At 32.2% G+C, this 1,153,433-nt stretch overlaps 3 protein-coding genes, 3 long non-coding RNA genes and 1 other non-coding gene across 12 annotated transcripts; 5 read left to right on the top strand and 2 right to left on the bottom strand.

Moving 5' to 3' along the window:
• The first annotated feature begins 70,650 nt into the window (after positions 1–70,650).
• Positions 70,651–82,499, top strand: LOC146997778 (uncharacterized). Its single transcript, XR_015040845.1, has 4 exons — positions 70,651–70,786; positions 77,315–77,395; positions 78,038–78,077; positions 82,219–82,499. It is a non-coding gene; the product is annotated as an uncharacterized LOC146997778 (long non-coding RNA).
• An 11,460-nt stretch (positions 82,500–93,959) lies between these two features.
• Positions 93,960–101,434, top strand: LOC146997777 (uncharacterized). Its single transcript, XR_015040844.1, has 4 exons — positions 93,960–94,008; positions 99,573–99,675; positions 99,954–99,993; positions 101,110–101,434. It is a non-coding gene; the product is annotated as an uncharacterized LOC146997777 (long non-coding RNA).
• Positions 101,435–108,595: 7,161 nt separating this feature from the next.
• Positions 108,596–113,430, top strand: LOC118191043 (uncharacterized). Its single transcript, XM_035361831.2, has 4 exons — positions 108,596–108,697; positions 111,059–111,139; positions 111,261–111,300; positions 113,087–113,430. Exons 2-4 carry the CDS (start codon positions 111,061–111,063, stop codon positions 113,277–113,279), a joined length of 312 nt encoding a protein of 103 aa, XP_035217722.1. The 5' UTR covers positions 108,596–108,697; positions 111,059–111,060; the 3' UTR covers positions 113,280–113,430.
• Positions 113,431–134,242: 20,812 nt separating this feature from the next.
• On the top strand, positions 134,243–134,316 carry TRNAA-GGC (transfer RNA alanine (anticodon GGC)). The gene has a single exon. It is a non-coding gene; the product is annotated as a tRNA-Ala (tRNA).
• A 181,417-nt stretch (positions 134,317–315,733) lies between these two features.
• On the top strand, positions 315,734–935,908 carry LOC146997776 (uncharacterized). 2 transcript variants are annotated; one of them, XR_015040842.1, is made up of 3 exons: positions 315,734–315,930; positions 547,297–547,408; positions 935,372–935,908. It is a non-coding gene; the product is annotated as an uncharacterized LOC146997776 (long non-coding RNA). The 2 variants fall into 2 exon arrangements; XR_015040843.1 differs by lacking the exon at positions 547,297–547,408 and adding an exon at positions 368,395–368,455 and having other exon boundaries at positions 315,736–315,930.
• LOC118205176 (uncharacterized) lies at positions 348,624–381,941 on the bottom strand. 3 transcript variants are annotated; one of them, XM_035377469.2, is made up of 5 exons: positions 381,742–381,941; positions 363,455–363,687; positions 356,673–356,998; positions 353,805–354,140; positions 348,624–348,789 (listed from the first exon to the last, which is right to left on the bottom strand). In XM_035377469.2, exons 1-5 carry the CDS (start codon positions 381,875–381,877, stop codon positions 348,756–348,758), a joined length of 1,065 nt encoding a protein of 354 aa, XP_035233360.1. In that variant the 5' UTR covers positions 381,878–381,941; the 3' UTR covers positions 348,624–348,755. The 3 variants fall into 3 exon arrangements, with proteins under 3 accessions (XP_035233360.1, XP_035233359.1, XP_035233357.1); XM_035377468.2 differs by lacking the exon at positions 348,624–348,789 and adding an exon at positions 349,124–350,243 and having other exon boundaries at positions 356,673–356,905; positions 381,742–381,939; XM_035377466.2 differs by lacking the exon at positions 348,624–348,789 and adding an exon at positions 349,124–350,243 and having other exon boundaries at positions 381,742–381,938.
• Positions 398,097–1,099,084, bottom strand: LOC118194633 (neural cell adhesion molecule 2-like). Of its 3 annotated transcripts, XM_085815883.1 has the most exons (17): positions 1,098,479–1,099,084; positions 830,269–830,343; positions 615,731–616,069; positions 531,708–531,818; positions 527,369–527,572; positions 522,239–522,535; positions 515,720–516,010; positions 510,636–510,923; positions 450,351–450,650; positions 440,841–440,966; positions 437,170–437,200; positions 435,219–435,301; positions 424,175–424,296; positions 422,414–422,614; positions 414,580–414,731; positions 401,245–401,380; positions 398,097–398,672 (listed from the first exon to the last, which is right to left on the bottom strand). In XM_085815883.1, the coding sequence occupies exons 1-16, from the start codon at positions 1,098,549–1,098,551 to the stop codon at positions 401,335–401,337; spliced, it is 2,739 nt and encodes a 912-aa protein (XP_085672009.1). In that variant the 5' UTR covers positions 1,098,552–1,099,084; the 3' UTR covers positions 398,097–398,672; positions 401,245–401,334. The 3 variants fall into 3 exon arrangements, with proteins under 3 accessions (XP_085672009.1, XP_085672011.1, XP_085672010.1); XM_085815885.1 differs by lacking the exon at positions 414,580–414,731; XM_085815884.1 differs by lacking the exons at positions 398,097–398,672; positions 401,245–401,380 and adding an exon at positions 420,022–420,105 and having other exon boundaries at positions 414,604–414,731.
• Positions 1,099,085–1,153,433: the final 54,349 nt, after the last annotated feature.

Genomic DNA, 1,153,433 nt, shown 5'->3' with positions numbered 1-1,153,433 from the left:
ATACAGGAACGAAGAGAAATAGCTATTTTAAAGTTCGCGAGTTCTCTTTGCTGCTATTTTTTTATGTTTCTCGTCACGACTTTTTATCGCAATACGGATACCGATTTTTCCAAACGTTTTTAGTTTGTGTCTAGCTGTTGTCCTTTCGTTTCTACCAAAAGTGTTGTTTTTATAGTTAGAAACAAGTCCACTGTAAAATACTGGAAATTTTTTGGGAGGAACAAAGCGAAGTTTTCCTCAAAATTGAAGTAAATTGGCTGAAATCCATTATTTTTCCAAAGATAAAATATTGTCATAAGTTGCAAAAAATAGTTCTCTTCAAAAATATTTTATGCTGTTCCTTTAACTAAACACTGACTTGACTTGTTTTTTATTGTTACTATATAGTTTACTTTTTTGATTTTAATGATACGTCGTGTAATCTAAATCCTAGTTAATACTCCCTGAAAGGAGTATTTTTATATCAGATATCCCAAAGGAAAAAATTCTTCTTTCTTGTAACATGATTTGATTTAATGAAAATTATTTCTTAAGATTTATTTTTATTAATTGAATAATAAATGAATTAAACGTTTGAGCTCTATTTCATACTGTAGTAAAAGCCTGCAAGCTTCGGGTTTTTTTTATCAATGCCAGAAAGTTAGAATAGCTTGATCACTAGTGTATTTTTATACAACATGGTAAGATGAATGTATTTTTATGTAACTTGGTAACATAATGTTATTTTATCCGAAATTGTGGTAAGATGGCTTTCTAAATGTTAATTAAAGCAGGGCAAAAATAATTAAATAAAACACTACGTAAAGACATTATGCAAATAATGATTTACATTATTTAAATATTAACTACAGCTATTGCTTTTCATTATAATAACTATGAACTTAATTCCCTGAATCAATTTAGGCTTCGAAATATACTGCATATGTTACAACATGGAGTATTTTCAGATAGAGACGGAATATCATCCTGCTAACTTTTTTTAAAACAATTGCTGAGGAATGAATTTTCATTTTTTTCCAACTGTGTAATGATAGCATATTTTAAAAACTCCGGATGCATTTCGTCAATCAGTATTCGTTGAACGTTTTTTCTCATTATTGTCAATTTAGTTTCGTTCACCGTGGATTTAATGTATTTCCAGACCAGTGTTCTCCTGTAAACGCATTATAAAGTCAACATTTGGCGGTGTGGTGTGGTGGTGTATTTAATTACGGCAAAGCACACTAGGGCTATCTGCCTAAGGGGAAGAATGCCTTTCGTGGAGGACTTTCTAAGGGAAACTGGCTCGTATACACGTTACACATGGGGAAAACCACGAAAACGCCCATGCAGCCAGCCCGTTCGCGGGATTCGAACCTCGGACCGAACTACCAGTGTTCAGCGTCTTTACCGCTCGGCCGCTGGTGGGCAAGTCAACATTTGTGTGTTAAGGTATAAATTAATGATATTTAATTATTTGCTTATAGTGTACTTTTGCCCATTGAGTATTCTTCTCATCTACTCTCAGAACTCCTTCAGGACTGTTATCTGCTGCTGCCTTAAACTGAGAAGTTGGTTGAAGTGGAACCAACCCGGTTAATAGCTGGATCAATTAGATGATTCATTTATATGAATACTAGTTTCTCTTTAAATAGATAGAATATCCATTTTTTCAATTACATTCTCAATGATACAGAACTAAAACTTGAATTGTGAATATTTAGCTAAGTTTAAATTGCTACTTTCGTACCTTGTTATTCGCTGTTTTTCTGCTTTTTTATAAAACAGAAAAAAAGGTTAATTCAATCGATGTTCATTAGTGAATAAATAATCTACTTTATTTTGCGTTTGTAAACTGTGAAACTCATTGTTTGATCTACAAATAAATATGTTAAATATTGGTAATAGCAAATATTAAATTTATTTAGAAATTTAATCAAATTAAGACGAAACATTACAAAGACATATATCAAAAGGCTCGCTGTATTTGGTAGGGGATTAGCGGATCTGGCTGCCATGCATCATACTTTAATGTCCGTAGAGAGCCCTTTATTTGCCAAAAAATTGACCTAAAAGATAGGAGAGGTTTTTATGCATGAATAGCACTAGAGATATTAACAAATTAATTAATTCCTAAAAAATCGAATTTTAGAACTAGTAACAAGGCAAGCCTCAAACCGTCGCTCTTTTGGAAGGAAGTGCACGCGTTTGTCAACCAATGGAGCGCACATAAAACGAGCGCCACAATGCTATAAATCTACCATCGCAGTCTCAAAATCGGCAGCGGCAATATTCTGAAAAGTGTACTACGTGTGTTCGCTGGAGACACGCAATTAGGTATTGTTTGCTATTATTATAACTGACCTATGCATTATTTTCCCCACAAAATTTTATTTTCTGCAAAAGTAAAAATATCTGAGAATACAAAATTCATTTTATATCCTGTACATTTTAAACTGAAGATGAATGAGGTTGTCGATCAACAGGTAAAAAGCTTATATCAAGACTGCTTGGGCCTCCTGCTACGGCTGTAGAGAAGGCACTTAGATAAAGTCTTACAGATGGCAAAAATGAAGATATCAGAAATGAAGATATCATAAACAAGGCAAAAATCCAGGGAGGCAGACCTGCAGAGAAAACTCAAACATTTAGTCGAAAGCCAAAGGAAAACTTGTGTGATGAATGGCTTGAGTCTATGGACCAGAGCACAGCTTACTCAGAAGATACCTGATGTCTATGAGGAAAAGATTCTTAAGTTTAACACCTATGTCATTAATTTACAAAGGAATACTGATTTGATTTTACCACGTAGCAAATAAGGACGAAACCCCTTTCACCTTTGATGACTCTTTCAACAAAATCGTCGATCTGAAAGTGGCCATCAAGACAAATGGGCTAGCTTAAATTCCTTAGACAGTTTACATGATATGATATACTGATTGTATCTGTTTGCCACCCATATTCCTTTTCAAAAGGGAGTAATTGTCGAAAGAGAAGCTCTGGCCAGAAGTTCTGGTGCTTGTTCGGGCAAATGGCTGGGTGGATCAATATGTTTCAGAATATTTGTAAAAAAGGATTTAGGAAAATCTTTAAAAAGTCAGCTATGCCGCTGCTAGAACAGTTCAAGGGACATTTAACATGTGAAACAAAGAAGTTGGTAAACAAATGAGAAACCCAGTTAATTATTCCTGATTTCCTTACAAGCCAATTTACACCTCCGGACGTCAGTGTGAACCAAATTTTAGAATCACTAATCAGGAAGAAATGGAGCAAATAGTTGCAAGATGGTGATTTAAAAAAACAACAACTAAAACGTTACCCCAACAGTAAGGCGAGGTCTATGTAACACAGCAAACATGTTACATTTTGACGATCTTAACATCCCAGAGACGTTGCAGGTATGGCTTAATGTTCGCTTTTTGTGACTTCATATTGCGAATTTATGACGTCATACTGCAACGTTCATGTGATGTAATATTGTGGACGTTGATGTGAACTCACACTGTGTCGTCGATGGGCAGTCACGCCACTACATTGTGAAATTATACTGTAATGTTTTGTAACATTGATGTAACGTTACCCTGTGATTAATATAATATCATATACCTTATTTGACGGTATATAAGAAGCACTGGCATATAAGACGCACCCTTATTTAGACGACCACATACAAGGGAAAAAAGTTTCAACAGCGTGGTTTCTTTTAGTTCTCACGTTTCTTAAAAGCCAAATAAACAATTATTGAATGCAATTACCTTCACGTATAAGACTGTGTCCTTCACGTATAAGACGCAGGTAACTTTTTTGAGACCAAATTTAGGAAAAACGGTGCGTCTTATAAGCCGTCAAATACGGTAGTTACATGAATGTGTAATACAGTGGCATGAATATAATGTCACTAAAGATGTGAATCTATGTCTATTTTTAAATGATTAGTGATATCCGAAATACTCCTATTTTCGAGATTTCCTTCACTGGAACAGAGGATTACAACAACATTTATTAACCCATTAAGAATTTATACTCTTCAAGGTAAAATATTAAAAAAAATATTCGAAATTTTTAACTTACTGAAATTATTCAGTGTAATCTTGTGAAATATTCTCATTTCATTAAGGTTGTATCTCATCCTATTAAATTTATGTAACTTTAATCCATTTATAACTTACGTGTATAAAACCTAGTGTACTTCTAAATGCAGAAAGTATTATATATGATCCAAAAGTGATCATATAGTAATTTCCTAAGCATGACAATTTACATCGTACGCATTCCTACGTTGTAAATATTTTTTATTATTACCTATCCAGGAGCAACACGATTTTGCTTTCCTTCATTAGAATTTAATACTTAAAGATATTTTATATTTAACAATGTAAAAATTAACTTTAAATTAATTGCATATTTAAGAATTTGTTTTAATACAATGTACCGTTTTTCCAAAATTTCTATATTGAATTAAAAATCTCAGTTCTTATTATTGCTTATTAAATACTGAACTATATTTTTTAATTTAACACTCTTTTTTTTCTCGTTCTATATAGAAACATTTGAAAAAAAATCTATTGGGCTTGCAATATTTTTTAATTAATTCACTTTCAACACAGTTTGTTCTTTTCCCTTTCTCTCCAATTGCTTTTTCTTCCATAAAAAGAACCGAAATATTAGATTTGGTAACTTGATGAGAAAGAAAACTGTTTTAGAACTGTACTTATAGCATATTTAACCTATTTTATATTTTTTTGTATAACAAAACTGAAACTCATCTTTTTATGCTACAACCTTCATAAGTTCCATAGTTTATTCAACACATACGGGGAGTAAACACTTATTGTACATTGACAGGAATGACAGCAGTAACAAAAATTTAAAACAATTAAAGTAAAATAAAATAAATATTATTAAGATTGCATTAAAAATGAAGCGACGAACGTCAAAGAAAATATCAGAGGTGCATGAACTTTGTAGAAGAAGCACGAGGAAATCAAGTAATATTTTTGGCTATCCAGTTTCTGCAAATACAGAACGAAATCAGAACCATTTTTAACTTTGGTGTTTGAAATTATTTAAATTTTATTTTACAGAGCAAAGCTGAAGATTAGGAAAATACATTTTGACAACTTGAGATGCAAGCATTCATGCCATTTTTCTTTCAGTATGAAACTAATTAACTTTTCATAATAACATTAGTATGAAAACAAAGAGGAGTTTCAATTACCTGAAGTAAGATATCCAAATATATTCTAGTTACATGGTTATTCTAGTTATTATTTCTAAATTATTCGAAATGAATTTCGCTTTTTATATGACTTCGTGTTTTTTCCTTTGATTAAAATAATCTGAAAATAATGCATTTTACAATGCATACTTTTAAAGAGTTATTAATTTTATCTAGATGAAACTGTACAACAGATCATACCATTTATTGGTGAGTCAGGCATTTACCAGTAATTGGGCGCAAATATTGCATAAATGACGATTTGAAAGGGAATAAAAATATTTAGGAGAATCAATTAAGAGATTTTTTCAGGTATAAGAATCTTATTAGTTCTGATGATGGACAGGTAGACTTTAAATTATGCATTTGATTTTCTTTATTAAAATTCAGAAATAGTTTCGAACTGAAGTGCCAAAAAGGCATTAACCCATACTTTAGCACTGATTTTATTATTTAAATACTGGACGGAAATTAAACATCTTCTTATATGACTTTTAATGGAAAAAAATATATTATGCGATTTCTTTAACACCAAAAACACTTTTATGTCTTTCATTTTAGAACCCATTCAATTAAAGCTTAATTTCATTCGAGCTATAATGGAAATTAGCTGTAATGATGAAAATAATCGTAATTTCATTACATTGCTATATCAGAAAAACGTTCAAATTTTAGCCATTTTAAGGGCGAATTTTTTTTTTTTTTTTTTTTTTTTTTTTTCCAACTACATAAATTTAAATCTTTTGTTAAAATAAAAATCTGATGCGTACACTACATGACTTCCTTGTACGGAATATATTATAATTAATAAATTATACTCATTTTTCTTGCATTTCATTTAAACTTATAGGATTTAATTAAATCTACTTCGTCGATAGCGCATAAACCACAATAGAATAAATGCACTCTTTAAAATTCACTATATCTATTTACCATAGTGACACTCTGGTGCTAAGTTCCCTTAAACCATTAAACGTCAAAACTACAAGGAATGTTTCTTTTCTCATGAAAATAATAACAAATATTAAATTAAGCATTTATAACATAAATTTACATTGAAAATTTAAAAAAAAAATGCTCTTACCTGTGGAAAACGCGAGTGTTGCGTTGGCGCAACGTCAGCGGAATAAGACTACGGATGCTTAGTGAGTAGGATTGTACTCGTGTGATTTTTCTTTTGAGTGGAGCGCAGGATTACGTTTTAGCTGCATAACGTTTTATAAATCTACAAATGACTTTACTCGTAATTAATTTAAAATTAAAATAAATACCAGTAATTGGGCATTGTATAATGTAATACATTGTATTACATTGTAATGTAATACATTGTATTTCTTTTACAAATACAGATTATTTCAATTGAAAGATTCAAGCATGAAAAGCTTGATTACAATCATGATGTAAAGCTACATTACATACTTTGCATCTATAAACAGTCTGGCTATGGTACTCTTTACAACAAAGTCTTTTGTTATCAACGGACTTTACGATAAAATGTCTACCATCTCCATGCAATGGTTTTTGAATGCTGAATTTACTAGGTCTTCCTGTTGCTGATCAATTTCTGGCTAATTCTACACTCTCAATAGGAGTTTGAAAAGGAATAATGCATTCTCGCGTCTGAAATCTAAAAGGCACATTATATTCCAGTAGTAAAATGTGGTGATATTTAGTAAGTTTAGATACGGTCTCACCTCATATAATTTATCAGTATTGTCAAATTGACTATTGTCAAATGCAAATTTTGCTTCATATTCCTGTACTGCAAACGTGATATCGATTCTCGTACAACAGGAACAGAAATGTCCTTATCAAAAGACCAATACATTTTTCCTTGAGGTAAAGAATAATATCCTGTAAGCAATAATATTCCAATAAATCTTCTCATATATGCTTCAGATGCAATAAATTCTGGGCCTCCTTTTTTTTTTTTTTTTTTTTTTTTTTCTTCTTTTGCTGATTGTATATATTTGTCTGTTCAACGAGAATAGAGTAAATGTCTAAACCAAAAAGAAAATCGAAAATCTGTGCACTAGTTTTACCTTGTGTTTTGTCTTTTATAATTTGTCTTCTCTCTCTTTCTTCATGTTCTTCCTGAGACATAACAAACAGTTCCTTTTTTATCCACTTCAAGATTTCAGTCTTCTGCTTTTTAAACTTTTTAGTATGACTATAACTGCTTTTAGAAGGCTGAAACGTACTTTTTACGTGAATTTCAACTTCCCCAGCAGTTTCATTTTGTAAAATATCATTATTATTGTTTAAAACATTGCCATTCCTTTCTTCCTCTGCAATTTCTGGGGGAATAACAACAATATCAGTTTCTTCATCAAAAAAATCTTTGAAGGGCTTCTTCTAATGTAAGGATACCTCATTCTAGGCATTTTTAAACAACCAGAACATAAACCAGAACATCGAAAGGAATGAGTGAAAAAGGAGATTGACTACCCATTTCCTGCTGACGTTGCGTCAGCGCTACACCTGTTTTCCCTTGCTTCTCAAGACAAATATAAACAGCTGACTCATGTAATGTTCTGATAAAACGGTGACCTTGACTAAAAATAGATCACTCATAAAGACGGCGATTCTTTCATTAAATATTTTCAGCAAAAATACCCGGTCGAAAATTTTGATTAAATTTTGCTTAAAGTATGAGATTAACTATTATAAACAAAATGATTGTTGAAGGCAAATATTTTTTTACAGAAATAATCTTCATAATATTCTGTACACAAAGTCATATGCAGGTATAAAATATCTTAGGTAGTTATATTTATATACGCATTTATTTTGACCGTTGCGTCAACGCAACAGCAGGGGCTAATGGGTTAACATCGTTACATTTCGTTCATTTTTTAACTCACAATGCACAGAATTTATATCATCTGAAGAGTTATCTAATCGTTGCCACATGTTATATTGAAATATTATAAAAAATCTAAAACGATTTAAAAGAAATTGAACAACAAAAAAAAAAAAAAAAAAAAAAAAAAAAAAAAAAAAAAGCAGTTGAAGGCGTTATCTTTGTCGTTGCGAAGCTTAGTTTCTCAAGATTGGCAACAAATCCACTATCCTGCCAAATTTCAAATGCAAACAAACGTGACCACCATAGCAAAAATAATTAGGCTTAGCCGCACTTAAATAACATTTATATTGTTGATAATTCTTCAAATTTTGGATGCAGATTTAGTAAGGCATAAAAACCTTAACCGGAAGATACGAACAACAAAATTCGATCAATTTTAAAGCAAAAAATGCACAATTTACAAACATATAAGAATAAAGAAACTGAGATTATTGAGCCGAGTAACACTCCTGGTAACTTTTTAGCAAGCTCGCTACAATATTTCTTCCTATTATATATACATATATTTATATGCTTTTGGAAAATACGAGGTGCACACCTACATGTTTATAGCAGTCCTATATGCAAAATTTAAATGTTCTGAGACTAGTCGTTTTTGAATTATGCGACATAAATACATACATACATACGTACGTACAGACGCCATAAAAATCTCTCTTCAGAATTAATTTTAAATCAATTTTATAATATTTTTTGGGGAAAGAGTCCTTTATTCTGTCCTTACGTACAGATGTCACGCAAAGCATCGTTAAACTGCATTAGATAGCGGTGAAAATGAATATCTTCATTAAAATATGCCTGAAAATTTTCACGATTAGAATACTTCCTTTTTACTTCGTACAAGAAGTAAAAAAATCTGATGTTGACACCACGTGACTCTTTTGTACGGCTTATTAAATTATACACATTTTTTGCTGCATTTCATTTTAACTAATTTCCTCGAATTTCATTAGATATATTCTTCATTCAATTAATTAAAATCTGACTTCGCGGGCAGGCAAAAATACATAAAAACTCAAACCATTTTCATTAAAAATTGCAAAACTGAGAACAACGTAGAACACCAAGTGCAGTTAAAAACAGTTAAAAAAAGCAGTTTTACAATTAAAATTATAATTTCTATCAAAGAATCGAAGACGTTTTTTATAAAAAATAATGTAGAATTTTTATTGCACTTATTGCATAGCATATTTATGTCTAATTTCATTGGCACTATTTTACTAAATCAATTTTCTCATTTCTCTTTAGTTGGTTTTTGAGAATGTATTCTTTTATTATATTTTGACCTTTATTATATTTTTTTTTACAAAGAAATATCTGTAAATATGGAACTCTTATTAAAAACGAAAGAACTGCTAGAGATTACTTTGTATGGTAACCGAATGTAAGGGTAAATATTCAGTTGAAGAAACAACAATTGGTTTGTTTTTGACAGTTATACTTTTTAAGATGAGGTAAGCTTAGTAGCAAACAATATCTTATTTATTTATGAATATTTTACGCAGATGAGCATGCACGAGAAGATCAAATAACTTCATAAATATTGTTCTCAGAAATTATATCTCGGTTATAAGAAAGACTGGAAAGAGAATGTAATTAAATATTTGTATTTCATTATTTATTTCTTTAACGTACGGCTCGAAAGTAAATTCAAATATACGTATTTATCTCTGAAATACTTTTTGAATAATTTATGAATGAGCTACATTTATCGACTTCAATTAAACATATTTCTGATTACCATGAACTAATTTAGTTTAATTTATATTTATGTATTTCAGTTTAGTTTGTGTAATCATAAATGCATAGGATTTTAGACAACCATTTCTACAATGTAATTAATCAACGAAAGTTGCACATTGTGTGAAACTATTAATAAACAGTTGTTGCGTATTAATTCACAGCGCTTAATGAATTTATGGACGTTAATATTTGTGAGCTAATTCTTAATGTATTCGATATATTATCATTTAAATACTATTGAATACGATACATTTTTTAAAAAGCTAGTGAAAAGAACTGTACAGTTAAAAAGTCGGTGATGTTTTCTTCCCAAGCATCTACACTTTGCCAACCAGTAGCGGAGCGGTTAAAGCCGCTGAACACTGGTAATTCGATCTGGGGATCGAGTCCCGGCGAACGGGCTGGCTGCATGGGCGTTTTCGTGGTTTTCCTCATGTGTAACGTGGATACGAGCCAGTTTCCCTTAAAAAGACCTCCACGGGACATCCCTCCCTTTCCGTGTAGTGTCTAAGGGCGGAGCACGTAAAAAGCAAAAAACAAAAACACCTACATCTGCTACTTCCACTACCCCCCTTAACTTCTAAAGAATGCATGGGTTTTGCTCATTGTAGGAGAGAAAATTTCGGATTCGTTTTAAGTGGAAAACTTTCTGATTTGTTTATCACTGTATTGCTCGCAGCTCTGACTGGACTACATTTAAAACATCTCTTAAAGTTTTGCACGAAAAGAGGTATGTCATATTTAGAAGGGTGTTAGACGTTTCTTGGAAAATTGGCTGTAAATTATTACACTTTTCTCGTTGTTTTGAGAAAGTTTAAAAATGTATTTCAGTGCGTAGATATTAATTTATACTTAATGTGAACAAATAGTGAATGTAGAGGGTCCTTATTTTACATATGCCGACGTTTTAAAGTTGTTGCACAAGATGCAGGAGCAGATTTGTTTCACCTTACAAGAGAAAAAAAAAAAAAAAAAAAAAAGGTAAATATATAGCCTCCCTTTGGCTTGCGAGCTGCGGGGACCCGAACACGTTGCGGTGCAGGTTCTTTCATTTCAGGTTTTCAGGGCTATGATCCGAATTTTCCCAGACGAGCTTCTTCCCGGAAAAACTAAATTATTCTCCATTGCTGCTCTTCTGAAAATTAGTACAGACTTATGCCTCGTCACAGATCTTCAAAAAATTACTGGGCATTTATGTCTGAGACATATTTAAGTTGATTGGAAGCGTCTAATTAGCGGCCTGTGTGACTGGTTTGCAGTCCTGTTTCCATGTTCGTTGTTCTTCCCACATAAGTTGTTCAGTGAATGAAATTATCAAGCTTCGAGCGTTCATAGAAAACTGGACTTCATAGTGTGCCGTAATAGGGGGAGGCAGTTTCAGCCGAAATTGCAACTCACCAAATTATTATGTGCGAATGATGAAGAAAAATATAAAGCTTCTTGAGTGGAGGCATTTATCAGACTTTTTCTTTTGCAGCTTTTTCTTTTACTTTGTAGGGTTTATATTTATTTTAACTAACATTTATTTTAAGTTTAAGCTATCTTTCCTGTCAAGCCTTTACTTTCCCCTGGAATTGCCAATGCCAGAGTATGTAAATTTTAGTAGAACGCGCAGAGTATTCAAATTTTTAGCAGAAGTAATTTTGAGTTAAATAGAAGGAAAACGAGTTTGTAAGTGTGCTTTCTTGATTCACGAGCGTAAAGGTTGTTTGGTAGAAGTTTAAGAACCGCGCGTTTCGGCCTGTGTGCCTATTTCGGCAGTTAGTTGAATCTTTCAACTTCTTATTCTGAAAGTTTGCTGAAATCTCAGCTGTATCTTAGAACGCGGTTAAGTTAGTCACGTTTATAGAGCCTCGTAGGTAGTGAGTTGTTATTTATTCATCCTGTTATTTATGCTTAGTTGTACTTTTCTATTTTTATTTAACCGCCGTGTCGGCGTAGTTTGTGAGCGTCAAGTGGAATAAAAGTAACTTCTAAAGTGAAATAAAAAGGGAGTTAAACCCTTCTTAAGAGTTTGTGTAATTTCCAGTTCATAGCAGTCACTACTCCTGTTGCGGGCAAGTTGGGGGCCACGCAACACCACAACTTCATGAAGTATTCGGCTGCATCTACCATTTGTGTAAAGAAATTATCAACCAGCTCTCTGAACCCACTAGCGGATGTTCATCTCCAAGCATGAGTGTATTTTCAATTATTGTTTTTGCTATGTGGTTATTGGTAATTATATGCGTTACTTAATGCTTCAAAAGTACTTTTTTTATCTTATTTCGTAATTATCAATATTTATGAGAAACTATTGAAAAAAAAATAATATCATAATAAGATTTATTATAAATTTGTCATTTAAGATTGTTTTAATATGAATTTGGTATGACTTGAAAAATATATTTAAAATGTGAAATTTCAATAACTAAATGAGTATTAATGTTTATGATAACTACATAATTATGGTAAAGGTAAGAATGTGAAATGTGAAATTGTAAGTATTTTTTAAATAATGTCCCCGTAGGGATCTGTGTCCAGTTATCCCAGCTGTCTTAAGATCATTGATTAATAACTGGATTTGAATTGTAAAGTTTTGTTAATGTTTATTTTAGTGGTTTATTTATGGCCCCCATGTGGTTCTTAAGGAAAATATGGATTTTCTATAGCAAACTTGGGTAATTGATTGCTGTCTAATTACGGAATTATTTATGTGTATTTTAACTATACAATCGGATTTATTATTTTATTTGAACTAATGTTTGAATTTTTACTTGTGTGGATTATCTTTTCCTGGAGTTCTAAGGCGTATTTATTCGTATTCCATATAAAGGAGTTTGTGGCTATCTGTAGATTTAGGAATTATTGCGTTAAAATATACGTGTATTCAGGATATAGCAGAGCCAGAGGATATAGCATTATTTTGAAGATAGGTAGTACTTGTAGAATTTGAAATTAAATTGCATTTTTACATTTCATTGAAATCGTTTTTGATTTTACACCGAACACCCGGGAAGATATGATCTCATTTCAGAGTAAAGATATTGATTTTAAGAGTTTGAGCTTTGAAGTAATACAATTTATTTTACAAAGATGATTATTTATGCGATTTCAATCACCTGTTCCTAGATTTCAGATGTTACGTAAGTTTAAGTTAATTTATTTCTCCAGCACCAATTGTTCACTGTTCTTAAAAGTAATTTAACTGTAAGGTTCAAATTAAATTTATTCAAAACATCTTTACCATCTTAAATTTTAATTTTAAAATTTAAAAAGGGCATTTCTAAACCACATTATAATGTTATTTGTTTTAGACTTTGCTTAAATAATTATTCTGAACAGAGAAATCAATATTAAGCTTTACAAATATCCTTATTAATTACATTGCCGTTCAAACGTTCATTGAAAATATCACTCAGATTGTGAGGACTTCATTATCCTCTCTGCCTTGCTCTAGTGATGTAAGTTGTTAGTATGCTTATCTCGAAACTGAAAAATCGTGTTCCACTTAACACTAAGAAGGCGCGCGGAAAGGAGGGAGAGAATAGCTTAGAAACACTATGGAATTTTTCGTTTTTGTAACTCTATTTATACATGCCTATTATTTCTCCTTTCTGTTATTGTTTTATTCTAGGATGTTCGTCCTAACATACAGTTCGGTCTGTTACGTATTTTAATTTAAACTCAGAAAACAAGACAGCAGAACGAGCGGGAAAACAAAATTAAAATTAATGGCTTCTAAGAACATCGCGAAAATAAACCATGTGTTAAATATAAAGCTGCAGGGAAGACGAAAATAAACACATATGGATAAAATACAAATTTAAAAGAAGCAAAAATTGTAATAAAAAGTAATACGTAACAGTTTGTTTTCATCTCATAAAACGTGTTGACAGCTGCAGAAAAAAAAATTATATTTGCGAGATTTTCTTATTATTTTCCTTTTACAGTTTTTCTCCCTTACGCACTAAAGCTTACTCTGTTTATAGACATTTCTTTTGTTTTCTATTTTTTCCTCATTTAATTATTTTTGCTTTATTTTTACTCTCTATGCATATTTTCGTTTAGTTCTTACAGTTCTTATTTTTGTTTTAATTTTTAATTTGCTTCTTTTTCATTCAATGTTTAAACCTTTACCAAGCTTTGGGTGCATCGAAAATGCGTTAACGTATAATATCTCAATAATATTCATTACTATCAATGGAACATTTACTCTAGAGTTTTAGAACAAAGGAGAAGGTTAACATTTAGTATTTTGTTTTTAAATTTAGCTGCTCATTTACATAGCATGTCCAGTTTTGGCCCCATCGTTTTCACACCGGTAGAGTTGTATACCTTTACGTCCATTTATATAAATGCTTTAAATAAGGAAAGCATTCATATTACGGCATTTTTAAATAAAAAAATCAGTGCTATCTGCATAATTTGATGTTTTATACTAAGTCTTGGTTCTTATACTTACATTTAATAAACGATTGAACGCATTCTAAAAAGAAACAAAACAGAAAATTCCTCTTCCCCCCCCCAGTATGACTAAATTTAACAGATGCATTTAACAATTCAATTTATAAAAGTGAGAGAAAAAGAGAGATCTTAATAACAGAAACTTACAAAATTTGCAGTCATGAGGTACTGGCAAGCTTTATTATTGGCACATATTCAATTCTTAACCTTATTCGCAAAAATAAAAAGTAAACCATATTTCTAGTTTAGTCAAATTTTCGGGAATGCATTTCACTATTAAATATGATTTTGAAACGAATAAAATTTGATGTGAGCATTATTAGAGCATTTTTTATATTTCGAACTTACATGAAAATAATTTTGGCATGCTAAATATAGCAAAATTTTAAATTAATGAATGTTAATACCAGTCAATCACAATAAAATATTCTTTAATGACATTAAAAAGGAAATGAAAATGAGTCGGAAATTATTCTAGTTCGTTTTTTAACTGATCCTTTAAGAAAAGTGATAAAGATAGCTTTTAATACGCAATTTGTAAAATTTCAAACTCTAAAACTAAATATCTGAATCAGTTTTTATTGAATGGGCATCCAACGGTTTATATTCTATTTTTAATGAATATAAACTCTTACTAAATAAAACTAAATGGAACGGTGTATCACGAAAATATCAGATATTTAGGTTTTGCGAATTGAATTATTAAAACACAAAATACCTTTATGTGAACACTGAGGTCATTCAAAATAGTGAGTTTTAAGGACATTCTGCATTAGGGAAAATCTTACGAAGTCAAGCTGCTGTATAAGATTTAAATACTTAGATTAGAACATAACTGCATATAAAAATAAAACATAAGGTCTGCAGATCGTGTCTCGAAAGCGTTAGTTCAAGCATTTTATCTTATACAAACCAATGAAATTGTTGTTATTCTTAGGTAAAAACAATCCTGATCAAGGCGCTTTGGTATCAAGATTTATGGAAATTCAGGATTTGACATGCATGTGCCTGTGCGATATTATTATTTCTAGTGATAATAATAATAATAATAATAATAATAGTAATAATAATAACTCAACACTCACAAAGGCTTTTAATTTATAAACTCAAGAATGAATTAACAAATCATAAACGGAATAATAATCCTTAAAATTAAATTAAATATCTAACTGCTAAACTGTGTAAATATAAGCAAAACTAAAGTTATTGAAATTTAGAATTAGGAAAGATTTTAAATTTAATTTACAGATGTTTATTCAACACATACTCGTATTTTGACACAAAGTAAATGATTCTGGTTTTATACATATTAATTGACTTTAGCACTTAAACATGTTCCGCTATTATACATATGATAAAATACTTCATAAATTTTCAACTGGTCTGTTATTTAATTAACTGCACATTTGTGCACAATTGGAATAAATATTATTCACTATATTTATTCTAAACCATTTTGTGATCTTCTCTGGTGAATATGCTAGGTTACTTTTCTCGCTGTGGTCCAATAAGTAACTATGCAAGATTAAAACATTAAGAAAGTAAGGGATAGTCATTTATCAATTATATTTAAGCATATATACGAATTCTGTTCCTTTATAAGTTCCCTCAAACATGTTCCATATGAAATGTTTGCTGGCCTAAATTTACTGGCAGATAATTTTATTATTAGTTTCAAAACAATTTGTTTCATCAATCTATTTATTTCGTCAGTACTCCGAATAACTATTTCTTTTCCATCACTAAATCTTACACCTTTCAATCTTACCCCCATTATTCGCTGAAGTAATGATATCTGTGGTACAGGATAACACTTTCTATGCACTACATAAATGATTCTAAGTCTTTCACATTTTAAACGACTGCACTCTGTTATGTCTACGTATGAGCCTCTTAAACGAGAATTCTGACTTGCCTCTTAATCCTTTGGATTAGTTTCATAGAAAGGTATCACTCTCACGGTAAACGACCTCTCAGCATAGAGCTGAGATAAGTGGAATTCTGCAATATCCCGAACTTCGATCTGCTGCGGTCTCTAATGGACGTAGAATGGTCAAACTTTCTCCACGAAGTGTGAGATTCAGATAACGTATGCAAATGGGATGCAGTAATGATCTGTAAGCGTTATTTCCAAGACCATTATAAAGTCTCTGGATCATTAACACGTTCCACTTGCACTCTTATTATCGTCGTACGTATTTTATAAGTTGAATTGTGGTGCAATATTTGACCCTAAAACTTAGAATTAGAGAACGAGGCACTAGTATTAAGGTGCATCTCTGTTTTATCTTACTTTTCATGCATGTTTCATAAATTTCGCATAATCTTTCTAACAAGTTGAGCAAACACTGTTTTAGTGTATTAAAAAGAAGACAACTAGAGTTTTATCATTATCTGTAATTTGTACTACAGCTGAATAATTAGATTGCTCGTGTAAACTGACATCACTTCGAAACAATTTTTTTTTTTGAAATAGGGTTTAAAAATGTAGATTTTATACAAACCAGCAATCTAGTCCGTGTACTTAGTTGCATTTTAAAATTATTGGATGATATTATTTTTTTACAAAAAGTATGAAATAAGCGTAGTTTGCGTTCAACAAAGTATTTAAAATTATTTCTTTGATACAGTGTCTGATTAATGTGTTTATTCAAAAAATCATATTGATTATTATGTACTAAAGGTAGATTTTTTTACTTTCTTAAATTGTTTTTAAATCAATAATATTCATTAAAAAACAAATATTTATTTTTTGCGACATTAACATATAAGAGATTGTCTAGAACACACTTAAAACTACTGATTAAGCAATATCTTGAGACACTGAGCACTTCTATCTCTTATTCTGTAGGGAGTTTACCTCAATATCGGTTAGAGTAAGTTGTTAAAATAATTAAAGTTAATTAGTTTTAAATCTAGTGATGAAGATATTACAGTCTTAAACGCAAGTCCTCAGTTTGTTTTGGCAAAGACTCCAAAGAATGCATGCACTGATATAACAATCAACAGATTAAAACCAGAAAAAAGTACTAATAAATATATAAAACAATTAGTTAAGTGCTTATAAAATTAGTACTATATTACCAAATTGAATTACCAACTGAAATGCTACATTTTGAAACTCTTTTATTTGAACATAACAAAGAAGTGTGCATGTTCATCTATTGTTGAGATAAGAAAAGGTATCAGTTTTTAAGGAACCGGTTTTTTGCAAGTTAAAGAGATTTTCCGGAAAATTATTTGATTTTGAAATCAAATTTGAGTTTGGTATAAGTTTAAATTCGGTACACATACAGAGACATTACGTATTTATAGGAGCATGAAACAGGAAAGTAAACTAAAGAATTCAATTCCTGTTCTGGCTGATTGGCAGACGGCCGGGTATATTCTTTTGAGACAGGGAAGGGGGGGGCATAGTCGCCAAATTCAGATAGTGACGAAAAATCATCGACCACGTTTCAGTTAGGTATCACTGGAAAGTTTGTTATACTATTTAGGAGCTGGAAACGTAAGAAGTCATCGATGCCTCCATAGGGATTCGTATTCCCAACCACCCGATTGCCAACCGGACGTGCTTGCAATTACACTAGGAAAGAATGCGTTGAGAAACCAGAAAATCCCTAATATATATATATATGCACCCACCTACTTACACAGAGTCATATATATAAATCAACCTGATTTAATATATATATATATACATAATATTTAATATATTTTAGATATATATATATATGTGTGTGTGTATATGTATATGTTAGTATACAAAAAAAAAAAAAAAAAAAAAAAAAAAAAACATAATAAGAGACCAAAAGTTTAAAACATAAAATTTTGACCAGACCTGAGATATAGCTGCAGGATTGAAGTAAATTTAAGTATCTAAAGTTAAAATTAAATTTGAATCATAACAAGACAATTCCTCAAAAATATATAAATATTTTTGAGGAACTGTGGAAACTGTGAAAAAAAGAGGTTTAACACTGTATCTAAACATACTAAAATTAAAATAAGGATTCAGCAGCAGAACAAACTCGAAAAAAGAACAAACTCGAAAAAATTGCGAAAAGGAAAAATTATAAAAAATATAAAATTATAACACTATAAAAATTATTCTCCTTTTCCTGAAACTCTAAATCAGAACTCATCAGGGGAAAATTAATTAAAGCTTCATAAAAATCGATTTATATGCTTCGTTCTTCTGGTTCATTTGATTTCAAAAACCGAAAAAGGTTCAATTAAATTTTCATCTAAGACTTTAAAATTCATTTAAAATCGAAAAATCGAATCTCAAATGTTTCCAGTATTTTCCGTACATGATTTCAAAACACTTGGAAAAAAGAATAAAACAATACATTGTTCCAAATTGACTACTTAAAAAAACAATAAAAGTTTACATTACACAATTGACCACGCAGAAAACAAATTGGCCAAATAACATTCCGACATTCAAAAGCAGTTACAAATTAAAGAGCAAAACAAACTTAAAATCAAGTTGTCATTTAAAAACAACACTCAAAAACTGGGTGGTCCCCGATTATGCGATCCTAAACTTTTAATACCAAGAAAACGTAAAACATTTCAGAAGAGACTTCTTAAATATTATAATGTTTAATCTGAGCCTTAAATAGCTAACAACTGAAAGCCTAAAAACTAAAAACTAAAAACCGAAACTGGAAAAAACGTAAACTTACTGAATTCTAAACACGACCATCTTTTTCCAAATTGTACAAAAGAAAGTTGAATTCAAGGCTACTCTGGAGAAGCAACAATTTTGTACTTCTTGGGAAAAGTATGAGATAAGGTTCAAAATGTCCAACAGCAGAACTAAGTATTTTAACGTGTGTGTATAAAGTGTCGTATACTGTAAAACTTTGTGTGGGGGGTGCAATATGTTGTGTGGGGTCTGTAAAAATTATTACTGACGAAGAGGGTGAATGTCAGCACTAACATGGTGGCGGAAGAAATTTTCTAAAAGATACTGTGCTCTGTAAAATCTTAAAAAGCGAAAACAAAACTGGCTTAAAGTTGAGGAAAAAGAAAAATGCTGGTTATAAAAGACAAAAGTCATCACGTAATCGGAGTGCAGTACGTCTTTGAAACTAGAAGCCCCGTTTTTAGTAAAAGGAAAATTTGCCAGTTTATATAAATTGACAAATTAGTAGAACGTTTGTATAAATACTAATTAAAAGGGAGAGAAACAAGATCTTTGACATATTTACATTAAATTTCTAATCGTAGTAATCCAACTATTATCTCGATTACACATCGATCGTTTAATGATATTCCCCTGATTTTTCTCGTTGTGTTTTGAGAAAAAATCGTAGGGCTTCATTAGATTCGTAGAAATAATGGAAAAAAAAACTGTAGGAATAATGTGTATTATGATTGCTACAGAACGACCGATTTGCCCTGTATCATCAAAGCTTACAATAAAAACAAAAGTAAAATGAGAGGAAACACTTAATGTTTGAGATAATATCAGTACTGCTAATATATAGAATGAAAAACAGGATAGCATAAAAGTAATATGCATGAATAATAATGAGATAGACTGAAAGAAAGAAATAAGCTTATTAATATCAATAGTTGTACAATAATATAATAATAATAATTTTCAATGGTTACAAAATAATACTTTTGTACATTGAAAAAAGTGCTTTATTTTTTTTAATATCAGGCCGTTTTGGATCAGAAGTAAAAGTATTAGTCTTATAAAAGGAACTGAGTAGTGAGCTGAAGCAGTCATTACAATTCATTGTACAATATTTATGTGATTTAAATTCAAGAATTGTAGGATTGGGCAGATTTGATTTAATGAAAGAAATCAAAAAAGGTTTCCTTTCAGTTTATTATTAAAATCATTTCATATTTGTATCAAATTATACTAGATGGAACCATAGAAAATTATTAAATGGACCCATGGAAAATTATTAAATATTTTTTTTCTTACAATAGTTATAGTTTCCTTTTCAATGAACGAGGAAATAAAGTTTAAACATTAATTGACAACATGTCTTTAAATGTAAAATTAATTAAAACTGAGACACTGTTGTCATACTCGTTTTTAAATTAAACATTACTTTCTATATTTTATTAGGAAAAGTTTCTGATATTTTATACCATAAAAGACTTTAATTTTTTTTTTATTTAAATAATTGAAAGGTAATGATTATTAACTAATAAAGGAGTAAATTTGTTACAGTCTATAAACTTTGCTTTAGATAACAACTCGAAATATGAAGTGAATTCATATTAATTTGTTTTTAGGAATTTAAATAGTACTTAACAAAAATTCTACTTAATATTCTACTTAAAAAAAAATGGGTCTTTATTTTATTCTTTGTAAATGTAGTAAATTGGTACATTGTATATTACATGTTACTGCAATGACAGCAAATTTTGATGATCTAAATATATGGTATGACAGAACTGTTTGGATAGAAATAGCTAAAGTGAATTTCTGTCATAAAAAGTTTCCTTAGGCTACCTCCTTACGCAAATATGTTTGCCTTTCAAAGCTCCTTCCTGGGTTATAGTTCCCATTTGGGCTATGCATATAGAGGAATATCTTCCACAAAACTGAATGGACTATCAAAGCATGAAGATCATTTTGAAGTAGAATAAATCTGCTATTTTCAGTTCAAACCTAACTCGAAAGCACAACCAGACCTAAACGAACTGATTTATGTATATTTCTTCAATATATTTTTGTGCCGAGAATGTTTTGGAAGTAATGCGCTATATTTGAAGGTTTACAGTATATTTTCCTTTTTTCGGATTCAAATACTGGTAGAAAACAAAGAAAATTCAATTTATATACGGTTGTATATTTAATACTGCCTTTACATATGGACAATAATAGATGTTTTTACTATTAAAATGCAACTTTTTATAAGATATGCCATGCTTTAAATGAAGAATCAGTTTCTAATATATATATATATAAATTTTGTAATGAAGCAATTTTTATGCAATCATTTTGCCTGGCTCTCTCACTTTCTCTTATTAAGCATGAAATTATTTTCCCATTTTCTTTCAAAATTTATAATAATTACAAATACATACCATTTCTTTAATTTCTGATTATTTTGTCCTAAAAAGGTTTTAAATACTTAAATTCGCCGAAAAAAGCCCAAAACCTAACACAAAGCTGTTCGTGCTACGAAACAAACGGTAAAAGTAACGGAAGATCATTATTGAAACATATTAATTCTTTGTCGAAGTTTAAGGCTGATGCAGTGATAAATGGAGGGCTTGTATTGTGTTGATACGATTTGCACTTCAGTTAAATTTATTCTTATGTAGGTATCTGGGTATTGTTCTCAGTATACACGTCTCAACAAAAACTGACTTTTATACAGCTAGTCACGTGAAAAAAGGTGAATTAGAGAGGCATGTATTGATATTTTGTTTTTCCAGTGTATTTTTGGTCTTTCAAACCGGCTTCATTCTAGAAGTTTTTGCAAAGGATTAAGTCAAGATAGTTACGTAATAAATCAAGTGCCGACAATGAATTTTGTTCATAACATCATGTAAAAAACAGAGCAAGATATTTCACATACTTACAAAGAAACCTTTTTCTAGGCACGTAACGAAACTTGGTGATGCAAGCTACACGAACTCACATTCTTCACTATAACTTATAAGCACACAGACGTGTAGATTGCATTCCCTTAACTGTAAGACGATGCATGAATATCGCAATTGAGGTAGTAAAGAGTAGCGTCGAGTTCTCTTCACAGACGAGTCAAGATCCTGTTAGGAGCTAGGTGGATGTCATATCATCATATAAGAAAAAAACAAGGTAAGAAATATCCCCAATATTGAGTGCGAAAGGTTCTAGACAAATCCTTCAAATTCTTTTAATCCCATATCTAGGCAGAAAATTGATAGTTTACACAGAAATATGTACAGGTAACACAAGGATGTGTACATCATTCGAAGAGGGAGCATGACAAGTAGAAAAGGTTGAGGCTGATAAAACTTTTATTCTTCCATATGTTGCAAGGATGCACAGTAATGTTGATGGACGATTATGTTCGAAGTCACAGAATTCGTCTTGGGGAAGTTTGGGTGTTGGAACAGAGAAACAAGTGTAATATTGGCTGGTATACTTACTGGACCAGTAAATATTCATTAAGCTTGCATAAAACGCTAGACAGAGGTACTGATGTTTGGCCAAACTTTATTTTAATACAAGGGGGTTCGGAGACAATCTTATGAAAGTGTAGAAAAATTTGCCTCAGAGCTAATTGGATCACCTTTTAAAATCCATGTCACTCAGATATTCGCTACTGTAGCAATTCGGGGAATACATCTTACCAATATGTTAGGCACTACCAATGCTCAAAAAATAAGTTGTTATTTTTTGTACTTCCAAATTAAAAACGTTAAAACATAACAAATGCTTAAAGAAATATTTTATTTCTTATATTCGATAAAATAATTTTATAAGCCTGATTTTCAAATGGTTTATAATGCTACGTGGACACATCCGTTATATTCCTTTTAAAAAGATGACAGCAAAACGTATGTGGTTATGCATTTCGTACAAAAAAGTGGCTGAGCATTTAATTTTTTGAAAAATGACTTGTTTCTAAAAGAAAGAAAAGCTGATATCTAAACGAATGCCAATAATATATCCATATTCTTCTCAGTTTAGAAATTAATTAGTAATGCTCTCCTGAAATTAAATTTTACAATTTCAGAATATTAGTATGACACAAAAACCTGTGTAGCTTCAGGGACATTTTATTTTGAGTGAAATATTAACGACTAAACTGCAGCACGTTTTTGGCTGATAATGTAAGGAATGGAGCACGTACTTCGTGAGTCATGAGAGAAGACATCTACAGCTCTTAATCGCCATTCATAATGAGAATATGTGAGTCCTTCGATAGATATTACTGTGAAGTTACAATGACGAAAATTTACAGCATATATGTAAAAATTATCTTGTCATGCTATTAAGTGCTATGTATTCATTTAATCCAGTGAAATAAGATATTTATTTTAAATTTTTATATAAAACCCATTGATGGTGCATAGTAAAGAGATATTTGCAGTTCACTGCTGCTTTTCAAAATTAATATTCGTAAGATATTTCGCTCTCTTACAATTAGCGAGAAGAAACCGGAAATATAAGTTCAAAAATAATGTTCTTAAAAAATGTGTTAAAATGAATAACAGATCAACATGAAATCCTAATTGTTATGACAAAACAGAGAATATGATGAGCGTACTTTATTAATATCCAAAACCTCCTAAATGAACAGCGTTCAGAGGCATATTACATGTTCCAATTATCTACAAAATTAATCCCACTTCGTAATGGAGAAATGTGGCATTGAAAGATTGCTTGAAGTTGCTTTATTAATTATACTCGAAGAAATTATGTTCTCCCAATACGATTAATAAAGCTACTTTGGAAGGAAGTTTATGGAAACGACAATTAATAAATTTCATACTTTGGAGAAGTTGCAACGAAAGCGATAAAAGAATTTTGGCTTGCATGTTACAGTTTATTTTATAAAACTTTTAGAGTTATTGAAAAAGCGCACTAGAGGAAGTTTCAGCATCAATTATAAACGAAAACCAATTAGCAAATGCTTTGAAGCTGCAGTAAATTTGATTACCATATTGCGAAATTAAACTCATTTCAACATAAATAAACGACAATGGTCGTTATTTCCATAAACAAAGATTCTGAAGCTGTCGCTAGTTAATTTATGAAAATTAATAAAATTCACTAAATTTTCTTAAAGAGAAATAATTTTCAACAATTTAATTTTAAGAATTTGACTTCTAATATTTTGATTAATTCCAAATTTAATAAATCATAGCTACTGCTTTAAAAATTTCCGAATGATATCTTACATTTTTGTTAACATTTGAAGATGTGTATTTAAATAATTAAATTACTTTTGACGATATTTTAAAACTAAATTGGAATGCTGTCTTCCCTGTTTAGGTACACTGTGAAGAACCTTAAAATGTTCTTTTCTATTTACTTAACACATTTAAAAAAATTAAGGTTCATTCACTTTTTGAAAAAATACAAATCTTGCAATCAACTCTCTGAGTAAAATTGATATGCAATTTTCCAAACGTATGCCATTAGGAAATCATCTCACAACATTATTTTACTCAATTGAAGAAAAAATATGCTGTCTCTCAATCACTCACTGAGTTTCAAATGTAGAAGATTTTATGTGAAGTTTATTGTGTGTGTAGTTTCCTAGAGTTTCTAAAGTGGCTGAACATATGTGTAACATGGAATTTACAAAGTGATTCTACAAATTCTGAGATAATCTTTTCCATTTCTCCACATGGGAAATTTCTAGCTCTTAAACTCTCCAAAATCTCTACTGAGTAGCAGTATGTCTTTCTAGGACAGCAATTTCCAACCTGTAGTACGAGTATCGCGGGGGATTCGTGGAGGCCTAATGAGAGGTACCCGAAAATATTACTAGCAATGATATATAAAACATAAAACCAGCACTGTTTAATTATGTGGCCAAAGAGAATAAGATCCTATAAAGTAAGGTAAAAATATGTAAATCAAAGTTCTAATTTAAATTTTCAATTCAAAACTTAATATCGTTAATTACAGTCGTCAATTTTGTAGTACGAGAGTCAAGCTTTTTGTGTTTGATTTTATTGAATGTTTTATAACGAGAAAAATATTTTCTTGGGTATTAGAAGGGTAACGGAAGAACGCATAAAGATTTAAATTTCATAACTTATAAAAAATAACTTTTTTAAATTAAAAAAAATATTAAAGTATGAATATTTGCATAATTTAAAACAATGTTGTAAGTATATATCTACGAAAACAAGTTTCGATGCCAAAGACTGGGAAATACTTTTTGTAAATGACGTATATATAATTGCAATGCCGAAACTAGCAACTGTAATAAGGGAGCTCACCCAGGGCGCATTTGGAAAAGAGGCCCGAAATGCTGTTAACAAGAAATTTAATTTTTAAATTTTAAAATTTTCTGTCTTTCTACTAAGCGGATTGGCAATTCGAATTTGCCTTAATTAGACCCTAGGTGCGTCTAGTCACCAATATGAACATTCAAAAAAATGATACAACTGACTGATATTTTCAATATGTGTATGATATACTTAATTGAGATTAGGTTTTAGTGTGAATGCAGCAACTTAATTACTATACTCGTAGTTTCGGGTATATGTGCTTGTGTAAACAAATAAGAATGCAAATAATAGTATTAAAATAATTTGACTACAATATATCGTTGATTTCATTAACTGACCGACCCTTGTGTAACCCTATGTGGTTTGTTACATTCGGTTTTTGTTATTTTCTTAGATAACTTTTTACGTTTGTATTTTTATACTGAAATGTTTACAATGTTAAGTTTTTATGCATTTGTAGTACATTTCATTTAGTATTTTTAATGGACGATTTGATATTTACAGCGAAACTTAATTATAATAATTAATCTCATAAGCAGCTAATTTTTAGATTTGTATTATTTTTATTTATTGTTTGATTTAGGGGAAAAAAAAGGAGACTATGGGCGAAGACGCCACGCAAGCAAGTCATATTTCATCCGTATTTGCATTCGTTCTATAAATAGATTTAGTGTACAACTTCAGTATCTTATCACAGTTTTATGCTTGTAGAGGCGACATGACCAAAATACTATATTTGTTTAGTCTTTTTAAAATTGTCTAAACAACTCTTGCAGACATAAAACAGAAATATAATGAAACAAAAATTAGAAGAATGTAAATCAATGTTGCAACAATTTGTTAAATGGCTAAGAGCAGAAATAGCAGAGAACAGAAAAGTGCGGAAGAAATCATATCTAGTACTGCTTCACAAGCTAATGATACAATACTACATTTGACATCTACACCTTCAGTGAACGACAATTCTCATATAAGCAGAAAAAAGGAGTAACTGCAAGAAGAAATATCTACTGCTCCAAAAAATATTTCACTACATTTGCCCCATAATAATTCAAAAGAGGACGAGAATGCGCAAAGTACTGTCTCACAAATCGATAATATGTACAAAGCGTGCGCTGTTCTGTTCCAGAAGAAATGCTGCTAAATTACAGTGATCCGTATTCTTGGCCTCCTATTACAAATAAATTAATATATTCCCTTTTATCCAGATCAAGATGACAACATTAACTTTAAGACCTTGAAAGTAGAGAACTAAGGGCGAAAATTTACAGAACACTGGCTTTATATTAAACAAATTAATTAAGAAACTGTTAAAATAAAATGATTTTTATATTTCATTACTCCAAATGCAGTATTTTGCTTTCTGTACATGCTTTTTCGACATAATCATATAATCTTTCAAACCCACAAAAAAGGATTTCATGATTGGAAAAATATTAATTCGTTATTTCTCAACACGAACATTCTCGATTATGTAAGTAATTCAACAAAGAAGAAAAAAGTGATATGGCATGAAAATAATATTTAATTCTATAGTAATTCTGTGCCCAAAAAATATTGCTGTTGTAGGTTCAAATAAAATTTCTGGAGATCCAAACTGCGGTATTTTTAAAGATTTGATTAAATATGATGTGCTAGTTGTTGTAATACTATTTAAAAGGATATATTGTAAAACATAAAAAAATAATAATTTCCCTATTTCACCTTCACTATTTAAATTTAAATAATAAAGGTAGAAATTAAATTATATGCAGAATTAAGAACAGGGGAATAAAGTACAGGGTGGTTATAGTTAAAGTTCCACTTTTAAATGGTATCAAAAGTAAAACTACTGGACCAAATTTTATCAAACTTAGTAATCGTGTAAAGGAGGTCATGGGAATTTTTTCTGCGAACAAAAAGTTAAAAACTCACCACCAGAGGGGAAATGGCGCTGTAAGCTGTATTGTTAAACGAAATGAGTGTCAGAATGTAACTTTAATATTTGTTGCACGGGTTTAGCATGTTGTATACCCTTAAGAAATATTGACCTAAACAAAATTACTATTTAGCTTTAAAGGCGGTAAAAATCTAGTGCGTCACCCATGTAACGGGGCAATCCGTGCGTAGAAACCATAAATTAGCAATCAGAAAATTTGAAATTGCAAATCACTTGAAAAAGTGTACGCATTCTGGAAATCGTATTTTTACAGATCGCTAATTTGTGATTTTTGAAGCCTGAGTTTCGCCCTAAGGCACAAAGATATCGGTTTAAGAAGTTTTTAATCGTTGCAAAAACGAAACTGTTTATGGGGTGATGCAAAACCGAAATGGCTTGTAATTGTCTTACGGGAGGAAAAAGCAAATGATTTATGCAAATAACCTAAACAATTTGGCCTAACTGAAAGATGAGATGCACCAACATATCCGGATAATTACTCCTGATATGCAAAGAGCTGACATTGAAACGCAGTAATATTACAATTGAACTTGCTTTCGGAAAGTGGTGGACGCCACACTGAACATGCTTTGTATCACGTTTCAGAAACGATTAAGCATATTTTAAACCGATGTGTTCATATCTTATTTTGTTCCACAATAATGCATACAGCTTTATTTCCACCCTGGTGGTGAGTTTTTGAAAAGCCACTGAACTCTAGTAGTTCTGTCTGGGGTTTAATTCCCCGGCGATCGGGCTGGCTGCATGAATGTTTTCGCGGTTTATCCCATGTGTAACGCGAATATAAGCCAGTTTTCCATAAAATGACCTCGACAGGACATCTCTCCCTTACCGTGCAGTGCCTAAGGGCGGAGCTGATAATCAGTAAAATGTACTAAGCCATTTTTTCGACTGCAAACCTGATGTTTCAAAAAAGGGAATTAATGAGATGACAAGGCAAGGAAGGAAGGCGCCCATGCACGCAGCCCGTTCGCAGAACGCCTGCACCCCTAATGTTTCAAGAAAAGAGGAAATTAATGATCTGATAAGACATATCCATGTTGATTATCAGTCAATTACAACAAAGGATTTCCTTGATTATGAAGAAACGTTTCTCATATAAATAAGAAGAGATAGGTCAAGATGCTATCACGTCTGTATAAATACTAATTATTCCATAACTTACAAAAATAATGCAAGTTTTCAGCGGGTATAGTAGTGCAGCGGAGCAATACCTGTAAAAGTCACTGACAAAGTTCTGGTGCTCTGCCCACTTTTTCCTGTCCCTTTTGATTGTAACTAAAAGATAATGATTGAAAAAAGCTACATCAACATTCATATGTAAAACCAGCAGACATTAATTATATGGACTGAAATTTTAAATAAACTCATTGTTGATAAATTGGATACTCAGGATTACCATGATGCAAGGATTTGCCAGTTGTGTGAAACACGACCTGGAAATATAATGGAGCAAGTGAACATACTTTAGAAATTAACAATATTTACCAATATTTGTACCTCATAATCTAAATTCAGCTTGTAATTACCCACGACACTTCTAGAACCCACGTCACTTCTAGAACTATTCTAAATTACCCACGACACTATTTTTTTCTATTCTAAATTACCCACGACACTTCTAGAACGCCAGAAAAAGGTACACTTTTCAGTAATGAGCAGAGATTATTTACGGTTTCTAGTCCTCAATAAGACATCAGGACATTTTAATGTAGTGCCTAAAATGATCATTTTAACATTTTTCTTATATAAGGTGGCCATCAAAGGCCAGTGCACTAAAAAAGTTGCATTTACATTCACCTGAAGTAATAAAGGAACCAAAACGATTTTCAAAACTTAAAGCTGTATGGAATGCAAGAAAGTTGATTTTGCAATTTAATTATAGATTTATCTGCACTCTTTCTATATGGAATGAAATTCTGCAATCTGTCTACCGAACACATAAAGCATTGCAACCGAAAGATTTATCAGTAGATTGTAAACTAAAACTAATTGCTGCATTATGTAGTTCAGGTTTTCAACACAATTTCTAGAAAGTATAAAATTGGTATAAATAAAATATTTCTTAATAAAAAAAAGAGAAGAGTTTAGATAATATAAATAGATAAAACACCAGATAAAAAAATAATCTGAAACCTTAGAATTATTTAAAACACAATTTTAAAGTGTTCTCGACATTAAATTGCCTCTAATAGATTAGCTTAAAAAAAGAACTATAACTATCCGTAACTATTTTTATTCTCTTCTGGCTACTCTTTACAATATAAGAGTGTTGCTGATTTATGAAAAAATCACATGTTAATTCAAAAGTTTGAAGTTTAAAGTAACAAGTATAAAAGAATATATGAAACTGTGTCTTTGCTTAATATTTCTAGAGGCTCTTCATGATTTTGGTTTAAATGAATCTTAAATAAGCATTAAAGTTGAATATTTCTAACTCTTTCCGTTTCTACTGCTTCGCGTGAAAAGGTTTTAGCTAGTTGAAATTAATAAAAAATAATTTAAGATTAATATTACAAGAATGATTATCAATCTTTGTGTTACTTCATTAGATTTCAATATAGTTAAAAATACTAATTATGATGCTACAATTAAGTAATTTGCTGAAATGAAAACCAGAAAAGGGCAATTAAAATAAACTTTACTCAAAATCTATTGCAATGTATTTGTTTTATTACTTCGCAACCTAATTAATTAAAGGACTTAATTGCAAATTCTTGCAGAGGGTATAGAAATAGCTAGCTACTGCTCCGTATTAACTATTAAATCTGCGAAATTAATGTAAGAGTTCATTTCTATATCCCGATTTATCATTTGACAAAGAATAGCTATTTAATTCTAAAGAAAGTTGCATAAATTGTTCAAGTGCATTAAAAAATGCACAATCCAAAAGATTAATCCTTCACTTTGAAATACATTAATGAATAATTATATACTAATTCAGAAGTCAAACAACAAAAATCAGCGTTAATTTACAAAACTTTCACAGGACTAGTTTCGATGGTTTTACCGAACCATCATCTTCAGCTGCAAAACCGCAAATGAACAAGATAGGAAATAATGTTTAGATAAGATAAGAAAGCCTGGACAAGAATAAGCAAGTGGCGCCATCTGTTGGCGAAACCAGAACTAAAACATAATTTCTCTAAAAGCCGAAGGCAAATTTGGATTGGAATTAGGATCGTTAACTAGAACAGAAAGATTTTTATGAATGTGAAATGCCTCTAGAAAATCCAGTTCTCCAATGGAAGATGTTTTTTGAATAATTTTGGCAGCAGAAAAATTGAAAGTGTGATTTTCGGACCAACAATGTTGAGCAACAGAAGACTTCTGTGTTTCCTTTTTTCTAACATATGCCTCATGTTCTTTGACGCGAAATTTTAAGGCTCTCTTAGTTTGGCCAATGTAAATTAAACCGCACTGGCAAGGAATCCTATAAATACCCCAGGAATTCATATCCGGAATGGGGTCCTTGAGTATAGAAGTTGGAATTTTATTGATGGGAGAGTAAACAACCCGAAAGTTAAATTTCTGCAAAATATGTGCAACTTTATAGCTAATTGATGGAAAGAAGGGAATGACAACAGAATTTTTATAATCTCCTAAAATAAGTGTGTGGCTTTTAGTGTGTTGAGATGAGAATTTTTTAACTGCTTGATTAATAATGTTGGGTGAAAAGCCCCTGTCAATAGCTATTGCTTTTAAATAATTTAGTTCTTCATCAAGGGCTAGTTTGGAGGAGCAAACTTGAAGAGCACGGAAAACATAGGAATAAAATGAAGCTAACTTTTGTTTAGTCGGATGACATGATTTAAAGTGTGGTGGAAGGCAAACCGATGAAGGTTTACGGTAAACTGTAGTACTGAAGTTGGATGTGTTACGTGTGACCAGAATGTCGAGAAACGGAAGAGAATTGCAAGTCTCAAGTTCAAAAGTGAACTGAATAGCAGGATCAATAGAATTCATTGTTGAAAGAACTCTATTTAAATCATCTTTATTACCTTCAAACAGGGTAAAAGTATCGTCTACGTAGCGGAACCATGCCGGGAAGTTTAAAGTTTCAAACAATTTTGATTCATAATAATGCATGTAGATATCAGCCAGGATGGGACTGAGGGGGCTTCCCATGGCTAATCCCTCAGTTTGCTTGTAATATTTATTTTGGAAAACAAAATGTGTTTGTTTCAAACAGAGTTGGGTGAGAGAAATTAGCTCATCAATTTCGATGCAAGAGAAATGAAATTCGCGAAGTCTGGTTTCTAGACATCTTAATGCACCCTCCACTGGGACATTGGTGAATAATGATTTTACATCAAAAGAAACCATGAGTAAATTACGAGGAGAAATGTTTTTAACCTTTTTTACAAACTCTATTGAATTTTTTATGGTGTAAATGTTATTGTCTAATAGAGTGGAAAATCTAGAAACTAAATATTTAGCTAATGGATACGAGGCAGTACCTAAATTTGATACAATAGGGCGGAAAGGAATACCACTTTTATGAATTTTGGGAAGAGCATATAATCTGGCACAATTCGCAACAGATGGGATAAGCGAATGTTTTAAGTTGCTTGAAATGATTTGCGAAGATTTGATCGCAGTTTTTATTTTGGATAAGTCCGAAGGTGAAGGATCTTTAGGGATCGGATTATATGGTCCTTCGTTTAAGAGTTTAGTGACACCATCGATGTAAGTGTTCTTATCCATGACGACTATCTGGCCACCTTTGTCGGCCTTTGAAATGACAATATCCGGGTTAGAATGAATCTCGCGCATTGTAGCTCTTTCTCTCGCAGTCAGATTTGGTTTCAAAGGTTTATTATTGAATTTCACATTATGAGCGATAAGATGCCTAATCATTTCTTTCTGTGAATCTGAAACTTTACTGAACTTGAAAGCTTTTTCGATAGGAGCCAAAATCTTTGGAATCGAGGGTTTACAGGTTTGTGAGAAGTTAAAATTATATTTTAGAATTCTCTCTTGTTCTTCTGAAAGACTAACATTAGAAATATTAACTATTGGCTTGATGTTTACAATGGGAAGATTTTTTGAACTACTTGAACTGGAAGACTGTAAAAGTAGTTTTTCGAATTTAACTACAAGGGTGTTTTTATGACGGTTAACTGCATTCTCCGTTCTAGACCAAGACTTTTGTTCAAGGGCAGTGAATTTTGGATATGTTTTAGCGAGTTCCAGATGAAGCTTATAGAGTTCATGTTCAATTTTGGACAATTGTTGACGTGTATCCCTTATCACGGACCGAAGTAAGGCAAGTTTGCAATTTAACAGAATTCTTGAAACGCGACTCGAAGGTTTTTGATTAGATTTGATTTGAATAAAATTGGGGATCAATTTTTTACATTTACATTTAAGTAAAAAGTCAAGATGATTCAGGAATTTTTGCCGTTTCAGGCGTAATTTAGTGAAACGATTAACGGATGAAGGCATGATAAACAATGCAGAAAATCAAACTAAATTAACTGAGCAATAATAAAGTACACACAAAATAGCAGAAAAATCCCTCACTGAAATGAATAGAAAACAAAATGTTTGTAAGCAAAATGCATGAAATCAGACAAGCAAAGCACAATATCCAAATGTACAAAACATAAACATAACTTGAAAATTGCAAAAATGTACTCACCGAAACTCCTACAATCACAAAATGGCGGCCACACCGTGCAAAAAAGAAAGCAAAATGTAAGCCTGTTTGGGGCTTCTATAATTAAGACAACAATAACACGCCGAATAAATACTAATTCAGAAGTCAAACAACAAAAATCAGCGTTAATTTACAAAACTTTCACAGGACTAGTTTCGATGGTTTTACCGAACCATCATCTTCAGCTGCAAAACCGCAAATGAACAAGATAGGAAATAATGTTTAGATAAGATAAGAAAGCCTGGACAAGAATAAGCAAGTGGCGCCATCTGTTGGCGAAACCAGAACTAAAACATAATTTCTCTAAAAGCCGAAGGCAAATTTGGATTGGAATTAGGATCGTTAACTAGAACAGAAAGATTTTTATGAATGTGAAATGCCTCTAGAAAATCCAGTTCTCCAATGGAAGATGTTTTTTGAATAATTTTGGCAGCAGAAAAATTGAAAGTGTGATTTTCGGACCAACAATGTTGAGCAACAGAAGACTTCTGTGTTTCCTTTTTTCTAACATATGCCTCATGTTCTTTGACGCGAAATTTTAAGGCTCTCTTAGTTTGGCCAATGTAAATTAAACCGCACTGGCAAGGAATCCTATAAATACCCCAGGAATTCATATCCGGAATGGGGTCCTTGAGTATAGAAGTTGGAATTTTATTGATGGGAGAGTAAACAACCCGAAAGTTAAATTTCTGCAAAATATGTGCAACTTTATAGCTAATTGATGGAAAGAAGGGAATGACAACAGAATTTTTATAATCTCCTAAAATAAGAGTGTGGCTTTTAGTGTGTTGAGATGAGAATTTTTTAACTGCTTGATTAATAATGTTGGGTGAAAAGCCCCTGTCAATAGCTATTGCTTTTAAATAATTTAGTTCTTCATCAAGGGCTAGTTTGGAGGAGCAAACTTGAAGAGCACGGAAAACATAGGAATAAAATGAAGCTAACTTTTGTTTAGTCGGATGACATGATTTAAAGTGTGGTGGAAGGCAAACCGATGAAGGTTTACGGTAAACTGTAGTACTGAAGTTGGATGTGTTACGTGTGACCAGAATGTCGAGAAACGGAAGAGAATTGCAAGTCTCAAGTTCAAAAGTGAACTGAATAGCAGGATCAATAGAATTCATTGTTGAAAGAACTCTATTTAAATCATCTTTATTACCTTCAAACAGGGTAAAAGTATCGTCTACGTAGCTCCTCCAAACTAGCCCTTGATGAAGAACTAAATTATTTAAAAGCAATAGCTATTGACAGGGGCTTTTCACCCAACATTATTAATCAAGCAGTTAAAAAATTCTCATCTCAACACACTAAAAGCCACACTCTTATTTTAGGAGATTATAAAAATTCTGTTGTCATTCCCTTCTTTCCATCAATTAGCTATAAAGTTGCACATATTTTGCAGAAATTTAACTTTCGGGTTGTTTACTCTCCCATCAATAAAATTCCAACTTCTATACTCAAGGACCCCATTCCGGATATGAATTCCTGGGGTATTTATAGGATTCCTTGCCAGTGCGGTTTAATTTACATTGGCCAAACTAAGAGAGCCTTAAAATTTCGCGTCAAAGAACATGAGGCATATGTTAGAAAAAAGGAAACTCAGAAGTCTTCTGTTGCTCAACATTGTTGGTCCGAAAATCACACTTTCAATTTTTCTGCTGCCAAAATTATTCAAAAAACATCTTCCATTGGAGAACTGGATTTTCTAGAGGCATTTCACATTCATAAAAATCTTTCTGTTCTAGTTAACGATCCTAATTCCAATCCAAATTTGCCTTCGGCTTTTAGAGAAATTATGTTTTAGTTCTGGTTTCGCCAACAGATGGCGCCACTTGCTTATTCTTGTCCAGGCTTTCTTATCTTATCTAAACATTATTTCCTATCTTGTTCATTTGCGGTTTTGCAGCTGAAGATGATGGTTCGGTAAAACCATCGAAACTAGTCCTGTGAAAGTTTTGTAAATTAACGCTGATTTTTGTTGTTTGACTTCTGAATTAGTATTTATTCGGCGTGTTATTGTTGTCTTAATTATAGAAGCCCCAAACAGGCTTACATTTTGCTTTCTTTTTTGCACGGTGTGGCCGCCATTTTGTGATTGTAGGAGTTTCGGTGAGTACATTTTTGCAATTTTCAAGTTATGTTTATGTTTTGTACATTTGGATATTGTGCTTTGCTTGTCTGATTTCATGCATTTTGCTTACAAACATTTTGTTTTCTATTCATTTCAGTGAGGGATTTTTCTGCTATTTTGTGTGTACTTTATTATTGCTCAGTTAATTTAGTTTGATTTTCTGCATTGTTTATCATGCCTTCATCCGTTAATCGTTTCACTAAATTACGCCTGAAACGGCAAAAATTCCTGAATCATCTTGACTTTTTACTTAAATGTAAATGTAAAAAATTGATCCCCAATTTTATTCAAATCAAATCTAATCAAAAACCTTCGAGTCGCGTTTCAAGAATTCTGTTAAATTGCAAACTTGCCTTACTTCGGTCCGTGATAAGGGATACACGTCAACAATTGTCCAAAATTGAACATGAACTCTATAAGCTTCATCTGGAACTCGCTAAAACATATCCAAAATTCACTGCCCTTGAACAAAAGTCTTGGTCTAGAACGGAGAATGCAGTTAACCGTCATAAAAACACCCTTGTAGTTAAATTCGAAAAACTACTTTTACAGTCTTCCAGTTCAAGTAGTTCAAAAAATCTTCCCATTGTAAACATCAAGCCAATAGTTAATATTTCTAATGTTAGTCTTTCAGAAGAACAAGAGAGAATTCTAAAATATAATTTTAACTTCTCACAAACCTGTAAACCCTCGATTCCAAAGATTTTGGCTCCTATCGAAAAAGCTTTCAAGTTCAGTAAAGTTTCAGATTCACAGAAAGAAATGATTAGGCATCTTATCGCTCATAATGTGAAATTCAATAATAAACCTTTGAAACCAAATCTGACTGCGAGAGAAAGAGCTACAATGCGCGAGATTCATTCTAACCCGGATATTGTCATTTCAAAGGCCGACAAAGGTGGCCAGATAGTCGTCATGGATAAGAACACTTACATCGATGGTGTCACTAAACTCTTAAACGAAGGACCATATAATCCGATCCCTAAAGATCCTTCACCTTCGGACTTATCCAAAATAAAAACTGCGATCAAATCTTCGCAAATCATTTCAAGCAACTTAAAACATTCGCTTATCCCATCTGTTGCGAATTGTGCCAGATTATATGCTCTTCCCAAAATTCATAAAAGTGGTATTCCTTTCCGCCCTATTGTATCAAATTTAGGTACTGCCTCGTATCCATTAGCTAAATATTTAGTTTCTAGATTTTCCACTCTATTAGACAATAACATTTACACCATAAAAAATTCAATAGAGTTTGTAAAAAAGGTTAAAAACATTTCTCCTCGTAATTTACTCATGGTTTCTTTTGATGTAAAATCATTATTCACCAATGTCCCAGTGGAGGGTGCATTAAGATGTCTAGAAACCAGACTTCGCGAATTTCATTTCTCTTGCATCGAAATTGATGAGCTAATTTCTCTCACCCAACTCTGTTTGAAACAAACACATTTTGTTTTCCAAAATAAATATTACAAGCAAACTGAGGGATTAGCCATGGGAAGCCCCCTCAGTCCCATCCTGGCTGATATCTACATGTATTATTATGAATCAAAATTGTTTGAAACTTTAAACTTCCCGGCATGGTTCCGCTACGTAGACGATACTTTTACCCTGTTTGAAGGTAATAAAAATGATTTAAATAGAGTTCTTTCAACAATGAATTCTATTGATCCTGCTATTCAGTTCACTTTTGAACTTGAGACTTGCAATTCTCTTCCGTTTCTCGACATTCTGGTCACACGTAACACATCCAACTTCAGTACTACAGTTTACCGTAAACCTTCATCGGTTTGCCTTCCACCACACTTTAAATCATGTCATCCGACTAAACAAAAGTTAGCTTCATTTTATTCCTATGTTTTCCGTGCTCTTCAAGTTTGCTCCTCCAAACTAGCCCTTGATGAAGAACTAAATTATTTAAAAGCAATAGCTATTGACAGGGGCTTTTCACCCAACATTATTAATCAAGCAGTTAAAAAATTCTCATCTCAACACACTAAAAGCCACACACTTATTTTAGGAGATTATAAAAATTCTGTTGTCATTCCCTTCTTTCCATCAATTAGCTATAAAGTTGCACATATTTTGCAGAAATTTAACTTTCGGGTTGTTTACTCTCCCATCAATAAAATTCCAACTTCTATACTCAAGGACCCCATTCCGGATATGAATTCCTGGGGTATTTATAGGATTCCTTGCCAGTGCGGTTTAATTTACATTGGCCAAACTAAGAGAGCCTTAAAATTTCGCGTCAAAGAACATGAGGCATATGTTAGAAAAAAGGAAACACAGAAGTCTTCTGTTGCTCAACATTGTTGGTCCGAAAATCACACTTTCAATTTTTCTGCTGCCAAAATTATTCAAAAAACATCTTCCATTGGAGAACTGGATTTTCTAGAGGCATTTCACATTCATAAAAATCTTTCTGTTCTAGTTAACGATCCTAATTCCAATCCAAATTTGCCTTCGGCTTTTAGAGAAATTATGTTTTAGTTCTGGTTTCGCCAACAGATGGCGCCACTTGCTTATTCTTGTCCAGGCTTTCTTATCTTATCTAAACATTATTTCCTATCTTGTTCATTTGCGGTTTTGCAGCTGAAGATGATGGTTCGGTAAAACCATCGAAACTAGTCCTGTGAAAGTTTTGTAAATTAACGCTGATTTTTGTTGTTTGACTTCTGAATTAGTATTTATTCGGCGTGTTATTGTTGTCTTAATTATATACTATTTAGTAAAATTGTAATATTTAAACAAGTTAACATTCCTTAACATCTTCTAAAGAAGCAGCTGAAAGAAATATGATCGGAGTCGCATTTCAGTCTTATAATTGGATAAACGGAAAATTCCAATAAAATATTTAATGAGAAAGTGACATTTAACATATTTCACGATTTTAATTCTCTAAGTAAATCATTAATTAAGAGAAAAGAACAACTACGACTGGGCAAGAATTGATAGCATTGTTACATGTTCAAAATTAGAAAGAATTTAAAGAGTAAACCAAAATTAGGAATAAAATCGTCGATAAATATTGAAAATGCAAAGGAATTTAAATATTAGGAATTCCGTGTACAAACACACTTCACTTAAAACTCTGTATTTAATTTATGGAATTGCGGCGGCAGGTAATAAATTGCAATCCTTACAAGAACTGGAAGCTCCTGTATGTGGTTCCCTGAAAATGACTCAATCTCTAAGCTGATACGAAGCGTGAGAAGGTGGGCTGTGACATTGCTAGAAGATGTAACTTGTTCAGTAATGATTCCACATTATATTGCAAAAGTCGTAACTTCACGATCACAGTCAAGAGATTTTAGCAATTTACACTGTGTCTGTCATTAAAGCCTCTTGCTTTCAGGGGGTTGATGAATCAGTGTTGCTCCTCTAATAGCATATCCACAAAATTAAAAGAGCATGACTAATTTAGTTTACAAACTGTTTCAGAGTGATCAAGATCACAAAACGCTAAAAGACTCTACAAATTAATCACCAAATGCTTTGTTCCTATGCATTAAACATTAATTGTCAGTTGCCGTTATTGTACTGTTAACAGAGATTTTCCTACATTTCTAATAAATAGTTCTATACATGCAGTTTGTAATTCGCAAAGAAACCAAAACGCAAATCAGTCAGCTACTAGTCATTGAATAAGAGGACCGAGGAGCCACAGTCATTACACCAAAATAATATTGCGAAAGGAATTTTAAACATGGTACGAAAACGTTAAAAATGTATTTCATGTGAATGTTCAATAAATAAGAATTCAGTGAATGAAAGAGGAGTGAAACGTATTTTAGAATGGCGTTAACTACACTGCTGCCCACTAAAATTGCAACACCATGAAGGAAAGCAAATACAAATAAGACATATAATGTACGTAAACAGTATGGCATGAAGATAGAATTATTAAATTTGTAAGAAGTTTGGGGATTACAGGGGTGCAAAATTAGTAGAAACAGCTGCCTGGTAACTAAAACAGCCCTTACCCGGTTAGACATTGAGTCGAACCGGGCTTGGATGACGAAAACGGGCAGCAGATTCCATGCTGCTTCAAGTCTATACCACACTTCATCAACCGTATTAACTGAAGAGAAGTGACGAGCTAGTCTCTCAGAAACCTATGACCAGATGTTTCCATTAAGTGACAGATCTGGAGACCCTGCAGGCCAGGGCAGCAATCGAATACCCTGTGTTTCGAGGGATGTCAGAGCACGAAAAGCAACATGTGGTTTTGCATAATCTTCTTAGAAGATGGCATCTGGCAGGCCTCGAAGATATGGCACAACCACTGGACGTAAGATGTCAGAAATGTACGGAACTGCGTTTAAATTACCGTCGTACGGTTTTGCAGGACTGACCTCACAATATATCTGCTCTTTCGGGCGTTACACATAGGTGCGCGCTGAGATCCTGTATGCCGTTCACTATGACTCTCAGCAACCCATTTGTTCCATATTCGCATGCTAGTGGTTGGATGTTGACCATTAAGACGGGCGATATCACGGAACGATAATCTACACTTTCGATAGACAAGGATCCTCCATGTATCGACACTTGCTGGTAAGCATTTCTTCTTATTATCCGAGGCATAACACGATATTATGAGCAAACTCCGAACTTACAAAACGCTTTCCGAATAAGAAATCCACTACGCAACTTTTCTTTCATGCAGTATGGCAGTATGGCATGATGCATGTGCTTCAGATGTCGTTTCTCCCTCTTGTGTCTTCTAAATGCGCTTAAATACTAATCATTTGCATATTGCCACCTCTTCTTCCTTCATGTGATTTTGACGTTCGTCTAATCATTCTTTCCTCGTGTTGTAATTTTAATGGCCAGCAATGTACTATTACGTGGTATTCAAACGTGTAAAAGATGTTTAAGAATAAATCCCAAACCACTTCTAAAAGTTATTTTTTAAATATCTAAAAAATGAGAAAATAGCCTTGCAACATAGTAAATAAGCATATATTGCTAAAGTATCATACTGCGTTTCAAATTTGGCACAAACGACTAGAAGATAAAAAATGAAAAACATAACAAGTTTGCGCAAAATCGAATAAAAGTAATACATAATCACAAAATTCCATAGAAGAAAGGTACCAGATTTGTATGATGAAGTAATATATACGCGTGTATATATATACATAGTGGTGTAGTGTTGCAATAGCAATTATTTTCATTTAAATGAAAGCACAGCCGTTACCAGATCACCTTCTTTTATTCCCATTTCGTCTTAAAACAGTGTTTTTCATTTGTTGGCTTCACTGCTACATACTGGAAATAATAACAATAGAAATGGTGTTTCGATTAAATGAAAAGCGAGAATCTGTTTCGCAAACCGCTCAATATTTTGATTTATGTTATCCCTAAAGAAAGAAACTATAGAAATCCGAAGAAAATACCACAGCATGGGAAGGTTCAAAAGAAAGATATTTTAGTAATAACCTAACAAAACAAGAAAGAGAAAATGTTTCGGAAGCTCTCAAGATTTTGATAAACGGAAATAACAAGCTGACGGTATTTCTCGAATAAGAAGATTACGTGCTAGAAGCATAAGAGTGAGAAACGGTGAATAAAACAGAACATAATACAGTTTTACTTTAAAAAAATAAAAAAGTAGCAAAAGAAATGCTGAAAAGTCTAAATGTTTTCAAAAACTCAGCAGGTGGACTCCAGAAGAACCTCTTTTTATTTCTTCGTTATACTAAATAATACTTACATTGACTGTTTTCAAAGCACAAGCGTTTTCAAATATTTTAAATATGTAATAAATTGTAAATACCTGGTACAGAAGCTCTTCGAGGTTTTCGAAGTTATAGTCAATTTGCTAATTTATCTGCACAAAACCAAAAGTACTGCTACTTGAAAGAAGTCTTGGTTATAAGCAATTTTATAAAATTAAATAGTTAAATAAAATAGTTTATAAAATTAATAGTCATTTTTTGAAAAGTTAAATATTTTTCCGATAAATAAAAGAGCAGTTCCCTTCGTGACAGTAATTTACGATATAATAATATCGTAATAAATTTATGCCATTTTAAATATAATTATAGATTATAAATTTATACATTTAATTTTGGATGGACAAATTCTCATACTAGTAAACCAGTCTTAACTACTTATCTCAAAATGGTTTACCAATTAACCTGAAAACTGACTGCAGTTTGTTTTTAATTTAGTTAATTTTTATATTTCAAAAATTTTTCAAATTCGTCTTATTAGAACATTTGTGTACTCATTTTAATATAGTGGGACCTCGGTCCAAGAATACCGTACTCCATGAACAGTTTTATTTACGAATGTATTATCTGAGAAAAAAATGTCAGAGATGCGGAATAATGTCTCGAAATATAAGCATTCAAGTCGGTACATATGATTTTGAAAAAGGTTTTTCAAGTAACCTATTCTACATATTTCACGTTCGGAAACTTCTGGATATATCATTTTAATATTTTCCATGGCTTAACGCTCAATGAAGAAGCCTGAAAGGAAGTAACTTATAGAACAATGGATTCGGCCTAGAGCATATCATAGCCAGATTGGACTGCAGGCAGAGACTTTGAAAGCTCTGGCACTTAATATATATTTACATCGAAGAGCCTTTAAATTATGACTAACCTCCGTCTATAACAAAGATTTCGCCCAGGAGAAAAAACACTGCGCGAGCCGTCTCTTTTATCATGATTTTAAAGAAAAGCTTGGATAAATTGAAATTAAAGATAGAAAGAACTATTTAATTTAGTAAAAACTAGTTTCAGATCTAAAATAAAGTTTCTAAATCTAAAATAAAAGATATATAAAAAATAATAAGAACTATTTTACTTTACATTAGATTTTCTAGTTCTATTTTTTATCTTTACAGAAAACAAAGTTTGCATTCATTTCATAAGGATCTTAGGCCCCCATACGGTCAAGCGGTGAAATCGATTAGCACTGATAGTTTTGTTTGAGGTTCGAATCGTTCGAACGCGCTGGATGCATGGGCGTTTCCATGGTATTTCCCATATATAACGTGTATACCAGCCACTATGCCTTAGAATGTCTTCCACGGAGGTAGCCCTCGCCTTAGGCCGATGACACATAAATAAACAAAGAAACTTAATGAAAATTAGATTCCGTTGTTCTGAATTGATGAAATATGGGCTTCGAGTGGCGCACTATTTCGATTATAATGAAACCCTTTATAGCAACCCCAAACATATTGTCTGAGTTGAAATTTAGAAGAAACATGCTCGGAAGAAAATAGCTGTGTTTGAGTTTCCTGTTTGTTGACATCGCATTTCCTGTAACACTTCTGCAGTTAATAGTTGTGAATAATAATGGGGGATAATTTTATGATGTCGTTTTAATTAGTTACCTCCATTTTGGATATCTGCGCCTGAAATTGTCTTAACGCCAAGCTAATTCACGGTACGTACATTAAAATCTTTTAAATATTAGTTTAACTGAGCGGAAAAAAGCAGAATCATTTTATTTTTCTGTACTCTCCATTAATATAAATGTCAAACAAATACAGGTGCATCACAAACTATTGAAAGAAAAAGATAAAAGAAAGATAAAAAGAAAGACGAAGAATTTTGGAAGGCTGCTGTAAGCGGAATAATTTAGTAATTTTTCAGTAAATTTTCTTGGATTTTTCTCATGTCTGAAGTGAATACCAGAAAGTTTCCCTTGAAGTGTTCTCAAGGAAAGTACATAAACCTAGCATGATTTTCTATAATTAACTAAAACGCACTAACATATGCTAAAAATCAATACATGAGTAAAATAAAAAGAATTTTCTATGCATCAGTTTCTATCATGTACAGAATCAGATTATTTACATAATCTATTACCATTAGAAATCTAGAGTTTCAGATGCATTGAATTACTCATATCAAATATGAAATGAAGGATAGAAGAGCAATTACTTAAGCTGAGTAGCCAAATATCTGCATTTGTGCCTTTCAATTTACACTTAAAAATGATCACCTGATAAATTGAGACTTCTCTGGAGACCGCTTTTTCTATCTGGTTAAGTATTATGGTATTTAATAGCTTTGACTCTGGTCCATTAAACCTAAGCTCTATTATTTATGTATATATAAACTGAATAGCAAATGAAAATTTGATCCAATAACCATAAATCAAAAAATGAAAAGAAGAATTAGTTCTTAAAATCTGAAATAAACATCAACTCGCGCATTTGAACATTTGAAATGTACATGTACACTTGTTGCTGAATGATGTTCACTTTAAATTGATAAAAGATGATTATTACCTGAAAAACAAAATAAGAACAAAGAGCTATACTGTTTACAACCAAGCCTATTAGTAGAAAAAGTAAGAGACAAAAAGTATCGAAATTATATTCATCGATAGAATTACCTGACCATTCCACTGAAAAAGATCTGAATTAAATTAATTGCATAGTATTTAGACGGCCTGTTCAATTACACACTATAACAAAAAATTGACACACCAAGAAAGAATCATCCGATTACTTCGGATGCATAAAGGCTTCGAAATTTTGTATGCATAAATGTTTTGACCAAATATGCAAATGATTAAAATTTGGTGTCCAGTGAAAGAACAGTACGATCTCCAGCTCATCGAAACTGCTCTTGAATAGCTGTTAAAATTTTTTTTGAATTAGAATTTATTAGGATACCTTTCAAAGACTGAAAAAATGCCTCGCTGCAAGATTCGAGCTCATTACAAGCAACTTTCAGAGTTTGAAAGAGGTCGTATCATTGGATTAAAAGAGGCAGGTTGAGCAAATCGGATAACCGCCCGTCACATGAGTCGAAGCGATGCGGCGATTAGAAGATGCTAGCAAGAATGGGTGGAAAATCGCAGATTTCAGTGTCATGATGATAGCGGTCGACCTAGGGCCACAACAGATCGGGAGGACAGAGTGATTGTCGATCAGCTGTCATAACGCCTGATTCATCGCTATCAACCATCAGACGGTGCGACCCGCATACGAATGTCTACCATGACCATTCACAGACAACTGAAGACTGCCAGATTACCCTGGTGCTTTCTTTTCTCGATCAGGTTGAAATGATGCTGATTGGGGAAGTATATCCTTCAGCGACGAATCTCGCTTCCAACTGTGTCGTGACGATCATCGAAGACGTGTTTGGAGACGCCGACAGCAGCCTGCCGATCCTGCTTTTACTATTCCACGCCACACAGGCCTCAAATAGAATGAGGTGCCATTTCCCTTGATAGCCGGCCCCCTTTGGTCGTTATTTGAAACATACTTACAGCGCAGCGTTACGTCGACGAAATTCTGAGACCTGTTTTGCTACCGTTCCTTTTGAAGTGCCCTAGCCTTATTTTCAGTAAGCTAATGCCAGACTACATACAGCACATGTTGCTATGAACTGCCTTACAGCTTGTCAAACTTTCTTTCCAGCCAGATCGCCAGATCTCTTTCCCATCGAGCATGTCTGGGATATGATGGGAAAGCGACTGCATCTGCCTGAGAATGTTGATGGACTGGCCGGACAATTGAAGCATATGTTTCAAGAAATGCCATAGGAGACCATCCTGGAGCTTTACCAATCTATTCCACGCGGTGTGGCAGCTTACATCCAGGCTAGAGGTGAGTGAACATCTTATTGAGCTCGTTATTTTGTGACTATGTTACTCTCAAATAAATCATTCGATTGTTCTGGAATTCTAATCATTTTCTATTCTATACATAATTTTTCTACACCCCCAGTTTTGTCTGCATCGGACAACGTCTTCTTGGTGCATCGATGTTTTTGCTATAAAGTGTATTTCCATAAATTACAGTCTCAAATACTAACAAATCAGCATTGGAAGAACACCTGAAATACGAACTCTAGGATTTATTTATTACTTGAATAGTTTTGCCATGAAATCTATCTTTTAACATTTTCGCCGTTTACTATTCAATATTTCATAATCATTTCACACATTTCTTTTTGCTCCTGAACGGCAAAGAAATCGATAGAGATTTGTTTCGAAGCTGCACAGTACTGAGAATGCTTTTTTGCTCAGTTTTAAGTTTATTAATTAGTCTGAATTACATTTTCTGAAGAGGAGAAGATAAAATCAAAATTTATATAGATACAGAGAAGAATAAAATCATATTTTTTTATTTTAAATCTGTTCATTATTCATAACAAGCTAATCGATATCTCGAGTTTCGAGAAAAGATGGAAGAATAGCGATCCCTGCTTTTAATGAAATTAATCATCGTTATTTAATTTCTTTCTAGAAGACAAAACCGTCATATTTTGTTTGACGTCTGAGGGAAGCTGAAGGTAACTTACATCAGGAGGACAGAGAAATATATCTGTAACATTATTACCTTCAAACAATCTTTTAAAGATTTGCAAGAAACGTTGTCCGGCGATCCTTTCAACGTATTAGCTAGAGTTTGAGCACTAAATGATGCTATATATTACATTGGTTTATTTTATGCATAATTATACAACTGAACAGTTTTAAATGATAGGCAATTCAAAAATTGTATTATTTTTTTATTCACAGTTAAATAATTTCATTGTTTTATCGGTTATCCGAATCGGTTGCTCTTCTATGTAAGGTTGCACGTATCTGCTAATTTCTGTACCTATTTATAATATTTTAAGTGATTTAAATGAAACTCTTAAAATATTAGTAAATTATGTATTTTCAATAAGCTCCATTAGCATTCAGAGCATTGATATTCAAAAATGTTTCACTATAATATGTGACATTACTACTGAATTTCGCAAAATATTTTTTTTCCTGCGCACAACTAAAAGGTTAAATTATTTAATCCTAAGTACGGAACTTGAGACTAAGTTTCGGATTAAACTCACGATAATGCCGATACATAGTTTCAAAGAACGAAGTCAACGATAAGCAGCTTATGGGAATTTTTTTTTTTTTTTTTTTTTTTTTTTTTTTTTTTTGGTTAAAAAATTTAGAATGCTTAATTTATCCATGAAACATTGTTGTGCACACAAAGATTTTATTAAATTAGGCTAAAAACCATTAATGGAAATTTATAAAGCTTTCATGAGTCATTCTGTTATGAAGTCTTAATAAATTTATGAGCAACATCTTAAGTATTAATCGTGTTATTTATAAAACTGCAATTGCCATTTGTACAAGACTAAATACGCTGCCATTTTTCTAATTATAGGAATACAAAATTACTACACTCAAATTAATCTAAAAATGGTGCAAATAACATTTTCACATCTCTCTTGCTTCTACAAAATACCTAATGTCTCCACAGTGGCGACCGAACTAAAATGGTGTTGCATTAGGATTCTCCACACCCAGGATTTGGCGACTGGCTCCCTGAAAATCCCCGTCGCCCTTTAAAAGGGGGAGTATATAAGGTGTTTCTCCCACTTTCCTAGCGTGCCTACGTGGTGTAGTGGTTCTGCACGCTGGGCCGGTATTCCAGAGGTCCGTGGTCCGGCACGGGCGTTGTTAATTTTTCATCTCTCTTGCTTCCACAAAATAACTTATGTCTCTACAACTGTATAATGATAAATCGAATACTGTATATCCCTGCAACAGTAACACACACTACTTAAAAGTTAAAAGTTTAAAAGTTTTCAGTTAATAATATATCTGAAATATAAACCTCCTGAAATTTGGGTTGCTCACATATTAACTCAGCCACTTTTTTGGAGCAATTTGGTGAATATTCAGAAATGAAAAGGTAAAAATTACTCATCAGTTGTTATTTTTTTCCTCATGTACACAGTGATGTGTTTTCGCTTTACGAAAACATCAGAGAATATCACAAACTCAACATCGCATATGAAATGCTTCTCATCATTGTTCCTTTTAGTGATTTTGCTGAAGAGTACTGCATTCCTGCATAAATATTACAGCATTTTCTTCCATTTTTAGCAAATTCCATATGTGCATAATTTAAAATTGAGTTAAGGCAAAAAATATCAAGATTTGTATGTAAAATCTGTTGGAACTTAAAATACAACAAGAAATGCGCATACAAAAATGGCAACGTTGACTGACTAAAGGTACAGGCAATTACTGCCACTGTTTAGCAGATTCTGAAGTTTTCGGCTATCTGTACTAAGGTGGTGGCGATAATACGTGATTATTTAATTTGCTGCTCAGAAATTAATGTAAGTAATTTTTTTCTATATCGGATATTATACCGAATCTATGTCAAGAAGAAAAATAAATTTAATCTCTTTAAAAACATTCACCTAACTATGCTACTTCTAACAAACTAATTTTAGAAATATAAACTTTTTACGCTAATTCCTTAATAAAATGTTTCTTTATTATTAAAATACCAGGTAGAGCAGTAAAACAGCCTTGTATTTTAGTTCTTTGAAATGCTATAACACTAAATAAAATACACTCATTTTTATTCATGTTGTAGCTTTAGTGTTTAATATACACCATTATTAGGAAAAAGTAAAAATTAATATCTAACCAATATAAAACACTGAAAATTACATTTTGCAAATGTCTACGCTTTGGTCCAAGCGTTGTTGGAATCGAACAGTGGGAATTTGCTTTCGTTATATTTGATTAAGTCCTTGAACCTCAGACCGAAATAAAAAAGTCTTCAGTGACTTTACCGCTCGGCATGGGTGGGTCGCGAAACTCCGTATACCATTCTGCTGCATTTGTCTAGGTATGCCGGCTAATTCACGTTGAATGACAGCCTTTATTTAAGGTAAGGAACTTGGTTATTTTTATTTACTTTCTCGAGTTTTTTGTCGATGTGACTTCTTGATTTTAAATAACCTCAGTTCAAGTAAATGAGCACAAATTATCTCTATGTCGGGAAGATAAAACTTTAAGAAAACATTCATCTCAACAATTGCATCTAATCCCTAACAGAATAAACAATCACCCATCCTACTGAAACCAAGGGGCTTTCTCAAAGAAAAATTATCAAAGAAGTTCATCGGAAACTTTGCATTCCAAACGGCGCTGTAACTTGTCGTGATTGTAGCAGACGTTATGATTTTGTCTCAGATTTGTCTCGGTACCAGTACCATAAATTTCGTGTATTTGATAAACTTCCTACAGGCGAAAGTCAGCTTCATTACTCTTTGTGATTTCAGTGTTATCGGTCATGAATTCCATATTTTCTCTGTGAAAGTTTGAATTTTGTTGCAGTCACAAACTTTGAATACATGCGCAACTATGAGTTTGAAATGACAAAATCACAAACGTTGAGTTCATACACAATTATAAATTTGAAATGGTCAAAATATAAGGGGGGGATAAAGAATTGTGATTCTGTTCTCAATAAAGTTATCCACCTACAAGAAATTCTTGTTGAATAAAGGAATGCCACTATGACAATTGAGAATGAAATGCAGACGAAATATTGTGTGTGAATAACGTAATCTTTGCTTTGAAAAGTTTTCTCCACTGTAAAAATCCTATATGTAGCATTCTACGTTTTCGTAGCCACTAAAATCGTCATCTCCACTATTCCCAATATTATTTCATGTGATGTTATAACTGCAATCATGTTACATTTAACATAATGTAAAACTTCATGCAGTGTTCCGTTGATGATTGCAGAAGTGCGGGAATTAAGGTGGATGACATTTAAGAGATGCCCTTTTCTGAACTTCATATTGGGATACATTTTATGCTTACTTATTTTCTTTAATATTCTCCATTAATCTGTAAAACTGAAATATGAATAAAAATCAGTTCATTGAAATTATCGGTATATTTCATTTAAAAAAAATGAGGTTCTGTGTCCCACTATGTATCTAAAATTAGTGAAGTAAAATTTCCTATCTCCTGCAAGATAACGTTCTTCTCACAAGTTATTTAAATTTTTAACGTCTAGATTCAGTATTACATTTGCATAAATAAATGTATGTATATAATTTAGCAGTTATAAGCAAGAGGAAGATATCTATACATTTCTAGTAAATGAAACCCTTATATTTACGATAGAATAACACCAACTTCTTATGAAGATTCACTGACGACGATTGCATGCACCATGCTAATCGGAAAATGAAACTGTTATAACCAGGAGATTAATGACAGGATGTAGGAAATGTTCTCTCGTTAGAGAATTTCCCGCATCCTATAATTAATAATGCGAGGAATAAATTCTAATTATGCAGATACGAGAGAAATTCAATAATATTCTTGAATTTCGTGATAATTAAATGTCATAAAACTGGTAAACCCATTCTTTGGTTATTTAAAGTTCCAGTATTTTCCTAAACGTTCTCCTTAGAAATCGTATAATTTTTCACAAACAGTTTCTAATGAGATCGTTTAATTTCTACTAAGAATCTTTTCTTATGAATCTGAATCTATATTGTACACATCAATACATATGACAGAAGTTCTCTTCTTCAACTGATACTATATCGTGTTGGTTTTAGAATGTCCATATATATGTATGTATATCTAAATAGTTAAGAAATAAGCAGACAAACGAATATCATAGAATCAAGAAACTTCTTTAATAATTCTGTGTAAAATCAGCTAATATATGTACTGCAGAGGAAATTCGTCACGGAGGAAAGAGTGGTCTGTTATTCAAGCACTTTCCTATATTTAAATTCCCCTACTAAACTAATGTTTAATTACCATCCTTCCTATTGTCTCATTTGGTCATAAATGTGCTCATTCCAGATATTTATAAGGTAATGAGTGCCAAACTGTTTAGTATAAAGCTACAGGAATGAAACGTAACCGTAAGAGAATTTGGATTAACACCAGCATCCTGCTATCCATCTTGTGACTTCACAAAAACCCGCTGTCTCGCCTAAGAGTAAAATCTCGAGGGAAACTTCGTTGGTAAGTTTTAAGCAGCTGTAAGTAGTCGTCCGTGAACTTGAAACCTGTATTTGGAAGTGATTAAATTTGTACTTAAAGCATTTTGAAGGAAAACATTTTGTTCGTCGCCAGGTCCCCAGGAATGCAAATTTTCTGTTATAATATTTTTAATTTAACCCTTACAAATGATGATGTAGAGTAAATTTGAATTTAACTAAAATCCTTCTCTGTTCACATGTAGAACTTTGTTTAGATCATGATTAAAACTTACTAGAGTACTTTAAACTAACAACTATGTCAATTATAATGGAGCTATTTAAGATTAGATCCTCAAACAGGTGTTATAACTTATCTAGGCAAGTAGTTACTACTATATTCTTCATTGTTTGCTTGTAACTCTAAAAAAGGCAACTAACTTTCAGGAATATCTATTTCTATCTGCTATTTAACTTATATATTTCATTAATTCTGACCTTGCGTACGTTTTTTTATTTAACATTTTGTTACTTTGAGACCCGATATCCATTATCTTTAATGCTTAGTGCTAAAATGAAGTAAGATCCACACTCCAGACCTAGAGCTATAATAAATATTTAATTCCATGGAAGAAAAGTCTGTAAAAGTATGGAGGAAAGTCTTTTTTTTTATTTTTTAAGCTTAAAGCTGATTTATTTTTTTTAATTTTAAATTGAAGACACAATCAGATATACGCTTGTGGTTATTTTGCAGACATTGTCAAAAAAAAAAAAAAAAAAAAAAGAACAAAGTAATTCAACTTTTTTTTTTTTTTTTTTTTTGAACTGAGCTATGGTACATTGCAGATAAACCAGGGCAATACTAGATTTTCATGGTTAATATGAAACCACAATTAACCTGAAACCATTCAAAAAATAAAACATTTCAGATTTTAACGTTCGCCCAATAGGGTTTGTTAAGGTCTCTACGCTTCCGCTGAGCTCGCAGTCCAACTAGTCTACTGTTATACTCACTCCTACTAAACCGTTCTCTATTTCTTATCTTTATAGTTTTATTATTAATCATCATTTTCTTCGCACTTACGCCATATACATTTAAATGGTAAAATTACAAAAATTTTAAAAGCGGCATCAAACGTTTAAAATTTCTGATGCGGAGGCAGTGTTGGCATGTATTTTGTCTTTTCTCAGTTTATCATAAGTTTTACAAAACATGAAATAGATAATAAAACAAATTCGAAATCCGGGCTTCCAAGGGCGTATGTTCGTGTGGAGGACTACGTTATTCAAAATCTGATGGCTCTAAGCACCGTTGTTTTTTCATAAAGCGAAAAGCGTACATACACTCATGTAGATTCTCCATTATTTAATTTCTTTAGATATAATAATTTCTTTAGATAATATTTGGTTACAAGAATTTGAAAAGTGATACAACACTTTTAGTGATTCGACGCAGAATGCTGTTTCGAGACAAATAACCCTTTCGGCTTAAAAAAATATCAGGAGGGATATTCAATATCATAATTAATAAAAACTAATATTATTAAGAATATACGTGTATATTTAAGCCATGTAAATTAAATATGCATTCAAAAGCAAACGAATAAGAAGCACCGTTACGAATAAAGAATTAATAAATTATATATGGCATTAAATAACAATTTTTATAAGCACTTAAGCAATATCATTGCTTTCAATCCCGCAGAAAGAAGTTAACGAGAACATTTTGCTTTAAAAGCTTTTTTTCGTTAAGATCTATTATCTTTTCTTGTGAAGTGGCATCTTGCCATTCAGCTTCTGCTTTCTTATTCTTCCAAATTACAGAGAACGATTATGTAAAGAAAATTTGCTTGAAATTAGTATTGCTCATCAGCCCCAAAATTACCTGACACTCACACAATCAAATCTCAAACTAAACCTACGTCATTTTTAATAAATATTTAAAATTTAAGAGACAAGGTGAATGAAATGAAGCCAACAGGAGAATATTTGTTATCCGGGGGGGGGCGATTAAAATCTTAAATAAAATATAGCGTCTGGGAGTGAACAAATGTTATAAATTCATTAAATTGGCATAAAACATATGGATTAGATAAATTAAAACTCCATTTTTATATGGCGGACACTAGATATTTTTAGGCTTTCGCCACTACTGATGCCAGGAGTGGTGGCTATTTTACTATGGAGGCACCTAATAGGCGGCCACCATTACCTCCTATGAGGGGATAGACAAGCCACCTTGCTGTGGATTCGGCTGAAGACCCTCTGTTACTCATTAAAGATTTACGCAATAAATTTTTCTTACAAACAACATTCTTTTGGTACTTTCTTTTGGTATTTATTTTATGGAAGTTTCAAATTTTAACTCTCGTGCTTGAAGTCATAAATGACACATACGTCATTATAACAATGTGCAGTCGGAAATATTAGTTTAGCGAAATTCGAAATCTCACACTCATAGGTTCTTTAGGAGTATTATAATAGACATATTATATATTAATATATACATACATACATATATATATATATATATATATATATATATATATATATATATATATAATTTATTTCCTAAACAAAGTAACTTGTTTTCGAACTAAATGAATTTAAGATCATACAACATTATATATATAATTATATTTAAATTGCTTTTATAATAATGCATATTTAAATTATCCTTTAATGCTTTTCCAAATAAATCTTCGATTACACAGTATTAATGACAGCACCCATTAAATGTAAAATGTTCTTCATTTTAAATCTTTGTGAGCTGCCATACATAGGAGCAGATATACTTTTAGTCTGTATTCTTCAAGCATTTCCGTATTCGTTCACATGCATCTATTTGTGGCAGGGACCACATTTTCCAAAACTCTTTCAGCGTGCAAAAAGGAAGCACCTAGATTTTAACTATAAAGAATGGTATATTTTCGAATGTGGGATAGAACATATTAAAAGGGAAAAAATAAAAGTTGTTATTTTATTCTATCGCAGTATTCCATTTTTTAACAAGAGTACTATTTATAGGATCTTAATTGTGACTGATTTATTAAGTCAATTACAATTATTAAGTAAAATTATCGTTATACCTCATGAATTCCTGGATTGTCCACTGTTAACTGAAATTAATGAATAAATCTGTGAGGAGCTCTAAAAAGAAACCCGTATTTCCAAAGTTAGAATGAAAGTAGCTAATATATTCGACAGATGTCTATATCGAAGTATTTACCCGTAAACGAATTCAATTTACTTATCTTTACTTTTTGTATACATAAATGCTTAGATTTCTTTACACATAAGCAAGAAATTTGTCTGTTTCCACTATCATTTACCCCACTATATATCTACAACGGATTTTCAACAGCTCAGAAGCACTTCAAACATATATTATTTTGGATTTTATCTGGAATTTCCATTGCAATGCTTACATTCAGCTATTTGAATTGCAGATACGCAAAGGGGAACAAAACTCACAGAAAAACAGATAGAAGCGGCTATTTTAAGCCTTGTCTGTATTCTTCAAGCATTTCCGTATTCGTTCACATGCATCTATTTGTGGCAGGGACCACATTTTCCAAAACTCTTTCAGCGTGCAAAAAGGAAGCACCTAGATTTTAACTATAAAGAATGGTATATTTTCGAATGTGGGATAGAACATATTAAAAGGGAAAAAATAAAAGTTGTTATTTTATTCTATCGCAGTATTCCATTTTTTAACAAGAGTACTATTTATAGGATCTTAATTGTGACTGATTTATTAAGTCAATTACTCGAAAATAATTTTAAAAATAAAAAATACCGTTCATCGCAAATTACTAGAAATGCTACCTAATGAGTCAAATTGCAATTACGTGCAATTATGTTGAACATACACAATGTTTTATTAGTAAAATGGTTCGCTTCTCTAAAATTTACGTTACTTTATTAAAGCTCATTAAACGTATGAGAGACTTTGAGTACTGCTTTAACATTTCAATGAAATATTCAATAATTTTGAGCAGGATAAAATATTATATTTGCGAAAAGTCAAAAACTTTGCTATTGTATAAAATTCATGCAAGTGAATCCATATTTGAGACTGAATTGATTCTATATGCTGTGTATTCATTCCTAGTGCATAATGAATATAATATTTGTGTATATACAAATATGTATAAATATCGAATGAAACTTTTGTACAGATAATTTCAGTTTCATACAAAGATTATTGAATTAAGTACACGTTGCATGTTGTTGTGTCCAGAAACGCTAAAATTTGAAATTGTTTTCTGACATAATTACGTGTTTAAAATCCTGCTTCTGATATTCTTTGTTTTTGTATTCAAGAGCAAAAGTGGAATACCTTATGCGGTTTCGACAAGGTTTAAGGACAACTTTCGATATTGGACAATGGTAAATACATTGTTACTTGTGAATATTGCTGATGTCATAAATAAATGTGATAATCTACTCATTGAACGTAACTTGGGTATACAAGGACATATGCAATATATATTGAACAAGATGTATGTGTCTACATATATTATTACTAATATTGATGTAACAATGTTATAACATAAAATAGAAAACATTAGCGTAGTGAAAATATAAGAAAAAATAGTTTAATTTAGTCCAGTGTATTAGTAAATAAAACAAACAAATAAAGTTAAATCTCAGTCATTTATTTAAAAAAAACATTAGAGTTGTTACATGAAGTTACATTGAAGTGGTGATCATCTAAGGTGGCACGGTCGCTAAAAATGTTAACTATAACAAAATATAAAACATACCGTCCTTTCTTTAATGATTACCTTCGATGGGCCCACACTAAACCGTTCTCTTTAACAAACACGTTAACTCTTATAACTGTAAAACAAAATAAGGAAATAAATAATCGAGTAACAATTTCATGCCGGTGAACGCCGGGACACAATTAATGGCAATTTCTAGTTGGGTTAGCATCTTTGATTTTTTTATATACTGAAGTGAACACAAAATAATGTTATAGGAATCTGTTTACACCGGGAACAAAATTAGAATTATTCACATTTTTCCCCACAACAAATTTAGAAACTTAAAAACTTCAAGCTGAAAGAAAACCTGCAGTACACAGTTACAGCTCGGAATGGAGAAAATGGAGGAAGTTGAATACCACGTGGAAGAAAGCCATTCCTTATTTCCAAGCCATGATCTAGAGGACCAAAGAAAAAAAAATTGAAGATTAGATTTGTTACATTCAGGATACACGACAGCTACCCTGGTCTGTTTGTTCTCCGTTCGTCGAGTGGGTTCACTGGTGCCAAGAGATAGCCAACCATGTTCAGGGATTCAAAAGTACACGTTGGTCGCTGTGCAGAGAAGTGCGACGCTCCTTCTATTCAGCTGCAGCTGCGGATGGCTCGAAATCCCCGCGCAGACGCTTTTCTTCATTTGGCGGGAACCTTGTCGAAGAACGATGAAAAAACGGTCGCCCAGTTCTAGCAACTCTATGAGTAGGAAACTGAATCAGCTGGACTTTTATGAGAGCTAATATGACGCCACTCATGAATAACAGTCATGCTGCGAATAACAGACACTCTATTAGCTACAAATGTCTTTAACTGATGTGATTCCTTCTTAATCCATGCTAACACTATTGAGTTGATTAGTAAAATAAAACGCCTTTTCTATCGGTAGTTGAATCACCTCGAATATTCTTTTCATTAATTTTACCAACAAAATGGCAACAAAAAGTTCCAAACAAGAAATGGTAATGGACTTCAAAGCTGAAACGAGACTTGCTGGAAAGAGGTCTTGATGAACATTCCTTCTAAGAAGACATTTCACATAAATTGCAGCATCATAGGCTTTCTAACTAGCATCAGAGAATCCTATTATTTCTATTTCCTGTACTCTAATGGTTAGAACAAATCTGGGGCCGTTATAATTTTTGACTAATCTAAGACTATGCAAAAATACCTTTCCATTTTCCCTTTCTGACTTTGGAATACAGAAGAGATGTATTCCAATTTATATTTAAGAGCTAGCGTTTTTGTAGAAATATTTTAGCCTTTGCCGTAATAAGTTCATTTAAACTTAAAATGGATCAAAGAGACAACCTGTTGCTTATAAGACATCTCTTTTCGTTACTGTTTCTTCATTGTCAGGTATCTTTAAATTGTGACATACCCAAGACTTTCGTAGACTGAGGATTTTCAGTAACTTCAAAAGAATAAACCTGAGTTGAACTTTCTCTGTTCTTCAATAGTTCAGTATTATTTTAGCACCATTTGTGTAACTGCATTCCACCACATTCCTAAAAAGAGATTAAGTATGTCTGCAACTCCCTTGCTTCCTGAAGCCTATTAGCTCCAAAGGATAATGTTATCTACTTAACAGCCCTTCAGTATGGCACTTGGGGTATGAAGAAATTCATTTGCTTCATTCATTGCTGACTGCTTCAGGAACCTTGTTTTAATTCGTATGCTACAGTCTTCAGACGATAAATCTGAACAGGGCTGTTAATCGAATCTCCCCATACGGTTATATACAGTTTTCCTTGATATTGTTCAATATGTATTTGTCTATACATCTTCCGAACTTCAGTTTTAAGTGCATAGTTGTATATTCGAGATCTAATAAACAAAGAAAATAAAAAATATTCTTAACGTAATAAGTAACAGAGGGCCGTTTAAACTGGTGCCGACGTCATGTTAAAAGTAGCCAAGAAGATTGTGCCCAAGTCCTGTTTACAAACGAGTCTTGTGTTGTACTAGACGTGTTGTAATCTGAAGAGAGGAAGAAGCACTCAACTTATCTTCCCTTGCCCGTGAAATATCCCGTTTCTATACCGCGCTTTAATGGTTTGGGAAGCAATCATGAAAAATGGCCGCAACAAGCTGCATAGCTTTGAAGGAAGTTCTGTAACGTTTCAGAAATATGTGGACGAGGTATTGGAATCCCAAATTAGAGTGTTTAGGGGTTCTGTTGGCACAGAACCTTTGCTAATGGATGATAGTCCCCGACCTCATCGAGCATTTGTGGTGTCAGAATCGAATCACTTGAAAGGATTGACCACCTTTTCCATCCGACTTGAATTTGATTGAGCATGTGTGGGAAGTCGTAAAGAGCTGAATTTCAGTGGGCAGATTCCTCCCTGCATCCTCGAGGAGTCCACTTTTAGAAGAGTGGTATGAAATTCCACAAAACTTGATCAACACTTTGGTAAACGGTATGAAATTAAGATATGAGGTATGTATGTCTGTGAGAGGTGACCATACACTGTTTTAAAGAAACAAAATTCCGCAAGGAATGACTTAATTTTTCCATCATTTTCAAGTTTCCATAAATTTGGTTTTAATTTCAATATTTTACGAATAATCAAATGCTAAACCTTGCAAGTACACCCCGTACAGGAAGTGACGGAAATCAACTTACTAACGTTGGAGGATATTATTGGTGGATCCCTATCAAGAAGGTAACATCACCTACATGAAATTAAAGTTGGATGAGCCCATCTCATCATTCAAGAAAGATTTAAAGTTTAACAAAATGTGTGCAAAAGGAGTGCACAAGGCTTTCACTGCTCAAAATGAACAAACCGATGTAAATACTTGTTAAAAAGCATTCCGTGGGTTTCGCGATGACAACGAAGTATGAATCAGAAATAAATGTGGGTGCATTTCTGACATGGAAGGTCTCTGAAATTTTCTCAAAAATACATATCTACTTATCGAAAATTACATAACAGTAAAGGAATTAGCTACTAACATTCTATTGAAAATCCGAAAATGGAATACTTGACAGCCAGTTTCGAATTTTCTGATGGATTTGATAATCAAAAGCAAACCTTCCGACGAAAGTTTAAAATTTCACAACAAAGCTACATCGGCATATATAATTAAACGTGTACAATTCCAATTCACCTTCAGTTAGCCCTCATTTTTCTATATATTTTTCTATATCTCACTTTGAAATGAGAAAAAGCATTTGTATTTATTTTACGCATTGTTTTATTTTGAATAATTTTCATTGTTTTTATCCACAACATTCCCTTAATATTTCGATAAAACTGTAATCTGCATTTAAGGGAACCTTAAGCCGATTTGAGTAAAAGAGTATATGACAGACAGACAAAGTAGACAGATGTCTTGTTTTGCACCCGCTAAGTCTCTCTGCACCGATGGGCGAAAAATCAAGCATAGATGCGAAGGAAAGGTATATAGAAAGGGGGGCAATTTCGTATTTGACGAGAGTAAAAATTAACTTCGTACATTTTGTACGATTTCAAAAGGCCAAGAAGAAAAGATGGGACAAAATAAAATTTAAAATAAATGGTCCAAAATAATAGAAGGGAAAAAAAGGGCTGAAGAGTATATGGCCTTCAGGAAAAAAGCTGTTGAGTTAAGGTTAACAGTTAAGTTCTTGCATATGAAACAAAATAAACAAACAAAACCGTTCAATTAATAAAGGCAAACTTTCTGTAGAGACTTGGCAAGTTTTGCGAATTTGTAGCGATCGCCGGACTTCATTTCGAAAAGACGCGCCTTGGACGAAGACAAAGGATGAAAAATGGTGATGCGGCTCGAGCGGGAGAGAAGTGGATGGACGTCGATGTTCACTGACACTTCTCAACTTGATACTTCGAGGAGCAGTGTTCAGAGATTCTGTCATTTCCTTTTTGGAGTTGCTGTAATAATTTCCCGCGTGCATAAGAGACTTGTATAAAAAATTTATGAAATTAATATGAATATTATAGGATTTTATTTCATGCAGTTTTACCAGTCATTCTAATATGGACATGGTAAAAATTCTTTTAGTCCGTTATCCTTGAATCAAGTATTCGCACCACATTTCGCTTTATGAGCACTACAATCTGTCCTATGAATCAAAGTCCTAATAAACAAATTAAGTCTTAAGTAAATTTCTTTAAGGTTTATCGATGTTTCATTATATATATATATATATATATATAATTTATCAATATTTTGTATCTTTTATAAGGTGCAAGTAACTTGTTTTTTATTTTACTTGAATTTAAATTAAATGCTTAAAAATTAAAGACACATTGAATTAGAATTTTTTCCTAAACTATAACTTCACTTTGGGCCATTAATATCAAGTCTTACCTTAGTCAAGATTAGAGTCATTATCCCATAGCGACATGTATTAACGCAAGGATGAAGATGATATGCCTGCTTTTACATTTATAACTTTAATTAGATTAGAAAAATATATTAGCTCTACATATGCACAAATAACAAAGATAAACATCACATGTAAGTCATTCAAAGCAATCAAAGGATTATATCACAGGACAAGAGCTAGGTCATTTCCCCTGCTTCATCGATAGCTCCTAATGAGAGACTGCCACGTTTAGTAAAACCAAATTCATTCGTAAGAGATGAGAAAGGAAGATGGTAGCGCCATCACTTGGATCTTTCTGCTATCTAAGATTTCTTCACAATAATATGTGGTTGCATACTGTTTCAAATCATACATCGATGCATGATATGGAATAAATACATTTCACTCAAGACGATATTTAACATGAAAATTTGACCCTTGGAATTAAATAATCCAAGGAAAATTACGAATGGCGAAGTTACAAGAAAACGTTCTCGACTCATATCAATTTTGAAAATGAAACACGAAGAAGCAAATACAAAACAAAATGTAGATTGCAATTTGTCCAAAATTAATTTAGGCATATAAAAAATTTATTATTGCGAGAAAGCTCCAAAACATGCAGAATACAATTCACCTAAATATTATTTTCCAGGTAATTGATTTTTATTCACATTACTCATAGAAACCACAAACATTTCACCTAAGGCAATCCATTTATTATAATTATGATCCATTTCAAACCATCTCGGGTGCGCGATTTAATCGTTTCTCCGCAGATAATCTTGCTTATAATTCGATTTATTTCACTCATTGCAACAGGTTGTATAACAGATTGTTTCTTTGATGTTTATTTACTGCACCTCTTCTGTATTATACATTTAATCATCAGTCGCAGCATTTATTATGCAAAGTGTGCATTAACTATATCGCACTAAAATAACTAATAGTATAAGACACACAGCAAAATTATTTCTAGAATTTCTTATATTCTAATTTGAGTTTTCGAAGATTAAATATTTATTAGTTTTGATTAACTTTCCATTTAAAATTGCGGTGTGCCGACAGCCAAAATACGCACCTTTCGCTTGTTATCTCTTCACTCGTTATTTGATAATGTCATGTAATATTGTTTCTGAATTTTCATTATCAGTAGTTTAATGTTATTATTAATTTGCCCATTTGTTCAGTTTTAAAGTAGTTGTTGTAAATTGATTTTTTTAAAGCTGTAATTGTTTACTTTATTTTAAGTTTGGTAATGTTAATCTTATTATCCTTTAAAAGGTGAAGTTAGTTTTAACTTTTAATTTTTGCTTGAAAAACTTAGATTTAGTTTATATTATTCTGTTTCGCTTGAGGTTGTTTTGGTTTGGCCTTTAGTGTTATGTAACTTTTAAAGTTTTCTGTTTTGCTACACTAGATTGTTGTGCAAATTTAATTAGTGCTTTTTTGTTTAATTTTTATCCCTTTATCCCTTTTTCTGGTAAAGTTATGAATCCATATTTTCTGACTCAGGTGGCATAATTTCGAGTGTGTTGAATTGAAAATTCAAGTACTAAAATTTAAATTCGGTACACAGGTTTTGATAAATTATAATGAAAGAATTTATGTAATAGAATTAAATTTCTGTACTAATTGTTAACACTATTTTCTTCAAGAATCTGATGTCATGGAAAAGATTCCAATTATCAGAATTTGTTAAAAGCTATTTTCTTATCTCTGGCAAACAGCATTCCTCCTTTTAAACGTGACTTTGTAGTCAAAAGCTCTGCTACATGTGCTTATTTGCATATTCTGCATCCTTCCCTTGCAGCGTTCTTCTACCTGTAATTGTATTATGGGGTGCGCTTGCAAGGGGTGGAACTTTCGTCCTTATTTAGATTTATACACTGCTAGCGGCAGACGAGGCTAGAGGAAGGTATTTTGTATAATTCGCCTTTCTGGTGAAGGGGTGGTTGACCTCTCGGAGTAGTCTTGAGGTGCTGCAGTGTAAATTGTGTGATTTGAGACAAGTTCTAGAAGCCGGAAGACCCCTCGTCCGGAGAAACACAGGTTCATCGTTCAGAACGTTACTGGAACTATGCGAGCGTGTTACTCGTTCTTTCGTTAAGTTCGAGGTTCCCGCCAAGTGAAGAAAAACATCTGAGCGGGGGTTTCCGAGAAGCTGGAGCTGAAGCGGACACGTAGAAGAAGCGACCTTTTGGAACAGCTGAGAATGGCATACAGAATCTAGAAAACACTAGATCCTCCACACAGAGTGAGGAAAATGACTCGCCAGGGCGGATAAAGGGAGTGGAGAGCTTTGCCTCGGTCACTCATTAACCGTTTCGATTAAATCTACACTTATTCGTTTCACTTTTTTTTTTATTTTTGTATACATGCTGTTTACTGCCAGGAGCTGTGAGGGATGGAAGCTTTGTTTCGCTGCTGAGAAATTGTCATCTAAAACCATTTAGACTCCATGGTCACGTATAAAGTATATTATTTTTTTTCACTGAAATTTCTATAGCTGTTACCCGTTAAACAACCGAAGTGTTAAATTATGCCAATTACCATAAGGTGAAAGGACGTTCTAATTTCATTTACTGGTATCAACTGGCGAATAAGCGTTATTAATTTGACGATAAAGATATTGTAAAATGATGATATTTGTATTATTGTGCTCCCAGTGTGGACAGAAATACCTACATTTTTAGTTAAAGCTTTTAAATGGCAATGTTGTTACCTTACAGTAAATTTATGCGTTAATTATATTTGTCGAGTTTAGTTTTCTGTATAGGCCCATATCCATAATCAGGCAAATTGTTCACGGTATATTGTAGCTTGTCTTCATCTGTACTAAAATTTTGATCTGCCGCCATTTTAACACCAGATTTTAGATTTACCTAATAAATATGTATTGTTTAACTTAACTCATTTGTTTGTTTCAATTTATAATGAATACACTGGCTAAAATTTAACTCAGGTTTAGATTGTAATTTTTTTAGCCCTATGCAAAGTACGAGTACTTAGTTTCTCTTTAATATTAATCAATATTATTATATATTGGTATTTATATGGTTAGGTTCCACTTCAATCTAGTCTATGACTAAATTGCCACACTATTCTTCACATGCTTGTTTACGAACCTGAATACAATTTACTGGAAATTCTTAAAATTTTTAATACAGTTGTTACAACTGACATAAATTCAGAATTGTTACAGTTATACTATGCAGACGGTGCTGGAAACAACATAATTAATTTAAAATTTTTACATAGTAATGTAGAACATTCCTTCTGATCAAAATATTTTCTAAACTTGATGAACAAAATATTGCTTCTTTGATGCTCGATAATTCTCCGTTGGAATTTGTAGAAAATGTTAAATATCTTGGTGTCATTCTTGACCAAAAATTAACATGGAAAAAGCACATTGAATTCCTTTCTGCTAAATGTGAAAAAATTATTAATGGCTTTCACCGAATTGCCAAAAATACTTTTGGAGTAAGCTACGATGTTAAGAAACTCATGTATAAGCAGTGTATTGTACCTTTCATTTCATACGGCTGTCGTGCTTGGGGACATGTTCTTGCCAAGAAGGTTAACAAAAGAAATTTAAGAAAGATTCAACGGAGAATTCTTCTTCGCATTATTAGTGGTTATAGAACCTTAAGCTATGAGGCTACTTTTGTTCTTGCAGGAGTTCCGCCTATTGATTTTGAAATTGCATATAAGAATAATATTTATGAGTCATTGGCAACTCATGCTTCGGAAGACTGTATTAATGGAATTGTCCCCTTCACTGATCTTCCTCATCCTGCTTCTTTAGAACCCATAAATTTCTGCGACTATAAAGAGACTGCTGAAATAAGTTTTCATGTGGTTTTCTTTACAGATGGCAGCAAGATGAACAACAAGGTTGGCCTTGCATTTGTTCTTTTTGAAGGCCATTCCGAGATTTGTTTTCTTAAACACCGTATACGGAATGAATGTACAGTTTTTCAAGCAGAACTTCTGTGCATTTATCTTGCCGTCAAATGGATCCAGGATCATGGGACAACATCCTCAAAGTACCTTATTTGTTCTGATTCTCTTTTTTCTCTTCAACTTTTGAACAGTATTACCAGCTGCGATAAATTAGTTATCGAAACTCTAGTAACTGTTAGTTCACTTAGAATTAGAGGTATTGATATTTGCTTTGCTTATGTGCGCGCTCATCATGGTTTCTACGGAAATGAAAGAGCTGATTTCTTAGCTAAAGATGCCTTAAATTTACCCATTGATATCAACATTAGCATTCCAAAGAGTTATTGGAAGTCCTTTCATTATAAAAAGCTTTTAGCTATGTGGAATGAGGAATACATTTCATCTCGTAATGCTGAAGTCACCAAAAAGTTCCTTCCTTCTATTTACCACAGACTGAATTCCGAGTCTTTCCTCTCGTTAAATTTTAAAGTGTCTCAGTTTTTATCTGATCACGGTAAATTTGCAAGTTATCTGTTTCGTTTTAATCTACGATCAAACAATTTATGTGAATGTTCAAAAAGAGTTCCTCAGGATGTGGAACATTTGATTTTCTCCTGCCCTACATTTGATGGCCCTAGATTATGCTTACAGAACTATTTGAAAATGTTCGGAGTGACTTGGCCAGTGAACTTATCTGTTTTCGTGAAGTCCAGACTGCTGTTCTCTGCTTTTGTTCGCTTTATTTATGCATGTAATTTTTAATGTTTATTTATACATGTAACCTTTAATGTTCTAGTTAATTTACTTCTGTAAGCCCCGTGTTGTACATATGTGGTGCACGGGGTGTCTGTATGTTCTCAAAGGAAAAAAAAAAAGAAAAAAAAAACTTTGTAGGGTTTATATTTATTTTAACTAACATTTATTTTAAGTTTAAACTATCTTTCCTGTCAAGCCTTACTTTCCCCTGGAATTGCTAATTCCAGAGTATGTAAATTTTAGTAGAACGCGCAAGGATTCAAAATAGTCAGCGGAAGTTTCTGAGTTAAATAGAAGGGAAACGAGTTCGAAGGTGTGCTTTCTTGCTTCACAAGCGTGGAGGTGGTGTAGTTAGAAATTGAAGAACCACGCGTTTCGGCCTGTGTGCTTGCCTCGGCAGTTTGTTAATCTTTCAACGTAATATTCAGAAGTTTGCTGAATTATCAGCGGTATATTAGAATGCGGTGAGGTTAGTTACGTTTAGAGAGCCTTGTAGTTAGTCACTTGTTACTATTCTTTTCTTAGTTTATTATTTTTATTTTTACCTCCGGGTCGGCGTAGTTTGTGAGCGTCAAGAGCACGCATTTGTAATTTCTAAAGTTGAATAAAAAGGGATTTAAACCCTTCTCAAGACTTTGGTCCACTTTTCAGTTCTTAGCAGTCACCACTATTGTTGCGTGCAGGTTAAAATAAGCTCAACATTATAACTTTATTTTTAGATTCTGCCAATACCATTCTTTCATTAGCATTTTCAATATTTCTCATTTGATTTTAATATTTTCTAAATTAACAGAAATATGATAACACTATGTTGTCAAACTTTCAGGTCTCAAAATATTCTGTCATTCAAACATATGTTACTGTAATTGCAATTCAACAATTTGACAGCAGACAGATGGAATTATCATCGCAACATTTACTCGCACGTGCTGAAATATGAATGAAACATTTCCTTAAATATTTATTTTAAGTTCCTGTTTTGATAAATTTACTAGCAAAGAATATTTATTTGTCTGAGCTGAAATATTATACTAATATCAACAATAAATTTTAATTTATATCTTTTTGTTTCAGTTTTATTTTTAAATTATATTTGATTTAACAAGCCGTTGTATTCTATTTCATTATTAAACTGATTTAGATTCTTTAAGTTTTAAAATTTTATTCCATAGGTTAATGAATCACAATTACATTTATTAGACTTCAATCCCAAATTAATTTCAACTGTAGCAGTATTAAATATTTCTTAAATTTTTTCCCACAGTAAACATTTATTTTAAACAAACGGACATATGAAACCACAAAGATAATTATAGATTAATGGTATCAAAGTGGCTGGTCTCGCGTCACATGCGGTCCACGATGCTTTTCGATAAAACACATTTATGTAACTAAGCAAAATAGCTTCTAACGTGAAATTTTGTTTTTTGTGAGGCAAAAGGATCAGTAATTAATGAAAACAATGATCTGTTATTAGAACGAACAACTGAATCGATGAGATAGTATCTGAAGCTGTTATTAAAATTGTTTAAAAGGTTAATAATTTAAAATATTTTCGGTACTTACCAATTATCCAGTTGAGGAAAATTTCGGCAATGGTCGCCAATCTCCAGTCGTTACTGCGGAATCTAAAGGATCCGGCATCCAATAATTGGAGTTTAATCGCGCTAGTTGGCCGGTCGACGGGATAAATCGTATGTACTATATTTTCTTCCAACAAGTGGGCAGCTGATTTAGTTTTGCTTTCCCTACTGAAATAAATAAATGAGAGAATTACTTATATCTGCCAATAAAAAATAAAATATTTTAATTAATCTTTTGAGACAAAAATGTTTATCTCACTTTGTTAAATAATATAAGTTTATTTTTAACATAATAGCTCTGACATTAGAATATTATATGTTGTTGAAAAAAGAATAGAAATCATTTACATTCTATTGACGTAGAACTAAGTCCTTCGTGGGATGTCAGAATGAAAGCATCGTGAATGATATTATTAATGTTTTTCTTATAAATATACAAATGAGGAAATGTAAATAATGTTATCAAAATAGATGCTACTATATCATATATTATATAATATACAATTTGTAACATTATTTATACAGTTTATCATTTATTATATTATATACAGTTAACGGTATATATATACACAGTTTTATTCAAAGATTAAACTAACTGAGATTTTAAAAATTAAATTTTTAAGTTGTAAGATAGTATATTAGATGAGTAAACAGATGACTCATGTTTATAGTTTGTAAGGTGTATTTTAATTTTATAACAGTTATTTTAGGTATGTGCCTCTTCCCTACCCTTTCTAGCTTCAGCTTACAGCTCCCCACTAGAATTAATTCTTAGAATCGTGTTAGATGCGAGTGAGAAGTAGAATAGTATTTAAGTTCTAGTGACTTTTTTCAGAGAGAGTTAAGATTCCTGAATAGCGCGCGTTTGCCTTTGGGCTACATCCCTCTAAGCTGTTATTACGCTCGGCCGTATTACGTGCCTCTTGATAGCTTCGCTGGCTAATTTAATATTACGGGCCAACTAGTTTAGAATTGTGTTAGCTTCGGCTAAATCTCTTTTGTTAGTCATTAGTCAGTTCTCATTTCTTGCATTATGAGTTTAAGCCCAAGTAGTGGCGTTATGAAATTGTTATGTATTATTTTTGTTGTGTACAATTTATTACGCATTATTTTACTGTGAATAGGGAATTTTTAATGAATATGTTAATTTACTGTGAATAAGGAATTTGTAATGTTCTTATCCGAGAATTAATTTTTAATGTATTGTTTTGTTTAAACTTTTCGTTCGTTTACGGCAAAGATCTTTTAAGTTAGCAGTAAAAGTCATATACAGCTGAAAGGCGGAGGTTTCCGTTCTCACGAGGTGGCTTTTTTGGGGGGTCAGGCGTGGCCTTCGAGATTAGATGGCCTGGTCAGCTGCAGAATCACGTGATTTGACGTCAAGTAAGTCGTCTTTCACCCTTCGCACTGCATTGTGTGGACACTGCAAGCGAAGACTTCTTATTACGTTGATTGCGTGCTGTATATTTTTATTATTCGTGTCTTTTTTATTGCTAAATTTAAGTAATGTTGTTAAGGATATTTTCGTTTTTAAATTGAGATTATTAGTTAACTTATTTGTTAACAAGAATAACGATCGACGTCTACGTAGAGCTGTCTTCATCATGCCTGCACGATGTTGCGTTCCAGCATGCAAATCCAATTACGATGGCACTAATGAATATGAATGAGTATTCAAATTTCCAAAAGATACAGTAAAACGGGATTTATGGATCAAAAACATTCCAAGGAAAAATTTTATTTCAAGTGATCGCAGCGTTGTCTGTGAAAAACATTTCGAAAAGATGATATTATTCGATATGATTATTTACCAACAAACGAAGGTACTTTTATTCAGATGTGTAGAGGGCATCCTAAATTAAACAATGATGCTTACCCATGCATTTTTTCTGGTTGTCCAAAATGCTTATCTGAAAGTCCAACCCCTCAGAGGATGAGCAGGGAGGAAAAAAGAGCTAAGATGGAGAAGCATATTTTTAATGAATTTTTGAGAAAGGACAAAATAACATCATTTGAGGATTTTTCTTCTATATTACCAAATAAATTAAATATTTCAGATACTTCAAATATTATTTTACACAAATCTGCTGCTGGTATTTATATTTTATTGCTCAGTTTTCATTCATATCCTAAAATTGAGAAAAGTATCTTTGTATCGCTTCATATAGATATAGCAGTTTATCTAGGAGATAAAGTTGTTACAGTTGAAAGTAAAGAATAACCAGTAAAGAAGTTGGACAGCATTCTTTACTGGTCAAACTTACCGAGATATATGTACAAAACATTAACATGTTTGATGTTCATGAAACTTGTTTAATGTGTGGAATTCCCTTTTCTAGCAGATTAAAAAAAATAATGAGCACCATTTCAAATATTTGTTTAAACAATTATACTAAAGTACTTTTTAAAAATAGTATACTAAATATGATGCAGTTTAAATATATTTTCAATAATGTATCTTTTACATTTAAATTTATTAATCCTTTTGCTTATTATTTGATAATACTTCATAATTTTTCAAAATGAATTATCAATTGCGATTAATTATTGCTTCAGTATACTAGTACAACTTGCACAGTATTTGCTAATTAGACAGAAATGATGGTTTGTTCTATGTATAGTTGTTTTGAGGTTTTCGTTGGCAAATTTATTGATTTTACGGTTTTGTGAAACATTATATGGATGGCTTTTATTTGTAAATATATTATTTATTATGCATCTACGTATAACTAATAATGTAAATATTATTAAATGATGTAAATATTCTTATAATTATTGCTATAGATAACATATAAATATGTGAAAATTATTCGTTTTCTGTAATGTTGCAGCAAAATTGTAATTTATTTAATTTACAAAGTTTTGAGATTTAAATTTTTTCTGTGGCTTTTCTGTTAATTTTATTGGATAGTAATTTAAATGAATTAAAAATACATTTGCATAATGTTTGGAAGCTCTGAAATATTTATAGTTTTAAGGAAAAATTATTTTTTATGTCTTTTAATTTGCTAAATTATATTTACTTTTGTTACTGAATTATTTATGTTTCTAAATCTTTTCATTCCTTTCATTCCTCTCCTTCTCAAACTGTAAAGACATTTTTATGTTAATAAATAACAGCCTTTTTATTTATTTATTTCAAAACTTTCTTTTTTGAGTGTATCCTAACAAATTATTACAAGACAGTGTAAAAAAAAATGCACAAGATAACCTAAAACATGGCATAGAAAATTTCGTGAATATTTCTTAAAAAATAATATTTATTAAGTTATTAATCTTAACTGCAAATGAATATACGACCTTTTATATACGTTTTCAAGTCTCTGGAAATTTAATTATTATGCATTATTAAAAACAAAACACTCTAAACATCGAACGAAACGCTCGCATTCAAATCTGAAGCAAAGAAAATCACGGAAGGATCGGACGCCTTTCGTGACGTCATTCGTAGCTAACCAGGCCATGTTATCTCGAAGGCCACGGGTCAGGTCGGACTGCCAGCTGCAACTTCCTCTTCTTATCTTTTTGCTCGTTTGAAGGCGAATGAATAGTTCTAAAGGGCGGCGATATTTCAGAGTTATGGGATGGAAAATACCTTTCTGTTTTTCGCGCTACATTTATTCGCGCGTTTGTTTATGTCATCTTCAAAATGAAGTCTGATATTGTCTTTGAATGTTGGTCTTTGTTTCTTACCTAGTTGGCTAGAGGGAGTTCAGGTTTTGTTTAGTATTGATTAATTTTAATTTTATTTATATTTTGAGCCAATAGTGAATTTAGAGGCGGTACGTACTGAGCGTCTTCGAGCTTTCAAAAAGTTGTTGCACGAGTGGCAGGAACATATTTTTTTGCAGATAGACTTTATCAACTTTTCGGAGTGGAGGGAGCCCGAGGCAGCTCTTGGGCCTGCCGTGGTTGCGGTTAAAAGTTGTTAATGACCCCCCTAATGGCTGTGGACCATGGAAGTAAGAAAGGACTTACTTCCTACCTATTACTTCCTACTTCCATGCTGTGGACTACGGGGATCCGTCCATCGCGTGGGAGCTATCATCGTGACATTTGTCCGCATCTGTGTTAGTGGAGTTGGGGCTAGGTCGCGCGGTTTCTCTTCCAGCCGTTCCGGCCGCGCATGAATTGTCGGTCTTGATTAAGTCAAGAGTATCAGACAGGACTACTCGCATGGGAACTTTTGATGAGAATCGTTGTTCCATTCTCGAAAAAAGCTGAACTCTTTTCCCTTCTTCGAAAAAGTGATAGCCTGCAGTTGAAAAATTTCAATAAACTTTCTTCAAAGTTTTCTACCGTTGAAAATAGCCAACTGTGAGTGTCTCGAATAGTTTGTCAACTATTACGTATCGATCGAACAGTGTTTCTGACTTCAGATTCTTCAGACTGTTTTTTTTACAGCGATGTAATAGCCAAACGTGACTGTCTCGAACAGTTATCAGATTGTGGTTATCCGTTGTTTATGTTCAGGATTCTATTTAAGCTTATTAATTATACTTTGCGGTTTTTTCAGGTTTAATGTTATATATATATATATATATATATATATATATATATATATATAATTTGAATTTAACAAATATTCTCTCATTTGTATAGAGCTAATTTAAATTTTAAATTTTGAAAATGTACTTGCATACAAATAAAAAATTAATTATTGCTGTGAACTAAATTGCAATATTATTTAAATTCAAAGAGCATATAAAAACTAAGTGCAGTTATCTAAAACCATGAAAAATATTTAATAATCCAAAAAATTAATCCTAAATATTTAAAGAATTTTTAAGACAAAAATTAATTTGCGTAATGTGAATAATTATTTAACAGGCAGGAGACAGATCTTTTCAAGAGAAAGTTGCCTCCAAACCTAGCTCTTAAATTACTGAATTCGTGTTTTCTTATCGCTATAAGCATGGGTAAGTTATTATTCAAAACCAAAAGTAAAATCCAAATATAGCGAATTGCTTAAATGAGAAATTTTAACTATTGAAGAATTTCGAGAAGTTTAGTAATTAAATCCAAAGTAATTTAGAAACCCTTGTAAAATTAATGAAAGTAAATTAAAAAGCTCCCTCCCTCTCTCTCTCTCTCTCTCTCTATATATATATATATATATACACACACACACACACTCTTGGGTGGAGGCATACAAGCACGCACGCATGTACGCACACACGCACATATATATATTCTGTTTTATTTAAGTTGTAGAAGATCATAAGAGTAAATTTTTACATTTGAGTTTGTTATTGTCCCTCCGAAGTTATTACCGCAATATTGCATTGCTTACAGCCAGGAAATTATAACGTTACCTTGTTAAAACTTGATAGCTTATATTAAGTTCCTTAACATTAAGGGATGCTTTAAAAATGTTATATATGTAAATAAATAACCAACAAAGTAGAAGCAGAAGCTTGAACTATCCTCATATTTTTTTGTTCATCTCAGAATGTTCATACGCCTTACTAGAAATGTTATATGCTCGGCATCTGCAATACCACATTCCTGTCAATCAAAAATTAGACAATGACTATTTCCAGTTGAATGTGGGAAGGCAGAAGGAATATGAATTAAATAAACACATCATTTGATTGACAAATAAAGGAAGCTCATTCCTTTAAACTCCGTATAAATACTTTGCATGAAGTGAACAATTTTCACTCTTAAGTTTCCTCAAGAGTAGTCGTCTGCCCAGATTAATACATCTGTATTAAGCTTATAAGCTTATGTTCATAAAATTTCGGTAAGTATACTTCATAAATTTATGCACATGGTGCGTTTATTTGTTTATGAAATTTAAAAACAGAGCATTTTGTCATTCAGTTTTCAATAATTTACATTGAAGAATTACAATATTTTGTTTTAAAAAAATATTTAATAGAACAAGCATCTTATTTATGAAACTTATAGTCTAAAATTTATTTTAATGAATTTCTAAAGGATTTTTCTCCTTTTCTACTGCATATGTTTGTGGTATAATTGGAAGCACATATGGCTAGTGGTCGGAAAATTTTGAGTTCGGTCATGTCGAAGGCACTGCTCAGTTTTCATTTTTCCTGCTTCCAGTAAACCGTAATCGCTCTAGAAAATTATTTTCACGTTTATATGAAAAAAATTTCGTGTTTGCATACAATAATATTTTTCAATATTTAAAGAAGAGTACCTCCAGAAATTTAACACTCAGGCATTTGGGTTGCAATCAAAACAGCAATGATTCTCTTATATTTATCAATGTTTTGCTGGAAGTTGCAAGTAATTTTCAAATTCGAAAACTTGGAATGTGTTTATATGTTTTAAATTGAAAATAATTTGGTGAAAGAAAATTAAACATAAAAGCCTTACTAACAGACTTATTAAGCCTTACAGATTTATTTAGACTTAATATCAAACATAAAGAGGTACTTTTCGATATAGAGGTATATTTTGACGGCGCAAGCGAGAAAGTCGCCAAAAATGGTACAACCGATGCCAAATGGAATTTCCTCGCTGGTAACCTTTTACGTGGTTAAATTCATCAATTCTAATGAGAATGCACTAGCGAAGGAAAGCACTGCGGTTTCACATAATTTCTGAATAAGCTATTCGTACGAACTGAAATAATTATTGCATTTAAACTTGTAATCCAAATTAAGATTTAATTTGAAATTAATGTAGATAACTATCGAGGGAATTAGATTTTTGTAGCATAGTTTAAGTGAGATGAGATCACGTAAGAACCAAGAACTTAATTTTCAACCAGTAGAATGCACTTTTAACGAAGTGTAAAAATAAATTTATGCAAATTAGGGTCTCTTTAAAATGTTAGTGAAAAATACTCTTAAATCATTCTTCTCCATGCCTTTAGAATTGATAGATTGAACTTTACTAGTCAAGTTTTTCAATAAGATTTTCACCAATAGTTGAGATTCACAGCGAACATATTAACGTACTAAAGGCTTGTGGAAGGGCCTGTGTCGAAGAAAGATTTGAAAAAGGTGATCTTTAAATTTGCTTAGCGTGTTCAGTTGAATGTGCTGCTAAAAAGAGAACGAAAACAGATTTCAAACGAAACTTGTGAAAGAATTTGCTGCTGTTATGCTTGACAAACAATTTCTTTTACGATGTTCTTCGACAAACAACCAGGCAGTATTACTTGGTTTGTTTATTCCTTGATCTTAAGTACAAAAACGATTCTTCCACATCTTTGAAAATAGTATCTGCACAAAACCCAAGGGGGAAAAAAGAACTGTATCCTCTAAATCTACATTAACGCACTAGAGTTTTGATAAAATAGCAGTTGATAATGCATGACTTTGGAACATTTTGTGGTCAGATGAGACGCAGTTTCCTCTACACATAACAAGCAATACTCATAAGTATTGCATGTGATTTAATGTTAATCCCAGTGTTGGGTAAGAACAGCCTCTTCATTTTTCCCGAAAGTACTCTTCAGTGCCTTAAACGGCGTTCTGTAATTAGTACTCGTTACTGAGAATTTTTTGAGCAGTAAATCATTCCTGCCTTACAAGAAAAAGAATGTTAGAGACTACTGTCTTCAAAAATGATGCAACACCGCATATATCAGACGAGTGAAAAAACTGTTTTGTGCTCACTTCGAAGACGATCTGGAAATTCCGAAAAGTTTTCAATAGCTTAGTCTCCTTTTTCTCCATACTTTAATATCCGTTTCTAGTGATCGGTAACTCTGAAAGATCGGATCTGTGGGAGAAGCGGATAGAATCTGTGCGAACTGAAAACAAACAAAACATGCTTTGTTATGAAAATTATTTAAAGAAACACTACTCCCAACCCAACTGTTAAATATGTTTTGAAGATATAATTGATCCAAATGGAGTATATATTGAGTACATATTGAAAAAAAATGCTAGATAAAGTTGTAACTTTCCAGATTTTGTTTCTTGCTTTTTTATGCTTCACCTTTTGACCTATTAGTACATATTTGAACTATTAATTGTACTGCAATTTTCTGGTTCCCATGGTCCATGTAACATATGTGACAAGCTTAAATGAAACACAATAAAATAAGTCAGCTTCAAATGCTTTACATAAATTTGATCTTGAATGTCTTCTAAACATGAACTCTATTTTTTTTAAATATACACGAATCTGCTAACCAGCAGTACAAGCATTAGCAGTACAAGAAATGGAAATGTATAAGAGTGCACATTAGCAAATGCATAATAATACAAGAAGTATATGCTAACATTTTATAAATAAACAAGACCAAAAAAAAACTGCAAAAATAGCGATATTTGGGGATAGAACGCTATTTGGGAATTTCTCAGATTTTCAAAATTCTGTTTTAAAAAGTGAAAATTCGCCAAGTTGATCTAGCAACATAAATACAAAATAATCAGTGAAGACACAAGAAGTGTAATGCCGATATGAATATGTGTCAGCCAATATATATATACATACTGGCTGATAATACGGAGTAATTTTAAATAGAAATTTAAACTGAGCTGAAGAAAATTTAATCTTAAAAATACTAGCTGTGAGTACAAGAAGATCTTGGTGTTATTTTTTTGTGGAAAGATGTCTCCTATCATACTTATTTTAGCGTGAAATTTTGCGTGACAGTTCATGTGATAGAGGTTGGATGAGGTAGATTATAAAGCAAAGATGAGGGTCAGTAGAAAAATATATTAAAGCAATAATCTATTTTACACAGCGACATGAATCTAATTACAAGTTTCAGAAATGCAAATCCACGGCGGCCAAGCGCTGACCACAAGCTGTTCGAAATGCATTTGAATCATAACAAATGGACTGGTAGTAAGAACGTTTTTTTTCCCATAGGTAACATAGATGAGACGCATGTACCTTTAAATGTCTTCCGTTTCTTCTATCATTTTTGCTGCCATTACCATATTTTAAATTTTATCCTCCCACTATTAGGAATGGTGCTAAATTGGGTACTCAGCAGAACACATTTTGGGAGTTTTACTGCGCCAAAACTTTATCTCTTCTTATATGCTGCGAAAAATTTATCGAAAAATAAATTATGGACAGAACGTAAGATATTTAGAACAAAATAGAGCGACTTGAAAAAAATTAAATTTAAAACTAGTAATCCAAAATTTCCGATAAATATGCATACAAAAAATCAATTAATAGTCATCAAAGCAGAAGAAATATATTGTTACGAATTTGGTATTTAAAAAGCTAATGTTAGTTCAATTATAAATTAAATGGTTTTATTTCTCGCGCAGTGCAGCGCGTGACGAATATTAAAAGAAAGCTAAGCCGGAAAATTGAAAATACAAGAGCGCGTGCATTAAATAAATAAATATCTCTTTTTGATTTCGAAAAAGTACTGGAAAATTCTAGCGCGTGATTTTAAAATCTTATAAAAGGAGGAAAACATCTCAGTTTGTTAGTTGCTTGCTTAGTTTGTTGTTGTTTAGAAAACTGCTCTTGTTGATTGTAGCGAATTCGCGGATTAGCGTTCTTTAGCTGTTTTGAATTACGTTCTATTGGATATTTGAGTAGTTAAAAGATAACTACTGTGAGATATTGTAATATTGCATGATAATTTGAGAAAATTAAGCATTTTTGTTGTGATAATAATAAATTTTTGTTCATTTTTCATAGGACGTGTGCATTCATTTCGTAACGAACCCGTACGCACGCAACAATAAATATATATGGGAAATACAAAAATTACAAAAAACACATAGGAAGAGGAATTCAATCATAATCTGATTCAACGTTATCAAGAAGAGGTAGATCAGGCTCAATTGAACTCACCCCTTGAGAAAACACTGCGTTCATCCAAAGTTAGCTGATGAACCGGTCTAAATTACTTAATTATAACAGTTCACCCGAAAATTTTGAACTCCTTCTCGAAGCAGAGGAAATCCGAGAATGAAATAAAAATATGCAAAAACAAATCCATACGTAAACAAATTTCGATTTCTAATGAAGTAAAAGAAATAGAAAACATGGAAATCATAACTTACCAAAAGCAAACAAAGATTACAGGCAGAAATTCAAAATTGGACGCATAGAGTTAATAGTTCGGCGTCACTGGCGAAAATATGAGATTTTGGATTTTACTCGTTTTGAAATTCATTTCCTTCGTGTAATTGTGGTTTTGGTTTTAAATTTCTTACTTTTTGTCTATAATTAACATATATATTAATTTACAAAATTCAGGATTTTAAATATACGACAGTTATTATACATTATTTAGAAGAAAATGAGTGCTAATCTGTGCACAGTCGAGCATAATTCGCTCTTTTCAGTATGTTTCAATTTATTTAACTAAATCTGCATGTTTAAGTTTGCATGAGCTATTCCTCAATTTTCACACTTAAGATACTTCATTGTAGCATTAAAACTCAAGTGGTCACTCATTTTTTACTTTTCGAAAAGGATCTGCAGCGGCAAGTGGTAAAGTGGCTGAATACTGATAGCTCGGTTCGGGGTTTGAATCCCGGCGAATGAGATGGATCGACGGGAGTTTTCGTGGATTTCTTCATGTGTACGTTGAATACGAGCCAGTTTCCCTTAAAAAGATCTTAACGAAGACATGCTCCTTTTAGGCAGATAACTCTTGAGTACTTTGCGGTAATCAAATAAATCTTACCAACCAATCTGACAAAATTTTTCAGTAATTAAGTTTTAATCAAATATCATCTCATTAGGAAAACCAAATTTTCACCAATTAAATATGAAAAAAATGACTTTAGACTCCTCAGATGCACTTTTAGGATGACAGAACTTACTTCCAGGACAGCTAGAAATAAGGACATTTCGTGCAGCATCAGCTTGTGACATCCTCATTTTTATTCAGCCGGATCGCCCGCCACCTCAACGAATCGGGCAAACGACTTCTCCTGGACATTGATAGACTCTATTCGTTATAGTCCACGAAACTGTAATAACAACAGAAGACAAATATATACATATTATCTACACAGCATTATCAGACGGTCTTTAATGTCAAATCGCTAAAATTCACCAGATGTAGCTGCCCGTCTAAAGAACGTTTAGCCAAATATTTTTCTGAAAAATTACGAATGTCACCCCTAAAATTATGCAACTCACTTTTTAATAGGTTACGTGGCTTTTGTTAGTTAGTAAAATAAATAATGAATGTTCACATAAATAACTTTAAAATCCATATATATTAAAACTATTTAATTAATAATTTCTTAGTAGTGAAATAGTATATATCAGGGTTGGCCAAACTTCATGACAGTAAGAGCCGCACGTTTGAGTCCAAGAATGTTCGAGAGCCGCATCTAGATTTTCTAAAAGCTACAAGTTCATATTTACATTATTATACAAGTAGTGGAGGAGGTTTTAGATAGAAAGAAATCCCTTATAACTTTGTAAAAAGAGTCTAAACTAATTAATTACTTTTGGACACTGAACAGTTTTAGTTCACCATATTTCATACGTATATTTTATATGCATGAGCCGCACACATTGCCTGCGAGAGCCGTATCAGGCTCGCAAGCCGCTATATATATATTTATCAGCATAATGGTTTTTCAGAAAGTTATCTTATTTGTAGAATTTTATATAATTCGAGTTCTAGAAACCAGTGTCTGTCTTCAGTGACTGGGCTGGCATAAACAACTCCTTACATTATTTGCGTTAATTAATAATTTTTAATTAATTAATTAATTAAAATTCCATAATTTTTGTAATTTTAACTTTGAAAATAGGTACTCAGTAATAAAATATTATTGGCATTTAAAATTTTATAAATTATCCATGTGAAAATAACATTCAACATGACAAATGTAATTCAAGAACAGCCATAAAGGATGAAATTTTGGCATGAAAAATCTAAAATAATCCTATGTTTTGAAATTAAATATTTCGGTGAATTTTTTGTCAGACGGGAGCCAACCTTACTGTTTCATTTCCTAGAATATGTGCAAATATGTACTAAACATAACTACTGGATCCGATGAACCTTATTAAACTCAATTTCTTAAATTTTACAGAAATGAATTTTTTAAATTTAAAGTTACCATAAAATACCAAGTTGCGTGATTTAAAACATAATTATCGTACTAGTTACGTGATTTAAAATATTCCTATAACTCGAATTATAAGGTGACCTATGTCTATGACCTATAAGTTTCGAATGGCATTTATGAACATATTATGTAGTTCTAAGATACTTTTTTGAGCAATCTTGTAGTATAACAAATTTTGGTAATCAGTGCAGTGAAGTAAAGCAGTAGTTCCTGTTAAAAGACTTGATATTTGTTTGTATGATAACTGCTTTTTATCCTTCTTTTCCATTTAGCTACAATGAAACTCATCTTAGTATGCACACTCTGCTGCTTCAGTATTGCAATAGCATCAGTTATTAGAGATGATAATATAAGTATTACTTCTATTTCTGTTTTATTAATATATTAGAAAACATTATGCATCAATTAAGAATTCCCTTTAACAAACATTTCATGTTTAGTTTGATAGGCTATTTAATAATATGCTTCATAAGAAATCTAAATAAAATTTTGTCCACTATAAACAGTTGTTTTATTTTTCGTTCGAGACTGTTGTCTACTTATCTTTTTACATTCCGTTACTGTTTAGTATATTAATTTCTTTAAAAGCAATAGAATCAGTTTTTAAGAGTACTATATTTTTGCTTTTAAATCTGATTGATTTAAGTAAAAATGCGTTTCATTCAGGATATTCTAATTAAAAACACTAAATAATTTTACAGAATTACGTTATATATATATTTTCAGTTTTCAATTATAAGGAAGATATATAACGATCTCATGTTAGTATAAAAGTATATTTCTCTATCAGGCCATAAAATATTTTGCTATTCCACTTGGGCCATCTCAATTGATAATTTCTAGTAATTAACCGTTATAAACTTTAAAAGAGCCTTTCTGGGCCACCGTTAAAATAAGAACCCTTTCAGATTTCATATTTTGGTTAATAAATTTTAAATATATTTTTTATAAATGTGGCTTACCATTTTAAAACACTTTTTTTTATCTTTTTCTAGCATACTTAGAAATCTTCAAAAATGAACTGGAACGGAAAGAGTAAGTAGAACTGAAATAATTATTTTCTTACGCGCACATTTATTGTCTTCTGCGTGTCAACTACATTTACTATTAGAAGCTTAGCTTGCAAGTTTAATTAAACTAGAATTGATTTAACTGTAAGAAACACCCAATAGATTTCAGTCGAAAACTTACAAAAGCAAAATTTAGAAATTTTCTCTTTATACTATAATTAAATGTATTGCTAATACTGGTTTCAACTTAGTTACCTTTTTTCTTCCTTTATGTACAAATGGAACTTTATTACATTAATTATAATACAGTTAAACTCAACATAATCTGAAGGAGAATGAGAGGAATGTATCGTAGTATTTCGGCTGTTTATTGGTCGCATTCCTGGTAGAGTTATTTGCTTCTTATTATTCAGAGGAGTAAATAACAAGTGCTGGGCCCAGCTTCAATCACAGGTTTGATCAAGATTTTAGTGGAATATAAATTCTGAATTTTTCATGCAACTCATTTTCTTCTGACAATTTCTCCAGAGTACTTTCCTGTGAGTGTAGACTTTAAGTTTTTCATTGCGAAATTATACTAATAGAAAATGCTTTATCCTGGTTCAGACATACGTCCATTGTCGTAGTAGCGGAATTTTTCCAGTAACTTTGATAACATTCTCAGCAGAAATTTAACAAATTGTTATAACTTGAAGCTTCTATGCTAAACAAGCCACTCTTTTATGATAAAACAAAACAATATTATACGATACGCAATTAAACTTAGCAAAGTCTTTTCAGGTGTAATGAATTATAAGCAGAACAGAAAAGACATAAAACCATATCCAATTTTACAATGGATATAAACGATTATTATATAGCTGAGTAATTTATGAAGGATTCTTTAACGGCTAATGAAGTATATTCAACCATTTAGTGTATTTTGGAATGGGTCTAGTTTTTAATCTTTAAATTATTTTCATTTTAGAAATGAATCACATAATGTAAGTTTCCAGAATAGCAATTTGAGTTATTAGTTTAAGCAGAAAATGTAAGAAATGATTATGTAAGTTTTATAAATTGGGAAAAATATCAAAAAATAAATATATTTTAGACCTGAATCCAATCCATAGTTCAATCGAAGAAACGCTTTCATACAGAACACGAAAATTACGTAAAGAACCATTACACAAAATATTTAAGGAACTTCATACTACGTTAAAGAGAGCTTAACTTGTACGTTTCTGAAAGTAAATTTTGAAGTATATCACCCACGTTAAAATATAATTTAGCATAACTTTTAGTTTTCCAAATGGAAAAAAGAAGTATAAAAAAGTAATTAATTGTATTTTAAAAATATGATATCAGTAACTAACGAGCAATTTATTTTTACGTATTAGTTAATCACATGTAATTTGTTAAAACCGCACTGTTTCTTATTTTTGGCGAATTATATGGTGAATATTCTAACCAATTAGGAATTAACGAATTAAAATGAAGTAGAAATATCTGAAACCCATAAATCCTCTGTTTTTTATACCTGAACTCAATTCGTGTTCTCTCTTCGCATTCTCAGTCACGATTTAAGTAGTTTCATTCCGAGAAATGCAGAAGCTTCTGTCCCTTCAAACACGAACTGTGTGTGTTGCCAAACAGCGAGGCATTATTTGTCATCCGTATTACATAAATAAGTGTCTTTTTTATCAGAGCAACAAGGTTAATCAAAATGCTTCTTAATAATAATTTGCAACAAGTGTTTACGTGACAGAATTTTTCCCAGTTGTTTGGTAACCACTTCGAATTTTTAAAAGGAGAAAATTTTATGCTACGTAGCGTATAAAATACCACTTGATGTTGGGGGCTAAATGCACATGTTTGTTTTACGTGAAAATTTATCATGCGGAAATGATCGCTGTTTGAAAAAAAATACTGTACGAAATGATCTAGATCATCTATTCTCAACTGATCGTACGCGAGAGAAAAGTAGGTAGTACGCAAAGAAACAGAGTATTTTTAACAATTAAACTGAAAAATTAAATACCCCAACAAATAATTTACCAGTTAGTTTTTTTTTCTGTAACACTGGTGAAATTATGCGATCTGAGCTTTGTTAAAGGTCTATAACCGCTCGCAGACTTTAGAAAAATAAACCTTTTTATCTTCACAAATATTCTTTTAGACATAGGCATAGCAAAATTTGTCATAAATGATGTTTTTAGAAAGAGGGTTAGAAATGCGTGATGTATTTAATAGGAAATAAAAATAAGTTCTATAAGAAGATAATAGTATATCATTAATGCAAGAGTTGATCGATTTATGAGCATGTCTACCAGGGTGGTCCTGATGTCTACACTTTATATGGCCACCATTGCGGGGCACATATTCCATATATTTTCAATTAGAATCATTTTTTAGGTCGATTTTCTGTCTCTAACAGCAGATATTTTGTCTTCTTATTTCTTTGTATTACTTACTTTTCTACGCGATTTGAGTGTATCGTCGTTTGTTCTTGAAGAACATGTGACACATTGTGCATTTAAATATTTGTGAAAAAATAATGAATTATACTTAGATTTTCAAAATGGAAAAATGGCTAGGATTGACTACGCGGAAAAGTGAAGATTCACAGGTGACTGATCCAGCACAATATACTAGCAATACGAGTATTCAAAAGAAAATTATCATCAAGTTAATTATCATATGGCTTTATTTGGAATGGGGATGAAATAGACCTTCAAGATCAGAGTGTTGTTTACGGTGAATTATTGTTCAATCAAAGTATGAAAACATCGTTTCTTAACAGACATCTTGAATCTAAGCAATTTAACGGATAAATTTGGAGAATGTTTTAAGAGGAAATTATCAGAATTCAAAAATAGTATATAAGTAATGAAAGCTTTTGTTAATTAAAGTGAAAACGTTGTGGAGGCTAGTTACCTAGTAAGCCTAAAAATTGGTAAGACTGGCCAGGCTCACACGATTGGAGAAAACCTTATATTACCAGCAGCTAAAGATATCGTTCTAACATTATTCAACGAAAAAGCGGCTAATGAACTTAATAATATTCCGTTATCAAATGACACAGTTTACGAATTCATGAAATGGCAAATTCCATGAAAGAGACACTTATTCAAAAAATAAGACGCAGTGAATATTTCGTATTGGAATTGGGTGAAAGCGCTGATATAACGAACTTTGTTCAATTATTAATTTGCATACGGTTCGAAGAAGATAAACGAATTGCCATTTTGTGAATCTCTTAGTGATAGAGCAACTACAAATGACATTTTCAAAGTGATTGATACTTTTATCTCTGAGAATGCTATTCTTTGGAATAAGTGCATTACGGTATTCAGTGATGGGACTCGGGCTTTAAAAGAAAAAAAAAGAAAAAAACATTTCGGTGTTATTTCTCAAATAAAGAAAGACGCACCTAAGTTTCTCACTGCTCCATTCATCATGAAGCTTATAATTAAAAGAATTTAGAGGTTTTTCAAATAAAGCTATTAAATTTTTATTTCCTGTTTGCTTAACCTGTTTGTGTGAACAAGGATTTTCTTCTATGTTATACTTGAAAAATAAATGCAGAGTAAAATTGAAAGTGGATCCTAATTTACCGTTAAAACTAAGTAAAATAAAACCATACATAAAGAAATTGATAAGTCTTAAACTGGCCCAAATTTTGCACTAAGTTTTAGAATTAAAGTATTAAAACTTAAATTTTGATAATTTAAATGGTAACCAATTTTTAATCTAATATTTGTTTTACCAGTTGAACGAGCGAGCTTGCTCTTCGCTTTGATCACAGCGCCCCATGGTGTCGCACTACGACCCTCTGACTTGGGCTCTTATCCCAAATTTTTCTCGTATACAGATATAAAAAATTGCTCGAACACTGGTTCATATCAGGAAAATATTATATCCATATACATTTGTATCGAGAAGTCCTACTGTACTTTCCAAAGCAGGTTCAGAATAAGTGACGTAAAATTTAACATAGTAACCATAACTTAATATTTAACATTATTCTTTAGGCTGTAATACAGCATTTGATTGTATGCAAGATTTGGCCTTCGCAAGCGATATAATTAAATTATGAAATGTGTTCAAATAAAATGTGATTTAATATTAATGCTATTTATTGCAGATATTTCACAATTAATACAATGTTATTCTTTATGCTTTAGTACATGTATTGCAAAGAATAATCCATGCGACCCTAAGAAAGGTGGCTGCTGCAAGGACCATGAATGTACTTGCAAAAAACCAGGGAAAGGCAGAAAAGATGACGATGATGATGATGACGAACCAGATCAAGTTCCTGTCAAGTTCACTTGTTTCTGTGAATTTATATGGAAAGGGTAGATCAAACGGAACCATGCAGATATATGCTAACTAACGTTTTCTCGAAATTATGAACAAATGTGTTTTAGTCATCGAATAAAGTTTATCATTTTAATGTTGCAAATTTTAGCTTAAGTTACCGTACTAATTACTTTGATTATTCATTTTCTGTACAGTTTACACCTATTATGCAATTTCAAGTAACTTAATTAGCTCAACAAGCTATTAGTTTCGAAACGCAATTTTGATTTTTTTTTTTTTTTTTTTACTTTACTTTAACGCGTTGTTTCACTTTTCATTCAAATCTTTTGTCAGCGAGAAAAACGTAAGGTATCACTCTTTCATACTTAATCTGTCTGTTATTAATTAATAAACCAAACTATTTAAATTCAACAGATGCAGTTCTTAAAGGATATTTTTTTTTTCCTTTTTAATCTGATGGATTTAAATAAAAATACATTTAATTCATCATATATCTAATTCATTAAATTTAAAAAGTGAAAACTATGTAATGTATTTCTATAAAAGCATTCATAATTTTCAATTTTTAAACATACCTAAGGTATATTACCATGTTAGCTTAAATGCATATTCCCCTAATATCCTATAAAATGTTGCGCCATTTCTTCTAAGCCATATCCCTATAATCCCTACTGTTTATAAGTGTTGTGGAAGTGGCTCGGTGTTATTTTCTACAAGACATGACTCCGCGTTGCTAAACCAATCAATTTTACTATTAACACAACTATTCGTAAATCACAGAAGCTATTACACGATACTCGGAACTCTAAAGAACTCATGGTAAAGACAATGTGTGGTGTGATTTCTTTGCGCGGACAGCTATTACGAAATATGTGACGTCAACTGGTGGCGCGAGCAGCTGAACTTAAGACAATCACAAGATAAACGATATTAAACTTTTGGGAAGATCTTTAAAATCTAATCCCTATCATATTTTGTTGCCATATTTTATAAAATTTCTTTTGCCTCTTAAGTTTTCCATATGAAAATTCTTTAAAATCTATCCATCAGTTTTGAAGATACTCGCATAAACAGGAAAATTCTCTTAATTTGAACATCAGTGCATAAAGTAATACAAATGCAAAAAATATTAGAAAACTTATATTAACCGCACAACACTTATCTCAATTTGTGCTACATTTCTTAGATTTAAAATTATCAATTTTACTTTCGAGTACACATTAACTGCACTTTAACTATGAGATACATACATTTTGAACAAATTTTGTGGTAAATTTATTAATTAAATCTTTTATTAGGCTTATGCAATTGAAAGAGTTTGATTATAAAATATTTGTTTTTTAAATAATTGAATACATGCATTATTAAATATTTTTCCTTCGGAAACTTGTTAATCATATCTTTTCAATATAGCAATAAATCTTATTAATATACATAATCAAACACTGTCATTTATCAAACTTTATATTTCTACGAAGCACAAAATGAATATAAGTCGAATACTGATTGTTTATTAGTTCCTTCAGAAATTCGATGGAAAGACTGGCTCAACTTTAGAGGGATGTCTGCCAACTTTTATGATTCGATGGCAGTCAACCTTTCCTGTCGACGGATAATAAGTAAGTATTTATTATAACTGTGAAATAATTTGGGAATGGTTATATCCTGACTGACGGCAAAAAAAAAAAGGAATGTTGCTAACTGATTGGCCACATTCTGAACTGCAAACTGATTGGCACCATTCTGAGCAAAAATAATAAGAAAACGAAACATTTTAAGAAACGTAAAGTAAGAAATTTTATTAGAAGAAAAAGAAAAGAAATCTAAATGGTCGTTATTTACATTCTTGTAGCCAGTGGATATTCTTCAGAGAGCTGGCTGTGAAATGTAAGACACATGGATCGCGAATCATACGGGTGGCTTGTGCATGGGTAGATTGGATACTGTTACGTTTATAGTCAAAAGCATGACAGCTTCTACTTAATGCTACTTAATGTTGAAAAAAAGAGCACGAATAAACACTGAAGATATCCACTTTAACCGGAAACCTTATCTCAGTTTAGCCGAAAAGCTTATCTTATGATGAAAAACTGACAAATTCTTCAAAACTTTAGACATTATATTCCTATCTATCTAATGAGATTTCTGTTAGAGGAAAACATCATTGATAAAAGGCATAACTTTGTACTAATATCTAGACTGTAAAAGCAAAAGATCCATTTTAAAAAATTTCAAATTTAAGGATTTTATGTAACTGCATTTCAATCTTGGATCTGGTATATAAAACAATAAAAATGTATTAGACAACGATAATATGAAAACTATTTACTAAAAGAAAAGCTACTCCACTAAAAAAAAAGAATGGTTTCATGAAATCTGCTATTTGTGTAAAGTTTAAATGTGCAACAAAGTACCGCAATTGTTATCTAAATGAATATAAAACTTTTATTTATTCATATATTTATTTCTTTATATTTTATGAAAACGGGTAAGAAAATATTATGCAACATACAAATATTTAGTTTTATGCTGTTCAGTTTCTATTCTATCTTCAAAGTCATGTTTAATGTAGCGTTATTAAATATTAATTTAGTTAAATCTCCTTATACGTTCTATTAGAGTTACGACGTTTTGACAATATAGTAATTATTTCAATTTATTGTTTAGGATATTAAAAGAAGTTTTAAAACTTAATAAATTAGAAACGTAACAGTAGCATATTCAAAAGCTGAACTATTAAATAGGAACAATAATTTCATACACTTCCTGTGCTAGGCAAAAATATTATCTGACAAGATTTCATAATAACAAATATCGTAGCTAAAAGTGTTTTCACAAAATATGAAGTCTTTTTTCAGAGAATCCATTTCCTTTTTGTCAGACAAAAAAATTACGAATTATGAAACTTTTATTGCCATTTTGGTGTTAATCGAGCCACTTTAACTGGCATGTCTTCATTTATGGGGCATACCATGGACCTTATAAGAGATAGACTAACCCAGTGGGCGAGGCGCGCATCACCGACATGTCCGCAAAAAAGAGTAGGGACGATCTGGTTTACTTTAACACTGAAACCTATGGCATTTGTATCACATAACTGTATTTAATTATTAAATGTGATACGTTGTATAGTGATGAGATTATAAAAGTCACAGTTTTTTTTTTCCAAATAGGATTTAATATATCTCATTAAAGCACTTTTTACCGCATTTCGCGCATTTTTTTTTCACGCGTAATTCTTGTACAAACATCTTTGCTTTGGTGAAAGGGTAAAAACTCTAAGCAAAAAATTTATGGACTTAATTTTGCGTAAAAATAAAGTAAAATTAAGTAAGATTGATGGTAAGTAATGCTTTGAAATAAATAAGGTAAAATTAAACAAGATCTTTTTTTTTTTTTTTTTCGAAATTTAATGAGCATTTTCAGGCAGTGATTTTCAAAACTATAATAACATTAAAAAACGATAATTTATTTGATTATATCATCATTAAATTATTAGCATTAAAGTGGATTATTTAGTTTAGTAATTTATAAAATTAGGAGCATAGAATTTTCTATATAATAGAGTGTAATGAATGGAAAAAAAAAAAAAAAAAAAAGATAAAATAAAATCTAGAATCACTCAGATTTGATATTAGACCCAAAAGGAAACTTTTTTAACGTTTTGTGTGTTACCTATATTTATTGAATATCATGTTCTTCGCCCGTAAACCACATACATTTGAAAACAGCATATCTTTAGAATTTCCACACTGGAGATAAAAATGTTATTTTCCATACAGTGTTACCATTCTTCGCTTTGAACTCGTTGAGTTTGTTAATCAAAAATTCGTTAAAGTTTTACAAAATATGAAATAGATTAAACAAATTCGACATTCAGGCTTCTAGATGCCCATGTTCGGGTGGAGGATTACATTATTCAAAATTTGATGGCCCTAGATACCGTCGTTTTTGTCACAGTGCAAGAAACATACATGTATTCATGAAGATTAATATTTGATAACAACAATTTGAAGGGAGACACGGATATTTATAGTAAAACAACGCAAAATGCCACTTCGAACTAATAAATTAGATTAACAGTAAATAAAAAAAAATCTTATGCAGAACTAAAAATAAATTTAAAAAGTAATCACTATAAAATACAAGCAAAATTAATTATTACGGTTAAATACAATTATAATATGAGAATTTAATGTATAAAAATTAGGGGGTCAAAAGTGTTTATCACTATGATGTATTATGAAATCTAATTGAAATAAAATTTGATGGCCCTAGATACCGCTAATTATGCTATAATGCTCATCTATAATTTAAAAAAAAGCAGCCCAATTTAGAACTTTAAAGAAAACTTTCAAAAATTCGTTTTTAAATATTTTAGTATTTTTTACTCATTTACACCAATGAAAAGCATAAAATTTGCAAGAGAAAATTGCTTGTTTGAAATTTTCTATTAATTCTGATTTAAAATATTATTTTCTAAAAGTAGTAGTTACAAATTTTCTTACAGCATAGGAAAAGCTAAAAAAATATCCATCCCTGAAAGCATGCAATAGCTTTACAATTATTTGGAACGCTAATTATGCTTGATAAATATGCTAAATTTTTAAAAATCAATCTCAGTTTCAAAAATAAAAATATGGAGAAATTCTAATTTGTGAAATGAGGCGCTACAACCAGCTGTTTCTTGACAATTATACACGCTGCAATAGGCAAACACTGTTAACTTTCTGCAAGTCGTCCCTATTCCTCCGGATGTGATCAAGGTGACAGCCGGGAACGCGTCAGACGAGGGAGAAAACCCATTTGGATTGGTCTATTTCTTATAAGGTCCATGGGGCATACAGGAAGTTAAGATTTGTTAACGAGTGAAATCGGAAGCCTGGTCATCATGTATAAAACATGTTTTCGTTATTTTTCTAAGTAGAGCGTTGTCGGTTGCCATCTCTCTGCTTCGAACATTCTCCATCAAAAATTTTTAAATATAACATTAAATGGTCCTCTACAATAACATCAACATACTCTAACATTCAGTATTCTCCCAGATGATAGCGACATGAATCAAGAGTTTAAGCTTTGTTATTTAATAATGATGTCCTTATAGTAACCAAGTATTCAGGACCATTGCGCACTGATAGTTTCACTTAGGGTCGAGACCAGACAAAAGAGCTGGCTGCATGGTTGGGTTTGTTGTTTTCCCGTCTGTAATGCAATGCGAGATAGTTTCCTTATAATACATCTCTTCCTTTAGACAGATAGTTCTCACAGATTTTGCCATATTCAAAGAACATAATCTAACCTTTCACCCTGATATCGTCACGCACTCCACATGAGTCGACCTATCGAAGACCTATCAAAGTTTGAGTACACCTTATAGTATAGACATAATGCTGAAAGTACTTAATAGTAGTCACAGAGATTGATTCCAACAGTTTCGAATTTATGGAACACATAACTGAAAGTTCATGACTGCTCGAGGTGCTGATTAAAATTATGAATTGCTGGTTGTTGCTTTTAAATTCGGCACTCGATGTTGCAGCAACTCCCATAAACGTAACCTTACGAAATTTAATTTGTGGATTTACCATCAATGTGGCGTTGTTATCATTTACCATTTGGATTTCCATCAGTTGCTGCTAGCATTAGTGGTTATTGGTTTACCATTTGGGTTTATTATCAATGTGACGATGTTAGCGTTAGTGATTTATTTAGGCTACAGCGGAAGGGTTATGTTTTATGGTCATGTTAATTTCTTATATTTAGTTATATTCTACAAAGAGTTTTTCCACATTTTTAAAACGATTTCGATAAGAATATAGGAAAAAGACACCGTTCTGGAATAAACATTTCTGGCAACAGCTTGTTATTTAAAATGAGAAATATCGTTTAATACTTATAACTTTTCCCCAAAAAATGTTCTGTGTAAGCAATCTGTGTATAGAAGGATATATTCTTACGTTTTCAAAAAAGAAATATTCCTCTTCCATAATGCCAAAACATGGTGAAATGCATGATAAAAATTTCTAAATGCGAAAGAATTATTAATTGGAAAGAGGAAAAAGTCAATCATTGTTATTACATGGAAAAATTACTTCAAGCGAATACTCTTTCTAATGATTCTAAAGATAAATAGCTGCTAATAAAAGAAAATTCGCAGACCAGGAAATCATTTTTAAAATCTCTCAATACATTAATTTAGAAGTAAAACAACAAAAATCAGCATTATATTTGCAAATTTTCACAGGACTTGTTTGGATGGTTAACCATTATAGTGATTAAATAAGGTAAAATATTAATGGCAAGGCAGAAGACGATATAGTGATTAGAGAACCTAAGAATGACAAGACAGGTTCTAAGTCTCCTGTCCTGCCATTCTTAACTTATCTTGTTCATTTGCGGTTCGGTAGCTGAGTATGATGGTTTCGTAAAACTATCTAAACTAGTCCTGTGAAAATTTGCAAATATAACACTGGTTTTTGTTGTTTGACTTCTAAATTAACACCTGTTCGGCATGTTATTTTATCTCTCTATACATTTTTATAAACGAGAAAAAATAATAAAGGAAAATTTACAACTTAAAAAGGCTAGAATACCACAATTTTCAACAGCTTTTGCTGAGATATGTAGCTCAACGCAGAACTATCTGTAGAACGTATATTAAACTAATTATTTAACAGAAGAAATAATATATATTCGTACAATATGAAATAATTTCTTTATCACATTGCCTTTCAAAAAGTGAACTTCATCACGACAAACAACAAGTCAAACATCGAACTGTGCAACTTCATTCTTTGAAAGAAATGAAGACTGATTTTCTTTTTATATTTATGAGTATTTATGCAGGTATTGTAAATACATCTTTTCAATGTATTCCTGCAAAGTCCCCTGACGATTCATCTACGAACTGTTGTGCTTTTGGTCTCTTGAAAAGAAATCCTTCTAAGCGCAAACTCACCATGATTGATTGGCTCGGGGAAGTAGTGGAAGAGGAATAGAAATCAATACACCTCGAAATTTTAATATCATAGAAAGTAGAATGCAGATATTTATTCCAGAAGAAAGGCTATCAGATCGAACATTTAGAAAAATACGTTTTACAATTTAAATATTAATTAAATGGACTCTAATTCGTTCTAAAGCTGTGTAAACACCCTTTGTATATCTTCAGTTTATTAACTAATAGGCCATAATATGCAGAATATGATAACGTTACTACTAAGCATAAATATAAATCAACATTAAATTATTTGAAATATTATTCATTTTAGACTTGATATTTAATAAAGGGAAAAGTAGTGAAGTGTATCAAAATAATATAATTAGAGATTTAGCTGCGAAGCCTCAGGATGAAGCATATGTTAAGTGGTTTAACTTCGCAATTTCTATTTTCATTCATTTTTCTTCATTATTTAGCTTAACTTAGATTTTATAATCTACACTGCGGGAAATGTACCTAAGAATCACTTGGAAGACCTAAATATTTATTGCCAGTGATAAAATACAGCTGATAAGACACATACTGTAACATGTTTGTTATGGCACGAAATAAAAATCGAACTTTCAAGGTAGCGAACTGTATACCTTTAATTATGACAACTCGGCTGATAGAGTTGTTTTGCGTGCGACAAAGAAAAGCTATAAATGTTGGTTATATTTTAAATCCTTATACCTTTTTAATGTAGACTTAGCTTCCTCCATTCCTCCAAGCAAAAATTTAGACACTTTTTATCTTTATGATTATTTATGACTTATGATCTCTGCAACTGCAAAGCATACAGAGTTGATTTATGTTATCGCGCATTCTCGTCTGGTGGGTGGCTACTGTTTAGTTGCTTGTTGGATGCTCTCGTTAATGGTTACACAGTTTCTGAATTTTTTTAGTTGAAATCATGAGAAATTTGATTAAAAACACTTTTGTTTGACTAAAATTATGAGATACTCAGAGTCAAATTTGGTCATTGATGAAGAGTTCGATATAGTTCACACACATATATATATAGAGAGAGACAGAGTTAGAGTTCGATATAATTTGATTATTGATGAAGAGTTCGATAAAATTACATACGTACCGATTATTTAATATTAATTCACAGATTTTGTGAAAATAAAGAAAAGGCATTAGATTTCCTAAAGCAAAATTACAAAATTTTAATCTGAACATGGTACCTTCTATTTATCCAAGTACGCACGAAATATTACTACACTTTACTTACTAAGATATTTTTATTATTTCTCGTATTGTCGTCCTTTACGAATAGAAGTTGTATATAAGCATATATAAATATCATTTACATTTTGAAACAATTTTTTTCAAAAGAATTTATTTGAGTCAAAGTAACAGTAAGTCTGCGCATTAAAACCCAGTGGCCATTTGGAACGGACAGTCTCCCATTAATTTTTTTAAATAGGTACAAACCATTATGAAAATTTTATGAGAGTTTAAGATGTTTATAAATATTTAAGATGAGAAAACTATTTTTTGTATTCATAAATGCATTTTCACTAACATTGTAAAAAAACATATTTTTCTATAACCAGGTTTTCAAATGAACAAGTATATATATATTTCAGAAAACAGAATGAAACTCTTAGCTTAAAACTATGCTAAAATGCTGAAACTGCTATTAATTTGCAGCATTGTATTTCACTATCGAATTCCAATTTAATTTACATCCATTTAATCATTATTTTAAGTCCATGGTTTAATTTACATCAGGGTTTCTTAAACTGTGGGTCTCCAAAAGTTTTAGAAGTTTTGATATTTCTTTAACTCATTATAATAATTTCATAGTTACCAAATAATTTTACATAATGCATCTGAAAATAGATAAAGATTAGACAATACAGACAAAGAAAAGAACGAAAACGTTCCGACGTATTTTTTTAATAATATAAGCGTTCATTTTACTTGCTTTGCATATGACGCTGTCATTTCGTCTGTTACTTATTTAAAATTTTCACATTGTTCTATGTCTTAAAATTAGAAATTAAAGTTAATGATCTAAAACTTCAATAGTATATTACAGTACAAGTGAAAAAATTGACATTTTCACTTACGCGTGTGTAGGATCTGCACAGTACTTATGGGGTCCACAAAAGTTTTGTAAATATTATGGGGTCCCGAAACAATTGCAGCGATAAAAAGGGGTCGCGACTGAAAAACGTCTAAGAACCCCTGATTTACATGCTTTACAGCTTGTGGCTTCGCAAATAACCGGTGCCAGGCGTAAAAGTAAAGCTTCAAAGTGACTTGGTTCAGTAGGCCTGTAAGATCAGATGTTGCGTAGCTTTAGTAGTTTAGTAGGTGAATTTTTCTATTAAAAGTAAAGTGGTGTGAGTTAAAAATAAATCTATTAAAAGTAATTAGATATTATACTTTCAAGAAGTTTGAAGGATAATTTTGTGTTTACCAGCTCATACAGGTGACTGGTAGCTTTGTATAGTAATATATTTAGTTTAACCTTCACATGTGATGAGGCAAAATAAATTTAAATATAAAGTGATATATGTGTTTGTTTGCTTTTCGAGTTTAGTTACTTTTGTATGTAAAACGTTTTCAGTAACACGCAGTTAAAATGTGATTCAGTTAGGTTTATTATCAGCCATGGATTCAGCTATACGTTTATAAATTTAAACGAAATTCCTGAAATGATGTCTGGGCATAATTTACCAATGCTAGCAATATAAATAAATTTTAAATAATACTGTATAAAATGGCATAATTTTATTATGAAATTACCCTTGAAATGTACAGTTAAGCAGCTTATAAAACTGACTTTCGTTTCTTGCAGGATTAAGAGACAACAATGATTTAAAGTACCTAGAACTCAAAATGTAAATTTAGATTCGAACAACCTGGCTTTACTATTCCAAAACTATTAAATGAATTTTCCAACACATCAACCGGTGGCAACATAAGTAATGACAAATAATGACAGAAGAGTTTCTCGACAGCCGGATGAAGCTGTCAAACATAACGTTCTTAAAATTTAGATTCTTACTCCTGATTTGATCAGTCTCATTTACATGTTTTGGTGGAATGCACGAGAGTGCAAAAGTGAAAGATAGATTCTAACATAAAAAGATTAAACGTGATAACTAAAACAAATTTCACAAATTTAGTAAAACTATTTAATTTTATTGTTCTTCGTAAATATAAACTTTATTCATTTATAATTAACAAATTTAAACATTATTTCAAAAAACTTATTTTTAAGAATATCATAATCCTCAAAATCGTAATAAGTAGGTTCTATAATGGCTTTTGTGTAATAATTACATTTCAGATAAGTGCATAGATTATGTTATAGCATTTCCAAAATCTGCGACAAAAGCTGAAAAACACAAGATTTAGTTTTTCAGTCACTTAAGAATTTTATATTTATTATGAATTTGGTCATTTCTGAATCGTATTCGTTTTGTGTCGGTATTTCATCATCTCTATGCTCGTTTTTATTCAAACTTCTATGAACATATTTTTTTAAATATTATATTCTACTTGGTAAACTCTCAGTTTACCTCCTTAGCGAAGGACCACTTCTATATCTTTTCCAGATAGAAATTCCACAGACTGAAATATATTTGATCTATTTTTGCCCATGTAACTTTCGTAACAGAAACAGTTCTGGAAATCAAATTGAGAATAAAATAGATAAAAGAAACTTAGAATAATGTAAGTTTGAGTACACCATGGAAAACGTAACTATTTATTTCATCACTGAAGCAAATTAACAGCATTTTTTCAGCAATATTCAAGATAGTTATGGTCAGAAATTACTTTTTGGGCATCCGATACCATGCACAATTTGTGAGCGTAACTATCTTGAGTTATTAACGAGAAACGACCATTCAAACTCCCGTGGAGACTTAGCTTAAATCCAAGCAAACTTTTCCCCTTCGTTTTAAAGACTGATTTTATTGCTGATATATCAGTCAATATTTGTTTACATTTTGAAGAGCGCAGTTATCTTTAACATCGATACAAAAGGCATGCAAATTACGTATTTGCGAAATAGGAATAATTTTCTGTGTTTTAAGCTTCAGACTGAAAAACCGATTTTTAACCTTTTCACTACCGACTTTCAGACTAAGCAGAGCTTTTCTTTTAAGAAAAAAGCATTTCAAATGTATTTAGTGTGTAATACTGATAATTTTATTTTAACATTCTGCTTTTACTAAATGGCAAAATGTGTTAACAAATGATATTAGACTCTTAACTATAACAGAAAAGGAGATAGTTTTCTATTAAGGAAAATGCAAGGAATTGCAATTTTGATTTGTTAGAAATTCATTTACTCGTATTCGCTTGCTTAAATGTTAAGTTGGGCCCTACGAAAGCTATGTCAGTAGAAGTAATTGATATGTGATTTCTCTCATATTGGTTTCAGCTCTCTCCAGAAATATTTTAATTTTAATTTTAATATTTCCCTCTCTATTACTAGGAATGACAGCTTCTCAAGATTTGCAGATGTCTGTCAATTAAATGACAACACGTGACCCTTCTTGAAGTGCATATGGCAGAAAGATGAAATGTGAAATATGATACCGAAGCTTATATTTGACATATGAATAAAAGGTTTTTTCTAAAATCTATATAAATGTACAACATTATCCTGAAACATTTGGAGACTTATGCTATATCTTAGCCGGTAAGTTTACTTGTATTCAAAATATACAAAAATTTGTGTGTTTCATTCGTTATTATGATATATGAGTGAAATGAATACAATAGCTTCTTTCTTTCTTTCTTTTTTTATTTTTTTTTATTTATTTATTTATTTATTTATTTTTGCTAAGAGTTTAAACTGATCGATTGTAACTTTTTATTTATTTTTTTACATTTAAAATAATATGAATCAGTTTAAATTTTATGGAAATGTAAAGCTGAAATGATTAGTTTAATAGTTTGTATCGTTCCTGAATTAGCAGTTCCATTTGATTTTAGTGTGCAGAATGCTTTTTTGGTATTCATGTAATATACGATCTACTGATCTTATTTAAGAATTTACTTCATAGATATCACCAATGAAATACTAGTTTTAAATATGGAAATAAATAAAAATGCATAAATGAAAATGATTTCATTAATTTAATAATAATAATAATTCCATAATTAATTTAATAACTCAATTTTCAGTTCCACTACAGAGGTTAATGTTATTTATAAGTGGTAAGTTAGCCATTTGGGCTAGTTGGCTGGCTACATGGGCGTCTTCGTGGTTTTCCTTATGAGTAACGTGTATACGAGCCAGTTTCCCTTAGAAAGTTCTCCACGAAGGCACACCTTCCTTTAAGCAGATAAATATAGAGGCTTTGCCGTAATCATATAAACGAATCGAATAAAACCAACCTAACCGTCGATACTTATAGTAATTCGGCAAACACTGTAGATATCTTAAAAGAAAAAAAAATGAATTAGAAACTAAAATACGAAAATGGTGATCAAAATGTGTAATTTACAGTTAATTAAAAACTGAAAATTAAAAATACAAAAAAAAATACATTACGTTTATCGTAATATACGATACATTACTTTTATTCTTCTCGTGTCTTAAGAAAATTTCAGAGAATTACACAAATTCAAATCTCACATTAAATATTATATATATATATATATTGTATGCATTATTTTTTCCTTCTCATATTAACACTCATTTGTTTTCGTTTAAAAATCATCTGAAGAACTGCACAAGCTCGGCATCGCGTACAGTCTCGGCAATGTACACATTTAACATTAGAAGTAGTATATTATATGCGTTATTATTTTTCTTCTCGTTTAGACAGTGGTTTGGTTTAGCGTAAAGAAATTAGAGAATTTCAGAAACTCCATATCGCACATTGCTCGGCATTGGCCACGTTAAACATTATTTATATTATATGATACATTGCTGTTGTTCTAATGTCTCACAATGTAGAAATATACCACAAGTCCATTCATTCTGACTAAGTTTGTGAGAAAGTATGTTTGTAAAAATAAAACCATTACGAAACCATCAGTTGTTCATTAATTAATAACAATAGCTTCATAAAATAAAAAAAAAATCAATAGTTTAGATATTCGAACGTGCAGCAAGATAACGTCAAAAATAAATGATAAATAAATAAAAGCTGATGTAATAATAAATATGTAATAGCATCATGCTACATGATAACCGATTTTTTTCTAGAAATTTACTTTTAACGGGAGATTTAACATTTTTGATATTTCGGATTGTATAGAACTGAATTGTGTATTGTTGTGAAATAAACACAGGTTTCCTGATATTAAGACATCTTTTATTTTAGTTACCTGAAGCAATTTTCGTTTCATTTCTCTATTTTCCGTACCCAGTTATGTTTCATAGTGATGATTTTTTATAATAATTTATCCACGGTTTCACAATACACTAAATTTGTTCAGATGAGGCTTGGTTAATCCTTCCGGTTATTTGCGAGTTCATTCTACAAGGAATGTTTCCCTACTCCCAATTACCATTCATTTGGGGGTGTATTTTTCATTTTGAACGCATTACAATTTACATTCCCTTTACTTTTGTACTACATTACGCTGGAAAGTTATCGCATTCTGATTATGATTGTCTGCTCTATTAGTGAAACACTGGTTTTAGTTGGATTCACTCTTCGATTTTACGAATTCTTCTTTAAGTTTGTTATCTGTTTAATTAATTTGTGAGTGTCTTCAATTTGTGATGCTATATCGAGAATTCATTTGTTTTGTTTAGGAACCGTAATTTCGCTTGGATTTCCCATTCTTTGAAATCTCAAAAATCAGATATTTCAGTTTACACCTGCATAAGGTGTTGTGATTCAATGTGCCTGGCTGTATAATTCAGAAATAACTTTCACAAAACATTACATTTATATATTCAAATAAAGGCATAGTTTAAATTTAGTCAAATTCAACGTGTCTTTAAATTGTAGCCTTTGGCAGAGAAACTGATTGCAAATTTAACGAAAGTTACTTTCAACTTGTAAAATATATGTTTAAAGATAAGACGAATAAACCGTAGAAAATGATAATAATTAATCTGAAGTTTTTTAAATGCTGAAATGTTTTCCAAGACTAGACTTGCTACTTTGTTATTGAAAAAGGCTTTGGGCAGAACTGTTAGTTCCCTTAGAAACAGGGGAATCGACATACGTTTTGCTTATGTGCGTGGTCACTATGGGTTCTGTGGAAATCAAAGAGCTGGTTTCTTAGCTAATGATGCTTCACATTTACTCATAGCTGTTAATATTAGGATCCCAAAGATTTATTGGAAGTGGCTTGTGAAACCAGATTAATTTACAATAACTTATTCATACCCCTGTTATTTACAAATTAAGGAGACAATTATTCTGTGTATAATACAAAATTTACTAACTGACGGTTTCATCCTATACGCTTTATAAACGTGAGTATTTAATGCTTTGTTATATATATATATGTATTTTTTCGATTACTTTGCGATAATTATTACTTTTAATCTCTTTTAGAGCAGTATTGTTCTTCTTGAAACTTAAATGCAATATTTTTTGTTAAGAGAAAAAATTGCTACAGACGTATCTGTTTTCATCTTGTGAAGTTTAATCATTTGCTTTGTGTTTAATCATTGCTGATAATTCAATTTTGCTTTTATTTCATATTTTATAAACGTATACCTTTTTATGAAACTCTGAAGATACTAAAAGGACTTTTTTTTCAAAAATAACTATTTTACTTTGACTTTTTATATCTAATATACAAAAGAACTGCTTCGCATAAAGCCCTCGCACAAAAAATATCATTTAAGCTTTAAAACCACATTAAGAAAAGTGTAAAGAATATTACCGGCACTGACTATTACACAAGCTTTTTTTCCTATCTATCTATCATCATTTCCGTCATTTATTCAGTCTTCCGCATACGAACTCCTGCTCGGATATTGTTGTTTAGTGCTGCGTTTTCTGAAGTGCAATTTACGTTAAAGCAGCGCTGAAGAAAATAATTGGTTTCTTTCAATTCTGCGAATAGCAAAGCCAATTATCTTGGAAGTGTTACGAAATAATTTCTCAATGGAATTTCAAAGCTCTTACTTCAGCCTTTGGGAATTTACTGTAACATATTCTGAATCTCAAAAATAGATTTTAAAGGAGAGATATGAAAGCTAAAATATTTTGGAGTACAAGTATTTAAAAACGCTATTAAGGATATCTTTTTATTTATATTTGCAGTTTGTGGCCTTTTTATGTCTAAATACTCGTTAACAGTTACCTTGCAAAATTTCCCGAGATGTTATGTTTGTTCCTTTAAATGCGTAGCTGTTATTTTTGTTTTTACCCAATTAAACTGAGATGTAGTCTTTACCGATTTTTTCACCCTCTTAAAAAGGCTTCATTTTAATTGGAATTTCGTCGTCTCACGTTTTGTTAATTGTTAAGGAGACCCCAAGAAATGTGAGAATGAAAAATATAAACATCTGTATTTCTACCATTATCATTCTGTATTTTTCTCCCTGTTGCTAGCAGAGGTAGATTCATTTGATAAACCGCTAAGACATTGTTTGTAAGAAAACGCTGAAAAGTATTATATATATTCCTTTTTTAAGATCCCTGTTTCAACAAAAGTTTTTATTTGTATAATCTGAACCCAAGTTATTTGTATTTTGGAGAGTTTCTTCTGCTTTGTGTTATTTCAGTTCTGACGTAATTGGTTTTCGTTCATTGATAAATGTTCCATTTATAAATCCTTCAGACAATGTTTTGTATTCCTTAGCAATTATGTTTATGTAACTGTTTAAAAAATGATTGAAACATACTGTATTAATCTCACTGATTAGGTGTCCTGATTCTGCATGTCTTATTACCCTGTTTTTGCATCTCGTATCTCATTGTGTTCTGTAGACAATGCTCTTGAGCCATATTCTGGCAATATAGTGCTGTTGCTGATATTGATGAAAACAACCTAAATCTTTTATATAGGTTCAATCAGTGATATTATCATTAAATACATTTTTGTGAGATACTTCATGTAACGAATATGTGAAAATCTTAATTAATTTGTAAAAACTAAACCACCGCTCCCTTCCCTCTCAAGTATCACTATCGACAATAACATGATTTTCACGTAATACCTAGTTTATACATTTGTACATTTGTATTTCTTTATTGTGTAACTACTGTAATGTTTTCAAAGTTCTGCTACTTTCTTCAGAGTTTACTTCTGTAGAAAATTACAGAATGTGCCATTTACGACGTGTGATGGCCGTTTCGAATTCCATATCAGGTATATAAACAGAAAAAAAAATGAAACCGGTTGACTGTAATTGGATAGGAAAGGACGTACAAAAGCTGACACTTCTGAATTCTGGAAATGTATTGTCAGACGCAATCATAGTTTTTCAGCAAGCGATATTCTGAACATATTTTTGGTATAAGCTGAGGAGATTTATAAACTATTTCCATAGCATAAAGTCCCTTTAAACTCTGCCGTTAAAAGAATGCGTACCTTTCTTTTAAACCTTAACATTAAAACAATAATGAATATGTACAAAAGCGAGCTTACATACACAATTAATTTAATTGCCTTCCTTTCGCATTGAGAGGTTCGAATCCCGCGAACGGGCTGGCTGCATGGGCGTTTTCGTGGTTTTCCCCATGTGTAACGTGTATACGAGCCAGTTTCCCTTAGAAAGTCCTCCACGAAGGCATCCCTTCCCTTAGGCAGATAGCCCTCGTGTGCTTTGCCGTAATTAAATACACCACCACACCACTTTTCGTATTGGCTAATGACGAGGATTTTAATGTGTTTATACTTTTAATAAAGACGAAAATTATGCATGACTAACGTTTCCTAAATGGGCATATGAAGACCATGGTAAATATTTGTTATCAAAATATTGCCAATAGTCTAATTACACAATTTTTAAAATAACGTTTCTGTTCAAACCTTCTTAGTTAATGAATTATTTATACTATTTATAATAAGTTAATTAAATGCTTGTTCTATTAAACAATGATTGTTGATTAAGGATACAAGGTTATACAAATTCCACTAAAATATTTGAATGCAATTTTAGGATAATATTTATTATAATAGTTAACTTAAACAATAATAATTAAGCTGGAAAAAATAATTATGTATATATGTGATTTTTTAATTTTTATTAAGATCAAAACAAATAGTTATTACTTTTACCTTTTTGATAAACATAACATACAGTACAATTAATGAACGGATTTTTTTTAATAATAGGAAATTTTTGGTTGCTATTTAGTTAAAATGAAACTCATCATTGTATGCACCCTCTGTTGCTTGAGCATCGCATTAGCATCTGTTATCAGAGATGAGAAGGAAGGTATAGTTTATCAGTTATCCTTTATTAATTTATTTTAAGAATTCTTTTTTAATTATAATCAGATTACCAAATTAATTTAAGCAACTTTTGCTTGCTAAGGCCAGTTAATTATTTAATATTATATTTTATGACAAATTAAGGAACGAACTTTCTTCAAACTTATAAAAATATATTTTTACTTCTAAATTTTTGAACCATCAGAAAATTCAAAGATATATAGTTTTTAAGATATGATTCGATATATTATTTTGAAGTAAACTTCTTTTGTTCTTTCATAGCATCTCTAGAAATAATAAAGAATGCAATCGAAAGAAAAGAGTAAGTAGCGATAAAAACAAATTGTTTTATTTTTAATCGTATGCATATTCATTTCTAGTTTTTCGTTAACATATATGTGATGAAACTGAGCAAACAATGAGCCATTTTTCTGTAGGTTTTTCATTTGTAAATTATGAATTACAGAAGTTTACACCTTTTGATCTTATTGTTTATACGAGAATTTAAGGTTTATTTTGAATTTCCTTGTTCTACGCATGCATTTTATTTGTTTCCAAGAACAACAATTTCTGCACTTTATCGCTGACAACAGAGTCAATCATCACCACGAAATGTGAAGAGAAAAGGATACTTTACATTGATTATCTGTTTTGGAGAATTTAAAGGAAATCTGTTACGTTATTTAATATATTTTTTCTTATCCATATGTAATAAATTATATCTGTTTCCGCGCACTATTTAAGCAGTTAATTTTTATTTGTTATTCAATTGCTGATTTAAAAGATAATTCCTGTAAGCATGAAACATTTCCCCACAGATGTGGTGTTCTATCGTAACAGAATTATGAGCTGCAATATTGAAAATTATGGTTCGCTGAATTAAATACGAGAACTAGTAGGACGTTTAGCCAATAATCACAGAAGCTCTATGGTTATTGAAAAATTCCTCATATGACAAGGCTTACTTTAAAATATCATTGCATCCTTCATCGTATATTTCTTTTCTTTTTCTTTCTGTGGAGTAAAGTCTGAATTTCGTTATTAATACATTAATCAACCACATTTTATTATTAACAATGGTAAAATAATTATTGCTATATGTTAGACATTTCATTTCGAAAATAATCTGTCTCTTAACAGCCTTTAATGATTCTACTACTTTTAATCTGCAAAAGGATTTGAACTCTTAAAGATATTTTTTTTTCTAAATGGTAGATTAAAGTATTAATTTTCGAAATTTATTTGAATAGTAAATTAAATATTTGCTTGATGCGCTTCTGCATTTTTAAGCAAGATTGATGATGTATATTACATTCAATGATCTTATTAAACATCGTGGTTAAATTCTGATAAATGTTGATATAAAAGGTGAATACAAAATGCTGCAATTATTAATACATATATATAAATATATATATACAACATAATTTCTTTTTAGCACATGCCTAGCAAAGGACAGTCCTTGCGACCCCAAAAAAGATGGATGTTGCACAGACCATAAATGCACATGCGACAAAAAGAAGAAAGGCAAAGGCAAAAAGGATGATGACGATGATGATGATGAAGTCCCCATCAAGTTTACTTGTTTCTGTGAATTTATATGGAAAGGCTAGAAAAAATAAGACCTGAAGTGGCAAATATCAGTTAGTACAAGTCTTATGAATAATTACACTTTTGTAAAACGCGTAAAAATTTGTGTTCAACATTTCACTGCCTAAATCAACGGATCAACGGATATATCTTAATAAAATGTTCTAACTCAATTTTGTTTGTTTTAGAAGTGCTCCGCAGATTACATCAGCTTAGCGAATAGAGTACTTTGATATACGAGTACTCAGCAAAGACTACAGCATTAAATACTATTAATAGTTACAACAAAAATAATAATGAGGAATTTCAAAGCAACAAGATATTAAGCTCCCTAGGGGTCGCGTTGTTAAGATCACTGAACAGTGGTACTTTAATATCTATGTTCTAATCCTTCTAAAACATTTGGCTGAAGGATGTTTTCCCTTGTCCCTGATGCGTAATGTAGATATGAGTCTTCCCTAGAAAAACGTTTCGCAAACGAGTCCTCATCCCATTAACAAATATTTTTTGTATAATTTTCCATATTCTTTTAAGTTAAAAAAACGTTAGGCTACCAAAACAACTATGATATGATTATATAAAATGTTAATTTCTATATCAGAATATTCCCATGATGAAAACTGAAAATAACATTTAAAATTTCATTCGTTCTATCACTATCGCAACTTTGTTTAACTCTTTCTTACTCTTAGGACTGTTGTTGAATTCTTTGTTCACTTTATAGATACATTACACTGATTTTGTCTCAGAAATAAAGCACGTTTCTCAGTAAATTCTAATTAAAGTTAAAACTTGGAGAAATCTTACGAAGAGAGGTTTCATGGGAATTTTTTTGCCCCGTATTTAAATTATAACGAGGAGAAATCACAAAAAACGACCCATGCAAAACACTTCCTAGAGAAGTGTACTATAGACGTCCGTTGATCACAAGTGCTACCCGAAACCATTTTATGCGAATACATTTTAATTACGTATTATTTGCAAATACGGACTTCTGAATCTTTCAAAATTGTAAATATTTGAAAGCACATTTTACATTACTAACCTTAACCTTAAAATCGAAAGTGAATAATGCGTCATAGGAATGATAAGTTGAGTTAGTTAATTTACAGGGTGATATAAAATTTATTCAAATATATAAAGATTGAGATTTTACTACCTTTTATTCGTAGTTGTCAAAAATTCCATTGTGGCTTTTTGTACTAAGAATAAACGCTTTATTTCGAAATACACGTTGTTGTAACATCAGAACGATCCCACGAAATTTATCGCGTCAAGAAGAGCACGATTGCCTCTCTCGTTGACACCATACAGGCATGCCCGTACCAAGTGAGTACCATCAGTATATGAATTTCAGCAGAAGAGCTCGCCTAGTGGAAATATCTAACACTGCTGCGCCCAGCCATGGTTTGGCCCAGCAGATCAGCGACATTTATTTAAAAATTCAAAGAAAATACATTAACACTTTCAAGATTAGACAAAATTCTCTGATAATATTAAGAACTACAAAATACGTTTATGTGACTGATATAAAAAAGTCTCTGAGTTCTGAAAATTTTAACGGCTACCTTTAAAATATACTAAAATCACATATAAAATCTATTTACATACTACAATCAATTGAATATATGCAAAAGTACATATTAATCCTTCTTTTTGGTGTGTATATTCATAAGTTCTAATATTCGTAAATAGTTTAGAGAGAAGACATGAATTTTAACGAGTAACGCAGGAGGACCCTAAATGTCTGAAAATTTTGCAAAATGTTCTGAGTTCAGCTTTATATTTATTATTTATGTAATCTGATCATTAGAAAATTTTGTCCAAAATGAAAGAGAATCGTGCAGTTATAAATTGAGGTCAATTTCTAAGAAACGAATGTGAACATTATTCAAAAATAGAAGATGAATGCAACTAAATTGCTATCTACCAGGAATACAGTTTATCCAAATCTGTTCAGAGCTATATACTATAAAAATATAGAAACTCTTTAATTTCTGCTCATGGCAAAAAAATTCTGGACACTACAAAAAAGGTGAGAAATGTAGGGCTAAAGGATATTAAAAAAGCATTGTAGAAATGGTTCGACATTCAAACACGTGTGCCAATATTTGGATAAATTCATAAGACCAGTGAATAATCCAGATAGCCTGGAGAGATTAGAAAGGAAAGGAAAAGAAATATAATAGCTGCGCTCATTAATTATAGCAATTACTTCTTAATCAAATCTTTATCATTCACTTTTGAATTTTAGCAGATGTCACTATATTAATCTTTTTTTCCTTTATTCGTTATTCACTTTTTATACTCATTTATATGATAACCCATTTCACTATCGAATGAGATACAGTGAGTCTCTTGATACAGATAGACAAACGAGGCGTCACTTGCAGCTCGTTATCGCGGGATTCGATTCTGGTAACAAAAAAAAATATTGTAATAAACTCTAAATAAAAAAACAATAAATAATTTAATGCAAGCATAATGAAAAACAAATAATCTAAAAACCGAAATATAACAATAATATGAATAAATTATTACAAATATTCACATATATCTGGAATATTGACTAACTGAACTTTTACCTCAAAATCGCTTGGAACTTTTAGCTCATTATATGTGATTCATTAACCATTATATTATTATGTAATAGTCAATCTCTGGTTTTAATAACATTAAACAGAAAGAACTAGAAATTATTGTGAAAAAACTTTCGACAAGAAAATTTTAATACTTCACAAATTTGCATTTTTTTTTTTTTTTTTTTTTTTTTTTTTTTTGTAATATAGATGGGGTTAAAGATCTATTTAGGAGACGAAATAAATTAATGATTTTCTTCTTACAGAGGTTGCTTCCACATTTTTAAAAGGATTTCGACAAAAAATTTAAAAACGTAATTACTTTGGAATAAATATTTTGTGCAGCAGTTTGTTATATGAAATCAAAAATATCTTCTGCTACTTTTAAATTTATTCTTCTTTCGAAATGTCTCATTTAAGAAAGCTGTTGAATGATGGTATGTTTTCGCGCTTTCCGAAGATAAATATTTTTCTATTTTATAATTCAAAAACCTTGTGAAATGCATGGTATTAAACTTTCGAAGTGCAAACTAAGCAACATTAACCTGGTCAAGGGAAAATCATCAATAATTTCTCTGTATGGAAAGAAGAATCTAAAGGAGTACTCGAAAAAGGTGCATAGCGTTTCTAATACACCTAAAGTTAAATCGCTCGATGAAGGGAGAAAATCTGCAACTTAAAAACGTTACAAAAGGTTATGTTCACCAGCTTGTGAAGAGGCATATGACTCAACCGCAGAACAATTTGTGAGTCCTGGTATGAAAACTACTTAGCAGGAGAGAAATGGAAAACATTATGATAATTGATGAAACATGGGTTTACATAAATTACGTCAAAAAAACGTTGTATTTGTTAGAGAAAATGAAGAGAAATATATGCATAAACCTGGTTCCGCAGTGTAAAAAATGTTTCAGTGAGGAATTTATGATTCTCTCAGGATTCGCTTAAAATGAGGAATTAAAAATAAAAAGACCGTTAAAAAATTTTAACCAATTCAACGTCTTATCAATAAAATGTTTTAAGTCAGATATTTACAAAAGAATTTCTATTTCTTTATCCAAATAATTGTCAAAGAGTGAAACTTCAAGACAAAGCAACAAATCACACTTGGTATGTACGTGATATTGCATTCTTTGAATAAATGAAGATTGATACAGGTGTTGCATATGTGCCTTTTTAAAATATTCCTCCCGAATCCCCTGACGTTTTACCTGTGGACTACTGAGCTTTTAGTCTACTTGGAAGATTTTTTCCTAAGGGCAAACACACGACGAGGAATAGAGTCTGGAAATTAGTGGAAGACTTAGATGAGATATTTCACTAGAAGCAATCTCCTGGGCGTACCTTCCATCCTTAGTGGAATGATGTATAAATCAAGCACATAACGGTGTTATGATTATCATTGTGATGTTGCAGATGAGAGAAAAGGCCGAGTCCTAATCTCCTAATGCTCAAGAGAGCTTGAGACGTCTCTCGGAGGCTCAATCACTGCGAAAAATCCAAGTGTTAATATCGGTGTTCTAAAAGAAAGCTTTTTCAGGTTAGAACGAAAAGAATATTCAGGTAAGCATCGAATTTTCCAACAATAAATTTTCTAATAAAAAATAATTTCAATTATTGTCATGTATTCTTCGCTTAATGCCTGGCTGTAGAAAACCATCAATTAATATGTGTAACATGATTAAGAATTAATGTGTAACTATGACATAATGTTATTTCAAAAATTCACATATTTTTGGAACATTTATTGTAATTTCCTCCTTAGGCACTAACAATGCTCTTTTTACAAACAAGCATTCTACTAAGCTAAAGAGAATGTCTTCAAACATTTTACTTGAAATCTTCAATAACTTTAATTTAAAAAGCAAATATTTTTCTTAATACTAATTAAGAAAAATATATACACTAGTATATATAATTATAATATAAAATAGATATCTTATAAAATATTTTGCTTCCATTATATTCAAGCCACCAGATGTTGTGGTATCCCTGCCGTAATATTTTCTTTAGCAGTATGTATGAGAGTTCAGAAAAAATGTGAAATGTAACAGACAGCAGCAGTTATAGGACATATAACTAAATTTATCTGTTTATCCCCTTATTAAAATTGCGAATTTGGAAATATTCCTTAAATTTTGGTAAATTATACAGAAATGAAATTGGCATGTTCAAGATTTGTCTATAAATAAACACCTCATGTTATGAGGTAATAATGATGTGTATATCTATTACTTGATATGTCTTAAAGTTGCCTTGCAAAAGAAAGAAATGTTTTCTTATTTAGTTTTCATAAAATATTCCAAAAATACTCTTGATTACACAACGTTGTAAGGAATCTAATAACTAATTAGTTATTTATACAGTCTTAGCGATAAATTCTTCATTATGTATTCCTCACAAAAATGCAAATTAATATCTAGTAGATATTAATTTGCATTTTTGTGACTGAGATATTTGGAATTTTATACAGAGTGGGCTTCTGCCATCGCATGTGCGCGCCTGCCAGATGCTTTGTACTATTCAACATTATATTATATTCCTGCCGTCCCTTTAATTCTGAAACTCCTGTAGAATTAGTGAGACAGCTTCTAGTAGTATTTAACTGTATAGTCCTTGACTAATGTTCAACGTTTGATTTCATTTGGACTGTTTTATTTTATGTTGCATTACCACGAGTTGTGGAAATTGCAGCGCAAGGGAATGTCTTTCTGTTCTAAATTCTGTTTAAAAAAAAGTTTAATTTAAACTTAAAGCTATGTTTTTCTATTTAGACATTGCGATAGTTCACGTATATTATGATTGCTTGGATAAAATAGCATTACCAGATCAAATGGAACCTTATATTGTAACCGTGTATGCCTTACAGCGATTTCAGGAAATCGAAGCTACTGGTGGAATTCCATGGTGATCTCTAGTCGCCGTGAGTAGTGACCCCGGTTGAACAGTTCAGCCATAGATTAGAGGGTCTATTAGAGTCTGTCGCCTGTGGGGCGAGAGGCAGCGAAGTGAATTTTATTTACTCTCGCTGGTGATAAGTCTGCCTGAGAGACCCACTTCTTGCCTAATCTGAAAGTCCTAAGTTTGAGTCGAGCATTGTTGTGCGTTTATCTGAATTGTCGTGTATCATATATATATTACCATCTATAATCAGAACTAGACCTTGATTGTGAGTCTTATTCCAGGATATGTAATACATAGCACATTAGAAATATTTATTTCCAATAATACACCTTAACATTGGATTCAGCTTACTTTTATTAGAAATATTGATTGAAATGCTAAATGTATTGCGGTTGGAAAACGAATTATGCAACATCATATAGTATAGAAAGCATTATAAATAATCAAACATATTTTGGTATAATCAAATCAAAACTATACATTAAATGTCTTGCATTTTTTGCATTGGAAATCTGCTTGTTTCGATCTGCAATCTTTCACACGAGAAAAATAAACATTACTCTTCCAAAATAAAGCCTTAAAAAACAGCGGTCGTCAACGAATTGCTAAGAACTGGTAGTTCAATAAGGCATCTATTCCCAGTTAACTGGTTGGTTGCATGAGTTTTGTAATTTTTCGAATATGACATTTCAGTTTGAAATGTTCCCTAAAAATGGCCTCATCCAAGTCATTCCTAGGGTAGGTAGACCTAGCGTGCTTTCCAATAAGAAACTCCTCTTCTTCTTTTTATCATTTGTAGTACAGCCTATAACAGCCCATAGACGTCTCAACAAGCTTCTTCAACAGATTCAGTTCGTCGCATCGGTTTACCAATGATTGAATTTTAGTCAAATATAAATGTGTTCAATAATAAAGGAACTAATTCAAATATTTTCTAATATATATTTACGCATTCTTGATCTGCAAGGACTGAGCTGCAGAAAATAATTAGCTGCTATTTGCAATACCCGCAAGATTTCGGATTTATACTTGACATTATTTTCGTTTGGAAAATTCACAAATCGGCAATCCCCAAACCGTACTTTATCACAGTTACTTTATTCACCTGCACGTCTCTCTTCACGCACAAAAAAAGTACTACAGACGAGCTTATCAGTAGTTAAAAAAACCTGAAAGTATACAGATTTTAACTATCACCCAAAAAGGCTCTTTAAAGTTTTGTATGGATTATCAGCAGAGATCATGAATAGTTATAGCCCAGGTGGAATAGCGAAATTTTTATATGATGATAGACGAGTGTATATTTAGAGAAATATGCGTACATCTTTTGCATATTTGAAAAGTGAAAAAATATATAGCATAATACTTAATTATGCTATATATTATTTAACATGAATGAAATGCATTTTTATTTAAATCAATCAGATTTAAAAGTAAAAATATAGTATTCTAATAAACTACCTCTGTTGTTTTTAAATATGGTTTAGTATACTAATTAATAACGGAGAGATTGAATTTAAAAGATAAATATTTTTCATTTTGTTGAATGGCCGAAGAGTCGAATGAAAAGCGAAACAAGGCATTTACAGTGGAAGACATTTAAAGTTTAATGAACACAAAATCGTGATTTGAGATTTCTACCCGTTTTAAGCTAAAAACGTAATCGAAATGTCTTCGCATATTTCAATTACTTTACATTAGAAACGTTTTTTTCCTAAATGTCCGCATTCAGATTGTGAATCTTCATCATCTTCCAACCATCAGATGTTCTGTCATCCCCGCAGATGTTATGTCTTTGTTTGCATAACATGTAATAGAGCAGATGAAATGAGAAATGTAAAGGACAGCTGCAGTTATAAACCCTATAAATATATTTTTCCTAAATCTCCTCTTATAAACAGTGCATTCCGAAGTATTATTTACACTTGACTAAGTGGTTCAGAATCTTTATTGGTAAGTTTAACCTTTTGATCCTAAGTCAGCAGCACAATAACGTAATGCTGTGTATAAGGTCACTGTCTCTGCACATGATAAGGATTTGCATATTACAAAACGATGCAAATTATAATCTTTCTCAAAACTTAGGTGTTATTTAGCTCTACACCCAAATGGCGATTTTAGAATTGACAGATTAAAAATTGTTAAATTACATAACACACAGTTAAACATTGTATTAAACCTTCATTTCCAAGTTATTCAGATCAATTTGCCTATAACTTTAATTCTGTTGAACCGGAAACACTTAAAATTTAATTGCAATATATTCCAATATAAAATTCTGAGTTTACGTACTCCGAAATTAATTGGAAGATAGTCTGTAATGTTTAACTAAAGTAATTACTTTCCTTATGGTTTAAGTGATAAATTACAATTATGCTTTCAAAAGCGAGAAATTTTATAATTTCTCACACTGGCTCATTTCATCTCTGTGACACTTTCTTGCATGGTAAGTCATATCTACTACCTGGTTGCTCTTTGCCAATTGCTTCCTCGTACTTGCTGCATTTTTATGCCGGTCGAGTTCGCCTAAATGGTGACTGAATTTCAATATTTTTTGTATGGGCATAGTAGGAAATAATGAGAAAGGAGAATATATTAAGAGTATTCCGCAAGAAATATTATCGGTACCCAAGAAGTTCATTTCTGAAACAAAATTTCGAATTCATATCGAATTTTATTAGTAATAAAGAAAACGGCATGAAATTTGAGCTTATGTTGAACAATTACAATTTTATAACTCAACGTAGGAAATAATAGAATAATTACTGAAGTCTCATGACTGGTAGAAATGAAAGACCAAATCAAGATCTTTGGCACTGCGTTTTGTTACATTTAGCCATAGAAATTCTGATTCAAAAAGAGCTGCAGAAAAGCTAAATATTCAAATTACGTGAAATGACTGAAAACTATAAAATTCTAGGCATTATTTCTGTTTATCCTAACAACTCTATCAGCCCAGAAATCAACTCTATAATATAAAGATATGTTTTTACAAAAGATGCAATTAAACCTTAATTTACTAGATATAACTGTCACCTTCATTACCTGCCTTTTTATTTCGGCTACTTTACTCTGACACTTTAAGCATAGAGTCATACATTCAAGAATATGCTAATTAGTCACGTTTGTATTTGTTTTTCATGATATTTCAAAAGTTTCCTACAAAAATGGCGTTCAGTGTAATATTAACAGACTTTTTCAGCTCCATATTGATCAGTATGTGGTGTTGCGTGGCCCCAACCTACACGCAACAATAATAGTGACTGCTATGAATTTTCAGGAAATATTATTGTTGCGTGTAGGTTGGGGCCGCGCAACACCACAAGTGTATATCCTTCTATTGCATTAAATTCTACACTTTCTACTCGCCATTGCATTTCGAAGAAATAGCTACCTACTATTACACCTCAAAACATACAATGTTAAACATATAATGAAAATATATAGTGAAAATCATATAATTTTACTGTATAAAAATATGTAATAATTTCAGCTGTATCAGGAATTAAATATACTTTTATTTACAACAATCAGATTAATATGTTAAAATGATATTTTAAGAACTCCACTATTGCTTTTAAATGTTTAATTTGTTAATTCAATCGAAAAGATTAAAAAGTAAAAATAATATTTTTAAGAATTGTACTACTGATTTTAAATAGTTTATTTTATTAGTTGATAAGAGACAGATTAAATATTAAAGAATATCATCTGATGCTTTTCCGAATACCAAAAAGGTGTTTGAATAATGAAAAACGTGAATGAATGAAAAGTGAAACAAAGCATTGCAATGAATGCAAAATCGGGTTTCGAGACTAATAACCCTTTGAGCTAAAACGTCCATTAAGCCAAAAACCACCTAGCATTCGTGCAATTTTCGAGCATCTTGTAACAAAAACTAAATGTCACAGTGTATAAAATATGTTTAGCCCGTCTTTTTAAATTAATGTTTCTAAGTATTATTTTCGCAAGTGTTTTCCCTTACGCATTTTCCAATGATTGCAATTTTTGCTCTTAATATTTTATTTCCTAATAAAAGTAAATGCTTTAAATTACAGTATTGTAAAATACTGCCAAAGTGTCGTTTTCTGCTGAAATTTTAATGAAGGCAGTATTTTCTTTATTGCAGGAGTAACCTAAAGATACGTGACGTGTGGCATAAACGCAATTTTTGTTAATGAAATTACTGAAATTCGTTAAAAATATATTACCAGCAATCGTTTAATAACTAAGCTTTGCCTGTCACAAACTATTGCATTTAAAAGCTCTCATGATGAAATTATTACTTGCATGTTTTTTTTTTCTTTCTTTTAGCAATGGTGAAACTTGTTATATTTGTTACCCTTTGTGCCGTAGGAATTGCGGTAGCATCTGTAATCAAAGATAAAAGAGAAGGTACATACAGCTAAATGTTTTTCATATACTAAAGAAAATAAGGTTGTTTTTTTCCTTTGATAAAATTTGAAAGAAAGTATGTTTTATTTAATTTTATTTACACCTGTAATCTTTTTTACAGCATCCATAGAACTGGCTATGCTGGAGGGTGAAAGGAAAGAGTAAATATTATTTATTTAATTAATTAATTTTATTTTTACGCCTATTTTCAAAATATAATGCAAATTAAGAAATGATAATTTAAAAGAAAAGAAAGGAAGGAAAAAAACACTAACTCTCGGTAAAAATAAAGCTAGAGTTAATTAATTATTTTGCAAAGTTTAAACTGTTACCTTAAAATTAATAAAGAACTGAATAATTTTGGAATATAAAGCATGCAATGAATCAAATTAGCAACTTACGCGGTAAATGCTCTAAAACCTGTAGTTAATAGCGATAAGGAGTAGCTAAAATCTGCAATAATTATGCGTTGCTGAGGAGCTGTAAAGGATTAAATTAGGATTAAATGAACGGCAAGTGTGACCACTATTACAAAAATACAGAAGATAAGTGGTAATAACCAATAGATTTTCAAAACTAAATTGTAACCCGATTGTAGAGTGTCGGAATATATTTAAAGCAGATATAAAAGCCACTAAGTAAATGTCTGAAAAGACTTTTATGCAGCTAATAATGCGTAATAAAGAGTTGTAGCGTCATTAGGTTAATTTGAAGCAGGGGGGAGTGAAAAAAAATGAGCCTCGCCGGGACTCGAACCTGGACTTCTCGACTACGCCTTGAGTGTTCAACCGTTACACCACGAAAGCATGCGTAAAACCCACTTCTCGTACCTTATAGAGCAGAACAACAGAAATTTAATTCAGCCGCTGAGAAAAATTTTCTTTAAAATCGCTAAAAAAGACTTTTTGAAATAAACAAAACGCGTAAAAAATTTTAATCCCAATCTAATTCAAATTTCCAGGATATTCATTGAGATAAACCAAAAAGAATACTAGAACAAGCAAAATAAACATGAAATTTAATTAATCGGCAAATTTGTTGCGTAAGATGAGCAAGAAGATAACTTGTAATATGATTTTATAATACGACCTATTAAGTTATTATTATATGTAATTAAGCACCTAAGGTTTGTAAGGTTTGGTTCAAGCACTAAATATATGTTAAATTTAATATAACCGTCGAAGAAGCTCAATAAAATAATGAATCATTATAGCTGATACGAACAATGATCTTGGTATTAATTATATTATGATTAAATAATTGAATGTATAGTTTGCCAAATCAAGAAAATCGGATCACTTGGCTTATTATGGCAAAGCACACCTAGCCTGTCTGCTTAAGAGGAAGGATGTTTTCGTGGAGGACTTTCTAAAAGATTTTTACTCATATATACGTCAGGCTAGAGTGAAAACGGCAATTTTTTTTTCAAATTTATTATTTCCTGACCCCACGACTGGTTCTGTTCGATGAAGGAAACAGAGTTAAAAAATTGCTGTTCAATCGCTGTATAAGCTCTATAAGGTCCATGACTTCAAAACTTGGGCAAAAATGAACAAAGTCAGATTGTCATCTACATGGTGCTCAAAGCTCTTGCCTACGGCACGTTTGCCTTGTGCTCCATGTCACGATTCACGGGCTTGTTGTTTAAGTCAGATGAGTGAGGTTAGTTACAACACAACGCAGAAATTTCGATTGAAAATATAAATTTTCTCAGTGAATCAAATTAATTCCAATCAAGAGGGAACACCGAGTATCCAATTAAAAATTAAATTTGCAAATTCATTCGGGTGATGCTATAATAAATGTCATATTATTCTCTTTAGTTTCCCAAAGATCACGGATGGTAATTAAAATTTAAACAAGGAAATAAATTGTATATACAATTTTAATTAGCAATAATTTCAAAAGTTAACAACCATGTGAAAACATTTCCTTCATTTTCTTTAGGCCCAAGTGTCTTGCTGCTGAAAGTGAGTGTGATCCTAAAAAGAACGAATGTTGCGAGAATCATAAGTGTTCGTGTGATTCCGATCCGAAGAAAAAGAAAAAGAAAAAGAAAGGAGGAGTAATTGAGGACATTCTAGAAGACGCTGTTCCTGTGTCATTCAACTGCTTTTGCAGCTTTGTTTACAACGGGTAGATCTACAATATAAGAAACTGATATGCATTTAAATAGCAAAACTAGAGTTTTACTGTTAGAAATTTGTTTGAAAAATAACTGAATAGAAAATATCGTTCATGAAAAGATTTTAGTCCTGAATATTTTTTAATAAAGTATTGCAACTCATCGACTTCTAACCTTTGCTTCAACGATTCAACGAACGTACTTCAACGATTTTTAAAGCGTAGATGATGTACAAAGATTCAAATATATATAAAGGAGCTTTCTTAGGAAACCATTGCAAATAGAAATGGAGCTGTAATTTAATTTACATGGGAAAATTATTCAATGTTTCGAGCCGAAGATATGGGAACTGAAATTACGCAAAATCTTGTGTCATAAATTCATTCGTACTAAATTGTAGTAAACAAAAACTGATGTTACATGCAGAAAATTTAAGTTAAATAAAAGAAGTACATATAAATGGCTTTAAATTAAATTTTCAGAATCACAAGGATAATAAGCGGAAATTGCAGTCTGAAGAAGTTTAGCCACTGTAACGTTTCAATGATAGATTACCTACTGGTATATACGACGGAAGAAAGGGAAAGAGAGGGGAATCAGTTATCAATAATTTCCATCTATTATTACGTGCAATATTACATGACATATTTTTAGTGAAAAATATACACATCAAGATGTGCGAATTTAACAGAGGTACACACTTCTCATTGAAAAACAATTATGTGAATAAAGCACAGCAGGCTTCCAGTACAGAATCGTTAGATTTATTTTCGAAATAAAATATTTAAATAATATCTCGTTATAAAGTTGACATTTATCCAACCTTGGGACGTAACGGTGTCCAAGCGTGTTTTACTTTCGCCGACCAATAAAGTAGTTTAATAGCTTGAGAAATAACTTCTAATATCTACTATATTCACTTTCTAGTATATTTTTGCATATTCAGTGATTTCAACGATGTATTATCATTTCAAAAATCGTTAGAAATATTATTTTGTTAGCATTACATTTATCTTTCTAGGCCCCGAAAAAATCACTTTCTAGGCCCGAAAAAAGGCCGAAACTTGTCTCTTAAATTTTCTTTTATCTCTATGACGGTTGTCATCGCAATACTCTGCTTTTCTCCTCCACTGTCAAACCGTTTTACTAGTTATCACCCGCATTCTCTCGCCTTCTCTTCCTTCTTCTTCTTCATTTTTGCTAACTGCACATCGAACTCAAAACAAGTAGCTAAAGAAAACACTGAGCCTCCGTTTAACTAAACTCCCCCTCATTAACTCCTCGTCTAATTATCAATTATACAGCAATTTCCGATGCAACCATGCCTCATTTGAAAATAATTGGTCAACCAGAGTCTACCATGATCGTTTTCCAACCAATTATAACTGCGTAAAAATTAGAGTGGGCGCAGTACATTTTTCTTTATTAACAACCCTAGAAAACTTCAAGGTAATTTACTCTTCCTGTGCAAACAATTGACGAACAGAACGCCTCGACAAAACATGTCCTATGCTTAGAAACTGCAACTTCTATTCACATCACAGGTTGTAGAGACATTAGGTTAATTGGAAAAGCTAAAAAGATGAAACATTAACAACGCCTTCTCCGAGAATCGAACCACGGACCTCTGGAATACCGGCCCAGCGTGCAGAACCACTACACCACGAAGGCACGCTAGGAAGGCGGGAGAAATGCCTTATGAGGTCAAGAAACCCATAAGAATGAACAGCATCTATCTTCAAAACAAAATTTATTTTACAAAAGCTGCCGCCTACAGAGAAATGAATTTCCGACGTCATCCCCGCAGCCCGCCTCCATATTTTGCCGACAAATTTCCTCTCGAGAAATCCAGAGTTAGAAAAATTCCTGAGACCAGAATTTCTATTTAACACTAGCCTCACTGATCCACAGAATAACTACCTAATTTAAGAATTTACTCTTTTATCCATCGCCATACACTTTTGACATTTGTCTTGATGACCGCCACTAGCGAACGAAGATTTTTTCTGATTACTAAAACATCTCCTAATATCAAATATATATCTCAAATGATTATAGTTAATTTCACATTTTGTTCCTATAAATTACCTATTATTTCGTATATTTAATTTAAATTTTAGAACCAAAATTTAAAATAAAACATACTTACTTACTATTCAACACAAAAGCTATTAAGGAAATTGAAGAAAAAATAATGTACATTTTTTACTTTCTTGTACGAAGTAAAAAGGAAGTATTGTAATCGCGAAAACTTTCGGATATCATATTTCAATGAAAATATCGACTTTGACCGCTATCCAATGCAATTCAATCATGTTTTTGCGTGACATCCGCAAGTAAGGGCAGAATAAAGGACTCTTATCCCCCAAAAAATTATGAAACTGATTTAAAATGAATTCTGAAGAAATTGTTTCGTGGTATCTGTGCGTACCTACGTATGTACCTAAGTATCTCGCATAACTCAAGAACGAGTAGCCTCAGCACATTGAAATTTTGTATGTAGGACTGCTATAACATGTAGATGTACACCTCTTATTTTGGTTGCAATCGACCTCACCAAAAGTATATAAATATATGTATATATATATATATTAATTGAAAAAGAAAATGTAAAGCGAACTGGTAATTAGACGAAAGACCTATCTGGTCTCAAATATTTTGCGCATAATGCTGCAAAAAGATTTGAAAGAAGAGTAGTAGGTAGGAACATTGCAGCAACCTTGCTAAAAAGTTACCAGGACTGTAGCTCCACGAAATGTGGTAACATAGTACTACATAGACAATAAGAAATTTGCCTGGTAAAACTGGAAAAACTGTATAAGCGCGATAAAATTGCCAAATTTTAGTGCTGGAAGACTTGCTATTGCACGAAAATTAATTAATCTGACCGTTGTGTAATGTGAAAAGTTAACTCACATGAAAAAAAGATGGACGGAAAAAATATATATAAATATCAGGAAGTTACAAAAACATGGATTATAAATGTCAATATAAAAAATGCCTATACATAAAAAATTAAAATTAAAATTGCCAATATATAATATGCCAATACATAAAAATTAAAATCAAAATTAAAAATAATAAAAAGACACAAAAAGCATCAAAATGTAGCTACAAAAACAATAATTAAATAGCGGGAAAATGGTATATTAGCCCACTCGCACTCTCAGTTGGCTTTTCAAGGGAAAAAAAAACTGATCTACGAAATAGGCTAAATACCATTACGCGTTTCGCCGAAACAAACCATTGAAGCTCTTGTTTAATGCGAAAAAAACTTTATACAAAAGTATATTAGTATTTCCGAAGAAATTCTTTTGGAATAAATCCTTTTTAGTAGCTCCACTGCTCTGTTTCTTTTTCCCGACGCGTCCGCCGAAAAACACTTTAAGGTGTCAAAGGCTATTATGATTCCGAGCGAAGTAAGATCAAAATCAAAGTAGAAAAATAATAAAATAAAAATAATAAATTAAAATAAATAGCGGTCTGCTCTCTCTCTCTCTGTATATATATATATATATATATATATCCACTCTATTACTTGGCTCAGTGAGCTCAGTTTCTTTAGTCTTATATGTTTGTAAATTGTGCATTTTTTGTTTTAAGAATGACTGAATTATGTTGTTCTTATCTTTCGGTTAAGGTTTTTATGCCTTTAGTAAATCTGCATGCAATATTTGTGGAGTTATCAACAATTTAAAAGTTGTTTAAGTGCAGCTAAGCCTAATGAATTTTGAGATGGCGTACATATTTGTTTATATTTCAAACTTGACAAAAAAGCGGATTTGTTGCAAATCTAGAGAAACACAACAAAGATAACGCCATCTTTTATTATTGCGAATTAAATCATACTTAATCTATTCTGGAAATTTATTCGAGGAAATAAGTATTTCAGATTTACTTCGTAATTTTTAAAATATATATTTTGAGTTTTTATGTATTTTTGCCTTGTCGAGAAGTCCCACAACATCCGATATCACCACCAGCTACAACAGTGGCAACCCAGACAGTGTTTCGCAACACACTGCGCAGCGTTCGTTGCTGCCTATGGACCTACGTAGCCAGATGTCGAAGTATGTCCCTGCACTGACGGCCCGTCATCACCAGCTGCGTCTGCAATGGGCCAAGAAACATCGGAATTGGACATCTGAAAAATGGAAGAAAGTTGCATGGTCCTACGAATCACGTTTTCTGGTCCATCACATCGACGAGCATGTTCTAATATGCCGATTTTCAAACGACATCCTGGCTTTCAGAAGCACAGTTGAATGGAGACAAGCCAGTGTCGGGTGTTATTATGGTGTGGGTGATTTTCCATGCAGCACATTAGGACCCATAAAATAATCCCTGATGTCTGTGCGCTAAGTGAACATCGTTGCTGACCATGTTCACCCATTCATGAAAGCAGTATTTCCGGTGGAAATACAGTTTACGAACAGAATAATGCACCATGTAATAAGGGTCGAATGGTCAGGGAGTGGTTGGGAAACATTCCAGTTACTTTCAAGTCATGTCTTGGCCTCTACTATCACCTCACTTTCATCCTACATTTGTGGTTCCATCTGGGAAACCAAATTCTTTCTTTTACGCTAACCCCTCGCAATGTGCGATAATTGGAGGACCGGTTAATAAGCGCTTGGTACCAGATACCTCAGACTACGTAACTCTACCTTGTTGAACCAACTCCACGCTTGATAATGGCAGTTTTGAGGGCCAAATTGGGTCTCACATGTTAGTAACAGGGTGGTCATAATGTAATGGATCTTCGGTGTGTAAGCGAACCTCCTAGTAAAGAACTAATTCACACCTGTGTTAAATCAATTATACTGCTTGTTCAGGTCTCTTGGACTGCTTGCCCAGGGTTGTAGGATCCGGTCTGTCTGCCTGAAATAAAGAGCTCTCAAATTATTTTCGAAGAGCTTGAAATATTCTCCTACCACACTGAGGTAGAGTTACGAGTTTCAAATACTCTTCTTTCTCTACTACTAACTCTCTGTCAGCAGCCGAGTGGTTAAAACCGCTCGGCATTACTTGCGCGAGAAAAACGAATGAATTGCTCGCGCTGGGTAGGACATACCCAGGGCGGTTTCTTCCTCTCTTTTACTATTAAATCTGCACAAAATATAAAAGAACAAACACATGGAAGATAAAACATTCTTTTAAACTTATATGAAAAATTTTACATTTAATTTGCACATTTTCGGGAAATGCATGCTATATGTTCCCTGTGTATATGTTTTTCACATTTTCCACAGACAAACTTAGCTTTTCTTTCGTTTGGCCCCGCATTCAGCACATCTATTATATGTCGTCTTTACCTTCTTAGCAAGAGATGCATTGACCTCATTGCCTATTATTGCCTAGTTCAATTTTAGGCTTAGGTAGGATCATTGCTTGTTGACTTTTTGTCTTCTTATAACCTTTTATCAGTTGAAATTGCAGTGTTTCTAGAAATGGGCGTCGGGCTCGATGTCCAGTAGATGGTTTCTTTGTTGAAAACAAAATTAGGCGTGAATTTATTGCTTCAAGATTTAACATGGAATAAAAATACTAGGCCAACGACTTGTTTATTAGCCGTTGAATACGTTGCATACATTTCATTCATTACATCCACAAATTATATTTTTAGCAGAAATTCTAACATTTCCACGGAATTTCATTTTACGTTATGTTGTTATATTATTCCTTCATTTGAATCAGAAAGATCGCCCTCTAAATCAGACTCTATTTCAGGCGAAGATTCGCATTCACTGTAAATTGCTTCATCATTCGCCTCTTCATTATCGGAAAACTCACAACCTTCCTCAAGACCTTTTACACCCGAAGAAACAGTATCAAGTAAATTTCTTAAATATTGCATTTCTACATCATAACTTCGAAAACACGCCATAATCAGAGTACGATTTCAATGCGTCTACCAATGCTAATTAATACTAGTAGTGCGACGCAGATTCAAACTAAGGCGAACGGACAGACTTCATGGCCAATTTCAAGATTTTACACATGCGTAAGATGATTACGAGCCAGGTTCCCTTAGAAAAGTCATCTATGATGGCGATTCTCCTGTTAGGCAGATTGACCTCCTGCATGTTGCTGTATTCTTGTAATCTAATTCAACTTCTGCTATAACCGTCTGAGAGAACTTTTAGCTGGTTTAAACACATGCTGAACATTTGTATGCAGACTTAAAATGCATGCTTAAAAAAGGCAGTATAACCCTACTCACCAGTACGTATTCGAGATTAAAATCCGAGAGAAATAAATTCTCGACTAACCACAAAATCGTGTGGTAAACAGCAGCAAAGTTCCATTATCTGATTACGCAAATATGTATATTTTGTCTTCAGATGGAATAAATATACATAAGAGAATTTCGACATCCTTTTAAAATACACATAAAGTGCTAACTGTATAAAACCATAAAATTTACTTCAAGCATAAGTGAACTTTTCTCTTCTAAATACGCACTCTGTTTATCAACACTTGACTGTGATTTCCAAAAAGTTACCAATGTGTAGTACAATCATATTTACGCAAAGTAACGTTCATCAGTTAAAGACATTCAATTTTATACGCAAAAAAAGACAAAGACCAGATTCGTTTTCTTAGGAAAAACGTGGAACTTATATACATACTAAGAATATCGGTACAAAAGAGAGTCTATCATTTAATTACACTCATTTAGTAAAAAAGTAAGAAAGTAAAGTGGTTTCCATTAATTTGTTTCAGTCTTGCAATCCTGCATGAATTTCCGCATAACGATTTAAAAATGTAATGCCATACTAGGTACTAACGTTTGGTTTTTACAGGATGTTGTTGCACCATATTGTTATAAGATACATCCAAAATACTACTATCCCAATGAATAAACAGGAAACATTAGCAGAAATAATTCCCAAATGATATTTCTGAGTTCGTCTGATTTTCTGGTTTGAATCTCCCCCCCTTTTTTTAGAGTAGTTAAATGAGTTTCAAAGTGGATGCTGCCAGCTTCCTTTACCAAATTGCTGTTGTCTTTGCCCTACACCGTGCTACATATAATTTTGATGTATGTGTTCAGTATTGCAATACTACAACAACTAACGTAACTGAATACGTATATTTTGTCTATACAGGGTGATTCTAAATTTGTACCCATCCAGACGATAATACCCATCCAGACCCATCCAGACGGGTTGATAGTACCCATCCAGACGAGTAATAATTATCATAGAACATAGGGTCGCATTTCACTCTGAGAGGCAGAAAAGAGGAATATTAGAATTCTAACCTGAACTTACAACAGTGTTGGGAAACTGAATGAACGAGATCAAACGCTGCGCAATCAGATTTATTGTTTAGTGCAAAACTCACAGAAAGGACCGACAACTCGCTCTGCCATTTCTGACGTTCGTACATGTCGCGAACGTCCTGCATTGCTGTTTGAAATGGCAAAAGACCTGGTTTACCGGCTTTTTCGATCAACACTGGGAAAGGTTGGATAACTTAGAATCCGATTAGTGGAAACTACTGTTCGTACAATCTCCGTGCTATGCGTCCATTCCCTTTTGCCTCACCTTATGTGACGTGAATATATGCCAATTCCTCGTACTTGTACTCCGCAATAACATTCACGAAAAGTTTCGGACAATGTTACTAAGGTAATACTTGAAGCGACGATGTTGTGCCGTTTTCAAGGGCACCGTTTGCTCTGATTGGCTTTCTGTGGTACCAATTAAGAACAAAATGCTGCTTCTTCACAGTTCAAATTTGCATACGCTTAATCCTTGATAGTCCTTAGGAGAGAGTCGCCTTATTACTCCTCGATGCATTTCTACTTTCCACATTTATGCTTCTCAGAATGGAATGCGACCCTTTGTTCTACGGTAATTGTTACTCGTCTGGATGGGTATTATCACCCCTCTTAATTTGTAAAAACAATTTAGAAGTACTATGTATATTACAATTTTTTGTCTATATATGGCAATTTTGTTTATATATTACAATTACTAAACTCAAACGACCAACCGACCAACCTGTAATGGCATTTTAAGATCTAAAGATATCTACTAAACAAATAGCAATACGTTATCTTCCTAAGTTAGCAGCGCTTGTATGTATCCCTCCTCATTCCATTCTAATATAATATTCTAATTTAATCACTAAAACGGTTAGACATACAGTATACTAAATTCTTGAAAACACTGCTTTAAATAATATTCTTTTTTAAATTCTATGTATAGCAATTCCTTATATTTTAATATGATTTGAATTAACAAAATCTGGAAAATTTCTGTCATGTTAATTGATCAGTTGTTTTACTTAGGCACGAAAACTGACTTTTCGAATCTATTAATTGCTGAAATAAAGCTTACTATTTGTTCAATAGTTATAAAAATTCAATTTAAACTTAGAAACTTGTAACATTTAAATACAATTTAAGTGACTAACTTGGCTCAGGCGATTAATAAGCATAAGATAAATTCTTTAAAATTTAAAATTCCGTTCATTTCATCTAAAGAGATTCATTTCGAAATTCTACTACGAAACTGAATTTATCCGAACTTTGATATTTAATTAAGATATAAATCAAAGTTCAGGTTTTCTTAAATTTTCCTCTAATCTCCTCTGAATAGAAAATTTTACAGGCAAAAGTGCTTAATCCGATTAACGGCATATAATAGCAAAAATAATTGGTAAACAAAAAAGCAGTGTCTTAACTTGGTTCTTCTGAAAGTTTAAAGTAATGTATTTATTAAATTAGTTCGAAGATATGGTAGATAATCTTAATGCGATTATATTTTTGTCTTCAAATATTCTCATTTATTCATCAAACATTTCTTCCATATTAAAACGTAAGTAAACAAAAATAAAAAATAAAAAAAATAAATTTAAAAAAAAACTACATACGAAAATCTTAAAAATTGATACAGGAATATAAATTAAGCAAATTAACACTCGTGAGCATAATTTATATGTTTTTAAAAATGCATTTCATTTCCGTGCAATAGGATATTCTTTTATAAAACTACGTACAATTAAGTACCATAATTTTTCCTCCAATTTGTAAAGATATACACTGATATTTTTGAAGGATTAGACGTATAATATAATAAATTATGATAATTAAATATATAGAGAATTGTCTATTTTATTTAAACGATATACTCTTCAGTAATTAGGCAGTCATTTAATTTGGTAAAAAAATGTGAATAATTAACACTTAACTACTTGGCAACGAAACCTGCCAGTTTTGCAGTTGTGAATCCTGCAATATTGTCATAAAACGTCATAATATTGTGATAAATTTGCAAATATTTGTTTAAATAATTGTACAAAAGTTTTAGAAAATATTAAATTTTCTTCTTAAAATGAACGAAAAATACAAAAATAAAAAATAGCATTTTTATTTTATTAATTGTAACATGCAGTTTTAATATTTATAACTCCAAACTCTGCTTGCGCCATGTAAAAATCCGTTATATGTGTTGGTTTGTAAATTGATGATTATAATATAAATATGAATGTTTGAATTTAGATTTTTTTTATATTAAAGTATATTCTGTTTTCATGGCTTAATTTTCCTGTGTATTTGAGATAGCAGAAAAATTCATGATATATACAAAATTGAATTTCATGCTATGCTTTTAACGAAAAGTAGTTTTCTCATGCATGTAGTGAACTACTGTATATATTATTCAACGATTGGCTGTGTAGTATGCAAAAAACGCTATGAGTTTAGAAAATGAATTGTTCGAATGAAATGATCATGATTACTCCAGAGAAAAGAATGGGATATGGTATCATAGGAAGAGAAGTTAAGAAACCTTTATAAATATTTGACTATATGATTTTTGTTATTGTATTTAAGTATAGTCTCGTTGATGAATTTATTAAATGTCATAAAAAGAAAAAAAATAAATGAAAAAAATATCTTATGACATGATGTTAATGGAAGAGAAAGTTTTATTTAATTAAAATAGCAAGAGTAAGTTAAAAGAAGAGTAAGAAAAAGAAAAACATTGTAAATTCTGAGAAAATAATCTCTTTGCATTCCTACTTGCACTTTCAAAAATAACGCTACTTCTACTTCGAAAGCATTCAACTTCATGGAACAAAATGGCGGCACTTCCGGTCAAATAGCTCTGTAACTTCCGCCACTATAATGGTACCAGTACTATTGAGTTTTTATTGACTTTAATCTAATAATCTGCGGTAGATTTTAACAGATCCCTACAACCGCATAGCAATATCATCTGTATTTTACACCTTTAAGGTTGTTCAGAAAATCTGAGGAAATTTCAAGTAAGCAGGAAAATAATTATATATCGCAAGAAAGAAAGACAAGCATTCTTCTTAACTTTGATTAATCTGTAGAAAGAATAAGTTTTTTTTTTTTTTTAAACCACAAACATTTCTATCTACAATTCAGAGCTCACTCTCACTCTTTTTTCCTTTCTATTACTTCATTTTACTTTAGCTACTCATACATAAACTTTAAAGTGGAGTACAAAATGAAATATCATAAACTTCATATGTGTCTAATGATAGAAAATTTTAATTGCTGTTGAAGATATACGTGAAAAACATGTTTCAAACATTCGCTATGTTTATTGCAGAAAAATGAATTTAAAACTTAATTTGCAATTGCTGTGATTTCTAACATATTTATCAAGTAGAACGAATATTAAAATTTATCATGAAGCAGGATTTTGTAGAATATATTCATAAATCATTCACTGCAGCTTAACATTTCTAAAATAATCACAGTCAATATTTTAAATTATCTTTGCCAAAATTATACAGTTAACTTTTTTAGTTGTCCAACTGAACTCCTTTAAAGCTTACCATATATTAGTCCCTTTTAACTGTATTTTCCAAAAATTTTACCATTTTCAAGAATATTCCCTTTTGTTTTCACTCTGATATTTCTTCGTTATTCAGCTACTAATAGTGGGAAAATACCATTTAATTCAAATTACCGTCAGTAGTGCAAAGAGATTCATTTCAGTAATCCGTTGTAAATTTCGTTTCTTTTCTTAACAAGTAATCTATACCTTTATTTTGATGATTATTACTTTAATTTATTATTATTTTATTACCAGTGATGTTGACAAACTTCAATGCAAGTCAACTGTGAGTCATTTAAAATATCATTATTATTTATTAGAAAACTTAGCTCAAAACAAAATATTCATTTTCTTTAAACCAGATTCTACATTTGCTCTTAAATTTCCTTTTTGGCTTATCTCAAGAGATATTATTATTATTATCATTATTAGAACGCAATTCACCTTGTTACATAAGTTTAAAAATAAAATCTAAGCTCTTCTTGAACTTAACCCATAGCACTTCTTGCCATAGCAAAAGCGCAGATAAGTTTATCATTTGTCTCAAACCTAAACATCGGCTTCGACTTCTGAGTTGAACCAGTCGTTTAACAATTATGACCATGTTTACCCGAGTGCATCTTCCAAAATTATCCACATAACGCACATGTCTCAATATCATGATGCTCCGGTAGCGCAGGTCGGCAAGTACCAGACATAGTCTCAACAGCCTATAGTCTTGAAGCACAATAGGCATAGTTCAATAACGTAACGGAGTAACATCATCAACATAACTGAGAGTACGAACCTCTAGATTTGACCAATGGGTCTCCAGTAATATTATGTATCGTGTCATGTGAGATTTGTAGCTTACAGACAGATGACTGAAAATGTTTTTCTGCACAGTTTCTTCCATTAGAGAATTAAATCGTTATGGATCTCTTGTGAAAATAGCCAATCAAAAATTAGATCAATATAAATGATTGTGAAGATATCAGTATGTAGTTCAAAAAGTCTGAAACGAATACAAATTCTTACTGCATACAGAAAAATAAAATGCGAATTAAAGTTATCACAGATTCAGCTGTGTACTCAAAGCCCCGAATAACGATGTGCACTTAAGAAATATGTTCACAGTAGGGCCAGCACAGCAACAAATTAGAAGATGAGGAACAGTATTTCGGCCTGATATATCCTAGACTTCCAGACTGCTTTTGAGTTTAAAGCAAAACAACATTTTACCTCCCCCAGAAAGTCAGAAAGCAGATTTCTTGCACTGTTAATAATTGAAAATTTTATGTTTACTTTTAATTTATTTTGATTTATTTCTCTCATTTTGCTTTATTTTCATTTTATTGACTTTTTTATCCTACCATCACTTTCTTAAATGGGCAAAGTGCATGATAGTTGTAACAATAAATTAATAAATATTCTAAGTTTAAATTTCAAATTCCCTTATACACTATTATATTCAGTAGTTTTTTATATTAGCATAATAAAAGAGATTTAAGAAATTAATATAATTTAAAGAACTAAGTGTTGTGACTAAGGTTTAAAAAACTAAGGTTGTGAACACAAAATAGCTTGCAGTTAAACGTTTTATTAACGTATTAATTTTGCATTAGACGATGAACGTAATAATATTTCACTATTGTTATTTAGGCATATTTTGTAGAAATAGTTTTATACAGCTGAGATAAGAAGTTTAATGTAATTACAAATAGATACTGAAATGCTATTTCATATATATTTACTCTGTAAGTTTACTCCCTTTAGTTATGCAATTTTTCATAAGTTTTTGACTTCCTATCTTCAGTTACACAAGTGTTCGACTTCCGTCTTCTGTAATTTTATCCATTCTTTTTCATTCTTAATCGAGCTTAACTGCATAATTTCCCTTGGGTCAAATTCTCCTTCTTTCTTTAGAAAGAACAACTCCTTGGGCAAAATTCTTTATTGGTTAACAAGAATTCTCTTAACTTGATTTCCTTTATATATATGATGTTCCTATCAATTCAGCAACAGCGTTTGATTTCAATTCAATTTTTATATATTGTTCTGTTATTGCATATATAAACTAATTTAATCAGTCTGCGATGCAGAATAAGTTGATTCCACTAAATGTGTAAACTATATTATTATACTAATACTGAAGTGTTACCTGTGTAATTCTTTCGCATTTATTTCTTTTTCATTAAAATAGTGGATATTGAAGCCTATTTTATTTCATAGATTCTTTTCATGAGGAGACTATGTTAATTTGTCTGCAGATATTATTCAAAGATCAAGCGTTTTTATTTGAATAAATGTCAATGAAGATAAATCTTCATTCATTTTAACTTTTCAGCTTTTTCTACAAAGATTAAATGCATCTTATGTTAATAATATTTTAAAAACAGTTTCTTTTAACTTTATTTTATTTATTTAATTTACAGTTCCTTAAAATAAAATTCATTTGATTTATTTTTGTATTTGTGTCTTAGGTTAAGCATCGAACACTTATTTGTAAACATTGTCCGGCGCATTAGCTGCAATATTAGCATAAGTGTGTCAGAATAGGAAACTAAATTTGTTGATATACACTTCCCTCCAAAAGTTTAGGAACAGCACTTTCTTCAAAGCTCATCATTAAAAAAATGTCGGTAACATTTAAATTCCCGGTTTATATGCATGATAGTAACAAGGTTTAAGAAATTATATGCAAAAACAATAGCTACCACCTTTATTTAATATAAATAAATATTGTATACAGGAGTTGGTGAAAATTATACGCTTTCTTCACGAGTGTCAATTTTCAATTGCTGTCAGCAGTTTCGTTGACAATATACAGGGGAGTCTATCAATGCCTAGGAGAAGTCGTTCGCCCGATTCGTTGAGGAGGTGGGTGATCGGATGGATGAAAATGGGGATGTCACAAGCTGATGCTGCTAGACGTCTCAATGTCTCTTGTAGTGTGGTCCAACGACAATGGAATCATTTTGAATGCAAGGATTATGTGTACAGAAGACATGTTTCAAAGGCAGACCTAAAATTACAACACCTGCAGGAGACCATTGTTTAGCTCTTTCGGCCCGAAGGAGAAGTAAATTACTATGCCTCAGCTCACGGCAGATCATTTAGTGGCAACAGGAGAAGAATCTCTGCTACTACAGTGCGCACCCGCCTGCACAATACAGGCATGAATGCAGTTTTTGTGTCCCCTTGACCCGAAGTGCCCGTTTATGTTGAACAGAGGTGCCCGTCTATGTTGGGCAAGAGCTCACGTCTCCTGGAGCAGTCAAAAATGGGCGTCTGTTCTCTTCACAGACGAGTCCAGGATCACAATGGAGAGTGATTCAGGTTATCAGCTAATCTGGAGGGAACAACGTACCAGATACAACCGATCCCACATTGTACAGAGTTACGGAGATAGTGGTATAATGGTTTGAGCTGGGATCTCTCTCGGTGGTCTCACTGATACTGATCTGCAGCTGTTCCTTAGAGGAATTTTGACCGTGTGTCAAGACGAGATCCTTGATCAATATGTCCGCCCGCATGCCGCTGTTATTGGTCGTTGATTTCTTCTGATGGACGACAATGCACGTCCGCACCGAGTTCGGGTTGCTGAATAATATATTGAGGATCACGGTATGGAGCGGATGGAATGACCAGTTCAATCGCCAGACCTGAATCCGATAGACCATCTTTGAGACTACCTTGGGAGGCAGGTTGCTGCTTTATGTCCCATTCCAAGATCGTTAGATGAACTTGAATAAAGATTATTCCAAGTCTGGTCTTTGCTTCCCATTTTACGAATCGACAACCTAACCCCTTGTGGGCGGTATATAAATAATTTAAATTGTGGTAAAATTTTGCATGAACTATAACTTATGGACCCTAATGACACAAAATTTAGACTTAAAAAATCCAGAGCGAAATCCTAAATTTTGAGAACCGAATTATATATTTTATACCGGCGCCCCTCTAAGACATTTTTTCCAGGAGGCTGCCAATTGTTATCGATAATTTTTGTTTTTTAAATTAATTTTGCTTACTTATGATGTGCATCTGTAGAAATGGGTGCTTGAATATAGTTATGTAAGTCTGGGGACAAAAACTTTTAAAATTTCGGTAGAAATTTAAAATTTTAAAAATAAAATTTTTATGCACACTGATGATGCAACCCGGCTGAACATATTTATGTAAAATGTGGGTAAAAAGCTTTTGAACTTGATTTAAATTCGAAATTAATGTTTTATAAAAAAATAGTAAGTATGACACTGCATGTGTAAATCGTATCATGCTGCAACTGAACTAGTATAATATTACAAGGAGCTATAACAGCCGAAAAATTAAAAAAAAATAAATAAAAAATGAAGCATATATATACTGTAATATCTGTAAAAAAGTCTTTCTCCAAGACTTGATTTCTCAGCCAAGAGTGCAATTTTTTGTTGTAATTCATGTTTCTGTTGAACTTTAGAAGCATTCTATATCGCGTTCCTTAGAGAACTGTTTAGTAAACCTGCCCTCTAAATTTCTGCTTCCTATGTTGCTTCTTTCTCAAACTGAGAGAAAACAAAATTCTATACTGCGAATATTTACATTTTTAAAGTAGATGGATACTGTTGGGAATTGTCTAGCTGCGGTTAGCTAGCTTTACCGGAAAAGCGAGGCTAGGTTTGCCAGAAAGTGACAAGGAAAGGCAGGGTTGCCATAGGTTTTGCGTGAAATCTCCTATTTGGCGGTATTTAGCAAAAACATTGGCGATATGTTATAGACGGAGCGAGAGCATTCTAGAACGCGTTCTTGGAGGTTTCTCGGGAATATTCTTGAAGTTAGCTTAAAGATGTATATACCCTGACTGTACGCTCAGAAAGCAGTATTTCTTGAGTTCGGACATTAGTTTGAGATATCGACAGAATCAAGGCATTAGTTTGAGTTCAGAGATCTCAAACTAATGTCTGAACTTACGATTATAGATTTTGGTGTAGAGAAATTAGCAACTAATGTCTGAACTCACCGTTGTACTTTAATGTTTTGTCATGCAGTTATCTTCACCGTTGTAGCCTAAAGGCTGTGTTTCTGACTCTTTCAGCGTTTTCTCGTAGTTTTTCGACAAGTGTCACGGGTCTTTGAAACTATCTTTTATAATAGCGCTTACTGGCGAATAAATTGTATTTTGATTCTTTATCAATTACTCCAAATCTATAAATCCGTAGAGCACAACAATACTGTTTAGAAAAATTAACGTTAAATATAAAGTTATGTTATTGTGGTTTACTCCATATATGTCGCACAAGTGGGTTATTTATTGCCACATATATAATCGAAAATACGCCTAAAATAAACAATTCTAGGATTGAAGTCAGGAGTGTGGGTATTGAGAAACACAATATTTATTTTTATAGCAGTCTTTCTAATAACGATTAATTAAGAAGCAAAAATGAAATAAAGACCTTATTACATTGGTTATAACGTACATACGATATATTTTATCAAAAAAAAAATAAATCCAAGGAATATTTGGTGCACTATAAGTCCACATGGCTTCCAGTTTGTTTGAAAACGATTATTGAAATTAAATTAGTTCATGCAATGTCTTTATTATCATATATATTTATATAAGTGATTGTAGGAAAGACTGTTCGTATATGTGTTTATACAAGTGATTTTAGGAAAGACTGTTTGAGCTCATTAGTTGTCATAATTTACCTATTCTCCCACATATTTTTAATAAAATTAAATAATTCAATTAATTTAGCCGTTTTCATAAACTAGTTTCTCTGAGAAATTAGTGAAATGATATTGTTTTCTTTTTGTACAACATGCTTAATTTAAGCATCGACCCTCCCTCATCTCAGAAAACCTTAATTATCTCTGATACGGATGTGCACGGATGAAAGTATCTTTCAGCTAATTGAAGTATGTAGGCACTTAATTAAAACGTGTATGATGTGTAATGCACGAATAAATGTTTGTTATAGCTATCTATGTTGGACCTTAAGTTAATGTAGTTTTCATCCGAAAAAAATATAAAATCATTAAAAAATGTATAATGATGTTCAAATACAGATATGAAAGTTTGTTACAGTTAATGAATGTATGTTGGCACTTATTTAAATGCAGTGTGGGTCCAAAAGTAAAATATTACTTAGAAACTTAACTACGCTGTTTTCTTAAGTATGAGTATTTTTCTATTCTGAAGAGTACCTTCACAGTTAATATGCACGCTGTCAATGAAATTTGGTATGGATGTAGGTTGATATAATACAAAATTCTGTCATACTGTAGGCATGATAACGATCAGATACCGAACAAAAATTGGCTAATATTAGGTGGTTCCCTCTAATAGTCACACGGCTCGCTTAACATTAATACACGCTTGGCATGAGTTAGTTTATGAGTCCTTGTGGCAGTCAGAAATACATCCGCTCTAATGTAGGTTGTAGGTGCTGTAGGATTCTAGATGGGAGAAGAATTAAGATTGTGCTCTGGAAAGAACTTCAAACATGTACTGTACAGTTTGAGATATCTAGTTGCACGCTTTGAGGCCTGGCGATTTGGCTAAAAAATCCATCTTCATAAATCCTCACTTTCCAGGAAAACCTTCTGCCAGATTATTCCTATATGAACAACAATTGGGGTTCATAAAATTACCTAAGCGACAATTGTACCCCTGAAACTTCAAACTTGGGCCTTTAAGACTGCTCCTGTATACCTCGTAGAAATAACAGAATCCGGCAAAAACATGAATGTGTCTGCATGCTGCCTGCATAGACCTTCAAAGTCTCCTCTACCTTACGTCCCTTCCTTGTATATTCGAAGACAGGTTATTTTCCGATGATTTACATCGAGAATTAGTGGCTGGGTTCAATCGAAACTATTCTATGAAGAGAACTGTATCCTAATAATGTCGATGTTTTGAGTACCATGTTACATAGGCTCTCTTATGCGAAGTGAAAGAAATGCAAACAGCAGATCTCCTTGCAACAGACAGGATGAAACAAGTAGACATAAATTATATCATTTCAAGTAAATTTCGCGTTTTAATAGTTTCATGCCCGTTAGAAAGGACTGTTCTCACTATTAGCTCCTTTATTGATCAATTTTGTCCCCTCTGTTCAGACCTACCTATCTGAGGAACCTTACAATCATGCGAGTGTGCCAAGATTTTTTATGCCATATTTGACCTATGTTATATAGACTCTGCTATTACCAGTTACGGAGATAATCAAATGTGAAAATTCTCCTAATTTTGAGCTCCGGTAAATGTAGTATAATAACATTATTTTGTAGAGTATGCGTTACAAGTTTTAAGTTAGAAAGTTTCAACTCCTTTCTCTCCCTTTTACGTTTAAACGTAATTGCATGCTATTCGATTTAAAAAGCAATCATAGACATCGAAGCTTCGTTAACGCTTCATTTCCAGTGATAACTAAAAGAAAAATATAATTTATCTTAATTGCTTTACTTAAATGCTGTTTGGTTGTCTGCAGATTTGGCTGCATAAAAATAGCGCTAGGATTCTCGCTGTTCGTTTAAAATACTAAACATATAGAGTGCACGTTTGGGAACGTTTTTCATATATCTTAAGCATGAAATTAATTTCTAAAAAACGTGCTCAAGTAATTGATGATGAGGTAATTATCTCATGTAATCAATGACATATATTTATGCAAACGGCATAATGTACATGTGCTTCGAATCAGTATTTAAATTACATGTAGATTCCAAAAATTTCTAAATTTTATTCTTTTGAATTAAAAAAAATTGAATTAATATATATATTTAAAACATAATCATTAAGTTCATTAAAATAACAAAATTTATATGTATGGGTACATATAAACTTCAAGATACTGTGATTAATAATTTCGGAAAATGACTTACGTATCCTTAGCCTAAAGGAGATTAAATGGACTCTAATGTAATACTACTTACTAATAACCTAAATTTGCTTGAAAATCAAATACCAAAACACGCACATTTGTTATATTAAAAGAATGCGAAATTCATTCAGCTAATCAAGCGAATTTAAGTGGCTTCATCCTCTACGCGTAAAGAATGTTCAACTGCACATCAGTCTGTGGTAGGTCCAAGATTGAAAAAACGGGGATAAATATAAAATTTCTTCCTAAAAACATTAGCTTTTAGGTTAGAATATGCTAAATATTACGAAACATCAAAATTTGTCAATATGATCCAGAATAATGCAAAGGATTTCGGTGATATTTATTTTCAACCAAACGTCACTTATCAAAGTTAGCATGGCAAAGTAAGAGAATTTGAAATAGAACATAAATTGATAGTATCTATAATGCTTATTTTATTAAGAAGTTTCGATACAATTTGGGAACTTTTAATATGAAACATGAACAGACATTTATAAGGCATTTAGCATACAGTTCATGATCTCAGAGGCATAATAATTATTTAATATTCATTTTTAAACTCCTTATTTCATTAGTGAAAATGCGTGTCTCGAAACGTTGATCATTATGAAAACAAAACAGTAAACTGTGCAAAAAATGGAACAGTTAAAAAATTAACTTGCAAAATTTTAGCTCCTCAATGTTAATTGTATTTGATATATATTTATTAATATTTCTTTTTTATTAAACTCAGTTGATTCCTTCTTCCAGAATTCGAAATTTAGGCTTAATCCAAATATAATTGGCACATTTGTTATCATTTATTTTTTTAATTTGTATTTATAAATAATTATTATAAATTTTTCGAAAATATATAAAAGCAGTAAAATTTTTAACATCATCTTAAAGATGTAAATCTAGGCACACCTGGAAAAAAAAAAAAAAAAAAAACTCGAATTTTTTTTATTCAAAATTTTCATAAGATATACTACATTTTGGCGCGTTTTGAAGTTTGGCATATTCTTTATAAGCAGTAATAATACCAAATGTGATTTACACACTTTGTTAAAATTATTTGAAAGTATGAAAGATGTCTTTTTCCGCTCGTGTACAATGAAAAAAGGAAAGAAGAATATTTGCTATACATTAAGAAGTTCGGCAAGTAAATCACTTTTGGCGCAAACTGCAAAAAATGCGGAAAGATAATGTTTTGAATTTCCCTGTAAATTTTCCACGAAATTTTACAAAATTTAATATTTAGGCATAATTGGAGTCGTGAAATCGGAATATCGAAGAAAAATGACATGTCATTTCAGAAAAAGTCCGATTTTGTGATAAAATACCTATATTAGAACAATATATATAAATCTAATATATATCTAAGTCGCGCTTTCTGGAATATAAAAATGCAATTCGAATTTCGTCACGGCTTAGTAGGACGGAAGATATAGAAACGTCCCATTTTATTTTTGAGCAGTGTACATTTCGTAAATTGTAATCTACTAAAAGCGGAAACCTGCAACTTATTATATATTCTGTTGCAGTTAGTTCCGTATTTTATTCTGTCTTACAATTTATTATGTATTTATTCTGTTACGATGCAAATTTGTACGAAGTGGAATGAAAAATTCCTAAGAATTGCGATTCCACGCCTAATGTTTCGTACAGCTTCGATGCTCAAATTCAAAACACAGTTATGCTCTGTTTAAGTTGTATTTTAAGGACAAGGTTTCTTTGCACTTATATATTAGAATAATAGACAGTTACTAAAAAAAATCAACTATTACTTTCCACCAAAGTATAAAACTTAAAAATAGAAGCTCAAAAATAATGAAATAATCAAAAGCAAAAGATTCGTGTTAACCTTTTGAAATGATTAATGGAAGTAAGCATTCTTTTCCCCTTTCACTCTTTTCTTCTTTTGTGCCCCTGAATTGTAGCTGACTGATTTAGGGAAAAAAAATATGTCAAAAGATAAAGCCCAAAATTCCTTAGATGTAGAATATAGCCTGATAAATGGTTCCCAATTCGATTTTTAATATATGTTTTACAGAACACTTTATAAAAAAATAGTTTCTTCATTATACTTCGCAAGTTTCATTTTTTTATGCATTTACCTGAAAACATTTTAAATGTTTAAAGAATTAAAATATGTAAGTCTTTATATGCGTAAATATAAAGACTTGTATGTGCTATTATGATTTTTAATCACTTCCAGACTCCTCCAGTTTATCACCAGATTCTCAAGTTTTATTCTTTTTTCCAAATGGCAGGAAAACACACATAATATTATAAGGTGTTTCTCCCGGCTTCCTACTGTGCCTTCGTGGTGTAGTGGTTCTGCACGCTGGGCCGGCATTCCAGAGGTCCGCGGTTCGATTCCCGGCGAAGGCGTTTTTCATATTGCCTGCTTCCAAAAAATACCTAATGTCTCTACAGTGGCGCCCGAACTAAAAGTGTGTTGGATGATGATTTTCCGCACCCAGGATTTGGCGATTGGGTCCCCTAAAACACCCCAGTCGCCCTTTAAAAGGGGGAGTATATAAGTTTTTTCTCCTGGCTTCCTATCGTGCCTTCGTGGTGTAGTGGTTCTGCACGCTTGGCCGGTATTCCAGAGTTCCGCAGTTCGATTCCGGCGAAGACGTTGCTAATTTTTCATCTTGTCTGCTTCCAAAAATACATAACATCTCTACAAAATCATATTATAAGCACCTTTCTTAATACTCTTTCAGAAATGTATACGCCAGTTGATATGAATAAAAAACATTGATAAATGCATTAGAATGGAATGAAATATTTCAATTTGATTAATTCATACAGGTGAAAGTATATTTTTTGAATTTAATTTAGCACAAGACGCGGTACAATTCTTTTTAAAATTCTCTGTTGGGGGTGGAAGGAACATGAAATTAAAGATACTGGAGACAAATGCGTTAAAAAATTGGAATCATTATTTATTAACGGATCACCAACGCCGGAACGGTGAAATCGCTAAATACTGGCCGTTTCAACCTTGTTTCGATTTCAGACGAACCATCTGGCTGCATGTGGGTTTTTATGGTTTTTCCATGTGCATATAAGAGCTAGTTTCCTCTAGAAAGTCTTCTAAAAACGCATTTTCCTCTTAGGCAGATGCTTTAGTGTGATTCACCATAATCAACTAGAAATCAAACAGAACAATACTTATTAAAAAAGAACTGCTATTAAACTCACTTTTTGTACGTATCACTTTTGGTCCGATTCACTTTTCAAATTGCTGCAATAAATCCTTATAGTCATTTATTATTTAAAACAAACTATGTACTGAAGACTGTGCATACATAAACGTATGTTCCTCGCATTTTGGAAAAACGTAAGGCACTTGGTAAAACGTAAGGCAGTGCCCCTAAATTTTTAATACACTTAGTCTTTCACACGAACTTGTGCAGCTCGAAGCACGAATTTTAAATTTCCTACTTGTTTTTATTTTAATTTATTTTATATTTTGAACAAATTTGACAAATTTTTTAATACTAACTATAGCGATTTGAGAGCGAAAAGTGAGAACACTATTCTAATTAAAAGTTCCGAAAGAAATAAACTGATGTTTCCTTTTCCTGCGACGGAATATAATTAGAACAGAACGGGACGATGGTATAGATTGATCGGGCACTATGTGACATAAAATATCTAACATTTATTTGAATCGTGTTTGTTATTGTTTTCAGTAAATAATCAACAAGCGCCTGTTGTAAAGTAAATGACTCAACACATGAAAACGAAGACACTACATTGTTGACGATCTTCGGACGTGATTTGTGATTAACGCTGACCTTTGAATGGAATGTGGGAACCTTTGGCTTGGAAGTTTTTTATTAACGATTATGGAATTGATGTATGTCCTTTTTCTGAGGTGTTATGATTTTATATGTGATTGAAAGTTTTTGAATTTATAGTAGTGATTTCATTATTATTTGCTGTAATTGACCGGAAATTAGTTTTGAAAACAGAAGTAATTATACAAACATAGTGAAAAACGTTGAAAGATTTCGACGGAACGAAACAGCTTTTTGACTACTCTTTTAACAAAAATTGAAGACGCAATAAATAAACGTTTATGTGAAATATATAGTAAAGAACGAAAACGTGATGATCTTTATGACTAAAGAAACCAGCTGATTGAACCGATAAAGAATTTTAAAAGTTTAGATAATGAAATACAAGCGATAATCAGCATAGATGAGATAGAAAATGAAATTACTGAGAGAGAAGAATATCAGGAACGCGGTATTCACTGGAAAAAGAAAATAGATCTAGGCATATAGAAAGTGTTCTGAACGTGGTTTCGCAATATGAAAGTCGGGTTAATAATTCGAATATAAATGTTAGGCTGGAAAAACGCGCAATAAGAAATAAAGGCAGTGAGTGTACTTAACCTTCCGAAATTAAGCATTGAGAAGTTTTATGGTGTTTGTAGTTCTTATTCAGATTTCTAAAATTTCCTACGAAGTAGCTATTCATTATAATGAATCTTTAAGTAAGGTTCAGAAGTTTTCGTATTTGAAAACATTTTAAGAGACACTGCCTTGTGAGCAGCTTCGGGATTTTCATTAACAAACGAAAATTGATTCCTCATTTAAGTTATTAAGATTCGGTAGGGTGGATTTGATTAAAGCTCGCATATGAATAAATTGTTACTGATTGATTCAGCTAAGACATGCGCCAATTTTCCAGCATTGCAAAGAATGTGTGATACCACTAAAATTCAAAATCGGTCATAAAAGTCTTCAGGTGTTGCAGCAGGCACTTACAGTAGTTTACTTTGTCCGTAATCTTACAAAAAATTCCAAAATAATTAAATTTATATTACAAACGACAACGCAAATCGCATGAATAATTTGATATAGATCACTTAGTTGAGCCTTTGAGAAAGAAGGTAAAAATAACAGAAGCATCTTCTTGATTATCAGATTTAAAAAACGAAATGAAATTCCTGTTAGTAACAGGGGGACGATTCAAAATTATCACAGTAAAAATTATGTAGACTTGAAACATTTCTAAAGCGAGCATTCCGACAGCGCATCTTTAACAGCCGCAGCGAATGAAATACGTAGTTTTTGTTCATATAAATCGCACGTAACTCAGAAATGTCCTGTGCCATTAAACGAAAAATGAAATTCGTTAAAACAACAGGATCGATGCTACATTTGTCTACAACGTAAACATGCATCAAAAGTTTGCTGGAAAAAAGAACAGCTGTGCAAAATACTTGAAACAAAGACCTCACAATTATTTAATGTGCAATACGGCTGATTCAACAAATAATTCGGTTGAGTCAAATAGTAATGAAACGGTAAGCACTTTACCTACGGTACAGTGATTGCATTGCTTGGGAAACGAAAGTGTCGACGGTTTTATTACAAACATTTAGGCTATAGCGAAAACAAATAAAAAAAGGGCAATGGTTAGGACGTTAATAGACGATGGAAGTAACAGAACGTTTTATAAAAAACAGAACTGCCGACTCATCAGGATCAAAATTTACCAGATGTGACACATTAACTGTAGAAGCATACGATATATGGGATTGTAGCAAAACAGTTGCATAATAGTTCAACTTGATTTGCGGAAGAGAATCAATCATAGGAAAAAAATGCATAGACGCATGGACGAGATTACGCATGACCACATAGAAAAGTGGATTCCTTCAAATTTAATTAAGAAGGGGGATAGGACTGGTCGATATTGGAAATACGAAAGAGACAACACATTTTTATCGGCTCTGATTAAATTTTGGAAATTTGATATGAAAAGATTTAAGATTAGGAAAACGATTAGTAATTACGGATAGTTTGTTTGAGTTTGGAATCCGAGGTAAGGAAATGGGATCGGACAATCATGGAAATTATAATTATGATAAGACTTCCGTACACCATATCTCTGTGAAGTAAGAAACAAAATTTAAAAGAATTCAGAATTTATGGAATTTTGGAGGCTTTAGGAATAAATCACGAGATCGAAATTTAGCTATCAGATACAGATGTTATGGACATATTTGAAAGCAAATACCACGTATAAAAATGGGAGGTATGAAACTGTATTTCCTATCTGATCATGCTGTAGAACGCAAATGAAAAGAAAGTACCAAAGTTAGGATTGTGTATGATGCATCGTCAAAAGTCAGTAATACGCAGTCGCTCAATTATTTCTTAGATAGTGATCCTAACCTTAATCCATATTTGTTCCGGATTATTTTAAGATTTCGATACCACTCAATTGCGTTTTGTGCTGATATTCAAAAAGCATTTTTAGAGATTGGCATAATAGAGGAGGATCGAACGTTGTTGCCGTTTTTATGGAGATATGAAGGGAAAAGCGAACTCTTTCAATGAGCGTGATATCAGAAAGGCACGTCTCCCTTTGGTGTTAAATTCAATCCTTTTATTTTGACAGCAGCTATACGATTCTATTTAAAGAAATATGGAAATTCACACAATGATGCTTGTTCTACTTTGAAAGACCTCAATGCTGATGACTTAATAAATGGGACATCAATTGTTGAAGAACCAATATCTCTAGCAAGAGACTCTAAACTCATATTGAGCGGAGCAAGCGTGAATTTACAACAACGGTCTACCAATTCAACGATCCTTAATGAAAGATCGAGGGAAAATCAAATGTAATGTCGGAGGCCAACGTATCAAAAAAAAAAAAAAAAAAATACCGTTAAAGGTATTAGGCTTAATTTAGTACAATGATAAGGACACTTTGAAAATAGATCTGAATCTGTTGCATATTTAAATTACAAAATTTAAATATGTGACAGCAGCAAAACATATAGTTTTAAGTTCATGTGACGTGTTATATGATCCATTAGGTTTAATTACACCTTTCAGTGTTAGAAGAAAATTGATAGTGCAGATTATTTGTAAAAAGGACTTAAAATGGGATGAAAATATTCCAACAGAATTTTCGAATCTATGTTTCAGGAGTGGCGGAATGAAGTAGCCAAGCTTGAGAGGCTTGCCATACCTCGACCATATTTGATGAGAAGTACATATGTTCTTTGACGTAAGCTCAAAAGCTTATGGTGCGGTCCCACTGAAGAAAATGACTTTTCTGAGATTAGAACTATCACGAAAGTTGATTTCCGCACGACTGTCTCGTTATATTTGATCCACGTGTTTTCATTTTAGAAGTAGACATTCTAAACAGTGAGAATATACCGAAGGCTGATATTGATGCATTTGAAGCAGAAAAAAGAGAAAAAAGATCTGTATTGCTTTACTAACATATGCTGAATTTACCGATGGCTTGTTAAATTTCGACAGATGCCTAAGTTTCTTCAAATCACTGCATATGTCCTACGTTTTAGTAATAATTGTAAGAAGAATTTTTATGAGTTTAAAGGAAGATTAACTGTAGAAGAACTTACTGTGCTGAATGCTACTGAATTCGTTTTGTACAGCGAAATGAATTTTAAAAGGATTATAGTAAATTGACAAGAAAGGAATCACTTAGTTCCGATTCTAAACTATATGGTATAAACCCAATCCTAATTAACTCATATGTCTTGATGGTTGATGGCAACATTCTGATTTTCAATTTCAAGAAACGCATACATGGAGTATCCCTAGAAAATCTATAATCTCTGAATTGCTGATTAAAAGAGAACATGAGAACTTGCTTCATAGTGGCGTTTCTGATACACATAACCAAATTTGAGAAAATTATTGGATCATCCGAAGCAGACAAGCTGTAAAGTCTTGCTTGAAAAACTGTTTCGTTTGCAGGAAATTTAACGCTAGTGTTCGCTCCATTAACGCTACAGAATTAATTAAGCAAATCCTTTTGAAATCACAGGAACTGACGTAACTGGACAGTTGTTTACAAAAGATGGAGACAGGGTTTACATTTGTTTGTTTACTTGTGCAGAGTAAACAAAGAGTAAACAAAGAGTAAGAGTTCATCTTGAAATTGTTTCTAGCCTAAGCACCGAACAACTCCTTCTGGCATTTCGTTGCTTTCTGTCAAGAAGTGTTTAATGAGTTGACAATGCCAAAAGTTTTAAAGGTTCAGATGTGGAACTGAAGAAGTTATATGCAAATAGAATTGATCTATCTGTGCAAAAGGAATAGCATGGTATTTTACTGTTGAAAGAGCAGTTTGGTGGGATGGATACTGAGAGAGAATGGTGAAAGTGATAAAAGGTATTTTGAAAAAAATATTAGGAAAGGCTTTGGTTTCTTTTAAGGAATTACTAACCATTTTGACAAAATACATTTTAAACTCTAGACCACTTACTTACGTGTACAATGATCCCTCAGAGACATTCTCTCTCACTTCTACTAATTTTGTAACTGGAAAACAGCTACCATATCCTTACCTCCCCGGGCTGGTCGTATCAAAGTATATATAGCAAATAACAAAAGGGCTTTAAATAAAAGATATTTGTATCGGTAAAAAGTTTTGGAGACGATGGAAAAGAGAGTATCTTCTCCAAAGGTATCTTCTCCTCTCTATCTTAAAAGGTGCAAGGTGTTTCAAACCTGTTAAGGTGGCCACTGATTTTAATATGAATAATGTAGTTTTGATAGAAGATGACACACTACTTCGAAAGCTGTGAAAGCTGGAAAAGGTGATGGAATTGCATAGAGGTCGTGATTACAAGGTAAGAAGTAGTACAGTGAAAACTTCTTCAGATGTAACAATAAAAAGCGCCCATCCAAATGTTGTATTTGGAACTTGAAAAGGTTGGTGAATTTTTGTCCTCAGAAATTTCAGGTTATTACTTAGTATTTCTTTTGATAATTGAAATTTGTTACTTGTTGTTTGACGATAGTTGATTGGTGTTACTTAACTATTGTTTGATGATAATTGTTTTTTTTTTCTATTTACATTTTCTTTGCGGTAGTTAGTAAATGTATAGAAATAGCTACTATGATGAAAATGGGCTTTATATACAATGCATTCATGTTATGTTGTATGCTGCGAAATTTTATCAGTGTACAATTTTATCGTAAGATTTTATGATAAATGCCTTCGTCGCGAGCCAGAGGATGTTGCAACTAAAAGTAGCAAAAACTGTTGTTTTCCCGCAATGCGGGGAAATATAATTAGAACAGAACGGAGCGATGATATAAGAGGACGTACAGATTGATCCGGCACTATGCCGCGTAATATGTTTAGTGTTTGTTTGAATCGTGTTTAAGTAATTAAAAGGCATCTATTGTAAAATGTATGACAAACATATAGAAACAAAGACACTACAAACACTTTTCGAAATAAAACGTTTCTTATATCCAGCGAGTTAGACTGATGCCACTAGGCAAAATTTAGGCATTAACCTTTCTATTTAAAAAAAAAAATTGTCCTTGAATGCAGCGTCAGAAGTAAAATACTTTTATTTTCTACGATATTTCTTGTTGCCCTTAAGAATTTTTTCTACTTTTTAATATGATTGATTTAAATAAAAATATGATGTGGACACCAAATGACTTCTTTGGACGGCCTATTAAACTATACACATATTTTGCTGCGTTTCATTTAAACTTATTTCCTCTGTAATACTTCTTTGGCGATATGAAGCAACTCTAATGATGGAACACAGCAATAACTTTTATTTAACACTCAAAAATGGCGACATACAAACAAGAAGAGAAAACATATTCTAACATTTAAAAATAAGTTACATTCTTCGTGCGAGAGTCGCACGTGACACTCGAGTCTGGTTTCAAATATTGCCATTCACAAATACCTTAATGTTTATCTATTTAAATTATTTAAACTACAAGATTTTAATAATATTTAAAGTTGTTACAACCACTCCCCCAACGGAGAGACTTTTTCCGAAGGAAAAGGTTCTGTAAAATTTGACAGTTTAATAAGCTCGGCTTGCTCGTTTGCTTAAAGAGAAAAGGTAACTTCTCTCATAAATTTCCAAATTTCAGGTCAAAAATTTAAAGTTTTAAACAAATAATTTTACACCACATTTAAAAAGAAAAAAAAACGGAGAACGTTCAAATACATCAGTTAATCATACATTAAATAATAAAATAAATTCTGAACGTGGTTACATACACTAAGAGTTATTACATTACTTAATTCTACTCAGAGCATCTACGTTCTTGTGCAAAGATCCTTTGCAATGAATGAACTTAAAATTATCAGGTTGTAATGAGAGTGCCCAGCGCATCAATCTAGAGTTACATTTGGCGTTGGATTGTAGCCAGACCAAAGGATTATGATCAGTTTGAATCAAGAATTCTTGCTGACCATCCAGATAAAAATGCAGTTTCTTGATAGCGTAGATGATAGCAGCGCACTCCTTTTCAGTAGTACAATAATTCTTTTCAAACTTAGTAAATTTTTTGCTTATATACAAGATAGGATGTTCACGTTGTTCATCATCTAATTGGCATTGTACTATACCCATGCCATTGTCTGAGGCATCGGTTTGTATAATAAACCTTTTATCAAAGTCGGGAGCATACAGAATTAGTTTCTTGCATAGCAACTCTTAAATTTTTAAAAGCTTTGTCACATATTTCAGACCATTGTATATTTCCTTTTTTTGTTACCCCCTTCAAAGCGTCAGTGAGGGGTGAAGCAATTTCCGAAAATCTCGGTATGTACTGGCGATAATACCCTACCAGTCCTAAGAAAGGAGGTACTTCTGTTTTGGTTTTAGGTGTAGGATACTCCTTTACAGTCAGGATCTTTACTTCATCCGGGGTTCGTTGTCCTTGTCCCACAACATGGCCTAGGTATCTCACTTGATCTTGTGCAAATTTACATTTTGGTGGTTTTAGTCGTAAATTTGCTTTCTGTATTCTCTCTAGAACAGAATTTAAGTTCTTAAGGTGCTCTTCCCAGTTTTCTGAGTAAATGGCAATGTCATCCAAGTATGGTACAGCGAAACCTTCGCATCCAGCCAGGACTTTAGTCATAACTTTGCTAAAAAAATATGGGGCATTTTTTTAATCCAAAGAGTAAACGTAGAGGCCTGAAACTTCGGATAACGTAGAGGCCTGAAAAGGACAGTATTCAGTTTTAGTAACAGCATTGAGTTTACGATAATCAATACAAGGCCGAGGATCCTTTGATGAAGATTCTATCAAAATCATGGGAGATGTATAGTCCGATTCTCCCGGCTCTATAATTTTAAGATCGAGCATTTTCTGGATTTCCTTTTTGAGAATTTCAGTCTGTCGGGGTGACAGTCTGTATGGCTTTATTTGTATTGGTTCGTTATTTAATAGCTCAATATCGTGACAAACTAAGTTTGTTAGTCCAGGATTATTTGAAAAACAACCAGAATATTTCCATAAAATCTTTCGTAAATCTTCTATTTGCTCGGATTTCAACCTTTTCTCGAGTTCATTCTCCTCTATGATGTCCGAGACATTTAATTTACTTGGATTGGAATGTAAATGAGGAATGTCCATTTCTAAGTCTCCTTCCACATCAGTTATCATATTAATCATTTCTGGTCTTTTGTAATATGGTTTAAGCATGTTAATGTGATATACTTGATTTGGCTCATTTTGTTCCTCGAAACTTACAATATAATTGGTTTCTGAAATTTTTTGCTCTATTTTTCCAGGTCCTTTCCACTGTACTGCTAGTTTATTTTGACGATTCATTGATAAAACAAGAACAAAATCTCCTCTAGCAAATTCTCTTTTCACTGCGTTTCGATCGTACCATGTTTTCCTCCGTTGTTGAGCTTCTTTCATGTTTTCCACGGCAAGTTCTTGGCATTTCTTCATTCGATTAATAAGTTCGAAAACGTAACTAACAACATTATTACTTTCTTCAATCGGTTCTAGCCACTGCTCATAAAGTAAAGTGACTGGCGTTCGTAGGGTTTTGCCATGAACTAATTCTGTTGGTGTAAAACCAGTGCTTTCGTGTGTGACTGTTCTGAGAGCAAAAAGAAGTGATGGTAGATAATTCTCCCAATCCGAAGTCGCTTCTATACATACGACTCTTAACACCCTTTTTAGCGTTCTATGGAATCGATCAACGGGATTACTCTGCGGATGATACACAGAGCTTCTAATATGTTTAATGCCGAAACGCTCCAAAAATTCCTCTGTCAAAGCACTGACGAAAGAGGTCCCCTGATCTGTTTGGTTCACTTTTGGGAAATCCATACGACTGAAAATCTGTAAGAAAGCATCAATCACAGATGGCGAAGAAATGTCTATCACCGCAACAGCATCTGGATATTTGGACGACATACACAGAGCTGTAATAATATATTTTTTCCAGTCTTTGAAATAGGTAGCGGACCAACGGCATCGACATTTATTTTACTGAATATTTCGGAAATTACTGGTACTAATGTCATTGGAGCCTTCTTTTTGTTATTTCCTTTTCCAGCGCGCTAACAAGCACCACAGGTTCTTACAAAATCTTCAGTTTCTTTGTAACACCTCGTCTAGTAAAAATATCTAGCAAGTCTGTCTTTGGTCTTTTTGAAACCCAAATGACCAGAAGTTCCTTAGTGGCACATCTTTATAATTGAAGGCTTGAGTTTTTCAGGTATAACGACAAGCTGTCTTTCAAAGCCCATTTTATCCGTCGTTTTTTTAACTAAAAGCTCTTTCCTTGTCAGACTATAGTTCTCATTTTTGCATGTACCTTCTTTAACTTCTTGGATGATTTTAGACAGTTCCTCATCAGCAAGCTGAAGTTGTGCAATTTCTTCTGAGTCAATGTTTACCAGTTTCATGAGAGTTTCATCTTCCGAATTTAGCTCCGGTAAATTATCTTCTTCTTCAAAAACATCTCTGGATGCTTTATTTTCTTCCTTCATCAGTTCCAAGATCTTCTCTTCAGCTATTTCTCTTTTCTTTTGAGCTCTAGTAGAGACAGCATTAACCTGGTGAGGACAACTATCAGGTTCCTTTCCTTGTTTATTCAAAAGTGTAAAAGTTCGATTGCCTAATAAATACCTTCCTTTGTCGAGTTCATTTCTAATAATGGCAGCCTTAGTTATTACTCGCACAAGATCGCAATTTAGTTCGGTCTCACCCAATGGTAAACAGGTTGGATTCAAATCTAATGGCTGTTGCACCCACACATTTTCACCTGCCAGCATTTCCGACGTGATGTATTTGCGACAAACTATATCAATACTAGCACCTGAATTCCTTAATATAGGAATTTTATGACCATTTACGTAACCCATACTAGTATAAGGTAAAAGAAATTTATCATCTGGTTTTGCACTAATTCTGTTAAGATTAGCAGGAGATTCAGTACTATTCTTAAGTTTTGGACTTTGGGGTCTTAAATGTTGATAGGACCCACACTGATAGCATTGTGGCGTTTTTCGTTTTTCATATTTATCATCTGGACGTGGACTTCTAGGTCTATGAAACCAGCTTTGCGAATTAAATCCTGATGACAATTTTTTTCAGTTTTATTTTTATTATCTGAAATCAATTTACCTTGAGTTAGTGCATTGTATCTTTCTTTCTGCCGATCCATTACAGGCCTTTTTTGAACGTTTCCGCAAACGTTTCCATAGGCATCAAGCTTTTCAGCTAATTTTTTAGATGAAATCATCTCTACCCACTCCTCAAGAAAATGATCTCGAATTTCAGGAGGAACTCGACGCTTAAGTTGGTCAATCACCATCAAATCTAGCAACTGATCAAAAGTCTTAACTCCTAGACCAGTCACCCATTCTTTATATTAATTTTCTATTTCATAATTGAAATCCACCCATGTGGATTCGGTACTGTTTTGATGTTTCATAAATTTCTGCCTAAACTTTTCCGGGCTTAGTTTAAACCGTCTTAACAACAAATTTTTCACGTGTTCATAGTCTTTAGCTTTATCGGAGGGTTCTCTAGCTATTAACTGGGTTACTTCGTAAGGAAGCAGTCCTAGTAAATGAGATACAAATTTTTCTTTATTAGTTTTAGCCCATTCTGCTTGCCTTTCAAACAATAGCAAATATAGGCTGATATCTCCTTTCTTGTCATCGAATTTCTGCATAAGGTGACGTTCCTTCTCCGCTCTTTTGCTTCTTCCTGTCTCCTACGTTCTTCTCTTTCCCTTTCTTCCCTCGCTTTCCGTTCTTCTCTTTCCTCCCTCTCTTTCCTTTCTTCTCTTTCCCTTTCCTCCCTCTCTTTCCGTTCTTCTATTATTGTGTCTAAGACTCCTTTGACGAAGACTTCATCATAATCTCTATTTTCAACAATTTTCTGTTTTAAATCAACTATTTTCAAATTTGCAGTCACATGAACTCCCAGTTCAGCCGCGAGATTTTGCAAATCTTCCTTACGAGCTCTTCCTAAGTAAGACATTGTTTTTATGTTTAAAATTAATGAACACTGTGTTCGTTATATTTCCTCAAAATAGCTCAATTCAATTACTTTAATTAATTAATGCAGTCAGGAATCACGAAATTAAATGCACCTCAAAAATGAAATATTTAAATTATATGAAGTTCATTCTCTCTACCACATTAATTGTGATTAAAATAAGAAAAATAACATAGAGCAATATATATATCTACCGTCTGGACAACTAAAATGAATATTAAATATAATATCAAATACGGTAATAAAATAAGACAATTTATTATCAACAGGAAGTAATAATCTGGTATCACTAATATTGCGTTCAGTGATGAACTAATAAAATAAAGCAATTCTACATGAACAGGAAGTAATAATCTGATATCAATAATATTATGTTCAGTGATGAACTAATGAAATAAAAATACGCACGATTATTCGATCTCGGTCGGTGCCTCCAAAACAATTAAGACTATAATACTTCTTTGGCGATATGAGGCACCTCCAATGATGGAACACAGCAATAACTTTTATTTAACACTAAAAAATGGCGACATACAAACAAGAAGAGAAAACATATTCTAACATTTAAAAATAAGTTACATTCTTCGTGCAAGAGTCGCATGTGGCACTCGAGTCTGGTTTCAAATATTGCCATTCACAAATACCTTAATGTTTATCTATTTAAATTATTTAACCTACAATATTTTAATAATATTTAAAGCTGTTACACCTCGAATTTCATTAGAGATATATTTCTCATTCAATTAATTTAGTTCTCAGTCTACGGCAAAGCAAAAATATATAAAAACTCAAAACATATTCATAAGTAATTGAAAACTGTACAAAAACATAAAACAGCAAATGCAATTAAAACAGTATTTTTTTTTCAATTAGAATTAGAGTTTCTGCGCAAAAACAAGCAATTCGGCCAGCGCGCAAGAAGGTAGATTTCGCAGTGCACAGAACTGAAAGTTTACGTTTGGCCCCCCTCGGCAAAATGATCTTAAGATTATTAAGATAGAGAAACTGATTTTACTATTCTGCTAACTTTCAAATGTAAACAAATATGGCTGTTCTATTCATTTTACTCGCACTTACAACTTTTAAAGGCATAAAATCCTTAACCGGAACATAAGAACAAAGTAATCCAATCACGTTTAAAGCAAAAAATGCACAATTAACCAACATATAAATATTTAAAAAACAAAAACAAAAATGAGCTCTCCCAGCCAGGTAACATAGTAGGTATGTATATATCTATATATTTATATTTATATAGTTTTGGTGCGACCGATTTGAACCAAAACGGGAGGTGCAAAAGTACATGGTATAGCAATCCAATATACAAAATTTGAAAGTTCTGAGACTAATCGTTTTTGAGTTATGCGAAATTAATACATACGTATGTACAGAAGTCATGAAAAAATTTCTTTGAATCTATTTTATAATCCGTTTTTTGGAAAAAATGTCCTTTATTCTGCCTTACCTACAGGTGCGACGCAACAACATGGCTAAACTGCATACCATAAAGGTAAAAATGGATATTTTCGTTGAAATATTATACCGAATGTTTTGCGATTACAAGTACTTCCTTTATTTCTTACAAGAAAGTAAAAATGCGTTAAAAGATATCTAATCATAAATATTAAATATTTGTGAAATTGTGCTAGCTGGATTCATTAAAATCATCATATATATTTGTTTCTTTATGTGGTAAATATTTTAGGTGGCTGGCCACATGAGAGGCTAGGTTTTGAAAAACCAATATAGCGAATATAGAAATAAAATAAAATATATTACAACTCCTAACAGTCTACTCTAAAGCTATTTCTGAATATTTTCTTATTATGCTGTTCAGTTTCATGAGGCTGATATGCGAGGAACATGATATTTAATAAATTAAACACAAAAGGTTAATAATAAAAATACAGACAAAAAGAGTTATTTAACCCACCTTACAAGGAAAACTGAACTTGAGATAATAGACTGAGAAAAGACAGAAAAATAATGAAAAAATTTTTGTCAACACTTGAAACTTAAACATATGTTGCTAAGGTGAATTTAAACATTTTCTGATTTTCCTGTAGAACTGTAAATGCCTAAGTGACTTTAAATAGAGTGAAGAATACAATGTTTAATAAAAAAGTTAAGAATAAAATTGTGTTAGCAAGAGGGAGCCCGAGAACAGTTTGGTAACCTGCGATGCTGAGTGACAGCATAGAAAAACTTAACAAAGCCTCTCTTGCGACGTTGAAATGTGAGTTATTTCAGATTTTCTGTCTTTCGTTTATTGTTTATTTCTCTTCGCCTCTCTTTATTTTTTTTTCCTTTTCAATAAAACAGCATCACTAAACAGATCAAGAAACCTGGATCTTTTCAATAATCGGGAAACCCTCATCCCTCGCGATAAAACTCACTTCCTCCTTATATACCAAGGAAATATGCATGTTTCAAAATAGCACATAATCCAAAATTGGGCTTTCAGACCCTGAATATAGCACTATAGCAGCTCAGATTAACTGCATTTATAAAATAGAGAGATTAGCATCCCTGGAAAGGTACAGAAAAGTCTATTTAATAAAAGCCTATTATAACACTTTGAAGATATTTTGCTGTTTAAGATACAATGTAAGTTACATCATTATTAATCATTTTATCAAATATCATCAACTAATTTATTTTATTTTTATATTATATCTTTAACTGACTAATAGCTTCAATGTGCTACAATAGTGTTTTTCCTTACAGTACACTTTTACTGTACGTTAACTGGGATGTATATATATTCTTTTTATATTAAGTTAAACATATTCTTTCTTTGTCTTCGTTTTATGCAAAATTTTTTAAAACGTTGAGTTGTGAAAAACGAACGTCACCTTTAATATTCTCTTTCGCTTTAAAAATTTTCGAACAAATGAACACAGGGCAATAAAATGCAGAAATATTTCCGCGAATAGAAAGCGAATTATGTAATCCCTCCTAAAATGTCAAAGCCCATCAGCAGCCGAGCAGTCGTAGCACGCTGGTAATTCGGTCCATGTTTCAAATCCCATCAAACGGTCTGGTTACATGAGTATTTTCCTAGTTTACTCCGCGCGTTACGTGTACATGAGCCAGTTTCTCTTAAAACGTCCTCCACAAAGACGTCCTTCCGCTTTAGGCAAATAGCCTTGATTCCTTTGCCATAATCATATTAACTAAACCAAAACAAATCTAAAATGCAAATCTTTTTTGCACGTAGAAATTTCAAAGAATATTTTCAAAGGCGTTTTTATCGAAACTGCACGTTAAGAAGTTATAACCAAATCAGAAAATTTTATACCTAAGAAAAAACCTATAATTTTCTAGATCTTTCCAATATAAGAAATAAGTGTTTAGCATTGAAAACGGGTGCATTCGAAGACGTCTGTTGAAGTCGCGCAAAACTTTTGGTACTGAATTGAGCAGCATTAATGAGGGAATCTTGATCAAACCGAATGTTTAACGCATTTGCAGCTAAACAATAGTATTTTAAACTAGCTTTCTATCTTATTTTATTTTTATTTATTTTCCGTTAGTTAATGTAATCTACGTTAACAATTTAAGGAATATAACATCACTTAGTATAGATGAAAATATATTTTAAAATTTTAATGTCTACATGTTAGATTATAATTTGAAAATTTCAAATTGCAAGATAAAATTTAGCACCTCAAAAAGGTGTTATTGTTTACAATACTAAAATTTCATGACCATAAAGTATAAATTTATTAGAAATATGAATCCTTACTACATCATTTGCATAAAATATTTTTTGCAAACTTCGCATGGGAGCAACTTGAAATTAGTGAATAGGTATATCCTGGACAATTATGTTTATTTATTATTCAATAAGTGCAGAAATCATAACTTGGCATTAGTTTATTCTGAAACAAAATTAAAATGAAATGTATTTCCTACTTTAAATTCTTAAAACCCTTTCTAAATACGTGGTTTTATATTTTTAAACTTGAATTTTGGGGATATTTTTGATAAATAGATAAATCTATTATAAATGTTTAGCTTAAGGGGGCTGTATACCTTATAAACCGAGATTTTTGTCAAAAAACTGCTTTTTTCCCTTGCGCTCGATGAAACGCTTATCTCTTATGCTTCGAAAACTGTTTGAATTTTGTTCCTACGTTCATTTAAACCGTAGTTATGAATGCTTTATTTGACACCTTGTCCTCGAAAACCATACCGGAAGTGCACAAAATGTAAATATTTAAAAGGCCGAAGTGGGTGTTTCAGAGTTGTTTACTTTTATTTTCGGGGCTTAAAATTTGTATCTAATTGCATTTTAAAGACCAAAATATGAATATATAATATTTTATTTAATATATAATATTTTTATGATGGCAACAAAACAAAGTTCTAACATATTTTCAAGCTGTGTGTTATGAATTCACTAACGCATTTTCGCTCGTGTTTACATTGCTGATAAGCGCTTTTTTACTTATTACTGAATAATATTCATTAATTTTATAGGTATAGAGTGATATTGGTATACATTAGGTATAGATATTGGTCACTACACTGCAAACGAGTATGAAAGGTTTGATGTTAACCGTGTTCACAATGCAAAACGACATTCCCTGATTTGGCTTTAGAAAGCAGAGAAAAATTTTTAAAGCTGCAAGAAAGACAAAAAAAAAAAAAAAAAAATGTAAATTCTGAAAAGCAAGAGGACATTAGTTATAAATCAGGGGAATTTTAAGTTTACAAACTGATTAAAAGTAGGTAATCGAGTGTTTCAATTCTCTAAATGCGTTTATCTCTTTTTTCATTTTTCTTGTTTTATTGCTAACATAAAACATAATATCTTTAAAAATTATAATTGAAATCTTATGCAAATTGGTATACATATTTAGAACACAACACTTCATGTAATTCATAGACTATTTACTAATTGATTAATGCATTTTTATAAAGTTCTTTGCGTTAAACGTGAATTTTAATGAGAAAATATCCTTTTTTGTTATATTACACATTCTAGCTTAAACATTTTTTTTAAATAACTTCCTAGGGTGCTACTTTGGTAGACGGTTGCACGGATTTTGGCGAGTTTTTGGCAATTTTTCTTTTGGCGAGTAACACGACTTATGGTAAACCCATTGCTGGATAAGTTATTTATGGTAACCGATACTTTGTTGACATTTTATTTAAAAATTAATGCGTGTTATTATGCATAAATTCCGTGTTTTAAATATTATTTATGGCTTCTAAATATTAAAAATCAATTTAATTTTGCATTTTTATTTGAAATAAAAATTTTATTCTTTATCATATTTTATGAAATTTTATGCTGTGGATGATGTAATTAGTGACGTCACCTTACTTTAAAAGTAATTGATTTTAATATCTATAAATTTAATCTAATGTTTTAAAAATTATTTATGGCTGTTAAATATTAAAATACAATTTAATTTTGCATTTCTTTTTTACAATGATTTTATTATGTTAGATAATTTTAATTCTAGGCGTGAAGTAATCAGCTCCCTGATAGGTTGCTGAAAATTTGTGCATTACCGCGCCATTTTAAAATTTAATTCATATCTTCGAATTCCTTCAAAAATGTCTCCTTCAAAGATGAATGTTGTTTTTGATAAGTACCAAAAATTTTTGGTTTCGGAATCAAAAAATTGTCCTTTGAGACCTTATTTTCGCCAGCCTGGCTTTCCTAATCAAAGATTTATTTATAAATTCTTACAAGGATCAGAGGAAATTTATTCTAAATTTTTGGAGGAAACGTCCCTAATTGTTTCTTCAATGAAGTGCGAAAATGTAGATCACAGATGAAGACCGTTAGAAGAGCCGATTCTGAGACGGCCGTATATGATATTGTGGTCATGTTGGAAAATATAACCGCTGTAACGGTAAGAAAATTATTAGACATTCCTCCTTTTTTACCGACAATAAACTAATTGCTGTCATTTTAGCTCTAGTGTACGAAGCGTTCTTATTTACTTATTTTAAAGTATTTAATTTAAGTAATATTTTAATTCTTTTAAACGTTGGTATGATGGTTTTTAATTCGATATTCAATTTACGTAATATTTTAATCCAATTAAACGTTGGCGCAATGTTTTTATAGTGGTATTTTTATTCTACATCTATGCTATATGAAAGTAATAATTTAACCTTTCTTTAGTATTTTATACTCGTAGTATGTATTTATTCTACATAATATATATATATATATATATATATATTACATTATATATAACGTATTTTAAAGTATTTAAATTTAATAATATTCTAATTCTTTTAAATGTTGGATGATGTTTTTTATTTCGATATTCAATTTCAGTAATATTTTAATCTAATTAAACGTTGGCACAATGTTTTTATAGCGGTGTTTTTATTCTTTTCTTTGCTATATGAAAGTAATAATAACCTTACTTTAGTATTTTATACTCAAAGTAAATGTATTTATTTACACTTGCCTGCCATCTTAAAAAAACGACATTTTCAACAAAAAAAAAAAAATAATAATAATAATAATCCATTATTTCTAACGATATTTATTTTTTTTTTAAGTTTCGAATACTTTACTATGCGTAAAAACAGCGTTTTTCAAGATGGCTGACGTTTGTAGAAATCACGCCAACAATTGCGCCAACGTAAATCGCCAAAAATCCGTGCAACCGTCTACCAAAGTAGCACCCTTCCTAGCTTTAAAATAATAGTCTACCTCCTTGAGAATATGATTATGATGCGTTTGCATTTTACAAAATACTAAAATATATTATACTTTTTTTAACGCAGTGTTTGTAATTTATTGTAAATATTGCTGTTTTTTTGCTTGCTTTCTTACTTTACTCCAAAAATACGAAATTAAGGGTCATTAAATAACTCAGCTTCTTCATTTTTTTCATCATTAATTACTTTAAAGCCAAAATTAAATGCACAAACTTAAAAATTCAAAAAAAAAGGTGTTCGAAGGTATACAGCCCTTAAATCGATTTGGATCTTAATCATTATGAATGTGATTTGTTTTTTAAGTTTTACATTATAAAGCTTCATTTAACGTCCTTGTTTATTTTTTGAACTCATCAATGGTCAACCCTTCTATGAATTCATAAACCATAATTACAACTGAGAACATTTTTAATAGAAAGCGGATTTAAAAAATTTTTCATACGTTTAAATTTTTTAAATAAATTACATTTTTCCTATTGAAACTTTTTAGAGTTATATTTAAGATTTTACTGATATTAAACATTATCGAATATCAGTGAAATTTGAATTTGGCGATGAAACTGTGCTGATTATTATAAATATTAATATTTTGTACACGTTTCAATTCATTTTGCACATTTGTCGTATTTGAGTTAAAATAAGGCATTCTCAGTTAAACTATTTTAGTATACTATTAATTCAATGAAAAAATGAAAAACAGAATATTGAATAAGTTGCTTGTTTTAAGAAACAAGAGTTTAAGTGTTTTTGTTTTCTTTTATTCATTTACAACAACCATATTAAATAAAATCAGCGTTTTCAGCTCATAAAATCTTTAGGAATTTTGTACAAATGTTTTGACAACAAAAATCAAGTCATTTCTACCAAAACACAATAATTATTTTAAACCGAGGAAAGACTGCAAAATAACATATTTGATAAAAAAAACAAGTTTTATAATTTTATACATTGCAAGAAATATGTAGTGCTTTTGCTATATATTATCTCAAATAAACTGTCGACGATAATGTCTTTTCCACTGAATCTGTGTAAAGAGATGAGTTATTTGTAGATGAGAGTATCTTTTTTCATCAATGCTTTCTCAAAGTTATGTTCAAATATATATTACGCGGAGAGTAGTAAACGAGGCTTGTGTGTCACGAACTGCTGAAAACAAATGGTTTAATACTGTATGAAAGTATTTTTATTTTCGAATATAAAAAAAAGAAAAAGAAAAACTGAATTATTTTTACGTGATCGGATGGAAATTTATCGTAGTAATAGAGAGTGTAATTTTCAACCCTATCCATTTTCAATATTTCTTCTCGACATGCTCTGACCGAGGAAAAGATACGAAATAAAGGGAAAACTTAATTTCATAGTACACTTTTCAAAGATATGGTCATAACTTCCAAGTCACTAACGGCTCGATTATTAACAATTTGTACGTATTTTATTCTTTCAGAAAGTTAAGACTTCCATTTCAAAATATTTTTGCGCCAAGATAAAAGTATTTGAAAAAGTTCGAAACATTCTGTTTTATTCAAAGATTTTATAGCTTTGCGTTTTATAAAATATGCCTTTTAACTTTATATATATCACGATATCTATTTCTTATAACTTTATATAATGCGGAAAAAATTGTGAAATTCAAAATGCATGTTTCCATTAATTACATCTTAGTTCGCTTACACATTTTAAGATAGTACGTAGTTATGAATTTTACCTCTGAAATATGCATATTTTGTGTCGATTAGGAATCAAATTTGATACCGTTCGATGGTAAATGTTTTCTTTTTTTATGATGGGCAAGAAATCTGAAATTTTAAATATTAAAGCTTTAAGTTGCTTTAAATTTTGAACAAAAATGCTAAAAATAACCATGTCATAATTTAGAAAATTACACTGTGTGCCTTTGTTTTAAAGAAAATCTGTGAACATGTTAAGGGAATTTGTCACAATTCCTTCGTTTTCAAACTGTGTAAATGTTTCAAAAGTCTTCTTTCTTGGAGAAAGCAGATTTATGTCAGATGATATTAGTTTGTTGATTCGATAAAGGAAATACATGAAAATCAAATATGTATAATGAAGACTTAAATAAGTACACACTTATCACATTACCCAATGAGTTCTGTCAAGATGTCAATAGTAAGCATATCCAGGTTACAACTGGTAAATCGGCGGTTAAAATCCCGACAGCCACGTAATTTAATTTTCAAATTTCTTGCATCATAATAAAACCCTAATAGTCTCTTAATCCTACTCTAAATTTTAAAATCTAGGAATTGATTCTAAAATTCATGCAAAAATGCATCACTAACAGTATTCAGTAAATGCGTTCCTAGAATTTAAGTAAATAGTTCTAGTATGTAAGAGCAAGTCAAGGGGTGACATTATAAAATTTCTCCAGAATTCATATTTCAAAAGAGTATGATGTTTTAATTAAACATTATTCTTATATATAACTTTTACTCTCTATTGACAGCTGTAAGCTCTTTTATTATCTGTAAAAAAATGAGTGTTATAACTCTGACTGCTTTGTAGTACGCTATTAGTTAAATGAAAGGAACATTCAGTTATATTAATCTAGTATTCCTTGCATAGAATTCTTTTTTATATTGATTCAATGATGTCACTTACACAATAAATAAATAAATAAATAAAAATAAAATATAGTTAAGTAAATAAATAAAAATTTAAAATATTAATTGTAGCTTCTGTTTTATAATCGAAGGTATAATTGACATCATAAAGTAGGAATTTTGAAAGACGTCTATTTTAACATCTAGTTTGATAACGAGTTCATTAAAAACAGTTCCCTCGTACCATTTCATCATAATATGCTAGAAAATTACGAAGGTGAGGCCAAGAAAGTAACAAGTTTTGTTTATAAGTTTCAGAATAATGAAACATAGAAAAAAGTGGTTTTAATATTACTTTAAAACTGATTTCCTACGCATACTATATTAATCTGTGTAGCTTCTGGAAAATATTTCGAAAGTCTCCTTTGGAAGTGAAAAGCGATAAATTCTCAAAAATATCATTGTGGGAACAAATATTAAAAATAATAATGATCAAATCGGTTATTATTTACGTATTTAGAAGAATGCGTATTAGGCTTTTCGGCAATGAGACACGTAAAAAACAAACGTGCCTTAGTCGGGATTCGATTCACAGATTTTTCAGTTTAAAGCTGGTTGGGTTATTTAATTACGGCAAAGCCTCGAGGGCTATCTGCCTAGGGGGAGGGATGCCTTCTTGGAGGAATTTCTAAAGGGAACTGGCTCGTATACACGTTTACACATGGGGAAAACCACGAAAACACCCATGCAGCCAGACCGTTTGCGGGATTCGAACCTCAGACCGAACTACCAGCGATTTTACCGCTCGGCCGCTGGTGGGCTCAGTTTAAAGCTGGACGCGATAGCCAGATACGATACAGATAGATGAACGCTCGAAGGAATTCGATAATTCTTTACAAACGAGAAAGGAGTATCAGTATAAAAGAATCCGAAAGTTTGTAGAAGAATCCCAGAGAAACCGGTGACTCTCGGATTGCTTCCAAAATATCTAAATGCACCATCTATTTCGGAAAAATGTCCATCTGTTTCGGACAATTTTTCTACCGCCTTTATCACTGAAAGGAAACTAACGATTTCGTTGTTAGCCGCTGTGTTCATAATCAGAGAACCAGATTCCCATTTAAACGGTAATCTCAACTGATCCGCAGTGACTTTTTTATACCATTTAACAAAACAAAAATATTGCTCTAAATAATTTTTCTTGAGAAATAATTTAAATTTTTTATATAATCCTAAGGACTAACCTTCAGGATACGATTTTAAGGACAGACTTTGAAGGGAAAATGAGGCATATGCATGGAGCATCAAAGGCAGTCAGTAGTATCTTTATGTAAGCAGAAGGTGATGAATTAACCTCGTACACCAGTCTCACTATCATTAACAGAGCTGGCAATCCAAAGGTATGACCCAGAGACAGAAAAAAAATAGCGTGAGATAATTCGGTTATCTTTTTTAAATGGAAGAATGAGTAGATGGTGTTAAAATTCTCTGACCTATTACAATGGCATTTGGAGAACGTTAAATGTTACTCGCAAAGGGTAAACAGTTAGTGGTTAGTGATAGACATTTAAAATAGATTATTTTTGGCAGACGAAGAAAGATGTAATTCAAAAGGTGCTCCGTAGGTCATATTTTTACATTGGGAATGACCTAAAATCTGTCACATTATTCAACAGAGTGTGGAAATTAGACATGTGATTGTTACGAACCATCTGAAGCTCTCTAAAATACGAGCCTGTGCGCCCAGTGTGTGTTTCGTAACTTGGCCGAGGATTAAGAGGCATGTCTGTCCATCATCATGCCATAGATTAAAGAACGAGAAGAGAATGATCAAATTAAAGAGAGCTTTTCAAGGACAACTGCTGCATTTGAAAGAAATCGTGAAAGAGAATTAGGAAACGGTTCAAAGAACAAAATAAAGACCTTCGCTGTTATACATTTGGTGCCTTCAGTTGGTATAAATGTTTAAATAATAATTGCAATTTTTCAATGTTAAATAATTGCTCTTATATTGACTTCACTGTATATTTGATTATTTTACATGATTTGCAAGCAATAAGAATTGTAAATCATTAATAAAATGAGGTAATACATATCAGTACTATGCTTAAACTTTAAAAAATTTGAATTTTAATGGCATGTCTGATTATTAAACGAAAAACTTTCTATCGGCTATTTTCTGAAAATAACGGTCTAAAATGCCATTAAGCTACAGAACTGTTGAACGTGAAAGTGGGCATGCGAAGAAATTGATAGAAAATATAAAACTGAAAACTCAAAATGAAGTACAATTTAAAAATTGTAACACGCATTTTGTCGAAATAGATTGCGTATCCTGTTTTTCTCACTAAAATTTTAAACATTAATTATTTTTAACGTAAAACAAAATTACTCACCATTTCCGTTGTTATTTCTTTTAACTAGACTTTCAGAACAATAACGAAGGGGGAAAAAGGAATTGTTTTAAAACTCTTGCTTTAACTCGCTACATACTACATGTGCTCACTAAAAATGTGCACTTCTTCCACAACATCTTCTCAAACAGTAGAAAAGTCACAAAGGAAAAGAATTGCTTCAAGAGAGAGCTGCATGGAATTTCAATTAGGGAAAAGCGAAAAAGAATTTAACAAGCCAATTTTAATCCGAAAAAAAGTATTCACCAAAACAGATTTCGAAAATGGAAGAGCCCCGCTATGTTTTATATGAAAGGACCTTAGTTTAATTTAGATAAAAAGGTGAAAATCATATAAGAACAAAGAGGCTTTCAAATTTAATTACTCATAGAAACTTGTTACAAGCAATTGCGTTTCCTGAAAGGAAAATTTAATGTGACACTCGCTCAACAATAAAACAGATGGCAATGTAAAATCTACTTCTAATGAATGAAAATGGCATCAAAATGGAATTTTATTAGATATCAGTTACAGTACTGGCAAGCAATCTCATTTCACATGCACTCTGAAATTATCAATAAGTATAAAGTAAATTACTTATATTGTTTACTTTATGGATACCATTCTTTGGTTAGAACAGGATATTCGCCGAAGAATAAACTTCGATAACGTTTAGTAAAAATTTAGTTTCTTTATTTTTGGAGAATCATTTAAGTCGAATATATTTACATGAATTTAAATCCCAATTTTCTGGACGAATAAGCATTCTGTTGCACATTCTGGTATCATGTTGTGTATAAGCACATTCTGGTATCATGTTGTGTATAAGCACATTCTGGTATCATGTAGTTAGATCAAAAGAATTATGAAATACCTAAAGCTCAATTTTTAACTGTTTAACTATATTTCTAGAGTAATCAAAAGTAATCCGAATTTCTTAATTATATTTAATTAATTTTAAATCGTGTGCCTAAAATAGATACTGGGATATAAAATTATTTAGTTTTCTTTCACAAGTATGTTTTCTGTAACACGTGTTTATACAACGGTAATCTGCTTTGTACAAAATTGAATTATTTCATACAAAAATCTTAGCAGTCATACAACAGCTTCTGAAGCAATCGAGAGACACAAAATGTTCTTTTTATGCATAATATTGACCGTATTTTAATTTGTTTAGTTTACGATAGTGTTTAGTTCATAACACATGATATTAATGTGTGTTATACCCATTTAAGTGATCACATATCAAAAGAAACTCTGGGATAAAACCCCTTACACGTCAATAACTCAGCAGAGATATTAAGATCAGTATTACAGCACATTTAAATGCATGAACAGTATTGAAAATTAAAAGTTCTGGTGTAAAACAAAAGCAGGAAATACGGATGCATAAAATTACAAATCGAGTATTTATTAACTGAATTTTTAGAAAAATGAAATGTCCGAATGATTTTAAACAAACCTGCAATCTACCTGAAATAATCAGCGAGATTATCAGATAGCAGGATTGACTTAGGCGAGGACAATCCTCTATTCAACGTTTAGATGATTTTCTACAAATACCGGCTCTTGTTTTACGTTAAATATGAGTGATTACGAAAACGCCTAAGCAGACAGCGCATTTCCACGAGTGGAACTCTAGGTGAGCTGCAAACAATTGCTTAGTTACTTGCTTATGATAAAAAAAACACGAGGTCATTAAAAACTGCCACTGTTCAGCTACCTAATGTACTTGATCAATAAAGGCCGAAAGTTGCAAAGAGACAGAAAATATTTTAATATACTTATTTTTCATTTTCTTTTCCCGTTAATACAAGTAATTTTACAAATCGCTCAATCAGCTCTAATAAGCACATTTTATCGGAGAATGTGAATGAATATAAATTTTTATTATTGAATATAAATTCTTAATTTCGTAGTACACAAATCTTTTTCCAAAATTCTAAGTGCGAATGTAGTGAGCGCACTTGAAAAAATTATTGTTAAAATTAAAAAACGTGTTCAAAGTATGTTTAAAATATTAAAATAATTAAATAAATAATTAAAATAATATACGTTCAAAATATAAAAAAAATGTTAGTGGATATTCGTGCGGGAAAATGCTACAATGCATGCCTCTGAACAATAAAGAGAGGTACTGCGGAAAACAAGAAGCTCTGCTACGAACACATACCACATAAGCGGTATATATATGTTCATAGCATAGTAGAACATGGCAGACATGCACAAAGAAGTACAATGATAAATGGGAAGACTGTGTTGTCATCGCCTATAACCATTGTTGAACAATCAAGGTATGCATAAAAACCAAGTAATACAGTGCTACTGGATTAAGGGAGAAAAACACTGGACAACACGTTGACTTGCCACACGTTGCCGGTGCGTGACTTGCTAAAAATAAGGATAATAGTTTTGCGCAGAATTAAATACAACATTCTTAGCATTTCTATTTACTTATAAAAATATTTATGCACAGCAAAATAATAATAATAATCTGAGAAGGTGGCATGCACACAAAATGTTACCATGTTGGATCCATACTTAATATATAATAACCAAAGAAAGTCGTTTCGACGCCGACGGTTCGAAGCCAACGTTTCCACGTCGGGGCAGTTCGACGCCGTACGTTTCGACGCATGGGCAGTTCGACGCCATATTTTTTTCCGTATTTTTATTTATTTTTAGAATAAATATGAAGCAATATAAATAAGTAATATGACTGATTTTATTTATTGAATTAGCGATTGTTTGCATGCATATTTGAAATAAATCATATGTGTGTATATGTGTGAAAGTGTTCTAGATTTTTGTTTGTGTCCCAGATTAGTGAGAACCCCCTTCGCCAACGTCAAGGCCCGGGAACATGAGGGAGGTTTTTTTTTTATTTATTTATTTTATAAAACAGCATCATAAAGGCAAAATACACAAAAAGGTAAATAAACATATGGTTACAAAGTAGTTATATTATATTGCAAACAAATATAATTACAGATAAATAAGATTACACATAAATAAGATTAGAGATAAATAAGATTACATCACAGAACTGTTATTATACTAATCCATTGCAAAGTTATGCGCCACACCTTTTAGGTATTCCATTATTTCTCGATTTTCAAAATCTTATACTATTACTTTAATTCTCATATTAGCTCGCAGATACCTATTCCGCTTGTGCGGCGGTTCATCTCCACGTACAAATTATTCATAACATTGATCAATTGATTTTTGAACACGCCTGAGACCACCTATGAATTCCCATAATGTGGGATGTGAAACACCAAATGATGATGACACCAAATTTATTTGAATGATGATGCAACTTATTCTAAAAATAAATAAAAATACGAAAAGTATGGCGTCAAACAAAAGCAAAAAAGTATGGTGTCGAACTGACCCCGCGTTCGAAACGACCTCGTGTCGAATTGACCACGCGTCGAAACGCTGGCGTCGAACCATTGGCGTCGAACTGACCTGTACCGATAATAACAACTTTTACAAAAAGTTAGATAATTGTTATGCAGAAGGAATATATAAAGCAAAGTATTAAATAAATTAATATAAAAAATGGACTTATTATTATTTTTACTTTCCCAAGGTGTAAAAAGGACTGCAAAGAATCGGTTACGATAAAAGAGAGTAAGTTATCCGTGCTAGAAGGTGTTCGCAGTGGAACAGCAATGGAAGTAGATACCATGATGGTGTAGAACGCTTTCCAGCAGTTTGGAAGAAGGCGATAGACTTGGTTTTATAATGAGATATTGTAGATGTCTATATTTACGGAATTAACGTCCAACCATTATGGATTACATTACATCACACTTCAAATCGTTATAAATTTCACGTGCTTATTATTTGAATCAAATATAAAACGGTACCTGTATGTTACGGAAAAAATATATGTATGTTACTGCCAAATGAATATGTTGCAATAATTGAAATATTTGTTTCTCTCCTGAATTGAATCATCATTTCTGAAATACATAGTATTTATAATTTCATACTCTCATAAATAATGTGTAATGGTTAATATTGTAAAAATCTTATTAATTTCCGCAAAATAATTTTTGTTGATAGAAAATGCCATATTAAAAAACCTTTCTTTGAAATGATTATTCTTAATACAATTTCATACCATTTATACCATTTCTGACTATTTGTTTATAATTAACGGTTAAATTTGATCACTGAAAATAGTCATAACTTTAATAGCAATTTCCACTGTATGAGCTCGTTGAATATCTTTTGATTATTTTGGTTCTAAGACTAATTTAAGAATATATTTTATTTACATAAACGGGACACACTGCATTGAATCAAAAGTTCTACCGCTTCTTTAAAGCAAGTAAAATAATCATTAGTTACTCTCTTATAAACTGAAGTTAATTTTATTCGATATACTGAAAAGGATATTAATTTGTAATGCTCCATTCATCAAAACTAAGGCTGTGTTTTTGTCATTGTCGAGCACAAAAAATAGCAAAATATGCGTTGATTCTATTTAAGAAAATAAGGAAAAGTTTCTAAACCCAAAAGGTTCATTAAAATCTTATCAATGTGTCGTTAAGAGTTTCGAGTTAATAAGGAAAACTGAATTCGATCTCTTTGAAAGGCTAAGAAAACTTTTTCGGTGAAAATAATATTCTTTCAGCAATTACCATTGTTTACATTGTTTTCAGACAATAGGTAATTAGGTTTTTTTTTAATTTTACATCTGGATAACATGTTAAGCAATAAAAGATGATTCTAATTAATAAATAACGCACGTCTAACCTTACGTAACTGTGCCTCTAAGTTTTTAAATCAAAGGCATGCTTAGCACTTCTGCTTATTTCCATATATTAAAAAGCAAAATCAGTAAATTTAGAAGTACAGCTTCAGTACTAGTATTATCTTTCATGACGGTTGAACAAATTTTAGTTATCTATATGCCTACATATTTGATTTAGAATTTTTATTTATGCTTTTTCCATTTTTAAGCACAGCAACGTCGTTAACGACGTTGCAAACTCATCGCGGATGTCGTTGCAAAAACTTTGCGTCGTTTTTAAGACGCCCAGGTGTCCGCGAACATACACTGTTTTGCAACCGTTGCAAAGCCGTCTTTATTATATCTTTGCAGATGATGTTTTTGTCTGATAGACGTCGTTATTGCGTCTTTCGCAGGTTATATTTTGGTTGTGAAAGCATCGTATCACGACGTCTTAAAGACGCCTAAATGTTCGTAAAATTCCACCTTTTTGCAACAGTTGTGAATATGTCGCTATTGTGTCCTTGTGTTACATATTGATTTATGCAGAAAAATAAGCTTAATAATTAATATATTTTTCTTGTTTTTTTTTAAATTTTGTAATCCTTGTATTTATCAAAAGTTTAAATATTTTACCATTTCCTGAAAACCGGAAGATAATAATTTTTTTTCTCTTTAGACTAAATATGCATAATTAATAATAGCTTTAATTATTTTCAGTATTTTAAACTATAGTTTTTTTTTAATTTCTCTTTAGACTAAATATGCATAATTAATAATAGCTTTAATTATTTTCAGTACTTAAAACAATATTTTTTAAATAACTTAAATTCTAAGATACGATTACTTAAGATTTCATCATTTTTTCCCTTAAGTGAGAGTAACTATGAAAGTGGTTATTATAAATATATAACATTAATAGTAGGTTTTAAGTAAATAAAACTCAATTAGACATAAATAAAAGTAAAGATACATATGTGGGTAAGAAAAAGAGCGTTTCAGACAACAGAATTATCACATTTATTTCTATTAATCTCAAAGGCATTGAAAACTACCTCTGTCATGATAAATTAAGAAGTGGTTCTTAAGGTAACATAATCAGTATTTTACATGAAGTCAAGTATAAATGCGTTTCACAGTAAAAAAATATAACCATTAACTTCTATATGTTCAAGATATGCAAATGAAAGACAGTATAAAGTACTTAATAAATGTGATCAAAAATATTTCATACAACATTATACCTAAATCTAATATTCTCCCATTCATATCTAAAATGAAATAATAGCCTTTCAAGCGACATACATGACAACACTATTTGAGAAAAAAGCATGAACTAGTAGTATTTGAAAGCATAAATAGCAGTAGGAAGGTAACAGAACTAAAATTTCCAATTAATAAAAAAAATATTTGTGTTTTTTAAATAATAAGCAATTAAAAGTGCAATAATTATGGATTTCAGTATTTACTAGTAATGCTGATGTTTCTTAACACCATTTCTTTCGATCATATTTAAACGTATTTACCTATTTTTAGTTTCTACATTTTAGAATAGTGCTAGATTACAATGATCATTTCAAACACTTTTTATAATCAATAACTTTCCTTTTGATACTGTACAGAAATTATTTAATTGATATAGTATGCGATAATAAGCTAAGTATGTTAAAGTAAGCTCTTCGTTAAATAGCACACGATGAAACATTTTGTTTCTATTGATTATGAATTTCTTTGTTATCACAAGCACATAATATGTAAGCGAAGAATATACATAAATTATGAATATACTATACTTAAATGACTTACTTAATATACTTATTTAAGTATAATGAATATACTTAAATTTAATAAAGAAGAAAATCTAATTTCCAACCTTCATTTATTGAGATAATCTAATAGACATACATAACGGCAATATTTAAAAAATACTCGAATTACACAGTGTTTGGAAGAATAGATACCAAACGACAAGTAATAAAACTGCAATTTGCAATCAATAAAAAATATTTAATGTTTTCAATACTACACAATTAAGTATGGCATAATTATAGATTACAATATTTCATAGTAATCCTAATGTTTCCTTAACACTATTTTTTCGATTATACGATTATATGCGCCAACCTGAGCCAACCTAAGTCACCTGAGCCGCCAACCTGTATCATGAACACAATAATCAGTTAATATGAATGATATACGTTATAGCACTTAGGACATTATAAGAGAATCCGTGTATTCAAAATATTGCACCGCTGGAGCCACTGAAGATTGGAAAACCAGAATATAATTTTAATCACCGGAAAGTCATAGAACACCAAAACAGAACACTATTTAACTGTATAGACGATGTTAGCACGTTGCAAGCAGATATACACAAACAAAATAAGCAGAAATTCACCATTACTACGAAGATTTCTCCTCAATTCAAAATAAACAGCCATCATTATATTTTTGTACGTCGTTCTCTTTCTGTATTGAAGATCTCCAGTATTTAATTCCGACGGTTAATTGCAAAACCGTTAAGAAAACATAGTCTGAAATTTATAACGCAGATAACTAACGTGTTTGAATTTGGCAGCTAGCCAAAGCGCGCAAGCCTCGAGCTCAGATATTCGTTTCCGTCATATATATTGGACAGCCGTTAAATATGCATCCGTCCGACTGTTACGTCATGCGCCGCTTAAGCAGACTTGTCATTGAGCCGGCAACAGCGCACATACTATCGATAGCCCGGCAATACATGTATTGATTGATTGATTGATTGCATATGCATCGTCTTTTAACATTGGACGTTTTCTCGTCAAAGTATTTTCCTTTACAGATTTCAAATGATTTTTACTACAACAGATTTTAAATATTTTTACTACAATATATCTAGATCACTTTGGATACTGATTTGGAACGCTACTTAAAAATACTTAGTAAAGTCTTCTAATAATTCATAGCATTAATTAAATTTCTTTTCCTTGGAGATGATATATAAATACCTTTTCTAATAATAAATTATATAGCTATAATAATAATAATAATAATAGTTCGCTATATAATGTATACGTAGTTGCTTTTCTGTGTGAAATAGGTAATTAAGAGGATATTGCACACTGTCACTGTCACTCCTTTATTTGGAATGCAGTAATTTATCACTTTTCGCCATCATTCATTCATTTTCCGTGTTTTCCTATATATTCATACGTTTCTACTGTAACGTGCATACTTCTTCTATGAAATTACTTAGTTTCATTTTCTTTAATGAAATAGTAATGAAAAGATCTGAAAGATAATATAAGACACTGCCTGCAATTTGTTTTCATTCAGCTGTGATTGCACTGAGAATGTACTACGGAGATGCTATGTTTTTAAATGATATATCGTGCTATGTATAATTAGAAGAAAAATAATTTGTTTCTTAGTTACAAGGAAATACGTTGTTAATATGGAGATTACTTCTTCATTATTGAGAGGCAACATCATATTAAACGATAGTTCTGGCTTTGCTTGCCTTGGGGAGTTGCATATAAAAATTACCTGGCGTCCTGAAAGACACGCAATCACATTTGAGACCCTGGTTTGCAATGCTAAACGAGAAATTGATCGGTCTTACCTGTGAGATGTAAATCTCAGAAAACCATTGGGGTTTTGTCAGCTAGTATTAATCACTGGTTATTAGTCAGTAGCTGATAATTAATTAGTTAAAATAGAAATTAAAAACGACGTGCAGCTACGTTTCTCCTTTTACTATACTCATGCTTCTAATTATTTAAGTCTCATATTCCTATAGCATATATTTCTCTCACTTATTACAGTACAGCTGCGTATTTGTCTATGTTAATTGCTATTACTCATCATAACTGCTATACACTTATATATGACTGATAATATATACAACTGATATATGACTGTATATATGTGTATTTCCGCATTATTTTCAAGTATAGTTCTATAAGTTCCTTGTTTCATGATCTTTTGTAATGTGCGAAATTTATATTCTAACTATTTTTGTTTAATATTTAAATTACTTTTTAATAATGTTTAAATTTTCAGGTTTTTTGTAAATTATTCGCATATTTTACACATTATATTCTGCTATATTAGCATGCGCATTACATTCGTAGCATGCTATCTCGATTTTGTTCATTTCTTGACTGCTCAAGTTTGTTAATGTGCTTATGTAATATTTTGAGCATCGTATGCTGTCTTTCGGAACCTATTGCCAAGCTATGTGTCGTGAATCCACAGCAATCATGGTGCTCCCGTAACATATCATAGCTGTAAAAATCGTCCAACCAGTTGTCATCTAAATTGCGTATACATAACAGCTCGGACAGACGTCAATTCAAGCGGCGATTAGTATATTTATAGAAGAAAAAAAGATCTAATGCTAGTGAGCATAAAGCAAAATTACAACTGCAGTAGCGATGATTATAAAAATCTTAAACTTAAGCCTGCTATATAGCATGTATCAGAAAATTTGGATAGTAAAGCTTTCGTTCCGTTAAAAATTCCACCAAATAGCTTCAATCAAAGTTACGAGGGATGATTTTGATGAGGGAGATGGGAGGTATTGACGAGGGATTATTTTATTCTCTGTCTTTATATTTATAATAGCTAATGCAGACTTCACTAATACCGATACTGATATATGTAGAACTGATAAAAATATATTTTATGTATCAAAGATAATTTGATTTTGCTTTTAGTCCAGACACGGGGCAGGTGACTGACTTTCATACGATCGTGTAGAGTGATAAAGAAATATAATATTCGATTCATGCTGAATACTAGTTAAAATTCTTTATGTCAAGTCCTGGAACGTCATGAAATGCATCAAGATATTCATTTGTTTCCTTGAAAGAGATTTCAGAGCGATAAACATGTAAGAATTTTCACGTGTGATTAGCAGGCAGTTCCTTTTTTTAAACATGTTATGATAAGTAAAGTTTTAAAATTATAAATTAAAATTTCATCTACATTTGAACGCGGCAAGTTTCCTTTGGTACTATAAGTAAGGTAAGTAATTTTGCCTCTATCATTATCTTGATTTCGGTTATTGCGGCACTTCAAATAAAAATAATTAATATTTAAAACAAAATGCTATATTCGGTGCCGTTGCAAAATAAACTGATATTAATTCAAGTTGAAAACCTATTATTCAATATGTGTGCCTAATAAAGAACATTGTATTGATGCATATGAGATATGTTACTTAACATGCATTTTATGTTAAATGAATCACCAGATTGCAATTCGAAACAATATTTATTTCATCAACTTGATATTATTTGGCGATTTCAAGAACTATAATTCATTATGATGCTTTAAATAGTAATGTTGGAAGAGAACAGAGAGCATGTTAGGTGTTAATATTACACATATTTTATTCATGCATACGTTATTTAAATATGCTGAACGGCAACGTCCTGATCAATTAAAATAGAACAGCAACCTTCAGATCAATTAAAATAGAGTTCAAATTTGTTATCCTGCAGATGTTTTCTAGAGTTTCTCAAGAATCTTATATGTAAAGCGTGTCAACATCTTCAAACTAAATAATCAAGTATTTAAAATATAGCTAATCTTCAAAATTCTGAGAGACATTTTAAGGAAATTATGAGTGAAATCAACAACAATAATACTGACATTCGTAGCAAATATTTTATTGACAAACATTGTGATATAGTAATGATAAAGTTGCAGAGCATGATATATAAAAGCAAAACAATTAGAAAATAAAATTCCAGAAAAAAAAATTAATTAAAAAATTTTACTTCCAGATTTCTTCTCCTCTCTTTTTATGGTGTAGCTTTCTAGTTTCGTTCGGACATATCGTTTCAAAATTCCAGTATTTGATAAAAATTTTAAGATAATATTCCAGTATATTTAAACCCTAAAATCACAGAATGTTATTTTGCTGAGGATATAGATTCTACATCTTGGTTTCAAGATTTTGTTCCTTTTCGTCATCATATTCTTCACCTATGTGTAATATCATCAACAGTACAAGTATAAGCTCTTTCAGCGCTAACGTTTGAATGTTACATTTTCATCAGTTCTTTAAAAAAAAATTTAGTTACTTAACAATTAATGCATTTTTTCACTGCAAAACACTGCAAAAATTGCTCAATCTGCGTATATAAGCACCTAAATATATTTTGGAGAGAATTTAAAGAAAATTAATCATTTAAATAAATTTTAAGTACTAACACGTTTACAAACATCGGTTTAATAAATATTTTTGGCCATTAACATTTGTAAGCTACAGTTCATTTGCATTCACATGCCAAGATGAGTAAAGTCCTTTTAGTTTAAATTTTTAACCATAACTACTTTTTCAGGCGGGTAACGTGATGTATGAGCGTTTCCTTTATTTATCAGGAAAAGAGGAATGCATTGTATTGTTTTAGGATTTTATGCGTCATTTCCATGATTAATAGACATTGTTTTGAAACAACATTAGAATCTGTGAGAGACTTCAGTATAATGTTTCTTACTCAGATTCTTTTGTTCAGGAAAAAGCTTTTTCTCACCTATGTAGTTTTTCTCTGTTTCACAAATAAAACTTGTTATTTTCCCAACGAATAATTGAATGATTACTTTTAAAGTCAGATTATTCGCAATACGTAATTATGATTATGTCGATGTCTTTGTCAAATATATCGTCCTTAGACGCATTAATTAAGTACTTATCCATTTAATCGTATGAAAGCAAAATCTTTGTATGGATCATTTCTCTCTCCTAACGCAAACACCAAGTTATTTTCTAGAGTTTTGTTCGTTTCTAAGGTTGTCATTTCTACAGCACAATCAAATATGAAGCTAACAAAAAAGTTATGAAATGTATTCATCACACTAAAAGGCACACTCTTGTTTTAGGAGATTATAAAAATTCTGTTGTCATTCCCTTTTTTCCATCAATTAGCTATAAAGTTGCACATATTTTGCAGAAATTTAACTTTCGGGTTGTTTATTCTCCCATCAATAAAATTCCGAGTTCCATACTCAAAGACCCCATTCTGAATATGCATTCCTGGGGTATTTATAGGATTCCTTGCCAGTGTGGTTTAATTTACATTGGCCAAACTAAGAGAGCCTTAAAATTTCGCGTCAGGGAACATGAGGCATATGTTAGAAAAAAGGAAACACAGAAGTCTTCTGTTGCTCCACGTTGTTGGTCCGAAAACCACACTTTCAATTTTTCTGCTGCCAAAATTATTCAAAAAACATCTTCCATTGGAGAACTGGATTTTCTAGAGGCATTTCACATTCAAAAAAATCTTTCTGTTCTAGTTAACGATCCTAATTCCAATCCAAATTTACCTTCGGTCTTTAAAGAAGTTATGTTTTAGTTCTGGTTTCACAAACAGATGGCGCCACTTGCTTATTCTTGTCCAAGCTTTCTTATCTTATCTAATCATTATTTCCTATCTTGTTCATTTGCGGTTTTGCAGCTGAGGATGGTGGTTCGGTAAAACCATCGAAACTACTCCTGTGAAAATTTTGTAAATATAACGCTGATTTTTGTTGTTTGACTTCTGAATTAGTATGACTAATTTATTGATTGTTTGCATTGATTACACATTATTCTTAACGTTCAGAAAAAGTAAATTACTGATTTGAAGTGTGGAATTCAATAGGATTAGCGAAAATATCGCATTCATATTTAAATTTCGTGATTTTAAAGCGTCTCTAGCAAATATAACTCATTTGCATTTGAAATGGACATTCACTGAAAGGATTCTAATTTCTAATATTTATTTCTAATTTAAGATGTCATTTTATTTGAAAAATGAATCATTTCATGTAAGGAACGGCAGGTATTTATGAATCTTAAAACTATTTAAAAAAGTGCTTTATGCAAATATTTATTTGATGAATTTAAATAGTATATAGTTATGCGACTACAGAAATGATTTGATCCAATAAGTGAGATGCGAATAATAAATTATTTCTCTCATAGAAACAAGAATTTCCGTATAGGCTTTATGGCAGAAAATATGCTGCTTTACTTCGGCCAGATCTTTCCATAGAATCCGAGAAATAGCAGTTTTGCGGAAAAAATAAGTTTTCCTAAGCGAATGAATTAAATAAAGTAAAACGTACAAATTAATTTAATCAAAAATAAATGAACTAGGATTTTAAGTTTCCATTCCATAAATTAAGCTATACCTCGCTTTTTAACGCACACACAATCAAATTTACTCTTTCAAATAAAGAATGTAGCTGTCTTCAGAGAGAATTTTGCTAATGAATTATCGAACAAAGATTCCATTTAATTAAAATTAAAAGCGAGAATATTTTACTGCAGCTTCTGTCTTCATTTGCTTCTTTGCTGGCCAATCCATTGCTTATTATCTGTTCGTTTTTTAGTTCTTTTAACTACACTCATTCCATTATTGAGATACACTTAAAACTTTACTATACTTCGGCGAAGTACTCCTGTTTGGAAACGGACATCTAAAGCATTCATTCACTCGAATCTTTTTCGAGATTCGAAAGTTCGAATCTTCGCGCTTCTTTCTTTTTGGCATTCAGATCTTTGTAATCTCAATTTAGACCGAATTGTGTTTGACTCAAAACTTCAAAAGAATTGTTTTTTTTAGTATTTTTAACGAAAACCATTAAATGAAAAGGGATATTTATATCAAGACGGTGAGTAACTCCAGATGGCGTATCTGAGATCTTCCCTCTAAATATATTTTTGTAAACTCTCAAAATAAACAAACATTGCTTTGCTTTTAATTTTCTGAACAGAATTTCGAAGTTAAATCTCTATATATGTAAATTCATGAAACAACTTTCCTCACTCTCAGCCTTCTTTTAATATAAAAGAAAGTAGAATGAAAGATATTAATTGCTACTCAAGCTTTTTTAAGTGATTCTGAGGAAAGGAACCTTGAGCGTTATAATTATGCACTTCAATCGTTATAATTATGCACTTCAATCGTTATAATTATGCACTTCTTTTGCTAAATGTCTATTGAATCTTTTTAACCACTTCTCCCTCTCCCTCGAGACAAACTCTTCACTGTGGAAAGTGTCTTCAGGCGTCAGTAATGGCACACAATTGTCGGGGCTTAAATGCAGTTTCGAGATTTAAATGTAGTCTATAGTTACTCCCGAGAGACTCTCGTCGCGTTCCGTTTTACAACCCCACAAGAATGCAGCTGAGTAGAAAAGCGATGAATGATCTCTTAATCGGTAACACTAGTTAGTTAAGGATCACACAAAAGAAAGTTCACTTAAAAAGATGGGAAATAAGAATACGATTCCGGCTCTTTTCAGCTGGCAAAGCAGTGAAACTACTGCTAATTTGAAAGTGTGAAAGATTGTCGTTGTTAATTTTCGTATAACAGTCTAGGAAACACAAAAGGATTCTTTCCCTGTTTATGGAGAGAATATTCAACATCCTTGAGTGTGACAAATAAGCAGTTATCTAAAGAAATCTAGAGATCTTAACAGCGAGTGAAAGGGAAAAAGATACATTTAAAAGCTAGTTTCAGATGAAAAAGTTAAATTTTTGGACGAATAAATAAAAGCAAATATCTGAGGTTTGTAGGACGGTAAAGTGGTAAATAAACACAGGGGTAATTTCACAGTTGTATCATTACCTTTGAATTTTATTAAGCGCAATTTGTAATGTATTAGTAAAAACTCTTTATACCAAACTTAAAAATTTTCTTCATTATTATTATATGAAGGATTCTAGAAATTCGAGGATCGGAAGACTTAAGAGATTAAAAATTCTTTAGGTTTCGGATTCTGTTCCACAAAACATACGTCTTATTAGATCTTGAGAGAAAGGAAACACAAACTATCTTAAATTTCATCTTTATTACTTTGTTGAAATAAGGAAATATAAATAGTAAATGAAGTAAATACTCGTAAACGTTTAATAAACCTTAAGTATTTTACATGCAACATTTCCGTCGCCTGAATACATAGTTTCCAAAATTTAATGAAACGGAAATTTAGAAAATTGTCTTTGCTAGCTTTAAGATTAGGGAATTAGCTAGTAATCTTCCATTATAAAGTATACTGAATCTGCATAAATGAAGCTCTTTAAAAACGTGGAATTCAGGTAACTAAAATGCACATGTTTACACACAACTTATGGATAGTGTGGAAATAAGAATGATACAAAAAAAAATTACAACAATATTATTTATAATCAAAATTCCGAGTTTCTTATCTGCATGAACTTTTAAACTAACTTTTAAAATGCTGAGAAAAAACATTTTTTGCAGTCCTACTTGTCAGCCCTGTAGGGTTTCAGTTCAACTAACGTATTATTAAAATTTTTTTTTTTATCTTTCCTGAACTCCTCAAATTCCCTTCGCATTTCCTTGCCAGGATATAAATTTAAAGTTAAGTGAGTATTTAAACGGGTGAATCTTGGAGCTTATTCAGAGCGTGTTTTAGCTAGCCAGCGCACGTTTTGTTGCTGACCTTGGTGTTACGCTAATACATCCCTTGGCCATTTCAAATAATTGTCACGCCTGTTAGGTTTGTTGAGTCAACCTAAGTTAGACGTAACTTAATACGTACTAATCCAGCACTATTCTTTTTTAGATTCGATTTGTTGGTGTAATTGTAAAGCACGAAGTACATGCTTTTCTATTAGTTGGAAATAATAAAAAGTTATTTTCACCCCTCTTCTCTTTTGGTATTCTTTCGTGGTTTTCCCCATGTGTAACGTGTATACGAGCCAGTTTCCCTTAGAAAGTCCTCCACGAAAGGCATCACTCCTCTTAGGCAGATAGCCCTAGTGTGCTTTGCCATAATTAAATACACACACACACACACACTCTTTTGGTATTCCTTCCTTCACGCCTGTGCGAGAATTCGATAGGTTCATTTGTAAGACTAGATTAGCTTATGTGGAAAAGAAGACGTAAATCTTATAACACTACTCTAAACCCTATATATGATGGTCAATATATACTTTTACCCACTTTTCTGTTTGCTAACATTTGTCAGATAACGCAAACCACTTTTCGTAAGGACTTTTAATCTTCCTGTGAATAATTTTTTGTTTATATTTGCATACATCACCATTCCTGCACTTTCAATTTTATACAATTTGAATCTACTTTCTCTTTTCTTTTCAGCACGGGATTGAATTCAGTAACAGCACAATATGCGCATGAAACTTCAATCCCTTTTCACAAAACCTTTACTCCCTTTCCAGAAAGGTTAACTCCTTATAATTCTGTTTTACAAGAATTTTGACTTAAAAATCCTTATTTTCGCATCTGAGAATAAATGAGAAATACATTTGATATTCCAAATAAATTGCGTAGCTTAGTCATAAAAGTATAATGATAGGATTCCAAAACTTCTTTTGATTAAAAATTAGTTCTTTTTCAATTTTATGAGACATTTAATAATATTTTTCCTTCAATGCATTGCCAAATTAAATGAATTTATCTGCTGTAAATTTCCCATATTTGAGGAGGTCCAAATCGGTGAAAGAAAGAAGTCTTAAAGTTAATAAAACTTTTAAGATAACAGGTTTTTATTCATCTGTAAAAACTTCCAAACGCAATCCTGAATGTACAAGCTATTTTTTATGGTGGAGGAAAACAAGTTAAAAACTGCTTTTCCTCAACACAACGAAAGGTCTTATATGAAGAAAGAATTTATCTTATTTGTGTTTCTAAAGGGATTTCTATGACCACACACACAAAAAAAAGGAAAGAAATTTTACCGAGTTGCGTTATGTTTATTTTGCGAAGCCATTTGAGACACATTTATTGAGTTAATATAAGTCTCCTCGAATGTCAACAAAAAAATCCTACTTTATTGAGTTTCTTGTCCTCCGTGTAAATGTTTTATTTGCTTACCCAAGAGACTTCACTGAATTTTTCAGATCTTGTTATAGAATAAAATATTCAAGAAGAATGAGACCTCAATAACAGAAATAAACCCATGAGAAGAAGGGGTCTCCAAATGATTTAAACATTTCCTTATGCATAAAATATATATTTATAAATGCAAAGTTTATTATTTTTTAAAACGTTCCTCGTATTCCAGTCAATAGAGACAGCAAACTTTCCTTAACTCAAGGAACAAATCAACGGTTTCATAGACGTAAAAGATATTCTATGCAAACACCTTTCGAATAGACAAATGTAAAACTTATGAGACATTTTTACGGTTGCTGAAGAATGAAGGAATTTAACCCTCTAAGTACGGACCTCTAAGTACGGACAACCTTTAACCTCTAAGTACGGACAAGAATGCCTCATATTCACAGAAAAGATCAAAAACGTGATTTTGATGGAAGAGATAAATAGTATTTTTTGTATTTAGTATATAATAAAGGATTTTTTAAAGACAATGTATGTTTTGAAATGTAAATAAATGCTGATGAATTTAAAATGCTAAATTTAAATACTTACAAGCAATTTTACAAAAGAAAGGAAATTTTACACATTTCGTATAAAGTCAGATTATGAATTTTGTTTTAAAATTGTCATAAAACTTGTTTTAATATTATTTTGCTCCTTTTCCTAATGATAGAGAATTGAATACGTGCACCGTATGCTTGATAAATAATAACCTATGCGCCAATAATATCCAGTATCCGTTAAATTCAGATTATAAAGTTAGGGAATTATATAGGCAGGGTTAAAAGGCAATTTTAATTACAATGATTCAGTATAAAATACCCATCCTTAAACAAATGCGTCTGTTTTATTTATATATATTCACTGAGAATGAAAGAATCACTGGAGAAGGCTCCAGCCATATATCCTGGTACTATATACATATACAGTGATGGCCAAAATTGTGGACACTTTTGGAAATTTTTATGTTTTTGAACTTTGTATGCTTATAGAAAACGTTACGTTTCACAAGATGCAAACTTGTATATATCATTTTAAAGAGAATTTATTACTGAATTCAATACAAAACACATTCAATTATTTGCAATACAAAAAAGTTAAATGATAATAGTTATTGATATACATTAGATAGTGATGATTGCAGTGAGTTATCAGTACTTAGTAGGGTACCCTTTATTTTTTATTACAGCTTCACACCGACGTTTCATTGAGCTGACAAGAGTTTTAAGATCCTTTTTCGTTATTACATGATGCCAGGAAACAATTATAGCCTCAATGAGTTCCCTTTTATTTGATGGGCGCCTCATTCGGACAAGAGTTTTCAAACGGTGCCACAAATTTTCGATAGGATTGAGGTCAGGACTGTTTCCTGGCCATGACAACAATTTAATGCTCTCTGTACGATACCACTCTTTCGATATTTTGGCCATGTGGCAAGGAGCAGAATCCTGCTGAAAAATAAACGAAGCATTGTTGGAAAAGAGATATCTGATGGAAGGTAGAAGTTTTGGTTCTAGAATAGTGTCTATGTATTTTCTGGCATTCAGTGTCCCATCGATGACCAATACCATCTGCTGACATGCATGACCAAATCATAACACTAACTTGGTTCTTCACAGTTGCTTGAATGCAGTCAGGATGTAGCTCTTCTCCTATTCTACGTCTTACATATTTTCGCCCATCACTACCGAATAACGATATCTTAGTTTCATCACTCCATATAACTTGTGACCACTGATCATCTGTCCAATTAATGTGTTCCTTTGCCCACTGTAGTCTCTTTCTTTTAGTCCAAAGGGATTTGAATCCCGAAGGACTATTAGTTTCGTTTTGGCATTTTGCGTCGGACTCATAAATGTCGGTTCACTTTTCAAACTGTTGCCACAAAATGTTAGAGTCCTGCATTATATTTGAAGAAATTAAATAATGAAAAATCTTCATAAATGTATGTATATTTCTCGTATTGTGATAAAACAACGGTACATAGAGTCATCGAATTTTGAATAACGTAATCCTCCAACGAATATGAGCATGTGGAAGACCAAATTTGAAATTTGAAATTTGTTTTATGATCGATTTCCTATTTTTAAAACTTTGACGAATTTTTGATTAACAAACTCAAGGATTTCAAAGCGAACAATGGCAACCTTGTGCAGAAAAACATTTTTATCTCCAGCGCGTGAGTCTTTTTTTTTAAGTCTAAAGGTACTCTCTGTCCCTGAAGGACTGTTGTTTTTGTTTTTCGATTTCGCGCTGAATCACTATAAACGGCGAAACACTTTTCAAACTGTTGCCACTAAATGTTAGAGTTCTGCATTATATTTGAAGAAATTAAGTAATGAAAAATCTGCATAAAATTATGTAGATTTCTCGCATTGTTATAAAACAACGGTACATAGAGCCATCGAATTTTGAATAACATAATCCTCCTTCGAATATGGGCATGTGGAAAGACCAAATTTGAAATTTGTTTCATTATCAATATCATATTTTGTAAAACTTTAACCAATTTTTGAGTAACAAACACAACGATTTAAAAGCGAGCAATGGCAACACTCTACATGGGGGAGGGAAACCTTTTTATCTCCAGCGCGCAGAACTGTGTGTCGGTAATTCTAAAGATATGCTCATTTTAAAATTATTTTGCGACATTGCTGTTGAACTGAGTTTGATATTTAATAAATAAAGGTAACACACAAGACATTAAAAAATCGCCCCTTTGGACGTAATTTAAAATCTGAAGCCTTTCAGATGTTTTTTTTTTTTTTTTTTTTTTTTTTTTTCTCGTTGCTGAAAATTAAGATAAGGCTTTTTTTCGTGTAATTCTACCTCTCAGTCCAACATCTGTTAATCTTCTCCTGATTGTTTTTGAACTGACAGAAACACCAGCATCATTCAGATCACTTCTGATGGTCGCTGATGATATTTTTCTATCCTGGAGACATAGTATTTTTATTCTTCTGTTATCAATAGATAAGGTGCACCTTTTCCGGCCTTTTCCTTCTTTGTTTTTTATTGAATTTGTCTCCTGATATCGTAAACAAAACTTTCTGACTCCAGATGTAGTCACTGAACCACCCACCTGTATTGCAATTTCAGCATAGGAAAGACCACTTTCTCGTAACACAATAATATTAAATCTATTTCTAGGTGTCCAATCTACTCTTTTATTTGATGCCTTTGCTTCTTGAGTAAATATTAAAAATTTTTACAAAAATTCCTATTTGTAATCGTAAGAAACAGGTTCTCCTTCTACAGAACAAAGCAAAATAATGAATTGTTTCAAATGTAAACATGACGTCAGCTTCTACTGGCAGTTGCTAACATTTGATTGGTTCTCAGAACAAGAACAGTGATTATCCAGGAAAGCTAGACATTACAAACCACTTCATAACTGTGTTTTTCATTTATGTTAAAGTACATATAACTTTTTTGTATTGCAAATAATTGAATTTTTTGTTTTGTATTGAATTCAGTAATAAATTCTCTTTAAAATGATGTATACAAGTTTGCATTTTGGGAAACGTAACATTTTCTATAAGCATACAAATTTCAAAAACATAAAAATTTCCAAAAGTGTCCACAATTTTGGCCACCACTGTATAATGAAATACTAATAAATGTAATGCGCATAATATTAATGTAGTGAAATTACTATTAAATATAATATGTACGCACATAATCTAGCGAAATCACTATTAAATATAATGTGCTCATACATAACGCAGTGAAATTACTATGTGTTATAGAATATATGTAGGTTTATGAATGTGAATTACTCGCTTATTTGATGTGAAAGAAAAGCAATAAATGACTTAAGACTTGAGAATAGATAACATACTGTAAATTGCCCACCAGCGGCCGAGCGGTAAAGTCGCTGAACACTGGTAGTTCGGTCCGAGGTTCGAATCCCGCGAACGGGCTGGCTGCATGGGCGTTTTCGTGGTTTTCCCCATGTGTAACGTGTATACGAGCCAGTTTCCCTTAGAAAGTCCTCCACGAAAGGCATCCCTCCCCTTAGGCAGATAGCCCTAGTGTGCTTTACCATAATTAAATACACACACATACTGTAAATTTCATCATGATTAGCAAAAAAGTAACTTACTGCCACTTAGATTGAAATTGTCGTTTGTCATTTTCAAAACACCCTGTTTTTAGCTCGGCCATTTAAGTAGCACTGAATGAAGGTGTAAATCGAAGCATGCACGTGCCGTATTTTAACGGTCGAAAAGAGCGAATCTTCTTATTGAAGTTTCCGTTACAAAGATTGAAAGAAAATGAAGATTGAAGGGTGCTGCCATTTCTGGCAATGAAAGAAACTGCCTTGTGATGGGTGATGGGCAGCGTTGCTAATGTCAGCGGTTTTAGTGTCAGCCGCTAAATCTACTTTCCAGAATGCCCTGCAGTGCAGCAGGAAGAAAATAATATTTGACGTTGGCCTATCTCTCCTGAATTGCTGTTGCCAACCCTGCTGAAGCATTTCCTTGAATTTTAATGAATACGACCAGCTAGACCAGCGTCCTAAGGAATGTTTTACACAAATACTATTTATTCGGATTATGGTTATTTAAAGCAGAAAAAAAGATATACGAATATTTCTAAATGTTTTATAAGCTATTTTCCCACTTCCCTAGCGTGCCTTCGTGGTGTAACGGTAACACGCTGGGCCGGTATTCCAGAGGTCCGTGGTTCGATTCCCGGCGAAGGCGTTGCATATTTTTCATCTTTTCTGGCTTCCAAAAAGAATCCTAATGTCTCTAATGTTTAGTTAAGGTTTTTTATGCAGTATGAGAGACAAGTGCCAACACACATTACTAAATGCAATGAGTTAAGTAAACAAAGTGTGTAAATTGATGCAAAAGCTGGATATGGGAATTTCAGATTGCGAGTAAATGCGACTCCTTACATGACACTAACATGTCTAGAATTTTCACTCAATAAAACGTGTAGGCACGCATCATTTAAAAGATGCAATATTGAATCATTCCTAAAAAATCTGGAAAACACTTTAAACGGCAAAACATAGGAGCATATGAATTACTGCTTGGAGTAAGAATTAAAGGTTTATGGTTAATTAAAATAAATATGAGGTGTAAAATCAGAGCCGAGTTGATTCTAATCTCTTGTATCACAAATAGGAAGAAATAGAAGTACTCATATTTTATATGGGTAATCATTAATAATATATTTCATTTCAAAAGATTCAGCAAATTGATATTAGACAATTGTAAAAGCAATCTAATGATTACCTCCCTCATCCTTGAGTTCTTGCGTAAGCAACAAAACTGCATTCGATAAACGAAAGTGAAAAATAGATCCTTAGCGAGCTTTTACGTCTAGCCCTAATACTTCAATTATATTTGCAAATTATGGCTTTCATGAGTTACATAACATTGTTTTACTAACGTAATTCTCCGTAACATATTCCGCTTTTATGCAAAATGTGTTTTACAAACTGATCTTTCAAGTTTGAACATTTAAGAATAAGAGATTAAGATGGAATGGTGGCAAGAACTTTCGGGGATTTATTATAGTGCCCGAGTGATGCATTGCACAAATGATGTCGATTGCACTGCAAGCAGACATAGAGGCAGTGAAACTTCGATGATCAGTAACTAATGGGAACTTAAAAATGATTGAAACACACCTAGGCTTCTCTGCAGACGCGTAGAAATATTTATTTATCAAAGAAAGACAGAAAGTCTTGCGTATATGTTGTGATGGTAATACATACTGGAAAATAACTAAATTGAAAAATTATAGCTTTTAACTGTATTTGCGTTAAAAAATTTTGACTATATTTACACGAAAGCGTATGGTTCTTGTGGATAACTAGACGTCATATAATCTGCTTGAAAGCCTAAATGAATGGGGGAGAATAACACTCTACGTAAAAATGATTGTAACAAGGCATACCATTGATTCAAGTATATTTCATTTCAGAAATATTTTTCGCGATTCAGACAAGCGTTTTCCAGCTACAGCTAACAAAATTCTTTCTATTACTCACACAGATATTTTCGAATCATATGGGGCTACATAAGATGTAACCGTGAAGTGTTAGAAATGCTTGATATCCTTAGGGCATGTACCTCCATTTTGGAAAATTCTTAGTGAGTCTCATAGAAACTACAGAAATGCGTACTACAAAGTCCTTACTTTAAAGTTAGTGTAGTACAGTAGCTCTTTGATGTTATTTCAGAAAACATAATCAAGGTACGTTACAGCCAGCAATCGTGCAAATTACGGTTGATCCACAAACTTATAAATGTGTTTTAAGTAATGACAATCGTCACTGATAAAATGACGATTCGAAGTCACATCATTTTTGTGACATTTGAGTCACATCATCACCACATTTGAACGAACAGCAAAAGCTCCAGTAAGATTCTCTCTAGATATATTCGGTAACTCCTTCCGTTTATATAAAGATAAAGGATGTATGGGGCGGTTAACCAGTTGCCTTACTACTAGGCTTTTGCTGTTAAGGTTCTTATAACACTGCAGATCTCCGAAAAGTACCTAAACCGAAACCAAAACCTTCCCTTGGTTAACCTCCATATTGGAAAACTGCGCACTTTGATCTTCTGCTTTCCTGCAGTCAAGATGCTGCTTCACTCTGTTTGGTTTGTCGTGCAACTAACTATGCCATTATTTAAAATCTGGTACCCTATATAAATTTGTGAGGTGCGTATTACGCCCATGATCATGTGTTATGAAGAATATGTTTTTGATAATTTGTTCGTTTCCACCCATAAAAGTTATATTCAATTCGGCCATGTTCATCTACAAGTCTTTCCTTCGAGTGTCACCTTTCTATCTACAAAGTAAAGTCTCCTTAGGAAGTAACGCGGATAACCATGGTCAATCTGCTCCAACTTATTCCAAGTCGTTTTATTATATATATATATTTTTCACATATCTTGAGATAGAGATCACTTGCGCCGTTATATGAGATGACATAACGGAGAAGAGAAAAACTTGTAGACGTAACGTCGATTCAGCACATAATTTTATTCTTTGATAACTAATTCTTATAGCACATACTCTTCTTTCCATATCATTCTTACGGATGCGATAAGCAATCCAAAATTTTATATAACTGATCTAATTGATCACGTCTCAAGACAATGGAATACATAGAAAGCAGAATGACACGTACAAGGTAGAAACTAAGTGCGCATTTCAGCAAAGGGATATTTACAGACATGATTGTTTGCTTTAATTTTGAACGGTGATTGGACAAGAGCTGATAGCATTGCAATGTTAATAAGATAACTTAAAGGAGATTCATTTTCAGATGACGCACTTAAGATTCATATTGTTACATGACTGTGGGCTCGTAATGGATTGAATGTACACAAAACTGATAACAGCTTGACAAAATTTATTTACCCTTTCCCCAAAAAACAGTTTTTAACAAAAGTACTTTTAGAGTCCTTCCCAGTATGGGAGCGCAGAATCAGTAGTTAGCCTTCAAACTATTAAGGACTTTGAATACACTGGAGTGCAAAGCGAAGCTAAAGACGAACCTCGCACGGTGAATACTCATTACTCTGAATTCAACTGAAAATTGATGCTGTCTGCGTTTTTATATAGTTATGCCATGTCCGCCGAGAAATTTCTATTACCTTTTATTTATCGAAATTACTCAAGTTATTTTGCATGTTTGCCGATGTAGCATGCTTACGGATTCGTAATAGATTCAATGCACGCAGGGCCAACGATAGGCTGATACATTGTTTTTTCAAAAGCAACATTTTAGAGTTCTAGAACTCTCCACAAAAATACTCTTAAAATCTTCACAGGATCACAGAGCACAATCAGTAGTGACACTTCAACCTACTAAGAACATTAAATACAACGCAATGCAAAGCGTAGTTAAGGACCTAAGCTAAACCGGAGATAGTACTCGGAACTCACGCTGACAGCTGACAACAACTGAGAGCAGATGCTATCTGCTGCCTTATGTAGCTCTCACCCAGCCGCCGAGATATTTCTAGTACTTCCCGCTTTTCGAAATTACTGGCAGGCATATGAGGGCCGAATTATAGTTACAGCTACACAGCACATCAATTACAATGTCTGTTACGGTGATACAGAGACCGAACCAAAATCTCGTCAAATGGGCGCCATGTTTAGCAACTTTTGGCTCTTTCTCATCAAATCTGTCGACTAAAATGAGTTGCCAAAACAGTTGCCAGCTTGGCGATATCTCGTCAAATTACCGAGATACCCATTTACTCAGTGTTAAATAGACTGACCCCTGTTTTCTTACTTTTCCGGCATAGCTTGTTTTTCTAGATTTTTTTCATGTTGCATTACACAGAAAAATACAACGATTTCACTTATTATTTCAATAAAATCATCTATTTATGTACAAGATTCGTAACACCGAGATAGCCATTTACCTCAACGTTAAATGGCCATATGCTGTTACACTTTCTCTTCGCTTTATAATGCTTTTCATGTCACATTACACAGGAGCTACCACAATTTACGTATAAGTTCACTAAAATTACTGGAAAATTCATCAGTATGTTAGAAGATAGTAGATTTTAAGACATTAAGACGTCGTAGCAAGTTAGCTTGTAGAGTTCCTCACTTTGTAATTCTAAATTAATGTTGAAAGTGAAGAATCTAAGAACTGATAAGCGAATAATCGCTTTAAGTTCGGTGACAAGAAACAACAAGATAGAAGGGTAACTAACCCTTTATTATTTCAATAAGATTTAACAATACTCCGCCTTGGAGTGTACAAACAAAGCCCGCACTTGGGCTTGAACTTAAAAGACTAAGAATTAAACTAAAACTAAGATTAATTGAAGAAATATAGCCGAAGCTATCAAGGTTCAAATCGAGTTGGCCCCTTAACTTATTTGACTACGAAGCTTAGCAAGGACTTGAGTACGGCCGAGCGTAATAACAGCTTTGAGAGAGAGAGTGGCCAAAATGGCAGACGCGCGTAAATCAGAAATTTTGATTCTCTCTGACTCGGTAAGTAACTTCGTGGTTTAAATACCGCTCCTCCTCATTAAATATTCAGCAAGATTCCAAAACTACGTTCTGGCCGGAAGTAGTAAGTTGAAGTTAAGAATTTGACAGGAAAGGAACTGTAACTTAAAATTTAACTTTTAATAAAATCAACATAATCCTTACAAGCTCAAAAACTGGCAAGTTTTATTTTACAGTTCTCGAGATACTAAACATCTGTAGAAGATGGCCGATAGCCAGAGAAAGGCAAAAACAATTTGCTTTTCAAAAATTTAAGCAATTTTTTTTTAAATCTACATATCTTGAATTTCCAAATCCTTCGAATTTCACTCTTGAACAGTCCGTTTTTTTCTCTCACTGTTTGGCATGAATTTCTTTGCTTTCTATTGATATGTATAGGTAGGTCGTTAGAATTATAAAAGAATAATTTTATAAAATATGATTAGTTGAAACATAAGTCGTTTTTGTTAGTATTTAAACATATATTTGATATTAATATTAATCTGAAATGATCCTGTACTTTGTTTTAGTATTTAAATTAATTGATTAAATTTTTGCGTATGTGAATATGAATTTTGTATATGAATTTTTGCCTTATTCCAAAATAAAATAATTGTTGTAAACTAGGCCATTTCTTGTAAGCTACAATTCGAGCTTTTTTTGTATCGAATATAACTATGACTGAACATTCTATTAATATTCTGCATTTCGTTATCTAATTTGTATGATACTATTTCAAACGTACTTAATTTAATACACTAATTACAAAACACTACCTCTTTGCTTATAGGATTAATTCCTATGTTTGAATATGGAATTATTGCAAATTTGAAGTTATATTGCAATAGCTACAGTTAACGTTAAGATACATTAATTAAGTATTAAAATGTTAAATAACACTTGTCTGTAAATTTCTGAGGCTATTTATTAATTATCTTGGAAAAAACATGTTCGAATTATTTATTGTTTTCAATTAGAGAGTTTTATGTTCAGGCAAAATTAAAAAAAAATCCCTCGAGAGAAATATCTTCTGCAAGCGTAAGACATATAGTAAACTGGACTAAAACGCTCAAACTCATATAACTACCGTAGCTGCTTACCTTAAAGTTGTTTGAGGTCTTAAACCGCAATCAATCTATCTAAATCAGATTAAAAGGTGCTTAATCTTATGATTTTATGGCTTTTTGGATATTTTTTTTATTTACAAAATATTTAATTCTAAACATTTTGAAGTATTTCATTAGAATTGCAAGTTTTCAGATCTCAGTATTTAAAATATTATTGCTTGATTGCAAAATACGTATGTACAACTAAATATTGATTTTCATTCATTTATGTATCAAGGTAACAACCTAAAGGACATATATCGGTTTTATGTCGTGCTTAGTAAAGGTAGGGATTTTTGATTGTTTCCAGAACAGAATCACTTACTATAACAAATATTTCTTAACTACGAGGAAAGATCTTATCTGATCGTACTTTTAATGGAAAATATTGTTTACATTTTCCTCTTTCGAAAGGAGTATTATCCAAATTATACAATAGTATTAAAGCTAGGAGACGAAGATTCAAAATATCCGGCTGAGTAGACACTGACACGTGCAACCGACGCTTTTATAAGAAAGAGCACTTAGCTGATGGTTTGTTTGCATGAGTAGAATAATATGTAATATTCTCCATTTCTTAAACAATTTCGCCTCACGTTGCACAGCAATTTAAAACATTCAGTTTTCAGTAGGATTTTGGAAATCATTATAATATATTATTAAATTTAGGAAAATTCCTAAATTTATTAGAAAATAATCCGAAATTTACGCATTTTAAAGAGTTCTATATTTTTGTCATTCATTCATTTATTCGTTGCATTTCACGTGATAAAAGAGAGTATCTTAAAGTAGAGTGAGAGGTTATTTGAATACAGCAAAGCACACGAGGACCATTTCTCTAAGGTTAAGGATGCCTTTGTCGAGGTTATTCTAAGGGTAACCGGGTTGTATTTACGTTAAACATAGTAAAACTACACAAACAAACTATGCAGCCAACCTGCTCTCTTATGATTGAATCCAGATCAAGCTACCAGTATTCAGCGGTCTTCGGCTACTGGGTAGTGGTAGTTCGACCACTGGTAGGAAAGTTTATCAATGTTTAGCGGATGTTGCGGCAACTATAAATATTCGCAAAATTTTAATTCGTATTTTAAGAAGTAGATCTTTTCTAAATCGATCAACGTTTGATTTGCTGAGATAGCTAAATCAGACAGGCATAAACCTGTCTGATGTGCAACTGTCATAACTGGTAATATTTTACCAACATGGCGACATTTTGAATATTCCAGCAAATACATATTCAAAGACATAGGCATAGTTATTTCCGAAATATCCAGAGGTACGGCGTAACCCAATATATTCACGACTGAAGTTAAGCTGTGAGCGCCATTTCCATTTATAGTTGTCTAAATTATCAGCTCAGAACCGTGCATATATGTTGAACTCAGTAATTACTATTATAGAGTTTACTTTCCGAGTGATATCTGCAACTTGCGATATTATTCTTGAGTTCAGAAAAATATTATTTTAATATAGAATAATTTGTCTCTTCTTTCCGGTTCGGTTTGATTTGCCTACTTCCAGCTGTTTGCTACGCTGTGAACTGTTAGGTGGTTGTTACCATCTTTGGTAGATGTTTATGAGATTTATACGATCTCGCAATTCGTAATGATATAAGCGTATTTATTATATATATAACAAATAATAATATAGCAAATATATTTTGATTGAAATATATATATCTGTAAGAGACTAACAGTTCAAGTTACATACTTTCTTACAGATTCTCACTACCTCTTATTATTTTTTAGTCCAAATAGGATAGTAGTCTCGAAACATTATTTCGCCTATTATAAATGCTTTGTTTTACTTTTTATTCGAATCTGTTGTCATTCGGCAAAATGTAAGATCTTTATCTTTCAAATCTTTTTCTGTCAGTGATTGACAAATTTAGCTATTTAAATACATTAGCTACAATTCTTAAGTATATATATATACTTATATATTTTCTTTTTCTGATTAGTTTAAATACAAATGTATTTAATTCATGATAAGACTAACTAAAATCATTAAATATTTTATAGGTATATATGTATAAAAATATTTCATGGTTTTTAATTAAAAGTATATGTGCCATCAGTTATTTACCAAATGAATTTGAATTAATAATTTTCTTTCACTTGCCAAATCGATACAAATCCCTTAATCACCAAAGAATTCTAGTAAAAATAATTATTACTCCAAGGATATTCTATATTTTATTAGATAAAAGATATGGCTGCAGTAAGACAGCCCACCGTGAAACTCCGCGTCTCGTACTTGCCGCATCCTACTAGTGTAAATCAGCTCCTCGAAGATGCAGTCTATAGATATTGTTAGGTAGCATTGTTGACAGAACTCAACACAGCTGAAATACGTCACCTACGAACCAGCTGTCCTGACGGCAAAGAAATAGGAGATCTTATTTCTTCCTAAATAACTTACAGCAGGTATTTCCGGATTTTTACTACAGAGCAAAGTTAATAATCGTTCTTTGGATGAACTGTATTTTATATTTACAAATATCTGAGAATAATATTATGAATACGCTTTAAATAATATCTTTAAAAAAATTGATAAACTTTCATGTCAGATTTCATATATTATTTATTTATTAGAACTCTTTTCTATATCCCTACTTTTGCTTTTCTATTTAGTGCTTACGATAAATTGCAAAGTATAGAATAAAAGATTGTTAATCAATGAATAAAATGGATTTTCATGCAATGCGTATTCATGAAATATATTTCTTTCTGAACTGAGAGAGCTGCAAATTTATACACAACTCTATAATCAGAATTATATTTTTGTACGCACGCTGGAATGACATATTGAAATGCTGGCGAATTTTGAGGCTCAGAATTTATTTACACTCTAGCATGAAATGAAGAACAATATTTCATTTTGTCTTTTTAAAAAGAATATTTTCAAAGGTTTCTTGGAAACAAGTCTGAATATTTCCGTAAATAATGAAAACATCACTATTTGGATAAACAAAAACTAATTTCTGGAACTCGAATACCCATTCCGAATTTAAACCTAAGAAATATAAAAACTCTCGTTGAACTCTAAAGAATTAAAAAGATTAAAAATCAGAGTATGTATTTGAATAAAGCCGTAGATGCAAATATTTTGTTAATGCATAATCAAATAATTATCCTACAAGGAAAATAAGTGAAGTTTACTTTTGATGACATGCAAAGCATAAATATTATACATTTTCTTCTGCAAAGCTGTTACACTTATTTTGCAAAATCTTTTTTATCACTTTTTTCCATTTAACATACGAATTCTGATTAAATTTATCATTACAATTATTAAGTCGCATCATGAAAACTGTTTACGGGAAATATCAACGATAACTTATGAGAAAATATCAATTTTTCATTTATGGTAAAAACACCGATTAAGGTTCAACAATATTTAAACCACGAATAACTAACTGGGTTAACTAAGAACAGTGTGAATTTATTGATACTCTTAAGTCTGAAATAATCTCATAGCGAAAAGCTATGGATAATTTATGTACATTAGATTAACAGTACGATTAAATGGTGAGGCTTTTATTCATGGGCACCGACTGGCTGCATCTCCATGTCCATAAATGGAAAACTCGCATGATATGCTTCTGCTTGGCGGGGAATGCTCCAGCAAGCTCTAGCAGATCTACTAAGGAAGACGTTCGATGTACCCTATCGAAGCATCTGTCAGTACGATATGAAGTTTTGAATCCTTAGAACACGAATCAGAACTTGAAAATACGATTGAAAATGAAGAAATACGATTGAAAAGGTGAATTTGGGGTCTCTGGAAAACAACGCAATGATATTAACTGTATGTTTTAAATACTTAAAACTTTCAGAATGTTAGAAAATAAATGAATATTGGAAAAGGGATGCAGAATCAAAGATAGCTAAAATTATGTTTTCGCTCTGAAAATTGACCTGAAATTGACTAAAACAAATAATACATACTGATGCTTATAAACATTTCCAAATAATCTATTTAGGTATATTTTTTTGTTTGAAATGTTTATATGTTATCGAGAAGCTAGATTAAAAATTAGGGTCTAATTGACCCTAATTTGACTAAACCCCTTGGGCATGAGATAACGTCATGGAAAAAGGTGCGGTTGCTAAAGCAATAATCCTTGACCAATATTTTCATAGGCAATTCAACTTCTCTCCTAATTCCAATGGGTGATTTCATTCTTCCCACAAATTAATGATATGCGTTTTAACATTTGACGGTGTTTTTTGTTACTTTGGTCGCTAACAATTAAGTTTTTAGTCTGTTCAAAATCTTTAATTTTAAGTTCTGTTATTCATCCTTCAAAATATGATGTTATTTTAAAGTAGAAATCTCTTCAAGTTGCATCTAGGTTTTTCTTGCGTTGCGGGAAAGAAACCTACCTGAAAAGGTCCGCCGTTAACGTCTATTGCTTGAGAAGTATTGCCTTAATATTTCGGTCATCCTAAAATTTTTCTCGTCTTCTCTGACAATGAGTTGTGTTATTTCTGTTATCAATGAACTGATCAGATAAAAAATCCGTTTTGATTCTGGAACATTTAAAAATTTTAACTAACGTTCAAATACTGTCAAATGCAATCCAATTTCATCTTCTTTAGAGTTAAATTTAGGACAGATCCAGTAGTATTCATTTTCAGTTAACAATTACATAATATTTCAAAAAATAGCATTATATAAAAGCATTAATCTCAAATTACTTCGAAAACTTCATCCAATGTCCAAAATAATCATTTCATGAAGACTTCGCTATAGGAGAAGTATTAACAAAAACCTGTAAAATAATATGAATCGGTGTCTTAGATTATTAAACACTGGTTATCATCAACCGGATAAATCATTCGGGTTCCACGTCGGGCTGTCATTTTATAACCATAATGTCTTCTATACTATCAAAATCTGTGCGCGGCTTTCTGTGGCACGATCTCCTCCGGAACGACGGGTAGTTGATACCCTCGGATCCAAAAATTCGTGGGAAGACATTTTGACTATTCGCATCTCGGTACGCTTTTAGTCAGCCGAAATAATAATTAAAAACTCTGGACACTAATTTTCGCCTTCATTTTTTTGAATGGCAAACGTCCCGGACGCTGGAGATAAAAATCTGCTTTACTTCGAAATGTATTGCCACTGCTCTCAAATCATAGAGTTTGTTAATAAAATATTTGTAAGTTTTACGAAATATGAAATAAAAATAGCATTACCAAGTAAATATTAAATATATTATTGCGGATTCCAAAAATTCGTGGGAAGCCATTTCGACCATTCTCATCTTTGTACGACTTTAGTCAGCTTAGATATTAATTAAAAACTCTGAAAACTCTAATTTTCTCACTCATTTTTCTGAGTGGCAACAATCTGGATGTAAAAGTCCAGATTGTTTCAGATCTATCAGTCTATCAGTCTGGAAATAAAACTTTACTTTATTTCGAAAAGTGTTGCTACTGATCGATTTCAAATCGTGGAGTTTGTTAGTAAAAAAATGTACATTTTACAAAATATGATTGCCAAACATTAAATATATTTTTACTATATAAGGTCATATTCTGACGCTGAAGAAGCACGTGATTGTATGTGACGCCATTATATGTCGAAAATGTTTCGTTAATGTCAGCGATTTAAATAAATAGCTGCTGTTGGCAACTTTTTTGTTTCGTGTTAGGATAATTGACATAATATATTATTGCACGTTAATTCTTTATTGATATTGAGAAAAAGTTGTTATACTACATTAAATCATAACGTCGTACATATTAATCTTAATTGTCAAGAGGTTTTGTTTTCTGGTTTAGCAACGAAACATTATTTACGAACTGGATGAATGAACTTATTTCATTTATACTGAAACGTATTTATACATTTTCTTTTCAGGTGTACATAGAACATATTTGTTTTGATTTGGCCGCACTTACTTCTCTGACAAGCTTGCCTGCCAGTATTTTATAAGACATGTTAGTTAGTTTCTTAAATAGTTTATTCTTCTCTTCTAAAAAGGAATATTGCATTGAATAAGTGTGTGTTGGCATTATAATAGAAAATTTTATTGCTAAAATGCAGTCACTTATTATTTCCATCATAAACAGAAAGAAGTACCAATGATGTAAAAAACTAAAGTCAGAGATAAAATATTCACATAAGTCCTGTCCCATTGTTGACATTTACCCTTCACTTTCCTTCCTCTTCAACATCTTTTAACGCGTTATTTTTTATATCTTTTGTCAGCGATGTCTTCCTGTGACCACGCGATTGAAAGCCACTGGGTTATAGCGGGAAGTTTTAGTTGCTATGTTATGAGATATCAGTCATAGCAAGTTAGATGTGTGTTCTATGCAAATCAGTTTCACAACGTGCACAATATTCTACTGAAAATCGTGAAAATGCGATCTGAGTTTTTACTGCAGTTCACATCAGTTTATTCACTGGCAAGAGAAAATCTCGTAGCTTGCAAATTACATATTTTAAGTATGGGTTCATATATTTTGGTTGTTTTCGAAAATGGTTTTGTAGAATGCATTTTCGGCATTTGGCAAATTTATTCTGTATTCGCCTATAGATATATGAAGGGGAAAATCCTAAGAACTAGCCAGTTATAAAAATAAATCAAATAAATCTAATTTCTTAAATATTAGAGAAAACCTTAAACTGTGATCTATCATAAGAAAAAGGAATACATTAATATATTTTTTTATTTTTACAGTTTTTTTTTCTGGCACCAAAGAAACTTATATTTTCTAATGTAAAAAAGAGATGGATATACTTGAAGAAATGAAAATTTCCTAGCATGAAAGAAGAAAATGACTATTTTTCTTATTCATGTCATAGCTGTCTAACAGAGGGAAGAATTTAGAATTTTACTATTTAAACTTCTCAGTTTGATGCGATTAAATTATCTTCAAGTAACATTTTGTTTGACTTTAACTGAAAATATATCTAATTAAAATGAGTAAACTAATCATACAAAATTGGCTTTATTAAGAAATTAGACTATTTAAAATTTGGAGTACATAACTCTGATTAAAAATTGTGAAGTTTATTACAAATTTGATAATAGGCTTTAGGAATATGTATAACGGAAAAGTCTTAAATGAAAAATTTACGATTTCAATACAATATTTCAAGAATTTTCAAACAATGGTCAGTCGCAAATCGTTATAATAATATATGTTATTTTTTTAGTCATAGATCGGCAAACATATACACATACATACATATATACATATATATTTATGTCGCAAAGGAGACTGAACCTTTTGTTTTACAGATCTTGAAGTATGTTATGCACCAAGAAATTTTTCCACTTTTGTTGATTATTCTTTGTATGATATTTATTCATTCGGCTTTTATATCTTTAATTTTTCTAAAATACCATTTTATTCTTAATAAAAAGAACATATGATCTCAATCTGCTCAAACTAATTTAATGCATGAAATATAATTTCTGCATTTCTGCTCTTGTATCGAAATTTTTAAGATTAATAATGCTTATTCATAAGAGAACTTATTTCTTACTGCAGTAATACTTGACTGCAAAAAATTACGAATTTCTACATTTTTATAATAAAATAAACTAATGTAGAAACTACATATTCGTTGGCAGATTAAAAGAAATTTTAACACAGTTTTGAAATATAAATCAGCAAGATAAAAATATTTCAAATTCTTACTTTTCTTTTATTTTCGAAAGCTTTTAGTCATTTATTCTATCTTAATTGATGCAAATGGCATTTACGGTAAGATGTGAGATGATTTCTGCTGTCGCTGTGTATAATTTTTTGATGAATGTAGCCCCAAGACGAAAGCAAAATATGTGAGGAGTTTTATTTAAGAATCTCGATAAAAAATAGATGTTTAATCAAGATATTAAAATAATAATATTTTCCAAAGATTAAAGCACAGTTTGAACATTAAAGATGACAATATTTATGTCTATTAAATGTGACTCATTATTAAAGCTTTTAATTTGCAGTAGCTTGACTACTAATTACATCATAGTAAAGATGTAACATTTGAATAGCTGTGGATCAGTCATTATAATTCATAGAATACTGTTATCTGTAATTTCATCGGATTGTTGATACAACGTCACTCCTTAATGTCAATGAAAACCAAGTTAAGGAAATATTTCCTTAGCATTAATCACTGTAATAATTTTAAACGATAGCAACAGGCAATAGCTCTTAGTTATTTCCTTTCTGTCAGAGTTACTCCATTTCCTGTTTGTGTAATGAAACAATTAAAGAAAATTAGTTTTGTTTCGTCATATGTTTTATAACCCTGGCTTAATCTTTATTTTATTTTAATAAGGATTAGTAATTTTAGGTAATATTTATGGTATATTTAGTGAGTACATCGAAACCTCAAATGATATACGCATATATGTAATATACATGTACTGATAGATATTGTTAACTTAAACCAAAATCAAGTAACACAAGCATGAATCATAAACCAAAATTGTATTTAGTGCTTTTTTCCTGACACTGGAGCGGTTTATTACATTCCCGTATCCTGTAATATTTTCCTGCGTAGTGACATTCATCGTTTCCTGATAAAACTCACCTTAATTTCCTCATAGAGATCTTACATTTTCTTTATTAAGCATGCTCCTTTAAAATTCACTTTAAGCAAACAGTTTTCCATTATTTTTTATTAGCTTTCTTGCACAACATTCCATAATATAGGGTCGATGATAACTTAAAAGGCCCTTAATTAAGGTGGCAAATCGGTTCTAAACGTCCTTTCAAGCAGTAGTAAATCAAAATGTCAACTTCAATTAGCAAACGCTCCGTAATTCCTCATTTTAATTTGACATTTTCCCTTTCTGTTCTAAGCTGTTTATAATAAATTTTCCTCGATTACGTAATCCAAAATTAATCTGTTCCAGCTTGAGAAAGTAATGCTGCAATGTGGAGAGCTTTTTCCTAATCAAAATAAAGAAATTTTTGTCTATAAATATCGCTACTACTATTGCTCAGCCCTTTATTTGATTTAATGTTGCTGCTAGGTACGCATAATTACTACTCCGCTTCGTCCTTTATTTAAAACGATGTAAGGTGTATAGAATCATGGAGTGCAAATTGCACCCTAAAATTGATGTGTAAAGGAGAATTTGTGTCCTAAAAATATGTGTCCTACGTGTATTATCTAGGTAACAGAAACTAGAAAAATAAAATTAACAAACCTTCGCTAAAGTTGCAAGGTTTAAATAATCAATTTCTGGACGAAGGAAAACGGTGAATATAAATAAGGTTAAGGCCTAGTATAAAGCGAAACCTAATTATTCTATCTAAAGAAACGGTATCTACATATATATATATATGTAGGATTCATCAACGCCCGATGCTGAATTAGAATTGCCAGCAATGACGTCATCGCAGTACAGCGCAGCGCGAAGCATTCCAGGATAACAGCAGATCGCTTCCAGACGTAGATGTGAGCAGACGGCTCACTCGTCTTCAAGAGTTGGAGAAGACAGACGGTCTTCGTTTTAATTCTCACCCTTTAGCTGTTATGCCTTTAGCTGAATATATTATTTAAAGCTACGCACGAATGTTTGTGTAAAAGGACTGTCTGTGATTGTGCATCATTATATGAATCCTACATACTGTTAACTTCATCTTTACTTAATTTATCTCAATTACTTTTATTTCTTATTATTAAAATAAAGGTATGTACAATGCCAAGATCCGTGCTCTCATGCTCTGATTTAAAACAAGAACTCCATATATATATATGTCAGGAATATTATAACTACTCAAGTTCTAATCCTTGTATATTATTGCGAAACAGCCAGATGAGAATTAAAACAGCTCTTTTATCTTGCCTGAAAAATTAAACTTTAAAACTCAGAAATATTAAAAACACGTTTGAGGTAAAATTTATTGCTTTTCATTCAGATGTATCTAAATTGCGACTCGACATTAAAGCCCATATTTTAAAGAATATGAACTAGAGTATGGCGTCGAAAAGTGTTTTTATTGCTATCTATATATACGTCATACAGATAAGAATCCTCTGAGGCTATGCAGGTAAGAAAAGCTCAATGAAAATTACAAGAGCAGAAAGCAAAGGCAAATTTCTTTAACAAGCATTGAAAACTCAAAACAATAATGCCTGAGCATTTTAAGCCTACTTCATATAATTAGAAATAAATATTAATGGGCCTTTAAATGCAGATTACAAATTCATTCATTATTGTTGCTCGCATTAAATCCATAAACGTTAAAGAGCAACTCTCTGCACCTCAGAAATTTTCTTGAATGCGAATTTAACTAGATAATTTAATTTATTCAGTTACATAAAATGTTTAATGCTTTTGCTTAAAATGTAAGTATAAACTGTTTTCTGCATTTCCTCTGTAAGGCAATTAAAAAACAATTTAAAATAAGAAGATATCTGTAATAACTTAAAGAGCTGTAAAGTGCACCGGAAATATTTATTTTAACACTTTTTGTAGAAAAAAATTATAACAATAATAATTTATGACTAAATGAAAGTACTGAGCTTTGGAGAGTTAAATGAATATAATTTAAGGCTTAAATTTTGCTGTGTCTGCCAGTGTTTAGAACACAGTAATATCCAAATGCCGTAAACCAGAGAGAAAGGACACCGAGACTTCAAACATCAAGTAGCGCATACATGGTTAAACATCTAACTCTCTAGAATGAATGTAAAAGAAAAAAAAAATAGTGATCACACACCCCGAGTTAGACTTGATGTGCCGTTACGAATCAGATTCTTTGCCCCCACCACTGTGAATGGACCACAGTAGAAAGGTGGTTCTAGTCCTGTGAAGACAGCTTATCTTCCCATTCTGTCACTCCCATCATATGGACAGAATGAGTGACCAGCTCAGGGGATATCAAATGCAGCCAGGAATGCTTTTCCAGTCTGGACTCTTTTCTTCACTTTGTATAGGAACTTTTCTCTGCCTCGAAATGGCAACAGTCTGAACATGAGAACTTGATTTTCGATTTGTTTTGACGCAGTTTGAATGCTGCCTATGGGATGTTAGATTAGATTACAGAATTTATGATATTTAATGAAAATCGTTTTTACTTCCTTACTACGTTTTCAACAACTGAAAAATTAACTGAAATGAAAGAGGATCCTATCACATAAAGAAGTAAAAAAGGACAAGGCACCACATCTAAAAATGATGTTACAAAACAGTTGAATTTATATTTTGCCAATAATTCCTAAAACACTCTGAAGATACACATCAGTGAGAAAGACTTTCTTTGAATAATGAAAAAAGAAGATCCGTTGATTCATATGAACCTGAATAAAAAGTCATTCTCAAACCTTTAGCTAACTTGCAAAGGAAATTCAGTTAATAAGTGGCTAAGAAACGGTATATAATCCAAATGGGCTCTGTTTTCCGTGGATGAAAGGGTTATTTGCATGGGATTTTTCTGTTTTTCTACGAGCAATATAAATATGTGATAGTGTCTTTAAAACGCTTTCTATGAAGTACCATATTATTTAGTGAATAACTTTAAAAGTGATTTGCGACAGTTAATAAATTAACCAGTCATTCGAAAGTAAGTGAGGATTTCTCCTAGCATAAACTCGGGCAGTGATTTAAAAAAGACACCTGTCGAATAATTATTTAATATATATTTAGTGCTTAATGAACAAATGTATGCTAGAAGCTAAAATACTGGGAGATTTATCATTTATGATCGTACAGTGCAAAGATACTTAAAACAGAGAAGTGAATTTTGACCTTGAGAAAAATTCAAAAGTAGTACTTGAATAAATGATATTATAAGTAAATTCATATCTGCGTATTTATTCAGCGTAAAAGAACTATCCATTTTTATTTTACTGTTTCATCATTCTGAAGTAGATTAATGATCATGAGTAAACTACAGTGACTCTCCATTAACATTATCACACCCTATCCATTAGGTACGTCTTTCACAATAAAAAGACTGCCGTCGTAACCAAGGAAAACATTCATTAGAAAAATTAGGTTTGGAAGCAAATAAGCACTCCCGGATTTGCTGAGTGTAGTGCCAGCGTTATTCATTCTTTTCTACAGCCGTCGGAGTCATTAATAAAAGAGTTTCCTTAATAACAAGGCTAAGAATAAAATCCTCTCTCCCGTTTCTATGAAAATTTGCATTAGTCTCCAGGTTTTATATTTCATTTCTTTCCCAAATTCTTGAAGAAAACCGTTGAAATTCGATTCGGGAGAGAAGTCATTTAAAGTGGTCGTTGAAATATAATCAAATTAATTTTTTCTCTTCCATTTATGAGACCTTTGTACTTGAGTATTAAGAAATCTGTTCATAATATGGATTTCATTATCCATGTGTGAGTAATCAAAAGCTGAGTTTACATAAGTTTTACCTCCATACATGAAATGTTTTTCTTAAACAACTTACAATTAGAAAAAAAATCAAACTATAATTGATATTCAGGTTCAACTAATATTTTCTTTCTTTCAGAGTAATAAAGAAAGTATTTTATTTTAAAACAAAACGCAGACACTATTCTTAAACTATTTTTTAAATAAAATACAACACATTCTACAAGATTACAATACATATTTTTTTCCAGCTTTCTTCATTTTATATATTAACTTTATCACATTCTTTATTAAAAATAGTTTATTTAAATACTAATCTATAAATTTTCAGAGAAACAGGAAACAAGTGAAAGCAGATAATCATTGCTAAGTCTTACGCAAATAATTATTTAATATTCCAATTTAAAATTAGTTACATGGAAAATTTAGTTATTGTATATTTATTATATAAGTGATTCTGAACGTAAATCAGAAAATTAAAAGAAAATTTGAAAAATGTTTGTAAAAATCTATTTATATATGTAAGTAATTATTTCTTTAATTTATTTCTAATCTACTAATTTATAAATTTTGCTCACAGTGGTATGTTTGGTATCCAGACATTTTTTTTCATTGATAACATAAGATTTCACCTATTACCTGCTAAACAAAGTCTACTCATTTATAATAAGAAATTGTGGAAATAAAATATATTATTTAAACGTATTGGAAGTAAAACTTATTATTTCTCTCGATTTTTATGGATCGACGAATACAGACGCTATCCAAGGAGGCATAACCCTCACGGTCAAACCAGAGGGAGAATTTTAGTTTCACTCAGTCTGCGTACAAGAATGCAAAGTCAATGGTGTACGGCAGCGCATCGACCTAAAAACGCAGAACATAGTTAGACATCGACCATCCCCCAGTGCTTACTAAGGGGAGCCAAAACTCTAAGGACAATCTTCGATATCAAACCATGTAACGTCCCCACAACCAAGCAGCACACAAGACAGCACATTATGGTTCCAGCTGAGCATGAAGTTATAACCGAATAAACGAAGGTTTATGTCACTGTGAAAACGGTTAAATTTACCCAAGATTTGGAGTCTGTCCAGGTACTGGTACTACTTAGAACGACGGGATTGCTCTCAGGGAATGTACCTTCTGCCCTAATGACTCAATGGCGCAAATTACCTCGCGTTCCTACAGCACGTTCTCCCGGATTTGATGCAAAGAATGTCGGCCACTATGCTCCAAGATATGTGGTTCATGCATAATGCTACCCCACCACACTTTGCGATTGCGGGGAGTAGCCACATCTATGCTACATATCGCGGGAAGTGGAATGGGCACGGCGGACTAGTTGCTTGATCTTTAAGCTTTCCAGAACTCAAATCTTTGGATTTCGTATTCTGGGGCCACCTAAAATCGGTTGTATATTCGTACGCATAGTTACGCTGGAGGATCTGACAGTAAGGATCATTGTCGCTTCCGTAGACATCGCTAACACATCGGGTTTGTTTGAACGTGTCTGACAAAACTTTGTCGTCAGTGTCAGGTGTGCAATGACCTTCGGGGCCGCTTCATCGTATCGCTTCTGACGTTGAACTGTGATGCATCGTAATCTTGGTTCACATCGAATTAATGTCTTATTATTGGTCCCTTCAATTCCATTCGAAATCACACCTTTATAACTGCTTTTGCGAATTCCTTCCTCTAAATGTGATTTCGATCTAATGTTCTATAGCAGATTTTTGTCCTTTTGATGCTTACAACATAAGAGAGTTCTATATATTTGCCTACCTGCAGTCAGCGATTTTGAGAAGTTTATAACATTTTATACTTTTAATGGATCCTGAGGGAGGGGCCACCTTTCCTGTGACAAATTTGCTAAGACTTCTAAATGGTCCTCATTTCTTTCCAAATCCAAGCTCCCTTATGAAGGGTTTAAATATCCAAAATTTCAAATTACTGGCAACTAGGTGAGCGCTCAATCTAAAACCTAACCCTTGCCATCAAAGAATGTGTTGCTCAACCCATATATTGCTCAACCTAAACACTTACTCTTGCAATCAAAGTTTGTGTTGCTATTATATCCTTGATAAGGTTTCTCTCCTCTGAGATCATGACTTTCGTATCTAGATGGTCGAACAACTAGTGCTCTGTTTATTTCCCCCTCTGATGATGGTGTTTCCCCGTTTGCCTGGGATTGAGCCTGGGGCAAGCTTTTAACCACTCGGCAACTGATAGCACCAGTGAAATAAATAAGAGACTAGGTATCTGAGATGGATCCGGAGTTATAATATATTTTTCCTTTTCATAACCCATCAGGGCACGAACATTATTTACACTTTCATCATCTTCTTTATAACCCAGTTTCAACTTAGGAACATGAGGATGGTATTTATTATAGCTGCTAATAAAGGCCTGATATAGACTAGCTTTGCCTGATTGTTTAAATTTTTACAGAAACTCTTAATCGCCTAATGGCCGAATTTATATTAAACATTATGCCAAAAATCCCTGCATATTTTTATAACATTTCTATTATCTGCAGATATAGCTATGTAAGGCGCAAAAAAAAATCGAGAGAAAAAGAAGATGGTTCATGGCACTACACGAGTTAACTCGGGCTTCAACGAAGCAGCCAATAAAACACTATCTAGCCAAAAGTAATACAAAATTGTAGTCTAGGTAATAATAGGTAATAAGAGCTAAAGTAAAAATCAGTAAATAAATACATTTTACGATCCATAAATGTCATTGAAAGTATGCTAGTCTAAAATATTATGCAATACATAGCGGCACATCAGAGTCTGCAACAGCTTGATAATCTGGTAATCTGCATCGACTAACAAAACAAAGTGAAATTACAGTTCATTTATAATGCGCCCACGTCGGCGACTATAGCTCAGGGTCATGGAGGTGTAGGATTCCCCATTGTGTACTTCTAAGTTACAGATGAATGTGAAGAATCTTAAGAACTAGTAAGCGAATAATCGCTTACGTTCGTGAGGTAGGAAACAACAAGTGAGAAGGGTGAAATAGTCATTTATTATTCCAACTAAGTTTAACAAAACTCTGTCTTGGAGTAGTACAAAAAAGCCGGCACTTGGGCTTAAACTTAAGAGACTAAGAATTAAACTAAACTAATCTAAAGAGATATAGCCGAAGCTATCAAAATTCTAACCGAGTTGGTACCTTAACGCTAACTGACTGCGAAGCTATCAAGGGCCTAAAGTAAGGCGGAGCGTAAGAATAGCTTACGAGAGAGTAGCCTAAAAATGCTGACGAGTGAAGCCAGAATATCAGGTATCTCTCTCACTAAGACAGTAGAACTTCGCGATTAAATACCGTTCTTCCTCATTAGCATTCAGACGTGATTCTAAAATCGGAATGTGGTAAGTTGAAATTAAGAAGTGATAGGAAAAGGGAGTTTAACTCAGAATTTAACTGTTAATAAAATTATCATTATCCTTACATAGGGAACCAATCATAAAAGCCGCTTGGACCCATCCCATAACTAAGAAAACATGTGCATGGCAGAGTATCGATTGTAACGATATTATAGGTAATGGCATTTAATGTCCCTAACATTTTCAGCGCCTTAATTAACGCGTTCATAAGAAAATCGAAATGGCATCTATTCCCGAGGTATCTTGGTCGTGGTCGTTAAGCGGTTAAATGCAGGTGAAAAGATCTCCTGTGTAGCCCAGATGACTTCCTTGTACGGACTATTAAATTACACATCCTTTTGGCTGCACCTCTAAATTGTTATTAAAAACTATTAGATATTTACACAATAAGCTGATATTAAATACCGTTAGGTATTTGTTATTGTAAGTTACTTTAAAAATGATGATATTCACACTATATTTTGAAAAACCATTCCTTAACGCTCACTTTTGGTTTCACTGACTGCGTCATTCGAAGACGTAGAGACCTGAATAATCTGCAAAATTAAGGTATCAAATGCACACTAAATGAAGGGTACAGACTGCACGAACACACGCTTTTATTCTCATACATAAAAAACATAATAGATAAATTTTACATATTAGAACATCGGCGGAATATGCTTGCAAATCCGATACACTTCTCTTTACCTCCGCATCCACTCAACTATTCCTTTTCACGGAGGTAGGAAGTAAGAGATCTAACTGCTTTTCCCCATGCATTGCTTTGAAGTACTGGCGATCCCTTCGTAGAGGCCAAAACATTCAGTGACTTACCATTAAGAGGGATCAACGGGTTTTGACACGATCGGATGTAAATATTGTGTAATTACGTCGTAAATATACATATAAATGTATACATTTTCTTTTCCTACAATATTTCAGAGTCCTAAGTATGTGAAAAAAATACATTTTTTAAACAACATTTCATTCTGAACGAAATTAAATGCTATACTTTTCACAGAACAGTTTAATTTCAACGAAGTATTTTCACAAGTTTTCGTTAATTATATTAGAAAAAAATTAAGATAATTCGATATTATTTTCGGTTAAGGATTACAAAAATTGAGATCAAAGTTTAATGTATTATTAATATTAAAATTATGCATTATTTCTTTTCTGTTTACAGCAATTCTTCCTGAAATACTTTCTCAAATATAACATGATTTTTTAGCTTCTGAGGTATCTTTTAAATAGAAAATCTGAGTCAATTTTTAATTGATGCTCTTGTAGGTTCATTTCAAATTTGTCCAAAATTATACATAATTTTACACAAATGTGTGGTTACAAATCAAGGAAAGGTAACTTATTGGCATATATGTCTATATATTTGTTAATTTGATGAGGATTGCAGCATTTGGTAGTAATTTAATTTTTTAGTTAACCAAAAGTGTAAACACAAAGGGATTATTTTTCAGTTATATAAAAATAAAATGATGAGTTTAAAATGAACAACTATTAAGCTTCTACTCAAAAACATTTTAAAGTACGTGTTACAATAATATGTGGATGACAAAAAATTAATTTTATTTAAAAGATTTTGGTGTTTGGAACAGAAAATAAAAGTAGCGAATACTCTATCAAGGGTACCGAAAGATGTATACAATTTCAAAGGTACCGTAAGGTATTTTTCATTCTTTAAGCATAACATTTTTGTTAAAATCTATATTTTTCAGTTCAATATCTTGGAATTTTATAAAAGAAATTCATAATTAAAATCGCTGTTGTTAGTCATCGAAAAATAACCAAGATCTAATTTGTTGGGTTAATGTGACTAAACTATACAAATTGCTACTATCCATCACGCAATGAATCTGTCTCTTATTCGGAAGAGTTCTGTTTTTTGATTTGAATGGAACTGCCACGTGTCGAATTACTATCAAAACGCTGTCAAGGGAGCTTCTGGGTGTACAAAAAACATCCCATCCGGAGATCGAAACCTGGGAGCAGTGCTTAACTCGTTAGTGCCGGATTAGTCCCTCCTTTAATTCTTACCTCAATGGTTCTTTTTGGTAAAATTTTTCATGGTGCCTCTGCGCCGAAGTCAACATTTATCGAAGTTTGCTTACTTGGCTTTTTTTCTGTTTTTGGATATTTTATATGTATTCATTCGTTTGGTAATGAAGATTGCAATAAAAAAGGAGGCGCACTACTACATGCTATAGCAGTCCCATACACGAAATTTCGTTCTACGGCTAATCGTTTCTGAGCTATGCGAGATACATATATACATACATACGTCACGAAAGAACCGCTTTTGAAATGTTAAATCCATTTTGCAATCCATTTTTTTTTGGGGGGGGAAGAGTCCTTTCATCTAACAGAGCGTGTAGTTGTTACGCAAAAAACATCGTCCAGAAGGAATCGAGAACGGTCAAAATGGATATTTCTATTAAAATATGATACCCAAAATTTTTCACGATTACGATACATCCTTTACTTCGTACAAGCAAGTAATAAATATTATAAAAAACTAAAATCCGTGCAATTAAAAATCTGTACTAATATTAGGAGAATTTTCGCCGAAGTGTAGTACAGACAGATAGGGAACGTTCTCAGAAAGTTCAAAACAAAGAAAAACTCTCGAAAACATTAAAATGAAAACGTGAGAAAGCATTGCACTTTTTTTGTCATTTTTTTTCATCTTTTAAACCATCGATTTTATAGCTGAATTTTTCTTACAGAAAAAAAGAGAGATTACTACTTTTGGTTACTTTTGCTAGGTTATTATTGGATATTTAAAATATATTTGTCATAATGATCTGAGATAAAATGTTTTCACAAAAAAAATTAAATGAAGAACACTTAGAAATTTCGGATTAGCTTGAACAGAGATGAAAATAAGATGCATGGATTGGAGATCCAAGTAGACTTATATTTCTTCAAGTAAGTATATTGGTCGATAAATTAAAAATTAGACAACGCACTATAACACGAAACGCTTAATTTACATGAAACAGAATTTGGCAAAGATATTTTATTTCAAATTTTCGCACTTATAACAAGATTTTGAAAGTCGCTGTTTTTATCGGCTATTAAGGGATAGGTTAAATAATTTTAATTTTTAATTTACAAATAAAATTTCGATTAGCTTTCTGCAATAGTGAAGCCTGCCACTGTTTCTTGAAAACTTATTCGAAGTTCTGGGAACTAGTTTTTTTTTTTTTTTTTTTTTTTTTTTTTTTTAGAAATGATGGAATCATTTCATGATGACAATATGCATGTATAATATATTTGCTTATTCCATTAGCAACAGAAACCTTTCGTTAAACTGATGTGTAACTTTTAATTACGAACAAATTTTTATAAATATCTATTCAGTTTGATCCGTGACCATCATATCTTGAACTATGTTATACAGGAGTCGAAATTTGTGTACATTATTTTTAGTAGAGTTTTTGAACGCTACTTACAGGCACCGGTAAGTACTAAGCATTATATTTCGTAATTATGTTTTGCTTATTTATTTTAATTTAAATTCGTAATTATTTATTTAAATTTTAGAATGCTAAAACATAAATATTTGTTTAACTTAAAACTTCTGAAGCTAAATTTTTTTGTCTACGACCAATTGAAGACTAAATATAGGCTGCGTAAAACTTCTAAGGAGAGGGTGCATACATTCTTCAAGGAATAACATACAAATCAATAGCCCAGTTTTATTATTTATTTATTCATTTATATTCTCTGTTTTCATCAAAATTACAATTTCATCAAAATAAGATCATTAATTTTTAGAATTAATAAATTTATTTTGTCAAAACTGTCAGGTCGTGTTTTTGCATACAAATTGAGATACGGCTTAAAAATGTGAATTAGCTAATACGTTTGACGGAAAGAGTTTTGGGGGGCTTTCTCTTTTAATAGCTAGCTAATGCTATCTATACTTATTCTGGTGCCAAAGTGCTTAAAATATTCAGAAAACGTAATGGAAATATTTCTTTTGTGAATATAAATGCTCTTGTTGCAATAAAGTATTAAACAATCTGACAGCTCAATGAAAAAAAAACAAAACAATATTTTGCTCTAGTTGTCTCTAAATGAAATAGGACTGCTGGGAGAAAGGTGCATGTTCGGAGGCCTTGTTTTACCTCACTGTTATGCGTTTTAAGAGTCTGAGAAAATAGGAAAGATAGAATAGATTTTCTTCTAGAATTTTTAGATATTCTTTATATATTTCTAGATATTTTTGTTAAATTTCATTCTCCTCATACTTTCTTAAAAATATCAATATTATATATCGATAACACATTTAAAAATAAATAGATATATAATAAAACAAAATTACAAAACACAATAGAAATAAAATTACTCACATTTATTCTGACTTAAATGTTGCCCAAACTTAATACTGATTACATTTGGTTTTAAGTTTAACAGTAGTTACTCGGTAAAATAACCTAAAAATCTTATCCGTTTTCTCATCTTGTGCAATTTTCTCTAAAACGCAACTTCTTGCAAAATAACCTAAAAATCTTATCCGTTTTCTCATCTTGTGCAATTTTCTCTAAAACGCAACTTCTTGCAAAATGTTTTATGATTAGAGATCAACCTGAATTTACCAGCTAAGAAACTTTGTAAAAATAATATATATGCTTTGGTGAAACAATAATTTGCAACAAAGTGCAATCTAAACGATCATGATATTAATTTAGAAGTCAAACAACAAAAATCAGTGTTATATTTTCAAATTTTCATAGGACTAGTTTCGATGCTTTCACCGAATCCTTATCCTCAACTGCAAAAGAGCAAATGAAAAATGATTTGCGCTTTCATTTGCGCAAATCATTTTGCATTTTTTCATTAATATTTTCATATATATATATATTTGGAAGCCTAAGCCGAATTCGACGAAGTTTCACACGCCTATGCTGTACATGAGAGGGTGCTATACCATATCAATACATCTAGGAGATCCAGATCGATTTAGTTGTTAATCACTCATAAAAACAGAAGTTCAAAGATAGTTAGCTGAATTATGTTTTACTCTGCGAATGACTTCCTGAAATGACTTCCTGAATGAAATCGAAAGTATCAGCACAAGGGAAACTGACAACATTCCTCGTGCCCTAAGGGCCCACCAGCGACCGAACGGTAACATCGCTGAACACTGGTAGTTCGGTCCGAGGTTCGAATCCCTCGAACGGGCTGGCTGCATGGACGTTTTCGTGGTTTTCTCCATTTGTAACCTGTATACGAGCCTGTTCCATTAGAAAGACCTCCACGAAGGCATCACTCCCTTAAGGCAGATAGCTCTCGAGTGCTCTGCCGTAATCTAATAAGACCAAACCAACCTCGTGCGCTAAGGAGGAGCTGCCTAATATCCACACTCCCTTTGACTGACTTACAGCTTTCTATTTTGTTGTGTGTCGTTAATTTTTATAATAAAGTATGAATTTCGTTCTGTTTGTATGGTATCATTATTTAACTCAGAAATGTCTAATATTTAAGAAAACCGTAGCTACATAGAGACGTTAGCGAAGCCCCAGCATGTAAATATGTCACCACAGAAACAACCTTTAAATGGAGAACTGCATAACTTGTTAATGTCGTTTCAAAGTATACACATTTTAGTTAAAACCGAGTTTTGCGCATTTTAGTTAAAACCATATACGCAGTTAAATCTTCTAAATCGTTAAACACTAACGTTAAAATCTTTTAAAATTTTAGTTAGAGCCAAGTACACACTTTATTAACGACATTTAAAGTTTCAATTCAAATCAAATCGAATCTTAAGAATCAGAATGTGTGTTTATATACATGCAAACTTTTCACGTGTTTATTTCGAATTGATTGCAAATAACTTTCTAAGCCATCACGAGTAAGAGAGACTTGGAAAAGTACCAATTCGTGTTGATATCTGAATAAATGAACATGTAGCAAGAGGCTGAAAACTTTAGCTAAGCTGCATTTTTTTTTGATAGATTTCTAATTTCATTTAAAAGTTTTTTAATTCCCTTCAAGAATTTTTAAAGATTAAATTAACCATTATTTACGCCACTCTAAAATGTTCGATTTAATCTTCTTATATAAGGCCCAGAAGTCACTTTACATTTTGAAAATTAAATAACTTTTTCTTAAATGATATTTAATTAATTCTTTTTTATTTTTTGCTTATTCACATGTCCATTCAAATGGAAATGAGCTTCATCTCCCATGATCAACTTGTGAATAAACTCATTGTCATTTCTTGCAGTTCTCTGAAACCTGACAGCATAATTTACTCGTTTCTGAAAGTCTGCTGGTTTTAAAGATTGCACTAATTGAACCTTGAAAACGCGTCACTAAGTTCCTTATTGCAGGCTTACTAGGGGGATGTCGAACATTAAAATGGCGCATATCTTTGCGTTGCAACAATTGACCGTCCATTTTCAAAGTAAAATTCAATTATCTTCACTCGTTGTTCTGTTGCAAACTTATCCACGCCAAAAATTTCCAGGGATTATATTTTTTAATTCTGAAAAGAGAAAAAGAAACATATTAATAGAAAAAAAGTTATTTAATTTTCAAAATGTAAAGTGACTTCTGGGCCACCCTATAAAAAATTTTTTTTTTTTTTTTTTTTTTTTTTTTTTAACTTCATACGAAATAAAAGATTTTGTTGACAGTGAGAGATTTTCAAATGAAGCAACAATTGAAAATACTTCACATTCTTTTCTTTTCTAAAGAGGCTTTATTTTCAATAAAAGAAAATAAATAAACAATGATATGTGTACGTATATCATCTAAGCAATAAAATAGAATGACTTGAACTTACTTTAGTTTCATTAAGAGGAAAAATGAAAGGAAAGCAGAGTTATTCGAAAGCCTGAGAAATTTTTGGAGGTATTTGAATAACTTTATAATGTACAAAAAATTACTATTCATCATCATAAAGAAAATAAATATTTTGGAAATTAAATTAAAACTTAAATTGTTTAAACATATTCTGATGTAATAAGCATATTTTAGGGAAATTTAGACATTTTCTCTGCATATGTTATTGGATGGATATCTTCTTTTATGTATCTGATGTCAGATAGTGGTAATTTGCGACTTAATTACAAAAAAAAAAAAAAATAAGTTGATATATCGTTAAAAGTAACTGAATAAAAAGTTAATAATAATAATTATGAATAGATTTTTCTGCTTCTGTTCCGATTTGGGTAGACTGGTTTCAGTACCACCGTTTCGCAGTGCGAGAATCTGTAAAGAATACATAAAGTTATTTGAATTTAACAAGCATATGAAGACTATCTGCCTAAAGGAAGAGATTGCTCGTAGGATGGAACCAGGTTAGAGCTACCAGCATTCAGCGATCTTAATCATTCGTCCGCCGGTAATGATAAAATAAAATTTAAAAAAAAGTTGAATCATACAATTCTGTCTTATAAAAAAGGAATATTTTGCAACAGAAAAAATATTTTTTGTTCGAGCTTTAGATCTAGGGTGAATACTAGACATTCTTTTCTCTGGATTAGATTTGTTTCTGATTATTTTAATAGATGTGCATACACTCTAAAACAGAATGCCATAGAAACCGTTGATTGTAATGTTATATCCATTAGATTTATATTTGTTATATATGTTATCAGCATTTAATTTTCGCGCTAGGTAGCATCATGTATTTTGCAGAGAAGCATAAATATATTTGGAAAGAAATCATATATATATATATATATATATACATATATCCTATATGTTCCTCATCTTAACAACTACTCCTTTTAATATCTGTATGTCATTTTATGCAAAGATTTTTTATCTTATGAAGTAAACATAATTCGAATTAAACTAAATATTATTTAAGTATACTAACCTTATAGGCTGTCGTACAAATTGTAATCACCTTTATGTTAAGAACAAAAACACGCGGTCGCTTATTAAACGCACTAGTTAATAAGCTCAACTGTTTATTGCATTCAAATTTTCTGGAACCAAAACGAATATGTGCTGATCAATAGAAAACCGCCGATTATTAAACTCATCTCCGCCCCTTATAAAGCGCAAACTGATGAAAGTATCATTATTTAGATCCGGAATAAACTATCTGTGGCTTATAAAAGTTATTTGTAGTTCATTCATTCATCTTTCAGTTATATAGTGTTTAAATCAAACGGGTTTAATAGAAACTTCAGCCAGTGTAGTTAGAACAAAGGCCCTCTGTTTGTTCACTATACTTCCCTTGTTCCTATCAGACACTATTTGAAAATATTTTTGTTCGGACTAGAGTTGAGAGCGATAGAATACCTTTATCTTAGGATTAACAAATTTAGTGTTCTAGAGGCACTGGAAACATATTCTTTGATCATAAATAAAAAAAGTGTTGTCAAGGAATAAACACTAGGTAGTGTTAAAGTGAACACTATTTCCCTTTCTCCAACGCCAGGTGATAGGGAACAGACGACACATATTAAGGTTTTAAGGTATTCCCAGAAAACGTTATGAAATATTTCCTTGCAGACTTAGGCGATGCAGTCGCATGGAAACAGGCTCCTGGAAGAAATTGCAGTAATGATAAACAGGTGCATAGCATTTACAGTACATGAGATTATTGTTGTCAAATTGCGTGACAGAACATAAAATTCGTCCCGTTAATGCCGTGATATACCTCTGGATTTCTAAGCCAAACTTCCTTCATGAGTGGTGCAGTCAATGGAGTACCTGTTCCAAGGGTACCTTCCTCCATTGAGAAATAATATTGTTGCGAAAAGCTACTGAAAATCAAAGCATAGTCCTAAAATCCGTTAAAGAAACGAGACCTGAGAAAAAGCCATCAAACCGGTGAGTGTCTTAGAACAGATGCAGAGTAGATATAATAACATAAGACAGGAAGTATAAGTTAATAGAGCATCGTACTAGTCATAGAAAAATCCAAACTTTTTTTAACCATGAAATTTAGATAATTACACAAGTACAATTAAAGAATATATTATTATTCAAAAACACATGAGAGCCTTTACAAAGCATACCAACAAAAACAATCGAAAGTATTAGCACAAGGGAAATTAGTTGTTCCCACGTGAAAGGCTTTACTAAATAATTCTTCGAATTATTAATAAACACGAAAATTGTATCAATAGGCTTTGGGGCTTGTTTAATTACATCTAAGCTACCAGTAGTGGTTTATATAATATCCAAAATAGAAAAATCGTTGAATAATTTCTTCATTAAATACTTCGTATAGGTTAGAAAAGTCAGTAAAAAATTTGTCTGAGCTTTACTGAAAAAACGCTAAGTAATAGATAACTGTGCTGCAGTCCCCCCCTCTGATATTGTTCTCGAAAACATTAAATTAGTCTTTCTTCCTGCAAATATGACTTCTATCACTGAGTCATTAAACCAATGTATTAAAAAGCCTTTAGATATAATTACAAGAAATGTATTGTTCAAAAAACTAAACAAAATTTAATCCTGTGAAACTATAAACACTTCGAAGTAGGTAAATTAGTTGATATCTTTGTTAGAGACTATACATATTAGAGTCAACGCATCGAAAGCAGCATCTCAAGTTAGAAATTGCTTCAGAAATTATTTCTGACATTTTGGACAGCAGTGAGGGAAGTTACGAAGATTCATTTATATAATACTTTGCAACTGATGATATTATTGAGGCAACAGTGACTACGATATTATAGAAAGTGTTAAATAGGCTTCAGACACTGAAACCGACAGTGAAAGTGATACAGAGGAAAGTGACCACATGACAACCTCAGCTGAATCAAGAAATGCACTGCAGACTTTTGAATTGAAAAACGCATATCAGAAAAGCTGCTAACTGTTTTTACAAACTTGAAAATACATCTGAAAGACTCTTAACGAACAATGCGAAACAAATACGGACAGATCAGTTCTTTATAAAAGTTTAAAATTTCACTTGTAAAATTTCCACTTCAGTATGCAATTGTAATTTTATTTTATAAAATATAAATAAAAAATTAAATTTTCGCGAATAGTTTAACTAGATCATTAATTTTTAATAAAAATGTAGGCATTAATTTTTAAATTAATTGTTATTTACTGTCTTACTAGACAAGTCAAAGTTGATACCGTAATTTGCAATATTGAAATCGCCGTTTATTAAACTCAGCCGCTTAACTAACTAAAATATGCTTGAAACGGAAGTGACTTTTATAAAGGCTTGTACTGTGTTTAGAAATAATAGCAAAAAGATAAAGCCTAACAACCTAAAGCCACTATTTCAAGAATACAGTCTTTTTGTTAAATCAAAATCAAAATACATCACCAGTTGGTAGCAACAACACTAACGACATGTAATAACAGTTTCCACCGCCGTGATCTGTGTTTGTCATTCTTCTCACTTACACTTAGTTCTTTCTTCGTTTCAAAACTCCCTTCGTTTGCATATTCTTGTGGCAGTACAGGAAAGCTTTTAACGTACGAAATGGAGTGTTAGGTAACGTAAATCTTTCGACTTTTACAGGTGTTTAGAGAAAACCTTTGTTTACTATCATCATAAAGGTCTAACTATAAATGATATTGATAAAATATAAGCAGATTATTGTTTCTTTCATTTTTTTTAAATCCGTAGAGGCAATTTACACATCGTTTTGGCATTTTGCGTTATAACTATAAACGGCGAAAAACTTTTTAAATTATTGCCACCAAATATTATCGTCCTGTGTTATATTTAAAGATATTAAATAATGAAGAATCTGCATGAATGTATGCATGTTTCTCGCATTGTGATGAAACAACGCTACCTAGAGCCATCAAAATTTGAATAACGTAAAATCCCATAGAATATGAGCATGTGCAATCCCCAATTTGAATTTGAAATTTGTTTTATTATAGATTTTATATTTTGTAATACTTCAACGAATTTTTGATTAAAAATCTATACTAATTCAAAGCGAGCAATGGCAAAACTGTACGGAAAAAAAATTATCTCCAGCGCGCGAGACTCTGTATTGGAAATTCTAAAGATATACTGATTTTAAAATTATTTTGCGATATTGCTGTTGAACTGATTTTTATGGTTGGAGTACGTAGAACATGATATTTAATAAATAAAGGTAACACACAAAACGCTAAAAGAACGCCCCTTTAGGCGAAATTAAAAATCTGAAACCTTTCAGATTTTTTTATTTATTATTTTTATTTTATTTCCCTGGAATATTTGATATTACTGTTTGAAATGATTGCATCTTATAATTTTTATCCTCCATATTTAATAGATTACATAAAGAAATAAGCAAACGGTTGCACTAATTTTTTAGATTAATTAAAATAGAATTATAAATGATTAGCATATTCCTATTCTTGCAAGAGCTTACTAATTTTTTCTTTAAGCTCTTCTAATATTGCTTAAAGGTCTCAAAAATTGCTGGAAATATATAAAGTACATTCTGAAATTAACATAATTTCATTGCATTAATTCTGCAGCTATTTCTTAAATTAAAGCGAGATTAGAAAGCTAAAATGCAGTTTAAAATCGATTTTAAGCTTTTAGCAAAATATAAAAGAAATTTACCATTGATAAAGAATCCGGATTCCTATTGAAATATATATTGAACATAGTTGGCGCTTAAATAAATATTGAACATATTTTTATATTAAATAAAAGTTCTAAAGTGAGACAAGCGGTTGTAAATCCATTTGGAGGGGAACAAAATCTCTATTGACGCATATTCAAAAAGAAAAAAGAAGGCAAAGAGTTCAAGATTTGATGGATAACTAAGGATGAAACTGCTTGACGGATAAAAACAAATGGCTCTCTTTACTTTTGTCTAGGATTTTTCATCGCTTTGATCGATGACGTACCTTAGGCTTTTGACACTTCTATTAGATGCACCAAGACAGCATGAAATTAGAACATTTGTAGTAGAACAGAGAAAAGGAGAATCGTGACTAGTAAATGCGAAATAAAATATGGATTAAATACATTTAATCATCAATTCTTTTACTCAATTTGATACTTCTGATACAAATAAAATTGCACCGTTTAGTTTCTCAAAATATTAAATTACTAAAAATTTAAAGTTCATTACACAAATAATATAACTGCAAAATAATAAATATATCTTTGACTACAAAAAAGTTAAAATGTATAACTGCAGAATAATTCTTCTTAACTTTGTATCGAACCTAACTCATTTATATTAATTTCTGCATCAAGTAAACACAGTCAGGGGACTCATCGCCTCCTCCAAAAATAACCTTTTCATTCATGCATCAGCTTAACAGTTACACGACATGTGTAATAACAGAAACAGTTTCATAGGTTTCGGGAATAACAGAAACAAGTCTCTGAATACTATTTGAAGCATTAAGATATAAGACTGGCAAGACAAATCCCGCTTACAATTTTTGACGCAGGCTCTCATCAACTCTAGCGATTGAGCCTAGCAACGGTAAAAGCCGATGCAAGGGACAACTCTGCGATCTAAATATATTAATTCCTCCTAAATGTCGTGCTTAATGTATAAGACCGCTAAAAACTTGTACTGACAATTCGGTGGCAGGCGAGTGCGCTGGCTGCATGGCTGATTTTCATAGATTTTCCTATGTATGACGTGAATATGAGATGGCCATTAGAATGTCCTTTATGATGGCATCTCTTCCCATAAACAGATAGCACTTTTTGTGCGTTGCCATATTCAAATAATCTAACTTACGTTGGATACTGAATTCTCTTAAGGATATTTTACGAAATTATTAATAATTTTATTATTTGAACTTTGTCATTTCCTATTTGCTGTGAACCTCAAAGTCATCGTAGGTGTTTATAAATGCAAGCATGAAACCGTACAAGCAATAGAAGTCTGAGACGCATCAAAGCAACATTATTCTTCTTACTTCCTCAGCTTACTTTTTGTATTATTCATAAATATTTTATTTATTTAATATACGTATATTATAAATTTTATATTTCATATGTCTCGTACAATTTAATATATTTTATCTAAAAAGTTACGAATTATTTTTGTATTTTCAGCTAGTTTCTGCTAAATAAATTAACTTTTAAGACACATTAAAATCTGTCGCTGATGAAGATTTTAATTTTTTTTTTTTTTTTTTTTTTTTTTTACTTTTATGGAAACAATTATTTTTCAAGAGAATTATACTTGATTTATTATTTTATTCTTATTTCCATTTCTCTAAATATTGCCACTTCTATAAATTCGTCAATTGCTGCTGACGAATATGGAATGCACAATACAGTCTTAACTAAGGAAGTTAATTTAGAAACTATATATCCTGCCATTTCATTCTCCATATAAAATACTTATTTCATGAAACTAAGAATTTTCGACCCTTTTGTCAATGCTCTTTTAAATTCATTCATTATAAAGATATTCTTAGCAGTTTGAGTAAAAATTAATCATTCCAAAGTACATGATATTGTTAAGTATAAGCCGGTTGAAATTCAGAATTCGGTGCTGTAGAACTTTACAACACTGGATCTTTGAAATTTATTCTTCTGAAAAGTTGGCTAAGACGTTCATTCACATGAACAGGTATTTCGCCAATATACGAGGGCCATCCAGGAAGTAGATTACGTTTCCGTCTGTGTCCGCTAGGGGCGGGGCTAGCGCGGCCATCTTGGGGTCAGAGCGTTGCGCAGCTCAGTCTGCATCTAGCCGTGCTAGTGAGAGGTTCGTGCTGTGCTCCGTTCAGATACTGTGACGGTTTGAAATGTCTGCGTTAATTGAAAATCCCGCGAGCTGCGAGGTGCGCTCAGTAATAAGGTTTCTGACTGCAAAAAACTGTAAACCGATAGAAATCTATCGGCAGCTTCGTGAAGTGTATGGGGACAACATTATCACTGAAGGTGGAGTGCGTCAGTGGGTCATAAGATTTCAAAATGGCCGAACCAATGTTCACGACGAAGATCGAAGTGGGAGACCCAGCATAGTGACCGCCGAACTTCTCGAAAAAGTCGATGCTAAAGTCCGTGAAAATCGAAATTTCACAATAACGGAACTTTCTTTGAGTTTTCCACAAATTTCGCGAAGTTTGTTGCACGAAATCATCAGCGAAAAGCTTGGTTACCACAAGTTTTGTGCAAGATGGAAGGCAAGAAGAGGTAACGAAGTGGTTGAAGGCGCAGGCGGCCGAATTTTTCGACGAAGGAATTTCCAAGCTCGTACATCGCTACGATAAATGCCTTAATTTGTATGGTGACTATGTAGAAAAGTAGTATTTGAGTGTGACTTTCATCTGTATATAATAAAATTTGTTTCCTATACTTTGTTTATTTTTTTATTCCAAAACGTAATCTACTTTCTGGATAGCCCTCGTATATTACTTTATATTCTTCTAAACATATTTAAAAAGAACTTCAAGTTCCTGCCCCTTTGTCCTTCGATATACATTTTTGTGTCTAGAAACTGAATATTTTCGGCTGAGTTCATCTTTTCATCTGAGGATATTTAGAGAATTTTAAGGTTATGCACAGTGCGACTTCTGATAATTTTTATTTAATTATAAGAAATTATAAGATAAAAAATATTGAATTAAAATTAGTAATGCATATTTAAATTTACGACTTTTCATAAGTACTTGTTAAAAAGAAAAAGTATACTTTAAGAAGTAAATTTTATTTTTCAGTTAAAACAGATTTGGATTGCTATATAATATCTTTACTGCACTCAAAAGCTTGATTTCATATGTCTAGTTATCTCATGATATATTTATTACTATTATTCGAAAAAAGAAAAGCACTAGATGTGGCAGAAAACGTAATATAACTGTAAAAACTTTATAAAAATAGCTAAATCTAGCATGAAAGTACATATGTATGTATTTAATACCTATACTAATATGTATGTATTTAATACCTATAATTTATTTAAAATTCTTTATTTCATGTTTTTACATTATTTTATGAGCTTTCATTATTTTAATCTAGCATATAAAATGTAAATAATTTTTAATCTCCTAGGAATTCTAAAAGATTTTACCTTGAAGTGAACTTAATATTAAGCAAATTTATTTTTAATATTTTGTTTAATCAAAATTCTTTAACAATGACACATAGCGAAAAACAATTATAGAATATCTTCAAACCCTCCGCTCTCGTAAAAGTTATTATATGCCCTTTAACTAGCGCAGCTGGTATTTGTGAGCATATACTTAGAAAAATGCTTTAAATAAGGAAATATTAATCCTATGGCATTTTTAAATGTAACAAATCAGGTTTGTAAAGACTATGATATTTTATATAACTTCCGTTGTCTACAGTTACATTTAGTAAAAGTTTATACTCATTCTAAAAAGCGAAATGCAAAATATTTAATTTACATACATGGCATGACCGATATATAACGTAACAGAGATATTTAAGCTTAAAATTTGATACAATATTAAGAAATAGTACACAAATTGAAGTGCAAAATGTTTGCATTTTATAGGCAACTAAAAGTGAATTAACAGTTTAGCAAAATGCTTCAGTTGATAACAGAATAAGCGATGTTCTTGATATTCGTACTGCTGCAAAAAGATTTTATAGATAAAATTATTTTCCTGTTAGAAAAGAGATATTATTCGCAGAATTTTATAACATTCGTATTCTAAAAAAGGAGTGGCAGGCCAGTATTCGCACATATCCAACACAAAACAGTATTTCAGTAAATTAAAAATTAAAAATATATTTATTTTAATGAATTTTTTGGATGAGAAATAGTTTACAGCTCTAAATCTGCATCAGAAATCTAACATCGTATATTCAGCAATCGAAAGTTCATGATTTATCTGTGCAATAATTTATTCGGCAGGTCAGTATGGTAATTTAAAAAAATGTTACACACTAGAAAATGAAAAACGAATACCATTAAATGATATAAAGGTAAAAATAAACCCTCAGTTTTTTCTAATTTATTTTTTAACTGATCCCCTTCTCAAGGAAATCCAAAAACAAATGTTAAAAAATTAAATATTGCCTGTAATTTTTGTTATACAGGGATCAAACGTCTCGTGTTTCATTTCTATAGAACTCGGGAGATCGTATGAAAAGTCAGACTTCGTAGTTCTTCAGAAATTATTTTTTTCTCTTGCAACAAATGCCGAAATGGGAATATGTGCGTCTATTTTACACACTTTTCGAATGGGAGTTACACGTCTACGACCAATAGTTGCTAAAAAAAGCCGCATAAAGACGTTTGGGGGCGTAGTGTATACTTCGAAATACTTTTTTTTTTACTATATTTATTACTAAACACTAAATATTCCAGAACTAGATTCTCATGAATTTAAGTAAAATTAAATAAATGCAGTCACATTTAGGAAGGACGATTAAGCTTGTCTTCAAAATTGTAGCAAATAGCTATTTTATCTAATCGTAACAAAGAAAGGGTAAATAAAGGTTTATGCTACTGAAATTAGTTCTTCAAATTCATGAAATGTTTTCCTAGGAAAACATCAAATAGGAAAATTAAACCCTGTTCACAAAGAACTTCATTTAGTTTCATCTTTTAAACAGATTATATTATGCACGTAACATTACTGGGTTGGGGGAAGTTAGACACTAAATTAAGTTTCTGTCTTAAAATGATTACTCGCATAACTTTGATACTTCACTTCCGTTAAATTCTAAAATGATTCATTGTCTTCTTCTTTGGAGAATAAAACGTTCATTTAAGAAGCAAGAAGATATGTTTAATGCAAATTGTTGGTAAACCGTTTTGGATATAAAATGTCGGAAATGTCGCTGGGATGAATGGGGATCGCTGGGATGTCGCTGGGATGTCGCTGGGAAATGGGAAGTTAGACACTAAATTAAGTTTCTGTCTTAAAATGATTACTCGCATAACTTTGATACTTCACTTCCGTTAAATTCTAAAATGATTCATTGTCTTCTTCTTTGGAGAATAAAACGTTCATTTAAGAAGCAAGAAGATATGTTTAATGCAAATTGTTGGTAAACCGTTTTGGATATAAAATGTCGGAAATGTCGCTTTGGATTACAAAATGAATGTAAGATAAGGTTTCGAAAGTAAAGTACTGCAATGTGTTGAAAACAGAGCGATTAGCTACTGGTTTTTACGGAGAGTGCAGTCTTTCTACCAAATGTTAAATAAATATTATCTTGAATTTCAAAATAAGAAAAAAATACTTACGAAATATGCACAAACGTATTTGAGATTAAATCAGAGAATATAACTACTTGCTAATAAGTGACTAAAAACTAATAACGAAATTTAAAGATTTTTGCAATTTTTACCAAAACTTACAAACTTTATTCATTTATACTATGCTACTAATAAAATTACACATGTATAGTGCGATTATAAATTAAATAATTTTTAATATTAATTACAAACAAAATCCCTCAAAAATTTATGCTTCAGTTTTAAGAAAATAGTAGCAATGCAAGCAAACACTTTTTTACTCTTTACTAAATTAAAAAAATAAGCCAACATTTATTCGTTGCAACTTCTGAAATGTTTTAAACAGATGAAATTATTAAAATTATATTTTTTAATTATTCATGTAGACAAAATGTATTAAAACAGTAGCTATGTAAGTATTTTTTCATGTACTTCTAGTTATATTTTCCAAATAAAACAAGAAGCAGAATTTACAAGCCTTGGAAAAAATGGAAGAGTTGAATTTAAAAAATGCAATCCCTGTCAGAGACTTATCAATTCTTAAGAATAACTAGATTCTTAAAATGATTTTTTTCTTCAGATCTCTTGAAGATTATATAATACATTTAAAACATGCCTATCTGTAGTAAATTAAAAAGTGTTTTCTATAATTAAATTTTGATACAAAGTGTAATCTTGAATCAACAATTTACATTTCATTCGTTATCATGTTCAGTGTGTCAGCATTTTGCCCAATGGCCTCACCAATAGTTACAGAACTAAGTGTTCCGTTAGGTAGCACTCGCCAGTGACTGAATGACTGAGGCCTCTAAACAGTGATAGTTTGACCTGTGGCCGCACACTTCCGTCAGAGTATGAACAGTTATTGAACTAAGTTGGCAAAATTATTAGCCAACATAGCAATTAAATTGGTATTGTTTGTGTGAAATCATCATAAAAAGTGAATTTTGTGTTGAGAGCACCACTTCTTCCTAGCGAATTATTCACTTTTCCCTCTATGTGATTCAGTGAAGAATTCATCTTGAAAGAAAGGCGAATACTTGACTGATTTGATGGTGACTGCAAACAAAAGTTTCAGCATCGAAGGCTAACCAAAGTCCTCTAAACAAATCTAACTTTCGAAACACAGTGACTATATTACCGATACATTTTTGTCATAATTCCTCTCCTTTGTAATCCCAGACTCTAGAGTGGATTCTCAGTTATCTAAAAGTGGTCACATTCTTTCCTTTCTTAATATTATTCTTTAGTTTTTCATCATGAGAATTAAATTTCTATTTAAACTGTTATGTTATATACACATTTGTGTTATATCACAGTTTTGTTGCTCTCAAAATCTTCTAATTAGTAGCGATGTCTGTGTTTTACATCATAAGAATGAAATATTATTACATATCAATATAATACTGCAGATTTTATTGCATGGTGAGCAAGGAGAAAAAAAATATTTAAATACGATTGAAATATTCTTTCTTATCAATAAGAATTTATTTACGGAGAAATCTCTGAACCGAAACACTGCCTAATCCCCACTCAAGTTCCTAAATCTAGGGTTCCTCCTTTCAGTTTTAATATTTCTCAGTGACCGAATTTTACTTACCCTCGAAGTAATACTTGTTCTGTATAATCCCAAATTACAGATAAACGAAAAATGAGAGAAAAAAAAAGAAACAAAGTAAAAAGAGCAAGAAAAAAAATAAATGTCGTCAATACATAGAGTTGCAGTTATATTATGCTAAGAGGGAAAAAAGCATGTTTAAAAATAAACGTAATGATTTTTCCTTTGGTTTAGAGCTTATGTTTAAGTTTAAAAAAAGAAAGGAAAAAATGTTCATATAATAATTTCCATAAGAAAATAAAGCTGACATATAAGAAAGATGAATTACTTTTTTTTCATAAACGTCCGAGTTTTCTTTGTCAAGTACTTCTGAAGTTGGAAAAAATTCTTGCGGTCTTCTTCATTGTTTGATTTTCTTGACTAGAAAGTTTGATTAATGTGGCGTATCTTAGAGATCAAAGCTGTGTTTTATAAAGGAAATTGCGTTTTTCATTTCCTATCATTAATAAAAAACTTATTTTTTGCAGTTATCGAAAGAACACTAAAATAACATGCCATCGAAATAAAGCTGGGTTGGAGCACCTTTTATGATTTATAGAGTCGTAAAATATTTATTACTGTATATTTTTTTAAAGAAATAGGCAGCGTTATAAGCCCAGATTTTGGAACTCCATCTGATATTAGGGATACCTATTAAAGTTAATGCTGCATATTAAGGTTTATAATAAAATGCATTTTTACTTAACAGGTATTGGATAATTTTTTATGAAAAATGTAACAGCTTTTTATAGCTAATCAGCTTAGCAATATAAAAAAAGCATTTCACTTAACTCTAATTTCTTCACAAAACAATATGGAATTTATACAAAATTATATCACTTTCGTTTGTAATTATATTTGCTCTATAAATACTTAAATATTCTTCTTTATGTTCTAAGTTTGAAATAACTAATTATTTAATTGTTTATTTAAATTTGTTAAAGTAATTAAAATTAGATTACTTAAAATAAAGGAAAATTTAAGCAAAATTTACCCTGCCTGTTACAAATGTTTAAGGAAGCATTTTCATTTTCCACTTTCACTCTACGGCGCCACCATGACCGAATGAACAAGGTTTCCTCGATCTCAAAATTTAAACCACATTCAAATTCCAGCAAAAAACTGCATGCTATTTTCGCTACAGTTTTCGCTAAGGCTCTTTTAAGGGCGACTATTTCTAACCATTTTGAGAAATGGTCTACTTTTCTAGTAAATATCTATTTCTATTACATTCACTTTTTGGAAATGGGCCCAGTAGATCTATTCCAATTAACTCATTAGGAAAAGTAGTTCTTATACTATTTAGATACCCGGCCTGGCTATAATTTACATCGTTAACTAACTGACATGTATGGCAGGACCTGACATACTGGATTACCACTCTTTGAAAATTGCGGGAAAAAAACCGCTTCGCGCACTCTTTGTACAGTTTTACGAATGTCTTGTTGTCCGGCTGTTTCCGTGTCATGCAATTCCTTTAAAATACTGAGTCGCAACCCGGCTGGAATGGCTGGCCTTATTTCACTATTCTCATTTGTTGTTTTAGTGAAAAATAATAGTCTATCGACTATTTCATAGTTTGCTGCTCTATTCCTTATAGCCACGATATCCTTTCCCGGTGTGTGTTTGACTATTAAGTTAAATTCTTGCAACTTCAATGCCCATCTTATGAGTCGTGGACTTAAGTTTTTGCCGGAATATAGTCGTCCCACGGCGGCGTGATCTGAATACGCGACTGTTGGTGCTTACCAAAATAAACTCTGAATTTCTGTACGGGACTAAAAGTACGGCCAAGGTTTCTTTCTCTTTCCGTAGCAGTATAATTTCTTTGAGTTTGCGTGATTGTTTTTGAAAAATACGCCACGGGCTGCTTATTCTGTGCCAACACCGCACCTACAGCGAAATCCGAAGTCTTGAGTTTCAATTCCGCGTTCTGAAATCTTGTATCCCAAATATTTTAGTTCTTCTGCCGCGAACTCACACTTACTCTGATTTATTTTTAGGCCTGCGTCTCTTAATAACGTAAAAACTTCGTTTAAATCTTTTACGTATTCGTCAATATTTTCACTTGTAACAATTATATCATCGAGATAAATAAACGTTGATTTCCCGAGGACAGGTTTTGATATAATGTCCATGGTGCGTTAAAATGTCGCCGGGGCTCCACATAAGCCAAAAGGCATTCTCAGAAAAGCATAAGTTCCTGATTTTGTTATAAACGCTGTTTTAGGCACATCCTCTGGTTTCATCGCTGTTTGAAAGTACCCGGAGGTAAGGTCTATGGTGGTCATGCATTTGGTGGACCTAATGTTCCTGATCACTTCCTGAATTATAGGTAGAGGATAAACGGGATATTTGGTTAAGCTGTTAAGCTTCCTGTAGTCGATAGCTAGCCTCCAAGCTTTAAAATGTGAAGAAGGCAGATCATTTTTCTTTCTACATAGCACGACGGGACTCGCATAAGGGCTGCTTCTTGGCTTTATTATTTTATTTTCGAGCATGTGCTGAATATGCTCCTCAATGATCTTTTGCTTAACGCGATCATATCTGTATGGCCTGGCCTTCACGGGCTCCTTACTTTTTAACTTAATTTCCTGCTGGACTCGTGTATACGAGCCAGTTTCCCTTAGAAAGTCCTCCACGAAGGCATCACTCTCCCTTAGGCAGATAGCCCTCGAGGCTTTGCCATAATCACACACATACATGCTGGACTATCTGAGTGAGGCCAGGTGTTTCAGAAAATAAATCAGAAAACTGGCTTACCAATTCTTGTAGTTTTCTTTTATCTTCTGCTTTCACATGTTCCAGGTTGAGTTCCGGAGGCTCCACAGCTAGTTTTTCTTTCGGCTCCTTATTAAGCTGCATCGTTTCATTCTCAAAGTTAATTTCGACGCTGTTTTTAAAAAATTATACCCAAAATTACCGAAACTTGCAAATTTCGCACTACAAAAAATATAGACTTCTTTGTAAATGTAACTTCATTTTTAATCTCTACATTAAAAGTTGCTTTTCCTATGCATGAAAAATGTTTGTCCTGCGCTGCAATGACTTTGCTGTTTTGCAATTGAAATAATCTATAATTTTTAAAATTACTTCGAAAGAATTGTTCTGATAAAAAATTTGCTTCTCCCATATCCACCAAGGCTTCTGCTAGGACCTTATTTATTCGAATGTGAATTACTGGTAAGGATAAATGTTTTATAATTAGCGTATTCAGTTGAACTTTTAAGGGATTTCTATTCGAATGGGGTGACTGTACCCCCTTTTTAGCAGCCACCCGTCCTAGTTTAAATCCTTCTTAACTGCCCCCTTTTTTTAATCTTGCATCCTAATTTGGTGATCGCCTTTCTTTTTATCTTGAAATCTATTCCCGCTGTAAAATATTATTAACAGTATTCTCATTATTATTCGCAGCCTTATATTCATAATTAAAATAGAATTAAAATATTATAATAAGAATTATGATTAATCTTTTATATAAAATTTCATATCATCCAAATTTAGATTATGATTCCGTACAAGAACACAGACGAGGCTTTTTATCCTAAGAGGAGTTATATCTCGCAAAGGACGTTTAAAGGAAAACAATTCATATTTCGCTACTCATGGAGGAAAACGACGAAACCTCCCAAGGAGTCAGCCCATTTTCCAGTATTTGAATCTGTTCAATAATAATTCTCGATAATTTTACCACTTATCAATAATTGGAGAAGTGTTATAGTGTTATAAGAGAAGAGAAAGAGAGAAAAATTTATAAAAATGTAATACGTCACCAAACAGCACAATAATGCTTCTTGCTAATCAAAATCGTAAAACCAACCTTGTATTTAGCGTAAGTATAATGACAAAGTATAAATACAAGGTTGTTTTTACGATTTTGATTGTCACATTAGCGTGTTTCTCTTCTAGTCTACTTCTTGCTATTTTGTGGATATACAGAAGACAGAAATATATTTTTAGTTGCGTTCCTTCGTGAGAGAAAAACGTGCCATATGAAGCTGTTTTGTTTTTCTTTATATGCATTTGCTTCTTAGGCTTTTCTTGATAAATTTTGTTGAATTATTTGAATATGGCAAAGCAAAGGACTATTTGTCTATGGGAAAGTGTGTTTCCATGGAAGGTTTTGTAAGTAAAACATACTCATATTCACATTACACAGGGGAAAACCAAACCATGCAGCTATTTCTTTCGCCTGAGTTCAAATTCCAGTCGAACTACGAATAATCAGCAACTTAATCAGGCAGGCACTGGTGGTGTTTTTGATAGATTTGAAATGGCTTAAAAACAGCATTTTTTGATAAATTTTTAGTAATAAATTGTACTGTATCAGAAATATAAAAAATGTTCGCGTATAAGACGCTTCTCAGTAAGACTTCAAAAGGAAAAGCGTCTTTTGCATTCTGTTTTAAAATGCACTTTGAATCGATTTGTGAGTTTTTCGCACACTTACTCTGTAGTCTGGTTATGAAAAGAAAGTGATTTTTCTTACAAAAACAAATTTCGTATTCAAGATGTAGTAATTTCTCCTTTTCACTTAGTTTTGAGTGTTGTATTCACTACTTTACATTCATTATAAATGCAAAAAACCTCAATATGAACAATTGCATTGCAACATTTTCATACTAAGCTATATTTCACGAAATTTGACTAGCTTTTCATATTCGAATTTTAATTGGGATTATAAAGCTTATGTTTAGTTTTTGGTTTAATTCGTCATTCCCCATTGTAAACTATATATGCTCAGCTGCTTAGAAAATAAACAATAATAGTTATTGCTAACTGGAAATAACACATTTAATGGATTTAAGTGAGTTTTTGGATGAGTTTTCTTGTCAGACTAGACAACATACCAAAAGTATAGCAAATAAATGAAAAAATTCATAAGTGATGATTATGCTATTTCGGCAACCAAATCTGGCATTAAGACAATTCAACATTTACAGTTACTTGGGTAATACCCACAGGTTGAAGTTCGGTCTGCATAAAAGTTAAGTGTTGTTTTCAGACTTTTCTATAACAAAAGTGCCTTTCAGCAAAAATTTTTATTCTTTCTTTTTGCGACAGCGCCAATTTTTATACAAAAACATGTCAGACTTTATGAAAAACACTTCGTGAGACATTGTGGATACATTTTATCTTCCTAACACTGTTCATCCATGTTATATCGAATTGCTTCGAAGTCATTTTAAATGTAAAGATGTTCCAATGCCTCTATATCTTTGAGTAAAATTATCTCTATATTATGATGTAACATTGCTAATAAATGTTGTATCTGACTCTGTTTACGAAATAAAAATAATACTGTGTAGAGCTTCGGAACTGCTTGGAACACTTGCTGCATGAGTCGCACGTAAAACATAATATTCAGCCTGTTGGTAGTAAACATACATTGCTAATAAAATTCGCTTTCTTGCATTCTTATGAAGCCATCGGGAAAATAAGTTGCAGAGATACATGCTTCTTTTTTACTAACAAAGAATCTAAAAGTCAACCTTTGTGCCATTAGGATTCCATGGTATTTCTCACTTCGATTTAGAAGACGATTGCCCACTGTTAAAATAAACCTGCGGCGTTCTAAGGACAGTTTGGTAATTTTGCTAATGATTCTTCAAGAGGCTTATGACGTTACAATGAGAGTTAAGTTCTCTGGCAGAACCAGAATTTCTTGAACTCGCTTAAAGTATTTTTAAACTATCCAAATTATTTCATAAATTCAATGGTTTTAGACAATATATTTTAGAAAATATTTCTAAATTTTCTCTTGAATTCCTCGAAATATTCTTAGACTGGGAGCTAACGCAACTTAGATGTGCGCGTTTGAGTTGGGGATTACATTTTAAGAAGGTTGTGACTGCATATTTAAAATCAACGTCGAAATCCATGGCGAAACACCAAACGTTTTGTATTAATTCCAAATAATAATTTAGATATAATTATTGTTTCACTTGCTTAAGTTTTGTGTAATGGTTATATATATATATATATATAACATATATTCTCTGTATAAATCTTCATTTTCGCTAGGATGTAAAATCAATAAAAGAATAGAGAAATATCTGTCTTCACTAATAATCCATAAGTAACTTAATATTTGATCAAGAACAAACAAGGCAAAATAAATATAAAGAAAACCACTGAACACGAGAGGAGAGAAAACGTCTTAGGATTCTTTGTTTTTAATTTAGCAGAATCTTTTAATTAGCTATGAGGTAAAGCAAAAAAATAAAGAAGTCAGTTTGCTGTAAAGTGGAACTTTTATTCTAGAATTTAATTGAAAATGATAGAAAAGAACGCGATACAAATGTCTCACAACTCATAGCGAAATCGAGTACTTACACCCTCTTAAATCTTAAATCTTAAATTATATGCTTTTTCTTTTCCATTACTTTCACCATTTGGACAAAGAATTACTAAACAGAGAAAAATGTGTTATTGCTATCCCACTCTGTATCTAAGAGCAGGAAAAAAATAGGGGGATTTTTTTAACTTTTCCGGATTGGCTCTGTTAATCAAACTTCTTTGATAGTACAAAATGTTGAAACCCCCAAAACATATTTCTGCTATGAGTCTTGAATCCACTCGATCTTTCAAAGTCTCTTAAATATTTTAGAAAATTACTCCTGCAGCAGAATTTTTCTTTTCTTTTCTTTCTTCTCATTTTAATAAAATTTAATACATACAGTTTCATTATTATAATTTATCGAAAACAATTTTTATGTAATTCTACATATCAATCCTTGTCCAAATGCCGTTTTCGTAACGGATTTAATTGTTCGATTCATGTTTGATCACTAGAATCCTGTTGAAACAGAATCATTTTAGTGTTAGAGTTAGAAATAAAATATGGCAGTTAGAGCTGCCATATTTCATTTCTTTTGCATTGACAAAGTTTTGTAAAATTTTCTTAAAACAACAAGAGAAAAACTCGTACTCCTGGAGGAAACGCATGGATAGCATTTCGCGCTACGTATATTTCACATAATTTATAGCAATTCAATCAGTTTCAACCTGTTTATTTCAGGTTGGTATCCATGGTTTAATTCTGTAATGTCTAATAGCATATTTGAAGGTTTAAATAAATTATATATTTTTTTTTCAATTTTAGAGAATTTTTTATATGTAACAAATTGAAATATTTTGAAATTTCTGGAAGTAATTAATCATTTTTTATTATTTTACTTTCCTTCAGCAATTTTTAAATTTATTTTTTGCTAAAATAATTTAACACTAAGAAAGAAAAAAATCTGCATCTGTGCAATTACATTTCTCTGAAGTAAATTCATTAACACAGTCTGTTCACTGTGCTAATGAATTTAACTTCAATGCTAATTAATTTAATTTCAATGCTAATTATTCCAAAATTTTTACACACTTTGCAAATAATTTTCCCATTTTCGCATGTGTGTGAAGTAGATGTGTAAGGGATATCAATTACAATTAAGAGCGAAACATTTGTGTTTCTCATTCGGATAAGGACACAGTTGATTACTCGCGTTTCGCCCTTCAAAGAAAAGCGATGTTTTTATGACGGTGCAAAAATTCAACTACGATGGATGATAGCTTTTGTTTTTCCTATTAACTTGTATCAAATGGAATACAGATGTACAAGCATATATACTGATAATAGTAGGAGCGTATGCCAGAATAAAATAGAGACCAACGAAAATTACTTCCTGGACTGTCTCACAAACTGCTGCTCTTAGCATAAGCTCCAACACGAAACAATGGCTACCATAGGAACTGGAAATACCAGAGCCTAATCAAGCGTTCAGTCTTCAAAATTATTAAACATTCAGATGAGTAGCACTCTAACATATCTTGGCATTATCTTTAATGACAAGTTCAGTTTGATTTCTCATATTGCCTGCCTGAAAGAAAAAGTACCTCTACGGTATAGCAAATTATTTCAGATGACCGAAAAAAAAGAAACTGTGGCATCTCAAGAGCACTTTGAGAACTGTTGTATCACACAGTGGCACTACCCAAAATATGCCATTCAGCATCCGTTTATACAACAGAATGCCATGCAGCATCAGTATCAGCTTTATGTGTATATTAGATGCACGTAAAATCAGTAACATTCTCAGACTGCAAAGGCGAACAGTAGTCTTAATAACCAGACTATACACGACGGTATTTACGATCACTGCAATTCAGATTTCCGAAGAATTTTCCAAGGTGTTTTTGTACGCTATCCTTTACTCAAAACTGAAATCACAACTTGTTTGACTGATCATGTTTCTTACTAATATGTAACTAATCCCCCCAAAAAAAGTATGAAAGGTTTCAGAATTTAAATTACGTCCAAAGGGGCGTTTTTGTTAACGTTTTGTGTGTTACGTTTATTTATTAAATATCATGTTCTTTGCACTAAATCCATAAAACTCAGTTCAACAGCCATGTCGCAAAATAATTTTAAAATGATCATATATTTAGAATTTCCGATACACAGTTCCGCGGCGCTGGAGATAAAAAGTTTTTTTTTCCTCTTCCCGTAGAGTTTTGCCATTGCTCGCTTTTAAATCGTTGAGTTTGTTAATCAAAAATTCGTTAACGTTTTACAAAATATGAAATCAAAACAAATTTACAAAATATGAAAAACAAATTCCAAATTTCCAATTTGGGCTTTCGAGACGCCCAAATTCGCAGTAGAATTACATCATTCAAAACTGGATGGCTCCAGATACTGTTATTTTATCACAATGCGAGAAACATACATACATTTATGCAGATTCTTCATTATTTAATTTCTTAATACAGGGTTATAATATTTGGTGGTATCTAAAATAACATACCAATGTTTTTTTCCATATTTCAATTCTACGACTCAGATTATGCTTAAATATTAAATTTTGTAAAATTTGGTGCGAAATTCATGAAGAAATTCACAAGTTTATCGTGGCGTATTTTTTTCATTTTGCGCCAAGAATGATTCATTTGGCGAATTTCTTAGTATATGGCAACCTATTTTCCTTTTTCTTCCATTGTGCAAGAGGGAGGGAAAGACATATCGTTCCCTCCTTTCAAATAGTTTTAAACATAGTGATAAAACCACATTTGATGTTATTGTCGCTTTCAACAAATATGTCAAATTTCAAGACGCGCCAATATCTATCTAAATTCACGTATATCTTCGGAAATTTTGAATAAAAAATTGTAATCTTTTGAAGGTATGCTTAGAAATACATCCACTTTAAGATGATGGCAAAGCTGTTACAGATTATAATTCAAAATGTTCTTCGAAAAATTTATAAAAAATTATTTTAAAATACAGATTTAAAAAAATCATAAAAAATGAGCTAATGTTATTTGGAATGAACCTAAATTACGAAATATGAAAGGAAGAATCAAATAAGTTTAATAAAAAAAGAGATATTAATAAATATATACCAAACTAAGTTAACATATACGAGCTAAATATTTGAGAGCTAAATTTTTAAAAACTACTCGTGCCATTTTTACAAAACTTAGCAGTTTGGGCGTAATTTGAGTGGTAGAATCGAAATATGGAAAAAAATTGGCATGTCATATTAGAAAAAGACAGATTTTGTGTCAAAATATCTACATTAGAACAATGTTATATACAAATCTAATACATATCCTAAATCGCGCTTTCCAGTCATGAAAAATGCAAGTTGAATTTCGTGAATCGGCCCTGTAAAACGGGAGATATAGAACTCCCCCCCTTGCAGTGTAATTTTTCCTTCTGTATCTAGAAATATGGGTGGCCATCTTTAAATGGTTTCACTCGACAAGTTTGGAAAACTGAATATTTTCTCAATACACTATATTAAAAATTGGGTGAAGTTAATACTTAGATCGGCATATCACTCGCTCTCGAAAATTATAGTTTATTTATGCAACCACCATCACATTAGTATTTATCCTGATTTAAATTTCAAATTTTAGTCCTGCTGGTAAGGATGCTTATACAATAATTTGAAAGTTAATGTCATGCCTTCATCATAATCATAATCTTCATCATGTTATGAGTCATCTTATAAATATCATGCAAATATTTTGGTAAATTACTATTATGATACCTACGTATAATTCCTCAAAAAAGCTCCGATAATATCTGGTACAATATGATTTTCTATGAAATTTATATATATAATTCGATTATTTCAGCAGTGCAATTTTAAAGTCAGTGAATACTGATAGGTTGGTCCGAGGTTCGAATCCTGGCGACGAACTGGCTGCACGGGAATTTTCATGTTTTTCCCTATGCTTAACGTTATACGAGGCAGTTTCCTTTAGAAAGTCCAACTACAAAGCATCATTCCCTCAAGTGATTTTCCATTACTAAATAAAACAATAAAAAGCCAAAACATAATCAAAAAATTTAGTCCGTTACTTGAAAATCTGATCACACATAAAAATGACCTGTACCTAAATAGTTATTATGTTCTTGCTTTTTGTTGTTCTTTACAGCAATAAAAGATACAGTGATATCTTCATGGGACAACCACTGATGGCTCCAGACGTTTTTCTAACATTTTTAAAATTGCTTGCATTAGAGATGACTTTTTAAAAATGTTTCAATTTCTCATAAAAGTTTGATTCTCAAAGTCTTACTTTCAAAATTTATTGTCTTAGAGAAATAGTCCATTTAAAAGTTTTCTCTGTTAGGCATAACATTAACTTTCAAATTATTGTATAAGTTGCTTAGCAGCAGCACTAAAATTTGAAATTTAAATCAGGATAAATACTAATGTGATGGTGGTTGCATAAATAAACTATAATTTATATGCCGATATGCCGATCTAAGTATTAACTTCATCCAATTTTTAATATAGTGTATTAAGAAAATATTCAGTTTTTTCAAACTTGTCGAGTGAAACCATTTAAAGACGGCCACCCATATTTCTGCATAATTTCGATTCTATAACAAAGTGAATGTAACGAAACATATGCCTCATTTTGTATTGAATTATATCCCGCATTAAAAAATATGAATGTCATTGATATTCTTGATTGTGTTCTGTGAGATATTGCTCGCTAGAAATAGTCACCATGAGATAGAATACATAACTGTGTTTGCCTGTGTACTCTGCTGTACATTTTATTTATAATTTAAGAAGTAATTTATAGTTGTAGACTTTTAAATATATGCCCTAATTTACAGCGGAGCTAATATACTTTTGTTGCTATTCAAGCCAACATGAAAAGACATTCTTCAGTATTCTGACAGTATAGTATGTATTTACATTACGAAGACCTCTTTTACATACAACAAGAGAAGTGGCGTAAAATGTGAAACACGTTAGGAGAAGTGTGGTACACATATGAAGTAAGGACATTAAATATGTAAACGTTCCAAAGTATAATCTTCCGAATGCTGCAATCTGATATACTTTTCGAAAACAGTTCTTTTAACCGAAACAAATTAAGGGAAAAGCCTTAATCAAATTCAACTGGAAAAAAGGGTTTATTCTTCAACATTTCCCCGAAATTTCAGATGAATCAACCGAAAAATAAATATGATTCGAGATTTTACTTTTAATTCAGTTCTTGCAAAAATGATTTCATCTTCAATATTTAGAAGAGGTAGGGAACCTCAATGCGAAAAATATACAAAGAATTGTTTTTCTCAAGTCTCTAATCGATTTTAATTTTTCAAAAAATATATATATTAAGCTGTTTATCTCTCCTTCATTCTATGTAATATTTAAAGCACATGCTGGATTATTCTATTTTTAATTACAGACTCTTCATTTAAAATTAACATATAATTTGTAGGATTATAAATATAATAACTTATAAGTAATTTTTAATTTATTTTGGACTATTAGTCACGTAAATTTCGTAACGGACTTGATTTCATCGAAACAGAGAGCACGTAAATTTTAACACAATTTTAAATGTTCAACAGACATCAGTAATATTGCACTTTCTTTTTCAAATTTTAATCAAGCATCTTAATTCAGTATGGTTTACGATCAGCTGACAAAATTTGCTATGATTAGCAGCATCTATTTAGCAATGCATTCTTAAGTGATATATTATTTACATTAAACTAATAGCCAGTAACTTTCAAATAAAAAACATTCATTTATAACATCGCTATAAATGAATTTGTTTAAAGGCATAGCTCACATATAAGTTAGTTTCATCAGTTATCAAAGTGATCTTTTTAGCTAAAAACGGCGAAATAATGAAAATTTTTTTCCGTAAAAAAAGTCTCAGACTTATCTGTGAAAGACTGCAAAGGAATTTCTAACAAGAGCGCTTACATTTTGTTAGGAAAAACCAGTAAAAGAATTAAATGAAATGTTTAGTAATAAAAACTCAATTTTTGTATAAAGAGTCTCAGAAAAAATATTACTTATTTAAAATTGTATTTAGATTTTATCAGAGAGTGCTCTGAATTTTAAAATTAAAAATCAATCCTTTTAAGGTTTTTTTTACCCTCCCCCCCTTTCACGAGCTTTCGTGGTGTAATTGGGAATATGTCGGGCTAGCACTCTGGAGGTTGGCAGCTGAAATGCCGGCAAGTTCATTGCTTGTTTTTCTTATTTACAGCTGCGATAAACCTAATAGACTCTACAATGTTACCTGAATTAAAATGTGGTAAATGAAAATTCGTCACCACCAGGATTTGGCCTTTCATTTACAGCATTTTAAGTAGGGGAGAACGTAAGATATTTTCTCTCTCTTAATCGTGTATCTTTATGGTGTAATTAGAAGCATGTCCGGATAGTAGTCCGGAGATTCGGGTTTCGAATCTCGCAGAAGATATTGCTGATTTCTTCTATTTCCTTCTCTGAAAATGTACAGTATACCCAGCTGAACAAATATAATTTCGCAAAATGTAAAACATTTCTTAAATCCATACTCATTTTACTTCGTGTGCAAACAATAATAATTTAAAATAATGACGACAGTGATTATGATAGTTTATTACTTCACAGCTAAATACTTTCTAAACAGCTAAATAATAATTCAAAATAATGACGACAGTGATTATGATAGTTTATTACTTCACAGCTAAATACTTTCTAAACAGCTAAATAATAATTCAAAATAATGACGACAGTGATTATGATAGTTTATTACTTCACAGCTAAATACTTTCTAAACAGCTAAATAATAATTCAAAATAATGACGACAGTGATTATGATAGTTTATTACTTCACAGCTAAATACTTTCTAAACAGCTAAATAATAATTCAAAATAATGACGACAGTGATTATGATAGTTTATTACTTCACAGCTAAATACTTTCTAAACAGCTAAATAATAATTCAAAATAATGACGACAGTGATTATGATAGTTTATTACTTCACAGCTAAATACTTTCTAAACAGCTAAATAATAATTCAAAATAATGACGACAGTGATTATGATAGTTTATTACTTCACAGTTAAATACTTTCTAAACAGCTAAATAATAATTCAAAATAATGACGACAGTGATTATGATAGTTTATTACTTCACAGCTAAATACTTTCTAAACAGCTAAATAATAATTCAAAATAATGACGACAGTGATTATGATAGTTTATTACTTCACAGCTAAATACTTTCTAAACAGCTAAATAATAATTCAAAATAATGACGACAGTGATTATGATAGTTTATTACTTCACAGCTAAATACTTTCTAAACAGCTAAATAATAATTCAAAATAATGACGACAGTGATTATGATAGTTTATTACTTCACAGCTAAATACTTTCTAAACAGCTAAATAATAATTCAAAATAATGACGACAGTGATTATGATAGTTTATTACTTCACAGCTAAATACTTTCTAAACAGCTAAATAATAATTCAAAATAATGACGACAGTGATTATGATAGTTTATTACTTCACAGCTAAATACTTTCTAAACAGCTAAATAATAATTCAAAATAATGACGACAGTGATTATGATAGTTTATTACTTCACAGCTAAATACTTTCTAAACAGCTAAATAATAATTCAAAATAATGACGACAGTGATTATGATAGTTTATTACTTCACAGCTAAATACTTTCTAAACAGCTAAATAATAATTCAAAATAATGACGACAGTGATTATGATAGTTTATTACTTCACAGCTAAATACTTTCTAAACAGCTAAATAATAATTCAAAATAATGACGACAGTGATTATGATAGTTTATTACTTCACAGCTAAATACTTTCTAAACAGCTAAATAATAATTCAAAATAATGACGACAGTGATTATGATAGTTTATTACTTCACAGCTAAATACTTTCTAAACAGCTAAATAATAATTCAAAATAATGACGACAGTGATTATGATAGTTTATTACTTCACAGCTAAATACTTTCTAAACAGCTAAATAATAATTCAAAATAATGACGACAGTGATTATGATAGTTTATTACTTCACAGCTAAATACTTTCTAAACAGCTAAATAATAATTCAAAATAATGACGACAGTGATTATGATAGTTTATTACTTCACAGCTAAATACTTTCTAAACAGCTAAATAATAATTCAAAATAATGACGACAGTGATTATGATAGTTTATTACTTCACAGCTAAATACTTTCTAAACAGCTAAATAATAATTCAAAATAATGACGACAGTGATTATGATAGTTTATTACTTCACAGCTAAATACTTTCTAAACAGCTAAATAATAATTCAAAATAATGACGACAGTGATTATGATAGTTTATTACTTCACAGCTAAATACTTTCTAAACAGCTAAATAATAATTCAAAATAATGACGACAGTGATTATGATAGTTTATTACTTCACAGCTAAATACTTTCTAAACAGCTAAATAATAATTCAAAATAATGACGACAGTGATTATGATAGTTTATTACTTCACAGCTAAATACTTTCTAAACAGCTAAATAATAATTCAAAATAATGACGACAGTGATTATGATAGTTTATTACTTCACAGCTAAATACTTTCTAAACAGCTAAATAATAATTCAAAATAATGACGACAGTGATTATGATAGTTTATTACTTCACAGCTAAATACTTTCTAAACAGCTAAATAATAATTCAAAATAATGACGACAGTGATTATGATAGTTTATTACTTCACAGCTAAATACTTTCTAAACAGCTAAATAATAATTCAAAATAATGACGACAGTGATTATGATAGTTTATTACTTCACAGCTAAATACTTTCTAAACAGCTAAATAATAATTCAAAATAATGACGACAGTGATTATGATAGTTTATTACTTCACAGCTAAATACTTTCTAAACAGCTAAATAATAATTCAAAATAATGACGACAGTGATTATGATAGTTTATTACTTCACAGCTAAATACTTTCTAAACAGCTAAATAATAATTCAAAATAATGACGACAGTGATTATGATAGTTTATTACTTCACAGCTAAATACTTTCTAAACAGCTAAATAATAATTCAAAATAATGACGACAGTGATTATGATAGTTTATTACTTCACAGCTAAATACTTTCTAAACAGCTAAATAATAATTCAAAATAATGACGACAGTGATTATGATAGTTTATTACTTCACAGCTAAATACTTTCTAAACAGCTAAATAATAATTCAAAATAATGACGACAGTGATTATGATAGTTTATTACTTCACAGCTAAATACTTTCTAAACAGCTAAATAATAATTCAAAATAATGACGACAGTGATTATGATAGTTTATTACTTCACAGCTAAATACTTTCTAAACAGCTAAATAATAATTCAAAATAATGACGACAGTGATTATGATAGTTTATTACTTCACAGCTAAATACTTTCTAAACAGCTAAATAATAATTCAAAATAATGACGACAGTGATTATGATAGTTTATTACTTCACAGCTAAATACTTTCTAAACAGCTAAATAATAATTCAAAATAATGACGACAGTGATTATGATAGTTTATTACTTCACAGCTAAATACTTTCTAAACAGCTAAATAATAATTCAAAATAATGACGACAGTGATTATGATAGTTTATTACTTCACAGCTAAATACTTTCTAAACAGCTAAATAATAATTCAAAATAATGACGACAGTGATTATGATAGTTTATTACTTCACAGCTAAATACTTTCTAAACAGCTAAATAATAATTCAAAATAATGACGACAGTGATTATGATAATTTATTACTTTCGCAGCTGTAAATTAGAAATAAGGATATTTAGCAAATATGTCGGGCATACACCAAGCGACTATGTGAATGTGGTTCGGTGTTTCACGGTAATATAATATTTCAATACGTATCACGCAGCGTTTCACTGTAATATCATACTTAAAATGATGACTGAAGACATGAAAAGAAGTCAATTTAAATCACTTTTCTAATCACCAACAGATATGATACATAAATAAGCGAATTTAGATTTGCGGAAATTTTTAAGCCATTTTCCATTTTGCATTAAGATGATTTCGTATGGTCATCTGTAAATTGTTAGTGTTTTCATATTGGGCAATACATTTTACTAAAGTTTACAGTCGCACAGCTCTGTTGCTGCTTCTCTAGATCTAAAGCGGACAGCAAATGATTTAGATACATTTTACTGTAATACAAGGAATAAAATGGAAAAGCACAACCTTACAAATATTTTGTTCTTACTCATGTCACTTACTAATTTTTTTTTAATCCGAACTTTCTTTTATGCTTTTATATTTAACTTGGATTTCTTACAAGAGTTTGAAAACAAATCTTGGGTAAAATTCGCTTTGGAAACAAAGCTAAGAAAAAACGAGTCTAAGCTTTTGCCAGTTAGATGTTTGTTTACATTTGCGTTTCAGTCCCCTGAGATAAATCCCCTGAACTTTATATAAATTATTAGTACTAGTATATTATTAATCAGAATAGAAAAGTTGAATTTTAACTATTTATATACGCATTAATTTTTGAAAATGTAATGTGCGTAGAAAATTCTAAGAAAAATACTTTTTCAATTAAGATTATAAAATAATAAACTTTCCTCCTTGGGTGCATGATTTCTTTGAAGCGGCTAATCTGATTTCAACATGTAGAAATATTAGGTTATTCTGAAGAAAGAGAGATGGAAAAGAAGCAATGCATTCGCCGGGACTCGAACCACGAAACTACCGAATTCGCGTCGAGCGTGCTGACAAGAAGGCGGGAGAAATACCTTAGAAAGAAACTTTCATAAATATTGCAAACACCTTATCTGTCTAAATTGATCAATTACTGCGCTTTTGATATAAGAACCTTTAAACCCATAATTAAATTTGAAATCCTATGAAAAATTTTACTCCTCACGTCATTGCTTCAGTTAAATTTATAAAGATAATACATGCAATATTGTTTAAATATACAATAACGCATACTTACAAACTTATAAATATTAACCTACATTTTATTAATGTGAGGAAAATAATGAGTATTTATGAGATTTAAAAGTATGTTTAATTTAAGATTTCTCAGAACTACCGGTGAGCATGATTTCTCTGAAACCTTTGGTAAGAATTTCAAGATATTTTCTCCGCTTGTATAACTTACTTATAAATCATACTTGAGATTACAATAATGAATTATTTCGTTCTAGTATAAATATCTTCGAAATTAGCATTTAATTTTACATTAAAAATAGTCGATCTTGAGACCTCAAAAACTATTTTTTTAGGAAAATGTAACTCGGTTATTTATAAATAATTTTAATTATGCATTAATTTTCTAACCTGGAAAAAAATCAGCTAAAATTATTAATTTGATCAATAAAACTACTGCACGCAGTTCATAGTTTAGTTTCATATGTCAGTGATGTTGAAGTTATTTCATTTTCATTTTATATAAAATACGTAAATGGTTGGAACATGATATAAAAAAGAAATATAGTATCAAATAAATAATATATCACATGTAAACAAAACTTCACGATCATAAACCTTTTAGTACTACAGATGTTTAACTTTAAAATTACTTGTACTTTTGTAATATTTTGACATTTTAATTTTAATTGACCTCTTAAATGAATAAAATTTGTAATCTAAACTGCATGATATTTTTAAAACAGTTTGACAAATTTAATGCATGAAAACAATCATTCAAAATTCAAAATTACATAAAATATCATATTAGAAATAAAATTAGTTTTATATTATAAAGTAAGATATATGGATAATATATAATATAGAGCTTCGAAAAAGCAGATTTCAGTACACGAAAATAAAATAAATAGTCGTACCAAGAAGAACGCAAAACTAATCATTGTTTAAATTTTTTTTTAGTATAGGTTTTATGAACAAAAGTAAATATAGCAACGACCTATAGTGATATTTTTATCCAAGTTGAATACAAATCCGTTTCTATCTTATACAATTTTGCAAGTAAATAAACATATGCTAATTTTCTCTGGGTGTGTGTAGTCCTGATTCACTGTCATATTAACAAAATAATTTATTTTAAGAGAATTATTCTGTTTCAGATTACCAGTAATAAAAAATACTAAACGGAAGAATTTCGAAAAATATTAAACTCTTAAACTATGAGTTAAAATAACATGAAATAAGCAAGTGTCAAAACAATTACTCTTACAAAGTTCGCAGAGGAAATTTCTATCTTCAAAGTTTCTTCTTAAACTATTAGAATAAGATATGGAGAAATAAATCATCTGCGAACAAGTCCCGAGACACAGTTTCATTTCTGAGCAATTTTATGAGAACAAGTTCTTCTCCTTCAGAGGACATAAAATCTAACTGATGATGACGTTATCACAAGCTAGCAATATGAATGGAATACAATGAATGACAGTTGAGAATAGGAAGTTTGCTTTTTCATTGCTAAAAACATCATTTGTTTTCTCAAAGTAGTGAAGTTTTTAAACTGTAACTTGTATTAACGAAACTAGCAAATGCATGAAAGGGAACATGTAATAAAATAAATGGTTTTCTTTACACCTTAAGTTCTGTTCTCTGGTAAAGTGTTATACATGGTGGGAGTAAGAAAGTCAGAAAATATGTTTTGCCTTTCTTAAATATGGGGGACTTGTCTGTTAGTTTACTATTATGTAAAATAAAGATAACATGAGGATAAGTTCAGGTTATTTATTTTTCCCTTGAAAATAGGCAGGCTGTTTCTTGATTTTGAAATAAATATTGTTTTAAGAACAATGATGGCATAGCAAAAAAAAAAAAAAAAAATGAACGAGAACGTATTTTATTCCAGAAAACATTTAAAAATTTATTTATTTATGTAAACCGAGAAAGAGTTACATTCCTTTCTCCAAAGCAAGTACCGCATTTACTGACGAAATTTTCTATCCTTTTCTTACTAATATTACTGCTTCAAAATCGAGAAAGCAAAAATACGCAGTGTATAAGATTTATGAAGAGATGACATAAAGAATAAATATAACGCATTAAAAAGCACAAATAAAACCAAACTACTTTTATTATATTACATATTTCAAAGGACTTATCAATTTCAAAAATATTTTATACATATACAATATACGTTGGTATTTGTTCATACATTTTACTTATTACCGTAAAATAGAAGTTTCTAAATCATATATATATATATATATATATGTATTGAAACTAAGGGGAAAAATACGTGAAGCAAGAAATATGCGAGTAAATACGGGATATTCACATCAGTATCAAAAAACACAAACCATAAATTTAAATTATTCTATGCATTCGAAATATCTAAGATTTTATTAAAATGTACAGTTTACTGCGACAGTTTACAGCCTATTTAGCTAAACTAAAATTTCAGATATTTCAAAACAATATTTATTTTAGCTGCGACTGTACGACTGAGAAATTTTATCCATTTTCTGTGCAAGATTCAACCTGACACGATTTTCCCTTTAACTTTTTCCTTTAAATTGAAACGGCCCACCAGCGGCCGAGCGGTAAAGTTGCTGAACACTGGTAGTTCGGTCCGAGGTTCGAATCCCACGAACGGGCTGGCTGCATGGGTGTTTTCGTGGTTTTCCCCATGTGTAACGTGTATACGAGCCAGTTTCCCTTAGAAAGTCCTCCACGAAGGCATCCCTCCCCTTAGGCAGATAGCCCTCGTGTGCTTTGCCATAATTAAATACACCAACCTTTAAATTGAAACACCGAATTCATACAGAATTCCTCTGTAGTACTATAAGTAAATTTCCATATGAAAAAAGGAAATATTTTCATGAAATTTATGTCTAAGTTTCTAGGCTTTGCAATGATACAAAACAATATAATGATTAATTAATCGTAATTACATTGTACATTGTAATCTATACATTGTGTTATTCTAGATGTAATATTAATATATTTCATGCAAAATCAATAGAACTGAAAACATACATTCTTTATTTTTTGAAGGTGATGGAAGATGAGCATTAAAGTTTAAGTTATTAAATATAAGAGAAAGATCCCAGAGCGAAATTTAAAATTAGGCAAAACAAGCAACTTTAGTTTGATGTATATACTGAATAAAATACCTTGGACCTCGAAAGTTATCTGACGGTAGTCCTTCTTCTTCAACAGCTTAACAATTTTTACAAAAAGGGCGACAGGTAAATGAAAGGCTAATACAAATGAATTATATATAAATTTGTAAAGGCAATAGTAAAGAAAATTCAAAAACTAAACTATTAGGATTTTAAATATGCGGGGAGGCACTGGTTGGAAATTAATGTCATTCGCTAAAATCACTAAAAAGAAGCGAAATTTTCGTGAATTTGGATAGCTTTAGTAAATCTATTTAAGAAAGAAGCTCTATAAATAGTTTTTGCGGAAAGAAAATCAAAACTGCGATTGAGTGTCCAACCTGATGACATATTGAATATTTGTTTATTTCCCCCTTCTCGAATATAAGTTTCGTGTTCTTTAACGATTAATGTTAAGACTCTTACAGTTTTCCAATCTACGACAATGCCCAGTGATACTGTATTCTATAAGTTTCCCAAGAATTAAAATAAGAAATGAGATCTTTAAGATTCGAAGAACTAATTTCAGTGATAGGGGAGAAAATGACCTGAAAGTTGAACTTGTGGTTAATCCAAGTGATTTTGTAACTCATAGAGGACTTACGAATTTCGTTTTTAAATAATAGATCAAATAATTTGAAAAGTTAGTATTTATAAATAAAGTATGACAATATTTAATACTATCTAAATGTACAAAATTAAAAAAGTAAAATATGTAGTGCCGAAACTAACAGATTGGTTCAGAATTTCTGCAAATTTTTTTTTTTTTTTTTGAAATCATGCGTTCTAGAACTATAAATCTAGATATTTTTAAATCATGTGTTCTAGTGTTTAAATTCTAATCATATTTTCAAAATTCATTTCAGTTCTGAACTGAATACATTATATGTCATTTTAAAAATTTATTTTACATAAAATTTAAAAAAAAAAACCTATTACCATTTTAAAATAACAACATTTTTATATGGTATGAAAGATAAAACAACTCATAAAAAGAGCAGTTAATTAAAAGTTTCACAATGCGCTATAATTCCCTTTGATATCAGATTTCTATAAAAAATAAATAACTAATGCAAAGTTTTTATTTGATACGCTTTTATATTTCTAAATTTTGTATGCAAGCACGAAATTAGGTATAATAATCTTATCATAACTGCAAACCCTAAATTTAGGCATACTAATGATCTGAGTCTTGGGGGACAATTTTGCTAATTGATCTGTCATCGTATAATTAAATGTAAAATTAATAATTTCAGTTCCATTCTAAATTTGAAAGGCCGACAGAGAAAAGGAAGTACAAGGTTAAGTACTCATAAGAAATACCTAGAATACGTTTGACTTTAAACTATCCTTTTGATGGATGTGAAAATTTAGGAATGAGAGGCAGGTGGGCTATTCAATTAATATTTTCAAGTCGATTATAAATCGAAGGCTGAGCAAAAATGATTTACGAGCTCGCCTGTGGAGAAAACTTTTCGTTTATGAAAAACTGAGATTTAAGGGCTGTTATAGGGACGCGATCAAGTAGAATAGATTATGGATCAATACCTAAATACTGTCTGAAATGATAAAACGACGCATTCTTTGACTACCAGGTAAATGAGTTACGTTTACAGACTTGCCACCTTAGTGAAGGATTTAAACCATATTATACTGCAGCAGCATTAAAATACCTTACTAAGTTTATAATTGCAGCAACTGAGGTAGAACAACTTCACATCATAGGGAGGAAACTCGATGCGAGCCAATATATTAATGGTGCTTGAAAACATGGAGCTCCCACCAGGTAATAATTTATTTCAAAATTATATTTCCAGTTTTCAAGATGACAATGCACCATGTCGTCGTAGATATATGTTATCCTTCTTTCTAGTCAGTTAAAAATATATATGGCCTGTTCAGTTACCTGTGTCATTCCGGTTTGAAATGTTTGAATTATATTGAAACTGAAACCAGTTGAAGAATCGAAGCAATAGAGTCCAACAAATGTCTTTGACACATTTGCGAATACAATCACAGAGCATTAGTAATTAAAAGCAGCATTTTTCGCTTAAAACTAGCAAAAGCGTAACATTCCTATTTGAAACGGTTTTCAATTAAATATTGAGAATCCCTATAACTTGAGACTTTAAAACTCATAAAATGACCGCTATTTTTTAATTTTACTATATAATTTTTATTACTATTCTTTAAATGAAATTTTTTTGTAGCTTCCGAAAATTGTAAAAACGTGCTTATCTCAGCTTTAGATAATTCTTCCGTTTAACTCATGTATAATATTGACAGCATTGCTGTTATTTTAAATCTTATTTTAACTTCTCTAAAATACCTTATATTGTAATATTATGTTTTAATATTTGATTAATTTATGCTTTTAAGAGGTGTTGCAAAGCAATTCCTCCAAGGCCAAGGGCTACGTTGGTTTTATAGTAAAAATCTGTACATATCGAAGAATGCATGTCAAATTTCTCTGAAAGACAAGATTCTTCTCTATAACCAGCGTCAAATACGGTTTTATGTATTTGCTCAGTTTAGAATTTCGAATTTGTTGCTTCTGTTCATCACATTATACTTGAAATTTCAATTTTCTATGATGAAAAGAGAAACATTAAATCCTTCACTGCAAATACAGCTATTTTAGAACAAATTAAGCAAGGTTTCTGATTATTAGAAATCACAATAAAAAATTTGTTTATTGGGACCAATATGGGCAGAGCAGAATTTTTATAGCTTTGTGATGTGTTGGAATAAAATGAAATTGAATTAATGAAACTAAAAGTTATAGACTTATAAAGATACTACTGTTTTGCATTAATCAGTTATTTATAATTTCAGAGTTTACTATATAACTTCTCCTTCCCGTTTCCATATCAGAAATATAAATTAGCTTAGAAAGTATTTAAGCTGAGCTTTTTGGATTGTAAGACAGAGCGTGTTTCTGCCTCTCGAGGCTCCGTTACTTATTTCTGATAACATTGTAATTATTTGCGCTGGTGAGAAATTCTAAGCCAACTTAAATTTAAATTTAATTATGTAGTCTTTGACTATAAGCTTACGTTTTAAATTTTTAGTTTAGCTGGTAGTTTAGTTTCATCGCCACCAGTGGTGGCTGATCCTGTAAGCAAAAGTAGTGCTTTTATGCTTAAGTTGTATTTTAATAAAAAGATTGTTTTTTAATCCCTTTCAAGTCATTGCAGTTGTTTCAGATACAGCGATAATTCGCTTTACGTCTATAAGGAGTTTGCTACTAGTTTATACTCCAAAAGAATATGACACTCTAGATACTTTAGAGAAGGATACTCTTGTGAAAGAAATATGGCTCTATTTCATATTATACTTAGGAAATACCACGAAAATTTCCAAGTAGACAGCTCATTTTAAAGCTTTGAATTTCGGTTGAAATATTAATATCTAATGCTAATGGTTGACTTGGAGGATAAGAAATATAAGTCATTAATTGTATAAGCTGTTAAGTATACATTGTTTAAAACCAAAGTAAACTTTACATTTAAAGTCAAAGAAAATATGGTTCCAGTTTTCAAAATGTCTTCTGCCAATTGTTTCACAGTTTACCTGACATCTCTTCTATGTTATTCAATACCTTTTTTTGCTCTAAATGCTTAACAAATAAGTCACAAAGCTCATTGTATCAAAATGTTTCGATATGAACGGCATACATTTCACTTTGCTATTATTACTCAGTCTTACAAATTTTAAACATGAAAGCAAAATGAAATGCAACTTTTCTAGCCTTGTTTTCTCTAATATCTTTAGACCGATAGCAATAGCTCTTTTTATCAGCACATAAATATATAAATATGTTTGAAACTGAAACTGAATAGAAAATAAAAAATGTTACATAATTCAACAATTATACAAATATGTTTGAAAAGAACACAATTTTGTTTAAAAACAGCTTTCATATCACATATCAGGTCATGTCAATGTTTTAACATTTCATTACTTCAGTGTAAGTGGAGGAATGCAGAGGGGAAGTCTGTTATCTACCGAAATTCCCTCACGGGAGGACAATGGATGGAAATATCAGACCACATAATGGGATATCTAATCAGCAATCAGAAAATTTTCTACGCTCGCTTTACGAAGTTAAGTCGTGTCAAGCGCTGAAGTTTTTGGGGGATCTGCCGTCGAAGCAGATTCAACCTTTTAATAATCAATCTTCTCGTAGTCCTCGGATGACTCTTGGAACACTTTTGAAGGGTTAAATTAGTTCGCGTTACACGCAGCTGCCGTGAGACCACACTCGAACGGCTAATTTATGATCCCTTTTATCTTTCCATGCATGAACAGCATCTTTCCGTATAAGTCACGTCATGTGGGCGGGTTTTGTCGCGCGTGTCAGCCTCAAGATTATCTATTTTCATTGATTGTTTTAAAGTTGTCGTCTCCTTTCAGAGAAGATTAGAGCGAAAATAATTCATCTTATCAAGAATGTCCGGATATATCATCATACTCCAATCTGTCTACATGTTAAAATATTCTGCATAACTTAATGGAAATTTTGATAAATGCTTTTGATGAATATTATGTCATATGAGATACTTATTAAGAAAACGTTCAGGACATTAATTTTCCAAAGAGGATTAAAAAAAAATTTAGATTTTAAGAGAGGAAGGTGATTCATGTTCAAATAACATAACTTGACTAAGAACTAACTTCATTCATTCATCTGAACACACATGAAAGGTAATTAAAGGAAAGTGATTTTTGTGCAGTGTATCATTATAAGATAATTTCATTTAGTTTCGCCTATGTTAAATAAAATCAAAATTTCCCTTATATTATATATTTATTATTTTACTTTAAATTATTATTTTACTATTAATCAAATTTTTGGCCATTGAAAATCAGGTCATTAATCTACAAGCTCTTTTATATTTTTAACAACAAAATCCAAATAATTTAATGCAGAATATTCGTCCACATGAACAGAAGTCATATTTTGTCAGGACTCACACTATATTTAAATCACTAATGTTTCTACACAATTAGTTTTATAAAATAAAGACCATGTATCCTCACGCTTTTCGTAACGTGTACCGTCTTTACATAATAAATGTTTGCGAAAAATCAAAGGAATAATTTTCTTACCTTTATATATTATAATTCCTAATAATTCTTTAAAAGCTAAAAACAGAATGAATTTATCAAATTAGTAGGAAATAGAGCTATGTGTCTTTTTAAATGGCAGTTAAAGAAGAACATAAAATGCAAAATTAGAAACAAATTACATATACATGCAAGCCCATGAGACTAATTTTTTTTTAACTTCGGACGGGTGCAGGTACAAGTATAGGGACAGGGACTGGGAAAAGTGGACGGAGTACTAGAATTTCATCAGTGACCTTTACAGGTATTGCTCCGCTGCACTACTGTACCCGCTGGGCATCCGGTTGGCCCGGACATCAGCGATGTACTATGGGTCAACTAGAAGTGATTTCCCGCACTACCTAACTCTTATAAAATGCAGGCTTTGTAAGAATTTACAAGAAAGCTTGAGCAAATGGGCAACTGAAGCTTTCCAAATAACCACATATATATATATTATGTATATATATATTACTGTATATATATCTTTCCAGCTTATAATTAAACTACTGTCATAATTATTTCTACAACATAACTCTTAATTGCTTTTATTTCCTAGGATTCTTAGGTGATAATACACAAAATTCTTCTCATATATATATATATATATATATATATATATATAAACTCTTTTTTTCTTTAATTAATGATTCATTTTTGGAGTGAAATTTTAACTGATGACTTGAATTGGGCATTCACGCACAAATGCATGCTCCAGCCAGCGCTTAAAAAATGCGAAAGGGTTTTGTTGAGGGTTTAAGTTAACAGTGGGACATAAAATTAATAATTCAATGGCATTTGCTTCAACTTAACCAAACAATTGATGCTGGCATGCACTATCGAGCGAGGTACAAATATCCTAAGGCAAAACCTGATACGTAAGCGAACAGCACTTGTCAGTTACGCAGCCCTTACCTTTCTATATCATAATGACTGTCATGGCGTTGATGTTTTCACTTAGATAAATCTTCTCCACTCGGGTTCGGAAGTTTTACTTCATATTCGTATTTTGCTCTGACGAACTAGCAATATTTTTGGCCATTGCAGAACTCCTTGCCCTCTAAGCATTGATGATGTGCAAAATGCTTCCTGAGCGAACTATGCGTTATGGAGGAGCTTTCGGCAAATTGAATTCTGCAGTATCTGGGTACAAATGTTTGCAAAAATACTGCGCTCGTTTTAAAGTAAAATAGCAACACAAGGAAAAAAACTGAGACCGACAGTACAACCATTTTTTTTAATGCAACTATTTCACTTTTTGCCGTTAGGTATTTGCAAGTGAAAGCAATTTTTCTAATGAAATTACCATTTGCTATTTTTAACTTTGCATTATGAGATTGCTTAGAGAAATCCTCTTATGTGAGATTGCTTAGAGAAAGTAAACATTTTTCACGCTTCTTTAAAATTACTGATGAGATATTTTCTGATGGCAAATTTTCTGGTGAGCATTCTTTCTAAAGTATGTTCGATACGTTGCACATAAAGTTTAGCAAGTGAAATGTTAGGAAAGTAGAAAAGTTGAAATAATATAGCTGTAATTCATTTTAAGTCAAACGAACAGCATGTTCTTTAAAAAAGGTAAAATATTAAACATGAGAATCTGCATATCCTTCATTTAAGAATTAAAATTAGTGTACTTAAATTTTAAATACATGAGCGTCAACTGAGATTTAAGGAAATCAGTATACAACCTTAATTTAAAATTTAAATATTCATTACAAAGAAAAAAAACCTTAGGCAGAAGGGGGGAATGGGAGAACATTTCCATCTGATAGAAGTCAAAAATTTTTAATTCAAAATAAGAAAACGCGATGATAATCACTACGAAATGTTTTAAATATTAAAGTAAGCAAACATTTTTAGAAAATAGAAAGAATTTAATCAGCATTCTTAAAAATGTATTGTGAATATATGTTCTGCTTTTACTCTTTCTTCTCTGTTGAGTATGCAATCGGAAATAATAATGTCAGATGTCAAGTTACTAGGTATTTTTTCCATGAATTTTTCTATTTCAATACTTTTAAGTATACTTCAATTTAATTTTTATTTTAGATTTATTTTTTCCACATTAAATCAGGTAATTCTACTTTCCAGATTGCATTCATTTCAACACACACTCTGCTTTATTTTATGTTAGCGAAGATGCTACACGAAAGCATTGACAATAGGCCTCATTAAGGAAAAAGTAGGTAAATAGAGTATTTTAATTGCAGTATTTATACCCTTTGTCATGTGGTTTTATTTCCTATAAAATGTCTTCACTGTAGTTCCAGAAATGCCAAAAATTCATCCAATTACATGTAATTTGATGTCATTGATAATCAGTAGCATATTTAATTAATATTGCTTCTAGTGTGAAAATTCAAGTAAGTAGGTAGTAGATCTAATATGGTAACTTCCAAAATTTTAAATTGGTATCTTTCTTTAAATTTTTACCTTCGCTAAATAATCAGGTAGCTAGCGATCCTTTCTTTATCACCAGTTGTACTAATGTAAATATGTGAATTCTTTGATCTAAACTGCTGAATATAGATGCTCCCATCTGAGCGTTTACACTGTTTCATAATGTTAATTAATATTATCAGAATTATGTTTCAATAAACATGATTGGGAAACATACGGATGGATGGTACTGAGAAAACAACAGCAGTTCCAATATCTCCATCTTCTTCACCACGTCATCTAAAAATTGTATTGTAATATTTTTCCAACAGTTTTGAAACCATTTTCGTTCTCTTAAGTGGAAAACTCTAATACCTGGCATCAGTAATTATGCGCTGCATCACAGGTATAATTAGCAAAAATATTTTTGAGAATAAGTCTAGCTGTTTTGGAGACTGGTAAAGATTTTTACATTTATTAGCTATGTTTCGTGTAAGCAAATTCCACCATATTTTATAAATATTTAAAATTATTTTTAAATAAACTTATTTCTATTTCGCTTTGCAACAATGTGTAAGGCATTGATTCTTATGCAAAAATTAATATATGCTTACATGTTAAAAATCTACAAAATATATTAGATTGCATTCGGTAAATGAATTTGTATTGAGATGAAAGATTCCTTCGTATGACAAATTAAACTTATTTTTTTTTAAATTCAGTATTAAAAGCAACTGTAGTTTGATACCAAAATATGAAAGCAGATTCACACTACAATAGGAAAGAATTAAATGTGAAAAGAGGAGATGAAAAGCAGAATTTTCAAGACTGCATATTTAACAATGAAACACATGTTTCAAATTTCTTCATTTGCAAGTCTCAAAAACTTTAATACAGCACTCGAATTCAAATTCGTTAAACTGTTCGAAGAGGAAAGCAAATGCTTCGTGTAAAATATTGCGAATCTAAAAAAATCAATTTTTCATGAATAATGCATTATTTTTCTATTAGCTTTACGTGACGAAACTAATTTTGAACTGAACACTATGTCTTTCGTTCCGCCGCATTCTTCGTTTTTAAAACTTAAGTTAGATATATTACTTAGATATTTAATTTCCTAAGTTTCAGATATTTGTTTAGGGATTAATGTTTAATTTCATTCATTGTTCCAAAACTACAAAGTATACATTTGCATAACTGAAGAGTTTTGTCTAAGAAACTAAATGTTAAATCAGAACGGGAACGCATCTGATGATTATCTATCTATATGTAAGTATATAAATATATTAGGAGAATTTCGGGTATAATTAAAATTAAAAGTTCAAGTCGATGAAGAATTGGAAGAACATGATACTCGATATAAACAGCAGCATCAAAATCAACTTTGATGAAAATTAGTATGAATCCTAAGAATTCAAATAAAGTAGTTTAAATTTGAAGAAGTTAAAGGTCGCTGGAAGCATACATACAGTGATCGACAATAAAATAATAATCTGAAACAAACAAGAAAATTTGGGGGGATTAAAAATAAAAAGTCAAAACAAAAATATGGTAAAATATAAATTTTCTAAAAGTTTACTATTTTGAAACGTCATGCAGGCAGTGTTGCAGACTTTTTACACTTACATCGCCATTCTTGATTAATACATTTTCTTTTTTTTTTTAAATTACACCCTGTGCACAAAGAAACATTATTGATAATGTTTGATTATATTTCATGCCTGTACTTTAACGTTTGCACATAGCTTTTTTTCATTTCTTCATACTCATTTCACGAAATCTTTTCATTTGTTTCGTATATGGATGCCTATGTGCCTTACATATCTGTGTTTTCAGTCAGTAGCAAATTCTCTGAAGTTTCAAACTGAGTTTGTATTATGTGGCTTAATATTGTTCTATATTAAAATTTGTATATATTTCTGTATACATATAAATACCAGCTTAATTTTCCCAAACAGGAGAAATATTAATATATACATACATGCATGTAATAATTAAATGCGTAGAAGGAATCAGCTTGCAGTCGTCATGGCCGGGGTTGAATGCGCACTGGCGAAGATAACAAAACTGGATTTTCTTTATTTTCGCACATGTCAAATCATTTCTTGGTAGAGAAGATATTTCTAGACCATAAGCAATTACAATTTTTTTATATGAACGTAATATCATTTTAGACAAGAGCGAAGGACGTTATAACAGCATAGAGATGTTTGCATTGGGTAAGCTAGGGAAAGGAATGACGCAGTTATTGTGCCAAGAGTATTTACTCTAAGTCTGATGTATAACTACAGCTAATCTATGATTGGTTAATTTTAGGTTATAATATAACATGGAAGGATCTCGAATTTGGAAGAACAGACAAATTTAGGGGGAGAGCACCAAATCTATAATAGTTAATTTTAAGGTCGCCAATTTTTTTAAAGCGGCTATTATATGTACTTAAATACATAATTTAAAGTTAAGTCGTATAAACAAACGACTTACATATATATATGCATTTAAGAACATATGCATTTAAGTAGATATATATATATGTACTTAAATGCATATATATATGTAGGTCATAAATAAAAGTTTAGTATTAATAATCGACATATACCACTTTTGATAATTTGTAATGACTATTCATGAGCGCGGCAGAAGTTGAATCTATGGGATTCTTGATCTAGAAAGCTATTTTAATGGACCAAGACTTACACCAAACACACATACGGCACACAAAATACAAAATGCAAGATACTAATAGGAAACTGCCGACGTCTTACATCTAGCTTTGACTTGTTGCCAAAATCTATGAAAATGTTCCTAATAATTCTAAATATATTCAAATTATATATTACTCTGATTTATATGTAAGCCAATTAATTTTTTTTGTCAGTTCCTACATATATGCATGTATGTGTGTATATATTTAATATATATATATATATTCATTGTTCCATATATATATATAATTTATTTACTCAATAATATTGATTATATTATCTCCCAAGATTAGATTTGGTGCTCTCCTCCTAAATTTATCTGTTCTTCCAAATTCGAGATCCTTAGATGTTATATTATAACCTAAAATTAACCAATCATAGATTAGCTGTAGTTATACATCAGACTTAGTGTAAATACTCTTGGCACAATAAGTACGTCATTCCTTTCCCTACCTTACTCAATGCCAACATCATCGCACTAAGTGAATTTAAGATCATACAACATTTGATATATATATATATATATATATGTTTGCATTAACATTTGTCAGTTCCTACACCTATATACATAAACACACACATTTATATATATATATATATATATATATATATATATATATATATATACATTCCTGTTTGTAAAGACTGCAACAGGGTGAATAAACTAGGCGGACTGAATGAAATTTAGTACAATTTGTAACGACGCAATTCAAGTAAGAACTGCATCGAAAGAATATCAGAATATTGCAAAGTAATATAAGAATATAAAATACCCCAAATCAGCATCTGATGAAATTGCCATGCACTTAATCGCAATGAATCAAGCACATTTTGATATCTAAGCATTCCACATTGCTTTCATCCGAGTTGATTCATATTAGCGGTGGAACGAACTTATCACGACCGAACTATAAAAACTGTGAGCGAAATGCTAGACCAGGAATGACTAAGTTTTTCGATTAGTGTACCAGTTAAATTAAGGCTTATTATTTTCTGGAGTCCAGTGTGCACTTGATGTGAGATGTGCTCAAGCGGACACCCTTAAGTGTAAGTGAAAAAATAACGAACACGGGCTGCGAAAGTCCGCCTAAAATATCGTATCATCAGGACGAATAGAGAGTTACAGCGGAATGTGAGAAGTAGTATTCAGTTTTCCATTAGCGACAGACGTTTTGAGACGTTTGTCGTGAATAAGTTACGGCGACTTATTCACGACAAATGTCCCAAATAATGATCATTGAACAAAGCAAAAATATCAGCCTGCTGGAAAGGAGATATTTTTATCGTACAGTTATAGCTTGTATTGAGCATAATTCTTTGGCAGTGATGCCTTTGTGAAAATAGAGAGTTTATGCCTAAGACTTAAACATGGTAATGGATCAAGAATTGTTACAGCAGCAAGGGACGAATTCCATGTCACTTGCAGGACAGTGATGGAACTTTCAGCTTGATATCAACAATTGCTACAGCGTTAGAACCAAAGAATTATTCATAATCTTTGAATGGATCACTGCAGCTTCAACATTTCGCTGGCGTCTTCTGTGCTGTAAATTTTGAGCTTACATTTTTGTGCGCACATTTCTCCTGCTTCAAAACTGTCGACGTTTGCGGTAACAATGGGCTCATTAACAGGAGCATCATCTCTGCAACTGATAAGAAATTTTCTTTCTCGATGAATTTAGTCTGAGTTGGGAGTATAATGATTGTCAAATGCTCATTAGACGCTATGTGGGTGAACTACATCTTTCTTAGTGAATATCCAGTATCATAGTGGACGATCGCCAGGATTTCTCATCAGGGTCTCCATCTGATAAAATGTCAGATTTCTGCTAAAAGTCTGCTCTTGAGCAGCCGTTATGTCAGGCAGTTTGAAGAGTCGAAAGTCATTCCATTTATTCAACACAATCCTGGAGGATTTCTTTCAGCAGAACAATGACTACTCTACATATGGTTTTGAAACGTTTGACCTGTATCAGATACTGTTTGTTTCTTTGGCCTGTTCAATGACCGGATTTATCGCTTATTGAATACGTCTAGGACAGGCATGACAAACCTATGGCACGCAGGCGACTAAATGGCTCGCGACAGGTATTTCGGTGGCACGCCACAGGTACATATTGACAGAATTTCAAGAAAATTCTACATAAGTGAACGAATTTGTCAAAATTGTTGAAGCATTAAGAAGACGTGGAATATACCGATTCCAAATATTGCATTCAAATTGAGAAAATTTACTCTTTAAACAATCCAACGGTCTCCCACAAATGTTTCGGCCATGAAAACATTTCCAATAGCACCGCTTCAAATGTTCTCATACGCTTAGAAGCAGGCATTTTCATCAATGAATTCTATAAAATGGACTTAAAAAACCACGTGTTTCAGATTTAAGTGAATCTTGTGTGTTATTAAAGATAGCAAGTTATGAATGATAAAGTATAAATGACATGGCTAATAAGGTTTATCAACTGGTGTCGAACTATATGGGATTAAATGCATGTAGTCTTTGAGTGTATTTGTTTACAATATTAAATGAAGGTATTCAGAAAAGTAAGAAGTGTATATTTAGTGAAGCGTCTTAAAAACATACTATTTCTGAAGTGAAAAAATAATGATAATTAATGTTTATATTTGTAATTGTATTGATAGATCTACTTTCGCACTATAAAACTTAAAAACATCCAACATTGATAACTTTTATATTATTTTTTCACTTACACTTAAGGGTGTCCGCTTGAGCACATCTCACATCAAGTGCACACTGGACTCCAGAAAATAATAAGCCTTAATTTAACTGGTACACTAATCGAAAAACTTAGCCATTCCTGGTCTAGGATTTCGCTCACAGTTTTTATAGTTCGGTCGTGATAAGTTCGTTCCACCGCTAATATGAATCAACTCGGATGAAAGCAATGTGGAATGCTTAGATATCAAAATGTGCTTGATTCATTGCGATTAAGTGCATGGCAATTTCATCAGATGCTGATTTGGGGTATTTTATATTCTTATATTACTTTGCAATATTCTGATATTCTTTCGATGCAGTTCTTACTTGAATTGCGTCGTTACAAATTGTACTAAATTTCATTCAGTCCGCCTAGTTTATTCACCCTGTTGCAGTCTTTACAAACAGGAATGTATATATATATATATATATATATATATATATAAATGTGTGTGTTTATGTATATAGGTGTAGGAACTGACAAATGTTAATGCAAACATATATATATATATATATATATATCAAATGTTGTATGATCTTAAATTCAAATTAAGCACTGTCATTCAGAAATTCAAATAATTTACGTATCATAACCAGCTTTTCATTTCTTGTAAGTTTGAGTTTCTCCACATTATACTTTCGCGGGTCGCAATTTTCATGAATAAGCACATATGTAATCCTTTCAGTTAATTAGTATTTATGTTTGCTTACCTTTTCAAAATGCTGTGTTTTATTGCTGATATAAAACTCCCAAAGTTGTCATTTGTAAACAAGTGACGCTAACAGCTTATCTTCTGAAAGCCAGTTAGTGTCTTGTGGAAAATTATGTGCTTATATTATGATTTGATCAACATTATGAATAATAGGAGATACGATTGCAGACACGGCCAAGCTGCGGCTCTCCGACACCCTAACTGTGGCTCGCCAGCTGCTTGCGATCCTTTGTCTTCTGAAATGGGACTTGTTTTGAATAAATATAGTTTATCTTTTAATACAAATGAAATTTGAAATAGAAATCCTGCAACGCCACGTTTCTTTAATAATCGATAATTTAGTTTCCGATATTCTGTGTGTAAAAATTTGATAGATTTCAAACTGTACACTGCTGGCTTATCATCAGAGCGAAAAACACGTAAAATTATAAATAATTCCATTTCTGGTAATTACTATCCCGGTTATGTTCTTTTTGAACGGGTAATGGTAATCGGAATGCACTAATACGAAGTTAATCTATAACGCAAATATATTTAATTATTCTCCCTAATTATTTATCTCTTAAGTTAATTTTTCTTCAGGCAGTATCTACTTACACTCCTGGATGATCCCATTTTTCACAACAGTTGTGATCCATCTAGAAGATTTGCTATTCATTCTAAAGTCTATTTGTATTCAGTCCTTGAATGGCGTGAGTAACTGCTAAAGAAACCTGTTTCGCTTTGCAATCCATACAGAGTTCATTTAATCTGTGGAAGAATTTTACGTAGATTTTATTTTTGGTGAATCGAACCTTCAGCCTCTTACTTTGTTAGGAGACTTGTTTCAATTTTCTGCGGAACACCTTCAAAATTAATTTCTTATGCCTAAGAAACTTACGCATTTTTATGCAGTTGCTTCACGGATATCGCAATCATTCACTATGCTTAAGCTATTAACGGATATCTTAAAAAATAACTACAAATATTTCTTCTGCGTTATATGTTTAAACGTAATTCATTACTGTTGCTGTCGCCTGTTTGAGGACTAAAAGTATTGCGTATTAAATGTTCAGCTTACACCGCAGTAAGATAGTATAAAATAATCTAATTCATTTGATAACAAAAGTATTCTGCCGCCCAACCGGGATAGTGGTTAGTGTCTCTCACTGCTGCATCGAAGGGCCCGGTTTCAAATCCCGACGAAGACATGGAAGAAGACCTGTTTGTAACCAATCCCGCCGAAGACATGTTTGTAAATGTATAGTGTCTGTGCGGCATTAGTCTAATTATGCTGCGAGCCAAAAGTCCACTCGAGAGGCTGGTAGTAGGAGAAGAGGGGTGGAAGACCGTTGTACTCGTACCTTCGGGATGCTCTCCATCAAAATTGTAGGCGGAAATGAGCAAAGTCGTACTACTACTTGTATGGTGCTCAAGGCTGTTGCCAACGACAGGCGCAATTTTGCACTTCTTGCCACGATGAATTGTGTGGTCTTGTTCTGATATATTACTGTCAGTATAACTGAGATAAGTCACAGCTACAACAACAAAAGTATTTCAGAGACACACCTACCTAAAAAAGAATGAATGCAATTCCGTGTCAGATAAACATTGCCTACCGGTTTGCCTCTAAGGAAATCCATATCGTGATTAATAGATGAAGGAAAATTTAGTTAATAATAAATAATTCTCAAGGAGCTGAAAATGAATAGTAAGCTATATCTGCACTCGTTATGCATAGCCAGCAAATATTTGTTCGGTTGGATAAATATTTATCTTTACTGCTTTATGGTTCTCCCGTCGTTATGATTGAATTTAATTTCAACGCACAATTTACATTCAGTGAGGCATAACATGTAGAGTTAAAAGTGCCTTCGATGCTTTTATTAAAGTTCAGAGAAACAGTTCATATTTAAATTTGAGTTCCGTCTTGAATTACTGGAATGGAGTTTTTCACTGAATTAATTAGTGTATTACTATGATAGAGATTTGAATTCATTCAATTATTAAAATTAAATAAAGTAAAGAGATGAGGTTCATTGTCGCTATGTTTGGTGGTAACAACACCCAGAGACATACTAATTACTCGTTTCACTGCTCATGGCCATTACTCTTGGAGCTGCTGTGCTAATATCTATCACGTTTTAGTTCAAGAATTTATTGTTATGGTTAATACTTTGAATTCCTTTACAAACACGATTGTAAAATTATTTAATTAAATTTTGTATTTTGTACATTTTATGATTGCTTCTATTCATTTATTTGTATATTTGGCGCATTTGTACAATATTTCCAAAGCATACTTTTTAGTCAAATTTCTAGCAATATTTTAGGTTTCTAACTCTTCATTCTGGGCATTTAATATTTATTACTTTCTATTCGGGTATATTATTTATGTTGTTGACTTTATACTTCTAATCACTGTTTCTTCTGAATCGATCGATGCAAGAATTAAGAAAATTTATCAGTTAGAAACTGGGATATGTGCATAAGCTTTTCTGAAACAGCGTTTTCGAAAAGTTAGGAACGATTTTACCAGAAGTTTTTAGAGGTATCATCTCCTGTTTCATCTCCTACGGGCTAAGTCACTAAGTACATAATGTTTGTATATAACTCAATATATGTTAATCTTATTTACTCCAGTTTCATCAGCATTTTTAACCTTGAGTTGAAAATTGTATCTACATTTGTAAATATGTTTATGCTTAATCATTTTTCACTTTTCACCCGCATTATTGCACGTTTTGTGGTGAAATCATGCTAGACACCAGAGTGTCTGAGCACAAATTTCTGCCCCTAATCGAACATGGCTTACACGTCTTGGAAAAATTAAAGTTATTAAGATCATAAATTAAAATCGCAAAATCCATAATGAACATAAGCTGATGTGCTGACGACAATATGCATGCAAAAAAGTGCGAACTGAATGGTGGCAAGCAATTCAGAAAAATACAGAAACAAAGTACCCAAAAAGTACAATATTGAAACCGAATATACATTGCAATATATTCAGTAAGCACTATAATAAGTACTTTGACAAAACGATGCTTTAAAGCATCATTTGGTGGCCTAGGTAAACTCAGAACTTACCTTAGTCTCTATGCAGATTCTCTAACTCAAAGGTTTCAAATCTGCCGTACTGTAGCAGATCTTAATTAAGCTTATGATCAGCTCAAAAATATATGTCATTTAGCATCTGAACTGTCCTTCAGAATAAAAACACTCCGCAATACATCCAGTGTTCTCTGTGGACAGATAAGCTGTCAAAAAAAGAACAGCGTTACACAAACTAAGACGACAAGCTCGGGCTGCTCGTTCCCCTGAAAGTCAAGCTTTATTTGTTTAATATAAAGAAATCTCAAGCAAATTATAAGCGAAAAATAAAGGAAGCAAAACAGAATTTTTGGTGCACATTTTATCAAAATACAAAATATTCATTTGGATCGCTCTTTAGCTACGATGCAGCCACATATTTACTATCTGCAATTTTCAAGGATGATAATTCAGAAGACAATACAGAGATAATCTATTATTAGATGAAAATTCAATGTATATATATATCTTCGTCCCTTTCATCAGAACCTGTATCAAATTATTTTGAATTAGATAATAGCATCAAGCATTTAAACCAAAACAAAAGACCTCTGGGCTGATGGTATCGATAACGCGATTTTACAAATGGTCTATAAAATTCCTCCCGTCTTCCTTGTCATTTTCCTACTTCTTCTAAATGTGCTGAGGTCTTTCTCTTTTATAAAACAGGTAAAAACTTTTTACAGGCTTCATCATACAGACCTATCTGTTTAATCACGGCTTTGGGAAAGGACGCTCACAATTTTGTTTATCTTCTCGTAATATCTTAGATCAGTTACAATTTGGATTCCTAAGAGGAAAATCGATCGACAGAACATCTGATTTCTCGCCTACAAAGATTATTGCAGAATAACAGAAATAATCAATAACACTTTTTAATCTATGTACATTCCAAGCATTTTTGACACCCTACTGCGGCCGGCCATAATAAATGTTCTGGTCGCTACGGAATGTCTATCTGATCCTACTGGTTTTATCAGGAGCTATCAACAGGATAGAACAGTACAGATTACAACAGACTCAGAGACCGTAATCAGAAACTTCAAAGAGGATGCCCACAGCGCTTTTGCTTAGGACCGATACTTTGGACCATAATCGCCAATTCGTTTCTTCAAGAATTCAGACACTTTCAAGAAAGAGAAAGAATTGCCTATGCAGACGACTTCCTAATGAGCATACATGGAAAGTCAAAAAGTTTGCCCCGTAAACACAAATTGACAGTATCTCATTCAAAACCTTCGGCAGTGGTAATAGGTGCATAAAGACCCCTAAAGAGATCTCTGAAATTACAAAAACAATCGATTAAATTCAGTAATTAAATTAAGTATCTGGGCCTTTTTTTAGAGTTAGCCGCAAATAAAAAAGTAAATCCTAATTTTGATTCGATTATCAAATAGAGTTCTAATTTGTACCAATTCTCAATTAAGTCTTTAAGTCATAGCCAGAATGCAATCAAGGAACCATTTACTATTAGAAATTCTAAACCTCCTGCTCAAATCTCCATTAGAACTAAGACCGAGCTTATACTGGTGTAAAGAACGCTCCTGAACTCTACCAGAAAGACCTATGATGTTTTTGACTAGAGAGAACGTCGTTAGCAAACTCCTCACATTACGAGTACTGTAATTCATTTTAACGCCTATTTTAAGGAACTGTGAATGGCAACGACTTAACTGAAGAATACGCATGCGTAAAGAGATGAGACTTCTGTTGAGAGGCCGAGAGAGAGTTTTTGGGAAGCTCCGCCAGCGAGCTGAGGTGTGGAGACTTTGTTTGTCGAGTGATGACGAGTACCATCTTCGTTAACGTCTCTGATTCGTGTCACCAGCTCGGATATCTACTAAAGTTTTCTAAATGTATTAATGTCGTATCTGTGATATGTTGTGTTATTAAAAAGTGATGCATCACCACTATCAGTGTTGATTCCGTTCCCACTGAAGCATCCACGACGTCACAGACTAAAAGAAAATAAAAAAATTGGAGGTTCCAACCGAGATTTGTGTGACAAGAGACCAGGTATGTGTTCTCCACAATATTCATTTCCAGGCGCCTGAAGTGTATAATGTAGTTATTTATTACTTATTCGGGAAATCAATTCCCAAAGCAGAAGTAGCACATCAGTGCATTAGAGTTTTAAACACTCAATGTGTTTGGTTTATATATCTAACAAGATATTTTCCTTTTGTAGTATATTCGGGAAAACATTTTCCCATTAACACGTGGCACATCAGTGCATTTTATAGCACTTCAGTGCATAAGAGTTTTTTTTTTAAACAATCAAAGTGTTGCATTTATATATCTAACGAGATATTTTTCTTTTGTATGATAATGGGAAAAATCCATTCCCGTAAATAAACAGCACATCAGTGTATTTATGTTTAACATTTTGTTATAAATTGGTGTGCTAGAATCTGAACTGTTTATTTTGTGTATATGTGAAAGCACATCAGTGCAATATTGCAATTTTCATTTCTAAGTTATTAGAAGAAAATTTATGTTAAATTCTTATGAAAGAAATAAGTTGTTGAAGATATTAAAAACTTGTTACTTTGGTTTTCTCATGAAAGCACACCAGTGCTTTATTTTAATATGATGTGTATTTTCTGATAAGTAGAATATTAAATTCTATCATCTCATTTTTAATTTTAAAGCTTTGAGCAGTAAAGAAATGTTCTAATAGTGTTCTGATTTAAACCTGCGCCTATCGAATTTACGTAGTAATTGCGTTGGCCATATGGATTGCCAACGGAAGTAGCTGTCATGAAAACGATAATTAATTAATGGTGTTTATATTTATTGGCGCCACTCTGGTTTTTTTTCTGTCTGGCTGTACTAAATGAAAAGAATTTGTTATTAATTTTTTATACGAAGTATTCAGTAAGGTTGTTTATTCGTTTTATGTTTGAATGGAAATAAATCCACAGTGATTAATGCTTTTATTAACCTTTTATTTTTATTTGCCTAATTTTGTAAGAAAGAAGAAAGTGTTTTTTATATCTCTGATATATTTTTATGTGTATTATTTGTTCTATTTGAGTTCTTATTTGTTTTGAACAAGTACTTTTGGGAAAATGGCATTTTTGGGAAAAGCTAAGAAAAGGGATCTATTCCTTGTCGCTTCAGAACTTGGGGAAATAGCTTTAGAAGATATGAAAGTGATAGATTTAAAACAATTAATAACGAATAGTAAAAATTATGAGGAAGAATTTGTTAAAAATTTGTTAGAAAGTATTATGACTGATAGGCTAGAAAAGGAAAACTTAGAGAAGCAAACAAGAGCGAAAGAACTGCAGTTAGAACAGGAAGCTAGGGAGAGGGAATTTCAGATACTACAACAAAATAAAGAAATTGAAAAGCAACAGTTAGAACTAGAATGCCTTAAAGCAAAACAGAACACTGAATCTGCTAAACCTGCTGGTGAAACGGTATTTAATCAGAATTTTCAGAAACTAATGCCCAAGTTTAATTTAAAAACTGATGATATCAGTTTATTCTTAGAACTTTTTGAGAGGCAAGCTAAAGTTTTAAAATTGCCCACGGATCAATGGGTGTCATATCTCATTGGTGTCCTTCCGGTTGAGGTAAATAATATAATTGCTAGGGAACCTGAAGAACAGGCTAGAGATTACCAACATATTAAAGAATTACTACTTAAAAGATTTAAATTAAGTGCGGAGAAGTTTCGGCAACTTCTTGTTAAGACTCAGAAAACTCCGGATTCTACGTGGTACGATTTTTATCACGAAATTAAGACATTTTTAGATGGGTGGCTTAAGGGATTAAAAATCGAAACATTTGAGCAACTCAAGGATTTAATGTTGGTAGATCAGATTAAAAGGCGCACGCCTAATGAGTTTAAGGAACATTTTATAGATGAATGGGCTACGATCACTTCACCAAAACTGTTGGTGGGTAAAATAGAGGAATTTGAAGATGTGAAAAAGACGATGGTTGGGAAAACGAAATTGGGTGAAATGAAAACGAAAATATCAGGTAGACAAATGGGTGTTTTTCAGTCCACTGGTAACGTTTTCAAAAATAAAAAAAAACCCTCAAGGCACACTATTCAAAAAAGATGATGATGTACGCAATGTTGGGAAAAAGTCAGACTCGAATTTTGATAGGAGAAAAAGACTCCAGTGCTATGAATGTGGATCTTTTGACCATTTACGTCCTCAGTGCCCTAATTTAAAAACTCAAAAGGCAGATTTGTATCGGATAAGCGGGAGATCAGAGAAGAATCTGTTAGATCCTTATACATTAAATGGAAGAGTAAATGGTTTTGAAGTACCTATTATAAGAGATACAGGAGCAACGGTAGATATTATTTGTCAGAAATATGTAGACATAGATCGAATGAAGGGAGAACATGTGTGGGTTCGACATTTGTTGGATGATCATATGACTTGTTTACCTGTTGCTGAAGTAGATATTGAATGCGATTTGGGTACAGTAACCACCAAAGCAGCTGTTATAGGAGACCACTTAGACCAAGGACGATATATATTAGGAAACCAGACAGCGGCTCTTCTCAGAGGAACTGAGAAAAATTATTCCTCGTATGTCGGTAATGTTAATGCGGTCGTTACTCGATCTCAAGCACGACAATGTAAGGAAGCGGAAAATTTAAGTGAGACGAATCAAAATTCTGAGCAGAATGAGTTAGAATTGGAAGAGGAGGACGATGCTCATGAGAGGTCTGAAAACAGAGAGATATTACCTCCTGTCAACCTTTGTGTCCCCACAAGTCCTGCGATTCAAATAGACTCAAGTACTTTTATTGATGAACAACAAAAAAGTAAAGAACTTGCGCCTTTATTAGAACTAGTAAAAAGCGGAAGTAAAACAAGTTATGGGATTAAAAATGGGGTTTTAGTAAAAAAGAAGGTAAATAAGTTAGGAGGAGAAGAACATTTAATTGTTGTTCCAGAAAACCTCAGAGAGCAAATTAAAGCAATTTGTCATGAAGGAACTTCAGGTCACTTAGGAGTTCTGAAAACAAAAGACCGGTTACTAAGACATTTTTTCTGGCCAAATTGTTATAAAGACATTGAGGAATTCGTTAAAACATGCGACTCCTGTCAACGTGTAGGAAAAACAAATGACAAAAAGAAGGCACCGTTGGTAATAGTACCTGTGATATCGGAAGTCTTTAGTAAGGTTAATGTAGATGCTTGCGGGCCTATGCCTACATCTACTGAAGGTAATAAATATCTTATTACAGTTATGTGCTTAGCATCTAAATATCCTGACGCCGTCCCGGTACCGGATATAACGTCGAAATCTGTTGTAAGTGCACTCTTGCAGGTATTTAGTCGGATGGGCTTTCCAAGGGAGGTTCAAACTGATCGAGGGAAATCTTTTATGAGTCGCTTAACCGTTGAATTTTTGAAGAGGTTTGGTATAAAAATTTCTAGAAGTTCGGTTTACCACCCCCAGAGCAATCCTGTAGAACGGTTCCATAGGTCAATAAAAAGAGTCTTAAAGGTATTATGTATTGAAGCTGCCCCAAATTGGGAAGTACAATTACCTGCCGCTCTCTTTGCCCTGCGGACGGTAACGCATGATAGTACAGGATTTAGTCCAGCTGAATTAGTGTACGGGACCAACCTCAGAACACCTGTCGCATTATTGTATGAGAAATGGTTAGATCCTCAGGAAAAAGAAGATACCGTAATAGAATATGTTTTCGAATTAATCAATAGGTTAAAGAAATGTAGAGAATTAGCTACAGAGAAAATGGAAGAGGTGAGAGACAAAAGGAAGAAATGGTATGACAAAAATGCCGTGAAAAGGGAATTCCAGCCAGGAGATTCTGTATTAGTATTAGCAGTGAACCAACCCCATAAACTCGCTCCTCAATGGAAAAGGCTGGGGAAAATAGAGAAAAGATTATCAGAAACAAACTATGTGGTTAGTTTTGAAGGGAATCAGGAAGGGAATAAAGTGTATCACATCAATATGTTAAAACCTTATCATAAGAGACCTGAATTTTTTAATATGGTACTCCTTGACAACGAGGAGATAGTTGAAACCTCGGAATTAGAGGAGGATTTTCCACATATGTTAACCGACCCCAATGTGTTTGATTTTAAAGAAATAATAGCAAAAGATAATCTTAAAGAAAGGCTTAGTGATGAACAAATCCTGCAGTTGGGAAAGTTGTTGGTAAAGTTTTCTGCTATATTTTCGAATATTCCAGGGAAAACAAATTTAGTCGAACATGATATCGAACTAATCAGTGACAAACGCGTACAGCATAAGCCTTATAGAATGACAAATCGACAGAACGAAATTCTTAAAGTCGAGATTGAAAAAATGTTAAAATACAAGATTATTGAACCAGGACCCTCTGAGTATACTTCACCCATGATCCTTGTTGAAGCACCAGGTAGGGATCCTAGGCCGTGTATTGATTACAGAAAGTTAAACGAAATAACGCGTACTGAGTTCTATCCGATCCCCAATATAGAGCAACGTGTTGAAACTGTTGCAGCAGCCAAATTTATCACCTTGATAGACTTAACTAAAATTTATTGGCAAATTCCGCTGACCTCTAGAGCGCAGAAAATTGCTGCATTTGCTACAAATTTTGGCGTATATAGGCCTTTGCGCATGCCATTTGGGCTTAAAAATGCTCCTTATTATTTTAGTAAAATGATGAGCGAAATATTGTGCGGATATGAGAAATATGCTACCCCTTATTTAGATGATATTGCTATTTTTTCTGAAACGTGGGAGGAACATTTACAACATTTACATGAAATTTTAGAAAGAATAAGAAAAGCTAATTTAACTATTAAACCCTCCACGTGCAAGTTTGCACAAGAAGAAGTGCAATATCTCGGTCACATAGTAGGTCGAGGAAAACGTTCTCCAGCAGAACTAAAAATCGAAGCGGTTCAAAATTTTCCTGTTCCCACAACTAAAACTGAGATTAGAGCTTTTTTAGGGTTAGCTGGATACTACAGACAATATATACGTATGTTTTCTGCTATAGCCGCACCTTTGACAGATTTGTTAAAAGGGAATAACAAAAAGGGTAAAATTGTTTGGAATGATGAATGTAATGAATCATTCAAATCGTTAAAAGAAAAGCTTTCTAGTAGGCCTGTGCTACATGCACCCGATTTTTCTAAATCATTTATACTACAGACAGACGCATCAGATCAAGGATATGGTGTTGTTTTAGCCCAGAAGGATGATAAAGGAAAAGAACATCTCATATTGTATCTCAGTAAAAAAATTTACTGATAGTAAGCGGAAGTATTCCACCACTGAAAAAGAGTGTGCTGCAATTCTGTATGGAATAAAAAAATTGAAAGGGTGTATAGATGGGCAGACTAAATTTTCAATTCAAACGACCATAATCCCCTAGTATGGCTAAAAAATAATGCAGGTAGAAATGGTCGATTATTACGCTGGGCCTTAGCCTTGCAATCTTATAATTTTACGATACATCATAAAAAGGGAAGTGACAACTTAAATGTAGACTGCTTAAGTAGAAACTCTGTACATGCCAGTTAAATAGACTAGTTATCATTTCTTTTAAATTGTCTTGTTATTTGCTTATTGTATTTTTTTTTAAATTTCATACTACATAGTAAATTGTTAGCTTTATTCTTAAAGACAAAAATTTTTGTGTTGGTTTTGCATATATTGTATATGTATTTTTAAATGTGTTCTTTTTATGATGGCCTGGTTATGAGAGTGGAGAATCTTTGTAACAGTGTGGTTTAGAATTAACTGGTAAAATGTTGAACAATCTCTATTGAAACCAGAAACTGCGAACTGTGAAGGTTTACTTCTCCTGTGTCCGGAGAAACAAAAACTGGAGGCGGAAGGTGTTTGTGTGTGAACGCAGCCTGAACTTGTATTTTATCCCGTAGGAACTTAAAAAAAAAATTTTGTTTCCTCTGTGTCCGAGGAAAACAAAATCTGGAGGCGGAAGGAGTTAGTCTGTAAAGAACTCTCCTGAACTCTACTAGAAAGACCTATGATGCTTTTGACTAGAGAGAACGTCGTTAGCAAACTCCTCACATTACGAGTACTGTAATTCATTTTAACGCCTATTTTAAAGAACTGTGAATGGCAACGACTTAACTGAGGAATACGCATGCGTAAAGAGATGAGACTTCTGTTGAGAGGCCGAGAGAGAGTTTTTGGGAAGCTCCGCCAGCGAGCTGAGGTGTGGAAACTTTGTTTGTCGAGTGATGACGAGTACCATCTTCGTTAACGTCTCTGATTCGTGTCACCAGCTCGGATATCTACTAAAGTTTTCTAAATGTATTAATGTTGTATCTGTGATATGTTGTGTTATTAAAAAGTGATGCATCACCACTATCAGTGTTGATTCCGTTCCCACTGAAGCATCCACGACGTCACACTGGGTACCAACACATACAGGAATAGTAGAGAAAAACAAGCAGACAGATTAGCCAAAAATGTGGCTATAGGCTTATATCTACCTGAATATGCATTACCATTTCCAGGTTCTTCTTTCCTGGGCAAAAGAAACATTCGTTGGTATGTTACAAGCATGGAAACTTCACTGGAATAACGGTACAACGGGTCGCAGGACAACACCAGTAGATCCCCAAAGTTTCTACTGAATTATCTATGTTCTATAATACAATAACGAGTTATACAACTGGTCATGTACCTTTTATGACTTACTTGAATAGATTTGGTGTATCAGAGAATGACTTATGCAACTGTTGTCATCAGGGATCACCTGATCATTACGCGTTTAAATGCGTTCATACCGAACATTTTCATTTACGACAACCTTCAGAACAATATTGGGCAAACTGGTTTAATCAGTTATCGAAATCAAAAGAAGCATTAAACAAACTTAGTAACTGCATAAAAATTTGCCACAACTTAAGTACATTTTATTTCTCTGAATCAAATTTAAATTCGTATATTCTGTTTAATTTCTCTTTCTGCTGTTAATAATATATTTCATCAGTATGCTTTTTATTAACTATTTTGTACTTGTGTAAATGATACTGATGCTTGTAAATTGTACTGATGCTTCTTCTATAACTGATTAATACAGAATTATATTAATTAACTCACCGTCTAGCCATTTAATTATATCAAAAGGTGTACTTCTTTCATTAAAAATTCCTATAAAATTAGAAGTAATATTAACTCTTCTGACTCAGTTTTTTTTTAATTTATTTATTTATTTTAAAATTGTACAGGTTTTTGCTTATTTTTTCATGTATGCTTTTTTCATTTATAATCTTTTTTTGTTGTTGTACTTGTATGCATTGCCAGTGCTCCTACTGTTAGCTACCTCGCGCTATTTGTAAAAAGAGTATTAATGTATTCTTGAAGGAATTTAAATTACATTGTAATGTATTTAGACAAGTGTACCACTCGTAAATGAAGTTTTATACATGGTACCTATGTCTTTCCATTCATTTGTTAAGTATTTACTACTTAATGCTATGCTCTACATTTTACATAATGTACCGTAAAATGTATTCAAAATGGTACGCATTACACAGTTTATCATGCAAGATTTTATAAAATGCACCGCGTCACTTGAAATGTGCTTTGATTCACTCTTTTTTTGTACCAGATCTGTCATAGAATTTATAGTACTAATGTACTGTTGAATCACTTCTTGTACTGATTTACTTACTATAATATTTTGCATAATTGTTATTGAATTCCTGCGTCAAGTACCTTTTTCAATTATAATGATATTTGTCATTTTACATAGAGTATTACTGTATGAATCAAATTACTGTATGTATCATTCTATGTAACAATTTATTCTTTGTAATGTTTTGCATAACGTTACTTGTTCAGCGTTATAAGAAATAAGTTTTCCCTTTTGTAGGCTGATTCATAATTAATAAAATCTGATTTCTGAGTAATGTAACGTACGTGTAGAGTAAGTAGAGCACTGTTTAAAGCACCTAATGTAATCACCTAATACATTGTATTATCGTATATGTTTTTCACCTATATATCACCTATTGGCATCATTCTTAAATAAATATTTATGTATTACTACAATTATGTAAAGCAATATAAAATGTAATGTATTACTTGTAGTATTGCATTAAGGCACCTTTTTAAAAATATTTATAGTTATTTAATTATATTTCGAGCATTTAGTTATATTTAACTTATGGTATTACTTTAACATTACTCAATTTCATAATATCAAAATATTATGCTACGCAATAGCATATGCTAACGTATTCATGTACCTTATCACATAATGCACTATACTATTGTACTATTATATCAATCATTGGCGTTTTGCTCTCTGTTATGTCATATTTAATCACTGCATTATATGTTTCCAATCATACCAGGTCTATAATATTATGTTGGTTCACAGTATGAACGGTCCATTCAAGATTATTGTAACCTAACTTTAAACGGAGCACAATCTTGTGCATCCTATGTAGCAATTTATGAAAGACATTTTTATGATCATTTTCGTAAACTACTTTTCTGTAACTTTCCTGATTAAGAACGATTAATGGCGTTTGGTCTTTCAGCCACGGCTGCTTGTTGTTTTTTTTTCCACTGATCAATTCTCATTCCGTTCGGTTTTACCTTAGATCGGAAGCCTGATCATTGGCGCATAACCATGCCCCTTATGGAAGGCAGATACAGTGCTATACCCTACTGACTACCAGGTCTTAAGCATCTTCGAAGAAACTCACCCATTTTGGTGGTGCTGATTGAGGATGGAATGAAAGATTACGTGAAATCGACCCTTGACCTCCTTTAAATGTGACATCCAAGTGAATGCGTCATCAACTATAACCCTCAAGTTTCTAATTATTTTAATATTTAGACCAAATTGCCAGTGCTCAATGACTTTGCCGCTCTTCTACTGGTGGAGCGAGAGTATTGAAGTTCAGAGTAGTGAGAGATCGCCGTGCGAGCTTTCGCTTTGCATTGTGTTGTCTTCAACGTTCTTAAATGTTTGAAGTGGTAATTGCTGCTTTTGCTCTGTTACAATGAGTACTGCTGTACGAATATTTTTGTGTAAAATGTTCCAAAGTTATGAAGTGATTTGTAAAAATGAATTTCATTTATCTACCATCAATTCGGTGTGAATTAAATCCATCCAGAACCGGTACGCGATTAATAATATATTTTTGCTGTTAAAAGGCCAGCTGACAAAGGATTAGAAAACATTTATACGGACTCAGTGAACGCTTTAGTAGACAAACGAAAAAACTTTAGATTTGACATAGTCTAAGTTCTAAATTTATTTGCTAAGAAACAAAAATTTAAAAAAATCTCTGACCAAGGTAACGAAGCAAAGCACTTACTATCAGTTAGGCGTTGTTTAAGGTTTGGCGCAGATATTTCCTTTTATATTAATGACATATTTCACAAGATTATTTTAATGTTCAAGTTGAAATTGTGCCTTATAATTATATACACATACGATAATACTAGCGTTTCTTTTTATTTAAAATTTTCACATTCGTCACTCTTGGTGTAATAGAAAAATAGTACTTCTACTAATAAGGTTTTTCTAGCTCAAGCAGGATAAAAGTATATGTGTTTGTTGATTCAGCAATTCATTCATGTAGATTCAAAAGGATTTCTATAAATTCGATTGTAAATAATTCATGTTGCAGTAAAATATTGAGCTTAACTTTTCCTTCCTGGCTAAGAGGACAAAATATTCAAATTCTTAATATAATTAACCCATGCATAATGAATTTTAGTTTTAAACTTATCTTTGAAGTGTATATTATTAGTAAAACAATTACTTTCTGAGCATTGCATCTATTATTGTTTAACAACAATAAAGAAAAAATATGGCTTCATTTATGAAATTTATTTCATAAGTATTTTATTTTTCGTTTAAAAAAATAGGGCCTCGAATGAATGAAACTTCCTCTTTGTAATGTTAGTACAATGTATATTAGATTAATGTACTGATTTCATGTCCTTTAAAGGCTCAGAGCTCATTCACAATGTAAGAAGAACCAAAAAGCAAGATATGCTTCCGACCTTTCGTATTGGCTTAAAGTGATATCGATCTCAGTCTGTGGCATCCCAAGATGCAATATCTATTTGCCGAAATTTCGTGATATATTACTTACAGCAGCTTTTAATAAACTGCGCCCTTGCCACCTTCAGGATCTGGAAAATGTCCAAAATGTCATATGCGATAGCTGGAGATGTTCAAAATATTGATTTCCTTAACTTAGGAAACTTAAAAGTATTTATTAGTTTTCGAGAGCATTGATTTATGCTTTAACATAAAACTTTTCCAAATTTACTTCGGTGTTTGCTACCAGTAAAAATAAGAAAAGGCACATATGTTTTTTGTTAGTAATTTATATACGCCTATCTTTATTGCATTAATATTTAAAACAGTAAACAATGTTAATTATTGCACTAATGTTATTTAAAGAGATAAGAAATTATACAATTAACTAAGTCATCTCAAAATGAGCACTTATATTAATGACTGAAGCTTACCTACTTCTGACGTGCATCTGCCTAGAAAGAAAAATATTTCATAAGACTTAAAATTTATCTAGCAGTATAAAACGAAATGTGATTAATATACTGTTATTAAATCTATTTTATTCTCAGTTTTACTATTTTAACAGAATCATTTCCTAAACTATAATAAAATTTCAAGGTCGTCAGCTCTCAGTAAAAGTGATATTTGGAAAAATACATTTTAAGCTTTTTTATTATTCAAACCTTTTTTTATTCTTTATATTACGCAATTGAAATCTTCATAGAGGACCAATATAATATTTCAAAGTAAACATAGCCTATTCTATTGTCATCATTCTCTGTTTTTTTCTCTAGCTACATGATAGCGTATATTTGTTATGCAGTGTATCCATAAAAGTCCTAACGCAGATCTTGTCAGTATAACCATTAGTTGTAGACATAATTACCAGTTACAAAATTGTTTTAAATAAGAAACTATTCATGTTTCGTCCTTCTTGAAAAAAACATTTACCTGTAAACTCTGGAACCTAAGTGAATTTTGTATAAATAAAAAAGTTAACCTTTATATCTTAAAATTTGAGTTCGTATTTCCTGAAAATTTAGGGACCCCGTGCAAAGTGAAACTCGGAATATTTAAATCTGAATGTATTTAAGCACAAAATATTAATCTCGGAGAAATCTTTCTGATATTAATAGATTGAATGACGAGCATGGATATTGAGAGAGTAAGGAAAAAGTTTCATCCACACAATTTTTTGTAAAAATCGAGCTTGCTAGCAGAACTTATAGAATCCGTGTTTCATAAAACAGCGGAAGGCGTCAAGTATTGGCACACAGCCCACTCGTAACGGGATTTGCATAAAGAAAAAAATTGACATATTTCTAATCTGACTGCTTATTATATAATAATTAGATTATAATCAGAAAGAGTAATAAAATATATATCCTTTTTACACATTGTAAGCCTTTAAAATAAATTATTTGTACAAAACATTTTTGCAGTAATAAATGTAACAACATTTTAAATTAAAGAGAGTTACACATTAATAAATCACACACACATTAATAATACACATTAATAAAATATACCACTGAATAAACTTAAATAAAAAATATAAACTTCAAATTTATTCTAATATATTTTTAACAAACCCTGAAGTAGGGCGACAAAAATTTCTTTCTGGCACTGATAATCTATAAACTTTTGAAATTAACTATCTTAGCAAATTTTGTCATATTGAAACTTACTAATAGGAAGTTAACATTCGGAAGATCTACAAAGTTGATTCTTTTTAATATTGTCAAATATCATGAACATTTCTGTTATTTAAAGTCTTGGTTGGTCATGATCAAAGATTGCAAATTTAAAGCCCATGTAAGGAATTTTAGGGATACGTTGTACGAAAGCATGAGAAAACAGTTAGTTATTCCCCGAAAAAGGTTTGACACCTGAAATATATTTCAATATTCATATTCGGTTTTTTTATTTATTTTAGCAAACTACAGCAGGATAATTTTGTAGGACTAAACAGGGGACATACACGTAATTATATGACATTTCGCATATTCTGCGCTTTAATCCTTTAAAAGTTACTGAGATATTAAGCATGGTTTTTCTCCTTTGTCTTATTTCATTGTCTTACTTCTACCTAGGAAGTAAACTTAACTAATCGTCCTGTGGTTTCATATAAAATGTAAAAAGATTGAAGTGGAAGAAATTCCTCTCTTGCAGATCCATTTAACTCAGAGCAACTGGAGAAATCATAAATTCCTGACAGGACCCTATACATAGTGGACAATGTAACAATAAATGGAAATGCTGGTAATCAATAAACAATTCAAAGTTTTAGATTCGATCTTCAAAAGAAATCAGTGAAAGTAAAATAATAATTTGGATTTAGGGAATCAGGAAAGCATTTTTGCAAACGAATGTAATATAAATAAGCTACGGAAACATTTAGATCTATTCGCTTCCGTGTATTAGCACTGTAGAGATATTAAGTATTTTTTGAAAGCAGGAGAAAAGAAAAATGAGCAATGCCCTGGCCGGGACTCGAATCACGGACCTCCTGAATACGCGCTGAGTGTGCTGACCACTACGCCACGAAGGCATGCTGAGAAGGCGGGAGAAATACATTACATACTCTCCCTTTCAAAGGTGACTGGGGATCAGGAGAGCCAATCGCCAAATCTTGGTGGTGGAGAATCAATATCCGCTCCCTTTTAGTTCGGGCCATTCCACCCCTTTTATTTCGGATGCCACTGTAGAGACACTAGGTTATTTTGAAGAAGGAGATGAAAAAAATCAGCAATGCTCTCGCCGGGACTCGAACCACGCACCTCTCTAATACGCGCCAAGCGTGCTGACATTACATCACGAAGGCATGCTAAGAGGGCGGGAGAAATACCTTATAGCATTAGATTGGATAATTTATTTTATGCTAAATTCCATTCCATTTTCTACGAGTTTATCAAGTATTATAACTATCAATTTGATGATTACTGTTTAGGGTCAGTATTTAGATAGAATTTAACAACCGCTTGAGAATTAAAACTGGCGCTCTTCGATTAAAGAGGTGCAGTTTGACGCCATACGTAAAGGTTGGCGATAAATATAAGTATAAATGGGAACGGTAAACTAAATCCTAAAAAACTTCATGAAAATAATATCTAATTTATAGAATTTAAAAAAATACAAAAGTTAAGGAGACATATAGAAATCCAGAAGCAAGAATTCGTATAATTATTTTGATCGACAATTCTACTTTGATTCATTACTTTTTGGAGGAATTCTGTAGACATTAATTATTGACATATAAATCAAAGAAGTAAGTAAATCGAACAGCCGACAGAAAAAAAAAAAAAAAAAAAAAAAGACGAGAAAGTTTAACCGATATTCTTTTGTAAATTTATTTTCTCGCGGCATAATCGTTTGTCCCTTAGGGCTTTGACACTTATAAAGTGCAATTTTATTTCGCGGTTTGGCGAACATAGGTAATAGTTTTATCTTGGAACAATTTAAAAGCAACAGGTCCAAAGTTTAAATATTTAAAAGAATTATATATAGTATATAATCAATGAGTTTTCAAGTACTTGTATACTACCCAGTACCCTTCACATTGCCAACATTACCACCTAAACCATCTTCTAGGATTCCCGCAATGCTTACAGCAGAGTAGGTTCTTTGGTATGCAGCGCTCTAAGGAGAGCAGAATCATAAATGAAATTGCCGGCAGTTTATCACCAGGTGTAAATTTTAATGTAAGAAAATCAGGAAAAACTTATATCTAAAAGAATTCCTTCAGTCCAATAAAACTAAAATACAAAAAATGCTCTACAATATAGCTTAAAAGAAGCCGATTTAATTACATTGACGATTAAAATGATGAAAGAAAACCGTTCCAAGCATTTTCTCTAAATCTGGCTAATAAAAAGAAATTTTGCATGCAAATTTGTAAGTTTGCAAAATTAATGTACCATAAAAATCCTAACTGTTATATAGACGATGTGATAAGAATAAAACTGAAATTAATTTTTAAATTTCAAATTGGTAGTTTAGGTATACCTACAGATGAATATGAAATATTATGATATTTGCAACAGTTGCAAGTCGAGTAATTTCGATTCGAAATGTTTTGGTTGTGTCAAAACAATTGTCAAATGTATGAACTAGATCATCTTGCTCTGAATTCTCAAGGCATTTTGTGAGTGGATATCACAATATGGAAAGAGTAGGTTCAGAGCGAGGAATTTTTAGAACAATACTTTTTTTCATACATTGGCACTTTATTGAAACCTTTTCCAAAATTTTGCATAAATATCTTCGAAATCTCTTATACTGTAAAAAAGATAAAATGTTATATATCAAACAATTATAGATATCAAGATAAACGATATTTTTACTGCAAACTGAGGAAACAAAAGGCTGTCGTATACCTCTTTCTTAAAGTAAGAGATTGTTCCCAAGATATATGGAAAGATAGGAATAACCTGCCGTTAGATACAAGGCGAAAACAAAAGATTTCGAACAAACCAAGCGCCCTGTTCCTCGTAGGATTGAGAGAAAATCCACCAATTTATCTAAGTGCACGGAAAACTTTACTTTTACGATCGTCACAAAAAGGACACTTTTGAAAGGTGTTCGAAAATGTTAAATAGAGGATGAGATGCACTGATGCTTACGAAATACAAGACAGATGGCAAGGCACTGAAATTCTGGTAGAGGGGAAAAATTTCAGCATTCAAGAAATGGATAAATAATTGTGGAATAAACTGTTTTAAATATATAAAAAATACTTTAATATTGTGATGAAGACATGTATTATATACTGTAATATTTTGAATGTATCTTTTATCCAGAGCGATAAAGAAACTTTGGTGATCATAAGATTTTATGCATGTTATTAAAATACTACATAACTGAATATATCTTAAATTGCTCGGCCGAGGCTCATGGATATAATTTCTTCAAAAGTTGTAAGAGTCAACTAACCAGGTATTATGATTTGCTTCTGTACTTTACCTTCTTCTTTCTGTATTCCTTACCAGAATGCAAGTTAATTGTTCATGTGTATTTAAGCTGAGACTTTTTTTATATTTAATGGGAGAGTTCCTGGACTAACATAGCGTGCTTATTTTCTGCAGCTCTAGCAGTTGTCTCGGCTTTGCGTTCGCTCGCCGTCGGTATTTCAAACTGACGCGGTGGAAATTTCTTGCGCCAACTTATAGCTTAGTGTTTAAACTGCGTAGTCTCAGACTGCTGATAAATGTTTCGTTTGAATTGATGTTCTTATTTAAACTGCACTGCTATGCGCTGTCATTACTTGTAGCACAAAGAAGTGATTTTACGTTTTAAGTTTTGTTTCAATAAAAAGATTGTTTTATAACCTTAAGACATTGCGATCTATCTCATACATATCAATAATTCGCTATATGTCTGTCAGGGTTGTAGGACTAAAGTAGCAGTACTAGACCAAGTATAACCTTGTAAAGTTAATCATCTAAAATTAAATAAAGTTGGTTTTCATTCTTCACGAAAGTTTGTCATTTCACACCATTTAATAAAAATATATGGAAACTAATTATGATGATGATGATGATGTCGTGTCTATGACAAAGTGCAATTATATAGCTTCGAAGCTGTCAAAGACAGCTTTTGCAACCTCGGCAGCTCTGTCAGTATAAAGCAGGTCCACTGGGTCTTCAATGCCGATGTTAAACAGTCTGGCCTGGATTGCTGGCCAGCTGAAGATGCGATGGCGAGACAGTCAGAGTGGGATGTCATCTGGGCAATGAGGACAAATGTTGGTGTAACTACGCTGTCCGTCTGCAGAAATCCTCATACCTTTTAAGTGATTTGTTCTAAATCTGGTTATGACAGTCGATATGGCTCTGTCACAGTTCAATTCCGTGATGGAGTTTCCTTTAACGTGACCAATTAGTCTTTGACTGGCAATTGCATTGGAATCAGCGAGGATTAGGCAGTTGGATAGCTGAGGAGAATCACGGGATGCCTTTGCATAACCTCTTCGAGGCTCTGGTAGCTTCATTTTCTATGAATTGTGCAATATCTGCTAGTCAACATGTTACCGCGTCCGGGGCAGCCGACGCGACGCGACCTGAAGTCCGGGGACGACTTAAGAAATTAGCTACGAGGACAGTGAACTTTCTACAACTAATTATGATACTAGCATTATGAGAAAAAATCTGTTATAAATAACATGCGACAGCAAAGTCTATTAAAAAAATCCGATCCATAAAAGCTAGATTTGTTTCGGTTTGCTTTAGTTGATTATGGAAAAACACACCAAAACTATCTGCCTAAGGGATGAATTTAGTGTTTCCTAATGCTTGCGGTCCTAGCTCGGGCCTTTGAACTTATGGAATAAATAAGTCCTGGTTATACATAGGCTTAATAAAATATTTCTACATCTACTTGCTACAGCTATTTATAGACGACTGTTATCCACAATCTTCTAGAATCGCTTACCTATTTTGAAATAATAAAAAGCAGCATGCAAGGTTTGAATCAAACTGCTCCGTAGCTTTAAAGTTACAACTTGAGTACATGATTGCAAAAGTGTTCAGCTGTAGAAATAAAAGATTTTATATTAAAATTCTTATATAATACTGGTGAATTATTATACTTAAATCGAGTAAAAGTCATTATTATTTTATTCTGAATTGAAATGTTTGGATCTAAAATCTTAATTACTGAAATGCTAGAATAAAAATGATTCTTTGCACTTAAGTATTTCAAGTATTTCAAAACATTTAATCGTAATTAAATAGTTTCGATCTTCGTTTTTATTTAAAACTATAATAATTTCATAACTGTGCTGTCTCTGATTTTTGTCTCTTTTTCTATTATCAAGAAGAATTTTCCTCAACGTTTCTTTTAAATATTTAGTAAAAATATATGACAGCTATTTTAGTTTAGAAGATGTCCTAGGTATTACTTATTTTGCTTATTTAGAAGCAAATCTAATAAATTGCCGAAGTTTCTGCTTTCAAAACTTGTGCACTATCTGTTGAGTTTATACTTTACTATTCTTTTCAGGGACAAGTTGAAGTAAATTAGATAAAATTTTGCACACTATCAGCTTCTTTGTAAACATAAACTAAAACGAGACTCAACCTGAACGTAAGCGAATAACGCTATGTTCAGCAATCAGAAAAAATGAGGATGCTGTAAAAAGATCATTTTATTAAACTCAGAATAATCTAACAGAAGACCCTTCTTGTACTTATAAAACCAGCCGGCATTAATAGCGTAACTCAAACTAAAGCTAAGTTAAGACGTAGTTTAAACAAAGACTACACAAAGAGAATACGGCCAAGAATTATTCAGAATAGACGTATTAGTCTATGCTCACATAGCGAAATCAATAAAAATAGATATCACTTCTGTATGTGGTTAGAGACAGTAAGCGACAGCGGAGAAAAGAGCAGCACAGCGAAGGAAGCTGAGAAACTTACTGATCTGGTTCGCCTGCGTTACTGCCAAAAGTCGAGCAAAACTTCAAGACAGACGCCACATCCTCGAACAACTAATCGAGCAGCGGATCCAGAGAAACTTTAAGGAGGAGGAACAGTTAGGAAATTCTGAGAAATATCCCAAAAGAGAAAAGTTCAATCAGATGGTGAACCAGAGCCCAACAGACGAGTTAGAGTGCGGAAATTAATTCCGACAAATATATACATAAGTGAACATTTATTTTTCTCTAGTTGATTAGTTTTTTGCCTTTGTGTCGAAAAGTGCAAGAGTTGCTATTTTATTATGAATTTTGCTTCTTGTGAAATCACTACAGTTTTTCTTAAATAACAAGAAGCTCTGATTTTTAAATATGCATATGCTCGCACAGATTTTATGTTAATCTAGAAATAAGAGAGACTGAGAGACTGATGTGAGAAAAATTTGGTGAAATTTTAAAGTAATTTTAAGCAACTCATGCGTCTTGATGTAAAGATCAAGCCGAGTTTTTCTTATTATAATGCATTGAAAATGTTTTCTTTGATGTAGTATGTCTAATGTTTTAGTAAAGTTAAGTGCAATATATACACTTACTATACTAAAACATTAGACATACTAACTGCATCAAATAAATGTTAGTAGTGTTCAATATGTTTACTTTTAAGTGCTGTTCAATATGTGTAAAACAAATTAAAAGGTTGCATAGCAATAAGAATCCAAATCTTATAGTGTGAATGAGAAGCTTGCAAATTAAGAGAAAATTTAACTTAAAAAGAAGAACATGTACATGAAATTTAAGGTTAGGCTCTTCTAATAACACATGTCGTAGTTTAGCCAGAGGCTACACAGAAACAATTTATGCAAATTGGCTTAAGCCTAATATCTGCGTGGCACGTCTATTGGCGAGAATAACGAAAGCCGCAGACTTCTTTTTATACTTTTTTATTTTTTTCTATCTCAATTAATTATCCGCGATCTAAAATTTGCATTCTGACAAGAAAACGGAAAGTGAGAAAGGCAGTAAAGTTAATTAACATAACATAACCGGTTGATAAAAATAAATAAATCCTTATAAGTTGCTAAACTTTTAAAGGCATCATTATAAAATTTTAAACATAAGAAAATACTGATGGAAATCATTAGGCCTTTTTTATCAATGTCTGATTGAAAGCCTCTGCATTTTTAAGTATATTTTGCGTTGTTATACTTGTATGATTGCTACTAACCTATCTGATGTTTAACGGAAATAAAAATTTCAATATGTCCTTTAAAATTTCTCAGAAATATTTTAGTGGAATTGTCTAATATGAAAATATACAAAATGACTTACAAAAGCGTAATTTGCTCATATCCCTCTTTCATTATATTTGCATATAACATTTCCTTTATTCATAAAATATTCAATTTGGAATGAAATAATAAATCATAAATTCAGTATTTGAAAACAGTTTAAATTAAAATTAAATAATTAAAAACAGCAGTTTCACTTTGCAGTCGTAAAATTTAGAGGGATTTGAAAGCATACTGTATGGGATTAGTGTAAAGCAGATTAAAAATACGAACACTACCGACAGACGTTTTTTAGAATACTTCGCTAATTTTAACTAACTTTGAATAGTGGTAAAAATATTGACACTGGTATGTCGCCTAGGTTTCCAAATCCAGCGAAGTGGCTTGGTCTTCTCCCTGTGCAACGTGAATACCGAGCAGTTTTTCTTGAATTTTCTCCACGAAGGTTTTACTTCCTTTAAGTACATATCCTCCGAATGCTTTGATGTTATCTAGATAACCTTAACCCCTCTTGTTCTAAGTAAAATTCTCAATTATCTGATAAATAAAAAGAAGACAGATGTACTGTTGTAGAAGGATTAGATTTATTTCGGGGAAGGGTACAGGAAAGAGCAACGTCATCACCGGGATTCAAACATCGGACGTTTCGAATTCTAGTCTAACTTGCTTCCATGTACACTACAAAGGCACGCGGTAAGGAAGGAGAAAATGTCTTACACTACTATCTTCACTTTTTAATGACCATTAATTCAGTATAATTTTGACTTTTAAAAGTAAATTTAGTTGACAATAATCTAAAAAAATATATTCTTAATTCGGTTAAATCGAATTTAAAGCCCTTCTTAAAAAGCCAATTTTTGGAGAAAGCACAGAATATCATTGCATTCACAAACATCCAAAGATCGTTTCTAAGATTTTGAGAAATTAATGGAGTCTGTATACAGATACATACAATGGGTATTTCATCAAATGTTTTGCTACACCCACCAAATAAAAGTCACATAAAGCTTATGTATAAAATTAATGTATGCTTTTATGGGACTCACTTAATAAATTCGGGAATTTCCGAAATGTTGTTATTTGCAACCTTAGTTAACTATTGGGAAAAGGAATTATTTATTGAGAGATTTACAATTCATAATTGGGCACAATAAAACACGATCAAACTTCACGTTTCGTAAAATTTGTATTACATGAGTTGAAATTTTATGTTTTGAAGAACTGAGAGAATTTTTGGTATTATATTTTCGTGAACATAAACATACATTTGACAAATTATTTTATGCTTAAAAAATTATATACTTATGTCGAATGATAAAAAATACGGTGAACATATCTGAGATTCCAAAAGTAATTTATGTATATTTATTTATTTCTTTATTTATTTATGTGTGTGTGTGTATATATATATATATATGCGTGTGTTTGTGTCTGTGTATAAACAGCTGTGAGACTGACTGTAGATTGCTTGAAGATGTGCGAGTAACACATTTCGGTAGCATACGATTGGAATTACATCATTATTACCGGCGCTTAAAGGTAGCTAGCTCTAATTTAAGGAATTGCCGTGGTGCTGCCTCGTCAGTAGGTATTTGAAAACGTGTTATAGTCCTGTGAAAAAGGGGTAGGAAATTCTCGAATTCTGATTCACTAGGATGCGTTTGGTCAAAACTATAGTACAGATAGGACGATAACCTTGCGGACTTAGATTTAATAAAATCCAGTTCATATTATTAGTGTATGCTTTCTTTATTTCTAAACGAAGAAAATGTTTATGATTAAACATTCCTTTCTATTCACGCATGCTAAAAATTAAAGAATCACTCCCAGTGACCTGGCTTTCTCTGCAAGCATATATCGGAAATGGACGAACCAATTCAATCATTTAGGTGACTGTACAGGAAAAGCCTTAATGTGTATATCTCAGGGGATAGATGGCGTTAATTTATGAGAAGAGAGGAAATGACGCAACCAAACAACAACAACAACGACAAACAAAACAAAACAAAAAAAAAACAAAAAAAAACATAAAAAGCTTTACACCGATTTGAACCCAAACCCAACAGTCTGAACTAGCTGTCAGCATCCACTAACGTCTACATTATCCAGGCTAATATGTTATAACCCTAATTCTCTAACGAATCGAATAATGCTTTAAATTAAAGTGACCAACTAACGTATTTGTGCCCTGTCCCATGTTCACTCCTTGTTTTGAGCCCCCAGTAATTAATCTCGAATAATTTTTTGATGTGGTTATTGATTGATTGATGTTAACTCGTCGAGTGCTCAAGGAAAACTAGAATTTTTCTGCTGAATAATCTAAAACTGTTCTTGATTACCAGACTGTGTGAGAAGTCACCAGGTTCATTAGTAGAATCTAGATTAGTTTATGTGGCCAAAGAGAGTTACATCCTATAAACTCTCTGGAAAACCTACCATCGGTGAAGTGGCGTCGGGTAATTTCCATCGGGTAGTTCAGCTGTAGGGTCACTGAGTTTCGGGCAAATGACCTTACGCGTGAAAAAAATGCCCATAGCTCCCAAGTAACGAATGTCGAAATATAGATGAAAAGTTGATCCGATTATCGGTAAGACAAAATGCTAAACCTTATTGTGGAACTTTTACTGTAACTGATAACCGATGAGATAATTCTAAGGTATGTTATATATCCAAGTAGAGTTTATGAATACACTACTTTTTTAGCGTTATTAAAAGAATTCACATTCTATAACAATAAAAAAATTTCTCAGTTACACGATTCTATAATGGTCTATTTATTTACAAATTATTCTTGAATATATATCTAAAATTAATCTTTTCGTCAAGTGAGTGTGCAACCGATGTCATGTGCGATCCTTTTGGCGGGTAGAGCAATTGATAAATGTTAGCAAATTATTTCGTGAAATTAATATTATTATTTAAATTTATTGCTTAAAATTATTATTTGTGCCACAAGTATCAGCTATAATGCTATATAAACCAAACAAGTTTTCTAGTAAGACAGAGCATACTCGACATGCATTAAATATGGAAAATGCGAATGTTGAATGCAATATTTTTCCTCTTCATTTTTCCTTTGTGCATACAGTTTTCTGATGAAATCCTGGTTGACTGCGTCATAGCCATTCTCACTTGGGTACCATTTGCTCAATTTTATGTCTATTCTATTATTTGAGGTACATATGATGCAATCATTTCCTTCTTGCAAACCGCGATGGATATTTGCCTTTTACTTACAAGTCCCCGATGGCTTCGGCGCGAATATTACCGCTTGGTTAGTCTTCATGCATCATTGTTTTTCACTATGGATTCCTAATGTCTTTCTCAGTTTGGCAAATAGTGAACAAAGTGCATAAACTAGACATTTTTTCCCTTAGGACTATTACATTTCTTTATCTTATTGAGCAAGCTGTGTCTCATCAAAACTATGCTTCGGAAGATCTTACTAGCATATGTTTTTAAATAATCGGGACTTCTGCTATCACATATTCTTTACGTTAATAAGGTATTTCTCCCACATTCCTAGCGTGTCTTCGTGGTGTAGTGGTTCTGCACGCTGAGCCAGTATTCCAGAGATCCATGGTTCGATTCCCGCGAAGGCGGTTGCGAATTTTTCATCTCTCCGGCTTCCAAAAATCCTAATGTCTCTACAACGTGATGAAATACATATGTTGTTAAGAGTTTCTATGTTAGGGATTATATTTAACATTTTAGGCACGCTACTAGAAATCAATGTACCGTGTAAACGGAATTAAGCAATATAATCCTTTATGCATAATTTATTTTCGTCAAATTTTTAGGTTGTTTAATTATTGAAAAGTTAGGAATGTAAATAATTTTTCTTTTCCTTCCTTCCAGCAAGACTTAGAAATGTAATTGAAAACAAGTCTGGCTGCGTATGAGCTGCCTATATTTCGAATCCCAGTGAGGACATCGCTAAGTTTTACTATTTCCTACTTTGAAAAGCCTAATAAATAAACTACCGGGTGATCAAAAAGTCAGTATAAATTTGAAAACTTAATAAATCACGGAATAATGTAGATGGAGAGGAAAAAATTGACACACATACTTAGAATGACATGGGGTTTTATTAGAACCAAAAAAAAAAAAAAAATTTTAAAATGGTACTGTTATCGGGCCTTTTTTCTTCGAGGAAATGTGTGATTCTGGTTTTGTAATTGCTATCGTGACGGGTGAGAGGTGCGCCGATATCTTACAGAATCGCATCGTCCCCAGCGTGGCTGATAAACACCTGCTGGAACGTACGATTTTTATGCAGGATGACGCTCCACTCCATATTGCTAGACGCGTGAATGATCTCTTGCGCGCGTCGTTTGGTGATGATCGTGTGCTCAGCCGCCACTTTCGTCATGCTTGGCCTCCCAGGTCCTCAGACCTCAGTCCGTGCGATTATTGGCTTTGGGGTTACCTGAAGTCGCAAGTGTATCGTGATCAACAGACATCTCTAGAGATGCTGAAAGACAACATCCGACGCCAATGCCTCACCATAACTCCGGGCATGCTTTACAGTGGTGTTCACAACATTATTCCTCGACTACAGCTATTGTTGAGGAATGATGGTGAACATATTGAGCATTTCCTGTAAAGAACATCATCTTTGCTTTGTCTTAATTTGTTATGCTAATTATTGCTTTTCTAATAAAACCCCATTGACTTTTTGATCACCCGGTATATCGATGTAATCAGAATATTTATTCTCCTTAGAAGTGTTCATTCAACTTGATAATTATCTTCAGATGTATAATAATTTTAAAATCATTATATACCCTTTTAACTCGTCGATGCATTCTTTCTTTGCTTAAATTTGTCTTCTGGTTTAAATGTTACGAATCCTAATATGCTTGTTCGGATGGATGTCAAATGTTTCTCTTATGAAAACCACTGTTTAAATTACCATACTTTAACTCTGGAAATTTTCAGTATTTGGGCATGTTATTATAAACCGATTAGTGCAAAGTATTCCGAAAGGTTACGAATTTTCATTTATAGTTGTCATAGTTGTCTTTTATAGCTTCTAACAGGATTCTCTATGAAACGAACAAAAAATGTGCCTGTGAACAACGAGATAGGTACCAAGTTATTATCAGAATATCAATTAGTATTTCAAAATAAGATAATTAGAATTGCATTATAATGTATTTCTCCCGCCTCTAGCGTGCCTTCGTGGTGTAGAGGTTCTGCACTCTGGGCCGGTATTCCAGAGGTGAATTCCGATTCGCCTTCGCCGATTCCCAGCGAAAGTGATTGCTCATTTTTGATCTCTTCAGCTTTTTCAATCAACCTAATGTCACTACAGTGGCTCCCGAATTAAAAAGAGTGTTGGATGATGATTCTCCTTACCCAGGATTTGGCGAATGGGTGCCCTAAAATACCCAGTCGCCCCTTTAAAAGGGGAATTATATAAGGTATTTCTCCCGCCTCTAGCGTGCCTTCGTGGTGTATGGTTCTGCACGCTGGGCCGATATTCCAAAGGTCCGCGGCTCGATTCCGGGCGAAGCCGATTGCTCATTTTTCATTCCTCCGAATTTTCCAATAAACCTAATGTCTCTACAGCATATAAAATATAAGCATAATGCATGACAGTGATCGGCAACATAGAAGGGCCGCAAAGAGAAGAACGCTGCACACTACGTAGAGGATTCCTTTCTGAGCTGATTCCTGTGGTGTAACGCAGTATGCCCCGTGATGGATGTTGCACTAGAACAATAGTGCGACGAAGCAAAATCTGTAAATACATAGGCGAAGTCCTGGTACTTCGTCCACATTTCCCTCTCCCTGTCCCTGTAAGTAACAAGTCCCTGTAAGTCTCTTGTCCCTTTAAGTGACACGAATTTTATTAATTAAAATTAAAATTTTATTTTTTGCATTTCTTGTTCGTCTTGCTTTCCATCAAAAATTGTTCCTTCAGTACAGAAATTCCATGCAAACTTCAGTTATGCAACACCACATTTAACATCTCTTCTCTATAAACCACAATTACGCATCAAATGCTTATAGCCAAATAATATTAATTCTCATTTCAAAAGGCGGTCTTTGCTTCGGATGTTACTTCCAAAATTCTCACCGACCATAAACTGGGACTTTTTCCCAAGTGAAAGCTAAATTCAGAGTTGTTCTGGTTAGAATACGTTCAGATATTTAGCTGATGACGAATTACAAACTGCCAGTTGTTAGCAGATTTAAACTAGAGGTTGAAATTTAATCTCAGGATGGCGAATTTTCAGCTTTTATGGTGCGTTGTGACAAACGTAGTCAAAATCATATCTAGGAAATGATAAGAACGGTAATTTAAGTGCCCTCTTAGACACTACGCTTTAATAGACATCCGTGCATTTCCTGGGATACGAATATGGGCCCAACGCTGTAGCCAACATCCCTACCTACATACAATAAAGTAAGTTATTTTAAGTTGTTTTGCAAATTCTGGATTCAAGTAAATTTTGGTTGTCGTTTCCTTCCTTGTTTATTAAGTCTCTCATTTTTGTTCTGACAACAATTCTCTTGCTTATATAGCCTAAGCTGCAAAGTTAGATTAAAAATAAATTAACTTGTGAATTTTAATTAATCAATCAGCATGTACAGTAATGTGTTGTCAGTTTTAAGAATTTTACCAAGGCTATTAACAGTGTCCGTTATTCTAGTTTTCCAGAGTTGTAAACCACCCAAATTCGGCAGAAAAAAATTAGAATTTTAGCATTCAGTGAAAATTTCAAAACTGCATTGCTTATACCATATTTATGACTTTCATAATACTATTTAATTCATTAAGTTTAAATAATGAATCCTCACCTTCTCATGGCTTTGCGCACTCATTAACTCATTATTCGAAAGTTCCTAAACTAGAGCATTCATTGCTATGAAAAATTAATGTATCTCAAATAAATTCCTAATGATAATCTCAAATAAATAAATTCCTAATAAATAAATTCCTTTTATGAATACTGTTTTACATTGGTGTTGCTCGGTGGTAATCGATTCAGCAACTGCTCAGTGTGAAGCAGAATATTTGTAAACCGAAATAAATGCTTCGGCTGTGGAACTTCTGAAAGACAATATTATAAAAATACCTCAGTACCATCATCCGAAGCAGTTTGTAAAAGCGCTAAATGAGAGGTAGAAAGAAAAAAAAAAGAAGAATGAATATGGTATTGATTCCTGCGGCAGAGCCTCTAATAACCTGTCAAGCATCAATCCATCAGTAAAATTATGAAGACATTCCACTCGAGAACGTCTCTTGCATATGGATTATATCGCTGTAACAAGGATCTGTAAGGAAGACAGTATACTTTAATAATTAATAATTAATCTTCATTTCAAGTTCATTTTAATATTAACACATTCGCTGCCGAGAGACGTTTTGAAAAACGGTTCCACCAAGACAAAAAAGTTTAATAATTAATTAATTGTAAAATGGAAACACAAAACATGTATTTATGGGAAATATAGTAAACTTAGATAATTTTCAATTAATTTCATTATACGAGCGAATTAATTTCATTATACGAGCTATATCGTAGTCAGCTTCTGCGATGAAATGTTATATGACAGCGCTAACAACGAGTATACTCGCAATGAGTGTATTCGTAGTTGGTAGTTGCTTATAACAAAGATTGATAGTTTTTACAACAATTATTATAACAAAGTTTATCATAAATTGCTTGAACATTTTTACAGTTGTTATGTTATTTACATTATATTTACTTGCATTATACTTATATTAATTATAATAGAGCTCTTGAATTGTGCCCAATTGTTGTGGTATTTCTAATCCCCAAAGCCAGATAGATATCTTCAAAGAACATAATAATCAATATCGTAAAAACAACCTTGTATTTAGCGTATTATTATTATTCGTAGTTCAGATTTTGAGCGTGAAGGTGCAGTTGCCCCTCGCTCTCTATTTTTAACTTCGCTAATTTTTCTTGTCCTTTAAGTTACATGTTTGATCGGATAGACTGGCTCAGTAAAAGTAGGTGGCCAGTGTACTCTGATTAAAAATCCGGTTATAACCACGTGCAGTGCTGATAAGGACCACGTGTTTCTGAGACTCCTTCCCCTTTATTTTCTTCTTTCTAGGTATTTCTTTCTCCTGATGAGGAGGGACCTTTAGCTGCCCTCGAAATCGATTGAGTGTTTCAATTTACTTACGCTAAATACAAGGTTGTTTTTACGATTTTGATTGTCAGATTGGCGTGTTTCTCTTCTAGTCTAACATAATAATATTACGACTTTGATAGTATGTGGCGTAGGTAAACAAAATCATTCTACAAATTAACTCGTATCTGTCACCTAAACACAAACTTACCTAGAAGATAATTCATAGTACACAGTGAACGTGTTAAGAAAGCGAGGGTCTGATATTCATAATATGTCATAAATTGCTTTCATCTTCAGCAGCAATAATTTGTTGTATGAAATCTGTAGGCACTCTGTCCGCTTTTATATAATAATATTTTCAATAACAATTATTAATAGTTTAATACCTTTGATTAAATAAAAATAACTTGATTTTTGATAACTAAAATTAATTAAAATAAGTACATTCCCTTTCTTATATAGAACTAACAGAACTAATGCGCCAAATTTACATTATATTTTATTTTTGAGTTAATACATTGTTCTTCCCAAGGTAGAATGTTAAGAGAGACTACTAAATTTGACGCCTAAGATTTTACCGTCGCCAGCTTACCTTGATAGCCAAATCTCTTTGCAAACAACAAAAACTAAGAATTTCTCAAAAAAAAATCGCGTGCCTTAATTATCCACAAACCCTCACAAAAGACAACAAGACTTCCAAGATTCGAAATAGAAGGAATTAGAATAAAAATTGTTAGCTCCCTAAATTACCTGGGCGTAATCATTGATAAAAAACTTAACTTTATAGACCATCTAGACTACATTAAAAGCAAGACCTCCAAAATAGCAAACAATCTAAAGCGAATGAACGGAATAGGATGGGGAATGAGCAGACCAATCCAAAACCTCATCTACCAGACTGTAATCGAGAAGATTGCCCTATACGGAGCAGCCATATGGGCAGAACCAATGACAAAAAGAAAGCAAAAAAGATTCATACAATCCAGCGACATTTCCTTCTTAACTAAACAGGAAGCTACAGAACAATATCAAATGCGGCACTCTTCCAAATCGCTAACAGCACACCACTTTTTATACGCGCTGAACAAGAATTCCATAAGATAATAGTACTACAACTACGGAAGAAGAGCCATTGCAAATTACGAGACACCGGCGCTCCCATATAATCACCACCCAGGAAAGAAAACTAATATCACATTCAGCATGAAAAAAGAAGTAAGCAAAAAGAAATTCCCCCCAAATCTATACAGATGGTTCCGGCCTAGACGAAGTTAAAGGCAGCGCAATCAAAATCTACCTAGGTCCCACTTCGACAACAGAACAGGAGCTCCGCCTAGACCAACAAAATAGTACACTGGTGTGCAAAACTTAAGCAACAGGTGTTCTTTTTGGCATAATTCCACGAGAAGTCATCTGAGAGACATGAAATTCAGAATTAAGAGACAACATTTTGTATTTAAATGATGACGAAAGCATAATTGCTCTAAAAATGAATACAATGCATGCAGTATGGAATCAAACAAAAACAGGCTTTATTGAACTCACAGTATCGTTACACATGATTGTCTGTACAAGAGGAAGAACAACAAACAGATGTTACTTAGTATGGGGTATGCCCTCCCTTACTGCAATGGTTGCTTCGAACAGTCTCTCCATACTCAGCACCAGGGTTTCCAACAGATCTTGAGGTAAGAGTGCCCATTCCTCAATCAGCATCTGTTTCAGTTGTTTGGTGTTCCCCGGAGGATGTAATCGTGTCACAAGCGTCTTCCCAAAGCATCCCACCCATGTTCTATGGGATTTAAATCAAGGGAGCAGGCTGACCAATCCATTCAAGTGATATCTTCACTTTTCAGTAGCTTCTGAACAGCAAGAGTCTGCTGTGGCCGTGCATTGTCATCGATAAATAGCACCTCGGAACAGACGCACATGGCGAATGATCACCTCCTGACAATAGCGATCTCCGGTTACAGGAGTTCTGTCGAAAACGTGGAGCTCCGTCCGCCCGTTCAGCATAATGCCTATTCAGACGAGATCTTCAGGACACCGTAACGGTATCTTTCCGTAATGTTACTGAGATTAAACCGTGTCCTGATCTCTCTCCAAATCAATTTGTGTGGAGAATCGCTTGTGGCACTAAAACAATTCTCATCCGTAAGGAGAATACGACTCCATTGATGAAATGCCCAGTTTTTGCGCTCCTTGCACCACTGTAAACGGTGATGCCGATGGCCAACTTTCAAAGAGATGCAGCGTTCTGAACGACAGGCGCATAGGCCACCTTTGTGAAGGTGTTTGGACACAGTAAACTACGACAAATGTCGCCCGTTGCTGTTCACAGTTGTTGAGCTGTGGCGATTACTGACTGGTTTCGGACTCTTTTCGTCTGCAGGACTATATATCGGTTATTTGCTGCAGTTGTTTTCCTGGGACGGCCACCACCAACCTTTCTAACAGCTGTACCTATGGTATGGAAGGCTTTCTAAACGTTCGAAACGTCACTTTCTTGATTCCGAACTCTTCAACTATACTGGTCACGCTTCGCCCCTACTCTAGATTTTCAATCATTCTTCGACGTGTGAAGTCATCCAGATCATTTCTTCTAGCCAGATATTTCACAAAAGAGCTCCTTGCACTTGCAGCGATTATCTTTAATTCCATCTACATCCTTCCTTTTATGGTAATCTCGAGTGGAGCGCGCCGACCGTACGCGTTTTGCGTACGCTCAGGTACCCCCCTGGGGGTCGACGTAGAGAACTCTGCGAAGCTACTGGCTAGGATCTGTACCTAGGCAGTCTCGGCCACGGGGGTATAAAATTTATGAACTTGGTGGTTCTGAAGGCTCTGGGAAAGGTCACTTATTGGCCGGCCTCGGAGTCTGGCATGTCCTACCGCGGCGTGGTGCTAGTAACCCGGGGGTTATCCCCCAGGGTGGCTGGGTAATGTCCCGCTGCGACGGGCTCGCCCGAGCGACTGGTAGGAGCATTTGACGACCGGTGCTGTCTGGGGCCCGTCTCCAGGTGGTGCGCGGCTCTTCTGGAGGGTAACAGTGGAGGTTGAACCTCCACGACGTGCCCAAAGGGAGAGTCGACCTGCAGTGAGATTAAGTTTACTCGGAGCAGGGAAGCCCAAACGCCATAGTACGCTCACGTAGCCTGTGACCTTTTTTCTTGACATTTGCATACGCATGACCTTTCTACTGAATTGTGTGTTCATTGTACTGAACGCAAGAACCCCTTTTCTATAATTTCATGGCTATCTGATTAAGATTTACATTGTTGCTTAAGTTTTGCACACCAGTGTATATTCCAAGCGGAGTCAGTAGCGCTCCTTCAAGCAATAAAATACAGTATCACAAACTCCCTAAAAGCAGCACATATGTTTACAGACAGTCTTTCAGCGATGCCTGCCATCGCAAACCCGCACCACCGATCAAAATTAATCCAGAGTACAGAAAGAACTTCAGAATCACAAAATCAACACTTCTTTGTCACTTGGCTGAAGGCACATGCAGGGACAAAAGGTAACGAGGAGGCAGCCTAGCCAATCCTACCCAAAGAAGCAGCTAGTGGTCAAAATGCACAAAATTTATCAGTATCATGGCCTGGTTTGCACCTTACAAAATCATAAGGAACAAATCTAAAGCTGAATGGCAGAACTCGTGGGAAAACGCCGAACAAGGAAGAAGGACTTATCAGTTGTTCCCAAAAGTAGGCACAGCAGCCAGTTTAACAACAAGTGACATAACGTGGTTCTTATCAGGGCATGGCCCTTTTCCCACGTACTTTTATGCAAGGATTGGATTGGATTGGATTATTTAATTATGGCAAAGCACACGAGGGCTATCTGCCTAAAGGGAGGGATGCCTTCGTGGAGGACTTTCTAAGGGAAACTGGCTCGTATACACGTTACACATGGGGAAAACCACGAAAACGCCCATGCAGCCAGCCCGTTCGCGGGATTCGAACCTCGGACCGAACTACCAGTGTTCAGCGTCTTTACCGCTCGGCCGCTCTTTTATGCAAGGAAATTAGCAACATCAGATCAGTGTGCATGTGGAGAAACAGGCAGTCAACAACATTATCTATTCAAATGCCCCCTCACAGCTGAACATTATATAAAAGTCCCGAATTCAGAAAGTGAAGTGACTCCTTTTATTAGATACGCTACCAAAAACAACCATCTCAGAAAAAAATCATAATTATAACAAACTTCCTGTCCACAAGAGGCATTGAGGTATGCAACCCAGCCTAGAAATAATATAACAATGCTATTACATAAAATATTATATGTAAGCAGACTTGGAGCTGTCCTTCATAACATGTAAGTGCGAAAGGCACCAACTGTGAAAACTTGTGTATTTAAGGGAAAATTAGACTAATGTGAGTCAAATTAAACTTCACTTTATACAACTTTCAAATGAGACTTAAATACAAGCACATACCCTATTTGTTCTCAAAATATTTTGAAAAAATAGCATTTTAAACACTAATTATATTTGAAATCAATAGCCCGTAATTAATTATCCTTTCTAATATTTCATAAGTTAAGTACAGCATTACATTTAGTATTGATACGTGTAAACATTAAAAATGCTTTAAGAATCACTAAAGCTAAAATATAATATGAAAACTATTTCAAAGACCTAATAAGTTTATTTAAAATTTTTCACCATAGCATCCTTGAAATTTCATTATTACGGAAATAGCGTGGGTAATTGCCTTATAATTATGGATTAACAATAAAAATACATAGAAACATTTCATGACAAAAATGTAATACCTATCTGTATATGGAAAATACTCATAAAAAATTCACTGAATTCATAGTTTGCACTTAAAATTCATGTATTGTAAAATCCTTTTATTCCCAATATTTGTTATTATATTTTCTACCTATAAATAGTAATATTCCAGTTTAAAGGGATATTAGAAAATACAAATATGTTTGTAGCTATAAAGACATCAGATGAAACCAAGCAGCTTCATAATTAATAATTTTTTTAATTATCTTCCCCAGACGTATTTAACTTGTACACTTTTGTAACTGATCAAATGCTAGTTGTGGTCCCTTTCTGATTGTTATCCCGTGAATACCTTTCAGCGACTGACTGGTTGAAGTTTATGATGAAAAATGGTGCTAAAATATCATTAATTCATTAATGTCGGACTAAAGCTTAAATATTCGATCATTTTAAACACATTTATGAAAAAAGACATTTCCTTATAGATATTTTAGTAGCATTTTTAATAGAAGTATATTTATTTCATACCTCTAACAAATAAAAACAACACAAGCACTTTTTACTGGCTATCTGCATAGTGTGGCATGTCCCGTAAGACTGAGATTTGTTTGGTCAAATCCATGTTTCAGTTAAAGGAAAATGCATGCACAGTCTTCTGATTTTCCCTTCGATTAAGGATTCTGTATATACTAGCATAAGAAATATATTAGTTAATGCAGTGTTATACATCAATATTTATAGACAATTATTGTGGCTATGTTTATTATAATTTTGTTCACTGTAATGGCTGGAGTGCCTAAACCATCATGCTGTGTAAACAAAACTCAAATCTTCATCTCTGCATACTGCTCCACTAGTGTTTAAACCACTGAAATGGTGATTACGGTAGAACATCTTTGGTAAAAATTTACTCTACTGTAACCCTTGGCGAATCGTTTCTTTTTTTTTATATCAAGATCGTCACCTGAGAGGATCGGCACCAATTTCAAGGTGGCCGCTACACAAAACCAAAATAAGAAGTCAAAGACATACACAAACTCTGTGTCCATGTACACATCGACCTATTAAAACAGAGAACTGCACAAACTGGGCATTGTGCACTGCCTTAACTTTGTCCATGTACACATTGATCTATTTTCACTTTAAGAAAATCAGAAAGTTAAAAATATCATAGTTACCAGAAAAAATTCGCCACTGTCTTAACACACAGACAACCAAAAATACACAAACAGAGAGGAATAAGTTACCAAAAATACATATTTCCTAACATAAAAACATTAAACAACAAATCTTCTAACAAAAATTAACACACAGAGACAAAAAATAAATGAAACGTCATTTTTTTAACATACCTTTTTTTTCACATGCATATGTTTAGGCTTCCCACCACCATCCTCCAGGTAAGAAATTCAATTAAATTTTTCGTCTCTTAGTCACCTCAGACATACTCAAACGATGGTATTCACACAAAAATAATAAATAGCATGTTCAAAATACAAGACCATACCACTTCCGTGCAACCAAACACAGCAATTGAAAAGAATGGTAAGAACCAAAAACCTGGGACCGTACAAAAGGTTTACTATTAAAAAAAGTAGCCCAAAACTAAATTTATCACATCACGTTGGCAATATTTGCAGAAATAACTCCTTTTTATTGACAATTTTTTTTTTTTCCCAAAGGCTACTTTCGCCAACATTATCAACATTAGGGTTACCGAAAAACTTATTTGACGCAATGGGCTTCCACATTTCACAAACAACCAATACCACTTTGCAATTTTTTTCCAGACAGAAACCAAGGTGTACCATACAGTAAAGATTAGCCACATCTTCATTTACTACTGTTACAAGTACTTCTTTGGTAAATTTCTGCGGTTAAATTCAAAAGTTTAAAATTGCATTAACATGATCAGATTCAGAGTCATAGCTAGGGTTTTCAGCGCTCAGGGACAACTGAAGATTTCACGCCCCCTACTGCTTGCCAAGGATAGAAAACATTTAATTCTAAAATGTTCTAACATCAGTTTGGCGCCCCTTGGATTCTGCACCCCGGGACAGATGCCCCGCTTGCCCCCCTCTAGCTACGCCCCTCATCAGATTTTATTTTCTGCACGTAGCTAACAATTACTTATGTGTTGTCAGATAAATGTTACCAGATGCAGTTAATTATTTTTTACTTGCCAATCTCATGAGACAAGTTTTCTTTGCTCCTGCAAGACTTTACTTTGTGTTGCAAAATAAATTCATTCTCACTCTTTTTGGACTTGCCTACACATTAAATTTAAAACAGTTTTATGAACAGGTAAGATGTGATTATCATAATTTTGTTTCTCTCTTTATCTTGGCAACTTTATATGTTGATTCAGTATCCAGGTTACCTACCAGTGGCTGATTGATAAAACTGCTCATATGTTCAGCTGGTGGTTTGAGTTTATTTTCTGACATAAAAAATTTTAAAAGGCATCCCCCATGTTTATTTTACCATAATCGAAAAATCAAATAATTGCTACTCTGTTTATAGGTACTAAATGTTAAAATATTTTAAATGCTTCCTTTAATTTGCATTCTAATAGTCATTTTTTTAAATTTAATTATGAATTATATTCACATATAGTAATTGTGTTTTTTTATTTTAGGTGCTGTGAAAGGCAATGACAGAGATCCAATTTATCAAGAGTTCTTATATACATAAGAATACATGGATATAAGATTGTTTTTCATGAATTCAAATAAAATGCGATAAATTGGATTAATAAAAACTATTTTGAATTTTGAAAAGTGTTTTTCCTCTGTTAATCATAATATAGTGCCATAAATTTCTGAATGTGTTTATTTTTCATCCAAATAAATTTGTCGTATTAATAGATATTGCATAATTTAGCATTATTATAAATATTTATTATAGCAGATTTAGCTGAACTACTTTTTTAGTCTCTTTGCAGATGAAGTCACAAAGGTAAGTGGTTAGATATTTTTCTGTATTCCCCATTAAGTAATTTTATTTGGTAAATTACCATTACTTATATACTAAAGGTGAAAGAATAAGCTTTCCTTGAAGATACAAAAATTTGCAGATATTTCAAAAAATTGGTATACGTAGAAAAGTTCTTAAATTGCCACAGATGCGAAACTGAAAATGTTATATATGAAATAGTTCAGAAATATAAATATTTTCACTATATTTTAACTATAATTCACTGCATTTGTTATATATAATTACAGTTTAAGGTAGCAGCTTTTCTCACTGTGATTTCTCATGTATTTTGATTCATAAATACAGTACATAAATCCACGTATTTTGATTTCTCTTTTGAGACCGAATAAAAAATGAACTAAACATTCTCGTTGACATTGAGAGTTGAATAAAAGCTCACCTCAAAATAAAATGAATTAATAAATTTATGGAAAATTTTACATTGCATATATTGAGCAGAAAGAGTAAACTGAATATACTTAATGGAATTAATAATTGGTAGAGTTGATAGCAGAATAAAATGCCTTAATTGCATGGTAAACAGTAGATCTTTTAAATTTTTTCTATGTTGCGTAACATGCAGATTTAAATTTTTGATATTGATTGTCATATAAATGGTAATTACTGTTTTATTTTGCTCTGAAATGAATGGTTAGTAATAAAATTCTGGATGAGACAACCTTTAACATGCGCTAGAATTTACAAAGTTTAATTTGGTGCTGATTTCAACGGGTAAATTTCATTTTACTGACTTTTGCGTAAAATAATACCAATGAACCATTGCAAATTATTTTCACAACTTTTTTTTTTTAATCTAAAAGGGCTATTAGTTTTAAAATGTGACTTCATATCGTCAGTCGTAAACTTGTTTCGCTTTTTATTCAAGTCTTGCCATTTGGCAAAATTTAACATATTTACCTTTAAAATCTAATATATTATTGACTAACAAGCCAAGCTATTTAAAAGCATTACACACAGTTCTTAACAATGCTTTTTTTAATTTTTAATCTGATTGATTTAAAATGCATTTAATTCATGATATATCTAATTGAAAACATTTTAATATTTCTACATAATTACATGATATATTTCTTCATTTTTCAAATATATAGAAGATATATAACTTTCTGGTGTCAGTATCTTATAAAATGTTTTGCTATTTCCACTGCCCCATCTGTATTGATAATCTATGCATTCATAAACTTTTAGCCTCTTTGAGTGACTGCTAAAATCTGAGGCCTTTCAGATTTTTTTTAATTGTGTGAGCAGAAAGATAGAATTTTAGAAGAGCTTCTTGAGTTACCTTTTGAATGATATAAAGAATTGTTAACATAATGTCAAATTTTTACAACTAAATATTAAATATATAAAAAATCCTGCAGCATTCTCATTTTACGAAAACGTATTTATTTATTCTGAGGCTAGGAATTGATTTAGTTTTAAAAATACAATTTATTCCTTTTAAGAATTTCCCAACAGTGTCATCAAAAACACTATAAATTCCTTACATGTTTTAAAGAAAGATGATTCATTTATGTAAAAATTATTAAATGTGTAATTTTATTATTCAATTTTTAATATAAATTAACTGAAATTAGAAATTGATTTTGTAAAAAAATTTAATTATGAATAATTCAATTTGGGGGCTATTGGATGTTTAAAAATGATCAAAAAAGATTTTTAATATCTTAAAAATAAAAGCAAAATTTTCAGTTTTAATATTTTGTATTAATAATTCATTTTAATTTCCTTGCTCAGTTTTAATATATTCATAAATTCAGATTTAAAAACAAAATAAGTTGTATAAATATTTTCAACATTTCTGATTTTTCCATAGTAACCATAAGAGAACGATTTGAGACTATCTGTGTAAAAAAAAAGTAGGTTTTAGATCATCACACCTTCACATACTTTCACTGGAATTTTTCTCTGTATATATACTGGGATGTGACACTAAGCAGTTGAGAGTATGTATTTAAGAGGTTAAAGCGATATTGTAACTAGTGTTTCAAATCCTGATAACATCCCATACGCTGTCGGTGGGACGGAGATAGGATGTCCTAAGGATATACTGGGATGTGACATTAAGTGTTTAGGAGGAAATTGGGATATTACGGGATGTCCTGAGGATGTAGTAAGTAGGACTTTAAATCCTAATAACATCCCACATGCTGTCGATGGGACATAGATAGGATGTTTTTAGGATATAATGGGATGTGCTTATGAAGTTTGTGGGATATCCCGGGATGTCCTGAGGATGTAGTAAGTAGGAGTTCATATCCTAACAACATCCCGCACGCTGTCGATGGGACTTAGTTAGGATGTCCTGAGGATATCCCGGGATGTGACATTAAGCACTCGGGAGGAGGTGTTTAGGAGGTTCGCGGGATATTCCGGGATGTCCTGAGGATGTGCGCATATCCCGCGAGCAACATCCTTGGGATATCCCAAGGATGTTTTTGTGCTATGTGGGAACTAACTTATTTTTAACAAAATGAATCATTTGGTTCAGAAGCAAAAGGACATTTTGAAGGAAATCAATAAAAGGAAAATTGATGGTGACGTTGTGCGTGTGTCCTGAAGCCAATCTGAAAAACTATGCTTAAACATCTACCTACTCCTTGTAAATTTTCGCTTATCCTTAAAAAGAAAAATTTCATATTTATCGACTTGGGTTTAAAATATATAAATATTACATTAATTATAAACAAAGTGTGTGCGTATGTATTTGAGTTTAATCAAGTTTAACCTATGCATATGTATCTGAAATAAAATAAGGTAATATTAATAAAAATTATTTTAACACAGTTTCCTAAAGTTCGAAATGAGGAAAAAAAATTCTGACTCTCAAAACGTCCTGAAATACTTTTCATCTTATTGTAAACTTAACGTGTGTGCATACATTTAAACCTAAAATACCAAATTAATATGTTTTGAGATCTGTAAAGAAGTGGACTGCATGAGCATGAGTAGAAGCGAGCATTCTACAGGGAAAAATATTTGACAGTCGTTCATAATTTTGTTGCATTTGGAGATTAGCAATTATGCATTCCATATCACTTTGCACACCTTCCATTCAATAACACTGAGAATCTGGAATTTATTTAGCTATTGCAGACGTCCAAACAAAGGTTAGTGTTCATCTAAACGTAAGGTATATATCTAGACTTATGTGGCTAAGCGTTATATTATTAGATGAGGCCATCTTTATTAGAAAAAGCTCAGAAGGAACACCTATAATTCATCGCGAAAATTTACCTGTGAAAACTCTTTGTTGAGGTAGTTTGTAGTTGCCCACTGCATGCAGCTAAAACGACCCATACCAACGCTGAGCCATTAAATTCTGTACAATCGTTTTCTGATAAATGATAACCGTGGTTTCATTTAATTATTATTTAGATATATTATAGGAAACAATGTGAAGAAAACATTACTGAAGGTTTCAGAATCATTACCTATGTTGCTGTGAAAACATGACTTGAGTTTATTCACACACAGATCCATCCAGTTGGAAAGACTACTGATCAAATTAGGCTACACTTTTTAAGTCAGTCTATACGCCACGGAGCAGGGTTCCGTCCTAGAAATCCATGCGGAATGATGCCTGTTCGGTGGAAGAATCTCAGGTTAGGACGGACAGACGTAAATTTATTCGTTGTCACTGAAGGGTTTCATGAACGGGGTAGGTTAGTGTTTCTTAGTCACCTTGCATAGGAATGCTACGATTATTCGTGGGGCGAGGGGTATTGCTTTAGACAATAATATGCCTTCGTGTTTGAATCACTAAATGAGTCCATAGTCATAGCAAAAGTAGAAGTGGAGAATCCAAAGTTCTAGGAAAATACCATCGTGCCTTTGTACATATGTCCGTGAAATTATTCCTGAGGATAATGCACAATGATCAGACGTTACTAAACAGTTATGCTATTATGCATAGCTATCACATAACGTGGTTACTAAACATAGATTTTATACATTATCAATGGCCTTTCCATGGGGATACATGCCACAGTTATTAATGAATTAATATGGATAAGATCAGTAATACTTTAGATTATAGTAGATAGTAGAAGACTTACACTGAATATTTAAGTACCGACATGTTTGAACATAATTGCATAGTGTAAGAGCAGTATAAAGTGTAACTATACAAACATTCGGTATATATAGTATAAGACAGTACATAAGAAGACTTAAACCAAGTATCTAAATACTGATTACCATAACATGACACGGTTACTGTGCATATATTGCATGCAATATCAATGGCCATTCCATGGGGATACCTGCCACAGTTATAAAGAAATAGAAATGAGTAGCCTCGGTAATATTTTAAGTTATAACAGAAAATAGAAGACTTAAGTTAAAGTATGAACTTAAGGTATCTAAATGCAGACATGCTTGAACATAATTTTATAGTATATGAAAAATATATAGTATAACAATATACACATTCGGTATGCCTAGTAGAAAAACTGTACATAAGCAAAGTATAAGTATTGATGGTTGTATGTAATCAGCATTACCAGTACTACTAAACTCGGTATACTCGCAGGAGAATGCGTAGCGGTCAGGATTGACTTGCTGTCCAAAGTCGCATGTAATCTCTTTCAGCGATTCCAAAACGGTTCAGATATGTCGGGAATGGGCCGTGACCGGTGAGGAAGGTAGTTAGCGCTGGTGATGTAGCCTTAGTCGCCATGCCTTCTTTCATAACACACAGGCCACTTCCAGTTCCGCTTTCCGTCCTGGAGCCATCAGTATATATCGTAATTCCACAATTAGAGTCACAAAGTCATTTAGTCAACACTTAAGTGCCTTGTGTTCAGCATTGCTGACCTCAGACAACTTGCATAGTTTCGTGCCATGCATTGGACGAAAATACTGTGGCTCGGTATTAGTCCCTAATACCCTGTAAGGTTTATGTTAATTTTATTAACAGATAAATTCTGAGTTAAACTTCCTTTTCTATCGCTTCTTGATTTCAGCTTACCACTTCCGGCCAGAACATAGTTTTAGAATCACGTCTGAATACATAATGAGGAAGAGCGGAATTTAACCGCGAAGTTCTACTGTCTTAGTGAGATAAAGGCGTAAGATGAAGAGGAAAGAGACCCAGACAGGAGGCAAGCCCTTAGTGTTCTTTATAATAAAGAGCAAGCTCAGTACAAAAGGGCAATTACAGCCGCAAAACTTGCCAGCTGGAGGGAGTTCTGTACTAAGAATGTAGAAGTCTATGGTGCTCTCCACAAGATAGCTTCGAACAAAGTTTACAGACCACCGCAGCTAAGAGCCTTTGCAGGCCAGCAGGCTGGACACATAACGGAAATCACGCTCAGGACAATTCTTGACGCCGTACTTCCGGAAGAGGATATTACAGATCCGTCCGACCACCAGGCTTATACGCTGCACACATCTGTCCCAGATGATATGCCATTTACGGAGAAGGAAGTCTCCGCAACGATCAAAATTCTCCCGAAAAGTACCGGACTCAATAGACTATCCAATCTTGAGAGCAATACATAAAGCAAGATCCGGCTTTCTCACGCGTTATTTTAACAAACTGCTAGCACTGCAAAGCTTTCCGGAACCTTACAAAACGGGGCAGGTTGTGCTCTTTAAGAAAGAAGGGAAGGATCCAAACAGCCCATCCTCTTTTAGGCCGATTTGTCTTCTCCCGGTAATAGGGAAACTCTATGAGAAGCTCCTAGTCCAGCGGCTTAAATTTCATATGACGCAGAGTGAGGCAATCTCTGACACTCAATATGGAATCAGAGAGCTACGCTCAACGATTGCTGCCCTATCAAAGATAAGAGACTATATCAGCCACTTGCATGAAAGGAAACAGCATGCAGCGGTCCTAAGTCTGGACCTGCAAAGCGCATTTGACTCTCTGTGGTGGCCGTCAATTTTAGAGGCACTGCACCAGGCAAGGATCCCTGATAACCTCTTGCAGGTTTTCAAGCAATACCTGTCCAATAGAAAGTTCATAGTAACACACACTGGCGGTGTCATAACCAGAAGCCAGACAAAAGGCTGTCCACAGGGATCGTGCGCGGGTCCAGACTTGTGGAACGCAACTTTCGATTCCATCCTACGATACGAATGGCCGTCCCATACACAGATAGTAGCCTTCGTGGATGACGCGACCTTTGTGGTGGGCGGCAAGAGTAGAGATGAACTGCAGCAAAACTACAATGATGTAATTGATACCTTCTCTCGGCTATGTCAGGAGAAAAAGCTAATAATTTCTGAGGCAAAATCGAAATATATAATTTATCATAAGCCACGCCAAACTTTAATAAGAAACCCAACCATCCAACTTAATGGGAAGACCATCAAAAGGGTCAGAGAACTAAAACTCCTGCTTATTATATTGGATGAAAAGTTCACCTGGCTGCTTCACCTTAAAGCGCAAAGAGAAAAGGCTCGCCGAATCGCAAACAATCTGCAAAAAATGCAAGGCCCGCACTGGGGCCTTCGGCCCAATATCTACAAGATACTTTACTCCACTGTCGCGGAGAGGGTCCTAACCTACGGAGCAGCCATCTGGGCAGCCCCGATGACAGTCAGAAAGGCAAAATTGCTAAGTAGTGCACAGCGACCATTTGTCCTGGCCATAACGAAGAACTACAGGACAACGTCGACTGCGGCCGCTTCGGTATTAGGAGGGCTTATGCCGCTCCCAATCAAAGCGCATCAAGAAGCCTCATTGCAAAGGTGACGCAACTCCAACAGCCATGCACATATGGGTTACATGCTATCTGCCAGAAGTCTACGAAACACGCAGTTCCAAACTAAGCACACATCCATCGGAATATGGACTGGGCATAATGACTTTCCACTGACCAGCGTTAACCCCGCGCTTAGACGGACCAGGGGTCGTGCTTTATACAGACGGGTCAAAATTGATAACGCTGTAGGCAGTGCCTATATAGCCTATATAAATGGAAACATAGCAAAGGAATGGAAGGGCCGTCTGGGCGCACAGAACTCAGTGTTCCAAGCGGAAGTAGTTGCCCTCACAAAGGCAGTGAAATGGGCAATTGACACACGGCAGAGTCGAGCTACGATATTTACTGACAGCCTGTCAAGCATTTATGCTATCAACAACCCTCTCCAGCGCTCCGCACTAATCTCGCACCTGCAAGAAGTCCTCCGTCTACAAGAAAAGTCAATGAGAATCCAAATTTCCTGGGTGAAGGCGCACGCCGGAATCCAGGGAAATGAAGCAGCAGACGCTCTTGCCAAGGAGGCTGCCCAAAATGAGGAAACGGAGCAGATTCAGGTGCCCGTGCCCCGGTCATGCCTAAAGAGGCAAATAGAGGAGTTCGCCAATGGAAACTGGCAGAATGAATGGGACCAAATCCCGCAAGGCCGCAGAGCATATGAGTTCCTGCCCAAGGTAGAGGTGGACCGGCTCATCTCAGCGCCCTACCTCACGCGATATATAACAGGACACGGCCCCTTTCCGACGTACTTTGCAGAAAGGGGTCTAGCAACAACTGATATGTGTGTCTGTGACAACTTGGGCTCACCAGACCATTATGTCACGGAGTGCCCCTTAACAGCCGAATGGCACATCAAATTCCCAACCACCAACGTTCTGCCTTTCAAACGCCTTCTCGTAAAACATCGAGGCACGCGGCAAAAGCTTAAAAGCATAATGGACAAGCTAGAAAAAATGGGCATAGACCTCTGCAGCACGGAATAGGGCACATGCAATAAACACAATTGGCATAACGATTTTCAAAGCTTACTAAAGTAGCTAGGACAGCAATGGTATGTGCATCCGTAGTATGGAAATGTAACTGTTTTTAGTTATCCACGAGCCGACGTGTCGTTAAAGGCTATTAGCACAGTAATGGACAGTGCACATATAATACTGTAGATGTAACGTGGCATGTATTGAGCACACATCTGTTAAGCGTCTTACAACTGTGAAGTCTCTAGATGGTTGCAGGGCCAGGGTAATACCCGAGTAGTCATAGAAAGCCGTCCGGGTGCCCTGTCCTGCTGTCACCTGTCACCTGTCTTAGCGAGAGAGATACCAGATATTCTGGCTGCACGCGTCCGCCTTTTTAAGCTACTCTCTCCCAAACTATTATTACGCTCGGCGTACATTAGGCCCTTGATAGCCTCGCAGTCTATTAACGTTAAGGGGCCAACTCCGTTATAATCTTGATATCTTCGGCTATATCTCTTTAGTTAAGATTAGTTTAGTTTAATTCTTAGTCTCTTAAGTTCAAGCCTAAGTTTCGGCTTTATTGTACAACCCCAAGACGGAGTTCTAAATTTTATTTGAATAATAAAGAGTCTTTTAACACTATCCAAGTTTATTCTCTGCCTCACGATCTCAAGCGCTTACTAGTTCTTAAGTTATTCGCTTACTAGTTCTTAAGATTCTTCACTTTTAACTGTAACTTAGAATTACACAGTGGGGAATTCTACAACCCATATTATGAGATATAAAGATTCTACAACGTCAGCTGTTCAGGTTTTAGCTTTGGAATCCTATATTTCGTGAAACAGTATTACCATTTCCGTGTAATCGCTTTTGCCCGTATATACTGATCATGCTCATCTAATTTTTTTTATGATCATCTTTTGTCAAAAGTTTAAAGTTTCGCCGAAACTACTACAGTCAGTGTAAATTTTATAAATATTAGGCTGAAAACACAGTTGCAAATAATTGCAGTAAATTTAGAGATGTCTAAACGAACTATTGCTCGAAAGTGTATAAAAATTTAGCCAATACAATTGCTATTTTTAAAAATAGATTCAAACAATCGTAAGAAAAATATAAAAATTCTCACCGAAAATAAAATATGAAAGCTATCATATTTCTTAAGCTGCAAGTAATATATCGTATCTCCAATGTGGTGTGAGAATAGAATTGAGCAACACTGCATAGGAAATTAGAAATAAATAAAAATTATTTCTTATTGTTCCATTTAGATATTTGAAATAAATATGTTAAAATTAGAAATAAAAGTACTAAAATATGCAGAAAGAGAGAGATCTCATCTTAAAAACTGAGAAATGAAATACAAAAAAAAAAAAAAAAAAAAAAAAAAAAAAAAAATGCTTATTTATGCATAAGCGAAACAGTTTACAATTTTTTATTTACATGCACAGGATATTTAAAAATAATTTGAAACCTAACGTGTATTAAAAGATTCATAGAAAGGTTCAGTGGGAAAATACGGTAGTCTATGGTTTGTCTTTAGGATTTTAATAAAATAAAGTATTCTTTCAGAAAATATTTTTTATGCCAGGTCTTGGTAAATTTATGCAAAATTTATATTTTTGTATGAGTCTCGTAAAATAAAAGTATCAATTACTGGCTAGATAACTGGTTAGATAAAGCATTCAGCGGCTATTTTTCTTATGACAGGTGCATTCGTGGAACTACTTCATATTAAAGTTGAACATTAGGAAAATAATCTCGAAAATGTCTTCAAACCGGAACATTCCGAGGACACTTTAACATGAACAAACTGTGCCAGAATTAAACGATTTTATTCCTTCAAATTTTGAAATAAATAATCTGTCAATAATTTTCTATTAAAAACCCGGTTAATCAGAAAAAATATTTTTTCTATGATTAAAATTAAATAGAAAAAAACCACTGAAATTTTGAGCTAGTCTTTAGATATGTATCTACGCATGCAACGTTTCAAATATAAATTTGTAACACATAGGGTTCGCGTTAAACCCCAACTTAGAAGCTTCAAATTTTGATTTGAAAAAAATTGCAAAAATTCAAATTTTTTGTCAAACGAAATACTTTTAAGGCATTAAAATAACATTAAAAATAGTATTTTTATGTTAATTTTGTTTGTTAAAGCAAATAATTTAGACAATATTTTTGAAGGTCAGTTCTGTGTATTAAAACCCAAATGTTTTTCCAAGGAACTATATTAGGTTAGGAAATCCAAAGTTATTAGGTAACAAATTGAACTTTAACACGTAGATCATATGCTCAGAAATTTAAATTTTGCCTATGTTTACTAAATATTTAATGTTACCAAACTTATTTACATTCTGGAACGTTACTTGGCAAAATTCTTGCAGTAAGATATTTATTACGCAGTCTTTTGAAACACATTATATGCAACCATTACTTTCTAGATGTATCATTTTAATGTGTTTTTAAATCAAATTAATAATGTGTTTAAAAACAAATAGTGAAATGTGAGAGTTATTATTAATGTATTTAAAATTATGCTTTGATTAATAAAATTAAAATTGAAAATTATAATTTCGTTTGGAATTCTTTACGAATGGTAACACAGAGTTATTTCCTATGAGCAATAACTATATTTTATTGAAAAAGTTTTACACGTCTTCTAACTTCATGACAGTTTTTATTTTGCACTTAAAATGCATTACCTATTTATTAATTTTAATGCTACTTTAATTAGAGGCTTAAAGCATCGCAAAGTGGATTATGTTTGAACATATTTACATATATGGATGAAGGACAGGATTTTTGAAATCATTATAGCTAATAAGTTTATGTTTCAGAACACCTGAAACGTAGTTTTTTAATTAATAATCCAATAGTAATATTGTTTCGGTTTTTTAACTGCTCCAACTAATAAATTCATAGTTTCCTTAAAAGTGTTTCTAAAAGGTTCTTAAAGGTGGTTTCCACAGCAATATCGATTTTTTTTTCGTTATTGATCCTATTTGCAATAAACCCAAAACTAATTGGATTAATAATGGATTTTTGGTGGCCCACAAATTAAAGAAATTTATCATATTATATGAGTGGAATGAATGCTAAATACGTTATGATATGCCTCTAGTTTTTATCGTAATTTTTATAATAAATGCTTGAGGGATAATTTTACACAACTGAGTTCTTTAAACCCTTAGGAAGTGATTTTAACTCATATTAAATTTATCGACAGCTTTAAAATTAGTTGTAATTATCAAAATGTCTACATGAAACTTTTGAGTGTTTTTTCCTGTAACATTTTCTGTTTTCAAGCTTTGACCGCATAGAGTATTGTCTGACAGAAGAGTGTTTAATTTCGTGAATGAATGTTTTGATAGCTATGCATTTTTCTTATTTTAAGAATTCCAGACATTTTATAATTTCATACTTCCATTTTCTTCAAAGTTGTTTACTACTATATGCATTATAATGTTATTTTTGTATTATACTAAACTTATAACTTATTAAGATATTTAATTGCTTATCATTAATTAGTAAAATTACAGAATACATTTTCCCCATCATAGCTAGAAAGAGAAGTTCTCTTTGGAAGCTTATTAAAATTAATACCATCAAGTATCAAATTTAAAATTTTCATTGCGAAGCAAAATTATAATATAATAACATCAAAATTTAATGACTTTTAAACAATAAGATCAAGAATAATGTTTTTTCCGCGCTTAATAAAGACATGTTAAGAATAAATTATTAATTACACTTAACTTTCGTTATAAATATTAATTAACAGAAAGAAACTGTATTTTTTTAAATCTTATGTTTTTTTAACTTCCTGTTAGATTTTAATGAATTGTTTGGTATGCAGGTTTGTTAACATGAAATTCTATTCTAAAAATAGTAATACCTTTTTTTCTTTTACTGCGTCATTTGGAGACATGCCATATGACCCTTGAATAATGCTGGTGACGTAAATGGAATTAAAACTCAACCAACTAAATAATAATTTTGCAACATTATCCAATCAAATTCGATTGAAACCGAAACTATTTCGTTCCGTTTCTGATTTAAGATTTCATCCTCTGAATACAAGGCATCAAGGCATTTTCTTTCTGTACTTCATTCTAGATAGTCCACTGCTTGTTACTTCCCTTTTTACTGCAAAGCTATCGAAAATGTAAATGTTCTTGTAAAGAACGAGTAATGCGTCTGCTTATGGGCGCAAAACTTTCATCCAAATTAAAATTAATGTTTAATCTGTCTGGGTTACCATACTGCTGCTCATTACGTATCACATCTAAAAAATTCAGTATTCCTACACGTGTGTATCAGCTCTTTCTTCATTATTATTCCATATATAAAGAAATTTTTCTTCCCGCAGCACCTACCGTGTTACAAAAGAAAACACTATTTTAGTTAATTTGGTAAATATGCAAGGAAAATAAATTCAACTTTGTTAATATTAATGATGTCTTTAGACATCATTAATATTAACAAAGTTTTGAATAGTTAATATTATGATGTCTTTAGACATCATTAATATTAACTATTCAAAACTCTTTTAACATTAATTTCTAAAAGGGCTATGATTAAATTAGGAAAATTATTTGCACATCAGAAAAGAAAAAAAAAAGTGTCCCTATTTATATTTTGTGAAAAACGGGACTACGCTATGTTATTTCTTTAAAATTAGTACATTGCTTCTTTCAGTTACAAAGATGCTAGAAGAGAAATAGAAACTTATAAAAAGATAGTTCATTCTGAAAGTACAAATATTGTATAATTCAGAATTAAAATTTTATATGATCCCTATAAAGAAAAACATTTGAATGATAATATGCCCACCATAATAATACTTTAATAAAGCAATTCCGAAATTGTTATACCTATGTGAACAATATTCGTAAGGAGTTATAAATTAACAGCTTCGTGAGGACCACAGCCAAGCAAATACCAATCGTTATTTTACCCGTAGAGAACCATTAATTATCAAAAGGAACAAAGATTGTTTCCATAAATAAATTTACAAAATTTGTCTTAGATCATTTAATATACTGAAAATGATCAAAGGCAATAGAATACAGATACAGAATGCGCCTATAAAGATTTAAGACAAAGTTTCCTCAAAATTCAGACTTGAAAAACAACGTTCTTATTCCTTAACATTATGTATACAGTTCTTGTAAGCCTAGAAAAAACTTCGCTCTTGCATACACTAATAGATTCCCACGTACAATTCTTCTTTCGAAAAAGGTTTTAGGTCTCTAGTTTTGGATATTTGAATTTCTTCATCGTTATCTACTAAATAACGAGCTTTAAGATGAAATTTCTTTTTATAAAAGAAAACATAATCTGCGGTTGACAAAATAGGTGAATAAAGATGGCCACTGAGAATTCTGAAACATTTCTTTTGCCACAAACTTCTTGAAGTGAATGATAAGTTATAGGGCAGAATCCTATGATTCAGATGCGCTTTTGCAGACCTTATCACTGAATGATTTTCATAAATCTGTCGTCTTCATAAGAGATGGAGTTCAGCGTACATCTCTTCGGAATAAATACCTTAGTTATTCCTTTATAGTCAAAAATAGATCACGAACATGATCTTTGCTCCAGATTTCTAAAACTGTGGATGATGTGAATGTTATGTGTATGATGTGAAAGTTTTCCAATCCAACCTAATTACGATTATTCTCCAGATTTCTAAAACTGTGGATGATGTGAATGTTATGTGCATGATGTGAACGTTTTTCACTCCAACCTAATTATGATTATTCTGTCCCATAACTACAAACAAAGTAGAAGTTTTATCTCCAGTCGCAATCTGTTTCAAACACTCAGAACTTTTGTTTCCCATTTAAATTATATAGTTTTCTCAGCTTCGGAAGGTACGACATCAAATTTCACTAGATCAAAGACAACCATTATTTACTTGGACAATACTATTCGTAGCCTGCCTTAAAGAAAGAAACTATAGTTGCGATGACACAGTAATAAATATTTTGTTAGTTTTAACGGTATTTGTCAATAAATAATCCTCAAACTATATGTGTGTACGCCTTCTAAAAATTTTAATGGTAACGTGACAGATAATTGATATTTAAATTGATGTCAAATAATAAATTAACTGCTAATTTAAAAAGTACTTAACTTTTAAGTAATTTTAAGTTCCCTTTAAAAGTTAAATTTATTTATAAATTTAACTTTTTAAGGGGGGAAAAGTTAAATTTTGTAGTTACAGAACGTTCCTCTACCAATCCTAAAACTGTTTGCAAATTCTTTAATTTTTTTAATAACTGAAAATACTTATCTAGAAAAAATAAAGTATTTGGAAGTATATATCTAGGCTTTATACTAGAGTCAATCATTTTGATTGTAAAATACTATGAAACACTAACGCCCAGAAAAGAATTTGGCACTTTCTAAAAAATTGAAAATGAGCAGGATCCTAAATATTGATGAAATAGTGTATTCCATTTAGTTGTAAGGACCAAATAATATGAGGTAAGTCACATTTTCCCTTCTTGTTCCAAATTAGCAAATACTTGATTAAATATAAAAGCTGTCGTTTGAATATTTCAATTGAAGCATCCAAATTCAAAAGTCATTAACGCAAGATGTGAGACGTTTGTAAATACACAAATCTGACTGGTCTGCTATACTTTGCATTTTTTTCCGAGAAATGTTTCTTCTGTCAGAAATCCACATTGATCAGGCCAAGTTATCTGAAATTTAACTTGCCTAGAAAATTTAAAATGCTCTAAAGTATAAGTTACAGGATGTTCTAATAATAGCAGAATGGATGAATAATTTAAATTAGCAAATTTAAAATTAGGCAAAAAATCAACTTTAGATTTTTGATAATTCGGTATTACAGCAGAAACAATCAATGCCCTTTTAGCAATCCCAATTTTCTACTGTGGAGCTCTTTAAGCCTACTTTATGTCTTACAAGTTAATAGTTCAAGAGTAGTGTCAGGAGAAGGAAGAAGTGACAGATTGTCAAAAAATGTAAAATAAAGAGATAGACAAACAACTTCACATTATTCATGCACTGAAATTATTTTTAAAACTTTGTACTTACGATAACAGCTATAATTATTTTCGCATTACGACAGATAATAATCTGCAGTAAAGATTATTGTTGAGAACGAGAATAAAATAGTTCCATATACTAAACACAGCTTCTTCAGTTTAATATACAGTTCGATTAAAATCTATTGTTCTGAATTATTTGCTTTTCAACATTCCTATTATTTCTTACAAAAAAGTAATTTCGTTTTATTTTTATTAGCTTGAGTGCACTGTGGTGAAACAACAAGCTTTAATAAAAGCATAACATTAATTAGCATTCAGTGTTTAATGAGATAAATAGGATTGCAATTGTAGGCACTGTTTCTTTATTTTACGTTCAGTTAATAATAACTACATTTCTACATTAAAGCTGGTTCTGTATCTTGTTTTGATACTGCATAAGGGAATATTCCGCTTCACAGCAATATGTAGCTGAAAACAAATGCTAATTTAGCCTTTGAATCATAAACTGTAGGCGCTATTGGAAGACAAAGTAGCGAATTCTCGCTAGGTCTGGAAAAGAACAGATGACTGCACAAGAAGATTATAATAACATTTTTAGTTTAACTAAACGGAACAGAAATCCACTCACTGGGTGCTCAAAATTTAACTACCACTTCTGACTAAGTAATGTAAACAGAATATAGTATGCGCAATCACAATAAAGTGAAGATTAGCTATACGATGAGCTCCTACTTTATCTAAACTGCTAAATCGGCTGCAAACAGAAAGTCCGAGCCGAGAATATCAATACAATCTAAAGAAAGTGGATAGCACCAACTATTCAATTACAAGTTACTAAATCAGCCACGCGGCATAAATTCAGAACTAACTTTCCTACTACGAACTCTTAAAGCTACTGCTTAAATATTGTTTCCAACTCACTTAAATTTGCATAATGTCATTTAATTTATATTCCGGCAGAAAAATGAAATCAGATGAGAAAGGAAATTTTCTTAGACTAAAAATAATTGTTTAGAATAAAATAAGGTTTTTGTAAGGTCTGGTTAGGACACTAGAATAATATGTTACCTGCCAGATAGACATATCACAGGTCAGGGTGAAACACTAGAATTTCACCGTTGGTCATACAAGTATTATTCCAACGCGCTAACTCCGCTCAGTAACTGATGGAGAGTATTCCGTGAGTCGTACCACACTTTTTCCCTATCACCAAACCACTCAAGAGGACTTTCAGATCATCCGCATTTTAAGTGCTCTCATGCTGCACTGTTAATCTACACTTAACTTAAATCTCAGGAAATTATGGATGTTAATTAACACCCATAATTTCCTGAGATTTGACCTATAGAATCATTTTGATACGCAGCCAGCACCGCGATTAACTTTACCTATTAGGACGGTCGCAACAGGCACTAGTTACTATAGCGTGATGCACGGGAACGTGTAATGAAATCCAAAACATTTGTCTTCATATGTTTCATATTGTAAATAATGCAATTACATGTGTGTCCTCTAGCAAATCACTCGTTTTCCGAAAGAGGAGATGCAAAATAGAATTTCTCAAATTTCCATTGAAAATTTAACTTTTAAATTTCTTTTAATTCAATTCTATTTTTGTTTCTTATTCGTTAACTGCATATATTCTTTGCTTTAATTCTACATTTTGATAATTATTCTTAAATTTTGTGAATTTTCATTTATTTTATTCTTGTGGTGCGGCCGGTGTGAAATGCAAAGAGCCTTTAGGTATCCGTGGAGCGCAGATTGAGAACCGTTGCTCTTTCAAATTCGAGGACAATCATCCAAAGATCGATTTCCTGCATAAGTAATTTTTTTCAAAATAGGAGAAGCAACAAGAGTATTTATAAATTGTCTAGTTTATCCATACGTAACAAGTGCGTATTCCAAAGCTAAATTACGCTGCGTGTAGAGAGTCGGGCAACTTATCGCCCTATCTCATACTTCCAGTTAAACTAATGACTAACTCAGAAGATCACGGCGGCTTGTTGGATCTCTAAGATCATATGTCAAAGCAAAACTTAAATATTTGAAATATGAAATTCATGTGGCAGAGTTCTACTTTAAACTTTGGCTGAGGCCTTTTAATCACAAACGCAAGGCTAGCAGAAGATTAGGGCGGATTTGGGTAACCTAAGAGCTGGGCGTAAATAGTAGGGAGATCGTAGTCGCTGCCAAAAGAGAATTTCAAAATATTTATTCTTAAATATACAAGCAATTTGCTACCCGGTGGGAGACGACGAAAGTTACACCAAAGATAAAATTACTAAGACAATGTATTAATAGCATTAAAGCTTTTCAAATATTCTTTAATTAAAGAATTAGTTTCGATGCATCCCCATGCTTTTACTGTTCCAGTAGCTTAGGTTTTTCTTTTCAAGTTTAATTAACACTTCCTTTGGCAAAAGGTACTTCGAGCGTTTTTTTTTCTTTCCTTTGGACTTTAATTTCTTGATAAATACTGTTTTTGGTCTCTTCACCTTCACAAAGATTTTTTTTTCTTCTGAGAAAGAAAGACTTACGTTGGTTTGAATCGCAATTGATAATGATTAATTCAAGATTTTTCCAAGATTGTTTTCTCATTTTCAGCTTCTATACTGATGTGTTACTCTTCCAGTAAGCGTACAAAACTTAAAACAATAGGATTGCAAGATTAAAAGACATTTTCCGATGTAAAATTATCTTATGCCTAATTTTAAATTTCTACACCGATGTGTTTCTCTTCCAATGAATGCACAGTGCTTGAAACAATAAGATTACGAGATTTAAAGACATTTGCTTTCTTTACTAAATAATATGTCAACTGATAAAATGCTCTAAGATAAACCATTTAAGTGCAGAAAAACAGTCTTCGCCAAAGAAGGAACGCAAAGGAATGAAACTAAAATAAACCGTGACTTACGTAATCTCTTAAAGAGCAAAAAAACAACAGACCAGAACAACCCTCCAGAGTCTAAAGGTTCTCAGTGTTTCACGAGCCGATAAGAACCTAGTATTGATCTAAATCCGTTGAGGCATACCTCTTACATAAGAGTGTGAAATCAACTCAAACATAGAAGGAAATGGGAAAGTGCAGGTAAATTGATTAACAGATATCAGAAGACATTTTTCACTTTTCGTTAACTACTGCATGCATTTAATTACATTAAAAAAGTAATCTAATCTAAAAGTTTTTTTTTTTTTTTTTTTTTTTTTTTTTTTGTAAATCTTGTAAAGAAGCGTTTATTAGATGAATAAAAGCAGACTTCAAAATTCAATATGCACGATTTTGTGCTTTTTTCTAGTTTATTGAATACTACTAAATTTAAAGGCAGCAAAATAGTAGAACACTTTGCAAAAGAAAATTATCTTACAATATCTTACAATAAATTATCTTACAAACAATAAATTATCCTATCTTATTGTTAACAATAAAAAGAAAAATCATTTTGACAATGTACTTAGAAAAATCAAGGTGCATTAAATGAAAATTTGTTCAGTAAAGTAAATAAAAATTTAGAAAATCTGAACATTAGATTGTATTATTAAAACGGATTTAGATTAGATTTAGATTAGATTAGATTAGATTAGATTTAGATTAATGCCGTTAAGCAAAGTATTCCAAAGCATCAAAAGCGTTTTTAAACTGTAGAGACATTAGGTTAATTGGAAGCCGGAGATATGAAAATTGAGCACATGCCTTCGCCGTGAATCGAACCACGTACCTCTAGAAGGCCGGGCCAGCGAGCAGGACCACTACACCACGAAGACACGCTAGAAAAGCGGAAGAATTACCTTATAAAACTATCAAAACTGGTCGATGCTTTTTTACTAAAGAATGTTTTTTTCGCAATGAATCCAATGAATTTGCAATATGTAATTAAAAATTCCGATTTATTTTCAATTTTTTTGCGAACCATTCATCACAAATTCGTTTTGATATATTTCTATTAATTAAACTGTACTGAAGTACATGTTATTTATTTAATATACGTTTTACAGCATTCAAACAATAGTGGTAAGTAATATATATATATAAACAAGCTAACATAAATGTATGAGAACTATAATAAAAGCACTTGAACCAAGTGAAAACTAAAGGACACATAAATCAAGAACAATAAAATTTTATCATACAAAACAATCTTTCGTTAAATAACCGGTCAGGCTGTTTAATCACAATACAATACTTGCTTTAGCATATTTAACACTAATATAAACCATAAAAGCAACATTAATGTTTTTCCTGATAAAACACATAATTTTGCAGTTTTAGTCTTTTGAATCTACTTGTTTGACTTTTTACAGTATATACAGGAATATTTTTATCTTTTTATCTTTACCATACAATTCCCTACTTTTGTTCCAAATAATCATTTAGATCAAATTAAATTATCCCTAATAAAGACCATGTCTTCAACATTTATATTGTTTTTGACTTTTCCATTTTGATCGGTTTTTTAGAATAGACTTAAATGACTATGGTTCCCGTAATAAATTAATTTATGAGTTCCACTTTTTGAAGATAATTTGCACCAATCTTGTAATCAGTTGCCTTAATGTTAGTCTGTTAACGTTAACGTTCATGATAGCTGGCTCAAGCATTTATGCATTTGGGACTTCAAATAAGTACATTACTACTAAATAGTTCCATTACTACAAAATATCTTTTTTGACAAAAGAGTTTAAGTGCAGCAATTAATGTTTCAGACGTTATAATTTTATAATTTCCAAATGAACAGGCCTCAGTGACCACGCAAATAAATAGATATACATAGCATGCACATAAGTATATACATATATATATATATATATATATATATAAATTGTAGTAACCTCGCCTAAAAGTTACCAAGAGCTGCTGCTCCAAAAGGTTTAACACGTTTTCAAAAAATTAATACACATGAAAATCAAATCATTAGACATGTAAAACATTAATAAAATTAAAAAACAGAAAAAGTTAAGAAGTAAACGGAAAATGGTAAATTAGCCCAATTCGACTTCCAAACAGGCTTTTCAAGGGAAATTTCATTTATTTGAACGTCGAATCAAGCTAACCCCATTACGCGTTTCGCCGAAACAGACAATTGAAACTTTTTCGCTAAAAATTTTTTTAAAATTTAGACAAAGTGTCTTGAAATTTTAATAGTCTCAATTCTCTGTTCCAATTTCCCGACGCGTCCGCACAGAATGACACATTAAGGTGTTAAAATATGTTAATCAAAACCTAAACTTCCTAAATCTAGACTAAAATTAAAGTCAAAAACGAAAATAAATAGCGATGAGCTATTAGTCCTAAAAATACAAAAACATACAGGCTGGGCCTGCAAGCTTAAAGATTAACAATTTAATTTTTAAATAATATATTTTAGAAAACTGTAATGAAAACCTGTAATGAATATAAAATAAAACAAAAATTAAGAAGAGAACAAACTCAGTGGGTCTTGCTAAGACCAAACGCGTAATGGGCTTAGCTTGATTCGACGTTCAAATAAATGAAATTTCCCTTGAAAAGCCTGTTTGGAAGTCGAATTGGGCTAATTTACCATTTTCCGCTTACTTTTTTACTTTTTCTGTTTTTTAATTTTATTAATGTTTTACATGTCTAAAGATTTGATTTTCATGTGTATTAATTTTTTGAAAACGTGTTAAACCTTTTGGAGCAGCAGCTCTTGGTAACTTTTAGGCGAGCTTACTACAATTTTTATATTTTACTTATTTTGCAGCATATTGCGCAAGATGTTTTCTAGACCAAAATTGTTTTTTTTTAAATTGTTATTACTGATTCAGAAGTCAAACAACAAAAATACAATTTTTATTTACAATACATATGTATATACATACACACACGTTTGGTACTCCCGATTTCAATAAAAAGGGAGGTGCACAGCTAGATGTTTCAGTAGGTTCATATGCAATATTTTAACTTTCTACGGCTAATCGTTTTTGATTTTGCGAAATACATACTTACATACGGACAGATGTCACGAAAAATTCCTTTTTATACTCAATTTTTTACACTCCATTTTGAAAAAACAAGAGTCCCTTTTTCTGTCCATGCGCACAGACGTCATAAAAAAAGCCCAAATGGGTTCAGGAACGGTCAAGATGGATACTTCTGTTGAAATATGATACCCGAAACTTTTCGCGATTACAATACTTCCTTTTTACCCCGTGTGAAGATGTGAAAAGAAAACATCGTGCTCTGCTCACATTGTAACTCCCTCTATTATCTAAATGTCAAAATTTGAAATTTGATCATGTATTCAAGTACTGAAGAACGAAGTTCAGTTAGACGAATATATTGGAATTTTTGGTGAGTTTTACAATAAAAAAATGTGAAAATAGGATGGCAAAAGAAGATCATTTTGATATTTGTTATTTACAATTGAATTTTGCCTAATTTTAAATTTCAACATTGGTGTGCCTCTGTTCGACACTACTTACACACACACTTCTGTTTGTTAGAAATATAGTGAAGTAAATAAAGATTCTGTTACTTCTTGTATTTTTTATATGGATATTCTTTCGCAACTCTGATATTCATTATATCTCACGTGCATGCAATGTTAAATTCACAGGTTCCAACAGCAAAGTTATCTAAATTTATCTTCATTTATCAACACTTTGCTTCCAACATCAGCTACAAATTAAGAATATGCATATAAAAACACAAGAAGTAACATAATCTTTATTTACTTCACTATATTTCTAACAAACAGAAATGTGTGTATAACTAGTGTCGAACGGAAGCACACCAGTGTGAAATTTAAAATTAGGTAAAATTCAATTCTAAATCAAAAATATCAAAATGATTTTTTTGCCATCCTATTTTCACTATTTTTATTGTAAAACTGGCCCAAATTCCAATATATTGGTATAACTGAAACTTCTTTCTTCAGTACTTGAATACGTGACGAAATTTCAAATTTTGACATTTGGATAATTAAAAGTTAAAAATAAATTTTATCAGTATTGCTTATCGGATAAAAACAGCCAAAAGACTAATCTTTAAAATCTGGCATTCAAAAACATGATTATATCAAAAAATAAGAGTTATCCATCGCTTATAATCATTGGTCTTTCAGCCTTTTTTTTTTTTTCAGTAGTTCCACTGAAGTTATACAACAGCGTTTTCAGTTTATTCTTAAAGACTGTCAAGATTGTTTAAAAATTATCGGCTTCAATTAAGGATTTTAATTTCAATCATATTATATGTGGAGGTAGATTCTTCGACTCCCTTTATTTCTACTTCTACTTAGCAAGGCGTGACGTCATCGCAGCTTAGCACAGCGCGGAGCAATCGAGACAGCCCCCAGTTAGTTTCCAGAAGAGGACAGAAAAGGAGGCTAAGAGTTGGTGGAAACAGACGGTGTCCTTCGATGCTCAAGTTCTTTGTAGTCAAGCTATTTGCCAAATATTGGATATAGTTAGACGTGGATGGATGAGAATAGACGTATTCTCTCGAGGCATGAGCCTACGTACCTATAGAAGGACTTACTTTAATTGTGAGGTCACCATTTGTAACATTCACTTTCACCTTAATTCATTTTATTTCATATTAGTAAAATAAAGTACTTAGTTATGTTTAAGTCGTGCTCTACTATGTTCTTACTGAGAGCAATATTACATATATTTCAATTTTTGTTTATTTCTCCAGCTCGAAAGAGATGTATTATTTAAACTAAATTCTAGAAAAAATGGCAGGTGAAGAAAGAAAAAAAATTAAAAGCAGAGCTGGGAAACTGTTGACATTGCGTCACAAGCTTTTTTAAATTTATCCGCCACGCGACATTTCACACAGCGGTTTCACAGTGTGTTTTTGCCGTTTGCAAAGTGTCCTTAAATTATCTTTCGGATTTAATCTTTAACAAAACAAGCATTTTAAAATGATAAATACAATCCTTTGCTTTTTTAAATGTTTTTGTTTACTTTTTAGTAATGTAACTAACTAATGTAAATTAAAAATATGCTTATTTTACGATATACATGACATAATTTTTTGTGAATATTATAGTTATGTTTTAATTAATGAAAATGTCAATACCTGTATATATTTTGCAAAGCACACAGAATATTATTTGAATCGTTTATATTTATTTGACATCTTTAAGTAACATATTTAAAAAAGATTTGGTATAATACTTAATTTTCAAAGTGGTACAGTACACTGTTAAGCAGAAATTAAAAGAGTTCAGCTGGTATAAATTGTCATTCCTCGTGTGGGTTTTGAGCGGTACTCATCGCTCTAGGAACGGGCAGGTGACAGGCAGGAATTTTATCTTTAGGAATGTAGCTAAAACGAAGAACAGTTACTAAAAATGATGTACAATAAACTATTAGCATGTACCCCATTTTAACAGCTGCTCTATTTCCATTTGCAGCCCTAGAGATAAGATGGATGTCGGCGAGCTCTACTTTCAGTTACAATAGGCATGCCGTGGAGCCGTACGTGGAATGAAGAACCACGCCAGCAGAAACCTTTCAACTCCTTTAACTTGTGCCTTTTACCAACTCAGCGCGCGATTCGGGAAACACTCATTCCATTAAAAAGTATGTTTATTTCGGTCTCTTCTTTCTGCCTTTAAATTTCCTGATCAAATCGTACATGCATTTTAATCTTTTTATATGAATATTCTTTATGAGCTCTTTGTTTATGATATTCATAATATTTAAGACTTCATAAATTAAGTTAAAAAGTCTGAATGTAATAAAACTGCCTAAAATGTATTATTTATTTTAAGTCGTCCTGCATCAGAAATAACTGGTGGAAACTGTTATATAAGTCTCTGTTCAACAATAGAAAAAGAACACATTTTTTTTTTTTTTTTTTTTTTTTAATTTCTGTTTTGATATACAATATGTAGAAAATTCAAAGCATTCTCATACTCAGCAGCAATATGAAACATGAATTTTTTAGAACTGCACTCTCTGGAACATCGCGAGTAGAAAAAGATAAAGAACAAAATAAGTATTTTATATGAGCTGCTGCTTAACAAATCTTGAAAATGTCATGATTGAAGGATCTGGGTTACTATTTTAGATGGAAACATAAAAGAAAACAAATAGCTACTGTATATTTTAGGATTTTGAAACTTGTTAACACATTTTGCGAATACACATTTAATATAGTTGCATTTAGTTCTAAATACAAAAATGAAGCATTCTTATTAAAAACACTTCTTTTTTAAATAAAAATGTTGGCATCATCAAAATTTCAAAAATTGTAAAATTCACAAATCGATGTTAATGACAATTGTCTTAATGGATAACTTTCCTATATTATTACAACTGTATCGTTTGAAATTTCAGTTTTAATTTATGCTGTTAGTTCTAAAAATCATTTATTTAGTGTAATAAGATGATGTGTTTACCCAAGCAGAACGAATTCTTAAATTGAGCACTACTTCGTAAGCGTTTTTACAGGAAATTTGTTGAAGCGTCTTTTCAAAATGTTTGTGATCCTAACAAGACAATGACATGCCGCTTGATAACACGATTTCGAGAAAAGTGAAGCCTTCGCCATAACAATGCCGCCCGTCCCTTTTAACCCTTTGCGACACAGTGTGTTCGGTCTGGACACACCTAAAAATTTCTTTCTGTACGCACCGAAAACTTTAATGAAAAAGTATTTATAAGTTACTATAGGTTACTCTGAACCTTCTTTATTTATAGTAGATTGCAGCTCAACACAAAACAGTCCATATATTTCAGCCATGTCTAGTTTTTTAAGACCCTCATTTTTCGAAGAAATCTTCCAGATTTTTTTATGGTATAAAAGGAATTGTTTCAAAAGAAATTTCTATGTTATTTTTGGCTGTATGCTAATCTCCTTATTCTATATTAGTTTTAAATTTTTACCTTGAAATCTTGCCTAAAATCAAACCCTAGGTGTGACCAGACCAGGCTCACCAATAATCTAGGACAACTGAGAGTCTGTATTCTTTGTTTCTCCGCATCTCATCGGTCAGTTCATTGACAACAATGCTCGTTTCAGCACTCTTTTTGGAAGCTCTATTTAATCAGTGTGCCACTTTGGGCACACTCACATAATTAAAACGATAAGTGGTATCTTTACAAAATTTTACTTGTGTACTCCTCTAGGCCTAATTATACTGCCGACCTTTTTTTTTTTTTTTTTTTTTTTTTTTAAATCAAATCTCTGACTTAAAAGGTAACGTGCCGGAAAGGGTTAAATTCGAATAAAATAGATACCGCTAGGAATAAATTATTAAATTGCTAACAAGTAGCGTGAGAAAGATGTTTCCGCCATCGAATTTATGTGTTGTGAAGCAAAACTCAGTCATAAAATTTAATATTGCTTGGGGAAAATCTAATCTGCATCATGCTGCAAACAAACGATTTTTAAAACTAACAGTAAAAACTGCAACTAAAATTTAGAAAGATACAACACCAGCAACAGTATAGAGGTGCTATTCGTTGAAACAATTTGCCATTTATATTCATTTTGAAATTTTGATAAGTTTTCAAAATTTGATTGGGGACGTTTGGATAATCCTGTAGTTCTGTGGGTATTGTATACTAAATATTTAAATCAAATTTATAGTATTATTCAAACCCAAAATTACGAAGTGCGAGTCATTTTTCCTTCACATTTTCATTTGCTTTTCTGCATAAGCACTGTTACTTATTTATTTATTTTAGACGGTGCAGAAGGAAAGAATCAATATGAACTACACGAATTGGCAATTCTGGAATCGCAATTACATTTCTCCACGGCGAAAATTGCGATAACATTTCTTTATGGTAAATGTTTCATCCAAAGTGACTGTCAAGAAAAACCACAAAATTAATTTGCGTTTTACTATAGCAAGAAAATGACACTACAGCAAAAGATCTTGTCGCGAAAAGAAAAGTTTATAGAGAAAATGCTTGTCTGAAGATTTGTCTAGTGTCGATTGAATAACTACTTGAGTTCTTGTATGCGCATTTCTGTATTTGTGTTCGCGTTTTTTGCATTTATAATAAAGTAACTCTTTTTTTTTACTTCCTTGTACGAAGTAAAAAGGAAGTATTGTAATCGCGAAAAGTTTCAGGCAGCATATTTCACCGAAAATATCCATTTTGACCGCGGTCGAATGCAATTTAACGATGTTTTTGCGTGATATCTGTACGTAAGAACAGAATAAAATACTCTTTTCCTTCAAAAAATTATAAAACTGCTTTAAAATTAATTTTGAAGAGAATTTTTCGTGGCGTCTGTACGAACGTATGTACGTATGTACGTATCTCGCGTAACTCAAAAACGAGTAGCCTCACAACGTTGAAATTTTGTATGTAGGACTGCTATAACATGTAGATGTGCACTTCGTATTTTGGTTGCAATCGGCCGCACCAAACGTATATAAATATATTTATAAATATATCCACTCTATTACCCGGCTCAATGATCTCAGTTTCTTTACTCTTATATGTTTGTAAATTGTACATCTTTTGCTTGATTAAAATTTTTTTGCTCATTTAATTAATCCTTAACCGGAAGATAAAAACAACATAATTCAATCACCCAAAAAAGGTAGTAGGTCAACTACACATATGAGGCATATTTTAGAAAGTTTTATTTACTATCTCTGCTAACGTATTTCAGAAACGTGTCGCAATTCACAAAACTACTGCTTTTAGTGCTGTGATTTCGACTTTACGCAGGGTATTTTTATAGTAAGCTAGAGTTTATTGGCTAAATTACGATATTTAGAACAACTGTGTGTCTATTGTTTTTACAAAACATTATACAGGAAGCTCAAAACATTTCGCAAAATAATTATTAGGATCATTTTGGTTTATTTCTGATCTGTAGCAATCATGAACTTAAGATTTTGTTAAAAAAGAAAAGAGTTTGAAAATGGAGATCAAAGCATTTAATTTTCAACATCATAGGCTGTTAATGCAGTTGATGTAAGATAAGGAAATTTTCTTAAAAAAATGAAGAAAAATATTTTCCACATTTGTATGGTTGACACTCAATTTCTCATTGTTATGTCGCGAATTTCAATTATTAATATGTGTTTCAAGTTATTATTCTAATAGGAATATGTTATGTCACGAATTTCAATTTTAATATGTGTTTTAAGTTATTATTATTCTAATATTTTTATTTGTATTCATGTGTATTTTAATCTGGAAAAAAAAGTATTCTTAAGCTCTTAAGGTTTTATTTAACTCATTATTCTTGAGTTGGAATTGTGACAAAGGCGAGAGACGGTTGCAAGAAAACACATCTGGTTTATTGGTTATAGCCTTTTTTCTACTAACAATGGAGGCAGTAGGGTCTTTTTAGCTAATGCGTGTGAAACGGAAAGCGCTTTCCTGTCGCTTTGTAAGGTTGCTGTTTTCTTACTTCAAGACAGTGGGGGTTTGGGTAATTGGATTCTCGTGGAGCTTATTTTCCGCTTGTTAGTTGGGGGGTCTACTTTTTCTCACGTTATGTGTACAGATGTTTTTCGGATTGCATTGTCAGATTTTCTGGTGTTTGATTTGTCATGGGTGTGTCATTTTCTCAATTTAGATAACTTAAAATTCCGGGATTGGTAAGATTTAATTTTATGATTTTTTTTGAAAGCCTATGAGCTCACAGAGGCGGAGAAACCGAGATTTCCTGGGTGCTTGCACCAGGCTAGAGATCATTCTGATTCAGATTTTAGAGCGAAAAGGAAAAGGAGAAGCAGAAAGTTTTGCGGGGCTCCCCCCTTTGCTGGGCGAGTGACTTGTACAAGCGGGCTGCTGGGATGGTTATAGCGGAGTCGGATTTGAGTGAATTTTGAGCAGCCGCGATGTGAAAGAGAAAGAAAGATCGTGGGGCGCTTTGCTCTGCTGCGGGCTTCCTGAGCCAGAGGGACTGGGTAGCGTTTTTCTTTGCTCTAGTGGATTCTTCTGTTCTGTGAGATGTTCAGTTTTGGGTGAAATATGCAAGGAACATTTTCCTGCGAGATGTCTAAAGAAATGTGCGCGAGCTGCAAAGAGCATTTTACTGAGAGCTGATTGAGATGTATAGAGAAAAATCTACCAAGAAAATTTAGCACAGATTTTCTCTCTTCACCTGAATCGCCGGTTAATCTCCAAGAGCCTTTTTCCGAAACATTCAGCATAAATGTTGCCTCGACGCTTCGATGATGCACGTGATTGTGCTAAAAAACTGGTGTATATTCAGCTACCTGTTATTGAATTGAAAAAAGATCCTTCTGAATTGGACTATTGGTTCCCACCTAATGGACAGATAAAAGATCCTTCTAAATTGGACTATTTGTTCCCACCTAATGGACAGTAAAGAAATATGGGCTTGGCTCATTTCCATGTGGATTGGACACTAAGGATCCGGCTAATCAGGAAAAACTGTTTTCCATCTGTGAGTGAAATTTTTTTTAAGTATATATTCTCTCTCTCTCTCTTTCTTAGTTTTCCCGAATGCAGAACAGTTAATAGTGATTTATCTACTAGCATATTGTTATTACTTATATAAATTAAATATTACAGTTAGAATAATTGAGAAGTCATGTCTAATTTCAAGTGAATGCCAGTTTTGGGAGGATTAAAATTTGTTTCACCTACTGAATTTTGTGAGCTAGAAAAACGTTACTTTCTAATTAATAAGAACCTGTTATTTGGAGGATTAAATTTTGTTACACCTACTTAATTTGGAAAAAAAAAATAATGTTAATCTTAATTAATGTAAGCTATAATTTGGTGTAGTATTATGTGTTATTTTGACTTAGAAAATATGTGGTAGGATACTGATCAGTTATCCATTATTTAATTATATAAAATAGTCAAGAATTTAATAAATGTGTGTTTAAAATTTAATTGCTTTTGTGTATTTATGTTGTGTATATTTTACTGTGGTCTGTCATGTCCCTCCATTTGTTTGAGCCGGGAGGCTTTTAAGAAACATGGAGTTCAATTGAATTTGGAGTTATTGATATTTCCTTTTACATAGGTTACTCACAACGCAAACCTAAAAGTAAATTGTACTATACCACTATACGATTGATTGATAGATATGATATACGATTGATTGATAGATATGATATATGATTGATTGATAGATTTACTTATATTTATAAGAATGTCGATATGATATTTGATTATTATGAAATAGATCTTGAATGTGAATTATTTGTTATTTTTTTTTTTTGTTAATTTCTCTGGCACCACAGTGAGTCAGTTAAGTTTAAGTTATAATGGAATAAAGTATTTAAAATACAAACATAATTTTTTCTATTTAACATCATTTAGCATTTCAAATTGTGACCGTTTTTTTTAAATACGACCATGGCACGTTATGCCATCTGTCCATAAATAATAATGAAACCATTAATTGAATTAAGCAATACAATATATCCTTTATCCTATAAACATGATTTGAAAGATTTTTCTTTATCCAGTAGCTTTGTCTTCTGAGAAAGTGATAAAAATTTAGCCTTCTCCCAAGAACTCTTATTTGCCATTTTTACCTCATATTCACGTAAAGCGAAAATACTCAGAAAATCGAGATTCGCGTATAAAAATGTCCAAACCTTTGAATTCGAACGCAATGCCTCGACATATCCCGTTATATTTTTGTCCTTCAAAGGAAATGGCTATGATTTTGTTCGCTTTGTTTAAAAATAAAAAGGTGAATGAACCGGAAATTTGTGTATTGCAGCAGAAAATGTACTCTTTTCATTTCACTATGTAGGAGATTGCCTTAAAAGCAAGCTTTCGGACGGTTTGAAAAATGAACTTATTTAAACACGTAAAAATTTTATATCATGAGTAGGATGAAAGTACCGGTCAACAAAGAATTATATATGAAAACGGAAGCAATTTGTTTGAGTTTTATACATAAAAAGTAACAAATCTTGAACTTAGAGAAGTGGCTTTTACTTAACCTGCCGACGTAAAAATAGAGCACATTTGTTTAAGTGCTTCTAATTATACCTCAAACTGAAATTAAGAAAAATGTCGGAGAAATAATTAATCATTCGAGTTTATACCATGTACAAACATCTGAAAACAAAAGCATGGTTCTAAAGAATTCATTAAGATACTTAGTTATTACGATTTTTATACTTCGCTTATAAATTTGTGGAAAAGAATATTTACGTTGCAATTATTATGTGCTAAGCTTCCTAAGAGGAAGAATTGGAAATCTAAGTTGATTATTCCTTCATCTTTCAAAACGCGATAATTAAAAAACTTCTAAATTTTAAAAGGAGAAATATGATAGCACTCGAATTAGTTTTACTATTTAAATACAAATTACGGTAGAAAAATGCTTATTTAAATTATCCAACTGCTAGAAATTTTATAATTGGGTATTTTATTTTTAAATTTTAGAACCAGAGACATTTTATAATTGAAATATATTTGTCAAATGCCAAATATTTAAATTTAAAATAGTTCTGAGTTATCAGTTTATTTTATTCGACAAATCGGTTTCAATAAATGTTCGTTAAACTTGCAAATTTAACTTCCAAAAGCGTTAACTTTGGTTTTGACTGTGATTTTTGGTAACGCATTTGCAAGTTTCAACAACAACAGAAAAAAAAAAAAAAAAAAAAAAAAAAAAAGACTTGGCATAGAATATGGTTATGAATTCGATTAACCTCATCATTAAAAATAACAGTCAATTCCCTGCCCACCTCAAAAAAAAAAAAAAAAAAAAAAAAAAAAGAAAAAAAAAAGAAAATGTAAGCAATTTACATATAAACTGTGCATTTAAAGATCAGCATTAACTGTTTATTCTAGCAAATTTCTATTTATCAAGTTTCATTAGCTGTTTATTCTATTTTCTAGAATTAATCATTCATTTAAAATAATCAACAAGATTGTTATTTGAATACGCGAAAGCACACTAGAGTTATCATTCTAAGAGGTTACATGCATTCGTGGAGGAAGTTTCCAGAGAAAATGACTAGGTTCCATGCTACATATGGATGAAATCACGCAGCCAATTTATTTGCTTCATTTCGAATCTAGATCTAACTGACAGTATTCAGCATCAATTTGGACAGTATAGGTGGATTTAATATAGAGAAACTCAAGTAAGGAATAACAGCTTTTCACTTTTAGAGTGTAATGCATATAACTATCGAATTCTGATGTACAAGAATGTTAACATTTCTTTAACTGGAACATTAGTAAAATGTTATTAAAAAAGAACCGTAGCTGATTTCTGTTGAAAGAGTGTCTTAGTCGCATTAAAAATTTCATCTGAGGTTTTAACAGTGTAAATACTGTTTAACAATAATGAAGGAGACTGAGTACCTGATATAGTATGATGAATTCTCGAGTTAGAAACAATGAAATGAAATAGCAAATTTAGTGATCTTCGAGAAGAGTTTTAAAAATATGATAGAAACATAAACTGATAAATTCGGAAACTTTCTAAATAGTTTGTGAAGACATGAGAATATTTAATATTATAACGTATAATTTTCATACACAGAAGATATTATCAGTGAAAACCAAATAATCTGCTAACAGAAAGACAGCTTTTCTTGAAGATTCGAAATACTAATTGGAACCTAATCAACCAAAAACTTACACTAGATCTTACCTAATAAAAAGGAAACAGGAAACTAAATTTTAATAAAAACTAAAATGGTCTTCTTTATTGGTGAAAGTTCTAAAACAAAGGGAAAGCGGATGGAATTCTTGACAGAGAAGTGCACTCGAGTTTGTTTTAATTAATTTTATTTTGACCGCACAAAAGTAATTTTGCAGTTTCACGACGTGTACTTCCATTAGTAGGTTTTCTTCATATGCTGCGGGGTATAATATAATTGCACATCAAAGGGATATGTTAGAGTTTAAGAAAATTTCTCAAAGAATTAAGATAAAATAATTTTGAAACTTTATATTAAAATTTTTCAGACATTTTAATATATAGCGCTCAAGACGAGCAAGATCCCAATATTAGATTGCGCTTATTACCAAAATTCCAGTTTTCTTAATGAAAAAGGAAGTATAGGTTAGTGTGCAATGGCAATGCATGATCTGATCGCTAATTTGTTCAGCTCCTGTATCAACAAAACTTGATGCCGAAAACTCCTTAAGTGAACTTTGTCTCTTCATTTGCGATCCAGAGCATTTTAATTGGATTCACGAAGAGCGTATGTTGCAGTAACTTGAATCAACATTAAATTAGAAACTAACTCCTCGCAAAACTAACGAGAATTTTCGCTGTTACGTAGTGATAGATTTAACTGCGCACAGGAAATTTAATTCGTTTAAAGTCGAATTTTACCGATTATATATGCATTGAAGAGAAGAGCTGATCTCATAGTAACCCATTAAAATAAAAATAAAAATTATATGGATTTTTAAGTATAGAATACATTGCATTAACAGAAAATCCCACTGAAAAATATCATTCACTTTCACTGCGAAGAAAATTATGTTTCTTATAAAAGTATTAAAAGCAAGTCTGCTTTGGACTGAAAACACCTAATGAAGAATGAAGTATACCTATATATTTCAATTTATTTTCAATGTTAATATTAATATGATTTAAAAATTTAAACTTTTGTCTAACATATATGTTAGAGGAATAATAAAGAAAAAAAAAAAAAAAAAAAGAAAAAAAAAGGGAAAGTGCTTTTCAGGTAATATATAATCTATGACCAACGTTCCAGATAGTAGAGAAAATAAGCATAATATAAACAGAGTGGGAACACAGTCTTTGTATTGGAAGGGTTGGTTTTGTATTACCGTACTTCAATATTCTTCGATATTGAAACTTTTTCTGGAAGCCCCAGACATTTTTTACAAGAATTCAGCTCCGAAAGGGATAGTAACATCCCGATAGTTTTAGCAAACTTGGAAAGAGGATTACCCATACACCCAAGGAAACCATATGATATAGAAACACAGTAGGACCTTCTTGGAAAATTCTTTGGCCGGCATCAAAATCCATTGAAGTATCCTCAAAAAGCAGGCAAGCCCACAAAATATATACACACACATAAACTCGCTTTATCTACGCCACACTTACTGTAGATCTTAGGAACGATATTTTTCCGTTTCGCCATGGAAAAAAAGAGCGAATATATATTCCTAACAGCATAAAGATCAAATTATGAATTTAAATTAGTTATTTTAAGGGCATTGTATTTTTAATAGTCTTAAAAAATCATAATGCATTTCTAATTCTAACCTTACTAAGGTTTACTATAAGCTTTTTTAAATGTAAGCGAGAATAATTCTCGCTGTTTATCAGTTTTGATAGTGGTTGAAATTTACATGTATTATTTCAGCAAAAACGTTTTATCGATGTCCGCCGAAAACATCGCGGCAAATACATCGCCGACAAAAATGCCGCAGAGAAAACAACGCAAGGCGAAAATATTGTCGAACAAAACATAGCAAGCGAAAAGAATTTAAGGCGGAAACATCTCATTTCTAAAACATCGTCATCGAAAATAAAGCCGTTAAAAAACATCTTGGTTTTAAATCATCGTCATAAAAAATAAAGCATCTACAAATCATAGTCTGACGATAATATCGCATATATGTGTTCTTCAAGCTTTAAGTGTTAAATGTATATTCGTATAATTATTTTTGAGCACGAGAAAGAATGAGGAATACTTTTAATAATTTTTAATTAAAAAGCAAGAAGGAAACTTAAAAATTTAATAACGGAAACGAGAACGAAATTAATATAGTGATTACAATTTTCAGTCTGTGTGGTTAACAGTATAAGTCACGAAATATTAGTCTATTTATAAAGTTAAAAGGATAGTTTACAATGAAAATTATAATCTAAAAAAGGGAAGATAAGTAACTGTCTAAGATGATATATATTAAAATTGTTGAATTAATTAGTTCGGTTTAATTAAAATTGTTTAGTTAATTAGTTCATTTTCAGTTTTTAATAGCTTAAAGTTCTTTTTACCTTTTTAACAAAAAATTTTTAATGCGGGATGCTTTTATCTCTATAATTCATATTTTTGAATTAAAGAGATAAAAGCATCCCGCATTCTTTCTCAATATGCGATTAATATGCGAATATACATTTACAGCTTTTAAAACCTAAAAAACACACATACATCTGGGATGTTATCGTCAGAAGATAATTTGTAGGTGCTTTATGTTTTACGACGATGTTTTTGAACAGCTTTAGTTTCATCAACAGAGTTTTATACCAAAATGTTTTAAAACTGCAATATTTTCTCTTTGCTTTTCTTTTTTCTCCTGAGATATTTTTATAATAACGTATTCCCATTGCATTGTTTTCTCCGCTACGCTTTGGTCCACAATGTCTTTGCCGCGATGTTTTTGCTTGTAACCATTTGTATCTTGATATTTATTTCTGTAATTTGCTTTGTTACAAAATTTTGTTACTTCAAGCTCAAAAATAATATTTATCTTTTAGTCCAATATCTATTTGAAAGTAGCACCAAAATTTACGCGATTAAAAAGCACAACCTTTACACAGATATCTCAGTAACCTTGCTAAACAACCACAGACAACAATTTGCTAAACGAAATAATTTATCCAACTCCAAAGTTACTAAAATTCAGATTTGCAAATTATGCATAATCCACCGATTTTCAAAGAAACGTGAAGGTGATAATGTAAGCCAAAACATTAAAAATAATCAAATGACGAATCACAGCATATTTATTTAACAGAATAAAAATATTTTAGTAACATGAAAATAAACAAAATATAATCTTTTCTATATGTATATATACATATACTGAGAGATCTTAAATTCACTTAGTTCGAAAACAAGTTTTCTAATACTTGCGCAATAGCTGCAAAGTAAGATAATAACAATTTATTTACTAAAGGAATACACACACTCGCAAAAAAATTAAATCAAATTTCCAATCATTGATAACGAAATTAAAAATAATAATTAACACTAACTCTTTTAAATATAAAATCTCTTTTTTATATATAAAAATTCCATATACACTTTCTAAGGTATTTAAAATCCATACATTTTTATTTACGTTTTTGCTCACTTTTCTTATTTTCTGAAAGACATTCAACTTAAGAAATGTATTTTTCTTCTAAATAGTACAGCTTCGCTCTATCAAATGAAAATTAAGTTGAATTTAAAAAAATAAACTTTTATTAAATAAGCAGAATGAGCTATCATTATGGCTAAACAACACTTAGAACCAGCGAGACATCTTCATTCGAAGAATACCAAGTGGATAAAAGAAAACAATACTCGCAAAATATTACAAAAATAACAGAACTCCAGCAGTTCACAGAGAAAGAATTAAAATTTTCAAAATTAAACAGAATTTAGGATATAAATTGAAGACAATTCGGAGATTAGAGATTCATTAAATATATTGCAATTTAAATTAGAAGAGATGAATAACATTAAAAAATTGAATTATATCCATTTTAAAGCAATTAATAGAATACCAGTCCGATACCGTTAGTTGAGTTGTCGCGCTCCTGCTACTCACACTCGGGTATCCTGACACGACAGGGTCTCCTGCGATGATGAAGTTACAGCAAAATCTGAAAAGAGTAATTAAAAAAAATTAAAAAAGTTCGTTTGGATGTATAATCTTGGAACGTTCTGAGCAGAAAAAAAAAAGAAACGTTATTTTCTTGGAGTGTCAATGGATCATCTTGGAACGTCTTGAGGAGAAAAGAAATGTTATTTCTCCAGACCGTCTTAAATGCTCAAGCGTCTTTAGGAGCATATCTGAAACATCTTGGCGAGGCAAAGAAAAAAAATAAGTCAATAAATTTTGTATAGATAAAAATTCTTTGTAGAGAGATAAAAAAACTTTTCAACTAATTAAAGAAAAATAATCAGCAGAAAAAAAATGAAAGGTAGTAAATACTAAATAGAATGTGCAATTGTAGAGTCCGATTGTAGACCAATTCTAAATTAAGAGTTCATTGTTCATTGTTAAAAAGGCCATCGTTTCATCAAATCAGCAGCTGTGGAAGATTTATTAGGACCTTCATGTATTCCAACTTTTCCACCTCATAGCGGTCATTTGGCATAACAGCTGTGACTTTGTAGGGTCCAAAAAATTGGGGACGGAGTTTCATTCCAGTTACAAATTGTGTACGTTTGATTGATTACCAACTTTGTATAAGTTTGGTTGTTTGCGGCGTTTGTTATACTGATGTCTATTTTCTTCTTAAAGTCTGAGAATATTGATTTTCGCTTCGTCGCGTAATCTTTCTTTTTCTTCTAAAGTGGATTGGAAGTGTTCCTGCTTAATTTTGACATCGTATTTGTTTTTCATCTTGATTCCAAAAAATAATTCAAAAGGCGTGAACTTAGTGCCTTGAGATGTAGTGCTATTGATGATTAAACCACCACTTTTCGGGATCTTCTAAAGATAGCTTAGTTAAGATAGGAATCAAAATACCATGCATGCGTTCAATCTGTACATTTGCACGTGGAATGCCCGTAGTTAATGTGATGTGTTCAATATTCTCATCATGACAATAGGTTTGAAATTCAGTTAAAATAAAAGCTGCACCCCTGTCTGAGATAATGCGTCGGGGATTACCTAAAGATTTTTGCTGTAATTTCAGTTTATCGACAGCAGCTTGAGAGTTGATTTAACAGGATTTTGCCAAAGAAACTTTGAGAATGCATCAACAACTGTAAAAAGATATTTGTAATTCTTGTTTGTTGACGGCAGTGCTCCCAGAAAATCGATATCCTAAGTATCAAGCGGTGTATCGTTTTTTGGAATCGGGTAAAGAAAACTTTCCGCTTTACCAGCTTTTCTGAAAGAAAGAATGCAGGGTATGCAGTTCAAAATGATTTTTTTAACAACCGGAGATAAATTAGGGATGTAATATTGACGTTTAATAATGGATTCCGTTTTGAGAGCAGAAAAATGACCTTTAGAGTGAACATTTTGCACTTTTTCGGTTTCCATTGCCTGAGGTACAACTAATAGTTCTTGGTCTTTAACTATTTTATGCAGAACACCGTTCTTTAAGGAGTAGTCACCTAAAGGATTCTTTTTCTAAAGTATGTTTGATCCCCGTAATGAAGTCATCAGTTGATTGTGCGTCCATAATCTTTTGAATGACACTGTCGATAGCAATTAACATGACAGGGAAACATCTTAGAGCATCTACATGTTTCATAAGATGTCCAGAGCGGTGTTTTATTTTATAATCAAAGTCTTCAAGGTAAAGAGCCCATCGAGCAATTCTAGATGCTATGTCTTTTTTAGACATGGTTTTTTTCAAAAGCAGCGCAATCTGTAACAATATCAAATTTTGTTCCGGCTAAATAATGTCTAAATTTTTTAAAGGCTTCAATGATGGCTAGGATTTCTAATTCATAGCTGGAGTATTTCTCTTTTTGGGGGGTAGTTTTCTTGCTCATATAATAAATTGAGTGGAATTAACCATCAGTGCTTTGTTGCAAGAGAGCAGATCCGTAACCGTATTTACTTGCGTCACAATGAAGTTGAAGTGGTAAACCTTGTTGATAAAGGTGCAGAGTCCTGGCCATAAGGGCATAGGGTTCAATGAAAGAGCGGATAAAGTTGCGAAAAGAAGAAATATGAACAACTTGGGGGATATTTCAGCAGAGGATGCGTGTAGGTTTATCGAGAATACTATTAAGGAAGAGCAAGTCGACAGCTGGCGGACCTCTTACACCGGCCGCAGATTCAGCTACTGTAATCTTCACTGTGAGTGGAGTAAGGGTTTAAACATCGGCAGGAAAATGGAAGTTGCAATCAGTAAAACTAGATTGCAAATGTTGGACACGACTCAACTGTTGCACAGGTATCGTAGAGCGATTTCGCCATTTTGTGACTCATGTTATACGATTGACAGTACTGAACATGCAATTATTCACTGCACAAAGTACGATAGTGCCAGAAACATTATGCTCAAGAAAATGAAAATCAGCAATATTGACCTCTTAGCTGATCTTTTAAATCATTGTAATAAGAAACCTTGGAGGTATTATTTTTTAGGCAAATTTGTCATCAAATACATCTTAAAGAACTCCTAAGCACTTTTTGTGTACGGGTTTGCTTTTCGGACTGACGTTCCCCCCTGAATTGGAGGGAATGCGTCCTAATGGTATAACTTGTAAATAATGCCATTTTGAGTTGGAGCACAAGGCGCCAAAGGGAAGCCAAGCTTCAAGAAGAAGAAGAAGAAGGTGCAGAACAGGATCACTGGAAAGCGCTTCTTTCAGTTTTAAGAAAGCGTGATGCTGCGCAGAACCAAACTCAAAAGGAGTGGACTCACGTAGTAAGTCACTGAGAGGTTTGGCAATTTTGGCAGAATATTGAATGAATTTTCGAAAGTAACCAGTTAAGCCAAGAGAACTTTGAACCTGTTTAGTTGTTTTGGGTTCCGGAAATGACTGTACAGCGCATGTTTTGGATGGTGGAAGTCGAATGGTGCTATCTTGGATAACATAACCTAGGAATTCAATTTTTTTCTTTAGAAAGTTGCATTTCTGAAAGTTTATTTCTAGAAAATAGTCTGAAGCAACATGAAGGACTCGTCGTAATTTTTAAATTCCGTCGTCTTCGTCCTTAGATGGAATAATTACAAGTATATCACGCATATAAATTATAACAGTCTGATCACTAATGAGAGGTCTGAATATGGTATTGATAAATCTTTGAAAAACGCTAGGGAAGTTGCACAACCCAAAGGAAACTTTAAGGAATTCATACTGGCCTTCATGAGTAATAAATGCAGTGTATTTGCTGCTTTGGGGATTCAGAAGAACATGAAAAAAGCCGTTTTTCAACTTAAGAGATGTAAAAATCTCATTCTGTAAATTATCAAGGGGTAGAGGAAATTTGTCTTTCACTATTTTCTTGTTAAGACGTCGGTAATCTATACATAGTCGGTAAGATCCATTTCGCTTTTTGCAGAGGACAAAAGGGGCGGCAAAATCGGAACAACTAGGTTTTAGTATTCCTTCGTTCAGTCACTGCTGGATTAGAGCTTCTACAATACGTTTGATTTTTGATGAGGTTTGTAAGCCGAACCTAGGTGTTTGATTTGTGAGCGAGGATCTGGATTGCGTTAAATCAGAAAAGGAAAATCAGGGCTTAATTTGCAAGATTAGAAGTACCGGAGCCCTATGGAAGACCGTCAGCAAAGAGGAACAAGAGTAAATAAATAAATAAAATGTCTATTAAACTCATTAATAATTTTAAAATTAGATAGTTAATTATTATCAAATTAATTAATAACTATTTAATTAATGTTTATAAATTATTTAATCAATAATTACTATATAATTAATTATAATTTAATTTATAATTATTAGATAATTATTATTTATTGAAATAATTCAAAATTGAAGTAATTAAATAATTAAAATTAAATAAAATGTAAAGAAATAAATTTAAATTTAATAAGCCGTTTTTAATATAATTTTATTTTTAAAATAAAATTTCTACTGAAATTGTGATTCAGTTACAGAAAAGTGCCGCAGCCTTCTTATTCAGGGCTCCGGTGCGTTCTGGATAGAATTATGATTTATTACAAAAAATAAGAAGCACCGAAGACGAAATCCGGTAGGCTCCGGCCCAATTTAAGCTCTTTTAACATCACGAAGTTCTTTTATCATCACAAAAATTAAATATACTTAAAGCTGAGATCAGGTGAGCTGCGGCCCAATTTAAGCTCTGATGGTAGATGATTTTATCATCACAAAAATTAAATATACTTAAAGTACAGCTGATGAAAATTCCAGGGCGAAACAGAATGAGGGTATGAGGGGGTGGAAACAAAACAAAAAAAAATGCAAGGGATCTTTGTGAGAGAGAATGTTCTCTTTGACCGTGACTTTCTGCTGATATAATTACAGCAATCAAGCAGATGTGTGTCAGGGGTAAAATGAGTCTTGAATCTGACTCCTAAAGATGAATGTAAAGTTGCTGTTTACGCTTCTCCCCCATTAGTGGATAGTGTGGGAAGACGATGTATAGGACGTGCTTGAGCAGTTTATATCAGTATTTCACTCTTATTGTACTCGCTGTCACTTAACGCACATTTAGGAACACAAATTTTCCTTCCTGCGAGGACAACTAACTGAAAGCTCAGATAACAATACACTAGATACGATGGCATGGCGAGAAATTTACACGTTCCTTAACAAATTCCCCCAAATTTATTGCCCTTCTTAAAGGGAAAGGTTTCCGCATGTGAGTGAGGGGACTTTACTTGAACGTCTCATGTTCTCATGAGTTCCTATTTCTAGGGAAATAGAGTATTGTAAGCTCTGCTTATTGTTAAACTAAAACGTTAGGAATGAATTATAAAATTTTCCCCCTTTAAATTGTGGTTCATTTTTATAAAAAGAAATACCGGATCACATTTTCTTTAGGGCTCCGGTGCGCTCCGGCTAAAATTGTAATTTATGTTAAAAATTGAAAAGTACCGGAGCCGGGCTTCTGTGGGCTCCGGCGCAATTTAAGTGCTGAGGAAAATAAATGTTTGTATAAGTTTATCAAGTGTTTGCGGCGGGTCGCACTTAAAATACTATCAAACCGAAAGTCCTTTCGAGAGACTGATGTTAAGGAAAGAGGCGTGATGTTAAACAAACAGACCATCAGATCCGTCCACCGTAGTACCAATTTTGTCTTCAGGTAAAGAGACATTGATAAACAGTAAGGTGTTCAATAATCAACATGCTAAAATCCCAGTTAACAGACCATGCTGTCATTACCTGAAAATATATAAATGAAGACTTTTACAGCATTTAATTGTACTTCACGATACTTTATGAAATGTGGATTTTGTAGCAGGTTATTTAGTAAAAAATAAATAAAGAACAATTATTCATTATCTCGTTCTTTTGGAGCAAATAATGGTAACTCTGTTATACTGTTTACAAATAAAATGATTTTTGAGTTCTAGCTTTTTTGTAACTTGAAGTTTTCTTTTGTTTTCTAGAATATTCTGTCAACACCTTAGCATCGAAATACTTATACTCACATTTCAAGAAAATTAAGTTTATTTTAAAGCAGGTATAATTTTTAACCAATTATAATTGGAAGATCTGCAGTTCAATTCTCGTGTACAACTTGAATTGATTTTTTATACTTCTGGTTCAAAAAACTGTAATGTGATGCTACATTTATCTTGCAGTTGCGGTTGTATTCGGAAGTTGGTATGTATGAGAAAAAATAATTTTATATGAAATCAGTGACTACTTTTTTATCTATCTCATATATTATATCTTTCTCAATTTTTACTCTACTTAACAAACTGAATGTTTGCGATATGATGTACTCCAAATAAAATATCTGCTTTAAGGTTAGAAAATACGATATGTAATTACAGATAAACACTTCTGAAATATATAAGGAAGAAAATTCTGGAACCTTTGGTAGGATGTATGTGTCACAGATACAAACCTAGTTAATATAAACTGTAGATAAAGTTTACTCACCAGAATATAGATGGTAATAAAATAATCACTTGGCTAAACCAAAATCGTTTGAATTTTGAAGGGAAAACTACTTTATTCTTTGTGAAAATTGTTAGTAATATTCTTTTAATTATACCTTTCATTATGCGTTCCTATCTCTTTCAATTAAATTAAAACAACTGCACAGACAGAAATAATTTTCTAAGCAATTGTTTTCCTACTTCCATTTGTTGACTTTAATTACCTGATCTTCATTATCCCAGTTTATTAATAAATATGAAACAGAATTGCTTTTCCTTAATGGATCCTCGTGTGTCATCTATTTCAACTTTCGTACCATAATGAGTTTAATTTCTTAAGATTTTCTGCTTTATATTTTGACTTTTTTTTTTTCTAAATTATATAGGAAATTAAGAAATTCATTTCATACCAGTTGGGGACATAATGAGCGTTTTGCAGTGCTATGACAAATGTGTTTCTAATTCTAAAATCTTTTTTTTTAAGAATTTAGATATTAGGTTATAACGTTTGCGTGATAGTAATAATATCGAGTCTAGGGCATTGTAAAACAAGAGAGCTGTCATAAAATACATTATGTTGGGTTACACAATTGATTTTTATACTTGTATTTTTACTGTTTCAACTAGCAATTTCAATTACAAAATTGTTATTCTGAACTTTTGAATTCTGATGCGGGTCTCATGATTATAACTGTATCAATTTTCTAATTGTTGCCTTGCATATAGAATGACTAATTGCATCATTGATAGTAGATATTTAAGTAATGCAAGATGAGCAGAAAGAAACTTTATAGATCTTTATGTATTGCTTGCGATTCGAAGCATTTACGAGAAACTTATTCCTGGAAACTACGCATCTGGTTTTAAAGGCGCACAAAACAAGTAATTTTGCACATGTTCCAAAACCTACATAGAAATTTTTTATGTCAAGCCCTGAAGATCTACATTGTTATGAAGGGATGCATCTGGGAAAACTAACCTTATTTGCATTTTAAAACAAAAGTACCATGCAAACATCCTCCAAACAGCTTCGTTTGTTTTATGAAAAGGCCTATTTCTTTTATAAGAAGCCTAAATTTTTATAAAAAAGCCTACAAGAGCACTTTTTATTATTTCATTAGCAAAGTGCTAACAGGCTTTAACTATTTTATTATTTTAAATACTAAAAGTTCTCGTCAAAACGCTGTGGTATTATATTAAATAATTCGATTTTTTAGCCATATTATTTAACAAAGTTTGAAGAAGGAGAATATCTATAACCTTGTTCTTCTCACTTGATATACCCAATAGTTTATGATATACCTGCGTGGCAGCATAGTAGCTTGTGATAGGCTCTTGTTTTTAGTTTGCTGAAAATTCTTAATTCAGGGTCTTGGTTTGTTCGTATTGCTCTGGCCTAGGAACCAGCAGAGACCAGAAAGATTGCATGGTTTTCATAAAGTCTGTACAGATTTTCGGAAAGTCAGTCGATATATTGCATGACGTTTCATTGTAGCATTTAGTTTCGATGGATTCCTAAATCAGTGATATGCTGAAAGATTAATGGCTTCAATAAATTTTGTATCTTCGAACTTGATTTATGATTTTCGTTAAAATTGTTTTCAGAACTGTCCGGTACTTTTATTTTCTTTTAATTACAGTTTTAAATTTTCTTTCAAACATGACAATGCTTTTAATTACATTGCTGTTTTTGGTCATGAGGATTTCGTATAATTCACATTCGTTTATTTTTTACTTGAAAATGCTAAAACAGTAACAAAAATCAGGCATATGTGTTTTCAATTAAGTTATCCACCACTAACAAAATCATAAAAAATATTTATTTAGTTGAAAGATAAATGTAGGTAGATTGAAGATACATGGAATCCCACCGGCTGGGGCTTTAACTCATGTACAAACTGCTAGCTGCATATATTAATAACACTACGAAGCTTCATTTCCTATCAGACATGGAACGTTTATTTTATTTGAAAAAATATAAATATACGTAAAAGGCTTTTCATGTAAATTCAAATGCTACTGAAGTCTTAATTAATTAACAAATGTGTAACTAACTATATCACACTTGATTAGTTAACCCATATGAAACTATTTCAAGCTTAAATAATGATCAAATATGTATTTAATTTTGATTACCTAATTAACACGTAGGAAATTATTTCACTCTCTAATTTACTCAAATCATTCAAAACAAATATGTCCTTTTTGAAATCAAAGTTAACAATATTATTTTTTTCGAAACTAGATGGCTTTGATTTGCAAATGTTCTATCATCTGTGGAATTAAGGTATTCTTTTTTTTTTTAAATTCAAAGCCACACTATGATATTGAGATTTCTAGTCTGAGAAGTTTTATTCAAAACAAAATACAATTCTAATCACCCACTGAAGTGGAGTGTTCAGTAATCTGAAGGAGACTGAAAAGAATTTTATTCTTCCAACGTAATGCATCTCCCAGAGAATAAAAGAATTCGGTGTAATCGACAGAGAATGAAGAAAAAAAAAGTGGCTTGAATAGTACGATTGTAGATCATATTTATGTTTGCTTTATTCTCTGAAAAATAAAAGCCCATTGTAGGAAAAGTAAAAGTACTGTATTACTTCAAAGATATTTTCTGTGATTTATGTTAACTTAGATTAAAATCGATGTAGTAGAAGCCGTTTTGAAGATCACGCACTCGAATGCTTATACTTGTTACGTGTTTTACCTTTTAAAATAGACAGAACGTATATTCACGGCTAGTTCTGACATTCGGAATACTTAGGTGATCGCATAGGGACGCAAAGAAACTTCTATTACTCATAAGAAAGGAAAGCTGAATTACATAAATACTTCTTTTTTAGTTATAGTTAAACACTGTGTTAACAAATGATTATTGTCATTTGAATAACATAATTAAATACATTTGGTACTTTAATTTATTACAGATGCATAAAATAATAAAAGTATAAAATTCAAATTGTCAGTGAACATAATAAATGAACAGAGATGTGGTCAGAGAATGGAACATTTTTTTATGCATTTTATAACAAAATTAAATCATATATCATTAAGTAACAATGCAGTTGAAAGCCAAATAATATATTTCATTTATTAGTAATTTTAATAAGCATTGGCATTATTCCTATATATGCGTCGTCTTTAGCACTTCTAAAGAAACGCTTTCGATAGTTTCGTTGTTTTAATTTCGCAGATTTCGTGTCCTGGAAGAATGCAGTATTTGAGAGGAAGCATTGTTACAGGTTTCGTGCCCATGAAATCCATTTAAACAAATGCACAGTTGCGTCTTCAATAATCAAGATCCTTTTTATTGAATAAGAGGAAACATTTCTAATTGACTTTAAATAACAAGAAATAATATACCATTTTCTGGCTGTTATTTGATGTCACCATTTGAAGGAAAAACACACGTTATGTCTTATTTCTTTAATTTCTAGAGGACGAGTTCTTAACTATCAATTTTATCGTAGCTATTTAGGGTACTTAGGTAGAATCCCATCGACCGTGAAACAATCGCCAAGCAGCGAGATTTAATGCCCGTTATGGATAAGCGTGACGTCACAGCTTACTCATAACATCTGGTCTTTCTTGATTATAGCATCTGCTTAACAAATACAGTAAACATTGCTTGGTGATAATTTCTCTAAAACGATGCTTCTCGAAGTGACTACTGTTACTAATGATATGAAAAAAATATCATCATTGGATATTACTTTTTTTTAAACGATAACGGTTACAGAACATCAAAATCATTTAATTCTGTAAGCGACTGTGTTTAAGAGGTTCACTATATTTGCTCTGTTGGATTATGGGCCTGTTAATGGTTGTAAATAAATTCGTAAACATGATATATGGCTTAAAAGTAATTTCAGAGTCCAGCTTTTGAAAATCTTTTAATATTCAACATACAAATGGTATTTAAGTTAATTGATATTCCAAACAGAGAGAAAAGAATGTATGAAATAATAAAGTCGAAAACGCGCAACTGAGGCAAAAAGAATTTGAAAACAAAGCAGAAGCATTTGAAAAATGTTTTTGCTGCATATACAAGAAGAAAATCTTAAAGTTAATAAATCTCCGCCAATTCGTCTGTAGTTTCGATTAGAGAAATTTAACACTTACTGAAAATTGATGAACTCATAGCTGCAGGTAACTTAAGTATTGTTCATTCTATAGGTGGTTATTTCAGAAGGTGCAGTTCGGGCTCAGCAACGGCTGAGCGGTAAAAACGCTGCAGACTGGTAGCTCTGACCTGGGTTCGATTCCAGGTAAATCAGCTGGCTGCATATATGTTTTCGTGGTTTTCAACCCGTGTAACGTGTATACGAGCTATTCTCCCTTAGCAAATCCTCCTCAAAAGCCTTCCTCTTAGGTAGATAGCCCTAGTGTGCTTTGCCATTATTTAAAAAAAAAAAACTATAGACAGAATTCTGAAAGAAGTTGAACAAATGCATTTAAACTACAAATATCTCGCAATTTATATTCTGCAACAATTTAGCCCTATCAGTAGATTACTGCATATAAGTATGGACATTACCCATAATGTAAATTTGTATATACTGTTTATTTGATCAATGGAAAAACTCTAAGATTTAAAGCACTAATAATGCTTTTTCATCTGGTATTGCTCATATTAAAAAATGCAATACTTAGTTTTATGAGCACAAAAAGACACCATAATTAGTATAAAAATTGGTGAACGCATATCTGCAGATAACTTGGAAATAACAATTGGAAATTTTCAGAAAACAAGAAACATTGAAAATGTTTGTGAAATGAAATGTGAGCAACTGAGCAAAATTTGTAGTTACCGACACAATACGTATGAGGTGGTAAAACTACACCACCAGTAGGATAGAATAGCACATAAAACATTTTCAGCGACAAATTTTAAATATTAACTCAAGAGCAACGTAGTATATATTTTGTCATTCACATTCATTAACGGCAATTTTTAATATGATATATGTTGTTTTTCGTCTTACGTCATTTTTCTAGCTGGTTTAAATGATGAAAAATAGGTTAGCTGGCATAAGGGGCATTATACGTTAACTAGTCTGCAATACATGATAGAACGGTCTACTTATTTTACTGAAGTATACAGTATACGTGTTCATATATAGCATAATGCTCAGTATTTTTGTACGCATGCAAGAAATATTTCAAGATGATAGTTTGCGTTTATTGTTGAGAATTATCATGTAATTTAAAGCAAATAAATGTCTTATACCTGCTACAAAGTTCAGATTTATTAAGTCTTTAGTATTAAGTTAGAATATGTTTCTGAAATAAACTTTATGAATGAACAGCTTCAAAATAAAAGCTTTTGTATTAATTTTACAGGATGTTTCATTGATCATGAGACAAACTTGGAGGGTGGCGGAGCGTACTAAAACATGCATTTTTTATAAGAATGTAGGGTCTAAAGTGACGGGTTATATGCGGCTCGGAAATTGTCCCATCCAAGTAACTGCGGACCCGCACGTGGTTATGGCCTGGTGCACCATCATGCTGGAACCACATGCGATCACGAACGACAGCTGGAACATCCTGCAGCAATTCCGGTAGCATCTCTTGCAGAAAAATATGATAACATAAGCTATTTGTACGTGCAGGTAAAAGATATTGGCCTATGAGTTAGTCGTTAACAATACCCGCCCACACATTCACGGAGAAGCAGGTTCGGAATGCTTGGGGACGTGTGCCGTGTGGATTATGAGTTGCCCTCACATGCATGTTGTGGCTATTGAAGATGCCGTCCTGTGAGAAATTTGCCTCGTCCGTGAATAGCACATCTGATGGTAAATCCGCCTGCGCCGCACACTGCTGCAAGAACCATTGACAGAAATGAACTCGAAGAATGTAATCTGTCTCTTGCAAGGCTTGGACTCTCTGCAAATGGTATGGGTACAAACCATTTTCATGCAATACTCTCCAAAAGGCGGAATGACTCAGCTGCAGACAACGTGTAATAGCTCTTGTACTTGTCTGATGTGATTCATGCACAATGTTCAAGATGGATTCTTCAATACGAGGTTGTCGTGCATTTCTTCCACCCCTAGTGTCAAAGGTGGTTTCAAATGAACCGTTTTCACACAGAGACTGATGCAACCTCTCGAACATTGTGTGCTTCGGCATAAGCCTGTTCGGAAACAGTTCCTGCTACAACCGTAGTACTGCCATTCCCATTAGCAGCACCATATATGAGATGCATGTCAGCTTTATCCCTGTGCGTAAACTCACCCATCACGCTCGACATCAGAGTTGCGAATGATCCTCTGATGCATCGAATCGTGGTTTGTCCGGCTCACTACCGCTGCATTGCCAGCCAATCACAGCTGTAGTTCCTATTACTGTTCCCTTTTTTGAACATTTATTGTGAATACTGTATTGCTGCAAAGAAGCACTTTGCGTTGATTTTGTATATAAACATATTTTTCTCTCGTGTCGTTTTTTTTTCTTTTTTTCCCTTGCCTTACCCTCACTTTAGACCCTACATTCCTATACAAAAATGCATGTTTTAGTACGCTGCACCACCCCTCCAAGTTTTTCCCATGATCTATGAAACACCCTGTATATTGAATTGCATAAATAACTTTAAAACATTCTTGTAAGAAATTGAAAATGAATTTGGAAAAAAAAATATTGGAAGCACTGCTAAAATTTTAGGTAAATAGGAACATAAAACATTTCAGCTGAAATACAAAGAAAAACGGAATATGAAGGGTGTAGGAGATAGGCAATTTCTGTACGAAAAACAGGAGATTCATCGTATTATTTTAATAAAAATGCAAGGTAAACTTATTTTTTAATTACTGAAGCCTTTGTTACATTTGCTTATAAAAATTCAATGACAATTTCTACATGAAGCAGAGACTAAAGTCTATAGCACATTTGCAATAAGCTATAGCACATTTGTAATAAATATTTAATATAAGTTTAGTAAAATTCCTCTTTCTGTTGTATCATAGCAAGCAGATTCAATAAGAAAACACACGCAGACATACATTTATGTAATAGGATGACCAGAGATGAGCTTGAATAGAATGCAAATGGTTCTTCGTGTTTTAATAATTTGGAGAGACTATTCAGGATGATTGCAATCTATGATGGAACTAGACTAGTCAGTAATACATGATGAAACAGTCTTCTATTACTTACTTAGAAGGATGACAGTTGAAGATAGATGTGGCCGCAGATTCCTCACATAATTTTATTCCTTGATAACTAATTCTTAGGACATATAATTATTTTCATTTTCATTATGGGTCGCTATGCACCCAACAGTGTTATATAGCTTATTATATCTTTAGGCAATGGACAGGACGGAGGAGAGTTGAACAGCACGTCTTAGAATAAGCAGAGGCAAACAAAAAAGGAAGATAGTAAGAGCGCATTCAAAGGAATATAGTGGAAAGGTTAATATCTTTGGATATAGCTAGATAGGCAAAGAGACGGACATGATGTTTGTCCCATATCAAACGGGACCGAAAAGTATGCTATCTTGATCTTCATTGATGTTCTTAGAGAACATTTTTTTTCGTTGTGATGCAATTCAAAATGTTAAATACGTGTCCGCATTAACTTGTATGCTCAGCATGTATAAAAGCATGCAATGTGTACGTGTATCGAATTTTTCCCTGTATCAATTTATTTATCATTGTTTTAAAGAAGAAAGTTCAGATTTGTTAGAAGTTGGAAAATTCAGTAATGTATTTAAAGCTGTGGGAGAATGGAACTTGTGCCAAACGATAAAACTGATATTCTGAAAAACATTTAAATAAAATCTATAGAAAAGTTTACGATTCAAAACTAATTGCTTCCAAGCGCACGAGATCTAAATCCGAAAGAACATTATATTCAGACGTAGATTCAATATTAGCCTCTCAAAACACTTTATTTTTTTTTTTAATTTGGTCAATATTTTTCTTACTCTTCATTAATTTTAATTTTGAAATGCAATTATCCCTTAGACCACTTCTATGATAAGTTTAAGGCACGGGAAAATAAAACATAATGGTGAATTTTAATAGTATTTATTGATACTCTCCTAAATTACCGAAATGCTATACTAGAAACGCTGCTGTTGCTTAATTATCAGATAACTGAATCATATCATATCCATGAATTCATCATAGTAATCGAAAAATGATTTCTTGTTGCTACCCAGGGTATTGTGACTGTATGGATTTTCCCTACTTGCATCCTAATTTTGAACGAAAGTAACCCGAAAATGTTTTCCAGGGAAATCTTACCCTTCTTTGTCGTCTCTAGCTTCTCAAGATAGCTATCGGTTCTGCATTTTTTTAATAACTGATACCTCGGCTGCATTTATTGGTAAAAAAGTCGTTCTAATCTGTGATAAATGAAAGATTCGTTTTTCTTTCAATTAAATCGCAATTATCAGATATTATTTCAAAAGAATATCTTACATCTCCAACTACTGAAAACCTAATTAAAAATATTATAATATTAATACCAGCGGCCGAGCGGTAAAGTCGCTGAACACTGGTAGTTCGGTCCGAGGTTCGAATCCTGTGAACGGGCTGGCTGCATGGGTGTTTTCGTGGTTTTCCCCATGTGTAACGTGTATACGAGCCAGTTTCCCTTAGAAAGTCCTCCACGAAGGCATTCCTCCCCTTAGGCAGATAGCCCTCGAGGCTTTACCATAATTAAATACATCAACATATAATATTAATACAGATGTTAATGAAAAGATAGAGTTAGTGAATTACAAACAACAATAAGGCAATTTCTAGAAAAAATATCCTAGATATAATGTCGTGACATACGTATAGAGAATTCATTTAAAAATTTTTCCAGTTACCTATCTTTCTTTCTAGACAGGTTTCAGAAATAATCACTTATGTATGCAAATGAATTAGTATTGATTTATACTTCTTTAAATATGATCTTAATGGCATTTTTTAAATATCTTCATGTGCAGGTGGGTGTGAGTATGAAAATGTATAGACAAGTATAATTCTAATGCACTTTTACATATGTGAATATTAAATACACCTTAACAGTGACTAATAAACTATAGTAATATTCATTTAATTTTGCTTCTTTCTTAGACCTCAATTTCAAAATAAAAATGTAGAAACATCTAAAATTGAAAAGAATGTTATCTTTCATGTTTTAATTTTGTAAACGTGTCAACAGATGGCAGCACATGCACGGTTTTAAAATCGACGAAGCTCTTAAATTAAAAAATTATTCAATTACATCCGTGGTCTTTGAAGAATTCATATGTTTATAATCGTTTGTATCTCAAAGCGTTTAGTGGAAAAAAGATTTATGAAAATCGACTTGTCTTAGTTCGATAGCATTTTCGTTTCCTTCCGAAACTTGCCCCAAATTTTAAAATTTTTAATTTAAACATTTTACAATCAGATTCAGAAAAACTCCTTCGATGAGCGCAAAAGTAAAGCAGTTCGCATGAACGGATCTCGGTCAATGACATATTTTAATCGGAAGAATAGAAAACCATGCCTTCATTCTGCTTAACTTGCGAGTCACCGTTTGAGCGTGAACTTCTGGTTAGGAAGTACAATCGTCAATGGTAACACCCTAGCCATTTCTATATCTCAACGCGAACGAACTACATGCGACCTTTGAACCTGAACTTGAATAATGATTATATATTCTTTAGGTGTAGGAATGTAACTACAGATAATTAGTTAAAGCTTTTGTTTGTCTATTTCATAAAAATAAAAAATAAAAATAATAAAATAAATAAATGTTCTTTTCATGTCTTTGGATCATATTAAATACTATATGCTCCGCCCATATATTAATGTTTTAAACTATTTATCGATAAATTATAAAGATTGATTATATTTAATATTCTTGTTACAAAATAATTTTAAATGAAAACCAATCATCATTTCTAATAAATTTTACTCATGAAGCAACGGAACTTGAATGCAGAAAAAAAATCTGAAAGGTTTCAGATTTTAAATTACGTCTAAAGGAGAGTTTTTTAACGTTTTGTGTGTTACCTTTATTTATTACATACGTTCTTTCCACTTAAACCATAAAATTCAGTTCAATAGCAATGTCGCTAAATAATTTTAAAACAATTTTAATTATCTTTAGAATTACCGATACACAACGCTGGAGATATTTTCCGTGCTGGATATAAAAATATTTTTCTTTTTCCCCCTCGTAGAGGGTTGTCATTGTTCGCTTTGAAATCCTTGAGTTTGTTAATCAGAAATTCGTTAAAGTTTTACAAAATATGAAATCGATAAAAAAACAAATTCCAAATTTAAAATTTGGTCTTCCACATGCCCATATTCGTAGGAGGATTACGTCATTCAAATTTCGATGGCTCTATGTACCGCTGTTTTATCACAATGCATGAAATATACATACATTTATGAAGATTTTTCATTTAATTTCTTCAAATACAATGCAGGACTCTAACATTTAGTGGCAACAGTTTGAAAACTGAAACGGTCATTTATAATGATTCAACACAAAATCGCAAAACGAAAACAGTAGTCTTTCAGGGACAAATCCCCTTTGGACTAAAAATTAAATTAAAAAAAAAATGCAAAATCTTTGATTTTGTATTACGCCCAGAGGTGTGCTTTTTAACGTTTTATGCGTGACCTATATTTATTAAATATCATGTTCTTCGCACTTAAACCATAAAAATTCAGTTCAACAGCAATATCCCAAAATATTTAAAAGAGCATACCTTCAGAATTTCAGATACGCAGTCTTGCGCGCTGGAGATTTTTTTTTTTTTCTTCCGTAACTTGTTGCCATTCCTCGGTTTAAATCATTGAGTTTCTTAATTAAAACTCATAAATGCTTTAAAAACTATGAAATAGATAATAAAACAAATTCCGTTTTCCAAATTCTCATATTCGGGGATGTACGTCGTTCAAAATTGGTTGGCTCTAGGTACCTTTGTTTTATCACAATGCGAGAAACATGCATACATTCAAGCAACTACTTCATTATTTAATTTCTTTAAATATAACACAGGGCGATATTTCGTGGCAACAATTTGAAAAGTGAAAAGGACATTTAAAATTTTCCACGGAAGATGCCAAATCTAAATTAATAGTCCTTCTGGGCTAACAATTCAAATTTTTGCTCTTATGTGGAGGTTGTATCAAAAATTACTTTTACACGGTACGTTAAAAAATGATGCGATATAATAGGAACCGAGGAATGTGTTGTCTACTGCATATGGGAAAAACTGAATTTGTCTTTACCAGTGTTACTACCCTTAAAAGATGTCTACTCTTGTACAACTGTGTAACAGCAATGATAGTTTTTATTTAAAAAATAAATAAATATTGAAGATATTAAATTCTTGTTCAATGGCTGCAAACGATCTGATTAAAAGAATTTTCGAAATTTGAAACGATAAGCTTTTATGACAAGAAAGGCACACCTGCCGTTCCGATTACGTTTTCCCTTAGCATTAAGGTTTTTAATTGTTAGCATAATTTTCTTTTCAGAGGGCTACTGTATCAGTAAATTGGATCCCCTTGATTAATTCTAGCATTATTCAGTCTATTCATTTTGTATTTTTGTATTAACATTTCAAACCTATTAATTTCCTTTGCATTTATTATTTAAAAAGTACTTCGCGCAGATTCTTCGTTAAGCTATAGTCACGTGGCAGTCACGTTAAGCTAAAGTCACACTTGGGGAACTTTCCATACATGTGATTTCACTTTGCTTCTGTTGTTTACGTTCCAGAATTAGTTCGATCCTTCGAAATTCATGTCTTTTGTTCGCCCCTTCTTCACTCTTCCAATGTCCCTCTTGGGAACGTCTGCCAAGATTCATTGCGAGATGCCCTTGTGCCTTACAAGGTAACTGCGTGAGATATTTTAATGTTAATATTTTTATCCAGTCTTACTGAAATGTTAAGTTCCTTGTACAGAAATAATATTGCTAGAATTACCAGTAGTTTATCCACGACTAATTTACATTAGTTATATTCTCACTCTGCTTTCTTTGGAAATTCAATATCTCGGGTAATTTTCCCGTCTCAATTTTCGAGCAACAAATTTAGTTAAAAAAGGGGTACGGTAATAATTAAAAAGGTAGTAATGTTCATGGATCTACCTGTGCACTGGCCATTTGCCTTATCTTTGTCTACGGTACAAAGAGTTTGAGACACCTTGAAATGCTTTTCTTACAAATGAATAATGCTAAAAAATGGATATATTTGAACACTTTCGTACATTCTTATGTACGAAACGTTCATTTCAAGTTTCCTGCTCAGACGACGATCTTTCGCCATAGAGTACTTTGTGGTCAGATTGCAGTAGATTTTTTTTTTACTTCACGGCACTATTATTACGCAAATCTACATAATGTGAGCAACTAAAAGTCACCATGCACTACGTTAAGCGGCTCTCGATATTAACAGCAATATTTTTTTGTTTGTTTTGATGTAGTCAGTCTATCATTTCTATCAATGGCATCTATATGAACCTCTTTTGAAAAAACGCGTTGAAACAAAACAGCAAAAATGTCGGTGTTCATATACCACCACTTTCATCAAATTTCAGACTTATACCGCTTTTTACACCACCAGAATAATAATTACTCAATAGTTGTTAAAGAAATAAAAGAGCAATCAACGGTCATATCACTAACGAGACAATACATTTGTTAGATCTGAACTCATGTGATATTTGATTTTATATTTAAAGGAGCTGTGTTTAGCTCACACCTTGCATTAAACACAGTGAAATACCTTAACACACATCTTATCGACACTATAGAAACTTAAAAGTTCGCTTGTTGGAACAAGTTATTTTCTATTTCATTTTCTTATATCATTCATGAATGTCAACTTTTGCATCGCTTTACCTATAAAGCATCAGCGGCCGAGAGGCAAAGTCGCCAAAAGCTGGTAGCTCGGTCCGGGTTCGAATCTCGGTGAATGGGCTGGCATATTATTTTCGTGGTTTGTCTTTTGTATAACGAGTATATGAGCCAGTTCCCCTTAGAACGTCCTCCACGAAGGCATACCTCTCCTTAAGCAGATAGCCTTCGAATGCTTTGCCATAATAAAGGCCTAGGCTTTGGTGGTTGTATTTGTATACTATCGATAGTGACTTGAGCTTTATTAAAATTACTAACTGCCTAAAGTAGGGTTAAATTATTGGAACATTTTAAAACACATGAAAGGTATTTCCCTAAAAAGACTTGTATTAGTCTTTCCGTGGGAAACTTTCTAAAGGAAACCGGCTCTAAACATAGACTTTGTTTTATTTCTTTTATTTGATTGGCAAAACACGCGGATTCCTGCCTAAAAAGAAGCATGCTTTTGTTAAGGACTTTTTAAGGTAATCTAATCTGGTAATCCTAGTTGCACAAGGGGAAACCTTGAAATCCTCATGTAGCCATTATTTCCGTTTGGAATCGAACCCATGTGAAATTACTAGCGTTCAATAGCTTTACCGCTCTTCTGTTGGTGGGCTTTCATGCTAATAAAAATAAAAGATTCCGTTCTGAGCTAAATAATGTTGTGGCTTGGGGGGAATAAAAAAGGTAGAGACGGATTTCAAATTGCAGTTTTTTTTGGCCGATTTCAAAAAATAAACTCTATAACGGAGCGTAATTTTTGTGGATGCTACAACAGATATTTACAGAATCAAATATCCAAATACTTTGATAGGAAAGCTGTATCAGTGGCTAAATAAAGACAGCTGAATGCTTGAAGGCTGCCTGCATGTTTGAAAATTTCCTTAGGAAATCCGTCACTAAGGCCTCCCTCCCTTTAGACAAACAGTCATTATGAACTTTGCCTATTCCAGTAATCAACGGTTAATTAAACAATGTATATTGTATTCATGATAAACTGATGACCCGGTGCTCAAATCAAGTTTTCAGATAAACTAGTCTTTTAGGAATCACTGCACAAAATAAAATTAAAATATTAAAAAACTATAAAGGAAAAAGAATCTTTTTTTTCCATAATCCTTCTTCAAAAAGGGAATCCGTTCTTTTCCGCATGGGATAAAAAAGAAAAAAATCTGCTTCCTTGAATTTTACATTTGTCTTAAAATACAGCATCGCCATTTTCTTCTCGCTTGATATCTCGCCTTGCAAATGGCGATTGATAGCAATTTTTTTCCTCGCTTGATTTGTATATAGAAAGCGATATTCAAACTGCGCAAATATTATGTTTTAATACTGTACTAAATTTATGTAGATATGAAATTTCAATATAAATCTATAGATATAATACCAAAGTTTATCTCTCAATTAATAGCATTAGAGATACGGATACCCTTGGTACGCATTGTATGAAAACTTCATTTCAGACATACAGTGGGTTAAAAAAGTATTGGCAATTGCTTATAATTGATCATATTAACTAATAAAGGAAAGGCTTGACAATTTTAGCCGGAAACATACGAAGTAATAAGTACGAATATGTGAGTAATAAGTACACAAATATACGAATATATTTGTGTACTTATTACTCACATATATACGAATATATTACATAATACTTATTACTCACATATATGTACACTAATATACGAAGTAATAAGTACACAAATGTGATGAAACTTCCATTTCAATGCGTCTTTTATACAAAATATACAACAAAAACGTAAATTTGCATGTCAAAAAAGTGTTGCCAACGCTCCAACTGCTATGCAAATTTTATTATGTTGAGATCTCGTGTTTAGGCTGATAAGAAACCCTGTTAATATAAAGTCTGCAGTGCATTTTTAAAACGTTATTTTGATAATACTGTGATAAAATGGCTTCGAAGTCGAAAAGGTTAGACTTTAATGTTAAAAACATGATAATTCAGCTCAGAAATGAGGGTTTAACTTATCGTGCTATAGAAATACAACTGAACATAAGGTAACTTACTGTTCGACGCGTTGTAAAAAATGTTCAACGAGGCAGGATCGACAGAAAATAAGATTAGAAGTGGACGGCCTCGAATTCTTCATGCTTGTATGTTGAAAAGTGAATTTGTTGCTCAAGTTCTACACAACAATGCACAACATTTTTGCCTACAAAAACATTAATAGATTTGATGAAATTTGAAGATATTACTGGAAACAAAATGTCACATTTTGTGTTTTCTGTAAATATATTTGAGGAAAAATTGGCGAATTAGTGAACTTCGATTTGGCTATTTAAGTAAATTTCATTATTATTTTATTACTCCCTTTTTCACCAAAGAAACCTAAAATTTACGTGCCTGATTCCTGCTTACAGAAATGAAAATTTAACTTTACTTTTTCTCAGCAATCAACGTTTATTTCAGTTCATAAGCAATTTCGTATAACCACATATTAACTGCGATATGATACATATCTAACAAAAATAAAAAATCAATAAAAGTAAGCAGATAAATTTATGCAGTTTTATTATTTAAGACATTTTACAAATATCACACTATCATAACATCATACGCTAATCTTATTTTCGAAAATTACAAATCTCCAGTAAAATTAGGCACATAACATCTTTTCAAAATTAACGCGTATAATTACAGAATATCGGTGGAACGTAAATTAACACTGCTATAAATTAACGTAAAATAAAATATTACATATCTACAAACTATTTTATTAATTATAACAAATATAAACTTAGTATTTGTAAAATTATAAGCTCAAAGCCATGTGTAAATATATAAATACAGAAAACATTTAAATATAAATTTAGTTAAAAACAGTTTTCAATCTAATAACACTACTAGCATGTTTGCTATAAAAATATTAGTTGTCAACGACAAACCATTATAACTTTATTGTTAAAGATCAAATAACAGTAACAGGTAACATTATGAAACTCCTTGTTCGTTTTTGCCTAGCTGTTCTGTTATTTATTCTGCAGTCGGTTAAATGCAACTGTAATAAATATTGTATGTTTTACAGAAAATACAATCTGATCTTTCAAATACACTTGTAAATACCATATGTAGAATTGTTTCCTATTTACATAACAGTGAGAATATGCAATAAACGTATCAAAATCAATGTAACGTTAGTATATTCTTAGGCAAGATATCAAATCAAGAGATTAAGCAATTTTAAAATTAGACTGAACATCTGAATAAGCATGGACTGGTAACTGATAGGCATTTGTTTCTTCATACGAACCAACCAATCTAACCAAAGGTAAATTCTCAGCAATTAAAAATTTGATTTTATTTCTGTGCTGAGTGTCATCCGTTGCAGACCCAGAAATACTTAGATTGCAGCTAGTGTGACGCAGAGGTCCACCGAACCAAGATGAGGTAACACTGTCTTCGTCAAAGACTTTACCATCTACATCACTGTAAATATGATTCATGCTCTGGATTCTTGGCTGCAGTCGTGGATCGGCATGACCCCAAGGAACGCAAACTTGCAGATCAAGAATGAAAAAGGAATTCCATCGAAGGTATTGTGGATTCGGTCTTGACATTCGATCGTGGGCCATAATGGGCTTGTGCAGACCAAAATCTACCGAGAATCTGCAATTAAACTTACAAATTAAGTTATCAGAAATTTTAATCTTCTGGTTTATGTCTATGAGTTAAATTGTCCAAAACAAACTAAATCGCAGTCAAAAAGAAATATTTGAAAACGCAGTTTGAGAGTTTTCCACTTCGTTCTTTTTAACATATAACTATGATAAAAGTTTTAAGATATAAAGAATATTAAATGTCAAAACTTCCCAGCTATCAGTGCCATCAAATAGTGTTTTCTAATTCTCTTTGTTTCGAAATTTTAAAAAAAGTACTAAAACATTTCTTGGATCTTTCTTGCTATACAGCAACACTAAATTTTTTTTCTTTAGGAAAGTGAATTTGTCAATTCTAGAGAAAACATTTTTTCATGAGCTCATTTTAATTGTGCCTAATTTTTAAAAATCCCTTAGTATAATTATTTCAATAAATAAAGAACGTAAAGGAAAGATACCTTTTCAACGTGTTATTGATAATTTCTTAAAATCAAGACTACATTTGTAACAGATATGAGCAATATATTAAATTTAACACGTATCTTTCATTAGAAAATAGTTTGGCGACTGTTGTCCCATAATGGATAGAAATGGATTACCTAAACTATAGCTACGTAATCGAGGACTATTTGCCTTAGAAGGGGGGAAGCGTTTGAGGAGGACAATTTAAGGGAAACTGACTTCTGTCCGCATTTCACCACGAAAAATCTCGTTCATCCGTATTATGAATTTTTGTCAATCAATCAGTGTTCGGTGCTTCTACATTTTGGCTGCTACGGAACCCATCCTGTAACGGGAAATCTCTAAAGTCTTTCACAGTTTTCTTTTACTATACTTTAATGAAAGTTATTAAACTCTGCAGAGTTTGAATGAAATATACTTGAGGTGACAGGTGCAATAGAATTGGATGGGTCCATCAGAACTTCTCGTACAGTATAATACGACTTCACCAACTATGCACATTCTTCCCCATTTTAACGAAGAGCAACCTACGCTATGGATCGGAGGATCTCCCACCCTCTTTCCCTAGCATCAAACCACTCAAAGGGCTCTCGGCTTTCCAGTATTTTAAGCCGTACATTTACTACAAAACAAACATTCATTGGATTCTCTGGGATTCTGATCCAGGTCGAACGATATGGCAGCCGGCATTGCAAACGAATCTACAAATCAAACGGCTTTAGGCAGACAGCAGATTTGGCTTGGAGTAATGCTATTTTGCTTAATTCCCCATCGGCATTATCTCTTCCTAGTTAACTACCAGTATTTCGTACCGTTATATATTCAACTACCGGCGGGTCTATGTCTCGCAAGGAAGAGATGCTTTCTTAAAATCCTGCTGAAAGTTTCATGAAGGTCCCATAACATAAAACATTAAATATCTCTTCAAAGCTTTTTCAGACGCAAGAAACAATTAAATTTTCTGCGATATACGTCCCATAACATAAAACATTAAATAGCTCTTCAAAGCTTTTGCAGAAGCAAGAAACAAATTTTCTGCGATATGCGTAGTTCGAGGTGTGAACTTGCTAATAATGCGATAGAAATGATCTTATATCACAGATGTTTTTCATTACTTCTAATATATAATTTGGGCGTCATTTGATACAAAGATCAAGTTTGAGCTCAGCCACATTTATTCAAAAGCCATATTCCTAATAATAAGTAAACAGTTGACTGATGCAATGTATAAAAAATATCCATAAAATAAATATTTGAGACTTATTATAGCCTCCGTTTATTATTAGGTGCAATTTTTAGCTAGTGTTTGAGGTTATTTAAATCGAAAGATATCGGTACATTAAGAAAAATCTTAGTTTCGAAATGTGACGAACCATCGGCCAAGTAATAAATTCGGTGAACACTGATAGTTTGGATTCCAGGTAAACAGGCTCGTTGCATAGTCATTTCCGTTGTTTTCTGCATATAAAGTATCCACAATTAAAGAAACATCTTTCGAAGTTACCTACAGGCAAAAACAAATCAGAAATCCGTCAAATTTTGCGGCGGATTTAATGAAGGGATAGGAATGCCTTTCAGAGAAAAAAATATTACCAATAGATTCACTAACTGGCATTTCACATAGAAATCCTGTATTAAAATGTAATTCTTCGTTGACGTCACTGAGCAGCTGTTATAAAACCTCGAAATATACCCGGAGATTGTTTTCTATGTGCTTGCTGTTTACAATGACGAAAGAGTTACGAGATCACGCTTTGTTAGCATAATTGCTTCATCAAAACAATAATTTCGCAGTAACTGCTCAACATAAATTTCAATCTTCGAAGGGGTTCAAAGACCTCCAATGAATTTAGAAAATATTCAAAAAATGATAACGAAATCTTCCGACCCCTCCCCCAGACTTCAATCCATGTGATTTTATCTTTGGGGGCATTTAAAATACCTGGTAGGTCTTGAAAATGCAAGAACTTTACTTACGATCTTTAATGCAGCATTTCACGCTTCGTGCTGAAGATTTCCCAGCAGAAACTTCGGTCAAATGAAGAACAACAATCTCGCGATTTCAGATTGTAGCTGAATATGATGGTCATCATGTGGAACGTTCTTTGTAATAAAATTTATAAACCAATAAACCTATTGTAAAAGTGTGAGTAAATTTGTAATTTATTAATACTGTGTCCTCTGGCGGTGATACCTGTAGATATTTTTTTTCGCTGAAAGATACCATTCCTATTATGTACACAACAAAATTTCACAATTTTCTATGACTGGTTTTGCGTATAGGCAGCTTTGACATAGCGTTATTTAATTCTAGACAGTCAGCTAGCACTGTCTAGAATTAAATAACGAGCGAGTTTCCCTTGAAATGTCACATGCCTATCAGTAGGTCGATAGGCAAAATCTCTGAACACTGGTTATTTCGACTTGGGTTCGAATCCAAGCAAATGTGCTGTCTGTAATGGCGTTTTCATCGCTTTCCCCATGTGTAACATGTATACGAGCCAAATTGTCTCAGAAAATCTTCTACGAAGGCATATCTTAGGCAGATAACTTTAGTGTGTTTTGAAAACGTAGTTTAAATGCATTAATCTTTCCAAGTAAAATAATCACCAAGAAATTATTATTTTGTTAAAGGTAACTCAAGACAGGAGTATTATATTGAAAAACTAGTTTCATTAATCTATACAAATTTGATCTTCCAATTTAAAAATACCGTAACATTAATATTTTTGTCATTTAAAACATATTGGTAATTTGAAGTACATGTCTATTAACAACGATTGCGAAAATAAAAGCCGAATAAGGATTTTTGTGGATAAAGGGAATACAGGCTGCCTTAAGAATAAACTCGTCAGACAGACTGACTATCTGACTGAACATCAGAGAATTTAACATGCGTTTATTTTTCTGTATTTGAGAAGTGTACAATCTACCATTTACGAGATCCTGAACATAAATGACAAGTCTATGCCAAGCCTAACTTGTTCAACGGGGTATTGAAAGTAACCAGACCCAGCAGCATTCTGTGACGAAGGTGCATTTTTAAGCATATGGTGGATAACTTTAACAAAGTAAAGTATTTAATTCAAGTCTTAGCAAATAATATTACCTGAATAAATGCTTATGATTGCAGAGTTGATAGGCAAGATCCGTAATGTCCTCAGCATTCTTCAAGAAATTTCCGTCGAATAGTAGAACTTCTAAGAATAGGGAAACCCCCTTTACCTGAGATGTTGGAATTCGAATGCAAAATTCTGGTGTACCCGGCTTGAAGAAATGGTTAACAGGCATCTTACGCTTGAAATTAACAAACAGTCCTTTTAATCTTGAGTAATCAAGGAACCTTGTACAAATGCAACGAACATCAAATGCAGTCAGAGGAACAGGATATTGGTCCAATGGTCGAACACGAACGGGGCCCAGGAGTACAGGACTGCCATTTTCACTGCAAATATTATTATTTAAGGTAAACATTCGAGGCACATTTAAGCAGTAATTCATTAAATTAGTTGAAAGATCACATGACAATTTTGTTAAAGCTATGTTAATTGTGTATATCAAGGGTACAGTAGATCATGATGGTAATTATTTTTTTGTTAAGGATACACCAATTTTATGTATATTAAATGAGCGCTAAATAATAACAGAACTGCATTCTGTTACCAGTTCACGAAAGATGTTATTAACCCGTATGTCGAATGATGCATAATTTTGAAAACTGCGAGCACTCGGCATAAATTAAGGGAAAATGCACAGTTAACACATTAAGCAATGTATATCAGCGGTAATAGACACTACATTTTTCGTTCGGACCTAGTCAGTGATCAGTAACTGACACTATATTTAGGACTGGAACAATGGACTACTGATTGATAGTTAATTTTCGTTCAGGCTGTTTTTCATTCTCTGCTGATTGATCACATATAATTTTAAAAATTATATCTTATATCAAAATCTAAGCAGATTTCCAAGCGTATAGTTCTCCAGCGTATCGGATATCGCGAGCTAAACGGAAACGAAGACAAAACAGGTTCAAATTAAATATTTATTTATAATCACAGTAGTTTACTTAGTTTAGATGTATATATGGATTTCTCCATTAAAACCTTGCCAAATAATATAGCGATAAGATTATTTGCGTATAGTAAAGCGAAGGCGAGAACTGTCTAAGTAAACCTCACTCGTAAAAACATTACACATGAGGAGGAAAAACAACAAAATATCATGCAACAGGCCCATTTCCTACGTTCGAAACAAGAGTGAAATACAAGTATTCAACAAACCTTTTACCTCTCCGTCACAGGTGAGTTTCCAGTTAATCGATTAAGGCAAACCAACTAGTGAGCTATCCATCTATTAGAGCGGATGCCTTTTGGAGTACGATTTAAAGGAACCTAGGTCAAAGAGTCCTTAGAGATTCTTTGCCTAGGTCGTATCTATATCACACCTGGGGATTACCCACACAGTCAGCCCTTTAGTTGGGATTCGAACAGTGTCCTCTACTTTAACAATCTGACACTGATTGGGCGAAAAGATTGAGAAGAGAAATTATATTGTTTGTGTTGTCCAATTTTACCCTTATCAACAGATGCGAATGATCTTGAAGCCTTAATGCCGCGACGTTTTTTGATTGGAACTTTCATTACTTCTTATAATGAACCTGATTTGGCTCGTCTTTCAAGATACATCGTATAGACTTTCTAAATGGCAAATTATTACCAAGTTCATTCAAGTTATTTGGAAACGCTAGCAAACTAATTATATAAATAAATCATCTCTAACAATGTATCAAATGGTTTATTAATAAAGAAAATTTAAATGAAAGTATTGTTATGGTTTTTCTATTGATTTAGCTATTTTTAAATAGAATTAAAAATGATTTATATTAGCGTGCAATGCAGCACGAGACTTATTCGAAGAGAAAGCTACGGCGGAAAAATTAAAAATACAGAGCACGCGAATTTAATAAATAGATATCTCCTAATTGTACTCTTGCTATCCAGAAAAATCCCAGAAAATACGAGAATTTTCTTATGCATTTAAAAAGCTTCTGAAAGCTGGAGGAAAACATCTCAATTCAGAGTTGTTTGGATAACAGTTATGTTGTTTACTTATTGCTGTTAATGACTGTAGCGAATTCGCGGTGAAATCGGGTTAGCTTTCTCCGTTTTGAATTAAGTTCTGTTGAACGTTTTAGTAGTTTAAAATATATCTACTATGAGATATTGCAATATTGTACGAATATCTGAGGATATTTAAGTATTTTGTTTTATTTGTTGTGATAATAATAAATTCTATTCACTCTTCATCGGACTTGTGCATTCAATTCATTACGAAGCCGTTCGCAATCAACAGTATGTTAGTTGTGTTAAAAAATAATTTTCCCCCAATTGAATAGCGTTTAGCTAGAATTGTAGATATTTTACTTGGTAAAAAAGCATCAAATAGTGTATATACTCGATGTATCAGTAAAATTTGTTTACTGTCTGTCCAAGATAACAATGTTTAGGTTTACATTGTTATTTCGTTTTAAATTGTGCTTTATATTGAAATGGAACTGTTTCAAAGAGCAAGTAAACTCTAGCACACTGAACTAGTTTATGTTCTTATAATATTTGCATTATTTTATACTGTATTTTGCAATTATCTGTTTATATTATTTTGCATTATATTCACGATGGGAATAGCTTTCATATATGGCCTGAAGAAATAGTCTTGCTTGAAATTTTTTAAATGTTTATAATTTACGTATTGAAATTTCGAATTTCAACGGGCTTCAGCATGTTAAATTAGAATACTTCGCCATATTGTAGATAAATTCTCACTTGGTCATTTGGATTCGGCTAAGCAACTTGCTAGAGCATGTACTAGTACTGAATGTAGTAATTACCGTTAATAAAGTTGTTAGTTCTCTTTTGAAATACATCATAGAAACATAGTACAAGTTATAATTCAAATATTATAACATAATGCAAACCTGTATCCAAGCATCAAAGCTGCACTGCTTGTTGAACTATTTCGAAGACAGTAGGTAGCCACAGCGGCAGACAGTGGGGATTGAAATACGACGTAAGCGAAAGCTCCTTGATCTTGAGGTTGAACTTTGACATCATTTACCTTCCCATATCTCTCGCATCTCTTGCGGATTGCTTCAGAACTTATATTCTTCGGAAGGTGGCCCACACAAACAACACGCTTTTCTGTGCATTCCTTAAAAGAATGACTCACACTGTAAGTGATGGCGTCAATGTGCTCATAAGGACCATTCCATAGCAAGTGGACCACTAAATTACTACTACGAACCTGAATAATAAATATGCATTCAAATATACAATTATTACATAATGCCACTCAGCTTACACCTTATATGAAACATTTTATTAATACTCTTTATTTCATAATTACCTAGAAAGCTTGTTTCAAGAAAATATTAATTATGGCCTAATACCAAGTTCAAGTTAATTCGTAACGCGATTCAAAGCTTTTTGCATTCAGCTGTGTCTATTTAGGGAATCTATAATCAAACAAAATTCCTTTCAACATTTAAACAAAGTTTTTTCCTCAAGTATAATTTAATAATATATCTTAATTTAATTAATTTGATGTAAAGTAGAGCCTTAAAATAATGCATCTTTAATCATAAAAGATCATTATACATATTCAGCTAACTATTACTAAAGAAAGTTTAAATTTCTCTTTTCTAAAAATTTTAAAAATTATTCACCATGATAATATATGCAGAATTAAAGTAGTCATCCAACGACTAATTTAGAATTAAGTAAATCATTAAAATTTCCATATAGCATGTGGAGGTATCTTCATTTATTCTTCAGTTATTTACTTGATTCAATTCCAAAATGTGAAAATAAATCATTTAGTCATTGATATGTCTCTGACGTACACAATAACAAGATCAGTAATGTAAAATTATTTTTAAAAACGTTCCAGAAAAAATATAAATATATCTCTTTCATCAGTATCAAACGTAATTTGATATGGCTGAGTTATTGGTTGGTTTATGTGATTTCAGCAAAGCCTCGAGGGCTATCTGCCTAAGGGAAGAGATGCCTTCGTGGAGTACTTTCTAAGGAAGACTGGCTCGTATACCCGTTACACATGGGGAAACCACGAAAACGCTCATGCAGACAGCCTGTTCGCCGAGTTTGAACTTCGAAGCGAACTACCAGTGTTCAGCGACTACCGCTCAGCTAATGGTGGCACCCCGAATACACTTCGGATATGTTATCTAGTTACACCGCAAAGGCAGCATTACGGTTTGTTAATTCTCACAACTAAACTATTTGGCTGTACATACAATTAATGTTATAAGACTCGGGCTTAAAGAATTCACTAAAAAAGAGTTTTAAGGTTCTTGGTTTGAAGAGCTTAAACAGAAATTTTTCAATTATCATTGCCGGCTTGGTACAAAACGCATCATACATATAGTATTTAATAATTTGTAGATGGCAACATTTAACATTTAGTAACTTATTAAAGACAATACTTTTGGATACATGTTAAGATAGAATTACGTCTGTATTGTAGTGCTCTGTAATATCTAGGCTAATAAATAAATAATTTAAGCAGTTAAAAGTGCACCCTTTTTATTTTATATGATGATAGGTGTATTTTGTTTTCAAAATGGAATGTTTAAAAACTTCCGATGAAATTTGGTGGACATTTTACTTCAGGCTAGCAAAGATGGCTGCAATAGTTCGACATTTATGAAGTAGTCAGTAGATTACATAATAAAGAGCAGAAGGTGAGAGTTAGTACTTTTTCATCATGTAACAGAAATTCGCTGTCTTGAAATATGTAATATTTCCTGTAGAAAAAGGTAAAGATATTAAAGTAAAAGAAATTAAGAGAAGATTTAAGGAATATTTATACCTAAGAAAAATACATGTAGAAGACGTTTATTTTTTCTAGAAATCAAATCTCGTCGGAAACCATAGATGAGTATGTAACCGACTTTCAAAATAAAAGCTAGAACGTACGAGTTTGCCCAGTTAACGGAGATAAAAATAAAACTGTTCGCAGTATTAAAGATGATGCATTGAAATCAAGTTTATTGCACGAAACATAATTAACGTTAGAAAAAGCTCTTGATATGATTAGATCTGAAAAAATAAGTGCACATCAAATGAAAATAATAAGAGATGAGGAAACTGTTGTAAACATAGTGAAAAAGAACCTAATTAAACATAATAAGAGCATATACAAAGAAGTAAATATTGAGACGCGAAATAAGCGACAAAAGTTTGTTCTAAATGATAGAAAATGTCCAAGCGTTTGGAAAAATTTGTCGAAAGTATAAAAACGCAAATCATTTTCAGAATCAGTGTAAAGGCTGTAAAATAAAAAAATGAAGCTACCAAGTTCCATAAAAAAAATTAATAAATCCTGAGGCTGAGGAAGAGATAGATTTTTATGTAAGTATGTTAAACCTTAGTTGGGATAACAAAGAAAAGAAATGGACTGCTGGTGTTAATGTAAATAAAAAGAAACTTAATTTGTAGTTAGATACTGGATCAATGTTCCGTGTTATTTTTAAAAACAAAATGAATATGCTAAACTACATTCTCTGGGAATAAAATGGATACTGAAAAAAATAGCATTTAACTCCCAAAATAGAAGAAATAATTATGTTGTAGGCTTCCAAGTATTGACAAAGAAAAATCTTCTCTATTAGGATTAAAATCAGGTCCGTTTATATTGAAATCTTGCTGGAGGAATGCAAAGATGTATTTGAAAACTTGGGCTGTTTGAATGGATAATATAAAATCCAGATAAAACAAGATGCAATGCAATACCAGTAATTCGTCCTAGAAGAAAAATACTCATAGCCATTTGAGATAAAACGAATGAAAAATTTAAATGTTATTGAGAAAGTAAGAGAACCAACTAAATGGTTAAATTCAATGTTGTCAAACCTAACAAAATAAGAATATCCTTAGATCCTAGAGATTTAAATAAAGCGATGAAACAATACATAATCCTACGTTAACCATAGACGAAGTTGTCACCAGAATGCCAAAAGCAAAAATATTTTTTGTTTTAGATGCTAAACCTAACGAAATAAGAATATGTTTAAAAATATGTTATATGTCAAGAATATGTTAATAAGAATATGTTGTCAAACCTAACGAAATAAGAATATGTTGTCAAACCTAACGAAATAAGAATATGTTTAGATCCTAGAGATTTAAATAAAGCGATAAAATGAGAACATTATCCTACGGTAACCATAGACTAAGTTCTCACCAGAATGCTAAAAGCAAAAATATTTTCGGCTGATCTTCGGAATATGGTAACTGGTAGTTTGGCGACATTTTGGAGGCGATAAAGGTTACTACCTAGGACTTTGGTAATAATGTGAGAAGTACTCAGTTCCGATTACGCATCATTTTGTGTGAGGGAAATGAGAGATCATGAGATATGTCATGTGACATTAATGGACGAATTATAGTTCTTTAATCGGAAAAGGGGGGGGGAATTTAGAAAACTGTAGTACTATATTATTTTGTATTAAGTTTCATTGTGTGTTGTGTGAAATAGTGGAAGTGTGCGTGCCACGTAATGAAGATTCTGAAGATTAGGTAAGTTAGTATTTTTAATCATTTGAGGATATTATTTTTATGCATTGTTCTAAATGTAAGGAGTAAATAAATTAATGATATTATTAGAAAATTGTTTTTAGCAATGATTTAGTTAAAAGTAATTAGGATTGTAATCTAATTTTTATTAATTTAATGTATGTGCTTATTTATATTTTAAGTAGTGTTTTTTAATTTAATTATATTTTAATTTAATGATCGTGATTTTGTGAGTTATATGTTTGTAATATTTTGGAATACGTTTGAGTAAATACGTTGAGTATTTTCATGCATTTTCGTGAAATTTTTCTAATTTATAAGAAAAAAGCAGTGTACATGGATATAGTGAAGAGTGTGCGCAATGCCATTTTTGTGCAATTCTGGGATTTTTTTTAAGTCGACGTGTACATGGTTTAGTGATCTTTTAATTAAATGATAGTTATTTTGTGAATTTTATGTTTGTAGGAATTTGGTATACGTTTCAGTTGAAGTAAACATGTATGGAAATAATTTAAATATTTGACACTAAGTATTTGTATCTATTTTTAATGTTTGCGTATAAATTCGTTGGTGACGTTTATAGTATAATAGATAATTTAGAGGTAAAAGTTTTTGGATATTTTATTTATTTTATACGTGGAAATGTTCATCCTTGCAATGGGTATATACTTTTTCGCGATCAGGTAATTTCATATATGTGCTTTTTACCGAGTTTAAAGATTCACAGAATTTTTTTGCATTTTCGTGCAAATTTTTGTAATTTATGAGAAAATAGCAGTGTAGATGGATAAAGTTAAGAGTGTGTGCAATGCCATTTTTGTGCAATTCTGGGCTTTTTTTTAAGTAAAAATAAGTCAACGTGTAAATGGTTTATGTGCTATTCTAAAAAACGCGCAAGGAGTTTGCGATTGTGCACTTTTTCCCAATTTTGCAGTGAATATTTGTCATGATTAAGCAGTTTTGTTACATAAAATTTCTAGCATAAGTGTAATTCGGCTAATAGATTGTTGGAAAAAGTGTGCAGTAAATAAAAAGAAAAGAAACATGTCTGTACTTCGTGAAGACAAAATGGCGGCGAAAAAAAAAATAGAGGGTTGCTGTAGCAGAGTTGGTCGCCAAATTTTCGCCAAAAAATCGCTAAGTTACCATAATCCAAAGATCAACCATATTTTCTGTTTTAGATGCTAATAGTGCTTTTTGGCGAGTCCAGCTTGAGGAAAGTTTTTGTGTGAATTAAATACACCTTTTGGCAGATACAGATTTAAAATATTACCATTCGGCATACGTTCAGCTCCATAAATTTGACAAAAAAATTAAAATAGAAGGTGTATAAAGCGTTGAGTGTAGATAACATCTTAATATGGGGATCTAATGAAAATCAAAGTCACCTTCTACTTAAAGAAGTACTCCAAAGAGCACGAGAAAATAATCTGTAGTTCAGTAGGACTAAGTGTAAAATAAAAAAGATAATTGGATGAATTATATAGGTTACGAGTTAAGTGCAAATGGGTTAAAATCTGATTTTTCTAAATTGGAAGCAATTGATAGAATGCCGCAACCTACAAATGTACCTTCTTTAGAGCGATTTTCAAGAATGTATTCCTAACTACTATTCGTACACCATTGATACAGTTACTACAGAAAAATGTTTCCTGGCATTCGACTGAAAAATGTCAAAAACTTTCGAAACACTTAAAGAATTGTTTATAAAACACCCGAATTAAGATTCTATGATGTTAATAAGGATGCAACTCTTTCAGTATATGCAAGTTCTGAAGGATTAGGTGTTGTTTTACTACAAGAAAAGTCAACTAATTCCTTATGCTTCCAGAGCTGTAACGAAAAGTCGGAAAAATTATCAGATAGAAAAATAACTTTTAGCTATTACTCTTCGAATGTTCAAAATTTCATCAATATATGTATGGCAAGCGTATTACAGTTGAACCTCACCATTCGAAAGTATAACTAAGAAATATATTTTTAAGAAATATTATTGGCAAGAATGTTTTTTATAGTATGATCTAGGTGCACATTACAAAAAGAGGGAAGACTTACTAACAGCAGACACTTTAAGTACAGCATATTTGAATACAACAGAAGAAGATAATGATGAAGATGCAGAAATTTGTACTCAGATTTCAGCATATGATTACAAAATTGAGGAATTGAAGAAAGAAAGTGGATGTGGCGCTACACTAGAGTGCTTAAAAGAAACTTATTCCGAGAGATTCCAGAAAGTAAACATAAGCTGGAAGCTCAAGTCAAAGTATTTTTGGACTATACTCATTAGTTGACAAAACAAAATTACTTCTTTTTCAAAGGAGGAAGGGTAATTACTCCTTTATCTATGCAAAAAGAGACATTAAATATAATTGATGAGGATCACTTTGAAATAGAAAAATGTAAGAAAAAAGAGATGTATTGTTTTTGCCACTTACGAAGAAGCTGATAGAAGGTAAAATTTGAAATGTCCTACATGTAATGAATATCAGAACAAAAGCACGCGGGAAATACCACATGCTATGAGACCACAAAGTTGACAGTAATTGGTTAATTTAATTATGGTAAAACACAAGGTGGCTATCTGCTCAAGAGGAGGGATGCCTTCGTGGAAGATTTTCTATAAGAAACTGGCTCGTATTCATGTTACATATGAAGAAAACCACGAAAACACCCCGGTCGAACTAGCAGTGTTCATAGACTTTATCCTTGACCAGGACAGTAACCTGGGACTTCGAGCTATTGCATATTTAGTCATACCAAAATTTTCAGAATTTGACTTGGGAAATTTTAAGACGACTTATTAATCATCATTAACGCTTTGTTTTGAGAGATCTAACCAATTATATTTGATAGTAACATGTGTGAAATGTTAAGGATTACATAAAAAAAGATATATTTAAATTTTTCGACTGAGGAAAGATGAATGAATACCTATTTGATAGATTTAAAACCAATAAATTTGTTTACACATCACGAAGAAATGTAAATAGTTTAAAATCAAAACACATCTCTACTTATGATAGAACATAATTTAGAATACAATTATAAGAATTTCGTTTAAGACTCGTGATACGAAAATGTGAAACGAAACTTAAAAAAAATTATTTAGATAATGGCAATAAAATGTCTTAAAATATCAAACCAAAACAATTTGTCTCACCTGACAATAAGGCATAGCTAAAAGAGCATCAGCTGCAGATGTCTTTGATTTGTATTGTATCACAGCTAAGCAGGAGCGAGCATCATCTCTGATGATTTCGCAAACTTCTGTTATTCCGAACAAAGCAACAAAACTCCGTACATGTACTTCTGCCTCAGGCAAAAAGTTTTGTACCACAATGGTTCTGGTAGGATGAAAAGTGCTCAACTGCTTGAACAAAGGTACTTCAGAAGCTGAACAAAACAAGTGTTAAAGTAAATTCGTTCAGTAATAAAACACAGAAGTTATGATGTATAAATCGAAAATAATATCTATCATAAGCTAGTAATAGAAGGAGAGAAATATTTGTCATATTAGTTGCCAACCCTGAATTTAAAACTAATAATAGTATTTTAATACTTAATTCGTTATTAGGCATTCAATTTATGGCAACATAAGTACTAAATGTAACAGCAGTATTTCGCAATTCAAGAAATTCAGATTTTGATATTTTTCTTTTAGTCAGGATCATAATAATTCAACAGTATTAATGCTCATTGGTTAATTTTAATCGGTTGGATCTTATTTTTCTTTTTTTCCCATAAAATGGGATAAGCGTATTTCAGTTGCATTCAACGATCAGGTTTTGTTCTCCGTTTTGTAAGAGCGCCATGGATTCAGAAAGAAGATAACACCTCCACCAATACATGATAAGAAAGGTATCAGTTGTAGACATCAATAAAGTGAATAAACTGTATAGATATAGCGTGCAGTTGTGTGTGAAGCTGACAACCAGTTCTGACAGAAATGTTTCAACTGAAGTAGCAGAAGATCGAGACGTAGCATATGACATCAGAGATCATGTTATTTTGGTGACCTCATAGTTACGTATGTTCACACGACTTCAGATGTCATCGAAATTCAATCTCCGTTGGTTCCGTGAATTACGGACTGTCATTCGATTTTCAGTTGTTTTAATTACGTATCTTAGTTTTGACGAAAGTTTTAAAACTTTTGCTAATTATCCATTGTTGAAAGATTTAATTTTTAATTAATTCTCAGCTAATTTAAGCTTTCATTTCTAAATTAATTTCTTCATGTCCATTGTTAATTGCTTTCTAAAGTTTGAATTGCTAGCGCTTCTGTACTAACTTTTCTGTGTCGGCAGCTCCTTTTCCTAATTCATTATTTTTGTCTTATTTTACTTGTTAACTCCTTTCAGTAAATTTTCCCTTCTGCTTTGCTTCATTTCACTTTTATCAAATACCAAATACTAAAAAAATATCCATTTTTTTTTCAGTGTTAAATTTGTTGTGTTAATTAGAAAACTGATTTTGAGTAAACTGATTTTAACCCTCTGAGGGTTTTTGGATCTGTCATAAAGACCTAATTTAGCTAATGAAGTGTATTGAAAGACACTTTATTAGCTAAATTTGTATGTTTATTTACATTATATATTATATGTCTATTTGCATAAACTTGCATTTATTAATATGATATTTATATCATTAAAGAAAGTAAGAAAGCAAAATAAAAATCATAAGCTAATAATATATAACAAATGACAAAAGATCTCATGACACCGGATAAAGCCGGCCATAACGCTCAGAGGATTAACGTACTCGATTATTTAGTTTACAACAGTATTATAATCAGGCGTATGAATCATTTCTATCTCCGAGTGCCCAGGGTATTGCTCTCAGCTTACAAATCGCTTCATTATCACCATACGCAAACAAAATTTGTAAAGCAATAAAATCATCGTTATTTGTATTAAGGTGCATAACTCTGCTTTATACTCTTTTACAATACTTTTCGTTTTATTACCAATGTATTTACGGTATTCGCTTATCTATCAATAATACACAATACAATTCTTCTCCTAGATTCAAATAAAAATTTGAAACTACTCTTATACACGCCATCGGTTGGTTACAAATTTCTCGCCAAAGATGTTTGGCGAGAAACTCCACGGCGTCATATTACTATTTAAATTCCTTGTCTAGATTTCGAACTTTAAGCCTAAAATGTTTGCAAAAAAGCGATTTTCGCACACGCTAAAACCGCGTTTTTAACACACAATTTACGCCCAAAATCCGAAACAAAAAAATTTAGATAGCAAAAACGTAAAGTTTCTCACCAAAAAAATATTTGACAAGAATCCATGTACACATCGATCTGTTTTAACTTAAAAAAAAAAAAAAAAAAAAAAAAAAAAAAAAAAAAAAAATCAGAGAATTGCACAAACTGATTTTGAGTTTGCGTATGCAGCAAACTGACTTTGAGCATGTTCTATGCAGCCTAGGAATTACGCATACCTCCCTAAAATAAACTAACATAACAATAAATTTCAAACAATAACATGGTACATAGCTTTCTATTTTAATTTTTAAAAAGATCAGCGAATTGCACAATCTAGGCATCGCGCAAAGCCCCGGCATAGCGCGCAAGTCAATAAACTAAAATAAATTAATTTACAAACAATTTCAAAAACAACAACGACAGAAATTCATAGCAAAAACAAAAAACAATGAACATAACATTCTACAAAATAAGGACAATAAAATAAAATGCACCTACTATTGTGAATGCTTCTTCAAACAGCAGAAATATCAATTTCAAACATCAGAAAACTCATCAATTCCACCACTTCATCCTTCTTCCCTAGCTTCTGAGACACAGAGCATACAAAGTCCAGCATATTCGTGAATAAAATTTCGTCCGTACATTTTAATACTAAGTTTACCTACTCACAATCCAAAATACGTGACTGAAATTTCGCCACCCGTCTTTCATTGTAATATATGTCATTCCAAAGCGCCCACCAAACCAACCCAGCAAATAAAGCCACTCCAGCAAAATCATGTTCCAATGTCAAAAGGTTTGCCATACAAACATCAAGCCAAAAGTCATCTCAGAACACACAATCGCGCAAAACTGGGTCAGAACACATATCGCCACATTTGGCGACGCCGTACATCTGATGGCGTATATAAGAGTAGTACCAAAAATTTCTAAATTGCCCTTTACACAAAAGGCAAACTCGAGTATTTGAGTATTTATTACAATACTTTCAATGTTAATGTCTGAAATTATGTACGTCACATATATGTAAGATATAAAAAAGTGAAGGTAAATTAAATTTAATTGGAAAGAATTTCTAACTCACTTGGCAATAGACTTTTAAATTCATAATTTTAATGAAGTACATACAGTCTTCAAGGAACAATATTGCACTTTTTTGCGTCATCATATCTCTGCAGTTCGAAAGTTCCTTTTCAGGATCGCTTTTCAGGATTAAAAGAAAGTATCGGAGTCTTACTACGCATCAACTACTTACTACGCATCAATTTTCTTCCATGCTTTCAGTATAAAAGCATGTAGCTTCTTCAGCTTGGCCGCCTCAACCGCTGTAACAATATGATCTGCATAGTTAAATCTGTGAGGTGAAGATTGCAACCATTGAACTGCACCAGTAAAAGATATATCATAAGATAACCAAAACGTGATTGAAATATCAAAGTATCGAGAGTGTCTGGGAATACATTATAAATTGAACTCTGCACGTTTGTCTGTAACTCCATCATTTCAATTAGGCAGTAGTTTCACGATAAGTTCTGGATGCATCTTATTTGCGTGCTAACTACATCTTTCCTCATTATAATCATAACTGAAAATAATAATTCTCTACTAAGTTCTCATCACCGTATGGCCAAAAATATTACAAAATCTCCAATTGCTATCTGCCCGCAACGTTCTGGTTCTCTCATCGTACCATCCTCAGATTACATTTTATATATACTATATAGAACATAAAATTTGCCCTACCTAAAAGAATCAGCATGAGAGAGAGAAAATTTACAAACGTACATGTTAAATAAAGTGGTCTTTTGCACTTCATATTGAATTAGTTATAAGAATTTAAAGAATTTAATAAGAAAAATTGTGTAAAGAATGTTATCTTGGAAGTTTAAATACAATTAGACAGTTATTCAAATTATGAACAGGCATTCATGTCTTAGCTTCTAAAGCTTTTAACTCAGTGTTGTTTAAAAGTTTGTTTCAAAAATATTGCATTTAAAAATTAACATTTGGAGTAAAATATAATTACATGACACACGATTCCAGATAATTCTGATTTTCTGCGGAGGTAAATATTTTAAGGAGCTAATGTTAATATAATTTTTTTTATAAATACAGGCCATTTTCACAAGTGTTACTTTTGACAGAAATATACTGTAGTCATAATCCACTGTGCTGTAAAGATATATCTGACGTCACATCAAATTATTCCAATCTGTTTGATCCGTGTAATTATTTCGGATAAAATTTTTCCTCATTTTAAAATAAACCAAAACGTACTTGAACTAAAATACAATATATCGTAGAACATATTATCACAGCGTACATGATTAATTAAGTGCTTACCGGGAAAAAAAATCAAAATTGCAAAATTTTTATTTTATACTTATTTAAAACAAAATTGCAGTTAATAGCTCTTCATCATCATGTTAACTTTCTTGGTCCTCTACCCCTTTGATTATTTCTTTTTATAAATATATGAGCTACGTGTATGCATGGGTAATGAACGTACAAAGTAAACATAGATTTCTTGTTCTTCCATCTGTGACATCTTCATTCAAAGTACGAAACTAGGAGTTTCAAACGCATTATCATTTTGTATTTTTTCCTTGGTCGAAATGTCCCTTAAAAATAACCTTTTACAGTTGCATTTCTTACTCGTAAACTTTAAAGATTAAAGCAGAAAGCAATCAAAAACTATATAACTGAATAGTTAAATCACTAGCGTGAAAACATCAGCGAATTTCGAACACCACCAGAAAACTCTTTGCATCTTTAATCTCAATATTGCCATTTACAAACTTCTATTAAAGCCTAAAGTTTAATTAGTAAAAATTTTAATTTTAGTTGATACATATAGTCCTTTGGTATTATTGCAGCCACATTGGTAGAAGTCGCCGAACTGTGGCAACCATGCTCAGAACAATTCTCCAACCATCTGTAAGTATGTTTTAATAAAGAATGTTGCTATTTTTGCACATGCTCTTACGTTGCATTAGATATCTCTAACGGTAAGTTTCGATACGTTTGTTCTTCACCTGAATTTTGAAATATGCGCTTGTAGGATGTGCTGTAAATGAAGAAAGGTTGCGCGAAATTTTTGCAGGAATGTGATATTTTGCTAAAAAGACGTTCCGATTCATATTTTATGGTGATGTGTTTTGGAAAACAACATTTTTCGAAATGCAACTTGAAAAAGGCGTAAAGAACACGTCGCGTTCGAAGCGGCGATAGGTTCGAGAATAGCCGTCTGCTATTTACTACAGCAGTCCGATTAATATACTGACGGAATAAAGAATTAACGAGTGTTAAATTTTGCATGGAGGAGTTGGAACTGGAGTTAAGACTGTGATAGACTGGAATAATTACCTGAGATGTACACAACAGAGCACAAAAAAACCTATTCGTAAGTAGTTTTATTAATTAGTAACGGTATAAGTATCGAATTAAAACTATGTACCTGCACGTATGATATGAAACATTTTCCGCTTTGAAATTGCTATTCTTTTCGTCCTTCAAAATATCGCCAAATTGCGTGAAGGTGGCTGCGATAATATCAAAGCAGCCATTATTTTAATATTTAAGCATTTTAAGATATATTTGAAAAGTTCAAATCGCAAAACGTAACATAAGGAAATAATTGAATAGCAACATTTTCGCAAAAACGCATACACTTGCATTTAAATTTCACACGTTTTTCAAAAGTAGCAGATTGGCCAAAAAATCTTATATGAAAATACTGCTGAGACCAGCAATCAACAGAGTACGTATATTTTTCATATTTTCCTTTAAATGTTTTTCATATTTTCCTTTAAATAAAATATATGTTGTACTATTAGTTGTAATTAATTAGTTCTATCCGCTCTGCAACATTATATACCGTGTTTTATATTTTATTGTTATTACATTATCGAATCGGCTTATCAAGGAGGAAGTTCGTGTTACGGAGTTCTTAGGCATATAAACGCCTTTACCTCCACATCATCTGAAGAATAAAATATCATCATCAAAAGAGGGAATTTTCTAATACGGTAAAAATTTTGTTAAGCCGAAAAAAGCTTTTAAGAATAAGTGCCTTCACACTGAAAACAAATATAAAAACTCAGAAGGTCTAATTTTGCTCCAAAATAAGAGCCGGAATAAATTAGATCAGCCATCTTAGACAAAATTTTTGCTAAAAACTAGAAAATAAAAGCAGGTGTTTCCTTGATACTTGATCTTTCTTTGCGAACGTCAACTTCGCGGAGGGGAAAGGACAAGGGGACGCTCTTACGCGTCGAAAAAGTTGCTGTGTCAGTTGGTCAGCTGACGGAGGGAGCAGTTTCGTTTCCGCCCGCTATTCAGTGCGGTCTTTAAGGCCAAATGATTGACACCTCTTAAGGGGGTGCTAAAAGCAAGTAAAAGACCCTTTTAGAAGGGCTGAAAGAGCTATTTTGAAGTAGAAGAAATAGTCAATTGACTTTAGATTTAAAAAATTAGGTTCAGTCGCCTGCGACTGTAAAGCTTCTTCTTAAAGAAGCAGAGGAGGGGTTCCTCCGGTCAATGACTTCAAGCATTCAAGACTCGAGAGGCGGGAAGGGGAAGGAACGAGAAGTAATTATTCACATGCATGTCAGTGTGAGCATACCTTGCCCGTTTAAATGGGTTTGCAGCATAATACGGGTTGAGAACCGATCTCGGTCTCTTCCTAGATGAGGCGACTGCACGATCATATACAGGTAGCATATCGGCTTAGCTATCGAAATAGCTGCTGGTGTTTCAGTTGTTGATTAACACGTTGAGCGCGGCGCCGGTCCCTATGGACCGGCAGTGAACATTCCGTGTGGCCGGCGTCGGTCCCCGAGGACCGGCACTGGAATTTTCGTTTGTCCGGTGTCGGTCCGCGGGACAAACAGTATTAACATTAACTACCACGAGCTTTGTCACGCACAGGCAGGGCTTGTATGTCGGTAGCCGACAAAGTTCACCAAGAGATAAGCTCTACTCAGTGCATGAAGTCGCGGATCACTTTGCAACATTACACCGCTTGATCGCTCGCGCCGGCTGAACGGAAAGGACAGCAAATTCGGCGCCGCGCTCAACGTGTTAATTATAAGCATTTTTGCACGCACTGTTGTTGAAAATGGAAGGGAAATGAGTATAGTATTTTCCGGCGCATAACGCGCATCTAAAATTTCAAGCTACATTTAGAAGAAAAAAATTAGGTATATTTGCTGTATATACGTGCACCCAGTTCTTCACGAAGAAACCTAAAAGATACGTAGCGTATTCGGAAACTAAGTACCGTTTCATTCTAGCGCCGTCGCAGCGCTGTGGTAGGCGTCCCGCGCATGCGCACTAGTCTTTCTTGTTCACCGACTTTCAGTTGTCGTCATTTTGGTTGCTCTATGTTGTGTTTTCAGTTTGCTGTGCACATTCAAAATGTTTAAGACAATTAGTTCTCCCGCTGACTAAGATTCGTGCCGTGATTAAATTTTTGAACGCGAGGAATGTTAAACCGGCCGAAATTTATCGTCAAGTGACAGAAGTTTACGGTGAATACGCGATAAGTGATGGAATAGTGAGAAAGTGGGTAAGAATGTTTAATGCAGGTCGAACAAATGTCCACGTCGAGGCTCGGAGTGGTTGGCCTTCTGTTGTCACCGATGATTTGGTAAGGAAAGTTGATGAAGCAATTCATGAGAACAGACGCTTCACAATGACAACTCTTTCAGAGGCATTTCCACAAATTTTACGTACTGTTTTGTTCGAAATTGTGTCTGACAGCTTGAATTATCACAAACTGTGTTCCCGATGGGTTCCAAAAATGCTCACTGATGTTCTCAAAACAAAGCGACTTGGTAGTGACTTGGTTTCTTACGCGGTATAGTGATGAGGGAGAAAACTTTTTAAACCAAATTGTGACAGGTGATGAAACTTGGGTGTGTCATTTCACACCAGAATCGAAACAACAATCGAAGGAGTGGAGACACACTCATTCTCCGAAAAAACAAAACTTCAAAGTGACAATGTGATCACAAAAAATCATGTGCGCTGTCTTCTGGGATAGGAAAGGCGTTTTGCTTACTGAATTTCTTCCCAGAGGTGAAACCATTAATGCGGTACGATATTGTGAGACTTTAACAAAACTAAGGCGTGCCATTCAAAACAAATGAAGAGGAATGCTCAGTAAAGGAATTGTGTTGCTCCGTGACAATGCTCGGCCTCATACTGCTGGTGTCACTCAATCGTTAATTCGACAGTTTCATTGGGAGCAGTTCGATCACCCGCCGTACAGCCCGAACTTGGCGCCGTCCGACTATCACTCGTTCCTGCACATGAAGCGCGAGCTTGGTGGCAAGTGCTTTGGATCTGACGATGACACGAAAAATGCTGTGGAGTCGTGGTTATCGAAACTGGCGGGAAGTTTCTTTGACGATGGTATACAAAAACTGGTCACCCGCTGTGACAAGTGTTTGATCATTGGCGGAAACTATGTTAAAAAATAGTTTAAGACATGTATTTTCATGTAAAAATAAAATTGGATTCGAAAAAATTGTTTTACTATTTTTTTTTTCAAAACGTTACTTAGTTTCCGAATACGCCTCGTACATGTGCAATGCTCTTACATTTTGAGGTCATTTATTCGAACACTTCTCCTAGCCTTTGAACAATGGTGAATCTCACTGATAAGCGATAAGTGAACATAACCTGTGATTGGGTAGCTGTTAATACGATAAAGCAATTTTGCCTCACTTAATTTTAAAAAGCAAGATAACAGTCAGAATTTTCCCATGGAAATGTGACTTATTTTTACTACACATGGTGAAATCAGTCACTAATGTAGGATCTTTACTATTGTAGGACAACAATCCTCATGAGCACGATATATACTCCAATTTGATATTTCCAACGATATAATACTTACTTCATCTAATTTTGGATACGATAATTTTTTTCTAAATATATTAAATATCCTTCTTAAAATAGTTATTTCGATAAATAAAAAGGAAAGATAATGGAACATTTAAAACAAATGTTTTCGACAATACTCATTTTGAAAGCAAGGACACATGCCCAATATATTTAAGAATGACGAAGAGGGAATTTTCTCATATCTTTCTGCAAAAAATTGTTTCTTTCTCTTGTCCCGTAATGGAAACGGTCTCAATGTCAATTTTACTAATCTAAATGCTTATTGGTAGAGGTTAAGCTTACAACAGATTAAGTATGGCGACTACTTGCACATTAGTTAATTACAGATTTAAATTTGAAAGGATGCTGTATTTCCTTAGATTTAATTTTCCTTAGATTTAAAGCTGTATTTAATTCATTTGTTCTGCTTGCTTGAAATAAAAGTTATACCGGTACTAAAACTATCCACAGAAAATTATAGCCAAATCAAAATTCATGAAATTTTCCATGAAAACGTTAACATAAAATTATATTTAATGGCAAGAATTTATTTTATTGGTTAAAATTTGAAATAACCCCCAGTATGCGAGAAAGAAACTAGTTTTTGAAACACTTTAAGAAAACTCATTTCGGAAATATGAATAAAATATGATTGCGAAGGAAATAAAAGAGAATTGTTCTACAAAAGCCAGAAGCGTACATTCAGAACGGGGAGGTCATAACAGTTTGTGAAATTTTTAAAATACTGCTAAGAAAAAGGGACAACCTAACAGAACAAACAAGCAAAACAGCAGCAGAAAGGGTTCAAATGGAAAAAGAGATGCAAGCAAACAGAGTTTAAATATTCATATAGTAAATTGAATACTTGGGGGTTCTTGCTCAGTCGTAAAAAGATTGCCCACAGTGATACAATTTTAAATTCACAGAAAAGACAATATGTTTAATTTTTTTTTAATATTCCTGAATTTTTATAATGGACGTACGAATTTTTTTGCTTTAAGCTACAACTTTTGTTTATAAGGGGAAATAATCTGCAAAGTAACTTAATCCTGGGAATTTCTAACTAAATTAAAGGCACATAATATGAATAACACAGCATTAATATCATTGTTTCTCTTTATTTGGATATCAGGTTTAAGGCCATTGTATAAGGAAGAATAAGACACTACTTAAAAGGAAAAATGCCTTCGTTGAGGACATTATAAAGTAAACAGACTAATATTCCCGTAACACATGCGAAAATAGATAAAAGCATCTATGCAACTCTAACATTTCCGTCAACATTTGAGCCTCGTTCGATGACGAACTACTTTGGCTACTAGTCGTCCTCATTAAATTAGATGCCTAGAGTGAATCACAAAATGTATTAGGGCACAACAAGCTTTCAAAACAATCACTAGGGAATGTAAATGCATATTTTTAAAACTATTATATGCACTCATTTTACAAAAGTACTTTAATATTTTGCGCCTCGTTCCTCATTTGGGTTCACCGAGTCTTCTAGCTATAGATTTTGTGACGTGCTGCTTTTATGTGCCTTTACTTCCCATTTTGTGTTAACTTTCCTTGAAGTTCATTTCCTTTGGATATTGTGAGATTATAAATACTGTCCTGCAAATGATCCCAAACACGCTCAAAAGAACTGACGTCAGGACTGTCCGATACATTTATCTTAATGTATATATACAATATGTACATTTATCAATATTGCCATCAATATAAAATATAGGTTCTTATTCCGCAAGTAATCATACAGCTCCAAACTGTCTGGCAACCTTCGCTGTGATTTACCCAAGGATTTGGGTCATTTATTTGAAGTTCAGTATTGGGCTTTCGTTACACTCCTTTGCTCGCTTTTGACTATTCCCAAAATTACTGAATATTCATTCTTCTGCAGATATAATCGAATTCCAAAAATCTTAAGACGTATTTTAAGTTTTAGCGAATTATAATTACTCCCTTTCATTCGCTTCATGGGAATGTGGTCTTTTAGTTATTTTAGGTCCGAAAGCTTTTTTTATCATATTTCTGCACAATTTCTTCAATAGTAAACTTGTTAAATATTCTCCGGGTCTTAGAACCAGTTTGACTGCCCTGGCTTTAGGATTGCGGATAATATTCCTAACCATCCAGCTTGCCTCAATTCTTAATGACTTTGGTATCTTGTCCGTTGTTTGTTATCAGTCAGTTATTACATATTTCAAACAGAGGATCTGCTAACTATCAACAGTTCCTATATTTCCGTCTCTGATTTTCTATTTTTCCAATGAAACATTTAAGCTTTTCTCATGTTAAATGAAATCAAAGAACGTTTAACATGTTAAGAATGTAGCTCCTGAAAATTTAACATTTTCAGATTTAAAATTGTTCTTCAAGGCCCTATAGAAGTAAAATTTGTTAGACTATCCCTTTATCTTTTTGTTTATTAATTTTATATAATTTTATTCATCATTATAGATTTAGCACGGTATTTAAACACAGAAAACAATACATATTTATATAGTTAAATTTATATATAATATAGTTAAATTTTTGTCTTTGAACGTTTGAAAATTTCCTGTGCCGCAATAAATTTTTATTAACCGTATATAATAGATCCAGTCTTAAAAAATGTGTTTTGTCTTAAGCATGGTTCACATGCGCTGCTTCTGTATAATGAAAAATTCAAATATTATGCAATGCTGTACATAAAAGTTGACGGGAAACAAAACACTGATAATCTAATCCATTATGGAGTACCGTCGAAGTCTACTTCCTTAGGAACAGTACTTGAAGGAAACTGGCTTTTAGTGCTATAAAGCCAAAATCCTAAGATTTGTTTACGACGTATTTGGGTGCTTTTCTGATTATGATCAAGCACTTGAGAGCTGTTTCCTGAGAGTAAAGATGTTCTAGCAAAACCTGGTATGCATTCACAATAGACATAACGAAAACTCTGAAACAACAAAGCTTATTTTGAGAAATTGCTCGATTGACCAGTGTTCACAACCGGTGACTAGTGTGGGAGAAACTTGGTGACTTCATTTAACCCAATATATATTTTCTGCCTGCTAGTTATCATCGCAGTGAAATCCTGTTATACGCGCATTCGTAGAAAATGAATTTAAGCTAAGGAAAAGGTAGCACTTTTGTACTAACAGGTGCCGGATAATATATAACGAATACTTTGCTTACGCCTTTTGGAAATGAAATATATTTTGGACCCAGTAGAATGTTAACAGTTTTTTTTTTTTTTTTTTTTTTTCGACAGAGTTGTTGTTTGACATAATTAAAAATTGCGTGAAATTTTTCTCCATAGATTTCTTCTACCATAATATGAAATCTGCTGAAAAGGCATAGGATTTCTCTCGAACCAACCCTTAATTTTTATTTTGAAATTTTGTAAGCTGTTGTTATTACAATTCTATTGTCTATCTACCATGATGTGCAGAATTCCATTGCACATTCCATTAGAATTGGAACACTGGCTTTGTTATGGCAGAACACTATATACTGAATAACAATGGGCATCTTCCTTTACATCAAATCTAGTAAATCAATGATACAAAATGCAATACAAATTTAAAAGAAGATAAAAAATCTTTGTTCAGAAAATTTTACGCGAGAAAGTGCGTACGAGAAATATGACACAGTTTTATGTTTATTCCAATTCGGTATGAAACTCGCATTCACCCCCCCCACACACACACACTCTCTTTCGGATGACTTTTAACTTCCTTTTAAGCGTTGATCGAAGTCTAATTTGAAATTTTGGCGATAAATCAGCGAAATTGGTAAATATATGAGTATCGAAAAGATTTCAATTTGAGTTTATTTAGTTACAACAAAGCACTCGAGGGCTATCTGCCCAAGGGAAGGGATGCCTTCGTGGTGGGCGTTCTAAGGGAAACTGACTCGTATAAACATTACAATGGGGAAAACCACGAAAGCTATGTAGTCAGTCCGTTCGCTTGTATTTGGAAACCCCGACCTAAGTACCAGTGCCCAACTACTTCAATGCTCGGCCGCTGGCGGGTAACGAAGTACGCACCAGCTTTACCATTTATGGCAGTGGTCCCAAGGGATTTTAAGGATTCTCTTTTATGAAATTATTTGCTTGTGTTACATAAGGAGAGTAAAAAAATCCTGAATTTTATTGAAAAAATGATTCAGTACTCCAACTGCTTCTTATTCAGTGATAAGAAGCAGTTGGAATGTGTACAATATTTGTGTTTCATTTAAACTACAACGTTAATAAATAATTATATGAATTAAAAAATATAAAATTTTCATATGTGTCATTTCGGAAAACAGTTTACTTCCAGAATTAATTTTATGCTCGTTAAATACTTAAACAATAGAAACCAAATAAACAGATACACAATAAGATTAATACCCATAAACATGAGCCCGTTTATTTTATTATGTCAAAGGCAGACAGGGCTATTTACCTCAAGGATGGGATACTGTGGGTAAAAAAAGTATTTGCACACCTACATTTATGTTTGCAATTCATAAAAAGAAGCATTAAGAAATTAAAAAATGGGTATTGCGAAATCAGAATAAGTTTAATCATCCAAAACAAACAGAAAAATTACAATAATATAAATAACAATGATTTTTTGTAACAAATCGTATCAAAAAAGTAATTGAACACCTGCATGAATACAAAAGAAATAAAATATATAAGCAAATTTCAAATAACTAATATTTAGTATGCATTCCTTTAGCATCTATTACTGCTTGTAATCTTGCTGGCATTGATTTAATTAAATTTTCTGTAACAGTAGGGTCAGTATTCGACCACTCTTCAATAAGGGCTTATTTAAGGGAAGATTTGCTTGAAATCTTCCTTTTTCTTATTTAGTTTTCTGGTTACATTATAAAGCAACCACATACGTGTTATACCGGCAGTGTGCTTGGGATTATTGTCTTGCTGAAAATAGTACGAATTACTGATACCCAATTTTATTGCACTTTGTGGCAAGTTATCTCGCAAAACATCAATATAGGTTCGAGCTGTCATATTCCCATCAAAGAAACACAAATTACCAACTCCTTTGCTAGCCATGCACCCCCAAATCATAACAGAACCTCCTCCATGTTTAACTGTATTAACACATTTTTGGTATGAAAAGCAGTACAAGGTATTCTCCAAACTAATTTCCTGCCACTGATTTAAAGATATTGAACTTACTCTCGCCGGAGAATATGACATTTTTCCAGAAATCGATTGGCTTATTGATATATTCCTTAGTGAATTCAAGTCTCTTCAGTCTATTTCGTTCAGTTATGAGAGGTGTTTTCCTTGGAGATCTCCCATAAATGTGTGCATCGTGCAGGACATTTCGAACACTTTGGGCACAGATTTCAACCACACATGTTGAAGCGACATCATTGGCTAAAGTAATTGCACTAACAAATGGATTTTTCGATGCTTCTCTTATGATTTTTCGCTTCATTCGCAGTGAAAGTTTCTTTGGGCGTCCAGAGCGCAAGTTATTTGATGTAGATCCTCTTTCTTTATGACGTTTTATAACATACCGAACAGTAGAGAAGCAAACATTTACTTTTTTACCTGTTTCTCGATAACTTAGGCCATTTTCACGTAGAGAAAAAATTTTCTCGCACCGAAATCGGCAATTCAGATTTTTTAGGTGCCATTACAATTTAAAACCAATAATCAACTGATAACGTTTCGACAACACCTCCTTTTATAGTCGTCTTACGTATGTTATTTACTGCGGGATGACTCTCAAATAATAGCATAAAAATGCGAATTTGCTAAAGTTGAGTTGAGCGTGCAAATACTTTTTTGACATTAAGCTATTTTAATATTGTTGCAAAAATGTTTATTATTAATATTATTGTATTTTTGTAATTAATTTAAATGAATAAGCTTGGCATTTAAAAAATAGAATATTTTTTTGTATTTCTTAATGCATTTTCTTATAAATTGTGAACAAAAATGTATGTGTGCAAATACTTTTTGTACCCACTGTACCTTTGAAGAGGGCTTTCTAAGAGAAACTGGTTTGTATCCATGGGGAAAAACACGAGAACGCCCGTTCGTCTGATATCGAACTACCAATGTTCAGCTGTTTAACGCTCTGCTGCTGTTGGGCCAGTTGAGATTTAAAGCATCTATTATTTATTTATTAGTATTTGTTTCCAATGAGTGGTCAAAACAAGTGTTAAGAGACATGGGATTATGGTAACTTGGCGATTTTTTGGCGAAAATTTGGCGACAAACCTGTTACAGCAACCTGCTAGTTTTTGTTTGGACGCCATTTTGTTCTCACGAAGTAAAGGCTTTTTTTTTTTTTTTTTTAACTCAACATTTATTTCCAACAATCTGCTAGCTGAATTACGCTTATGCTAGAACTTTTATGGAACAAAAGTGCTTAATCATGACGAAGATTAGGTGCGAAATCGGGAGAAAGTGCAGAATCGCAAACTGTTTGCCGCGTTTTTAAGAATAGCACATACACGGTATCCACGTACACGTCGACCTATTTTCACTTAAACATCCCAGAATTGCACAAAAATGGCATTGCGCACACTCTTGACTTTATCCATGTACACTGCTAAAGTCCTAGCTAGTAGCCTTTATCGCCTTACCAAAATGTCACCAAACTACCTGTTACCATAAAGATTAGCCGACAATTGTGTTCATAAGGATAAGTATTTCGGGCTACTGAGAATATACGCTAAATACGACAAATTTGTAAACGTTCACATGAGGGAAAATTTATCAATTTCTGCGATGCATACTTCTGAAATGTCAAGCATGTTTCTTTATTTGTAACTTAATAGAAAGAGCAGAATAAGATTAAGCTGAAATATTTAAAAATTTGTAGACACTGGTAAAAAAAACGCAAAAATTTCTTCTGCTTTCTTGCTAATGTATTTAACCACAAAATGAGTAGGTCTCAAATTCTTTTAAAAAATTGCATTAAATAGATTTTCATAGTTAAAGCACTCTCTTCAGTCACCATTATCAAGACGTCTATTACTCGTAACATAAATGTATTTATGTAGTTAAAACATTACCACACTAAAAAAAATTAAACTTGAAATTATATATATATATAAAAAACACAGGCACACAGAATTACGTTTTCAACTTTCAGAGTCGCAAGAGAGCAAATGCCCTTTCCTGCCGCATTGGAAAGCGTGGTTTCACAAACAACTAGCTAGCATTTCACCTTCTATAAACGAATAAATTTCAAAACTAAAACGCAGCAGTACCTCTGAATACTGTGTTTTTCTTACTACAAATAGTTATACATGGAACCAAATTATTAATTACGATTAAGAATTATCTGGATTATAATAAAGCACTGAAGAGAAAAAATAGCTCCTGTTTCGCGTTAAACATGGATGTATGTTTCCCAACCGCTCAGACAACATTTTGATCAGAATTTCGATTCAGGCCGAACTAAAATGGTACTAGATAAACAAGTGGCTATTATTATATGAAGAAAGTATCATGTATTAAAAGCGGATACAAGCATAAACTCTGCCAAGTCGAAAAATCTGGGATACTTTACTCAAAAGCGCACACTTACTCGAATGCCCAATTTTTTTTTTTTTTTAACTTGAGGTGCACAATATCGCCAAAAGAGCAACAGGCTTCAAAACACTATTTGAAAACAAAACTTTCTTTTATGTTCAGTGCAAACAAGTTTTACTACAGACCACAAAGGACTTGTATACGGTTCCTTAAAAAATTGCACATGTTATTATCATTTTCATATTTGATTTACTTTATATTCAGAAACTAAGTTTCCTATTTGGAGACAAACTGTCAACTTCAGTGAAATGAACCAGTTTTAGAAAAGTGATAAATATTTAGTGTATGCAGGTATTGAAAGTAGGACTTGAAAAGAAAATTCTTTCTTTTATACGAAATTTCATAATATTTCGGAAGTTTATAAAATATGTCTGGAATGTTCATCGATAAATTCTACGCATGTGTTCTTACTTTAGTACATTTCTCTTGGAGATCTTAAAAGTATCAAAATGTGCACTTCTACATGTAAGCTTTAAAAAGAGTGGATGAAGAAGCGCATGTTAGATTTATGTGGTGAAAAAATTTGACTGATGCAAGTAAGTTTACAGACTCCCAATTTAAATTATAATTCTTAGGAATAATTCACAAACATGTAATCTGTTATTGATAAAAACAATAAATAATTTAACTTTAAGGCAAATTCCGTTGAATCTTTTCATTAAGATAGACAAAGTTATGTGATGCACATGATATTCCTCAAGTGAATAAAAAATTACGTAAGACTCTTCGGAAATGTACGAACTGAAAACTAATGCATGTGTTTTCGTACACAGGAATAATATCGAGAAATAATGACCACCTATTTGATGTAGCGTATATTATGTAAAAATCATTTAGTACCATCTAAAATAAAAATCAAAAGATATTGCATAGCAATTAAGTTGATATGCAATAAGGACATATTAGGCTGTAAAGTTAAATATTGCTCTATATATAATAACTGCTTTCCTATGTTTTTCTGATTATTATACCTATCTTTTGCCGTCAGCAGTGTAAGAGATAGTTTTGTACCAATTAAAAGTTGTACTGCTCTCAGAAGTAATCTTGTTAAAGACATAAAGACCAATGAATTTTTTATGTTTATATTTATCAATATTTTAAATAATTTTAAAAGCTATACAAATATATATTATTTATTACACCTATCTTATTGCACAGAGCCATGTTTGTTTCTTCGACAGGGAACACTCATATATTAAAGTTTAAAGATACATAGTTATGCATTAAAGAGCACAGATTAATCAATTTAAATTATTATCCTTATATTTTCATTTTTAGCAACATATAGATGCTGTTGCTTTTATAAATTCATAATAATTACCAAGAAATAGCAAATTAAAATATTTCAGATTAAATATTTACAGAAATTCACCACAAGATACCTGCAAGGCAAATTATCAAAACTGTTTTATATTTAATGAGTAATTTAACGTAGAGGCCCTCCTCACTTCAAATTATAAAAATTTAAATACAATTTATGCAAGCATAGTTTCGAAATCATACATTTCATATTTTTGTAATAATTGCACCATCACAAAATCCGAAGAATCTCATTAGTCCATACACATTTATTTTCCGAAATATTTCAAAATTAATTATTAATTAAAATAGAATATTTTATAATTACACATGAATATATAACTATGTTATGAGTACGATTATTTTAAATACGTTACTATTTTAATGCAAAGAGTGCTATACTAATCCACTGCACATAATCCAGTGCTAACACCTATATACAAGGCATACAAAGATTTTATTACAAAAATATACTCACACAGGCTTTTGGAAGACAAAATAAATTCAGAATTTACAAATTCTGATTTTGTAATGTCATTTCGTGGACAGCTATTACTCCGAAGAATTCTGTCACACATTTTTATACATTCAGTGATGTTATTATAGCGTTGCATTCTTGGAAGCAATCGGCCTTTTAACACTATTCTCGACAACTTCCAATTCCCCAGAAGCAGCTGGTGTAGTCTATTTACTTGTGATGTCATAGCTAGCAACACTGATTGCCAAAATCAAGTAGAATAAATGTTATGTAAATATATAAATTTATTATTTAACCCTTTAAGCGTCTAATGGGTCAGATGCCTGCAGGGTGTTTTTCTAAGTATATAAAGTGACATTTTGAAGTATATATAATATTTTTCTGCAGAAATCATTTTATGTTAAATTAATTTTTCATTATTCGCTTAAAAACACTAACTAAATGTGTACATGGTCAAGAAATATTTAACGCAAATTCAAATAAACCGTAAAAGATGAAGGTAATTTTCAGATTCAGTACTTCCGCCACCCCCATATTATATCTTCAAAAAGCTTTTACTGAAATTTATAAAACTAAATACAGCAGACATATAATATAAATTTTCATGCGCATTTAACTTTTCCGGAGATTTTAATGCCCTGAAAATTAAATTTTAATCACCAATTTTGCAGCAATATATTTTAAAAAATCATATTTGAGTCTAAATAAAAACATGGTATAAAAAGAATACCAGGTGCAAGTAATTTACAATTCTTTCACTTTGGCGAGCAAGCTGATTTCATAAACGTGAATTTTCTACTCTTTAGTTTCAGTTCAATAGAAACGATATACTGGTAACTTTGCGTAAAAGCTTAAAAATGTAGATACTATTCAGGTATGGTTTTAAATATCTTGAGCGCATTTAATACTACTTGCTTGTGCAAATCTGCATTTTCTTCACTAACGTATATTGATACACTAAAGATAATTATATAATCACGATTAATTGTAATATTCCTAGTAAAGAATCCGATACTCGCAACGTTAAATACCACAAATCCTTAACATTTAATAAGTACTGTGAGCAGAATTTAGATTAATCTTCCCAACCTTTTCCTCTTTCTCTTCTGTTATTTTTCAAAAGTTGCTTTTACCTTTCCTTTTGATAATATTATGCAAATGAAGTGAAAAGAAAGAAATAAATAGAAATAAATTCCCCCCCCCCCGCCCCTAATAAGTGAAAATTTTCTCGCACAAAAAATTTAATCTCGAAATTACTGGTTGTGTTCAATGCACACGTGTGCATCGCGCAGAGGCAATTGCAACTTTTAACTGCTGTTCCCAAGAATCGATGAGAGGCTTGACTAGTACAAATTAGAAAATCATCGATATAGACCATAGATTCCCAAATTTAATTATTTCGCATATACCTTAATAAGGCAGATTGTAATTAGAAAGTACCTCTAATCTTCTCCTCAAGAACCTGTAACTTTGTGTTCAGTGTTCTCGCAATATATCTTACAATACTTCAATTTAAACTGCAAAAGCATAAGTTGTTCTTTTTCAAAGAATGTTAATTTTGAAGCTGCTATAAAGTTTCATGAAAGGATATTAAATACAAAAGACTTTCTCACTTCGTTCGGACAAATTATGCTTTAACGACCCTTGTAGGCTTTTTAAGTGGGTTCTTATGCTCCCTCTCTTTGACTTCGTTCGTAAACTGAAGCCATTTTTTCTCACAAGAATTCGTAGTGTGCAACTCCTTGAAGCCATTGATCATTGTGGATTTTTCAAGCTAATTTAAACGGGTAGTATCGCAAAATTTGCTTTTGCAGACTCTTTGTGACAAGTAGTTTCTGTCCTATGCAAAGGTCTACTTTTTAATTATTTATCCATTTTTACATAAAAAACATTTTACAATTCACAAATTAAAAAGAACATGAATGAAATAAAACTTGTCGTTCAAACTGCATATAGTAATTTAAGAAAAGAGAGCTACATAACTGACTTGATTATTCACTAAATGCTAAAAATACAGTCACCGTATACGATACGGTGCGAGATAACAAGAAAGGAAGTGGACACACATGATGCGTACACAGTCGATTAATATGACAAAGGTAAATTTCGGGTAGTAACATGCGCATCGGAAATAGTCAAATTGATATTATTGTTAATCAATGCCAAATTTAAACTTTCGGAATATTTTTATGTATTTCTTATAACAGTTCGTCATAGTATTTTCCGCCATTACTGATAATTTTTTCACGTACTATGACATTCCGTTCCCTAAGGGCAAGCATACCACAGGTTCAGAGCCGCTGATCTGGACAATCCACTTTAATACATTAGGTCAAGAAAATAACTTTTTAGTTGGGCAGACTAATTAATTCTCGCCAACTACAAAATTGTTTGGTTTTGTTTACTTAAACATCAAAATACTTATTTATTCGAGATCTGGTTTTGTTTCGTGGCAGTTAACATATATTTACTATCACTGAGACGTTAAACAATGTTGTATTATCTTAAATACTTAATACTTACAAAATTTTTATCCAAACCTGTAAATTTATCTTACTTCTAGCATAAATAATTTTCTATACATATAATGTTTTTTTTTTATATTGATTTATTTTCCATTGAAATTTATCAGCCATACACACGACTGTTCATTAGAATAACTTCGAACAAATTAATTTTTCAAGTTTCTCAGAATTATAACTAGCTTGCCAACTCATGTTATTCAAATTAATTTCTAATGATTTTATAATGCTTTGATTATGTTTATAAGCATAAAACAATTCGTTTATAGAAGTTTAGTATTAGATTACATTAAAAAGTTTTCTTCCCTCGTTATCCCCCTTCCCTTTCCCCTTTTTTTAATTTTTTATGAATGAATAAATGAATGTTAAAACAGCATCCAGTTCTCGATTTCCGCGCGTCTCTCAAACACTAATCCAACTCACAATTTCAGATCGCTTTCGTGCTGCCATCTAACGGTAAATAGTTTAGTTATTTTTGAAGTAAGTTTCTTTCGGTATTTGATTGCAAGTACATTAATTAAACCTATTTTTAGATTCAAATGTCAAATAATAATTATAGAAATAATAAGAAGAAGATGGAACGAAGCATTATTTGACGATAAATAGTACTAACGCGAAAAAACATTATTTTTAGATCACTGAATTTATAGTACAGCAAAGCGGCAAACTTTTTCTAAATATAATAAAATACGTCTCTAAAAGCTGTTATTCTAGTAAAATAATAACTAAAATGGAATGACACTTTTTAAAAACTTTTTCCCTGTATTTACTGAAAAAATGTATTACAAGAAACAAGAATAATAAATTTTAAAATATGGCCAGTAAGCAACATTATCGACAACACAACAATTATTATACAACTGCCATTTCCAGTCGTTAATTTCGCTTATGGAAGAATAAAAATTTCGCTTATGCAAGGATTAAAATTCCAGCCAATTTACTTCCTGCAAGATCGCTCTGGCGGGCTTCTTTTCATATGTAACGTAAACAAGAATAATTTTCTCTTGGAAAGCTCACTTATAAAGATATTTCTTTCCTTATGCAGACAACCCCAATGTGCTTTGTCATTTATACAATTTCAAATATTTTTCTAATTCTACAATACATTTATTTATAAGCTGGTGCACATTGTAAGATGAGCTGGTTTCTTTTTAATTTAACATGAAAAGTATGGACATAATTTTTTTTTTTTTTTTTTTTTTTAATGGTGTGTGTGTGTGTAAATTTTCTCTATAAAATATTAGTTTCATAATGAATAGTTAAATTAAAATTCTAGAAGATTTATCAAAAATTAATTGAATTGACTTCTTATTTATTGCTTAAAGGTTAGTTAGATGAGGTATGTTGAAGCACTCATTATCAGTATTTAAGCACATAAATTTAAATTAACTCTTAACTCGGCCGAATGGAGAATTTCCATACGATCAAATAAAATTATTCTCAAATAACTGCCTGCAATTGCTTTGAAGACAAATAGGATTTACTTTGTCTGGATATTTAACTTTCATGATAAATAGAAATAATACTCACCTAGATGCTAAAAACTTATCACATGAATTTAATTTTCTAGCTGTTCAGGTTTTGTTGATTCCAATTTTAGTCTGTATTTAAATTGCATTGTTTCTATTTTTTTTCTTATCTTTCCTAAGAGTTTCAGTTTGCTTCAGTGTTATCACTTTATTTTTTCCTTTAATTTCTACTATTTTATGTGAAGTTTTTGTGACAATGCAATACGAAAATGGGTTAGGTTGTTGAGGGAAAGATCCAGAAAACGTTCATGATTAATCTCATTTTCAGCACCCATTTGTAAACACCAACGATCTGGTGCAAGCAGTTCAGACCCAAATTCACGCAAATAAGAGATCTGAGGGAACAGCATGAAAGAAATCCAAATCACTGCTGAAGAAGTAAGAACTATCGCGATAATTAGTTATCATTCCCATCGCCAGAATTATAGGAGAAAGCAGCCAAAATCTATTTGTTCGTTACGATAAATATGTAAATTGACAAAAGTTATGTAAAAGGAGCACGAAATCGTATGTAAATTCAGAAAATGAATGGTATTTTGAAACCACGTTTTGTTCGTTTTGTTTTTATTGCAAAACTAACATTTCTTACAAAAATAACCATCGTATATTAATGGCAATTGGAATTGCTGTTTTTAATACATTTCTTGGCTGAATATTAATGTAATTGCTTAGTCTGCTTATTCCAAAATATGGATTAATAATAGAGCAATGCGATTATAGTTAAAGGTTACTGAAAACGTTACACAGAGAAAACAGCTTTGAGAACTTATATCCACTGACAGTAAAAACTGAAATTTCCATGAGACAGGAAACATTTTAAAACTTCTTTTACGTTATGACATTTACCACAGGCATTTTAGCATTATTGTGTAATTTGTTGACTGTTATGCCGAAGCACTTCGAACAGATATAAAGACATTCATAACCATTATTATTTATATTCTTAATGTTTAAACCCATTTTCTTATTTCTTCTTTTGTGAAATAAAATAGTTTGTGAAATTCTATTTTTACTGTCTAACTTTTGTTTTACCAACTATTAGCCTCTACAATTTTTTTTTTTTTTTTTTTTTTTTTTTTTTTTTTAAGTAGATATCTTTGAGATGCGTTTAACATTAGGTAAATGCTTCCTAACTCATGAATTTATTTCATGCTGGAATTTACAACTGAATTTTAACATTTATTCGTATCTCTTCACTCGCATTTTCTTTTTTCGCCAATTCTATATTTCAAAAGAGACATATGCATAATTTCAGCTCAATAGTGTCAATTATTATTATTTCTTTAAAGATCTGCCTATAATGACATGTTCGATATTATTCCTTAGTTTTCTACTTCAACGCATTTCTTTTCATGTTATAGAAGAGGCAATAAAATAATGTTAATTAAAGGTAACAGCTCTTCAGGCAGTCTTAATGAGAATAAACTGGTCCATGGCTTCAGTACCACCAGTTATCAACCTTTGAACTTTGTCGCAATTTTTACTCTTCTACACAGAAACTCGGGCATCTAAGTTGCTCTTCTTATTACAGGAAGGAAAAAAAAAATGAAAAAAGGACTGTCTATAATTTCAGACAACGCGTAACATAACAAAATGCAATGGTGGATTCAGCGCAAGTCACTCATCTATATTTGAACTAAGAATCTTTGCTCTTATACGCAAGAACTCAAGCATCAAAAGCTGACAATGAAGATCTGTATTCTTCTTGCTCGAGAAAAGGTGGCCAGAGATAGTATATTCTTTAACACCTGAAGATCTACTAGCTTCGATTGGCTGGTATTTGCTCTGATTGACACACATTGCAAAAATGGAGAATACTGAATCTCCAAACAAGAAGTTCAAAGACTTCGCAGACTTGAATAGGTCGTCAAAGAAACCTCAAGTGTACATGTACGGTGGATCAGGAAGTAAAGCATTTTGCTCCAAGCCTATTCGCTGAGAATATTGCTCAGTTGCAATGTTTCTGTCTCAATTGAAATGCCGCAATGCGGCTGATTCATGACCTGATTCCCACTGCGGGAAAGAAAGAAGTAAATAAATCATTTGACTACAGCCATTATCCACTTATAGAATTCCATGATGATATTTTTAGCACAGTGGAAAATAAGAAAAATAAATTTGTAACATTTCTCACGAGGACGAAACATGTTTTCAATTTTTTCTAAATCTTCTTCTTTGTATATTAAATAGAATAAAGAATGAGTAAATATTTCTTGAAGTATGTATATCATGTGTTAAACGTTCTAATTCTCAAAATACTAAAAATGTTTTTCTGTATCACTCAACACACCGATGAAGCACTTTTTATGATACATAAAAGAGCCATTTTTAATGCCACAGTGACCTCAAGTGCACCCATTAATAAGCTTGGAATTTAATAATAAATTAGTTGAGGAAGATAAAGGGAGAACTTCATAACTTTCAATAAAGGTAGCAGTGATAAATTACTTTTATCCAAAATGCTTCTAAAAGCACTTTCGGTTAGTTAACGAATAAAACACTGTGGAATTTGCGAAAACGCCCAGTTGGCTTAGTGACAATTTTGTTTATAAAATAATAATTAATGATGTTTCAGTGGATTTCTCAAGTTATTGTTTACGAAAAGTTTAAGAAACTAGCGCTTCTACAACGATGATTATTTGAAAAATGTAAGCCATTGCATCAGTTTCTGTATGTTCTTCTAACGGGAATTGGAATAAGCATATAACTGTGGTAATCTATTTTCTTAGAATGTAAATTTATTTCCCATTTTCATAAAAACTTAAAGAATGTCTGATTTTGAAAATAGAAATGGATAAAGTTTAATGGGAGGAAACTCCAGGAAAATGGGTGCATAAAATATCCCGACAAAATAACACTAGGAAACGATAATGTTAACTTCATACGGAAGAAATAAAAGCGATTGATAAAGTACATTTCGTTCTACAAATTCACTAAACGTAAACATTTTTATAATGAAACAAGCAGGTATGAATATTTTTATCAGGATTCTAATGGATTTAAAAAATGTGATAGCATCGGGATGAAAAATGTTGACATGTAAAATGGAAATGATGATAAATTTCTCAATGGTATTTTTCTACATCTTCAATCATGGAAATAAATGTTCCTTTACCTGAATATCTCTGAAAATTTTTTCGTTGTCAAGAAAACCTTTTTCTAAATTTTGAACTTGTAAACGGAGAATTGTTCAATATATTACAATCGCATTTATCTTACATCCCAAATGCGTTTCTTTCCAAAAATGCTTCGTTGCATTCGCAATCACTAAGCAACATTTTATAAGCTTTTCCATAAACATTTCGTCACTACCTCTTCAATAATATGAAATTATGGTACGAATATGATATCAATAAACAGAAAATGTATACTTATTAATTTTAATAGCTCCTTGTAATTAATGCTAATTTGCAGTTCATTTTGAAAGAATAATATCTGAGATTTCTGTCAACATTTTGCAAATATTATTCGAAATAATTTTTTCAGTTGAATATATAACCATTATAACATCTTAATCAGGATAATGTTTTAATTTTATATTTCAATAAGACTTTATTTGTAAAAATGCTTCATTTTATTATATTTTGAATACATAAGGATTGGGCAAAATATTGCTGTTTTGCAGTTATAATTTTTGGAATAATTCAAGTTATATAAAATATTGTTTGAAACTCTTAACGTTTTTTTTTTTTTTTTTTTTTTTTTTTTTTTTTTTTTGACTCCCGTGAAACTGAATAAATTACAAGAATCTGTCCTTAAAAAATATTACTTTATGATCAGAATATATCTACATGATTCATTTGCGAATTAAGATTAGATATACTATTTAAATCTCTTCTATAAGAGAAACACGCTACTGTATAATTTAAAAATAGGACAAACAGGTAGTTTAGAGTAAATTTTAAATAAAACACGATTGAATTTGAAAGTGATCAGGCACAAGTACCTCTTTAACATCAAAAACAAACATCCGAGATTTTGTGCAATTGAAGAAGACAGACTCACCTCCTGTCTGATCACTTTCGAAACTGATCGAGATTTATTCAAAATGTAAACGAAATCGAGATTACTGTTTTACCTAATTTTAAATACAGCAGAATATCTTTTAACCGGTAGCAACGGGTTCGCTCATTTCTGGATAAGATATTTTTTTCGGATATCTAAATAAATATTTCTTGAACTTTACTTGCTCATGTTTTGTGGTGCCATCTGTAGAAATTGCAGTATGCGAAGTACGTTGGTAGCGTTTTCACCTATCAGCCGAAATTGAATAACATAAAAAATGTAAAGATTAATTAAAATTAAACTACATAACATAATTTTATTTTTCACACAAATAAGCATTTAAGCATTTAAACAATACTTTAAGTTACTATTAATTATCACATGATCGTTCAGAATTTCTTCAGATGATGGCATATAACTTCTCTGCATGCTTAAAAGATTGCCGCCGTAGTTTTAAAAATTCGCTGCGTATACAATGAAGCACCAAAATATCATGTGCAAACATGATGAACATTTCTCGAAAAATCTTACGAAATTCGGTCGCTGTAGTTTTAAATTCATTGTGCGGACAATGATGATTCATATGAACATAACATCATGCACGGACATAAAATGGCCATTTTTTGGGAAATCTTATGTCTGCAATTCTTCTTCAGCTTCCTTTCAAGTAACATTGTTGTTTTTAGTATCATATTCATCTTCATCCTCTCATCATCTTTTTTCCCAGAACATATCCGATTATTTCGTCACCATCTTAAAAGATTGTAACAGGAACATTGCTTTCATCCATTCAAGCATGAACCTCTTCTTCACTACCGCTAATCTTCTCCAAATATGTAATTAAAATCCAAGATGTCTGATATCGACGGCGGACTGGTTGTCAAATCAAAAGAGCTTTTTTTCCTCGATTCGTCATCTACAAACATTATCACAGTTCATAATTTGAGCCAAGAATGATTTAAAGTAATGTTCTATGCATTTGCCCATAAACGAGATGAGAGGCATCGTTCAGTGTGAATTGTTTCTGAAAATTATAGATATTACATTCAGTGCTCACACGCGGATGCATAGAATTGGATTGTAATTATCTTTATATGCTGGATAATTCCTAGATTCACTATTTACATAAGATTTATTACGCTGGCGGTAGAAATGTATCAAAATGGTTTAAATATTTGAGCAATACGATTGTAACTCCATCACACGCTTTTTTATTTTTAAATTTAGAGGTTCAAAAGTTTCGTTATTTTTGCCGGTTAAATGTGATTTTACTGTATTGTTAAGTGATTATAGGTATCACTTAAAAACCCGTCTTCAGCTAGACCGGTGATAGCAAAACTTTTGAGCTCGGCGCGGCAAAATTAGGAAACACCTTAGTTGAATTCTGGTTACGGTGATATTCTTAATTTTCTTATATTGTAATACCGGTAAAAAAGACTTATATTTCCGATATATCTTTTATAATATTTTTTAAATTTACTTTCAATAAAAAATTTAAAAAAAAATTATAATGAAATTGTATGAGAGGACAAAAATATATGGGCGCTGTGCAGAAATATAGATAGGTAGAGATATTTAATTGTTAAAAAAAAAAAAAAAAAAAAAAAAAAAAGCATTATTAACAAAAAAACAAACATTATTAACTTCATTTGTTAGCCGGTATAATTTGTTTGTCTTAATATTATTTAATGCTGGTGACAGTCTCACAAAAATATATTGATGGAAAAACTGTCAGCAAAGCCGTCGCTAGAATTTGCTCGTTTTATTCATTCATGTAATATTTAATATATTCGTTAACTTACTTTTGTAAGCTCCATGTTGTTTGTACATCTGTGGTGCATGGGGAGATTGTATGTGTTCAAAAAAAAAAATCCACCGTCACAAAATTTTATTGTGGTAGAAAACAGCTTCTAGCACTGGTTAAATAGCTTCCAGTAAAATAAGGTATCACAGCTGTTAACCAGCCTCTTTATTTATCATATTTGATAGTTAGAAGCCACTCCTGCTTGCTTAAAGTGAAGTTTTACCACAGAGAACATTATTTTAAATTACTTAAACACTATTCCTAAAGATGAGTTATAACAAGCAAACCTCTGTACAGGCTTTCAAGAGCTGCATAATAAAGACTAATAAATAAGACTTTTATGAAACTTAGCCCTAAAACGCTGAACGCGCACTGTGCAATTAGAAAGATTAATCCGAACAATTTATTTTTAATGCAGAATTTGGTAGCAGCCCTTTCGCCTTTTCCTTGCATTTTCTCCTTGGATTTTGTTGCCATTCGGATGGAGTATACATTTCGGGCCGTGAGAGCTAATTTTATGCGGACGATAAGATCTTGCTCACTGTACATGGGTGTAAGAAGCAGCAGACCTTCATAAAAATAAATAGAAATTCTGGGTCTAGCGATCGCGCCAGTCAACAAATGAGACACATCCAGTCCAAATGTCGCATTTAAATATTCCCGAACATCAGAGTTGAAATAAACTAGAGACCCTTCATGCTGGAATCATTATTGTGGCCTTGTAGTAACTAGATCTGTTGGTCAATAAACCGTTCAGGCGAGAATTCCTCCATAAATATGTTATAACACCGCTCGTCCAAACAGACAGGGTAGAGATCTGGACTTGCCAAATGGTCTCCCACAATGGCAGATCAAACATTCACTCCAATCCGATGTATTGCTGCATACGTTCATGTAGCATTAGGATTCTGCACCGCCGATACATGCGAGTTGGGTGCATAGGTGCAATCGTATGAGGTGAAATATACCTGGGCTAGGCATAAGAAGGAAACGGGAAAAATGTTCTGCAACACTCTTATACATACGTCTTTGAACATCTTTCTGTCAGCTATCATCATCATACATGCTGCCTCATGGTATGAATACAACTGGTTAGAGTACAGAATCTTTTAGACTATTGCTTAGGAAGAAAAATCGATTAGCGACTGTCCGTGTACTGTTACGTGGTTTGGCGTCGCCACGACGAAACACCATCTTTTCGAATTCAGGAGTCCGTGTTGTTAATCTATGTTTCATGATGTGTCTCTCGGAGGAATCCATTTTATAATCTCTGATGTAGCCGTAGAAATGTCTGGTGTTTCGGTTCGCCAAAGGGCACTCAAAATACACGGCGATCCAAAAGTCCTTTAGATTAGTTGGTAGTACGCGAAAAGGAAGAGTAGACAAGAGATATAAATTTTTTTAACAGGAAAGCAAAATATGTACTAGAATCACCATTGAAGGCGAAAGCAAAAAAGCTGCCTATCCGATGTTATCTTCACCCCTTAACTGAAACGTAGATTCGCCCTCAGAGAAATTCTCTCTTGCATTACTTATTATACTCAGCTGATGAGAAATTGATTAATCTAATCATAAATATGTTTCTACATTCTAGTTGTGTTTCTTCTGTTCGTAGTTTCGATTAGCAGATACTGAGGAAAGAAACTTTGATTACAATTTAATACACGTTTTTGAAAAAAACTCGAAGCACCAAGAAGGACTTTTGCAATCGTGACGAAATTTGGTATGCAAAAACATCTTGATCGAACATGCAAATGATCAAAGGTTCAAGGCAAATAAACAGGAATTTCGATCACAGAGCTCATTTCTAGTGCGCAATTTGCAAAGTATAAAACCAGTAACAGAGGCGGAAAATTTATCTCTTTTTTTATTTTTTTGTTAATTCCGTAAAGAAGCAACTAAAGATGCCATTACTACAATATCGAAGATCTTACAGATAACTAAACCACTTCGAACGTTGTCGCATTGTAGGATTGCGTGAAGCTGGGTGGTCATACCGAGCAATAGGTCGTTACCTGCAGTGTACAGACACTGCTGTGCAAAGATGTTGGTAGTTGCCGACGAAATGAAGGCCCTGGAAGGCCAAGGATCACAAATGCAAGGCAAGATAGGATGATTGTTCGTCAGGCCCGAACCGGTCCAACGGTATCATTGTCGACTATTTCAACGGAATACAGCCACGTCTATACCTCCCGTGATACCACCATCTCACGGCGCTTGTCTGAGGCGGGGTTACGCTCACAGAGGCCTTTAAGACGTTTGCCCTTTGACCCGATAACATCGGCGGAGTCGTTTGGAGTGGTGTCGTAGCCGATCATCATGGCTGCCATCAGACTGCCATCGCATAGTGTTTAGCGATGAATCCCGCTTCATTCATGAAGCAAATGACCACCGTGTTCGTGTCCGCATAGGACGGGGCCAGCGGTCCCAATCATCCTTTGTTTTACAAAGGCTTTAACCCCTGGTGTGATGGTGTGGAGCGCTATTTCTCATGGCAGCAGGTCATCTTTAGTCATTCTCCGTACATCTTCAACAGCTCAACGATATGTTAACACCATCCTGCGGCCGGTTGCATTAACCTTCACGGTTTGTCATCCTGGGGCCATTTTCCAACAAGACAATGCCAGGCCACATACCGCTCGCATATCTCTGGACTATCTCCGTGCGATTGATACTCTTCCTTGGTCAGCAAGTTCACCAGACCTTTCACCAATCGAGCATGTTTGGGATATGGTAGGCCGCCAGATTCGGGCACCACAAAATATCGCAGATCTGGAGAGACAACTGATGAATACCTGGCAGAATGTGTCGCATGATGGCATCAGGAACCTCTACCACTCCATGTGAATGAATGTTTCTTGACAGTTTCCGCCACTCTGTTTGCCCGTGGGGTTTTTAATTGTTTTTGGATTTTGAATGTTAGGTGTTGTGCTTCGTTGTTTGTATGTCTCTTCCTTATTTTTAGTTCGTTAATTAACCTCCAATTATTTTTAGTTAATTAGCTTCTTTTTCTCTCTTCTTTCCTTTTGTGGTCTTGAGGGGGTCAACCCTTTATAATCATACGGTCCAGTGGGACTAGGAGGATTGGGTCTTCCCTGTATTATGACCTCTACCACTCCTTGCCTCGATGAATTCAAACATGCATTGCCGCCAGGAGCGGTTCGACCAACTACTAATTTGAACACTCAGTGGGTGATTGTGAGCCTTGAACAAGTTCTATGACCTTGATATTTTAATTATTTTATTATCTGCGTATGAGCTATACACATATTCAATTTCTCTAAAAAACAACCACTTCCTTCATGGTGCTTCGATTTTTTTGCAAAAGAGTGTATTTGTTTATCTCAAGTTAACTGCGTTTAGATGACAAGCAAATTAATTGCGCGTTTCTTCAACATTTGATTATGACACCGAGTGTAAGTTTATTTTATCTGAAAGCATAAAATATATTGATATAAGCTATTAAGAATAAAAATAAAAATAGAAAAAAAAATTGCTTCGTAAATTACATCTTGATAATAGGAAAAAGCGAAGCTTGTTTGAGAAAAGCGGACTAAAACTAATGCAGTTGTGCACTGCAGATTTGAAAAATGAAGCAAGAATGGCCATTAGCTGCGAAAATAAGTATCAGTTGTGAATTTAAACATTAGCAACTATCAACTATAGAAATTCTCAAAAAGATAATAGTATAAGATGATATACGGATAGGGAAATATAAGATGATTCTCAAAGAGCAAAATTTATGGAATTTAATTGCAAAAGATACACCAAAAGAAATCACAGCTGAGTGGATAAAAAGAGATGGCCAGGCTAAAGCTACCGTAAGTTTACTCATAGAAGACCACAAAATAATACATATAAGAAATAATACAACAGCTAAAGTAATAAGGAATTAATTAAATAAAAAATTCCTCCAACAAACTTTATGTCATAGAAAACTATACACGTTAAAGGCAGGAAAAAATAGAAGCTTTTATAACACGTCAACTAAACGCTCGAGACCGTAAACGAACTGTGAGAAATCAGTGAAGAAATAAAGGACAGTCATATTGCAGTGCTATTAACAAGCGGCTTGCCGAAAAGCTACGGAAATTTCATCGCAGTAGCAATTATTGTTACTCAGTCTAAAATCGACAATGATTACACCTCACGTTTGCTCTCATTATCTGAAAGTTTAATGATTTCATCTAATTTAATGATGTACTGCAAAGAATCTGTAACATAAAATTAGTCCTCTTATTTTTTTGTTTTTTCAGTGTTGCAATTTTAATGCTTGACAGAGTCTTTTGCTAAAAACGTTATCCCAGTTTATACTACGATGCGATAAGCAACCTACAGTATGATTTAAGTGTAATCATAAGAAGAAAAAAAAACTACTCATTACATATTCAAGATTCCTTCTTTTTAGGATTGAGACTGTTAAGCTTCCATTTCTTTTGGGTATATGGGACACGCATCTCGCATAAAATATGCAAAATTTATGTATGATTTATTTCGCATTTTAATTCACTTCGCTAGCTCCTATCAGAGTATTTGCTAAGATTTATTTTTCGGTACGCATGCGAAATTACCCAAAAACGTTCTCCTTGGAAGAGAATTTTTCTTGAAGAACAATCTGCGATAAGTGCCTGGTATTTGATGTGTACCTGGGGAAAATCACAAAAACACCCACTAAAAACGAAATGCTTCTCCATATATCGATCTTTGAGTAAATCACAGGTTTACACACGTTTTTAGCAGTTCCCAAAATGTAGATTCTGTACATTCTTAAAATATCATGTATATAAAACCCTATTTTCTTTGGTTATTTAAAATGAACATTTTAAACAATTTTTTTTTCAGAAGTAAATTTTTTTTGTGCTTCTGGTCGTAAACTAAAATGTTACAACAAAAAATGCATTTTTGAAAGTGCAGTGAAAGTAGTGTTTGAGCGTTCGGTTTACACTAAAATTCTGCATTATTTGTAATATGATGCATAAAATTAATATAAATTTCCTTTTTATTGAATTCTCAATACTTTATAAAATCTATGCCAGTATTCATTTCATTTGATTTGTTAACTAACGACCGAGATCGTGAGAATAAAAGGATGAAAATACAGAAGCTTTTAAATATTTCAGATCGCAGAATTTGGCATAATTTGCTTATATGATATAGAAACTACAATACGTATAATTATATTAATGTTAAGAAGTGAAAAAGTAAGCATAATACAAACGTGTTTACATATTTTAGCAAGACTTCGATAAAAAATTTTTAAAAATGCAAATATTTGAAATAAAAATTCCTGGAAATAGCTTATTATTTAAGATGAGAAATAGCGTTTGCTAATTCTAAATATATTCTTCTTTCAAAATATCGCATGTAAATAAGATATAGATAACGGGATATGTTTTTGCACTTTCCGAAGAGAATGTTCCGATTCTTTAATTCAAAAACGCTGCATTATGCATGGTAGTAAAATTTCCAAGTGCGAAGCAAGCAACATCATTAATTGAAAAGGAAAAATCCACATTAATTCTATTTACATGGGAAGAAGACGCCAGACTAATACATGAAAAAGTTAAGTACTGTTTCTAATATTTTTGTAAAGTTAAACGAATGCTAACAGGAGAAAACATGGCGATGCATAAATCAGTTGCGAAATCTTTAAATGTGACTGTAGTAATGTTAAATAAAATAATAATAAGGATTTATAAGATTTAAAAAACATAAGGTTCACCAGCTTTTGCCGAGACATGTGGCTCAACGCAAAACAATTTATAGAACTTCTATGACAATTATTTAGCAGGAGATAAATGGAAATACATTTGTGACCTTTCATGAAGCTTGAGATTTTCTAAATTGCGGATGAAAAAAAAAAAAAAAAAAAAAAAAAAAAAAAAAACTTCAGTTTATTATAGAAAACGAAGAGAAGAAATTTTACATACCTGGTTTCGTCAATGCAAGGACACTTTCAGTAAGTATTGTCACAGTATTCACTTAGAGTAAGATATTAAAAATAAAAAGAAAGAAAAAGTGTTAAAATCAACGCTACTATCAAAAGAAAGTTTTACGTCCGCATCCCAGTGTCTCAAAGAGTGAAACATCATTAAGGCAAAGTAACATGTCATACTTCGAAAAGTAATCACTGCATTCCGATATCTTTTCAACGAAACGATATCATTCCTGCGAAATCTCATGACATTTAACCTACGTAATATTGTGCCTTTTCTCTTGAAAAAAATTCTTGCTAAGCTCATATACACTATGTTTGATGGACTCTGGTAAAGAGTGAAAGAGGAACGGAAATAACACCCCTGAAAATTTTACAAAAGCCCCTCTATCATGAAATCATGATGTAGGCCTATAATCGAAGAAAAAGGGCAATCAGGTCGATCATTTGAAGAAATGCTCTTACATTCTAAACATTAATTAAACGGCTTGAAATTGTTCTAAAAATTCTTAAAGGTGTTAATCATATATAGTTATAACTAATTTAAAATAAAAAAGGCCTTTTTAATTTCATCATTTAATAACAAAGTCAGCAAAGTTTAATTCTTATAAAAGGTTACAAATATTTTAGTGCAAAACATCAATATAACAAGAACATACATTACATAGTACGTTTTCCAAAAATATAACATTTCATAAATAGGCCAGGTGATTCTCGGGTTATATGTTAGAAGGAAAACTTATAATTTAATGACTACAACATCAAGTTATTGTTATTAAAGGATTTGTGCTAAAAATTCTGAAATAAAAATCATGTATAGTATTGTTTTCCAATATTGCTTTTCATTTAAAATAGTATTTGACTTTTATTCTAACAGTAATAATAGTTTTTCTTTTCTTGGATACATAAAATGCACACCCAAAATCAGACAGCCTATATATTGACTGTTTGATGTAGAATCTTTCCATTACATGTAACATATGAAACATCTTAAACACAAATAATGTTAACACCAGCAGCTGAAGTTCATGCAGTGAGAACATTTCGATGTTGATGAGATCACATACAGATGCAATGATGAATTCAGATGAAAAACACATACGTTTTGTTCACGTCCTTAAATGGTGAGAAATGTTCTGGAAATAAAAATTAACATTATACACTGCAGCAAATGTAACTAACAACATACATTAATGAAACGCGAATTTGTAAATAATAATCAAAAGAAAAGAAAACTGAAAAAAATTAGGAATGTAAGATTAATATATTTAATAAAAATATAGTAATAACAAAATCACGTAAAGTAAAACTGTATACGTTTTTATCAACTTTTATTTAATTCACTCATGATGTTTGTTTTAGTCACTCATGACTAAAAAAATTGTCATTGATTTGTAAACTACAAACTCGTAAGCTATCAATTTCAAATTCTGTTCATGCACTCTTTGTGGATGGCAATACTGTAAAGCGATCTTTTAAAAATGTGATTTACAATTATTTATTTAATAATTTGCACATAGTATATTCTTCGCAAAACAAACAAGCTAAAAATTACAAAATTTTATTGTTTGCACTCGCAGACACAGAGAAAGAAAGCCTTTCAAATAAAACAGTATGAAACTTTTGAAACTTTTAACACAGTTTCTGATCTTTTGAGGAATTTTGAAAAATTACTCGATTTTTAGATATTTGACGTCTTACTTATAAACTTCAACATCTAAAAATGAATCGATTGTAAAATTTTGAAATTTCCTTAAGTTATAAAACTAATATTTCCACTCCTTTTAAGACAATAATGATAAAAAATATTAATTAAGTTGTTTTCTACACTTTTAAAAAGACTACGGTATAAAGCAGATTGGGAACTATTATTTTTCCTTTCGCCTGGAAACCTACTTCATGATTATATGTTATTACGTCACAATAATCAGTAAATTCAGATTATGTTTTGATTTCAAGTAAGTCGACGAAGGGTGTAAATGAATGATTTGAAGTGGAAACAGTATTAGAACAACAGTATTAGTATTAGGAAATAGAGTATTACTGAAACAGTTTAGATTTGTTTGTAGTTTAAAGCAAGTCGTTAACAGCTAAACTGAAAAAGAATGAGTTAACAGTCGCACAGACGGTAGAGTGGTTTGAGGAGCCTACTGCGATACCGAAGGGTCCAGGTTCCGATTACCGAGAAGGTATGGATGTTTGTAATTGTACAGTGTCATTGCATCATGGGGCACTCTAAATACATAGAGAGCCAAGCCTATCAAGAGGTTGGTGATAGGAGAAGAGGGGTAGAAGACCCACGGACCCGTCCCCCTGAGGTTCTTTCCATCAGTATTGGAGGGGAACTGGTTGAAGACACTTGCATGTTACTAAAGGCAATCTCAACGACAGGCACAATGTTGCACTCCTTGGCACGATGACTTTCGTGGGCTTGTTATTATATTACTGTCAGACAAGTGAGCTAAGTCACAATAACAACACAAGATGATTCAAAAGTCATCGCTGAGGAATTAGAAATAACCGGTCGAAAGGCTAGAAAATTTTTGATGTACAGAATATTATTGAGAAGAGTTTTTTTTTAAATCTCAACTTGGATTATTGAAAAATGTGGTTCAATTTATAGATGATAATATGATGTGGTGAACTAATTTTTTTAAATTATTATTGAAATAGTTTTCGCACATACCTCTGTTGAAAAACACACACAAAAATAATCTCAGAATAATACAATTTAGGGTATCAAATAGAATAGGCAAAACCTTATAAGATATTTCTCCTGCTTTCCTAGCGTGCCTTCGTGGTGTAGTGGTTCTGCACGCTATGCCGGTATTCCAGAGGTCCATGGATCGATTCCCGGCGAAGGCGGTTGCTAATTTTTCCTCTATTCCTGCTTCCAAAAATACCTAGTGTCTCTACAACCTTTTAAATTGGGTTTATATGAGATTTTGACACAATTTTTCATGTTTTGGCAAAATCGCTGGATCTTTTCGACCTTTGACGTAAACGGTTGAAACATCCAACAATTGTTGTTAGTAAAAGAGTGATTCTTTATTGAATAAAAATTATTTTCAATTGAATAATTCCATTCATAACGTGTCCTTCTGAATATAAATATTAAAATAAAAAAATAAGAAAAATTTAAAAAGTTCTCTTAAAATTTTTAATAAGCTTTCAATTAAAACTTTAAAAATAAGCAATGAACTAAAAGTAGGAAAATTATTTATGATAGAGAATAGATGATATGATTATTCATGATAGAGAATTATATATATAATGAATAATAAAAGCGGGAACACCTAAATAACAAAATGAAATAATCGAATTGCATTGTCAAATGTATGAGCCATGAACTTCATACATTTACCAAAATGCAAAACTAAGTATACTTATATTTAGTGTTAGAAAATAGTTAATCAATGTAAAATACGTGCATTTTTCTAAACAAAAAATAATGCACTTCTATATTAATGACGTATAGTGGTAAATATCAATAAAATCAAATTAAAAACTTATGCAGAATTTCATAAATACAAAAACAGAAAGAATGTACAAATAAGTCCATTAGTTTTCCCCAGCAAATTTACCACTCTTCGGATAAGAACTGAACTAAAAATGAAAGTTGCGGAAAGAATAAATACTCATTAAAAGAACTGATAAGAAAGCAGAAAAAAGCATCATTTGTAAAATTATGATATAAAACGTTATTACCTCATAAAAGCTGCCATGAAATCTCCACTACTCCGCCGCCTATAACCCGACACCGTCAGCAAGACATCAAACTTTCCTCGTTTGTCTTTATTACAATAGAAACTTGTCAAAAAGGTGTCGTACTTTGCGTAGGAACCTAAAAGAAATTATAACGATTAGGTGATATGTATATGTATTTATTTCATACTCTCCAAATGTCTTTGGCACATCTTGTTAAAATCTGAATATTTTTCATCAAATAATTCATGTCTGAATATTCTGTCTTTTCAAAAGTCAACTGTTGAGGTATGTCTTAATTTATCTTGATTTAACAATAATACATCTGTGAATCTCACTTATAAAACCCTTGTGTTAAGGAAGTTTGTTTGCATGTAAAATATAAAGAGACAGTTATGTTAAATTATGAAGATGCCTCTAATAGTTTGAAAACAAATAAGGGGCATGAATGGTACTTATTAGAGAATTTAAGAAGGAGTTTTTCTAATAAAAACGCTTTCGTCTTATACTATATATACTGACGGAAAAAAATCTTAGCACAAAGAAAAGAATAATGTAGTGTAATGAAATTTCGGCAATTTATTTGTCAAGGTAATATTTAATTGGTTAACGTTTCAAGATCATAGGTTAATGAAAGCGGGAGAACAGCCATTTCAAATGTGAAATGCTGGTATATTAATAACCGGTATAAAAGCAAGAATTTTGAGTGCAAGCATTGCAAACATGCATGCATTGGCACTTGGTCGGTCAACACAGGGACGATTAATGATGATTATGGATGACGCTGAGTTGTAGTTCATATGCTCTTCGCTGATGACGCTGAGTTGTACCTTCTTCGAGTACAATGATGTCTCATATGTACTCGAAGAAGGTCTGGTGATCTACCAGGCGAAGACAAAACGTCGACACACTTTACAGCATATTGGGTTACATGACGATATGATGGCGAGCGTTATCCTATCCGAAAACAAACCCTTGAATGTTGTTCATGAATGACAGCAGAACAAGTTGATTCACCAGACTTGTAAGGATCCTAAGTTTTACTAACGTTTATTTTATTTTAAAACTGTACTATCACTTCTTATTTTCTATTTCCGGCCAAAATTAAATGCTTTAACTTGTTTATGCAAATTGTCTTGCTAACGCCCAAGTACTTAAGTTGTGACTTTTTGCCAAGCGGGAGAGAGAATGAGTTTTAGGAAGCCAGCCGCTTGCCACTGCAGTTTTACGAGTTTTCACTCGGTTGCTGGTTGCCTTCAAGGCCAGAGGTTTAGCCCTCTTGATATTTGCAAACGTAATGTAGTTTCAGCAGCTCGGCGTACTACATACGTACCTTTTTTAAATAAAGGTAAGTCTTAGTGCTAGGCATTTGTATACTAATTCAAAGTTAGCTTTTAGTTAGAGTTTTAGTTAGTAGTTTTATATTCTTACGTAACCCTATTACATGACCTCGTAACCCTATTACATGACCTCGTTCAAACTCATTGAGCTTTTATAATGGTTTCTTAGGCTTTTTAAAAGCATTCTTGACTACCATCAAAACACTGTTAGGTCAAATCTCAACGAGAGATAACAGAGATAACACTCACAACTCTATAGTGACTCTATTTAAAGCAAACCTGATTTGCGTGTTCAAAGTGGCACTACTAGCACCGCACATATGCGCCTAGCTCAAAATCTAAATAGACATCATATCTCAGATGTATAAATATGCCTACTAAATTTCGTTTATCTAACACAATTCCTTCTTGGTGTTCAGATTTTTTTTGTCAGTTTATATTCAGCCGGTACGGATTCACCGGTCTATACCATTTGTTTACTCAAAGTTTTCCTCGTGCAGTTTATTTTTAATGTAATGTCATTATTCCTGCAAAGAAAAAAGTTAAAATAAAGGAAACTGAAAATCGCTCATTAAAATGTAAAGAATACGCACTGCATTTTTAATTAGTGTATTGACATAAACTGCAAGCGTGAGCGCGGTAACACATGTCTACCTTTTTCATATTTTGGAGAAAAAGCTCACCGGTGGTAGAGTAATTAAAATCACTGAATATTGGTATTTCAAGTCCTGGACTACGAGTCGACTGCACTAGATGATCCTAGATTGCGAATCGTTTTGTTCCTGGAATTTCCAAAACAACCTGTATCGACTAGATGCAATTTTGGCTTTTAGGTCACAACAATTAGGTTAAATTTATCCGAAGAATGATCCTTACCTAAGAATAATCATAGAAGAGTATTATTTTCTACATTAGGATCAAAAGGACTACAAAAGACGGTTAGAATATGATTTTATACTTATGTTAATGAGTTAATCGCCAACTAATTCACACTTATTTTCATTGTGTGTGAATAATACTGTAGGAATAGGTATAACCACCTGTTGTTAATCATTGTTAGCACAAAGAGCGTTAATCCATAAGGTCTATTAATTTCAAAACATCATTTTGCGTCGATTAACTTTTCAAACTGTTGCCAGCAAAAATTACCGCCTTAATATTTAAACAAAGTAAATGATGAAGAATCTTTATGAATATAAGAATGTTTCTCGCACTGTGAAGGAACCTAGAGCAGTCAAAATTTGAATAACGTAGTCCTCCAACAGAACATAGACATGGAACATTGGAAGCTAGAATTCTGAATTTCGAATTTGTTTTATTATATATTTAAAATTTTGTGAAACTTTATCGAATATTTGATTAACAGACGAAACGATTTCAAAGCGAGCAATGGAAATGCTGTAGGGAAAAAATTATCTTCAGCGCGCGATACTGTTTATAGGAAATTTTAAAGATATGCTGTTTAGCTGTTTTTAAATATTTTCTTACATCGCTTTTGAATTGAATGTTAGTTGTTTTGAGTACGAAGAACATGCAATTTAATCAATAAAGGTAACACAGAAAATGATAAAAGAAATTCTCTTTTGGGCGTAATATAAAACCTGAAAGCATTCAGATTTTTTATTTTTTATTTTTATTTGCTAAAATTAATCTTCATCATTTCTAGATTAGAATCCAAATGATTCATTTAAAGAGTGATGAAGGGGAAATGAACATAACTTTACTAACTTTTTAGCCTGTAAACAATGTACTTTATACTTTTGGAGTAGTATGTAACTTTGTTTTCCTGTTGTTTTAGGATTGTGAGGGAAAAATATGAATGGTTCATCAAAACGTTCTGTAACTATGTTTACTTTCTTTTCAGTACTCCTCAAGTATTATTCATGGCTATATGAAATTTGTGTTACTTTGATTTCTAAATGTAAGTAATACCGGTAAAAGAGTAAAATACTTTAATTCCACTTTAGCTTCATTAGCGGCCCCGTAGATACTTGGACAGATCTATGGTAAGAATAATATTTGATTATAGTTTTTAACTCCTTTATTTGCATAGCGGCTTGGATCTTCTAGAAGAATAATACATCTCTGTGAATCGCACCTATGTAAAGTTTGTGCGTAAGAAGCTTCTTAAGACGGCTCCAAATATGAAGATGCCACTAATGTTTTAAAATGAAATAAGGGATATGAATGGTAGTTATTGGGTAATTTAAGAAGGAATGTTTCTATAAGAATCGCTTTCATCTAAATTTCTAGAAGTATATGTACACTGAAGTGACAAAAGTCATGTGATAGCAATATGCAAATATACATATGGCAGTAGTATCGCGTAGAAAATGTATAAAAGCGAAGTGCTTTGGCAGGGCTTTCATTTGTGTTCAAGTTATTCATGTGAAGAGTCTTTGAAGTGATTATGGCAGCACGACGAGAATTAACAGACTTTGAACGCGGAATGGTAGTTGGAACTAGAGGCATGGGTCATTCCATTTCGGATATCGTTAGGGAATTCAACATTCCGAGATCCACAGTGTCAAGAGTGTGCCGAGAGTATCTAATTTCAGGCATAACATCCCACCATGGACAGCGCAGTGGCCGACCACCTGCACTTAACGACCGAGACCAGCGACGTCTGCGTAGAGTTGTCAATGTTCACAGACAAGCAACATTGCGTCAAATAACCGCAGAAATCAATGTGGGACGTACGAGGGACGTGACCGACAGGACAGTGCGGCGAAATTTTTCTTCCTTGGGCTATGCCAGCAGAAGACCGACTCAAGCGCCTTTACTGACAGCACGACATCGCCTGCAGCGAATCTCGTGGGCTCGTGAGCATATCGGTTGGACGAATGGAAAACCGTAGCTTGGTCAGATGAGTCACGATTTCAGTTGGTAAGAGCTGATGGTAGGGTTCGAGTGTTGCGCAGACCCCACGAAGCCATGGACCCAAATTGTCAACAAGGCACTGTTCAAGCTCGTGGTGGTTCCATAATGGTCTGGGCAGTTTTTACATGGCTTGGACTCGGTCCTCTGGTGCAATTGAACCGGTCATTGACTGGAAATGGATACCTTCAGCTACTTGGAGATCACTTACAGCCATTCATGGACTTCACGTACTCAAATAACGATGGGATTTTTATGGATGACAATGCGCCATGTCATCGGGCCACAATTGTTCGCGATTGGTTAGAAGAATATTCTGGACAATTAGAGCGAATGATCTGGCCACCTAGATCGCCCGACATGAATCCCATCGAACATTTATGGGACATTATCGAGAAGTCAGTTCATGCCCAAAACCCTGCACCGTCAACACTTTCACAATTATGGACGTCTATAGAAGCAGCATGGCTGAATATTCCTGCAGGGAACTTCCAACGACTTGTTGAGTCCATGCCACGTCGAGTTGCTGCACTTCGCCGGGCGAAAGGAGGACCGACAAAATATTAGGAGGTATCCCATGACTTTTGTCACTTTAGTGTATATACATAAACATAATTACATAGCAATACATACCATATGTTTCAAAGCATTAATAAGATTACATGTTTTGTACTTTATTATAAATAATCATATTATCAGTAACATATTAATGGCTCCGAATGCTTTGAATAGTACTTTAAAACACTTTAAAACGCACCACAATACGGTCATGAGTAAATAAACACGGTCATGAGTAAATAAGACCACAACACACTAGTTGTTAAAAGCAGTTTCAGATCCCTGCGGAAGGGCTGAATGCATGGTGTTTTCATGTTTTTCACCGTGCATAATATAAATGCGAACAGATTTAATTAACAAAGTCTATCAGAAAAGTATTACCCTCTTCATGGAAATAAACTTCGTGTGATTTATGTATTCAACTAAATAGAAAACACAGTATAACAATAAAATAATGAATTTTCCTCCCTTAACTGGAAAATCATTGGATTTATTTTGACGTATGCAGCTTGAAATGCTGTTCTGAGTTAATAAATAGAGTAACACGGCCGGAAGCGAAAGGAAAGCTTGAAAACATCCATTTTTTAATATTTTAAGAGCGGATTTACAGTTATCCTTTGATCTTTTCATTGTCAGAAGAAAACGTCCTTTTTACCATGGCCTTAGTTTTGTATATATGAGTTACTCACAGGAGAATAAATCTGGAGGACTAAAAATATTGCAAAGTGTAAATATATATATATATATATATATACAGATATAATTTATTTCCTAAACCGTATTGATTAATTGATTATATTATCTCCTAAGTTTAATTAAAGTAGAAATATTTTAAAAGAGTGCATCCATACTGGTAAGTTATGTTTTGAAGTAATTTGCTTTTGCAATTGTAATATTATTCTTCGTGATGATTTAACTCCAGTCCCCGTTAAAACATTATTAACATTTTGCTTTCAAATTACTTCAAAACATCTTTCAAAATATAACTTACCAGTATGGATGCACACTTTTAAAATATTTCTACTTTAATTAAACTTAGGAGATAATATAATCAATTAATCAATACGGTTTAGGAAATAAATTATTATTAACTAACTTTGCAGCAATTGCGCAAGTAATAATAACTTGTATTCGCACTAAATGGATTTAAGTTCATACAACATTTGATATGCTAAATAGCAGCTATTAGCGCTATTTATCTCTTACCTAATGTACCCACTTTATATATTATCTCCAACCTTTTTAAGTTTTAAAGTTCTTATACAAAAACTTTACTGTATTGAAGGTTAGCAGCCTCCTTACTTTTATATCTTGCTAGTTTAACTCATATTGAAATCACTAAATGTCATTCCACTAGATGACAAACTTGAAAATTTAACGCCATGCCTGCTACAGGTAAACCCAAAAAACAATTTCTATGAAAAACATTTAACTGTATTTACATGATTACATGCGGTACTTGACATATTAAATATATAGGACAGACTAAAAACAATCTTAACTTTCGAATCAATAACCATAGAGCTCAAATCAAAAAATTCAACGCACAAAAAAATAACATTAAAATAAGTACACCATCACAACTTAATACAGCAGAATTAGAACACTTTAAACACCATGACTTCAACTCTATTCAACTTCAGATACTAGATATAATACCCAATCACAAAACACGAATTTTTCAGGAATCTCTCTATATACTAAAACAACGTTCACTTTATCCATATGGACTTAACACTTATATACATAGTCATAGAGATACTTCTAAGAAGTCTATTTTCAGCCAATTTAAACTCTACAGCATCAAAACGCAGAGAGGAAAAAGAGGAAGCAAAATAAAAAATAATGCGAGATTTTTATCCACTTTGGATACACTTGCATTGAAAAAACAATTGAAATGGTTTTTTGACTCAGACTGTTTTCCCAAGAAACTTCTCAACTGGTTACACTCCTGTACTAATAAATTCCTTATCAAACTAAAAAAATTCATTCAAGAAAGCTACGACGACATACAAATCATTAAAGACATGATTCTTGATTTTAGTCTTTTCAGACTCTCTAATAGTCTCACTCAACGCAAAATTTATTTTAAAGTCAATTTTCTGCATCCGCAGTTTGACAATATTCATTTCTCAAGAATCATCAGAGATTGTAAAGATTACTTCCCCGCAGTTGACACTATACCAATGATTGCATTTAAATATCAAAGGACCTTAAGCAACTTGCTTACTAACCACCATGAAATAGATGAAACTGCAGAATGACATTGTAAGACACCAATTTACAGCAATTACGTAGATTCTAATCACCAGCACATAATTACTGGCAACCTGAATATCATACAAAACCATCAACTAAAAACACTAATGAGTTATGGTACAAAATTTAGACCAGTCAGAAACATGACTACAAATTACTGTTACAAGACTTTCGAAAACAACATCAACGAATTTATAGTTAAAGCAAGCTATCAACTGAATTTTCCCATAGATACCTTCTTAAAATGGAAAGCTAAAATTCTTCAACGCATATCCACAGAAATCAGTCACCTCAAATTTAAAAGTACACTGAACTGGTCGCAACTTACATCTGATATTAGTAAATTAAAACAGCTTTTTACTATTACAAAAATAGATAAAGCAACTAATAACTTTAGCATTATATGAAAACAATTCTACACTGAGATTATTCATAAAGAACTTCTCAACGCAACTACTTATCAATCAGCCAACCACCTTACAGAAACATCTATAATAAACAGGATTAAAACTTTTCATAAGAAACTCAATATTACTTTCAATGCAAACTACAACAGATTTACTAATCTTTATGCGATTCCCAAATTCCATAAAACACCATTAAAATTTAGATTTATAGCTAATGGAACTAATAATTACAAGAAAAATATAGACTATTATTTTTCAATTCAACTTAATAAAATCTGTAAATTTATTTTCAATGATTGTAACACTAATCATAACTATTGCTGGATCATTCATAATAACACTCCTGTCATTAATACCATTCATACCATTAACATCCAAAACATTAACTGCTATGATTTTGAAAACTTATATACCTCACTTCCTCTAGAAGAAATCTATACCAGTCTACTTGATCTACCAAAACTTTTCCCTAATATACTCAATATCATGACTCTTGACAAATGGAAAACCTACCTAAAATGCACACTTTTTCATAACTACATCAAGTTTCAAAATCAACTTTTTAAACAAGTCAGAGGATTGCCAATGGGCTTACATTCCAGCACCTCGATCTGTAATATCTTTTTATTTGTCAAAGAATTTAACTTCCAAAAAAATCTACAACCACAAGAGTTAAATTACTACAAACACACCTACAGATTTATTGATGACCTTATTACAATTAATAATTTTGGTAAAATTGAAAACTCCGACATTTATCCGAATTGTCTTAAACTTAATAAAACTAATAATTCACAAAATAGCATAGACTTTCTAGATCTTCAAATCATTAACTACAAAAAAATTTTACTTTTTGACAAAACAAGAAACTTCAATTTCAATACTAACAAATTAATAAATTGGAACTCCAACATATCCAAAAAAGTAATTAACAATACTATAATTAATCAAATACAACGAATTAAAACTATATGCACAGATACAATAGATTTACAACGCGAAATTTTGATCCTTATCAAAATTCTCAAAAATAATCTAATTCCCTTTCAATTTATCAACCATTGCCTTAAAAGAGCAGGCGTTAAATACTCACTCTAAATCATTTAACTGATAGGGATATGATAATTTATTCCTAAACCTGAGAAGGCGGTATAAGTTGGATGACTGTCAGTTGAAAGATTTGTATATAGTGTAATTACTCAATTGTATATATTGTAAAAAGCTAATTGTCTTCAGACATATACTGTTACTATACTGTTACTAAAAAAATGGGCCTATTTCCTGCCTTTAGACTGTCTACTAGCTCTTGGATAGCGAAAATGCCTTTTTCCTTTCTTAAATTCTTAATCATTGCGACACGACAATTAGCCAGAAATTAATTAATTTCCATTCACTAGTATTTTTAAAAAAATCTTAACAGACGGTCTCTCTCAGATAAGAACTCCACAAAATACATCCCTCAAGAATTCCAAGTCCCACCCACTACCATAAATTTCTTCACCCAAGTCTCGCCGACTGATATAATTCAAAGCCCCTACTGCCGCTAAGAATTTTCGGACACCCTACACTTCTGAGTCAGACACGAAGAGAACACACTGCCAACTCCCCCACTAGAAAGAATGTAAGTTACTTAATACCTTTCTGGCCTTTATATCTTCATGTACATTCACTGATCTTATTTATATTATTTTCTATTTTATTTTTATATTATTTTTATATTATTTTTATGTTCTCTTTGATTTGTTTTTGCAAAGTTTGCATTATTTATCTTTTTTATAATCTTCTATGTTTATTTCAACTTTACTTTGCTTTCGATTTCATAATGACAATTTCCAATGTTTAATTTCTACAAATAATATAGTACTCAAATACATAAAGATGATAGTGTCGGGGACGATTACTCGAGTTTTACAAGATTTCTCTACAGTAATTGATCTTTACTCCAAATTGAATTGACTAAAATGCTTCATGAGAATCAATTCTTTGAGTAACAACTATTCGCGGAAATATTTGGCCTGACTAGAATTGCCGGTTTGGCTTTAATTTATAACTCGAGTAAAGACGAAACACTTTCATATTTACGTATTTCTATCAATTATTGATCATTGAACGGGAGTTGGTTTGTTCCCCTTGAAAAGTCAACTAATTTCCGATCAATGACAATAATTACATGTTTTAATGCATGTATTTCCAGCAAATTTGTTTGTAAAGATGTTATTAACATATATGCATTTTCTAATATGCTCTACAATGTGCTCACAATTTCAGATTATTGTACAAGAATTAAGCATGAAAAGTAAATATATTCTTTTTAACACATCATTGGTTGATTTTTTAGATACATAAAACTAGCTTGTTAACTGTACTCCAGGAATTGTTTATCACTGGTATAAAGAAGATAAGTAATCACTTTTGCACTTTTAATCTGCCTAACATTTCATTTTGTTAACGGCAAATCAGTATCCGTCTCATAAGGTTCTAAAGCTCATTAAATCACAGAACATTGAAGAATAATCATTTGATGTCGCAAACATAGATTGTTTATAAGATATTTATATCGCTCTGTAAGAAAAGTTCTATTAGCAGTCCATCATTCTGCTAAAAATGCAGTCATATTTGGCTTCGAATCTTCCTAGTGACTGTTTTTTACCCTTTGCGAACAACAAAATTTGATTATTTTATTAATGGGGAAACATTGTTTTCCATTTATCTGATACCACTGCAGTTTGGCTAGTTTCAAATATTCAACTCTATTTTTCACCCAGTAAATGGTTTAACGTAATGAATACTTTTGTTAGCTTTGACATACGAGAAAATGTTTTTACACGGGATATCTTTGAGGCCATACTAGTTTTTGTTAACTCTCGTTACCACGAGGTAAGATACACTGAGTCCAACTTAAACCCAGGCCCGAGAACTTAAAACCTCCAAATTAGGCAAGAGTTGCGTCTTTAGGCAAATTTCGCCACCAACGAGGATAAATGTAATGCACTATGCTGCCGTCCCGTCCCAAATTACAGGCACTAGACTGAAAAGGAACTCTCAAACCATCGGCCGAACTGTTCGACCAGGGTCACTATTCCGGACGACGATACAGCGTGGACCTATAAGCCTAAAGGTTTGACTCGTCGTCAATAGGGCCTCCTGCCAGCACTACGCGGACAGCCCCGCACAGTGGTGTAGCGAGTGGAGGCAAGGGGGTGTATGATGCTCCGGGTGCCGCTCGCAGAGGGACGCCAAATGGCCTCCAAACAAGATTTCACGGAAAATTTCAGTTTTTATTTTGATCGATTTTTGGAAAATATATTTAAAATTAATAATTATTGTAATATAATTAATTATTTATTTTTCATTATTACTTTAACATTTAAAATGTGTAATAAAATGTTTGCAGTACATCAATTAAATATCTCCGTATACAAAAGGTTCTTTCTCACCAGTTTATTTCTCTAAAACAGAGATGTATTTTTATTTTTATTTTTTTTGAAACGAAATGCACGTATAGCTCCCGCTTTTTATTTTAAAACAATAACACGACCTTGTCAAGAATTTTTCAAACATATGCAGTTTCCAAAAAACGATTTCATAGTCTGGAAATCAAAAAAAAAAAAAAAAAAACATTGAAACTCCTAACGCTTCCGCTACAATGATGGCCGATGCCTTCCTCGCTATCGATTCAACTAATCATCTTGCTGAGACATCGTATATTCACTGCTACAAGCATTAAACGCGTGTCAATTGTTTTTAATCTCCTATTACAAAAGTAATGCTGCAGGTCGCTCATTATTCCTTATCTAAAACACAGAGTTTTTAACGCATAGTCCTTATCTAAACGTCCTTATCTAAATCTTATAAATTTATCAGACTAAATTTGCATATTCCCAACTATGCAAACGTTATGATTTTCCTTTATAATCTCTTGTATTTCCTTTTTTTAAAAAAGGTTGTCGATTATATGGTTATTTCATACCGAACTCAAATTATTCCCTAATTGTTTTGAGCGGTGGGTGTGTCTGTAAGATATTATTCCGTAGTAGAAAAGGAGCTGACACTAAATGTCCATTACAGATCTTACCTTTATGGAGAAAATGTAATGGAGAAAATGTTTTTCCAAACCTAAGAGTCGCACTTCAAATATTTCTTACGATTTCATTATCAAATGCTAGGTAGGGACGTTCGTTCAGCAAATTAAAATAAACTTTGACGTATTTACAATCAACGATGGGACAAAATCCCTTAAGTCATCAATTATTTTCAAATGTGGAAAAAGGAAAATTTGAAATGACCAACTTTGATGAAGTAATTGATAAATTTGCTTCATCCAAGGCAAGAAAAATGTATACATAGTAATTAATTATATTAATGTATTATAAAATTATATTATTATTAATAAATATATCTACTTATATATATTAAGCTCTTAGTTCTTTAAAAATTGTACATTTTAAAAAACAATTATATAAATATGTAAAATAAATAAATTAATACCTTTTTAACTAATTCTAGATCATCGTATGTTTGATTTTTCCGCCGACACAGATACATTTCAGAATCCAATGTAGTTATGTAGTGACTGTTCTTAATATATTTTAGAGTATTTTATGGCAGATTAAGCATTTTATTATTAATTGCATTATTTTCTTATGACAAATATATTCTATATATTATATTACTGTAAGTGCTTTTTATCGGGGAGGTCGCCAAAGAATTATTTTGCCTCGGGCGCCAGTTATGCTCGCTACGCCACTGGCCCCGCGCTAGAGAATTAACACGAAATTCATTGGAGAAGGGACCAGCCTTTGCACTGCCATCGATACCTCTGTTTTGGGACTTACCGCCAATGGCCCCTTGGTCCAGCCCATGGACGCAAGAAAGGGCATACTTCCTACCTCCATGGTGCAGCCATATAAAGAAAATCTTCACTTGGGGTTCTGGAACCGCGTGGTTCGTGTTTTTATACCCCCCTGGGCCGAGACTCGCAAACCTGTAAAATAAACGATTTCCGCGGGCATTTATGGACATAGAACAAACATGATATATAAAAAGCATTCTCCAAATTTTCTTCTCTTTTAAAAATATCACGTAAGAAATGTTTCCTTGCGCTGCTGCTCGTTACTTTACATTAAAAAAAATTTTTAAAGAACAGGAATTAACTACACGTAACTTATTGTTCATTACCGTAAAACTTAATTTATTGAGTGACAAATTATTTTTTGAATATTTTATTTGATGTCAATAAGCTTAATTAAAAAGTGGAATATTAGAAATGAATTTATTATTTTTATACAAACTATATGATATGAAGACAACAGTTATCCTGAATAAATGCTGACCAAAATTATACTCTAAATGTAGACGGCATTCATATTACAAGATAAGAAAGCCTTTTGAGCTCTTTTTTATATAAAAATGTATTTTTAGAATGTAGTCAGTTTCTGTTAGTTGGGTAGTCAATGAATATTTTCTTTTCCATGCACCGTACTTTGACAGCCAGCAATAATCATTATTTATTTTCTATTAGCATCAATATTTAATTTCCTTCATACTAGTTACATACAAGCCGGTGTCCCACCTATTAGGTAACTCTATAATAAAGTGACCACAGCTTCCGGCCTTAGTAGTGGACAATGCCTACTATGGCTAATGTTCGGCCATTGGGGGGGAGTTACACATTAGAAATTAGATGCATTAAAGAAATATAAAAAGCTTGATTTAAATACAGTTTGGAAGTAATTTTTATCAGATCTAGCAATAATTTTATTTATTACACAGATTTGTATATGGATATCTACTACAAATAAATTTCTTTTGTTAAGAGAATAAATATAGATTTTTCTTATTAGTATACTGGAATGAACAAAACACATAATTAATGCAGAAAAATCAATATATTTTACCTCAGGTGAAATAAAAACATCCTTATCTTTCCAAAAGACTGAACCTCAGGATTTGTCTTACACTCCGAACGCTTAGATTCCTTTGCCTTTAGAAAAGGTTTCAAAATACATGTTTGTGGAAATTTCCGAAGATCTTCAAACAGTAAAATAGCCTTCAAAAATATCATTAACAAGTAAGAAAATGAAGAAACCCTGATAAAAAACTAAAGAAGGCCTGATATAAAACATTATTTGCTATTTTGCTTTTAAGAGTTTAAAAATGCATATTAAAAACGAAAACACTTTTTTCGCAGTTTCCACAATAAAGTTGGTGACAGGACAATGTAGACAGATTGTTCATATCTGCGGCAGATCTTAAGATTGCTGCCAATAAATATTACTTTAATCCCTTCCTCTCTCTTTTTTTATTATAAACATATGACTCACTCGTAACATCTCAGTATGGCTCTGAATACAAATATGACAAAAGGTTTTGATTATATGGAAGAATTCAAATCAGCTTATTGTTTTCAAAAGCAAAGGATATAATATTTACTGCATAGCACTGATACAATGGTGATGACCATGACCGCTATAGTCAGGAGTTTAATTTAGATGGATTAATATGCCATGCAAAACCACTCTTCTCGGAAGAATTATTAATAAGAATGATCCCATTTTCGACTTCAGAATATAGCCCTCTGCCAATGTGAGAGTATGATAAGGACAGTTTTTGATGCAAATGTTGACTTCATTCGACCTTATTTGTCTGAAACTGAGCGGAAGTAGATATTGTGAATGATAGAGGATAGATGGCCATGCTGCAAATAGCCGTTAAGTTCGTCTTATCATAAGCAGTGATTTTTTTAGCAGAATCAGCCAGATACCTACACAGTTAATATCGGGCCACTCAGACGGTATAGTGGTTAAAAGCACCTGCGGTACCGAAGGGCCTGTCCCAGAGTAGGCATGGATGTTTATAAAGCTTTATGGCATGGGGGCACTCTAAGTATGTGACAAGTTGAACGTTCCCTCGAGAGTTTGATGGTAGGGAAAGAGGGGTGGGAGACCCTCGGATCCCTCCATCAGAACTGGGAGCGGAATTAGGCGAAGACGTAATGTCACCTGTAAATAACCCTATCAATAGTCATAATAGTCCTCAAGGTTCTTGACAACGACAGATGCAGTCTTGCTGTCCTTGCCACGACCCCCCCCCGGGGGTTGACTCAGGCGAACGTCTGGGAAGTACTGGTTAGGATTTGTGCCTAGGCAGTCTCAACCACGGGGGTATGGCTTCCTAAGTATTGTACTCAGGTTGGTTCAGGCTTGGCAGGGACCGTATTGGTACTGTCGTGTCTGTTCCTTCGGCTGGGTGGAGCTAGATCGGAGATCGTCGACCGAGTCCCCGAGGGTTTGACCCCATTCAGTTCTCGTGGCGGGGACTGACAGAGTGGACAGGGCACCCACAACAATGTAATTTTTGCCGATGGAGTAGTGCCCGGAGGCAAGGTGACAAAGTTTTAACATAGCAACGTTTCGTTCTGCCCAATGCTTCGTTCTGCCCAACGTTTCGTTCTGCCCAATGCCCACTGCGGAATTTGCGCCCGCGAGGATGAGGTCCCATGGACTACAGATATCTAAACTCTGTATGAGTCCTCTAGAATATGGACCTGAGTCGCAGATCTGCGATTGTCTGGTGTGTCTGCCCTTGCCACGATGAACTTCGTGGGCTTGTTCAAGTGTTAATGTCGGACAACTGAGATAGTCACAACACATAGCTAATATTTTCACAACCTCCTTCGGTAGTCTTCCCAGAAATACCAATATCGCATATAGGGACTATACTGTAAAATCCGGTCACCTGAAATACCCTGATTAATCTACTACTTATGGGTTGCCTCAAAGATAAAGTATACAAAACTAGTTCTCATGCTATTATTATGTTATGAGACCTAATTCGAAAATATATCAGCGAATTTCATAAAAGGCTTCAGTGTGACACGGCATTCTCGCCATCTCGATTGCAATTATATATACTACAATAGCAATGTTAGTCACTTACGCAACGCAATAATCAAAACATGATGTTATTGTAATTTGATTCAATTTTTATATTCGTTCTAATCTATCTAAAGAAATCTATACTAGTTTACTAGATCTGCCTAAACTCTTTCCTACTGGGTTCAAAATTATGAACATTAATAAATGGAAAGCCTACCTTAAATGCACCATTTTTCATAACTACATTAAATTTGAAAATCAACTTTTTAAGCAAGTCAGAGGTATCCCAATAGGCACACACCCTAGTATTTCAGACTGTAATATCTTTTTATTCATCAAATAATTTACCTTACAAAAAATTTACAAGATTTAAATTACTACGCGCACATCTACAGATATATAGATGACCTTATTTCATTTAATAATTTTAATATGATTGAAAACTCAGAGTTTATCCAAAATGCCTTATTCTTAATAAAACTAAAATCATTCACAAAATATCATCGACTAGCTTGATCTTCAAATAATTAACTACAAAATAATTCTACTGTTTGACAAAGCACGAGACTTCAAATTTAAATACTTACAAATTAATAAATTCTATTTCAACATATCCAAGAAAGTTATTTGTAATACTATATTAAGTCAAATGCAACGAATTAAAAATATTTGTACAGATTCAATAGACGTACAACGCGAAATTTTGCTACTTCTCAAAAATAATCTAGTACCTAATACCTTTATTAATCATTGTCTTAAAAAAGAGTAGGCGTTAAATACTCTTTCTAAATCATTTAACTAATAGGGATATGAAAATTTGGTCCTAAACCGGAAAAGGCATTATAAGTTGAAAGACTATCACTTGGAGGATTTGGAAATAGTGTAATTACTGAAATAATTGTATGTAGTATTAAAAATCACTGTTTTAAGGTATTTTCTTATTCCTTGTTGCTTTTACTAAAAAAAAATTAGTCTATTTCAATACTCTAAATCTGCTAAATAGCTCGTTAGCAGTGAAGATTACTTCTTTTTCAATCCCCGTTCCGCTACGATAATTAGCAAGAAATTAAATAATTTCCTTTCACTAGTCATAATAAAATCAAGATTTTAACAGACGCATTTAGAGTCGCGAAAGAGCCCCACAACCATTTTCCTACCCGCATTCCAAAAATAGCTTCTAAAACGTTCCCGACTATAATAATTCAAAGAATTCCTCACTACTCTCTAAAACGCAAGTTAATTAATTCATATTCTGGCCTTTTATGCATATTGTGTACATTTAAATTTTTACATTTTCTTGTACCTTATTTTATATAAAAAATCTTTCATTTTTTCAACATTTATATTTCATTAATTTTGCAAAGACTGCATTGGTTGTTATGTTTATAACGATTGCTTTGTATTATATTTCATAAGTATAGCAAAGATTATATTCTTTTTATTATGTTTATAAAGATAGCTTTGAATTAGCATGCATAAAGCGAGGGTGTCGAGGGACTCAAAGAGAAAAAAAAAATACTACTACTTAATATAGCAAAGAACTATTTTACTACTACTCAATTTGGCAATATCTCAAAAATAGCTAAAAACAATTCATTAGCTTAATGAAACTGCTACATTCGTATTGGACTATATATAGACCTTCACTTTAATTCAACTCACTTTAATTTCACTAATTGGATTAAACGCAACTTACAAATTTGGCTTTGGTTTGTTTCTCTTGAAAAGTTAACCAATTTCCGATCAATGACGAAAATTACTTAGTTTATTGATTTATTTTCATTTTAAAAGTTTCCATTTCTTTTTTCATGATTAAAATTAAATTTTCTTTAAAAAATCAGGATTCGGTTTCAATGCTTCTGGATTTTCAGATACAATTCTGCTAACTTTTATAAGGAGATAATATACTCAATATTCCATTAGTAAATATGTGTGATATTTTTGAGGCGCAGTCGAAATGGCAGGCTAGGAAGGCAAACAGATGATGCAGTCACAAAAATGAATCAGACGAATTTCCAATCTTTATTTCCACGCATATAAAATCACAGTAGATATTTATCCGATCATAATGAAATCCGATACATTTCCATGATTCACTCATGATGAAATATGGTGTGTATTTAATTATGGCAAAGCACTTTAGGGCTATCTGCCTAAGGGGAGGGATGCCTTCATGGAGGACTTTCTAAGGCAAACTGGCTCGTATACACGTTACACATAGGGAAAACCACGAAAACACCCATGCAGCCAACCCGTTCGCGGGATTCGAACCTCGGACCGAACTACCAGTATTCAGCGACTTTACCGCTTGGCCGCTGGTGGGCCCTTCATAATGAAATATGATAAATTTCTATGTATATTGGCTTTGTAAAAGAAATGACGCAGACATTTAAGCAAGGGTAAAGCGATGCGGTGTTGACAGAGCAGCGGGAGGGAAGAATGACGCAAGTAACTAACCCGCCAGCAGTATTTATGCTAAATTTGAGGTATAAATAGAGCTAATCTGTTATTAGTTAATTTGTAGTTGTTACATAACATAGAAGATTCTCGAATTTGTGAAAACAGATGAATTTAGGGGGAGCGCACAAAATCTAGAATGTTAATTTTGAGGTCGCCAATTATTTTTAAAGCATCTTTCGTATTTTGTTATATCTTACATATATATATATACTAGGACAAAATGCATATTTTCAGTTTCCTTCAGCGTTCTATTTCTTTCCAAAATCCGTTAGTCCGCTTTGACATATCCTATATATCAGTGTAGTGGAAAAATTAACCTTTTTTTAGAAATATGTTTTCTAATTTTGCGGATAATTGTTACTGTCATTCAAAAGTCTTAAAAAATAAATTTCCTTTTAGGCCCACCGGCTGCCGAGCGGTAAAGTCGTTGAACGCTGGTAATGCAGCCCGAGGTACGGATCCCACGAACGTACTGGCAGCGTCAGAGCTTTCGTGATTTTCCACATATATGTATATAATGTGTATAAGAACCAATTTCCTTCAGAAGGGCCTCCACTAAAGCATTCCTACCCTAAGCAGGTAGTCCTCGAGTGTTTCGTTTAAAAAAAAAAAAAAAAAAAAAAATCCAAACCTTTTATGATTGGCGTATTCTCACAATTTGCTTATCCATTTTTTTTTTACTTATTAATGTTTATATTTTAATCATAACCAGATTATTTGAAAATAAAAATATCGAAACTCCAAAATAAATGGAATTACATCATAAACTGTTAATTCTGAGGTTTTTACGCTTAAATTGCCAAACATTAAAATTAATAATCCTCAAACAAAGCAAAATAAAGTGTTCTACTACATTGGCTTTTACTAACATTTAAAAAAAATAAATACAAAATAAAAAAGCCACCCACTCTTTACCCTGACTTTAGCTGTGAACTAAATTTTTACTGGTCAGAGATTAAATTACTCATATAACTTTTCCTTCTAGCATTGCTTTAGAAATACCTTTATATAAACGAAGACTTTTAACCCCTTTACTGTTTTTCTTACATACATTCATCTCGCCTTTACCCATTTCTGATTTCTCACCTAAAACAAAAATACTGTTACATTTTGAATATTTATTAATTATTAAATATACAAAAACTTATATACTCTGAACAAATTTATGCTTCTTGATTCTTACAAAATACTTAAAAATTATAATGTAAGAATATTACTGATTTTTTTTAGATCTCTACCCTGCTACAGTCTTTTTATTTGGCGGTATTTTAGGTACGCATGCGATAAGCAAGCGAATCCAATCCGATCAAAAATATTTCGTAAAACGCCGGTGTTGGCCATGAGCGCAGCAAAAGTAATCCAGTGGGAAAACGGCTTCTGTTCTTTCAAAAACTGAAGAACTCGCAATCATCAAAAGCTGTTAGAAAACATTGGCTTTGGGACTAGTAAGTGATTGGATAACATAACTATAGTATTTGACACTAAATAAACTCTTTTAATTTCTGATTATTGTTCGCAAACAATACAAAGTACAAAGTTACCTAACCAATTTTTCTAAGATATCTTTTGTTCCGAACTATGCTATGTCTACTAAAATGTAAAATTAATTTCATAGTAATTAAAAAAATAAAATAATTGCAATCCGAAAACTTCGAATTGCAGGACATTCGAAGAGTTTACTATTGCAGTTACAAAGAGTTAAAATATTTAATAATTAAAAATAGTAAAAATCATAAACTAAAAAAGAGACTGTTGTGTATTCATTTAAATTAATTTAATTAACTAAATAATATTCGAAATATCGGATATACACATCCAACAGTAACTGGGTATTTTAATTAGAGGATGTTATTTAGTTTTAAGAACTTATTTGCTTGGTATTTATTATAACTTCGGTTAATTCATTTGTTTCCTGAATTTAATCTTAGTCTCATTTATTTTGAAAAGTTAGACACTCGGCTTTTAGCTTAACTTCTAGAGTTTTCTTGGTTGAAACAGGCAGGCTTCTTTTTAAGTACTTTTTGTATACTACTTGAATGTAAAACGTAGTATAATTTATCAATTTCAAATTTATGCAGAATGTAAAAAAAAGTTTTGTCTTTCTGATCAACTTATATTTGTTAATCTAAGATAATTATTTGAGAAATTATTTGCAAATATGTTTTATTTTCTCATTAGAAATGGCGAAGATATGTCATGTTTGTTTGTTTGTAAAGAGCAGCACCGAGTATTTTTCATGTTTCGAAAATCAACTTTTAAGTCTGTTTAAAGCTTCGAAACTGGAGATTTCACAGGTGTTTTTGTGATTTCCCGCCTTCACTTCATGTTGAACACGGAGAGGATTTCTGGCTCGAAAAGAGTTACTTTTTTTGGCATGGTTGGCGTTAAAACGGAAAGAGTTGAAAAGATGAAAAGAAAAGTACAAATTTTAAAATTATTCTCTTCTTGGAGTGGCTGCTGAAATTTCTCACCTTTTAGGGCCTCGGTTTCAATGTAGCAGCCTCTACCCCTAAAAACCCGGATGTGGACTCGAGAAAGATTCTTGTTGTGCACTGCATTTAGTATCGCAGTTGTATATAGTTCATTTTTACTCCTGCAAAGACTGCGTTTATCGGACTCTGACCTGAACGAATTACTCAATAAACATTACCCGACCTATATTGGAGGAGATTTTTAACAAACTTGTGGAATGAGACTGTTATCGCACCAAAATTAACGGCCACGTTATTCACGATTACATTCTTAATCATCGAATCTATCTGCACGTTCCTGATACTAGCACCTACAAGCCGAATATGTCAAATGCAGACACGATATTCTGGACGTTGTTTGCCAGCAGTATCAATATCCCGATGTCACTCAACGTAATCGACGATCTTTCATTCAACAAGTGTCTGTGATTGCCCAATTAGGAGCCAACACTTCAATTTCATTTTTTTTGTGTGTATAAATGAAAAAAACGGCTCTTTGGGCATAATATAAAGTCTGAAACTTTTCTTACTTCTGGTGAAGATGGAACTGCGACTAACTATCCTTAAAATAGATAGGTATTCAAAATCTATAAACGGAGGTTTTTTTTTAATCTAACGTTTAATGGTTATACAAAAAATTGACAGCTACTCGCCAAACACTTGGCGACATATCTCTGTCATTTGTGACTTTTCTATTTTAGTGAATTTATCTCTTATTTGGCAATTTCACTTTAGTTTAAAAAACGTATTCTATAATAGTATTTTGAGAATATTAACCGAATTGTTGACCACGATAATCTAAGTATTAATACATAATTACATTTTCACATGTTTATTCTTTTTCCATAAAGTGCGATTTAATATTCAAAAATTGCAGTTTTTTTTTTTTTTTTTGACAGTGAATAATGAAAAAATAAACTTACTAAAGTCTTATGTGTTGCCCCACCTTCTGTGTGAGCTTCGGCGATTAAGACAACATTTTTACTGGAAGATTTGTTTGATTCTTCATACCACGGTGCTTTGTGAACTATAGTTGTTGGTGACAGGGGTATCCTTGTCAATTCATCTTGATAGTTGAGGTCAGCTAAAGACACTTCTATTTCCGACTTTTCCTGACATCTCTTCTATAGCACATAAAAAAAAAAACAGAGCTATAAAGTTTTCATACAGTTTTCCAGTTTATGAAGTACTGTATAGCTTAAGCACTGGGTAATTTTTAAAGAGAAGGCAACATTAATTGAAAGTAAAGTGCAGCATGAATTACAGTACCGTTTCGACCATAGGAACATGGACATTATCAGTTCTCGTGGCAGTCGAAAATGAATTATACTTTTTAAATACATTGGCTATTATTAGAACATCTTTTTCATATAGACTGAAATAAAATGTGCTGACTTCTATTTACATATATAACTGGTGTAAATATTTTTCTCATATGCATAGTTTTATGTAAAGATAGCATTTGGGCTTAGATGTGCATCACATATTTTCGTCTTATTTATGACTTATTAAGTAATATTTCGCATGAATATTTTTCCTGAGTATCCAACATGTGTTTGTATTTATTTCAAATTCTTTCAACCAGATAGTGAAATCTTCATAATTGCTTATATTTGATCTAACTTCGCAATGAAAATTTTCAGAAGAAGTAGACGATGTACAGAAATTTGTACAGAAAATTGCGTGGCAAAATATTTTTAACCATCTTGCTTAAATCTTAAAGAGTGCGAAAGGTCATGTGACATGACAGAAATATTTATGGATGCTCATTGGTCTATTCTAGAAGCCACCCTCTACAGATACACCACTACACCCTCACACAGATATGCACTTGTGAAATATCCTTTCCGAAGAATACATTAAGTTGCAATTCTCCAGCCATTTGAAACATCAGCACATAATTATGTGTTTGAAAAGTTTAGTTCATATGATCAGATAATGAAAATTATACGTAAAGTTTTTCTCATATCAGGAGAAAGATTTATTCTAAACATGACATTGTTACAGAGGACTTATTTGGCACAAAAGCATGTTTAGAATAAAGCATATTTTTATGGCTCCTTTCAAAAATATTTGAGCCTATCGAATTTTTTTTTTAAATTTTTAAATAACTGTCTGTAAAAAATAAAAATTTCGAGTTTTAAATATTATTACAATTATCAATATATATATTTGCCCCTCTATGAAATAATATTAATTTTAAAATCCATCATTAGCAGTTCATTAAAAGATAAAGCTTGATACTAAAAACTAAGCGTTGGTGAATTTTTTAACAGAGTGTTAAAATAAGTATTCCTTCACGTTAGACAGGAAAAATTCAAGGAGATTTTAGAAAAATAATATTAATCAGTTAATATTTGGAAATTATTAAAATGATACCATATTTATTGTATTTGATTGTTGTATCCTAAACCAATTTTTATTAGCAGTCTGAAGTTTTACTGTAAATAATAAAAAGGTAGCCATGAAAGAAAAAAAATCGTTTATATTATAAACAGGTACATTTTAAATTTTTATATTACTGAAAATTTGTTTTGCGTAATTATTTCTTTATCAAAAATAATATAAGTTTTCTGCTGTTAATAAATTTAAAAGTAATTGGAGTTTAATATTTTACAGCCAAATGAAATAGTATTTATAAGCACTCATTGATATATTTCATCCAGATTTGTTTCAGCACTCACCTTTAAACTCCAAGATCTTTTAAGAGCAACAACACAGTTACGATAGTTCTTGCTGCACTTCGCACTGTCAGGAGATTGCCCGTCTTTAATCATAGCACTATCCAGACTCTCACTGTCGCACACTGAAATAAAGCAGAGTTTATGAAAATCAAAAGGTATTAAAATAAAAAAAATTCTAAAAATTTAAAAGTAATGTGAGTTTAAAACTCCAATAGATAGATTTGCTTTCTTTCACGCAGGAATTTCTAAAAGACAAATGCTAATGCGAAATCTCCATGACCTTTTGATTTTTAAATTTTCGAGGCTATGCTGCTTTTAATTTATTTACTTTTCCCCGCAGATACAATATTTTAAAACTAAATGCAAGTCCGTAGGTAGAGACTTATATCTTAATTTAATTTAAGAAAGAGAATTGTCAAAACATCCACAATCTTTATTCACTGAAAATGATAAAAACTGTTTGTGATAAGAAGTGGATTCAAAGATCATATTTCCTGCGCAGTTTCTGGACCGGAAAACTTAAACTACCAAATGACAGGCGAAGGTATATTCCCCTGAGCTGTCTTTTATTTTAGAAAAACTACCTGCAATTGCATTATTTATAAACATTTTCGTAGATGAAATTCCAAATGAGCTTTCAAAAGGAGCCATTTAAAATGTGCTGCCATCTGTTGTTCAGACGCAGATATTTCAAACTCAATTAGACTGATGCATGCATTTCGTATCTACCTTTTAAACGCATTCCTGTGAAATTCTCTGAAGTTTCACCTATGGACTTCCGTGCCTCTGATTTCTTGCTTTTCTAAGCGCAGACCCACGACAAATGACGGACTCTGGGAACTAGTAGAAGAGGAATGGAAATATACGTGAAATCCTTTTATCACTGAAATCTCGAAGTAGACTGTACAGCAATAGACTGTACTTAATATTCTTTATATCATCTTAAAAAACATTCTTTACATTTTAAAAATTAATTTAACGGTCTGAAATTGTTCTAAAAATGTAGAACAATCTGCTAACCATCCTATTTTTAACACTTCTCAATCAATTTTTTTAGCATACGTTACTATCAGTATATTTATATTTTTAAAGTATAATTAATTAAAATTCCTTTGATTTTAAACGATATTAAGTAAATAAATTAGAAGAAAATTCGCATTAGAGTGGAAAATACAAAAGTAGAAGGATGGGCAATAAATTTCGTAAAGTGTCGGTCTTCGGAGGGTAAGCGTTAATTGATTGCCATGTAAACTTTAAGATCTTAAGGTATAATGTTGTAGTACATGAAGATAATTTGAATTCGATTTTTGGTCCTTTTTTGGGGAATCTAGAAGGACCACAAAAGGAGATTTCGACGACCAATTGTGATCTGCAGTCCACAGTTTATAAAGCAGTCATTACAAAACTAAGGTGAGTTTTCAGGATTTTTTCTAGGAAAACCCCATTTGCAGTTTTCTCGTTTTAAACGTTTTTTTGGAGTGGACGTATTTGACTTCCTTTAATATCTTTTAAGAGATCTTGTAAAAGGTGTCGTCGTTAAATAGCAATTCAGCTTGTTTATCTTATAATACAAGGTTTTCACGTTCTAATATCTCACCGTATACCACCCTTGATCTTTTGCATCCGTCTTTTCTTTCCTCTGCTCTACTATCCTTTGTTGAAGACATTGGATTCAAACTGTTTAGACGAAAATCCTTAGATCTCATTATAATTGTCGCATAAAATCCAATAGTCACAATTGTATTTGTTCTTCTCTCTTCCCCCCCCGTTTCCTTCATTTTACATTTGAAAAATCCCCAAAGCGAGAAATATAATTAATTCCTTATGTTGCTTATCTATAATTGAGAGAAATGTGCTCTGATATGATATGATAAAGAAGACCTAACCATGATGAACTTTAAATTTAATTTCAAATTCTAGCATGTACAGTCATTATCTTTGTCGAAGTAGGAAACATGGAAAAAGCTCTCGCCGGTTTTCGGAATGCGATAAAAAGGGGAATAATATCACATTCTCTCAACCACTGAAAGAGAGAATGGTAAGGCCAGGGCCCTGTTCCCAAATCCTGCTGATGACAAAATATTGTATCAACCACATTATAGTTTACACTCTAGAAATGCTTAAAAAATTTCAGAGCCCCAAACCGAAGAAATCTGCAGTGATCTCTCCGTGACTCGAGTTCCGGACCTTCCAGTGCAAGCTGGATGTACGCAGAAAAGAGAGAAAAAATACTTTACATTCTTTCCCACGTAAAGAGCAACTGGGATAGACGGGACACAATCGACAAATTCTGGGTATGATAAATCATCGTCCACCACATTTTTAGTTCGGGTGAGGATGTAGAGGACATTAGGCATTTTATTTTGGATCAGAAGATTTTGAAAATGTGTAATGGCCTGGCCGGGGTTCAAACTCTGAACCTTCTGTTTACTAAATGTAAGTGCTTTCCCGTTACATTACGAATTCAAGTGGTAAAGAAGGAGAAAATAAGTTACGAGCATTGAACGTGTTTGCACCATTTCTCAGACACCCTTCCAGAAAAAATGACAAAATTGTAACATTCTTCAAGTATAATAAGTATAATCTTAGGAAGTCTCTGCTTCATTCGATGTATTAATAATAAAACGGATTATTCGATCTTAGGTAAGAGAATGTTCACACTTGGAAATTTTCCGCATGCGCCCAACTGGCTAGGTTATGTTTATTTACACTAGATATACTGCAAAACAATTTTCTTTCACTTTGGTGGTTTCAGTGTATTGTTATACATTTTTCCCCACTAAAAAAGTGTAATTTGATTTCTCCCCCTCCGTCTGCGATTTCTTACGCCTTATGACAGAAAGAAGAGGAAATGTAGCGTATGCGAAACAGTCGTCAGAAATCACAGCGGTATTTGAACACATAACGTTAGAATCAATGTTTCTAAATGGAGAACAGTGTTGCCAGATCGTTAAATTTTTCGCAAATTTGCTAATTTTCATAAACTTGTGCTACTAAAAATTCCTTCCACGCGATTTTGCGCGCTACCCTGTCCTTGAGTTTCCTTTATTACATTTTCAGCTTATTTTCTTAAATATATCATAAAATTTATATCAGTTTATAATGTACTGCAAATACAGCGATAAGCTGTACCTCGAAAGAACGGTTTTCAGTAAAGGACGGTTTAAATATTTTTCTTTGAATTCTTAGGCCGCAGTCACTGATAAATAGGCCAACTCTAAAAAAGTAGTAGTAAGGGAAAGAGAAAAATATTATAAAAGTTTAAAACAATGTTACGCAAATCAATTCCTCCTTCCAAATGATAAAATGTATTTCTGCGGTCGATGTTAGTTGAAATAAATTAAATTTTGGTGGTGAGCAAAATGAAATTAATTTAAATTAAATTAATCAAATTAAATTAATTTAAATTGGTGAGCCAAATTTAAAATTCATTCTCCTAATTATAATAATGCGAAATGACTTAAAAATAAAAGCAGCACCAGAGTTCTAAATAAGGAACTCACAAAAATATTTAACAAATAAAGAAGGTATTTTTATATAGCAATCAGAATGTGACGGAGAGAAATTGCAAGATTCCTATCTTTCAGTTCCAGCTAAAGTTGAGCAGCCTTAAGAACTGGTAAGCGAATAATCGCTTTACTTCAGTAGACAGAGAACAGATACTCGAGAAGAGTTAAATACCCTTTATTATTCCAAGTAAAGTTCACAGAAGATCTCTTCTTGGATTTTACAATAAAGCCTAGACTTGGGCTTGAACTCAGGAAACTAAGGAATAAAGCTTAACTAAGCTAAAAAAATATAGCCGAAGCTATCAAAATTATAGCAGAGTTAGCCCCTTAACGCTAACTAATGACGAAACTATCAAGGGCCTAAAGTACGGCCGAGCGTAACAATAATTTGTGAGAGAGAGTAGCCTAAAAGGCGAACGCGCGCTGCTCAGAATATCTGGCTCTCTAACGAAGTTAGTAGAACATCACAGCTAAATACTTCTTCTCCTCATTTGCATTCAACCGTGATTCTGAAAATGCGTTCTGGCCGGAAGTAGGAAGCTGAAATTCAGATAGGACAGGAAAGTAACTTTTAACTGAAAATTAACTGTTAGATAAATTGAGATAAAGCTTACAAAATAATTTCAACAATCACAGCGGAATATCAACTGAAAATAATTAACAATTAAAGTAAAACCAGAAGCAATGATTAAAAAAATGAAATGCCAACTCAAATGAATTAGTTCAACATTGCTAACAAACCTAATGTGAGAAAGCAAATAATAACGGATATGAATAAAGAACCAAAGAATAACAACATAAACTGCATGATTATTTAAAGGAAAGTAATTTAATTTAAAGGATATTTATTTATTAATTAAAAGATATTTAAACAATGTAAAATAAACAATCTGGTTTTAAGATTTTCGTCAAAAATAATGTGCTTATTATAACAAAGAAAAATCGAATTACAATTTGCTATGTACGGAAACAATTTGCTATGTACGGATATATATATATACGGAGACTATGTGATGATACCACTACGAACTTGTGGCATCACAAAATCGCATGAATTCTGATGTTACATGCTTCTTTTTACGATCTTTTGATAGTTCTCTCGCTCCTTTGGCTCTAAAACTTCTGGCAGCACTGACGGAAAAGGGTACTTTATATAGAGTACCCCATATTGAAATATCATGAAAAATAATTCATAACTGACGTATTACGCAAATGCGGGTATGTTAAAAATACATGATTGCTAATAGTACTTTTTAAATCTTAATTAATTAACTTTACGCTCTCTAGCAGTTTATTTAGTCTTACTTCCTATTTTATAGCCCAGAAAGTTTTCTTATTTTAACTATACAACGCATTTTTGCAATAACTTCAATAGCAATAAATGAAATATTCTACATTTTTTAAAGTATTGCGCAAAATTTAATTTATTTCAACTAACATCGACCGCAGAAATACATTTTGTTTCTCTTAGTTCTGAAAGTTTTGTTATCGATTTATATCTAGAGATCTTCAGAGAGGATTTAGATGGGAAGTTATAATGCTGAAATCCTTTTTCCTAGATTCCATAAGAGGATTGCGGTAGAAACGAGTTTCTAAAGTAAAGTTCTTTCGATATTCCTCTGCGTCAGGAGTTCAACAATAACATTATTTCACAGCGTCTATTATAAACTACTTGCAATAACTGACGGCTGAAAACATTGAGAAATCCAGTAATAAAAATACTGAAATTTCTTCACTTTCTCTGGGAAAGAATAACAGAGAATCAGATGATGAAACAGTGAAAGACAGGACTAGTGAGGAAGAAACAATATAAGTGAAAAAGACAAAAAATTGAAATTGACGAAGCATTACTTTTAATAATAGTACTTTTTCCCATTATTCTGCTCTAATATGTGACACACTTAACAATTTTTAGGTGCAGATAGAGAAATACAGCTTAAATTTTTTAAGCATTTCAAAGTTGAGAAATTTAACTTAATTTCAAAATGTTAAAGTGTTTTGTAAAATTTATTTGAATTATACTAAACACATTTGCTCTCTTATATAATAATGAAATAGCTGCACAGTATGTCTTTGTTATCGATGTAAAATTTTAAAAGCTATTTAAGATAATCAAAATTAAGCAAAACAAAAACTAAATTTGGCTTGAATTTCGAATCGAAATCAATTTCTAGAGAGATCAGACATAGCTTTCTCTTTATCAGGAGCGGAAATATTTTTGTAAAAGCAAGAGTTGAGATAATAAATTTATGTAGAAACGACATTTTATTGAACTAATTGATCGAGCGTAATCCAAGCACATGAATCTGAAAACTTCTCTACGTATAAAACAGTATATAGCGATCTTCTTAATTTAGGGAATTCGTTTATTAACCCGGTTAATACTGGAGCCCGATTCTCTTATAAAACTTACATGGAAAACAGAAAACATGTACTGTCTTCAGTGGATAAATAGAGACTGATATCATAGTCAGTGTATTTTATGCAGTTACATAATTTTTAACATACATGTTTGCACTTGGCTTATCGAGTAACATAAATTTAAACATATATTTTAATACTACTAAACGTTTATTTCTTCTACCTAAATTCCCTTGAATTTGTTTTCGCATATAAATGCCTTCATCTATAAAGAGGATCATTTATAAACAATTTCTTACTGTTTTATTTAGTATGCTATCAACAAACAGTGATACAACACGCAAAATGTTTCCATGCGATGATCATTACAACTCTAATGAGAGATAATATAATAATGATGAAAACAAAAACTAAATAGAAAAACTCTGTAAAGCTATGAGGAGAAAAAAAAAAGGAGTATACACTGTTAAATGTCAGAGATGAACACAAATATTATTAATGCCATTAACATATAAATATTAAATATTTGTATTATACGCCTATATGTTATGAGTTCAGCAATAACTACAAATTATACTATGCGAAAAAAGGGCGGATATAATGATTAGATATTTTTTACGAGCTATGAGAAAGGTAATTTCTCACACCAAGCAGTTCATCATCAGCGCAACATTAATCGTAATCGCGAAACTGCACGTGTGGTATATAAACACCGATCAGACTGGTTTTCTCCCTCTTTCCTAACCTGCAGCGCTCCTAGAAGCACCAAAGTTCGATAGCCGGAACACAACCTGCAATTTCGCAGGTTAATCGCGGCAAATAAAGCAAGTTGGAGTTGGCTCAACCCTTATAGTCTTCTCCCTCTCTCTACGCCCTTGTCCTTCCTTCTCTCGCTTGGCTCTCATGGAAGTTGCACAATGTTGCGGGTTTGTGTTCCTGCATATCTCGCTGATGGAGTTTCGTCGTTCCTGCATACTCGCTGATGGAATGTCGTCGTTCTTTTGCATAAAAAGAAGCAGAGCTAAGATATTGCAATATTTAGATGAGAATGTTTAGTTTGAAAGTCAATATGTCTTACTGCCAGGATAGCGTTCTAAAACATCTCAAGCAGATTATAAATATGTGTTCTTCTCAAGAAAGTGCATTGTCAGCGATGTGTATCCACGTGACGATTTCCGTGTGCTAAAAGGAATGTGAAGTAGAAAAAAAGATCTTGAACCGTGTGTAAAAATGTTATGAGCACTGTACGTAATTAATATAAAACGAATTTGATTGCATATAAGAACGATGCGAGTAGATTGTGATTTGTTTTCTAATAGTAACTTTTTCGGCATCGGTCGACTGTTCTAGTTTTAGATTCTCACGTTTTGCGTTCTAAGGTATTGTTTCTGATATTATGTGCTATGTGATCAGTGTTATATATTTAATCCAGAGCATGTGTTTTTGATAAAATAAATGTGAGATTTAGAAGAAGAAATTTGTCTCCGCAAGTCTCATGCATGTGGGTTATTGGATAAGTGAATTGTTTGATTATTCTTGATACTAGAGTTTTATACGCAATGTACTAACTACTTAGAATTTAAGCCAGTAAATATTGGACACGTGTAAATTGATAAAGGACTTCTAGATATATATTTAGATAGATTTTTCACGTTACAACACCACCTAATGGTGTGCATCACTACACAAGCACAGATATTAGCCTTGATTTCAAGCAGTATTCCTGAATAAAGCTTCAAACCTAGCAATGTTAGAAGCCCTTAAAATGATGCAGTGCAGATTCAAATTTGAAAATGAAATATGATGTAAACATGTTACAAACTTGAGTTTGAAGTCTATAATGATATGCAAATTGAATATTATGGTAAAATGTGTAACAGATTTCAAGCAAAAACGCTTAGCCTAGTAGTTACTAGGCAAACGGAAAGATATAGCTATCTCCGTTGGTTTAAATTGAGCATTGCTTCCTGCGATAAATAGCGCATTTGTAAATAGTAAGAATACGCAATATCCTAAGTTTCTAATCTTTTTCTCACCATGTTAAAATGATTTAAATAAAAATAATATACTTAATATTCAACTTATTTTAGTATGCAAAAGCTAAATTTAGAAATTACATTGCACGTTTTATTTGTTAGTAAGCTCTGGCCAAATGGTGTGAGGGATTTTATAAGAATACGCAATAATGTTCAGACACTTCTCTCAACAACTAACTATACATGAATTGTGAAATAGTTTGTTAAAGACTAAAGGATGTTGGAAAGAAAAATCTTAGTTAAATTTCATGAGGAATTTAAAATTTGTAGACTTGTAAAAGTTGTTAGACTCAAGCAGTATAATTTAAATTTTAATAAAAATTATTTTGTAGATTTATTATCATTTTAAATCCATTATGTGATGATATATGATTTTTGTCATGATTCTTAATTTAGTAGTAACATTCGAAAAGAATTTCTATTTAATTTCTTAGATTTTTTAATTAATGGGGAAAAATGACCTTGCAACTAATATGACTACATTTATTTAAATTCTAATGAAAGAAAATAAATATAATCAGCTGGAAGTTGTTAAAACATTCAACAATAGTACAAAATCTTTGAGATGTTTTAATAAATTTTAGCGCGTGAAGGTATATTACGCTCAAGGTAGCAAAGGAAAATGTGAAAGGAAATTAAATTGACTTCAAAAATACAAAATATGCTTACAAGATAAAAATATGTTCACCAGACAGAAGCAAATTTAGCAGATTTATATAAATTAAAGGATATCTAGTGGTTTAGAATTATCAGCTAAGTTTTTAAGAACATAATTTAATAATTGAATAAAATCTTTCAGACTCAGTATAAAGCCAGAATTAAACGTCTTTGAGCAAAAGGTGAAATGTTAAAACTCAAGCCTAAGAACAGAGTACTAGAAAAGAATGACATAAGTAGATTTTACTATCTATTTTCAAGCAAATAATTATTATCCAATTTCGCTTCGTTATCTTTATTTTTAGTCTGATTTCCAAACTATATTTTTGATAAGAAGTTAATTTCCCAGGTAGACAAATCAAAGAAAAATGATTAAATATCTGTAGATATATTTGAATGATAATTCTATTCTTTCATTTTTTCAAAGCGCGGAACAATATATCCGTAGATGACAAGAAGATTCCTTAAAATAGAATGTATTCAATAAAAAGTAAACATTTAATAAAATCAGTATTCACTCGGAGTATTATAAACACTGAAGGCCTAGAAATATTGAAGAAGGAGTTATGAGGCAAGTACAATATAGCAACATTTTAAAAACACGACTTTAAAACGAAAATGGCATTCTGAAAAAAAAAAAAAGTCTTTTCACGCATGAAACAAGAAAAATATTTCAAAATTTTGAACTAAAATCAACGTAAAAATGTTGCTTTACGCAGGAAATAGTCTAGATAGAAATCTTAATCAATATCGTAATCCATCATAAAATGAACGTAACGCGAAAGAAAACAATAGCAGAATGAAACCATCAATTACTATTTTCAACTAAATAATTTTTTTAATATAACACTATGAGGTGAGTATTTAAAGATCCTGAGTGAAGTTTTAATACATTAAAACGCATGGGGAAACCGAACGTTTTCATACGAGTACTATTTGAAAAGCCTTAAAAATTTCAAAATTCATAGTTAAGACAATAATACATTAATTGTTTTTTGTTTCCTGATAATACAGTGAAGACAGTCCACTCCAGTGTTTGTTGGAAAGGAATTTTAAACTACCCTGTACATTCTTTAATTTATTTTAGAAGGAAATTTACACTCATAAATGTATGTCGTGATAAATTTTAGCAGGGAGTTCAAGATAAGTGATCATCTAGTTAAGGGATGAATAAAATTTATCTCAGGCGTATTATGATATGAGAACATATATTACTCTACAGAGAAAAATTATTTGTACACGTAAAATAATTTTCTTTTGTTATCATTGCACTTTAAAATAATTTTTGAAAATTTACATGATTAGGATTCATACAAATTATATTATATTAAATGATTAGGATTTATGATGGTTGGGGATTATGAATAAACTTGTGGACGAAATGATTTGTAAAGCTTATAAACAGTCATGTGGCCCAGGGACAAACTGGTTCATTTCACATTAATTCCTACGAGTAAAATGGTTTCAGCTGACGATTAGCTTTCAAGAACGAATTGAATTCGTGAATCAAGATTTCACTGTGATTTAAAGAAACACAAATCAGCTTTAGATGGAGATAGAAAATATTTTTCATTCAACTTTGCAGAATTGTCGAAATTTGATATTATTTTTGTTTTTGCATTACTATCTATTAACCAAAATCGCTATCCAAACACACATACAAATTGTATTTGTTCACAGAGGCTAGTACGAAAATATGGGAACATAGGTGGTGAAACAAACATATTTTTATTATCATGTGGACAAGTTAACATGATGCGGCTAAACAGCGATTTCAGAAAATTAAACTTTTGGTTCTGAGGTAATAACATAATTCTATGATATAAATATATTACTGTCTATAATACCCTTTTAGTTACCCTTTTAAAATTTATTCTAGTTTTCCATGTAAAGAATCAGTATGGCATTAAGCTATCACAAAGGTTTTAACATTAACCTTCACTGAATATTATTTCGACAGTTGAAAGTACGAGGTCAGCTGAAATCACTGAAATATATTCTACAGACGAAATCTTTATTTAGTAATAAGTTAGAATGGCAAAAATCAGTGGAAATTGGCCAGTTGTGATTCTTGTAAAAGACAACTCGTCGCCCACTGTAGCCAAGATCGATCTCAGATTAGCTAGATTGAATACTGAAATATGAAACAAATAGGGAGTTTATCATGGCATAAACTGATTCATACAACTCCGAATACTTCTATTAATAATGAAACTAATAGGTTATTATGTGAACTTCAGTCAATAATTCAGTTTTGAGCCGGAAATTTCATCAAATGAAACTTCCATCTAATGAAGGAGATCATATTTACTCCATACATGAAACGTATCTTCGATTATAAGACACTTTCGCGAATTTTCTTTCTTAACCATGTAGCATAATAAATGCATTTTATAATATGATATAAAAAATAAATAAAAAGTATATTTAAAACCATATTTTGTTTCACTGTAAAAACTACACTGAGTTTATCATACTTACTATTATTAGGAGGAACTACATCAGGACAAGCTATCGTATTTTCAACTAAATCTTCAAATGTCTTCTTCACATTTTTATTCATCCTGAAATTGAATATAACTATATATATATATATATATAAATTTATATAAAACAGCTACAAGTTTTCAAGAAAAATATTGCCAACAAGGCAACATTTGCTTTTATTCACGTTTCATTAGCTGTTGTTTACCTATGTACTATGCATAACATTATTTACTTGAATTGTTAAATATTTACTCAGTAAAACTCCAAGTCGACAATAGCAATTTTAGTGTCATATTAAAGGCCATATAAAGAAAGCCCTTGGAATATAATTCGGCTCTATAATAAAATTGCATATTGAAAGCTTCCACCTACATTATATTGTATCATGTAACATGCATTTCTCATTATTAGGTTGCTAATGTTTCATAGCAGGTTTATATATATATACCGGAAGAGAATTCATATGTGTTTATCGACAGAGATTCCGGGATTTCTCTGCAATAAAATACGTCATCATCTTTCCGAAGACTATAATTGTTTTCAAAATTAATTATCATAAAGCTTACTCCTTCAGCATTATACAGTCGTACACATGCTGCTGACACCCACACTTAAACAGAATACTTGCAATTGTACATGTTTACAAATGCATACTATTGGTGACAATTTCAAATGATGCCATGATGATACTGTGAACTAATCCCACGCCAAGTTCATCGGTTAAAGCTTTGAAAGATATAGACAAGCCCCCATGAACAAATGACGTTTGCATTGTTCTCACTGATGAAGCACACGATTTGTGTTACTTAATTGTTGTACAGAAATAACCGACATTTTAATTCACACACCATTTAACATTTATACCCAATCGTTCAAATTTTCTTTCCCAGTAAATGCATCACCGCTCTGTTACATTTATTAATGAATTCCATAAGCCTTCACAGTCAACAGTGACCGTTTACTTATGATAACTGATAATTGAGCCTGTATTTTGCAAAAACAAATAGAGTACCATAAGCGAACATCCCGCTGCGCTTCGATTATGAACAAAGTGCCAACTGTAGTGAAGAAAGGTTAAAAACGATTTTTTCAACAATCTAGTTCCGTTTTGTACGAGTGTGTATAACCAGTGTTGCCTATTATTGTGTCAAAAAATACCAAAAATATCTGTCATAAATTAAAACTGAAACTCCTGTGTACAATTTAAATTTAAGAGCAAACAATTGCAAAAATATAGCATTTTTTTTTTTCTGAAGAAGGGAGTCTTGTGATAAATTCTGTGGCCATTCACAGAGATTCAAAATCTATGGTCAACGATCGAGTTTTTTGTCTAATTTTACATTTGCTTCTACTTCTAGAAGCAATTAAGTAATTATGGTTTCATTAGTTCAAAGCCCAATTCGTCCTTTGTGTTCTGGCATATTTTAAAATTAGTTTTACTTAATTTGATTGTAATAAATGAATATTTTTTTACTTTAATATTATCTGATGCAATTCAATATTTCAGGATAAACGAACGGAATATTTGTTTTATAGACTGAAACATTAATTACTGAAGTTATTAATAAACTGTGATATCGATGGCGAAATACAAAATCAGTTATTGTTTATTATTCTGCTTATGACTTATTTTAATCAAATACTTAATTTTAGGATCGTATCTAATACGTAGAATTGCAGCTTTATGCTTTATTAGTAATTTAAATCTAGTTTAAGTTAAAATAAATGTATTTTGAATACTTTAATGAATAATAATACAAATAGTTATATTATTAGTAAAAATAAAAATAATGCAAGAAAAAAAACAGGGTGATTGCTCCTTTTCTAAAGCAAAATTGATGAAATTTTAATGTTATAATTATTTCCATACGAAATTACCTTTTAGTGCTACGGTAGCGAAAAATATAATTGAAAAATTTTATACATGCTTACGTAGAAAACTTACTTTATTTTATCCTCTTCTATTGGAGATAGCGCTGCAAATATTAAAAATTTAGGAATTAATGTTTTATAAAACATGCTCAAAAGAAGAAAAACGTAAATTACGAATGCCCAGAAAAGCATTACCTTAATATATAAATCACAAAATTTGCATATATATACTCAGAAATTTAATAACATCATTAAGTATTTTATTCATTTCAGATTTAAAATGACAAATTGTTACTTTTTTAATCATGTATTACAATGAAAATGTATGTGTTTTTGAAGCCGAAAGCAAATAATGATGTGGCAGTGAAGGCAAAATTTGGATATTCGGCCTGTGGTTTTTCAGCAATTTGCTACTTTTTATGTAAATGCATATATCATTTGCTGGATAGTTTTCCGCTGTATACAAAAGTCATAGTAATCTAAAACTTATTTGAAAGTATATTTGCTGAAAGTGATCCAAATAAAATGCTCCTTGCTGACGATGAAGCATAGCAGAGAGAGAGAGAGAAACGATACTGCAGAATTATTGCAGCCTTCCTCAGAAAGTTTATACCTGCATTTCATCACTGTTAGGTCATATGTTAACATTTTCGAAGGTATAAAGCGCGATTCTAAGGTGAGATTGTAAGATCAGATACAGAGAATAACACATGCATTAGTCCTGCATAATATGGTTATGTTGCATTTAGCATTTTAGCAATACCGTGACTATTACGCAGGTAGGATGTATTTAGATTTATTTTAAGCAATAATTTTTATCAGAATATTTTATTATCATTATCAAGATTGAAATTTTTTATCATATTTATGTTCAGAAAGTTATGCTTTGCTAAATGTTTAGATTTGTAGTTTATACCAAAGGGTGAATGAATTGTTGCTTAGTCAACATAACTATCGATGCGCATGTCACTGTCAAAGTTCTTTAACCAGCTTTAAGGTTCATAAAATCAAATTAGTTTTTAAGCAATTTTATGCCACAAAAAATTAATGAATCTGATAGATTTTTCTTGCAATTTTGATAATTACTGTGGCATTATGAGCTAAACTTAAGCGTATTGATTTACATTTAGTTAACGTGTGCAGTATATTTTATTTAAGTAGTACAAATATTCTCACAGTTCTTACATACGCTGCTCAAAGGAATTAGCGGATATTTTAATTTTGATATAAACTTCCGATAAGGAAATGTTTTGGTAACTGATATATTATGTATTGATATTTTAAGATATGAGAAAAGAAAAAGAAGCAACGAACAATGTATGATTAAATTTTATTGACGATATTGGTTAGTAAATAAAAAATGCATAATTTGTGCATTTTACAAACGAACAAAAATGTGATTTCGGATACAAATGAGTTTCAGTAAGGGACATAAAATCAATGACGTTATCAATGAGGGACTGGAATACTTTCTCCCACTCCCGTACAAGAGAGCTTTCAAACTGCTGAATTATTTTTGGAGATGATAAGCGACTAACACAATCTTCGCTCTATAATGTCGCAAACATGTTCTGTTGGGTTCGTGTCTGGGTGCCTGCTGGCTAAACGCTTAAAAGGATTCCTCCGTCGAAAAGGAAATTATTCACTAGCTGAGTACGATGTGGCTTAGTGTTATCAACCATGAGAATGAATTTATTCCAGATTGCTGCAGCATGAAGGAGCAGGTCTGAGGAAGAATAGGTCTGACGATCTCATCCATATATCGCTGAGCCTGATAATGTGCAAATAGGTTCATTCCCGATAATGTGCAGTTCGGTGCGACCATTGATAAAAATACCGGTCCAGACCATCACTGCTCCTTGCGGACGATGAAGAGAGAGAGAAACGATACTGCAGAATTATTGCAGCCTTCCTCACAAAGTTTATACCTGCATTTCATCACTTTTAGGTCATATGTTAACATTTTCGAAGGTATAAAGCTCGATTCTAAGGTGAGATTGTAAGATCAGATACAGAGAATAACACATGCATTAGTCCTGCATAATATGGTTATGCTGCATTTAGCATTTTAGCAATACCGTGACTGTTACGCAGGTAGGATGTATTTAGATTTATTTTAAGCAATCATTTTTATCAGAATATTTTATTATCATTATCAAGATTGAAATTTTTTATCATATTTATGTTCAGAAAGTTATGCTTTGCTAAATGTTTAGATTTGTAGTTTATACCAAAGGGTGAATGAATTGTTGCTTAGTAAACATAACTATCGATGCGCCAGACACTTTCCTGCACAAATGCAATAGTATTCCGCATACCAGGTTCTCTCCAGATGATAATTCTCGTATTGTCAGGATATACATTAACACGGGACTCGTTTGTAAAGAGCACGTTGCTCAACTTATCTCGTCCCCATCTGAGATGCTCCTGGGCCCATCTTTTGCGGGCAGCACGGTGGTCCTGTTTCAACGAAGCACAAACCATAGGTCTGTGAGCATACAATCCTACATGGTGGACTTGGTTTCTAACAGTTTGAACAGAAACTCTGGTACCAACAGACCACTGAAGGTGCCGTTGCAAGACAGTGATGTTCATAACGCAGTTTGTTTTGGCCGTTAGTGTCAAATACCGATCCTTCTTTTGTGTTGTCACAGGCGTACGATCTTGTTCAGATGTTCGGCGAACATTTTCAGTTTCCAAAATTGGAACGATAATCTGGAAAGATTTTGAGAAACTTCTAAATCTTCCACTACAAAGAACTGCCTCTAAACGACCGATGGCCCTCTAGGCTACCGACTCAGCTAATTCATCTTGCTGAGACATCATTCTCACTGTTAAAAATCTTTCAGCGAATGTCAACTGTTTTTAATCTCCTCCTACAGAAGGAATCAGAACGAATGCTGCAAGTCGCTTTTCACTTCTTAGCTAAAACGCAGAGATTTTGACGTCACAGACAAAATTTGCATATTCTCAACTTTTTATACGTTATAATGTTCCTTTTTAAACACTTATATTTCATTTCTGTTGAAATGGTTGTCAATTATGTGGTTATTTCCCACAAAACTGACAAAATCCTCTAATAGTTTGAGCAGTGTATTGTTATCCTACGAGCACCGCAGAAGTAAGAAAACATTTATGACATCGCCAACATTAATTCTAATTGTGTTTTCATTATTACTTTGGTAAAACATGTGATAATGTTTTAGGTAGTAATTGAACCTTAAAACCACGAACTCTTCAACAATAATTTTAAATAGAAGACATAAATTGCGATTTTATACTATCTATCTGTTCATTTATCTATTTCTCTCTTATTTATATTAATTTTATTTATTGATATTATTTTAAATAGAAAACCTTTATCGAAACAAAATTTATTGCATTAAATATTTCATAAACATATATCGCGATTAACTATACTATAAAACTAAACATTTGAAAGACTGCTCAGCAAAATTTAATTAGCAGTTTTACTTATTTTCGCGTTGGAGCCTGCGTTTCAGCGAAACTATACACGCCTCGGAATTAATTGACGGAAACAATTTTCCGTTGCTCCGCTCTTATATTTACTATTGCTTTAAAATCTAAAGCTCGAGATCTCTTTTTTGATCTATAACTTTGTCTCGATATATTATCAGTAACTTCCACTCACTTTCGAAAGCCAATGGCGTAGCCATTCGCTTAAGTGAAATGTAAGAGAAATAGTTTGTCATATTTAATCAAGGATAAAACAAATGATAAAACCTTTTCGGGGCCGCCTTTTCCGAACTTGAACCAATGCCAATGCGACTACGCCTATCATCAGGAGAGTGCCCAGTACAGCTAGCAGTACAGCGACTAAGGGGCTCAAAGCACCCATGAGAGCTGCTTCTGTAACAAAAAGAACAACGATCAATAAATGGGAAAAGACATAGCTGTGGCTATCAAAGAAAGAATGCTAAGAGCACACACTCACACAGAGAGTACCGAACTGTAATTTAGTGACCGATACGGGCCAACTGATGCGAAAAAAGCGTTTCACTTTACGCTGCCATATAATCATTACGAATTGTTGCTTAACACGTCAGCGTGTCCTGGATAAAACTTTCACAACATTTATTGTCTTTTTGAAACATCTGCTTTCTTTTCTAGTTATAAATGTTATCTTTATTACCCTTGTTAGAATTATAATCAGCATGAACGAATATAATAAGGTTATTATTGAAATGGAAACGTACTGCAATTAACTGTCTCTGAATAATTTTCCCTCGAATTTTATTCATCAACCTGATTTATATTTTTGAATGCTTTTGATAGGTGTGACTTCAAGAATCACAGAAATAGCATACTTACTGCTTTGTCACAGACATCAATAATTTAGCAATGATGTTTGATTCTATTTAATATTCTTGTGTACGTAAAGGTAACAGAAGCTATGAGACCGCAAATAAAAGTATGAGTCTAGAAAAATAGACTACAATTAATTTCGAGCTACTGGCTCATCACAAAAATTGCTATTCATTTATTTCTTGATGTCTTGGAATAATATTATAAAACATATTTTCACAGAAACTAGAATGAGTTTTAGCCTAATATTTTCGAAGCAGCAAAGAAAGGGAGAGAGTAAAGTGGCCTGATCTGAAATTAGGCGAAACAACAACCTTGTGTTTGGCGTAGATCTAAAATTCTATCGAAGGGCACGAGGAAAAGTTACTAATCGTATCCCCCCCAAAGAAAAATAGTCTCTACTCTAAACATAAGATTACTGTTTTCCTTAAGTTTTTTTTAGCCTGTTCCTTTTTCCGTCTGTATACGTGTACTCTCTTTGGTATGGCAAGTTTCGTCAAGTCTGGAGATTATTGATACGTACTTTTTAGACCAGCGCTTCTCAATCGTTTCAACCCCATGCACGTCTTTCACCATTCACTTAAAGGTCATTCTTCCTCCCCCCTATCCTTCCAAATTTCAAAAAATACGTATACGTATATTTACATTTAGAACTTTTTTACTGTGTTTTTATAAATTAACAACGAAAAGTGTAGAAGATGTTGATAAACACCAAAACTTGAAGAAAAGTAGTTTTTCATATTCATAAACTAGGGTTAAGTATATTACAGTGAAATAAAATGCTGATCGCATCCTCCAGCATTCATCCGTTAGGAGTTTGTTAATCACCAAGTTACAATACATTCTAACTTAGTGATTTCTCGTATATTCCAATAATTCAGAAAGTATTCAGCACCGCAGGAAAGAAAAAGCATTAAGGACGAACAAGCAGGCGAAAACTGTTATATCCGCTATATTAAGTTGGTCATCAGAAAATTGTTTGCTACCTGAGAAACGACTGCCCCTATGGAAATGATACACAGGACAGAATGCAACTATTTCGGAAATGAAACCTACGCCAGGCCTATAATATACTTAGCGAATTATGTCCACGAACTTCAGGCATAGTCCACGCATTTTTAAGCTTAAATCATTATTTAAAAGGTGAACTTTTACATTTTCTACCAGGAGGCATAATCAAGTTATTAAATTCGTTTGGTAAAATGTAATATTTTTGAAATATAATGAAAACATTTATGCACTCAAGACTAGTTTAAGATTTAAAGCATGAATCACTTAAATATAGTAACGTAGCACTGATGAGAGCTAGTGTTTAGAGACAAAATCTTCTCCAGTACTTTGAAATTTCTTTTAATGATTTTGAAATTTTATTCTTGGTGATAGTCAAACTATTGTTAAGAGGATATGATATAAGTTGTATATAGCAACGCACTCAAGAAAGGAGGGAAGGTAATGATTGATACGCTTCCCAAGGAAACAGAATTGTAGCAGCTACTTTTAAGATTAATTAATGGCCTATCATTTGCAAGTATTAACCAAATAGTTTTAATAGTATAGTTGTCATAAATAATGATACATATTACTATTTTGTTGTTCAAGATTCATGAAACTTTAAAAAGTTTTAATACATTTATTAATCTGTAATCAGAATATTTTCGTAAATCTTTTATTTACTGAATTTTATGAAGTTGTAATGCAAAATTATCAAAAATAAAACTTGATATCAAAAATAAAACTAAAAATGATGACAGAAATATAACAGTTATAAGGTATTTCTCCTGCCTTCCTAGCGTGCCCTCGTGGTGTAGTGGTTCTGCACGCTGGGCCGGTATTCCAGAGGTCCGTGGTTCGATTCCCGGCGAAGGCGGTTTGCTAATTTTTCATCACTCTTGCTTTAAAAAAATCCTAATGTCTCTACAATGGCGCCCGAACTAAAAGGGTTGTGGATGATGACTCTCCACACCCAGGATTTAGCGATGGGGTTCCCTAAAACCCCAGTCGCCCTTTAAAATTGGGGAGTATATAAGGTATTTCTCCCTCCTTCCTAGCGCGCCTTCGTGGTGTAGTGGTTCTGCACGCTGGGCCGGTATTCCAGAGGTCCGTGGTTGATTCCCAGCGAAGACGGTTTGCTAATTTTTCATCACTCCTGCTTTAAAAGAATCCTAATGTCTCTACACAGTTACAAATAGAAGTACTAATCTATCAGTTCTTAAATTTTATTGATGAATTCTTTTTGTAAAACTTTTCCAGCTTAAAATCGCCTTTGCAGTGTTTCCAGTCAACAAAGAAAAGAAGAAAATGAAAAAAAAAAAAAAAAAGATTGAGAAAGAAATTAATCTTTATCGATTACGTAGCACCATTAATGGATTTCATAGATTCAGTTCAGTTCAGTGGGAACACCTGGTCTATACCAATGATAAATTGTGCTGTCCCACATCCATCATTAACTAGATTTACTTTTATTTTAAATAAATAATAGCCAATATTTTCTTACTTGGTGACCTGGTCTTTACCAATGATAAAAACGTGCTGTCCCACATCCAATCATTAACTAGATTTACTTTTATTTTAAATAATAATAGACAATATTTTTTTACGTGTTTCATATTACAATTTATTAAAATGTATAAATTCTGGAACATTTGTCATGGAGGAGGAATTAAAAGTTAAAGTAAAATGTAATTGCATTAAAAAAATAAAGTTGATAAAGTCTATATGTTGATGGAGTCCCTGATGTTCTATCAACCATTCACAAACTCGATCATACAAAAATATAACGAAATAAATCACAGTGTCTTAATTAAATTTTTACTCTTATGCTCATAAAGTAGAGTCATCGTGTCTAAGCTAATAAATAAATCAATGAAAGTTTAAAAGAAGAGGTAAATATGCTACTGTTTATACTCATATTTTATCCGAGAGAGCAAATACCTTTTTTGAATACAAAAAATACATTCATAATTTTACAAGTTTTAAGAACAAGACGTCTTTACTCAATAAAGAGTCTTTTCAGTAAAACTTTGAGAAAGGACCATTTTCTATCATATATCTCGATAACTGTGGAATCGAAATTTTTCTATTTTCATAAACTTGTGATAGATAATTAAAGGTGCATTTGCCCTTTTTACAAATATTTCACTCTTCTAACCAGTTTTACAATGAGATAATCAAGAGACATTTTTAAGCTACGACCTACGCCAAAAAATAAGAGTGTATTCTGCATTCTAGTTTTCGGCAGCCTCACTTGCGTGCTAATCCATCAACTCATTGCGATGTGATAGAACATTAGCATTCATCCAGCAAGAATCCTTTTGCTATTTCGTAATAATTGCTGAGTATTGTGTATTAATGGTGATGTCAGTGAATAATTTAAAATTGCAAAAAATACTAACATACTATCGGTATAGATATTTGAATGGACAATATTATGATTTATTTATTTGCTAATGCTTTTACTTGAAGTATGCTAGTTTAATCATCAAAGTGTCCTTTCCATTGTTGCTATATGACACACCAGTCTGCAGAGGGTTCTTAGTTCAGCAACATGCCGTCGGGAAGGGGCTAATAGAATCACCCTGTAGTAGAACAATTTTGAATCTGATATTATCATCAATTCTGGAACCAATGGTACAGATTCTAAGCTTTTAATGCAATGCAATATGTAAAAATGTACTATATAACGGAAATATAATAACAATAGTTTCAGGATACTTCTGAGCAATTTTATAACTGCATCTGATGCAACCATTTCGATTATTTTTAGATATTAGCATTGTATATTTTACATTTCTCAAATGATTCCATATAAATAAAAGAAAGAAACTAAGTCATATGCAGTGAATTACAAAGTAACAGTATGGAACCATTATTATTCTGCCTCTAGTATTAATAATATGTTGGATTATGTGAGACGCGCTTTTCGATATTAATTTAACGTCCAATAATTTTTAACTTATCTCAAAAAACAGTAGAGGGGAAAGCTACGTATATATGGTAGATGCTCGATAGAGACATCAGGTGCCCAAACTAAGAGTTCCAATGAAATGAAAAATTTTTGACAATGAAAATTGAAATTTTTTATGTAAAAGTAACGTAATCCTTGAATATGATAGCTCTTTTTATGGAGTAAGTAACAAGAAAGATTAATAAGTATTATTCCATTTAATCTAAGCAATCTGCTTCAAAAAATCCAAATGAGTTCGTCAAAAACCGGGTAAGTACGATCCGTGTCCAAACTTCTGAAATTCAGGTTTAGATTGCAGTTTTTTGCTTCTCAAGAAAGTTCTTTATAGCATCGAAATATTACTTCAGCTTGCGAATAAACAAGATATATCCCATCAGCAATAAGGAGTGTAATGTACGACTAAGGGCATGAGGATAAATAATAAATCAAGGACACTTAAACTCCTCTGTCAAAAACTCGACTGTGCATGTTCCCATCAGCCGTGAAATGGAAAGACTGTTTAGTTACAAAATCTGGATTCCTTTTAAGTATGATAAGGTACATTCACACAATGTTTAATGAATTTCTTGAAACTAAAGGCAATGAAGAAATAAATTCGTCAGCCACATCTGCTAATGTCATTCCCACGGAGACTTTAGAGTACATTTTTGGAAGAAGTGTTTCACGGGGAAATATTCCTTTTCGAATAACTGAATAGCCCTAACACCATACTAGTGAAAGAATTAAATTACTTCTCAAAAATAATACTTAAATCATGTTTTATGGCCAATTAGAGAAATAAGCATTTCTGCTTCTAGGTACGAAGTAAAGGAAGCACTGATTTTGCGAAAAATTTCGGCTTTCATATTCGAACGAAAATATCCATTTTCACCGCTCTCGATTCCATTTAGACGACTTTTTTGAAGGGCATCTATACGCACAGACAGAATAAAGGGCTATTTTTGCCAAGATACATTGCAAAATGGATTTAAAATGGAATTAGGAGGGACTTTTTTTTCGGAACTACTTACTTATAACTAAAAAACGATTAGCCGTAGATCGTCGAAGTTTGTACAGAAATGCTATAACATCCAGTTTTGTACCCCCTTTCTTATTGCAATTCGCCGCATCAAAAGTGTAGTATATGTTGTGCATTTTTTGCTTTAAAATTCATTGAATTATACTGTTATTATGTTCCGAGAAATATTTTATTGCATTATTTTCGACATTTTTCCCTCGTGCATCGCTGAATCATGTTAGCAAATAACGCTTGTTATGAAAGTTTTAAGGAAAAAGCATAGATGCCGAACACAATTATTTCTGTTTTGACAGAAAGGATTTCAACTCGATGCAAGAATTTACTTTTTTTTTTTCCGGGAGGTGGGTAGGAATTTCGTTTTTCGTTGCCGGACATTTTTATAGCCTGACATCCTGGCATTTAGTTCTGCAGATCCTTTTCTTCATAACGATCTTATCAGAAATGTCCAAAATAAAGTGATTTTAAAAAGTCTGACATTTCCTTATCTTAATATTCACAAAACAATTAGTCTCCTTACTAGCTATGGGAAACGGAGTTGCACATACTGGGAGAACTTCTATATCACAAATAACGCAAAAAATTTTTCGTTTTACTATAATCAAATTTAAGACATTAAATATTTCATGAAAAGCCAGTTTTCGAAACAGAATCGAAATACTTGAAATGAATTACCTACTTAATTTGCAATTCTGTATTTAAAAGTAACAATGTATGAGTTATACGAAACGGCAGAATGAAATTGCCTGCCTTTTATTCGTTACGTTCCTGGCAAAAATATATTAAACATCGGATGCTACTGCCAATATCAAATATTTTTTTAATGGGTTATTTCAAAGTATAAACACACGGAAATATTAGTGAATGAAAGGCATAATTCAACAGTAGCATATTCTTCAAAGAAACAGCTCATTTTGCAGAGGAGTTTATAAGGCATTTCTGCCGCCTACTTAGCATTCCTTCGTAGTGTAGTGGTCTGCACGCTGGACGCGTATTCCAGAGGTCCGTGGTTCGAATTCCGGGAAGGGCATTGCTTTAAAAATAGCCTAATGACTCTACAAGTTTTTCGATAGTTTTTTGCTCCTATAAAATTTAGAAATTATGAAAACACGTAAAGAATATTATCGTAGGTAAATATTAAAGAATAAAACTCTGATAGCAGCAAGTGGTAGCCAGAGATTTCAGCAATTTTTTCATCATATAGAGACAGCAATTAAAATCATGCTTCAAGTTTTAAACTATCTTATTAGCTACTTGATCATTTACTTTATTTTATATGTTACAACAATAATTTTCTTATGAATAAATAATTGCATAAAAATTGTGAGCACTTGTAACAAAGAATAAAGACTTAAAAATTATTTTTTTCTTCAATATTAGAATATAAAATTTGATGCTTGTATATGAGAAAAACACTGAAACAATTTTAAACTCTCATTTCCATAACTTCATCTCTAGCAAAGCTTCTACTGAATTTTTATTTCTTTTTGTATAATCGGAAATTTTGCATTAAAATAAACAGCATGAGATAGACTCCGATAATCCAAGGAACGCCTTTTCCTTTATTTCGATATAATTTTATCAATGGCAGATAAAGAATTCTCAGCCAGGGATAAATTCTCCACTGGAGCAAATTTCTTAGTTTCAGGGAGGAATGCGGCCAGTCTTTTATTTAATAGTTAAGCATTTAGTTTCAATACATGTATATAAAGACTACTTTTAGTCACGTTTTTATATTTATGAACATTTTTTCCACGTTTTGTTGTTTTTATGTATACAAAAAATTAGAAAATCATTTAAGTCTATATAAGGATATATATTTGTTTTTCGAGTTTGGGAAAGGAAGAGGAATTGAACTTCTACTAATGACAAAAGAACATGGGGCAAAAAAAGTGGAGGATAGGGGAGGGTTTAGGAGAATAATTTTAATGTTATGCAAAGTGCGTCCATAAAATTTTAAAACTCAGTTCGCACAAAAATATCAAATACTTTCTACTGGTTGTATTACATGTATATTTTTTTTTCCGAATTAAACTGCATTGTATATTATTTTTAATAGATTACTTTTTTCAAGCTATTGACATTTACTACTACATTTTATTACTGACATTTTATTGAAACTGAATCAGAATTCCTAATAATCTCAGTTGAGAGACATTTATTATTAATATTTATTTAGATACAAATTTTGCAAAACGTCACGGAAGGCTTTTAAATGTACCGGAAAAATGCCTAAAGCGAACACCAAACATTAAATTTAAAAACTGCACAGTTTTACTCTGCGGAATAACAACAATAAAAAACACAAAACTCAGTTTTTCACTTTACCCCCCCCCAAAAAAAAAATCTATAAAATTTTATTATGCGTAAAATAACGACAATGAAATAAGCAATATCCCTTATTACAAATATTAATTACCTTAATTAATAAATTAACCAATTCCCCGTTGCAAAGTCTTAATAATTCAAATGGTATAAATGAAGAACTTTTTTTCCTAAAAAAAGTCATGCAAAACTTTTCAATTTCTTAAAAACAGTGAAATAAGCAATAAATAACATGAGAAAGAAACACACGCAAAAAAACAAAAATCTTACAGTATAATTAGGTTCACGTCCACTTTCCCCCCCCCCAAAAAAATAGCTAAAATCAAAAATATTAATGAAAAGCTCTTAAAACGCTAATTTTTGCCCTCATGTTTCCGAGTGGCAACAGTGCTGATATCAGCAACAATGACAACAATGGTTGCGTGTCATTTGTTACTGATATAATGACTGAGAATTATCGATTTGATGCGACTTCATCAAAAAACATAAAATAAAAAAGCTTATTCGAATTTTGAAAAATCTCTTCGAAATTCACTGGCTCTTGTCTAGATGCACCTATGTACCAAATTTCGTAAGCCTAGTAACTTATTACGCGCAGCACGAACGAAAGACACACACACAAATAAACAGACTTTTCCTTTTATTATATTTACAAATAATAATAAAAATACGAAGAAAAATGACAGTACATGCATCAAAACTGAAACAAAAACAAAATAACTCAATAAATAATATAATTAATATAATATAACAATTTGCTGAAAATTCTTTGTTTTTTTTCAAGGAGCAGACGAAACATTTTCAACAAAGTTATGTTTCTGAATTATTACCTTGACGATTATAAATTCTTGAAATAATTCAAATGAAAGGACCAAATAAAAATGTAAAAAAAAAGAATAAATAAATAAATTTAATTAAAGGCATTAAAATTTTTAATGAATAAAAGCATTAAATTGTAATTTTTTAAATTTCATTTTAATTAATTATCAATACACAATCTGGCAATCTCGTTTTAAGATCGTGATTCTAAAACAAGTAATATTGTAAAATTAAGCTTTATAAAGTCAGAATTCTTGCTATTAAAAATATAAGCAATTGGATAGATGCAAAGCGCTGTGCTAAATAAATATATCCAATAAGTTTCGAGCCAAAAAAACGCAAAACTGTTAAAATAAGTTGTAACTCAAAAGTAATTACTGCATATCAAAAGTAAATATATTTTAAAATCGAAATTTTGAGGAAGCGGAACTAATTTATTTTAGAAGGAGGAAACTATTTAAAATAAAAATAAGTAAAAAAAAATAAGTATAATTTATTCACTAAAAATTTCCAAACTGGAAAAAAAAAAAAAAAAAAAAAAAAAAAAAAATCTATACCAAAGAATGGAAGGCTTATAGCGTAAAATGGAATCTATCTATCTATTTATTTATGTGTCTCTCTCTTTCTATGTATGTCTATTCTACGAGGTGCATAACAACTTATTATTTTTACAATTTTGTAATATATTTATTATATTGAAACAAATAACAGGACTATATTCACTGCACAGTAACAACAATTAATCTATAACATCCAACAGCATATGTTTATTAATATATCACGTTTTCTGTAACAGTAAACTTACCTTCTTCGGGGCTCCGAATAGATAATGTATTTCCAACTAGAGCTAAAGAGTTACTTATTCCTTTTTCATTGGATGCATAGATCACCAATACAAATTGCGTGCCTGGGGGTAATTTAGAAACAGAAAACACAGGTGCATCGATATTGGTTATGTTCGCTTGCAGGTGATCCACAGCTGAATTGTATATTTCTAAATGAAATTTCTGAGGCAAGCCTCCATTATAGCCTGCCTCACATTCAACCAGAAGCCATATTTCTGATCGATTAGCTACCACACAACTTCGAACTGGATCTGGTGGACCTAAAATAAATTATATTATAGAGTTAATATACATAAAATCGATGCAACTTAATGTACAAATCAAAGGAATAAATACGAAAAAAAAGTTGAAATCTTCTTTTAGTTTACATGTTGATTTTAAATCAATTAATTTAATTATTTAACGTCACTGATAAGTATACTTCATCAAATTTTTGCAGAGGAATACGAAACTGTCGTCTCCATAGGGAATGTAGGGAGCAATGAATACAAGAAAGCAACAGAACGTGGAAGCAGTTACCTATTGCAAAAATTAACATTGTATACAAATAACTGGATTAAATTTATATTATATAATATTTGAATAAATTGAGACTACAACGTTTCGAGATATAAAAATGTTTTCACTGTTAGCATCGCTTCTGTTTTGCGCATGTAAAACACTATAACGTTTTACAAAGATTCGTATATTTCTGTGAAAGTGGGCACTATTTCTTCCTCATTTTTATTTCATCAACTTCTTCTACCACACTCTTTGTAAGCCAAACTGAAAACTGACAGGCATAACCTTACTGTAACTTGCAACAAAATAACATTCGAAAACGATGCTAATAATATGAACACTGATTTTCAGAATTGCGTGCGAAGCATACCTGAATTACTGTTTAGTCCAAAGATATAGTATCACAAAGAATTAATATGCATATCGCTTCATATCGTTTCACCCATACGTTCCATGCGGGAGATGGTGCTTCCAGAACAGGCTTCAGAAATGATTAGCTAAGTGAAATTATAATTCGGGGAACAAAGCATACGAGCATAAATAACATTATTTATACAGAACTTCATTCTGGAGTAAAAATATGAACGATGTTTGTGAGCAAACGATTTTCAACATAATTGTTAAATCTCTAACTTTATTTTGGCCCGAACCAAGCTCTGCGCTTAGTCGACTTGTGAAATTGGTAAGTGGAAGTTGGCAACTTTTAGAGCAGAGGTTTAGGAATGCCATTTAATCGGTCGAGTTATTTGATAATTGAAAGCTAGATTATGGAATATATTTAATACAAAATTTGAGTTATTAAAGCTAAGTAGCAGGGTCTAGTATTTTTTAAATTTTACTTATGCCAGAAAATGTAACTTTAATATGTCCTTTACTTAAGTTTCACCTGTTGTAGTATTACTGGTGCTAAGTGTTGAAAACAAGAAACTTTAAACAAAAAACAATCTAGGAGTTTATTAAACTTGATACGTAGCAAAAATTCGGAAAATACCGATTTCAAGCGCTTTAGTGCACTGATTTCAGGCTAGTTAATAAAAAGAATAACATAATATTTGGGCTAGATGCAGAAACATTCCTTGGAGAGGATATCAAATTAGTTAAACCTTAATCTGTGTATCTCCATCCTGTAAAGCTACAAATATATAAAATTTACAAGAATAATCCTAATTCACTTAGAGAGCTAAAATCAACAGTCTTGGGATTTTAACTCTTGAGTTTTTAAAGTGTTTGCATAAGGTAATACCCCCTCCATCCATCATGCCATCGTGGTGTAACGGTTAGCACACTCGGTGCGTATTCGAGAGGTCCAGTTTCGAGTCTCGGAGAGGGGATTGCTTATTTTTCACGCCTCCAGCATCAAATAAATCTAATAACTCTTCAGTATAATGCATTTTTATAATGATTATATATGGCTTAAGTGAAGAGGGTAAATATTTGAGCTTCTATTTTTTACCTATTTTAATTATTATAATTAATTTGATTTATTTATGTTTTAGAATTATTAAGTTTCCCTACTTTGTCCAATTTGTAAGAAACCTGTAATAAATACTTGCTGATAACCTCTTTTGTGGTTTCAAAAGCAACCGTTCCAATTTCGAGAGCATAGAATAAAATTTTAAGTTCCTGTTTGTATTCTATCAAATAAATAAAAATGAACAAGTTTCAAATACCATTAATAAACATATTTTTTCCATTCACACAGCATTAGTAGTATTTAAAGAGAAATATTATTAGGAAATTACCCGTTAAAGTAAAGGCAAATCTAAATGATATAACCGAACTGTGATTAGCTCAGTTTATTCCATACATATAACTGTCAGTAAAATTTAATAAATAATAATCCCAGTGTAAATTTGAAAAAATAATCCCGATTATGCTCTTAATGAAAACGGAATACCTTTTAATATTCTTAAAAGGACAGTGTCTCACCATATTTATTATTTCGTAATCCTTATCTACTAATTAAAGTGTCATAATTGTGTCCAAGTGTCAAAATAAAATTCTTATATAACATTTTATTTAATTAACAAACTCAACGCAACTACACGGGTATTTGAAAATTGAGAGCGAATATTAAGACTCCTAAACATATACCATGAATATAATATGCACAATTATAATTCATATAAAAATAAGTAGTACCTTAATTCATTAATGAGATGCATCAAAAGTATCTAAGTAATAAGCTTAAATAATATCTAACATCTACATTTAGATCCCTTGTGAAGAATAACTTTAATGCAAAAGCAGCTTAACATAGATACATACATACCATTAAGAAAAATTTAAAGAACTAGACACTGAGTGTTATAGTTTAATTAACGACATTTAATGAAGAACTAATTCCACGAATCTATAAACGAGATGTAAATACTCAGAATAAAATTTTAAGGGCAAAGTGGTGGCACTAGGACTAAGTCATGTAAGTATATTTAGTTCAGAGTTAATTCCATTAATTAGCATTTTTGCTCTTTTAGGCCTTAATCTCTATTAACGCGAAGTTAATGAATGCAGAGTTTGAATCAGCAATACTACAATACATGTATACAAGACTGAATAACGGAACTAATTAACCATCATATTCAGTTTAACATCGCCAGATACCTGAGCCAATCGCCGAAAACTGAAATCTTGGATTATTTGCTTAAAATCTTTATGACTTAACTATTCTGTTTAATGTTGCCTAATACGCTTATTGATAGTCAAAATTATTGTTATTTTGTGGACGAGTCGTTGCGAGAATCTACAGCTTCAGAAGCAAGAATTTCTAAAAGCACTTTGTTACAATTTATAAGCCCCAAATTCTGATCAAATTATAACACACATTTTAAAATAGTTACGGGATTTATTTTTTGAGCACTGAAGCGTTTTTGTTAATCCTTAGTTATTCTTCGTAAAGAAAACATACTCTTGTAAGCACATTTTACAGTCCAACAGAAGTTCTAGTGTAGAATTCGAAATAATAAAAAATACGTTTAAAATATTGAAAAAATATGAATAAGAAAGAAGGAGGAAATACGTTACCTTTTATATTCAGGAGTCGTCAAATGTTTTTTTCCTCTTTAAAAAAAAAAAAAAAAAAAAAAAAAAAAAAAAAAAATCCTAATAAATTTAAGTAAATAAATTTACGTAAAGTTCTTACTTTTATCTCAGATCATGCAAAAATGAAAATGAGTAAATGCATTTTCAAGGAAAAAAAAATTGCGAATCGCAGATTTTTCTTTTGATGAATATTCACTTAAACTAAATAATATAAAAAATTCATACGATATGCCTTAATTCTTATAAAAAATGAAGTAGAGGAACAAAAACACCCTTTTCATTTATTAAATTCTGTTGGCCGGATGGACATAAAATACGTCAGTTTTTAATCAAATGGTGGTGTAATGCATGTATAAATGATTGTTTCATGTATGAAATTCCTCGAGTTAATTTATAATTAGTATTTATTATGCACATAATTTTGACGTTTACAAAGCTTCTTCATGCTATATATACTCTTTGGATCCTTTATTTACGCAAACATTTTAAAATAGTATAAACTTATTCTAAGCTTTGCTTCAATTCATTAGTAAGCTAGTATTTTTCCCCCATTACAGATTTTCTTAAATTCTTTCTTTAAATTTTTTCTTACTCCCAGGATGAGTTTAATAGAATTTAATAATTACAAGAAAGGCAAACTGTTTGAAGAAATGTCTGGATTCACTTCCTTACGAAATTAATTAATTTACTGTAGCAGTTGTTTATTTACTTAATCAGGAAAGGGAATACCAAAGGAACGGCAGTTCTTTTAATTGTATTCTTTGCATACAGTATTACAGGTGATTTTTTTTCTCTTTGAAAAAAGTTTTTAAGATAATATAATAATACTTTTAAGCTAATAAAAATGCAATACTAAATTAAAATAATTGAAATATTGTACGCATTTTGAAGATAAAGTGGCAATTTTTTTTTTCTCTTTTTATGAAAAAATGACAAAAATGCAGTTACGTGATTGAGACAGAATGGTATGAGATCATCCCTTTAAATACGCATTCCTTCTTCTTAAAAAAACAAAGTACAGTTTAAAGTTCGGATTTTATTTATTTCTTTAACTTATTCCTTTCGAAGTTTAAATAAGTCTTCATCTACATTGGAGGGAAAGATGAGCTTAACTTTGCTGATTTTGAGGGTGAATTGACGCAGTTGGCTCTGTTCTTTGAGAGCGAAACATTTTATTATGACAAGGGAACAAACAAACACATGCCTATAGAATTGCGACTGATTAAGAAAAAGTATGCAAGGTTTATCTGCCTAAAAGGAGATGCTTTCGTGGAGAATTTTTAAGAGGAAATTACTCATATTCTTATTACACATGTGAAGGTGACGTCTTATCATCAAACAGAGATCACACTCACGATACAAAGCATCAGGTTTTATTCCTTTTTTATAGAAGAAAAGATAAACGGAATGAGTATGTACAAATGGATTAAATATGTTTAGGAGAGTAATCACACTGGTTCCACTATGGAGATGTTAAAGTCTTAGCTGACCACCTACGTGGGGTCACTTTAGGTAAGTTAAAAGTCCGATCGTCTACGTGCGACCAGTAAACGTCTAGTTGTAGCTCCTTCGAGAGCGTTCGATTAGACCGCTTCTCTAGGACTTCTCGAACAAACTGAAGATCCTGGAACCTGGAGAGTTCGTACAGAGTAGGGGTAGAGAGCGACATCTGGTGCTTCGTTGAGGCACGATTCCCACACACATTAGAAAGGCTACAAAACCTAAAACTCCCATACAGCCGCCAAGCCATTCGCTTAGATCACACGCTCGGCCATCGACAGGTGAGGACCTCTGAACACTGGAATACATCTGTAAAACACAAAATACAAAAAAAAAAAAAAAAAAAAAAAAGAAAAAAGAAAAAAAAAAAAAGAAAAAAAAAGTTTTAAAAATAGTTTGCAAAATGATCTCAAGTTGCGATGTCATCAGACCAAAGCTTCATGTGGTCTGGCGAAATGGAAGTTGCTTCAGGTCCTTCATGAGATCCTATTTTGGCTACATCGTATCGATCATGTGGCTTAATCTTGATCACTTTATAACGTCCTAAGAATTTAAGTCTTAGCTTGAGACCTCCTCCTAACTGGGTTCTTTTAATGGCTACTAGGTCGTTGACTTTGTAGAGTGGAGCGGTTCTACGACTTCGATTGTATTGTCGTCGGTTCTCCTCCTGCAGTTTTAAGATATTCGCTTTAGCCTCTTCACGAATAGACTCTTTCTCCTGGATGGTGGAGTTCCTGTCATCAGCTCGAAAGGAGTGAATTTTGTTGATCTACTGACGGTGCTGTTGATGATTCTTTGGACGTCAGGCAGAAATTTGAACCATTTGGCAGGATCATCTACTGACAGTTTTGCAAGCACTGGGATAAGGGTTCCATGAATTCTTTCGATCTGGCCGTTGGCTCTTGGAACGCCTGTTGTGATTTGTATGTGTTGAATTCCTTCATCTTTGCAGTATTCCTCAAAGTCCTTGGAAGTGAAAGCAGATCCCTTGTCAGAGATAATTCTTGAAGGATTTCCGAAGACAGCTTGTTGGATTTTTAGTTTCTGTACAGCTTCTGCCGTTGATGTTGCCTTGACTAAGTAAAACCAGACAAATTTTGTAAAAGCATCTACCACTGTAAATATATGTCGGTATCTCTTATCTGTAGATGTCAGGGGTCCTACAAAATCTATGTGATATGTGCTTAACGGAATATTGTCCTTTGGGATTGGGTTCAATAGACCTTCTGCTTTGCCTCGCTTTTTATCACAGAGGATGCACTCGACACAGTTCATTATAACGTGCTCTATTTTCTTTGTAGCATTCGAAATATGAAAATCTCTTTTCAACAGATCTTCTGTCTTTTGTACAGCAAAGTGTCTTTATTATGTATGCCACGGATGATCTCGAATTCCATCGCTTCCGGCACAACGATTTCTCGACCTCTCTCCTGGAGATACAACACATTATCTTTTAGCAGATAGTCATCTCTAAGTCCTTTCTCGACCAGAGTTTTCAATAATTGAAGACGCTCATCAGCCTGTTGCGTTGTTGCGATCTTAGTAGTGATTTCACTTTGCGAACGAGTGACCATGCACACAGCATGCCTACTTAATGCGTCGACATGTCTCATCTGTTGATTGGGTCTGTAGATAACTTCATATTCGAATTCTTCGAGTAGCAGTGCCCATCTAGCTATCTTTGGTATCAGATCTTTTTTCTGCATTGTCTTCTGAAATGCATCGCAGTCTGTAACTATTTTGATTTTTGTGTCCAAGAGATAACTTCGAAATTTTTTCAAGGCTTCAACGATCGCTAGCACTTCGAGTTCATAACTTGATATTTTTTCTTGTTGAGGGGATGTTTTCTTGCTCATGTAATGGATTGGATGCAGCTGTCATCATCTGAGCGTTGAAGCAACACTGCACCGAAACCATGACTACTAGCATTCGTGTGTAATTCCAAAGGTTTTCCCTGCTGAAAGATGTTAAGTACAGGACTTTTGCTCAAAAGTTCTATAAGATGGTCAAATGCCTGCTGCTGTCTTGGCCCAAATTCAAATTCTACACCATTGCGAAGCATATCACTCAATGGTTTGGCTCTTTTCGAATAACCAGGTACAAATTTTCTAAAATAGCCTGCGAGACCAAGGAAGCTTTGCACTTGCTTAACGTTCTTAGGTTGAGGAAAATTTTTAACTGCAAGGGTCTTATTTGGAGATGGACGAATTGTACCTTCTTCAATTAAATAACCGAGAAATTCAATTTTTATTTTACATCCCATAGTTGTGAGGGTGACGTCTTATCATCAAACAGAGATCACACTCACTATACAAAGCATCAGGTTTTATTCCTTTTTTATAGAAGAAAAGATAAACGGAATGAGTATGTACAAATGGATTAAATATGTTTAGGAGAGTAATCACACTGGTTCCACTATGGAGATGTTAAAGTCTTAGCTGACCACCTACGTGCGGTCACTTTAGGTAAGTTAAAAGTCCGATCGCCTACGTGCGACCAGTAAGCGTCTAGTTGTAGCTCCTTCGCGAGCGTTCGGTTAGACCGCTTAACTCGGACTTCTCGAACCAACTGAAGATCCTGGAACCTGGAGAGTTCGTACAGAGTAGAGGTAGAGAGCGACATCTGGTGCTTCGTTGAGGCACGATTCCCACACACATTAGAAAGGCTACAAAACCTAAAACTCCCATACAGCCAAGCCATTCGCTTAGATGTGGACCCCAATGAAGCTATCAATGTTCAGCTGTTTTACCGGCATTCTGTGGTATACGAAGCAACTACCAGGACAAAGAGGAAGTGAATTTAGGTTCTCTTTCCGAGAAACAATTAATTAAAAGAAGAGAAGCCTAAGCTATTATAACTAACTTATTTCAAAAAAATAATTTCCTTGTTTATTTAACGGTATTAAGTGTTAATGACTAATAATTTAATATTTATTTAATAGAATTACTAATACAAATCATTTTCTCCGAAAGGTTATAGTGTATTTCATGTTAATTAACCAAGTATGATGATTTAAATCTTTCTTAAAACTTTCCCTTTACGTAGTCTTCACCAGAATGCAAATTAGTTGTAGTGTATTTAAGTTTGAAAGCTTGAATATTTACATTAGAGCTTCTGGAAAACGTATAATCGGGTTACAAATAATCGCCAGCTCTGCCTAAGCTGATTTCCGTCTTTAGCATCTTGCTAGTCAACGTTTAAATGCACGCTGTTATAAATCTAGAACCAGCTGAAGTAACAGGTAACGTAAGACGGGACACCACTACTGTGCCGTAATATTTGACTATTGAACAAGTGTAGTGTAACTCTCTGTTATACTAAAATCTGCTTTACATTATTTTGACAAGGAATGCAAAAGAGTAATAAGTTATAAAAAATTTTAAAAAAATTTTAAAAAAAACCTCCGAACGGCTATGAGGTTGTACTGCGACAGCGCAGGGGTGTACTGCGCGACTGCGCAAAAGAAGTTTAATAATATCACGCAGTTCTAGTCTGTGTGCTACCAGGATATTCATGATAGCCTTGATTTTTGTGACATGTGCTTTTGGTTTGATGATATAAGCGCTTGTACGGAATTCTGTCATCCGTATTGTTCGGAAGTCTGAGAGTGTGTGGATGCCAATGAACAGCCAATCAGGTAATGTTCGGGAGATCCGGTGCTACCATCTATATTGCTTAGGCATAATTTATGAAAACAGAGTAGAACTAAGCCATGATCTGTAATATAAAATGTTAATTGAAGTGGAAGTACTCATTTGTTGCTGACTTCGGGAAAAACAGTTTGGCTCGAGGGCCTTGCGGGGAATGGTGCCATTCGCCTTGCCAATTTTCTTTAGCAAAACTATTGGCGACTCTTTTGAGATGACGACTCTTTTGGTAGGCACAGATGTGAATTTCGCTGCAATGTTGCCAGCTGCCTCCTTTGCAAATGGAGCTGTTCTCCCATTTCGAGGCTATCGCCGTTATACGGTATGCGCCTGCAATGCTGATGGAAAACAGTCTTTGGATGCTTTTTAGAAAATTCTTTACTTTTCTACTTTGTACTAGTGCTGACCATTTCGTCGTCGCATAGGTTATGATTTTATCAGCAGCTGTTATGCAGATGAATTTCTGTAATTGTGGATTCAAACACTTTTTGGCACTTTGGAATTGTCCAAGCTTGTAGTTTAAGTAATGTGTTTTATGAGCTGTCTCCAAGTAACTTACCTGCATTTAAATTTAAAGTTACCTTATATTAATTTAAAATCGCGAAAGTAACGGAGATTTCGCTGTGGCACAAAATGTGTCCTTTTCATTTAAGACAGACTTCTATTCATTTTCAGGTTATTTTAACATTTTTAACTCTGTGATTTGTTTCAGACTAAGCGATAACTCACTTTCAGTCAAGTAGGGTCTTCAGAAACACAAGCGTATAGATACAGTAGAACCCCATAAGCTTTAAAATTATAATTTTAACATCTCATAACTAGTTATTTTATGCTTGCAAAATTTGGCAAAATTTGGCGATATGCTTATTTCCTTTTTAATTTGGCAACATATTTCTTTTTATATTCCTGCTTAACCGCTTCCCGCACAGGAATTCATAGCAAACACAATTAATATGCTCAAAATCTCAAAATAAACGTAAAGAAAATATGTTATTCATCCCATAACAATATAAATAGTTCACTAATGTTTCTCAATTCATTTGAAATTAATTATTTTTGACACTATGTTAATATATTTTATCTTCTAAATGTGGCATTAATCAAAGTGCTTATTTTATTACATATTATAAAAAAGTATATACTTATTTTATTACATATTATAAAAAAGGAAAAGAAAGCTCACTTGCAATCCACTAAATGAAAGTTAGCATATTTAACACGAATCGATAACTGATCTTTACTTTACGTAACATTTAAAATTCAAGTCCTTGAAAATCCATTCCGTATATTGTATGCATCAAAAAGAAATCACCATAGAAGTTTAAAATATTCAGGAGTAGTCGTTGATTTTACGTTATATTTGGAGGAAAGTTAAGGTGGTCATATTTATTTCGAAAGTAGTGTTGACATGACTGCATAACTCAGGAAAAGCTGAAAAATAAATTTAAAAAAAAACATCCTCTTTCCTACCATTGTATGCGGTTCCCCATTTTTTCCTTCCCTGAACATATAACTTCCAATTCCTTTCAATATACATAAAAATATACAGACAGGGAATGGTTGAAAACGAAAAAATATCGAAATTTATACCGGCTGGCGATTCTTTGCAACAATCATTTTTTTTTTTTCAGCTAGATTTTTTATCCTTAAGCGGCATTGCCTAAAAGTTTTAGAATAACGGAGAAAACGTAAGCCTAGTTGAGTGACGCATCACTGAAGTGAAAATTCCTTTCCGGTAGCAGGGTAAAGAATATTTGCTTCTGAAGCGACGAGCCATGAATTCAAGTTGGTTGGTTATTTTTTGTCTCTGGGCTGGATTTTAAATTTATTTTTAGTATCCTTTTTCTTTGTAATTTTGTATTATTTCTCTTCACAGATGGCTTCGACACATGTTTTACATAAGCAGAAAGATGACAAAAATATAATAATTCACCGATACACATTTTGCTTTTAAATTACCAATATTTAATGCACTGTATGAACACTAGACAGCAATATCTACACAATTATAACACGGTACAAAGCGAAGCCAATCTGTGTACAGACGAAGGTTAGATCTTGCTGCAAAATCCCAGCAAAAATAGAAAACCCGACGTAATTAAAATTATCCTTATGAATTAAGCTACATATGCGGCTAAAAATATGAATAATTGTCGTCTACGTTATCTAAACTTATCAAACGAGCTAAAAGCAAATCCCAGTTTGCGTTCAGCTTCCATTCGGAAATTATGACAGGACTGTTAAAGACAACGCACTTTTGATGCTAAGAGTCTCTGTTCTGCAATTCTTCCAACTTTTCGACATGAGGACGTTTCCGCAATAGTGCGGCGAATTTAACTTTTGTTCCGCATTGTGGAAAGCATCATTCTTGAACAAACACAAGATTTTTTCCTTCAGCTGTGTTATCACTTTACGAGTAAAATACGATTCTTCATTTCTGTTGTATACTGAAGGTGTTTAAACAAAGCTTTGCTATGTAGTCGGCTACTTTTAGCTAAAGTTACCACTTTTGCTGGGTATTGTTACCGATAGAACTGAAGATGATACCGTTTAATGTTGCAATGAAGAACGATGAAAATCCCCCTCACTTACCTCAGGCTTTGCGGTTTTAAGAACTACTAGAAAATTCCATGATGGATACAGATATAAAAAAGTTTGATTAACGTAATTTTAGCTAAATGAAATAAAAATATTTTGCTTTGAGTATTTAATCTACAGTATATTTTTAGAGTCCTTCTAAATCAGTTTTAATTGGAGTATAAGCCGATACTAAATGTATTAGCAAAACAATTGCAACATTGTCCGATTATAAACTAAACTGTATATTAATTAACGTGTACATGAAAACATACATTTAATCATGCATAATTTTCGCCAAACAATTATTGAAGATTTACATTATGTTCTTTATGAACGACTGTTGATACCTGTAAAACTATTACGTCAATAATTTGCTGTTCGAAATCATTTCTTGTTATATAAGTTATTTTCTCCCTCCTTTCTGCATGCCTCCTTGCAGTAACGGTAGCATACTCGGCGCGTATTCGAGAGGTCCAGGTTCGAGGCCTGTCCAGGACGTCGCTCATTTTTCACGTCTCTTGCTTCAAAATATCCTAATGACTCTACAATTCAACATTGAATGTTATGAAAACCTTTATTTTAAATTTGACAGGCATTGCAATCAAAATACATTGCACTAGTCGACATGACATGACATTTGCGATCATAGCTTTTACGAAAGCCAAAACTCAAATTCCACTAAAATAATTTTAAGATAATGTCTAGGATCACTCTGGATTTTGCTTAGTACTGTTTATTTATAACCCGTGTTCTTTCATTTGCAATTTGAAATAAGAGAATCGGTGATAAAATGTTTCAGGCTTCCTTAGGAATGTAAAAAAATGTAATTACGCATCAAGCAAAAAATTAAAAGCAAAATTATTTTTGTGATATTTATACCTTCTTAGTGGGCCTTATAACCATGAAACTTCGATATAAACTATATTATACGACAGACTGTTCAATTCTAGTTCATCTAAGTTACAAGTATGAAAGTTTAAATTTCGTTTTTCATATGAATGTATTTTATTGGTATATGTTTTTAACTTTTTCATTAATTTAACTAATATTAAAATTTAAAACATTATAGTAACGTAGGTAAGTTTTAAGAAATTATTATATTAATATAGAGATTGTGAATGATATGGTTGTTGGCCTAAAATAATATTCAGAAAATACAACTTTAAACTTTTGAACGAACAAAATGCACCGATCTCTAAGGCGATCAAACATTGCCAAAGGGAGCAAAAGTTTCCTTCTCTTCCTTATTTTTTCTCCGAAGAAGGAAGGCCTATTTCTGATCGCTCTTGAAACTGATAATATTTTATGCGAAATAATAAGGAAATAATTTGTATAATTTTAGACGATATCATGTATAAAAAACATACTACTATGATAATTTGATAAAAACATTTATAATAATTGACTAATTAAGTATTATAGAGACATATTCTGTTCTTACTCCCAAATGATTGCTGAATAGATGCTTCTTTTCTAAGAATGAATGAAATATTGTGGAATTAATTTTTTATTATCATTTTGATATAAGTAGCGAATATTTGAATAAATATTTGTCTGATTTACATTTTTAAGGAAAACGTTACTTTTCTTGAAAATAAAGCAATCTTTTTCTTATGAAGTGTAATATTTGCTTTAGTTTTATTTGCTATTTTAGTGTGCTTAGGAAGAGTTATGAAAAGTAAAGTTAATACCATCAACAGAGTAAAATGAAATTAAAACCAAATCTCCAAGGTTATATAGTAGTAATGTTAAAATTTGTGACATAAAATATCTTTGAAATTTATATGATGAGCCATCTCGAAAAGAACAGAACAGCCATTGTACACTAATTAATTTGTTTCAATATTGTTAGGGAAATCCTCTTTTTAGTAAATGAGTTGGATAATTTTAAATATATAACCCAAAGAAAAACTCTCTCAAAGGGGTTTTCATTTATGTGTGCATGTGTGAGAGAGAAAGAGTAAGGAAGACATATACGAGTACATGACGATAACATTGTAAGAAAACGTTATTATTGTCTTAGTACCGTAGGCAAAGCACATTTTCTTTAAAGTTTGCCAAGAAGAATTTCAAGCAGAATTTTACATTAAATGGCCAATATATACAACAAATTTGTTAAAATGTGTCGGCAGACGATGCTAAAAGGAACTGATCTATGTGCATATATAACAGGCCAATTGTAGCATTTGTAATAATGAAGTTACAGGTACCACAGTTCAGCATCCATGTCCATGTTACATGCACACTGATAAAAGAAGTACTGGAGCTGTAATTTAATTAGGATATATTTTTATTTGGAACCCCTGTGTTTTAAAGTATTGATTGATTTTAAAGTACTTTAAAGTAACTTCTGGATTATCTATAACCGCAGAGGAGTATATTACATAAATATTTACATTTAATAATAAAAATATAAGAATATTGATATATCATAGCAACAACGAAAGAAACATGAGTATTAACACAGATAATTGAATTTTATTGCAAATTGCAATAAATGTTCAATAAAAAAATTTTAATCTTAATTTAGTTTACTCTTCTGATGGTAATAGCTTCTAACTTTAATGGATAGGTCGCTTGATTACATTTAGGTAAAGAAGGACAAACTTCAATGCAGTAAAGAAATTTCCTGTTGATGGTGATTCGATGGCGTGAAAAAGCAATAAACCGAATGACTCAATCTATTTGGCCATTTCTTACTCTCCTGAGATACATGGGAACGACAGAGTACTTGGGCCCCATAAATTTTCCTCGTAAGGTTTCCCCCTTTTTTTTAACTTTCGATACCAATTCTACTTTTTATAACTCAATTCCCTTTATCATCGGCTGTGGAGCCACTGAAGCTCAAGCAACTAAAATAATTCATTACTTACTGTGTATCGGTTAGGCAGGAAACTATTCTAATTTCATCTTAATTTCCTTTAAATTAAATCTCAATTAAAATGAAATTGATTAGTTTCCTATTAAGAAATGTTCTTATTTATGGAGACATTTAAAAGTCTATTTACACTAAACTGAAATACAAGCATTTACAACCCGAAACTGGGAAACTTACGTTTCAAACAAATCAGACGTTAAATTTTACTTATTTTCAGGTAAGGAATATACACTTTCGATAACTAATGTTAAAGAAAAAATAAATAAAGAGAGAAAAATAAAGATAGAAACAAGGCAGCTATAACTTCAGGTAGTCCATAGTACAAAAAAGAGTAGTTGCGGTTGCCTTTAGTCTTATGAAAATAAGTTGTTTATTTGTTAACCTATGCTTGAGTTAGCCGTCAGTACTTTTAACTGGTCAGAACCTATATTCTTCCTTTCCAGAATTTAGGCATCTAACAGAATCCGGACGAGACTGTAGCTTTCGATGAATGAAAGAGAACCGAATATAAATCGCAGAACCGAAGTGCCGAACAGGAAAATATAAGGCACTGCAATATGAAGGCAGAGTAATATAACAGGTATGAAGTATTAAGAAAGAAGAAGCATTTTATTAACCATCTCACCTGTTTATATAGTAAAATTTCAAGTTGTCTTTTTTTCGGCACTTAGCTAAAGTATTATACAAGAAATACACTGAAGTGCCACTGAATTAAGGATACCTTGTCAATAACGAGTTGGGCCTATTCTGACCTTTATAATGGCTGTCAAACGAAGAAGCATAGATTCAATAAGTTTCTGGAAGCATTCTACGGGAATGGCTTGCCAAACATCGGATAGAGCTGTCTAAAATTTAAGAAGACTTGCTAGTGTTGTTTGATTAGTTTTTAAACATTTCTTCAAAACGTTCGAACGATGCTCAGTAGATTTTAAGTCAGAGCTTTTGTTATCTTAATGTGATACTCCATTTCCATGTGAATGACAGAACAACATAAATGGATGGAGATAATCGCCCAGCAACTTTACGTACCGAACCATATTGAGGGAGGTGAATAGTCGAAGAGTAAATGACACTGTTAATCGCAAAAATTTTTCCGTAAAATTTGTTTTCCATAGTAGCAAAGTATATTAAAGGAATATTCACTAAACATTTACAAAAACAAATGAGCAATAAGTACATAAATGATGCAGTTAACAAAACCGCGAACAATTTCTTCTGTTCAAACTGAATTTGATGTTTTGCATAACTTTTAATTATTCAAAGCAAAACTTGGACAGTTCTTAAACCAAAATTTTCAAGTCCTTTCACGAAAAATTCCCCAAAACATGCCAAACTACTCGTATATTGCAAACTGAAATATCTTTGCATTTTCGTTCGAATTCTCAGTCTGCATTAAACTAGACCCAAGAGCTATTGTTATCCATTAAACTCCTATCAAGACATTGCCATTTGTGGAATTTTCAAAAAATTACCTAAAAATTAAACACATAGAAAAAGTGAGAAGAAATATATTCTTTGTCAACAAAGATAAAATTCCTCTTTTCGTGTAGCAAGCAGGAAAAAATGTGCAAACTATCAAATATTGAATCTTGGAGGAGAAAAAAATAACAGAAAACGTACTTGTTCTTAGGTGTTTCTGATTTCATAAAGATTTTATACCTTCACATTAGAAAAGCTCTCTATCGCAGATGTCTTTTCTAAAATGTTTCCAAGATAGGAAATTTAAAGTTGAAATACTTTGGAATCACTTTAAGCTTCTAAAATTTCAGAATTTACTTCGTTATTTGGATATTTGTCTTCAAATAAATATTTGTATGTTTTTAAGCCGCAATATTATCATATTTTTTCCAATTTTTAATATGTTCTTTCTATTTTTTAAATAAAATGCAACTTTGTGAATTAATGATGAGTATAAGTGTTTGCAACCTTAAACTGAAATTTCCTGTTTGTTGCAGAATAATTCTTACCATTATATAATTTATGTTACGTCATTTGATATATTTGTCATACTGCAGATATTAAACTGAGCAACTTAAAACGTTGTTATAATTATTAAAAGTACTTAAAAACGTATTTGAGTTATTTAATTAATTTTTCGTGTATTATCAGCTACTTCTCTAATTTACAACTGCAAATTAAAAAAAATGCAGTGAAAGAAATTCATTATCTCAATATTTTATATTCAAGTAAAACTACTTAAAGCTATTAATTCATTTCGACTTAATTTTCTAGACCGCTTTAATTAACAAGTACGTTTTCTGTTATTTATTTTACCTCCAACATTCAATATTTGATAGTTTACACATTTTTTCCTGCTTGCTACACGAAAAGAGGAATTTTATCTTTGTTGACAAAGAATATATTTATTCTCACTTTTTCTATGTGTTTAATTTCTAAGTAATTTTTTGACAAATCTACAAATGGCAATGTCTTGATAGGAGTTTAATGGATAACAATAGCTCTTGAGTTTAGTTTAATGCAGACTGAGAATTCGAAAGAAAATGCAAAGATATTTCAGTTTGCAATATAGTTTGTCATGTTTTTGTGAATTTTTTGTGAAAGACTTGAAAATTTTGTTTTAAGAACTGTCCAAGTTTTGCTTTGAATAATTAAAAGTTATGCTACCGCTTTTGCAAAACATCAAATTCAGTTTGAGCAGAAAAAATTGTTCGCGGTTTTGTTAACTGCATCATTTATATACTTATTGCTCATTTGGTTTTGTAAATGTTTAGTGAATATTCCTTTAATATACTTTGCTACCATGGAAAACAAGTTTTGCGGAGACATTTTTGCGATTAACAGTGTCATTTACTCTTCGACTATTCAATCGTTTCCCACTTAAGAATACGTAATTTCGTGTTTCTACCAATTTCATCACATTTGGTTAAATTAAAGGTAACTTTTATTAATTTTCTAGTTCTGTATACAGGGTATTCGGAAAAAAAAACTAAGACCTTTTCTCTTATGTAATGCTCCCAAGTAATGTTTATGTAAAAATGTCCCTCTCTCTGTAAAGTTTCTGCAAATAAGGTAGATATATTTATGAAAACAGTTTCATTTCTGTTTGTGGACGGGGTGGTATGTAAATACAAAACCTAATATTTTGCGTAGTCTAAACACAGAGCAAAATTCCACTTAGGATTATTGTAATTTTGCTTTGATCGAGTGAATGCAATACGTTCCATATAATAACGTGAAAACTTCATAGAGATATTCGAAATTACTTTTTACAAAATTTAAAATGGATGTCCAAATAATATGAAAATATTAATTGTTAAAGTAATGAACTTGAATTTTATGTTCCTTTCTAGAGCACGCTAGAAATCCTTTCGGATATCAACATTGAGAGGGACCTAAGCCAAACAGTTCGTTGTCGAATACTTCCTCAAATTCCACTAGAAAAATGGGTGATAAGGGAATGACTTAGAAGCCACCATTCAGACTCAGAATCAGGGCTGAATTAACCATTAAGAAATATAAGCAGGTGATTAGGGCATCAAGGAAGAAGGACATCAAAAAGGGCTGTAAGTTATTTGAAAAAGGGGCACAAAAAACTTACCATAGACAGTTTTACCAAGGTGCAGCTGCACTAAAACCAAGAGAGAGGAATAAAGAAAAAGCTGATGTAAACATAAGAGCGGGCAAGTTCTAAATGCATCTAAAATTCGTCATCCGGCTCTACTCAGCATGAAGAATATGCTCAGAATGAACTATATATGACACATGAAATTCTATATTAAAACAATTATTATGTAGACACTATATCACTTCATAAGGCTTATTAAATGCTGCACTTTTTTTTTGCTGCAATTCATTTAAACTTATTTCTTCGAATTATTCTAACATGAATTTACAGTTCCCTCAAAGCAAGCTTAAAATGACTTAAAAAATTACAAATTTTGAAATTAAATATCCCGCTTAATCTTTGCCGTACTGGAGTCAAACGTCTTCATTTAAATTTTTTCGTAATGATTATAAAAAAATTTCACAGATATACGTAGAGAAATAGGAGACCACATTAAAAGTTAGATTTCATTATTTGCCGAATATTTAATTATTGACATGAATATTCTCGTTGTGTAAATCACTTCTATAATTTGAAATACATAACTACGATCAGGATTGAGAAAATAAAGGCCGGAGAAGGACGTATAAGTCGAGTTAGGAGGTGCGTATATATGTATATATATAGATATAGATATAGGTATAGATATAGATATAGATATATACCCACCCCTGTAGACTAATTACATATACATTTGTTACCGCCGATTGCAATGAAAAATACAGGTGCACAACTACAGTCACGTGCAAAAGTTTAAGACCAGTAGCCGTTTTCCTGTATTTTAACAGATTGCACCATTTTCGCTCAAGATGCGTTTTATCGCATGCGTTTTTTGCATGTGTTTATCGCATGCGTTTATTGCATCAAATGCTTTCTACTGCTATAAATATAACGTGGTGTCATTTATCAGTAGTTCGCTATTGGATTTTGCGTACGCAATGCTGTTGTATAATTCTTGTAATGGGTAAAAAACCTTCACTTACTGTTGCAAAATGGGCAAAAAAAGTGACCCTGCATGAAGTTGGCTTTTCTAAACGTGAAATAAGTTTGAAGATAAATATCAGCAAGACAGGCATGCATCAACCTATCAGTAAATTCGTGATGATCGTGTGATAAGAAGGATGATCACTCGATGTCCAACAATCTCCTACAATAAAATTAGAGTTGCTCTGACTGCAAAGGGTACCAACGTCAGTTTGAGTACTATTTCAAGGCGTTTGACTATAGCTCATGGTTTATTTTTCTATAAACCTGCAAGGAAACCTCGATGAGGAACGACTAACTTTCGCCAGACAATATCAGAATTGGAATGAACAACAGTGGAGTACAGTGTTATTTTCCGATGAGTTAAGTGTGCAGCAATTTTCTGCACGTACTAAATATATTCTCCTCCCATATGGAAAAAGATATGATGACAGACACACGATTCCGACAATGAAACACCTTCCAAATCAGATGATATGGGGTGCAATGTCTGCGTCTGGTACTGCTGCTGTATATTTCTTGCCACCTAAAGCCACGATGAACGGCAGCCGGTACCTTAATTTGTTACATAGGTTGAAGCTTCACTTGGATGTTAACAGATGTTCAATTTTCATGCATGATGGGGCTCCGTGTCACAGGGCAAGGAATGTTAAGGACTATCTGAGGGCTACTCAAATCCAAGTGCTTGATTGGCCAGGTAACAGCCCAGATATGAATCCCATAGAGAATCTGTGGTGTACTGTGAAAACTAAAGTCGCAGAGAAGCTATCGTCTAGTGCTACAGAGCTTGTTGAAGCAATAAAGCATGTGTGGTGTCCAGAGATTTCTCAAACTTACTGCCAATCTTTTGTTCATAGAGTACCTAAAAGGATTGCAGCAATGATAAAAAATAAAGGAGGTTCGACACAATACTGACTATACTTCAATAACCTTGTAAGTCTATTTTTTTCATTTATAGCATATGTTTTTGTTGCGGAATTCCAATAAATCTAATTTTTCCATGTGCGGCCTTAAACTTTTGCACACGACTGTAGATGAAATAGCAGTCCCATATACAAAATTATATATGCGGATGCTAGAATAAATTTTGATTGTTCATTAATTATTGCATCAACCGTACAAATATCGTCTGCTTCTGAATCCTATATACTCTTACGCTGCTCAACAATAAATTCTATTGTGCACAATCTGCTACAATCACCAAATTTCTATAAATCGCAACACCATTAGTTTGGAGAAATAAAATAATTTACAACAAAGACCACATAACCACACTGATTGCCTACGCGCAACTGTCTACCAGACGACCTTGCATTCACACGCGGTCGCTCATGCGCTCAGAACTTCACCAAACTTTCGCTATTTGTGACGCGTTAATATGCGTATGTCCAGTTATTTTTTTTTCTTTTTTTTTTTTTTTTTTTTTTTTTTTTTGCTAATGTGCTCTTTCATCTATTTAATGATGTATTTAGATTGATCGTAACATTTGTAATTTCAAAGATATAAGCATTGGCTCACGCGTGTAATAGCGTCTTAATTTTTGCTTTCCCGTCAGACCATTATGGAAGAAAGTACTCCTAAGTTAAAACGCATAAAGAATTTAGGTCCTTAATTGCCTTTTTATTGCATCAAATTATCCATCAAAACTCGTTACTTAATTCGGAACGAAAATGTTAACGACTGGTTATTTCTCAGAGCCTTTATATAGTAATGAGCACTCAGAACATGTATAGATTCCTGCCACAATATGCGCAATAATATGTTTGAAAAACATGCTGCTTTGGGATAAGTGATATCACTGAATGTGCAGATTTTTTGTCATGTTTTAAAATATTTAACTCATAGTTATTAAATTCAGATGTTTTGCGAAAGATACATGCATCTTTGACCAACTTGTTTGACAAATTGACTGACATAATTGGTATATCCTCGCAAAGGAGAGTGACTGTAATATTTGTACAAAGAAATGAATGCTTAAATGCTTTTTTTCAGGCAACGAAGTTTTCAAGGCATATTTCCATTGTCCACTGATTTCTCAATGCTCCTTTACTGCCCTTTGGCGCAGACTTCTTATAGCCCACAGGTCATCGATCACGGCCACATTGCAAAGTATGTGTAAAACAATTTACAAACACGTGTTAAAAATTAAGAATAATTTATTTTAAACTAGGCGATGAGTTGTTTTATAAAACGGTCATCAATTCGCAAGAGATATTTTGATATAATTAAAAACATTTTAGCTATAAGAGAGTATCTCTATTTGTTAGTGTTCATTTCTAGTTGCTGAATTGTGAAAAATAAGATTAGGTTTTCCTCAAAAATTTCCGTAACCCTCTAACATTTTCGTAAATCTGTTCAGTAATTTGAAGTAATAAATCTAACCACGTCAACTTTCCATCTGAATTATAACGGGAATAATTTCCACAATGTTTTCCCCCGCAGTTTACTATTACAGATCCCAAATGACTTTTATATTCAGAATGTTATGTGGCATAAATTTATTCTTTTAACTATTCAAACGTGTCCAATTACAGACATTTGTTCTTCATTTGATAAATATACACATAAAATCCTTTCATTCTTGATGTGCCCACTAAATAAAGCACGCAAAGCATAAAAATCTTTCCTAATTGCTTTAGAATAAAGCTTCTAAAGAACTTTATTACAATAAAGAATCTTATTTTTTCCTTTCCCAGACAACTGTCAATTACAGCAAGGAGAAAAAAAGAAAAATGTAGCTCTGTAGAGAATTCCTTAAAGTTTTTTGAAACTTAAATGATGCAAATCTAATGTATTTTAAGCGCTCGAAATCTGTTCTGCCTTCTGGCTAGACAAGGTCTAGGTATTCAAAATTACAAATCTAGATAAAGCAGATCCTTCGTATATTTACATAAGCTTCATTTCTTTCGAATAAAAAATAGCAATTTAAACTCAAACCTTCTGTGTTGTTATAACAAATCAGAAGAAGAATAAAACTAATCTCACACGAAAAACGTATTTTTAATGCCTAAACAAAGATGGTGAAGGCAATCTAAAAATAAATTAAGTATGTAGAATATACATTTTTATAAAAAGTTGTTTACGTAAACCAGAATATAACTTTTGAATGATATAGAGTAGAAGAATAAAATATCAGATTAAATACTCTAACATTTTATTAATACTATTAGCTGTTTTTTTTACAGTGAAACAGTATCTGTTTACGTATCACGAACGACACTTATAGAAGAAATACAGCAAGATTTTCAAGCAAGTAATTCGTTTCTAAATTGTGGTTATCGACTAAAATAATATTCAAGCGCTACACTGAATCCACATTCCTAACGAACTAACCCTGGTCTCAATAACAATCCCAAAATTAAATATTTCTTGGGTGATTTTAGTGGAACCGATGCACTTAAAGTTCATAGGTAAAAAAATCCTTTTAGTAGGCTGATGATAAAACAAGAGACTATGAAATCCTCGAATTGAAGCAATAAAATCTAATATTCCGTAGGAAATTTTCTTGATTCGCATGGTGCCATTTCACTTAAGTATTTTCCGTAATTGTATGTATGTATAATTTAAATTAGCAATAGTCCTTATTTCCCCCTCTCTATTCTAGAATTCGTAACAACTCTTCTGAAGTGCATTCTTTCTAGATCAATCCATCTTGTATGGATTACTTAATGCTAATGTCGTAGCTAATTCGGAATCTGAACTCAGAATTTTGAGAATTGAAACCATTCTAACCTAAATCAAAAAAGCTTCTCTTGGTTTGCCTCCCAACTAGACAACTGCGCACTTTCGCTTCAGCTCTGTCACAGTCAAAAAGCTACTTTATTCGCTGACGCGTTGCCTTACCTCTGCTAGCTATTGTCCACTGCCCTAAAACGAGTTAATGCTGTATAAAATTGTGGAATGCATATTGCGCTCATGAATAAGATCTTTCGAAAATTTGTTTCAGTCCAGCAGTAAAATTATGTTCGATTCGGCCACGTTCAGGGTCGGATTTACGTATAAGATACCCAAGTTATAGTTTAGGGCACCACTTTATTGGGGAGCTCCTAAAATTTAAAATATAGTATACATAGTATTAAAATATATTATAACATACTTATAAAGGGCCCCATATCTTATCAAGTCTAAATCTGGCTCTGGCCACGTCTGTCTACAAGTCTCTATTTCGAAAGTCATCTTTGTAACTAAGCAGTAAAGTCTCTTCAGGTTATAATGCAGAGAACCGTCGCCAGTCTGTTGCAGCTTTCTCCAAGTGTTCCTGTTACATATATATATATATATATAACGAATGATTGAAAAGCTTATCTTATCTATTTTTTAATAATTTTTAACCTCGCGTCTCCTTAGACCGCATTTACGATGCCACAAGTAATTCGAGTGCATCCAAATTAAGAGTTTTTTCTCCCTCTTCCCCGATTATCCTATCTGATAAAAGTAACATTACTTGCAGAATGACTGTATGTTACGCACAGGTGGCACAGTAGTCAGTGACTCTGGCTGCCGTACCGATGGCAGTCAACGTCACTGACCGCTATATAAACCATCTGAAATCTCTTCGAATCCTAGAGAAAGCACGGATGTTTGTAAGTGTATAATATCTGTGCGGCAATGGGGTACTTAAATTACACAGAGTTTCAATTTCTGTCGAATGGTTTTATGGTATGAGAAGAGGAGGGTTAATCTTGGATTTGTATTCTCCATTAAAACTAGTGCGGAGCTAAATAGTCCGGCGATATCTAATATGCCATCGGGAAAGCAGATGTGCTGGCTCCGTTTTAACTTGTAGCTGCATATTTTGGACTAGAAACGTTGTTAGATTGCGCGCTAATTATTATTTTTTATTTGCTTAAATAACTCTATGAAAATGTATGTTTATAAATTACATTTTCATAGAATTATTGAACACGTATACAGCAATTCCAAGAAATATTCGCATCTTTTCGCTCACAGTCAATAATTAAAATGCCACAAAAAAGTTAAATGAAGTTTTCTATTATTATTCTTCTTTTACTAGAAAAAAACCCTAAATTGAGTGAAACAAATGTCATCATATGTGTGAAAAAACTTCTATATGAATTAACAAATTTAACACACTTTGCGAATACGAAGGTGTTTAACGCAATTTGTGAGTGCAAAGAAACCATTAATCTGTATCCAGGTTAAAAGTGAAAAATTAAGCATGCATTGTTTTTGTTTGCAAAAAATAACACTAAATAAATAAAAATAAAAGAACTTCAGATTTTAGTAACACGATTTAAGACACACAGACTTAAAATTCAGACTTATTGATTAATTGATAGATTTGTAAAATTTTGGCTTCTACTGGGACGCAAATACAACAATACCCTACACTTGTCAGACGAGTATACTATTTAAGAGACTGGAAATCAGTAACCATTTATCGTAAACTATACTTAAACTATAAAACTGTCACTACGAACTGAGAACCTCAGCTACTATCCCGTATAGCTACTTCAAGTCATTGCATATAAAATTTAATAAATGAAATTCTTCTTCTTTCAGTTCAGGTGAACTTCTTTGCGCACGAACGAAGTGAGACGAAGCTTTCACGGCTATCTCAATAAAAAGAGACCTACTGCTCTCTCCGGACTTTTATAGTTTTTCTCGGCAGCCTAGAAATATCTAGTAACTTCCTTTTCTAGAATTTAATGGAAGGCGTACGAGTGGCGGATACGGTTACAGTTACGTATAGAGAGCATAAACAGCTATTCAATTACAATACCAATTACAATTATACAGGAACCGGACCAAAACGTCCGCAAATGGTCTCGAAATTTGGCGAATTTAGACGATTTCTCGCCAAACTGCGAGATAAAGTTTATCGCCAAAACCGTCGATAGTTTAGCGATATCTATCCACTTTAGCGAGATAGCCGTTTATTTGATGTGAAATAGATTTGCCCCCGTATTCTTATTTTCTGGCAGACCTTCGTCTCTTCCAAGCATCTGTTTTTTACATTGTACAAAAAATATTATAGTTTCACTAAAGTTTTATAAATATATGCAAAATCCGTGAAAATATTCATCAAACATCCTACAGAATGTTTTACTGTTACGTTGTTACTCCAGGGCCCTGAATACTATTAAACTTTAAAAGAGCCCTTTTAGGCGATTGTTAAAATCATCATTTTAGTATATTATTCAGTTTTTTTTTTCCGTGTATGTGTTGTTGTTGCCAAAGATGCCATCATAACACATGAGCACGTTTTCCTTAACTGCATATGATACTGGACTCTTTTTTTCCCTTTTTTCAGATATATGAAGGTATTTGATAATTCTGGTAAATGTCGTAGATTACCTAAAGCTATGCTCCCTGTTGCCATACTTTGACGCCAAATAATGCAGTGAAGTTTTCTAAAATTTGGTTAAAAAAAGCAACATTGATTTGCGTAGATTTTGATTAAAACTCTATGAATTTATGATCACATCTAAATCCATATTCTTAAGAAAATTAATTACAAAAGTAGAGCAGCATGAATCATTTTTCGGGGAAATGAATGATCGAAGAATAGCGAAAACGCGCCTGTCGAGGAAAAGAGTAATGTAATGCAAAAGAGCTAACTTTGAATTGTATCCTTTGTCTCAATACATACTACTCTGAGTTATAGCTTTTAAGACCTATTCTTATTCACAATTCAAAACTTAAACCGTGGCATAAATGAGAGAGAGAGAGAGAACGGAGGACGTGGGCACTATCTCCTTATCAAACGGTTAATTAGTATAGCACCACGTCCACCACTATCTATAACACCCCTTCAAAACACATAATGCCACCTGAAAGTTAATCAACGTGCACGACAAGATATACAAAATAACATGTTACAGAGTTACAGATTAGTATTTAAGATACATTACTGATACACTACCGATGCAAATATGACAGATGCAGAACTGATAAAAGGCTGATATAATACTGATATTAACACTGATTAATACTGATACAGTACTGATTCATTGATATAAAACTGATTATTAATACTGATGAAATGGGAATTATTTTGCACAAGTCGGTAAATAAATCCACAAATAATAAACTGGTGTGCAACACTTAAGCAACAATGTAAAACTTTAGCAGATAGCCATGAAATTGCAGAAAAGGAGGTCTGGAGATCAGTACAACACGTATGACAGTAGGAACGTCATGCGTATGCAAATATCAGGAACGCAACGTCAGAGGCCACGTGAGCGTACACAAAACGCGTGATGTCGGCGCGCGCAGCTCAACAGTAGAATAAAAGGAAGGACGGAGACGCAATTCAACATATTCGCAAGTGCCAGTGATTCAGTTCGTGAAATATGGCTAGAAGAAATCACCTGGACGACTTCACACGTAGGAGAATGATCGGAAAGCTGGAGGAGGGGCGTACTGTCACCAGTGTAGCTGCATAGTTCGGAATCAACAAAAGTGTCGTTTCGCGCGCTTGGAAAGCGTTCGAAACCACAGGTACAGCTGTTAGAAAGGTTGCTGGTGGCCGCCCGAAGACGAAAAATGCAGGGGATGACGGATATATCGTCCTGCATGCGAAAAGAGGCCGACAGCAGTCAGCAAGCGCCATTGCTCAGAAACTCTGTACAGCAACGGGGCGACAAGTGTCACGGTTTACTGTGGCCAGAGGCCTTCATAAAGGGGGCCTATTCGACCGCCGTCCTGAACGCTGCCTCCCGTTGAAAGTTGGTCACCGACGCCACCGTTTACAGTGGTGCAGAGAGCACAAAAACTGGACAACTGATCAATGGAGTCGTGTCCTCTTTACGGATGAGATTCGGTTCAGTACCAGAAGCGGTTCTCAACGCGTTTTGATTTGGAGAGAGGTCGGGACCCAATTTTATCCCAGTAGCATCAAAGAAAGACATCGTAACGGTGGTCCTGGAGTTCTTGTCTGGGGAGGCATTATGTTGAATTGGCGAACTGAGCTCCACGTTTTCGACAGAAGGTCTGTAACCGGGGATCGCTATTGTAAGGAGGTACTCCTTCCCCATGTGCGTCTGTTCCGAGATGCCATTGGCCCAGACTTAACTTTTATGGATGGCAATGCATGGCCAAATCGGACTCTTGCTGTTGAGAAGCGACTGGAAAGCGAAGATATCACTCGAATGGATTGGCCAGCGTAATCCCCAGATTTAAATCCCATCGAACATGTGTGGGATGCTTTGGGGAGACGCATTGCAGCACGCTTACATCCTCCGAAGAACACCCAACAACTCAAACAGATGCTGATTGAGGAATGGGCACTCCTACCGCAAGAAATGTTGCACCAGTTGGTTCTGAGTATGCGGAGTCGGTGCGTAGCAACCATTGCAGTGAGGGCAGGACATATCCCATATTAAGGAACATCTGCTTGTTGTTCTTCCTCTTGGATAGACAATCATGAGTCACGATACTATGCGTTCAATAAAGCTTGTTTTTGTTTGATTCCATACCGTATGCAGTTTATTCCTTTTCCAGCTCCGATGCTTTCGTCATCCTTTACGTACATAATACTCTCCTTCATTTCTGCATTTCATGTCTCTCAGTTGATTTCTGGTGGAGTAATGGCAAAAAACCCTGCTGTTGCTTAAGTTTTGCACACCAGTGTACGTTACAGAGACTCAAAATATTGCGAATTAAAATATCACAGATCAATGTTCTACTGTTACAATTCTTGTACTATTGTACTATCTATAGCACCTTTACTTGTACTATCTATAGCACCCCTTCAAAATACATAATGCCACCTGAAAGGTAATCAACGTGCACGACAATATATACAAAATAACATGTTACAGAGTTACCGATTAATATTCGAGATATAGTACTGGTACATTACGGATGCAAATATGACAGATGCAGAACTGATAAAAGGCTGATATAATACTGGTACTGATATTAATACTCATTAACACTGCTACAGTACTGATACATTGATATAGCACTGATTATTAATACTGATGAAATGGGAATGATTTTGCACAAGTCGGTAAATAAATCCAAGAAATAATACGTTACAGAGGCTAAAAAAATGCGAATTAAAATATAACAGATCAATGTTCTACTGTTTCATTACTTGTACATTACTGATGAAATATAACTGATACACTACTGATACAAGGCTGATATAATACTGATACAATGTAAGACTGTTTTTATTGCTCATGCGATATATACATGAGCAATATGCATATACAGTACTTTACTAGTATTAATAGTCATACAATACTTTGAAGTTTTAATACGTGCGTAAGGTCCCTTCTCTCGAATTTTCGATATTTGCAGATCTTAGGTTAGATAGATAGTTTAACAAATAGTGCTCAGGGTTGCAAACGCATTTTTTATTCCCGTTCTCAATCACTTACTGCTTGGTGCGTTTTTAAGAATTGCACATACTCGGTATTCATGTACACATCGACCTATTTTCCCTTAAACAAACATCCCAGAATTCCCCAAAAGTGGCATTGCGCACTCCCTTGACTTTATCCATGAACACGTTGACCTAGTTTCACTTTAAAAGTCAAAGAAAATTGACAAAAATCCAATTCTTCTTGCAAAAAGTGCCAAACAAACGCCAATCAACTTTTAAGTGGGCGATTCTGCACTTTTAGCTGTACACTTTCTGGACTACTTACTTTCAACATTTGTCAAGTACCGTTCGCTATCCAATCGCCTTCGGGCGCTTTACGCAATAAATCTTTTACTATTAAAACAGATGGTTTTGTCATTAATATTGTTGCTAATGAAAAACATGAAAGTGTCTATTAAAAACTTTATGATTTTAAGCGACTTATTTAATTATGCATTTCGTACATTGTATACAAAACTAATATTATACATTCTGTGAAAAAATTAGTCATTGCCCTATGTTATTTAACTACATTTCAGCTTCGTTTATTTCATGCATGTACGATTTTAAGGCTTTTTAGAAATCACGAGCATAATCTATTATCAATAATTGAATTTTAAACGTATGCTTAAACTAATTAGGCTTCAAATTTCGTTATGCATTTATCGGTCATTAAAGTATCGAAACTTACTAGACAATCAGAATCTATTTAATACTCGCCTTAGTTCCTAGAACTAAATTCAACCGATATTTGAAAACTGCAAATTTCCACAGAAAATCGCAGAACTTTAATTTTAAGTCATTGTTATATGCTGGAAATTAATTAATTCTGAGTAACTAATTCTTCCGACAATTCAAACGTTTTCTCAAGCTTAATTTGTCCTGTTTTCTCCTAATTATTAAAAGTTTATTAAGATAATATATTCTAAGAAGCCGTACTTTTATAGATATGAGTTTTCTGAATGAGGTTTTTCTCAAGCCAATAAATCAATTTTCATTTTTAATAAAAGAGGAATCCCTTCCTAAATTCACGTCATAACAAAAGATTTCCTGCTCTGTCCAAAACTCTCACATTTTAAAAAAGAATAATTCCGTTGTAGGCTTTCCTTGAGAATTTCCGTCCGAATTCCTTTTGTCTTAGCGTTTTAAGAAGGGTTATATAAAAATTGCAAAAATAAAAGTATTGAAATATCTCGGTTTAACTTTACGCATAATTTGAAAGATAATTCAATCTCCTTGCAATAAAAATAAAAATTTAAAAAAAATGTTACAAACATCTGATAAAATTAGCTTTTTGCAGCCTATCCAATTTTGCAGCGATGAAACGCTTTAAACATTTTTGTCCATGTTACCATTGCACATCTTTGTTGCACACTCCTACCAGTTTAGAAAAATGTAACGACCCTTTAGTCGCCGATACCAAAGTTTTATATGTATTAAATTTCAAACCAAAACAAAATGTTAAGAGAAGAATATTTATTCCAACATATTAATAATTCTGTGAAAAGTCGCAACTGAGAGTAAGTAAATATATCGCAAGTAAATATATCGCAACTGAGAATTCAAATATGATATTTAATAAATTAAGACAAATTTTCGGCAAGTTATATCCCAAACAATGTGGAACACTACTACTGGAGAGATTAAACATATCTTAAAAAATTTATCTAATTTATAAATAATATCATTTAAGCAATGATCTAAAAGTTATCATCATTATACTACGAAAGTTATCATCATTATACTACGATACATTTAAGATATACCCTCTGGTTAAGTAGGTTAAATTAATTTAATATGGGAAAACACACAAAGATTATCTAACAGGAGGGATACCTTCTTGGAGGACTTACTAAGGAAAAGTTTTTCTTATTGGTATTACACGCGCGGGAAACTACACGCGCGAATACCAAATATTTAGCCAGCCTTTTTGTTGGTACTCTAACCCGGATTAAATTCCCGGCGTTCAACAGTCAGACTCTTGCGAAACGACTTGTCCTGTGAATTAGATTTATATATAACATTGCTCTAAAGTAGGTATTTTGGAACAAAATGGGACTTTTTCCGAAATAACAAACCACTTGTTTTCCATATTTCGATTCTACGACCCATAGTACACCTAAATTTTAAACTTTGTAAAATGCGGTGCGAAATTTATGGAGAAATTCAAAAATTTCACTTTTAGCACTATACAAACATATATTAGGTTTCATTATAAATATATTCTATGAAAATCATTGCCGTCCATAGCTGACAAACCGTAATTAAACCTCGATTTTTTTTTCAAACTAAGGAACCTTTCTTAATTTTAAAAAGTTCCTGCGCGAAAAATAATAAAAAAATCCCCAATAAAATAAATTTAGGTAAAGTGCCTAGTTTTTTGTCATCTGAATTTAGATTACATTATTTCAGTGATGAAATTCTGTATCCCGGGCAGCGTGAAAGTAAATTTGAAATTAAATCTTTGTGACTTTTAATCCATGCACACTGGGAAAAAATAAATAAATAAATAAAGATAAATAAAAATTAAAAGCTTGCGATTTCCATGTGTCGAAAGCGCAACTTAGGATATCTATTAGATTTATATATATAACATTGTTCTAATACAGGTATTTTGACACAAAATTGGACTTTTTCTGGAATGGAATGCCGCAATGGAAGGGAAACGAAAGTAGGTTGTCATATATTAAGAAGTTCGCCAAGTGATTTATTCTTGGCGCAAACTGAAAAAAAGCGTTAAGTGAAAGTTTTGAATTTCTCCATAAATTTCGCACCGCATTTTACAAAGTTTAAAATTTAGGTGTACTATGGGTCGTAGAATCGAAATATGGAAAACAAGTGGTTTGTTATTTCGGAAAAAGTCCCATTTTGTTTCAAAATACCTACTTTAGAGCAATGTTATATATAAATCTAATATATATCCAAAGTCGCGCTTTCGAGACATGAAAAACGCAGTTTGAATTTCGTCCTCCCCTCCCCGCTTTGTACAAAGCCTGACAACTTAAATAATAGAAGATTTACTCATATTTTGGCAAATGTAATAATTTCTGAAAATCTTCTCAAGTCAAAGAAAATCTATTATATGTCTTAAGCATAAGTTACCTCTAAAGAGTCGTATATAATGCTTTTGAGCTGATTTGCTATTTTGACACAAGATAGTACATATATTTTTCTTAGAGGTTTCTTAGGTTTCTTTTTTCAAACTATAATTTATGGTATTAACTAATCATTAATTTTCAGTTTACATAAGATTTGTCGGATTAGAAATTTTACAGAAGCCTGCTCAACGCTAAAAGTGTTTTCAGATGAACGCAATCTGAAAAAAATCTGCAATATTTATTATCTAGTGCAAACGTGTAATAGGTATCTCGATCTAATGAATAAAAATGATTTTATTATTCATGTGTAAAATTAAATCAAGATTCTTTTTTTCTCAGAACATACGAAATGTATTTTCTTCATTAGATGAAAAAAAAAAAAGTTAATTTTTATTTTTTAGCCGGGTCTTTAGTATCCGAGTAATTTTAATGAAACGTTCAATGAGCGAGAAAGAGTTAATACCGAAGCCCGTTAAACTTTAACATATTGATATTTTTTTTACATCCACAAGAAATATATTAGAGGAATCTACAGTCAAAAAATATGCTGCTTCATAGCTTTATAATGATTGAGCCGGCGTAAAATATTTTATAAACATTTTATCATAAAAACTGATATATTCTAAAAACTTTATTGCATAACATTGATATATTCTGAAAACTTTATTGCATAATATTCACTACAAATATCATACAGTGTTATATTATCATTTCGTTTTCCTCTTTCCAGCAAGATGATACCAACAATATCTGATGTGAACACAAAACGACTTCCTAGTAGGGCCTATTAATTCATTCAAAGTATTTTTCCTGCAATGCATTTAAACCTGTTTCCTCGAATATATTTCTCACTCAGTGAATTCGCTTCTCACTTAGCGGCAAAGCAAAAATACATAAAAACCCAAAGCAACTTCATTAAAAATTGTAAAATACAGAAAAATCTAAAACACTAAACACAGTTAAAAAACAATTATTGTAGTACGAATTAGAATGTTTACACCAAAACAAACAATTCCGAAAAAGGTCAGAGAGACAAAATTTGTGGTGCACAAACATTTAAAGCTAATTTTTAACTGGGCAAAAAGATACGGAAGTTGGTGGTGCACTTAATTCGCTGTACTGGTAATAAGTTTCGAATGTAAATAATAGCCGAAACGTTAAACTTAAAAAGCGATTTAAACTCTTAAAATTTTCGATAATTCTACTATTGCCTGCAGATAAAATAAAGGCAACAAATCTTTAACCGTAGCACAAAAACACCATTTGGGCATTCCCCGTTCCCTGAAACTGATCACACTACGAGTCCACAACGTCTTTGGGGCACATCGTGGAGATTTAACCTCCTCTATTACCCCTCCAGAGGAGTGGTGGACCACCTGGAAATACTTTGGTCTCCAGGCAGCTCTGGCCGTCAATTGCGCTACCTGACAGTCGCATGGGCGAGCCCGTCGCAAAAGGCCGTTACCCAGAAAACCGGGGACAGCACCCCCCGGCTACGGATCCAACCGCTGAGAACATGCCAGACCCCGAGGCCGGCCAATAAGTGACCTTTCCCAGGGCCTTCAGAACCACCAAGTTCATAAATTTTATACCCCCGTGGCCGAGACTGCTTAGGTACAGATCCTAGCCAGTAGCTTCGCAGAGATATCTACGTCGAGATAACCGTAGTACAAGAACAACATAATCCAATCAGCCGGATAACAGGGTGGGTACCGATCCTGTTATGTTTATATATTTATATGTTCGGTGCGGCCGATTGCAATAAAAACGGGAGGTGCGCAACTAGATATTATAGCAGTCGCATGTACAAAATTTCAATGTTCTATGGCTAATCGTTTTTGAGTTATGCTCGATAAAAACTGTTGCACGTGCACGGGTTCGTAATAGATTGAATGCATACAGAACTCATGATAACTTTATAAAATTAAATTTAACAAAAAAATGTTATTTCTGGAGTTTTCCATAAAAAATAGTCTTACAACTCTACACAGAACAACAGAGTACAATTAGTAGTTTCACTTCACTACTAAGAACGTTAAACTCAACGAAATGAAAAACATCTTAAGAGAGAAGCTAACCAGGATATATCTCAATACTCAGTACTAAACCTGAAATAAAAATATAACAATAGCTCAGAGCAGATGCTCGCCCACCAGCGGCCGAGCGGTAAAATCGTTGAACACTGGTAGTTCGATCCGAGGTTCGAATCTCGCGAACGGGCTGGCTGCATGGGTGTTTTCGTGGTTTTCCCCATGTGTAACGTGTATACGAGCCAGTTTCCCTTAGAAAGTCCTCCACGAAGGCATCCCTCCCCTTAGGCAGATAGCCCTAGTGTGCTTTGCCGTATTCTCAATACACCATACACCAGAGCAGATGCTCTCTCCGGTTTTATATAGATTTCATCCGGCAGCCGAGATATTTCTAATTTTTTCTGCTTCTCTAAGTTACTGGAAGGTATATAGAGGCCGAACACGGTTACGGTTACACAGAATATCAATTACAGTTATTCAGCTGCAATATATATATATATATATATATATATATATATATATATACAGTTATACATGTATTACAGTTATACAGGGAAAGCTCCAAAGTAGAGTGAAATAACCGCCAATATTGGCGACTTTTGACGATTTTTTGTAAATTTTGGCAACAAAAACTAGTCGTCAAACCTGCTGCCATCTTGGCGATATCTCGCCAAATTAGCTAGTTAGCTGATTTTAAGTATGGCTTATGGGTATTGAATTAGCCATTTACGCAGTGGTAAATCGACCTGCCCCTGTATGCTTACTTTCCCGGCAGAACATCGTCTTTCTAAATTTTCATGGTACATTGTACAGAAAGACACAACCATTTCACGTATAATTGCACTGCAATGTACCTCTATGTACTAAAATGTACAGCTACGTACAAAATTAGTAACAATACATACGTGCGTAAGTAATTACATTCAGACGTCATGAAAGCAATCCCTTCTGAATCCATCGTAAGTCCATATTAGAATCCGTTTTGGAAAACTTTGAGTCTATTGTGCGCATACGTACATATTCACTCAAAAAAATCGTTCAAATGGATTCGAGAGCTGCCAAAATGGATAATTTTTCTTGAAATCAATTGCTATCACTGAAGAGGTTTATTTTCACAAAGTTCATATTTTAAGCGAATTGACAATTAATACGATATCGTGTATATAATGAAGTTTGCCTCAATGATTTTTTTCTTTCAGTTATTATTACTTTTTTTTTTAAGTTTAGAAATAATTCGTTTGGTTTGACACTAATGAAAATTTACAGCAATCTGAAAAGTACTTAATTGTCTGATTGAAACTATCAAATGCCACGCGAACGTAGCCTTCTAAAAACTTTATTCACACACATGCGTAAGGAACTCATGCTAGTCTATTTTAATTTTAGCATCAAACAAATAAAGACAATATTGTTTAATATATGTAATGTTTTCTAGAAAATCAGTAAAGATTTTGTTAGATTCTTAAAACGTTTTGAATCATTATAGATTTCTCTTATGTGATAAAAAATCGTAATCTTAGCAATAACTCTCTAGAGTTTTAGTTTGGCTTTATTGTTGTGATGGCACTAGTCTTTAGGAAGCAAAGAGAAGAAGCTGAAAAAAAAATCTCACAACTTTAAACAACTTATATCTTTCCCTTGTGGTTAACGTTTAGTAGAAAGACTTAAGGTTCCAAAGGTGTTCTGGGTTATTCGAATGCTGCAATAAAAATCTATGAGCCAGCAGGGACTGATATCGATTCTACGTTTCTGAATTAAGAATTAATGACTCAGAATCCTAGCTTAAGAATGCAGCTTTAATTTCTCGAGTTTCAAATACGAAGTCATGTATTTATTATGCATAGGATTATGTGCTTATTCATTTCTCATACGAATAACATTAAAATGAATATATTCTATATTCATAGAGGAATCGAGTTTAAGGTTAGTAACATATCGTTAGAATCGTTTTCAAATATCGAATGTACTTTTGCCATTTTCAGTTATATGCAGTTATTTTTCAGTCTTTTCTGTTATCTGTTTTATCGTCATCATTATTATTATCTCTATCATCATTATAATCAACAGTATAAAACTGCCATCATCATCATAATTACTCTCATCATTATTAACACATTTTAATAAAATTCTTTCTTATGACAATGTGTTTCTGCAATTTTCCAATGCGTTTCTATAGTTCATTTAATGGCCAATAAAAGAGTTCTTTCTCAGGCTCGAAAAATTAATTATCTCAACAGCATATAACCTACAACACCATCATATGCAACCTTCATCACATTTGTATCAACACATAACACTTTATGTATTCTTTTTTTTCACGTTTCTTTTTCAGGTTCTTGTTGTTTCCGGTGCAGGAAGACTTTATGCAAGTATGAATGGTGAGGTAATTCATGAAATACTGACCCAGTTATTTGTTAAGTTAGAATATCTTCATGGCGTGCTTTAGCATGGTCATAAAACCAGTTTTCTTCATATTTTCCCATCTTTACTTTTAATTCCTCATCGCAGGTTTGAAATTAGATGTGCATAGTGCAACCCTGTAATTATTTTCACGCGGTGAAGGTAATCGACTATCAACAGACCTTTATCATCCCAGAAAATAGTAGCCAAAACTTTGGCTAATGATACTGACACACGAAACTTCATGCACAGAGAGAAGACATGAGTACTCAGGTTATGGTTTGTTGTTTGCTTTTAAACTCGTAGCAGTGTATTAACATTTCATGCTTAATCACTTATCTAAGTAAGCATTTTGCTGAGACGCTAACGAAGACGATTCCAAAAATCTCACACGATGAGTTTTTTGCGGCATCATTAGCATGCTGGATACTCATTGTGCTAATACCATTCTGGGCATGGAATACTATTTTTGTTTTTAATTTGTTCCAGAGTTGTAGGGTTCTGCTACATTTAAAAGCCTGTGTCAAGGTCCTGCAGACCTTACTATATTGATACCTACTTATCGCTTAGACTGAAATAAATCATAAAAGTTAAAGTAACATTTTATTTAAGTCTTAAATGAACAGAAAGACACAGTTCTGAGACAGACGAAATACCGCTACTTTTGGGATTTTAAATGATAAGCGAACGTTAAACTCAAATGCAAGTAAATTAGTCGGACACTACACATAAAATATACTACTTAAGCTGGCTCAAAATTATTCACGGCGAATATTTTAACATTAGCAAATAAGATGTTAAAGTCGGCATAACTTGGGCAGAGCTGCTGATAGTAAGTAACAACAAGATAAAGCTGCCAGAAGATCTATCCCTAAAAATTCAAAACCTTAGCTTTAATATATAACAGGTAATTTGCATTCCCTTGATAACTACCAAAAGAAAAAGTTGTAGTTCAAGGTTCATATTATAGTAACTGGTTAATTAACATAAAATACAGTATCATACGACATATTCACATTCCCTGAGTGCATCGTTTACTCGTTTATCTCACTTCACATTTTTCCCGATTTAGAAGTAGTTTCCTGTGTAATTATATAGTGGATGATCTACCAAAGTACAAATCACCTTCACAGGGAATTTTTCATGGAGAAAATTCTACTTCATATAGTAATTACTGACTCGGACTTGCTTGGTAAGACTCGAACATTCTATCGCATGCCCAAAACAAATGTTTATGGATCTTCATTGAAACGTGCTTTGGACATTAACTTTTTCTTTGCAGCTCAATCTTCGATTTACTCCATCTTTGGGATTTAGGCTGACATGGCTCAGACGCTGAGAATTTAAAATAGTAAGCTTTCATCCAAATCTGCTAATATTTTACTCCTTATACTGCGAACGTCTTGGCAGTCTCTCAAATTTGCACCAATTATTGAAAGTTTCCATCATCAACGTATTTTTCTCAAATCAACTGTTCTGCAGATTCGTAAGTTGAACATACACTCAAATATAGATTGCTCTCGTTAGAACATAAAATGGCTTGAATGAATGTTAGTAAGTTTTTACATTTACACAGAATTAAGTTAAAATAGCTTCATACGTAAAGAGATGCGTAGTATCTGTCTAGCATCAGTGCCTCAAACTGTATGGCGAACCGGAAGTCCTCTCGAGTGGTTAGTGGTAGAAAAGTCGTATGGGAGACTTTTGGACTATTACCTTGGAGTGCGCTCCTTTAAAATTGGGACGGAACTGGGCAAAGTCGTAGTATCACCTATATGGTGCTCAAGGCCTTCACCAATGACAGACAAAATTTTCCACTCTTTGCCGCAATAAAATTCGTGGATTTATTCTGATTAGGTCATGCAAGTAAGATAGGTCACAACAACGTAAGGATATTCACATTATTTTAAGATTAATTTGATTCTGTTTTTTTCATATATTTTAATAATACATGCTTATGCTATTATATCAACATAAAATATTTTAACGGCATTGGATAACCAGCGTTCCAGCAAGAAATTCACAAGTACGGAAGTACGCGGGGGCAAGAGCACTTAAAATCGCATTTCAGTTTAAAAGCAAAGTACTTAAATCTCTCTTTCGAAAAGGCTATAAATAAAAATAATACCATTTTGCCACATTTTTCTTGCCTGCTTACAACACAAGTATATGTTTATATAGCTCATCAGAATATTACATGATCTGAAGCCGATTAAAAAAGAATTACAGTTTGCATATATACAATTAAATTTCCTTTCTTTCTTTTTTTTCTTTTTAAATACACTTAGTTTAGATACGTTTTAAAGTGCAATGAACAAATAGAATACGAAATCACCCTTAATGGAAGTTTGCCAGATGCTTAATGGACCATTGTTCATGTATTTATTCATTTAATGAACTACTGTCTGCACGTTGCCTTTTAACTTATCGCATTTAAAATTTTATAAAAAAAAAAAAAAAAAAAATATTAGCTTTTAGTGTTTCGATTTACTTGCTAACTAGGATATGTTACATTAAATTTCTGTCTTAAACCATATAAATGATTTATTTCATAATGGAATCTCTTTGGTAAAGCGGGCTACTGCGGAGGAAAAAGTTTTTTTTTTTTTTTTTTTTTTTTTTTTTTTACCGACCTCGACAAATAATAAATTGAATATAAATTTTTTCACTGCAGTATAGTACGAAAAATGTTTTGTAATTGATTACCAAGAGAATATAAATTATTAACGATATTTGGAATTTTGCGCATAAATGCATTCTAATATTTTGTTTAATTCCATATAGTTAAAACCCACTTAATCATCTAAATTTTTATATTGAGTAATCAGTTATCTTTTTTTCGCCTATACATTCATATCTATAGTTGGGGGACAAATAGTTAATATATAAATACGAGTATTACTAGTTAAAGTATAAATATTTATTAGGTGTAAATAATAGTTATTATCATCATTATTAAAAAGAAAAAATAATTGGAGATTCGATTTTCGGTCTTATATAAATTTTAATATCTTAAATTAAAATTTCATAGAATTTTTTTTTTTTTTCCGGTTTTGGATCTCAAATGAACAAGGAAAACGAAACACGCTTTCGAAACATATTAATCGACTTGTATGAAGCTTTAATTCATATTTATCTGATGAGTTCTGAATTAGAGTTTCAGTAAAAGGGGATAATTTTTATATTTTTATCATCTTATATAGTTTCCCCTTTTGCATTTTTATTTCTAGAGTTTGTACTACTGTGAATTCTTATTTTAATTCTTATTTGTTTTAGATATTCTCTTAAACTTTTTATACACGATTTCAATTACTAATATTGTTGAGCAATTGCATTGCTAATTTGCCAGTTTGGCATCACCATTATTACTTGTGTAAAAGACGAAACACCTTCGTATTTATTAATTATTGTTCATTGAACGGGAGTTGGTTTGTACCCCTTGAAAAGTCAACCAATTGCCGATCAATAGCAATAATAACTTGCTTTTAATTTAATTTATTTCTCAAAGTTTGAAATTTTGTTATTCATGATTTAATTCAAGTCCCCGTAAAACATTTTTAACAGTTTACATTCAAGTTACTTTAAAACAATTTTCGGGATTAAACTTCCTACCTTTGGGTTCACTCTTTTTAGATACTTCTACTGAAATTAATATTAGGAGATAATATAATCAATATTTCTTTAGTAAATAAATTATTATTATCTTACTTTGCAGCTATTGTGCAAGTATTAGAATAACTTGTTTTCGAACTAAATGAATTTTAAGATCATACAACATTATATATATATATATTATTAGGGCACAGCCCCTATCCTCCTAACCGGCACAAGCCGGCCGTATGATAAAAAAAATAGAACTGGCCAGTAAAAAAAAGGATATATATATATATATATATATATATATATATATATATATATGTATATGTTATATATATATACATATATATTAAAATTCTTTAATCGGACTTTATTTTCGCGATTGTTGGCTGTAGTCATATACATCCAAATACAGAAGTTCTTTAAATGACGAAAATAATGACGACACTATATTCACGTTTCTGAGTATTGGTTTCTATGCAATTCTTAATCGTTATGATGTGCCCTAACACTTCTATAAGGTTGTCGCAACATTTACGGAACACCCTGTATATGCATTATGGCCATAAAAGTCCGTTACCACCCGTTTAACTGCCGAACGGCTGCAGCTATATTCATAAAAGTAGTCTCTAGGTATAGTAAAGAGACTATGTGCTACTAGATGAGATAACTTATAGCGTCACCTGATATAAAACGGTGTAGTTAGCGTACTTATCTCAAAACCTGTACGAGATACGGAGAAAAAGTGAATTACAAAGTTGTAGAGCATCGATTTAGTACAAAAAGGAACTTTGTGGATATGAACGGTAAAATCAGAACGCTGAAAACTTTCATTTGTTTCTTCGCAATTTCCGAAGCTGTAACATCACAAAACTTTAACAAAAGATAAAAGATTATCTTTTGGACGAAACACGAGCCCGTATCGCGGCACAATGCTATCGCTAGTAATTCACAATCGAGAGGACTGTGGTTCAAGCTCTGCGGAGTGCATCCTTGTACTAATTGAAAATACAAACACAGTAGACAATATGCAGATCGAGCACAATCGTGTCGCAAAACCCATCAACTAAATGCAACTTAATGTACGAATTTGTACATTATGCAAACAGTATATGAAAGGTCACACTTGTTCACTTATAGAAAAGATATCTCCTCAGGGTTGTATGTTGAAACTAAAGTTCGTGGAGCGATTTTCAAAACAATGATTATTCTGAGATGGTTCTACTTTAAGATGAATGTGGGCGCAAATCATGATCGGCAGTGCGGTTGTGTCGGCAATGTTTTCTGCAGGCGTGCATCCTACATGCAAAACCATCCTACAGGTTGTAAAATGTTTATGGGGATAGGCTTCGTGACTAGTCGACTTCGATCCGGCAAGACCAGCTAAGGTAAGGCTGAAAGTACAGCCGGATGATGTTTTATCATATGCCCTCACATATCCAAACAGCAGCACAAGAGATATAAGTGAAAACTGTGGCCTCTAAAAAATTGCGTTTGGAAAGTCTTAAATGAATTAGGTACTTATCCAAACCGGCCGACACCTAATGAGGCATTACTGGACGAGGATGCGGGCAGACGTTTCGCACGGTGCAACTTCTTTTGAATCAGATAGAGGTACAGCCAACATTTTTGACAGATATAGTGTGGAGGGTGACAAGTGAGAGTGTATCCGGATACCCGGGCGGCTTACTAGGACTATTCGGGTACCGTCCTGAATCCGCAACTGTACAACGCGATAATTCTTTGGCGCCCCGGAAGCGCGGCGTCAGGAGCTTAATAGAAACTTTTCTTGGTGCTGTATATTGAAATTTGAGCATTTTAAACTGATAATTAAACATTGTACAATAATTGTAAGTTACAATAAAATGATTGTATACTAATGCACATACTGCAGCTGCTACATAAATATTATACATTAATAATTAAACATTATTGTGGTGCATTTTATGTGCACCTAGGTTTAAACATTGAGAATAAATTATTACAAAAATATTTGGTTTGCACATGCGTACATTGCTGTACAAATATAGGCATTCTACATTAATAACTAAACATTTTACTCATGGTTACAGGCCAGTTCTACAATCATATATACATTAATAAATAAACACACATAAGTTACCCTGGTGAATTTTACATATATAGTAGCTATGGATAGATTAATTACTTTAGAATGTTTATGTACTGAGCTCATCATACACACACTAAATAGCACACTAAAATACCGCACAAGAACACTAGTACCATACAACGCGACACTCAGGAATAAGGCATTTAGTACTGAATACTGGGCAGGAATCTGTAGTGCACTAGATGACATGACAAAGGTCCTGTCCCAAAGCCTGCAGTTTTTCCATTATGAGTTTTAGTTTTCTGAGTATAGGAGGCGGCTTAATGAAGAAGCGCATGAATTGTGCATCATCAACCGGCAGCCGCATGTGCCACATCTCTGTGAGTTGGCATATTGTTATGTAACGGTCTGGAGTACCATCCTCACCATACCCACAGAGGTTAGATGAGACAAATATCCTTTTACATAAATACTCTGGAAAGGAGCTGTGGTGAGTTACAAATCTTGTTACAAAGGGTCAGTGTTACAAATCTTGTTACAAAGTCGATTAGTGGAAAACTTTATGATAAAATACATGAGCTCTTCTAACTTGAGCAGCTGCATTCCATTCCTCTTGCCATTGTTTTAATGCCTTTCTCCCAGATCTGCCTCTTGAGATGTGATCGAGGTAGCAGAATGGTCACACCCTTGAGCTTTGATGTTTCTTGCTGCTTTCTTTGGTGAGTTCATCGGCTTCTTCATTCCCCTGGTATCCAGCATGTGCCTTTATCCAGGAGATATGAATAGTCCTTCGACTCTCGCTCTCTCTAAGCAAAGCCTGGATATCAGCTATCTGCGTAGAGAAATGGTTGGGATTGCGGATTGCATAAATAACAGAAAGGCTCTCTGTGAAGATGCGTGTTCTGTCATGTGATGTTCTGTGATGGAATGCGTGTTCATCAAATTGTTCTCTCACTGCGATGGTCTGTCTAATTACGGCCACTTCAGATTGAAATACCGTATTCCCTGATTTTAAGTGCCTTTTCCATGCTTTAAAACTTCATTGTTACATTTTATTACAGCACTGCATCCAACTCCTCGAGTTTGGAACCATCTGTATACATAGATGCAAATTGCATTTTTCGAAATACTATGGCAATTGAGCATCGTTGGGTGGATATGAATACGATATAGTGTGGACAGATGAAACATGCTTTCACGGAATGAAATGTACAATAGCAGAACACCCATTACTGGGCACTGGAAAATTCATCATGCTCTGCCGGCGTTCGACATCAAATACGAATTTCGATTTATGTTTGGTGTGGAATTTATAGCAACGGGCAAATCGGCCCAATATTTTTACCAGGGTACGTTAACAGCCGCAAGATATTTAGAACTTCTGCAAGACGTAATACCCGGTTTTGTTGAGAACCTGCCGTTTCTACAACTCCGGAATGTCTCAAGTGAAGAGTACCTGATGGAGGAAATCGGAAAACGAATAATCGAAAATGGTGAATTCCAAAAGTGGCCTCCATGTTCACCTGACCTGACTCCAATGAACGTTTTCCTGTGGCATAATTCAAACAGCAGTTTTATGCGATCCCTTCACAAAAATTGCAAGACCTTTAACGACAAATTACTACTGATGTTTGTGCAAACATGTCTCTCGCTATGCTACAACGCGTGCAACATGAAGTTCTAGCAATGATCCAGATGTGCATGTCAGCTAACGGAGAGAAGTTTGAACATCAAAAATAATGGTAGCTTGTGATAACTAGTTGTTTTTTCCTTTCTAATATCGTTTCGTGACGTCACAGTAGAGGAAACATGGACCTTATAAAAGATAGACTAACCCAGTGGGCGGGGCGCGCGTCACCGACATGTCGGCAAGAAAGAGTAGGGACGATCTGGTTTACTTTAACACTGAAACCTATGGCGTTTGTATCGCATGACTCTTTTTAATTATTAAAGGTGATACGTTGTATAGTGATGAGATAATGAAAGCCACAGTTTTTTCCAAAAAGGATTTAATATATGTCATTAAAGCACTTTTTACTGCATTTCGCGCATTGTTTTCACGCGTAATTCTTGTACAAACATTTTTACTTTGGTAAAACGGTAAAAAGCACAAAATTTATGAACCTAATTTTACGTAAAAATAAAGTAAAATTAAATAAGATTGATAGTACGCGATGCTTTGAAATAAATAAGGTAAAATTAAAAAACATCTCATAATTTTTTTAAAATTTAATGAACATTTTCAGGCAGTGATTTTCCAAAGTATAATAACATCACAAAAAGATCATATTTATGTGATTACATGATCATTAAATTATTAACATTAAAGTGGATTAGTTATTTTAATAATTCATAAAATTCGGAGCATAAAATTTTCTGAGTTTAATGAAGGGAAAAAAAGTAAAATAAAATCTAGAACCACTCAGATTTTATATTACACCCAAAAGGAACATTATTTTAACGTTTCGTTTGTTACCTATATTTACTGAATATCATGTTCTTCGCCCGTAAACCACATCATATCTTTAGAATTTCCGCACTGGAGATAAAACTGTTATTTTCTGTACAGTGCTCGTCCTGAAATCGTTGAGTTTGTTAATCAAAAATTGTTAAAGTTTTACAAAATATGAAATAGATTAAAACAAATTCGAAATTCGGGCCGTCCAGATGCCCATGTTCGGGTGGATGATTACATTACTCAAAATTTGATAGCTCTAAATACTGTCCTTTTTGCCACAGAGCGAGAAACATACATGTATTCACGCAGATTCTTCATTATTTAATTTCTTTACATATAATACCTGGCGAAAATACTTGGTAACAACAATTTGCAAGGAGACACGGATATTTATAGTAAAATAGCGCAAAATGCCGCTTCGAAACTAACAGCCTTTCTAGGCTACCGCCCTTTTGGACTAATAAATTAAATTAACAGTCAATAAAAAAAAATCTTATGCAGAACTAAAAATAATTTAAAAAAATAATCACTATAAAATACAAGCAAAATTAATTATTACGGTTAAATAGAATTTTAATATTAGAATTAAATGTATAATAATTTTTAAGGAGTCAAAAGTGTTTATCACTATGATGTATTATGAAATATAATTGAAATAAAATTCCTTTATAGAAATTGTGCTATAATATTCATCCATAATTTTGAAAAAGCAGCACAATTTAGAATTTTATAAACAAAACTTTCCAAAATTTGTTTTAAAATATTTTAGTAGTTTTTACTTATTTACACCAATAAAAAGCATAAAAATTGCAAGAGAAAACTGCTTGTTTGAAATTTTCTATTAGTTCAGATCTAAAATATTATTTTCTAAAAGAAGTAGTTACAAATTTCCTTACATAGGAAAAGCTAGAAAAATGTCCAGCCCTGATGCAATAGCTTTATAATTATTTGGAACGTTAATTATGCTTGATAAATATGCTAAATTTTTAAAAATCAATCTCAATTTCAAAAATAAAAATATGTAGAAATTCTAATTTGTGAAATAAGGCGCTACAACCAGCTTCTTCTTGAGAATTATACACGCTACAATAGGCAACCAATGTTAAATTTCTGCAAGTCGTCCCTACTCCTCTGGATGTGATCAAGGTGACGGCCGGCAACGCCTCAGACGAGGAAGAAAACACGTTTGAGTTAGTCTATTTCTTATAAGGTCCATGATAGGAAATCGCAAACAAATGCGCGTTAAAACGTTCTATTCTTAACGTTCATGTCCACAAGATGTAATTTCGTACTAAATGGACGATGCTCTATAACTTTGTAATTTACTTTTTCTTCCTATCTCGTATTGTTTTCGGGATAGGGACGCTAACTGCGCCAGGTGACGCTGTAAGCTATCTCATCTAATAGCGCATAGCCACTATATTATACGCAGACACCACTTTTATGACTATAGCTGCAGCCGTTCGGCAGTTAAACGGGTGGTATCGGACTTTAGTAGGCACCATGTATATATGCTCTTACTAAATTCATACAGCTGTGACGATTCATATATATATATATATATATATTAGGCACCATGTATATATGCTCTTACTAAATTCATACAGCTGTGACGATTCATATATATATATATATATATATATTAGGCACCATGTATATATGCTCTTACTAAATTCATACAGCTGTGACGATTCATATATATATATATATATATATATATACATGCATATGCAGAATCACGAACAGAGGATTATGACACATTAAGTTTAAACTGTGAACTTCAATAAAATTATTTACTTGTCACATGACGCGACATCTAATATAAAATGCAGAGTAGCTTTACGATATCGCAAATACCTTCAAGTCCCTTTTTCAATAGTAAAACTGAAATTTGGTTTGCAGTTTTATAATTTTGAAAACATTCTACAAGTATTTTCACAATGAGTATTACAGCATATTTTATTACCAAGCGATTATTCTGGAAAAATATATTATAAGAAGATTTCTACTTACATACAGCATGCATTTATAGTCTTAACTGTAAACACGTTCGACTGGCCGTCATGAGATCCGGAGTTCGAACTCTGGCTATGGCATTGCTGATTTTTCATTTTCCATGCACCGACAGGCCCACGAGTGGCCCAATGTTAAGACCGCTGCATACCGAGAACTCGATCTTGGTCTAACCCAGAGGATCGGATGGATTGTTTTGGGTTTTCTCCCCGTGTGGAAAGGGTAGGTCGAACAAGTTGCCCTGAAGAGTACTTCACAAAGATTTTTGTCTCGTTAAGCAGATAGCACTTATGTATGTGCTTTAGCATATTCCAATAACCTTGTCTAATACTGCTCCGATAAAAACCTCCTGACATTATAACTTTGAATGGCAGCTTTAATTTCTTTCCTTCCTTTTTTTCTCCCCTATTTGCAGTGATGTTGGATTTATTTTTAACATGGCTACATCTTGTTATTTCTGCACTAAACATTTTGATGCACCATACTGTAGATATCAATCCAGTGCATGAAATATGCTACCAAATCATGGCATTAAAATGAATATTTGGAATTGTGTTTTTATAACTTTGGCTTGATTTCTAAAGTAATGATTAACCACCGCGTCCTCCAGGAATTAAGCTGAAATGTCAAACGGATGAAATAAAAGCTTTTCTTAAGAGACCCGCGCCGAGTTTTAAATAACTTGCTTTTCTAGAAAATAATATTTACGCTAAATTTAGGCATTTCACCTACGCCACTTTTATTAAGTACACATCGATTAGTTGGAAGAATTTTCAGACTGACAGTTCTAAAGGAGATTCGATCGATCAGGTTTAATGCAGATACTGCATCGGTCTTTATTATGAACCAATTATTTTGAATACGTTTCGCGGTTGTGATGATAAAGGATTCATTATTTTGAGTGTATCAAGCTTTCATATTATTGAAAACAATGGGAATATCGATCACTGATCTAAGGTTTCTGTAGTTGCTTTTCTATTACCCAGCAAAGTTTGTATTTTTTCTCCCTAAATATCAGTGTATTGCAGAGGATTATAGGAACACCATGTCTGGCGAGAGCCTATTTGCAATGAATTAATTGGTCGAACCATGACCGTCTGGAAATCAGGATTAATTGCTATATTCAAAGAGAATTTAGTTGGATTTCATTGTTAAAAACAATAATTCCTGAATTATATCTCACTAATTTTTTCCACCTGTTTTCAGTTTACCGGTTTTCGTTTCCTCAACGCACATCTAAATTTGATTAATTTCGGTTTTATTTGATAGAGATTTTAGAATATAGCCTTAACTTGCTTAACTTTTTAGCAGATGATATTTTAGCGTCAGTAGTTGAATGGATTATTTAAATTACACTAAAGCACGCAATAACGTTTCTATGTGAGGATAAGGATCTGTCGTGGAGAGAATTGTAAGGGAAAAATAACTGGTATTCATGTTACGTATATCAGAAAAGCAACAAAAATATCCATGCAGCCAGCTCATTCACTGGGATGCAAATTAAGTCTCACTTTTAACTAAAATATGGTTTTCTGCTTGCCCACTTATGAGCCCAATTCGTTTCGAACAATGCATTTAAAAGCAAGTTTTGAGGTTTTATCCTTAACGTGTTCTAGGTAAAATGAGTAAGAACAGAAAGTGATTGTATTTCATAATAAAAAGCATGTGCTATGCAAACTGTACGCTGCAAATACTGTTCACAAAAAAATTTACGATACTTTTGTAAAAATTAACTCTTTTGTGTAACATCCACACTTAAACTCTATGTAGACTTTAAACGACTGATGTCCAAGTCTAAATTATGACAGAAATTTTGGAAGGGCATAAAAGACCCTTTATTTAAAACTAAGTTAGCTGAACAGAAGGCACTCCTAGTGCTTACAATTCTGCCAGGATTAATGGCGAGAAAATCAAAAACCAGCAAGTCAAATATAAAGCTTAAATTTAAGTAAATTAATAGCCAAAGCCAACACAGAGCAAATTACGAAACGTTGGCTCAGAACTTCACCGGCGCAGATTCAGATATAGACTCCCTTGGGGGTCTCGACCCACAGTTAAAGAAACCCTGGTGTAATGGATTGTCTAAAGTTATAAACATGTTCCTTCTCTTCTCTATCATTAGATTTGATAGTTGGAAGCGATTTATGATTTACAATACTGAACATTCTTCTTTATTTATTTGAATTAGATAATATTAAATGGGTTTAAAATTATTTGCCTTATGAAACGAGCATTACAAAACAACGTTTAACGGAGAAGGGAAATAAAATATAGTTTAAATAAAATCCTAATGAAGGTGTTTTACATCGAATATCAAATAATAAAAGGAAAAGGGTGTGTGTGTGTGTGTGATTAGGTTTATGTTTGAAAAAACAAATAGTAATACATATTTATGAGTAATCTCAGAAATATCATCACATAATTATTTGTTTTATACGAAAGCATTCGTTATTTATGCCAGTTACTGCACGCTATCCTAATAAAGTATACGCTTTCATTTCAGAATTATGGTTATTTATGACATCTGTAAACGGGAAATGTTTAAAAAATTATACATATAAATAATATTCACCAGACGCTGTTTGAAATTACAATTCACCTCATAAAATTTACACAGAATGTTTACTGCGTATTTTTTTCTTTCTTCTGTGGATTTCTTCAATTCAACAGCTATAGCACAAAATATTAAAAAACAGCATATCTTCAGAATTTCGGATACACACTCTCGCCCGCTGGAGATAGAAATATTTTCGTACAGTGTTGCTGTTGCTAGCTTTAAAATCATTGAATCTGTTAATTAATTTTTTTTTAAAGTCTGACATAGATTATAAAACAAATTCGAAATTCAAAATTCGGGCTTCCAGGTGCCCATGTTCGGTTGGAGGACTACGCTATTCAAAATTTGATGCTCTACGTACCGTTGTTTTATCACAATGCGATGAACATTGCTGCATTCATGCAGATTCTTCATTATTTACTTTCCTTAAGTATAAAACATGGCGATAACATTTGGTGGCAACAGTTTGAAAAGTGAATCAACGCAGAAAGTGAAACGACGCAAAACGCCGTTTTGAGACTTATACCCCTTTGGTCTAACGCTCCTTTGGTTTAATAAAGTGCCATTTCCATTTTAGCCCAAAGGGACTTTGTCCCTGAAGGACTACTGTTTTCGTTTTGTGATTTTGTGTTGCAAATTTGAAAAAGCGGTATCCCTTTTCAAATCGTTGCCATCAATACCATCGCCCTGTAATATATTTAAAGAAATTAAATAATGAGGATTCTGCATAAATGTATGTATGTTTCTCGCATTGTGATGGAACAATGTGATGGTACCTAGAGCCATCCAGTTTTGAATGATATAATCCTACTGCGAATATGGGCATCTGAAAGCCTAAATTTGAAATTTGTTTTATTATCGATTTCGTATTTTATAAAACTTTAACGAATTTTTGATTAACAAACTCAAGGATTTCGAAGCGAGCAATGGCAACGTTGTACAGAAAAACATTTTATCTCCAGCGCGCGAGATTATGCACCGTAAAATCTAAAGACATACTCATTTTAAAATTGTTTTGCGGCATTGCTGCTGAACTGAATTTTATACGTTAAGTGCAAAGAACTTGATATTAATAAACAAAGGTAACACACAAAATGTTAAAAAAACGCCTCTTTGGACGTAATTTAAAATCTGAAACATTTCAGATTTTTTTTGCTTGTTTTTTTGTAAATTTTATATTCATGTTTAGTATTTTACTTCATTTATGATATTAATGGAGATAAGAATATTGATTCATGTTTTCAAAAGCAAAATGTTTAATGAGAAAGCTGTAGTGCGTTTCAAAAAGTAATCTTTATACAGGTCAGCAGCGATACTTCGTCCGCTATATGAATTTCTTTTGTGCTTTTTTCTGAACTTTTCTAATACTTCATCTTTCGCATGGAAGATGTTTTATTTCATCCTTTTCACCTCTAAGATGGGGCATTCTGCTAAGTAGCATGTAAAATATTTCCTCCCAAAATATAATCTGAGAAAAGACGACAGCACTTTGAAGCGGTATTTAACTGCATTGGCAACTACTGAAATTGAGTGAAACTTAAGACTTAATTTATCTTTCACACGTCCTTGACATAGTGCATTTTGACAGCGATGCAGTACCTTCTGAGAACAATACTTTGAGCATCGTTCTCAGAATGTATTGTACTAATTTTACGAATATGATTCATTTATTATGGCCAAAAATATGGTGATAATTAAAAAATACCTAAATTAACTTGCATTTATCTATGTAAATTAAAGCAATGTGCATTTTGTATTCCTATATAGATATTAACCTTATTCTTGGGTACTTCTTTTAAACTTTCATAACACGTATTTCATATTCCCTTTCGCGCACTGCTATTTAGATATTATTTCTTAAGAGAAAAGGAGATACCAGCAAATGTAATTTTTGTAAATTTTTTTTGAATTTTTAGCTAAAAAGGACTTTTTCAATAATTTGTGATTTCCTGAAAAATACATCAAATTCACTATCAAAGGTAATTTACCCTCTAAGTTTACATTGTAGTTTAGGTCACGAATTTTAGTTATCTTTAAAGAGAATATCCTTTACGTGTTATTTTTCATTTTATGCGTAGTTTCTTAGACGTAACTAGATAAAGGAATAAATGCTTGCAAGAGAGGTAACCACTTTTCACGCACAAAGTGAGAACTCTGGAAATGGAGGGCGGCACGAAACGTTACTCATCGATAGGGCACTTTCATAGAGTGCCACAGCACGATGAATAATGAACGGAAGTGATGAAAAGGTGGCGCGTGACAGAAACATGATTCATGACCTAGTAAGCGATATTGTCGAGGCAACAAAGAGTTAGAAATTGATTGATAGCATCATTCTTAGATGTGGAGATTTTTCTTTCCCTTACATTGAGAAGTTTAGGAATTGATGTGCCTTCGGAAGCACGTTATCGTAATATCTCTGTGTGCGATATCCCGTTTTCTCTTTTATTTTATGAAATCATAGAAACGCAGGTCAGAACAATTAAGGTAACGATTTGTTTTTAGCCTAAATATATATATATACTGTTATATACCATAAATTCGAGCAAAATGTCAACTGCTAGAAGTTTGTTGTGAAAAAGCTTAATAAATTCTGCTAATTCGAATTGGTTTTCTCTTAACTATTCTCTCATTTTTAAATATGTTTAGATATTTTGGTAAATATTAGTCGATTTTATATTTTAGTATGGAAAAGAAAATTTTTATTAAAATTATTTTAACTGCATACTACTATTTGATTAAAAAAAAGATAACACATGCTATCCAACATACAGTTCTTTTGATCACAAGGTTTTTCATTTCTTCACTAATGATTTCCCGCCTTACCCTTTGGTTTTAAGACAGATATCATAATCTTTTAAATATAAACTTTTAAATATATGTTCGCATTCTCTACTTTTTTTGCACACTTCCAACCTGTTAGTTGTTATATTAAATTTTGCGGTTTGCGGACCGGCGGTTGAGAAACATTGTTCTAAATCAAATTTCTCAACGGTGGCGGTACCGTCCCAGCCAACTGACGCTGGAGGCTTCCATTGGGGTAGTAGCGGGTCCCGATGAAAAAAGTCAACGTTAAGACAATCACGAGGGGCGGCAGTGGAGTTTTATTTTAACCAATTTAGGAGATTTATATAGAATACTTTGAAAGTACTTACAGTTTTCACGAATAAGGATTGACCTAGTTTTTTGTCTTAATTTTATTGCGTAAATAAGCATTGAAAATTCAATTAGCATTCGGTATAGGTATACCTAATTCGGTTTAGTTAGTCGATGACACCTCTTTGCAAATTGGTAAGCAAAGACGAAAATCACGCAATCGAGCTTGCTTCGAGAAAAGTATGGGAAATTGGCAATGGATTTTATACAGAGCATATACACCGACATCACAAAGAAGCAAAAGCAGAAACGTTGTGCATGCACAGTATCAAATCTACTACATGCAGTGATCACAGTATCAAATCTACTACATGCAGTGATAGCTCTAGGAATATATTATTATTTTTGCGTGCTTCGCCAATATTCCATAACTGTGAGTGAAAGTGACAGAATTCATTACAGCCATCATTTTTGTAACTTTCTATAAATTTGCTGGAAAGTTAATGTATTTACACCCCGGCAAATTTTAAATTTCAAAATATGTGAATCTAAGAATAAATGTCAGAGCTACAGTGTTGAGCATTTTAAATATGGATTTACGTACTTATAGTATCATTAATATAGTATGATTAGCGAGTTCACTCACCGAACTTCTTATCTACCAATCATTACTTATGAATTTAATTTGCCGCACAAGTTTTTCAGATGAAACCTTGAAGCCTCCTAGGCTGCAACAGCATTTCTATAAAATGCATGCTAATAAAAAAGAACAAAGATTTATCTTATTTTCAAAGACTAGAAAATAAATATTTAAGTCAGCCAACTATTTCAAACCTTCTTGCGTTGTCTCCTAAACAAGAACATGATGGACTATTAGCCTGAAGTAATATTTCATTATTAATTGCGAAAACGGAAAACCCACACACAATTAATCTTGCTGGCGGTCACAGGTGCAATGGAAACTGTTCTTCATTATGCGAAGCCGTCAAATATGATCAGAAAACATTCTTTGACTAATAATTCGGTGCAAAGAAAAATAGATGAAATGGCTAATGTTGAAATATCATTATGCGATTTGCAGATTTTCCATTGAACTCGATAAACAACTTCTACCAAATAACAAAACACTGCTTTTATGATACGTTCATTTAAACAAATATGCCAACAGTTGAAATTTGCCAAAAACTTGGAAGCTCATACAAAGGAAGAATCGATATTTAATACAATGTACAATCTGACCACAATGAAATGAAATAATCACCATGAACAACAATGGAAGTTTCTTTCAAGACAAATAAATTCCTATTCGTAATATTTTGTCAGCTACTACTGATATGCTCCGGCGTCATAAGGGTTTCATAGCGCATTTGAAACAAACAGTAGCACATGTACTCGCTGTAAACTGTGTTATTCATTGTCTTCAGCATTTAATTGCAAAAAATCTAAAAGAACACCTATATATGTCGCTTCATTAGGTTACTACAGCAGTTAATAAGAGAAGCAATTCACTTCACGACATTATTTGGCCAAATGTTTAGTAAAAATGAGCGATAACAATCGCTTGCTTCTGCACATAGATGTTCGCTGGCCCTCGAAATTATTTGTTTGAAGAGATTTTAAGGATTATGCTAATTTTATTAACAGTTAAATTTTGAGTTAAACTTCCTTTCCTATAGATTTTTACTTCAACATACCACTTACGGCCAGAGCATAGTTATAGAAGCACGTCTGAATAATAATATGGAAGAGATGTATATAGCCGCGAAGTTCTACTACAGTCTTAGTGAGAGAGATACCAAATATTCTGGCTGCACGAGTCCGTCTTTTTAGGCTACTCTCTCGTAAGCTATTATTACGCTCGGCCGTACTTTAGACATTGATAGCTTCGCAGTCAATTAACGTTAAGGGGCCAACTCTGTTTGACTCTTGATAGCTTCTCTATCTCTTTAGTTAAGATTAGTTTAGTTTAACTCTTAGTTAATATATAATTAGTTATAGTTTAATTTTAAGTTCAGGCCCAAGTGTCGGCTTTATTTTACAACTCCAAGACGGAGTTTTGTGAAACTTCAGTTGGAATAATAAAGGGTTATTTTACCCTTCTATCTTGTTGTTTCCTGTCACACGAACTCAAGCGATTATTCGCTTATCAGTTCTTGAGATTTTTCACTTCCAATAGTAACTTAGAATTACACAGAGGGGAATCCAACAAGTTTTTTAAAATTATTTGACTCAGTACTGGACTTACTTGAAAAAAGAGACGAAAAACTATGAGAAAAACCTGATTACATCGAAAAATGACATCGCTTATTTGACAGACCTGTTTAAAATATTTAATGACGTCAATTTACAGTTGCAAGGTGAAGAGTTGAATTTAATTGAAACAAAAAAAAAAAAAAAAAGAAAAAAAAAAGAAATTGATTGTCCTACTAAAGAAACTTCTTCTATTCAAAATCTGTTCTGTTCTTCTGTTCGAAATCTAAATAGAGGTGAATTCAGCCACCTTCGGACATTATTCGCATTCTCTGCAATATAGGAAAATTTACTTACTGCGAATATTTGGATGCTGTTCTTCATGCTGATTTTCTGGTACGTTTCCATCATGCTTTAAATATGAATTAGAAGGTTTAATCAATTTACCAAAACGTAACTATTGATCTTCTGTTGCACACAGGGAAAAGAAAGACACGGTAAGAGGGGATTTTGAAATTGTATAAGAAAGTAACAAAATGAAAACTATGAGTGACTCTGAAAGTTTACACATGCAAAAAATAAATAAGTAAATAAATAAATTAGTAACTAAATACATAAATAAATAAAGAAAGAAAGAAAGAAAAATAAATTTTTCAAAAAATATATGTAAAGAAATAAAGCTTATGTTCATATCCATTCTCTTAATGTATTTTTATCATACAATTCAGATAACGTAATTATATCGATACTTATAAATACAAAAGATATTTATAACTGTATATATGCAGAGGAGACTTATACAGCGCTAACATTATAAATATTAAAAAACGGAAAAACAAAGCGAAAGAAGATTTTGCGAAGAATAAATCTTACAACAAATTAACAAAATTAAAACTACACATGAAATAAACTGCACAATAGATCAACAAAATTAACAATATTTAAGAAAATAATAATAATTATTAAAATTATACACATAGTTATTAATTAAAATTAATTTATTCTTATTTAAGTTTTTAACATTTACTTACTTAGTTACATTAGTTAGTTAATTACATTTAGTTAGTAACATTAGTTAGTTAATTACATTTAGTTAGTAACATTAGTTAGTTAATTACATTTAGTTAGTAACATTAGTTAGTTACATTACATTGGTTAGTTAGTTACATTAGTTAGTTTTACATTTTATTTTAATTACTCTCACACTGCTTGAGAATCAAGTGTCTGGACATTTGGTCAGAAAAAAAAAAATATTCATACACATTACTTATTATTTTAGTTGCTCATAATTTCTGAACAGTTATTCCTAAGGTTTAGTAAATTTTGATTTAAAATTAGGCTCAAAACAGAAGTCGAACACATAAACTATAAACACTCTCTGCTGCTTTATAGTCTTCGCGTCTGTTTCTTGATCGTGATACCCTGTGACCATTTAGGCTCTCGGGCTCAAGCGTGACCTTGGGGAATTTACATGGCCTGGTCAGCTAAAACGTTAGTGAGTTGATGTCATTAAGGCACCGACCTTTTGCAACTGTAGTTTCGAAATTCCCTAAAACCTCTTTTCTACATAAAACGAAAAATTAATTTTTGAATATAAAGATGTTTTACAAAAAGTTGGGAAATGATAAAAATTAAACTCCCTTTAAACATGGAAAGGTAAAAATTCTTTCCTCTTCTGAAATGGAAACCGAACTTCCTGACACTTTGAAACTAGAGTTCTTGGTGGGTGAACTCTAGAAGAGCTCTGTTTTTTTTTTTTTTGGGGGGGGGGAGGGGGAACAGGCGTTCACTTACGAACTGTTTGTAAACGAAAAGCACATCTCTGTTCCTAACACGCTTCCAAAAGACCTCTTCGTGAAATGCAAAAGAGCTACCACTCAGTTTTCTGCAGTCATTGATCAAAAGCTAAACACGTCACTGTAAATTTTAAAAGTAGGCCAAAATACAGTGTTAAACTGATGTTAAATTGATTTTTAATTTGGTGCAGTTTTAGAATAGTGTAGATTTGAATTTTATTTAAAATCTGGGTTAATATAAGTTAGCGTTTTCTTGCCTAATTTTAAAATATGACGTGCTGTTATTATTTCCAATTATTTATGACACCTAACACTGCAATGTTTTTTAAGAATTTCTAGTTTTACTATCGGTTTTATATAAATTCTAATGAAGAAAGAAAATCAAAGGCAGTCTTCTTATTTTTATATATTTTTCCATTCCTTATATTTATTTTCTTTCAAATGATTGATTTAAAGAACCGTTTAAATTTCTTTAATAGCTAGATTTGAAACGAATAGAACAAGCTCTGATGAAATAACATTTTATTTTGTAAATTTAATTTTGTAATGTGTAACGTTTTTCACTACTGTAAACTGTGACCAAATAGACGTAAAGATAGACGTAAGCTCTGATAGACGTAAAGCGACTTATTGCTATGCCTAAGTACAGAGAGACTTAAGAAGTGTGTAAATGACCCTTTACTTCCAACTAAAATGGATGAAAAGAAGGCGCACATGATGCTCACAAATCCGCCAGCATTTATGACAAGAACCTCTCAAATGCAAAGCTAAATTTAAATCTCTAATAGCCAAAGGTTGCACCGAAAATTTAGTCGCGAAGCTGATTTGGACATCACTTGCGCGAATTTAACTATTGGTAAGAATTAATGAAGCTGAAGACAGGAACACTTATCTAGAATGGCAAACCTAGCAACGTGGCCTTCAAGAGGCAGAACACGCTACGGCTTAAAAATCTCAAACTCTTAGTTATATACATGCGAACTAATTTGTATTCTGGGAGAAAACGGAAAGAAATAAGTAACAGGAAAGATTACAGTCATAAAATAACTGTTATGTAAATTAAATAAACCTCTTTACCAGTAGTTTGTGTCGAATGTAAAAAAATAATAAATGCGAAAGATATAGTATGTACACAAACAGAACAGACTGTAAAATTATTCTATGTAGATATTTAAGTATGACTATTTAGCTAAATTTGAGAAATTTCTTTACAAATAACAGGGATTCAGTTATGAGTTTAGAGATATGACGTTTCACAACGTATTTTGTTTAAAAACAGTGTCTGAACTTTAATTGCATTCAAAGTTTTCGTAGTTGCTAGAGGTATAGTGAATTTTATTTGCACCTTATCAAGAGCTAATTACAGATTATTGAAAGGGAAATTATGCATATAGTATACATCCATTTATCAGTAAACAAAAACAAAGGAATCGTAATGTTTTTATGAAAAAGATGGCTTTATTTTTTAATTATGAAAAACATATTCTGACATTTAAACTCTGAATAACGTATATAATTTCTTCGTAGCTCTAAAATACAATGCACATTCTAACGTGTTATGTGTTATTCTGTCAAAGACACTAAGTTAGCCAAAGGCATTTTTTTTTTCTTTTAAAGACCCAGCTGGTAGTGACGTCCCCTTAGGATACAGAAGTTACTTCTATGTCACCTTTATTCAACCATGTAATGAAACAAATAAAGGTTTTCCCAGCAAATAAGAAGCTTTGTACATGTTATTTACTTTTCCTAGTATGCCCTCTGTTTTCTGCAACAAAATACATCAGACACATAAAGTTTAATGAGCAAATGAATAAATTTAGGAACCAAATGAAAAATAAGTACATTACGTAATGTTTGTTTTTCTGAAAACTGCAAACATCTTTTTTTAACAAGTGGCTAAGGATCTAGCCACTTGTTATTTTGTATCCATAGTACATACGCATAATATAAATATTTCATACAATATAAGTGAAAACAACAGCGAATGTGAGAATAATTGCAGTCAGGATACAAATTTAAATATTTTTTTCCATGAAGATTATTGCCTCAAAGTCTTGCGCTTGCGCACTCGATTAAAATTCCCTCTTTTATAACACCAAATTAAAAAATGAGTAATGTAAACATAAATAATCATTGCAAGCATTATTACGTATCTACATAATTATTTTATATAAAAACTGCGAATATAAGAATTGTATGATATATCCGTTTACAATCACACGATTTTAATGGACAATTTTTTAGAAAGATTCTTTATTTGTATAAAATATTTATCCAGATTAATCGATACCTCAATTTCTGATGTAAATAAACTTTATAACGATGCCACACCAGTCATCGGATCGCCTTCGCTCCATAATAAGCTACTTTTATTCATAAACTACCCTGAGTTATTTCTTACCGCTAAGTGAACCGCTATCTCTGTTGTTATGCTACAAATTATTATCAATACAAGTGTAACCATATTTTTTAATTCAGTTACCTTATTATTTTGTCTTTTCTATGTGGCTATTCTATGGGTTTCTTTTCTGTTTTGGCTTTTCTTTTTCTACTGTTGTGAACTTACCTAGAACGCAAATTAGTTCACAACAACGTTTCTTAAATTGTGGGTCGTGGCCCCAACATAGGGTCGCAAACCCGTTTATATTCACATTATACATGGGAAAAATCATGAAAACGAATCATACAGCTAGGTCCTTCGCCTAAATTCAAACTCACACCAGGTCGAATAACCAGTATATAGTGGTAACCGTTCAGACATTGGTTTGGCTACATTTAGTAATTAAAAAGTGGCATCTAAGATGTGAATAGAAAATCTGATGAAACGTTTCTCCAATTAACCCTCAATAACTTTGATTTCAATTAACAACCTCTTTGTTTCATTTGCAATAACGTTTTGCTCTGAAGAGTATGAAACGATCATAATTAAGAAATTATCTTGAATCCAAAATATTCTTCATATTTCAGTACCAAAAAAGTATTTCGAACGAATGTTAAAATGTTCAATTAAATAAGTAGTATTTTGAGAAATTTATGACTGTTGAAGAAAAATATTTATTCGGATCATGCAAAGTTTCTTCCCTACTTGCTAAAAATGAAAATCCATACACTTAGAAGATCTTTTATTACCTCTACTACTAAAGTTCTAGAAATACTTCACGGATGTAATTATGTCCATGAAATCTAAAAATTCCTTTATCAAACGACACTGTCATCAATAGAATTTCTAAAATTAGCAACAACCAGTTTGAGCATATTAATACTAGATTTATAAACAGCAAAATTTATGCAATTTAGTTGGCCGAAACAAATGATGCTTAAAACTTAGCTCAGTTTTTAGTATATATTAGATACATTAACGAAGAAAACATGGATGAAGGTTTGTTATTTCGCCGTCCTTTGGAAGAATATGGAACAAGAGAAGACATATGTAAAGCTGATGATTTTTCTTAAACTGAAGGTTTAGAATGAATAAACTGCATTGGGGTATGCATAGATGGCGCAAAAGCGATGACGGGTCTACCACACACTCCCTGACCCATTGAGAGGCCATTGCAATTTAATATTAGCAACGAAATGTTAAGACAAGCTTTAGAATGCTGCTAGAAGTATAAACGTTATTATGAAGATTCGAACGAATACACACCAAATTATGAACAAATAGTTGGAGATATGAAGATTTCCTATTAATGGGAAGATAATAAAGTTTAATTTTCATTTTTCCTGAAGCTACTTTTAAACTAATAAACATAATTAATAAACTATAATGTTGGTTTAACACCCTCTTTCTCATAACTACACAAGAAACAAGTTTGAACGTGTTAAATATCAGGATTTTGGTAGGTAGATCATGACATACTTTAAAGGAAAAAAAGTTCAGTAGATATACTCTCTCTCTCTCTCTCTCTATATATATATGTAATAATAAAAGCAAAGAAAGAGGAGCATAGCGGAAGCGTTAGCAGGACGAAGGCGAGAAGGCATCTGTCTAGGAGAACTTATGACTCACCATTTATATGAGGAGGTTATGTAATAGGCGTGAATGTTCTAGCAGGTACTGGGTTAGGGGACGATCCTGAATTGCAGAAAAGTAATTAAAGGTTGCTGTTTCGCAAAGAGCAAAGCCATTGTATTTTTTTTTATATTTTACATATATATATATACATATATATATATATATATGGAAGTTTATCACCCTTCTTTTAGACCACCAGCAGAACGTTCGTCCCGTTTTTATTATAAAAACTAAAATACTAAATAAATGCGGTAGATATAAAACAATTAAATATTTATTGTCAATTTGAGCTCGAAGAAACTAACACTAACTATTATAAATTTAACTCAGCTTTTTGTTGGATTGACAAATAACAATGAGCTAACTTATGTTCAGTTATAAAATTTAAGCTAAGATCGTGCGACTGCATGTGCTGTTTGGCAGACTATTATTTTATATTCAATCAAAGATGAAACTCATCGAATAGATCGCTAATGTCGGTCAGCAACAGATCAGCTTTTACTACTACGTCCAGGTGAAAGCCCTTCTCTTATATTTTTATTCTTCTATGGCACTTATCGCATATCTAAATAACTATATGACACAGTAGATCATATTAACCAAGCAAGAACCATAAAAAATAACGTTTTAATTAAAATAAAGCTTAGAGTTTTAGTCAGCAAAAGTGTAAATGCAAACAGGAAATATCTGAAGAGTTACGTTCCTATAAGGAGTTTGCATTCACATGTATCTAAGATAATTTCATGAGAAATGTAACTATTCGAAGTTTGTGTATTCCGTAATCTAATTCCCTTTAAGATGAAACAAATATACGCCATTGAAACGGCAGATTAAATCCTTTTCAGAACTGCACGCTTTAAATAACTTCAAAGAGATTCGTGCATTCTTACCTGCTGGTATAATGCGAACGACGCATGGTTCCTTCTGCTCTCCGACGACATTTCTGCCCCAACAGAGTAAAGCTCCGAATTCAGGCATAGCTTTGGGAGTGAAAGTTAGGACGCTATAAGCACCATGGGATGTAAAGTTATGCAAAGCTACGCTCTCGATTGAATTGTTGAGTGCCCAACGGAAAGTGACGTCACTAGGATCGGATTCCACTTCGCAGGTAACGTTTACAACTTCATTCCTCGCTACACCATAGACACTTTTCTGAGTCGATTTGCAGGTAGGAGCATCTAAGAATGAAGGTAAAATGTATTCGTAAGCTTTCTGTTCGAAAATGCAAGCATCTAGAAATATATATTAACTAATTTATCAAAATGCTTAAAAGTTTTATAATTCTGTCTCAATAAAATAGCGATTAACAGAATTCTCATTACTTAATTTCCGCTTAAAAATGTTATTTAAAAAGGATAAGTTAAATTAGTAAGATTATTAAAAATTTTCTGTTGTTTTACTATACAGAGGTTATGTACAAACATTAGAATTAATAAAAATTCTCCCAATTTATTTATCGCATACTCATTTTCAATTCTATATATCTAACACTGTATATTCCCCAACTGTACAATGCAGGTATATTTTTATGCGTTCTTTTCTACGATATCTTCTCTCTTGCACCAAACATCGTTATCATATTTTCGTTTTGCATATTTTCATTTTCTCTCTCTTGTATATTAATTGTTCCCCTGTTTCGATCATTATAGCCTCCTTCATAAGTATATGCCCTAACGTGTATAGCTGCAATATTACCATGAACCTATTCTTATGATAAGTGTAGTCAAACCCACAGCAGAGAATTGGCTATCCTAATATATTATGGACCTAAAAACCTTCTTAGGATTTTACATCTAATCTCTATATGGAGAATACGCTGGACGAAGGCCAACTCTGGCTGCTTCCTCTCTGCCACAGTGGTTTTTTACATACAGAAAATTTCAATAACTAATCTCTATTCCAAAAAAAAAAAAAAAAAAAAATTTTTTTGGTTGACTGGACACTCATAAAATGCGATTAAGGTTTTATAATGATTTTAAGAAATGAACGAATTTTTAGTACTAAGCTTTTAAGATCTGTTAAAATAATTTTTAGTATTCAGAGTTACATTATAAGTTTTTTCGCGTGTTTTCCTAACCTCTTTAACGTACTTCATTTTGGACACGAAGTAAATAAAATGAAAGATATTTTATTAAAATATAACACTAGTTAGGATCCGTATTATTCCTCCACGAAGGCATCCCCCTTAGGCAGATAGCCCTAGTGTGCTTTGCCGTATTCTCAATACACCAAAAACACTGTATTATTCCTTTTATATAACTTAAACGAAAATGAAAGTTTTAAAAGTAAATTACAAAGTTTATTATATGAGATGTTTTCGAAAACGACTTGTAAAAATTAATCCTTTATTATTGTATTTTTTAATGAAAAAGCTTTATGTCATAGGCAATGATCGTCAGAGAGCTAGAAAATTTAAATCATAAATTTTTGTTTAGTAAATAATACAGATATTACGTAAGCATAATGCATGTAAACCATGTTGGAACGCAGACTTAGATTTACACTTTTTTAGGTGCTTAGTACCATTACCGAAGCCGTTCCATACCCATGATTTGAGATAAAGAGCTTCTATGGTATAGGAAAGCGATTTTAGTTTTAAAGAATAAAATTTATTTCCACAGAGCATTTACTCTCTGTTTAAATGTTAAAAGAATGCCGAAGTAGAAAATCAAATACTTTTCTCGAATCAGAATTTCCCTTCCACTGCAACACTTTCCTATTTTATAGTATGGGAAACATTCTGAATTGTAAAAGGTATTACGTGCTTCGAATCTGAAGTTTCATGCTTTCACTTAATGCTTTAGAAATCAACTTTTTCATATGAAAAAGTATAAACAATGGTGAATGAGTAAGCAGACAATAAGGCATGTCTTCATCTTCAATGCATGCAGTTAGTCAACAGAATTCTAAATAAAACCTCAAATCCTCAATGAATGCAAGAACGCCTGGCAGAAATACTATTTCAAATACCGATAAATTTATTAAGCTATTGAAATTCGCTATATTTTTCAAAACGTCTTTAGTACATCTTGATGTTTTATATATTAATTGCATCCAGAAAATTTTATTGCATTTTATTAATTGATGTAAATTTTTTTTAATGTTTCCTGCAATTTTAAAGACTAATTTATTTACTCACTATTTTTTCTACACATCGCTTGTATTTTATCAGGAAACGGGTTAGAAATTAAATTTTAAATAATTTATGGTATACTTCTAAGAAATAAAGAATATTATCTATGATGAACTTAATTTAAAAAAATGGTTGATCTTTGGATTATGGTAACTTGGCGATTTTTGGCGAAAATTTGGCGATCAACTCTGCTACAGCCACCCTCTATTTTTTATTTTTTTTCCCGCCGCCATTTTGTCTTCACGAAGTAAAGACATGTTTCTTTTCTTTTTATTTACTGAACACTTTTTCCAACAATCTACTAGCCAAATTACACTTATACTAGAAATTTTATCTAACAAAACTGCTTAATCATGACAAATATTCACTGCAAAATTGGGAAAGAGTGCACAATCGGAAACTCTTTGCGCGTTTTTCAAAATAAGACATACACATAAACCATGTACACGTCAACTTATTTTTACTTAAAAAAACATCCCAGAATTGCACAAAAATGGCATTGCGCCCACTCTTCACTATATCCATGTACACTGCTTTTTTCTCATAAATTAGAAAAATTTCACGAAAATGCATGAAAATTTTCTGAATCTTTAAACCCGGTAAAAGGAACATATATGAAATTACCTTATCGCGAAAAAGTATATACCCTTTCCAAATATGAACATTTCCACGTATAAAATAAATAAAATATTCAAAAACTTTTACCTCTAAATTATCTATTATATTATAAACGTTACCAACGAATTCATACCGTAAACATTACAAATACTTAGTGTCAAATATTTAAATTATTTCCATGCACGTTTACTTCAACTAAAACGTATACCAAATTCCTACAAACATAAAATTCACAAAATAACTATCATTTAATTAAAATATCACTAAACCATGTACACGTCGACTTATTTTTACTTAAAAAAACATCCCAGAATTGCACAAAAATGGCATTGCGCACACTCTTCACTATATCCATGTACACTGCTTTTTTCTCATAAATTAGAAAAATTTCACGAAAATGCATGAAAATACTCAACGACTACTACTTAAACATGTTCCAAAATACTACAAAAATATAACTCACAAAATCACGATCATTAAATTAAAATATAATTAAATTAAAAATCACTACTTAAAATATAAATAAGCACATACATTAAATTAATAAAAATTAGATTACAATCCTAATTACTTTAAACTAAATCATTGCTAATAACAATTTTCAAATAATACAATTTTAATTTATTTACTCCTTACATTTAGAACAATGCATAAAAATAATATCCTCAAATGATTAAACCCTTCCTTACACTCCTTTTCACAAAATATCCATTTTCACCATATTTCTTGTACGGCCATTTAAACTTCTAATATCCTTCCTTTCACACAATCTCAAATTATTATTATTATCAGATAAATGCATTAAAAATTTAGAATTCACTTTACATAGCGCCATGCAATCCGAAAATTAATCAACACTATTTCACACAACACACAATGAAGCTTTTCCAAATTAAACCCCTTTTCCGATTAAAGAACTGTAATTCGTCCATTAATGTCACGTTTCACACAACACAGAATATAGCTAAATACGAAATTTCCAGATTTCCCCCCCTTTTCCGATTAAACAACTGTAATTCGTCCATTAATGTCACATGACATATCTCATGATCTCTCATTTCCCTGACACAAAATAATGCGTAATCGGAACTGAGTGCTTCTCACATTATTACCGAAGTCCTAGGTAGTAACCTTTATCGCCTCCAAAATGTCGCCAAACTACCAGTTACCATATTCCAAAGATCAGCCAAAAAAATATTAGATAAAATGAATATTGGTAGTTAAATTTTTTTGTCGATAATGAAAATCATAATTTAATAATAATCTGCTTACTACGAGTTTCATTTAACATATTTATTAATTAAATTACTTAAACGGAAAGCAGATTTTACAAATGATTCAGTTATATCCTAGAAAAGTTTGTAATTACGGTTTTAGTAAACAACACAATTGAGTATGATCAACGATTTTCACGATAGCCAAAAATGATAAGCCCTTATTAGCATTAAGCGATAAAAAATTGCAAATAATAAAACAAATATGAATATAATTTTCCTTAAATATGTTCTTATACTAAAAATACTTAGTTATGTTTTTTAAAAATAATGCAATTTAAATAAACTTTTGTGGAATATTGCAATAAATTATTAGCATTAAAGTGTATAAAGATATTGCTCTTTAAGTAGAGATGAAGTATTCAGAATAAAATCTCAAATACTCAATATTTTTCCTTTTAAATCGAGGCTATAATGTATCTTTAAAGCGCATGTAAAAAACTTATATTTGCGCGTAACCATAAAGCTCTCTGCAGCGAATTAATAAAAGGAAATGAAATATATTGTTAGACTACGTATCATAATAGTTTATCTTACCTTACACCTTTTGTAGTAATAAATTTTCGATTTCAAAAAGCAATTCTTATATGAGCAAATCCCGCTGCGATTCAATGCAATTTAATTATAGCATGATTATATTTCCAAGGAAACGTAAATTATCTGCCCTTGTTACGATATGTTACCATCATAGGAAGAAATATATGTTTTCAGATTGAAACTTCTATTTAATGTATTTTGGAATCAAGTGCCATTGCCTAAATGGCTTTAGGAAACAATGGAAATATACAAACTGAACAACAGTTTCCCTGGAATTCACAAATATTAATTATAACAAATAATATTATATATCAATATCCAATAAAATATTTTTAAACAAATATTTTCACAATGATTTGTTATTACCTAATTCAAAGCCTTTAAAACGAATGAAATTTAAATAAAATCTTACATCGCACTTCCAACAATAGGTCTAAGCTTTGACCTTGACCTTCAGTATTTGCTGCTAAGCATCTGTATTTTCCACGATGTTCTTTGCGAACTCTTTGCAGCACTAGAGACTGATTAGAAATTATAATTCCAGCAGATGCATTTCCGTAAAAAGGTATGCCTTCAAAGAACCAAGTCAGTTCAGATACAGGAGGATTTGCTTTGATGACGCATTCTAAATATACGTCGTTGCCTTCTTTGATGGATGAATATTTGATGTTGGCTCCAAATTGTAGAGATACCTCTGGAGGAACTGAAAAGAAAATAAGTACACAGATTCGAAAATATCAAATTTCAAAGGACTCGAAGAATAAAGTTTTGTGCAATAAATATAATTTCAAGATAAATATTATAATTAAAATCCGATTTCAAATCCAGAGATACAAAATTATTCATTATAATTTATGAATTTATTTAATTATTCATTATTAATTATTTTGATATTATTTATTCATACAAAACATTGTTCGATGCTTTCTATTTTGGTCAATTTACAGTAATAATTTGGATTAAGAAATTTCGCATTCGGCGGGGAAAAATATATAAAAATTGCAGTTAAGTGACATTTACATTTTTTACGAAGTGTCTCTTGATGTACACATTCTTTTGCTAAATAGCAATACTAAAGACACAGAGTCTTTAGAATATATTGTATATGTTTCTCAAATAACTCTTATTCTGTTTCAGAAACATTTTAAATGATTAATTTGGCTAATCTATGCAGCTTTAAATTAATCTTCAATATCAGTACTGCTTTAAATATTCTCCAAACAAATGAGCTGTAAAAATTAAAAAAAATTAATTGATGAGCGTCAGAAAGCAATTTTAATTTCCTATTGAGAGCTTAAATTATGAACTGACAATAATTTTTGACATCATGACATACTGATGTTATGAAGATCATCTGATTTCTACATAATAAATAATAATAATTATCAGCTTCTATTTAATAATTAAATTATATGTATCTGTGGTAAATGTTTTCACCGAGGAAAGCAAGAAGTCAGATAATGGGTATTTTACCAAGATTCATATTCATATTGCATTATAAAAGTAAAATTCGTCTTATATATTGATTATAAAATAGTTAGATAACTTAATTATCATTCCTGCTCAAATTTTATAGAATTTTTAATGATTGTTACAAATCCTTTCTGATCTTTTTATATATTTAAGGATTATTGTTTCTTTTCATTCATCCATTCATCTAGGATATTAATTTACGTTTTTTATTGAAGAAAAATCCCTTTTTATCCTTGTTTCTGCACTTATTTTTGTTATTTGAATGGTAGCTTCCTTTCCTCATTTCTTTCTTTGACAGCAAAATTCATATTTCTATTTTTGTATCTGTGTTTGCGATTTTACTTTGGTTTAATCCAAAACTGGGATTCTATTAGTAGTTAGATTTTACACTATATCTTCCATGTAATTCCAGTAGCATCCCAGGAAACTTGGATTTAACAATATGCGAATTATTGTTGAAAGTTATATAATGTGTTTGTGCACCCAAATAATCTGCATACGTTTTCATAACCAGGCTTGGGGTATATTCCAATATTTCACTTCAAATTTATACATTTCATTAAATATCACTCTACTAATCTAATTATTAAACGAAATTTAATTACATAAACAGAATAATAATTTAATTTTTAACATGCACGTAATCCAAGCTATTATTATTATTATATTTTTTTTGTATTCAAGTTTATCTATTTCAGGAATGGTAAGAATATAATGCAAAATTTCCGTATATATTTACTTGAAATAAAAGGACATAGGGAAATTTATCTAATTTTAATAAATTATTCCATATTCCGGTCAATCATTTTGAATTAACAAATTCACATATTTAGTTCAATATTAAAACAACAAATTATCTAAAATCAGAATGAAATCATATCTTCGTTAAAATTTACACTCAGTCACTGAAATTGATTATGATCAAATGTGAGATTTAAGAGATTTGATTTATTAAATCGAGCAAGTATTTGAAATCAATATGTAAGATACAGTTGTTTAGTAAATGGTATGCCTCAGAAACGTATTAATTTAACGATAACATTGATCAATAAGTCTGCTAGCATTACTAAGCATAATTTCTTGACTAGCAATATTTGTTTGCGAAATCAATAGATTTTTACATAAAATTTACGAAACTTATTTAACACCTGTATTATCATTTGCATTGAGTAAAATTAGAATATCGATAGGATGTAAAATGAAAACGGAAGCATTTATTTTCATTATTACATTTCTAAACGGTAATTGAAATAAAGAGCTCTGAATCAATAAGTTCGTATGAAGTATAATCATCATTTCCTTTAACTGCTTTGAGTGAAAATATGATGGTCTCCACGAAAGAATCAAATCTAAAATGTTACTTTAATTTCCTAAAGCATTTTAAAGAACTGGAAATAATTATTGGAAAATGAACTTTTTACATTTCTGAATCTACTTAATAAAAGAGTAAATAATTTTAGAACTAATTTAATAATTTTCGATATATAATTTAGAAGGTGTTAATGGAAACAGATGTGATAAAAGTACTTTAAATAAGCTAACAAATTCTAATTTAGTTGCGATTATTTCACTGTTTTTCTTAGGTAGCGGTCTATTTAATTTTCATCATTTACACCAACGCACCTCAGTGAATTATTATATTATACATAATTTAAAATTGCTGTCTAAAATCCAATAGGAATGACTATGAAAAATACTATGCTGTTGGTACTCTTATTGAATAGAAAATTAATATTTTTTAGTTCATTAAAAAAAGAAATTTCCAAATTTGAAACTGGAAAATTAGATGTAGCTACATATATATGCAGATATTAAAGAACTGAAATGCCACTTTATACCTGCTACAACTGATAAGGAAGACAACAATTTTAGCATTATTTCGAAAGAATTTTATGATGAAATTATTAAAAGGAGAAATCAAATTACTTATGAATCAACAACGAAATATCCTTTCTTAGCAAACTATATGTCTTCCCACCCCCAAAAATAAAAAATTGAAATGGAACCTACTACAAATTTCCCAATCAATATAAAATTCCAAAATTTCATTAAACAGTAGTTAAATTCATGTTTACTGCAAATAGAGCTAAACGTTAGTAGAATGGTGTCTTCTGAAAGCCTCGCGAAGAACAATTCGCGGAGTAAACCAAGCAGTGTGAAAACATCGACGTAAAATTCATCGTGGGTGGGAGGAAGAAAGCTTGAGAGATATTCGCAGTTTGAAAACATTGTGATATAAAACATCGGCGTAGAAAATAAAGCAATTAAAACATTTAGCAATTTTAAACACTGTAGTAGAAAATATCGTGAGAAAAATAAAGCGTTTACAAATTATTGCAGATGTTATTTTCAGATTTTAAATGTTTTAAATGCGAGCTCTTAATACCATGATAAATTTATGATAGTAACCTACATAACAATATGAATACCATTTATGTGTGTGTGTATTTAATTATGGCAAAGCACACTAGGGTATCTGCCTAAGGGGAGGAATGCCTTCGTGGAGGACTTCAGGGAAACTGGCTCGTATACACGTTACACATGGGGAAAACCACGAAAACACCCATGCAGCCAGCCCATTCGTGGGATTCAAACCTCGGACCGAACTACCAGCATTCAGCGACTTTACCGCTCGGCCGCTGGTGGGCCAATACCATTTATGAAAGAGGTTATTATTAAACCAACTTCATAAAAGAGATCAATTAAATAATGACATTTACTAGTCAACTACATATGTTTAAAATTTGTTATGTTACGTTATACGGAGCATTAGTTTTCTACTTCTCTTAAATTTTTGATTCCTTAAGTTTAGATTTCCTTTTCCAGCAAAAACACATTAGTTAATACAAAAATATGTAAAATACAAAAATATACAGGGGCAAAACAATTCCTCATTTAATTTTGCACTCATAGATCATTATGCGAACATACATTTAATGTATTTAAAGTCTGAAAATGCATATCTGGGGATATTATCATCATGCGATAATTTTTAGATGCATTATTTTTACCGCGATATTTTTTACGATGATGTTTTAAAACTGAGAAGTTTTGTAATTCCTTTACTTTTTACGACGACGTTTTGTACCTCGAATGATTTTGAACCTTTTTTTAATATATATATTTGCCTTTCTTTCTTTTCTTCCACGATATTTTATGCGACTAGGATTTCTCCCAGACGTTTTTCCCTGTAACCACAAAAATAACGCTGATTTTACTTAAAAAAATTAAGAAATAGGTAAGCTCTTTTCCAATAACAATAACAAACAACAACTGAATATATAATATTTAAAATAATAAATTTATAACAATAACATAAATGTTTAAAAAACTATTGAAATAATATCATTTTGAAACAGCTATGATTTTGAAATGAGTCATGCCTCTCTTCCTTTAAATAAAACTAAGAATAATCCAATTTTACTTTATGGTAACTTCCCTGAATTTAACAACAGCATCAGCTTAAACAAATGTATTATTTATTTCAATTAATTGCTTTTCATTTAACTATTATAAATTTAAATATAAAATCTACCAACAATTATGTTGGACACCAGATAGAAATTTTCCACTGCAATATATAATCCCTTTATTTTTGTACACAAATTAGCTTTCATTCAAAACGGTGAATAAGCCAAAAGGGTTAATCTTACTTTTAGGTATTTAGATGATATAAAAATCGTTAACAGTTATGGATTAACCAAAAATGCCAATATCTATTCTAAATGTTTAAATCTGAGCAAAAGTATCACCTATAAAAATCATATTGATTACTTTGACATTAGCATTTTAAACTGCGAAACAAAGTGATAAATGGAGACTGCTCAACTTTAAAGCTAATTAAAGTTTGAATTTTATTGATTTAAAATATATAAAATAATTCTTATTTAGTCAAGTATCGATTACTTAAGTTATTATTTGCTATCTTTTTTTTTTCTTACAGGCAGGAAATGTTAATGGGAATTCCCCGAGCTTACAATTTCTTTTTAATATAAATTCTAGACTATAGTATAAATTCCAATCAACAAAAATCATGATTTATCTTGCAATTTTTCTACGAATTTTAGCATTTTTTCTTTGATGAAATGATTATCTTTACACCTTAATCATCGCATATGTATAATCTGTAAACCTGATAATTCAAAAAAATTTTATGTATGTATTGTCGTTTAAATATTAACTGCATTTTTATATGCATAAAAATATCTGCTATTTTTCTCCTTCCTAAAACTAAAAGTATCGACATTACTGATCTCTGTACATATACACATAATTTATCGTGAGATAAAATATCTCAGAAAATAATGGTCTTTACAAAAATACGAAATCTAGTATCAATATAAACCATGCAACATTCTAAATGGAAGATTAAGAAAACTATAATTTTAATATACTCAAAAAATATAAATATAAAATATGATTATAAATGTTAGTTTAAATTTATATTTATTTATCAGTAAACAGTTTGTTCCAATATAATTATGCGCAGTGTATACACAAAGTTAACAAACAGTAAGATTTTTACATAATCGGGGTGAGCGCCAAGCTTGGCGAGAGTTATTTATTTGGCGCGATTTTAATTTGGTTGTGGTTTCGGCTGTATGTTTTCTTGTGGCAGACCTAGAGCTTTATTTCGGTAACTGTAAGATCGCGAATTTAGCGTAGCCAGATTTTTTTTAAATTTAATTTTGAAATACTGTGTTTGTTTTTAAAAGTTTTGCTGTTTAATATTATTGTTATATATATGTTTAATATGATATTTATATAAATATTTGCAGAAGGTCAAGCTGTGTTTGGTGGGAGAATGTTGAATTTCATATGGCATGAAGTTTATAATTTATGAATTTTTCATTTAATTTTATTTAGTTATTTTTTTAGTTTTGTTTCTTGCATGTGGCAATCGAAAGATGTGGAATATTTAAAGCTTATTAAAGAACGAAAGTTGTTTAGTGTGTTGAATTCCACGACGATAGTAACTTGAATATTTTAGTTAGTTTCATGATGCTTAATACGCATAACTTGCTATTCTGTTTACGTTTAAAACTGACTTCGCAGTGCTTTGATCTGATAAGTGTGTACATTTATTTACTCAACAATTACTTACAAGAATTGTTCATTCTACTATTTTATGATGAATTACATATATATAGGACCATGCTTTTACTTGCAAAGCTGTTGGACTTTGTTTTATTCATCTAGTATTTTATCATCTCATTTTAAATTCGCCAAATTTTGAAGGCCAAAATAGCTTGGCGCCAACTTGACCCGCTTATGGATTTTAGCCATTTTTATACTATATCCAGGCACAGATTCATTCCAGTGCCAAAATCTTCCCCCCTCTTTCCGGAAAAAATTCCGCCGTTACGTATTCCTTTGCAGATAACCCCCATAAACAGATGGAAGAATTTAATATCATGCGCGCTGGATGTGATAGAACGAATTTGAAATTCGTACTTACAGTGTATGTTGAGGTACCAAGAATCCTGCATATCGCTGTGCGGCAGTGCCGGGTTTTCTGCTTTGCAAATGACTACTTTACCGTTGTCGTCGACTCCTGGGCTGAGGTTAATGCTGCTGTAGGTGACGTTTCTATTTGTGAAAAAAGACTGTTTCTCATTCTGAAGGATCTTATTGTCCATCCACCAGACAATTTTCGCTGCAGGGCGAGATCCAGATGTTTCGCAATCGAGTCTCAAGCTGTCACCCACCTTTAGGGCCTTTTGGGATGTAGTGATGCGTACGTATAAAGGTTTCACTTGAAAATAAAACAAAGTTTAGGATGTTTGAAACAGAAGACATCAACATGTACAACATACTTTACTGCCTAAAGGCTTCTTTAGATACAAATAAATGATGATAAAAATTATTAAGGAATTTTAGTTTAGTAACTGATTTCGAATATATCTTATTATACCTTTAATGTACTTAAGTGACCTTTTCTTTTAATATTAAAATTATATTAATTCAAAGCAAAATGCATATTCTGCGGCTTGGAATACAATATCTCCTCGAAAAAACATCATTTATAAACTAGATCGCCCAAATTAGAATAATTATAGTTTTTTGAAAATGTTTTACTCCACACATTCTGAACTTCATGCAATATACGTTTTAATTGTTCAATTAAATGTTAGAATCAATTGGCGGGCGGTTGTAAAAATATGCATTTTAAATAAATTTAATAAATACTATAACGCAGTGAAAAAGTACATACCACCAGTGAGTTTTCCAACTCGGGTTGAATCTGATAGTTCTGTGCGTATTCGAAATCCAATAAATGGGCTAACCCAATGACTATTTCCGTTTTATTCTCTATGCATAACCTAAGTACTGGAAATTTTCCTTTGAAAACCTCAACGAAGCCTCAAAGACAGAAAAACTACTCATGTATTTTTATTGCAAAATTAACTAAACAACGTCCAAAAAACTGCAAAACTGCTATTTTCTTACTTCGGTGACTATTATATCTATAAACATTACGTTTTTCATGCATTTAACTTTCGCTAATTTATACTGTGTACAAAATTCAACAATACATTTGTTTACGCGTATTTCGCATAGTATTATTATTAACGGAGATACAAAATAGCTTTCGATTAAATACCCCTGTGAGGGCACATATTCATGCTCAGGATTCTGAATCTGTTGTTAGGAAAGTTAATCTAGAGGCTCCGATAAGGTGTTCAGATGTTTATTTATTTCGGAGCAAAGAAGTATTTACCTCATCTCCCAGCCATGCCTAGGATCCAAGCCAAGGGGTGCATACTCCATAAATTGAAAAGCTAAAACTGAGAATGGATTCGAATACGCCCAGTAGTAGCCGAAGGATAAAATTGCTGTGCACTGATGATGCGGCATAATGTTTCGATGATGATGCGCCAGCGAAGGGTTACAGTGTCATGAACGTTTTCTTCTTTTACTCATGTGTAACGTGTGTAAAAAACAAAATTTCCTTAAAAATTACTCTACGGATGGATGCCTCTTTTTAAGCAGAGGAACCTTGTCCTGTGCTTTGTAGTAATCTGACGAATGAGCAAATAAGCAATGGAATTGAATTCATGAACGTAAGCAGATTTTTGAAGCTTGATTAAAAACAAAGATGCTTGAAAACAAAGATGCTTGACCATTTTGTTCTTCGCAAGCTAATTTAGCCTTTAACTTGTGCTATAACAATTTTTCTTCTTATTTGGATTGGATATGTCTAAAAGATCCTTTTCTATTTTGATTCTTCTTTGCTGAATTACCTTTCGATCTATACAATCTTCAGTCATTTTTGAGCGTACCAAAGTTTTAAATCTGCACAAAGTACACCCCACTACTGGCCGAGTAGTTGAGATCTCTGAATACTAGCATTTCAACCATGTTTGAAGCTAAGAAAACCGGCTGGCTGCATGTTTGTTGTTTTTTGTGGTTTTCCATGTGTAACGGAAATCTAAACTAGTTTCCCATAGAAACTCCTCTACGAAAGGCATTCCTTCCTTTAGGCAGATAACCCTCTTTTCCTTTGAAATATTCAAATAATCTAACCTAACCTGCATAAGGTACTAAATGCATAAGAATACTCACGATTGAGACCATGTACAATGGCTACCGACCATGTTTTATTTGTGAAAGGAAAAACAAAATGTCGTTGCTCCTTTCATTAAATCTTCCATTATTAATTCTGCCATGCTGTCGACTTTTACTTTCTTCTCTTTCCAAAAATTACACTAGAGTTTTAGTTGTTGCAGGAAAGTTTGACTTTAGTTTTATTATGGCAACGCTCGTTAGGGCTATTTGCCTAGGGGGAGGGATGCCTTCGTAAATTATTTTCTAAGGGAAACCTGCTCATATACATAGTAACCTGCTCGTATATACATGGCGAAAATCACAAAAACGCCCATGCAGCCTGCCTGTTCGCCTGGATTCGAAACTAGGTCGAAACTATGAGTGTTCAGGGATTTTTCCGCTCAACTGCTGGTGGGCTGTTGCAGGAAAGAAATGTACCGAAAAAAAAAAGCAAAACTTATTTTGCACTAGGCGGAAATAATGACACTTTCATATTTTGTTTATAGAAGTACGGTCAACGCCCTAGCAAGATTTTAATATACTTACTTAATAATTACTTCATGATGTTTGCCCGATAACTCAGCTGTCCGGTGCCATTTGCTCAAGAGGTACGTTTGCCCGCTAACTCAGTTCCCTGACGCTATTTGCATGACGGCTGTGTAGCGACACTTCTATTTATTCATCTCTAAACGGCAGATTAGTATATTTTATAAAAATGACCTAAATATATAAGCGTGTGCCAGGGGCGGATTATTCTTCTGAAAGGGGGCATGAAACTTAATTCATTGTCACTTAAAACTTAAAAATGTTTAAAATTTAAAAAAAATTCATTTATCGGTAATCAATTAATTAACTGTCGTAATTAAAAAGAAATTATGAAATAATAATTTGCTTTAAATAATAAAAATAATTACAGTATATACAAAATTAATTAACTTTCGATCCCAATGATAAATGCGATCACAATATATTCTAGTTCAGGGGTTCTCAACCTTTTGACTAACGCGTATCATCTAAACAAAAATTGAAAACCTTTAGTACCACCACTACAAAGTACTACTGCCACCACCACTCTTGAACAAAGCTCAGATCGCATAAATTTACGAGTGTTAGAAGAAAATTCAGTCAGGATGTTGCGGTTTTAATTTTTAAATTTAATAGTTAAAAATACTTTGCTTCTTTGCGTACCACATATTTTTCTCTTGCGTACCGCCAGTTGAGAACCTCTGCTCTAGTTAATTCATTAGAAACAGTTATAAAAATCAAAATGTACTTTCTTTGAATACTTATTAAATACAAACTATTTTATTTAAAGATGGTACTAGACGTTAATGCGATACATGTGATTTCCAATGACAGCAAACAAATCACATAATTTGCAGAAGCAATCTGCATCGTTAATATAGAAATATAATTTATTTGTTAGCAAATACATTTGCGTGTGTGTATCTACCATTCGTACAATAATTACAACTCTTTAATTATTTTGCTCTGCTAGGCTTCTAATTGCACGAATATTAAAATAATTAACTCTTTATCTATGTCTCTAAGAATTTCGCTTGTTTTTGCGTATTATTACGCATATAATTATTTTTTTAATGAAGTTGTGATAATCCTAATTATAAGGAAATAATGCATTTAATGGAATAGGATTTCTTTCCTTAAGGGTACATTTCGTATTTGAAATTATCGAATACACATTTAAACACGAAGTTACTTGAATTACAATTAATACTATATACTATATGAGGCGTTTTTCCGTTTTGTTTTTACTTTTATGTTATGTATCTTTTTAACTGTGCGTAATTGCGTTTATATTTTCTCGAAAAGTACCCAAGTTCATTTATCTGAAAGTTTTGGTACAGCATTTAGCAAAATCACCTAACATGTTATGGTGATCGAAAATTGTTACGGAGAATAAAAGAGATTAACCTAAATGTACCATCTTACATACTTTTAACATTTTTAGAACATACGCAGAAGTTATACGAAAATAAAAAATGACATTGACTCATTAGATTCTATAACTTTTAACATTATGTTTGATAGGAGTACGTCAGAACAACTTAAAATTTCGAATTTTGCGTTTCTTATGAACATTGTTTGGTGATTAGTGTATTTAAAAAAGAAAATCGCTAAATTAAAAGAAAATTTTGCTATTGCTTAATGCAACATACTACACTTTTACGTAGCATGCGGTGTAAATATAGGTGTTATGTCGTGGAGCAAAATCTAAAATTTTAAAACACCATTCCAGAATTTAAAATGTTTATTTAATAGAATTGTATTCATATATTTGCAAGTTATACACTATAAACACAATAAACAAAATTTGAACTTATCTGCACCAGCGTGAATAAGCCTGGCATAATATTCTGAACTCGACGCATTTTTAGGGGGAAAAATACCGCAAATTCAAACATAAGGTTTCATCCCTTCCGACGCAGCTAATTTTCTAAATATATTTTCCTAATATCCGCAGCGGGACAGCGGATTCATTTCATTCACTCAAAACTCAAATGTTTTAACGCAATAGTATTGCAAAGGAAACATCGACTCAAAATCAAAATATTAAAATCTATAGAATATCATCCGCTGTTGCCATTCCAGCACTGCCAAGTTTTTCTTCCTGAAGCTGTTGCCAGACTTATCCTCGCTGTATGATGAGAGGTACAACAATAGGTAAACGTTAACAACCGAAATGCGAATTAGCTAAATAAAGCGAAAAACTATAAGTTAATAAAATCGAGAATTGTTTATAACATATTCACCAACGCTTCTCGTAATTTAGAAACCTTTAGTTTTACATTTTTACGTATATAATTCTTTTTCTCGCGAATTTTCCAATTTATTAGAACTGAATTGTAAATTGGAACTAGGCCCATTCGAAGAGTTTTTGGACTCTTGGAAATATAATTGAAACAAAAGATTTTCTTTTACCTTGCATGAAGATTTTGATTTTTATGCGACCTTACAAGAAGGACCTTTTCACTATTTTTAAATTAATAAGTAAAGATATAGTATACGTAAATTGACTTACTGTTCAAATCAATTCTAATGGATGCATTAATAGGTTCTGTTAGGTTTGTGTTGGATGCTTTACAGGTGAGCTCCACCATGAAATCCGAACGCTTTAGCTCCATAATAACTAGCTCGTTTCTGACCAAGCCTTGCGATGTCCGGAAATATGTATCATCCAAGAGGGCACCTTCTCTCCACCAAGTGACAATAGGAGCAGGATTTCCTGGAAAGCCAGAACCATCATTATGTACGATACATGACACTATCAGAAGTAAAACTAGAAATCAATGCAAAAATTATAGAATAAAACTTGAGGCCTTCTACTAGGGGGAAAGTTTTTGAAAGGCAATATATTTTCCTTTTGTGAACTTGTCTCTGATAAAACTGTTTCATGTGAACTGAACTCTGATGAGTCGAATTAAATGTTTTCTGCTAGGAAGGTTTTGATTGAAATGTTTTGAGTAATTCGAATTTTTTCAAAATTTGATTTGTCCAAATTCGAATTTTCCCCAAACTATCCAGCATTTTTACCACTTCATTTCTTTCTTGATTACTCGATGCCCTGCGTTTTACTCCAGACACGAAAGTCATAACCAAAACTACCCTCCTAGAAATCTTGTATACGAAATAAGTTTCCTTACATCGGTTTTCCGATCTACTTATGTCGTCCCCACCAGCACAGTACATTTATGATTGCAATTATTCTAAATTATATGCAATCGGAATTCGTTATTTATTTAAAAAATGAAAATCATATTTTAACTTAGATAAAATCGAAGCATACAATTTGGTATTCCAAGCACTTATTATGTATTAAATAAATAATATACAGCTGAAATCTCGATTTAACGGTTGATAATGTTTTATTGAAAATAACATTAAATATCTTTATAATTAAATCAAAATTATCTTCCAATTGATTTAGGTTCTTAATTTAATTTCGAGCATAATGCATATCAGTAGCTTATAAAAATCTTAACATTGTAACCTAAACTGCCTAGTTTCTTTGAAAAGGAGATAAAAAATAGTTCTGAAGTAATAATAAATAAACAGATATATCTGTTTACAATTATGAATTAACCTGCAGTGAATTGTTATTTAATGCATATGCATTTATTTGTAAGTATAATTACATGCATTTATACATAACTACATAAAAGTTTACAGAACAAAATGCTACTCCAAAGTTTTCGCATTTCAATAAAAATTGTCTCCCGACCAATGGGAATTACGGCTATGCAGTAATTGTACAATAATAAAACCGTTAATTGTGCTTGTACATATTAAGCAGTTTTTATAGTTGAAATACCAACACAAGAAAAATATTACTATAAAAAGTTTCATAGAAATTCAATCAATTCATACGGAAAACAAAGAAAAATAGAATGATACTAAATATAAAAAGTTAAATTTTGCTACTAATTTTAAGCTGATATAATTCATCTTATTATATCTACTAGATTCATATAATTTTACGACAAAATACGCAACATATTGCAAGTCAGAAAATATGGTTAAGGATTAAGGCTTATTTAGTTTTAATTAGGTTTCTGCATATTTTTGCATTAAAATAGTTTTCATCATTAATATAAGCAATAATTTGCATGCTAATTTGTTAAATTTATTTACATAGATATTTACAAAACATTCTAGGTGTTTCAGTAGTAAGCTCCTGAAAATGGCATTAACTTAATTCTTCTGTTCCCTTTAAATTAATTTTAGTGTATTTCTACTGAAGTCTTTGTATTTAAGTTTCAAGATTACTTTTATGTCCGATGTAAATTACTAAACTACACTGAATATTTATGTAATAATGGTTGTAGCATTAACACAAATTTATATCTTTCACCTTTAATAGCTTTCTGAATAACTTCTGATCACCTCTGAAGATAAATAAATGTTTCTTTATACCAATGATCTCTGATAAAGAAATACATAAATTTATAATTCGCACTGGAATAAAATAACGTATTTAATTACATTAAATACGCTGATGAATTATTCTCATTATAAGGGCTTGCAAAAGAATAAGTTAAGATTAAATATATTAATATCAACGAATTACTTACGTTACAGCAAATTAAATGTTCATTATCGAGCATTTAATGAATATTCATAATGCAAATGATTCACGAGGAGTACAATGCATGATTATAAGATAAACAAATATACTCTCCCCAATTGCTGCCATATGACGGAGAGTAAAATCATGAAAAACTGCAATATCAAATTTAAAGAAAATTCAAATTTAGACTGATATTTGATGTTTTCGAAAAATGTGTTGTTGTTTTTTACTACTGTTGTTATGCTGGTTTAAAATATAATTCCAACTTTTGAGACATGTAACCCTGCCAGGGTTGTAACTGGAGGCTTGACGGCCCTTGGGTAACAGATTATAATAAGGAACCCCCTCTTTTCCTTATTTTTCTCTCAAACGTAAAACCTTTCTTAAATATCCGTTTTCTAACTGCTAAAATAATGAAATAATTATAATAATAATTATCCAAAGAGGCAATTCGCTCAGAAACGCTATTACTTTCTTTTGGGCATTTTTCGTCGCTCACTATAAAACGGTGTTTCACTTTTCAAACTGTTACCACCAAATATTAGAGCCTTGCATTATATATAAATAAATTATATAATGAAGAATCTGTTGAATGTGTATATGTATGTTTCTCGCATTGTGAAAAAACAACGGTACTATAGCCATCAAAATTTGAATAACATAATCTTCCATAGAATATGGAAATGTGAAAGCCCTAATTTGAATTTGAAATTTGTGTTATTATCTATTTCATATTTTGTAACACTTCAACGAATTTTTGATTAACAGACTAAATGATTTCAAAGCGATCAACGGCAACACTGTATGGAAAAAGAAGTATTTTTATCTCCAGCGCGCGAGACTGTGCATTAGAAATTCTAAAGATATGTTCTGTTTGAATATTTTGTAATACTGTTGTGGAATAGAATTTTATGTTTTAAGTGCGAAGAACATAATATTTAATAAATAAATTTAACACACAAAATGTTAAAAAACATCCCTTTGGGCATAATATAAAATATGAAAGCTTTCAGATTTAATATTATTATTATTACTGTTCAATGTTAATTCTTGGGCTCTATTTTCATCAACTGAAAGCAAAGATAAAACTGGCAAGGCATTTTATCCCATAACGTTTCGCAACGACACAAGCGGGTAGATTCAGGGAAGCCCATCTCTCGAGATAATTGCTAACCTAATCTCTTGCAAAAAAAAAAAAAAAAAAAAACTGCCCTCTTGGCCTCTGAATCGCATTTTTATACCTAATTTCCTAATGTTTGCAGGATTCTACCAGAATGCACTTGCTAGCGCGTCCTTCTCCATCTTTGGCAAGGAGGTTACATACCTTTGGCAACCTGTAGCTTCGTCGAGAAGCGTTACATCTAAACCGGCCTGCCATTTGGTAGCAGGATTAACAATCGATGTATTCGAAATTTTATTTATTTAGAAATAAATTTTATTGTAATTATAAATTGTGTGAAAGTGCTGCAGTTGACTAAGCAATTACGCGTGACAAAATAATAATAATGATGATAAGGATAAGGATTCTTGATAGGAAACGACATTTTCGAGTATCATTGTTATTAATATATATTGTGTTCTATACTTTTACATTTTCGCTTCACGAACTTCGCGAAATTGTAGCTAAAATTTTGGCGGAAATCTAAAATATGGTTGGGGGCCAATACAATAAAGAAAGAATAGTTTTTTTCTCTTCACTCGGGGGCCTCCTAAGCATGGAGCACTGTTTCCCTTGCCTATGTGCAAGTTACGGCTAAAACTGAATATTCCCCTCCAATACCAGATGGTGCATGAACTGAATTCGTTATTTTCGTACGTAATTCGCTGGAAAATAATATTTTATGCTACTATCAAGAGTATCTTGACATAAGAATAATTTGGAATAATATTTTCTTGGTGTATACTAGTAAACCCGAAATAAATTCTTACACAATTTTTTTCTACAAAACCTTTCTTATCTTCTTGAAGAAAACATTTTAACAGCTTCAAAGGCACAACAACTAACAGAATTTACTTTGAAAATAAAAAATAAATAAATAAATAAAAATAAAGTTTTTGACAAGTTTTTATGAAATAGATTTAAATTTTCCACAATAATGGAATATGCGAATGCAAAATGCAGCACAGTATATTACCTTCTACTTCAGAGGTTTAAATTGTTTTGACAAAATTTGGATGAAAAAACATTTTGTTAGCTCTGTTTTTTCAGTCGAGCATTACAACTAGTCTACGCAAGAAGAATATATTAATAGCAATAGAACTGGAATTACATGTGAGCATAATTTATCATTACCTCCTTCAGCTTCGCAGACTAAAGACAGATAGGCTCCTTCATCATACGGGCCTGCTAATCTCTTCAGTTTCTGACCTCTTTCATCCATGATCATGACAGCTTGTGGTGGAACTAAGGAAAAGAAAACGTACACATTTATATGCATGGCTACATACACTCCCAAACTGATGAACTAGCTCATTATGTTTGACGGCTTTTCCTTTGGGATTACTTATATTTTTCTGAAGAACTGAGTTTCGCAGTTAATAATCTTTGTTACATAATTTGTAAATGCTATTTCTGAAAGGAGCAAAAAAATTTTAGATGACATAAAAGTTTTATGACATAAAGACATATAACTTTGTAGATGACATAAAGTTAATATGTTTTCTGCTTTATGTAAAACATAATGGCACCTGTTGGATCATCTACTCTCCGTGCTATTAACGATAAGAGACGATTTGTCAATTATATACCCACGTATATACATATATGTTTGGCAAATACATCATCACAATATTTGTGCCCATACATGCCAGATTTTAGATCAATACATTTGAAAAGCTGATGCATATGGATAAGATATAAGCGTTTCACGTCTATTAACCCCTCTGACTGGCTCAGAGTTTGCTATGAGATCCCAAATTTCCCATATCTACCATGAGAAAGAGATAGTTTCTCGATTTTAAAGCTAAAATGCCCCTTGCACATTGTATCTGGATTTATGCACCTTTTAATATATTGCGTTAATTTCTTGAATATATTTGAAGATGCACTATATATCTATTCTGAAATGTCACAAAAATATTTTAGGCCGTATATTTTAAAAAGATTCAGAGGATTTTAATAGGGATCTATCTGTAGCTGAGTAGTTTAGAAAGACAACAACTGTTCGCCTGGCTATTCTTCTAGTTATATGAGGTTTTTTTTTTTTTTTTTTTTTTTTTTTTTTTTTTACCTGAATATGTGACAACTTATCCTAGAATGTTTTAAATGAAACTAACTATCCTTTTTTAAAACAAATACCTATGTGTTGAATTTTTTAAATATAAATAACGTCAAATCAATTATCTATTAAAATGCAAGTTTAAGGTTTTACTCAACATAATTTTGTACTAAAAATTGGTATTTAGTAGAATTAAATACTTTATTAATATTCCTGTAACGCATGTTATTGTTACAGTTGCAATTTTAATTTCCTTAACTATAGTCATTTACTTTATAGTAGGCACTTCAGTGACACTAACTCCCGGCTTTCATTCGTAACCATAGTAACGACAGTTTCGAAAGGCGATCGAATCTCATAATTAATATTTCCCTTTCATTTACGTTTAGCGTGTTTCACTTCGTGAAAAGCGCATGATGAAAGACTGACTATTGTCTCTAATCAGGTGGAGAAAATAAATAATAATGTAATAATGAAAACGCGCAAAGTAAAAACACCTTGAAGTACCTAATTTAAAGTTGTAGACTGTAGTTATTACTGCACTTGATAAAAGGCAGATATGCACAGATCTTCGAGCTCATGCATGCGTGTGTTTCAGGCGTGAAAGAATCCTCTTGCTATTTATCTTTAGACGTGCTCTTAATCCAGTTTAAAAGCTAAGGTAAGCTATGTATAAACGATTTATGTGGCAATAGAAATACTAAAGTGCTTAACAATGAATTCATGATACTAGCCAACCATTTGCTAATTTTGTTTACTAGATTAATTTTACGTACACATTTTCTAGGCTTAATCTGATGTCAGGCGCACAGAATTTCATTATCATATATGTAGTCCTCAAATTAATGTATCTGAGACAAGAAACAAATTCTTATATAGCTTATAAGAAATACATTCAAAGCTTTAACGTTTTATAAAAAACAGAATAAAAGAAACAAATACTGTATTTCTATTTGAATATGCTTCTGGATTTTCCAAAATGATCAGTAAATTTACAATAGCATTTAATACTTATAACTAATGAGATTTTAATTAATATATATATAATTATTTCTAATGAAGTAAGTCACTGTTAGTTATATTATTAGTAATTTTCTTTTATATATGGCATTGCTTGCTTGCCATGATACTCTTTTGTTTGAGGAGGTTCGCAAAAATATAGGAGGAGCTGCAAACAATGTCAAATGTTTCACTCATTGGGTTGATATCTGAAGACTGTCGTGAAGTTTTTGGGTCAGGCCATGATGTTTGAAAAAGAAATGATTATTGACACTGCTTAGATTTGTTGACATAGTGAATGCATTCTACCATGCAGCACGCAAAGCTTTTCAGTCACAAATATGAAGAGAAGCCGCCTTAGGTCGTTCGGACCATTCCAAATTTCGGTCGAGAAACAAATAACGTCAAGTATTCCATTAGATTGACCTGTTTATTTACGTTTTATTAAAACCTTTTATTCAATTCACGAATTGTGTTTGTTTCTAGAATCTAAAATTTGTTATCGAAATTTAAACTACTTCTTGATAAGCTCTCGATTTCATGTTTGTGCATACATTTTATGTGAATGACAATGCAGTGTAGTGAAGCGAACTTTAAGAAATTCGATTTATGAATATATTTTAATAGTGAAAGGGGATTTCATACAAATCTTTGTTTAACAAAACAAAAAACAAAAAAAAAATCAATAATCTAAGAGTTTCATTGTTTGCACTATCGAATAGCGTTTAAACAATCTCTTAAATAAAGTGTTAATATGAATTTTTTTTACTTAATTTTTGACTTTTCGGCCAACTCACTGGACTTTTGCGATCAATTAGCGCAAACAACTGCTTGGAAGTGGAAGGGTTATTATTCATTGTATAAAATAAGCTTTTATTTAAATCTCACAAAAGAATTAATGAAATGAAAGAAAAATAATTATCATATAGTTCAATGGAAGGGGGCGATGGGAGGTAAAATAATTCTATTTACAAAATTGACCTACAATTTTTTATCACGAATAATACAAGCGTGGGCGCCTGAATACCTAAGTCTAATAATCGAATTGCATTTTCAAAATTATAAGCTATTATGTTCATAAATTTATTAAAACCGCGCTATGATTTTGTTATTCGTAGTATAAAATAGTAGAGGGATTTTGTAAAGAAAATTATTGGCTCTCTTGCTACCGTTAAACTACATAATAAACTCTTTCCCTACTTTTAGTTCATTAATTATTTTATGAAATAAAAGTAAAAGCTTATTTTATAAAAAAAATAATTAATAATTAAAAAAAAACTATTTTGTGTGTTTTCTTTATACGAACACAGAAGTGAAATTCAATCAACAGTATCAACTCAAGCAATCACCTCACTTTAAACTATAGAATGAATACGATGTATTGTTTAACAAATATAGCCACGAAAATTTCATACAAATTACAGTTTTTTACTTCAGTTTCAACATCCATTGGAAGATTCGAGAAAAGGTTTTAATCTAAGAAAAATTGTATATACTATGAAAGGGAATACACAATCTGGTAAAATGAGACAAATTAGACATTTCAATAGCAGATGAAAATTAAAGCAGAATACGAATCAAACAATATACATTATTTAGAAATAAGCATATGCAAGTAAAATTCTGGGATTATAATTAATTATCTGAAAAGCTTGAATGCACTGTAGGAATTATTTTCACTTTATATATGCCCAGTTAACCTGAAAAAGTTTTTCTTTTATTTTCTTTCATAATTTCTTTCATTAAAAGTTTATATCATAAACACTAGCTTATAAGTACAAAATAAGCTATTTTATAAATCAAAATAACTTGTTCTATATTTATAATGTCCAGCATAAGGATTTTGATAAAGCACAGCAGCCCAGAACGTCAATTTATAAATAACATATACTTGAAAAATGCTGTGTTTATATTTGAGCGCAATTTACGGAATTTTTACAAAATGTATACACAGATTATTAATTTAAATTTCTTTCAAACATCTAGTTATTGGTGACAGAAGTTTATATAGTATGCTCATAATTTATATATTAAGCACAAAATTATACAAATTTGAAATTGTACCAAAAAATAAATTTCTCGTTTGTTGTACTGTAAATGTAATATTTGCTGATACCTGCTGTTTGATGCAAAGTCACAAGTGCTTAAGCAAATGGTTATAGACATCGGTGCGAAGTATAGCTTCATTACATTTAATTAACTTGTAAGTTTCGGCATTTGCAAATCAATAATATAGGGTGTCACCCCAAAAAATTACATTTATCGCAGATTTTCAGCTGCGAATCAAAATCGCAGATTTTCAGCTGCGAAGCATTGAGCCCAATACAGTACAGATTAATACAGTATTTCTTGTATTTAAGTTTAGATTCTTCATTAAGGAGCAATGCGTCTTACCCGTGAAAACTCATTTCAAATGCACGGTTTATATTTTGTTAACATCCTGCTATCTGCATGCTTGCTCTAGATCAGCAGTCGTCAACCATTAGAACATCACGGGTCACTACGTATATAATTTTATATTTGACGGACCACTAATATAAATTTAGAAAGAAAAAACTTAAGTCAGACCTTAAAACCAATATTCAACTTTCATGTAATTTAATACATGTAGTTCAAATCTTCATTTTTTAATATAATTTTCGAAACATTTGGTGTTCAGCAACATGCATTTATGGAAATGCAGGCTACGCCCCTGATTATGAGTAACAATTAAAACACTATTAACATCTCACTGATACGCATATTTCGTTCACATCGCAAAATTATATGAAAAGTACAAAAATCTTACCTTCTTGTACAGAAAGCTTCACATTTCCATATCACTCAAAAAGGAACTTCACAAAAAGCAAGAACAAACCGGCAAACGCAAAGCAATATCAGTAAACTGAAAGTGTTATGCCGCCAATTTTTAATTATTGCAAACATAATAATCATCGCTTACTCAGCAACAGCGTTATCGATGAACAGTTAGAAAAAACAAGAACGGAAACTTCCTGTGATGCAATTATAAACAAAAATGCAGAATTATAAACAGAATTTATCAAGTTGCCTATTGACAAGGAGAAAAACTGTATTTTTAACGACTACAATGGTATATGTTTGTAATTCAAAAGGAAATAGAATTCGAGTTCGCGTTATTATTGATAACAGCAGAATATCCATGGATGCCATCTCTCACTTTCAAATGTCGTTAGAAACATCTGCAAAAGTAGCTAAAAAGTTGCTATATTCAGAAGAAATTTCGCTAAAAGCAGTAGCTAAAATTAAATATATATATATATATATATATATAATATGGAATAGGGGTTATATATATATATATATATATATATATATATATATATAACCCCTATTCCATAATAGGTTTTGTTACTCGTCATTTTTTAAACTGAATCTTCATAAAAATATAAATAATGTCCCAGTTTTTCTGAGGACTATCAAAAGGTTCTCCACCACCGGTTGGCGACCGCTTCGCTAGGGAAAATGAACACTGTGAATAGTGGTTTCAGCAGGAGCTACTTGCTACAAATTCCACTAGTCAAAAAACAGTTTCCTGAGCGAGTTATCTAACTTCCTGCGGTTGACCTGAAATAGCCTTGTGACTTCACACCTGGCAACGTACAATCAACCGAATAAATTACACACTTGACGAAATGTATAAGTAAATAAATAAAACTGAGCATAATTACTGACAAACGATCAGAAATTTAAAATGGGATATAACTTAAAATGCAGCTTTTCGTCAAGATATCTTTTCTGATAGTATAATGAATTGACAAGTGGGAACAATATGTGTGTGGGGGGGATGCTTGAAGGAGTAAATAATTCTTAGAATAATAGCAAACATAGTGGGTTATATTCAATGCGAATGCGCACAAGTAGGGTTTCGAGAAAAGGGGAACAGGAGTTTTCTTTTTACTTCCTTGTACGAAGTAAAAAGGAAGTATTGTAATCGCGAAAAGTTTCAGGCAGCATATTTTAATGAAAATATCCTTTTTGACCGCTATCGAATGCAATTTAACGAAGTTTTTGCGTGATATCTGTGCGTAAGGACAGAATAAAAGACTCGTTTCCTCCAAAAAAATTATAAAACTGCTTTAAAATTAATTCTGAAGAGAAATTTTCGTGGCGTCTGTACGAATGTATGTACGTACGTGCGTACGTACGTATCTCGCATAACTCAAAAACGAGTAGCCTCAGAACGTTGAAATTTTGTATATAGGACTGCTATAACATGTAGACGTGCACCTCGTATTTTGGTTGCAATCGGCCGCACCAAACGTATATAAATATATCTATATATATATCCACTCTGTTACCCGGCTCAGTGATTTCAGTTTCTTTACTCTTATATGTTGGTAAATTGTACATTTTTTGCTTTAAAAATGATTGAATTATATTGTTTTTAGCTACCGGTTAAGGTTTTTATGCCTTTAGTAAATCTGTGTGCAATATTTTTAGAATTATCAACAATTTTAAAGTTGTTTAAGTGCCGCTAAGCCTTTTTTTTATGGCGGCCATTGATTGTTTACATTTGAAACAGCAGACTAGTGGATTTGTTGCCAATCTAGAGAAACTTAGCCTCGCAAGAAAAAAGATAACGCCTTCATTTATTATTACCAATTAAATCATGATTAATCCTTTCTGGAATTTTTTCGAGGAAATAAGCATTTAAGATTTACTTCGTAATTTTTAATATAGATATTTTGAGTTTTTATGTATTTTTGCCTTCTCGCGAAGTGAGAACTGAATTAATTGAATGAGAAATACTCAATCGTCTGTGAAAAACTATTCCTTTTTTGTTTTATTTGCTTAATTTCTTTTATACATCATTCTAGCTTTATTATAATATTTGAATAGAACATGTGGCGACGATTAGATAATTCTATTTTTTAAGTGATATAAATTTTGTGCATTATGAGTTATAATATGGACGAAATGTAATACTGTTAAGTGAATCTAGCGCCAGAGTGTCGCTATGGTAAACAAATACTAGAGTGAATTTTAAAGAATGCTATTATTCTTTTGTGGTTTATACGCTGTCGGCGAAGTATATTTAATTCAATCCAACAAGTTTAAATGAAATGCAAGATAAAATGCGTATAATTTAATATTCCGTACAAGGAAGTCATGTGCTGTACACATCAGATTTTTTTAATTTTTATTTTCAAAGGCGCTTGATTATATATCATTGCTCCCCTTGAATCAAAGATGCATGATAATGCATCATAAAACAAATACAAAAATATAATTACAAAAAAAGAAAACAGTAATTAACCTCATTACAATAAAAATAACTACATTGAAACTTGAAAATGGAATAACATATGATTACATTAAAAGCATATAAAAAATTTAGTTTTTGGATATCAACTGCATAAATTTTCTATCTCGCCAATATCGACTGTATAGGTTTTCCTCCTTTATCAAGGAATATTTTAGCAAATAATCTCTGTCCCTCTCGAAATTCTGTTTCCACAAAGTGTACAAGGGACTCTCATATATACCAATGTCGTAGACGTCAACAGTCATACTGAGATTCACAGACCATACATGTAACTATCTAAACTTATACCTTATATTCCGACATAAAACGTGCATGTTTAATACAAAAAATAAGATCGAAATTTACAGAAGCGCTATACACGCAGGATGTAAAAAATGGGAGATTAAAAATAAGGAATAAAAAATTAGATTTAGATTCCGTTATACCTTCAGGTACATCATGGAATTCTGTTTTATCTCCACCATCTATCCATTATTACTCTGATCCATAAATAATTAATCATCATCCGTTCGATCTTTTACCAAGCGGAAACACCATTGCTGCAGGACAATTTCCATTTTCTTTAACACACTGAATGACTTTGCATTTGAAACAAGTATTGCGTTGTTCCGTTTGGCCGGAGCCATATTTATTACTAAAAGGGTCAACAGTATTTCAACTAAAGTAAATGCTTTTTACTAAAGCCCTCAATGTTTGCTTCAAAATCACTGCTTCAAATGACTACAGAAAAACAAAACACCTGACTCTTATTTCAGCGCATTCATTAGGGTCAGGAGGGCATTCTTACGCCAAATTCTGTCCCTCTTTTCTCTAAACCATAGAATAAAATTCTTGTGCATAGCTCTTTTGCGAATTATTGACTCCCTCAAACATTCTTCCCACACATATTGTATCTCTTATCACTTGTCAATTCAGTATATTATTTGAAAGCTTGGGAATAATCTTCGAACTAATGACTTCAGAAGACATTGTACATATATCTTTATGTTTTTCATATCTTTAAGCTTCTTTGTAAGGAAAAAGGTGCGAGTTGCACTGCGAATACCTCTAAAAATTAATAAATGTAGTTAGGAATTATAGGTACGCGTTGTATACATGGCGCGTTATACGCCTCAATATACAGTACTATGAAAATTTTGACATTGCTTAATTACGATTGTAATGACGTAAGGTAACAAGCAGAGAGACATAAATTTTAAACTTGCCTGATTTTCAGTACTAACTGCTATAAACAAAGGTATAAAAGGTATTGTGAAGTTAAAACATGTAGTTTCTAGAGGTAGAATGTACACCGTTGTTAATCTGAGTAAGATAACACACGCATGCTTCTGTTGTCATGAGTTTTGTCTGAGCGGTAATATATATCTGTTTACATTACGAATATCTTCCTCGACAATGAGAGTAAAATTGCCTGTGGATTCGGCTGTATTTGGTCGACAACGTAGCCGAAAACAGCCAGTGGCTAAAATACAAATAATATTAAATGTTTTAAAATAAAATTCCTAAATATTTTATAAACGAAATTGTTAAAATAAAGAGCTTTTGGCAATTTTTTAAATAATTAATCCAAAAATAAAGTTCATTTTCATTACTTTTCCCCTTTCCTTACATTTTCATTTTTAAAACTGTAATTATGAGTCTAGAAATAAAGAAAAACTGAGAACAGGAAGGATAGAATGTAGTACTTGAAATAGGATATTGCTCGCAGATTTTTATTTTTTTTATATTTAACTAAGATTGACTGAGCTAAAGAGAAAACAACAATAATAATAATAACAATAATAATAATTATTATCTTTAACCTACCTCGCCTCTCATTGGGCACTACAGGTCATTCGCTATTAATTAATTACAAAACAAATTACATTTATAATTACAATTTGATGTTGGTTTTTCCAACTTACATTGAATAGTTATATTAGTGAAAACAAGTTTGATTAGTAATTAAAATATATATATGAAAAAGTGAGTTATTTACATATTTATATAAGGCATGCTGCCTCTTACATATCGTCAAGTTTTAACCTGGTATGACTTCTATGATGGTCTTGTTGTTATTGACGAAGCTGACAATCTGTATTACTTCCTGGTGACCGTAGAAATCCGTTAGGTAACCTCTGAGACCTTTGCTATGGAGTAGGGCGGTGTTGGCTGGAGATCTAAACGACTTGGTGAGTGGGCACGAAGTGATGTAATGGACGGCATCTGCTGTGCTGGCGGGTGATCCACAACTGCACTTGACGTGTATATGTAGAAACATCTCTAAATATTGGGGGAACCTTCCATTATTGGAAAGGGCCTGAACCGTGTAGTATTTCGAGTAAACTCTTGACAGCCTGATGTTTGGAAAGATTGCGAAGGTGTATCTTCCGGTGTCCCCTTGTTCCCATCTTTCTTGCCATTGTGACATGAAAGCCTCTTGGATGTGATGCTTGGCTGCTCTCGTGGAGATCGGAAGGGAGATATCTAAATCTTGGCGATATGTGGCGGCCTTTGCGAGAGCGTCTCCCGTTCGCTCCCTCTTGTCCCTTGATGACCTCTTACCCAGTGAAGGGTGACTTGCTTTGTATTACTCAGAGTAGAGACAAGCTCTTTAAGGGATCGAATATGCGCTGGAATTTTGCCTGTCTTATTCATACTCTGTAGGACGCTCATACTGTCTGTGTAGATAGAAATCTTGTTAAACTCTGAACTGCTTGCCCAGAGGGCTGCTTTCCTAAGTGCTAAGGATTCCGCTTGAAAAACTGTGGCATGATCGCTGACTCTGAAGTGATCTTGGAAAATTTCTTGGCTATTGTGGAAAACTGCGAAAGCAGCGCCTACTCTTTTGTCGTCTTTAGACCCGTCGGTAAAGATCTCTAATCCCTGATCAGACGGGGGATGTTTGTGCCATCGGAAGTCTCTGAGGGAGGCTGGATGTAGGGATATTGTACTGAAGCCTGGTTCTAAAAGAGCTTCTTCGAGGAGAACCCTTTAGTGTCGCTGATTCTTTGAAGTGCAGAAGTATGTATGTGATTCGCTCAAATTCCGCTTTAAGATCTAATGGGAGTGTGCCGGCTAGTATCTGGAGGGCGGCAGTGGAGGTGGTAGTAAAAGCTTTCGTAATCTTTAACAGGGCGATCCTCTGGATTTGCTGTAGTTTTTATCTTTGTCTCACTGTGCCCTGCATCCATACGGGGCAGCCGTAGAGAATCATTCTTTCGACTCCCCTTAGGTCTTTCATTAGTCTACCTTTTAAGTTCCAGTTGGACTCTATTATTCGGTTTAAATTATTTATTATCTTGCAAGTCTTGTTCCTTATATCTGATAGGTGGGGAACCCACGTTAGTTTGCTATCCAATAGGAAGCCGAGGTATCTGAGAGTGCCCTGGTTTTTTAATGTTTGGCCGTGCCATTTTATCCTGGGGGGACTGTTAATTATCGTGTTGCCCTTTGGAAAGATTATCATTATAGTTTTATTTATGCTAAAATCTAGTTTATACTCCACGCAGAAATAATGGAGAGAGCTTTCTCTGCTTTCCGTTCTGTAATAAGTCTGTTACCCCCGTTAATTACTAACATAAAGTCATCAGCATAAGCTTAAAGACTTGCTGTGTCTTCCAAATGTAATTCTAAAGCCGTATTAGCCATGATATTCCAAAGGGTCGGGCCGATGTTAGACCCCTGTGGCGCTCCTCTTTGGTAAGTGTGTGTGATGGTCTCTTTGGTAAGTTATAATCTATCGTGAAGATAGCTGCTTATTAGCCTGTAGATATTCTTGGGGCATCTGAGTCTTATTAATTGCTCCTTTAGACCTGGCCACCAGAGTCTGTTAAAGGCCGAGGTGACGTCGAGAGCTATGACGCATGTGTGCAGCCCATTTCTTTTGTTCTCGAAAGAGAAAACAAGAAATATTCGCAAAGTGAATCATTTACTTAAAAATCTCATATGCAGAATTTTATATCCCATGTTAAAAATATGCTATTCATTTGTGCATCTGATGTAAAATATAAATTTAAATTAATTTTAGTAATCACAAATATACTTTAGAAGACAATTAACTAAAACACCTCGAACACTATTTCAGATAATTGTACATTTTGTGAACTAATTTGCACTGAACAAAATACACTCCGAAAAATATTGATGGGCTACAAAAAAGGAATGAAACGTAGCAAGACTTGACGTACACAAACACCAAACCCAGGTTTGCACTTTCTTAAACATACGCAGCTATTGAATGCACTAACTTGCGTGCATTTTTTTAATGGAATGGCATTTAAATTTTAAAATTTTGCAACATTTCCTTCAGTTTACGAAGTCTTTCCAATTCATTTTTAATAAGTGTTAACAAACAAATGTTTTGTTAGAAGGTAATAATGAGTTCCCAAATTCTGCAGCTCTGCCCAAAAGGTACAATTAAACAAATAAATCTAACAATTATACTGGAACTTGAAAATGTACCAATCAAAGTCCTTTTTTAATATTCTTACTTACTACATGAATATTTAGGTGATGCAAATCGTAGCAATGATTCTAAATTTTAAATTTTAAAGCGAGAGGAATTTCTATTAATTTGTATTTAACGGAGTCATAATTCCTATATTGATAAAAATAGTAAAATACATTTATTTCCGTATTAATATATGTGTGATCTTAAATTCTACTTCTTAACGTTATTCTAAACAATCGATACTAAAAATAAATTCTTCAGCTTGGTTCACAAAATACATTTTTAAAAAATGATACAATGTATTATTATTATAATTTTTTTTTTTTGAATTTCAAAACAAATTAATTAGTGAAAACTTTCTTCATGAAAAGATCGAGAAGAAATCAAAAGGAGAAGCATTAAAATAGTTAAGAATAAAAATTTGTAATATTAAAATATCATCCTTAAAAAAAACGTAATTGATGGTAAGGGAGAGGAGATAAATTTTGAAATTTGAGAATGTAGATGAATATTATATATCACAGTGCAATGCAGCCACAAAATTAAGCATTTTCTGCGTATAAAAAATTATAATTAATAATAATTATGCTTTTGCAGCTGTTTGTTTTTTCTACGATACCTTGAAATTCTGAAGAGTTTTTTTTTTTTTTTTTCCAACTTTACTTTCTGTTATTATGTCACCATATTTTGTGCAACGAAAAGTTTTTATTTTCCTTTCTAATCCACTAACCCGGCAATGTTTTGTACTGCAATGCGTTCCATTTGAATTGATATATTTTCAATGATTATGGCAGCATCACAATATGAAATCCAAAGAACATAAAATTTATCTGCTGATTAGGTAAGAGATAAATTTTTTAACAAAGCAATATCTCTCCACTCACACAGTTCGGATTCCTTTGCGACTGTTCGTTTTGTATCATTTGAAACGCGAAGTTAAAACACGAATATAGTAAATACTTTTCTTAATAAAGCGTTTAATCTGAAAATGCTAAATTACCAGGCTAGTAAACCTATATTTTTACTATTACGTATACTGTAACACACTGTACCCAAACTCCCCAATTTGCATGCGTGTTGTTACGCACATCAAGTACTACTATGCTAAGTAATAATAAAAAAGGTATGGCAGTGCACTGAATGCAGCAGCAACTGGTAAAAAGCTACAGGTATTTTTTTTTTTTTTTACTGTGATGTTATAATCGAATGGAAGAGGACTTGTAAAATGCATTGTAAAATAATATTTAAAAACCCACGGAAAGGTTTTAAACCGGGCCGCAAATGATGAGTATTGCGTTTTCTCGAAATTTATCTCAGTCGTTGTGGTTGCCCTTCTGCATCCCTTATGTACTTACGTTTAGAACAGCGATAGCATATGCTTAGAGCAAGCTTTTGGATACATTTGATTACTCGATCATATAAGCTGCTAAATTGGGGAGAGGGAGGGCAGGCTACGAGTTTTATCGCGAAACTTAGATGCATAAAGAATGTTCTCTCCCCTTAGTTATGTAAATCAGAAAGAAATAGCATACGTGATAGGAGCATCTTCGGAATTGAGATTACGCTCTCCATAAATTATTATCATCTTTCACTTACCAGATAATTCATCATAAAACATTATGACATGATTTGTACACCAAAACCCTATAAACACTGAGCTTTATCACAGAGATAGCTAAGAACATCCTCGATTTGGATATTCTAATGGTCTTGGAGGATTTTTCTAAGAATATATTTTTATGTTGCCCAAAGTGAGCATAGTAAAGAATCAAGCACACAAAGGGGCGAACAAAGCATGTTTGTTTACATTGCAGAATATGTAGCAAACATTCAAATGAAGATGATCATAAAGACGTTCTTATAACAACACAGTCTAGAACTATTATTATGTGACATGAGAAGACGTTGAGTACATTATTAGTTACAGTAGTGAAAGTTTTGCGGATAGTCATATATATATTTTCAACAGCCGGAATAAATATATTTTTATAGAGCCTCTTTTTAAACTTTCTCAGTTTGTTATAATCGCACATCATTCAATGACAAATAGTTTCACAAAATTTGGAATGTTGTACAATAAAACTTGAATTATGACATTTCAATGAATTTTGCTTTTCTAATTTTATATGTGTAAGATTATTACTTAAAAAGTAAATGCTTACGTTACTCAGCGTGTTCTTTAAAAATTTAACATGTTAGAGTTTTGCGAACATGATTAAACATGCTGATTTTTATAGCCTTTTGTTAATATTCTAATGATAAAAAATATCTAATTTGCCAGCAGTTATATACATTTTCATTTTGTGCAGGCTTTTTAAGGCTTTTGGAACATCAAAACTGCAAATTTGCCGGGAATTGAACTGTGGATCTTGTGATTGCTAGCTGGAAGGTTTAGCTGGAAGTTGTGATTGCTAGCTGGAAGGAACGCGTGGGAATTCAATATATTCGTATATTCTCCAACACCTTAAAAAACATCTGATCAGAGGAGCAGATTCAGTCGACCAAATCCAGGTAGTGGCGAAATTGTTTTTAGCCACACTTTAGTTCGAGCGCCACTGCAAAGCTATTTAGACATTTTGAAACCAGGGAACATGACGATACACATCTGGATTCGCCAAAATTCGAGCCATGTCTCTTCTAGTTGCTAACTAAGCGCATGTTACTACTTATACCGTAAGAGCAGGCACGGCTGAATGTAAAATGTTCTTACAAACTTAGCTCTCAAAATAATTTGCACTGCAATACATTTATACTCACTGAAAAGTCATAAAATTCTCCATAAATGAAGAATTTGAGTATGGCAGCAATTTTTATTAGTGTAACACTAAGCACATTTAAGTTAATTAAGTACAGTAAATTACAAAAATGGTAAGACTTCACTAAAATTTTGAGTCTTGCTGTTTATATGATCTTTCTTTCTTCACACATTTTAACAAATGAAAAAAGGAAAAATTGCCTTATTTCGAATATTAATCATTTCTAATAAAAAAGGCAAAATTAAGTGCAATGCAAAAAAAGGCTAAAAAAAGTTCACTTAAGCTCTTAAAAGGAAAGAAATGTTCTTACATTCCTTCGGGGCCAATATCACTTGATCTCCACAAATGCGTTTTTTCCCTCGCCAAGTTGGCGCATCTTACATCCGCAAACATCGAAAAATCTTTACCATATATTTTTTGCCTTGCTGTAAAACTGCCTCCCAAATCTTTTAAGAATGTTATCCATCTTCGCTGTCACTCTTTGCAGGGGAAACAAATCTTTCAAGCGAGAAAGATTCCGTAACATTCCCTTTCCTATTCTTGAAGCCTATCAGGTTAGCTTGTTTATTTTCTTTTATCTTCTTTTATTTCCTTTTAGGCTACCTCCTTTTCCGTAATTTGTTGCTATTTGGCTTGCTTCGAGGATAGTGGATCAACGGCAAATGTTATACTTGCAAAAGCATTTTAGAGTGTTTCATTCTTGTGGTTTAGTAAGATTTGTTACTACCTTAAGTTAGGGTTCAACAGGCCTTCATAGCATTCTTATGCTCTTTTGTTTGTCAAAAAGATCGAACACCTGTAATACCGCATTTTCAATTTATGCAAATTATTGCCTTTGTATCTATCTGTCCACATTTAGATATGTTTCGAATAAAATAATAATGAATGACTTCTGGAGTTTCAAAATTAATACTTAATACACAGAACAGGTGATCCAGACCAATGTTTTAATAGAACACATAGATAAACCAAAATAGAGCAATAAAATGAATAAAAGCGATTCTGAAATTAAAATAAGGAAGAGAAATATCAGTAAAATGACTTAATATACTATAATAATATGTAATATTTTTGTTATAGAAAAGAAAAAAATAGTTAAAAAATTTTTATATAAATTTAGATAATGATTATTACAACAAAAGTTTTAATACCTTTATATAATACTAATGAAAGATGATTGTTATTTTCAGCTCATCAGTCAGTCGTCGTTACTTTGACAGGATTGTTTTCCTCTACATATACATATGGGAAAGAGCTCTGGAAATATTTCCATCTGTGCTATACAGTATTGCTTCTCAAAAGGTTTAGTTTCATTACGCATATGCTTATAATTGCCTTTTTAACTTGACCACATGCAATAGTTATGTTGGGGAAAGAAAGAGTAAAATAACGTAACAGCGAAGTAATGATGAATATATAACTCAGTATTAACAATTTATAAATTTTTTCGAAGTTGCTGAGAGGCATAAAATTACAGAATAAGATAAAAAATTGCAGAACACTATCATAACTTTCTGGCAAACCCTCCTCTCCCCCAAATTCCCTTTAATACACTTGTTGTGTTTGTTGCTTTAAGAAATCTTTCTAATTTAAACAGATATAGTATTACAATTAACCCTAAATAACTATTATATCGATATAATTCTTGCATGGTAAGAATATTGGCTAACATTATTTAGAAGATAATGATAAGTGGTACATAAAAATTAAATTGAAATACACTGCTAATGAAGAAAGTTGTTTTAATTGTGCCACAACTGATTTACGAAATTATGTTTTTAACAATGTCATGGGGATGAAACCAGTTCCCTATTTATGAATTTAATCATCTAATTATAAATATCATTTAAATGGGCTTCATGAAGTTCTTTTAGAATGAATGAAGATAAGATAGGATAGGCAGGCATTACGTATGGAATTATTAAGATACTGACGAAAGATTTTTTTATTTTATACATTTTACATCTTGGTACGCTAATCATTTGAAAAAGCATTGGTTCACTAATTATGAACAAAACTTCATATCGATGGCATGCGTTAACCTAATTATTTAAACTTTTTTTAAAGCTATTGCTTGATATACTCTCATGTCCATAAATTAAGAATAATTCGGAGTCACGCGGAAATCGAAATCTAAAATAAATATATCACCTGTAAAATCACTACACACATCTTCAAGAATCATATGCAAATTTCAGGAAGTAACCAGATGACACCGATGGTACGTCACAATGACAAGAGTGTAAGAAAGTGATATATAAGAAATACAGGCAAAGAAGTAAAATTGTTCGCAGGCGCTTTATAAGCATTTCAGTGCAATAACAGAATAGTTATGACACAAAGGACGCATTTGGATGATTTTTTACGTGGTAGAATTATCGGCCGTCTGGAATGTGGGCGTACCCAACTGGAAGTATCAGATGAACTTAAAATTGCCCAGAGTGTCATCACTATTCTTTAGCAACGATTCCAAAATGATGGTAATGAGAGTAGACGTTACAGCACAGGTCGCCCCAGAGTTACAATGCCGAATGAGAACCGGTATTTGGCAGTTACTGCCAAAAGAAACAGGCGAAGCACAGCCTCAGACCTGTCTCGTCAGCTCTCTTCAGCCACTGGTACGACAATTTCAAGGCAGACCGTGTACAGGCGCTTGGGGCAGATTGGTCTATATGCTTGTAGACCTGTCAGATGCATTCCACTTACTGCAACTCACTGTCGCCTGCGGTTAGCCTGGAGTAGAGAGCATGCAATGTGGAGACCGCAACTGTGGGCTTGTGTGATGTTTTTCGACGAGTCCAGGGTTAGCTTGCAGTCTGATTCTTGCCGGACCTTCATATGGAGAGCTCCAGGTACCCGTTGCCACCAAGGAAACATCACTGAACGACACCGTTACGGTGGCGCAGGAGTGATCGTTTGGGGTGGAATTATTCTGGGTTCCAGAACTGACCTGCATGTTCAAATTGGAGCCATGACAAGACAAATCTATCGGGACATCATTCTGGAACAACATGTACGCTTGTTTCGGGGCACCATGGGCGCACAATTTGTGTTTATGGATGACAACGCCCGTCCTCACCATGCAAACATCGTAAGCGAATGCCTTCAATCGGAAGATGTCACCCGTATGGAGTGGCCAGCATTCTCACCGGACTTGAATCCAGGAGAGCACGTGTGGCCGACGAGCAAGCTTGAGCAAGCAGGAGAGCAAGCTTGGCCGACGAGTTGCAGCCCGTCAACCTCCTCCTACATGTCTACCGGAACTTCGGAGAGCATTGCTTTTTGAGTGGTGTATTATCCCCCAAGATCAGATCGATAATTTGATACTTAGCATGCCTAGGCGTTGTACTGACTATATTGCATCGTCTGGGAAACATACAATGTATTAACAATCATACCAACCATGTAATATTGGTTTTTTGTAAATAGGGTTTTTTGTAATTTGCTCCAGGGAGAAAAAATCGCTAATTTTTTTAATCCTATCAAACATATAGTATCTTTTTTTGCTCTTTACCTTTTGTTTAATGAATAAGCTTTACAAAGAAACCAAATTTGTTTTGCTTCTAACTCTTCCTTTGCCTGATTTTGCATTATCCTTAATTTATGGACATGAGTGTATTTAGACGTGCAATGACATTTTCACCTACAAGTTAAAATTCAGTAGTTCATTAGTAGTGGATGTGAGGTAGAAGTTCTAAATTTTTCCTATGTTTCGCCTTTTCCTATTTTTCCTATTTTTTTCTTCGAATTTACGAAATCTGCTTTTCCTTTTATTCTTATTTATAAATATAGGAATTGAAATGTTATGCTTAATTATTTTAAAATATCTTTCAATTAACGTTTCATGCATTATTTATCTTTTGTTACTCTGTTAATATTTTTGAAATTCTACATATACATTTCGTTTCTATAGTTTTTAATAAAAGTAATGAGATTAACATTTTGAAGTTATATTTAGCTATAGTTATATAAGCTAGATTTAGTTATTTTGAACGTAAAAATTGTAGAAATTTGTTGGCTTTAAATTTCATTTTGGTTAAAACAAAATTTTTTATTGCGTAATTCAGAAGTGTAGCTATCTGGTTACTTTATGAAATACCAACAATCTTCTGAAGATATGTTATAAGATATGAATAACCTTGTCTCATTTTAGTTCGTTCATTATTTTATGATTTTTAAAAAAAATATTAATACATTTTTAATGTGTGAATTAATTTGTTTTTTCTATGCTGCTGCACTTAGATTTCTAGAGGTTTGTCATTTTTTAAATTTTCTTTTCTTTTTTCTCTGATGGATCGAGTTCCAGAACTTTCATACATATTAAAATGCTTTTGTTTGCTTGAACAAACAGTTCCTTTTGGCAATATATTGAATTCAACTTTTCTGAAAAATGAAATACAATATTTACAGAAATAAATTACTTCAAATAAATAATATAGATGTTAATCCTTCGTTATGCGCAGACAAACATGTTAACTTGTAGCTTATGTGTATTACAGAGATAAATGTGTTAGAATATGCAATTACAGCTTTAATATTATAAATACCATAAATGCTAATCATTCATCAACATGGAGATATATTAAAAATAAATATTAGACAGTAAGTTAAATGGTAAAATAAGTCAAGGAAGCATATTTATATACATAAATTTTGAATTTAAAAAAAATCGGAGTAAAAGAATAGTAGGTTAGTAAAATATTTAATAATTAGTGAAACGGAAGCTTTCAAGAATTCCCATTATTAGTTACACTCCTTTATTCAGTCGCTGTTAAATAAAGAAATGAAGAAAGTTTAAAAAAAAAAAAAAAAAAAATGTAAAGTTAGTTTTACAGTAAAGGTGAAAATGTTGACTTTCAAAATCATAGCGCTATGAATTGAAGTAATATTTTTATGTCCCAGATCGTATTGTAAGGAAATATTAGAATAATAAAGCTTTGTTATTACGCTTCTGTGGTGGAAATATTTAAAGAATTCTTCCTGTGTTTAAATTATTATCTGTTTTAATGAAGTAAACGATAAAGCGTTCTTTGTTTCTTTCAGGAAAAGTCAAGAGAAATAATGAGTAGTTTGTCATTAAACATAAAAAAAAAAAAAAAGAATGTGTACTCGAAATTTAATTAAAAGCGTTATTTTTAGAATTAAATGGTTAGGTATTAAGTTGATAGCTTGTAATAAACAAACAGTTATATTTTAATCTTAGAATTATTGTTTGCATTTTCTGAGAATAAGAATGAAAATTAATTTCAATCCCAGCTACCATATATTTCCCGAATACATTTATTTATTTTCAATTCAACAAAGATTTGCTTCAAATTCCTTTGCTTTTACAAATGAATTTTAATAAAGCAGATGCAAATCTCATAATGCACATTTCTTATTGTTGCATTAAGTATATTTAACGGAGATCCAAGTAAATATAAACCTAAATTAAAGCAGGTAAGTTATATTTATTCAAAACATATTTGCGGAATAATAAATTACTTATGAAATGTGTATTTCATATGCAGGTGCATTTAGGTAAGGATTCTAGTTATTACATTAAACTTTATGGACTAATGTGATATTTAACTCGAAATCATGAAATTATAGCTATTTAGAAATAATTTCGTATACATTTAGAAATTTATGGAATAACTTTAATTTTACTTTCTTTTATATAAGTGGTTCTTTATCTTTGCCATTTGAAACTCACCTTGTAGTAGCGGATTTTCTACAAGTTCTTATTTCATAATAATATGAATGGAAATTGCATTTTGGTTTGATTATATTATTAATCAAATTTATAACATATTTATGTGTTCTAAATTGATATAGAACGTAAATTAGGTAAATACTGTAAGAAATCACATTTATATTACAGATAATGATCGTAAATGCATTTTTGAGGAGCTGAAATATTTAGAATTAATTTGTTGTGAAATATTTAATACCAGATTCTTTGAAGAGTATCAGAATTTTATAAAATTCATCAAAGGATATGGGAGGTCTAATTATATCTACGCAAAATGTTTTGCATATTAATATAGCGTAATAGACTTAAACAGATCGCATAGATAAGTTATTCAGCTAAATATGTGTATTAACCAAATTCCTCCTTAAGTAACTGATGCAATATTTTTATCTATTTCGAGAACTTTTACTACATTAATAATATTTATTTCCTAATGAATATTTTCATGAATGATTTCAATTTTTATATATTTAGAATGAACTTCAGCTTTACAGCCTCTTTAAATCATCCATGTATTAAAGGGGGAATTTTATTTCTTCTTGGATTTCGACCGTTTATAGCACAATAACTGAATGTGTAACAATGTAACAATTTTTAGTTTTACTAACGTTTATTTTATTTTAAAACTTTACTGCCCCTCTTGTTTTCCACTGGCGGCCAGAATAAACGCAGTTAGTTTTTGTATACGAATTGAGCTTGCAAAATGTTAAGCATTTAAGTTGTGGCTTTTAGCCAAGAAGGAGCTAGAGAGAGAGAGACCATTGAAACCATTCTGAACAGATTATCTCACCAGCTTATTTCGCGCGGGCTTTTCAGTCAGTTGTTGCCCACCTTTAAGGGCAGAAATTTAGTCCTCTTTATACTTCAGAGGACTAACTTCAGTAACTTTATTAAACGTATTTGATTCATATTTCGAAATTTAGTTTCATTACAACAATAAGTTGTATTGTAGATTTTCCGCATCTTGCGTACTACATACCTAAAGATTTAAAGGACAATTCCCGCGTAACTAGTCCATGTAAAGCATTTGAGTTTAGCTTTATTTAAATTTAGTTAGCTTGTAGTTCTTATTTTTACGTTTAAGACCGCAAGTACTGGTCTTTGTATCCCGAAGTGCGGAAGCAGCTGTAAACTCTAAAGAATAGAAGGTAGTTAAACCCTTCATACTCATGTTGTATCTTCTACACTTTCCAGAACATAATTTTTAGTAAACTCTATGTTCTTACTCAGGATGCCAACATGTTTGCCAAAGCAATTGTAAGAAATAGTAGTCCTGATAACAGTACATAAGGGAGATATTTCTCAACTTTGTACTTTTAACAAACTCAATCACGTAATTTAACATTTCGCGCCAAGTAATTGAGCCCAAAAGGTGGGAAGAACGGCAATCATTTTATACGGAAAGCAAATGGTGAAGCAAAGAGAATACAAACCTTAGTGCATGCAATCTTGAATAAAGTAGATATGAAATGAAAAAAGAATGAGATACTAAAATTGAAAAAAAAATATTAGAATTTTGAAAGTGCTGGAATTAATATCCTTAACTAAAGGAGATAATCTGTTCAGAATGGTTTCAATGTATACAGCGAGAAAAAAAAGGGACAGTTTTATATCTCCCTTTCTACTGCGCCGATTGAAGAAATTCGACTTGCGTTTTCCATGTCTCAAAAGTGCGACTTAAAATATATATTAGATTTGTACATATAGCATCTTTCTAACATAAGTATTTTGACACAAAATCAGGCTTTGTCTGAAGTGATATGCCATTTTTTCCTCAATATTTCTATTCTACGACTCAAATTATGCCAAACTACCAAGTTTTGTAAAAATCGCAAGAGTAGTTTTTAAAAAATTAGCTCTCAAAATTGTAGGTCCCCAATGTCAATTAAATTTGATATATATTTATTAATATCTCTTTTTTATTAAACGCATTTGATTCATATTTCGAAATTTAGTTTCATTACAACTAAAATTCGCCAATTTTTTATGATTTATTTAAAAAAATTTTATTTTTAAATAATTTTTCGGTAAAAATTTTGAATAATAACCTATACAGATGTCCTAAGGTATACGAGAATTTGCATTTTGGTGCGTTTTAAAATTTGGCGTATTCATTATAAGCGATAATAACGCAAATGTGGTTTACGCACTCTGTTAATATTATTTGAAATTATGAACGATGACATTTTTCCCTCTAGTGAGCAATGAAACAAAAAGGAAAGAAAAATAAGTTGCTATAAATTAGGAAGTTTGCCAAGTGAATTATTCTTGGCGCAAACTGAAAAAAAAAAATCCACCAAGATAAGTTTTTAAATTTCTGTATAAATTTATCATGAAAATTTACAAAATTTAATATGTAGGCATAATTTGAGTCGTAGAATCGAAATATGGAAAACAGTTGGTACGTTATTTCAGAAAAATTTTAATTTTGGTTAATTTGAAAAATTTGTTAATTTCTCCTTTGCAGAAAATTTTTGTATTCGTTGACTCAAAATGTTGACGCTCTTGTATTTTGGCGAATATATGTCAAACTACACTGACTAGATAGATTATAAATTCCCCAAGACTTAAAATCGTGGATAAAATCTGTAAGAATCGGATTATAAGATTTACTTAGTTATTTAAATTAAAAACAATATTAACCTAATATCCTAATTTTTAATTTTCCCCTGGAGTGTTTCTCTTTCACTTTGATGTAATAAAATTTCATAGCGCATTAATTGCATTGCGTAATGGCAAGGAAGGGGCTTCAAGAAAGTGTTTAATCAGGTTCTTTAATTGATGATTTTGAAATTGGAATAACTGCATGATTTCAAAACATTACTATAATTACTTTAAAATATCATATGAAATAATATCTGATATATTCTTGAAGAGGACTACAGAATAATTTGACAGAGAGGTTCATGTCCAAGTCTTCCGATGTTTAAGTTTCAGAAACATGCCATTTACTTTAAAATTTGCCATTTACTTTAACATTTCTCTAACACTATTGATATTGCTCTCCGTTCGCAATTAGAAATCGTTATCAGCAATCTCAAGATTTGGAAATGTTTCTTAAGGGCATGTGTGTTAGTCATCACCTTCCGTCAGAATCTTCCACATTTTAGTTGCAGTGACATTCAACTTCAGGCGACTTATTTCTGCTGACGTAATTGGTTTGCCTTTTGGCACATGTCTCCAGCCTCCTCTCTTTCGTGATATTTCCAACGGTTAGTTTGATCAACGAATAGTATAGATTACAGTGGCACTAGGATATTTTATTTCCTTAAATCAGCTTAATATAAATGCCTATCTGTTTTAACCATTTTTTAGGATTTTTAATATCCTCTTTAAGTAATTCAGACATTTCTTTTATTTTATATCTGGAAAGCAAGACTAAAATTTCAATCCGAGATATTCTCTTTTTAGTTTTCGTAAAACTCATCTAAACCAGTAATTTAATTAATATTTACTATAACTTAAATGGATAAACTCACTGAAGTTGGATATTTAATTACTTTAAAGCATTAGATAATTAGCTGTTCAGTTAATGAACGTCAGTTTGAAATTATTTAAAGCTGAATTAACTTCGTCTTCCACATAAAAACTTATGTGTAACCTAACGTCCTGCCATTTATCCATTTCATTAATTATTAACTTAAGGAGAAAAAGTGCTGTCAAATGGTCGAATCAGATTTCAAGACCTCATACGCTGTCTAATATTACAAGATTTATATATACTTGTCCTAATTAATGCTTAAGATAAAATTTCAAATAATTTATTCTGTGGGAATTATCTTTCACTTAAAATTACCGCAATTCTTTTAATTCAAACAAAATTTAGGTAAAAAAATTTCGTAGATAAAAATTGAGTATTTGTGCATTAAGGAAAAAGTATTACTTTTGTGGTGGACATTTAGGGCAAAACTGTTCTGATTTCTGTTACTTAAATGCAAATCCTCATCAATGATTGTGCAAAAAAGGTTTCAACTAAAGGAACTTTAACAGCTTTAATATCGTTATTAATCTCTCGTGCATTTGATATAGAGGTGCTACTTTGGTAGACGGTTGCACGGATTTTGGCGATTTTCCTTTGGCGAGTAATACAACTTATGGTAAACCCATTGCTGGATAAGTTATTTATGGTAACCGATACTTTGTTGTCATTTTACTTAAAAAATAGTGCGTTTTATTGTGCATAAATTCCGTGTTTAAAATATTATTTATGGCTTTTAAATATTAAAAATCAATTTAATTTTGCATTTTTATTTGAAATAAAAATTTTATTGTTTATCATATTTTATGAAATTTTATGTTGTGGATGATGTAATCAATGACGTCACCTTACTTTAAAAGTAATTCGTTTTAATATGTATAAATTTAATCTAATGTTTTAGACATTATTTATGGCTCTTAAATATTAAAATACAATTTAATTTTGCATTTTTTAAACGATTTCATTATGTATGAATTTTTAAATAATTTTAATTCTAGCCGTGATGTAATAAGCTCTCTGATTGGTTATAGAATATTTGTGCATTAACGAGCTGTAATCAGCTCCCTCATTGGTTACTGACAATTTGTGCATTTCCGCGCCGTTTTAAAATTTAATTTATGTCTTCGAATTCCTTCAAAGATGTCTTCAAAGATGTTATCTAAATTATGATTCTGATTTTTTATTGTGGTACTTATCAATAAACAACATGTTAAACACTCAAAAAAATATAAGTACATATTTTTCTTTTATTTTATAATTGTATACTTCAATTTTTGTTAAAATATTAATACACTATTTTCAGAAATTGTCCATATGTTTTAATGTTAATTATATTCTATATAACGTATTTTAAAGTATTTGAATTTAATAATATTCTAATTCTTTTAAATATTGGTATGATGGTTTTTAATTCGATATTCAATTTCAGTAATATTTTAATCTAATTAAACGTTGGCCCAATGTTTTTATAGCGGTGTTTTTATTCTCTTCTTTGCTATATGCAAGTAATAATAACCTTACTTTAGTATTTTATACTCATAGTAAATGTATTTATTTACACTTGACTGCCATCTTAAAAAATGACACTTTCAACAAAAAATTAATCCATTACTTTTAACGATATTTATTTATTTATTTTTTAAGTTTCGAATACTTTACTATGCGTAAAAACAGCGTTTTTCAAGATGGCTGACGTTTGTAAAAATCGCGCCAACAATTCGGCCAACGTAAATCGCGAAAAATCCGAGCAACCGTCTACCAAAGTAGCACCGAGATAGATGAACTATAAATAATGTGCAGGTTACTGGCGATATTGAAACGCAGGCTCGAGAGGCGCATGCACTTTCTCGCACGAAGCATGTAATAATTTTTTAAATAAGTTTACATAATTTTTCTGCTCTTGTTTGCATATCGCCATTTTTTTAGTGTAAAATAAAAGTTATTGCTGTATTCCATCATTGGAGTTTACTTCAAATTGTTAAAGAAGTATCGCAGTCTTAATTATTTAGAAGGCACCGCCGAGATCGAACAATCGTGCGCATTTTAATTTTATTAGTTCATCACTGAGCGTAATATTAGTGATATGGGATTATTACTTCTCCTTAATAGTTAATTGCCTTATGTTATTAGCTCATCACTGAACTATCTGTTTCTAAAAGTAGTGATATCAAATTATTACTTTATGTTAATATTGAATTGTCTTATTTTATTGCCGTATTGATATTATTTTTAATATTCATTTTACTTGTCTAAATTAATTAAAGTATTTGATTTGAGCTATTTTGAGAAAGTATAAAGAATACAGTGTTCGTTAATTTTAAACATAGAAACAACGTCTTACTTAGGAAGAGCTCGTAAGGAAAATTTGCAAAAACTTGCGGCTGAACTGGGAGTTCATGTGACTGCAGATTTGAAAATAACTTTGTATTCCACATCTTAAAACAGAAAATTGTTGAAAGCAGAGATTATGATGAAGTAAAGTTTACAATTGGTTGCCCGTTTTGTTTTTTGGAGATTCTTTTTTGACGCCAAGATCGGCGCCATGAAGGCACAATTTCAAGATGTCCGCTACACAAAACCAAAATAAGAAGTTAAAGAATTGTACAAACTCTGTGTCCATATACACATCGATATGTTTTCACTTAAAAAACATCCTAGAATTGCACAAACTAGGCATTGTGCACTGCCTTAATTTTGTCCTTGTACACATCAGTATAATTTCATTTAAATAAAATCAGGAAGCTAAAACAAATTTAAAACTATCATGGTAATCAGAAGTGAGGTTTCAACGCCAAAATTAAAAAAAAAAAAATGTCGCTAATCGAAGGGGCAATTCTACACTAAGCCGAAGTATTTGTCAAAGCAGTCTTAGACACAATAATAGAAGAACGGAAAGAGAAGAGCGGAAAGAGAGGGAAGAACGGAAAAAGAGGGACAAAAGAGAAGAATGTAGGTGGCAGGAAGACCCAGAAGAGCGGAGAAGGAAAGAACAGTATGAATTAGAGAGATTAAGACTTAAAGCAGAGACTCAAGAGTTTAAGACTTAAAGTCTCAAACTCTTGAGTCTCTGCTTTAAGTTGAGACCTGTCCGTTTGTTGCTTTAAGTTTGAGACTTGTCCGGCCGAAAACTGAGCTGCGTCACCTTATGTAGAAATTCGATGGCAAGAAAAAAGATATCTGTCTGTATTTGCTATTGTTTGAAAGGCAAGCAGAATGGGCTCAAATTGATAAAGAAGAATTTGTATCTCATTTACTAGGATACTTCCTTACGAAGTAACACAATTAATGGCTAGAGAACCCTCCGATAAAGTTAAATACTATGAACACGTTAAGAATTTATTGCTAAGACTGTTTAAGCTAAACCCGGAAAAGTTTAGTCAGATTGACACTATTGAGAGTGCAGGACAATTAACATATGTTTAAGTTTGAGAAAAACCATGAAAAACTAACATGGGAAATTTAAATTTTGTTTCGGCTTCTAATTGTATGTTTTTAATAGCTAGAACTGTAAAATGCTTCAACTTTTCTGTATTTTAAATCTTACAGAAAATTTGGAGGTCTTCATGAAAATTGGTCTAAGTTACATGCCATGTTTTTCTTATGTTAAGTTAGGTCGTGATATACTAGTGTTCATAGAATGATTCAATTTCAAAGAACCACATTTGTCTTTCATACGCTCTTTCACTACTCAGTAAGCTTGCTCTGCACATTCAAAAATCAAATCTCATAGGTCGCATTCTCACTCCATCTGTGGTCGAGTGGTTCAGACCGGAAATTCGATCCCAGTTAAATCCTAAGAGAATCAGCTGGAAGCATGATTTGTTTCTCCAGTGTTTAAAATGAATAAGCGCCAGTTTCCATTAAGCAGTCCTAACCCTCGGCAGATAGCCCCTGTATTTTGCCATATTTAAACCTAATTTAACCATATATATCATTGAACAGCTGCTATAAACAATTTTAAATTACAAATTTAATTACATTGAATTACCTCTGTAACTACCTTGCCGAGAAGTTAAAAGACAATCAGAAATGCAGAAAAAGTCTTTTTACAAAATATATAAATAAATAAGAAACACCATATTATCAGAGTACAATGCATTAAAATAATAGTAATAATAATAATATAGTTTCGGAAACCAGAAAAAATAATCATGATGTTAGTTAAACCATGCTACGTTTAAAATGTCCTAAAGATTAATAGAAAGGCCTAACTAAATTAATATATTTTCAAAGAGTTTTTATAATTTCACGTTTTAATATTTCGCTCACAAAAAAAATATTTTAAAAAACCTACCTTCACAAAGAGCGACTAAGTAAAAGGGTTATATACATAAAATCTAAAACAGAAATAATTTAAATATTATGTAAATTTCTGCAACATGTTTTTAAATGGAAATGTTTACGAATAAAATTCAAAACTAAGACATAACTCTATAAAATTCTTCACTTTGGACTGTGTGTCTTAACAGGAACTTGGTAGTATTAAGTTTATTTCCTTACTTTCATAATTTAACTTCATATGGCTGAAATTTCACAACTGATAAAATAATTAACTCCTAAATCAATAAGACAATACGTTCATATTTTTGGCAAAGGAAATAAGAGAAGAAATGTGATGTTTAGACCTAAAAGTAAATTTATTTATAGCCAAAGCAACTACGAATTCAGAAAACATTTTCATCCCCTTCCTTCAAGCAATTTTTTATTTTCCCTTCTTATGATTATTTTAATTTTCTTAACTGCTAATTCATGGTAACTGCCCGTAGTATTTCTTTATTTAGTTTCATTTCCTAATATTTCAGTTCTGCCCATAACAGACATTTCTATTTCAACGGATATTTCTATGTCTTTAAATACTTACAGATATACGTGAAAGGTAAAAATCTAAGGATGATCGAAGGAAGAAAAAGAGCAGAAATTATAGATTACTAAGTATTTAATATTAAATTAATAAACTTGATTCAGTAGAGGTTTATTAGCTCCTAAATGTTAAGAATACGAAAATCTTGAATATCCTAATAAGTTGAACAATAGAAGTGGTGGGCTAAATCATTGATGATTCATGGTGCAAATGTAATGTAAATTTTATCTGTTGTTAAATGGGTAGATTAATGGATAAGTACAGCTCAGACGTTCATCTACGCCATGATCACGAAAAAATATACTACTTAAAATAAACAAAAATTTCTTCATATAATTTACTTGCCATAATATGGTAGAATATTACTTTCCCTAGGGATGAAATTACTTACTCTAGAGATTCGGTTATATTTCTTATTGCATTCAGATAACAAATATAACTCAATCTCTACAGTTTCAGTTCACATAGAGGAGTTTCATTGATTTATTATATAATAGCCCTATAGGGAGTTTATATCAGAAATAGTGTAGATAGTTTAATAAGTCAGATATTATTAATCTTCTAAAGATCAAATTCATATAAAAGTTAATTTTTAACTACTTTTTTTGTCAGACCACCTTTTAATGCCTTACTTCAATGATATTAGCCATTAAAATGGAAAGAAAAACTTTTTTAATTATGATTTCAAAAATGTGTCCAAACGGGAATACTGGCCAGTTCTGATTAAGTTATAAGGTATTTCTCCCACCTTCTTGGCCTGTCTTCGTGGTGTAGTGGTTCTGCACGCTGGGCCGGTATTCCAGAGGTCCGTGGTTCGATTTCTGGCGAAGGCGATTGCTAATTTTTCATCTCTCCGGCTTAAAAAAATACCTAATGTCTCTACAGTGGCCCTCGAACTAAAAAGGTGTTGGATGAGGATTCTCCACACCCAGTATTTGGCGATTCCGTCCCCTAAAACCCCCAGTCGACCTTTAAAAGGGGAAGTATATAAGGTATTTTAAAGGGGGAGTATACAAGGTATTTTTCTCATAGATTTTTCTTGTATTCAATTCAATTCTTGGCGTGCCTTCATGGTGTAGTGGTTCTGCACGCTGGACCGGTATTCCAGAGGTCCGTATTTCGATTCCCGGCGAAGGTGATTGCTAATTTTTCATCTCTCCTTCTTCAAAAAAATACCTAATGTCTCTTCAAAGTTCAATATGCTGGTTTTAAAAATAGAATATAATGATAAAAAGTTTAAATAATAAAATATAGGAAGAAATTATGAAGGATTAATTTTAAAATTTAAACACAGATATAAATTCAGCTGAAATCATAAAATAAAACATTTCCTTTCTTTAGCAAAAAAATTGCATAAAAGATTGCTGTCTACATAGATTCCATGGTACGTTACAAACAGCCCAAATGTAACCTTTTTATGAACTCAATACATTCTAATATTGCACTTACTCCACACTGTGTTCATCTACCTTAATTTGTTGGTATGAGAAAATGGCCATCATTCTTCCGCTGTGATACACGATGACAAACTCACCTTTCTTGCTGCAGTTCGTAAAAGAACAATTGCAACTTCTTGACGAAACTCCAGGAGAGTGTGCTGCTTATTGTTTCTGTGAGCTGCTGTCATATCTCTACGACAGCTATATTTAATGCATTTGCAAATAAATTCCACTACCCTTTTCTTATTGCGAAGTTGGTGATGGTAGCTGCTCAACATTGCAATCAAACTGGTCAATTACACCCCCTGCAGATTTATATTTAATTGTTGTATATCCAATGCTTTGCGATTAAATAAATGTCTTTAACTGGATTGGTAGAGAACAACAATTGTTAGATCAAACGCTCACTACGGAATTGTCATTCTAACGGCACATAAAAACCGATTTGTCTTCGTTGGTAATCAAACGTAACTCTGCTTTTTCATCTCTTTAAAAAAGGCAGTGGAACAATTTTGGGTTTAATGATTTAATGTTCTCGGATAGTTCCTGCAACTTTTATTTGCAAGTTCTTTGATCAAACTGAAAGAAGAAAACCATTATCTAAAATATTTCGATTTAAAAGGATTAGTAGCAACTGATAGTATATTATTGATAATCCGAAGTACCAAAAGATGCTGAACCAAGTACCAAGTTGATTAAGTACCTGGTACCAAGAGATTCCTCTTTTCTCAGAACAACACGATTTTCTTTCCTGAAATGTAAAGGAAATGAAAATGAAAATGAAAACGTCTGTTTCCGATAAAAATCTAAGAAAAAGAGTCTTTTTTTATTTCAGTGGAAACTTTTAGTAACGAGTATTCCGTCTTTCACAGAAAGTTGACTACTGGCCAGTTTCTCCATTTGGGAACATAAAAGCTTATTAAATTATAGCAAATTCATTTGTTATTGATATTATTATATCTTAAAATTTTTAGTAAAAAGCCCTTTTCGATAATATGTCTGCCTATACTTTTCAATTTTTTATGGATTTTTAAAGATTTGTCCTCTGAAAAGTAAAAAAAAAAGGCCCATTTTCTGAATTTCTGTACTCTTCTCAATTTATATCCGAAGCCTTATTTATGCATTAAAAAATCTGGACATCTTTAATTTGTAAATGACAATTCGGTTGAGTCCACATGCATGCAACTTGATTTTTAAGTGAATTTTCAATTTGATACCCCCAACAAGGAACATTGCCCTGTAAAAGTTTCAAAAATATTTTCAAACTATTTATAAAATGTATAAACTTTAATCATTTTACACCTACATACAACATACATTTTATAGCGCAATGTTAATTAATATATAAGATAGTAAACACCATAGCCACAAATATTTAAATCATAAGTGCATGTATTTTGCTTTGGGACTTTCTGGTATTATCATATATAAAAATTTTAAATATCGTGTTGTTGCTAGGGAGCTAAAATATCATCTGAAGCTGCACAAGAGTTAATAAAAATTGCGCTTTACTATTGTTTTAACGATTTTACTTTTTACACTATCATTTGTTAAATATTATATGCGTAAAAAGTGTTTGAACACTACAGTATGTTACATTATTTTAAATAAAAGTCTGTTGTGACCAATCCTCTTCCTTTGAACATTTTCCAGAGGCCCATAGCTTATATTATTATGGTCCCGAGTCTAGGCCTGTGGTTAGCCACGGCCTTGAGCACTCTAAAACTGCAGAACTCCTCCTTATTTTAAAGGAGATCCTCCTGCAAAACGGATCCAAGAGATTCCTAAATCCTTCTCTCGGAATTCCATCTGGGGTGAAAGCTTAGCATTTAAAAATCCGAAGATACCTAATATGTGTAATTGGAGGCTAAGGTGTCAGTCTTACTTCATCCCGTACCTAAATCCACCTCTTCTCCAAAACCTTATCTTCCTGCTGCAAATATGTAATGCACTTATAAACTTCCCCGGGACTCAAGCTTGAGCCCAAAGTACACCAACCTGGGCTGTTATTATTCTGTTCTACCAACGGGGAAATTACTGTGACAGTATTTTCCTCTGAAAAGTATTAATTTTGTTTGTTAAGTATGTCACTCTAAGACCTGTTAGCATTTGTTAACCCTTGTTATTATTTATGCTTACTGTCATTATATTTGGTACTTGAAAGCCATGTTACTACTTTCTGTTTACTGGTATTTTTTGAACCAGGGACTGTTTAAAACTAATACGTTTTTCCTATAAGCTTTATTTTACAACTATTATCTTTAATCTACCAAAACATACACAGTTCGAAGCGTCATTCTTAAATGCGTTTCCATCTTATTGCATTAAATGATCTAGCAAGAAAAAATAATCCAAATTTACGAGTATGTAGTTTATCATATTTGATTTCCTTATTGCTCTTTGATAAAAGTTGCATATTTTCTGCTTAAAATTACAAAACATTGAATTTTTTATAACTCAATTTTTTTCCTGTATAAATACTCAGAATTTTAAATATTATTAATGCTAAAGTTCATCTGATGATATAATTACTTTCCACTCAAAAACTGTTTAATACCGTAATTACTTAATACCTATTTATATATGGGTATTGAATTTTAGATGATAAACCTGAATATATGATTAAAAAGTGATGGTATATTCCCGACGTTCATGAGTTGCACCTTTAACGCATTTTACTACGAATATGGGAGTATGAATTATGTATAATTGAATGCATTAAACATTCAAAATTTTAAATACAAGTAGTATCAATTTTTTAAATAGTTCTTCTTACAATATATTGTTTTTTGGTAAAAAAAATGAATAGTATATTTATTTCATTTACTTTTGCTTAAAAGTAATGCCTGTGCACAAGAGTACTGAATTTCAGATACCAAAAACAAGTATATGGTTAAAAAGTGATGGTATAATCACGGCGTTCATTCGTAGCACCCGTAATAATTTTATTATTAATATGGGAATATGTGCTTTGTGTATAACTAAATCAATTATCTTTCGTAATTATATATGAAATTAAAACAAGTAATATGAGCAACATAAATAATTTATCAGTGCAGTTCTTAAATTAATAACATTAGGAAGAAGAAGCAATTAGTAATTAACTTCAAAAATCTAGTTACTCATTTTGGATCTGCACATCTAATTTGATCCGAATTAATGGCTTTTATCAAATTGATTGCAGCTCTGAAAATAATATAATTTGCATATCATTACATAACATGGTCTGAAGGATTACATCCATTAAGTAGTTAAATTATTCAAAAGAAGAGAAATAGCGTAAATTGAAAACATTTTTTTCTTTAAGTATTTCGAATAATAATCGATTTTATGTTTGAATAATATGATCGTGGTATTAAATAAAATAAAACTATAAAATTTTAGAAGTATTTAACCCCTACTACTATCAATAAAATATTAAGTTATAGGTAATATCCTGATAAGTTGCTAATTACATAACTAAATGAATAAAGTTCTACTAGAAGATAATTTTTGTGTTTCCAGTCTCTTAATAGCTTTCGATATATTCTTAACATTTACTAGAGAGCATAATTAAGAAATAAAGAAAAAGCACTCTGTTTTATATATATATATATATGTATGTATGTATATAAAACAATATATATATATATATATATATATATATATATTGTTTTATATACATACATATATTTTATATATATATATATATATATATATATATATATATATATATATATATACATATATTATAGATTACAATTTTATTAAAGTTTACGACAAAAGAAGAGAATTTAATTTTTCCAGACTTAAATTAACTAACTGGAATTCAAATATTTCCAAAAGAGTCATACTCAACACAATTTATTCACAGCTACTTAGAATAAAAAGAATATGCAATACTGCGAAACACTTAAGAAGAAATACTATAGTTCGTAACTATTTTAAAAAGTAACCTAATTCCTCATAAAATAATTAAAAATACCCTTACAAAAGCTGGCATTAGACTTACCAATTTTTAGATTTTTTGAATTAGATAATGATATTTTATGCCTAAAGCCACGGACGGTTTAAGATGGATGACTAATTCAGAGAATCTAATGTAAAAATGTACAGATAATTCTTGTTCATTCATTCTCTTTCCTCCAAAATTTTCGCACTTAAGTTTTAAGTACTATTGTGTACATAGTTTTAAATTTCTATAATGGCCAATTTTACTGCTTTTATTAACAAATCGGGCCTTTTCGTTTTTCATAGTAGCTTGATCGCCCGCTAGCTTGAAGAATTACGACTTTTTTAACAAATGACTGTTTTTTCCTTTTACTCTTGCCTTAATGGCCAAGTTTTTGTAGTTTTAGCTGAATTAGCCATTTTCACTTCGAGACAAAAAATTTTTTTCTTCCTACTACATGCCAGGTGCCATTTTTGAGATCTTTTCACGTTTTTCCGATGTTTTCGGCCCCCTTCGATAATAGGAGACGAGTTGCAGATAACGGAAATCTCTTCGTATTGGCTAATGCCCACAGAACTTCGCTCCCCCCCTGCATACGTCATTCGGGTGATGTACACAAAAGGGAATTGCAACCACTTTTCAACTAGTTTTAAGAGGGAGAGCTTTGCATCGCCACAGGTCAGTTTTTTGTTTCTTTTGTTACAACTTTTTCTTGGTCTTAGCAAGACCCACTTAGTTTGTTATCATCTTAATTTTCTTTTCTTTTATTTTATTTTAATTACAGTTTTTCATTACAGATTTCTAAAATATATAAAAAATTAAATTGTTAATCTTTAAGCTTGCAGGCCCAGCCCGTATGTTTTTTTGTATATTTAGGACTAATAGCTGACCGCTATTTATTTTCGTTTTTATTTTTATTTTATTTTTTATTTTAATTTTGATTTTAGTCTAGATTTAAGATGTTTAGGTATAGTTTAACATATTTTAACACCTTAATGTGTCATTTTGTGCGGACGCGTCGGGAAATTGGAACAGAGAATTGAGACTATTAAAATTTCCAAGACACTTTGTCTAAATTAAAAAAAAATTTGGTAGCGAAAAAGGTTCAATTGTCTGTTTCGGCGAAACGCGTAATGGGGTTAGCTTGATTCGACGTTCAAATAAATTAAATTTCCCTTGAAAAGCCAGTTTGGAAGTCGAGTTGGGCTAATTTACCATTTTCCGCTTACCTTTTTATCTGATTCTGTTTTTTTAATGTTTTACATGTTTAATGGTTTGATTTTCATATGTATTATTTTTTTTTAAAACGTGTTGAACTTTTTGGAGCAGCAGCTCTTGGTAACTTTTAGGCGAGCTTACTACATTTTTATTTTTTATTTAATTTTTTTTTTTTTTTTATATTTTACTTATTTTGCAGCATATTGAGCAAGATGTTTTCTTGACCAAAATTGGTTTTTCAAAATTGTAATTACTACCTTGCTTGATATATATATATATATATATGTATGGAAATGGAAGTATTATCGTTTTAAAGCTGATTCTGCTTTTAAGAAACAGAAAGCATAAAATGGTAAGTTTCTAATTTTAGGAATAAAATATTTACTTCATTATATTATTGTACATTTGGCAAATTTTCAGACACATATGACAAATTTTGTATTTATGAATGTAAGAAAGATAAAAAATATGTAAATATAACTTCGAATTTAAAAATTAGTACGCCTTAATGCTTAATTTTAATTTGATTATTTCCCTTCTCTATTCTAAAAACAGTAATCGTTTTCTGCATTGCGTCATTTCGTAACTAATATATGTCATATGACTCTTACGTAAGATTTGTGATGCAAATGGAACTAAAACTGCCAATAATAATTTTAAGGCGTTTTTAATTATCCAATCAAATGCATTCAAAACCGAAACTTAACTCATTCTGAATTATGATTTCATCCTGAACAGAAATCACCTGCTTTCCGCGTTTCGGTCTAGATAGACCGTTTTGCTTACTTCTTCCCTTTTCACCAGAAAGCTATTCAAAATATAAATGATTTTGAAATAGTCACGAATTAAGAATGCCAAGTTTTTGTAGCCTCAACATATTTTTTAAAACAAAAATGAACATTTATTCTGCCTCGGCTGCCAAGTTGCTCTTCATTAAAGATCATAATCTAAATGCAGTATTTTTACGTCTAGGCTATCAATGTTTCTATAATACCATTACATCTAAGTTTCCTTCATTAAATGTATGTGTTCATATATATATATAAATATATTTATTCTAATTCAGTAAGCACCTGAATTTAAAAAAAAAATGAAGAAAAGGAAAAGGAAAATACCTAAAATAGGACTTCTAACTATTGCCCACAAGGCTATATTAAAATATTAAAGTTTAATATCGCTTATCAGCGATCAAATTGATTGCAGCTCTGTAAATAATATAATTTGCATATCATTACGTAACATGGTCTGAAAGGAAATATTATCAATATAGTTCACATCGAACTAAATTAAAACTAAAACTCAGTGGCGTAACATCCCTATTGGGCCAAGGCCTACAGGGCCCGATATCTTCTTTCTTGGCCGTGGACCCCGGGGTGCTTAAGCACATGCCCTGAACAAGTAGTCAGCTTGTCGCAGAAACCCTAGGGTTTAGTCCCCAAGCAAACTTGGTACTCATTTTATCGATCCAAGTGACGGAAATCAAGGGATGAAAAACTGAGTCGACCTTGCCCAGCCCGGGAATCAGGTGGAACAGAGATATATTTTACACAAATCATTCAGACTAGCATGGGAACCTTACATATCTTTTATATATTTCAAAAGTGATAAAATGTCATAATATAAGACCATAAAATTATTAGTCATAATATAAGACCATAAAATTATTAGTCTTTTATACTTTTCATTCGAGTCTGCCGCCATTCCGCAAAATGTAAGGCATTTATCTTTCCAAATAAATCTGTCCGCTACTGATGAACAACCTGAGATATTTAAATACAATAGACTCATTTCTTAAGATTTTTTTTACTATTGAAGCTAACTCAGTTAAATAAAATTTATTTAATTCTAAATGCAGGAAATTAAATATTTTACATATTTTAACAGAATTACGTATATGCGTTTTCAATTTTTCAAACTGTTGTGTAGCAAATCCACATAATTATTTAAATTATGACTTATTAAAAATTAATTTATTAATATTTTAAATTTATGCTACACAACGTTTATTTTATTTAATATCTGTGCTAATTTGTTTAATATTAATAGAGGTTTTCGGTACTTAAGAATTTGTACACTCATTTTCACTAGTTACTCAATACGCGCCGAAACACACAATGTAATCTGGTGTTTTTCTACATAATAATCTTGATTTTATATTACTTGACTTATGTTTACCCATTCTTAACTTATACCACTAGAAGCAGAAAAATTAGAAAAATTAAAATCTAAGCCTTAACAGATTTTAAGATACAGTAAATTATTTAACTAAAATTTCCATTATTCATTGTGTTGAAAATGTGGGGGGGGGGAGGAGTAAATGGAAAAAACGCAGCTTTTTAGCAAATTTTCTGTATCTCTTGATTACACAGATTACCTGTTTGGCCTTCGCAGCTGTTTTAGATTTAGCAATCGTTTGGCGATGCTTAAATTTGTGTTTAGTTCAACGCCTTGGAAAAAGGATAAAATTTACAGAGCGTAAGGCGGTGGTTGAAAAAAGTGGTTTTGTCACAATTTTGAGCGTGTATTGGCGATGGTGGTAAACTCGCTTCACAAAACGGGATGATTTCAGGGTGAAGGACACTTTATGCTTTTTCGGAAGGAGGTAGATGGTGGTACTGTTTGTTTTTGACTTTTTGGGAGGCTGAGATGCTTCTAGCATAATTTCGCAGTGCACCTAAGCGGCAGTGAAATTCATCCAAAGTAAATCTCTTACATTTCACTATGGGGAAAAAATAATATATAGGAACCTACTCAATCCTCGTCAATAGTCATGTTTCATAGAACTATCCGAAATGAAAGAATAGATCTCTTTGTTCAAGTACTTTGCTCCCTTCTGTATATTTCAAGACATGCCATTTCTCATGGGAGTGAGAGGCCCGTCCAACTTAATCCACTTGCTGTAGTCAACAAGAAGACAATTTACTGTTCTACGTAATCTATTTGCCGTAGTCCACTAGATGACCTGCTTCCCGTTGTACTTATTCTTCAGGCTGTAGTAAACCAGATTGTTCAGTTTTTTGCTGATTCTGCGGTTTTCCGGCTAAATCCAGAGGTGGAGCTTATGTTAACCAGACGAATTGCCATCTATTTTCCTTGTCGGACCCCTTTCCAGCTAAGAGGAGAAAATTTACTCATATTTAATTTGCTTCTTTAAATTTTGTAAATTCTAACTCTAGCTAAATTTTTTCAAGAGTTTGCAGGAAATTGTTTTAAAATGGGGATTTACCTTAAGGTGTAACTAACTTATTTTCAAGTGACTCGTTAAATGTTTTATAGATAGAATTTTTATTTCTCTTTAAGAGTAGAGAAGGGAATTAATGAGGAAATATCAATGTAATTTCTCCAATGAAAGGCTTATTAATATTAAATTTGTCTGCAACTCATGTAGAGCTGTGTGGTAGATCAATGAAAATTTTTTAATCTAAATGCTAAATATTATCTAATTTGTCTTAATACCTTATGAGTTAATACTGAGGTTTTTTTATTCTCCTGTGGTGAGGTTTACCTCAACGGTAATAGTTTGATATGAAATGTGCAATTTATAAAAATCAACTAGTGCAATATTTAGGTTAAACTAAACTGTGGTTATAAATTGATATTTTTACCGATTATAGTATGAAACTTTTAAAGAATCATTATAGTGTAGAATGGAAATTTGTTATTAATAATTAATCTCCCGGTGGACATTTATTTTTAAATATTCTTGGTATACATTGTTTGATAATTGTTTACCTTCCCCGTAAGAAAACTTAATAAATTTAAGATATATTTTGGATCACATTGTATGTTTTATTTTCTATGTATCATTTCATATGACCTTTATTACCAGTCATTGTTAAAACTAACGGTTGTTCTTTTCGTTTTACACAACGCAATAAATTAAATATTTAGGTAGAATCGAGGAAAATTTAAATTTGTGTGTGGTGTCTTCTTAAAAGCACCATAACAAAGCATGCAGAAATAATGATCTCATATAAGTCTATATGTATATTCATCTAGTACCCTCTAAAATGCTTTGCTATTTGTCCTGGGATATCTCTGTAGATAACCAGCATCAAAGATTAAATTAGCCCTTTTGGAAGATTACCTTTTCATATCTTAAAATTTTTTTAATGTTTTAATTAGATATGTCATGAATTAAATACATTTTATTTAAATCAATTAGACAAAAATTACAAAAGTAATTCCCTTTGTAGTAAAAATTTTTTCCTTGGCAGATTTCTTACTATTATTTCAAGCATCAGTGGCTTTCACCTTAAGTGTACCCTTGCGTTATCCTGTAATATATCATTGCATTTACAAAGAATGCCCATTAATATCCTTATGCGACAAATATTTTGACAATCGTTTGTCGTAGACATATTATTCCAAGTACTTTAAATAATACTGATATTCTTGTTATGGAATTTTGCAATTTAAAAAGAAATTAATATTGTAAATATTAATAAATATAATTATTTTTACAGTCCTGTGTATATAATTATATTCAGTAAACGTTCATATTCATTTTAGAAAACAAAACACGAAATGTTTGACTCATGTACAACAAAAAGTGGGCTAATATTTAATTAAAAATCTGAGGGGTTTTTTTTCAAAACCAAAAAGAATCATATTTTCACTTTTCTTGAGCGGTTTGTTAAAGAATAAAATAAGATAATTCAAAGTTGATTTATTCTCCACTCAAGTACATTCAGCAATATTCCTTTGTGATTTGCTGCTATGTGTCGTTCTTTAATTTAAAACTTTGCTATGCTAGTCGTTTGCGCTGCCAGCCGGAAGAAATTATTATAATATATAAAAATACATACAAATTTTGATGAGTCCACTTAGTGTGGTTTCGCAATAACAAGCTAATATAATTTCTAGGGGTCCAAATAGCATAATTTCGTAAAAATATATAATGATTTAATAATAAAACAAGCGTATTGCTCCCTTATTACACTAGTTTAATCAATTGTTTCAGTCCAACGATTCTAACTTTTACAAGCAATAAATATCCTGCATAAAGCTTTAGTGATTACTACAGTTATTTTTTTTTATTTCCTGAATATGATAATTAATTATGCACTGAAAAGAACTGAACTGAAGAAAATATTTTGAAGCTTGTAATGAACAAAATGTCTTATTGTTTAACAATAAAATACAAAGAACAAAATGTGGATCAGTTTATGTTTTTCCTTCAGCTCTTTTCAACTATGTTTACATTATCTTTGCTTCGATTTCTTTTTTTTAAGTCCGTCTTGGTAGTACTGATATTAACTCAAATATCGATTGTTTAACTTTGTTTTGCTTGTGCTTTTATCGAAGAATTTGGTGATAGGGTGCACGATGACCATTCTGTAGCAACGACATATATATTACTTTTGTAGTAAGTAATTCTTTTGGCTTTTGGTGTAGTAACTAATTCTTTGGCTATGAAGGCTGGCTAATGTTTCTCAAAGAACAATGAAAAAATCAAGAAAGGAATTTAATGCTGTACTATCACAAGATATAGGATAGACTGGTTGACATAAGCATTTCGAATACCGAAGGATTTCCCTACAAATTAATTATCGATATTAGCACTGGTCCATCTAAGGCAAGATAGGCTAAGCTAGGCAAGCTAAGTCTTCAGATTACAATGCAATGCCTCGAACAGCGATATAATTTACAATATAATGCATCGAAGAGCAATATCCTTTTACACAAGAACATATGATATTTTTAAGTTTCTGAAAGTTGCCCCCCTCCTTCTTACTACTTTAGAGGAAGAGAATGTCAGGTGAAGTAATTAGAATTATTTGAGATGTCAGTGAGCAACATTTAACTTTTTCTTTCAGTAATAACGGCAAAGTGAATACTAGATGAGTACCCGTGCTTTTCTTGTGGTAGTGATTCATCATTTTAAACTGAAATCATAAAATACTTTAGTGATGTTCAATACTGTAATACGAACTTGTGGAAATAAATGTTTTGATGCTTTCGATTTAAATCATTATATAATGTACTGTTTCTAGTAAGTTAAAGGAGTATTGAAGATAAAATCTAAGGGTTTTGTTTTGCGGACTTTGTACTTATTACAGCATATTCTTAGTATTAAAATAACGTTAAATGGATTATTGCTTCATATAACGTTTAATTTTAAAGAGGAGGACTACTATATTTTTCGAGAAAATAACCTTAAGTTAGCTACAGAAGAATTAAAGATATTTATGCATTTCGTTAAGTGATGTCTAAAAGTGAGGTTGTTATCATTAATGATGCTTAGCATGTAACTTCTTGTTTCCAGCGTATTCCTTCGTGAAATAACGTTGAAACGTCCTTTGCGAAACAGAACGGCATTTCGTTTGTTTATATTTAAATCTACTAAGCAATCCCTTTAGCAAATGAAATAATGAAGTTAACTATAAATACTTTATATTGTTCTGATTAGGACAGTTACGTGATCTGCAAAGAGGCCTAATTGAATTCTAGGGTGTTGCGAGATGTCATGAGTATGTATGTTGCATAATAAAGGATTTAGAGCAGAGCCTGTGTGCACTCGTGTTTTAATCGGCCTCCGCGGCAAGTATGCATTTCCAATTAGGACACTGAATGATCACTTATAACGAAAAGAAGCAAAATTACGAATCTGACCCTGAAACGGGCTAACCATTTTCATCATCAAAGAAAACTAAGCTCATGTGCAATTTTATATTGAAGATTTGCCTTTTAAAAAACGTTAAAGGTCACAGAGATAAAGATAAAATGAATTTGTATCAATTATGTACCATACGACGATAGAAATGTTTTTCATAAAGCATAAAGGGGAGCAAACAATTATAAATTTTAATTTTTAGACATTTTATGCATTAATTACATTTTTATTAAATTATTTGGACTAAAAAGCAAAGTAGTGTTTTTAGTAACGTTGTTTATTGTTTATAAATACCTTAGTTTGTTAATTAGTAGTACCCTTATAGTGTATTAAAATGAAATTATATACCTTGCGTTCTTCCAAATATCAGCACACTGGCGAGTGGAAGATAAGAGTACTTAATTTAGAACATTGGGGTCACATTGTTTTTAAAATGCTGAATTTTCTGATCAAATTAGAAAAATAAATATATATTGCGCTTTGGCGAATGGCAGCATTCTGAAGCGTGGGGAAAAAATATTTCCTTTTGAGTATTCATATGTGGCAAATATATTTCTTTTAAATCTTCAGGTTCTTTGATCAAAAATTCATTGTTAATGTCTTACAAAACAGAAAATAAATTAAAATTCGATATCTCGGCTTTGAGATCGACATGTCCAGGTGCAAGATCACGTGTGTTTAAACTTTGATGTCCTAGGTGCCACCTTGTTTCCATAACGTGACCAACAAGTATAAGGATTTTTCATTTCTTAGTAACAGAGATTTACTATGCCAGAAACTTATTGGCAAAATACCATGTAATTTTTATGCTTTTAAATGCTAAACCTATGTTAATAATGCTCACATATAGTTTTATTATTGTAATCTAATACTCACCTAGTCATACTGAAAACTTTAGTAGATCAGAAGTAGTTTTCATTTTTAGCTTATGTTTAAATAACGTTAGTGTTGTCTAAATTCACATATTTAAGCTTCCATGGTTTTCTAGAACATGAATTGCTTCACATTCAGATGATAAACGTTTTCAGGCAGTTCCGATACGTTCTACACCATTTTCACACTTCTTCAAAGAAAGGGCCACAGTACCAGACATGGTGTCTACGCATATAGCCTTCTTTCGGCCATCTTTAATATTCTTCAACTCATTTTTAAGGCTTATTATATACGCAGTTTAAATCTTTAAAACACATTCCAGTCAAGCTTTAAATTGTCATATGTCTTGTAACTAGAAGATAGAGAGAATTAGAAGTTTTTCCACACTTAAGAGGCTGATTTCAAAAATATAAATATTACCTAAAAATGCCTACTTAATCTGATAACTAATCACCGAGATTAAAGAACTAATTCTTCAGCAAAACTATTAAACTACACTTTACTTATATTTCGTCTTGTGATTCATAGATATTAGGAATAGAGTACTCTACGAGAGGAATAGAGTACTCTACGAGAGGAATAGAGTACTCTTGTTATATTAGAAAGAGTTCTCTTTTCATTGCCCTACAATCCTTGCTGAAAAAAAATTAAATTATATTAATTGCAGTTTCTAAAACACTTTAGTATGTACATTTTGATTTTTCTCGTTTAGGAATTTTTAGACATAACGTTTCTTTTTTTTTTTTTTCTTTTTTTCTTTTTTTTTTTTTATCGCTTGATGTTTTAGACTATTTAACGTCTTTGAGTTTAAAATTTCAACAGCTAAGAAAGCACTGGATGTTATGATTTAAAATGTTTATTTAATACCTTGCTCCCTTTTTAAACAAGAATTACACACACGTAACTACACAAAAGAAGTGGAGCATTTTTTACGTTTATTAAGAAAATATTTTTCAATCTCTAGCACATTAGGAATCGTTTCTTGCAATCATGACATTTGCTTGCACGTATATTATTCTCAAGGTTATACTGTCATTACGTCACATCATTCTTTTCACTTCTGAATAGAAAACTTTTGCGTATTATCTCAGAAGCCACACAATTTAAGGATCGATTGGTATTTGAATTCATTTGCAACAAAATCTAACCTTTCGTTTTGAAGTTTGCCCATTTCATAAGTTTAATTTTTTTTTTTTCAGCATTTCAGCTTAAAATTTGGTTTTCTTAATTTTATTGTGGCTCGTAAACTTATATTTTTTCATGAAGCGTTAAAAGTCTTACATCTAAAAATGCATTCATCATAAGGATTTATATATTTTCAAAAGTTATAAAACAAACTCTTCACCCTCTCTTAAAAAGAAGAGTGACAAAACCATATAAATTATGCGAATTTGTCAGATTTTTTCAAACTAGCCGCATTTTTATAAGCTTTTATTCAAATCTTTCATGCCGTTTGTCAATCTTCGTTTCTATTACAACTTCGTTTAATGAACAAACTAAAGTTCTATTTATTTTATTGCTTGAACTATTGGATGAAGTGGGAAAAACAAAATTTATCTACGAACTGATATCGCGAATAATAAAAGCCTGAACATCTAAGTAACAAAATCTATTAATTTAATTTTATTTTCAAAAGTATAAGTCATTACCTTTATAAATCTATCAAAAGCACCCTACGTTTTTATTATTCGTGATACAAAACTGCAGATGAATTCTGCAAAGAGATTTATTTAGCTCCCTTATGATAAATTATTTTCTTTATTTTGTTCATTTATTATTTTGTGAAGTAAGTAAAAGCTTATTTTTAAAAACATTTTATTTAAAAAAACATATTGCAGGTGACTCGTCCAGGCAAACGTCTGAGCAAAATTTTTACTGTAACTATTGCACTGTGATATTTGATTCTATCCTGTTGAAATTAACTGCATTATTATTCAGTGGAATGCCCTGCAGGCGACGAATGAAGAACTTTCGTAGCATATGCACAGAACGATCACTGTTCACCGTGCAAGCGTTTCCATGGTCGTCCTCGAAAAACTAAGCACCACTTATAGTAAAAAATGTAGTAGCACACCACACCGTTATTTTGGGCTTGTCAAATCATCTTTGTGAAAGTTCTCGTGGGTTTCGAACAGACCACTGTCTGAGGTTTTTTGTTTACTAGACCGGGAAAAATGAAGGGGTGCTTCGTCGATCATGATCAGGTTGCTCAGAAACACTTCATTCTTGCTTATTAAAAACCCAACAGAAACTGATACGTTCTTAATGTGTTATCTCTATCAGCTTAATGAAATTTCAGAAAAACTTGAATTTTATACGGAAGTTCAAATCTAAATGTAAAATACGTCTAACAATGGTCTCAAACAGTTCGCGTTCCTTCGCGTGACTGCTGCCGACCGCCATGAAATTTTTTACGTACTTGTAATGTACTGACGATCTCACAGTGTTCGAACACATTTTACACGACGGACTTTCCTCTTAGCACTAAATTTCTTCGAAGTTCATCCATATTTTGGTAGCATTGGCAAATAATATTTTGCTGTTATTTATTGCGAAATGCATGTTAAGTAAAACGTAGCTATTGTTGTTCTTATAAAAGGCATTTAGAGCAACGCATGTTACTATCCAGTCTAGGAATCATCTCACACTGAATGCTATTCAAGGCCTGCATCACCTGGGAGTGACTTCTGTACTTTTACATACTACGCATGTTATCTAGGATAATTAAACTATGTCTAATTATTCTTTCACTGGAATATTAACCAATCATTAATACGGATAGACATATTTTTAATAGATTTTTCTTTCTTCTAGTGATCCTTTGGAAAAGAATTGAGTATTGTCCGAGAGTACATTGAGCATGAGCTGCGTTTAACAGAAATGCTTTCTTTTGGCTTTCAGACAAAAAGACTCTAGATCAATCGAATACTTGTCTTTCAAAGCTGTGCGTTTTAATTTTGTCCATTTCATAAGTTTAAATTTTTTTCAGCATTTAAGTTTAAAATTTGGTTTTCTTAATTTTATTGTGGTTCGTAAACTTATACTTTTTCATGAAGCGTTAAAAGTCTTACATCTAAAAATGCATTTATCATAAGGATTTATATATTTTCAAAAGGTTATAAAACAAACTTTTCGCCTTCTTTTTAAAACAAGAATGACAAAGCCATATAAATTATGCGAATTTATCAGATTTTTTCAAACTAATCGCATTTTTAACTAGCCGCTTTCTTATATTAGAGCTAAATTTGTAGAATCATTAGGTTACTTAAAAGCAGGAGACATGAGAAATGAGCAGTGCCCTTGCCGGAATTTGAACCTGGACCTCTCGAATGCGCGCCGAGTGTGCTACCATTACACTACGAAGGCTTGCAGAGAGGAGGAAGAAAATGCCTTATAAACTGTTTCCAAAAATAGGTAATAATACGCAAAAGTATACATATGAAAGTAAAGCTCATCAGATGGAGAATAAAGTGAGGATTAGGAAATTATAGACTCAGTTTAAATACAAATGGAAACAAAGCCGCTCTTACATTAATTGGAAACTATCTTTGAAACAGTTTCCTAGAAAATGGAATTTAACATTTTAAACCTATTTGTAACTTTCTAAAAAGTGACTGTGCAGTACTAGAACTTTATTCTGTTATTATACCCACATTATTCATTACAGTATTGAAATATAGATTTGTGATTTATGAACTTGTTTTAAAAGAGTTTTTAGTTGATAGTCTAGGTAAGTATGAATGTATATTATATCTTGAGTTTTAAAACGAAATTTCTACTAATAACCAAAAGATATTAGTCATTAAAAATATCCCTTGCCACAGAATCGGAGAATGAACATTTATGTTTTCCATGTAATATTCATTCCTTAAAATCTTTTGAACACAAAAAATATTGCAACATTTAGCTTCGTATATATTAAAAATTACTTTGTACTTTAACAGTTATACCATATGTATGGTATTAAACATTAACAGCAAGAATATTTTCGTGTTTTAAGGATATAAGTGGGTTAGGGTTTTTGAATTCAAATTGTGACAGATTCGTTTATATATTATGCTAAACATTCTGAGGAAAAGTCACTATTAATGCCATGTTTTAGGTTTAGTTTTATTGCAAAATATAAACAAGCAGTACATATGCGACAATTCAGCTTCAATGAAAATCATGTACTAAAGTATTTCAAATAAATTCGCAGTCTAAATCATTAATATATGTAAGAAATACTTAAACGAAATTTTAAGGCATTTCTTACGCATTCCTCGAAAACTATTATTCTCAGTTTAGATGCTTGGAAAATTTTAATGTTGATCAGAATTCTTATGCGCCCTTTTGTGATGATAATTTTGAAGGCTTAACAATAGCTTTCATCTCCTCCAGATTTCGAAGATATTTTGGAGCTGAATGCTTAATGATTTAGAACTGAATATTTAATAAAGATGAGATTCTCCTGCCAATTACATATTTGAATACATATAGAATTTCTAATCTCAGTGGTCCATATACGAGGAACTGCTCTCAGAATGTTGCTCACAAACTTTGGCGACATATTAAATCCCTTTTATTCTCTTTTAATATAAAGCACTTTTTGTAATTATTTAAAATACACCGATATATTTAGCCGACATTTCTGTATTGTGCAGAAATTTAGTTTTATTTTTCACTTTGTATTCATATTAGGAGTGGGTCATTAATTTTCAGCTCTGTCTTCAGAGTAATAAACTTTGCTCCAACTGCCTTGAGTTCGTCTATCGAGTTAAGATCAAAAGAATATGTATGTTAGAATTTCAAATATTATCCCACTTGTTGTTTATATAACAAAATAGAATCAATAATATGTAACCTAACTACATTTTGTATTTGATCCTCATATTAATACTTCCAAGTGTACAACCATTTTAAATATGAGATAATTTTAAAATAAACAGACACTTTCAATTTTTATAGAACGAATATTTTCACAGTATGCATGAAATACTTATACGGTTAGAAGAATATATCATTCGGGTTATATGGCTAGATTAAACTTGTTTCTCTTAAATGATCGTCTTATAACATGGCAGATGTCTGTCAAAGTGATATTCCATTTTTTTCTCAAACGTATTTCAGCATGAGTCGTTGTAATGCTTTATTTAAATTCTTCAGAAGGGGAAAAGGAAAACCTTGGTCCTGCATGTATGCTCACAAGAATTAATTACGCGGTGTTGATGTGCCTCTGATTTTAGTCTGCTGAACGGACAACATAATGCAGTGCAAATAATTTTTCTTTGATAATATAATTCTATAATTCTAAATAAATAGTCTATACGAAACCCTAAGACTTTCACCACTAAATTCGGTTACAGCCGAAAACATCGCGGCAAAAATACCGCGGACGAAAACGTCGCGGAGAAAACAACGCAAGACGAAAACGTCTTGCTACAAAACATCGTGGGAGAAAACATCGCAAAGAGAAAACATCTCAGTTCTAAAACATCGTGGTACAAAATATCGTCTTCGAAAATAAAGCGGTTCAAAAACTTCGCAGTTTAAAAACATCGCCGTCGAAAATATCGTGGTAAAAAATAAAGTATCTACATATCATCGCATGACGTTAACATCGCAGACATGCTTTTTTCAGGCTTTAAATAATTGTAAATGGATATTCCCATGATGATTTGTGAGCGCAAGATGGAAAGAAGGATAATTTTTGCTTTCATATTTTTTATTCACTAATAATTTTTGCTGATAAAGTAAGAAGGAAACTTAAGCATAGAAAATTCATGCAACTTATAGCACTTAATAGAATGTTAACCCGACATACTAGTTAACTATCTAAGGTCATTAATAAATCATTTTTTATAAAGTTTTTACTGGTAATTTTTCATAAAAAGTATAATCTAAAAAAGATTAGAAAAAGGAAGGTAAGTAACTGCATTACGTTAAATATGAGAAAATTGCTAAATTATGAGATTATATTCTTCACTTTTGTTTTAATCTAATACTCGTATAGTGAAAATTATTTCTTGCTTTGTTTCAGTTTATTCTTGCAGCGTGCAGCCAGTTACTTGAATGTCAATTTGCTAGTTATGATGAAAATCAGCTATATAATATTTCAGCAGTGTTTGGATTTATTAGATTATGCCAAAGCGCACTATGGCTATCTGCTTAAGGGGTGGGGGAGTACATTCTCAGGAACTGGTTCATATGCACATTATACTTCAGGAAAATCCCGAAAATCTTCACGCAGCTTTTTTTTCCGGGGGGGGAGTTGTTTTTTAGAAACAATGTATACTTGCAGTGAACCTTTTTGGTGACTATCTCCATATGCCGAACAATGTTTTTGAGAGCAATAAAAATATGTTTTAATCATTACGCAAGTTCACCACATCCGCACAAGATTAAAAAAAATATGGAGTTTTGAGTGGTCGCTTTAAATTGGTGTTCTTGCGATGCGTGCGTTGTTATACAACAATTTCAAATTAACTAGAAGTGGACTGTACTAAATATTTTATTCGACAACTTTAATCAAATGCGTGCCATCTTTCAAGCGATGACTTACTACTAACAACAACAGCAATAAAAAATAAAACTGAGTAAGCGTTTACAGGGTTGCTGTAATGAACATCTGCGCCATGCAAGGCGCCAAGAAGAGAAAAAATGACGTAATCTTACAGTTAAATAGTCTTAATGACTTAACATACCCCCCGGCATTGAAGGGTTACTTCAATAATTTCGTGCGATAATACTCATAATAACCTACAAAATTGTACAATTACTACCTTATACAATAATGCAATACGAATAATATCTCTTAATTCAATATAATAATATTCAATTTTCAATACAAAATTTTATACACAATACAATGTACAATACAAGTTTTATAATAATAAGCTAACACTTAACTAACTTAGGAAGCTTCTTCTTGGGGTAAAATTGCAATTTTTGTAATTCCACGCTTAATGATGCCCTTTGCTGTCTGTATTTCTACTACTCTAACCTTACCGTCAACTCCAGGAAAAATTCTTGTAATGCGCCCTAACACCCATCTACAGACAGCGAGCTCATCCTCCTTAACTAGTACCTATTTTAATATTCGTTTGTTCTACCTTCCATTTTGAACGCTGTTGTAGTGTGTTTAAATAGTCCCTATGCCAACGATTCCATATCAATCGTAGTTCGTTTCCATCTTGAGAGTCTGTTTTCAGGTATATCAATTAATTCGGGTTCTACTATAGCATTCAAGGGTCTTCCAATGAGAAAATGACATGGTGTTAATGCCTCTAAATCATTTACATCGGAAGATAAGGGAGTAATAGGGCGAGAATTTAAAACAGACTCTATCTGAGTTACTACAGTTAATAACTCCTCGAAAGTCAACCTTGCATTACCTACAATCCGCTTTAAGTGATATTTCACGGATTTTATTCCAGATTCCCATAGTCCACCAAAATTAGGTGTCCGTGGGGGAATAAACTTCCATACTATTCCTTCTTCACCTGAATAATTTGCTAATTTTTTGTCAGAATTTCTAATTAAATTGTTAATTCTTTGCAATTCGGTATTTGCGCCAACGAAGTTTTTTGCTTTGTCTGAGAAAATGATTGAGCATTTTCCGCGCCTAGCAATAAATCTCTTTAAGGTGGCAATAAATGCGTCAGTGGTGAGATCACTCACTAGTTCGAGATGCACTGCCTTTGTTATAAGGCAAATGAAAAGAGCTAAATATACCTTATGAAGAGTTCCTTTCCTCTGTCCCTTGTACCTAATAAAAAATGGACCGCAAAAATCGGTGCCGACACGATTAAAGGGTGAGCTTGGATTTACGCGCTCTGCAGGTAATGACCCCATAATTTGTTCGATAGTGACTGGTTTATTTTTACTACAAATTATACATTCATGGGTAATCTTTCTAGTTAAATTCCTACCTTGTAATGGCCAAAATTTCTGTCTCATAAAACACAATAATGCTTGAGAACCTACGTGTAAATATTTCTGATGATAATGCTCAGCAATCAGCTTAGTTAGTTTGCATTTAACAAGCAAAATTATTTGATGTTTTTGTGAAAACTAAACTTTTATTAAATTACTTTTATTATTAATGGGTTTACCTTGTGCGAGGGAGTTGTATTCTGAATAAAAACTACATTTTTGAACCTCTCTTACTAAAAAGGATTCTGCCTCATTTAACTCCTTTGAACTTACTCCTCCTGTTCTTCTCTGTGCTCCTTTCTGTTTTGCACACCTAGAGTTCCAAATGAACCTGAAAATATAACTAACAATACGTAATAATTTTAAATAATTGTTAGTGATATCTAGGACATTATCAATAAATTTTGAAGGCAAAGTGCATAAACAAGCAATGTCAGTTCTTTTTCTCAGTTCATTAGAAAATGTCTCTGTTTTTTCTAATTGTTCAAAGTCAATGTTCTTGTTAGGTATGACACCCTCACTCAAGAATGGAGGACCTTTCCACCACAGATCAGCATCATGCAGCTTGTCAAAATTCACTCCTCGGGAAATAAGGTCTGCTGGGTTCTCCTCTGAACGTACATAATTCCACTGGCATGTAAGTGTTAGCTCTTGGATCTGCAACACTCGATTAGCAACAAAAGTTTTTAGTACATGCGGGGGATTCTGAAGCCATGCTAACATTATGGTTGAGTCACACCACAGACATATTTTGCTGATGTCCAATTTCAATAAAGGCACCACCTTTGCAACAAGCTGTGCTAGCAGTACAGCTGCGCAGCGGTTTTAGTGGAGCTACTCTGGACTTGCTGCAAAGCAAATGTGAAGATAAATTATTGTCTCTTCTACAGCGTAAATAGATGGCTACTCCGTATGCGTGTTCTGATGCATCTGAAAATCCATGAATTTGTATATCAGAAAAACTATCCTGTAAAACATATCTACTGACTTTCAAATTGTTGATAGATTGCATTGAATCAATAAAAAGTTGCCAATCCTTAATTATCCTTTCGGGTAGCGGATCGTTCCAATCAAGCTTCAATAACCAAAGTCTTTGGATGAAGATTTTTGCTTTTGTTATCCCTGGACCAAGCAGTCCTAATGGATCATAAATGCGAGCAATATCAGACAACACTGTTCTCTTTGTGTAAGTAGTTGGTTTCTTGATCGTTGATATGTACGAAAAACAATCTATCTTTGGATTCCATAATAATACTAAAGTTTTGATGCTCTGATCGTCATCGAAATTACTGAAAGAATATTCCTTTTGTCCATCCGGAAACTGCAAAAGATCAGGATGATTAGCACACCATCTGTGCAGACGCATTCCTCCACGTGATAATAGGTTAATCAATTGCGACTGTAATTCTTTAGTCTCTATTAGAGTATGGGCTCCTGTGAGTACGTCATCGACGTAAAAATCCCTTTGTACTATTGGCGCTGCTAACGAAAAATTGTTTTTCTCGTCTTCTGCTAATTGATTAAGTGTGCGTGTTGCTAGATATGGTGCGTTGGAAGTATCGTAAGTTATAGTCTTCAGTCTATGGACCTTAACTGGTTCTTCTTCACTACTCTTTCATAAGATGCGTAATAAATCTCTTTGATGTTCTTTAATCAAAATCTGACGATACATTTTTACAATGTCTGCTGTGAAGGCAATTTTATGCGTTCGAAATCTGCAAATAATATCAAATAGTTCGTCTTGAACTAACCCTCCATTCAGCAGAATATCGTTTAACGAAATTGTAGTAGTCGTAGGAGCAGTGGCATCGAACACTACCCTAAGTTTAGTGCTAGGTTTCTCGGGCCTGAAAACCCCATGGTGAGGAAGATAATATGAGAAACTAGAGCTATCCCCTTCATTAATTTCTTCCGAATGGCCTAATTCATTATATTCCTTAATGAAATCTTCGTATAAGTGTTTCATTGCGGGATGTGGAAATTATTTTGATTAATTGATAGATGGCGCTAGCGTTGCGTGTTAACGAGACGCGACGTGCCTTCTGAATTTCCATAGACTCTCCACCGGCAGTTCGATAGATGGATGTCTGATGGTTCGCACACTATTTGATTAGGAACACTTCGGTTCCTATTTGATTTCGATTTTCGATTATGAAAGCATATAGATTTATTTGTCAACTGAACCACCATGTTTGATCTATGATCTGTAAATATTGTACATATTAAAAGTTACACTTTAAAAGTGATTGATGTCGATTTATAGATCTTAGAATGTTTTGAAACAGCTGGTGCATTAGGCCGTCAAGAATTGGATTTAGCACGTTGCAAGTGTGCGAAGTCGGCAAAAAAGGTAAGGCTAAACTTTCTGATTTGTAGAGTAACTATGGCGGAAGAGTCTGTTGTTAAATTAAAATCGAAACGCAAAGTTATCAGGACCACCGTGTCCAAGATTCTAAAAAAAATCGAATCGGAGTTGAATAAAGAAGAAATTGATACAAGTACATTAGAAGAAAATTTAGATCAATTAATCACGAAATCAAAAGCTCTGAGTGAGTTAGATGCTCAGATAGAGCGTGACTTGAAATCAGAGGCAGAAGAGTTTGAAACAGAAATTCTATCTTGTATCGAATACGAAGAGAAAATTCAGTTATGGCAATTCAGAGCAAATAAAAAATTGAAAGAATTGAATAAAGTAACAAATTCGGATAATGAAAACTCTCTTAACGAAACTAATTCTAAAATCGAAAGCAATAAATGTACGCGTCTGCCAAAATTAACCATCGCTAAATTCTATGGAGATTACACCCAGTGGACAAGTTTTTGGAACTCTTTCAAGGTAACAATCCATGATAATGAATCTTTAACAAAGATCGAAAAATTTAATTATTTAAAATCGTACTTATGCGGGAACGCCGCAAACGCGATAGAAGGCTTTTGCATTTCGGAACCAAATTACGATGAAGTTGTCGAAATACTTAAAAACAGGTTTGGCAGAAAAGATATAATTATAAACTCACACATGCAAAAACTCCTGAATCTTACCCCAGTAACCAAATCCAGTGACACTGTAAAACTTCGCAAACTTTGTGACACTATCGAAACTCAAATACGCAGCTTGAAATCATTAGAAGTCACACCGGATAAATACAGTTATATGTTGATTCCAGCCATAATGAAAACTCTGCCGTCTGATATAACCTTAGAATTTAATCGTAAAACGGATTCGTCATCCTTTTTTAATGTTGACGAATTATTGCACTTTGTTCGTTTAGAATTGGAAAGTCGCGAGAGAAGCCATCTTTTGCTCTCCACTCATAAATCAGAAAGCACTTCCTGTGTTTATAAAGAGAAGGGTGGGAAGGGGAGTATCGTTCATTCCACTTACCAGCTCTTGGCGCCGGTTAAAGAAAACAAAAATACTAATTGCTGTCTGTTTTGTAATACATCCAAACATGTTACTGAAGACTGTGAATCACTGACAGTTGATGAGAAGAGAAATTTATTACGTAAACATTCCCGATGTTACCTTTGCCTGAAATTAAACCACCGCCTAAAGCAGTGTCGAAGCGATCTCGTCTGCTCCAAGTGCAAAGGTCGACATAACCGTTCAATATGCTTTCGCGCTGAGAAAGAACAAAATGAAAAAAATAAAAGTATAGAAGATTCGCATGTTCTTTCAGCATTCTCACGCAGCAAAATTAAAACTATTTCACTTCAAACTTGTTGCGTAACACTTCGAACAACTACGCAGTCGGTTTTAATTAGAGCTCTACTGGATTCAGGTAGTATGCGATCCTTCCTAAGAAAAGAAATCGCGGATAAATTGAAGCTTCCTGTTATTCGAACAGAGACTCTTTCGGTATTTACGTTTGGAAATAAAACACCCATTAGAAAAACATTTGACGTTGTTAAGATAAAATTACAGAACAAGGAAACACCGAATTTGAAAATCGAAATTGAAGCTCTCGTGACTGAACAAATTTCAAGTTCTGATTTACCACCTCCTAATCTGGATAGACACATTTTAGGCAAACAGTTAGAAGGTTTACAACTCGCAGATTCTTGGGATTGCAAAGAAAAAATTACTCTTTTGATAGGAGCTGATCATTATTATGATGTAGTAACTGGGAAACTTAAGCGTTTAAACAAACATTTAGTAGCTGCTGAAACGTTATTCGGTTGGTCTCTGCTAGGTTACACTAAAGGTACAACACACACTTCCACAGCCTTTAATATCACAGTTGAGGAAGATATAATATCTGATCAGATAAAGAAATTTTGGGAGCTTGAAAGTTTAGGTATAAAACCTGAAAATGAATTATCTGACCCATTAGACAATACCATAATGGAAAAATTCGAATCGGAAATTTTATACAAAAATTCTCGTTACAAGGTTAGGCTGCCATGGAAGTCTGATAGAAAATATGAGTTTCATGACAATAAAGCGATTGCGCTGAAACGATTTGAGAAACTTGTAAAGTGATTTCAGAATAACCCTGAACTCTTTTATTCGTATCAAACAGTTCTACAAGATTATTTACAACAAAACATCATTGAACCAGTTCCAGACACTGTTGATAGTGAATCTCAAATCACGTTTTATTTGCCTCACAGAGAAATCGTTCGTAGTGATCGAACTACTAGTAAACTACGTATCGTATTCGACGCGTCTTCACATGGACCTGGTGAAATCTCGTTAAATGACTGCTTGCATATTGGTCCAAATTTGTATCCTGACATTCTTGAACTTCTGTTGGCCTTCAGACTCCATCCTATAGCATTTACAAGTGACATAAAGCAGGCTTTTCTTCAGATAGAAGTAGATGAGAAGGACAGAGATGTAACGCGTTTTCTGTTTATTAAAAACCCATTCGATTATCCACAAAATTTTATAACTTATCGGTTCACACGTGTGTTATTTGGCGTAAATAGCAGTCCATTTTTACTGGCTGCAACCATTAAACACCATTTGAAACAATATGAGAAAACCTACCCTGCCACTTGCGAATTTCTAAATGATCACATTTATGTAGATGACATCATTGGAGGACACCAAAACGTTGAACTTGCTTTCAATACCAGTTTAGAATGCGTCAGCATTTTTAGAGATGCTAGTATGATTCTACATAAATGGCACACCAATTCTCAAGAACTGCGCGAATTATGGATTAAAGAAGGTATTGAATCCGAGGAATCTAGTCATGTTTCGGAAGCTGGAAATCCTCCATTGAAAGTGTTAGGAGTCGCTTGGGACAACCAAGGTGACATAATTTACTTTGATGTAAAAAATTTGATAACATTTCTCTCAAAACAAGTTAATACTAAACGTTTCGTCCTACAAGCAATAGGACGAATTTTTGATCCTATAGGTCTATTATCACCGTTTGTACTTAGAGTCAAAATCATATTGCAGCAAATTTGGACACTTGCTTTAGATTGGGATGATGAACTACCAGAAAATTTATGTTCTGTTTGGAAAACATGGTGCAAAGAAGTTTCCAATTTGGACGAAATCGGTATTCCACGATATTATTTTTCTGCAATCGGTAATAGTGATGTGGAAAGAATTGAACTGCACTGTTTTTCTGACGCTAGCAAAAGGGCATATGGTGCAGTAGCGTATCTACGTATAATTTCTAGCAACGAACAAATATTTACGGTTTTTGTTGCTTCAAAGACTAGAGTAGCGCCTTTAAAACCGCTCACCTTACCTAGGTTGGAACTAATGGGACCTCTTTTGTCAGCCAAATTAGGCACTAGCACCAATAAAGTTTTGAAGTTACAACCTTCTTGTTTTTTCTGGACTGATTCGAAAATCACACTTTTCTGGATAAAATGTGCAAAGAAATTTAAGCTTTTCGTTAAAAATCGTATTCAGGAAATACAAAATTTGACATCCCCAGAAAATTGGCATTATTGCCCCGGTAAATGTAATCCCGCTGATTTGGCTTCGAGAGGAGCTAAACTTCCAGATTTGAAAAACAATCCTATCTGGTTTCAAGGACCAGAATGGCTTAGAATGTCGTCTGAGTTGTGGCCTCGACAGAATGAAGAGAAACCTGCCACTGAAGAAGAATTAGAATACCGAAAAAATATTAATGATATTTATGAATTTGTATGCACGGCAGTTGAAGAAAGGGTAATAGACATCTCAAAATATAGTAATTTAAGAAAATTGTTGAGAATAACTGGTTGGATGAAACGATTCATTGGTAAAATTAGGAAAACAAACCTTTTGACAGGTCCATTAACGACTGAAGAAATACTAGATGCCGAAAATTATTGGATTCGATCTGAACAAGAACGTTTTTATCCCGAAGAAGTTGAGTCTCTGAAGAAAGCGAATAAAGTCGAAAAGAAATCAGCTTTATATCTTTTTAACCCATTTTTAGACCAGAACGGAATACTGAGAGCAGGTGGAAGATTAGAACATTCTAGTTTGTCACATGATGAAAAACATCCGGCAATTCTTTCAAGAGACTCCTGGCTAACAAATTTGATAGTAGAAAGTGCACATGTTAAAATGATGCATGGAGGAGTAGCAACGACCTTAGCTGAAATTCGAAGTCGCTTTTGGATTCCAAAAGGACGTCAGTTTATCAAGAAAATAATAAACAAGTGTCTTATTTGTAAAAGATATTCATTGAAGTCTGCTGACCAGACCACTTCTCAACTTCCAGAAGACAGAATCAATGAGACACCACCATTCTACGTATCTGGCATAGATTTTGCTGGACCGATTTACGTAAAAAACATTGAAGGAAGTCAAAAAGCCTATGTAACATTATTTACATGCGCTATCACTAGAGCCATACATCTGGAACTTGTACCGAATCTCTCTACAGATTCTTTCTTGATGGCATTCAAAAGATTCACATCTAGGAGAGGCAATTGTCGAGTAATTTATTCGAACAACGCAAAAACTTTTAAAAAGGGAAAAAAAGAACTCGAACATTTCTCTAAACTATTGTCGAATGAGAAATTCCAAGATTTTCTGTCGAATGAAAGAATCAGTTGGAAGTTTATAATAGAACGAGGGGCTTGGTGGGGAGGCTTCTACGAGAGATTAGTAAAATCAGTGAAAGAGTGCTTACGAAAAATTCTCGGTAAAGCTTTACTAACGTTTGAAGAATTGTCAACAGTTTTAGCACAAGTGGAAGCTGTTTTGAATTCTCGTCCTTTGACATATGTGTACAATGACCACAAGGAACCATTGCCGCTGAAGCCAGTCAATTTTTTGATTTTTGGAAACAAAGATTCTACATTACTTATCAACTTTAATCCCATTGTTAAAGATGACTCTACCAAGTCCTCTCTGACTAAAAGAAAGATTTATCAAGATTTAATGGTTAGGCAATTGTGGACTAAATGGAAAAAACAATATTTGATGGATCTTCGGACAGCTCATCAATTAAAAAATCCTAACGTTTATGATGATCTAAAAGTTGATGATCTTGTATTAATTGAAGGCAACAATAAGTGCAAACTTTTGTGGAATTGTGGTAGAGTGATAAAAGTTTTTCGTGGTCGTGACAACAAAGTTCGTTCTTGTGAACTAAAAACTTCTGATGGAACAATAATAAAACGACCAGTTCAATTATTATATCCTTTGGAACTTTAAAAACATTTTTTTATTGTTTAATAATATGAATAAGATTGAATATGTTTTTTATGCAATTGTTTATTTTACAAGTTTAATTTCATATGCTTAGATTAAGAATAGTTTAGATTTACTAAAGTAGTGTCAAATTGTATTTGATGATAACATACCTTTTTTTAGAATTTAGTATAGTGATTATAATTTGAATATATTTTCTATTCATTTAATATACTTATCAATTGTTTTTATAATTATATGTTAAATACTTATTGCTATAAATTTGATTCTTGTTAGATTGATGTGAACTCTTGACAGAGTTCAGGTGGGGAGTGTGTGGAAATTATTTTGATTAATTGATAGATGGCGCTAGCGTTGCGTGTTAACGAGACGCGACGTACCTTCTGAATTTCCATAGACTCTCCACCGGCAGTTCGATAGATGGATGTCTGATGGTTCGCACACTATTTGATTAGGAACACTTCGGTTCCTATTTGATTTCGATTTTCGATTATGAAAGCATATAGATTTATTTGTCAACTGAACCACCATATACTGATCCATTACAGATGAACACCATTACAGATCTATGATCTGTAAATATTGTACATATTAAAAGTTACACTTTAAAAGTGATTGATGTCGATTTATAGATCTTAGAATGTTTTGAAACACGGGATTGCTAGTGAAGCGTTTAAGTAGATAATTCAGTCTTTTGCTAGCGTTTTCTCTCGATATCCCTAAAAGGCTAAGTCCTTCCTCCTTAATTGGCATTTTCACTACATATCTGCCATCATCTTGCCTCGCGTGTGTACGAAGAAAGTGCTGTTCACAAAATTCCTCTTCCTGACTTTTCACTTTTTTTGTTTCATTAATACCTTCAATCTCCCAAAACCTTCTCATGTTGTCAAATAAATTATCCTCATTTTCCACAAACCCACAAAAATTATCAACACTGCCTTGCTGCGGTATGCGTACTGACCCGCTAACGATGTATCCAAAAAATGACTGATGGAGAATCAGGTCTTGCATATTTATTCTATTTGTTCCCAGTAAATCAAAAAATATTTCGTTAGATAATAAAACATGTATTTGACTAGGTTTATAAAACTCTGGATCAGCTAAACCAATGAGTTGCAACTGCTTAACATCAGAAATGTTTATATATCTAGCAGGCGTTACGCGAGTTATTTTTGGAACAACAAAAAATTGTAAGGTACGATTAAAATCTTTAGTAGCGTTAGCGATGGTTGCTATAGCTTTTTCCTTAACACTCATAACTGTACCACTGATACCTGAAATAGAAGCGTTTATTTTTCTTTTCTTCAAATTCAATAACTCAGCACCTTCTTTAGTAATGAAATTATTTTGAGAACCGGAATCCAGCAAGGCTCTCAGCGAGATAAATTTTCCATCATTACCCTTACCGAAAATAATTGCAGTTGAAAGTAGAACTTGTTTGTTAAGAGAACTGCAAATATTCAGCGAAGTACCGTTAATGGACTTTGCTTGGTTGGTTTCATTAGTGTCACTAACCTTTTGGCTGCTTGCCACTGGAGTAAATGTATCAGCATTTAGAGAAAGATTACTGCTTAATTTATTAGTCTTGTTTGTGATTTGATTCGATGTGCCATTTGCTTTATCGAAATTTTCTTCATTTCGATCAAAATGTAAGAGCGAATTGTGAAATTTCTGACATTTTCTGCATGTATTAGAACTTTTACAGTCCTTAATTGTGTGGACCGAAGATAAACAATTGAAACATAGTTTTTTTTGTCTTTACAAATTCCAATCGTTTCTTGACTGTTAGATTTAAGAATTGCGCACATTTCAACAATAAATGATCAGCTTTACAATAAGGACAACTTTTTGAATTTTCCGAAAGTGATGTAAGAGCTTTGGTTTTAAATGAACGTTTCGATTCCCCATGCGGAGGTTTGTAATGTGATAGGGTGCGAGCGTGTTCCTTCAAAAAACATGTCAGTTGTTTAACCGTTCCTATCTCGTCTTTTTTAAGTGACCTTTCCCACCAACACCGAGTATTTCTATCCAACTTTTCAACTAATAAATAAACAATTAACGTGTCTGAAAATTCTTCCACCTTTTGCTCCAATGCTTCCAAGGATCGTAAACATTCATGCACCTTATCGATAAATTTTAAAAGTGACGAAGTAGAATCACTCGTTTGAGGTATAGAAATTAATTTCTTTATGATAGAATTGATCAAATCTTTTTTGTTGCAATAGCGATCAACCAACAGATTCCATGCTATGTCATAATTCGAATCTGAAATTGGAATGGACTGAATAATATTTAAAGCGTCTGCCTTACACGAACTCTTTAAATATTGCAATTTTTGCGCATTAGTTAATTTGCTATTTTTATGCACAGCTGCGGAAAATAAATCCTCAAACTCAATCCATTCTTCGATTTTCCCACTAAATATTGGAAGAGACAATTTAGGCAATTTTATATCCGAAACAATTATGTCTTTACTCGAACCGTTTTCATTTCAGCAGCTATTCCTTTGAGAACGGATCTCAGAGATTTTTCTTTTAATTTTCAAATGAATTTCATCGAGATTATCTACTACATTCTCCTTTTCCTTAAGGAATTCGTCAGTGTCCTTTTCTTCACAAATAAAGAATCGAAAATGTTACTTAATTCCTTTTTAAATTCTAATATTTTTGATTCGTATAACTCCAATAAGGAAATATCTGCATCATCCACTGTAGAATTTACCTTATTTTCAAACTTTCTGATACTGCATTTTAAACTTCTTTTGTTAGCTTTAATTGCTTTCAATTCACTCATCATGAACAAATAAATAATTTATCACTTGCCGTGATTGCAGATTTCTCGACAGCAACACCGGAAATGAACGATGACACAGTATCCAATCTTAATTGCGTAAACCACACGAAAACGAAAGCATTCCAAACACTCTATATGAAGTTATCCGTAATACAACCAAACGAAAGTATTACAAATGTTCTAAAAAGTTAATTTTAGCAACGATATCTTTTACCTGTGGCTCGGCGGGCCATAAAGTGTTCTTGCGATGCGTGCGTTGTTATACAACAATTTCAAATTAACTAGAAGTGAACTGTACTAAATATTTTATTCGACAACTTTAATCAAATGCGTGCCATCTTTCAAGCGATGACTTACTACTAACAACAACAGCAATAAAAAATAAAACTGAGTAAGCGTTTACAGGGTTGCTGTAATCAACATCTGCGCCATGCAAGGCGCCAAGAAGAGAAAAAATGACGTAATCTTACAGTTAAATAGTCTTAATGACTTAACAATTGGATTGCTTACATTTACTACTTTTAGATTTAGGCCGCCCAGACGGTATGGGGAGCCGGGCTGCGATACCAAAGGTCCCGAGCGCGAATCTCGGAGAAGGCATGGTTGTAACTGTCCGTCATAGGAGGCAAAGGTGGCCCACCTATTTGGTACCTCCATAATAAAGTAGGCCTTAGTAGTGGCCAAGTCGAAGTCGGCTGAGGTCCCGCCATTAGTAAAAAAAATTTAGATTTAGACATTTCTTATTAAGCACTTAAATTTATTTTATGTAATTTTTCATATACATTTTATTCGAAAATTTCGTAGTTACTTATTGAGCTTACAGTGAAGACAATTTTTAATTTTTTCTTCTGTGTTCCTTAATTTTCAGAATATTTTAATTTATGCACTCCAAAAATCTATAGCGAAATTAAAATGAATATTTCTGAGTGAGATTCTATTTTGTGGCGATTCTTTTTCGTCGGAATTCCTTGCCTAACAACTTTGAAGCGACTAATTTTTCTTGTAAATTTTTAATTAAAGATAAAATTTAATGAAATAAAAACTTAATCAAATTTCCCTTAAATTTTATAAAGGATAAAAATTGCGCATATTTTACGTTGACTTTTATTTCCAGTGACTGAAACGTTTCAAGTACACTTTTTTTACTTAAATGACAATTTGTTTGGAATAAGAAAATATAACTTTTTTATGTATTTTTTTGTTCATTTAATTGTTGCAACATGTTTAATTTTTATATAGTTTCGATGGTGTGGGAGTCTGAGAAGTTGTATACAGTCCTTATTTATTTTAAATATTGTCCTCATTCACCTTTGTAGTCTTTATTATATTGTACATTGTCCTTATTTATTTTGGTAATAACCGTGGTTTCTTATTGATCCTGTGACTCAATTATTTTAATGCTTGTTACATGTTAGTGCATATTTCCCACTGAAAATATATTATAAAACTTTATTAATATACGTCTTCATATTAAACATCTTTTGGATGTAATATTAATTCAAATAGACTCATGAATCTATGAATTTTTATGAGCAAAAATTTATAGTTTTACATGTGATATAGGGCAGAATATCAAAAACAAGTATGTACAACTTGTCAAAATGTAAAATCTTTAAATGAAAGGAAAAATACTCTTTTTAAGGAGTTAAATACATTTAACAAATGCGTTTGAAGAAAATAATTTTGCTGTTAGAAATCTGAATAACTAAATACTGAAAATTTAAAAAACATCTTAAATTGTTTAACCCTTTAAGTCCCAATTTCTGTAACTGATCCTCTATAAGAAGAGGCGTGCGACAATTTTGTAGTGGCGATGTTAGAAATGATGCTTCTACCAGTGTAGTAAACTGATGCGTGTAATTCCATCTAGGCTTCTTTAAACATTCTACTGGGACTTGTACAACCCATTGGGACTTAAAAGGTTAAGGGAGAGAATTAAATGCTATATTTCACCGCACTTAAAATTTTCAGAATATTGATTTATGAGTTTTTTTTTTTTTTTTTTTTTTTTTCAAAAGTTCATTTTTTACTAGATGATTTAGTTTCGCATTTTATATTCAGTTATTTTATTCATAAAATGAAAATTTTCTTGCATCTATAGTAGTATATATTTGTTTCGAAAAAGAAGTGAGAATCAGGGTTTGGCTGGTAACTGTAGCAATCTGTATGCAAGATGAAAGCAATTAGGAACTTTTCCGAAAACTAATGCTTGAAGCTCTAGTCCTGAGTATGCTGAAAAACAAGCTAAGTGGCTGAACTCGGGGGGGGGGGGGAGGACGAATTACAGCTAATTATACCATGGAGGTAGGAAGGTCCTTTTTTACCTCCATGAATTATACTATTGAGGAGAGTCAACCGTGGGAGCGGGTGTTTCGATCAAGCTTAACTCCTGGGGATCTGTCTCCTCTTGGTGCTAAGGCTATTTGGTTAATAAAATACATCTGAAACTTTCGGTCATTACTGATGATGCTCCACGTACAGACAGAAATAGCATTTCTTAACTTATTAGTACTTGTATGTTTTACTGCTACCATGTAGTTTAAAAAGAGAACCTAGAAAAGTTTAGAGTTTAACAAACATACTTAGATCGCCCTTCCTTGTTTGTTTTTGATAAAGCCCTTTGCCTCTTTTACATATATGTATTCATACATACAGATTTATTTAATTAATTTCATCAATGAATTATATTAAAATATAGATTTAATTGGAATTTTTTCTTTTTCTTTCTTTTTTGGCTAAACTTCAGCAATACGAATAATTAATAATACAACATTTTAATCTTTTTCCAATAAAATTACATATTCACGTAGTTCGATTAAGGAGCCGAAACTTCCCGATTGTACGTATGATAAAAACATAAATTTAAACTTTGTCGCTGAGAATGGAAAATATTTAGAATCTGAGGAACAAGACTTTCCAAAATTAAATAATTTTTTTTAATTATATAAATTTTAAGCAGTGTATTTTCAGAACTGTGCAATATGCATTTATTTCTTTATTTTTAAACACTTCTTCAGACCAATAAGAGAAATATAAAGATTTTCCTGAAACATGTTTTAATCTGTCAAAATAACTTTCAAAATTTGGTGTCCAGTCTTTACTCACAAACATTATAACATTTACGAAGTCTTTGTTGTGTCACAGGATCAATGCGAATTCGTAAATATTACTAAAATGAATTATTATAATATGTAATATAATAAGGACTACTAAATACGGACAATATACAAAACGAATAAGGACTGTATGTAGTCCTCTTATATACTCACTATCACCACTACACTTTATATAAAAATTAGTCATGTTGCAATAACAAAATGAATAAAAAGAGCTTATTTATTTTTTTGAGCAATCCATCACTCAAAAAAGCATGTGATTCGAGTATATACATGTATAAATATATAGTATGAATCTCAACCAACATGCTAATTAAGCCTTGCATGAATATTAAAGAGAATGCATATCCCATATAAAAAATGGTTAACTCTATGAAGTTATAAACTTATTTGCAACATTTTGTTCCTTTTGTTTCATTCAGATGCAGTAATAAACACTGTAGTAGAGTTTTTGTGGCTAGGAAGAGAGATAAAGAAGCCTTTTTTCCTCCCTGTGAAGTGAAAGATGAAGAAATTATTTAATCTTGAGGTGAAGAAATCAGACAAGCAATTAGTACATTTGTTATTTACAGTAACGTACATGGATAAACTTAATTCTACATTTATCTAATAACGCAACTCTCATTGATTTAGTTAATTCACAGTATATGATTGTTTTTTTTATTATGAACTGTGAAACTAAAACTACAGTTAATTACAGATGAAGAAAAACTATAAGATTTGTAAAATTATTAAAACAAAAAGATACTTTTGTTTGATTTAAAACGTAAAATATGGAAATTGAATGCCTTTGTTCAAGATATCTTTTTTCCAATAGTTTAATGCGTAAAAGCACTAAATACTTTCAATTTATTAAAAAATATTCTTTCTGGTGAATTTAATTAAAAAATAATCATGCAACGAAGCGAACCCGAATTTTAAAATTTAGTTATCATTGATATTCAAAATCATATGTTTCTAAAGCATTTAAAATGATACATAAAAATGTTAGATTTTCTTATTCCAAACAATTTGTCATTTAAATACAAAAAAAATTGTGCTTGAAACGTTTCAGTCACTGAAAATAAAAGTCAATGTAAAATATGTGCAGTTTTTATCCTTAAAAACTATATAAGGGGAATTTGATTAAGTTTTTATTTCATTAAATTTTATCTTTAATTAAAAAATTACAAGAAAATTTAGTCGCTTCAAAGTTGCTCGGCAAAGAATTCCGACGACAAAGAATCGCCACAAAATAGAATCTCACTCAGAAATTCAGAAGTATTAATTTTAATTTCGTTATAGATTTCTGGAGTGCATAAATTAAAATACTCTGAAAATCAAAAAACACGATAAGAAAAACATTAAAAATTGTCTTAGGAAGTTGGTCACTGTAAGTTCAATAAGTAACTACGAAACTTTCGAATAAAATGTATATGAAAAATTAAGTAATAAAGTGCTAGAAGATTTTCGTGATTTTCATGAAGTATAATATGCTTATGAACCAGTTCCTGAGAATGTACCCGACAAAGGAATCTCACCCCTTAAGCAGATAGCCATAGTGTGCTTTGGCATAATCTAATAAATCCAAACACTGCTGAAATATTATATAGCTGACTTTCGTTATAACTAGCAAATCGACATTCAAGTAACTGACTGCACGCTGCAAGAATAAACTGAAACAAAACAAGAAATAATTTTCACTATAAGAGTATTCGATTAAAACAAAACTGAAGAATATAATCTCATAATTTAGCAATTTTCTCATATTTAACGTAATGCAGTTACTTACCTTCCTTTTTCTAATCTTTTTTAGATTATACTTTTTATGAAAAATTACCAGTAAAAACTTTATAAAAATGATTTATTAATGACCTTAGATAGTTTACTAGTATGGCGGGTTAACATTCTTTAAGTGCTATAAGTTGCATGAATTTTCTATGCTTAAGTTTCCTTCTTACTTTATCATCAAAAATTATTAGTGAATAAAAAATATGAAAGCAAAAATTATCCTTCTTTCTATCTTGCGCTCTTAAATCATCATGGGAATATCCATTTACAATTATTAAAGCCTGAAAAAAGCATGTCTGCGATGTTAACGTCATGCGATGATATGTAGATACTTTATTTTTTACCACGATATTTTCGAAGGCGATGTTTTTAAACTGCGAAGTTTTTGAACCGCTTTATTTTCGACGACGATATTTTGTACCACGATGTTTTAGAACTGCGATGTTTTCTCTTTGCGATGTTTTCTCCCACGATGTTTTGTAGCACGACGATTTCGCCTTGCGTTGTTTTCTCCGCGACGTTTTCGTCCGCGGTGTTTTTGCCGCGATGTTATCGGCGGACACCTTAAATTCTAGTCTCGTGCAGACCGGCAAGCGACTTCTTACAGAAGCAGTTATAACTTAGAAAAAGGCTTACACAAATTTTTAAAACTTAGCAAGCACACAGCTCGAACCTTACAAATTTAACTTCTGTTGCTACCGAGATAATCCAATACGAGATTTTAAATTTTTTCTTTAAATTTAATTAAGGAAAGTGACTTCGGAAATCACCAACTCCTGTTAAGCATTAGTTCAAGTTTTTAAAGTCCACGAGCTACACTTAAAATGTCAAAGCCCTTTAAGCAATTCTAAAAGCTGGGTGAGAAATATCGTTTAAGTCATCACAGTAGAGGAAAAACGCCTTCTAACTTCAAGAAATGTTAATTGTTATACACGCTAACTAATTTGCATCCTGGTAGGTGCGGACGAAAGTAGAAGTCACAGTAAAGCTAAAAATAATAAGATAATGCGATAATTAGCATACAACTGCACAAATATAATAGAATCTTAATTTGCATAAACCATGCTTTATCTACTTCATTTTTGGTCAGAAGCTGAGATCAGAAGATCTCACGCTTCTGATCATTGCTGAGATCAGAAGCACTCACGATATGCTGACATCACTAAAGTAAATGAAAACTGGGGTCCTAAGTGAAGGGTTAATTTTTCTTAAAAACAGTACTAAATACTTTCTGATGGAAATAAATATTTTTTTGTCATTTATAAGTATTTAATTTTTCGATTTCTTTTAGACCAAACCCTGAATATTCTATACTTTATTCGGACATCAAGATTATACTCTAAACTTGCTATGCTTATTAAGAAATATCTGTGCAATAGTTTTATTGTAGTACCTATTCTCCTGCTCTTGATAATATGTATTCTGATACAGTTAAATGTATCTACATTGTAAGCACAGATTCTTCATTTGAAAATTGTTGGTTCTTTCAATCGTTACAATCTGATATGGTACGCAAGCCTACGGCTTAGTTTGAGAAATAGCTCATATTTTTCAGGTGAATCAATACACAAATCTAAAAGCTAATAAAGAGATAATATGTTCTTCCAACGACTCTCGTCTTCCCAGTATAAGAAAACCTTTATCGAAATCATACTTTAATCACTGATTTTTGAATTTTAATATTAATGCCTATTTATACGTAGCAATAACTATAAAATGCATGCTTCTTAAACGATTCATTACCAATAGAATTTTAGGAGTTTCGCTATTAAACAAAGCTTAAGAAATTTTATGGATTTCAATTCTGAACTCGAAGCAACTCTTGCGTATATTAACGAAATTAAGAAAATATTTCCTTGAGAAGATAAAATGATTATTGTTCAGAAATTCACGAAAATCTATTGCAGCATCTGGTTTATTATACAGATTAAGAATAGAAAGTTTCAGAAGCTAATTTGTAAATTTGTCAGTAGCGTAAACAACTTGATAATATTTCACTTCAATTAAATTTAAAGCAATTAATTTGACCATAAAACAATGTTTCGCTGATTTCTCTTGATGTTTATTGCAATGAGATTCAAACGACGGAATTTTAATTCTAAAACAGTATGATAAAAGGAGTTTCACTTTGACTCGCATCGTTAAATTTTTGGCTTTTATAAACGTTAAGCTAACTATTTGATTTGTGTATTATTCACTGAAGGTATATATTTTTATATGTAAAGGGACAATATAACTTCTCCAAACACATTTTCCTCCTCTTAATGTCGTCGAATAAAATTTATTAGCATAGAAAATTTATATAATAAATTTGTACATTAATTTTTCTATTGAAGGATTTTTTATCATTACATAAAAACTGTGTTATTACGTTTGATAATTAAAATCACATATACAAAAAATTTATTGCAGCAATAAGAGATAAACTTCTATAAAGTTGGTATTCCCATTATAAAAAATTCCTTTTGAAATATAATATTAAAGTTAATCAAATCATTTTTCAAAATTGTCATTGAAAAGTTTAGGAGTCAAAAAAAGTTAAAGAGTAGAATTTTCTTTTACTATATCAAAGATTTACAATCATACAACGACGCTGCTTAGTATCGATACTGCGCAAGATCAGCGCAATATATGACCCATTTTTGATTTGGCGGCGTACAAACATAACGACATTTTTTTTTCCTAACACTATAGTAAAAGATAAGAGGTCAAATGCATTACGTCACCTTCACGCAGGTATACAATCGGTAGTTCGAAAGACTGACACTAGCATATCATCGCCGTGATAAGGTCAAATCGGTTTTTTATCTACCGTGTAGATCGCCTATCGGCAAAACGGCAAAAAATCATCTGTCACATTCCTCATACAGCAGAGTTTCTTTCAGCACTGAAATACCATCTTAAGTAAATCGATTCCACTAAATATCTCCTAATTTGGCCTTCCAAGCAAATACAGGGTGTTCAGGATAAATTTGACAGTTTCGTAAGGAAAAAGAAAATCCGCTTGTATGAGCAATAGCGAAGGTCTTTATTGAGTGCAAACTTCATAGTAGAGGCTGCAACATTCATTTCACGTGACAAAGCCCGAATTCCAATGTCAGGGTTCTTCAACACCTGTTCCTGCAGATTTGCGAGGAATTATGCTGTACGAAAGCAATCAGATGTCTGCTAGGAAACTTTCTTCTTGCTACATCCTAATAGTCACCATTGCAAGTCTCTAGTTTATGTCTGATTGTTTTTACCGCATTCAGGGAGCATTGGGCAGCAGTCATAATATCCTTATTTTGATGGCTGGCACGAATCATTATGATGCAACTTATTTTCTTCCATGATTCAGGTGGGTTCCAGTCATCCATCCTTTCTGACATCTTGTATATGAATGAAGAAGGGTCCAAACTTTTAAATGACGAGTAGTGTGTATAAATACATCCAACCTACGGAAAAATATAATCAATTATAAATATGTCAAATTTATCCCGAACACCCTGTATATACTAATGTGTATAAATACATCCAACCTACGGAAAAATATAATCAATTATAAATATGTCAAATTTATCCCGAACACCCTGTATATACTAGACAATGACAAAAACTTTTCTCCATTTGTCGTTTACTGTACTCATCTTCACCGCTTTTAAAATTCATATTGGCAAAATAATTTATTTTTGGGTGTCAGAATTAATTCTTGAGTTTTGGAATATTTTATTGTTAATTTATACCACTACATTAAATCTGCTTGTAGTTATATATTAAAGCTGTTTATTATAACTTACGAAAGTTGTTTGCAGTTCCTCTGTTTAACTTGTTGTGGACCATAGCTTGCTTATCTTTTAAGTAAAACGAATTTGACTGAAATTTCTATAATTTAGTTTTACTTCGTCCGGAATCTAAAGAGCATAATTTCTTTATTTTAAGATGCAGAGTTCCAGACGTCTCTAAATGTTAACTTCTAGAAGTATAATAAGAGACAGATGTTTTGTCGCTTATTCTAATAGTAAACACAACTCAAAATGAAGTTTGAAGTACTTCTTACCATCAGAAATAAAACTTTCTAACTTAAACCTAAAAACAAGGTATTTGCTGAATGCTTAATTATTGTACATTTGTATTTACATGATTATTTGTGTTATTGAAAAAGGTCACTTTTTCTAGACTTATCATAACCCACAACCAAGGCATGTTGTGACTTCTAATTCGTAATTGGAATCCAAATTAATTTATAAATGCTATGCAACAATTAAAAATTTGCCTTCCTTATTACAAATTATAAAAATGTAAACAGTTTCAAAAACATGATTCCTATAAATTATATTTCCAATATACGAGTATTTTCCGCATTTTTTGCTGATGCAGCAGAATTTATGCCTAATACGTTACCATTATCCTTAAACTCAAATCGTCTACTCACAACCTGTAGAACTAACACACTCTTGTTTCTTTACATAGACTGGAGGAAAAGTTTTAGTCTTCTTACTTTTATTATTACTTTTTTCCCTTTAAATGGATATTTTCATGTGTATTTTTCCTAATTTATTCTGCTTATTCAAACCTGCTTTCCTAATAACAATTAATTTCTACGTCTATACATTCAAACCATAAGCAAGTGCAAGATTTTATTTGCCACTTTACTGGTTCCTTTTTTTTACAACTTATTTACACATTCTTTGACATCTTTATGCAATCTATAGTTAGTTCTCAATGTTTTGATTTAGCATTATGATTTTGATCTTTAAGCTGATTGTAATAAAGTACTATACTTCACCCTTGGTAGCCATATACATTCTGCTTTGAAAATTTTGGTCTTATTTACATTATTTGAAATTGGATCGTGTAGTTCTTACACTAGTATTATCCATTTGTAACAGGCGCCGTTTTTGCAAAATTATTCACAATGATCATCAACAGTTTTTTTTTTTTTTTTTTTTTTATTCTTTGAGCTCCAAAGTAACAACTTTAATAAAATTATTTTCTTTTATATTAATGGAATAATGGACATTATAAAGTAATTCCTCAATTTATATTTATTTATTTTTAAAGTTATAATTTAAAATGTGAAAGCATGTATTTCTTGCGATTCGCTTGGAGGTAGATATATCAGGATCACTACAAGTTACTAGTATTTTACGTTTAGAATCTTTACTGTTGCTTTTTCCTTCAGTTTCATCCCCAGAATGCAAATTAGATTGAGACCTTAAACTGAGGTTGTTAGATTCTAAGAAAAAGCATGTTTCTGTCTCTCGAGGCCAATTTACTAGATCAACTAGCCCAGATAAGATTATATTCTTCGGGTTTGCTGACATTTAAATTGTTACTTCGGGGAGAAATATCAGCCAGCTTAGATCATTTAAGTAGCCCTTGGCTATTAAGTCTAAATTTCAACTTACTATTACTTTAAATTACATTCCCAAGTGGTTGGCTAATTTATAAGCTCGAGTTGTGCATATATGTTCCAGGTCTGACTTGATAAAAAGGTTTGTTTAAAACATATTAAGTCTCTGCAGCTCTCTTCAGACAAGTGATAATTCACTCCAAGTCTGTTATAAGTTTGAACTTAGCTTATCTTATTAAAAATGGATAAGTTCTATATATTCAAAAATAATTTTCAAATATTCAATATTTTAATTATGTATGAAAATTCCTGTTAGGACTTAACATAAAAAATTAGTGAGATTTAATTTTTAAAACTGAAAGACTGTGCTCAAGTTTCATTTAAGCATTTCATCCAGGAATAATAGAGAAACTCTGTTACATTAATAATTAATTCTCTTGCGTACAAAGGTAAAAAAAATAAATAATAAAAATAAGTAAATAAATAAATAAATAAATGTTTGGTTCACAATTAATTTGCTTTTAATTTTAGGAATAATATCCTATTTTTGATTACTTTCCTTTCTTCGTGCTTCGGCACATTGCATTCTTGACTTGATTAAAGTCTTACCTTTTCTATTTTCCTCCCAATAACTCCGTACTATTTTTTGCGCAGTTTTTTCAATTATGTTTTCTCTCTCCATATATATATATATCAGGTCCAGCCCGTAAGTTATTGTATTTTTTGACTAATAGCATATTGCTATTTATTTTTATTTTTATCTTAATTCTTGTACATCGGAATTGTTTTTACATCTTTTAACACCTTAATGTGTCATTTTGTGCGGACGCGTCGGGAAATTGGAACAGAAAATTGAGACTAATAAATTTTCTAAGACAATTCGTCTATTTAATTAAAATTTTGTAACGCAAAAGTTTCAATTGTCTGTTTCGACGAAACGCGTAATGGAGTTAGCTTAATTCGACGTTCAACTAGAAATTTCCCTTGAAAAGCCAGGTTGGACTTCGAGATCAGCTAATTTACCATTTTCCGCTTTATATTTTTATATGTTTATGTTTGTTTTACGTTTTAAACTTGTTCCATCGATTGGTTTTTCTATGTTTTAACTTTTCACTTGTCACATCGATAGGTATTTACTGTATTTTTTGCCGTTACTAGTTTCCAAAGATTAGTATTTTACTGTGTTTAATTTAACGTGTAGCATAATTTTTCACCCTTCAATGACATTTTTTTTTTTTTTTTTTTTTTTTTTTTTTTTTTTTTTTTTAAATGTGTTGAAATTTTCTTGGAGCCACAGCTCCTGGTAAATTTTTGGCGAGCTTTCTACATTTTCTCATTTCCTTAATTTTCCAGCATATTGCGCAAACAAATTATTTAGACCAAATTCGTCTTACGGTATTGTACTCACTACCTTGCTTGTTAAATATATATATATATATATTGGAACAGAAAAAGTTGTAAAGTTGAGATTTATTTAGGGCATTTTGTACATCTTATTATGTATTTTTGGAGTCTTTTTGTATACGAATTGTGCTCATGCAATGTCAACAATGTAATATGTGTAATTACACATATTATATTGTTCATCCCGAAATTCGAAATCGATTGGCGTTTAAATCCCGAAAATAAATTATAAGGTATTTCTCTCGCCTTCCTAGCGTGCCCTCGTGGTGTAGTGGTCTGCACGCTGGGCCGGTATTCCAGAGGTCCGTGGTTCGATTTCCAGCGAAGGCGTTTGCTAATTTTTCATCTTGCCTGCTTGCAAAAAATATCTAATATTTCTACAGTGGCGCCCGAACTAAAAGGGTGCTGGATGATGATACTCCTCACCCAGGATTTGACGATTGGAGCCCCTAAAAAAACCAGTCGCCCATTAAAAGGGGAGTATATAAGGTATTTCTTCCGCTTTCCTAGCGTGCCTTCGTGGTGTAGTGATTCTGCATGCTGGGGCAGTATTCCAGAGGTCCGTGGTTCGATTCCCGGCGAAGGCGTTTGCTAATTTTTCATCTTGCCTGCTTCCAAAAAATACCTACTGTCTCTACAAACTGACATAATGGCTGAGATACTGTAAGCAAAATCTCTCTTCTTATAGGCCTTCACGACTATTCATGCTGCGACAGTAAAGGCTGTTTCCGACTTCTCTCAAAATTGGTGACATTCTGGAGGTTTCTCAATCTTTTTTGTGTTCTTAAACGATTTGGAGAAGCTGTCTAGATATAATTACTGCCCTATATATACATACGGCTGCGTTCATACCGTGTAAGTCAGATAGGTCAGAGAATCAGCTCAAAATTGAATGGTCCTATTGAGGTTTCGCACAGTGTTCAGTGCTTTAGAATATCGATGACTAGCGATATTCTTCGTACCTTTGGAAAATGTTTCTTACATATGTTTTCTCTTCGGGATATCTGTGATCATTTATTTCAATAACCTATTAGTTTTTTCTCGCTCTTCTGCAGTAGTTATTAAAGGAGAACCATAACTCTTAACAATATGTTTGTAATACGTATGAAAATCATATACTTTAAATCAGTACAATTTCCTTGTGTTTTCAAACACACTTTTTATCTTCTAATGTGTAAACCTTTATCCTTAAAAAGTAAAATGAAGCTTTTGTCCTCAAAATGTTCCATAACTGCTATTTTTACGCCATCGTCATCATCAAATATCGCTCAATTGAAGTCAGATTTCAGTGTGGAGAACTCATAATTACCACTTGGAAATAAATCTGAGATATATAGGAAGGTTCAAATTTCGAAAACCGACGTTTCTATTTCTAAGTTATATTGCCATGTTGCAGTTTTCAGTTGTTGAAAAACATCGGAATGGCCATCTTTCAAAGACTTTGTTCGTGGGAATCTTTTCATGTAAAATGACGAAAAGAGGTTTTTAGATAAATCTCTTTTTATTTTTTGACTTTATATTCCTATTTCTCAATGTCTCTTTCCGGACAACAATCAAAATTATCAGATGGCATTCCTTATAACGGTCGGCCTTTACGTGAATAATCTACAAATTTTCGGCCCATGCTTATATGATTTATCATTCCTTCACTGTAGACTAGGAAGCTGACAAACCAGCCTACTTAAGATCCGGTCGCTGCTTTTTGTCTTAGAGACTAAGAGCTTCTCTGGTAAAACTTTAAATCGTAGAATAATACTCAGTTTTAAACATTTAAAAACAAACTAAAGTATTAATACATTCAACAAACAGTGGCAAAATTATGTACATGATTTGTCTAATAAAAATGCCAAATTTATTCATTTAGTATTGCCACTACATGTGTACAAGAGGAATTTATTGCTAAACAACGTTTCGTATGTGTTCCTGAAAATGTTTAGATTCATACACATATATTTACATATAAACGCTGCTCGACAATTATTAAGGAACAAGGGTATTTTTTGGAATAAATAATAGAAAATATTAATTGAAGGCCTAAAACTTGTAGAGACATTAGGTTAATTGGAAAAGCCGGAGAAATGAAAAACTAACAATGCCTTCGCCAGGAATTGAAACGTGTGCAGAACAACTACACCACGAAGGCACGCTAGAAAAGAGGGCGAAATACCTTATAAACATAGCATGCGTTTACTAAAAGTATTGTGTATATGATGTAAAATCGTACCCATTTCACCACGTCATAAGGGAAAAAAAAATAATTGTTTAGCGATTTCAGCGTCACCGAGAATGTCCTTCGCATAGGAAGAATGGTAGGTATGTATCCCTCAGTAGGGTGTTTGTTCTTCTCGGATACTAACACACGTTTTGTGTTTTCTCCCCATTAAACCGTTGTGGAGAGTTTGGAGGATATTTTCCATTCATCTCTCAAGATACTTCTGAGCTGCCCCGGCTTGGAAAGGATGATTTCTTTGTGCAATCCGACAACTAGGAATGTCCTATATATATTCTATGGGATTCAAAATCTGGTGAGTATGCAAGCCATGCCATGTGTTCAATACTTTCTCCTTATAGAGCCTCAACCATTTTGTCGTGTCCCAGCGAACGGGCTGGCTGCATGGGCGTTTTTGTGCTTTTCCGCATGTGTAACGTGGATACGAGCCAGTTTGCCTTAAAAAGATCTCCACGGGGCATCCCTGCCCTTCCGTGCAGTGCCTAAGGACGAAGCACGTAAAAAGAAAAAAAAAATTGTCTTGATTTTGAGTGCATTGCCTTTCGAGAATAGAAAATTTGGACCCATTATGACACTGAAAGGGCAAACAGGACTAAATAGAATATTGATGCAGTACAGTTGAGATATAACAGTACATACATGAGAGGTATGATATGATGTTCTATTCAGCTTAATGCTTACACCAGTGGTGTGAAGTGGTGTTCCTACGTTGAGCATAATCCTCCCTTCTTAAAGGTGTGAATTGGTATTTTGCCATGAACATCACACTAGCAAGGAGATCCACCCAGACCTAAGTCGACAAGCAGCCCATTACATGGTTTGTATGGTCACTTGTGCCCCCCCCCCCGATCCCGGGAGGACGAAATCACCAAGCATAGCCTTTTATGAAATTTAATATGTAGCGACCACACAGGCGGAGACAGTACCTTTACAGTCTGCGAAACCTGACCGGATTACCGTATAGACGTTGATTCTAGTCCCTGTGAAAGCAGCTGAACTTCCCCATACTGTCCACTCCTATCATATGGACGTTACGAGTTGCCAGCTTGGTGTGGGTCAGTTGGGCCCGATTAGCCGCGAAATAGGGATAGCTCACTCTCACGTTGCCGTAGCTTCCCCGCGATGAAACACAACCCAAGGGGGGTTTCCATAACCAGTTACAGTTCGACCATAAAGATTATCTTCATAACCAAAGCTGGCAACACATCTCTATGAAGCTGATTGTTATAGTGGAAGATTCATTGCGTGCGGCGGGTGCTATACGCATTATCAGAACATCAGTCACGTCTTTGATGTAGGTACCATTACATTCCAGTCGTACTTCATTGAGATTTTAATGGGCTATAACAATCGTTTGAGTGGAACAATGGCTCCTTACATTTTTCATGAGCAATAATGCATTCTCAAACAAAGCAGCTGAATGTCTCACATCATTCAAAGGTTAAGTTGTTGAATGCAAAGAATGTATTGTATATTCACCAAAGTTAAATCCCGTAAACGATGCCTGGAACATTTCGATAAACGTATTGTTCAAAGAGATCATCCATTCCGAGGTGTACAGGAGCTCAAAATCTCCTGGCATAATGAATGGGTAAATATACCCTAAATTATCCTTAATAGTTTAATGCAGAGAATACATAACACATATAAAATATGCTCTAGTATCCGAGAAGGCCACAAAACTTAGTGAAGGATTCATATCTATCGTTGTTCAGGGAAGAAAAAGAATTTTGTAACAATCTTTGGAAATAATAGAACGAGCATCTCGTTTTCTGTTTTCTTCCCTTAAATGTAACGAAACCTTTGCCATTTTGCATTACAAAGAATGCACATTACCTTTATTAAATACATGCTAATTGTTATTTCAAGAATCAGTGTTTGTTAATGGATTACTTCGAAATATGGCTCTGCTCTTTCCCTTTTCCGTTATTTCTAATTAATTGTAGTTTAAAATCGTTATTTAATTTTTTTCTTTTGTAAGACATATAAAATATTGATATTTTTTATAAATGAGAAAGAAAATTTAATTTTATCTTCCTGTAATTCAGTAAATATTTTATTAGAATTTGATTTCAAATTTTAAGATTTTCTAATAAAAGCCTGGAAAATCATTTAATTAAATTAATCATTTAATTGCTCTATTACTGTAATAAGACTGCATTTTTATATAAGTTGAAATGGTAGAGAAAAGTTGCACGGATTGGCGACGGTTCTCTGCTTCATAACTGGAACACAACTTGATTGCGTAGTTAGAACGATGGATGCATAAACCAAAACCATTTCTAACTCTAACTGAAACTTTTCACTCCCTCTGTTCTTCCTCTGAATCCCTGCGTCACTTTTTGCTTACGCTTTCATCCTGTTAAGACGCTGCTGCAATCAACTGTGTTCGCTTCTATCGCCATAGTATCAAAAATGGGATCTGCGTTTCAGCATTCTACGAAATCCAAATTCTCGTTGTTCATTAAAGGATTCAACCGCCTATATATATATATATATATATATATATATATATATATTGTTGCGTGCGTACGGGTTCGTTATGAAATGAATGCACAAGTCCGATGAAAAATGAACAAAAATTTATTATTATCACAACAGAAATGCTTAAATTTTCTCAAATTATCATGCAGTATCACAATATCTCACAGTAGTTATCTTTTAACTACTTAAATGTACAATAGAACGTAATTCAAACAGCTAAAGAACGCTAATCCGCGAATTCGCTATAATCAACAACGGCAGTTTTCTAAACAACAACAAACTAAGCAACTACTACAAACTGAGATGTTTTCCTCCTTTTATAAGATTTTAAAATCACGCGCTAGAATTTTCCAGTACTTTCTCGAAATCAAAAAGAGATATTTATTTATTTAATGCACGCGCTCTTGTATTTTTAATTTTTCCGGCTTAGCTTTCTTTTAATATTCGTCACGCGCTGCACTGCGCGAGAAATAAAACCATTTAATTTATAATTGAACTAACATTAGCTTTTTAAATACCAAATTCGTAACACTGCCCCCTTCCCAAGGACTGCACGTCCCGGGCAGTATAATCCCTGGACAGGAAGCTAAACTTACAACTGTGGCATAAATGCAACTGAGGCATAAACATTACATTACAATATCAAACAACATGAACAATAAATGCAATAACTAACTTAAACAAATCAAATACTAAATACAAAACAAATCAAATACACATTTAAAAACAAAAAGGACCATGGTCTGGTACTATTTACAATTATTTACATTATGTACTATGGCCATAGTAATGAGCTAACCTGTCGTAAGAGTTCGAAGACTCACGGATCCGAACCACGACGTCATTCATGTTCAGCACTGTATATGGATCATCCGAAGGTGACTGTAATTTAGGACTCAGTCCTTTTCGCTGAATCGGGTTCCACAACCACACTTTGTCTCCTTTGTTGGATCTATATCTAGTAGTTTGCGTGTCGTATCTGGTCTTCACTTTCTCCGTCGCCAAGTTGACTCGCTTTCGTGCAGAACGGTGCATCCCCTCAAAACGGGCCTGGACATCTTGGATGTGTTCCTCAGGCGATGAAGGCGCATCCTATGGCGATCAAACAGGCGGCCACAAGGCAGACGAAGGTCTCGACCGAAGAGCATCTGAGATGGAGAATAGCTGGTAGTCTGGTGTTTCGTTTCGACCCTAGCATGATTTCGGTTGTTTCTCGAGCTGGTTCTTTCGGACAAAGCGTCGGCATTTCCAGGTGAGAATCCCTTCTTAGGATGGATAGTCATGTCTTCAGATCCTGAAAGCAGTTTGTTGTTTTTCAAGTCTAAGAAAAAATTGTATTTCCTTAAAAAGTCCAATCCTAGTATGCATGGATCTGTAATATCCGCCACATATGCCGTGTGATGGTAGGCGGCACTTCCAAATGTGATTTTCAGATTTAACTTCCCAGCTATGTCGATCTTATCACCAGACGCAGTCTGAAGGGTAACACAGGATGGCGTCCAAATAAGTTTATCTTTAAACTGTTCAGCTAAATCTTTCCTAATGATGGTAACATTAGCTCCTGTGTCAATGATCATATCGCAAGGAACTCCATCGATATTCCCATTGATGGACAGTCCGTTATTGTTGCCACTCTCTATAGAGATATTAAGCGCTTTAAAACAGGGTTTCTCATTATCTGGCAACCTCCGTTCCTTGATATGGTCATTAATTTGTTTCCTGCGTCGTTGCTCAGAAATTGTCTCAATTTTCGTACCCTGGGGTGTTCTGCAATTCTTTCGTACGTGGCCTTCAGCTCCACAGTTCCAGCACTTTGGTTTCTTGTCAGTCCTTTTCCTTCCCGTGGCATTTAATTGTCTGTTTAAATCGTATGCCTTATTTTCCGTGCTCTGGGGAGTTCTGCAGTTCCTTCGTAGGTGGCCTTCAACACCGCAATTCCAGCACTTTAGGGTCGGTTTCGTTTCACCACTATTCCGTCTTAAAGCATTCACTGGTCTTGTCAACTCATCCGTTTTATTATCCGTGCCCTGGGGTGTTCTGCAATGCCGTCGTAGGTGACCTTCAGAACCACATCTCCAACATCTTACAGCCACTTTGTTCTCACTGCTACTCCGTATCAAAGCATCGACTTGTTTGGATAAATCATCTAAACGAGCCATCAATTGGTCCCCTGGGTCGTGGACTCGCACAGCTCTGACTGGGTAGCGATCTCTAAGAGTTGCTTGCTGGGCTGACTCGAACTTCATGGCGTACAACAAAGCGCTTTTTATGTCCTTTACATCTGCCATTCGAAGAGCTTTCTGTATTTCAGGATCCCGGATGCCGTCGATGAAATATTGTAGCGACAGGATTTCTCTTGTTTCTGTCGGGCACTCCGAAAAGGCGAGGTGGCCTTTCAACATCCGTGGCGAGCTCCTGGAGTGATTCGGTGGGCTTCTGTTGACGGGATTTTAATTGAAGCCTGCTGTAGTCTTTTAAACATTTCTCGCCAAAGCGCAGCTCCAATGCGCCGGATAGATCTTCGAAGTCAAGTCTTTGGTTTTCAGGAAGCGTCTGCAGGATATCCGCTGCGTCTGCTCTCAGAGAAGCGGCGAGATGACAGGCCTTAGCTTGGGAATCCCATCCATTCGCATCCGCAACGATAGAAAATTGTGTCCTATACACTTGCCAGGAGGTCTTCCCATCATATGTAGATAGTTTCAGAACGGAACGAGCAGGCATCGATAAAAATTTGAAACCTTCAGAATTGTTTCCTACCGTCGCTATGCACTTCTTTAGGCTGTCAACTTCTTTGGCGACGGCAGCAGAAACCCTATCATCAATTTGTTGTTCGACGGCAGAAACTCTCTCTTCTATATGTTCTTTTACAGAAGAAATTCTTTCTTCTACTTGTTCTTTTACCGAAGAAACTCTTTCTTCTATTTGTCCAACTTTAGTTTCAACCGCGTCTATTCTGCCTTCCATAGCCTCAAATTTATTTTCTATTACGCAGGTAATTTCTCTTTTCATTTCGTCCTGACCTGCTTTCATTTCATTTTTAAGAGATTTCATCTCTTCCTTAACGGATTCCTGGCCCAACTTCATTTGTTCCTGTGCCGTTTTCATTTCTTCCTTGAGGGATTCCTGGCCCAATTTCATTTCTTCTTTAAAAGATGTTTGGCCAGCTTCCATCTTTTCTTGGAAAGCAGCAAAAGCAGTAATGAGCTGTCTCAATTGTTCTTCCATTCCTCTTGTTATTGGCATTCAAATCCCACTCCTGACACCAAAAATTGTTGCGTGCGTACGGGTTCGTTATGAAATGAATGCTTAAGTCCGATGAAAAATGAACAAAAATTTATTATTATCACAACAGAAATGCTTAAATTTTCTCAAATTATCATGCAGTATCACAATATCTCACAGTAGTTATCTTTTAACTACTTAAATGTACAATAGAACGTAATTCAAACAGCTAAAGAACGCTAATCCGCGAATTCGCTATAATCAACAACGGCAGTTTTCTAAACAACAACAAACTAAGCAACTACTACAAACTGAGATGTTTTCCTCCTTTTATAAGATTTTAAAATCACGCGCTAGAATTTTCCAGTACTTTCTCGAAATCAAAAAGAGATATTTATTTATTTAATGCACGCGCTCTTGTATTTTTAATTTTTCCGGCTTAGCTTTCTTTTAATATTCGTCACGCGCTGCACTGCGCGAGAAATAAAACCATTTAATTTATAATTGAACTAACATTAGCTTTTTAAATACCAAATTCGTAACAATATGTTATAGAGTCATTAGGTTTTTTGTAATAGCAAGAGACGTTAAAAATGTGCAATGCTTTCACCTGTACCTCTCGAATACGTGTCGAATGTGCCACCGTTACACTACGAACGCACCGTTACACTACGAACTCAAAATGATAATACAGATAGCACATAGAAAAACCACTGAAAAATGACAAAATGACTGCACTTTGTATCTAAGTCCCTCTTCACACTGGCAGGTCTAACTTTGCATACAGCTGATATTAATGTTTCACTCAAAAGTACCTATTATTGACTCTAAGAACAGCAATAATAGTTAGCAGAGATTTTATATTGCAAAAGCTCTCTTAGTAATTCAAACATTCGCCATTATCAATATGATTATATTATAGATTTTATTTTAGATGAAGCGCTTTCAGCAATTTAAACAGTTTGAAATTGTTGAAATCACTTCAGTTAAAATAAAATTCATAATGCAGGTTATCCCAAAAAAGGTCTTTTACAAACTTTATAAGCTGGTCTAGTAGACCATGACGAAACATTTTAGAGAAGAAGTTTTCTCGAGAACGTGGCCACCGCCGCTTGAGAGCGATATTTGCTGAAACCTGGATCATTTCAGGCGAGCAGTTTGCAGAAGAAGGAGTCATCAGTTCAGCAAAGACAAACTGGCCGATATGCAATACATTTATGGGGGCGTGGAAGGAAATTACAAGCCGCAAGGGACATGTACCAAGAGCGCTTACCAATCAGATGTCTGGCAAGTCATCCATTGTTTGGGCAGCTGCAGCACATATTATGTGAGGCTGGGGCTTTCTGTAAGCAGCCTTATTGATCTTACACATACTTTATGCCGCCTTTCGTAAAATAAGCTGTGTTACTTGAAATTGAGAGAAACCCCTGAACGAGTATCAGAGCAGTTGAACATTACTTAGGTGTGCCGAAGTAATCTCAATTTCCTCTAAAGCAGGTTCCTCTAATAGCAGATATTTAACATTGATCATTACTAAAATTAAGGAATAATAAGTAAACTATACATAAATTTTACACAAATCAAACATTAGTCTATTTCCTCAGTATTATATACTACAAAATTTATGTATATGCCGCATCACCATGCTTGATTAGCAGCTGTCATATCAGAAAAAGAATAATATTTTTTACATGTTTAGAAAGGTACACTACGGAGGGAAAGAAGAGGAGACAGTTCTGTATCTCCCATTCTACTGGGCCTATTGACGAAATTCAACTTGTGATTTTCATGTCTCGAAAGCGCGACTTAAGATATGTATTAGATTTATGTATAGCGTTGTTCAAATATAGGTATTTTGACACCAAATCGGACTTTTTCTAAAATGACATGCCAATTGTTTTCCATACTTGAATTCTATGATTCAAATTATGCCAAACTGCCAAGTTTTGGAAAAATCGCAAAAGTAGTTTTTAAAAAATTAGCTCTCAATTTTTTTTTCCTCAATGTTCATTGAATTATATATATATATATATATTAATATATCTTTTTTTATTAAACTAGCTTGATTCCTTCTTCCAGAATTCAAAAGTTAGGCTAAATCCAAATATAATTCGCACATATTTTTCGCACATGATTTTTTTAAAATTTGTATTCTTAAATGTTTTTTATAAATTTACAAAATAATTTTATATTACAAACTATCAAATTTTTAACATCGTCTTAAAATAGATTAGATGAATTTCTAGGCACACTTGCAAAAAATTAGAGATTTTTATTTAAAATGCTCTAAGATCTAAATGAATTTACATATTGGAGAGTTATAATTTTTTTTGGAGCGTTGAGAACAACAAATGTAGTTTACTCAGTTTGTTAAAATTATTTGAAAGTATAAACGATGTTTTTTTTTTTTTTTCCGCTCGTCTACAATGAAAAAAAAAAAAAGAAAAGGAAAATAGGTTGCTATAAATTAAGAAGTTCGCCAAGTAAATAATTCTTAGTGAAAACTGAAAAAAAAAAAAAAAAAAAAATACGCCAAGATAAATTTTTGAATTTCTCCGTAAATTTCTTGCTAAACTTTACAAAACTTAATATTTAGGTATAATTTGAGTCGTAGAATCGAAATATGGAAAACAAGTGGCACGTCATTTGAGAAAAAGTCAAATTTGGTGTCAAAATATCTGTCAAAATATCTATGTTAAAATGATGCTATATATAAATCTAATATATATCCTAAGTCGCGCTTTCGGAATATGAAAAACGTAATTTGAATTTTGTCAATTGGCCCAGTACAACGAGAGATATAGAACTGTCCCCTCCTCCTTTTTTTTCCGCAGTGTACATATAAGCGAAAAACATTTTTTTTAGAGCATCATCTATCGCTGGTTAGATTACAAAGAAACTTCATTATAAAATTGAAGCAAATCATAAAACTCCTATCTTCTATATTTAATTTCTAAGCTATCGAAATGCATACAGTTCCTTGAAGTCAATTACTTAAAATGTAACATTTTTATTTCTGAACTTCACATTACAAAAACTATGTTGAATAAATTTAAAACAGTTCAGCAGTTTGCCAAACAAGATGAAGTCAAGACAAATGAAAAATATGAAGAGGTTCAGCATAAAATTGCTACAACTAAATAATAGATTAAATAATCGATGCACGCTGTAGTTTGCCGGAGCTCACTTCTCCCTTTATCTAAAATATGCTACTTTAAGGAATTCAGGCGGAAGTTGTGATGACTGATTGAAAGAAGAGAGCTCGGAACAATCCATGCCTGCAACAGGTTCTGCGGCTCTGACAGGATCGAGGTGGTAGACAAAATTTTTAAGCAACTTGACAAAAAAGATTTCGAAAACTAAAAACTGTAAATTAAATACGAAACTCTATATTTGAAACTCTAGTATGTAGATAGAATGTAGAAAAATTTTAACTATGAGGATTTAAAAGTGAAATTAAAATCTGCGATTGCACTTACAGTGGTAACTTCTGCATTTTCTAGCCCATGTAAATTTCCCTGCTCCCATTCATGCATAAAAATAAAATTAAATAAATTATAAATATATAAGTAAAATTTTGAAAAATCTTACCAATGATGATAAGTTTTACTGGTCTGGTTACAGTTCTTGATCTTTTGTACTCTATTCTGCACTTATATATACCTTCGTCTTCAACCTGAACTGGTTTAATTTTTAATGTAGGAGGATATTCTGTGATTTTGAAGTGAGCCCGTCCAACCAATGTTTTGCCAGGAAAGTGCTTTGCTTCGGATGGTAGGCCCTTGCGAAAATCTAGGGTATAGATGGGAGATTTGGGAGCTTCTCTGTACCAAAGAATAAGAGATAGTATGTTCCTCTCCTTTGGAATAGCTATGTTGCATGGTAGAAGTGCTTCTCCACCCGCTACTGCTTGAAATTCTCGGATGGGAACTGAAAAAAAAAATTTTCTGGCATTAGATATTTCTAACACATTTATGTTTGTTAAATAATGTTTCGTTTGATAAGCATTTACTTCGGAATTTAGTTATTACTGGAATAGAAGTAAGACAGTCTTTTTATCATCTCGAAACAAGATGCTATTGTTTTTTCACTGCTCTCATTTTCATGCTTTAGCAACGTCCAAAATCTTGTCACTTATAGGGAAACGCGTGCTGCGAATTTCGAACAAATGTGGAAAAGGAAATATTCAACTACTCAGCTACATATTAATAAGTTAAGTCTTTACTTTATTAAATAAACGCATAGTTTCCATGGTGTTAATTTCGAAAAGAATAATTTTGTATCAAGTAAAGCACGGTAGCTTAAATTTGAGGTAAAGCACGGTAGCCTAAATTTAACAAAAATAAATTAAACACTTTAATGCTGCAGTTTTATTTCATGATGGTAGTTTTATTTTTTTCTTAATTAAAAACACTTCGAAGGAAAACACTTTGAGATACTTACGGTTCCCGGTTCATGAATTTCGTGTCTTAGTACAATCAAATATATTGCTCTTTGAGCAAATTATGTAGAGTAAAGCAGTAAAATAAATGCAAAGCTAATTTGTGAATAAATAACAAATTAAATAAGTGCAAAATTATCTAGACGGCGTTAATTTCAGGTTTATTGTTTTCGAAACAAATTTTTTCATTGTTACATTCTACTACTTTTATAAAGTATTTCTCCTGCCTAAGAAGTAGTAGTGGCCTTCGTAGTCTAGTGGTCAGCACTCTAGGCATGTATTCCATAGGTCCGTGGTTAGATTCCCGGCGAAGGCGTTGCTAATTTTTTATCTCTCCTGCTTCCAATTAACCTAATGTCTCTACACTTTGATATATAACGTTTGAAAGATGTTTCAAACACACCTATATGCTATAAAAATCCTTTCTTCCATATTACTATTTCAATTTTGTTAGCTTCGTTGTGTTTCGCCTCATGTGCATTCATAATGGATTTTTCAGTTTATATTTACCATTCACGATGCTTATTATAATCTTAGTAACTTAATTTTATTTTATACAACGGATTAAATAGAATTCAGTGTTTTATGCAAATAGTATTTTGATCCTCAGAGTGCACGGTTTGAAACTCTAGATACTTGCTTATGTATTAAAGATTTAGTGAGACGTATTAGCTATAGATCAATAAACATAAAGTTGAATTTGCAAATTCTTACTATTATATTTATTAATAGAAACAGGAAGTATTTGTGAATGTATTATGTGAGCATCAAGAATCTCGAAAAAATAATAATAATTCTCCTTAAATGCTAAAGTATTATTTATGAAGTGTTTTAACGGAATTCCTCAAAATTAGTGATATACTTCTGTAAATATATTTAAATTAATAAAACATTATTTATACATAATAGGAATTTAACTCAAAATATATCATGGAATTTCTCCCTGAGTTTCATGTTATTAAGATATTAAACTGAAATAATAATAAAAGAGGAGTCAGAAATTCAATCTAAAAGGAAACATGTCTTAAATGTTATGCAGTCAAAAAATAATAATTATTATTATTATTATTCTGAAGATCAATGGAAATTGGAATTGAAATTGTAATATAATTTAACGCTTTATTTTTCTGAAACTGAAGTTTCCGAAATTATATTTAAATTAAAATGTAAATGCTATATTCACAGATAAAACGTCGCAGCACACATCGATTCAGTCTCACGTTTTAAGACTCCTGAACAAATTAGTAACTTTGCAGTTTAGATTGCAATATCAAATAAATCTAAAACTATTCTCTTGTGTTATTTTTTCTTTGAATTATGCATTTTAATCAATTTTTTTGCATGCTACAGCAAAGAATAATACAGTTACACTATTTTATTTCATCAGAAGTGTAATATTAGGAGGCTGAAAAATAATGGAAACAAGCAAATACTCTTAATCAAGCATAGAAAATAAAAGTAATGTTTTTTAAGATTCAGATGGATTGTAGAAATGTTTTTCGCCCGGTAGTGTGAAACAGTGAAAATACAAAACTCAGAAAAGTGTATTTACCTTTTCAGGTTAAGGAGACATTAATGTACATACACATTCGGAAAAGAAGTCTCCAAAATGCGTTCTGATTGTTGTACAGAACCTAATAAGTTTAAGAATCATATATTATATACAAGAATTAGTTTGGCTGTAATGATCTATCAGGTGAAGATGTGTCATCTTAGAATTATAATAAATACATAATTGTATTTTTATTTTCTGACGTGAAATTGTGATTACTACTTTCTATCAGTTAATAATTCTCATAAATGTACAGAAGGCTTTTAGGAAAACAGTTTAAGATTTAAAGGCATTCGTGGAGCAAGCCCGATTCTTGTGCTCTCTTAGATCTTCTCCAGACATCCCCAAACACGTAATTATGAGATTCGCTTTAACTATATTATAGCACACGTTTTAGGATAAGATATTTCAAGCCAGAAATGCATCAAAACAAAGCAAATACCCCACCATAATTCTGTACATTGTTAGGTATATGGGTAGACTAAATTTAGTACAAGTATTTGTATTTCTTTAGTCTGTAGAGACAGTAGGATATTTTGGAAGCAGGAAGTTGAAAAAATGAGCAATATCCTAGCCGGGATGCGAACCACGGACTCCTCGAATACGCGCCGAGCGTGCTGACCATTACATCACGAAGGTATGCTAATAAGGCGGGAGAAATAAATACCTTATATACTCCCCTTTTAAAGGGAGGCTGGGGATTAGGGGACCCAGTCACCAAATCCTGGTGGCGGAGAAAAATCATCCACCACCGTTTTTAGTTCGGGCTCCACTGCGGAGACATTATATTATTTCGAAGCAGAGGACGTAAAAAATGAGCAATGCCCTCACCGGGATTCGAACCACGAACCTCTCGAATACGCACCGAGCGTACTGACCATTACACCACGAAGGCATGTATATTTTGACCAAGAAGGCGGGAGAAATATAAGGTATTCCTTATAATTCTTGGAAGAATTATAAGGTATTCCCCCCGTTAATTATAATAAAAAAATTGAATGGATAGGGTTATTTGATTTATTATCAGAACTACCTGCTTATGAGTAAACGTACTTTCGTAGAGGACTCTTAAAGAAAAACTTAATCAAACTCACATTAGACCTGCGGAAAAACCAAGAAAACACCTGAACAACCGATCCGCTTATTAAGAAAAGAAACTGACACGATCTGTTAGTGTTCAGTGTTTTTATCCAAAAACGTCACTGATAGGGTTATTATAGACAAAAGTAACAGACTAGTCAATAAATTTATGACGTCGAATTTTACCGTCTATTTCCTTGTTTTTTTTTTATTGTACGCGAGAGATGCTATTAGTCTCGATCCTCAATTTCTGCTTGCATCACTTTTCAGATAAAAGGATGTTGCCAGCAGATGATTTCTACATTTATTTTATGTAATATGTTTGCAATAATATAGCGAACATTAATAAAAAATTTTCTAGTACGCGGAGAGAATTCCATGTTTTCAGGTAAGTATGCAGTCAGCAGTGTTTTTAGCTGTTAAATATTTAGTTTTAGTTTAAGAATATAAAAATCCACTTTTATTCAAATTTTGGTATTTATTACATTTTTCTTTATTTGTTATTCTATAATTTCTAAAACAAGTTAAAAATAATCTAAACGCAAATAAATGTGCATGTATTCTTTAAGTTTATAGAAGAGCGGACAAGATGCATTTTAAGATATTACTCTCATGCCATAGATGAAGTCAGCATAAAACTACAAACTTAGTACATGTCCGACATATGTATAAAGCACGGATAAAATATGCTGCATAAACAAAATTGCGAAGACTGAGCTTGTTACATCACAATGTGATCTCGCTTTTTACAGTAAGCTTAAAAAAAGTCACTGGTAGGGCTATTATAGACAAAAGTAACAGACTAGTCAATAAATTTATCACGTCGAATTTTACCGTCTATTTTTTTTTTTTTTTTACTTATTGCACGCGAGAGATGCTATTAGTCTCGATCCTCAATTTCTGCGTGCATCACTCGATCCTCAATTTCTGCCTGTTATTTTCTAATATAATAACAATAGTCAGTTATTTATTATTGAAAATTAACATTAAATTCGTTATTTTAAATTTACATTCCTAATAGTTAAGCTTCGGTTTTTCTAAGTATAACAAACTGTTTATATTTAAATTTAACATGATTGAGTACCTCAGTTATGCTAATTATTAAAACTTTAAACAACGTCGTAGTTACTCGCACCTGTATTTCATACAATTTCTGAGAGGTATTCTGATTAGAGTTTTAAGCTTAAGTATTTATACAAAGAAAAAGAGAAAAAAAAATCAGATTTTTGCGGTCATTTAAAACGCTTCTTTTAAAGTTCAATATGATTTATCAGTAGACGTCATTGAAAGAGATGTCCCAGGTGTAATAGCGAAACATTTTATAGGATTAGATTATACATTAGATGATTATACATTTTAACTAACATGAGAATGTTATATATCTTCAATATAAAAATGTGTAATGTAATTATATAAACATATTTAATGATTTAATTAGATATCACGAATTAAAAGTATTTTAATTTAGATCAATCAGATTAAAAACTTTTAAAAATAATATATTTAAGATATGCATATTTTGCTTTTAAGTAGTTTAGTTTATTAGTTAATAATAGACAGACTAAATATGAAAGAATATCTTACATTTTTACACATCGCAACAGACTTGACCGAAAAGTAAAACAATGCATTAAAGTTTGTAAGGATTTTAAGTTTTACTAACATTTATTTTATTTTAAAAACTTTACTATTCTCTCTTATTTTCCATTTCAGGACAGAATAAACGCAAAGAGGTTTGCTTATGCAATTTGAGCTTGCAATCTCTTAAGTATTTAAGTTGTGCCTTTTAGCCAAGATAGAAATAGAGAGAGACTTTTCGTTTCTTTACCTCGCGCGCGAATTTCAGTCAGTTTTTGTCTGCCTTTGAGGCCAGAACTTAGTTCTCTATACTGTTTCGAAACTAATAGCCTTTTTGCCCTAAAAAATAAAAGTAAAAAGAAATCACGAGATAACAGTAGCGACAGCATTTGTGATGTTACCTGGGATTTGATTTCATCCGAAGCAGTTTGTAATTTAATTATTTATAATTAGGAATACATATACAGGGTGGTTATAATTAAAGTGACCCTATTCAGACCACTGTAGAGCTCGTTAAGTCTATCGGATTTTGATGAAACTTGGTATATACGTTATATAGACTATGGGAAAAAAATTCTGTAGTGAAAAATAACTCAAATTGTGACCACCAGATTGCAATTTTCAAAAATTCCTTATGCTAATTAGTCAAACCTACAAAGAGACTTGTTACCAGAGCCCGAAAAATCATTCTGCGTGCTTTTGTCATCGTTAATCATGCCCTTAAAGAAGAAAGATCGAAAGTTACTGGTTAAACTGTTTCATCAGTCCACTGTCATCATGCAAGATGGAGCAACTCCCCACATTGGACGCCAAGTTAAAGAACTGCTTCATGCTAAACTTTGGCCCGAATCGTGTAATATCCAGAGCTTTTCCGTATACCTGGCCTCCTCGTCCACCCGATTTAAATCTTTGTGATTTCTGGTTGTGGGGATTCCTAAAAGACCGTGTTTATGGAGGAGGAATTATGACTTTACCTGAGTTGAAAGCCAGCATTACACGCCATCTCGCTGAAATCCCTCGAGAGTTACTTCGCGCTACCATTGAACACGATATGATGTGCTTTTGACACGTAATATTTGACGTTTTTTGACACGTAATTGATGCAAATGGAGCACACATTCTGTAACTGAATAAATTATAATGATTCTGACAGATTTTTTGTCCTTCTTTAGGTGGCACAATTCTCCTGGGTGGCCAAAATTTGAACTATTCTTTTATTGCAGAAATCGTTTTCCCATAGTCCATATAACATATATACCAAATTTCATCAACATTCAATAAGTAGAACGGGTTTTAGAGTGGTCTAAATAGGGTCACTTTAATTATACCCCCCTGTACTTTGTAGGGAATGGCAAGTTCTGACATTTTAACGCGAAAGTTGGAACACAGTGACATTGCTCTTCTCGGTTGATATAAGTTTTAATGATATTTCTGAATTAAATCCTTCATTTCTAATGATGATTGTTGTTTTGTTATTTACCGTATACTCATTTTGTTATGGATACTGATTTGAGGTTTTTAACGAAATAAATTTGTTCTCCAGGTTAAACTGTTTGAAAACATACGTAAATAATTAATAGCATTTTTCTTTTAATTTTACTAGGATTAAATCTCTTTTCTGGGTTTTTCAGCTGCCCTCTAATTAACACTGAATCTGTATTGTAATCGTGGACTTTGTCCGGTATTATAATGGCAAATCGAGGGTTGGCTGTTACATGAAAATGGCATTTGCTGTACAGTCTTTATTAATATATAGTATGAAATATTTTATCCATTTTTAAACAATTTTATTCGCATTTTAATTTGAATATCTTTTATACTGTAATTTTTCATTTTGAATACACCTTAATTTTTTAAAATAAAATGCTGCTTCTCATTTTTTTAGAAAGTTTAGAAATAATATTCAATTCAACTGCAGAGTGCGGTGTGGTAAAATTTCTTTCAAGAAAACTCATTAGAGTGTTTCGCTTTAGTTATGGGAGCGGTTTTCCTTTCAGTAAAGTACCTTAGAGTACAACAGAAACTCGGCAAATTCTGACAAAGAGTGATTTTTTTCCTCCTTCGATCACGGTTTAGGTGCTTATATGTTCGAAGCGGAGGTCTTGGTAGATTAGAATCAATAACGGAGATGCAATTTGTGAAATTCCTGAGGAAATAGCTATCGCTTCTTGTTCCTTTCATTGATTGTCGGTGCTTCCATTAAGCAAAATGGTTCTTCTTTGTCCAGTTTGTCGTAAAAGAACATGACATCACGTGCAACGTATATAGCTGGCCAATTTAAACAAAGTATGCCAACGCACGTGGCTACTTTGTTTAAAAACTTGAAGTTCCCAAAACTTCCTAAAAAGTTGCGCTTTAATGCTGCAGTAAGCTAATTTATAACGTAATAAAATAGGCTGTCTAAACCGCAAAAGTTTAACGTAATAACACTAAAAAGTACCTTTATTGAAATTTACAGTGTTTATTTTAAAATTGCAAAGGAAATCTCTTTCTTTTCTTAAGTTTCCCTAAATTTTGTCGTTATTTACTACCGCAATATAAAAGATGTTACATTTTCTTTTACTTTTATTTAAAATATAGTTGTACTGAAAATACGATCATTAATCTTTAAATTCTATGAATAATAGTTAATATTCTCCAGCTAAAGCGTTATTTATTTAATAAATGAAAAATATGTATCTTTTTGTGAACTTTTTAGCTTCTGCATTCTGAGACTTTAAAATTATATTTCAAGTTTACTTTTCAAACAGTTTTCCTTGTTCTGTTTAAAATCGTAGAAAAACGATATTGGTATTCAGCGGAGAATAGAATAGAATATCAAATTCAGCTCGTTTTAAAATTAAAATTATTCATAACTTGTGAGTTAAAAGAAATATAAAAAAATTACATTGATAACAATATAATGAAAAATGTATAAATCTAAATTTACTTTCAGATATCAGAGAAATTTTTGTTAGCAGTAGCAAAAATACTATTTTCGTGAATTTTTTTATTTAAAGAATAAGTGCAGTTAGACGTATAATTTGGTTCTAAGATTTCTTTGATTTCTAAGGCAAAAGTACAGTCAAAAATTTTAGTAGTGTTTCACAAATAAAGAGAAAGAAAAAAAAAAAGAGAATGAAAGAAACTTATCGGACTTAAATGAAATTTTCAGTCAAAATACGATAATTTACTTTTATTGCTTATAAAATTATGACCCGCTTGTATAAAAAAAGGTCTCCTATTGTAGTAAAAAGGATTTACATGATCATATTTGACATAGCCATATAGTATATATTACTTTATAATAAATAATTTATTGCGTGTTAATGAACGTGTCATTTTATTTCAATAGCAAAGACAAAATATATTTTTGTAAACACTTAATGTTAAGTATCCCCAAATCATTTATTTTGCAAAACAGTATTAACACTTACAATTAAGAAAATACTCTCAGCTAAATTATATCTTTAGAAAAAAAAAATTATATTTAGAAAATTAACTATAATTAGACACACAGTTTACCGAAGACTATTAACTGATTATTTCCTTTGTAAATACGAGAGAACACTAACATATATATATATATAACACACTAACATAAAATTACTTTTTAACTTGAATGTTAAGCCCACCAGAGACCGAGCGGTAAAGTCCTTGAAAACTAGTAGTTTAGTACAATGTTCGAATCCCATGAATGGGGCAGTTGCATGGCCGCTTTCGTGTTTTACCTCATGTGCAACGTTACGAGCAACAATACGAGCCAGTTTCTCTTAGAAAGTAATCCACGAAGACATCCCTCCCTTCCGTGTAGTGCCTTAGGGCGGAAGACGTAAATAATAATAATATTTTGAATATTAATCTGAATCGGCGATCGAAATTTGCTCTATATCGAAACCCTAAAGACAACCTTGACTTAGCAAAATTGTTACCGTCGATTTGTTAAAACATTTTCTCTCATTATATTTTTATTCCGGCAATATTGCTTAATGTTTCATGCGTTTATAAACTATTGATATCAAATTATAAGGTAGACTGATGACCACCGGCGTCTTCAGAAATTCCCGATAACTTCACGAATTTTTTTCGGGGGAAAGGCGGACAAGAAAGGTATATTTTTGAATGTGTATTGCTTGGAGTATTCATCTAATAGTCCATGGACCACTTTTTGTGAACGATGACTTTCTAAAGCTAAATAACAATTTACTAGCTGAAAAAATTTACTGACTGAAAAGATTTTTAAATTAATATAAATAAATTGAAATTTTTATTTTACAAGGCCCTAACAGAACAGTACTGTAATTTTAACAATGCAAAGCTTGCTTTCAAGGAAATTCAAAATGGTCCTAATTAAGACGACGAGTAGGCGCAGTGTTTTAAATGGCAAATAATTCTATATTGCAACAACTGATATTAAGCATTTTATAGACCATGTTTAAGATCCAAAAGCTTAGTCTCATTTATAATTTCCCAAGCTGTATCTTAAGGAGACTAGAGTATATTTTCTAAATCTTTATTCATTATCTTTTCACATCGAAGAAAATATGCTTTAAATCAATTAATTATTTTTTTACAAAATAAACATAATTTTTGTTTTTTCACTCAGATTAAACCGAAATTAATTATGAGGGAATGAGGTTTTTACACTATTTTGTTAAAAAAAATGTGTTGGCATTAAAAATGAAGTGTCATTTTAAATATCTTTGTAAAGCATCTAAATTAAAAACCATAATAATAACGTCTTCATTAAATCAAACTTTAAAACTTCAATTTATCATAATTTAAATTCCATAAAAATATAATAGAGTAGTGATTTATAGTTGATAGAATTAATAACCATACAAAATGACAAAGTTTCATGTCAGGGTGTCTTGGAAGTAATAAGATTCTTTATTTCTTCCAACGTGAATAAACACAAGCATGGTTATTGCAGTAATTACAGGTAAAAACTGGGCTAGAAAAGAAAAATAAAGATCCAAAAAGAATAGAACAGGAAATGTATAATAAAATAAAAATATAAAAATAGTAAAATTACCTTATTATAAAAACTAACATTGTAAACCTGAGATATTATATTAAAGAGATGAAAGAAATGATCATCAGAAACTTGGCAGTAGAATTTCAAATATTACTAAGGAAAAAACTGTGAGATTTGGCAGAGTTTAAAATAATTTTCATTTTGCGAATGTTGAAACAAAAGAAAGGCCTAAAAAAGAAGAGATGGCTTTGCATTATTCATCATGAAAGCAGAGGTTACTACCAAACAATTCCAATCCAAAATAAGAAACTACGTTTCCAAGACCAAAATATATCAATAGAAGAAAAACAAAATATTTCCTATTCCTACATTATTACTGCAAAGAACTAAGCTTGTTTTCTTTCAAGACCCATAGTGGCATGTATGTGTGAAGATTTCTTTCTTTTTTTTCTTGGTTTTCTCCTTCCTTTCTTTTATGCAGTTGAATTCAGCTCTTTTCGATACAATTTTTTCCACGTATCCCCCCCAAAGCAGTTTCTGGAATCTAACTCTTACAGTCCACGTAAACCAGCCTTTCTTATAGATTGGCAGCTTGCTCAACACACATACTAATGTAACATATATCTTTCTTTCTTCTCACTTTATCTACGATTACTTTTTAATGATTCTTTTTCATCAGTTTTTCGCCTTCCATTTATATTTCAGTCTTATGTTTGTATTGTTTGTATTCATCACACTTACATGTGCGTAAATGTTGTATATGGGTGCATATATTATGCATCTGTAATTTATTCTTGGCATCAATTCATTTTCTTCTTTAGGATGATCAACATTTTACTCCTTTCCTTGTTCTGTCATGTACGAATTGGAACCTAAAACTATCAAATAGGGTTTCCAACCATTTTTTTTTTTTTTTTTTTTTTTTTTTTTTTTGCATCGATGCCCTCTAAAAGAAATGGCTTCATATACTCCCCTCGCATTTTTTCTATAATGTACAGCATGAAACATAATCATAATGCAAAAAAATGTACATAAATAATTTAAAATAAAAACTGGACTAAGAATATAATAAAAAGTTTTGAAAAAAGAATAATTTATTAGATTTAATTTTACATATGTTACATACGTTTTCAGAAACAAATCAGATTCTAATTGCAAAAAAGTCTACTTAATTTAATATCGTGGCTGCACTTGATGTATTGATGCGATTTTACTTTTTTAATTTGGAATAAAATTGCTTAACTTAACTCTTAAATTGTCTCATTCAAAAATATTCAATCTGTTTCTTGTTCTTGTAGATTATTGACGAAACTAAGGCCTTTACCTTTTGTAATTTAAGTATATATATATATACCTTTAATGCGTATTCATGCACGAAATTGTTATCCATAAATAGTATGATATTGTTTTGCTTTCTGGCATTGCTAAATAAATGAGCTTCTAAACATCTTCGTGTACAGACTTATTAATAAAAAATGGAACTTTTCTATGAAAAATACAGATAACAATGTAAATTTAAAGGGGCGTTTTTAAAGTATCTCATTTGAATTAAAAAATAATAATACGGTTTCACGCTAGGGAATTCCTTTAGTTTCACTGTACCGTGCTCTTGATTTTCCCTCTGCAACTGGTTTGGAAAATAGCCGATGTTATTCAACGTGAGCTGCCCAAACGGGACATCAACTATGATTCTTATACTGAAGGACTTGTCTCGAATTCCAGAGAAAGATACGGATGCTTGTAAGCGTATGGCATTAAGCATTGTGTGGCAAGAAAGCATTAAGAATACACACAGAGAAGAAAGCATCTCGAGAGCATCTTGTTATTAGGGAAAGAGGGATGGGAGTTTCTCAGACTGCATCTGGGATCTTCTCCCTCAAAATTCTAATTGGGGGAAAGCCTGCTAGAAGCTTAGACATTAGCAAAAGCCAGGCAATACCTAATATGGCTACGTAGATAAGTGATTTCAGAAAAAAAAACTTCAGTATATATGTGAGGTTCTATAAGCAATATTGTTCTTTCTTTTGGTGATTTAAAAAGCCAAAAATAAATGCTAAAATTTAGGAGCGAGTAGTGAGATCAATGCTCCAGACGCCTTAATCGGTTAGATTGCAAATATTAGTGTCATCATTACAAGAATTATTGAACGGTAATTAAATTAATAAATGGAATGTTCTAAGAAAGCTTCGTTAACATATGAAAAATCAAGGAAAGTTTAGAACAGTAACCCAGGCAATTATGCATCTGTATTTGTGTACAATCTTTTGTACAAAACGTTATGAAGTCTATGTATTATATTTTTTATGAAATTTCGTTTGACTTGTTTTTAATCGCACAAAGCTAAAAGGAAACTAAATTGTCAACGTTTTCAAACCTAACGTATATAAAGTGTAAAGCCTAAAAGACATTTGCGAAAGCACTTACAAGGAATAGCTTCCAGACTGTCTCCAGAGTACAATATTGACGATATCAATAAGATTGTTTCCTTCATGAGTTATATTTCGCATAGGAAGTTCTCCCATATCTGCTTTTATGCTTTATGCTTTTGGGAATTTTGGGCTAAATATTTACTTTAACGTAACATTCCCATTTGCACTTATACTCTATTTGAAACATTTAGCATTGACCAATACTTGTTTTTATATGCTTCTATTCTCCTCACATGATCCTACGTTTCGCGAGAAAAGTAAAATCACGCAGAAAGATTTTACAGGTTTTCTTGAAAAATCACATTTTGTAATGTATCATTCCTAATAGACGTTTTAATTTTTTATTTCGTTTTAATATAGACACAAATATTCATTCCTGATAGATATTTTAAGTTGTAATTTGCTTGTTTACAGATTCAGTTTATAATACATACAAGTTTTATAATACATACATGGCGATAACCAGGAAACCGATGTTACAAATTATACCCATTTTCGTCACATCTATTGTGTTCTTCATAATATAGACACATGACGATTTAAAGCAAGTTAGAAAATTTTAGTGTTTGAAATAATCATGAAAAACTCAGAATGTCACTTATAAAAAGTGAAAAAATATAAAAGAAAAATGGAACGGAAAAATACGTTTCTCTGTTTTATGGTTTTCTGACAGCAGGGCCCCAGATAGAAATAGATACATATTGGCTATCACCTCCCAGCGGAACGACTTTCTTCAAAATTTTTATCCTTATGCCTTACAAAATGATGATATTGCTTTGTACTTTTGTCGTGCTACAACCGGGTAATAATTTTTATAATATCAAAGAATGCGCACTGGAAAAATTTCGAACCCTATCTTTTCCGAAATATATATATATATATATATCTTACAAATCTTTTACTAAGATTAGATTTCGAAATTACAAGAAAAACATTAAAAAAAAAAAAACTGAAAGAAGAACTGTTCTGAAGAAAATGTTTCCGAGTTAGCGCTGTAAAGAAAGCGTAGAATGTCACTCTGTATCTAAACTAGAGAAAAATGATTGCTTTACTCGAAAATTGTTGCGTTTTTCTTAAAGCTATGTGGATGGCATGTAGTTGCATTAACAAAAATACAACTCGAGCGAAAGCAAATATGTGTAATAGAAGACGATGTTCATTATCCAGCATGGAAGATGCTCCAAGAGGAATAATAAACTTAAAAAAACAATTATTCGTAATTTCGTATTTTCAATTTCTTTTTCGGCTACTGATATGATTAAATATTTCTAGAAACGTTTTTACGGATTGGATAATGATATTTCGCCTTTGAAGTTTGTTACTTATCCAGAGCGTATGATAAATATTTTAAAACGTACGAGTATAAAGGAAATATTGAATATACACCTGTTTTGCTTCTGAAGTATTTGGTAGTTTGTTTTTGTTATAAAGTTTTGTTTTGTTGTTATCGAGTCTGTTTTATTAGTTTGTTACTGAAAGACAATTGACTTTTTTTTTTTTTTTTTTTTTTAATATCTACATTTTAAAATAAACTACATGTTACTTTGGATATTAACTTATTTTCATTTCTCTGCCGTAACTTAACCGTAGCTGATTTGTATTGGAGCGGAAGATCGAAAATAAATCAAAATTTCATGGTTTATTTATCATCAAAAATCTAGCATGTTACTGCCGAAAAATTTAGTTTTATTATTAGCCCCAATGAACAACAGATATAGAATTACTGAAAAAAGGTCTTCATTTATTTTTCTGTATTATATTATTACAACATGTTAATGTATTATGTACCTCATTACAAATTGCATCTTAATTAAACAAATAAATAAATAAAGATGAAAAACAAATAAATAAATAAACCAGGGGGGATTTAAGGCTTTAAAATATAGCAAATCGCACTCTTCTGTTCTCTCCTCGAACTATCTTGTTAAAACTTCTAATGCCATGCACAAATGCTACAAATTTTGTGACCATTTTGGAATCGCAACGATTTTCTAAGTGAACTTGAGTCCCACCTAACAAATGGAAACTGAATTAATGCAAAAAAACTAAGTTTTATGAATTCGATTAATTACATTATTAATAAAAGATAAGACAGACTATTAATTATAACAAATAAAAGATTTCCTAAGAAAAATTGGCTATTACTTATGTTCATACGGTGAAGACAATGACAATGCCCATACCGCCAGGCATTTGAGGGATTCAAAATACAAGCTGAATCAACATAACATGATCAGGTGGAATACATTTCGCTGCCGACAGAAATTTAAAGAGTTTATTTAAAACAATTATTTAGTAAACCTTTTAAAAGTTTTAGTATGGACGGTTATCGTTAAGCAGTTAATATGAGGGAAAGTATCTTCAGCATGCATATAATAAAATAGTTTTTAAAAAAAGTAACTTAAAAAAGGAAAACAATTATAGAGATTTCCTATTCTATTAGCATTTCCCCTTTCAGAGCTGTTTCAAACAAATTTTATTAGAATACTGAGAGCTTCCCTTTACAGTATTTACTAATTTTAAATAGTAAATAATTTTACTATTTAAAATTAGTAAATACTTTCTCACACTGTGAATTAAAATATAAGAAACAACTATAATTCTAAAATCAGTTGACCAGAAATAAATATTTAACAGATATTTAACAGATAAATTTTTTTGTTTTAGATATTTTAATTCAAACTTCTAATTTTATTTAATTTTCTAGCATATGAGTTTTGTAAAGAATAGACAGATATTTACTCTATTTTAGAATTCTAAGTACTATAAATATTGCAAATAAAATAATTATTGTGAATGGAAAAAGTACGGTAGCAAAATAAGTAAAATAACTGGCAGACGAAGTTGCTTTATAAGGGTACTTCGAGGATCGTTAAAATAAGTATAAACTTCAAGGATCCTTAAAATATCAGCTTTTATTCTTTACTTTTATACTTTAAGGTATACTTAGGTACTTTAATGTATTCTTAGGTTTTCTATTCTTAGGTACTTTTTATCCTGATTCATGTCAGAATTTTAACAGAGTAATTTTATAGCACATCATTGTAATTTATGCTGCTTCGTGCATACTTTATACGCTAAGTCATGTCAAACCATAATATAGATCAACAGTGATTTTGTTATACGCATAATTTATGCTGATTATTCCGCATTTTCGTGCGATGATTACAGAATTGAAATTACTTTTTATGTAATACGACATTCCTTTACATGTTATATATTAATATTGCCGTTTGGTAAATAGCACGTCTGACAATCTAATTCTTCAGAATGCATTCTGCCGTTTGCATGAAAGAGTATGTAAAGAAAAATAAATAAATTAACCTTAAAAATAAAGGCAATTTTAAGAAATAAATAACAAAAGCAATTTTTAATTTCAAGAGCTTTAATGTAAATTGTTCACAATTTGTGTCTGTGAAGATACGTAGAGATTGGATTATGATTTATTAGTTCTCCTGGATTAAAGTACACATTTCTTTTTAAAGAAGCTCAGAATGTTAGTTACTTTATCTGTTTAACGTCCAGAAAAAATAGAAAGAAAACGTTTAAATTTTGCTGGCCGGTATGTGTGTACCGTTAAAGCACAGAATCCGTTATTTTATAAAGTAACTATATAAGTAACTGAATCAATTAAAATATGTAAAATTATTGGATTCTACGATTTAACTAGTTATGTTATAGAATGACGATTGCTTGATCATTAAAAGTGTTATAAGGTATTTCTCCCGCCTTCTTCGCTTGCCTTCGTGGTGTGGTGGTCTGCAGGTTTGGGCGCGTATTCCAGAGGTCTACGTTTCGATTCCCGGCGAAGGCGGTTGCTCATTTTTCACTTCTTCCCGTTTCAAAAATAATCTAATGTCTTTACAGTGGCGCCCGAATTAAAAGGGTGTTGGATGATTATTCTCCTCACCCAGGATTTGGCGACTGAGTTCCCTAAAATCCTCTGTTGCCGTTTAAAAGGGGGGGGAGTATATGAGATATTTCTCCCGCCTTCTTAGTTAGTCTTCGTGTTGTAATGGTATGCACGCTCAGCGCGTAATTGAGAGGTCCGCGGTTCGATTCCCGGTGAAGGCGTTTGCTCATTTTTCAAGTCTCTTGCTCCCAAAAAGTACTTAATGTCTTTACAGTGTTAAAGACTCCACACGAATGGCAGAATTAAACAGCTATACTCTAGGTCTCAGTTCATCATTTGTGAATTCATTTCCATTGGACAAGTTCTAAATATTGAGACAACGCTCCGTTCTGTTGTGACAGCTCAAAGTAGCGACACTGAACAAGAACTTAAAAAGTATTTCCCTAAAACATTGTGTGACAGAAAACATTGCGCCTGTTTCAAAAAATAATATGGAATATAATTCCAAGTGCCATGACAGCAATCCTTGTTGTAATAAATAATGGAAAATAAAATGAATGCATTTCATGTCATTTACATTTTTACTAACATGCTCTTACATTTTTGTTCCGAAAAAACATATGCAGTGCTTTTATTAATCGATATAACTTATCTTCTTTGCCTGTAATTTTTAATTAATATTTGAAACTATTATTATGTATTTATTGTATTTTAAATTTTGGGAAAAATTATATTTTTCAATAAACTTTTTTTTTTTTTTTTTTTTTTTTTTTTTTTTTTTTTTTAGTCCAAAGGGATTTGAATCCCGAAGGACTATTAGTTTCGTTTTGGCATTTTGCGTCGGACTCATAAATGTCGGTTCACTTTTCAAACTGTTGCCACAAAATGTTAGAGTCCTGCATTATATTTGAAGAAATTAAATAATGAAAAATCTGCATAAATGTATGTATATTTCTCGTATTGTGATAAAACAACGGTACATAGAGTCATCGAATTTTGAATAACGTAACCCTCCACAACGAATATGAGCATGTGGAAGACCAAATTTGAAATTTGAAATTTGTTTTATGATCGATTTCCTATTTTTTAAAACTTTCACGAATTTTTGATTAACAAACTCAAGGATTTCAAAGCGAGCAATGGCAACGTTGTGCAGAAAAAACATTTTTATCTCCAGCGCGTGAGTCTCTGTATCGGAAATTCTAAAGATATGCTCGTTTTAAAACTATTTTGCGATATTGCTGTTGCACTGGATCTTATGGTTTAAGTGCGAGGAACATGATATTTAATAAAGAAAGGTAACACACAAAATGTTAAAAAAACGCCCCTTTGGACGTAATTTAAAATCTGAAACATTTCAGATTTTTTTTTTTTTTTTTTTTTTTTTTTTTGCCAGTTGGGATAAGCAGCCTGATAAATTTATATAATTATAAGTGGAAGTAATTTAAATCTATCTCCTGTTATTTTTTATTACTGTTTAAATAATCTGTCGTTAACAGTTTATTCTTGTGTTCATTTTTTTTATTAATCGACCCGTAATACGAAATATATTTTTCGAGAGACCAACTGTTTATCGGGAGTTAATTTTTAAAACAGCGGACTTGTTTTAATGGACTCATAGAATAACTGGATAAAGTTTGAAATTATTAATCTCTTACACAATTTAACTGATTTGCCTAGTTATGTCATGATATACCTAGATATTCTATGAATAACTGAATTATATACTTAAACGGTAATATATAAATTTAAGAAATCGTCAATTTAAATTTAATAAAAATTTATATTTTTCTATATTAAATTAAGGTAAAAGAGTGATTTACAAACTTTTTATTATTGTTGACACTAATTCTGCTACTATGAAGATAATCTAGGTCAGATCACTAAATTTGGCATGTCTAAGTGTGAATAGATAATACGTCTTGTCTATAGCCTAACCCTTGGGCACCTTATAAGGGATAATAATATACTGCTCAGCTGCGTCCAAATTTTAAGACTTCGCGGATAAATCCGACGGTATTGCCTTTTCGTACACTCAACCTCTAGAAGATATTCTGCTAAACAGTAATAAGGGGCACCATGCAATAATGAATCTGTACACTTTCATAACACCCATGCCTTCTTACCAGTTTGAAATAGAGTACGCAGTAGGCTGTCTCGCCACTATAACGGGAGTGAGGCATAGAAATTTATAGACGAGGAAAATATAATTTCATGTTTCAGAAGGAAAAATAAAACTAGTGGTAGAAAGCCTTTCATCATTTTTGTTATAAGTGGGTAAGAATCAAAATAAATTATACGTTCCACAAATTCACTTCGTGTCAATGTGATTTATGTTCTCAATCCCCATGACGAGCATACAATAATGTCTATTATATCTTCCTTTAGCATGCATCCTTCTTTATTTCATTGCATAATAACGATGCAAATATAGATCCCGAGAACCTGGATAATGTCCTATATGCAGAAAGATTTCGAATGAAAATTTCATTAAAAGTTTTTGTGTTCCTTTTTTTATAATTGCAACGTAGCAGAAACGAATCTGAAACATTACTCTATCCGCAATTCTAAAACGACATAAAACGTTTTCTAGAAGAAACTGAATCCTTTTTTTGTACTTGTTGTACTTGTATTAGCACAATGTTTCGTAATAAAAACAGAAAAATGCAGACATTTTTGTTGAAAATCTTTCTAGTGATGCACAGCATATAAAAATAATAACCTTTTTATTCGCATTAACTGTGAAACATATTTTCTAGTGATAAAGTGTTCTGTTTGCTATACATTTTTCCTGAGGGATAATTATGATGCTGTAAAAATAATTTCTTTCGGCTCCTGCTCGTTTTTAAAAATGTAATGCTAGGCAATACTGGGAGAAACGGTCTTCGCTTTGCAATTATGATGAAACATAAAGATGAGTAATCACCTTGATTCACCGTCTAGGCGAAGAAGAATGGTGGTTTAACAATCATAAATCCCATGTAATTACATTAATGATTGCCGAAACGGTTATGTGTTCGGTGTAACTAGCTCCGTCTGAGAGACCTGTGTCCTATGAGGTAAGAAATAATTTACAATACCAAGGGTAGAAGCTGAAAGTTTAAAATTAGAGCTGAATATATTTAGTTATTTCCAGACGCATATCGTACACACCCTCAATATATTTTAATGTTTAAACTCAGCAAATATTTGAGCTGTAAGGTTTATTTTTCTTCTAATCTTGCGTTTATGGTTATAAACTGTAATTAAAACCGAAAATGAAATTAATAGGAATTAATATACAAGGATCAAAAAATGAGAATATATATATATTCTATAAATAAATTTTACGAATTAAATAAATGATAATTTACTATCGCTTACTTCCATATGAATTTAAGTTTACAAACTGGCTCAACATATTGAAAAAAAGAATTGCACCCTTAAAAATTTGAACAAAAATAAATTATTTTTTGAATTTGAAGTACATTTTCATAGTCAATTTATAGTCTCGTTTTAGAACGACAAATATGGGAAATTAACTGTGTCCTAACTGTTGTTCCAGCCATGGATCTTAAAAGTGCTATCTGCTAGCTGGTTGTGCTCTCACTTACACAATGAGAGATGCACTTGGATTCTTCCTTACTTAACTAGGCAGTGGACAGAGGTACGAGACCAGTTCGACTATATGATGAGTATTTAACGTCCAGCATATTAAGACACAATAACAAGCCGAATAAATAAATACTAATTCAGAAGTCAAACAACAAAAATCAGCGTTATATTTTCAAATTTTCACAGGACTAGCTTCGATGGTTTTACCGAACCACCATCCTCAGCTGCAAAAAGCGCAAACGAACGAGGATGGTGGTTCTCTAAAACCATCGAAACTCGTCCTGTGAAAATTTGAAAATATAACGCTGATTTTTGTTGTTTGACTTCTGAATTAGTCCATCATATGTTAGTTTAGGCGCGACTGTAGAGATATTTTAGAATTAGCGAACGATAAACATGAGAAATCAGCTAGGCCTTACAGGATTCAAAGTACGGATGACCATCCGTTGTAGCGAGTTGGTTATGCCACAGCAACACGCACAAATGAATGTCATAGTTCCTTATAAGTTTACTAGATATAAGGAGACTCATCAGAAAACTAATCAGTGATTTCGATGAATGTACTATATGTAGGAATATATATTGTATTAAATAACTGCATTCTTAAAAACGTTTTATGTCTATAATCGATGTTCTCCTATATAATTTATTAGAACTTTTTGTCTAGAAAATGTTCAAGATTTAAGAAATATATTACTCTGCTCTACATAGCTTTTTACGCAAATCATTTTACATACTTTTTATAAATATTACATTTTATACATTATGGCAGACGAACGTAAATAGTACGCATTCGTTCGTACTATATATAAATACAGTAGTCGTTGTTTGCGGTAAAGAAAATCAAATGTTGTATGTGCCGAATTTTATGATGAAGCATTATTGGATTATTTATATTATGTATGCCAATAACAAAGCACACCAGGTCTGTGTAAAAGGAGAGGTATGCCTTCGCGGAGTAATTTACAAGACGAAATAGCGATGTAAACTTGGAAAAAACCACGACAATTTTAATGAAGACAAACCGTTAGAATTGGTTTGAACCTGGGTCGAATTCGGTTGTACAAATGTTTTACATTTCGGCCTTTGGATGACCTTTATGACGAATAAATTTCTAATATTTCTCTCCTTTGTTGTAAAGTTTACATATAAATTATTTAGGTATTTAATAATGCGTGTTATTTGTCTTTTTTGCGTCATTGTTTACAAACACATGAAAAAAAAATATTTTTGTGTTTCTTTCAATTGAGGCATCGGGTTGGTAATTGGAGACAGCAAAGTGCCCAGAAAGTACTGTCAGATGAAGCTCATTTCTGGTCTGTCATGAATGCAAATATCATACATTTTATTACCACTAGGAGAGGACTTATTTTTTGGCTTGATTTAGATATGGACCATTAAGATGAATGATACTAATAATATATATCATTTTATAATGTATATTATTTAATAGTACCGAGATGTATTTTGTAGAGATGTCTTAGTAAATTACTTCTTATACTCACTTACAAATAAGCACTTTCAAAAACTTAAAAAAAACTTTAATTAAAGATAGTTAGGAATTGTTTTCTAGTATTAAAAAAGTGTCTGCTTATTTCAAAACTTAATTTCTTCAAGAAACGTGATTTCTTCAAGGAACTTGATTTCTTCAAGGACTGAAGACAGGAAACATATCCTGTATCTTATTACGAAGATCATTTACATTTCATTTTAATTTTATTAATGATTGTCCTTAATTTAATCACTGAAATATCAAACTTGAGTTATTTATATAATTAAGCTTACATCCGTAACATAAGCGGACACAAATAATAAAAATCAGATCGATGACTCACTTCATATAGGCTAATCAATATGACACAGCAATAAGAAACTGAGCGTGCAACTTACAAAGTATTTTATCTTGCAAACTACTCAGTGAATTTAATTAAATGTTATTAAGAGAAAAAGAGTAATTGCGTACAGAGCACCACTGTTTGATACATAAGTTTATTTTTTTCTGCTTCAATTACACATGCGACTTCTTTAAATAAGAATTTTACATTGCATGGAATGTTTTGTTCTGTGTAATGCGATAAGATGTGTGTAAATATTTATACTCATTCATGGAGTTTATTGCATGTAGATCAGTTTTGAGAAATATAATAGAAAACAATTTATTCAATTTTATCAGATGTTACTACACCTAGTGCTATTTTAAGATTCTGTAGCCCTAAAGTACCAACGCTATGAAACTAATACTTTGAAAATCTTCATTCAAGTCGTATGACCAATCTAACTTCCAGCCAATAAACTGACTCATGATGTCACTTACTATTTTTTCTTTAATCTTGAAACAATTTGGCCCATAAGTCGCACAGCGGAACAACAACTGAACATTTGTTGTTAGATCAGAATTCACAATCTTCTGTGTGGGTGAGGTGCATGAAAGCTTTCATGCTTTTCCTGATGTGTAGCATAAATATGACGTAACTTTCCTTATAAATTCTCCATGACGCCATTATTTCCTTTAGGCAGAGCCTAAAAAGCCCTAACGTTTTAACGTAATTCAAACTAATCAGGATAAAGTTTTAAATCTATGTTTTTTATATTAAAATGATGCTTTATTGAGAGTTTTTAGAGAAAATATATTTTATGCTATTTTATACTGCAAATTAAAAACAATGTCCCAGATCAGATATTTCGTGAAATATAAAATATCAATATGTAAGATCTGAGTGCAAATGAATATTTAAGAATGCATATTATCTTCCTGCGCCATTTCTGATAGAACTTCCTAAGAGTTCCGTTAAAATAAGTTTTTCCTTCACATTTCGCAATGGTCAATCATCTGTTCTATGCTGAATTATGTTTTTTTTTTCTAACAGCCAAGTGAATGTAGATTTACAATATATTGTAGTAAAAGAATATCGATCTCTGAAATAAATAAACAAAAAATAATCTGAAAGCTTTCAGATTTTATATTACGTCCTAATGGGCTTTTTTCACATACACACACACATATATACATTTCGAGAGCTTTTGGGCTAAAAATATTTAATAACCGCACATCTTTAGAATTTGCGATAGAGAGTCTCACGTGCAGGAGATAAAAGCGTTTTATTCCGTACAGTTTTTCCACTGCTCAATTTGAAATTATGGAGTTTTTTTAATTAAACATTTGTTCAAGTATTACAAAATATCAAATAAATAATAAAGCAAATTAGATATTCAAAATTCGGACTTCTAGGCATCCATATTCGAGTGGAGAACTATATTATCAAAATCTGAATGCTTTAGATACCGTTGTTTCCTCACATTGCGAGAAATATAATACATTCATGCAGATTCTTGATTATTTAATTTATTTAAATATAACACTGGGCGATAGTGAGTGAGTGAGTAAGTGCACCGCTATGATGGCTCCCGACCACGGACATGAACCAAACGAAATTATACACCATCACGGCGGAGAAGACTCCAAAGTAACAAGGTTGAAAATTACATATTAATAACAGTTTTTACATACTGATAACTGCAGGCACTAAGCGTTATTCTGGTTATCTGCTTTAAGTTCTGAACATTTGAAACATAATATTATTCACGGTTGTTTCTGGTTAGGCAGTGTCTTGAGATTTTTTCTACTTTATCAAGGGCTATTCTGTGTTTGAGTGTATTAGACGTCCACATTGCCCAGGCATAGTCCGCTGGTTTCTTCAAGTGCCAGGTTCTTGTATGTACACAATGGAAGTAATAATGGTCCGTGTCGCCATCCTCTTCGCATTCGCAGAAAGGAGTATCCCTAAGTCCGAATCTGTTCAGGTATACTGGAAATGGTCCATGATCTGTTAAGAACTGTGTCAGGCTAGCACAGTGGGTCTTTATTTCCATGTTAACTTTTGGCAGTAAGCGAAATGTCCTTCGTCCTACCTCTGCCTCTCTACAACTCCATTTTCCAGTCTACAGAAGGCGTTGCCCGTGCCGTTCTCAGTTTTGGAGCCATCTGTGAAAAGGTTATTACTGTACCTCTGAATTTGTTGGTCATTTATGCTGATACCGTCGGAGAGATTAAAAGCTGCTGGGTGAAAGTTATTGCAGTTGTTTTGCGCCTCGTAGTCCGAGTGGTGATAACTATGACCCCAGAGTGTTGACGTTTGACCCAGCCTGGTAACCCTTACGATAGCTGCCTCCCTTTCTATTATCAAATCTAGGGGAGGAATTCCTGCCAGTTGTTATAGGGCTAGTGTTGACGTGGTACGGTAGGCCCTGCATACTTGAAGTAGCTGCTGTCTCTGAATCGAGAGCAGGGATCTTTTCATATGAGAGGTAAGTTCACCACCCTAGATTGCTGCTCCGTAAGTTATTACAGCCCACTAGCGGCCGAGCAGTAAAGTCGCTGAACACTGGTAGTTCGATCCGAGGTTCGAATTCCGCGAACGGGCTGGCTGCATGGACGTTTTTGTGGTTTTTCCCCATGTGTAACGTCACACACACTAGGCCTATCTGCCTCCTCTTAGGCAGATAGCCCTAGTGTGCTTTGCCATAATTAAATACACCAAATACACACCGTAAGTTATTACTCTTTCTGTAATGGTTCTATGCCAAATTTTTAATTAGATGGCAACAATCTGAAACGTGATTCAGTGCTTTTAATGATTCGATGCAAAATGCCGTTTGAAGATTAAGAACCCCTCTGGGCTAAAGCCCCTTTGGGCTAGAAACTTAAAAAAAGCATTTAATAATTTAATTTAAAATATTGAAAATATCCTTGTTATTACACAGATGGAATGAAATTCATTTTTATTTTCTTTTTTTGTTAAACTCAGTGACGTATCAGTTGATCATAAATCTGAGTTAAAGCATTTTCATCTGAACTTCAGTTTTATCTGACTCTGATGTAATGAAATATATTCTACATTAAACAAAGAAATGTTAGATAATTAACTCGACCAAATAAATAATAATTTTCTTAATTTCTGTAAGGAAAAAATAGAAACAAGAATATAATCTTAGCGCTTACATTTTTAATTTGAGTACTTTTATTCAAATTTGCTTGTTTAGCCAAAAGAGAGAGGATAAGACTTCAGGGTTTATTATTAATTAAAACGTTTCATCGTTTAATTAACTTCATTGTCTAATTTACTTTAAGTGTATTTGAAATGAAATAGACAGTATTATGAAATTTCTTCATATTTCAGTTCCACTTACAATAAGTAATTATTTAGCCGATACACACACACATATACACCTGACAAAAGAAAAAGATATTTTTCTCAATCCGTACGGAGCATGGTTGTTAGATCTTAGGATAGCTGGAATTTATCCGTTATGTTATAAAATTTTATTCTGTTCTTTCCAGCAGATTTATCTATATTACTTTGAATGTTATTAACAAGTGATCTATGTATGCTGACAACTACCACAGTGCACGTGTTACAGTTATTGGCTAAATATTGTTGTAGGAATTTATGCTAACGTACCACAACAGACCACAAAACACTTTTATAGATTTATCGATTAATCGCGTGGAATATATTCCTCCTCGTTTACTCTCATCTGAAATTGTCCGATAATGATTCATGTAGACAAAGAATGCATAATTACGCAACTAATTGTTATAGACAATGGCATATTGATTCAACATCTTTAATATGCAGCCAAGGATGGAATATGTATTCATCACAAAGCCAAGCTTGAATCCTTTATAGATTCTTTTGCAGGAATATATAAAAAGATATATGGTATTCGAAATCTTAAGCAAAATATACTTATATGCCCATACAAACGTATTAAAATATAAAATTGCATATATATGTATATATGGAATTAATATTTAAAGGTGGAACTACTATGTGAAAAACTAATTTTTAAAAGTTTTTCTTGGATTTCTTTTGACATCCAGAATAAAAAAATGTTATAAAATTTAAATATTGAGAGCGTTAAAAGAGAAGCATAATTTATCCCAGCAACAGATGTTTTAATTTTCTCAATTGATCAATCATGTAATTGTTTTACTTCCGTGTACGAAGTAAAAAGAAAGTATTGTAATCGCAAAAGACTTCAGGCATCATATTTCAACGAAAATACCCATTTTGACCACTATCGAATGCAATTTAACGATGTTTTTCCGTGACATCTGTACGTAGGGATAGAATAAAGGACATTGTAATATCTTGTTATTTAACAAATAATTATATTTATTATTGAAGTGGCAACGCCATATTTGTACCATGTAACCGTTGCTCAGCAACGTAAGAAATTGTTTTAAGATTAGGACTCTGAAGTTTGACCAGCTAGTAGATGTATGGTAATTTTTCCACTTAAGAATTGTATATAAATTATCTATCTCCGTAAACTAAAAATAAAATTTATTTTATATTAAGAAGTTTATCTGTTTTGTCAATTACTGCAAATTACACTATTTTTTCTCAAAATTATAAAACTGATTTAAAATGAAATTTGAAGAGATTTTTTCATGGCGTCTGTATGAACGTTCATACGTATATATGTAGGTATCTCGCATAACTTAAAAACGAGTAGCCTCAGAAAGTTAATATTTTGTATATAGGACTGCTATAACATGTAGATGTGCATCTCCGACTTTCGTTGCAATCGGCCACACCAAAAGTATATAAATATATGTATATATATGTACACTCTGTTACTCGGCTCAGCTCAGTTTTTTTATTCTTATATGTTTGTAAATTGTGCATTGTTTTGCTTTAAAAATGGTTGAATTATGTTGTTCTTATCTTCCGGTTAAGGTTTTTATGCCTTTAGTTAATCTGTATGCAATAACTGTGGAATTATCAACAATTTAACAGTTTTATAAGTGCGGCTAAGCCTAATTTTTGTTTACTATATTTACTGCCATATTTTGTTTACATTTAAAACTTAGCAGAGTAGTTCATGTGTTGCGCATCTAGAGAAACTAAGCCTCGCAGCAACAAAGTAATGTCTTCTTTTATTTTTGAGAAACAAATTATGCTTAATTCCTTCTGGAATTATCATTTAAATTATTAGCTTGGTTCTTCAGTAGAAACTGTAATTTTAATTGTAGAAATTGTTTTTTAATTGTTTTAACTGCACTTGGTGTTTTATGTTTTCCTATACGTTTCAATTTTCAATGAAAATATTTTGAATTTTTATGTATCTTTGCCTTACCGCGAAGTGAGAACTGAATTAATTAGTAGTGCATGCGCATTAGGTAAGCGACGCTGAATCGTCTGTGAAAGACTTTCTTTTTTATTTGTTTAATTTCTTTTATACATAATTTTGGATTTATTATAGTATTTGAATAGAACATGTGGTAATTCTTTAAATGATATAATTTTTGTACACTCTAAGTTACAAAATCAATGAGATGTAACGCTGTTAAGTGAACCTAGCCCCGAAGTGTCGCTATGTTAAATAAATATAGTGAACTTTATACATTGCATTTATACTATTGTGGTTTATGCGCTATCGATTAAGTAGATTTAATTCAAAATTCGTTGTTAATTAAATATGTTTAAATGAAATGCATAAAAATTGAGTATAATTTAATATTCCGTAGAAGGAAGTCATGTGGTGTACACATCACATTTTTATTTTCTTAGGACATTATTTTTTGAGGCCCTAATATATATATGCAATTCCTTTAAAATACACGACAAAATTGCTCAGATAAATATGATATGCAATAGTTATATATCGATGAAAATAATTCCTCCGTTAATTTTGATACTTTATTCTATCAACAGGAAAGGGTGTATATAATGTTGCATGATGTAGACTCTGTACAAGGATATTAATTTTGTATGCCAGTTCTTATACTGAAGAACGTGAGTTTCGGGAAAGTATGTTCCTCATACTTTACTTCTTAGATTTTTTTAGTTCAGTATTATTTAAACATAGAAGAGGAACGTTTTTAATTGCTTTGCGCATTTCAGTTCTGTGAATAATATATAACGACTAATATGTTTTTATGTGAACTCATATAAGAATAAAATTGTGGAACTCCACTGAAAATTCGTATATTACACTTTAATTTCATTTGCACTTATTTCAAGTAACTAAATATATGTTATGGAAGGAACTATATACCATCTCTTTGCAAAACCTATTTGTGATGTCTAAGAGGAAATGCTTTTGTCTCCATATTATCTTTATTATCTTTCTAAAAGAATAGGAGCCATGAATTTCATAAAGTATTTGAATTAATTTTATCCATATTTCCTACAAATGCAGAAAAAGGACAATGGTAGAATAATTTATTCTGACTTGCATGAGCAATATGATCTGAAAATATGTTCATAAAATGCATAATTTAAGAAACACACATGGTATGTTCAGTGTTTTAGATTTTTGTATAAGATGCAAGTTAAAAATAGATCCTAAGCTACTTAATTAGAGCATATAGTTTATAAGATTCATTGACAAGCATTCTCATGTGATTACGTTTTATTTAACTGTTTACACATATGCCAAATTTAACCTTCTCATAAAAAATGAGCACTTATAGCACCTTGTGTATTGTTATGTGAAAAAATCGTCATGGCACCAATAAGGTTATGGTTTCCTAAAGGTCTGGTACCTAAAAGGTTTCCTACTCTGTTGACATAACACTTAAAAATTTTTTAACAGTAATATACTAATATCAGTAAGCCCTGTACATTTGCGTTGTGTTTTCGGATTAACCCTGAAATCAATTTGAGAATGAGAAGGGTGAAAATCATTGAGCACACACACAAAAAGAAATAAATAAACATTGACTGATCTAGAAAAGTGAGCCTATTTATTAAAATTTTTAAGAGTTACTTAGTCCAGTAATTTGTAGGCAATTAATATTCAATCAGAACTGTTAACATATTGATTATTACACAGTGCAGAATTAACTTAGTAAGCAAATCATATTCAAGCTGAACTGTAAAATATTGCTTTCAACAAAATGCATACCTCTACAGAGTAATATTACTTCTATCTTAGACTCAATAATATCAAACTATTATTGCTATTACATTCAGATAAATATGATCAGATAAAACTTTGGGTAAATTAACAATACCCTCCCCGGGGAGAAAAAAAAAAAGAATAATTAACAAGTTATACATTCCAAAAAAAAAAAACATTTCACACAGAGTAATCAATACCAATGTAATTCTGGTTATTGCACATAGTAACTTTCTATTTTCAAAAGAATGATTTAACCGGGTAATATGTTAATTAAATCAGCTATTACATCCTACAAGCAATTTAACTCAGAATAATCAATACCAATGTAATTCAGGTTATTGCACATAGTAACTTTCTATTTTCAAAAGAATGATTTAACCGGGTAATATGTTAATTAAATCAGGCTATTACATCCTACAAGCAATTTAATTCCTAAGAGGAGCAAAGAAGCTCAAATAATGACACCTTTACCAATCAATCTTCACCAAGAAAGAAATTCACAAGTTCAATTAAATAATTTAGTGAAGAATAAATTTCCTTAACCAATCTGACTAATTTACATTCACTGTTTCAATTAACTAATTTAAATAATGATATATTTCCTTGGCCAATCTAATAATTTACTTTATGGACAACAAAATGATTTCATTAGAATTAGGTTAGTTTACTCAACTACAAAATTTTAATTCAACTAATTAAGTTATTTCAATCACTATTAACTATTTTAGTTGTTAGAATTACTTATTAGAAATGTCTATTAAACTTTACTATAAGAATTAACTATTATAATTTTTTTTTCCTTTTTTTTTTTTTTTTTTTTTTAAATATCAGACCAACAAATAAAAGAAAACAAATAAAAAAAACTTATCTGATGAAATACAGGCTGCAGGTGAAAAGGAGGAGGAGAAATGCCCTCATATTTAAAAATTATCAAGATGCCAAGGAGGACGGCTGCTGAGCGTAGTAGAAAATGAGAAGAGTTCATAGGTGGATAGTTTTCCAAAAAGTCCAGCAAATACTATTGATTTAAGAAGCACTACGGAGGTTCTCTTTGATGTCCAATCCAATATTGAAGTTAGCATTTTTTTGTCGTGGCGACACCGGAGCTAGCGATGCAGAAGACTCTTGATGGCGGCAATTAATTCTTAAAGATTAGGAATATCGATGCAGATGGAAACTCTCTTCATGGAGGAGAATATTGAAGTGATGCATTATGTAATAGCAACACAGGAGCTAGCGATGCAGATGAAAACTCTATTCATGGAGGAGAATATTGAAGTGTAGCATTAAGTAATAGCAACACAGGAACTAGCGATGCAGATGAAAACTCTATTCATGGAGGAGAATATTGAAGTGTAGCATTAAGTAATAGCAACACAGGAACTAGCGATGCAGATGAAAACTCTATTCATGGAGGAGAGACTGAAATTTCTTCTTAACGGCACTAGAACTAGGCATCACCCTTCTTAGCATTTTTCTATTGTAATTATCTTTGAGTAACTTAAATATTAAGGCACGGCAATGAGGAGCCTATAATTTAGTCGAGGTCATAATGCGTGCAACTAAGTCCCTCGTTCAAAACTCCAGGGCAAGAGGCCCGTAGATCCAAAGGCGGAAAAATGCATTTTCCGAAATGAAATTTAGCTGCCAACGAGACAGCGTCCGATGGTAAGTAGAAAGTGCAAAAAAGTGTAAAAAAGTCAACTCGTCCCATAAAACAACCCGTTAAAAGGGAGAGCGTCGGACTGCCAAGTTGGCGCAACCCATTTTCCGCCGAAAGTTGAAATAGTTGCAACCACAGCATACCCTCATGTTATCAAACTCGCCAAAACCACTATTTTGAAACCTCAACGGAAAATCTATGTCGCCAAACCCTCGCCAAATAAACACCACCTGCGACCGGGGAAGATTAGGAATTTCAACAACCCTGCAAGGGTCCCAACGAAAGAACGCTGAAAACTCGCAAAAAGTGACTTTTCAACCGGAAAGAAGGCATTTCATCCCCCTTTAACTAAATCACAAGCGAAACGAAGAAAAATCTACTAATTAAAGCTCATAACTGAAATGCAATTAAAGTTAGAAAAATGAAAGTTATGCCAAATTAAAGAGCTAATTTTTCTGCAACTAATGATATTAAATACTAAGAAATCAAATTAATTTTTGACATGAAAAACTGAGTTTATTACGCAGGAAAAATACTTATCCATTGTTTGCGTGTACAAGAATGAAGACGCAGTCCGCGTAAACTCGCAAAGCCAAAATATATTACATTAGAATTAATAGGCCCAAAAAGAATATAACCAAACTTGAGTAGCTCAAATTTTTAATAATTAGAAATTAAAATTTTGATTTTTATGAATCACTTAATTAAATTAAATTCGCTATTTGTTATGTAGAAAAAAAATATTACTTTTCACTTAACTTCTTTTATCTCTTTACAACTGACTGCTTGGTGCCGCGACAAAAAAAAAAAAAAAAAAAAAAAAAAAAAAAAAAATTAAAACTACTACTCTAACTTTGTACATACATAATGAAAACTTTTAAAACTAAAAGACATCAAAGAAAGATATCCTCCCTGGTGTTTTGGTAGAATCACGATTAATTATGCACCTCCACAACAAAATCTTTAACAGGCTATCTCTCACTAAATGAAAACTAATTTATATCTCCAACCTGAAAACACATAAATTTCAATCTTAAATCCAGAGATAAGCTTAAACCTTGAACATTTCAAATATCACACAGAACTCTTCAAAACACCGGGGAAAGATACAATCACACAATTAAGAAGTCTACTCAACCAAATCAAAATAAATTCAGCAAACCGATCGTACAGTCACCAACACTAAAATTAATTTTTTTTTCTACTACCGCAATATAATTACCCAGATTCGGTTGATAAACCATGTTTCCGTAAGGATCACATGGGTGACCTACAGTAGACCACAATTAATACACAAAAAAAAATACAATAATAAAGATAATAAACACATTTATTGAAAATTCCCACACATTATAACTTAAGATAGCTGGCCAGACTACTCCTACAAAAATCTTTTAAAGTTATTCATAGTTTTTTTTTTTTTTTTTTTCAAATCAATCTCATATTTAACATTAATCCATTAATACAAAAATCATAGCGAAACACGTCGCAGTTCTTAATCATTTTAAACAGGAACTCAAGAAGATTAAATTCATTTAAAAAGACTAATTTAGAATAAATCATATAGAACATAGCACTTAACCATTAAAACAAATATTCACTTTCTCCAATTAGTTCAATTAACTTCTGACTATTAAACATTAAATAAAAAATTAACTATCTCAGCTAGAAATTTGGTAAAAATATTCAATTTTTATCTACTTAACATGTCATCAAAATAAAACACCAATGAAAATTAAAAAGTCACTCACGAAATCGGCGTACCACCTTTGAGAGACTTAGGGAGCTGCCCGATCTAAATTACAAAACCCGAAACAATAACATCCAAATCTTCATCGTTGTTTTCCGGCACCGGAGCCTTTTCATAGTACCAGTTTAAAGTTTTCAAATTCCTCCGTTAAGCAGCACTTTCACTCAATCAACTTCCCGTTTTCGAAGTTCCACTGAAAGAGGTCGAAACTGGAGACAAAAGACCAAAGCAGACCTCAGGCGATGACGACTTTCCATATTTCCATCTTTTCTAAAGCAAAATAGATACTCCAGCACGAACGAGCAGTTCAGACTGTTCCACAAATGGGAAAAAAGAAATCTCGACGAAATTGAAAGTAATAGGCCGCAAGAATTGCCGCCGTCAAACATGTCGAGCACCGACACTGTCTCGGACTCTCCGTACCCAGAAATCTCGGAGATAAAAACTTAACTGTATACCGCGGTCGACCACCCAAGAACCGCCGCGTTTTTTCCTCCGCAGCATATCAGCACTTCACTGACCGCGGCCGGCCCCATAGTGTCCGTCGTCAAAGTAGCAAACCCCTAAGGCTCCAAAAACCTCTTAAAAGTCTTCTCTAAAAATCGCTTTTTTTTTTTTTTTTCCAAGTCCAAAAAGTTTCCCCCTGCCTTCCGTGCAACGGCTTAAGAAACCTCGGTTTACACACCAAGAAACGCCTCAAAATAACTATTGGTTCAAACTAAACTAAAATTAAAAAATTTAGCCAATCTTAAGGAAACTTAGAATCTCTTTCGCCAACTAAAAGAAAGGTCATAAATCGCCACTGAAATTCTCAGAAATTCAGAACTTTCTAGAAGAAAACAGACCCTTTCTTTCCCACGCAACAGAAGAATGTTTCCAACCTATGTCAAAATATCGCTGCCCCTTAGAACTATTCGCCTCTGAACGAGAAAAACACGTGTTTTCAACCCCCGCGAAAAAAGGGGAAAATGCAGCTGGACAGTGACCTCTAACCTCCAAAGACGCCTACGCGTGAGAAACGGAAATACAACCGCGCCCTTTTAACTGTAACAACTATTCAGCCAAACTTAAGGGAGATTTGCCGTAAAGTTTAACAATGTTAAATATTATACATTAATTTAAAATAAGCTCAATATAAATTCATTAAACACAGTAAAATATTAAAATTAAGCACAACAAATATTATTACACACCTGGAAGTAGTCACGGAGAACAGTGATAAGTACACACAACTATTAAAAACTTACCTACACTTAAACCAACGAAAAATAAAATTCAACTAAAACATTTAAATACTATTCAATTTGTAGCTACAAAGACAGCAAGAGTGAAGTGTCACTGATACCTTTAATTACTAACTTGGTAACACAATGCTCATAACCAGAAACAACCAAACAACTAGTGAGTAAATAAATACAAGCTTTTAGTATCCTAATCAACAAGAGAAGCAAACAACAAGAACCAGAAAAGTTTATCAGAAATAACCTCTAAACTGAAAGGAAGTACAAACACGCAGAGAAAAGCTCCAGAAACGGAATTCAGTAACTTGACCAAAATCTAAGCCAAAAAACGTCTAGCGCGTAACTAGAAACAAAAGGGAAAAAAAAATTGAAAACTTAACTTGAACCAGGAAAATGAAAAATTCGGACCAGCCGAATAAATTCCTAAACGCAAACCACTATGGAGTCACGAACTAAAACCAAAACTAAGAAAACTCTCAACATGCGCATACCACCAACAGAGTGAAAACCAACTAAATAAACTCGGAACTTTAAAAAAAAAAATTCTTCAAAGAGCCAAAGAAAATTCAAGACAAATGTAAGGAATCAAAACTCAATAATAAATCAATTACCGAAAAAAAAATTCTAGACAAAATTTGTCACCAGGACTACATCAAGACCGAACCGAAGCAAGTTAAAGAACACGTATAAAAATCTCAAAATACCAAAAAGGTGTTCAAAATACCCTTAAAATTTAAACCTTATGAAACATAAAATTTGTCTACAAAAGCTGTTTAGGGAATGTGCACTGATTTGAGAAAATGCAGTATTGAGCAACATCTATACAAAAACGTACCAAAGTAAACAAAAAATGAAACATACAAAACCCCAATTTAGAAAACGAGACAGCAGTCTGTTCAGGACAAAAGTGCATGCTCTGCAATTGTGAGATGCAGACTTTAGCATAAACACAAAAAATCTACCAAATAGACTACCAAAAATACCTGCAAGGAATAAATGTGAAAATCTCAAACAAAGAGGAAATGTTTTAAAACCCAAAATCTACAAAGTAAACTCAATTCAACTCAAAATCAATAACTCCACAAAATGCGTACACTAAGCTCCAAGTAAAAATCCACACTGAAACCTGGCAGTGTCTCTACCCAAGTATAAAAGCAACAAGAAGTCTTGTGAGTTTAAAACAATGGCAATAAACTGAAAATGCATAGCATAATACTAATGAAAAAAAAAAAAAAAAAACTCATAATATCAAATTCACACAAAAACTGCTCCAGCAACCTGAAGTCTCCCGTATAAGTATTCATTCTCATTTCACACCAATGATCCAAACCAGCACAAAACTCAAATACCGAATTAGAATTAAACCCATAAGTTTGCAACAAATTCAATCAAGAACAGAAATCCAGTGACAAAAATTAAAAACTAATAAAAATCAAATAGATTACTCATTAACAATTTAACTCACAGTTAAAAACAAATATTACACAACTCACTATTAATTTCCTCAGCAGACTAGCATTTAAACAACCTGAACACCTACACAATGAGTAAAGAAGAGTAATTATTCTAATTTCATAAATTTCACAACACAACCATATTCTACCTTGTCACACAAAATTCTCACAAAACAAATTGCCACAAAATTCCCATAACTCGCAATTCTAAAATTGTCTTAAAACACTACAAGTCTACTGTTTAAACTTTTCTCACCAAAAAGTAACCTCTAATCATCAAACTTCCAAACTCAGAAATTAGGTGGAATCTCAATTACTACTTGTACAACTCATTAAGCCAAACCACAACCACAGAATAATTGAACACACAAAAAGCTAAACAACTTCACTCAAGCTGATAATCTAAACATTTCCCTAAAATCTAAAAAAATTCAGTCAAATTTCTAAACAGACTATCACTGGTCCCGCGCAACTTTACAAAACTAACGCGCATTAAAGTTAAGAAAGCAACTCAATTACTCAAAATAAAATACACATCTGTTGTACAAATTCCCTAATCCATTAACACAATTTACGAACTTAAAAAAACTTCACTGTTAAGTTAAAACAAACAATTGTTCCGACATTAAAAATAATTCACTAAAAATGGAACTAACCAAATCAAACTATTAAAAAAAAACGCAGTTAACACAAGCAATTCAGAAAATTTCCATTACTGCACAGTACTTCAAATTAACTAAAAGGTGTGTCAGAGCACTAGGTAAAAGCAAACATAAAAATTCAGCTCTATTCAAAACACAGTATAAGCATACACAAAAATAGAAATTCAATACATAATTCAAAAATACACATTTACATACAGTGGTCTACCAGTCGCGAGGTCACGGCACCATTTGTTATGTAAAAAAAAAAAAAAAAATATTTACTTTTCACTTAACTTTTATCTCTTTACAACTGACTGCATGGTGCCGCGACAAAAAAAAAAAAAAAAAAAAAAAAAAAAAAAAAAAAATTAAAACTACTACTCTAACTTTGTACATACATAATGAAAACTTTTAAAACTAAAAGACATCAAAGAAAGACATCCTCCCTGGTGTTTTGGTAGAATCACGATTAATTATGCACCTCCACAACAAAATCTTTAACAGGCTATCTCTCACTAAATGAAAACTAATTTATATCTCCAACCTGAAAACACATAAATTTCAATCTTAAATCCAGAGATAAGCTTAAACCTTGAACATTTCAAATATCACACAGAACTCTTCAAAACACCGGGGAAAGATACAATCACACAATTAAGAAGTCTACTCAACCAAATCAAAATAAATTCAGCAAACCGATCGTACAGTCACCAACACTAAAATTAATTTTTTTTTCTACTACCGCAATATAATTACCCAGATTCGGTTGATAAACCATGTTTCCGTAAGGATCACATGGGTGACCTACAGTAGACCACAATTAATACACAAAAAAAAAATACAATAATAAAGATAATAAACACATTTATTGAAAATTCCCACACATTATAACTTAAGATAACTGGCCAGACTACTCCTACAAAAATCTATTAAAGTTATTCATAGTTTTTTTTTTTTTTTTTTTTCAAATCAATCTCATATTTAACATTAATCCATTAATACAAAAATCATAGCGAAACACGTCGCAGTTCTTAATCATTTTAAACAGGAACTCAAGAAGATTAAATTCATTTAAAAAAACTAATTTAGAATAAATCATATAGAACATAGCACTTAACCATTAAAACAAATATTCACTTTCTCCAATTAGTTCAATTAACTTCTGACTATTAAACATTAAATAAAAAATTAACTATCTCAGCTAGAAATTTGGTAAAAATATTCAATTTTTATCTACTTAACATGTCAACTCTTTAGTATTAAACATTTCCAAATTTAAAAGGGTTATGCATCAAAATAAAACACCAATGAAAATTAAAAAGTCACTCACGAAATCGGCGTACCACCTTTGAGAGACTTAGGGAGCTGCCCGATCTAAATTACAAAACCCGAAACAATAACATCCAAATCTTCATCGTTGTTTTCCGGCACCGGAGCCTTTTCATAGTACCAGTTTAAAGTTTTCAAATTCCTCCGTTAAGCAGCACTTTCACTCAATCAACTTCCCGTTTTCGAAGTTCTACTGAAAGAGGTCGAAACTGGAGACAAAAGACCAAAGCAGACCTCAGGCGATGACGACTTTCCATATTTCCATCTTTTCTAAAGCAAAATAGATACTCCAGCACGAACGAGCAGTTCAGACTGTTCCACAAATGGTAAAAAGAAATCTCGACGAAATTGAAAGTAATAGGCCGCAAGAATTGCCGCCGTCAAACATGTCGAGCACCGACACTGTCTCGGACTCTCCGTACCCAGAAATCTCGGAGATAAAAACTTAACTGTATACCGCGGTCGACCACCCAAGAACCGCCGCGTTTTTTCCTCCGCAGCATATCAGCACTTCACTGACCGCGGCCGGCCCCATAGTGTCCGTCGTCAAAGTAGCAAACCCCTAAGGCTCCAAAAACCTCTTAAAAGTCTTCTCTAAAAATCGCTTTTTTTTTTTCAAGTCCAAAAACATTCCCCCTGCCTTCCGTGCAACGGCTTAAGAAACCTCGGTTTACACACCAAGAAACGCCTCAAAATAACTATTGGTTCAAACTAAACTAAAATTAAAAAATTTAGCCAATCTTAAGGAAACTTAGAATCCCTTTCGCCAACTAAAAGAAAGGTCATAAATCGCCACTGAAATTCTCAGAAATTCAGAACTTTCTAGAAGAAAACAGACCCTTTCTTTCCCACGCAACATCTGTCAAAATATCGCTGCCCCTTAGAACTATTCGCCTCTGAATGAGAAAAACACGTGTTTTCAACCCCCGCGAAAAAAGGGGAAAATGCAGCTGGACAGTGACCTCTAACCTCCAAAGACGCCTACGCGTGAGAAACGGAAATACAACCGCGCCCTTTTAACTGTAACATCTATTCAGCCAAACTTAAGGGAGATTTGCCGTAAAGTTTAACAATGTTAAATATTATACATTAATTTAAAATAAGCTCAATATAAATTCATTAAACACAGTAAAATATTATAATAACTAAGAATACATTATGCACAGTAAAATAATACGCAAAAATTATACACAACAAAAAAATTCATAAGAATTTTCCATAACAGTATTGTTTAGAAGATTTAGCAATGACAACCTAAGCATATGTTAGAATGTGCTATTAAGGATTTTAAGAATATATGCTTTGAATTTAGGTGGATATTCTAAAGATGATCACTCAGCTCGTTTCATAAGGGTGTTCGATGAGCCCGTCAGCAATATCTTAATGTCTGACGACGTTTGTGCTTAAAATGGAAACGAAGGTGAGAGGAAAGATGATTAATATAAAACAACCTGATAGAACCTAAACGTAAAATCTGCAGAATAAACAATTAATAGAAATGATTATGGGCGATTTTAACCACATTTCGATGTTTTTATAACATTTTTCCGGAAACAAAGATTTTTATTGTTTTGATAGCTGTTGTAGTAATTAATGTCTTCTCTTCAGTATACTTTCAGATTAATTTTATTGCTTACAATTTTTAAGCAGAAGCTGATCAGTAAAATCGTTATCATACCAGTTATTTGGGCATATTTGACTATTTGGAAGAATGTTTACATTGAATTACCCATTGAATTGAAAAAAAGCGATTTTTCGTTCCCTTCCGTAAAAATCTGCAAGCTTTTGTCTTTCAGATCAGCTGTTAGTAGAGAAACATCATCTCTGTGTTTATCAGCGAGATTATGTTATTCTTCACTTGTTGACCTCAGACCGATGTGGTTCGCTGTTTTGTATAGTTCAACAAAACGGAAAACTTGCACAAAGATATTCATCCGAAATACTTTTTATGTGTGTTAAGAGTTTAAGAATATCCTATTACATTACTAACGAGATACATAAACTCTACTGTTAATATCCAGTCTAGGAACCAGTTCTCTTTGTTAAAAGTTTTTTAAGGTTGACATTTTCTAAAACTGCGCAAACAAATTATATTCCTATACGTCCATTATAGGAATTTGATTTTAACCCGTTTGCGAATGAAGTAAATATAACATTATCTATATAACATTTCGAAATAACCTTGGTTGTGCTTGGTATGTACTGCAAGCAAGCACAAGGTTGGTAATTTATTATTATACGCAAAGAATGTATTCAAATAACTGCTATTTGCATTTCCAGTAAGCTATATACGTCATCTAATTCTCTAGACTACATACAGACAGCCTTCATAACAGTAGTGGCTGTCTGTTAAAGCTCAAGTAAACTAAACAACAACAAATAAAGTCATAAAAGCAATAATTAGAAACATTTATTATTAGAAAGAAATTACTTAATTTAATAATGATATGGAATCTCAAAATTAATGAATGTATTTAAGGTAAATATGAATAAATAACTATGGTTACTTTCAGTATCCAGAAACATATGTTCCTGTGAGATAAAAAATTACAACATTTTAACAATGCTCTTAAAAATCATTTTGAAACAAAAGGTTAAGTAGTTTAGCCATTTTGTTTTCATTTTTAATTTCTTTTGATTTTAACAACTTACAATGAATTTTAATAAGAATACATTACAAAAGAAAGAAGACACAACGTTCTTTAAACTAAAGAAAACAATATTTCCATTGGAGTAGAGACTAATGCAGATAGTTAAAAAACAATCTAATAGTTTTCCTCTGCTTAACTCTAAGTCAAACGAGAAAGAATGCTCTGCAAAGAAACTACCATTCGATATAATAAAATAGCTTGAAATAAAATGTCAATATCACAGGTGTCTAAAACATAATGGCCTAGGTTTCTCATACAACCTAATATGCTGATCAACATACGGAGATAAAACTAACCTAAAAAATTTTATGAATACTTTAAAGGACAACCAGGTCATCAGATAAGCTTTGTTTCTTACAGTGAAATTTATAAAAAATATATTTCCCAATAGCTTTGAGTAAAATATGAGGTAGTCTATCAATTAATACCATAATGTATTCTTTTCTAGTGTCCTGCTAGCCTTTAATTATTCTAAAAGTAAAATATTCACGTTTAGTGTCAGAAATATTTTACATACGAGTTACAAATAGTTATGTAAAATATAATATTAAATTCGAAACTTCTAATTTGCAAAAATGTTTAACATATGATTTATATTTTAAATTAGAAAGATTTTTGAATTAAAACGTATTATGTTACGATGCGATCCGTATTAAAAGAATATAGAACCAGACTTTGTCCAAGCACGTTGTACGCGAATAACGCGTTTTTCAAATAAATGTTTAATTTATTATAGTCATGCGTCATCCCTTTTATGGATATTTATACAGAAGCATTATAACGTAATATGAAACAATAAGATTTTCAGGCGCAGTTTGATAAACATTCTGTTAAATCGAAATTTTCAATCAATCAACTTTTATTCTCGTTCATTCAATTTTCATTTTATCGTAATTCTGTTGTGCTATATCGTGGAAAGCAACATTTTCAAAATTATTACTTTAACTTGAATCCATTAGTTTTAAGAATTTGAATAGATTAACATGTATGTTATGCAGAGATGAAGGATAATCTAAAATTAATATCTTAGACATTATCTCAGTTACGCAGATAATTTACGTTAATTCTTGGGTATTACCTAATTATTATCAAGTTACATATAATTAAAAATTTTAATGCATTACTCTAAATGAAGAAGAGGAGAATTTAATTTATTTTCAAGGAAAATGTACAATGTACGACCTTTTAAAATTTGGGAAGTTTTAAAATCTAAGAATATACACGCTTCAAAAGGAAGCTATCATTATTCAAACAACATTCATTTTCATAATTACAAAAGAATAAAAATGTGGTTATTTATAATAAAAAATGTGCTAGTTTTTTTCAAATGTAAACTGAAAATTTTTATGAAGATTTTCACCATTACAGCATTTCCAATCCTTTAAATTAACTTAAGAAGTGATTAATTTAGCTGTCAATAAACTGCAGCCGCGCCCTTACAAGCCGTCCTAGTTTCTTATTGGATGATTAATTTAAAAACTGTTATCTGATAAATATTCTAAGATCAAACGGCGCATCGCTTCGTGCGCATCATACGGAATAAAACTTTTGGACTTTATCCTAGAAGGTTTCCTGAGCTATCCCTCATACTCCAACCTACCGTAATAAACCGTTACGGTACTTTGAATATATTTGACAGATCACATTATTTCTCGCTTTTCGTTAAAAGCGGATGTGCCCTTCCGCGCGAAAGCTTAATTTTTAATGGCTTTCCTATCCGTCACAGTCTTTGGCCAGTATTCGTATACAGCCAAGGTGCCGTGAATGCTCAGCCAGGCGTGTATACGATCTTTTCTAATACGCTCATTGGCCTAAAATAAAGAACTCCAAAATTTACCAGAGCTCCAACTAGAACAGTGTAGGATTAAAAAAAAAAAAATCTATAAAGACTTGCGCTTAGTTTCATCCTAATAAACAGACTAATGGAGAACATAGCAGTAAAATTACTAATTTGTTATTTCTAATAGTCTGTACTGCATTAGATGCATAAATGCAATTGTAATTCGTAAATACCTCTGCATGAAATTTCTAGTTTTACAATAATTATGACATAACAAGATAACAAGAGAAATCTGTTGTTATCAAAATTTACCAAGCCTTACTTTACTTACTAATTTATCAAACAAACTGAAATTTGCCTTTAATGCAAATTACTTAGCTCGTGAAGCCAAATTGAAATTTAAAATATATAGACGTAAGTAGAAATAAATTAAAAATTAAAGTTTTTTTTTGCAAATACAGCCATTAATTTAGAAAGCTTTGTCACTCACATGAATCTGAATCTAATTTTAAACCACTCAGAATTTCACCAAACTTCTCAATAATTGATTCTATGGCTAGTAAATATAAAGTAAACATATCGCTTACAATGGCGCAGTGTCACACTATTGTTTGGCTACGTACTCGTATATAAACTGACAAATGATTGCACGAATAAACAAGTCCAAGGTAATTTTTCCCTATTTCCTAATCTCGCTGCTGATCGCTTTACATTATTATCCATAGCCTTTCCATGAACAAATCATGAAGTTTATCTGTCTCCCTTTTGGCATGGTGATAGGAAAGCTCTCTACCACAGATGTGAGGTTGGGTTCCAATCCCAGAGAATGCATAAATGTTTTTACACACGTAGTTCCTTTCGTTATATGGAAGCACTTAAAAAGCTGTCTTCTCGAGAGGTTGATGGTAGGGAAAAAGGATGGAAGTCCCTAGATTTCTCCTCACGAAGGATTATTTTTAAAACTGAGGTGGAGTTTAGAAATTCGTACAATCTTTTGTAAGGTATCCAAGGCGTAAACCTACAAAAAGGGCAGCATCCGTTTTTGTTACCATAAAGAAAGTTCGTGGTACTGATATGGATGTAGATTCAGATCAGAATATGAAAACAGTAGCATACACTTGTATAGTTCTAGACAGAAATGAAATAGACGATAGTAAATCTTAAAAACATTTAAATCTCAACTATATCCACTGACATTGAAATTAGCAAACAAAGAAAGAGGCATTAATTTGAAATGAAACTATATTCATGTAATGATAGATTAAAATGTTAAGCACATGATGTTAGGAGAAAAGTAGCTGTATAATAACAGACTGACTTATGATACGCAGTAGCATATCTACTACGATATTCTTATCTTCAACAGCGAACATTGCCGACTCGTGCTGTTACACATGTTGACATTCGTTAATTTCGATAAAATGCTGACATTCGTGATAAAATAGCTCACATAGAATTATAGCACATCCACATAACATGTGCCACTGCTGAAACGGACTGAATGTAGGAAGCTGCAGCTCCCCAAACCATACTATATGTAGGAAGAGTTGGGAGAAGACAGGATTCCGTCACTGACCAAAGAATGCATTCATGTCCGCACACAATGCAGAAATACATTCATGTCCACGCACAAATACCATGATTTGTACAGATGGCTCAAAACTGGACATTAATGTAGGCTGTGAATATGTGGTAACCAGTTATACAAACATAACTGATCAGTGGAAGCGGCACCTACAGACAAACCACAGCGTCTTTCAAAGAGAGACCATTGCAATAAGGGGATTCATTCTAACAGCACGTCATCACTTCATGCAATGCAAAACCCAAGTCAGAGTTTTCCAATTATTTACTGTATTCAGAAGCTTCTATGCAGGAATCATCATCTTAAGATAATCCTACAATGGACAAAAGCCCATTCTGCCACTTTTGGTAATGAGACAGTAACACCAGCCTTGCTGCCAAGATTTATCTATCTCTCTTTAAAGGTTTGAAGAACTGAGACTCCAGGGACCAACCCAGGACCCCGGTCGATACAGAGGGAACCCGGAAGGATCCCTAGTATAATTCACCGAAAGAAAAATGCCGACGGGTGACCATCACGAAGAAATCCACTGGGCGAGCCTCAACCCCCGGCTATTATAAATCAACGCTTTGTTTATTAAATTCACAAGATACAATAGTCAGACATCGCCGTCCTTTTGTACCAACCGAGGGGAGCTAATCTCTCGGTCCATTAAACAATTGATAATGAGACAGCAGACCTCCTCTTGAAAGACGCAGCTTTAAACATAGACGCAGAAGAAGTAAAAACACCTTGGTCTATCTCCCCCATCTAAAACGTGCTACTCGCCTTAAAGCCATTTGAATGTGGCGGAACGAATGGGATTCTGGCCACACTGGAAAGCTTACACATTATCATATTTCTTATGTAGACACCGACCGAAAAGTGGCCAACCAACATATGATTCGATATACGTATTTCGGGACACGGCCCCTTCCTGTTCTACTTTCCTATTATTATGCTATTACTAATAGTGATCAATGTATCTGTGGTACTATGGGCACACCAGAACATAAAAGAGTGCCCTCTAACAACATGTTAGCATATACCATTTCCGAGAACTAATCAACAACCATTTTGTAAATTTCTGATCAAGCAAAAGCATTCAGTGAAACACGTCACATCAGTTATAACCAAATTATCAGAACTCGGTACAGATATATGCAAAATCGAATAAGACATCATAGCATAACATCTCAATTGGCTATCCATCAACTATGATAATTCAGTACATAACACGGCAGGTAAATAATTTAATATTCAGTCTAAATGATAATGCTCAACTGGTATTGCTTCAACTGGCACTCATTACTAATTAGCACTACTTCAAGGACAAATATTATAATTGAAATTTACTACAAACGTTTATGTTATTTATGTTTATGCTTTCAAATAAAATCACGGTTCTGTTTTGCGACTGCAACATGACTTCATATAGAATGAATTACCAGTACTGCGAGGCACTTCATTGGTAAGAACAAATTGTTCACCTACATCTATCAACAAATTAAATGAAAGCAATAATTACAACATATCATTTACAACACGCAGCGACTATGTAGTGGCATTTATTTATAAATACCACTAGTAGGAGGTGCAATGTAACAAGTAACATAGCCAACAATTGCAGTATGTTTATAGAAATAGCAGTGTGGGACAGTAAGCAACTAATGCCTAATGGTTCAGCCTCTGTATCATATAGTTAAATACGTACGCGTGCTCAAATCAATATATATTTATTTAATTTTTCATTTTATTTCTTTTACTATTTACTTATTGTTATTCCTACTTTATTACATATTATTATTTTAATTTAGTATTTGTTATATTATACTGTTTATTTATTTGGTATTCATATTATTTTAATATTATTTATTCATGTATTATTATTTATTTTATGTATATAAGAAAATTATTGCTTTAAATGTATAACATATATTATAATAAGCTACAAACCTGTTGTAATAAGATACAAAGCAATGTAATACTATATTACCACACTAAGCCATGCTTATTTACACTCTTAGACAGAAAAAAAAAAAAAAAAAACTACGCACCACGAAGCATCGAGAAGATATAAAACAAATTGGACACAATTTGATATGCATACAGGTTTCGACGGAAAATGCAAACTTTTACATTTTGGCTGACAATGAATGAACGGTTGTCGCTACAGTGCATCTGATCTGCGCAACTGGCAGGATATTTAAGAGGAGAAATTACGATTCCAGGTCATAACTTGTTCACGAATTTCATTCCGTGTACTCTGGTAGAGAGTAACTATGCCTCGCATACAGGTGCGCGAACGATATGTGCAGATGTCAAAATTTGAGAGAGGTCATGTAGCTGGATTCGAAGAAGCCGGTTGGTCTTATCGGCGAATAGCTCGACATTTGAGCAGGAGCGATGCCATTATTAGACGATGTTGGCAGGAATGGGTGAACCATGGCCGCACACAGCGTCAAGAAGGAAGCGGTAGGCCTAGAGAAACGACAGAACGTGAAGACCGAGAAATCGTCAGAGCGGCACTCACAGCCCCAGATGCATCATTATCATCGATTGTACCTGCAACTAGTGCTTCAGTGACCGCAAGGACTATTCATAGACGGCTCACATAAAGGGGGCTAAGGCCACGGCGCCCATTGCGCCGACTACCATTGACCTCTGTACAACGTCAAGCCCATTTGCAGTGGTGTTGGGCTCATTCGCACTGGAATGTCACTGACTGGAGTCGAATAGTCTTCAGCGATGAGTCCCGCTTTGAACTGAGCCCCGATGACCAGGGAAGGCGAGTCTAAAGTCGCCCCAAACAGCGGAGTGATACCAACCTGATTGTCTTCCGGCAGACAGACCGACAACCAGGTGTGATGGTCTAAGGTGCCATTTCATTTCATAGTAGGACCCCTTTGGATGTCGTCCGTCGCAACCTTGCAGCACAGCGGTACCTCGTCGAAGTTCTAAGGCCCGTTTTGTTGTCCTTCATGTCACGCCCCTTGGGCTTACATTTCAGCAAGATAATGCCCGTTCCCATACTGCACATGTTTCTACTGCTTGCCTTAGTACTTGCCGAACATTACCTTGGCCAGAAGATCGCCGGATCTCTCTCCTATTGAGCAGGTTTGGAACATTATGGGCAAGGCCCTCCAACCAGCTCGGGATGCTGACGATCTAACGCGCTAGTTGGACAGAATCTGGCCCGATGTTCCTCAGGAGGACATCCTAAACCTCTATCAATCGATGCCAAGCCGAATAACTGCTTGGATAAGGGCCAGAGGTGGACAAATGCGTTACTGACTTTTTCACCTTGTGAAGCTCTATCGCTTCAATAAATCATCAAATTTTTCTCAAACTGTGATTATTTGTTTTTCTGTACATGCACATCATTTCTACCTATTTTTGCGCCATTCGGATAACTCCTTCTTGGCGCGTCGTTTTTTTTTTTTTTTTTTTTTTTTTTTTTTTTTTTTTTTTTGTCTAAGAGTATATTTAGTATAACGTATATAATTTATATTATAATAATTATGCAAAATCCTTGTAATAAATAATGTATGTAATTGTAATTGTAATGAATATAATTTTAATTGTTAAATCTAAGAAATGCGTAGTATGCATAATTTACATGACATAAATTTTGTTATAAGTAATAAAAACTGTAACACGATATTGCCCTTGGATCATATGTAAATCTTGAGATAATTTTCTACATCTAAAATATTCCCTTGTATATGTCTTTGCATACGTAAGATTATGTTACATATGCAAGCTATATGTATATAGAAGAACTATCTGTACAGATTTGTAGAAGGTGCTGAGAATAATACCAGTAATAGTCTTAAGTCAATTGAGTTTGTACAGATTACATTGTAATCGGTAAAAATAGTCATTATAGTTTTGCATGAGCGTTTTACAGACACTCGCTAACTTTCACTAAATTGCAAATTTTAAATATGGCTTGTTAAACGTAGTTCATCATCAAGGACAGAAAGGGATTTAGCTGAGCTCGAAAGAGATCACATTGTTGATGCACGATTCGTTAATATATATGCAAACTAAATTGTAAAATTACGCCAAGATCAAATGTACTGTATCAAAGTCATCACAGCGTGCTGTATTCTCTAAAAACCTTATCTTTAATAAAAATTTTGGACAGTAAACGAAACTTTCTAACAAAACTAGAAAGTTTGGTTTATTTGGATATGGCAAAACACACATTGGAAAAGCACTAAAGGGAGAAATGTACTAGTGGGGGAACTTTACTTTCTAAGGGTAACTTGCTGATATCCGTCAGCCGAAAAGATATTAAAGATAATTGTTGCATCTAAAAGAAGCATATTTATTTGTCAAAGGCTATTCATAAGTTTACGACACATCTTTTATAAAAGCACTAAAGGGAGAAATGTACTAGTGGGGAAACTTTACTTTCTAAGGGTAACTTGCTCGTATCCGTCAGCCGAAAAGATATTAAAGATAATTTTTGCATATAAAAAAGCATATTTATTTGTCAAAGGCTATTCATAAGTTTACGACACATCTTCTGAAGCCTGCTTTGACTGCACAGTACAAAAAGCAGAATATTTAAGAATGAACTAGTTCTCAAAATCCCTATGTTTCATAAATAAATAAAAAATGGACATTGCGGAAGTGTCAGGAATATTAAACGTGGAACGTTGGCCAATGGAAAAAATAATACTGTTTTCATATGAGCCAATTTTCATATTATATCCAGTGTTAGGCTCAAGTATGATTACACATGAAATAATAGATTTCTACATAAAGCTTTTGTACCATCACATCCATTCATGGCCTAGATAGCTTTATGCGGGTAACTTTTCCAAAATGACAATGAATGAAATCAAATTATTCATTTGTAGTTGGCATCATGAATACAAAGTTACAGATTTTTCGAAGATCACTTGACTTGAAACATTTCATAGAATTTCTGTGGTTAGTGCCACAAAGTAGCGTAAGATCCTGTTTTTCTCTCCCAGCATATCTCAAAGAATTGAAATATTTATGGAAGAAAGGTGTAAAATTACCCCTATTCAGAACTTTTTCAATCTCTGTTTTAAAAATACACTAAGCAGTTCTTCACAGTATTACATATTTCTATTACTTTTAGCAACCTATTTGTATATTTTGCTTGTAAATTTCAACGGATAAGATAGTAACAGAAATACGTAACTTACGTAACAGAAACAGTGAAAACGTATATTTTTAGATTACACTTAGGGCGATTTTAACAGACATTTGCTTTCTGTTGACAGTTTTAAAAAATACAGTTATTCATTAAACTGTTTCACATAAAGTTTACAAAAGTTAGTGATAATACCCCTATTTTCCTATACGTCTATTTTTTACTTGACATAAGAAGGCAAAAAAGTAAATCGGCAAAATCATCTTTAAAGCACACTGGTTACCATAAATCATGCTTTATGTCCGGAAAACAAGTTTATGCAACAGACAAGCAAAAAAAATCTCTCAAGATATAAGAATACTTTTTATATTTTCTTTTTTTTTTTTTTTTTTTTTTTTTTTTTCTTCTCAGGAAATGACACACGTATTGAGATGAATGAAGTATTTTTTTTCCTATCTATTGCTTACTTTCAAAACATTCTTAATTTTTAAAACGTCTTCGTTCTGATAGATAGAAGATTCCAAATGCAAAGATTTTTAAGTACGGGAAAAAAATCGCAAAGCTTTGATACTATACTCTGCATTCCAAGGAAAGTTAAAAATGATTTTAAAACGTCAAAGAATTCTTTGTTTGTACAACGAATTCTTTAAACATTTTTTCCCTTTTTGAAATGGAAAATCCGATAAAAGCTATAGGAAATTCTTTGGAATGAGAAAACTTCTTTAAGGAATGACAAATGGTTTCAAAGAAATGTATCCCATATAATGTTCTCCATACACTTCAAACTGAATTAATTTGTATCTTAACAGCCAATTGGGAAAAAAATGTGTTATACATTAATAGATCTATCGACAAGTTAAAAAACTAAAAGTTGAAAGAAGTTCAATTATTTCTTCTATTAATATGTTTTTAAATAATTTGAAAAAAAAATTATGTCGAAGAGCAAATAAAGGTGTTAAAATTACGTTTCCGTTTCAATATTTTCAATGCCGGAAATGCTTATTTTTACTTTTGTATTTTATTCTTGCCGTTTCAATGGTATATTTATCTAAATCTCTCTTTTATCTCTATGTATTTATATATGACTTAGTTTCCAAACTAAATTACAGCTTTTTCAAAAAGACATTAAAAATAAACATTTTGTCATTTTCCTCGAACTAAAAAAAATTTATTCCAATATTATACACGAAAAACTCAACAAGTGTATAAAAAAGCTAGAAGGAATATTGACGGACTTCCAAAATTGATTTCAAGACTTGACACATTTTAAATCGTCTCTTGATGTTCTTTCTGAATCCATTTGAAATTAACATAATTCAAGGTGAGTTTTCCATTTCCAATATAATTATGACCCAAAAAGCCTAGGAAAATTATAATTAATAGAGATGCAATAAGATCAAGCTCTACAATTAAAATATAAGTCAACGCCGATTATTGAATTTTGGAAATTTGTACCATAATCGAAGTATCCTGAATTAGAAAAGGCTGCTTGTCGAATTATTTCAATACTCAGAACAACGTACTTATGCGAATCATTTTATTCCCCTTTAAAATTCGTGAAATCCAAACACAGATCACTATTAACTAAGCAACATCTCAAAGAATGTTTTCAATAATAATAATTTCTATACAAAATTTTTAATACCTTTTTTGCATACCTTTTGAATATGTATTTAATTGCGGCTCGCGAAAAATTTCACATTTTGAAATATGGCTCGGACTGCCAAGGAGCTTGGCCACCCCTGTTATATATCATAAATATAACTAGCTTTCAGAGAGAAAGCTTAGATTAGATTATTCAGTTATGGCAAAGCACACGAGGGCTACCTGCCTAAAGGGAGGGATGCCTTTCGTGGAGGATTTTCTAAGGGAAACTGGCTCGTATACACGTTACACATGGGGAAAACCACGAAAACGCCCATGCAGCCAGCCCGTTCGCGGGATTCGAACCTCAGACCGAACTACCAGTGTTCAGCGTCTTTACCGCTCGGCCGCTGGTGGGCTTCAGAGAGAAAAGCATACGACGGAAGTAAATATCTGAGAGGAATAAATAACACAGAAAAGTTGAAAAAAATAAAATAACTAGGAAATAATAGTAAACTTTATGGGGTGAAGGTCACTAGCCAATTTTATGCTTCAAATCTTTGCGTAAACAATAATACTATTTATAGCAAAGTGAAACCTTACAGTACAAAATATGCATATAAACGGAAGGAAAGCGATATTTGAAGTTTTAAAAATAATGATGAAAAAAAATTTCAGTCGCCAAAATGACAGTCCAGAGAAAAAACATATTGCTTTGAATGGACTTGTAAAATAGGATATTATATAGAAAGCACGTGGAGATAGGAGATTATATAAGCACGTGGAATATGCGCATAAAAATCTGAATTTTCTAAAAATAATAATAGCAGCCAACCACAATTTTAGCTAGACGTATAATAACACACTGAAAAACATATTAATATGTGCACTACTGTAATATATTGCAAAATTAGAATTATTAGAATATATTTCCAAACATATTTAATATGTGCAAGCACACATTACTACATATAAATTTCTAAAGACGATTACCGATAATATATTTCCAAACATATTTAACATGTGCAAGTACACATTACTACATATAAATTTCTAAAGACGATTACCGTCTGAATTGTTAGAAATAGGCAGAGATTTCACTTCGATGATAAATTTTTTGTCGCAAACGAAAAGTAAATTTAATTCAAATAAAAGAAAATGTATTCTTTTTCCAGAAATGTATCACTATTTCGTAACAGTAAAATTAAATATCAAGATAAAGAGATTACGAATTAAAATATTAATTAAATTTCGCACAGTTCTCCATTTATCAAATATATTCTAATGTAACAGAAAAAATCTGAAATTAACTGTTGTTAAAATTATTTTTATTAGAGTATATGAAGATACACTTACATAGATTAAAATTAAACGCTTAGTGACGAAATTATATTCCTTCCTTCTTACGCAAGTTAGCATCTAGTATAAATACGTTAGATTTATCAGAATTTATCATTTTATCAGAATACTCTAATTATAAAAGGATAAATGAATATTATGTATTTAACCAAGATCATAGAATTTAGTTTTGAACATTTCCTCAAGGAAAGGAAAAGTACATTAATAAATAAAATATACGCAATATGATTTTTTATTTTTGCACAATTTTTAAAACTTACTATGATATTATCTATGAGGAAACGCTAAACTTCCCTTAACATAATCCTGCTAAGTTTATATTTCCATTCCTCATTTACCACCTTTAAAGATTTTTAGTATAATTACTGAATTACGTAATTATTTTGTGAAATTATATGTATGCATACATATTACGTATGATTTTTTTCCATATTTTTGTTTTATTCATGCATATATATATATATATATATATATGTCATATTTTGGGAGTCGGGACTTTTGAAAAATCACAAAAATCACTTGATAATTCAGATATATCTTTATTACTTGTTTCACTTCACAATGGGGGCCAATTTGCGCACCACAATTTTGATATCAGCACATTACATTAGCCATCCTTACCTTCAATTATTAGGCTTAAGAAGTCTTGCATGGAATTAAGCTTAAAAGTTCAGAACTTGAAACTTGAAAAGTCCTTTCTAAAGAAAATAGTTTGCTGTTAGCAAGCTATTTTCTTTAGTAAATAGTCGTAACGTTCCTAGGCCCATAACTATTGAAGAAAAATGTGCCCAAACATAACATTGAGCAATATTTTAATTACATAGATGGATACTGACAGCGCGTGCACAGGAGAGAAAGTGAAGGATAGTATATATACATTTACGTGTAGAGAGCATGAGAGAGATTGTGTCTTGACGGCATGGCTCGATAAGGGTGAACTACGCATGCGTCAGGAAAATCTAAGTTCTAAGGAAAACGGCAGATTTTATAATTGTGATATATTTACATACCTGAAATTTTAGCATAATTTTAAGCCAAACTGATAATAAAGATCGTTTCAAATCGGTAACAGATTCAAACAACTATTACCTTTATGGCAAGTAAAAGGATAGGATTAACAGCATCCGTAAGTGAATATTGGCAACAGGTATATAAAGAATTCAGAAATGCTCATATTATGATTAGACTTTAAATAGATTTTTGATATTATTCCTAATGCAGTTAAAGTTGTCATAAATTTTGGACCTTCGAACCTACCTTTCAATTTTATTATAAGAGCCTTTGAAAGCTCCATTTTTACCTATAAAACTAAGTCATTTCAGAATTTTTGTTTCCGAAAACCATTTATTATTATTTCTTCTGTGTTGATTTTAGGTAATGCATTTTATGTTGGTAGCAAATGCGATTTCAAATTGATCGCAGCTACAGACATCTGTGTTAATCTGCATATAATTTGCATATTCATTTGAGGTCATTAATTCTTAATTAAAACATAGACTTCAATTCAAATGACATCATGATTTCTGAATGTATTGTTCACATTTAATGATCCGTAATTAAGATTAACGTTATTTCTCACAGATAGGTATTTATCTAATTATTGTTACTGGAAACGGAAATCATCTTAAAGATCATTATGCTAATCTCTTTATGACTAACGACCCAACGAATATTTGTAATGATAAATATATCTTTGCATATATTCTGACATTTAATATTTTTCTGTAATGTTTAGTGTTTTTAAAAGTGCTGTAGTAAGGCTAAAGTAATTCTGAAATTTTAAAACTAACGAAATAAAGCAATATGTAAGCATTTTTATTCCTTCTGTTCAGTGTTTAACATTATGGGTTTAGTTTACATATTTATTATGAAAATTCCACTGATAACATTAATACAATCACTGATATGCTTTTTCATTTTAAAATAGGTTTTTTTTATATTTTAATTAGATTCACATATAATTTTCAACTATATTTCTATACATAGTTATGCTATTATAAAACAAAATAAATAAGAAAGTGTATTTTTATTTTAAAGTGTCATATGTACCTGAAAAATATTCGTTTTCAAAGCATCATGTCATGTCAGGTCAAGTCAAGTTGAACTACATTGGAAACCCAGTTTAGTTCAACCTTAAGTAGTGTGGTATATTCCCACGGCACTAACTATTTAGAACACAACACACGGCAGGACTCCACAAGGACACGCTGAGTACGCTGTCGCAAGTTTAAGGACATTGCAAACAAGAATTAAATAAACGCGTGAATAATTATATTATTTCATTATTGCCGTACAAAAATTATGTTACTTATGCATTGGTAATGTTCGTGTACTAATGTACGTCAATATGCAAACTCATAGGAACGGGACCTTACATAATTTATGACTTAATAACAAATTGAATAAAAATGTTTAGGAACAAAATTCAAGCTATTAATTATCTTCGTTTTCAATTTAAAATTTGAACATTAATAAACGGAGGTTCAAATATCCATGACATCTTCAAAAATATCTTCTATAAAATCTGTAAAAATGTATAAATAATAGAAATGAAATATTTGGAAATATTCTAACAGTAAACATAAATACAGGACTAAACTATTTTCGGATATTATGACAGTAAACAGGGATATTTTTATCATATCAGTACTGGCCTGCACTGTGCAAAGCATTTAGTGCCTCGTAGCATATGAAATCCGTATTCAGTTTTAATCAGAAAAGATGCAAGGATCGTTAGCGAAAATATTCACAAACTAAGCTTTTCACTTTTTGAGATCTGGAAACCTTTCATCCGCAATGCATTTACTTTCTTTGCACACAAAATCATGGAGAATAGAGATAACTTCTTTCTATGGTGCTGAAATGAGCACATCAGTGGTTGAGCGGTAAAATCGCTCGATATGTGGATTTTCATCCTGTCGACCATTCTACCTGTACGAACGTTTTCGTGTTTTTCCGGATGTATAACATGAATTTGAACTAGTTACCCTTAAAGCGTTTGTCAATGCTACTTTAGACAAATAGTCCTCTAAGGCTTTACCATAAAGGAAAGAATCTAATTCAGATAAGAAATGTTTAGAGAACGGGTATAACACGTGAGTAAACAATCCAGCCGAATCCACAATTTTACCAAACGTTTCACACATCAGCTTTCTTTAAGGGTGGAATAAACTCCACTTTAATTTTTAAACAATACCTATAAATTTTACGTTCCTATTATTCATACTTTTGAAAATTATCTTTTAGATGCGTCAAGCCTATATTTCATTGTACTGCTTCCAGAAGCAGTGCATTGCCTGCAATAAAACTGCACTGGACACGGTAGTTATACATGCACTAATACAACCACTAATACTAATAGCTACTCTGACATTAGAATAGCACTCATATGAAAATATGTAAATTATTTAAAAGCAACAATTTTATCTTCATCGTATTGTTTGCACATTTCAATTAAGATGAAACGTAATGAAATAATCTCTCCTAAGAGACATAAATCTGCTGATATATTTCCCTTGCCTTATGTTACTTACATCTCGTTTGGTTGATATATGATGAAAGGATTAGTTTTTTTAAAATTATTTTTAATGTTTTATTACCTAGAAGCACTCAAACGTAGGCATAGATCATTACGAATACCGTCTACCTACTTAACGAGGTGTTCTTATCCATTTTTTCAGCTCTCAGTATGTTGAAAATTTTACGGTTTCTGTCCTGGCAAATTATTTAAATGTATTAACATGAATCTGAAACTTTAGCGAATGAAGTAGGCCACCTAAGCAAGAACAGAAATACGCTTTGCTCATGACATTAAAATTTAAAGTCCTGATTTATTTTTATTTTAATACGTAAATTGCTTGTATAGTTACACATTAAACTGATGTAAAAAGTAGCTGTTAATAAATTATACTTTCTAAATGTTACTTTAGACCCTATCTGGTTTTAGCGTTGTAACAGAGATATTAAAAATAGCTTCGATAATTACATTTTAAAAGTCAGGATGCAAACCGAACAGGTTTGTAACTAATATGTATATATTGCTACATTTTTTTAATATCAGAAAAAATGTGGTAGAAAAAATATTTTAACACACAATTGCTTTCTGCTTTTGCAATAGTATTCAATCGTATATTTCTAAAAATTGCATTATTATCTCTTATCTTACCGAGCTCCATGTTTCCTTTTCTTGCGAAGCGAGGGTTTTCTAGTTATATCTTTTAAGCAACATAGGCGTAATAGTATATTTGCTATTCCAAAATAAAATTCATTTACTTTAAAAATTTCAGAAAACTACGTATAAAGTTTTTTAAATATTAAGTTTCAAGTACATACACAAATAAACTATTTGAAAAAATATTAATATTTCACACTGTTAAAATATTCTCTTGCCTTTCGATAAAGGTTTATAAAATATGTTTCAAAATTCCTTATAGTGATTATTTTCAGAGAGTAACATATTTTTTCCTCAAAGTTTTACTTGAAATTATGCATCGCTCCAGCTGAACCCAAGAAAAGAGCAAAAAGAATATGTTTTCAAATTAAATATTCAAAATGTACTTTTATTGATTTGATCTCTAATGTAACTGGAATGCTTTAGTTTCTGTTTTATACCTGCACTTTTCCCCTGCCTTTCCTTTCCGCTTAACATCAATTTTAATTATTTTGAGCAACAACATTTCTTTATTTTTTATACTTTCATTTCATATGTAAAATCCTTCCATTATTTCTGTTTTTTAGATGCTTGTGTATTCGAAAGTACTTTTTCGCTATTTTAATTGATAAAAATTACAAATAAAATAACAAATATAAACTCTAGACTTCTTTACTTTAAATAAAAGGAAGCGAATGTTTATCAAATGCAAGGAAAGCAAGCGGGAACGCAAATCGAAAATATAATTATTTTCAAATCTAGCACGTTTTGAAGAAAAACATAAACTAGGAAACCAGTTTTCACATCTTTTGCACATGTGAGTCTGAAGTTCAAAACTGAAACAATAATTTTTTAACGTCTCTCAGTTATTTTTATCATACTATATTGTTTATGGTGTATAATATCGTTCACAATGTTTTAGATATATTTAGAATCTTAATCGTAAATATAATACGAATTATTTCACAGCGATATGTAAGTACAATTTTTTTAAATTATTATAGCAGAAAGATCATGCGATATTATCTTAATCCTCTGGATGTATATATTTAATCATATATTTGATTTACATCACGGACCCTAATTAAATTCGATTACATTTTATCTTTACTGTTAAATTTTCCTTAAAATTATATTAATGTACACAGTTAACAATTAACAAATTGTAATAATTCATAAAAATATAGCTTTTGGAAAAAAGGAAGAGAAGACGGATTATGCGGATTATTTTCTCCAATTATTTACAGCGGAAAACAAAGCAATATTCTGGTATGACATATTTCTCATAAAACTGATTTATTCAAACAAACGTGCTATAGAGAAATGTGACCACAGAATACTCACAAAAAGAACAGTTAAATAATTCATAATTCAAACTTATTTCCATAATCCTCCATAATAAAATTTCGAAGGGTAGATACAATATCGGTGTCTGAAAATTCGCTGCTTATTAATTATCAATTTTGGAAATTTGTTTCTACTGTAGGCACTTACTGCTCTTGTCACAGGCGTAATTATAACTGTAATTACTTGGCTATTGTTATCAAAACTCAGTGTTTGAGTTCTCAATTAATTTTCAGTTACCTGACTGAAATACTCAGTGCTCTATTACATATCGAACGTAAATGCCTGATGCATCCTTTCATCTTATTCTTGGTATTATAGTATACGCATTTAGTTCTATCCTGCCGCTCTACTGACATTGTAGTAGTGGATCCAATTTCTATAGTCTGGTGTCTGTATTTCAATCCCGGGGAAGGCTTTTAAATTTAATAACCGGTATTGTAAATGCACAATGTTTTTACGGTATAAGAACAATACGGTATGAGAACAAGTACTGCTGAGCTCTCAGGAGATTCGTGAAAGGGTGTAAAGTCATTAGGTTTGTCGAAGATAGAAATATGAAAAATGTGCAATGTCCTCGGGGAAAATTTCCCTAACTTCCTACTAGCCGAACGTGCTTTCCAATTATACCATGAAGACACGCGGTAAGAAGGGGGAAAATGCCTTATAAGAGGAAGAAGAGTAAGAAGCACTCCGATCCATTTCTTAGGCGTCCTAAGTCAAAACTGAGATGGAGCTAAGCAGAAGTTGTAGTGCTTTAGTTTGATCGAAGCCAAATCAACGACAGCGCTCCTTACTTCTTGGCCATGACGAAATCCATAGAATATCAGGAGAATATTTCTCAAATCAGTTAAAAATTAGACCTGCTGATCTGAGAAATTGAGTTAAAAACTAACAGTACTCTCAGAAGAGAAGCATTTGTTATTATGACATCCCCCAAAATCTTTAAACAAACAAAGGTTAAATTCAGAATAACATAAAATACATAGGCAACTTTTCCAACAAACAAATGTTTTTAAAAATGATAATAAAAACTGTACTTTATCTCAAAAAGGAAAACGCAGTATATTGATTCAAGTAAAGACGACTTCACGTTTGAGCTTCAAATCTGTGAATATGAATGCAGTTAAATAAGCTTCACTGCTGTCAGTTTTTATATAACGTTTTAAGTACTCGGTCTGATTCAACTATTTCAGTGGCAGCAGAAGACGCCAGCATGTAACCTGAAAGCACTTCTATTAAAATAACACATATACCAAACAATAAAATGAGATGCTAAATAAAAGTGTATGCGGTTTATCTAGTATGTAGTTTACCTAGATTCACTGTTTCTTAACATGTCATTCTCTCCCATCTGTTGATCCTTTCTATATCAGAAGATCAAGTCTTCTTCCATATAAAAGATATTGAAAATATCTCAAAATGATTATAATTAAATGCTTACTTAGCCTATCTCAAGATGAAACTGGGTAAGTTTCCTTTAACGTAAGTTAAGGAAATATGTCATAATTTTTTTTTATCTTCTTGAATGTCAAACGGCGTATATAAGATATGCACAGGTTTTAGAAAGGCATTTTAAAGGGAAGCGAACACATTCTTCATAATCGGAACAGTATCGTAGTTACTGTTATGATTAACTGTTGTAATACTGTTATGCAGAGATAGGTTTTCTGGAGGAAAGAAGTGTTTATTCCATATTCTTTCAGCAGTAAAATACATAAAATATACCGATGGTACCTCTCTTTGGAGAAGAGTATTGCCTTTTCATCATTTTGTTTTAATATTTTAATATTTAATACTTTTGATACTTACATCATTTTGCAGCGTTTTACAACTAGTCTGCAAATAAATACATAAATTCAAAACACAATGTTTTGTTCTTGCTTTTATTCCCTCCTTCTTCGAATCCGCCAATCATATTCGTATTTAATGGGTAAGAAATTTCATCACTGAGGCCGTGCTTTCTGCTTATCTGTGCCTACACTTCTCTGTTTAGAACACTACTGCGCTATATCCAGTTTATTTGCGTCCCGAATTTTCTTCCAGCTATACCACGTTTCTTCCTCCTATAGCACGGCAAAAATAATGTTACACAGCTTTAGTTCATTTTCCCTAAAAACTGAAAAAGAGAGAATGTTCTAAATGTATTTACAGTTTTATAACCTTAAAATGAAATGAATAAATTGCAATAATATATAATCTTAAATAGTATTCTAGGATCTCTAAAATTTATGCCTACACAAATATTCATCTCAAGGATCAATACGGTTTGAGTTAGAATAAAATTTAAAGTAATATAGAAATGAACCTCATGTTTTTTAGAACTTCAAATATTTTACTCAGATGAAATTTGCAACAAAGGAAAATGAAAGAAGCGCCCGATATAAAAATATATTTCCTTACATTTAAATTTAAAAGATTCCACTTCCTTTACTCGTCAATATGGATTGCTATACGTAATAGATACCACCAAAACATATACCTTTTAAAATAATGTTAATTAATGATTGTAAATTCAAAACGAAAGGGGGACATTATGAAAACGAAATTTTAGCCAATAAATATCAACCACGCGCACACAAACTCATATATTTATTATTTTGTCAGTATTTGCTGCAACAGAATATTGTTGGTATAAAATATTCAAAGTATTCTATGTAATGACGTAAAAATTTATTATAGGAAGAAATTCCACACAGATGATAAAGAGAGTCTGCTGGTTTCATTGCCCACCTGCTCGCTATATGGCAGTTAACAGATCAATACGTTTCTGCCACTTTATTAGTTCCAGTGTTCAAACAGCATTTTCGTCTATCTGTTCCTGTTGTTTATATTTTCAGAGAATATTTAGCTCTCAATGTAACATTCATTATGATTAATTCAAGGTTCAACTAAAATTTGGAAAATTTTGAATGAATTTTGAATTTTAACAATAACGGAAATTTTCGTGACTGTGTTATTAAATTAAACATATATATATATATAAATTGTAGTTTCTAGACCAAAATTTTTTTTTTAATTTTAATTACTACCTTGCTTGATATTATATATATATCTATATCTATCTATCTATATATATATATATACTCGTATATATATATTATTTAGGTGCTTTATGCTTTATTACTTCTCATTTTGACTCACTAAGAACCTACATGATATAATAGTAAAAATTTAACTGTGTAAAATAATAAAAACAGTGCAAAATATTAAAAAACTAATATCAAAATGATGTATGTCTGGTGTTTTGGAAAATTAGTAACTTAAAATTTCGTTTGAACTCCAGAGATAACATTTGTGTCTTTGCCATTCACCTGTGCTTCTCTTGCGTTAATAAATTTATTTAAAAGATGTGCTAATGTTAATATACATAATTTTAATTTCAATAATTTTCTCTTTCGCTGGCTGTGAGACTAAGATTTATGTGCCCGTAAACGAGCCATTCTAAAGAAATTGTGTAGAAATTTAACAGTGCTTTCTATCTCGAAGCTTGATCACCTTATGAATAGCCTCATGTGAAGCCGGTGCTATGAGAAAATGCTACCTAGTTCCCTCTGAAGGAAACTTTACCGGTATACTCAGCATGCGCTAACACACAAATCTTAGCTATGTGTCCCTAGTGGCAACCAGTTATCCTATTCCCAGACATGGCTCTCCCAGAATTTTCTCTGTTTAAACTAAAAAAGCACTGAAAGAGACAACATTTCATGAATATAAATGTTATCATGAAAAACGGATTGCTAAAATTAACAATATTGAAGTACATGCCTTCAAAATTATTTTTCAATATCTGATGGAACGACGATCAATTGTGTTTGTTTTAATTTTTTTTTGTGTGGGGGGGAGGCTGATTAGTATCATCAGCATTCGTGGAAATTACTGCCAAAGCCTATATTTAAGATCTTTCAAATGTCATTACATTCTCGCTCTGCTTTTTAGGACTTTCCGGATTCAAACAATACTATTTTACTAATAGCTTGTCTAGTATGGTTAAGGCATTAAGTGCTTTCATTTATTTGGATGAAATCAGACGATAATTTCTTTTAAAAAATAAAACTTTTTACATGCTATTTAAAGCAAGCTTAATTGAAATGCATCGCAGCAAAATTATTCATTCTCTTTTTTTGTGTGTGTCTCTTCACAGTGAGTAATATTTCTATACCTTCCAAAGATTACTTCTGATCATCAAGAGTAATGATTACGCAGAACCAATAAAAAGTGATTGTAACATTTTAGTTTTCTAGCAGAATAGTATAATCAGTGCCGCAAAATAGGGAAAGTGAATGAAATGAGAAATACCATGTGTAATTTACTTAATGGGCGTAAATAAAATACTAGAAAAATGAAAAAGAAACTATACGAAACTGATCGAACGTATTCTAAAATGACAAAAAATAAGTGACATGAATAAGTTATTTCCTAAGTATAGCATGGAACATGGAATTGTGCCAGATGTAATGGCTATTATTCATAGACATACAATTTGTGATTCAGATCACACTTTCGAAAACAAATAATTTATTGATGAACATGCATCAGCATCTGTTTATGTTGCTTTTAGTATATGCTTTACGGAATACAGATGAGGAAATGGCATTTTTAAGTGTGATGTATTTATATAATGAAAATCTCGTACTTCGAACGTGACAATTAAGTTTTCATTAAATTCACATTTAAATGCAGTTAACCATGTCAAGAAATTCACGCGCTATTCCAGTAATTTACTTCGACTTCCACGAAATCAGGTCGTTGTACTGAAAACGGATTATGGTGATAGACGTTAAGCCAATGAAGATTCAAAAAGAAGTTAAGATTGATTAGCGTAGATTTTACCTTACCAGCAGCACTTTCAAGAGTTCAGTAGTACCACCTATTATACATTGTGTAAGTGTTATGGTTTATTTTTGAATTTTTGCCTTCTAAATTTTCCTATGTTACCAAAAGGTATCCTACAATTGACCATAACACCAGAATACTCTTTTCTACCATAACATACCAGTATCAATAACCTGTTCTAATTGCGTTGTATTTATTTCGGAATAACCCTAAAATCCATTTGAGTAAAGACTGGTAAAAATCATGAGCACACAAAATAAATTTAACCATTGAATGATCTAGAAAAACTTATTTATTTATTTAACTCTTATTGCAATTAATATATATATATATCTATTTACTTGGAAAATCAAAATATATTCAACACTGCAGTACTATTGTTTTACAAATCAAACTATTACTGAGTAATTATTTCTTAACATTAGCCTTTAGAATTTCTATTATAGTTACTATAGCAATCATGTAAACATACCAGAAATAAACTATAAATTAATGAACAGTACCCTCCCCGGGGAGAAAAAAAAATTACAAATTTTAACAAGTTACACCTTCCACTTCACACAGAATAATCAATACAGAAGACATATTATTGCACTCAATACCATCCAACAAAAATAAAATAGTTATTGCACATAATAATTTTCATTTTTTTTCATTTGTTTATTAAAGAAGTGATTAACCGGATAAATGTTAGGTAATTACACTATTACGATCCTACCCAAAAGTTAATCCCTGAGAGTAGCAGAGAGGCTCAAACAAGATATTACAAATCAATCCTCACCAAGCAGGCACTCCAAAGTTGAATTACATAATTACAAGAAGAACTTATTTTTCATTTACAATTAAGTTAAGTTACAATAATAAAAAAAAATTAAATCCTTCGTCAATTTAATACTTTACTTAATCGACACAAAAAAAATGATTTCTATAGAGTTAGGAAATTTGGTCTACTACAAAAAAAAAAAAAAAAATGCTCAACTCATCAATTAATTCAATCATTTAACTGCAGAATTCATTATACTTTATCTAACCGGGAAAGAAAACATTAAAAAAAATAACTTAACTGAGGTAAGCAGTTGCTGAGTAGCAGGCAAAATCTAACTATCCGAAACAAAATTGTCCCTGGAAGTTCAGGAGTAAAGCCGGCAGCGAGTAGCAGGATAAGAGAGTTCGTCGATTATATGGAGGTTATCATGGGAGCCGAGGAGGTTTTCTAATTTATTCAGGATGAACAAGGAAGATCCCATCTTGGATGAAATTTGAAATACAGTCCAGGACTTGGAGACGACAGCTGTCAGCAAGGAGAAAATTTCAGCTCAGAAATCAGTCGGTGGAATATGCGAGTCTGACTTCTAAGTTCAAAGAAGAAGCGGGTGTTGGATGAAGCCAAAAAAACTAATGAAGCATTTCTATGGTAGAGAACTAGGTAGAGACAGTAGAGACATCTTTCTAGACGACGATTTTCAGCATTTAATTTCTTGAGAACTTTAATGTAAACGCATACATCCAAAAAAAAATATGATGTTGCTACGAAGACCTAGGTATAGACAAAGATACGCGTAAACGCGCTCAAGGCGCAGAGGCACGAGGCCCGTAACATATTCGGTTAAGAAAAGCATTTTCTCGGCAGAATCTGCTGCCGATGCGCGCAGCACCGAAAGGAATTCAAATGAAAGCAGAAGACGTGTCAAAAGTGTGCTCGTCCCCCAAAACAACCCGTTAAAAGGGAGGAAGCCGGACTGCCAAGTTGGCACAACCCACTCTTCGCCGAAAGTTAAAATAGTTGCAACAACAACATACCCTCGTGTTATCAAACTCGCCAAATCCACTACTTTGAAACCTCAACGGAAATTCTATGTCGCCAAACCCTCGCCAAATAAACACCACCTGTGGCAGGGAAAAATTAGGAATTTCAACAACCCTGCAAGGGGTCCCAACGAAAGAACGCTGAAACTCGCAAAAAGTGACTTTTCAACCGGAAGGAGGGCATTTCAACTCCTTTTAACTAAAATCACAAGCAAACGAAGGAAAATTTACTAATTAAAGCTCATAACTGAAATGCAATTAAAGTTAGAAAAACGAAAGTTATGTCAAATTAAAGAGCTAATTTTTCTGCAACTAATGATATTAAATACTAAGAAATCAAATTAATTTTTCACATGAAAAACTGAGTTTATTACGTGAAAAAATCACCTATCCATTGCTTGCGTGTACAAGATTGACGACGCAGTTCGCGTAAACTCGGAAAGCCAAAATAGATTACACTAGAATTAATAGGCCAAAAAAGAATATAACCAAACTTGTGTAGCTCAAATTTTGAATAATTACAATTTAAAATTTTGATTTTTATGAATCACTTAATTAAATTAAATTCGATACACAACACAAGCTTTATGCATTAGAAAACGCAGTTTTATTGAATACAAAAATACTATACCACACCAGACTTTTTTACTACTATTATTTACTTGTGTCATTCTTTCCCATCTTGAAATATGTTAAAAAAGTTCTGGGATGTATTTTAGTTTATTAACTCTTTTTTAATAATAAAATTACGAATAAATTACAAAAGGCGAAGCCAAATAGTTTACTCAAGATAGGAAAATTTATTTATATGTAATATTTTAGGATGCGAGGGAGAGAAGACACCAGCTATTTTTTAATCATGGCCAAGATGGTTACAGATGTTGCTGGCATACAGACAGAACGCATAGTAGAAGAATGAAACTTGGAGAACAAAAGTAGCTCTAGATTCGCGACATACTTTTATTTCTTGGTGTATAATTTTTCCTTACACCTTTTCTTGGTTATTCGTCATTTAGGGTGCGGTAAGAACTTCACAGTTTTCCGTAGCATATCACATATTTTAGACAATGATCTATGTAGAGAGGTGAATAACACATGCAAGCAGAGCGAAAGCGACAGCAAGGTGAGTAAGCAATGATCTAGTAATTAAATATTCATATTCATATACTTAATGGCCAAATAAATCAGCCTTATAATGCTTAATAAACTTCTGCCACAAGAGAAGAAGATCAATGTTTCGTTATCCAAATCCAAAGCCCAAAATATGAAAGAAATGATACAATAAAGTCGGATGGTAAAAGGAAAAATGCAAAATAAGCAAGCAGTTGAACAAAATTATAACTGCACTATAAATCAAATAGCAAATACAAATACGAAATAAAGAAATTAAATGAACAAAACATATTTACACTCCGTAGAAACGATTATCCGTAAGAGAGAGATGTAATTAGGTGACAAAACTATGACCTCTAAATCTGTATACTGCGAATGGGCTAATTCCTTGATCCTTAGCAATAACCTTTTTTTCTGGAAGTCGAAAAATTTAATTTGTTACAATTCATAAATTTGGCGAAGAATCTTTTGCTGCTCTTATGAAGGTAATTCTGAATGAAATCAACTTCAATGTCATCAATGTCAATGTGAATAAATTTTTTCACATGCAAAAGTGAGTTCCGGTAATAGTCCTGAGCATTTTGCTTTGAACTACCTGAAGAATATTAGGTTCATTCTTGGTAGCTGTAACCTAAGCCAGAGAAGCATAACAAATGATCGGCCTTATGAAAGTAAGGTAAATTTGCCTTTTCCTGTAAAGACCGAGGCTGAAATTCTCGCTAAGAAAAACAAGAATTTGCACTTGCCTAGAAAGACAAAGGTCAAGAGGTTTTAGCTTTGTCTGCCGCATTCTTGATGTGATTTAACACGTGAATCGCTGATTTAGCTACACTTATATAGGTAACATTATTAACTTTTGCGACATGTTCGCTAAGGTGGTAAAGTGGCATGCTCGGCAAAAGTAAAGTGGCTAATAATTAGAAGGAAAAGATAGTGATTTTTCTTCTTATTATTAGAAACTTTGATTTGGAAGCATTTAAAAAATTCTTTATTTAGCTCACCATTCTTCTTACATTCAACACCAAATCTTGGAGAGAGATTATGGCGGTTAGTGAGTACGCATTTCAGCAAAAGGTATTTTTAGCCCAAAAGGCTATTAATAATAATAATAAAATATAACAATTGGTTGAAAATTTTTCGGTCATTTTCAAAAAGTAGGCAAAGTATTTTCAATGGAGCGCCGTTCTAAATTATACTTGGTGAATTATAAAAAAAAAAAAAAAAAAAAAAAAAAAAAAATTAAAAAAAAGTGGAATGAAAGCAATTTTAAAAGAATTTTAAAAAAGTGTAAAACCATTTTTTCGTTTTGTTAAATGAATAAAGAATGCAATGAATCGGAAGATGTAAAAATTGGCGATGCGAGAAATATAAAACTTTACAAGACCAAAACTATGCCATTCCTCACAAGAATGGCAGACGACAACAGCAAAATTTATGAGAACGATATAACTAGGATCCATGTAATTCAGCGTTTTTCAACGTCTTCTGACATTCTTGTGTCCTAAGATATTTTTTGTTGCTCCCATAAAATCTGATTTTTGTTACATAGCCCTTTTTTACATGTCCCGATTCAATTAAAAAAACTATGTTAAATTTAAAAATAATAATTCATTATCAAGAGATAATCTGTTCGACGTGACCCTAAACAAATGCTACTGTGTATAAAATGAATAGTATAAAATTAGAACCTTCGGATTCGAAACCATGAAAATGAAAATGTAAAAAAAAACAATTTGGTAAAATAATAATCTTATAACGTGAAACTACTAAGTAGCTAAACAACGGCTGCCAAACTAATGTAATTAAATAAGAAATACGATATAATAATAATTAATAAGTAATAATTATATAATAGTAATATATAATTTAATAAGTCAGAATTTAAGGAAATGAAATTATATTTTTTAAGAAAGCAATGCATTTTTTAAAAAAATATTTTAAAGTAATTTCTGAAGAATTAAACAAACTTTTTGTATAAATAAAAGGTTCCAAATTAAAGCAATATATGATAAACCAAGCAAGGGAATAACCCTAAGTTAGGAAATAATTCTAAAAGCAATTATCTAAATTTAGGGGAAAGAATTAGTTAAATAATAAATGGAATAACCTAATTAAAAATTTATTCAAAACTGAGAAATATTCAGTGAAAAAGAAATAAACTAAAAACTAATTGCAATATTTGTCATTTATTTAAAAAATATTCACTACTACACACGTGTGCTTCAGCCAAGTTCTTCTCAGGTAGGCTTCCCAGTAGTATCTATAATAAACTTCAATCATCTTTATAAAATTAATGAGCTTCATTGATATCATGACTTTACGTTTTCAGAACATCTTAAACTAAATTCAGGAACTAAAGGTATATGAAATTTAATGGAAAAAATTTGCACCCTAGTCCACTGAAGTCTTAAATAATCATGGAATCATTAAAAAAATAAATTGCCTTTTACAACTGAACACTGATTAATTTTATTCTACCACCTAGCCATAGGGAAAATAAAATGGAATATTTTAGAAAACAAATTTTAAGAATATGATGATTCGATTAAAGAATGAAATTCCTAATAAAGCCTTTATTAAATTATGGAAAACATTGCATACAGGTTTTCGTTATCCGTGGATATGTGCACTAAAATTATTGCATATAATTTTAATGCACGTAATACATATACAGTGAGTATCTGCATTAAAAGTATTCGGCACTCTAATAATAAAGAGCTTAAAAAATAAGAGAGATAATTTAAATTTGGTCAACAATTAGTTTAATAAAAACATTTTATCTTTTATAGCAGAAAACAAGGAATGTAATTACTAGCTTATTTCAGCTAGTTTATGTTTTCGCTTGATTTAGTCAGCGAAATTATACATATTAGTAACGCCTACTATATACTTGATGGTCTTAATAATAAAAATAAATAAATATTAAAATAATATTATAATTATCACCTTCTGTTGTAGGGACATTAGGTATTTTTTGGAAGCAAGAAAGATGAGCAACGCCTTCGACGACAATCGAACGACGGGCCTCTAGAATACGCGCCCAGCGTTCAGACAACCACACCACGAAAGCATGCTATTAAGCCGGGAAAAATGCCTTATACTGTGCTTATCCATGTTCTGAAAAATACAGGTCACTTAAATTATCAGCATAAGAGGCTTTGCATTATTTTTTTCGGATTAGTAAGAAATATTCCCACAAAGTTAAGCTGGTTTAAAGAAAGATCGAGTATTAAAGCCTTGCAAGTTACTATTAGATACAAAATATTGGTAATATGTTTATAGCATTGACAATACCAACATTTTATTCTTTACTGTTTCATTCACGATTTCTCGAATTCATGCTTCGCGGCTTTTGGTTATAGGGAATGCTGAAAAAATTGAGTATATACTGTGAGATCAAGCGATCTCAACGGCTTTTATCGGAGAATTTCTAGTGTTTTTCTGTTTATACCACTATTTATGTACACTGCGCTAGTTACTTAGACCAGGATCTAATGAATAAGTTAGCGCATCGAGAAGGTGGTGATCAGTTGAAGGTATTTATTAATTCAACTGGACTTAAGTAAAGTGAGATGAGGTGAGTAGCACTCATTTGACACACTTATACAATTATCATATCTGCATACACACCTACATAACTTACACGGAAACTTAATACATTAATTTAAATGGTAACATAATTGCGGCTCAAAACTGTATATCTTGTATTCATTGCTGTTAGATCTAACACAATGCTAAAATTACTTTGGTATAAAATAAAATTTTTGATAAAATTTTTAAAAGTTTGGATATTTCAAGGTTTATGCTAAAGGAATATTGCCATATACGTAAATTTATCCTATGATCTATCCTTCATCGATATGATATGAAATTCGTGTCGAAACAAAGGCAACTTAAGAGCCAGTTATTTATTTAAATCTTTATAGTATTGAATCTACCAGTATTAATGCTATTGAAACTTCCTGAAAAAGCAGGTGTTTTTAATAAACGTGTAGGATTAAATTCTGTTTGCTTTTAAATACGTTACTAAGGGAAATAAAATACGGAGTAAGATTTAGTATCAAATATTAAATTACTTATTTTTTAACTAGAGTATGCATTAAATCTATATCTCAAATACTGCCATTAATTTAATATTGGATACAAACGTCAATATTAATTAAATAATAATATTAATAATCAAAAATACGTCAATATAAGAATCAAAATACATGCAATATATAGATACATTGATTTTTGTCGAAATATAAATAATAATTTTTACTATTTTTGTTTTAGTAAATTAAGTATTACACAGTGTGCGTACAAATTGAAAAATTTACATCTATAAAACAACAAAAAATAGCAATAAAAACCAAAGGGTCGTATGATATGTGGTAAGTATATTAGATTTGAGCATGATACAGTACAATGTTTTTCATTGTAGAGACGATTCCGTAATGGACACTAAGATATTGATGACGAACCAGGTGTGACTACTTTTCGTAAACATGAACGGATGGACATCAAAACGTTTCGATGCTTGCAGAAAATCGTCACCTATATCTTCGAATAATAACTGTTAATCATAACATTTGTAAAGACTCGCAAAATTGGCGTGAATGATATTGAAAAAAGAATTTGTAATTTTTTTCCTCATGTATTGTCGTCTGCAGAGCACAAAAGAAGACGAAATTTCTGCATGCCATGGTCAGCTAACACATGCAATAATGATTGACACTATTCTTAATTCTTACAAGCAAATTGTGACCGAAGATGTAATGGCAGACCTTTATATTGATTCTTTAAAAGAAATTATGACTGAAGGTGGGGTTTGGTCCTTTGGTTATGACCCAAAGACAAAAGGGATATCATCCACTTGAGTTGGATAAAGTTTCTTACAGCCATATAAAATTTGGTTTCCGAAATCTCGAGAAAATGCTATGTTTTGGAATTTTTCTTTAAAAAAGGATAATTTACGACGAATAATTTCCTAGGGGACAGATGATGAACTCCATATTTATAAAGATGGACAGTTTTTTAAAATAAATTCAGTAAGTTAGGTCTAAAAGACGTTTATCTAATAATCCGTTTTGGCTTCATTACACTGTGTAGTCACTCAGTTCCGCTTTCACCAAGCAATATCTAGCACAGAAATGCTCCAGCATTTCTCAGACAACCATTATTAATAAGATCAGACATCTACAGACTACGTTCGCTTCTAAAAAATAAAATTTTATCTAGAAGATTATTATTTTTATAATTGAATAGACACTGTGAACTTAACTGGAGACAAAAATGCTATTCCAAAAGCTGAATTCTTGAAAGAAAGAAAATCAGCTCTATTAACATGTAACGCGTTTCCTAGCCTTACAAGGAATTCATGATCTAAAACGTAGAGATGTTGTTTTATCCAAATTTCGATTCTGCATAAAATGAGTCCTGAAACGCTGTAAAAACGCAATGTTTTATAGATATGACAATAGGGGTAGATTACAAAAAAGCTAAAGTAACCTATATAGGATTTTTAACCTCTCCTCCCAGTACCCAATCAAATGATTTAGTAAGTTTAATCAAGGCCGCCGCTACCATGTGTGCGGTGTGTTCAAAACACACAGGCGGCCGATTAAGAGAGGCGGCCGCGGACCGCCGATCTTTAAGCAAAAAATCATACTCACCGAGTTTTATTGAAAATAAATCTTCCAAAACATAAACTCATCAAGCTTTAATAACGAAAATAAGCCGAACTTATTTCTTCGCAAATTTGTATTGTATTACAGTATTGTAACAACATAAGGAAATAAACACTTGAGTCGTCAAATTTTGTTCTTTATTGGGTTATGGAATATCCGCCGATGTAGCAAAGAATTGATGATTGAAAAATATTACAGTGGAGCAAACTAATAATTGGGGTTATTAGTTCGCGAAAATAACCAATTGTTGGTTAATACTTGCTGTGGCAAACAGATGGCATTCCCCCATATACGAGGAGGGCGTTCTCCCCCCCCCTCCTAGAGACTCGACAGACGGAAAGGAGACATCACCAAGCGCATGCGTAGATATATTTAGCTGCGCCTTAATTTTCTTACAGTTGCGTTGTAAATTTGTAGTAGATGCGAAGAATGGACCACTGCAAGTGTGAGGTAACAAATTTTAATTTTAGTTTAAACAACCCCGTGCGATCGCATAGTTTTGCCGATTTTGCGTGTGCGATGTGAAGATGTTATATTTTAATGAATATACTGACTTTTTGTACTTTGTACTTTAAAAAGTGTTACCGTTTTGTTACGTTGATACTACATACTTTTTACCAAAAATGTGCGTAGATTCAGTGCAGTTTTGTATACTACTATTTAGGGTTTCATTTTCGACTCTTAAAAATGTCTGACAGAAAAACTAAAAGACTGTGAGGTTATCAATATAAACAAAAGAGGAAGGCTAGGTTTGAAGAACAGTAACAACAAAGCGGTGCCTTAGAAAAATATTCGAAAACTGGAAGTGATAATAGTGATATTAAAAGTGACAATTCAACAACAGAAATTTCAAGAAATGTAAGTAATAATGACAATGTAAATATTGTAAATTTTGGTGCATCAACTTCTGTGGGTACCGGGTGCCTAAGGGATGAATCTGTAGTGTGCTGGGAAGCAGGGAAAGACATTTACTGAAAAAAATCATGATGTTGATAATCACGAAAAAGAGAAAAGGGAAGAATGGGAGAAGGAAAATGTAGAGCAGACAACTGAAACAGGTATGGACATGGATGCTTTAACTACTTTTAAATCTTTAGAAAAAGACGACGCTCTTTGTCTAGTTTCTGTCGATCCTAGTAAATGGCCTATAAACCTAACCCACAGTCAGGTACAATATATAATTGAAAATTTCTTAAGTCAAGTTCAAAACATAGCATTTCCCAGAGATGAGAAAAATAAAAAAAAATCAGAGTCATATTTTTACCGTACTTTAAGCAATGGTGAAAAAATCCACCGTCCTTGGTTATTATATTCTTAATCTTTAAATAGTGTTTTATGTGCTCCATGTAAACTATTTTGCACCAATGTCTCTCTTTTATAATCAGATAGGTATACTTTAATAACAGAAAAATTTCAAGCTTGTATCTACAGTAGATTTTGAGAAAAGGTACATCGAAAATGGCCAATTTAACATTGTCGGTATAGGAGTTTCTGATACCCCTTAAAGCCATTATCAGATACAAGATGGGAAAGTCGTATAGAAGCAATCACACCACTTAAAACACAATTAGGTGAAATATATGATGCTCTAGCAGAATTAAAAGATGATGCAACTAGGGATATAATTACGAGAACTTTAATTTTAGTTTAAACAACCCTGGTAAATTCACCTGGTAAAAAAAAAAATCAGTACCTTTAAATTTATATTTTCAACAATAATCTGGCATGCAATTATTAATAAAGTCAACGTAGTGAGTAAACTTTTACAAAGTCCAAAATTAAACATTAAATCTTCAACCGAAGCCCTAAAAAATTTAAAAGACTACTTTGTTGAAATAAGATGTGACGAACATTTCAAAATATTAATGATGCTGCAAAGCAAATTGCTGCCGAAGTTGAACGAGAAGCAGAATTTCCTTCCCCAGCAGCAAAACGCATTGGAAGAAGAAAAAAAAATTTTGATTACGAACACGAAGATGAAAGCATTTTAGATCCAGAGAGCTCTTTTAAAGTCAACATTTACTTTAAAATTTTGGATGCAACAATTGGAGCTATAAATGAGAGATTTTAATTATTATACCAACATATTAACATCTTTAAAATTTTATATAATATACACGAATATGGCAACCTTAAAGACAATGAACTGAAAGCCCACTGTGCCGAAGCGGAACTAGCCTTGGCAGACAAGAAGCTAAATCATAGCGACATTAACGGGGCGGAATTATTCAAAGAAATTAAAGCTATGCAACCCCATCTTAAAACTAATATGAATACAATTGGAATTCTTGAATACATACTAGAAAATAATTTATCGTCATCTTTTCCCAATTTAACCGTACTAATTAGGATTTTCTTGACCTTACTGATCACTGTTGCAACTGGAGAACGTTCATTCTCCAAGCTCAAGTTGATAAAAAACTATCTTAGATCATCCATGAGTCTGAAAATATTATTGGCTTTGGCAACTCTTTCTATTGAACACGAATTGTGCGATACCATAGACCTTAATAGTGTGTTAAAAAATTTTCGGAAACAAAATCTCGGAGATTGCAATTTTAACTTTTATCCTAAAAACTATTTGAGAAGTGTTTTAAAGCTCCCAGGTTCTTTTTTTCACCATTATAAGGTAAGTTGTTTTTTTAAATCCGTTTGATTTAGTTCCCACAATTTTACTAATTTTTCTTTATATTTTTAAAACGATTTCGTTAAAAATTAGGTCTATTTTATATTAAGACACTGAGTTTTGAAGTTTTATAATTGGAAAAAAAATATTTTTAAGACAAATTTGCTGAGAAATTATTCTTTGGAAAAAGGTAGAAATTTACATAAATTGTATTCCATTCCAACGATCTTCATTTTGTACTTTAGAGAAGGGGGGAGGCGAAAACTATGTGGGCACACAGGCGGCCATCACCCTAGCGGCGGCCATGAGTTTAATATAGAATGTATATTCGAATCAATCGATTACTACCACAAAATTACATTCAATATGAAAGCAAAAATGAATAACCTAAGTTTGAGAATGCAACAAATGAATATCCGAAGCTCTCAGTTCCCAAGTATACGTAAATGATGAAAACGATTAACACAAAGAGACATACAGTGTTTTGTTGACCGCACATGAATCCAAAGATCTCTAATATTCACAACTCTGGGTCAGTTAATTCAGGCGTACATTATTACAAGGTCTACACTTAGTATTTTTGCATAAATATTAATTTAATATGCTTTTAAGTCTTCTTAGTTTCATTTAATTTTCCCCCAAAACAGCTTTAATTGTGATCTAAATTTTAAAATAATTTGTCATTAATATTATAAATTTAATATTTCAGTCACATCAAAAGAGATCATTCGGTTCTAGTTAACTATTTCTTTTAGCCAATAAAATTCTAGCTATAACCATTCTTTATATTGTACATTTATGATTCTTTTTTCTTAGGATTCTGTGGCACGTTTACCCTATTTTACCTCGCGATATCAGTGCGATAAGTCGAATCGATCAGTATGAGATCTGTTTTTATTTCATCACTTTGTCGAGCACTATATATACGTATGCACTAAATCGTCTCTATGGTGATGGACTCTATGCATTATCCAGGTCAAGTAACCACTTTAAACCATTTCAGTTAAGTGATTGTTAGGCGTCATTATTGGGGCACAGAATGTCAAATGTGTTTCGCAATCCGAACTTACATTTTGAGCACATCCATTGATTTCCTTTGAAATACCAGTTTCAGCAGTACGAATGCGCTTTGGAAGCTGAAACCTGTTCATGCAAAGTGTCATACATGAACTTTCGAAAGTGGTATAGTAATGAGATGCTCACTAATAGAAATCTAGCTTGTATGCTAAGTATAGAAACACATTCCATCGTATCACAGTTTATAACGTAGATATCATCGTTGAATCATCGAGAATGTAAAATCCATTCATGTGAGATAATATGCAGAATTCTGCACGTATTAAATAGGAGGCAATACGCATCTTGAAAACATGCATGCATTATAAGGTGAAAACGCTCGTTATTAGAGGTATATTAGATTTTGTTAATTAGTGCAATCTGAAATCTCTCCTTAAAATATGAAATTGTATAGATTCTAATTACTTTGGATATTAAATCGTAGAATCATAAAGACAGTCACACGTCGCTTCGTCTTGACTTAAACTTCTGAGTAAAACAAGTGCAATTCAAAAAAGGTTTAAGAAAGAAATTAAAAGAAATTAATTGAAAGAAAGCTTTTTTGTTCAAGTCCTCAGCCTGAAGTTACATTGCCTGTGTAATAACAGAAAAACTATTTCCGAAGCTTGCGGGAAGTTCAGAAACAAATTCTTTCTACCTCTAGAGCTCTGTACTTATCCTAATTGGACGTGACAAAATAGCAAATGAAAGAACATACGAAATAGTAAGATGAATTGTTAATTGATATAAGAATTAAACAAATTAATCAAAATATACTGATGACGCACAATGTTGATTAAATCGAAATACCTCTCTTGTAATTATTCTTGAGTTTCAATATCAGTTAGATTTTTTTACATTTTTTGTGGCTGTTGTTACATATTTTTCTAAGAGTAGAAAGTTAACAAAATTCAAAAGCATACTGTGTAGTTTAAACGAATTAATTTTAATTTAATTATGGGTTTATTGGAAATTTCGTCCTATCATTAATGTCTCTCTGAGACGTATTTCCGCGTGAAGCTGTAGAAGACTAAATTATGATAAGTATCTGTTCTGTTTGTTGGTGATTGAACTGCAATGTAGATTGACCAGATATTTAACCTTGAAAAAAATTTCGTTACGTAAACATTTTAAATTTTGCAAAGCAGCGTTATCTTCTTGTTTCCTAACGACTAAAAATTAAAACAAGAAGTTGCCGGTTTAGCTTGTCCTTTAATTTCAGTTTTCGTATAGCAAATAGCAATTTAATAGCACCAGGAATAAAGTAATAATTTTTTATCTGACTCTTAGTCTGACTTTTTGTTAAATAGTTATCAACAAATGATAACTCACCAACAAGTTAATGTAATTCTGCATGTTACCCATTGGGAATGGAATAACATTATGTAAAGTTGCAAGACTTTTAACTAAAATCTGCTTATACTAAATCATAAATCAAATATGTGACAATACAAACCTAGTTTACGCAAATGTACTTTTGATGTGTGTTAAATTTATTCCCATATATCGTAATTAACGATAGACAGTAACATATATTCATTTGAAAATAATGAATTTAGTTCGTTAAAAGAGTAACTTAAAATATGTATTTATTTTTGGAGTAATTAAGGAAACTTGTGAAGTTATCGCACTTAAAAATTCCGTTTTTCTACGTATATTATAAAGTTTATTTTAAACAATTAGTTACTTTTTTAATTTTCTTTCTTTTCATATCTCCCATCCTACATTTTTTTCATTCAGAAAAATCGATTACCATAAGTAAAGTATTAAATAAAATCCAGTAAGAGAAAAAGAAAGTCTATGATTAATTGACTGACTTGACGTGAATTATGACCTTGCTATTTTTAGTTAAAATTTTGACTTTTGCTGACCTGCGCATAAGCTGTATATGTTAGTGAGAATCGATCAACGAACCACATTTTATTTGCTTGCTCCACTTAAACAAAAAACACTACAGGTTAAAAACAAAATTATTTACAAAATAAAATCTGCTTTACATAATCATAAACAATTCAATATAAATCAACATATTCATTAAATATATATTAGGAATGCTATATACAACATGCGTAATAAAACAGAGTTAAAATACACAAAAAACAAGCATCTGAACTACGTAAAGGCTTATCAAAACCCTTGTATTGCATGTATTTAAAGTTTACAAGTTAACAGTTATCTTATATTCATTGCATACAATAATTCCAATGTATTTTCTGATTCCTATAGGCAAATGTCAGTTAGTCACATCTTCATTTAGACTTTTAAGGGGTCTCACGACCTTTAAATCTTCAAAAATATCGATTTTTTGAAAAACATATATGTTTTAGTTTGAACATTTCTGCGCACTTTAAAAAAAACCGTGTTAAAATATTCCGTGTAGTTTAGGAGATTATATTTGTGATGGCAAATAATAAAAGAGCTTCTGGGAAGCGAGCTAAAAAACGTCGCTTCCACGGCAACCGCTACACGAATATCAGATCTGAACTTTCTGATAAAAGCTTGGTTTCATCAGGTGATGACCATAATACTCAAATTGAACATGTAAAAAGTGCATCCGAGAAAAAGCTTAACAATGCATTATTTAATGAAAGTGATACTGACATTATGAATCGTTTTCATGGCTATATAATTATGGATAAAGACATATTGTTTACATTTTTGAAAGAGAATGTACTGTGCAAATTGTGCTGTAATTCTGTGAATATTTCTGAGAGAAAACCCTTTGGATTATTTTCAACAATTTCTGTGAAATGTGAAAAGTGTAGTTTTAAAACAGAATTCAATAATTCAGAGTTGATTGGTGAACACAAAAATGTTCCTGAATTAAACAGACGAATTGTTTATGCTATGCGATGCATTGGTCAAGGTCTGGAACCTCTGGAAACATTTTGTGGTGTAATGGATCTAGGTAAACCTGTGACACAGAATGCTTATGACAAAATCTGCAAACATATAAATGCAGCTTCAAAAACTGTCGCCATTCAAAGTATGAAAATTGCTGCAGAAGAAGAGGCATGCAAAACTGCATCAAATTCTGTCACCGTAAGTGGTGATGGAACATGGAAAACGAGAGGACATACTTCACATATTGGAGTATGTTCTGTAATAGGTGCTGAAACAGGGAAGATTTTAGATGTTGAAGTTCTCTCGTCCACTTGTAAAGCATGTGATCTATGGAAAGCAAAAAAACTGGGAAAGCTTTCGAAGAGTGGCAAATGAAACATTTGCCAAATTGTCAGAAAAATCATACCAGTTCTTCAGGAAAAATGGAAGTCGATGGTATGATAAAAATTTTTCACAGATCAGAAGCTGAAAGAGGTCTCAAATATATTAATTATATTGGTGATGGTGATTCTAGAACATTCCCTGCTATACGTGACAGCAAACCATATGATGATGAAACTGTTCCAAAACTTGAATGTCCAAACATACATTTTGTCCTGCTGGTGCAGACTCATGGTGTAAATATCAACAAGCAGTTTCAAATGGCTCAGTGGGTAAATTTCATCATAAAGTGACTTTGTCATCTTCAGTCATGGATGCTATAAAACCTGTTTTTAAACCTTTATCAAGTCCAGATCTTTTGAAACGATGCCTTGGTAGCTTCACTCAGAATCCGAATGAATCTTTTAATTCCCTCATATGGCAGATGTGTCCGAAAACTTCTGGATCTGGGAAACGAATTGCAGAAATTGCTGTATATGAAGCAGCAATTTTATTTAACATGGGCAAAAAGGGTAGGCTATCTGTCATGAGGCAAATGGGTATCCATCCAGGTATAAATGCAATAAAATCTCAACTTCGCAGTGATATGAAACGTGTAAATACTGCTAAGAAGAGAGCAATGCAAAACACTATAGAAGCACGAAAAGCAAGGAAAAGATCCAAAACAGGTTTAGAACATCAGCAAATTGATCAAGAAGGAATAATGTATGAACCTGGAGGTTTTTAATTTGTGTATATAAATATTATAAATAGTAACAGTATTTTGTGATAAGTTATGTGTGTCGACAAAAATTTAAACATCTTGTTCAAGAAACTGGTTATTAATATATTTTTATTCTCAGAAATATTTATAGGTTTATAACACAGTTTGCACATTGCATTCTCTTTCATGTATATGAAAAATATATCTTTATCTGCAATAATGTATCCTTGATAACGGTTGACTGTGTCATCACTTTCATTAAACAATGCGTTGTTAATTGTTTTTCAGATGCAGTTTCCTTAATACAAATATACATTCTGTCATTAACTTTATTCAAAACACAAACAAAAAGCATAAAATACAAATTAGGTACCAAATAGTACGAGTTAAGACTCATTAAGTCACAATGTTACTCATTTTTATAGCGATGCAAACTTTACAGGTCTTTATCTCAAAACGTATTTTTTTAATGCGTCGCGCATGATATTTCAAAAACTTTTTAATGTATCTTTCTGAAATTTGTACCATAGTATTATCATGTTACACTAAATTAATTAAACTAAAATTTTGGTATTTTAATGAAATGTTTCAATTTTATAAGGTATGTAAAAATCAAAATATAGCAAAAAAAATATATTTAATATATATATCATAAAAAAATTAAAAATGCATGAATTGTGTAATATTTTTAGTTCAGTTATATTCTCAAACATTCTTCTGCATAAAAAAAGAAAAATTAAACATTTTGGTACAAAACATTTCTTGTACATGTACGCGCAGTGTGCGTACAGATTAATTAGATGTGAAAAATGTCTTATAATTTAACATTTGTTTTTTACAATTTTTATTATAATTTTCAAATTTCAAGTACATTTAATTAAAGAATAGACATTAAATTAATAATGAACAAAATATTGAGTATTTTTGATAAGAATTAAAAAAGTTGCACAAGATTGAAAAAAGGTAAAAAAATTCATCTTTCGACTCATTCAAGGGTCGTGTGACCCCTTAAGTGTCAATATCCTATAAAAGATGAATTAAAAGCTTTCAAAGGGCACTAAATACGTATTAAATACGTATCGTTAATCTTACCGAGATTATTTTAAAAATTATCGAGATAAGTTTACGTTATTACGCAAAACTTAAAACTGAACATAAATCAGCTTTCCGGGATTAATTTTGTCTTTTATTATAAACAATAAAGAATCATATTACTTAAATTTATGAATAATTATGTTAATCGAATTTTAGCCGAGAATTACTTTAAAGCTTTTTGCTTTGCTTTGCTTTAAGTAAATGTACTGCTTTTGTACGGTTTCAATTAACATAATGATTATATACTATAATAATTCATTATCGTAATTATAATCAATCATTATTAAACATCAACATTTTTAAATCATCAGGACCCATCAGCGGTCGAACTGTAAACTCGCTGAACAGTAGTAGTTCAGTCCGAGGTTCGAATCCCGCGAACAAGCTGGCGTTATAATCGTTTTCGTGGATTTCCCCAACGTGTATACGAGGCAGTTTCCTCTAGAAAATCATCGAGAAAGCATCCTTCCCATCAGGCAGATGGCCTTCTAGTGTTTGCTGCAATTCAAATAAACCCAAACCAAACCATTAAATTATCGTGATAATACATTCTCGTAATAGCTACCAAATAATAGCAAGTACATGATGTTTTTCGTAAGATGTTTTATTTTAGAAAAGGATTTATTTTGGACCTCGACAAACATAAATATTCATCAAAAATATAGTAAGCGATAAAAAGTTAGATATAAATAGCAACTATTTTTCTAAATAATTGTCTGTAATTAAAAAAAAAGCACGTATCTATGAAAAACAATTAAAAATATACCGTATTCTGTCAATAAATATGGACGTTTATTATCTTATCTAATGATTACAAGTTTCATCTATAAAAATTATCTAATCAAGATTTTGAATTGGAGTAAATTAAAAGTTTGTAAGGTTTACAATTATTTTTCATTAACCAGTTATATATTCTGGATTTTTACTATCACTTTTCCCTTCCGTTTCCTCTACACAGTGCAAATTAGCTCGATTACAAGCTGAGGTTTCTAGATTCTAAGACAGGTGTTGCTTTTGCCTCTGTGCGTGGACAATATTTTTCTCTTAGTTCTAATAGCTTGAATTTCTTAGCTTTGCATTATTTGTTGTCTATAATTGAATATCCACGCTGGTAAAGTTCTTGAGGCAGGTCCGCGTTATGTTGTATTTTGTAGGCTTTGATAACTAATTTACTTAATTTTGAATTACAATTTACAGTTACTTTAAGTTATCTTGCCATAAGAAGTAGCTGAGTGTATGAGTACCAGGTGTGCAATCTGTTCTATTTTAATTATAAATAAAGGGGTCTTTACTCCCTTCTCAAATCTCAGTTATTACTTAGCGATCAGTAATTGTCAGTCTACCTAGACTTTGTATCCAGTTTATGATTGCTAAGAAAACCAAATTTTATAGGTTTACGTATTACAATTGTATAAATCTAGAAATTACAGTGTCTATAAAATAAGCTTCTTTTATATGTATTAAGAATAGTGTATAAAAGAAAAATCAGATAATAATGGGCATCTTCCTGATAATTTTTTCTGAAAATATGCTAAGACAGAGAGCTAAATAATCCTGCTCAGTGCCGATAACCGATTCCAAACGTGAAATCTTAGAAAGTCTTTATGAATTCGTAATTGACTTTTAGTTTTTTCCTTCCATTAAAAAAATGCATTTTAATAAACCAAATTTTGAAAAGAATATCAAACACATCAACCCAATTAGGTTTTACTTTTCTATGATTGCCAATTTAAGAAATTATTGTAATTCACAGTTAAATATTGGAAACTACATACACATATGATAAATAAACATAAATAAATGTTTGAATAATGAGAATTCTTGTTAAAAATGTAGCAGAGTATTCTAATAAATACTTATCACAAAAGCATTCTGCCATTACTTTTTCCCCTTGTTATGAAATTTTCTCTATGTCTTCTCTGACATCCTACGTGTTTTACTGGCAATTATCTCAAAAGAAAACATAGTTTTTAAAGTAAAGTTGTTAAATATGTATTATTTTCAACCTTTTTCTGTTACCAAACTTTTAGAATATAATTTTTTATTCATGAGAGTCTTTCTTCTTTCGCAGTATTTTAGGAACATTTATCCAAATTTAAAAATAGAAAATTCTTCAGATATTTAGCCTCCTATACGGTTTAGGTAAGGAGCTTAACATTTTTTTTGCATGTGCACAAAATCCCTTTTATAGAGTTAGACGTTATAATATATCACTACTATGCGTTCTTATAATATATCACTACTATGTGTATCGTTATAATATATCACTACTATGTGCATCGTTATAATATATCACTACTATGTGTATCTTATTTAATTGGTGGAATAAGACTATGCTAAACAAATTATTTTTAAATAAGACAGATCTAATTTTTGTTTGGACTAAGACATATTTATTGCTATTTTATTGCTTCTAAATTCATTTGGAAATTTGAATGACTATGATGTAATACTTTTATGGGATTTGTAAAGATCTCTTCAATAATTATGCAGGTGAACAGAAAGAAATTTAAAATTCACTGAAATGAATTGTAGAGACATTAGGTATTTTGGAAGCAGGAAAAATGAAAAATGAGCAACGCCCTCGCCGGGAATCTAACCACGGATCTCTGGATACGCGCCCAGCGTGCAGACCACTACACTACGAAGACATGCTAAGAAGGCGGGAGAAATACCTTATAAAATAAAATCTCACAGGAAAATAAACAGCTACAATTAAATCAAAGAAAATAAGATAGATAAGATAAGGCAAGTTCTCCTAATCGCAGATCAGCGACATCACTGAAGATTAGGTTAGGTCATTTCAATATAACAAGGTTACTATCTTCCTAAGAAAAGGAACAACTTCGTGGGCGATATTCTGAGAAAAAAATGGCACGTATTCACGTTAGACATGAGAAAATACGAAAACAAACCATGCAGCCAGTCCATTAGCGTGGGTTTGAAACCAAAACACGTCGAACTACTAGTAATGAACGGTTTTGATCATTCAGACACAGCTGGGCATTATCTCTCATCACTCAAAAGTAAACTCTATAAAGTAATCACTAAGCAAGACATGAATATAGTATCACAATTTAGATTGATCTCTCGTTTCGATTTGATTTCTTTTTTAGTCATCCTCTAAATGGGCTTTCATAGCAAGATTTCCAGGCACGGTTTGAAATGGTGCACAGTTTTTCACGAGAGGGAGTCAACTTAGCAACGGTGCAGATGAAACTCCGGTAAGACACGAGAGCTTCCAACGAAGACTATGAAATCCAATTCGGCGGAAAGAACTCTTTGATAAATTACAGTCACTCTGGGACGGTCCTTTTACACAGTAAGTAACAGACTGAAGACTGACGTAGTTTGGATCCCTAAATCAACAAACTCTAAGCCTAAAGTCGTTCACTACGACAGTCTAACCCCTTAACCTTTTGAGGCTTTACTGCTACCAAACCCTTAGCTTAGCTTAGCTTTTACTGCTACCAAAGGACGGGGAATATTGAATCGAATGCTTTTTCCCCTTTAAGAAATCACCTCCTATTTGCAAGAAAGATTTTTGTGTGTAGTTTAATGGATTCTCAGAGGGGTGCATCTATGTCGCAAAAGGAAGACCTTTGAAAGAGATAAGTAAGTGGTTAAAACCCTAGGGACGTCAAATTTGACATTTCACCCCACTTTTCAGCCTGGAAAATGGGGGAAAAAGACATGGCCACTAAAGTGGACAACCCCGTCTTTTCAAAGAGAGGGCTCTATGGCCACTATAATGACCATCTCGTCTTCAAAAGGTTAATATAGCCATAGTACGTGCTCCTCATAGCGTATATAATGTAAATAGTATACTAAGACTGCGGTCCTATTTGTTTCTAAATTTGTAAATTTATGCTCTCATTTATTCCGAGCATAAATTTACAATTGTATGAATAAATAAATAATATGAGCATAAATTACAATTTAGTATTGTATTGTTTTTCAGTAGTTGTAAATATGGCTTTCTGTCCAGGGATTTTACTGCCTGGGACGTGCAGCCCTTGGGAATGGGCAATGTTACGAATTTTGTACATAGGTAGATGATTTTAGTGCAAATATATATACTGTAACACAGTAACACAGTGTAGTCTATATACTGTAACACAGTATACAACAACAACAAATATACAGCACCAAAAAAGTTTCTATTAAGCTCCTGAAGCCGGGCTTCTGGGGGCGCCAATGAATTATCGCGTTGTACAGTTGCGGATTCCGGACGATACCCGAATAGTCCTAGTAAGCCGCCCGGGTGTCCAAATGCGCTCTCACCTGTCACCTGTATACTGCAACATGAAAATCTAGAGAGACGAAGCTTGCCGGAAAAGTAAGAATACAGGGCAAGTCTATTTAACGTTGAGTAAATGGCTATCTCGCTAATGTGGCGAAATATCGCTGGGAATGCTTTCGGTGACTAATATTTTGTAGACAAATTATGTGACACAATTTCATTGAAAATGGTATGAAATCGCCAAAAGTCGCCAAGGCCATTTGGTGACATTTAGGTCCAGTTCCTCTGTTAGCGTAATAGGTAGTGTAACTGAATAACTGTTATTGATTTCATATGCAAATGTAACGGTATCTCGTTTCAAATGCCTTCCGGTAATTTCGAGAATAGTTAATCAAAGATATCGTTTGTATAGGGCAATCATATCTAAAGGATGTTCTTACCTAAATATTCTGAACTTCAGAGCATGATGTTCGAATTATTAAACGACTTACATTTAATAATTTTTGGATGCTTGATTGGGTTAATATATTTTAAAACACTCTTTTATTGACTTTTCACTGCACTGCTGAGTTAAAAAAACCTTTGAGTATTGCGAAAGTCTATTACTCTAACTGTGACTGTATTCAGATACATAGTGTGGGGCAAGTAAACAAACACAGCAAAGGAAAGGAAATAAAAGTGGCCCCCGACGGAGTGGATATGATTGAACGTGTAAGTATTCATATAACTACACCATGTTACGTGCACACCACGTTATCCAAACAGAGCTTAGTGTGGGCTCTGTGAGTGTTAGTTGAGCAGTGCAAATGTGATGATGATACTCACAATGCAGCAAAGGGTGTTCGTAGGGGAAAGTTATGTTATAATAAAGTCGTGGAAACAGTGTGGTCAGTCTTTTGCTCATAAGTTTAACGGTGTCAAAGCGCCAGCAAAGAATACCATGCAACGATTAGTCAGAAAATGGCACCATACAGGATCATAAAACATACCCAAACTTGTCCGAATACAAGAAAATGTGGATGCAGTTCAGAAGATAATGCTTCAGAGTCCTACCAAATCAACCCGACGTCTATCGCAAGAGACCGACATATCATGCCGATCATGCGGATGAATACTCCACCTGGACCTGAAAATGCATCTCTACAGAGTGCCTGTTGTTCACGCATTAAAGCCAGCAGATGCTCTTCAGCGCCTTTAGTTTTGTGAGTGGCTGTTCACTGAAGTAACAATGAATGGTTTGGACATGGATCTTTTCTTTATTTCTGATGAAGCCTGGTTTCACCTGAATGGTTATGTCAACTCAGAGAATCACAGGTTTTGGGCAGCGGAGAATCCTCATACCTTCCAGCAAAAACCATTGCATAATCAGAAGATTGGGGTGCAGCGTCTGCACGTCGCATTACTGGTCCTATCTTCTTTCATGAGACGCTGTACATTATCGTCATTTTAATCCATTTCTGGCAGCAGTAAATGAGAAGGAAACGACTTACAGAACTTCCAACAGGATGGAGCAACTGCTCATACAACCGGCCGCACCTTGGATCACAGAATCGTCACGCCTGATAGAGTTGTTAGCCGAGGTCAGTCTGGTCTCGGCCCTAGCTAGACACCCAGGTCAGCTGATCTGTCAGTGGGCGATTACTTTTAATGATTACCCTCAAGTCTAAGGTGTAGCGTAGAAAACCCCACAGTCTTCAAGAAGTGCAGCAGACCATTTTGGGTGAGATTACAGCAATTTCTGCAATCCAGGTTCGATCTGCCTTCAGAAACTTGCTGACCAGGGCCCAAAAGTGCCAAGAGAAAAATGGTGGTCAATTTCAATATCTGCTATAGTCAAGTTATTACTATATTTCTTTTCCTTTCTTGTGTTTCTTTGTAATCTAGAACTCTGCTCTCCGGGCCACTTTCACTTGCCCCACCCTGTATTATTTAGAAGAAACAAGAAGACCGCATTGTATTAGATGCTTAACAGAGTGAGAATTCAACTGGCCTGTAGCAGTTTATGCACTAAAACAACAGCAAAACTCGTATTTTAAAATATATTTTGAACAAATAAATCTTTGAAGGAATATAGGTATCTAAAAGTGTAGACAACCCATATTTATTCCTTTAAAGGTACTCTAAAATATGAAATTTTTTACTGTTACTTGATTGCGTATATTATAAAATCAACTTACTTGTGTAACGTTTAAAATCCTTCTGATATGGCTACTCCTTTTCCAAATCTTATGAATGGATGAGGTTGTGCAATACCATAAGTACACGCTTTAGATACCTTTCTCATATTTTGGTTTAGATTGAAAAACTAATTCCAGTTTAAGACTTCACTAAATTTAGAACCTAAGAATTGTGTAGGTAAAGTTTTATGTTTCATTTGTGTCTTTAAATCATCATTCATTTTGAGAATATTTTTAAGTTATCCGAGTTTTTAAATTAAAGTTCGAAGAGTAAAATATTTTTACTGTTTAATTTAGCTTAGTTTGATTATCTAAAATTGTAATTTACTCTCCGTTTTTATTCAGGTTCTGGCTTGAGAACCATACTGAACAAAAGAACATTTTCTCAACTTATTCAGCATGCTATGAATAATAAAATAAAGAGATAATGATTGTTATTTATTTGAAATTAACTAAAGGAATATCTAAAAAGGCTCTATAAATCTAACATTAATAGAGACAGGTAACTGAGACTTGGCAACATAAGCGCATCATGACTTTTTATTGACTAAACAGCATTAACGTTTTCATTTTCGTCATCATTCATTGAACAGCCATAGTTTGAGCATTTATTACAATATAAAACATAAAAGAACAAATGTGGATTTGGTTGACCAGAAATTTATGGAAATGTAACAGAAAAGTTTGCATGAAACCTCACATTGCGTTAAATCAAAACATGAACCCTAGAAAGATAAACTAGTAATCATATATTGTTTCGCGCTGATATTTTTTCATTAACTAACCAAAGTCGGAAATTAGCGTTGAACTTTTGACATGAAACTGAGAATAAAATATAAAATATGGAAGAAATTTATTTTAGAACTGAATGACTAATTACAACTCTAAAATTTATTCTTTCCTGCTTTATTTATCCTAATCTTTATTTCAATCTCCATATTTAAGGTGTGATTTCATTGTAGCGCAAGCGTATATATCTCGCAGCTAGTTCATTGGTTAACTGACTAAAACGGGACCCAGAACGATGTTTATATGCTTCAATGCCTCAAACATTGCGTAAACTTTGCATCAAAACCTTTAGCCATTTAATCTGTACTCAGTTATCCAAACAACGGGCAGCCAATGGTGGACTTAAACGCACTTTGAAGCGTTGCAGAGCAACAGATGAGACATCCAAGCGTCTAATAGGACCCCAAAGGGAATTTGTGCGGATTCTGCAGCTAATGCAGACTAATGGGATCAATTGGTGCCCGAGGAAACACCGCAAATTGGAAAACACTGTACTAGGATTTGGACATGCAAAGACTACAACGCAGTTTTCCTCTCAAAATATCTTCAAGGTAAATGGGCTTCCTTTGAAAACAAAGTAAATGAGACTGTCCCAAATCTTGCAGGACAGTAAATATCTGTAATTCACCTTCAGATATTTTAAATAAAAGCTGATAAATGGATTTTAATATTAGACATGGCATATATTTAAATTGTATGCGATTTCTGCGTATTTCGAATTTATTCATTGCAGTTATTATTATTCGGTGGCAGTAAAAATTACATTTCTGCTAAAATGATTTGCTTAACATTTTTAATGTATCTCTACGTTAATGAATACTAGAATAGCCAAGCTCCGCAAATAAACAAAAATAAACATGCGCAATGTAAATGCCATTTCTAAGCACTTTTTAACGATTTTTGTAATAACGAAATATGTTTCGTATAAAAATGAAACACTCGGCTACCATAATAAAATTTACTGATTTAAATGAAATAATTGTAAAATCTGAAGTAAAATAAATTTATTTAGAGCAATTATTACGTTACAATATATCGAAAAAAATTATTGAAAGAAAAGTTAAATGCTGAAGTGCCATTTCCTTTAACGTATATGGTGCTGGTAAATGTATCAAATTTATAATTCATGGAGTGATTTGAAATTAATATAATGTTTTCTTTTCATCTTTTAAATGCATTTTGCATATTTACGTTTTATTACGAGGCATAAGATTACATTCACTTCATTTCCTTTTATTTCCATCTTTAAACAGACAGTTATTTTCCTTTCCCCACGTACACACAGAAAATTCTCAGTCGTTATAGATAAAAAATTATTTAATTTTCAGTTGGTTTCTAGATATCAAGGACTGCTTGCAGAATGCTAATCAAATGACAATGTGGAACAGATTCTGACATGTAAAAGATAATTACCCTACTAAGCGGTTCGAGCATAAATTTAGAAAATCTGGTCTAACAAGGATTGATATTTGTTTACATGTTAGCCAATTTAAAAGAATAGGGGAAGTAAAGCCAGTAGCATATGCAGAGAGCGTCCAAAATGAATTAGTAAATATCTGAATATAAAATTACTGCTTTTTTCCCTCCAATAAAAAGAAGCAAGAATCGAAATTTATCACACAATAGGTTTGAGAACAATGTAACGTTTTACTCTGAATAAACGCTTTGCTATATTCACATGCAACAAAAACTTGATAAAGGGGATTAGGGAGCACAGGAAGCTATCTTAATCTTTCGCTCGCTGAATTCGGAAATTGAATTAATAAAGCGTTAATCAGTGATGAGAGTGTCCTTCATTTGTGTGGTCTAGTTAACAAGCGCATTTCTTAAATGCGGATCTAATGAACAACGCCAATTTTGATTAGCAAAGATACACTACAAAATGAAACAAACTAATGGACTAGAACTAAATAAATCTCATTTTGAAAATGAGACCTATTACTAAACTATATATCTATCGCAATATCCCATTGATTCATTTTCGTAATAATTTGTCTTCGACTTTTCTTGAGAGAGCAACAAATTTAGCCATTTCGCTCTCTAGATCTACTATCCTTGGATTTCTTCTTTTACGAGTCTGTAAAATCCTAAGGGTTATGGGATTCAAATTAACAGCATCTACATATTTAGGGATCAGATAAAACATAACATCTACGAAGCCTGAGAGGATGTTTGTGCTAAAATAGAACCTTAAGGACAGTGTTTTAAAATCAACGTTGATGATATCTAAGTGCATTAAATTACACTACATGATCTTTAATAAGTAGATAAAATACCTCGAATATTAAATAATAAGTATGCTCATATACTAATGAGAAAAAGAAGGTTATTTGAATATGGAAATACAATCAATGCTCTGTACCTTAAGAGAGGGATGCTTTTGTGGAAGGCGTTCTAAGACAACCTGGATTCTAAGAAAGCTTCTCTTCTAAGACAACCTTGGATTTAAGCTGAACATAAAGAAACCTACAAAATTTAACTATACATTAAGCATGTTCGTTTGGACTCGAACCTGGATCAAATCATTACTATTTGGCCGTCTTACTCTCTCTGCCGTTGGTGAGGTAAGCAAGCAGACAGGTGGCGCATATATGTCTTTTATTTTTCATAGCCTTGTATGTATTATCAAATACAGTTCAATGAATTCAATGAATAATTTAACTTAGAGATATCAAACATTCCAGCATATTTAAGGTGTCGTTATCCGAATGACGTCTTGATCGGCTGATATGCAGTGATAAAGGCTGGAAGTGAGATGAAGGTAGGTATTCTTTTTATATTACATAGGATATATCTTTAATATTAATGGATTAACGGAAGTGAAAGATAAAAGATTTATACACCCACGTTTTTAAATATTATTATACAGTTTTCGATGAAACTTTTTACTAATAAAAATTGCTTATTGACTTAGTTAACACCCCTTGACTGTGAGATAGAGTTCAGTAAAATAACTAAAAAATTACAAAATTGTTTAATTTTGTGCTTTCAATAAGAAGTTTGGAAAATGGATATCTGTGTGCAAGATAGGTTTGAGGTCACGCTGGAATTTATAACAAATATTTTGGGCTAAGTATTTAGTATTTATAAAACGCACTTTTACTTTTAGTCTGTCTCACCGCAAAACAGATAGTTGATAAATTTAGTGAAGTTCTCATGAGTTAAATCATTTCATGCTTAGCGCAAGTGAACGGACAGGAAAAAAAATTTCTTTGAGCAAATTATCGAATATGTTAGAAATTATTGAAATTACCTAACAATTATGATATTACAGAAAAGAAATAAAGCAAGCGAAAACTGTTGGCGGATATTTACGGCAAGATGGTTGTTTTTAAAAAAAGCTTTTCCTTTTAATTGCCTGATCTGTTTTAATACTAAGAATTGCCTCTCGGCTGTAAAAGCGTGCAGTAAACAGATAGGTTGTCCACGCGGCCTATTATTTTTTCGTTTTGTTTTAAGAGCTTTTTTGTCTCTCTGCGCAAGCGTAGTATAGTATAAAAATATAGCCTCTGTCAAGTCACTGTCAGTAGCCAATGGTTTTAAGTTAGTTCATGATAAAGAGTCGATTTGGAGGAACAAACATGAAGTACAAGAAAATAAATAGATTAAATGAAGCTAACTTCTGCTTAGTCCAATGTCATAATCTGTAAAGTGGTGGGACGCAAAGATATGGAGGCTTACAGTAAACAGTAATACTAAAGTCGGCTATGTTGCATGTGGCCAAGATGTCGATGAACGAAAGCGGAATCTCCATTACAGATATGAAATTCTGGTGTATATACAGGGTTCTTTGCCGATGTGTATTACTTTTCAATAGTCAAACAAAGAGAGCCATAAAATTTCTCGTTAAGAATTATACGGCGTATGTTAAGAAAAAAGAAACGTATAAATCCTATATTGCCCAACACTGTTGGCCATAAAATCACATTTTCAATTTTTCTTCAATTTTCAATATTTCGCATTCCATCTTCCGTTTGCGAATTAGATTTTCCAGAGGCGTTTTACATTCATAAAAAAATCTTTCATTTCTGATTATCGATCCCTATTTTAATCTTTCGCTACTCTCATCTTTAATAGAAATTATTTCATGATTCTTTTTATTACTTCCTTGTACAAAGTAAAAAGGAAGTATTGTAATCGCGAAAAGTTTCAGGCAGCATATTTCAACGAAAATATCCATTTTGACCGATATCGAATGCAATTTAACGATGATTTTGCGTGATATCTGTACGTAAGGATAGAATAAAAGACTCGTTTCCTCCAACAAAATTATAAAACTGCTTTAAAATCAATTCTGAAGAGAATTTTTCGAGGCGTCTGTACGAACGTATGTACGTACGTGCGTACGTACGTATCTCGCATGATTCAAAAACGAGTAGCCTCAGAACGTTGAAATTTTGTATATAGGACTGCTAGTATAACATGTAGATGTGCACCTCGTATTTTGGTTGCAATCGGCCGCACCAAACGTATATAAATATATTTATATATATATCCACTCTGTTACCCGGCTCAGTGACCTCAGTTTCTTTACTCTTATATGTTTGTAAATTGTACATATTTTGCTTTAAAAATGATTGAATTATGTTGTTTTTATCTTTCGGTTAAGGTTTTTATGCCTTTAGTAAATCTGTATGTAATAAGTTGTTTAAGTGCCGCTAAGCCTTTTTTTTTTTTATGGCGGCCATTAATTGTTTACATTTGAAACATCAGACTAGTGGATTTGTTGCCAATTTAGAGAAACTTAGCTTCGCAACAACAAAGATAAAGCCTTCATTTATTATTGCCAATTAAGTCATGCTTAATCCTTTCTGGAATTTTTTCGAGGAAATAAGTGTTTAAAGATTTACTTCGTAATTTTTAATATAGGTATTTTGAGTTTTTATGTATTTTTGCCTTGTCGCGAAGTGAGAACTGAATTAATTGAACGAGAAATTCTAAATCGTCTGTGAAAAACTGTTTCTTTTTGTTTTGTTTGCTTAATTTCTTTTATACATCATTCTAGCTTTATTATAGTATTTGAATAGAACATGTGACAACGATTAGATAATTCTGTTCTTTGACTGATATAAATTTTGTGCATTATGAGTTATAATAAGAGCGAAATATTATAGTGTTAAGTGAATCTAGCGCCAGAGTGTCGCTATGGTAAACAAATACTAGAGTGAATTTTAAAGAATGCCTTTATTCTATTGTGGTTTATGCGCTGTCGGCGAAGTAGATTTAATTCAATCCAATATGTTTAAATGAAATGTAAGAAAAAATGCGTATAATTTAATATTCCGTACAAGGAAGTCATTTGGTGTACACATCAGATTTTGTTTCATCAATAAATGGCGCCAGTGGCTTGAATACCATCTCCTTATTCTTATCCCCTTATCTTACTATTGTCTTCTCTTTCGTCCTTTTTACTTCAGCAGCTGAAGAAGGAGGTTATGTATTTAAACATTCGAAACTAATCCTGGAAATTTGTGAATATCAAGCTAATTTTTGTTCCTTATATACTCCATAATCGCTGTTTGACGTGTTCTTTTAACTATTACAAATGAAACGTTTAGATTTAGTGTAACCGGTTAAAGTTGTAGCTTTTAGATACATTAACGACTAAAGTAAGTCTAATTTGGAAATATTTTAGTTGCTTTATCAGTTTCTATTTATGTACTAGCATTAGAAATAAACTCGTTTATCACTTTCATGCGTTGGATTGCTGCCTAAGACCCGTCACATTTTTCTAACATTGTGGCAGATATTGGTAAGCTTCATAAATCTCTGAGAAAATCTAAAGAACATATTGAGAAAGATATGTCTGAATAAATACTTATATTTCTGCATTTTGTTTTGGTTAGCCTAAGAAGTAAATTCAATTTCATTAGGTTCGAGCCTGGATGTAAATACTGCGGTATATTTAAATGTTAATTTAAGAAATCTCATTAATATTCATGTCTAATCTGTTCCCCTCACCTTTTTCAATACAAGAGCATTTATTCTTTAATTGAATTGCGGCAATTTTTTTTTCGTTTGAAAGTTTCATATATGCACATTTTCTTTTATATCTTATAATTCAGAATTAACCAGTGTTTAAATTGTGACAATATCTCGGCTGCAAGTTGCGATATAATTGGAAACACTCTGAAAATCCTGAATGACAGTGTTTGTCATCAAGTTGGCGATATCTCGCAATTTCTCGTCCCTCTGACTGCAGTAGGGATATTTCTGTGAAACGCATTTTCAGAGCATTAGAAATTATTTTTTTGCAAACTTTTCTTGAAGTTCCAGAAACTCTACACTCACAGCAGAGTTTAACAGAGAGAGTTAGATTGCAATGTAGTTAAGAATTGTGCTATTATGTTATGCTCTTGCTCAGTGATTTCTGCCTTACAATTCCGCAAGTATTACAATATATTCCGAAAGTAAACAGATCTTTGCGAGCTCATATCTAGTAATAGTAGTTTCCTTGCCAAATTTGTTACAGTAATTTGATTAAAGTTTCAATAAATCTGTGTAAGATAAATTTAATGGAAACCTCACTAAAATTAGTAACAATTCTTTTAATTTTTTAGCTGAATTTTACTTTAAAAGTGTTAAGATGATTAATAGAAACTGATTTGCTATAAAACTTTGGAAGATATGCTTTGATAAACAGTATTTCGATAACTTATCAAGAACTGCAGAATTTTCATTCTACTCTACTCTTTTTTTCTGATCAGCCATTGACTAAATAAATTGTTGTAGAAGTTGAACAGAATACATCTGATTTAAAATAATTAAATTAAGGTAATCGACTTATTTAACTCATGATATCAAATCAAATTATTAAATATACTGTAAAAGCAACAATCTATATTTATTATCATTAGAAGAGTTAGAAAACGTGTCCAAATCTAGTAAACTTTCACAGAGATTTACAAATAAAATCACTTGATGAAGGCTTAATTTAGATGAGATTTTAGAAACAAGTTGCAGTTTTCTGAAAATTTAATTCATTTAATGGTTTTCGAATATAACTGGAAAATATGTCATATAACTACGCTATTTTCCTTTACTATTTGACGGATCAATAATTTATGTTATGTTTAATTTCCTGGTAGAAATTATTACTGCGAAATAACATAACTGTCATCAAAGGGAAGAATAACATGCATTTTAATGGAATATGTACGACAAATTACTTTGCCTGTACACACTTAACTCACGGGAAATGGTATAGAATATATCCTTTTCAAGATAACGTTAGAAACATGATTTAGCTGTGCAATTCTTCGGCTCGAAATCATTCCTCCAGAACTCATTCTTCTAGAAATTTTCAGTATTCATCAGCAAGAATTAAAAATACACTAAGACATATCTTCATGAAACTGCTTTACACATTTGTCTATCATTTCTGGATTCAGAAAAGTGGTGCTTGTGTTAAGCTTGTCACGCAGCAGTTCGTGTCTGAGAACAAAATGGATGCCGTAGCAGCTACATAAAATAAAGATGTCTTAGAAAGCTCGGTGCTTGTAATCCTGCACTTCAATAATTTTAAAATAGGTAGGATTTCGCCTATAAAATACTCTTTTCAACTTTGCTGCAATGTGATCGGCATATTAAGGAACTGAATTACGTAACGTATGTTTGTTCTACATAGTAACAATTTACGTTATTTTGAATTACAATAGAACTAGATGGGCATAGACATGATAAATCTCTTGTTTTCAATTTACAATGTAGAATAATGGTTCCAAAATTTGTGCAAAAAAATGTGCAAAACATATTTATATTTGAGAGCAGGTTTAGTATATGTTAACCTAGAAAGCTTAAATTAAATGTCACATAGTAATGCACAGTTTTTCAATTAAGCAAATTTCAGTTTTCTATTTGTGTTATTGTTCGGACAAGCAAATCGAAAATTAGATATTAAATCAGTGTAAGTTTAAGCTTTCCTGTATTTTTCTAATTTCCAATTTGTATGTTTCTAATAGTTCTGCATTTTACATTATTAGATAACTTGACATTAACATTTACAAAGAAGAAATTTAACCTCTTGTTCAAACATTATTTACACATTTATGTTCAGAAAATTAACATGAAGATATAAAATATAAATTTTGTTTAATTTGTAGCTTAGTAAATTAAATTGTATCTTAAAACTCTGTGCTTATGATCTTCTTTTCCACTGGATATAGCTTTCAAATTTTGATTAATTAAAACAACTATGATATTTAATAAAACATTTTTGATTATTATGTTTTGAAAATCCAAGAGATTCGAGGTTAGATCGATTACAAAGCTTAGAGAGCATTTTAGGACTTAGATTTAACTTGCAGCTTTTACACTACTACACTAATAAAAATTAGTACTGCATGAAACATATACTGAGTTTCAGGTGTATGATAATTTCCCGTTTCAAGAACTCATAAATATGTAAAGGAATTATACATTAGGGAAGTGTGGAATCGGTAATCGATATGCTCAAGAATAAGTGTGTTACAGTCATTGATCAGAAGCTTTCACTTTTCAAAATATCATAGTATTCATTGGGAAGATGGATATTGCAGATTAATTCTTTTCTACGTTTTATTAAACATTACACAAATTTGAGGACTGAAGTAATGAAGTTAATGCAACAAATATATTAATTTGATGGATCCATTTTGACGATTAAAACATTCAAGCTTTCTGAAACAAGCAAATACATGTAATTTATTTATATGCTCCATTTCAGAAACGGATATGCAAACTAATTTATTGTGATTAAAAAGTGTAGAGCAAAACAGAGGCAATACGTTGAGAGAAAATGGAAGGTTTCTCAGCGAAAGATATCTGGAGAGTAATAATTAACGGAAATGTGTATCCTTTATAACATAATTTCTCAAAATTCCTAATTTTTTAGACTTATTCTTCCCCCTCTTTTACTAACATAACACTTATTGTTCACGAGACTCTCGAATTTCTTAATCTCTATTAAATGCATTAATTTGCATGTTGTAAAAACATAGTGCTTTTCTGCGAAACCTTTATTCTTTATTTCTAGGCTTTAATGGATCACAATCAAGGCTTTAATGGATCACAATCAAGATTTTCTTCTGATTTTACTCAGCTGATAATTTAAGATATCTGCATAGCTGTTTTCGTGACTGAATATACTAGTTCGTCAAAGAGTAAGAAATATGGTGCAACCAAGAGCAACCATATTTTCAAGACACATGGACTTGCACCCGAGTATTGTGCACCTCAAAAGTCCGAATTTTGAATTCTAAATTTGTTGATTTACATTCATAAAGCTTAGTAAGAATTCAACAACTGTTTAATATTTTTCCATTCCTACGAACGATATATTATGAGCACAAAATTTACATATCAATTTAAACTGACTGAAATGAAGTGTGTTCCTCTTATATATTTTAATGTATTTACATGATTTTAAGAAAAGAAATGGGAAAATGTGAATAATTTTATATAGGGATATAGCTTCAGTGTTAATTCTAAATGTTAAGGGATTCTTTAAAAGGAAAGTCGAGAAATTGGGATATAAGCGATTAAGTTGCAGACGCCGGTGAAATAAATTGTGTATAAAAGTGTGTGAAGAGATATAATGGCTCTCTGTTGCTTTATGAGACAAGTGAATCGCGGAGTGGGCCTGCCTAAAGAAACGGAAGTGTGAATCCGCTGTATTCAGTCAGAGACGCAGTAGCTTTGATAAAAAAGGGCTTGATTTGGAGCATGGTTCGACTTTCTTGTTTTATCGTCCTTTGGACTATAAAGGAAATGAAAGGAAGTCTCATTGTCTATTAGATCTATTATTTCCTTAAAAGCGTATTAACAGGGGTAAAACTTTCTACAACATAATGATGAGCAAAAAACGTTATAGGGAGAGTGATTTGTGGTTTCAATCAAAAAGTAAAGTTTTATTAATAATTAGGTGAGGAGTTGAATAGGAAAGTTTTGTTGAAAAAGAGGACCCTTTCGCTTTTAGTTGTATGAGAAGTTTAACGAAAATGACGAGAAAAAAAGAGGGAGAGAGAATGCTGTTATGACTAACATAAGTGTGGGTAGTAATGAAAGAGAGATATCAGAAAATTGGGTCAATGAATCTCCAGTATATGCGCGAGGTAAAGAAAAATGTACTGAAGTCATACCATCCCTATTTCATGTATTCTTCGCATACCTAACATTATATAAAAATATTTTGTATTTGCAGTCTGCGTTTTTATTATATTTGTTTTTATTCCAGTTTTCTCAAACTTCTCTATATTTCCTTTCACTGCTTTACTCATTCTATTTGCTAACAATTTTATTTCACGCACAAACTCATAACTTCTTTATTATTATTTCTGGTCAGAAATAAGCTATTAAATTTGATATTAAATACTCGTTTATGATCAGTGAAATGCTATAATGAATTTAAAACAAAAATTCATTTCGTAATTTTCGTAGTTTGAGTATATATACAAACAAATTACATTTCCATAGCAATAGTTTATTTAATCACAGTCTAGATTAAAAGGTTTATGCAATACGAATATTTTACCAATAAAATTTAATTTCGGGTTGATAGTTTCTTACTGTTAATTTTGTAAACTATAGTTAACTAATGAATTACATATTAACAATAGAAAAACCTCTTTAAAGGAAACCAGTAATAACTTTTCATGCATTAATGCCAATGCAAGATACGATAATGCCTACAGACAAGCTGGAATGCAGCTAATGGTGTCTTTATATTCTGAAACAATTTATCTTCTGGAGTTTAAAAGCTAAAAATTGCAGACTGTATGTTCTAAAATACGCCTGCTTGTAAATATATAATATGCGATATTTTCTCTTATACTCTTTGAAACTGTATGAGCCCAAGAAAACTTTTATTGGACACGTAAGTTTATCTTCTGCATACGAAAGCTTAAATGTTCCTCTCGGGAGCCATATTTGGTATCAAGGTAGGCCTATGGCAGCATTAACTTGAGAACAAGAAAGAACAAACCTTTTACTTATAAATCTTAAAGTAAAAGAAAGACATTACAAAAGAGTATAAATATGTAGTAAAATAGCATCTTCTCGTTTAAAACTAGTTACTGATGTTTTTAAAGACACTTTTTATGCAGTTCTTTATCCCCCAAACATATCTCCTTAACTGAATGGTGTCTCTTATCAGTGTAGGACAAAGCAGTGTAAATCCTTGTTTTATGTTTTATCAAACATTAAACATAAAAATATTATCAAACATTTTTAATATAAAATAATTTTTTATGCCTAGATATTGCTCCTGGAATAGGATTCTCGGTTCCTAAAAATTACCTCAATCTTCTGGGTAAAGGTTTGGAATTTCTTCATTTGATTATCTCTTTATCCGGTTTCTTCCATATGTGCTTACTAAATTGAATGCGTTAAAACATGCAAAGATTATCTGCCTGACGGATAGCTTCTTGGAAAATATTTCAAGCAACACTGGAACGAATTTACAATACATTGCAGGGAAGACTATATTTGATGTCTAAATATTTAGTAATCTAAATCCTTAGCATCTTGTAATTACAATTATAAAGTCATACAAATACGCATATATCATAGAAAAATTTTATTTTGGTCAGATGTTTGTTTTGACACACAATGAATATCAGGTAACTTTGGAGAAGAATATTTGTTCTTCCGAGAGTAAAATCGGTGGAGATAAAAATGTATTTTTAGTGAGCATACATCATTATTTTTCTAAAACACTAGCATCCTGTCGCAGCCTTGCTTTCTCTGTACTTGACGTTATATTTTCCTAAGCCCCGTAGGCTAAATAATTTAATAATACGGTTAGTGACCTCAAAATCAGCCTATTATATATTGCTTTCGAGTGTTTTGTTTCGGAAGGAAACTACTTCGTTATCGCCATTTTCTGTCTTTGAAATGAAATTTTTCGCAACGCTATCGTTATTTTATCGTACTAAAAACAAGGAAAATCATTTTCGGTGCGAAAACAATAGTTATTAAGAGAAGAAAATATAGCAGAAGAAATAATTACACTTGTTAAAGTTACATCGAAAGTTTGATCTTGTTTATGTTATATTCTTTCTCATTTTTATGGACAATGAAATAGTAAATGTTACAGCTGCAACATTCATATAGAACTCTCATTAGACTGACTCATTAACGGTTCCTCGCCTTCAAATAATTATTTTATTATGGAGATAAATATTTTGCTGTCGAAGACAAGCCAAATCCTTTTCCAGCTTCTTAAAATGGTATGATGATGTATTAAGTTTTCATTTCAACTCAGGGACAGGATCTAAATTTACATATTGTTTTTTCTTTATTCTTAAAAATTTCAATTTTATTTCTCAATGTTTGAATATTAATTTGACATTAGGAAATCTAAAAAAAATGGATGGCTGATTAGTTTATAGTGTTGATATTTTCTCATGATCTCATTTAAAATCTAATTGCCCCTAATTCGATAGTTATTTGTTTTCGTTTTTACTAAGCTTTGCTTTTCTTCTTTCCATATCTGATATATAATAGTTTTAATATTACATAAAAAAGGTTTTGATTTACAACGATTATAATATTACCTACGAAAGTCTTGATTTATTCGCAATTTTAATGTTACATAGTAAAATAGTTATAATAATTTGTGGGTTTTATTTAATTTATATAATTGTTATTTTATATTTGGAGTATTTACTGTCATTTCTCCCTTTCCGTTTTCCCGCCGGAATGCATATTAGTTCGCGTGGCTTTACGTGACGGTTTGGGATTGTTAAGTTCGAGTCAGAGCGTGTTCTGCATTTGAAGGCTACCTTTCTGGTGTTGCTATTCGAGATAAGCGTTCCTGCTTGCCTTCTTCGACGTTGCTGCTTCCCGATAGTTAAATTCACGCCGGTGAATTCAGAGCCAGCTTCGCAACTAAATTACTCTGTGTAGCCGTTGGTCTTTAGTAGTATATAAATTAGATTTGCTTTGGATTTTCTGCTATAAGTGCTCGCAAATTCGTAAGCAATACTTGCGCCTTCTATTAATCTTACTAAGTTTAAAATAAAAGTGTCTTTTGCATCATTCTCAAATTCCTGTATTTTAATTTTAGACATAGCGATAAGTCACTTTAATTCTACAGTATGGTTACCTCAAAATTTACAGTAGTAAAAGACGTTAAACATTATAAAATTAATAAGCTAAAGCACAAATATCTTCTCACTGATATACTAATGCATACATAACGTAATCTAAATTAATTAGTTAATGACTACTAATTAATTAAGTAGCAGCTGGCTATAAGCAAAACGGCATTTTGACATGACTCAGATTACAAACTAAATAGGATTCTTCTCTACGACACAACACCCTTCGTAGGCAGAAAAAATATAATGTTATATTAAATTTTCGATCAATCGAATAGTCTAAATTATCAGAAATCTTTAATTAAAATTCCTTCCAGTATGATTTTCACAAACTTAAAATCGTCACTTTAATTCCCTTTGTTATAGATGTATTAACTGACTAGTTTATGTACACTTACATTTATTATACTTTTAGGAAAACGTTACAAAGAGAAGCTACAAATGTTTTAAAGAAAAATAAACTGTCTTCTTTCTTTAATTTTACTTTTGAAAGAGTAGTACAGGTAATCACTTCAACGGAAGTGGATGCAAGATTTTCCTTTCTTTGCCATTGCTTAATCAAAATATTCCTGTATGTGTTGCTTTGATGTTTGAATTCTAAATGAACCTGTTGAAGAACTAAACCTTCGGGCGCAGTTTTCGGAATGCAGAAGCTCCCGTTAATGAGAAAACAGGAAATTGTTGGGAAGGGAAGGAAGAAGTGGAATTGTTCTGTTTGATTCATTTCTTTGATCACTCCTTTAGTTCTTCAAAAAAGTTGAATTTTTAAGATGAGAAAGACTTGCAATGTAGGAATTTTTCCGATGAATACTTGAAACTTGTGTGTTATCACATTTTTTATTAATTCACTCATTGTGTACTAACATGTCACGAACATACTCTCAAATAAACTATTCACATTGAAAATGTAAATTCAATATTGCATTTTGCATGTACTTGGAATAATAAGAAAGCATTTGTAAAATGCAAAGAGGATTATAAAGTTAAGGTATCTTCATTATTTCAAAGAAATGAATAATCTTTAAAATATATTTATTGTTATATACATATAGTAGCTTACACAGACTAGAGTCTAAAATGTTTGAGAACTTACTGAACGCTTTAGGATGAGATATATTTCCCTGTATAAGCCAAGAATTCATTGGCATATTTTTAATGTTTAGGTGTTGGCCTAGAAGCGTAATAATTTTATTTGCAAACTTTTAATGTACAAAAAGGTGTTTTGAGTTCACTATACTTTATTTAGCATAGTTTCATTAAATAATCTTAAATCAAAACAATTATTACATCTTTATTTAACAGTTAAGAGAATTTTCCTTAAATTGAGTAAAACACAAATTAAAGCAACAAATTTCAGAGACATTTAAAGTTGAAGATGCTGTAAAAGAATTTGCATAGACTCTTCATTAGACATAGATATTTTACGGCTTGCCTATTGGGAAATAATTGCAGTAATATATCCCAAGACGGAATGTAACACCGTTTAAGTAGGGGAAAAATAATAACTGATATTCAGGCGTTCCGTATATGGCGGCTGGGTGCAAGGCGTAGGAGGAATCTTCTCTCGACATCGTTTTCACCCTTCGCACTTTCATTACGCAAAACGAACACTAATTTATTCTAACAAGAATAAAAAATAGTAATAATTGAAATAACTAAAATCAAAGAGAAAATATGTTACTCAATATTAATATACATTAATCAATGTTCTAATCATCCTACATTTTGCGATTTCTTAGCATATATTGTAAAGTTCAGTTTATTTAGAGTAAGGTTCAGCCTTTGATATTGTCCTCTGTTTGACCTACAGCAAGATCATTGCTGTTCTTGTAGACAATGTTATCTTTATTTCCGTCAACAGAACAGTTATAAACATTTCAAACATATTACTAACTTTCAATTAGTCTGTTACATCTAGACAATCTATTTAAACTAGTTAATATTCGAAATTATTTTAAATTTTGGCAACAACGATTGCTATTCGAAATAAATCTGCATTTGGCTTATATAGGAATTCATAATATTGGCTTAATTTTTGCATTAAAATCCTACATGTGGCCATAGATGGAATTCCGATTCTATTAAGTTATTTCTATGACTAAATTAACTGCATATTTTGAAGCAAATATTTCACAAAATCTCTTTTCTCCTTCATTAATTGATTAAGTCTGAAATCTGAAATTATCAATATATGATAAAATCAGTAATTTTCCGTAACTTAGACGTACGTTACTCTAAATAATGGAGGGAAAGTGCGAATGGTTCTTACTTTTGCAAATTAATTTTATCATTCGAACTAATTCTTGAATTCTAGGTTATGTCATTAGACTAGCTGATATTTAACGTGTAGCAGCTAAATACAGCTACAGCATTAGGCAACTCTTAATCCGATGCTACGTAAGACTAGCAAAATGTATTTTAACGTAGCATTGTTGCTTTTGACTATGTAAAACTGTGAAGAAATCGAATGCTGATAACTGGAAACAAAAGGTAAAGAGTAATGCAGTTTCAGTTCTTCTTTCCATAAAGGGGGACGAAAAAAATTTTTAAACTCATTTATGTTGTCTATAGGACCATTGCATGTCATTATGCTTACTTTTTCATAACTTTTACAAAATCATAACATTGCGCCCCTGAAAGGGTTAATTAAGAAATCTACTTATATTAAATCCAGTTATTCCCAATTAGTCTTAGTTCACCTGCACGGAGGTAATTCAACACTGTTTGCAAATTTTTAACCGCAGAAGATTAGAAGTTCTTAGGTGGCAAGTCTTTAGAGGAGAGAAAGCTTGTTGAAATCAGTAAGCTAGTTAGTGATAGTTAGTTAAATTTCTTATTATAATAATTTCTTTAGAATTCAATCCTCTGCAGCTCAGGCGAAGGAATTATTTAATTGTTTCAATATATGCATACATATCTTTGAAGGTTTGAATAATAAAGTAAATCAACTTCGTCTAAACTCAGATTTTTCGAACTTAATACTATTTTCTCCATATCTCTACTTTCTATTTCTTAAATAGAAGATATATCTTAATTACAAACAGATTGCAACAACCTCTTAATAATAAAAATGCTTCTGATCATAGAACATTTAAGCTTAGCACTCAGATCACGCTATTTTTGCTTTACATATGCTATTAAGGTACATGCGTGACGCTGAATGCATAATTCTTGAGTATGTAGCATTTTTGGAACACCTTCTGTCGTAAATATAGAAAAGAGACCCTTTAATTTGATTTCGAGATTGCATTCTTGGTATGAATATTTCTGCGAAATCAAACAATTCTTATAATGGAGCTTCGGTAGTCCAAAAAGAAAAAAAAATCTCATTGCTTAGGAGCGTGTCACCTGAGTAATAAAACAAATTCATTGAGCACGGTACGCGAAATGTTGTTATATCTCGCGTGACTTTGCGAGACGTGACAAGAATTTTGACTACTTACTCTTTCCTTCAAAGAAGTATATCGTAGTTGGGAAAAATGTATTCAGTGAAACCTAAAAGGAAAAAAATCTTTCATGCATGCATCTGAATAGAAAGTGAGTATTTTCTGTCACGCCAGTGTGTGAAGTTCATGCCACTGATGCTAATTAATGATAACGGATAAATTACAAATAAAGGAAGTAGAATCCTAGAAATATTATTTGCAGACATTAATAACTGACAAATAAGAAAAATGTAACTGTGTATCAAGATTAATCAGAGACAAATGGAAAGCAATACGAGTTGAAATGCCCTTAAATAGGCACTGATATTTCTACCCTTTGATGTATCAGTATTAAATGTTTTTTGTATTTCGTTCATATTTTATATGCAAAATCTGGTAGGCAAATTATTATTTTAGTTTTTTATTTAATCATTATTTTTTCGTTTTAGTGAATAAAAACATAGACAAAAATTATTTAATTTTTAATACTCTGTATGAATTTTATATACGGTAGGATAGTATTAAAATTTTTATCTACGAAACTGTAAAACAAAGCAATGCCCGACTTGAATAAATTCAACTTCTATACATAAAATTCGATAAAATACAGGATCACTGAGCAAAATAATTTTTATGGACACCAGCTACAATATAAAAAATTTAAATGCATGTTATTTAAGCATACGAGAATCTCTTGTGAAAATCGTATAAATCTGGAAAGCGAACGTCATGAAATTCAGTAAGGTGAACCGAGATAAACGCTTCAAAGCGCATTCAGAAATTAAAAAAATATATGCTGTAAAATTCAAAATATTAAACGTCGTATGAAAAAGCTTATGAACATACTTTTTGATAGTTATGATGAATATACTTTCTTATAAATATTATATGATGTAACTTAATCTATTACAACCTAGAAATTGCGTTCATATTAACATTACTTAAATAAATATTATTGTTTGAAACTATGTGCAGCATTATTGAAGCTACATAAATTCTAGAAGTGTTGGGTTGGATCATAAGTCCTGGATTTTTCTTAACTAAACATTTTGCATGAAAAATAAAATGTTTTGGCTTTTTATGTTATTGGATGGAGAATTATGAGCACTATAATATAGTCGTTTACTTTTTATGCTTATATACGTTTTGTTTTTTCCATATAATTCAAATGAAGGGTCAAGTAAAAAAAAAAAAAAAAAAAAAAAAAAATTGCATTTCTAACAAACTTCTGCTTTTTGCGCTTAATCGAGGTTCCAAAGCCACAGAAAACTGCTCGAGAGATTTACGAAGTGTATGGCAAAGAAGCGATGCCTCTTAGGTCGGCTCAAAATCAGTTTAAGCTATTCAAATCATGTGATTTGTACCGTCTAGGCATTGAAAAGCTTGCTGAGCGTTGGGAAGAAGTTGTTTAGATCAATCGAGAATGCATTATTGATTGATTTGTTTTTCATCTCTTGTTTATTTTTGTGAAAACTTAACTTAGAAAAACGCCAGAACTTATGGGGAAACCCAATAAACACAAACAGCATTCTTTATCCTTCAATATTTTAAACTTTCAACATAGTGATAAGTCCGCTTTTAATCTAAAATGAAACTGAAAATGCCATCATCATATAAGCATTTTATTAAACATGTAGATGTATATTCCTTGAAATATTATTTTTATCATGAACGGATTTTAAATTAAGAAATTGCGTTGTAAAACATTATGCAATATAATTGTAACAACAATTAGTAATGCAATATGTTACTGAATGCAGCTTTATAAAGGTTTCGGTTTTCATGCTGAGCTATAAATTTCTTTAGCCCTTAGATGCAAAAACTAATAAAATAATTGTTAATTAATTTTTAAAAGAATTTAGACAGTTACAAACATGTATGTTTCACTAAATGTTATAAAAACCTTTAGTAGTTGGCTCTGTTTTAAATAAACGTTTTATGTAAATTAAATGTGCAATGTTTATTTAGTTTTACTAACCAGTTATTTTATGTTAATTACTTTTGCTGTCTTTCCAGCTTTTCATTTTCCTACCAGAATACAAATTTCTAATTCACATTTATTCAAGTTAGGTAGAAAGAAATAGAATTTAAAGAAGGTTTTAGAGAGTAGAATCAGAGCTGGTTCTGCCTACTGAAGACCACGTTTGCATTGTATTGAGACCACGATTGTATTGAGATCAGTATATCTGGGGCGTTGCTTTATTCGCACCATAAGTCACGCCGATATGATATCTAAGCCAACTCGCTTATTTTTCTGTCTTTGTAGGCATTTAGCTAACTTATATTTTATTTAATTAAGTTGCTTTGGATTTAAGCCATAATTGCTGGCCGTTTCTGGAAACACAAGCAATGTACCTTTCATTTAGTTTAAATAAAGGGATCTTTTACACATTTATTTCAGTCTCTGTTATAATTTACAAGACCTAGCTATAAGTTGCTTTAGTATTTTAGAGTTCCAGTCTAATTTAAGCTACAAAAAAGACGAAACTCTGTAAATGTATTTATATAATTACATAACTCTATTTATACAATATTTGATATAAACTGCTAGCGATAAATCTCAAGTTAATAATTTAAAACCTGCTTTTCGAATATTAATTTCCTTCTTTGTTGTCACTTAGAGAGTACAGTTCATTTAAAGTACTTAAAAATTCTTTTAACTAATATTTCTTTTCCATCTGAGAATAAGGTGTTAAGAAAGCTGTGCCTTTAATTTGAACCATGCTTATTTTTTTATTTTTATTATGCAGATCGTTATTTTATATTTCTCTGAACTTAATATTAATGCCATATTTTGTTATACATGAACTTAAACTATACTCGAAACTAATAACCCGAATGTTTTCAAATTTCCTTTCATTATACATAACTATCGAGATTCTGCTACATTGGTTTTGCTTTGCTTAAGAAATCCACACTTAGTTGCGGATGAAGAGGAATGAAACTTTAAGAGATGCAGAGCCGTATCGGATATTGTATTTTACTTGTGTACCGGGAAATAACACCTGAGCCAATCTCGAAAAGGCTATTACTGCGGTGAGAAATTGAAGCGAAAGTAGCGTTGATAAATATTTCAGAATGAAGTTCATAGCTTTTGATATTGAATTTTTGAGTAGCTATGCGCAAAACTATAATAATAGAAAATGAAATCTGTGCTTTGAAATGCCTGCTTCATATACCAAGCAAAATTATTTATCTTATATTGCAAATGTATACATTTTATTTAAAATTGTAATATTATGGGAAATGAAATTAGTTTAATTACATACTTAATGAATTTCGTATTCAAGTATATTAAGATGCTCTGTACCTAGAACTTTCTTATCTAACACTTAAGTGTTTAGACAATTAACGCAAATTAGTGAAACAAAGACTGCACAGGCAAAACGGGTTTTCACACTTTTAGATGGGCATAGATTCGCTAAGAAAAGGAGAAAGTAATTCATTTTACGTGTATTCTCTAAGTATACAATTTTATACACCAAATCGATTGTTGCAGATAGAAAATTCCCATGATTAAAAGAAAAGTCCGTATTTTATTCCAAAACAATAAAAAAAACTAAGTTTGTGGATTTTGATTGGAGGAGAAGATAAATTCCTTATTTTTAAAAGTATCACTTTCCAAAATACATTTCTTATATAATTTATACTTTTTAAATATTATTTTGTATATTGTTTTATATTTAAGAATTTCTGGATATTTTTTAAAAATTTATATATCACTTTTATTTATTTATTCCTTTTTTTGAATTTTATCTTATAACTTTATTCTGAATTTTTTAATGAAATGTGTTTCCAATGTTTGCTAGAATTATTTATTTAGACTAATCTATTACAGACCATGCAATTCTGAATCGATCGACTTTTAAATTGTTACGCTAACTCGATTACAACCTGAGATATAAAACGGAACTCCCCAGATGGCGTTTGCCGATTACTTTTGTCATCAACTACGCGACATTGGGTATTTCATCGGCATTTTGGAGACGTTCTGATCGCTTCCAGAAGCGCATTTGCAGTAGTCAGGAACCATTTTTCTGGAAATTTTTAGAAGTTTTCGAGGATCTTTATAAATACGACTGCGTTATAGTCTACAGTTCAGTCGCTTCCATGCAGTTAAATGTCTGAACCAGTTCAGATTTTTAACTGAGGAACTCAGTTTAGAAATTTACGATTGTTGCTTTTGAGTTTATTTTGTGTATTTATTTTGTTATATTTAGATACCTAACGTCTGCGATATTTTAGAAGAATTAGAGTTATAAGGTATTTCTCCCGCTTTCCAAGCGTCCTTCGTGGTGTAGTGGTTCTGCACGCTGGGCCGGTGTTCCGGAGGTCCATGGTTCGATTCCCGGCGAAGGCGTTTGTTGTTTTTCATCTTTCCTGCCTCTAAAAAAATCCTAATGACTCTACAAGTGGCGCCCGAACTAAAAGGGTTGTGGATGATGATTCTCCGCACCCAGGATTTGGCGACTAGGTCCCCTAAAACCCTAGTCGCCCTTTAAAAAGGGGAGTATATAAGGTAATTCTTCCACTTCCCTAGCGTACCTTCGTGGTGTAACGGTGGCACGCTGGGACGGTATTCCAGAGTTCGATTCCCGGCGAAGGCGGTTGCATATTTTTTATTACTCCTGCTTCCAAAAATTACCTAATGTCTCTACAAAGTTACCTTAACATTTTATTGTTCTTGAGGTATTTGTAGCTGTTTACCCTACTTTGATTTATTACTTATTTAAATGAAGTATACAGTTCTTCCTACTCATTTGATGCAGATATTAAAAATTATCTAAGAACCAACAACTTACAAACTGTATTTATTTATTAATTTCACGTTTCATATGATTCCTAATTCGCGCTTAGTGTTCTTAATTATATTTAAATGAGTATTTATAAAATAATTATTGTTGCCAATTCTCTAGGATATGACGGTTAAAATAATTCTTTAAAATTCATTGGCTGATTTCAAACACAAAATATTAAATTACCACAGTAGAAATTTTTAACATATCTTTATACGTATTTACCACAGAAGCAAGAAAGTTGCACTCTTCCAAATGAAAGATTCTGAGAAGCATTAAATGGAACGTAAATATTTAAATCTCTAGAAATGGAATCATGTATAATTTGTTTGTAGCGAGATTTCATTCTGAAGCCCAGTTTAAATTAGTTTATGCATGGGTGTCGGTAGATCGATCGATTCTGTTTCAAAATATTTGTTGTACGAATTTCAAACTCCCCCAATCCCAGATTTGCACTGAAGGCTTTGCGCTTATTTTCCTCAAATTCACTTAAAAGAATTAACGAAATTCATTGCTTGCTTGCATAAGTTTCTGAAGCTCCATACTCGCAATTTATGCATATGGGAAAATGCAATTATTTATCGATTTTCGCTTCGTTTTAATTCCATGTCGTTAGTTCCTCTTGTGAAATTTCTAGTAGCCGTATATTCTGTTAATTTTAATACTTATATACTGTATTAAGACAAATTAGGTAAATTAAATAAATACCTACGAATTATATTTTTTTTCTGTTCTGAGATTTCTCTACAAGAAAATTATTTGAAAATATAACATTAATTTAATTTTTCCAGATATGTAATTCTGCATTTTTTATTGCTTTAGCTTAAATGTTCCTGTCGGAAATAAAAGCTACTTTGAAAGCATTTATGTAGCTAAGATTAATATATTCTAGAACAACCTCCCTCAGCTAGTTTGGGAGCGGTATTGTTAATTAGAGATGTCGCCAAGATGTTAGAGATGTCCCTACTCGTCAAGTTAGAGATGGTATAAACATCTCTAAACTTGGCGGTTGATTGATAGCTTGTCGCTGGTAAAACCACACATAGCTACAAAAAATATTTAAAATCGAGTTTTACCTGACGGGTTTGCAAACCATTAATTCAAATCTATAGTCTTGTATTACATTATTGAGTAAACATTTTAACATTAGATGAAAACAAACTGTTATTTTGTCCTTTTGGAATAAATAAGTTTATTTACGAGTAGAGGAGCCATTGCATGCTTAATAAATTTCTGATATCAATTTCTACCTCGGGATTTTTTTATGGCAGACTGCAACTTAGCCAGATGTAGAAAAAATGCACTTGTAAAGCTCTCTATCGCAGATATTTCAGCGTTTTTTTAAATTGCCCTTCAAAAGCTGCGTGAGTATTCCTGACGATACACGCACCATGGTTTGAAAATCATTACTGTTTAATACATATTTTATAATTTCGTGAATAATGAAAATGTAAAGATTTTATACACATTTCATTCTTCGACAAAGAAGATTGATGGGGATAGGCCGTTTGTGATCAATTATGAAAATGCAGAACTTGATACGTATTTTCATTATCCAGATAAATGTAAGAAATGGTTTGTAATTCATATTTATCGTCTTGTCATTGAATTTTTCCATGCACAGATACATCTGCATGCCCATCTGCTTGAAGTTATAATTGCTATAAACTGTTAAACATTGTATTCACGATCTAGCTGAAATTTTAATTACGTCATTATTATATTGATCGAATTTTGTAGAATTCCGTTGCAACAGAAAAATACGGAATTTAAAGAAACATATTTAAGCGTTAGTCTATGCATTCTGTTATTAGAATTTTAAAGAAATATCTGTAAAAGCTAACAGCATTTCAAGATTAAGTGTGATAGTAATAAGAAAATGAGTTCCAATCGTTAATAACGCTGAAACAAAATTAGTATTTCAGTTTTAAATTTAGGAGTATTCTCATGTTTATAAATCTGTTTCTAAAACATACATATGAGAATATTTTAAAATAATGTTAGCATTACCTAGAAATACATGAAATTAAAATTTTGCATAGTTAAATGGTAATGTTTCATTGCTGTTCTTACGCCTATCATATGTTCTAAAATACTTTTTTCATGCTTAAAAAAGAAAAGTTCGTATTTATTGAATGCCTTTTTAAATACAGTTTTCATAATTTCTGTTATTTTGTTTGATTCTGGTGATTTACGTTATATGTTACATATTAATATTATGAATACATATAAACAAATCATTTCTGTATAAGTGCTACTTAAAGTTATCACATTTATGATTCAAAAATATTCTGTGCAAGTTGTAATCAAGCATGTAAACAAGCTTATGTAAATTGTATGAAAATACAGTGATACCCGAGATTGAAAAGGAACTTAATACAAATCATATATATATATATATCAACAAGTACATGCAATGCGTCATAAAAGAAGTGTAAAACCAGTACTTTAGTTAATAAAGTTAATTTAGTTCAGTGTATACATTTTAAATTAAAGTAAACAAATGAGTCAAGTTAATCAACAAATATTTATGCGTAAATCTAAAATCTGGATTTACAATGGCGACAGGTCAAAATTTTAGTACAGAAGAAGATACGCTACAACAAAACGTTTACATTTGTTTGGATTATGGATATGGGCCTATACAAAAGTAAACTCCACAAATATAATTAGCTCATAAATTTGCTGTAAGAGAACAATATTTCCATTAAAGCGTTAGAAGCAGAAATAAAGGTATTCCGGTCCACACCGGGAACACAATAATAAAATATTATCATTTCACAACATCTTTATCGTCAAATTAATAACGCTTATCAAGCCGGTTGATATCAGTAAAAGAATTAAGAACATCATTTCATTCAACGAAAAATTAATATAATTAGCATAATTAAACACTTTAGATTTTCAACAAGTAGCAGTTTCCTTTACTAACTTTAAGCCCACCAGCGGTCGAGCGGTAAAATCGCTGAACACTGGTAGTTCGGTCTGAGGTTCGAATCCCGCGAACGGGCTGGCTGCATGGGGTTTTTCGTGGTTTTTCCCATGTGTAACGTGTATACGAGCCATTTTCCTTAGAACATCCTCCGCGAAGGCATCCCTTCCCTAAGCAGATAACCCTCGAGGCTTTGCCATAATCACACACACTATGTTAATGTTTTTAGGCGACAATTTTCAAAGGGGAAACAAATCTTCCATCCCGCACAGTTTCTGGTGGGAAATCTCATGTCTATGAAAATACCCCCCCCAAGAAAGGAATTTAATGAATAAGTGTAAATTTAATCGAAAGCGTTAATGAGTGTCCGGGGAAGGTTCTAAACACTTATTTTCTCCGGTCCGTCTGGAGGGTCCAACGCTTTCAAAATTCTGCATGCCATTCTCACCTGTTCAAAAATAAGTACGTGTCTTTCAATACCTTTTTAAATACAGTTAATGCACTGAAGGCTTTGCTCTTATTTTCCTGATATAATCTGTCATCCCTGTCTAGGGAAGTGGGTTTCTCCTTCTCTGTCTTCGCTTCTGCATCAGCTCCTCCAAAACCCCGCGGCAATCTTCACTTTCTTCACTTGGTGGGAACCTTGAACTTGGCCAAGAAAGAGCAAGAACGGTCGCACAGTTCCAGCAACCTTGTGAGCGACGAACCTGTGTTTCTCCGGGGAGTGGATCTCCAGAAGACTAAAATCTCATATTTACAATCACACAATGCAACACTTCAAAGCTACTCCGAGAAATCAAACCCCCTTTTGCCAATAAGGCGAAGTAAAAAAAATCCTCCCCGTAGAGGGCACGCTCGTAGAGTGCAAATCTAATACTGGCGAATGAGAATAGACTCAACTCGACTTGACTGATGTAGCGGCGAGTTTGGTAAACTCTTCTTTATTGATTGATATTCTAGGAAATATTGATTCTATTGTGTTAAAACCTGTTTTAGTCGAAAGATTATATGTCCCGGTTTCAGAAAATGTATTGCTCGTTTGATTATTTTAAATAGTTTTAAACTTATGAACTTTAAAATTGTCGAATACTGAGACGACGTGGCGGCGAGTTTGGTAGGCTCTTTGTATTGATTGATATATTGGTAAATATTGACTTTTTTGTGCTGAAACAAGTTTTATTTGAAAGATTTCATGTTGCGGTTTCAGAATATGTACTGTTTGCTTGAATACTTTAAATAGTTTTGAAATTACGAACTTCTGGAAATTTGAATGCTGAGCCAGGCATAGTGGATGCTGCATGTTGACATGCTTATTCACAAAGCCTACAGACCGTTTCTATTGCTGTTTGCTCCGATTGGTTAAAACAGGAAACGCAGGGTTACAGAACCTAGTGCTTGGCGACTTTTGGTTCATCGCCTTTAGAATTTGTATTTAAGCGTGGTGTACCAAAAATTGTGCGTAACTCACCGGCGAAACCGCAGCTCAGAGGTAACGAGCTTGAAAAAAGGTCTCAGACTTCTTGATCGCCGGTTATATCCCCGCTCGTAGCTATCATAAACTCTACTCTACACGGATTTATTTTTATTTTAACTTCATTGAATGACTTCGTCATTATTTGTTTGGGTGCGGTGTTAAAAATTAAACACCTTTATTTTCTCTATTTTTGTTAATTTTTCTTATTTTTATTTACTGGTTTGTGCTCTTTTAGTAGGTACCAGTAGCAAGATTACGATCCAAGATCCCGAAAAGCGTTTCGATAGAAATAGCGCATAATGGAATAAAATATAATTTTAGTTATACTTACTTTTCATAATTTAGGTAAAAAACCGCCCTTAAATGTTTACTGAATGTTTTCATTTGGTTTATTTTTTAATATTCCTTTATTTGTATACATTAATGCGCTATGAAAATTTACACAACAGGCTCTTTCTAACAGAAATGACGAAAAAGTGCATATGCTATCTCCATGTAAACACCTTTTTCTTGTAAAAAAATTACGTACTTTTAAAAGTTTAATTCAAATACAAATAAACTATTAATAAGATCAGTAAGTTATATAAAATATATTCCACACAATTCCTCCAAGCTTTCATTCATAAACTAAAAAAAATTTCGAATAAAATAAACGCTGTTTCCGTTTGTTTGACGTTAATTACCATGCCTACAGGGCGATAACTCGCCATTGCAAATATGATCGCCAAGCAGATGTTTCATCCAATTAAAGCAGACCTTAGAGAAATGGTCTGTAGGCTTTGTGAATATGCTGTTGACATTTGAAAAGCTGGTGCATCAACTGTTTAAGTCTTTCTACCCGATGTGGGCAAAACGTAGTGATAAAAATGTGGTTTTTTATGGAAAAATTATTTTAATTTTTTATATTGTGATTCTGATATGAAAATGGATTTTTAGACATTTTTGAATTTTATAGAATATTTTATTTATTTGTGAATATGTTCTAAACTCGCATCTTGTCCCAGTCTTGCGTGCTTACATTAAAAGGAATGATTATACAAGAGAATCTACTCCTATGGATAATAAGATCCTGGAAGACGAAGAAGATGTATTTTTAGTGATAAATAGATTAAATAAAGTTGTTGAGCATATGAGAGAGAAAATAATTGCAAAGGCACTTATTGAAACACTTAATCCAGGATTAGTTTACATTGCTAACTGGGTGACTCGTCGTAATTTAATGGATGTTGAAATGGTAAAAATGAAGAAAACAGAGAATAAATTGTAAACCGTAATACAAGACATCGCTGAAATAAAAGTATATATCAAAGGAGATGTGAACGTTAGTGAAAAGAAGAATGAGGAGAAAGTGAGTGGAAATACTAGTATAATAGATACCAGGGTTGAGAAGGAAGATAAGATAGTGAAACCTAAGGGATCTGAATATAATGAAATTGTAATAAAATCACTTAAGAATGATATAGATGTATTTACGGAAATGAAACGAAATATCAGTCCACCAAATTTAGGCATAGGAGTTATTAATTCTTAAAGTAGAAAAAATGGAGATGTGGTTGTGCAGTTAGCCAATCGAGAAGATTGTAAAATACTTGAAAGAGCAATTGTTGAAAATGAGAAACTAGAGAATATTGTGAGACCTCGTAGGAAAAAGTTTATTAATCCGAAGGTTATAATTTATAACATTTCAGATACTGTGGAGGATGACCAAATCATTGATAAAATGAAAATGGAATGTGAATGTGGTGGAGACTGTACTAAGCCATTGTTTAGGATTCCGATAAGTGAAAGAGAGGTATCTCATCGTGTATTTCAAATCTCTGGTGTTTGTCAGGGTTTCCTTTTGGAGGAACAGCGATTGGTAATTGGATGGAAATCCTATGCGGTAAAATTGTATCTACGTCTAAAGCGATGCTCAAATTGCTATGGATATGGTCACCTGAAGAAATTTTGTAAGAGCGAATTAGCATGCAGTAATTGTTCTTTAAATCATTTAAGAACGGAATGTAAATCGACTGCCAAGTGTTGTATCAATTGTAAAGAAATTAATAAGAAGTATGGTACTAAACATGCAGAAGATCATGATGTTTTTTCAAAAGATGATTCATTCATGATGTTTTTTCATGATGTTCTCCGGTGCTTTTGCAAGAAATACGTTTTATTAGAGATCACTTGCATATATAAAAATTATAAAATGGTGCTTGATTAGCACGTTAGCTGGGACTGACAAATTTCCTTGTTTTTACGTGTTTTTTATTTTAGAGATTCTATTTTGTATTTCACAAATTTTGAAAACTTCTATTCCTGATTTTTACAAGAAGATTTTTGTACTATTTTGGATTTTTGGATCTTGATTGTCTCGTCCACCTCTCGCGTCAGGTAAGAGACTTTTGATATTATACTGAGAAATTTTAAGTGATTTGATTTTACATTTTATAGCTTTTAACAGTGAAGAAGAGACTGAGTGATTTTAAAATTTTATGAAATTTGTTTTTATTTTTCAGATTTTAACTGATATTTTACTGCTTTGTTTGATTTTAAATATGAAGATTTTAAGCTTAAATTTAAATCATTGTGCTGCTGCAGCAGTCCAGCTCTCAGCTATAGATAAAATTTTGATTGATACCCCAGATATTATTACGCTGCAGGAACCGTATTATATAGAAGGCAAAATGGCACATGTTAAACTTACATGGAGGACTATTAACGCAGATAACGGAAGAGCGGCCATTATTATTGTGAATGAAAATTTGGGGTTTTCCGTAGGGGCGGCCTCCGATTGTATTGTGACAATTACTGTAGAAAGGGAAGGCTTCAAAATGAGTATTACCTCTGTTTATTTCTCACCGGCGGAAGACTTGAATGAACATCTTGGTGAAGTGGAAGAAGGTTTTTAACGTATATGCAGAAGATTTTATTATAATTGGTGATTTTAATGCTAAAAGGTTTCACTGGGGGGACTACGATTTTGGATCAAATAGGGATTTTAGTCAACGATTTTATTTTACAACATGATTTACAACTTTTTAACGATAGTGATTCTAGACCTATCATTTCCTCGCCGGTGGGTGTTGGATGGACTGATCTCGCGCTTGGGTCGTCGACACTAAAAATGAGGAGCGCTGAAATGGAAATTCTAGATGCTGAATCACTGAGTGATCATAAATACATTTTAGTGGGACTGAAAGATTTCCAAATTGAAGAAGATTACTTCTTTGCTTACAGTAGAAATTTAAGAAAAGTCAAACATATGCTTCATAATATTGGTATTGCTATATAAGCATTGAATACTATGAAGATAGAATAATTAAGTGCGAGACATCAATGGAAATGAATGAGTGCGTTTCTCGACTGGAAGAATTATTAATCGATAATATGGATAAGTACCTAAAAGTAAAATGTAAGAAAAAACAAAGACAAATTACTAGTTGGTGGACTCAAGATTTGGACAAGCAAAGGAGGATTATTCGTGCACTAAGGAAGAGTTCTCAAGTTAGCGAGATCGATGATAATGTTAGACTTAAGAGAAAAATTGAATACAAAAGAAATTTAGCTCTTTGCAAAAAGAAAATTTAAAAAAAACTAAAAGAAATTATACAAATAGGATCTTTCTACTAAATAAGGAGTATTATGATAATTATTATCTGACTGCAAAAGGAAGGTTAAGAAGTCAAATGATTTTGAAACAGTCACAGGAAGTGGGGGTCGCCTCTGTGGAGGAGATTTATAGGAAAATTGTGGAAGAAGTCATATATGGAAAGCAGGATAGTGATTTAAGTATCGCGAGGGAGGTCAATAGGGAAGATGATTACAAAATTGAAGACGCTTTTACCTATGAAGAAATTTCTTATACAATTAAGTGTTTAAGAGTTCATTCTGCCCCCGGATTAGATAGGATCGGGGTTTGGCTTATTAAGAAATTATTTGAGGAGTTTCCTTCATTTCATTTGATTTTATATAATAGATGTCTTTATTTGAGTGTTTTTCCAGATGCTTGGAAAATTGGTCAAATGATACTCATTCCAAAAGGTAATGGAGGATATAGACCTATTTGCCTCTTAAAGACTTATGCAAATATTTATGACAAACTAATTACAAGTAGAATTCAACACAAATTAAGAGAAATAAACTATATTAGTGACAGGCAATATGGCTTTCAACGAGGCAAGTCTACGGATTTGGCCTTATATAACGTTTTATTTCATTTGAACGTTATATAAGGCCTGAACTGAAGCTTGCTATCTGAACTGAAGAAAATAGGAATCACAAAACAACTATTTGAGATTATTAAAGATTATCTAAAAAATAGGAAGATTGTTTTCAAAAATAAAAATGATTCTGTCCATCTTGTCCATCTCTTCTGGAGCCTTACTGTCAATAAAATTTTCATTAACATGACTGGTGTTGAATTATTCTGTTTTGCAGATGATATTTTGGCTATTGTCTATGATGACTCTTTAGAGAAACTTGAAAAAGCTTTTAAGAGTTTAGAGGAAAATTTTATGAACTGGAGTAGAGAAGAAAATACAGAGTTCAACAATGAAAAAATAAATGCCATTTTCTTTCCTAGGGGTTGTAAGGCTACTAGAAAACCAAAGTTAAAATTTAATGGAATTAAGATTAATTTTAAAAGTCACTTTAAATATCTTGGAGTGATTATTGATGAAAAGCTAACTTTTATTGAACATTTTAAGGCGATTCACAGAGATATAGAGAAAATTTTAAAATATTATAGAAGTACCTTTGATTCACAAACATTAAAGTTAAAAAGCACTACCCTTAGATATATTTATTTAAATGTTATTAGGCCAAAACTTTTATATGGTATTGGCATGTGGGGCTGCCGGGCAGGGGAATTGATTAGACTGAGAACTAAATAAAAAACATTGATAACAAAATAAGAGTCCATTATTTATATATTTTCATTGGGTCAAAGCACATTTTGGTGTTATCGGGAATGAAAGGGAGGAATTGCTAGCTAAAGAGGCTGCCCTAGGAGAGGGTGATAGTTATGAGGCTATTAATGATTCCAGAAAAATTACCTTGAGAAAAATGAAAGCAAGTATAATTGAGAAATGGGCTCGGGAATGGAATGGTTCAAATAAAAATAAGGGTTACTTGAGGATTTTGACCATAAAAAGAAAAATGGATCTATTTAATAATATAGATAATATTCAAGTTATCACGGATCATGGTAGATTCCCGGCCTATTTAAAACGTTTTAATCTCCAGGGCAATGATCAATGCTTGGCTTGTGGGAAGTACGGAAATGCAGTTCATTTTATGGAAGAATGTAAACTGACCGAGAGTGTGAGGACGAGATTTGGAAAAATAAATGAACAAAATGTAATTGAAAAAAGAAAATTCTTTAATAGCTATGCAACAGAAATTATGAGGATTGTGAATGAAAACAAGACTATCATAGGAATAGGACTTTAAACATTTTAATATTTTATTTATTTCATTATTATTATTATTATTTTGTTGTTGTTTGTCTGCGTCGGGTGTGCTGCGTTAACCATGAGGCCGATTATTGTCGGCCAGGACGGTTGCAACATACTCGTAAACTAAACTAAAGTAAACTAAACTGGCGAATGCTAAACGTCCAAAATTTCCACCCGTCGCAAACGCACTCCGTAATACAATTACATATAGAACCCTGCGAGTGAAGAGTGCAGAATACTCAAATAAGCACATGTGGTAGACAGCTTGACTACCACAAGCTCTAACAAATAAGATAATAGCTTTAACAAATTCTGGGAATAGGAATGTTTTCCGTTACATCAGCTTGTTGGAAAAATAGTGCTAGCAATTAGCACTGAAAAATTTAACTCTATTACATAAACTCTTCCATTACAATTAACCAAATGCTATTCTATTCATACGTTTTCATTACGGGTGTCGAAAAGCTGTAATTACACATTTATTCAGAAAAGTGTTCATTTCTATTAATTAAGCTTCTTCATCAGTCAAAATTATACCACCTGAGTCAAAAAATATTGATTCATAACTTTAGCATAAAAAAGGGTAAAAATTAAACAAAATAAAAAAATAATTTTTTTTTAAATTCTAAGTTTAATAACCAAGAGGGTTAAACCAAAACAACCTCAAACATAAACAATAATAAAACCAAATAAACGAAATTTTTCAAGCAAAAAAAAAAAAAAAAAAAAAAAAAAAAGTTAAAACCAGACTTCAGCTATAAATTATAATAAGATTTACATTATCAAACTTAAATTTAAAGTAAAAAATTGCAGCTTAGAAGAAAAATTAACTTGCAACAACTACCTTAAAACTGAACAAATAAGCAAAATTAATAACATTGAATTATAATACATAATTAAGAAACAATATTAAATAACATTAAAGTAAATAAAATGTTATGCGCATGGCAATGTAATGTAACAGGAGTACATAAAATATTGAGCCTAAGATAATTTAGAATAGAATTATGAAGAAATAAGTGTCGTTTAAGTGCATCAACTAACTAATTAATCAATAACATCTGCTCTCGGTTTTAGCTTTGGTTTTTTGTTTTCAGTTATAATTTTTTTAAAACTCCTTTAAAATATGTTATATGCAATTAATCTGAATAAGAACACTAATTTATGTGTGGAGCTATTAATGACATTTACTCTACACACAGTGTATTTTCCTAAATTTAATGAAAATATAATTACATTAAAAATTGCAAATCTAAATCTGAAACTGTTCACTTCATGATTCATCGTTCAGTAATTTTTTTCATAATATAGTCAGATATATCATATATTTTACTTAGAGATATCATGCCATTAATTAAATAGTCGATTTGTTTTATTACTGTCTCTCTAATTTAGAAGTAGTTATGAAAAACGGTTTTAATTTGTCTGAAAACTCGACCTTAAAGTCATTAAGCTGATAAAAAAAGAGAAAAATAAACAGAAATAAAGAAATAATCTATTTATTCCGAATAAGAATTGCATTTCAGATGCTATATGAGACGAATATACACCTCCAGTCTTTAAGAAAATAATAAGCGTTTTTAACTTGTCTATATTTAGAAAACATAATTAAATTTAAGTTTGATAGTTTATAAGGTATTTCTCCCGCTTTCCTAGCGTGCCTTCGTGGTGTAGTGGTCAGCATACTGAGACGGTATTTCAGAGGTCCGTGGTTCGATTTCCGGCGAAGGCGGTTGCTAATTTTTCATCTTTCCTGCTTCCTTTAAAATCCTAATGTCTCTACAGGTTAAAGAAATATTTTCACGTTTGAATTAAAAAAGTAAGTACATTTTAATCCGCTTGAGAAAGTCGAACTATGTTTACGCTAAAATATTAAGCATTATCGACATATTTACGGAAAAATTTCCATAACTCTTAAAATTTAAATACTCAAATAATGAGAAATTATGTCCAAGCCGTCTATTTAATCATGTGAAGTCATGCGAAGTGGAATTGAAATCTATCTAAAATGTATTAAAGCTCTCTTTTTATATACGCAATGCGAAATTAAGAAACGTAGTAAAGAAGGGAACTTCGATTAAATATCCAATATTAGGACCTACTCTTAAGTGCGATTATGAACATAAACACTGAGATAAAGAAATCCACAAAAAGGTCTGAATAATATATAAGACATTTAAGCATTATCTGCAGTAGACTGTGATATTAAAGAGTTCACCTTTGACGATATAGCTAATAAAACAGTTTTCTTAAACTGCTTAAAGTGGAAGTATTTTTATTCGTCCGTTGTGAATAAGTAACCATTGAATGAATCACTAAGTTCACAGGTGTGAGAAATTTAATTATTTAATTCTTAGCTCAAAAGGGCATTAGCCTGAATGGGTTATTTGGTCTCTAAACGGGATTTTCCGTGGCCGACTAATCTTTTCGACGTTTAATCTTTTTCAAATTGTTGCCACCAAATCGTATCGCCCTATATTATTTTTGAATAAAATAAATTATAAAGAATCTACATGTATGCATGTATGTTACCCGCACTGTGAAAAAACGACAGTATTTAGGGCTATCCGGTTTCAAATAACGTAATCAACCATTCGAACATGTGCACCTGGAAGCCCGAAGTTTGAATTTCAAATTTAATGTTTAATGTTTTGTAAAATTTTAATGAAGTTTTAATAACAAATTCAAAGGTTTGAAAGCAAGTTGGGGCAACACTGTACTAAATAAAACATTTTTATCTCCGCCGAGTGAGTAAATAGCGGAAATCCTAAATGTATGATGTTTTTGAATATTTTATGGTTTTGCTGTTGAATTAAATGTTACCTCATATTTAATAGATAAAGTTAACATACAAAACATTAATAATAAAGAGACAAGAAAAAAGTCTTGCGAGCCATGCTAAGAAAATTTAATGAACTGAGGAAAGACTGAAAAAAAATTTAATATACATGCCGACACTTAACACTGCATCGAGAATCCTAAACATATGCTGCTGTGAAATTTTTTGTAATTTTGCCGTTGAATTATATACGGTTTAAAGGAGAAGAAATTCATACTTAATAATATGGATAAAAAGACAAAAAGAAATAGGTGTGGAGCGCAAGAGCGTAAAAGCCCTTAGCAAACCCTTTTTTGGGGGTGATCCTTAAAATTTGATCCTATAGATTTATTATTTTTAAACGTTTTTAGTTATTTTACTTATTTATGTTTTCCTTTCTTCCTGGCAGTCTTCCATAGAGCTTCATCATTTCTAACCCTGAGTGGAACCTTGGGATAGAAATGCTTCTTCTCATGAAGAATTCAACTTAAAAGCAAAGTTTCTGAAAGCGAAAATTTATAGCTACGAATGTTCTCTCAAATGAGGAAAACGCAAGACAGCAACAAACAATTACTAAAGGTGCTCTGAGGAAACATCTGATACATTATCAATAAACAGCAACTTCTAGAAATTTTATTTCCTCGAAACTCTCTTCTTTAATTGTCCCATCAACGAGAACCAATTGTCCCAAGAACGAGTAGTTAAGACTGTGAATGCTAGGAGTTCGACACTAGGCGAACTAGCTGGCTTCCTGGTTTGTTTTCCCATAAATACGAGTTAGTTTCCCTTAAAATGTCCTCCTCTATGGCATCATCTCTCTTTTTCCATATCTCAATTACCAGCAATTGCTTACTTATTGACATGGGTCGGTAGTCAGTAACTTATAGGACCATAAATTCCCTTTTGAAGAAATTATAACCAGATTGTTTTGAAGGAAGAAAATTTTTGAATATAAATTTCAAGAATTATATCTTTCGTGAGTTTAGACACTCACGAAAGTATTTAGGGTAATGTGTCTCTCAAATAAAATCATAGGCTTTATAACAAACACATGGATAAATCACATTCAAAAATGAGTTAATGAAGAAAGAACGTTTATATTTTGTGAAATTTCTGAAGCTCAATCATTGCCGGGGTTCAGCGATAATTAGTAGTTTCACCAAGGTTCAAATCACAGAAAATTGGCTGCCTGCATGGGAGTTTTTGATATTTTATCCATGTGGGTCCATTTTCCCTTAGAAATTCCTCCAATAATGTTTTCCTTTCCTTTGTGATATAACCACAGCTAGCTTTAACATAATCACAAGCAGAACACACCGAGGAACTTCTTGTTAAAAGCATATTTTGCTGAACTACTAGACAGAACCAGCAACATCCTTTTACATGTCTTACTATATTACTATTAATACAACGATGATTTTTGTTGTTTGACTTCTGAATTAGTATTTGTTCGGCGTGTTATTGTGCCTTAATGTCTTACTATCTTGGATGAAAAGATATAATTCTTGAAAAATCCCCAGTTTTGGAATTAGTATAAATATTTGGAAATTTTAAAATGCTGTACACTTCGCTTGCCACCGTTTTATTACAGAGCCTTTAAGCTTCCTAATAATTTGCAGTTCCATAGAAGAGTTATATCTAATAGAATTCAGATAATTTAAATTTTTAATATGAAAGAAATTTAAAAACATTAATTTGTCTTGACATGGATAAATATTAAAGCATATTAGCCACATTTTATTCTACAGTCATAATAGATAATCAAACATACCTTTCTTTATTGTTCTTTTACTCTATCTCATTGTCTTCCAGAATATATTTTCACGTAATACAGGAGAATTTAACAAGTAGATTGTATTTCTCTGGCTACAAGTTTTATATTGTTGTCTTTCGATTCAATTTTGGCTTCATTCTTCGAAAGAAATGAACTCCGAAAACTCTTTCTATCACAATGCAAAGGAAAGAAGGAAAGATCTATAGCTTTAGGAAGTATGGAGTATTGGATGACATTTGTCCAAAACTAAATTGACTCTCCATACAGCATTTGTTTTTCCTTTTTTGGTAGCGAAGTAATATATATATGTGTGTGTGTGTCATTTTCAATGCTCTCAATCTAGAATAGCAAAAAATCAGAATTTTGCCAAGCTGTCTTTCCTTGGGATAAATGATAGAATTCTAGGCAACTGCGCAGTGTTCCAAATAAATGCGAAATTTTACACTCAGAATATTCATATTCAGATAAATGCGACATTTATATTCTAAGTTCTATAAATACCAAATTATTCAACATAAGTTTAAATTTTAGGAATTTTTGTTTTGGGTTGCAATGATTAGCACTGCTGAAATTGCATCCTATGACTTTTCAGTCAGTCTGTAATCCTTATTGTGTACTTTAAATAGTGCTTTTATAAATCCTATATCTTATACCGATGATAACTAGTTTTGAAAGTTTAGGCTGGTTATCATTAAAATGATTTTACTCCTACGTAGAGTCTTGTAGACGTATTTCATTGAAACTAGAAACATATATTTTATGTTAGCTATGGGGAAAACGTAAACTTTATGGGGAAAACTTAACTGCAAGAAAACATGGACCAAATTTCGACCACTTTGGTTAAAGCGTGAGACATAAATGACAAGGTAAGAAACTAGAAACGTAAAGCACGGAATTTTTGGTTATTATTAAGCATGAAATTTCTCATATGTGCATTTCATTTGCGTCAATCACACGTTCGTCGTATTATACTTGTTTCCTAATCAGGTAAAGTCCGATTCTTGTCCATCGATTTTACTAGTCTCCACAGCCAAAAGTTTCAGGGATTCAATTCCGTAGAATGACGATGTCAGACATTCGGAATTCATATCGAAATTACCTTCAAAGTGAAGAATGGTAAAACTGTACGGAAAAAAAGTTCTCCAGCGTACGATACGGTCTATCGTAAATTCTACAGATAAGCTTTTATTAAATTATTAATTATACTGCTGTTGAATTGAATTTATATGGTTTTAAATGCGAAGAACATAGATTTACATCAGTAAATAAAGATAATATGCCATAGGGGCATTAGCCCAAAACAGGTATTAATTTCGTTTTGGCATTTTGCGTGGAATCATTATAAACGGCGTATCACTTTTCAAATTGTTGCCACCAAATATTATCTCCCTCCATTATATTTAAAGAACTTAAAAAATGAAGAATCTGCATAAATGCCTGTATGTTTCTCGCATTGTGATAACACAACGGTACCTAGAGCCATCAAATTTTGAATAACGTAATCCTTCACCCAAATATGGAAGCCCTAATTTGGAATTCGAAATTTGTTTTATTATCTATTTCCGATTTTGTAAAACTTTAACGAATTTTTTATTAGCAATCTTATTGATTTCAAAGCGCGGAATCGCAACATTGTAGGAGAAAGAAAAATATTTTTATCTCCATCGAAAAAAGGCGTCTTTGGGCCTAATATAAAATCTGAAAACCTTCAGATATTGTTTTCTTCTTTCTCTCTCTTTTTTTTTAGCACAAAGGATATTAGCCCAGAATGGCCATTAGTTTCGTCTTCGAATTTTGCGACGGAAAGTTTAAATGTCCGTTTTACTTTTCAAAATGTGACAACAAAATATTATTGCCCTGTGTTATATTTAAAGAAATTAAATAATGAAGAATCTGCATAAATGTATGTATGTTTCTCGCACTGTGATAAAACAACGGTACCTAAAGACATCCAATTTTGAATGACGTAATCATCTACCAAATATGGGCATCTGGAAGCCCTAATTTGGAATTTGTTTTATTGTCGATTTCATATTTTGTAACATTTCAACGATTTTTTGATTAAAAAACTCAACGATTTCAAAGCCAGCAATGACAACACTGTAAGAAAAGAAATATTTTTATCTCTAGCGCGAGACTTTGTATCGGAACCTCTAAGGATATGCGCTTTTAAAATTATTTTTCGATATTGCCGTTGAATGGAATTTTATGATTTAAGTACGAAGAACATATTTAATAAACGAAGGTAACACACATAATGTTAAAAAGCGCCCCTTTGCGTAATATAAAACCTGAAATCGCTCATATTTTTTTTCTAAAATTTTAACCATGTCATTTAAAATATTTTTGAGTTCTTCAAGGTAGACGTTTTCACCTTTGACTATTCGGCTATGAAACACATTTTTCTCCTATGAGTTTCCTTTTTATCCTAAGAGACCAGTATAAAGAAATTCACATATTCATACAAAAAGTCGTAACTAGACCTAAATTATGGTACTCTTTAAAGCTTATTTCTTAGATATTAACAGAGGATTTGCAATTAGTATTACAAGCGATAGTTGGGTAAATATTTCGAAATACCTATATAATGGTTACCTAAAATTTAAAGACAGTAATCCTATGTTTTGCATTTGCAGATTACATCAGAGACCATTGAATAAATTTATTGTACACAATCTTGGCTTTCGTAAATACTAGCTCTTCTCCACCACTTTATATCCGTCAGTTAGAACATTCTCACATATGTGCAGTATTTTCCCTATATTTATAAAGATCATACCTTTGACAGAAACAGGTTTGAAAGCTTCTGTACACGAATTATAGCACTCAATAAATGATTACTTCTACTAAATTATTCATTAATATTCTTAAAAACCACTCCTTAAAAACATTCTTTGTTTTGAAGATAAGTCTGTATGTCTCTTCTTAATAACCGCAGAATGTATTTGAAAAAGCATAAAAGTAATATGCATTTTAAAACTGTGCAATTCTTGAGCCGTTACAACGTGTATTTAAACAAAAATTTGAAAGTAAATTTAACGATTCTTTCTGTGAAATCCAATTGCGATGGAATAAATGACTGAAATATGTTTGTAAAATTAAAACTTCGTTCAGAATTAGCTCCTGTTCTTCAAAACTCTGAGTCACATAATATATAGAACACTGCAGTTCTTTCCTTTGAATGCGAACTTTTAAGTTATCACCATTGCTGTTGTGATGTAAGATATATTGTGTAATTATGATTTTAATGCAGATAATTGCATGCCTCCTTTAAGTCAAAATGATACAATGAAATTTCAGTTAATTGAAAGCCTTTGGAAATAACTATTTGAAGTTTCAAACAATTTTTGCTTCCATTTCCCTTCGCGTTTATGGTTATTTTCAAGTACACAACTTTAAATAGGACAAAAGATGTCTTTGTTAAAGTCGTATTTTGTTTAATTTAGTTACTGCAAACATATCATCTACTCTTAAGGATCTGAGAAAAATATTCGCAATGAGCCACGATCATAAAATAATATGTATATATTCTGTGCCGAATATGGGCTAAACCAGTCTTTCCTTTCTAAAGAAATCAAAAATAGTGATTTCTGAAAATGTTCCAAGTGAACATGTAATTTGACTAGCAAGTAAATTGAGAAATAACATTTGCCCATTAATTTGAAGATATAACGCTTTTATGGAACTTGAATATAGCAAAATTAATATTAGAAAATTCTATACTACATTTGCTAAATGAAAAGTATTTATTCGTAAATCTAAAAGCATAAAAATACTGTGGAATTAATTCAAACGCTAGGAGAAGAATAACATAAAAATTTATTGTTTGTTAAATTCTCAGTATGCAATATTAAGTAATATGTTCATGCAAAGCAGTTTCTCAAGATACGAGAGTTACCTGAGAACCTGCCGATTGTATCTTTTTAAAACTTACACTGGGGAACATTTAACTTACATGATTGCGACCACTATCCGCCTAATCGAGCTTGGAGCTTAGAAGCACCCCTCTTTGGAAATATAGGATTACTATTCTGATGAGTTTCAAATCGACATTAAGGGCAAAGATTTTGAAATTTATGATGATTATGTTTGTAAGGGATTTGACCAGCATGAGTTGAATAATTTGGCACAAGATTTGGGACTATACAAAAAAGCGTCAGATTTGTTAGTATTAAAACTGCACAAGATAAAAAAATAAAAAATGAAAAAAATCAATGGTGCTCGAAAAAGGAACTAAGTTCTCCTAATTTTGATCAAGAGAAAAGGTTTTTCTGCAATACTTGCGACTTAAATGGCGATTGCGCAAAGATAGCTCAAAGCGGAGCGTGAAGTGTGTACTCCTCCGCAATAAAAATGTATTTGGTATAGTCCCAATAGGCCACTCAGTTTGTGTGAAGAACTTGAAGGCTTAAAGAGAGTCATCGATTTGTTACAATATCACATGTGCCAATGGATCATCTGCGATGACCTTAAAATGGTCTGCTTCCTCCTTACAACACGGTTATACTAAGTATCCCTGTTTTTTATGCAGAAGGTGACAGCAGAGCTTGTGAGAAGCATCGGGTGCAATCGAATTGGCGGCCGAGATCTCACCTGAAACCTGATGATACTAACATTTTACTACAGCCACTTGTTCAAAGACAGAGTATTATATTTCCACCTCTGCATAAAAGATTGGGTCTCATGAACCAATTTGTTAAAGCTTTGCCATTTGAAGGACACTGTTTCAAATATCTCATTTCGGAATTCCTAGAATGTCATTAGAAAAGACAAAGGCCGGCGTGTTTGATGGTCTACAGATTCGGCAGCTCCTACAGATGAATATTTCACCGGAACAATGGCAGAACTGCCAAAGAATACTTAGTTAGCATTCAAAAACATTTTCAAAGAATTATTTTGGAAATACACTAACACTGAATTACAGCGAATTTGTCCAGGAAACTGTGGAGAGATTCAAAATGCTTGGTTGCAACATGGGTATCAAATAGCATTTACACAGCCATCTTATAATTTTTCGAAAAATCTCTGTGTAGCCAGTGATCAGCAGGATGAACGATTGGACCAAGATTTGAAGGTCATGGAGGCACGGCAAGGAATACTAGTTTCCAAAAATTTAGGAAAAATCACAAAATTAGCGATAACTTCAATCATTCATGTTCAAAAATAAAACATTGTGAACAATTGGACTATGTTGCCAAATAAGAATTAATGAGTAAAACTGCATTATGCAAACTAGTAGCGCTGCAATCGAAATAGTTCATCTGAAAAGAGCATAAAATTTCATGATTCAGAACAAGCCTGCAAATTTCGCTGCGATGCTGAGTCAAGAAACCTGAGATAGCCAATTTATAACAATGACCTCCAGGCACTATTTGTCGTTAGAACTGCGATGGGGAGCTGCTGTGAGATTAGAGGCAGGACAATGTCAAACAGAAGAGACCAGATGACTAAATGTGAGCCCTTCTGTGGTTCAGATATTTTGGCAACAATTTGTAACCAGAGATTCGGCATACAGAAGGTTTAGCCAATGACGGCCAGCTGCTACGGCTAGGGCTGATGATCGATGTATGTTAAAGAGAACACACGAAGAAATATAATCTGAACTCCGACTTAACTCAGATCCTTCTTTGCTGCAGCCACTGAAAGGTTGGTGTCCATGTTAACCGTGAGTAGAAGGAAGTCTGTACAGGAGGCGACCAGTCCAAGTTTTAAGATTTGGGGATAACCTGGACCCCTTTTACATCCATCAAACATCATGAAAGGGATGCATACGGAGGAGGCAGTTTGTGTTTGGGATGGTATCTCTTTGGGTGGAAGCACATACCTTAATGTCTTTCCACGTGGAACCATGATTACTCTCTGACCCATAGAGACGATATCCTTGATGCTCATATGTGATCTTATGCCGGAGCAATAACTGATAATTTCCTGCTACAGGACGACAATGTTAGACAGCTAGACTGGAATCGCATCGTGAATGATTATCTTCAGCAGAAAACGATTCAGCTCTTTGAGTGGCCAATTCGATCACCGGACTTGAATATTATAAAGCATATTTCGGATGCTTTAGGAATACGTATAACTGCTCTCAATCCTCCTATTCAGGTCCTTGCCACGATTGCAACTGCTTTTCAAGAGCAGTGGCTATCACTTCCTAGGGAACAGATAGACTGCATAACTGACAGCATCGCACTTCGTTGTATATGTTTTATTGCTTCCTATACCAAATTGATACATCGGAATTGTTCATTTTATGCATATGTTGATTTAAATGACATCATAACTGTCTGGTAATTTCTTTTCATGTTATTTTATACCTTACTATGCGTTGTATGCCGGGTCAGTTTCATTAAATTCTACATGTTAACTTTTTCATTAATCGTGGTTTTGGGGATTTTTCCTTAATTAATGATAACCTGTGCAGATGGGATGCACACTCTGCACAAAAAAAAGAAAAGGGGGAAATTCAAATATCCCCCGTTCTACTGTTCACCCCTTTCACCTTTCGAAGTTTAGTTCAATCCTAGTAAAATCCGCAGAGATTTTCTGATTTATTTTTAAATTTTGTATTTTTTAGAAAATTGTATAAATTTTTCGAAAACAAATTTGAATTTTTACTTACAGAAGTGCTTACCATCACCTTAGATATACTTCTAAGCATACCTGCAAAATATTAGAGTTTTTTATTCAAAATTTCCCAATAAGTACCTGAATTTGTATACTGGCGCGTTTTGAAATCCGGCATATTTCTAACGCCAAACGTGTTTCGCGATATTTCTTAAAATTACTTGAAGGAATCAAATATGCACCTTTTTTCGGCTCATTCACAATGAAAGGGAAAAGAAAAGAGGTTACCATGAATTAAGAATTTTGCCAAGTGAATTATTCTTGGTGCAAATTGAAAAATGTGTACTAAAATAAATTTTTCAATTTATCTGTACTTTTCTCAATTAATTTTACAAAATTTAATATTTTGGCATAATTTGAGTGGTGGAACGAAATACGGAAAAAATGCTTGTTCTTTAAGAAAAAGTCAGATTTTATGGCAAAATACCTATGTTAGTACAAAGCTTCATGTAATCTAATACAGCGGTTGCCAGCCGGTGGTCAACGGACTACTGGTGGTCTGTGATAACTTTTTGCATGTCCGAAGAAAAAAAAAAATATGGGACATTATTTCTATTTTTAGGAAGATTCAGTTTAAAAAATGACTAGTGGCAATAACTTATTATGGAATATGGGTATACTTTTTTAAAAATTTTAGCTACTACTTTTATCAAATTCCTTTTGAATTTAGCGACTTTTTAGCTACTTTTTCAGCTCTATCTAGCGACATTTGAAAGTGAGAGTTGGCATCCATGTATATGCTGCTGTTATCAATGTTAGCGCGAACTGTAATTCTCTTTCCTTTTGAATAACAAAATATGCTATTGTAGTCCTTAATAATACAGTTTTTCTACGTGACAATAGGCAACTTGATAGATTTTTATAAGAACCATCTGCATTCTTGTTTATAATTCCATCACTGGAAGTTTCCGCTTTTGTTTTGTGTAACAGTTGATCGATGGCACCATTGCTGAATAAGCGATGATTATTGTGTTTACAATAATTAAAAATTGATAGCATAACACTCTCATTTTATTGATATTGCTTTACTTTTGCCGATTTAGTCTTGTTTTTCGTGAAGTTCATTTTCAGTGATATGGAAATTTGAAGCTTTCTGTACAAGGTGGTAAGATTTTTATACTTTTCATGTAATTTTAGCATGCATATACAGCATTTGGGTTAAAAAAATCTGATTTATTACAGCACAGGACTTCTTTGTACAGATATTAAATTATACGCACATTTCCCTGCTTTTCATCTAAACTTATTGAATTCTATTTCGTCAATAGCGCATAAATCACAATAGAATAAATGCATTCTTTAAAATTCAACATATTTATTTACCATAGCGACTCTCTGGCGCTAGGTTCACTTATGCGAGTCAGACTGGCGACAATATTTCCTGCTAATACGAAATAGTTATTTCTTCGAATTTTATTAAAGATATATTTTTCATTCAATTAATTCAGTTCTCACTTCGCGGCAAGGCACAAACGCATAAAAAGAACTCAAACGATTTTTATTAAGTATTGAAAGATATAGAAAAACATAAAACACCAAATGCAGTTAAAAAAATTTAAAAAATATGATTAAAATTAGAGTTTCTGCGCAATGACAGGTAATTCAGTCAGCAGGCAAAAAGGCATATTTTCGGTGAACAAAACTAAAAGATTCCTTTTGGTGCCAATCGGAGAAAAGACACTGAAAACGTAGAAACTGACCTAAATTGTTGCGGATGCTACGCCGAGTCAATATAGGGAATAGTTTAATAACTTAAATGATAATTACAGAATGGATTAAGCATGATTCAATTTGCAATAATTGCTAAGTTTCAAATGTTAAACAAATATGCCAGCTATGGTTAAAAAAAAAAAAAAAAATTAGGTTTAGCTATACTTAAACAACTTTTAAATTGGGGATAATTCTACAACTATAACATGCAGGTTAATTACAGGAATAAAAATCTTAACCGGAAGATAAGAAAAACATAACTCATTTTTAAAGCAAAAAAATGTACAATTTATCAACACAGAAAAATAAAAAAAAAACAAAAAACCTGAGCTCACGAAGCCGAGAAACAGAGTGGATATATATATTCTTGCCCGCACAGGTCTTTCTTAGTTTGTTCTCCTTTCTTGAATTATATATATATATATATATACACACTTTTGGTTCTGACGATTGCAACTAAAAAGGAAGATGCACATCTATATGTTATAGCAGTCCCACATACAAAATTGCAACGTTCTGAGGCTATTCCTTTTTGACTTATGCGAGATACATACATATGTGCATACGTATGTACGTACAGACGCCACGAAAAATCTCTTCTGAATCCATTTTAAATCAATTTTATAATTCATTTGGGGGAAAAAGGAGTCCTTTGTTCTGTCCTTACGTACAGATATCACACAAAAACATCTTTAAATTGCTTTTGATTGCGGTCAAAATGGATATTTTCGTTGAAATATGGTACCCGGAATTTTTAGTGATTGCAATACTTCCTTTATTTTGTACAAGGAAGTAAAACGTTACTATTTTTATGAAACGAAATAACTTACAGTAACTAAATATAGCCTTTGTATTAATAAAACTATTCTTTATGAATAAGATATCCTTTAAGTTTTATTTTTATTTTTTATACATATGCTGTCTGAATTTTTATACAAAGAGAGGGTATTCTGCAGTTTAAACAATTGATGTGATCGACAAAAACTGAGGTTAGTTTTGACTCCAGTGATCAACAAATAGTCAAAAACATGTTACAGATATAAGACAACATAATTGATATCCCTGTGTTAGCTGTGTTGATCCTACATAACTGAGCCAAATTTATATTGCTAGAAAATGCTTTTTCTAGAAACTTGCTAGAAAATACATTGATACGCTCAACGTAATATGCTAGAAAATGCTTTTTCTAGCATATTACGTTGAGCGTATCAATGTTTTTCGTCTACAGTGGGTTTATAGACCAATATTACAAACAGTAGTAAGAGTTAACACACAAAGTAACAATACATATCTATTCATAGCTTGCCTCGTGCAATAGATTCTCCATAGCGGACTAAAATGGCACGAGCCTTGTATACGTAGTAAAATTGCAGAACAGTTTCATTCTATCCTTCTCAAAAAAGATTAATCCTGATGTTAAAAATACAGTTCGATGGATGATTAGATTTGACGTGAATGGTTTCTGGATATTTTAAAGAGTGAAAGCTTCAGTAGTAGTAACGAAATATCAGCAAACTACGAAAAGAAGAATGCTTAGTCGAAAAGGAAATTTTACACTTTATATTTACAACGTATTGTATGACCAGGTACCGTTATTTAGATAAAAGTTCCAAGCAAAGTATACTGTTTATTATATTAATCATAAATAGTTCAAATTCCGAAATATCACCTGCTCGTGTATAGTGTCAGCTGCTGATGTGATCGACGAAATAAGTAATCGAATACAACGCTCACTTCTTCGAAATTCGGTGGAAAGGTTATGCGAATGACCAAGAAAGCAATAGGAACATTCTTGTGTACTAGGTCAATGCTTCTCAACATTAATATTACCAACCACGATAGGCACAGTTGGGAATTGGTGGGAAAACGTTACTTATCCGAAAGGCGGCCAGAAGACACTAATAAACAAATTTTCAACAAGAACAAGTTTAGAATTTTTTTTCTTTAAAATGCTTTTAGAATGCCCTTAAATATCCATTTTATAATTCAAATGAGAAATGATTGTTTTCCGGATGTAGCCAGAATTCCGGATTTTTTTCTCTCTAAAATCCGAAATTTCAGATTCTGCAAATCATTGTTTATTCATGTTTGAAATCATATACCGTGCATACAATGCGACATCATATAGACAAGTTGTTGAGAAATAAGTATTTTGGAAAGCAGGAATGATGAAAAATGAGCAACGCCTTCACAGTGAATCGAACCATGGGCCTCTGGAATACGCTCCCAGCCTACAGACCACTACAGCACAAAGGCACGCTAAGAAGGCGGGAGAAATGCCTTATAAAGTGGCATTCCCATGCAAAAATCTTGAAGATTAACTGCCTGTGATTATTTCGTGTTAGTGCAGAAGTTTAAAAAATTATGACCTCCTTAACTATAATACTAGTCAAAACTAAGTCTTATAGTTAATGAATAATTAAAATTTCGCTAATCCTAGCGATGTTGAGTGGAATTGTTGCATATGTTGTTGCTAACCCTATATTAACACCTAAATCGTTTGAAAACCACATAGTATACAAGAGCTGAACAGTTATTTATAAAAAAAGCTGATATAAGATTTTTTTTTATTCTTCTTAATGAAATAATTATAGCGGGGGATGTCATTATCTGCAAGCATTGAAACGTCGACTAATCATTTTTCATTTTTCAATGAATGAGGTAAGGGGAGAGATTAATGCTAGAAAACAATTATGCCAAAACATTTCATATTTTAAAGAACTGAAAGTACGAGTTAGTTTAAAAATAAAAGTAAAAGCTTCTATTACTTTTATTTTTAACATTCTGCATTTGAAAATGGGGACTTTCTGGCTGTGTACAAAGCTATGTATGTTATGTCTATTTATGCTTCTGCTATGTATGTTAAGTCGTTCATTATTAGAATTCTATAATGTAACACATAATTCTATCAAGAAGGAAATATTTGGAAGATTTTCACCCCAAATTAGAAGTATAATATTTCGACGCTACAAATACTTTCATGGTCGACATCATACAAAGAAAAACATTTTAAATTTTTAAGAAGTTTTGAAAATATTGTTTTATATCATATTTCGTTCATTTTTATCCCTATCTTCCTCATTCATACTGATTGTAGAGTAAAAATGAAAACTAACCCTGAGACCAGCCTAAACTGGAGAGCAAAAATGAAAAAAATAAAAAAAAATATATATATAAAGACTAACACAAATAATATTTATGTATCTTACCAAGAAATAAAAATCTGATGTGTACACCACATGATTTCCTTGTATAGAATATTAAATTATACGCATTTTTTTCTTGCATTTCATTTAAACTTCTTGGATTGAATTAAATCTACTTCGCCGACAGCGCATAAACCACAATAGAATAAATGCATTCTTTAAAATTCACTCTATTTGTTTACCATAGCGACACTCTGGCGCTAGGTTAACTTAACAGTATTATATTTCGTTCATATTATAACCATGTCTATGTCTTATCACTTATCGTTATTGTCTTATCGACCATTAACGGCCTTTACCAGTATATTATACTTGACTTTTAAATGCTTGAGGAATCGAGTAAGTTGTATCCAATAATATGGAAGTACTTGTGCACATGCTGTGCTAGAACTCAGAGATTACTAGCGACGGAGGCTCCTGTGCCGCCGTCCGTAGAATAAGTAAACTTTGAACAAATGAGGCGTCGTTCATATTATAACTCAGAATGCACACAATTTATATCATTTAAGGAATTATCTAATCGTTGCCACATGATCTATTCAAATAATATAATAAAGCTAGAACGATGTATAAAAAAATTAAGCAAACAAAACAAAAAAGAAACAGATTTTCTCAGACGATTGAGTATTTCTCATTCAATTAATTCAGTTTTCACTTCGCGACAAGGCAAAAATACATAAAAACTCAAAATATCTGTATTAAAAATTACGAAGTAAATATTAAACACTTATTTCCTCGAAAAATTCCTGAAAGGATTAAGCATGATTTAATTCGCAATAATAAATGAAAGCGTTAAATTTGTTGTTGCGAAGCTAAGTTTCCCTAAATTGGCAACAAATCCACTGTTCTGCTGTCTCAAATGTAACTAAGCAATGGCCACGATCAAAACAAATTATTAGGCTTAGCGGCACTTAAGCAACTTTTTAATTGTTGATAATTCTAAAAATATATATATATATATATATACGTTTGGAGCTGCCGATTGCAACCAAAATACGAGGTGCACATCTACATGTTATAGCAGTCCTATATACGAAATTTCAACGTTCTGAGGCTACTCGTTTTTGAGTTATGCGAGATACGTACGTACGTACGTACGTTCGTACAGACGCCACGAAAAATTCTCTTCAGAATTAATTTTTAAGAAGTTTTATAATTTTTTGAAGGAAAAGAGTTTTTTATTTTGTTCTTACATACATATATCACGCAAAAACATCGTTAAATTGCATTCGATAGCTTTCAAAATGGTTATTTTTCGTTGAAATATGCTGCCTGAAACTTTTCGCGATTACAATACTTCCTCTTTACTTCGTACAAAGAAGTAGAAACTGCGAAAGACCTTATTTTTAGAAATTTCATTAACCGTAAGACCGTTGCTTGACCGTAGAAATAAACCGTATTTTGACGATTTATTTCTTTAATGTTCCTTTAGAATTTATGTTTTTTAGCATTCATGTAGAGATATGATTTATTTTTTAGAATAAGGTTGTTGACAATTTTTTTACATCATTTGTTATTTTTTTTATTTTAAAAATGTCATAACATAGACATTTTCCTTGTTTAAAACAATTTTAAGTATAGGTCAATGACCAATCGTTGCGAAATTCGAACTAAACGACTATTTCGAAACTAAAGGCAAGAAATTAAAGATTGCTTAAGAGCAACAAGAAACATTCCATTAAATATTAATCCTATTAATCTAACATTATTAATAAGTGCTTATTTACAAAATGTTTCCCCATAGTGCTAAATTTAGAAACAATTTTCAATCTATTTAAAATTTCCTATAAATTGTAGGGAAACATATATCCAAGAAGTCTGTATTTCAACAAAATTTAAGAGTAATCTACGTATGAATATATCATTAAATCAATATCTTTCACGGCCACATTTTAAATATGAAATCTGAGAGAAAGGAAATGCTTCCAAAGCTTAATCTTTTGTTATTTTTACCCCTTAAGTTAAAATCTTAAGAAATTCATAATCAATAAATTCCAGAATGTTTTATATGCAGATGTGTATAAATAGCAGACATTTTTTCAAGGATATATGCTGTCTACACAAAATATTTTCAGGGCATATTATTTTCTTTTATCAAAAGATTTGAAAAACAAGGAAATAGAAAGGTTGTTCGTTATGCAATGATGAAAAAATTGAAAGTTATATATATTAAATTATATATATATATATATATATATATATATATATATATGACGATAATATTTGGTGGCAACAGTTTGAAAATTGAAACAATGCAGAAGGTGAAACGATGCACAATGCCGTTTTGAGACTACTAGGCCCTTAAGTCTAACACCCATTTTTGCTAATAATCTGTATAAATAAAAATGATCACTGAAAGCTAAAATCTCTGCATTTATTCTCTCACGCGTTTCTGTACTACTAATTGCATATTCGTCGCTTTGCTTCTTACCGTCATGTAAAGCGATCGAGTATTTGAAGTATAGCATTGTTTTGTATTGTGTTATTATTTTTCAGTAATAACCTACAAACAATAATAATTTGTGTAAATAAAAATGGTCTGTGAAAGATACGTTTTCATTCATCTACATCTTCAGAGCCTTCTGCGGCAATCATTAATTTTTAATCAGTATATATATATATATATATATATAAAGTGGTAAAACTGAAGAATAATTAATTAAATATTATTAACGGCACTCTAAATGCTTACAAATTATTTTTGGAATTTATTAAAGGTAAAATATATTGTATTATTAAAAACAGTAAGTAAATTAACATGAAAAAGCACAAAACAAAATAAAGCAAAATCTGGGAAAAGTTACTGAAAAACAAGAAATTAGTATAAAAAATTAAATAATGGGTTAATTACAACATTAAATATTTTCTTGGTTTTCATCAAAGCAAAAAATCGTTTTATTTTAAACATAAATATGAAAAAAAATTTAAAACATAATTTTTAAATGAAATCAAAAATCATTCATCAAGATATAATCTACTCCAATGTCACCCGACACGAGTAGGTGTTTAGCATTTTACAAAACAGTAATTTAAATATTACAAAAAATGCAAAATATATTTAATTAAAAATTAATCACGTTTATGCTTCGTGTTGTTTGCTTGCTGCTTGTTAGGTAGCTAATCATTATCGAGCTAATAAAATTCAGATAAATCTATTTTATTGTACACCTTTGCGTAGTTTATAGTAATTCACCAGGTCCATCTACTAATGAACTGTATATAACAAGAATAAAAAGTCGCAAATATATATATACACACACACACACATATATATATATATATATATATATATATATATACAATATGAAAGATGTAACGAATTCGATAGTTGCTTTAAAAATAATTGGCGATCTCAAAATCAACATTCTATATTTAGTGATCTCCTCCTAAATTCATCTGTTATTCCAAATTCGAGATATTTCCAAATTACATAACACTGCTTGAAAAAGGTAACTAAAACTCATAGCTTAGAATGCTTTCTACACCTACTTAGTATAAATAGGGCTTTGGGAGGAACTACGTTCCTTGTACTTTCATGTATGAAATGACGTAGTATCCCTTTATCTACGTACATAAGATGTTATTGTATTCAAATATGACTGAAAAGTAAATTTATCTGCTAAAGAGATGATTTGAGATGTGCAAAACTTAAGATGGTGATTCTTCTTTGTTATCTGCTTCATCAAGCCATCACCCTCAGGCATTTCTGTTTCCTTTGCCACGTCTACAGCCAGAAGTTAAAAGTAACGAATTCCTAATTTTATGCATTTGAATTACCACACACACACACACACACACACACACACACACATATATATATATAATACGATAACCAGAGTAAGCTGCAACAGATTGACGATGGTTCTCTGCCTTATATCCTGGGTAGACTTTACTGATGCGTAGTTAGAAAAACGACACTCGAAGGAATTACTTCTAGACAGACATGACCGTGTTGAACATAACTTTTATTGGTGGATATGAACTAATTATCGAAAACATGCTTTTTCATCACACACGATCATGGGCGCAATACGCATGTCACTAGTTTATTATGTAATATTTTGTTATTTAACAAATAATTATATTTATTATTGAAGTGGCAACGCTATATTTGTGTGATGTAACCGTTGCTCAGCAACGTAAGAAATCGTTTAAAATTATATTTCTGAAGTTTTACCAGCTAGCTATTAGTTGTATGAAAAATTTGTCAATTTATCTATTTCCGTAAACTAAAAATAAAATTTTTGTTTTACTAAAAATCATCTGTTATTTTGTTAATTGCTGCAAAATACATTACAATATATATTTTAGCAAATTTTAGATAATTGCGTTATTGCTGCACGAGAAGGCAAACGGAGCAAAGTAGCATCTTGAATGCAGGAGATCAGAAACTGAAAAGTGCGCTGTTATCCAATATGGAGGCTCACCAAGAGAACATTTTGTTTAGATCAGAGGGATTTCAGTTCTCGAAATTTTGAGTTCCGGTTTCGAGTTAGATACGCCATCAGCGTTACGCAAGCCATGCAAGATGAACTGATCTGGAAATGATGCAGTCTAGAAAAGTTGTTATTACGATTTTTAGAATAGAGAGAGGAAATTAAAAGGTTACTGCTAGTTTAAATTATAATTTTGATTTACATAATTTTTTTACCTTACTTATACATGTATATTGTTACGAATTTTGTATTTAATTTGCTATGTTTAGTAGAATTATATGATTAAAATTCTTTTATATTCAATGCAGCACGAGACTTATTTGAAGGGAATGTTACGCCGGAAAAATTAAAATGCAGGAGCACACGCATTTAACATTTTAATAATAGATATCTCGTAATTGCTTTTGCTATCCAGAAAGATCGAGAAAATAAAAGAAGATTCTCTTGCGTGATTTAAAAATCTTATAAAAGTTGGAGGAAAACATCTCAATTGAGTAGTTGTTTAGAAAACTGTTTTTGTTTACTGTAGCGAATTCGGGGCGAGATCGTGTTAGCTTTCTCTACGTTTCTCATTTTTGAATTGAGTTCTACTGAGCGTTTTAGTAGTTTAAGGGGACTCATACACCTTAAACCCTCATCATCTTCGAATAAGTGACTGTTGCAAGAATTGGGATATTTTATTTATTTTAAAAGCAATTACTTCCAACTTTTTACAGCTGACTACATAATATAGCTGTTTTGGAAACTAGTAACCAGAAAGTTTGTGTTGCCACAAATATTTTGATAATTTAATTCGCTTTGTGACAAAATATTTCGCCGTGTTTCCACCTAGCGCCCATGATATTTTAAAAATGGCTAAATGGTACATACTTGAAATTTGATGAAATTTATTATATGGGTACTATTTTCTAACTGAACCAACAATCAGATGCATATTTTAATATTGAAAAATTTTATGGGCGAAAACATTAAATTTTTTTTAATAAAATACATTTTATGAACTCAACTTAAAAAAAAAAAAAAAAAAAAAAAAAAAAAAAAAAAATTAACATGAAATTTTTAGAATTTTAGGTTCACAGTAGTTTCCAAATGTTATAAAAGCTATATATTAAATATGGAATTAAATTATGCAAAAGAATGTTTTAAACTGTGCGCGCAAGTTGGAAACATGACGAAAAATGTTGTCGCAAAGCGGATTAAATTATAAAAATATTTGTGGCAACACAATATTTCTGATTACTATTTCAGAAAGCAGCTATATTATGTAGTTAGCTGTAAAAAGTTGGTAGTAATTGCTTTTAAAATAAATAAGTTTTCCCAATTCTTGCAACAGTCACCTATTCGAACATCTTATGGATTTTAAGGTGTATGAGTCCCCTTAAAATGTAACTACTGTGAGATATTGCGATATTGTAAGAATATCTCTGAAGAAATTTAAGCATTTTGTTTTTATTTGTTGTGATAAGAATAATTTTTAATTACTTTTCATCGGACTTGTGAACTCAATTCATTACGAACCCGTACGCACTCAACAATATATATATATATATGTGTGTGTGTGTGTGTATGTGTATGTAAAAGCAATATTAGGCTGTGCACTATTTTTACTTTGTATTTATTCATTATCTGTCTCTGGGTATATATATATATATATATATATATATATAGACAAAATTATACAAATATAATATATAAAAAAATAAAATTTTATTAGAGACACACGTATGTATATAATATATATATATATGTATATATATATATATATATAGATATGTATAGATATATGTATAATGTCAACATTAAGCTGCAGAGTACATTCTATTTAGTCATTATATATAGAGAGAGACAGAGTTAGTAGTAATCAAACATATGTCTCTAATAAAATTTTATTTTTGTATTTTTATACTGTGCACTCTTTTTATACTGTGTTTAACTTTTCAAACTGCATTAGGGCTCTAATCTTTAAAATTAGTATATTAGTTTGAGATTCTAGATAAAAATAACCGAAGACTGTTTAAAAATTAGCTTAGGAGGAAAGTAGCTGTATTCCACTTCTATGACCTAACCGGAAATTTAAATATTAAGTGCATCGTCCTATGCCGAATCGCGAGTTTGTACGTGCTAATCTATCTAATGTAAATGTGCTTTGTACTTTAAACTAACGCATTTTATTCTTGTTGCATTTGTAAATAGTTAATCGCAATTTTCTGTTTTTGTAACATCTTTAGCAGATTAAATTTTCGAAATGCTATAAGACGCTCGAAAATTTACATAGGATACAAACGAAGAAAAGAGTATTGTATTTCCTATTTAACAGTGGCCCACCAGCGGCCGAGCGGTAAAGTCGCTGAACACTGGTGGTTCGGTCTGAGGTTCAAATCTTGCGAACGGGCTGGCTGCATGGGCGTTTTCGTGGTTTTCCCCATGTGTAACGTGTATACGAGCCAGTTTCCCTTAGAAAGTCCTCCACGAAGGCATCCCTCCCCATAGGCAGATAGCTCTAGTGTGCTTTGCCATAATTAAATACACCAACATACACCAACTCCTATTTAACAGTGTTTGATTTATCTGCAGTAAGGAAAAAAACTCGGTAAACTGATTCGGCGTTTCCTTTCAGATGATTGTAAGTTTCAAAGAAATATATATACAGACAATATTATAATTATTTAATAATAATAAATATATATACAGATTGTTAAGTTTGGAAGAAATATATAAATAAATAAATATTTGTGAATATTTTTACATTTCCTCTAGTGAAAATCATGCTACTGCAATGAAAATATTAAATGTTATGAAAATTAATTATAATACATTAGCTGGCTCTTATTAATAAACTCGTTTTCGCATGCGGCAGACAAAATATATGAGGAATGACTTATAAAAGATTTTAAATATTTTACTATTGAATTAGTAACTACAACGCCAGAATCACAATTTTAGAAATGACAATCACTTTTAGATGTTTAAATTTAGCTGTTTATTTATTTATTACTTTTGCACTTGAAGTTTCTCTTCTGAAAATAGTTGCTCGGCAGTAGTGTTAATATCAAAATAAACGTCACGTGAAAGACATATCTTACTAGTTCAACGACATGCATAACGTATCTTAAAACTCTTAAAAGTCCTTTTTAGTGTCGGAGAAAGTTGGTTAATGGTTGTAATAAAAAGTAACTTGTTATGTTGAAAGGGATCAAATACATTGAAGTTACATAACGTTCCCCTTTTCATTTATGTACAACTAACTAGTTGCCAATACACTTTTACTCATAACTATTAATAATTTACCACCACGGTTAAGATTAGTATACTACCTTAATGTGGCAAGTTTATATAAGGTTATGGAAATTATAATAACTTTTGACGAACACTTTTTTTATTTTACAAATTCTCAGATGGGGCTGAATACTAGTACTCATATTCAGAACGTGCCATAAACAAAAATGTGTTAAATATATTTGCAAATACATGCAAATCTTATGAAACTCTTAGCATAGGTTTGCAATTTTGGAGAGTGGAGACATGGAAGTGTAATATCCAACATTTATTGGAAGTTTATTCAAAAACCCTTATTATTATGTAAATAATAGAGCACATTAACAGATCCAAATAAAAATATAATATTTAATAGCTAAAAAATTATTGGAAGAAAAGTGAGAACATTGTGAGTTTCTCCACCCCACTCCCCATGAGACTATATCTTCTTGACAGTTTCTTGTGAAAATACTTCAGTACACAATTGTGTAAAATTATATTTAACTTAAGTAATTTCATTTTTTATTTCTATAACTAAATCATTTAAATATAAAAAAAAGGTTTCGTGCATGTTAATATGAGACAAGATGTACATAATTTTAAATTTGTCAATGAAACTGTCTAGAATTCAAACTAATTAACTCGACATCCGCAGAAAAGTCAGCGTGCAGCACCGATAAGCCAAAGAACGTGTTTACATATTCTGCTTCTACCCTATGCGGCCCCAATGGTATGACAGTAAGCAGGTTGCGATATTTGTACAGCCGGATTCGAATGGTGAAGGCATGGATGTTCGTAAGTACGCAGCCTTACGATTATGTTAAACAACTACATCACGAAAGCACTCGGTAAAGACGAAGAAAACTCTTATATTACAGCCCAAGTAAAATATATTGTGCGGATGCGAGAATCCAGTCACTGGTGGTGACGAATCCAAGTGGTGACGAATTATCTTAAAATCATTGTTCGGGCGCCAAATGTAGAGTCTTTAGAATTTAATAAGGATAGGGAACAAGTAACATCAGGCTTGACCTCGCTGGAATTCGAACACCGAACCTCCCGATTACGCTTCAGACATGATTCGAATTACACCTCAAAAGCAAAAATAAAATAAAAATAATTAATTAATTAAAAAAATAAAAAAGTCTTTTTCAATCATTTATAAAGCTTTAAAATGATATATGATGTTTAAAATGAAAACTTTCAGAAGAGATGTGATTATTTTAATTCAGTTTGTAGAGACATTAGGAATTTTTTTGAAAGCAGGAAACTGAAGAAATGAGCAATGCCCTCGCCGGGACTTGAACTTCGGACGTCTCGAGTACGCGCCGAGCGTGCTGACCATTACACCACGACTGCATGCAAAGAAGGTGGGAGAAATATCTTATATACTCCCCTTTTTAAAGGACGACGCGGTTTAAGAGACCGAACCGCCAAATCCTGGTGGCGAAGAATCATCATTCATGAAAAATGAGCAATGCCCTCGTCGGGGCTCAAACCACGGACCTCTCGATTATGCGTCGAAGATTCCGCGTCTACCTCACGAAAGCTAAAAATGTTAAGCTAGAGGAAGGAAATGGTAAATTTTTTAATTAAAAATGTTTCAAGACTTGTAAATAAAGCTGTTTATTTTTGCTATTCTGTATCCCATACAGTACCTCAGACCCTAAAAATATGCTTTTAATACACTGTAAATGTTTTGTAGATTTCTATCCATCTTTATAAAATCTCTGGATGATTTTCCAAAGCAACATATTTATAGAATTCTATTCTATGAAACTTTTATGAAATTTCTTTAGAATTTTAGAAAGAAACATGTCTATAGGAAATTACCTATAAAGTTCCATGGCAATTTTCTATAGATCAATAAAAGTTTATAATTGTTTCCTCAAGAGCAATGCGTTTACGGCATGCGGAATTCTCAAAATTTTCTCGAGCTGTAGAACCTTTCAAGAAGCATATAATGCAAATGAAGAATGCATGACTCTCTGGGCCGTTCACGGAAGATTTTTCTTTAAAATTGAGACAAAACGGAACAATTTCTCAATGTTACTTATGAGATGCCAATGGCATATGGCAACGTCAAACGCAACTTAATTTATAAATGCTCATTTTCAATATATTAATTTATTGCATACATCTGTTCACGTTTAAGCTTATAGAAAGAAAATCTTTTGAACAAAATGTCTGGATATTAAAATTTAATACAAGCAGTTCATTAATAATGACTCGAGAAAGGCAAATCGTATAAGGTGAAATGATATGAAAAATAAAACAATGGAAATATGAAGAAGTTTTTAACACTAAATTATATCTTTTTACTTCTTCGTTATAATTTACAAACGGAATTAATATGGTACTATTGTTACTAATAAAAATATGAATTTATTGAATATTAATTAAACTGGTAATATTTACTTGCATAACTTCATCTTATGTAACGGATTTTTATTGCTTATTTAGCATAACCTATAATTGAATAACTGAATTGCATTACAAGCAAAATTGTATGTTGTAGCTAAAATAATTAGCTGAACGATTTACTTCACGAATACTTTTATCAATTTAATTTCTTAATTATTTTACATTTAAAAATTTTGCTAAGTCTGAATAAGGTTGATGCAATTAACAGAATTTTTACTTTATTTATTGTGTAAAAGCAGAAATGATAATTTCAGCTTTACATTTGCATCTTACTTTGGCGACAATGTATTAAATTAACGACCTACATATCATAAATTTAATCTAATTTAATAATTGATCTAAACGTAGAGAGAAAATATGTGAGGAATTTAAAACATCGTTTTATGAAACATATTAAAATAATCTCGTTTATAACGTATGGTTCTGTTTCCTCTAGAGGATATTTAATGACAACATAAACCTCAAAGTCTTACCTTTTACTGTCTTCTGAGAACTAAAGCAAGTATTCTCTTATTCAGATTTTAATCCCTATTCCCACGTAGCACTCAACAAAATAACAAGTCTTTGAGAATTAATATCCGTTTTCCAGTTGTACTGTGTTTTCTTATCCAGCTTTCAGAATCAGAACAAACTAACTTCGCAATTCCAAGATAACATATACTGATACATTTGTGATTTTTATTATTAAGATAACGTTATTGTCAACATGTCAGTGCATTCTATATATTAAACAGATGACTGCATTCTTTAAGATATGTCTTTCGATTGTTAGATTTCTTTTTTCTGCTCAATGCTGTTTTCCTCTTATTGGTTAAACGTGCAACGAAAAGGATGATTTTTATTATCACATAAGGAATTATCACGTTAACCTGTACTCGTTGTAGTAATGTAAATGGTTATCATTTCTGTCTAGAAAGTTGATGATTCGTGGTTCAGATCCCGGTGAGGGAATGGTTGATTTCCAGGATGCTTGCTCTAGAACCATTAGACTTTGTACGATGTCTTCTTAATTTAAAATATGATATACGATAGCTCGCCGCTACTTAGATCTGGTTGAGTTGGTATCGTGCATTTTCCCTTTTGCCCTTTCGAACTGAAGGAACGTAAGGAATTATCGCGCTCTACTGTAATTTCTTTCTTGGTAATGGTAGAAAACAAATCCAGCTGACAAATGAAAGAACTGTAACTCGAATAACCGCTTGACTTTCTTATCTTTCCGGGTTTAAAAAACATAGTTGTTTTTACTGGTATATTCCTTATTAGTGTTTAATAAATATTTAAACATAAAATAATCATAATGCTAAGTAAAAATGTGTGTTCTCGAAAAAACAGGAATAAAAAGGAATTAAAATGCGGTGAAAAATATTTTAAAATCATAAAACTTATGTGCTTAAAATAATAATTTTGAGCAATTCTTTAGTTTTGGTACAATTGTTTTAATTTCATATTACGCTATTGATTTAATGGCGTTTTCTAATATTCTTTAATAAATTCCGAAAAAAACTTCCCTTTTGTTATCGAATAAAATCGAATATCCTCTGCAAAGATAATTTTTAAAATATTTACTCTCTCCATTAATTAAAGGTGTATTATTTTTTTTTCTGTTCTAAGAATTTTCCAGTTTATAAAGAAATTAATTATGTTTATTAAGAAAAATCTTAATAAACATTTTCACAGGTTGTAATTAATTATATTTCAGCTTTTTCAGCTAAATTTCTGATAAATAAAATTACAGTTTAAGTGAAAGAATAAGCTAGAGCTTAATTTCATATCTTAAACTGCTTACAAATTTTGTAAATTTTTAGTATATTTTAAGTTTTTAATTATTTCTTTAGAAATGTTAGGTTTTAAAAGTAAAACTCTCTTTTAAAATTCAAATGATTTAAAATGCATTTCTATATTCGCACGAGTATTTTAAGTCAAAATATTTTTGTTGCTATTAGCTCAATTGATGATTTTTAATATCTTATTATATCTCAGTAAATTCAGAAATGACTGTGTCAAAATATTAACCATAGACTCATGGGAATATTTACAGAGGCGCTGTCTCGTTTATTTCCACTTCGCTAAATGAGCTTTTATTTTTATTGCTAAAAAATATTTAATTTTTTTATTATAAAACTTATTAAAACTCTTTCGTACGATCTAGGAAAATTAAATTTAAATCGAAAAAGAGCATTGTAAAATATTTATGGCTTCAAATTAGTTTTGAATGTATTACTTAATAAATCTAATGCTATTAAATTTATTATTTAATATCATTAAATTTATTGATTATATCAAATTTAAGAGATACGTACGCATTTATACGTACATAAAGAGCAGGATTAAACTATAAGCATTGTTCAATGTTTGAAAATAAAATTGATTAAAATTCATTTTAAAAGTTGTACTATAAAATCTGAAAATATATATAAGTACACGCTATTGTTTACATAAAGAAAACAAATTCTTTAAGTAGAAAAATAATTTACTGGTTAAATTGATTTCTGCCTCGAGAAAAAAACAAAGTATTTTTAATTAGATATGTAAAACTTTAATCTAGCGCTTTATTGCAATAAAATTTAATACTGAAGGGTCATTGATATTTTAATTCAATGTGCACCTCTCTGGTTGTAAGGTATTTTCTCTATCCTTCTTGAAAGTCTCTTAGTGTAATTGGAAGATCATCCGGTTAGCATCGGAAGATCCAGGATTGAATTGTATGTACGTATATATGTATGTGTGATTATGGCAAAGCCTCGAGGGCTATCTGCCTAAAGGGAGGGATGCCTTCGTGGAGGACTTTCTAAGGGTAACTGGCTCTCAAGGATTGAATTGGATTATTTAATTATGGCAAAGCACACGAGGGTTATCTGCCTAAAGGGAGGGATGCCTTCGTGCAGGACGTTCTAAGGGAAACTGGCTCGTATACATGTTACACATGGGGAAAATGACGCAAACGCCCATGCAGCCAGCCCGTTCGCGGGATTCAAAACTCGCGGAAGATCCAGAGTTCGAATCCTTGTGAGGACACATGCAAATTCTTTACGTTTCCTGCTTCGATAAATCTAATGACTCTATATATTTTTTTCAAAATGCCTAAGCATCAGCTGTTGAAGTCCGCGGTTAATTAGTTTTTATTCATAGGCAGTTAAAAAAAATCAGATAAAGGGTTAACTTATATATCAGATTTAAGAGAACATTATGATAACGAATTCATTATACGATTAATTAACTGAAAAATATTGATAAAAATTTAGTAGCTGTTTCAAGCTGTTTAATGGGAGGAATATTTGGCTACGGTACTGAAATCATTATTCGAAACAAAAAGAAGAAATAGGAAATAACAGAACAATAATATTAAATAAAGCTACTGAAGTTACTAAGTTAAAAACACCGTATTTAAATATTTTGTTTTCTGTATTTCGAAGTTTTAGTTTTCAGATTACGAACTATTAAACGGACACTTTTACGAATAAAAGAAATTTCCTGTAATATGTCAGTACTTGTTACAGATGGTAATATTTTGTTATAAATGGTTATATTCTTCCTTTATTGTATTTTTTGAAAACAAGATTTGTTTTGTATTACACAAATGGTTTGTAATAATAAACTTTCCCTCTTGCGGCGGTAAACAATCTTACCGTTTTCTACGTTAATGCCAAATTCATTCACAACCCAGTTCACCTTGCCCGATTAATGCTATAATACTTGCAGGAATGTTCTGATTCATGTTATTGTAGCATTTTTATTCTAAAGAACTCCCTGAATAATATTTACCTGTCATAACTGGACATTATTACGGAAGCGGTCTTATTTCAAAGCTCAATTCTGGTTTCGTGTAGACAGTCAGACAATTTATCGCTCCCTTTTAGACTTCTAACGAAAATATCTAGGATTATAGAAGAATGCTTTAAATATGCATTTCATTAGAACTTCAAACTTTACAAACTACACGGCTCGTATGTTGCAATAAAATGCAGCACATGTAGCGAAATTTAAGCTAACAGCTAAAGAAACTAAAGTGTGAAATTTCACAATGCAAAAATTTTTATATGTTTTACCTTAGGTCATCAGAACATGCTAGAAAAACGCATTTACAACGAATAAAGTGGATTTCAGATAATTTCAAAAAAATGTGCAAAAATAATACTATAATAGTGCTATAAAATGGTACAGAGGTGAATGCGAAAGCTCTGTCATGGAATTAAAAAATTCTGCTCTAATTGTTCTGTTATCTGAGAATAGTTATAAGAACTGAATTGTAACCTGGTAGTTGCCGACGAAAGTAGAATTGGAAATAAAGGCCAAAATTATAAGATTAATAAATATAAAGCTTAGCAAAAATTTTGGATATATTTAAGATCTCTATTCTTGAAAAGAGTTTATGTATTTATTTCAGCAAGAATCAAATGGTTATCAAACATATGATTGGCCAATATTCGGACGTAGCTTTTATAGGAAGTTATTTTTTTCTCTTTAGATCTAAAACGAAGGTTCATTCGATATCAGTGTAAAAATATATGAAATTTATTTCTCATTCGTCTTGATGCTATTTTTTCAAAGTAAGTATCGTAAAGAATAAGAATATTTTAATTGCATGCTTTTAATTAATGCTTTCTATTTTTATGGACAAGCATATTTCGTCTTTTCTAACACAACGACTGAATTCAAACTTCATAGAAGGTGTGTTCTTTCATGCGTATATGGAGTGCGGTTCTGTAAATTGTATTGTAGACACAGTTCGTGTTCAAGAGAAGACTTCATTATATAGTTGAGGTATTTCGCTTAGATTTAAAATTCCTTCAAAGATTACAAGAGCAACAGAGTAATCCGCAGGACATTTTCCTAGTGAGGAAAGAATTTCGCAAAAGCATAACATCATTTGTCAAAAAAAATATAAATAAAAAAAAAAGAAAAAGAAAAATAACCAAAAAAACTACCGGACAGAATTTGTTATATCTTAACAAGAAAAAAGTCTTTTTCTATTTTCTCACGTTTTGAACCTCCGACATTTAGTGAGAATCATCATGAGGCAAATCTACTGTCTACACAGAATTTCTTTCACTCGGTATTAAAAAGAAAAATCTTTCTAGTGCAAGAAAACTGTTAAAAGAAAACGGGCTTCACGTTTCCAGCAGTTCGGAAAGATTCACTATTTAGAAAGAAATTTTTTCATTGTTATAAAAGTTATGAGCCTTAAAGTGTAACTTCTCTAAGATTTGATTGCAACATGCATTTTGTTAAGGTGGTCACTTTGACCGCTGCCGCGTTTCTAAGCATAAGTAATTTTAATTTCAATCCTAACGCATAAATAGTTTTGAATATTACATGATGCATATTCGAACAGTTTCAGGAAATCTTTTTTAGTTTCATCTTCAAAGATAAAATACCTTAGCCGATATATGGACGCAAAATATGTCAGAGTTTCAAGTTTAAATTGGTTTGTACTCTATCTCTGCCTTTATTTTCAAACAAGTTGTAGTGTAATTACAAAAATATTTTATATAGCTGATGGCAATTTAAAATTTAAAAAAAATGATTTCATAAAACCTAGAAACCTAACTTTTTTATGCTACCTTATCTCTATGGTTACGTAGAAAAAATAGCCATGCTAAGAAATAAAACTTTGACACTCGTACGGCTAAAAATAAATTCATATATTTTTTAATCTACATAATGCTTTTTAAAGTAATTTATCATGTACAATATATCAGATTATGATTTTGTAGTAATAGCACGGCATGAAGATATTATTACATTTATTAATAATATTTTGTTAGCAATGTTATTAACAATATTAGTGAAAATATACTCGGCATGCAATGTACAACACAATTATAAATTAAAGAATTTCTCATACTTACTAGTATCATAAAAGAAAATGATTTAATGACTTACAGCGAGAAAAACACATCATAAAATTCTCTGCAATTATTTCTAACCAACCCTTCAAAAAGAAGCCATTAAGTTCACCTTTTGGGTTCTGAAAATCTAGGAAAATCCCAAATTTTGAAATTAAATATCTCCGTCTATCTTTGTTGAACAAGGAAAAAGAAAATGTTCAATGATTATAAAATTGGATTGAAAATAATTGGACTGGTTTAGATTATAAATATTTACTTCATAATTTTTACTAAATTGATTTAAAATGAAAAAATGCAATCACATAAATATTTGTATTATTTGTAATAATTTTGCAACTGGATATACATGACTATGGCAAAACAAAGGCCTCGAAATTGCTTTTATGGACAAGCTTAATATGTGCCTCAACAAAAGGCTGTATAATGAGAGCTCTGACATCTCTTTAATATTTTGGATCTAAGGTTTTCTAATATTCTCTGTTTTCATTGATAATTTATTTTTTCCTTTATTAATTAATTTTCTTGCAGAATAGTAATTGTATTTCTGGAAAAGCTTATATAATTGTGTTTCTGAAAAACATAAAAGACGAGGATACACATATGAGAAATTTTCGCAGTATCTTATGTAGTGTGAATCTCAAACAAGATGGATAAATTCATTGTTTTTTGATAATAATGCTTATGAGAACCAATTCAGTTTCAAATAAAACACACGACTGTGTACATCTTGCTCGATTAGTCATAGAGACCTGTTTCTAGTTAAGAAGGAAACCCGGAGAAGATAGGTTTCCAAATTGTACTAGTTTGTATTTACGTATCATATTTTATCAGCATAAATACTTTAATAGTTTGTTAGCCCTCTACAGAAAAGAAGGTGATTAGTATTTTTCCTGTAAAAGCTGTTTAAAACAATGTTTTGTGCTAGACTAATTTGGGTACATTTCAAAATTGTTTGATTTAAGTCACTTTCATACTATAAGAATGAAACGTGAGAGGGGATATTATATATATATTATATATATATATATATATATATATTAATTTTAAAAGTATCTTTTGAAATATTAATATATATATATATATATATATATATATATATATATATTAATTTTAAAAGTATCTTTTGAAAATTGAAGTTAAAAATTTTCGTGCGTTGTTATCTTCTTTACCAATATTTTCATGCAATACAAAAACAAAATTTAACTTAATGATACATTGTATGATTCTGACCATTTCGCGAAACAAACTTAATTAAATTTAACGTTAACAAATAATTTGTCAGTGGCATTTTTATAGCTAAGGAATCCATATAAATTTTAAGTTGAAAATATTTTCTTCTCTAAAATACGTCGTGACACAAAAGTAAGTGAAATTTGAATGATAAATCTTCAACTAATACAATTCTTTAAGTAAAACTATGATTCTGTGATGGAAGAAATTTAATCAAGAGAGCACATCACAGTATCGTATATTACCTTTCCAAATAATATGTGTTTAGACGATTTCAGTGCCACGTTTATATTTCCAGCTCTGGTGCTGTCACTAATGCATTTTAAATGGAAAGAAATAGTCTGATATTATAACGGGCATTTGTGCGATAACAGCATTTTCCGTAACTGGAATCAGTATACATATAAAGGTATGAAAATCCGTTAGAACTGGTGTGAGAATTTCTATGAATGTGATACTTTATTTTTCACAGCCTCAGTCAGAAATATTTATTGTTCTATTCCCCCCATCACAAATTAAAATATGATTGATTAACTATAAACAATATGTTATATATTTATATTGAATATAAAATATTAATTCAAATTTAATATTGCAGTTTTCTGTATTATTAGCATGATATTTTATATGTCAAGAGATTTGTTTTTTAAAACGCGGGGGGGGGGAACCATGCGCTCGTGTTTGAGTTTATGGATTAAACACAGAAACTAATTTTAGGATATATTGGTTCCAAGCCTCATCCCCAGCCGGCCCATTAAAATAAATGTTTTCCTACACATCGTGAATAGTTCGCATCAGGTTGGATTATTTGGATCATGGTAAAGCTCTCGTAATATACCTGCATATGTGAATCTATGACTTTGTGGAGAATATTCTAATAGAAACTCGCTAGTGGTACACATGCGGTAAAATATTAAAATTCTCCGTGCAGCCAGCCTGTTCACCGGGATTTGAACATTTATAGAATTAAGAGTTTTCAGTATCTCATAATTTGCTCATTTATGGACTTTCATGAATTATAAAGCTGGTACCTTATAACAGTGACCCGTCAGGAATGAATCCGCACTACAATGCAGATAGCCCACATGTGTCATGACGTAAAAGACAGAAAATTGCATATGCTTGCCCCACTATAAAGGTGTGAAATTGCTTATATAAAATGACTGATGAACTGATGAACATTTCTACTCTTTTCGATTAGCACTGGCCTGCATAAAGCCACGTTTATCAGTATAATGGGAGAGCCTTATTAAGCAGTGTCCATTTTTTCACATCATTACACTTGTTCGACCGTATCGATAATTAACGATGGAATAATGTCAAGAATTTTTTTTTTTTCTGCAAAGCGTTCTGTTATTTTAACAGCCCATTTCGAGAACAGAATTTTACATTCTATGTCTTTAATTTCGGGGGTAAGTAGTCTTCTTTTATGTGAAGAATAATGATATTGCAACGTATTAAATTTTTTCAGACATTAAACTGAGATTTGCATATCAAATTCAGATTACAATTTCCTATTAAAAAGTAATAATTTTATATTTTTAATGTTTTTAACTGTTTGAAATACTAACAGTGAAGTTTTTAACAGTTTTAATTATTAACAGTGAGATTTTTAGACTGTTTTGGAGGTTGCATTTTTTTCAAACTACTAAACAGATTTTCTCGTAGATTAAGTGGTTAGCTATGAAACTAAAAACAGTATTTACAGTGTTATTAGACTGAATTCCTTTAATATTTGACTCCAGAAGCAGTGTATACAAAGGAACATTTTCACGGGAAAATCTCAAAGATATATATTTTGGCCTCTCTTTTACAACTTATTCAATATCAACTGTTCTGTAGCCATGCTCTGGTCGTCAGAACTACATCCGGATCCCTTTCTGATGGGGTTTCAAAAAATGCAGTTTTTCGTCGCCATCTTTTCCGGAATTTGATGGTGATGGAGTGACTTGATACATGTGACGGATGATCTCGAGGAAATGACTTCGAGTCCAACAAGACAAGAAAAAGTCAGAAAGGGGGATAAAAGTAAAGAAATGAGAATGAAGAGAAAAGATTGTGGGTGTGGAACTCTAAGCTGAGATTGAATCCCCTTTTGATATCTCGAAAAATGGTTCTAGAAAACGTTTTCGATAAGTTCTTTTCTCCTTGGCTATCATTATTGCGCAGAAATGTGAAAGTGTAACAATGACTAGAAATTCCTATCGTAAAAAGTTTTACGCGAGGATTAGACAAAACTTTTAAAGAAAAATCAATTATTTCTCCAAACTTAGTAATCTTAATATGCTTCTAAACAAATTGTAAGTGTACTAAAACGTTGACTGTGTACTATTAAAAAAATTATTGTTCTTATTTTACCTGTATTCGAATATATTATAGGTTTGGTTTATATTTATTAGTCCAAAGGGATTTGAATCCCGAAGGACTATTAGTTTCGTTTTGGCATTTTGCGTCGGACTCATAAATGTCGGTTCACTTTTCAAACTGTTGCCACAAAATGTTAGAGTCCTGCATTATATTTGAAGAAATTAAATAATGAAAAATCTGCATAAATGTATGTATATTTCTCGTATTGTGATAAAACAACGGTACATAGAGTCATCGAATTTTGAATAACGTAACCCTCCACAACGAATATGAGCATGTGGAAGACCAAATTTGAAATTTGAAATTTGTTTTATGATCGATTTCCTATTTTTTAAAACTTTGACGAATTTTTGATGAACAAACTCAAGGATTTCAAAGCGAGCAATGGCAACGTTGTGCAGAAAAAACATTTTTATCTCCAGCGCGTGAGTCTCTGTATCGGAAATTCTAAAGATATGCTCGTTTTAAAACTATTTTGCGATATTGCTGTTGCACTGGATCTTATGGTTTAAGTGCGAGGAACATGATATTTAATAAAGAAAGGTAACACACAAAATGTTAAAAAACGTCCCTTTGGACGTAATTTAAAATCTGAAACATTTCAGATTTTTTTTTAATTTTTTATTATTATTTTATTCGCTTAATTTTTATGTAAATCTTAGGTAGTATCAAACTTCAATTGTACTTAAGCTAAGCACTAGTTTTGTGGCTTAAGTTGGGTATTATTAAACAGGCACGATAATTTGTTATTTTCTGCACACTGTTGTTCTTCAGAGAAAATGTAACACCAGAAAAGTTTACGAAATGACCTGAAATTACACAAACGTGATAATTATCAGTAGAGGTGGAAGCAATTAAAATGTTAGCAGGGTACCAAATAGAGTTCATGCAAGAAAAGTTCAAATCTGATCCAAATGTTTTAAAAGAAAGCCGAAAAACGCAAACTCAATCATTTTAAAGTAAAATCAGTTTTATGTGCACTGCTATTAGGTAAGCATGAGTCGATGCAGAGAGAAACAACGTTATGAAAAACTGACGATTTACTAAAGAAAAGCATTTTAAGATTGAAGGAATGTACTTTCTCTTACCGATAATCGCAGCAAGAATTGGATGGGTTTCTGGTTATGCGAAAACAATGGTTCTGGAGCTCTGCTCACTTCGGAACAACGCCAGCTATATGAGAGTCGGCTGTGATAACGCTGGGCCTATATTCGTATTCCGAAGAAGCTAACTATACTTGTAAGCTCATAGTGTCTTTGCGGAATGGGTCACTTAAAATACTCTCAACAGTTTAGTGGTAACATCAGGATTTGTCCCCCAAGGTGTGTTTTGTAAGACCGGAAACAAAATTACATCTTCCGATATTTTTAAAGTTGTACAGAAATATACGACCGAAGAACGGAGAACAGGTGAAGCTCTTTATTCATTGCATTCCTTGAATTCCAGTCCATTGAAACTCCACTGAATATTTTAGACTAATAACTAACTACTAAGACTATAGTAATTTTGCTGTTTAGTGAGTTAGTAATTAGCTTGTTAGTATAATGTTTTGAATATATGACTGTCTCTGAATACCATAATGTGGAAGGAAAAGAAAAAAAAAAGAAAAGAAAAGCTGGACGCACGCAAATACGTTTATTTAATTATTGTTTCTTTTGTTCTTTTGACAAGGATAGATTTGTATGCATTAAAATATTAACTATAGAAACACACAAAAAAATTTCGGGCGGATTTGAATGTATATCTGTTATAAAATATATGAATGGAGAACTAATAATAAAGTGTTTCATAATCAGATTCCTTAAATGAACGGACGCATTAGCATGAGCTGCGTATGAGAACACATATTTGTTTTGCTTGTAAGTTATTCTTTGATGCATTCTAAAAGCAATTATTTAATACTTTAAAGAAAAAAAGTTAAAGACTCACTAAGATTTAACGCCGTACTGATCTCTGACGCACACGCCTATCCTATTAATCCACTGAAAACAAAATATGCAACACAAAGCCTCTCAAAATATGAAAGTTTGGGCTTAAAACCTATTTAAACTGAGTCCTTTATGATACTGAAAAACAGCCAAAAATCTTTACGCTCCGCTGCCATGGTATAGTAGCTATATATTTGAGAAACTGCTTATTTCTTGAGTGCATAAGCCCAGAAAAGAAAATGTTTGTCCAAAGGATAGTAGGCTTTCATCGGAAGTTGCAAGTAGGGTGTCCTAATGCATACAAATCACTGCGAAAAAAAAAAGGACAGCCCTAAGGGTAATACTTATGAGGGCCTTCATCCAGGCACTCATCTGCCGTGAGTGTGCGTGTGAAAAAGGGTATGCATATTCGAGTAATAGACGCTCGATCCCCTGGGATAATATTTAATAAGTCTGCCGCTTTAATGGAATTTAGCTTCCTTTTTATCAAGGTTTTGTTCACGTCTCGAGATCTGAATCCCTCCTTTTTTTATAACTGATGTGGCCAAAGCTATTTCGTGTTAAGCATTACTTTAGTATTTTTCCAGAAAAGAAAAAAATCTAGTTAAATTTTCTTGATAACGCTTTTAAAGTTGTTTCATTATGATAAGAAGAGGTTTCCTGAAAAAAAAAAAAAAACATATTTTCGTTTATATTGATGCGAACATTAACATTTTTTGAATGTATTCATGATATGACATTCAGATTGCGTTGAACAAAGAAAAGAATATGCTTTAAAATATGACGTAACTGAAGCAGATATTTGTATTACGCATAAAATAAGATACTTTACTTAAGTACTGTGTACCCTAATTGTACTTTAAGCTGTACCTAAATAGATACCATTAATATAAAAGAAAATGCTTTGGTAAATGCTACGACTGAAAGGAAAAACTGGCTTTTATTGAGTTAATATATTCAAATAGAAGGAATAGCTTGAATAAAAGATTAAATTTATATACGCTTACATTAGTCGTCTCTGGACATGTTACCAAATGTTATTAATTTCAATCTATTGTTTTAGAACAGAGACTTTTATGATGTATGATTGTTTCTATAGTTATAAAATATATTACTGAAGTGTGATTCGTATTAAATATTAAAAAGTATTCACTTTAAATATTTCTGTTAGATGAACTTTAAAGATGGGTTAGGTAGTTACCTGAGTACATAAATATTATGAACGGTGATGCTTAGTAAAATTGTAAATAAAAATGATCGCATGATTTAAATAAGAGTCCGTAGAAAAAGCCAGAAAGATTACAAAAAGAAATACTGAAAACCCAGAATAAGAAAGAATTTATGACTGCTTAGACGTCTGTCTTTAAACTATTCATGGTTTTCTCCTGGAAAGCTCTGGTTATATTTCTTCGCTACATGAATTTCGGAATTCGAATGAAAAGAGCGTATTCCAATAAATGGTATTCATGGGCCTTTGTATGAAGCAGTGTGTTAAAGAATGTATGAAATCCCTAGTCTGCGTAGTTTTATTGCTAGTAAGATTTTCATTGAAGAAAACGGTCTATTGTTGAAAGACTATTCGAAGAATTCCAAGTGTACATTTCTGAAAATAAAATAGAAAACTTAACATTAGCTCGATTAGATTTAGATTTCTCTAAAATCAAGAAATTTTCCCGCGCATTTTTCACTTTATTATGTTATGTTACAATTACTATCATTTAGATGTATACCAGTTACCAAGGAATTTATTTACTGTGCATTTATATTCTATTTGTATTATAAAGCCAATTAAGGGTCAGTTTAATAAGTAATCGCATTTGATATTCTTTATTGTGTCAACCACTTTGCTTTGCTACGCAGGCCTTATCCATTCAATTACGTCTGCTGTATTGCTACACAGATTACTGAATGAAATGTCTTAAGAAAAATCTCAGTTATTAATCTGAAGGCAAAGTAGACTATTCCAGCGAATTGCAGCCCAAAGTCTCTAGACTGTAACTTTACAATATGCACTTTTGACGATCTTCTTGTGAACAAACAGTATTCGTTAGTCATCATACTTTTGTGGTTTCCAAAATTGCTCTGAAATAAGCCTGAACTTTGTTTTTACCGAACTTAAAAACATATCAAACATAGTATTTGTCCATAAATAATACATTTTTAGTCCCGCGATCAAAGGGTAACGACGATATTATATCTTCACATTAAATATGTAAATTTACTTTACTTATATATCACTTTAATTCCCATGTTTGCGTTTAAACAGTTTATTGACTATACAGCTGAATAAAATTGAACTTCTGATCCTATCAAGGTAAGATCTAAGCTTGAGTTCTAAAAATGTGAAATTTAAAATGTTTCTTATTATTTTGACATTCACTACGCTATTTTTCATATTAACAAAAACGTTCTTGAAAGATTATATAAACGTAGGATTTTTTTAGTTTATATGTACTTTTAAGCACTTCGTTTAAATATACTGTTTTCTAATATCTGGTGAAGATATTCTCTTTTAAACGAAATGCTTTCTACTTTAAGCAAAATTAGTTCTGGAACAATTTAAATTTAATTAGGTGGGGTAATACTATATGGTGATTACGCTTAAAATTAGTGAAGAATTACTGTCCTAAAATTATCAAAGTGCGTGTATAAATGAAGTAATCTTAAACAACGGCTAGTTTTCCCATTTTCAAAGTAGATTTTATGCCTTTACATTTTTTACGAACGAAAGCATAAAAAAGCGTGGTTATTTTCTTCAGAAACAGAACAAAGCTATCACTTTAAATAAGGATTAATGCTCATAAAAGGGGCTTTATATAAAATATGCTTCTATGGCTTTTCATTAACTTATATTCAATGTCTCTGGAAATAATTAAGCACTTTCTGCTTAAAAAATAAAACGTGTATTACCTAACTGAATTATTAAAAAAATATATAGGAGCGGCTTGAGGAAAGAATGAGTGTGAAAGATAAAGAGGAACTGGATTTTAAATAACTTATAGCTGAGAATATTATCCCCTTTCAAGTAAATTACTTCGTCTGAAATTTTCTAAAAGCGTTTCCGCAGTGACTTCTAAGCGAAAACGAACAAAGTTTCTTTAACGGTCACAAGAACAGTGAAATGTGATTTCATCTAAATGAAGATTGAAAATGAAAGATATGCCTTCGATTCTTTTAATCCTTTTGATCTTTTCTTTTCGAAATTTTATACGAGATTCCAAAGTCAGCAGTCTTTTGTTTTAAAAGTGGAAGGAAGGAAGGAATTATGGAAAAGCAGAATCCAACCATCTCTTAATGCATAGCTTATTCATCACCACTTAAGCTTCGATAAAATTCCCTCTTGAATAGAGAATTTTTCAACATTCTTTTCCTGATATCTCACCTTCTAATCCTGGTCAATACGTTATTGAAGCAATTACCGCGCCATTTGTTCACTCGTACGCTTTCGTATTTCCTATTACGTTTTTTGTTTCTTCTAACTTCATTTAACTAACGAGGAAATTAAGAAAATGTCAGCAACTCCACCCCTAGAGTTAAGTTATAAAAACCGTTCCCCTCAAGGATAAAATAAAGGCTCCATCTTAGATCTGCAGACTTTGTCGACTTGTTCAGAAATTCTTTATGACGTTTACAGTAATAAAAGTGAGGTAAGTCAAGGAATATTGTACACATAACTTCTTCAGTTAAATGGGAAAAACAAGTTTCTGCTAAAATGCAATAAGTCTGAGAAAGGTAAACTTTAAAGATTTAGTTTCTTCTAATTTATGAAACTGAAAATGTATTAGTTAGAACAGACGTCCACAAACGTGAGTTTACAAATCAAATCATTTCAATGATTGACATGATGTCTTAGGATGCGCATTCTATTTTCATCTGAGGAAGTTCTCTGGTTGAATGCAACCTCTTTGATGATTATGGCAGACAGAGAAGGAGTTTATATAAATTTCCTGTGCAAAAAATTACATTTTGTTTCTTACCTGAGAAATGTTACTAATTCGTCTCCATAGAGAACTGCAATGGTAATTTAATTTTGAAATATTTTTCTAACTTACTTTTTTTTCTTTTTCTCTGTCTCTAACGAACCCTGAAAAGCGATATCATTCTGTGAAATGCTTTTTTAGATGAAGTATCTGTAATTTACTTGACTGAAAATATTGGTACTGTCGATATTAAATAATACGTATTTACTTACATAAAATGAATTATTGAGGTAAAATAGTTTCTGAGACGTCTTTCATTCAACTTGGTGTTTAATAACCGAGAAAATGGCCGTAAATTACAATTGTTGAATATGGGAATACTGTCATAGATATAGTTCTAACGTATGGAATTCAGACCAATTTGGAGTCGAGGTCGCTAACATCTGCATTATGGCCACCCTATTCGGTATGAAGGTTAGCAAAGCTGGTTTCCATATTGCTGGTAGTTATTCAAATACCAGAGACTTTATTTTTTTTTAACTTTCTCTGCAGTGCCCGTCCCACCAATGGCTGAGAGGTTAACACAGCTGAATAATAAAATCACAAATTTTTATTATATATTAAATCATTTACTTGAGAAAAATGCCGTGAATAATATAATGCATATTTTGTATTGATATAATCTTGCATTAGCTTGATTTGAAATTTTTATATTAAAGGTGTAAATTTAGTATTTTTGGATTTGAAACGTTCTATAGAAACTGAAATCCAGGCAACTAAAAAACCAATTTCAGCGACGATACTGTTTTATAATAAGGAACCAAATATATTCTGTTTTAAAACATATCCTGTTTGTATAAAATGACGTAACAGAAATGCAAATAAAGCGGAGCCAAAGGATTAAAATAGTGGTTTTGAGTTAAATTATGCTACATAGCCTAGAGTCATAGCAAAGAAAAAATAAATTTTAATATATATTTTTTTTTGAAATGTGCATCACATCAAATCTCAGGATTTGTCATACCCACTGAAACGAGCGGAATCAGCGGCTTAAATCTTGTCAGATGTGAAGATTTTTGGCATTTTTGAAGACGTAGCGAAATCCTCACGGCATTTGTTTAAGAGCAGTATCACTCAGGGGGACATGAAAAAGATTCAGATACAATCTGTCACTAGCATTTTTTCTGAGTGACGATATGAATAAGAAATAATAACAGTTCGAGTACAGCATTATTAATTGGGGTAATAAAACAAATATAATTGTACAGTGTGATGAATCTGTTTTATTACTATCAGAGAAATAGTCTCATGTATTTTTTAATATACAGATCATTTCTCATGTATCACTTTTAAAATTCTGGTCAAACATAGGGATATATATTCTTCCATTTCAGTACATATCTTCTTTATTTCTGTAAGTGTTCCAAGATGGAGATGGTGATGAATGATGACTCTCCACATCCAGGATTTGGTCTCCTAAAAAAAACCCCATTCGCCCTTTAAAAGGGGAGTATATAAGGTATTTCCCCCACCTTCTTGGTGTGCCATCATTTTGTAGTGGTTCTGCAAGCTGGGCCGGTTTTCCAGAGGTCCATGGTTCGATTCCCGGCGAAGGCGACTGCTAATTTTTCATCTTGCCTGCTTCCGAAAAATCCTAATGTCTCTACAGTTGAAAATATACTAATAAACTTCATTTAGGATATTATGAAGAATACTATGAGCTAGAAATTAATGAAAAGGGGCTCTAACATAATTTCAGCCATAAAATTGCAAAACAGTGTAAATAAATATCACAGATGGAATCAAGTGCTGAGATTTCTTTTCAAATCATAAAGAAAAGAATATAACAGTACTAATTCTTTCCTTTTGAGAATACTTCATGTAAGAAAGAATATAAGTTTGGTATAAAAGAAAATCGGAGTGCATGTAATGAAAATGTCTGTTACGGGAAATCATCTTAATCAGGATTGTCTAGAAAAATAAGACACTAATGTGCTTAACCAAATATATCAATTTAGGAGCCTTTATTTTATATCCTAACAGAAAACTTAATTATTTTTAGTAATTAGTATTTAATTATTATTATAGTATTAGTGATTAGTTTAGTAATTTTATAATTTAGTTTTAGTAGATTTCGATAGAGTTGGAGAACTAAGAGTATTAAAGTTTCATCTAAGCTTGAAATATTTGCACATAGAAAATATTGGCAAATCTCATTTATTATTTCTACATAAAGTAAAGCATATAATAAATTATATTATTCAATAGCAATATTTGCATGATATTTGATGTTACAGTTAAATAGAATATCCAGTAATCTGACAACTATCTAACTTTGCACAAATACGCTTTCCATGATGTTTCCTCTTAAATCCAAATAGACGTCATTTCGACTGCCTTCAACAATGCTTTAACATTACATATGCTTGAAATAATAAGTTACATTTTATTTCACTATAAATTCGATCTTTGGACATATCCCATTTTTCTTAGAAGTAGTCTTCTTTTAAATAGTAAAACCATTGGAAGAATAATAGAGAGAAGATCTCCACATCTGCGATCTTTCGATGGTTTGAAAGTTTCTCTGAGAAATCTCATTATGTATATAAAAAAGAACAGATTGTGCTAATGATGGTAGTTTCTCTTTTCCCTATCTTGAAACTCTGGCATGAAGCTAAGTAAGCTTTTAAAGTTTCATGGTGCTTGAGCTATTTTCTCGAATCATTTGCTTCAGCTTCTCAGTAGTTAATGACAATTGCTGCCTCTACTTTCTTCAACCGAATTGAAGATCTTATCAGGTTCAACTATTAAGCTGGTAGATATGTTGATAAATAAAGATCTCTTTTTTATTTGACTTAAACTGTAACTGCTATCGTTTTTGACGGTTCAGTCATAAGGTGAAAATTTTGGGTCATTCAACTGCAAACAAAAGTATAGAAATCCTATGCATGAAACAGGAAGAGAATATCACCTTCTAATTTCCAGGTAAAAAATCAAAAGGTCCTAAATTAATAAAAAATCCGCTCTGTACTTTAAACAACGAAAATTATAATTAAAATCCATTTTCCCATTTATGTTTATAGTCAGAATTTTTTTGGTACCATTTAATTTTTATTTCAGATTATATCATTTTTATTGATTACAAAAAGTGGAAAACAATATCACTTAAGAAATCACAGTTCAACGTAAGAAGAAAAAACAGATTAAGTTAAATTAATCGGGAAATAAGTTAACCTGTATGAAACTCCATTTATCACAGAAACACTGATGTTTAAAATAAGCAACTGCATAAATCTTTCAGAAATTAGATTTAGAAAAATATCCTGCCTTGTCAAAATAATATTTCCTTGCCATAATACGCTGATGAAAAGTAGAAATCATTTAATTTTCAATGGATGCGGCTCCATCTATTTGCTGTAATTACATATTTAAAATTGTCGAATGTATTGCATAGACCTGTAGTTTCGTTAGGATTTCTGATGCAGGAGATGTGAAAAATGTGCAATGCTTTTGTCGGGAGTCGAACCTTGGACTTCTCGAACACGCACCCAGCTCTTGCTTCCAATTACACCACGAAGGGACTTGGAAAGGAGAGAGAAAATACCTCATAGACTCTATGGACAAAAGTAAGTGCTCATTAATTAAAATCAATGTATGTTACGAAAAAATTACTTCCGATTATTTGAAAAACAGTTTCATAGATAGCTCACATTTTTTTCAGAGATTCGCACGTTTTGGTTTGCAAGAATATGAGTTAACAGCAACACCATATTCAAATTTCTCAGCGAAAGCTGCAATCAGCTGAACAGTAATTTACAAAACAAACTTAGGAAATAGCAAGAAAAACGTCATCAAACACCTGGAGATAATCTCGATGTGTCTGTTAAAATTCTAAATTTTAACTCTCATTTACTAATGGCTAGTGGTAAATAATTGTACAGCAAGGATAAACGCAACAAATGCAAACATTTCTCTGAAGCAGAAGACAAACTTCGCTTACTTTAAAAATGAAGTTAAAAATCGTTATTTGAACAACCAGCTCGTATTACTCAACTTTTCAAATTTTCAAGTAGCGCAGCAGACACCGAAAAAACAGGAGACAAATTAAATTGATAACAAAGTAATATAATTGTCGCATATTAATAATTATTGTAACATGTTTCAAGAACATCGTAGTGCTAAAATATAAAAATAATAAATAAATATTTTATATATTTATATTTTATATATTATAATATTTGTGATATAATATATCATGATATATTTCCCGATTAATAGTATTTCAATATACGTAAACTCAGTTAAAATGTTCAGACTTAAGCTAACAGAATGCTTTCACGGTGGGTATATAATTTAGTAGGCTAATTGATTTGGCTTGAAATTCGTGGACCTTTTTGTCGTACAATCACTTCAGTGTAATTTTTCCTTTCCTCCTTTCATTATTTACACCTGAATTTATCCTAAAGTTAGACACATATTTATCGGAAAAACATTGGGTTATTTTATCTGTTTTCAAGTTCCTTCTACTCTTTCATAACGGCTACTTTGTATGAACGTAAGTGTTATAAAAATTTCTTGCAGCAAAAATATAGAAACGAAATAACAATCTTCTTGGATTTAAACTGCCAGTAGAAACCAAAAGTAGATTATTAAATTGAAAATCAATGTAAACATCCATAGTAATTTTCAAGTCCGCAGTTAGTTTAGTTAAACATGAGAGCTTTGTGTGAAAATTCTGTATATATTAATAACACTTAAATCGAAAAATCTGCCGATATATCTATTTCAGGACTGACATAATACGTTAAATGATATCAAGTTTCCATGCGATTCAATCCATTATTTTCTTTTTCTTTCTTTCTTCGATTAATCTTAATATTTCTTAACGAAATATGATTTGAAATCTGACAGAAGCAATTTGAGTTCATTTTTATATGTCGAATCCATCCCTTTCTTAATGAGATTTCGTAAATTTTACCTTTTGCCATCATGGAATCCATCACGCAAAAGAGATTTTTCAAATGTTTTATGGTAAGGCATCCTACTTCTGGCTCTCATCCAAGAAGAGAAACTTAACAAGGAGGTAATAAACTCCTTTTTGAATATTAATGCTCCAATTAGCATACTTCATGTAAGTTTTCTTTATGGAGCTTGTTTTTCAAACGCTAAAGTGGCTGTGATTAAATTACTTAAACAAATATACGAAAACGCCCGTACCATTGTTCTAAATGTTAAGTAAATCTTTAATTGAATACCCTTAAAAAGGAATAAAGGCTGGAAGAAACTGGTTCCTTTCATCTGAAGATTTATTTTAATGTTTCTTTAATGATGTCTGGAATGTAATATGGCTTAAATGAGTCATGCACATAATTGGTTTCCCAGACTAGATTCTACGTTCTCGGGAAGTCGGAGCATTTCTTCACATTTCCCAATGAAAAAATAAAATCAGTTAAATATACAAACTTTGTTATTTCTGCGATTACATCATATAAGACTCTGCCATCGATTGTACTGATGAGTTCTTCTAGGTAAGGTTTAATAATCATCTCTAATTTTAAAAACTTCATTTCGGTATTTATATAGTATTTTTCATTAAATAGCTTTTTTTTTTGTGTGTTCACTGTATTTTATGAAAAAGTAGGTATGTGAATTAAAAGTTTTATCAATGCTAAAATTTAAATAAGGAATTAATAAAGAAATGCAGGATCATTCATCCTTCAAAATTAATTTTTAAAGAAAGGTTTTATTTTTAATATTGTTACGAATTTGGTATTTAAAAAGCTAATGTTAGTTCAATTATAAATTAAATGGTTTTATTTCTCGCGCAGTGCAGCGCGTGACGAATATTAAAAGAAAGCTAAGCCGGAAAATTGAAAATACAAGAGCGCGTGCATTAAATAAATAAATATCTCTTTTTGATTTCGAGAAAGTACTGGAAAATTCTAGCGCGTGATTTTAAAATCTTATAAAAGGAGGAAAACATCTCAGTTTGTTGTAGTTGTAGTAGTTGCTTAGTTTGTTGTTGTTTAGAAAACTGCCGTTGTTGATTATAGCGAATTCGCGGATTAGCGTTCTTTAGCTGTTTTGAATTACGTTCTATTGTACATTTGAGTAGTTAAAAGATAACTACTGTGAGAAATTGTGATACTGCATGATAATTTGAGAAAATTTAAGCATTTCTGTTGTGATAATAATAAATTTTTGTTCATTTTTCATCGGACTTGTGCATTCATTTCATAACGAACCCGTACGCACGCAACAATATGAACAATTTTTCTATATGAAAACTAGGTATGCATCTAAGTATGGATATGCTATTTCTAGTTGTATTTATCGATACATTTGCTCCTGTTTTACGCATGTGAACTTCAGGTGTTTTACAGTAAAGTTTTATTAAATGTTTCTGTTTCCTATTTTCAACATTTAATCTTAATTACTTTATTTCACATAAAATTAATGCTTTTTAATATTTTATCATGCTTTAATAATCCTCTAAAACACGAAAATAATGTTCAAAGATGAAATCCTTTTCTTTGTTTAGAAACGATCATATTTACCTCTATCCCAGGTTCGATGGGAAGAAGAAATGGATATTTTTAAATGTATAGTGTATGTGCGGCAGGGGGCACTTTAATATATGTCGAGCCGAAAATCCTCTCTAGAGGTGGTGGTACGGAAAGAGGGCTTAGAGACCCTCGAACCGTTCCCTCGGAATGCTTCCCGTCGAAATTGGGGCGGAACTGAGCAAAGACGTACTGTCACCTTTATGATGCTCAAGGCTGTGCCAAAGATAGGCGCGTTCTTGCCCTCATTACTACGATGAATTTCAAAGGACTTTTGCTGATGTTACTGTCAGACAAGTGAGATAAATCACACTAACACAACACACAACTTACATTTATTATATCTAAAAGATAAATGAAAACATAATGTATTAATACTGAAATATATTGTTATGCATTTTTATAATTTAAACTAATATTTATGTTTATAATACTACCCTGTTTACAATAAGTATTGTTACTTTTTTGTTTTTCCCTGACACCAGTTGTTGCGTTATTTTCTTTCTTCACGTTCGTACGGGGTTTGTAGATTTGGAATGAATAAAGACGACACTTGATGAAGTATCGAAACACACTTTATTTAGCCAATATTAATCAGGACAGCTCCAAAATCACGTTTTACAGTCGTAGAAGAACTACTGTAATCACGCTGACACAATCAGTGACACAGCCTTCGCACTATCAGGCTATAACGGTCGAGACAGCTTCGCTGCAAAGCACCAGAGTACAGCTCCCGACTCCTGGTTGGTCGTTCTCGGAACTCCACGCAGTCTCTACACTCTCCACGCTACAACTCGCACTCGACGATACACAAGATTATAGCTCTCGGATCAGCACAGTCTCAGACAAAACTCGACAATGCACTAACTCGCGATACACTAAAAAGAGTCTCTCGATGCACTCGACGACCAAATCGGCGCTAGACTTCTAGACACTCAATGATTGACTATCAGCTCGCTAGACGAGGCACACACACTGACTGCTGACCAGCAGGGTTTATATAGCTTTCGGCTTGTGTTTGAGAACATTCTGGGCTAAACCGGTAAGGATTCGTTCCAGAAGTTTATCCATTCGTCCATCGTACATCTCCAATTTTGTCACCAGATATCGCCCAAACTGGCGATTTCTTGCCAAATATGGCAACCCTGCCTTCTCTTGCTATTTTATGGCAACCCTAAACCTGCTTTGCGGGGAAGCCATCTTACCGCGCCTGCCCATTTCGTAACAGTGTGCTTTCGATTCAAGCGATTACAAACACATGAGTAAACTTACCTTTTTAATGCGATCAGTAAAAGCACTTTTTTAAAAGCCTAAGTAAATTTTGAGTTTTAGAATAAATGCAGTGTTAATAAAACACAATAGTATAATTCTTAGTTAAGAGTTTTTATAATTGCAATACAAACATCATTCTTATTATTGAATTCACGGGTAAACAAATGTTCCATACCAGAAAAATGAAGGCAATACAGTAATCTGACGTAACATTATACTGCTATCATGTGATTTCCTTTAACTGAATTACGTAATTTATTCATAATTATCTAATTCATGTATGTTATATATATATATATATTATGAATAAATAAATAATTATTGTGTAGATATAAATATCAATTTATAAGTACATACATCTATCATGAATGCAATATGAAAGTTATTTATTTGAAAAATGCAATAAAAGTACATGCACATTTGTACAACAGCAGTCTAAATCAGTGGTACTTAAATTATGATTCACCACTTACCACTGTGTCGAGTAAAAGTTTTAGGTTGTCGACAAAGCATTTTAAAGAATGTTTTTCCTTACTGTGTAATAACCTGTTATTAAGATATTATTTATAATCGTCAATTAATTGATAATATTTACATCCATGCTTCCTCCAAAACTCAAACCTAGCGCAAATCTATGACAGCTGTCTCCTTACCCCAATAAAAAGCAAATAATTGAAAAAAGGTGAGGAAGATGCAAGAAGCAACGGATGCACCTGGTACTTACATATCTACTAGCACTTTTTGCAAGAAACTGAAAGTAGTAAGTCAAACGTAAAACTCAATTTAAATAACTAATAGCCAAAGGCTACACAGAGCAATTAAACGCAAAGTTTGCTCAGATCTTTACAGGCGTGAATTAAACTATTGACCAAAGGTAGGAACTCTTATTTAAAGCATCAGATCTAGCAATATGATCTTGAAGATGTAGAACACGCTTAACAATATCAAGACCTCTCTTTAAATACAAGAGATCTCATTTGTATTCCGACGGGAAAAGTAAAGCTTCCAAACATAAAATAACTGGTTATTCAAATAAATGAAACTTCTCAAAATGGTGCACTACGCAATGAAATTTTGTTTAAATATGCAATCAAAATCAATTTAAATAAATCCTGGTACTTGAAAAATAAATCTTCGTAACTGTACAATATGTGTTAAGCATTTTTAGATGTTATCTTAAATGAATTTAGCAAATAGCAGATTAAATAAAGGAATCCAAACAATATATATATGTAAAAAATATGCTAGTCCAAATTATAATTTAAACTAATGGTTCTCTTTAATTTTCCCTCTCTAGTCAATCTTAATAACTCTTCTTGATTGCATCATTTTTAGATCATTCTTGCGCAATGCTGATGACGTAACTCTGAGAACGGAAACCTTTTTAATGTAAACCAAAACCAGGATTTTATGAAATTTATTACTTATGAATTTCAGTTTTTGTTCTTTCTGTAAAATTGGTTCCAAATTTCTTACTTTATGTCTTTACTTATATATATATATTTCAATTTAACAGATGTTATCTCATTCTTATAAAGATAATTTAAATTTTAAATTATGAAAATTCAATTGTATTATGTATACATGCATGAAAAGAATTAAATCAAAAGTTGAAAAAATTTAATAACCAAAACATTACGTAGTGAGTGATACAAAACGAGCAGTCAAGGTTTGCAAATCGACGTCGACTTAAAACTAGTTTGCAGAAGGTAAAAATTTCGTTTTAAAACTACCCATTTGTAAACTAAATACATAATTCAGAGAATAATTTTAGAGAGAGGCTTTTGAAGCATACAAGTTTGTCGGCTGTATGGTAATTTATATTTGAAAATGCAATGGGCAAAAATCTCATCCGACATTTGTTGGTACGGCACACTTTTGGTAGTCTAATGACTAACACATCTGGAATATTTCTTTCCTTTTTCTGGAGAAGAGACGACAGAAAATGGCGATACTGCAACATTCATTCTTTCTCCCGAATTTAGATCATCTAAACGCAGGATTTTCAGAAATGATTCAAACACGGTGAATAAATTTTGCTATGGTGTATCATTATTATCTTTCACATAGAAATAAATTTAACTATTTTTTATTTTATAATTACAAGAGTATATGTTGTATTTCTACCATATTTTACTGCAAATATGAGTAATTCGTAATCGGAAAGTGGACTTCATCTCAAAAGATACCACGTTATAAAATACTTAAATTGTTATTGAAATGTTCTTTTTTTAGAAAGTTATGTATTATAAATTCATAATTCTGTTGCCAATGTTTTTAAATCTTATGAGTAAATAATGTATTAGGAGAAAATGAAGCGAATGGAGAGTGTTTTATTTATATTTACAAATTATTACTGATTATTATTTTATTTACATTTACAGTTATTAATGCTCTTCAAACATTATTTTAAGGCAGGATCTGTAAAAACACATTATTTCCTTTTTGTTCGTTTTAAAGTAATGTATTATTTTAACATTACAGTGTACAATTTATTTATTGTATAATAAAAATAACTTGATAAATGTTTTTCGTGAGGTACATCCTTTAAAATAAAATAATTAACCTATAGTGTAATTTTTCAATCGAAGATAATGAGTTAATGTGTGTGTAGAAATTATGCACCTTATTTATTATACCTCTACAGAAATATTACTTACTAATTTGTATTTACAGAAATATTACAATATGACACAGCTATTCAATTATAGTAAACGTTTTAGTATTATATTTCAGACAGACCACCCCTAATTTATGTTAGGAATTTTTCAATGGTTTGTTAAGATATTTCTTAATTTTATTACTAGAAATCTTTTAAATTTCTCATATATAGAAATAAAACTACGAAATGAATATATTAATTCCTGATCATAATTCCATAATGGAATAAAACAAAATGAAAGTAGTTACTGATTGGGCACATTTCGTGAATATAGATGCGGGCCAGTCGACGTCTCCTTGAGGATCATCCTCGCGTAAATAGAATAATATTAAAAACATATTTTAAGACTTTTCACTTTCGCATATATTTTAAACTTATAAAAACATAAAAAAATTTTAAATAACTGGAGTCAATGGATACTTCTTTTGTGCGGATTCCTTCTGATTTTTACATCTCAGATAAGTATGTACTTCTTATATAACTATGTAATACTTCTGTGGCCTAAAGCCATAGAAGTGTTTCATGAAACAACAGGAAAATACCCCATTCTATTTGCACTGAGAGCATTAATGACTACCGACGCTTTGAATACTGTTATACGTCCTGTTTTAAAGAACTTTGTAGAGACAATGTTTTCAAAGAAATTATATTTTATCTGTCTGGTTAAGCGATAGCAAAGGTTACGTTTTTGACGCCACACGCCACAAGATTAATATGAGCATATATAAATCGCATCACCGTTTTGAACTGTTCCCTGTGTCCTTTCTGCACCCGCGCCATGGCTATGCATGCTTTTGTGATCTTTGATACCATCCTTCCTGCAAAACAGAAATCCTTTGAATAGTTGCCCGGGAAGTAAGTAACCAATTGATTGCTCTTATATAAAACACGCGAATGAAAATATCCGAATTTGAAGTGGGGACGAAGAGGTGTATACCTTCAGTGCTTGATCCTAATACAATGTATGATCTACTAAAGCCACAGTACGGAAAATAAAGAAAAAAATAAAAATAAAAACCAGGTTTCAAAATTACTTTTCTTCAAAAGTTAACAATTAATATTCTTTTTACAGATATACTTTTATCGTCCTTTAAGAATCATCTCTTGGGTGCTAAAAAAATCACAGCATCTGCAGGATATGAGAAAACTGGAGAAATTAGAGAAAACTCTAAGCAAATAACAACTCATATGAGTTGAAATTTGGCACTGAATTTATTTTGTTGCTCGAACACCTTTGTTGTCCATAGGAAGAATGCAAAGTCAACTACCTCGCGATTAGCATCTTTGGACTATAGCATCTTAGGACTATAAACATACACTTTAGTTCAAAATGTGTTCTGAACTAACGGCATAGAAACACTATTGTTTCAGAGAAGTGTCATGGCAAATTGAGAGTAAAGGGGGAAAGGATATCAAAAAGAAAAAAAAAACAGTGAACGACGACGGATTTTTAATGTCTGAAATGCTCAAGAAATAACGGACATAGCATACTAAGAATAACTTTTTGTGCCATCCGGACTTATTCCACCCCAATACCTTCTCGAAAATTGACAGGTGCCGGATGCGTGCATTTCACGGAAACGAAAACAAATATCTAGCATTTCTTTCAAAGCTTTGTAGCGCTGAAAACACCATGTTAACATATAAGAAAAAAATTTCTTCTTATATTTATCTTATTTTCCAGAGCAGAGCACAGTATTAGCTTCTATTTTAGCCGAGCGTGGTCTCGTAGAACTTTTTGAAATATTCAGCTAATTTATCATAGTAATAATATTTTCTAATTTTTTATCAGTACTTTGGTCTCTTTCGTAATGCAGTTCGTTAAAAATTTGATATTTTAAAGCATTTAAAAAATTAATTGCACATTGAAACTTTTCAAAGAAATACGCTAGTCCCAGGAAAATAATCTATATTAGGTAGTGAGTCACTACAAATTAACAGGAAAATTAACTGTGAACAAATTTTTAAATTATTTTACAAAAACTTTACATAGAAAAGAAACATTCAATATACAGCTCATGACAGAAAAGCTGTCTGCTTAATATTTTCAAAAAAGCTCATTAGGAACGTTTTCGTGGAGACCTTTCTATAAAATTAAGTAAAGGAAAAGGTCCAACCAATTTGCTAAGAAATAAATCCAAAACAGACTAATCAGTGTTCATGTATCCTATCCACTGGAAAACTGCTGAGCAGTTGTTAGTCAGATAGAAGTTTTCGTTACGCAGTGAAAATATACTTAAAGTTTGCAAAAGTTAATGTACTCTATGCAAAACGTTTCATTTATCTTTACATGTATGTGCCTGAGGGCCTGCCTGCGCACTTGTTTGTTCATTTAAACAAGTTTTTTCACAACTAGATTAGAGTGTTATCATCATAACAATACATTTCGCTGAATATAATATACGTATATAAGGAAAGAAATGTTCTTATCTGAAAAACACCTCTTTTATACAAGATACGAAATATGTTGCATATTAACAATGGGCAATATATTAAACTATCCAGATATTTATATCTTTGTTCCTCTTTCCCAAATCCACAGTGCTCTACTTTCAATATCAAATTTTACTTTTTCAGACTGACTATAATTATTACGAATTTAGAGTGTTCTATACTAACCGCCACTATTTTTTCTATTGGCGGAAACTAATTTGTTTCTTCTTTTTGAAGTTTTGCATATGCAGAGAAGGGATGTTTAATGAAATAATAATGACGATAACTTCGATATGAAAGGTTTTAAATACTTAAGAAATTATCTATTGGAATCCTCTGCACCCAACATTAATAAACATTTACGAAATTAGCATACTAATGTATAGCATATGCGACTCTCTTAAGAAAATCAACATCATTTATATTGAATTCGCCACCCAACAGTGCCACAAGAAATGCGATCCCATGGTAACACAAATACCTCGCACTGCATTATTAATACTTCTCTACCAACATATTATATATTTCATGTTAAATTCATCGCACAAGAATGTCACAAAAAATTTTATCTCATACACATGTAACGCACTTCGTTAGCAATAATAGTCTTTTCGGTATTGCTATCAAAATATAAAATAAAGGTACGAAGGCGTTCCCAAGCTTAGAGAGAAATGGTATAATCGGAAGCCATATCCAATCACAAGGACTGTTTTCCCTATGGCGCGGTACGAAATGTTTATATGCTTCTCGGTTTCTATAAATATAACTACTGAATTAGTTATCAGTTAAAATTTAGCATACCTACTTAAATTAAAAAATAGATAAATTTAAAAAATTATAAATAGATAAATTTAAATAATAAATAAAAAATAATAAATAAAATAAAAATAGATAAATTTAATAATAATATTGAAATAAATAGATAAATTTAAATTGTTCTTATTTAGGGAAGTTCAGATTCAAATATTATAGGGTCCTAAATGTGAAAAATTAAACTCAAGTTCCTTCTAAACCTATGAGACTGATAAGGGAATTATCGCTCTGTCTGTCCCGCTCATGGCTCGAGCTTAGACCTCTCGACTACGCGCCGTGTGTGCTACCCTTACACCACGAAGGCATGCAGAAAAAAGAGAGTAAATACCTTTTATACTCCCCCTTTTTAAGGGTGAATAGAGATCAGGGGACCCAGTCGCAAAATCCTGGTTGTAGAGAATCATCATCCACCATATTTTTTTTAGTTTGGGCGTCACTGTACAGTCATTAGGATTTGGTTGAAGCAAGAGACATGAAAAATGAGCAATGCTCTCTTCAGGACCTCTCGAATATACGCCGAATGTGCTACCATTATCCCAGAAGGCATGTAGAACGAAAGGTGTAAATACCTTATAGGGTGAAATGTTTCAGATTCTGTTATCCCAAAATAGTCTTTGGCAGGTTGGTCTAGCAATGGATGTTGATTATGAAAACGATAATTTGTCTATCGCTAAATATCAAGAAAAAATTACATTTCAGTATTTTCAGAATGCTTCACGAATCATTTCCAGGCATGAGACGATATTATTGCATATAGATGAAGACTTCGAAACTGGAATTAAAATGAAAAATTTCTGAAATCGAAGATTTTTTTCTAATATTAATGAAAATGTTGAAAAAATACCACCACATGAAAAACGAGCTCCCTCCTTCAACAACTACAAAAACTGTGTTTGTTTGTAAATTTGTCCGTGAGTTTTTATTTGCACAAAGTTAAAAACAGAAAGTGGAGTGGTCCCTTACATTTTTAGTAAAAAAATATGAATGTGCTCCATATTGCATCACTCCAGCACAAAATGGTGCATGAATATTGTTTACTTGAACGTTAAATAAAAATTGAAGCTAAATTTCTCAACAAATTTACTTGTTAATTTTACATTTGTAAATATAATATGATTGTTCATAATCATAATTTAGTAATTTGCATAAAGGTATGTATTTTATGGCAAAGAACCATAATATTTATGCCCAATAATGAACAGTTTAAAAGTATTAACGTATGGTGAAACAAAACATGATCAAAAAACAAATTTAATCATAACAATGCAGTAATAAATTAATTAGTAAAACTGGTATTATAGTTTAATTATTTTTATTAATTTCCTTTTGTAGATATGAAGAATTTAATCAGCTTTCTTTGCGATTCACTGTCGTTTTTGACTTGTTTTTGTGAAGTAAAGTATTTTTCTTATCATATCGGATATAAAGAACCACAGGATGTAGTGATCTGACCTTTCAATTTCTCGAAGTTCGTTGTAGCGTAATTTGACGGTACGTAAACATTGGATATTGCCTCATTCCGGCAAAACAGAACATCACTTATTCTCTCAATCTAAATGGAGCAATAAGCCATCATTTTGAATATCATACATACGTCAAATCTTGTGGTTTTTGATTACGCACTCCTTGAAATCGAAAATAAACAGAGATTATTTAATATCAGTGAGCAAGGCGAAGATATGATTGGAAGGGTATATCCAAGCATCCTAAGCTCTGTGTCAGCTGTCCTTGCATTTTAACTTGATTTCAGATAATGCTGTAAGGATCTTAAGTTTTACTAACGTTTATTTTATTTTAAATCTTTACTATCACTTCTTATTTTCTACTTCCGGCCAGAATTATAAGCGTGAAGGTTTTTATGCAAAGTTTGGCGAACGCCAAGTATTTAAGTGTGGCCTTTTTGCCAAGCGAAAGAGAGGAAGCAGTGAGTTCGAAGCAGGCCGCTTACCTTAGAAGTTACGCAGTTGCTGTTTGCCTTCCAGGCCAGAGGTTTTAATCCTCTTGATAAATTAAACGTATTGTAGTGTTCACAGTCTCTGTGCTACATACGCTTCCTGTTATTATAAGGCCAATCTTCCAAGTGTATTATTCTAAAGTTAAATTAGAGTTTAGTTTTATTTTTATACTTTTACGTTAGACCCCGAGTGGCGGGTCAGTGTATTCCGAAGTACGGAAGTTATTGTATATAGAGAAAAATAAAGGGTTTTGTATACCCTTCGTCTGTATCCTGTCTACTTACCACAATTAGTGAACATAGCTTTAGTAAGCTCTCTGTTCCGAGTCAGGTCCTTGTATGTTCCCGAAGAAGGTTAGAAGGAACATTGAACCTGATAGTGGCGCCCAACAAAGAAGAATAACCATGGCCGAGTTTCAAGAAGAACCTGTGCTGCCTGCAGAAACGGCTCAGAATCCAGAAATGCCAGCTGCCGCCCTGGAAGGATTCGGTTACATCGTCCAAACCATGCGCGCTTCGATGAAACCAGAAGCAGCGTTTAACGGAAACTCATCGGTAACCAGTTTTTTGGAAAAATTGGATGACCACTTCATGCTCTACCCCGTGCACGAATTTCAAAAAGTTACCTTAGCTACCAGCGCTTTGAGGGGCCAAGCGCTTAACTGGTTCAAATGTATAGGCAGAAGTCTCTTGGGTCAAGCAGGAAGTCCCACCTATACTTACGAAAATTTCAAGACTGCCCTACTAAAAGCCTTCCCTGTTGTAAGGGATCGTGCGAAATTAGAAACGGAACTTTTCAGTATATATCAACAAAGAATCGAAAACCTCTCGAGCTTTATTTTAAGAAAAATTCACGTTTTCAAGCTCTTGTATGGAAACCGTCCGGATCCTGAAATAATTCAAGTGATTTTGCCGAGGTTACTGCCCCAAGTGCAAGACTTTATTGAATTAAGAAATCCGACTACACTGGAAAAGTTATTTGAGCTAGCAATCCAGTTTGAAAGTAGAAGAACGGCGGACGTCGAAAGAAGACGCCAATATCAACAGCGAAACCAATTTGGTACGCCAAGACTACAGCAAACTCAAGCACATGACTACGGAGAAAAAGCGAATCAGTGGGCAAGGAAACCCGAGCATTCAAAAACAGCCGGCAAACGTCGACAGTTCAATAGCAACCCAGGAAAAAAGTCTCAAGGCCAGTGGAAAAAGAAGGAAAGCACGGAAAGGAAAAATAATTTAAACTAAAACGGATTTCTGCTGACGAGAGGGTGCGGAAATCCGAAGGCCACGAAAATCCCTCTTCCTACAAGTTAAATACAGTAATGGTGAAAAATTTGACTCTTCCGAAGATTGAAGTCTTGGTGAATAATATCCCAGCCACCGCACTCCTGGATACCGGCGCGCAGTGTTCCTGTGTGGCAGAAGAGTTTTTTAGAAAGTATTTTCGCAAATACCGCATATATAATGCGGATAATACAACAGTGTTAGCAGCGCAAGGAGAAAAATGTAAGTGCGTAGGTAAAGTACCTTTGTATATCCGTATCAAGGACGAACAAATAAAGGTGATGTTTTTTATAGTAAAGAATCTGCAAGCACATTTAATCTTAGGGATAGATTTTCTTTCAGACGGACAAGCAACACTGGATTTTAATGAAGCGTCCCTTAAGCTGACAATGAGACCAGTTCGTACTGAAAAGGCTGAACCGCCGATGGTAAATCTTGACCACCTGCCTAATGACGAGCAAGATAGAATCTGACAAGTGGTAAGTGAATTTGCTTCGTTATTTAGTGATATTCCAGGATTTACTCAGGTTACTAACCATAGTATTGACACCGGAGATGCACTGCCAGTTCGTCAAAAACCATACCGGTATGATAAGAATAAGGAAAAAATTATAGAATGGCATATTACCGATATGCTACGTAAAAAAATCATAACGCCCATCTCAAGTAGTTATGCTAGCCCGGTGGTTTTATGTAAGAAAAATAATGATTATCCTTTGGAGCATCCAAAAAGGTGGAGATTCGCTATTGATTACCGTAAATTAAATTCCATAACGAAATATCCGGTATATCCGTTACCGATCATAGAAGAAATTTTAAGGAACATAAAATCAACCAAATTTATGACGACTTTAGACTTAACGACTGGTTATTTTCAAATAGGGGTGAGGCCTGAGGACGTGCCTAAGACTGCTTTTATAACCAAGTCTGGCACTTATGCATTTTTGCGTATGCCGTTTGGCCTTTCAGGGGCCCCAGCAACATTTCAGCGATGCATGGACATTGTGTTAAGACCTGTTCTTGGAAAGTCCACATTTATCTATTTAGACGATATCATTATTACTAGTGATAATCTCGACCAACATGTACAGGATTTAAGACAGGTGTTTTCTTTATTAAATGAGGCCGGTCTAAAAGTTAATGTCGAAAAGTGCAAATTTGCAGCCCCTGAATTAAAATATTTAGGTTACAAAATATCTCAAAAAGGGATCGAGACAGATGAATCAAAAATAATCGCTGTACAAAAGTATCCGACTCCAAACACGGCAAAGAAGCTCTCTTCTTTTCTAGGACTTTGTTCATATTATAGGTCCTTTATAAAAGATTTTGCGGCTATCGCTGAACCATTGTTAAAATTAAAAAGGAAAAAGGCAAGATTCTCGTGGACGGCCGAAGCCAATAGTGCTTTCGAAAAATTAAAACAAGCATTAACGCAAGCCCCTGTGTTGAAATTTCCTGAAAAGGATGAAAATTTAGAAATTTCAGCGGATGCTTCGGATTATGCGGTAGGAGCGGTACTTTCGCAAAATCAGCAGCCCGTGGCATTTTTTAGCCGAACTTTAAATCAAACACAAAGAAACTATTCCGCGACCGAGAGAGAGGCACTTGCAGTTCTGTTAGCAGTGCAAAAGTTCCGAGTCTATTTTGGAAAGGCGCCGATAACAGTATACTCTGATCATGCGGCGGTAACTAGATTGTACTCAGGGAAAAATTTATCCCCAAGGTTAATAAGATGGGCACTCAAGCTGCAAGAATATAATCTGTTAATCAAGCATACCCCTGGAAAGGAAAATATCGTAGCAGATGCCCTATCAAGGATTAAAATAGACGAACAAGGCAATACCGTAAAGATGGCAATGCTTACAGCATGTACAATAAATTCCCGAGAAACTGTAATAACCGAACTGGGTAAGGATCCTGAGTTTGGAAGTATTTATGAGTATTTGAAGGATCCTGAAAATTTTAGCCACCAAGATATTGTGGCGATAAGAAATAGGGCGGCCCATTACGAACTAATAGATGGTCTATTATTCTATACAAAAACTACGAATTCCAACAGCGAATTTCGACCTGTTATCCCAGCTAGTCTTAGATTAAATATCCTGCAGGAGCTCCATGACAGCCCTTTAGCTTCTCATGCTGGTATTCGAAAAACTATCCAACGTGTACGCGAGGCAGTCTACTTTCCTGAACTGCAAAAGTTAACAAGGGCGTATGTCCAGTCCTGCCCAACATGTCAAGCCGTTAATTATATTAATTTCCGCCCGGCCGGGTTTCTAAATAGTATTAAATCCGAATTTCCAAATGAAATAATTGGCATCGATTTATTGGGCCCTTTCCCAAAAAGTCAGTTAAATAAAAGTCGTTATCTCCTTGTTATGGTTGATCATTTTAGTAAATGGACCGAAATTGTTCCCTTAAAACGAGCCTCCGCGAAATTAGTTACCGATTCTATTTTAAATAAATATATTTTAAAATACGGGGCGCCCCTAAAAGTTATATCGGATAATGGTCCTCAATTTGTAAGTAATATATTTGAAGACATGTGCCAAAAACTGGGCATACGTCATTTAAAAATGGTCCCGTATCGGCCGCAATCAAATATAGCGGAACGGGTCAATAGAAATATAATGAAAATTATCCGTAGTTATGTTAAAAATTTTCATAAAAGCTGGGATAACTATGTCAATGAATCTGCTTTCGCCCTTAGGACCGCAAAACATGATACAACGGGCAAAACTCCTGCTGAGTTATTTCTAGGCAGAAAGATTTACCACCGTTAGATAAATTATTTTATGTGCAAAAAAGAGCCCCAGAATTTAAAATGGGTGATATAGAAAAACTAATAAAAGAAGCAAAAAAGAATACGGAAGTAGCACAAAGAAAACAAAAATTGTATTATGACTTGAAACGACGGGGAGTAACTTATAAAGTAGGGGATGAAGTTTTAAAAATTAAGCATTCACTTTCTTCAGCACCAGAAGATAAAACTGCCAAATTTTTTCCACGATTTGAAGGTCCAAATGTTATAGAAAAAATAACTCACGCTGTTGTAGTGTTAAAAGCCAGAAATGGTGAAACCTGTTCCGCAAACATTGATCAAATCAAGCCCTACTTCGATCGTAATAAAATGCAAATCTTTTCAGATCTTTTGCAGGATCCGGCACGGCAGACACCGCAGGTACAAGCTTCAGAGGTGGAAAAACGACAAGTACAAGGGCAAGCCAAAGAGAGAGAAGCAAGTGAAAAGAAATTTGCCCCGCGGAAAAATTGAAGGTAACAAGAAAAAGAAGCCGTTCCACCGTCCAGAAAAGAGAGTTCACGAACACCCCCAGAATGAAGAAGGGAGAAGGGCGACGTATGTGAAGAGAACCAGGAGAAGTGACGGCAACTATAACCCGGCTTTAAAACGGAAGATCTACTAATCCGACAGAACTCTCCGCAGCAAAAGTCGCCGAACTGCGGAAGGGCCATCAGCGGCGGAGGAAAAGTTACAAGGAAAATTTGAACGGCCAGCAACGAGGTCCAAGCAAGAACAAAGAAATTTCCCGGTTCCGCCAAGACCAGCTGCCATCAAACGGCCAAAACCACAAGCAGAGGAGAAAAGGAAAGTATTCAAGGGTGGCCGAACTGGCGAAAAAAGGAAGCTTCCAGAGGAAAGCACTGAAGGGCGAGCCCGTACAAGAAGGAGGATAAATCAAACTACTATCTGCAGTACCTTTAAAGACTGGGCCCAGAAAAGGATGTCCGAATATTACAAAGATAAGTAAAATTTTATGTTACTTTGCAAACTTAAGTTAATCTTTCATTCTTACTGCAAGTGGCAGATTTCAAGAAGTTTTACCTCATGCGAGGTCTACCTTTATCGCCAAAAGGGCGAGAAATGAGTTGTGACCGATTTTCTTATTATGTTTTCAATTACTCGCGCGTAAAACTAAAGTTGATGTATAATAGCGTTGTGTAAAGACTTAAATATTGTAAAAAGTTATTGTATAAATTTTATTTAAAACATTCTAGCAAGAGAGAAGTTTTAGTCTGAAAGACTTTTTTTGAAATGTAGTATTTCAATGTAGAAAGAATTGGCACTTGCTTTGAAAAGAATAGAAGTTAACAATGTACTACTAATGTATGTTTTCAAATGTGTAAAATTAACAGCATGTTGATATGTTTTTATATACAATGTGAACTGTTATTTTAAATGTTAAGAAATACTGTGATATGGTAAAAGTGAAAGTAATGTTAAAAATTTGTTATTCGTGTGACTGTAAAGACTAAATCATGGCGAATATGTGTTAAAGGTTGAATGATGTAGTTAGGCTCTCTGACGCTACACTTTAGAGTTAGCCACTTTTAGAATAGTACCTCAGGGTTTAGAGTTGAAATTAGGGTGTGTTAAGAGGTCTCGTTATGTTGAATTTTAACACGTTAGTGTTTTGATTGTAGGAGGAAGTGTGGCACACGTAGACAGAAACACATTCGTGTTTGGTGTTCTTTTACAACACATGTCAGAGAGCACGGGGAGAGATAATTAAAATAGTCATGAATGAAATAAGAATGTTAAGAGCAGTATAATTGTATATGTTACTTGCCATTTCATTGTGTAACATTTCATTAAACTAGTTTTCCTTCCAGATCTGTGGAAGGAACCAGAATTGAATAAAAGCTCCTGTTTAGATGCAGTACAGATGAAAAAAAAAATTTGTATCCTGGGAGCTGCTATTGTAACAAATTTCTTTCTTTTAAATTTCTAGTTTCTAGCGAAGTTATGTTTGTAAAAGATTGGCCTCGCGTTAGATTCTAGAGCTAAAAGTTTCCAACAAGGTCGTTTTAGACCTCAGTTTCAAACTAATTAACTCTGGCGGGAAGTATGTAAGGATCTTAAGTTTTACTAACGTTTATTTTATTTTAAATCTTTACTATCACTTCTTATTTTCTACTTCCGGCCAGAATTATAAGCGTGAAGGTTTTTATGCAAAGTTTGTCTGGCGAACGCCAAGTATTTAAGTGTGGCCTTTTTACCAAGCGAAAGAGAGGAAGCAGTGAGTTCGAAGCAGGCCGCTTACCTTAGAAGTTACGCAGTTGCTGTTTGCCTTCCAGGCCAGAGGTTTTAATCCTCTTGATAAATTAAACGTATTGTAGTGTTCACAGTCTCTGTGCTACATACGCTTCCTGTTATTATAAGGCCAATCTTCCACGTGTATTATTCTAAAGTTAAATTAGAGTTTAGTTTTATTTTTATACTTTTACGTTAGACCCCGAGTGGCGGGTCAGTGTATTCCGAAGTACGGAAGTTATTGTATATAGAGAAAAATAAAGGGTTTTGTATACCCTTCGTCTGTATCCTGTCTACTTACCACAATTAGTGAACATAGCTTTAGTAAGCTCTCTGTTCCGAGTCAGGTCCTTGTATGTTCCCGAAGAAGGTTAGAAGGAACATTGAACCTGATAATGCGAATAATGATGAATGCCCTAATCATCATTTATTATTATGTTCCTTTATGGATCAAGTATATTAATAATAACCATAATTATAATTAAAATTGTGTATAGTAAAATTTACCACAGATGAGATAATTGCATTGCTAATTGCGTTGTAACGTATTAAAACTCATTTTGAGTGCTAGTTTCGTAAGCATTATAACTCATATGTCGATTTAAATAGTTCTTTCTCTTCTTAATGCATGTCGAATTTATTTTAGGAATTATCAATATTCCAAGGCTGATCCAACTTTCCTTCTGTATTTTGTGTCATGAGGATAATTTTTTCGTCTCTCTATTTCCTAAAGAAAATAAATGAGAATTCTGAACTTTTGCATTATTCGATTAAATCTTTACGATTTCTTTCGTTACTCCAATATTGTACATATTCGTTTCGTAAAACTCTTTATAATTTATCTGCTGATTGAAGGTTGTAAAAAATCATTACTTAATCGCTTCTTGAAAATAATCTATTAATAGATCTAGAGTTAATATTTGATACATGTGCATTTTATTCCCGAATATATATTTTTGAGTCTTTAACAAATAAAACGAGATAAATGTTTATTTAAATTTCTAATAAAACGTCTTAGCATGAAGGAGCTAGATGCGAAGACCTATACTTATTTTATTCACACCTACGTTTGATAGAAGTTCATATCAGATAATATATTTGCGAGTTTTCACAAATAAACTATTTTTGTTTTCTGTATGTTTGTGTGTTTGTAAATATTGCAATCAATTTTGTTAAAAACCAGAAAAAATGTATCAGCCAATAATCATTGCTTCTTAAATATTCACTAATTATATGTTCAATCACTTCTTACACATAATCCTAAATAATAATAAAATCTCTTTACTACACCATTCTTCCTTTGAAAGGTCTTGCGGCGCTTTTAAAATCGTTTTAATTCAAGGTGTAATTTATTATATTATCAAACTCAGAGATAAGCAATATTCCTTTCTTTTGCTCCATTAAAAGTTTTTATGGAATGCATTTTCGTCTGCATCACAAACAGATCTAAGCATTATTGAATTTTTATGTATAATTCTAAACATGTGACGGAGGGACAGATTGAGCTGTCCCCTTGCACCTCCTACCTTAAAGAGAAAGATGTTCATATACGAATGAGCAGAAACTCCCAACAAACCGAAAAATGAAATTTCCTCTTTATTAATGTATTTGTCCTCCTTCATGCCTTTAAATTTATCAGTACACATAAAAATTCCGTCCAACATAGGAAATTGGTTGAAATTATAATATAATATATTTCTATTAAGTGGTAAGTAATTCCATTATTTGATAATTTTCATTAATTTATTCTTGGAATTCCCAATTTCATATAATTTAATTCCCTCAGAAAATTGTGTTTATTTATAATTTGTAAATAATATGTAAACAATATATAATAACATATAAATATGCAATATATAATATATAAATAATAATATAATATATAATCAATATGTTACTACTAATTATTAAAAGTTAGTTTAAAAATTTGCTGTTTATGTTTTCATACACGGAACTTTTGATTCTGATATAAAATTTTTCTGTAGTTACGTTACCTTTCCTAGCTTAATCATTCCAAAGCTTCAATTTGTATGATTTAGTGAACAAGATGATGTGGATTAGTTATTTAACAGCAAAGATAATTCTAAGAACTGTTTTAGTTTCCTTTGGTAAATTCTAAGGAGTGCTGTCGAGATTTTAACTTAAGAGGTTATCACTTCTATCGACAGTCCCTGCTAGACGGGATTTTTCTGAGAAACGAGATTCTGATAGCACTGGTTTAAAGAGGAGGATTCCTAGATAAAAGAGCCCCGGTGGAAGCGAAGTAGTTGCCTAGCTACGGAAACGATGTAGCGACTACGTGGGATTTTTTGAAACTTCACCGAAAATGTCTCGGTTGCAGCTCTGTCCCGGGTGGATATCAACAAATCAGACGAAAGTTCTGCTTCTGAAGGATCACGTGATCCCAGTCTGAGCGATAATCGATTCTTTTTTGACATTAAAGTCTTTATAGTAAGTGAAAAATCCTAGCTACGTAGGTTTCCTGGAAATGTGCTGCTTCTGAGAATTCTCCCTTTCGACATCCAGTCTCGAGTATGCGATACATAATGTGATTGAGACATTATACGCAGGAAAGGGACAAAATGCACACATGCAGTCAGACCACATACAGCCACATGCAGTCAGACCGTTAACATATCGAGACGCGAACTCCATTAAAAGTAAATCACAGTTATTTCTTGTGGTGTCTGCTTAGAAAGTGGGCGAGGGGATCTTATTAGGTATGCATAACTATTCTTTAACCATAAAAATTTATTGCATTTTATAACGACGTTTCAATCTTGTCAACAATCTAAAGTTTAACGATAAACAAACATATTGTAGTATTAAAAATCAAATTTTACACTTGGAAACCAGTATAGAAGAATAAATATTAGTTCCATATAATTTAGTACATATATTAATTGTTATACATTTTATACGAAAGAAAAGACTAAAAATTTAAAGTGACCATAATACATAATTTTACAGCATAAATGCATTTGCATCAAATAAAAAATCCCTCTTTAAATGATAATCTGCCGGCTTCTACTCTTAAATAACGTTTTATTTGAAGCGAGCAGAAGATGATAAAAAACATGTAGAAGTTGAAAAGTAAAAAAACATTTTCATGACTGAGAAGATATATTTCATTAAATAAAATGTAACACTTTCTCGGGGGGTAAAATAGACTAATAGATACAGTGAGTTCAGTCGACTTTTTAAAAATGATTTTGCCGTGAAATTCATACAAGTATTCTAACTTAGATTCCAGCATTAAAGTTATTTGGCCAGAAGATATTTCTATTTAACATTTTGAAGGCAAATGTGAGTAGTTTGAGCCATACTGAAGACTGCTCCATTAAATATAGAAAAGGAAAATTTTTGTTCTTTTTTTGTTATTTATATATTCAAAGTTAGCTCCTTATTGGAGTAGGAAAATTTTCATATAAACGGAGCAAGTTTTATTCTATACTTTTATTCATTTATTCTTTTTTTTAATTCGAAAGCACTTCGTTGAAGATACAGAACATACGTGTTGAAAAATATTTAAAACTTTTAGTTATTTTCATTTTTATTTTGGGTATAAATACAAGCTTGCTTTCTAAATGTAGCTATATTGCAAGATAAGATACGGATAGTTAACTTGCTATTCTACATGTGTGAGATTTCTTACTGGAAGCTGCAATTTTGTTCATGTTTTCTTAGTCGTAATACACTAATGCAAATTTATGGAGACCAAAATTGTATAATTGGTAAGTTATAACTATTTAAGTCAAAAGTCATCACTTCAAGTCATTGGTATAAAATTTTCTCGTATAAAAACATGAACTTTAAATTTGTAAACATAAATTTTTCTGAGAGGAAGAAATTCTATAAGAATGCGAAGAAACATATTAGTTAATACAATATGTTATATTATTTTTGTTTTCAACTAAACCCTCTGCTTGATGGAATTTTGTCTCTACTAACACATTTGCATGCACATTAAGACGGCCACATGCATTGGTAATGTGGAATTTCATTTTTCATTTTGTTGGAAATTTGAATTCCTTGTTATTTATCACAGGACAGAAAATAACGTCTTAGTAAAGGATACAAATATGAGCAACGCTGGTAAGTTGTAGGCGTATCAAGTGACGATCTACATTCTATTTGTTAATGCATCTAAAGACTAACTTCCTAGACCTTTGCGTCCTAACGACTAGCTTACTCTATTTTTATGTCATCTGGTTCTAAAGGCTAGATTGGCTTGATTTATTAAATTATGGCAAAAGATTGGAAGGCAATCTGCCTAAGAATCGGGATGCTTTCGTGGAGAACTTTCTAAGGAAAATTGGCTTGTATATACGGTACACATGAGGAAAACCATGCAGGCAACCCGTTCACTGGGACTAGAACCCGGGATCGAAGTACCAGTATCCAGCGGCTTAACCGCTCGGTCGTTGGTGGGCCTCTCCAAAGACCAGTGTCCTAGGCTTTTGTGTCTTGAGTTTGTAAAGACTAGTTTATTCCGTGAAGTGCAAGCATTTTGAATGACACATACTCTTTGACTACTAAAAGGTCAGGCATTCCTCAGGAATAATATTTCTTATAAGAAAGATTGAATGTTCCAATAAGGATTCCATCACTGCTGAGTGTTTAATTTACCGACTAACTCTTGTAATAATTGATTTTATGTTTTATCATGCCTTATTATAGTTACTCTCATCTGCGTTCATGGAGTCTGCTTATCTGGTTGGTCTGTCTGGTGTCTGGGTAGTCTAAATTACGAAACGATTGTGCTCGACTTTCATTTTACACTTACTTTTCATTTCTACTGTACTATTCGGTAACGCCACGGCATTAATGAATAAACAATAAAATGCCCGATCCCTGAATACACATTTCGTTCTTACTTGTCATTTATAACTTTATAATATCTCATACAGCCCACATGCTGATTGCTTTCTTTGTTTCAGTAGAATATGGGGTATTAAAATAAATACACTTTACAGAGGTTTGGAAACGATTTTTGAACAGAAAACTTAAAAATTATGATTGCCGAAGCAAACAAATAAAAATATTTCGATATGCTTTGGGATGGCCATTTAATGTTAGAAACATTTCTCACTCAGAATGGATTGCGATCAAGTATAGTTTGCGAGCCAGGTGTTTCTGAAAACAGAGTTATCGATTTTATAGGACTTTAGAGAAAACAAAAAAAGAAACAGAAATTCTTTTCTGTAAGATCAATTTAACTCTCCTGAACTTAACATAAAATTTCCAATATTCCTTTGCGACTTGAAAAATATCCAGATCTATAAGTAAAGCTTCTTATCCTAAACTGTGAATTTCTTCGTACACAAATAATGCATATTTTAAATTCAGGTCCTCGACGTCACGTTTCCCATAAAAATGAATTGAATATCGTCGTATTAAGGATTATTTTGACTTATTGGAAAGGCTAAAATCAGAAACCTGCTGGAAAAAAAAAGCTATGCACCGGTTCAGATTAGCTTTCAGATACAAAAAACCCGAGCCATTCCGAGATTGCAGAGAGCCCTGCAATTATTGCAAAAACTGCTCATTAATCGTTACTTAGTAATGAAGCTTACTTACCATATAAATGTTGAATACTACTGCGCAGCCATTTTGTGTAACATTTACTGTAACACTTCTAAAATTACTTCTTCATTTTGTATTACCACTTTTACAAAGATTTTATCCATGAAACCAATACTCAAAACTTTCTAGTATAAAACGCTCTCTTAAATGTGAAAAAGTACGTATGTGCTAAATGTTTACTTTACAAAAGCGAAAATGCGAAAAAAATAAGTGGCTGATTTTTTTTTAAGAAAAATTACATTCTCCTTCTACCTAAATATTAATGAAATGGAATATGAAATGTAAATAAGAACTATTAAAATCTTCCAACTAAACTTTACTCAGCCTTATTCCATAATAAATGGCTACACAGTAGCATTTCAAGATAATGCTGCAGCTGTTCGATTTGAGAACTCTAACCTATACAGTTACAACTATAAGTTTTCGATCAGGTATTTAACTATTAATTCCATAACTTCATGTTTGTACTTTGCCGTAAAAATTATAACTGTTTATACGTGCAGAATTATTATTCAGCAATGATCATTATTTACATTTGTCATCTATTCTTAGGAGAGAATTCTTTTTATCCCTATTGACTATATGTTAGGTATTTCTTTCCATATAATATTCTACAACATATTTTGGAGAAGCATTACCTGCTAGGCATTTTCTTTATTTCTTTGCTTCCCCAAAGCAAATTGACGAACGTGCTCTTACTTAGTCTGACATTTTCGCCCAAGTCATTCTTCTTATCTGCCGAAGTTAGTATATAGGTCAAGCTTTAGCTCTCCAGGAAAGTCGAACCCTGGAGAATAGATAAGCTGAACAGGATATTCACAGAATTCGTTTGCAGAAAATTCTTTGTTGTAAGCCTGATTCCGTTTTTTTTATGCATTGATTTCTTATTAGTGCATTATTATGCAAAGAAAAACATACTGATGTTTTTACAATTAAAAACGTTCGCAATTAAAAATGTTTTTACAATTAAAAACTTGTGAGTTTCAAAATGCTTTTAAGTGTCTGCTGGCATCAACTTCTGTCCGCTTGAAGACTTTTACGTGGTAGCTTAAGTTAGGTTAGCTTATATGAATCTGACAAAAAAAAAAAAAAAAAGACAACGGTTATCTGTCTAGAGAGAGTTGTAGAAACATTAGGTTAATTGGAAGCAGAATAGATGAAAAATATGCAACCGCCTTTGCCGAGAATCGAACGACGGACCTCTCGAATACCGGCCCAGCGTGCTACCGTTACACCACGAAGGCACGCTAGGGAAGTGGGAGAAATACCTTATAGAGTGATGCGTTTCTGGGAGTCTATCAAAGGGAAATTGACTATATTCATATTACACCTAAAGAAAATCACGAAAATCAACCATATATCCAACAGTTGCGAATCTGGGTCGAATTACTAGCATTTAGCTATCTTAAACATTCGGACACAGGTGTGACCTTCATGTCGTTGAAGCGTTTGTTCTGTTACTGTTTTCCGTCTATTGTCTCCATTAGTTCGCTGGGAAGAAGATGATTGTCGAGATGAAGTTTGGTATTCTTTATTTTTTTTCTATAATATACATGTGCATTTCGAATTTTGCCTGTGATACTTAAAAAAACCAAACGAAGAGGCTTTGATCATGAGAGAAGAGAAAAATGCCAAACTGAAAATTAGGCCAAACAACAATGTGTAGATTTTAATTGAAACTTTATCGAATTCGAAGGCGATCAGGTACAGGACCCACTTCTCAGGAGCATGAAATCTCTGTTTGCAAAAGAATTTAGTACAAATCTCTTGCTCCTGCTGAAGAAGGACATGTGCCTATTCGTCCTCGAAATCGATATATCATCAGTTAAACTCTGCGCCCAAAATAAGATTTTGGTCTGCCTAATTTTTAAAACATGCTTTGCTTTTTAGGAATATTTTTATAACTTAGAATCTTAACTTATTCATTATTCAGTAATTTACTTCATCAATATCATGATGGAACAAGGAAAGGTACAATTTGATATCATTTTGAAACGTAAAAAAAAACACCCATCTCTACTTTTTTCTTAGCAGTTTCACAAAAGAGATAACATTCTAACAGCAATAACAAAAATGCCAAATTGCTAATTAGAGATGAAATTCTACCTGTTTATGAATTAAATTGCCCAGCCATTCTTAAAACCAAAAACAGTTTGAAGAAAGTAATAAAAATTCTGAAAAGCGTATTTGAAAAATAAAAATAAAGTAATTTGAAAGAATAATAAAAAACAGCCTTTATATATGAATCAAACAACAGTTCTTTACAAAGATCTTCTTTCATAAACGAACAGAAAAATAGTACTGTCGAAAGACGTAATGAAAAATAAAATAAGATTAAAATCGAAAAACATAAGGGACATAAAAGAACTTAAAGAATACGTTTAAAATATGACAGAATAGCCACAACGTTTTTCACAAAATAGTAAATAAGATACAAAAAACAACTTTCAAAACAACTGTGAAAAATTGAAAATAATAAAGAAGCGAAATAGCACAAGGATAAAAGTTGAATATCTGAAAGTTTAACGCTCTTTTGCCCTCAGTCCTAGTTGAAAACATTATATTAAATAAATACTAAGGAAATTTATATAATCGAAAAAAAAAATAAAATCTCTTAATTATTGTGACTGCCTATTTCATAAATCAATATAATGCCTTTGCAAATAAAGAATTCCTCAACTATTATGTCTATAAATTTGTCTGCAGCCTACATTTTTCAGAAAAATTAAAATAAACAGGACATGCAGCTTCCCATTCAAAAGCTATATCTTCAGAATCTATTTTAAAACGATTCCCTTGTGTTGTCCAACACGCTTAAGAAGTTAACTGTAATAACAAAGATGCAACATTAAAATGGTCGTACTTAAACATTTTATCACGAATTTATTAAATAACGCACATATAGCAATAAAAGCTGAACCGTATCCGACTTTTTATCCCTTAGTTTGGATTACCCATCCACCGCTCAAGTTTTTTCAGTGGACAAAATAACATTCCAAAATAGAAAGGGGAAATATTCGCTTCTTGAAATTTTCTATATTCTGAGATAATACGTTATACATCATTCTATTTGTTCACGATATACGCAACGTATAACAGCAGGCCAAAATATTGCCTTCCCATTCAAAAGTATCAAATTGTACAGCTAAATAAAACTGACGTAGCATTACTTGATATTATGTTTTTATAAATGATTTATAACGCAGATTTGTAAAATTCAAGCAAGACACATGGAAAGATTTCTTTGGATACGACTAAGGATAAGAAATAAAGCAGATCTAAAAGGTCATGTTAAACATATCTGATAGCTCTCACATTTTGGCCGAAACTTCATTTGAATTATTACGGTTTTGCGTTGCGCAATAGTAAACAGGATGAGGAGATATGATACAAACAATTTTCAATTTTAAGCACTACTTGTATTAGTATTTTGCAATATACTACGGGCTGCCTTGATCGGTATAGTAGTTAATAGTGTTGCATGGGTGTACTTAAAATAATAGCGAGCTGAAACTGCAGATGTTTTGTGGTAGGAGTCGAAGGGGGGGATTATATGATTCGACCCCTGGGAGGCAGGCATGGAGGTAAGAAACTTCCTATCTTACTTACTTCCTACCTCCATGGACGCAGGCTCTGCGTGAATTTTGACCAACATCCCCTCTCATGTGTAAAATCGCAGGCCCTCTGTAGAGGACTCTGTAGAGGGAAGTGAGGCACAAATTATATCATCCCTCGGACAGAACAACAAATCTCGTAGTGCTTATGCCAGGAGATCATGAGATAGGTCCTTGCATTTTTCTTCTCCTAAAAGGAAACTAGAGAGAGGAATGAAACCTACTCTACCAAATCCACACTGTGATATACTATTGTATGCCGCATTTTATTTAGGGCACCGCTCTAGAGTATTATGCCTTTCAAAGCCAGGAATTTTGAGAATCCCTGTGTACCTTCCGTAGTATTCGATTCCTTGATATTCCAATAATGGTTGGAAATATTATACACTTAGTTATAAACTAATGAGATACGTTCGTAAAACGTTTGATTGTGACATTAAATCACTGCCATTTCAATGCGTTTTATGAAGATTACTTTGCTTTTGAAAATGATAAAACTATTTGAGACGCACTTAATGCGTTAGCGACTCCTTTAATTCATGTAGTTATGACAATAATTAGAATTCCTTTATGCTTATGCAACTGATTGATTCTATATGTATAAGCAAATCGTAATTGTCTTTCAAAGCAGTTTAGGCAAATTTTAAGCCAGCTATGATTTAAAATTTTCTTCCATACGCGTTCTTGTAAGCACATCCAGGTAGTATGTGGAAGGTTCTTGCTTAAAATACTTGCAACAGCACTGTTGAATTTTCTCGGCCCAAAATGTGTAATGGTATTTACACTGATGCGCAAATAAAAATGTGAGACAGACTTGTAATTACTGACAGAGATTGACAGAGATTTGACAGAGAGGGATCCATGACTCTTCTCATTCAACTTTTAAGTAAGGTTAATTTTTTTACGTTTCATGGCTTTTTTCACTTTTACATTAAATTTTATTTTTAATAAAGTCTAAATTTACCAACAGTTTTCTTAATTCCTTCATATTGTACTCTTTATTTAGAAATGAAAGTTCCTAAAAAAGCATTTGAAAATTAATGAGGAAAAATAAGCATAAAGTATACGACTAATGACTTACCGAACTAATCACAGACAGGTAATGAAAAAAAAAAAGAGAAAGATAACATTTACTTTGCACTTACGCTGATCCACCATGGGTTGAGCAGAAAAATCTCTAAATGCATATAAATGAGTCGAACGAGTTATCTGAATGGGATGTTTCATGTTAATTCTCCAGGGGTAATGTGAATAACCAGATCCTTTACAGAGTCCTCGACTATGACAAATAACCCTCACGTGGTTTCTTACAATTCAAGTAATCGGGAATCTGCAGTGGGATTTATCGAGTGTGCCAATAATTTTCCATTAGTTTTAAAGTGTAAAACGTATTGGTGTGCTGAATGACTTTGTTACTGACGATAAATATATAAATATATGACAACAAGCATTTAATATATTTAAAGGCCTAAAATATCAAGACTGTACTATGATTGATGAAACGCAATAAATTAATGTTATTTTCTTACTCAGACGTTAAATTCTTATCTTCACAGTGAATGAAGGAAATGGCAAGTCTGATAGCTGAATGAAACAAAGAGCGTATTCTTCAGATTCGCTTGAATAAACAGGCAGACATTATTAGATTCTCACTCCACTGAGGTGAAATCAAACAAAGCAATCTTGCCACAATCCATAGATGAATTTCAGCGACTAATGGCATGCATGCACATACACTATCCTCCAACTGACACAGTCCTTGTATCGACCACCTACCCATACATCTTCAGGCGTATCTCATACGGTGTTCATGCATATATTCAGAGCAAATCTGCTGAGAAGGCAGCATCTATCCACAGAGTTATCCTTTCGGCTTAGATTTGAAATGACATTTGACCCTCAGACCAACGAACCATTTCATTTGCTCTGCAGGGCTGGATATTTGCTCGTCTAATCGTCGAAAATCCGGATTCGATGTCGCATTCAGAGGTAAACTGAGTCATACCCTATTTCACTCCCCGAATCGATAGATCGAGTTGAGTGCGCAAGCAAATACTGGACATTGAATTCTTGGAAACATAGTTAGGAGACTTTAAAAGCTCCTACAAAACGAGAACGTAATATGATTTATAATGAAATTAAACTTAAGGAATTTAACGAAGATCGATAACCAAGTTAACTTTCATATAAGGTGTTATACACCTAATGTTTTTACACCACATTGGAATATTTTGTCAATAAGATTATTAACACTAAAGATTACTAAACTTTTTATCCAAAATGTTGAACTTCGATTAATCAAAAGCACAGAGAGAGAGAAATATCTCGAGTAAAAGAAAATTCATCTTTTTCAGAAAAGTAAACATTCATTTTCGTTCTTCTACATCTACATTCGTAATTCCATTTAATTTATCAATCATTTCATTTTATAAAAAATTCCAATGATTTAAGAAGTATGTATACTGATTCTAAAGTTTTATTAGGATGTTATATTGAACATACTTACAAAGATTTTATGTAGCTGGTTTTATTTAAATTGAAATGAAAAATATGCCTGTCCTGAAATCAATAGCATTTCTTCCTGGTTTAGTCAAAGCAAGATTTGTAGAAATGAATAATTTTGTGCCGTCGCAAATTTGCCTATCTTTTCAACTCTTTGAAGATCTATGTTTCTTTATTTTTCATTTATTATTCATTTTATTCATCATTCATTTCAATATTTCGTTTGCTTATTTTCACTTTTTATTTATGTTTTACGTACTTTTCATTTTACGAAATATGAGCTCTGGTAGAATTGAAATATATATTTTTTTTGAGGAAAATATTTTTTCCAATGTACGTGCGTAAGCGATCATTGAAATAAATACAAAACTACGTTTTTAATAATTAAGCATTTTCTTTATAGACTAAATAAGAAACACTTACATGACATTAAGTTAAAATTCTTTTTTCGTATCGGTTGGCCTTTGCCATTTTTAATATCCTATTTTAAATATAGAGTTTACGGTTTATACAAATTTATTTTTGACGCAAGGTATTTACTAAGCGAGGAAGCTTATCATAACTGCTTAGCTCAAAGTTATTTCTTGTGTTAAACTGAAATCTCCTCCTAAGCTTTAATGGTAAACTCTTTAGGGTGTTAGACTGTGAAGTTTCCAGAATGGAATTTTCCGTTTGAAATTTTATTTTTAGGAAAAATATTTGTCTGTAGAAATCGTGTGTTCGTCTATTATTACATAAAACATTATAGGTTTTAAAACGCATGAATAAAAACAGTAGAAATCTGAGTGGAAACGTTTAAACTTATATGAAACAATCTCAGGATTATTTATCTTCACTTTGGTAACTCTAAAATATTTCAGTTCTTTTCAACAACGGATAAGTGCTTCGGTTTATTATTTTTTGTGATTTTATGGTTTATTTAATTAAATACAGAAGTTTAAGTTTTTTGTGTAGCAATAATATGTTCCATTTTTGTGTAATAACGTGCATTTAACATTTTATACGTATAAACACCAGATCCACTGCTTGCTACAGAAATTTCAGTGTTATAGGGCATTGTTATGCATATTTCCAAAGTTGATAAGTATATGCTTTTCTCTTACGTCAGGATTCAACATAGTAGAATCCAAGGTCAGTAGACAGAATAGTTAACGCTCTTTCTAAAGCTTAAGTTCAATGATTTCCCTCGAGTTCTTTTCAGAAGACTGAACCAGTGACGCAGCCAGTGACGTAATGGAAGAGCAAATCTTGTAATAATTTTAATGCAGTTCATGGTACAATCCATAACCTGGTGCAGAACTTTGCACAATTACTGTCTAGGTAAAAATGTAGAGTGTAAGTTGACGTTATTCGGTTCAAATGAAAAAGTGTTTTACCTGACTAGACGTGGTAGAACCAGACAAAAAGCAATAATTTTAAAACACTTCTATGTTTATGGAAATATGCATAACAATGCCCTATAAAACAACCCATTTTTGAACCCATTTTTGAACTTCTTGGAAAGGGTGCTTTTTATGAAAGACATTTTTTAGTTGTGTAAGAGGTAGTTCTTCTTTCGCGCGTTGCTCAATAATTCTTTCCGGAACTAAATCCTATAATCCTATAACTGATAGGTTGCCAAGAAAAGGCTAAAGAGATAATGCGTAGTAAATTATATTCAATATTTCTTAGCACTGGGCGTGTTGTTATTAATTCGGCTCTGAATGACGTATCATATAAATAATTTTTCCGAAAGAGAATAGAAAAAAAAACCGCTATAAGCACATAATCAGAGGTACGTATGAAATAGCTGTCTTCAGGAAAATTGTGATTAATATATTAGGATAAAGTACAGCTAAATAGCGCGTGATCTCATTTCAGACCACGCAGTCTCTCGTTCTTGTAATGTAATTCTATTTTTATCTTGATGTAATGAAATATCAAATATATAAAAATTGGATTAAAATATTCTTGCAAAATCAAGTCTCAATATGTAAATACATTTTCATGTATTGCAGTTTCCTGGGCAATGCAGATTAAAATTAATAACAGAAAGGGTATAAATAATATTGTACTCTTTTTACCGTATGATTTTGCGGTGCAACTGAAAATGCGTCTGGCTAGCAATCGGAAGAATTGGAGTTCGAAACTCGGCGAGGTCATAGCTGGTTTCTCTGCGCTACCATTCTATCAAATTTATAAACAAAAGTTTTACAAGTTGCTCCTGAACAAAATATGGCGAATGATAACTCGGCATCGCCTGGATTCGACAACTGGATTATTTTCTTCTCGGTCGTCCTTAAGTATGAGGACAATGTAATAAATTTTCATCTTGCTTCTTAACAGATACATTTGTGGTGTAGTTGAAAGCTCATCCTCTTAGCAATAGGGCGAATTCCGGTCAGAGCATTGCTATTCAAACGAAATGCTGCGGAATAAACCTACAAAGGCTATTCTACATTTCAGAAAATTCTGATACTTGCTTGATGTTCCACGTCTTATAATACATTTAAAAAAAATTAATCTCTATGCAATCCCTTTAACAGCATATTTTATTCTTGGAAACATCACAATTTTTAAGTAACTTAATACTTATAATTTTATAGCCAAGTATTTTATTTTCAAATAAAATGTATCCAACTGCGCAGTTATTCTAGAATATTTTTAAAATTTTTCTTAGGCTACAAAAATTAAAACGCATGCTTAATTAGAATTAAATAAAAAAAAACAAAAAAAAAGAAAAATGCTGATACCGATGTTTCAGTATTTTAGGAAATAAATTTAGAATAAACGATGGATGTGAAAATGCAGGCAGTATAAATACTTAATAGATAGTTTCAACAAAAACGTGATTAGAATATATTTCTAACGCAGAGAAGCATAACATGCCAGTTATTCATTATATAATGTGCAATTATCACAATAAAAAAGATACTACGTACACATATTAAAATATTGAAATAGAACAAGGTAGGCACTCGAACTAAAAAGGTGCGGGATGATGATTTTCCTTAGTCAGGATTTGGCGATTGGGTTCCCTATAAACACCAATCGCCCATTAAAAAGCGTTATGTATAAGGTATTTCTTCCGCTTTCTTGGCGTGCCATCGTGGTGTGTTGGTTTGCACGCTGGGCGCGTATTCCAGAGGTCCGTGGTTCAATTCCCGGCGAAAGTGTTGCATATTTTTTCAAGTCTCTTGCTTTCAAAAAATCCTAATGTCTCTACAATATTATATTAGGATTATATATATATATATGTAAAAAGTAAAATATATATATTTCAAATAAAAAATTAATAATAGTCCTTTAACTCCCGTCTCCATTCTAAAAATAATGATAACATTTTTGGACAGCGTCATTTCTAGATTAATCTACGACACGAAACTTTCGTAACGTTGATGACATAGAAATTGGGAACTGAAACTTATCCAACTCAAACCAAAAACTTTCCTTCTTCGTATGCTTCCGTATTGTATAACTACGCATTTTAGCTTCTCTCTCTACGCTGCTAGGACGTAACTTTTGTGTGCTTGCTTCCTATCGCAAAAGTATCAAAAATGTAAATGATCTGTGAATAGGCACGACTAGAGTGCCAAGTGATTGTGGCCACAAATGTCAGTTAGAAATCAAAATGGAATTAAAACCGCCTCGACTGTGAAGTTTCTTAGTCTTTACGAATTCTACGTTCTAAGTATCAAGTATCTTCGCAATCAATATTTCTATGCTTTTACGTCTCAGTGTTCCTACATCAATACTTCTCCGAAATTTGTTTTTAACACACACACACACCTATATATATATATATATATATATATATACAGAGAGAGAGAGAGAGAGATTCTTCACTGAAGTATTTTGTTTCTTCATTTTCGGTTTCAATTTTAATAAAATAAAATTATCTTTTTACTATACAGAATTCTCTTTTTTTAAGGTTTTTCTCAATATTCTAATTAGAATGTATTTTGCTTTTTACTTGCTTTGGGGAAGGGCCAGAATTTTCGGGTGAACTATTATAATTAAAATACACTGAAATAATTCATCGGTTAATTCTGAATATAGAAAAGCAGAGATTTTTGTAGAAGAGAGAATTAATTTGATTTCAATGTTCCTCCCCCCCTGATAAAATTAGCTTGAAATTGATTGAATTTCCCTTCTTTCTTTGTTAATTTTTTAAAAATGTTCATTAATTTTTTTAAATAAGGTTTTGCTTGTTTAAAGTGTTTTTGTGTAAAAGTTTTTTTTTTTTTAATTCTTTGTTGCAGTTACTTGAAGTTTATCAATTATGAATATCATTTTTGGTGTTTGTGAAATATTAGTTCTAAATTTCTTACTTTATCGCTTAAATGATAATTTTTTCTGCAGCTTAAAATACCAGGCATGTTTATATTTGGTTTTCAAAATATTTTTTTTTAATTATATATATATATATATATGAATATATAATTACAAATATATTAAAATGTAACTATAACTTATGAAAACTAAACATTGAGTAAAAATTATAAAGCCAATATATTAAAGTATAACCATAAATTAAATTAAACAAATTTACGAGAATTTCGGAATTTAATATGCCAATCATATCCTGATGAAAGGTAATGTAAGTTTAAATAGCCAATTAGAATATTATACTCATCTATCTGATTTTAAGAGCATATAAAATCACAAATAAAGCAAACATATTTCAGGAAGGTATTAAATTTCTCCTGTTATCATTGTTAAAGGAATACATGAATTAATACTTCTTTCTGAGAAAGAACACATTTTTCCTTTAAATCAGGGCCCACCAGCGGTCGAGCGGTAAAGTCGCTGAACACTGGTAGTTCGGTCCGAGGTTCGATTCCCACAAACGGGCTGGCTGCATAGGTGTTTTCGTTCTTTTCCCCATGTGTAACGTGTATACGAGGCAGTTTTCCTTAGAAAGTCCTCCACGAAGGCGTCCCTTCCATTAGGCAGATAGCCCTAATGTGTTTTGCCATAATTAAATACACCTTTAAATCAGTAGTTTGTTGTTTACTAATCTAAAATTTGATTGTTAATTTATTTAAACTCATAACTTACAGGTATCGATTAAACTATCGACTGATTTTTTATTGTATAACATGATTAATTTTAGACCAGTTTATTCCATTTCCATCTTGCATTGAACATTATTAAGATTATTCCAAATCTTATGCGTATGTTAATAAACTATTTACAAAAATAATATATTTGTTTAGAAAATACATTCCTCTCACATTCGCACCATTTACAGTTACATAAAGTTTTAACTTTGTATTTTACATTTGTACACAAAACCCTTGCGTGACATGCATGGTTAGGATCGGTGTGCTTATTACGATTCTAATTTTGCGTGTTGCTTTCGCTGTTAGTCTTTTTTTTAGTTCTAAAGAAGACATATCAAGAATAAATGCATACAGTGCAAAGCGCTTATTTTTAACTATTAAATGTTTGCTGCAGTGTTTCATATTCACACGAGCAGAAATATGCTTTGTGTTATATCTCACGTGGGTTTCTTTATTTCTACATGCTCAGAAGAATTGACACCGCAAATTATCGATTCCTAACCAGGTATTTTAGTTTTTTTCTAAATCGATCGTTTTCAGTGTATGTAATCAAGCCGCATGCTTGCAATGAATAATGCAGTGCTCTTAAAATGAAAGCTTATGATCCATATATTGAGGTCTAAAATCTTCTAAGGCAGCGTTTTCAGACGTTTTTCAATTGGGGACCACCTTTATAAACAGAAGGCTCTGCAAATCACCTAATTTTTGTCCCTTCGAAAGCAGTTTTTTAGCATGTATACTTATATTTATAATAGTACAGATTAATTTTTTTAATTTCAAGTTCTTTATTTTTCTTTCTTTGAGCTTCATGAACATGACTTTTACTTTTCTTATGAAATTAGATTAAAGAAACTTCCTACATTTGGAGAACACAGGATCTCACATAATTCACATCATTCTCTTTTATATTTTGATGATGCTAAAGATTAATTAAAATTTAAATAGTATTGGATCATGCGAAACTTTGTCAAGAAGCCAATGTCCAAGCAAATATAACTTCTATGATAGTTGTAGAGTTTTACATTTGGGGAGACCATTCAACATAACTAAACACTTGGTAGGCGTAAAGCGATTTATCTGTTCAGTTTAGATAACGACTGGAATTTGAAAAGGGTGTTAAAAGAGCCTTTATTTAAAACTAAGTTGAATAGAAGGCACAGCTGGTGTTTATACTATATCAGCATTTATGACGGGAAACTCAAAGCAGTATGTTCAAAAATTAAAAACTTAATTTTAAATAAACTAGTAGCCGAAATCTATACAGTCAATTTATCTCGAAGGTGGCTCAGAATTTAACGTGCGTGAAATTTTAACTACCAGCAGTTATGATGCAAGGCCGAAGACGATAACTCTTCTTTAAAATAGAAATATATTGTAACATAGCCACGAGAGGCAGAACACGCTTTTTTTACATTCTCAAAACCCTAATCTTAAACTGACGAGACTTAAATTTTTATTCTGGAGATAAAAGGAAAAAGGGAATTGACAGTACAGATCAAAAATATAAAATAACTGGTTATGTAACATAAAGGAAATCAGGAAATGGCAATGCGCACTCATTATTCCTGCATACCTCTCTTGTTTAAAAACATACCACGTTGTAAAAACTTGGAATCAGTAAATTTGCAGGTTTTTTATTTTATTGGATGGAAAAAACACCTTCCTCTTCAGCTGCGGAAATATAAATGAAAAAAACGGAATGTGTCTTAAGCGAGAAAACCAACGACAATTCTAGAGTTATACCTAAATTATAGAAAATGAAGCAATAGACTCAGTCTATTGACCGAAAATGAAAGAAAAGAAACTAAAATACTTGTTATTGAAAATCTGACGAAGAAGGGGAATGGAAGATTATCATCAGCTTTTTACAAATTTGAGTAGAATATTCTAGAAAATTTCTTTATTGCTCTAGCTTAGGAACATGTTACTTTCTCCTTAATCCTTTTCTCCCAACTGAAGAGAAATACTCTATGTTGCATTCGAAACTAATAGTCCTGAACATTTATTACGTTACGCTGATTCATGTTGCTTGTTATTAGTCTCCTTAATATTTCGTTCACTGGTTTGTAAAAATAAATGATAATAGTAATAGTAATAAGGAAAATATTGTTGGTTTTCATAAAAATATAATGATGGAGTACTCAGTAAAAGAGAATTGGCCTTTTATGCAACTAAATGCCAGTATTAATCAAAAGTGACATGCAAATTGAGCATTCTGCTAGGAAATAACGAATGATGCAAAGCTCAGTTTCATCTATCTTTTAAGGTGAATTGTTTAGGTGTGATTTAGCACACGAGAACTATGTGCTTATGAGAGTGGAGACCTTGCAAAATGCCTTATTACACTGAAAAATTTAAATATATTGCACTCATATATTTAATCCTGAAAATCACTGGTTAACACACCGAGACGAAATCATCAACTGTTCTTATATATAAGGCTGCTGATTATTTATTAATCGAAAATCCTGATGTTTTTCACATGCTAATACTAATTAAGTTCGGTTAATTTTAAAGGATCTAATCTAAATAGCAGGTGAATGCAATGCCAAATGTTGCTCATAAATCGTAAAATTTTGAAATCATTCAAAGTTTCTTTATTTCAACAATTTTAACAGTCTCTGAAGTATGAGATTAGAGTATCATTAACGATGGATAAGCCTATAATAGTATTACATGAAAGGGTAAAATTTGAACTATATGCAAATTTGAATATTATCTACTGACAATCACCTTCCCTTGAGATTAGAAATTCGGCAGGGCAGGATGATCTTATGATGATATTAGATAAGAGGTAATATCTGGAATATTTAGAGATTTATATAGCTAGTTTTATATAGCTAAAAATTTTCGCAAGATTAAAATCAGATATTAGAAATGATTTCAATTTTGAGATGCAGAAACTTTCAATTTCTACTTCGCTGAAATAATTATTTGGTAACAATAATTTCTTATATTTTCTAGAAACTAATTCTTAATGATTTAAAATTTAGTATATATATAGAACTATAATTAATCAAGATTAGAGGGAATAATAGAAAACGTCACGTTAAATTTTGTTATTTACGTTAATGGTAAAATTACTTTTATTAAACAAATCATCGTGAAGCTTGAATAAACTATGCTATTGTTTGAACTAGTGTCAAAGACGCAATTAAATGTAATCTCAAATTAAAATTATGACTACCATTTCGAACACCAAAAATAATAAGAATATCATAATAACCTCCAACAATTCTAGGTTGATCATTCTATAGTTGTTGGAATTTGTTGGAGTTCTTTTTGATATATATATATCAGAAATGAAATTTCAAAGAAATAGCATCAAAACCAAAAGTCAACTTAATATTAAGTAAAAAAAAATCTTTTGTCGGCAGACTGAATCTAAATCAGTAATACGTCCACCTACAAGTAAAACAACACATGCAATATATGGCACCATAAGTATAAGATAAAATTAACACAGATAAAAGAACGAAACAGCCTTAGAAACTAGCTTAGTAGAGTAACAATTGTTCTTGAAAATGTAAATTTTGAATAATACTTTAAAGTTCTAAATAATACGAAATTAATTCGATAAAACTAGTAGAATACTAAGCAAAAAATGAGTCTTGTGTTCCGAAGATGTGGAAGGATTCAATCCTAACATGTGCTTTGCATAAAATTACAATCAAATTATTATGTTTGATAAAAATACACTTTCTGAACCAACATAAAAATAGTGTAGTGTAAAACTGAAAAAAAAAATTAAAAACTGTAAAAGGAAAAATAAATATTAAAGAAAAAAGAGAGCTACCTGAGGATTATAACGTAAAGTAGAAAAGATGCTTATGAAATGCATTCCTCCAAATGAATTCTTAAAACTTAAAATAAAAATTTTATCCCTCACCCCTTTCTCCCCTCCCAAAAAAATTAATTCCTTAAAATTTTGGAGACATAAAAACATAGTAATTATGACTGCGAAGGCCCAGAAGTAAATTATAAGCTTAATTACATCTAATTTAAATTAGGCTGAATAATTTAATTAAGGACTGGCAAATTTTAAATCTCTATTTAATTTAGAATTAATTTAAGTTATCCCTTTGGATCTTATGAAGATGGTATTCAATAAAATTTTATATTTTTATATTTAATTATTAACGTTACGTTTATTTAGTTCATTCTAAATTAATATATGTTTTATTTACCCATCTGCAACCTAAAAGTATTTTTGTTTATTTATTTTGCAAAAATTTTCAAAATAAATAATTTGTTTCAAATTTTTAGAAATAGCTCGGGGATTTTATTTAATTATTTATTATAGACTTATTCATAACATAGAGAAATTTTATTTATTTTAATTTAGGCAATGACGCCCTCTCGCCCCACGCTCTTTAATGCACATTTTATTAGTTTTTGGTCTTGAACCATTAAACATAAATTGTTGTTTTCAGATAATATTAATCATTTAATTGATGTTAATGTAAGTGAAAAATTTTAAATGAACTAGAGGATTTTTAGTCTTATTCGCTGCTGAATGCCGCTTTCTTAAAAATAATTCGTATGTTTACAGAGTTTATTAAATTAAAACAAAAGTAATATGACAAGTGCCTTTTAACTTAAAGATAAATTATTCTAAAGCAGTGGTTCTCAAACTTACTATGCCCATGGATTACTTGTTAAAGAAAAAACATAACCATCAACCGCTATGTAAACCTCTACATAACTGTATACATAGCTGCATGATAGAAAGATTGCAAATTTTAGTACTTTGTTGTCTTGAATGGTAAATGGTGACGTAAAAATAAAACATTTCTGTATTTACGTTCAAAAATCTTTTTAATTCATTAAGTATTGTGTTACTTTTCTTATCAGTATTATTTGTTGAAATTGTAACTTTTGTTGTAATATGAAAACACATTATTAGTTTTTTCCACCGTGATGGGTAAACCTGATGGGATAACAAGAAATTATTTATGTTCTATTTATATATTTATGTTCTATATTTACTATAATCTCTATTTGTTAGTAAGGCTTCATGTGCACTAATTTCCAGTCGATTTCTTTGTTTCCTGCTGAGGCTCATTAAATGCTCTAAATCTATGTTCATCTAGATAGGAAATTATGTAAAATTATTTTGTTGCAGCTACACATAATGCAGAATATAAAATTCCTATCTGCGATTGTAACCAGAATTTATGTGTTCATGTTCAAACTTTGGTTTCCGCTCCTCATTTAAGGAACATTCAGCAAACTGCTCCAGTATTAGTATGGATTCATCTGATTTTGTGGTTGTAGTTGGTAAACATCCAGCACACAACTGGGAATAACAAAATGAAGAATTGGCTGAAGTCATAATAAAAAGCCTAAGTACTGACAATAAGCAAGCAAATCTTCTATTTGCAATTTTTAAAGTTTTGGAAATTGAGAGCATTATTTCCTTTCCAGCTTTGTTTGTGCAGAAAACGTTTTGCAATAAAAGCAGATATTATAATTCTAGTTTTGATTAAATTTAATTAATCGATTTGTAGCTTCGAACTGATTTTCTTAAGTTCGGCAAATAAGTTAGTCATATAAGCTACGCCGTTTTTGAATTAATTAAATTGAGTCAAATGATTGTCTTTATCTCCCAAAATTCCAGAATTGATTAAAACAGCGCATAAAATTGATCCAAACATGTACTTTTGAATAACCAACGGATTTCCGTGTTAAGTAGTGAATTATAACCTTCATCATTTCCCAAACAAAGTTGAACAAATATTATCTCATTTAATGTATTCGCTTTTATTTTATTTTAACTACTCTAATCCCATAATTCTAAAGAGCCTTGCAGGCATTTACTAAGAATTTTGGTGACTACATATTGTTGATGAATGGCACAGTATGCAGATAATATTTTCGGTATAGCTTGTTAACTCAAGGATGATTCTATACAATACTATCTACAGGATACAACTTTTACGTCCAAAAATCGTTTTAATCCCTTAAGTACTGTTCCATCTTCACATTCAAAAATAATTCACAAATAATAATTCTTGGAATTTTTTCTTCTTTTACAAGTCTCACGTAAGCTTAAAGTAAAGCTACTTTTCCTGACAAAGTTGTCTCGTAAAGCTGAACAGAGAATTCAAATATTTCTAAGAACTCATATACAGATCTTTTTATCACAGAGTGACTTTCTCAGTTCTTCTTTGCATTACATTATTATTCAGTGAAATTCTCATAATACCTAAAACTGATTTATGCAACACAGTGGATATTTGCAGGTTATAGAATAAGGTCTTTACTAATAGCGTGTGACTTTCCGACTTTGCAGTGAGAAAAAAATATTATATAAAGCACGCAATTTATCGTAATCACGCTCAGATGCTATCGCACTGATGGTGTTTTTAAATATTTTTGATTGTGTAGACAATATATTTAGTTTCATTAATGTGTAATTTTATGTTAATAAGCTTTTCTGTCTTTCTAGCTTTCCATTTTCTCCCAGACTGCTGAATTGTAGTTCACTTGTATTCAAATGAGGTGGAAAGAGATAGTATTCAAAGGAAGATTTAGATGGTAGAATGAGAGCATGCTCCGCCTGCTGAGGGCTACATTTGCTACTTGATTCTCTTGACAGCAGTTTATCTATGGCATTGTGTTAATTTCGTAATTAGGCTTCGCACGCCGATATTAAATCTCAGCCAACTTGCACGTTCCTGTCTATATAGCCTTTTCGGCTAATTTACAATTAACTTAGAGATGAATTTCAATTATCTTACTTTTTGATTTTACGCTATAATTGCTGACTGGTTTTTTAAGCACAAGTCATGCTTTCTGGTAACTTTATGAGTTAAATTAAAGGGTACTTTGCACCGTTCACGCAGTCCTTGAGGTAATTTCCAAGACGTAGCGATAAATCGCTTACGTCTGATGTAGATTTCTCATAATTTATGCTAGCCTAGAGAACGAAAATCTATAACTGCGTTTTTAATAAAAGTTTAATATTTATCTTTCCTGATATGATGAGCTTTTGTAACATGTTCCTTAAGCTTCATTGATTTGTTTAACAAAATTCTATTGGATAGAAGACAATTAGATAAAGTTCTATATCGTGGTAAAGGAATTAATACATATTTTAAATATTAAATACTACATTGTCTGCGTTTTCTTTTCGGCTCACTCATAGTATCATCTGTAAAAAAGGGTAAGAATTTGTTGAATTTTACTTGAAGTAAATATTGCTTGAAATTTATTTTTAACTTCAATAAAATAAAAATACGTCACAATTATTTAATTTTATATTAAACTAATCGCGGACTATCCGACATTGTCCACCACACATCCCGAATTAATTTTAATTTGCTACAAATTCCTCAGCGGTCATAAGGACCTCTGGGGTTCATTTAGGGAGCCATCGTTCTAAAGTATTCAGATTGGTAAGTGAAGAGATTGCATATACCTTTCTGATACTTCTTTCAAAAACATCAGAAGTACATGAGAAAAAAATTATCCTTATGTGATGCTGTATTATTTTTTGGGGTACGTGGGCATTAGACACTAGAATTCATTTATGTACTAGATGATATATGATATTTATTATTTAGTACTATAATTTATACTTTGTGATGGTAGAAACAAATGTACTTTGTCTACGTCTTTAAAATGGCATTTAACTTGGCATCTAGTTCCTCTACTTCAGACTACTCGAATTTAAAATTTTTTACTCGTGGGTATTTTTTGCTGCTCGAGATGGTTGAAAAACTAGATAAATCTTCTTACAATCCATTTATCAGGACCATTTTAACAATTTTGTCGGCCTTTTTATAGATGTCTTCCAAGGGAAGGCGCTCACATAAACATTGGTCGTTACGTTATCTTTTATTTTTTTAAACATGTCTTCAATTACGGATGATAACCGCCACTCCCTTTAACTTTGCTTTTTATCCATGTTTTTCCGCAAAAAGGGAGGGAAAAAAATTACAATCTTGTCATCTTGTACCCTCCTTTTGGCTGTTTCGTTGTCTCGTTTGATTGCTCCTATGGTAAAACCGTTGGATGTATTCCAAAGAAATACGGCAACCACACAATAGTTTCGTAGACGGCGCAGGAATTTTAATTTCCTCTTGCACGCACACTTCTCTCTGCTCTTTCTTTTTGTTACGTTACACAGCATTTATTCCGTACAGTTCTTTTTACATTTTTTTTCTCCCTCTTCTCTTTTCCGTGAACTGCGACTTTTTTCTCCTCCTCATTTTGTCGGTGCATGTATGTGTGCTAATCAATAAGCTGCTGAATTTTTTACAAGCAATTCTTTTTGAAAGTGCAGAAATTGAATGTGAAGGTAAACAGATTAGGAAATAATAGAAAGAATGTAATGATAGAATGTTCGCAAATAACATTGCGAGCTGTAAATTCCTATTTTTCGCTTTGAATGCCAACCAAATATTTCAGAAAGCTCTTTGCGCATTGTATCCAGTTAGTTTATTGATTCCTTTCAAAGTACTTCTTAAGTTTTCGCCGAATGCTAAATTTCTATGCAATATTTTATGCAAGATACTATCACCCGAATTAGCTTTGTTTCACCTCCCGCCCTTCTATATACATAGATAAAGGAAATAACGCTCTCAGGCCAAATATTCGACAGTGACTTTTAATTGAAAAATTAAGAATCGTGCATGATATTTTTTTCGTCCAAGATAACGCTAATATCAGACTTCCAAAAAGTTCCTTTTCCCGTAATTAACTTTCATATAAAGAGTCGATTAGATTTGGAGTAAAACTGAGCAACCGGAAGTAGAACTTTACTTAAAGCCCATAAAGACCTGCCTGTTTACACTAGCGGAACTGCATCAACCTGACGGTTCCAAGAAACTGCATCAACCTGACGGTTCCATTAAACGAAGAAATAAGACATTGCTATTTTCTCTTTAAACCGACCTATGTGCACTGCGCAGAAAAACAAAGGAACAGTTCTATATCTCCCTTCTATTGGATCAGTTGACGAATTTAAAATTGCGCTTTTCATGTCTCGAAAGAGTGACTTAAGATATATATTAGATTTACATATATCATTATCCCAACACAAAATCGGACTTTTTCTGAAATGACTTGCCAATTATTTTCCACATTTCAATTCTACCGCTTAAATTATCCTAAATATTAAATTTTGATGCGAATTTTGCTGAGAAATTCAAAATTTTATCTTGGCGTAATTTTTTTCACTTTCGCCAAGAATAATTTACTTGGCAAATATCTTAAGTCATAGCAACCTATTTTCCTTTTCTTTTACATTGTAGACGAACCGAAAAAGAAAGTCATGGTTCAATACTTTCAAACAATTTTAACAAAGTGCGTAAACCACATTTGGCGTTAATATCGCTCAAAAAAAGATGCCAATTTTCAAAACGCTCCAATATATAAATTCACGTATATCTTAGGAAATTTTGAATAAAAACTCTAATTTTCTGCAGGTGTGCCTAAACATACGTCTACTTTAAGACGATGGTAAAACGTTTATAGGTTATAATGCAAAAAAAGTTTTCGAAAATTGTATAAAATATATTTAAAAATAAAAATTTAAAAAATAAATCATAAAACGTGTGCAAATTATATTTGGATTATGCCTAAATTTCGAATTCTGGAAGAAGCAATCAGGTAAGTTTAATATAAAGAAAATATATATATATATTAATATTAAATGTCTGTGTGTGTGTGTTTGTTATATTCAAAAACTACTGTTATTCTTCTTCAAAAAAATATCAAAAGTTTTTTTTTTTTTTTTTTTTTTTTTTTTTAACTTTCTTAATTTGCCTCTTAGCTACATTTTCACTATGTTGCCGATTGAGCAGTATTTTAAACTGCAATGACATTAGTTGTTTCACAAAATTTAAACGAAGGAAGTAGAAATTATATTTTGAATATTAATCCTTACATTTCAGCATGCATCACTGAAACAAGTTTTCGTAAAAACAGTAGTATGATATTTTGTACTGAGGGTTATTCCATTTTAATTGCTTCAACATGTAACATTTTTCTGTGGTCATTTGAGTGAAATTGTGATGAGAAAATACTTTCATAACGTTCACCTGAATATATTCAAAATATTCAAAAGCTTTACAAATGATAAACGCGGGTACTAGAAGCAAGAATTTCCAGTCTTTCTTCTCGTGAGAGTCGAAACGGGGAATATATTATCTTTTCTATCCTTTACGAGTACAATCATCTTGAGGTTTAAAAACTTAATTAATCTGATATTTAAATATGATAATTTTAATAACTTCATATTCGTAACGTAGTCCTTTAAAACTACTAAACTTATGAGGCATAAATCATTAAGAATAACACTAATTCTGAACACAAGAATCATACACTTTTAAACTGCGATTTATTTTTAAATATGCCTATCTTAGTTACAGTTTGTTAAGGTTAATGCGACATTCCATTTTAATACAAACTAAGTCTACGCTTCATGGAATTTTAGGATATGATTATTCAAAATGCAATACATATACAGGGATGCATATTGAAGATTCCTTAGTGTTTTAAAACTGCTCTAATTGCGGAAAGAAAATAATACTCCTCTTTTCTTTTAAGGTGTCAACTACAGTGTTTTTAACCCTTTCGACTAGAACATGTTTTCATTATTTCTGAGCAAAAAATAAAATTTACAATGAAAACTTTTTCTGTGATTAATAAAAGACAAACGTTTTCCAAATGCATATCTTGCGTTTACAAACTCTTTTCTAAGCATTTCTAAATTATGTAAAAAAAGAAAAAAAAAATTTTTTTTTGAAATTTGGTTAGACTAGGTTATTTAAATATGGCAAAGAACGCAATGGCTTTGTGCCTAAAGGAAGATATGCCTTCCCGGAAGACCTTTCGAGAAAACCTAGATAATATTCTTGTTACAGATGGAGAAAAACACGAAAACTAGACATGTAGCCAGCATGTTTACCTGGGAACTGGGGTAGGACCCCAGGTGGAAATGACAGTATTAACTGCATTAAACTTGTTGGCTACTAGAGTTGCATTTAAATTTAAGAATTACAGATTCTCAACAGTGCAAACGCATTACTTAGTTTAAAATCAAAATGATCTAAAACTGAGAAATTTTGACTAATCCTTTATAAAATTATTTAAAATCAAGAAAACATGCTCAGTGGTGCATTAAGTGCAGATCTAAGCCGAGATGTTTTAGCTACTTTTTGACTTCATGCTCAGATGCATTGTGTACTTAACCTGAAGAAATAAATACTCTTTTTTTTTTTTTTTCTAAAATCCAAACATTTTTCACTTTTAAGATAATATGACAATCAATTACAATGCATGTGCCTTATTTAAATTAAATGTTCAAAAATAAAGGAAATTGAAATGCTCAGCCTACTGTTTGAGTCTTAATAATTTGCATCACCCATTACGTTTTTAAAACATTTAATTTATGAACGTCTCCACAATTATATTAGACAGCAAACACTAGACCTATCGGGATTAACCAGGAAAATGTATACTTTCCACTTATTACCATAACAAATTAGTACAAGAAAAGTGATACAGACTTTCCAAATACTTTTGTTTTAATTGGGTAAAAACTTAAAATTTATGTAAAACCAAGAGATATGTTAAAATGCCAAATTGCAAAATCGAATTTCTTGTATTGGCGAATGAGCACACGGCATTAAAAATCAATCATACAGTAGTTGTTGCCTTATATGCAGAATGGGCCTTATAAGTGTGGGAATAACTGTAGTGGAAAACTAGATATAATTTCAAATGTTGAAGCTTTAGGGCCAGGAAAGTTAAAAGAAACGAATATCTGCAGAGTAGAAATGAAGACATTGGCACAAGGGGACACTTTTTTCTTTGTGCTCGAAAATGTTTTTAAACCGGTATTTCTAGTAGTGGTTTCTCGTCAGCTGGAAGACAGAAGCGCTTAAAAATGAAAAATGGAGGACAAAAGTATATAGCCATGCTCTAAAAAAGACTGTTTCCTCTGCTTTGGTTTTGCTTTGTTTTTCTTTCTTTTTAAGACATTGTCATGAAATCTATATATTGTTGTAATAAATTTAAGCAATGATTATCATCGATGGCTCCAAACTGACGATAACAAACTGATACACTAATCTTTAGTTGCCAATTCCTACTTAACACAAAATTATAGAACAACCGATAGGAACTAAGAGAGGAAAGTTTACTATCGGAAACTAAACAAAACTTTCATTATAATAGTTGTTTCTTGAAATATAAACGGACCAGTTTGCTTATATATGCATTTTCATGCTGAAATTATAATATAATATTTTGAAAAATTATTATATAAATATATATATAAAATTTTTAAAAAAGAAATTACAGCTATTGTTGAGTTCATTGCAAATTTCGCATAACCTGTCTCATCAAAAATTCTAAATAATTTACTGAGAAAATCATTATACTATCATGTGCGGGTAATACACATTTAGATCTTCAGTGTTAAGGAAAAAATAGATATTAATGGAAATTCTACAAAGTTTTAATTCTTTTACGTATTGTAACAAACTGATAATTTACACAAATTTAAGCTAATTACTGAAGTATACGAAGTATTCCAAGACATAATTAAAGATAAGAGAAGGAAAAATCGGAATATTGTAAATCCACTTTAAAAATACTCTAACACTACTTTCTACATATCACAATGAACAAAATATTACTTCCTGCAGTTATCTCTCATTATACGTCTCACTTTGCTACTCTATTTCCCTTCCCCCCCCAAAAAAATAACTTACCGCTGTATAAAACAGAGCTTTCTCCCATGCTGGCGAGTATCCACACGCTAATGCCAAATTTTCAGCCATCGTTAGCTGGATATACATCAGAATCTACAATTAACTTGTCTCCTTTTGCATTGCGTTCTCCTATCTTCATCAATTATTCAAGAAATTCGGCTAGTTACCTTAGCAATCTATTTTTTCTCTCTTTTATGGAGCTCTCTTCTTGAGTACAACGTCTTTTATATTGAAGAAATTAGGATAACTTCGCAAAAATAGCTGTAATCGGTTAGTTCTATAATGTGGTTAGTTCTCAGAGTAATGTACGTTTGTTACTCTTACTGGCATTTATGACGAAGAAATTCTCATTCTTAAGTAAGCTTGTCATCCGAAACAAGTTTTTATAAATGCATGAAACAAGTCCGTATCCCAGTAGATATTTATTCTACTTAATGGGAAAAAGGTTGGAATGTAAAAGTTGGCTTTGCTAAGAAGATAGCAGTTTTTATGTGAAATATATATATGTATATATATATTCTTAATATATTGCGAGGTATATATGAATTAATTGTGGAATTGATTAAACTCAAACCAAAGTATATAAATATAGTATGTAATTATCACAAATAATAAATAATAACTGTTGTTTTACTGTTATCACAATGTGTGAGTTAAACGGTGCTGCTTAGACTAATTACGTCTGTCACCCATCCGATTAAGCTTCAACAAACAGCTAATATCTCTGTAACGGGGTATTTCTATATTTATCCAACCTCATTTATCTGCTGAAATTTTATGATGAAGATGCTGAATTATGGACAATGGTATCTATAGACAGCGTCACACTATCCATACGTTGTAAGTCGAGAAAATAAAAAAAATAATTTCTTATCCACTGCTTTCCCAGAATTACAAAACCTAAAGACAGCTTTAAGATACCCTAATATGAGTGTTAATTCTATGCTCCTAACACAAATGTCTTTTACCGTTTCAAGTTAATGAATTTAGAGAAAGTTTATCATTGCTACTAAGCTTATATCTTAATTAAAGAAAACATTACTGTATTAGGAAAGCATTCTACGATATATTGTGTAAATAGAAATAAGAATTAGAATTAAAACAAATTCCAAATTTCACATTAAGTAAACGATACCGTTAGAAACTTTTTGCGTATATATTGTTACCGTTCGACTTCATATGGATAATGAATATTTACAATCTATAACAGAAAAATCGACGCACCAAGAAGGAATCATCCAATTGCTTTTAAATTTCGTATGCATAAATGTTTTGATCAAATATTCAAATGATTCAAATTTGGTGTCCAATGAATGAATAATGAGATCTCCAGCGCATTGGAACTGCGCATCCAACAGATGTACACTGAAGTGACAAAAGTCATGGGATACCTCCTAATATATTGTCGGTCCTTCGTTTGCCCGGCGAAGTGCAGCAACTCGACGTGGCATGGACTCAACAAGTCGTTGGAAGTCCCCTGCAGGAATATTGAGCCATGCTGCCTCTATAGACGTTCATAATTGTGAAAGTGTTGACGGTGCAGGGTTTTGGGCACGAACTGACCTCTCGATGATGTCTTATAAATGTTCGATGGGATTCATATCGGGCCATCTAGGTGGCCAGATCATTCGCTGGAATTGTCCAGAATATTCTTCTGACCAATCGCGAACAATTGTGGCCCGATGACATGGCGCATTGTCATCCATAAAAATCCCATCGTTGTTTGAGTACGTGAAGTCCATGAATGGCTGTAAGTGATCTCCAAGTAGCTGAAGGTATCCATTTCCAGTCAATGACCGGTTCAATTGCACCAGAGGACCGAGTCCAAGCCATGTAAAAACTGCCCAGACCATTATGGAACCACCACCAGCTAGAACAGTGCCTTGTTGACAACTTGTGTCCATGGCTTCGTGGGGTCTGCGCAACACTCGAACCCTACCATCAGCTCTTACCAACTGAAATCGTAACTCATCTGACCAAGCCACGGTTTTCCATTCGTTTAGGGACCAACCGATATGCTCACGAGCCCACGAGATTCGCTCCAGGCGATGTCGTGCTTTCAGTAAAGGCACTCGAGTCGGTCTTCTGCTGGCATAGCCCAAGGAAGACAAATTTCGCCGCACTGTCCTGTCGGACACGTCCCTCGTACGTCCCACATTGATTTCTGCGGTTATTTGACGCAATGTTGCTTGTCTGTGAACATTGACAACTCTACGCAGACGTCGCTGGTCTCGGTCGTTAAGTGCAGGTGGTCGGCCACTGCGCTGTCCATGGTGGGATGTTATGCCTGAAATTAGATACTCTCGGCACACTCTTGACACTGTGGATCTCGGAATGTTGAATTCCCTAACGATATCCGAAATGGAATGACCCATGCGTCTAGTTCCAACTACCATTCCGCGATCAAAGTCTGTTAATTCTCGTCGTGCGGCCATAATCACGTCAAAGCCTCTTGACATGAATAACTTGAACACAAATGAAAGCCCTGCCAAAGCACTTCGCATTTATACATTTTCTACGCGATACTACTGCCATCTATATGTTTGCATATTGCTATCCCAGGACTTTTGTCACTTCAGTGTATATACGGAGCTGTTCTTGAACTGCTGTTAAAATTTTCTGTTGCATTGCGATTTAGGATACTTTTAACGACTGAAAACAATTTCTCGCCGCAGAATTCGAGTTCATTACAAGCAACTATCAGAGTTTGAAAGAGGTCATGTCATCGGTCGTTTTTTTGTTATAGAGTGCACTTACAAATTGATAGAACTGAGGTCCAAAATATAAAAAAATTCATCTATAAAATAAAACGATTTTTATAAAATTAATTCACATAGTATTATTGACAGACCAATTTTTCTGGGCTAACTAACAACTGCTTGCTCACTTCGCAAAAAATCAGTTGACACGTGATAATATTTCTCCAATTTTTCTAATACTTAGGTCTGGGATAATCACTACACTGTTTTACAAGGCTCTAATCACATTATCCTCGCAGATCAGAAAGTTTATGCAAATTTAATGGCAAGCTGTACAAATTAAATAGGAGTCTGATTCCAAGCGTATTATCGATAATACTGCTATTTATAAGCAATGTTTACATCCAGTATACCTTGAATATTTTGTATTTTTCAGCTAGATTGTACCATACGATCCGATTTCGGTGAATTTGTTTAAACTGTTATTTTGCCATCATTTCTCAGTTCCCAAGTCGAGGCTTAAAAAAAATCAGTAATGCGTGGGTTATCATATTTCAATAGTCTCTTTTAAATACATTTGTTCATTATTCTAAGTCTTACAATTTCTTATTCTTTACTTACTTGAGTGCAATTCTAAGAATTTATTAGTGAAAATATACGAATGTTAAATGAAAAATTCTATGTTCTCATTAACATTGCTTAATTGAAAAGGAATAAAGAATTTTTTGATAATTCTTGAATAAAAATTTGTAATTTCAGAAATAGCACTAAAACATTTAAGCTTAGCCCCAAATAATTTTATGATAAATATTGTGAACTCAACAAGATAGAATTTATTTAAATAAATCCAAATACGGCCGAAAACTTAAAACTAAGCAGTTTATGTTCGAACGCTGATTATTCTTTTCAAACTTTATCAACTTTTCACGAAAGTTTTAATTATGAGGAAATTCTTCATACGCAAAACAAATAAAAATTGTCTGTCTTCCAAAGCCTTCCAGAAATATTTTCCAATATACCAATGTTAGACACGCAATCTTTCAAAGATTTACAATAGTGATAAATTTAAACGAATTTAAAGAAGGAAAAAATATAAATATAAATTCCTCTATTTATATTTTAATTAAAAGTAAAACTGCTTGCCTCATTTACTTGACCATATGACGGGTTTCCCGACCCAAATATTTTAATCTAAAATCTATTTATGTACTAACAAAAAGCAATCAGATTGCCGATATTTTCAAGTAGTAGAACATGAAAACATACATGAAAAACGTTTTCATTAACGCATTAAATGTACTACAAAAGTTAAAATGCATGCTTAAATACCTTTGTTAATATATGCCAAGTGCAACATTTCCATTTCAAGGAACATAAAATTTATAGCCTGTAGTCAGGCTGAGTTAAGAAAAATCATCAGGATTGCTTTATTTCGGAATCAAATAGCTGTATATCCATAAGAATTTTCGGAAAAGTATGAATCTTGATCATTATTCTCAAGATACGCTATTGTGGTATAAATATAATAGGCCCATTAATGACTGTACTTGTGTAATTTCAATCACCAAATTTAATTTGTTTTCATATCTTTCAAGTCATCATTCATTCCTTAGCTATGTTATTTGATAGGTATAACGTAATGAATGGAACATATTTAAAACAACTAAATGCATATTTTTGTCTAAAAGTTCAATTATATTCATTAATACATAAACATAATTTATTTTTAAACTAGTTAGTTAGGCATCCGAGTCGCATGGAACTTTAATTTCTAAACGTGGTATATTTAAGAACATTAAAATTGAATCATCTGAATATTAAATTAAAAATATATATATAACTAACCTTGGTAATATTCTTCGTCTTCAGGATTCCAGATAGTCATTTTTGACTCAGAAGAGATGACGTTAGATACGTGACCTTAAATAAAGGAAAAAAGAGTGTTATTATTTTACTCATATCAAATCTTTCGCGATATCTAAATCTGCAATCAAGATTTGTAATTATGAAATAGAAGAACACAGAAATTATTAGTAACAATCCACTTAAAATTTCAGAGATCTAGCTAGATTTGTAAGACTAGTAAGGTTTTGAGAATAATAGATTTTTCAAAATGTAACGAAGAAAAATGTAAGTGAACTTTACTGAGTTAATATGTCGAGTTTATAACGCAGCAATTCTACCCTAGATTTACAATACAATTTAAAATACTTTTATAAAAATACTCATTTGTAAAATTTAAAACTGAGATAGGACTTCTAATAAACTGATAAATATTACTTCTTCTTCGATAAGGGATTTATAAAGATGGTAAGCAAACTAAATGAATAAGTACGAGAAAAATACATCCTTATAAAGCAGAAATGTAATGGGGAAAATGTGGCATTTATGATCGCATTAACAATCATATAGTGACAAAGCAGAAAGTAAGCTACTAGCATTGACAGAAAAAAAAACTGTTCTAAATTCTTTCTTTAAAATTCCAGCTTTATTCATTTTTAAAATGACATTATATACATTATAGCAAAAAGGAAAATAATTTCCTTTTTGCTATAATGTATAGGTCTATACATTATAGCAAAAAGGAAAAGTTGAATACACAGAAGTCAAGAGCGTGACTGAAGAAAACTATGTATCAATTTCCTATTTAATTATAATATTTCTCTTTTATATGATGTTGTTTAACATAAACATAAAAGAATACATATGAGCAGTGAAAACAGCGATCAGCAAAAGGAAAATCACAAACAAAATAAAGGAAATCCATTTTGTACCACACAATTTCTCGAAATTTACAGCTTAATGTTCAACATGATCATGGGCAATGAGTAACCTTTAGTTCATATTCATATGCTGCCCTTTCATTCTGTATGACCATGCTATTAAGCGTGAACCTTCCTAAATACCCATCATTTGGAATATTAAGAACAGAGAATGTTTTCGTTAGTTTGATGGATAACTCACTTATATTTTGATTACAAGAATAATTTATGAGCCCAACGGAAGTGCATCCTCTTTGTACAATTATGACTATGCATATGCCTCCTTTGATTATCTGAGTAGCTATCCTCCGGCATATTTTACAAGATTTCGTCACCAAAACAGCCAAGACATATTTGAATATTGTAGAGAAATGTGTAAACATATTACATGCATTTAAATACTTGTATATTGTTACATAAGACTAATGAATCAGTATTTAGTGGTTACATCTTCTCAATGAACTATATATACAAGACGCTGATCAAGTTGCCGGGCTAGGCTACTGCTCGATTATCAACTTCGTTTGCCTTTCTTCCAAGAAATGCCATATAGTTAAATAACGGAATGTTTAATTATATTTACAGGGCATCTGTTCATATTGTTTCTTTCTAAGCGCTGCTGTTCAGAAAGACTAGGGTTCTCCAATTTACTATTAATTAAATTAACTTTTCAATCATTTGCTCTTCCTTTATTCTATTTATTTTGTTAGTAACCTGCGCATCATATTTTCAGCGGGTCTGAAAATGAAAGCATTAAGTTTTATTTTAAAAACAAAAGAACAGCTTCTCCCAACTCCAACGTCACATTGTATGCACATATGACTCTACAGTACTTATCACCATTGGTTCCTGCTTGCGGTCCCTACCAGCTTATCCCCGGTAGAGTGGTGTTTGTGACACCAGGGTGCCTAGGCTAAAGGCCTTACTCCTTCTAGAACATTTTAGTAGCTACGAAAAATGTCAGAGAAATAACCAGTTAATTTCTAGAACACAAATGATGAAACAACATAAGTCGTGATTAACATGGCATAGAGAGTTAAGTAAAATGTTTGGTTCTGGGAAGCTCAAGTTAGGCATGAATCGTCGAACTGGTGAGTAAAGTCCTGTGCTTAGTCGTAACAAGTCCTGTCGTTAGACTGCAACTGCTCATTCGTCGGAGCCAGTCACGTGAGAGGTCACCCTCCCAGAAACTTACTCCGCTCGATGCGAAGTTGCTCGATGCTGCTTGAAAAACCAATAAACTGGTACTTGGAATAAGTGTGAAATGTGAGCAATGAAAATGTGAAATGTGTGAAATGAGAAATGTGAGAAATGTGAGCAGCTTATCCTAGCGTTAAAAGTTATGTGACTCTTAGTCAGATCATTTTTGGAAACTGAGTTGTGTAGTCATCGTAATTTCTTAATTGCGAGAAGAATTTCTCCATATGCAAATCAAAAGCCGACACCTATATTTGTGTTTGAGACCAATAGTGACCTACTCTTTCCTATGTACCACAATTTCTGAAGTATTTTTTCATACTAGTAAAAGTTGTTTCGCCTAGTTTCTACTAGAGATTTAGTATTGCAAATTAATCGTAAAACATATTAAAATAGGTTTTATATTATTTGCATCAGAATTGTGCAATGGTTCTCTCAATTTTAACATTTTTAACGAGATAACATAACATAACGAGACTTTAAGACAGCTGAATACTGGTAGATCCAAGCTTGGGTACAAGCAAGATCCAAACATGGCTTTGAACCTATGTTTGTTCAATTATGTAAACTTAAATACTTATTATAATATACGAAATAGTAGATACAGTATATTTCTACACTGTTAGCACGATATCCTTATGGTGATTATTTATCTCTTATTTGAAACACAGAAGGAACTATAAATAATTACAGTTTAGTAGATTAAAATTACTTTGTTTCAATGTATACCGCTTTTAGCAGCCATTAATAAATTTGACTTGGGTATACAAAGTTTTACTGATAGTTATATGTTTTAATTTACGGAAATATAGCTGTTCTTTATTTCAACTTCGTCAAATTACCTCCAAGGGATTTTAAAAAATCTCTTATGCAGGTTACTTGTTAATTAAAATTTGATTAGTGAATTATAAAGTACCCTTATATTTAAAAACTGTGTTACAGTCTTGAAACTAGACATTTAGTGTTTTATAACGCAAATATTCATTGATATGTGTGAATAGACTGTAGTGATAATTTTTTTTATGCATACTTATTCCAGGTTAGAAAGTAATCACTTTTATTTTCTTTGTAATTACTTCATTCTGAATTTTAGATTGGCAAAATTATTTCAATATTTATTCCGTTTCATTATAAATTGAACATAAAATATCTGGATGATATTATTTAGATAAGAATGCCTGAAACACATTTTTAAGGAGCTACGAAACAAAATGTTTAATGAATTTTACTTTTATCAAAATAGTAAAACCATGAGTCTTAAAATCATCAAATAAATCACCATCATTGTTTAGTTTTCTTCAAGGATTAAAACTAAGCAATGATGGCGGTCTTTCGTACACATTTGTCGTGCAGAGTAAAGAGGCTTCTAGTATGTAAATATCAGAAAACAAAGAGAAATTAATTAAAAAAAAAGAAATCGAAACATGTGCCTTATTTAATAATAAAATGATCTCATAAAATGGTAAAATTAAAACAAATATGAAATCTCCAAAAAATTCTTATCAGAAAATAAAGAGAAATTAATGTTAAAGAAAAAAAGGAAACGAAACACTTGTCTTACTTAATAATAAAAGGATCTCATAAAATAATAACATGTAAGTAAATATTAAATACCAAACAAATACTTATTCCGAACTATTTTGCCTAACTGTTTAGTGAATGACATATTTCTTTATTCTGCATAAACTAAAACATTTTCGGTTGTAAAGTAACAAATATTCATTACGTTTCTCTCTCTTAAAGGATACATTTCTCCTAAAGTTGATATTTCTTGAAATATCTCGAACGCTTCAGTCTAATATAATAAGTAACAGGAAAATATTATTGGAGTGTACAGAGAAAAAAAAATTGAAGCCTGACTCCATTGGATTTCGCGCCAGTAAAAATATCGATTCCCAGCTAACCCAGAGGGCGGCGAACTGAGCATCAAGCAGTTGCTCTGGCATCAAATAGCGTCAAAATACATCAGGCATGAAATGTAGTCCCAGAACGTTAAGTTTTATATGTTGAAATTTTTTATTCTTGATTTTGTTGAAATTTCAGGCGTTTCTCGAAAGCAGGAAAGTGATTACTCGCTATTCAAAAAACTTTGGAAAGTAAGACACTTCAAGGGAGACTGATTACAAGGAAAATCAATAATCTTTCTCCCAAACCTTTGAAGTTTAAGTACTTACTAAAGTAGTAAAACTAAGAAATTAAATATCAAAACTCTTCTCATAATGTTGATGTTGCAGAAAAACTGGGTTAAACATCGATATGAAGACATAAAATCATTAATCGTTTTAAAAATCATGATGCAAACTTCTTCAGAACTTGCATTTTTGTAGAAGATTGGGGCTATTCATCAAGCCTTAAAATAATTAGTATTTTCCTATAATGCGTAAAAATGAATAATTAATATGCATTATTTTTTCTGTGTTTACTAAAATTAGCTGTAAAAATTATCTTCATTCATTTCATATGCAATTAGAACTGAAAACTACCATTTTTATTATTAGTTTAATTAATGTTTTCATGCACATTAGTGAAAAATATAGAAATCAGAAGAACATTCCCTTTCGTTTAGAATAAACTGAACGTATTTGAATGCATATAACAATCAGAGATTTAGAAAGTATTAAACAATGCATTCTTTACTAATAACATAAAACTATTTTTGATTAAATACAGTCAACTGCTGTTTAATCTGGGTTACGTTCTATGTGTTACTGATAAACCAGGACCTAAAAAAAATGCAGCACTTGTTTATTGCATAAATTTAATCTAAAAGTCAGAGTTTCAGACCATCAGCGTAAAACAAAACTGTCTGCGAAAAGTACAGAAAGGAAAAAAATGCATTCGTTTATAATAGGCATGATAGCAGATTTTATCTTAGTATTCGGAAGTTGCTTTCCTCTACTACAGCACGTAATTTAATAATTGCACACTTCGGAGGGGTAGGGAGGAAAGTTCTGTATCTTCCGTTCTATTGAGCCGATTGATGAAATTCAACCTGCGTTTTTCATGTCTCGAAAGCGCGACTTAGTCTATGTATTGGTTTTATATGAGGCATTGTTCTAATATAGGTATTTTGACACAAAATTGGATTTTTCTAAAATTACATACCATTTTTTTCTCCATATTTCGATTCTACGACTCAAATTAATTACGCCAAACTGCCAAGTTTTAAAAAAAATCGCACGAGTTGTTTTTAAAAAGTTACCTCTCAAAATTTTTCCTTCTCAGGGTTAATTGAGTTTGGTATATATTTATTAATATCTTATTTTTTATTAAACTTATTTGGTTCTTCCATTCACATTTTAAAATTTAGGTTCATTCCAAATAAAATTCGCCCCTTTTTATAATTTATTTTTAAAATTTGTATTTTTAAATAATTTTTATAAATTTTTCGAAAACAAATTTGAATTATAACCTATAAAAATGTTACCGTCATCTTACAGTTAATGCATTTATAAGCATATCTACAAAAAATTAGGTTTTTTTATTTAAAATATCCGAAGATATACTTGAATTTATATATTGGCGCGTTTTTAAATTTGGCATATTTGTTAAAAACGACAATAACATCAAATGTGGTTTAAGCACTTTGTTAAAATTATTTGGAAGTAGGAACGATATGATTTTTTTTTCTCTGATGCGCAATGTAAAAAGGTAGGAACGAAGTGGCTTCGTTTCCGCTCCTGCACTATGGAAGGGAAAGGAAAATAGATTGCCATAATATTAAGAATGAATATTTGAAAAAAATTCCCAAAGATAAATTTTTCAATTTCTCCGTAAATTTCGCAAGAAATTTTACAAAATTTAATATTTAAGCATAATTTGAGTCGTAGAATCGAAATATGGAAAAAAAATTGGTATGTTATTTCAGGAAAAATCCGATTTTGTGTCAAAATACATGCGTTAGAACAATGCTATATATAAATCTATTATATATCGTAAGTCGCGCTTTCGAGACATTAAAAATGCAATTTGAATTTTGTCGATCGGCCCAGTAGAACGAGAGATATAGAACTTTTTTTTTTTTTTTTTTTTGCAGTGTACATTAGTTAAATATACGAGTATAAACAAACATATTGTAAAACAAATAACTCAAGCCAACTTTCCTTTGCGAATTTAAACTCAATAACATTGTGCTCAAATTCTTTGGTAAATATTATTTTTTTATATCATTTATTATTATTTTTTCATATCTGAGGATATTCATTCTTTTTCTATTTCTGGTTCCCTTTTCTCATCATATTCATTATTTCCTTATTTAAAGTGCACTTCTTTTGATTGGAATACTGATTTGATTTTCAAAACTAAATGCACTTCTTCTCTGCTTGAAACTGTAGGTAAAGTTTTAACAATATTTATTGTTTAAATATAATGTCGGTTATCCCTCTTTCAAGCGTTTTTTAGGGGCCTAGAATTTACTGTGGCTTTGTGTTAACCATGGATGTTGTCCAAGATTTATCCTGTTAGTGGATACGATTTAAACAAAAATATTTATAGTTAATTCTCGGTTGAAGCACGTTCGCCAGTTTATTTTGGGAAAATGTAAAGACCATATAACGCATTGGGGATTTTTTATATTTTATATATATTATTAGCAAACTCTTCTCGAAATATTCGAAAAAGGCCAAGCCTGCAATGGCGTTTTTTAGCTGAACATTATAGACTTCGTCTTTGAGTCACTGGTTTGAATCACATTAAGATAGAGTGCTATATGTCTCATTGTCATTAGAATAAACTGAGTAAAGTATAACTCTTATTTAATAACAAATTTTTAAGCTGCTTTAAAAATCAGAGTTTTGGGCTTGTTTAGTTATGCATAGTTACAATGAAATAATTCTTGATTCTGAAGAAGACTATATACATCTTCAACATTAAGTGAGCTATTTATAAGCAACAGCATCTTTCGATTTTCTTTAAAGATGATACAAATCTGTCATCGAATCATTTTACAGAATGCATACACTTCTGCTAATGCAATTAACTCAAGGTATCAGCTAATAGTTACGATTTCATTACCTTCTTTTGAATTTAATGTACAGAGCAATATAAATATTTTCTTCCTAAACACCAAATCAGTGTGAAAAATACACCCGATTTCGAAATGTATTATAAAACAGACGGAGAAAAGTGGAAAACCTAAAATAACAGACATACCAATTATTTAAATTATTTAAACAAAAAACATCAAGTTATTTTCTTTCTTATATGAGAGAAAAATAAGTGGGGGCAAAAATAAAATAAGAATAAAAAATATAGTAACAAGAACAATATTATATTTTCAATCATTTCTTTTGTATAATTTCATTAATTAAGACTGCGTGAAATCTCTTTTTGAGTGCTGCTTAAAATCTCTTACTACCATATAATATTTCTGTAAATTGTCCTGCTGCAAGAGATTTGTAATTCTAAGAAAGTATTGAACTATTTAATTTAACCTGGACATGCGACAACATGCTCTCACACTAAAATTAATTAAATTTACATATGCTTCATACTTCAAAATTTCAATATCGCAAACATTTTGCTGTAGGTCAAACGCGACGGTAGTCTTCCGAGATAAATAATTGACACTGCATCTTCAGTTCAAAGCTTTTGAATAGGTTGCATAAATTAGAGAGGTATGCATCTCAAAGTGAGGGGTTCGTTTAGTATCTTGTATTAATCACTGAAACGTAGAGGCTGCATTTATTGTTATTGCTGGCATGGCTGCTTTAATCTATGCTAGCTGATTGGACTCAAGCAACTGTTAAAGGAAGTTGTAGTAGGATTTAATACATAAATCATTAAAATACGCCTTTCAATGCAAACATTTCAGAAATGAGTTTACAGGCTATTGATATGAAAGGCAATTTAAGTACATAAGCAAGAGAGAGCTGAAATTAAATTATGATATTAAATCTAAAAAAATCTGATGTGTACACCACATGACTTCCTTGTACGGAATATTAAATTATAAGCATTTCATTTAAACTTATTAGATTGAATTAAATCTACTTTATCGATAGCGCATAAACCAGAATAGAATAAATTAACTCTTAAAAATTCGCTATATTTATTTACCATAGCATCACTCTGGCGCTAGGTTCACTTAACGGCGTTACATCTCATTCATTTTATAACCCTGAACGCACAAAAATTATATTATCTGAAGAATTATCTAATCGTTGTCACATGTTCTATTCAAATACTAAAACGATGTATACGAGAAATTGAACAAATAGAAAATAAATAGTTTTTCACAGAGGATTCAGCACCGCTTACCTAATGCGCATGCTCTATTCGTAAACATTGTCCTCTGTCCGAGACAGACTGGTTACAATAATTGCTGCTAGTACGAAACACTTAATTCCTTGAATTTTATTAGAGATATATTTCTCATTCAATTAATTCAGTTTTTACTTCGTGGCAAGGCAAAAATGCATGAAAACTCAAAATATCTTCATTAAAGATTGAAAGATATAGATAAACATATATAACAAATGTTTTTCTATATTGTGTTTTATCTGTGATATTATATATGTTTTATCTGCGATACCGAAAAACATAAATAAATAAAAATAAATACAGTTAAAACAATTTAAAAACTAACAATTAAAATTAGAGTTCCTGAGCAAAAACAAGCAGATTGGGCAGCAAGCAAGAAGGCAGTTTTTCGGTGCACAAGACTAAAGTTTCCTTTTGGTCCCACTCGGTAAAGAGAAAATGAAGATGCAGAAAGACTTTCACTATTCTATTAAGTTTCAAATTTAAGCAAATTTGGCAGGTATATAAAAAAAAATTGGCCTAGCCGCACTTAAACAACTTTTAAATTGTAGATAATTTTATAACTATTGCATGCAGATTAACTAAAGACGTAAAAATCTTAACCGGAAGATAATAACAACATAACTGAACCATTTTAAGCTAAAAATGCGAAATTTGGCAACGCTTAACAATAAAAAAACTGAGCTCACGGAGCCGAGTAACAGAGTGGATATTTATATTCTTTTGGTGCGATCGATTGCAACCAAAAAGAGAGGTGCACAACTCGATGTTGTAGCAATCTTATATTCAAAATTTCAACGTCCTGAGGCTAATCGTTTTTCAGTTATGCGAGATAAATACATACATAAGTACATACAGATGCCACGAAAAAACTCTTTTCTGAATCCATTTTTAATCTGTTTTATAATTCGGTTTGGGAAAAAGAGTCCTTTATTCTGTCCTTACGTACAGATCAAAAACATCGTTAAATTACATTCGACAGCAGTCAAAATGGATATTTTCGTTGAAATATGATACCTAAAATTTTTCGTGATTACAATAATTTCTTTACTTGATAAAAGAAAGTAATAGATAAAAACATTCAAAAGCAAAATAAAATTTTCTGCTAAGGCTGCATTATTGTACTGCCCATAGGTATTTTCAAAATTATTAATTAAGTGACAGGTTTATGAAATATGCATCGAATATGTAGCAACAAAGAAATAGCACAGAAAATTGGGTAAAAATGCCTAAAAGCTAAAAATTTCATTGGAAATTACTTTGTGAAAATTAATTTAGTCTAGTATTATGCATCATACAGGGCACGATTGTAAAATTTCCAGTCAGGCTAATTCAGTTTTCTGCGTGAGTTTCTACGTTATTGCAAGAAAGAAAATTGCGTACTTAAAATACACTGTTTACGCTTTCTGGTATACGCTTTATCGTTGGCTCTTGTTTTGGTCATATGTTCGTCAAAATTTTAGTTCAGGAATTTAGTATTCCAATACCATTTCTAAAGAATGAAAAAATGCAATACTTAGAGATAACATTTCATACCAACCAGAAAATAAGGTTATTGCTAATCATAATTTTGGAACTATCCAAACTGTTCAGCTCATAATTTTTATTTATGCCTTCTGAATTGTATCTATTCCGTGTACTCATAATTGTTTCTAACATTATAATTTCTCTGTCAAATTAATTAGAATTGAATCAATTGAATACGGGTAAATGAAATGCATTAACTATTGGCACGAAACTGAAATTAGTTGAATCTATTGATAAGGGAGAAAGTAAACATTATAAAAACAACCGTAATTTTGCTTCAAGGCAAGAACAGAAATTCAAATAAAAATCTGATGTCTACACCACATGATTTCCTTGTACGGAATATTAAATTATACGTATTTTTTCTTGCATTTCATTTAAACTTATTAGCTTGAATTAAACTTACTTCGCCGACAGCGCATAAACCACAATAGAATAAATGCATTCTTTAAAATTCACTTTCATTACCATAGCGACACTCTGGCGCTAGGTTTACTTCTTAAGAGTAATATATTTTGTTCATTTTATAACTCAGAATGCATAAAATTTATATCATTTAAAGAATTATCTAATCGTTGCCACATGTTCTATTCAAATACTGTAATAAAGCTAGAACTATGTATAAAATAAATTAAGCAAACAAAACAAAAAAGAAACAGTTTTTCACAGACGATTGAGTATTTCTCATTCAATTAATTCAGTTTTCATTTCGCTACAAGGCAAAAATACATAAAAACTCAAAATATCTGTATTAAAAATTACGAAGTAAATCTTAAACGCTTATTTCCTCGAAAAAATGCCAGAAAGGATTAAGCATGATTTAATTCGCAATAATAAATGAAGGCGTTATCTTTGTTGTTACGAAACTATGTTTCTCTGGATCGGCAACAAATCCACTACTCTGTTGTTTCAAATGTAAACAAGCAATGGCCGCCATCAAAAAATTTATTAGGCTTAGCGGCACTTAAACAACGTTAAAATTGCTGATAATTCTAAAAATATTGCACACAGACTTACTAAAGGCATAAAATCCTTAACCGGAAGATAAGAACAACATAATTCAATCATTTTTAAAGCAAAACATGTACAATCTACAAACATATAAGAGTAAAGAAACTGAGATCACTGAGCCGGGTAACAGAGTGGATACATTTATAAATATATTTATATACGTTTGGCGCGGCCGATTGAAACCAAAAATACGAGGTGCACATCTACATGTTATAGTAGTCTTATATACAAAATTTCAACGTTCTGAGGCTACTCGGTTTTGAGTTATACGAGATACGTACGTACGTACATACGTTCGTACAGACGCCAGGAAAAATTCTCTTCAGAATTCATTTAAAAGCAGTTTTTTAGTTTTTTTGAGGAAAAGAGTCTCTTATTCTGTCCTTACGTACAGATATCACGCAAAAACATCGTTAAATTGTGTTCGAAGGCGGTCAAAGTGGATATTTTTGTTAAAATATGCAGCTTGAAGCTTTTCGCGATTACAATACTTCCTTTTTACTTCGTACAAGGAAGTAAAAATGTTGAACTTTCTTTTTCTTAAATTCCTTAACTTACTAAATGCATAATAAATAAATTTATACAGGTTATGCTTCTTTAATATGGTTTGTATTTTAATGCTGTTTGCGCACTTTAACACCTTTTCTTTTTGGACAGTTTATAGCTAATCGAATGGGAGAGAAATACTCAAATGAGAATTTTAAATTATACAAAAAGTAACTTTATTTTCGTGGTTTTAGATATAACACTATCAATTTCAATATCGACCAGAGATTTGTTCCTCTGTTTGAAGAGAATATGAACAAATGATTAAAAAAATAAAGCATGGAAATTACGATGCGGACGTGTTTGTTCTGATGCACAGCGAAACTAATTTTTCGCTCTTTCCAAATGCTTAAATGCCTTCCAAAGGTTATGTGGTAAAATCGTTAAACACTGGAAGTTCTTTCCGGGGATAGAATCCTGGGAAATTGTTTGGCTGCATGGCCATTTTGTGATTTGCCCAGGTGTAAAGTGTATACAAGCCAGTTTCCTATAGAAAGTTCACCACGAAAGCATTTTCACCCTTAGGCAGATAGCCCTCAAATGCTTTGCCATAATCAAATAAAGCAAACCAATCCTATCAAATGACTAAATGATTTCCATATTTGGTCTGACACGAGCAAATGTCCAAAAATTAGATTCTTAAAAACGGGAGGAACGGCGACCCTTTTTATAATGCTAACAATAGAACAAAACAGGCACTGACATAGCCCCGACTATCTAGGAAAACATGAAACGCTAAGATATTAAAATTCTTGTACTATTGTACGTAAAGAAAATAAACGGGAAAGAAAGAAACAGAATGCTAAATAACAACAGAAGTAAAAGCAGTTATATCAAAACAAATTCACATTATATTCATCAAAATATGCAATAAATATTTTTTACTTCTATCAAGATTCAATCTACTTTCTTTCAGCATACAGGAATTATTAATTTTAAAATTGAAATCAGTTTGGTTCAAAAAAGACATCAACTTTCGTGAAATAAAATATTACATGTGTATTGTAATTAACGTAAAGCTGAAAGAATAGGCAGAAAATTCTTCTTTCCCCTCAATTTTGTATTAATTTCTGTCAAAAATCATTCAGTAACGTATATGTGTATAGAACTGGTTTATATGACTTAACATTTTCAATTATTTATTTCTGTAACTCTAATATGTGTTAAAATTTTCGAGTCTTACCGTATTTCAGGTATTCGAATTCTGTTCCGACTTAAGTTGTGATAAAATTAATTTATACTCTAAAACTTTAATGATCAATCATTACGTCTGTTCAAGAAAGAAAATGTTCATTATTTCCTGGTTTCCAGATATGCAAACGCAGCGTTGTTGGATAATCAATTCCTGTAATCAATTCCTGTCCATAATGACATGCGCTTTTACTACAAAATTTGCTTAGCTTAATAAATGAAGCCTTTTTCCATCTGCCCATTTAAATCAAGTTCGTTTTTCAGTCACGTTCTAATTGGGTACACATTTCTTAGTGAGACCGTGTATACTATTGTATATGCTCGTAAATTCTATAAAACGTGATGATTTTGGTAGACTATAAGGCTTTCGAAGCTAGAAATTGATAAATCTAAACCCTCACCGCGATTTGAACTTCTGACCTTCCATTTGGACTAGTTAGATGCTCCAAGCACTACACAGCAAAATTATGCACAGATATTCACAGAAAGAATGGACAATAGGTTATATTTCATAATTAGATAAAAGAGTATTCTGAATGAAATTAGAAATTAAGTAAAGCATGAATTAAATTGGACATTACTAAACGATATCACAAGTAGCTTTAAAATTCTCTGAAGTAGTCCTCGGAGAAGCTGTATAAGTAATACAGTTATAAGGTATTTATCCCGCCTTCTTAGTATGCCTTCGTAGTGTAGTGGTCGGCACGCTGGGCGCGTATTCTAGAGATCCGTGGTTCGATTCCTAACGAAGGCGTTGCTCATTTTTCAAGTCTCCTGCTTCCAAAAAATGCCTAATGTCAAACAGAATTACAGGCGTTTTGGTATTTTATGCAAACAGGTTACTGAAAGCCTTGGCTTTCTAAGGGTTATTTCAATGAAATTAACTTTTTAGAACAATTATACAGACTGATTGAGTGAATTTTATATTTCTCAAAAATTCTGTTGTTTCGAAAAATTATAAATTGAATTTCTGTTGAACAGAATTTAATTAAGCTGAAGTTTATTTCTTAGAGGCAAGAATGTTTTTGTGAATTCCTTAACATTTGCTTTCAAACAAGTTTTCTTGGATTGCTTCATAAATAACGCGAAATTTTCTTATACTTCATTCATTTTTCAAACTTCAGATAATACTTGAGTCTAAATTATGCTTTCTGTCATCCTTTGCGAGCTCTTGGAATATCACGATAGGCTTATATTACCCAGCGTTTGTAGTGTGCCTTCGTCAAACTCGTAGATCTTTCAGGACGAAGATCGTTTTCTAGACTATAGTTTACGGCTCGGAAGTTCTGAGCAGTAGCTTGTTCTTATTCTCCGATTCCCATATACTGCATTAATATTCCTATTAATAATTATTTAATTGTACCCATAAAGCAAAATATGTCGATTATGCCTTTTTTGCCACTTTCATTATAGAAAGTGCTCTTCAAAATTTCAAAACATTTTGCTCTTCAAAACTTGCATTAAGAATGCGAAGAAGTTAAAATTGATAATCGCTTTTATAGCTCGTCGATGACCATAGATTTTCTCGTCTACCTCCGGCGTTTAGTTCATGCAATTGAAAACAATTGCGCTTTTATGGGATGAAATAATATTTAAAGAATGGCTGAAAGATCCATTTCATCGCAATTAAAACACAAAATTCGAATTTAATTTGTTATTAGGTTGGTTTAAATTAGTAAACATATAAAATCAGAATTTTCATTTTTGTATTATATTCCTTAATAACTTTTGTATCAAAGTTGCACAACTGTTTCATATTTTTTAATCTGTATTGTCTATTTGAAGGAATATTTTTAAAAAGTTCGATGCTAACTAAAATTAAGAGTATTTCTGTGCTGAAAGACTTACAGAATTCAGAACTACAGATTCCAACGCAGATAAAATTTATAAAATATTATGCGCGTCTTGCACTATGGTTTCGTGCTCGAGATATATGACTAAGAATTAGTGTCATAAATGCAATTAGATTCATTTATCTTACACTATTCTTGAAATATCCCTAGTTTTATGCATACTGTTCGGCTTTAGGTACTAGAATGCTATCTTAAAATACTTATCTTTATCTTTTTGGTTACGATTATGACAAAACTAGACTGATAATAAGGGTCGGATGGATTTAATTAATATTTTTCATATATTAATGAACTTAAAATTTCTTACAAACTCTAAATATTACCATTCATTAAAGCGATATTTCTAGATAGTAAACTATTACATTTAAAAAAAAATAAGTTCTTACATCGAAATTTTTAAAATTTATCACACAAATATCTCCTTTCGTCTCACTGGTAAAGTAATGAAACTTCAATCCGTCATCCGAGGGAGTTCCGTGACTGAACCAAATTTTTACACAGAATTAATTTTAACAAATTCTCAGTTCCTTCGAAGTTAATAAAGAAAATCTAAGATATAACAAATTTAAAAAGATAGCTCCAAACTGATCCTTTAGCATCATTGGCTCGATTAAAACACACAATAACAACTATGCTTCTCATTACGGTGGATAAACAAGCGCTATCAACGTTTTAATGGTAAACGTGATTTGCATATTAAACTGGGTTCAACGTTTTTGCTAACTAAAGGTACTCTATTATTTAAGAAAGAGCGTAAAAGATAAGAAGGACTACAATGAAGACTTAATTAGCGTAAATGTGTTAATTGAGAAGATAAAAGGCTTGTTCAAGACTTAAAGAGCGACGTAAAAAAATTAACAAGTGATGCGTTCCATTCGAGTTACACTAACTGTTAGGTACTAGATTAAAGACTTTCTGAAAAGAATCTGTAACAAGGCAATAGAATTAAGGAAATTGTTTTATTCGCTACTAATTAATAAATATGTTTTAAATTTTAAAGTTATTAATACCAAAAATATAAATTTAAATAAATAGCGTCTAAACAAAATTAAAAATTTAAGTTACTAGTCGCCAGACGCCTAAAATAAGGAAAGAAAAAAAAAAAAAAAAAAAAACTGTACAATTATTTTAATGAATTCGGTTAGTTTAATTAACAAGGATCTACCTAGTGATTAATCATAATAGAAATAAAATTCTGTGTTTATTGCTTTTAATTTTTACTTCCTTGTACGAAGTAAAAAGGAAGTATTGTAATCGCGAAAAGTTTCAGGCAGCATATTTCAACGAAAATATCCATTTTGACCGCTATCGAATGCAATTTAAGGGTGTTTTTGCGTGGTATCTGTACGTAAGGACAGAATAAAAGATTCCTTTCCTCCAAAAAAATTATAAAACTGCTTTAAAATGAATTCTGAAGAGAATTTTTCGTGGCGTCTGTACGAACGTATGTACGTACGTACGTATCTCGCATAACGCACAAACTAGTAGCCTCAGAACATTGAAATTCTGTATATAGGACTGGTATAACATGTAGATGTGCACCTAATATTTTGGTTGCAATCGGCCGTGCCAAACGTATATAAATATATTTATATATATATCCACTCTGTTACCCGGCTCAGTGATCTCAGTTTCTTTACTCTTATATGTTTGTTAATTGTACATTTTTTGCTTTAAAAATGATTGAATTATGTTGCTCTTATCTTCCGGGTAAGGATTTTATGCCTTTAGTAAATCTGTGTGCAATATTTTTAGAATTATCAGCAATTTTAAAGTTGTTTAAGTGCCGTTAAGCCTTTTTTTGTATTGCAGCCATTGATTGTTTACATTTGAAACAGCAAACTAGTGGATTTGTTGCTAATCTAGAGAAACTTAGCTTCGCAACAACAAAGATAACGCCTTCATTTATTATTGCGCATTAAATCATGCTTAATTCTTTCTGGAATTATTTCGAGGAAATAAGTGTTTAAGATTTACTTCCTAATTTTTAATACATATATTTTGAGTTTTTATGTAATTTTGCCTTGTCGCGAAGTGAGAACTGAATTAAATGAATGAGATTTTCTCAATCGTCTGTGAAAAACTGTTTCTTTTTTGTTTTGTTTGCTTAATTCCTTTTATACACCGTTCTAGCGTTATTATAGTATTTGAATAGAACATGTGGCAATGATTAGATAATTCTTTAAATGATATAAATTTTGTGAATTCTGAATTATAATATGAACGAAAATGCTAAGTGAATCTAGTCCCAGAGTGTCGCTATGGTAAACAAATAGAGTGAATTTTAAAGAATGTATTTATTCTATTGTGGTTTATGCGCTGTCCGCGAAGTAGATTTAATTCAATCCAATAAGTGCAAATAAAATGAAAAAAAAAATGCGTATAATTTAATATTCCGTACAAGGAAAGTCATGTGGGGTACACATCAGATATTTTTTATTGTTTTGTTCACCAATATGAGACAGATTAAATTTGGAAGAAAAGTGGTATATTTTACATTTTCTCGAATGGAAACACACTGACGCATGAATTTCAAAACGTTTTTATTGAAGACAGTGGCAACACATTTATTTTAAATCGCTAAGTTTGTTTATTAACATTTGAATGACAAATATCTTACGCGTGGTCAAGTGGCAATGTATATCTTTAAATCGTCAAGTTTATTAATCCAACATTCATTACATTCTCTCAAAATACTGAATAAATGTAAAACGAATTCGAAATTTAAAATTTCGCGTCACATATTTGAGAAGAGAACTATCTGTTTTCAAAATATGGAGCCTCTAGATGACGCGGTTTTTAAACATTTTGAGGAATATACATATATATATATATATATTTATATGTAATACAAATACTTCCCTATTTAATAAAAGACATAGACATCAAAAGATATGTCACTTTCATATACTCTGAAAAGTGTTTTTATCTCTTAGGTAATTTTGCTCAAATTTCTGGTTTCGCCAAGGTGGTTTTAAGTGTGTGTGTGTGTGTGATTATGGCAAAGCCTCGAGGGCTATCTGCCGAACGGGAGGGATGCCTTCGTGGAGGACGTTCTAAGGGAAACTGGCTCGTATACACGTTACACATGGGGAAAACCACGAAAACGCCCATGCAGCCAGCCCGTTCGCGGGATTCGAACCTCGGACCGAACTACCAGTGTTCAGCGACTTTATCGCTCGGCCGCTGGTGGGCCAACGTGGTTTTAAGCAATAATACCTTTAATGCGCTAACATTAATATGAAAGATTAGCAGTTTTATTACTATGTAACCCATTTATTAAATATGATCGTCAGAACAGAAATAAGTATCTATATCTAACATATAAATTTTGAATGCATGAATAACGGGAAACAAAAAGACTAATGAAAACCCGAATTACCAACATAAGCGCGGCCTTAGATTTTTCAGACTTCTGTCTTTGAAAAATATAAGGCAAAGTATCATTTGTATAATTTCATCCCAAGCAAACAAGTGCTTGAATTTTGAACGATGACTATCATTTCATTTTTGAAAAAATTTTTTAAACATATGATGGCTATGTACCAGCAGATTTGTTTCCCGAACAAAGCTCAATCAAGCGGAATTGAAATAAACAGAGCTTAAAGAAATTAATTATTTGCTGTAAATCATTCATAGCAAGAATATTTTATCTTTATATGTGTATAAATTTGTTCCAATAATTTTAGCTTTATTTCGTAAGCATTACCTCGTTATATATGTCTTTAAGTGATATTTGTTAGCAAGAAGGAAGCAGAAAAATTGCAGTACCATAAAAAAACATGTAATTGTTAATATCACATGCTATAATCTGCAGTTAGCAGTGATAATGTTTTTAGAAAAATGATCGATAATTGCTAACTTTCATTGAAAGTAAAACTATGTTGCTCTCAAATAATATACTCGAGAAAAACGCATTTATTAGAAGATAGATTTTTTTCCTGTCAACTGCAAACTAAAGCAAACTGAATAAAAGAAATTAATCTTGTGTTGTAATAACGAACGTATCAAAATCTAAATGATTATTAATTGAAAATTAATCAGGAAGATTTATGTAAAATCGCTGGCAAAAGAAGCAGATTTATTGAAGTGGTTCACAAAATAGGAACGAATGCAATACACTTTGGTTATTTAGTTGTTATTCCTTTCTTTCCGTATATCAGTTACTTCACAGATTTTGCAGAAATTATACTTTTAAATTTTCATTTTCCTCCTCCAGTCAATAACGCAACACTTTGCTTATAAAATATTTTATACAGGAATCACTCGGCAACTGATAGCATTGCTTTTCAATGATAATCGATATACCACCAACAAAAAAAAGAGTTATCAAATTGACATCAAGTAACGTGAATCTAAGAAAAAAAGAAATTAGTCAATCATTTATTGCTCAGCATTTTTGCACTGTAAACCACAAATTTAGCTCTGCGTACGATTAAATCAATTATTAAAGGTACTTGAACTGGTATCGATTATCAATATCCGTGATTCTTATCATATCCTTAAAATTCTTTTTTACAACAGCCAACGATTAAAATTCTAGCACGTTTCTCCATCTATCTGTAAACAGCATTTACGATTTCAATTTCAATCCCTAAATGGTACTACGATTTTGTTTCCTCTTTTTCTTTTCCCCAAGGTATCGTATATAGCTAGTAGAATTACAAATCATTCAAAATTACAATCTTTCAAAAATTTTACGTTTTGTTTATATTATTTGTCTTTGATTCACTGCAGCTGAAGAAAACGACGGCGTTAAATGGTCTAAAGTAGTTCCGCTGAAATAAAATCTAAGCCGGTTAATCACTGGTATTTTTTACAGTCACTTTTTTTTCTATCCAAGAAATAAATAATCGATTATTATCAGAAAGCGATTCGGAGATATGGAAAAAGACAATTTCAGATATTTTAGGAACTTTTAGTCAGTATATATTGAAGTAAATGTTAACTAATTCTGATGAACCATCATTTCAATAGTGAAACTTCTATGGTGTATATATATATATATATATATATATTACCTTTTGTGCAAAGAAAGCACAGATCTTATTTGCTAAGATGTAATTGAAAAACTGAAATAAAATAAATTACAATATTAATGAATTCATAAAACTTAATACATCGTTTGGAATTTACATTTCGATTATATTTTTCGCAGAGCTTAAAATGACGTCACTAATCAACGCAAAACGCAACATACTTATGTATCGAGGTGATAATCGAAGTTTTACATTGAAGTTTCAATCGAAGAATGGAACATTGAAGTTTGACATCGAAGAGTACCAATTCTGTCACTGGTACTCTTCGATGTCAGCTACGTTTTCCTAGGAAGCCTAAGGCGTTTTCTTGTCCTATAATTCTCATGGGAGTGCATGCGGCTCATATGCCAGGTTGTCCAAGGCGGTTGGAAGGTCATGATATCTCCTTAAACAAAAGCTCCTGCAGAAACGATTAAGGAATCTGATAGTAGTTTCAACGTCGAAGACTAGCTTAAAGTTTAATTGAAGGATTAACCCTTGTAACCAGAAGCTATGCTAATAAGTATGTTTTTAATGGTTTCTCTCTCGTGTAATTGTACACTTATTAGTAAATAGACAAAGGACACAGACTTCCCTTCTTGAATTTATTTTCTTGCTAATGTGTTCTTTCTGCATTTATACTTAAAAATAGCTTAACTTGTAGATATAAATGATAGGTCTTGTAATAAATAAGAGCATATCTTCGCTAAATTTAAAATTCTGGGCTCACAAGTGGCTGAGCGGTAAAGGAGCTGAACGCTGGTAGTTCGATCCAAGACTCGAATCTCGGCGAAAGTCCTGGCTGCCTGGGAGTTTTCGTTTACCCTATGTGTAACGTGCATGCAAAACGTATAATTTGCCCTAGAAATTCCTCCACGATGGCATTCCTACTCTTAAGCAGATAGCCCTCGACTGCTTTACATTTATCAAATAAATCAAACTAAACAAAACCGTAAACATGAACATAAAGTGTAAAACTGTACAATAGTACTAATATGCATAAAAAAAGTGAAGAAATGGTGTATGTGTTAATTTCCCTTCTTTTTATTTTATAGATTTTAAGGAAATACCAATTGTTTTATTCTAAAGTAAATTTTTGACGCTCTGAGTATAATGTAACAACTTTTACAAACTTATATTTTTAGTATCTTTTGATTAATTTGAGATACTTTGAATTTTTAAATTCATATACAATGTCAACAAAAAAGGTCTCTTCTGCTTCCACACAGTGTTAAAATTAATATTCATTAAAATTAATAATTCATTAAAATTTAGTTTATTTAATATTCATATAATTTCTGTATAAACCACTTTTAAAATATTGTTCTAAATCAAAATTAGTTTGTTTTCTTTCTATTGGATATACAGCTTTAATTTATACATAATTTTCAAATAATAAATAATTTTTAAATTCTTTCCCAAACTAACAGGGGTGGGTCATGAGATTCAGTCGGCCAAATTTAGGTGATAATGAATTCTCATTCAATACATTTTAGCTCAGACTTTAGTATGGAGAGTTTTTTTCGGGGGGGGGGAATCAGGAAAAGACAAAAACAAACGACGGAGGGTGCGATAAATCCTTGTAATATTTTTGGATCTTCATTCTGAAATAAGCGTATAATTATGTGTCTCTTCGTTTATTTATCAATGTGTCTGTTTGAGTATTTCCCAATCTAATGAATGTTTAAGATTTAATTGGCCTTTTTTTCCTACTTATTCAAAGTTATTAAAATTCAAACTAACTATCAACATTTCCATTGTTTTTAAATTTAAGATACAACAATTGCTACTTCAATCGTCGATTTCAACGAAGGGGAAATAAATAATAAATCATGCCACAGAAGTTAGCAGTCACTAAACACGGTGAATCAAGAAAGTCGCCATGAAAGAATGGAAGAAATACATAGAAAGAAAGGAAAGAATGATAAAAACAGAGAACAATATTCTGCTGAACAGGCTGCCCAACGCAAGAACTACAAATATCGGCAAATTGATTATATGGATCTTTTGGAATAGCATATAGCAAAGACCCCTTGCTTCCAAAGACTTGGCGGGGCGTTAATTTCTGCTGTATGGAATGCATTTGGGGGGGGGAATACGAAATGACTTTATATCCTGGAAGATTATTATCAAAGCCCCATTTTAAAGTAAAAGATTGAAAATAAGTATTATATTCTGAAACATGTATGCAATTATATTATATATTTATATATGACAGAATAGATTCAAAACGATGTACGAATTATAATATTATGTCCATTATAAGGTACTTTTATAGCTTAAGCAAATGATAAAAGATATGGAAACGACTTTCTAAATTATTAGTTCTAAAAGTAAATTTGAAAGATTCTTCTCAAGTAGTTTGAATAGAATCTAAAAATTACATTTATTGTTTATAATAATTATTTTTCTGCGTTTGATGCTGTTGCAACTGCGGTTATTAAAATCCATAAATCTCAAGCCTATTAAACGTAGTTTGCCTATATTAAAATAATCGGATAGTTAAATTTTCAGTTCGAAAATTAATGACATTTAAAAAATATTTAAAATAATTGAAAATCAAAACTTTGTAACACTTTAGACTAGAAGAGAAACACGCTAATGTGACAATCAAAACCGTGAAAAACAACCTTATATTTAGCGTAGTCTATAATAAAACACTCAATCGATTTCGAGGGCAGCTAAAGGTCCCTCCTCATCAGGAGAAAGAAATACATAGAAAGAAGAAAATAGGAATCACAGAAACACGTGGTGCTTATCAGCACTGCACGTCGTTATAACTAGATTTTTAATCAGAGTTGCACTGGCCGCCTACTTTTACTGAGCCAGGCTGTCTGATCAAGCATAAAGAAATATTAGCGAAGTTAAAATAGGGAGCGAGGGGCAAATGCACATTACGCTCAAAATCTGAACTTCAAATAATGGAAAGCAACCACAGAACGGATTTTTATACCCTCTGGTAGTACCAAGTGCGAGGAGGTAACGCCATCTATCGGCAAAAATAATTGAATTAAGACAGTAGAATTTTAAAGGCATTAGGAAGGACTGGATTGGACTTCAAATCATTAACTAAACTTTCTAAATCTTTGTGAATGTGAAAAGCCTCAAGAAAATCCAATTCGCCTATGGAAGAAGCCTTTTGGATGATTTTTGCAGACCCAAAATCAAAATTATGGTTAAAAGTCCAGCTATGATACGCTATTGAAGACTTGTTAATTTCCTCTTTTTTGACATAAGATTCATGTTCCTTGATACGAAACTTCAACGCTCTTTTTGTTTGGCCAATATATCTTAAACCACACTGACATGATATACTATAAATTCCCCAAGAATTCAAGACAGAAACGCTATCTTTTAGAATCGAAGGGTGAATTTTATTAATAGGGGAGAAACCGACTTGAAACAAACTGCAAAGGGTTTACGGTACACAGGGGTGCTAAAATCGGTTTCATTGCGGATTATAAGAATATCGAGGAAGGGGAGAGAATTGTTGGATTCAGTTTGTTTACCACCCCATGCCAAGTCATGCCACCCTGTTAAGCAAAAAATGGCTTCTTTTTACTATTATGTTTTCCGCGCGCTAAAAGTTTGTTCCTCTGAATCTTTGCTTACCAATGAACTTAATTATTTGAGAGCAGTTGCGATTGACCGTGGATTTTCTCCCGTGATTATTGATAAAGCCGTCAAAAAATTTTCAGATTCCCATCAAAGAAGACATTCCACTGTTAGAAATAATATCAATGACCTTGTCGTGCTTCCATTTTATCCTTCTGTTAGCTATAAAATTGCACGGATTCTCCAGAAATTCAATTTTCAAGTCGGTTTCTCCCCTATTAATAAAATTCACCCTTCGATTCTAAAAGATAGCGTTTCTGTCTTGAATTCTTGGGGAATTTATAGTATATCATGTCAGTGTGGTTTAAGATATATTGGCCAAACAAAAAGAGCGTTGAAGTTTCGTATCAAGGAACATGAATCTTATGTCAAAAAAGAGGAAATTAACAAGTCTTCAATAGCGTATCATAGCTGGACTTTTAACCATAATTTTGATTTTGGGTCTGCAAAAATCATCCAAAAGGCTTCTTCCATAGGCGAATTGGATTTTCTTGAGGCTTTTCACATTCACAAAGATTTAGAAAGTTTAGTTAATGATTTGAAGTCCAATCCAGTCCTTCCTAATGCCTTTAAAATTCTACTGTCTTAATTCAATTATTTTTGCCGATAGATGGCGTTACCTCCTCGCACTTGGTACTACCAGAGGGTATAAAAATCCGTTCAGTGGTTGCTTTCCATTATTTGAAGTTCAGATTTTGAGCGTAATGTGCATTTGCCCCTCGCTCCCTATTTTAACTTCGCTAATATTTCTTTATGCTTGATCAGACAGCCTGGCTCAGTAAAAGTAGGCGGCCAGTGCAACTCTGATTAAAAATCTAGTTATAACGACGTGCAGTGCTGATAAGCACCACGTGTTTCTGTGATTCCTATTTTCTTCTTTCTATGTATTTCTTTCTCCTGATGAGGAGGGACCTTTAGCTGCCCTCGAAATCGATTGAGTGTTTTATTATAGACTACGCTAAATATAAGGTTGTTTTTCACGGTTTTGATTTGTAACACTTTACTTGGAATTAATTTATATTAAAGAAATCGCATGTAATCTCTTATGCATGCTTTAACATCAAAGTAAGGCCTTTTAGATTCATTGTACTGCCCAGTATTTGAATTGTTCAGCTCAGAATAAAGTGAGCGCGAATTCTTAAATGAATTTTAATATGGCACTTAAATACATGGTTAAACATACAGTTAGAAAGTAATAGAGACATGCAATTTAAAATCGGCTTGCTTATGGTTAAGTTTTTGTTTGTTTTCTTATGAATCAACACATGCAATGGGAAAGGATGGATGTCTTCAGAGGGTATTTTATCATGAATAATATATCTTATACACGTATTTTCTTTCTTTATTTTTTGCAATGAATTGCTTTCAGTAGTACACACAGAAATCAAACCAAGGTATTGGAATTGGCTGCCTCTTCGTTCAGTACACCAATGAATATGAATTTCACTCAGGGCAAAGCATAACTTTCACCCAATAATAGCAACTTTCAGTTAGAAGCACACTCACTAAGAAATGGCAATAACTCCAATAGACACAAACACAATATAAACAATAGACACAACAGCTCCAGTTTCTACAGCGACAGCCTCGCGTTGCTGCATGCCATCTTAACCCATATCATACCAAGAATTGACAAAATGAATACTTTTTATAAACTCTTAAATATGCGTTTCAAGTCTATATGTACATATAAAATCAAAAACGTACCAAATGTTTACTACTTTGATCAATCAATCCGTTTTAAAAATAGGATAATGGTATAATCCACTGCTAACCATTCTTAATTAGGTGGAATGGGATAAAGCATTTTAAGCAGAGTCAAAAGTTGCATTTTCTACAGATAGCTGTTGTTTTTGCTGGCATCTTTCTTGTCTATTTTTAGAGGTTTTTCACAATAACATGTTCATTTTGAAGCTTTAGAAAATCTTTATTAACCTGTTGAACACCCAGTTTTCTTCAAGATGTTTTTACTTGGAATAGTCGCAAATAGGCAAGTGTTATGTCTCTTCGAAAATCAAGCAGGCTCAAACTATTTTCACTAAATAACTGATTGAGCTTTCATGAATGAACAAATGCTGTTTCAAACACGCATGAACAAATAACGGCCACTACCCTTTCCCTCCTTGAATTGAAATTACATAAGCTGCTACATGATTACCAAATAGGTCAACTCCGTTTTTATATTTATTTTAGGATACAATACACATAGTTATCGTTACCTGTTTTCTGCCACCTTTTACTCTTCTTTCTACGTTTGATGTAATTTTTTTCCTTCGAAATTGAACATTACTGAACCAATAAGACTGTGGTTCCATTGAAATTTTGCAACGTTTTTTTTTTTTGAATCAAAACTGCTATCTAAAGAGCCGCGTTTCATTTTTGACATTGCTTTAGAGCGTACAAGTGGACATTTAGACATTCTGTGTTCTCAAACAGTACCTGTGTCGAAGAAGATTTTATTTGCAAGAACGGGTGATAATTCATGAGAATTAAAGAAATTATCGATATAAATATTATGTATCTCAGGTTTGTAATTATTGACAGCAAATTCTGGACAACTGTATAAGATAATGGCTCATTCACGATTTTCTTACTTGATTTCTTCTTTTGGGTCTGGTATTTTATTATTCACCAAAATTCAAGCATGCAAAAACGAGAGAAGTTTAGTCTATTTCGATGAATTTCAGAATGCAAAGACTTAATGAGTGAATGTTCGAAACATTTGCTCAACCCTCTCCACTACATTTCTCACACCTGTCTGTCATGTGATGTGCACCTATCAGCTTGACTACAGTACATGAGTTAGTTGTAGATTAGCAATGTTTGGAGCGTAACAAAGAAAATATTATGTCCATTACCAAACTGATGGAGATTTATTAGTAGTGGATTTTACCATCGTTCTATTTTTAGGACAGCTAAAATGCAAGGAAAATTTATCTTTTGGGTAAAATATTTTGATAATGCTTTTCACTGGAATAAAAGTATGAAATATTATCTCAGTAAATTTAGATGTATGTTTTCTTGGAGCTAAAACTTTTAACAAACTTGTTTGTTAAAAATATAAGCAAAAAAAAAAAAAAAATCTGCAAAAATCCCCATTTAAAGAAATTAATAAAAAAAATTATCAAATAATTTTAACTTGCGATAAAGACAAATATATATTTACATGATTCTTTAATAATAAATCGTCTTTAATTTGAATTAAATTTTTCCAAAGATTTTATACAAAGATCATTTACGTTTGCTGTCCTATTTTTGGGACTTGAGGAAATATGGGTTAAGTCCAGTGCACAGTTCTCATATCACCATAAGGGATATACATTCCTTCAAACATCTTGATTTCCATGTCCATTTGATAAAGGTACATGTCGGAGATCAAAGAAACGAGCGAATAGATAACAAAGGAAAGTAAGTCGCAACAGCAGAACCAATTTAGATCTGTCCCAATCATATTCTCATAACAAAAGATTCCTCAATGTTTTGGCTAAAGCATAATAGCAAAATGAATGGGACCATATACCACAATGATTATCATATCTTCTCAAAGTCAGCAACAAAATATGCACTTCCACTCAACAGGAAACACGCTATATTACAGGCCATAAGCCTTTTACTATGCTATTTTGATAAACGTTGCTTAAACAATATAGATCAATGCATTTGCGGTATTACGGAATTTCCCGAACATTACTGATGTGTTGTGCACTGACACCCAACCACTATCTCAGATTTCGGAAGAATACAGGTGAATTCCGTACCAGCGCTATATCATCAAACGAAAGGCTTTCATAAAAAGTCAGGGCAATCCTGAACATCCTGGCAACACACGGACTGGTTCTGCGTGATGTTACTTAATTTCTCCGTTTACACATTTGCTCACCATTTACACATTTACACCTCCATAGCAAATTTGCAGGTTATTTTTTTTTTCATCGTACTCACAATTATTGTTTGCATTCCTTACCAAACTACAGTGTTAAGAGGATTCTAGCACGTTGGGAAGCGTGGGACAAGTTGTCTTAACTAACCGCAGATAAACGCAAAGTACTGGTGTCCTTACATACCTGTCATTTATTGGTTCTCATTTTTCTTAATATATCACCTTGCTATAGTATTTTAATGTGATAGATATTATAGAAGTATTAAACATTGAATCAGTTTCCATTTAGCAGGAATAATTTTAATTATTAATGTGATAATGAAATGTGAATTTAAATTTTAAAAATTATTCCAAAAGTAAACTTCATATCAACATTACTACTGCTACTTATTAAAATACTGAATAACATAGATATTTACTACAGGATTCTTTGCAAAATTATGTAATATTTCAGTACAAGGAATCCATCAGTCTTACTGACGCCCTTCCCCGAAAGCGTAGTAGTAAAAATCTCCATTTCTTGCAAAAGGATGCAATATGAATGACACCATATTTTCTTGCTACTCGCAATCGTGGTAGATCACATAAAGGAATGTCCACTGTTAGTCATTTGTAGGTATCTCATACACTAATTTTTATATTCATACGGCAGAGTTATGTACCATAAGCTTCTTCAAAATTTAGTTATGTACAATAAGCTTCGTCGAGTTTTACGTTCTTCAAAATCTACCACTTCTTTCTTGGTATTGAAGAGAAACTTAGCTAGTAATTCAGACAGTAGAGTTTATGATGTAAGTATTACGTTGTATGCCCATTCCAGCAAATGAAAGCAAAACTTTATTTATGCTCTGAATGATTTCTGTATTGATAAAAATATGGTTGCAGTATTATTGCTTTTCTGTAGCAGAATAAATGCAATCGATAGATTGATTAGTTGAAATCCTGCACGGATGTGAGGATTAATTACAATTTACAAAATAAATAATTCAAACGTAGTATTACATTAGCAATCATAACAGATACCTGTGAATATTATTAGACTGTAAGTTTCTGCAGCACATATAGCAGTGCATGTTTTTCAGGATTTCTCTTACTTCTTAAAGTACATATAGCAATATATAGTACATATAGCAATGCATTTTTTTATGACTTCTCTGTACATCTTTAATTTCAAATTATTACGGTAATTTAAACATTTTTAGGGGCTTCATATAGGGTTTATATGTTTGTTGACAACTGTTGTACTGTTTGAAACACGATGAAAATCAGACGAGATCCACAGGCCATTGCATTTTACAACAACACTAAATTTATTGAATTGGCGAATCATTCAGGACATAACCATTAGTTTACAGCATTTTAAGCAGAAACTTCCAACACACAGAACTCAACACAATATAACGATAGGAGACGTGTGCGAAATAAATAAAATAAAACTGGATATACTAATATGAATTTTTTTTCAGATATTAATATCGCTATTTTTCATCATATTTCACCTATTGCCTTTTGTACTAAACAATGTTTTCACTGTATTCTAAAATTATATATGGGAATTTCTTAATTGTTATAACATGCTTTTAATTATTTTATGGTAGTAAATGATAAAGCAGACTATTATGTATTTAGAATAGAAGAGACACACGCCAATGTGACAATTGGTCGTTATCATTCGAGGTTCAGTCTTGGTGCGTGAAGGTGCAGTTGTCCCTCGCTCCCTATTTTTTGATTTTCTTGATTTGTTTGCGTTTTAGTCTATGTGTTATAGGTTTGATCAGATAGCCTGGCTCAGTAAAAGTAGGCGGCCAGTGTAAATCTGATTCAAAATCCGTTTACGACCCCGTGTTTCTGAGACTCCTTTGCCAATGCTTTATTTTTCTTCTTTTTCCCCTTTCTAGTAATTTCGTTCTCCTGATTAGGAGGGAGCTTTAGTTGTTCTCGAAACCGATTGAGTGTTTTTAACATATGTACGCTAAATACAAGGTTGTTATTGCGATTTTAATTATTATGTATTTACTTTTATGAAATTGTGATATGCTTTGACTTTTTAATGTCATTTTATGTTTATAAGATCCATTGTTTTTTGCTAGTTATTGCTCTTCCTCAATCTCCTACAGCTCACAAAAGAACTTTCTATTAATTAAATTATAAAGGGAAAATAAATAAAATAAACGAATCCTGCAGTGCAGGATTCGTTTATTAGGATCAACTGTGCACGTACGATAAGAAGAACAATACTTAGTTTTACTTTCGAAAAATAAGAAAACGTTTACATATGAGCTCATGAAATGTCATATATATATATATAAATTATACATATATATATAAATTTTAAAAGCATGCCACTAAAAACCGAGGACGCATCTGTACCGAACTATAAACTAAAATTCGATAATGCGTTCAAAACATTTTTAACCTCTTCTTTTGCTATCAGCTTTTTACTAATTTTAAGTTTCAAATTTCTATCATCGTTATTGTACATACGTCCAATTAGTTATACAAAAAAATTATATATATGTATTTAATGCAAAAACATTTTTTTTTCAGGAAAATGAATGCTACAAGTTTCATGGACAAAAGAAGAAATTTACCTTGTTTTTGCTCATGAAATCTAAAAAAAGCTATAGAGGTATTCGTATTACATAGAGTTTTAAATGTACTTTCCATTAGACGAAATACATGAAGGTATAGCAAATAAAACATCTGCAAAGACTAATGTACCTAATATGCAAGCGACCAACATGTTTGATGTTCCAGAGTGGCGGAAAAATTCGTTTGCAGAATAAATAAAGTTTCGAATTTGATTAAAGAGGAATAAACCGGGATTAAAATCGACTCTAAAAGACACTTTTCCGAGCTTTCGGGTTTTATTTAAGCAAGGAAAGATAATATCTTATTATTTGTTTAGAATAATTCATTTCTTCACTTCTCGTAAATCCTTTATTTTAAACCTTCAGTGTTTATTTTTGCTTTTAAAATTTAATCTATTGCAGCTAGAGATCAAATGAGATAACATATAAGATTACGTTATTTTCTATAATAAATGAATGCAGAATATATTTTTTCATCAAAAATTGGAAAACGCAGTTCTTTTTAGCAAGTTCTTTTTTTTTTTTTTTTTTTTTGTGCATGGCGCAATCATTTCGCAGTTCAATTTGTTTACTCAATGTCTTGTGTATATTTACTAGAGTAAACATATTATATGTAAATATATCAAAAACTTAGAGCAAAAGATATCTACTAAATTTTTGAAACACGAAGCGAAAGTTAAATCAATCCCATACAAATTTTGAAAAATTTTAATTTATTTAGTGAACTTATCAACCATATTAAAATTTTATAATACATATTACATTATGCATATTTTTATGCTCCAGACCGAATTCTCAACATTAAAACATGAATCACCGTGACCTGAATTCAAAAAAAAGTAAATTTTATTTCTGCCCGCATGATATTTTAAGCAAGTAAAAATAAAAATGAAATAAGCTATAAAATAAAAATGTAAATTTAATACTACTATTACCTCTACGTGAAACTGTCTCACATAAATTAATGCATAATTTAAAAACAAAAATTAAAAACAGCAACTAAAAAGGGATAGCTTTATAGATTAGTTTAAAAGGTTACACCCTAATTACATTTCAACCACTGCTCTTTTTAACTTTGATTCCAGTAATACAAAAAAAAAAAAAAAAAAAAAAAAAAAATCTGAAATGTTTTTAGATTTTAAATTACGTCGAAAGCATTTTCTTAATATTTTGTGTGTTATATTTATTTATTAAATATCACGTTCTTTGCACTTAAAGCATAAAATTCAGTTTAATAGCAATGTCGCAAAATAATTTTAAAATGAGCAAATATTTAGAATTTCCGATACACAGTTCCGCGTACAAGAGGTAAAAAGGCTTCCCCCCCCGTATAGTGATGTCATAACTCGCTTCTAAATCGCTGAGTTTGTTACTCAATTCGTTAAAGTTTTACAAAATATGAAATCGATAATAAAAAAATTCCAAATTTCAAATTTGGGCTTCCACATGCCCATATTCACAGTACAGTTACGTCATTCAAAATTTTATGGCTCTAGGTACCGTTGCTTTATCACAATGCGAGAAAAATAAATACATTTATGCAGATTTTTCATTATTTAATTTCTTTAAATATAACAGAGGACGATAATACTTTGTGGCAACAGTTTGAAACGTGATTCGCCGTTTTTTGTGAATCGACGCAAAATCGCAAACGAAAACAATAGTCCTTCAGGGACAAAGCTTCTTTGGTCTAAAAATATAAAATTCAGTGTCAAAGAAAATCTAGTTTAACAACACGTTAAACTACATACAGAACACTGCCGTCAGTTTAATCGTAGAGTTTAAACTTACTAAATGCTTTACACTAAATATTTCACACTTAAAAGATATATATATATACGTAATGGGTTTTCGTAAATAGCTGTAATTGTTCGGGGTGGTTTACTTCACTTTTAATAATTTGAAGGGTCTTTACGCCGTAGATGAAATGATGTCACTCACAGACAAACCTAGAGATTCCACATGACTTTATTACTGGATAACACAAGTCTTTCAGGGTGGCTTGGCAAATGCGGTCAAGAGCAGGAGACTGACGTTAATTACGGAAGGGGAAAGTAAACGGCTGTGTTAGGGATCATAAGGGGAGATATATTTTTTTTAAAAAAAGTGATTTTAGGTCTCATTCAGTATCAGTAGATCAGAAATAAAATCTTGAATGGAGCTTTCCTCTGTTTTTCACTGTAAGTCAGTAACGCGTACAAGGATGCACACGGTACCGGAATGGAGACAAATTACATAGGATACGAGAAGCTCTGAAGTGCTCTTTTACGTATTTATTAAACAGCTTAATAATATTAGTATGCACGTTTTTGGTTTATTAATAAATAAATAATATTAATAAATTTATTAATAAATTAATAAATTATAATAAATTTATTAATAAATTAATAAATACGTTTTTTAATAAAATAGTACAAAAACATATCAGTAATAAAGTATTTACAACTAATTTAGCAATAGTAATAATTAGTAAATATCCATATCATTAATGTAATTAATAAAAGGCATTTGAAACCAAAATAGGATTTGCATTAATAAATTATAGTTAAGAATAGTGGCCCCCATTGTTCTGATTATTATTGGAATAATTTAAAGATTAAATCCGATAGTAGCTTAAGATGGTTTTGCAGTTGGAAAAACAAGAATATAACTCATTTTGATTCACCTTTCTTTTCTTTAGGATTGACGAATATCCGTTTGTCATACACGTGATCAAATAGGGAGTAAGTGTTCAATCCATAAGATAATAAGTATTGATTAACATTTCCTATAACTACTTCTAATTAAGGCTTCCTAAGAGCAACCCCCTTAATTTTGACTCGCAGCTTTTAATTGTAGACTAGGGTATGAGTATAGGATCTACCTTTAAACAATGAGATTTTTTTTAAACACTGTGCAATGACAATGCCTAGTAATAATAGTTTTAGAGTCACTAAGAATCATTTTCTGGATTCCCATACTGATTTTTTTCCCAAGAAATATTAAAAGTTGCATTTGACGAGTATGAGCAATGCATAATACATACATATATAACGTAAGCATACCATAAAGAAAAATGAACCCCAACAAAAGCTGATCGACTGTTATTGAACTCTAAAGAGGGGTTTATCAAAGGGAAAATGGCAATTAAAATTCCCTTTAATTCATTTTAATTATTTATTTACTGTATCGATTTATTACTAATTGTAATGGATTGGAGTATTTGAATATGAATTAGCTGAATATTTAAGAAAAATATTATGACTGCGAGAATAAAAAAAACATTTTTTGAATATCTGCTTTCTTATAGAATGCAGATGAATTCATTTTTACTCAATGAAAATAAAAATTATGTGCCCCTTTTAAAAAAAATTAAATGCTTCAAGAATAATTAGAAAAGGACATAATTCTCTTCTTACCCTTAAATTCTTCAATAAAAACTGCATTTTCAGCTATAACGAGGTGAAATAATTCTCTAAATATAATTCAAAGCATAAAAAATAAGGTACATAAACGGCTTGGAAATGGAACTAGCACTGAGATTCTCTTTAAGAAATATGATGAAGCTTACTAAAAGTCTACGAAGTGACATAATTCCGTAGAATATTTTCTAACTCTTTATAATTAAATTACATTCAATTATACTTAATAAACGACATGTAAATATAATTTAATGTATATGTGCGGATGTGTGTGTGTGGCTTACTAGCGGCTGAGCGCTAAAGTCGTTGAACTCTGGCAGGTCGATCCGGGGTTCAAATCCCGGTGAACGGGATGGCTGTATTGGCGTTTTCGTGGTTTTCCCCACGTGTAACGTGCGTAATATAAACGTTCAGTACTTTTGAGTCAGTTTAATTCAGTACCTTGAGTCAGTTTTGCTTAGAAAATTCTCCGCGAGGCACCCTTACCCTTAGGCAAATAGCCGTCGAATGCTTTGCTATAATCAAACAAACCAGACCAAACAATAGATATATAAATAAGTAGCTTAAAAAACTGCTATATTTTATGTATACTTATAAAGTAGTATTTAAATATATATAATAATGATTAAAAGAAAGGAAAAGTCGGATCTTAACTGATTGCATATAATGTAATCCCTATAAATGCCCTAACAATTCTTTCTCACTTAAAATCGTAACCCAAAAAAAGAACAAGTAAAATTAAACTTCAGATATGTATAATACAAAAAATACAAAATATAAAAATAAATTATATGTTTACAAAACCTAACTAACCATTTATATTGATATTACGTAAACATACGTATGGTAATGAACATTGTATAATATAGATATTTTTCTTTGATATTTTATACCTTGTTCTATATTTTGTTCCGTTTATATATACCTATACATATATATATATATATAATTTAAGGATTCCATATTAACTACTACATGTAAAACCCAAAAGTGCACCAATAATGTATTTTTAGGTATTATTTAACTTCATATTTTATATATACCTATACATAGATATAATTTAAGGATTCCATATTAACTACTACATATAAAACCTAAAAGTGCACCAATAATGTATAGGTATTATTTACCTTCATTTTGAAGTCTAGTTTGCGTTATTTTATTCATAAGTCTCAAATAAAAAATTATTGTTTATATGTCATTAGAAAATTAACCAAAAAGCAGCGACCACAATGTAATTGAAAAACAGTCCTTTTAGACGTGAAAAGGTTGAAGGCCATTTTAATGAAGACTATTTTTTCAGATACTCAGCTACTTCGCATACATGGAACATAGCGTTCGAAATGAAAAACTCAATATTTACTACAAATTCATTTATGTAACAAATATCTGTCTTTCTACTTCTATGGCTTTAAAAAAAAAGATGTTATTTGCCTTACAGTTTATCGTTCAATAATAAATTTTCATTGTACAAAATTTCATTCATTAGAAAAATTCAATTTGTATTTTCCTCTGTATAAAACTGAATGTAGAGAAGTAGCATGTTTAAACGGCCCCACACATTTTCTCAAAACCCCGAGCAAGATTATCCCCTCCTCGTCAGCTCTCCCCCTGAAAAAAGGGATGGTAAATTTACGACCTGACCGCATATGAGGTGATTACATAATCTGTTTCACATATAATTATGAACTCAACATGCAACCGACTATTTTTGGAAGCTTACAACTTAAGAGTTAAAATGAATGATACACAAATGCGAGTGGTGACGAATTACTTTAATGAAAGCAGATGAGAAAATACGTAGTTTTTCAGTATGGAGTATATGTTTAAGAGGAAGTTTTCAATTTAAAAAAAATTGAGTTTCAATTCAGAATTTGCTACGTTGCCACCATTATGTAAAGGATCAAAAAGGGAAAAATAACCAAATTAAATTATATATAAAAGGGGCTACTATGAATTAAAATTAAATGGTTACTTTCATACTTTCGAAATTCCTAAAGAAGAGGTCTCATTTAAATTCTCATTTTTCAAAGTAAATTTCTCATGCAAATGCTCATATGAAGAAGCATCTGCTGCGTATACACTGAAAAGAGGCAAGGACGTTCTATCAAAAGATTGAGTACAGGCTAAAGAAATATTCTGATTCGTTTTTACAGATATGTGTGTCACACAGTTATTGGTAAAGGTAAAATAAAAAAAAAATATTACAGAATCATCTTCGTTACGTCAATAATTATTGTATTAATTTAAGAATAAGAGAGTAAGTCGGATTGAATTGTAAAGCTGTAGAACAATTCTTAAAACAGATACCATTTTTAGTTTAAACTTCGCTTGGTTTTTAAAGTAAACTTTTGAATGGAACATGCAAATTAAAATCAGCATTTTAGTTTTCCTCGTGATAATATAAAATATTCATAAATAAAAGTGTTTATTATGCTTCTTCAATTCAGGTTTAGTTTGTAAAAAAGCAAAATTTGGTACTGTTTTTTTGTTATGAATGCATAAATTCAAACATAATGATTTCATATGACAATTGTATATCTTTAAAATATTTGAGCCTGCATTATAAATTGTACATTTTTAAATAATTACAGTTTGTCGCGTATAACACTTGAAAGAATCACTGTTACGTTTTGGAAAAAAGGAACAAAAATGTTTCATAATAAATTGATATATTAATAAAAATAAGGATTTTAAATGAGTGAAACGAACCTTTTACAAATGATTATTATTGCTGCTGCTAGGTTCAATAAGTTGCACGTCTTTGCGAGCATAGAACATATTCAAAAATAAAAGTTTTATTTCAGCGGAATACTACTGCAATAGATTTAGTAACGTTACCCACTTTTTATATTCTCGCAACATTTAAGTCCTCGAGTTTGAAATATTTTTCTGAAAGTCCAAATAAGCATACGATACAAAACATTCAAACATGAGCAACAGCTCCAACACCCAGACACGCGAAGTTAAACCAAAAGCTTTCTTAAAGATCATATTTCAATTTAAAAATACATAGTATTATCTCAAGCCTAGCTTCCTATTTACTGCTTGAAATTTATTTTTAAAGAAAGTGATTTGAAAAGTCATAATTCATACATCTGTTCATTTTTAATATGATCATACACGCATGATGTACGTAAATATTCTAAAGAATCGCCATAAAGTTTGGAATTTTGAGATTAATTTCAATATTAAAATATACATATTTTCTAAGCAGGCAGTTATAACAAAATAATATAGGATGTTGGAAGAAAATTGAATTAGAACCATCATGCCGCAATGTATTCGGAAATGAAAGATGATTGTTCAAATGTACAAAACATGTGCGTTTTATTCGAATAATCCATTGTGTATTCTCGAATAGAAGAAAATATTTATTTTGTTTAAAGCTTTTGTTTTGGAATACTTTGATGATGGAGAATAATGGAGCAGAGGGAGAATAGTCACATAAATGATTACACTAATGTGAATAAAATATGAACACCACAAATAATGTTATTACGAGTGAATTGTTTTCTTTCGATTGAGCTGTAATAAACGTATTAGGACCCAAATATAAGGCTTCCTAAAAATAAATATTCAAAAACGAAGCATATGAAATTGTTCGCATAGATTGAAGGCAAGAAATTTCTTTCAGAGTATTGTAGTAGTTAAAATTTAAGAAATCACGCTCTAAAAAGAGAAAAGAATAGCAAGCAAATTTAAACAAATGCACACGTTTTTTCTGAGTATTTTCTGCGAATGTCTTTGTCTCGTCCAGGATTTTAACTTTCTTCGTTATTCTGCTTACCATTTTTCAAATTTCCGCAATTATACATTGGCACAAAATAGACAAAAGCTTTCCTGTGTTAACTTGGTAATTAATTCCATGAATTTCGGTAGCGTGGTACTAAAAATATTCAAAATTGGAGTTTATATATCATCAGTCTCTAATTAGAGATTTTTCTGAAATCAAAATTGAAATCAAATAATTTTTCCCATTTATACCTATTTTTATTTAATCAGCTAGTTGATTATTGCAAAACATGAATTCGAAATAATTTCATGGAATAAACACTCTAAGAGAAAAACGGATTTTTCTTCGCTTTTTTATATGTGGGAAAACAATATATAGCACATTTGTTGCCTTGACACGTATCATAATCGATTCATTTTTTGCCAGAAGACAGGTTATATAACCAGTAATCCGATGTTTATTAAGGCTTCAATTTTTAAATCCCTCTATTATTTCTGGATAAAACGCTTTTCTTAACGTAATGTACAAATGAAATATCCTTTAAAAGACATATAGTCACGGGTAATGAAATTTGAGCAAAAAGAACGAAGCAAGCTTTAAAAATGTAACCACTGAATGACAGGAAGTTGTTCACAGTTTATTAAACAATTTTCTGTTTAAATATTTGGATTAGCGTTTTGAAATAAAGATTTGACCTTGTTATTGTAATCTACTACTATTATTTTATTCTGACTGAAGTGCAGAATGAGAGATTTCTTTTTAAATTTCCTCCCTAAAATTGACAGATGGCTCGAAGGTTATGTAAATGCACTTTTTTAAGAAATATTTTCGTATCAACAAATTATAAAGCGATGCTGAGTGAAAAAAAGCGTATTTTAATATTGCAAAAACGTATTTTAATATTGCGTATAATTTATGTATTTTGGGCCGCCCAGACGGTATAGTGGTTAGGGAAGTTGACTGTGATACCAAAGGCCCCGGGTTCGAATCCTGGAGATGGCATGGTTATAACTGTTCGTACCGTAATAGGAGGCAAATGTGTCCCACCCATTATGTGCCTTCCTAATAAAATGGCCACCACTTCTGGCTTTAGTTGTGGCCAAGCCGAAGTCAGCTGAGAGTCAATGCCTTGGGGGAAATATATATTTATTATGAAAGGAAAATAGATCTAGATGAAGTTAAAAATTAACAAACGATCCTCAAGATATTATCTAAGGACTGTTCGAACCAGGATAAATACCAAGTAAGTGAAGTCTCTGATAGCTAAATGAAATCCATCGACTCAAAGATCCTTTGCATTGGGACTGTGAATGTATTCTATCACTGTCAGTAAAATACGTAATTCTTCTGAAGTTAAAAAAAGTGTGTTTGCACATAAATTTCATCGGAGAAAAATGATCATATGAAATGATTTCATCAGTGTACAGAAAAATTTCCATGTTATTGCAGAATTTCGTTACAATAGTAACTTAAACCTCAGAAAAAGACTATATGTTAGCACGATATTTTAAAGAGTCAATGTTTTCGAAAACATTCTATACCTATATAGAAAAAACATCATGAAATTTAAGTTTCATGTGGACAAAGCCTCTACGCGTCTAGGCGCTAGGTTCATCTTCCGCCTATTTAGCAAAGAAAGAATCAGAGGAATAAAACGTATCATGTTTAATAAAATACCTATAAAATCACTTGATATGTCTCCTTTGGACTTTTTCTGTTTTTTAAAACTAGCTTTTCCGTTTTGGAAAACTTTATAAATGACTCTTGAGAAGTGGGATAACATTGGCATGACAGTGTTACGAAAGAGTTTAATTTCATGGAAAATTAGAGCTTGAGCACTCTCGAATACATAGCTTACAATATCTGATAGTCAAGGATGAAGCTATCAAACAAAAGCAAACATACATCTTACATTACAAAAAATACACCTGTTAAGCATAAAAATTAATTCTCAAATTCGTTTCCATCAAATCAAAATGACGTTTTGTAGCTAGAGTGCGGACTGGCATAATTCATGTTTATTGTAACATCGCATCGCTGAACATCCTGTAGTGATAATGAAAGCATGAGCCCACAGCTTTATCAATATGCATGAATTTTGTGTCTCATGAACTAGAAAAGCATCAGTAGAGTGAAGAAAGGTTACGAAGTGAAGAGAATGTTAGACAGATGCTAGAGATTTTAATTTACTCACCTGTTGGCTTTAAGAATAATTGTGAATCGGACGGCAAACTTCAGACTGGCGCGCCGTATATGCCGCAATATGGATCATTCTAACCATACCATTCCATGGAAACAGGTATACTAGACACGTAAAGGTATTATCAACAGATGAAAGACATATTTCAGATGGACCATTAAGACCAGTTGAGAGGCCAGGAAAACAGGATGCTAAGCATGTATAGATATCACAGCGATACTGTCTACTACGTAAGCACATATAGTAGTTTTATATATGACCCGAAAGCCTTTTCAGTCTTACATAGAAACCTGCAATTTTACATATATATTATGATAATTACTTGATGGCGTCATAGAACATGTTGATAGAGATGGCGCGTAAAATTGTAGCTGTGTGATTGATGAATGTTTCAAACTTGTAGATGCATAACGAATGTTTCACAAATCATAAACACAATAAACTAATATAGAAGCACAGAAACAAGTATGTCTTGCTGTTTATTCTACAGTTAAAAACATACATCTTACATATTACCTTATAACTGATGATAAAGAAGAAAAGTGGTGGATGGCAGTTCCTCCCAGAAAGTATAGATTATAGTATATATAGCAGATTAAGAATGGTTTTATTGATTTCCTTTTAGTTAATTAGAGATTTAGATTTCAAATTATTTTAATATTGACTTCAAGAATTTAATTCCCGTTTTTCCATTATCAACGTAAATGCATCATGAACGTTATATAAGAATCATGTGGGAGAGATTAATCTTGAAATAACGCAGTTCAGAAAGATTTATGATAACATAGAAATAACAAACCGAAAAAAAAGAGAGAGTTAAGAGACTACGACATATAAAGTTTGGAGCTTAATAACTTTTCTAGATTTTCGCAACGAAGAAAAGCAGTTGGCACACGGAGACATGAAAGATTCGTAAGGTCTAATACCGATACTGAGGTGCGCAATAAACGTTTCTCAAAGTTCAAAATATCCTAACAACTGATCCGGGAAAGTCGAGCTTAGCTGAGATAATGTAACCATTATTTTAGCAATTATTTTTTAAACTAATTTCGCTCATTTAGCATTTACCTTTATCAGCAATGATATTTGCGAACAAATGTAATCTAAGAAGTTATAAAAGCTAAACTAGATACTGCAGTTTCGATTTAAGTAACTTCAAATTTTACTAAATGTCAGGTTTTCATTAAAAGTGATAAATTACTATTGTTTCAATATACTAGGTTTTGTTAGAGGTTTAATGACATGTAGCGTCATTAGGTTAATTTGAAGCAGGAGATGAAAAAACTGTGTAGCGGCCTCGAAGGGATTTGAACTCTGGACCTCACGAATACGCGTCGAATATGCTCCCCCTTATACCGCGAAGGCATGGGAAAAGGAGGGAGAACACAAGTCACATACTACCCCTTAGGGACTGGGGATTAGGGAGATACACATAATCGCCAAATCCTGCTGGTGACGAATTATCTTTCACCACCTTTTACATCGGATGCCACTTGTTGTGTAATTTGGTTGTTTTGAAACAGGAGACGTGAAAAATGCTCAGTGTCGTCGCCGGAATTCGAACTCCAGATCTCTCGAATACACGTTGAGTATGCTTTCAATCACACCACGAATGATTGCGGAAAGGAGGAAGAAAAGACTTGATAAACAGAAATATTTTATATTTCCGTTAAGGAACTGAAATGACAATTACAAATCTCACGATGCATTTTCTAATCAAGCTCAAGATTTCTAATTCAAGATCTGCTCTATTCAACTCGAAATCGTTTACATAGCGCAAAACGAAAAACAATTCTCCTATCTAAATTAAGACTTACTGCAGCATTAATCAAATGGAACGCATTTTTGCTGATAACTTCTTTTATTGATAAAAAGAGAAATGAAGGTTATTAATAATAAAGTCTTTTGCAGTTAAGTTAGTAATTATTTCATATCTGTAAAAAGTGTCTAGTTTCTCTTGATATATACCAAATATGATTTTTTTTTTCATTTTCCATTAAATACTGGCTAGCGATTTCTCTTCATATTTGTGTGACACATAACGATAGCAACGAAATTAAATTAAAGTTTGCAATAAAATAATGCTAAATCCAACGTAGGAGGATTAATTATAAATTTTTCGTATAAAAACGTAAATGGAAAACTGATCTTTTAGGTTTATTAACCCGGCGGAAGTCGCACCATGAAAAGTTACTAGAGTGTGTGCGTGGGGTATAACATACCCCAATATTTAAAATACGATAAAAAGTAGTTTTATTTAGTTTTAAAGCTGTTGTCCTTGTTCTCGTGTATTATAAATACGTGAATAATAATTGGGTTTGAAAAAATTAATTTCCAAAATAATCTTAGAGTTAAAATTAAAATATAAAAAAATAAACATCATGCCTCTAAGATTCATTGCATTTCTAATGCACAATGCTTATTTTATTTCTTCACACTTTGAACGAAATACATTCATGTGCTCTTGGCACGGAATCTTTTCACATTTTAAACATTGCATTCACGTTCTTCTGTCCTTGGCGCGAGGGCAAAAAATTTATCACATCTTTCATACTTAGTTGTTTCGAATTTCATGTATTCGTTTTAATTCTTGGTCGAAACTTCTGCTTTTGTTTTGCATGCAGTACGTCAATTTCTTGGAAAAGTATTAATCTCTGTTCTTTGTTCAATACTTTTTTTCATTAATTGTAATGCTAAGTCCTTCAAAAACAGACTTCTGTTTCTGGTTGGTGGATTAGCAGTTGAATGTAATATAATTCAAGCTTTTATTACAGCAATATTCAGTGCAGTAAAAAAAATTACCATTGGCTACCTCTTTGTTATTCTCGCAATTGAATAATTGGCTGACATTTCATCCCCCATATCCACTGCTCCTTTAGTCATATTATAAAAACATGTAATTCCTGATGTATTGTTTTCTCCAATAGTATCATCTATAGTATGATCGTTGTATAATGTTGAAAGCATAAGAACAGTTTTTCCTTTTTTAGGGACATTAGGAATGAATGTTTTATCTTTTTCGAAGCCAAAACAGTGTAGAAAATATTCCTAGTTTCATCTTCAGTTTCCGAAATGCAATCTTCCTCGCATTCAAATATTTCTAATAAATCTCACAGGCGTTGCATCTCCAATTCATAGGGAGTCATTCTTTTTACCTTTACCATAATGCGGTTAGAAATTTTCAAGAATTTAATGTCAATTACTTTAAAATCACTTGCGAGTAGAAATATTTAATGTTACAAACTAAAATTAAATTTCTGAACTAAATATTCGGTTAGAAAACACTTACGCGGACAGGCGCGTGGGGTGTGTCATACCCCAGTTCCAACAAAATACCGATAAATCTTTTTCTGAAACACACAGACAAAGAAAAAGCGGTTCTGAAAGTCAACCACAACTAGAAACTCAGCTACTGCATGCAGCACAGAATTTCACTTTCTCAAGTTAGGAATATTCCACTTTTATGTAAGGGTGGGGTATGATACACCCCACGCGCCTTTCCGCGGGTTAATGAATACATTGCTTAAAACATAGGGTAAAAATGCATTTTTTTTTGTTCGGGTATCTAAAGAGTTCCAACCTAAATGCCATAATTTCATGTTGTATATGTCAAATGTTTCAGCCTAATAAATTGCACTTACATATAGTGCAATGGCTGGATGTTTTCACTGTTCATATGATGTGGCTTATTTCACTGGTCCGCCACTAACATCAGAAGAAATCCACGAGTTTTATCTTGGTGAGAATGGTGAGAAGTGCAGGAATCTTTGGCCTTGCCATGGACACTACATATCATATAGATGAAGGTGCGGCTTTACCCGGGTCCCTTTAGAAATTTTAGGGAGAAATTTCTGGCGGATGGAGTTGAAGGTCTCTCATTTCTCTTTCCATACCATGAAGCCACTCATGAGGACATTTCACCTAAGCATGTATTTTCAGTATTCTCATACCGAAATACACTACACGTTTACAAAAGTTCAAGCCTGCTTCGAAATTCGAACCCGTGTCCGATGATACGAAGGCAAGCAATGCTAAGCACTGTGACTGCGACCAAACTCTATATTACTCTGTATATTGAATTGTACTTCACGTACAGGTCTCAGTTAATGGTTTTTCATATATTTAAATTTCACCATCATGCTTGAAATGTTACGCTCAGGACAGATTTAAAACATATTTTGTTGCCTATAAAATAAAATAAAACTAGCCTCTTATAAGGTATTTCTCCCACTTTCCTGACGGGCCTTTGGGGTGTAGTAGTTCTGCGCGCTGGGCCGGTATTCCAGAGGTCCGTGGTTCGATTCCCGGTGAAGGCGTTACTAATTTTTAAATCTTTCTTGCTCCAAAAGATCCTAATGTCTCTTCAAGCTTATAACTTAATTAGTTTCCCATACATCTCCATAGAAGGAAACAGATAAAAAGTACGTGTTCCTTATTAGCTAAGCAATATTTTACCCCAGAATTCAGTAATATACTACGGCCAATCTTCAAGCTGCCAATTTACCTCATTAGGTCTAAATTTTCGGACTTCCTGCAGTGACTAAGAAATTTCGAAATTAGATTCATTTGTAGGCGAAAAATTTTAGTGTATAATGCGTAAACACATTTTAAATGTAAAAAGAAAATTTACATGCATTGAGTCATTAACGTTTACACATTCCGTGTTGATGTACCTCATAAACTCGCCAACAGCACCTACAAACTACATTTATATTCTTATTTTTGGAAATAAAAAATTACTTAAGGCGTTACAGTTCTTTTCTCGGGAATAGGTGTGGCTTATATGTAATGTTTAATTCTACCACACAACTGTATTTTAAATTCATTATTCAAGACTACATTATGAGCTCAGTATGTTATCCATTTCTTTTTTCTAAATAAAATCAGCGATTAAGCCGCACTTGTAAGTACCGTAAGAATGAACTAAGAAAAAGAAATCCTTTTAATATTAATAGTCTCTCATCATGTGAAAAATTAGATTTTTTTCCTTTTCTTCTTTTTTACACGTTGACAAAGTGATAACATTATACTAAACTTATTAGCAAATTTAATTTATAATTTTAATATGTCTAAAAAGTTGTAATTTTAATACAATCTTATCTATTTCCGTAAATGGCTGCCTTAGTGATTCTTTTAGCATGAATGGATACTGTTTTATTTCAACTTCGAAAGAGCGTTATTGTTTTCACTTAGAATACAAAACCTTGATGCATGTGGCAAACTTGATGGATGTACAGAATGAAAAACATCTATTGGGCAACCCTTGACAAATATTGCCATTGGGTGAAGTGCATTACATTTAATTTATCTTCCAATTGCTTTCGCACATTAGCGTTTGTGAAATCTTGTAATGTGTAAGATGCAAAATTTATCTTTCAGATTTAATCTGATTTTTATGGCCTAAGAAGTGAGTGATTAAAATAAGATCTGCTCTTTGATAATAGAGTAAAAGCAATAAACAAAGACATTAATAATTTTAGATTTTATTTTACAATTTGGTAATGCATTTAATTGATATTTCTGCGATGCAGAAACCAGTTGCACGATTCCCGAACACATTATTTTCCTGTATAATGAATGCACTGTAAGACAAAAACAAAACGTACCAAAAAGGAGTTATCAGAATGGAAAACAAAATTCGGCAGATATGATATATATGTATGGAAAGGAACCGACTGAGATTTCAAAGAAATGAAATCTTAAAAGATACAGCTACATATAATCAATGGATCAATAAGGTGCTGGCCCATCTATATATTTTAAGTAATCGAATATCCGGTTTGATCCTGATTCTTAGAACCGGCGGATGACCTCTTCTGAGATTTTTTGCTAAACGTTCGCAAATTTTCGAGTAATGTCGATGACATCCTAGGACGGTCAGAGGTGATTTCTAATAAGATTCCCAGGAGGACAGATCACGAAGCTTAACTACAGGGAAAGTGTTTGACAAGTATGAAGGTATTAAGCACAGATTATTACTGTATGTGGCCAGACATTGTTCTTTTGAAATATAAGCTGAGCTACCTCGAAAGGAATAATGAGATATAGAATATCATTGACATGAAAATGTCGCCCAACCGGTACAGTGGTTAGTAACGCTAGCAACAGTACCAGTGATCCAATATGGTTTGAATCCCGGAGAAAACAATGTGTTTTTAAGCGTAATGTATCTGTGTCGCAAGACCGTACTCAAAATATACGGTGAAATATATGATTACAAAATATACGAAAATTCTCTCGAGTGTAGTTGTGAGAGGAAGAGTGTGGGAGATCTTCGGACCACCCTTGGTGTGTCGTGCGTCAGAATTGGGGAGGTCGTAACAATTTAGCATTTTCCCAGCGATTCCTAATGTACCTTTCAACATTGCCAGTCTGTGCTGTAAGTGAAGGTTCATGTATAACAATAGAAGACTTAACATCAAATGAAGTAGCACCCCAAACCGAAACTCTCTGTCGGTACGTAGGTGTTACTGGTGACAATCAAGTCAGCATCCCATCCCTCCAAATAAGCCTTCTCTAGGCATAACAATTCAGTTCGAAACAGGAATCATCGCTGAAGACACTTTTGACTGAATTAACGAAATTCCAGGTCGTAAGAGTGCGGTATCGTTAAAAATACACCTTTCGTGAGCGCATGTGAGGGGTAGTCGAAGTAAGGGGTGTCGTAAGTGCGGAATCTATTTCCAGATTGCCAGTGCCAGTGATAGTGCGATTTTGACAAATTTGTGTCATTTGTGCTTCTCCGATTTTGCGAGTTTTCTGCTACTGTCTTTTGATTGGGCTCATTTTTGCTACATAATTTCTTAACATATCATAAAATTCGTATATGGTAATCTAATGAATATGTCAAAATTAATTTATAATAAAAATCAATAATTTAATTAATCTTAAATAAAATTAATGAACTGGTAGTCATGCCAGTGAATCTATGTGGATTCATTTCTCAACGCTAGTAGCTGAAAGTTTCATGCATTGCTTTATTTAATATTTTAATGATCTATGAATAGGATTCCAAAATCAATTTACAGCTGCTGCGTTAACTTAAGTATGAATTATGAGTAATAAGAAAAAGCGCAGCACTACCTTTCGACATACTTCACTTAAAGTACCTATGTTTGATAATTGAATAGAGCCATGCAGACAATATAGTGGTTAGGGAAGCCTACGGCGATACTAAAGGGCCCGGGCTCGAATCAAAAGGAAAAGGCATGGATATAGATTGTATGTCCCTTTATAGAAGCTAACGCTGGCCGCCTGCTAAGTGCCTTCGTAATAAAATGATCATCGCTTAAAGGCTTTGCAGTGGGAAAGCCTAAAAATGGCTAGTGCCCCTGAAAATGCCTAGGGGGGGATAGAAAGAACAAAAACAAACAAGACAAATGCTTATTGCGGTTTACATAAATGTGAACTAGGGCACACAAAATTGATTTACTGAAGCACAGTTGTTCTTTAAAGCAAAAAGAAAATTTGACGATTATAAAAGAATAGCTTTCTTAGGGATTGTTCATTTAGTTCCATAACATATTATTATTTCAAACGCTACTTGATTAGTTTAAAATAGAATGATTTATGTATATATATATGATAATTTGGAGAAGCATAGAAGAGAAATCGACTTGCAGTCGTCGTACCTGAGAGTAAAGGCTTACAGATGAAGATAACAAAGCATGAACTTGAAAAATCTCCAGTCTTTCTTTCCACGCATATAAAATCATCCCCATAGATGTTTATCCAACCAATAATGAAATCCGAGATATTTCTATGATTCAATCATATTGAAATACGATAAATTTCTATGTGCATTGATTCTTAAGAAGCAGGCAGTTTAAACGGGGAAGCAAAACGAGGAACTATTGGCACGGTAGAAAATAGCAGAAGAAGTAGGCACAGTTAAAACTCAGTTAGCTCGCCAGATGTTTTTTATACCAGAGTAGGTACGATTTTAGACACAAGCTATGATTGGTTAATATTAATTTTGGTTACCTTTTTTCAGCAGTGTTATGTAACGTCAAAAGATCTTGAATTTAGCGGGAGATTACAAAATTTAGCATGTTAATTAAATAAATGAATAATATATATATACATATTATTCTCTTCTATGCTTCTCCAAATTATCACACACACACACACACACACACATATATATATTAAATCTTCAGTTTTATTTTTAGCAACATGTTGCGGCTAAACACAAGTCGGCACATTAAATGTGCCTTTCTCAAAAGGCTTACATTTTCGATAACTTTGTAGCAAGGAACCAGCAGCATACAGACAGCATTGTAGCTAGCCCAAAGCGTCGAAAGCAAGTGCATAATTTTCAGGAGGAAATCTTAAGTCAGACTGAGTTAGTTTCGGTTCTCAAAGCATTCTGATTGGATGGTTAATATTGCTGTAAAATTATTATTCGCTGTTAAGAGTTTTAGTTTCGTTTACATCACCAGAATTACGTAAGACTCATATGACACAGATTTTTCTCGAAATGACGCCTTAAATTTACCCATTGACATCAACATTAGCATTCCAAAGAGTTATTGGAAGTCCTTTCATTATAAAAAGCTTTTAGCTATGTGGAATGAGGAATACATTTCATCTTGTAATGCGGAAGTCACCAAAAAGTTCCTTCCTTCTATTTACCATAGACTGAATTCCGAGTCTTTCCTCTCGTTAAATTTTAAAGTGTCTCAGTTTTTATCTGGTCACGGTAAATTTGCAAGTAATCTGTTTCGTTTTAATCTACGATCAAACAATTTATGTGAATGTTCAAAAAGAGTTCCTCAGGATGTGGAACATTTGATTTTCTCGTGCCCTACATTTGATGGCCCTAGATTATGCTTACAGAACGATTTGAAAATGTTCGGAGTGACTTGGCCAGTGAACTTATCTGTTTTCGTGAAGTCCAGACTGCTGTTCTCTGCTTTTGTTCGCTTTATTTATGCATGTAATTTTTAATGTTTATTTATACATGTAACCTTTAATGTTCTAGTTAACTTACTTCTGTAAGCCCCGTGTTGTACATATGTGGTGCACGGGGAGTCTGTATGTTCTCAAAGGAAAAAAAAAATGACGCAGTGCAGAGAGAGGTTGCTATTTTTAGAATAGAGAAGGGAAATTAATTTACATTTACATTGCTAATTTAATATTTTACATATTTTTCTTACTGTATATATATATATATATGTTAGTCTGTTCAATACAGTTTGAAGTCTCAGTGGGTTTGTCGGACGAAATATGTTTGCATGATCTAGTTAATCAACTTGATTTTTGGCTTCAAAACACTTTTCCCTTGACAACTTTTGTTTGAAGCTTCGAACAGAGAAGATTAAGATACAATAACACGCCGGACAAGTATTAATTTAGAAGTTAAACAACAAAAATCAGCGTTATATTTGCAAATTTTCGCAGGGCTAGTTTCGATGGGTTAACTGAAACATCATTTTCAGCTGCTAAAGCGCAAATGAACGAGATAAGATATAGTGATTAGATAAGATAAGAATGGCTGGACAGGAGTTATGCTACTAGCGCCATCTGTTGATGAAACGAGAACTAAAACAAAATTTTCTTAAAGGCTGAAAGCAAAGATTGATTGGAATTAGGGTCGTTAACTGGAACAGAAAGATTTTATTGAATGTGAAATGCCTCTAGAAAATCTAATTCACCAATAGTAGATGTTTTTTGAATAATTTTGGCTGCAGAAAAATTGAAAGTGTGATTTACGGACAAAAAATGCTGGGCAACAGAAGGCTTCTGTGTTTTCCTTTTTCTAATATATGCCTCATGTTCCTTAATGCGAAATTTTAAGTCTATCTTATTTTGGCCAATGTAAATTAAACCGCACTGGCAAGGAATCCTGTAAATACCCCAGGAATTCATATTCTGAATGGGGTCGTTGAGTATGGAATTCGGAATTTTATTTAAAGGAGAGTAAGAAGCTGAATAAGGGCATAACTTTCTCAACAACTCCTTTCCTTCTCTTAGCCTTAGAAAATTAAACAGTTAATCAAACATTTTCTTTATAAAATTAAACTTCCATTTTAGTTAAACAGTAATTTTACATTAAGACTACAGGTAGATTTAAAATTAATAATGTTAGAACTGTTACATTTGCCAGCTACATTTTTTATATGTTTTATGTGTTCTTAATTAACATTTTCATATGCTAAGTTAATTGCCATGCAGATTTAAAAAAGAAGTAAGCTAATTAAATCTTTATTTATATTAATTTATCTACATTTGCAAATCTTTTGAAGCACAGGTTTATGGTTTTTCCATACAATGCTTTGGAAGCTTCATTTTCCCATTTCTTAACATGGAGTCTTTAGAAAACGCTTTCGTACCAAATTTGATGATGATCTGCAAAGAAGACCAACAGGAAGAAATCATGAAAATAAACCTGAAGAAGAAAAACTTTTCAAACTCTAGGCCTGACGCAAAATCTTTACTCTTCACAGAAGCAATTCCTACTTTATTTTTCTCTGTTTTCATGAATTTTTACTATGTTTGCCTTAAACGCATCAATCATGCGTGCACATTCATCTGTATTGATAATGTGCGACTTGGGAGTGTTAAGGTTATTCTGCACGAAGCCATGTTATTTATCGCACGCATACAATACGAAAAAAATCAGGAACGCATCATTTAGCATATTCTGAGATCTTTTCTGTAAATATCGTTATTTCTAGAACTTTTGAATTATTGGTTTTTTAACCAATAGAGAACTTTCTTTCGTGCTCTAAAAATGAACACAAGCACATTTTCTGACCAAGAAAGTGCCTATAAAATTAATTATTAAAGTAATTTACTTAAGCACGCAATGACAAGATCCATAAAATTTATATTTGACGAAATAAATCTCAAAACTAGTATTTATACTCTATATGCTCAAAGGCTCCTTCAGAATCAGAATGAGTGTCTGCTGCAAACTTGAGTCATTATCACCATTTCGGTATCCAAGTGAATTTATAGTATGTAATCGCCGAGCTTGACCATCGTTGTATATAACAACTGTCTCGGCAATATTCTAATCACACTCGGAATTTTCAGGACAAAATTTCCAAATCAAAGCATTCTACGATTCATTTAGATTTTGTGTATGTCTTTCTAAGAACGTTTTTAGTAATAACGGCATACTGAGATCCTTAAATCTATCTTTGAAAACATCCATGACAGGTAGTGGAATAGAATTTTTATGTTTGTATAATTTCAGACTTTCACCCGCATTCGCTGTTTGATATGTACACCATGAATCCTCTCCTGTTGGGAAAACATTAAGCTTTGTTTTTAGAGACAATGAAAGAAGCACCTTTTATTTGTTTATTCACCGAGTTGTAAGCTTTGAGTGTAACAGGTAGAAACAAATACATTATTTCACAAAATTCTTTTACACCTGATAGCACGCACAGCATAAATACACCTGCAATTTGTTTCTGCCAAATTGTTTTGTTCACCTAGCATTGTTGAGTTTCGAGTGGATGATAATTCACCACAAAAATGACAAGAAAAGCGAATTTTTACAGAACATCCATTTACAATATTTGATGATACGGTTACTCTTCCACAAATTTTGTATACAACACAGTCTTCTATCATTTTGAAAACAATACGTTTATCATAATAAGTAAATAACCTGTGAAATCGACATCATTCTGCATATCAGGGGATTATCAATTTTTTACTGGAAGCACTCAGTCGTTTTGGAGAAAAGAATTTCTTAGTAAACTGGTTACCACGGAACCTATATTTTTTAGTTCCATTTCCAAATTTTCGCTTGTTATTGTAAATTATAATAATAAAAACTGTACCAATTTTAGAAAATTAAAATGAAGGATAAGCAAGTCAAAGCACAAGCGCTACTTCAGCACGTAAATTGTAAACAAAATATTCAAGTTACGTTGTACGAATCCTGTTCATAGAAGCATCTGCAAAAATAATAAACATGGAGCTAACAGTAAAAATTAAATGAATCTACGAGTGAATGTTCATCAACAGCGCGGATTAAAATGTAAACGGTCAGGTGATGATATGCCCGATCTGGGAATTTTTACCTCAGGATCATTTTCTTTATTTCAAAACTTTCTGATTCGAAATTCGTAACGCTGTTTATTTTAACAGACTAAATGCCTACAGTTGCTAGAATGTAATAAATAAATAAGTCTAAAAGCTTTCAGATTTTATATTTCTTGACATTTCGTCTGTTACCTCTGTTTATTAAATATCATGCTCTTCGCACTTAAACCATAAAATTCAGTTCAACAGCAATATCCCCAAATAATTTTAAAATGAGCATATCTTTAGTATTTAAGATACACAGTCTCGCGCGGTGGTGATATATATATATATTTTTTCCCTTACAGTGTAGCCATTGCTCGCTTTGAAATCGTTGAGTTTGTTAACCATAAATTCGTTAGTTACAAAATATGAAATCGATAGTAAAACAAATTCCAGATTCCTAATTAGGGGTTCCAGATGCCCATATTGGGTTGAGGATTACATTATTCAAAATTCAATGGCTCTAAGTACCTTTGTTACATCACAATGCGAGAAACATACATAGATTTATGCAGATTCTTCGTTATTTAATTTCTTTAAATATAACACAGGTTTATAATATTTGGTGGCAACAATTTGAAAAATGAATCGTTCATTTAAAGTTTTCGACGCAACTTACCAAAACGAAATTAATAGCCCTTCTGAGCTAACGCCCTTTGCGTTAATAAATAAAATTAGATTTTTTGAATGTGCAAAGGCTATGACACCCTTTTTAAGCATTCTTCACGAAATGTCTACGAAAGTTTTTCACTGTATTTATCGCTAAATCAAAAGAGATTAATCTATTTCTGAATGTTAAAAAAATACTTAGTTTAGTACTGAATTGTATTAAAAACGTTGTTCTGAAATTTTTCTCCCCCTCTATTTTTTTCTCAAAGTTTGAATGCCTTATTCGATGGTTTATCTATATATTGATTGTTTCATGACGATATAAGAATAACCAAACCTCACTGCTGGCTAATTAAGCATTCAAGAATAGATTATTCAACATTTCGAATAATTAAAACAGTTTTGGAAAGTAAATCAAATTAACAGGGATGTAAGATAGGCAGTTCTAAATGACTGGCGAGTTTTTATTCGTCAGGTCATTAAATAATTCTCATTAAGTAAATGGAACGACTTCTTCCATTAGGAAATATTTTTCTCCTTCCCGAGAAATTTAACACTAATGCCGAAATATGAACATAAATGGCAATGTTGATAGGGATGAATATATTTACTTCTCTCACAGAAGAGTTCTTAGTATTTTTTCAAATGTTTCTAAAGATTATATTCGAGTTATTTTCCTATTTTTTATGCATTTCATATTTCTTTTTAATTTTTTCCTCGATCAGTTTATAAATGAGTGTATTCGAAGAAACCAAGCCCATGCAGTTTGTTTTTCTTATTAGCTGCCATATTTTAGCAGATTTACAAATTGTTTGCCAAAGGCATGTATTTTTTTTAGCTTCCCTTGTCATGGAAATAAGGCAGCTTATTTGGTGAGAAACCATAGTTATTATTATTTAAAATGCCCAAACTCCAAATGCAGTAATTAATATAAGAACGAAGTTAAAAATTGGACACACATTGATTATGCCTGAAATATAACATATTTCATTGGACTTTAAAAACTCTTAGTACATGCAATTAAATTTTCGAATGATATATATGACACCTGATTTAGAAAATCAAACAACAAAAATCAGCGTTATATTTGCAAATTTTCACAGGACTAGTTTCGATGGTTTTACTGAACCATCATTCTCAGCTGCCAAATTGCAAATGAAAGAAATACGATATAGTGATAAGATAAGAATGGCTGGACAGGAGTAAAGCTACTGGCACCATCAGTTGATGAAAGAAGAAAATTAAAACATAATTTCCATAAAGGCTGAAGGTAAAGATGGATTTGAATTAGAATCGTTGACTAGAACACAAAGGCTTTTTTTTTTTTTTTTTTTTTTTTTTTTTTTTTTTTTTTTACGTGAAACGCCCCTAGAAAATCTAATTCACCAATAAGAGATGTTTTTTGAATAATTTTGGCTGAAGGAAAATGGAAAGTGTGATTTTTGGACCAATAATGCTGTGCAACAGAAGACTTCTATGTTTCCTTTTTCCTAACATATGCCTCATATTGTTTAACGCGAAATTTTAAGGCTCTCCTAGTTTGTCCAATGTAAATCCAACCACACTGGCAACGAATCCTGCAACTTACCGCAGGAATTCACATCCGGAATGGAGTCCTTAAGTGGTGATCTATCCAGAATGGAGCTCGGAATTAGGCAACAGATGTCCTGTGAAATTTGCAAATATGACGCTTATTTTTGTTGTTTGACTTTCTAAATAAATATTTGTTCTGCGCGTTAATTTACCATAATGTATCCTACCTTTTAGTGTTAATTTCATTTTGTTCATTATTATAATATCTATTTACATTTACTTACTTTTAATTTATTGCTATAATTTCAAATATTTTCAGATATTAATTTATAAGCTGATAATGAAGTATGTTGTAAAAATTCTGGATTATTAAACAGTGATTATGAAAGCATACTTCTATTTATAAAGTTTCTTAAAATAAAGTAATGCATTTTATCGAATGAATTTTATAGTATAATAGTGCTTCGCGAGAGAAAATTTAACTTACCTTGCGATTTCTTTCACTAAAAATTCTATTTATTAAGCTATTCATTGTGCATAAAATGTTAAGCACAGAAATATGCAAAACATTTCTGGGCTAATGTTACGAAGATGTTAGTGAATAAATTTACAGTACCAACTATAAAGAGATTTATATTATAATTTGAATAGATATAGAGGAAATAAAACAAGATTTGCTTCTTTTGATGATTAACAGCTCTAAATTGGATTCGATAGCACATGTTGTAAAAATATGGAGCTGTTCATAGGAATCTACCAATTTGTAGTACCTACTCGAATTTTAAGTGAAAGGATATGCATATTTTTTTCCTTCTTTTATATTGTATAACCCATCATATGTACTCAAGATATTTTGAATAGTGTGCGTATGTGATATTTTTCTGTAACTATTTTCAAGTTATGTATTGTTTTAATGTTTACTTTTCTTACCTTTCTATTACCTTTCTATTTATTTTTGATTTCTTGTTGAAATTCAATTATTACCTTACTCTGGACAGTTTTTCCATATGGAACATACTAAAGGTTGACCATTAAAAATTTAGTTCATATGGTGAATTGCGAATTGCCATGTATCTTGTGCGGTTAGAGTATAATTTACCTCCTTGTCGAGGCGCAGAACCAGCAAGGGAGACAAACAGTCAGTGGAAGACTGGAGCTGTCTACGAGAACTTCGGCAGGATGTTTAGAACTCCCGAGTTAAAGCTGGTAAATCCACGGTTCTTTCTCTAATCATATTTAAAAAAACTTCTGCAACTATTCCTGTATTTATTCGTGTTAATAGATCATAAAACTGTTAAAATTAGATCTATGTGGGATATCATATCATCACCATCCCGAGAAGCACGCTACAGATAATTAAAAAAAATTTAAATGGTATGGAAATAAATATGTTATGTTGGTAACCGGAAAGATACATGTTTCGATAACGAAGAATAGAACAGAAACGTCTTGGGAATGATTTTTAAATTTTAAGATTCTTCATATTGTGAGTAATAAAACTTTTGACAAGATATAATGGACTTGGATAAAATATAACGTTTAAAATAGAAGTATATTAAAAATAAATAATAAACCTTATTTCGATATGTGTATATTTCATGCGAATAAAAGATTTTTGGTATTGTCATATTTGAATCCAACATTTCTTGACAGCCATCTAGATATTTTTCTTATTAATATCAAGGTAACATCGAAAGCTTTGATTTAACTAAATCCAAATGTAGATTTGTTTTATTTCATATTGCATTTTCAAATTTTAGTACTAATGTTTTAACAAAGTTTAGTAAACTTGCTGTTAATCGACAATATTTATTACTATGACATCTTGACTTGTTTTTCCTAAAATGGCTCTGCTTTTGGACAAAAGCTCTCCTATTAATTTTTTGATTTGATCCATTGAAAATATATTGTCATGGGTTAAAAGCTAAGCGAAGCTGAAGAAATGATTTGATCCAAATGACAGACATTATCCTGAGTTATTTCCAGCACAGAGATGAAAATAGGTGCATTTATAACAGTATGAATTCTACGAAAAATGAAGCATTCACACGCAAATATCCTATGTAGACTTACAACATTTCAAATTGAAGGTTCATTCATCAAAATGTTTTTTCCTTCAACTTTCGATTTTGTGTAAACTTAAATATGAACTCTTCTAAAGCTTTTAACCCTGCTCTTCGTATATATTTTAAGAGGTTTTAAATCCATTCCGTTGCGCAACATTGTTTCATCCTGTCTGTGTTACATTCGTTTCTTTCGCATATTACCAGTAAGATTACCACGTTATATCACCCTTATATTCTTCCGTTTAGGTGACTAATGAGGTCCATTGATTCTTGTTAAAAGCTTTAAGCCTAAGTTCATGAAGTTATTAAATTAAAATTTTTCTCAATACATGTATTTCAAATTATGCATATACGTTACATGAAATTTCAGTTAGGAAATTTGTCGCATAATTTCTGCAGATAAAAATCCGAATATATGATTTTCTCTGTGAACATAAACATAAAATGAGTGTCATCACTGATAAAAATACTCAAACGATCTTGCTCTTTTTAGAAACAAATTATGACGTCATTCATAGAAATATAAGTGGATCTGTATGTACTTCATTGTTTGCCACTGTACGCTTATTGTCCTTTTAATTAATCCCGTGTTAAAATGGACGAACGTAATTAAATATTCTTTCTTCTTGTAGGTATATAAGAACCATTTCTATGTCATCATTTGCTCATATTTTATGTGCTTTGGGACCTGCCCTCATATAGCTTAAATAATGTGTTTAATTTATGTTCTTTTAATTTAATTCATTCGTAATTCTTATATTTAACTGCATTTTTTATCATCATATTGTTCAATTATTTAATTTTTTAATGTTTTAAACTACTACAATATATGAATTAAAATGCGCGAGAAATTTTGTTAAAATTAATGTTTGTAATGTTCCGGTGTATTTGAAAACATTGCATAACTTTTCATAGTTGATACATTTAAATACTTATTTTTCTAAAAACATAATCCAAAGTACTTATTTGTAAATTATTAAATTGAAAAAGAAAGTTTAACTTACTTCTTTAAAGAGGATTATGGATTTAATAACATGATTACCAATACTAAAGCAGCTGCAGTACGCTTTCTATTCTGTAGATAACATAGTTCATAGGACTAACTAATGGATAGGACGTTTTGTGAGGACAACACAGCGCCTCAGAAATTGTCATCAGCAGGTGTTTGTGATACCACGAGGGTAATAACTCATCGGGCATATTACATTATCAGCAGACTCGATGACAGTTTGAGCACGAGAATTGCACCGAAGACGTTTTGCCTTTGTACATGATGTATTGTCCGCGATTAAGGCTTATCAATGAGCTTTACTTAGTTATTAAAGCAAGTTTAATTTAAACTTCTCTCAGGCGTTGCGTCATTGAGGATGTCAACGCAAGTATCTAAAGCAGAAAAATAAAATTAAAAAATTTCTGTAAGTGCCCTTGATTTTAATTTTATAAAGAAAGTATTGGAAAACTTCACAAATTGCGAATAAGAGGTTGTAGCTGTAAGAATGGATATATGACTCATTTGACAGAAGATGCACAGTCAGTCGCCGCCCCCATAAAATATCTTGAAAAAGCAAACCAATCAGAATGTTAAAACATGCTGAAGAAGTTCTGCAATTTTTTAAATATTTGGATCTAAACACACTAAAGGGTGGCCTGTCTTCGTGGATGGCTTAAAGGGAAACTGGCTCATATATCCCATAAGCTTGGAAAAAGTACAAACATGCCCATTTTATCAGCTCAGTCGTTAAGATCTGATGTCAGAACGAATCACTAGCACTGAGCAATCTAAGTTACTGACAGATGCAGAAACTGAAACATTAAAATGTATTAAGGTCTAGATTTTGAATTAGACACGCAGTACGTTTAATTCCAATATTTGTTTTTCAAATGATAGACACACATTAATTATATATTTGTAAAAATCTTCTTAATCCCACAGACCTCGAAAATTTAATTATAAGTAATAAATTATAAAACCTATGCACGTAAACGATATAAAATAAATGAAACCTATGCACATAAACGATATAAAATAAAATACATAATTTGATGGTAGATTTTGTGGGATCATGTATTTTCTGTATTAATTAGTATCCCCTTCGACATTTATTACTACTCATTTTTAAATTTCACATTTCCTCCATACCAAAACGCAGCCATAGTCGAGAGTCCAAGACTATCACGTTCGTCCAGAACTACCCGTGATTATCTCAGGGACCAATCCCGTACATCTGGCAACTATGAGAGTGTAGCAAGTATAAAACATGTGGAATTTGTATGCCACGGTGTTGCCAAGTCACATGTAAAAGATTGTACTAACACTTATCAGAAAAAGGTAACACTGATAAATAAATAGAGCATTTGTAGTCGTATCTGAAAAAAATCTTTGTTTTACATTTTTCAAAGTATTACTGAATGAGAAAGAAATCTTTGAAGTGAATTTTGAATAGCATTTGTACAGAAGTACGTAAACTTAAATACATGTAGCGTAGATCTAAAAATGACTTTGTTGCACATAAGGGGATAACGTCATTAAATTTCTCTCTTCGTACGTTATATTACGATTTTTTTTTTTTTTTTTTGGATGTTGGGAATTCATTTAAAAGGTTGTCGAGGGGGGGTGAATTAGGATCTGAAAAAAAGGCGAGGAATTTTTTTTAACAATGGAACATTACTGTTGTCTTTAGTATCTGGAATATGTGCACGATTTTGGAGACTGTTTAAACTTCCATACAGCGCATTCATCGTCGGTGCGTGCTTTATCTTATTTAATGCCAAATTTAATCAGGAATTCCATATCACGCCTCTCACGCATTTTCCTTAAAATTTTATTACTATAAAAAGCACGAAAAATATCCATACTTTATAGGAAAGGATTATTTTAGAGCTGTAAAAAATCCCCGTAATCGTTAAAAATCGAATTCTTCTACCCCACGATCTCTTGGATGACAAATGGTACGTCGAAGAGAGACCAGGTGCACCCAAGCGTCACATTTTTCTCGCTCAAAAGTAATTTTGAACTTTTATTTTTCCAAAGAAAAACTTGGATATTAAGTTTTCGGAACACTCCGACTTCTAGATGTATTCTAAATTCGCATATGTAACCTAAGGAAATTTTTTTAGCAAAGGGAAGATATATGCTGATGTATGCAAATAACTGAGAAGATGAATATATGTGTTTAACTTTTTTCTTCTTCTTTGCATCTGTTTTCAGGTTTGATGCTTCGAGCGCTGTGCAATGGAAGAATTCTAGAATATTTGATATATAAAGATAACATGATAGTATTTTAGAATATATTATTCGTATGAAACTGTAGTAAAATGTGCTCAAAGGAGTGAAAATCCAAACAGATATTTTGCAAAAACTAGGAAATACATTTTCAAAACAATATATCTACTTATGGATGTAAATTTTTAGAAGTTTATGTCTGCAGAATAATGGTTGTTAGATTTATGTACATCATACACATTTTTATTAAGTCTTTACATTAAATATGTGAACTTAAATATAAAAGCAGGTACAGTGTGCGCAAGACATTACTGTCAAATAGATGCTTAAAATAATTTTTGTCTAAAAATAAAAATGAAAGTCTGATAGATAAAATGCCAACAGAACAGAAATGAGAACTCCTAAGAAAAATACAGCATTTTCTGAGAAAAATATAAATATAATTTCCAATAATTTTTTTGGAAATTCGACTGGAAAGAACATGCACTATATTTAAACAATTTTGTTTTATCAAGATTTATTTTTTTTACTAGAAACTGAATATAGGGGAAGGGATTCAAAACATTTTATGGCAGGAAATCGTTTCATTTAAATTTTAAAAAAAACTTTTATAATATTAAGAAAAACGTAATATAATATATTTAAGAAACATTTAATAATAATTTATTTACTAAAGAAATATTGATCATATTATCTTCTAATATTAATTTTAGTAGAAGTATCTAAAAAGAGTGAACCCAGAGGTAGGAAGTTTAATTCCGAAAATTGCTTTAAAATAACTTGAATGTAAATTGTTAAAAATGTTTTACGGGGACTTGAATTATATCATGAATAACAAAATTTCAAACTTTGAAAATGAAATTAAATTAAAAGCAAGTAATTATTGCTATTGATTGGAAATTAGTTGACTTTTCAAGGGAGACTGAATCGGTGAACGTAAGTAGCAATTACACTAATATACAGTACAGCAGTAAGAAAGGAAGCGCTTACGCGAATAGGCGAAAAGGCTGGATAAGATAGTCGAAAGGCACAAACTCAGACAAAGACTAAAGAAAGATTGAAAGGTAGTTATAGAAGTCCGAAAAACCAGTGAGACTTGAATAATCTGGCTGTAGGAAACATTAATTTTGGTGGTTGGGAGACTATACGATATTTTAAACGCTATCAGACCCGCTAAATACCCTCAAATGTTCGTCGAAAAAACACTTCTGGGAATCTTCGCGTCCAGGATATCTAACTGGTTGACTTTCCCGAAGACGAGTTCTTTTGTGAGGACTTATACGCTAGCCAGAGTTGCATTTGAAATTTCTCTTTCAGCCTCTTTAAATATTCCAGGTACGAAAATGCAATAGATTATCAACCGCAAGTGTTTCGAATGAAAATCGATTGTTCGAACTAGTGTTGAAAGAACCTTTCTGAGAAAAGTTTCATATAATGACTCTATATGTGGCCCATGGGCATCTTCGAAGCTGTCGCTGTAAACGAGATACAGTAGAATGTACACTAGAAAGAACTAAACTCCGTTATTCTTGCGGTAGCTAGAGATACCTTGATAATTCGCATCTTTCTTTCGTATAGGAGACTTAACATGTTGTCTATGTGGAGGTTTTCTTGCTTTCTTCCTGCGAAAGAGTCAGTTTTTCACAGAAAGTCTGCATTCTTTATTGAAGAGAACGCAAAGCTCTTTTCTCCACAAAGAATTTAAATCAAAATAGGGAACGCGAACTTTGCTATAGGGTTTGATTTCCCTGTTTAGTTACAATAATTATTTGTTATTTGAAGCAAAAATAAAGTAACAATAATTTTTTTCTTCAAAACCATTGTATAGGTTAAGAAATATGCGACAGAAGCAATACATAATTTTCTTTCCCAATCATTTATTTTTATTGATATTTAAATAAAAATGAACTTATTGAGTCCAATTTATTTTACATGAAATTATTTTCATTCTACAACAGGTGACTCAAAAACAAAGGATATAACGAATTTTCATTGTATAGCTACCTCAAAGAGTAACGGAGTTTAGTTCTTTCTCGTGTACATTCTACTGTATTTCTTCTTTAATTCTGATTGCTCGAGGAACAATCTGTTCAGAATTTAGGCTGGCTAACTATCGTGGTTGACAAATCGTACTCTAGTGTGTGTGAGATTATGGCAAAGCCTCGAGGGCTATCTGCCTAAGAGGAGGGATGCCTTCGTGGAGGACTTTCTAAGGGAAACTGGCTCGTATACACGTTACACACGGGGAAAACCACGAAAACGCCCATGCAGCCAGCCCCGTTCGCGGGATTCGAACCTCGGACCGAACTACCAGCGTTCAGCGATTTTACCGCTCGGCCGCTGGTGGGCTAATCGTACTCTAGAAAATGAATACTATGTCATAAAGGTTGAAGGTAATAAATACGTTTGATTGTTATTTACGTTTCAATTTCCATAAGAACAGGCATTTATTTAACAAAATATTAATATATATGAGTAATATTTAATTACTAAAGGCTTTTGTTCAATAATATTACAGATATAATATATACGGTTTCAAACTATTACCTTTCAGAAATTTGTTCTCTCTCAAGCGCAGCATTTGAAAACAAATCTTTTTTATCCACTTTAGTTCATGGGTATTTTCCACCACGGATGTTTTCGGCCCAGTTGTCATCAGAAATTTTTTAAAGCCATTGTAATACAAATGCTCATGTAAAAGTTATTGTTAGTTTATTACGTAATGCTGTTTCATTGAAGTGCAGAATCTATTCTACATTAAGGATTTTGCTGGTGAGTAAATGCTATAATGAAATATGATACTTCCAGTTCTATGTTTGCCAGATTTATAATTTTTGCCCAGTTGTCCCGTCTAATTTAGGGCAATTCTATTAGAACATATATTTTTATCACTATGTATGCATTTATTTTGCAAACCCTGTCCGTACATTTTACGTTAATGGGATAAAAGAATTTTCGGATTAACATGTACTCTTAGCAACACTTCCTAGTATACGTGACACGTTCTTAAATTGTAATGCTTTTTATATCATAAAATAAGGATTTAACTCCTTTGCACTGACTGACCTCAGAATGAGTTCTTTTCAAATATTTGAATCATTTTATTCGAGGAAAGTTTATCTAACAAGTAAACTTCCAGGCCTCAAAGCGCCAAAAGACACTGAACACTGGTAGTTCGGTCCGAGGTTCGAATCCCGGTGAACGGGCTGGCTGCATGGGGTTTTTCGTTGTTATCCCCATGTGTAAGGTAGATACGAGACAGTTTACCTTAAAAAGACCTCCATGGGGGATCCCTCCCTTTCCGTGAAGTGATAGCACGTAATACGTATAAAAATGTAAATTTCCGTAAAAATTACAATTGATTACTTACCTGAAGTGATTATATTACATCCACTGTTGTGTAGTACCGCTTTTAGTTTCCGAACTTTCTAGTCTGGACGTACTGTCTAGTCTGGAGTCTGTAATTGTAGAAAATCGTAAACTTGAGTGGTCGGACGAATATCGGATACAATTGAGTTTTTGTCTTTTCTTGTGCGAAAAAGTTAAAAATTTGTTTTATCTGTGTTGTGTCAAAAAAATTATATTCCTAAATTCTTCAAACTAAGTTTGTAAAAGGAGCAACTTTAACATTATATGATATATAAACTGTTATAAAATTTCTACATTTATCAACATACCTGAAATGTAAAAAATACAATTACCTAGCAATTTTAGTTCATGATGATCTGCCGAATTTTGCGATTAATGAAATTTTATACATTATTTCACTTTATTTCAAAACGCAAAGCAATGGTATTTCGTTCGGAATAAATAATAATCACGAGCTCAGTTTATTGCACATGAATTCCAAATTCTCAAAATAATTCCTCATTCCTCTTTAATCAATATCCCGAGAGTGTCTCTGAAAGATGTGTTTAAATCCCACAGTAGATCAAGACAGAAATCCTACGGGGTCAGAAATTCTCCCAGCCATATGACAAATGGTGCGATAAATTTTGATCATCAATGAATTATAAAAGCTCTAAAACGCATTGGCGGTTCAATTATAAAATTTCTATCTATAAGGCATTTATTTATAAGTTACAGATGCAGCTTTAAGATAGCAGTAATAGATCTGAAAAATTCTTTCAAAGACGCTACTCAGTTATGACAAAAACATCACATTGCTGTCTATCGTTATACACTAGCGTTAAATCAATCGAAAACCAAAAAATCTATTATGAAACGCGGCATCTAATTTTATTTATTATACTTTTATGTTTGATTTTTAGTTTCTTAGGTTATGCAGACAACAATTATTTCTATTATAGCTACCACCGTTATTTGTGTAATTTCGTAAACACAAAATATTAAGTTAAAGAAATTTCATATTATTCATTTAAATATTATTTTATTTGAAAACACAAAATATAAACTTTATACTAATTCAGAAGTCAAGCAACAAAAATCAGTGTTATATTTTCAAAATTTTCGCAGGACTAGTTACGATGGTTTTACCGAACCACCATCCTCAGCTGCAAAACCGCAAATGAACAAGATAGGAAATAATGATTAGATAAGATAAGAAAGCTTGGACAATAATGAGCAAGTGGCGCCATCTGTTGGTGAAACCAGAACTAAAACATAATTTCTTTAAAGGCCGAAGGCAAACATGGATTGGAATTAGGATCTTTAACTGATTTTTGTTGTTTGACTTCTGAATTAGTATTTATTCGGCGTGTTATTGTGTCTTAAGTATATACTTTATGTTAGCACATAATCTACCATATTCGTTTATGAAATTCTCCGAAAAGTCACACTTTTGAAAAAAATTATGATAAATGAGGGTACGCAAACGCCTGAGCACTAACTTTAAAACCGAGATTAAATAATATTTTAAACTTCTCTCTTTAAATTAGAAGGCTGCCTAAGTTACTAAAAGAAGTAAGCGATTTCAAATGAAAAATATTCCCGATAAACATCTTGGGCGCTAAAACACACACACCCATATGTATATATATATATATATATATATACAGGGTGATTCAGAATTCATCATCAATATTTGGGGGCGAGGTAGGGAATGGGAGGAAAAGAAGTAGATTTAAAATAAGAATGCATGGGCGCATATGCCATGTAGTACGGCGAAATGACCCCAGTTCAATGATGGAAAGAACACATAAAAAAGAAGTAGTAAGGGAAAAAACATTTATTATCCTACACGTAACATTTCTTTGCATCGGTTTTACAGTCTTACAAGAGGTGCTCGAACTGCTGACCATGTGTTAGAATGCATGACTCACAACGGCATTGTATGGACAATCGGACCTTCTGGAATATGCCTGGCATTTACATGAATATCTGTATGTTCATTTCAGGTATACCAGTTCATGTTACTTCTGCAAAGTCACCTAGTCGAATGACGACTGGCTTCACACGTCAAACAGCTGTGCTTATGTATGGAATTCGTGTACACACAGCGCTCTCTACACCACCATGGGTTCGACTGCGCCCATATTTTCCTATGTGAAATCTCCTTCTTTTCCTATTCCCTACCTCCCCATCAAATATTGATGATGAATTCTGAACCACCTTGTATATATGTTAACTATATATATATATATATTTATTATATGGGGACAAAACGTTACAGGGTGACAGAACGCAGCTATATAAGCAATATTCGTCATACAAAGTCTGGGCTGAAAGCAAACGGCAAGCTGCTAGGTGGCATTGTAAATGGTATAAAAAGGTTCGGTCTTCGCACCCAATAGCATTTTCTAACGTATATTACAGAGAAGATGACTAATTATACGCCCCACGAAATTTCCAGGGCGATGGATTGGTCGAGGGAGTCCCATAGCTTGGCCACCAAGATCGCCGGATCTCTCCTAATTGGACCTTTTTATTTGACACCATATGAAAAGCCTGACCTACAAATGCGCTAAAATGAATCTAAATCTAGTCGTCAGGTTCGTTTTTGTTGCCGGCGTTACTCGGGAAATGCCTGGTGTGTTGGAAAATGTGCGTCAGTGCCTCTTATCGCGCAGGTGTGAAGCCTGCATTTCAGCTGTCGGACGGTCTTTTGGGCAGTTTCTTTCAACATGTATATCAATTAACTTTCCTGTTCATAAAATGTTTTCTGAAGTTCCTCCTTTCATTCTTGTGTTAATTCTTTAAATGTTTCAGTGAAATACTACCTTTTAACTTTTCACCGTTTGCGTTCCGACCACACATTCTGTGATGAATATTGCTCGTATAGCTGCGTTCTATCACCCCGCTAAGTAAGCTGTAACGGACTGAAGTTGGTTCTCTGCATTTTAACTAGAAGAGACATTATTGCGTAGTTAGGAAGATGGCACTCAGAGACAGATGTGGCCGCTAATTTGGAAACATAATTTTATTTCTTGATAACGGCACATAGCACTGTGGGTGCACTATGTACCGCACAATCCTGTACAGCTTACATCTTATTAAACAATCGACGAAATTGGAAAAAAAAAAAAAAACTTTGCGTAGCTAGCGGCAAGGCGATACAGCGGATGCAACGCAGTTACCTTTTAGACCCTATTTACATTTCAGATCACATGACAGATTCATGTCTAGATGTTGGGTTCAAATTTCGTGGATAAGTGCGTAACAGAGATTAGATGGCGGGGATTTTTTTTTTCGGAACTGCAGGGGAAAATGTTTGCTTTGTTATTTTTAGAATGAAGATTGGAGTTACAGTGCTATTATTTAATTTATTATTTGCAAGATAGATATTTTATATTTTACATATTAAGCTCAAAAGCAGAATTAATAGTTCATATTTAAACTAGGAATTATCAATAATCGGTCTTCCAGGAACAAGCTATAAATAAACTATAATTGTAGGTCAGCAGAAATTGATGTTAAATAATATTTTTGGCGTGCGGCTAAATTTAAAATTATAAATATTGAATTAATGTTCGGTTTAACAAATATGAATTGTTTTGAGATGGAAGTTCTTCAGGGTAATGTCTGGAATCAGCAACAATTCATCCTCGTTACATTATCAAAACCCACTCTTTCGCTAACTTGTGATGGGTTTCAAAATAAAGTTAAAATTAAATTTTCCTTCAAAATATTCGCATACTCATTCCTTCTGTAATCCATTCTCATTTCCAAAGGTGTTTCAATCATACTTTCTAGTTTAAATATACAAGTATATATAATGTAACAGAATGACTTGGAGAAAGCTGCTAGGGATTGGCGATGGTTCTTTGAGTTGTAATAACTTAGACGGGTTTTACTGTGTAGTTCGAAAGATCACACACGAAGACATAGCCGTAAATTCCACACATAAGTTTGCTCCTTGGTAACTGATTGAAGACATATTCTTTGCCATAGCGCATCGACATTGTGGTTGCGCTACGCACCTCTCAGTTTTGTACAGATTACATTTTTGAAACAATAACTACAGCTAGCAGAATGTAAGTGAGCAAAATAGCTTCTTAGCGGAAAGAGAGCTAGAACTAAAAAGTGCGCAGTTATTCAATAATACAGCCTATACTTACAAAGGGTTCCTAGAAATTTTGAGTTCATGTTCCGAATTAGTTAAGTCAAAGTTTCTGTTTCGGTTCCGCATTAGTTACGTAATTAGCATTATTAAGTCATATGTATCTATTGATCTTAAAATGACATAGTCGACGAAAATTTTGATCCATATCAGATGCTAGAAGGGGGACATGTAAAATCTAAAGAAGAATTTTAAAGAGCTGTTGCTAATAAAAGTAATTCATTATAGATTTATTTTCCTATTTCAGATTTTAAACATTAGATTTATTTTCTTATTTTATATTTTATATATTTACACGTTCGTTTGCGTAGTTAATTTCTCATTCGGAAAATACTTTTTAAGTTTGGAGTTTGCTCAGAAGATCGTGTTATACCTCGAATAAGAAGATGAAATGCTTACCAGCAAGTATCGAAATTCGATAGAAGCAAGTTCGTTGCCTATAGAAAGTATAGATTATCTTTCCGTGATATTGCCGGTCGCACTGGTCGACATCCAACCACTGTCATACGAATATGGAGTCAATGGATTCCTGAGGATCATACTGAACGGCATGCAGGATCTAAACGCCCTCTCATAACTAACGCCAGAGAGGACAGACATATTGTGAGGTCAGCCTTACAAAACCACACTAACACATCACAGACCATTAGTTAGGAAAATGGACATGTTTGCAACACGCCCAGTATCAGCTCATATGGTGCGTCGACGTTTGCAGGGTGGACTATCAGCAAGGTGACCTTTATTTCCGTTTCCCTTGACAATGCAGCATAGAGAGAGACGGTGACTCTGGTGCGCTAAACGACAAAGCTGGGCACAGAAGTGGCACAATGTCGCCTTTTCAAACGAGTCCCGATTCTACTTGCAGTATTCTGGTGGCTATATACGTGTCTAGATTGTCTGAGGAGACCGCAAGTCGCCTGCTTGCATTTGATATCGGCACAGGGCACTGCACCTGGTGATGGTTTGTTAAGCTATTGGGTACACGACAAGAATATTTCTAGTTCGGATTGACTGTAATTTGAACGGAGACATCTTACGTCTTTCTGACATCTTACGTCCAGTGGATGTGCCCTATCTTCGAGGCCCCGAAACGCCATGTGCCAACAGAATAATGCAGGACTACATGTTGCACGTCGTGTTCTGACCTTCGTCGATACACAAGAAATTCAAGTGCTGCCATAGTCTGCACGGTCTTCAGATCTATCACCCACTGAAAACATCTGGTCATGGGTTGCTAAAGGATTGACCCGCTACCCCTCCCCAGCTAATACGGTTGATGAAGTGTGGCATAGACTTGAGACAGCATGAAATGAGTTGTCCATTTCTGTCATCCAATCCCAATTTGATTCCATGCTTAATGGGGTAAGGGCTGTATTAGCTGCCAGGGGTGGCAGGTGTTTCTATTAATTTGGCACCCCTATAAGCCTCCAAAATGCTTACAAATTTTATTATTTTTTCTTCATACCAAACTCTTTACATATAATAAATATATATATATATATATATATATATTTTTTTTTTTTTTGTATTTGCTTTCCTCCATGGTGTTGCAATTTTAATGGCCAGGAGTGTGTATGTATATATATTCGAATTAAAATACAATCTCTTAAGAATCTAAATTTCAAGTGATACTGAAAAATTACTCATTATAATTTATGAATCATAAACTTCAAATTTCTGAAGACATAATACGTAATTAAGATAAATTTTATTTTCCCAATTTTTTTAATTCAAATTTCTGAAGACAGAATACGTAATTAAGATCAATTTTATTTTCCCAATTTTTTTAAAATTTACTTAATGAAGCAAACATATTTTAGATTTTAACAAAAATAACATTATTGTCATGTCTTTTTGCTCCTTACAGTCAAGTTAATATCTGAGAGCAACCAACCAGAATATTGATCTTAAGAAGGTTTATATTAACCCTCTCAGCGTTACGGCCGGAAAAAGGCTGTCTTCTATATTCATTATACATGAAAATTTTTGATAGCTTTTAAATGTATCTGATTTCGGTTTGGATCGATATTGGAAGAAAAGGAATTAAGGTACAAAATGAGATAGTCATTTTTTAATTAAAATCAAGAAAATATCACTTACTCATGACATTTTGAGGAACTTTGAAATTTCAGGGCTAAAGGGCTAAATGTATTGAAATTTCAGGGCTTGAATTAGCATCAAGTTATTAGATATTTTGTTTTTAATATTAAACATGTCGTCATTTATTCATATCTTCATTTATTATTTACATTTAAATGAGTTCTTTCTAACGAAAGAAAAAGTCAATTTCCTTTTGTGTGTATATAACGAAACTAACTCTTATTCCGTTCTAGCATCCGCTATAGCACATCAGTACTATTCATTCCATAAGGAAAATAGTTAGTCTTTCCAGTTGACAATCCGGATAATATTAAATTGACATTAGGAAAACATTGCCTAAGCATTTTTATGTCATTTCAGTTAAAGAATGACATCTAATTATGTTTAAATGTACAGTAACATTTTAATATTTTTTTTCTTTAAAATTTATTTCAGAACATGGCGACAGTTTTTTAATTTTATTTTTTAAAATTATAAATAGCAATAATAATAATAATAATTTCCAATGTAACCTCTTTAAACAATTTTGGTATTTCACTGTTTTAGGACCATGAGTCCGACATTAAGTCCTGTCACAAACAAAAGACTTTAGATCATAACTGATTGACAAAGAAAAGCTAATACGTCAAAGGCTTTGCCACGACAATGCGACCAACTAAGCACTTCCTGAAAGCCAGTAACTCCTTCTATAATATAAGGGAATAAAAACCAGAAAGATGATATTTTTGAAGCTCACGCAACGCAATTAAGCTGCGTGGCAAGTTGCCAGTTCTGGTTGTGAAGCAGCCTTGTTTCGATAAATAAAGTCTCTTTCTTGTGGTTCCCAAAAAACCATTCTCTGGAGTTTCCCCATTAATCTGAATTAATACTTTTCTTCAGTTAGAAAAATGCGCGCCGTTAGAACAGGAATTTATTATTTTCTGTGCTGTTTATGCTGCAACAAATTTCTTTATAAAAACGGGTATAAAGTCTGTTTCGTGTTCCACTATGAGGCACTTAATAAACTTTCGGAGGAAAAGTATAAAAGCTCAGCGAAGCGCATTTTGTGTTTGAATCTAAATACTGGTTTCATCTGACATTAAAATATTCATTAACTAGATGATAAAGCCATGCCTAGAGTTCAATTTTTTTTCCCTTCACAAGCTTTCAGAAAGACTTTTCACAAAACTTTCAAAAAGCCATCTTTTAACAAGCTTACTCACAAATTTTATCTAGCTTCAAAGACTAACTGTTATTCACTCTAATGCCGAAACGACAGATTTTTTTTTTTCTGATAGATATATCCCTGCTTCTTGTAACTTTAACAAAAATGTGTATTTTTGTGTCTTTAATAAGGGAAGCAAATTGAATAAAAATGCTTTTATTCAACATTTGTTTTATTTATGTAGAGCAAGCTTGTTTTCGAAACTTTTATTAATCAGTACAGAAGTTTAAATCAAAGTTGCGTGATAATAATTTTAATTAACTTTCTTTCTAACACATATTTTCCTTTATGTGAAAATATTCATTACTTATTATAGGAACATTCCTTGTAGGTAAGTTTCGAATTTAGTGTATTTATAAATCCAAATTTCTTCGGCTTCTAAGTTGGTCAAATGATATTCTGTGACATGCAAATAAAACTTGTATCTCAGTCTTTCATTTATACTAAAAAAGAAGCACTCTGTAGCAATAGTACATGAAATGTACTATAGTAATACTAATACATGAAAATTTATAATAAACGTATACAGGCTCTTTAATAAAGTCTGCTGTTTGCTAAAAACTGGATTGGGGAAGACTCACCAGTGGCCGTTGGCTAGCATCCTTTGAATACCGGCGAGTCTGCTCGGGTTCAATCTTAGGCGAAGGAGCTGCCTACATAGTTAGTTTTTATGGTTTTTTTCCCAAGTTCAACGTAAACATGAGCTGTGTTACTTTAGATATTCCTCCGAAGACGTTTCTCCCGTTAGGCAGATAATATCTGGATAGTTTTCAAAAGTAAGTCGAAGGATGCCTTGATGGAGGACCTTCTACGCCAAACTATTATGGTTAGACATGAAGAAAATAAAGAAAAAGGCCATTCAGCTAGCCCTTTGCCCGGTATTTCAGTACAGGTCAAACTATGAGAGTTCAACAAATTTACTCTAGGCCGCAGGTGAACCGATACAAATATTTATATAAAATATATATTAAAATTTATAAAAAAAATTATATAAATATTTTTCGATTCCGAAATGATTGTGAATGTATATTGCAGAGAGCGATTAATTAGATGATTAATTAGGATTAATTAGATGGCCAAACACGAAACAAAAAGAAGTTTTGCAGTCTTATTTTTCGAAATTTATGTGGTAACAATATATAAGAGCTGAGAAAATTACTTAAAAATATATCATGTTGCAATTTCAAAATTACATTTGCGAAATTTTCTTGCTTTCCGATAGGCATTCTTTTCATAAGATTTTGTCGAATTGGTTGCATTAAATTTTTACAATGTCCATTAAATGTATTGAAGTATACTTAACAATTAGTTTAATGCATTTGATGCACTGGTTGAAATATTAACACACTGAACTTAACATACTGAAAAAAAAAATTAGCGGATTATAGATTTTCGTCTATTGAAATTTCATGTCTTGGTCACACGAGAACTTCTCTGTGTACTTGAGTTGAATGAAAATAACGTATTATAACAAAATATTATATACCCTCAACATCTACCTCCTTACTCTCAATAAAATTTTTCAACTGATATACTATTTGCAAATAATGGGCAAGGCTAACCAAAAGGAATACGCTCTGCCAATATAAGCAAAAAATTTTAATTTGGAATTACAGTCGATTCCGGTTAATTTGACCACATCCGGAAGCGATTGTTTTGTCCTAACAATCGGCTGGTCCGATTACACGAACATGTCCTATGTTAACACGGGACGTGCTATATGTAGCAAACAGTAAGTGTAAATGTAAATCATGTACTAAAATATAATTATGGCTTTTATTGTGCGGTACATACGTATGGCGAACATACATGTACAAAGAAGAATTACAGTCGAACTTTTTTCATTGAGAAAATTAATCTACAAACAAATTCTACGAAACGATCTCCACGATACTCAGCATGCGAAACACAATAAAAACAAGTTCTTACCAAGTTCCAGTCAACATTTGAAGAACTTATACAAAGTTATCTGACGCGTTCTCTTGGCGGATTGCTCGTGAAGGAAATCGCCCAGAAACATCTAACGCAACAATGAGACTGCTTTCATTTCCTTCCTGCATGAAATACCGACCCAAAGTTGCAGTGCATTTCCTCGCATCCTACGTTGTTACTTTCTCGCCATTTGCTTTCTTGAATTTTATGTCATGTCTAGATTTCCATCGAGACAACCAACCGTCCATAACTTTAAAGTTATCGTGGCGCAGCATTTTAGCGAGTTCTCCTGCTTTGCATTTTAACATTGGGCCACTTACTCGCACAGCTCGTCCAGTAACAATGGCAAACCATTCATTAACAGTCTCATCGACGTCTGGATCCTAGCCTTCAACGCTTCCGTTTTTTGGAAGTTCTTCCTCGTCCTTCACATTGTGGCCATTCCTCTCAAAGCTCATTCTCTTGTTTTATCAAGCGCGAAATTTAAGCGCGAATCCGTTAATTTCCACCAACCGACGCTGACTAGTTTTTCGTGACTGTTGTTTGATCTTATCCAGATACCAATTTAACGTCAAGTTCCGTAGCGGCATTTTGGCAGGAAAGACTAGCACAGTTCACTAACTAAAGTGGTCTAAAGAAATACTGGTTTTGAGGTCAAGAGGGAGACAAAATGCTCGCCATTCAAAGCTTTGGCAATAAAATCATCCCAAAAGATTTGTGAAATGATAGCTTTCTCGTGTAAACTTTAATCATGATTCATGATTGACAGACGGGAATTTCTTTCAGGTGGAGCCGGGCACTCTTCCAAGTAGCATGGCAACGTCGTAACGACGTTGCAGACTGGTCCGAGAGGTTGCAAAGTGGTCGTGGTAACTTTTACGACGTCTTTACAAAGTTGCGAAGACGCAAAATATTTGCCGTTGCATATTGGCAATTTGTCGACGTCCCTGAAACGTCATGATATGATTCCTTTTAGACATGGTCGTTTTAGCATTTTTTTCATAGTTCATCAACGTTACTTTTAGAATGACAAGAGACTAAATCTGCCTGTTCAAGAATCTTAAGTCCGCATAAGATTTATTTTGCAAAGTTTGATTACTTTGTTTCATCTAAATATATTAATCTAAGGTTATTCATCTAATGAAATATAAATTTAATATAAATACTTGAATTATTAAATTTAATTAGTTTTAAAAATACGTGCTAAATTATCGTTAAAATGTTGTTAAAAATAATTAATACTTAAAATATTTCTTATAAATATTATAGCAAAATATTTAAAAAGGAAACTAATCTATAAAGCAAGTTATTAAGTTATGCATTTTATATATTTTAAAAAATCATATTTCCGAAATCAATGCAAATCACATGTTAGCAATTATTTTACTGCTGAAATATGACTTTATTTATTATTTTTTAAGTAAGGACGAATTTATTTGAATTAATATGCTGACATAATGTGAAACCTTTTTACTCCATACAGAGCAAAAAGTATAATTTTCGCGAAGATATAATTGTGCGTGAAGATGTATTTACGGTTATAAATAGGACGATTATAAGAATTCCGAGAAAACGTCCAATGTTAAAATACGTTGCATATCCATGCATATTTAACGGCTGTCCAATATATCTGACGGAAAACTCACCGACAGTCAGGAGAAGCAGAACGGAAAAATTAATGGAAAAGGAGAAAGAAATATTAACACTTTTAATGGAAAACGACAAAATTAATGGCTTTTATAAATTACTAATAAATGTTGACATCAAAATTAGAGAAACTATGAACAAAAGTACGAAATTCATTACTTATAAAAGTTCCGATGAACTGTTTGTTTGTTTTTGTCCATCTCCATGCATTTAAAAATGCTTGGTTTAATCCTAGTATACGGTACGCTCGGGATTTGGCGATATTGACATTACATTTGTTTTAGCGAACCCAATAAATATTTTTTCGTAAATATAATCTTGGGAACATTGTTCGTAATTCTATTCAGTTGAAATAAATCTTCTATGCCATTTAAAAAATATTCTATTTAATTATCAGAAGAACCTTCAAAAGGTTTAATGCCATAGTATAAACCGCTGAAAAGTTTAGACTGAACTGCTGTTCGAGAGATTGACATTCCATGTACATATTATTTACTGGATGATTATCGTATAAACGAACATCTGAGCTCGAGGCTTGCGCGCTTTAGCTAGCTATCAAATTCGAACAAGTTAGTTAACGGCGCAATAATTTCAAGCTCCATTTTATTTTCAGAAATATTATCTTCACGGTTTTGTAATTCACCGTCGGAGAATTGGAGAGCTTCAATAGAGCAAGAAAACAATGGAAAAGAATATAATGATGGCAGTTTATTTTGAATTGAGAAAAATCATCGTGGTAATGCCGAATTTCTGCTAATTTTTTTGTGAATATCTGCTCTACAATGCTGTGTGCTAAAATCGTCCACACAGTGAAATCGTGTTCTGTTTTTTGTGTTTTTTGTTTCTGGTGTTCACCAATCTTCAGAGATCCAGCGGTGCAATATTTGGATACACGGATTCGGTTATAAGTGCTTTATCGTATATCACTCATATTAAACAAAGAGATTGGTTCTCAGAATTTTCGCATATGATTGAAAAAATAGTGTTAAGGAAACATTAGGATTACTACGAAATATTGTAATCCATAACTACGCGATATTTAAGTGTGTAATATTAAAAAACACTAAATATTTTTTATTGATTGCAAATTGCAGTTTTATTACTTGTCGTTTGGTAGCTATTCTTCCAATAACTGTAATTCGCATTTTTTTAAAAAAATATTGCTGTTATGTATGTCTATTAGATTATCTCAATAAATGAATGTTGAAAATTAGGTTTTATTCCTTATTAAATTTAAGCATAATCTGTTTTCTTCGCTCACATTTTATGTGCATGTGATAAGAAAGAAATTCATAATAAAAGAAAAAGTTTCATCGTGTGCTATTTAACGAAGAGCTTACTTTAACGTACTTAGCTTACTATCGTATACCATATTGTTTAAATTATTTCTGTACAGTATCAAAAGAAAACTTTTGATTATAAAAAGTGCATGAAATGATCATTGTAATCTACCACAATTCTAAAATGCAGAAACTAATAGTAAGTAAATACATTTACATATGATCGAAAGAAATGGTGTTAAGAAACATCAGCATTACTAGTAAATACTGCAATCCATAATTATTGCACTTTTAAATGCTTACTATTTAAAAAGCGCAAATATTTTTTATTAATTGGAAATTTTAGTTTTGTTACCTTCCTTCTGCTATTTATATTTTCAAACACTGCTAGTTCATGTTTTTTCTTAATAGTACTGTCATGTCATGTAGATATGAATATGGGAAGTTTTTTTGGTTATTAGATTTAGGTATATTTTTGTATAAAATATTTTTGATTACATTTATTAACTACTTTATAGAGTCTTTCATTTGGATATCTCGGAGATATAGAAGTTAATGGTTACATTTATTTTTACTATGAAACGCAAATAAATTTATGTTTGTGTTCAGGTAAAATACTGATTATGTTACCTTACGCTACCTAATTTATCATGACAGGGGCAATTTTCATTGTCTCTGAGATTTCCCCCCCCCCGGGGTTGACAATGCCTGGGAAGTATTGGTTAGGATCTGTACCTAGGCTTGTCTCAATCACCGGGGGTGTAAAAACAGCCTTCACAGGAGGCCTGAGGGCTCTCGGGACAGATTAAGGCTCGGCAGGGACCGTACGGGTACTGCCTTGTCTGCCCTTGCTCTGTAGGGTCGCAACATGGTAGATTGCAAGTCATGGAGGTAGGAAAGGGAGGAGGGGCCATTCCGCGCTAGAAGTGAAGCACTGCTTTGAAGCTTGGGTCACCAGACGGGGTGTTCTTTGTTTACATTCAGAAGCTCGCTTGACAAGATTCTGATAGTATTTCGACACACGACAGTTCCATAGAAATCAAAAAAGGGACACTCTCGCATGAAAGAAACATTCATAGTGTGATGGATAATAGCAATTTGTATAGTTTACTGACATTTACATAAAAATCACATCTTGGTTATTTTTCAATAACTAACAACAGCGATTTTGATTATGAATTTGTTTTATAAAATTCTAAGCTTTATATTCTAGGCTTTTATAAAATTCTAAGCACTACAAAAATATAGATTTTAAGAAAATAGCTAAAAGAGATCTGCCAAAATTTATTTTCTAGAAGATTTGAAAAGTTTGAAACTTGATGGCTAAATGTAAATATAAAATTATGTATGTTAAAATATTTGTAATTAGGCACATAGGTCAGATTAAGTTTTTATTAAATAGAGTAACGCATGCAAGGGCTATCTGCCTAAAGAGAGAGATGCCATCGTGGGGGAATTTTGAAGAAAAACTGACCTTTGAGTGGGTATTAAAAATAATTCTTATAATTTTCATTCAAATTATATTCATATATATTTTTTATGTAAAACTTTCGGGTGTATGCTAAATTAGTGTAAATTACTTTACACGAAAAATATAGTGAATGCACAGAAATTAAAGATTTGCACATGCCGGAAATGATAAATAGGAAATATGTATGGGTATTTATGCATGTGCTTGCAAAAAGCATGTATCTGCCTTTGACAAAATACTTAAATATTCATTAAATTATTTATAAATGTATTTGAAATGAAGAATGTATTCACTTATAAACAACTGTGAAAGTACAGTGAAGAAATCTAATGATTAAATGTATCTAATTTATAATGATTATAAATGTTATCTAAATATATTACCTACCTTAATATTGAATTGTAAACATAAATTGAAATTCTGTTGACAAATACGTTATAAAACTATTTAAGCAAGAATTGTTCGTATTGGAAAGCAATCTGTTAAAAGGTATTGTAAAGCAAATGCTATGAGATGCGCACTTAAGAACGTAATAAAGAGTTTTGGAATATGTATTGTTGAAATGAAGGGTAAAAAAAAATCTGATAGGTATAATTAAAAGAATTATTCCCTTTACATTTTATAATAACTCAGTTACAAGTTTTAAATAATACTTAAAAAAAAAAAAAAAAAAAAAAAAACTTATTTTATTCCCTTTCAGAAATGTTCAGAGAAAGTCAAATACTATTTAATACCTATTTCATTATTAGGAATTAGCGAAATACTTATTTAAAGTATTTCGCTAATTCCTAATAATTCTCTAATTTAAAATGAACCGAATAGAGCATTAATTATAAATTGACTTACATTTTTTGATTTAAAAGAAGAAAAAAATCATGTCATATTTAAGAAAGTACTTTAGGAAGAAGCTCTATAAATAGAAAAGAAATAATGCATAATTTTAATATTAATAATACAATAAACTTTGATCTTAATTTTTGTACCTTAACCGAATAAAATCGAATTACCTTAATTTTTTTTTCTAATGTAATTAACTGTCTACAGCAAATTGTGGTCTGTAGTGTTGTACAAACATACCAGCTGACAAATGCCGACTGATATGGTACTTCATTGACTTTCGACAATTTAGAGTACAAAATTAGTCTACTGTACCATCATTTCCATAAAAATATTTAAATGTCATTTACCGTTTGCAGATGTAGAAAAGAGAGTAGTTGCGCGATTTCCCATGAACTAGATGGTACATCAACTACGTGCCTCATTGATGTTTATTATTCCATTAATGTGACTTAAAGATAAAAAGCAATCATAAAATAACTAGTTTCAGTCATATGACGTTATATTAGAGCACCACCTCACAGTTAGATGAGCATTTTTCCGTTTTTAAAGGAGATCCAAAAAATGACTTTTTCCAGCGCACTCTAGTGGCGTCGCGCATTATCCGAACATTAAATTTAATCCATGCATTTCTCGGCAAATGTTTCTCGGCTTTGTTGACTGGATTAAATATGGAAACAAAGAAAGTGAATTAGCATATATTTCTTAAATTCTTGTATATGCCAAGAGGTAAAGTTCCGAAACAAATCTACCAAATTCAAAATCGAATTATAAATTCAACTATATATGATATATATTTCTTAAGTAAACACTGTTTCTATATTACATTCATAGAAAGCTTAATTTTTTCAACAGTTCTTTTGTACACGGAAGTTTACATTTGTAACAGGTTAAATTAAATGTATGGAAGAAATTCATAAAAGCTTGATAATTTGCTTTGAAATGTTTCTTATCCTTTTCTTCAAATTGAGAACTTAGTTTCGATTTACCAATTATCATTATTAGAATTTTTCAATTTCCAATACTTTTCGGATGAAGTCTTAACAAAGTCTGCTTGGAGTTCCTAGAATCTGAATACGTTATGAGCTTTATACCAAATATTACCTAACTTCTCTTGAAATGAGATGCAATCAATCAATCAATCAAGAAAAAATATATTTAATAAATGATAAGTCAATAAGAATAGTAAAGAATTTTCTAAAAGACTTAAAGAGTATTCAATAAAGTAAATTAAATTTTGTATCCCTTTGTAAGCTGATGAAGAAAAGCACACTTCATTTTGTTTTGCATTATGCAGTGTAATACCTTTACGTTGCTGCACTGCCAAATGAATACAGAGTGAAAAATGTAAAAAATCTTCGCTCTTTAAACATGCTCTCTTAAAGACACGTTGAAGATTCTTGTCTTAAATATCTTATTTTTCTGTAAATTTGAGAAACAAATAATTTGCTGTTTGACCAAAACGGTGAAATTTATTTATACACGTCACTACAGCAGGAAGAGGTGGAAACGTTTGTCGGTTATTTTGTCGTTTGACGGTAATAACAGAGTGCATGCAAAGAATTAATTTTTTAATGCTGTAGATTTACCGTTTATTATACAGCATTCCTATGAGCAAAAGTAAAAAATTTGCTAATATTAAGTTCTGAAAATGATGTATTCCAAATGCTGATTTCTTCGTTTCATACGGATTTGAACCTGGTCAGAGAAAATTTGCATGATGTTTCGCATCATTTCTCTCGGCATGGTAGTGAAGATATTTATTTCAGGTAAGGGATGAAGTTACTCAACGGGTACTCTCGATTTCTAGAAACTTCATAGGAAGAAATTGCAAGCCGGAAGATCAGGTGATCTGGTTAGCAACATGGTACGGAATATCCAGCACGAAAATTAAATATAACAGAAACATCTTCTTCAACACTTCTGTCGATCCCGAAATCTGTGGGCAAATGCACCGTCCTGTTGAAACGATAAATGAGTTCGATTTATTCGATTTCTGCGAAATTCTCTAGCATAGAAATGTACCATTTTACATTTGATGTTTGTATAAGATTATCGTACTCAAAGAAATGCAGCCCCATTCCCGAAAACGTGGACATTCTACTATACCTCTTATGAGGACAGTGAGCGCTTATGACGTGCAAAGTTTCGTTGATCGACGCAAAGAGTATGTTTTCTGAGGATGATACTTACAAAGAATTATTTTCATTTTTTACTATCAGTGGAATTTTCAATTCATATTTTTTTTAGTAATGACATATATATAAATGTAAAGCTGCAATCTGAACAAAAATGAGATTTTTATGTTTACTGCGTCATTTCATTGCAAAAACCAAGTTTTTCCGTCGAAGCTTATATATATATATACTCGTAATTACTGGGATGCATTTGTTATTGAGATAAATGAAATAAATTCCTGTATTTAATTAACAATAATAATTATTTTTTACATTTTATGGAAAAGTATTCTTTTACCAATTATTTGAAATAAATGACTAAATCTTTTACCCTCGCTAGCTGCGTAACAGACATATGTGTAGTTTACTTTGCTCAGCTTTTGAACTGATCTAAAAAACACAAAAATCTTGAAAGTTGAAAAGAAAGAAGTAATTTGTAGCTGGATTTTACAAAAGACGAAGAAGTTAATTACTTCCAATTGCTTTGAACAAGTATTTGAATTACTGAAGGAGAAACGACCTCCCTTTTTTTTAACATTCTGAAGATCCACCTTGTTAAAGTTTAAAGGATGAAAGCCTCGCCATCATTAAAATTATGTCACTAATGTTTGTTTCATGATTAGAAAAGAAAATAGTCCCACTTAAATGTAATATTTTCTCCAACCTTGTTTCACCGAGAACTGTCAATTTAAATTGCTACGGATTGTAGAATTTTAGGATGCGTTTATGCGAAAGAATAAGAGATGTTTTTAACAATTAACGAATACGTGTGTTTGAATTCAGTTGAAGCAGAGAAACTTAAAACGGCTTAAATTTAAAACATTGCATAAGAAAAAATAATTTTAAATGTTTGCAAATCTTTAAATGCTGGTAAATTATTAGTTTACTACTAATTTAGTTAAATACACTCTATATCTTGACTCCTAAATTTATATAAAAACTTCAATTAAATCGGGAAGAAACAGAAATGACATAAAAAATAATGTTTTTTTATAAGTTTAATCTGTTATCCTTGCATAGAACTTCATTAAAATATTTTACAGTTTCAGACTGAGCTGGCTACAGATTAAGATTTTTCGCATTTCTCAGAAAAATACTGAAATGCAAGCATTATGCGCTTCTCAAGGCATCGGGACAATTTTGTAGTTTCAGTCATTAATTTTTATTTCTTTAGGTTTTTTAATACATAACAAATATGAAATCTTACATATATCAATGTTTTTTTTTCATTTTTCTGTTTAAATGGTTGGCACTTTAAATATGTTCTTCAAATATTTTATTAGTTTTGTAAAAATAAAAAAATTTTAATTATTCTGAATTATTGGGTTGGCAACTAAGTAATTGCGGATTTTTTTTAGAAAATCAAAGACAACTTTTTCATGGAACTAAATAAATTTATTGCCCATTTTGATCAATGACCTTTTGCATCTTTCAGACAGCATCATAATCCCACGTTCATAAAACTTCTGGTTTTTATTAGCAAAAACCTGAATCAGGTACGATTTGACATCATCATCATTATTGAAATTTTTACCATTCAAGGAGTTTTGTAAAGATCGAAACAAAAAGTAATCAGATGGTGCAAGGTCAGGACTATATGGTGGATGTGACTATATTGCCGAGAGACCAAAGATGTGTGTGGCCTTGCATTGTCATGATGGAATACAGCACCTTTTCGATTTGTCAATTCGGGCCGCTTCTCTTCAACTGCATTGTTTAATTTCGTTAGTTGTTCAACGTAGACATCAGAATTGATCGTTCGGTTGGGTGGTAAGAGTCCAAAGTAGACAACTCCTTTGTAATCCCACCAAACTGATAGCAAAACCTTCTTTTGATGAATATCAGCTTTTGATGTTGTTTGAGTTGGTTCACCTGGCCTGCTCCACGATCTTTTCCGCTTGATATTGTTGTAAACAACCCATTTTTCACCGCCAGTTATCAGTCGTTTTAAAAATGGATCATTTTCATTACGTTTCTTTAGCAAATCGCAGCTGTTAATGCGTTACGTTAAATGCGTTTCTTTCAGTTCGTGAGGAACCCATGTATCGAGGTTTTGAACATAGCCAAGTTGTTTTAAATGATTTTCAATGCATGTATGTGATACATGAAGCTTCTCTGCGATCTCACGTGTTGTACTGTGACGATCCGAATCGATTATTGCTTTGATTAGGTCTTCATCAACTTCAACTGGACTACCACAGCGTTTTTCATCTTTGAGTGAAAAATCACTAGAACGAAATTTGGCAAACCAATTTTGACATTGCCGTTCTTTTAAGGCTTTGTCACCATAAACAGCACATAACTTTTTATGAGCTTGCGATGCGTTTTTCCCTTTTCGGAAATAAAAAAGCAAAATATGACGAAAATGTTCCTTTTGATTTTCCATTTTTCAACGAACGAAAAATGAAAACTACGCAACCGATCAAAAAACGTTTTTTACGGATTGACAGCTGAATTGCCAACTATCAAATAACAAAATGTGTTTTACATTTGTACTACGTCTACAACCCTAAAAATTCAACTGAAGCCATCTATGAGTGAAATCCGCAATTACTTAATTGCCGACCCAATATAAATATTTTTATTTTGCTCGTGTGTAAACACGAGCAAATGGGAACAAAAGTAAAAAGTTAAAAATTTAAACAAGGAAAGGAACATAAGCGATGTATTCTTTACAAGGAGTTCATGTAAGCTCTGACATTCCAGTATTACTTTACATATCTCACCACGTTTCTGAGACTCTTTATATAATTCTGGGCATATAAGAAGATGTTCTGAATTCATGATACCCGAAATGCAAATTTGACATACACTATAAATAAAAGGATGTCAAATTATTAAGACGATTTGCTATGCAATCGTGACCTGTTTGCAGTCTCAATTGAGAAATTAAACTGTAAACTAATATTGCGCATATGATCTTGCAAGAAATAAATATACATATATCACCTATTGCTAAATTGTAATTCAAAAACTTAATGCATAAACAAGCGACTGTATATCATTATTTATAGCTGTATTTGCAAAAGAACTGTTTGATCATGAAGATGAAAATTGATGTGCTGCTATAATTATCGTAATTATAATAATATAGAAGCTGATAATTCTCATAATAATAATAATATAGAAGATGATCATGTTATAATTACCATAATTATAACAATACAAAAGCTGAGAATTGGTAATTTGAATAAATATTTTCTTCCATAATAAATAATGTGCAAATAAGAAAATATCGGTTTCTTAAATACTCTGGCTGTAAATTTGGCTCTAATACTCTGGCTGTAAGAACGAAGATCATGGCCTCAAAATCGAAAAACTTTTGTTTTCAAAACGTATGTCAATCTGTAGAGCCGTTAGGTTATATTGATGCAGGAACGCCAAAACTGTCCAACGTCACTGCCGGGATTCAAACTGCGCATATTCGGAATATGAGTTGAGCGTGCTTGTAATTACAACACGCAGGCATGTAGAAAGAAGGGAGAAAATACCTCACTAAACAAAGACCTATTTTGCTTAGTTTTAAAATTTACTGAATATATTTGGAAATCATTGAGAATAAGTTTCAGGTACTTACTTCATTTTTTTCGATGGAGTAAATTTAACTCGTTTATTACATACATGTTTATAAGTTAATAAAAATTAAATTAATTACTATTTATATGATTAAAAGATAGAACGTCATCAAAAACTGCATATTTGCATTTGTATCCGATTGAATAGTTTAAAAACTTGTTTTGGCAATATTTTGCATTAAGCCACATGCCTAGAAAAATATGACAATTGCAATTTTTTAACTCTTAAAACTCCTAAATCTTATATTTTTTATGTAAGAGATTGTGGGAGAACTGTTGAAACATTTTTTTGTGTGTATTTTTCTTTGTTTAACTTTTTTTATGTAAAACAATATCTGGCGGCATTACTTGTATTCTAAATACATCTTAATTTGTCGAGTGCAATTTTTAAAGTATATGGTAAGTAATTGCATCAAACAACAGATACATGAAACCAGACGTCTCAAGATAATGAGTAATTGGAAGAACAAAACACCTTTTGAGCATTTTAGGTCTTTTGAAATATCTTAATCCAAATTTGTTTAAAATATGCAAACATCTGCTATATGTTAAATATATATTAAATAGCATGATCATATTATGATATTAATGAAAGAATATTATCAAAGAGAGATGATTTTTGTATGCTAATTTAAATATGTTAAATTAATGTATAAAATATAGAAATTATAAAAGTTTTGTGTTGGTCTCACTATAAAAATCTAATAAAAAATACTTTTATCATTTGTCAAAAAAATATTCTTTGATCTTTGGTGTAGTATTTAAGTCCTTAATCTCCATAGTACTAAGAAACTGATAGAGAACTTAGACTAGTAGCTATATTAGCTTCATAAGGACGACATCCGCAGTTAATTGCCAATCAGCGGCGATATTCTACAGCTGGGAGGCCGATCTTGGCTTTAATTAATGAGCATATATCAATTGACGGATAGGTATCATTACCAGGCCTTGGGTGTCCAACCTGATAATCAATTAGATCCCATTTGGAGATGAAGCTGATAAATAGCTTGGCCATCAGCTATTACAAGCTTCAATCGAATACTCTTAATGAGTGCAAGTCTTGATCTCTGACCCTAATTCCTAGAGCTTAAGTCCAATAACCTTGTGCTTTCATAGTAATTTGCACACGGTTGCCATAGGATCTTCTATTTAAGGGTGTTTCTTAACAGAAATAATATGACACTTAAAGCTAAATTGACGCAAAAAAAAAAAAAAAAAAAAAAAAAAGCGATTACCTGACAGTGACAAACAATTCTACCAAGGGGACTGTGAGAAGAATACACACAATTTACACGAAACCAGCTCGAAATATATTGAACAAAAATATTAATGAATCAAGCAGTTGTAAAAAGCAATAATTCGTTCAGTATGAAGAAAGCAACTCACTATTTTAGGATGTTTAGTAAATTTCTGATGGACGCATTATTATAGCACTTAAATTCATCAATCGTTACTTAATTGAATAGTCATGTTAGATGTCGTCTTCTGTAGGCTAACCTTCCTGGTCATAAGCACAACTAGCATGAAGTTTATTCTTCTTAATTTTTAATCTCGTGAACAAAAGGGAAAAGAGTTAAAATTAACTGAGGACAGAAGCAGCGAATATGTTTATCTTGATTTAAACTATGCTTATATCGACATTTTTAGTTTCTTTATTTTTAGAAATGATTTGGTTTTTATGATTAGTTCTTGCATAATAAGACGATGGAACACATTCGCTTCTACTAATTATTGTGATTTTATCAGAACTTGATTTCCTTCCCTTGAAACGAAAATTGAATATAAATTAATAGCAATAATTGTTTCAAATGTTACTTTTATTTACTGCATTTTTGTAAATGTGGCTCAAATTTTAGCTTTGCCCAAATATTACTTTTAATGAAGTATTTCCTTTCAATAGACAAGTCTTGAAGTTTAATGAAAGTTTTCATAAAAATCGATATTTATTAATTGTACTTAACTATTTTATTAATTTTCACTATTTTAATTATTTTCATAGTTTCTATATATATATATGTGTGTGTGTGTATATATACAGAAAAAAATAACATTAAAGAAACTAAGTTATAAATGACATTACAGAAGATTATTTACAAAACGATTTGAAGAGTGCGCATAGGAATCAAATTTGCATGCAGATCTTGGTTCAATTTTATTGTTTTTTGTTGTATAATGTTTATATTGTTTTAGATAAAAATTGGCACCGAAATTCAATGTCTACATCTGCTATTACCACTATTCTATGAATTTTCTTTCGCGTTTGTATTTTCTGTAGACCATTTTGTTTTAATCTGATGATTTGTGATAGCAGTTTTTTCATTGTCCCCAATAAATAAGCTATGCTTTAAAGACAGGACCATTTAATCAGACAGCCGGTAAAACTACCCCTGGCCAATCGAGAGTTGACAGTATCTATTTATTTAATCAATATCATACTGATGGTAATGAAACTGTCATAATTTAACCAGCTCATATTATGCGACAAATTAGCAAGTTTAAAATACTAGTTCAGTGTTTCGAAGAATATATAACTTCTCGGTGGAATTCGTATTGGTGACGTGTTGGAAAAGTTAAAGCGAAAAGCTGAACAATTAAATAATAGAAAGTTAACATATCTCACGTGAAGTTAAAGACTTTCTGCATAATATCTACTTAAAGTAGATATTATGCAGAAATGTTTTCAATGAATAAATGTGTATCTTTCAGAATACGAAACTTACATTTTGTTGCCAAAGTTCATACGCCAAACTATAGCTCGTATCTCATGAGGAGGTTTAGTAACATGCCATGATGGATGCACATTGCAGAGTCATTTGGTTATTTTGAAGCAGAAGACATGAAAAATGTGCAGTGCACTCGCCGGGCCTTGAACTCTGACCTCTCGAATACGCGCCGAATGTGCTAACCGTTATACCATGAAGGAAGGCTTGGTGGTGAAGATCCTGGTGGTGAAAAATCATCACAATCCACCTCTTAGTTTAGGCGCCACTGTAAGAATCATGACGTTATTTTGAAGACGGAGACATGAAAAACGTGCAATGGCTTCGCTAGAACTCGAGCCCTGAACCTCTCGAATACGCGCCGAGTGTGCTAACCGTTACATCAGAAAGGAATGCCGTAAGGAAGGATAAAATACTATATAACATCTAAAAATGAATTATTAAATAATAAAAAAAAATTTAAATGCATGAATCGAATACCCTGAATGAGTGAAAGTCTCGAATCTCTGACCCTAATTCCTAGAGCTTACGCCCAATAATCTTGTGCTCTCACAGTAATTTGCACAAGGTTGTCACAGAATCTTTTATTCATGTTTCTTAACAGCAATGATATAACACTTTAAGCTGAACTGAACAAAGATTCATTGTTGATATTCGACTTGATTTCGAATGCAGTTATTGTATCACGGCATTATGTTATCATTTTCCATATATAGCTAATGGAAGAAAATGGCTCTTAGAATCTTATACTTAAACACCAGTACTTTAAAGTTACAAGAGTTTCATTTTATAATTAAAAATAAGCAAACAATTTTATTTTATAAATTAAACACAAGAGTTAAAATTTTAACAACACATTTTATTGTGGAAGAAATCTTCAAACAGGTGATTTTCTCATTAAGCATTAACTTCGCAGAATCTCAGAATACGTAATTTGTATTTGACAAGCATACAAATCACAAATAAATATATGACCATTTAAACTTTAAATTATACATGAGGTTAGACGAATATTGTTATTGGTAGAAAATAAAAAAACGCAAAAAATATATCTAGTAAAACTTATAAATTATCAAGGAGCAAACTCATTAAGACTTTGGTATGATTTGGCGCAAAAATATTGAAAACCGCCTTAAAATTCTTTTGTGTTCTATGTATCATTGGTATTAATAAGGTACATAATGTGTGCAAATCACGTGCAAGTTTCTAGAAATGTTTAGAAATGAGAACATATGGATGATGGATTATGATCAACAGACAGAAAAGTACAAGTATAATCTTTCCATACAATTATACAATTCATTGCAAAGCTAATTTAAATCAGGAGGTCAAAGTATTATCTCGTGCACCAAATAATATCCTTCAGATAACTCTAGACAGGTAGGCATTGTCGGCATATTGTGTCAGAGCAAATTATTAGCTATGATGTCAATATATGTAGTCACGCAAAGAGAATTAGTATTCTAAACCTACGTGCGATGTTAACCGTTATAAGCACGTGTAGACCTTCGCAGCTGTATAATGATAAACTACATTATGCATTGTGGTAATCATCGTTGTGGACGTTTTAGCCTACGGTTTGTGAAATAATTTATTATTTTGGTTTAAATAAATACGATACTAAAGCAATCTCTATGTTGAGAACAGTGTTTGTTTTCTTAAGAATATTTCTTAGTTTTATAACTATATAACCCGGAATTTCTAACCATACATATTTTTAATGCAGTAAAGAATAAGACAGAAATTTATTTATTAAATTTAAATAAGTAGTGTGAATTGATATCTCTTAAAATAATCATTAATTATTTAATTTTTTATTAAAAATTATGAAATAAATTGATACGAAATTTGTAACAGAAAATTATTATCAAAAAGATTAAAATTTCGACTTCTTTAGATATGAATTAATATTACTTACAATTTATATGGCTTTTGCTGAATCTGAGCACAGTCGCTTAGTATATTTATAAATAATTTATGAAGAATAATATTTTGCATTAATCATCCTAACACCGTTTTATAGATTTCTGTAAGTCTTATATCATTCAAAATGGTGTATAATGTTGCATTCTAAAATTTTTCTCGTTTTTTACAACTTGCCCTCAAGGTATCATTGCAAGGCACGTCCAGCTAGCAATCAAAAGGTCCATAGTTCGAATCCTGTAAGTCTTATATCATTCAAAATGTTGTATGATGTTGTATTCTAAAGTTTTTCTCGTTTTTTACAGCTTATCTTCAAGGTATCATTGCAAAACACGTCCGGCTAGCAATCAAAAAGTCCACAGTTCGAATCCTGGCGAGAGCATTGCGTATTTTTCATGTTTCCTGCTTCGACAAATTTAATTTGACTGTACGAGTAGCGAAGGGAATGGATGCTAATTCGATTGAAAACCCTAAGGTTTTTTTCTCCTTCTTTACCCCATGCCTTTTAGGTGTAACTGGAAATCATGTTGCATCGGAAGATCTGGAGTTCGAGACCGGCGAGGACAATGTCCATTTTTTCATGTGTCTTGATTTAAAATAAAATACCTAATGACATCTGGAGCTTAAGATTAATCATTAATGGCACTGAAAAACAACAACATAATAATAATAATAATAATAAAACGGAGACCATATTTTATAACTCATTCAAAACTGTGTAAGGTTGAAATTTTTACTTTACATCTTTACAGATCTCGTACGGAAAGTTTCTTTTGAAACCATCTATATTGCTACAGAAAGCTACACTGAATTTATAAATTTATTGAGTTTTAAAAATGAAATGAGCCAGTCATTGTATTGCATAACCTTTCCTTTTTTCATCATTATGTCGATATGAGTTTAAAGTGCGTGTCCAAATGGAACAAAATTGCATAATTTTTGTATATAAGTAATGTGCAACTTAATATTTATATTTTCAATAAAATCCTTACTCATAAATCCAGTTTCTGACTAATGGCAAAACCTTTCAAATTTCAAAACGAGAGAGAAGTTATGATGTACATTCTATATGAAATTTGATGTAAATCATTCTTCTTGAAGGAGATTGATTCCTCACAGATCATCATCTTTGGGAATACGCAGACCAATGTTTTGTTTTAATTAAAGTAAATTAACTGTTGAAATTGCATTTATATTTCTGTTTCTGCCACCTACTAATTTTACTATTTTAGTAAACACTGTGTTTTGTTTACATTATGGAAAAATCAAAGTATTTGTAGGTGTTAACAGAAGAATTAATATAAATATTAAAATAAACTTTAATCGAATTCATATATCAGTTATTTTCAACACAGTTTCGCTTCAGGTGCCAAAATATTAGTGCAATGAATGAAATACTATATTATCTACCTCCGGCTTTAAAATATACCCGAAACTTTAGGGGATACGCTTCAACACTGAAATTTAACAAAATCTGCATTTTCTACTTCATTCCACTTCAAAAGGTGTGACAGGAATTATTCAACGAGTTTAATACATTAACTTGTCTGAAAATATGCTTTAAAGTATTGCAAGCAGTTACGAATATGAGTTATGCAGATCTTTCAAGTTTATTTTCAAATATTAATTTAGTGTATGTCAATAACAACACGTCATTTACGGCGTTTTCTGGAATGAGATAGTGTAAGGCGATAAATGTCTGAAAAAACATTTAATCATTATACATCTAACTTACATCTATACTTACATCTAATCATTATATGACTGCCAAAAGAGTTAATATTTATAATAAGCTTGATGCTTTTCTGTTTACTGAGGTACCATATGATGCTTCCTTGATAATGGAAGAGAGTGACGAAGTGAATAAGAATATAAACAAACTTTTTTTTTTTTTAAATACAAAATCTAAGCCGTATTAAATATTTTTCTTTCTTTCTAAAACATTTGGTCTACATTGGTCATATTTCCTCATATTCTAAAATCTGCTTCCATTCAAGCACTTTACGCATGCAAAAAAGCAAAATTTTACATGAAATTAGTTATAACAGTTACGAAATCAAAGTTCATTTTGGAATAATAATTTTGATTCTTGCTTTGCATAATATGCAAATTTGACTACAGCACTGCGAATAATATACTAAACAGTATTTGTTATATTTTATAAAACTGGTCTAAATACATAATAATAGATAATCCAGTTTCACTGGATTTCAGATAGGTAACATAGCATTAATGTCCATAGATGTGAAGATATAGATGAAGATTAATTTTTTTTCTATTTTCAATTTTAATATAAAATGAAATGTGAATATTTAGTATAAAAATAGTGATTATGTTATGTTTTAAACTCTCTTGTATCTGAAATTCAGAGAAGAGTAAGCGATTAAATGAGAATCAGTCTAATGCAGCGGTTCTCAACCGGTGGTACGCGTACCACTGGTGGTGCGCAAGAGAAAATAGAGGTACGCAAAGAAAAAAGCATTTTTAGCTATTAAATTCAAAAATCTTGTAAAGAAAAAGAACAATTGATAGAAATTTCCTGTAATCGAACTGAAGATTTCGAAAATGATACAATTGTTAACTCTGGCTGAACTGAAAAAAAGAATTTATTGCCTTTTTCCACAACCTGTTTGTGTGAACAAGGAATTTTTTCATGTTATATCTGAAATATAAATACACACCAAAATCAAAAGTGGATCTTAATTTACGGTTAAAGCTAAATGAAGTAAAATAAGAGCAGACATAAAGAAATTGATATCTCTTAAACAGGTCCAAATTTCACACTAAATTTTAGCATTAAAATATTATAACTTAAATTTTGATAATTAAAACGGTACCCAATTTGGATCTAATAGTTTTTATGTGTGCATATTTAATACAAATACCCAATAGGTTGTACAAATGGCAATATATATATTTTTTAATATTTGCATTGAGAAATTGAGAAATAAACATTGTAAAATGTAGTGGTGGTACTAATGTTGTTCAGTTTTTGTTTAGATAGAACGCGTTAGTCAAAGGGTTGAGAACCGCTGGTCTAATGTATTTATGCTGTGGTTTTATCCATAAGGTGTTAAGATTCGTCATTTTGATACAATTTAAGAATCTTGCAATCCATTAAAGTTAATAGAATGCATACCATATAGTGAAAAGAAAAAATAAGATTTGAGATAAAATAAACAAACAGCGCAATTCCATTAACTTATATCGATGCAAGAAAGTGAAAAATGTGCACTCTTTTCGCCGGAATTTGAAATCCGGATCACCAAAATACGCGTCGAGCGTGCTTTACAGCTACACCACAAATGCTTGTGGAAGAGAATAAGAGAATAAGAAAATCGCTTATACAACTCCCCTTTTGAAGGGCAATTGGTAGATTTGTGGACCTATTCGCCAAATTTTTGTGGTGACGAATTATATTGTGCACCACCTCTTTATTTCGGGCGCCAATAGCAGACTTATTGGGTTATATGGACGGAAAAACGTAAAAAATATTTAGTGACTCAGCAGGGATTCAAATTCCGGTCTTCATGAATACGGATTGAGCGTGCTTCCAATTACACCATGTAGGCGTACGGAAAGGAGGGAGACGATATAGTACATACTTTCTCTTTTTAAATGGCTGCTGATGATTAGGAAACCAAGTCGCCGAATCCTTTTGTTGACGAATTATCGTCCGCTAAATTTTAGCTCTGGCGTCACTTGTAGAGTCCTTATAGAATTTCCTAAAGCAGAAAACGGAAAAAGTCCGCAGTGCTTTCCCGGGATTCGAATACTGGACCACCTGCTGCTAACACAACATACTATCCAGTGACAACGCAAAAACACAAGAGAAGTTGGGAAAAATACCATATTGGTGTTTTGTTAGAGAAAAATTCCTACAGCCTCTTTTCAAGCAACTTTGTTTTGCTAATTACCTTAACAATAATTTCCAATAGATACGCAAAAATATTAGAAGGAATTGATTTAGATTTTTTTAAAAAATATTTTACTGGCTTTGCTGTAGTCTCCCTAAACGCATGAAATATCGAAATGCGAATTTCATTCTGAGTGGCAAAAGCATTATAAGAAAATCATTTTGCCAAAATTGCCGATGAAACTTTACAGGAAAGTAGTATATTTGAACTAGATTTCATAAATCACAGGTTTCGCTGAAGGAAGACTTAAAACTATGCAATAATATGAAATCTGTGCCCATATAAAACATTTGCTGTAACCAGATAATGTTACAATCGCCACAGCGTTTTTGTAAATACAAATATATATTTATAAATGTGACGTAAATAATTGTTCTAATAAGAATGGACTTTGCAACATTTATTTAAAAATCTATGGTCGATAAAAATCACCTAGCGAAATATTAGAGAGGTCAGTAAAGGACGTTTCTTTAGCTTGAGTTAAACGGCAGAATCTTACAGACCCAATGCTGTTAATTGGTTAAAAATTCTGATCATTAGCATCTTCACTTTAGCTGGGTGTACTGATATCGTACCATTCCATAAGATGCATGAGTCTAGCTCTACATTCTTTGACGTAGTGCTGAACGCCAAGAATTTTATCTGAATTTAGAATAAAATATTTCTTTCCCCTCTTTATTTGCAGATACTATTTGATTTTCAGAGGGATAAACGTGAAAATGTGTTGTGCTTCCTCCTAGAATTCTAAGTATCTATCTTGCATTTGACACCTAGATGCATGATCTATTACAAAAAAAAAAAAAAAAAAAAAAGTGTACACTTATTTTTATTTCGAAATCAGCACGTTTAATCTTTACCTATTCTATTTATACAGTCTTTTGTTTTTATTACTTATTTCAAGATTCTTTTAAGAAATTAAAGGATGGAATAAATTATTCATTATAACATTCAACATTAATTGAAACTATTGATAAAGAAACAAAAAGGCTTTTGATGGATAAAAAATTATGTGGCAAAATGACAAATTAAAATATATTACATTTTTATTAATGCAATTAAAAGAAGAAATATCATTTAACTGTAAGAAACTTTGGCTAAAATTCCATAAGCGGGGTAAGTTGGCGCCAAACTATTTTGGCCTTCAAAATTTGGCGAATTTTTTAGGCGGCAATGAAAGCACTAAAATGTGATTTTTAAACTTCAACAGAATAGTAACTATTAAGTTTTGCAGTAGTGAAACGCCGTTATTTTATGTAAAAGCAAAATGAGATGATAAAATACCTAATGAGTAAAACAAACTCCAACAGCTTTGCAAGTAAAAGCATAGTCCTTTACATACATAATTCATTATAAAATAATTATTGTAAATAATTATTGAGTAAATAAATGTATACACTTATCAGATCAGTGCACTGCGAAGTCAGTTTTAAACGTAAACAGAATAGCAAATTATGCGTACTCAGCATCATAAAACTAACTAAAATATCAAGTTACTATCATCATTGAATTCAACACACTAAACGACTTTCGAAATCGAGTGAATGGTTAGGCGGCATTTAGTACTCTGCTACTTTAAACGTCTCTGTTGGAGATATGCCCTAAAGCGTTGGGAAGAATTAAAAATTAAGGTGATTTACACCGCACCGACAAAGGTGAAGCAGGGACATGTGCTAATGCACGTGAGTTGGTCAAGTAGATTTTGGAGAAGGAGCATCTGGCCGCCGTACAACATGGGCCGTACAAGCTGTGATGTATCTTCACTAGTTGAAGAAAGATGATACGTCGAGGCCAGTCACGTGGGTGGTCACCCACCCAAGTACTGACCCCGAGCTCTGCTGCTGTAAACAGGGGAACCTGTGTGTTGAAAAAGTGAAAGAAATCGTAAACATAGTGAAATTCCCTCAAATGCTTCTAAGCTAGTGATTACTCTTCACTTTCAGCAAATCTAATCAGTGTCATGGGTGCTTTGAACCCGGCAGTAAACTTCTCAGCCGTGGGTTTTGCAGCGCGGATCTTCTCAACGTGCTCAACCATACTGTTCAGAAATTTTTTGATTTTAGGATCTTGGATCCAGTTTATGATATCCTTGTAATCTGTGGGTGGGTTTTCCAACTTTTTTTCTTTACTCTATCACTGTAGAGAGGTTTCATCTGGGTTTTACTGCTGTCTTCCTCTGTTTCGATGAATTTCGGAAAATCTGCCGGCGTAGGGATCTTAGCTGCTGGCTTCGCCTGCTGCTTCTTTGCTTCATATCGCTTCTTGTACACGGGGCAACCCCTGTATGAACTTACATGCGGTAGTGAGCAGAAGACGCACTTAGATTTTTCTTCTGGCTTTAGAGGGCATTCTTTACTTCTATGGTGCTGTCCACATTTGCAGCATCGCTCAAGATTTGAGCAAAGATGTTGCGAATGTCCATATTCTTGACATCTATAACATTGAATTACGCGTTTTTTCGGGGGCAAACTTATCGATCTTGACATTAACACTTAACATATTGTTGAGTCCATGAGTAGCACGTCTTTCCTTCGTTTTCTTCAGTTCCAACAGGAAAATCGGAAGTTTCTCGATAGCGTCTCCTTTTCGTCTGGAAAACTGCTTGACTTTACTTATCGGGAATTTCCTTCTCTCCAGATCTGCCTGGATTATTTCTTCCTTTATCGTCGATGGGAGGCCCTTAAGAACAACCTTAATAGATTTTTCGCTGACTAACTGGAAAGTATGAAATGGTATATTTCTTTTCTGCAAAACCAGAGTTGCTTTTCTGTAATCGTCTACTGACTTTAAATTAACATATAATAGTTTCATTTTCACATCGGCTTCGAATTGTTCACTGCAGGTATTGATAAGGATTTCATGAATTTTAGGCCAATCCACTTCGCTTTGCTGGAAAATTATTGAGGGTGGAGTTTCCTCTTTTTCGGCTCCTCCTTCTTCTTCCATACCTTCTATTTCACTTAGCTGCCCAAATCGATTTTCCATCGTAACTTCCATTGGAGCTTCGTTTTCTGATACTTTCGCGGTTTTCTTAGGAGAAATCCATTCTTGTTCCCTGCTGTCTGTTCCTCTTTCAGTTATCTGCCCTGGATAAAATTTTTTCGTGAATGTCTCTACATCCATCTCACCCTTAGTTCTTTTATGAAAGTAATTGTAAATTACGTCAAATCCAAATTTCGCAATCTGGTCCCGGATTACTTCTTCAGAACATGACTTGAATTTTGGGATGTCCTCATCATTTCCCATTGATAAATCTTCTGGTGTCTGTTCATCAGTAGCTTCTCCATTCGGTGTTTGAATGTCTCTTTTTTCCTTACCAGGTTTAACATCTTTCTTCTTACTTGGTTGTTCGCTTTCCGTATCTGACATAGCTTTCGCCTTTTTTGTTTTACTTTTCTTTTCTTTGGCCATAAGTATGAAATCCTCTTTCTTCAATGGATAGGTCTTGTTGGATTTGGACGAACGCTCGCTTCGGTAATCCTCTTCATCAGAACTATCGAGTGGTGTCCTATAAAAGGACATTTTCTACCCGAAGGTAATTAATCAGTCAAATAAACTTTTTCAAAAATAAAATTCTGATTATTCTTGATCAAATTCTTCAGAAAAAATCGTAACAACGAACTGAAAAGAACAAGCTCAAAACGTAAATATCTCATCGAATTCTGATATTAACTGAATTGGAAACAACTTTCGTTCAAAGCAAGCTTTAAATATTCCACATCTTTCGATTGCCACATGCAAGAAACAAAACTAAAAAAAAAATAATAATAACTAAATAAAATTAAGTGTAAACATTCATAAATTATAAACTTCATGTCATATGAAATCCAACATTCTCCCACCAACAACAGCTTAACCTTCTGCAAATATTTGTATAAATATGAAAACAAACACAGTATTTCAAAATTAAATTTTAAAAAAATCTGGCTACACTAAATTCGCGCTCTTACATTTACCGAAATAAAGCTCTAGGTTTGCCACAAGAAAACATACAGCCGGAAACCACAACCAAATTAAAATCGCGCCAAATAAAAAACTCTTGCCAAGCTTGGCGCTCACCCCGATTATGGAATTTTAACCGAAACTTTAAATAAAAAAGTGTAGTCTTTTTCTTTTAGAAAACCTATATAGCGATTGAAATTTGAGTTGATCCTAAACTAAACATTTTATGCTTAGTTTTTCCTGATTAAATTCACGATAATTTCTTAGTTTTCCCTGATTAAATTCATTATAATACAAAAATATTCTTACAAATATGATAAGGAAATTAGATTAAAGTTAAATAATTGTCCATTATCATTTTCACTCCCTTGACATTTTATCTTCAAGAAGACTAATTTCTATTTTAGTTATGTTAATATTTTAAAGGTCTTTCGATTAATTATCACATTCTGGAAACGGTATAGCCCACCAAAGTAGCTGAGTTATCTCCATTTTTAAATGAGCTAAGACTTTTCTCCAGTCTTCTTTTTCATTCAAAACACAAAAGTTTGCTTTGCAGAGAAACAACATGCAACTACCAGAACTTCAATACCAGGTGACGCATAATCATTTGCGCATATTCATAGCGAGAACAATTTGTCTTTCATCAACACAAGAGAACATATTTGTCCTCCCTTAGTGGCTTCATAAACAGCTGGTTCGAAACATATTGGGATATTTTTCACTCTTACTCACTTTGGATCGTGTAATTTTTTAACCCTATTTCAGATGTTATCCCAGTTGCCGCTAATTACTCTCAGAAACTAGGTCACTTGCTGAATTTTGGTGTTGTTCCACTAAAAACGTTACAAGATACTTCGTCTTAGATCATCCTCCTTTACTTGATTTTTGTTTCATTTTGAGCTTAGCCACAGAAAACGAGATGTTACGCACCAGTAATTGAGTTAGAACTTAGAGAATGGAATTTCCACTTTAAACAAAGCATCTAGAAAGACTTAATTCAATTATCTCATCTTAGGTTTTTTTCTTTTTACTACATTTACCTGATAAGGATACCGGTAAGTAAATAAAGCGAAGTTAAATACTTAAGAAGCAAGGCAATTTAGGGAAAGAAAACAGCTTTGGGGGAGTTAACATAGTTAAAGAATACTTTTAATAAATAAACATAGTTTAATTTATTGACTATATATTCCCTATGGAAAAACGAAGACTGGCTAGCTTAATGCGGCATTTGGTCTTTTATACGGCTGATGAACCTAAAGATTTCGTAGGTTGAATTTCCCTCTTTTTGTCTATAGTTTCCCTTTATTTTCATTTTCTTAAGCTTTTCTGTGTAGAATATTTTATTAAATGCATTTTCTAGATTCTATTGTGGGCCGCCACGTAGGAACACAAAATTTTCTAAAGTAATGCTTATTTTCGATTTCTGGATTTTAAAATTAGGCACTCAGTTTATCTTTCAAACTTTCTGCCTAAGTAATTACAGCCTTTAAAAATGTTTTGGTACGCAGTACACCTAAGTTAAATAATGACGCTTTTAATAATTCAATTATCTGTAGCTTCGCAAATTTGTAAAATAATTTTTGATTCCAATTATATTCTAAACGGAAGAGAAGTTATTTCTGTGCTTCTAAAGCAAAGTTTAAATTTCTTTCAAACTAGCATGACAGCATCGCATTTTATGTAGATTTTTTTAAAACATTTTTATTCATTATCGGTAATTCTGCCAGTTGATATGAATCCCAAATGTATGACTGCAAATTCTTCCACCTTCAGAATCTGAGCGTCATTAGTCCGCTAACATAAAATTTAGACCCTCTCATTAGAGGTGCTTAATTGGGGGGAAGGGACAAATTTGAAGACTTTTGACAATACGTTTTTCTTAGTAAATGTATTGAAGTTTACAGGTTTTATTCCCTATGCCAAAATTCAAAGCTTTTAATTTACTTCACTTTACATTAAGTTTTTATTGAATACTGTTTTAAATTAAAATGAAAAATGCGAGGCAATTAAGGCTTTAATCCAGATATATTATTTTTATTTTCCTTTTGTATTTGGTAAATAGAGAAATGCCTAAACATTAGGAATTCGTTCCTAGACTTTTGAAGGTATCACAAAAAAGCAGATGGCAATTAAAATTTCAACGATGTAATGATATAAAATTTTTGATTTTTACCAACCGATTTTAATCAAAAATAAAGCTTATCCATTCGTATGAATAGAATTAGGTTTAAGACGCAGGCTGGATTTAAGGTTGGAAAATATATATTTATTATCACTTGATTGTTTACAAAATGAAGAAGATCGAGTCTTTGATGATTACACAAGAATCTCTACACTGAACTTTCTCTTCTCTTCTAAGCATTTCATCGTAGTAGACCAAAATGCTCTTTATTCCTTTTCTGGCTGCTTTAACAATTTTTCTGCTGCAATTGAACCTTCGTAAGCGAGTCCATTCTTCATTACGATTAACTCTGCGTTTAGTAAGAAACCATCACGGCTGGCTTAGTTGCTAGCTTAGTTTCAGATCCTCGAGCATTTTAAGAACGCTTTAAACCTGAGATTCAAGAAAATCTTGAATAGGAAGTATTTATTTTGGAAGAACTCTCTGATATGTCCAAAATCGATTTCAAAATTAAATTTGATCCGTTTATAATAACGACGCCTCGTGTTGCAATTTTTTCTGCACGAAGTTTACTGAAACTAATTAAAGATAATATGCTTTTCGGTATTATGATCGTTCTCTTGATCTATTACATAAACATAGATGCAAAAACGACTAGCTTTCGGAGTTTTGTCAAAACTGAAATTCAAGGCAGGTGAGTACCCAAGAGGTTATTATAGGTGATTAACGTCTCTTTCGAAGGTATACTTTGAGACTGGTTCACTTAGGTGAATTGTGTCACATGGTTAGGCGCCTAGTCGTTTTCCCCACCCTGTATAGAACTGCGTATAGGAGAACATAACATAGAATTATGGTTAACATGATAGTCTGGTTGAGAAGTTAGAGGTAAATGCCAATTCCCAAGACAAGAAGTTATCCAGACGAAAATATTCCTTCAGAGTGAAGTTTGGTAGTTAAAATGTAGCAGTACGTGAAATAGGATAAGCAATTAAGGAATGACGTAGCAAAACAGAAGAAAACAGAAGGGGGCGTGACATAGGTCTAACATTTTGTAATACCTATGTCACGTCTTTAGTCTAGCGCAGCGCTAGACTAGAGAATAAAATTCGTTGAGGGTGTAAACAGAAGCCAGGGAGGCGTGGCTATCAGTCATGTGCAGTCGAAGAAGTTCTTGACAGTTTGAAAAGAGGAGTGTATTAACAAGCACAACAAGCATTGGTTCGGGGGGTGGAGCTTTAAAGGAATCATACACTTTTGAATGTGTGTGTGATTATGGCAAAGCCTCGAGGGCTATCTGCCTAATAGGAGGGATGCCTTCGTGGAGGACTTTCTAAGGGAAACTGGCTCGTATACACGTTATACATGGGGAAAACCACGAAAACGCCCATGCAGCCAGCCCGTTCGCGGGATTCGAACCTCGGACCGAACTACCAGTGTTCAGCGATTTTACCGCTCGGCCGCTGGTGGACCACATTTGAATGAATTGGGCGAAAAAGCGTAAAGTAACAGAAACAAAGACAAATTAAATATGTAATTAGAATGAAGATCAATGTGTAATAAAATTCTATCTAAGGTGGAATAATATTGCACAAGGCCGTTTTCTATTGCGAAAATGTGTAATATCATAATCCATGAATGGGATTTGTTATTAAGAACTTTGTTATTGTAACTTATTACCAATAGAGTGATCGGAGTTTCGAAACATAAAGAGGGAAAATTTGATGTTAGCAGCACGAAACTTGTTAAAAGTATATTATATGTAATGTGGGAGATCAACGAAAGTGTTTGGTCTTATATGACGCCCAGGTATTGATTGGTCAACGGGATAATTAGTATTGTACATATTGATGATCACAGTGATATTTCATTTTCTTTTTGAGATTGGTTGCAATGTATAAATTACAAAATAAATGCACTAATATAAACTTCATATACAGAAACAAATGCTAGGAAGCGGAGCTTAATAACTATTCGAACAGGGTACAGATTTTTATGCTAATGTTTGGTGTTTCCATAGAAAGCTAATATAATTATAATTATATGTATATATAATTAGTCTTGTATATATAATTATAATTAATATTTTAATACATTTGGGCAATTAGAAAACCACGAGTAAAAATATATACTAATATCTCTCAGAAAAATTGAAATGTTTTTTAATAATTACTTGTAAAAGATATTCTATTCAAGCTTTCAGTGAATTCTTTCTAAACAAAGAAAGTGAAAATTACTGATTCTTGACTGCTGCTCTGACAGAAGGAAGAACTTTCAAAAGTCTTCAATTCAAAAATATTACAAGGGTGAGGAAATTAAATATAATCCTTTCATCGCCCCTAACATTTCTGAGGATTTTCATGATTGAAGTAAAAAACAAATATTTCTCAGACCCTTGTTTTTTCCTTCGAAATTTGATTCGGAAAAAGTTTCCAAGGATAAATGTACTAATACAAAAATTTATTTTACTTAGGAACGAGAGAAAGTGTTATGTTTCTAGAAATGCGCAAAGCAAGAAGTATATAACTCATACATTTAACAATCTTTCTTTGTTTGTATGATATTTTTAATGTGTAATGTTAATAAAAAATTAATGTTAATAAAGTATTTTCCATGTATGAGGTGCTTGCGGTATGAAGCGAAACTTATAATAAAATATAGCGTTTTGATGCTTTTTTTACCGAAATGATGCATTTCAAAATTTAAAAAGTGCTTGATTTTAGTAAATATAAGTATAATAAGAGACCGTAATTAGTGAAATCAAACCTTAAATTCAGAACTTGAGTAATATAATTGTTATATTATTTCAAAATATCATACTATAACGAATGCACGTTGGTAATTAAATGTATTTTTTATTATTACATATGGTATCTATAGAATAGTTTTCTTACAGAATAGATACTTTTGTATTTCTTTACAGAAGCCCGATCTCATTTTTTAATTCTCGTCATGTTCTGCTAATGTCTGCTCCGACGATAGTGATACATTCTTAATAATTTACTTTGCTATCTGTAGCGTAGATAAGTAGTCCCCGGTGCTTAAAAAATCTTGGGATAGTTGAGAAATCGATTTCTATTCTGTAATTTCCAAATCCCTCTGTTTTGCGGCTTGAGAGGTTTCAAGTTTCCTCTCCTTTGTTTTCAGAGCTGACGTGTTCAAGATGTTTAAATAATATATTTAGGTAAAAGCGATCTGCAAGAGATCCGATTGCTGACTTGCAAGAGTGTTTGAAATAAATTTAAGAAGATTGTGTAATTAAAAACATTAATGTATGTTATAAAGCCTCTTGATTTCGTTTATCTCTATAATTGGGGAATTGTTATCTGTAATGAAAATTAAACGGAAAAAGGGTTTCGAAAACCAATAGTATATTCAACAAATCATATTAATATAATGAGACTGTGTACAATTAATTTTTCTGAAGATAATTTTTAAGCCATAGTGTTATTTTACATTATAAGAATCTGTTACATTTCATACGCAATGGAATGCAAAATATTCTCGAAATATGTCTTCTTATTGAAATATATCACTTGTAACCTCAATTTATGCCTTGCATAATGGCTTATTTAATTAGAAACTAAGTGTAGAAGATTTAGATAAAATTAGCATTATATACGTTATTCTGTACGCTATTAGCATTATATATAGTGGCGATAAATCATCATAATCAGCTGTAATCTTAAAATCAGTTCAGCAGCTGCAAACTTAAAATCAATTATATTTTTAATGTACATCGGGAGCGCATATTATACTATTAATATGAAGTGGAAAACTTGCCAGAATTCAAATGCACATAGCCTGGCATACCTAAATCCGGGTACAGGTAGTAAGCGATTGTTGACCAGATGTGGATCGTGGGAGCTCGATTCATTTGAACAGGTCTGTCACAGATTAGGGGTAGTAACTCAGTAGAACAGGGGAAAATGGCATAATTGTGAGAAAGCGCAAGGACAGAAGTTGGTTTTGTGTAGACTAAGACTCAGCGACGTCTTACAAGAGCAGAATTAGTGTGTGTGTGTGAATATGGCAAAGCCTCGAGGGCTATCTGCCTAAGGAGAGGGATGCCTTCGTAGAGGACTCTTACAAGAGCAGAAACTTGAATTATAGTAACTTTGAGCAAGATAACTGGAGGACAGATTTTGGTTCCAGCAGAACGGCGCAATGGCAAGCACAAGTATGGCTGCATTCAAACACTATTTAATAGGACACGTTGAGATGCGTCATGGAAGCCATTTTGTGTTGCCTCTATGAATAAGGCGGATATTATTTTCGAGGATTAATGATGTATGCATTGTTCATATTATACTTTATGTAAATGCTATGTTATTGTACAACTTGTTTGCTTCTAATTTAAAGTAATATTATTTTTTAATTTGAAGTTATTGATTGTTCTCAAAGTTTTTTTAAAGTTCTCTGGATGTTGCTAATAGAACTGTAATTGTAATTTACTTCAAATTGTAATTTATAATGTTTATTCTTTGAAAAAACTTTGAAGGAGAAAAACTTATTACATGTATTTTTTATAGAAAACTTAATCATAGTTTAAGTTGTGTTAGTTTTACTCTCTTGGCTTAATTGTTGCTAAGTTAGTTGTAGTAAGGGGGATTACTGCTTTCATGGTTTGCTAATTTTAATTTGGATTTCTTTTGCCCTGATATTTTCATTTAAATATTTTGTTAATTTTAAAATTTATTTTTTCCATCCTTAAAAGTGCTTTGTCTTTGGTTTCTAACTCATACATTTTAACAACTTATAACCGTGGTAAAATGATTCGGTTATTGGGGGGGGAATCTATTATACTAGAAAACTGTGGCTTTGTATTAAATTTTCCTATTGAAAATTATTTCCTTAACTATTTTCGTGATGCCTGGATTCTCAGGACTGGATGGAGTTGGGATCCCTTCGGAGTGCTTTGGACTCGATGGCCTTCCCATCTAGGCGACCTTCAGAGGTTACAGAAAGGAATGTGACCATTGAGGAGGGAGTGATTGTGAGGCTAGGAACATGACTTTGTTTACTATTCGGACAGTTGAAGCGACGGCCTTCGTGATGTGTTGAATATCCGTCGCTGGTTGACCTTTCCAAAGACTTAGTGTTAAAAAGAAAAAGAAGCGATTTCCTCCAAAGCTGAAATACCCTGTTTAGAAGCCCTTACTGAAAGTCTGCTTTTTCCAATTGAGAAAACGGCCACACCTTGAGGTTTACTAGAAAATGAAAAGGTGAATTCTTTGCCAGAGAAGTGGCATTTCGAAGAGAAGCATCCAGAGAAAGAATTGAGTTTCTCTGACGGTTGTTATGTATTAATTGTTTTATACTGCAAGATTTCAGTTAAGTGCTTCTCTTTTCAGTTTGATTAGTAATTGAAGTTATTAATTTTTGCTTTAGTTTGTTTAAATTTGGTTGTAAGTTTCAACTGTATTTTTTGTAAACTTTAAAATTTAAAGTAAATTTAAAGTTAATTTTAATTTAAGTTTGGTTGCTTTAAAAGTTTTTTTTTTTTTTTTTTTTTTTTTTTTTTTTAGTGAAGTTGTTTAAATTTAATTGAGCTAGGGACTTAAAGATATTGGTTTTGTACTTTTGTTTTGAACTTTAAGTTTTAATTTTTTTAAAGTTTTGTTGCTCCACTTTTGGTGTGTTAATTTTATTAAGGTAGCTTAATTTGTACCCCTCTTTCTATTAAATTTTCTCGAATTCATATTTTCCGACTGGTGGTAAGGTAAATCAAATGTAAAAAAAAAAACTCAATCTTGAAAATGTTTTCTCATCCTTATTTCTTCTGAAGAAACAAATTTTATTATGTGTGTATTTCATTAAATTGAACTTAATTGTTAAATAATAGTTTTAATTTTTACAGTACTAAATTTGTTAGTTATGTTGAAAACTCTTTTCACTGGTTCAGTATTTTTTTCCTTCCAAAAATTGTCGGTTTGGAACTCGCTTCTCCGGATTCCTTATCTGGGGATTGCTCAGCCCCGAATTCTTTTGCCAAGTACTTCACCATGTGTGCTGTTTCACATATTCTGCACCCTTTTGCTCATTCATCTCCAGCAGAGAAATGTTCTACGGGGTATTTCTTTGGGCGGGGGTGAAAATTGTGCCTGTTACGCCTTTACAATTGTCAAATCGAGACCCTGTTGCGAGGCTAGTCCTTTCTGGGAAGTGGTATTTGACCTCGTGCAGTAGCCTTGGAGGGCTGCACTACTGGACAGCGATGGTTGCCAACATCTGATAGCCGGAGAAGTCTTTCCCTTGAAGATTTCACTTTTCTTTTTTTGGAGCTTTCTTTTCAAGATTTCACGTTTTCGCCAATAAACTTAAAACAGTTGCTGAGTAGTTGGCAGAGGAAGAGCGAAGAGCTGTAACGACATCGAGGCAGTGCTGTGAGCTCGAGACCGAGGTAACACTTCAGAACCTGCAAGCGAAACAATTGCTGAACAGGATCATGCCGGACCAAAGAATATCTAAGGAGAAGTAAATGTTCCTCGAGGCAAATGTGGTTCCGTCAGACCGAAGAGACACATTATGTATATCTCTGAAGCTTATTTTAAAGGGGCAATCCATCCCAAAGCTATTCACCCTCCGTACCTTACTGCGCATGTACCAAATAACATCAGAAAGCAACAAAACCGCATGCTGTCGGCCATATTAGCAATCGAACTGTTCGAAACGGTTCTTTGTTGTTGTAATCAGAGGTACTTGGTTCTAGTAATTCTTTAAAAGACTTTTTAAATGTAATGCTGTAAGTAAAATGGTTTTGGCTATTGGGTGCAAACTTTGCTCTTGGTTTTCATAATGGTCATTCCAAATAATTGTCTAAAAGTTTTCATGGTAATTTTTTTTTAAGTTGTTGTCGGATAATTATAATTTATTTCAGTGTTTTCAATTTATTTAGGGGTGCCTTTAATTGTCTTTAATTATTTTTTTCTGTTTCAGTTAGTTATTGCAAAATTTGCTTTTAAAATTTCACTGTAAAATTTTAACTATGAATTCATAAAAATTTATTACGTATTGTATGGCATGTGTTCCCCCCTTTTTAAGTTTACAGAACTAAATTTATTCATTTGTTGAATAATTTCGCATTAAACAGATTTTTTGCGAAATTAAAATTATGAAAAATCCAAGCATACAGCAATTTTACAATTATTAGTTGAATAGCGAAAGTGGAAAATAGTCATTTTTGTAATTTTTATTTAAAAAAATGTATTCCTAATTTTATAATTTGAAATAATTTTTGTCCCAATGGCTACAATATTGTTTGATATAACAATATTTATTTGATTCGGTAAATTATTTACAAATTTTCTTCCCAGGTTTTAATAATACCTACATGTTTGATTTTCAGGTTAAGTATTTAATCTTATATTAATAAATGTAATAAATATTGAATATTTTACGAAAAAAGAATGAAATCAGTTATTTTAATAATTTATGCAAAATTCTTTAAAAGACCTTTTAAGTGTAATTTTGTATTTGTTAATTTAAGTGATATGCATTTGGCTCTTGGCTGCAAACATTGCTCATGGTTTTCATAATGGTCATTCCAAATAATTGTTTAAAAAGTTCCTTGGTATTTGTGAAGATGCTTAAAATTATTTTGCATACGTACATTCTGAAGCTTGAGAAATGTCAATAAATGTCATTGTTTTACTTAAAATGTGTTATTCTTTATTTAAATATTTAATTTTATGCTTGATATGAAAATAATTACAAAATAGCGTTATTTATGTAATTAATTGCAGATTTGTTAGAAATTTAACATCACAGTTATAAATTGATGCTGGATATTATATCAAATGAAAAACAATTATGTGGATTTACAGAAAGAAGTGTTAAGGGGAAAAATAAAGCATATAAAAATAATCAAATTTATTCATTTTTTCTTAAATTCATTTTGCGATTGAACTTTAGGATGTTCCATGCGAAACAATTAAAGATAAGAACATAAAAGATCAACTTCACAATTTATCTAAAACAAAAGTCTCTGAATCCTATTAAGTATTAAGAAATTTATTTCATTTAAATTTTGTCTTCGTATAGCTCGCTGTTTAAATTGAAGTAAAAATTGGACAGGATTTCTATAATTCGCCCAAAATTCCAACTAACATAATTTTGCTCATAAAACTTCAGAAATGTATGAAAATAAAATATTTTGAGTTATTTCAAAGTAAAAAATTTACTATCTCCTCGGAATGCGCTATTTAATTCCACCCTGCGCTGCTGTTTCACTGCATAGCCGTGGCTCTTCGGTACAGCGGCGCAGAGGCGAAACAGGTTTACATTGCGTCTATGAAAGTTTTCATTCTTCTCCTTACAGAGTCTTTGGCCGGACGGAGCTAGGAATTTTACAAGAGCTGGAGGGAAACCCCTACTAACTAAATAACTTGGAGAGATAGAGCTGCTGAATGGTAGGCGGGGACCAGTGCTGAATCAACTGCTGACTCTTCCTGAAATAAAAATGGGGAGTAGAGAAGAAGTACGGGAACCTAACGGGATAAAGCTGCCGAACGGAGAATGAGAGCCTAACCGCGTCCATGATTCCGAACCTGAGTTGATCTAACTAATTAATTACCTCTTTCCTTTATTGTGTAGATAATACAGTATTCCATAAAAGCCTATCGGGAGGAATGTTGTTTCCTCGCATAAGAATTTGTAAACAAGCTGCCCATCGATAAATGTTAAGTGTCAAGAATCTTCTGTGGGATCCCACCGATGTGAAAAATTGTTTAAAATCAAAAGGTATGTTAATTTATATTGTTTCTTCGAAATAATGTACGAGACCAGCCACCAACTAACCAAAATGTATCTTTATTCTTATTAAGTCACAAAATAAACGTTAGATGGTTTCCTTACCTTTGGTATTTGTATTAATTTTAATTATGACACTGGGCCTTCTTTTATATTTAACTGAGCTATTGCATACTTTCACAACGCAAATAGTTAATTGAAATTACTGAATTGTTTATGTTCACTCTGATAAATACACGAATTGATCTTGAATGCAATTTACACAGTATGGATGTCATTTTACAGGATCATGAAATACTCTGAGAAATGTTGTACTGAAATTGAAATATTTACCTATTACCAATTCACTAGTCTACAGTATGTGTTATTAATTGCACTGTGATGCTGACATGTTGCACTAAACAAAATGTTAAATGAATTATGTTATATTGTTCTATACTTAATACAGAACACGGTTGGATTTATGATTTATCAGAATTTTCTCGTTTCTTTTCTGATATATTTAAGTTTCTTGAGCTACAGGCACATCATCTTGTAAGAATATCACTCCTTCCAAGTAAAATTTCCTAATTTGGTATTTTTTATTTCCTAAATAACCGGATAAAGTTTATTTTTCGACTTTTCAAAATTTACATGACGTACTCCTAATAATTGTGAACTTTCCGCCATGTAGTTGTATGATTTTGCTAGATCTGTAACTTGTAATTCGCTTAGTAACCCCAACAGAGACACGAAGCAAATAATAGCTATACCTGAAAGTAGTTAAAAATCGTGAAAATGTCAAGTAACTTTTATATTTAAACATAATTTAGGACATAAACGCACATTCTTGCTCAAAACGTAACGATAGCCAAAGGTCGAGGTGATGTAGCTAACAGAACAGTCAAATTTCAATCAAACGTGGAACAGCAGTCAATGCGTCCTCAGTTTAAATAATACTCGAAGCTAATAATTCTGCCCGAGGGTCAAAATCAAATTATCGGTAATGAATATAACATAAAGATGAATAGCTGAAACTATCCGAACTTGCAGGAACTAAACAAAGCTTTGCACGAGAAACCAGAAACATACTCTGCAATTAAATCTCCGAAGAGCTCAGTTTAAATACTATCTATCTCATTCGCATTCTGAGAAAAGAGAAGTTATAGTAAAGGTTGAAATTATAAGTAACTGGTTACTTTAAATAAAAGCCTTATACAATTAAGTAATTTATTAAAATGTTAAAATGCGTTTCTTTTAAATAGAATCCATTTTTTTTTCTTTTAGAATGTTTATCATACCTGCACATTAACAGACAAATTAACTGGGTTATCACAAATTAACGCAGCACACCCACATATTATTTTTATTTGTTTATATATATATTATGTGTGTGTGTGCATTACACATATCATTTTTATTGATAACCTATAATTTGTTACAATATACACTTAATGACATGTCTGTGTTTGTATTGGACATACACATATTATTTTCTAATGTTTGAGCTCATTTGCCATTTCTGCGTGTTGTAAACACACAGATACACATCTATGCGTATATTTTTATTTCCTAGAACATAAAGTTACTACAAGCACTCCCGGTTTAAGTCATGCAAAATTAATAAACGCAGTAAACTCTACCCAAAATTCAATTTTTCAATGGTAAATTTCATATATCATAAAATAGGTCCATACTTTTCCCGTGATATGTGATTGCTAAAATATTTTGATATCTGATTTATAAGTAGTTACAATTCTTCTGTTTATGTGATTTCAAAAATTGTTCAAATATTTCGATCAATTTAAAAATAGTATTTTAAAGTAAAAATGCATTACCCTTTTTAAGTACATTTCCAAATTACTAATTTTTATTACTATTCCTATTTTAAATTAAAAGCTCATTAAATGGTTCCTAGAGTGAAAGAAGAAGAGTTTTTTTTTTAATTCGTAACACCACCTGCTTTTCTGGAATTCTTTTCACATAATTATGCTTATTAACTTTCACATAATTATGCTTATTCACATAATTATGCTTATTAGCTAATTTATGAAATATGATGCTCTTATCTTCCTTAAGTTTCTTCTGTTTACTTAACTTCTGTTAAATATGTTTTCCTAGATATTTGCGAACATGTGATAGATCATACATTTACCTGATGTACAAATAACATATTACTTTTCGTTTGATTAACACTGTATTCTATTCCAAATTCAATCAAATCTATATTCTAAAGAATATCTTGTTTGCCCTTTTATGATCTCAAAATCACAGCTCATCGTCGATTAAATGCTTCAAATACGATTTACTCTAACAGTAAGCTTAGTAATTTAAGTTAGGAAGATTAGGATTCAGTATTTGGAAATAGAAAAAACACGTAAAACGTTAAACGCTTAGAAATGGTGTATAACATAATAGCTCAGAAGATTAATTTTACAACACTTACATTAAATATCTCACTTTGACGTTTATCTTAATAACCGTCATTTTCCAAATTAGATAGTTTATTATCAATTCAAAGAAATGCATCTTTTTCTTTATTAACCGTCCATTCGACCAATCAAAGTTTCTGGATCCCTCAAGCTAGAGTGATATTATTATCTATAACTTTTATTCCGCGGCTTTTTATTTCATATTTTTTTCCGAAGATGTGGAAACTAAATAAACGGATCGCTCCATTCGTGCACGATAGTATCAGGAAAAGTATATAAATCACGTGTTAGAAGAAAAGTGCTTTGAAGCAAAATTCAAAAACTAAAGGATAAACAAAATCACAGATTTGGGGATTGTAGAGATAAAGTTTGGAGTCAAGAGTAAAAGTTTTATTTGCCTTTGGCTCTGCAGGGACAGATCTCTCAGAATGTGTTTATCTGCAAACGCCTTGCGGCACTGTTTGGGGAGAACCGAGTGCTTGATAAAGAAATATGTGGCAATAATGTACAAGTAAAACATGAAAGTATCTTCGAATAGAGATACATTTCTTCAGCCATGAGTATGGTTCACTTATCTCAAATATAATAAATCATTTTCGAAATATACTTCCAAATCATTAGGACAAAAATATCCTGAAACGTGCACATTTATTTTTCTTTTATACACCACACACGTAAGTAAATTTGTGTGAGGATTAATGAATAATTCGTAGCAACGTATCGCATTTTCTCAACAGCTGAAGTTTTGATTTCAAATATGCGAAATAAATAGTTTTCCCATTTTTACTGTATATTTCTCCCGCATTCTTAGCATGCCTTCGCAGTATAGTATAATGGTCAGTACGCTCGGGGCCAATTCGAGCGGCCTGTGGTTGGAGTCTCGGAGAGTGCACCGCTCATCTTTAATGTGTCCTGTTTAAAATGACCTAATGACACTACAGTGGCACCCGAACTAAAAGGTGGTGGATGATGTGTCTTCACCACCAGGATTTGGCGACTGGGTGCCCTTAATTTCCAGTCCCCCTTTAAAAGGGGATTAGATAAGGTATTTCTCCAGTCTTCTTAGCATGCCATTGTAGTGTAGTGGTAAGCACGCTCGTCGAGTATTCGAGAGGAACGTGGTTCCAGTACCAGCAAGGGCATTGCTCATTTTTCATCTCTACTACTTCGAAATAACCTAATGTCTCTACAACGGTTATAGAAATTCGGAATTTTCTGTAATGATATTAATAATTCATTACCTGCCTATCTGGTTTTCAAATGTTAAGACAACCTCTTGGCACTAAGTATACTTTTCAAATTAAAAAGTTAATGAATATAATAGTAATAGTACAATATTCATGTTAAATCTAGATTGTAGTGCCTCAAGATCATATATGTCGGATCCTTTCAAATAATAGTTTGGGAAACATTAATCAAGCAAATATGAAATGACGATTTACATCTCTCAAAATAAAACTAAATAAATTTCTTATAACGAAAAAATTTATTTTCAAAAAGATTTAAATACCACTCTTTGCTATAACAAAGTCTTTAACGCGAATTATATAGGGGATATAATTATCAAAGCAGAGAAAAATTAAGAGCAACAATAATACACTAAATATTTTCAAACGAGCATTAGAATAAATCTGTACATAATAAAAGTAGAGATAATAAATTCCTGAATTGATAGAAGCTTGAAAAAGTGCAAAAGTCCTTATTTCATTTTGCATGTAAAAAATAAGAAAGGATTATTTTAGCTATAGATTCAAAAATCTAGATTTTTCTTCAAGTTATGCAACTTATTTCTTAATTATTCAATTTCAAAATTTTCAAATTAATATCTCCATCTTTTTCCAAATAAATATCTTGTGCATAAAAATGTAATAGGACAGCATTTTATACGTCATATAAATATTTAAATAATAATATTTAAGATGATAAAAATTTAATTTCCGAGGAAATTGTTTATGTATATCATTTTACTTCCATTAAAAAAAAAAAAAATCTGATGTGTACACCACATGACTTCTTTGTACGGAATATTAAATTATACGCATTTTTTCTTGCATTTCATTTAAACTTATTAGATTGAATTAAACCTACTTCGCCGACAGTGCATAAACAGCAATAGAATAAATGCATTCTTTAAAATTCACTTTGTTTACCATAGCGACACTCCTGCGCTAGGTTTATTTAACAGTAGTATATTTCGTTCCTATTGTAACTCAGAATGCACAAAATGTATATTATTTAAAGAATTATTTTATCGTTGCCACATGTTCTATTTAAATACTATAATAAAGCTAGAACTAGGTATAAAAGAAATTAAGCAAACAAAACAAAAAAGGAACAGTTTTTCACAGACGATTGAGTATTTCTCATTCAATTAATTCAGTTCTCACTTCGCGACAAGGCAAAAATACATAAATCTCAAAATATCTGTATTAAAAATTACGAAGTAAATCTTAAACGCTTGTTTCCTCGAAAAAATTCCAGAAAGGATTAAGCATGATTTAATTCGCAATAATAAATAAAGGTGTTGTCTTTGTTGTTGCGAAGTTACGTTTCTCTAGATTGGCAACAAATCCACTATTCTGCTGTTTCAAATGTAAATAAGCAATGGCCTCCATCAAAAACATTATTAGGCTTAGCGGCACTTAAACAATTTTAAAATTGTTGATAATTCTAAAAATATTGCATACAGATTTACTAAAGGCATAAAAACCTTAACCGGAAGATAAGAACAACATAATTCAATCATTTTTAAAGTAAAAAATGTACAATTTACAAACATATAAGAGTAAAGAAACAGATCACTGAGCCGGGTAACAGAGTGGATATATATATAAATATATTTATATACGTTTGGTGCTGCCGTTTGCAACCAAAATACGAGGTGCACATCGACATGTTATAGCAGTCCTATATACAAAATTCCAACGTTCTGAGGCTACTCGTTTTTGAGTTATGCGAGATACGTACGTACATACGTTTGTATAGACGCCACGAAAAATTCTCTTCAGAATTCATTTTAAAGCAGTTTATAAATTTTTTGGAGGAAAAGAGTGTTTTATTCTGTCCTTACATACAGATATCACGGAAATACATCGTTGAAAGAGGTCAAATTTTCGTTGAAATATGCTGCCTGAAACTTTTCGCGATTACAATACTTCCTTTTTACTTCGTACAAGGAAGTAAAAAACGTTAACAGATGGTTCCTCTAGAAAAGAAAAAATTATTTTAGTTTTAAAAAAAGATTTTTGATTATTTTTCAAATCACTGTGCTCTTATAAATCATAGTATTTAATAATACAATTTGTAATAATAATTTAAATAGAGTTTTTAATAATTATTATTATTCTAATAAGACAAGAAATGAAATTCTGATGAAAATTACTAATATCCCTTATTTTTCATAACTTTATTAATATTTCTATAATATCCTGTGTTAATATAAGAAATATCTAGGAAATTGGATATTTTAATAATGTAACTATTTGAATACTTTAGAAGTTTTCTACAATTTTTAAATTATAATTATTACTTCATAACAGATTGTTTTTAAATAACATCCGTATGGAGGAAATCAGGAAATTCTCGCGTGAAAAGTAATTATTAACAAATTAACGAGCCAAATAAACATTTCTCAAATGACTCTTTTAACGGAAATATAAAAAATAAATGTTTCAATAAAATGTCTAAAATATAAAAGAAAAAATTACTTTTAGTCTAGGTTAAAGACATTAGCAAAGAATGTATTGGGATGTTTTGCCTGTGTGAGACGAAGAAGTGCTGTCTTGGAAAAATTTTTAATAAATGTTTTATTAAAACACAATTTCGTAGTAAACTGAAATATTCACTCACTAAGGTATTAATCCAAGACTGATCTCAGTGAAGGACGTACTAGTAGAAATGAGCTTATGATAGCAGACAGGAGATCATCATGCCAACTATTAGAAATTTGCTGCAAAGTTTCATTGAATGCATGCCCAAATTTTGTTATCACAATATAAATAAATAGACTGCTCAAAATATTACAAATGTACTTGCAGTAAAAAACACATGCGCAGTTGATTTCACTTATTAAATATATAGCTTAATAAACTGAAATATATTTACGTAAATTACGGTAGAAAAAATCATAATATAAAATCCGCCCTTTTTTTTTTTTTTTTTGTCGATTTTTGCACCTTATGTTTGGATAGTTCATTGTTTACATTAGGCATTGACAGACTGCCACACAATGGACGTAAGTGTTTTTAATGCTTTTAGAACGTAAGTGTTTTCAATGCGTAGTGTTTTTAATGCTTTAGTGTTTTTAATGCTAAAAATTAACTGCTTTTACGTTTGCACGTTTACTAAAATGTATGATAACTTATGAAGTTCACAATATGTTTACATTTTGTTCAATAAAATTTGCAGTCACGTTCCATGTAAACTTTTCTGCCACCATTTTTACGGAACGTTATACTTAGATACCGCGACAATGTAAATGTAGTTTAATGCGATATAATGATATAAATTTGAATTCCCTTTCCCAGCTAGTCAAATTCCTTTTTAAAGGATCTTATGCAATGAGTGTCAAGTTGGATAGGAAAAGTATCTCTGGAATATTAAATGTTCTTCCGTATGAGTTCAACAAATGCTCCAGATATACAAAGACTTGGAAACTGTGCTATATTTAACGAACACGCTGTTGTTGGTCTGAAAGTGCTTGACAGGTTTAGCGAAGGGTATGAGTTCGAGTGAAACGACCAAATAAATGGCAGTGGATCACCAGTCAGAGCCAGACCACATACGACACAAATAACAAAGGTTGCCCATAATGACCTTAATTGAGAGGCTGTTGCACACTTGGTATATCTCCAGATACGCCACCTATAAATTAATAACATTTTAGACCACTGTCGAAAAACTTGTTGGCGGAATTTTCGAAAACAAAAATAAACTACAACCTCTTCAATGAGCTTTTCGCATCTTGTGACAGTAATGAATGAAAGTATTGATTATAATTTTCAAAATAATATTCTACATTTTAGCAATTGCTAAACTATAGGTTTCAAACTCTCTTTCAGCAGATCTAGGAATACTACTGAAAATAATCACTTTTTTAACAGTATCATTGCATCTAATGAAAACATAATTGGTCATATTTGAGATCATATTTTCGCAATATTAAGCCATTTTTTTCGATCATATTAAGGTATTTTCGCTTTCCTTATAGCATGCCTCCGTGGTGTAACGGTAGCACATTCGGCGCGTATTCGAGAGGTCCAGGTTCGAGTCCAGGCAAGGACACCGCTCATTTTTAATATCTCCTGGTTTTAAAATGACCTAATGACACCACATTGGCGCCCAAACTAAAATGGTGTGTCTTAACCACCAGGGGGTGGATGATGTGTCTTAACCACCAGGATTTGGCGACTGGGTCCCCTTAATTCCCAGTCGCCTTTTAAAAGGGGGAGTATATAAGGCATTTCTTCCGCCTTCCAGCATGCGTTTGCGGTATAACGGTAGAACACTCGGCTTGTATTCGAGTAGTCTAGGTTGGAGTCTAGGCGAAGGCTTTGCTCATTTTTCATGTCTCCTGCTTTCAAAATAACATAATGCTTCTGCAGTATAATTCCGTCTTCTGATTGTGAGAAACTGCAGACTGGAAGAGATCTTCACTGCCTTTAAATCAAAATGCATTTAATAAAAAATTTATATATTTAATCTATGATTTTTACATCAGAATTTTGTTAGTCAATTTTGTTCAAATTCACTTTAACTCTACGAATGATGTTCAAATTTAAACAAGCCGGAATTTAATAGTTAGCTAGTTTTTTTAATGGATTGGAACAACTAACACAAGTTTCTATGCAGTCACCTGCCACTGAAATATCAATGTTCCACGGCCCAAGAAGTTTCTTGAAGAAGCCAAGTTTAAAGGCCAACGTATCGTAGGTCAACGTATTGGAAGAGACATAAACGTTCCAAATGATTTTTAAGTCTCGCATAAATCTCAGACGGAATGGTAGCTTAGTTAAACAGATATCTAATAATGATTCGCGGGCCAACACTGTTATGAACGCACTGCTCCAACATGTTGATTGCAAACACCTGAAACGACAGAAAGCGATTACAGCAGTACTATTAGCAAGTTTGTCCAATTAATGATGATTTCTCTGAAATTCTCAAAGAACGGAGTATGGAAATTCCTGTTTGTAACTAAATGGCCATCTTATTGCTAATTTAAATGAATATTAAAATGCTATGAACTGCTATATTGGAAAATATATATATAGTGTTCCTAGAGGTGCTAATACAAATTTGAACTGGGAATCGCGCAAGAAAGCTCTTGCGGGTGCGTGCCATATTATCTGTGAAGAATATTAGTTAGTGAATTCATTAGGAGTTAGTGAATTTCAAAAATTGCATCTGATTATTCTACAGAATAGAAAGATTATCCGCGAAGATTATTTGTCTGACAAGGTAAGGAGAACACACATATACAAAAATCGGCTCTATGTTTTAGGAGTTGTATTTGTTGATAGTACATATTTCAAATGCGTAACGATTTTAAATATTTAGAAAGGGTTTTAAATATTTATAAGGAGTAAAGCAAGTGCATATCATACCAAATAAATGTATGGAATTATTACCTTTTGCTTGAGCAGTATAAAATATCTGGTGACAGATTTGTTTACATAGTGTTTAACACACGAGTGCTAATCATAAAAATGTTACGGAAACCGGATCGTAATACATAAAATAAGTCTTCATTTCTGACAAAAGTAGTATTTGTTATTTCAGTATTTATTAATACATTTAGAACATTATTATAAAAGTTTCATTATTATATTTCAAAAGCACTTTTTACAGATTAATTTTTGACAATATATTTGTATTAACACTATTCTTTTAACACATGTTACGGGCAAAGTTTGAAAACCGGCATTCAATAGAATGCCTTGGAATTGTATATAATGCCTAAACTAGCCGGGGTATGTATGAAACGATTCATATTTCATACATTTCCAAATGACAAACCGGCAAAGTATAAAATACATTTCCGATGCGTTCGAAGAACCAAACTACTTACCAGAACTTAATAAATGACGTAAAAAGGCCAAAATGACTACTAAGAATTAACCACGGAACTACCTGCTGCCGAATCCCTATATGGGATATTTGTGGAAAACAAAATTACATTTATCTATCCTGTTAAAGTAAGCGTCAGTACCATACAGTATTACCTCACGAACGCTGAGTTATTTCCCGTATTTCAGAAAAACTCATTTGAGTGCTGGACACGGACAAAGTGACAGAATGTTGAAAGAACTTTCAACAATATACAAAAATGTTACACGTAATGGTATTGAACTGTACGACTACCTTGGTAAGCCTCACAGAAAAAAAAAATGGTATTAAAAAGGACATTGTTGTGAAACGTTTGACCGCTTGCGAATTTAATTCAGGCAGATCTTACAAATTCCATCTCGGCAGGGGAAAAAATGCAATTTAATATGTTGTATAAAGATATTCTCACTGTCATCTTTTTACATAGTTCGAATAACGAATCGAGTTTTTAATGTCACTCTTTCATTAATATTTTTGAGGAATTGACATATTTTAAATAATAGCCTTATCATAAATATTTTTCCATACTTTGCCCAAAGAGCATTTGTCATTCCATAGAATGCCTAGGTATTATATACAATGCCTAGGGAAAGTATGTAATCATTTTCATTTATTTCATACTTTGCCTAAAATCGTCCGGCATTATATACAATGCCTAGGCATTCTATAGAATGACGGCATTTCATAATTTGCAGTATCATATGTTAAGGTGTACGACCCTATTCCGATTCAATATTCTGCTGATTCTGAGCAAATAAATAGGGAAGAAGTATTTGTTTTCATTCAGCAGAATGTTTTCTTCATATTTCTTAAATTAATTGGCAAATTCCTTTATCATTCAGGTTTATTCATCTTCAGATATTTCTATAATTAAACCGCAGTGAAGAGTGGTAGGTGGAAGCTTTTCAATCGACTGCATTTATACGAACAAAAAGTTTCATTGATAACGCAAAATTGTTACAAAAAGATTAAAAACGTGATAAATGAAAAATACGCAAAGCAAAAATGATAAAAATTTAAAATAATCTAAAAATGTGAATATATATATAGTATTTACATTTTGCCTTAATTTACAGAAACATATATATATATTTCTGTAAATTACGGTTGAAAAAATATAATATAAAATCTAATCTATAATATAAATTATTTTTTTGCAGATTGCCTCACAATGCTTATGATAGACTGCCTCAACTATGTATGTATAATAAAAGCATAATCAGATATAATGATGTAGAACAAACATTACTAGCATAGATACTTAGAATATTGATTCAGAATGAAGACAGACTAAACATTCCCAGTCGAGACATATTAAACATTCAACTTTATTTTAAAAAGCATGTTGTAGTCACAAAATACTTGGCAGACTTACGTGAAGAGAGCATAAACCAGAAGTCTATCTAGGCCGAAGTGCAGAAGACAAGCAAGGAAGAAAAAGCGATGCGAATTTAATCTATAGTGGTATTTATAAGCTCGGGAAGTTTTTGTTTTAAACACGAATAGTAATTAGAGAGAAGTCTTTCAGTGCAGAGAAATCGCAGAGAAGTGCGAGGCAGCATGCTGCAGAGGGACGCAAAATGGTGCAAAACGTATCTTTGAGGTAGAGATGTTTTTAATTAAAAATTATGAATTTAAGGGTATATAGTCAATTAGTTCCAACTGCGTTTAATAATAGTTTAGTAATTTATTTCATATTTTATGTTTTATGTGTATTTTAGATTTAAAATATATTTGAGTAAAAGCTTAAGAAAATTTATATTCATAAGCATCGCGCGCGAAGGGAGGAATGGGTCAATAACATATCTCACTTAAATCTCTGTTTCGAAAACGAATGATATTTAACAATAATCTAAATAAAACAATGAACTGAATAAAGATTTTTTAAGCAATAAATTAATTTTAACACATTAGAATTGTCATATATCTAGACAAACATGTCTGTCTAGATATATATGCCCACCCGTTTGGAGGTAGGCATTTATCTGTATTAGTTAAACAGTGTACCTATAAATGGTAATGTGCCAGTAAAGTTTGATAGCTATTTTAAAGGTAAAGACATCCTTCTAAGTTTCCCCCTCCCATTTATAAATGCTAACATTATTTCTTTATTGTTCAAACTTTTTTTTTGGCATGGGTGCCATGTAGTTTCTAAATCTAGAGACTGCCACAAGATCGTATTAAACCACTAAGTAAACCACCACACATAGGTGAAAATTCCTATTTGGAATCTGCAGAAGTCTGTAAATCAATTAAGGCTTTCCATCCATATGCAATAACATTGTGAGTTTCAGCTTAAAGGCGATGGAACTATGGTTTTAGTGATATGAAAGCAGACAGGAAACTTATTTTTGACAAGGCAGGCCAATATTATTTTTTCCAGAACTGAAGATTTTCTTTAAAATTATTGTTATGATTTTTAGTGTCGTAAGCACTTCAACCATCCAGAGGTCTGGCTAAAAAAAATTAAACTCCCCCAAAATATCCTGAACGAATATTATTCTTTTTGGTCATTTTTCCAAACTGTGCAGCTATTTTATACTCGGACTCTTCTTCTCTAATAAGCATCCCTTAAAGTCTGACACATTTCAAGGTACAGTATATGTTCATAATTAGAAATTCCTGTAAATGTGTTCTTGGACTTAAATATATATCATTTGGACGGTTATAGAGTGACATCTGAAGATGTATTCGATCAGTGGCAAAGCACACTTACACTATAAACATAAAGGAAAGATGTCCACCTAAATTACGACTTGAAAAAACCCGGTTGCATTCGCCTTACATAAGAGAAAAAACACGAAAATGTTCGTTATCCAGCCATTTCAGCAGGATTTAAATCAGGTTTAAGGGATAGTCTTCAGCCCTCTTATCTAAATAACAGCTTTAGGACTAAAAAGCAAATAATGCGGTATAAGGATAAAATCACACATCTCAAGTGATATGTGCGTAAATATCACAATCTGAAACAAATGCAACTATAGAATTTAAAGTATAATATGTTTTAAAAACTTTTGCGAGTTAATTTGCAGGCTCTTTAACTTTAATACAGGCTTTTTAACTCTAAATATTTAGCTCTTTACAGGCTCTTTAAATGTTTGAATACATTTGCAACAATACAAGAGCATTCTTGGATGTTTTTGATGTTTAAACAAAATCGTATTAAGCAATAAATCAGCAGAAAAGTATTAAGTATTTAATAATGAATATGAGTAAAAACATTAATACTTATATAAAGAATTAAAACAATTAAATAAGTTTAGAAAAATATTATATAAAATATTTCATATAATGAAACAACTAAAAAATCCTATAATTACCTAAATGGGGACAGTAAAGAATAATAAACAGTATTACATGTGTATTATTTTATTTCTGCAAATCAAGCCTCAAAACTAATTTAACAATAAAAACGAAATGTTTTTTAAACTCTCCTTCAAATTGAGAATGAGAAACATGAGAACTTATTAAATAAACATTAATTCAAGGAATTCATTTATAATTAAATTTGTTCAGTTATTTTTATGAATGTATGTGTTTTGTTTTTATAGATTGTTTTCTTTCAACCTTAATTTTTCTCGAACTATAATTTAAAGGTACTTAAAAAAAGGTACAAAATACGAAATGACACCCACGTGTTCATAAATGATCTTGCTGTTATCTTAATTACTTTTGAATTAATATAGACCAAAATGCCAAAACATTGATTCGATGACAAATTTCTAATTTAATTAAATTTATGTGGAATAAAAGAAAGCAACTTCTTTCCTTCCCATATTTTTCTCATGGTTTATTTCACTAACTCATATGAAAATTCGTCTCTGAAAGCCACGGAGTTTCAAAATTGTTGCTTTCAATAAAAACGATTATTAAATTTTAGATATTCTGTTAAAAACCCCGAATTAAAATTTTTATATATAACGTCTTGCCATTCAACCACATGATCATTCATGTAGATTGCTTTCCCGACGAGAATGGACGAGCTTTTATTTTTAGAAAAGGATTAAACTCATAAAAATATTAGGTTTTTGCGGTTTGAAGTAGACAAAAATGGCGACCAAGTCTTGGTCAAAATTAAATATGGATTTATTCGTTAAGTATTTGAAATCAATGTAATTCGATGTAAGTTTGAAACACTATCAGCTAGGGTATAAAGAGGTTTTGAATGCTGTTCCATTATTAATATCGCTGCTCTGGGGGAATATACTAAAACTCTACTGTGATGCATTGAAAATACACCTGAATGTACAGCGAATTTCCAGACTAATCCACAATTAAAAAATACCACCTATAAAGGTCAAACTTTACTAAGACGATCTATTATAATTTTAAATTATATTGCTCTTTTAAGGAGGAGTTCCTCTTTATAATGTTCAATATTAATGCTTACTGATTTTTTTAGAAATAATGACCTCATTCCAAGGAATGTAAGAAGTTTTATTAAAGAGTTTAAAGTAATTCTTCTATGAATCTAAAACAATTTGCACTTGTCAAGTGACAAAGAGAGAACAAATCATTTCAGGCATAAAAGGGAAAAAAACTGCTGATTCTGTTCTCGATGATGTTACATGTATCGTATAGTAATCGGGTAACAATTTTGCGAAGCGCATATTTCCATGTCACAATAATATTATGGAAGTTTCTCTTAATACTGTTATGCTATTGTAGATTGTTTACCAAATAAATGATGATATGAATTTGGTTTTCATTCCTGGCAATGTATAGGCTAATATTACAATTAAACTAAAGTACTCTATTTCAATTTCAAACTTTTCCACAGCGATTTTTGACATATACCGCAACTCTTCTAAACAAATTATTTGAAGGTTATTTAGGGACACTATCAATCACGACATTAGGAGATTATACGCTTTCGATTTTCTACCTTATTTTTTCCGGTATGCTTCGTTTCGCAGTAATTTTCCAGATGGAAATTCATTTTTTTAACTTTGCTCCGCCGATACTGTGTAATTCTTCTTCACATAAAAACAAAATTTTAAAAATACAGATTGACACTGGCAACTGAAAGTACGTCTTTTTTTTTAAATTAGCTGAAAAGCTGATAATGTGATTTACCTTCATGGGACTGGAGTTTAATTATATTTATTGAAGTGTATTATTAAAAAATAAAGAAATAATAGTTCAGAAACAGAAAGTACAGCTTTTAAATTTATTGCTTTCATTACGTAATTATGTTCATTTCCTTACTGTTCCAGAGTATTGATGAACATAGAATACAGTAAATTATGATGTTTTGAAAAATAAAGTTAAATTTATTTATTTCCATATAATATGGTAGTAAATATTATGAAAAATAAGGGAAATGTGTTTTTTTCTCTCAGCCTGGTCTTTTTAAATAATGTACAACCAAACGGTAACAGAGACTTCACATTTGTTAAGGCGCTAAACATTAGATAAATAAAGGAGGTACTGTTTTCGTGTTTAAAAAACAAGCCTCTAAGTAACATAAGCTTGAAGTTTATTAAAGTTTTAGAGCGATTTAGATTGTATCTTAACGAAATTTGAAGAAAGATAGAGAATACTGACATGAGCTATGTTCTTAGAGGAAAGCAGGATTGGAACCTGTAAGTGACACTGTAGTCTGGTGCCCTATGTAAATGCCTGAGGGTTTCTCCTTACGACGTTTTGTGGAGAACATGCATATTTTTACATGCGGTGGATATGTATTTCGTGTACTGGTTAGCTAATGTAAATGGACGAAAAGCTATAAGGACGCCATCAAGGATGTTTTCTAACCAGACATTCAGCAGACGTAAGCTGCAAGAAAGGGTAGGATATTTTTGGACAAGATATCATTATATGTCTGATCTACACTTTTAAGGCCTCGTCGATCTCATACGAGTATGATCTCGGTGTTAAGCATGCATTACTGCAATTAGTCGGAAATTTCTGGACACCACATGGCTCCCCTCTACAACCTATCAAATTATACACATTTTTTGTGCAAAAATAAAATGATATTAAACATGATTACATAATTACAGCAATAAACTAATATTAAGTAGTATTAGATATTTACAACAATAGATCGGTGTTAAATATCTCTAGATATTTGTTTTTAGACTAACTACATACATAAATTATTATTATCTACGTAGATATCGTATATGTATATTATTGAAGTCGTCGCTTGATGATAATCTTATGTTGACACCATATGACTCTTACTTTTCCACATGACTATTAAATTACACTAATTTTTCACAGTGCAATTATAAAAATAAACAATGATGTTTACATCAATACAATGATTATTGGAGAAGTCAAACGACAAGAATCAGTGTACTATTTGCACTGAGAAACTAGTTTCACGCGTTCGTTTATTCGATTCGTTACAGAATAGACGGCTTACTAGTATTTTAATAATGCCCTAAATAGATTAGATATTCATAAACAATAGCTATTATTCTTGTCTTATAAAACAATTTGACTAAAACAATATAATGATTGTCTGTGCATTACAAAAATCCACATGATTTCTTTAAGACTCTCCTACTTCTCTGCAGAAATCTGCCTTACATTTTATGGCATAATATATTTTATGGCCCTAAAAATAATATCTTCTAGCCATTTGATCCATCTTAGATGGAGTTTTGTGTCATCTGTGAACTGCCCCTCGTTTATCTGAGTTGCTAAATTTAATTTGTTATCTTTTTATGTAGTAGGTAACTTATTTACCATTATTGTAGCTGTTCCAGATTTTTTTTTTTTATTTTACCTAAAAAAATTATAATTGTTGCCTGTTATACCTTATTGTGAATGAGCTTAGATTTCTCAAAATCGAGTGCAATGCACGTTTGCTGCAGTTCTTCTATACCTTTCATTTAATTCTAATTTCATAGCAATATCTATATATCATCGCAATCCATTTTCCTTCATCTGCACAGCGATAAAAATTTTATTGAATAAATTATTATTACTCTTATGGTCAGATATTGAATTATGAAAATAAAACAAGGCATTCCTTACCTGTCCTAGTGAAAGCATATAACTTTTGACAAATTACCACAACATACAGTTAACAGATATTGAATTATATTGAATCATTTTCTTACTCATGTATAAAGAGCTAGTAAAATTTTAAAGAATTGTCTCCTCCCCTTCCGCTTATTTCATGCTGTAATTGTAGTAATGTTTGATTCCTTTTTTAAAAAATTAAAAGAGTTATATCAAATAATTTAAAAATTACGTGATTATTATGTGTTTTAAAATATCTATAAAATAAATTATTCTTAGTATTTTGATATCTAGCCATGGGGACGTCCGTAGCCATGCGGCTGTTTGGAGCTAGCCATGTGCTCTCATAATTGTTATAATTTCAAGTCGGCTATGTATTGTTATTATAGAAGAATTTATTTATTACAAAATAATTAATTATTAATAAAAGCCTGCTGCTACGAAGTACTTAGAAAAATGAAATACTAATGGATTATTTATAATTTCTTTGCATATTTCAACGTTAGGATGCATTAATTTTATCAAAGCGTGTACATTTTTATCTAAAATACTTTGTTTTTCATATTCTTTTGGAAATTTTTAACATCATTCACTAAATATGTTTACTCATCTCTGTTAAAGGAAACAGTATTTTATCAACAGCATTAACTTCAAGCCGACAAAGGAGCATGACATTCAACATAAAGCAAAATGACTCACATACTTAATTATAAAAAAATTGTTGCAAAATTTGGTAAAAAGAAAATTGATTTTGAAGGAAATAAGCATCGTTAAAATCTGTGGAAGTTTATTTAAAACCTACGACTGTTCTATTCCACAGTCTGACATTTTATATTGCTTTTTTTCGCCTCCATATAGGTCAAAAATAAATTTAAATTAATGATCGCAAAATAAAATCTTTTATATTATATCCCATATTTAAATACATTAAAATTAATATTCTAATCTAATTCTGTCTAATTCTGACGCGGATTTGCCTGCAAGTGTTTCCTATGAAACATTGTCTGCAGTATAAAGAAATCTAAAAATATATTCATTTTCACGAAATTCGTACAAATGCTAACGAACCCAATGCAAAAATAACATATTTTCAAAACATCACGCTAATATCTCCTTCAAAAATCATTTGAAACTAATGGCAGCTCTGACGAAATCGTAATCTTAAATCAAAGGGATATTTACATTTCGCAATAACTTCGCTTCAGAAATCCCATATTTGTTTTCTCAAAATTGTGGAGGATTTCAGAAATATATCATTCAAGAGTAGAACACACTTTTAAATCACACACTTTTGATTTGTACGAAAATTATAAAACTTTAACTGCGAAGATTAACTTCATATGCGTTTTACACTGAAAATTATCAAAGGAATCCTGAAGTCAAAATAATAAACTTATAAGGAACATGATGAAATTAAAGCACATGTGAAAAGCTCAGAACTGAAGTCTCATTATTATCTGGTATCATGATATCAGAAGAATAGGGAGGGGATCTCTGTACTTAAATATTCAGTGTAATGGAATAAAATACGAGTATTAGAGAAAAGTTATGTGTAGTAATATTTGCAGATATGGCACTAATTTTTTCGTTCTGTTAGCAACGAAGAAAAAAAGGTTGAGAATATTCAGATATATCTATGAAATATTATTGTAGAAATAAACATGCTCTTACCTTCTAAAGGTATTTTGAGCTTTATAATTCAGATATGGATTTGAATTCAAATAATATATAACAAAGAAGCATTCTACTTGCAGGGCCAAAATGTTCTCAGCGTAGCAGGTGAAATATTCTTAGGTTGAGCATTGTCGAATTAATATCCAGAACGATTCCCGTGTAGGTTTTGAAAAATGGTTTTGCTCATTATCATGGATCTCACAATCTCATTAAAAAGATTTTAATAACACAGCAGACAGCATTTTACGAATACAAGATTAACAAAGGTATTTTGCAAGTGCGTATGATATTTGCTCATATTCTGTAGGAATAAAAAACAGAAAATCATGAATTTGTTAAAAAATCAACGGTGTAGATGAAGTTAGCATGTTCTGTATTTGCATTTCACAATAACTGCATGTAGCCAGTATACATAAAATTATTAATTTATGTTCCATTACTTTATCAACGATTAGAAATAGAACTTTCTCGTGTTAATAAATAAAAAATTGGTTTAGTTCTCTCAACTAAAATATGGGGAAACTTATTTGACTGTCTTACTGATGTAAGGATTATGTTAATTTTATTAACAGTTAAATTTTGAATTAAATTTCCTTTTATATCGCTTCTTAATTCCAACTTACCACTTCCGGCCAGAACATAGTTTTAGAATGATGTTTGAATGCTAATGAGGAAGAGCGGTGTTTAACAGCGAAGTTCTACTGTCTTAGTGAGAGAGATACCAGATATTCTGGCTAGCACGCGTCCGCTTTTTTAGGCTATTCTCTCGTAAGCTATTATTACCCTCGGCTGTACTTTAGGTCCTTAATAGCTTCACAGTAAATTAGCGTTAAGGGCCAACTCTGTTAAAACAAAGGTAGGATTCTCCACTGTGTACTTTTAAGTTACAGTTGAATGTGAAGAATTTTAAGAACTAGTAAGCGAATGATTGCTTGAGTTATTGAGGTAGAAAACAACAAGTGAGAAGGGTGAAATAATCCTTTATTATTCCAACTAATGTTAAATAAAACTCTGCCTTGGAGTTTACAATAAAGCCGACACTCGGGCTTCAACTTAAGGAACTAAGAAATAAACTAAACTAATCTAAACTAAACAAACATAGCCAAAGGTATCAAAATTCTAACAGAGTTGACCCCTTAACGCTAATTGACTGAGAAGCTATGAAGGACCTAAAGTAAATACCTAAAGTTAAATACCGCTCTTCCTCATTAGCATTCAAAGGTGATTCTAAAACTACGTTCTGGCCGGAAGTGTAACATAATCCTTACACTGATGTTAATCTTAAAATTTTATTTCTACTTCAAAAGTATAAGAACCAAATCTGTAATTAACATTCAGTTTTATTACGCAAATGTAGTTATTTAAACTCTTCTTAAGAATTTTTAACAAGAAGATATTGAGGCAATTCCTGTAATTGTCTTGATAAAAATAAACTACGAAATAATAATTACATATTTAACTATATTCGGTCTAGAAGAGCGAATTAATTGAATTAAATTTATAATATAGTTTAATATGAATTATCCTAATTAATTTCAAATTCTACCTCAAATTAAAATCGGTGTGTGCATTAACTCCAGGCAAAGTCTTCAGACATACATTGAAGTATATTAGTATTTTGTAAGTAATGCCCTATTGGTTTTATGATTTATGAATTCAGGTCAACTACACCGCTGTCAAAAATGAATATTTTCTTTGAGATACATGCTGTTTTTTTTAATCTATATTTAAAATTCGTATTTCAAAGCACAGAATGAGTTAAAAACTCACGGTTCCGAATACTGAATGCTGATTTGTTCTCATGCTTACTATCGCTGTTTGCATACATAGTGCTTTCATGTATAAGAGCCCGGAGATGATGCATAAAAAGCTTAAAACACTTTTTTGTGTGAACGTTTGGCTTAATGAGGTGTCTGTTTGGGTCTGTCATTTAAAAATGCAGATGTTGACACCTATGATTCGAACGTTATGTGGAATAATATAAAAGGAACCAAATAAACCTGAAAAAAGTAGAAATATTTTAGTAGTTGAAATAGTTTAAGTTTGTTACTTAAAAATGTAATTTAATACAAAAACGGTATTCGGATATTTTACAGAAGATCCAGTCAACAGAAGAACAACATTCTCATAATAATGTGATTTCATAAGTGGAACTTTCAATGGTTGGAAAACTGATGAAATATAAGATAACAGATGAATAATTTCCGATATAAATTCTTTATCAGAATTACAAGGATGAGATTCATGCTTGTGCAATCCATGAAACATTATTTGGTAAAATAAAATCTTCAAGGTATGTCATTAGCACGTATATTTGACAACAGAAGAGCAGAGGAAATGTGCGGAGAGTAGCCATTTCGTACCGCATTTAGTTCATGGCTGGAATCTTGATAGTTTCTAAGTTTGGTATCTAGATTATGAAGTTAGGGCTCCTAATTATTTAACAGGTTATGCTAATTGTTTAGTGCATGAATGTTTAGAAACACGCGTCTGCAGAATGTTTATGCGAATTTATCTGTACTACTGAGCCTTAAATGTCTGTTTTCACCCAATATAATAAGCTAAATTTTAACTGAATTCAGCAATAAAATTATGTATAAATTTAACCTGGTATGAAAATTTCTTCAAAAGATCGTAATCACTTATCGCGATTAATTACTTGAATAAGTACATGAGTGCTTACAAATGGCATATATATATAAAGCAGAGAGGTAGATGTTGAAATTCAGGAAAGCTAGGGAGGTGTAACTAAATTTTCCGTAACTACACGTCCAAATCATCATAAAAGTAGTGAAACTAGTGTCAAACGAAAAGAAACTTCTAATTCAGAACAGTCATTTAATGACAAGTTGCCTTTAGCATGTAAAGATGCGTCGAAAGCAAAGCAACATTTTCCGATGTCCTTGTTCTTTAATTAGAGCTTAATACGGTTCAGATTATTTTTTTCAGTTTTTAAACACTCCGGTTTTTCCATGACACGTTCTTTTAAATGCTGATCTATCACAGCTTTGTAATGCTAGTGAAACTTCGGAATTTTCTTAAATCTGTGCAACAACAACTCCTATTTTTTTTATGCTACCTTAGAATTATCCTGTAATTTGCTGGCTCTTTGCACAGAAAGCATAGTGTATGTTCTCAGATCTTATGGATTCTCGAAAGTTTCTAGAATTATGTCACGTTCTGAGCTGCGACGGTCATAAGATTTTTAAAAATTGTCAAAACTTCCAAATGCCATAAATTTCTTATCGATTAGGAAGTCAAATCAACTTCTAAATTATTTTTAAGTTGTATCAAACTGCGTATGATATTAAACGCTTCTTACGCATTACATGCATTTTCTGTTCCACTCACAAACCACCCAGTTTAGTGCAAACTGCTACTAATGATTCTGGAATTCAGCAAATTGTCCTTATAAGTATCTGTTAGCATCCTTCCGTCCACCCGTAAAGCATCCACAAGGAAATCTAACATTTTAAGAATTTTCTTTACAAACGTTTTTGACAAAATCAGGCCAAAAATTAATATTTTTATGCTTTTGAATAACATTATTAATTTCTTTATCTGAGAAGACATGAAACAAAATAACTACGCTAAGCATTGGTAAGTTTAAATTTACTGATAATTTAGAAATGAAAAAAATACTATTTTAGAACATTGAATACTTTTAGTTTGTCATATTTCATACATATATTTTACTTGCATAAGAGCCGTACCACACCGCCTGCCTGAAATGTCTATGCATATCACATGTACATGAAGTCAAGGACAAACATGATTTAATTTTTAATTTTGATGGCAAAGCTTTTTCTATACTGAAAACCATACATTTCTACCATACGTATATAATTTCCATTTGTTCAAGAAAACTGTCTTTTATTGGAAATATTAGGTTTAGTTATCAGAATTTCTTTCCTAACACGTCAATGTATGTTATACGTCTTTTCCTAAGTTTCTAGTAAAAGTTTTATTGGTCTAAATAAGCATGTTATTTAAACATTTAAGCATTCCCGGAGAGTATATTTTCAATATACAAAATTTACGTTACGTTAAGGCATCTTAATACATAGCACAGTCTACAGCTAGTAATCCAATTTCTCTAAGTGAATCTATTTGATTCCATTTGAAGATTTGCCGTGCTGATATGTAAAAAACCTCAAAAACAGATCGCTGGGTAATTCTGCGTGACTCTAAAGCTAACTCCTTTCTTCACTTCCGGAGCGATTGTAAAAGCATCCAGACATCAAATCTATGTACTGTATTGGACATTAAGACATATCGAAATTCTTTTGTATTTGCTTTCCAAATGCGTGTTCCCTGTATATTTTATAAGGCAGAAAACACAGAAGAAAACTAAAGAAGAAAACTAGAATCAGTTTTCGTGAAGTTTTACCTGGAGCACATATCCGTTACGCCGATGTTTGAGATATACTTCGTACCAGCGTAAAAGTAAAAAACGAATATATATATATATATATATATATATAGGAAACTGCGATATGCTTCAAATTTTTTCGGATCTTAAATAAAACATATTTTGGAGATTATGCGATAAAAGTTTACTCAACGCAGAAAATACTTTAGAATAAACTCGAAATTTCCTTTTACCAAGTTCTGTATTATTTACCATGAGAAAGACGTAGGCATAGTGAAATTCAGAATTTCGAAATAAGAGTAGATTTTTTTAGGGCGTCAGAAGAGAAATAAGAAGCGTAAATGTTCTATATATATATCACAAATTCTTTCCCTATTTGTATAAACATTTCGCATATGTATGCTTGTACAGATAAGAATTTAAAAATAAAGGAAGAATAGTTTTGATGCTTAAAAATCAGTTGATTTTTTGAGAATATGGTCTTAAATATTCAAGTTTATTCAATGGGATTAATGATTTAATTTTGAGTGTTTAATTCTTTTATTACAGGTGTATATGTTAACTAGGTATTATTGCCTTGATACATCCCCTTCGTTTCCCATAAAACCAATGATCTTTCCAGTGCATTCTCTTTCTGATTCCGGATTATTCATAAACAAAGAACATTCACACATTTGAGCTAACACTATGGTTTTAATGCTGTAATTCAGAAGTTTGGGCAGGCAAGATGGCTAAAGTCTTCCATGGCAAAAGCGAAGCAATTGAAATAAATCAATCAACAAAGAAAAATCAACTTAAGAATGGAAACATTAAGACGAAGGTAAAATAATACGAACATTTTTAAATACCATGCACATTAAAACTGAATGTTCTCCAAAAGTATTAAATTAGACTTCTTTTTCCATAAATATTTAACTTAGACAAGTAAAGCAAATCAAAACTTCTACGAAGCAGATAGATTATTAATGAATTTCATGTGTAACCGCATTTTATTGCCGCATGTGCAAATAGTTCCTATTTCAAGGGAAATTATATCTAAAATTAATTATTTTTCTCTTTTTCTATACAATTTTCAGTGCAGTATTACTATATATGATTTGATAAGCCATATCGAACATGAATGCAGCATATCTAAAATGCTACTCATAATTTTATACATCTGAAAATATGAGCATAAATCATTCTCGATGATTTATATGTGCCTTGAGTTAATTAATAATGCATATTAAATTCAGCCTGTTTCCGCATTGCCTATGACACCTTGAACGAAATATATGAATCATTCAAAAGCACTTTAAAACGTCTATTTTTGCATAGCTGATCTGTCAGATGTTTTTAAACTGTAACAACTTCTCAAAACATTTGACAGTATGTTGCAGTAGATATTTCAAAATGACATTTTCTAGTTCACGCAGCCACCGTGGTATGAATACTAAACTTTTATACTCTTTCGAGATTTCAGACTATGCAGGCTTAGAAATGCTAACAGACAGCAAGGATTTTATTTCAGCACATCTGTTTTTTAACCTCAGTTGAAACTTCAAAGAAATATCTTTCAAAAACCTCTGACTGAAATATTTGATGCAATGAAACAGATGTAAACAAATACTTTTGTATTCATTTTACTGTTTAGTTTAGAGTGTTTCAAGATTCTGGTTTAATACTGCTATAAATTAATAACTTGGAGAGAGAGGAAATCAGTATTTACACTGCCTGAAAATATCAAGTAACTGTTTCTATGTTAAATATCACATTAATTGTTCAAGTATCGGAAATGTACACCGTGAAACATTTCAATGGTTTTACAACGCAGAGTAGGTAAAGCTCACTTTAGCAAAATTTCAGTATACCTCTTTGACATTAATTATCACAAACATGTGAACTCAAATATAAATCTGCTATAAATAATACAATAGTTACAGACATTTTTCAAAACAAATTACAAAGGCAAATTAGAATGTTCTTTGTTTCTTTTCTTTTTTTATTGTTTCATTAATATGTAAGGCAGAAACTTCAGACTATTCTTCTTTCAGAATGAAGATCAATCCGTCAAACGTTATTTCATGATGATTTTCTAATTTGGCAACAATAAACCATATGCGCTGCAAAAGAGCTAATGAAATAAATTTAGACTTTTTTATTTGAAAGGATATATTTCCACATATGAATTATTAAACTAACATTTTTATGTTGATGCTCGTTTCAGATAAATCTTTAAAAAGACTCGAGTATAAATAATTTATGTTTCTATAGCAGAACGTATTTTTCAATGAGAAGAGAGATTTATGTGTTACTAGATTTACTAGATTGAATACAATTTAAATTTTCTCAACTAACAATTTAAAACAAAATGTTAAAACATAGAACGTATGGTCAGAACGCAAGCGATGAGAAGTTAAATGACAGTTTTCTGCTGTAACATCTAAATAATTAGCACAACAATGAGAGGAAATACTGCAGAAAATATTTTATTCACATGAATACCTTTGTTGTACGTGCTCAAAGAAACTGCTTAAAAGACGTTCTGCCATATGTAATGCAGGCTTCACACCTGCTGCGGGATAGTGACTGACGTACATTTGGGAAGACACGAGGAATTTCCCGAGTATCGCCTGCAACAACGGCAATCCTGACGCCTAGATCCATATTTCTTTCAAAGGGGCACTCGTAAATTAGGCTTATAATATCGCCCCACAGGAAATAGTCCAAAAACTAGAGATCCAGTCATTTTGGCCAAGCTATGGGACCACCTTGACCAATCCATCGCCTTGGAAATTTCGTTGTTTAAGAAGCCATCATCTCTCCAAAATGCTGTTGGATGCGAGGACCGATCCTTTTTATACCATTTACCATGCCACGTAGTGGTTCACCGTTTGCGTTTCGGCCAAACGTTCTATGACGAATATTGCTTGTATAGCTGCAATTTATCACCTCGTAAAGTTTTGTCCACTTTTTAAGATTCAATCTGCATATTGCACTCGGTACATTCCAGCATTTTACTCTTTGGCAGCACATTTTGTTTAATATTCTGCATAAGGAATACTACAGCGTGTGATAACTTGAAACATTTCTACTGTACCATGGACAGAAGAAATATTTTACATTATCACATACTTCATAAAAATCTATGTATAGGCATGAAAATAGATCATCATCTATAATGAAGAATGCGTTTGAGGCGAAAATTCAGGTTTTATCAAATATTTAACAGAAGTAGCCAATGCACGCCTTGCACTGTTTAAAATCCTCAATAGCCCATGAAGATTCATTTTTAGTGAAAGAAATGAAGTACGACCAGATATTTAAGAGCAATAAATGCAAAACCATTTCCCTGTTATTATAAGAGGATGTCCGAAGAAATCAAAAGCGTAGTTTTGGGTTAAATAATACAACTCAGCTTATGCTAAATCAACTGAGATTGTAGAATAAATCCGTGCCTTACGAACACTTGATCTGTAAAATATATGCAAAGCCCCTTTCGCCTTACATCTGAATACGTATTATTTAAGATGATATTTGAAACAGCTGGCATATCATAATATCATAATAACGTTAGCTAAATGCTGACCAGATATATCATCAAAATGAGAATCCTAACTTCGGTGTCACAATACTAATCGAGTCTCATTAGAATTCGAACTTTTAACTACTATAAATGCATAGGTTTAATACCGACACTTACTAAATACATGCGCTAAGGTCGACTGTACACTTTTAATTCTAGTTTAATAACTTAAATACATCAGGGTTTCATACTTGCAATATACTGATCACGATAGAACTTATAGTATACAGTGTAGTCAATTTATATTTTGGAAGTGCTTTATAGGAAATGGTCTTGCTAGAACGTTTTCGTATCCTACTAAAAGGCTTATTAAATAATATTTCAATGACCATACGCAACTGTAGCGCATAAATTTGTCCCTCTGAGAAAGGGTTCGAATTGTATGACCTTCTACTTAAATGAAATTTCTAGGTAAAAAACTGAATTTTTAAGCTAAAAAGTTGTTATAGGTATATTGTTATTAGGTACAAAAGCCAAACTTTAGCATTTTTAGAAATACATATGAATTTATATAAATTTCATATTTATTTTATTTTTACGCTTATCCGCTTAAAATGAATAATTGAGAAATCTGTTATTGTGAAATACATTTCCATATTAGATCTGTAAGTATTCGCACTCTTTCCTAAAAATTTTAATTAGGATGTCTTGGATAATTTTGTTCGTATGTAGAACATTTTTCTTTCGCTTGATAGGATTTTGATGATATTCAGGAATAATCACTTGAATGAGGGTTTATTTCTCAATGAAAGTTTTTTTTTCTATCGTTAGAATCACTGCATTATTAAGTTAAGTACTGCATTATTAAATTCATTTTCTTGAATTGAAACGACAAATCTAGACTGCATTATTTTGTCTAGCAACTTTTAGAAAAACCTTAATTTATAATTTTTAACATTAATTTTGTTACATTATCAAATCTTCGGTCTGTACTTTAAGAAATGTTTTTCCAGTTATTAGTCTGTAGCAAATTATGTCCTTACTTTTGTGATCTAAAGCGTATACTTATTTTATAAGTCAGACAAGCTATGTATAGACTTCTTTGATTTGTTTTGCCTTCATATCTAGATTTTTTCTAATAATGATTTAATATCACAAAGAGAGTTTTAAAAGTAAATTCGACACACTCTTTCATCTTTATTTTTTGTTTATAATGTTGGATATGTATATATTTCCTTTTAAACTACAGTAATATGTTACTCCTTACATAAAAGAGTTTACCAGCATCGTAATCTAAAGCTACTATTTATTTTATGTAATGCGTATCATCCAATAACATGTTTCGGCCATTCTGTGTTTTGCAACACATATTTTCTGTAGTCCTACCATTTAAATATAAATTATGTCAGAAAAGTGCACTTTCATATAAGAATTTTTACAGTTTTGTGTACAGAATTCTTGTATGTTCTAAACAGGAAATTCAAGTACTTATGTTCATCAAAACATAAAAATGCTTTTTATTCAATCCATGCAGCCGAATATAGAATATTCGGGAAAGTATAATAGCTATGAGCTACGAGTATATGACAAATAGGGAGTTTTGCAGACAAATATCCGTGAGTTGGATAGATAGGAAATTTATTAGAAATACCTGCCGCTGAAACCGCGTATCAATTTTGGGACGGATCAATCCGGAAAGAAACAAAATTCTCTTCCTTTTTCAGCTTCATGTTGACTATTTCTAGTTCGCTATTTTTCATCATTATTCACTTCACATATCGAATGGATTTTATTTCCTTTCTGTGAGTATTTTATTCTGATATCTACCTTTTATTAGGAAGAGATACAAACTTACGTATATCACTAGAAATAAATGAACTATAATGAATGAGACAGGTAGTTTTTAAAATGGATTAACAATGTCAGATAAATACTGACAGGCGATGTTACATTAATGCCGTTGAATCAATGCTGATTTTTCTAGATAGCAAACGATTTTTATAACCATGGAGAGGAATTTTTTTACTAATACGGAAAAATTCCCTATATAATACACGAATTTAACATAAACATTAAACACCGCATTTGAGTTTTATTGAATTAGTTATTAAATTATAAAATTCTGTATGTGACATTAAGTTTCTACTCATTTTTTTGTTTTTGAATGCTTAAGTTTACTGTTTCATTTTTTCAGCAAAACTTTATTAGTTAGTTCAAAATTTTAAAAGTAAAATAGTTTTTCATTCCTACTTGCGCTTATAAATCATTCTGCTAATATGCCTTTACAACTTCAAAGTCTAAAAAAAACGCATGTCTACGACGCTTTTTTTATGCGATGATTTGTAGATGCTTTATGTTTTACTATGATATTTTTTACTGAGAGGTTTTTAAATTGAGAAGTTTTTGAATTGCTATATTTTCGAACATGATGTTTTGGAACTGCGATGTTTTTATTTGGTTTCTTTTCTCCCAGGATGTTTTGTACGAGAACATTTTTACTTTGCGTTCTCCGGATGTTGTTCCCTGTAACTCAAAAATTACGTACTCGCAATGCTGTATTTTATTTGCAGTCCATATGCACCATGATTTAATCGAAAAATATCTTAATTTATTTAATCAGCATTATTCACATTTAAAATAATGATGAGATAACAAAAACGTTCTTTATAGTTTATCATTTATATTACGATTCAATGCTTATTCTATCATACAGGTGAGGGTTAAAGTAAAAAAATAACATATCGATATTATATTTATCTCATTTCAGAACAGACTGTTTATTATCCTCGATAAAAGATCAATTAAGCTGGAGAGCATTTACAATGTAAATACATTAAAGTTAAATAATGAAGTCGTAAATAAATTTACAATGTAATGTTCTCAAAACATTAACAATGATACAGATCTAGTACATAATTATGTTTCTTTAATTAAATCCTTATTACATCAGTTACATAGAATATTGTCACTAAATATAATTTTGATTTATTTTATATGCACTCTATGAAACAACCGAGATATTCATACAGAATACACTTTGATCATTTCAGGATTTCTTTAATATTTATTTATTTGTTTTTTACAGAAAGCTAAATCTAGCTTTTATTATTAACTTTTATCATTTTTTGCGCATTTGGGGAAACATTGTAACATCTAAGTAATTTTTGTAATTTATATACATTTCTTTAATGAGTAGACCTTTTGTTCGGGATCGAAGCGACGTTGTTCGTTTAGATTTTATTAAATAAGATTGATAACAACTTCACCATAATCTTCTGACTCATTATTCAAGATGCTTCAGATATTCAAAGTGACTCACTCAGGTATTCAAAGATATTACTTCAGATATTCAAAGTGAAAAAGATTAATCTTACAAAGCGACTGAGGAACTGTTGAGTATTTCAATGAAGAACTGAATTTGAGTTTCCCCTTTCTTATGAACAAATTATTTAACATACATAAACACACAAAATTACGTATTCGTAGATGTTTAAATAATTCTTGTGAAATTAAACGCGCATTTGAACAATTATATAAGTTAGAATGATGCTGGAGTACTACATGTTTTATTATTCACTAAACACCAGTGAGTTAAAATGATTCATCAGTTCTCTATTAGAGCTGTAAGTTGAAAATATTGTTAATAACTCGCAACAATGTTAACTAATGTTTTCCGCTAAAGTATTTATTGTATTTAACCTCTTATCTTTTGTTTGTAAACGTTATTGTCTCTTTTCCACTTCCGTTTTCCTGCCAGAATGCAAATTTGATTTCGCGTGTACGTAAGCGAAGTCCTCAGATTACTTTAGTGGGATCATGTTGCCTGTTGAAGGCGTTTCTCTCGTAAAGTCCTGCAAACCTTACCAATAAATCGGGTTATCGCTGAAATAATCCTAAATAACTGAAGAACATTTAAAATAGCTTTTTAATTTTATTCTAAACTGAGATTAAACACGCAATTTGTGCTACAGGCAAAAGCAATATTCGTGGCTAAGGCATCTGTTGTATAATTAATTTTGGTATGAGGGGGCTCTCAGCATCATTGACTGTTCTTGGAACATAGATGGCCACCATTTCACTCACAAATTGTAAAACATGATTGTCTGAGTTTAAAAATATTTCTAAATTAGCATTGCCATTCAAACAGCTTATGCTCTTGGATTGCTGCTGATTTATCAGTGTGATATTGTTGCATGAAAACTTTGAATCTTACCACATTTTACGCATATTTACACAACACTATGTATGGAGAAATCTAGGATGTTTTCGCTTCCTTCCTTCTCCTCTGTAAACGTCTTTTCCGCCAATCGTTCCTGTATTGCTGCTTCGAAGTTGTTCTATTTTTTCTTCTTGTACTTGTTTTTATGATACTTCACATCTTTTATGGTAAAACTTTCAATCTTACGTCTTTGCGCTGTATTGTGCAAAGACATAAGCTTGGAAGTCTTCCGTATCATAGATAAAAACAATCCTCAATCTTAAACATCTAAAATCTCCGCTTGTGATCATTCTGGCCATACTTTTCTCCAATTTCAATCGATGGTTCTAAAAATTACGTGTCTTTAGGCTTTCTTAATGAAATTTAAGCAACGCAAGGCATTAGAATAATGAATAAATGCTAAAATGACTTCTGAAAATCTTTCGCAGGCGACTTTTGAGTTAACTTGAGAGAAACTTCGTGACTGAAGACTATTTCTTTTCAGACGACCTTTTCGTGGTGAGAAGCGTTTGTGATAGGAGGTTCCATTCTAAAAGATAGTCATTAAGAAGTTAACCTGAAGGTTACATTGAAAGACATTTTGTCCCTCCTTAGCATCTGTATCCATAGAGTAATTGAATAATCAGTTCGGCTAACAGTCGTGAGGACCTGTTTTCGAATACCGGTAACAGCATTGCCCATTTATCATGTCTCCTTCTAAAAACTGCTCTATAAGTGTCTCTTGAACTAAAAGGATGGTGTACGATAAGTTGTCGCCACTAGAATTTGGAGACCGAATTTCTTCCTCTGCAGTCTCCCTCTCAATGTACTCAATGTACGAAAACCTTGACTCCGAACTTCAGTGTTCACGAATTAAAAGAGGCTTTCCGAAGCTTAAATTGGTATGTCAGACTCAAACAACTGGGAAGATAATCCAAATAATGATCAGATGATGCTACTAAATACTATCTCACCCTCGCTGTTTTAAATCAAGAACCCAGTGCTTTTCTATACTTTAACTAAATTATGTTTCGATCTGAGGCGGGGAATGTGGAAGTAAAAGAAAAATCAAAGACACCCCCCCCGAAAAAAAAGATTTTTTCTTTTAATTAACATTAAGTTTACAAATGGTTTGACATTCTGTGATAATACCGTTTTGTTGACATCAATAAAAATAAAGAACACGAAGATTTCTTATAAGGGATAAATCTTAACAAGCCATGTAAATGTTATTGAATTCACATTTTAGACTGCACAAATCATAAAATCCAGGCTACATTCTGCGCTGTGCTCTTCAAGGCGTTCCGTTACTAAATTCAATACAAACTGACAGTAATGGGAAGTTTCTGCTGGATTTATTAAAGATATATTAAGGTTTTAATCAGTATTAAATGGAAGTAATTCAAAATACTTAAGTACTTAAATATGCTTTGCTGTTTAAAAATCGTATCATAGTTATACAACTTTCGTACTTTATTTCGCTCTAATCCACCCGAATCATCTATTATTTTTACATCTCTTAAGGAATATCAGCATCTCAAAGCTCCACGCCAATTCGTTTCATGGTAATTTCCCGTTGCTCGCCTTGATTACAATAAGATTAATGGAAGCAACGCTTAATCCCTTCATTAGCCAACAAGACTCACGTTCAAGATATCTTGTTAATCTTTACGTTGGAAGAAAATTGAAATTTCTCAACATTCTTTAGCTAAGATATTAAGAAGTCGTTAGCGCTAGACGGAATGCAAAGAACAAAATTAAAAATAAAAATTTCTGCATCTAAGATTGATAAAGGAAACATATTATTATTCAGAGGATTGCAAAAAGTGCAGCTTTATGTTTTTGGATAAATATTCTTCCCCAAAGATTTAGAGGGGTTTATATATGAATAATTCACATTTAGTTGCAATCAATATGTTTTGTATTAAATGTGCATGAATAATATGCATTCGAAAAATCTCACGACAACTGTTCCACAGTCTCAGAAGATATTACCCTTCTGAAAAGATTGTCATCCTGGGTAGCTGATATTCAGTATTATTTCTTAAATATGTACTCCGAATATCAGATGTGATGTTCCTAGCATAAAGAAAACCCAAGAAAGATTTCACTGTTTAATACAGTTTTTTTTTTTTCATTAATGAATGAACGTTGAAGAAAGCAGTGAATTACAGAATGAGATCATTTTAATTAAAAAATATATAAAAGTAAATAAACATTGGAAGATATTTAAATTCGCCAAGTTATGTTATCCAAGAAATTAATTTTACTCAAGGTTGAAGAAACTATTGAAGAAAGACTATTTAACTAGTAGCCAAAAAAAAAAAAAAAAAAATGCAATAATCGAAGAAATAAAATTTTGAATATTTAAATAACATCAAGAACCTAATTTTAATTAAAATGTTATTTTATGCAGAAAATTTTTCAAAGTTAATTTACAAAAATTGCAGTTAACTGTAGTAACATCTGAGATAAGGTCGCCTAAAATTCTAACTTGCGTTTATTTAAATAAGTACAAGAAACGTAATTTTTTTACAAATGAAAAGGTCGGTAAACTCTGCTACTAAATATTCTTAAACTGCGATAAATATGTATTAAAAATTCTTCAACTATATATTTTATTAATCAAATAATGTGAAGTATGAGTATATTTGTCTCCCTGTTTATAATACATAAAGCTACATTTTTAGGATATTGAAGCAAACATACTAAACTTGTACTACTTGATTTAAGCCTCTCTAATTAACGTTTCTGTGAATTACGTGGTTTACGTATTTTGTATTAGAATGGTAGATACTAATAATTTTACTTACTAATTATATCTAGAAATTATGGGACACATTATTTCATTAACCCTTTTATTAGATCAAATTGTAATAACAACAATGTTCTCATATCGCACAGTTCAATAAGCGACTGTTTGCAATATTTCTTTTCATCCCTTAAAGTAGCTTCATAGTTATAGTTATAAGTAATTTTAATAAATTACAAATTGCACAGCAATTGGCAGTGATATCTGAAATTAAGATATTTCAAAAGAAAACATTCTAAAATCTAAGGGAGTTAGTTCGTCTTGAGAAAGAATGGTTTGTTGTTTGCTTCTCATAATGATAATCATGCTGCAATGTAAATACATTTACAGTGGAATACCAAATTCAGACCAGTCCTATTTAACGTTTCAAACTAAAATATTATATTAGACCAAGTTATTTCATTAAAACAGAAAACAATCTAGGTGACGACAGAATTTTGTCATCAAATTTTAGTTTTTGCCCACATTTAAGATTATTTAGATATTCGAAGTCAGTAAACATGAGAAATCAAATGTCCTTTCGCTAGGATACAATGCTACAGTTAGTTAAAACTACAATTGGTAACCTTTATCAGAATGAAATATTATATTCCCAATCAGTTCTAATGCTGGCAAGCACTAGTACATAGCACTGTAACAGAAAATTTGGAGTTATATTTAGTTTTATTATACACTGTATGGAATTTGAATAATTCAAAAATTCGAAGGAAAAGTCCGTTTATAGAGCTATACATACATTGTAAAGGGTTAAATATTACTCCCGTATGACAAGTAAGGTATGACAAGAGAAAAATCTTTAATGGAAGAGATGGTATTCCTTAAAGCGTACGCTAATTGAGATACATACTTCTATTTTTGCATAGCTTCCGTTCTTCTTCATTTAAACAATTTGTGCAGAAAATTTCATCCTAAAACTGATATCGAATCCAAAGTCACGTACTTTGCCATGAAAAGATTTAAATCTAAGGTTGATCGTTTGTCGTTTTAATCTAAGTCGTTATCCCTTTAGGCTCCAGTTGTGGTCTGCATATATTATTTTTCCTTTCAATAAGTAATAGTTTATTTACTATATCATTATTTTCAATAGTAAAAAGCTGTAATAAATGAAGGAAGTAAACTTACTTGCATACGATTTCAGGTATATTGTTAAACAAGCTTTTAATACGTATGGCTCATATATGTCCAAAATCAAATTTCAAAATAATCAATATAAGAACATGTTGACTCTCAACACTTTCAATACTCAGTTTAAAAATGCCCCAAAATTTGGACCGAGACAGCAACGGGTAAAACGTGGAAGTTAAATTATTGTCCTGCTCATCATATGCTAGCAAACTCTTTACTCAATAAACTAAAAGCGGTTTCTTATAAGTAAATGATTACTCGACGAGATTGTCACTCTCATACTGATTCCTGTTGGTGTTGAAACTGATCTCCGTAAGGAATTGATTACTTTTGAGACTATTCTGACGATGTTTCGCAATCATATCTCGAGATTCTGAAGAAAATATTTTATAAATTTCATTTGGAAGTCAAGTAAGTTTTAGTAATTTTATATTGAAGAGAAACTTTGTACTGTTTGACGAAGACTGAACACAAGTAATATTTGGGTAAACTTTCTGTTGAAAGACTCATACATTAAAGTTTTGTTCCCCACAATTTTTCAAGTATTTACCATGACAAAAAGATAATTTTGTTTTATTTTTAATTCTATTACAAATTTTACTTTCCCAAATCCCTTATTATTAATAATATAGTAATCAAAATGACAAGCTAAGAATAATTTCTCGCTTAAAATTCCATGTAAAAAGCAGCTTTTATAAAACAGCAATAATAATAATAATAATAATAATAATAATAATAATAATGATAATAATAATAATAATAATAATAATAATAATAATAATAATAATAATAATAATAATAATAATAATAATAATAATAATAATAATAATAATAATAATAATAAATAATAAATAATAATAAATAATAATAATAAATAATAATAATAATAAATAATAATAATAATAATAATAATAATAATAATAATAATAATAATAATAATAATAATGACAATTTGCATATTTCCAGTATCATACCGCTGTATAGAAATTTGAATGCAATGAATAAAACTCCCTTATAAATTTATTTCCTTTGACGAAATGTTTTTATTTCTTAGATTTTGGTGAAATAGTCTCATATTTAACATAATCTTAATTTCAAAATTATAAAATATATAGCAACAGATTAGGAACCTTTCTTATGTACTGACTGAACAGGTACTTTAATTTACCTTTTCATTATTATTATTCACTTTTCGAAGACACCAAATAAAGAATAACCGTTTCTCTTCATCTTCTTCCCGATGTTGTAACAGGGTTTCAATCCAAAGAATGTAGATGCTTCAAGATGGAAATGGAATCCTGACTTTGAGAACAACTAAAAACTATTTCTCACCTGTGTATCTTATCTTGTATTCTGACACTTACGATGACTAGATTCTGACAATTATGATGATTCCAATCTAGGTCTTAAGACGCTTTTTACTAAAGAATGCATTTACCTCTGACGTGTTTAGAAAATAATAGATTCTGCTCTAAGATTAATAAAGAGTCAACTAAAAAAATATATGGCATATTTTGGTAGCTGGAATACGTCAATTTGGTAGCTGGAACACATGATATTAATTTTATCGTTATGAATTACAGTGTTCCTTTTCTTCAGAAAATAGCATAAAGAAAGTTACCCTTTCCATATTAAATATGAAGTTTATTCACTAGCGAAAAAATTAGATTGTTAATTCAAATTTTGATTTTTATGAAATTCTAATTTATTAAATTCGAAAAGAACGAAAAGGGGCATAAACAATGATCTTCCACGTTGCCAAAAATCAATTGTTTTCTATGTACGATTTATTGAAATAAGATGATTACATTCTGTCAATAACAAAAAAATGAAGTAATCTGGAAACTTCAGATTATACCCTAACACGCCGAAGCACACAGCATTAAAGTTAAAAACATTTAATTATAAGATTAAAAAAAGTACTCGAATTTATTACGCGGATTTCTGTTTAACTAGAGGAAAAACTAATTTTAATTAAGATCGTCAATGCACTTGTTACTTTAAAAATCAGTCTCCTAAGAATTAAAAAATCTGATGTGTACACCACATGACTTCCTTGTACGGAATATTAAATTATACGCATTTTTCTTGCATTTCATTTAAACTTATTGAATTGAATTAAATCTACTTCGCCGACAGCGCATAAACCACAATAGAATAAGTGTATTCTTTAAAATTCACTCTATTTGTTTACAATAGCGGCACTCTGGCGCTAGGTTCACTTAATAGTATTTATTATATTTCGTTCATATTATAACTCAGAATGCGCAAAATTTATATCATTTAAAGAATTATATAATCGTTGCCACATTTTCTATTCAAATACTATGAACGATGTACGCTAGAACGATGTATAAAAGAAATTAAGCAAACAAAACAAAAAAGGAACAGTTTTTCACAGACGATTGAGTATTTCTCTTTCAATTAATTCAGTTCTCACTTCGCGACAAGGCACAAAATACATAAAAACTCAAAATATCTGTATGAAACACTTATTTCCTCGAAAAAATTCCCGAAAGGATTAAGCATGATTTAATTCGCAATAATAAATGAAGGCGTTATCTTTGTTGTTGCGAAGCTACGTTTCTCTAAAATTGGAAACAAATCTACTACTCTGCTGTTTCAAATGTAAACAAGCAATGGCATCCATCAAAAAAATTATTACGCTTAGCGGCACTTAAACAACATTAAAGTTGTTGATAATTCTAAACATATTGCATACAGATTTACTAAAGGCATAAAAACCTTAACCGGAAGATAAGAACAACATACTTCAATCATTTTTAAAGCAAAAACTGTACAATTTACAAACATATAAGAGTAAAGAAACTAGGATCACTGAGAAGGGTAAGAGAATGGATATATATATATATATAAATATATTATATACATTTGACGCGGCCGATTGCAACCAAAATACGAGGTGTACATCTACATGTTATAGTAGTCCTATATACAAAATTTCAAAGTTCTGAGGCTACTCATTTTTGAGTTATGCGAGATATGTATGTACGTACGTACGCACGTCCGTCCGCACGTACGTACAGACGCCACGAAAAATTCTCTTCAGAATTCATTTTAAAGCAGTTTTATAATTTTTTTGGAGGGAAAGAGTCTTTTATTCCGTCCCCACGTACAGATATTACGCAAAAACTTCGTTAAATTGCATTCGAAAGCAGTCAAAATGGATATTTTCATTGAAATATGCTACCTGAAACTTCTCGCGATTACAATACTTCCTTTTTACTTCGTACAAGGAAGTAAAAATGAATATCTCACATTTGAAATACGCTGCTTAAAGTTCCGGAGTATTCCATTCTAGGACAAAAATGCTGTGATTTTATTTTATAGGTAAATTATTGCCACATGATGCATTCTGAAATTATTTAAAAAACGAACATCTTAGTTAAAGAGCGTGCCTGTGCAGTAGACTCACAACAAATATTTTCCTCAAATTTGAATATTTTCTATTTTGAGAATTTTGTGTCCTGGCGGTCAAAACATGCGCTTCTGGCAAAATATGCTGTTTCCAATATCCAAATTTAACATAACATTTAACAAATAAAAATAATAAAAAGCTTTAAATAGATTTCATTTTTGAACAATGAAAAGCTGCATAATCATATATTTTTATTAAAAAGAAAACTATTTTTTATCATAAAACATTTATAAGTTACTGCAATGTATCTGAATTTGACGTTAACATTTATTTGAAAATAATAAATACTTTGTTTGAATATAATACAGAATTCATAAAAAAGGCATTTCTGAGAATAAGCAAAGCCATGTATTTCGGGAACGTATGTGAATTTTATTTAAAAATATGCATAACTACTTTTGTTGCTTTTGGCAAATGTTAGCAGTTACACTGAAAGAAAGAAAAATGCAATACTGATATAAATACATATGCACTAATTTTCGAACAAAACGTAAAACACATTTCATATCTTACTATACGTTTGCATATGATTTAGAACAAACTTCCAGACCACTACACGACATACTGACTGGAAAATAAATGTTCTATTTTGAGAACTAGATTAACTTTACAATTTATCTAAAAATATCGTCTCATAAAAAATTTTATTCGACCACAGAGGGCTGAGGCTTAGTTGGTGTATTAGCTCGCCCACAGTTGAGACCTGCAAATAAAATATGGCCCGTCGTAGTTGCAATGAAGAAGGAGGTTTCTTTCTTCTTCTAATACAAGTCTTCCGAGAGGATTTCCGTCTCGATAGTATAATAAATGCCCCCACGCCGCAAAGAAATTATAAACGTACAAATATCCCCGCTTTCTTTCGGGATTCGAACCCGAGCCTATTGCAGCCAGCTTTCCTGTCACTGTCAACAGAAAGCCTTCTTTGCACTGAAGAGAGATCTGTCAGGTAAGGTTCTTAGCGAAGTTTAAATAATTGCTTATGGATGATAACTATATCGCCACTAGGCATTGGTACTTGTGACGCTATACTGTTTTAATAGCTTTTTTATCAAAGGACTTGAGAATTACGAACTTGATAGAATAAATATAAAGGAAACACTACGGCATACTATTTCTTCTCTATATTTGAAAGTGATTAGGCTGCCACAAAGTGTACCGGGCTTAAAAATTAGGATTGAAAAAGGATTAGCATTGTAACATATGTAAATAATTTAATGCAAATCTCTAATGAAGTAATGTATGTTCCTAATGTAGAGTATTCGTCTAATGTATCGTATGTCTCTAATGTAACCATGAATTCTTCTAGAATTGTATAACTATAACTGTACAAGATCGAAATCCATAAAATTCGTACAATGTACCAAATGTAGTGTATGCATCGTAACATATGTAAATAATGTAATGCAAGTCTCTAATGAAATAATGTATGTTCCTAATGTATTTATCCAATGTATTGTATGTCTCTATGTAACCATTAATCTTTCTAGAATTGTATAACTGTAATTATCCCAGATCGAAATGCATAACATCCGTACAATGCACCAATGTAGTGTATGCAACGTAACATGTAAATCATGCAACAGAGGCCTGTAATGAAAGAATGTACATTATGCATTATGAGTATTGAGCATATTTCCGCACAGCGCTTCCGCTTTACGCACACCTTACTATGTCTCATATGTTTCTTATATGTGCAATATTTGCATTTATGTGCTCTATGTGTTTCCGTATGTATTCTATGTGTCATGTTATGTATTATCATGTGTGTTTTTATGTCTTTATGTTATGTAATTATGAGAATGTTTTTATGCTTTTATGTTTAATATTGTATATCTATGTGTTTCAGCTTATATGTGTGTTTTAGTGTTTTAATGTTATCCTTTATATTCTTTTTAAGTTATTGTGTTTTATAAAAAACGTCTTATATAAAATCTACTTGACATCTGCCCCTTTATGGCCATGTAAACTCCCGGTGCAGCCTCACGGGGCTACAAAGAGTTGTGTCTTCGAGATAGTGGAGGACGTGGGACATATGCCTGTTTACCTATGTTATACGCCAGTCGTTCCCGTCCACCATCACCTGTCCCATAGCATACTTTATTACTGAGCTTCTTCTATTATTGTCTCTAACAACCATGAGGGGGCTTTATAGTGAATGTGTGTGCTTAGATGTGTATGCTCAAGCTTTCTGTATAAATCGAACCCTTTTTATGCCAAAATCTTATAAATAGTTAAATGTTAGAATAAAATAACGTATTTCTTACTCTCGACAGCATTATTATTAAGTAATTTATTAAGTAATTTTATTTGACTATGGGAATCGATATATTTCAAGGCACAATGTATTTTATTTAATGAATATTTTTTTTTCCTTCTGCAACATGGCATTTTTACTTATACTTTAAAATGGTCTTTAAAACTAACTGCAGCTCCGAATTTCATATTAAAAAAGATAATGTTTCTCTGCTTACTTGAACCTCAGGAGTATTCAGGAGTTTTACTGACCTAGAGTTAAAAAGTTAGGAAACGAGGAAAGTTCTTTCGAAGTTCGGCAGTGCAATCGCTTTTCTTAGTTTCATCGCCTGAATGCATCGCTTTATTTCTTGATGGAATGTAACAGCAAGAAAAGAAGTTCGAAAGATGTTTGACGCGCGAGCAAATTTAGCATGTCTCAACATTTGGCGTGAAAATGATCCCCTTTGTTTTGATCGCTAAGGCGAATATTTGACGTAATCGATTTCAGACGATTCTGTCCAAAATCGAACTTTTCTGTCGTCACCACCCTCTGCTTTCTCCAGTACATTACTTGCGCTCTGACGATTACCCTTTTCCACATCGACAGTCGATTGATGTCTCTTTCATTAACCCCATTCGACCGGCGAAATTGCATCTGGGGAGGGAGACAAGCACCTCCCTTCTTCAGGTACAAGAGCAATGAGATGAAACAAAACAATGTATTGATCTCTTATGAAATTTTCATGCATACTAATAGATTGATTAAAACTTGCTTTTCATTAAATTAACGTCATTAAATTGAAAGGTTGCAGCAAAATAAAATTTTAAACTAGAAAAATCCTTCAAGCGTACCATAAAGCATTTTAAAATCCATCTCTTTTAACTTCAGGTTTCAAATATTCTAGCTATTATTAAACAATGAAAAGATTTCATATTCTGGGTTTTAATAAAGTATTTTGAAATCAAAAACCTAAAAATGCTTATTTTAATTAATTTAGAGATAAATATTTTATTATTTTTTTTATAAAATTAAAAGTAATTATCTAGTATAATGAAAAAGTCATTTAATGCTACAAAATGTAGAACCTTGCATGTTAAATATTTTGTAACAAGAAGTGTTTTTCGCATGAATGCACTAATTGTTTAACAAAAGGTAATATTGTTGACAATAATAAAGATGTTTTGAAAATGTTGCCTGCTACAACAATGCGTGTTTTCCAAGAGAAATAATAAAAATCCCTAATATCAGGAATTATTTTCCTTCCTTACTGTTATTTTCTAAATCACACGCGATAGCAAACTGAAATATTTCACAGAAATTTAACAAAAAAAGGCCATGTATAAATACGTTCATTGCTTATGACTTTAATTAATATTTCAGTACTTTCATTATTTAGAATAAATGTAAAAAAGCGGATGGTTTATGGATTTTGAGACAATAATTCCTTTCATCAATGCTATAAATGGGTTTAATAATTTAAAAGAATGACAATGAAAACGTGTTGCTATTTATATGTATCCCTTATTATTTTTACAAAATTAAAGAATATTATAGAATTGAGAGGCACATAATTTTATATCTGTATTTGTCAGATGAATATGTAACAAAAGGTTAATATTTTGAGATATTATATACATACTTCATATAGCCTTTAAAGAAGTAATCGTAAATGTTATCCTCTGTACTAGGGCGAAATATATTTGACATACAAGTTTTGATTAATTTCGAATGTAGTTAGTTACTGGCATCTTCATTAAATTTCGCTAAAATATACATCAAGCACCGCAAATTTTAAACACCTGCAACAGTACAACTATTTCTATCTTTTTTATATCAAAAATTAAACACATTAAACCTGAATAACCCTATTAGTTTTTCTATTTATCCATCATTTCGTTTTATAGCAATTAAAAGTAAACCCTTGCATTCAATAATTTGAACAGTATTTAGCAACTAATATTTTTATATAGAGAGAGAGGGAGACAGAGATAAATTAAGTTCAAAATAAGCAAATATTTATATATATGCTATATGATCTTAACATTTTTAGAAATGAAAACAAAACTCTGCATTTGCATCTGAAATTTTTAACTGTGAGCATGACTGCAGATACAGTCATTGGGGTCACAAAGCCTCAAGCATAATTAAAAAACAGTTCTTCGTTGCATTAGTTTTGATTAGTTTGTAATTTATTCATGTGGCATATTCTTGATTTAAATAATTTAGAACATTGGTATTACGCAGTTTCCAAATTTGTACTTTATTCCTGATTGCAAAATTAAATAATTTATCATACTCTTAATAAATCGACAATAATCTGAAATCTGGAACTGATATATGTATTATGGATTTACGAACATAAATAGCTGATGATTAAATAATAGTTGGCAAAAATATGAAAACAAGTGTAGCGTTCGAAATAAGCGGAATTTTGTAACGAACGAGTGTATGAAAGTTAAGGTGGTATACTGTTGAGGTTGTTAGGTAAATGCTGTTTGATGACGTAAATCGCCATTCCTCATGCGAGTATCAAACGCTCTGTGTAACAGCATAAACACGGAGCTCTCAGATGAAGCCATGGACGAATTGGAAGAACCAGTGCTCAAGAATCTTTCTCTCTGTCCACTCCTAAAAGCTATTATATTTTTCTCTTTGCCATGCATTGACAAGATGTATGCTGGCGAGTTTTGCGGTGGAGTGACATTGTAGAGACATTAGGTTAATTGGAAAAGCCGGAGAGATGAAAAATTAACAACGCCTTCGCCGGAAATCGAACCGAGGACCTCTGGAATACCGGCCCAGTGTGCATACCACTACACCACGAAAGCACGCCAAGAAGGTAGGAGAAATACCTTATAAAATAAAACACTTGAAACGAATAATGACAACTTAGAGCAAAAAAAGCCTTTTTTAACTGCCTCTCGATAGTGCCCGCACATTAGCACAATCTTTGCGCACGAAAATTCCATTTAAAATGTTTATTTTTGTCCTCTTCACTTAATTCCGTAAATTTTGAGCAGCGATTTTCGAATCATCCTATATACTCTAATGTTGATAGCGAAAAGCGAAATTTTCATGTCTAAATTTCAAAGATAAACTGTGCTTTTGGATAAATAAGTATCTTTAAACAGAGTGAATGTAGATATAGGTAAAGTAGTAAGCACTAGGATAACAAAGAGATATATTTTTTATTGCATATTTCAACTTAGAAATAAATATTATCAGATTTAAAGAATATTGTTTTCTAGTTAAATGTTTTAATAATGTAGTATGTCATTGCGTTCTACTTTACTAATACTAATACTAATACTATACTTTACTAAATATTTTGGTACTAAAAACAATACTCTTTATCTCAAGGTACATTTTGTTGTTTAAAATAAAAGTAAAAATACCTTTCAGTTTGTATCACACTACTTTAGAAATAGTTATTGTAAGATGTATGAATGCTCATATAGAGATGAAAAATATATATTTCTTCTTGTCGTGTGCTTGTAGTATTTTATTTTATTACACTTGTGAAATGAAAGATACTTTATTTAGACAGTCATGTATTTCACGTATATCTTTAGCTATCCTACTTGAACTGACGCAAATTTTGTGCGTTTGCGTTTCGCTCTAATTTCACAGAACTATCTCTATAAAGAAGGATCTGTTTGACATTCGTATTTGATTATTATATTATTTTATCAAACATAAAGCCGCTCACGTTTTACATTAATACAGGAAAACTGGATTTTCAAATTTATTTCATTCCTGAAAGCAGTTCGCAAATTCAGATTTTCATAAACTGAAATGTTTGCATACGAAGTAATGTATGGATTAGTCAGGTACTAGAAAACATATGACTGCATATTTATATATTTAATAACAGTAATTTGTGCATGCGTTTATAACACCAATCCGGCAGAAGTCATTAAATTTGAGGAACAAAAACGCAAACACAAAACTAAGTAGAAAGAAACATGATTTCAATTTGCCATGCACAGACGAAGAAGAGAAGATAGCATCAAGTGAAAAAGAATGGATACTGCTTGCATAGGAAGGATTCTCCCATAAAAGATCAGGTAACTGCTTTTGTGAGACATCTTTTATTTATTCTTCTTCTGTTAATACTACTCGAGACTGTGCGAGACTTGGTGAAGGTCTAATTCCCTTAAAGGTTTTCCGAAGTTACATGCTGACATCTATGTCTTAAAGCATTTCTAAATTGAGTATCGCCATTGCCATAGAAAACGCTTTATTGCAGTTTGCTACTTCTTTATCAACGAAAAATAGATCTTGACATAAGTTTTGAACCTTACAACAATGTGCAGATATTTTCTGCATCCTCCACAATTCATCTTTTGATATGTCTCTTGTTGTCCAAGTTGTTCCAGTTATTTTCTGTTAAGCACACGTTTATTTTTCTCTAGGAAATCTCCAAATACTCCTTATTGACATCAAAATCTATAACTTTGCACATAAACAATATCATAGATAATTAAAAAGAATTGCAATGTCAAAACCTTTAAAATTTCTTTCTGCTTCACAAACTGACCATAATTTTTAAATCCATGTTTTTTATAAGCAATTGCTGCCAGACTTTGTTAATGAGAACTAAGTAATGAAAAATATCTAAATGATATCTCCGGACTCCTGTGTCTGTTGATTCTGTATCAGATGTCATGTCAAAACAGCTCTGAAAAATCAGCTGTTGCAGATTAGAATATTCATAACCGGTGTCTCCGGTTACAAATATTCTAATCTGCAACAGCTGTCAATTGAGACAAATAAATAATTTGTTTTCTAACCGATTTGTTTCGTTTGTTTGGAGCAAAACATATTGCTTATTATGTACACTGTAAAAAAAAAAAAAAAAAAAAAAAAAAAAAAAAAAAAAAAAATCGAAAGGTTTTAGATTTTAAATTACGTCCAAAGAGGCTTTTTTTAACGTTTTGTGTGTTACCTTTATTTATTAAATATCATGTTTTTCGCACTTAATCCATAAAATTTACTTCAATAGCAATGTTGCAAAATAATTTTAAAATGAGCCTATCTTTAGAATTTCCGATACACATTTCCGTACGCTCGCCATAAAATGGTTCCCCCCCCCCCGCGTAAATTGTTGCCATTGCTCGCTTTCAAATCGTTGAGTTTGTTACTCAAAAATTCGTTTAAGGTTCACAAAGTATGAATAAAACAAATTCCAAATTTCAACCTTGGGCTTCCACATGCCCATATTCGCAGTAGGATTACGTCATTCAAAATTCGATGGCTCTATGTACCGTTGTTTCATGGCAATGCTATAAATATACATACATTTATGCAGATTTTTCGTATTTAATTTCTTCAAATATAATTCAGGACTCTAACATTTGGTGGCATAGTGAAACGGACATTTCTAGTGATCCAACGCAAAATCGCAAAACGAAAACAATAATCCTTCAGGGACAAAGCCCCTAAGGACTAAAAAAGGTGCTTAGTTACATTATAAAAATTAAAATTCAATAATTAACTGTATTTTTCAATGCAAATAACATAAACGAGAGCAGCAGTAGTAATACTGACGGTGTGACTCGTAGTAGTAATAATAAATTTACAAGAATAAATGAAAATAATAACAACGACAGCAGCAGGAATGATAACAGTGTTGATGACAATAATAAAATGTTAAGAATAATAACAATAGTAGTTTCTAGTTTAGTTTATCTGTCATAAATAGCATTAAAAAAATATTTTTAGGCTTTTGAGAAATTCATCATAATTCATCAGTCATTCAAATAACAAATTCATCAACAGAGGGCGCCAACAGCTTGATTTCCTTCCTCTTAATTTTATTTCCGTATCTCATCCTATCTTATTAGTGGCTTCTCTTCCGTCATTTGCACTTCTGAAGCTGAAGAAGGAGTTTCTAGTATATTAAAATTTCGAAACAAATCCTGCAAATTTATGATTATGACTCTGAACCTTCTTGCCTTCCAGTAACATATCTGTACATTTTTAATGTCAATATGGCTAAACTTTGAATACTTTTATAGTCGGGATTCATACAGGTAAAGTGCAACCCTATTGAAGACTGATAAGTGCTCCGATTTAAAGCTCAAGCAGCTGTCTAAGTTAGCGAAAATTGAAATAGCATTAAATAAAATTAAGAACCATTTTCGATCTTCATCAATAGAAAACAAATGTTTTTATACACATTTAAAATAGTAAAACATTTTAAAAGTTTGAATTACATAAATAATGCAGTTTAACATTACATAAATGTACAGGGAGGAAATATGAGGGGGTGGAACATCTTGGGTTAAGCTCCTAAACGTTGGCAGTTAAGGATGTTACAAAAAAGGTAACGTTCTTTTTTAAATGCATTATAAAAAATACTGGGGTTTCTTCCGCTTTTAAGAAGCTTTTATACTTACTTTGACACACTAAAGATAAAAGAGAATTTCTTTCAAAAATGTCTCTAATCGATTCAGTGTACAAAAATAGAAAATTAACGAACAGGAAAACAACTTAAAACGTTGCATTTCGAAAGAAAAACTTCTTTCCTGATGCAAAGAGAAAAATATTCAGCTTTCATGATTAATTAATTACAAGGAATTATTTGATCTGCTTTTACAAAATAAATATAAAAAAATTTAATTTTATAGAAAATTTGCACTTCACAGTTTTCAGAAACACGGTATCTAACAGTAAACTTCATATGATCTTTATGTGCAGAATAAAGAATGTGATTATTTAAATGATCTGACGTTTACATCACATGACTTCCTTGTACGGAATATTAAAATATACGCATTTCTTCCTGCATTTCATTCAAATGTATTCAACTGAATTAAATATACTTCGATAGCAATAGAAAAAATGCACACTTTTATCGTTGCCATATGTTCTCTTCAAATACTGTAATAAATCTAAAACGATATATAAAAAGAAATTAAACAACCAAAAAAAAAAAAAAAAAAAAAAAAAACTAACCGTTTTTCACAGACGATTTATCGTTATTTACTTAGTGCGAATGCGCTACTCGTAAACATTCCTCTCTGTACGAGACAGACTGGCGACATTGTTTGCTGCTAATGCGAAACACTTATTTCCTCGAATTTCATTGAGATATATTTCTGGCAGGTGAGGCGGTTTTAATTCAATCTGTTATTTAAATTTACATTTGTGGCCACAGTTCACTTGGCACTCCAATCGTGCCTATTTCGAAGAGAATTTGATACTATGGCGAGTGAAGTGAACATAGCAGCATATAAATGAGTGCAGCATCGTCTTGCCAGAATGAAAGCGTAAGCGAGAAGAGAAAGAGTATGACAGTAGTAATGCAAAGAAAGAAGGGAGGGGGTCAAAAAGGTTTCGTTTACAATTACTTTGATTGGGTAAGAAATATCTGCATTAAGCGTTACTTAAGATCGCACGATTAATTTCATTGACGCAGTTTAGACCTATGCCACTATTTCTAAGACAGAGAAAGGAAGTCCCAAATAAATAAAAAAATAAAAGAGGTTATAGACAATTAAATTTAGAAGAACTTAGAAGCATGCTTTCATAGTTTTATCTCACATATATATCTGTTAAGTAAAAACATTTAGAACTTAAAATTAACATACACATCTCTCTCTTTATATATATACGAGGACATAAAATTCTTGTAACCTTCATTTACTTAATGTACCATGTTACTCTAGTAATTAAATAGTACCAATCAATTGCAGAATTCATATTTTAATGTATGTAGATTTTTTACTTAAAGGAAATGTAATGCAGATAACGCTAACAACATTTTAAGAAAATTATTTGTAAATTAACAAAGAGGTTCAATAAAAAGTGATTTGCCTCGATTTTAATAAAATATGTTTTCAATAAATCAGAAATTTTATTGTCATATTCCTCAGTTAGGTATTACGGAAATACAAAATGATTAAAATTAGTAGCGCAATAGACAGGATTAGTGTCCATGTAATATTAAGAGTAGAATTTAGAATCATTATAAGATAATGATGATAAAATATTAAATAAGTATTGCATTGCATCTTCTCTTATACGTATTCATTTTTTATTGGAGCAGGTGTTCATATAAATGACCCGCATTTCTAATTAATTTAACTCATATATGGTTACAAATGTAACTCATATATGGTCTCTAAGACTGAAAGAGGGACGTTTTGGGCTTACCAGAAGATGACAATATAGCATTTTCTCATTTTCCTATTGTTCCTTGATGTTGATGGCAGTCATAAGCGAAAACCAATGTTCTTTGTTAAAAGCATACACATTCATACAAAAGGCATAATGAATGAATTCTGCTTTTATCTTAGACTAACAATGATTTATGATTGATGTAGGTAGAACAGTTGACTTACTTCATAAGCACAGCCATCGAGTTTAGTACCACGATAGAGTCTTTTGACAGTCGTTACTAATGGTATAAAAGAATTACTTCTTTTTATATAATGTTTAGCTATTTAGACAATCTGGAATTTTCTAGGCAGCTTTGTTTTCATTTAGCAATTGCAAACGGCATGAGGCAGCACTGCGCAGAATGCAACTTGTCCATATTTTCTTATTACATAAAGCAAAAACTCTGATATGTTAATCTTCAGTTGCAACTTACAAGAGTTGCGGTTAATTACGGAGATAATTACAAAAGAGATAATTCATTGTGAAAGACAGTGATGTTTTATTTATAAAACTTGCCTTGTTGTTACATTTTTATGAGGCGACGTTCTGCATAACTCGTCAGCAAATGTTAATTGACTGTAATAGAGAAACGTATCCTTATTAGTATGGCATAATAGGAAGCATGACTAAAAATAATGAATTGATTTTTAGAAGCAGATAATAAATCACATTGAATGCTTTGCCTTTCACAATCAAAACCAGTTTTCAGCACTGCAGCAGAAATTCGATTTCCTATTTATTTGATTAGCTACAAAAGGTATCTAAATATTTGTTATTTGGTGGAATAAAAACCGCATATTGATTTTCCATTGCGTTTATGATTTGTGATATATTTTCAAAATTTTATGCAACATATTTCAGACTACTGATTACATGAACACTGCTAACTATGTGTACGTCCGCTATGCGACATGCGACGGAGGACGTGGGCACCATCCCTCTACCAATACGGTTAATCGGTATAGCGCCACTTCCACCTTTATCTGTTGCCTAGATACATGATACATAAGAACATACCGTGACTACAGATACACTTTGCAGAAAATACATATATATTCAGATGCCCAAATACATCTTACGTAGGAACATGGGGTGCATGAGATGTATAAGGGCACATTCATAAGAACATATCTAAGGTGACACACATTGGGTGACGTACACATACTTATGAATATAAGATATATAGGAGCAGAATCAGTTTCATATTACAGGATGTTGCGAGATATATGATACAAGATGCTGTGGATACAGATATATGCAGATGCAAGGATTACAATATGCAGAAGATACAAATTTTGGCAGATGCCAGGATGCATGATACGTAGAACATAAGGTGCGGTGGATACATAAGGTGACAAATATAAACGCATGCATAAGGTGACATACACATACTTAAGAAAAGAAGGTTCAAAATAGGTTACCATATTAAAGGATGATACGAGATATATGATAATTATTACAGGAAGATACGAGAAATATGATATATATATTACACAATGATACAAGATATTTGTTAAAACTTACAGGGTTACATTTTACAACATAGGTTATGTATTGCAGGATGTTGCAAGATATATGATACAATGTGCAGAAGATACTAATATAAGCAGATACCAAGATGCATGATACATAATACATATTAAAGGATGATGCGAGATATATGAAACATATTACAGGATGATACGAGATATTTGTTAAACATACAGGGTTACATTTTACAACATAGTTACGTATTGCAGGATGTTACAAGATATATGATACAAGGTGCAGAAGATACTAATCTAGGCAGATACCAAGATCCAAGATACATGATACATGTTGCAGAATATGTTGCATGCTACAAGATGATACGGGATTATATATGCAGATGCCGGGATACACGATACTGAATCCAGAATAAGTTACATAACAAAGATTTTGCGAGATATATGATACTAGGTGCTGGAAATACAAATTTATGCTAATGCCAGTATACTTGATACAAGGCACATGATAAGTTGAATGAATAAGTTACATGATACAGGATAATACGAGATAATATATGCGGATGTCAGAATGCATGATACAGGGTGTTGAATGGTTTGCATGATACAGGATGATACGAAATAAATGATTTAAGGTACAGAAGATATAAATATATGCAGATACAGATAATGCTAATTCCATTATACAGTTCAGTTAGTTAACATAATACAAATAATTGGCATAATACAGTTTCGTTTAATAATGCTTGTATATACATGCAATAGGACTATCAGATTATTCAAATGAAGATGAAACACATTCAATATTATTCAGATTATTCAAAGGTATTAGATACTGGTGCCAGTCACTAAATCGCTATTTGTCTATTGGGGCAGTCTGTGAGTTTGGCTAAGTTTGGCTCAGGTCCATATTTAGTTCTGGCAGTTTGCCCATTAGAAGCCCGATTTTTCTGACCAGGTGTCTTTGCTTTATTAGAAACTTACAGAAGGCCTGTTGATTTTTGGACGGAAAGTTGACGTGAAGCTCTTCTGTAAGGGGACAGGATGTTAGGTAGTGCTCCGGAGAGCCAGTCTGTCCACAGGTGCACTGACTGGTATGGCTTATGCCGAATGTGTTAAAATATTCTGGAAATGGTCCATGACCCGTAATGTACCTGACCAGTTGCGTGTTAGCAATGTTCCTGGTAGTATCCACTTAGCTGATGTGGTAATGAGCCCGTCTCCCAGTTTCACTATTGTCCCATGTCTGCTGCAATAACCCTATTGCCTTTAAACGCAGAGTCCTCTTCAGGAATGAGACAGGCCATGGGATGACAATTTGTAAATCGGTCGGTCCTGTAGCTGCTTTGGCGAGATGGTCTGCCAATTCATTACCGTGGTAGCCGGCATGCGCTTTTATCCATTCCAATTTGGTACGGAGAGATGGATTTTTCCGCAGGTCTTCTTGTACACCTTGTATTATGCCGGAAGGATGGTCTGGATTTCCTATTGCATATAGGGATGAGAGGCTATCGGTTTTGATAGTAGCGTTGCGGATGTTGTGGGATTGCAGTTAGCGAATTGCTTGCGCAATCGCCATTGCTTCTCCCTGAAATACGCTATTATTTTGCCGCAGCTGTCCCTTCCATTGGTCTTTTATTGTACCTTGTTGCATAACTACAAACGCACTTCATACTTTTTCGTCAATTTTCGAACCATCCATGTAGATGGTGTGCTGTGCAGGATGGTGAGTCTTAGTGGGATTGATGGTAATACTTACTCCCGTGCCTTTGACCGCTGGATGGACACTGAACTGGAAGCCGTTGGTTTCGTAATCCTCCGGATAGTAATTAACTTCATCAAAGGAAACTGGTCGTTTCAGTTGCAATACGAATTGTCTTGCTGCCTCCTCTTCGACACGAATGTGTAGAGGAAGGAGGCCAGCGAGCACGTTATTGGCGTCTGAGGAGGTCGTACGGTAGGCTCTGGTGATACCCAATGCAAAGGGTCTTTGTATTGTGTACAGGTGTTTTACTTTCCTACCTTGCATTGGGTGAGCCCAAACAGCAGCTGCGTAAGTAACGATTTTTTCCACCACGGTAATGAAAAGTACCTTTTGAATGTGGGGATTTAGACCCCATTTGTGACCATGGAATAGCCGCATCTGTTTTGCTATGGACATTGTCCTGAGTTTGATGTCCTGAATGTGTGGAATCCAGGTCATCTTATAGTAGAATGTTAGACCCAGATACTTCAGCTGGTTAACTATCTGTATCCTCTGTCCATTGATCTTAATTGTGGGTCTTCTTACAAGAGATCCTCCCTTTTTTGGGATTAACAGAATCTTCGACTTGTGTTCTGCAATTTGCAGTTTTAAGTTATTGCATAGGACGTGGAATAGTTGACATACCTCGTTACAGTTGGTTTGTAACTCATCTCTAGTCCGACCGTTTACTATTAATGCCACGTCATCAGCATGTGCGCTGGCCATGTTGCTGATAGAACTTCGTTAAAAGTCAAATTCCACAGATGTGTGCCCGAGCAAGACCCCTGCGGACATCCTCTTGTCTGCTCCTGCTCTAATGTTCCCGCGTTATGTATTGCCAGGAGTCTTCTATCCTGTAGGTAGTTGCATATGATCTTAAGTTGCTCAGGCATTGTGCCTTTCGCAGAGCCTGTTTGATAGCCGGCTACCATAGTGTATCGAACGCATTCTTAAGATCAATGCTTATCATGGCTGTATGGTGACCGCTATTGTTATATTGAGAAGTTTCGACACCAAGGTTAAATAGCTTTACTTCAGGGTACCATGTTATATCTGAAATTCCTATATGTTAAATGTTAAATATGAAAGTACTTGCCGTGAAAGGTAGTGATCGTATAGTGAAACGTGTACAGCATTTTTGCGTTGTGAAAAAAATGCATCCCGGGACCGCGCCGTGAGAGGATCGAAAACATAAAACGTATACAAGATATAAAGGAAAAGTTCATATTAAATATATAAAGAAAACATACTGTAATAGGGTTTCAGATTAAATATCAGTTTATTCAATTACATCATAATAAGAAAAATCTTAATATCATCTGAGAGTCTGTTCATTTAAATTCATAAAAAAAACTTAAGGTTTGTCTGGTAATTTAAAAGAAAAAGAAAGGGAAACAATTTAAGGCATGAGAGTTAAATTTTAGATTCGAAGTAGTTTTTTCTGCTAAGGACGTTTTTGAACAGCTTGCCTAAAGTTCAAACACACCAAAAAAAATAAAACTTATCTTGAGGGGACATCTTGAAGTGGAGGACTCTTATTTTATCAAGCGTTGATGTCGGCCGGGCTCATCTTGACACTGGTTCTAAAAATGTAGACTCCACTTCACCACTGTAGAACAGAAACAGGAGCACTGCTGCCCAGGACGGCTATCCGCTTGGTCCTGAAAGTCCTATGTCAACACGCAGGTAACTCGTTCAAATTTCGCCTCTTTACCAGCACGCCGTAAGGAAGAGGGTTTTCAGCCTCAGGTCAGAAACGTTGTTTCTAGGCAATTACGGCTCGCCTGTTCTTACTCATCCCAAGAGCAAGCTTCACGAGTAACGTCCCAAGTAAGTTCCACCCGCCAGTCAGTAAGAGAGAGAATCCAACTCGAATTTCCTTCAAGCCAGTTTTCAAGAGCAACGTCCACTAGTCCAGCCGGCCCGAAAATCAGCGAGTCCAAGAGTGAGTGAGTCAAGAGTAAGTGTGAATCCAACTCGAATTTCCTTCGTCTCCTTCACAAAACGGGCTCCCACTATGGCTTCACTTATCGCCCCCTTAATTATGGCAAAATCTTCGTTTTCAACCCCTGAATGCGGAAATTAGGGTGATCGCGCATGCGCGCCTTTCTTCACTTAGCCAACAACCGGACCCTCAATCGCCAAAAACCTGAATGACTTACACTGAAAGACAAGTAGCAACCTTTGACCTTTCTGTCACGTACTTTCCTCTATTAAGGTCAACTAACAATGAAAATTCTTTGTCGAACATTCTAAAGGACAACGCGCGCAAAATCATGACTTGGCAAAAATTGTCTCCCTTTCCCTGCTTCTTTCACAATGAATAAAAGTTTGTACAAGATTTGCAAATAGAGGAAAATAAATAATACTCTTTTAAACTAAATAATATTCCCAGAAGCATCTGTTTTCCCCCAAACTTAAAGCCTTAAAATAAATAATTCATAATCAAATAAAAATTAAGATTTCCATAAATCATAAAATCATTCACCTAATTTTTATAACGCTATCAGATAATTTCTCTACATAACATTCCTTTTCCCTAAGGAATTAAATTTTGGTTTACCAAAATTTAGCAGACAGACACTTCTTGAAATACCATGACTCATACTGTGCAATAAGGCTAAAGGATAACATAATGTAACAATATTTCACACGACTCCTTGGTACAGTGACGTAACTGACACATTAAATTTAAAGTCCAAAATGTGCAAGTAAAACAACAAGATTAATCAAAGCAATTACTAATTAAAATACTCAAGGAAGATCATCAAAAATAATTAATCAAAAACATCAATTAAATCACTTAATTAATTAAACCTAGAAATATTCAGAACACATACAAAAATAAAAATATATAAAATAAGGCGTTAATCACAAACAAAATATGTCTAAGATCAATCAATACTTTTATGGCAAAAAGAATTTCTCTTTTTTTTTCCCAGTTCATTGCATCACACTAGTGTTGCAATCTCTGTGTGGCCAGATTTCTGAACGTTTATTTATCTATTCATTCCTTTTTTTTTTCAGTCCATTAATGTAAACAATTTCACCTGAGGTCGAGCACATTCTACTATTGTGACAATTTCTGCTGAGCACAATCATGGAGTACATTAAATGAGTACGGAGTTGTCAATGCAAGTGAGGGAAAACACTGTAGTTAGAAATCATTGTGTTAGCAACTCCCCCCTGCAGCCTTCAACGCGAGAAAATGAAAGCAACCAACCCCGGAATGTGAACTCAGCACCACAATACTCCTTATTAGAGGAACTTGACCTTAAAAGAAACCAGATTTCACCCTCCTACGCCTCACCTTCGACCAAGGAAGAACAATCATTCTTTCAAAGTTGAAGACTTTATCTTTCAATTTTTCCCTTACGATAGATAAGCCACTGAATGTGTTCGGATACTCACACCCGAAGAAAGAAATAATCTAATCCAATTGTTCACACCAAAAAAAAAAAAAAAAATGAAATAAATAAAAGTAAGATAATTAACGCGCCGCAGATACATAAAATACATTCCTGAGAAAATAACACACTAATAATTCAAACAATTCCAGATAAAATATGTCACATGAACGTATTCAAAGAAAGAGTAAAGACCCCCCTAAGTACTACGAAATTGAATAACTTCCAGGAATGAATCCCAAACAATCACGTCTAAGAACAGAAGCGGCCTGATCAGGGCCAAGCATTAGAAAAGAAAAGAACGTTACAACACAAGGAACCTCGGAACCAGCCGAAAATACCCCACACAAAAATCAGAAAGAAGGAAAACGTGATTGTCCAAAAATTCAATCCAACCAAAATCAATTCCGAGAATGAACATAACGAATACGCTGTGCAAATACCAATTAGAATTTTATCCAAAACACACAAAAATAATAGTAATAATACAACCTAATGCATATACAAAATAACGTTTGGCCAAAAATTTACAAATACTACCAAGATACACATATACACATAAAATGAAAATACAATTAAACTGTAAAAATTTCGTACATAATTCAAATGAGCAATGAGATCAGTGATACTTAAAAAAATTTAATCTGCAATACCTAAACAAATACACGAATAGTCATTATGTTAAACCATATCAAGTCAAAAATATTTCACTGTAATTCAAATCAATCCAAAAAAAAAATAAAATCAACCAGCACGAGTGAAGTGTCGCTAAAAATTTCAAACCTCACGGTAAACACTAGTGAGTAACAACACCAAACTTAAGTCCCCTTAGTAAGACAACACCAAAAAAAAAATCCAGTAATTCTAAAAATCCCTTAAGTCCACGAGAAAAAAAAATCAACCTAGTCAAAGAAATCAATCAAAGCTGGTCTGAAGCACGTTACTAGAACACTAAATAAAATATCACAAATAAAAAAAAAAGTGTTCAAAAGAAACCCCCCAATTTTAGGCAAAAACTGAGATCTATTCTGCATCAGACTTCCAAAACGTTGTATAGTAACCTAAGTAGCAGCTTTCAACAACACCTCCACCCAAACAAAAGAAACAAAGTAACTCTACCGCGTCCATGTAAGCTGAGAAAAGCGCTGTATTATGAATGACAGACCCAAACTTTACGTATCAAGCAAACCCCCAGACACGTTGAAAGAGAACATAAGATCTCCTATCTCGGAAAGAAAAGTGCGCTGACTGAAACGTTACAATCCTGAACCAACACAATGAAAAGATACAACAATAGTTTTCTCAGATAACAAGTTCCTGTTTCTCCCGGTGTAAGAGGTCAAGTGCCACCATGAAGTGCAAGTATTTACAAGAAAACGAGCTTTCAGGACATTACAACTTCACGCAAGACCTAACTGCAAGCAACAAATGCAAAGTTCTCAAAAGTGCTAAACTAAAAAAAAATACTCATAACTCGTAACTCAAAATCCCTAAAAATCACACAAATGAAATCCATAACTCAAATTCTACTATTTTCCTATGACCACAGAAATCTCAATTCTTCCACAGAAACCAAACATCAGAGAACTTACATTTTACGGACCTTGGCAGAAACCACCAAAACAAAACAAAAACCTGATACAACTATCTTGATACTACCAATTCAAATACAAAACTTAAGCCAAAACAAGAATTAACCCCAAATTCAGCAACAAGTCCAACCAAGAAAGAAAATTCAATAACTCAGATCAAATCTATTACGATTCACTAGCAAATTCAAGACAAACTACTTGTAATCAACAGAAAATTCCCACACATGAGTACAGAGCATAAGTAACTAATCTTCTCAAACTTATTTCAAACATTTTCACAAAACAAATTCCCGTTGTCACAAAATTCTCATTAAACTTCACTTTCAAGACTAAATTTCTACTGTTTAAACAATTCTCACATGACAACTCTTCACAAACTTAAAACTCAGAAGATAACTAATCCCAATTACTCTGACTCATTAAACTAATTAGAACTTCACTCAAGCTGAAGAATTCAATCCAAAAAACAAAATTAAATATGCAACATCACTATTGCTGATCTCAGGCAAAAATTCAAATCTAACCCATGTTAACCTTAAAACAGAATTTTGCAATTGAAAAACAATCTACAATTTTTACTCATTCATTTGTATCATTATGCCTTCAGAACTTATAAAATTCATTGCTCAATACTAAATTAAATTTTCTAACACATTACACAATATACTGGAATCATATCAAAACAATGTAATCAAAAAATAATAAGATACTTGGTAAACTAGATAATCATGAAAACATTACATACATTTCACAAAATATTATTCAATTAATTCAAAAAAATCAAAATTTCTCTAACGTTACCCCTCACAATTACACATTTCACAAGATTCTAGGTTAAATAAGTAGCAAAAACACAAAAAAAATTTCTAGCTACGCATAGCTATGGCTTGTCTCATTCAGTAAAATAATTAGAGTCTTTAATCTCTTTCTCTTAGAAGTGCTCAAAAAATGAGTCCAGTTTTTAAAGACAAGCACTCGAAACTTGTTACAAGGATATACAAATAGCATAGGATTATCGTGAAATAATTCATTTTCCATCTTGTATCATAAATCAGTACGTCGAAAATCAAAAATACACATCTAGAAAACACTCAAGGATTTTCAACAGTAAGAATGTACAGTACCTATTCTGCTACATTAAAAAAAATATATTTTTCCTAATTTTAAAGTTCAATTCTGTTTGCCTAACGTTAAAGTCCAAAATTCCTGAAATTCACACAAATTCTCAAACTTTATCACTCTCGTATTAACAAATAAGCAAACACAAATCAAAAACTCTAATTAATCCTAGCACATAAAATTTAACACCTTCTTTAAAAGGTAAATTACACAAAATAGGTAAATTCAAAATCCAAATTCAATTCTCGATCCGATCCCCCACTAAGCAGAGGTCACGGCACCAATGTTAAATTGATTACCGCGAGAGGATCGAATAAACACAAAAAAAAAAATATATATACAACTTATCTTGTGTAGACATCTTGAAGTGGAAGACTCGTATCTTATCAAGCGTTGATGTCGGCCGGGCTCATCTTGACACTGGTTCTAAAAATGTAGACTCCACTTCACCACTGTAGAACAGAAACAGGAGCACTGCTGCCCAGGACGGCTATCCGCTTGGTCCTGAAAGTCCTATGTCAACACGCAGGTAACTCGTTCAAATTTCGCCTCTTTACCAGCACGCCGTAAGGAAGAGGGTTTTCAGCCTCAGGTCAGAAACGTTGTTTCTAGGCAATTACGGCTCGCCTGTTCTTACTCATCCCAAGAGCAAGCTTCACGAGTAACGTCCCAAGTAAGTTCCACCCGCCAGTCAGTAAGAGAGAGAATCCAACTCGAATTTCCTTCAAGCCAGTTTTCAAGAGCAACGTCCACTAGTCCAGCCGGCCCGAAAATCAGCGAGTCCAAGAGTGAGTGAGTCAAGAGTAAGTGTGAATCCAACTCGAATTTCCTTCGTCTCCTTCACAAAACGGGCTCCCACTATGGCTTCACTTATCGCCCCCTTAATTATGGCAAAATCTTCGTTTTCAACCCCTGAATGCGGAAATTAGGGTGATCGCGCATGCGCGCCTTTCTTCACTTAGCCAACAACCGGACCCTCAATCGCCAAAAACCTGAATGACTTACACTGAAAGACAAGTAGCAACCTTTGACTTTTCTGTCACGTACTTTCCTCTATTAAGGTCAACTAACAATGAAAATTCTTTGTCGAACATTCTAAAGGACAACGCGCGCAAAATCACGACTTGGCAAAAATTGCCTCCCTTTCCCTGCTTCTTTCACAATGAATAAAAGTTTGTACAAGATTTGCAAATAGAGGAAAATAAATAATACTCTTTTAAACTAAATAATATTCCCAGAAGCATCTGTTTTTCCCCAAAATTAAAGCCTTAAAATAAATAATTCATAATCAAATAAAAATTAAGATTTCCATAAATCATAAAATCATTCACCTAATTTTTATAACGCTATCAGATAATTTCTCTACATAACACTATGACGGTTCTCTAATATTGCTTCTCTGATACCATACAGCGCATGGATCGTAAACTTGCCTGTCCTAAACCCGTATTGCCGAGGGCTTAGGTAGTCATGTATATGCAAATGGTGGCGCAGCCTGTTCATAATTATTTTCTATAGTACTTTACCCATTGCCGATAAGAGGCAAATGGGACGAAAAGATGTGGCATCTGCTGGGTTTCGATTCTTCTTTAGAAATATAATAACCTGTTCTATCTTGTAGGGCTTTGGAAATGTCCCGGTTGATAGGAGCTTGTTGAAGTAGGTGACAAATAATGTCGGATGTGCTTTTATCGTAACTTTGATGACTGCATAATTCATCCCATCTGGCCCAGGGTCTTTCTTACGCGGCAGGTTGGCAAGTACTTTTTGGAGCTCTTGTAGTGTGATTCCTGGGTCTGCCGGTGTGTCCACGGAGGTCATTTCTGTTCTGATATTTGCTTGTTGTGCCGTGTCTTGCTGTGCGTCGTCATGGCTGAAGACAGCATTTAGAACAGCCCTTAAGGTATCTGATGTGTATTCCTGATTGCTGTTAAGTGTTGAAGGGATCTGCAGCTGGGATGGTTTAAAGATCTTACCGGTGGTAATTTTATGATGTATGCCGTAAGTGTCTTTCGTCTGTGTGCAGAACTCCCGCCAGGAAGTTACTTTAGCTTGCATAATCATCTTCTTATACTGCGCTCGCTCCCTTTGGAAGATGGTTAAGGTGTTGGACTGGATCTCCAATCGTCTTTCATGTTTAAGGTTTCTTCGCAGGACTCTACATTTGCGTTGTTGTGTTCTGAGAGCACTCGACCACCAATTGATACCTCGTAATATCTTAGGGCTTCTTAATGGGAGATTCTGATTGCATACGTCTTGCATAGTTTCTTGTAGTTTTAATGAAAAATCTTCCAGATCTGCTGCTGTGTGAGCTTGTTGGAGAGATGGTTCAAGGCGTGTTAGTTGCGTTTTTATTTTTCTCGAAAAGGTTTTTATTTTCCGACCAGGAATGTTGTAACCTCGGATCTTGGATACTCTGGTAGTTTCGGATAGGGAGAAGGTAATGAACTTATGATCGCTGAGGCTCTCGTTTTCTTCGACTTTTCAGTCCTGCAGGAGAGGTGCTGCGTGCAGAGTAGTCAGGGTAAGATCTGGCCATCCCTGCGCAAAAACCATGTCAAAAGAGGGCGGTGCTTCTGCCGTATTTTGAACTATGAGATTGCTTGAGGAGAAAAATCCTCTAGTTCCCGACCTTTAGGATCTGTCGTATGATAGCCCCAAGCTGTATTCTGTGAGTTGAAATCTCCCGCAAAGATCATATCAGGGATTCTGAATTGGTGCAGTATTCTTTGTATGAATCTGGTTGTCGGGCCGATTTCCGCCGTTGGTGGGGAATAATTTGACGCTACGACGATAGAGAGGGAATGGACTTCTAGAAGAATTGCAACGTTGTCTTGGTCAAGCGAGATAATTGTTGGGGACCAGTCGGGGTTACAACTGACTATGATTGCTCTAGGAGGATGGGCATGATCCGATTTTTGAAACACTGTCTATTGTAATGGAAATCCAGCTGCCACTCCTTCTCTGGTATATGGCTCTTGGCCAAAGATGAAATCTATTTTGTTTTCTATCGCAAATTGGATCGTCTGGGCAACTGCCGCCCTAGCATGCTGCATACTTATTTGAAGGAATTTGATGGGTTTTTCTTTTGATATTGTCTCGCTGTTGATCTGAATGCTCGATGTTGGCTGACGTTCGTTATTTTGTGGTGTGATGCTAATATTAGTACTGGGTGATCCTGCGGATATAAGCTGCTGCAAGCTGGTACTCTGCACATTCTGTTGCATAGGCTGGATGACTGCAGTTGTGCATGGTACCATGACGGTAGTTTGCATCGCGGCAGTTGATGCATTCTGGTCATTCAGCCCTGCAGTCTCTAGTATTATATGGTCCAGCGCAGAAGGCACAGAAATCTTTCTTGCACGTGCACTTGTCCTGGGTTGTACGTCCGCTATGAAATATGTCCTGTTTAGTACATAAACGTTTTACTTGGTATACATATTTGTTTGAAATACGACTTGAGTTCAATCAGTCACGTCCGTGCACTATATCTGTTACCTGTTGAGAGACAACGCTACGGCTGATCATCAACATCAGTACGCACATTTCTACTATTCAGTAAACACGAGTGCTATGACTCTCAGTTTTCAGGTAATTTATATTTTTTTCGCATAAATATTTTGTAAATAATTTAAGAATATGTTTTAAAAAAGCTAATGTTAAGAATCAAGCAATGAAGAAATGGATGGAATCACGTAGGTGAAAAACGATCTTGTAGAAAAGTATTAAGATGGCATGCTTATTCAGGACTTGGCTACTGAATACGATATGCCTAGAACGAGTTCATCTACGGTTGTCAGAATTAAATCGGTTTATGATGCGAAGGGGTGAATTCGATGACCAAATAAAGATCAGAGATATTACAGCATGTTGACATATTGCTTTTTACATATACCTAAGCACCACTGTACTTATATATATATATATATATATATATATCTGATTTTGATGTATACATAATTTTGACATGTATATCAAGTATATGTCAAAATTATGTATACATCAAAAATCACATTTTTATTGTAATAAAAAATTTTAAATAAACGTGGTCCCACTAAGTGAGCAATAAAGCTGAAAGTCTTCATGTCGGCACACCTGCTCACCCAGTGATCTCCTGTCTATATATATGTGTGTGTGTGTATTAGAATTAATAAAGACATACATCATGCGAATTAATTTATTTACTTACATAATACAGAGAAACTAATTTAATCAACAAAAATAAAATTCACACTTAAATACCTGTTTTGATACCTAGGATGAATACCTATTTTAAAATTACATCCCATTTTTAATAAAGGTTCCAACGAAACAATCTCTTTATTTTTGATATTCTGAAACTACGTTTAGCTTGAACTTGTCGCGATTGCTTACTATATTTCAACACTGGGAATGCGTTTAACTTCTTTGAAAGCAATATATTATATTTTCTTCCAAAGAAACGTTACGATAGCATAATTTATATGTATCTGAAAGGCTACAGTGTCAAAATTTTGATCTATGTTGTCAACATTAAGCAAATATCGAAACGCATACACATAGTGTTTCTAGATTAACGCTATGGAATCCGATTTTGATACATTCATAGATATAGACAAGGAAATAGAAAATAATGTGTTTTCTGAGTCACATATTATTGCAGGGTCATTTGAGTTAGGGGTACGGAAAAGAATACAAGAGAAAAACAGCTATAATTCCGTTCAAATGCTAGCAAACGCTGTATTGCTATCTATGAACTCAACGGTTGCTTTATAATAGTAGTTATCCACTCATCGATGAAATTCCTCTATTTTAGAGTAGAAAAGTGTTATAATGCTAATTTTAGATTCTTCACATCAGTGAAAATTCAGTGGGAGAAGGTATTCTGACATGATTTAATGAAATGTTTCTTTATAGGGGCAGCCTCGAAGATTAATATGGATGGCGAGAAAACTCCCAATAAAAGTCCAGTAATTTTTGCTGAATAAGAAGAATGATGAACGGCCTTATTAAGATAAAAAATAACGTCACTTCGATTGAGAAGCGCTTCCAATTCGATACCAGTTCTCTCAGCTCTGATGTTTGATGATAGACGTCTGTGTTTATTATTTAGTTAAAAATAAACAACTTATTCTGCTTATGCTTAATATTATTGTATGGGAATGTAATCTTCATTTTGAGGGTAAAGTTACAGTTTTGAATTTCAACTAGCAGCATTTCGGTCTTTTATATTACAGTAATTCGCAATGGAATTACATTCCGACATTGTCTTTGGGCAGCTAATTTTTGTGCTGATAATGATTCTACTTGTTTTTAGATGGGTGAATGGGGTTCAGATTTTATGGCTTTGTTCAAAACATAGTCAGAAAGCACTAATAGGAGGTCAAAACATAAATGTTAATAAACTATCTATATTCGTAAGACAATACCTGTAGTCATTGTCAACTTATTTGTTATCGGTAAATCTATCCTTTTCTACACCTCACAGATTGTACAATAAGCTATAGTTTCAAGATCATCTTTACTACACTCATACAACAATGTCTGATGCATTTAAAATTTTAATCATCTAAGTTATTTTGAGAAGTCTAAGCCAAATGCAAAGATGCTCCTTTAATAATTTTAAATATTTTGAGAAACTTAGTGTATTTACATGTTCTCTTGCTGCACTAACTCCCGATAAGTGCTTCCAGTCATTTAGTGCCATTCGTAACGTGAATCATTCTATTATTATTTGCATCTACAAAACGCATTGGTAACAAAACTCGTACATACCACATATATCATTAATTTCCAAAATTGCCAAAATCTCATGTTGTCAAAAATTTTAGATTAGGCTGTAAAAGTTTAGAAATCTGCAACCACTGCTCCCTAAAGCATTTTAACTGTTTTTGATCTTAAAATGTTTATTTGAATCAACCTAAAGCAACAATTCTCAAATCAACGATTATCGAAATACATCAACTTACATTTTTTGTGTAGAATTACTTTAATTCACCTAAAACCACGAACTAATTTATAAACACTACTTAATTCGTGATAGTTATATATATGTAAACTCGGCGTCTAGGGGATTTCTACGCTGACGACACACATTTAGGTGACTAAGTATTTATTTAGTTATTGATGGAGAGACAGTGATGAGTATTTACAAATGAAAAAAAGAGTTATAATTGAGAAGTTAACAAGTTCGCCACCTATTAATAAGTCTTAGTCGATAACATGACTGTTCTCTTTCGCTTCCCTCGTCCATCTCTCGTCTCACTACAATGCCGTTCGTTGTGTTGAGTTGTTGCCCTCCTGCTACTCACACTCGGGTATCCTGACACGACGGGGCCTCCTGGCGATGATGGAGTTACAACATAATCTGAAAAGAGTAATTAAAAAAAAGAAAAAAGAAAAAAAATATTCGTTTGGATATACCATCTTGGAACGTTCTGAGAAAAAAAAAAAAAGAAAAAGAAACGTCATTTGCTTGGAGTGTCAATAGATCATCCTGGAACATCTTGAGGGAAAAAGAAATGTTATTCCTCCAGACCGTCTTAAATGCTCAAGCGTCTTTAGGAGCATATCTGGGACATCTTGGCGAGGGAAAAAAATGAACATCTTAATAAATCTTGTAAAGATAAAAATTCTTTGTAGAGAGTACTCTAAATGATGAGAATTATTCTGTTTAAATTTCAGTTCACTAGAAAATTTAGCATGTTTGGAAGCAGACAGAAGCTTTTCATAAATTTTTAACTTATCTTTGAATTCACTTACAGTTTTACAACCATATAATAAAATTTTGTTAGGGTTTTCTGGAATACCACTTATCACATAATCAAAAATAGAAGACATATCAATTTGACCTCTAGAATCAATTTCTCTCATAGCAATAAAATAATCGAATAAGGATTCGTTTGGCTTTAAACGTCTTTTAAACATCAGTATATGCAAATCTGCACTGTTAAGTGTAGAGGAAAATTATTCTAGCAAATATTATTTTAAAGTAGTAAAAGTTTTGACACCATGTAAAGAATTTACAAAAGTTTTAGCAGAGCCTTCTAAGCATTTTTTGGTGAATATAATCTTGTGAACATCATTTGTAATTCTATTCAGTTCAAATAATTCTTCTATGTCATTTAAAAAAGATTCAATTAAATTATCAGAAGAACCATCAAAAGGTTTTTAATACATTCGTATAAATCACGAAACGTTATGCTGAATTGTTGTTAATTTACCAGCGATGACATGACAGGCGCATGATGTGTTTGATGTTGATGTAAACATACACCGAAGCTGGGAGTCTGCGCGTTTTGGCTAACTGCCAAGGTCGAACAAATAATTGACTGCGTAGTGGTTTCAAAATCTGTTTGATTTTCGGCAATTAATTTTTGTTCTGCGTTTTCTAATTTGTTGTCAGAATCAGAATCGGAAATAGCAGTTTCCAATAAATCGAAATTAGTTAAGGCATTCACAATTGTAGTATAACATTCATCAGCGGAAATGGCACATTCTAAATTCGTGTTCGATGTTGATGTAAACATATACCGGAGCTGGGAGTCTGCGCGTTTTGGCTAGCTGCCAAGGTCGAACAAGTAATTGACTGCGAAGTGGTTTCAAAATCTGTTTGATTTTCGGCAATTAATTTTTGTTCTGCGTTTTCTAATTCGTTGTCAGAATCAGAATCGGAAATAGCAGTTTCAATAGCAAATCGAAATTAGTTAAGGCATTCACAATTGTAGTATAACATTCACCAGCGGAAATGGCACATTCTAAATTCAGAACATTAAGAATCAAAATTAGATCAGCCAGAGTAAAAATATTTAATAAACGTTCCTTAACTTCGGCAGTGTGAAAAGAGCTATCTAGTCCTGTGAATTCACGAAGTCGTTTGCGATTTGCACGGTCGACTTCTTGACCAAACACAAATTTATGTAGTAGCTTAATTGTTTTCGTGGAAGCCGATTTTAAGGTCTTAGCGATATGTGGTATATCATTTAGAGTTGACATTGTCACAACTTAACTATTTCGTAGAACACAAGTGAGAAACAAGTTAATACAATAAAATGAAAAGTGAGTTTCAATTTCGAAAGGAAAAGTTCTGGTTTTTCACACAATACGTTCTAATGGTTAAAATATAGTTTCAGTTCATCAAAATTGAATTCAAAGATTCTTTCATTTCACTTCATCAAAATTGAATTCAAAATATTTGTTATTTGATTCTTAAAGAACAGCTTACCTTGACTGAAGAAGAACCGGTCGAAGCGCCCATGTAAACTCGGCGTCTAGGGGATTTCTACGCTGACGACACACATTTAGGTGACTAAGTATTTATTTAGTTATTGATGGAGATACAGTGATGAGTATTTACAAATGAAAAAAAGAGTTATAATTGAGAAGTTAACAGGTTCGCCATCTATTAATACGTCTTAGTCGATAACATGACTGTTCTCTTTCGCTTCTCTCGTCCACCTCTCGTCTCCCTGCAATGCCGTTCGTTGTGTTGAGTTGTTGCACACCTGATACTCACACACATATATATTTATTATTACTTAATTATCACATTTATTTCTTCTGGATTGTTTTCTTTCTTTATTTTTTTCAGAAATTTAAAGGCGATAAGTCGTAACTAGGTGCATGTGAGTCACGCGGCTGAACAATTAGGAAACGTTTCTCTAAAGTATTGGATATGTCGCCCAGACGGAAAAGTGGTTAGTGACACTGATTGTCATATTGACTGGCCAGGATTCGGATTCCCGAGAAGAGATGGATATAAAATGACTGTCCCTTCATAGGAGACAACGGTGGTGCAGCTATTAGACGCCTCTATAATAGACCACCGCTTCTTGTCTTAGTAATGGACAACGATCATAACGGCTAGTGCTCGCCACTGGAATTAAAAGGGAACATTGCAATTAAATTTATGCCGCCGAGGCGAAAAAGTGTTTAATGACTCTGAGTGCCGTACAGAAGGGCCCGAGTTCGAATCTCGGACAAGGCATAGACGTAAATTGTCTGCCTCTAATAGGAGGCAACGGTGGCCCCCTGTTAAGTGTTTCCATAATAAAATGATTCCAGCTTTGGGCCCTAGTAGAGCCAACGGGAAAAAAGAGAATAGTGGATACAGGTAAATAAAGGGAAATAAACGTATTCACGCCAATCTGAGTGAAACTGTAAATAACTCATATAATAATTATTGCTAATTCCGTTCAAATTTCTGCTTGTTCTTATTTCATTATTAAGACCAGCACAAGAGTTTGCTCTTTTAGAATGGTTACAATTTGTGTTGTAAAGTAGTTATGCTTATCATCCCAACTATGATTTAAAAAGTAATCATGTGAAACTAAAACAATTACCTTCTAAGTAATTAAGAGCAATCCCTATATGATTTTGTGATAAAACAGTCAGATTACCTAGCCAAATATTTTTGCGGTTGTGTTCAACTTAAAAAAGCATGAAAGGTTTTGCATATGTAATTGTGCTTTATTTGATAACTGCTATATTACATTAATCTAAAATTTAATCGTGTGCGAAATGACTTCTTTTATATAAACATGAAACAGTCATTGATGTTACTCTGATTAATATAATGCACGATTTCTTCTCTTGAGAACAATCTTTTTTGAGGGATGTTAAAAAAATATAGTTTTAGTACTCTAAACAGAGGAGACAATATTCCAAACTAGACCTAGATCCAAATAATCAGTATTTCGGAAGACAAGTAATTTATCTACAACAACTCCATACAAGCAAATACCACTTTTAACATTCATGATGCATTCTAACCAAATTTATATTTATACTATTTTGATAAGATAAAACCAATTTATTTTTTAACAAAGAAACCTAACAGACAGTTTATCTTTCATAAAATTCGTAACGTTAATATTTTATTATATTAATAATATAATCTGATTAAAATGAATGATATCACACATAATACAATGCCTTCAACGAAACGAGCCTCATGTTACCTAGCAGGCATATTTACTTTAGTACGCAAGAATCTTGAGTTTTAAAATATGCGATCTGAAAAAAAAAAAAAAAAAAAAAAAAAAAAAATGTGTACAAAACTGTTGAAGCAGAGTTCTAGAAACTGAAATTACATCATTATATTTTGCTGGTGTTAGGAATTCCTATGCTTTGCACATGTAAAGAAATATCCATGTTTCAACCCGTGCCAGATGGAAGCTTATCACATTACTTTTTGAAAGCAAATTTTAAATTACTCTCACGGAAGAAAAGTCGTAAAATATTCTTCTTCCTTCTACTAGAATGTAGTGATTTTTTTCTTCGACATCACTAGCCGTATCAGTACTTATGAAGATACACTTCTTCCTTAACTGCGGGAGATAAGCTGTATATCTCCAATAAATGTCAGCTGCAGCATTACTGTGACAGTAACTGCTTGTTTCTTGAGTAACATGCTTCCTGTTAATAGCCTTAAGTATAGTTATTATCGTAAATTAGAATTCAGCGTAAAAATATAGAGAAATTAGGTGAATTAAAATCCATTAGAAGACATGTACTATCTAAACCGTGTTACAAGTTTTCAAAAAAGTACTATTTGGATTTTATGTACATCTTTTATTACTAAAAATACTATTAGAGGGGTAAAATGTTTTGTCAATGTTTTGTCATATGTTTTGTCAATGGGTTACAAAAGATTTTCTGTAGTTATGGCCAAACCCTGATTACGCAAGATTTATAGTTATTCGCAGTTTTCTCAAATTGCTATGAATAGAATGTGTAGTATGTGAAAAATCATTCATTCAGGAATAACGTAGATCGGAGATTAATTATAAATCCTTTACGGGTTTTGAAATGGGAAATAGAATGTAATACATTAAAAGAAGAATTTAGAGACTAATAATAAATCAAAACATTATTTTATATGCGATATCGTGACGTAGACGTGATGATGGACCTTGCGCACGTACAGGTAGAAGCAGGGCCGGTACCTGCGTATTGCGTTGGTATACATATTAGGCATGTTAGGTGTCAAAACTTCTACGACACTTTTGAGAGATAACATCCCAGGGGATGGTCTAAGTGACTCCCACTCCCTACTCTTACTACTATTAACCTATCGAGAGCACTTTTGGTTGCCATGTTCTTTGAAAGTCCCCTTACCGCGCAGGCGTGATACGTTTGTCTTCTCCAGAATTCGAAATTGTGGCCATCAGTACGGTGTGATTAACCATCATACCTGCTGGGCTGCAGAATATTGATCAAAAAGACATGGCAACATCTATGGCATTACAAATATTTTCTTAGTTTTGACAAAATATGTTAAAATATGAAACAAACACCTAAACTGGCCTAAACTTCGAAAAGGATTTTCATCTTATACTGGATATTTAGAATAAGAAAATGGGAGAGATGTATATAATTCTAACAGGACGGAAAAACGGAGAAGAGGCACCTTAGATTGTAAGACCGATGGTATTGAATTTATAGTTCTATTTAACTTTGATTGATTAATTAAAATTTTAGCTAGAGAATTACAAAGTTTTACTGACTAAGAAATATTTCTTGTAAATATTCTATGCGTACCATACAAGAATTAATTTTGAGATGACGCAACTCAAAGAGATTTATAACAAGCATGTAACCATTTTTGAATAGAAACAAGAAATTAAAAAAAATAAATTTTAAATGTTATTACAAAACCATGCTCAAAATTCATTTACATATTCTTTATTGTATATGTATAAACAGGAAGTATGAAATAGCATTCACTTCGACAGATCTCGGGTCCCACAGCTGTTATGTTATTATCCGTTATCCTATTATATTCTTTCGTTTCACTGTCCTGCCTCATTATTTAATTATTATGCTACCTTCTTCGTCCCTGGCGTGTTTTTTGGTAATGTAATATATGAACGTGTTAGTATTATGGAATACTCTATTTAGTTACTCATGATGGAAGCTTTAGATACGGATTGGGGGCCATGTGAAAAATTTGATCGGCAGACTGTCCGAAGCCAGACTTGCTTATTTCTCTCTCATAATGACTGACTTTAATTAAATGTTGGTCCTTATTCGATCTATTTCTTTATTATCTAGATTATAATTATAATTTTGAATTTTTCTATTGCTATTTCGAACAGTACTAACTTTCTAAATAAATGAATATACACTGCGTAAATAAATAGGAAGTCGTTAAAACGGAAATATATAAAAGGGACAAATTTTGGGCCTAAAGAGCTAAGTAAAGCGGAAATGCATTTGCTTTAAGAAGAAATGGAATGGCTTTCGGCTTATTGATATAATTCATTTATTTTCAAATGGGATATTTCAAATCAGTATCAAGTGAATATAAGTTACAATACTTCGATATTACTAGCAACATCTAAACTGTAAAGCCATAAAAATAAATAAAATAATTCAGATTAAGTCTCATGCAAATGTTCTACATTTATGGGATTTTTAACTCTCAATTTGATTTGAAAGGTTTGAGTAAATTCTCTCCGTTCAGCTTCATTAATCTGATGAAATTATTAAATCTTGCATTATGTTACCACATTTTAATCTATAGCCGAAATCATCGCAAAATATAAAATGAAATTACTTTATGTAAAGAACAATATCTGTAGTATGGGGAATTTGCATTATTATACTGTGCAACATATGGTTAAGAGATCGGTTAAACCATTAACGTAACTCGAAAATGACTTGGAATTACATAATTTAACTATATGCGTACATCATTATTTATGCTTAATGGAAAGACGTAGATTCCTTTTTTCCTCAACGTTTTCACTGCCCGTTTCTTTATATTTCATTGGATATCTCGTTAGCTTCTAGCACTGTTAACTAATCCCTCTTCTGCTTACTTGAATCTAGAAAGTGAAATGCAGATAAATTGAATGAAAGACAACATTCATTGATTTTCGATAACAGCTGTAGAACAGGTTATTTCTTGTAATTTTTTCTGGGGATTCGATTAAACGTTTGGTGAGTTAAGGAAGTAGTTTAACAGAAGAATTCTTATGTTTTAGCGAACCTGTATTTCAGATTCTGCGCCAAATCAAAGGAACATTTTGACTTATATTCATATAGCACAATGACGTATTCTCATTTATTTATGCTCCTAGTCTTTTAAAAAAGTTACTCTTAAGTAGAATAATATCATTTTCTTCTTTATAACTAATATTGTTTTCTTAAACAGATTGCTTTTAAATATTTGAATTTTGATTTGCTCTGAACTGGTTTGAGTATTATTAAAAATTAATATAAACTTTATTAAATTTGTTTCGAATTCTGTAAAATAAACTAATATTTAATAATAACATTTAATGCACAATATATGCAATGTAAACTTATTTGTACATGAACATACACAGTATATTATGTATACAATCTATATTATAAGATTTTACTTTTAGATTTAGACTCAAGAATCTATTTATTAGTTTTTGCACGCAGTTGACTGAATATATTGTACTATGAGAAGTAGTATGTTGATGCTGGAGAAAGTGCTAGAATGCTATCACCATTGTCCAGACATAAAACCAACATTTTACGGAGATCTAATTTCTGATCCTGCAGAGAGAGCAAAACGTGTAAACGATAAGTTGTTGCCTTAATATTAAGATTTTCCACATACATTTTACTGTCCCAAGCTTCTTTGACGCAAAGTTCGTACTTATAGGTCAGAAAGACGAATACGACTTAACATAACTTGTTTAGTATCATCATTTTCATGTGTTTATTACGCGACAAAAGTGTAGCCAAATTTTTCTAATCCAAATCAAATCCAAAATATTAAGAGAATATAAAACTAATCAATACATCATTTCTAATACTGTTGATAAACACAGGATGAACTTGAAAGCAAATACGTAATTCATAAAACCAAATACGTAGAAGCTTTGCCATAAATAAAATTATAGCTCTTGAACGGCTAAAATCAATTTTTAATATTTAATCAAATAAAGGATACTTTGAAGCTGCTGCAACGTTGGCCTCGTGATACATTTTTAGTAAAAATTAGCAAAATGAAAATTTTTACATTACTTTCTTTAAACTGCTATACCGTCAAATTATATAACGGGGAGCTGTACATCTGTATAGCCAAGGAAGGTTTTGCTTGAAAATGTTTGAAACCTAAAACGAATTTTAACAGGTTCCTTTTAAACATGTACAAATTGTGTTTCAAATTACCATTTACCGACAACGTGTATTTCTAAATTACATTACCCACTATTTACGGTTTTTTGCATTTTTTCTAAATGGGTAAGAGCAGATAATGTCTATCTTTTACTCAATTTTTCAAGACTAAATGTATTTTAAATTACAATAAAATATATCTTCAGTGCAACGTTAGTGATTTATTGGCCCACATGTCTTTTTAAGTCCTGGGAAATTGCATCAAAATTACCTGCATAATGAAAGCGATGCTTTCATGGATACCGTTCTAACGAAAACTAACTCATATTCACTTTATTTTGCATGTATACAGTTGTAAACATGACATTTAGGTATATGAAAAAAGGTTATTATAATGTGGAATTTATCTAGCTATGTTATATCTTAATTGAGTTTTGGATCTCTTAAAAACTGTTCCATAAGTGCTTGGTTATGCAAATTATATAAACAACGTTTGTGCAGAGTACAGTGCATTTTCTCACTGTATGGTTATAGAATATTTTTATTAATATTAGCAAGTCGAATTTGCATATAGAAATCGCTCTTCTCTTACATGAGAACATTTTAAATGTATCCTAAAATGAAATATCTTCGTTTAAATTATAACGTTGCGCGCCTCTAACTTGCACGCAACCAAGAGGTGACTGTGAAAGCTTGTATAAAAGATAGAGCCTTGTGAAGGGTTTAAGTCCCTTTTTATTCAACGTAATAAATTACAATTGCGTCCTCTTGACGCTTACAGACTGTGCCAACTTGGCAGTCAAATAAAAATAATAACCTGAAAAGAAAGTAAAGACAAGATTCTAACTACGAGGCTCTCTAAAATAACTAACTCACCGTGTTTTACAATACTGCTGCTAATTCAGCAGACTTGAAGCTCACTGGAACAATTACCACTACTTCCCGCCAAGCACATAGGCCGCAACGCGGGGTTCTTCAATTCTCGCTAACTACCTCCGCGCTCGCTAAGTAATATTCTGGCATCGGCAGTTCCAGGGGAAAGTAAGGCTTGACAGGAAAGATAGTTTAAACTTAAAATAAATGTTAGTTAAAATAAATATAAACCCTACATTTGCCGCTGCCAGAATTTGGAAAACTTGGAAGCAGGTCCTACAAACGACCTGTTGTAAGTTTATCTAATTCTGAACTAACTGGCGAGAACCTCGTTTACACAAAAAAAAAAAAAAAAAAAAAATCTTATGTAACAATTATACTAAAATTTTGTTGCTCGTTACAAAGCTTTCTTCTTACAGCAACTTTTCCTGGACTTCATCAATCAATCTTGGTCTTTCCTTCCAGCATCTGGAAGTAATAAGTATCAGTATCTTTCTACATACATTATAATTTACACTTTCTTGACACAATAAATTTTTGTTTTTAAACGATTCGTTTTTCTTAGTTATTGCTTACTTCACATTCATTCACTTTTTCAAGCATTAATTTAACTTTACCCTGGCTCTCCACCGTGTGTGGTGTCAAACGGGAATATTCGTGTTTTAGTCTTACAACACTTCCCCTAACCACCATGATTTGTTAGAATTCAACGACCAAATAGACACACCTTACTCGACATTCTACAACTCAATGAGCTACTTTAATATTCTTAAAAATTCAAATGTAGGTGGAGAACCCTACAAAACACATTCATTCTAACTTCCCCCTCATTCATCTTTAAACATGCAGGCTTTCGCTCTAAAGCATGACTTTACAGTTTAATACTTAAATTTTGACTTCATTGCTTTTAAGCATTCACTTTTAGCATCTACAATTTTATGCTTCTAGACTAAATTCTACTTTTACATAACCTTCAAGTATTTACATACATTTACAAAAGTTTAATACATATGCTTTTTACAATTTACCATAAAATGAATAAGAGAAAATAAATTTTTACTTTACTCATTCTTCGCCAAGCTGGCGGCACTGAAAGTAAAATTCTTATTAATACAAGAATACGAAGTTATTTTTATCTTCGGCCAAATTTTGGCTTTAACATAACAGAATTAGTCTTTCGACCAACAGAAAATGCTTGTTTTTAGCTTTTACACTTAAAGAAAATAATACTTTTGCCTTAGCTAAATAAAGTAAAACAAAACTAAGTCTCAACCGAGACATATTGACTTTCGTCAAAACATAGAACTTCGTACTTATGCATAACATTTCGGAACAACACAGAAAAAAAAATTATAGAAGGTTTTAACTTATCTTTGAGTTTTCGATGTTTGAAACTCCGTCATCCGTTTTTGGCAAAATTGATCCCAAGTTAGAGGTTTCATGGATGTCAATCTTCTCCTTATTGATCTCCGAGTGTCGTCCACGTTGCTTTTTCTTTTGCGTCCTCTACATGCTGGCCTCTTGATGGAGTAATCGTCTGGTTGTTGGCCTTTCCGTTTCTGCCTGGGACGGCTGGTCTTGACGTCCTCCGGTCTGGAGTCCTTGAATTTCTTCTGTTCCTCGTATTTTTGTGCCTCCTGCTGGCGTTTCAGTTTCCGGAACGGCGGCCTTGCTGGCACCAGACTCTGTGGCCGTGTGCGCGTTCTCCTTGATGTGTAATTTCTCCTGCTATCCTTTGTAGGTGGTGTTTTTCTCTTTACCACGGTTTCTTTACCCGGTTCATCTGTATTTTTGTTTTTCTTAAACGCCGGAGTTTGAAAATCATTTTTTCTTTTTGATACCGACGTTCGGGTTGTAGAAGGGCTAGGTCTCTCTTCAGTTCTCTGTTTCTTGGGTGGTGGAATAGTTGTTGTAGGCTCTGATTCTTCTACTTCGTTTAGACTTGAGTCCTGCAAGAAACTTTTAAGGATTTCAAAATCATTTGGATTATAGTATTTTTTCACCTGGTCGGGACTTGCTTTACAGATTTCCCCTCTGTCGTTCTTAAGATATAATACTACCCCTTTGATTTCCTGAATTACTTAGGGGCCTTCAAACTTTGGAGCTAGCTTTGCCATAAAATTGTCTGGGGCACTTGATAAAGAAAATTTCCGCTTCAATACTTTATCCCCAACTTTAAAATCTGCTTCGCGGCGTTTTCTATCATAATAAAGTTTCTGCCTATTTCTTGCCGTATCCGAGGTTTTAAGCGCCTGATCAATCAACTTTTGCACATCTTGTTGTTTAAACTCCTGCTCTCTTTGTTGCACAAAGAATAATTTATCTAAAGGCGTAATTAACTTTCTGCCTAAAAATAATTCTGCTGGAGTGTTTCCCGTAGTATCATGATGTGCCGTTCTTAAAGCATAAGCTAATTCATTTATGTAGCCACCCCAGCGCTTGTGATGTGTGCTAACGTAACTGCGAATTATTTTTACAATGTTTTTATTAACTCTTTCTGCTATGTTAGCCTGTGGTCTATACGGAACCATTTTGATATGGCGTATGCCAAGTCCATTGCATATGTTTTCAAATATTTGACTAATGAATTGTTTTCCGTTATCGCTAATGACTTTTATCGGTGCACCGTATTTTAAAATGTATCTGTGTAAGAATGCATCTGCGACTGTTTTGGCTGACGCGCGTTTAAGTGGAACAATTTCTATCCATTTTGAAAAATGATCTACTATTACTAAAAGAAAACGATTTTTATTTAACTCGCTCTGGGGGAAGGGACCAAGGAGATCGATGCCTAAAATTTCATTCGGAAATGTAGCGCGAATGCTATTTAAATACCCGGCCGGTCTGTAATTAATATCATTTATTAACTGACATTGATTGCAGGACCTGACATACGCCGTTACTATTTTGTATAATTGCGGGAAATATACCGCCTCGCGTACCCTTTTTAAAGTCTTTCTGACCCCTAGGAGGCCCGCTGTTTTTTTTTTTCGTGCAACTCCTTCAAAATGCTTAATCGAAGCGAGGCTGGGATGACTGGCTTATACTCAAGATTTTCGTTTGTTGTTTTCGTATAGAATAATAAATTATCTATTATTTCATAGTTTTTTGCTCTATTTCTTATCGCATCGATATCTGTATGCTCAAAGCTTTCGGGGTCTTTCAAATAAGCATAGATATTTCCAAATTCAGGATCAGCTTTCAGTTCAGTAATAACCGTATCTCTAGAATCTAAAATTTTTGAAGTCAACACAGCGCATTTAAGTTCATTTCCTTCGTCGTCCAGTTTTATACGAGAAAGTGCGTCAGCTACATTTTTCCTTACCCGGTTTATATTTTATTGTGATATTATATTCTTGGAGTTTTAAAGCCCATCTTATTAACCTGGGCGTTAGGTTTTTTCCCGAGTAAAGTCTACCAACAGCCGCATGATCCGAAAAGACTGTTACTGGCGATTTGCCGAAATAAACTCGAAATTTGTGTACAGCCATTAATACGGCTAATGTTTCTCTTTCTGTAGCTGTATAATTCCTTTGTGTCTGATTCAACGTTTTACTAAAAAATGCCAGCGGATGGTTATTTTGCATAAGAACCGCACCCACCGCATAGTCTGACGCATCTGCTGCAATTTCCAGGTTTTCCTCCCCCTCAGGGAATAAGCGCTTCTTTTAATCTTTCAAAAGCTGTGTTAGCTTCCGCTGTCCACGTAAATTTACTCTTTTTTCTTTTGATTACTAAGAGTGGTTCAACAATATTAGCGAAATCTTTTATGAAAGATCGATAGTAAGAACATAATCCAAGGAAAGATGAAAGTTTCTTGGCGGTGTTGCGCGGTGGGAAATTCTTAATAGCTTTTATTTTTGAATCTTGCGTTTCTATACCCTTTTGCGAAATTTTATAACCGAGATATTTAAGTTCTTTAGTTGCGAACTTGCATTTTGAGGCGTTAATTGTAAGACCGGCCTCTTTTAATAATTTAAAAACTTGTTCGAGGTCATTAATGTGTTGTTCCAATGTACTACTCGTTATAATTATATCATCTAGATAAATTAAAGTTGATTTTCCTAGGACAGGCTTTAGAACAATGTCCATAGCTCTCTGGAATGTTGATGGGGCCCCACACAACCCAAAGGGCATGCGTAAAAATGCATAAGTGCCCGATTTTGTTATAAACGCGGTTTTGTGTATATCTTCGTGTCTCATAGCTATTTGATAGTAGCCAGACGTTAAGTCCAAAGTAGACATATATCTTGTCGATTTGATCTGTCTAATGATCTCGTCTATAACCGGCAAAGGGTAAACTGGAAATTTAGTAATGCTATTTAGTTTTCTGTAATCGATAGCAAACCTCCAAGCCCTTTTATCCGAAGGAGGAAACTCGTTCTTTTTCCTACATAGTACGACTGGACTCGCGTACTCACTATTTATGGGCGTTATTATTTTATTCTTTAACATCTCCTGAATATGTTCTTCGATGATTAGATCTTTTTGTTTATCATAACGATACGGTTTAGTCCTACAAGGTTTTTCGGCATTTAATTGAACCTTTTGAGTCACGATCTGGCAGTTTCCTGGTTTTTCTGAAAACAAATGAGAAAAATTACTCACCACTTGCTGTATTGCTTTACTTTCCTGGTCATTCAGATGGCTAAGGTCCAATTCAGGTGTCTCCACAGGTTCCACCACCCTCTGGTCCATCTCCAACACCACGGAACTATCTTGAAAATTTAATTTGGCCCTCGCGGCCCTTAAAAAGTCCATACCTAAAATAAGAGAGTGTTGTAGGTCTTTCACCACAAAAATTAATACTTTGAGATTTTCCTCTTTTACCTGTAAGTTTAATGTATTTCCCGATGCAGTGACATGTTTTTCCTTGCGCCGCTATAATTTCCGTATTTCTGGTTTTAAATAGTCGTATCCTATAAAAATTCTTTTTGAAGAACTTTTCACTCATAAAATTTCCTTCTGCTCCTGTATCGATGAGGGCTTCTACTGGTACATCGCCAACCAGGACTTGTATAATTGGTAGCTGTGAGTTTTTTACGATGACCGTGTTTAAATGTCTATTTGAGGGTTTTTTTAAAACTTCCGGGGTCTGGACCCTCCCTTTCACAGGCCCCTCTAGTCGTTTAAAGCTTTCCTTTCAATCTGTGTCTTCTGGGTACGCGGATGCTTATTTTCAAATTTTCTTTTTGGGCCTTGACCTTCGAGTTTCGATGCGTTAGCTTGATAGTTCTTTCCCCCATATGAGCGATTTCCATTTCTGGTTTCCTCCTTCCTTCGGGTATGTTGAGAATATGTTTCCCCTCTCGCTTTTTCCGCTATTCTGCGATTTTGAAACTTCACCGCCAATTCGAAAAGTTCCTGCAATGTGCTTGGGTTTCTAATTTCAAAGTAGTCTTGGACAGCGGGTAACAATCTTGGTAATATTATTTCAATTATCTCCGCATCGGGTTTTTTTTCCGTACAGCATATCCGTTAGCTTGATTTTTCGTAAAATAAAGTCCGTCAATTCTGCTGTATCCCGTTGATAGAAACTTTATAGCTCGGCTTCCAGCCGTGCGCGATCTTTCACTATGGGGAAGGCCTTTACTAACGATTTTTTGAAATTTTCAAATGTGTATGTCGGGCTTCCAAATTCACCTAGTAGAAATTTTCCTATGTTTTTCCACCATAGCGCGGCCTGTCCTCTTAGTGCTGATGTGGCGATGGCAACTTTTTGTCTTTCAGGCACAGGGTAGAGCTGAAAGTGGTTTTCTAGACCTTCGAGAAATACCGCCACCGAATTTTTTCCGTCGAAATGGACGTTTGGCTTGATTGATGCTCTCAAAGTCTGGACCAGGAATCCAAATCCTTCTAACTGAGTTGTCATTTCTTGGTGTTGTCCAGCGGCTTCCATCCAGTTTTCGGCCATTTCAGTTCGATAAGTGTTCGGGCGCCAATATAACGTTGCGCGCCTCTAACTTGCACGCAACCAAGAGGTGACTGTGAAAGCTTGTATAAAAGATAGAGCCTGGTGAAGGGTTTAAGTCCCTTTTTATTCAACGTAATAAATTACAATTGCGTCCTCTTGACGCTTACAGACTGTGCCAACTTGGCAGTCAAATAAAAATAATGACCTGAAAAGAAAGTAAAGACAAGATTCTAACTACGAGGCTCTCTAAAATAACTAACTCACCGTGTTTCACAATACTGCTGCTAATTCAGCAGACTTGAAGCTCACTGGAACAATTACCACTACTTCCCGCCAAGCACATAGGCCGCAACGCGGGGTTCTTCAATTCTCGCTAACTACCTCCGCGCTCGCTAAGTAAGAATATCACCAACCGAACTCGTTTCCTTGCTATTTAACTCAAAATTTACATATTCTGGCATCGGCAGTTCCAGGGGAAAGTAAGGCTTGACAGGAAAGATAGTTTAAACTTAAAATAAATGTTAGTTAAAATAAATATAAACCCTACAAAATATTGTTACTTACCTTTTAAAACTTAAAATAATATTAAAATGTAAAAAAAATACGTAAGCTGTTAAATGCAGCCTTAAATGCAGCCTAACAGCTTACGTATTTTATGTGGTTTCACTCCCAGAACTGGAAAGAGGAAAGCTCTACGTTTCGCAGCTTTGGATTTCTTGCAACTTGACAGAAAAGATATTAAGGCAGGTTCTTCATTAAATTGACGCACGAATAAATCAGCTTTTAAAAAAGCAAAATAATACCTGCATTTTTGATGTAGTAGATATGAAAAAGAGAATAGTTACAATCCTTCAAATACAAGCGGATCATTACAAATCCAACAGAATACAGAACAAAATTTCCGAGATACCTGCGTTTTAGGAATGAATTCATATAAAAGGAGGGATATTTTATGTAGAAATATCACATATTAGTATGTATTGCGTATTTTTTTCCAATAAAGGTTTGTATGTATAGCTACGGTATTTTTCTTTAATTTTCGTATAGTTCAACCCACAATTTATTTATAGTCCATTACATTTAGAAAAATTAAATTTTCAGAAATGTGCACAGTCTTTTGCTCGTAAATATTTTACAAGTATAAGAATCAAGGAAAAACAGCTTCTTAAAAGAGCTATCTCATTGATTTATAGCTTATTCATACCTTTTACTTTATGATAATCTCATAGAGAAATTGGAAGCTTACTTCGTAAAAGAAGACGAAATCGAGTTAAATTCGCAACGATAAAGTAGTTTTTAAAGTTTCCTTTTTGATTAATATTGAATTTATGAAACCTAAAAAACTAATGAATTTTATTCGCGTAATATATAGCTTGGATTAAAAAAGAATTTTCTCGAAAATCAATAATATAAACAGATGCTAGAATCTACCTGAATATAAATTGATTTATGTAGCTCAAATATTAATAAAAATATATGATTTAAAAAAGGTCATGAATAAAAATACAAAGATGAAATGAGACTGTAATAATATATCATTTAAGCAAAGCAACTTCTTATGCGTACAGGGCGGTTGTAACTATTGCTTCGCAGAGGCGTATGAAGATTACTTCAATAGGCCATTTGAATTAAAATCTATTCCGATCATGCAGAATATATTAAGAAAGAACGATATATATACACAGACAAATCTGCTATCTTTGGTACCAGACGCCTCCATTCAGGTAAAAATTTGTACAAATTAGAAAAAACTGTCATTATTACTTCAAAGTCAAATTCGGCCTTTGAAGAAAATCATTCCGCATGGTTTGTTGCATGATAATAGGGAAACCCTTGCATGGTATTAGGAGAACCGTTTCCCATAAATTTGAACCCAGATTCGAATTCTAAAGAAGATATTTCTAAACGGAAAAAAATGTGAATATTGGAAATATCGAGAATCCTTTCAACATGTTCTAGTAAGAGAAGATGTCTAGGAGTTCATCTGATCCCTTAACCTGTGTTTTCATTCATCATCAAAAGTGCAGTAGACCAAACTCGAACGGCGACGTTCAACAGCCGATATGTTAGAAACCCATTTTGACCACCTCCCTATGATCAATGCAGAATTATAGTTATGGTTAATTTTACTTATAAACAAAAAGGAACACTCGATAGCAAAATTATCTATAAAAGTATATACGAAACAGTTTCCATTAGAACGTCCTCTACGAAGGCATACATCCTCTTAGGCAGATACTCACGAATGCTTTGCCACAGTCATATAACCCAAACCTAGCCGATATCAAAATGACGATGATACTTCAGTAGCACTTTCAAAGAAACAGTTTTTTTTCTGAGCAGATCATGAGGTCTCCACAAGCATATCCTCCTCACCGACGTTCAGACTTGAAACCCTGTGATTTCTGAATTCAGGCTTCCGAATGTTTTGAGAAATGCTGTTAATCAAGCATATGTCGTCCGTCTCGGATTTGAACGTCGAACTTCTCGGATTTGTTTTTAAGAGGAAGTATGAGTGATGTAATATATGTTCAAACATAAATTGAAAGTGTTAATCCTGATCACATTGGTAATAAATTCTAGCAGAAAGAAATATGGCGACTTTTACATTATTTCTCATATTTTGTGATAATACCAGAAATATATTTGAGAAATAGATTAAAAAATTACAAATATTTACTCAAACAGCTAATTATGCAAATTAGGGAAATATTTTTTTTTTTTTTTTAATATAACTGAAATGAGTTTAGTGATATCCGGGAAAGCGAATTCACAGATACGAATAAATTAACAACTTTACCTTCAATGGTGACTTTAGCAATGACGATTGCTAAAATGTCTAGCTGCGAATCTCAACACTTAAGTTTTATAAATACAATGCGCTGGCCATTAAAACTGCAACACCAGGAAGGAATAATCTGACGACCTTAAAAACCATACGAAAGGAAGGAGTTGGGATATGCAAATGTTAGTATTTCAGCGCATTTAGACAACGCAGTAGGGAGAAAAGCTATCTGAAGCACTGCCTAAAATAAAAGTTGTGTAGAGGATTTCTCGTTCGGAAAGGGCTTTATAAGATTGCATTTTGCTCAGAATATCGTGTTATACCTCGAATAAGAAGAGGAAATGCTTACCAGCAAGTTTCAAAATCCGATAGTGGCAGGATCGTTGCCTATCGTAGTGTAGATTATCGTTCCGCGATATCGCCAGTCGCACTGGTAGACGTTCAACCACTGTCATGTGAATATGGAATCAGTGGATAGCTGATGATCATACTGAACGGTATGCAGTATCTAAACGCTCTCTCATGACTAAGGAAAGAAAGGACAGACGTATTGTGAGGTCAGCCCTGCAAAACCGTACAGCCACATCACGGTGAGCATGTTTGCAGCAGTGTAGACAATTATGAGACTGACCATTATTTCGATTTTCCTTGACAATGGGGCATAGAGAGAGATGGCGACTCCGGTGCGCTAGACGATAAAAGCTGGGTACAGGAGAGGCGCAGTCACTCCTTTACCCAGGTGACAGGTGAATGCAGGGCCCGGACACCCGGACGGCTTAATATGACAAATCGGGTGTCGTCCGGTACCCGCACCTATTTAGAACAACACAACACTGGCGACTTCCTGAAAGGGCTGCATCGGAAATATATTAATGGAGAATATGTGGTATTGACGTGGCCAAACAAGGGCGTGTGCATATATATGCTTCAGTATACAATTAATAAAGAGTTTCATACATAGGTACATTGGTGGTATAGGTATATTGGATACATATGTATATTGGTCTAAGGGGTTAATGAGGTAGGCAAACAATAAACACTTATACATTAAAAGAAATGAAACACTGACGCAACTGGCGCAATAATGCAGAAGATGACAATTAATGAATACACGTAATCGTGTGTCATCCTATATGACTATACATAAACTACTAGAAATGATATGCATAAACACATACAAATGATAGCGATAAATGAAAACACATAATCATACATTATTCTACTGGACTATACACACATCAATAAAAATGATACATACACACCTATACGTTGACAGAAATGATACACTGAGAATGAAAATTGTGTATCAGTGTGAACGATGACAATTAAAGGTTACACATATTCGTGTATTACCTTACTTGGCTATACGTATATATTAGTACGAATGATACACTTAAAGACTTATACATTAATGGAAATGAAATACTGAAAATGGCACTTATACATTATACGATAGATGAAGAATAATGGTAACACATAATCGTGTATCATCCTAAGTGGCTATACATACAGTAATAGAAATGATACACTTATACATTAATATACATTTACATAAAGGATAGGGTTGTGGTTAAGCCGAATCACACAAGTCCTGGCCTAATGCTTGCAGTCTGTCCATAATACTTTTGAGTTTTTTAAGTACTGCTGGTTGGCGAATGAAGAATCTTTTATTGGCCATTCCTTTACCCAGCTTTTCAAACGAGTACCGGTTTTACCTGCAATATTCTGATAGCCGTATACGTGTCTGGAGCGTCCGAGGAGACCGCACGTCGGCTGCTTGCGTTCGATATTGGTATAGGGTCCCTGCACCTGGTGTGATGGCTTGGGCAGCCATTGCGTACACGACACGCACTTCTCTAGTTCGGATCGACGGTAATTTGAACGTGGATAGGTACATTTCTGATACCGTACTTCCAGTGGTTTTGCCCTATATTTGAGGCCTCCCAAACGCCACGTTTCAACTAGATAATGCAAGACCATATTTTGCACGTTGTGTTCTGATCTTCCTCGGTACATAAGGTATTCAATTGCCGTCCTGGCCTCCACGGTCTCCAGATCTGCCACCCATTGAAAACATCTGGTCATGGGCGGCTGAGAGACTATCCTGCCACCCCTGTCCAGCTAGAAACCGTTGATGATGTATGGCATAAACTTAACGCAGCATGGAATGAGTTGCCCATTTCTGTAATCCAAGTCCAGTTTACCTCCATGACTCCACAATTTATTCCCCAGGATTACACACAAGAGATCCAAAGACACGTTTACAGTCATCGAAAAACTACAATAAACACGTTGAGACAATCAACAACACAGCTTTCAGGCTATAATGATGAAGACAGCTTCACTTCAAAGCACTAAGTAGAGCTCGAGACTCGACCGATAGCTCTGAAGCTAATCTTTGAATTCAGGTCACTACTACACTACTGAATTCAAGATATTACTAGACTACTTGCTCTGTATACAGGCAGAATATACATAGCTTTAACCTTCCTTCGAGAATATTCTAGAGGAAACCGCTAAGAATTCTCTCTGGAATGTTCTCGCTACGTCTATGGCATATCAACAAGTTTGTCACCAAATATCGCCAAATCTGGAAACTCTGCCTTTTCTGGCAACCCTAACCCCGCTTTGCGTTGAAGATATATTATCGCAGCTGGTCATTTAGCAAAAATATAATGAACAATTACAAAGTATATATGTATCAGAACCTTAAGAATATTTAAAAATCTTATTGATGTCGCATTATTTTAATATTTCATAAATTCTAGTAATTCTATTACTCTTGTCTATTACGACTAATTAATTAAAAAAGAGATAAATTATATAGAATTAATATACATCATTTATGGCAAACTATTCAACAGAAAACCATAAATGAAATACCATGAAGCAAAAATCTGCCTTTCCCCCCAAAAAAGCTAAAAACAAATTAACACCAAAAATTAACGTTATTCGTTAAATATTATTAAATATTAAATAACAATAAATACTATCTTCGCGAACTCTTCGTGATGTAGAAATGTAGCGCACCCAATAGAAAATTTTGTTTAAGTAATAATATATTAAATGAATGAAGAATTATATGCAAATAATAAAGTCATAAATTATATATATACTGTGAATTAATACGCAATATAGGTAGATATGATTAATAAACTAAAGTTGAGCTGTACAAAAATATTTGGAAAATAATTAGTAAATTCAAATGACATGTGGAATGTTTTCTTTATTTGCTTTAAACGTTGCATGAATAAATAATACTGACAGCAGACAATTTTATTTTTAGAGCTCAGGTACTAATAATTAATGGTTGTGGTATATTCATGACATTTCCAAAACTCTGATATTCCATTTACGCTACTAAAATATTCCGAATGGTCTTGTACAACCACATTATTGTTAACAATTTCTTTATGCACAATATAATGCTCTTTATTTGCCAAGATAATTAAACGAATTCTCATTTGAGAGTTGAGGTAAAGAAAAAAGCTCCAGCTGTTTCTTTTTATGTCTTCTCCTCCGCAAAAAAGAAATATAACCACTGATCTCGTTCATTTCTCTTGGAGCTAACAATTTTTAATATGAAATTGCTGAAGTTCAGCGAAAAGCTTTCTTTGAGAGAAGATAAGTGCAAGAGTATTCATCCTACTTGAAACCACAGCATATTAAAAGCAGAAAAGCTTTGGATTGAATTTGAGAATTTTTGCTGTGTAATGCACAGTACAGTGCTTTATAAATATCTAGCATTCGATATTTCCATAGTTTTAAAAGTGTGATAATTTTTAGAAGTTAATAAAACTGTAATTTAATTTACTGATGGAAACAATGGTTTTTTGTAAAATGATTAAGAAATTACGCCTTTCAGTACAAGATAAGGTAATTACGACATTTTTCGTTCACGCCCTCAAACTTAAATAAAGTATGGAAGAATGTTAGCTGAGTGATTAATAAATATACGCATACATTTATAGACATATTTTCTATCAAAAAAATTGGTGTCTTGCTTTCGCTTTTCTCATTTAACAAAATTAACGTAATTTCATTTGGCTGTACCGTTAAGTGATTCAAAATGATAGCTTTCTCACTTAATCTGTCAAATATTTTTCCATTAACTATCCTGTATCACCCCAAACAATGCAATCATTCATAAGAGATTTGGTGCAATCCTCTTCCCTGGAGTATTTTTGCAACTGGCTATTAGCCAGAGAATACTTTATCCGGTTTCATTAGCTGCTCCTAGGAAAATCTCTATATATGTCGTTTATACCTATTTAAGGAGAATTTTCTTATGGAAAGCAATGGTGCCTGAACTTTTCTTTATTTTACAAAAGAATTTTAACCATAAGCGTGCTGTAAACATGTGCAAATATGTAGAGACATTAGGTATTTTTGGAAGCAGGCAAGATGAAAAATTAACAACGCTTTCTCCGGGAATCGAACCGTGGACCTCTCAATTACGCGCTGAGCGTTCAGACCACTACACCACGAAGGTTCGATAAGAAGGGGAAATACTTTATAAATATATATATATATGTGTATTTTGGGTTTTGTGAAATTGTTAAACTGCTGTAATGCTATTTTGTTGTTTCTTATGGCTTCATTCGGAAATCAATCCATTTACATCAGGCCACTCGCCGAAAAACAAACCATTAAATTCAAATACACATCACCAAAATATTAAAATTACCGCACTAAGATTAAAATCTTTACAATATCAATAAATTAAGATATAAAAATTTCTTAAAATCTTCAGTGATTAGAGGAGAAACAACCGTGTGCTCAGGACATAAGATCCCTGGTCACCCAATACAGCAAGAGAACATAAGCACCGTGTTGTAACTTAGGGTCAAGGTTCGGACCCAGACAAGCAATGTTTATTCGTAGTATCTTTTTTTACAAATAGGGCCATTTGGCTAGTACTCAGTATGCCTGTTCTGCTGAGTGTTCGGTTAAGCAGTCATGCTCTGTAGCTCATCTGAAATTAGCCACAGTCTCTATACGTGGCCTCCGACTGAACACATTTCAGTCATTTCTGATATCCTCCCAGAGTTTTTCCTTTTATTTAATTGATAGTTCTGTGCTGTAATCCGACATAATATTCTCTCGAACCCTCCTTCTAAGGGAATCCAAAGATATGGAAACTGTAATGTTATCTATTGTTATTATATTTTGATTCGTTTATTTGTTGCATTTGCATAATAATTTTAGTCAAATTTATTTATATCTAACCACATTCATAGCTACGTATTGCATTTGAAAACGTTTATTTCACATATCATGCTGTAGGTTGTCTAATTCTGAATCAATCAACGTTTATATTTTTAGAAAAGCTCAATTAGAATTCAGGATATATTTGAAAACATTTTTGGTGGATCTTACTAGCAACATTTTGACGCCAATTAAACTAACATTCTTTTGTTTCATTTTGCGAATTTCAGGGAAATTTTCCAAAATTATGTTGTGTTTTTAAACCGAAAAGGAGCGTTAGTTCGAATGGGCTATTAGCCTCGAAACGGCATTTTGCGTTTAATCACTATAAACGCCGTATCACTCTTCAAACTGTTCCCATCAAATATGACTTGAACTTTTTAAAAAAAAATTAAATGATGAAGAATCTGCATGAATGTATGTATGTTTTCAGCATTGTGCAAAAACGACGATACCTAGAACCATCAAATTTTGAATAACGTAATCCACCGAACTAGAGCATCAGGAAGCACGAATTTTGAATTTCATACCTACATTATAATATGTTTCGTATTTGTAAAACTTTAATGAATTTTGATAAAATCAACATTTTGAAAGCGGGCAGTGGCAACAAACTGAACTAAACTCAGTGGTGTAACAACCCTGATGGATCAAGGCCTGCAGTGATCAAAATCTGATTTTTTGACAGTGGGCCCCGGGGTGCGTTAGCATATGCTCTGAACAAGTGGTCAGCTTGTCGCAGGACCCCCAGTGTTTAGTCCCCAAGCGAACTTGATACTCATTTTATTGACCCAAGAGATGGAAATCAAGGGTTGAAAGGCTGAGTCGACTTTGCCCAGCCCGGGAATCGAACCCCGGACCTGTGATGCTGCTGCGCGATGCTCTAGCCACTGCGCCACCGAGCCTTGAACAGTGGCAACAGTGTACGAAATAAAACCTTCTTTATTTCTAGCGCGAGACTGTGTATCGGAAATTCTAAAAATATGCTGCTCTTAGATATTTTGTGATTTTGCCGCTGAGTAGAATTTTATGTGGCTTAATCGCGAAGAATGTGATATTTGATGATTAAAGTCAACTCATGAAACGTTAATAATAAAAAAACAGAAAAAGATTTTCAATTCATATTACTAAGGAAACTGAATACTGATATTATAAACTGAGAATGGAAAGAAAAGAAAAATTTATGCCGACAATTTGACACTTTTGGCATTTGGAATTCTAAACATAATATGTTGCTAAACTGCTTTTAAAGTTCTTATAATTAAAAAGACAAAAAAGTTAATAAGAGGGTTACAGCCGAAAACATCACGGACGAAAACGTCGCGGAGAAAACAACGCAAGAAGAAAGCATCGTGGGAGGAAAAAAAAACAGGAAGAAAACATCTTGGGGAATAACATCGCAGTTTCTAAAATATCATGGTCGAAAATAAAGCGGTTCAAAACTTCGCAGTTTAAAAACATCTTCGTCGGAAATATCACTGTAAAAAGTAAAGTACCTGCAAATCATAACATGGCGATAACATCCCATACATTCTTTTCTCATATCGCATAGTGACATATTATCTACCTGACTTCCGTCATGACGAACGAATTGACATCCGAAAATTTGATTGACGCTATACATGAAAATTTTAACAACACTTTAAGAATAAGCGGAAACAAAACAATATGTAATTTTCATTAAAACAATATCAGATTAACAAATGTGAAAGAAATTAATTTGATCATTAACTAAACAATTTTTATAGATGTAACCTCATGCAGTTATTTATCTTCCTTTTTCTAAGCCTTTTAGACTGTAATTTTCATGAAACATTATCAGTTAAACTTATATAAAAAACTTTGTTTATTAATGACATTTGTTAATTAACTACATAAATTTAAAATTATATTAAGCTTTTTAAGTTTCATTAATTTTCTACTCATTTAAAAATTTTAAATGGTTAAGTTTCCTTCTTATTTTTTCAGCAGAAACTTAGTAGTTCGTTCAAATATATGAAATATAGAAGTAAAAGAATCCCTCTTTCCTTCTTTCTCTCTAGGATCTTTATACGAACATGCATTTACAGCTCTAAAACCCGAAAACGCCATGTGTGCTATGCTATCGTCACGCGATGATTTGAAGGTACTTTATTTGATTTGAAGATTGAAGATGATTTGAAGGTACGATGTTTTTAAACTGCAAAGTTTTTGAACCGTTTTATTTTCGACCAGGATGTTTTAGAACTGCGATGTTTTCTCCACGATCATTCTTACCACGATGTTTTCTCCTTGCGTTGTTTCCTTCGCGACGTTTTTGTCCAAGATGCTTTTGCCGCGACCTTTTCAGCGGATACAAGCAAGAGTAGCCAGACTGATAGGCTGCGAGCTCAACAAGAGCGTAAAAGACCTTAACAAACCGTTCTGGACGAGAGTTAAAATATGAAATATTTCGAAGCTTTTTATCCTTCTAAGTACGTCTTCGCTGAAGAAGATGGTAAATTCTGTTCAAAGGGTACACCGAGAGAAGCAGATCGAAATTATCTATGATGTGACCTGTAGTCCGATTATATTTGTGATTTACACCAGTTTCTTACAGTAATGGATAGTTGTGAAAAGAAAATAAAAATGATTTCTTAAGCAGAAAATTATCAAGATATGATGTAGAATTTTTCCAAAATAATACTCCGGCATTTCAAAGTGTAGGCTGTCTCAACGATTTCAGTAAAACTGAGAGAAATGATTTTTCAATATCAAAAATTACATTATTTCCATCATCAAGCTGCCTCCCACGATTATTATTTATTACATCATCATTAATTAATATTTTTCTACATTTAAGAGCATCATTACTATAATTAAATTATGGCAAAAATAATGCTTAACAAATTATTTCTCAGGTATATGCTTCTATAGTGTTATGCTGCGTTCCGGTAATTGTACGTTTCAAGTCTCATTAATTAACTCTGGAAAATATAGTTTTAATGATGGAACAAATGAAGATAAACCAGAAAATAATTAAATTATTTATTAAAAACTATCATTGAGGCATCTTATAAATGGAGCGCGATGTCGGGGGCAATTAGATATTGTTATTTTTGGAAGTCTTAAGCTATGTTTTGAATATAACTTTATAATAGTTCATAAGGAATTACTGAACATGTTCTGTAAACTTTTGAACAGCTCTTGTTACTAGACATGTATGTTCATGCATGTTCACTAGTATGTTCATGAATATGTATGATATTCCAAACACTATGTAATACAGACATCATCCGGTTTATTTCTTATAAACTATCCTGACTAAAGACATAATCTTCGTAAAGTTTTGCGTTTTGTGCTACTTATAGAACTAAATTTCACAAATCATTAAAATTTATACCCCAGCAGTTGAAGAATGCTAAGGCCGCTGAGTGCTGGGGCTTCTAAATAGATTTGATCTCAAGAGAATGGGCTGGCTGCATTGTTGATTTTCAAATGTATAACGTGAATCTGATCCAGTTCCCTTAGAAAGTCCTCTTTGAAAGCATGCGTCCTGCGCTTTTCCATATTCAAGTAACTTAATCTAATTTAACCTAACCTAACCACTAAATCTGATATCGCAGAGAAAAGGCTGCACCTGACCATTTTGTGGAAATCACTCTTTACATTTTAATTTGCAGGTTAATTAAAATTAGCTTAATTGATTAAAGCAATGTAATTCGAGAGCTGTCTATCTTCTGTGAGAGATACCTCAGTGAATGTTTTAAAGAAATATTTCTTATTCACATTACTCATGAAGAAAACCAGTAAAATTCTCATGCATTCGGATCGTTCGCCAAGGCTTGAACAAAGTGTAACTGCTAGTGTTCAGTGATCTTATCACACGGCTGCTGGTGTGCCATTGTTGGAAGCCAAAATTCTTCCAAAAATAGTGATTTGGGATTTTCAAATACTTTACACTTTTAGCTTTCTAAAATTACCATACTCACCATACTCTATGAAAATTAGAACTGTAAAAAATATAGTTTTAATTTATCATCGAACGCTTTGATGATAAATGATATTTACATGAAAATGCGTTTTTCTCCGAATGTGATTTTTTATACTCAATGCACCTTTCTTAGGAACTAATGCTCACAGGTATGTCAATTTTTATGGCTTATTTATTATGTTTCTTAATATTTACTGAAATGATTTTTTTTTTGTGATAAACTAAGAAAACAAAATTTCACAATTTTTTTTGTTCGAAAATTGCTAAATTTTACTAACTATGTCTATTACAATATTATATAAATTACTCTAAAACTCAAAATTTTTTAAAAACTCATGTCAGTATCATCAAATATGTGTACTTTAATTACACAAATAAATTCAAACTTGTATCTACAGCATATGTTTAGAAAAGGTACGTCGAAAATGGCCAGTTTAACATTGTCAGTATAGGGGGTTCCGACTCCACTTAATTTAAAACAAAATAAGATTAAATGTGTAGTACGAAATGTAAAATAATTTCGAACAAAACGTATTACCTGTGACCTCTGTTTTGTACAGCAGACTAAAATATATAAAGAGTTGCGTTATGCTGCACAAATTGTAAAATACTTTCATGACTAAATTTAATTGAAAAACGTAAGTTTACGAAGGTAATGATAGTAATTAGAAGCAATGTAATTTTCATACATTTTTAATGATTGGAACATCGTTATTACTTTATATTGAATTAACAATTTTACCACTTACAAACTATACACATTCGTAATATCTATTTCCATATACGCCTTGCATCTAATAATTTTTTTGAAACCATTAAACTATGGAGGGAATGAAGTTACTAATTCTAATCGTTATCAGTAACTTTAAGAAAAACATTTTTGGTTCTTGCAATGATAAGTGTGACACAAATATATTTCGCTCTTAATTAACAACCTCTTTTTACGAGTAATTCTATATAAACATTTATAAAGTCTACTTACTGAAGAAAAAATAATGCGTATTCATGAAAAAAGCATAGAATAAAAAATATATATTAAAATAGCATAGACAAAAATTATTATTACCCAAGGAATACTTAAAAAATGTTGAATCTATACATTCAGAAACTTCCTCTTTAATATTGCTCCTCAGCTCTGTTTTCGAATAATTTAAATTACTTCTTCTTCAAACATCTCTTCCTGCCCATCAAATGCTTGCTTATACTTACAAAGAAGTATAAGAAGTTAGATTAATTAATACATTTTAAAGCGGAAAAGCACTTACAAAATCGTGTTAACTCTTCAAGAGCTTCAGAGGCCGCTGAAGTAGAAGTTTATTGATTCTGGATAAATTATTCTGTTTTCCAATAAGGTTTTCTTTGCATAAGGGTATTTCCTTCTAACGGATTTATTATAATTCGATAATTTTCTTAAAAATCTATAAATATATGAATATATATTCAGAAATTCTTTGAAAGTTTTAAATTTTATTTTTTTCTAAACAATTCACCTGACATTATAGTGTCATATGTTCTTCTTTACTTTAACTTCTTAACTTTCAGAAACCGACCAAATTTCAGAAATTTACTATCAATAGATAACAAACATAGTTATAGATTCATGCCATTCCCGGTTGTAGAATTTTTAAATCAGAAGAATAATTTCAGTGCCCCAAGGGATATTTTTCATCCTTTTGTCATCTTTAAAGTCTTTTGATCGCATAAAATGAAATTAACCATTACCTTTTATTTAGCAGGTTCTCCTAGTTACTTTGCAGACAAGTAATCGCCAAAGTAAGTCATCACAAACAATATATCGTAAAAATGCCAACCTTCCAGATACTATGAATTCATTTTCACAAATCTGTTAAACAGCAATTCTAACGAAATATTGCATCTTTGATCGCAAAACGGTTTAGTCGACAACAGCACCGTTTAATCACAAAACGGTTTAGTCGAAGAACACCACCTTTTAGCCCCACAAATAAAGCTTTTTTTTGCTCTCAGCTATCAGTTGTCAACTACCATTGTTTTGATAAAATGATTTCATATACTTATTGTTGTTTGGTAAAACCTTCATTGGAAGTTCATATTTAGAATCCGTATTTAAAGATATGAAGTTTCTATATGTAATAAATGTATTTAAAATATTTATAAAATGTGTAAAGCCTGTTCGTATAGTAATGTAGCCTGAGACGCAAAAAGAAATGAAAATAACTGTGACTAGTTTAAGACTTCAACGGTCGCTAAAATGGAATTTTTAATTTTTTTTAATGCTGTCTAACAGCTCCAAACTTTTTCACTCACTACTGCTAACCCCTATTATTCTCTCTTTTTAGCTTTAATATTAAGCATCGTTTTCATCGCACTTACGCCGCATACCGTTCAACAATTAAATCACAAAATTTTTAAAAGTTGCATAACAGCATATGTTTAGAGTTCCGGACGCTATATTAAATGTTGTCATACATTTTTGTATTTCCTATATTATTATTTTAAAAACTAGCCGCTCGTGCAGCCATTCGCCTAAGTAGTTATCATAAAACAGAAAAGGATATTATGATTTTAATGCGCCCAGCTACCGTACCTTCATAAAAATATTGAGTATCTTGAATTAGATATCTCGTGATTTTTGTACATGATTATTTTATTCAATGACATTAAAAAGTAGGAGAAAATATTCTTAAGAACTGTGCTCAATTCACTTAAACCTCTGATTTGATTACTCAGTATCTTTCTAGATTACATTTAAAAGTATCATGGGCTTTATTCAATGACAACACTCTGGTGCGTGGAAAATAAAAGCATTTTATTTCCCTCTACGGTAGCACATTGTTTTCATAGAATTGATTTTGTTAATTAAAATTGAAATATAAATATTTTACATTTTTCCGAATAGCAACAGTCTTGCGCGCTGGAGATAAAAAATGTTTATTTCGAAACTCCGACTGTTCGCTTTTCAAATCGTTGTGTTTGTGAACCAAAAATTCATTAAAGTTTTACAAAAGCTTAAGTAAAATAAAAAAATCGAAATCATGGCACTCAGGTTCACATGTTGAGTTGAAGGACTATAGCATTCAAACTATGGTGATTTTTGGTACCGTCGTTTCTTCACAATGCGAGAAACATATATACAAATGTGCAGATTCTTCATTATTTAATTTTTTAAAAAAATAACACAGGGATATAAGATTTGGCGATAACAATTTGAAAAATGATATGCCGTTTATAGCGAATTATCGCAAAATCGCATTTTGAGACTAGTAGCTTCTGTTGGGCTAAAAATCCAATCCCATTAAAAGCATGCTGATAGCTACTATAAATAGTGTAAAATACTAGTTAAAGTATTGTTTAAGTGAAAAGGACAGTCCTGAAAACATTCTCTTCTTCATACAAAGCAAGAAACGAGAAGTAAAAGTGAACTTTGAGTGCTAAATTAGCAAGCAAAAATGAATTTTTATATTTAAAAATTAAAATCTGAAAATAGACGATCCTCTAAAAACAAAATCATTGTATATCCAAAACCTAAGAATATGACAATGTGGTACAAAGCATGCCAATAAGCAATATGAACAAAATGTTAATATTGCAAATTGCTTCCAAAATATAAGGCAATGTAAATTAAAAAAAAAAAAAAAATCTGAAAAGTTTTAGATTTTAAATTTCGTCCAAAGGGGCGTTTTCTTAACGATTTGTGTGTTACCTTTATTTATTAAACATCGTGTTCTACGTAATCGAACCATAAAATTCAGTTCAACAGCAATATCGCTAGATAATTTTAAAATGAGCATATCTTTAGAATTTCCGATACACAGCCTCGCGCGTTAGAGTTGAAAATGTTTTTTTTTTTTTTCTAACAGTGTTGCCATTGCTCACTTTGAAATCGTTTACTTTTTTAATCAAAAATTCGTTGAAGCTTTAAAAAATTGAAATCGATAATAAAACAATTTTTAAATTCAAATTAGAGCTTCCACATGCCCATATTCTATGGAATATTACGTTATTCAGATTCTTCATTATTTAATATGTTTAAATATAATTAAGACACAATAACACGCCGAATAAATACTAATTCAGAAGTCAAACAAAAACAGTAAAAAGTTGTGGTTTTGCAGCTGAGGGGTTCGGTAAAACCATCGAAACTAATATGTGAAAATTTTGAAAATATAACGCTGATTTTTGTTGTCTGACTTCTGAATTAATGTTTAAATATATTACAGGGCGATAATATTTGGTGACAACAGTTTGAAAAGTGATTCGCCGTTTATAGTTTTCAACGCAAAATACGGAAACGAAATTAATAGTCCTTCAGAGCAAATTGCCCCTTTGGACTAAAAATCGTAAATTTTAATTACGTACGGTTCTGTTGAAACACTTGTATACACAGGTGAATATGCCTGAAGCTAACTAGTTGTCTGATGCTGTCAAAACATGATGTTAGGTGAAATTATACTTGTTCTACATTTAAAGCTTGTCCTTAAACATTACATTAGCTTACATTTAAAGTATTCACCTATTCAGCTTTAAATTTAAAAGTTAAAATTGGTTCATTTTGATATCAAGTTAAAAAAGTTAAGATTAACTTTTTTGGTCCACGATGAAAGGAACTGGATTTACTCTTGTACATTTATTTCAAAATTTCTTAACTATACACAAACATCCTTATTCAGCCTTTATTATACCAACTGTTATTCAGAGATACATTATTTCCAATTGGAAAAATATTTTGAATATAAAAAAATATTAAAGATTTCCATTTCTAAATTAAAAAATGAATTTTGAAAAAAATTTCGAAATCTAACTTTTTATATGGAACCCATTCTCTGCAGGCATGTTTAGTTTAAATTTACTTTGAAAATAAAACATAAAACCTTCCATAAGAGTTAAATCGGGTAAAATGTTTCATTTTCAGTTTTTTTACATTATGTTTTTTGAAAATTCAGAAGTGATAGATAAATTGAAGAGTAAAATATTTATATCTGCATGCAAATAAAAATGATATATCAGGTTATAAAATATTTTCTGATATTTACAGAATAAATAACGAGCACTGACACTCAGACTAACGTGAGAAGTTTTGATGAATACATTTTCGCCTCCGAAAGAGAAAATTGTATTATAGACTTTTAAAATTTCAATCTGCAGAAAATAGTTGCAGGATTCAAGTAACGGCAAATAACCTGCTCGTAGCATTATTTGCATAAAAACAGCGAACAATAATTCTAATGCAATAAAGATTTTGCTTGACTATTAAGTTTTGATCATAAAGTAATAAATCTACATACCAATAACATAGACATGTTTTTAGCCTTCGATGGCTTACAAATAACTCTTGTCAAAACGTTTCCGGTATACCAAATGTAATAAAATGATGTTTCTGTGGAGTATGTCAGTTATCTGATATTCAGAACAATTCCATGATCCAATGACGATTCCAATGATCATCAGAACAATTCCACGAATTTTATTGTAACAGAAAACGAAGGATTATGTTTGGGTTGGCATAGCCTTGGGTCACTTTTAGGTTACAACAAAATTTTGCCTAGTTTCGTTCCATTTGGAAGGCGAATACTTCGAGGAACAAATATCTAGAGAGCTTTTTTTTTTTTTTTTGTTCTTTTCTTATCATGAAAACTCTCGAAAGGGCATTCGGTTCGCTGTTTATTTTAAGTTCTCCTATGCTGTTTAAAGACATTATATATATATATATATATATATATATATATAGATATTATTTACAAAGAAAAGCACACATGACAACGGATATTTTTAATACAAATGAAAATAGAAAGAAATGAACATAAAGACGGAAAGACATTGATTAATTCGTCAGCATAATCTGACAATCCAATATTGCTCTCATAAGGACGCAGGGTGTAGAGCAGGACAGGAAGCAAGGTGAGGAATCTCAAAATCCTGTCCAGAGTCGCACAACAGACAAGAAGGATCCGGAGCCAAGTTCATTCTATGAAGATGTTTCTGGAGACAATCAGGGCCAGAGAATAGCCATAACAGTGCCACCGATTTATCACGACGCCACACTGGAATATCTTGGATAGGATTGAACAAGGCGTTTGACCACTTCTATTGGAAACGTCCGAAGAGAAGTAATTCATTTGTGTCCTTTTAATTATTGTCTTAATAGATTGGTAGGCCAGTTTCTGGCTATTTAGCTGAAAAACAGAAGTCGCCTTTTTGCTAGAAAATCAGCAGTCTCATTCCCCTATATTCTGCAGTGGACCGGGTACAACTGCAAAACAACTGTTTTATTACAATCTGTTAAACATGTCAAAAGACTAATATAGTCGTTGACATCTTTCGTACAAGACGGAACAGCACAGATTATGGCTTGAGGTGCTGCTCTTGAGTCCGCGAGAACTGCGGCTTTAGAAAAAAACTTCCAATGGGATTTGCAGTTGAAGAAGAGCCGATCGAATAGCAAAGATTTCTCCTTCGAAAGCTGACGAAAGACATTTTATATAAGTTTATAAATTGTTGCCTTGCTTTGTAGCAGTTTTGAAGGAGAATCCCGCAATGAACCGACTTCTAGGAGAATTCTCCTTTACTGTTTCCCTATCATTAAACCTCTCGAAAAGGTTCTTGATTAACTTTTTTATTTTAAGTATTCATAAGCTTCATACACACTACATACAAAAATTAAACTGGAAAATTAATTAAAAAACAAAACTAAAGCAAGAGAATTATTGCTGGTTCCCTAGAAAGATCCTAAATTATCAAGGGAAAGTGGAACCTATCCTTAAAAACACCAACAGTCCATGAGGTTTGCGTTTCATGATTGCCCGTTTCTGAACAAAAATATCAACTATGATTATAAATTGTCATTAAATTTTATAAAGGTTTATATATATATCCCTTACCCGGCTTAAATGCCTTCAATTGTCCTTTAATTTCGCAATTGTTGGTTGTAGTCATATACTTCCAGGTAAAAAGTGTTTTAATTTAATGAAAGTATTCATGGTTTTGCCATGCAAAATTAAAAGGAAAATTTCGACAAACAGCGACATATATATTTTAATGCTGTCTCTCATTCATATACTTATATATGGGAACGTTTTATGCTCGTTATGAAAAAAAAAAATTATAAGAATTGTGACTCGCGTGAGACAAAAAATGTCTTTAATGGTATTTAATTTGAAAATTTGCTATTTATGGTGTCATTGCTACTGGCCTTGAGGGATCGGTTAATGTTAGAATGATTTGAGGAAATACGTTTAAATAAAGAGTAGCAAAAATATATACAAATTATTAGGCGTCATGTAGTGTCCATATCAAAAATTTCTCTTATGTTATTATACATTTTGAGCTGCACAGAAATATTCCATAAACGATTTCAAAACTTCTTACATCACTATTAAATGTAACTGAATAGCAGTGTATCTATGGTTTACTCCTATAAGTCCAATTTTTTAGACATGAACATCTCTACTTAACAAAGATATCGAGTTCAATGTTTTCTAAAAATAGCATTAAAATTTAAAATCTTAAGAAATGGTAAATAGTGGTTAATGTTTAATGGATATCATGTTTAATGGAGTATTAATATGTCATTTTGAGTATTAAACCTTAAATGAAAAATGCCGTTAAATCCTAAAAAATCGATTTATAAAAACTTATTTTTTGAAATCATTCCTAAAAACAGTCCTTTTGCTTTTTGATTTTGTTCTTCCAGTAGTGTGAAACCTGCTAGCTCAAGCCTTCGGAGAAGAGGACCGAGCATATCTGATATTTATCTGTGTCAGTGCTGAAGCTATTGCCAACAATAGCCACTGGATGGATATCATCAAATTATTACCCGCTATATCCCATAAATTGAAAATACTATGCAGGGCGTTTGGTTTTGCACTTGCAAGAAGAAAGGCATGCATACGTCCATGCCTTCTGCGGTATTTGAAACCGCGTCAAATGATAAGGTAGTCTATTTTCTGTAACAATTCTAAAGAGGTGGCAATCCAGATTAAATAGCATTCTCAGTGTTTTCGGCAAATGCTGAAACCTAATGCGAAATATAAAACTTATAGATTTAACAAAGATACTTACAAATTAGGCATTTAAACAGACACTCTTATATTAGCATATTTGAAAGAAAATATGAACTCTGATATTACATCCAAAGATAGAAAATATATAAAATTTCATTACTTTTCCACAGATTTCTGAAGCTCAAAATGTGCAGCAGGTATTGACTGTATTCTAATAAAAATGTCATGGAGTTCATAAAATTTATTTTTGAAATCTGAGAGTTCTTTCATGTAATGTATTTCAAAACGTTCATTTTTTATGCCATTTCTTAAGTATAAAATTAGTATTTTTGTGAGCAGATTCCAAAACACCACTAAGTTGATCATATTTTCAGTTCGAAGCAAATACACTATTAAAAGAATGCCTTAAAATCACTTAATTGAACTAATTGTAGACACATAAAAAAGCACCTAGATGTAAGTCTTTTTATAAAGAAAATTACAGATTGCGGGTAATTTTTTTTCAATGGCAACATCAGTCTTCGCTTAATTATGCTGTCAGTTTATCAGGCAAATTGACATCACACACACCAAAATTGCTATCGGAGAAGATCCAATTACATCGATCGGCAAGGGTGGAGTACGAAGTTTAATCGTACAGGCGGAGGAAAGTAGTTCAAGTAAATTTTAGATTGCGTCCGGACCTAGCACATTGAATTGAAAACTCGATAATTTGCTGATAGAAAGTCATTATGTTTCATTCAATTTTTCGGCTATTTGTTTTAATGGAGCATAGCAAAATAACGAAATGAGGGATTTTCACTGCCATTTGGAAAATTAGTTCAATAACAGGCAATTATTAAATGTAGCATAGCAAACAAGTGAATATCTCTACACAATAAATAATACTTTACAGCTTTTAATATGGATATTTAAAATTCCACATTTGTAAAAGACGTTTAAAATGACTTTTGTTAAAAAATTTGAAACCGTGTGGTAAAGATTGATTATATTTTAATATTTATCAAATTATACAATATTTTACCTCCTTTAAGCTACAAATCGTAGTTTAAGCTGAAGAAAATAAAAAATGCGTGAAATATATTTTTTATTGTTATATAGTCTGGGGAAACCTGAGGAGTATGACAATATTACAAGAAAAGAAACGTGCATTAGCAAAATGTCCTCTCCCCCAATGAAGAGAAACTTATTTCGGAAATCCAGGGAAATCAACAGAATTTTATGCAGTATAAGGTTGATTTTTCTTGCTATAACACGCTAATTATTAGGAATGATTAATAGTTTTGTTTAAAATAATAAAATCTTTATTATAGCAAAAATAATGAAAATACTTAGATAACCAACTTACGTTTTATCTAATTCAAACAACTCGTTAAATGTTGCAAGCGGAATAATCATCGTGACCCATATCAATTAAACATTAAATGTGAAACTTTATTTAGCATAGATGTCTTCATTTATGAATAAACACATAGCTTGAAAAAAATACCGTACCTCTTATATGCTTTTGTACATTAATTAGCATATAAGACGAAAAATCAGGCATTTGTAACTAGGCAGAACTTTAATTATAATTTGGCAGAATTTTAATCGTCGCTATGGAAAACAAGGGCCATAGGTTTGATTGCTCTCGAAGTCGACAGAGCTTTATTTAAAATCTATGGCAAAATGAAGTAGTTGTTTTCCGAATTTGAAGTTTTATATTCGAGTGTTTCTCTGCCTTTTTAATTAGCATAAAATGATAAATGAAGTAGGTTCAGTAAGCACGACTAATGATTAAGCTTTGTATACATTTTTTTAAGTTCATGAGAAATCGAAAGAGCGAAGTATGGGTTTTAAAGTAAAGTGGATCGCTTTACGTTCGTAAGGCACTTATAAGTAATAGATGTTATACGTGTGGTATAAGAAGGGCTTCTGAATTAGAAAAATTTTAAACATGTGACCATCTTGATTTGTTTTAACTTTTGAAAGGCAATTTCTTAAAAAGATGCTAGCTAAGCAAAATAAGACACTTGTGACACCAGTAATACTGTGAAGTGTTTTCATATTTTAATATCCTCCTAAAATATAAGCATAAAAGCTGTAGAAGAAAAAGCGTGTCCGTAAAATTGCGAACAAAACTAAAAAATTAGTTTTCATACCACATATCACATACTGCTTGGAGCAAATAAAGATGCATTATTTAAACGTCACGCAATATTGCCAAACAGTATCCAAGCTTTGAATTATGCAAAATTTTAATTAAAGGCAATCTTCAAATCAGATGGCTTTCAACGTACAGGCAAAACTCAAGTTAGGTACATATTTGTTTAGAACTGACTGACGCTCATGCAGGTTAAAAAAAAAGTAATAATAACATAACTCTGAAAAATAAAATATGAATACATCGCACTACTCATAAATTCCCGACACGTCTCTTGACAGATGAATAAAAGCGACAGACAGTCATAGTTAATGAGTGAATGGCAAAAGAAGATTTTTGTAACACGACATTACATTTCTACATCACAAATGATGAAGCATGAAAGTACAGCTATGCTTCCGAAACAAAAGAGCAATCGTCATAATAGGTGGAAAAACCACCTTTGTAGCTAAGAAAAGATTCAGCAGAATCATTCAGAAGTGAAATTGACATTGATTGTCATTTCTGAATATATGGGCATTGTTGATAATGACTGAATATCATATGGTCAAACAGTCAGTGGATATTTTTATATTATCATGATAAAGGAGCTGAAAAAGACAGTGCAATGTAAGGGAATAAAACAAAATTGAGACTTTGGAAGTTGCACTATGTAACAAAGAGACTGAAAGGTCAGTGAAATGAAAGAAAACACGAGGTCTTGGACGTTGCACTATGAAATTGCATTTTTTCTCTTATCGTTCTTTTATTTGAAAAATCTTCGCTAAACAACAAATGAGTTTATTCGCGCAATTACCTTTTCTCAAGATTCTATCTTGTATTCAGAACTGAAATACACCAGGAAATATCGCTGATTTCAAATAGTAAAAGAAGCGTAAGAGTATTCGCCATGAGACAGATTGTTTCAGGAAGGTTTATAGATAGAAACAGCAGAGATGCAGTTGTAAGCAAACTGAGGGACAGAAAAGTTTCAAGACGGCAAGTCTTATAATTAAGTCCTATAATTTGTAAGTAATATAATAATATTTAAAACAGTTCAGAATATTTCTGTATTGCTCTCGTGTGTAATGTATGATGATACTGTTGTAAATTTGTATAAAAATTTGTCTTTCAACCTTTATTTAGTTTTGTTTTGTATTTTAAAGTGTTATGCCTTGCTTTTATTTATTTATTTGTCAGGTTATTTTATGTAGTAATTTATTATATACCCTTGTTTAATTGAATTTGTGACGTATTTTGTGCATGTAAATATCTCAAAGTATTTCAGACAGCTCAAATAAAACTTAAATAACGAAAACATTCTCCTAGCGGGCTTCAACTGTAATTTTTGTAGCCAAGTTTTGGAAATTTGAGTATTTTTTATCCAACTTGACAATATTCTAAACGTTTTCTGAAAATACATTTTCGAAGCCTAGTAAGAGTTTTGCCAAAAGCTTCTTGACTTTCTGGACAGCCTTACAAAATGGCTGAAACAGTCAGTTCAGAGAGTTAGATTAGTTAATTAGTTCAGAACTGTGACATAATATTCAGTTTTTGTGCATTGGTTGCAGCTATAGAATTTGCTTTAATATCACCGCACTTTGACATTCAGCCCTGTTTAAGAAGAATTTATCTTATCTCTGTTTGCTCTTGAGTTACTTATATCAGTTTACGTTTACATCAAATTTAATTAATTTTAATAAAGTATACATTTCTTCATGTGAGTCTGGCTTAGGAATTTGTAGCTTGGAACAATATATTCCACTTCATCTATTCTCCCTGCGTCCATAGATGCGGTATTTAATTTTTTCGTTTAATTTAATAAATTTTCTGCAAGCGTACCACACAATATCAGTCCATGTTTCAATCGAAAATGTCCAGTCTGAAATTAAAGTTTCACTTTTTTCAATATAGAATCCAAACAAAACTTGCATGTATGTTGTTCTACTTTCATAATAAAAACACCTCCTGTTAGGCAGGTGGGTACATTATTATTATATACCGAGATACGTAATCTTTCAGCTTTCAAAATTGTAGAACGCTCCAGGGAATATTTATTACTTGGCATTTCATGGCGTATAACTTCAATATTTTAAAACAGATTCTATGAAGTTATGCGTCACATCAAAGATAATATGCACAAAATATAATGCAGTTTACTAGAGTAAATTATCTGTACTAAGTAAAGATTTAGCGTTAAATAAATATAGGAAAACATTTTTTTTGCTCAAAAACTGAGAATTTCTTAATTTCAATATTAAAAGACAATTGCACTCAGAGCCTGGGATGTCATAAAATGGATTTATTAAAGTGTAGTATCAGTAAGCTTATACCATGTTAGAAAACTATGAGTGCCGGGAATTACTAGAATATTAGGAAGTGATTATTATCTATACTGAGAAATAATTCTTAACTTTATATCGAGGAATAATTATTATTATCATGTATGTGGTTGCGTTGTATGCAATAACCCAAAGGAAAAGATATTTTAAAGTTGATTTTGGTATTTGTTAATAACTTACAATTGGATAAAAGCTAAACCTCGACTTGTGCATGCAATAGTGACGTAAACGGAATACGTAATATTTTCATCTGTTAAACAAATGTTTTTTCAAACATTAATAGTAATAGATAATTTGTATCAGTAATAATTTCGAATAGAAATTTAGGCAAATATTCAATCATACAGTAACTCGGGTAAACTCTAGTTACAAGATAATATTCGTGTGTTCGTCGTTGAAAAACAGAACAGAGGACGACCTGCTTTATTCATGCCGAGTGTAGGCTTGCCTTCACAAATAACAAAATTGACAGCTCAGAATTGCCCTGAGTTGTTTTCCAATCAATACATTAATAGCTACCTTTTTTTCACTGCAGTTCTATTAGATAAGCTCTGTAACTTGTCTTATATTTACAATAAAATATAATTACTCAGCTAAAAATAAGTGCTTACAGTTTCGTTACATGAAGAATGGAAAATGTCGGCCAGTTGCAAGTCAAAATCAAAAGATAACCAAGGGAGAAATTCTTAAACTGCAAGTAAGTATTAATAAAATCGGCAGACTGTATTAAAATTTGTAGACATAGGGAAAGGTCCAGAAAGCTTGCTGTACAAGAACTATTCAACAACTATACTTGCCTGTCAGTGGAAATATTTTGAAACAACAAAAATTAATTACGTATATGCATTTAATGCATACATACCAAGAGTTTTCGACAGAAACTATAAAATTTCTTCGAATTCCAGAATTAAAAAGGCAATTCCTGGGGTTATCTCCCAATATATACAGAAAGAATCTTACTGGTTTATAAAGCACAATAAACTGCCTGTATGAAAATTTTGAATATACGTTTTATGTTATATAATTTGGCGTAAAGAGAACATTTTTTATTAAACTGCCTCTACGAATCTATTTTAGAGAGGTACCCCCTCATTTCTTGTATCTTCTTTGTTTACGCGTTAATTTGGTCCCACGTATACTGTTTTTTATTCTGAAGCATGACGTCTGCCGTTTGACTATTCTCTCGTACGTAGGCTTTAACACTTATGTAAACACTGACCGTATCTTTGTCACGTGTGCAGAGGAAACAATTGAGAAAATGTGCAATGCATGAAAAACGGAACAGAAATAAGAAAAACATGATAAACTGGAAATAAGTTCATTTCTTAAGTATAATCAAATTCCTATTGGAACATCTTTGGATCATGGATTCTTATGTACAGATTAATTATACGAAATATTTATTTCTAGTGTATAGTATTTATATAAATATTTGTAGCATTTGTAGTATTTTCAGATTTGGGATTTTAATAAAATTCTCACCTTGAAAGTTTTATTTGCTAACTTAGTTCATTTCTAAGTCGATTTGTTTCGAAAAAATGGAGACAAAACTTAAAAATGATGTCTTTCAACTGTAGCACGAACTGGAAAATCATAAGATGCACACAGAAACAAATTGAAGAATGATTTGATAAAAGAATTTTAGATTTACATAATAACTAGTACGATTAAATATAGTATTTACAACTATGGATTTTATGCATACAAAACCAATGTACGTTAGCGTAACATAACTTCGGAATCTGACTTGCAATCTAAACTTTCAATATGAAAACATCTGATTATAACTCGGATGCCTCAATAAAGAGTTTACGAACAAGTTTCAAAACGTTTTTATAAAAAATTTGTTAAAATTTGTAAAAAAATTCATACATTGCTAATGTTTTACAATATTTATGAAGGAAGCAGGAGCAATAATATATCTGAAATTATGGTTACCAAATTCCTAATATAGGAATTACGGAATTGTCTAGAATGTTCTCAAATTAGTTCTGAATCATTTTAAAGTTTCATTACTAGTTTAAAAGCTGTGCTATAAACCTCATACAATATAACAGACATCATGCACATACATTCTTCTAAGCAGATGAATGATAACTGCGCTACTAGGCCAAAAAAATGCATCACAATAAAAGAAGAGAAGAACAGAAAATGTAATAAATAGATTATCACACCGGATACGCCGTGGCCGTCAGCTCTTTAGCTGTCTTTGTATTCTACTGTGCTTTATATAAGTTAACAAAATTTAAAAAAAAAAAAAATATTCGTTGAAAGTAACCCGAAATAAGTATTTGTATAAACATACATGGCGAAATGTTTAACAAATTATACTGAAGGCGATAAGTATGAATCTTTATACTAAATGCAATAAGTATGAATCTTTATACTGAAGGTAATAAGTATGGAACTTTCTGTGTATTGAATATTAGAAAAGATATATTGTTAAAAAGTAAATTAGTGCAACCAGTTTTGGACAGAACAGATGTGAAATAAACAGAATATAATTCTTTGATTACTACATAATTTTGAAATTTTTCATTTGTCTCATTTACATTAAACTGTAATTATTTGTTGAGTGCTTTGGATATTATCAGTAGTTTTGCAATCATAAAAAGTCTGATGTGTACACCACATGACTTCCTTGCACGAAATATTAAATTATACGCACTCTTTCTTGCATTTCATTTAAACGTATTGGATTGAATAAATCCACTTCGTCGATAGCGCAGCGTTACATTTCGTTCATATTATAAATCATAATGCATATAAATTTATATCATTTGAAGAATTAGCTAATCGTTGCCACATGTACTGTTCAAATACTATAATAAATCTAAAACGATATATAAAAGAAATTAAGCAAACAAAACAAAAAAGAAACAGCTTTTCACAAACGATTGAGTATTTCTCATTCAATTGATTCAGTTCTCACTTCCCGACAAGGCAAAAATACATACAAACTCAAAATATCTATATTAAAAATTACGAATATTTCCTACAATAAATTCCAGAATGGGGAAACATGATTTAATTCGCAATAATAAGAGATGATGTTATCTTTGTTGTTAGGAAGCTTATTTTCTCTAGATTGGCAACAAATCCGCTATTTTACCAAGTTTGATATGTAAACAAACATGTTCGTCACTGCAAAATTCATTAGGCTTAGCTGCACTTAAAATACTTTCAAATTGTTGATAACTCCACAATATTGCATGTAGATTTACTAAAGACATAAAAACCTTAACCAGAAGATAAGAACAACATGATTCAATCATTTTTAAAGCAAAAAATGCACAACTTACAAACGTATAAGAGTAAAGAAACAGATCACTGAGCCGGTTAATAGAGTGGATATATATATATATACATATATTTATATACGTTTGGTGCTGCCGATTACAACCAAAATATGAGGTGCACATCTACATGTTATAGCAGTCCTATATATAAAATTTCAACGTTCTGAGGCTACTCGTTTTTGAGTTATGCGAGATACGCTCGTACCGTACGTACAGGTGCCACGAGTAATTATCTTCAGAATTAATTTTAAATCAGTTTTATAAATTTTTGGGGGAAAAGAGACTTTTTTTCCTGTGCTTACGTACAGATGTCACGCAAAACCTCGTTAAATTGCATTCGATAACGGTCAAAATGGATATTTTCGTTGAAATGCCTGAAAATATTCGAGGTTTTTACTTCGTACAAGGAAGTAAAAAGGATAAATTAATATATATTTTACCATAGAAATATAATTTTTAACTTAAATTAGAAGTAGGCAACAAATCAGAAATTAGGAAACAAAGAAAAATTTAAAATATAAATTAGAAAGCACCTTTCAAAGACAGAACAATATTTCCTTCTGTATTTTATCCAAAATTAAGCATATTAATGTGATCGCCTTCGACGTGTGATGTCAGGACTAAACAATTAGTGATAACATAAGGCATGTGTAAACAGCAAATCTTATGAGTGTATAGATTGGTATAGGAATTCTGTAATGCTGCATTTGTGCTGTTGTGATAAAAGCGTACTACGAATGACAAAATTTTGCTGTGCAAAGTGAACAGCGGTTACGGACCAACACGAACCGTAGATGAAACACCTGCATGACATACTCGGCGGGGTCTTTTAACAGTTTGATTTGCTACAGTGGAGAAACTTACTGCGCAAATGAACCGTGAGGCTTCATCGTTGGTGTCCAAAACGGACAGTTCAACGAAACTTTCTTCGTAGAACTGACGGACGGTGACAGCACCTATGTTAACAATTCCTGAGTCAGAGGGAGAGGCTAGATATGTCCTCAACAGTACCAAAATTGAAAATCTACTGAATGGCAAAGCGTAGCTTTCTTGGTTAAATCATGTTTCCATACGGCGATAAACGTTGCAGGACAAATGCCCTTCAGTCATACATGAATCAACACAAGGTTGGCGAAGGCAACGGCTTTGTCCAGACAATGTTAATATTTACGTAACATACTCTGGGACCACACATTATTGCTGGTAGCACTATGGATTGTACCACTGTTTCAGATGATACACTTTCATACATGCATATTTTTATCCTGAGAAAGATAACATCTTCTATTAGAACACTGTGTCGTGTTGCACAGTTAGGAATGTCCATTAGTAATTGGACGAATACAAAGGGGAAAAAATAGTATATTTTCGTAGGTTCCAAATTTCCAAAGATTAAACCGAAACTTTATGTCTACTGCGCCATGCATCCTCCAGCATTTGCATTGCAGTAAACACAATTTCATATACCTGGGAATACTTTCAACTCCTTACTGAATACAGGCTAACTCACCTAGTTGCTGTCCGGGCTGCATGTGTTGATTGTTCTGCATAGGAATAAGTGTTCACATTAATTTGACTCAAATATTTATAACCTCGCCACTTTGCAACTTTTCCCAGTTCCTTGTATTCCCAACAACTTTTCATATGTACATACAATGACAGTTCCATCAGAAATAATCATATTGGCAATGGTTGGGTAACTCCACGGTGGAACCAGTAAGCCTGATAAGCACCTATACTACTCCAGTTGGCCAAACAATGTTTAAAAATAGTGGTTAAAACATGTTTACAGAAATCTTAAATCATGTAATAAAACCACTTTTCTTGAACATGAATATATTTACATTTATGGCTTCAACAGCTTGCCAGCACAAATTAAGTGAAATTTCGTTTCTGTAAGTTAAGATTTGGGACTAAATTGTTTTCGAAACAGGAAATCTTTAAAATATTACTTTCGTCTATTTTTAGCTTCTATTCTCATGTTGTTCATAGAAATTAATTAATAATATACAACATGTCATTTCTGGAATCTAATACTTCGCGAAATCAAATTAGGATTTAGCTTAAAATATACAATATATGATCAAATAGGTCGAAATATCGAAAACAGGCTTGGGTCATAAATGAACAGGCCATAAAGAATAACAATAAGAAGCGTTGAACGACTGTATCTAATAGTAAATGTCTTTAATCATTTTAACTCGAAGATAGGTTGAAAACTGAGAATAAATATGTCGAAGTAAAGTACGGCTGTTAGTATAAATATTCGGTATTCACCACTTGAATTTTCTACCGCGTTCGATATAACTTATATTACGAGCCGAAAACATAGTCTACTCAAAACGAATATTGAAAAGAAAAAATTAAATGAATGTGATCTGACTCTCGAGATTTTACCTATTCAAAGCTTCCAAAGTTTAATTTCTGAAAGTGCGGCCTTTAAACGATAGTCTGGTTGCCTATTATGACAATGGAGACGGATTTCTCTTTTGTTATGATCTGAAAAAGGTGAAAAGTAAGATATGGCTTTCGTTGATATGTTTGCCTTCTATAAGCGGTTATATAACTAAAACTCTTGTCTTAAAATTTTTTAACTTAATAATTATATTAAAATATATATCCTTAATTTCGCACGGATTACTTAATATTCGCACTGATAATAATCTCAATATTCGCACTGATGGTAACAGATTTTAGATGCCAAACTTGGAGATTAAATATTAACTTTAGATATAAAGGGGAAAGCATGAATAATTGGACGTGAAACAAACAGAACTGCATGAGTTCATTATCATTAAGAACAAAAAATAACAAATAATTTTAAATAATGAAAGCAAATGTTTTAAAATTAATAACAGAATACTAAAATATATTTTTCTTTCGGAGAGAAACAACTGCTTCCCGAATACGCTGCTATTGCTTTATCTGCGTAGAATAACAACTGTGCTACTTCTGGTACATACGCATTTAATACCTTCAACAAAATTTTCCTAAGTAAAATTATGGATATTGAAAGAAAATTACAATAAATCAACCTTTGCTTTTTAAGAATGAATTTAGGTACATATTTTTGTAATTTATCTATAGAATCATTTTGATTATAGCCCATTCGTTTATAATATCTACTAAAAATGCCTTAGTTCCCTATTTTGTTTCTAACGATACATCTGCAGAGTCTCTTGGCCACACTATATAATCCACATTGTGATGACAGCCATGAATGAAGTTTTACCGTCTCATAATTGAATTGTTGAAACTATTCGTAACGAAGTAAGAATTCCTAGGTAGCTCGCTATTTTCTTTTCCTAGCTTATGGTATCAGCTAGGAATGGTTTTGACGGCTAAAATTAAGAATCATGCAATAAGTTTACCGCTAACATATGTACATATACGTATTGTTTTTGTATCCGAAACGGAGCGTGACTGTTATGTGTCTATAATAGAAATGTGAGTTATATGTCCTTTGTCGACGTTTTTTATTTTTCATTATTTTTTTCTTGTGGTAAACGGTAGAACACTCTGAACCAGCGGTTCTCAACCTTTTGACTTATGCGTACCATCTGAACAAAAATTGAAAACCTTTAGTACCACCCCTACAAAGTACTACTACCACAACGATTCTAGACAAAGCTCAGATCGCATAAATTTACGAGTGTTAGATAAAAAAAAACCTCAATTAGATGTTGGAATTTTAATAATTTGAATCCCCTGCTCTGAAGACATACATCGTTAGTTGTACTTAACTTTTTAAAATATGTATAAGTAGTGGATATGTATATGTATATAAATAAATTGTTTGTGGATTTTACATAAGTGTATATATTCTTAAACTCATATTATGTGAAATAAAAATCTAATGTATGAGGATATATTCAAAACTATGAAGAATAAAATAGGTCTCCGTGTTACTTCAGATTTGACTTACGGAACCGTTGTCTTAGGTCTAGGACTACCTGTATATTTATTTAAATAAACTTTAAAATGAGCTCTTTCTGTATTATACGTATATGGAATTAGTCCCTTTTTATTGCTGGCTATTTATTAATAAACAACAAATTTTTACTAGTATTTTATATGGACAAAAGCATTTTGGAAGTCTATTTCGCGCTATAAATACACCATTTGAACAAATTTATTGAACCATCTAAAGTAGTTTCCCATAAAACATATCTTATTATACGAGGAAGAGATTTTGTAAATTTTGTTAAATAATTTCACATGCGTAGCCACACCTAAAATTACTTCATTTCAACCGTCTTGTGACCTGCGAGATAAGCATAACACAAACCTTCAGAAGTGATAGAAACTTTAAGTACTTGCGTTAATAAGTGAACACATAATGAGATTGGATGATAGCGGCAGCACGTACGTTCATTAATATTATTCGCTGTCACCATAAATCATCCAGAATTTCTGGATTACCAATTAATAGAAACTTATACCATTTTACTTCTCCATATCCAAATGTTTTGTCTTAAAATCTAAAACGGAAATTTTGGCACAGGATCAACACACAGTGTATGTGTGAATTGTTTCGTTTCTTGACATAGTGGATGATCGCCACGTAACTTTATAATTTTCATTTTTCCTATCTAGACATGAGAAGAATGGCATTTCGAGCTAAATTGCTTAAAACACGAAAACGCCTTAAGCCGAATAAAATCCACAGTTTTGGAGAGAATTTAGATTTCAACACAAAATCAAAAAATGCCATCAATCGGCTTGAGGCTCGATTTCTCTGTATTGGAAAAATATAATTTCAGTAGTTATGAAGAAAAATAGAAATTTTCCTGCCTGCAGCTAAATCCTAACTACGGCAGTTGGAAGACATTCTTTCCCTGCGCAACAACTTCTTCCTTTTTTTTTTTTTTTTTTTTTTGTTTTTTGCTGAGAAAAAGAAGATTGGTATAATAAGAAGCTTTAATGGTGAAAAATATTTTTTGGGTAGTGTGCGATATTCGATTGTTCTGGGAGCTAAAATATATTTTTCTTAGTTTTATTATCTCCCTCGTGACTACATATTTCCGGAGGTGAACGCAGAGAAGAGAACTCGTTAGTTTCTCCCGAGTTTTAATTATGACCGCTGTCATAAAAACATTTCGAAATACTTTTCAAAGTTCTAAATTCTTGAATTAAGGAGTCCTCTATATAAAGAGGAATGTTTAATAAAAACAGGGCATATATATAAATATATTTCAAAAACTGAGGCCACAAGCTGTATATCTTTAAATATTGATCTTGGATATTCACCTCATTTAGAAAATTTCTTTAATTAAGTCGGAACACTTATAACATTAATTTCAACAGTAGAAAAATGAGATATTCCTAAATAAAAAGTATATATAATCCCTGAAAAAACTAGTTTCTAATATAATATTCATACTGAGTTTGTAGAAACATTAGGTATATTTTTAGGAAGCAAAATAGACGAAAAATTAGCAACATCTTCGCCGGGAATCGAACCACGGACCGATGAAATACCGGCTCAGTGTGCTGACCACTACACCAGGAAGGCACGCTAGGAAAGTGGGAAAAATACCTTATAAATTAAAACTGAAAAATTCCACATATTTATGTAAAAACTTCCCGCATGTATAGTTAAGGAATACATGTTTTTCCTTTACCCTGTTAATATACCTACTTAACAGCGAATTAAATTTCAAGTAAATTTTACGTTATTTTTCAAGATTATATTTAATTTTATTTTTGAAGATTCTTCTTATTTTGCATATTTTACCTAAATTTATTCTTCCATCGCTTAAAAATCCAGAGCTGATGTATAAAGTTATGTAAATGAATAAACTTGTAGTGTTACTTCATTTCAGTAGAATTCTAAGCTACTTTTGTCAAAAGAGATAATATACTAAATAATCTATTAGAATATATATATAATTCACAGAAACACACATTTTTCAGACTTTCTAGAATTTTTATAAATCCAAATATATATCCAAATGCGCAATACTCACAAACGCGTGTGCGTATTCGAAATTCAATTAGAAGAAAGCAATTTATTCTCTTTCGGAAAGAATCAGCAACCTGAATGAACTGAACAAAGATCTTTCTTTCAACACCAACTTTGTTTCTTACGCTTAATGGCACTGATAAAAACACGATGTTTGCAAGTTTAGCAAATGTGTGGCTTATGTATTCATTCAGTTTGCTTCTGTAATAATGAAAGAAGGAGAAAAAAGCTAGTTCTTGTTAACAACGACGTAAAAGTTTGTGTTTGTGGTTCTTGATTATATTATCTACTACTACTTAGTACTTGATTATACTGGTCCTAATTAAGTTACAGATATTCGAAATCCGGTTTTTGTCGTATTTCGTTGCTTTTGCAGTGATGATATAGTTAAATATAGTTTTAGATGTGGCTATCAGAATCTCGTCTGTACTGGGAAGTCAGAAGTAAACTATTTTCTGGCTATTAGAGGATTTGGAACGATAAAGAATAGTCGGTTGATGAAAACATTTGTATTTTTAATGATTGAAATGTATTAAATGAACATAAACTTTCTCTTAATGACAAGAAATGTTTTTATAGTGATTAGTTACCTTTGAGGTACTTCCCACATGCGTATTTAAGTTGTCTAAACGTGTACTTAACATACATATTATTTTCTTTTCAGGTCAGTATTCATCCATCGAGTACACGAAAGCAATACCAAAATGCTGACAAATGAAGGATAAAATGTGCGAGTTACGTTATTTCATTGTCTGGATTATTTCATTCAAGTTTCTTTCCTATTGATCCTTATCCTATCCTATTGTACCTGTACATTCATTGTACGTAATAAACGTTAAGACGCGTTTACGATCCATGTATATTGCGGTGGAGTGTGGTTTGGTCTGATGGCTCCATCGTTATTTGATAATAAGAACCATTTTCTCTTGTAGAGCCCTGTTTCGAAATTCTAATGTACACTCATGTCCGTAAATTAAGGATAATGCAAAAACACGCAAAAGAAGAGTTAGAAGCAAAACAAATTTGACTTATTTGTAAAGCTTATTTATTAAAGAAAAAGTAAAGAGCAATAAAAGACGCTATATGTTTGATATTATTAAAGAAATTAGCGATTTTTTCACCCTGGAGCAAATTACAAAAAAAAACTATTTACAAAAAACCAATATTACATGGTTGGTATAATTGTTGATACATTGTATGTCTCGCAGACGGTGCAATACAGTCCGTACAACGCCTAGGCATGCTGAGTATCAAATTATCGATCTGATCTTGGGGGATATTACACCACCCAAAAAGCAATGCACTATGAAGTTCCGGTAGACATGTAGGAGGAGGTTGACGGGCTGCAACTCGTCAGAAAAGCATGTCCCACACGTGCTTTACTGGATTCAAGTCCGGTGAGAATGCTGGCCAGTCCATACGGGTGATATCTTCCGATTGAAGGCATTCGCTTACGATGTTTGCACGGTGTAGACGGGCGTTGTCGTCCATAAACTCAACTTGTGCGCCCATGGCGCTCCGAAATAAACGTACATGTTGTCCAGAATGACGTCCTGATAGATTTGGCTTGTCATGGTTCCAATTTGAACATGCAGGTCAGTTCTGGAACCCAGAATAATTCCAACCAAAACAAGCACTTCTGCACCACCGTAACGATGTCGTTTAATCATGTTTTCTTGGTGGTAACGGGTACCTGGAGCTTTCCATATGAAAGTCCGGCGAGAATCAGACTGCAAACTAAACCTAGACTCGTCGGAAAACATTACACAAGCCCACTGTTGCGGTGTACACAATGCATGCTCTCTACTCCAGGCTAACCGCAGGCGACAGTCAGTTGCAGTAAATGGAACGCATCTGACAGGTCTACGAGCATATAGACCACTCTGCTCTAAGCGTCTGTACACAGTCTGCCTTGAAATTGTCGTACCAGTGGCTGAAGAGAGCTCACGAGACTGGTCTGAGGCTGTGCTTCGCCTGTTTCTTTTGGCAGTAACTTCCAAATACCGGTCCTTATTCGGCATTGTAACTCTGGGGCAACCTGTGCTGTAACGTCTACTCACATTACCATCATCTTGGAATCGTTGCCAAAGCCTGGAGATGACACTCTGGGCAATTCCGATTTCGTCTGATACTTCCAGTAGGGTAAGCCCACATTCCAGACGGCCGATAATTCTACCAGGTAAAAAATCATCCAAATGCGTCCTTTGTGTCATAACTATTCGGTTATTGCACTGAAATGCTTATAAAGTGCCTGCGAACAATTTTACTTCTTGGCCTGTATTCCTTATATATCACTCTCTTACACTCTCGTCATTGTGACGTACCATCGGTGTCATCTGGTTACTTCCTGAAATTTGCATATGATTCTTGAAGATGTGTGTAGTGATTTTACAGGTGATATATTTATTTTAGAGTTCGATTTCCGCGTGACTCCGAATTATCCTTAATTTATGGACATGAGTGTAGATATTTAGATAGCTCTATGAACGATCGATAAGCTTGCTGCTCTGCTATTTCCGAACCTGGATCATGTACCGACAGATAGTGATGGCTTGTCGCCACGACTGTTTAAGCTAAAAGTGAAATTCCTGCTTACGTATTGAGTAAGCCATGTCTTTTGTGGGAGACTAAGTTCTTGGAAGCTACTACAAATAATTAATAATAAAATCCTGGCAGTCTATCTCTGCTTAATTTAATTGTGATGGTATATTTTTTAGAATTTATGTAATGGAGGATTTTGTTCTTTCTCTGGTAGTTGATTTTCTTTTTCTTTTTTTATTTTCTTGGATATAAATTTCTATGGGTATGTTTGAATTCCAAAATTAAAGTTATGTTCTCTAGTGACCGACAGGCGAAGAATCATCTAGTCATAGTACAACAGCTATGACTCATATGAAGCTTCACACAAAGGTAAACCTTTTTTATAACTTAATGTGACGAGAAATAGCACAAATGTCAAAGCCGCTGCCAAATCCTCTTTAAGAAATCTATTTATATATATATAAGTAAATCTGCGTTTTGGTGGGCGCCGAGAGAGTGAAAATGACGTACAAATAAAATAAAACATAGTGGGATAACTAACATATAATCTTACAAACTGAAATATATTTTATTATTCTGCGTACTGCAACATTTTTGTTTATTCCATTTTAGATCATATTTAAATGAAGATATATGAAATAAAAAGTGCAAATGTGTGAAACAAAATAACGGGAATGTTGATTGTAGGTTTCGGATGAAATAAACGTCTAATCTGCCTTGGTAATGCATCATACATTTGTGTATTCATTTATACATCGTTAAATGAAGACATGACTCACTGAATGCAGGAAGAAGTAGGATCATCAGAAAGAAATAGAAAATAACGGTTTAATATTAAAATTATTAGTTTTAATAAATATATGAGCGTATCTCGGTAAGGAGTCACTCTGAAACGTAAAACTTGTAAACATTTTTAAAGCATTAATCTGTCACATCATAAACGGATCTTTTCAAGAAAACACACTAAATAAATTACTGTAACAAACACGCCAACCTGATATTTCGTTCAATGAAACATATTTACGTCATGAGATTACATCTAATGCTCTTATTAATATAATAATATATAATAACCAAGAAATGAAACAGAATGACACGCCTCGAAATCATTTCATTGGCAATATTTGCTTTGAAAATAAGAATTGTGTTGTAAGAAATAAGAATAATACATTTAATTTAACTAATCATTAATGGCCAATGAGTGCTAGAACATCAGCATTCATACTCGATCCGCTGCAATTTTAGTGACTAGAAATGAAGCAAATTTTTCATTCAAATTTGAGTTCCTAGGCGGCCTTTCCTCTAACACATATATTGATTTATTTTTTGTTCTATGAGTACATACGTGTAGTCCCTTTATACTGAAAATGACGATGATATTATTAAAAATAAAGGCATTTAATAAAATCAAGGCATAATGAAAAAGCAGTCCATACATTTATTAGCTTACAGAATAAAGCAAAAAAAATAAGTAGAGTTAACATTCACGCATTTGCATTATAAGGAAAATGAAGTATATAAAAAAGCTCCGAGTAAATGCTGAATAAAAAAATTATTTCGGCTATACTTTATTGTAAACCGACCAATCTCCATAAGTTTTCTCCTAACACTTTTCTTGAAAACAGTATGATAAATAACAGAATATACATATAATAGCATGCAAAGTCAGGAAAAATGATATTCAATTTGCATTTTTCTACAAATATATTAACATGAATTGCCCTGCTTATTCAATGGTTCTTAGTGTAAAGCTTCTTTAATAAAACATGGGCTATATATATTATTTAAAATAAATTGCGGTTATACTGCTGGCGATTTGATACCATGTTTCGAGTAGTAAATTTATGTTTGCTTTTGCATTAAATATTAATAACTTCCATTGAACTTTAAAGTTTAATCTTACCTAGTGCCCCAGCTTCTTATTCAAAGTTAATGAACAGCAGTTTCAATTAGCCGATTTAGTTATAACAATTGTTAATCCGGTCTAAGCTGTAACTGCTGTTATAATTACTTTTAATGCCTAACAATAGAATATATTTTGGAAAAGAATACACGAATTTTAACTAGTTTTATACTTAAGATGTTTATGTTACAGAAATGATTTATTTTAGTCTTCGTAAATTTATGAAAAGTAATTGTTATAAAAAATGGGCTGAGGATTGTTTTGTATAGAACATTAGTGTTATGTTATTCGGAGGGGGCAGAAACGAGTACTTATTAGCAAAGGAATAAATTTCATTTTTCCTTAGTCAACAACACAAGAATGAAAATAATTAAGCACATATTTATTAATTAAAATACGGGGATTTAAAAAATTGTCATTTTTTATATTAAAAATTACTTGAATATAATTTACGAGAGTTTTGCAATCATCTCGCATTCATGAGTCCTATATCTATAATTCAGTTATTAAATCTGTTTTAAACGTTTTGTGGGATAAATGTTATTTTATCTCCTTTCATTAATAGACATCGTACTGAAAGATGAATAAATTGAACAGAGTGCAATGATTCAGATATTTAATGATTTCATTGTAGTGACACGATTAGTCAAAGCATTTTCTGAAATGGCTTCATACTTATACAGCTATTACTCAGATTTATTTTGTTTATTATTGTTACTGTTTTTGTTGCTCCAAAGAACTAATCAGAGGAAGCCAAAACTATTTTATGGTATGAATCTATCACGTCCTGATCACTTCTCAGTCTGCAATTAAAGCGAAGTCAAGTAAATTTTATTTGAGGAAAATCGTAAACAGAAAATTATTTTTCATGTAAATTACGTTAATAGAGTTTTGCTGTAATTTTCTACTACGAGAAAAAAGGTAAACTATGTACTTTATTTATTGGTGCCAACTAATTTCTTCTACAACTCTAAAAGTTTTCCGGCTTCTACCTAAAATCGATTGTGTTGTCACGCAACTTTTTCATGCAAAGAGTAAAACATAATCATTCTCCTGTTTTTGTTCCCACTTATGCCTTTTAAGTAATTCCTTTTTTACCTAAACGAAACGATGTTGCACTTTTCTGCAGTAACATCAAGCGCAGTACCTTTTTTCAGCTCTGTTGACGACGTTAAACCTTAACAAAAATTTGCTGAATTATTATGTTCTTTTGTCGTTTGCAGCTGTATGGTTGATTGATGGTCTACTAAAATAAACATGATATCCTTAATAATACGGAACATACTTTTGATTTAGAAGAATTAATAAGACTTCTTAAAGCAATCGCAAGGTCATTGGCTTTTATAAGAAATAATAAATTTTAATGCAATATGGCTATGTAAATAAAAAAAAGACTTTTCTAAATTTGTTTTGCTTTACAGGATGTATTTATCTTTATCTTAAAATCGTATGTGCGCTTCTTCAAAATATATACCTTTATTACTGATGAATATGCTTTTTTTGTTACTGCTTGTATCATTTTAGTTATTTCACTGAATCAACCGCATCTTTTTCTGTAAATTATATCTACGATTATTTAAAATAATCAATGTCAAATGAATCCCAGTTAAAATTTAATAAAGGTAATTTTAATTTAATGATCTCTGCCTTTCTATAGGCAGTCTGAATCTCTTTTCTTTAAGATGGAGCATGCGCTCCCCAAGTTCTTGCCTCATACAAAATATAAAGATATATCAGACCCAACTATTAAGTGGAACCAAGGAAGAAAAAAGAGAGAAATAAAAAAAATATTTGAGAGTTATAATGGGGAAAAACAAAGAAAGAAAAAGAGTTACAAACTTTTGGGAACATAGAGAGATAAAATATTTAACTAAAAGTGCTTAGATATTGCTGAATTACACAATCTTGAAAATAATCATTTGGCAATCTTAAAGCAATTTTTATGATAATTTTAGCAGAAATTACAGCCTTTCTCACTTTGCGCGTTTAAATAATGTAAGTTAAACTAACCTGATTTTATTTTTAGTAAATACTTGAAAACGTTCACGAGGGCGCAATAACCTATTGAACTATCCTTTCAGGTGTTTTGATTCTTCAAAAGCAAAATAACATTGCAATTTGAATGTATGTGATACCTTTGAGAACTCATGTGACTAAAATACATGTTCTTTATTAAAGTACATATTTTTACAAAAACTATTACTAATACCAATCATCATACTTGATTATCTCATACCTATCATCACTGTAGTACTGCACTTCTCATTTGAAAAAAAAAAAAAAAAAAGTATTTTTCAGTTATTTTTCACTCTTTATAAAAGATTCTATACACATCATTTGTAAGTTATATTTTCTAAAATAAAAACCTGTTGAAATTTTTTTATTTATTTCCTGTTATAATATGAAATAACCTATCACATATATTCAACCTACAAAAAGAAGAAAGAGTGTATTAGCATATAGCTGTATTATGTGTAGGTCTGTAACGTCTGGGCTTATGACCCGCAAACTTCAAAGGATAAGAGCAAATTCCCTATCATCATGTTTTCTCGCAACCGAAATGAGGAAAACTGGGAGATAGCAGCATTGGAATGATTTCTTTTCACTTAAGCATTCCAAATGTTAACTAATTGAGGCGAATCATTATAATTTAACTATGAAACGCTTCTTTGAAAAGGACTTGATGACTCCCAGAGAACTGAGAAAAGAATAATAGATTTTCTCTTTTGCCATATTTTTAAAACTTGAATTTTCCTCTGTTGCATCTTATATCATCTTATAGTTAGTTTTGTTTTCAGTTCATATTCAACGTAATTTTGGTTTTCATCGTATTTCAATTTAATTATCCAGAGAGAAGGAAAATAAATTTATATAAACTATAAGAGGTAAGGTAAAACAAGTAGATTTCCCGATTCTTCTGACTCTGCAATTTAATTTTGTTTTCAATAAATAACTGCCTTCCTATAGGTTTAAACACTTTAATTATAAGAAGCAGATTACTTCACAGAACTTTCATAATAACACTATACTTCTTTTAGTCTATAAAGTAGCTTTTATTTGCGGTTTAAACAGGTATACATTTAAACTCAGCAGAAAATGAAACAGATATCACCAGGAATTGATTTTTAAGATGACGGAATTACAGCATTTTATTTCTAAATGAACTGGAAAAAACGAGAGAACACTAGGTGAAATAATATATACATTTCTTCAGCATAATTGTCAATGCACAAAAAATGATTTTCAAAGTACTTGAAAATTTTGGATGCACAAAACAATGGCAGATCGAGTATTGGTAAATACTCAAGTATCGAAAGCATTTAAAAAATAAAACATTAATACCTAAATGCTTGTAAATAGTTAAATCCATTTGATAACATTGCTGTTTTTATGTAGTTTTAAAACTGTGCATTGTTTAATTTAAATATTAGTTGCTTTTCGGGTACAAATTTTAAGCTTATTTCTTGTTTAACTGAATATTTTTCCACAAATTTGTATGTAAATATTTATACCTTGGATAATTCAATTCTGAGTCCAATAGCGTATAACTGTAAACAGATCATGTAAAATGCAAGATAAGGGCAAATACAGCTCTAACGGAATATGGCAACTAATTTTGTCGCCATGTTGGCGACATTTGGCGAATTCTTCGCAACATAGCTGCAGTCTTGATGAGTTGGAAAAAAGGCATTTTCAAAGCTTTGCAACCGATTTTTCCTGACGCATTCGGGAGCCTGTGCAACACCATATAAGATATGAGCTGAGAACCACTACACAAATACAACCCCGAGACCTCGAATATATTTGCTGTTTTCTGCTGGCAGAATCAACAGTATTAGCTCAACGGCGTTTTACAGTTTCCTTTCTGAGTGATTTTGAGAACTTATGACATTGTTTCATACTGTAAGAAGGAATTGTTTAATACCCGAGTTCTGCTTAAGCTGTCTCTGGCTAATTATTTGCTCTATGGCAGTATTTTGCAGTACATAGTTCATAATATATTGCCATTTTCTTCCTCCTCAGTTGCTTGCTTTGGTTTGGCTACGACAAAACACTTGAGGACTATCTGCCTGAAGGAAGGGGTGCCTTCATGAAAGACTTTTTGATAGAACTGGCTTTTCTACATGTACATAAGGAAAGCCATGAAAACGACCAGGCAACCATCCCATTCACCAGGATTCGAATCCCAGACCGAATTATCAGTGTTTAGTAATTTTACAAATTGGGCTCTTGCGGGCCCTCCTCAGTCGAACCGATAATTTAAAGAGTCAGCCATGAATCCGTAAGCCGCTACAATTTAGATAAGAGCTTATAAGGTATTTCTCCCGCCTTCCTAGGGTTCTTTCGTGGCTTAGTGGTTCTGCACTCTGGGATGGTATTCCAGAGGTCCGTGGTTCGCTTCCCGGCGAAGGCGATTGATCGTTTTTCATTTTTTCTGCTTCCAAAAAATACCTAATGTCTCTGCATGTAGAACGTGAATAGAAAACGAAAATTTGAGCTCTCTCGATTTCGAATTACTGACATTTTGGAACGCATATAAAACAGAATTCAAATGATACTCATACATGGGGCCACTTAAAAGTTCAGTAAGCCTTACTAATGATACTGTCAGGAGATCGATTTTGCGATATCACAGGATTTGAAAACGAATAATAAGATATTAACGATAAAACAACTAATTAATCATTAATACTTTGAACTCAAACCTTTAATTACCTAATGATTTTAATCAAAAGCAGAAAATGATGACGGAACGCTTCAGTACTTCGACGAATAAACTTCTATTGAGACATTCAATTTTGTTATTATGTAGGTGGATATTACTAAGGCCTCATAAGTTTTATTGAGTTTGGTACTTGAGTTATGAAATGCAAGCAGTAACACGGAATTCCACAATTACATTCCAAAAGAGCATTCAGGTGACCTTAGTAATGACCACGCATCCAACTACGTAATCTCTTACTGAATTCTGCAACAATCCACGACTTGCTGCATTCAATATCCGACGAAGCAGCTGAGTATATTAATTAAAATGCATACATTTTGTAGGCATACCTAACCGAGAAAAATGCAAATGAAATCAAAAATATCATTTTGTTAAAAACACATATTTATTTGAATTCAGCTTTGAAAACTTAACAAGTAATATCTATAGAGAATTATTATCATGTAAAATCACAATATTTTGTAATTTTAACTCATAACCTACGAAATAGTTTTAAAAGTCAATCAATGTAAAAAGCAGAATAACAGTTTTTTACACTGATATTTATACTTCACGTTGTACAGTATGAGAGTAACTGCTTCTGTTTATGTTGTTTAAAGTATTACGTGATCTCTAGCAATTTTATATTTCTTTATAACGTGAAAAATATATTATATCTTTCAGAAATGTTAAATCAAGACAAAAGCCAGGTAAATATTTATGAAAAGCAAATTACAACATTTTAAGTTAACTAAATAAAGGTCCAAAAACACAACATTTTGGGTCGATACAAAAATAACTGCAAGCAACATCTTTTATCTGTAACGAACATCAATTATTAGCATTTTTCTGTATATGACTAGCAACTTTAATCCCTAAGCTTTCATCAGAAATATTTGTTATGCTATATATCAGCAGAAGTATTTTGTTTCAGCATTCAACATGTTTGCAAGCATCCACCTCAACCTGAGCTTCTTTTTAATTATTCAAAATGCTGTTTGGTTGCAACATGTCTTCTTTATCGTTATTAATATGAACAGGCTTCAATAATATTTCGCTGGGGTTGCATTTGTGTTAAGCATAGATATTGACCACTGATGATGACTAAACGATTTCCATACAATCTCCCAAAGAAAACAATTTGAGAATATATTAAAAAATCCAGGGATATATTACTTTCCCTCCTGCTTCTTAGGATAACTTCATACAATTCAAACTGAGATACATCTGCATGAAATTACAGACAGCAGGGCCAACAAGCGAACTCAATATTTTATCTTATTCATCATATTTGTAATAAATGTGTACATTATATCATGTTCTTTAAGTAAGTATTTACAAGGGAAAAAATCTACAATATATCATTAAATCCAGTGATCTATACCCGTTTATTTATACAACTAAAACAAAAAACTCCACGGAACAAAGAGCCCTTAGAGACCCATGGCCGGCAATGACCTTTTATCTGCTTTCTAGATCGTGGGCTCCGGGATGCTTGTGCATATTTCCTGGACAAGTTGTCAGCTTATAGCAAGACCCCCGGTGTTTGGTCCCGAAAAGAACTCTCTCAAAGGATGAAGAGACTGGGATCCTTGTCCAGACTGGGGATCGAGCCCCGCACTTGCAGTGCTGCTGCGCGACGCTCTAGCCACTGCGCCATTGAGCCTCTTTAGTTATACAACAGTAATATATACATATGTGTGTGTGTGTCTCTATGCGTTTTGTGTAAGATGAAGACTATGCAAGGTAAAATTTTAACTTTAAAGTGCAATAGCGTCTGAAGTCGTCTTTTTAATTGGATCTTTTCCCTTTCTATTCAAAAACAGAAAAAGAGAGCGAGGAAGAATTTTACTTATGATAAATGGATTTGAACTGCATTATATAAAGATTAATCACCGCCATTTGATTCTTATGTAACGCTCATAACGGCAAAAGTAAAATTAAAGCATTTTTGTCAATAGTAATGATACCATTTGCATCAAAAAGCTTTAAGTAACCGATAAAAACAAAATAGGATTTATAATGCAGTATTCGTCATCTGGTTTTATAGCCGTAATCCATATATTCTTCCGAAACGTTTTTCTGCTTCTAATACCTTTTCTCCGTTTTCCTTCCTAACTCTCATATTATTGTAACTATGCAAAAACTCTAACGTAAATATAAGATATATACTAATGTGTGTATTAAATTCAAAATGTTGTATTATTCGTTTCATCAAGAAAAAGAAGTGTTCGGTCGGCCATGACTGCAGCGTCCATAATGCACTAGCTTCAACATCAATCTCACCTATAATTTATATCATCAAACACAAAAATATATGTACATATAACAAAATAAAAACAAATTATGCAACAACTTTTCCTTATTTGATATCGTGTATTAGAATATAACGTGCTAGCAGTAGTAACTGAATATATTATATTATATCAGTAAAACATTGGAATTTGAAGATTGATTGGAAAATAGTAAAAGATTTAAACTTGTGAAATCGCAAATATTGGAATTGAGCTGATTTTTAAATGGATTTTTGTATATTTTCTTAATTTGATAACATTTATTTTTGTCTAAACTTCTGGTAAATAATATTTCATTAATGTTAATAATAAACGACATGCATAAATTAAGAGCGTTATATTTGCTAAACCGTAATTGGTGCGTTTGATTTATAGTAATTAGGGAGTTTGATTGATTTGTAATGATTTTTCTTATTATAGCCAAGTGATGATTAGTGCCAACATAATTTAAGAACGTAATTTTGGAAACTGGGATCTTGAAGAAAAGTGACTTAGGACTAGGAGTGGATATTAATGAATCGAAGTTGTTAATTGCCTCAGATCAAATTATCAACTGTAGTTATCGAAGAATATCCCCGTTATTTAACGAGTTACAGCCGAAAAGATCGTGGCAAAAACATCGCGAAAGAAAACGTCGCAAAGAAAACAACGCAAGGCGAAAACGTCGTGCTACAAAACATCGTGGGAGAAAACATCGTCGTCGAAAATAAAGCGGTTCAAAAATTTCGCAGTTTAAAAACATCGTCGTCGAAAATATCGTGGTAAAAAGTAAAGTATCAACAAATCATTGCATGACGATAACATCGCAGACATGCTTTTTTCAGGCTTTAGTAACTGTAAATGGATATTCCCATAATGATTTGTGAGTGCAAGATGTAAAGAAGGATAATTTTTACTTTCACATTTTTTATTAACTAATAAATTTTTGCTGAAAAAGTAAGAAGGAAACTTAAGCATAGAAAATTAAATGCAACTTATAGATTATACTTTTTATGAAAAATTACCTGTAAAAACTTTATAAAAATGATTTATTAATGGTCTTTGTTAGTTAACTATGTCAGTTTAAAATTTTAGTAAGTGCTATAAGTTGCATTAATTTTCTATGCTTAAGTTTCCTTCTTATGTTCTCAGCAAAAATTTATTAGTTAATAAAAATATGAAAGTAAAACTTATCCTTCTTTACATCTTGCGCTCACAAATCATTATGGGAATATCCATTTACAGTTACTAAAGCCTAAGAAAAGCATGTCTGGTATTTTATCGTCATGCGATGATTTGTAGATACTTTATTTTTTACCACATTTTCGACGACGATATTTTTAAATTGCGAAGTTTTTGATTCGCTTTTTTTTCGACGACGATGTTTTGTACCACGATGTTCTAGAATTGCGATATTTTCTCTTTGCGATGTTTTGTAGCACGACGTTTTCGCCTTGCGTTGTTTCCTCTGCGACATTTTTGTTCGCGATGTTATCAGCGGACACCATTTAACGTGGCTCGTGGCGATAGCTGCCATATCGGTAGATCCTAGGACGAATCCTGAAAAAGCCTGGAAATATTTAAATACAATGTTTTTGTGGCGGAACGGAATTAAATTATTATCGAGCTGAAACTCTGAAGAGCATGATGGTAGCAGATGAAGAGTTCAGACCCTGGGAACGCTTTTTAAGATACTCTCCATCAAATTTGGTATGTACTTGTGCAACCTTGCCCATTGACCAACTGAGGCCTTAACCGGCGGCACGTGAAAACATTTCCATGCTGATGAAAGTGAATTCATGAGCCTGAATAAGAGCAGAAATTAGTGAATAGGTGCTTTGTGTCAACAAATTAGAAATTAAGAGTGGTATGTGAGGATTCACTTACGATTAGGTTATATTAGGCTAGAAAAGAATTGTTAGAATGTTATAATGTGTAGTTTTTTTCATATTTTTTATAAATTTAAATTTACGTCATTTTTAACATGCCAATAAATAATGAAAATGTACCTAAAAAGTGAAAATAATAAAAAACCGGTTATAAAAAATTTAAAGCGAACTGCATGGTCATCGGATAGTGTTTAAATTTTGGATACACTTTATCATTGTATTTTAAGTTTTAAAAGCAGTGTCTCTTATGATAACACTAAGACACTAACTGCGAAACTAATCCTAACGTAAATAATTTGTCTAATAATATCGATGGATTAAATGCAGCAGAAACTACTCGTATGTATAAAATAATAAAAGAAACTGTCTTATTATGAAGTTTCCTATCAACGTTTTACCTCCGTTATCGCTCACTAAATCAATAGCTATACTAAATATTATCTCTAAGAAAAGAAGAAAGATTTTCTTTACCTGGAATCTAGCCAACTCTTTTGGTAACGTTTAGAGTGAAATTAAGTATGTTACTGAACAAGTACATTCATGCAGTATAAATATAAATTCATACGATAATAAATAACAATTTAATAGAGATGATAAAATGAATAAATATACTGAGAAATACCATTTCTTTACACTGCATATGTATAAGGCTTTTCAGCATTCCTTCATGGAATACTGTTTTTTACTTAGAATATATCTTAGAATGTATACGATAGTAATAAAGACTGTAGACTAATATTAAGATTTACCCATTAATTTTTATTAGAAAATGGAACTTGTGCAATTAATCAGTTGCACTAACATAGTGTTGGAGACTCTCTACGGGTACCTGCTCAACACGTTCACTGCCACGCGAGTTTATTAAAAAATCTCCATTAGACCAAGAGCGCTGCTACAGAATGCGCCAATCGTGTCTGATTATAAGAGCTTGGAATATCTCGAACGAAACGTTTGGAGACACGCATTCAGCTGAAAATCTTTTCTCAAGCATAAAGTATATAAGAAATCATGTGAGATTCGAAAATTATTTCTTCTTTTCGATATATGTTTTCTGTATTCACAAATAGTTCAATATTTTTTCTGTATGTTAAACTTGTCTCCCTGATGTTTTGGGATGTCAAATGAAAAAATGGAAAAGTTATTTCGCAGGGAATTATACAGCAATAGAGAAAACATTTGGGGAAGAACAATCTTTGAAAAGGCTTAATCCTTTCTACACCACCACTGATTCGAGCTATAGTTAAATTTTAATTAATCATTCTAAAATACTGTTCTAATTTTATTTTCCAGTTATCAGTAATTTTCTAGCCTCTTTCCTTTATGATTTATTTTATTTTAAAAATTTGCATACTTCTGATATATAACAGAATATGTTACAATGTTTTGCTCTCCGTTAATATGCAATTCTACTTGTAAGTACATTCATGCAATATAGATATCATTCTTATGTAACTGAAAGTCAACATTAATTTAAGCAAATATTTTCTGCTCATGTATTTATTTATTTTTATTGAATTTTTTAATTATTTTGTTTCATGGAATAATATTATCTTATCCATTTAGAAACTTTCATGAAATTTTTTGTAAAATATGATGAATTTTGTTTTAAATGGGTTAAATACTGCTAATGTTTAAATGAAAAGTGTCTTAGAAACATATTTATTAGAAATATCTTGCAGAAATAATTGTTTTACCTCCTTGTTATACATTATCGCCAATCCAATATTTATTCGTAACGTCACGACTGTACAATACAGCACAGGATACAGAGTTGAATCCAATTTCGAAAATACTCACAAATCTTTTAAAAAAATATATATATATATATATTTTTGCTCCTCTTAAGAACAAAGTGCCGTTGGCGTCATATTAGTATGATATTACACAGGGTTTTAATACAGTCTTGTGTAAATATTATTGGTTTCTGAACATGTGTTGTTAATGAGGATGTTTAATATTACGTTTGATAGGCTGCTTACTAAACATTACAGAAGATTTCATGATAATTTTGAAACAAAGAGAGAATCAAAATAGTTCTAATTAAAGGATTTATGAACGTATACAGAAAGCCTACATGTTGATTGACTCTTTTATACTAAGTAGTCACAAATTAGTAGAGAGCCGAAAAATAAAGAGATGGAAAAAGTAAATAAATAAATCCATACATTTGGTACGAATGCTTGCAATTAACTGCTAAATTACTGAAATTTCAAGAACGCTGAAGAAGGACGATAAATTGAAACTAAATCTTGCTCTCAATGCTTCATTTAGTTGCTTGTTATTTATTTGGAATTACGAGCTTCATATTTTGCGGCTAGTTATCTAAAACGATGAAATATGAAACCCGAAACTACGCTTTTGACTGGCTCAAATAAAAATAATAGGCACACATTCGCTTCGGTTTGCCATTATTATCTTTTGAAGAAAGCAAAAATTAGCATGCTAATTGGAAATGGGATATATGAAAAGCGAATATTACCTATTCAACAGTTCCCGTCTGCAGTTTACAGAAAAGTAGGATCACGTTAATTATGTATTAATTTGGCACGCATTTAAACGTTGCAGCAGGCTTCACTGATTTAATTTGCACTACAATATCACATGTATCTTTATTAAATCGCAGAGAACAGGATATTGGTTAGTTCTGTCAAGCCGAAAATTCGCGCATCTAATTAACAATGGAGGATTCGATTAGCAGAGGTTCCGAAGATTTAAACAGTCACAGGTTCGTAATCTATAGATGATAAAGAAGTAAATTTTTGTAGCATTACATCAATCTCTAATTACACTTAATAGTCATGAGTACCTTAATCAAATGAAGAAATGTTACATTTTCTGATAAATTATATAATGTAATTTTACATTCGTTTGTACTTTCGAATTCCCTAAACATTTTCTATTATTCAGATATAATAAGATTGGAATAATGATATATTTGGATATTTTAAATCATATTAAAAGATTAATAGTTGAATGCTCAATTTATAGTACAGTTCGTGAAACGCATCGATATGAAATTATAACATTACACATTTGAAGAAATTTTTTTTAATAATTTAGGAATTTTTATCATCCTGTATTTCTAAATTCTACGTTTTCTCAATGCTCATGCATTATACTTTGGCAAAACATACAGATCCCCTGATCAGAGAATATTTGCATATATTTTTAAATAATGCATTAATTATGCTTATTTTAAATGCAAGATGTTTATTTTATTTCAGTGTTTACTGTGAATTTAACTATTGAAGGTGCCTGTTTCTGTTTAATAAAAAGTTTTTATACATGAATTAAATTATTTATTTTAAAATATTTTATTCATTTTTAAAAATTCGTATACATGATTTATTATTAAAAACATAAAATAGTACTTTTTAGAAGTATTTCACAGAAGGCGTTCTGTATGAAATATGTACAACTGATGCATTTGTTAGAGAATTTCAAAATGCTACTAATTATACTGCTATAATTTTTTTTTTATAAAACATCAGTTTGTTTTTAGGAAATGTTATTGCGACTTCGGATTGTTTCTGACAATTGTTATACTATTTCTTACTAATTTTAAACTAGTTACAATATTTGTTTTATTTGTACTTTCAAATTCCCTAAACATTTTCAAATTATTCAGATGTATTAATATCGAATAATGATATATTTGGATATTTTAAATCATGCTAAAAGATTGATTGATTTTTTAGTTTTTTTTAAAATCTAAGTTGCAAATATCTTAGTTAATACCAAAGATAAAACATTATCAGGTATGTATCTTCGTTAAGATATTATTCAGCTCATCATTTTGTCATTTAAATTTGCATCTTTATTGACAGAGTAGTTATATTCTTGATTTCAGTTACTAGTGCCTTTATCTGATAGACGTCTAAGTAAATTAAATTCATCATGTTAAAAACGTTTATAATTGAAAAATTTGATTGCAAATGCAGAGTTAAAAACATCAGTGACTTTTTTCGCTATTCTATGTAGGACTATTTCGTCACTTCAACTAAGCGTTTGATACAGCAGAAACGGAATCGGGTAAGAAGAATACGAACAAAGAATAATAATATATATTAGACCAATTAAAGATCTTGTATCGCCAAATCACCGACATTTGTATCTTTTACGATAAGTGGACAGCATAACAATGCAATGTTCTAGATTTGCGCTCTTTCCCATTTCAGGCAAAGAACATCTGTTGTAATATTATCCCTGAAGAGCTGAATTTTCTTCATATTTTTATAAATCCGCCTTTTTCTTATGGGTCATTTTTAAGTGCTCGCTCTGCGTAGAGTCTGCGAATTTATTTATTGAATTAATAATCTTGTTGCACTTGAAATTGTGAAATTGTAATGTAAAAGGTATTATTTTACACATCTCATTGCAACAATATCAAGTTGTAATCTGGATTATAAATGCGTGCAATCTCACATGATCTTGTCTCTCTTCTAAAAGCAATATTAACTTCCTGAATATCCATATAAAGTAACATTTCAGATATATTTTCAATTAATTTTATTAAAACCTTTTAAGGAACATCTGAAATAAAAATTTTTCAGAAATTGTGCAGAAGAAGAAGCGAAGAAATTCTTAAATATAATATCGTATATATGTCACATTTTATTTAGTTATAAAAAGGGCTTTATAATCTTGTGTTTATACGAAAGAAAAATATTTTAAAAGATGACTTTCTTTCTTTCTACTTGAAGTTTCATACAAATTCAGAACTGAAAACTAATATTTAGTCTTTTAATTTATTAATATTTTTTCTCTTGATATATATTTGTATAATTTATCAGTTGCGCTATAGCTCAGTGTTTCTCAAATAGCAGTTCATAATATTTATATGAGGAATAGTTAGTGATGAATAGACTGATGAATAGTCTCCAAAAAGTAATTAATATAACACATATTAAGTAGAAATCGTCACACAGTCGTGCACTCCATATCAAAATAATGCATTCTTATTTTTCACACATTATATATCATTTTCTTATTACATTTCCCTATAAATCATATTTAACTAATTTTCAGTATTATTCATTAATGTTAATATTAATACATTCAAAATTGAATCCACTGAAGTATCGATTATTCTTGCTAATTTATATATGGATAATAAGAAAAAGCTAAAATCCAGAAATGTTCCTTCATACTTCAAAACACGAAATTTTCGCAGGTTCTTAAAATATTAAAGCTACTTGTAAAAAAAAATTCTCAAACAAAATTTCATTTCTGATTTATATATAATCCATCAGATGCTTTTCCGATTTCTTCTTTATACTCATTTGCTTTGATATTCATTTTTCCTCTCTGCTCTACGAAAAGGTGATTTGTCGTCAAAGAATGCAGAATAATTTTGTTTGTTTTCAAATTTTCATTTCTTCTGCAGCCATTTTTGCATGATTTCAACCTTAAGATTTTTTAAAATGTATTTATAAGATCAAATTAAATTGTATCATTATCCGTAGAAAGTTATTTAATTACAATATTAGGAATTAATTTATAGTGATTAAAAAAAGGCTTGAAGTGAAATTTGTAACACATTTATATCGATTTCGATGACGGCCAGAGAGAAATTCTCCTACTTCAGAAGCAAAGTAAAAATGTGTAGTAAAACATAAATGATTTTATGTCATCTGTCGAAGAAAACAGCTTATTATTAATTCATCTGTTGAGGAAAATATACTATTTTTCTTCAGAGATGGTACTACATTTATTTTGATTATTGCGGCCATTGGTCTTCATATAAAATGACGGTGTCTCTTCTCAAATTTGCAAATATATTTTGATACTGACGAAGTGAGATCTATGTCTGATCCCTCTCAAAACTAATAGAGTTTTCTTTAAAATTCATTACGTCCTAAGTTCGCCTTTTGTTGAATTTCATGTTCTATATTGGCAAGTTTCTTTTAGGATTTGATTAGGTGTGTTTTGGTTTATTTGATTATGGCAAAACGTTCAAAGCCATCTGTTGTAAAGAGGAAGGATGACTTCGTGGAACACGTTCTAATGGAAATTGGCTCATATACACTTTATACGCGGCACAAGCTACGAAACTGACCATGCAGTCAGCCCTTTTACGGAGATTCGAAAGCTGAACCGAACTACCAGTGTTCAACGAACTTATCGCTGTACCGCTGGTGGGCCTAGGACTTGATTAAGAATTAATCATATTTCTTTTTTTACGATACAAACCATTAACTATATTTCATGTCCTACTAGTAATTTATGTTGCATAAAAATGTAAATTTCTTCCAAATTATAAAATTCTGGCTAATTTTATAAAACTGCCAATTTCATCCAAAAATGGAATTTTTTAATCATACAGAACTCAAATTTAAACATTTTTGGACGATGCTTATATAATCCGCAGACGGATAATTGAAAGTTCAGACTTTAAATCCACGATACATAATATTAAGTATGCATAATATTCAGCGGATAAGAACGCTTAATACTGTAATCGATAAAGTTTGAATCCTTGGGAATCAATCCCCTGGGACAAATAATCATCGCCTACTTTGCGATAGATGATTCAACAGGAATAGTAAAAGAACAAAAACATATAATTTTATTGTCAAATAAGTTTAATTATTGGAAACATATGTAGTTTTAATGATATATCCTAAACACAGCTGTCACTGTTTCAACGAGTTTCATTGCACTTTTCAGAAGGATGTCGATCCTTTTCAATCAATAAATAATATTTACAAAAGCGTAATTCTTTACATTTTGCAATTACATTTTGCTTAATGATATATAAGAACCCAAGTCAGAAATAAATTTGAACAATTTTAGAACAAATAATTTCGAAAAATTGGGGTTTTCTTCACATAGAAGACCGCAATATACTTTGGGTTTTGCTTTGAACGTTTATATTATATGTTTTAAATTTTACATGAATGACGTACATGGTTTTATATTATAAAACTAACCGCAGCCACAAAACTGGAAAGGGAAAGAAATCCTACAAGAAGTTGTGTTTTTAAGAAATTATCGTGCGTTCTTTGTTGTATACAGGAGTAAGTCCATCTAGTAAACGTGACCCATGTTTCGAAACTCAGTGGGTAAATAATTAATAATTTATGTTTCATGGTTTGCAAAGAAGTATAGGACTGTACTGTAGAATACGAACTAAAAACGTTGCGGATGATAATTCGTCACCATCTGAATTTACTAGATAAGATCTTGGGCCTCTCAATAATCATATTTTAAATAAATGTATGGGGAGAATAAAAAAATGGGGGTGGAGAATAAAAAAATTATCGCGTTCTCCCGTACATAGTCTCAGGTTTCAAATGGACAGGATGACTACTGAAGATAGTAGTTTGTTTTCACATTTTATATCTCCTATATATAGTGAAACAAATAGATATAGATATAGATAGATAAAAGAAAACGAATGCCTGTTTTTATTTCATTCAGCACGAATTCCTAAATGTTCTCACGCTGGAAAAGAATAGTTCAGCTCTGCTTATGCTTTCTTACTGTTGTGATAGGACTAGGGAGATTTATTAGTCCAGATGCATCGACATTGACTCTAAAAAATATTCCCAGGTATAAAATGATTACGAAAAAAATGCGAACAGTATAGAGCAGCGACAAATTACACGAAAAATGTGCTCTACTTTTTTTATAACTTAACGATTTTGTATAAAAATGTGATTTCATACGTATTTACTTTTAAAGACACATATTTCAGTGCAATTAAATAAATTGATTTGTTGACTTTAAAACTTCCTAATTCCCTACAGAGAAATGGGAAAGGGAGCTTTAATGAAAACATGGAAATCTAAATTCGTTAACTGAACTGATTAGTATGCACAGAGTATATACATTTGTTTATGCTGCCTCATGAGTGAAATAAATAGGAATAAACTGCTTAAAGTCAGAATGAAGCTATATATTTTTACCTTTCATCAAATTAAATAAAACTTAAATTCCCCCTTTCCAGCAAATTTTCAGTATTATAAAAAGACATGCAAAGATGGAATGTATATATATACATAAATATATTTAAATGTCGTCAAATTAAATAAAACTTAACTCCCCCCTTTCATGTCAATTTCCAGTATTATACGAAGGCAGGTAAAGAGTAGTAAGCATACTCACTCACTGAAGATATCTGAAAGTAAAATCAAGAAATATTTTCCCTGTAGCTTTATTAAATCAGTCTTTTCCAGAAAATTCGTTTTAGTCTGGATTTGCATGCAACCAGAGTCAAAGTCCCATGGAATGGAATTTCGTGTAAATCAATATCTTCTTTGCAGATTTCGATAAATTTTACAAGAACTCTATCAGTAGACTAAACGATTTAGAGTTCGCCCCGGAATTTTAAAACACATACGTTTTCCATGGGACTTTAACGTATTTGCATCATTAAACAATGTTGTGAATTCATTCTTCAGATTTTTTATTTGTGTAAGTTCTACTTTTAAGAGAAAGACGAAATCATTTTCAGCAAACACTTTATTTAAAGTGATACTCATGTGCCTTTAGTTAATTATTGAAGGAAATTGAAGGAATAAAAATCAATTATTCGTGAAATATTATTTTCAAAACTAAGAACTTACCCAATCAGATGTAAACAACTTGGAAAATTTTTTGAATGCTTTTTCCCTCAAATGTTTAATTCAGTAAATTTTTATCATAAAATTTGCATATTTTTTACATGAATTTCTTACAATATGAATTAACTTCAGTACTTTGAATTCGAAAAAGCAGTTTTTATTTCGTAGGTCTGAAATTAAAATTGACGACCATAGTACATAACGTAAGAAGCCATGGGAGTTTTCGCGGTTTTCCTCATGTGTAACGTGTATACGAGCCAGTTACCCTTAGAAAGTCCTCCACGAAGGCATCCCTCCCCTTAGGTAGATAGCCCTTGAGGCTTTGCAGTAATTAAATAACCTAACAGTATCTGTCAGAACGTAAGAAGCATTATATATTTTTTTCATTATTGGTAAAAAGTTAAGCATTTTTAGAAATGCTGATTATTTACTTTTAAAAGCATTTGATATTAACGTCAACTATACTAAACTTTATCACTAATTAAAGCAAACGTTTATTATTAACATTTGTTATTAACGAGAGACGTTTATTATTAAAGTTTGAATGTTTAACTTTGAATGATTTGAATTAAACTTCTGAAATATTATTATTATAGTTTTTACAAACAACACTTAATATTAATGTTTTAACAACACCCGTTTACTAATAATGTCGGGTTTGTTAGTTTCTTTGTGATATTATATCCTCCTATGATTCCAAAAATTCGTGGGAAGCCATTTCGACCATTCTCATTGTCGTACGACTTTAATTAGCCGAGATATTAATTAAAAACTCTAATTTTAGCCCTCATTTTTACTGCCTTGTACGTTAATAGTAGCCTTTTAAACAAATAGCTGCTGTTGGCAGATTTGTTTGTTTCAGGTTAGGAACGCCGCTAGCTTTATTATTAGCTTTATTATTAATAACTGTTGGATGAAAATTACACACACATATATATAAATCATGAGGTCATTCCTCTTATTAGTATGAGATGTGAACAGATTTTGTTTCCTCGTTTGGCAACAAAAAAATTATTTACGAGTTGGATGTTGCTTCGAAAGAATAAATTGATTTCAATTTTTCCAAGCAACATCGAGTATATACATATATAGAGAGCTTGTATATATATATATATATATATATATATATATCATAATAAGAGCAAAGGAAAAGCCGGAGCAGTGTCGATGCGTGATTAGACCCATACTGAAGAAGAATTTTGATTGCGTAGTATTTAAAGAACTTGGCAGTCGAGGCAGTTTTAATTCCATTTTTATTTCCAATTGATATTTGTGGCCATAATCACTTGGCACTCTAGTCGTGCCTTTCCACAGAAGATTTACATTTTTGATATTGTTAAGATAGAAAGCAAGCCAGCGAAATTACATCTTAGCACAGCAGAGAGCAAAATCTGAAGTGCGTCGTTATGAAAGATGAAAGCACGCGAAGAGAAAAGTTTTGGTCTACAATTCGGTGATTGGTCTTCAAGAGGCATCTGGTATTAACGGTTACGTAAGATCGCATGATTAATTTGAATGATGCAATGCAGATAAGTTATTACGATTTTAGAATAGAGAGGAAGAATTAATGTTTATAGTTATATTATAATTCTGATTCATACATTTTTATCTTACATATCCCCCCCTTCAAAAAGAAAAAGACGTAGCGACAGAGAAGCCTAAAGAGAAAGAGTTAAAGCACTTACAAATGTAAAAAAAAAAAAAAATCATAAACCTTTTTGTCCTGTAAAGTATAATTTATAATTTATAAATATCAAATTTTTTAAATAAATTTTTTATTTTTAGAGTCCTATTGAATTTTTCAACATTTCAGTCCAAAAGTCCTTTTGTTTGAGAGTTCACATAATCATAGTTCTTCAGGGAAGGTTCTTGTTATTACAGAATATCACAAAATAAACTTTTACATAATCATTACTTATAATTAAATGTAATCCACATAAATACTTATGATACTTATTTCTATACTGATAAATTATAATTTAACATCATAAATAATAGGATTAAGATTTTCGGAATTTATGGTTTCACCGTTATCATCTTTCATTTACAATTCCTGATTTTACCAAACTGGAAGCCTCTCAATACTTCTAAACAAACATATCCATCAATAGGGCTGTCCTCTTTAGCTAACCAGTGTGTTCTCTGCACTAGTGGCCCAGGGTGCCTAGGCAGTTACTTGAAAAGGCCTCCGTTCCTCGCATTAAGGTAACTGGCCTTTGAGAACTGCACTAATACATTCCATAATAAAAACATATAATAATAATAATATAAAAAATTTACATGCATTCATAAAATGAGAACCTCCAACATTATCTTGCATGAAGAGAGTAAAAGGAACAACTGTACAGAGGTAATTACAGGCCTCTGTTGAATGAACCAGTACACCCTCATCATACTATACTTGTAAGGATCTTAAGTTTTACTAACGTTTATTTTATTTTAAATCTTTACTATCACTTCTTATTTTCTACTTCCGGCCAGTATTAAAAGCTTTAACTTATTTATGCAAATTTGTCTGGCGAACGCCAAGTACTTAAGTTGTGGCTTTTTGCCAAGCGAGAGAGAGGAAGGAGTTAGTAGAAGCAGGCCGCTTGCCTTAGCAGTTTTACTCGGTTGCTGGTTGCCTTCCAGGCCAGAGGTTTAATCCTCTTAATAATTTTAAACGTATTGTAGTGTTAACAGTTCTCTGTACTACATACGGCTTCCTGTTAATATACGGCCAATCTTCCACGTATGTCCTTGTTTATTATTCCAAAGTTAAGTTAGAGTTTAGTTAATATTTTTATATTCTTACGTTCAGACCACAAGTGGTTGGTCTCTGTATTCCGAAGTACGGAAATCATTGTATAGAGTGAAAAATAAAAGGTTTCGTATACCCTTCCTGTGTATCTTGTCTACTTCCCACATTTATTGAACATAGCTTTAGTAAGCTCCCTGTTTCGAGTCAGGTTTTTGAATGTTCCCAAGACAAGTAAGGAGAAATACTGAACCTGATATACTTAACACACAATAAGCCATAAATTTTAACATGCATTTACCATAATTTCATATTACTTATCTGTAATAATTTCACTTATTTTTTACACCTACTTCATTTTTAGAATAATTATAAAATTAGTATTCAAAATTCTCAACAAAATTTCAAAAACATAAAAACTTATCTTAATATCCTTCCCTATGAGTAATTTAAATAGCTTAAAATTCGTTACCTAATTTGCTCACACATAATTATGAAAAATTAGAAAAATTAATGAACAAGAATTTCAGATTTTCTCAAAACAATTTGCAGAAATTTTAACCAAAGTTGAAATGAAAACTATAGAATCCGCAGCACATTAAATAATTTAGTTCCTGAGCTAGATTCACACGAATGGAATAATTTTTGAGCTGTTGAAAAAAGCGGAAGCGGAAGTGCAAATAATTTTCTGTCGCACATACTTGCAGACACTAACTCAGATCGACCTTGAACCCGCTGTAATGCTTAATTCCTAAACGGTAATTCACTGATGATTTCCTTTTCACTAGGCATTCGAACTTCTCAATTTAGCGAGAGATTACTTTCAATATGTAAACACTACACGAGATTATTTTTTGAAGTTCTTGCAAAACACCACAGCAGAAGAATGATCTGTTTTTTTAAACACTGAAAAAACAAATTTGATGATTCACTTCTTTCACATTATCTTGGATTTATCACAAAACGATGATTTGAAGAGCTGAATTAAATTTTCCATTGTGCTTTCAGTCTGAAGGAAACTATCCTGCCGGCTGTCAAAATAGGAGCAAAGAAAAGCCGGAGCAGTGTCGATGCGTGATTAGACCCATACTCAAGAAGAATTTTGATTGCGTAGTATTTAAAGAACTTGGCAGTCGAGGCAGTTTTAATTCCATTTTTATTTCCAATTGATATTTGTGGCCACAATCACTTGGCACTCTAGTCCTGCCTTTCCACAGAAGATTTACATTTTTGATATTGTTAAGATAGAAAGCAAGCCAGCGATATTACATCTTAGCACAGTAGAGAGCAAAAGCTGAAGTGCGTCGTTATGAAAGATGAAAGCACGCGAAGAGAAAAGTTTTGGTTTACAATTCGGTGATTGGTCGTCAAGAGGCACCTGGTATTAACGGTTACGTAAGATCGCATGATTAATTTGAATGATGCAATGCAGATAAGTTACTACGATTTTAGAATAGAGAGGAAGAATTAATGTTTATAGTTATATTATAATTCTGATTCATACATTTTTATCTTACATATATATATACACAAGCTATAACGTATTTCTCCCGCCTTCTTAGCATGCTGTCTTGGTGTAGTGATCAGCGCACCCCGCCCGTATTCGAGAGTTCCGTGGTTCGAGTAGCAGCGAGGGCATTGCTCAATTTTAACGACTCAGCATCAAAATCCTAATGTCTCTACAACGCAGCCACACACACACCCATATATATATATATACATATATAAGATAAATAATATGTGAATAAAAATTATAATTTAAATTAACGGTAAACTCTTTAATTCTTCCTCTGTGTTTTAAAAATCGTAATAACTTCTCTGGATTGTGTCATTTCTAGATCATTCAAATGATGCAATCCAGAGAAGTTATTACGAATTTTAAAACAGTGAGGAAGAATTAAAGAGTTTACCGTTAATTTAAATTATAATTTTGATATACATATTTTTTATCTGACATATATATATATATATATATATATATGTAATAGTAAAATTCCATAGTCAAAAATACACTTAAAATTCTAATTGTATGTTCTTTTCATTTTTAATGGCGACGGTCTCTTATTTAAAAGTACGTGGAATTAAATCCACAGCCCCGTAGTCAAGTTGTTTTTCCCGTCTTTGCTACATGTTCAGTTATAGAATGTTCTGGAGATATTTAAAGCGAACTGGAATGGCTGACGTCATTTCTTGAAAGCTCCGCCTTTCGAGAGGCTATAAAAGAACTCGCAAAGGAATATCGGGGTCTTTTCTTTAATGTAGCGATGCAGTAAACTTCATACAAAAAGTTATTAGTAATTCCTTTTTATTTACTCCGGAAATATGAATTTTTGTAGCTGCTATTTCTTCTGACCAATAACAAATGGATCCTGTTTTTTAAACTTATCGTCTGATAATTTAAGCTACGACTATATCTATGATTCTTCACCAATCTATTTATTCCGGACAAAAGCTGGTACATCATACATATATACAAGATACAAAATATGTAAGCAAACTTCTAAATTTAATTCACTATAAACTCTTTAATTTTTTAATTCATTTTAAAATTAAAAATAGCTCTGTAAATCTAAACTGCGACATTCAAATTAATCATACGATCTTTCGTAACCCTTAATGCTGAAGCCTCTTGACCAATCACCAAATTGTAAACCAAAACTAAAAACAAACTTTTGACCCTTTTTTCTATGAACTGATGCTTCACTTTTGCTTGTGCTTTCCTCTTGGCTAGACGTCTTTCTGCAATCATGTGCATGCTGCTATACTCGTTTCTATGGAATAATATCAAAATTGTAAATGTTACTTAATAAGCACGAGTAGAGTGCCAAGTGAATTGTGGCCACAAAATGAGAATTTAAATAAAAAAGAAATTTAATCTGGCTCGACTGCTTCAAAAATCGGTGGACGCTCTAAGCATCAAGTATCTACGCAATTAATATTTCTACGCATCTACGTCTCAGTGCCTCCGAAAGTGTTCCGTCATTACATTCTTCGGCCAGTTCTAATTATGAAACATTCTACACGAGTTTGCTAAGCTACATTATGGGAAAAGTCCTGTTTCATCGGAAATTTTAATGCAAGTTTGTGCCGCATTCACGATCAAATCATTCATGTCGTGTCATCCAACCACAGTTTCATTAAATATATATATATATATATATATATATTATATATTATAAGTAAAGTTGTAAAAACAACACAAAAAAGACCAATCGTTTTTGTATTGTTCTTTTTTTGCGCAATTTTTTTCGCAGTGTGCTGCAAAATTAAGGCAATGAGAAGATAAATTGTAGTTAGCTCGCCAAAAAGTTACCAAAAGCTATTTTTTCCGAAATTTTAACACAGTATTAAAAACTAATCAAATTGGATGAGGTAATTAGTTATACGTGAAATAAAAAGCAAATTATAAAACACAGTAAATACTAATCGTTGGAACAAGTTAAAGGCAAAAAATAAAACACAGTAAAATACTAATCGATGGAACAAGTTAAAGTCAAAAAATATATTAGAATTGAAAATTAAAAATCGTAAAATGGTAAATTAGCCCAATTCGAGGTCCATTCTGGCTTTTCAAGGGAAATTTCTGAACGAACATCGAACTAAGCTAACTCCATTACGCGTTTCGCCGAAACAGACAATTGAAACTTTGCGTTACAAAATGTCTTAATTAATTAAATAAACTGTCCAAAAAAGTTTTTTTTTTAGTCTCAATTCTCTGTTCCAATTTCCCGACGCATCCGCATAAATTGACACATTAAGGTGTAAAAAATGTAAATGCATAATAAAAATAAAAATAAATAGAGGTAGGCTATTAGTCAAAATATACAATAACGTACGGGCTGGACTTGCAAGCTTAAAGAATTAAAACTTTATAAACGAATCTGAAATTAAATTTAAAGGAATAAGGAAAAAATAGAACAAGCTATATATATATATATATATATATGTAAGACAGAAAATATGAAAGCAAACTTATAAATTTAATTCACTATATAACCTCTTTTATTTTTTATTTTATTTGGGAACTTCATCTATCTGCCCTAAAAATAGCGCTTAAGTCTAAACTGAGTCATTCAAATTAATCATGAGATCTTACGCAACCCTTAATGCAGATTTCTTTTGACCAATCACCTAATTGTAAACCAAAACTATAAACTGAAACTTTTGCCTCCCCTGCTCTTCCTCTGCAATACTACTGCGACAACACTCACTCTCTTCTGGCTTATGCTTCCATCCTGTTAAGACGCTTTCGCTTAAGCTTTTCTCTTGGCCAGTTTGCGGCTACCTTCTTTGTTCAAGGAATATGTGCTGATGTAACAAAAATGAAGAGCTCATAAGAGGCTCGTCCGTATGTGAACCAAATATTGATAATACCGACTTGCTTTCTTCAATAATAAAGTTATGTTGAATTATATATATATATATATATATATATATATATATATATATATATATACGCATGGCAGGTAATTGGCTGTATATAATTGCATTTCACATTCCAATCCATGTTCTCGTTACATGTGTCGTAATAAGTCTCCTGTAAGCATCACGCGTTCCGACTACACTTCAAGATGTGCCAGCACCTTCCACATGTGAAAATCATATGCATGCAAGCCTTATATTCCTTGCCAAAACACGTACAAATGATATAAGTCATGTTTTGTAAATGAAGCCTTCCTTATCTCCGGCTCTACCTACATAATATTTACAATGCGTTTCTAAAGAAACCCTCTTATTTTTTATCTATTACACGTCAAGTTTTGTTGAAATTGCAGGAAGTCCAATTTTTTTCATAAAATCCCTTTTCAGTAAATCAAGCGAAGATGTTAAATCCATACGAAGGAACGGAATGATGTGAAAAGACATAATATATTTCAGTAACTAAAAATTATCGTATATAAAAACATTCCTCTCAATTCAGCATATTTCCTTTGGTATATATAGTTATATGGTATATATACCAAAGGAAGTTATATGGTAAAGGATATATATATAGTTATATGGTAAAGGAATTGATGTTATCCAAGTATCAGCCGACGGCCATTTCTCTATCGAATGCATACGGTATTTGAAAAGCGAGTTTCGAACTTCACTTTAAAAATTGATTCAAATATCCTATTTCGTTTTTGCATGGCACACTGGTAAACGGATTTCATATTTAGATTACTATGGTATGACATTCATCTCAAGGCGGAGAGGTAAATTCAATTTGAAAATGAATTTAGAAGGTAACACGTTTTTAGTAAATAATGTAAACGTTATATATTTATAGTCATAGAATTTCCCTTATCTTCGTTTATATTTCAAGGACATGAATGTTTTACTGTAAATTTCATGCAAATTTTGGTGCTGAATATAAGAACATTAACTCATCTGTTACAAATTTTAGAATAAAAAAATTCTACTATTTACTAAAATTAGTAGTTTTGCTTTTTGAAGCATTTTGACATCTGTTTTAAGTTCTTGAAATTTTACAAAGAAATATATTTTTTAATACTTTCTTTCAGTTACTTCAATTTAAGATGTTAGATAATATGATTAAGATGAAATTTAGTTAATTATAACGATATTTAATTGCATTAATAATCATAGAATAGAATAGAAGAACATTTGTTAAATTGATTATGCATTTTCAAGCAGATTTTAATTAACAATAATGACATTTTATTTTATTAAAATTCTGTTTTAATAAAACGTAATTAAAACAGAATTTTTATTGAATCGTTAAACCTTTGACTCCAAATATAAAGATTAAAAAGCAAACGCTCATATTGAATTTAATGTATTAGGTAAACGACACAATATTCTAGTAACAAATAAAAATTATAAGTTTATTTTAAGATTTAAAACCGCGCATACTTATTTATCTGCATAAACTCTACATAACTATTGTTTCAAAAGTTCTTATTCTTTATTTCAATTTTTAAAATTAATAATATTTAATTTTATGAATAATAAAAAAAATAGTAGCAGCGTTTATTTAATTAGGTAATACATTTTCTTAGCCCTTTGCAGCACAGTGTCCGGTATGGACACACCTAAAAATTTCCTTCTGTACCCACAGAAACATTGAATGAAAAAGGATTTATAGGTTACTCTGAACCTTCTTTATTTATAGCAGATGGCAGCTCAACACAAACCATGATATATATTTTAGCCATGTTTAGTTTTTTAAGACCCTCGTTTTTCAAAGACATCTTCCAGATTTTTTTTAGGGTATAAAAGGAATTATTTGAAAAGAAATTTCTATGTTTTTTGCCTGTATGCTAATCTCCTTATTCCATCTTAGTTTTAAATTTTTACCTCGAAATATTTCCTAAAATCAAACGGCGAACCCTAGGTATGCCCAGACCGGGCTCACCGATAATCTAGGACACAACTGAGAGTCTGTATGCTTTGTTTCTCCGCATCTCTTCTGTAAGTTGATTGAGAACAATGCTCGTTTCAGCACCCTTTGAGAAGCTCTATTCAATCAGTGTGCCACTTCGGGCACACTCACAGAATTAAAACGATAAGTGCGATCTTCACAAAATTTTACTTGCGTACTCCTCTAGGCCTAATTAGACTGCCTACCTTTTTTTTTAAAAAAAAATCAAAACTCCTACTTTAAAAGGTAGCGTGCCGGAGAGGGTTAAAGCAAACGCACTAACGTATACAAGCGTGCGCATTTCCATGATATTTTCTACGCTATTTAAATGTTGTTACATAATATGCTTGGATAATTTAAAGCCAGGGAATAAAAAAGACAAAATTTTTATTGTATCGCATTTAATAGAGTAAGTATATAACGCAATATTTTATAAGTAACTAAAAATTCTGCATTTAGCTTCGGTTCTGAAACCACACGTACTTATTTATTTGCCCAGAAGTTACAAAACTCATGCTTCAAAATTAAAATTATACATTTCTTTAAAAGTACTTCAGCTATAACGAGCTATATTTCATTTTTAGAGGGTCATTTATTATAAATGATAAACTGTTTTCTTCGTGACAAAAATAAATTAGAAAGACTGATGAAGTTCTGCTTAAAGATTTATGTGGAATATGAGATTAAGAATAACGAAGGACAGGAAAATCGAATCCATTAATCAATATTAAACAAGTCTTTGGGGGTTATAGTACATATTTATCATTACATAGAAACTTATAAGTAGTATTTTAATAATGTTGTTGAAGTTACGTTTTACAATAAAAATCTTAAATAACACCTAATGATTTAATTCAAATGTTTTAGTATATCAAGCTAAAACAATAAAAAATGTTGAATATGGTCCCGGAAATGTTATTCGAAGCTCTGTTGTTCTTGGTACGCCACTCCTCAAAACTTCTATCGCAAGCGTTGTAAATTTACTTTTATGTGTTGAAAAACTTAGAACTTAAATGTTATTCACATAAAATTATATTCCAAGAAAAATGATAGAAGGAATTCGTTATTATTCTGGACAGCCAGTACTAGACTAAACTGAAAAGATTGTGGTCAGGTATACTGGACTGATAAAATAATAATCTGAATAGAATATTTATTTCTTCGATAATCTTTGAAACTTGGCAACAAAATGTGAGAATTTACACTTTTAAAGAGAAAAATTGGCTTTAAATAGACAAATTTGAAAAAAAATATTTTCTCTTTACAATGTTTTAAATATTTGTTTCTTCATTAGAAAATACTATTAGCATCATTCCGTAGCAGATAACTTGAAGGTAAAATCCTATTATATGGTACGGTCTTGAAGAGATTTGGAAAATTCTCGCCAACAGTAAAATGACTCGTTTACTACTCATCATAAATACCGCGTTCACTGCTGAACATAATGTCGCCAAAAGTCGCCAAATCCCGTGTGTACCATATACCAGGATTAAACCAACTTAAATTTACAAAGGGAATACTTCTTTACATAATTTATTTTGGCTAAGCATGAAAGGGTCGGTTAAATATACGCCGTGTCCACTAATGTCCTTCCAGCTACTGCCGGTACAACGGTGTACTAAATACCGGTATTTCGTGCTATTTTGCAGATGCATGGAATCACATTTTGTTAAGGTAAAATGGTGCTATTTTTTATTACTTATGTTTAACAGTTATTATTAAATCGTTTAATTTAACTTATTCGACATCTACTGTTATTTGAAATAAGTGAAAATGAAGAAAATAGTAATACAGTTGTTGAAAGTACGTTATTTGGATATGAAGAAGCGATAATAGTAACTAGAACGAAGTATTAACTTGCCAAAGATTGCTTCCTATAATTAAGAATTTCCAAACCGTTGTTAAGATATTTAAATATTCGCCTACTAAAGATGCTGTTTTTCAAAAATAAATACGTACTGATATTTAAAAACATGCCAACGCTAGATTCTAAATAGTTTGTTCATAATAATGGAATGAGTTTTTGAAATTAAAAAAATCCAATTCAAAAACCATTAACTAACTTAAATTTATAAATTAATTTTTCCGATAGTGAATCTGATTTAATATCTAAAACCGTATCAGCTCTGCTTCCAATTAAGCTGGCTGTGGAGGCATTACATCAGAAGGATTTCAGCTAATTAACAGCGAATGCATGAATGGATTGTATATTGCAATTACTTTAAGATCAAGACATGCCTCTATCTGAGTAATTACACAGTGTAGTAAAAATTCGCATAAAGAAATGACATAGTGAACTAGAACATGCAAGTAGTTTAATATATTCAAGCATTACTTTAAAAAAGAAACCAAGAAAGAAAAACGTGCCCACCAAGGTCAAATTTTATTAAGCTCGTCGTAAATTTCCATAAAAGCAGTTATGAAAAGCGAACACAAATCTATCTAGATGAATTCGTTGAAGATTACGTTGTAGTTAATGGCAGAAAAGAATTGCCTCTTGAAGAAGAAATTACAATTAATTATAAATACAAAAATTTCAATAAAGAATAATACACAACTAATATAAAAAATAGGTTTATTCAAAACCGTCAAATGAGACAAATGTGTTAGAAGGTGAAGGTCATCAAGAGAAATATTTAGAGAACGTATGTTGCTCATTGTTAACAGTATTGAGTTCATTATTAACAGTTTATATTTGTACATAGCAAAATTGTTGATTTTTACAGTTCTTGCTTTTGCTGGATAAAACTAATAAATACGGATTAGAAACAACTGTGCTTTTTACCTCTTTTTTTTTTTTTTTTTGAAAACTTAAAAATACCGTATGTCGGTGTCACGTTTAAAAAAATATCGAATCATGTTAAACATAATAGGGAGACCGGAAAGTAACGTCGTTTCTGCGTGTGTAGACAACAACATGCTAAGGGCAGAAGTGGAAGCAAATCCATGTCAAACACTCTTAACCAACCTTGGTCGACCATCCAAGAGCATTTAAAGCAGAATGGAAAAATAAGCAAACCAGGTGTTTGAGTCCCCCATAATCTGTCCGAAAAGAACAAAACCAACCTATCCATCACATGCAACGTATTGCTTCAACGGCACCATACAGAACCATTTTTTGATCATTTGATTAGCGAAGACAAAAACATAAGTCCTATATGATAATCCAAAACTCAAAAGGCAGTTTTAATAGGGGTTACAAAGGGTTTACATCCCGAAAAGGCGCTTCTAGGTGTTTGATGGAGTATTCGCGGAATTATTTATTTTGAATTGCTGAAACCTGAAAAAACTCTTAATGTAGACCTTTATTGTGAACAATTGGATCTAGTGAGCCAAATTTAATCGAAAAATATCTGGCGATTGTCAACGGAAAAGGCGTCATTCTGCAACACGACAATCCAAGACGGCACTGTGCAAGACGAACACTGGAAAGGCATAATGAATTGGGGTGGGAGATACTGCCTCCTCCTCCATATTCGCCCGATATCGCACCCTCGTATTTCCATTTATTCCGATCCCTACAACATTTTCTTAGTCACAAAAATTTGAAAATTTGGATGATATCCAAAATGCTGTCTCGCGAGATTTTACTCAAAAATCAATTGATTTTTATCGGTCTGGGATTGAATTCGGCATACTAGATGGCAAACGGTTGCTGATAACGAGGGTGATTATGTTATTGATTAAAAATTAAATTTTGTTACAAATTTATTCGTTTGAATTTAATGTAAGAAAGCAACATTACTTTCCGGTCTCCCTATTATTTTTGATCGGTATTGCAATCATTACTTCTATCTATAAAAGTATTTTAAGTAGTGAAAAGTTTCATGTTTACGCATTTACAAGTTCAAAAATCGATTTTGTAAGGACTATGAAATCTACTTTTTGTACTTCCTTCTGGTCCTAGGATTATGAAATCTAACTTTTTGTACTTTAAAACTTCTTGTCCTATCTTATACTTAAAAAATAATTCTAGTCTTTGTAAATAATAAAACACAAAATAGTTTCCTCCTGAACGACAAAAACTAAGGATGATATTTAATTTCAAAATTTCCGACTTTTTGAATAATTACGCAATTTGCATAAAGGAACTCGTTGATAAAAGTTACAATAATTCGAGTTTGATTTTTGGCTCTTAAATGCCATTCAACAATATTGTTTGTGATTTAAATAATTTTGTTACATTTGGTATGTTGATAGAATTTTCACTAAAGTAATGTATAAATCTAAAAATGTGTAATCAATAGTCCCATGAAATTTTTATATTTCAGAATTATAGTCTAGTAATGCCATAAAAATTCATTAAACAACACATATTTTTCAGTTTTCATTAATGAAAATAATGAATTGGCTTTGTGCAGTACTGAAGATTGTTATTATTTCCGCCAAAACGAAATATGTAAGATTATGTTAATAAGATTTCCATTTTGAAAAAAATATTTATATATGCTTAACACTTTTCATGATAATATGCAGAGAAATGTTCAAACTTAAGTCTTTCAGTTTAAGAGATAATTTTCTAAACTGATATTTTATTTTATACTATTTACACATAAAACATTTTGCTCATGAATTTACGTACGGCACCTAAACGTAATCGATAACTTTAAGAAAAAATATACAGGTAACTTTTAAACGTAAGGACCAAACGTTTTGCGATTTATTCTTTACAACGAGTGAAAAAATGCTTTAAGTATAAGTACAGGAGGATATTTCGTAATTTTAACAAAATTGATTTGTTTAAACTAAAACATACCAAAACATGAATCTTTGCGTCATTCAAAATACGTCTGTAACTGGAAATATTACAAGTCTTTGAGCAACTGTTGTGGAAAAAAAAACTGGGTAAGGATTTCTGTGGACACGAAGTATACTAGGTATGACGAGGTATAATTTTATAAATGTAATTCACTAGTAAACTAATACAGAATAACATAATACATCGGAAACTTCACCAAAATATCAGGCAGCCAAAAACCGAGAGTAGAATTGGAAGCCATGTACCAGGATTCGAGCTGAAGAAGAACTATCTTTATTGTCATGCTTTATGCACATGGCTAGCTTATGGCGCGAATTGAGATTAAATTTTAACTAAAAGAAATTTGGGTGCCCACACATGCCTATCCTAACTTGTCGACACGTTTTATCTCTTTTAAGAACTGCGTACTTGTTCAGACAAATAAGTTAAATTAAAATCGGAATAAAAAGTTAGTTAGGCGCTGCGTTAGCCGCTGCAACTGAAATGTTAATACAAACTAAAATAAGGACCTATCGTATAAACAATATAACAAAATATCATGGCCACTTTCCTAAGTAGGCAAGATATCAATTATTTACAACACAAATTTTTAAATCCAAAGCTAAATATTTGGTAAGCTATTCTATGAATAAATATGGCAAGTAAATAACAAGGACACAGTGAATAATCAAACTCCAGCTTTTCATAAACACAGCAGAATTTAATTCTCGCTAACGCAGATTGTCGATTCACTCCAACAGGCTTAAGGGTTGTAACGAAAGTTCTAGATCAAAGTCGAATCACTCATAATCCAAAAGACGAGATGCATGGCCTGGAGGGTTTTCCATAAATTTTAATTAAGCTTAATAGTTACATATATAGAATGTTGGCTAAAATGCCAGAATCGAATATTTAAGGCTCAAAAGGCAATAACTGAATAGTTCCAGCTAATATCTAAATCGAATTCTATTGCGTAGTGCATCGAAATTCTACCTTCAAGAAGACGAATATGTTTTCAAGTCACGTGTTCAGAAGGGGAAAGGTTAAGTAAGCCAATAGATGGACTCCTAATGCCATCTATTGGCGATATCAAAGAATATTCCTTAATACACTCCCCACCTGAACTCTGACAAGAGTTCATCTAACTCAGTTATGCATACAATCAAGTACATAAATCACTATTCTATAAAAATATTAAAAAATACTAATTAGTCAAACACTTCAATTCCAATACATGTTATACACTTCATGTATCAAATAATAAATGTTATAACCAATAAATGAACTAAATTTTAAAATATTTTCCACTTAACTGAACAAACTTAACTAACGATATTCAATTTAATCATTAATAGACAAAAAAGGAAAAAAGCATAACTAAATCGTTAAAGTTCAAAATATCTAAAGTTCAAGAGGATATAGATGTTGAACAGTACGTTTTAAGGTCCCATTACCAGTTTTTAATTCGAATGATCGGACTTTACCATCACGTCCAGGAATAAGTTTTATGATTCTACCAAGTTTCCATAACAGTTTGTTTTTATGATCTCCTTCGACTAAAACAACATCTCCTACTTTTAGTTCTGTTTGAAGTTGCGGATTCTTCAAGAAATGGGCAGTTCTAAGATCTAATAAATATTGTTGCTTCCATTTCCACCACAACTGTTTTAACAGCAATTCTTGATAACGCTTTCTTTTTAACAGCGTTTCTCTTGTCGTTTCGCTGCCGATGATTCTAGCAAAGGTCAAAGTATACTTCAAACTCTTTACGTAAACTGGTCCGGCGAAATCAATTCCACAGACTGCAAATGGAGGTGATTCTTGGATTCTATCCTTTGGTAAGGGTGCTGTCATCTGGTCTGCTGGTTTAGCTAAATATTTTTGGCAAATTATACAACCTTTTAATGCTTTTTTTTGACTAACTGTCGTCCTTTAGGAATCCAGAAGCGTGATCTGACTTTAGCTAAAGTCGCAGCAATTCCTCCATGCATTATCTTCTCATGTTCTTTGCATACAATCAGAATCGTTAGTCGAGAATTTTTAGGTAAGATTATTGGATGTTTATTATCTAGTGAGAAGTCAGAAAATTCCAGTCTTCCTCTCAACCTCATGATTTCCTTTTCATCAATGTAAGGAAGAAAATTATACAAAGGAGAATTTTTTCCAACTGAATTACCTTCTTTGAGGGATTTATATTCTTCGGCAAAAAACTTCTTTTGCTCTGATCTTATCCAGAAATTTTCTGCTTCTTGTAACTCTTCAGCTGTGAGAGTTCCTTGAATGTCGCTAGTTTTTCTTAATTTTCTAATGAAACGTGTTGTCCAAGCAGTGACTCTTAACACCTTCTCTAATTTGCTATATTTTGATATGTCGAAATCATCATCTGCACCTTTTTCGATTGTACATTCAAGTTGATGTATATCACCGGATCTCTTTCGGTATTCCAGCTTGTTTCCATCTATTGTTTATTTAATATCTAATCTTGGCCAAAGTTCGTGAGGGAGTTGAAGCCATTGGGGACCTTGCGTCCAAATGGTCTCATTTATTAACTTGGAAATCTTCGTTCCCCGAGATACGAGATCGGCAGGGTTGTCGACACCTGGGCAATAATGCCAATCTTGAGGTGAACTCAATTTTTGTATTTCTTCGACACGATTCCTGTTTGAAGGCTTCAGGTTATTTCTGGATCCAAAAATAAGTAATTGTTGAGTCTGTCCAAAAATAGCACGGAATTCTCAATTTCAGTGCTTTCAGAATATTGCTGACTAACTTAACTGATAACAATGCCCCCATTAATTCTAACCTCGGTAATGTAAGGGGTTTTAGTGGGGCTACCCTACTTTTAGAAGAGACAAAGGCCGTTTTGATTTCTTTATTTTCTGTCGTGAAACGTAAATATGCGACTGTACCATAGGCTTTGACACTTGCATCTGAAAAGCAATGTAGTTCGAGATTTTCGACATTAATGTTCGAGTGCATGAAAAGGTAACGAGAGATGGAGAATTCAGCCATTTGAGGTAGCTCTTCACACCACTTTCTCCATTCAGAGGACAAATCTTCAGGTAACGGTTCATCCCAATCTATTTGTGACAACCAAATCTTCTGTATTAAGCACTTTATTCTAACAGTGAAAGGTCCTAAAATTCCAATCGGATCGAATATCCGACCCAACACTTGTAGAAGAAATCGTTTTGTTTCTATTGGTTTAGATGTGAAAGACAATAAGTTCCGAACATCAAAATACAGTAAGTCCTTTGAATTATCCCATGCCATACCTAAGACTTTAAATGGGAAATTTTCTCTAATAAAATCTTCAGGATTTTCATCTGGAACGATACCCTGTTTTACCCACAATTCCTGTAATTGCCTCGAGTTACTATGCCATTTGTGAAGCTGCATGCTTGCTTCCTTAAATATTTGGACTGATTCTAGACTCGTAGTTGATGCTTCATTGATCGTTGGTTGGCTTCCAATCACATCATCTACATATACGTTCTCATTCAAAAAGTTAACCGTTATAGGATAAAGTTTATTATATTTTTTTCAGATGATGTTTAATGGTAGCGGCTAATAGAAATGGACTACTATTTATTCCGAATAAAACTCTGAACCTATATATGTCAGGAGAAATGGTTTCATCATTAGGGAAATCGGAAAACAGAAACCTGGTTGCGTCTCGATCTTTTTCATGTATGAGAATCTGTAAAAAGGCTTGTTTTATATCTGCGGTGAAGGCTATTAGATTATACTGAAATCTTAACAATATTTCGAATATTTCAGGGTATAAATTTGGCCCAACATGTAGACAGTCATTTAAAGAAATTGATCCTGGGGCATGCGATGATGCATCATAAACAATACGTAATTTACTTGTAGCTCGATCCTCGCGTATAACTTCCCTATGTGGCAAGTAAAACACGACATCCTCTTCATTTGAAATTTCTGAAACTGGTTCGATAATATTTTGTTTTAACTGATCTCTTAATACGTTCCTGTATTCGGAAAATAGATTAGGATCTTTTTAAAATCGTTTTCTAAGTCGATGAAATCTTTGTTCTTCGATTTCCCTATTATTATTTAGATTTGATGTGTCATGTTTCCAAGGCAATCTAACTTTATAGCGAGAATTTTCATATGTTATATTTGATTCGAAATATTCGAAGACTTCATTTTCAGTTGAATCGAAGTTTTCCCTCTTATCAATAAGTCCTGAGTTTTCCAAGTCCCAAATTTTGTTATTTGTTTGGAAATCAAATCTTCCCCTACAACTACATTGAAAGCTAAAGAGACATCCTCATCACCTTTTCGTCCATGTAGGCACCAGCCGAAAATAGTTTCCACTGCAACAAGAATTGTGCTTAAGTATTTAACGTGTCCCATTACTATGTTGTAATAATAATCTGCACCAATTAGAATGGCAATGGGTTTTTTACAATCGGGAAAATCTGCGAGCAGCAAATTTTTTAATTGTCTGTTTTGCTTAATTTCTTCTGATTTAGGAGGAGGAACATCTGTACCTGATATATGATCAGTTACTAATAATTCAACTTCTATCCTAGAATCGGGAGAACTTCTATGTTCTAAAGTTAATTTAACTACGTCATAATTTTTTTGGATGGGAGAAGTATTCACATTCTTAAAAATAGATTCGGTCAAAGTGACCTTATTATCAATACACACATTTCTAATCTCTTAAATTTAAACTTCTATGTTCTAAAGTTAATTTAACTACGTCATAATTTTTTTGGATGGGAGAAGTATTAACATTCTTAAAAATAGATTCGGTCAAAGTGACCTTATTATCAATACACACATTTCTAATCTCTTAAATTTAAATCCCGTTCAAAGTTCAAGTGAAGTGGCAAAATTGCGAAAACTTTATGATACAATTAACGTTCAAGTCAGAAGAAGTTTTCTTTTCTTATGACTTCGAGGTTTAATCTGTCCGCTAACTCGCGAGCACAAAAACTTTTCATACTTCCACTATCCAAGAGAAGTCTGGCAAACACCTTTTCCTTAGCTGTTTTAACTTTTATCGTGCAAGTCTGTAAAAGAATTGTATTATTTGCATTATGTGAAACGGCCGAAACAATTTCTTCTTTCTGTTCCTTAGTTTGTGTATCATTTTTCGAAATTGATATACTATCCTTTTTATCACTTGGTGTATTTTTAACTATCGAACTGGATTTAAAACATATGGCTTCTGAATGTTTACCTTTGCAATTTTTACAAACTTTAGTTTGGCGTTGCCGGCACTGTGAGATTTTGTGTTTAGGGGCCAGGCAAAGAAAACAACGCGCTTGTTTTTTCAAAATATCTCTCTTTTCATTAACTGTAAGGCATAAAGAGGACTCTGAGTCATGGTTTTGAAAACAAAAAATGCAGTTTCCATTTGATGAAGCGGCTGCCATAAATTCATGTGTGGTGACAGTTTGTTTATGTTTCGGCGTCGGTGGATATCTGTTAATACCTTTCATTTCCGGGTTTGACTTGCGTGGAAAGGATAACGAATTAATCTTTTCTCGCGATTCTATTTCTAATCGGAGAAAGTCTAGAAATTTGTTTAAATCATAGGTTGAAGGATTTTCAGTATTTGCACGATGAAATTCTAAAGTTATATCGTTCGGGACAATTTTCATCAAAATTGGAATAAACATGTTGGAATATGTTTCTGGTTTCACACCGAATGCTAAAAGGCTTCTGACTTGAACGTTAATTGTATCCTAAAGTTTTCGCAATTTTGTCACTTCACTTGAACTTTGAACGGGATTTAAATTTAAGAGATTAGAAATGTGTGTATTGATAATAAGGTCACTTTGACCGAATCTATTTTTAAGAATGTCTATAGCAGAGTCATAATTAGCCTCTGAGATTGAGAGACCTTCTATGGCTGATGCTGCGTTTCCACATAAATAAGTTCTCAAATAATTAAATTTTTCTATCTTCGAAAGTGTAACATTGTCATGAATAGTGACCTTGAATGAATTCCAAAAATTCATCCAATCGTTATAGTCTCCGGAAAATTTGTGAATTAAAAGTTTGGGCAATTTCACATTGCCTTCAATCTGTCTTTTGGTTTCAACTTCTGTAGATGAACTATTTAAATTCATGTTGATATTTTGAGTATTGTATTTCCTTAAATAACGGTTGATTTTAGACTTCGCTATTATTATTTTATCGTTATATTCCATAGAAGTGTTAATATCTGAATCTAATTTTGATTCATCTTCAATCAAATTTTGTATTTTTTCATTTAAATCATGTAGTTTCGTTTCTTTACTATTTAACAATTCCAAACAATTTTCTAACTCTTCTTGTTTTTCTTCTTTTAAATTCACATCTGCATTTTTAATAATTTGAGTTACAGAAGCACGTATATGTGCTCGATTCTTAATTAGTGTCTTCTGTTCCATTTTAATAAATTATCAAAGGAGACTTACCGTGAGAAGTCTTCTCTTACAAAGCTAATCCAAAAGGCGAAAAACACAAATTTTCAAATTAATCAGATTCTTTTCTGGAGCCGATGCACCATTATGTAACGAAAGTTCTAGATCAAAGTCGAATCACTCATAATCCAAAAGACGAGATGCATGGCCTGGAGGGTTTTACATAAATTTTAATTAAGCTTAATATTTACATATATACAATGTTGGCTAAAACGCCAGAATCGAATATTTAAGGCTCAAAAGGCAATAACTGAATAGTTCCAGCTAATATCTAAATCGAATTCTATTGCGTAGTGCATCGAAATTCTACCTTCAAGAAGACGAATATGTTTTCAAGTCACGTGTTCAGAAGGGGAAAGGTTAAGTAAGCCAATAGATGGACTCCTAACGCCATCTCTTGGCGATATCAAAGAATATTCCTTAACAGGGTAAAATTAAGATTCAGGATTTCAACTGTGTCTCACGCCAATACATTCGTATGTTTTTCTATTCTGAGGGATCATTGCGGCATAAATAAAGAAGGAGAAGATATTATTTAACTCAAAACTAAATGTCAGTGAAATAGCCGTCTTGATGACTATACTGGCTGGCAATGTTGGTTGCCGCATCGAGAAGGAGGCAGCGGTCGAATCTCGGAAAAGGGTTCGCTAGTTTCTGTAAATGTACAATGCAACAAGACGGCCCTTAAAATTCTGGCGAGCAAAAAATTATCCCCTCAAGAAGTTTGGTGGAGAAGGATGGGAGGTTCTTGGATCATTTCCCTAGTGCATTTTCCATAAAATCTGGAACGGAGTTGCACAGTAATTTAAAGGGGAGAACACAGTAAATTAACGGGACTGTTCAGGTGTGATTATACCTGTAACACCACTACTAAATTCCTGATTCCTCGCCCATTCCTTTCAATTTTGTTAATAAAACTTAAGTGTAGTTTTTATAACTGATGTTCTAAATTCACATTTAATGCCGCGGGTTGGTTTTATACAGTGGTCAGATATATAATACATCAGTTTGTATTCAAGCAGTTTCCTCATTTAGTTTATCTGCTCGCTGCAGAACAGTGCTGTGCATGCCACATTATGTAAACTAGATGTATGCAATTCTGATCGTATTCGTAAATCGGAATATATATTGCAAGAAAATAATTAAATTAACATTTAACATGGATTTCATTAACTTCTCCTTATTTTATGATTAAGTTGAAGATACGTTAGCAATAGAGCTAATATAGCCTTCAAATTGTCTCTTCTTCGGATAGCATTTTTTTCTGCTTGAAAATTTTCAACAAACATTTGAATTGTTTTGTTAACAGTGGAGTTCTTTGAAAAGCTATTTGACTCAGTGGTACTCATTCTCATGTTACTTCCTACGCAGTTGAAGTTTCCTAATCCATACATGTGAACATCGAATAGTCCCTTAACTACCTGGGCATTTGTTTCTCTTGTCACTTTAATGCTTAGGTCATTCTTTTATATTATTATTTAATGAGTTTTCAATTGTTCTTTTGTCGATGCCTGTCTTACTTAATTGGAAATTTATTTTGCACTTCCCTTTTTGCTAATTTTTCGAATCCCTCAAAAAATGTTTTCAAAAATCACAGTCATCAAATACATTCTATAATTCAACTTGAAACGGATTTTTGTTCTATAATTCAAATTGAAACAAATTTCTCGAAAGGAGTCGTAAACGCTTTGTTATTGTCAATAATTTTGTGATATCTACTCATTTCTGATACTTCTAAAAGTACTTAAAATTTTCCCTTTCTATATATATTCCAGAAAAGTGTTTTGGTTCATATTACCACCTTGAACTCAAAAGAAAGTTATATAAAGTTCGTTTTCTGTTTTTCCACATGTTCAGAACAATTTCTTAAGTTTTGAAATCGACCCTTGTGTTTAGCAACTTGTAAATATTAGTTTAGGTATCATACTTGTTTCGCATTACAAACCTTGTTTTATTATCAATATTTGTTGTCCTTTTATCAATTTTTGTTTGATTATGAGGAGATTGACATAACCTTATTGATCTTGACATAACCTTATTGATCGACTAACGCTTATATTATGACTGATAACAATGCATAATTTAAAACATGGTATCACAACCTCAGGATGCGCTATAAACATTAAGAATAAGTATTTATGGGATAAATTTTCATAAATTCTGTTATTGTAGTACTTCGCTCGTTAACACTTCCACTGCCGGTTGTGTGAGTTTGTGTTGTTAGATATTGTCCTGGCATGGAAGTAGATTGTACCCATATGCCGACTTATTTGTTATAAGAACTAGGATTTAAAAGAGGTAATAAAAGGTAATTATGTTTACCCCCACTGATTTCTAAACCTTTCATCAGAGACTTTTATGACTATGCGCCATGGTTTGAGAATCAGCGAAAGTATTAGTAGAATATAAAATGACAGTAAAAATTAATGTCCAAAAGAATTTGTATCGGAAATTTAAAACCAAATCTCAGTCACTTCTTTCAACAACTGCGATTATGACACAGGTTAAATTAATGAATAATGAGTGAAATGCATTATGAATAATGATTTACAATTCAAATTGAATAGTTAATCGAAATAATGAGTAAGGTTACCATGAGTTAAAAAAAAGGGTCATTTACAGGTTTTTTTTTTTTTTTTTTAATGGAAATACTTGGGATATTTAGAAACGCTGCTGTAGAAAATGAGGAAAAACTGCTGTAAAATCTTAGATAAAATACAATAATATGAATTATCATATCTTTAGGAGTTTGGTGAAATTATAGCTCCTTTATACTTACTTGGATCCTGAAAACGCTAACCATTGGCAACAATATTCTCTCCTCTAGAAGAACATCTCTTACTGAAAATAACCTCACTCTAATTTAATACCATTATAATGAAATATGACATGTAACACAAGATTCTCATTTATTTAATTTTTAAACTTTTGGTACATTTTTAATATTTAAAATTAAAAGATTTCGTATCATGAGATTATACTAACATGAGAAAACAAATAAAATTATCGCACTTTAAATATGAGCTTAATGATTTATATATATAAATTTTAAAATCTTACGTTAATTTTGTTGTAAAATCCTGAAAGCACACTCTTAAGAATTTAAGAATTACTTGTAGATAAAATGTATGAAAGGTGTCCGCCGATAACATCGCGGACGAAAACGTCGCGAAGAAAACAACGCAAGGCGAAAACGTGGTGCTACAAAACATCGTGGGAGAAAACATCGCACTTCTAAAACATCATGGTACAAAACATCGTCGTCGAAAATAAAGCGGTTCAGAAACTTCGCAGTTTGAAAACATTGTCGTCGAAAATATCCTGGTAAAAGATAAAGTACCTACAAATCATCACATAACGATGACATCGCAAACATGCTTTTTTCAGGTTTTAATAGTTATAAATCGATATGCCCATAATGTTGGTGTGGTGTGGTGTATTTAATTAGGGCAAAGCACACTAGGGCTATCTGCCTAAGGGGAGGGATGCCTTCGTGGAGGACTTTCTAAGGGAAACTGGCTCGTATACACGTTACACATGGGGAAAACCACGAAAACACCCACGCAGACAGCCCGTTCGCGGGATTCGAACCTCGGACCGAACTACCAGTGTTCAGCGACTTTACCGCTCGGCCGCTGGTGGGCTATTCCCATAATGATTTGGGAGCGCAAGATGCAAGGAAGGATAATTTTTATCTTCCCATTCTTTTATTAGCTAATAAATTTTTGTTGAAAAATTCAGAAGGAAACTTAAACATAGAAAATTAAATGCAACTTATAGATTATAGTACATCTCATGAAAATTTACCAGTAAAAACTTTATAAGTTGCATAAATTTTCTATGCTTAGGTTTCCTTCTTATTTTATCAGCAAACATTTATTAGTTAATAAAAAATATGAAAGTAAAAATGCCATGCTAAAGCCTGAAAAAAGCATGTCTGCGATGTTATCGTCATGCAATGATTTGTGGATACTTTATTTTTTACCACGATATTTTTAAACTGCGAAGTTTTTGAACCGTTTTATTTTCGACGATGATGTTTTGTACCACGATGTTTTCTCTTTGCGATGTTTTCTTCCGCGATGTTTTGTAGCGCGAGGTTTTCGCCTTGCGTTGTTTTCTCCGCAACGTTTTCGTCCGCGATGTTTTCGGCTGTAACCGTATGAAAACATGAGATGGGTTAGATTTGCTTAGAACTGAAAATTCAGCACACACTTAAAAATATCTAATACAAAATGAATAACTGAATTTTGCTGCTTTAAACAGTGCGACATACGTATGTTAAAAATGTTAATTATAATTGTTTTATGTAATTATTGTTAAATATTTAAATAGTTGCTATATGTTTTAAATCCGATACTTCAAGAAAAAGCGAAAAATTGTCAAAAAGTTTTAATAACAAATTTTATGCAATAAAATGTAATGTAGTATTTTTGTTAGTTTTACTGTTTTCTGAATGTTAAGAATTTAAAATTTCAAGAAATGTCCTTTATAGAAAAGTCTTAAAATACTTATTATATTTCTTCTGAAAATTTTCATCGAACTTCCATATTGTTTTCAATATAGTCTTCTTTCAGGTAATAAAAGTTAAGTTTTAAAAATGTCGTTTTTGACATGTAACATCTCTGTTCTTCATACATCTTTTATTGAAAATCAGTTTAGATGGAGGCAAAATTATTTCATGTCTTTATTTTGTAGCAATAATTAAGTTATTTTTTCTGCAAGATAAACACAACTTTAACTCATTCTAAAGAAATTCTGAAGAGTGATGTACTTTTTCGAATTGGACGAGATTTTAGACCCACCGCAGCAATCCTGTGGCCGTATTATTTATTTATATTCCACCTTCCATTTTTATCAGAAGCTGAAGCTTAAGCATGTTCTAGCTATTCAGATATGCAGAAAATTTTTTTGAAAATTCCGAATGTAACGAAGAGAATCTGATTTTCTCATTCTATTGTTCAGATGCGCAATTTTCCTGAATGCTGTGAATGCAAAATTCTAAATAATAGATATTTTTGGTTGGTTTTTGCATTTCTATAAATAATCAACGTTTCGATTTAAAGGCAAATTTCATTTCCTTGTAATTTCCCCTAAGCGTTCTATTTCATATTATTGATAATTTTTATATTATTGATAATTCTTCTTCTAATTTTAGATTAAACAGCTCAATTATGGAAAAGCATACAAATATTCTTCAAAAATTTCTTCTGAGGTAGATTTTAATTCGAACTCTTTTCAAGCAATTACCTTTTTTTTCTCAGTTTTGAAAAATCGTAGTCTCATATGCACAATTTTCTCTATCTATTAAAAGCAAATATAACGGCGATCACATTGTCGATATTGATTAAGAAAAACATTGAAGCAGTTGGCCACATTGTAAACTAGTGGTGCTTTTTTCCACCCTTGGCTGTTGGACTTTGCTACTACAGCTGCTTTTAATTTTTTTCTTAACAATTTTCCTATTTATGAAAGGTCTACTACAGTTCGATTTACTTCGACGCAATAAACTGCTTACAAGCGAATGTTTCCAACTCAGAAAAAACCATTATGGAATATAGTGTATTTGGGAAATGGAAGTACTTAAAATCATAGATACGAAAGCCCTCTTCAGTAGATAATTGGTAAACAGATTTCTGATTTAGTCATGATTATATTGAGGCGATTTATATGCAGCTGGACACGTGGTTAGTAACATCGGACTTAACATCGTACTTGTATATGCATTAGCCGAAGAAGAGGTTAAAACAACACTGCAAAAGATTTGCGATGTCTGACCGAAATCCTACCTAAAATAACACTTCAATACTGCTACTAAAGATTATTGGTAATATTATTTGAGGAGTTGCTAACTGAGAAGACCATTGCTCTTCAAAGAAGGTAATATATTTTCAAGATCACTTTTAGAATATTGAGAAGTTTAGGTGTTCGCGACACGCATGGCCGTCTTTAGTAGTATTTTATACCTAAATTACCTGTAAGATTGACCTGTTTATGAGATGACATGGTTTATGTTTACTATCCGACACACTACGCTGATAATCTGGTGGAAGCAAATCAATAACCTAAATTCATACGTTTAAATAAAGACTTGTACAATGGTCCGCACTTAGGCTTTTATGTAAATCTTAGGTTTCTGGGACTGATAACATTGCACAAACGTAAATTGCACCATGGGATAGCTAGTAGAAAAGAACGACTTTGATTTAGTCAAGAAAACGTCTTCAGATATGCATACACTTTACGGACTCAGGGCAGCATACTATCAGATTATCAGCTGAACATCAAAAGATTTCTCTTTTCAGTAGCAACGATTGCATATTACCTTAAGCGTTTGCGTTAAGCAAGAATTGTCTGTGTTCTCATAAATTGTGGGTAAAGAAAAAAAAAGAAGCATCTTTTTTCAGCACATAGGTTCAATTGCATTTTTTTTTTTTTTTTTTTTTTTTTTGTCAGATCCAGATCTCCTGACAGAATTCTGCCTTTACTTTTCATTTTGTAACTTGAAATTAAAATATTACTTCGCCAAGAATGGCTTCCGTGAAAATTTCAGATTATTACATGAAAAGTTATCCTCCGATTAAATCAAGTATATTTTAAAATAATTTTATCCTTTATAATTTAAAGCTTATAATGTGCTGTATTTTTGTACAGAATGAATCCAATATTGGTGTTTTTTCTACGAGATGTAAAGCAATTATATTTTTTCTACACAAAATTTATTCTTACCCTCGTTGCTAATTATTTAACAAAGTAATTTAAATTAATAATATTAAATTGTTTATAATGTAGTAGCAGCCTGACAAATCTAGCTAACTTTAAGTTTTCTAAATGTAAGGACGATTTATTTATTGATCCAGTTGAATAACGTGTTATATAATACTACTCAGAAAGAATATAACACATTATTATTTGTATTTGAACTGTTGCCTTGTTGTACCAAGACTAGTACAAAATATTAAAGTTTAAAAACACATTAGTTTAAAAATCAAAATATAGTAAATAACATCATAAACTATTGCGAATTGACAAAATGCAAAAAAAAAAAAAAAAAAAAAAAAAAAAAAATTAATAAAAGTAAGTCTTTCAACAGCCGTCCAGACAGAATGTTAGTTAAGAGAGCCTACTGCGGTACCAAATGGTCCAGGTTCAAATCCCGGAGAAGGCATGGATATAAATTGTCTGTCACCTCATAGGTACCTATGGTTGCCTTTTCGGAGCCTCCATAATAAAATGACCATCGCTTCTGGCCTTAGTAGTAGCGAAAGGCTAAAAATGGCTAGTGTCCGTCGTATATAAAAAAAATTTAAAAAGAAATAAAATAAATCTCCCGCGGTATATATATAATGGCTTATAATAATCGATTAATTCATTAAAACAAACTTAGTATCTAATTTAAATCCCCAAACAAATTTGAGCTTGGTACCTAATTTAAAGCCCGGAAACTTATTTTCGGTAATTTTTCTTAGCGACAAGAAGGAAAAAGGATTGCCAGAAATATTTCGCAAATGACTGTTCATTTAATGCAAAGAAACGGATATATTTCAAAAAAACATTCATTTAATAAAAGGAACTCATTCCAAATTACGAAACCTCTGCTTCAAAAAACTGTAATTGAAATATAAATCAATAACTTCAACGAAGAAGAGAGTTTGTAAATTAATTATTTTCAAAGAATTCTTATATTCTGAGAATTATAATGGCATAGACGATTAAAAAATCTTCAAACTTTTGAACAAGACATTTTTATTTTGTGTCTGTTACTGTAATTCAACATATGTACTCATGCATCAATTTCCTTCTAAAATAGAAAGATAATAGTTATTAAACAAATAAAATAACATTAATTAAACTCAAAAGAGTTCACCTGGCCGTTTTTGATTTAGTGACTTTTAAGAAACTAAATTTATGAAATGTTTTAAATCAGAATTTTTTAAGCATTTTAATTTTATATGATGCGAAAACTTTCATGGCAGTCGATGTGATGCCTGCTAATAGTTTCTAACAATGGCTGAATAAATCAATTTATTAAATCTTAGATTTTTGAATAATATAGTCACTTTGTAAAAATATGATTTAAAAGTACGTTCGGAAATGTATTACTCAGGAGAACACAAAAAAAGGTATAAATTCAGAATTATGATATCTGTTTTTACTTTTGCCATGTAACAAAGCGCACGTTCGAATAAAAAGAAACTTAACTTACAAGGTATACTACGATTTGAAACAGATACATTAATAACGCAATTTTAAACAAGACATAAAGGTGCAAATTTATATACAATAAGCAAAGCAGTATCTTCAAAATAATTATCAATAAAATTGTACGGTTTCATAAAACTACACATTATAAATCTGAATTAAAATTCTTCAGAGCAAATAGCTCACATTTTTTGGAATGTAATTTTATTACGCTTCACAGAAACAGCTTCAGAGTAATAATATACTGTGTCAATATCAAAATATATTTTTGAAACGTATTCCTATAATTTGTATCACATAATAGTTATATTTAGTTTATCTGAAAACACCCACAAGACAAACTGAAAAGAAAAAAGTAGCAAATAGCTTTATAAAAAATATCCTTATATAAAAGATACTTAGTCAAATAATAATCACTTACCTTTCACCGACGAAGTCTTCAAAAGTAGGAAACAAACAGTGACCTTTGCAAGAAATAAATATTTTTGATCCATCGTTTTATAAGAAACTATTTTAGAAATTCCGTCCGAAGAAACGAAATTGCGAACTCTTCACAAGATTCTTTTTTATTTAGCAATTTTTCCACCGCAAACTCTTCGGGGGTTTTATAATGAACTTCGCCCAAATATTCTTTACAAATACGCTATCTGCGCACGTTAAAGTTAGACTTAAGTGCACACCTTCTTTACAAAGTTTTTCAATAATCGCTTCAAGTATGCTAATCTTCTCTATTATTATTTTCAGTATATTAATAAAATGTCTCACGCATGCAATGGGTTATATACATAATATTATTTTCTTTTTACTTTTTAAAGTATTTTTTGTACAAAAACACCAACAACAAATCACATCTATATTTTCTTACGACTAATTAAATCAAAACAAAATACTAGATTTCAATGAGTGAATAAATTCTTCACATTGATGAGAAAGAACCCAGAACAGCATTGATTTCTGTGCTGCGTCTATTTGCTGGCAACGGTCCGCACGTAAGGGGGGTTACAACGGATTGCCACAGCCGATTCCGAAGCCGTGAGAGAGTCTGAAAGATAGAGGAACGCCACCCTGAGAATGAAGCGCCAGCAGCGCCTCATGCGGTAACCAGGTGCTCAATTTCTCTCCTTTATTTTTTATTATTTACTTATTTTTTAGAGCAAAAGCGAGAGTTTTGTCCCTCTTCCAAATATCTTTTTTGAAGATGGGAATGAAATGCTTTCTCCCTCTAAAACAAGGAAAAAAAAAAGAAAAGAAAACTTTGAAAGACTTTTAAAGTGCCCTATGACCTGGCTTAAAAAAGAGAGAAATGTAAGGAATAATAATCATAAATGTCTTTACGAATATCATTCATTCCGTTCACAATTCAGTTTAGTTCAATATCAAGTTACCCTTATACTCTTGTCAACAAATCTCTTGATATTTCTTATCGTAAAGAAATATTTTCACGCGGTCAGACATCTGAAATATTTGTTTAAACTTTCAAAATTATTCAAAAGATTGTATAGAGATGGATGTTTCCAAAAAAGCAATATATTCTCAATTAAATATGACATTTACAAAATTTTCCGTCAAATACAGATAAAGGGAAATTACTCTGTCTCCAAACCGGGATAGCGGTTAGTGGTTAGTGACTCTGAGTCCCTAACCGAAAGGCCTGGTTTCGAAAGACATGTGCATTAGAGTGCCTCCATGTCTGTGCGACATGGAGGCACTCTAAATATACGGCAAGAAGGAAGTTCTCTCGAGAGATTTCTAGTAGGGGAAGGGAGTGGGATACCTTGGAACCGTCCTCCCGGGTTACTCTCTCTCAAAGTTGCGGGATGGAACTGAAGTCGGGACGTCACCTATATGCTGCTCAAGCTCTTTCCAACGGCAGGCGCATCTGACACCTTGCCACTATGAACGTCGGGTTCGCACTGACTATTGTCAGGCAAGTGAGATTGTTAAATACAACAAATGAAGCTAATCTGTTCCTTTAAAGTTACATTGTTGAATCAGAAAGTTTCCATTAAAGTTTCCTACTGAAAAATATTTCCGTCCTCTTCGCTTTGTGAATAATTTTAGTGAGTAACAATTTTATTAACTCCACATAATTTATTGGTCATAAAGTAATTTTCGTTTTATGCGCAGAGTTCTAAAAATAATTACTTTAAGCAGATAAGACCGATATTTTTGTCAGATTACTATTATTTCATTTGATAAATTTTTTACGAAAAATATCCACCCGCAGATCATTAATTATTAAAATTAGATACGGACTCGAAAGGAAAAGATTTTCTTTCTAATTTATGATGAAGTAGAATTAATTTTCTTAAAAAGATTGAATTTAAGAATTTTCTCACAAAACATTACCATACTGTATTCAATATTGCATATTTACCCCTCAAACGGGATAGCGATTAGTTACTCTGATTAAAGTATTGAAGAACCTTGGTCCGAATCCCAGAGAAATCATGGATGGTTTTGAATGTGTAGCATCTTTTTACATGGGGTACTCTAAATATATAGCTAGCCGAAAGTCATTCCATGTGGTTTGGTGTTAGAGAAAGAGGAGCGGGAATCCATCAGTCCCCCCCAGGGTACTGTCCTTCAAAATTCTGTACTCTTTGCCACGATGAATTTCGTTGGCTTGTTCTGATGAGGTCAGCCATTCTGTGAGATCAGTAGCAACAACAATGTTACATATTTTCCCTCTAACGAATTTTTGATTTATTTTAGATAAGGATTATAGCAAAGCACTAATTATAGCAAAGCACAGGAAAACTATCTACCAAAAGATACATACCCCTTTATAGGAAACTTTCTAAGGGAAACGGAGCCGTATTCACGAACTGCATGGGAACAACCATGAAAACTCTTTTGGCAGCAGCCTGTTCACTAGAATTTGAAACCGGCCGTAACTATCAATGTTCGCACATATTTTCCGCTCTACCAAAGATGGTTACTCGGGGAAGGAAGAAGTTCTATTTTAAGAAATGCCTAACAAAGTAGGCGGATTGCATTTTTGATCACTATGATAATGTTTTTCAGATAAGTTAATTTTATTTCCGGACTGGGTATCTGCCTTTACGGTCGACAAATGTTAGAAACTAAAACATGCTTATAGCTTCGGTAATGGGCTTTTGAACTTATCTAAACAAAGGTAGCTTGCAATTTTGAGTTCTATTGTTATATATATTCTCCAAATTTTATTCTTCTACTGTGATTCCTGCTTTCAACAGTGATCATGAGCTATTAAATGCAGTCAGCACTATTGACTTTTGAAATACGTGTTATTGTTTACAGCGTAAAAGATTTCAAATAGCTACCCAAAATGGATATATTGAAATTATAGCACCATTTATAATCTAAAACCTTAATGTTGAAGGTGAATCAATATTGGAGACGCTGTATCTTAAAATTAGCAAAATAATTTGAATCGTTAGGTAAAAATTAATTTTTGGTTTCTAATTTAATGTTTGTCAACGCCAGATATTCAGGTGTTTTTAAAAACTCATTTATATAATGTATGCATCGTTCGAACAAAATTAATTTCGTTTTGTAATTTTAGAAGTTGGGCTCATTCTATGAAATTTATAATATATCAACGTAAAACGTTTCATTGCAAGTCATGCTTCGTTCTCTATCGTTTAAATACTAGACTAAAGGTCCGGAATTCTACTGAATTGCTGAAAGCTTAAGGAATAGCCTGTGAATCAACTCCCTGCATGTGTAAAGGTAAAATGAATGATGATGTAGAAGAAAAATATATTCTTAAATTGTTGATAGAATTCAAAAAAACATATTTCATGTTGCGTAGCCAAAAGGACTCCCGTTGGGCGCAAGTAGTGATAGACCTGCTTCTGGATCTAACCGCTGGGTAAATTGAAACAGCTTGGACAATCGCCTTAAAATACCATAATAGAAAATGGTTGCATAATGGTTCCAGCATCTTTATGATTATTGCTGTTGCTTTTTCTCGGTAAAATTCTTAATTCTTGGTGTTTTTATAGAATATCCCGAAATTCAATTAGCAATTTAAAATTTCCTTTTGAATTCGTGTATTCAGTTATTTAATTCCTTTAAAAGGAAATTAATTTTGACTTTGACATAGTTAGTTTAAATAGCAATAAATACAATTTTATTACAGTCTTTTGAGCCTTTTCTTGCAATACATTTAATTTCTATTATATATAGTCATTTTCTAATTTGTGTCACATTTCTAAATGCATGTAACTTCTCTGAACCTCGAACACTTTCTGGGGATGGACAGCATATTTCAGAAGTTCTAGTTAAGGCAGAAGTAAAATCAATTAGTATCTAAAGAAACCGCGAAATAAGATGTAGGTGACGAACAAGTTAAAAGGCTTCCCAAATCTATAATAATATTTGCTTCCATAATTACTCTTCGTTACCTTGCTAGAAAATCTTGAATTACTTTTACTTTTCAAGTGATTTAAGAAGAATTTTGCAGTTTGTAAAAAAATGCCGTACTTATTGCACCATGTAAAAGTTTATGTAATCTGATAATTGTTTAATCGTTATCAGAGTAGCTATCTTTTAAGGAAAATTCTTTCTGCTTAAAATTTGAGATTGCATCAAATGTGTTGAACAGAAGAACTATTCCATAAACGTGCTGATGTGTAAATACTTCAGAATTCCTTAGAAAACGCTTTTCAGTATGATGTGCTGTATATTGTAGTTAGAATTTTCATATCTTTAAAAATGACTAAATTATTTATTTATTTAATATACCGTAGAAACATATTACAAAACTATATTACATAAATGCATTATTTAATAAAGTGCAGTTGAAATAATGAATAGAGGTAAAATATAACCTTGCAATTGCAATAAATAATCATTTAAAAGATTGGACGTAAAGAAAGATTTATTACAAACTTTTATAGATGTTTTTGGATGTCTATTGGAGAAATCGCGAGCTTTAATCGAGATTATACGCCTCGATGATATTGAAAGGCTAGCTATTTTCTATCACATTGAAAGGAAATTGAAAGCGTAAACATCTTTTCTTCAGCATTCCTCAATGGCATTGAAGGTTGAAAGAAGATAAACGACGCTCAAACCCTCTTCCAAAGCATTTGAAAGATGGCCATGGAAGTTACAAACTGAAGAATTGAATTACTCAACATCCTTTTTAAAAGGTTTGCCCCATTGCATACTTTATAGTTAGGGCTTTTCGAGCATACACATGATTTAAATTTCTCTGCTTTACTTACGCTTAACATTTATTAGTTGACGTAAAACATTATAACTTTAGGAATAGAATTAATGTTATCATAAGTTTAAAATTTTTGGTTGTAGCTTCATAGAACACTCCGTCTACTCAAATGCTCAAGCTAACGGATCCTGTAGTTTACAGCTTCCAGTTTGGTAATTTGTTTAATGATCCCAATTAAATTTTTGTGCAAATTTCTGAACTACGTTAGAAAAGAAAAAATAGAAGGAACTAAATTTAAAAGAACATTTTGTCTTCGATCTATCTAAAATGATGATTAACTCTTAATAGCAAATTTGGTCCGCATAATAGTACATATATAAGGGTTAAAAAAAGTAGTGGAAACACTTTGATATATCTGAAACACTTTATTATCATAAGCACAAACACTTGTAATCCCTATATAACATCGCCTACCATCATATCTTGATAGTATATGGTGCATTTCAAGTTGCTTGAATGCACAGTTACGCCATTAACATGACCTTTTTCATTTTTATTCCTGCCCTAGGAGACGGATATATCTTCTTTGTTTTCTTTTTCTTTTCTTTTTGAAAAAATAATGCCATAATCACATCAACTCAGATCGGGTGGATATGGAGCATGTTCCTGTACCTCTCATAGCCACCGTCGCCGGAGATCCATGACTACTCGCTTTAGGACACAGCGGCTCCTTAAATAACAAATCCCATTATCTTCCATGTCCTAATGCGAGTCTGTAATGGATCTCCTTGGACTGTGGCGATGGATGGTACACCTATGACAAGATGACAAGATAAAGGCCATAATCAGTCTACACAAAACCGTGCGACTATGATTTCTTCACCAAAATGAATAGTAGAGAGAAGGTATTTCCGTGCTTTAAGGTTTTCCGTGCACTACGGAGTAAGAGAACGTATAGAATTAAATATGCAGCTCATTTTCAATAATTTGACAGATTATGGTAGATATGGCAGATAATAATACTGAGGAATGGTATGTTTTATTACAAAAGTTATTTTATATCTACCAAATCGTTTCTACTGCTACTTATACATCGCTTAAGCTTACAGAAAGCTCTTCACTAGATAAAACTTTACATAAACTCATTATTCTAAAAATCAGTTGTGAATTTCAGACAATACGTGTACATCTGAAAACATAAAAATTATACACAGCAAATGCAACGGTTTCTACTCAAAAATTTATCTTCAGTACTAAGCTAATTTAATTATTTCGTAAAATATCTCATTGTGTTTTAAAGTTTGTGCAGAATTTATTAGTCCAAAGGGGCTTTGTCCCTGAAGGACTATTGTTTTCGTTTTGCGATTTTGCGTCGGACTCATAAACGTCGGTTCACTTTTCAAACTGTTGCCACAAAATGTTAGAGTCCTGCATTATATTTGAAGAAATTAAATAATGAAAAATCTGCATATATGATTGTCTATTTCTCGCATTGTGATAAAACAATGGTACATAGAGCCATCGAATTTTGAATGACGAAATCCTACTGCGAATATGGGCATCTGAAATCCCAAATTTGGAATTTGTTTTATTATAGATTTTATATTTTGTAAAACTTTAACGAATTTTTGATTTACAAACTCAATGCCTTAAAAGCGAGAAATGGCAACGTTATATAGAAAAAAAAAATACTTTTATCTCCAGCTCGCGAGACTGTGTATATCGGAAATTCTAAAGATATGCTTAATTTAACATTATTTTGCGATATTGCTCTTGAACTGAATTTTATGGTTTAAGTGCAAAGAACATGATATTTAATAAATAAATGTAACACTCAAAACGTTAAAAAAACGCCCCTTTGGACGTAATTTAAAATCTGAAACATTTCAGATTTTTTTTAATCGATTGTTTTTTAATGTACATATTTTCAGAGATTTCTTTAATTACTGTACCAGATTAGCAGGAAGAATATTATGCATTATTTAAAAAGATAACAGCTTAGAGCAAAATAAATGGTTCTAAATACCTCAAGGAGAAGTACAGATTGACAAATTTGCCTTGACATAGAAGAGTATCGCAGATCACCGATCATTCACATAGAAATTCTAAATTTCATCACTGTACAAATCCCAACACAAAAGCAAAATTCACAGATTCATTCATTTGGCTCTTTCAAATACATGACGTATGGTTCAAATGCAGCTGTATTTATAGTGTTGCGACAGTATATCTGGAAACTTTAAGATAATGGCTCTTAGACCTTCAAAAAGTTCTAGAAATCATTAAATGCCGCCAGCGTGGCGAGGATATTGTGACCAAGGTTTATTCGGACACGTTTTTATAACATATCAGTATATATATACTCAGCAATCTTTACAATTTAAACATTGGTTCATTCAGACTTTGAAAATCTACAAATTAATACGCAGCATAAACACTTAGAAATGCAAAATGTGGTTATAAATTACATTAAACCTAAAATAAACATCGAAATTTTTACATGAAAGCCTACGATTAAAACCAAAAATCGAATAACAACAGTTTATAACGTGAAAAATAAATAAAAAAAGACAACCAAAGAAACACAATTATTTTCATTCACTTGGAACAATATATAGATTCTAACTATCTATACATGTATCCTTAAAATTAACGTGAAAATTCTAACGTGAAAACTAACGTGAAATTCATCGTGAATTGCATCGAGAGTGTGCTCCCGCTCAGTCTAGTGTCGAGTTGGTCGTCGAGTGTATCGCGAGTTGGTGCATCGAGAGTGTGCATCGTTGAGGCTGTGGAATGTATGGTGAGTTGTAGCGTGAAGCGTCTCGAGAGTATGCTGAGTTCCGAGAACGACCGAACCGAGTCGGAAGCTGTACTCTATTGCTTTGTCGTGAAGCTGTCTTCACCATTATAGCCTAATAGCCTGAAGGCTATGTTGCTGATTGTGTCAGCGTGTTTGTCAGCGTGTTAGTTTTTCTACGATTGTAAACATGATTTTGGAGTTGTCCTGAGTAATACTGGCTAATAATTTGTGTTTTAATTCTTCAAGTGTTGTCGTCAATCACTCCAAATCCGTTACCAGAACGCAACAAATGGCGCCAGAAGTGGGATTTACGAGTGAATACCAGAAATTTCAGTTACCGCCTACATGAAAAAGTCATGGCGGAGGAAATGAAGATCACGGACTTCTTAGCAGCTGTGAAAGCTGGGCTGGAAGAGAACAAGGCTGAGATGAAAGCTGGACTGAAATGGATAAAAGCCGTTCAAGAGGATATGAAAAGATGAAGGATGCGATAAAAGCTGGATATAAAGAGATGAAGCCTGAGATGAAAGCTGCATACGAAGAGATGAAGGTCAGACAAGAAAAATTAGTGATCGAAATAAATTCGTGTCGAGAAGAAATAAAAGCCGGCCAAGAAAATCTGCGAGACCAACTCCAACAGATGAAACTAGAGCCATAAAAAAAGATGTGGAAATGACAGAAGTGGCATCTGATGCGTCAAAGGATGAAGAAATGAAGGAAGTAGCTGGTGACGTGTCTTACAAAGATCAAGATATGATGGGTGAAACATCTAACGAGATTAAAGAAAGAGAACGAAAACATGAAGAAAAAATCCGAGGAAGAAGCTCTTAATTCTCAAGTGCCTGAAGTTAAAGTGGAAGAAAGTGAAAATGCGACTGTTCATATAAACTGAAAGCGAAGTTACGAAGTCGCAGTTATTTAAGTTTTGAAACAACTGAAAGTTCATGTAATGCAGAGATTGGAGAAGCTGATATACAGCTTAACAAGAGTGTTCTGGTATTGCAAGAAAATACAACCATTTCTCAAAATAAGTATGTTTAAAATACTATTTGTACAAACACAAACTTAATTTTAAACCAGGATACTTCTGTTTGTAAAAGATCAAATTAGATCAAATTATATTCATAACTTTTATGTAAACATCGGAACTGGCTTTCAGGAAATAGATGTAAATAAGCATATACCAACTGTTAAAAGTGCCGAGGTGAATTGTACACATGATGTGAATAAACTACAGAGTGATGAATAAATTGTTTCAGTTCTTCCTGGGGATGAAAAGTCTGAAAGGACTGAATCTTCAGACTGTGATATGCAAAATAGAAATACGTTTGAAAACTGCAATAAAAGAATATTTGACCCACATATAACTTAATGAAAAGCCTGAGGCTGAAATTCATTCTGAACTATAATTTATAAAATTTAAAATTGTCATGTGGCTAGTCTGTGTATATAACTTGTAAATAGTGTAAATACATTTTCTTTAATTATATTTTTTGTTTCTTTCATTACCCTTTGTCTGTATCGAATTTATCTTCTGATCAAGGATTGGTACTGCCCGGGACTTGCAGTCCTTGGGAGGGGGCAGTGTTACGAAATGCCCAGCTGCGGTAAGATAACTTTTATGCAAGGCGGATTTATGGCTGCCAGGAAAGGGCAAGAGAAGGCAGGGTTGCGAGATTTGGCGCGAAATCGCCCATTTGACTATGGAGTGAATCGCGAGTTGTAGCGTGGAGAGTCTCGAGAATACGTTGAGTTCCGAGAACTACCGAATCGAGTCGGGAACTGTAGTGCTTTGCGTGAAGCTGCCTTCACCGTTATCGCCTGATAGCCCGAAGGCTGTGTTGCTGATTGTGCCAGCGTGTTTGTCGTAGTTTTTCGACGATTGTAAACATTATTTTGGAATTGTACTGAGTAATACTGGCTAATAAATTGTGTTTTTATTCTTTACCAAGTATTCTTGTCAATCACTCCAAATCCGTAGACCGGTAGAAACGCAACAATACTAAGATCAAATTTAATGATGCACCTTCCATATAAGACTGAAATTTCTTGTTCAAAAATTGGTAAAAAACTCTTCTGCGGATGGAACAATAAATTAATTTTAACCTTACGTGGGTCTCTTTTTTAGTCTAAATTTACCGTTGTAGCGAAATGAACACAGTTGGGAACTTTTGTGTACATTTATAAAGCCATTTCGTCCAGTCATTTTCGTAAGTTGAGGAACAAAAATTTGATATTCTTTTAACATACGCTCTTAACTAGCCTGATCTAGTAATACTAAAAATATCCACTCATCATTAGCTACATTTCTTACACAATTTAATAAACTTTGGTTTTCTTTCCGCATATAATTTTGGCAAAAGCAGATAAACTTTACAGATCTGTATGAAAGATTTTATGTATAGTACCAGAAAATATCTCCATTCTGATTCAATGGAATTTGAGCCTGCTGCTTCTCTTTCAGTGAAGCCACTTCCTTATATTTAACGGCTAGTATGTTAAAAAGCTAGGATGCAGTTTCGAGGTAATTTTATAATTTTTACTTTCAGGTAGAAAATATTTCTCTTTCAGATTTAATGCATTAAAGTTCCTTTGTTTGAAATATATTAACCAATAATTTTACACAACTTTACAAATTCTCTCTTAAAGTACCTTTATGTAAACTTTGAGCCATCTTCCAATTCTAACAGTCCTTCTAAAATAAATCTTGAACAGTGCAATCCGGTAGAAAGAATTGCAGACGATTCAATTGAGAACGCCAAATCCTTATTTCCAAATGCTAACGAGAAAAACTGAAAATGCTTTCCACAAATTCTAAGCCATCTTCTATGTATAACGTGAGTACGCATGTACTTACATGGCGCAAAAGTGAAGTCTCTCAGGTTGATATAAAAAACCTCTATTATGAAACATTTAATGAACGAATTCAAAATAAAATGTAAGAACTCTTCTCCTCTTAATTATAATATTCGCCCCCCTGTTACGTTTCTTTGTGCTCTTAAGATTGAAGATTTCACGTTTTAAACTCCTAAACAGATATTTTGTGTTAATTTTCTGTCCTATCGCTCTAATTTCATTTTTTTTTTCCGCCAGAATGTGAATTTAGAGCTAGTGTGATATTCAGATGAGGTACAAAGAACAGAATAAAGGATATAATCAGAGAGTGTTTTGCCTGCTTGAAGGCCATGTTGCTAATTTAATTCTCTTGCGAATAGTATTCTGCTTTATTCATCACTTCTCGCCATTAGTCTTCCTTAGATCAAAGCCAGCTTGCGCGTTAATTCAATTGTAAAGCTGCTAGACTGAATTACTACTTAGGTTTAGTATATCCGTTATCTTTGATTTTAAATCATAACTGTAGGCTTCTGTAATCACGAATTTGATGCTGATTGTTAAACTTTATTTGAGTTAATAAGGTAGCTCATCTGAAACATCTAAAAGTTGTACAGAAAATTTTGTTTATGCATCATTCGAAAAGGTCTGGTTGTTCAGATTTTGCAGTATATTATCTTCTAGGTTTCTAGCTAGTGTTGGAAAGGAAATAACTTGATCGAAGCGAAACTTTAAATACAGCCTTTTCTTCTGACCTTAGAAATTTTAGCATGCTTTATGACAGAATTTTGTCACAGTATAATGCGAAGAATGGGGAACTCAAAAGTTCATTTTCGACATATTATGTGCTTTCAGTTGTAGCGTTTCTCTTAGTTTAATTAACCAATTATTCAAATTTTTGTTACCTTTCCTGAACTCCTCAAACTCACTTCGCATTTTCTCCCAGATTACAAATTTAAAGTTAAGTAAAGTGAGTATTTAAACGGAGGAATCGTGGAGTTTATCCAGAGCGTGTTTTCGCTAGCAAGCACACGTTACGAATTTGTACTTGTTGTTACACAAAGGTGCTGATACGCCTTTTTGGTGATTTAAACAGTTATCACGCCGGGTAGGTTGTCGAGTCAACCTAGTTATCCTTAAGTTAAAGTGCTAGTCCAGCAGTGCTCTTTAGCTTTGAATTGATTGTGTAACGATTCTTAAGTTGGACTGCAAGTTGTCGGTGTTATTGTAAAGAACGAATACGTACTTCTCTGTTCACGGTTGATAACAATAAAGGGTTATTTTTACCATTATTCTGTGGTTTTATCATTTACGCCTGTGCGAGAAGTCTTTCAGGCTCCTTATAAGGTTCTTTTACAGTATACGTGGTCAAAGACTGTATTATCCTATTCAGTTTAAAAAGAAAAAGTGCTAGTCAGGTTGCTCGGATGAACATCATCCGTAAACAAGGAAACAACTATTAAGAGAAGCTATCAATAAAATTCTATGATATAGAATTCAGGAAGAACCAAACAGACTAAATATTTAAAAAAAATTTGGTGTATGATAATTTGAATAAGACTGGATACGTAAGCGGTCTTGATGCAAGGGTAACTCATACTTATACAGAACAAATTACGCTTGATCTTGTTTATGCACGTGATTATTCTTTGCTAAAAAGAAATAAAAAAACTCTCTTTTTAAATGGCTCATTACTGGAGAGTAGAATACAAAAGTGTTAACAGAAAATCATCATGGGGTAAACCAAATGACTTCCTTTAGTAACATCAAGAGGGAAACTTCATTCCAAAAAGAATTGTTTTGTGTACAGTAGGTACACAAAGGAATTGTACCCTATGAAATGTTGCCATCATATCCGACAATAAATTCGGAAAAATGCTGTTCCCAAATGGCAGTTACAAAAGTATAAATTGAACTAAAGCGCCCAGAACTGATCAATCGTCGAGATGTCTTCCATCATGACAATATTCAGCCCCACATTTCGATGAAGATCAAAGACTGTTTATATGGAAGGGGTATTCCCTGAACGGACTGGAATTCCCTTTTTTTAGAGGCAGTCAAACATCTTCTCGATAGCATCTTTACGATTAAACCTAATGATACTTTGAAAAAAGAAATCTTTCATCTGGCAAAAAACCACAGAACAAAATGGTACTTACGTGATTCAATGAAAGTTTCTTATGTTAAATATATACTGATATACACCTTTTTGTTATTTACTATGGTTATAGGATAAACCTTTGAATCCCCGAAAGATAATATTAATCACTTTGTAAATAATATGCGTTAATATGCGTGCCTGACAGGAATAATACAATTATCATACTTCTTTATGCTATGTCGCTGCTGTATTTTAAAAAGCCTAATTTTTCTATTTGATAATGAAAGCTACGCTCTTAGCGGCAGTGGAAGTGTACAGTAAACTCTTGCCGAACGGGATTTTGTTATTAATACATCGCGTGGATGGTAAAATCAAGTTCTGCAGAGTTAACTTATTATGGAAAGTAGACTAGATCTAATTGAAATTGGGTAAATAATTTAAATAAATCTAAACAATATTGTAATTAAAAGGAAAAAAAAAACTGATGTGGTCACTTCATGGCTTCAATGTATAGCATATCAAATTCTGAATAGTTTTGCTGCACTTCATTTAAACGAATTTATATTTTTTTAAAAGTAAATTACTTTAAGCAATAATTTTACACCATAAAATCAAAATTAACATTTGTAACATGTGTAGTTTACAGAAATTCACTAAATGAAATAGCAGAATTTTTATTAATTTCCGGACGTATATTACGTATATAACATGCAATTAATGCAAATCGACAGAAATCCACCTTACAATTATAAACTTGAAGAATATTCCCTTTAGAACAACAATAAACTTACATTAACTACTTGTTAGGTTATTTATTTTTAGACTAACGATATTTATAAATTGTTATTACGTATGTAGTTAGATTTCATTATTTAGGAATTTATTTTTTAAATTCGGTATTGCCAAAACATGAAGATCCTCGACATTTGAAACACTTCTGTATTTGGAAGTATAAGCGTATGACCAAAGTTTCCGAAAATAAAGAGCGGGTGAACAAGTGAGTGTATATATATAGATATATATCACCCGATTTCAATATTACGGAAAGGTCAAACTTAGTATTTCCATTGAAATATGGCAACGAAAATGTTTGCGCAATATTTCCTTTACATCATATAAGGAAGTATAAACAAAATACATGTTAATTGAAATGATTTCTCTTACTGCTCCGTGCTTATAACTACGTGATAAAACTATTTAAAAAAACTGGTGATTTTTGCTCGAGCAACTAGGTATATAAATGTTTCGAGGTAAGAATATATTTTCATTTGGGTCGAACTGGTAAGCTCAGAAAAAGTCATCTTTGCTGAACACCGGTATATCACTCAAAGCATCAAAGTACCATTTGGGTTAATTTCCACGGGAAAAATTATCCTGCTCCTGTGTCGTTTTCAACAATTCGCTTATCTTCTCTTAAGTTAAAAGAGCTTTACTTTCTACTTCATTATCAATGCCTTTTGTTATTGTTACAAGATCAGCCGATTCTTCAACGTTCACTTCTCGAATAATTCTTTAATTTCTCTTTCTTCTACAGGGGGAAATCGTTCAACATCAACAAATTTTGCAATTTGCGCGGTTTAATTCGCTTTGATTTTAATCGATGAAGAATCCTTTAAAATTATTGATGACTTCTTGCGCTTAGGCAAGCATTCAGTGTTGAGGAATAAATGTTGAACCGCGTAAATGAATGAAATTCTAGTGTAGGCCAAAATAAATGGAAACAGTTAAGACAATGCTCATATGCGAAACTGAGTCGTTAAACTCGGCAATATGTGACTGCATAATTATCCAAAAGATCACAACACGAGGTATCTACACTTCTGTTCAAAATGAAGAAAATTTGCCCATTATGCCGAATTTCTGAAAACCTAAGTGGTGGATTTTAGTAAAATTTGGTAATAACATACATTTATAACAAAGAAAGACCTGTACCATTCCGAAGTCACCTTTTGTACCCTTGATTATCAATAAAACTCGGAGTGTAGGGATATCCAAATCCGTGTTATGATATCGATTTCAAAATAAGTCTAATATGAAATATAGTCCCATCGTACATCCAGATAGGTATGCAGAGTGACGGCTTACCGAACGTGAGGAGTCTCTCTGTTGCAGTCGATCCCACTCTTGCAGAAATGCCATTTTCAACCATGAGATAGTTCTTAGAGGGAAATGGCGAGATGAATTTGTCCTCTCAAGAAAGTCTCAGACATGTCCTACAGTGTTAAGGTTAGACGATCTGACTGCCATGTGAAGCATATTCTCATTTTCCAGGTAATCACCGATCAACTGAGCCGAAATATAGATGAGTCTTGCCGCCTATTAACAAGAACCCAGGACCAACTGCGTCACTGAAAATCTGAACATAGGGTTCTAAGATCTTCTCTCTGTACTTCTCTGAACTCTTTGCAAAAGTATGCAGGGGTATGCGGCCGCCCAACATAATGTGTGCTAATACCATTACACTTCCACCACAGTAATAATCCTTTTTCCTGATGACGGATGGATGGTTTTCTCCAGGTACAGGTGCACCGAAAATAAATATCCAGGATGACACATCTTTAAAAAGACAAGTTGCTTCACTAAAGTCTGCTGCATGCTAAAAGCGCTGTCTTGTGCGCAGCAACTGTAAACCGGGAAAATCGAGTTCCAGTTGCAGCATACAGCTCACATGATAGCTGTGAAGCTGTAGCAGTTCTGTGTCTCAGCGTTGAAAGTGCAAAATAATGATCCTCATTTATAGCTATACTATCTTAATCGACCTTTCCAGGATTTCTCGATATGAATTCATTGTCTTAAAACTTCTCCAACAAATTGGGCGTTATATTGAACTCTGCATTCACAAGCGCTTGTAGCCTGCCTGCAATGTAAATTCAATTCTCCATCTCATTCGGTAATACATACTTTCATGGCTACTCATTTTCTTTGATATCTTATAAAACTTACCCAATTCTTGCGAGGAACACTGAAGGATCACATCGGGAAAGAGTATTAGCACACAAATTACCAAAAAATCTTTACTGCGTTCATATCCCTTCCACAATCACAAGTCCGCAGATATGAACGTGTACGCTTAAGTATTCTACTCTGAATATTTGCATAATTCTTCTACGGTATAATTAACACCATTGGCTCGATACGTTTTGTAAAAATATACATGCTTTGCAAATTTTCTCAATTTTGCACACGAGTGGCTTAGAGCACGTACATCTTATCAGTTGTGTAATGCAGCATATATCTACACTGCTGGCCACCGTAAATGCAACACCCTGAAGGAAGCATGCAAAAACCATGAAATTTACAACATGCATTAGCGGAGGTGAGATATGCAAACGATTAGAATTTCAGCGCAGACGCCGATCACGCGCGCCTGTGGCGCCACTTCAAAGCGCTATTTAAGGCTTGGAGTTTTCGACGTTTTCAAGTTCGGCAATTGTGTTTTTCTTATGTTTTTTCAAAAAAAAAAAAAAAAAGGGTGAATTATGCCTCGTAGTAAACAGCGATCATCATGTGATCAAGTATCCGAGTTCGACAGAAGAAGGATAGTGGCCTACCGAGAGTGTGGATTATCTTTCAGGAAAATCGGTAGTCGTGTTGAATGAAACCAAACAACTGTAATGCCGATATGTGACGGTTGGATGCAGAAGGGTACGACGGACCGACGTGTTTGATCGCATCCACCTCAGTGCAACCACTTCACGTGATGACAGGAACATTGTGCGCATGGCAGTGACGGATCGCTCAGTCACATCACGAACCATAGCACAGCAAATGCAGTCTGTAACGCATCATCCAGTGTCTGCGAGTACCATTCGACGCCGTTTACAGCAGAGCTGTCTGTCCGGAAGACGTCCATTGACGAGTCACGTCTTTACTGACAAGTCATGCTTCTGTCTGCAACACCACGATGGTCGGTTTCGAGTCTGGAGACATTCTGGAGAGAGGATGATGAACAGCTGCGTTATGAACCACCACATTGGTCCTGCAACGAGTATTATGGTATGGGGCGGTATTGGATATCACTCTCGGATTCCCCTAATACGCATTGCCGGTACTTTAAACAGCCAGCGCTACATCTCCGAGTAGTTGGAGCCAGTTGTCCTTTCTTACGTTCCGAGCTTCCCCACAGCCATGTTTCAACAGGATGATGCGGGACCACATGTGGCACGCATTGTCCAAGTGTTCTTCGTCAATTGCCAGATTGAATTGCTTCCCTGGCCAGCTCGATCTCCGGATCTTTCGCCGATATAAAACATGTGGTCCATGGTTGTTGAACAATTGACCCAAATTACATCCCAAGCTGCCATTCCAGATCAACTTTGGTAAAGTGTGGAAGCTGCTTGGTCTGCTGTACCCCAAGAACGCATCCAAAGTCTCTTTGAATCAATGCCGAGGTGTGTGGCAGCGGTGATCTCCAACAATGGGGCGGCTACTCTGGCTACTGATTCTGGAAGGAACCACACTTCACAGAAGTCTATAAATTTAATCATTTGATACTTGGTCAACATGTTATCTACGAAATAAATTTTTTGTTATATCTCTTTTTTTCTTGGTGTTGCAATTTGTGTGGTCAGCAGTGTAAATTCTGGTGAGTGATTACTTAAAAGAGAGCCTGGTGTTCATTCTCATATGTAATAGAAGTATACATAATTCATTTACAAATTTTCTCTTCATACTAAAATTTACATAAAAAATTAAATTAATTATAAAAATCATCAGTATTTTTTTAATATTTGATATTCAGATTTGCGAAGCCTCACATAAGTTTAAAAGTTTCAAAGCATTCTGCTATTGATTAATTGATTTGTTTTGCTCAGTTTCTAGAATCTAATTAAGCTTTTCTTCATTAAGGTAATATTTTTAATTTAAAAGTTATCACGAAAAGAAACTTTTCAGAAAACAATGATGCCAAAAACAGCTATTTAAAATTAACAATAAATAATAATATATTTTAATTGTGAAAAGTATAAAAAATTAATTGCATACAAATATTTCAAATAGACGAAAGTGTTAATAAAATCTAAAAAACAATTAATTTAAATTCATTTTTATAAATGTCTGCAATTACGAATATGGAAATTTAAATTTTCGGCTTGAATTCACTAAAACCTGAATGCATATTTGCTTTATAATAAAGTCATAATTTTTCTTTAACACTCAGGGCTGAAATTTCTGATTTATAGAAAAGAACAAGAAATATGTTAGCAATATCTTCTTTGGCAATAAATTAAGTATTTTACACGAAGCCAAATATTAGAATGCAAAATACTGAAGTTGACTTCTCATTCTCTTTGTTCCAAGCATTTAATTTCGTTAACAGAACTATTAGTTCCCTAAATTCATAAACAAACTAATTGAACCAAACACTGTATTTAAAATTGATCTGCATTTATTTTTTAGGCTGGAATTATATCATATTTCAGAAAAAAATTAACATTTCTACCTTCGATCAATTTAACTTCAAAAGGACAGAAAGCAGAAATTTTAAATTTCAGTTCTTTTAATTTATTAGAAATATTTTAATATCAGGAAGGAAGAAAAAGTCAGGATTAGAAATATTCTTTTGATCCTCATCCAAATGTAATGATTTATTTATTTTAATCAGGTTCTCTTATACATTTTCAAAAGTAGTTTTATGTCAGTAATCGATTGAATTTGAATATTGTTGTTTGCTTTTTATTTTCATGAATATATATTTTATTTTATTTCCTAAATGAATGCGTCAATTAAACAGGCATTTCCCAAACGTTCCATTAAAGATTTATTAAGCATAAAAATGTACTGAATTTTCTTTTTAGTTTTCAGTTCGAAAAGAATTGTATTTGATTAATTTTAATTAGAAAGAAATATTTTAAACTTTGTTAGAATTTATTTTCTTTCTCTCTAAAGGAACGAAGTTTCTTTACGTATTTTTTTAACATTCATTTTTATTCTAAATTAATTGAAGTGCACTTGATGCGTTTTAAAATAAATTTCGATATCAAATTCCTTATAAGTTTCATACATTCATGTGCGTTTCAGTGTTTAACTCTTTAAAATCAATGCTACGACTAGGGATTGCAATACCGGTATACCGAGATAACGAATAACGGTATTTTGAGCCATTTGTACTATTTTGTAATGCCGGTATTCACAAGTTTAAATACCGTTTTTTGGTATTTACTAGAAATTTTTTAAATTGCCTCCACTATATGTTCAGAGGTCACCAATATAGTAAAATAATAAACGTTTTTGGTTTTATGTCTTAGACTGCGAATATAAAGTTGCATCGTATAGTCTAGAGAAGTGATACAATATATCCTGTCCATTACAGCTCAGAGCGATATTGCACACGCGATGGATTCTTAGTCTGATATTCGTATCTGTGAAAACAAGGTTGTAGTTGTGAAGAAAATACGTAATATTACGAAAAATTTCGATATCTTTTTTTAAATTGGTGAGTTTGTTATTCCCATTGTATTTGCATATCATACTTTAGGGTTAAAAATAATTTCATACTCATAATTAATAAACCCATAATAATGAATAACAATAACTTTAAAGAACATAAAAAAATGTGTTGATAATACTTCGGTTTGGCTACATTATGTATATGATGAAAAGAATATGGCGGCACAATGTAAAAAGTGTTCATGAATTATTAAATTAAATGGAAAAAGTACAAGCGGACTCCACAAACATTTAAAAACGAAACATGATACAAATTGTTAAAGAGGAAAGAATCTCATTGTGATGAAGATACAAAATTAAGCACAGTTTCTGAGCCCAAGCCATCAAGGATTTTAGATTATTTTGAGAAATAAGATGATTTGGATAAAATTATATGTAAAATGATAGCATTAGATGGTTTGCCATTTCGAGTGTTTTGCACTTCTACTGAATTAAGAAAATCACTATATGCCAGAGGTTATAAAAATCTACCAACATTAACACTATAAGAAGAACTGGTATAAAATGCAATAACGGTGTTCACAATTCTCCGAAAGACGAGATAATACAATTAGAAGTAAATTGTGAAAAAATTAGTCTTAGATTTGATGAATGGACAAATGTAAAAATAGACGCCATTTAAATATAAATTTTCATTCAGAAAAACAATTTAAGAATATAGGACTTATACATGTCTCGGGAAATCTGCCAGCAGAAAAATGAGTGGAAGTGCTTAAATCTAAACTACGGAAACATGGATTATCCCTGAAAGAAGATATTGTATCCATAACGACTGATGGAGTGAAAAAAGTTGGAAAGTTGATTAGTGCAAATTAGCAATTGTGCTATGCTCATGAAAATAAATTAGGAGTAATAGATATATTATACCAAAAGAACAGAAGGATCCAAATAATGTGGATATAGAAACTTCTGAGTCTGACTTTGAAGAGAGTGAGAGTGACAATGAAGATAATGACAATGTAATTGTTGAAGAAGATATTGCTAATGAGGTTGAAATATTAACTCATCAAGAATTGTTCTTGTAATAAATAAAGTTAGAAAAATTATTAAGATATTTAAAAGTTCCTTTACAAAAAATACCTTATTACAAAAATATATACTTTCTGAAAATAACACAGAACATATACTAATATTAGATTCTAAAACACGTTGGAATAGTTTACTCCTAATTATGAAGCGAATTTGAAACTGAAAAATCCAATCCAAAAAGCAATAATCGATTTAAGCTGCAAATCTAGTTTTCCGATAGTGAATTCGATTTAATATGCAGAACTGTATCAGCTGTACTTCCAATAAAACTGGTTGTGGAGGCATTATGTCAGAGATTCTAATTTATTAACAGCTAACGCAACAATAAATTTTATGTTGCAGTCACTGAAAGAACACCACACATCACTATCTGAAAAATTATATATTCCATTGAAAAATCGCACAGAAGAAAGACATACCGAAATAGAAAATGTCTTACAGTATTTACATAATTAATAATGATTTTAAAAATGGAAATGAAAAAGAAGAAAAGAACGAACCAAATCAAATTTGATCAACTTTAAAGTAAATTTTCTTAGAATGTTTTACCCACAAACCTATCCACATTCAGAAGAACTCGGTATAGTTATCGAAAATGATGATGACACTAATGCCGATAGTGAGAAGGAATTGTGTCTTGAACAAAAATCAGAATTAGCGATAACTAAAACGATTTCAACAAACCAAACTACAATACGAAAATCAGTTATATCCGAAACCATCCGACGAGAAATCGATTTATTTAAAGATGAGGTATTTAGAGGTAAATACTTTACAAAAGTATATCACGCATCGCTAAAAGTACCACACCAACTAGCGTAGATGCTGAAAGAGTGTTTTCGACAGCTGGTACTTTTTGCACAAAATTACGTTCCAGGCTTAACATGACAGTACAATTGATGCATTATGTTTTTTTAAGATCACATTTTAAAAATTTGTATTTAAATATTCCTAGTACCACAGACTGAGCAGTGATATTTACACTTTTTATGCGAATTAAATTCATAAGACGTTCCTTATTTCTTTACATTTTTGTGATCCTTTATATGCTGCTATAATTTATATTTTCAAATGATTTTTGTGTTATTTACTCTCTCTAATAAATTTGGCAAATCAAAGAAAGAAACACATGTGATTGCTTCCTTTTTCTAAAATTTTCCTAATACCTGTATTAAAACCGGTATATCGGTATTAAGATCTAAAAAATACAGAATGCCGGTATTGAACTTTTGGTCCGAAATTGCAATGCCTAGTTCCGACATTAATTAATTGACCTATAAGAAAACAGTAAATGAAATAAAACATATGTATTTATAGTTTATGTTGCAACAGATATATTGATATGCAATGTTGAAAAAATTGTTTTTAACAGTTTGGGCTACTTTATGAATTTTGCTGTTTCTATTACTTCAACACTCGAAATAAGCATCCGCTTTCAGAATACACGGACAAAATTCTGGTATAAACAATGTATGACTTTGGCACAAAATCTTGCATGTTGAATGATCTTTATCGATGCGCTGTGCATTTTTAAGAAACATTCTTTCATCAACTACAGAGCATCTGACTGGACACTAGAATATTACATAAAATTTCAGGTTACAGTCATTGATAAACAAAAAATTTACTTTGTGACAATTATAATTTAAATTTCACTAGGCCTCCTAACCAAGACTGTGGTTAGTCAAAATTCTGGGCGTAACTGAGCAAAGTCGTACTGTCACTTCTATGGTGTTCAACGCTCAAATCAGATCCTCATACTCTAAAGTCATTAGCAAACGATGAAGTTTGAATGTAGGCTTTTAAATCTTGACTATGAGACTTTTGGAGTTAGGCAGTTATTCTGCCGCCCTGCCTGTTGAATTTAACTGCAAATGAGTAAAGGATATAACGATAAGCTCTCAAGCTTTGTTTGAACTCGTTGAATGTTAATAAAGTGCGTTTTACCCATTCAGACCCTAATATGATGTACATTTGATTTAAAAAGGTCAAGCAGCGTATTGTTGTAAAGTTTGGTCAGAAAATTTCGTATTCACTTTGTTATCACTTTTAGTTATTTACACGCATAATTTGTGAGTTAAATTACACCCAATAAAGTTATATAAAGTATTACCTTTGAGTTTTATTCTGTGTTTACTAGTTCAGTAGTACTAGACAGTTAATTCGCCAACTCTGTTTGTAACTTAGTGAGTAGCCGTTAATAACACGATATATATTGTTGATGGATTGTTTGGCAGTTTTATATTTCTGCACATGCATTCAAAAGTTGAAATTTTTTTACACTTAGAGCGGTCTATTGATATCTGGATAAAAATGATATGTTGAAATAGTCTTAACTTCCTAATTACATTTCTCAAAGCTAAAATACTAGCAAAATTTAGGCTTGAAAAGTAACATTTAAAATTCCATAAAATTTACTTCCTCAATCAAAATTTTCATTCGTGAAAACAATGATTAAAATTATTTACAATTTTCTTGGCAACAATATTATTATTGAAGAGCGAAGAAGCATTCGCTAATTTTAGTCTTTCAACATTCTTAGCAGATATTGTGAAAATAATAAAATGAAAAGACATTAAATGGAAACAAGCGACGCATTTTTTATTTGAATGTTTCAGTGAATACTCCGCACAATTACTAAAGTGGGGATTCACAAATTCCGCGCTTGATTTTAGGTATGCCTCGCACAAGCCTAAAGTAACAGTGTAGAGCAAATGTATTACATCGTTTATTCTACGACCTTATGCATTCAAAGATTTGAGTCCGAAAGTTCCAGTGACATGTTTTATGATCGAGCAACGATATGTAGTACTATTAGATAACGAAACCGTTTCAGCATTTGCAGCATGACACTGCTCCTCAGACAATTTAAGATGGATCATTTGTACACTGTCTATGGTGTGTTAAGGATGCCCCAAAAGATATTTTTCAGAAACAACGGATCATCAGCTAACACTTTAAAAATGTGGCTTTTCTGATTCCAAGAATGTTGCCAAATACTGCATTTCTGTACTTCGCTTGACTGTGGACCACGACATCTTGCGAGGAGCTGATATGTGGGTGATGTGGCATCTTGAGAGAAGGTAGCTGATCAATGGATGATGTAGCTACTTGCGAGAAGCTAGCGTGACAGTGAAGCGATATGTTGAGCGTGTTTTCCTGTAATTAAAATTGTATTAGACAAAAATGTAGTTAAATGTATAATTTATTAATAAAATTGGATCAACTGATGTTATTTGAAACTAATGTTGTTCTTCGTTAAATATCTTTTACCCATACATATTCTTTCACATACCTTCATGTACATAGGTCAAATTTCTAAAGGTCCGCTAGAACAACTGTTTTACGAATTTTCTATTCACTCTATGTACAAGACATACTCTAATTTCCTCTTATATAAAACTTTATAAAGAACAACATAAAGCAAGCTACAGTTTGAAAATCGGTTATTACTTCAAACACTACTTAATAAAGAACAGAAAATGATTTCCAATTAGTAACTGTAACTTACCATCGCTCGATTTAATCTTCTCTTCCACTCCATCATCGTTTACCAGTTTGTGTTCAATCACTAGGGGTTCTTGATTCTTAATTAACATTAAGCAAATAATACGCAAATGCAAAGGTACAGAGGAGACTTGAAAGATTAAAATGACGCCGAAATTATCTCTGTATTTGGTCAATTAAGCAATAACTTTTGAAATAAATTTACACAATTGTCTCGAACTGATAAGGCATATATGTACTCACTGTCGATTGGAACTTATGTACATTAATTTTGGGTATTCATTACATGATTAAACTTTATTTTTAAAGGTGAAGTGAACGCAAATAAGGTAAAAGCAGAATATTTGTATTACAAAAATACGAAAATGGCGTTTTTCGAAATCCACTATGTATCCACTATATATATATATATATTTATAAAAGGAAAATTGCGCTACATAAAATTTAAAACCAACGCAAAAGCAATACCGTATTTTACATTTTTTTATTATTATTTATTATGATATTTGATCACCTGTGATTTTTAAGACTACTAAATGGCTACCATTCTATTATTTACTAAATAACATTAATTTATAATGTTTGTCTCAATTAGACTTGCTCTCAGCGTGTGCTCTCAGCATTAATGGCGAGTGCTCTCAGCCTTAATGGCGTGCCTACGAATTCTCGAATTTACGTTTTAATTCCAGAACACTGAGTAAAGAAAATAATGTAAAACAACTAAAGCTTAAAATTCAATTAAAAGTTATATCGTTCCACAATACTTTAAAATGCCAAATCCACAAGAACCGTAAAGATAGTCGACTTATCCTTCCGTCTGCGATTTACCTACAGGGATTAGAGCTCAAAGAGAAGGTCCAAAATAAACCCATTTATTAATATGTCAATCTGAGGGTTTCAAAAGGCAAATTATACCATACATAAACTTCGAGACTTTTAAGAAGTTTCGAAAAAATGTTAAAACCAAATTTTAATGTCAAATACAGATTACATAGATATAATAGGCTTTGTTTCTCTCTAGTATATTTTTAAAACAAAGTAGGCAAGCTGAAACCGATAAATGAATGTATATGTTTTAAATAATTTGCTTTCTGCTGGGAGTTGGCGAAAGGAGAAATGAGTTTACAGGCTAATTACTGGGATGTATAGGTTAATTAGCATAAAATATTATAAAGTCACAAGCCTTAAACAATTAATAAATTAAATCCTTTTTGCGCAGCTGGGCAGATATCAATGATTTAATGTATATGCATTTATAACAAAGATCTGAGATTAAGCTTTAAAATCTGGAAAATGCAATTTTAAATAAACTTTGACGATTTGGCTCTGTTATTCCATGAATACTAACTTAATTTTCGTAACGATATAATTTAATTAACTTTAATATTTAAAAGCCTACTTACTAGCTGAGACCAGCATACTTAAAATGTACAAAATGACACAAGGGGCTTTTTGAAGTTGCCGTCTTCTCTCCTAAATTTAGATTACAGCTCTTTACTAGGAATTCACTTTTCATTTACATTACATTCATTTATTGCTGAAATAAAGTAAATAACAAATGCGTATAAAATATTTTAATGTTTTAAAGAAGATATTAATTCCACTTTACAAATTTGTGTACAACATCAAATTACAGTTGCACATTTTTAATCTGTTGTGCTTCCGTAGATTAGTCTAGTATTTGCAGCAACAAAAGCAAAATTCATTATACTAATTAATTTACACACACGCATACGCACACACAAATATATGTATATCAGTAAAACAAATACAGGCTTTACCAGCAAAAGAGATACAGCTTAAATTTGATCTCTGAATGTGTGATGACGCTATGTGTCAGCGAAAGGTTTAGTATTTAAAAAATCACTCCAGTGATTTAAAATTAGTAAAAATATTAAAAAGTGAATACTATAAGTTAAACAGAGGTATGTTATTATTGGAGGTTCTGCTATGTTTCATTTTAGGCGTCTGCGTTTTCATTCACAATTTAATATTTCTTCAATCCATATTCTAAATTTTTGTTTTTTCTATCAATGTTTAAAAACAATTAACCAATCATTAGTTCTATGAATTTGTGACTAACGTCTTAAAACTGTATATTTTGGTAAAGAACCTTTAGTATATGTGAATTTAACAATTGGAAAATTTAAATAAATTTACACGTTAGGAAATAGATGATGATACCTCTGTGAAATTTATAGGTATTCTATCTTTCGACTTTGTTCAAAAATAATAGTCTTCTACCTTGGGAAAAAGACGCATCTGTAAATTGAAATAACACACCATCTAGAAATGAAAAAAAAAAGAACTGTCAGTTTTAAGAAGATGTAATTTGATAAAAATTGCCAATTTATCACTAGTACACAATCCGTTGTGAAATTGAAAATCATTCTTTTAGGAGAAGATTGTTCAGCTCGTTCAAGCTGAAATTGGAGGATTGCATATTCCGAAGAACTGTGTTATATTCTCTTATATGATACAAAATATGTTGCATATCCTTTTTATTGTAACATGACTAAATATCCAGGCTCATGAGTTAGAATGACTGAGTCGTGCTTGATGGCTGATGACAATAAAGTAAGAAGTGTTCTTAATATGTACTTATCATTACTAAACATTTATTTCAACACATTTGAATAATTGAAAATAATTCAATAATTTTTATAACTATTACCAATTTACGCATTTAATTTAAATTTTCCCATCATAAAAAAATTCACTTATACATTAGTAAACTTTAATACTCAAACAGTTTAAGTTCTTCAGACTTAGATTCCTCCTACCAAAATGGTAAATGAAACACATTTTTAATACATTAACACACGTTTAACATAGAATATGAATATTTAGATATTTTATGATTCATATGAATTTTAGCAGGGAATTATTAGACGAGATTTAGTAATGCTTGTTGCATACAATTTCGTAATACGTATCTCTTGATGTAATCATCTGGCTTAAAGCGCAGTGATATCCGAAAATGGTATGATTTCAGTTGCAACAGCAATTGACAAATTTTCTAAAGCTACCTAATGCAATTTCTCATGTAGTATGGATCGTTTATTGTTGTCGGCTATGTAAGAAATCCTAACTTCCTTTTCTCTCTTTCGCTAAAAAATGCTCGACCTTCAGGCGTTCTCGCAGTTAGGCAATTCGCATTTTTGAACTATGAGCACTTCGGTTACTGGATACTTAATGGCATTGGAATGCATACATGCATTCCAATGCCTTCAAAATGCACCTTGCACTATAATATAAACATGAAATTTACATCTTCTGAAACATAAAATGTGTTCCCTTATAAACTCGTTAAGGTGAAGAGATGAACACGATGAAACTTTATTACATAAATGTAATAAAGACGACACGAATTTGAAAGTTTAAGATATTTTCTTTTTATATAACTTGAATACCAGCTATTTCTTTTTAGAAAGCCATCTACAAAGAAAGTTAAGCAAAAAGACATAACATGCTTTGCAAAAATTATTGAACAAGTAAACGATATTTTCGTTCATTACATGAGTATCAGGAATATGTGAAATTCGTAACTTAGAAATGTAGAGGCTAAAACCCCACCAAAATGTAATACTAAAACTTCTAATTTTTTTATCCGCAAGCTACCTTGAATTAGTTTCAGTTCTTAAGTATATTCACAATGCAACTGTTAATTTATTCCACACTTTTTAATAATCTTTTCGCAACAGTAGTGTTATTCTAATCTTACTAGATCAATATTAATAAAACACCTAGCAATAATAACACACTGTAGATTTTATGATACCCCCAAGGCATCGACTGGGAAATTTTCATTTCCACTTTATCAAGATTTTATATTACTCCATAAAGAATAAAATGGACTAACATTATGTCGTGTCAGCTATTCAAGGTAGATGTTTTTCGCGTTTATAGAGAGCAAACATGTAAATATTTTTTTTATTCACTTCAATCACTCCTCCATATTTCAGATATTCATGAATAAAGAATAATTATTCTTCTAGTACCTTGATATTTGTTTGTTTAACAACATAAAAGCTGGAATGATATTAGAATGGGATGTTTGAGTTATGAACATCAATAAGCCAGCATTCGTAAATTAAGAAACAATATATTTCATTTCTTATTCAATTTTTCTTTTAAATTTTACTCATTAAAAATGTTTCGCATTGAACCACAAAATTATTTTTCTAAGATGTTTATTTCATGAATGTTTTCTGCCCTTAAGATTGTTCAAAAATTAACTTCGGAAAACTATCGCGTTTTCTCAAGAGTGATTTCACGGTGTTGATAAAGTTGATTTTTCATGTTTCTCATTTCGGAAGTCATTTGTACTTAATCAGTGGTTTCCGAACTAAAAAAACTGCTGGACGGTAATTCGTCAACACACAGATTCAGTCGGTCTGGAACTGTCGCCTAGTCAGATAATCACTGATATTCAAGATCACTGCTCATTCAGGTTTGTGGCATAGGCTGTGAAGACTTTCTGTCACGTTTTGTGTATATTTTATCATTCATTTGATCTCCGATCAAGTCTGCAATCACGCGCACATGACGATCACCGAGTTCGGACGACTTGCAGCTTTCAAACCAACATTGAAACCTTTTCCCCAAAGAACAGCGTAGTACATCCGAGCTCCTATTAGTCTTACATTTCAGAAAAGCTTAATTTTTTGCAGAATTTTTAGCTCTGGGTACCATGTGTGCAAGATCATTTATTTCTCATTGCTAAAATTAAGGATTTTTTTTTATTTAGGTACGCTGGAATCTGATAGTAGACAAACTACAAATATATTTATTGATTAAATTTTATTTGGTTTAATGAGGCATTATTTAGCATATTTATAAAATATCATTTTATAAGGAATTATGTCACACTTGTTGTGTAAGTCCAGCCTATACTGGAAGGTCATAGTGAGAGTCCGATCCAGGGTATAGTGGAAGTTGAGTATTTCCTGCTCCAAAAAGGAAAGTGCAGCTCTGAAATTACAGGTACAAATGGACGGGGCACTAAAATTTCATCATTGGTCGTATCACTATAGGACAATTCAAGCATTTCAATCTCCCATCCCTCCTTTTCTACCGCTAGACCACTCAAAAGAAGTTTGGGTTCCTCAGTACTATTTATGTTATAGACTGTATACGCTTACAAACACTCATGCTTTCTTCAGCATACAAACTCAGGTCCATCGCTACGAAAAGAAGCATCATTAATTACTACATAGATCAGAGCGGTCTAGTGTTTCTACTGTGCTAACCAAACAAGGACAAATGAAAAGAGATAATTCGTCATTCGCTGTATTTGGGTATCCGGTTCCTCTGCATCTCTTCAATCTCACTTGATGAAGTGATGAAGAATGTCAAAAATTATCTCTTTTCCACGGGTACTTTCATGATACGAATGGTATCACTTCCAGATAATACTTGAAATTCCGTAGTTTGAAATATGGCGAAAGCAAAAGTAAGATAAAGGAGTGTTTGTTAAAAATAATAATACGTTTAATGATAGTTTTAATGTACAATGCCTTTAACAATCCTCAATGGAATTATGTCTAATATTACTAGGCAACTCTTAAAAGCTTTCGAAAATTCCATATATGTTCCTTTTCGTCAATTAAATACATTAATGCTGCATCCGTTTACTCCTACGATTTCTTCCGAAAAAAAGTTGTTTTGAGATATTTAAATAAAACCTTTAGCATAATAACTTAATTGTTATTGCGAAGAACCTATTTCCCAGGAACATTTAAGACATTGTCTTTTTATTTCACGAGTATGATGTATCTTCGAATAAATGAAAAAGAAAGAAATATTATAATGAAACAATTAAATAAATCGAAACATTCAACAAGCACCGTAAATGCAGTATTGATACACACAGACACACACATATATATATATATATATCTGATCTACTTTCAATTCCTATTGGCAGTATTCTGGGACTAGAAAAGCAAATACATGCATATTTTATATTTTTTTGCTATTTTACATTTTGAAGTGTAAAAGGTAGAAAAATTAGTTAAACTGATTATTCGACTAGTTACATTTAAAAGTTGAGCAAAAGTTACTTTTGTAATTTCTTAGTTCTACAAACTGTGCTTTACTCAGCACATGAAGGAGCATTATGATAATTTAAATTTAAAATGAAGGACATTTTAATTTAGATAGTTATCGGATCTATGGATTATGAATCCATAAATCCGATATGATGTATGAGTCAAGTATTTTAAGACAAGTTGACAAACGTCTTTTTTTCCTTTGGAGCAGAAATATTGCTCTTACCCTGATGTGTAAGAACTGGTAAGTGTAAATTTAAAAAACAATAAGAAAAGAAACAGTTGCTAGATAACCTGTTTTTTATTACTCGTTTAGCATTATAGTTTTCTATACTTACCTGATGTGTTTCTAGCAATATAACACAGAACATTTTAATTCTTGAAGAGAGGGATTTATGAAAGATTCAAACGCATTAATGAAGATGCACACATACATATTATATCTACTGTTCTAATACGCTTTTAGATTTCTTGGCATTTTTCATTACAATTTATGTGAATTCTCAAATAGAGCGTTCGGATAAAGAACCTTATGATTTGAAAAATCTCGAAGATGGGTTTATTTTTCACTAACCGGGTTTCTTATCCTGTCAAAAAATAAAAAAGTATTGCTATTTGAGAGAAATATTTCTTGCATGTCTCGTGAGCACACAGTTTAGTGAAATAAATGCAGAGCTACATCTTAAAAAATTAATCCTTTTCTTTATTAAAAAAGCAGGAAATTTCCAGATGCCGTTAGTTGATGATAAATAATAGCAAAACAAACTTTCGTTGTTTACCACTTGGCTTTGATATTTTAAGCTCATTTTAAATATAGGAGTGTATTTTTTATATATTTTATTTCCAGAGGAATATTTCTCAAATTATTATCCCTATCATAACATCTTAGTTTTTTGGTTCTTCCTGGTATTAAACAGAAATCTGCATACTAAGATCAGATTGCAGTATTTGTTATATTAAATGTTTTAATTTAATTGTTTAAAACTTTCTGAAATTTTAAGCTGTTTGAAGTATTAAATTTTAAAATGAAGAGATTATGGATTTCTGTTTTCTCGTTTTCATGCCATCAAGAGCATTCCGACAATTTAATGAGGGAAAAATGAAATAAAGTCCACAGTCAAGACATATCGAAACAAGAAGAAAAGCAACAAAACTTACAGTACTCAGAGTGAAATATTGCTGTAGTATAAAATAATAGACAGAAAACAAAAGCTTACTCTTGTAATCCGCACTTCTTCAACTAAACGACGCTACCGCCGGGCTACTTTTGCTAGTGACTTATTGTTATGACATTAAGAATAAGAAAGAATAGTTTCGTACTGTTACAAGAGTAGATAGGCTGGGCTGCTACTTGATTTTGATTTAGGAGGATTAAATGGCATTGCTTAGATTACAATAGTAATTCTTTTGCTCACATGAAAAGAACAGCAGTAAAATACTTATTATAAAAATTGTAATAGAAATAATGTTATTATTTGTATTTATATATAGTTATCACAAAAGCTTTGAATACATTTTAATTAAAAGACCGAAAATAAACAAGTGATTTCATACTTAATGTTCGATTTCTGAAATAAAGAATCATGAGTACTAAACGCAGATAGGTTAGACTGATTATATAAAATCTTTATTAAATGCTAATATTTTTTTAAAGCAAACGCTTCGTCCATAGATCAAGTACATAAATATAAACATTTTATACTTATTGCAATGATGATGAAATGATTGTAAAATTAACTATTAGCTAAACTGCTTAATACAGTAAACAATATTTTAAAATAATTAACTGAAATAAACGCAATTTTTATGTTATAAGACATTTATTCCGTAGCTGAAGTAAATCAAATCAAGAGATAGAAACATTTTAATTACTTGAAATAATTTTGTAAACGATTATAAAATTATCTATTAGCTTGATTGCATATTACACTAAACATTATACTTAACTAATGATACTTAAATAGTAAATGGTAAAAGATATTGCAGTTCGATGATAAAGTATCATTGCATTTCAAATATATATATACGTAGTATTTACTTTCAAAAAAACGCGGTAGAGCACTACTTATGCATTACTAAATGCTTTCTTTTATTTGAATGAAAAGTAAGATAAATAAAAGATAGTTAAAGTTAATATTGCAAGAAACCTCATTATGATAGTAATTCCAATCACTTTAGACCGGTTCGCAGGATTTACGTAATGACGACTCATATGCAGTTCTCAATGAATACATTCAAAGGGGCACGTCTGCCCTAATACGGCATAGACAAGCATCGCCCGCTTGTACCACAAGGAACTTTGAGCTTCCAAAAGAACCGTCTGTTTCCCAACAAGTCTTGTAGTCGTCTGCCTCTCTGCGAGCTACACTACGTCATGGTTCTGCTAAGTTGAAGTAGAAGTAAATGGTGTGGAAGGATTTGCTCTCATATATATATATATATATATATATATATATAATTTGAATTTAACAAACATTCTCTATTCGTAAAAATCAAATTTAAAGTTAATTAAATTTTTAATTTTAAATAATGAAATTTAATTGCAAACAAATAAATGATTACTTATTGACGCATATATATATATATATATATATATATATATATATGAGATAATAATTATTATAATGCGCATATTTGTATTGGGGGGTAACCTTATTTTGTATAATATTGAGGAATTCACTGCTGCTCTAATTTACAAGATAATTACAGATTTTAAGCTCAGGGCAGCATAGCTTAATAATTGTCGAGGATGATGCATAAATGCTTATGGATATGGTGCAATACGTAGTAGCACAGAAAAAAAAACGTTTTGAACGACATATTTTTTTTAACTTGTAAAATTCATGAAATATTAAAATCCTGCTGAATGAAAGAAGAAAATTTTAAGCAATGGCGTTGTAACTTCCAAAATGTGATCGCACTGGTTCGCAATGTATTTTAATATTAAGTGAAATATAATTAAATGCTGATAAATTATCAACTGGAGGTTATAAATAAACATATTTTTAATTAAATCTGTGAGTAATAGCAGTCCATTTACATTTGCGCTGTGCTCGAAAGATGACGTCATGAATATGCATTTAAAATCCAGAAATGCTACACAGTGTCGAAGTGTCGACAAGGCACCTTAGAAACCGGTTTCGACTCTACGCCAGCGTTGATCCCATGTCGACCCTAAAAATTTATATTAGTCAATTTCTTTAACCACTTGATAATGTGTTGTCCTTTTTATAATTCTTGGCTGCACTATGTAAAATCCATTTTATTCCTGTGTCGGTCCTACACGCTATCTTATCTCTCTGGCATCTCTGTCAAAGTGAACAAATTGGCTTTAATTCATTTTACTTTATTATCAGATTTTCTATTTTATCATATCGATCCCACGTCTTTTCTATTTTGTGCAGTGTTACTACTATGCAGTACCCGTCTATGAATGTAAGTCTAATCTAGTTAGTTAAATTAATGAAATCTGATTAGAAAAATAAAAAATTTTAATTGTGCTAATGAATTTAATTAATTACCATTAGGTTTTTATTTAATTAAAATTGTTTTAATTAGTATAATAGATATTTATTTTTGGCAATTAAAAGCTTTTTGCTTTTTTTTTTTTTTTTTTTTTTTTTTTTTTTTTGGAACATCTGGACGGAAGCAAGGAGCGAATTACGGGTCAGTGTTCCCCAAGATGTATCTTTTGGCGAGTTGTAAATAACACTTACGATGAGAAAGAACTGTTAAAAGTATGAGTTCCTGCAGGAGGTTTTGTTTACTTCGTGCAAGAAGGAAGAACTACCGTATATACTCGCGTATAAGTCGATACTGCGTATAAGTCGACCCCCCACTTCGACATAAAAAATTCGTAGAAAATACGAAACCCGCGTATAAGTCGACCCCCCACTTCCGAAATTGATCGAGAAACTTCGAAAAAAATTTTTTTAAGTACTACATTTATTCAAAATCATCTGAGAAAAAAAGTAAATATACGATAAAAATACCTTGGTAAATAAACAATATCAAAATCCTTCAACGTCTGATTCACGGTCAGATTCGCCAAACATTTCATAGAACTCTTCTGTCGTCATTGGCTCGTCATCATACATATTTTCAGTCTCGAACTCTGTATTGTTACAATCACTACTACAGCCTTCGTCGTCATTTTCACTTTCAAAAACAGCATCATCTTCCGTGCCGTCTAGTTCATTGCTAATACAACATTTTTTAAATTATTTTAAAATAATTTCAGAGGGTATTTCGCAGGTATTCGCATTTTTCAGGGGCAAAAACATAAAAATTTCCAAAAGTCTCCACAATTTTGGCCACCACTGTAGTTCGTCACATAATTTAAGTCATGAAATTACTTCAAGTAAGTGACTTATTTGATAAGCCGTCCAATTTGAGTGCGGGAAGAAAACAACTGCATTATATAAAGAAATTTTTGAATTTCCGATTCTTTTAATTTTTTATGGCCCCGCATATAAGTCGACCCCTCACTTTGAAGTCTTTTTTTGTCCAAAATATCTCGACTTATACGCGGGTATATACGGTAAATGATGTCTTTGCTTCATTTTTGCTTTGCGAATGTTGCAAGTGATTGATAAATGAGTTTTCCTAACGGAGGGCGTCGAGTGAATTCTTTCGGGCGTTAATTAAAAGGGCAGCAGTGACCTTACCTCAGTGTTGTTTTCTCAAGCTAAAAAGGGGTCGAATTTCTGTTTCTCACGTGTTTGGGGTGACTTCCTTTGCAGTTGTCCTGATGACATGTCATTGTGGCAACATTTCGGTTTCTGTTTGTTGAGCGAAATGAAAAAAATAAATAAATAAATAAATAAATAAACATGAAAGAGAAAATTCATCCGGTTGATCAACCATTATTTTATGTTTATCTTTTATTACATGTTATTACACATTTTATAACACTATTTCTGTTGTTTTCCTGCTACTTATGCTCACCTGTCTGACGGAAACATCAGCCCAAGCCCACGAAATTCCTCGTGGCAAGGAGTGCAAGATCGTTGGCAACAGCCTTGAGCACCTTGCAGGTGACAGTGCGATCTAGCTCAGTTCAGCCCCCAATTATTATGGAGAGCAGCCCGGGGGGGACGGGTTCGATGATATGAGAACGCTGTTCGATTACCGATTAAATACTAGGCACATAATTTCGCGGTATTTTAGAAATATTTCGTTTTTATGGCATTTATTAAAACTAAGCGATTGCGTATATATTACACAATATGATGGTATTAGTAATTTCAATACTATGAATTATAGTTCAGTTTAAATGTGCAAATTGCGTAGAGGATTTATACACAGGAAATAAATACGAGAACGTTAAACGAGGCTATTTACTTAGACAAAAAATTTTGAAAATTTAGATTATTTTAATATATTTTTAAAGCAGGATATAAAAACATAACTCAGGAACTCAGTTTTAGAAAACGCAGAAATAAAGTTCTTTGTTGCATTTAGTTTCCTTAACTAACAAATAAATTTACATTTTATATAACAAAATAACTTACAAATACAAATACAAACAAAATACGTATGACAGTTCAGTACATCATGTATTTCATCTAACGTTTAGTATTTCGTTAAATCTCTATAAGGGCATTTAACAATAAAGACATATGAATAATTCTATACCTGAGTGTGCATATTTCAAAAGAAAACATCCTCTTTCTAAATATTTCTTTCGAAATAATCGTTTCGTATTTGTATCTAGTCTTCTCCTTCTTGCTGAAATGTGACTATGCATGCTTACCAAAATTAAATATTTAATGACTCTGGTGAATATTCATGGCCAGTTATGGATATAAAACATGCCAGAAAGAGCAAATACATATACACTACTGGCCATTAAAATTGCAAGGCATTAAAACTGACGAACGTCAAAATCATACGAAAGGAAGAAGTTGGGATATGCAAATTTTTAGCATTTCAGGGCAATTAGACAATACAGGAGGGAGAAACGAAATCTGAAGAACTGCTTAAAAAAGTTGTATAATGGATTTCCCGGAAGGTGCTTTGTAAAGTTGGAGTTTTCCTCAGAATATCGTGTTATGCGTCGAATAAGAAGAGGAAATGCTTATCAGCAAGTTTTGAAATTAGATAGAGGAAGGATCGTTGCCTATCGAATGTGTAGATTATTGTTCCGTGATATCCTCACTGGAAGACATTCAACCACTGTCAGGCGAATATGGAATCAACGGATTCCTGAGGAATACTCAACGCCCTTCCATGACTAACGCCAGAGAGGACACACATATTGTGGGATCAGGCCTGCAAAACCGTACGACCACATCAAGGACTACTAGTAAAAAAAAAATGGCGTATCAGCTCTTAAGGCGCGACGACGTTTGCAGCAGCGTGGATTATTAGGAAGGTGACCATGACGTCGGCTTCGCTTGACAATGCAGCACAGAGAGAGTTAGTGACTCTGGTGCGCCAAAAGACAAACTGAGTACAGGAGTAATTCAACATCGCCTTTTAAAACGAGTCTCGGTTCTACGTGCAGTATTCTGATGGCCGTATACGTGTGTGGAATGTCCGAGGAGATCGCACGTCGCCTACTTTCATTCAATATCGGCTTAGAGTCCCTGTATCTGGTGTGATGGTTTGGGAAACCACTGAGTACACGACACGCATAACTCTAGTTCGGATCGACGGTAATTTGAACGCAAATGCTACATTTCTGACATCTTACGTCCAGTGGTTTTGCTTCATCTTCGAGGCTAAGTTCCAAAATGATAATGCAAGACCTCATGTTGCTTGTCGTTTTCTGACCTTCATCGATGTACAGGATATTTGATTGCTGCCCTGGCCCGCACAGTCTCCAGATCTGTCACCCATTGAAAACATCTGCTGATGGGTTGCTGAGAGATTGGCCCGACACCCCTCTCCAGTTAATACAGTTGATTAAGTGTGGTATAGACTTGAAGCAACTTGGAATGAGTAGCCCATTTCTGTCATCCAAACTCAGTTTGACTCTGCCTAATTGGGTAAGAGCCGATTTAGCTGCCAGTGGTGGCAGTTGTTTCTACTAATTTCGCACCCCTATAAACATCCAAAATGCTTACATAATTAATCTTTTTGTCTTCCTGCCATACTGTTCATGTGCAATAAATATCTTTCTTATACTTGCTTTCCTTCATAGTGTTGCAATTTTAGTGGCTAGCGGTGTATATTCCCTTTATACTTTAAGGATTGTAATCTTTTTGTTATGCAAAAAACAAGTAAATTGCATTTCATTTCATTGTCATAGTAAAAGACAGAAATGCAACTGTTCATGCCATATACAGAAAATCCCTCTTAAAAATGTGAGTAAATCTTAACAACTGCGTACGTTAGAGAAATTACAATTACAAGTTCCGCCATCTAACACGTGAACACATGGAAGGAAATTCCTTGATAAATGCCTTTTCTGGAAAACAAAGTTTGCTAAAGAAATTAGATTTGACCCATTTTAGGGAAATGTAAATTATCTATGTTCTCCTAAAACGGACCAAATCTACTTTTATCTTTGTAAATGATCGATAAAAGGTTCCACTGGATGATTCTATTATGGCTGAGAAGAAATTTTATTCCTAGGCTGTTGTGAGCAAATTAGTATACTCTCAAGTAATGTTTCATTACAATAAAGTTCAGGCATAACATGTCTCTGTTTAAACGATGCTTTTAACCTACAAAGCTACTTCAGCAATCTTTTTGAGCTACAATGTACAGTTATAGATGTTACGTATAAAAATTTCATAAGCTTAAGATTCAGTTTGTTTAATTATGAATATTGGCGAGTGATATTCTGATCGTGGTTCAGAGCTTGAAACTAATTTTATGTCCAAGAAGGATGTCTCAGGTGAACTTGATGGAAAAATAAAGAGTTTCAAAGGAAAAAAATAAAACGTTTAAGATGTGTAATATGATAACTTATCTGAGAAATATTGTCATAAAATATATTAAAATTCCAGTAAAACAAAAATTTGATAAAATTTGAAGACAAGCAATGCGTTTGTTTAATCTGAAAAATATTGCTGAAATTGTTGACTGAAATATTTAGCGTTGGGAGAACATTTCTTTTGATAAGGTTAAAGAAATAGAACAGAAAGTAATTACTATAAATAATTAGTTTTGTTAGTCTATTTTCTTTAGACTTCACATTTCATGGAAAACAAACCGTTCAATTAGCATCATCTACCGATGAATTTTACCTATTAATTTTACGCATATCATTCTGATTGTAAGCAGTGAAATTAAATATTTCACACTTCAACCGAAAACAATAAATCGGTTCTACAAAGATTTAATGTTGGAATTTAACATTTTTGTAATTTCTCTAGCATATAAATACTTACTTAGAAAAGAAGCACGCTAACGTAAAATGTAAAATTAGAAACAAACATGTCTTAGATTGGTACAGATTTTAATCAAAATCTATAGCCTCCTAAATCGACAAAATGTCGTACAAAATCTTAACCAGCCTTTTGCGCTTAATTTTACAATATTACTTGCTCTTTTATTGATAGCTGAAACTGTGTGATAATATACATGGAATGAAATCAGACTAAATTAGTTGCTAGGGTTTTTAAAGGGAACTATGTTATAAGCTAATCCTCATGAATCCAGCCCCTTTTAGAGCACGAAAATGTAGAGTTATATCACACCAGTGTTATTCACAGTCATACAGTATTTGTCATTCAAATTTCTTTTAACAATAAGTCATTTCATGGGTTCACCTTATGTATAGCCAAACATATTCGAAATACCTAATGCAAATGGGCTCACTGAGAAATATTCAATTAATTGAAGGTTGCTAATCATCATTCTGGCCTTTATTCAGAGACGGTAAAATATTCTGCCATTAACGACTGAATCAGTTGAAAAGCATTGTTTTACTTTAGAGATTTATGCTGACTTTCAAATAATCAGGAACTCGTAGCATAATTACTCCTTTGCAACTCTCCTAATTATCTGAAGCCCTGAAAGGTTTGAATTTTGATGCGCAGATTTAGAAAAGTTCAGTCAATTGAAGAAATTTTATGTGTATGTAATGATAGGTAATATTAAGGATGCTCAGATATTCCAAATCTTCAAGGTTAAGAAACCTACTATAGCATGTAAATATTCTTCAGCTGCTGTATTCAAACTCGTCAACCATGGAATGCACATAGAAAGCGAATTAAAAAAAACTGTCGGAATTATGCACCTGACTATATTTAATTAATCTACTACGAAAGAAATTAAGGCTTCTTATTCATTTCATTATTACTTCATTAAATAGAAAAATATATAATTAACAGAAAAGGGAAGAAAGGCTAAATTTTCAGTTTCAGTTAATTTCAATATTTTATCTGAACATAATTATTTATTACTAACCGTGAACTGTTTTATACTAGTCTTTAATTGTGCTAGCTATTCAAGATCAAATTAAAACATATTCCATCTATCTTTCATATGCCTCAAATACTGGGAATTTAACTTCACTACAGTTGCCATATAAACAAGTAGCAAACCAAGATAACCAAAGGTTTAAAGGATACTGGCCTGAAAAACATTAACAGAACAATAAATGTTACATAATAGAACATTTAGTTCGTGCCTATGATGTACTATCGATGATATCATGGTTTACGTGACACCTTGATATGACGTCAGTGCCCTCTTCTTGAATCTACCCAGAAGTAAAGAAGACATTTTGTATCACTTACTATATTTTCAAAGTTTTGTTTTTGTAGCAACGACAATATTTTTTTCAAACTTTTATATAATCTGTAATTATTGTTAATTGAAAATCTCATTATTTAATATTAAGTTATCTTCATTGATTCAAGTATTTATTTTAATAACATTAACTTTTCAATAGATTTAAAAAGCTTTCATTGAACTCACAAACTCTAATATATGCGGAGAATGCACAAATCATTACTCCAGCGAGACCTTTCAGAAAGAGCAGCTAACTGCTTTCAGCAGAAAAACTAACTTGACGTGACTTCTGGAGGGAAAGTTATCAGCAAACAAATGTCTATTCAAGCTGGAGATTGTTAGATGCTTCCTATCTTTACGTGTAATGATGCTTTGCGCTAAACGACGCATTCATGATGAGCATTTCGCGAACAATATGCTATCGACTTAACCAATATTTCTTGAATTCTTAAGACTGCATAGATTTCTTATGCCATTTTTAAGTCATTACTTTAAATTTATTCTTTGCATTTTTAACTAAAGTGTAACATTATAATTTTCATGACTATAGTTGGGCTTTTTTAAACTTTTTAAATTTCTTAAAAATATTCGTTCACTATTTTCTTTTTTCTTCTCATATTGTACTAAAGTAAATTTATGATACTTTCAATCCTCATTTTTGATTTTTGAAAACTTAAATTTTATTTTTCATTTCGCTAATTACTTTTTTTTCAATTTTTAAACAGAATTAAGTTTTTTATCCCTATTTCAAGTTAATCAAGATGGCGGCAGCTATCCATCAAAGGCACGACCCCCATTGTTCTATTACGTAATGATTTCCGATGCGGCACTTCCGATGCACCGAACCGACTCCCGGTTAACGTAGCTTACTACAAACGCTCACCCTTTTGTCACTATCTTATTGAGAACTACTTCCTGCTGCATCAAGTGAAGCTCAAGCACAGGTAGATAGTTATGACGTTGACAAGTGATTTCAAGCTTATATTTTAAAGTAAGTACAGTAGGGGTTAAATTTGAATTAGAACCATTATTTGAAAATTTTGAAACGTAGCTACCAACATTGTGCAGTCGTCTTTCTAATAATTTTCAATGCAGCAAATCATCGTTTTAGTTTGAGTTGCAGTTTCAATTAAAATCATCTGTAGTGGTTCAATAAATTTCAGTTGATAGTTAAATAATTAATCAGAGTGATAACTCGATAACAGATTAAAATTGTGTGTGTCAAGTAACTTTTATACCCCATGATTATAACAATAATTCACGTGAAAACTGCAGTTCAGTCAGAGCAGTCAGGAACATGGAAGTAGAAGTGCATGAACCTACCACATTATGCACACATTATTATTGAACTTATGACGCTTGTAATCCTAGTGAGTTGACATCTTTTTTTTTTTTTTTTTTTTTTCTTAGGACAATTTTAAAAGAAACTATTTATGAGCTAACCCATGTTACAAAACGAAAATTTTAGCAGATAAAAAAATACTTATATCATTTGTGGCATCGATAATTCAAAGCTGTTGATCCACTAAAGTACGTCAATTGTAAAAGTGATTTATGGAAGATGTATGCATATACAGCATGACAAAGCAACATCCAATTTTTAAAACAATTAATAATGAAAAAGAAATCGCGCATAAAAAACAGTGTGAAGTTCTTCAAATTATTTTATTTTAAAATCTACCTGCAATGTTTTCAAAATACATTTGAAACATAAACACAAAATTCTTCAGCGTCATAAATACCATAATGTGATAAAATGTGCTAGGGAGAGATAAAGGTTTGGAGATATCGCACGCCAAAATAAGAGAAGAAAGGAAGATAACATTGTTTTCATATTTTCAGGGCATTTCATACAATTTAATGACATCTCAATGAAATTTAATAGTTACATGCATTTTTGCTAGCCATCTGCACCATCAAACTAAACTTCGGCTTTATTTGAAAAGCTCAGCCTTACACCTTAAAAAAAAAAAAAAAAAAAAAAAAAAAAAAAAAAAAAAAAAATTTACACATTAATATCAGTGGTTATAACTGTACCTTATGTTTTTAATAATCATCTTATCCTTCCCCTTTCTTTCTCTTATCTCAAACCAATTCCCAAGCATTTTGAACTGCGATTAAATATTTGCTCATTTAAAAACTGCAAAAGCAATTCAAAGATTTTAAACAAAAACTTTAATTGCACTTCCTTCAATTACTATGAATGCAGTTCTGTTTGGAAAATATATTTAAAAATACGCGGTATATTAATATGTTCTCAGAGTAAAAAGTTAAGATATTTTACAAAATTAGTTTAATTTTTGAAATCTGTCTTCAGTCCATATTATTTCAATAACTTTATTTCTCGAGGTTTCAGAACTGCTTTATAAGTTAATAATATAGAAAATCAAGTCAGTTTGGAGAAAATAGATGCTACAGATATAACAGTCAGTGAAGTCTGGAAACAATCTTCATTTTTAAATTGTGTAAATGAAATGCGCCATCGACTCTAAATGCTTTCTGGAAAGCTTTATTACCGAAAATAGTCAGTCAGGAAAATATTGTTGAGCCAGTTCAACGTGAGTATAACATAGTAAGACATGCACACGAAATAGGAGTCGATGTAGTCACTGAAAAAACTGTTAATGACATTCTAGAACTAGTTACGGAAAATGGAATAAACGAAGCAGATTTCGTTGCAGTTATACCTGAAACTTTACCGGCTGAAGATAATTTTGAAGATTTGTTCAATGATGATTTTTTTTACATCATTGACATTGTTTAATGAAGATGATTTTTTTTAAAAGACACAAAACAAATTTTATAAATTTACAAATTTTTTCATGGTGAAACAGATGGAATCTTACTTTTAGAGAACGGTCCTCTGCCAGAGAGAGAGGAAATGTTTAAAAGAAATCTTCAAAATTGCTTCTATGTCTATTAAGAAATTTATAGATCTTTGCAAAGCAAGAGCAAATAATCTCTAATGATAGAGTTTTTAAAACCTAAACTTACCAGAATTCCAGTGGAACTTATTGATGAAACAAGCTTAGATCTTCAAGTAAGACTATTCAAACGTTATCGAACAATTATAATACTAAGTGCCGATAGGGAATAAATTTGTAAGCATAACATTCAATTTCTATTTGATTATGACTTGATATCATAATCATTTTAGATTTTATACGGAATTGAATTAAAAAAATAATTTATGTAAATTAAAAATGTCATGACATTGTAACATCATAAAAGGTAGTTTTTCTCCTTTTAGAACCGAATCCCAATTTTAGTATTAAGTTGATGTCTCCCTATGTCGGGATTTCCTACAATGCAGTATTTTCAAGGAACGTATCTAAAATATTGTAGGAGGCCCTCGTTCTATTTCGATACAGGTATATATAATATATGTGTGTGTGTGTGTGTTCCAAAAGAAAATAATTAAGGATTATTTGCACATTTATTCTTTCTAAGCAACACATATTTTAAAGCTCAAAATAAGAGTAGCATTCATAAAATGTATTTCATCCTGAATATCCAGAAAAAAATGAGTATTTTTTTTACCTTAAAAATCTTGTTTTCAAAACTGTATTACTGTTTTGAAATTTGTTTGTATTTCTATCTCAGAAATGTATTGTTAAATTTTAACAATAGTTGACTTTTGTATATAATATAAACATTTACATCAGAAAGAAAACATTTGCCGTTTCAAAAATAAAGTTTTGTAATGCAATAAATTGCTTTTCACAAGGTAAATATTTGCAAAAGTGCACCTGTTGACAATTCTGCAACGACAATAGTGTATGATATTTCGAAAATACATTTTAACACGTTCCTGTTACATCTAATCATTATTCAAAAATTTGAAATGTGTTAGATTGGCGCAGGAATTAAAAAAATGTATGATAATATTTACTAGGATTATGCTGTGAAGTTAAATTTAATTCTGTTTCGTGTACTTCTCTTCTTTGCTTCTGTTCTACGCATTGAACACAAAATAGTTAATGCTATATGATATCAATATGATTATTTGTATCATTTTATATAAGCTAGTTTTGATTAAAAATAGCAAATGTTGAATTTTGTTCAAATAATTACCAAGTCTGACTTAAAGAATATATTTTACTCTGTCCGTAGAATTTTTCTTATATTTTGTTTCAACAATTTCTATTAAAACGCAAAGAAATAATGGGAAAAAAATACAAAATTCCACACCAAATGGGGTCTCAAAGTTATTTAGCTTTTGGCTCCTTCGAGATTTGCATTGAACACAAAATAATTAATGCTATATGATATCAATATGATTATTTGTATCATTTTATATAAGCTTGTTTTGATTAAAAATAGCAAATGTTGAATTTTGTTCAAATAATTACCAAGTCTGACTTAAAGAATATATTTTACTCTGTCCGTAGAATTTTTCTTATATTTTGTTTCAACATTTTCTATTAAAACGCAAAGAAATAATGGGAAAAAAATACAAAATTCCACACCAAATGGGGTCTCAAAGTTATTTAGCTTTTGGCTCCTTCGAGATTTGCATTGAACACAAAATAATTAATGCTATATGATATCAATATGATTATTTGTATCATTTTATATAAGCTTGTTTTGATTAAAAATAGCAAATGTTTAATTTTGTTCAAATAATTACCAAGTCTGACTTAAAGAATATATTTTACTCTGTCCGTAGAATTTTTCTTATATTTTGTTTCAACATTTTCTATTAAAACGCAAAGAAATAATTGGAAAAAAATACAAAATTCCACACCAAATGGGGTCTCAAAGTTATTTAGCTTTTGGCTCCTTCGAGATTTGCATTGAACACAAAATAGTTAATGCTATATGATATCAATATGATTATTTGTATCATTTTATATAAGCTTGTTTTGATTAAAAATAGCAAATGTTGAATTTTGTTCAAATAATTACCAAGTCTGACTTAAAGAATATATTTTACTCTGTCCGTAGAATTTTTCTTATATTTTGTTTCAACAATTTCTATTAAAACGCAAAGAAATAATGGGAAAAAAATACAAAATTACACACCAAATGGGGTCTCAAAGTTATTTAGCTTTTGGCTCCTTCGAGATTTGCATTGAACACAAAATAATTAATGCTATATGATATCAATATGATTATTTGTATCATTTTATATAAGCTTGTTTTGATTAAAAATAGCAAATGTTGAATTTTGTTCAAATAATTACCAAGTCTATCTTAAAGAATATATTTTACTCTGTCCGTAGAATTTTTCTTATATTTTGTTTCAACATTTTCTATTAAAACGCAAAGAAATAATGGGAAAAAAATACAAAATTCCACACCAAATGGGGTCTCAAAGTTATTTAGCTTTTGGCTCCTTCGAGATTTGCATTGACCACAAAATAATTAATGCTATATGATATCAATATGATTATTTGTATCATTTTATATAAGCTTGTTTTGATTAAAAATAGCAAATGTTTAATTTTGTTCAAATAATTACCAAGTCTGACTTAAAGAATATATTTTACTCTGTCCGTAGAATTTTTCTTATATTTTGTTTCAACATTTTCTATTAAAACGCAAAGAAATAATGGGAAAAAATACAAAATTCCACACCAAATGGGGTCTCAAAGTTATTTAGCTTTTGGCTCCTTCGAGATTTGCATTGAACACAAAATAGTTAATGCTATATGATATCAATATGATTATTTGTATCATTTTATATAAGCTTGTTTTGATTAAAAATAGCAAATGTTGAATTTTGTTCAAATAAATACCAAGTCTGACTTAAAGAATATATTTTACTCTGTCCGTAGAATTTTTCTTATATTTTGTTTCAACATTTTCTATTAAAACGCAAAGAAATAATGGGGAAAAAATACAAAATTCCACACCAAATGGGGTCTCAAAGTTATTTAGCTTTTGGCTCCTTCGAGATTTGCATTGAACACAAAATAATTAATGCTATATGATATCAATATGATTATTTGTATCATTTTATATAAGCTTGTTTTGATTAAAAATAGCAAATGTTGAATTTTGTTCAAATAATTACCAAGTCTGACTTAAAGAATATATTTTACTCTGTCCGTAGAATTTTTCTTATATTTTGTTTCAACATTTTCTATTAAAACGCAAAGAAATAATGGGAAAAAAATACAAAATTCCACACCAAATGGGGTCTCAAAGTTATTTAGCTTTTGGCTCCTTCGAGATTTGCATTGAACACAAAATAGTTAATGCTATATGATATCAATATGATTATTTGTATCATTTTATATAAGCTTGTTTTGATTAAAAATAGCAAATGTTGAATTTTGTTCAAATAATTACCAAGTCTGACTTAAAGAATATATTTTACTCTGTCCGTAGAATTTTTCTTATATTTTGTTTCAACATTTTCTATTAAAACGCAAAGAAATAATGGGAAAAAAATACAAAATTCCACACCAAATGGGGTCTCAAAGTTATTTAGCTTTTGGCTCCTTCGAGATTTGCATTGAACACAAATTAGTTAATGCTATATGATATCAATATGATTATTTGTATCATTTTATATAAGCTTGTTTTGATTAAAAATAGCAAATGTTGAATTTTGTTCAAATAATTACCAAGTCTGACTTAAAGAATATATTTTACTCTGTCCGTAGAATTTTTCTTATATTTTGTTTCAACATTTTCTATTAAAACGCAAAGAAATAATGGGAAAAAAATACAAAATTCCGCACCAAATGGGGTCTCAAAGTTATTTAGCTTTTGGCTCCTTCGACATGTTTTAGCTTACTCTGCTATAACGATTAGAACAAATGCTTACATACCAACGTCTTACATTCAGATGTTTACTCTTTTCTTCTTTATTTCTTTGTCTTTCCCCTAGATTATTCCGGATGAGGGAAAAGATTTTCACGTCAACATCCATGCCCCCTTTTCGCTGCTTTGCTCTATTCATTCTCTTTTTGCATTGCTCCCTTTCTTCAGAAATTTCAAATCTAGGGTTTCTGCAGTATATTCAGAACGTTTGCCGCAGAATCAAACAAAGCCTGGCTATTATATATATGACAATATATATTTTAATAATATATTCGGTAAAATTTAAATTTCTTATTTTACCATTCAATTACGAACTATATTTACACCTTTAAAATAAAGCGAAGTTGCGATTTATGAATTAGTTAAACGTTAAATAAAATGATAATTTCTCGAAAGTAACAACAGGACAAAAAAACTTTAAAAAATATTGCAATAAAAATTTATAATTGTTATCAACTAGTAATCGAACTAGTTACGAACCACGAATGATAAAATTGCTGTCAGATATGCTTTGTTCAAGTTGGTATATTATGCATGCTGTCAGAAATTGTAAGCTGTTCAATGGAGATAAATGTTGGTGTTTATCTCCATTTAACAGCTGGAAATACAACACGTTTTTATTTAGCAGCCATGAAAGGAGTCTGCAAGCCAAAAAGTCAAGATTTGATATCGGGAGAAAATAATTTGTTTTTTCAAACTGACAACAAAACAAGGCATTACTATTATGTCTAAATGAGAATCATTGTAATAGCTTCCTTTGATTATTGAATAATAAGCTTGTAGAGTCATTAGGTTAATTGGAAGCAGAAAAGTTGAAAAATATGCAACCGCATTCGCCGGGAATCGAACCACAGACCTCAAGAATACCGGCTCAGCGTGCTACCGTTAAACCACGAAGGAACGCTAGGGAAGTGGGAGAAATACCTTATATACTCTCCTTTTTAAAGGATGACTATGGTTTTAGGTCCTAGTCGCCAAATCCTGGGTGCTGAGAATCATCATCCACAACCCTTTTTTAGTTCGGGCGCCAATTGTAGAGTCATTAGTTTAATTGGAAACAGAAAAGATGAAAAATATGCAACCGCCTTCGCCGGGAATCGAACCACGGACCTCTGGAATATCGGCCCAGCGTGCTACCGTTACGCCACGAAGGCACGCTAGGGAAGTGGGAAAAGTACCTTATAAGCTTAATAAGAGAATATCTGATTTTAAACTATAATTAACCAGACAGACAGTCCCAGGGAAACTAAAGTAATCTGGCCGCATTCGGCCCAGGAGCAATAATCATATTTCGTATAGTAGCTTATTTTCTTACGTTTTTTTAATAGCCTTACCCCGCCAATGGACGAGTGCATAAGACTTTTGAATTCAGGAAGTTTGATATCGGTTCTAACCCAGACGAGATCCCATATCCAGATGCCTGCTTCATTATCTTTAGAAACGGAATTGAGGCAGGACGTCTTTTTGGTGTGCTCCCGAAAAAGCGAGTTTTTTCTCAGCAATTTTAATCCTACGAATATAATTCTTACATTAAATCGTGCTCGAAGTATCCCTGTACATTTGGATACCTCATATGTGTGTGTGCGATTTGAATTAGTTGAGTTACTAGTGTTTTTGCGCCATCAACAAGGGAAAACAGGCAGCAGCAATTTTACGGTGAGCGTGCCAACCTACTAAGTCGACACTGCGACGGAAGGGTGCCGCGGAGCCACCACGTGGTTATCGTAGTAGGCATAAGAATCTAGTGATTTCCAGCAGTGCCACAAAGTGCTTAAAAGTTTAAAAAATCAATATCTTGGAATATAATCATCGCAGGAATCCCATCTAAAGAAGATTAAGGTAGGGTTCTTATAATCTACCTCCTAAAAACTTCAATAGCCTCTAACTGTGTAATCTCAAATTTTGATAATATGACATAGACTTCTTCGTTCAATTCAGCGGTAAATCTACCAGCTTTAAAATGTGTAATTCTTAATACATTCATATCTTGTTTAATAATTACAGTAGAATCCTCATCTAAATAAGTTTTACCTTGTTTTATGCTCCATCTGATTATGTGTTTATTTTAATTCTTTTTCATTATTCTGTGTTTTGTTTATTTAGTATACATGTAACGCTAATGCTATTTGTTATACTGTATGATACTTTCAAAGTGCTAAAATTGCCTAAATACCTAAACCAATATCTCTGCTTAAAATAATCCTAGAATTTTCTTCTGCACAGATTTTAAATCAGTATTGTATTTTTATGTGTATATATATAGAGTCATATATTTCTTTTATGTGCATCTGTAATAGTTGTATGTCTTAATTCACTGCCGGCACAATCTAGATAAATTCTAAGTCCCCAACAGGACGGCCATATTGCCAACCCTGCCAAAATCTCAGCAGTAGCTGCGCAGGGTCCGTCCATGTAGTTCGGATATAACTTCTGCCTTGTATTTAATTGCTATTAACATTGACCTCTCATTGAAATTTTTGCTTTTATATACTGTGTCTGCTATCATGTATTGTATAGTGTGCAACAGCATTTACAAAAATTTCTAAGTCCGGAGTCGGACAAAGTAAATAGACAACTTTTGTTATTATTATCACCAGAGGTTCCTAAGCCTAAATCTCAACTTTTTAACCTAAGCCCCCTTCTTTAATTATAGTACTAGACACACCAAACTCTAATAAAAGATCCCCCTAGTCTTCCCCTTTCAATAATAAATAACTTTCATTGAGTCTCTCCTATTAGTTACCCCTCAAAAAATACTTTTTCATTAGCTTTAATTTCGTTTAATTTCACTTAATTTCTCCTATTTCACAGCCTCTAACCCCCAGATACTAACCAAACCTAAAATGTCTTAATCCTCTCTTCCTCCTCTTTCTGAAAACCTATCACTCAATAGTTTCAAAATTACAAGCCCTCCCCTCATTTTTAATATTTTTTTTTATTTTTATTTTATTATTATTATTATTATTATTATTATTTTTACCTTTTTATTTTCCGTTTTTTACTTTTTATTTCTCCTATATCTTCCCTCCTAATACACTTAGTCTTGTAATTCTTTCAGTCTCTCTCTCTCAGCTTGGCCTCAGGTTTTCAACAATATTACACTTTAGAACCTCCCTTCAAATTTATTTTCTCCCTATTTTTAATCACTCCTTATTAGCATTTTATTTCTCTTCCAACTTCCCAACTAATAGTAGTAACTCCACCGTACCACTTCTATTTACCAACATAAACTCCCTCCTTCATTCTACCACCATCCCCTCATATCTATACTAATTAATATTTTGTCAATGAGTTTAATTAACCTCTTGTCTCTCATTTTCACTTCTAATTTCCACTAATCAGCACTCGTAACAGTCTCAAAACTACGCAACAGAACCCAGCTTTTCTCTTATACCCCTGCGCCCTCCTGACTTACCCTAAAACACATTAACTAATTATTCCGTAGACTCTCCCCCACTTTCCAATCTTAACGTAGGACTTGCGCATCAGTACTCACCACCCTCATTTCCGAGCCTCTGGCGTATCTCCTGGGAATGTCAAGATATATACTGCTGCTTTTCTGTATTGAATTGATTAATACTGTTGTTATTCTGCATTGAATTACCCATTTACCTATTATCATACTTGTGAAATTACATTCCTGCATACATTCAAAGTGCATTTTCTTATTTACTAACTTTCCTATCCTCACCACTTGATGTCGCATCTTCACTGTCCGATTCACTTACTTTAATGTCCTGTGATATCACAAATTAAGCATATGACTGGTGGTGCCACACTGTGATATTAAGTGCTTACATCACGCATTCTCCCACCTTGCATACCTTAGTGTCCAACATAACAAGGGCCTTTTTAATCAGTGCATTTCAAGAATCAACGTATCCGCTCTGACATGTCGCGTCCCTCGTTTCAACCGACCGACACAGAGAATACCCAGTCGCAAGGCATTTTAGATCCTGAACCTTTATTGGCATCGGACTTATCGCACGAAGAACGTGTAGCCGTCCTAGCAGGAAACATTCGGCAGATCTCTGCAACGTTTCGAAGAAATAAATTCCTATTAACCCAAGATTTAAGGGAGCAATTGGAAAAGTCCTTAGACGTCCTACAAGAATTAGCACTTGCAGGACCAGCATACGCACCAAAGCCAGTAACTGAAGACACAGGCACTAATACTTCTACCTTTGTGTGCTGTCAAGCAGTTCACGTCTCCACACACCCTGTGCAACAGCTCAATAGCGAACCAGCTCTGACTTCGCAGTCCAATACCTCCATTCCGACGTTCGCTGAGGTATTGCGTAAATCCAGAATACCTAGCATCATAATCAAGCCCATCACTAAGAAACCCACTGGAGAGCTAAGGAAAGAACTACAAGCAAAAGTTCCCCTTACAAAGATCCCAGTCACAGTGGAAAAGATACAACCTACGCCACAAGGAGGATTAGAGGTATTCTGCCAGACAGCAGAGGAACTTGACCAACTGCAACAGCATATACAAAAAGCCAACATAGATGTCGACGTCAAGAGACGCCAACGACGACGACCGAGGATTGCCATACACAACGTTCCTGAGAGCACCAAGCCGGAGGAGATCATCTCCGAGCTTAGTACAACAACGGGAACATCGTCTAAGCTCTACAAGGCGCTATACCGACTTAAAGAAAGGCGACCAAAGACAGTCAAGTGAATTATCGAATGCGCAGCAGAAGGATTTGCCGCCGCAACCAAAGCCCGACGCATCTTCACTGCATGGCAATCCCATGGCATATCTGAATTCATTGGCATCAGGCGATGCTATCGCTGCCAGCAGTTCGGGCACAGTCAAGACGCATGCAGGTCAAAGAAGATGTTCTGCGGCTTCTGCTCCGGCCCGCATCCAACCAGATGTTGCACAGCTGAGCAGCCCTCATGTATTAACTGTGGGGACTCAAACTGTAGATGGGGCACAAGATACAACTTCTTTCACCCGACTTATGCTACCGAATGCCCAGTCTACCAGCGGGCAGTCGATACAATTCGCAGCAATACGGATTATTAATGACAGACCAGCTTGCACGACCTCGTTATGTGAAAACAGTAAGCAGATGAAAGATTCATCAACGACAAAGGATGCACTTAACATAATGCAGTCGGAACGACAATCAGAAACCAGGTGCCTGCAGATCAACCTACAGCATGCACGTGCAGCAACATCGCAGACAGCTCTCTACGCTGCAGAGGAACGAATAGACCTAATCTTAGGTCAAGAACCATACTGCAGGAATGGTAAAGTAGTCGGCTTCCCCTTACAATGGAGCATTTATCAAAAAGAAGATATCGATCAACCACCAAGAGCATTTATAGCAAACTGCAACCCCAAATGGTCACCATTAATGATAGCAGCCAAAAGGGACTTTGTAGCAATACTATTAGAGGTACTAAATCTAACAGTGGTTCTGGTTTCAATCTACTCTCCACCAACAGAAGAAGCAGACCCAACATTAGAACGCATACAACGATTGATGAGATCGCACTGAATTGCTAACATACTATTTGCTGGAGATTTTAACGCACACAGCACCACCTGGGGCTATGCAATCACAGCTCCTAAAGGCCGCATACTCGAGGACTTTGTTCACAGCAGTAACCTCGTAATTCACAATCGTTCGGATGCACCGCCTACATTCAATAGACTACACTCGCGCGGCTGGCCAGAACTTACCATCACCACCCAACAGTTGGCACCCATACTGCAAGACTGGACAGTCGTCGAAAACCTTAGTATCTCCGACCATAATTATATACGGTTTAATATAGCAAATAGCACGGCCACCTCTATTCTTAAACGGTACAATCTCCCTGGACGGAAAGTTCGAGCATTCACAGCCATCATTAGAGCCCGTCTGGCACCTTTTGCAACCGCAATAAGACAGGCCAACAGCAAAGAGGCCCTCCAGAACCTCACCCAAGACATCTTAACCGCAATCAAGAAGGCATGTGATGAAAATCTTCCCCTGCGCACGGCCAAAAGAATCACAACGCTGAATTGGTGGAATGGCACGCTTCGAAGTCAACAACAACGGTGTCGTGCTCTACGGCGACGCCTAAAGCAAGAGCGCAGACCTAACCTAGAAACCTCCACCCTGCTCATTTACCAACGGGAGCGAGCACTCTATAAGCGAATGATTCTGGAAGCTAAGATAAGCAGCTGGAGAAAATTCTGCAAAATTCTGCACAGAAACTACGACCACCTTTGGTATCCACCACAAAATCGCAGCTGGCAAACTCTTCAAGCCGGCAACTCTCTACCTCCAGCCAACGCCAAATACTAATGACCATCTCACGGAGGCTACGTTATCAGAGATCCTAAGGACAGTCTTCACCAAGGACAACCTGACAGAAGACACAGCCTTTCATACCATCGTCCGAAACCAGCCTCTTGAAATAAATACCATGGATGACCCTGATATTACAACTGCAGAAATACTCCAGGTCCTGCGCCAGCTTCCGCAGCGTAAAGCACCTGGACCAGATGGCATCGACAACCGGATAATAAAATTAATAGTGCGAACAAATGTCAACATCTTCCAAGTGCTATTTAATCAGCTTCTTCGTACCGGGACATTTCCCAGGTGTTTCAAAATCGGTCATGTAGTCTTGTTCCTGAAGAAGAACAAAGATCCTACGAGACCAGAGTCATTCAGACCGATCTGCTTACTCTCTACCCTGGGTAAGGTTTTCGAAAAGATACTCATGACAAGGCTAAGACACCATCTGCACAGAACCCGGTTCCTGAGTCCAATTCAATTTGGCTTTAGCCCAGGTAAATCAACACTACATGCTCTGATGGAAGTCAAAAACTAAATACTGGCTAACAGATCCTCTGGCTACCACACAGCGTTCATTTCAATAGATCTCAAGAGCGCTTTTGATACGCTGTGGTGGCCAGCGTATTACAGCGTATTGTATTACAAGCTCTACGAACCGCTAACTGCCCAAGCAATATTTACAACACTATCGTAAACTATTTAGCGGACCGCCGGCTGATCCTTCCACATAACAGCGGAATTATAGAACAAGATCAGACACAGGGATGCCCGCAAGGCTCATGCGCCGGACCGTTCCTATGGAACATAACCTTCAACGGAGTCCTCAACAACCCATGGCCTGACCATACAAGGATTATCGCTTACGCAGACGATACAGCCCTAATCGTCAAAGGAAGAACCAGGGAAAAGCTCCAGGCCAATGCAATCGAATCCTGCTCCCTTTTTCAGGAAAGATGCACAGCCCTAAAACTTCAAATAGCAGAGGCCAAATCTCAAATTTTGCTCGTCCCAAAAAAAGGCGGATCGCTGGCAAGACAGCCAAGGATAACTTTAAACGGACATCGCCTCCGCATCACTCCAGTGCTGAAATATCTAGGAATTATCTTCGACACCAAATTAAACTGGATCCCCATGTGCTGGAGCTGAAAAAGAAAACTGCAAGATTAGCCCAACAACTAAGATATATGCAGGGCTATAAATGGGGTCTCAATCCCTATATCCAGAAAACGCTTTACACAACAGTAGCCGAGAAAGTTATAACTTATGGAGCGGCTGTTTGGTCAGCGCCTATGCAGGGCCGCAAAGTCAAGCATCTACTTAGCATACAAAGGCCTTTTCTCCTGAATGTCACCAAGGCCTTCCGAACATCCCCTACAAATGCGTTATGCGTACTAGCGGGATTGCTACCGCTCCATCTGAGCGTAGAAAAGGAAGCAGCCTATCAGGAGATCACTCAACTTGGCAATCTAACCACCTTCAGAGACGAGCTATACTCACCAGCCGAATTTGAACAAAAGATGATACGCCTTGCCGATCACCTCTCAACGCAGGGACAGGGAGTAAAGGTTAGCATCAAGCAAAACACCAATGTAAAGGAAGATGATCTAGTCTATTATACCGACGGGTCAAAACTAGATGAAAATACAGGTTGCGCCTATGTTGCGCTCAGACAGCAAAGCACAATAGCACAATGGAAAGGTCACCTGGACACAAACAACAGCGTGTTCCAGAGTGAAGTAATGGCCATCAAACAAGCTCTACTTACGATAATCCAACAGCGGCAAAGAGACAGCTTCATTATAACAGCCTCTCCTCCCTGTATGCAATTGTGAACCCTGTGCACAGCTCCCCACTGATTGCAGAGATTCAGACACATCTGCGCGACCACAGCCATCTTAACACCAGGATAGAATGGACCAAGGCCCACGTTGGCAACAGGGGGAACGAGCAAGCAGATCAACTTGCAAAGGAGGCTGCAAGAAACATCAACGCGGAACATATCACCATCCCTTGGCCAGTTTCATATTTAAAGAAAAGTCTGAAACACAAGGCAAAATCCGTTTGGCAGGAGGAATGGGATACTGGTGAGACAGGACGCCGTGCTCACTATCACGTCCCTACGGTAGACTCAGACCGTCTCATAGTGCATGCACAAATGGTCCGATACATTACCGGACACGGTCCTTTTCCCGTGTACTATGAAAAACACGGGATCGCACAAAATGCACATTGTATATGTGGTGAGATGGGCACCCCAGATCATTATGTTACCCAATGCCCGCTTACAGCAGATCTGCACCTGCCAATTCCAACTACAAACACGCAGGCTTTCTGCAGATTTATGGTTAAAGACAAACGTACTGTCCGAAAAATCAACAAGATAGTTGATAAACTCATGAACGTGGGCACAGACTTATGTCTAATCTAAAGCAAACGTGCTAAGATATGATATGCAAATGCAAGGTGGAGTGTGCAACGCCATTTACCATGTGCCATGTATCGTGTAAATTAAAAACCATGTCATACAAACTCCATGTATATATAACTATCGGCATGATGTGCTACGAGCAGCTCACAAACTAAAACTGTAAATAATGCAAATGAACTGAGTCAGTAATGAACATTACGCACTGAGGTCAGTTATCGTGCATATAACTATGCACTTTGCAGCGCG

The sequence above is a fragment of the Stegodyphus dumicola genome, chromosome 4 (assembly GCF_044657685.1).
Source record: "Stegodyphus dumicola isolate Sdum_Otavi_A_Nest chromosome 4, ASM4465768v1".
Lineage (NCBI taxonomy): Eukaryota > Metazoa > Arthropoda > Arachnida > Araneae > Eresidae > Stegodyphus > Stegodyphus dumicola.
Note: the sequence above shows the minus strand (reverse complement) of the source record. Positions and strands in the feature narration are given on the sequence as shown.

What these genes read in the sequence shown, in the direction of transcription:
- LOC118191043 (XM_035361831.2), top strand. Translation starts at nt 111,061, where the DNA reads ATGGTGAAACTTGTTATATTTGTTACCCTTTGTGCCGTAGGAATTGCG. An exon ending in AATCAAAGATAAAAGAGAAG is followed by an intron (nt 111,140 to 111,260) that starts GTACATACAGCT and finishes TCTTTTTTACAG; the next exon opens with CATCCATAGAACTGGCTATG. An exon ending in CTGGAGGGTGAAAGGAAAGA is followed by an intron (nt 111,301 to 113,086) that starts GTAAATATTATT and finishes CATTTTCTTTAG; the next exon opens with GCCCAAGTGTCTTGCTGCTG.
- LOC118205176 (XM_035377466.2), bottom strand. Translation starts at nt 381,877, where the DNA reads ATGCAACGCTATAATAACATCACTGAATGTATAAAAATGTGTGACAGA. An exon ending in TAGCTATGCCTTATTGTCAG is followed by an intron (nt 356,999 to 363,454) that starts GTGAGACAAATT and finishes TTTATTATTCAG; the next exon opens with GTTCGTAGTAGTAATTTAGT. An exon ending in GCTTTGATGCTTGGATACAG is followed by an intron (nt 354,141 to 356,672) that starts GTTTGCATTATG and finishes TAATATTTGCAG; the next exon opens with TGAAAATGGCAGTCCTGTAC.
- LOC118194633 (XM_085815883.1), bottom strand. Translation starts at nt 1,098,551, where the DNA reads ATGGATCAAAAATATTTATTTCTTGCAAAGGTCACTGTTTGTTTCCTA. An exon ending in AGTAAAACTTATCATCATTG is followed by an intron (nt 531,819 to 615,730) that starts GTAAGATTTTTC and finishes TCTTTTCCTTAG; the next exon opens with TTCCACCACAAGCTGTCATG. An exon ending in TGTAGTTCCTCCTAATAATA is followed by an intron (nt 424,297 to 435,218) that starts GTAAGTATGATA and finishes GCTTTATTTCAG; the next exon opens with TGTGCGACAGTGAGAGTCTG.